Here is a 1,153,433-nt window from a genome sequence, read left to right as displayed (position 1 = left end):
CATGCCTCAGGATGATTCCTTACTTCTGCAGGTGGACGGGAAGCCATGATGTTATGAGTGAGTTGTTTGACTTTGAGTTTTATTGACAAGGGCCTTAGTTAATGTTATTATCCAGGCTGATTTAGCACTCAGGTATCAAGTGTGGAGCCTGCAGCCCTAGCGTGTTTTGAAGGTCCATCTGTGGTGGGCTAGTTGAAGGTTCTTTGGATTAAAGCCTCCCAGGTGTCCCTGCCTCCCTGGAGTATGCCCGGGTCAGTGTCTACCCCCTCAGCGTTCTCCTGTGTGTGCTCATCCTCGGACTCACTGCTGGACTCATCGTGTGTATCCGGAGCAACTGCGTCCATGTCTTCTTCATCCACTGCGTGCCTCTTTCCAGCGCCAGATTGTGGAGAGCACAGCATGCAGCCACTATCAGCGACACGCGATCTGGGAGGTATTGGAGTGCGCCCCCTGAGCATTCCAGGCATTGGAAGCACATCTTCAGAAGACCAATGGTTTTCTCCACCACAGTCCTTGTGGAGGTGTGGCTCCTATTGTACCGCTGCTCATCTTCTGTTCTTGGATGGCAGAGAGGTGTCATGAGCCACCTTTTGAGCAGATAGCCCTTGTCACCCAGCAGCCATCCATCCAGCCGAGCCGGAGCCCTGAAGAGCCCCGGCACCTGGGAGTGTCTGAGGATGTAGGCGTCATGGGAGCTGCCTGGGTACCTTGCACAGACTTGTAGAATCAGCATCCTGTTGTCACACACTATCTGCATGTTCATGGAGTGGAAGCCCTTCCAGTTGACGAAGGCACCGGGCTCACCTGCTGGCGCCTTGATGGCCACATGTGTGCAGCCTATTGCACCCTGGACACGGGGGAAGCCAGCAATGGCTGCAAAGCCTCTGGCTCGCTGTGTCTGGCTGGCATCATCCAAGCGGTAGTGGATGAAAGTCAATGCATGCCTGCTTGACGCAAGTGTGTACAGCTGATTGGGAGACACCGCAAAGATCACCCAGCAACCCCTGGAAGGAGCCAGAGGCATAGATGTTGAGGGCAGCTGTGACCTTTAGAGCCACTGGCCTGGGGTGTCCACCCACACAGTTTGTGGAGATCTCAGGGCCTATGATCTGACAGATGGAGGTGACTGTCTCCCTTGAGGGATGGAGCCTCCTTTGGCACTGGACCTCAGACATATTGAAGTAGCTGCATTGCTGCCTGTAAACCCTGGCAGCAGGATATTGATGCCTTCTGTGACCCCTACTGCCTTGGACTTCCTGTTGACCCTGTGCCCCTCGTGCCTGCGCCTGTCCTCCCAAAGGCGGCTCCCCTGGAGGCTGAATGTGGACTCCTGGCTTCCTCTCCCTTCTGGCCCTCTCTTCTTCCTCAGAGGAGGTGCATCCAGTGGAGAGCACAACTCCCATTCCCAGGTGAAGTGAAGGCTTCCTGAAAGCTGCAGACCCCAGAAATGATCTTTACTGTAGAGTCCTGACCAAGGCTTTTACTCCTGTCCTAGCAGCTGGTATGAGTTTTGAAGTCTTCCTGCTCACACAGGCAAGTACATGTTACTTTCATACTTAAATATCTCAAACATCACATTTGCGACCCCACTCACCCCTCTTATCCCGCCCGTGGATGAGGATTATACAAATATCTCCTACCCGCTTGCCTGTTGCGCCCATGCAATGTTCTGAAGATCGCACGGGCTGCGAAAAATTGAGATCAATTGCTGCCTCAAGGGCCTGAACTGGCCCGTTAATTGATGGCGGGCACACATCCGAACTTATAGCGCGCCCGCTTTCCCAAATATTGTGATGGCGCGCGGTGACGTCGGGACGCTTGCCCAATGTCACCAACCGTCTTTTACACGCAGGCATGCAGGGCCCGACCCCGCACGCCAACAGGAAAATTCTGCCCTTGGATAATATTTTGACTGCCTGCCGTGTGAGGTGCCCACTTGTGGCCCTGTGAGGTATCGTATCTTTGTGGATCTGGAGAAGTACTCATGTTCCTTTGAGACCTATGATGAAAGTTTAAGCTGTAGCTGCCCTAGCCTCTCTTGACTTCCATGATACCTCCTGAAACACTTCCCCATCCTCTAATAGCACTGTACAACTTCTCCCATGGCTGTCTGGCTTCCAGCCTAGTCGCCTATGAGCTTCCCCATGTTTATAAGCCCAATGCCACTGAGCTGCCTCTGGATACTAGTTTTGGGCATGCAGCTAGCCGTCACTTCATGAGGCTTGGCTATTAAAATGGGCTGAACCTCCCCTTGTAGCTCAGGTGGTTACACATGCATCCCACCAACTTCCTGCCTGGCCGCTAATCTTCACCCTTGAGTTTGAAGGCAACTAAATGTTAGAAAGTGTTTATCATTAGATGGAGAAAACATTTGAATGAAATATTTAAGGCTGACTGCTATAACATTGGAATATAGATTTCTGCTATGCAGTAAATCAGGCAATTGTTTATCAAGGCACAACTCAACTGCCAGGTAAAAAACCAACAAGGAAAATAAACAGGGTCTAATCAATACATGGTAATGTTTTAAGATCATTGTCTTCTGGAGCATAAGGGAGACTAATCCACATAGGCAATCTTACCCAATGGGTAGTCGAATTTTGACAACAGAAACTCTTATTTCTTGCATGATTGACCAGCTCCTCTTTGCCAGCCTGTGTCCAGTGGAATGGAAGCTTCTGCAAGGACAACTACATGCTCCATGAACTGATCAACAAATTAAGGTCATAAGATATTTATTCTGAGAGCTATCTGAACAGAAGTACCTGCTTTCATCTTATTTCTGAGCCCACTGTGAATATTTCGGCCTCGTAGAACTGATTGATTGATTTCACACAATTAACTATCACTGAATTTTTGCTTACTCACATTTCTAGCAGTATGTGTGAGAAAGATAATAATAGTATCAATGTTAGGTGTGAAGAATTTGCTTTTTTTTTAATCAGCTCCTGCTTTCTGCCTAACTCTCATGTACATTGGATCTTGATGAGAAGAACACAATATCTGTAGCAGTCAGTTATAGTTTATCATTAACATTTAATAAATTGTATCGAACAGGTTTTTAATGATTACTCATAGGTCACTGCACAATATTAAACACCCTTCTGTTGATACCATTAAGGTCTGGTTTGAAAGATAGATCTTGAATGAAAGTATTTATGAGATTGCTGGCACTCAGTCTTTGTACTTCACAAACTTGTAATTATGTTGTTTATGAAATAATGAGATACATTGTACTTTTATTTTTCCCGTAAGATATTGGAGATTTAAGGGCAGATGTTCAATTGTTAAGTACTTGTAATTGAAAAACAGGACTGAGTAGCATATAATTAAATAGATTTAGAATAGCTTTCACAGTGGCTAGGGATTGTGATAACTCATTATTATTATTATTATAAATTATGAAAAGTGCTTCAATTACTTTTGTAGTTTTCAAATTTGAGTGTGACCTTTGTTCTATTTTTTTTGTCATTTATCTTCACATAATTAATCTATAAAAAATACCCAAATGTAAAACTTAAGCGATATGGGAACTCAATGTTAGACTGTTGAATGCAAAAATTAATTTTGATAGATTTTCAACAGTACACTGTTTAAATCTACTGGGGTAGTGGTTAGCTTCAGTGAAGGTGTAAAATTGGTATATTTTTCTTTCTGTTGAAGTCAATGCAAAAGAAAATTGAGTGAGGTGTATAATGGGTAACCTACCTAATAGTAGTTTCACATCCCCCACTGAGGTTGAAAGTTACATTAATTGACAATCTAATAAACCCAATTTTTTAGTTCCACCAGGTTTTGACATCAATTAATTGAAGGTTGGATGATTTTTCTCCTCCCGCAGCCTCCCCCCACCGCCACTCCACATCCCCCCCTCCCCCTGGTCAAATATTTTCATTTAATGACTTGAAATAGGAAACCAAAGGAACATAGGAGCAGGAGTAGGCATTTTGGTCTATTGAGTCTGCTCCACCATTCAATACTATCATGGCTGATCATCCACAATGCCAAATTTATGTAAATGGTTGGCACATTGCTTTAGTGACGATAAAGTGCAGCACAGAGTAGATTCAAAAAGAAAGAACTTTTGCATTTATGAAACACCTATCGTAGTCACCACTGACTGGAAAATCAACTGAACCAGCCACTTAAGTGCCATGGCTACTAGAAGCTAGGTATTTTGCAGCAAGTAACTCACTGCTTGATTCCCCAAAGCCTTACCACTGCCTAAAGGCACAAGTCATGAGTCTGATGGAATACTCTCCACTTGCTTCAGTGGTTTCAGCTGAAACATTACTCAATAACTTGATACCAACCAGGACGAAGCAGCCACTTGACTGACCATTTTCCCACTAGCATATACATCTTCTTCCTCCACCACGGGTGTACTGCGACAGCCATGTGTACTGTCTACAAGATGCATTGCAGCAAACTCACCAGGGCTTTTTCAGCAGCAACTTCCAAACCTAGAACTTAGAAAGACATTGCCTGCAAGCACATGGGAATCTGCTCCAGCCACAGACAGGTCCAAATCTCTCTTGAGGAAATGCAATGAATTAGCACTCACTGCATGAGCCGGCAGCTCATTTCACAGGTCCACTATTGTCTGGGAAAAGAAGAACAACCTAACATCTCATCTAGTTATGTCTTTACCTAACTTGTAAATGTGGTCACTTGTCCTCCCTAACCTATTCAGTTGAAATAATTGGTGCATATAAACACAATAAAAGTTTGTTAATGTCAATATTAAGGCAAGAGGGCTGCAAAATGCCTAGTAGAAAGATGCTGGAATCTAGCTTACCTGAGCTTCAAAGTAGAAGACCAAATACAAGGGTGTCAGACCTGGCGTGGGTGAGGGCTGGAAAATTGAAATTGGTGCTTGAGGAAGGATCTGTGACCTGAAACATTAATTACTGTTTATCCATGGATGCTGCCTGACTGACATGCTGAGTATTTCCAGTCTTTTCTTTTTTCACATTTTCAGCATCTGCGATTATTTATTTTTCATTTTTCAGTATGAAGCGTCCCTGCAAGGATTGTCCCAGGACTGCTGTGCCATAATTTCCAAAAGACAGTTTCATCAAAGCATGGAAGAATTGCCATAATTTCAGGAAGTATTTTTATTAGCATGAAGCAGCAGAAATGGTGTGACTCTAACCCCAAAAGCTGGGTGGCTGGAGGCAGTTGGAATGTTACAATTTTTTTAAAGAATCTCAAACTGGACTCCAATATTCTCCAACTCACCCACTTCAGTTTGGACGGAGGCAGAATGGAGAAGGGAAACCAGACCACACCCAGCAGGCGAGGTGACCATTTAAATATTATAATGAGGTGTCAAGTCTCAGGTTTTTATCTCTATTCTATGATTAACTATAGCCGGCTGGATTTCCCAGGCCTCAGGAAACCCAGCAGCTAAAGGGAGGCCAGGATTGCATTGTAGAAAATGTAAATGCCTTTACAATACTGCTTGTAGATCAGGAGGAGCAGGAGTCCTCCTTACCCCCCAAGTTTACCAGCTTCCCTGCATGCCATTGCCCACCATGCCCGCTCCCCCATCCCCCAAACCCATGCAAAGAATCATTCAATCAGATCCCTGGGATGGGAGAGTGGACTACATCCACAGATAATCAGCCCCAACCTGCAATCAGACCTTGGGATTTTAATCAGACCTTGGGATTTTCACTTAGCCTGAGGTAGGATCCCTTCCATCACCACCACCGCCCCACCTCCACTCACCCTGGTGATTAGGCTGTGCCCAAAATTGGACACCCCCACCAGGGATCAGATCCTTCCCCAGCCCCCACTCATCTGCTTGAGATCGGTGACTAGCCCACATTAAAATTCATACCTCCCTTCAAATTACTCCCTCTAGTTCAATTACAGGGTCCTTACCTATGGCATCTTCTGGAGTGACTCCCATCTGACAAGGGGCCAAGCTGTCAACTGAGCAGGGGATTTTCTTGAAAATAATGCTAAAACATCACAGCTGGTGGATGCTGACCATAACTCCCATCCGACCTGTGATGTTTATGTTTAACGTTTATGCTTTTTTGTAAAAAGGGTATTTTAGTTAAAAAGAAGTGTTATATAAAAAACCTGACAATAGGGTTTGCTAAGTCCCAGATGTATTGCCTTCTGGTGTAGAATAAGAAATAAAGGGACCTTCTGTTTTTTTACACAGGGAGTTGAGGTTCAGAAGCAGATAGCTGTGTGCTCGTGTGTGTGTGCATGTGTGTATTCTTAATTGTTAAGAAGTGACAAAACACTTCAAATGGTGACGAGAGTGGGATCATCATTATTTGGGGCTTTGGAAGCTTTTGATCAAGCTACTATGGACTTTGCAGTTTATGTCGAGCAAATGGAACAGTTTTTCATTGTGAATGAGATTGAAGAGGAAAAGCAGGCCTAAGTGTTTCTTACAGTCGTCAGAATGAAAAATTTTACTTTACTGAGAAATCTCATTGCTCCTGACAAGCCAGCAGATAAAAGCTTTAAAGAGCTTGTGGATGTTTTAAAAAAGCACTTCGATCCCAGACCAGCAACTAGTGCCAAGAGACTCAAGTTTCACTGAAGTGAACAGCATGAGAGTGAGCCAGTTTCCCAGTTCCTGGCTGGGTTGAGAAAATTAGCGGAACATTGTGACTTTAAAGGTTACCTGGAAGAAGTGTTGCATGCTCGCTTGGTATGTGGACTAAGAAATGAAAGAATTCAGCGTAGATTGTTAGCAGAGCAAGAGTTGACACTGAAGAAAGTGTTTGAGATTGCACAAGCATAGAAATGGCAGAGAAACAAGCTGGAGATTTGAAAGCACATTCTAACAATGCCGAAGTTAAAATAGTAAAGTCAGGGTATACTTGCTTCCAAACCTGTCACCGCTGTAATGGAATAGGGCATAATGCAGAAGCCTGTAAGTGGAAAATGGCTGATTGTTGCTACTGTGGAAAAAAAGGACACATACTACATGCATGTAGATCAAAGGCCGATCACAGTAAAACATTAACCGCAAGGAAAAGGGCATCATGAGGAGCACAAACACAAGTCATGCTTGAAAATGAACAGACAGTTTATAAAGACACATTCCTGGGAAAAAAAATACAAAAGTCATGAGAGTCCAAATGAGACAGAAAGTGAAGCTAACAGTGTCAATGCAGAAGAGAATTTGTATTGCACTCAGTCTGATCTGAAACTGGATGAAGGACTAAAAGTTGGCATTGCCTTAAATGGTAAAATGGTTGAAATGGACGTTGACACTGGATCATCTGTTTCTATTGCTTCAGAGAAGACATGGGAGAAAACTTTCAAGAAATGCCCATTGGAGAAAACCCTCCTCCAGCTTAGCACCTACACTGGTGACCCTGTGAATATACTTGGAAAAAATCCATTCAAGCTAAATATGGAGATCAAATAGCAACATTGCCACTTAACATTGTGGAAGGGGATCACCCATCACTCAAGGGCAGGAACTGGCTAAAATAAATTTAGTTGGACTGGAATAAAATAAATAAAGTGTATGCAACCCCATGTCGCAGTGCTTGTTAGATAAGCAACTGATGTTTTCAAAGAAGGCCTTGGAATTGTTAAAGACATTGAAGCCAAACTTGCTGTGAAGGCTGAATCTTCTCCAAGGTTCTTCAAACCACGTTCAGTTCCCTACTCAATGTGACAAAAAATCGAGCAGGAACTAGAATGACTTGAAAACTTTCAGATAATTGAGAAAGTTGATTGTACAGAGTGGGCAGCTCCAATAGTCCCAGTAGTGAAGTATGACGGGTCTATCAGAATATGCGGTGACTATAAAGTTACCATTAATCCTTTCATGGAAGTGCATCAGTATCCGCTACCAAAAATTGAGGACCTGTTTGTTGCTCTGAGTGGAGGTGAGTTATTCACAAAGCTTGACCTATCACAGGCATTTTTGCAAATGCAGCTGAGTGAAGATTCCAGGAAGTATATGACCATCAGCACACACAGAGGTCTATATCAGTACAAGCGACTACCATTCAGAATCGCGTCATCACCAGCCTTATTCCAGCAGGCCATAGACAAAATACTGCAGGGCCTCCCTGGTGTAATCTGCTTCCAAGACAACATGCTCATCACTGGGAAAAACCTCCCAACTCATTTAGAGAACCTCGGCAGGGTCCTGTGTAGACTGTAAAAATACGGCATCCTCTGTAAGAAATCCAAATGCTCATTCCTGAAGCCCTCTGTGAAGTACCTGGGACATGTGATCGACAAAAACTGGCCTCTCAACCTCACCCAGAAAGGTAGAGGCAGTGGTGAATGCACCACAGCCCAAAAATGTTAAGGAGCTTCATTTGTTTTTGGGGCTTGTGAATTACTATGGCAAGTTCATTTCCAGTTTGACTACCAAGGCAGCACCACTGAATAATCTGCTGAAGAAGAATGCAAAATGGGATTGGTCAGAAGCCTGCCAGGAAATTTTCAAGGAATTCAAGCAAGAGCTCAATTCTACTAAAGTCTTGGCACATTTCAACGAAAAGTTACCTGTCAGCCTGGCTTGTGATGTATCTGGATATGGTGTTGGAGCTGACATCTCCCATACATTTACTGATGGCAGTGAAAGGCCCATTGCATACGCCTCATGCACATTGTCCAAGCCAGAACAAAACTATGCCCAAATTGAAAAGGAAGCTGTTGGGCTAATCTATGGAGTCAAGGAGTTCCACTTATATTTGCATGGGCGTAAATTCACATTAATTACAGGCCATAAGCCTTTGATCTGGTTGCTTAGCCCTAAGTCACAAACTTGCCACTGCACGCCTACAAAGATGGGCACTGATCTTATCTGCTTACGAGTATGAAATTACATTTTGCTTGACTGAGAATCATGGAAATGCAGACGTATTTTCCAGGCTTCTGTTACACCACAGCTCCACAACCCGAAGTGAAGTCATTGCTTTCAATGTGAACCAGACAGACATGTTACCTGTTAAAGTGGAGCAAATTCCACTTGAAACACAGAGGGATGCTGTGCTCTCTAAGTTTACCTGCACACACAGAAGAGTTGGTGTGTATCTCAAGAAGTGACTACTGAGCTTAAACCTTACTACGTGAGTAGATTTGAGCTGACTCTGCAAGACAGTTATTTGTTACGGCGAATCAGAGTTGTTATTCCTCCAAGATTCCAAACACAAGTGTTAGAAGAGCTTCACCTCAGTCACATGGGAATTGTCAAAATGAAAGCATTAGCTTGTCTACATGTATGGTGGCCACACCTGGATAAAGACACCGAAAAGCATGGCCAGTGATTGCCTTCCATGCCAAGAAATGAAATCTTCTCCTGCACCTGCCCCATTACATCCGTGGGCTTGGCCTGACCACCCATGACAGAGATTGCATGTGGGCTTTGCTGGACCACTTCGCAGACATACATTCCTGATTGTGGTGGATGCCCAAACAAAATGGCCTCATGTTATTCCCATGAAGGCGACTACTTCAGCAAAGACTATTGATGCTCTCCAGAATGTGTTCACTACTTTTGGATTGCTGGAGCAGATTGTGTCTGACAAAGGCACACAGTTCACATCATGTAAATTCCGAAATTTCTGAAAAAAATCGGATCAAGCAGATTCTCATCTCGCCTTACCACCCATCCTCAAATGGTGAAGCGGAGTGCTTTGTCCAGACATTGAAAACGGTCATATTGAAGGGGAGGATGCAAACAGATTGGAAGTTGAAGCTGAAGAACTTTTTGATGATGTATCGTAACACTCCACATTCAACAGAAGACATATCTCCTGCTAAACTGATGTTTGGAAGATGACTGCGTACCAGAGTGGATTTGCTGCGTCCAAATTTGAAAGCAAAGACTGGTTCAAGGCAACTTGATCAGAGAATGTCACATGACACAAGTCACATGACAGCTCATGAGTTTAATCTGGATCAGTTTGTTTGGGTCCGAAATTACTGTGAAACACCAAAGAGCCTCCTGGGAAGAACCATCAAGCATCGAGGAGCACTGACCTATGATGTTGAATCTTCCTGTGAAATCTGGAAGATACAGACTGACTAGATTAGAGAAGCCAAATCCAAGGAACCAAGTTTCCAGGGATCTCCAGTCACAGTGCAAGATTTCTGGGAAACATCTGCCCCAGTTGGTGAAACCCGACTTGATTCAGCTGACAAACCTGTAGCTGCAACTATTGGACCCTGAACAGAGACAAGTGGAACAGCAGAACCTTCCATTTCTAAGCAAACAAACTGAGATACCTAAGCTAACACTCCTCTCTAGACCGAAGTGAATCTGCAAACTGCCTGACCGATTTATTCCTGGCAAAAGTGGGAGGAGATGTGATGTTTGTGCTTAACTTTTATGCCTTTTGAAAAAAGACATTTTAGTTAAAAAAAAGTTATATAAAAAACCTGACAGTAGGATGTATTGCCCTCTGGTGTAGAATAAGGAATAAAGGAACCTTCTGCTTTTTAGACAGGAAGCTGGGGTTCAGAAGCAGATAGCTGTGTGTGTGAATTCTTAGTGTTAAGAAGTGATAAAACATTTCATACCCCTGCCTTCACCATTCCACTAGCAGGTCCTGCCCCAGTAAATATTGGGGACATAGTTTTTTTAAATTCATTTACAGGATGTGGGTGTCGTTGGCTAGGCCAGCATTTATTGCCTGATGGTGATGGGCTGCAATCCACGTGATGTAGGTACACCCACTGTGCTGTTAGGGAGTGAGTTCCAGGATTTTGACCCAGCGACAGTGAAGGAACTGCAATATATTTCCAAGTCAGGATGGTGAGTGGCTTGGAGGGGAACTTCCAGGTGGTGATGTTCCCATGTATCTGCTGCCCTTGTCCTTTTAGATGGTAGTGGTCGTGGGTTTGGAAGGTCCTGCCTAGGGAGGTTCGGTGAGTTCCTGCAGTGCACCTTGTAGATGGTACACACTGCTGCTAATGTTCGTCAGTGGTAGAGGGAGTGAATGTTTGTGGAAGGGGTGCCAATCAAGTGGGCTGCTTTGTCCTGGATGGTGTCAAGCTTCTTGACTGTTGTTGGAGCTGCACTCAATGGAAAGCCAACAAAGGTAAAATTCTGAAGATACTGTGCCTTCAGCCCACTAGGAGGTTTCAAAATGAGGTAACAAGCTGAATTTCCTCAAGACTTCTGCTCTGCTGCCTTAGCAGCACTAAACATTTAATTTTCCTGGCATATGTGGGTTGGATTTTGCAGTAAAACACACACACCATTATTAACATGTAAATCAGACAGCAACTTCCATCGATTGCACATGTGCAGTCAAATGCATAAATCAGGAATTTGCTTTCTGAGATGCCCTGCTCCTCCAAAGCTGCACAATAGAAATGTATAGAAACTAGGAGCAGGAGTAGGCCATTCGGCTCTTTGAGCCTGCTCCGCCATTCATTATGATCATGGCTGATCATCCAACTCAATAGCCTGCTCCCGCTTTCTCCCCATATCCTTTGATCCCTTTCGTCCCAAGAGCTATATCTAACTCCTTGAAATAACACCACTGTCTGAAACTTTGGCTTGGCGAGTGGGGGCGGGGCCTGCTCGCCGAGGCATAAAATGCCACATGGTGACGTCGGGCATGTGTCCCAATGTCACCACACGTCATTTAGATTTTCAGTTCGGTGGGCATGCAGCTGAGTCGGCTGAGCACCCACCGAACTGTCAAAGGCCTATTAAGACCATTTAAAAAGCCAATAAAGCAATTAGCTGACCTGCCAGTCCAACCTTAAGGTTGGCGGGCAGGCGAAGAGCCCATGTGGCCTTTGCATTTTTCATGAAACCTCATCCACAGGCGGAATGAGGTTTCATGAATGTTTTTAAAGTGTTTGAAAATTTTTAAATAAAATTAATGGTTATGCCCCAGCTCATTTGACAGCTCATATGAGCGAACATGTCCTTAAAGTTTTTTTTTAACCTTTATTCAATGTTTTATAAGTGAAAGTAATCTCCCTGAGGCGCGCGCGCGTAAGAGCACAGGCCCCAAATGAAGCAACTCACCCCCCGCCCGCACAGGGAGCGCTCAGCGCTTCCAGGCCTTAATTGGCCCGCCCACATAAAATGGTGGCGCCCAGCTGATCGAGGGCACTGATTGCTGCGCGCGCGCCCACATCCACCCCCCCACAACCCCCTCAATGGGGAGAAAATTCTCCCCTATCTTACCAAGAGGTTTACCATTGAAATAAATTGAATGGTGTGAAGTTGCTGTTCTTAGAAAGAAAGGCTTGTATTTATATAGCACCATGTCCTCAGGAAGCCTCAAAGCACTTTACAGTCAATGGTGTACTTTCAAAGCGTAGCCACTATTGTAATGTAAGTAGCAAATGAATGTGTGCACCAATATCCACTGCCCACCCCCAGAAAAAAAGATTCCCAGGGCGGAATTTTATGGCCCCATTGCAGTGGGAGCGGGGCTGAAAAATGCGGTGAGCTGTTCAAAACTCCATTGACTTCGGCGGGACCATAAAACTCCACCCCATAGAGTTCATAGATCCCAATTTAAAAATCTATGACTGTTATACTTGAGATATTAGTTACTTGTTTAACAAAGTTAACATTAAACCTCAAATGCAAAGAAAACTTTAATATACTGGAAATCTGACTATAAAGCTGCTACAAACTGCGTTATTCAATGCTGCTATATCTACAGCTGAGCCTACAACAGGACAGATTTTTATTATAGAAAGTACTTGGTGCACCACTGTCATTTTACAAGGTTGTCAGCCTAAGAGATAAACAGCAAAAATAAATAACATAAAAAGAATAATAAATGGTGGCTGTGTAAAACAAGATGCTCAGATCAATTAAGTCAATAAAGGTATAAAATGATTATACTAAACCTGTTATCAATAGTTACAAAAATAAGACTTCAACACAAGGAATATTTGCTTCCAAATTATAATTTTTCCACTTTTATGTGATTAATTTCAATTGAACACAGTTTCCAAACTGTAGGCGAATATTTCTATAGTTCCTCCTGATAATATGCCATGAATAAAAATACAGCTTGAATATTTAGCCATTATTGTGGTGGGAGATTCAGTCCGGTACAACAATATGAACATTCTCCCATTTCTGATGCTTGTTGCTAAAAACTGGCTAAGTCTGAAAAAGTGTACAAATGTAGCAGCCATCACAATAAAACCACAGTGGTATCCAATTACATCCTGTTAGAATCTGTCAAAAGCCTCAGTGCATTCTGCTACATACAATGACACTATATTTAGATCGATCTGTACATCATCTCACATTGAGAAGCCGAGCTGTATTATTTCTCTACATTATTATTGTCTGAATAACTTAGTTACATTTCTAACTCTTGTAGACCCCCTATTTCCCCAGCCCTATTCAAATAATAGTTCAGTTTAAAGTTGTGTGACCTTAAGATTGATTTAATTTGTTTAAAATATATCCCTTTAAATAATTCTAGCTTGGAAATAAAACCTTCCAATTCTGTTTAATAACTGATTCCTAATGCACAAATACAAAAATAAAATACTGCAGTTTCTGGAAATCAGAAATAAAAACAGAAAATTCTGACCCATCAATATCTGTGGAGAAAGAAACAAAGTTAACATTACAAGTCTATGACCTTATGTCAGAAATGGAAAACGTTAACGATGTAACAGGTTTTAAACAAGTACAGGGGCAGGGGTGCAAAGAACTAAAGGGAAGCCCTGTGAAAGGGCAGAAGGCAAGAGATATTACAAAACAAAAGGGATGATTTTGCAAGGCAAAAGGAGCTGGTAAAGGGACAAGAAATGAAACAAAAGATGGGTCTAGATAGGTGTAAATAGGAAAAACACAATCATCACCAACAGTTGCCATACAAAATCAAAAAGAATGGGGCCATAGGTTATGATCTGAAATTGCTGAGCTCATTCTAGAAGACTGTAAATTGCTGAAACAAAATATGAGGTGTTGCTCCTCGAGCTTACATTGAGCTTCATTGGAACAGCATAGGAGGCTGAGAAATGAAAGGTCAGAGTGGGAATGAGACGGAGTGTTAAAATGATAGGCAACTAGAAACCCAGGGTTACGCTTGCAGACTGAACAGAGGTATTCTTCAAAGCAATCACCCATTCATGCATTTATTCTCACCAATGTCAATAAAGCTGCATTGTGAGCAGTGAACATAGTATACTAAATTAAAAGAAATATGTACATAAATTGATGTTTTACTTGGAATGAATATTTGGGTCCTGGATGGTGGGAATGGAGGAGATAAAAGTACAGGTGTTTTACCTCCTGCACTTCCATGGGAAAGTGCTATGAGATGGAGGAGTGGATCAGGTTGTTTTGTAGAGAATGGTCACTTCAGAATACTGAAAGAGGGAGGGAGGGGAAGTTGTGTTTGGTGATGGCATCACACTGGAGGTGGCAGAAATGGTAGAGGCTGATCCATTAAATGTGGAAGCTGGTATGTTGAAGGACAGGACAAAGGGGAATCCGGTTGTGGTTCTGGGAGGGAGAAGGGGGTGAGAGCATATCTGCAGGAAACGGAATGGCACATTTGATCTTCTTTTCACTAGCAGAGTTGATCATTCTGTTGTGTACGTACGCTGTTAACTGTATATAAATTAAAAACCAGTTATCACTTTCTCAAAGTTCAGGCACTCTACTCAAAATATTCCCGATGCAGCCAGGTTCAAAGTTATTTTAAAGGAAAAAGAATACATTTGCAGAATTGAATGTGCAGTCTGCAACATGATGGGGTTATTGAATTGCTGATCACATCATCTGCTCTGTTTACAAACATGACAACTTATTATACAAGAAGGACTGCCATGTTTTTCATTTCTGTTTGGTTTTGCTGGCTGTTGCTCCAATCTATGCTGCATGAAAACCAGCTGTTTTCTATGATTGATTATTTTGAGGGTGCAAAATAGATAGCCGTGAATCAGCCTCCTCTTATAAACTCCACCCAATTTCCCTTTTGGTTATTCCATTACCACCTGTCTGTACCCATATTGAATTTGAATTTTATCCCCCACCATATGTCAAGACTTTGACTTGATTTATATAAGTTTGTAAAAATAAACAAAAGGAATATGTCTAAAGAAAGAGTAGGAAAAGAGTTAACTTGTTATGCAATTAACACAATCCCAAGCCAGGTAATTAGGCCCAAATCTGAAGTATCATCATAAACAGTGCCAAGGTGTGTTTAACAGACACTACTGGAAACAAGGCATTAAGAAACTTCCAAATGTTCATTAACTATATACAACTATGTACAGGGATAGATAAGCACAAGGCTTCATCTAGAAGCATCATTCTCTGAGTTCTAGTGACATATGATCTGACATTACTGATGATGCATATTAGCCAATAGCAAAATAGTCATTACATACATACAAACTATTACGGCCACAAGTGGTGTTACTTACTGAGCAAGCCAAATCCCAGAGGTAAACTTGTCTTACTGATCATAACCGTTATTTTAGTATTTTTAAAATAAAGGAAAGAGCTACTGATATCAGAAGCATAGAATCCCAGTAACAGTTTTAGGATTTTAAAATTAAAAGATTTATGAACAAGGCAAAACAACTTAAATTAAACACACAAGATTAAAGTTACACAGTAAAAACAGTTTTACCAAACATCCCAAAAAAAACCCCACTTGGTCAGATCCCACAAGTAAATTACTTGGCAACAGTTCCTTTATAGAATTTTAACCAGGAAAACCCGGTGATATTACCCAAAGCAAAAACTGCTGCCACTTTAGGACTTTCTCACTCTTCCACTCTGCTGGGGAAATCCAAAAGAAAGATTCAGAAACGGACTGCTTTCTGAAAACAAAGACTTCCCTGGCTTGAAAACTCAATGGCTGCTTCAAATTCATAACTTTCATACCTTCTTACAGCACAGATTTATTCTCAGAACATCTCCCCCACACAGCCACACAATTCAACTCAACAGCTTTCCTTAAATATCTTTTTCCCCCTTCATCTTAGATTCCATTGTCCTAAGCACCTCTTTGAACTCAACTTTTCCAAAATATATCTTTCATGTTTTCCTATTGCCTCTACTTTCTGGTCAAATAAAATTTAATGACCAACCTTTGTAAGTTGTAAAAGTTCCTTGTCACTCCTAAACTCCCTTTTGAAATTTAACTGAAAAGTCAAGTCCCTACTTATGTGATAATGCAAGTTTTCCCCAAACTATTTACTTCTAAACACAACCTCACCAATCTCTCATTACAAATGCATGCATCTAGCACCTTTACCTTTCATCCTTCAGTTCCCACAGACAAATGATCTTTACGAACCTTCCCCAGTTTAATTTATCATGGACACACACGCGCACAGCCTTCTTTACAGAATGCCACCATATTCCCAAAATATTAAAATGATAACATTCATCTTCATAGAACATACGAATTAAGAGCAGGAGTAGGCCACTCGGCCCCTCAAGCCTGCTCCGCCATACAATAAGGTCATGGCTGATCTGATTGTAACCTTAACTCAGCATTTCCACCTCCTCCATACAAACCTCCCCATATGACCATATTAACCCTTAATACTACAAAATCCTAAGACTCTGCAACTATTGCAAGATGAAGTCCACACACATCAGATGTCATCAGTTTGAGGCCAGGGTTACAAAGCTCCTCATCGCCATCTATTGAATCCCACCTATATACTTACTAAACACCTTGGCTGTTCTTCATCTCACGTTTTGTACAGGTAACATTATAAGTTAAAATGGGAAGTTATTTGGTTAAAATGAATTGAAAATGACCATAACATCTGAAATACAGCAAAGACCAAAATGAAAGCAGAAATCAGCTGAAGGAATGTAAAGAGAAGTTCAGAACATCCCAGCTTGTAAACATAAGTAGTCTATTTGCATCTAAGTACTCTGCAATCTACTGCCATCTAGATGCACCTTCATAGCAAATGTGAAACACTTAACTAGTAAATCTGAAAAAATGAAATAATATGGAACATAACATTATTCAGACCACTAACCATGAAATCTTGTAAGTGATAACAATTATAATTGGTTGAGTAAGTGCCGACAAAAATAAAACTCTAAAATACGTTCTAACATGGATATGGTTAATAACTGTGCCGGACATCATATTGCACAGAGCCAACATCAGGATTAACAAAAACACTAATAATCCATCACTGAAATCAGGGAATGCTCTTGTGATTTACCAGTGTGTCACTTTGCAGGCAAGGTATATTTTCATCTTGGCTAATATTATCTAGTGAACCATCATTATGTAGTAATATTGTGGTGTGTAGTACTTGGCTGATGAGTTACAGACAGGCTGAACATCATTACTGATTCCTTCACCTGATATATTGAATGGAAATAATTCATTGCTTAATAATACTGCATGGGCAGAATTTTGCCCTCGTCAGGCGGGTGCGGCGGGCAAGCGGCCGGGCCCAGGAGCAGCCAAGAAACCGCCCACCATCAGCGCTGCCAGGGCGGTGATGCTCGCCCGATGTCATTGCACATCATTTTACACTCGAGTGTGTCAGGCGCATGCCTGCACACCAAGCAAAAAATTCTGGCCCATGTGTGCAAAAGGCATTGTTTTTATAGGGGTGTTTTACATACTTTAATGGAAAACATTTCTACAAATCAATGGCTGCAATAACCCTGCCACCTCACATCAAAACAAGAATGATAAGTGATGCATTGCAGAAACAATATAGCTGGTAAACTGATGTAACCTGAGCAAATAATGGCAGAAAATCAGGCAAAGTGTCATTCTACTGCATCCACATTATTCAACACTATTTCTGGGATTTTCTACTGGAAGTGACATTGGGCATATAATACTTCTGCCCAAGTGCAGGTAGGATATTGTAATTATGGGCATATGCCATGTCAAGTATATCATTTGTATCTTAGCAATGCTGAGCACCAGGAACACTTGAATGTTCCTGACATCTAAGATCACTAACACCTGGGTAACTGGACAACTGACCATCCCCACCCCCCAATTCCCTCCCCCAACTCCCCAACTACCCCCTGACCACCTGCCTACCCGACTACCCCCCTATCCTACCCGATTATCCACCGACTAATTTCCCAATCCAACTGCCCCCCTGACCCAACCTGACTACGCCCAATCACCTGATTATCCCACGACTCAATGATCCCCCTGGCCCGCCTACCCACTCATCCACCTACCCAGCCTACCCATTAACCCAAAACAAAAACAGAATTACCTGGAAAAACTCAGCAGGTCTGGCAGCATCGGTGGAGAAGAAAACAGTTGACGTTTCGAGTCCTCATGACCCTTCGGCAGAACTGAAGTATTGTTAGGAGAGAGGTGAAATATAAGCTGGTCTAAGGCGGGGGGAGAGAGAGGTTGAGGGTGGGGTGGTTGTAGGGAAACTCATTCTGTTTTTGTTTTGGATTTTCCAGCATCCGCAGTAGCTTTTAGCTTTTTGTTTTTATCTACCCATTAACCCGTTCACCAACTTTACGCATCTACCCACCTAACCCACCTACCCATTTCACCACCATACAAACTCACCCACCTACCTACATATCCATCCTAGCCCCCTAGCCATTTACCCACCTCACCCACCTACCCAACCTATCCACCCACCCACTCACCTACCTACTCATTGACTCATTCACCCACTTACCCATTCGTACACTCATTCATTCATTTATTAATATTCAAAGGCTGGACCTTTGAACTTAACAAACGGCAACCAGTGCCACAATAAGCCCCATCTTCCCACGACTCAGCACCGTTTCAACGGAGTTTCCAGAGAGAGACACAGCACTGCACATTTCTTTGACAGCCAGACCAGAAGATCCTGGAAGAGATGAGCAGCAGTAAGAATCGGGGGAACCTTCGAGCACAGCAGCAATCCCCTCGTCATTGTCGATACTGAGTAGATCTAGGCCAATGTTTTAAAGTGAGTAACTCTGAGCAACTTTTGGTACCAGAGGACATAGATTTAAGGTAATTGGCAAAAGAACCAGGGACAAGATGAGGAGTGTATTTTATGCAGTGAGCTTTTATGCTCTGGAGCTCACTGTCTCAAAGGGAGGTGAAAGCAGATACAAAAGTCACTTTCTAAAGTGAATTGGATAAATACTGGAAAATGTTTGCAGGCCTATGGGGAAAGGGCAGGGTATGGGACTAATTGGAAAGCTGATCCAAAGAGGTGGCACAGGCCCAATAGGTCAAGTGGTCTTCTGTGCTGTATCATTTTATGATTGCATGATTAACTGAGCCAATGTGACAAAAAGGAAAATCTGCCCCCTCCCGCCATGCATCATGTAGCTAAATTGTGTTGCAATGTTCTGGTATATGAAGATGGGAGCACATCATGACTTTCAATTGTAAATTGCAGCTTGGACATGTTGGAGGTTTGGAACAACACAGCTATAAAGTTGTATGAGGGCTTGGCATAGGCCAGCGGTAAATGGGTCACAGGTTTGCAGGAAATAATGTCTGTCGCTCAGACTTTTGCCATACAGATTCTTTTGTGCCACGTAAGTGGTGCTATGGTGAGGAGTTGACAACTCACATAAAAATGACAAACAACTCCACATAAGGCCTAAGACCAAGCCCACTGCATCAAGGTCACCAAATACATTAAAATAACTGTTTTTAATTATATGGCATTTCAGGATTTTTAGCAGTGTTTTGGGATCACATTCCACAAATTAGCTTGCATTTCAGTGCAAAGGGAAAGCTGTGGGTTGGCTGTAACTGATGGAACAGGACAGGTGGATAGGTTAAAAACAAAAAACTGCGGATGCTGTAAATCGAAAGCAAAAACAGAAACACAAACAGAAACAAAAACAGAAATACCTGGAAAAACTTAGCAGGTCTGGCAGCATCGGCGGAGAAGAGCAAAGTTGACGTTTCGAGTCCTCATGACCCTTCAACAGAACTAAGTAGAAATAGAAACGGGGTGAAATATAAGCTGGTTTAAGGTGGGGGGAAGAACGGGGTAGGGGGGCGGGGGGGTGGTTGTTGGGACAAGCAAGCAGTGATAGGAGGAGATAACCAAAAGATGTCACAGACAAAAGAACAAAGAGGTGTTGAAGGTGGTGATATTATCTAAAAGAATGTGCTAATTAAGAGTGGAGAGCAGGACAAGCAAGGTAGCTCTATTGGGGGTGGGGTGAAATAAACGATGGGTGGAATACATTTAAAAATAATGGAAATAGGTGGGAAAAGAAAAATCTATATAAATTATTGGAAAAAACAAAAGGGCGGGGGAAGAAACGGAAAGGGGATGGGGATGGAGGAGGGAGTTCAAGATCTAAAGTTGTTGAACTCAATATTCAGTCCGGAAGGCTGTAAAGTGCCTAGTCGGAAGATGAGGTGCTGTTCCTCCAGTTTGCGTTGAGCTTCAATGGAACAATGCAGCAAGCCAAGGACAGACATGTGGGCAAGAGAGCAGGGTGGAATGTTAAAATGGCAAATGACAGGGAGGTCTGGGTAATGCTTGCGGACAGACTGAAGGTGTTCTGCAAAGCGGTCACCCAGTCTGCATTTGGTCTCTCCAATGTAGAGGAAACCGCATTGGGAGCAACGAATGCAGTAGACTAAGTTGGGGGAAATGCAAGTGAAATGCTGCTTCACTTGAAAGGAGTGTTTGGGCCCTTGGACGGTGAGGAGAGAGGAAGTGAAGGGGCAGGTGTTGCATATTTTGCATTTGCATGGGGAGGTGCTGTAGGTGGGGGTTGAGGAGTAGGGGGTGATGGAGGAGTGGACCAGGGTGTCCCGGAGGGAACGATCCCTACGGAATGCCGCCGGTGGGGGGGTGAAGGGAAGATGTGTTTGGTGGTGGCATCATGCTGGAGTTGGTGGAAATGGCGGAGGATGATCCTTTGAATGTGGAGGCTGGTGGGGTGTTAAGTGAGGACAAGGGGGACCCTATCATGTTTCTGGGAGGGAGGAGAAGGCATGAGGGCGGATGCGCGGGAGATGGGCCGGACACGGTTGAGGGCCCTGTCAACTACCATTATTGGAAAACCTCGGTTAAGGAAGAAGGAGGACATGTCAGAGGAACTGTTTTTGAAGGTAGCATCATCAGAACAGATGCGATGGAGGCGAAGGAACTGAGAGAATGGGATGGAGTCCTTACAGGAAGCGGGGTGTGAGGAGCTGTAGTCGAGGTAGCTGTGGGAGTCGGTAGGCTTGTAATGGATATTGGTGGATAGTCTATCACCAGAAATTGAGACAGAGAGGTCAAGGAAGGGAAGGGAAGTGTCAGAGATGGACCATGTGAAAATGATGGAGGGGTGGAGATTGGAAGCAAAATTAATAAATTTTTCCAGGTCCCGACGAGAGCATGAAACAGCACCGATGTAATCATCGATGTACCGGAGAAAGAGTTGTGGGAGGGGGCTGGAGTAGGACTGGAACAAGGAATGTTCCACATACCCCATAAAGAGACAGGCATAACTGGGACCCATGCGGATACCCATAGCCACACCTTTTATTTGGAGGAAGTGAGAGGAGTTAAAGGAGAAATTGTTCAGTGTGAGAACAAGTTCAGCTAGACGGAGGAGAGTAGTGATAGATGGGGATAGTTCGGGCCTCTGTTCGAGGAAGAAGCTGAGAGCCCTCAGACCATCCCGGTGGGGGATGAAGGTGTAGAGGGATTGGACGTCCATGGTGAAGAGGAAGCGGTTGAGGCCAGGGAACTGGAAATTGTTGATGTGACGTAAGGTGTCAGAGGAATCACAGATGTAGGTGAGAAGGTTAAATCGGTGATAGATTGCTTAAAGCTACACTCCCCATACACTCCCACCCACTGGCATCTTAATCATTGTTTACTGGGATGACTGAGACATCCACCAGTGGCAGCCAGGAGCTTTGTGAATGCTTGTACATTGGGTCATACGATGCAATGAAGACTCAAACACCATTTTAGCTGGAAGTCTGGAAGTCATGCCCAAACCACTTGTGATCTTTCAGAGCCATTGAAACAGTACATAAAATGGGAATGCTAGCATAGTGGCTATATTACTGGACTTGTAATTTAGAGAATCACGACCGCCTTCTCAATGGGCAAAAAGAATATGCAATAAATGTTCTCCTTGCCAATGACACTCACATCCCAAGAATGAATAATAAAAAAAGGCCTAGGGGCTAGTGCTCAGAATGGATAAGTTCAAATTCCAGCAGGACAGCTAGGAAATTTACATTTAATTAAATAAATAAATGCGGAATTAATAAAAACTAATGTCAGTGATGGTAACCATGAAACTACTAGATTGTCATAAAAGGCCATCTGGAAATCTTCAGTCCTTACCTGGTCTGGCCTACATGTGACTCAAGACACACAACAATGTGGTTGATTCTTAATTGCCCTCTGAAATGGCCAAGCAAGCCACTCAGCTGTATCAAACTGCTACAAAAAAGTTGAAGAAGAGTAAAACTGGATGGACCACCCAGCATTGACCAGGACACCAGGCATGGCAAAGGCACACCCAGTTTTGTTGGCCTTGCAAAGACCTCCTCGTTAACATTTGGGGACTCATTTCAAAATTGGGAGAACTGATCCACAGGCTAATCAAGCAACATATAGACCGGGATTTTCCGGCCCCTTTGGCATCAGGCACCATGGCGGGGGGGAGGAAGGGGAAGGTCAAAAATCAGTTTCACGCCATCATGAAGCCAGTTTGCGATCATCTGCTCCATCTGTCGATGGCAGGCCACGTTTTCCGCAGCCACACTTCAGGAACGTAATTTTAATACTTTATCTCATTATAAGCCCTGCTCACCAGAATCATCCACGTTGGATCATCTGGGTATGTCGCTGTGATTGCACGCTGCACTTCACTCAGGACTTCGAAGTTTGTTTGCCCAGCTTGCTTTGGGCAGCACTCGTGGTCAAAATCACAGAATTGTTATGGTGTTGAAGGAGGCCATTCAGCCCATCATGTCTGCACTGGCTCTCTGAGCATTTTAACTTAGTGCCAATCTCCTACCGTTTCCCCATAACCCTGCACATCAGCGCCAGGCTTCGCAGGCAGCACCACATCACCTTTATGGAGGATCACAGACAGGTCTCTACCTACCAGACCAGCAGTAAGGTGGGGTGGCTTTTCAATGGCTGCAGTGCTAGGACTTGCTTGGGGAAGGGGGTGAAGTGGCCTCAGGCAAGGGAAGAGGCTGCAGGGTGAGGGCTGTACTGGGGAGGTATCCAAGGGTGTGTGTGTGTGGGCACATGTTGATCTGTGCAAGTGGCCTCAAGATGTTAAGGGCTGAAGAGGTCGTCTTCAGAATAGATGAGGCCAGATGGAGGTGTGAGGGTGTGTGTGAGAGAGTGAGTGGTGTTGTCCCTTGATCTAGCAGTGAGTGAGATGGCAGTGAATGTGTGATGGCCTTGTGAGTGTGTGATTTTAGGGTGATAAGATGGTTGCCTTATCCATGTGGCATGGATGAGATCTTTAATCCATTTTCTGCGCTAGATGGCCGAGGTCTGCCACCACCGCCCAAGCTGGAGTAATGGGTCTGTCCCTGCATATATCACCGGCAGGAGAGACCCACTAGACATGACAACACAGTGGTATACAGTCAGGAGGCAATGGCTGTGAGAGTCTTAAGTTTTGACTCCAAACCTCATGGAGTCTCATGGTATCAGGTCAAACATGGGTAAGTAAATCTCCTGCTGATTATCACCGAGCACCATCTCTGAACTGATGAATCAGTGATTCTCCATGTTCAACATCACTTGGAAGAAGCACTAAGGGTAGGAAGTGCGCAGAATGTAGTCTAGGTGGGGGACCTCAATGCCCATCACCAAGAGTTGTTCTATAGCACCACTGTTGCATATGCTGGGGTTGGTTAGCTCAGTTGGCTGGATAGTTTGTGATGTAGGGTGACACCAAAAGCATAGGATCAATACCTGTACCAGCTGAGGTCATCCATGAAGAAGAGATGTTTGCTGTTGCCTTTCAAGCCCATGAGCTTTAACATCTAGAAGAACAACGGCACATGGGCAGCAGACACATGAGAACATCACCACCTGAAACTCCCCCTCCAAGTCACACACCATCCTGACTTGGAACTTTATTGTCATTTCTTCACAGTAGCGGGGAACTCCCTCCCTAACACCCGGGTGTATTTGCACAACATGGCTGCAGCAGTTCAAGAAGTTGATTCACCACCACCTTCTCAAGGGCTTAAGGAAATGCAGTCAGAGAGGGAATGGGTGACCACCAGTCAGAAGAAGAAGGCAGGCAGAAAGTCAGGAAAGCCCCAGAGTGCATCTCACTCAAGAACCATTTTTCTGTGTTGGAAAACAGTGAGGGTGAAGGTTCCTCTGGAGAGTGCAGCCAGAGCCAAGTTACTGTGAGTAACTCAGCTGCACAAGCAGGGGAGGAGTAAGAGTGCAAGAGCAATAGTGGTAGAAGACTCAATAGTGAGGGGTGCAGACAGGCGTTTCTGCGGCCATAGACGTGACTCCAGGATGGTGTGTTGACTCCCTGGTGCCAGGGTCAAGGATATCACAAAACGGCTACAGGACATTCTGAAAGGGGAAGGTGAACAGCCAGAGGTCGTGGTCCACATTGGCCCCAATGACATAGGTAGAAAGAGGGATGAGGTCCTGCAACAAGAATTTAGGGAGCTAGGTAGCAGGTCAAAAAGCAGGACCTCACAGGTTATAATCTCTGGATTACTCCCTGTGCCACATGCTAGTGAGTATAGGAATAGGAGGATAGAGAGGATGAATGTGTGGCTGAACAGATGGTGCAGGATGGAGGGCTTTAGTTTCCTAAATCACTGGGTTTGCTTCTGGCGAAGGTGGGGCCTGTGCAAGCCGCATGGGTTGCACCTGAACCAGAACAGGATCAACATCCTTGCGGGGAGGTTTGCTAGTGCTGTTGGGGGGGTTTGAACTAATTTGGAAGGGGGATGGGGTACAGAATGGAGGTGCAGTAGGGGGTGATGCACAGGCAAATATAGAAGAGAAGCTAAGTCAGCCTGGAAGGCAGAGCAAATATAGACCTGTTAAAGTACAAGGGGATAATGCAAAGCTGGATTGCATCTATTTTAATGCAAGGAGTCTTACAAATAAGGCAGATGAATTGAGGGCATTGATTAACACATATGTTAAGATGATATTGTTGCTATCACAGAGACATGGTTGAGGGAAGGGCAGGACTGGCAGCTCAATATTCCAGGGTATAGAATCTACAGGCATGATGGTGGAGGGGGGTGGGGGGTGGGTGGCAGTGTAAAAGAGGAGGTGGCATCACACTATTGATCAAAGAGTCAATTCCTGCAGTAAGGAGGGATGATATCTTAGAAGGTTCCTCAAATGAGGCCATATGGGTAGAACTTATGAACAAAAAGCGGGCAATTGCTTTGCTGGGAGTATACTATCAGCCTCCAAACAGTCAGCGGGAGATAGAGGAGCAGATATGTAGGCAAATCTCAGAGAAGCATAAAAATAATAGGGTAATAATAGTAGGAGATCAGGGATAGTCAGCATGGCTTTGTCAGGGGGAGATCATTCAACAAATTTGATTGAATTTTTCGAGGAGGTGACTAGTTATGTAGATGAGGGTAGTGCAATTGATGTAGTCTACATGGACTTCAGTAAGGCTTTTGACAAGGTCCCGCATGGGAGAATGGTCAAGAAGTTAAGAGCTCATGGGATCCAGGTCAATTTGGCAAATTGGATCGAAAATTGGCTTAGTGGCAGGTGGCAGAGGGTGATGGTCAAAGATTGTTTTTGCGATTGGAAGCCTGTGATGAGTGGTGTACCACAGGGATCGATGCTGGGACCCTAGCTGTTTGTGGTGTACATTAATGATTTAGATGTTAATATAGGAGGTATGATCAGTAAGTTTGCAGATGACACGAAAATTGGTGGCGTCGTAAATAGTGAGGAGGAAAGCCTTAGATTACAGGGCGAGAGAGATGGGTTGGTAAGATGGGCAGAGCAGTGGCAAATGGAATTTAATCCTGAGAAGTGTGAGGTGATGTATTTTGGGAGGACTAACACAGCAAGAGGATACACAATGAATGGTAGGACCCTAGGAAGTACAGAGGATCAGAGGGACCTTGGTGTGCATGTCCATAGATCCCTGAACGCAACAGCACAGGGAGATAAGGTGGTTAAGAAGGCATATGGGATGCCAGCCTTTTTTAGCCGATGCATAAAGTATAAGAGCAGGGAGTTATGTTGGAGCTGTATAAAATGCTAGTTAGGCCACAGCTGGAGTACTATGTGCAGTTCTGGTCGCCACACTATAGGAAGGACGTGATTGCACTGGAGAGGGTGCAGAGGAGATTCACCAGGATGTTGCCTGGGCTGGAGTATTTCAGCTATGAAGAGAGACTGGATAGGGTAAGGTTGTTTTCCTTAGAGCAGAGAGGGCTGAGGGGGGACCTGATAGAGGTATACAAAATTATGAGGGGCATAGATAGGGTAGATAGGAGGAAACTTTCCCCCTTAGCGGAGGTGTCAACGACCAGGGGGCATAAAGTTAAGGTAAGGGGCAGGAGGTTTAGAGAGGATTTGAGGAAAATCTTTTTCACCCAGAGGGTGGTTGGAATCTGGAATGCACTACTTGAGGGGGTGGTAGAGGCAGGAACCCTCACAATATTTAGGAAGTATTTAGATGAGCACTTGAAACATCATAGCACAGAGGGCTACAGGCCAAGTGCTGGAAAATGGGATTAGAATAGGTAGGCGCTTGATGGCCAGCACAGACACGATGGGCCGAAGGGCCTGGTTCTGCGCTGTATAACTCTATGATTCTATGACTATTACAATTAGAAATAGGCAACAAATGCTGGTCTTAGTATTCAATATCCTGAAGGGTCCAGACAGAGTAGATGGGGAGAAGTTGTTTCCACTCAAGAAAGGATTGAGAATGATAGGGCACAAGTTTAAAGTCATTAGTAAAGGAAGCAAAAGTGGGCATTTTTTTTCATACAGCAAGTCGTTCGGGTTTGGAATGTCCTGCCTGAAATTGTGGTGAAGGCAGGTTCCATTGAAGCATTCACAAGAGAATTAAACCTTTATCTGAAAAGGGACAATGTGCAGGGTTACGGAGAGAAGGCGAGGAGTGGCAGTAGGTGAGATGCTTATTCGGAGAGCTGGTGCAAACATGATGGGTCAATTGGCCTCCTTCTGCACCGTAACAACCCTGTGGGCAGGATTTTGCCCTTTGCGGGTGCTCAGTGGGGGCGGGTGGGGGCGGTCAGAAAGCCGACCGCCGCCCATGATTGGCTCCGCACCGCAATTCTACACGGGCGGGCCAATTAAGGCCCACCCAGTGTGGAACACAAGCGGCAGCGCTCAGCACTGCCTGTGCGGGTGGGGGAGGAGGCCGAGCATGCGATGCACGTATGCATGAGAAAGAGCGCTTCAATCTCCCTGAGGCACGGAGCTGCCTCAGGGAGATGAAGCGCTGTTTTAAAAAAATAAAGGAAATAGAAATCTCATAAAACATATCCCCTTGTGTGACTTTGTCACATGAGCAGGGACATGTTTTTAATTCAAGCGTTAAATTTTTATTTTATTTTTAATTGCTTTAGGAAACCTCATCCCTCCCGTGGATGAGGTTCCCTAAATAATGTAAAGGCCACTTGGCCTTTTCGCCTGCCCATCAACCGCTATGTTGAACGGGCAGTAAAAATTTCAGTACAATTCTTAACTTAATGGCCTTAATAGGCCTTTTAATTGTCAGCGGCACGCTTCCAGCACTGGGGTGCTCCGGCTGACCTATCACGAGAATGCGCATTGACGCCTGCACACTCGGCTGATGTCAATGCGCTTTATTTCACGCTCTGGTGTGTCCAGCGTGCGCTTGCACGCCAAGCAAAATTTTCTGCCCTGTGATTCTTGACTACATCTCCCATCCTATGACTAGGGGGAGAAGGTGGTCTCGTAATTCAGAGACCCAAGCTGATGCTCTTGGGGCAGGGGTTCAAATCCCGCCATGGTAGCTGGTGGAATTTGAATTCATTTAATGAAATCTGGAATATAAAGCTAGTCTCACTAATGGTGACCATGAAACTATTATTGAGTGTGGTAAATATACATCTGCTTCACTAATGTCCTTTAGGGAAGGAAATCCACCACCCTTACTTGGTCTGGCCACAGCAATGTGGTTGAATCTTAACTGCCCTCTGCAATGGTCTAGCAAGCCACTCAGTTCAAGGGCAATTAGGAATGGGCAATGAATGCTGGCCTTGCCAGTGACGCCCACATTCCATGAAAGAATAAAAAAAAAGAACTTAAAGAGACAGTCACCTGCAGATAGTTGCAGTGTAGGATAGCTGTGCTATTTAGATTGTCAGGATATTGGTTGCCTCTTGACTAAGCTCTGTCTGCTTACCATGGGTACTGTTATTGCCAGTTTTATTTTGTTCAAACAAGAAGAGCAGCACCAGCAGTTTCAGCAACCAGCATCAGGAGAAGCTGAAAGACAGCAACTCAGGGGGCTACTCCTAACAGGCCAAGAGGCACGTTCTTGGATATAAAAACAAAAAACTGCGGATGCTGGAAATCCAAAACAAAAACAGAAATACCTGGAAAAACTCAGCAGGTCTGGCAGCATCGGTGGAGAAGAGCAAAGTTGACGTTTCAAGTCCTCATGACCCTTCAACAGAACTAAGTAGAAATAGGAAAGGGGTGAAATATAAGATGGTTTAAGGGGGGTGGGTGAAGAAGGGGGGGAGGTTGTTGGGACAAGCAAGCAGTGAAAGGAGGAGATAACCAAAAGATGTCACAGACAAAAGATCAAAGAGGTGTTGAAGGTGGTGATATTATCTAAAAGAACGTGCTAATTAAGCTGTCAAAGCGGGTTTTAGTAAACACCTTGTCAAACACCAGGAGAGAAATGGAAAGCAATGAAGGTAAACAAGGCAAAAGAGAGATTCGAAAATCCTGACAGAGAGTAGAACAGTAGAACAGAAATACCTGGAAAAACTCAGCAGGTCTGGCAGCATCGGCAGAAAAGAGCAAAGTTGATGTTTCAAGTCCTCATGACCCTTCAACAGAACTAAGTAGAAATAGGAAAGGGGTGAAATATAAGCTGGTTTAAAGATTTAACGAGGTATTTAGGATTAGAATTCCACCCGAAAATCAGAAAACCCAAAATTTTAAGACGGGCAGCCAACTGTCTACAGGAGGAAATTGAGGACGTTGAAATGGATAGAGTAGCAGTAGGAAGATTAAAATTGGAGCAGCAGAAATTAGAATTTCAGAAGAGAGAAAAGGAGGAAAGACAGGAAAGGGCATGGAGCAAAGGGAGAGAATTTCAGGGCAGAGAGAGAGAAAGGGAGTTTAAACTAAAACAGCTTGAGCTGAGGGGCAGAAATCCTACTGTGTCCCTCTATTGATCTCAGTCTTGAATATACTTAATGATGGAGCATTCACAGCCTTCTGGGATAGATATATGAAGCTATCAACCGTCTCCAGCGCCACATTGTCAATGCTGATAGGCGGCAGTATTACAACGCCATGGACTATGACGGTTGTCTTCCTGATGATGATGGCCAAACCAAACTCCCTACTGGTGTGAAAGAGCCTAACCATTTACCACTGAAGGTGATCCTCCGTATGGAATTTAATATGGTATTCTCAGCATAGAGTAACTCTCTGATAAGGACTTGGCACACTTTTCTTTTGGACCTCAAGTGGGCTGAACAGCTTTCTGTCAGTTCTGGTATGTAAGTAGACACCCTCTGTAAATGAACTGTAGAGATATGACAGCACCAAAGAGAAGAATATGCCAAAGAGTGTTTGTGCCAGAACACAACTCTCCTTGACCCCACTGCAGATCTCAAAGGGTTCCAATGATACCCCATCATACTTGACTTTGCTTATCACGTTGTCATGGAAAGAGGAGATCACACTGGGCAGCTTCAGCGGGCAGCCATTTTCTCCAGCAGCTAAAATAGACCACCTCCGTCTGCCTGATCAAATGCCTTGGTGAGATTGATGAAGGTTACATAGAGTAACATAGGTCTCCTTTGTTCAAAGCATTTCTCTTGCAGCTGCTGGACTGAGAAGATCAGTTCAATTATACATCTTCCAGACCTTAAGCCACACTGGGATTCAGGGTAGATGCACCCAGCCAGGATCTGACAAGGGCAACATGGGCAAATACTTTTCCCACAATGCTCAGCAGGGAGATAGATACCTTGATAGTTGTTGTAATCGTTGCAGTCACCCTTGTTCTTGTACAGGGTCACAATCTTCGCATCAATCATATCATGGAGCACTGCCCCCTCCCTCCAGTGGAGGCAGAGAAGTTTGTGTAAGTGCTGCAGGAGTGCTGGTTTCTGGTGCGTGATCAGTTCAGGTGGTATAGCTTTGCCCATGGCAATCGAGTCAATATCTCTGCGAAGCTCCTCTGCTGTGGGTTTGGTATCCAGTTCCTCCATGACAGGTGGGCTTTCTATGGTGTTTAGGGATTCCTTGGTGACTGTGTTCTCCCGAGTGTACAACTAAAGATAGTGTTTCAGTCATCTCTCCAACTGTTTAATGCAGTCAATGATGGCCTCCCCTACCTTTTTTCTCAATGGAGCTTTTTTTTGCTGATGGACCTTTTGCAGTTTTGATCCCATCATACACACCCCTAGTATTCCCTGTGCTGAAGGACTTTGGATATCCTGGCAAAGTTGTAACTAGTGATCATTGGCGCAGCACTTTAAAGTCCTCAACATCAACTCTGGACCCCATGAACTCTCATGGCATCAGGTCAAGCATAGGCAAGGAAACCTCCTGCTGATTACCACATACCACCCTCCCTCAGATGATGAATCATCACTCCTCCATGTTGAACATCACTTGGAGGAAGCACAACACCTCTTTGTTCTTTTGTCTGTGACATCTTTTGGTTATCTCCTCCTATCACTGCTTGCTTGTCCCAACAACCACCCCCCCACTTCTTCCCCCCACACACACCACCCCCCCCCCCCCCACTTAAACCAGCTTATATTTCACCCCTTTCCTATTTCTACTTAGTTCTGTTGAAGGGTCATGAGGACTCGAAACGTCAACTTTGCTCTTCTCCGCCGATGCTGCCAGACCTGTTGAGTTTTTCCAGGTAATTCTGTTTTTGTTTTGGATTTCCAGCATCCGCAGTTTTTTGTTTTTATCTCTGTGTTTAATTGACTGCCACTCTCTCCAAGAAATGCCTACCTTGAAGAAGTTTTGTCCTACTCTCCGTCAGGATTTTCGAATCTCTCTTTTGCCTTGTTTACCTTCATTGCTTTCCATTTCTCTCCTGATGTTTGACAAGGTGTTTACTAAAACCGCTTTCACAACTTAATTAGCACATTCTTTTAGATAATATCACCACCTTCAACACCTCTTTGTCCTTTTGTCTGTGACATCTTTTGGTTATCTCCTCCTATCACTGCTTGCTTGTCCGAACAACCTCCCCCTTCTTCCCCCACCCCCCTTAAACCATCTTATATTTCACCCCTTTCCTATTTCTACTTAGTTCTGTTGAAGGGTCATGAGGACTCGAAACGTCAACTTTGCTCCTCTCCGCCGATGCTGCCAGACCTGCTGAGCTTTTCCAGGTATTTCTGTTTACGTTCTTGGATATGTCTGAGAAGCAGCGCCCTCAAGGGGCTGTGTTTCCTCAGGCAGGCTGTCACTGAATTCCACAGCTTCCTGAAACAGGACTTATTGGACCATGGAATCATCACTGACTGTTAAAGTCACCACAGCCTTTAATTTCTTTCAACTGGTTCTTTACAGTCTTCTATAGGGAACAGCACTCACATTTTCCACGCGATTACTTGAGAACTGTATTAATCAAATCACTGAATGTTCTATTTGTAAAGGCTAACCAGTGTATCACCATTATAATTGACCTCAACAATCAACACAGAGGGATTGAGGACTTGCAGCAATGGCTGACTTCCTTCCATCCAAAGTTTTAATGTCTGGATACATATTGCCATCAAAGCAAAACACCAAGGCATTTGTCAATTGAAAAGGCATTGACGCCCAAGAAGTCCAATGTGCAAGATTGTGCAGGTAACCCATGCAGTTGTCTTGTATTAGTCCAACATCCTCCAATATTCAACTATTCCAGTAGCAGGATGACCAGCAGAATGATTACTGAGTACACCACAGAATGAATTTGTTTCCCATAAGAAACAGCTTGGAATTCACTTCAGCTTAGATTGTTATCAAATTCCACAAATTGTTTCTCATCAAAGTGACCAGCATTACTTGAAAATCAAACAGCTGTTGTGAATAATTACACTTCTTTAAATTTTCTCTTGATTTTCCCTAAGGTTGCTAATCACCCCACATAACTTTTTCAAATGAGGCATTCTTAAATGGTATTGAAGTTCACAGAATCACAGAATCTTTACAGTGCAAAAGGAGACCATTCGGCCCATTGAGTCTGCACTGGCTCTCTGAAAGAGCATTCTACCAAGTCCCATTCCCCTACCTTATCCCCATAACCTTGCACATTTTTTCTTTTCAGGTAGCAATCCAATTCCTTTTTAAATACCTCAATCGAACCTGCCTCCACCATCCTTTCAGGAAGTTCATTGCAGACTCCAACCACCCTCTGGGTGAAAAAATTTCCTCACATCACATTTACTCCTTTTGCCAATTATTTTGAGTCTGTGCCCTCTAGTTCTTGATGCTCTCTTGAGTGGGAAGTTACTTACTATTTACCCTGTTCACACCCCTCAGGATCTTGAATACCTCTATCAAGCCTCCTCTCAGCCTGCATTTCTTCAAGGAAAATAGTCCCAACCTCGCTAATCTATCCTCAAAGCTACAGTTCTTCATCCCGGGAATCATTCTTATAAATCTCCTCTGTACTCTCCAATGCCTTCACATCCTTCCTCAAGTATGGCACCCAAAACTGGATGCAGTACTCCAGGTGAGGCCTAACTAGGGTCCTATATAAGTTCAACATGACCTCCTTACTCTTGTACTCAATGCCCCTAATAATAAAGCCTAACCTATTGTATGCTACATTAATTGCTCTCTCAATATGCCCTGCCATCTTCAATGACCTATGTACATATACACAGAGGTCCCTCTGTCCCTGCATCTCCTTTAGAGTCTCTCCCTTTATTTTATACTGTCTCACCATATCCTTCTTGTCAAAATGGATCACCTCACGCTTTTCTGTATTGAACTTCATCTGCCACTTGTCTGCCCAATCCACCAACATGTCTCTGTCCTTTTGAAGTTCAAGTCTACTCTCATCATGGTTGACAATGGGCAACATTTTCCCCTCGTAGGGGGGGATGTGCGGGAGCGGGCGCGGGCGGGCGGGTTCCGATCGGGGGCGCCACCATGACGTCCGCTCAGAAGCGCTGTGCGCTCCCTGCGCGGGCAAGGGGTGTGAGCCAGGAATGCACTCTTCCTGCCTCAGGGAGATCAGCTTAAATGTGAAAAGCATTTTAAAGAATAGAAAAAATGCTACTGACATGTCCCCTCACGTGACACTGTCACATGAGTTGGGACATGTCCATAACCTTTATTTTAAAATATTCTGAAATTTTTAAATCCCTCATGAAACCTCAACCCGCCTGTGGATGAGGTTTCACATTTTTTTTCAGAAGCCTGCCAGGGTTCCCGGCCTTCCCGCCAACCTTAAAGTTGGGCAGGCAGGTCCATTAATTGGCTTAATCAGTTTTTCAAAGGCCTTAAGTGGCCGTTGACAGGTCGGCGGGCACGCAGCCGACTTGGCTGCATGGCCACTGAACTGAAAATCTAAATGACGCCGACGTCATCCAGCGTTATTTTATATGTCGGCGAGCGGGCCCCGCCCCCACCCCGCTCGCCGACCAGAAGATGCAGCCCCATCTTTCCAACCTTCATATGATCTACAAATTTTGAAATCATGTCCTGCACACCACAGTCAAGCTCACTAATATATATCAAGAAGAGCAAGGGTCTCAATACTGACCCCTGGGGAACTCCACTACAAATCTTCCTTCAATCTGAAAAACAACCATTTATCACTACTCTCTGTTTCCTGTCACTCAATTTTTTATCCAAGTGCCTACTTTCCCTTTTATTCCATGAGCTAGAATTTTGCTCACAAATCTGTTGTGTGGCATTGCATCAAATGCCTTTTGAAAATCCATATAAACCATTTCAACAGTGTTGCCCTTATAACCTTCTCTGTTACCTCCTCAAAATCTCTACAAGTTAGTCAAACATGACTTTACCTTAATGAATCCATGCTGGCTTTCCTTAATTATCCTGCACATGTCAAAGTGATTATTTATTTTGTCCCAAACTATAGTTTCCAGAAGTTTCCCTACCACTGAAGCCAAACTGACTGATTTGTAGTTGCTGGCTTTATCCTTGCAGCCCTTTTTGAATAAGAGTGTAACATTCGCAATTTTCCAGTCCTCTGGAACCACCCCATGTCTAAGGAGGACTGGAAGATTATCACTAGTGCCTCTGCAATTTCCACTCTCACTTCCCTCAGTACCCACGGATGCATCTCATTTGGTCCTGGTACCTTATCTATTTTAAGTAAAGATAACCTTTCTAACACCTCTTCCTCCTCAATTGTAATTTCTTCTAGTGGTCCAGTTACCTCCTCTCTCATCTTGGCCTGGGTAGCATCTTCTTCCTTTGTAAAGAGAAATGCAGAGTACTCGTTTAATACCTCCATTATTTCTCCTGCCTCCATGTCCAAGTCCCATTTTTTACCCCTAATCGGCCATACTCTTTCTTTTACCACCCTTTTAATATTTATATGCTTATAGAAGTTAGCGCAGCAAAGGGGTGAATTTTATGGCAGGGGGATGTTGTGGGGGGTATTATATAGCCCGACCCCACCTCCCCCCCCCCCAATAAAAAAGCCAGTCTTCAGCCCACTTACTTTAAAATGGGTTGCCATGTTGTGAAAGTACGGCGTGATAGGCAATCTTAACCTCAAGGACATGGGAGTACTGCCCTCGAGAGTTGCTGGCTAATCTAATTGGCTGGCAGCTGAATAGTCCCCAGTAATGCTGTGGGGACCTAAAGGGGGTCTGGAGAAGAAGATCACAGATGCCGGATTTGCAGGTAACTCTGAAGCTTTTGGTTGGGGAGGGATTGGGAACACTGGGCGGGTTAGGGCGTGGGGTGGTGGTGGGGTATGGGGCAGGGTGGAGGGTCAGGTTCGAGAAGCGGGGTGGGGAAGGCACAAAAGGGTGTACTATGTTGGAGGGGAATGCCCCCAATGGGCATTCCTCTCCAAAGGGGGTAACCCCCTTCCTTCCCTCCCTTTACCCAAGTTGGAAAGTGGCGGGCGAGCCACTTTCCATCTGCCTTCCCCCGTCCACTGTATAATGGCTGCAGAGGCAGAAAGAGGCCATTAATTGGTCTTTAAAATGCAAATTAAGGGCCTCATTAGACCTAAGGTTGGACGGGCTGGCTGACGCCTTATCTGCCCTCCGTAATAGCTCAGGGTTGGGTGGGAAGGCAGCGGGCAGGCCACCTGTTTTATTTCACATGCTCCCCCACCTATGAATATGCTGGCAGAGGGTAATAAAACTCCCCCAAAAAGTCAATATGCCAAAGTTGCACACAGCAATCTACAACACATCAAGTAGCATACTGGAAACATTTCATAAGGGACTTTACAATTCCATTGATTAATTGATGTGTTATTACACAGCATGACGTTTTCAGTAAGTGGACCAAATCCTCTTCTTTTCTAGCTGTTTCTTTGCTCCACTCTCCCTGCTGCTAGTTGTGCTATGCACTCATCCATCTCAGTGATGCAAAATCAGCAGCCTGCTGTGTATGGAGGCAAATTGATACAATCATGTTCCCAGCTTGCCATTGATCTGATTAAGTATTTCCTGCACTTTCAACAAAGCTGCCAATACTGGGTAATGTTGTGAGTAAGATTTATGAACAGCAAGAGTAATAACGACTGCAAAGCCATTTACCCAAATTTCTTATTTTTCTTTTATGTTTACTTTTCAGCTTGACATATATCATCATAGATCAAAGTTTTCTCTTGATGGGCTATTGGTTCAATAAATTGCACAGTATAGCATTATCATCTGAATTCTTTTCACACATTGGCCATTTTGTCATGGTTTCTCAAGCAGAAATCCCTTTCTGGATGATTATTTTGAACACATCCATAACACCTTTGGTAGGCATTTACAGTATTAATTTTAAGGACATTTAATGATTTTCTTTTTCTGGCAATTTATGAACTAAACAATGAAGTCAGGTATGCAACATCCATAAAACTATTGATGCAGATTAAATTCAGGCTTTAATGATGCTCTTTTTATTCTTAACCACATGTTTGTTCTTGCATTTGATTTCTCAAATGTCTTATTCAGCAGAGGGCAACGAATGTCCAATGTCAGTGGAGGCAAAATATTGAAGCACAACCCTCTGAATGTGAATGCAACATTCCATTGCGTCTTGTGGGAGTGAATTATAAAACTTGACTCATTTTTCTCTGCCCTGTTTATTTTTAAGTATTGTATCTCAATTATGCCAAAGTAAGCTCAATAACAAAGTGGGCTGATGTTCTAACTTCTGTCTTCACTGACCTTGGTTTTTGGCTATTGAATGCTACATAGGCAAACTTTCCAGGTCTTGACCAAATTGCTACTTTAAGCTCATCATAATGTTAAGGTGCTGTAACTTAGAGGAAAGAAGGACATGACATGTTTTGTATCAACTGTTCCTTTCAGATATTTTGCATTCTTTATAGTTGCAGTGATAGCCATGTTCCAACAAAATCTTAAGTAACAAAACCTTCCCCTTGTGAAATCTCAGGTTTCTTTGCTTTCTGCATTCTAATGTGACAGCTGGCTTAGAATAAGCTTTCATGTTAAGCATTTAAGAGCTGCCATGGTGCACCAAATTAGATTTTACTATGAGTTAAATTTTACGAGGCTACATGCCATCAATGAGTCCTTGCACACAACTGGCAGAGGACACAAACCACCAAATTCATCTGCATCTTTGAACAACATTTAGGAAGAGGAATTGCAGCTAGTTACAATGCACCCCAAAAACAATGCCTTTAAAGAACGATAAAATGTAAATCCCTGCATATGGGGATACAGGGATCCCCATACTTAGCAAGTGTAGCCCCACAAGAGGAAGCATGTCTCCAACATTTGCACTAGATACCAGAGCCATCTCCTTATGTGGAGTCAGAAGCTGGGATTTTCTACGCCCAACCGGGGTGGACGTGTATGGCAGTTTGATTGGAAAATCTCGCAAGAGGGCCCTAGTCGCGTTTCCCGATGACATAAATCCAGAATATAATTGTCCCTCTCCCCATCAATGGCGGGCCAGCGAACATTGGGAACTTAATTTTAATAAATTTGCATCTCATTATTGTGGCCACACGCCAGAATCATCCCCCCACGTCAAACTTAAATCCCACATTGGTGTGACTTCAGAATGCTGTGTTTTATAACTGCCTTTATAAGGCGTGCACCTGGCGACCTGAACTTCGAGGGGAACTTGGAGGTGAGTGCACACAACTTAGCACAATGGTCGTGAGGAACCCCCACAGGAATTCAAGGAAGCAGCACCGTGGATTCGGGGGGGTTGGGGGGGGTGTCACATGCAAGTTTCCAAAGTGGCTTCTTCCTGGCTGGATTTCAGTGTGGTGCTGGGGCAAAGTTTCCTGTGCAGGGGGGGGGTGCCAGGGAGCTGAGGGGTGAGTGCAAGGCAACATCAAGGGAAGCCTGGGGGCCAGGGCTCCAGTGCAGGGGTGGGGCAGGGGTGCACAGACTGAAGGAAGTGCACAAGCAGATGCTGGGGGGGTGGGGGGAGAAATCAGCCAGGCACTTGGAAAAGCATTTCAAGATTGAGCATTCTTCCACAGTTGAAACCATTCAGCATTGGCTCCATTGACATACTTGGAGTCTGGCTTCTGAATCAATCATGCCCATTCAAGCAACACATTCCTTAGTGCCACTGATTGCTCCTGAACTTTTAACCCCTCAGGCACAGATTGCAAAATAATCTGAGTTTTATGGGGTTGCAGAACAATCGGGCAACCGGGCAAGTTAAGAGATCCCCTTGCAAGGGATGAGCATGGAACAGTCACTGAGGGAGGTGCTCAGAATCCCTTGCTTTGTAGTTATTCAGGCTTTGAGCAGTAACCCTCAAGGACCAAGCTAACCATGCAGCCTTGGATGGCAGGTTAGGATAATATCTGTGCTTGAGCTGAGAGCACAGGATGCAGTCAAGTGGCCAAAGCTCTTGCCACTTGGTCATGTGGTATGCGGCGGAGGCCAGTGGGGTTTTGGCCAGGCATCAAGCAAACTAAGCACTGGCCATGCAAGTGATAGCCAGGACTTTCCGCATATGGGAAGGGGCCTTGGGACGCTGCCGGAGCTGGAGACCTAACCAACAGAGGTCCTTAGGAAACATATGCTGACCCTCACATCTCTCTCTTTGGTACAGCAGTGAGGAGACCATCAGGAACATGGAGCCTGGTGATCTCGCTGTCTGCCTCATGGCTAAAAGGGAGGATAGAAGGAGGAGAAGAATATGATGGAGAAACCTGGCTCGGCAAAAGAAGGAGCACAATCCACAAGATCAAGGCGCAGCAGCGCCTCCTCCGCGTGTAGATGGAGATCCACAGAGAGCCGACGTTCATAGGTGCCTCGCTGGACCCAGGGTCTATAAACAGTGCTTGTCTTACCTGCAGGTGAGTGAGAACCAGTATCACCAAAAACTACAGTTGGCAAGGAAACTGCTCACGCATATATGCCACCTTCTGCAGGATTTGGGGGACTCGGAGGGCATCCACTGCCAGTGGCATTGAAAGTGACTGCCACACTCAGTTTCTATGACACTGGCTCCTTCCAGGGCTCCACTGGTGACCTGTGCGGGATCTCTCAATCCTCCATCCACAAATGTACCCAGGAGGTCACAGACAACATGGGCAACATTTTCCCCCTGTCAGGGGGGATGTGCGGGAGCAGGTGCGGGCAGGCGTGTTCCCAGTTGGGGCCATGCCGCCATTTTACATGGGCAGGCCAATTAAGGCCCACCCAGCGTGACATCCGCTGGGAAGCGCAATACGCTCTCTGTGCGGGCTGGGGGGGATTCCCTGAGCCGGGAGTGCGCTCTTTTGCACATGCGCGCAAAATAGTGCATTCATCTCCCTGAGGCTAATTGCTGCCTTAGGGAAATCAGCACAGGTTTGAAACATTAAATAAAGATGAGAAAAAAAATTACTGACATGTCCCCTCTTGTGCCACTGTCACATAGGGCAGAATTTTGCCCTTGATGGGCAGGCGGGCCCCACCGGCTCGGCGGAGGGCGGGCAGCCGATCGCCGCCGCCAAAACAGGCCCAGCCGCCATTTTAAGTGGGAGGGCTGCCCAACAGGAAGCGCTATGCACTTCCTGTGTGGGGGAGGGACTCCCTAACTGTCAGAGTGCGCTCTTTCCCGCATGCGCACAAAAGAGCACACATCTCCCTGAGACTAAGTGCTGCCTGAGAGAGAGCGCTGACAGTGTTTGAAAGTTTAAAAATAGAAAAATAAAAAAATTATTAATATGTCCCCCTCCTGTGACAATGTCACACGAGATGGGACATGTTAATAAATATCACACACACTCTATTAAAGTTTTTAAAAACAGACATGAAACTTCATCCCGCCGGTGGATGAGGTTTCATGTTTTTTCAGAAGCCCGCCGGGGCTCCTGGCCTGCCCGCCAGCCTTAAGGTTGGATGGGCAGGTCCATGAATCATTTAAATTACTTTTTTAATGGCCTTAACAGGCCTTTGACAATTCGGCAGGCGTGCAGCCGATTCAGCTGTGCACCCTCTGAACTGAAAATCTAAATGACACACGGTAACGTTGGGACACACGCCCGGCGTCACCTCATGTCATTTCACGCGTCGGCGTCGGCAAGCGAGCCCCAATCCTCCACTCACCGAACAGAAGATTCTGCCCCATCTTCACCAAAGCACACGACTTTGTCAACTTCAGGCGAGCCAGAAAGCGAGGCCGCTGGGATTTGATGATATTTGCGGTTTCCCACAGGTTCAGGGTGCCATCGGCTGCACTCACATAGCTCTAAGCTCTCCGTGGCAAGAGTAATCCAGCATGTGAATCGCAAGGGCTTCCACTTGCTCAATGTTCAGCTGGTCTGTCACCATAACAAATGGATCATGGAGGCCTGTGCATGATACCCATGGAGTGTCCATGACTCAAACATCCTCAGCAGGTCTCAGATCCTTGACATCTTCAGGGGTCCATAGAGGCTACAGGGCTGGCTCCTCAGGGACAAGGGCTACCCACAGAGGGTGATGACAGCTGTGCAGCAACCTGAGACTCCAGCTGAGAGAAGTACAATGAGGCTCATGCCGCAACCCGGACTTTGATGGAGCAGACCATTGGGATCCTGAAAATGAGGTTCTGGTGCCTCAACAGATCTGGTGGAGCACTCCAGTACACCCCCCAGAGGATGTCACGCATCATCGTAGCTTGCTGCACGACCAGGTGATGCAAAGGGGGGCGATCCTGGATGATGAGCAGGTGGAGGAGGAAGTAGAAGGGGTAGAGGGTGTTAAGGTCCTGGAAGCCCAGGATGCGGGTGATGAGGCCATTGCCTCAGCCAGACGAGGCACGCATGTTTGTGAGGCCCTAATAGCTGCAAGGTCCCACAAGGGGGATGACGAGATGCAGTGAGAACTCCTGAGAGCAGGAGATAGCAACTTGGAGCATCTGGCATCAGTCTGACAGAGTTCATCGCACGCATGCTCTGTGCAGAGCCTCATCGCATGTAGACCTTGTTGCGATACTGTGGGAACATGGACTTCAAAAGTACTTGATCATTTTATATGCGTAATTACCAGTCTCCTTCAGCATTACACCTTCATCCGTCCAGAATGCAGGCAAGAACAGGGGGCAGCCTCGCCTCAAAGGTGCTCAGAGCACACATAACATCAAGTGGCCCAACAACACTAAGGCACAATATTCTCGCAGTAAATACAATCAACATCAAGGTGCTGCCATCACTGAAATGGGCTGTGATTCTGGGACAGGGCAATCACTGATCAGAGGTTTATGCACTGCACAGAGGAGAGGACCTGGACTGCAACTCATGACTTCATTTTGTGCAGGGAGCAAGGTTTCACTTCTGAATGGCACAAACACACTTCGTCATAACAAGGAGCTATAGACTATAGAAATGATTAAGTGTATTTACATTGATGAACATTATATAGAAGTGATTAACACTCATGCCTACGTTGTACAACTACATCTTTTTGACTTTCCTAACACTGCCACTGTGTCTTGGTGCATCCTGACTTCCACAGCGGAGGTGGAGGTGGCCTGCTGACTGCTACATCCTGTTTGTGATGATCTTGGTAAACATCCTCTGGAGGGCTGAGATCTGGACAGCCCCAGCCTGCACTGTTGTGCAGCAGCACCACCCTCCTCGGCCAGCAGAGCTGGAGCTGCTGGGGTCACAGGAAGAGGAGATTCGGATGGGCTGAACACTCCCGGAGTCACCTGGGTGGGTGGCCCCAAGGTGTGCACTTGCTGATCCTCTTCCCTATGGGTGCCTGGGGCCCCTCACTGACTCCTTGAGAGGGAGGGGCAGCTGGAGTGAGTTTGAGATGCCCCGGCCCCCTTCGCATTGACACTGATGGCTGCCTGCAAGTGCCTCAGTGATGGAATGCAGCTCCTGCAGCAGTGCAGGATCAATACACTAGACCAAGGTCTCCACACTGACTGCCACCCTACCAGTATTGACATTAGTGCATTGGCATGCCAGTACTATCACCTCAGTCTGAAGGTGGATGGATTCCTCCATCATGCCTTGCAATCTGAGGGGTGCAGAGGGCATCCCTGCCTGATGTTCCCGAGCTTGTCTTTGCAGCTCCAGCTACTGAGGTAGAACCAAGTCCAGAGGCTCACCATCCCGACTCAGATTCAGCAGATTCCTGGCCTCCAGCTCTCCTCAGAATGCCAGAAACCTGGGAAGTTGTTGTCGCAGCTAACTGTGGATCAGACAGTGCACTGTACTCACCAGATTGTGACCCCGAGGCTACTCTAGAACTATGTCCCACTGAGGTGTGTGTCTCTGCGCTGGTGGAGGGTGTGGGTGAGTGATGTGATGGATCTTCAATTTGGGTGTCATCAGATTCCTCTTCCAGGGTGTCTTTGGGGCTTGACTCATGGACACCCTCAGATGCTTCCCAGATGTGCCTGCGAAAGAGAAAAGAGATCATTAGTACATGGGAGGGGACATCACTGACATATGGTTGTCTGATGGATGTTGTAGTGCAGGATCCACAATTGGTTGATCGCTGCTGACCTCACTGTCAGCACAGGGATGGTCCACATCCTCGCCGACCAGGTGGATGACTCTATTTTCAAAATTGGTCAGGATCAGCAGTTGTGTCCTTCCATCCCAAGTCTGGGACCTCTCTCTTTTGTTATGAGCCAGCTTGTCTTGCATGAAGGAGAGAGTGTAAGCATATTGCCTGCCAGGCCAGATGAGAAGGATGCCCAACATGTATGGGTGGTGAGTGGCGCCATGGACAGAATGAGGAAACGATTGCAGAGGAGACAACAGTGTGTGTGAGAGAGTGAGCGGTGATGTCCCTTGAGCTGGTAGTGAGTGAGATCTCTGTAGATGTGTAATGGGTTTGTGAGTGTATAAGTTGAGAATGAAGAGAAGGGTGACTTACCCTGGCAGAACGGAGGAGATCATTCATCCCCTTACTGCACTGGGTGGCTGTCCTCTTTTGTAGGGCATTGGTGCTCACCACCATTGCCACCACCTCCCATGCTGGATTTGTCACCTTGGTTGAGGTTCTTTGCTGAGAGTGGGGTCTAGAGGACTTCACGGCGGGCCTCCAATGCATTCAATAAGCACTTGCGAGAGGCGTCACTGAATTTGCAGGCAGAATGTTTCCTCCCTTTGGCAGCCATGACTTTCCACCAGCTTTTAATCCCTTAGTGAGTGCTAGCTCTGTGCAGGGGCGACCTTTAAATATGTCTCCCAGATTACAGAAGGCCTGAGGTGATGGCGTGGCGAGCCAATCAGAGGCCACCCACCAGTGATCTGATGCAAAAACCGTGCCTCTCAATTTTTTCAACAAATTGGCGCACAGCATGGCAGAAAAAGCCACCATTGCCATCGACGGGTCACACGCCAATTTCCCAGCCCACTTCCGGACTTTGTCAATTTCGTGGAAGATCCCAGGTAGAGGCTTTTTGATTGCAGGGCCCCTACCTGTCTAGGTCCTTTCCTTAGGGTTATGCACAGCTTTTACTTGAAAACTGAACACAGTGATAAACATTGGAGAAACCACCCAGCATCTCCAGCAGTTACTCTTTGCCCATGGGAACCACCCTCCTGGGGCAACCACTTTGCAAAAGGGTTGGCATGTTCTTTGTAGTGGAAATACTGAGATGCAGCAGAACTTTTAAGTATCAAGTGAAAGATAATAGGATGACCTCGGCAAATGCACCTTGCAGGTTGCACTACATGTGAGTGATGTGGGAAGGAAAGTATGCTGCTTTCATCTTTTATCCCTGAAGGAGCAGCACCTAATCCTGTGCCTTTGATGAAGAAAAAGGCAATCCATTACAATAGCAACTATACTTCAAAGATAATGCTTAATGGCTGCAAAGTACTTTATGATGTACTGAGGTTGTGCAAGGTGCTACACATTATAAATGCAAGCCTTTCTTTCTCAAAGAGCAAGTACCTATCTTGATGCTTTGGTGGATACTTGAAAACTTCTACCACGTTTTGTGCCAGGTTGAGCAACTCAACTTCCCCCTTCCCCTCTTGGCTATTGTCACTGCAGGGGGAATATCACTTGGCTGCAAACAAGGGCCACTTCCCACTCGAGGGCAATCAGATTTTCATTATTGAATGGGGTAGTTTTGCCTACAACTGTCATTACAGCCATGCACTGCAGTTGAAATTAAACTTTCACATCAAAAGAATGATTCCCTTTTCAAGGTGAGTATTCTCCCTTTAAGTGAAGATGCTTGGCCCAATTTTGTCACTGGCAATCAGCCAGTTTGTAGGCCTCAGTCCGCGTACAGGAATGCTAGACAAACGAAGGGGTGAGCCTTATATTGAACATTCTTGTTAATCCCCAATCAACACTTGACTGTTGGCCCACCTCATTCCCCAACATTTGATCCAGCAATGCCTCCTTTGTTGTTAGGCCATAAGCATACTTATCAAGGAAATTCTGCTGAACATATTTCATTAAATTCTCGCCGTCCTTACCCTTTACCCTAACACTATCCCAACTGATATTTGTGTAATTAAGGTCCCCCAATATCACCATTCTGTAGTTCTTGGACATCTCTGTGATTTCCCTGCAGATTTGCTCCTCTATCTCTCTCTCATTATTTGGAGGTCTATGGAATACCCCCAGTATCGTTTTTGCTTCTCAACTCTAACCAAATGGGTTCTGTCCTTGCTCCGCACCCCACCAAGGAAACCCTCTCTTTCCAACACCACAATGTTTTCCCTAGTCAGTACTGCCACCCCACCTCCCCTTTCCCTATCTTTTCTGAACACTTAATATCTTTGAATATTAAGTGCCCAGACCTCACCACTTTTAAGCCACGTTTCCAGCTCATAATCGATGAATGATTCTTTAAAATATTTGCACACATGGGAAAGAAGCGCAATGGCATAATAAATAGTTTTCTGCAGTGTAGCAACACCAATCTGTGGGAATTTCAACTGGACCTTGATAGGTTCATAGATTTCTGTGTGACATGAACATATATTCCTTAATTACTGTATGAGATCATTTTACCTTAACAATTCCTTTCTTTTTGGCTTTGTTTGACTCTTTTCCTAAATGTTACCAACATTATTTGGTACTTTAGGTTAAACACTGAAAATAAGTTGAAATTTAATGGAGCGGTTTAGTTTGACAGCTTACATGCTATCATTATAAAGGGACAATGCCATGATCAGGCATAGAGCAATGGAAAGCAGCACTCACAGGGAGTCTATCTTGGAAAATCAGTCAGGCTATCCTGGGCTACATCCCACATAATACCGGTTTCCACTGAAGTACCACATCATAGAATCATCCTTTATGTTTTACTGACTTGGTGGTGAACAGTGACTGAAGTGAGCTCAGAGAAGGATCATGTTCCGGTGGTTGAGACTTACTGATGTATTATCACTCCTTGTTATCAAGAATTCTTAATAATCCTGTATCCTGTCCTCAACTTGCAGATTTGCTTTTACTGAACAATAATTCAACACCTGAAATAGATGGAACTTATCAGCTGAAGAGGAATGGAAGCTTAACATTAAGAAGTGGAAAAACATCCTGGATTAAGTTGATGCTCACGGGTGACATACATCAACCTAGTGAGACAATTTGTTTTCAATCATCTGCAAGAATCTTGATGACAGTATTTATGTTTGGCTAAATAGAGCAGAAATTGTCTCGGTAATTGCAATATCAATTTACAGAACAACACAGTGAACAACATTGATCTAGGACAACATAGCTCTCCAAAATTAAGTTACACCATCAGATCAGATAACATACATCAACACACAGATTGGAGAATAAGTCATCACCTTATTACATATTTGAATGTGGAAGTCTTTAATTCAATTTCCTTTTTTTTTAACAAGAACTGCTTGTGATAAGAAGTATGTGCTATTGATTTAAAGAGAAAAATACAAGGGGAATGCAATTTAATTTTTCTGTCAGTTCATGTTAGCAGATCATAAGCAACAGGCTGCAGAAATAAATGTTTATGACATCAAATATAGTGATAAAGATAAATGATAGCAAAATCATTTTCCTTCACCTCACTCAAAGTAGGAAATTGCTTGACTGCACTCATTGGAGAAATTATATTACTCATGCGAAGCAGAAAAGCCATTGACTGGAAACCAAAGAATAGACTTTCTGAGCATAATTCTCATCTGTTCTTACACCAGTCCTTCAGGTAGCTGTGCATGTGACAGAAAAAAAACATCTCTTCTATCCCCCATTCCTGTCCCTGGCATACTACCCAAACCTACAACAATAGCTTGAGTAATGTTTTAATGGATAAAAATGTCTCAAGCACCCCATAGAGGTATAATGAATGGATGTTGATCCATACAATGTGATATTGGAATGGGTGTCCAAAATTAAGAAGGGACTTAAAAGAGGAGAAAGGAGATGAAGAGACGGAATGGTTAAGGGAGGAAATTTGAGTGGGTGAGGCTGATATGACCGAAGACTTGGCTGCCATGATAGCGTAAAGGGAGGGAAGGATGCAGAAGTGGCCAGTGAGCATTGAAATATTTGAATCTGGAGGGAACAATGTTTTATTACTGTCCTGCTTGTAACCTGCAATGATTTAATCTCCATATCACTTAGATAAACAAGTTTAATAAAGAACACCCAGCATGGAATTGAAACAGGCAAGTTAAGCCTTTGTTCTTTGAGGAAATTAAAAATGTATATTTATAAAAGAAATGCAATGTATACTGTGTATGTGAATTTTGAAAAGGTGTTTGATAAGATGCTACAACCTAGGAAACCTATCCACAAAATTAAAAGATTCATGTTATTAAAGGGAATGTGGCAACATGAATTGGATGTTGGCTAAACAAAGCTGTGACTAGTGACTAGTTCTGATTTGTGATTATGACAAGTGCCAGGTAGAAAATATAATTTGGAACCAGGCTGAAACCAGAAGGATCAGAGGGGAGATGAAAAAGCATATTAGAGAAGCAAAGAGGGAGTATGAAAAGAGACTGGCAGCTAACATAACAAGGAATCCCAAAGTCTCCTACAGACATATAAATAGTGAAAGGGTGACAAAAGGAGGAGTAGGGACAACTAAGGACATTTTGGGACCATAAAGGGGATTTACACATGGAGGCAGGTAGAAGGTGCTTCCCAAGCCATGGCAAAAGAGGAGGAAATTCAGTCACTGGAAGGGTTTTAAATTGTTAAGGGGGAGGTATTGGATAGGCTGTCTGAACTTAAAGTTGAAAATGCACTGGGGCTGGATGAGATGCATCCAAGGATTATGAGGGAAGTGAGAATGGAAATTGCAGAAGCACTGTCCATAATTTTTCAGCCTTCTTGTTATGGACAGGAGGGGGTTTAATTTAAAACAGCCCTGATCTCTCCTCTCACCACCTGTCTGCAAACAGAAAGGTGATTGTGATTTTTTTGATTTCCCCCTTTATAAGTGGTGGTGTATTTTCCCCAGCCCTTCAGTCTGGTGTGACCCAATCCTTTATTAATAACCCCACAGCAATCTTGAGATAGGGTAAAGTCAGAGGGTTAGTTTATTTTACACACACTCAAAGCATGGGGAGGGGGCATCGCTACATAACCCCAGTACATTCATACAATAAAAGAGAGATAAGGGAAAGAAAAAAGTACAGGACAAAGACAACAGAAAAAAATAAGGTTATTGTTTCATGTTTCAGAGTCCAGTAAGTCACTGTGCAAGGAAAGTTCTTTCAGTTGACTTTGTCTGGCAGAAGACCTGGTCATTTTCCTAGGAGCTTGATTGCAGCCTGGAGCAGGTGAAGGTGCAGCAAAGCATCCTTGCATTCTGGGAATTAGTTCACTTTGTAGGCAAAATGCAGGATTCTTTCTGGAGAGCAGGCTTTGAGAAAGACGGAGGTCAGTGGCAGGCTGCTACACCGTGGAGTCCTGTTATCTCTTCTGAGTTTAAACAGGAACTGAAGACAGAATTCAAAAGCTCAAGTCTCGATTATGTGACAGGGTGGTTTTGGGTCAAGCCATTCAATTAACAAGGCTCCCTTGTTAAAACCCATTATGTTTTAAGCAGGTAACTGTAGGACCATTAGCACACATTGGAGATGAGGAGTCCCAAAACTTCTGCTTTTTGTCCAGAGCTGGCTGGTGCTGACGTCTCATCTGCTAATACTTTATGTTGTCTTGGTTGGACGTTTTATACAATGCAAGGAGAGTTACATTCCAGGAGTTTGATGAGTTAGTCTTTATCCTGGGTCAAAATCCTGGAACTCCCTCCCTAACTGCACTGTTAGTGTACCTACACGACATGGACTGCAGCAGTTCAAGAAGGCAGCTCACCACCACCTTCTCAAGGGCAATTATGGATTGGCAATAAATGATGGCCTTGCCAGCAATGCCCAAATCCCAGAACTTAATTTTTTAAAAACTGCTCATAAACTTACAGAGCTACCAGCATGTGCCTAGCTGTGGCTATTTTATCAGCCCAGCAATTGTCCATTTACAAAAATAAATAAATAAAAAAGAGAATATGGAAAAGAAACAAATTTATTTTAGATTTTTTTTCTTTGTTCCTTCTCGGCCATGACACATCCTTAGACTCAAGGTTGTGCCGGGGGACCTGAGAATTGCAAACATTGCACCCTTGTTCAAAAAAGGGTGCAAGGATAAGCTCAGCAACTATAGACCAGTCAGTTTAACTTTGGTGGTGGGGAAACTTCTAGAAACTATAATTCTGAACATAATTAATAGTCACATGGACAGATACGAGTTAATTAAGGAGAGTCAGCATGGATTTCTTATGGGAAAAATCTTGTTTAACTAACTTGCTGTAGTTTTCAAAGAAGTAACAGAGAGGGTTGATGAGGGAAGTGATGTTGATGTGGTGTACATGGACTTCCAAAAGGCATTTGATGTAGTGCCACACAACAGACTTGTGAGACAAGTTATAGCTCATGGAATGAAAGGGACAGTAGCGATGTGGATACAAAATTGGCTGAATGACAAGAAACAGAGAGTAATGGTTAAGGGATATTTCTCGGGCTGCAGGAAGGCTTGCAATTCCTCGGGGTCAGTATTAGGACACTTGCTTTGCCTGATATATATTAATGACCGAGACCTTGGTGTATAGGGCACAATTTCTAAATGTGTGGATGATACAAAACTTGGAAGCATTATAAACTATGAGCAGAACAGTGTAGAACTTCAAAAGGACATAGACAAGTTTGTGGAATTGATGGATAGGTGGCAGATGATGTTCAGTACGGTGAAATGTGAGGTGGTACATTTTAGTAGGAAGAACATGGAGAGACAATATAAAGTAAAGGATTGTGCAAGAGACAAGGGACCAGAGAGTATATGCGCACAAGTCGTTAAGGGTGGCAGGACAGATTGAGAGTGCAGTTAATAAATCATATAGTATTCTACGCTTTATTAATAGGGGCATAGAGTATAAGAGCAAGGAGGTTATGTTGAACTTGTATAAGGCACTAGTTAGACCTCAGCTGAAGTATTGCGCACATTTCTGGGCATTGCATTTTAGGAAGGATGTGAAGGCATTGGAGAAAGCGCAGAAGAAGTTTAGGAGAATGGTTTCAGGGATGAGAAACTTCAGTTATGAAGTGGCAAGTAACATTCACACCACACAAGTGCCAGGCAAAGACCACCTCCAATGGGGGAGAATCTAACTATCTCCCCTTGACAGTCAATGGCATTGCCACTGAATCTCCTTGTATCAATATCCTGGGGGGGTTTCCATTGATCAGAAACTGAGCCGGACTAGCCATATAAATACTGTGGCTCCAAGACCCGGTCAGAGGCTGGGAATTCTGCAGAGAGTAGCTCACCTTCTGACTCCCTAAAGACTGTCCACCATCTACAATGTTCCAGTCAGGAGTGTGATGGAAAACATCTATTTGCCTGGATGAGTGCAGCTCCAACAACACTCAAGAATCATCCAGGACAAAGCAGCCCGTTTGATTGGCACCCCATCCACCACTTTAAACATTTACCCCCTCCACCACAGGTGGACAGTGGCAACAATGTGTACCAACTACAGAATGCATTGTTGCAACTCACCAAGGCTCCTTAGATAGCACCTTCCAAACCCATGACCTCCACCACCTAGAAGGACAAGGACAGTAGATGCATGGTAACATGCCACCTGCAAGTTCCCCTCTAAGCCAAGCACCATCCTGACTTGGAAATATATCGCCATTCCTTCACTGTTGCAGGGTCAAAATCCTGGAACTCCCTTCCTAACAGCACTGTGGGTGGACCTACACTACATGAACTGCATAGGGTCACGAAGGTGGCTCACCTTCTCAAGGGCAATTAGGATTGGGTAATAAATACTGACATAGCCAGTAATACCACACCCATGAAAGAATTTAAAAAAAAGACCTCTCCAAACAGAATGAACCAACGTATTATCAATGGAATTGATGGTAACTTGCTTCACTTGAAGTTAACATAGCGTGTAAAGCTTCAAAATGGGGCTGGTAGTTTTTTTAGCACATTAAGACTGGCAATTCAGCAGGTCCATTTTGAAAGGTACCGAATGCCGGATGTGTAAAGTGTCTTCTTGTTTTAGCCCTTTGAGTATAGAAATCAGGATCCTATGACACAAGTAAGATCCTGATTGCCATTTCAGCTCAGACTCATTGACCTTATGCTGAATACACTTCAGTCAGTACCATGGGCTGTGGAACACAAAAAAGATGGCCGATGGTAGTTTTTTTGGAGAAAATCAGGCATGGTGTTTAAAAGGCTGCAAATTCCCTAAGACCTGTTTTTAATTTATTCATGGGGTGTCAGCATCACTGGCTAGGCCAGCATTTATTTGCCATCCCTAATCACCCTTGAGAAGGTGTTGGTAAACTGGCTTCTTGAACCATTGCAGTCCATGTGGTATGGTTACTGACAGTGCTGTTAGGGAGGAAGTTCCAGGTTTTTGACCCAGCGACAGTAAAGGAACGGTGGTACAGTTCCAAGTCAGGATGGTGTAAAGTTTAGATGGGGCATTACAGGTGACTGTGTTTCCAGTGTCTGCTACCCTTGTCCTTCTACGTGATAGAGGTGACGTTTGCAAGTTCTTGCAGTGCATCTAGTAGATGGTACACACTGCTGCCACTGTGCACCGATGATTGAGGGAATGAATGTCTAAGGTGGTGGATGAGGTGTCAATCAAGCAGACTACTTAGTCCTGGATTGTGTCGAGCTTCTTGATTGTTGTTGGAATTGCACTCATCCAGGCAAGTGGAGAGTATTCCATCACACTCCTGACTTGTGCCTTGTAGATGGTTGGCAGCTTTGGAGAGTCAGGAGGTGAGTTGCTCGCTGCAGGATGCCTAGCCTCTGACCTGCTATTGTAGTCACAGTATTTATATGACTAGCCCAGTTCAGTTTGGTCAATGGTAACCCCCAGGATGTTGATAGTGGGGGATTCAGTAATGCCATTGAATGTCAAGATTAATGGTTAGGTTCTCTCTTGTTGGAGATGGTCATTGCTAGGCACTTGTGTGGCACAAATGTTACTTCCCACTTACTAGCACAAGCGTGGGTGCGCAGGTCTTCAGGTACGGACTGCTTTATTATCTGAGGGGTTGTGAATGGTATGGAATGCTGCACAATCGTCAGTGAACATCCCCAATTCTGCCCATATAATGGAAGGTAATTGATGAAGCAGCTGAAAATGTTTTGAGCTGCAACCTAAGTTTAATTTCACCCACCTTGTGTTAAAGAAAATAGCTCCTTAAACTATCAGCTTTAAAAATACCTCATTGAAAAAGAGATAATGATTTTTATTTTGTAAAAATTAGAAGTGCCCTGTAATTGCTGCATATGTTTCTGACACACCTGCTTTTGCTCAATGGAGTCCCAGCTGTGGTCATGACCTGGTCCCTCTTTCAGTACCTGTGAAAAGCTTCATCATGCTCTTGGCTGAATCATTCAAATAAATCTCTCAGAGCAGAGCAGGCGGATCTGACTTGTACCATATGCTATCTGCCAGGCAATATCCAAAGGAGCAGATAATGGATGCACTGTCGATGATCTGTGTACTTCACTTCCCAGTCAAAGTATTAGCATTGATCATGAATAAAGTGAATGTTACATAAAAAGACTTAAGAAAACCCCAAAAGCAGATTAGCTCTGCCAGCTTTTTACGCCCCTTAAACATTAATGTTTACTGTGATATTTTCTTTCCCAATGTTCTCCCCTCATCCCCTAAAAGAACTTTATCGAAATGGTGGCAGCCTATTCAACCCTGATGTAGCATTCTCCCTCCCCCATCTTGGATCTGTTCAATCCTACAAAGAGTCTCCCTTATCTCACGCTTTCCAGTTCAGTCGAAGAGTTTACACTCAATACATTAACCTGCTTTTTCTTTTCAAATACTGATGGACCAGCTGCATACCTTTAGCATTTTCTGTTTTCATTTCAGATTTTCAGCATTTACTTTTTTTTTCACTTTTATCTTTTGGAAAAAAAAGCTTGATTAGTTCCATTCACTTGTTTATGAGTATGAGCTTCTAGGCCTGTTTATATAACTTTTGGAAAATTACTTCTGTGGTGAATGGTCAATTTAAACTGTGTACTTCATAAATAATACAGGTTCAACTATATTCACATTTTACTTAAAAAACATTGAAATGCACTTAGGGGAAAAAGACTACAAATCATTTATACCTAGACTTCAATACATTTATTAAAAATAAAATCCAGTACATAAATTTAGGCGTAAATATGGAGCCAGCTAAGTCCCTACAATTACTAGGGCTTAATATTTCTATTGACACATGTTGGACTTGAATAATTATGCAAGTGAATTCCTAAATATGCACGGAATAGTTCATCCATAATTAATTGAAAACAGTTCTGCTAATTGACTTCTTGGTTAATATTTTCTCCACTGACTGTCTACTGGTACATGTTACTGATTGACAACTGACTCAACACACAATAATTCCTCACTGGGATGAATGACACAAAGAAAATGTATACCCTGTCCCAATGATGTGAAACAAACTGAAGATCTTGGCATAGGAGCTCCGAACTTAGGGAGCTCTGTCCTCAACTCCACTCACCTTACAATTATGGGCTTGTAAGAGAAGATAGTCTCACAGTCTAATTTCAACTATTCATTTTCAGCCTGACCATAAAATCATAGAATGGTTGCAACACAGGGGGCCAATTGGCCACTGAGTCCGTGCTGGCTCTCTGCAAGGGAGTCCCACTTCCCTGCCCTTTCCCCATTACCCTGTAATTTCTTTTCATCTTCAAGAGCTTATACAATTCCCTTTTGAAAGCCACAATTGAATCTGCCGCCACCGGCTCTCATGTAGTGTATTCCAAATCCTAACTGCTCACTGCATTTCTCATGTCGCTGCTGGTTCTTATGCATTTGTGTTCTCTAGTAGTTGACTCCTGCATCAATGGAAATGGTTTCTCTCTACCTATTGTACTCTGTCTAGACCGTTCATGATTTGGAACACCTCTATCAAATCACCCCTCAATCTTCTAATCTCTAAGTGAACAATCCTAACTGCTCCAAGCTAGCCACAAAACTGAGGTCCCTGATCCCTTAAAGTATTTTTGTAAGTTTTTTCAGCCTCATCCCTAATATCTGCACATCCTTCCTAAAGTGTAGTGCCCAGGATTGAACAAAAAAATCCAACTGAGGCCAAATCAGGACTTTATAAAGATTGATCATTGCTTTTGCACTCTAAATCTCGATTTATAAAGCCAGCATCCTCTATGCCTTATTAATCATTTTATCAACCTGTCTTACCACCTTCAATGATTTGTGCACAAATACCCTCAGGTCTTTCAGTTCCTAAACCCCCTTTATACCCTTTATTTTATATTGCCTCTTGGTGTTCTTTCCAAAATATATCACTTCATTCTTGTCTGCATTAAATTTCATGTGCCAGGTATCCACTCATCCCACCAGTCTTGAAGTCTTTCATAATCCTCCTCACAGTACACAATACTACTGAGTTTTGTGTCATCTCTAACTTTCAAGAAAAACAGTGTTCCTAGTATTGACACCTGGGGAACAGCACTTTCCTTCAGTCCACCTTCCTGCAGCCCGAAAATCAACTGTTCACCACTACTCTGTTTCCTGTCACTCAAATGACTTTATATGCATCCTGCCATAGTCTTTTTTATTTCATCGGCCTCAACTTTGCTGACAAAACTGTTATGTGGCACTTATCAAACACATTTTGAAGTCTATATGCACCACTTCAACCACATTTCCTTCATCAATCCTCTTTGTACCTCATCAAAAAAATCTAACAAGTTAGTTAAACATAATTTGTCAAAAACAAAACCATACTGGCTTTTCTTAAGTAATCCACCCTTGTCCAAGCTAATTTTGGTCTGGATTATTATTTCTAAAAGTTTCCCTTCACTAAGATTAAACTGACTGGCCTGTAGTTGGTTGGTTTATCCTTACTCCCTTTTTCAACAAGGATGTGACATTTGTAATTCTTCAGTCCTTTTGCACCACCCATACACCTAAGGAGGATTGGAAGATTATGGCCAGTGTCAAGGAAATAAGAAATTGTAATATTTTGCATCTGGTAGTAACCCTGGCATATTTTCTTATGTACTGGGAGTCAGGCTGTAATTAGATTAAAAGCTAGAGTAACAGCAAGTCAACAGTAAAAAGTGGTTTTGATGTGTTAATGAACCAAGAGGAACTTCAATCAAAGTTTTACATAAAGCAATAACAGGAATAGTTTGAATTGAGTTGATTTAGTTCAAAGGGAGATATATGCAGGTTGTAAAAAGGTGTAAGGAAGTGAGGTAAAGATAGGGTAGTTTGTTTTTACAAGTGTAAGAGCTAAAGTAAAGAATGATTTAATCAATTCTGGGAAGAAAGCACTTCTGAAGAGATTGGTTGAAACAGTAAAGAGATCAAAGGGAAGGAATGCATTTAAGGAAATACTGGAGCCTATGTTGTGGTGGTGGTGGAGGGGGTGTGGAGGTAGCTGCTTAGATCTCCCAGAAGACAGCAGGGTAGCTAATCAGAACTGCCAGTAGACAGTGTGAACAAGGCCACACCTGAAGACCCAGTTGTTGTCAGCCTCAAAGGACACCCCAAGGAAAAAGCACTGTGTGGTAAAATTACTGGACTTATATAGATTTTTTAAATCTGTAAGGATAGTTGCTGAACAGAAAAGGGAAAGGTTAGCTCTAAGGGTAGTTAGGTTAAGATTTGAGGAACTGTTTGAAGTCATGTTTACTGTGTGAAACCATTTTTGTGTTTCAATGTAATTGTGCTGTTTTTTCCTTTATTCTTTTAACAAATGTTTACTTTACTATAAAATCATCAGAAGTAGTCAGGGAAATAATTTCCTGATTTCAAAACCGCTCCTCACACTATACAAATTGCAAAAACCGTTTTGGCAGCTGTTTCAAGGTTCCCTCTGGGATTTGAGCAGCTTGGCATTTACCATCCAGCATGCCAAAGCACCAATACCAAGGGCAGGATCTGCCCTTAGCTTGCTGTGCATCCTGAGATGGTGATTTATCAACTTTAAGTATAGCTATCCTTTCTCATGCCTTTTCTTTATCAATGTTTAGGCCACCCTGTGTCTCAATTACTCCACCCTTCCCTCTGACTTTGGCAACATCTTCTTCCTTGGTAAAGACAGATGCAAAGTAGTAATTTAGTACCTCCGCCATGCCCTCTTTCCCCATGCGTAAATTCTTTTTTTCAGCACCACCTCTTATTACGCTTTTATTATTTATATACCTATTGAAGACTGTTGGATTCTTCTTTATGCTAACTTCCAGTCTTTTGTCATACTCTCTCATTGCCTCCGTTTTCCCTTTTGCAATGCTCCTTTAAACTTCCTATAGTCATGTGCAAATATTTCTGTGCTTTTGGGAATTGAACTATACATATTTCAAGAAGCACCATAGAAGGGGTGATTGTGAAAGACATATTTGGCTGAGTTTTCTCAATTGTTTCATGATCCTGGCATCAATGTCATTTCTGGGTCAGGAAGACAGAAGTGGCCATGGCAGGAAGTCAGACGTAACCTTCCAGGAGGCAGCCAATTTAGAAGCTGCCTTCAGTAGCTGTGTCCATGTAGGGGTGATGGGCAAACCAGGGAAGTTGGAGACCCAATCAGAGGGCCAACAGTGATGTCAGGCAGGCAGCCCCATCATGAAAACTGCTGAGGCAGGCAGGGAGAATTTCAATATGCAGGCACCTTAGGTAGCCAATAACTTGTATGGCACAGTCAATGGTAAATGCTGATCTGCTCAAATCCCAGAGAGAAACTTGAAACAACTGCCACAAATGTTTTTCAATTCGTATATATTTTGAGGTGTGTGCCTTGAGTTCAGTAGTAATAGGACCACGGAGGCTCATAGGTTTCTAACAAAACTAAATTAAACCTTAATTAATAGAATAAATTATGTTAAGCACACACATAGATCTACAAATTACTACTATGATAACTTTTATATCCCCCAGTTAATCTAATTCCAAGCTACACTTTCGTTAAGGCAACAGTAAGACACATAGACCAGGATTTTCTAGTCAGTGTGTGGGGATGGGTCCGACTCGCTGGCACGTAAAATGACACGCAATGACGTCAGGCATGCGTCCCGACGTCATCGTGCTGTCTCGCGATGTTTCGTTCAGCGGGCACTCGCCGATATTTAAAAGGCCTATTAAGGCCATTAAGGAAGTAATTAAGTTCAAGTTTACGCTACCCGCCCAACCTAATGGTTGGCGGGCAGGCAAAAAGGCCAAGCGACCTTTACGTTTTTTAGGAAACCCCATCCATGAGCGGGATAAGGTTTCCTAAAGCTTTTACAAATTAAATAAAAAGTTTCTATGAAAAATAAAAACATGTCCCATCTCATGTGACACAGTCACATGAGGGGGCATGTTTCATTAAATTTTCATTGTTAAAAAATGGTCCAATGGAAACCCAGCTGCCTGTTTTAAAAAGTTGCTGCAGCCTTTCAAAGGCTGTGAATCATGACCAGTGAAAGAACTTCCCAGAGCGCTGCTGGTGAGCAGGCCAGACAGGAGGGTAGGGCAGGGGGGAACTGTGCCCCTTGTTTTTCGGATGATTGCCTTGCTGCCCTCCTCGAGGAGATGGCAGCACGGCAGGAGGTGCTCGTAGACCGGGATGGGAGAAGGATGGCCCCCCCACATGACCAAACATGCCTGGGAGGAGGTGGTGGAGGTGATGAGCTCCCGCGACGTGGTGCGATGCACCTGGATCCAGTTTTGCAAGCGCTTCAACGACCTATTGTACTCAGGAAGGATGAGTACCATGTTGGCATTGGTCACTTAACCCAGCAGGTAGGCTTTCACCCCTGGAGATACTGGAGCCCTGCAATGTCCCACTCTGGTTGGGGTGGGCCATCGGTGAAGAGAGTCCATGTACAAGTAGCATTAATCAATGTTCTTCTCTCCTTCTCAGGGGAAGAATGCACACAATGCCGCCGAGCGGGTGAGGACTAGCGGCGGCTCGGCACAGCTGCCAATTCTCGGCCACTTCAAGCAGGAGGCCCTAGATTTGGAAAGGTGCCATGTGCCCAGGTCCACTAGTGTCGGTGAGGCTGGGGTGCCACGGGCAGGTATGTTTGCCCAGCACTGAGGTCACCATTGTTCTCCCAGCAGCAATGGCAGTGCTGAATGTTCAGTGATTGAATTTTGCAACATGGCTTGACCATTGCCTATGGAAGGATGAGCGGATAATGATCCGGGGACAGGGATGCACATTGACATTGTCTCCATGTTAACTGTTCCAATGATCTTGTTCTTCCTTTCAGCATCAGCAGGGCAGGGCGGGAGCAGGAGCAGCAGAGGCCCCCTCTCACACCTGTGGGCCCTGAAGTCTCACCAGTGTCACACCATCTCTGCCAGGCAGGCACCAGCGCAGATACTAGCACCTTGGTGGGAACTAGAACATCAGGTAGTGTCCCAGGGCACAGCAGTGAGGGCACTTCACAGTCACTGGAGGAGCTGGCAGAAGTAGAGTGTGCCCACGGCGCCAGCAGTCGGAGGACTGGATGGGGCCCTGATGGTGTGCCTCTGGAGTCGTCCGCAACGCAGCAAATGCAGGAAATGCGGCCAGTTGTGCGGGAGCATCTGGGGGAAATACATGAGGCTATGCTTCGCTTGGTCTCCGTGGTGAAGGAGACTACGCAGACGATCACCGAAGCAATGAGCCACATGTCCAAGTGCCATGCATCCTCCATGGAGAGAGTGGTGACTCTCATGGAGAGGCTCCTGCAGGAGACCAATCAGGGCTTCCTGGAGATGCGCTCGGACCAGCAAGCACTCAGACCAGCATTGACCTCAGCTGGTCAGTGCTAGTGTGGGAGATGGTCTGGGCATCAACTTTCCCAGCTCTGTGCCCATCCATCCATGGTGAGCAGGGAGGTCTGAAGTGACCTCACGTCAGTGCAGCAGCTGCCTGTCGTCTCTGCGGGCACCTCTCAGGGCGCTCCGGATGAGGGTGGCAGCTCCTCCACCCCTCTGCCAGTGACCGTTGCATCCGGTGAGGCTGCGATGACTGGGGAGATGCCAGCTGTGGAACTGGCAGCTCCCTCCCAGGCGGATCCAGCACAGGCTCCACTGGCCAGAGGACGACTGCCAAGGTCATCGAGGCCAACAGGACAGCAGAGTCAGCAGGTTGCCTCAGATGCCACTCCGAGTGAGGGATCAGCACCAAGACATAGCACCCGAAAATGTAAACATAAGGCACCTTAGGCACACCACGGGTTTATCACTGATGCTTTTGAGTTGGCCTGCAATGAGGTCTTTATGAGTTGGTACAATTTTGAACAACTTTGTCATTTTGTTTCCTTAAGCTTCTTTGGTTGTAATATTAAATTCAGACATGTGACCATGGCTGAGGGTGCCTCTTTTCTTCTGAATGTGTATGGTTTCCAAAAATGTTATGAATGTTTTGTGGGACATTCAGCTTTATTAACAAGGCCCTGAGTTAATGTTCCTATCCAGGCAGATTTTGCACTTAGGTATCGAGTATCGAGCCGACAGCCCAGGCTTATCCTGGAGGTCCATATGTGGTGTGCTAGCTGAATGTTCATTGGATTAATGCCTCCTGGTCGTCCCTGCCTCCCCGGAGTATGTCCGGGCCAGCGTGTACCCCCTGATCATTTCCCTGTGTGTGCTCATCCTCGGACTCACTGCTGGACTCATCGTGTGCAGCTGCAGACACTGTGTCGATGTCTTCATCTTACACTGTGTCCCCCCCTTTCCAGCGCAAGATTGTGGAGAGTGCAGCATGTAACCACTATCACCAAGGCACAATCTGGGGGGTACTGGAGTGCGCCCCATGAGCGGTCCAGGCATCGGAAGTGCATGTTGAGAAGACCGATGGTTCTCTCCACCACAGCCCTTGTGGTGTCGTGGCTCCTATTGTACCGCTGCTCAGCTTCTGTCCTTGGATGGCGGAGAGGCGTCATGAGTCACCTTCTGAGGGGATAGCCCTTGTCACCCAGCAGCCATCCATCCAGCCGGGCTGGAGCACTGAAGAGCCCCGGCACCTAGGGGTGTCTGAGGATGTAAGCGTCATGGGAGCTGCCTGGGTACCTTGCACAGACTTGTAGAATCAGCATCCTGTGATCACACACTATCTGCACGTTCATGGAGTGGAAGCCCTTCCTGTTGACGAAGGCACCGGGCTCACCTGCTGCGCCTTGATGGCCACATGTGTACAGCCTATTGCACTCTGGCCGCGAAGCCTCTGGCTCGCTGTGCCTGACTTGCCTGGTCCCAACAGAAGTGGATGAAGGTCAATACACGCCTGAACAGAACGTTTGTAACCTGCTTGACACAAGTGTGCACAGCTGAATGGGAGAAACCGCAAAGAGCACCCACCGAGCCCTGGAAGGAGCCAGGGGTATAGAAGTGGAAGGCAGCTGTGACCTTCAGAGCCACTGGCATGGGGTGTCCACCCAGGCAGTTAGCAGAGATCTCAGGCCCAATCATCTGACAGATATAGTTGACTGTCTCCCTTGAGAGACGGAGCCTCTTTCGGCACTGCACCTCAGACATATTGAGGTAGCTGCTTCACCGCCTGTGTACCCTGGCAGCAGGATAGTGGCGTTTTCTGCAGCCCCTTCTGCCTTGGACTACCTCTTGGCCCAGCATCCCTTGTGCCTGTGCCTGTCCTCCCAAAGGTGGCTCCCCTGGAGGCTGAATGTGCACTCCTGGCCTCCTCCCCCGTCTAGCCCTCCCTTCCTCCTCAGAGGAGGTGCCTCCAGTGGAGAGTTCAGCTCCCTTTCCCCGGCTAAGAGGAGGCTTCCTGAAACATGCAGGCCCAAAAAAGATTTTTCACTGCAGAGTGCTGACCTGAAGGTTGAGAGTCCACACCAAGCAGCTGGTATGCGTTTTGAAGTATTGCAGATTACACAGGCAAGTATCAGTAACTTTGAAACATCAATATTTGACAGAGCACACTCGCGACCCCACTGAGCCCGTGGATGAGGTTTATACAAATGTGTCCTACCCCCCTGCCAGTTGTGCCTATGCGCCGACTCAAAGATTGCATGGGCGCCAAAAAATCGGTGTTGATTGGCGCCTCAAGGGCCTTAAGTGGCCCGTTAATTAATGGCGGGCGCACATCGGAGATCAACGTGCGCCCACCCAACAAAATATCGCGATGGCGCGCGGTGACGCTGGGACGCTTGCCCGACATCACCACACGCCAATGGGAAAATTCTGGCCATAGTCTTTGTGTTCCTTTCGGTTTCAGTACCATCACAATAGGCAAACTCCAGTTACTGCAACTCGACTCAATGATATTATTTTTAAGCATGAATTAAATTTCTTTCTGTACTTGTGATAACTTTGCCAGTTTTAATATATAAGGATGTTGCCTTCGTGAAGATGAAACTTCTACATATAGATCATGTATAGCTAAATTTGTTCTTCCCTTTCCACAAATAGATTTATGCAACTGCAATAGCTTCTCCAAATCACTTTGGCATTTGTCTGGAAGGTAACTCAATATTGCATTTAAATTTTCAGGCACTCCCTCATTATCTAATTTGATTAGAGGAAAATCAATTTCAGAATCTTACATTTCTACACTAACACGTCCTTTTGGTCCTCTTCCTTGTCAAAGTTTTAAGCATATTTACATGACACACTCTCTGCTTCTTTCTTCTATCTGTAGTGTATATTAATTAATTTACTTCACTCAGCTTCTTTCAATCCTGTAAGGCCCACTAAACCTTGCCTTTAACAAGTTACCCAGTACCGGTAACAGAACCAGCACTTTCTCCCCAGCAACAAAACTATGAGCTATAGCTTTCCTATCTGCCTTCACTTTCATCACTTGCTGTGATATCTTTAAATGTTCCCTAGCCGACTCACATGCTCTGTCCAATCTCTCCCTGAAGTTTGATACATAATCCAGGAGAATAGTTTTTGAATTTTGACCCACCAATTTCTCATGAATCAATTTCAGTGGTCCTCTCACCTCATGACTATAAACTAGCTCAAAAGAATTAAAACCAGCCATTGCATTAGGAATGTTCCTAATAGCAAACAGCAAGAATGGAATTCCCAATTCCGTGGATAATCTTGACTATATGCTGTCATCATAGTTTTTAGAGTTTGATGCCATCTTTCTAAAGCCCCTTGTGATTCAAAATGATAAGCTGTTGATTTCAACTGTTTTATTCCCAAACTGTTCATTACTTCCTTAACAGCTGTGACGTGAAATTTCAAAAATACCTCTGGCCACTGGATTGCTCCATGGCCCCCACTCCATGGTCTCTCCCACCTCCACTCTGCTCCCCAGATGGGGCCTGGTGCTACAGGTTTTCCCTCTCAGCCTGGCTAGCTGCTGGCCAATCAGAGGGCAGCAGCTCTATTGAACAGCAGTACCACCAGGAAAGTAGTGGCTGCTTCTGGTACTATACCCACCCAAGGCCTCAGATCATCGCTGGATCCCAGACCACAAATGAGTGATTGCAGGGGGCCAGGGGGGGTGAACTCATGGGGCTGGGGTTGTGGAGATGGGAGGAGGGGTGCCAGCAGCAAGGGCGGGAGGTGGCTCTCAGTAGCATTCCCCCCCCCCAATTCCCAATGGCTGGTCTCTCAATCAGGCACTAAGTTCCTTTGAATGAGGGACCCCCATCCCAGGGGTCCACAAGAACACCACACAGGTTTGCTTGTCATGTTCCACACATTGCAAGTCCCCCACCCATCGCTGGGTTAATACCAGCAGTGGTCGGATGGGGGCCTGAAGTGGGCATTAATTGTATGCTCGTAATTGAAGATGGGGTGGAAAGGCTGTCCACAAGCCTTCCCGGCACAGAGTTAATCAAGGCAGTGACAGGAAGGCAACGGGATCCCCACCTCACAGAATCTCGGAATTGTTACAGCGCAGAAGGAGGGATTTAGCCCATTCTGTCTGCACCAGATCTCCAAATGCGCAACTCACCTAGTATCATTCTCCCGCCTTCTCCCAGGGACCTGGCACCTTCCCACCAGGTTAAATATCCCTTCACCACCAAACTCGCCACAGGGGAGAGCATGAAATTCTGCCCAAAGAGTGCAAAAGCTAAGGAGCTATGATGAATTTTTATAAAACACAGGTTCGGCCTCAACTGGCGTATTGTGTCCAATTCTGGGCACCACACTTTAGGAAGGACATGAAGCTTTCAGAGGGGGTGCAGAAAGAATTAACGAGAATGTTTCCAGCGTTGAGGGACTTCAGTTAACGAAGATAGATTGGAGAAGCTGAGGATTGTTCTCCTTTGAAAATAAATTTTATAATGGAATTAAAAATTATCAGGGGCCTAGTCAGAGCAGATAGAGAGAAACTGTTCCCATTTGAGGAAGGGTCAAGAACCAGAGGGCACAGGTTTAAGGTGATTGGCTAAAGAACCAAAAGCGACATGACGAAAATCATTTTTATGCAGCAAGTGGTTATGATCTGGAACATATAGCCATGAGTGTGGTGGAGGTAAATTCAATCATGACTTTCAAAAGAGAATCAGGTAAACACCTAAATGGAAAAAAAATTGCAGGGCTACAGGGAAATGGCACTGGAGTGGGACTGGCTAAATCGCTCTTGCAGAGAACAGGCACAGATTCGACAGGCTAAATGGCCTCCTACTTGTTATAACCATTCAATGATTCTATGATTCTAAATGGGCCATTTGCCTTTCCAAGGTTTTCATTTCCATTTGCGTCCGTTAGAAAGTAGACCACAATGGGTCCTAGATATCAAATCTGACTATACCATGAAATGCACAGGAAGAAATTCAATTATGATGTCTTCAATCATTAAACTATTTCCCTGGGGGTTCTGCTGATTTGCTGCCAAAGTAATATTGTGAGTCTTTGAGAACCTCTGTGGAATTTCAGAGTGTTTGAGGTTAGAAGAAGTAAGAAATTATGAATAAACTTTGAATGGCAGCCTTTCAGACAATAATGTGGAATTCTCTCTCGCCCCCTGCATCAATTTATCACAAATTAAGTTGTTATAATATAGTAGACAATATTGATGGTTTTAGGTGATGGTGGGGGTGGGTGCAGGTAATTTTTCAAGTGTGCACTGGCAGCCAGGAGCCTCGGTTTTGCCCATTGAAATCAATCTTGGCAGTACGTACGCCTGTGGTTTTCTGACGCTCACAAATAAAGGGCACAGGTACCCCATTTCCAGCACAGAGACAGAAATGTCCCCATCACGATGCTTTCTGAAAACACTTAGCAGCCCCAAGCTTGTTGTCATGGCTGCGACTGCTGGAACTTTTGGCGTTGTTAGCCAACTGAGGTTGCTAGGAGAACAGAGAATGACTGTTGCCTGTGTGGGCTGTGGGAGGATTACTGTTAGGGGTAGCTTTGGTGAGGTATGCTTCTGAGTGGACAAAGAACAGGGACCAGAGAATTAGGCTTGGAGGTCAGCACACCTGATTTGTAGTGCTCCCAATTTCCCAGTGATCAATGTTAATCACCACCAAATTAGAAGTGCTGTGAAATGACTGTGCTGACCTCTGCATTTGACTCTCTGATCGGCGTGCTCATTGAGCAAGATTATGTTCTCAGAAGTTAGCCTTTAGAATTTAAAACTAAACACTTTGGGTCTGCTCTGTACAAACCATCTTGCCAAGGTCATCAATTTTGAAAAAATATGCAGAATTAGATTATAATTTTGATAAATTGGCCTCTTAATTTGAGCTTTCGTTAAAGTATTTTCTGTGATATCAATGCTGTGAGGAAATATTCACTAGGCATTTTAAATACTTTGTGAATTCAAGTTTTGCTTGAATAGCTAGTCAAGAACTATCACAGTAGAAATGAACTTCCACATTAAAAGTAGTATGAGATGGCTTAATATCTTGAATGTAGTTTTGTTGCACCTATTTTTATTCGCCTAAATGTTAATTTGTTTCTATGTTAATAATTACGTGAAATGCTCTGTCAACATTGACCTCAGCACGTTTGTATTGTACCTTGACCATACCCTGACCCTGTCAGAGTGACTGATGAAGATACCAAGCTAAAAGGACAGTCACTGATGTCTTAATTCTAGTGTTTTCTGCATATAGCATGAATGTATTTCAAACAGTCTTGATAAAGTGACTGATCAATACTTAAGGTGAAACAACCTGAATATATTTCCAATCAATTCAGTTGTTAGGTAAAAATAAGGATATCCAATAACTTAAAAAAGAAAAAAAGAACTTGGATGAATATAGTAATTTTTCTATCCTCAGCATATCCCAAAGTGCTTCACAACCAGTGAATTACTTGTCAAAAGCAAAATACTGCAGATTCTAGAGATCTGAAATAAGAACAGAAAATCCTGGAAATACTCAACAGATTAGGCAACATCTATGGGAAGGTTAACAGTGTTAACATTTAAGGTTAACATCTCGGACCTTTCATCATAACTAGAAAAAAAATTAGAGATGTTACAGGTTTTAAACACGCGAATAAGCAGGAAAAGGGAGGAAGGAGAATGAACAAAAGCAGAAAATCTGTGATGGGGTGAAAGGCAGGAGAGATTAAATGACAAAAGGGATGATGGTGCAGGGCAATAGGAGATGCCAATTGGGCAAACAAAGGAACAAGCAATGGGTCTAGAAGAGGTTTAAATGGGAAAAACAGAAATATCACTAAGTTGACCAAAACACAAAAATGGGAGCAGAAGTTATGATCTGAAATTGTTGAACTCAATGTTGAGTCCAGAAGGCTGTAAATTAGGTGCCTAATCAAAAAGGTGCAGTTCCTCAAGCTTACTTTGTACTAGGCTGAGGACAGAGAGGTCAGAATGGGAGTGAAGCAGCAAACTAAACTTACAGGTGATCTTATGCTGGGATCATGTTTGCAGACTAAATGCATGTGTTCTACAAAGCAATCATTCAGTCTGTGTTTCGTCTCCTCAATATAGAGGAGACCACATTGTGAGCAGCAGAAACAGTATATTAAATTGAAAGAAGCACAAGATAGGTCATAGAAGACAGAGGGTAGCAGTAGAAGGGTGCTTTTCTGAATGGAGAGCTGTGACTAGTGGAGTTCCGCAGGGATCAGTGCTGGGACCTTTGCTGTTTGCAGTATACATAAATGATTTGGAGGAAAATGTAACTGGGCTAATTAGTAAGTTTGCAGATGACACTAAGGTTGGAGGAGTTGCAGATAGTGAAGAGGACTGTCAAAGGATACAACGGGATATAGATCGGTTGGAGACTTGGGCGGAGAAATGGCAGATGGAGTTTAATCTGGACAAATGCGAGGTAATGCATTTTGGAAGGTCTAATACAGGCAGGAATTACACAGTAAATGGCAGAACCCTTAAGTGCATCGACGGGCAGAGGGATCTGGGTGTACAGGTCCACTGGTCACTGAAAGTGGCAACGCAGGTGGATAAGGTAGTCAGGAAGGCATATGGCATGCTTGCCTTCATTGGCAGGGGTATTGAGTATAAAAGCTGGGAAGTCATGCTGCAGTTGTATAGAACCTTGATTAGGCCACACTTGGAATACTGCGTGCAATTCTGGTTGCCACATTACCAGAAGGATACGGAGGCATTGGAGAGGGTGCAGAGGAGGTTTACCAGGATGCTGCCTGGTCTGGAGGTTATTAGCTATGAGGAGAGGTTGGAGAAACTCGGATTGTTTTCACTAGAGCGACGGAGATTGAGGGGCGACTTGATAGAAGTTTACAAAATTATGAGTGGCATGAACAGAGTAGATAGTCAGAAGCTTTTTCCCAGGGTGGAAGAGTCAATTACTGGGGGACATAGATTTAAGGTGAAAGGAGAAAACTATAGAGGAGATGTGCGGGGCAAGTTTTTTACGCAGAGGGTAGTGAGTGTCTGGAATTCGCTGCCAGAGGAGGTGGTGGAAGCAGGTACAATAGTGGTGTTTAAGAGGCAGCTTGACAATTACATGAATAGGATGGGAATAGAGAGATACGGACCCCGGAAGTGCAAAATGTTTTAGTTGACAGGTAATATGATCGGCGCAGGCTTGGAGGGCCAAAGGGCCTGTTCCTGTGCTGTACTTTTCTTTGTTCTTTGTTTCATTGTTCTTTGTTCTTTGTATATCACTACCCACCTGGAAGGAGTGTTTGGGACCTTGGACAGTGAGAAGGGAAAAGGTAAAACGGAAAGTGTTGCATCTCTGGTATTTGCATGGGTAAGTGTCATGGGAAGAGAAGAAGGTGTTTTGGGGGTGATCGAGGAATTGACCAGGGCATCACAGAGGGGACAGTCCTCATGCAATGTTGAAAGGGAAAGGGAGGGAAAGATGTGTTTGGTGGTGGCATGGTGAATGTTGGGGCTGGTGGGGTGAAAGATGAGGACAAGGGAACCCTAGTCTGGTTCTGAAAGGGAGCAGAAGGGGTGAGAGAAGAATTATGGGAAATGAACAGATAGACTCAAGAGCTCTGTCATAGCTAGGATCATATTCAATAGCAAAACTTTTTATTTGAAGCAAGGGCTTGGAGTTAAAGGAAAAATTGTTCAACGTGAAAATAAGTTCATCCAGGCAGAGGATAATGGTGATGGATTGGGACTCATTGGATCTCTATTCAAGGAAGAAATAGAGACTACCCTGACCATTTTGCTGTGAGATTAAGATGTAGAGAGATTGGATGTGCATGGTGAAAAGCAGAGAAACTGAAAACTGTTTAATGAGGCAGGACGTTAGAAGGGTCATGAGTGCACTGATAAGAGGCAGGACAAGGGAAGAAAAAATCATCAAGATAGGAAGAAATCATTCTGTGATTCAAGAACTAATGAAGTGATGGGTCTATCAGAGAAGTCCTGTTTGTGGATCTTGGGAAGGAGGTAGAACAAGGCTCTTTGTAGTTGCAGAACTCTAAGGGCAGAATATTTTGCTAGGCGGGCACACGTGCACCCGACCCGCTCAAGTGTGAAATAACGCGCAATAACGTCAGCCGAGCGTGCTGATGTCAATGCACACTCGCGCGATATTTCACTAGGTGGGAGCATGATGGAGATGGAGACGCGCCCACCATTAATTAAGACGTCAGTTAAGGCCCTTGATTTACCAATTGTCTCCGACTTCACGTAGCCCGTGCAATTTTTTGGCCGTTGCATGGGCAAAACGGGCAGGCGGGCAGGCCACAATTAGCAAAAGCTCAACCACGGGTGGGATAAGATGGGTCAGTAGCATTGTCAGTGTGAACAATGAGGAGCTTTAGATCAAACTTGCTGCTGGTTGCTCCTGTGAACTGGACAGCTTCATCTCGCTTCAGAACTGCATTCTGAGCATTTCTATGCTTCACTTCAGGACTCATTGTTGCCTTCCAGCCCCCGGAGGATTCAAACCACAAGGGCCCTTCCAGGTATCAGACAGCCTTGCCTTACCCTGGTAATGGGGATTGTGGTCTCTGCTTGAGGCACCTCCTCTGAGGAAGGAGAGAGGGGCAGAAAGGAGAGGAGGCCGGGTGTCCCAATGCAGCTTCCAGGGGAGTGACCTGTGGGAGGAGAGGCACAGGCACAAAAGGCGCAGGGCCAGCAGGTAGTCCTCAAGGCGGAAGAGGCCGCAGAAGATGCCGCTATTCTGCTGTCAGGGTTTACAAGCAGCGATGCAGCCACCTCAATATGTCTGAGGTACAATGCCAAAGGAGGCTCTGTCTCTCGAGGGAGATAGTGACCTCCATTTGTCAGAGGATTGGACTTGAGATCAGCTCCAACTGTGTGCGCGGACACCCCATGCCAGTGGCTCTGAAGGTCACAGTGGCCCTTAACTTCTCTGCCTCCAGCTATTTCCAGGGCTCAGTGGGGGATTTGTGTGGAGTCTCCCAATCAGCTGTCCACAGTTGTGTCAAGCTGGTGACAGAAGCTCTGTTCAGGCGTGAATTGACTTTCATTCATTACCATATGGACGAGGCCAGCCAGGCAGAGCAAGCCAGTGGCTTCGCAGTGATTGCTGGCTTCCCCCCTATCCAGGGTACAATCGACTGCACACATGTGGCCATCAAGCACCAGCGGGTGAGCCGGGTGCCTTTGTCAACAGGAAGGGCTTCCACTCCATGAACCTGCAGTTGTGTGATCACAGGACGCATATTCTGAAAGTCTGTGCCAGGTACCCAGGCAGCTCCCATGACGTTTACATCCTCAGACACTCCCAGGTGCCGAGGCTCTTCAGTGCTCCAGCCTGACTGGATGGAAGGCTGCTGGGTGACAAGTGCTATCCTCTCAAAAGGCGTCTCATGATGCCTCTCCGCCATCCAAGAACACAGGCTGAGCAGCAGTACAACAGGAGCCATGCCTCCACAAGGACTGTGGTGGAGAGAGCCATCTGTCTTCTCAAGATGTGCTTTCGATGCCTGGACCTTTCAGGGGGCGCACTGCAATACCCCCCCAGATCGTGTGTCACTGATAGTGGTTGCATGCTGTGCTCTCCACAATCTGGCGCTGGAAAGGGGGTACGCAGTGGAGGAAGAAGATCTTGATGCAGCTGCACAGGACTCGATACCAGACAGGACCATTTCCTTGGCCAACAACATACACTCTGTGCCTTTGCAATAAAGTTTCAAGAGACGCAAGTCCATTATTACATAATGGCCTACCCTGCACCTACAGAACAAATGAAGCATTCAGAGGCCAATAGCACAAAATAACATCTCATTTAATTGTGAATGTGAAACATAGCTGAAATGATCATTAACCGGTGTTTTTAATCACACCATGAAAAAATTCAAACTAAAATGTGGAAACAAAATTTCACCGGTGTTAAGTCCGTCTTGTGCTTAAGGTGCTTTACATTTGCGTTTGCAGGTGCTACGTCTAGGTGCTCCCCGCCTCGCTGGCACCGGCATTGGAGACAACCTGCTCACTCTGCTGTCCTGTTGGCCTTGATGACCTTGGCGGTCGTCTTCTGGCCCATGGGGCCTGTGCTGGCCCTGCCTGGTGCTACGGCTGGCATATCCCCAGTCGCCACAGCCTCATCAGATGCCACGGTCACTGGCAGAGGGGCGGAGGAGCTACTGCTGTCATCGGAAGCACCCTGAGAGGAGCCTGCAGGGGCAACAGGCAGCTTGTGCATCAATGTGAGGTCGCATTGGACCTCCCTGCTCGCCATTGATGGCCGGGCACCTAGCTGGAATACTGGGTGCCCAATCCATCTGGCACACTGACATTGACCAGCTGAGGCCATTGCCGTTGTGTGGGCTTGCAGGTCCGAGTGCATCCCCAGGAACCCCTGATCCTATACCTGGAGCAATCTCTCCGTGAGGGTCGCCACTCTCTCCATGGAGGAGGCATTGCACTTGGCCATGAGGGTCAATGCAGTGGCCATGCTCCACAGGGACTCCTCCACTGTGGACACCTTGGTGCGCATTCCCTCATGTACCTCCACCAGATCTTCCCGCACACTCCGCTGGACTTCCAGCATCTGCTGCCTAATGGACGACTCCAGAGGCTCATCATCAGCCATTGACTGACCATTGTCCTGGTCCCCAACATTCCTCTGACTGCCGGCGCCCTGGGCACTCTCTGCCTCCGCTTGCACCTCAAGCAAGTGTGAAGTTCCCTCACCAATGTGCACTCCGATACTAGCCACCAAACTAGTGCCCACTGAGGTGCTGGTATCTACGTTGGTGCCTGCTTGACAGAGAGGGTGTGACGCATGTGCGTGCTCAGCATGGTGATCCTCCGGGGTCAGGGGTGGACTTTCAGGCTCCTCATAGTGACCGCCTGCTGGTGAGCCTAAAAGGGGCAAGAAGGACATGTCATTAGTTTAAATCATCATACTGTCACTGTGCATGCCAGACACCCTAGTGAGGCAGATATATGCATCATGGTGCCCTCATCTTTCCATTATCAATGGGGACTCCATGTTTGAGGCTCACATTAATTTAGAGACTACACTAGAATGATTGCAATAGCCAACATTCTCACCTCAGTGCACTGCACTCTTACTTCTGTCTGGCAGCCCAACCTCACCGCGGCCGCTTGACCGAGGTACATGCCGTCTCTCGAGCTCCAGGACTTCCTGATCATAATGTGTGAGGATTAGGAAGTTTGGGGAGTCCCCCACCAGTCCATGACCTCTCCATATTGTTATGGGATGACTTCTTCTGAAAGGATAGAGGAGCATTGATCAGCCCACTCTCTCCCTGCAGCGCTATAGCGCCATGGCCAACCCCACCTGAGGAACATGTCGCAGGGCTCATCACATTCATGACCCTAGAGCTGCAAGGTACTCAGTCCAAGCAGCCAGGGCTCACTCCCTTGGCCAGATCTTGCCTCATTGACGTTTGCCACTCACACTCTAACACCTCTGAGGTCCACGGGGGGGATGGGCAGCTCTTACCTGTTCTGCAAAGTGACTCATGCCAACACGGTACTCACCCTTCCCGATCACAGCAGATCGGGGAAGCACTTCCGACACTGCATTCATGTGCACCTCACCAAGTCGCGGCTGCTGACCCTGGACGCCATCTCCTCCCAGGCCTTTTTGGTGAGGTTGGGGCATCCTCGTCCCATCTCTGGGGAAAGCGTTTCTCTCCTAGCTGCAACCTTCTCCAGGGAATGAGGAACCTACTGCTCCACGACTTGCCCTTCCGCCTGCCGTGTCCAAACACAACGGCATCCATCTTCACTTCCACGCCCTTCCATGGCAGCCTTTCCAGGGGCTGCCTGGGCTGATTTTGAATTGTCCCCCGGGTCGCCATTGGACCCGGCAGACATCATGCCCCCACCCCCGTCCACCCCTTCTCGCTGATTCCCCAGCCGCCTTTCACACTGGGCAGGCCTTAATTGGCCGCTGCCCGCCCCAGCCGAGCCCGCACACCAAGGGTTAAATTCTGCCCTAAGATTCGAACTCAAGAGTGGGTAAAGTGAGTGACAGTCTTGAAAACAATGGTTGAACATTTCAAATTTGGTCACTTTTACATTTTTGGCAGATTCATTTGCAAATTTCTATACAGCAAGGCCCCAAAAACAGCAATAAGTCACAGAATCACATAATCTTTACTGTGGAGAAAGAGGCTATTTGGCCCATTGAATCTACACTTGCTCTCTGAAAGAGCATTCTACCTAATTGCACTCTACTTCTTTATCTCTGTAACCTTGCACATTCTTTCTTTTCAGATAGCAATCCAATTCCCTTTCAGGATCTTGAAAACTCCGATCAAGTCTCCTCTCAGCCTTCTTCTCTCCAAGGAAAACAGTCCCAACCTCTCCAATCTATCCTCATAGCTACAGTTGTTTATCCCTGGAATCATTCTTGTGAATCTCCTCTGTACCCTCTCCAATGCCTTCACATCCCTCCTCAAATATGGCGCCCAGAACTGGACACAGTACTGCAGATGAGGCCTAACTAGCGTCTTATACAGGTTCAACATGACCTCCTTACTCTTGTACTCAATGCCCCTATTAATAATGTTGTGGTAACTTTGACAAACAAACCTCAGGAGTCTCAGGTACAGTTTATGATTGTTTATTCGAGCAATTGCAAGGAGAGAACCACCTCAACGCAACTTGAGGTAGCACTCTACCAAATTACAAGTATACAGCTTATTTATACATCACTGACAAGAACATTGTTCAGCCTTCACCCAGGCAGAGCCTTCTCCCCCTATCTAAGCTGGGACCATCTGTCCTTTTCTTATCTGGTGACGAGCACACTTAATCTATCTTGTTTTCATCCTCCATTTCCAGTCTGGCTCCCAGGGCCTTTCTAGTGATTGCAGGCCCTAAGGGTGTGCAAAGTTCACCTGGTAACCCTTAACTGTTAATGTACTTGATTCCCTTTCAATAATTCCCTTTCAATAAATTCTTACTGTATTCCCCCTAACAATAATACTGAGGATACCATGTGCTTTATTAACTGCTCTCTCAACATGCCCTGCCACCTTCAATGACTTATGTACGTGTACACCAAGGTCCCTTTGTTCCTGCACCTTCTTTAGAATCTCTCCCTTTATTTTATACTGTCTCTCCACTTTCTGCCAAACTTCTTCCTGCCAAAATGAATCACCTCACACTTCTCTGCATTGAACTTCATCTGCCATTTGTCTGCCCAATCCACCAATACACCTATATCCTTTTGAAGTTCAAGACTATTCTCATCACAGTTGACAATGCTTCCAATCTTCGTTTCATCCACAAATTTTGAAATCATGCCCTGCACATCACAGTCTAGGTCATTAATGTATATCATTAAAATATATCAAGAAGAGTAAGGGCCCCAAGAATAAGCTGAATAATCAGCTTATTTGTTTTGGTGTTAAAGGACAGCAGGAAAGTATCCACCATTTCTTTGATTAATCTACCTAGACTACAAATTGGATCTCAGTTTAATGTTTCAAGTTATTGTTGCAAGTTATTGTGTTAATAACATTTGAACAGTTAACTTGCATGACAATTTGTGGTTGACTATGTTAACAGAGGCAATGATATTTATAATAGGTTTAAAGTTCTACTGAAATAACATTCACAGGAATGTTATATTAATTAGTACACTCTTATCATAAGTAATAATATCTGCCTTTTAATGTCATGAACTATTTGGGAAACTGCGTCAAATATGGAGAGTAAGATTTCCACAGAGGATTTCCTAATGCAGCTTTGGCTAACGATCAGTGCAGACCCCAGTGAAATGATATAAATGGCCATTTTAGCTGTTTCTCTGAGGATTTCCATTGATTTTCCATTAAAATTACAAAAACATTCAAGAGGAGCCCCACAGAGATTTTACTAAAAAATATTTCACTATTCAATTTACTGGAGCTAAAGCAACAAAAATCAAAGATTAAACATTGAAAAGAATGGCATATATTTATCATACCACAGTAACTGATGTTGTACTCCAAATGATAAGACCTGCCTGAAAATATTTCCACTTTGAGCTCAGTCAGCAAGCCGGGCACAAATTGTCCTCAAAATTACACTTGTTTCCTGAAGTGAATGTTTTGCTCAGTTTTCTGCCAAAATTAATTTGCACATTGCTGAAAATAATATCTTCCATGAACCAGCACAATCAGAGTTTTAGAATGTACACATGTATATTTATTTTTTTCTTGCATTTAAATATATTCATTGGTGTATTTAAGAATAGGAGCCTGGTACAGTTTTATTAATACAGGTGGAAATGGTTTTATCACAATAAATACGCATTTTTAATAAGCATGTCTAGTCTATTACCCATGAGTAGCAGAACCATAAGAACTAGGAGCAGGAATTGGTCATTTGGCCCTTTGAGCTTGCTGTGCCATTCAGCAAGATCATGGCTGATCTTTTACCTCAGCTCCACCTTTCCATACAATCCCCATATCCCTTAATTCCTTCAGCACCCAAAAACCTACGGATCTCTGTCTTGAACAGGCTGATCATCCACAGTTCCCTAATTCCAATAATTTGCCACATTTTGAGTGATGAAATTTCATCCCACCATAGCCCCAAGTGGCCAAATAACTTCCAGCGAGATTTTTCCCAGTCCTGCCCACTGCAGGACAGGAAATTCCCACCCAAAGTCAATGGGATTTTCGTGGAACTGTCAAATTCTCCGCCCCACCCGCGACCATTCCTGCGGTGGGTGGGACCGGAAAATCCCGCCCTTAGTCTGATACCATGACCCCATGTTCTAGATTTCTCAGCAAGGAGAAACATTTTCTTAGCAACCACCGTGCCAACCCCTTATGAACTTTACATCATTCAGGCCCAGCCTGTTCAATCTCTCCTCACAGGGCAATCCCCTCATTGAAATGAGGTGAACTTTCATCGCACTTACTCCAGGGCAAGCATGTCCTTCTTTAGGTAAGAAGACCAAAACTGCACACCATACTCCAGGTGTAGCCTCATCAATGCCCTATTTAATTGTGGTAAGATCCCTTCACTCTTATACTCCAATCCTTTTGTAATGAAAGCTAACATACCATTTGCCTTTTTATTGACCAGGATTTTCCACTCGGCGTGCGGGCGCGTGCCCAACATGCCTGAGTGTGAAATAGCGCGCATTATTTCGGTCGGTGGGTGAGCACGAGAGTCGGCAGCGCACCTTCCGACAATTAAGAGTCCTATTAAAGCCATTAATCAATTAATGAACCTGCATTTTTCCCTCCCATCAAACGTTACGGTTGGTGGGCAGGCAAATCGGTCAGGGGCCTTTGGATTATTTAGGAAACCTCATCCACAGGCGGAGTGAGGTTTCTGACATTAAGTTTAAAAAAAATGTTTTGACTCGCTCACATGGACAGAAACATAATAAAAATTGAGTGAGTCCTGTGTGGGGACAATTTTTTTCTGATTTTCAAAATCCATACTTTTGATTTTAAAATTCTTCAGCTCCTTGAGGCAGCTCCCTGCCTTCAGGGAGCTTTCATTGCGCGCTCCCCCATGCATGCACAGACTTTTGCCCTCCTCCCGTCCCCCACACCAGCAGTGCTGAGCTTCTCAGCGCACCTTTCACGCTGGCTGGCTGTTAATTGGGCCCGCCAGTGTGAAACCGCGGTTGAGGGGCCGATTGAGGGTGGCGTACCACTTCCCGGCCACACCTGGGCCAGCCAGCCACACCCGCCCGATGACCCGAAAATCTTGCCCATTGTTTGCTGTACCTGCATGTTAACTTTCTGAGATTCATGTACAATGATACCCAGTTACCACTGAATGCAAAGATATCCCAGTCCCTCACCATTAAAAAAATATTCTGCATTTCTCATTTTTGTTGATCAACCTGATTTGAAATAATTGAAAATTACTTTAAAAAACAATACAGAACCATTTACTAGTTTAATTGGGGCACATAAAGTGGTCAGTTTCTTAGTAAATCAAATATTATTTCATTTGTATAAGCCTTTAAAAGGTGTTTAGTATCCTTCCCCCTAAATAATCCCAACTTAAATTTAAGAGCCTCCTCGAAAATCCACAAATGAGCGGAATTAGTGGAAGCTTGCCACGGTGAATATTTTGATCTGAGGGCGTGGCCAGTTTTGTGGGTGGTGCCGGCTTCCAACACATTGGGCCTGAACTTCCGTGGAGCAACAATCAGAGTCGGATTGTGACTCCACTTCTACTTTATTGTGTTAAAATTCTTCTGATCCTTTCTCACCTGACCTTCCGACTCAGGCTGGCCTAGAACTGTGCAGGGCAGCGTGTTTCCGGGGCCTTCTGTCAAGGGCTTCAGGGTGGTATGCAAGGAAGCCATGTCCTCTTTTTTACAGCACTGTTTGTTGTATATCAGGTAAGTTTAAAGGTCCAGCCACTTTCAAGCTCGGGAAAAGGTAGGTTTGGGTCGGCAAGGGAGGGAGGGGGGAGGAACCACAGGAACTTGGGATGGGGTCAGGCACTTGGGAGGGGGTTGGGCACTGGAGGGGGGTGGTGCATTGGGAACTTGAGGTGGAGGACAGTTGGCAGGGTGGCTGGCAGCCTTGGGGGAGGTCGGGTCGAACCTGGGGGTGCAGTTGGGGCTTGGGGGAGTCCTGGGGGGGTGGGTGCGGGTAGTTGTGGGGGTGGAGCAGGAAAGTCAGGGGGCTTGGGCTGACCACCAGTGGGGGCTGGGTCAGACAACCAGGCATGGGGCAAAGTAGGGTGGGTGGCAGGGGTGGGGGAAGTTCGGGTCGGGTTGAGCCTGGGGGGTGTAATCAGATGTTGGGGGGAATCTCAGTGGGAGGAAGTCGGGCAGTCGGGGGGTGGAGGGGCGTTGGTGGTCAGACAGCTGCGGGAGGAGGTCAGGCAGTTGGGGGGAGGAGGTCGGGCAGTCAGCGGGGGTGGTGTGGGAGGTTGGGTCATGGCAAGTCGGGCTGGTCCTGGGGAGGAGTGGGGTACTTTGCCTGGGTAACTATTGATGTAAGACCATAAGAACCATCCAAAGTTTGCAATTTAAATCGCATTTTCAGATGTTTCCCAGTGCATGGCAATTGCACATCAGAAGCTTGCACTTCCCAGGCAACTGTCGTGCAAACCTTACCTGGGAATTCCTGTTGTGGGGGGGTGATTCCGCAGTGCATTTCTAGCGCACCCCCCAGTTACACTGTTCTGGAGCTTGGAAGTTATGGTCGAATGTTTTTTAAACTTGCGCAAACGATTGAGGAAACCAGTTAATGCTGGATGTAATTTGTGCATGAAAATCCTCAATCTTTTGCACTGATTTGGACGATTACTGGCAAACAGTGCTGGGAAAAACAGTACAACCTAGCAGAAACCCCTGATCACTATCTTTATCTCAGTTGAATGGCGGTATCATCCCAGATTTGCACTGAGTGCAGTAGTGGGCGGATAAAACGTTTCGCCGGCCGCAATGGCGGGTTTCTGCGCCGTATCGTCCCAAACCCGCCGCATGCTTCCATGGTGGGCGGGCTCTCATTCGCCCGCCATACCATCACTTCACCGCTTTAACACGCCGGATGCCATATTTAAAGTCCAGCCATGCACACACCTCTCAGTGCTTCCAGCCCAGGACTACTGCAGAGAAGATGTCCACAAAAGGTTTAATGACACACCACTGGACTACCTTTTGGGCAGCACGGAGGCCTGCCGGGATGTCCTGTACCCCTGCTCTGGCCGCAGGATGGGCAGCAACCTCAATAATCTGCCTTGGGAGGTGGTGGCAGCGGTGGTCAGCACCAATGCCCTTCAAAAGAGGACAGCCGCCCAGTGCTACAAGAGGATGAATGATTTCTGTTCCGCCAGAGTAAGTCACTCTTCTCATCACTCTCAACTCACACACTTACAAACCCAACACACATCCACAGGGCCCTCACTCATTGCCAGTTCAAAGGACATCTCCATTCACTCTCTCACACACACCTTCATTGTCCACATCCCGTCCATCGGACCATTCACGACCCACACATGCTGCATACTTATCATCTGGCCTGGCAGGCGTCCTGTTTATGCTTTCTCCATCTCTATTTATGCAGGACAAGCTGGCACACAACAAGAGAGAGAGGTCGCAGGCCGGTGGTGGAATGCCTGAAATCAAGGTCCTCACAGAATTTGAAAACAGAGCCATCCAGCGAGGATCTGGACCATTCCTTAAGGTGAGGTTGGCAGTGCTCTACCAAATGAGGATCCAGCAGTACAACATCCATCAGACAACCATGCCGTGACTGTTGTGTCCTGTTTCACAGGCCACTGCCATGCACCAGTTATCTCCGCTTGCTCCCGCAGGCACATCTGGAAACAACCGACAGTCCATGGCCCAGGGCCTCCAATCAAGCCCCAAAGAAACCTCTGAAGAGGAATCTGGAGGGACCCTCCCTGAAGTCTCACACAGCACTCATCCACACCCTCCACCAACGCAGAAACACACACCTTGGTGGGACCTAGCTTTAGAGTAGCCTCGGGATCACAATTTGGTGAGCACATTGCACTCTCTGGTCCGTAGCAGATGGCAGCAGGGTCTTCCCAGGTGTCTGACACTCGGAGGTCTGCTGGAGGCCAGATATTTGCTGAGACCGAGTCAGATGATGAGCCTCTGGACTCAGTCATGTCACAGTTGCTGGAGCTGCAAAGGCAAGCTTGGAAATATCAGGAAGGGATGTCCACTGCACTCCTCAGATTGCAAGGCACAATGGAGGAGTCTGTCCGCCTTCACTCTGAGGTGATAGTGCTGGCATGCCAATGCACTGAGGTCAACACTGGTAGGATGGCAGCTGCCATGGAGACCTTGGTCCAGTATGTCACTCCTGCACTGTTGCGCAGGCTCAACAACATCACTGGCGCTAGAGTTGGCCTCCAACAATGTGTTCGTGAGAGGGTTGCAGAATGGCTCGCTCTCACTCCAGCTACTCTTTCTCCTCAAGGAGTCAGGCATGGGCCCTCAGGCATCCATAGGGAGGAGGATCAGCAGGTATACCTCCAGGGCCATCCATCTAGGTGACTCCGGGAGTGTCCGGCCCATCCGAATCCCCTCTTTTTGTGACCCCATCAGCTCCAACTCCACAGGCCGGGGAGGGTGACACTGCCACACAGCAGTACCCCAAAAGCAGGCCAGGACCCACCAAGTCTCGGCCCTCCAGAGGATGCCCATCAAGGTCATCACAGACAGGGTGTCGCAGTCAGCAGGCTGCCTCCACCTCCGCTATGGATGTCGGAGGAGCACCAAGATGTGGCGGCAGGGTTAGGGAGGTTAAAAAGATGTAGTTGCACAGCCTGGGCACGGGTGTTAATCACTTGTACATATATTCACTATTGTCAATAAACCCCCAAGAATGGCTCCCTTCCTATGGCTCCTTGTTCTGATGAGCAGTGTTCTTGTCACTCAGATGTGAAATCTTTCTGCACAAGGTGTCTCAGTCCAGGGCCTCTTCACTGTGTTTTGTGCAGCCTTCAGACCAAAACGATGGTCTGGCCTCACACTTCCTGGAAACATTACTGAGGCTTGCACCTAGATGCTGCTGGTCATTGCTGCCAGAATGTAGAGGGCAGGCGCCACAGAGTTCTCTCATTCTCTGTGTGCTCTCAGCACCTTTAAGGAGGGGCTGTCCCCCATCTCTTCATCATCGACGACCATTGATGTTGTGCTCCAGCTCCTGAAGGGCTCAGGTGCTGAAGGTGGAAAAAGGATCAGATACTTTTAAAGTTTCATAACTGCAACTCTATGATATGACCCTGATCAGGCTATGTGAAGATCTTTGGAGTGTCCTAACCACATGTCGTCATCACCCTCCACAAAAGTAGCAGCTACGAGGACCTCCCGCACCTCCTGCTTCCTCGGGCCAGTGCAAGGCCTTCTCGCTGTTATTATCACCTCACCCTCATCCCCGTCAGCATCCTCCTCATCGGAGGAGACCTCCAGCTCCCCCATCTCCTCCTCAGCCATCTCTTCTCCCTGTTGCAGCGCCAGGTTGTAAAGGGCGCAGCAGATGATGATGATGCTTGACAGCCTCTGAGTTCTATAAAGCAGGGCTCCACCAGGCTAGTCCAGGCACCGGAACCTCATTTTCAGCAATCCGATGGTTTGCTCCACCAAGGTGTGAGCTGCAGCATGAGCCTCATTTTACCTTCTCTCTGCTGCAGTCTGAAGCTGCCGCATGGGTGACATCAGCCACGATCTCTGCAGGTAGCCCTTGTCCCCGAGGAGCCAACCATACAGCTTCTGTGGAACCTGGAAGACTTCAGGGCTCTGTGACCGACTGAGAATCTAGGGGTCATGCAGACTCCATGGAAACTGTGCGCAGACCTGCAGGGTGTGTTTGTGTTGGCCTCACACCAGCTGCACATTCAGCGAATGGGATCCCTTGTGGTTGACATAGTTAACTGATTGTTACGATGGAGCTTTGAGCACCACATGAGTGCAGTCAATGGCACCCTGCACCTGTGGGAAACACAAGATCTGGACAAATCCAATCGCTCTTGCATCCTGGCTGTCCTGGTCCCGGGTGAAATGCACAAAGTTGTGTGCCCTCATGAAAATGGCATCCATGATTTCATGGATACATTTGTGGGTGGCAGCTTGTGATATCCCACAGAGGTCACCTGCGGAGCCTTGAAAGGAGCCTCTCGTGTACAAATTGAGCACCGTGGTCACTTTCAAGGCCACTGGAAGTGGATGCCCTCCATGTCCCCGTGGCGTCAAATCCTGCAGTAGCTGGAAGATGTGACTGACCAGTTCCCTAGACATGTGCATTCTTCAGTGATACTGGTTCTCAGTCATCTGCAGGAATGAAAGGCAGCATCTATAGACCCTGGGTCTAGCTAGGTGCCAACCAGCAACGGCTCACTGTCGCTCTTCGACAAAGTGCGTGAGAGCCCCAGCCGCCCCTTCTTCAGAGGGTGCAGCTCCTTCCTCTGCGCAGCCATCGCTCTCTTCTCCATCGTCTTCACCCCCTAGAAGCCACAAGGCATACAGCTAGTTTGCCAGGCTCCATGATCCTGATGTACTCCTCCTAAGATAAAAGAGAGAGATGCGTGGGTTAGCATGGGTGTATTAAGAGCCTCTCTTGGTTAAGTCTGAAGGCCCCTTAATGCACCCCGGAGAGTGCTGGCCACCACTTGGTTGGCCAGGGATTAGTGTGCTGCATGGCTGCCTGAAACCCCACACACATCCACCCACTCTACCCGACCGATTGGCGGCAGCTTTGCCCATTGGACTATGTGCTGTGCTCTTAGCTCAGGCACAGGCATTCTCCTAACCCACAATGCAAGGCTGCACTGTTAGCTTGAACCATAGGGGAGACTGGTCCAAACCGGGATGGTGAAATTGCAAGGGGCTGTGAGTGCCTCCATCAGTGACTGCTCCATGGCCAGTTTTAGCGAGGAGATTGTACAACGTATCCAGCCATCCAATTGTTCTGCAGTCCACTAAAATGCTTATTACTTTGCAGGCTGTGCCCGAGGGGTGAAAAGCTCTGGAGCACTTGGTGGCACTTTGATGCCTCTGTGTTGTTTGAGTGGATAAGTAAGCTAAAGGCCCGACTCCAACCATATCAATTTGGCTGTGCCTGAACTCTCTCAGCTGCAGAGGAATAGTCACTTTATACAAGGTTTCCCTAATGCATGGCTGCTTCCCTTGCCCACCCTGTCCCCACCTCACACGTGCTTGTGTGCTACCTCAACCGCAGAACAGCCTTTCGCCAAGTCACCTCAATCGCAGGGCAGCCCTTGCCCTCTGCCCCCAAGCCGTCTCAACCACAAGGAAGCCCTTGCCCCCACCGCCAATATAGTCTAACAGGCAACCTGGGCGAGCACTCCGCAACGTTGCTGTGCACTCACCTCCGAGTTCCCCTCAAAGTGCATCCCGCCAAGCGCACACCTTTTATATGCTGCTGTGAAACACGTTGGCGTGCAATCACGCTGACATGGGCGGATGCTCCAGTTGGCGGGGGGGCATCGATTCCAGCAGGTTGGCCTTATAATGATATGCTGATGTATTACATTGAGGTACCCAATGTCCAATGGCGGGAAACACGGTCTGCCATTGGTGGGTGGAATAGACAATCGCAAACTGGTTTCACAACATCGTGAAACCAATTTTTGGCCTTCTTGCCATATTGTCCGCTCACGCCACTGAACACGCCCAACGCTGGCAGGCACAGAAAATCCCAGCCATAGTATTCTTTTTATCTATTATCAGGATAATGATAACTGAAAGTCCTAAATTCTTGTAATGATAACATGCTGTGCAGCTAAGAATCCTTTCAGTTCTTTATATAAGCTTTCTTAAAAGATTTAACTATATCTGCATTTTAAATCATTGGACAGAAAGTACAAATTTCCGTTGGGTTGGCTACTATGCACTTGTAGTTAGTGTTACAAGACACATTATGATACGAAGCTGCTTGATTATAATTTACAATTAAGATATAGTCCTACAACCTTGGCTCTCATTTTCTTCATGCTGATTTAGTGTGACAATGCTTTTATTATAGTAGCTGTCATAGGTGCTTTAAAGTGTCCTGCTCTTATTTATTAATCTATTTTCTCCCCTCTGTTCTTCCCCTTCCCATTAAGTTATTGACTCCAAACTTCCACAGGTGTCTATAGTCAAGCCTGAATTTCATACTGGTGCCTACACACACATAAATCAGCCGGCTGCTTCTGATAAATGAGTGGTACTTTCATCCCACTTGAACTCTCCTTGCTTTCCTGACACTTCATCATAAATTTTCATTTGGGGGCTGGCAACACCGTTCAGACAATTTCCCAAATTTTTGGGACAAGCTGGACATTGTGTTTGAAATTTAGCTTTGGTGCAATTTGATGGTAATGGGTCAACTACACATCCTCTAGACCATCAATGTTCCCCCTAAACTGTGCAAGTGTACAGCCACACAGAAGCCCAGAGCTTCCCGTGCAAGCCAGGCACAAGTCCTCCTCTTTAACATTCTGTCCCTGCATGGCCGTACAAAAGAAAAAATAAAAATACCACACACATAAATGAATAGGTCACAGGCAACAGCAAAAAATATTATAGAGGACATTGTACCCCACTCCATTTCTTTTCCAATATAATCAATTTGGTGGGACTTTCAGATAGAAAGTCTCCAGCCTATTTAGTGCAAGCTGGGGTAGGAGGCCAATGACACCCCTAAAAATAACCGACTAATCGTTGTACTGAAAGCACTGCATGAAAGAAAGCAGCCTAGTCACAGTATGTCCTTCTTTTAGCCTGCATGAAAGAATGCGTGCAAAGGGGACCATTAAGCAATAGACCCTCAAGGCTTAATTTGTCCTCTTCCTTTTACATCTCACTTATATGCAATTTTACGCTCTCAGCATTTGCCCCCATACCTTTTCCAAGGCTGCACCTGAAGCTGTACAAATGAGCTAACTTTGGAAAATTAGGTTCACACAGTACAGCTCTGTTTGAATCTCAATCTTGCCATTAGCCATTTGTTAAAACTGTCTATTTTGGAAATTCTAGGTTTAGGTAGCAACTGTTTATCATGAGAGCAATCCAGGCTTGATCCTTCTTCATTCAAAGCCTTGAGATCCACATCTCTAACAGGATTTACTGTAGAGCCATCAGGAGCAGGAACCCTGCCGTTTTTTCTACACCAAACCAAGGGACACTGATGTATCACTCAATTGCCCCAGCCAGGATCAAATAGGTCAGAATAAAACAGAGGTTGAGACTGAGCCTTCCTGATCAGTATATCTTATTCACACACTGGATCAACTCATCAAGCTATGACATAATATTTTCTGGTTTATTGTAAACTAGGTTTATGGGTATAAGTATAGGTGGTTCTTTCTGTGTGATTTAATTACATTTGGAGTCAAGTAGACTGCAAGTTTAAATCATCAAAAGAAGCTAGGTGTAGAAATGTGCTTGAAATGCTAATGAGTGAACATGGATACTGTCTTAGCATATAAAGTGTGAAGGGAATTTGCATTTTTCTAGATAAATGAAGGGATTGTTTGGATTTCAAAGGGATATTGGTCTGTTTACAACTAGTCAGATAAGCAGAGCTAAGGTGTGTGTTTATTTTTCCCAAAGGTTACTGACAATATTAGCGACATTAAGGATTTTATATTATGAGGACAATACAATTTCAGAGGCATATGGAACAATAGAATTTACATGGTAAAGAGAGAGAAACATATATAAAGGAGGATGAAAGGCTATTAAGGAGAGGGCCATGTAAGATCTAACAAGAGTGTGTGGAATAGCCTTCAAGAAGCCTCCAGCTATTTGTGCGTAAGTCTGCTATGTAAAGTAACTGAAGTTGGGAAATGGAAAGCCATTTAGAATCCACTGCCAAGTGGGGTGTTAACTTGCTGATTTTGTTTTAAATCTAAAATCCATTTTGGATTTTCCATGCTCTCATTTTTGGTTAATTAAGAAGATTAGGAGTTGTTATGGTAGTAAGAAATTTGTAGTCTTATGTATGTGTTTGAAATCTTTTATTTTGTTAATAAATATTCTAATTTAATTTTTTAAATCTCTAAAGGTCTTGGTGGACTCATTACTTCTGAATTCACTGCACACACGTTATCGTAATAAATGCAAATTGCAAAACCATTGTGATAGCACGACCAAGTTTCCCTGGTGGATTTGGTCTGCCCGGCACATATCACCTGCCATGCCATAACAAATCCAAAACATTGATTTGTCATTCCAGTCATTTTCTGCAGATCTCGATACATTGTACAGCATTGCATAGAAAAGGGAAAGAAAAACAAGGAATAGTTTCGGTGTTTCCAAGAATATATGTGGTATTTAAAAATACTCAAAAAGGGTTGCTCTTGGTTTACTCAATTCATTCAGAGAAGGTCACATTAGGTCTTATATTTAGTGAGCATAAATCACCAGTTTCATGTCCCCACAAGCACGCACAGATAGACTATCACCATCACCATGTTATTACAGCCACTGTGAGCTGTCACAAAGTCAAGATCATCACATTTATCAAATCATTGTTTCATGAAGGATTTAGAAGAAAAAGACTGACTTCTGTGTTGAGCTGCTTATAACTTGACTACAGGTGGCTAGCCAGGTGCTTGAAATAAAGGGATTTATATATAAATGTTTGATTACTGCTGGTGGGGTTAAAAATCCACAGCCAAAGTTATAATGGGACAGCAGCTGCCACTACAAGCCACAATGTAAAGTGGGGGTGTTGTAGTTGTGGATAGAAACTCCTTGCTGCCTTTTTCCATTTAATGACATAATTTAATTCATTCTTTGTCAAGCACTATGGGATATTTCAAAGATGTAATGAGTGACATTGAGGGTAATTTTCAACTTCACTGCCGAGGTGGTAACCTAGAAGAATAATTTGGGTCAGATTGATACAAGGGCATCTAACAGCTGACTGATCAGGATATGTCCTTAAGAAATGAGATTTATGGGTTATGAAATAGGTAGTGGAATGACTGAGAAGGAGGGTCAATTAAATTCAATATTTTATCAGGTACGGAAAGAGAAATGAAGGGCAGAATTATACGCCCTGGAGACTAAGGGCGGAACATCCCAGACAAAGTGCAGTAGTGGGTGGGAAAAAAGTTGTTTTACCCGTCAGCTGCATGGGCAGGATTTTACACCATATTGTCCCCTTCCTGGCATGTCCCAGCTCATTCATCATGCATTCACTGGAAGCTCTCCGGATCACTGGCAGGCAGGCTCAGATTTGTCCGCCCTGCGGTGACCTCAGTGATTCCTTGCTCCAGGCGCCATATTTAAAGCACACCAGAACACCGCCTACTTCATGTCCATGGACCAGGACTGCTCCAGGTGACAGATGGCCCAAAAACCAACAAAGGCTGCAGTCCCCAAATTTAGTGACACCCCGCTGGGCCCCTGTTAGATGCAGTGGATCTGCAAATTCCTCTACCCCCACTCTGGCTGCAGGAGGTCCACCAGAATCACCAATCCGGCCTGGGAGGCAGTGGCAGTGGCGTCCCTCCAGGTGTTTCTTCCTCTCAATGAGTCAGGCCAGGGCCCTTGGGCACCCGAAGGGAGGAGGACCGGCAGCTGGACACCCCAGGTTCGTCCACTTAGGAATCTCAGAGGCTGTCCACTCTCTCCAAGTCCCCTTTGCCTGTGACCCCTCAACTTAATCCTTTGTCACTGCAGAGGGAGCAGCTGGCCCACAGGAGGACAGCCAAAGCAAGTTGGGGCCCTCAAGGCCTCGGCTCTCCAGAGGACGCATGCCAAAGTCTTCAGAGGCAACAGGGCCAAACATTACACAGGCTGTCTCCACCCCTGCTGCGGATGTCAGGGCAGCACCTAGAATACGTGGTAGGTCTAGAAAAGTTGAGAAATTCTGATCACAAGTGGTTACACGGATGAACACATTTTGTCACTTTATAATCTGAAAATATACTCACTTTCACTTGATAATGTGTAATGTTGTCTTTCAGCTTCATTGACAGGCTTCATGAGACCTCACATTGCAATTCTGCACCCACCCACCCCAGCCCGTCCCCCATCGCCCCACTAGCAGTTCAGCTGCACACAGCTGGACCATGAGTGATTCTGGAGGGAGAAGTGTGTGTGTGGCAGGACCTTTTGGAGCCTCGTGCAAGCACTCTCCCACGCACTCAGAGCCTTCCTCCACCACACTCATCTCACTGCCCTGAGCATTTTCAATGCTGCCTGCTAGGGTTCACTTTCAGTTGTCTATCTGAGCTGAGCTGCATCTCCGCCCACCCACCGATCTCACTCCCATGTAGCACCTGTGCCTGTCCAACAAGAGGCTCTGCTCACTTTCGATTTTGACAACGATGTTCATAGTCAGATTTTTGCTCAACTCCCCTGTGCTTTCCCCTTCCCCTGTCACCCATCCATGTCCTTTCCCCCATCACTGCCAATACCCCTGCAAAACCTTCCACCTCTCCACAGTCAACTAACAATCCAAACCCTTTTCTTTCCAGGATGTCCAGGTGAATGTGCACGCTCCCTACCTTCCTGAGAATCCCACCCCCATCCACACTGAGATCTCCGATATTCTCCTTCCCACCCCCATGGTCCGTGTCTGCCTCCAAGTCCTCACCAACCACCCTCACCATCCCTCCTACCACTACCAATGCACCCTCATCGTCTAACTCTTCTGGCTCCCTCAGCTCCCTCTCATATTCACCATTCACTCCTACCCTGTCCACTTTCAGTTCGCTCCCCAGGAGGCAGTCATTGACTCCACAGACCCCTCCCTTGCCTGTTCACCTGGGTATCCCCCACCCCTTACTCACCCCTTACTCTCTCCTCCATCCTTACTTACTCCCCACCCCCGACTCCTTCCTTCCCCCGGACACCTTCTCCTCTCTGAACTCCCTCTGGACACCTTCCTCCCCCTGGACTCCTTCCCCCCTCCGAAATCCCTCCTCCCCCTGGATGCCTTCCTCCCCCTGGACTCCTCCCCACCACTCCAAATTCCTTTCCCCCTCAAAACTCCCTCCTCCCCCGGATTCCTTCCCCCCTCCAAACATCTTCCCCCCTCTGAACTCCTTCCCTTAAATCTTCTTCTCCCCATATACCTACCTTCCCACTTGCTGCAATCTCCCCGTTACACCATCCTCCCTCCATACTTCCTCCATCCCCTCCCAACCTCACCCCCCGACAGCTTTGTCCCCCCACCAACCTCACACCCCCAGTACACCTTCCTCTCCAAGTCAAACCTAAGCCTGCCTTTCCCACCAACAACAGCCCCCCACCCCTCCCCACCACCCTCCCCCCTGCCGTGGTACACTTTCCTCTCCCACTTACAGCTGGAACTTCCTCTCCGCCAACTCGCCAATCATCCGTAGCAGCCCATGGCCAAGGCCATGATGTTTCGCACCAGACCCCAGACATCTACGAAGTCCACTCCTCTTCCGTAAGCTGCTTTGCGGTGGAGCCATGTCCATGAAAATCCACCCAGCATGTGATGCACATGTTCCTCCAGGCTCCGGGAGCTGTAGGGCTCCAGCATCTTCTCCTCCTCAGATGTCCATGATCTGAGCAAGGCCCTAAAGCTAAGTCTCGACTTCTGCACATCACAGTTGTCCAGATGTGCCAGTGTAACAGTAAATCTGGCACGGGGGGCAATTCTGGTCTTTGCTTCCCATTAGCATGATGCAAATCGGGGCCACGCCGACCTCCAGTGGGATTCATGTTCCGCCATGGCGGACACCATCAGATCATCCCACTGTGCTTTCAATGCTGCTGTGAAACTGATTTTTGGCCTTCCCCCCATGTTGTGCCCCCCAGCCCATCATGACACCTGATGCCAACAGGTCTGGAAAATTCTGGCCTAAGTACGGTGGTGGGTGGGATAAGCAGCATGATTCCCGCTGCACTGCAGGGTGAGATATCACGTCCAATTTTACACTTGGAAGTTCATTAATTATGCATGGGTGTGCATCTCTCTGAATCACATGGCAGAGGACGGGCACTGATTCATCCTCCCTGCCACCACCTAATGGTGTCAAAGATCCTGACACCATACTTAAATGCCATCCGAACACACACATTCACTCTCTGCAGCTATGTTCACCATTGACCCTGAGATGACCTGCAGGGATACGAAGATTGTGGCCCCATGGTTTAGCCATGACTCCCTGGAGGCATTAATAAGAGGTGTCTGCCAACACCGGGATGTCCTTTACCCCAGGGACGGCTCCACGAAGTCTACCAACCTCACTTCACCAGCCTGGGTGGCAGTCGCAAAGGAGAACTGTGCCGTGGGCAACCACCAGCGAAATGCCCTGCAATGCAGGAAGAGGATGAATGATCTCATCCGCTCTGCGAGGGGAAGTCAACCTTCAGCTCACTCCAAATTCACACTCTCATAATGGCATCATGCACTCAAAGGTTTACACTGCTCAGGGATCTTACACAATGTAAGGGGGTGTGATATCAGCATTCAATGTCTCACAGACACTTTAACATCACCAGCATTTAATCTATCATGCAGCACAAACAATGTCTTAAGTCCTTACTGGGAAGGGTTCAGCACACACAGGAGGCATACATGCTTCTCAACTTCTGCTCCATCCCTTCTCATCACATTCTATCCATTTGTCTTCATGTAGGCCAAGCTTGCCCACAACAAAAGGGAGAGGTCCCAGACTTGAGGAAGGATGGCCGACATCCAGGAGCTTCGAGAAGGGTGCTGCCCTGTTAGCAGGGGAGGACAGGGATCGCTGTTGTAGTGAAGGGGAGATCGGCCTCTCCCAGAAAGCCAGTACAGATGAGCCCTTCATGAGTTGATCACATCCTGACATTCACAATGAGTGACATTCAATGTTGTATTCAGCCTGCTCATGAATTAAATCTAACTTCTCTCTCTCTCTTACAGACACTAGCAGGCCCAGGCAGACCACCAGAGGTCCAAAAAGCCCCAGCCTCCAGGCCACCTCATTGGAGACTGCAGAGGATGCTTTAGAGAAAGAGTTGTCACTGCATTCACCTGTACCCTCCGCCAGCACAGAGACACACACCCTGGAGGGTCCTAGATTTAGATTAGGCTCTGGGTCACATTCTGGAGACACGTCACTGACACATCACCACAGCAGTTGGAGGCAGTGACAGCTCAGGTCTCTGGCACTCAGAGGACTACTGGAACTCAGGCACCCGCTGGGTCTGAGTCTGATGATGAGCCTTTGGAAACGGCCACCTCAGACATGCTGGAGATGCAACAATAGGCAGCGGAAAATCAGATAGAGTAATGAGAGACAGTAAACAGACTAGAGTGAAGGATGGAGGAGTCCGTCCACGTTCTGTCTGATGCTGTGGCTCCAATATGTGAGCACCTCGCGGTTTCCATGGGAAGGGTGGTGTCTGCCTTGGAGACCATGGTCCAGCACGTTCTGCTGGATTTGTGCATGGACCTATGCACCATTGGTATAGGCATTGGTGGGATCCATCAGTGGCTAGGCGAGAGGGGTGCGAGGCACCTCGACCTCCATCTAGGAGCCCCTTCTCCTCAAGGAGTCAGGCAGGGACACTCACGCACCCACAGGGAGCAGGACCGTCAGCTGGATACCGGGGATCATCCACCCAGGTGGCTCCGAAAGTATCCAGCAGATCCCAATCCACTCTGCCTGCGACCCCCATCACCGCCACCTCACAGCAGCACACCCTCCAGGCCTCGGGCCTCCAGAGGGTGCCCACCAGGGTCATCAGAGACAACATGGCTTTACAGTCAGCAGGCTTCCTCCACCTCTGCTGCAGATGTCGGGGCTGCACCAAGACGTAGGTTAGAAAAAGTAAGAAATTCTGAGATCACTGTGGGAGCACAGGTATTCACTCACTGTATATATAATTCATTTTTGTAAATACATTTCCTTTTCATGACAGTGGTCTCATGATTTGAATGCATTGTTCATATGCATCTATGTGCCCTCTTATTGCAAGGGTGACCCAAGGTGTCCATTGTTGCCTCCCTTTGTGAGCCTCAGATTCATGTGCTGTTTGGTAGACTCATGCTAGTTAGGGGTCCCTTGTGTAATGTCAGGGAGATGTGTCAAGCTCTTTCCTGAAAGTGCCTGCACCATGATTTTGGAACCTTTAGGCCTTACAATACACCATAGAATTGTGTGTGCTCCTGTGTCTTGTAGGGATACAAGTTATGTTGCTTAATCAACACCGAGCTGCCTTCACAGTTTGTACAAAAGCACAGGTCCTGCAGCAATTATAGTTTCCACAACATGTGTGAATCTCTGTAGCCACACAAAATGTCTCATTCAGGTGGCCATGACTGTACCATGTGCAGTTGACACAGGCTTTGTGCTGGTGTGCTGCCTCTCACTTCCCACAACAGCTATATACAGCTTTGGCTGCTGACCTTTCCAGAGATGAGGGCCTCATGATCCTTGAGGGCTGCTGGTTCAAGGCAGATTGCTGACCCTGTTTGCGATGTCACTGATTGTAAAGGCCTTTCTGATCACTGGCATGGCACTAAGGGACAGGAGAAATGCACTCAGGTCCCCTTGCCTGGACATTGGTCCTGCTGGAAACTTATGGCTATCAGAGTATCACAGACATGTCTTTCACATCGTGCCACTGCAAGGGCATCCTCACATGGAAGCTGGCCATCATCACCCTCATCAGGTTTCTGCACTTTCAGGTCTTCATCATCTGAGGAGTTCTCAGCTTCCATCATGTCTCCCCCTGGCAAGTGATTCCCCCCTTTGAAGCACCAGGTTGTGCAGGGTGCAACAAACTAGGCCGGGACTCCTCTCTAAGAGGTGCTAGATGGAGCCAGGCCCTTCTTCTCCTCCTCAATCTGAACACTGCCATCAAGAAGGCAGATTGAGCGCAGCCTCCATGATTAAATCCTCCATCTTCCTGTGGACAGATAGATCTAACAGATGAATTTAGATTAACCAACTACAGTATTCCTCCCATTCTCAGCCAGAGAGCCACTATCATGCCCTCATGCTGTGCCTGTGCTACTCGCCTTTCCCTGTTCCAGCCTTGTAGCTGAGGCACTCCCACACAGATTATAGGTATCTAAAAGCCCACCCCAACAACCTGACATCTCAAGTCCATAGAGGATGGAAGAGGCTTGAGTACAGCCATGCTATGATCAGCCTCACTAAAGGCACTCTTAAAACGCCTGATTTGAAATAGGGATTAAGCCTGCCTTGCACTTTTTGAATGGCTGGATGCCTTTTATACCCTAACCCATATCAATTGGGCAATGCACTTTACAGGGTTTGATTGAGCATCTTGCAGATATCCAGCAGCTGTTCTCCCTTAATGGCTGGATGCTGCTTCCATTCTCACATTCCTGATGTTTAAATGCTCAATGAGACCACTTATAATGGGATCCCATTGACTATTGCTATCTCACATAATAGCACGCCATTACTTGATGGTTCCAACTCTCATTTCTCAATAAAGTGTAAAGTGAGTTCTATAATGTGACTCTTTATCTCCATGCTGAGAATCTAATAAGTATGAGGGTTCTCCCTGAAAAGGCCCTGGGGTCCAGCTGTATGTTCCTCCCACAATGCCCCAGTACCCTCCTGTGGAGATTTTTTTTACAGTTTCATTTTTAAACTGCGTCACTGATTCGGGGTCTTAAGATGGTGGCACTGCACTTCTTCCAGACCGGCTTCGACCCTCCCCCTATCACCGTTTATGTCCCTCCAATCATTGTGGAGTCTCATGATGTGCAGGGAGACCTCCCACCGGTAATTCTCCAGGATCCCTCAGTAACCCTGGAGCCCATAGTTATCATTGTGGATGCTCCTGCCCTCCTCCTTAAACCCATCACTGTGGAAGTCCTCATGCCCCATGTGGACATCACCCCCTCCCCTATCTTATGGTTGTGTGCATGGACGGCACTCAGTGTGTGCTGCAGGTCTCAGGCAGGGCTGCACTCTAATCTCTCAACCCGACACTTTGGCCTCAGTACCGGGGCTATGATTGTCTCACTAAGCCTCCCCATTCCTTCAGGACTGACCACAACACCATTTCCCTCTGTCTTCCTTGGGTCTCTGTGTAACCCTTCTCTCTTGTGCAAACTTTAACTGCAAACGCCTCAAGTCATGAATGTGCGTCCAACTCTTCCCTCTTGTGCTACACTAACCTCCTCCCCTTCCCAACTCTCCCCTTTCACCCCTTTCATGTCAGGCTCCACCTCCCCCACCCCAATCATCCCTCTGCCTGTCACATCCATCCCCTATTCCCTTCACGCTCACATCTCTGTCAACACCCACCCATCCCCCTTCCCATACTGGTTTCCAGGTAGAATGCAGCCCTGCCTGAGACCTGCAGCACACACTGAGTGCCGTCCTCTCAGACATAAGCCAGACCAGGCAAGGGCAGCAGATTTCCTTCCCTAAAGGGCATTAGTGAAACGGTTGGGCTTTTACAATAATCAACATGGTCGTCATCAGACTTTTAATTCCAGATTTTTATTGAATTCACATTTCATCACCTGCCATGGTGGGATTCAAACCCGGGTTCCCAGAGCATTACCCTGGGTCTCTGGAATACTAGTCCAGTGACAATACTACTATGCCACTACCTTCCCCTCTGGGAGGGGGGAACATGATTCTGGTGACTTGTGTTTTTATGAGTATTCATGACATGCTAATGCATGTAAATGGGGTTCCTGACCCGGGTCAGCGGGAAAGCTGACCCGCCATGAAAATGCTGAGGGGAAAATTCCGACTTGTTTTCCCAATGGCAGAATTTGGATTTTGGGCCTCACTTGGAATTTTCTGCACCCACCCACTTTGAAACCCGCTACTGGCGGGCCCAGAAAATTCTGAAAGAAAGAGAGGAAAACAAGCTTGGAGTAAGAGAGATGGGAAAGGAGAAAGAAAGGAAAAATAAGAGAAAAAAAATTAATTTAAATTTGATGGTTTTAAGATTTTCCAAAGTAAATTTTCCAAAGTTCCTGAAGAAATGAGGCCTCAGACTGATAACTGTTACTTTTTGGTGCAGAGCAGTTAGTTGGTGATCATTAACACTCATCAACAGGAAATGCTGGAAATATTCATCAGTTCAGGCAGCATCTGTGGAGAGAGAAACAGGATTAACATTTCAGATTAGTGATCTTTCATTAGCTTCATCTAAAACATTGGGTCAGGTCTGGCAGAGGTATTGACTGTGAAACTGTTAATGTTCATCCTCATCTCTCTGAAACGGAAAAGAATTCTGTAAAAGCTTCTTTATGTATGTGAAAATGAAAAGATTAACTAGAACAAATGTGGGTCCATTACAGGCGGGACAGGAGAATTTATAGTGGAGAACAGGGAAACGGCAGAGGAACTAAACATTTACTTTCAGCCCGACTTAATGGAAGAAGAGACAGAAAATCTCCCAGAAATGCTAGGGATGGAATTGTCCCAGGTTTGCATTAAGTGTGATAACGGACGGGCAAAACAATGTTTTACCTGCTCGCCGCAATGGTGGCTTTTCATGCTGCACCGTCCAAAATCCGCCACATTAATTATGCATTCCCGGGAAACATTCCATTTCCATATCTGGCAGTCTCTCATTCGCCCACCACACCATCACCTCACCACTTTATCACACCCGGCAACGTATTTAAAATGCAGCCAAGTGCACACCTCTCAGTGCTTCAGGCCCATGACTGCTACATGGAAGACGTAGCCCCAAAAGGCAAGAAGACTACACCTACAGGTTCAATGGCACATCCGTCGAGCGCCTTTTGGACAGCGTGGAGGCCCTTGATGTCTTCTACCCCCGCTCTGGCTGCACGATGGGCAGCAACATCTCTAAAAGCAAAAAACTGCGGATCTCTAATCTCTAAATTGGCTTGGGAGGCAGTGGCAGTGGTGGTCAGCACCAACGCCCTGCAAATGTGGACAGCCACCCAGTGCAATAAATGATCTCCTCCGTTCCACCAGAGTAAGTCACTCTTCCCATCACTCTTAACTCACACACTCACAAACCCATCACACATCCACAGGGCCCTCACTCACTGCCAGTTCAAGAACATCACCATTCACTCTCTCACACACACCTTCATTATCCTCATCCCATCCATGGGACCACTCACCATCCACACATGCCAAGCATACTTATCATCTGGCTGGCAGGCAACTTGCTTATACTCTCTCCAACTGTCTTCATGCAGGACAAGCTGGCACATAACAAGAGAGGTTGCAGCCATGGAGGACCACCGGGGTGTTCCCTACCCCCCACTCTGGCCACAGGATGGGCAGCGGCGTGACCAACCATGCTTGGGAGGTGCTGGCAGTGGTGGTCAGTGCCAACATCCTTCAAAAGAGGGCAGCCGCCCAGTGCCGCAAGAGGATGAATGATCTCCTCCATTCCGCAGTTCCAGCTCCACAGGCCGAGGAGGGTGCCACTGCAAGACAGCAGGACCCCAAAAGCAGGCCGGCTTCCTCCAGGTCTTGACCTCCAGAGGACACCCACCAAGGTAATCACAGACAGGGCGTAGCAGTTAGTAGGCTGCCTCCACCTCTGCTGTGGATAGCCGGGGAGCACCAAGATGTAGCGGCAAGGTTAAGAAAGTTAAGAAGATGTTGCACAGCCTGGGCGTTAATCACTTGTGCATAATGTTCACTATTGTAAATAAACTCCCAAGAATGACTCCCTGCCTATGGCTCCTTGTTCTGATGAGCAGTTTTTGTGTCACTTAGATGTGAAACCTTTCTGCACAATATAAAAGGCAGGTATCTCAGTCCAGGGCCTCTTCCCTGTGCTTTGTGCAGCCTTCAGACCAAAGTGATGGTCCAGCCTTACACTCTCTGGACATATTACTGATGCCTGTACCCTGACAGTGCTTGTCATTGTTGTCAGAATGTCATGGGCAGGCGTCACAGAATTCCATCATTCTCTCTGTGTGCTCTCAGCTCCTTTAAGGTGGGGCTGCCACCCATCTCTTCAGCATCTGTGACCAGTGATGCTGTGCTCCTGAAGGGCTCGGGTGCTGAAGGCAGACAAAGGATCAGATGCTTTTAAAGTTTCATGGCTGCATCTCTATGATATGACTATTATAACAGAGTGCAAGCGAGCTGCCCTCGGCCTGGAGGAAGGTTTGTAGTGGAGTTCCCCAGGGATCGGTATTGGGACCCTTGCTTTTCCTGATATTTATTAATGATCTAGATCTTGGTGTGCAGGGGACAATTTCAAAGTTTGCGGATAACACAAAGCTTCAGAGTGTTGTGAACTGCAAGGAGGATGGTGTGGTACTTCAAGAGGACTTCAAGAGTCAGACATTCTCAGAGGCTATGTGAAGATCTATGGAGTGTTCTCACTGCATGTCGTCATCATCTGTACTGTCGGCATCATCTGCCTTCTGCATTGATTCTCTTCGCTGCTCTCTATGAGGATTTCTCCGGTGAGGGAGTTCTTCTGCAATGTGGTTTGGAAGTTTGGCCAGAGAAATCACATCCGGGTAAGTGGGTAGCTTTCTGTATGATCAGTGTTGGACGAAGAAGTTCCAATGTTGATCAGAATATTTGGACTAATTTCTTTTTTAAAGTTTGTTTTTGATTTTTAAGTTTCTACCTTAATTCCATGTGCATCCCCTTACCATGGTACCAGACTTGAACCAATGTTGGGAAAAGGACATCTATGCCCCAGAGATTACTAGATATCTGTGGGCAGCTTTCTGTGAGATTAGAGATGAACACATCACTGCTGACCATGAGATTTGGGTTAACAACTCTATTTCTTTCCCCATACATGCTGCCTGGTTGGCTGAGTATTTCCAGCATTTTCTGTTTATATTTCAGATTTCCAGCATATTTGGCTTTAGCGTCAGCATTTATCACATTGTTAAATGGGCACTTTACACTTGTAAATACTATCCCAAAATATCTATAGTGGGTTTGGCTTGTGTCTACCATGCAAGTACTGAAACTTCACAACTTTCAATTCATGGCAATAGTGAGGTTGACAGCAAAATGCCATTATGTGAAGTGATTGGCAGAGCCACTCAACTCATACAGCAAATTTTGAATATTTACATTTAACTGCACATCTGCATGACTTGTTAGAAAAGTTATTGCTCATGGAATAAAAGGGACAGTAGCAATGTGGATACAAAATTGGCTGAAAAATAGGAAGTAGAGGATAATGGTCAATGGAGGAAGGTTTGTAGTGGATTTCCCCAGGGGTCAGTATTGGGACCCTTGCTTTTCCTGATATATATTAATGATCGAGATCTTGGTGTGCAGGGGACAATTTCAAAGTTTGTGGAAGCTTGGGAGTATTGTAAACTGCGAGGAGGATTGTGTGGAACTTTCAAGAGGACATAGACAAGTTGATGAAGTGGGCAGATAGGCGGCAGGTGAAGTTCAATGTGGAGAAGTGTGAGGTGATGCATTTTGGTGGGAAGAACATGGATAGACAATATAAAATAAGGGATAAAATTTTGAAAGGGGTGCAGGAGCAGGAAGACCTGGGTGTATATGTGCATAGATCATTGAAGGTAGCAGGACAGGTGGAGAGTGCAGTTAATAAAGCATATACCGTACTGGGCTTTATTAATAGGGAAATTGAGTACAAGAGCAGGGAAGTTATGAATAAGACATTCATGAGACCTCAGCTAGAATATTGTGTGCACAGTTCTGGGCATCATATTATGGGAAGGCTGTGAACACATTGGAGAGAGTGCAGAAGAGGTTTACAAGGCTGGCTTCAGGGATGAGAAACTTCAGCTATTTGGATAGATTGGAGAGTTTGGGGCTGTTCTCCTTGGAGAGAAGAAGGTGAGAGGAGACTTGATAGAGATATTCAAAATCATGAGGAGGCTGGACAGAGTAGATAGGGAGAAGCTGTTCCCACTTGTAAAAGGATCAAGGATGAGAAGGCACAGATTTAAAGTGATTAGTAAAAGAAGCAAGTGTGACGTGAGAAAAAACTTTTTCACACGAGTGGTTCGGGTCTGGAATGCACCGCCTGGAAGTTTTAAAAAATTCATTCATGGGATGTGGGCTTCGCTGGCTGGGCCAGCATTTATTGCCTATTGCCCTTGAGAAGGTGGTGGTGAGCTGCCTTCTTGATCTGTCACAGTCCATGTGGTGTAGGTACACCCACAGTGCTGTTAGGAGGGGCGTTCCAGGATTTTGACCCAGTGACAGTGAAGGAAGGGAGATATATTTCCAAGTCAGGATAGTGAGTGACTTGGAGGGGAACTTCCAGGTGGTGGTGTTCCCATCTATCTGCTACCTTTGTCCTTCTAGATGGTGGTGGTCATGGGTTTGGAAGGTGTTGTCCAAGGAGCATTGGTGAATTCCTGCAGTGCATTTTGTAGATGGTACACACTGCTGCTACTGTACATCTGTGGTGGAGGGAATGAATATTTGTGGATGTGGTGCCAATCAAGCGGGCTGCTTTGTCCTGTGTGGTGGAGGCATTCAAGAGTACATTAAATTATTATTTTAATAGAAGCAATCTGTAAGGGTACGGTGAAAACGCAGAGCAATGGCACTAGGTCATAATGCTCATTTGGAGAGCCAGTGCAGATATGCTCGGTTGAATATCCGCCTTTTGTGCCATTAAGATTCTGTGATTCCATGATCTGCTCCTTGCCTCAAATTGCAGTACCATTTACTCAAATAATAGTGAGCACCATTAGGATCACCATTATGTTGACAGAAACATCTGGCCCATAATTATAGTTTTAGCTTCAGGGCATTGGCGTTTGAAGAACAATACAAAGCTTTAAGTTCAGGCTGCTAGTGGTGGGAGTAGGATCACCCCAAGATATGCTTTTACATTATCACCTTGCTCAAATAGCAACATGACTGCCACTGATGTAACATGATGATGGCTTTTAAACTTAACTTGAAAGAATGTTTGAAACCCTGGTTGAAAAGTGAGCAGTTTCTAGCAACAGTTCCAGCTACAGTTTCAATCAGAAGAAAATGGCAAGCATTGTATTGGCACGTATTGTTTCATGTGCTGGGTAATAGAAGTCATATGACTATGGCAAGCCACAGTGCAAAAAGCCAACAGTGCATAAAAACATTTCACCAAACATCCCTCTTTTCATAAAAAAGAACAAAACAATTGCATGCATAATCATTTGCAAGTTACCCATGTATATGATCTTTCAATCATCACACATGAACAAAAACTGTTTGTCCATTCTAGTGCGTCCCAGTTTCATCTGCCCCTACATACGCATTGTACACTTAATCCTTAAAGCGTTATTCTACTCATGGTACATGTGCAGGTTGTTGTTGGCTGTTCGTCCGGTGTCTGCTGGTTCCTGGAGTGATCATGCTTCTCTGGTGAATGTCATTTCCGTGGCGAGTGTTGTTGCCACTAATCCGTTGCATTTGTTGGGGAACAGCTGACCTCTGGGACTGATGGTCGGTCAGTCCCTTGTTCCATTGGCAAAATGCAATCTGTAAGTTTTTTGGGGGCATTTAACCTCCAAATCCACTTTTTAGAAATTAAAATTTGTTCTTTTGGGACTTTAACCATTCAGGCAATATGAGACAATTTAGTGATGTAACTAGGAAACATCTATTAAGCAACAATAGCTATACTTAAGAAACTAGGCAGCGAGTTTATTGGCACAACATGGTCCTTGCTTCCTGATTCAGCCTTGGGCGCAAGGTGACACAGGTCTCTCTTTCTCTCTCTTTGGAGTCCTCTGCTCTTCTGCTTTCAGCTGACAAGCAGTTTTCAGTTTCAAATTCAGCACACACCTTGGTCACTGAAAGCTGCTGCTTATTAATCCTTTCCAAGCCACAACCCATGGCGTGATCAATGATGTTATTGCATTCTGATTGGCCTACACAAGATGAGGCCATTTTCTAATTGGCTTAAGGGGTACGTGATTAATCTGTGATTGGCCCTCAAGAGTGATGGTCACTGAATGATGTCACTTCCCACTATCCCCTGAGGGGCTCCTTAAAATGCCAATTACTTATAGGACGGTCCTCCTCATTATAGTTGGTTTCTGTCACTTTTATGACTTTTGGCCAAAATAAAAGGATGTTTTATGTTATCTCCTTTGCTCACTTGTTTAAGATAGGAGGAGTATGTTGTCAGGCCCTCATGAATGGTACCTTGAGCTCATCATTTCAGATTTTGCTTATTGGTGCAGTTTCCTTATTAAATTAGTTTTTAGGGGCCATTTGCTAAGTGACGTCTTTCTTTCTGTGGTTCTTGGTATTTGGAATGAGCTACTTCACTTTTAACTAAAGGATAGACTAGTAAAGTTGCTCATAACCTTAAAACTATGTAGACCTAATACAGAAGATTATAAATTACAGATACAAAAGATTACAAAGTAGGTAGTGCCTATATTTTATATACACTCTGTATAACTTTTAAGTGCATAACAATAATCATTGTTTAAAATGTAAGGTGGCAAAGTCTCCTTATACATTCAGTTGATACATAGCCTTGAGTGATAAAAGTCTAAAAGGATTATACAGTTATCAAACTAATCACACAGTTACAAAAGTTAACTCTAATACAAAGAGCACATTGAGCCAAATGAAATTGCTTTTTTCTAAAACACTTAATATTAAAACTAACTTATTGTAGAAGACAGCTGTTGTTATCCGTTCCTCCTCTCCACACAATAAACCCCTTTTAACTTTCCTGAGCTGATAACACCAGGTTTCGGTAAGGATAACAATGTGAAGGAATAAGCTTGCCCAGACAACCTTGAAGGCTGCAAGTTCTCATAATGTGGCTCATTAAAATGGAAATAAGTACAAAAGGGGCCTCCCCTGTCCCATGGTGCATTTCTCTGTCAAATGACGCTAAGCAGAGTGACATGATACTAAGATACTAAAGTCCTCCATTGGTTACAGTTTAAACAGATTAATATACTATAAGGTTAATTGATTAATATACTTCGATTGTGTGTAATCTAAACTAAAACTAATCATTAAACATCAATTTTCCTACAAATCTTCCTCATCAGCTGTCCGTTGTGAAGGAGCATCTCCTCCGGTTGCATGTATTTGTCTACGGTTGGGGCGATATATCTGGTTGTTCACTTTCACCATATATTATAAAGGTTACAACTGCTTACACAGGTTCCAAGTTGTGGAGTGGGCTAACTTTTGTCAAGTGTGTTGAATGCTTGTACCTTGACCAGTTCTCCAACGCTCAGCCCTGGCAATGATTTGGAAACTTTATCAAAGTGAAATTTGGCTTTCTGTTGCTTCACTTTGATTTTGTTACTCACTCCTGTTACTACTTTGGGCTTCAGTAGTCTTTTGGCTATTGAAGGAGTATTTTGGATATGGTGTGGCATTAGCTGCTGAACTGGACTACTTTCCATGCATTAAGTAGGTGTGTTTCTCCACTTTAAGATCATCTTTATCACATCCGTGCTGTATCTACTCGATTTCTTGATGATCCCTTCGGCAATTTTCACCACTGGTTTGATCTTTCCATTGACTGGGGATAGTGTGGAGATGATGTGGAGTGCTGAATTTCCCAATCATTCATGAAATACCTGAATTCTTCACTCGTGAACTGAAGGCCACTGTCACTTATCACAATGTTGGGAATGCCATGATGACTGAATGCTGATCAGATTCAATCGCCAAGATTTTCCAGTCCCACCCGTTGGTAGGATCTTCCAGTCCCAACAAAGCCAATGGACTTTTGGCTGGCTCACTGCATCCACAGCAGAGGGTCCCTGTACAGCTTTTGATGTCAGTACATGACCTATATACTTGATTTCAGTCATCTTCAGTTTTATCTTGTTCAGCTTCAGGTTCATCTGGTGAGCTCTCTCTCGCAGCCTCACTAGATTCTGCTCATGTGATGGCTTCTTCTATCATACCTCCACATCCATAGATTAACAGACCATCCGTGATTACTTCCACTCTTGGAAGATAATTGCTTATCTCATGCTGTCAGTGTTGATACCCTTCCAGAGCAGTAGAAATGCCAAACGCCATGCATAGCCATCTGTACCTCCCAAAACATAGTCAAGAAACTGCCGTATTCATCCAACTGCACTTGTCAGTATCCATTCTTCGCATCTGGGGTGGTAAAGACATTTGCCTTAGCAAGTTGTGACAAAATTTCTTCAATGGTTGCCATGGGGTAGTGGAATCTCTTCAAAGCTTTATTGAGATCTTTTGGATCAATGCACACTCTCAGCTTTCCATTTGTTTTACTACTACCATGCTGTTAATCCAGTCTGTAGGAGTTGTCACTTGCTTAATTACTCCAATCTTTTCTTTCAGGCTGGACTTGAGGGCACCTGAAAATCTTCTCAGAAGGTGCTGAGTTGGTCGCACACTCTCATCTACTTCAAGATTATGTTCACCAGGAAGACATCCAATGCCTGCGAAAACATTTATAATTTGTTAAATTTAATTTTTTTAAAAACTAATTTTTTTTGAGTGCCTTTACTGAGTAGACTGTTATATTGCAAGTGCCAATGGGCAGTGCATTTACAGTGCACAAATCCATTTGTAGCTCTGAATTCCATTGGGATCCTATTGGCATCATATGGACTCAACTGGCATGAGCAAATGAGACTGCTGCCTGCTTCCAGTAGAAATCTGGGCCACCCATTTCAAGACAGCAATCAAAATGGTGGTGACTTGAATGTTAGCAGGAATGGGATGATTAACACTGCTGTGCTACTGCCCCACTTGTGCCTGGTGAAAAGGGAATAACTTGGCCCAATAAGGCATGCAGTTCGGATCTCAAGGGGATCTTAGTGATATGATCTCAGTTATGCTATCATCTGATTAGATATTGGGTATACAGGCACACTCCTGAATGTAAGACATGACGACTGCCTATGGGAGCAACCAACATTGCAGAACCTGAAAGGACAAATGAACTAAAGAAATAGAAGCAGGAGTAGGCCATATAGCTTATTGAGCCTGTTCTGCCATTCATTAAGATCATGACTGAGCTTTTACATCAACTCCACTTTCTCGTCCTTTCCTTAACTTCCTTGATTCCCTTAGTACCCAAAAATCTATAGATCTCAGTTTTGAATATATTAATTGACTGAACATCCAAGGCTCATATCAAACCATGCATGGAAATAGAAATTAACAGGCATATTGAAGGTATACCATGGTTTAAGACCTCTGCTAAAATAGAGGGAGAAGAACTTCAGGTGAGCACAGTCTGCTGATATCTCACAGTGCAATTGCAGCGCCAGGGATTTTATAAATGATTATCTGCACTATAGCACATTTACTGAATGCAAATGATCGCTATGAAGCAATTTAAGTATTTCTATATATTAGCACAGAACCCTGCTTTTATTTTTGCTAAGTAACTGTACAGCAAATTCACAGATGATACTTTGGGTACATTAGGCAAAGATCACATGCTGTCACACTGCATGCTGCATAGTGCATTACCATTTATATATAGGTATAAATGCCAAGTGTACTCAGTATGTAGCGCTGTCAGTAGATTCTCCACCTACACATAACAAAGAGAATAATCTGCCAACTCCAATTATATCCCCAGCAGGAGATTCTCATGTAACATATTCACTTCAGTATACACTGGAATTATCTGTAGTACTGGCAAAGGCTCTCACCTCAGAGATACCAACATGCCCTAAGCAGGCAATCCTGACAGTTACATCATGGTGCACTGACTTTAGTTTCTTAGGTCAAGCCACTTTGGGTATATTTCCAGTGCCAGCCTGCCCTGACGTGCTACGGCACTGTATGGATCAGCATGTATTTACGCAGCCAGGTGCAGGTAACCCGTTGAACCCTATTCGTGATAGAGATTGGGAATTGGGAATTTGAGCGCCCACCCACTCATGGGAGAGGGGGAAAGTTCACTCAGGCCTCTATCTGAGTCCAGCTTGCTGCATCTTTCTATATTAAAATAAAATTCTTTGGCAGGGGGATAACTCATATGTCAGGTCTAGATCCCAATGGAAGGACCCAATTTCTGCACTTGTGGCAGATGATAAACCAAGGTTCACGCAGTGTACCAGCCATCAACAACACTGAGTTTCAACAAGAAGCAGGATCTTATGTTTAGCGAATTCCCAACCAAGTCCCCACCCCATGGCTGCCATTTCCTTTTTCAGGAATGCTTCCATCCGGAAACCTGAGTAGCTGTGTGCTGTTCCTTAGTCGCCAGCTCCACCTGCAAAGATGAGCATTCCACCTTTAGCAAAATGGAAGACTCTGTGCAAAAGAGCAATACTTCAGTACTACGATAAAATGGCCACAAATTTGTGGTCAACACAATGGTGTGGTTAATAGAATCATAGAATGGTTACAGCACAGAAGGAGGCCATTTTCCCCTTGTATCCATGCTGGGTCTCTACAAAAATAACTCAATGAGTCTCCTGTCCTTTCCCCACTGCCCTAGCTGCTATTCTTATGCAAATGCCGTAACTCCATCAAGCATTAAACATGGAAATAATAAAATCATTCTCCAAGATGCATCACTCCAACATTAGTGTTGTAAAAACAAATCTCACTGTCCAGTTCCCCATTTAAATGCAATGACCAGTGTTCAATTTCTGTATTTGCACAGCAGCTACAAAGTAAATGCACTACAGGAAGTGAAGTCATTGCAACTCCAAGTACCCTTTTAGCAATGTGATAGACGTTAATTATTCACAATCAGCCCCTTTACCTCAGAAAATTAACTTTTACAAGTGTGGAGCACCATTCCTTCACATGCTCATTGCTGTTGTAGTTTAGCTTTATTTTTTTTTAAAGCTTTTACTTTTTGTCTCTTCTTTTCTCTGTTTCTCTCAATCCAATCTTTCTCTCGCTCTATTCATGCTTTTTTTTGTATCAAATTTGACATTGAACATGCAAACCTTAAATGCTGAATTTTAACATTTTGATGCATTCACAGGAGGGAAGGCCAGCAGCGGATCAAGAGCCCGAAAGCTCATGGAACAGGGTTTTCAATGGCCCTCTAATTGAAATGTTGGCATAGTGGTGAAGTCACTGGGCTAGCAAACCAGAGTCCAGACTATATACCCTGGGGACATGGGTTCAAATCCTGCCATGGCAGTTGGTAAATTTAATTAATATAATCTGGAAAAGAAAACTTGTCTCAATAATAGTGCCCATGAAAATATCATTGATTGTCATATATTAAAAAAAAACATCTGGTTCACTAATGTCCTTTAGGGAAGGAAATCTGCCATCCTTACCTGGTCTGGTCTACATGAGGCTCCAGGCCCACAGCAATGTGGTTGGCTGTTAACTACCCTCTGAAATGGCCTAGAAAGTCACTCAGTTCAAGGGCAATTAAGAATGAGCAACAAATGCTGGCCTGGCCAGGAGTTTAGAAGGATGAGGGGGGATCTGATTGAAACTTACAGAATACTGAAAGGCCTGGATAGAGTGGACATGGGGAAGATGTTTCCATTAGTAGGAGAGACTAGGACCTGAGGGCACAGCCTCAGAGTAAAGGGAAGACCTTTTAGAACAGAGATGAGGAGAAACTTCTTTAGCCAGAGAGTGGTGAATCTATGGAATTCATTGCCACAGAGGGCTGTGGAGGCCAGGTCATTGAGTGTATTTAAGACCGAGATAGATAGGTTCTTGATTGGTAAGGGGATCAAAGGTTATGGGGAGAAGGCGGGAGAATGGGGTTGAGAAACTTATCAGCCATGATTGAATGGAGGAGCAGACTCGATGGGCCGAATGACCTAATTTCTGCTCCTATGTCTTATGGTCTTATGGCCTGCTAAGCCAAGGTTCCATGAGAGAATAAATATTTTTAAAAATGGGTCACCACATAGTGAACCACATGTAATAAATGAGTAGGAGCAGGTTTTGGGTTTTTAGTACAAAGTCCCTGTCTGAGGGCACAGGACCCTGTTTAACTTGATGATCCATGCTGAGCCTTTGGGGTCAGCAGTGAAGAAATTCTGGATCAGCCACAGAAAACGTGTGCAGCATTTCCAGAGATATTGCACACCTTTGGAGCTGGCTGACTCCAGCATGAATACCATGATGTCTCAGGCCTTTGTATTGATGTCCACTTCCATGGAGGTGGGTGGCGACCTGCATGAAGCATCGTCCTGGCAGGCAACTAAGTACATACTGGCCTTAACAAATGGCTTGCACAGGTTCACAGTGTTGAACAGAGTCCTGTGCCCTCAGAAAGGGACTTTGTACTGAAAACCCAAAACCTGCTCCTACTCATTTATTATATGTGTTTCACCATGTGATGGCCCAATTTGAATTCAATAAAAATCTGGAATTAAAAGCTTGATGTTGATCATGAAACAATTGCCGATTGTCATAAAAACCCATCTGGTTCACTAATGTCCTTCAGGGAAGGAAACCTGCTGCCCTCAACTGGTCTGGCCTATATGTGACTCGAGACCCACAGCAATGTGGTTGACTCTTAAATGCCCTCTGCACAAGGGTATTTAGGGATTGGCAATAAACATTGGCCTAGCCAGTGATTCCCACATCCCATGAACAAATAACAAAAACTCAGTCTGCCAGCTTAAATAGAATGGAGAAAAGCCTCACTCTGGCTAAAGTGCACTTGGCTATCAGGGAAGTGTGTGTGTGCCATGAGAGGGGAAAATGAAGAAAGGGCACATGGAGTGGGTATTCTACTCAAAATGCTCCCACTCCTCCCCCCTTTCCCTATCCCCACCTTAGTAAAAGCCCTACATGTTGCCTCCTTTCCCAATGGCCCAGTCTGCCCTGCACAGGTGCAGATGGAACAGACTTTGGCTGTGCCCTCAAGCGATCCAACACCCTGAGGCCATAAGTATCTCAGCTGTCAAAGCTTCATTGTCCAGTAAACTCCATTGTTGCCTGTTGCCTGCCAAGTAACCTTCAAGATTGAGGAAAATAGTATGACCTGAGTAGAAGACAAGCAATGGGTGTTAGTGAGAGGGATGGATTGTTGTCTGTGGGGCTTTGTGCTGGAGACAACAGTGGTTTCAGCACTGACAATCCAGATGGCTCCTCTGCTTCAGACCAATTGAAGCATGTATGAATGAGTCTGTCCCATGCATCCCAAATAGCTTAGCTTATGGCTGCAGCTGACCTTTTAGGACAGAGATGAGGAGAATTTTTTTTCTCTGTCAGAGGGTTGTGCAACTTTGGAACTCTCTGCCTCAGAAGGTGGTGGAGGCGGGGTCACTGAATATTTTTAAGGCAGAGGTAGACAGATTCTTGTTAGGCAAGGGAATCAAGGGTTGTCAGAGATAGATGAGAATGTGGAATTCGAAACACAAGAAGATCAATCATGATCTTATTGAATGGTGGAGCAGGCTCGAGGGGCCAAATGGTTTACTCCTGTTCCTATTTCTTATGTTCTTATGGTACACTGGCCATGTCAAATTCTTGCTCTTCTTCTGAAGATACAGGAAAGTCATCACTTTCCTACTCCCCTAGCTCCAGCCGTCGCTGCTGCTTTATGACATGTGAGGCACAGCAGGTCACTAACATTCTGGAAACCGTTGCGGCTGCATAATGAAGGGTGCACCCAGATCTGTTCAGGCATCTAAAAGACACCTTCAGAATCCTAACGACTTGCTCAATGACAATTCTTGTGCTCATGTGGCTTCGGCTGTATCTTCCCTGTATGTCAGTGGTAGGGCTCCTCACCGTTGCCATCAGGAATGTCCGCAGAGGGCAGCCTTTGTTTCTTTTATTTAATCATGGGATACGAGTATCATTGGTAAGGCCAACATTTATTGCCTATCCCTAATTACACCTGAGAAGATGCTGGTGAGCTAGCTTCTTGAACCGCTGCAGTCCCTGTGGTGTAGGTACACCCACAATGCAGTTAGGGAGGGAATTTCAGGATTTTGACCCAGTGAAGGAATGGTGACATTTTTTCAAGTCAGGGTGGTGCATGGAATGGAAGGTGGTGGTGTATAAGGATATCTGTTGCCCTTATTCTTCTGGGTGGTAGAGGTTGTGGGTTTGGAAGGTGCTGTTGAAGGAGTCTTGGCAAGTTGTTGCCTTGCCGAGTCTCCAAGAAGCCTCCCACTGACTTGGCTTGGAGGTGTGAATATCTGTGGCAGACTTGACTGGTGCAGAATGAAGGCATCATGGCATCTTCCTGGGTACCTTGCACAGACAGGTATGATGATCTTTCAGGTATAATAATCTTACATATCAGCTGAACATTAATGGAGTGACATTCCTTTCGGTTGGCAAACACTGCTGGTTGATCTGAGGGTGCCTTGATTGCCATATTTATGCATTCCCTATACCTGTGGCCAAAATCCTGGAACTCCCTCCCTAACAGCACTGTGGGTGTATCTACACCACATGGACTGCAGCGGCTCAAGAAGGCAGCTCACCATGACCTTCTCAAGGGCAATTAAAGATGGGCAACAAATGCTGGCCTAGCCAGTGATACTCACACCTCATGAAAGAATAAAAAGAATGTGGGAATTCAGTCACTGCACTAACCTGAGAGGCCTCTCATTCTGACTGGCCTCATCAGCAGTGAAGTGGACATAAGCAGCAGCCCGGTAAACTTAGCATTCATCACCTGGGAGATGCACTTATGCGCTGCAGGTGCTAAGATGCTACAGGTTCACACAGCAGCAGCTCCTGGAAGGAGTTGGAGGTAAAGAAAATTTAGGGTTGTATTGACCATGTCTGCCACTTAAAATGTGTATTCATCTGTCCCACTTGGAAGGAGATCCTGCTCCAGCAAATGCCAGCAACAATGTGAGAGTCTGAGCCTCCTGAGACTCTGCTGCTTGGCCATGTCCTGAAAGCTCATCCGATGCATGTATACCCTGTGCTGGAGCATAACACCTCCTGTGAACTGGAGCATTGTGTTCATCCCCTTTCTTCTGTGGAGCAGTTGGGTTCAAGGAGAAAATAGATGCTGCTCCTGCTGGTGTGACTCCGGATACTGCTCATGCAGTCCCTTGTGTCTCTCACCAGACGTCCATGTTGGAGCTATAGAAGCAGTGTTGCAGTAAAGGCTGGCAGCTAGGAAAGCTAGGAAAGCTAGGAAAGCTAAAACGTCTGAGGTGGTAGAAATGGCCTCTAAAGTCGAGGAAATCACCCCCAAAGCAATGAAACCACACTCTCAGAACAATTTCTATGATAAAAAGCCTTTCACCTAATCAAAAACACAGGTGTCAGATATCAGTATTTAAAGGCTTTTGATCCTGACAATTGCTCAGCCTTGTCAATCCCCACTGTCCTCTCCCCTTGTTCAACCTAGTGAAATTCAGACAACCTGGAAACACATGCACTGGCTGTTAATGCCAGAGCCCAAAGTTAAAGATGCATATGTCAATCGCAGATCCCCCTGATATCATAGGGGTTTCCCACACGCCAACAAATGTGGACAGGTTAAATGCAGAAGTCAACAGGTTCCTGGCTGCTTCCAAAAACACTGGCATTTTTTTTCTTCTTTAACATGCTGCATGCATTGGCACTTGCACACCCTAGCAGGTTAAAATTCCTCTCTTAATTAAACTACTTGTTCCAATCTTGTGCTATTGATTTAAGAATACAGCAAACAGATTGACTAATGAGGTATATAAGGCTGGATTTTCATCCTAGAGGTGGGCGAGAGTCAGAAAATTTCCCAGCTCAGCCACCCTGCCTCAGGAGAAAACGGCAGCAAAGACAGGGTTTTCGTTCCAGGGGGTGGTAGGTGTTGACTGGAGCCAGGCTCACTGTTCCTGGAAAGACTTCAGAGCTGAACTCTCAGGCTCTGAGCTAAGAATGCATAATTAGACTTCACTGAGAGTCCAGACATTCAACAGTCTGTTGAAGCAGCTGAGTCCCAGGGAAAACATTGCTGAATTGACAGCTTCTGCTCTGTGATCTATCCTGTCAATTTCACAATGTTTATTTACACAAGATAAAATGGTTTAAACTGCTTGCAGTTTCTGCTGTTGATACTTTAAGGACCTGGGTGATTGACACTTCTATAGGGCGTAGTAAAAGTGGTTTTCTTTAAGAAATTAGGAAGTTATCAATAAATGACTGTTTAAAAGCTTTTTCACACATCTATTTTCACAATAGGGTTTATTGGTTCTTTACAGAGTGTATAGTGGATAAGTGGACATGAAAGTGCCATAGTTTGACATGGAGGGTATGAGGGCCTATTGGGAGTGGGTAGAGGGACATAGCTTGGCACGGGGGCAGAAGGGGTCAAGGGGGTGAGTAGAAGGGCTTGGCTTGACATGGGGGCATGGCTACCTTTCAAAAGGTTCCCTCATCCTTCATATGACTCACAGCACTTCTGAGGAGCCATAAACCACAAGCCCTTTAAAAGCTGACCCAACTCCATGAAAATTGTGGGGGACTAGTTTATGCCAATCCCCGCTATGGAGCCAGCCAGGATTGGAGTCCAGGGTGTGAGCTTGTGACCTGTACCAGCCTTTGAAAATTGGGGGCACTGGGAATGAGGTCAGGAATCTTGAAATCGGTTCCTGGCTGCTATTTTTTCACCTCCACCGAGTCTCCTTGGCTCCATGGAAACCCAATTCATAACTGTTTTTCCTGTTCCCAGATGGCCATGCAACAACTTCCAAGACAAACTTTCATCTGCCTTAATTGGCAAGGGGATATCCATTTTTTTTTATTATTCATTCATGGGATCTGGGTGTTGCTGGCTAGGCCAGAATTTATTGCCCATCCTTAATTGCCCTTGAGAAGGCGGTGGTGAGCTGCCTTCTTGAACAGCTGCAATCCACGTGGTGTAGGTACACCTACTGTGCTCTTAGGGAGGGAGTTCCATTTTGACCCAGTGGCAGTGAAGGAACAGCGACATATTTCCAGGTTAGGATGATGAGTGGCTTGGAGAGGAACTTCCAGGTGGTGGTGTTCCCATGTGTCTGCTACCTGTAGACCTTCTTGACCCTTGTGCCTGCTGCCCTTGTCCTTCTAGATGATTGTGGTTGTGGATTTGGAAGGTACTGTCTAAGGAGGCTAGTGTGATGGAAATTGACCAGTGTTATGATATGGCAGATGATAGTTCCCAGGCTGAACAAATCCCAAAGGGAACCTTGGTCAAGCTATCACAATGGTTTTGCAATTTGTATTTATTAAGACAAGTATGTACACTGAAGCCAGAAGTAAAGAGTCCACTACCACCTTTGGAGATTTTAAAGATTAAATTAAAACATTTATTGACAAAAGAAAAGAAAAAGTTAAACACACAAGATTACAGTTATGCAGTTAAACTTTAGTCTTATAACAGTTTCCAAAAGATTTCTACCTAACTAGACTCCTAAGACTCTTAACTACGCACCCCTTTCAGGCAATAGTCCGAATAGATTCTTAATCTATAAAAACATCCAGCAATACTACCACAAGTATCCACTGTTGCTATAAGGGAGGTATTTCACAGCTTCTCTTTCACTTGATAATGGAGCTCCAAGGCTTTTAACAAAACCTTGCTCTCTGGCTCAAACCAGCACTTCTCTGGGGGGGCTAGAGGCTGCTTTTTCACAGGTCTATTTCACACAGTCCACCTCTCACGATCTCACGTGGCCACTCACCATACAGCTTTCCACCTTTCTTTAAATATATTTTCTCCCTTCAATTCTGTAAATCCAATTGTTTCACCCTTACTTTGGAAGTTATTTTGACCCAGAATATAAAAACCTTTCATGTTGTCCTTATGGTCAGCACTTTCGAGAAAAATAAACTTAATGGGCAGAATCTTTGGATCGGCAAGCAGGGGCGGGGGAGGGACCCGCTCGCCAACGCGTAAAATTACATGCGATGATGTCGGGCATGCGTCCCAACATCACCACGCGTCATTCAGATCTTGAGTTCAGTGGGCACGCACCAGAGTTGGCTGCACACCCTCTGAACTCTCAAAGACTTACTGAGGCCATTTAAATAGTAATTGAACCAATTAACTGAGCTGCCGTCCAACCTTAAGGTTGGTGGGCAGGTGAAGAGCCCAGGCGGCCTTCGCATTTATTATGAAACCTCATCCACGGGCGGGATGAGGTTTCATGAAGGTTTTTAAAGTTTAATAAAAATTTATAATAAAATTCATTGACATGTCCCAGCTCAGGTGAGGGGATATGACTTCAATTTTTTTTTCTCTATTAAAATTTTCAAAAACAAAACTGATCTCCCTGAGGCAGCTTTTTGCCTCAGGGAGATTTCTGCGCTCTTTCACGTGCATGCACGAAGAAGCGCAAGCCCCAACTCAGCTTCCTCCCCCCACACACACAGGGAGCACACAGCGCTTCCAGTGCGCGTCATGCTGGGCGGGCATTAATTGGCCCGCCCATGTAAAGTAGCGGTGCACAGCCAATCACGGGCAGCGATTGGCTACGGCGCCCGCCCACGCCCGTTCCCGTCCAACCCCCACAACGGGGAGAAAATTCTCACAATAACTTTGCCTTATTTATCGTGCCAGTTGTAAAACATCTTATCATATCCCTTTGAAAATCAAACAACCTCTCAATTTATCTACAAATGCAAATTCCATTCACACTGTATCTGCAAAGATTTAATCTTAGCTCACCCATCTCTATTTCAAAATGTCTGTTTTACACTTAACCCCTTTGATGATTCAAAGCTTGCAGTCTGTCCATCTTTGGTTTAATTGAGTTAGTCACACTCGCCCACACAAACATACACACACAAGCCTGCTTCAGTATCCCACGGTATTATTAGGCAAAAAAATAATATTTCCTTTGCACTTCCCTCCTTATGGAAAATTGAACCATCATAATTCTAAAATACTGTTTCATTTTTTCAACCCATTTTGCATTATTTACTACACTTATCTCCATACACAAAACTATTACACTACCAGGTACATGCATTAACATGTCAATCTATACAAAGCAGCCATATCAACATAGGTCACTTCAGTCCATTGTTCATGTTTCAAATGTTCAGTTTTCTCTGAATTTTAAACTCTTGACAATGCACCTGCAATTAAAATTTCCCATCCAGCCACATGTATAATCAGTAAATTAAACAGCTGCGGCCATAAACTCCACCTGAACAGCCTGGCACTTTGGTCTCGAAATTTGTTCAGAAATTTGAAAGGATTGTGGTCTGTATAAACAATTGTTTCAGAAGAACTGCATGCTACATAAACCTCGAAATGCTGCAACGCTAACACCAGACCTAGAGTCACTTTTTCAATGGTTGGGTATATTTTCTGATGTACTTTCAACTTCTGTGAAAATTATCCTACCGGCTTTTGAATTCCTGTTTCATCTTCTTGTAACAGCACCAATACCCAGATCACTTTCATCAATTGCCAACTTAAACTGCTGGCATAATTAGGTGCTGCCAAAACTGGTGTATTTGTTAACACAGTTTTTAAACTGTCAAATGCATTCTGACACTGCTGTGTCCATTGAAATTCCTTGTTCTTTTTGAGTAGTTCACTGCTAAAATTTGTTACAAACTTCCAATAAAATCTGCTCATGCCTGAAAATCTCAAAACTTCCGGTTTTGTTGTAGGCACTGGGAAATTCACAATGGCTTTTACTTTCACATCTCATGGTGCCACCTGACCATGTCCAAGAATGTAGCGTAAACATATAACTTGTGCTTTCGCAAATTCACTCTTAGCCAAGTTCACCACCAAATTAGCTTCCTGCAATCGCTCAAACAGTTCTTTCAGATGCTGTAACTGCTCCTCCCACATTTGACTGAAAACTGCCAAGTCACCAATATATATTGCTCAGTCCTGCAATTTTTTTATTCATTCATGGGATGCGAGCTTTGCTGGCTGGGCCAGCATTTTTTGCCCATCCCTAGTTGCCCTTGAGAAGGTGACGGTGAGCTGCCTTCTTGAATCGCTGCAGTCCATGTGGTGTAGGTACACCCACAGTGCTGTTAGGAAGGGAGTTCCAGGATTTTGACCCGGCGACAGTGAAGGAACGGCGATATATTCCCAAGTCAGGATGGTGAGTGACTTGGAGGGGAACTTCCAGGTGGTGGCGTTCCCCTCTATCTGCTGCCCTTGCCCTTCTAGATGGTAGTGGTCGTGGGTTTGGAAGGTGCTGTCTAAGGAACCTTGGCTTGGTGAATTCCTGTAGTGCATCTTGTAGATGGTATAGACTGCTGTGACTGTGCATTGGTGGTGGAGGGAATGAATGTTTGTGGATATGGTGCCAATCAAGCCAGTTGCTTTGTCCTGGACCCTATCAAGCTTCTTGAGTATTGTGGGAGCTGCACTCATCCGGGCAAGGGGAGAATATTCCATCACACTCCTGACTTATGCTTTGTAGATGGTGGACAGGCTTTGGGGTGTCAGGAGGTGGGTTACTCATCGCATGATTCCAGTTACTTTGTTTGTTAGCCTTTGAAATGTTGCTGATGCATTCTTCATAACAAATGCCTTAACTTTGAATTGATATCATCCAACTGGTGTTACAAAAGCTGAAATCTCTTTCGCTCTCTCCGATAAGGGTACTTGCCAATATCCTCACAGCAAGTCAATCTTTGTGATTAACTCTGATTGTCCTACTTTCTCAATACTATATTCTAACTGTGGAAGTGGATATGAATCCACTTTTGTCACTGCATTTACTTTTTGATAGCCCACACACAGTCTTTGCATTCCACTCGGTTTTGGCACCAACACAAAATAACTCCAGTTACTGCAATTAGACTTTATGATGTCATTTTGAATTCAACTTCTTTTTGCACTTGAGCTAATTTTACTAGATTTAATCTATGAGGATGTTGTCTTGTTGAAACTGAATCTCTCACATCTACATCATGCACAGCCAAATTTGTTTTCCCCAACTTATTCCCACAAATGGCTTTGTGTGACTGCAATTGCTTTTCCAAATCATTTTGACACTTGTCTGGAAGGTAACTCACTATTACATTCAAATTTTTAAGTACCCCTTCATTGTTCAACTTAATTAAAGGGAAATCAATTTCAGAATCCTTCATTTCTACCTTTCTCCTTATCTCTGACCACTAATACCTCCTTTTGCTTATCTTCCCTGTCAAAGTACTTTTTAAGCATATTTACATGACACACGCTCTGCTTCTTTCTTCTATTTGGAGTATTTATTAAATAATTTAGCTCACTCAGTCTCTTTTCAATCCTGTTTTAGGCCCACTAAACTTTGTCTTTAATGGTTCTCCTGATGCTGGCAACAATACCTTCTCTCCAGCAACAAAACTACGAGCTTTTGCCCTCTTATCTGCACTAATCTTCATCACTTGTTGAGATATCTTTAACTGTTCGCTAGCTAGCTCACATGCTCTGTTCAATCTTTCTCTGAATTTTGTCACATAATCCAGGAGAGTAGTTTCCGAACTTTGACCCATTAGTTTCTCCTGAATCAACTTAACTGGACCCCTTACTTCATGACCACAGCCTAATTCAAAAGGACTAAATCCTGTGGATTCATTAGGGGCATCCCTAATAGCAAATAACAAGGATGGAATCCCTTGATCCCAGTCCTGTGGATAGTCTTGACTGTATGCTGTCATTGTAGCTTTTAAAGTTTGATGCCATCTCTCTAAACCACCTTGTGATTCAGGATGATAAACTGAGGACTTAAACTGCTTTATTCCCAGGCTGTTCATTACTTCCTTAAACAGCTGTGACATGAAATTCGAACCCTGATCCAATTGTATTTCTTTTGGCAATTCATATCTTATAAGAATTTGGTCAACTCCTCTACAATCCTCTTTGCTGTAATATTTTGTAAAGATGTTGCTTCCAGAAATCTTGTGGGCACATCCATGATTGTCAACAAACACTAATTTCTACTCTTGTTCTTACACAATCAATCAGGACCCTGGTAAAAAAAGGTTCCTCAAATGCTAGAATCGGAATTAAAGATGCAGGTTTAACCACTGCTTGAGGTTTTCTTGTCACCTGACATGTGTGACATGTTCTACAGAGTTTGACTACACCTTTATGCAGTCCAGGCCAATAGGAATGTTTCTGTATTTTTGCATGAGTTTTCCTAATTCCAGCTATTGGGATTTCATGAGCCACTCTTAATATTTCATTTCTATATCCAGATGGGATTATTATTTGATGTACTACTGCCCATTTTTCATCTGCCAGAACATGAGACGGTCTCCATTTCCTCATTAACACATTATCTTTAAGGTAATAACACTCTGAGATACATTCTGCTTCTGTTTCCAAATAAGCTGCTTTATTTATGGATCTTTCTGCTGTAACTCTAATAATTTCACTGAGCTAAACACTTCAGCTTCATTCTCTTCAATCTTCTCTTCCTGAACAATATTTTCAAAGGCAGATCCAGCTAACTCGATATCAGTATCCTTCCTCTGTCCTTTAGATTCTTCCTCTTCCTGTTTCAACCTGTCAGTTTGTGATCTCATTACTACACAATCTGGAAACAATCCAGGGTACTCTTTCTGCAACAGCTCTATTGATTGCATCTCCATAGGCTGCTCGACTACAGTAGGAATCACAAACATCTGTGACCCAGCTATACCATTACCTAGGATAAACTGAACCCTTGCAATGGGCAATTTTTCCACTACTCCAATAAGCACTTCACCTACATTCAACCTACTTTTTAAATTTACCTTCCACAATGGAACAGGTTTAGTATCTCCATGAATTCCACTATTAATGCCTTTCCTGTAATACCATCTCTGGGCAACACATAGTGCTATCCCATAACACTAAGGACTGACTAGCTCCTGTGTCCATAAAAATGTTGTCTTTGCCTGCTCCACCCTGCGCACATGAAAAGACTTTCCCTTCACATACAAAATCTTTAAACATTTCTGTAACCTGCCCTTTTGAACTCCCTTGAGTAAATTGTGAACACATTCCCACTTCTTTATCTACCACTGATTCTTGCTGCTCCACCTGTACTCAAATCACTGGCTTCTTCTGCCTCTGGATCTCAGAGCCCACAGTGCTCTTAATTCCCAAACTGTTGTGTGTTCCAAATACTGCAATTGGTGTTCCTTGTGACCTCCAACACATTGATTTTGTGTGCCCAACCTTATTAGAATGGAAACATTCAAATCTTCGAGTGTCACTTCCACCCTTAATGCCTTCCTTTCTGGTCTGAGGAGTAATTTCCTGAGAATTCCCAACTGTCGCTTCTCTTCCCTGACTACCTGTTTTCCTTTCACCTTCCCACCTCCTAACCTTCTCTAATTTAAAAGGGTGACTGAAAGAAGATGTTGATCTATGGACTAACTCATAACCATGCGCTATCTCTGCTGCTAGCCTTGCCATTTTAACCCTCCGTACTTCCACATGAGTTCTCATTACCGAAGCAATTGAATCTTTAAATTCGTCCAAAAGAATTACTTCTCTAAGGGCTGCATATGTCATCTCTACCTTTAATGCCCGTGTCCACCAGTCAAAATTACTTAGGGCAGGATCTTCCCCCCGTCGGTTCTCAATCGGCGCTCCTGGTCAGGGGTGTGCTACCATTTTATGTGGGCGGGCCAATTAAGGCCTTCCCAGCATGATGTGTGCCAGGAAGTGCTATGGAATCCCTGTGCGGGCAGGGTTGGGGGGGAATTCCCTGAGCCGGGAGCGCAGCCTCAGGGAGAACAGCTCAGGTGAAAACATTGAATAAAGATGATTTAAAAAATTATTGACATGTCACTTCATGCAACACTGTCACATGAGCTGGGGCATGTCAATTTCTTTTATTTAGACATTTCACACAAATTTTAATACCCTCATGAAGCCTCTTCCCGCCCGTGGGTGAGGTTTAATGTTATTTCTCAAGGCCGCCTGGGCTCTTCGCCTGCCCGCCAACTTTAAGGTTGGACAGGCAGGTCCATTAATCAAAAACAGAATTACCTGGAAAAACTCAGCAGGTCTGGCAGCATCGGCGGAGAAGAAAAGAGTCGATGTTTCGAGTCCACAAGACCCTTCAACAGAACATTACTTCTTTAATGGCCTTAATAGGCCTTTGACAGTTCGGCTGGCACGCAGCTGATTCGGATGCGCGCCTGCCGAATTGACAATCTAAATGACGTGCGGTAACGTCGGGACGCACGCCCAACATCACCCCGCATCACTTTACGCGTGTGCGAGTGGGCCCACCCCACCCGGGCCCACCCCACCCCCGCTCGCTGACCGGAAGATGCAGCCCTTAGTTTTATTCTCTCAAATTCAATATAAGTGTGTCCAGGCTGTTTTCTTATATTCCTAAATTTCTGCCTGTATACCTCAGGAACCAACTTATATGCACTCAAAATAGCCTTTTTTATTGCATCATAATCCACAGATACTTCTTCTGACAGTGATGCATATACCTCATGAGCTCTACTTACCAATCTATACTGTAAAAGCAATGTCCAGATTTCTTGTGGCCATTTCATTTGCTTAGCTATCTCCTCAAACGAAATAAAGAATGCCTCTACATCCCTTTCCCCAAAAATTGGAAGAGCCTGTGTAAAGTTAAACATCTCCCCACTGGATTTTGGGCTGAAAGTAGACATTTTATCATTAGAACCTTCCTCAGCATCTGAGGTCTCTATTTTAAGGTCCAGCTTTTTAAACTGGTATTTTTTTTCTCTTGCCTTTCTCTGTCCTCCATTGCTAACCTACCCAGTTCCAATTCCCTTTCCTGTCTTCTTTCTGTCTCCCGCCTTTCTGCTTGCTCCCTTTGAAATGCTCACTCCTTTTCTTTTTCTTTTGCCTCTAATTCAAGTTTTTTTTCATTTCCATTGCTTGTTCAAGCTCAAGTTTCTTCATTTGTAACTGAAGTCTCACTACATCCACCTGTGAATCACTAGTTTCAGGTATCTCATCCAATTTCAAATGCTGCATTATTACCTCAATTATGTCTGCTTTCTTCGCCCCTGTGGTTAATCATAACTGCAATTTATCTGCCAACTGTGATAACTGAGCCTTAATTACTTTTTGTAAACCAATCATGGTTACATCTTCCACTCCCAGAAAAGTCTTAGCAATTTTTAAAGCCATATTTGCAGTCTAACCACTTTGAAATCCCACAACACCAACTCCTGAGTTTAATTTTCTTTCTGCACTCGTAGCCTTAAGATTCATCAAATCCAAGTCAATCAAGGATTTTTTTTTTAAATGTGCCTCAAAAAGCCCCAATATTGTTAGGATATGGCAGATGGTAGTTCCCAGGCTGACAAAATCCCAAAGGAAAGCTTGGTCAAGCTATCACAATGAATTTGCATTTATTATGACAAGGTATGTACACTGAAGTCAAAAGTAGAGTCCACAAGCACTTTTGGAGATTTTAAAGGTTAAATTAAAACATTTATCAACAAATGAAAAGAAAAAGTTAAACACATAAGATTACAGTTATATAGTTAAACTTAGTCTTATAGCAAAGATTTCTACCTAACTAGACTCCTAACTACGCACCCCTTTCAGGCAACAGTCTCAATAGATTCTTAATCTATAAAAACATCCAGCAATATTACCACAAGCACCCACTATTGCCATAAGGGAGGTGTTTTACAGCTTCCCGCCCCCTCTCACTCAACAATGCAACTCCATGGCCTGAATTTTTCAGTCAGCGGGAGCAGGTGGGGGTGGTGACAGAGCCGACCACCGCCCGCGATCAGCTCCACGCTGCCATTTTATGAGGGCAGGCCAATTAAGGCCCACCCAGTGTAAGACGCAAACCATAGCACTCAGCGCTACCTGTGCAGACAGGGGCGCATGCATGCGAAAGAGCGCTTCAATCTCCCTGAGGCACGGAGCTGCCTCAGGGAGATTGAAGGGCTTTTGAAATTATTAAATAAGCGGCTTAAAAATTTAATTAAACATGCCCCCTCATGTGACTGTGTCATATGGAATGAGACATGTTTTGATATTTCAGAAAAAGTATTTATTTAATTAATAAAAGCTTTAGGAAACTTCATCCCGCTCGTGGATGAGGTTTCCGAAAAAACTTGAAGGCTGCTAGGCCTTTTCGCCTACCCGTCAACCTTAAGGCTGGACAGGCAGTGTTAACAATTACTAATTGCTCCCTTAATGGCCATAATAGGCCATTTAAATATTGGTGGGCAGTGTGCACCGGCTGAATGAAACATTGTGAGACAGCACGATGACATCGCATGTCATTTTACGTGCCGATGTGTCCAGCCCACACCCGCACGCCGATGAAAAAATCCTGTCCCCAGGCTTTTAACAAAACCTCGCTCTCTGGACCAAAACAGTACTTCTCTGGGGTGGCTAGAGGCTGCTTTTTCATGGGTCTATTTCACACAGTCCGCCTCTCAAGATCTCACGTGGCCACTCACCAGACAGCTTTCCATCTTTCTTTAAATATATTTTCTCGCTTTGAATCTGTAAATCTGATTGTTTCACCCTTGCTTTGGAAGTTACTTTTCCCAAAACATAAAAATCTTTCATGTTGCCATTATGGCAGCACTTTCAGAAAAAAATAAACTTAATAACTTTGCCTTATTTATCTTGCCAGTTGTAAAACATCTTATCATGTCTCTTTGAAAATCAAACAACCTCTCAATTTATCTACAAATGCATATTCCATTCACACTGTATCTGCTGAGATTTTATCTTAGCTTACCCATCTCCATTTCAAAATGCCTGTTTTACACTTAATCCCTTTAATGATTGAAACCTTGCAGTTCGACTGTCTTCAATTTAATTAAATTAGTCTCACACACACACACATACGCACACACGAGGCGGAGTGGGGGTGGGTGGGAGGAGCCACGAAACGGACCATCACCCGCAATCGGGGCCATGACCACAATTTCACGCTAGCGGGCCAATTAAGGCCCGCCCAATTGGAATGCAGCTGCAGAATGTTCAAGAAGCAGCGGGCGGGGGAGGGGGCCTGTCATCCGCTGGGTCCAATGGCAACCCAGCGGCCGGTTCAAAAATGGTGCAGGCAGCCCCACGGAGGCTTCCCACATCGGAGTTGCTACAAGGACATGGCTGAAAATGCAGATGTAGACGCCAGGCAGGAGGTGAGGTTGGCTGGACAATCAGCCCCCCGTTTTTCAGATGAGTGCCTCGCTGTCCTCCTGGAGGAGGTGGCTGCCAGGAGGGACACCCTTGTCCCTAGAAATGGGAGGAGGAGGCCACCACACCTCACCAAGAGGGCATGGGAGGAGGTGAAGAGCCATGATGTGGTGGGGCGCACCTGGGTGCATAGCCGCAAGAGGTTTAATGACCTGCTGAGGTCAGGAAGGGTGAGTGCCATGTTGGCATGCTGTTAAAGTGTTAAGGGCTGGCCGTGCCCCCATGGAGCTCAGGGCTGTTAGAGTCTGACTGCCAACTGTAAATGACGCCAGAGCTGGCCAAGGGGCTGAGCCCTGGCTGCTTGGACTGAGTGCCTTGTGGTTCAAGGGCTACGACTCAGATGTGCCCTGTGAGGTGTTCCTCAGGTGGGGTTGGCCAGACTGCAATAATGCTGCAGGTAGAGAGTGGACTGATCAATGCTCCTCTGTCCTTTCAGGAGAAGACATCCCATAACAATATTGAGAGGTCACGGACTGGCGGAGGACCCCCACACCTCCTCATCCTCTCCAGATTCGAGCAGGATGCCTTGGAGCTTGAGAGGAGCCATGCACCTCGGTCAACCAGCCGCAGAGAGACTGGAGTGTCAGACGAAGGAAAGAGTACAGTGCACTGAGTTGAGAGTTTTGGATGATGCAAACATTCTTGTGTAGTCTCATCATTGATGGGAGCCTCCAGACTGGGTTCCCATTGATCATTGAAAGACAATGGCACCATGATGCAGATCTCCATTGTCTCACCAGGGTGCCTGGCATGCACAGTGACAGCGTGATGACTTTAATTAATGACATGTCCTTGTTCTCCCTTAGATCTGCCACCAAATAGCTAATCTCAGGACCTCCAGGAGCTACCCCTGACGTCGGAGGACCACCAGGCTCCAGAAGCACCTGCGTCACGCCCAGTCCCTGAACCTGGCACCAGTGCAGATACCAGCACTTCGGTGGGCATTAGATCGACAGCTAGTATCTCAGTGCACATTGGTGAGGGTGCTTCACACTCGCTTGAGTTGCAGGCGGAGGCAGAGAGGGCCCAGGGTGCCAGCAGTCGGAGGACTGCTGGAATTGCTCAGTTGAAGGCAGATGATGAGCCTCTGGAGTCATCCATTAGGCAGCAGATGCTGGATGTCCAGCGGGATGTGCAGGAGGATCTGGCGAAGATCCATGAGGGTATGTGTGCCTTGGTCTCTGTTCTGGAGGAGTCTATGTGGAACGTTAGCACTGCATTAAACCTCATGGCCGAGCGCATGATTGAGAGAGTGGCGACTCTCATGGAGAGGCTGCTCCAGGAACAGAATCAGGGGTTCCAGGGATTGCGCTCGGACCTGCAAGCCCTCACACAGGCACTGACCTCAGGTGGTCAGTGTTCATGTGTGAGATGGATGAGGCACCCAGTGTCCTAGCTAGCTGCCCATCCATCAATGATGAGGAGGGAGGCCCACAGCGAACTTACGTTGGCACATGAGCTACTTGTCATCTCTGTGGGATCTTCTCAGGGCATCCTGGATGATGGCAGCAGCTCCTCTGCCGGTGACCGTGGTATCTGATGAGGCTGCGGTGACTAAGTAGATGCCAGCCGTGACACTGGCAACTCCCTCCCAGGCAGGGCCAGCACATGCTCCACTGGCCAGAGGATGACTGCCAAGGTCATCAAGGCCAACAAGACAGCTGAGTCAGCAGGCTGTCTCCAATGCCGATGCCAGCAATGGGGAACCACCTCGACATAGCAGCCGTAAACATAAGTTTAAAACACCTTAAGCACAAGAGGGACTGCTCACGGATGATCTTTTGTTATCCCATTTTTTTTCTTTTTTTTAATGGTGTGAGCATCAACACCTGATATTCTTCTGTTCATAATCTGTGAGTGCCAACATTATATTACATTTCCTTTTGTGTTATTGGCCTGAGTGTGCTTCATTTGTTTTGTAGGTGCAGGGTTCACCAGTAGGTAATGCTGGACATGGGTGGCTCGAAACTTTATTGCACAGGCACTGAGTGTATCATGAAGGCAAACAAACATGTCATTTCTGACATCTAAGATGGTGGCGGCAGCCCTGGAATGAGGTGGTAGTGCTAATTTGGCAGCCTAGCTGAATGAGCATTGGATCAAGGCGTCCCTGGTGTCCCTGCCTCCCTGGAGGTTACTGAGGTCTGCCTCCATGCCCTCAGTGTTCTCCTCACCATGCTCCTCTTCCGACTCACTACTGGATTCATCATCTGTGGCCTGTGGAGCTGCGTCAAGATCCTCTTCCTCCAGTGGGTCCCCCCTTGCCGGTGCCAGATTGCGGAGAGTGCAGCAGGCAACCACTATCAGTGACAGCTGCTCTGGGGGATATTGCAGTGCTCCCCATGAACGGAAGGCATTGGAAGCACATCTTGAGAAGGCCTATAGTTCTCTCTACCACAGCCCTTGTGGAGACATGGCTCCTGTTGTACCACTGCTCTGCCTCTCTTCTTGGGTGGCGGGGAGGTGTCATGAGCCACCTTTTCAAGGGATAGCCCTTGTCACCCAGCGGCCATCCATCCAGTCAGGCTGGAGCACTGGAGAGCCTCGGCACCTGGGAGTGTCTGAGGATGTGGGCATTGTGGGAGCTGCCTGGGTACCTTGCACAGACTTGCAGAATCTGCATCCTGTGATCACACACTATCTGCACATTCATGAAGTGGAAGCCCTTCCTGTTGACAAAGGCACCGGGCTGACACCCGGGTGCCTTGATGGCCACATGTGCACAGTCGAAGGCACCCTGGATGCGGGGGAACCCAGCAATCGCAGCAAAGCCTCTGGCTCGCTCAGCCTGGCTGGTCTCATCCATATGGAAATGAAGGAAAGTCAATACCCGTCTGAGCAGAGCTTCTGTCACCAGCTTGATGCAACTGTGGACAGCTGATTGGGCCACTCCACACAGATGCCCCCACTGACCCCTAGAAAGTGCTGCTGGCATAGAAATTGAGGGCCACTGTGACCTTCAGAGCCACTGGCATGAGGTGTCCACCCACACAGTCAGAGTTGATCTCAGGGCCAATCATCTGACAATCACTGTCTCCCTTGAGAGGCAAAGTCTTCTTCAGCATTGCGCCTCAGGCATATTGAGGTAGTTGCATCGCCGTCTGTAAACCCTGGCAGCAGGATAGTGGCATCTTCTGTGGCCCCTTCCACCTTGGACTACCTGCTGGCCCTGCGCCCCTTGTGCCTGCGCCTGTCCTTCCACAGGTTCCTCTCCTGGAAGCTGCATTGGGACACTGGGCCTCCCCTCCCTTCTTCCCCTTTTCTCCTCCTCAGATGAGGTGTCACCCCAGAGACCACAAACCCCATTAACAGGTTAAGAGAAGGCTGTCTGATACCTGGAAGGGCCCACACAGTCCGAATCCTTAGGGGGCCTTGGAGACACCCATAAGTCCTGAAATGAAGACAGGAAATGCTAAGAATGGAGCCCCAAACAGAGATGAAACTGCCAAGTACCAATAAGCAACCAACAGCAAACTATCTCTAAAACTCCTCACTACTCACAGTGGCAATGCTGCTGACCCTTTTCACCCCATCTGTGGATGAGGTTTTGCAAATTCTGGCCTGCCCGCCTGCCCGTTTTGCCCTTGCAACAATCGCAAAATCAGCGTTAATTGGGTTCCTAAAGGCCTTAACTGACCTCTTAATTAATGGTGGGTGTGGCTCCGACTCCCGCGCGTGCCCACCAACCGAAATATCGTGCGAGTGCACAATGCCGTTGGGATGCTCACCCAACGTCATCGTGCGTCATTTTATGCTCATTCGAGTCATGCGCACGCTTGCCCAACGAGCGAAAAATTCTACACACACACACACACACACACACACGTGCGCCTGTTTCAGTATCCCACAGTAATATTAGGAAAAATAATGATACTTCCTTTACACCAGTTCAGGAATATTCGGACCAATACTGCCCACAGGGTTCATCAGTTCCTAATTTAATAGATCACACAACAAATATGTGCAAATGTACCTTGTGTTCTTTCCTTTGGCTTCCTCCTGACACCAGAAGTCATCTTTCTCATTTGCCCTCAGATGTTAGAGAATAGTTTTTATTTCTGACTAGATGTTCAATCTATTCCTCAAAATCAATAAAGATCACGAATTGTTGAGGTCAAGCATTCATAGACCTAAGAATATAGAATTCATTCAATAGCACTTAAAATACAACAATAAGACGACTCAAATGTGCTATAATTTTGAACTCAGTATCCAGCTTTATTATACTCTTATAATCAAAGTTCTCCTTATGCTTTATACTTTTCTCTTTTCCCTATTATGTGACAATTAGCAAGTTTTCCATCACCTTTACAACAAACTGTAAAACCAACTCCATATAAGAAAAAACTGATCACATTCCATACCTCATTACTACTGTCAGTTAATAAGCTGCTTTCCTCACTAACACAGTATTTTTCCAAGTCCCCATGAAATCAGTATAAATCCTGATTTTATTATCTTATCACAACTTTCTCTCTTATTTCATGTATTGCACAATGAAACTGCTAATTTTAAGGCTGCCTGTGATTCATTATCATTCAGCAGCTAATTACATTGTAATAAAATCTGCCAGTATTGCATGAGCCAGTCTCAGTTCAAAAGTTTAGCGGTCACTATCTTGGTACAGTTGCAACTATTTTAAGACATAGCAATTTAAGAAATAGACTTCCATACCCAGCAAGCAAAGGATAAAAGCTAACATTTTGACAATGTAAAGATAGATCAATAGCACTTTGGAGTTTATTTTGACTTTAAGTGATAGTGTAAAACAGGTAAAATTGATTCCAATTTCCAGTTCCCTGGCCCCAACCGCTTCCTCTTCACCATGGATGTCCAATCCCTCTACACCTCCATCCCCCACCAGGATGGTCTGAGGGCCCTTAGCTTCTTCCTTGAACAGAGGCCCCAACAATCCCCATCCACCACTACTCTCCTCCGTCTGGCTGAACTTGTTCTCACACTGAACAATTTCTCCTTTAACTCCTCTCACTTCCTCCAAATAAAAGGTGTGGCTATGGGTACCCGCATGGGCCCCAGCTATGCCTGTCTCCTTATGGGGTATGTGGAACATTCCTTGTTCCAGTCCTACTCCGGCCCCCTCCCACAACTCTTTCTCCGGTACATCGATGATTACTTCGGTGCTGCTTCATGCTCTCGTCGGGACCTGGAAAAATTTATTAATTTTGCTTCCAATCTCCACCCCTCCATCATCTTCACATGGTCCATCTCTGACACTTCTCTTCCCTTCCTTGACCTCTCTGTCTCAATTTCTGATGATAGACTGTCCACCAATATCCATCAAGCCTACCGACTCCCACAGCTACCTCGACTACAGCTCCTCACACCCCGCTTCCTGTAAAGACTCCATCCCATTCTCTCAGTTCCTTCGCCTCCGTCGCATCTGTTCTGATGACGCTACCTTCAAAAACAGCTCCTCTGACATGTCCTCCTTCTTCCTTAACCGAGGTTTTCCATCCACGGTCGTTGACAGGGCCCTCAACCGTGTCCGGCCCATATCCCGCGCATCCTCCCTCACGCCTTCTCCTCCTTCCCAGAAACATGATAGGGTCCCCCTTGTCCTCACTTATCACCCCACCAGCCTCCGCATTCAAAGGATCATCCTCCGCCATTTCCGCCAACTCCAGCATGATGCCACCACCAAACACATCTTCCCTTCACCCCCCTTGACGGCATTCCGTAGGGATCGTTCCCTCCGGGACACCCTGGTCCACTCCTCCATCACCCCCTACTCCTCAACCCCCACTTATGGCACCTCCCCATGCCCACACAGAAGATGCAACACCTGCCCCTTCACTTCCTCTCTCCTCACCGTCCAAGGGCCCAAACACTCCTTTCAAGTGAAGCAGCATTTCACTTGCATTTCCCCTAACTTAGTCTACTGCATTCGTTGCTCCCAATGCGGTCTCCTCTACATTGGAGAGACCAAACGCAAACTGGGCGACCGTTTTGCGGAACACCTGCGGTCTGTCCGCAAGAAAGACCCAAACCTCCCTGTCGCTTGCCATTTTAACACTCCACCCTGTTCTCTTGCCCACATGTCTGTCCTTGGCTTGCTGCATTGTTCCAGTGAAGCCCAACGCAAACTGGAGGAACAGCACCTCATCTTCCGACTAGGCACTTTACAGCCTTCTGGGCTGAATATTGAATTCAACAACTTTAGATCTTAAACTCCCCCTCCCCCCATCCCCACCCCGTTTCTTTTCCCCCCCCACCCGCCTTTTTTTTTTAATAATTTATATAGATTCTTCTTTCCCCACCTATTTCCATTATTTTTAAATCTAAAACTAAAACCTTTAGTCTTTCCACCCCACCCCCACTAGAGCTGTACTTTGAATATCCTGTTTTCCATTCTTAATTAGCACTTTTCTCAGACAAAGACCACCACCTTCAACACCTCTTTGACCCTTTTGTCTCTGACATCTTTTGATAATCTGCTCACACCACACCCTCAATGTTTCTCTTCCCCCCCACCCACCTTAAACCAATTTATATTTCTCCCTTGTTGAAACTATGCTTCAGTTCTGCCGAAGAGCCATGAGGGCTCGAAACGTTGACTGATTTCTTCTCCGCCGATGCTGCCAGACTTGCTGAGTTTTTCCAGGTAATTCTGTTTTTATTTTGTTTTGGATTTCCAGCATCCGCAGTAGCTTTTAGCTTTTTGTTTTTAAAATTGATTCAGTTGCTCATTATACATCTATTATTCAAATAGAAATGAAGTTCCAGAGTGATGTATAATAGTTGCTGTATTGATATCACCTATTATAAGAACATAAGAGACAGAAGCAGGAGACCATATGGCCTGTCGAGCCTGCTCCACCATTCAATATGATCATGGCCGATCTTGGGTTTCAACTCCGCTTTCCCACCTGCTCCCATATCCCTTGGTTCCCTGGTCAGGGTTTTCCCCTTGGCGATTTGGGGGTGGGACCCGCTTGCCAAGGGGAAAATGACGTGGGATGACATCGGGAGGAATCCCCGACGTCATCCCAGGCAATTTAAATCTTAAGGAAGGAGGGTGGACAGTGAAATCAGCTGTCCGCCCGCCAACCTGTCAATGGCCAATTAAGGCCATTGACAGGCTCATTAAGATAGTTAAATGCCCTGCCCGGCCAACCTTAAGGCTGGCGGGCAGGCCAGGAGCCCCAGCGGCCTGTAGATTATTAATCCACTGGCGGGATGAAGTTTCATTACCGTTTTGTAAAAATTTAATAAATTTTATGAGTTTGTTATCAACATGTCCCATCTCGTGTGACAAAGTCACATGAAGGGGACATGTTAATAATTTTAAAATGTCTCTATTTTTTGACTTTACTTACCTTTCACTAAATTCACTGAGACAGGACTTTGCATCAGGGAGCAGTGTGTTCTTTCGCGCACATGCGCGAAAGACTGCACTTTGACAGTTGGGGATTCCATCCCCACACCGGAATAGGAAGTGCATAGCGCTTCCTGTTGGGCAGGCCGCTGGGTGGGCCTTAATTGGCCCACCCACTCAAAATGGAGGTGGGCCCCGTTTTGGCGGCGGGGTTCGGCTGTCCGCCTGCCGCCGAGCCGGTGGGGCCCGCCCACCAGCCAAGGGCTAAATTCTGCCCCTTGAGAGACCAAAGATATGTCTATCCTAGCCTTGCATATAGGCAATGATGGCGCATCCACAACACTCTGGGGTAGAGATTTCCAAAGATTCACAACCCTTTAAGTGAAGAAATTTCTGCTATCGCCAGTCCTAAATGATTAGCCCCTTATCCTCAGATTGTGGCCCCCTCTTCTAGTTTCCCCAGCCAAGAGAAACACCCTTTCAGTATCTACCCTGTCAAGCCCCTTCATCATCTTGAATCCTTCAATGAGATTTCCTTAGTACAGTATCCCCCAAAGTCAAAATAATCCCCTTCATCAGATCATATAAAGCCAGTTTGTCCAACTTTGCTGCCAGTATGATTAAAAGTTTGATTCTAAATAATGGGACCTGTGTGGCGGCTTTAACCCAATCAATGACATTCCCCACCCCCGTACCGCTACTCTTCAGATCTAAATAAAGCCATAATAATAATAACAACAATAAAGATAAAAACAAAAAACTGCGGATGCTGGAAATCCAAAACATAAACAGAAATACCTGGAAAAACTCAGCAGGTCTGGCAGCATCGGCGGAGAAGAGCAAAGTTGACGTTTCGAGTCCTCATGACTCTAAATAAAGTAAAAATAGGAAAGGGATGAAATATAAGCTGGTTTAAGGGAGGGGTTGTTGGGACAAGCAAGCAGTGATAGGAGGAAATAACCAAAAGATGTCACAGACAAAAGAACAAAGAGGTGTTGAAGGTGGTGATATTATCTAAAAGAATGTGCTAATTAAGAGTGGAGAGCAGGACAAGCAAGGTAGGTCTATTTGGGGGGGGGGTGAAATAAACGATGGGTGGAATACATTTAAAAATAATGGAAATAGGTGGGAAAAGAAAAATCTATATAAATTACTGCAAAAAACAAAAAGGAGGGGGAAGAAATGGAAAGGGAGTGGGGATAGAGGAGGAAGTTCAAGATCTAAAATGGTTGAACTCAATATTCAGTCCGGAAGGCTGTAAAGTGCCTAGTCGGAAGATGAGGTGCTGTTTCTCCAGTTTGCGTTGAGCTTCACTGGAACAATGCAGCAAGCCAAGGACAGACATATGGGCAAGAGATCAGGGTGGAGTGTTAAAATGGCAAGCGACAGGGAGGTCTGGGTAATGCTTGCGGACAGACTGAAGGTATTCTGCAAAGCGGTCACCCAGTCTGCGTTTGGTCTCTCCAATGTAGAGGAAACCGCATTGGGAGCAACGAATGCAATAGACTAAGTTGGGGGAAATGCAAGTGAAATGCTGCTTCACTTGAAAGGAGTGTTTGGGCCCTTGGACGGTGAGGAGAGAGGAAGTGAAGGGGCAGTTGTTGCATATTCTGCGTTTGCATGGGGAGGTGCCTTAGGAGGGGGTTGAGGAGTAGGGGCTAATGGAGGAGTGGACCAGGGTGTCACGGAGGGAACGATCCCTACGGAATGCCGCCAGGTGGGGTGAAGGGAAGATGTGGTTGGTGGTGGCATCATGTGGTTGACGGAAATGGCGGAGGATGATCCTTTGAATGCGGAGGCTGGTGGGGTGATAAGTGAGGACAAGGGAGACCCTATTATGTTTCTGGGAGGGAGGAGAAGGCGTGAGGGCGGATGCGTGGGAGATGGGCCGGACATGGTTGAGGGCCCTGTCAACTACCGTGGGTGGAAAACCTCGGTTAAGGAAGAAGGAGGACATGTCAGAGGAACTGTTTTTGAAGGTAGCATCATCAGAACAGATGCGACGGAGGCGAAGGAACTGAGAGAATGGGATGGATTCCTTACAGGAAACGGGGTGTGAGGAGCTGTAGTCGAGGTAGCTGTGGGAGTCGGTAGGCTTGTAATGGATATTGGTGGACAGACTATCACCAGAAATTGAGACAGAGAGGTCAAGGAAGGGAAGGGAAGTGTCAGAGATGGACCATGTGAAAATGATGGAGGGGTGGAGATTGGAAGCAAAATTACTAAATTTTTCCAGGTCCCGACGACCATAGTAAAGCCATCTTCCTTTGATGCATGACTGGTGGCAGGACCTCGAGTTCTTCAGTATCAAAGTGGACCCACATATCTGCTATATTGCTTGTGAATAACGAGTCCACTTTTCTACCAGCAGCATAACTTATTTTTAAGAGCCCATGGGATCCAAAGCAATTTAGCAAATTGGATCCAGAATTGGCTGAGTGGCAGGAAGCAGAGGGTGGTAGTCAAGGGGTGCTTTTGTGACTGGATGCCTGTGTCCAGTGGGGTTCCACAGGGATCGGTGTTGGGTCCCTTGCTGTTTGTGGTATATATAAACGATTTAGACTGGAATGTAGGAGGGTTGATCAGTAAGTTTGCGGATGACATGAAAATTGGTGGGGTGGTAAATATTGAGAAGGATAGCCTTAGATTACAGGAGGATATAGACTGGCTGGTCAAATGGGCTGATCAGTGGCAAATGGAATTTAATCTGGATAAGTGTGAGATGATGCACTTGGGCAGGACAAACAAGACACAGGAACACACGATGAATGGTAGGGCCCTGGGAAGTACCGAGGATCAGAGGGACCTTGGTATGCATGTCCATTGGTCCCTTAAGGTAGCGGGACAGGTAGATAAGGTGGTTAAGAAGGCATATGGGATACTTGCCTTTATTAGCTGAAGCACAGAATTTAAAAGCAGGGGGGTTATGCTGGAACTGTATAAAATGCTGGCTAGGCTACAGCTAGAGTATTGCGTGCAGTTCTTGAATCCGCATTATAGGAAGGATGTGATTGCACTAGAGAGAGTGCAGAGGAGATTTACCAGGATGTTGTCTGGGCTGGAGAGTTTTAGTTATGAGGTGAGACTGGATAGACTGGGGTTATTTTCCCTGGAGCAGAGGAGATTGAGGGGAGACAGAGTTGAGGTGTATAAAATTATGAGGGGCATAGATAGGGTAGACAGGAAGGAACATTTCTCCTAGGTGGAGGGATCAATAACCAGAGGACATAGATTTAAGGTAAGGGACAGGAAATTTAGAGTGGATGTGAGGAAGAATTTTTTCACCCAGAGGATGTGGGAATCTGGAACTCACTGCCTGAAAGGTGGTAGAGGCAGAAACCTTCATAACATTTAAGAAGTACTTGGATGTGCACTTGTAATGCCATTGCATACAAGGCTATGGGTCTAGTGCTGGAAAATGGGATTAGAATAGTTAGGTACTTGTTTGACTGGCGCAGACTATGCTGTAGACCTCTATGACTCTATGACTCTAATGATATGCTGCATCTCTTTCAGGTTACTGCCTCACAGCATTTTACCTATTGTTAACCAAATATGTTACAGACCACGTTCTCTGGGCACTTTCTAGTTGAGGGAAGGACTTCCATTCCAAATGCTAGCATGGATTGCCATCTTCATTGCGGGCATAAGTGCAACTGTGCCATGGACCAGCTCGACCCCATTTGTGCCACTTTTACAAAATAAAGACATATTTATTTTCCATATCCTAGACATACTGTATAAGCTAATGAATCAAACATTAAGTTTCAAGGGAGTAAGGCAAGGCTGGATGGCCTCTACTTTAATGCCAGGAGTATTACAGGTAAAACGGATGAATTAAGGGTGAGGATTGAAACGTGGAATTGTGATATGGTAGCCATCACTGAGACATGGTTGAGGGAGGGGCAGGATTGGCAGCTCAACATTCCAGGATATAGAATCCTCAGGCGAGACAGGGGAGGGGGTAAAAGAAGAAGAGGCAATGCATTATAAGTTAAGGGGTCAGTTACTGCAGTAAGGAGAGATGGTATCTTCGAGGGGGCATCGAATGAAGCTTTGTGGGTAGAGCTTAGGAATAAAAAAGGGGCAGCCACATTGTTAGGTGTTTATTATAGACCCCCAGATAGTCAGTGGGAAATTGAGTAGCAAATATGTGCACAATTTGCGGAGGTGTGTAAACACAATAACAATAGGATAATTATATTAGGTGATTTCAACTTTCCCAACGTTAATTGGGATAGACCTAATGTTAAGGACTTGGATGGAGTGGATTTCTTGAAATGTATACAGGAGAACTTTTTAGGTCAATATGTAGAGGGTTCAACAAGGGATGGTGCATTGCTGGACCTAATTCTGGGGAATGAAGCTGGACAGGTGGCTTAGGTGGTGGTGGGGGAGCATTTTAGTGATAACGAACACAACATGGTACAGTTTAAGTTTGTTATGGACAAAGAAATAGACAAATTGCAAAAAAAATGTTTTGGATTGGGGGAGAGTGGATTTTAGTAAAATAAGGCAGGATCTGACCAAGGTAAACTGGGAACAGCTACTTGTGGGGAAATCTACAGAGGAGCAGTGGGGGGCATTTAAAAAGGAAATGGGGAGGGTACAGGCTCAACATGTTACCTCTAGGGTGATAGGAAGGAGTAACAAGCCCAGAGAACCATGGATAACCAGAGATATTCAGGTTACGATGAGAAGGAAAAGAGAGGCTTTTAGTAGGTACAAGGGAAGCAAATCAGCGGAGGCATTAGTGGAGTACAGAAAGTGCAGGGTGGAGCTTAAGAAAGCAATTAGGAGATCAAAGAGGGGATATGAGAAAGCTCTGGCTGGAAAAAGTAGGGAAAATCCCAAGATATTCTATAAGTATATCAATGGGAAGGGGATAACCAGGGAAAGAGTAGGGCCCATAAGGGACCAAGGGGGCAATCTATGGGTGGAGCCAGAGGACATCGGTAGAGTGTTGAACGAATACTTCACATCCATTTTCACCCAAGAGAATGAGGCTGAAGGCATGGAACTTAGGGAGCGAGACTGCGAGGTTCTTGAGCAAATTGATATAGAGAGTGACAAGGTATTGGAGGTGTTGCCAGGCTCAAAAGTGGACAAATCTCCAGGTCCAGATGATTTGTGTCCCAGACTGCTGAGGGAGGCAAGGGAGGAGATCGCACGGGCTCTGACCCAAATTTTTAATTCCTCTCTGGCCACGGGGGAGGCGCCAGAGGACTGGAGAACAGCTAATGTGGTTCCACTATTTAAGAAGGGTTGTAGAGATAAGCCAGGGAACTATAGGCCTATGAGTCTCACATCAGTGGTGGGGAAACTATTGGAGAAAATTCTGAAGGAGAGAATCTATCTCCACTCGGAGAGGCAAGGTTTGATCAGGAATAGTCAGCATGGCTTTGTCAGAGGGAGGTCATGCCTAACAAATTTGATTGAATTTTTTGAGGAGGTGATCAGGTGTGTAGACAAGGGTAGTGCAGTTGATGTAGTTTATATGGATTTCAGCAAAGCCTTTGACAAGGTCCCACATGGGAGACTTATGAAGAAGACAAATGCACATGGGGTACAGGGTAAGTTGATAAGGTGGATTCAAAATGGGCTTAGTTGTCGGAGACAGAGGGTGATGACAGAAGGATGCTTTAGTGACTGGAAGCCAGTGTCCAGTGGTGTACCACAGGGATCTGTGCTGGGTCCCCTATTATTTGTCATTTATATAAACGACATAGATGACTATGTGGGGGGTAGGATTAGTAAGTTTGCGGATGACACAAAGATTGGCCGGGTGGTTAACAGTAAGGTTGAGTGCCTTGGGCTACAGGAAGATATAGATGGGATGGTCAAATGGGCAGATAAGTGGCAGATGGAATTTAACCCTGAAAAGTGTGAGGTGATACACTTTTGAAGGAGCAATTTGACAATGAACGGCATGACACTAGGAAGTTCTGAGCAACAAAGGGACATTGGCGTGCGTGTCCATAGATCTCTGAAGGCAGAGGGGTATGTTAGTGGGGTGGTGAAAAAGGCATATGGGATACTTGCCTTTATCAATCGAGGCATAGATTACAAAAGTAGGGAGGTCATGTTGGAGTCGTATAGAACCTTGGTGAGGCCACAGCTGGAGTACTGTGTGCAGTTCTGGTCGTCACATTATAGGAAGGATGTGATTGCACTGGAGGGGGTGCAGAGGAGATTCACCAGGATGTTGCCTGGGATGAAACATTTAAGTTATGAAGAGAATATGGATAGACTTGGGTTGTTTTTGTTGGAAAAGAGAAGACTGAAGGGCGACTTGATCGAGGTGTACAAGATTATGAGGGGCATAGTCAGGGTAGATAGGGAGCAGCTGTTCCCCTTAGTTGAAGGGTCAGTCACAAGGGAACATAAGTTTAAGGTGAGGGGCAGGAGGTTTAGGGGGGGTGTGAGGAAAAACATTTTTACCCAGAGGGTGGTGACGGTCTGAAATGCACTGCCTGGGAGGGTGGTGGAAGCAGGTTGCCTCACATCCTTTAAAAAATACCTGGATGAGCACTTGGCACGTTATAACATTCAAGGCTCTGGGCCAAGTGCTGGTAAATGGGATTAGGTAGGTAGGTCAGGTGTTTATCAGGTGTTGGTGCAGACTCGATGGGCCGAAGGGCCTCTTCTCACGTTATTGTTTCATAGAAACATAGAAAGATTTACGGCACATTAGGAGACCATTATGTCCACATGTAAATTCATTGTTACTAAGATCTTCAGGTGGACACATTTATTTATTACATATATATATACTTTTCAGGAATTGCTCTTTTCCTCTGTAATTCCTGTAACTTCTCAAATTTTTTCCAAATATCTCCATCTATTTATTTATTATTTATTTAGCACATCTACTGCAGTATTGCCCATGATCACTTATAACCATAGAGATGTTATGATAAACATTATGTTATGTTATCAATGACACTGACTTGCTGTCACTGGGAATAGCCCATGGATGTGGGAGCACTGGGACAGGGGTTCTGCTAGACATGACAAGTGCTAGAATGGGATCTGAGAGTTATGGGGCGGAAAATTGCGAAGATGGTTTACCTCTTTTAAGGAAGGCCTGCTGCATCATGTGCCAATCAGGCACTTAACAGGTCAGAGGTGAGCCTTCTCCCAGGATCAAGGACCCGGAGGGGGTGAGGTCCCATCGGTCAAGAGCTGCCAGCCAATCAGAAGCTCGCAGCTCTTCTGTACTCAGCAGCACCACCTGGGAGGTGATGGCTGCTGCTAGTACAACACCCACCTGAGGCCTTGCATCAAGGAGGGAACCAGGCACAGGTGTGTGAAAGCAGGGAAGTGGGGGTAGGTCTCAGCAGGCACCCCCAGCTTGATGCTGGATGCCTTGCTTAGAAACAGAGTGTCTTTGAACAAGGGACCTAACACCCCACGGGGAGCCCACAAGCAAATAAGCCTGAGTTTGCTTGCTGTGCTTCCCATATGGTGAGATCCCCTGCCAACCGTTGGGTTAATACAGGCATTATTTGCCTACTTAAGACCTCAGCTGGCAGAGGAAGGCTATCCGCAGGTTTTCCCACCCCGGACCTAGTTGGGGTGGAGGCGGGCAGGTGGCGGGGGGGTGGGGGGGTGGCGGTGGGTGGGGAGTCCCTAGATCAATTAAATGCCCCCTCCTCAGCTATCAAGCTCACCATGGGGGAGGGCATAAGATTCCATCCTATGAGTAGTTTGAGGAGGTCCAAGTGTCTGCAAACAATGAGCAGGGGTGCTGCAAGTTTTGGAAATGTCTGGTATTTAGTGTCCCTGAAAGAATCTAGGGGTGCAAGGTTCAAACCTGAGAGTATTGCAGTAGCTCTGGAATTGGAGAGCATTAGAAATGAAATCTAGGGAGTTGTGAGTGCCAAAAGGCAGCTCTGAAATTTGTGGGGTAGAGTATGAGGAGGGGAGTATGGGGGCTTAGCAATTAGGGCAATGATCTTGGAGCACTGGGGGGCAGAGACATAGTATTGCTAGGATCTGGCAATATTGGAGGCAACTAGAGTCTCGCAGCCTTTCAAGGGAAAAAGGCTCAGGATAACTGCACCCAAACTGCCCTTGGTCCCTTTTGGACTGTCATAATAAACCACCACCCTGCCCTCATCTATATCCACCATCAGCCTCATGCCTGACCCCTTTGCAGTGAATCTGCATTTACTACGTGTGCTGTCAACTTGCTCCATATGTCAAAGACCCTCTGAAAAAAAGAAAATCTCCTGAGCTAACATTTATATCTGTGTCCCCTTGTTCTCCCAAATCTATTTCAAATAGTTTATCATCATTGGCGCAATCTAGTCTCTTCATTGTTTCTAAGATCTCAATCAAATCTCCCCAAAATCTGTTATCTGTCAGGGTGTTCACAGGTTTTCTTTTTAGGTTTAATAGTTTGTTTTCATTCTGCTTGAAAGTGTTGCAACATGCTTCAGATTGCAAAAGGCTATAGATTTTTTGTGAAGTTTTTGTAGATGTGTAATCATGCTGAAAGTGAATATTAATTGAGCATTATAAAATCAGAGGCACATGTGAGCTTTCGAGATGTGGAGCCTTTGCCTTTCTGAAATGTGCAACAGAAATTACTGTTGCTGAGGGCAGTGAATGGAAGGTCAGACTACAATGAGGAGCCTGATCTTTTCACTTCTAAAGTCTCCAGCCACCAGAATCAGCTCCTTATCCTCAGATTATTTTAGGGAGGCAGTCATAATTGTTTAAATCCCACAACAATATATCCTGCATTCCAGTCAGTTCAGGGAACAGAGCTTTGCTCAAAATGATATTTAATACATTGATGTTTAATTCTTAGTCAGTTGATACCTCTTATCTATCTTTCCAATTTTCAAGTTTATAAGCTTTACTATTATTCTCCTAAACTTTTGCTAAGTGTTTTATATTCATTAAATGTGAGACTGAGAGAAAATTTTGGAACTACATGGCAGGTCGAAGAGTATCTGATTGATTACTTCATCCCCCTCCAACACCTCTCCCCTGTTGTCCACCTGAGTGGGACTGTTCTCGACTAGTTCCATTCTTATCTATCCATTCTTATCTATCCAGTTGTGGCCATTCTTATCTATCCATTCTTATCTATCCAGTTGTGGCCAGAGAACCTCCTAAAATAACTTGTCTTCCCGCTCAAGAGCCATTATCTCAGGTGTCTTCCAAGGATCTTATCCTTGGCCACCTCCTATTTCCTATCTAAATGCTGCCTCTCAACGGCATCATCAGAAAATGCAGCATCACGTTCTACATGTACACTGACAACACCCAACTCTACCTCACCGTTATCTCTCTTGACCTGTCTGCTGTCAGTAAATTGCTGGACTGTTTGTCCGACATCCAGCACTGGATGAACAGAAGCTTCCTCCAATTAAATATTGCAGGCTGCCTGGAGCACCTAGCACTTCCTGTATAGACCATTAAATTTCTTCTTTAGCTTGAGCTCTTGGAGTGAATATTTGTGTCCTTGATCTCCAGCAGAGCAATCTCGCTCCCCAATTTACAGCCTTGTAAGTCCTGTTCACCAGTTTCCATGTGAAGTTTTTAAAACCTACGAATAAGAAAAAAAAAATTCAAATGCTAAATACTGGCACTTATAACAGAAATTGTTAGAAATATACCACTGATCTGTCAGGCACTGAAGAAGGGATGGAATCATGTTTCATCAGAACTTACTTCAGATAGTCCAATTCAGAAGTTAAAGATTATTGTAATTATCAGGATTCAGAATTCTAATTACAACAAATTCATTTGGGCAACTATAGTAAAGCATAACATAAAAGTAAAATTGTTCCTAGCATGGAACTGTGATTATATTGGTTTGCACTGGCTATAGCACAGAATTTAAAAATGTTTCAAATTACTAAAATTAAATTTCCTGCAATTTTGGATGAATGAATGATGTCTCAGGTTTTGATGAATTTGTGGTGAACAGAAGTCACTCAACCTTATGTTCTTGTAAGGCCTGCCAACAGAATGGAAATGAATCAAATTAACCTCATTCTTAATGTAGATGCCTTCTTTACATGTCAGATGTTACCTTGGAGCAGAGACAATGAACATATATCCTACCACAGTCTGAACAGAAGAAATTTCCCAAATTCCATTGGCTTGTAACTCTTTCGAGTTATCAACAGATCGCATGTAACTCTTTCGAGTACATTCACAGTTCTTGGTTTCCAGGAGTGGGACATGAACCCACAACCCTCTGATTCAAAGGCGAGGGTGCTATGAACTGAGCCACAGCTGACACCTCTAGAAAGTACAACTGGAGGATGCGGGCATCGATCCCGCTACCTCTCACATGCTAAGCAAGCGCTCTACCATTTGAGCTAATCCCCCGGATTCCATTGGCTTGTAGGTGGACAACAGTAAATTTAGAAAAAATTGGGGGCGGCATTATTTTTAACCTGTCTGCCCCATGGGTGGCAGTTAAAATTGCCCAGGTAATTTACCCAGTCTAGCACCACCAGGAGTTGATATGCTGTGATTTCCACCTGCTCCCCTGAGCCAGTAGCAAGGAGATCCAGCCAAAACCAGAGGGGTTCTTCTTGACATATGCATTTCAGATTCCAATGACATCTTCAGGGCTCAGCTGCAATGTTCAGTGGCCTGAGCAAGAGATGCAAGTGAGTTTTTATTTTACTTGCTTTGTGCAACCAGAACAAGCAGGAGTGTTCTTCCATGCTCCACCAGAAAAACTTAAGCTTCCCAACTGCAATTTTATCATCCCTTAATGGGTATTATTTTCATGATGTTCATCTTTCATAGTCAAAGATGGCCATGTCATCAACAAGAATTCATTGAGGTAACTTTCATATGTAATTGTTTAACAGCTAATCAATCCAACCTGAGCATGGAAACATCTGTTGCAAATTGTCCACAAATATATTGTCAGTGCGGAAGAGATGCTTGTGGCTTTGGACTTGTGGAGCTCGTGTTTCCTGTGGGCCAGTGCGACACTTGCTCTGTTGATAAGAGCAGGGCCAGGGAGAGAAATCATGGACCCTGGTACTTCTACTGTTTCCAAGCCCCTTCCCCATTTCCCACACCCCTCCCCCCACCACCCCCACCTTTTAACCCATCCAAATATTGTCTGATATATGTGCAGCAATATTAAGAGCAGCAATGATATAATGTAGTCGTAGCTTGTGTGCACCCTATAGGTAATTCCACAGCGACTATTAAACAAACCAGAGAATATGAATTTGTTTTTAACAGCATTGTGCAATATTGTTAATTTGACACGAAAATATCCTATTTTTGTTTATAACACTGTGCAAGTGATAACACTGATTTTGGTAACTGGTCAGCCCTCATTAATATATCCTGCATATTACACCATATCCATAAATTCATAGTTGGGGAAAGATTCAATACTTGCAGCTCAGTTTGCAAAAAACCTTTCAGATTTTACATTTTATATCTGGACTAGCTGTTCTGTATAGAAAAGAAAGACTGTCCCCATGCAGCAGCTCAACTGTTTCATTGTTGGAGAGTTGTGGAAGGGAAAGAGGGAGGGAGGGAAGAGAGGGGACAGTAATGTTCACTTGCTCCTGCCTAAGCTCCCTGCTTCCTCTCCAGGCACATTGACACAGCGACCACTCACCTCGCTCAAGATAACTCAGTATCACTAGAAGTGAAGTTCCAGTTCCTTGGGAGTGGCTTGTGTTGTGGGCTTGGATGACAGTTGGGTCTGGCCTGGTGCGAGGCTGAGTGACAGCTCCTCAGGGCCTACTCCGGCCTTGTTACTGGCAGAAACTCCCTACAGTTCTTTCATCTTCTCTTTCTTCTCTTTGGCTTCCTGGAAGATGTTGTCACAAATTGTTCAGTGCATTGAAAGGCTCCTGCATGGTGGCCAGTGGGAATGGCCAGAATAATTGCTCCAGCTCCTCCAATCACAGGCTCTCTTTCTCCTGCACTTGCTGCTCCTCCAATCATAGATTCTGCCTCTCAAGGAGCAGCAAGAGCAGGAGGGAGGGAACCTGTGATTGGAGGAGCTGGAGCAATGACTAAATTGAACACTGGATGAACAATCTTGTCTTGTCTCATTGATTTCCCCAATGGATTGCATTCCATGGATTTTAGCAACTTTAAGGGAAGTTAACATGTGCTTCAAAAGAAAGCCCTCAGCAGTACACTCACACCTGCAGATATGTTCATATATTATAACTCATTTCCTTTTCATTTATAAAATGAAGTGCTTTGCTAGATAACCTTTGCAGACCAATCAGCATGAGGGAGAAAGGAACAGACAGAACCACGCAGAGCCATTGGAAAAACAGCTTGGCAAGCAAATCACCAGAAATCAAAGAATGCACAGAAGAACTTGCATATATATAGAGTGGAAGAAACAGAATTTGATTGGAGGAGCAGCTCCGTCTTTTCTGCACCTCCTGCTCTCTCAATCACTACTCTGCTGTCAGTTCCCGCTCTCAGCAACTGACAGCTTAACTTACAGTCAATGGTTTTTTTTTTAAAAAGAACCTTACAGTTGTTGAGAATGGTGACAATCTTTGGGTAGTTTCGTGGTTGACTGGCTTTAAAATACAATCAGAACTGTCAGTTTTACTGCAGTGACAGCATTTCAAGAGTAGGCCATTTACTGCAAAGTGTTTTTGGATATTCTGTGGTCATGAAGACTACATAAACTGCACAAGATCTTTTCCATTGTATAGAAGTAGAAGTCTTTCTCCTGCCTAGGTGCATGATATTATTCAATATAATTATTCCTTACAACGGTTGTAATTGGATTCTATTTTATCAGTAATCTCACAACGTAGAAAGATCAAATGACTCCAGAGGAACAAAATGGAATGATTGAATAAAATAGGTCTTCACTGTCAGTGAGAAGAATTGGAGCCCTCAGTTATCTCTTTGCAATACAACTTTTAAGACGCCAGAGGACAGACAGGCTGATTATAATTTTATCTTTGTTTCTTGATCAGCAAGCCTGAAGACTCTGCTGATTGCTGCTTTTCTCACTACAATTTACTTTCAATAACCACTATGCAATGCAACTTTATCATGATATTTCAACACTTCAAAGCACTCACAAAAGCACCAAGATAGAGTGTGATAATGTACAAGTAGACAAATAGAGCAAGATTGAACTCAGTGGAAAAGCCTTTTGAGAATCATGTGCAGTGTAAACAGGTTACTGATTCACTATGAGATCACTACACACTCCTGGCAATTTCATCCCACAAAGCCTGCTCACATTAAACTGCCATTAGCGAAAACATAAACAGAACTCCAGCCATGATTCCAACGCTCTGTTCATAAGAAATTATGGATGATAGAGACCATCTCATCCATCCAGAATGAGTTTAAAAGTCTCCCCATCACAGCATCCAATTGGCTCTAAAATGATTCCGGGGATTTCACTCACCATTTTTTGTACAGATTTTCAACCAAGAGCACTCAAATGACAGCTGCTGCAAGTAGGGACTGCTGACCTTCTAGCATGCTTTTCAAAGGAAATTGGAACCACAAAGCTGCCTGAAGGTCAGAAGCAGCAGTGCAGCAATCGTCAGTGAAACTGGCCTGAAAGATCAGCTTTAAAAAAAATTGGAACTCTCAGTCTGACAGTTTCTGTTTTTTTTAAGAGGTGGTCTTTCAGCTCTAAAGCTCTTGCTGCTCATTCTGGATGATGGGAACTTAGTTATAACACTGAACTTGGGCCCTCCCTTGTGCCCGGGCACTGTGTTTTGCCCGGTCTACATTCCCCTCTCCCGGACCCTGCAAAAGAGTTGGCACATTTGCTGATGAGATGGCGCCATATAGAATTATCCTGTGTAAGGTACTCCAATGTCTCAAGATATTGAAACTCTTTAGTGAGACTTTCAGGGTGTAATTTTCTGGCCCCCAGGTGAGCATTTCCCTTCAATTAGCTCACCATAGAAGAGTTTGTTTTGGTAAGCAGTCATCATGCATTCTGGAAACATGTCCTGTGTGCCTTATCTGAGCTCTCTTCAGCACAGTGTGCATGTTATGCATGTTGGTCAGGGAGAGAATCTCAGTATCAAGAACCTTGTCCTGACATCTGATCTTGAGTAGTCTCCGCAAAGAGTTCATATGCAAGTGATGTAGCTTGTTTACATGCCTGGAATAAACTGTCCATGTCTCCCAAGGATACAAGAGAGAGGGAAGGACAACCACCCTGTATACCTTCACTTTTGCTGAGAGACTAATTCCTCTTTGCTCCCAGACAGCTTTTTATAGCTTGCCAAAGGAAACACTGACCTTAGCGATTCTGGCATTGACTTCATCATCAATGTGAACTATTCTGGAGAGGGTGCTGTTGAGGTAGGTAAATTTTTCACGTGTTTCGTGCTTTTGACCATTGACATTTAAGGGAAGCTGGTGTCATAGCGGTATTGTCACTGGGCTGGTAATGCAGAGACCCAAGGTAATTCTCTGGGGACCTGGGTTCAAATCCCTCCACGGCAGATGGCGGAATGTGAATTCAATAAAAATCTGGAATTAAAAGTCTAATGATGACCATGAAACCATTGCCAATTGTCGTAAAAACCCATCTGGTTCATTAATGCCGTTTAGGAAATCTGCCGTCCTTACCTGGTCTGGCCTATATGTGACTCCAGACCCACATCAATGTGGTGGACTTTCAAATGCCCTCTGAACAAGGGAAATTAAGAATGTGGAATAAATGCTGGCCCAATCAGCGACACCCACATCCCATGAACAAATTTTAAAAAACAGTAATAGTTGGCTTCACATTTTTTTAATCATTCACAGGATGTGGGCTTCACTGGCTGGGCCAGAATTTATTGCCCATCCCTAGTTGCTGTTGAGAAGGTGGTAGTGAGTTGCCTTCTTGAACTGCTTAAGTCCATGTGGTGTAGGTATACCTACAGTGCTGTTAGGAAGGGAGTTCCAGGATTTTGACCCAGCGACAGTGAAGGTACGAAAATATAAGTCAGCATGGTGAATGACTTGGAGGGGAACTTCCAGATAGTGGTGTTCCCATCTATCTGTTGCCCTTGCCCTTCTAGATGGTAGTGGTCATGGATTTGGAAGGTGCTATCTAAGGAGCCTTGGTGAATTTCTGCAGTGCATCTTGTAGATGGTACACACTGCTGCTACTGTGCATCGGTGGTGGAGGGAGTGAATGTTTGTGGATGTGGTGCCAATCAAGCAGGCTGCTTTGTCCTGGACAGTGTCAAGCTTCTTGAGTGTTGTTGGAGCTGCACTCATCCAGGCAAGTGGGGAGTATTCCATCACACTCTTGACTTGTGGTTCGTAGATGGTGGACAGGCTTTGGGGAGTCAGGAGGTGAGTTACTTGTCGCATGATTCCTAGCCTGCTTTTGTGGGGCAGGTTGGTACATGCCTTCTGTCTTTTTGGTGCTGATGGTGAGACTGAAATTATCACATGCAGGTGAGAAGTGGTCATTGAAATTTTTTCATTCTTTTCATGCCTTCCACCACCATTTTATGAGCCCTCACATTTCCAGTAAAATCTCGGCCAGAGGGACATAGCCTGGGATTTTAAGTCTTTTGAAGACTTTCCACTTGCACAAGTTACAATTGGGCCTAATGGTCCTGGTAGCACAGGGAGTGGTTAATGGACAAAAGGAGGTTGCAGGGACAGGAAAGGATAAGGCTATGAAAAGATTTAAACACAAAAATAACATTTTAGGTTTGAGCAGAGGGGGGAAGGAATGATGAATTATTGAGACTTGATGCAGCAGTTTTTGAATGAGCTGATATTTATGGAAGGTGGAGTATGGTACATTGGAATATATTGAAAACTGAAATAGTCAAGTCAGGAGGTGAGAGAGTTATAAATCGGGGTTTCAACTGCAGGTGGGCTGAGGTATTGCAGAGGTAGGCCATGTTACAGAAGTAAAAATAGATGGTCGCTGAAGTAGAGAGGATATGGGGTCTTAAGATCCGCATGAAAGTGAATTGGATCCTAAGGTTCATGTGAGACAATGGCTGGGGAGGGGGATGAAATCAGAGGCAGGGTTCTGGGTATGGAGTTTGAATCAAGGCAGAAGATTTTAGCTTTGAACTTACCAATATTAAACTGGAAAAACAATTGCTGCTCTATTCATTCAAGGCTGGATGTTATACAAGCTGTCTGGACTACACTGCAAGGTTGAAAGAGGTGATAGATCAGTACAACTAGGAGTTATCAACATACATATGGAGACTGATGATGTCACCAAGGGACAACAGCTAAATGAGGATAAGGAGAGGGCCACGGATAGATCCTTTGGGAACTCCAGGATGGTGCAGGAAGAGAAACCATTGCTAAAGGTGCTTTGGCTCTGATTGGTTAGTGTTGTAGGGTGACCGAGTTATGCTATTAGTGATAGAATTGATCCACAGACATTTCTTGGGTGGAAACTTAAAGTTTATTTACAATACACTCAGCAGCAATTACACATATGCTTTCAACTCTAACTCTATATCTACACTGACTGCTGAGGTAGCCCGAGCTACACTTCTATTGGTTACTAAAGATCATGTGATCTTCCTTAACAAGTATTATTCTTAAAGGTACATAACACACTAAATAGAACCATAATTACTACATTCCTTTAACTCGGCTGTACATATTATATTCACAAGTGCATATTTTTCAAGGCAACATAATATTTACGCTGGGTAAGGAATTTACAAGTTCAATCTTTCAGGTGGTAGCTGGTACGTGTGGAACGTCGCAGCTCCACAACTACAGATTCTTTGTCAGGAACCTCCTTTTCTGGAGTTGCCTGAACATCAGGTGCTTCGGTGGACATTGGCAGTTCTGTATCCTCAACTCTTACAGGAACATCAGACATGTCAGTCCTGGGATGAGTATCCTCAACAGCAAACGCAGACCCAGTCATGATCACTGTTGGAACCAAATCTTGGTAATTTGTCTCTCTCTTCCTTAAATGGTCCACATGTTTACGGATGATCCAGCCTTCTACCTCCATGTGGTAAGATAGAGGTCCAGTCACCGCACTTATTTCACCTGGTAACCACTCTGGGCCTTCCCGAAGTTTTTCACGTATACCGGCTGTCCCACAGTAAATTTCCTCTCGTGATTAGGCCAGTCGTGTCTATTTTTCTGGCTTTCCTGACTCATTTCCACTGTCTCCTCCAAATTCGGCATTGTTAAGCTCAATCTCGCCCTGAGACAGCGTTTCAACAATAGCTGTGCAAGTGTGACACCTGTTTGTTGTGTGAGGGGTGCTCCTGTAATGAAAAATAAAGCATGTTGGTCGCCAAGGAATCAACAGTTAGCTTTTTCATGTTTAAACTGTCCTTTCGGCCAGTCCATTTGAGGAATGGTGGTATGGTGCAGTTTTTACATGAGTGATACCATTGAGGCTGATAAACCATTGAAACTAAGCACTCGTTAATGCTGTGCTGTTATCGAAAATGACTATTTCTGGTAGTCCATGAATGGCAAAACTCTGACGTAGTTTCTCAATTGTAGTGGCTGATGTTGGTGACTTCACCTCATATACGTCCAACCATTTTGAATGGGCATCGACAATGATTAGAGACATTGTTCCCAGGAAAGGTCCAACATAGTCAATGTGTAACCTCACCCAGAGTCTACCTGGCCACTCCATAGATGCAATGGAGTTGTCACTGGCAACTTTTGCAGTTGCTGACATTGCACACAGTGTTTTACTGAACTCTCTATTTCACCCATCCATCCCAGGCCACCATAGATAGCTGCGTGCTATGATCTTCATTCGGGAAATTCCTGGACGAGCACTGTGTAGTTCAATTAAAAGTGGCTCCCTTCCCTTTGGAAGAACTATCACTCATGCTCCCCACAATAAGATGCCACCCTGGCTGGTTATTTCATGTCTTCTGTTGAAGTACGGTTTCACTTCAGATACAGGCTCCTGTGACCAATCATGTAGCACTTGTTCTCATACTTGAGATAGGACTGGGTCCTGACTTGTCCAGTCTCTGATCTGTTGAGCACATACTGGCGAGGAATCTAAGAAATTTAATAACAAAACAAGTTCCTGTGGAACTGGGACTTGCTCATCATTTTCTTGTAAAGGCAAATGACTAAGGGCGTCGGTTCGAGCGATTTGATTGACACGTCCACGTATGCAAGTGTATTCGTCTGCTGCCAGAGTTAAGGCCCATCATTGTATTCTTGCTGAGGCAATGGGTGGTATAGTCTTGTCCTCATTACACAACCCTACCAATGGTTTGTGGTCTGAAATGATTGTAAAATGGCGGCCGTGTACATACTGGTGAAATTTCTTGACACCAAAGATGATGGACAGGCCTTCTTTTTCTATCTGCGAGTATCCCTTTTCTTCTGTGGTGAGCATTCTTTATATATAGCCTATTGGCCGTTCCATGCTGTCGTCCATCCGATGAACTAGCACTGCTCCCACTCCATAGGGAGATGATTCACATTTCAGCACCAATTCTTTCATCTGGTCACTAATAGATTGCACGAGTGCAACAATTGTTCCACCTTTATGAAAGCTTCTTTCTGGGGTGCCTCCCAAGACCAACTTTGGTTCTTTTTGAGTAGATAATTCAGGGGGGCCAGCACTGTAGGCAAATTGGGTAAGAACCAAACTAATAGTTGATCATTACTAGGAATGATTTGAGCTCTGAAGCGTTCTTTGGTGCAGGTGCCTCTCTTCTGACTCTCACTTTCTCCTCCACCTGGTGGAGGCCCTATTACTATCTCTGTATCTTCTTTCAATGTGGCTTCTTCATCCCAGCACAGACTTTAATCTCAGCCTTCCTTTTGACTTCGCTATTGGCCAGACTTCTCTCAGATGCAAGCTCAACTGGTCCGAGCTCAGAGGCTGAGTCTCCCAAAATTTCATTATCTGCCTGCTTCTTGGGAAATTCTGTGACTTTTGCTTCCAAAGCCTCTTTGGATTAATTTAGCTGATTCTTCATCTCTTTCCTAGACAGCTGGCTTCACTGAGCTGGCACTGCCTTGGAGTTTATCTGAACTCCTGTCTCCTGTTTGTATCCAGCTATACACAACTCCCAGGGCTTCTTGTAAACCATCTTCAATCACCAGGGCTTCCCTTGAGCCCTCTCTGATTACCAGGGCTTCCCCTGAGCCCTCTTCACATTTCTTCTGCTGTGCTTCATTCTACTGTTTGAGACAGCCTTCATTTCTTCATGTTGCTGAATGGTTACGCATTCCTTTTGCAATTGATCTTGAAGGACAATCAACTGTTTGTTCAACTGTTTAATTTCATGCTGCCCTTCCTCTGGGGTCTCCTGTTGCCCTTGGCGGAGTTGCCTTCTCTTTGGGGTCTCTTGTTCCCTTTGGAAGAGTTGCCCTCTCTCTGGGGTCTCTTGTTACCTTCCACAGAGTTGCCCTCTCTCTGGGGTCTCTTGTTGCCTTCCGCAGAGTTGCCCTCTCTCTGGGGTCTCTTGTTGCCTTCCGCAGAGTTGCCCTCTCTCTGTGGTCTCTTATTACCTTCCACAGAGTTGCCCTCTCTCTGGGGTCTCTTGTTACCTTCCACAGAGTTGCCTTCTCTCTGGGGTCTCTTGTTGCCTTCCACAGAGTTGCCCTCTCTCTGGGGTCTCTTGTTGTCTTCTGCAGAGTTGCCCTCTCTCTGGGGTCTCTTGTTGCCTTCTGCAGAGTTGCCCTCTCTCTGGGGTCTCTTGCAGAGTTGCCCTCTGTCTGGGATCTCTTCTAATTTTCTGTCCATAGCCATTTTTTTTGTATTTACCACTTCAAATGTATCGCTGCTTTAACAGCAGTCACCATTTTTTTTACTTGGGCTGTCTCTGCAGCTGTCAGCTTTTCTGTGCTGTGCTTCCCGCGCTTTTTGAGATTTGGTGGGATCCCCGCGATTGCAGGCCTTCATCTCTTTCAACCCTGTGAAACTTGTTCCTGTTTGTTAAAAATACAGCAGCGATTTCTTCTCCCTTTTCCGTGTATTTCTGCAGGGTGTTCTTTTTAACTTGCAAGCTGTGTGCCAGCTTCTCTAACCTACTGAGCCTGCGGGGCTGCTGCCTAATTTACAATGCAAGTACAGGTTTTCTCCCTTTTCCAATATTTTGCTCACCCACCCTATTGACTCTCACTCAAGGGTCCTACAACCCTGGTACTATTCTTTCAATGTCAGGAGTGCTCCAGGAGATTTCTCAGCCATTTGGATCCGGGCCCATTTCTCCTTTAACCTAAAGCGACAGCATACCTGGTGAGTATGTCTTCCTTTCTTTTTAACTTGATTTCTTCTGTTCGATCCTGTTTTATCCTTGTTACTAGTTTGTTGTGGGGTGGCCAAGTAGTACTATTAATGATAGAGTTGATAGGCAGACACTTCTTGGGTGGAAACATTAAGTTTATTTACAATATACTCAGCAGCAACTACACGTGTGCTTTCAACTCCAACTCCATCTCTACACTGACTGCTGACATAGCCCACGCTACTTTCCTATTGGTTACTACATATCATGTGATCTTCCTTAACAAGTATTATTCTTAATGGTACATTACACACTAAGTAAAACCATAATTACTACAGTTAGATAAGACAACAGTCCCATTGAGCTGGACAATGGAAGAAAGGTGTTAGAAGAGAATGCTGTGGTTGACTTTATCAAAAGCTGCAGAGAGGTCAAGACAAATGAAGAAGAATAATGTGCCTTGGTCACAATCACAGACTATGGCATTTGTAATTTTGATTAGTACCATTTTGGTGCTATGGCAAGAGCCACAGATCATGTTTGGAAAGATTCAAACATAGAGTTGTGGGAAATATAGGCATGGATTCAGGAGGTGACAACATGTTAAAAAGATTTTGAGAAAGAAGGATGATAAGATGCTAGGAGCAAGAACAGAGGGTGTAATGTTGGATGAAAGTTGTATTAAAAGGGAGGGGCACAGTACCTGATGAGAGGCAACCATTTAGAATGTCAGTTGGCAAGGGAACCAAGAAGGGAAGCTGAGTGATTAACAGTTTAGTGAGAATAGGTTGCAGGGAGCAGGAGGTGTGACCCATGAACAAGATGATCTCAGGGTAGACATGAAGGGAGAACTGGGGAGATTCCAGAGAGAGAGATAAGTTCAAGACTATGGCATGGTGGTAACAAGTATTTTTCGCATTCCATTGACTTCATGGAATATTTTTTTCCTACATTCGAGAGGTGACTTCACAGATGGCACTCTAATATTGTGGAAATGTGACAATGAAACTTTTTCTCCCCAGCCATTAATTTTACCTTTTTCACAAATTTAAAATTTCCATCTAACTTAAATCATTTTAATTGCTTACCTAACAAATGCTATGAATGGAATACAAGGTGATGAATTATCATTTATGATTTAATGTCACTTGGAGCTCTGACCATATTTCAGTTGCAATAGGTCAGCCCACTCATGGGTTACAAATTGTATCGCACAACTCTTCATCACGTTACATATACCTATTATTATTAATAATAATTATCTTTAAATTAATTTCCCTCCATTCCTTGAATATTCTTTTAGAAGATCATGACCAGATTTATTTTCAGTACCCTTTCCTTCTGAGCATTTCGTCAGCTAACATTTGTATATGTACTTTCAAAGCCCTTTTCTTTTGGGAATTACAAAGAAATTTAAAGATTAAACCTATCTGAAAATTATTTTAAAAACTGTATTTGACTCAAGTGCAAATATCATAAGTTATAGCTTCGTAAATTATAAAAACATTTATTCTGTCAGCATTGCACTCTAAAAGACATTACAATTATTAGCACTAATTTCATTACCAGCAATCATTTTCATATTTTCATTTGCATTTATTCCTTCACTGTCCCTTCTTCCAGCTGTGCTGCCCAACACCTTGCTACGCAATGGCAGAAAATGCAATAGCTGTCCTTATTTTCAACCACGGCTGAGGGTCCCCAATTCATAGGTAAATCCTCCAATTTAGAATATTGTAGTTATTAATCACAAAGCCTAATCTTCTACGTTCAGGAGACCAAACATAGATTTGGTGATTGAACTTCATTTTATTTAGAGGTCAGTCTGACCTCCATATTGGTCTGCACTTTAAACCCCCATCACCACCCCTAATGTTCCCAATTTGACTTCACCACCTTTGGTCTCCTATATTATTCCAAAGATGTTCAAAGCAAGTTTCAGGGACAGAAACTCATCTTTCTGTTGGGCATCCTGGTCATGATTTTGTCTTTAGTGTTGTCAGATCTTCACTAAATCCTCCATTTTCTCTACAATGGTCTGTGCTTGTGATGTGGTTTCAATGACAGCGTTCAGAGAGGGGAAATGGGCTTGCTGTTTCGGATAAAAATCTTTCACCTGCATCCAACATTAAGCAATGTTCTTGGCTTGATCTTTCATTTCTAGCAGACTCAGTGGCCAGAATCTTACCTTGATGGGGTGGGTGCATGTCCGACCTGAATGCACGTGGAATTGTGCAAAATGATGTCGGGCATGCACCCCAACGTCATCATGTACGCGAGCAACATTGAGGTCGGCAGGCATGCGTGGGAGTTGGAGCCGAGCCCACCGTCAATTAAAGGGACAATTAAGGTCATTAAAAACCATATTGTCTATGATTTTACATTGCCTGTGCGATTTCACGCTCTTCACAAGATCAAAATGGACAGACGGGCAGCCCGTTTTTAATGAAACTTCATCCATAGGCGGGATGAAATGTCCGGGGTGAAATATCACAGAATCACAGAATTTTAATGGCACAGAAGAAGTCCATTCGGCCCATCGTGTCTGTACCAGCTCTCCAAATGAGCATTATGACCTAGTGCCATTGTCCTGCCTCTTCCCAGTACCTTTGCGCATTGTTTCTATTCAAACAATCATCTAATGTCCTCTTGAATGCATCAGTTGAACCTGCCTCCACCACACTTCCAGGCAGTGCATTCTCGACCCAAAGCACTCATTGTGTAAAAATGTTTTTTCTCATGTCACAGTTGCTTCTTTTGCAAATCACTTTAAATCTGTGCCCTCTCGGTTGTGATCCTTTTACGAGTGGGAACAGCTTCTCCCTATCTACTCTGTCCAGCCCCCTCATGATTTTGAACATCTCTATCAAATCTCCTCTTAGCCTTCTTCTCTCCAAGGAGAACAGTCCCAACCTCTCCAATCTATCCTCGTAGCTAAAGTTGCTCATCCCTGGAACCAGTCTTGTAAACATCTTCTGCACTCTCTCCAATGTGTTCACATCCTTCCTATACTGTGGTGTCCAGATTGTAAACAATATTCCAGCTGAGGTCTGATGAGTGTCTTACATTAATTCAACATAATCTCCCAGTTCTTGTATTCTATGCCCCTACTAATAAAGCTCAGGATACTATATGCTTTATTAACTGCTCTCTCCACCTGTCCTGCTACCTTCAATGATCTATGCACGTATACACCCAAGCCTTTCTGCATCCCTTTCAAAATTTCACCCTTTATTTTATATTGTCTGTCCATGTTCTTCCTACCAAAATGCATCACCTCACACTTCCCCACACTGAACTTCATCTGCCACCTATCTGCCCACTCCACCAACTTGTCTATATCGTCTTGAAGTTCCACACTATCCTCCTTGCAGTTCACAACACCCCCAAGCTTCATATGATCTGAAAACTTTGAAATTGTTCCCTGCACACCAAGATCTAGATCATTAATATATATCAGGAAAAGCAAGGGTTCCAATACCGACCCCTAGGGAACTTCACTACAAACCTTCCTCCAGCCTGAAAAATATCCATCGACCATTGCCTTTTTCAGGCAATTTTATATCCAAATTGCTACTGTCCCTTGGGCAAATATAATAGAAAATGATATCTGGTGACTGAGGTTTTTTGAGGTCTGCCGTCAGGTGCTTGAATGTGCTACATAGACACAGTTCGCTGCATTTTTTCTTCTCATTTAATCTGTCCAGGTCTGCAGCTCCCTGAGGCAGCTCCGCAGCAGCTGTCTGCCTTCAAGGAGCTCGCTGGAAGCGCCCACCTGCACCCTCACTTTTGTCGGCGCCTGCCCCCTTCCCACCCCCTTGGCAGTGCTGAGACTTTCTCAGTGCACATTTCACACCAGCTGGCCGTTAATTGGTCAGCCAGTGTGAAATTGCCTTCAGGGGCCGATTGCGGGGGGAACAGCATTTTGCGCCCGCTTTGGGCTCACCGACTTGGCTCGTACACCAAGCGTGAAATTCTGGCCAGTGTTTTGTTATATCTGTTTTCATTTCAGTCCTACTCCATTTACAGCTTGCTATTTCTCCCTTCCTTTCTCTATTTGCCTCATTTTATCACCTTTCCATTCATATGGGCCTCTCTGTATCTCTTCAGACACTTACTTTCACTGTCTTATTTCCTTTTGATGTCTCTCCATTAACCTCACTGATGATTTTCCATATTATTTTGCAATCTTTCATTAAGCAGTCCAGAGGTCATCCACACCATTCACTCACTTTCTGTGCCTTGTAGATCACAAAAGTCTGAAATAATAACATTTTAGACATAGATACAGGAGCTTTTCTACGAATGCATTTTATCAGATCTCACCATGTGCTGCAGACCGATACATTCTTGCTTGGCACCTGACTGCTGTTCAGCCGTGACTGCAGTATCCTGGATACACATGCGCATAACAATTAGTTCCTATCTTTTTACAAATAATATTATAACGTCTTGTTTTCTTTAAAAAAATAATGCCTCTATATATCAATATAACTGTTCCAATCATTAACATTTTTATATTATATTTGAGCTAAACATGATTAACAATCAATTGTATAATTAAACTGAACACCTTGGGAGTCTCTTATAGTTTGTTTTCTTTTTTCAAAACATTCCTCATGGTATCGCTCTGGTGGTAGGATGTTGTGCCTCCATCTTGTGGGTTTGGTATTCATTGGTCTTAGTGGTGAGTTGGCACACTGCACAGGTGATGTTGTGCAAGTTTCTTGTGGTGTTGTCGGAGTCATGTTTGCTGTTGCTGATGTGTTGCTTGTTGTTAATGCTGGTGATGTTGTCTCACTGGTTAGTGATGTTGTCTCACTGGTTAGTGATGTTGTCTCACTGGTTAGTGATGTTGCTGTTGTTGTTGATAATCTTTTCTGCTGTTCCAGTTCAGGTATAGGTCGAATTTGGACTCCGTTCCTTCTTATTTGTTTACTAGTTTCGATCTCAGTGATGTATGATGTTGCACTCACATCTTCACTAATAATTGTAGCTGGGTTCCAGAGGCTGTATTTTACGACCCCCCACCAGGTGTGTTTTCGGGTGGCTAGCCTTCCCACCCACCCCCAACCCAGTCACCATAATATGGGGGTAGCCTGCCCACCTGAAGGCCAATTATTCAGTGACCAATTATTGCTTACTTCAGGCCCTCAATCTGCCTCCACTGCCATAATACATTGGGTAGTGAAAGGCAGGCAAGAGTGGAAAGAACAATTTTTTAATAATCTTGGTGAAAAAGGTGGGAAGGAAGAAGATACATGCTTGGGCAGAGTGAGTCAAATCATTGCCCATTACTGAGTTCTGGTGCTGCTGGTACTGCAAGAACTGCTGGCCAATCAGATTGGTTGGCAGCTCTTGAGGGTAGGACTTCCTTTCCACTAATAGGTGGAAGTCCAACCCTGAGCTTGTTTAGGCCACCGGCAGTGTACTATCGTTGCAGGTTGGCCTATTTTAAAAATCGGTCAATTTCCGACCTTTCATCTGCTGGGGCAAGCACTATGCCCCCGGTAAAATTCAGCCCCTAGGTTTTCATGATTGGACCCTGTACATGTATAGTTTGTCCTCTCAACAACTCAGACAGTTATTTAGCATGCTTGTTGGAATGTTGACCTCTTCTTTCTATGCATCAGTGAGTTGTTGTCTTAGTTCTTCCTGGTCATTTGAAGGAAGTGCCTTTTTGGCAGAGTTGTCTTATACTCAACAAATCTGCAGGTGATTTTATGTCAGTGTTGAGAAATGTAGCTCAGAGTGACAATAGTGGGTCTTCCTTTGGCTCTTGGCATTTCATGAGGGCTCTCTTGACCAGCTGGACATGTCTTACTATAAACCCATGTCCCTTTGGTAATGTACTGATGAGGTGATGATGCTGAACCAATGTTCAGCTAACTCTTTAAACTCTCTGGAGGTGAATTATCATACATTAACCTTTCAGGAATCCCTTACCCAGCAAACAGAACTTGTACTGCTGGGATGATTGTTGCAGTTCTCAAATCTTTCACTTTTCTGATAAAAATAGAATTTTGAGTAAAAGTCTGCTATTATGGGGTGCCATTCTTGGGATTGTATGTAAATAAATTGACTCACACAGCAAGCCATTTTCTGGATGGTACGTCATAACCTGGATGGTTATCATCTCCTCTTTCTGCTGTGTGTCCCTATACTTCTGGCATACACTGCATGTAGACACAATTCTTTCAATGCCCTGGTAAATCCTAACCATTACACAGCTGATTAGGCTCTGAACTTATACTTCTCCATTCACATGTGGCCTTCATGCATCTTCTGGAGAAGTTCCTTCCCGTTTTGTTATGATGATTCTGGATTCGGCTGCAGAGCACCATCTTCTAGTCAGATGCCACCTCTGCTAAACTAATACTTCCGTATTACTAGTTGTGTTTGCTGTATCTTATCAGGCAATCCCTGGATCACTTGCCTAGAGAACATCTGTAACTCTTTGGCAGGGATTTTCCGGTGCCGTGGTGGTGGGACCTGCCATGGAAGATTTGGTGACTTAGCCAAAAGCTCATTGACTTTCGGGGGGGGGGGGGTGCTGGACGATCCTGGCAGTGGGCGGGGCCAGAAAATAATGTCTTTGCTGGTCTCATCTCTTATTTGACTCAGTTTCAGTGGTATTACATTCACTGGATGATGGATCTGCTCTGATGGTGATTGATGTGTTCTGAAGAAGATTCATACAGACTCAATATGTTAACTCTGTTTTTCTCTCTCCACAGATGCTGCTAAACGTGCTAAATTTTTCCAGCATTTTCTGTTTTGATTTCAGATTTCCACCATCTCCAGTATTTTGCTTTCATGATCTTTATACCTAGATCTTTTTTCTTGTGTTTCCCCTGTAGTGACAAGCAAGATAAAACATCTGCTAACACCATTTCTCTCCCTGGCTTGCATTTCAGAGTGAACTCACAATTCTGAAGACTCAAGTCTAACCCCTGCAGTCTTACTGGTGCTTTACAGATTTTTCTTGTAGATCTGCCCCAGTAAGCAATGGTCACTCTCCTCTATGAATTTTCTCCTATGGAGATATCTATGGAATTTCTCACATCTATACATGACTGCCAAACATTGGCATATCTAGCCTCAGCTGATGTTAGAGCTTTGGACGCGAATTCTATCAGTCTTGCCTCTTGTACCAGGGCTGCTCCCAGTCCTTTTGTTAGAAGTATCTACTTACCGATTGACAGGTTTTTACCCGCTGGAGTATGGCAGACTTGTCTCCTTGCATCCTGCTTCTTTGAGTTTACTGAAACTCCTCTCATGTGACTCTGACCACTGGTACTCAACATCCTCTCTCATCAGCTTTTGTAGGTTTGCTGTGTGTTCTTGACATGTGAGATATGAAAGAACCCATGTACTGGATCTAGCCAAGGAAACTTCTCAACTCTTCCTTGTCACTTGAAGCTTCCATCTCAGAGATACCTGTGATTTTTTCAAGACGCGCTTTGACTTTGTCAGGTGTGTAGACCATTCCGAAGAACTAGCATTCCATCACCTTCACAATGCATTTATCTGCATTCAGCTTGATCCCAGTTTTCCTATTTCTTTCCATGGCTTCTTGTAGAGGGTATTCGTGAACATTTTCAGCGATACCGTAGATTTGAATATCATCAGCGATGCCAATTGCTCCTTTACATCTTTTGTATGTCTCGTCTACTTTCTGCTGGAAACATCCTGGCTCCCCTTAAGGCCTCAAGGTAGATGCGGAGTTTGTACCATCCAAAGGGTGTGTTGAATGTTGTCAACAGTGAAGGTTTATTGTCAAGCTTCACATTCCAGTAGCCATTCCTGGCTTCAAGCTTGCTAAAATCTTTTACTCCTGCCTGTGTTGAGTTGATCTACGAGCCTTTCATCTGTTTCCTTGAATTTCTACTTGCGGGCTGGAAATTGTCACACACTTACGTGGTCCCTATCTTAGGCTTTGAAACCCATATCAGTAGATCTGATATTTGACTTTGGCTGGAAGTATGTGCCGAACTTCTCAAAAATTTTGGCTGAGTTTTTATTGTTGGGCTCACTCATCTCCCAGCTATTAAAAAACATTAATCCTTGCTCTCCAGCCCACAAAAGGATGTAGCTTACCCTTTCTTCTTCACTAGTGCCTTTGATAAAACTACTAAATGTCAGTTTACACTTTTTGTTTAAACTTTTCAAATGCCTCCACAACATCATCAGCTTCCCAATTCATCGCTGTCTGGAGCTGTGTATTCTTTGCTATGACAGCGGCCATCTCATTTTCAAACAATTCACGCAATTCACTCAATTTCTCTCTCTATCTCTCTCTAATTTTGGTTGATTTTTTCTCAATATAATTAACATTAAATCTATTTAAGATGTTCAGGTTTCATTCACAGACACCTGCTGCCACCATGGATCATCTTGTGGATCCCAGAAGCCAGAAATAATCACACTTTTGGACATAGACTCAGGAGCTTTTCTTCAAATGTATTTTATCAGATCTTATCATGTGCCACAAACTGATATATTATTGCTCAGCACCTGACTGCAATGCAGCTGTGAACAAGTCACATTAGATATACATGTGCATAATAATCAGTTCCTAACACCTTACAAGTATTAAAGCAGTTGTTATGATGTGGCAGGTGATGTGTGCCAGGTGGATCAAATCCACAAGGGAAATTTGGCTATGTTATCGCAATGGTTTTGCAATTTGTATTTATTACAAGAAGATTTATGCACTGAATTCAGAAGTAATAAGCCCATTAACACCTTTAGAGGTTTTAAAAACTAAATCGAAACATTTATGAACAAAAGAAAAGATTTTAAGCACATACATAATATTACAGTTATCTAAACTATAACAAATCCCAAAATCCCAAATTAACCTGACCCCCAACTATACAACCCTTTTATGGCAACTGTCCCAAAATAGACTTTAAATTTAAATACATAAGCCAACAACTTTACCACAGCACCCACTTGACAGTGGAATTCCAAAAGGCTTTTTAACGCAACTTTAGTTACTGAACACAGCACACTTCTGCAAAAGTGGCGAGAGGCTTCCTCCAATTCTGTCACATTGTGTACCTTTCAGGATTTTACATGGCCGCACTCCTTCCATCCCTCTTTATATACATTTCTCTCACTTTAATCTGTAAATTCAACTGTTCTGTATGTCTTTGGAAATTTAATACAAAAATCTTTCATGTTGCCAATACGGTCAGTACCTTTGGGAAAGATAAACATACTGCTTGGCCTTGCTTATCTTGTTAGTTTTAAACATCCTGTCATCCCTTTGAGACCTGAACACCCCCTCACTTATTTAAAAATGCTAAGTTCCTTCACACCCTACATGATAAGCCTCATCTATATTTACTCATTAGCATTTCAAATGCCTTTTGGCCCTAATTCTTTTGATAATTTCAAGCTTGCAATCTACCTAACTCTAATTCAATTAAATCACACAGACATAACCGTCTACACTCACATTCACAAACCTACTTTAAATTAAACGACAATAATACTATGAAAAAAAGGTTAGTTCCATGACACTTCCATCCATATGGAAAAATGAACCATCATAATTTTAAAAGACAGCTTCATTTTCTCAACCCATCTTACATTGCTTGCTATACTTATCTATGTGCCCAAACTATTACATTACGAGGTAATGCATTAACATAACAATATATACAAATCCTTTGTGTCAACAGAGGTCACTTCAGTCCAGTGTCCACTTTTAAATGTCCAGTTTCCTTTGAGCATTAATGCATATGCAATTAGACTTTCTCATCCACATATATAATCTGACAGGTGCAGTAATAATCTCTATCGGAATAATCTTGCACTTCAGTCTCGATGTTTGTCCAAAAATTTTAAAGGATTGTGGTCTGTATCAACAATTGTTTTTGATGAATTGCTTGCAACATAAACCTCAAAATGCTGCAATATTAACACCAGACCCAGAGTCTCCTGTTCAATGGTTGAATATCTTCTCCGATATACATTCAGCCTTCACGAACAATATCCTTCAGTTTCTCAATTCCAGTTTCATCTACTTGTAACAATACGCATCAATACCTAGATAAAAACAAAAAGCTAAAAGCTACTGCGGATGCTGGAAATCCAAAACAAAACAAAAACAGAATTACCTGGAAAAACTCAGCAAGTCTGGCAGCATCGGCGGAGAAGAAATCAGTCAACGTTTCGAGCCTCCATGGCCCTTCGGCAGAACTGCTATGCTGCAGTTCTGCCGAAGGGCCATGGAGGCTCGAAACGTTGACTGATTTCTTCTCCGCCGATGCTGCCAGACTTGCTGAGTTTTTCCAGGTAATTCTGTTTTCGCATCAATACCTACATCACTTGCTTCAACTGCCAATTTAAACTGTTTGGCATAATCAAAACCTCCCTCAGCCTCAGGTCTCTTCTTTCTTAACTTGTATCTTTTTAAGCTAATATTCTCTCTCAGTCTCTCCTTCTCTCTTTTCTCCCTTGCTAATTTCTCCAATTATAATTCCCTTCCTGTTTTCTTTCTCTCTCCTGCCTGTCTGCTTGCTCCCTTTGAAATGCCTTTTCTTTTTTCTTTTGCCTTCAATTCCAGGGGCAGAATTTTTCCCTTGGCGTGCGGGCTCGGCGGGGGAAGGCGGGAGTGTTCGGGAAGCCGACTGCCTCCTGCAATCGGGCCTGGAAGGAAAATTCACGCTGGTGGGCCAATTGAGGCCTAACCAGGCCAGCATGAAACACGAGCAGCAGCGCTCAGCGCTACCTGTGCGGGCAGGAGGAGGAGCGCGAGCCAGACAAGCGTGACCTTCACGCATGCACGCGAGTGCACACTATATAATCTCCCTGAGGCAGGGAGATGAAGGTATACAAAAAAATAATTAACAGTGTAAAAATGTAATGAAACGTCCCCTCCTGTGACTCTGTCACATGAGCAGGGACATGTTATTAATGAAAAATTAAAGTTTTTATTTTATTTTTATTTGCTTTTGGAAACCTCATCCCACCCATGGATGAGGTTTCCAAAAAAGTGCAAAGTCCACTTGGTGATTTCACCTGACCGCCAACCTTAAGATTGAATGGGCAGCAAAAAATTTATTTTAATTAACTTTTTAATGGTCTTAATAGGCCTTTTAATCGTCGGCAGGTGTGCTGCTGACGATGGCATGTGCACGCCGACTAAAATATCAGGCAAGTGCACAATGATGTCAGGACGCTTGCTCGATGTCATCACGCGTCATTTTACATTCGGTCGGGTCAGGTGCACGCCCATCTGCTTGCTCATTTCAAGTTTCTTCATTTGTAACTGAAGTCTCACTACCTCCTGCTGTGACCCACTAGTTTCAGGTGTCACTTCCAATTTCAAATGCTGTGCTATTACTTCAATTATGTCTGCTTTCTTTGCCCCTACAGTTAATATCAGCTGCACCTTATCCGCTAATTCTGCTAACTTACCCTTAGATGCTTTTTGTAAACCAATCAGAGTTGTGTCTTCTACTTCCAGAAAAGTCTTCACTATGGATAAAGCCATTGGTGCAGTCTCACCACTTTAAAGTCCCTCACACCAATTCCTGAGTTCAATGTGTTTCTCATACTCATAGCCTTAAGATTCACCAACTCCACGTCAATCAAGAAATTTCAAAAATCCCGCAAAGAGCCCGTAATTTTGTTATGACGTGACAGGTGATGTGTGCCAGGCAGACCAAATCCACAAGTAAAATGTGGCCTTGCTATCACAGCTGTTTTTCAATTTGTATTTTTTATGAGAAGATTTGTGCACTGAATTCAGAAGTAATAAGTTCACAAACACCTTTAGAGGTTTTAAAAACTAAATTAAAACATATATTAACAAAATAAAAGATTTCAAGCACATATATAAGATTAGAGTTATTTAACACTATAACAAATTGCAAAATCCCTAATTAACCTTACTCCCAACCACATACCTTCTTTAAGACAACAGTCCCAAAATAGATTTTAAACTTTAATTTGCAAGCCAACAAGTTTACCATAGCACTCACTTGGCAGTGGAATTCCAATGGCTTTTTAATAAAACTTTAATTACTGGACATAGCAGACTTCTACAAAAGTAGCTAGAGAATTCCTCCAAGTCTGTCACACGGTGTACCTTTCAGGATATTACACTGCAACACCCCTACATAGTCTTCCCTCCCTGTTTTATATGATTCTCTCACTTTAATTGGTATATTCCATTGTTCTATATGTCTTTGGAAATTTGCTTTTCCCATAAGATAAAAAATCTTTCCTGTTGCCAATATGGTCAATACTTTCGGGAAAGATAAACATATTGCTTGGCCTTGCTTATGTTGTTAGCTGTAAACATCCTATCACCCCCTTGAAACCTAAACAACCTCTTCACTTATCTAAAAATTTAAATTTCCTTCACACCTTACATGCTAAGCCCGCATCCATATATACTCATTAGCATTTCAAATATCTTTTACCCCTAACTTCTTTTGATAATTTCAACCAGGCAGTCTATCTGGCTCTAATTCAATTAAATCACAAGGATAGAACCATCTACACTCACAACCATAACCTACTTTACAATAAACCACACTAATATAATGAAAAAAATGTTAGTTTCATGGGACAGCATAACACTGTGATTGCCATATCTGTTGATGTTTTTCATTCTTTCTTCCCCCTTCTAGTCCCTATTTTTCTAACATTACTAAAATTCTTGTTTAACTTTCAGTGTCAATTCTGATCAAGAATACATCTTCAGAACATCAAGATGTCTTTTTTTTCTTCTCAGATGTTATTTGATCCTGCTATCTATTTCCAAAATGTTTATTTTCTGTGACTTCAATTCTTATTCCAGAATTTCAGCATTTTCTTTGTATTTTCATAATTAATGACTATTTGGGAGTTTTCAAATATTCTTTAGTGTGCGATTTAAATCTTTTGGAAACTCTGTTGAAAAAAAAAATGTTGAGGACTATTTTTCAAGTGTCATTAAATTTTACTCCCAATTTTTACCTGAATCAAGAGGAAATTAAGTTTTAATATTCTATGCCAAATTTGCCAACCGACATTAATGATTCAATTTCTGCACTATTCCAACTCATTAGATTTTGGACACATGTACTAAGTGTTATGATATGGCAGGTGGCAATTACTGGGCTGACCAAGTCTTAAAGGGAAACTTGGTCAAACTGTCACAATTTGCAATCTGTATTTTTATTATGAGAAGGTATGTGTACTGAAGTCAGAAATAAAGATTCCACTACCATTTTTGTAGATTTTAAATGAAAGAGAAGAAAACTTAAACACACTAGATTATAGTTACACAGTTAAGTTTAGTCTTATAATGTTTCCCAAAAGATTTCTTAACTAAACTCACAAATACCTTCTCCAGGTGTTATGATGCGGCAGATGATGTGTGCCAGGTGGACCAAATCACAAAGGGAAACTTGATCGTGCAACCACAATGGTTTTGCAGTTTATTTTGAGATGTGTGCACTGAATTCAGAAGTAATAAGTCCACCAAGACTTTTAGAGATTTTTTTAAAACTAAATTATAGTATTTATTTAGTAAAGAAAAGATTTCAAGCACACACATAAGACTACAAATTTCAACTATAATAACTCCTAAAATTCCTAACTAAACTGACTCCCAGTTACACCCCTTTAAGGCAACGGTCCGAAAATAGATTTTAGAATTTAAACAGAACCCACAAATTAACACAATATCCTGAACAGTGGAATTCCAAATGGCTTTTCTTCCGCTTCAGTTTCGGCAGATAGCAAATTTATGTCACATGAGAGGACATGTTTAAATAATTTTTTATTTGAACTTTTAAAAACTTTTATTGTCTATTCAATCTCCCTGAGGCAGCTCCGTGCCTCAAGGAGATTTCTGTGCTCTTTCGCGCACCTGCATGAAAGAGCGCAGGCCCCGACTCTTCCTTTTCCTCCTAACCACACAGGTAGCGCGGAGCACTACGGAATGCATATTATGCTAGGCGGGCTTAAATTGGCACACCGTAAAATGGTGGCGTGAAACCAATCGCGGGCGGCGATTGGCTCAGGGCCTGCCCCCGAAAGCTCCCGGGTATCCCGCCTGGCGTAGGTAAAATTCAGCCCATAGTCTCATTCTCCTTTATATATGTTTCCCAGAATCCAAAATCTTTCATATTGTCTTGATGGCCACCACTTTTGGGAAAAATAAACTTAATAACTTTGCTTTATTCCTTTATGATCTTTGCCAGTTGTAAAACTTCCTTTTCTCTCTTTGAAATTCAATAGTCAAAAATTCACTCATCAATTATCTCCGAAAGTATTTACTGATATTGCATTTTAGCTTGTCCATTTGCACTTCAAAAATGCTTGTTTTACACCTAACCTTTGATGATTTAAACATTGCAGCCTGACTGTCTTCAGTCTCACTAAAATAGTCACACACACACACAAACACACAACATACACACAGCCCCCACAAGCCTGCTTCACGGTATCCCACAGTAATATTTGAACAATTGATATTTTCTTTTACATAAAAAATATGAAATTCTGTATGAATGTTATGCAAATTGAGACTTAGCCTAACTTCACACATGAGATGACATCAACCTAGATTTTAAACTGGTCTTTTATTTTAAACTTGCTGAACAATCATCGGTCTAAACGACAAGAGAATCCATGATAAGAACATAAGAATATAAGAAATAGGAGCAAGAATTGGCCAGTCAGCCCTTCGAGCCTGCTCCGCCATTCAATGAGATCATGGCTGATCTTCTACTTCAACACCATTTTTCTGTGCTATCCACAAATCCCTTGATGTTTTTAATATGTGGAAATCTATCAACCTTAGTCTTGAACACACTCAATGGCAGAGCCTACACAGCCCTCTGGGGCAAAAAATTCCAAAGATTCTCTTCATCATATGAATGTATTGCTTAACATACATACACCATTCCAAATTAATTGTGGCACTTTACTCTGATGGTCTGGGCTATACTATAGTCAAATGTTTTAATTTCTCAATAACTGAGGGAACTTTTTGATTTTTGAGCCAGTGTAAAATGGGTAAGAGCAGAATCTAAGGAAAGGCAAAATATATACCGAGGTAGAAACAGTCTCCCTGCAAACTATCAAATGGTGCAATATCAAAGTCCCACATTTGACCAGCGGAGTAGTTGTGCTGCTGCAAGAACTGGGTATGAAGAGGGTTACCCTGTTTTGATGATGCTTAACAAGTTGCCAGAATTAAGACAGCCTAATAGTGTCAAACAGTAGATAAATAGCCAAGTATGCACAAAGGGCTGCATGTCAACTTGTCCCACACTTACTGGCCTATGCCAAACCTTCACAAAACCTTACAGCTTTCATTGCTTCTCACACATGATGATATCTCAGCAGAGCACATAATCAAGCTCTGACTTACAAATGACAACCTTGGCACATTCACATCATCCAAGGACTTCGTACAAAGAAAACTCATTGTACCTCAATCTATTTACATGATGTTTGAACACTTACTCACACAAAGAGTTGGCTATTGGATGCGCGAGCATCAATGTTTGCTCTAATTGCTCTTTGTAATGGGCAGGTCACAAACTCCTTTGAACACTCGTATCTTAGGCAGATTACATTTTAAACATCACTGAACTTCCACAAGGTTGAGTGGCCTGTTTACTTCAATACACAGTACATTCCAGATTACTCAGTGGCTGAGCACATGTGCACACTAGAGAAAATATTGCTTTCCTCACATGGATCCCATTCTCCCTCCCCCACTTCCCTCTCCCACTTACCCTTCACCCATCCCATTCTCCCACTCCCGATCTCACCCTTCCACTTCTCCCACTGCCCCCTCACCTATCCCATTCTCCTTCTCGTGCTTCACCCATCTCTCTCTCTCCTATTCCTCCTTTCACATGTCCCATTCTCCCACTCCCTCCTCACCCATCCTTTTCTCCCAATTCCCCTCTCACCCGTCCCATTCTCCCTCCTCACCCATTGAATTCTATCTCTACTCTCAGACCTCTTCACTCCCTGGTTGTGTTCTGCCTCTACTAACATATCTCATTCTACCCCTTCTCAAATCCCTCCATTTATCCCACCCTCACACATTGGCACTTGTTAACTTACTTTTCCTGACACATGGGGCAGAATTTTGCCCTTGGCAGGCGGGCTCAGCGGGGGCAGGCAGGGGCAGTCGGGGAGCCGACTGCTGCCTGCAATCGGGACCAGACCGTGTTTTCACCCTTCCACTTCTCCCACTGCCCCCTCACCAGTTAAGGCCTGCCCAGCATGAAACACGAGTGGCAGCGCTCAGCGCTGCCTGTGCGGGGGGGATGGAGGAGGGCGAGTAGGCCAAGCGTGAACTTTGTGCATGCGCGTGAGTGAGCGCTTCATAATCTCCCTGAGGCACAGAGCTGCATCAGGGAGATGAAGCGTTGTTAAAAAAAGAAAATAAAGAAATGAATAATGTAGTAAAACATGTCCCCTCATGTGACTCTGTCACATGAGCAGGAACATGTTATTAATTCAATTTTAACAGTTGTATTTTATTTGTATTTGCTGTTGGAAACCTCAAGCCGCCCGTGGATGAGGTTTCCAAAAAAAGGCAAAGGCCGCTTGGCCATTTCTCCTGCCCGCCAACTGTTTGGACGGGCAGTGAAAATTTTAAGTTAATTGATTATTTAATGGCCTTAACTGGCCTTTTCATTATTGGGGGGTTGCACTGCTGACTCCAGTGTGTGCTCACCGACCGAAATATCGCACAACTGCGCATTGACACCGGCACAGTCAGTCGACATCAACACTGTGTGGTATGTGCCCGCCTGCCGAGCGAAAATGTCTGCCTATGATCACATATTCAGACGGGTAGATGAAACATGAAAGAAGCAGGGAGGATGCACCTGTCGTGGAAGTCTAGCTTGGATCATAAAGAATCTTAAAAATCCATTCACTGTGCTGAAGTAAAATAAACCTCACAATCAGATGATCTCTCATCTGTTAACCTAGAGGTCTTCAATTAACCTGCTGGTATATGTGGCTCAGTCATTGCTAAAGGCAGGTCTTCATTGGCCATGTTCCCTATATATGATCAATAATGAAAACAGCATCCTAAATCTGCCCATCAGAAAGCACAAGCTGTTCATTGAGCCAAAAATCAATTGATCAACTTCATCTCAGGCTGTGTTTTTGTTTGGTCATGACTCATGGTGGGCCGTGCCACTGGCTTCATTTCCTTTAGTTGCTGTGAGCCTTTCTGGTTCCATTCAGCTTCAGGGTGAGTTTTGGGCCATTGAGAAAAGTTGAATGGTGAACACTCCAAAATTTCGGTCTTCATCTAGGGCTGGCAGCCAGACATTCCAGGAGTCCCGTCACACTTTCATTTGGTTCAAGCCAGCCCTCCACTCTCCCCTATTGCACAGTCCCTGACCTGTGAATCTGGAATGCCCCCACCTTCTGAAGCTCAGTCTATCTCGGGGTTCTGAGTTCTTGTCTGGCTCCTTGCTTTCCAGCCTTTTCACTTCAGGACACACCTCCTTCTCCTCCAGTTAGACCTTATGGCTATATTTTAAGATGCTCTTGCTTCTCTTCCAATCAGATTCCCTCTCTCCTACACTCAAAACTTCTCCAACCACAGCTGCACTTTTCTTGCTCTCTCTACAACTGCATGAGCTTTTGCAGTTGGGGCTTAAAGCTCAGAACCGCCTCTCCTCACTCGAGCTCAATATTGCGTGGAGCCTCTTTATTACAATATGCAGGATTTTCCAAATAGCTGCCCACGGACCTTAGAGGGAACATTGCTGATCACTGTCTAAATCATCCCTGTACTTTAGAAATTGAAAATGTGGACTAAGCTTCACCAACTATGCAGTGCTGTTGTTACTAGTCAGTTGAAATGAAAGTGGTAGTCATGCTGTTTGATGGGCCTTGGTAGTACGATGTTGATAATCACATAGCTTTCTGGTGATTATTCTTGTGCCCCAAAACTGTCAAATGTGATGCTGGTACATCATAAACCAATACAAGCAAATAAAATTGTATTGTACATCAAAGTTCATAACGGACAACAATTTAGCAAAAAAAAACAGTTAAGTTCGACATGGTTTGTGGAGTAATAGTTAATAAGCAAAAACCTATATATACAAACTAAATACGGAAAAAAGTCAACTATTAATCAGATGTTAATTCCAGGGTCTCGGATTTTATGGCCCCCAAAGGCCAGGATGCAGGGGGAGAGGATTCCGTGAAATTGGGCACAATGACAGCAGTGCCATTCCCCGCACCTACCTGCCCCCACTGAGATCTTACCAGTTCTGGGGGAGGCATCAGGAACCCACTCACCTGTGGGCCAATTGAGGCCCTTAAGCAACCATATCCTATACTATACTTTTAGAACACATTCCTGTTAACTGGGATTGGTCATTGTAGTTTCATAATTTATACTATAAATACAAGGAAATTTGCTGCATAAAAGCTGTTGAGTAATGGAATAACTTTTTTTTCTATCAAAAAAATTAATTTACATTTTCTGCATTACATGGTTTTAAACTGTTGAAGGCTTAGAGATAGGCAAACTGTCCAAAACCAGATCAGTAAACACAACTCGCACCAACAGCACTTTTGATAATGTCCTGAAATTCAACTTCTTATTATTCATCTTAACACTGTAATACAATAAGAAACTGTATTTCCCCTCTTCACACTATCCAGGACTTGATCACAAGATTCAAGGCTGACACTTAAGTCTGGTACTGAGGGAGTGCTGCACCGTCTGATGAGATGTTAAACCATCTGCCCCCTCAGTTGGATGTAACATTCCCTGGCACTATTTTGAAGAAGAGCAGGGGAGTTATCACTGATGATTTGGCTAATATTTATTCCGCAATCAACATCACAAAAATAGGTTAACTAGTCATTGTCATATTGCTATTTGGTGGGAGCTCGTTGTGCACAAATCAGCAGTTGTGTTTCCTATATTACAACAGTGCTTACTCTTTAAAAAGTACTTTATTGGCTGTAAAGTGCTCTGAGATATCCTATCATCATGAAAGATGCTATACATACGCAGGCTTTCCTTTCTTTTTCTCCATTATAGATCACCAATATTCACTTCAATAACTAGTTTGTAAACCTTTGTAAGATTAAGTTCCCTCTTATGTACATTGCTCAATGAAGATTGAAGACGATTCTCTCAACTTTCCCATGGTAAATATGCTCCACTATAGTTGAAATTAAGTGTTCTCACTTCCCATCTGGTCTTCCCATCTGCCACTGTATAATGAGGAGAAAAGAAACACATTGCACACATTGGCCCAGTTTACCCCAAACTGGCCCATTCACTTCCTGTAAATATCATATTCCAGTCAGTTCCATACCATTCCACCACTGTATGCCAAAGTAAAACATATGAACAATCTATTTTCTTTTTACCTTCCACTAATAAAAGGTTAAAGCTCTATCTCATTTCAAAACCCTTCTTACGCCTTGTAATGGAAAAGATGCTGCTGGCCATACGAATCATGTATTTTCCTGCAAAGTTGAATTAGTATTTTTTAAATCAAATTATATTAATCATTAACTTGGTTCCAAAAGCTAAGTTTCAAAGTTATGCTCGAACTACTGTTTAAAGACTAAAATGCATTGCTCATTTGTTAGATGCTTTGTGTGATTGGAATGGGCATCTTCGCCTGGTAGGATTTAGGAACCAAAGCAATGAATAACAAATGACATGAAGAAGATTTTCACTGTCAGGGGTCGTGTCAGTACTGAAAATAAATGAGTATATTTGTGTATCATCACATAAGATGTTTACTTTAAGACAGGATTGACACATTGCGATTTATTAACTCCAGAGTCAGCAGCAGGGTAAAAGGGCACAGATAGACAGCTCCAGTTATTAAAGATCATGCAGCACCAGCTTGCTGGAGAGGCAGTAGATTGACTGATTTTATAACAAAATTATGTGGAAAATATAGAAGGTGTAATAGATTAACTTCATGGCAGATGTGAAATTCTGTTGGCACAGACCATGGTGATTTAGTTACACAGCTTGGGCTTCACTGCAGTTGCTCCCAGGGTGAGCACTGAGTTGAACTTGTAAGCCAAAAGTAATAGCAGCTGAAATTTAAAACAGAAAATGCTGAAATTATTCAGCAGGTTAGGCAGTATCTGCGGGGAGAGAAAACATTTCAGGTCAATGATCTTTCATCAGAACAGATGCTAGAGGTGAACAGATTGTAAACAAGTGCAGAGTCAGAGAAAGGGGAACAGGTAAAGAACAAAAGGGAAAGATTTGAGATTGGATGGAGGACAGGGGTGGTTAAATGACCAAAGGGAAGACATTGCAAGACAAATGGAAATGATACTGATGTAAGTATAAAAACTAAAGATGGGTCCAGAAGAGGTACAAATGGTTACAGCAGAAGAGCAGACAGGGAAGAAAGCATGGTAAATCTGATGAAACACTGAGGCCTAGGAAAGTGCTCAAGAAAAGGTAGATAGATTCCAAAGTTGTGGACTACTCTGCAAGCTGCATGCACCAATTGGGAATCCCTACCCAAGAATGAGTCCATATTCCTCCAGCCCAGAGGCTCTGGTGCAGTTATCATTACACCTGCAATCAGAGACAAAATGAGAGAGCAGTGGCTGAGATCCAAATTAGGTAAATTCAGCGTTAAGGCCAAAAGCCTGTAAAGTGTCTAATAGAAACTGTAACCTGTACTAGTGCTGTGCAATCTCAAGGAACACTTCTGCTTGTCTCTGCCCCACATTAAGCTAAGTTAAAATTTAAAACTTACCTTTATGTTGGTGAAATCAAAATAGATTCAGAATTTAGTAGCTACAAAAGCAATTACTGGACTGTATTTGCTGTTAATTTTCTGGGCATATTACCGAAAACCTACCAAGATCTAAAGGCAAGAACAAATATTCTCAGTGGTTTGAGTAGTTGGGATTCATCTATGAGGGTGATATACAAGCACCAAAAGTATCCTGGGCAAGAAGATTACAAAAAACCAAAATTGTAACAGGACACTTAGAAAATAGCAATGAATTTTCCATGACTTACCAGTCTACTTCCAGTATAAATTTACAGGATTGCAATAGAAAGACTGTAAATAAGGCAATGTGCTAAATCTCGGCCTTCACCATTAGTTTCTGAGGATCTTTACCTTTGACTAAATCTCTGCCAGCTGCAAACAAAACTACCTTTGTCAGAGGGAACATGGCCAAGAAGTGGAGAACTCCCAGGCAAGTAGTTTCCAGGCTGAAATCCCTCAGGTGGCTGGTACATTGAGAGAAATAAGCCATTGTGTTTTGCCTACAGTAGAAGTGAGGCCCAACTGGAGCTTCAGGCCTGGAACTTAGCCAAGGTTAAGACTACCAAGATGGTGAAATTGTCCCCCTTTAACAGGAAGCTTTTAGGCCTTATCCACAAGACTACTGGGGTCCTGTAGTCCTTTGAAGCAGCGGTCCTCCACTGCCATTTCCACCCACCTTGATGTAGCCAACATCACCTCAAGTGATAGTGGTTCCTACTGAGAGTGTTTAATTGGGGAACCGTCCCCTGACTCTGCAAACTCTGGCAGGGTCAGCGGTGGAGGTTCTGGGAATGAGATTCCTGGAGGATAACTCCTAATACTTACACTAGGATCAATAGGCCAAAAGTTCACTTGAGGCCTCTCTACTCCAAATTAAACAAACCCAGGTTTGTCAGCTTCTTCTCATAACTCAGTAGCATTAGGTTTTCTATACTGATACCTGATACCCTTGCTATAGTAGTGACTGACCTGTAGCTGCACTAGTGTCTTGTACAGACTCATTGGCCCATAATTTCCAAGCTCCAGGGCATTGTATCTGGAGGGTACACCAAAAATGCACTGGGGAACCCTCCCTTCTCTGGCCTCCCGACTCCATAAGTTCCTAGGTCAGGATTGCATGGCAATTGCCAAGGAAGTTCCAACATCCTCTGGGCAATTTAACTGCAATGGGAACCATCCAAAAATGTGATTTAAATCATAAAGTTTGGATGGCCCTGACTGTGTTATATTAATAGTTACCCAGAAAATGTTAGAAGAATTAAAACTACTTCTAGCACCTGGGTAACTCTTGTACTGACCTCCCCCAACCCCCCACAGGATAACTGACTACACCCACCCATCCACTACAATCCCCAGCCGCCCCCTACCTCCCATTGGACCCGCCCCAACACTACTCGGGAGCCCCCCAACAACCCTCACCCCACTGACTTAAAACCCCCTACTGACACCACCTGACTGACCACCCCCCACCAACTTACCACTATGCCGACAGAATACCTCTGACTGACAACCCTCCAACTGACACCCATCCCCTCAACTGACATCCCCATGACTGACCAACCCCCATCTGACACCCATCCCGCGACTGACCCCCACAACTGACACTCCTCCGACTGACCCTCACTACTGACACCCCCACAACTGACATCCCCACAAGTGACATCCCCTACTCACCACCCCACCAGCTGACCAAACCCCAACTGACCACCCCTCCGAATGACCTCCCAATTGACCCACTCCTGCTGATTGACCATTCCCAAATCACCACCTCACAGACTGACCACCCTGCCAACTGACCACCCCTCCAAATGTCCACCCCCACTGACTGACCCACCATTCCAACTGACCCTCCCCTCTGACTGACCATCCTCCCCACCAACCCCTGCATCCCTACCCACTTACCTTATACACTTACCATCTCCCTGGCCTGGACCTTTAAGCTTACCTGGTTTACAGCAGCTGGCCCCATAAAAAAGGGCATGTGGCTTGCTTACTGTAATAATTATGGTTTTATTTAGTGTGTAATGTACATTTAAGAATAATACTCGTTAGGCAAGATCACATGATCTGTAATAACCAATGGGAGAGTAGCTTGGGCTACCTCAGCGTCAGTGTAGAGTTAGAGTTGGAGTTGAAAGCACATGTGTAGCTGCTGCTGAGTATATTGTAAATTAACCCAAGAAGTGTCTGCTGATCAACTCTATCATTAATAAATAAACTCGGCCACCCTACAACAAACAGGCAATGAGGATAAAACAGGATTGAACAGAAGAAATCAAGTTAAAAAGAAATTGCCACTGTACCTCAGCCAGTGATTGTAAGTAGCAATCTCCATTAGAATTGAAGTTATCCCTCTCAAAATGCCACAATTTGGGAGAATTGATCCTTTTGAACTTGTCACAGATGATTGGTCTCAAAACATAGAACGCCTCACTTTCTTTTTTCAAGTGAACAAGATTACGGGGGAAGAGTCAAGCAATCCTCTTGAGTACTTGAGGGGAAATAACCTACAGTCCAATTCAACATTTGATGGCACTCAGTGCCCCAGGTTCGAAGAATTTCGATGAATTGGTGGACCTCATGAAGGGTCACTTTCAACCAAAGCCCTCAGTCACGATGCAGAGGTTCAGGTTTAATTCATGAAATAAAGCCCCAAGTGAGACAATTGTATAATATGTGGCAAATTTCAAGCAGTTAATGGAACACTGTGAGCTCGGTATGACTTTGAACAACATGCTCAGAGATCATTTAGTGTGTGGTGTGAAAGAGGACACTATTCAGAAAAGATTATTGTCCGAAATGAATCTGGATTTCAAGAAGGCGCTAGAGATATTGTTAGTCATGGAAAGCACCGTAAGAGATTCAAAAGCAATTCAGGGCATGCAAAATGGCACCGTCCTCCACATCAAGTAAGAAACCTCAGCTGAAAAAGCGAGACTCTGCTGAGAAGCAGGAAACAGCCCCTGCTGGCTGAAGAATAAAGAAAAATAAGCAACAAAATTGAAGGATAATTTTAATAGTGGTGGAAACAATCTTTTAGTGATTGACAATTGTAAAAAATTGAACGCTACTATTGTCACAGAAATGGACATATGATGAGGCAATGTAAGGAAAGATTCAAGCAGGCTTGTAAAAGAAGAAGCTCAATTAAATCTACAATGTAGAAGAACCTGAAGCAGCAAATTCAGGCATTGTTTAATCTGAAAGTTGGAAAGACGGAACCAATATATGTAACAGTGAAAGTAAATGGCAAACCTATTAGAATGGAAATCGACGCGGGAGCTTCCATTACAGTAATTGGGGAACATACTTTCAGATAACTGAGTAATAGTGAACATCAATTAAGTTTAGAAGAAACAGCCACCAAACTAAAAACATACATGGCTGAAGACATTCAAATAAAAGGCATAAGCAGAGTAACCATAAATTATGGAAGCCAATCAGCAAAGCTACTAGTGTTAGTATTGAGAGGCAGAGGACCAAGCCTCCTAGGGCGAAATTGGCTCAGGGAAATCAACCTTGATGGGCCACTGAGATTCCAAAAGGAAGATGGGAGCATTCTTGTTTAGAAAAAGAAGTGTGTAAGGACTCAGAAATGCAGGCTGTCTTAAGCCAAAACCTGGAAGAACAGCAGAAGAAACTCGAAGAGACACTGCTTGATGACAGAGTTCGAAACAAGGTGAGCAACCTTCATGGGGAAAAAGAAAACCTGTTGAAAGACCTTCACACACTATAAGATTCCCTTAGGTCAAATATTATACCTCTGGAAAAGTATGAAGAGGAACAAAAATAATTCAGCATTTCTCTGAACAAACTGAAGAATGAGTTGGCAGAGAAGGCACAACAATGTTCAATTTTCCAGGAGGCAGCAAACGAATACAAAAAAGAGATCGGAGAGTTGAAGAATCAACTAAATAAAACCGAAGAGGCTTTGGAAGCAAAAGTTGCAGAATTCCCCAAGAAGCAGACAGATAATGAAATTTTGGGAGAATCAGCCTCTGAGCTCAGATAAGTTGAACTTGCATCTGAGAGAAGTCTGGCCAACAGTGAAGTCAAAAAGCAGGCCTAGGTTAAAGACTGTGCTAGAAAGAAGAGTGCACGTTGTAAGCAAGGGAGGCAATCTATTTGTAGATTCATAGGGTCTCCAGCCGGTTGAGGAGAAAGTGAGAGCCATAAGAGAGGCACCTGCGCCAAAGAACACCTCAGAGCTCAAATCATTTCTAGGAATGATCAACTATTATGGACAGTACTTACCTAATTTGCCTACAGTGCTGGCCCCCCAACCAGACTACCAACACCTTGGAATTTCACCCCCCCCCCCACCCCTCCCACAACTGGACTACGCCCACCTTGGAACTCCTTGCTCCCCCACCAGCTCTTTCCACCCCCCCCCACCGCCCCCGCCCCCCACCCGGACTCCTTCACCCTCTCCCCTCTGGACTCATTCCAACCCTGCCCCCCCCCTCCCCCCCGACTCCTTCCTCCCTCCGGGACTCCTTCCCCTCTCTGGACTCCTCCCACCCCCTGAACTCTTTCCCTTACACCTACCTTCCCACTTACACCTACCTCCCCAATTGCTATTTTCTCCCCAAATAGCCCCTCCTCCTCATACTCCCTCCCAACCTCAACCCCTGACACCATTGTCCCTCCCCTCCCAACCTCACATCCCGACACCTTTGTTCCCCTCTCCCAATCTCACCACACCCCCCGCCCCCGAGACCTCTGCCTCTCCTACTCGATCCTAGACTTCCTCTCCCACTCCCCCTGGTATATCTTCCTCTCCCAAACACAGCTGGACCTTCCTCTCCACCCCCTTAACAATCATCCATTGTGAGCAGACCCTCAATTGTGACTTTCCACCTTCCGTGAGATCCTTCGCAGCAGAGTCACGTCCATGCGAATCCTCCCAGTATGCTATGGATATTCGTCCAGTGTGCTGTTGCTGTCAGGGTCCAGTATCTTCCGCTCCTCGGATGTCCGCAGTATGAGCAAGGCCTTGGCAGTGAGTCCCGACTTCTGCATGTTGAAGAGGCTGGAATTGAGGAAATGAAAGATGCGCTGTGTAGTCTTGTTTTGTGTTTAAACTTGGATTGTTCAAGGGCTAGCGTTTGTAAGGAAAAGAAGATGCCAAGATAGGTGGGCCCTGTAACAGTAGCTACCCCTTATAGTTTCACACGCTTTACATTGTTGTTAGCAATAGAAGATTGAAAATTTCCTTAAGAATGTGTACAGTTTACACGATTTAGCTATTAAGCCAATTGAGTTACCACTTAATGCATATAAAAATTATCATGCTGAGCACTTACCTTTTGTTCTATCCTTCAATCCCATGAGTCTGTTCTCAAGAAAAGCCTGCAATTTTTTTAACATTAAATGGCACTTTTGTAAACTCTAAATCATGCAGTCATGTCTGGCTTGATTTAATCTGTGCCGCCAAAGTTGCCCAACAATCATGGAATTAGTATGAAATCTTTGACCTATTTTGAAGCAGTATTTCAAAATCCATTTATGGACGATTAAATCCAATGGCTGTCTGTTTATGAAGTTAGTCATTGTCTATAAATTCTAGGGCTAGGCTTTTTGTCATCCTTTGATGAGGATACATTATTCCAAGGTGGGACTCCTGGCCACTCTCAAGGTGCCCTCCATCACACAGCCATATTTTCAGCCCCTGGGTCATTGACACACAGGATGCAGCCACCCTGGTGAGTTGTAAAAGTGACAAGGTGGAGGCATGCTGCAGATAAGGTCTGTACACAAGGTCTGTTCCCTAAGAATTCTTGGACAAACTCTACATTTTTGTGCTCTGAGACCCCCTCTGCTGACTCCTGAACACCAGAACCTAACAAGCCACTCCTTTCAGCGCTTGGAAAGAGCAAATGGATGGAAACATAAGAAAGGCCATGTTTCCCCAATTTGTATATTGTGAACATTCGCTCACCCATAGATGGTGGGTGTAGTTTTCCCCAACAGGGAGAAGGGTAACAATGGAAAAGATCTTGATTAACCTTCTGCCTCTGCCCACCCCAGGTCCAATTGTCATGGATGGAATTTGTGTGTTATTATTATCTGTAATCCAAGTCTTTAGTGCGTGAGGTGTTTTGCCTTTTTGCCTCAGAGTGGTTGCCCTAAATTAAAAGTTCCCAGCAGGAACCTCTTTTGTGAGTTTTAAAATAGAGAAGGTTTTTTATTATTCCACACGTGTCACAGAGGCTTAAACACAATGGGCGGAATCATCCCAGATTTGCAATCAGTGCGGTAGCGGGCGGATAAAACAATATTTTAGCTGCGGCCACAATGATGGGTTTTCACGCTCTATCATCCCAAACCCGCCACACTAGTTATGCATTCCCGGGAAACACGCCATTTTGATGGTGGGGCGAGGGCTCTCAGTTGCCCGCCACGCCATCACCTCGCTGCTTCATCACGCCGGGCACCATATTTAAAGTCCAGCCTCGCGCACACATCTCAGTGCTTCCAGCCCAGTACTACTGCGGGGAAGATGTCCACGAAAGGCAAAAAGACTGCAGCCCCCAGGTTTAGTGACTCGTCACTGGAATGCCGTGGAGGCCTGCCATGATGTCCTCTATCCACGCTTTGACTGCAGGATGGGCTGCGCCGTGACCAACCAGGCTTGGGAAGTGGCGGCAGTGGTGATCAGTGCCAATGCTGCACAGAAGAGGTTGGCCATCCAATGCAGATAGAGGATGAATGATCTCATCCGTGCAGCTAGTGTATGGCAAGTATCTCATCACTCTAAACTCACACACTCAAGCCCATCGCACATTCACTAGCATCTCACTCGCTGCCAGCTCAAGGGGCATCACCACCCGTTCTCACACACATACCCTCACATGTCCATCTGGCCTCACCTCCTCTGGAGACTGCTTCCTCAGGCATCATCATCCTGAGACCACTTGCACAGATCAACACGTGATCTCACACACACCCTGGGTTACCCTCCTTCCCAAGTATAGCCCTCGTTCTGCAGCCTCTCCCCTTGCCTGAGGCCACTGCTCCTCCTTCACCAAGCAAGCCCTAGCCCTGCAGCCATTGAAAAGCCACCCACATATGGCTGATCTGGTATGTAGAGACCTCCTGTGAGTCCCCCTAAAAGTGATGTGATGCTGTCTGTGAAGCCTGGCGTAGATGACTGCGAGTGCTGACCGAAGCAAGGTAGGCAAACAAACTTTGAAGTCCCGAGCGAAGTGCAGCCCGCCAGGTGCACATTGCTTATGTGCTGTTGTTAAACACGTCAGCGTGTTTTCCCACCGACGTGGGCGGACGATCCACCGGGGGTGGGGGGATGAGTCCGGCGGGCAGGCCTAATAATGAAATGCTGGTGTACTACAATGAGGTTCAACAGTAGGGTATGAGATATGAGATACATGGATCCCATCATCCCAAATACCAATGGATCGTACTTTGTAGATTTCCCATTCAGTATCTTCTTCTATAATAGGTGGAGAATGCAGTCCACCATCGTTTTCAAACTGTTTTCAAGCCGTCGTGAAACCGATTACGCCATATTGTTTGCTTATGCCACCAAACACACCGGTGGGCACGGAAAATCCTGGCCAACATCTCACTCACTCAACTCATGCACATTTACTTCATTATCATTGACATAAAAATTAGTTACAGATGAAGAAAAAAACAATATAATTCAAATTTACGATTATTTCAGTCTCTTTCGTGACAGGCCTGTAGTCTCTTGGATGAGTTGATGTTTTGGTTGGAGTGAAGGCCTTGAAAAGCAGAGGATTCTCAGTAAGCTGCAAGGCTTCTTGTAGTGGAATTGCCATGAGGTTGGTTCTCAGGTGAACTTGAAGTTGGGACAGGTTGGAGAGTGTCTTTCTCCCACTTTCAAAGTATGGCTGTTTACTACCTTGGCTGCTCGTTGATTGCAGCTTGTTCGATGGTTTTCTGCTGGCCTCTCTGTCTCTGCAGAGCTGATGCTTGCTGTTTTAAGAGCAGGCAAAAGACATGGCTGCCTCACCCAAGTGACCTGTTACAAGTCCAAAGCCCTTAAATTAAGTAGTGTGCTAAGCCATTAAACATCCTGTAATGTGGTTTTTCACACTTTGAGAGTTTGAGACCACCACGGTCTTTGTGTTTGGGTGAGGGGCCATCACGATACAATGAAATCCACTTCACATTTGTCTAACACCCTTTGGGTTTCGATGTCCCTGGTGAAACATGAAGATGAGTTGTCTGCAAGCCTGATTGTCTGTAGGTTTTGGTCCATATTTAATCAGATATAGGCCACAGCCTCTACTGTCTACAGTGCAAATGCCAAAAGTCATATGGTATGCTGCAGCCATCTTAACAGCTTCTGTTTTCACTTTTTAAAATATAGCTTTAAAATTTATAATATCTTCATGCCTGTATAGGCATGACACAATGAAAAATCACTGGGGGTAGGCAGGAAGCCTACATTTCAATCTTTGCATTTTGTTGAATCCTACCCATTTTGTTCTGCTCTCCTATTCATAGCAGTACCCTTTCACCTGCCCATAGTAGTTATGAGAAAAGATACAACCCAACATATCCTGGCCATTCCTGTGCAGGAACTCACCTGGAATGACATGTTGCTTTTTCTCAGATGCTGCCTGATAGCACTGTACATTTCCAACATTTTATTTAACATATGGTGCTATTGTGTGAAAATTCTCAGTAACTATAAGAGAGATGCTCTTGATTAAAAATGAATTTCAATATTTAATAATGTTTTATGGAGGATGTCAATCCTTCTGTAATGACGCTTTTAAACATTAGTTTTATTGTTATTCATGTAAAATTGCTGTAGCTGGAATCACTACAGGTGTCACAAGATAAAGTTCATCAAGACGTTTTTAGTGATTTCCTTCTTTGGATTCTAAATGTTGCCGTTAGCAATACCTCTTCCCAATCATTAAAAAAAAGTACATTAAGAGGTCCTCTAATTTTCAAAGGAGGTTTCTGGCCAGAAATTTACTGATAAAAGATTAAAAATCTATTCACCCAACATCCAGGCCAGCATGCTCAGAGAAAGTTGGAAATCATTCTCATCTTTTGGTGGCAGGATGTCTCCCAAGAAACAATTTGCATGATCATGAAGGAACACAGGGAATTTGCTTGTGGATGAAGTGGTGGGAGGGATAAAGATACAGGGTGAAACTCCTTTAACAATTATTTGTAGTATCTCCAAATGGCACCGAGGAAGATTGACAGGGCTAGTAATGTCCCACATGTGCATGTTGCTCACCGTCTTCCAGTAAACCCAAATCTAAAGGAATTTTGCTTAATTGTGACACAGGAGTACAGATGGTATCAGTTTTAAAGGGGTATGTAAGTAAAATGTAGATTCAGTTTTATTTGGTTGCATGTGCCTAATTACACAGTTCCAAATTGACCCTCTAAAATGGTTCAGTTCGAAAGAAGTTTTTAACCATAAGGCAAGTCAGGACTCTGAAATAACAAATAATATCACAGATTATTTAAAAGAAAAAGATATACTTATGAAATACACAAAGGACTTTCACCACCTCAATTGGGCGATCACCCCAGGTAGAAGTATGAATCTTCCTCAGGTTACATAGATACATAGAATCTAGGAGCAGAAATAGGCCATTTAGCCTTTCGAGCCTGCTCCGCCATTCAATATGATCATGGCTGATCCTCAATCTCAACGCCATAATCCCGCTTTCTCTCCATACCCCTCGATGTCCCTAATATCCAAAAAATTATCAATTTCTTTCTTGAATATAGTCAGTGACCCGGCCTCCACAGCCTTCTGTGGTAGAGAGTTCCAAAGGTTGACCACACTTTGAATGAAGAAATCTTTCCTCATCCCAGTCCTAAATGGCCTGCCCCATATCCGAAGACTTTGGCCCCTGGTTCTAGACTCCCCAACCAGGGGAAAACATCCTCCCTGCACCTAGTCTGCCCAGCTCTGTTAGAATTTTATATGTTTCAATCAGGTTCCCTCTCATTCTTTGAAATTCTAGTGAATACAGGCCCAGTCGAACCAATCTCTCCTCATACAACAGTCCTGCCATTCTCGGTATCAGTCTAGTGAACCTTCAGTTCCTGAGCCGACAGCGATTTCCTGAAATCCTATCCCAAGGTACACTCAGTACTTCCATGACTATAGTCTAACTTGCAAGCACAAGATGGTTCTTGAAACCCGCTTTTAACCCTTGCACTAGCATTACCTCATCTCAAATCAGTTTGGTTGTATTTATCCAATTGGTTATTGTTGCTACTGAGTTAGTTTTATTGGATTTAGCCATTTATGCACATTGTACCATGGAATGGAACAGTGAGACATTTCATGACCTTGAATTTGGACAAGTTTTCATTCATTCTCTCGCACCTGCCCTAGACAGTCAAAGACAGTAGCTGAGTGCTGTCTGTTCCCATGGACAGTGCTTACAGCAGCAAATTAATATTTTAAACTTTAAACATTAGAATATTACTCAGTCTTAGATACTTGATTAATTACTTATTCTTCAATTATACATTGAGGCTCACTACTTATTTAATCATCTGTTTCTGGCTAGTTACTAATTATACAGTAAGTCTTGATTAATTATATGTGAATGATTATAAAGTACAGAATACTAAATAATTCTTTAGCCCAGTGTTAGTATAAAATGGTGTCTTGACTTTGCTAGCTTACTACAGTGAATATAATGTAAAATTCCCTAAAATGGTCCCAGTCAGGCTAAAACCCACTGTCCAGGTCTCCTTACATTTCCCTGGGTAGAATGTGAAATATATTGCTAATATATTGATCCTGCACTGCTTTAGTTCCCCTTAAGGGAAGAGGATTTTTTCCAGCACAGATCAGATGTACATACTTGCAGACTTCTAGTGAAGAGCCTCAAATAACAAAGGACGAAAATGATGATGATTGTGGTCACCAATTGTACTCACACAAAAATGGTTGAAATAGCTCATAGCCAAAGGTGTACACTTATGTTAACGTTAACAACAGTCTGCTACCAGTGACTTTTTCATTTCCTAGTTTCTTCATCCTTTACTCATGCCCCACATTAACCTGTTACAATTGAACCACGTGTATTTCTGAAGCTTCAGTTATTTTGATGATGGTCTTTAAATTCAGGGAAAGAGGGGTATGGGGCGATCTAGCTGAACTATGGCTCTTAATGATAAAGGCAAAATACTACAGATGCTGGAAATCTGAAACAAAAGCAAAAAATGCTGGAAAAGCTCAGCAGGTCTGACAGCATCTAAAGACAGAGTTAACATTTCGAGTCCATATATGACTTTTCTTCAGAGCTAAAGGGAAGTAGAAATGTGGCAAAATATATACTGTTTAAGGGGGGTGGAACAGGTGAAGCTGGATAGAAGGCCAGCAATAGGTGGAGGCAAAGAAGAGATTGTGAAAGATGTCATAAACATAAAGTCAAAGGGTTGTTAATGGTGGTGGTACTGGCTAAAGGAGGTGATAATGATGACATTAAGAGTGGAAAGCAGAATGTGATAATGGCAGGATCAGGGTAAGCACTCTGGAAAGTGACAGATGGCCATTGTGGGGGTGGGGTGGGGGGAGGGGACGGTGGTGGGAAAAAAAGATCAAAAAGACTAAGAGCTGGAGATAAAACTGAAAAAAAAGGAAATAAATTTTAAAAATAATAATAATGAAAATAAGTGGGAAAAATAAATTAATTAAAATTTAAAAATAAAAATGAATATAAGAAAAGTGGGGGGTGGGATCAAAAAGGGGTGGGGATGGAGGCGAGAGTTCATGGTATGAAGTTGTTGAACCCAATGTTAAGTCCGGAAGGCTGTAAAGTACCTAGTCGGGAGATGAGGTGCTGTTCCTCCAGTTTGCGTTGGGCTTCACTGAAACATTGCAGCAGGCCAAGGACGGACATGTGGGCATGAGAGCAGGATGGGGTGTTGAAATGGCAAGCGGCAGGGAGGTTGCGCTTGCTGGCAGACAGACCGAAGGTGTTCCACAAAGCAGTCACCCAGTCTGCATTTGGTCTCTCCCATGTAGAGGAAACCACATTTGGAGCAGCGAATGTAGTAGACTAAATTGGGGGAAGTGCAAGTGAAATGCTGCTTCACTTGAAAGGAATGTTTGGGCCCTTGGAAGGTGAGGAGGGGGGAAGTAAAGGGGCTATTGCATGGGAAGGTGCCGTGGGAGGGCGTTGAGGTGTTGGGGGTGATGGAGGAGTGGACCAGGGTGTCCAGGTGCAATCACATTCAATTCTCAGTCCTTCATCCTTTTCAATCGTAATCATTCTATTGACTCAATCCGTGGCCCAATCATATTTGTTGCCATGGATGTTCATGTTACAATAATTGCATTCCTGACCAACAAGGTTGTGAAATTACTTGTTTCACCCAGTTTCTTAGGAGGCAACATTGGCTTCAATTTGTCCATCCCTATTCGTACAATGCGGATCCTCAACAAGAGGTTCAGGCAGACCATAAATATCAAAAGGTATTCTCTCAGGAGATTCATCTGTAAGAAAACAAAGTGTAGTATACTACATTTTTTAGCTGATTAATGGGATATCATTTTCTGATGTTTTCTTTCCCTTTCTTTCCTTTTCTAACTTGCACCAGGTACACTGCTGGACTCAGCTACCAACTATGGGAAATGGATCCCCTCCATTTTGGATCAAACACATTTTCTCTCTTACCATAATGGAGTGCCATGACTGAGTTTCCCATATCATATTCATGAAGTCTTACCTTTGCATCACAGTACCTTTTGATCCTCCTTTTCAAAATTCTCAAGTCCTTCACCACATACTGAGTTACTACCACTACCTGTTCCAGACATTTAGAACTGCATGGTTCCTGTGTTATAGGACTTGTTGCTGCCAATGTTAAATTGCATGGGGCTCTCATGAGTGTCTCTGTCACTGCCTGATAAGGGGAAACCCTTGTCATTCTGTGAGGTATTGATCTTATAGCCATGAGACACAATGTTAGCCCATCGAATGAGGTGATCTGTACACAACTTTTTCAACATTGTTTTCAAAGTTCCCTCTTTCCATTACTCCAGAAGACTGCTGGTGGTGACTGATGTGGAGTTTGTGTGTTATTCCCAATATTTTGTGTATTTGAGAAAAAGTTTCTCCCAGAAAATGTGAAGCTTGGTCACCATCTGCCTGCAATGGCAATCCTCACCCACAGGTCACCTCACTCAATAAAAGCTTCACAGTTGTAAGAGCAGTATTAGCCCTTCAAGGAAAGGCTTCAACCTACTTAGCAAATTGATCTTTAACAACCAAAGCATATTGATAATTGCTTTGAGCCTTTGGCACTGGCCAAATGAAACCAATTTCTAAATGTGTCCATGGTCCTTCTAGGGGTGGCACACTCTTCAGATAGGCTATGTTGGAGCAGGCAGGAGGGTTTTGCTGAAGGTATGGCAGGCAACGCGATACACACAGACTAAATGCATCCCGTATGTCTGATTGCTATGCTATGTCAGCAATCTTCTGATTAGTGACATCACCTGAATTGTGGCTACCTACTGGATATGAATGGAATAAGTATAGCAATTCTTGTCCCACATTAGGGGAAACACACAGTTGGAGCTTTGCCTTTTATTTTGTGCATCACTAGCTGATCTGTACTTAATATTTGAGACAGGATGGTATCTGCAGCCCAAGGGGTTGGCTGAAGGAGTGTGATTGTTCTGATTGTGCCACTCAGTGACAATAGCATAGGGTTCATACTGTTGCTGCAGGCTGACTAAATCTATTGAATTGTTAACTGTGATTGCTGCTACTTCAGTAGATTCATCTGAAGTTTGTGTGTGTTGTTCTCCTGTTACTGTAGCATCTTTGGCTGCCTTATCAGCTTCTGAATTATCTTCACTTTGGGATCATCCTGATCTATGGGCAGCCACCTTATTTGTAGCAGGATTCACTACGATTGTGAGGTGCTTCCCACACCGTTCTCTACAAGGTAACAAGAATTAAAGACTTCCTTCACTGGTGCAACATGCATTTTTGTGACATAAAGAGAGAGCTAGCATGGCATTGATAGCATAAGCACTGTCAGACCAAATATTAACTGCTTGATTGTAAGTTTCTCTGATGGCTGTTTCTCTGATAGGGCAAGTGTCTCTGCATACTGGGAAGATTGGTTGGTACGCTGTCTTCTAATGACTTTTGCTGGCAGTATCCCAGCATAGCCTGTGTGTGGTGAGCCTGGAATGTAATAGCAGGAGCCATACACATACACATCTAAAGCATCCTCGATCGGTTCCTTCATAAATGTATGTGATCCAAAGTCAACTAAAGGTACTGGATACTTATGAGGGACTCCCTCATAAGCCAATAAACGAGGCAGTAATGTTCTTTTTTGCTATGCTATCAATATCTCTGCGTAGTAACTCCAAAGTCCACTTAATTGTTATGAGGGGACTAAAGAATCTCCAGGCTTCATCAGTAAATTCAATGGTGAGCATAAAATGACATGTTGCAAACTTGGGATATACATGAAATGTCGTACCGCCAAGAACAGAGCTAGTAGGTGACTTTCACATGCAGAATATATAGTCTCTGGCAGGATGCATGGCACATAGGCAATAGGTCGCAACTTCCTCACAAAGCACAGCATTTAGACTTTGTTCTACAGGAGCCACCTCTAGGTGTAAAGGTAGAGTGGGATCAGGTACAATCAGACTCACAGCTTGCATGGCCGCCTTCTTAAGATTCGTTACAGCTTCAGTGTGGCATTCTTTCCAATCAGGCAGAATATTGCTGCCCAGGACTTTCAAAAGTTCATAGCGAGTCCTTACCATTTTGCCAAAATTTGGAATAAAGCTTTTTTAATAAGTGACCAGACCCAAAAACGATCGCAGGTCAATTTTAGTTGTCAGAAGATGTAATCTCTGACTGACTTCTATTTTCTGGGAATCCAGGCTAGTTCCCCCTGGAGAAATTACGACTCCCAATGAGTAAATCACTTGTGCTTTGAACAACTGAGCTTTCCATAGATTAACATTCAGACCAGTTTGAATCAGGGTAGTTAGCAGTTCGGTTAATAAAAACAAATGTTTCCTTACGGAGTCAGTTGCCAAAAGTATATCGTCCACATAATGCAACACACACTCTGAACTAGTTTGAAAGCTGCTGCCATTCAACTTGTCAAATATTGTAGGGATGTTGTGAAACCCCTGCGGCAAACAAATCCAAGTATAACTCTGATCGTCGTACAAGAAAGCAAATTTAGGCTGATCTTTATTTGCAACTGGAATGCTCTGAAATCCATTGGAAATGGCTATGGTAGAAAAATACTTAGCACTGACTGGGATTTTTGACAGAACAATGAGTGTCTCTTTGTACAGGCAAATAGGCAGGTGTTTTAGAATTCAATTTCTGATAATTGATGGTTAATCTCCAACTGTCATCAGGTGTTTTTTAAAGGCCAAATAGGTGAATTGGTCGTGAAAGTGCATTGCCTCACAAAACGCTATTTAGTAAGAAATTAGATCTTTTCTTTAATACAGGGATAATCTTCTTTCGAGATCAGGTGCTGCTTAAGGAAGGAAGGAGCAGGTCCTTTGCTGGCTTCTCCTCCCTCCATTCGCCCGAAATCATGTTTACTAGTGGTAAAGACACCAAGGTGTTTCTGAATTGACCATTTCGCCCAAACCCTTCATGTTTGGGAAGACTATAAATACAAGCCTTTTTGATTGCAAAAAACAGAATGAACATCTGAAACGACCATCATTTTCTCACTGTACATAACTACAAACAATTATTATTGTAATCAACAATCGCACAGCACTGGACTCAGCAGTTCCCAATGTTCCTACCCCATTGCCAAATTCATATATAGTGGTGAATTATTGTTGTAGGTAAGGCCTCTCAAGTGAAGATCAGGAGCCTCTCCTTCAAATGCGGTCTTTTCTGAACCTTCTTAGCGACAGCAACACCTTGCCTGCCGCCGCATAGCATTCAGGGTATGAGTTGCGAATGATTGTGACGGATACGCTGGTGTCAATTAACATGTTCTGTTGTCAAAAACAGGGATGACTGACCTACTGTCACTATCACCTCAGAACCTCACTACCAACCATTCAAAGGGGCCAATGCGATTCGTTGGAAACCGCCTGGGTTCCGTTTGCCACCAGCGCACTGGGCCAGGAGTTACCTGCTGCCTGTCTATTGGCAAACTGTCCTTTGAAGAAGGAACACATCACATCAGACATTCGCTTCCCGATCATTTGTCTAAACTAGCCCTCCATATTAGAAAATAAGTTAGGCATAAGTTCAAGGTGAGGGGCAGGAGGTTTCGGGGGGATGTGAGGAAAAGCTTTTTTACCCAGAGGGTGGTGACGGTCTAGAATGCACTGCCTGGGAGGGTGGTGGAGGCGGGTTGCCTCACACCCTTTAAAAAGCACCTGGATGAGCACTTGGCACGTCATAACATTCAAGGCTATGGGCCAAGTGCTGGTAAATGGGATTAGGTAGGTAGGTCAGGTGCAAACTCGATGGGCTGAAGGGCCTCTTCTGCACTATGATATTCTATGATTCATCCAGGATGATTTTGTTGAGGGGCTTGTTGTTAGGCTGGCCTGTTCTGGTGGGGGTTTATTCACACAGCCCCATGTATAATGGTCTGTTGCGCTGCCGTGTAACAGGTTTGCTCTTCATTTTTAGGAACACAACAGGCTACTGTTTTGACCCTCATACTACACAGAGATATTTTTTATCACAGCGGATGCTTTAGATTCTTTTGAATGTTCTCATAAAGTATCTTGAGTGGATGCCCATGTCCCCATCTCCTCGGCACAAGGGGCGCTTACTCGGGTTGAGATACCCAAAACTTTGGGTGTAACTGCCTTAAAAACATGTTCTTAAACTTAGCTTGATTCTCTTTTATAATTAGAAACAAAACATGCTGGAAAAACTCAGCAGGTCTGGCAGCATCTATGGAGAGAGAAACAGAGTATGACTCCTTTTTAGAACTCAACAAGGGCTCTGAAGAAAGGGCCATACAGACTGGAAACATTACCTCTGTTTCTCTCTCCACAGATGCTGCCAGACCTGCTGAGTTTGTCCAGCATTTTCTGTTTTTATTTCAGATTTCCAGCAGCTGCAGTATTTTGCTCCTGTTGCATTGTTCTGGGGGTTACATACAGCAAGTGCTCATACAAACCATGTGCTGATTACTGAAGGTGCGGAGTAATTTGTTAGCACAAGGTTTAATTTGATTCAATCTTTCATTCAAATTTCTATTTGCAATACCGAGTGTACGCAAAAGTTGAACTATTATCTCTGCAGATGTTTCCATGTTACAGATTTCAGGGTCTGTGTTCTGTTTTAACTCTTGTACAGATAGCCAAAGGAATCTGTTTTAATTCACCATCCCCCAGCTCAGAGCGGCCTCACCTCGAATCTCGCCACCATCTGTTCACTTCAAGGGGATCAGGCCATCTGTGGTCATCCCTAACTTCCCTAACACAAGCCTGCTCTTTGGTTAGAGAGAGAGGAGCAATCTTCATTGACCAATCTGCCCCGCACACCTCGGGTAATTGCTGGCAATCTTGCTGAGATGGGAGCTGATGTATTCTCAGCAGGAAGGAGGCAATGAATGGCTGCAGGGGCAATGAGGGCTGGAGGGGCAACACAAGTTGGCACAGAGATCCCTCCTTTCTTCAACCCACTCTACTGGTGATGGTCGAGCTGGCTACTCCCAATCTAATACACACATCTCTTGCTCAGGTTCTGGGTATGGGGGCAGGTCCATGGTAGGACCTTCCCTTGTGGCTGCAGAAACAAATGCATTCTGCCTTTTCAACCTTCCTTTCATAGAAACATAGACATAGAAAATAGGAGCAGGAGTAGGCCATTCGGCCCTTCGAGCCTGCTTTGCCATTCATTATGATCATGGCTGATCATCCAACTCAATAGCCTGCTCCTGCTTTCTCCTCAGGTCCTTCAATCCCTTTTGCCCCCAAGAGCTATATCTAACTCCTTCCTGAAAACATACACTGTTTTGGCCTCAACTACTTTCTGTGGTAGCGAATTCCACAGGCTCACTACTCTCTGGGTGAAAAAATTTCTCCTCATCTCAGTCCTAAATGGTCTACCCCGTATCCTCAGACTGTGACCCCTGGTTCTGGACTCCCTCACCATTGGGAACATCCTTCCTGCATCTACCCTGTCTAATCCTGTTAGAATTTTATAGGTTTCTATGAGATCCCCCCTCCTTCTGAACTCCAGCGAATATAATCCTAACAAACTCAATTTCTCCTCATATGTCAGTCCCGCCATCCCAGGAATCAATCTGGTAAACCTTAGCTGCACTCCCTCTATAGCAAGGTCGTCCTTCCTCAGATAAGGAGACCAAAACTGCACACAATATTCTAGGTGTGGTCTCACCAAGGCCCTGTATAATTGCAGCAAGACATCCCTGTTCCTGTACTCGAATCTTCTCGCTATGAAGACCAACAAACCATTTGCCTTCTTTACCGCTTGCTGCACCTGCATGCTTACCTTCAGTGACTGGTGTACGAGGACACCCAGGTCTCATTGCACATTCCCCTCTCTCAAATTATAGCCATTAAGATAATAATCTGCCTTCCTGTATTTGCTACCAAAGTGGATAACCTCACACTTATCCACATTATACTGCATCTGCCATGCATTTTCCCACTCACTCAGCTTGTCCAAATCACACTGAAGCATCTCTGCATCCTCCTCACAGCTCACCCTCCCACCCAGCTTTGTGTCATCTGCAAATTTGGAGATATTACATTTAGTTCCCTCATCTAAATCATTAATATATATTGTGAATAGCTGGGGTCCCAGCACCAATCTCTGCAGTACCCCACTAGTCACTGCCTGCCATTCGGAAAAAGACCCGTTCATTCCTACTCTTTGTTTCCTGTCTGCCAACCAGTTTTCTATCCATCTCAATACACTATTCCCAATCCCATGTACTTTAATTTTACATGCTAATCTCTTATGTGGAACTTTGTTGAAAGCCTTCTGAAAGTCCAAATAAACCACATCCACTGGCTGCCCCTCACCAATCTACTAGTTACATTCTCGAAAAATTCCAGTAGATTTGTCAAGCATGATTTCCCTTTCGTAAATCCATGCTGACTCTGTCTGATTCTGCCACTGTTTTCCAAGTGCTCAGCTATTAAATCTTTTATAATGGACTCTAGAATTTTCCCCACTATCGACGTCAGGCTGACTGGTCTATAATTCCCTGCGTTCTCTCTACCTCCCTTTTTAAATAGCAGGGTTACATTAGTTCCCCTCCAATCTGTAGGAACTGTTCCAGAGTCTACAGAATCTCGGAAGATGACCGCCAATACATCCACTATTTCTAGGGCTGCTTCCTTAAGTACTCTGGCATGTAGATTATCAGGCCCCGGGGATTTATCGGCCTTCAATCCCATCAATTTCTCCAACACTATTTCCCTACTAACACTGATTTATTTCATTTCCTCCCTCTCACTAAACCCCGTGTTCCCCAACATTTCTGGTGTTTAAACTTACGGGACTTAACTCCCCCCTTTTGATGTTCTTACCAATCAGACATCCAGCCTTTTAGTCTTATCCCTTCGGGGTCACCAAGGACTGTCAGTTTTAAAGGGCTATATAATTAACATTTAGATTCAGTTTAATTTGATTGCACGTAACAAATACTAAGTTCCAAATTGATCCTCTAAAATGGTTCAGTTCCAAAGAAACTTTAACCATAAAGCAAGTCAGGACTCTGAAATAGCAAATAATATCAAAGATTATTTAAAAGAAAAAGATATACTTATGAAATACACAAAGGACTTTCATCACCTCAATTGGGCGATCACCCCAGGTAGAAGTATGAATCTTCCTCAGGTCCCTGAGCTGACAGTGATTTCCCGAAATCCTACCCCAGGGAACACTCAGTACCTTCACCTTCATGACTATAGTCTAACTTGCAAGCACAAAATGGTTCTAGAAACCCACTTTTAACCCTTGCACTAGCATTACCTCATCTCAAATCAGTTCGGTTGTATTTATCCGGTTGGGCATTGTTGCTACTGAGTTAGTTTTATTAGATTTAGCCATTTATGCACATTGCACCATGGGACGGAACAGTGAGACATTTCATGACCTTTCTTTACCTGAATTTGGACAAGTTTTCATTCATTCTCTCGCACCTGCCCTGGACAGTCAAGGACAGTAGCTGAATGCTGTCCGTTCCCATGGACAGTGCTTGCAGTAGCAAATTAATTAAACTCTAAACATGAGAATATTACCAGCCTTAATAACTACTTGATTAATTGCTTATTCTTCAATTATACATTGAGGCTCACTTCTTATTTAATCATCTGTTTCCAGCCATTTACTAATTATACAGTAATTCTTCATTAATTACATATGAATGATTATAAAGTACTGAATATGAAATCGCTTCTTTAGCCCAGTATTATTATTAAATGGCGTCTTGACCTTGTTAGCTTGCTACAGCAAATATAATGTAAAACTCCCAAAAAATGGTCGAGTCAGACGAAAATCTACTGCCGAGCTCTACTTACACTGGGTTTTCATTAAGGTTTTGTACGTACTTTATTCATTGACATTGCTTTTATCAAGGTATCTTTATCTTCAAAAATAGGTAAAAAGCACTAACTGCATTGATTTCCAAGTATCTGTCTCTGATGTATGCCTTCAACACGGCCTGATTTTGATTTACAAAGTATTGGATAGTGAGATTCATTGGTCTGTGATTTTTTTTAAATTCACTCATGGGATGTGTGCATCACTGGCTGGGCCAGCATTTATTACCCATCCATTAACTGCTCTTAACTGAGTGGCTTGCTGGGGCCATTTCACAGGGCACTTAAGAATAAATCACATTGTTGTGGGTTTGGAATCACATATGCTCCAGATCAGGTAAAAAGATGGCAAATTTCCATCCTTCCTTCCCCAAAGAACATTATGGTGAACCTGATGGATTTTTATGACAATTCAATAATGACATTGCTGATACTAGCTTTTTATTAACAAATTTAAATTCCTTAGCTACCATGGTAGGATTTGAGCTCACGTCTCTGGATCATTGGCCCACACCTATAGATTATTGATCTAGTAACATACCAACATGCTACATCGGTTAGAAATGATGGATGCTTGATTTCAGCTTCTGGGTTGATTAGACCTATTAGAATACAATGCCTGGTTCATAAAGACCAATGGAAGATTTTTACCATGTAAACTAGAGCGCTTGTGTGGCAACGAGCTGAAGTATTTGTTGATGAGGGTCTTTCATAACGTATGAAAGAGAATTTTAAAAATAGTTTCCTCTAGTGGAATGGTTGTTTGTTCTCTTCTGTTTCTACATTAAACATGCACATAGAAGAACATTTAGAATAAAAAGAAGTTGGAGGATTGTGAAGAAAATGTGACTACTTTACCCACTACTTCTGTGGCTAACTATATTTTCAATCAAAATATTCTGTTATTGTCACTTGATGTTCAAATGCTAACTTTTAGATCTTATTGAAAGGTTTTATTTTTCACATGATTTATTATTTTCTACACTGCATCATGCTGTTTTAACTGTAATATCATGAATTTTATTCTGATAATTTTTCTGAAACCATTGTTTTATAAGTTAGAGATTAGGTAAAGAAAACCCAAATGTTGTGTTTGAAATCAGTAATAACAACAATCATTTCTATAACACTCCTAATGTACAGAAATGTCTCAACATGTCTCAGAGGAGAAAAAAAAAGTGAAGGAAGCAGAAGCGGCAAAGGGAAACTAGAAAGACTGGGGTGCGATTTAAAGTACAGATATCTAGCCCTGCCTCTGAGGGCAGAAGCTCAAGAGGTGGCAGTTACAAATCTGCTGTCCGTTTCAGAAAGACCTGCTGATAATATTGAACCTCGGTATGGCTTTTAAGGTAATATTTTTATGTCTTCAGCTCCTTCCAGGACAGCAAATGGAACATCTGTGGTGCCAGACAATTTGTTGAGGCGACTGATACTTTATTCAGAAAAGCCAACATCACTGATTGCTCTATCTCTGAACAACAGCAAATTAACAGAGCTGTCAAATTCTGTGGTACTGCTTGCTTTCCTAAAGTACAGTGAGCGGTTCTAATAACCTGTGGTTCTCCTGGCCCCTGTCCAATGCACAGTAACCTGCATGAAAGGAAGCAGGCTCTACTCTATCAATGTGCAGTTATTCTGTGACCAGCAGCAATGTGATTACAGGTCAATGCCTACTTTCCAAGCAGGCCCTACAACATTTTCATTTTTCACTATTCATCTGTACCAGACTTATTTTAAGGAGCAGGGAGATTTGAAGAAGAGGCCCTGGGAGACCAAGGAAATCATCTTCAGCAATGGCTATTAACATCCTTGAAGTGGTTATGAGCAGAGTCTGAGCACCAGTACAACAACTCCCGTGCAACCACCAGGGCACTATTGAGCATACTAATAGCATCGAGAAACTACACTGTAGATGTTTGGTCAGTTTTACAGGTCAGACTTTCCTTATCTCCTTATTCACATTCACAGTAAAGCACAGTTTCTAAAGGCTGACCCACATTTCCTATCATCTCAATCTTATGGCCAGAGGTGCTATAAATCAGAATAGCTTCCTGCATGATTAACAATTACCCTATTACCAAGTCATTTCACAGTGTAAATTATACAGGCTGCCCATTGCGTATTCCTGTCCTTTCGAAAAGGTGGAAAATATTACACTGACATACTGTGGAGTACAGGTACAAGGCAATGATTGACTATACTTACACAGAAGCAAAAGTGGCTCAGCAGATAGTCAACAATATATCATTGGATTTACATTGAGGCTCACTGTATTGAGGCTCAAATTTAAATTCCCTTGTAAATAATAAAATGCCTGACATTTTACAGCCCTCTTCCTTTTGCTGAATCTGACTTCCATCTCATCACTGCTATATGGAAACAAGCAAATACAAGAAAGGAACAATAGATTACAGAAAACCATTTCTACCCCTCCAATCAAATTCTTTCCATCCAGGCCAATCCAGAAGATAGATTGGGCCAAAACAAGTCTGACGAAACTGATTTCTGCTTGCTCACCTGACTTTTAGCATTCTGCTCATGCTCCAAATGGGAGTGCAAAGATTACAAAATTCAACCCCTGTATGTTTTGTTATTTAAACATACATGTCCGTGACTGGAACTTGGCACTAACCCTATCCTTGGAAATGGCCTCTGGATTCAACACTCCTGCCATCTCTTGTTCTTGTATCCTATGATTTCCGGGATTACCTCCGTTAAAGGAGTTAAGGTTTGTACTGCCTTTGGCTTCTTCACTTCATTTTACCCCTTTTTATCACGTGCCCTCTTGTCCTGCAATCAGACAAGTAGCCTTGAGATATTGCAAGTTTATACAATATAGACCAGAATGCAGTAGAGGCTGCATCATTAACAAATTTTTGATCTACAAGGGAGGAACAGTTTTGGGGGCAGATAGGAAAGTGGAGTTAAGGGCACAATCGTATCATTCATGATCTTGAATGACAGAGCAGGCTCAAGCAGCCAAATGTCCTCCTCCTGTTCCTATTTCTTTTATTCTTATGTAGACAGTACTGTGCAGTTATTCATTCATGTGACCATCTTGCCTGATGCTAAGTGAACATGTATCATGCAGGTAAAATGGCTCACAAGGATTTCTGAAATGGACCCTTTTAAGACTGTTTGGTGATCACAGTTTGCTTAATATTGTTGCTCACTGTATTTCTTCCATGCTGCGTGATGCACACGTATGGTAAGCATTCATTCATATTAATACTGTGTAGCTTAAGCTTTTATTACTGGCTAGCATGGTTCAGCACAATGGATTTACAGGTTCCAAGAACAAACTTTGTGCTGTCGCTCCTTGAATCAATTACTGGACATACCAAATGGCTTGCTTCAAGACAGCCATGTCTCCAAAGCTTTTTGAAGAATACTTTCACACAATCTCCATGAACTGCTTCTATGTCCATTATGCGAGGTATTATCAATCAGTGCCTTACCAGACTTCTTGCCAAATCAGTCAATCTGATCTGCTATTGTCTGGTTGTAAAGCTATTTAGCCAAATAGAGCAGGGCTTCTCAACACTTTTGTGTCCGAGGTCCCCCTCCAGTGTTCTAAAATTTCCATGGACCCCCGTTAACACAATGCACTTTATTCCTGTATAAAAGTTAGTTATTAAAATCTTTATTACAGCTTAAATAAAGAAGAATTTATTAAGTCTTAAATTTGCATACGTATCATTCTGCTGGAAATCTGAAATAAAAACAGAAAATACTTTAAATACTCGGTAGGTCACGCAGTATCTGTGGAAAAAGAAACAAAGTTAACATTTCACGATTTGATAGCAGGTCATTGACCTGAAGCATTAACTCTATTTCCCATTCCATAGATGTTGCCTGGCCTTCTGAGTATTTCAAGCATTTTCTGCTTTCATCCTAAATTTCCACTAAGGATTTTCCCCTCATCGGGCAGGTGGGCCCGGGAGATGGATTGCCACCCGCGATCGGACTCCAACCGCGCTTTCACGCTGGTTGGCTAATTGACGGCCTGACAGCGTGAAGCATGCACTAAGAGCCTCAGTGCTGCCCGAGTGAGGAGCGTGAGCGCTGAAGTGTGCGTGTGCGCAGGGGTGCGCTCAGTGAAAGCTTCCTGAAGGCACAGAGCTGCCTCAAGGAGCTGACAGGATTTTAAATGCAAAAATAAACATTTTACAAATTATATAAACATGCCCCCACATGTGACTCAGTCACATGAAGAGGGACATGTGAAAAATGATTTTAAAAAAAGATTATTGTTTTATTTAGTAACCATTGGAAACTTCATCCTGCCCATGGATGAGGCTTGGTTAAAAATGCAAAGGCCGCCTGGCCTTTTTGCCCACCCGCCAACCGAACGGTTGAAACTCTTTCGAGTTATCAACAGTCACAGATTGCAACTCTTTCGAGTACAATCACAGTTCTTGGTTTCCGGGAGTGGGACATGAACCCACAACCCTCTGATTCAAAGGCGAGGGTGCTATGAACTGAGCCACAGCTGACACCTCACCGAACGGTTGAACAGGCAGCGAGGAATGCAGCTTAATTAATTGCTTAAGGGCCTTAATAGGCCTCTTAATTGTCAGCGTGCCCTACCACCTCTCGCATGCTTCCACTGACAAAAAGATTGTAAGACATCATTGTGTATGATTTCTCTCCTGTTCGTGTCAGGCGTGCACTCGGACAAAAAATTCTGCCCTAAGTATCTATTTGCTGCTCAAGTTCTGCTTCACCCCATCAGCAATTTGCTTAACAAGAAATGAACCAGGAGAAACAAATGCAGTGCTCACGACAGGCTAATTTTGTGTACACTTGGTCAAAATGGAATCAAATTCTAGGTACTTGTCCTCCATTTTGGAAATACAACTTCTGTCTCATTTCGATACCAAACCCCAACATGGCAGTGAATTAACACTGCCAGTAATGGTGGAGGCAGATGAGAGAAACACAGAGACCCTGAGTGAGTTTACCCATTCACCCTCATCCTATATAAATCCTTAAGTGACAAAGGTGGGCTCATCTTTCCTTGTCGACCGCTTCACAAATAGCCTGCGGTATCACACAGGACATGAGTGCGCAGATTAGGCCTATCCATCCGCCATGAATATAAAGCTATTTGGAGGTACGTGAAAAATCGTGACAATGCCTTCAGCTATTTTATTCACTCAAACTGGAAGAGAGTCATTCCAGATACAGATTATTGCAGATTTGTTGCAGGTTCAGAGACTAGAAATTCTGTTTCTTTCAGTCCAACTTCCCACCTTTTCGCTACCCCCACCCACCTGCACCACCACTCCAAGGTCACTTGGCACAGGCAATCCCTGCATTGACACTGCTGCATCCCACCTCAAACTTGAGTTTAATCAGGAAGACTCTCATTTCAAATGCAGGAGCAGCTTCTGACTGCCACAGGGCAGCTCCACACAAGCGGTAAGGCAAGGGAAACCTTACACCTGCTGAAAAAAAGCTGGACCAGTGGATTTCCCAACCCCCAACTGAGACTTTAATCCCCTGGAAGAGAAGTTATAATTCACACATTTAATAGTTAAACATGGTGAATGGTTTATGAACTTGAAAACTAAGAAGGCTGGATCAAAAAAAAACTTAGCTGTACAGGTCAGTGACAACTTGTCTAATATTCAAACAGTGTCCAACCAGCAGGAAGCAGAACTGCGTGCACATGTGCAATCTGTACCACTGACACTATTCCACTCATCTTAATATACTGGGAAACTTGCCATAATCATCAGCACTCAGATTTGCATCCTTGAGGCAGAACTTGCAAGTCGGGCCATTTCCCAATGTTGCAATTCTGCCTCTTGGACAACATTGCCCACCCTTGCTATTTTCATGGTATGGTCATGGGGATGGGCTGGAATTAGGGCTGCCGCCTCCAGAAACAGTGCCAAGCCAGAATGGAGGTAGATGGATGCCGAGGCTGGCAGGTTACAAGGCCAGCTTCAATTCACTGGGACATGAGCCCAGTTCTGTAAATGAGTGTTAGGCACCCTAGCTATCACCATTTACCCCCATCCAACCCTACCCACTTCCCTCCCGCCCCATGCCTCCTCCATACCCATGGACCCTCCATACTACCTTATATCTCCCATGCTCCCTTCAAACCCCTATGACCACTCAGTACCCCTCATATATACCATGCACCCTCCATGCCCACCACACATCCTCCATATCCACTCACCCAGAATTGACTATGGAGAGAACACCTGAGCCCTATAAAACACAGGGAAGTCTTTGAAATGTTCATGAAATGAATAAACTATCATCCATTCAGGTTCCACTGGAAAAGGTGGCTCCTCTTTGATGCTCATAAAACTGTTAATCAAACACACAGCCATTCAAACACCCCTTGAAAAAATATTCACTCCTTTGAAATCCTCAAGAACCTGTAAACAACCCCTGAAAAGCTAAATCTATGGAGCTCAGCCAAGCATTCAGAAAGAAATTCCACTGCACAACTATATAAACAAATGCTCCAGAACTCAACGCACTGGTGCCTTTGAAGTTGCATGAACAGATAGCAACAGGCTAATTTTTTTCAAAGTCTCAGCAGATGGACTTTAAATCAAAGAAATCATACTTCTATTCAACTATTTCAAAGGCTGAACAATTGCCTGGACTTTACATCAATGTAAAATTCAAAGCACAACTTCCAGATGACAGGTTACTGTTGAATTCAATGCAGCACTTCATCTACTGGATAAAGTACTCTAATGTATCTGAACATTTCACAATGCTGGTCAATTTAATGGTTACCAAACTTAATGAAAAAAATCCCTAACATCAATCATTAATCCTATCATTAAAACACAGTTAACTTATCATACACCATTACATTATGACATGTAATGTTGGCAACACCTTATACTGGTCAAAAGGTTCCCAATTCCAGATTGGGCTTTCCCCATGGTTCACACCTCCTTTCTGATGCATGAATCATGTTTCCTAACAAAATAGCTCAACTCCATGGAAATAGCGGGGGCACTAAAATGCCAATTCCCAGAATGGAGTAGACAAGGGCAGGTCTGCTGCATGTGGGTTTGCTATGCACACCCTTATCCCGGGACAATAAAAATCCCACACGATGGCAATGTGTGTGGGAATTGCAGAATCGGGTCCTGCCTGCCATTTTAAATTTCCCCACCTTCATTCCAACATGGATGAAGGCATGAAAATCTGCTCCATGTAGTCTCCCCTATCTATTTATGGGACAAAACAATTAACAAACCCATCCTCTCCCCTGGCAGTCACATGCCTCAGTTGAATAGGAAGACTGTTTTGCTCTCTCCTATGCTAATGAAACTAATGCTAATAGCTACCAATCAGTTAGCAGGTGGCAGGCTTTATCGCCAGGCTTGTTGCTTTATTGATTATCCCTCTGTGCAGAAGTTATGGAATTGATTTAGAATTATTATAAAGGGCAGCTTTGTTAGCTGGTTAAAAAGCAGGCTTCATTAATATTATTTAAGAAAAAAACACATGGTTAACACCTCAAAGCTTACTAGCAGCAAATTGTCTTTGAAGACTATTTGGACCACACTTTGTCTGGCAACTCCCCCCTGACCTTGCTGCCATAGGTGGCCCTACCAGGTGTAAGGAGCTCCCATGGCATCATTCCAGGGGTTGTCAGAGTGCACAGACTTCTCTACCATGTCAAGGTGGCAATCCAAGGAGAAGCTCAATTGAGGTAATATAATCAGATGGCTGCTGGGTGAGAGGCAAAGAGCATTATTGATGAAAAGCCCCTCATGACACAAGGATAATTGAAATAATCCACAAGCCTCAATGTGGATTATAGATATTAGAATATTCCCAGAGTGAAATTGAACCCACTCAAGTACCAAGGCTATTTTGAGTTTGATTACCATAGAACCTTGTGGTGTTAGTCAGATTGTGTACCAATGGCTCATTCAGTTTTACTTTAATAAGCATGATATTTGCAGATTTTTTAATTTTATACACTGTTGTAGTTTCTTTAGTAAGCACAATAAACCTATGAACTTTAGAACAAAACTCTCTCTTGCCTCTGAGACTGAATGTTAACTTACAAAAATCTGTGAGTTGACGTCATGTCAGAGGTTAAAATGTAGAAGATTGGAAGCAGGATGTATACATGCCTCAAAACTAGCCACTTGCAATTTTAACAGAAGCAGGGCAAAGGATGGGTGACCAAATATAAGTAGGAAGTGGGGGTGTAGGGAGGGCGGGGGGTGGTTGGTCATTTATACATTAGAACAAGGCTATGTGCCTTCATTTTAATAGTCATTCTCCTTATAACCTGTTGTGAAGCCATGCTTTGTATCGAAAATGACTTATGTATTTACTGGCTGAAAAGCTCTGATTGAAATTTAAAAGATTAAAACAGCAGCTGCTAAGAATGCCACCGAGAGTCAGGTTTCCATTATAATTTCTGCACAGACTCAGACTTACCACAAGTCTCGGAAAGTTTTTAATTAAATGACTGTGGACAGGGTGCCCACTCTTAAATGGACATGCTGGAGACAAAACCACTTGTGGAATTTCTGGCCAAGATTTTCCGTGCCCACCAGCGTCGGATGTGCTCGATGACGTGAGCGGATAATATGGTGTGATCGGTTTCATGACGGCATGAAACCAGTTTGTGATTGTCTGCTCAGCCCGCCAATGGCGGCCTGCGTCTCCCGCCACTGAACCTCAGGAACCTCATTGTAATACATCAGCATATCATTATGAGGCCAGCCGGCCAGACTCACCCCCCCCCACTGGATCGTCTGCCCACGTCGGTGGGAAAACACACCAACGTGTTTCACAACAGCAAATAAGTGACGCCCACCTGGCAGGCTGCACTTCACCTGGGACTTCAAGGTTTGTTTGCCTACCTTGCTTCGGACAGCACTCGCAGTCACCAGCGCCAGGCTTCATAGACTGCATCACATCACTTTTAGAGGGGCTCAAGGTTGGGTCTCTACCTACCAGATCAGCCATATGTTGGTGGCTTTTCAATGGCTGCAGGGCCAGGGTTTGCTTGGGGGAGGGGGAGAAGAAGCCTTAGGCAAGGGAAGAGGCTGCTGGGTGAGGGCTGTACTGGGAAAGGAGGGCATCCCAGGGTGTTTGTGGGGGCACATGTTGATCTGTGCAAGTGGCCTCAAGATGGTGAGGGCTGAGGAGGCCATCTCCAGAGGAGATGAGGCCAGGTGGCGAAGTGAGGGTGTGCGTGAGAGAATGGGTGGTGATGTCCCTTGTGCTGGTAGTGAGTGAGATGCCAGTGAATGTGTGTTGGGCTTGAGTGTGTGAGTTTAGAGTGATGAGATGGTTGCCTTACCCTGGCAGCACAGATGAGATAAGTCACCCTCATTCTGCATTGGATGGCCAACCTCTTCTGTGCAGCATTGGCACTGACCACCGTCGCCACGGCCTGCCCATCCTGCAGACAGTGCGGGGATAGAGGACATCACGGCGGGCTCCACGACATCTAAATGGCATTCCAGTGACACTGCAGTCTTTCTGCCTTTTGTGGACATCTTCCCTGCAGTAGTCATGGGCTGGAAGCACTGAGTTGTGTGCATGCGGCTGGAATTTAAATATGGTGCACATCATGATGAAGTGGCGAGGTGATGGTGGGCAGGTGAATAAGACCCTGCCCACCACTGAAACAACATGTTTCCCAGGAATACATAAATAATGTGGCGGGTTTGGGATGATACGGCGTGAAAACTCGCCATCGCGGACGGCGGGTAAAATGTTGTTCACCCACCCAGTACCACACTTCGTGCAAATCTGGGATGATTCCACCCTTGGTATCTTTTATTGTCTGTGCACTTACCAAAACACTAAATCTATTAACTCCCAGACTCACTGTCTCTGAGCATGATACTTAACAAAGAGAGCTGCAGAGAAACCAGTTTATCATAAGCAGGTGTGAACAGCCACCACGTATTCCCCATTGTGTAGCAACAGCTTCTAAATTCAAATATTTTGTGTGGACAATAGAAATATTAATCATGAGGCCACATGTTTGAAACCAACTTCAAATAACAAATCTTATTACTTCAAGAACCAGGGAGAAACAAGCCTGCTTGGGAACAAGCAGAATAGAAGGCCCCTGAGTGGACATCCTTTCTCTCCCTCTCTCTCCACCCATTCTGAAAGCTAGAACCCTGTCTGCCATTTGACTATTAATGCACTGCAGGTAGATATTTTTTTAAAACATCAACCCAGCAGCTGCTGTCTCTGGAAGAAAAGATAAATCAACTGCCAACATATTTAAACTTCCTCGACACGGATTCCTGAGGGACCAGCAAACTCATCCTGGATCCATTCAAATCATCAACCATGAGGTTCGTGTAACTTTAATCTTGATTATGTTTTAAAATATCACTTAATCTATCCTCCCATTCTGGGCAGAACTTTTAGGTTGGACACAAAATCACGCGAGATGACACCAGGTGAGCGTTCTGATGTCATCCTGTGCTCATGCGATATTTCAGTCGGCAGACGCGCACGAATGTCGGAAGCGCTCCCGCCGATAATTAAGAAGGGAATTAAAGTTGTTAAAATTCCAGTTATCCCCAATTTTTGGTGGCCTGTCCAGTTTTACGGTTGGCGAGTTTTGCATTTTTCATGAAACCTCATCCAAGGGCAGGATGAGGTTTCTGTTATTAATTGAAAGAGAAAGAAAAATCTGTGGACAGGATTTTTAATCAGGTAACTGGCTGTGATGCTTGGACATTTTTTTTGTGATTTTAAAATCTTTATTTAATTGTTTTGAAGTCTTCAGCTCCCTGAGGCAGCTATCTGCCTCAGGGAGCTTTCATTCAGCACTCATCCGCGCCTGCGCTTACATCAGCACCTGTCCACCTCCCGCCCCCACGCCGGCAGCGCTGAGCATTTCAGCGCACGCTTCACCCTGGCTGGCAGTTAATTGGCCAGCCAGCTTGACATGGCAGTCGGGGGCTGATCGTAACTGGTGGCCCGATCCCTGGCTGATCTTGGGGCCGCCGATCATGCTCGCCCACTGACCTAAAAATTCTGCCCTCTGTAACTTAGTGGTGCATGTGTGTGAACTTCAAGTGTGTGTGTGCGTGAAATTTGGAGCGTTTTTTTACGTACAATAATACTCTCTTTTATAAATGAGCCTCAAGGAGACCCGTCTGTGTCTTTTATAGTCACAGCATGTAAACAGTTAAACGCTCACTGAATTTGCAAGCATATCGTTTAAAAAAAAACCTGTTGCAATCAAATGAGGACTGAGAAAAGAGGGGAGACATTCTACCTCCCCTCATCTCATTGTAAAAACCATTTCATGGCTAGGCAGCTTAAAGAAGACGTGAAGGCCTGAATCCATGAGCTAAGTACCTACAAGACACTGCCTGTAGGCCAGGAGGAGCAGGAGTGCTTCTTCCAGGCCCAACAAGCTTCCCAGTAAACCCCTGTGCTCCATGATCTGTCTACTTCCTACCCTGAATGCCATCAGATTCTTCTGCCAGCATCAGACATTCAGCACCACCGTCGGATGCCCCTGATAACTATTAGAACTCATGCTTCTCAATCAGTCCACCCAGAATGCTATCAAACCCAATTCCACCCTCTGATTCGAACCACAGCAAACACTTTACCACACTGCCATCCCACCCCACCGTTAGGATCCTCTTCTACTCCTGCCATCAGGACTGATCCCACAATTTCTCTTACTTCCCAAGTTCACCTACCTGTTCTTGTAGCTATGGCCCTATGACCACCTGCCTGTCAATCAGGCTACCCCCCTATGGGCAGAAACACCACTTAAAGGGGCCCTGCAGTTAAATTTGTCTCACAACATCCAGCATTCCTTCCCACCCCCGCCCCAGCTCCCCCTTCCCCCCACTACCCACCCCAAATCTTGTCACCCCACCCCTAACAGAACTCCATCTTCAGGCTAAAATCCAGACCAGAATCTCACAGAACAAATCCAAAATAAATAACTACAATTTCTCTCTGAAGGGTTTTTATTATCCTTTCTGATGAACAGATTTTTCAGTGCACATTATTACTATGAAAAGTTTAAAAGCTTAGAAATGATCAGTTTTGAATTTACTTTTTTTATTTCATGATTTTCAGAATTTTGGGACCATTTCTTCAATATTGAGTCAAGGAATGTAATGGCTGATTTGGCTGTAAAAGGGACAGTGGTGTTATTTGGCTTTATGGTCCATATACAGCCTCCCATTTGAGTAATATGGTCTGACAGGGATATAATTCCTCATTTTATTGGTTTTCAGCATTCCAGTGAATGTTGATTTATTATCCAGTCAATTTCAGAGATTAAAATTTTAATTTTACTGACAATAGAAAAGACAAATAAACAAAAGCATCTCTCTCTCTCGTTGATAGGCTTGTGGTGATTATATCTTTAGTGATTTTAATTCTACTCTATTATATTCACTTTTGGAGAAACAAATGAACAACATTTCTCTGATTAGATCAAAAAGGATGAAGAAAAACTTACATGCCAATAGGAACTTGGGCTGACTAAGGATGATTAGTTTGCATTTTTCTTTAGTTCTTAGAAAGGAATCAGTATACTTTTTATTTCCGAGTGGTTATCTTGATCTATTATAACTTGAATCTGAAACCTGCCTCTCATATTTCTGTTTAAGGTTCATATTAGTTCTGGGCATGCCTTCCTAAACAATCTTCAGAATCCCTTTGATGAATGGTTTGTACTGCTCCTTAGTTATTATAAACAGATCTGTGTGTAACAATTGATTTTTGGTTATGATCTGTCTCATTTAATGACATTTTTTGTGGAAAGGGAACTTATTTCTCTTAAATAAAATCACTTCATTGCAGCACAGTGGTGTAGTGTGCTCCAGGTGCAACTTGTGGCATCATACAGTGCAATTGGACTACTACTGTAGGTGTGAGATAGTTTTGCTTTGCAGCAGCACCGCATTCTTAAGGGTTGATTTTCTTGTGTGGATGGCCAATGGGTACCTGCCAGGCATAATGTATTTGAGATGCAGTGCATCAGTGGAAAGGCAACTGCACAGGTTTTTCTTCCCTTGCATAACTCAGGGAATCTCCAAATTCACACCAATCCCCTGCATGAATTTTGTGCGAGTGCAGATTTGAATAGAGCTGTAGGTTTATGCCAGGTCTTCATGATTGGGTTCTTCTGGCTCTGACTAGATTCCCCAACTAGAGGTGCATTATCACAATGATTAGGAGCAGACAATTGCAGGTGGGGTGGGGGGGGGGGGGGGCGGTGAGGGCGGGATTTAACAGGTTATATATCCTTGAAAAAGAATTATGTTACTTTAGTTGAGTTTAGCTGAGTCTGGGTCTGTGGGATTGAATCATAGAGGCATCTGAGAATGCTCACAGCACAGAAGGAGGTCATCCTGCCCATTATGTCCATGCTGGCTCTCTGCAACAGCAATTCAGCTAGTCTCATTCCCCTGCCCTTCCCCATAGCCCTGTAGTTTTTTCCTCTTTAGGTGCTTATCAAGATTCTGAAGGGGATTAACAGAGTAGATGCTAAGAGGTTGTTTCCCTTGGATGATCTAGAACACAGGGACACAGTCTCAGGATAAGGAGGCAATCATTTAGGATTGCAATGAGTAATATCTTCACCCAGACAGTTATAGATCTTTGGAATTGTCTACCACACAGGGTTATGGATGCTCCTTATTTAAGGCTGAAATAGACAGATTTTTGGTCTCTTAGCGAATTTGGGTAGATAGGGAATGGGCAGGAAAGTGGATTTTTGACACTAAAGATCAGCTATGATAGTATTGAATGGAGGAGCAGGCTCCAAGGGTCATATTTATTTTCTTCTGTTGTCCAAGTGACTGTTAATTTTGTCTTTGATTAACATTTCTAAAAGCATTGTTACAACCTAGGTTAAACTAATTGGCCTGTAGTTGCTGAGCTTATCCTTACACTGATTTTTTGAACAAGGGCGTAACATTTGCAATTTTCCATTCATCTGGCACTACCCTAGCAGGAAAGACAGTGGAACAGCAATGGCAGGAGTTTCTGGGAGTAATTTGGGAGACACAGCAAAAATTCATCCCTAGGAAGAAGAAGCATACTAAAGGGAGAACGAGGCAACCATGGCTGACAAGGGAAGTCAGGGACAGCATAAAAGCTAAAGAGAAAGTATACAATGCGGCGAAGAGCAGTGGGAAACCAGGGGATTGGGAAGCCTACAAAGACCAACAGAGGACAACTAAAAAAGAAATAAGGAGGGAGAAGATTAAATATGAGGGTAAACTAGCCAGTAATATAAAAGAAGATTGCAAGAGTTTTTTTAGATATATAAAGGGTAAGAGAGAGGCAAAAGTGGACATTGGGCCACTGGAAAATGACGCTGGAGAAGTAGTAGTGGGGAACAAAGAAATGGCGGAGGAACTGAATAGGTACTTTGTGTCAGTCTTCACAGTGGAAGACACGAGTGACATCCCCATGGATCAAGAGAGTCGGGGAGCAGAGGTGAGTATGGTGGCCATTACCAAGGAGAAGGTGCTAGGAAACCTGAAAGGTCTGAAGGTGGATAAATCACCTGGACCAGATGGATTACACCCCAGAGTTCTGAAGGGGATAGCTGAAGAGATAGTGGAGGCATTAGTTGTGATCTTTCAGGAATCACTGGAGTCAGGGAGGGTCCCAGAGGAATGGAAAATCGCTAATGTAACCCCCCCTGTTTAAGAAGGGAGTGAGGCAAAAGACGGGAAATTACAGGCCGATTAGACTGACCTCGGTCGTTAGTAAGATTTTAGAGTCCATTATTAAGGATGAGATTTCAGAATACTTGGAAGTGCATGGTAAAATAGGGCAAAGTCAGCATGGTTTCATCAAGGGGAGGTCATACCTGACAAATCTGTTAGAATTCTTTGAGGAGGTAATGAGTAGGTTAGACAAAGGAGAGCCAATGGATGTTATCAACTTGGACTTCCAGAAGGCCTTTGACAAGGTGCCGCACAGGAGGCTGCTCAGTAAGATAAGAGCCCATGGTGTTAGAGGCAAGGTACAAGCATGGATAGAAGATTGACTGTCTGGCAGGAGGCAGATAGTGGGGATAAGGGGCTCCTCCTCAGGATGGCGTCCGGTGACTAGTGGAGTTCCGCAGGGGTCAGTGTTGGGACGACAACTTTTCACTTTATACATTAATGATCTGGATGAAGGAACTGAGGGCATCCTGGCTAAGTTTGCAGATGATACAAAGATAGGTGGAGGTGATGATACAAAGATAGGTAGTATAGGAGGTGGGGAGGCTGCAGAAGGATTTGGACAGGTTAGGAGAATGGGCAAAGAAGTGGCAGATGGAATACAACGTGGGGAAGTGTGAGGTCATGCACTTTGGTAGGAAGAATAGAGGCATAGACTATTTTCTAAATGGCGAGAGAATTCAGAAATCTGGAGTGCAAAGGGACTTGGGAGTCCTAGTCCAGGATTCTCTTAAGGTTAACTTGCAGGTTGAGTCGGTAGTTAGGAAGGCAAATGCAATGTTGGCATTTATTTCGAGAGGACTAGAATATAAAAGCAGGGATGTGCTGCTGAGGCTTTATAAGGCTCTGGTCAGACCACATTTAGAATATTGTGAGCAATTTTGGGCCCCGTATCTCAGGAAGGATGTGCTGGCCCTGGAGAGGGTCCAGAGGAGGTTCACGAGAATGATCCCAGGAATGAAAGGCTTAACATACGAGGAACATTTGAGGACTCTGGGTCTATACTCGATGGAGTTTAGAAAGATGAGGGGGGATCTGATTGAAACTTACAGAATACTGAAAGGCCTGGATAGAGTGGACGTGGGGAAGATGTTTCCATTAGTAGGAGAGACTAGGACCCAAAGGCACAGCCTCAGAGTAAAGGGAAGACCTTTTAGAACAGAGATGAGGAGAAACTTCTTTAGCCAGAGAGTGGTGAATCTATGGAATTCATTGCCACAGAAGGCTCTGGAGGCCAGGTCATTGAGCGTATTTAAGACCGAGATAGATAGGTTCTTGATTGGTAAGGGAATCAAAGGTTACGGGGAGAAGGCGGGAGAATGGGGTTGAGAAACTTATCCGCCATGATTGAATGGCGCAGCAGCCTCGATGGGCCGAATAGCCTAATTTCTGCTCCTATGTCTTATGGTCTTATACCCCATGTAATCTCATGGCTCAGCATATCCCTTACTCTACCATTACCATCAAGCCAGAAAATCAACTCTGGTTCACTGAGGGGTATCAGAAAGTATAGCAGGAGCAACAGCTGGTGTACTCAATGAGGTGCCAACCTGTTGAAGTTACAACACAGGATTACACGTGTGATAAAAGGTTGCATTAGACAGAGCTAAATTATCCCAAAACAAACAGATCAGATCAAAGCTCTGCACTTCTGTCACATACAGGATGAATGGTGGTGGACACTTAAACAACTAAGAGGAGGAGGAGGTGGCTCCATAAACACCTCCACCCTCAATGTTGGTAGAGCCCAACAAGTGAGTGCAAAAGACAGGGTTGATGCATTTGGAACCAAAGTTCCCTGTAACTTTTTTTTGAATGCATGGGTGATGGTGATTTCTTTAAGTGCCCATTTAGCATGCGGTAATTTAAAGGGACCGGTTTGTGCACCACCAACGCAGGGACCTTCAGTTTGCTGTGCAGCTACACAGCTCAGAAGGAACATTATTTGCAACCAACTTTCACCAGAAGTTCCAAGCAGATGATCCATCTCAACCTGAGCTCCCCAACATCACAGATGTCAGTTTTCAGACAATGTGATTCACTCTACGTCATATCTAGAAATGGTTAAAGAAATGGATGCAGCAAGGTTTTGTGTACAGACAACATCCTGGCTGTATCAGAAAACTTGTCCTCCAGTTTGAACTTCTAGCCAAGCTGTTCCAGTACAGCTACAACTTTGTCATCTACGCACAAAGTGAAAAATTACGCAGATATGTCTCATCCACAAAAAGCAGGACAAATCCAATCCAGCTAATTACTGCCCCATCAGTCTACTCTTGATCATCAGCAAAGTGATGGAAAGGGGCGTGACTGCTATCAAGTGGAACTTACTCACCAATGCTCAGTTTGAGTCCACCAGGGTCACTTGACTCCGGGCCTTATTATAGCCTTGGTGCAAGCTAGGACAAAAGAGCTGAACTCCAAAGGTGAGGTGAGAGTGACTGCCCTTGAAATCAAGGCAACATTTGACCGAGTGTGACATAAAGAAGCCTGAATAAAATTGAAATCAATGAGAATCTCCAATGGTTAGAGTCATACCTAGTTAAAAAGGAATATGGTTGTGGTTGTTGAAGGCCAATCATCTCCACCCCAGGACATCACTGCAAGAATTACTCAGGGCAGTGTATTAGGCCAAACCACCTTCAGCTGCTTCATCAATGAACTTCTTTCCATCATAAGGTCAGAAGTGAGGATGTTCGCTGATGATTGCACAATGTTCCATTCCACCTACAACTCCTTAGGTTTGGGCTGACAAGTGGCAAGGAACATTCGCAGCACACATGTACCAGGCAATGACCATCTCCAGCAAGAGATAAACTAACCATGCCCCCTTGACATTCAATGGCATTACCTTTGCTGAATCCCCCACTGTCAACATCCTGGGGGTTACCATTGACCAGATACTGAACTGGACTAGCCATAAAAATACTGTGGCTACATGAGCAGGTTAGAGGCTAGGAATCCTGTGGCAAGTAACTCACCTCATGACACCCCAAAGCCTATTCACCATCTACAAGTCAGAGGCATGATGACGTATTCTCCACTTGCTGGAATGAGTGCATCTCCAAGGAATTTGACACCATCCAGGACTAAGCAGCCTTCTTCAATGGAATCCCAACCACCACCTAAAGCATTCAGTCCCTCCACCACCAGCACACAGTAGCAGCAGCATGTATCATTTACAAATACACTTCAGCAATGCATCAAGGCTTCTTCCACAGCACCTTCCAAAGTTGTAACTCCACCATTTAGAAAAGCAAAGTCAGCAGATGTATGGGAACATCACTTTCAGCAAGTTCCCCTCCAAATCATGTTGTCCTGATTTGGAACTATATGACTGTTCCTTCTTCATCACTGGGTCAAAATCCTGAAATTCCCTCCCTAACAGCACTGTGGGTGTATCTACAGCACATGGTTTGCACATCTACAACATATGGAAAGCTTCTCACTACCACCTTCTCATAGAAACTAGGAGCAGGATTAGGCCATGTGGCCCTTCGAGCCTGCTCTGCCATTCAATATGATCATGGCTGACCCTCTATCTCAGTGCAACATTCCCACTTTCTCTCCCTTGATGCCCCTAATATCCAAAAAATTATCAATCTCTTTCTTGAATATATTCAGTGACCCGGCCTCCTCAGCCTTCTATAGTAGAGAATTCCACAGGTTTACCACCTTATGAGTGAAGAAATTTTTCCTCATCTCAGTCCTAAATGGCCTGCTCCATATCCTGAGATTGTGACCCCTGGTTCTCGATCCCCCAACCAGGGGAAACGTCCTCCCTGCATTCAGTCTGTCTAGCCCTGTTAGAATTTTATATGTTTCAATCAGATCCCCTCTCATTCTTCTAAACTCTAGTGAATAGAGGCCCAATCGAACCAATCTCTCCTCATACCACAGTCCTGCCGTCCCTGTTATCAGCCTAGTGAACCTTCACTGCACTCCTTCTATGGCAAGTATGTCCTTTCTTAGATAGGGAGACCAAAGCTGCATGCAATACTCCAGGTGTGTTCTCTCCAAGTCCTTATATAACTGTAGTAAGACATCCCTACTTCTGAACTCAAATCCCCTTGCAATGAAGACCAACATACCGCTTGCCTTCATAATTGCTTGCTGGACCTTCATTGACTGGTGTACAAGGACACCCAGGCCCCTTTGTACATCCGCCTTTCCCAATATATCACCATTTAAATCATACTCTACCTTTCTGCTTTTCACGCCGAAGCATATAACTTCACATTTATCCACCATTATATTGCATCTGCCATGTGTTTTCCCACATACACAACTTGTCTAAATCACCCTGAAGCCTCCTTGCATCCTCCTCACAGCTCACAGCCCTGCCCAGTTTTGTGTCGTCAGCAAACTTGGAAATATTGCATTTGGTTTCCTCATCCAAGTCATTTATATATATGGTGAATAGCTAGGGCCCGAGCACTAATCCCTGCAGTACACCACTAGTCACCGCCTGCTATCTTGAAATAGACCAATTTATTCCCCCTCTCTGTTTCCGGTCTGTCAACCAATTCTCAATCCATGCCAGTATATTACCCCCAATCCCATGTGCTTTAATGTTACCCACTAGCCTCTTATGTGGGACCTTATCAAAAGCCTTCTTGAAATCCAAATACACCACACTCACTGGTTCTATTCTACTATTCTACTAGTTAGATCCTTAATAAACTCTAGTAGATTAGTTAAGCATGATTTCCCTTTCATAAACCCATGTTGACTTTGCCTAATCCCGTTAATGCTTTCCAAGTGTTCTATTACCACGTCTTTTATAATAGACTCTAGCATTTTCCCCACTACTGATGTTAGGCTAACTGGCCTCTAATTCTCTGTTTATTCTCTTCCTCCTTTTTTAAATAGTGGGGTTACATTTGCCACCCTCCAACCTGTAAGAATTTCTCCAGAGTCTATAGAATTTTGGAAGATGACCACCAATGCATCCAATATTTCCAAGGCCACTTGCTTTAGTACTCTGGGATGTAGATTATCAGGCCCTGGATATTTTTCAGCCTTTAATCCCATTAATTTCTCTAGAACCGTTTTTTAACAATACTGATTTACTTGCCTGTCGCTAGACCCTTGGTTCCCTAACATTTCTGGGAAATTATTTGTGTCCTCTTTTGTGAAGACAAAACCAAAATATGTGTTCAATTCTTCTGCCATTTCTTTGTTCTCCATTATAAATTCCGCCGTTTCTGACTGTAAGGGACCTACATTGGTCTCAAGAGCAATTAGGGATGGGCAACAAACTAGTCTTGCCAGTGACACACATACCCAAGAAACAAATTTTAAAAAGGCACTCATCGGTAAGTTTCCCTTGTTTTGCAGGAGAAGATGGTGCATTACTGGTGGCAGAAGGAACTAACCAAAAGGAGAGGGGTACACCTGCATATTCTAAACAGCACTGGAAGAGACATCACTGGCCATTGTTAGAAGGGCCATTGCTGATGCTATGCCGTAAGGCAGGGCACAATACATTGAAGATGACAGCATCCTCATACCTAGTCATCTTTCTCACATCCCACTTCTTCGTCATTTCACAGCCTCTTCTGACTTACAGACTGCAGATGGTATGAGTATTCACCTCTTACTTTTCCTTCTCCCCTCAACACAACAGTATCCTTGTCCCTTTTCCCTTTCAGATACCCCAGAACAGCAGCCTGGCCAAGCAATGGAGAAGGACCAAGAAGACTGCGGTCAAGAAGACACACCGTCACTTGATTCCACCTTCATGATCACCGGATACTGAGAGAATTCATATCTTGTAGGATAGCCTAGAGGCAGGATCTGCAAATGCTGAGACACCATACACAAGAAGGCTGCAGCCAAGGTAGATGCAATGAGTGTACAGGTGCCAGTTCGCCACAAGGTGCAGTTGCACACAAGTTCTGTCACAGAGAACTCAGATGAGCTCTTTAACAGTGCAGCATACAGAAGAAGGGTGATGGGTATGTACTACAAAATGCTTGGTGCATGAGAATAATTACACATGTAAAGATGATGCATCATCAGCAACCATTGCAGCTCAAACAGCTTCTATCAAAGATCTGAATGTTGCTGTGGAGGTTCAGATTGATGTCCTGCAAAGTTAGTTTGCTATCATGCAACCTCAGACGACTGGCTACGGATGACAAATTTCAAAGGGGCTTACAGGGTATCACAGCAGTCCAGCAAACTGTCCTCCAACAGCTTACTAGAATTACTGAGGTGCCGCCCTGGGGGAATGGCAGTGACTACATTGGATACAAACCTACTGTCCTCTCTGAGGAAGATGGCATTTCTGATTACACCCCTGTCACTTCACCAGTACCCTTGATGTTGCCTATCATCCAGCCAGCTCAGATTGCTGTCCATGCCAGATGATACATCCTGAAGCCAGGCGTTCTATAGGCTCAGAGCTGCTTGAGGCCATTCTCCAAAGCCATCTGCAGTCTCCTCCAGAAAGCAAACAGCCTTCGACCATGCTGCAGCCACAGAAGTAATGCTTCATCAGAACACTAAGACAGACAAAGGCACATGGAAGACAGGAGCTAAGAGAATCCACATGCATGATTAGTTTCATATTGTATGCAATATGGCCTGGTTTTATTTATAAATTTGATTAGGAACGTGCACTTTCTGTTGACATTTATATGTAAATCGTGACCAAGAGGATGATGTGATGGTAGCGAAAGGAGTATGTGACTGCTGGAAAATTGTGAATTGTGTTGAGGTTACTCGTATTGCACTCAAATTGGTTCTTCATGTACAACCCAGGCAGAATGGCGCTATGTAGATTCCTCCACTCCCCTTCCTCCTCTTCAAACTTCTCCTCCTCTCCCCCCTCCTATTCTCCTTCCCACCTTTGCTAGCAGCTTGTCATGCTCTACATGGTTTCTCCTCACTCCCCCAGTCATGCTTGATTCCAAGATGATGACCGGCTAAAGGTTGCATGGCCTCCCATGACTGGAAGCAAACAGTTAGTTCAGAAGCCTCGAAGTCAGCCAAAAAAGTCCTCTAGCATTTGTCACACCACTCCCTGTAGACTTTAGCAGCTTTAGAATACAATATGAAGCACTAAAGATGTAGAATTGTAACAATAGCCAAAAGAAATCAGCCAGCAACTAACTGGTGATGATCCCTTTAAATAGCACTGGAGGGGAAATGATCCCATAATCAAAGCTCTGCACTTCTATCACATACAGTTGTGAATGGTGGTGGACAATTAAATAACATACAAACAACAAATTGACATGCAGAGCAAATGACAGCCACCAAAAAACAGTGAAAATAAATTAAATCAGCTGTTATTTTATGTTAAGACTCCATCACCCGTCCCCCACTGCCCCCTCCTCTCATGAAGGCATTGACTCTCCAAGAATGTCAGCCATTCTTTTGCTCAAGTGCTTGATCCTTCAAATGTGAGACTTGATTGTATATCTAAGAAGGCTATCCAACTGGCATCAAGCCATGATAACCAAAGCAAGTCCTCCTCAAGTAAAACTCTCCTGCACATTTGACATTCTCTAGGCATATCCCTACATGATTCCTGCTTTACATAGTACAATTCTCTCATTCCCTGCTGTGTGTGATTGTCCATATGCCAAATGGAAAGACTTCAGGGCACTTTCATTCCACTTTTATTCACGCCCTCCAAAGCTGCTCCGGTACTTTTCCCTCTTATACACACGAGTTGAAAGCCCTTCTTGCTGAGGACATATGGTTGTTCAATTCTCCACTTCTTGCTGGAAAAGCTTCCACATGACAAGAATGCTAGAACCAGCACAGATAGCAGGTCCTGTCACTCCACAAACACTCACCTTTATTTAAGAAGCCACATTTGGCATAACGGGAAGAAATTGGAGATGGTGTAAGCTGATGATCTGGTCTGAATAATCAGCATTGAAGATATGGTAATGTTGGTGACCTGGTGTCCTCAGGCTTTGTGGGAATCTTCCCTATCTTTTTCTTCTTCGCCAAACAATTTTGGCCACATGGTCATTCACCTGTTTGAACATGACAACCTAGTGTGACATAGGGTTGCCAGGGATCTGGCAAGCCTTTCAAATTTCATCCTAAACCTGTCTCTCTTGCTATTTTCGACATCCATCGACACCGGTGGCCAGATAGAATAAAGGTGAAAACCTTGATGATAAAATGCCATCACCCGCTCTCAGCACGTCAACTGCCAACAACAAATTTAACATCCCACGTGACTGATCGCACTTTTGAAATGTGCCAATGTATGTCCTAGCCAAGCACATCTAGCTATTCCAATATGATGGGAAGTGCTATTGTTGTCAGAAATGCCCATGCAATTTTCACCCATTATATTGGAAGCTTAGTGGGTTGGTGAGTACTTGAAAAACAGACCTTGTGTGGGCCAATTTCTAGCCCACCTCTCTCCTCAGTCCCTTGGGTGATCCTTGTCCTTGATTCCTAACCAAACAAAGTCGTCTTTCTAATGAAAGGTCACGACCTGAAATATTAACTCTGGGGGGGATTTTGCCCCTGTCGGGTGGGTGCGGCGAGCGGGCCCGGGAGCAGCCGCGCAACGGTCCACCCCCCCGCAATCGGTCCCCGACCACGATTTCACGCTGGCTGGCCAATTAACGGCCAGCCAACGTGAATCATGCACTGAAACGCTCAGCACTGCCTGGGTGGGAGGGGGAGGAGAGTGAGAGCGGAAGTCAGCACATACATGCGGGTGAGCTCAGTGAGAGCTCCCTGAAGGCACAGAGCTGCCTCAGGGAGCTGAAGATTTCTAGCATTAAAAATAAAGACTTTAAAATTAAGGTACACATGCCTCCTCATGTGATTCTGCCATATGAGCAGGGACATGTTAAAATTGAGACTTAAAATTTTTTTAATGATTTTTAATTAACATCGGAAACCTCAACCCGAGGGATGAGGTTTCCTCAAAAATCCAAAGGCCGCTTAGCCTTCTTGCCCGCCCACTGACCGAATGGTTGGACGGGCAGCGAAAAATTCAATTTAATTCATTGATTAAGGGCTTTAATCGGTAGCTTAGTTGTCAGCAGGCGCACCTCTTGTGCGCACCCGCCGAGTGAAATATCATGAGAGTGCGTGATAATGTCTGGACACTCGCCTGACATCATCGGGCATTATTTTACTCCCAATCAGGTCAGACATGCTCTGGCTGTGGGACGAAAAATTCAGCCCTCTGTCCCTCTCTTCACAGATGCTGCCTGACCTGCTGAGTATTTCCAGCATTTTCAGTTTTATCTCAGATTTCAAGCATCTGCAGTATTTTGCTTCCTGGGGCAGAATTTTCTGAGCCCACTAGCTGCGGGCGTGATAGGTGGCTTATGCAAAAAATATGGCGCAAACTGCTTCACAACGACATGAAGGCAGGTCGCGATCGTCCCCTCAGCCCACCAACGGCGGGCCGCGTTTCCCGCCATAGGAAATACATCAGCATATAATTAAATGGCCATCCCACCAGGCTCTTGAAACCCCACCATATCGGGGAGGCGATGGCGTGGTGCTATTGTCACTGGACTAGTAATCCAGGGACCCAGGGTAATGCTCTGGGGACCTGGGTTTGAATCCCGCCACGGCAGATGGTGGAATTTGAATTCAATAAAAATCTGGCCATGAAGCCATTGTCAATTGTTGTAAAAACCCATCTGGTTCATGAATGCCCTTTAAGGAAGGGAATCTGTCGTCCTTACCTGGTCTGGCCTACATGTCACTCCAGGCCCACATCAATGTGGTTGATTATGAAATGGCCTAGCAAACCACTCAGTTGTAACAAACCACTACAAAGACACAAAAAAGGAATGAAACTGGACAGACTAGCTGGCATCGACCTAGGCACTGGAAACGACAATGGCAATCGCAGCTCTTTTGACCCTGTAAAGTCCTCCTTGCTAATATCTGGGGGCTAGTGCCAAACTTGGGAGAGCTGTCTTACAGACTAGTCAAGCAACAGCCTGACATAGTCATCCTCACAGAATCATACCTTACGATAATGTCCCAGACTCCACCATCACCATCCCTGGGTATGTCCTGTCCCATCAGCAGGACAGATCCAGCAGAGGTGGCGGTACAGTGGTATATAGTCAGGAGGCATTTACCCTGGGAGTCTTCAATATCAACTCCAGATCCCATAAAGTTTCATGGCATCAGGTCAAACATGGGCAAGGAAACATCCTGTTGATTACCGTCCTCCCTCAGCTGATGAATCAGTGCTCCTCCATGTTGAACATTACTTGGAGAAAGCACTAAGCGTGGCAAGGGCACAGAATGTTCTCTGGATGGGGGACTTCAATGTCCATCACCAAGAGTGGCTCGGTAGTACCACTACTGACCGAGATGGCCGAGTCCTGAAAGACATAGCTGCTAGACTGGGTCTGCGGCAGGTGATGAGGGAACCAACAAGAGGGGAAAACATACTTGACCTCATCCTCACCAACCTGTCTGCAGCAGATGCATCTGCCCATGACAGTATTGGTAGGAGTGGAGACGAAGTCCTGCCTTCACATTGAGGATACCCTCCTACCGCCGTGCTAAATGGGATAGATTTCAAACAGATCTAGCAACTCAAGACTGGGCATCCATGAGGCGCTGTGGGCCATCAGCAGCAACAGAATTGTACTCAAACACAATCTGTAACCTCATGGCCCGGCATATCGCCCACTCTACCATTACCATCAAGCCAGGGGATCAACCCGGGTTCAATGAAGAGTGCAGGAGGGCATGCCAGGAACAGCACCAGGCATAACTAAAAATGAGGTGTCAACCTAGTGAAGCTACAAAACAGAACTACCTGGATTCCAAACAGCATAAGCAGCAAGTGATAGACAGAGTTAAGTGATCCCACAACCAACAGATCAGATCTAAACTCTGCAGACCTGCCACATCCAGTTGTGAATGGTGGTGGTCAATTAAACAACTCACTGGAGGAGGTGGCTCCACAAATATCCCCATCCTCAACGATGGAGGAGCCCAGCATATCAGTGCAAAAGATAAGGCTGAAGCATTCGCAACAATCTTCAGCCAGAAGTGCCAAGTGGATTATCCATCTCAGCCTCCTCTGGAGGTCCCCAGCATAACAGATGCCAGTCTTCAGCCAATTTGATTCATTCCACATGATATCAAGAAAATGCTGAAAGCACTGGACACTGAAAAGGCTATGGGCCCTGACAACATTCCAGCAGTAGTACTGAAGACTTGTGCAACAGAACTTGCCACGCCCCTAGCCAAGCTGTTTCTGTACAGCTACAATGCTGGCATCTACCCGGCTATGTGGAAAATTGCCCACATATGTCCTGTACATAAAAAGCAAGACAAGTCCAATTACCAGTCAATTACCGCCCCATCAGTCTACTCTCGATCATCAGTAAAGTAATGGAAGGGGTCATCAACAGTGCTATCAGGTGGCACTTGCTTAGCAATAACCTGCTCACTGATGCCCAGTTTGCGTTCCGCAAGGGCCACTCAGCTCCCGACCTCATTACAGTCTTGGTTCAAACAAGAGAGCTGAACTCCCGAGGTGAGGTGAGAGTGACTGCCCTTGACATCAAGGCAGCTTTTAACTGAGTGTGGCATCAAGGAGCACTAGCAAAACTGGAGTCAATGGGAATCGGGGGAAAAGTCTCCACTGGTTGGAGTTATACATAGCACAAAGGAAGATGGTTGTGCTGGTTGGAAGTCAGTCATCTCAGCTCCAGGACATCACTGCAGGAGTAGTGTCCTAGGCCCAACCATCTTCAGCTGCTTCATGAATGACCTTCCTTCCATCATAAGGTCAGAAGTGGGGATGTTTGCTGATGATTGCACAGTGTTCATCACCATTCTTGACTCCTCAGATACTGAAGCAGTACTTGTCCAAATCCAGCAAGACCTGGACAATATCTAGGCTTGGGCTGACAAGTCACAAGTAACATTCGCACCACACAAGTGTCAAGCAATGACCATCTCCAACAAGAGAGAATCCAATCATCGCCCCTTGATGTTTAATGGCATTGCCATCACTGAATCCCTCACTATCAACGTCCTGGGGGTTACCATTGACCAGAAACTGAACTGGACTAGCCATATAAATACAGTGGCTGCAATGGCAGATCAGAGGCTAGGAATAGTGCAACAAGTAACTCACCTCCTGACTCCCCAAAGCCTGTCCACCATCTACAAGGCACAAGTCAGGAGTGTGATGGAATACGCCCCACTTGCCTGGATGAGTGCAGCTCCTACAACACTTAAGAAGCTGGACACCGTCCAGGACAAAGCTGTCCGCTTGATTGGCACCACATCCACAAACATTCACTCCCTCCACCACCAACGCACAGTAACATCTATACCATCTACAAGATGCACTGCAAAGAATTCACCAAGGCTCCTTAGACAGCACCTTCCAAACCCACGACCACTGCCATCTAGAAGGACAAGGGCAGCAAATAGATGGGAACACCACTACCTGGAAGTTCCCCTTCAAATCATTCACCATCCTGACTTGGAAATATATCACCGTTCCTTCACTGCCGTTGGGTCAAAGTCCTGGAACCCTCTTCCTAACAGCACTGTGGGTGTACCTACACCTCATGGATTGCAGCGGTTCAAGAAGGCAGCTCACCACCGCTTTCTGAAGGACAACTAGGGATGGGCAATAAATGCTGGCCCAGCCAGCAAAGCCCACATGCCAGGAATGGATTTTAAAAGAATCGTCTGTCCAGGCTGGCGGAAAAGCACACCAACATGTTTCACAACAGCACCCAGGCGATGTGCACTTGGCGGCCTTCGCTTTGGGGGAACTGAGGTGAGTGAGCAGCAGTGTTCTCCACAGCTCACCTGTTGTTTACAGGCCTCAGGGGCACCAGGGGGAAGGGGCAACTGATGCCTGGTCCCAGAGGCAACTGCTGAGGGGAGGGGGGGGGATGGTGTCAAGGGGCAAATGCTGGCCAACCTCGGAGGTGACTGCCAAGGCAGGAGCGTGTCTGGGGGCAACTACTGGCCAGTCTCAGAGGCGACTGCTGAGGGGCGGGGGTGTTCCACAGGCAATCGAGGTGGGGGGCAGGGTAAGCAAGGGAAGTGGCCACATATTAGGGACACCTGTATAAACTGACCATGCCTCTGCAACTGAGACAGATCAGGCACAGCCACAGTGATATGATTGGGGTCAGTCTACCAGCCTGCCCGCCCATGCAAGCAACAAGATGGCACCAAAGGGCCACCAAGCGCTCCATATTTAACACCCCCACCCCACTCCTCCCACCCACCACCACCCCCCACCCCACCCCTGGCACAGACTTTCAGTCCACCACCACTTTATTGGACCGTGGAGCAGTTGGACTGCACACGTTGTATAATCTCCTCGCCAACACTGGCCATGTAGCAGTCACTACTGGAGGCGCCCACAGCCCCTTGCAATCTCAGTATCCTGGTTTGGTCCAGTGTCCCCCATGTCGCAGGTTGACAGGGCTGCCATGCAGCGCACTCGTCTCTGGCCATCTGAGGGGTGACCGGCACTCTCTCGGAAGTGTTAAAGGGCGGGCAGGAGGACCATGGATCATGGATCCTGGTGACCTAGCTGTATGCCTGATGACCTACGGAGACCGTAGTTGACTGAGGAGAGAGCAACCAAGGCTCCTGGATGCCAAAGGCAGGAACCCTGAAGGCCAGTAGCTGTGAAAGTCACTGTGGTGCTCAATTTCTTTCCACAGGTGCAGGGTGCGATTGACTGCACTCATGTAGCGCTCAGGTCTCCATCGCTATACTCAGTGGACTTCATCAACCGCAAGAGCTTTCACTCACTGAATGTGCATCTGGTATGCGACAATCAGAATCGCATCCTGCAGGTATGTGCATGGTGTCCAGGAGTATGCACAACGCCTACATCCTCAGTTGCTCGCAGATCCCTGCAGTCTTCCAGGGTCCACAAAATCTGCAGGGTTGGCTCCTTGGGCACAAGGGCTACCCCCAGAGGCCGTGGCTGATGACACCCATGCGGTGGCCTCAGACTGCAGCAGAACGATGCTGTAATGAGGCTCATGCAGCAACTCGCAACTTGGTGGAGCAGACCAACGGGATGCTTAAGATGAGACTCTGGTGCCTGGACCAGTCTGGTGGAGCCCTACAATACAGTCTGCAGAGGGTGCCACTCATCGTCGTCTTCTGCTGCGCCCTTTACAACCTCGCACTCCAACAGGGAAACAAGCTGCCTGAGGAGGAGATGGAGGAGCTGGAGGTCTCCTTGGATAAGGAGGATACTGATGGGGATGAGGGTGAGGGGGTCCCCGGTAGCGACGATGATGGGGATGAGGCTCTCGCACTGTCTAGACGTGGCAGGTGTGCTCAAGAGGCCCTAATAGCTGCCAGATTTGTGGAAGATGATGATGACATGCAATGAGGTGTCCCCATAGATACTCACATCGCAGCTGTGGATGTTTGACTCCAGCCTGGCAGCACCAATACCCTCTGTGAGAATGCCCCTGCCATGGAGATACAGTGGATGCCCTAATAGTCGCTCGATCGTAGGAGGATGATGACAACATGCAGTGAGGACACTCCATAGATCTTCACACAGCCTCTGAGAATGTCTGACTCCTGTCTGGCCAAGGGCAGCTCGCTTGCACTCCATGATCAGGGCCATCTCTGAGATGCAGCCATGAAAGTTTAGATACATCTGATGCTGGTGCCTCCCTTCAGCACCTCAGCCCTTCAGGAGCTGGTGCACAGCATCACTGGTCACAGAAGCTAGTGTGATGGGGGCCAGCCCCACCTTAAAGGTCCTAAGAGTGCATAGAGAATGAGAGAACTCTGTGGCACCTGCCCACTACATTCTGGCAGCAATGATCAGCACCATCGAGGTGCAGGCATCAGTAATGTTTCCAGGGAGTGTGAGGCTGGACCATCACTGTGGTCTGAAGGCTGTATAAAGCACAGGGAAGAGGCCCTGGACTGAGACGCCTGTCTTTTACCTTACACAGAAAGTTTTCACATCCAAGTGACGAGAACACTGCTCATCAGGACAAGGAGGCACAGGAAGGGAGATATCCTTAGGAATTTAATGACAAAAGTGAACAGTATATACAAGCGATCAGCACCCATTGTGTAACTACTTTTACCTAACTTTCCTAACCCTGACACTATGTCTTGGTGCTCCCCGGATATCCACAGCAGAGGTGGAGGCAGCCTGCTGACTGTGACGCCCTGTCTGAGATGACTTTGGTGGGCACCCTCTGGAGGGCAGAGACTTGGTAGGCCCCGGCCTGCTTTTGAGATCCTGCAGTGTGGCAGTGGCACCTTCCTCGGCCTGTGAAGCTGGAGCTGCAGAGGTCACAGGAAGAGGGGGTTTGGATGGGCTGGTCACTCCCAGAGGTACCTGGGTGAATGGCCCTGGAGTGTGCACCTGCTGATCCTCTTCCTTATGGGTGCCCGAGGGCCCCTGGCTGACTTTGTGAGCAGAAAGGGTAGCTGGAGTGAGATTGAGCTGCCCAGCACCCCTCTCACATACACAATGTTGGAGGCCAACTATGGTATCAGTGGTGGAGTTAAGCCCGCGCAGAAGTGCAGGAGTGACATCCTGGACCAAGGTCTCCATGACGGCTGCCATCCTGCCAGTGTTGACCTCGATGCGTTGCAATGCCGGCGCTATCACCTCAGAGTGAAGACGGACAGACTCCTCCATCGTGCCTTGCAATCTGAGGGATGCAACGTACATCCCTTCCTGATGTTCCCTAGCTTGCTTTTTCAGCTCCAGCAACTGTGACACGACCGAGTCCAGAGGTTCGTCATCTGACTCAGACTCAGCAATGGCCTGGCTTCCAGCAGCCCTCCGAGTGCCGGGGATCTGGGAAGTTCCTGCCTCCACCTGCTGTGGATCAGAATGTGTGATGTGCTCACCAGATTGTGACCCCGAGGCTACTCTAAAGCTAGGTCCCACTGAGGTGTGTGTCTCTGCGCTGGTGGAGGGTATGGGTGAGCGCTGTGACGGGAGTTCAGGCAGGGTGCCTTCAAATTCCTCTTCAGAGGTTTCTTTGGGGCTTGACTGGAGGCCCTGGGTCATGGACTCTGTCGGCTGTTTCCCAGATGTGCCTGTGGAAGCAAGGGGAGATAATTAGTGCATGGCAGTGGCCTGTGAAAGAGGACACATCACTCACGGCATGGTTGTCTGATGGATGTTGCACGGCTGTATCCTCACTTGTCAACCTCACCGTCAACACAGGACCGGACCCAATCATTGCTGGCCAGCTGGATGGCTCTGTTTTCTAATTCTGTCAGAACTTTAATCTCCGGCATCCCTCCACCTGTCTGCAACCTTTCCCTCCTGTTGTGTGCCAGTTTGTCCTGCATAGATAGAGATGGGGAGAGTGTATCAGGACACCTGGCTGGCTTGTATGGGTGGTGAGTGGTCCCATGGACGAGTTGAGGGCAATGGCGGCGTGTGTGAGAGAGTGAATGGTGATGTCCCTGGCATTGGCAGTGAGTAAGGGCACTGTGGATGTGTGATGAGTTTGTGAGTGGGTGAGCTGGGGGTGATGAAAAGAGTAACTTACTCTAGCGAAACAGAGGAGATCATTCATCCTTTTGCGGAACTGGGTGGCTGTCCTCCTCTGCAAAGCATTTACGCTGACCACCGCTGCCACTGCCTCCCAAGTTGGGTTGGTGACTTTGCTGCCCATCCTGCACCCAGAGCGGGAGTAGAGCACATCCCAGCGGGCATCCACGGCATCCAGCAGTCGCTCAAGGGACCCGTCGTTGAAGTGGGGGGCTACAGTCTTTTTCCCTTTGCTGGTCATGTCTCCTAGGCAGCGGTGGTGAGCTGGTGACAAGCGCTTTGCTGGTGGCTGCCTTTTAAAGATGGCGGCCGGCGTGATGCAACAGCCGGGTGATGGTGAGGGGGCAAATCAGAGCCTGCTCACCATGGAAATGGCGTGTTTCGTGAGAGTGAATAAATAATGAGGCAGGCTCGGAACAATACGGCGTGAAAACCCGCCATTTTCGTCAGCGGGTAGGACTCCATATTACCCGTCCGCTATCGCACTTAGTGCAATTCTAGGAAAATTCCGCCCTTCGTTTCTTTCAAAAGTAATACTAACCTAAAGGAAAACCATAAACTGCTCCTACTCCTACTTTGAAGCCTAGTGGTTTTTATTTACCCCACTTGCCAACCTCAAAGCACCTGTGGTTTACCATTTGCTAATACTTGTAAAATTTACCCCATCCTATAAATATCTGCAGTTCCACTTTAAATTATGCATTATTATATTAACCAAGTGAAAGTTTTATTTTTCCACTGGAAGGTTTTGCCATTAATTTATTAATCTCAATGAAAGCTACATAAATTGCTATGCAGAATTGCAATCTGATATTTTTCCAAAATTACGCAGTGCAGAACCAGATTAGTAGTTCAGGCATTTTCCCTATTCATCAGTTTGACTCCCAGAGCATTTAACACCCTCTGAAAGTTCACAGGTTCACACGTACTAAATCTGGTGTTTATTGAAGACATTTATGTTAACATATGCATCTCTCTCACAGCATTAGTCATGGTGAATTGGAGGTTTTAGAAGAATCAGAGTATTACACACCTGCTATACGAGGACAGGAAAGGGTCAGGAAAGACAGTGCATGTCCTGATGCCTGTGAGATAGGTTCTGAGATCTGGAAACATTCTGAAGAAAGTTGTCCAGGTTTAGAGCATTGGGAGTGGTCCTAGAAGCAGGGAACACTGGGAATACCATCAACCGGATGGCAGTCAATGATAGGAGATCCCAAAGCTGGGAATGGTCCAAGTCCTGGGGTCCAGCAGAGCTAGCGAAGAGGTTCCAGAGCTTTATGAGGAAATATCTGGCTTTATGGAGGTCTGCTAAGATACATCGGCGTTTGAGGAACCTGGTTCAGTAACTTTCAGGAAAGTGTCCCAGGATACTAATAATCTAATTTTTAATTTTCCAATTCTTTAGAGGATAGTTTGGGCTGCTTGAATCTAACTGGATTTAAGTGAATAGTTTGTTTGAATAATTGCATCTTTTACCTAAATTTGGTAAAGAATGGCCAATAAGTTATTGAGCTTCATATGTTTTGTGGTTTCAAAAATAACACACCTGGAATTTGCGCAAGGGTTCCCCAGATCATCCACTGCAATTTCAGTGAAGGACTAAAAAATACTCTGAAAAAACAGTATAAACAGCAGTTTATGCCACTTCTCTGGATTTTCTGCCAAACTCCTATCTAAATTACAGTGCTAAATAAGTAAATTTTAGGAGCACTTTCTATGTAAGTACAATTTGACACGTTCTACATTAAATGCATCTTCAGCCATCAGCAGAGTGAAAAGTTCTTGTGTGCATGCATCCGGTCTCTCCTTTTAGAGACTGTAAATTTATTATGTGTGTAAGCTGTTGATTAAAAAGAAAGAAAATCTGTTCACAGTTCAGTTAGATGTTGAATTCACCTTGCGAAAGAGGGCTGCATTGAAATCTTTGTGGATGTGTAGGTTGTTGGGTTAATTGAGGGTAAAATATCAAAAAAGAAGGTACAAAGTATTATTTTGCACAAGCATGAACCTCTTGTAGTCACTTTCCTGATCATGGTTTCTCCAGAAGTGATTGCTTCAATTCAGTGTTATTACATGGTTATGGCCAAGAGCCTTGGTGACCCATTTTCTTTCTTCATTAACACGACATGGGCATTGCCCAGCCAACATTATTGTCCATCCACAATTGCCCTTGAGAAGGTCCTGAACAATTGCAAGCACATTGGCTCAGTACAACTGAGTGATTTGCTAGGCTAATTCAGAGGGCAGTTAAGAATCAGTCAGATTTTTGTAGGGCTGGAGTCACAGATAGGCCAGCCTGGGTAAGGATGGCAGATTTTGTTCCCCCAAATCGGTTTTTAAATCCCATTTAAACCAGCAGTTAAATGGTCTCCATCATTAATGCTAAGTTTATATTCCAGATTTATTTAATTAATCAAATTTAAATGTTCCAGCACACCATATGGGATTTGAAGTCATACCCCATCGTCCAGGCCTCTAGCTACCATAGCCAATAACATGTGGAGATTTGTGTCGACATACCTCATCCTTTTAAACTGAAAACCATCATATTTCTCTTATCATTTCAAAGTTAAGATGGTGATTATCAAGCCTGCTTAAGAGAATACCATGAAAAGTTAAATCAAAAATTATTAAAAACTATTATGAATGTCATTTTAATTTGAATTTCAAGCTACAATTTCCATAGACAAGGTTCATTGTTGATTTAATGTATTAAGTATATTATTACCAAGAGAGATGGTGTGATGTAAGAAAGGTGAAGGCACAAACCCAAAGGAAGCAGAGGAACACATTGGGCAGAATTTTCACCTTGGCAGGCAGGCGCACACCTGACCTGCTTGAGCATGAAATGACGCGTGAGGACACTGGGCGAGCGTCCCAACATCAACCCACAGTCAAGCAATAGTTTGGTCGGCGGGCATACGAAAAGACCAAGCGTCCTTTGCATTTTTTCCGAAACCTCATCCATGGTCAGGATGAGGTTTCCAACAGCAAATAAAAATAAAGTAAAAATTTTAACATTTCATTTATAACATGTCCCTACTCATGTGACAGAGTCACATAAGGGGACATGCTTTATAACATTTTTAAAACCTTTAATCCTAATTTTTAAAACTCTTCATGTCCTTGAGGCAGCTCTGTGCCTTGGTTGGCCAACACACACTTTGGCCAATTGAGGCCCTTAAGTGTCCAATTAATGGCCACTTAAGGGCTTCCTCCAGTCGCAGCTGGTATTTTAACAATTGCTGGGGGTGCCCATGCCACATTGTGAGGCTGCTGGATGAACCTTGGCAGCCTGGCAGTAGGCTGGGATGATCCCTTCTGTTTGGGCCCCCTGCTCCCAATAGAAGCTGCTCCATGGTATGTGCTGCCACTGCTTGATCTGGACCTTCCAACCCTCCCAATCATGCCCCCCCCTCCCATTCCCTCGCCAGGGCATGCCCGGCAAAACCCTCCACTCACCTTGTTATCCAGCTCCAGCAATACTCTTTTTGGGGGACTGGCTGCAGTCCCAGCAGTGGCCCATGGCTGGCACTGGAGAGCTGTCAGCCATCTGATTGAATGGCGGCTCTCAGAGGCAGATATACCCCCACATATGTGCCGAAGTCTCGACCTGAGCCAATTAACAGTCCAGTGGCCGTAAAATCAGGGGTTTCCCGGCCACACAGGAGTGGGGTATGCCTAACTTTTCAGCCAGAGGGCAGAGCCACCGCCTCCACATAAAATTCTGGCCAGGGGTTCGCTCCTTAATGTTGATTCTCTGACCCACACTAACTTCACGATTGCTTTTCTTTCATTCCTGCAAACTCATCCAGATTGCACTGAAATATTCACAGCACAATTGTACAACCTGCCACCTTGATTTGAGATGGTCATTTTCTACAAGAAAGGGTAACTAACTTACTTGAAGAAAGAGGAAAATAATTCCCCTGCAGACTGATGCCTAAGTAACGCAGTACATTTGGCATTGACCCAGCTAGTTTCACTTTTCTTCACCAGAATGACTTGCAATAAAATGTTGGCAACTTCTGAGAAACTGGCAGTTGGAATCAGCAGCAGGACCATCTGCAAAATCGAATGTCTTACTGTGAGTGCTGCGCGATGGCAACAGTATAACTGCAGCTGTTGCCAAGCTGATTTGAAGTAAATCACTTTCCAGTTTCTGATGGTAGAAAGGATCTGACAGGAAAGTCAATTCTTTTCTGACTTTAAAAATGCCACTGGCAACATGAACTCAGTGGTGGAAGCTTTAGAGGCAACCCATGAAGCTATATGCATATATTTAAAGTTTGCTTGTGCATAATTTTGCTCTTTCTGATTTAAAAAGAACATTGAGAGCTGGTAACATAATCACACTGTTCTCACCAATTTTACCATTTGTCCCTATAACTGGGACATGAAATCACACTTTTTTTCTTCGTTTAGGTTTAATCAGTTTGGCTGGTAACACTTCCTGTTTGGTGATATAATAAATCAGTGGAACTTACAGCACTTCCAAATTATGTGGCAATGAAAAATCAGAAATCAGAAAGGATGCAACATGTTAACAGCATTTTATAACTGTTACCACAGTGTAACCCATTAAGTTAGTTGTTTTAATTTAAACCGCATAAATCCTCAAATAAGAGACAAGCCTAATGACTCATCAATGACTTCAGTTTGTAAGGAATTACATAGTCTTACCTCATTAACATACTGGACAGAATATTAATTTTGTTCCTAGCGATTACACTGGACAAGCAGCTTTTATAAGCTAAATGACCATCTCCAACAAGAGAGAATCTAACCACCGCCCCTTGACATTCAATGGCATTACCATCACTAACACCCCCCACAATCAACATCCTGGGGTTATCGTTGACCAGAAATTGAACAGGACTAGCCATGTAAATACTGTAGCTACAAGAGCAGGTCAGAGGCTAGGAATCCTGTGGCTAGTAACTCACCTCCTGACTCCCCAAAGCCTGTCCAACATCTACAAGGCACAAGTCAGGAGTGTGTTGGAATACTCCCCACTTGCCCCCATAGGTGCAGCTCCCACAGCACTCAAGAAGCTTGACACCATCCAGGAGAAAGCAGCCCGCTTGATTGGCACCCCATCCACAAAGATTCACTCCCTCCACCACTGACACACAATTGCAGCAGTCTGTACCATCTACAAGATACACTGCAGAAATTCACCAAGGCTCCTTAGACAGCACCTTCCAAACCAAAGACCACTACCTTCTAGAAGGACAAATGCAGCTGATAGGTGGGAACCCCACCACCTGGAAGTTCCCCTCCAAGCCACTCACCATCCGGATTTGGAAATATATCACCTTTCCTTCACTGTCGCTGGGTTAAAATCCTGGAACTCCCTCCCTAACAGTACTGTTGGTGTACCCACAACACATGGACTGCAGGGGTTCAAGAAGGCAGCTCGCCGCCACCTTCTCAAGGGGAACTAGCGATGGGCAATAAATGCTGGCCCAGCCAGCAAAGCCTGCATCCCATGAATGAATAAAGAAAAAGAACTTCAGGCCACAAATGCACCTCTGTAGTGCAGCTGGTGTCAGCTACGGGTATTCAGAGACCTGTAAAAGCGTCCTTTCTGTATTCTGGCAACTTGTAGAGTGGCCCATACAATGTGCACTTCTAGGGGCACGAGTGTGGATGTGCCATGTGTGCTCTGGAAGCATGCAAATTGGGAAGAGTCATGATGGCACTCAGCATCTACCATTGATTTTGCGCCGGACCTGCCATTGTGGGCTTCACTGGCCCTGTTAATACCCTCTGTTAAACACCATAAGTGACTCCCTGCCCCACTATTTACAGGCATCAGCATGAGACTTCCAGGAAAGACTGCTTTTGACTATCTTTTGCTGCTGCAGAGTTAGTGCAAATACCATGTGCTATATTGTTGGAGGAGCTCTGAAAAGTTGTTGGAGTCAAAAGGGAGCGGTGCTGAACTTTTCCAAGGAGTTCAGAAGAGTTTGACCGCCTGTCATCAGGAAGATACATTCATTATTGAGGACTACAGTTGCAGTCCCTCTTGGGCTGCACTAGGGAGATGGAGCACAGGCAGCAGAGATGGGAAGCTATGCAATAGAAGGCTATATCCACCTAAGAAGCTGGGGAAGCACTTCAGCCAGAAGCAGTATGTGAGGTGGCTTCAATTCACCAATGAGGTGGTCACTGGACCGTGCCATCTCCTCCAAGTGGTCCAGCAGCTGCGCAGCAGGCTGAGGGTAGTGCTGTCAGTTGCTGTGAAAATCATCATCCCCTTAATTTCTACACAAACAAGTCCGTATAGGCATGAGCCAGTGACATTGCCAACTGAGGAGGCGATGGCATAGTGGTACTGTCACTGGACTAGTAGTCCAGAGACCCAGGGTAATGTTCTGGGTCCTGGGTTCAAATCCAATGGCAGATGATGATATTTAAATCCAATAAAAACCTGGAATTAAAAGCCTGATGATGACCACAATTATCCATTGCCAATTATTGTAAAAACCTATCTGTTTCACTAATGTCCTTTAGGAAAGGAAATTTGCTGTCCTTACCTGGCCTGACCTACATGTGACTCCAGATCCACAGCAATTTGGTTGACTTTAAATGCCCCTGAACAAGTGCAATTAGGGATGGTCAATAAATGCTGGCCTAGCCAACGATGCCCACACCCAATGAATAAAAAAAAACACTGTTTGTCATGCATCACTGTCTCAAGGACTCGGCAAAGGCCCTGTACTCCAAGGCCATGACTAACAATCTACACTGTAACTTTGAGAAGCTGGAGCAGCAGGCTTCACCAGGATAGGGGGATTGCAAACTGAGGGGAGTCATTGACTGTACACAATGCAGGCGGCACATATTAATGGGGAGATATAACACAGTCGCAAGTGATATCATTACCTTAATGGACAGTTAGTGTGTCACTGAGGCTGCTACGTCCGGCATCAACAAGAACATTCAAGATGATGACACGTTCTTGTTTTATGTAACTTCTCAAATCCCGCTTCACCCTTATCCTGCTATCTGGTATGAAGTGCAAGCTGCAGACGGTGTGTCCATGAGCACTTTGCTTTGCACCCAGTTCCCATTGCTTCATCCCCAACCCACCCCTTCTACATTTTTGCTTTCAGATATCGAAGAACTCCCACCAGCTCAGCTTCATCCTGAAGGCAGTGAGAGGGAGAAGACCTTTAACGAAGATGTACAACCACTTGATCCTGAATGTTCTTGTTGACGCCAGATGTAACGGCCTCAGTGACACGACTACTGTCCAACACTACACTAACCCATTAGGTGCAGGTCATGTATTCCCTTACATCACTGTGTGGGCAGCACTATGCTCCGTCCCATGTTAACCCTTTATGTACCAGGCCCTTATTCTACACCTGCCCCCAAGTCTTATCCAACGTATTTGCAATTTATCCCTGTTTACCCCATGTATTACATTATTACTACTGCTGCATCTCCCCCCTTCAAGAGCAATGGCCGGCTGGCCTCCAGCGCGATTCGCATTTCATCATGACGGACACCATCGGATGATCCCGCTCTGATTTCCTGCCAGCATGAAACCGATTTCTGCCCCTCATGCCGAGAGGGTATTGAGGGTAGGCAGGAGGTTACAATCAGATCAGCTATGCCCTTATTGAATGGCACAGCAGGCTTGAAGGGCTGAGTGGCCTACTCCTGCCTTTTTTCATATGCTCGTATGTTAGATTTTCCTTTGCTTGAAGCGTGTCTGACACTGCATCGTCTGCTGCTCCTACCACTATTCTATCCCTGATTAGCTCAAATTTCAGGTCACCTTAATCACAGTCTTCAGTCATTCTGTACAGTTGAGTAGTGAAGGAGTCAACAGGTTCTCCTGGCTGATCGACACATTTATTAAATTTAGCCCTTTCAAGGATTTTGTTACCTGAGGTTAATACAAGCATCAAATGAATTTAAAACTTCATCAAATGGTGCAGATGATTTGTTGATTCCCTGTCTAGCTATTAGATTGTTGGCTATTGGGCCTACTGAATAAGGCAGTGTGTTAACTTGTTCAGCTTCTGCCTTTTTAGCCGGACCTGAAGCAATCATGTATCAAAGGAATCCCTTTCTCCAAAGTCCCCAATTTTGTAAAAGCAATATACTGCGGATGCTGGAAATTTGAAACAAAACCATAAAATGCTGGAAAAACTCAGCAGGTCTAATAGCATTTGTGGAGAGAAAAACAGAGTTAACGTTTCGAGTCCGTATAGTTCATAGAAACCTATAAAATTCTAACAGCACTAGACAGGGCAGGTGCTGGAAGGATGTTACCGATGGTGGGGGAGCCCAGAACTAGGGGTCACAGTCTGAGGATATGGGGTAGACCATTTAGGACTGACATGAGGAGAAATTCCTTCATCCAGAGAGTGGTGAGCCTGTGGAATTCGTTACCACAGAAAGTAGCTGAGAACAAAACATTTTATGCTTTCAACAGGAGTTAGATATAATTCTTGGGGGCGAAAGGGACTAAAGGGTATAGGGAGAAAGCGGGAGCAGGCTATTGAGTTGGATGATCAGCCATGATCATAATGAATGGCGGAGCAGGCTCGAAGGGCCGAATGGCCTACTCCTGCTTCTAGTTTCTATGTTTCTATGTATAACTCTTCTTCAGAACTGAAGAGAAGTAAAAATGTGATGAAACTTATATTGTTAGGGGGAGTGAAGCAGGTGAAGCTGAATAGAAGGTCAGCGATATGTGGAGGCAAAGGAGAGATTGATAGGGATGTCATGAACAAAAGGACAAAGGGGTGTTAATGGTGGTGGTACGGCTAAAAGAGGTGCTGATGGTGGCATTAAAGTCATAAAGCAGAATGTGATAATAGCAGGACAAGAGTAAGCACTCTGGAAAGAACAACATGAACAAGTGATAGATGGCCCTTGTGAGGGTGGGGTGGGAGTAGGGGACAGTGGTGGGAAAAACGGTCAAAAATAGGATAGAGGGTGAGAATAAAGCAATAAATAAAAATGAAAATAAAAAATAAAAATAATTGGATAAAAAGTAAAAATAAAAAAATAAAAATGAATATTCAGAAAAGGGATACAAAAGGGATGAGGATGGAGGAGAAAGTTCATGGTCTGAAGCTGTTGAACTCAATGTTAGGTCCAGAAGGCTGTAAAGTGTCTAATCAGAAGATGAGGTGCTGTACCTCCAGTTTGATTTGAGCTTCACTGGAACATTGCAGTAGGCCAAGGACGGACATGTGGGCATGAGAGCAGGGTGATGTGTCGAAAGCGGAGACTGCATTGGGAGCAGCTGCTGAGATTTTCCAGCATTTTCTGTTTTTGTCCCCCAATTTTGTATTTGATCTGGGCCTTGGATAAGTCCAAATTTAGCTGCGAGAGTGGATTTCTGATCTGTGGTGTAAGGGGTTCCATTCCCTTCCTTCTTACAGTGATTCTTGGGCCCTGGAATTACAAGAACAAAATACATGACAAATAGGTTTTGGCTCAACTTTAAACTTGTTAGTTTATTAAATCAACTAAACCCCTTTATGGTTTGACTGAAATTTATAACTCCGCTGCGGCTGATCATTACCAGTGTTGCTTCTAGGCCTGGATCTGGAGGTGACCAGACCCTGTCCTTCTTCACATGACTGCAGTGCCCATACTTCAATATTGTCCTGCTTTTATAGTGTCCTGGTCACAATATCACACACTTGGGCCTCAGGCATAGATTCAGTTAACAGCTGCTGGATCACCAAGTCTTTCTAGGTATTTACCTCTTTATCTAGGTATTTCAATCTCCTGAGCTATGCAAAGCTGCAAGGTCAAAGAAAGGTCCTTGGCGGGATTTTCTGCACCCGCCTGCCGCCGGGATCTTCAAGTTCAGCTGCAAGTCAATGGAATTCTGGCTGGGGCACTGCCCCAGCCACGGTGGGTCCTGCCCGCGATGAGAGCGGACAATCCCGGCCCTTATCTCCTCCCCTGCTGTTTACACAACAGAAGATAAGGCAATAAAGCTCGACATGCCTCTTTTTTTCAGCAATACTCAAGTTCTGTACCATCAGCTACCGACTAATTACATTTAAACTATGGCATTGTCCAGCTGTTAATGTTCTCTAAACGAATTATGAGTGGGCTTCAATTAACTCATTCTTTCTGTGCATCGAGGTTAATTTTTTCATGCCCCTTAATGGTTAAATTTTTTAAATTGCATGTTCAGCTTTAAGAAGTTTCAAAAAATCCAAGATGGCGTCACCATACGCTTCTTCACAAAGGGTTTTCTCACACTTGCCAGTTTCGGAAGGGCCCCACAGTAATGGCATTCACAATCTCACTGTTTAAATTTTTCCAGCAATGACTGTCTGGATTGACTGGTTAAAGTTGTCCTGCTTTAGTGCAATGTTCTTTGGTCTTAGGAGCATTGAATCCTGGTTTTTGCTGGGTTTTTTAAGTGACCTACTCAGTCAAGATTAATTCTGATTTTTTTTTTCTTCATTCAGAGCGAGGTTGGCCATCAGGTTGACCTCTAAATGTGGGTCATGATGTTCCCTTACATCACTGTATGGGTGGTAATGTACTCAGTCTGATGTTAACACTTTATGTGTCTGACTTTATACTACAACTGTTGCCCCAATAACTCATAGCATCGTTAATAGGATGCGAGTGTTGCTGACTAGGCCATCCTTACCCTTGAGAAGATGACAGAGCTGCCTTCTTGAACCACTGTAGTACATGTGGTGTAGGTACACCCACAGTGCTGTTAGGAAGGGAGTTCCAGGACTTTGATCCACTGACAGTGAAGAAACAGCGATATATTTCCAAGTCAGGATGGTAAGTGACTCGGTGGTGGTGTTCCCATCTATCTGTTGACCTTGTCCTTCAAGTTAGAGATCGTGGGATTGCAAGGCGATGTCTAAGGAGACTTGGTGAGTTTCTGCAGTGCACCTTGTAAATGATACACACTGCAGCCACTGTGCATTGGTGATGGAGGGAGTGAATGTTTGTGAATAGGGTGTCAATCAAGCGGGCTGCTTTGTCCTGGATAGTATTTTGCTTTTGTCCTGGATAGTGTCAGGCTTCTTGAGTGTTGTTGGAGCTGCACTCATCCAGGTAAGTGGAGAGTATTCCATCGCATTCCTGACTTGTGCCTTTTAGATGATGGACAGGATTTAGGTAGTCAGGAGGTGAGCTACTCAATGCAGGTATCCTAGCCTTTGACCTGCTCTTGTAGCCACAGTATTTATATGGCTAGTCCAGTTCAGTTTCCGGTCAATGGTAACCCCCAGGATGTTGATAGTGGAGGATTCAGTGATGGTAACGCCAAAGGGCGATAGTTGGATTCTCTCTTGTTGGAGATAGTCATTGCCTGGCACTTGTGTGGAATGAAAGGTACTTGTCACTAGTCAGCCCCAGCTTGGATATTCAAAACAAAAGCAAATATACCTGGAAAAACTCAGCAGGTCTGACAACATCTGTGGAGAGGAATGCAGTTAACGTTTCGAGTCCGGATGACTCTTCATCAGAACACATATATTATCCAACATTGTTGCATTTGGACATGGACTGCTTCAGTATCTGAGGGGTCAGCCGAATGGTGCTGAACATTGTGCAATCATCAGCGAATATCCCCACTTCTGACATTATGACGGAAGGAAGGTCATTGATGAAGCAGCTGAAGATGATTGGGCCAAGGAAACTACCCTGAGGAACTCCTGCAGTAATGTACTGAGATGACTGACTTCCGACAACCACAACCATCTTCCTTTGTGCTAGGTACGACTCCAACCAGTGGAGAATTTTCCACAGATTCCCATTGACTCCAGTTTTGCTAGGGGTCCTTGATGCCACACTTGATCAAATGCTGCTTTGATGTCAAGGGCAGTCACTCTCACCTCACCTCGGGAGTTCAGCTCTTTTGTCCGTGTTTGAACCAAGGCTGTAATGAGCTCAGGAGCTGAGTGGCCTTGACGGAACACAAACTGGCATCAGTGAGCAGGTTATTGCTAAGCAAGTGCCGCTTGATAGCACTCTCGATGGCCGCTTCCATCGCTTTGCTGATGATCAAGAGTAGACTGATGGGGCGGTAATTGGCCGGGTTGTATTTGTCCTGCTTTTTGTGTACAGGCCATACCTGGGCAATTTTCCACATTGGTGGGTAGATGCCAGTGTTGTAGCCGTACTGGGACAGCTTGGTTAGGGGTATGGCAAGTTCTGGAGCGCATGTCTTCAGTACTATTGCTGGAATATTATCAGAGCCCATAGCTTTTGCAGTATCCAGTTCCTTCAGCTATTTCTTGATATCACGTGGAGTGAATCAAATTGGCTGAAGACTGGCATCTGCGATGCTGGGGACTTCCAGAGGAGGTTGAAATGGATCATCCACTCGGCAGTTCTGGCTGAAGATTGTTGCCTTATCTTTTGCACTGATGTGCTGGGCTCCTCCATCATTGAAGATGGGTTTATTTGTGGAGCCTCCTCCCTCTGTTAGCTGTTTAATTGTCCACCATCATTCACGACTGCAGAGCTTCGATCTGACCTGTTGGCTGTGGAATCGCTTAGCTCTGTTTCGCTTGTTGCTTACACTGTTTGGCATGCAAGTAGTCCTGTGTTGTAGCTTCACCAGTTGGATGCCTTATTTTTAAGTATGCTTTATGCTGCTCCTGGCATCCCCTCTTGCACTCTTCATTGAACCACGTTTGATGCCCTAGCTTGGTGGTAATGGTAGATTGGGAGATATGCTGGTCCATGAGGTTACAGATTGAGGTTGAGTATAATTCTGCTGCTGATATCCCACACTGTCTCATGGGTGCCCAGTCTTGAGTTGCTAGATCTGTTTGAAATCTATCCCATTTCGCACAGTGGTAGTGCCACATAACACGATGGAGGGTAGCCTCAATGTGAAGATGGGACTTTGTCTCCACAATGACTGTGCGGTGGTAGATTGGTGAGGATGAGGTCAAGTATGTTTTTCCCTCTTGTTGGTTCCCTCACAGCTGCTGCAGGCCCAGCCTAGCAGCCAGCTAAGTCAGTAGTGATGCTACAGATCCACCCTTGGTGATGGACATTTAAGTCCCCCATCCAGAGTACGTTCTGCGCCATTGCCACCCTCAGTGCTTCCTACAAGTGGTTTTCAACATGGAGGAACACTGATTCATCAGCCAAGGGTGGACAATATATGGCAATCAGTAGGAGGTTTCCTTGCCCCTATTTGACCTGATGCCATGAGACTCTATGTGGTCCGGAGTTAATGTAAAGCACTCCAAGGGAAACTCTCTCTTGACTGTATTCCGCTGTGCCGCCACCTTTACTGGGTCTGTCCTGCTGGTGGAACAGGACATACACAAGGATGCTGAAGGTGGTGTCTGGGACAATGGGGTGGGATTTCCACACCCGCCCGCAGACACTTCCTCCTACCTCCCCCTGGACCATGACCCCAACACCGAAAATCAAGCTATTGTTTCCAGGACTGTTACTGACCTCATCACCTCAAGAGATCTTCCTTCCACAGCTTCCAATCTCATAGTCTCCCATGGGTGGATGACCCGCTTCTACCTCCTACCCAAAATCCACAAACAGGACTGTCCCAGCAGACCGATCATGTCAGCCTGTTCCTGCCCCACGGAACTCATTTCTTGCTATCTTGACTCCATTGTCTCTCCCCTTGTCCAGTCCCTTCCCACCTACATCCGTGATTCCTCTGACACCCTACATCATATCAACAATTTCCAGTTCCCTGGCCCCAACCGCCACCTCTTCACCATGGACGTCCAATCCCTCTACACCTCCATCCCCCACTGGGATGGTGTGATGGCCCTCCGCTTCTTTCTCGAACAGAGGCCCGAACAATCCCCAGCCACCACTACTCTCATCCGTCTGGCTGAACTTGTTCTCTCACTGAAAAAATTCTCCTTAAACTCCTCTCACTTCCTTCAAATAAAAGGTGTGGCTATGGGTACCCGCATGGGCCCCAGTTATGCCTGTCTCTTTATGGGGTATGTGGAACATTCCTTGTTCCAGTCCTACTCGGGCCCCCTCCCACAACTCTTTCTCCGATACATCGATGATTGCTTCGGTGCTGCTTCACGCTCTCGTCTGGACCTGGAAAAATTTAATTTGCTTCCAATTTCCACCCCTCCATCATTTTCACATGGTCCATCTCTGACACTTCCCTTCCCTTCCTTGACCTCTCTGTTTCTATTTCTGGTGATAGGCTGTCCACCAATATTCATCACAAGCCTACCGACTCCCACAGCTACCTCGACTACAGCTCCTCACACCCCGCTTCCTGTAAGGAGTCCATCCCATTCTCTCAGGTCCTTAACTTACGTCGCATCTGTTCTGATGATGCCACTTTCAAAAACAGTTCCTCCGACATGTCTTCCTTCCTCCTTAACCGAGGTTTTCCACCTACGGTGGTTGACAGGGCCCTCAACCGTGTCCGGCTCATCTCCCGCGCATCCGCCCTCACACCTTCCTCTCCCTCCCAGAACCATGATAGGGGCCCCCTTGTCCTCACTTATCACCCCACCAGCCTCCGCATTCAAAGGATCATCCTCCGCCATTTCCGCCAACTCCAGCATGATGCCACCACCAAACACATCTTTCCTTCACCCCGCCGGCAGCATTCTGCAGCGATCATTCCCTCCGTGACATCCTGGTCCACTCCTCCATCACCCCCTACACCTCAACCCATTCCCACAGCACCTTCCCATGCAACCGCAGAAGGTGCAACACCTGCCGCTTTACTTCCCCTCCCCTCACCGTCCAAGGGCCCAAACATTCCTTTCCAGTGAAGCAGCATTTCACTTGCACTTCCCTCAATTTAGTCTACTGCATTCGCTGCTCCCAATGCAGTTTCCTCTATATGGGAGAGACCAAACGCAGACTGAGTGACCGCTTTGCGGAACACCTTCGGTCTGTCTTCAAGCATGACCCAGATCTCCCTGTTGCTTGCTATTTCAACACTCCACCCTGCTCTCATGCCCACATGTCCGTCCTTGGCCTGCTGCAATGTTCCACTGAAGCTCAACGCAAACTGGAGGAACAGCACCTCATCTTCCGACTAGGCACTTTACAGCCTTCCGGACTGAATATTGAGTTCAACAATTTTAGATCATGAACTCTCTCCTCCATCCCCACCCCCTTTCCGATCCCCCTTGTTTCCAATAATTTATATAGATTTTTCTTTTCCCAACTATTTCCATTATTTTTAAATGTATTTCCATCCATTGTTTTATTTCTACCTTTTAGCCTATTTCGATCCCTTCCCCCCACCCCACCCCCACTAGGGCTATCTATACCTTGCTTGTCCTGCTTTCTACCCCTAATGTCACCTATTAGTACATTTCTTAGTTAATATCACCACCGTCAACACCTCTTTGTTCTTTTGTCTATAACATCTTTTGGCAATCTCCACCTAGCACTGGCCCTCTATTCAGCTCTACCTGTCCTACCCCCCTTAAACCAGCTTATATTTCACCTCTTTTCTATTTTTCCTTAGTTCTGTTGAAGAGTCATATGGACTCGAAACATTGACTGTGTTCCTCTCCACAGATGCTGTCAGACCTGCTGACTTTTTCCAGGTATTTTTATTTTTGTTTTGGATTTCCAGCATCCGCAGTTTTTTGCTTTCACCAGAGAGAAATTTGGCCGACTGTGAAATCAAAATGAATGATGAGACAAAAGTCTGCAGCAAATGGAAGAAAAAAAGACAGAAATCAGATCAGAAAGGCCAATCAGCTATGTGTCGAGAACCCTCTCTGCTGCCGACAAGGGTTATTCCCAACTAGAAAAGGAAGGTTTATCGGTGATATTCAGAGTAAAGAAATTCCACCAGTACCTGCATGGACGACATTTCACCATTGTGTCGGACCATAAACCATTAATGAGTTTATTCAGTGAGGATAAGGCCATTCCACCTTATTCTTGCATCAGCAAGAATTCAACGTTGGGCTTTGATATTATCTGCGTATGGGCACAGCTTTATGCACTGCCCTGGCTTGCAAATGCGGATGCACTCAGTCGCCTCCTGTTACCAGATACAATTGTACATGTTTCAGTGTCACAACAAGTTGTGCTTGTCCTGAATTTCTTGGATTTTTCGCCTGTGTATGCGAAGCAAATTAGAAATTGAACGAACAGAGATCCAATATTGTTGAAAATCAGAGACCTTGTTTTACAAGGATGGCCAAATTCCCCAGTGTCTGAAGAGATGAGACCATTCCATGCCCGAAAAACAAAGTTAAATTGTCAAGATGGAATTTTGTTGTGGGGATCAAGAATTGTCATCCCTTCGCAAGGAAGAGAGTCACTCTTGACAGGGCTCCACAGTGCGCAACCAGGCTTATCAAAGATGGAAATGCTTGTGCGAAGCTATGCCTGGTGGCCAGGCATCGACAGTGACATTGAGAGCATGGTCAAGCACTGTCTCCATTGTCAGCAACAACAGAAGTTGCCTGTTTCTGCTCCACAACAATATCCAGTTTTCCTGTGGCCATTTCATCCATTTAGCTATCTTCTCAGGTGAAATAAAGGATGCCTCCACATCTCTTTCTTTAAACTTTGGAAGAGCTTGTCCAAATTTAAACATTCCCCATTGGGTTTTAACGGTGTTTTCATCATCAAAACTTTCTTCAGCAACTGATGACTCTTTTTTAAAGACCAGCTTTTTAAGTCGGTGCTCTCTGTCTCTTCCCTTTTCTCTTTCCTCCATTGCTAAATTTTCCCTCTGGAGATCAAGTTTTCACATTTCCATTTCTTTTTGAAATAATCCCTTTTTCCCTTTCTTTTTCTGCTGCCTCCAGCCTTTTCAATTCCAATTCTTTTTCTTTTTCTTTTGCCTCCAATTCAAGTTTTCTCAGTTCCTTTGCTTGTTCAAATTCAAGCCTCTTCAGTTCTAACTGAAGTCTCACTATCTCCAGCTGTGACTCACTAGTGTCAGGTATCACTCGCAACTTTAAATGCTGTGCTATCACTTTAACTATGGGCAGAATTTTCTGCCTGTCAGGCGGGCGGGCCTGATCCAATCTCCGGCAGGCGGGGAGCTGATCCCCGCCAGAGAAGCAGGCCCCGCCGCCATTTTACGTGGGTGGGTAAATTAAGGCCCGCCCAGCGTGACGTCCGGCGGGAAGCGCTATGTGCTTCCTCTGCGGGCGGGGGAGGGGGGGATTCCCCAAAAGTGAAAGTGCGCTCTTTTGCGCATGCGCACGAAAGAGTGCACATCTCCCTGAGGCTAAGTGCTGCCTCAGGGAGATCGCTGAAAGTTGTCTGACAGTTTTAAAAATGTTAAAAATAGAAAAAAAAATCCTTAACATGTGCCCCTCATGTGACAATGCCACATGAGATGGGACATTTTCATAAGTTACACTAAAACTTTATTAAACCTTTTAAATCCCTGCATGAAACCTCATCCCGCCGGTGGATGAGGTTTCATGTTTTTTCTAATTCCCGCCGAGGCTCCTGGCCTGCCCGCCAACCTTAAGGTTGGACAGGCAAGCCCGTTAATTGTTTCAATGATCCTGTCAATGGCCTCAATTGGCCATTGACAGGTCGGCAGGCCCACAGCTGATTTTGCTGTGCCCCCGTCTTCCTGAAAATTTAAATCGGGCGGGATGATGTCGGAGATTCCCCCCGAAGTCATCCCGCATCATTTTACGCATCAGCAAGCGGGCCCCACCCCCTGCTCACCGACGGCAAAATTGAGCCCTATGTCTGTTTTCTTTGTTCCTATAGGTAACCTCAACTGCAACTTATCCGCCAACTCTATTACCTTACTCTTAGATACTTTTTGTAACCCAATCAGAGGTATATCTTTTACTTCTAAAAAGGTTTTAGCCATGGATACAGCCATTTTTGCAGTCTCACTACTTTAAAAATCCCTCACACCAACTCTTAAATCCAAAGTGCTTTTCGTACTCATAACTTTAAGATTCACCAACTCCAATAAAGGAATTTCAAATGTCCCGCAAAGAACCCCCAATTTGTTATGATGTGGCAGATGATGTGTGCCAGGTGGATCCAATCCGCGAGGGAAAATTGATCCCACTATCACAACAGTTTTGCAATTTGCATTTATTTTAAAGTGTGTGCCCTGAATTCAGTAGTAATAAGTCCACCCAGACTTAAGAGATTTTTTTAGAAAACTAAATTAAATATTTATTAACAAAATAAAAGATTTCAAGCACATACATAGGTCTGCAAATAACTCCTAAAACCCCTAATTAATCTGGCTTCCAGTTGCACCCCCATTAAGGCAACAGTAAAACAACAAATAGATTTTAAACAGATCCAGGCAAGTCACCACAGTACCCTGGACAGTAAGTTTCAAAGTGGTTTTTCCCAGCTTCGGTTTCTGTAGACAGCAGCTTCTTGCACAAATACTAGTGGCTTTTCACTCATCTGGTAGATCTTGTAATGCTTTCCCTGACACATAGCCTCATTCCCCTTTACACATGTTTCTCCCTTATAATGCAAATTCCATTGTTCCCATATGTCAATGGAACTTTACTTTACTCATAATTGTCATAAAAGCCCACTAAAGATCCACTCAGGTTCACTAATGTCCTTTAGGGAAGGAATCTGCCATCCTTAACTGGTCTGGCCTACATGTGACTCCAGACCCACAACAATGTGATTGACTTTTAAATTCCCTCAGGACAAGGGCAATTACAGATAGACAATAAATGCTGGCCTAGCTAGAGATACCCACATCCCATGAACAAATAAAAAAAATAAAATAAATATTCATAGTGCTAATATTGTCAGTTACTTTTTGGGAAAAATAAACATATTGCTTGACCTAGCTTCTTTGGCTAGGCATAACATCCTACTATCCCATTGAAATTCAAACTACCCTGATTTATCTAAAAATGCAAATTCTCCTTACCTCACATTCTAAAACTTCAGCCATGTTTACATATTTAGCATTTCAAACCTAGCTTCTTCAGCCTCCAGATTAGCTGTCTCCAATTCAATCAAATCCCACACACACAGACACAGAGAAACTATTCAAACCCCACTATTAACCTACTTTTACAATAAATCACAATAATTAATGAGAATTATTACACTTCCGTGACACAGCCAAAGGTTGGTGACTCCTTACTATGGGCCTGTGGAGCAATGGTGTTCTGTTGGTACGGCTGATTATCTGAGAGAGACTGCATGGAAGGCAAAGCTTGAATGCATGTGGTGATCCAGGAAAAAGGAACATCAGAGGACGAGGTTGAAACCCTGGAGGTGGTTCCTGGAGGAAGATGACCAAGTGAAAGCTTGGTTTGGGAGAAGATTCCAAAGCGAGTTCTTCAAGTGTTAAGATTGGAAAGCCTCAGGAGAAAGATAGAGTTCCATAAGACTGGCTGGCTCACCGTGTGACATGCATCTGGGGGAACTGATAAGAGATCCATAGCATCTACTTTGGGTAGCTTCTGTCACATGACCTTGGAGTGTGGTATGTCTGACCACAGGTCACCGATTGGTTTACACAGACTGTATACTTACTGTGAGCATTAGAGTATAAGATAGATTATTTTTATGGCTTGTGTCATTCTTAGGAACCTGTATGTATCTGTAAAGATATGGTTGTGGATAAAGTAGTGTAATATCATTCATCTTTTTTCTTGTTTAATAAATACTTTATTCTTTTGTTGAAAGTACATCAGCAGACTCTGTGACTCTGTTCAGTAGCCGCCTCCACGTTTCTAAGCAAAAAATAAAAGTTAGGATCAATCAAGCCAGGTTCCACCCAAGGATCTGACTTATCCACTAGTAACATCAGCTGGGATCTTAACACATCTAAGATTAATAATTAGTCGGGGGGAGCATGATAATGTAACAAAACCAACAAACGTACAAAAATGGCAGGCAAGAAAATACTGACTGGCCCAGAAAGCCTGTTCCACAATCACAATGCGAGAAATACCATCATTAGACACTCCCTAACACTCTACTTCCCTTGCCTACCACCTACCACCCTTCTCATCTCCTTCACTGTAGCTATGTAATCTCCATGGCGAGACAAAAAAGCAGTGCTCATCAGGTGGAAAACATCTTAAAAATTGGTCTCCAACAATGTTGGCTATCAAGATATTTTAGTTTGAGATGCTTCAAGTCAATGTCAAACAATGCTGGATATGAATCTATTCTCTGTGTATGGCTTAAAGATCTGCAATGATTGAGCAGGAGGATTTTTTTTTATTCGTTCATGGGATGTGGATGTCGCTGGCTAGGCCAGCATTTATTGTCCATTGCTAATTGCTCTTGAGAAGGCGGTGGTGAGTCACAGATAGTGGTGATGCACATTCCCCTGCGTAAGATGCCTCAGGTGCTGTGAAGGTTCATTTAACTAAAAACAACATGATCTGGGCCTCCGTATTAACTCTGTCATGACAGTAGGAGGAGTTTGGGCAGGAAGGGAGAGTTCAAGATTTATATATTGGAATTCTTTCCGCAACACGACACCAAGTGCTAGCCATATTTTTAATGGTGGAGGACATCAGGGTCTCAGAGTGCTCAGCCATGACGAGGCGGGCCACTTCATTAACATATTTAAATTAAGCTCCCACAGTGCACTTGGGAGCATGATTTAAATTTCAATGCTGATGGATGGGATTCCCAGGGGCCAGGAAATAGGAAAGTGAAAAAGGGACAAGAGCCGGTGGCTGCACATGATGAATGTCTTTCTCAGCACTCCAAGGAATACACCCCCCAGTGCTTCAAAGAAGCCTTTAGTCTTCCCCTCTCTCCCCTCTACCAGGTTTGACAACACACATCCCCAGCTCCCTGGGATTAGCACAACAAATTCAGAAACAACAAAGTCATTTTATATCAAACAGAACAGAGAAAAAACACTTTCTTGACAAATCCAGCCTGTCACTTTAAGACTAAAAGTGCCTTAGCAGCAGTTCAGGCAGCAAAAGTGCCAATTTTTAATGGAACTGTTCTTCCTCTGATTGCAGGTCCACTTGACATAGGGCTGCATCTTCCGGTCGGTGAGCATGGAGGGGGGAAGGGTGGGACTCGCTCGCCGACGTGTAAAATGATGTAGAGTGACGTCGGGCGTGTGTCCCGATGTCACCCCGTGTCATTTAGATTTTCAGTTCAGCAAGCGCACAACTGAGTTGGCTGCGCAGCCGCCGGACTGTCAAAGGCCTATTAAGGCCATTAAAAAAGTAATTAAACTGATCAATGGACCTGCCCGTCCAACCTTAAAGTTGGCGGGCAGGTGAAGAGCCCAGGCAGCCTTCAGAAAAAACATGAAACCTCATCCACGGGCGGGATGAGGTTTCATGAGGGTATTAAAATTTGTATGAAATGTCTAAATAAAAGAAATTGACATGTCCCAGCTCATGTGGCATGTCACATGAGGGGACATGTCAGGAATTTTTTTTTCTGCCTTAGATGAAATTTTGAACCTTGAGCCGATCTCCCTGAGGCAGCACTTTGCCCCAGGGAGATCTGTGCAGTCTTTCGCATGCATGCGCAAAAGAGCGCACTCCCGGCTCAGGAAATCCCCCACCACCTGCACAACGCTTGCTAGCGGACGTCATGCTGGGCAGGCCTTAATTGGCCTGCCCACACAAAACAGCACCGCGCCCCTAATCGGGGGCGCCGATCGGGAACCCGTCCGCTCCTGCACAAACCCCCTGACAGGGGGAAAATGCTGCCCATAGAGTTTCATCTGCACTTTCTCCAGGCACTTCAAGTGTAGACTCTAAAGAAGTTGTAGATGCAACACATTGAAAGGGCTGTTTAGTAGCAGGATTTTAATGTTCACTTTATTTTGACATTTTACCCAATGTCCAGGCATCAGGAAAATTCTATGATTCTAATTATTACAACTAAAATTCAGAATATTGCCATTGATAAAAAAAGTTCCATGGTTAGCTCCATTTCAATATGATAAGGCATATATAACATACAAGGAGTTAAAAGGCAGTATTGGCCCAAAACTTCCATAGATGATGGAACTCCTGGGAAGAAAAACAAAACTAAGCTGTCGCAAATTTTCAGGGAAAAAAGGCAAGCAAACAAAAGATGATCCAATAATTTGAAATCCTGAGGTAAATCTTATGGGGGTAATTTTAAAATTTAGCATTGAACGAACAAGTCATAGTGGTTTATTATCACCAAATATTAGGTGAGGTGTAAAACAAGCTGCCCTTTGCAATCCTCCATTTTTCCTCTTAGCGATGAAAGTTCAGTTTACGCCCTATGAGTTAGTGTTTCCAGCGTAGGACTTCACGTGACAGGAGTAGATATCAAGGATTTAGATGTGAAGCTCAATGCACCTGATTCATGGCTGCACAACATCATCTATAAAGGTAATGAAAGGAAACTTATGTAGGTTAATAATTGAGTGTGCCGACTTCTTCCTGGAATTCCGAAACGTATTTCCATTGCATGGAACTGTGCCAGGAGTGCTACATTATCAAATTTAACCTCCTGTAATAACAGTGATTTTCCAAGCAGAAAAATCATATGTTTCCAAAACATATTTCAATCTTCAAGGCCTTCTCCAATCCAAAAAAACCAGTAAACTAAAAACTTGCAAGTCAGTGACCCTTTGAGCTCCTATGCAGAGATGGCATTTGGAACGCATTTTTAACTGCCAAATAATAATTCAATCGATTGCATTTCTCTGTAGACATCATCTAGATTTTCCAAATAAACAGCAGTCTCGCATTGTCGTTTGCTCAAAAATATCTATCTTGTAGATGCAAACTGCTACCAATTCTTCATTAACAATGCTGCTGTTTAATCCTCTGTCCGGGTTTAAAAGATGTCATCCATTGCACATACCCTGAGAGTTTCCCATCACAATGCTATTTGACTGTCTTGGAGCAAGAGATAGATTCTTGTCTAGTTACCCGTACTTCTATGTAAGATAATAAATATATTATTAATGGAGTAATATATATTCAAGTTATGTTTCCTGAGTTGCACATTTACGCTGAGCCTTTATCATCATGCTATCTTATCCTATCATTTCTGCAGTAATTTGGTGCAAGGAGGCTGAAGACAGCTCAATTTCATCTTGTTTAAAATTCATTCAAGTAAAATTCTGGGTTCCCATTTTAAAAACAGCTACTCCTCATCTTGAATTTATTACCATTAATTCCTTTGGTTTCTGAAACTAACAGATGTTCAGGCTTTCAAGCAAATCTAACTGCAGGCATATTGACGGTGAAACCTGTCTCGGGCAATAGTGTAAAACAAGTGAAAAAACTGGCAACATGTTTTACACTTTGCCCAATTTTCTTTAAAGATGCTAGATATAAAAGTTTAGCAAAATATAAATTCCACCGGTGATATTGAATTAGGCAATCTGGTGGATGCAATCATTTATGCAATTTAGGATTTGAAATAAAGCAGAACCTGGATTATTTGTGTTCCCAATAGAGATTTTTTCCCCACTGAGAGTGTATATCAAAAAATTCCATTCTCAGTGGTCAGTGGGACACAAAGGTTAGGATCTTAAACTTTGCACCTGAACTCCAATAGACATTCCATGGCAGTGGCACTAGATTCAATGCAGCTGCTAAAGTAGATATGTTAGAAATTAAATCTATTTTACACAGTCCCAGCGCAGGAGCTTGTTTGCTTGGACAGGAGACCACACAATTGGATTTTGAACTCTGGTGTGGGGGATTGGAGGAACAGAGTGGTAGCAAAAATAAGATGTATTGAACTGTGTGCCTGATTGTCAAATCCACCCTGTTGTTGAGCAAGGCTTCACACTTGGCACACTGACTTGTAAAACTTGCCTACTAAGCCTAACATTACACAAAGCTATGTGAAGTAAATATTAAATCCATAACAACTAAATAGGAGATATTTATGACTTCTGCAAATAGGTGGTTTTAGTCAATTAACTTCTGGAATGAGGGGCAGAATCACCCAGATTTGCACTAAGGGCGGTAGCGGGTGGGTAAAATGATGTTTTACCTGCAGCCCATGATGGCGGGTTTTCATGCTGTCTCATCCCAAAGCCGCTATAGTATTTACGCGCTCTTGGGAAACATGCCTTTTCCATGGTGGGCGGGCTTTCATCCCTGGATCTGTCCAGCAGAGGGGGCGGCACAGTGGTATACAGTCAAAGGGGAGTTGCCCTGGGAGTCCTCAACACTGACTCGGGACCTCATGAAGCCTCATGGAATCAGGTCAGACCTGGGAAGGAAACCTCCTGCTGATTACCACGTACCACCCTCCCCTCAGCTGAGGAATCAGTGCTCCTCCATGTGCAGAATGTCCATCATAAAGAGTGACTCAGTAGCACCACTACTGACCGAGCTGGCCGAGCCCTAAAGGACATAGTTGCTAGACTGGGTCTGCAGTAGGTGGTGAGGGAACCAACAAGAGGGAAAAACATACTTGACCTCATCCTCACCAACCTGCCTGCCACAGATGCATCTGTCCATGACATCATCAATAGAAGTGACAATCTTGTGGAGACAAAATCCCACTTTCACATTGAGGATACCCTCCATAGTGTTGTGTGGTAATACCACCGTGCTAAATAGGACAGATTACATACAGATCTAGCAACTCAAGACTGGGCATCCATGAGGTGCTGTGGTGTGGGCCATCAGCAGCAGCAGAATTGTACTCGAACACAATCTGTAACCTCATGGGCCAGCATATCCCCCAATCTACCATTACCATCAAGCCAGGGGATCAATCCTGGTTCAATGAAAAGTGCAGGAGGGCATGCCAGGAGCAGCACCAGGCACACCTAAAAATGAGGTGTTAACCTGGTGAAGCTATAACACAGAACTACTTACGTTCCAAACAGCATAAGCAGCAAGTTATAGACAGATAAACTATCCCACAACCAACGGATCAGATCTAAGCCCTGCAGTCCTGCGACATCCAGTTGTGAATGGCAGTGGGCAATTAAACAACTCACCAGAGGAGGAGGCTCCAAAAATATCCCCATCCTCAATGCTGGAGGTTCCCAGCACATCAGTACAAAAGATAAGGCTGAAGCATTTGCTACAATCTTCAGCCAGAATTGCCGAATGGATGATCCATCTCGGCCTCCTCTGGAGGTCCCCAGCAACACAGATGCCAGTTTTCAGCCAATTCTATTCACTCCACATGATATCAAGTAACGACTGAAGGCACTGGATACTGCAAAGGCTATGGGCCCTGACAATATTCCGGCCAGTGTACTGAAGACTAGTGCTTCAGAACTTGCCGTGCCCCGAGCCAAGCTGCTCCAGTACAGCTAGAACACTGGCATCTACCCAACTATGTGGAAAATTGCCCAGGTGTGTCCTGTACACGAAAAGCAGGACAAATCCAACCTGGCCAATTACCACCCCATTCGTCTACTCTCGATCATCAATAAAGTAATGGAAGTTGTCATCAACTGTACTGTCAAGCGGCACTTGCTTAGCAATAACCTGATGCACAGTTCAGGTTCTGCCAGGGCCACACAGCTCCTGGCCTTATTACAGCCTTGGATCAAACATGGACAAAAGAGCTGAACTCCCAAGGTGAGGTGAGAGTGACCTCAAGACTGCATTTGACCGAGTGTGGCATCAAGGAGCCCTCGCAAAACTGGAGTCAATAGGAATCAGGGGAAAACTCTCCACTGGTTGGATTCATAGCTAGCACAAAGGAAGATGGTTGTGGTTGTTGGAAGTCAATCATGTCAGCTCTAGGACATCACTGCAGGAATAACTCAGGGTAGGGTCCTCGTCCCAACCATCTTCAGCTGCTTCATCAATGACCTTCCCTCCATCATAAGGTCATAAGTGGAGATGTTCACTGATGATTGCAGAATGCTCAGCATCATTCACGACTCTTCGGATACTGAAGTAGTCCATGTCCAAACACAGCAAGACCTAGACAATATCTAGGCTTGGGCTGACAAAATGGCAAGTAACATTTGTGCCACACAAGTGTCAGGCAATGACCATCTCCAACAAGAGAGAGTCTAATCATCACCCCTTGACATTCAATGGCATTACCATCACTGAATCCCCCACTATCAAGAGCAGGTCAGAGGCTAGGAATCCTGCAACAAGTAACTCACCTCCTGACTCCCCAAAGCCTGTCCACAAACTACAAGGCACAAGTCAGGAGTGTGATGGAATACTCCCCACTTGCCTGGATGAGTGCAGCTCCCACAACACTCAAGAAGCTTGACACCATCCAGGACAAGGCAGCCCACTTGATTGGCACCACATCCACAAACATTCACTCCCTCCACCACCGATGCACAGTAGCAGCAGTGTGCGCTATCTACAAGATGCACTGCAGGAATTCACCAAGGCTTCTTAGACAGCACCTTCCAAACCCACAGCCACTACCATCTAGAAGGACAAGGGCAACAGATACATGGGAACACCACCACCTGGAAGTTCCCCTCCAAGTCACTCACCGTCCTGACTTGAAAATATATCGCTGTTCCTTCACTGTCGGTGGGTCAAACTCCTGGGATTTCCTTCCTAACAGCACTGTGGGTGTACCTATGCCACATCAACTGCAGGCAGTTCAAGAAGGCAACTCATCACCATCTTCTCAATGGCAACTAGGGATGGGCAATAAATGCTGGGCCAGCCAGCAAAGCCTACATCCCGTGAATGAATAAAACAAAGGCCCACAGGTTCAACAACGCATCCTTTGAGCACCTTTTAGATGCTGTGAAGGTCCACCGGGATGTTCTACCCCTGCTCTGGCCGCAGGATGGGCAGCAACAGCACTAACCCAGGTTGGGAGGTGGTGGCAGTGGTGGTCAGTGCCAATGCCCTTCAAAAGAGGACAGCCTCCCAGTGCCACAAGAGAATGAATGATCTCTTCTTTTCTTCCAGGGTAAGTCATTCTTCTCATCACTCGCAACTCACACACTCACAAACCCATCACACATCCACAGGACCCTCGCTCACTGCCGGTTCAAGGGACATCACCATTCACTCTCTCACACTCGTTGCCATTGCCTCATCCCGTCCATGGGACCACTCACTGCCTACACAGGCCAAGTGTACGTATCATCTGGCCTGGCAGGCGTCCTGCTTATGCCTTCTCCATCTCCATTTATGCAGGGCGAGTTGGCTCACAACAAGAGGGAGAGGTCGCAGACTGATGGCGGTATTCCTGAAATCAAGGTCCTCACGGACTTTGAAAACAGAGCCATCCAGCTGGCCAGCGACAATCTGGACTGGTCCTGTGCTGACAGTGAGATCGACACTGCTCTACCAAGTGAGGGTCCAGCAGTGCAACCATGCTGTGAGTGGTTTGTCCTGTTTCACAGGCCACAGTCATACACTAATTATCTCTCCTTGCTTTCACAGGCACATCTGCCAAACAGCCGACAGTGTCCATGACCCAGGGCCTCCAATCAAGTGCCGAAGAAACCTCTGAAAAGGACTCTAGAGGCACCCTCCCTGAAGTCCTGTCACAGCGCTCACCCACATCCTCCACCAGTGCAGAGACACACTCCTCATTGGGACCTAGCTTTAGAATAGCCCTGAGGCCACAATCTGGTGAGCACATTGCACCATCCGATCCACAGCAGGTGGAGGCTGGGACGTCCCAGGTCCCCAGCACTCAGAGGACTGCTGCAAATGCAAGCTCGGGAACATCAGGAAGGGATGTCCGCTACACTCCTCTGATTGCAAGGAACGATAAACAAGTCCGTCTGGCTCCAGTCTGAGGTGATAGCACCAGCATGCCAACTCACCGAGGTCAGCACTGGTAGGATGGCAGCCGCCATGGAGACCTTGGCCCAGGACTTCACTCCTGCACTGCTGCATGGGCTCAACTACATCACTGATGCCATAGTTGGCTTCCAACGTGTAAGCGAATGGGGTGCGGGGCAGCTCGATTTCACTCCAGCTACCTTGCTCCTCAAGGAGTCAGCCTGGGGCTCCCGTGCACCCGTGGGGAGGAGGATCAGCAGATGCACACTCCGGGCCCATCCATCCAGGTGACTCTGGGAGTATCCAGCCCATTGGACTCCCCTATTCCTGTGACCTCAGCAGCTCCAGCTCCACAGGCCAAGGAAGGTGCCACTGCCACACAGCAGGACCTTAAAAGCAGGCCAGGGCCCACCAAGTCTTGGCCCTCCAAGGGACGCCCACCAAAATCTTCGCAGACAGGGTGTTGCAGTCAGCAGGCTTCCTCCACCTCCATTGTGGGTGTCCATGGAGCACCAAGATATAGCGGCAGGGTTAGGAAAGTTAAGGAGAATTAGTTGCACAGCCTGGGCACGGGTGTTGATCACTTGTACATACTGTTCACTATTGTCAATAAACTCGCAAGAATGTCTCCCTGCCTATGGCTCCTTGTTCTAATGTGCAGTGTTCTTGTTACTCAGATGTCAAACATTTCTGCACGAGGTAAAACACTGTCTCAGTCCAGGGCATCCTCCTGAGGCCTGTTCAGCCTTCAGGCTACAGTGATGGTCTGGCCTCACACTCCCTGGAAACATTACTGATGCCTGCAACTCAGCGGTACTTGTCATTGCTGCCAGAATGTCAGGCGTCACAGAGTTCTCTCATTCTCTGTATGCTGTCAGCACCTTTAAGGTGGGGCTGTCCCCCATCTCTTCAGCATCTGTGACCAGTGACACTGTGCTCCGGCTCCTGAGAGCGCAAATGCTGAAGGTAGACAAATGATCAGATGCTTCTAAAGTTTCACGGCTGCTTTTCTATGATATAACCCTGATCACAGATCACACACGAGCAGCCCCCGGCCAGGTAGGGGTCAGACATTCTCAGAGGCTATGTGAAGATTTACGGAGTGTCCTCACTGCACGTTTTCATCATCCTCCTGCAATAGAGTGACTATTAGAGCTTCCACTGTGTCTCCATGACAGGAGCATTCTCACAGAGGGTATTCGCGCTGCCATAAGCCAGACTGGGGTCAAACATTCATAGATGCGATTTGAGGGTCAATGGGGTCACCTCACTACATGTCATCATCATCCTCCACAAATCTAGCAGCTATGAGGACATCCTGAGTGTGTCTGCCTTGTCTAGCCAGTGCGAAAGCCTCATCCCCGTTGTCATCGCCTCCGAGGACCCCCTCACCCTCATCCCCATCGGCGCTCTCCTCATCTGAGAAGATGTGGATCTCCTCCATCTCCTCAGTCACTCTCTCCTCCATCATCTTCGCTCTCTGTAGACCATCATGCATACAGCTAGTTCACCAGGCTCCATGATCCTGATGTACTCCTTCTGCAGGATGAAAGAGAGAGACACGTGGTTAGCATGGGTGTACTAAGAAGCTGTCCTGGTTAAGTGTGAAGGACGCTTAACGTTTCCCGGAGAGTGTTGGCTACCACTAGGATGCCCAGAGATTAGTGCACTGCATGACTGCCCTGTTAACTTGAACCATGGGGGAGACTGGTCCAAACCAGGATTCTGACATTGCAAGCGGCTGTGAGCGCCTCCAGCGGAGACTGCTCCATGGCCAGGTTTAGCGAGGAGATTGTACAACATGTGCAGTCATCCAACTGTTCTGCCATCCACTAAAATGCTCATGAATTTGCAGTCTGTGCTGGAGTGGTGGGGGTGGGTGTTGGTGTAGGTGGTCGGTGGGGGGAAGCTCTAGAGAACTTGGTTGCACTTTGGTGTCTCTGCATTGCTTGAGTGGACAGATAAGCTGGGAACTCGACCCCAATCATATCAATGTAGCAGTGCACGAGCTGTCTCAGTTGCAGAGGAATGGTCACTTTGTATAGGTTTCCCGAATGCGTGGCTACTTCCCTCACCCACCCTAGCCCCACCCCAAATATTTGCACGCTATATTCAACGGCAGGGCTCCCCTTAACCTCCCCCCACCACCAGTCACTTCATCAGCAAAACTGCCCTTGCCCCCCCCTACCCCCCCGCCATGATTTGCCTCAATGGCAGGGCTGCCCTTAACCCCGACCCCCGATTACCCTGAAGCTTGATGTCTAACAGGCGACTCTGGCGAGCACTGCACAACATTACTGCGTACTCACCTCCGAGTTCCTCTCAAAGTGCAGCCTGCCAAGTGCACGTCGCTTATGTGCTGCTGTGAAACACGTTGATGTGCTTTCCCGGTGACATGGATAGACAATCCAGCAGGGGGGGACAATTCCGGTGGGCAGGCCTCATAATGATATGCTGATGTATTACAATGAGGTTCTCAATGTCCGATGGTGGGAAACATGGCCTGCTGTCGGTGGGCTGAGCGGACGATCGCCAATTGGTTTCCCACCGTCGAATAACTGATCACGCCATATTGTCTGCTCACGCCACCTATTACGCCCAATGCCAGCAGGCACGGAAAATTCCACCTGAGGTCTTTTATACTTCAGTTATTTGAATGCTTGAGTGAAATACAACATTAAGCAGAGAAGGCCATTGCCATGCACTTCAAAAAGGGACTGAAAAGCTAATTAAAAATTTATTATGACTGGTGTCATGACATTTGGAGAATAATAGAGCTATAGACCATAAGAGCAGCCATATCCCCCAAGTCTCGTTCATTTATAATATAGCTCATTTTGGTTCAATTTGATGAGCTATTCTAATGCATCTCATGTGGAAAAGTAAAGATAGTTCCATTGGGCCAATTTTCTTGGTCTTATCACCCCATGAATATATGGCAGGAGAACTGAACCATAAATATGGATGGAAACTTCTCCAGCAGTATCGTCCATAAAGTTCTTGGACCTGACTCTTGTATTGATGTGCCTCAGGGAAGTGCTGCCCTAGATTTTTTTTTATTTTTGTCATGTTTGTCACACCACAGACAGCCACAATCTGGATTCTGTGCCCTGAGCTCATCACAGGTTGTGGACCGGTTTATTCCATAGGTATGAGCTGTACAGGTACTGTGAGGGCTGATTCAGCAGATTGTGTGAGGTAGAATAACACAGCTAAAGTAGGAGCTTTATGTTATTATTAAACAAGGCATTTTGTTTGTCCATTTTGTCATGCTCGTTGCAAGTACCACAGTGAGAGGTGTGTGATGGGCTTGTCCTTTGGGATTCTGCCAAACATGTGTTATGTGGAGAAGAAAGGGGATACTCAAGGAATGTTGTTAGATATGAGGGCAGTGAGGCACCAGAGAAAGAGGATGCTGACTCAGAAATATGTAGGACAAGGGGCATTCCTGGACCCTCAGAGAAACAATATGTGTAGAGCATCTGGTTTAACAGATTTGCAAGTTGCAATACACTGTAGTTTTCATTCCAGGAATCATAATAAATGCAAGACATTTGGGGTCATTTTAATTGTGTGCAAAGTGAAAAACAGTTAATAGTGAATGTTTACATCTCTCCTGAATGTTATTATTTTATTTCCATTGACTTCAATGAAAGTCCATTTCTATCAGGTAAAATAGGCACTATTTCCCAGTGCTCAGTGAATGTATCTCAGTGCATGTCATACCCTCTATTCATATTGTCCCAAAGGGATGTAACTGGGCTACAACATTGTGATGGACACCTGATTCTTGCAGGTTCATACCCTGGTGTTCCTGTGAAGACATAAGGCAGAATATTGCGTTTGGTGGGCTGGCATGCGCCCAACCCAATGAGCGTGAAATGACGCGTGATGACGTCGGGTGAGCACCCCGATGTCATCGCGCATGCATGCAATATTTTGGTCAGCAGGCATACGTGGGAGTCAGCAGCATGTCTGCTGACAATTAAGCAGCCTATTAATGGACTAATTGAGCGAAATTTTTCGCTGCCCATCCAACCATTCAGTTGGCAGGCGGGCGAAAAGGCCAAGCGGCCTTTGCATTTTTGGCGGAACCTCATCCACAGGCGGGATGAGGTTTCGACCAGTGATTTAAAAAAACCTTTTTGCACTCATCCCTAACATGTCCCTGCTAATGTGACAGAGTCACGTGAGAGGACATGTTTTTTAACATTTTTAAATTCCTTATTGTTTATTCGGAAAATGTTCAGCTCCCTGAGGTAGCTCTGAGCCTCAGGGAGCTTTTACTGCATGCACCTGCGCGCATGCGCAAAGTTCCCTACTCGCCCTCCTCCCCCACATCCACCGCCAGCCCACACAGGCAGCGCTGATTGTTGAAGCATGCCATTCAGGCTGGCTGATTGGCCAGCCAGCAAGAAATCATGGTCTGGACCTGATCACGGGTGGCGGTCGACTTCCCGACCACTCCCGGGCCCACCCGCCAAGCCCACCAGATGACCGGAAAATCCTGGACATATAAAATAAATAAAGATGCAGACCATGTAACTGATGAATGTGTACTAGTGAACTTCATTGAACTCTTACCTCCATGGAAAGGTCCTGAGGGTTAACATTTTCAAACACATAGAAGGAAAGAGAATAACAAATCCTTAGTAGGAGCATATCTTCACTATCTCCTGCCACCTGTTGCAAGTTGTACTGTGGGAGCTCTATCACCCTATCCTCATTGAAATATAGCACATGTTGCTCCAGTGGCTGGGGCCTGTTGTCTAAGGCCATCTTCTCTTTCATGTACATATAAAAAACTTTTATGATTTAATTAATTTGACCCTGCAACATTAGCAGTGATGTTTCCCTTCACATTCTAAAGTATTTGTGGTTACTGTCGGGTGACTCTGCTTCACTGATCTGTCTGATATTTGATTCTTACACCTACTTGCATGGAGTGAATGTAACTTGTTACCTGTAAGCCATTCCTTATTGTGCATGAGATTGTATGAATCCTTACATGATGCCACTTTAACTGGCTGATTGTATTGAGTGATAGAACACACTAGGGAGTTGATATATAACCAATTTAAATACTCTCTACTGGCTCTCCCAAATGATTTAGCCCTTTAAAAAAGCCCCCAGCAGCACTTCAATTTTCTGTGCCCTCTTGACTGCACCCAGTTGAAAGAGTTAGCACCACCTATGTAATACCCATGACATTAGTCCTGAAAGGAAAATGGGAAGAAGATAAGTGGTACCAGGTACAGCACTGCCAATCATAGCTAATTATTTCCATGGGCCCCAAGAAAATCAGTCCTCACATATTTAAATATGTTTTCAGTTGATTTCAATTTTTGACTATAAATGTTTCTCCCAACATTCACCTGATGATGGAAGTTATAAATGTTACTGGGTGTCCTCTTATAGTTTGATGATTTATCCCTAATTGGAAAAAAAAATGATTAACTCGGTATAAATACAGATGTGTATTTACTTGACTTTCTTTTGTCCTTTCCCTTATTGCTTATTAATGAGGCCTCTCTTTCTTTCTGTTTATGTTTCTCCCTCTCTATCCACACCAGTACTAAAAGATTGTATACAGAAAGCAGGGGCAGGATTTTTACCTTGCCGGGTGGGCACGGCAGCCGGACCCGGGAGCGGTTGTGAAGCAGACCACTGCCCACAATCAGGCTCCGACATCGATTTCACGCTGTCTGGCCAATTAATGGCCAACCAGCATGAAAGGCACACCACAACGCTGAGCGCTGGCAGGGTGAGAGAAGGAGGAGGGCGAGCGTGGAAGTGTGCCCTTGCCCGCAGGTGCACGCAATGAAATTTTTAGAATCCAAAAGTAAATATCTTACAAATGTTAATAACATGTCCCCCTCATGTGACTCTGTCACAAGAGCAGGAGCATGTTATAAATAACATTTCAACATTTTTAAATTTTTAATTCCTGTTGGAAACCTCATCCCACCTCTGGCCGATTTGCCTGCCCGCCAACCGTAATGTTGGACGGGCAGCAAAAAATTGAATTCAATTAACACTTCAATGGCCTTAATAGGCCTGTTAATTGTTGGCAGGGACTCTGCCGACTCCCACGCGTGCCCGCCGACCGAAATATCACACAATGATGTCGGGACACTCACCCGACGTCATCACGTGTCATTTTACACTCGAGCGGGTCGAGCACATACCCACCCGCTCAGCAAAAAATTCAGCCCCAGGTAAAATGCCATGTAATTCTGTAAAGAGCAAATTCCATCTCTAATGCTATTGGGTATTTAACATTGTATTGTTTATTTCAATTTTATTGAGCCTTACTGGAGGTATCCCTCATACAGTCGGTTCAAACAAAAATAATTACGTGCTTTTCAAAGTACAATCATGGTACGTTGTGAAGCCACTCTATCAACTAATAATCTGTGCCTGTCTTAATCAATGTCTTTTTTTTTCGCTCAACCATGTCCAGCAGTCCAACTAAACTTAATAATGCATCTGACTTTGCCCTGATTGAGTTAGTTGGGCTCTGTGGACATGAAATCCTTATTACATTCACATCCATATATCAAGTTAATATTTATTACAATCAGTATACAGACTGATGAGTTGTAAAAGTTAGATCAGAAAACACACTTTCATAAATCACTATCCTATTTTTATGGTTATTATTTTGATGGAAAATGAGACCTCCATGCATATCCCTGCCTTGCCAAGGACATAAAGTAAGTATGAACGTCTAAGTTATAAATGGGATTTTATGAGACAAACTAGAATCAGAGTTAGAATAAACTGGCCAAAGCAATGTAGCACAAAGCGTCCAGGACAAAGTAGCCCACTTGATCGGCACCACGTGCACAAACACTCAATCCCTCCACCATCAACGCACAGTGACAGCAGTGTGTACCATCTACAAGATGCACTCCAGCAACTCACCAAAGGTCCTTAGACAGTACCTTCCAAACCCACGACTGCTACCACCCAGAAGAATAAGGGCAGCAGATGCCATTATACACCACCACCTGCAAGGTCCCCTCCAAGGCACACACCATGCTGACTTGAAAATATATCATTGTTCCTTTACTGTCACTGGGTCAAAATCCTCGAACTCCCTCCTTAACAGCATTGTGGGTGTGCCTACACCACATGGACTGCTTCAGGGCAAGAAGACAGCTCACCACCTCCTTCTCAAGGGCAATGAGGGAAGGGAAATAAATGCTGGCCTAGCCAGCAACATTCACATCCCGTGAACGAAGTAAAAAAAGGTAACAAGGGCACGCAATGAAATTTTTAGAATCCAAAAGTAAATATCTTACAAATGTTAAAAACATGTCCCTCTCATGTGACTCTGTCACAAGAGCAGGAGCATGTTATAAATGACATTTCAACATTTTTAAATTTTTAATTCCTGTTGGAAACCTCATCCCACCTTTGGCCGATTTGCCTTATCGCCAACCATGATGTTAGACGGGCAGCGAAAAATTGAATTCAATTAATAATTCAATGGCCTTAATAGGCCTATTAATTGTTGGCAGGGACTCTGCCGACTTCCACGCGTAATTAGTAATATTGGAATTAACATTTTGTAGTATAGTTAACAGATGGGAAATGCTAACGTATGACATAGATGATGATGTACTACTGACACCAACCAGTCTTGTGTTAGACCACCTCAAAAGAGAGCAACAGAGAGGTTGGAATCATTCCTAGGAGCTACGTATCTACTCTGTAACCTGTTTAGATGAAGTACTGATAAACAAGTGTTAAGTAGGTACCAGAGTATGTCCACAGTCTTTCTAACAACCAAGTTCCAAGCCTAGAGTCCAAGACCGAAGGACCCAATCTCAGAACACATTTCATCTTGAGTGGTAGGGCAAAATGAGAGATGGCATATTGGCCCATTTTACACTCAGCTTGATTGGAAGGAAAATCAGGCAAGGTATAGAACAAGCAGTTGATAGATTATTGAATTGCACCCTCAATAACTTTCTAACACATTGCACAGATCAACTGTCTTTATTGAATTACACAGCTCGTGAGGTTAGTTGCAGGGTGGAGTTGATGTAGGAACAGGAGTGAGCCACTCAGCTTCTTGAGCATGTTCTTCCATTCAATTAGATCATGGTTGATTTGTATGCTAACTTTAACTAACATTTAATACCATTGTCTAAGAAAAATATACCAATCTCAGTTTTGAAATTTTCAATTGATCTAGCCTTTTTGAGAACAGATTTCCACCACCCTTTGTGTCGATAAGCGCTTCTTGACATCACTCCTGAAAACCCTAGTTCTACTTCTATGGTTATAATCCATTGTTCTGGAGCCACCAGAGAAAATAATTTCCCTCTATCTATCCTATCAAATCCTTTAACCATCTTAAACTATTTATTTAGAACAACCCTTTAATCTTGGCTCTTTGTTCCTCCACAATTGCTAGCTTCTAGCCATTGGGAAAATACTGGGATCTGTCTTTCTTCGGCCCAAAGTTGATGACCACCCACTTCACCACTTATTTAATCTATCATGTCCCTTTGCAACTTCCTGCCCCGATCAACACTATTTACAGGGTCCCCTAACTTAGTATCATCAGCAAAAGGAGATATACAGCTCTCTATACCTGTCTTCCAAGTCATTTATAAATAGAGTAAAAAGCTGTGGGCCAACCAATGGATCAGACCTAAGCTCCACAGCCCTGCCACAGCTAGTGAATGGTGGTGGACAATTAAACAACTCACTGGAGGAGGAGGCTCTACAAATATCCCCATCTTCAATAATAGGGGAACCCATCACATCAGTGCTAAAGACAAGGCTGAAGCATTAGCAACAATTTTCTGCCAGAAGTGTCGAGCGAATGATCCACCCCAGCCTCCTCCAGAGGTCCCCTGCAACGCCGATTCCGGTCTTCATCCAGTTTGATTCACTCCATGTGGCATCAAGAAATGGTTGAAGGCACTGGATACAGAGAAGTCTATGGAACCCAGACAACATCCTGGCAGAGGTACTGAAGATTTGTGCTCCAGAACTAGCTATAGCCCTAGCCAAGCTGTTTAAGTACAGCTACAACATTGGCATCTACCCCACAATGTGGAGAATTGCCCAGGGAAATCGAGTCCACAAAAAGCAAATCCAACCCAACTAATTACCTTCCAAGGAGTACTCTCAATCATTAACAAAGTAATGGAAGGTGTCATCAACAGTGCTATCAAGCACACTTATGCAGCAATAACCTACTCAGCGAGGCTCACCATGGGTTCCGCCAGGGCGACTCAGCTTCTAATCTCATCACAGTCATTGTCCAAACATGAACAAAAGAACTTAACTCCAGAGGTGAAGTGAGAGTGACTGCCTATGACAGCACCATAACATTTGACTGTGGCATCAAGGAACCTTAGTGAAATTGAAGTCATTGAGAATCGGGGGAAAACTCTCCATTGGTTGGATTCATACCTAGCACAAAGTAAGATAGTATAGTTATTGGAAACCAATCATCTCAGCCCAAGGACATTGCCCTAGGAGTTCCTCAGGGTAGTGTGCTAAGCCCAACCACCTTCAGCTGCTTCATCAATGACCTTCCCTCAATTATAAGGTTGTAAGTGGGGATGTTTCTTGATGATTGTACGATGTTCAGCACCATTCATGACTCCTTGGATGCGGAAGCAGTCCTTTTCCATACGCAGTATTGAGACTTCGGCTGATAAGTGGCAAGTAACATTTATGTCACACAAATGGCAGGCAATTATCGCCTCCAACAAACTCAGAGAATTTAACAATCTCCCCTTGATATTCAACAGCATGACCATCACTGATTCCCCCACCATCAACATCCTGGGGGTTACAATTGAATTACAATTGAACAGAAACTGAAGTGAATCATATAAATATTGTGGCTACAAGAACAGTTCAGAGGATGTTCACCTCCTGTCTCCTCAGAGCCTGTCTACATCTACAGGACATGTCAGGAGTGTGATGGAATACTCTCCACTTGCCTGGATAAGTTTGGCTCCAACAACAATCAAGAAGTTCGGCACAATCCAGCACAAAGCTTCATCAGCACCTCATCCACCACCTTAAACATTCACGCCCTCCATCACTGACGAACAGTGACTGCAGTGTGTACCATCTACATTGTAGCACCTCTCCAAGTCTCTTTCAACAGCAACTTCCAAACCCACAAACTCTACCACCTAAAAGGACAAGGTCTGCAGACACATGGGAACACTACCAAGTGCAAGTTCCCCACCAATCTCCTACCACCCCGACTTAGAATTACATCACCATTCCTTCACTGTCACTGGGTCAAAACTCTGGAACTCCCTTCCTAACAGCACTGTGGGTGTTCCTACACCAGATAGACTCAGTGGTTCAAGGAGGCAGCTCACCATCACTTTCTTAAGTGCACTTAGGGATGAGCAACAAATGTTAGACCATAAGACCATAAGACGTAGGAACAGAAGTAGGCCATTTGGCCCATCGAGTCTGCTCTGCCATTCAATAAGATCATGGCTGAGTTTATAATCCTCAACCCCACTTTCCTGCCTTTTCCCCATAACCCTTGATTCCCTTCCTGATTAAAAAATCTGTCTATCTCAGCCTTGAATATACTTAATGACCCAGCCTCTACAGCCCTCTGTGGTAAAGAATTCTACAGATTGACTACCCTCTGAGAGAAGAAATTCCTCCTCCTCTCTGTTTTAAATGGGTGTCCCCTTAGTCTGAGATTATGCCCTCTGGTCCTAGACTCTCCCGCAAAGGGAAACAACCTCTCAGCATCTACCCTGTCATATCCCCTAAGAATCTTACATGTTTCAATAAGGTCACCTCTAATTCTTCTAAACTTCAATGAGTACAGGCCGAACCTACTCAACCTCTCCTCATAAGAAAATCCCTCCATACCCGGGATCAATCTCGTGAATCTTCTCTGGACTTCCTCCAATGCCAGTATATCTTTCGTTAGATAAGGGGACCAAAATTGTTCACAGTATTCTAGGTGTGGTCTAACTAGTGCTTTGTATAGTTTTAGCAAGACTTCCCTATTTTTATACTTGGTTGGAGTCATACTTAGCACAAAGGAAGATGGTTGTGGTTTTTGGAGGTCAGTCATCTCAGCTCCAGGACATCACTGCAGGAGTTCCTTAGGGTAGTGTTCTAGGCCCAACCATCTTCAGCTGCTTCATGAATGACCTTCCTTCCATCATAAGGTCAGAAGTGGGGATGTTCGCTGATGATTGCACAATGTTCAGCACCATTTGCCACTCCTCAGGTACTGAAGCAGCCCATGTCCAAATGCAGCAAGGCCTGGACAAAATACAGGCTTGGGCTGACAAGTGGCAAGTAACATTTGCACCACACAAATAACCATCTCCAACAAGAGAGAACCCAACCATCGTCCCTTGATGTTCAATGGCATTACCATCACTGAATCCCCGACTATCAACATCCTGGGGGTTACCATTGATCAGAAGCTGAACTGGACTAGCCATATAAACACTGAGGCTACAAGAGCAGGACAGAGGCTAGGAATCGTGCGACAAGTAACTCACCTCCTCACTCCCCAAAGCCTGTCCACCATCTACAAGGCACAAGTCAGGAATGTGATGGAATACTCCCCATTTGCTTGGATGAGTGCAGCTCCTACAACACTGAAGAAGCTGGACACCATCAAGCAGTCTGCTTGCTTGGCACCCCATCCATAAACATTCACTCCCTCCACCACCAACGCACAATAGCAGTAGTGTATGCCAGCTGCAAGATGCACAGCAGGAATTCACCAAGCCTCCTTAGACAGCACCTTCCAAAGCTACGACCACTACCATCTAGAAGGACAAGGGCAGCAGATAGATGGGAGCAACACCACCTGGAAGTTGCCCTCCAAGTCAGTCACGATCCTGATTGGAAATATATCGCTGTTCCTTCACTGTCGCTGGGTCAAAATCCTGGAACTCCCTTCCTAACAGCACTGTGGGTGTATCTACACTGCATGGACTGCAGCGGTTCAAGAAGGCAGTTCACCACCATCTTCTCAAGGGCAACTAGGGATGGGCAATAAATGCTGTACTAGCCAGCGAAGCCCACATCCCATGAATGAAAAAAAAATACTCCATTCCCTTTGAAATAAAGGCCAACATTCCATTTGCCTTCCCTATTACTCCCAAATCCCTTTGTGCTGCAACCTTGTGCAGTCTTTCTCCATTTAAATAATATTCAGCTCCTCTAGTCTTCCAGCCAAAGCGCATAACCTCACATTTTCCCACAATATATTCCATCCGCCAAATTTTTGCCCACTCACTTAACCTGTCTATATCCCTCTGTAGACCCTTTGTGTCATCCTCACCACTTGCCTTCCAACCTATTTTTGTGTCATCCGCAAACTTGGCGATAGTACATTCACTTCCTTCATCTAAGTCATTAATATATATTGTAAATAATTGAGGCCCCAGCACTGATCCCTGTGGCACTCCACAAGTTACAGGTTGCCATCCCAAAAATGCCTCCATTATCCCAACTATCCATCTGCTAATAGTTAGCCAATCCTTTATCCATGATAATATACTACCCTCACACTGTGGGCTCTTATCTTATTAAGTAGCCTTATGTGTGGTACCTAATTGAATGCCTTTGGAAATCCAAATATATTACATCTGCTGGTTCCCCTTTATCTACCCTGCTTGTTACCTCCTCAAAGAATTCTAATAATTTTTTTAGGCATGATTTCCCCTTCATGAAGCCATGCTGACCCTGCTTGATTATATTATTGCATTTCTAAATGTTCTGCTCTTACATCCTTTATAATAGACTCCAACATTTTCCCAATCACTGATGTTAAGTTAACTGGCCAATAGTTACTTGCTTTTTGGCTCCCTCCTTTTTTGAATAAGGCTGTTTTATTGGCCGTTCTCCAATCCTCTGGGACTTTCCCAGAACCTAAGTATTCTTGGAAGATTATTACCAGTGCATCCACTATCTCTGTAATTACTTCCTTTAATATCCTAAGATGCAACCCATCAGCTCCAGGGGACTTATCGGCCTTTAGCCCCATTAGTTTCCTTGGGACTTTTTCTCTAGTGATAGTTATTGTATTTATTTGCTCCCCCTTTTTTGCCCCTTGATTATTTAGTATTTTTTGGAATGCTATTAGTTTCTTCTACCGTGAAGACTGTAACAAAGTATTTATTCAACTCCTCTGCCATTTCCTAGTTCTCCATTATTATTTCCCCAGCCTCATTCTCCAAGGGGCCTATGTTCACTTTGGCCTCTCTCTTCATTTTTATATATTTAAATAAGCTCTTAATGTTATTGTTTATATTACTTGCTAGTTTACTGTCAAAGTTTATTTTCTTCCCTTTTTTTTTGGTCATCTTGTGCTGGTTTTTAAAACTTTCGCAATCCTCTGGCTTACTACTAATCTTTGCCACGTTATATGTTTTTTCTTTTAATTTGATACTGTTCTTAACTTCCTTGGTTCGTCATGGTTGGTTTATCCCCTTCCTTGAACCCTTCTTCCTCACTGGGATACATCTTTGTTGAGAGTCATGCATTATTTTCTTAAATTGTTTATCAACCGCCTTTTTTGCTAAACTCCTTTCCCAGTCCACTTCAACCAACTCTGCCCTCATTCTTTTGTAATTACCCTTATTTAAGTTTGGCACAGTTGTTTCTGACCCAAGTTTCTCACTCTCAAATTGAATGCTAAATTCCACCATGTTATGGTCACTGTTTCCCAGGGGATCCTTTACTGTGAGATCATTTATTAAACCTGCCTCATTACACATTAACAGATCCAAAATAGCCTGATCCCTGGATGGATTCATAACATACTGTTCTAAGAAACTGTCCTGATTACACTCTGTGAATTCTTGCTCATGCCTATCTCTGCCAGTTTGATTTTGTCAATCTACATGAAGATTAAAGTTCCCCATGATTAATGTACTGCCTTTTTTACATGCCCTCATTATCTCCTGATTTATCCTTTGTTCTACAGTTTAGTTACTATCAGGAGGCCTATAGACTACTCACACCAGTATCTTCTTCCCCTTGTTATTTCTTATCTCTACCCATATGGATCCTACATCTTCCGATCCAAGATGCTTTCTTGCTATCATACTTATTCCATCTCATACTAACAAAGCTACCCCACTATCCTTTCCTTCCTGCCTGCCCTTTCGAAAAGTCATACACCCCTGAATATTTAGTTCCCAGATTTGATCTCCTTGTAACCACATCTTCGTAATGGCTATAAGATCATACCCAGTAACCTCTATTTGTGCCGTTAATTCATTTATTTTGTTCCGAGCACTATGTGCATTTAAGTAAAGGGCCATTAATTTTACCTTTTTACCATTTTTTTCCCCTTTTGGCCCTATTTGTTGCTGTTTCTTATGTTTGTACACTCTGTTCCTTCCTGTCACACTCTGGGTTTGTTACCTAAATAGCTGCCATGCAAGGCTTCCATGTCCTTTTCCTTTGTAAGCCTACCTATCCCCTTTCCAGAACCCTCCTCTGCTCTATTTAGTTTAAAACCCTCTATACAGCCCTAGTTATTCAGTTCACCAGGACACCAGTCCCAGCATGGTTCAAGTGAAGCCCATCCCAGTGGGACAGCTTGCTTCTATCGCAGTACTGGTGCCAGTGTCCCACAAACTGAAACCCATTCCTCCCACACCAAACTCTGAGCCACACATTTAACTCCTTGACTTTATTTACTCTATGCCAGTTTGCCCGTGGCTCAGGTAGTAATCCCAAGATTATTATCTTGGAGGTTCTGCTCTTTAATTTAGCTCCTAACTGTTCAAATTATTTCAGCAGAACCTCCTTTCTAGTCCTATCAATGTCGTTGGTACCAACGTGGGCAACAACAACTGGATCCCTCCCTTCCCACTCCAAGTTCCTCTCCAGCCCTGAGGAGATGTCCTTAACCCTGGCACCGGGCAGACAACACAACCTTCGGGACTCACGCTCATGGCTTCAGAGAACAGTATCTATCTCCTTAATTATACTGTCCCCTACCTCTAGTACGTTCCTATTTCCTCCCCCTACTTGAATGGCCTGCACCATGGTGCTGTGGTCAGTTTGCTCATCCTTCCTGCAGTCCCCACTCTCATTAGCCTTGCCAGGGACATTCAGATCCCATGAATTAATTTTTTAAAAGTACAAATCCAACTACAGACATTAGTAATGATATCCTGCCAACTTGAGTATATAGCCATTATCCTGACTTTCATCTCCGACCTCCTAATTAATTTCCTATCCAAGACGATTGCCTTCAATTCTAAGCACTCTAATTTTTGTTCATCGTTTTCATGGAACCTTGTCAAATGCCTTCTGGAAGTACAAGTAAGTAGCCTCCATAGACACTGCCTATCTGCCATGTTAGTTATTTCCTCAGAAATGCAACCAGGTTGTTTAGATATGACATACACTTTACATATCCATGTGATCTCTCTCTGATCATCACAGATTTGTTCAAATGCTCTGTCACGTTGGCCCTAATAACATATTCCAGTCATGCAAGTTAGCTAATCACATAAAAGTTGATAGTTTGCAATCCTCCCTACAGATCAAGAGTTGCAGTATGCATATACAGTCCATCAGTAATATTAATGTTCAAATTAGTGTTACTGATGGGCTGTATATATCAAGATAGATTTTACACATTTGCACACATAGCACAGAACCTTTTAGCTAAGAGTCTATTTTAGGAATTCATGTGCAAAGGTCAGCGCACATTGCAGGATTTTCTGTTCATTGGTTTTAATTGACAGAAGACCTGGCACACATGGCCAAACTCCTGATATGTACTCCCAGCACATGAAACTTGAACACGAGTGCAAATTTGAAAAGTTTACTGTATCTAGTGGCACTTTCTGTTTGTTACTGAACATACCCATTGTGATCAGTCCATTCCAAAAATGACATAACAATTGTAAGCACATTTCATGTCAAACGTAGAGGGCAGCCAGCAAAACTTGCATGGCAGAATTGCAAGGCTAGACCATAAGACCATAAGATGTAGGAGCAGAAGTAGGCCATTTGGTCCATCAAGTCTGCTCCGCCATCCAATGAGGTCATGGCAGGTCTGAAAATCCTCAACTCCACTTTCCTGCTTTATCCCATAACCCTTGATTCCCTTCCTGATCTAAAACCTGCTTATCTCAGCCTTGAATATACTTAACGACCCAGCCTCTACAGCCCTCTGCGGCAAAGAATTCCACAGATTGACTGCTCCCTGAGAGAAGAAATTCCTCCTCATCTCTGTTTTAAATAGGCGCCCCCTTATTCTGAGATAACGCCCTCTGGTCCTAGACTTTCCCACAAAGGCAAACAACCTCTCAGCATCTACTCTATCAAGCTCCCTAAGAATCTTATGTGTTTCAACAAGGTCGCCTCTCATTCTTCTAAATTCCAATAAGTACAGGCCCAACCTACTCAACCTCTCCACAGTAGAAAATCCCTCCATACCTCTTTGCGCACTGTAACTTTTCTATGATTCTATGGTTCTACAGAAAGGCACGAAGACTGCAGCCCCCCGATTCAGTGACACACCCCGGAACACCTTTTGGACATCATGGAGGCCCGCCATGATGCCCTCTAACCTCACACTGGTCGCAGTTGGGGCAGAAATCTCACCACTCCGGCTTGTTAGGCGATGGCAGTGGTGATCAGTGCAATGCTGTACAGAAGAAGTTGGCCATCAAATACAGAGAGAGGATGAATGGTCTTTTTTTTATTCATCATCAGGATGTGGGCTTTGCTGGCTGGGCCAGCATTTAATGCCCATCACTAGTTGCCCTTGAGAAGATGGTGGTGAGCTACCTTCTTGTACCCCTGCAGCCCATGTAGTGTAGGTACACCTGCAGTGCTGTTAGGGAGGGAGTTCCAGGATTTTGATCCAGTGACAGTGAAGGAACGGCAATACATTTCCAAGTCAGGATGGTGAGTGACTTGAAGGCAACTTCTAGGTGGTGGTGTTCCCATCTACCTGCTGCCCTTGTCCTTCTGGATGGTAGTGGTCATGGGTTTGGAAGGTGCTGTCTAAGGAGCCTTGATGAATTCCTGCAGTACATCTTATAGGTGGCACACATTGCTGCTACTTTGCATCGGTGGTCGAGGGAGTGAATGATTGTAAATGCGATGCCAACCAAGTGGGCTGCTTTGCCTGGATGGTGTCCAGCTTCTGTGAGGAGTCAGGGCGGGGCCCTAGGGCACCCACAGGGAGGAAGTTACCGGTGAACTTAGGTGTGACTTGTGCACGCCACCCTTTCTCAAACGGATTTGAGGCCGACCTAATTTCCCGCTGGCGTCACGGAAGATTGGAAGGCACGGCTGTTTTAATGAGCATTCATGACATGCTAATGAATGCAAATGGCGTTCGCACCACTAGTCAGCGGAATAACCGACCCACCATGAACGCACGGTCAAGAGAATTGCGATTTGTTTTTTGGACGGCGGATTTGCGACTTTTTGCCTGCCGCTGGACTCTCCGGTCCTGCCTGTCACGAAACCGCCGCGGGCGGGACGGGAGGATTCCAGCCTTTGTCGGGATTTTTGCCGTAACCTTCACTCAGCTCCCAGCTATTGAACAAATTTAACCATTTCACTCCTGCCCACAAAAGGATGTAGCTGACCCTTTCCTCTTCACTGGCGCCCTTTAGAAAGCAACTGAAGGTCAATCTGCACTTTTGTTTAAACTTCTCAAATGCCTCTACAACATCATCAACTCCTAATTCATCAAACGCTGGAGTTGTGTGTTCATTGCTGTGGCAGACATTTCATTTTTGCACGATTCGCTCATTTTTCTGTTTCTCCCTGGCACTAATTTGTGTTGATTCTTCGATCTATTTCAACATTAAATTTGTTTAAAATGCTAGGATCTTTTACTCGCTGCCACCATATTATGGCCAGAAATTTACGTCCTGCGGGCTGGCGCGCGCCCAACCCAAATGGATGTGAAATTGCATGAGATGACGTCAGGCGAGAATGCCGATGTCATCCCACACTTGTGCAATATTTTGCTCAGCGGGCACACTTCTGACTGCCGCGCGTGTCCACAAAATGGCGTGTAAGTGTGGGATGGTGTTGGGACTCTTTCCCAATGTCGTCTCGCGTTATTTCATGTCTGCTCAGGTTGGGCGTGTGCTCACCTGCGGGCCAATTAAATGGGCAATCAGGACCATTAACAATGCAATCAACAGTGAATTTAGGTGGCCCGTCCACATTTACGGCTGGTGAATGGGCCATTCTCCCAGGTGGCATTCCGATTTTTGCTTAAACCTCAATCCAGGACAGGATGAAATCTCTGTGGGGAAATAAAATAAAAAGAGATAGCTGGGTGCTGTTTTTTTATGAAGTGTGCTTTCAGGTGCTTGATTGTGCTGCATGGACATATTTTGCAGCATTTTTATTGTGTCCTTTAGCCTGTGGAGGTCTACCTGAAGTCCCTGGGGCAGCTGTCTGCCTTCAGGGAGCTTTCTTGAAGTACTCACCCGGCCACATCGGTGCCCGTCCACTTCCTCCCCCCCCACCACCCTGGCATCGCTGAGCACTTCAGCGCGCGTTTCACATTGGCAGGCCGTTAACTGGCCAGACAGCTAAATCATGGTCGGGAGCCGTTCACAGCCGGTGGCCCATTTCCTATCGTTCTCAGGCCCCCCAATCGCGCGCACCCAACAACCAAAAAATTCAGGCTTATGTCTTCTGGTTTCCATAAGTTAGGAATGATCACATTTTAGATTCAAAATGTTGGAGCTTCATCAAGTGTGTTTCTTACTGCTCTCCATGTGGCTGGTGGACTGATGGTCTGATACATTGTTACTCAGCACATGACTCTAGTACAGCAGTAAAATGTGGCACCCAGGATGTACATTGTCATAACAATTAACTCCTATCCCTTTTTTTTATTATTCATTGACGAGATGTGGGCTTCACTGACTGGGCCAGCATTTATTTGCCCTTGAGAAGGTGGTGGTGAGCTGCCTTCTTGAACCGCTGCAGTCCATGTGGTGTCGATACACCCACAGTGCTGTTAGGGAGGGAGTTCCAGGATTTTGACCCAGCGACAGTGAAGGAACGGCGATATATTTCCAAGTCAGGATGGTGAGTGACTTGGAGGGCAACTTCCAGGTGGTGGTGTTCCCATCTATCTGCTGCCCTTGTCCTTCTAGATGGTAGTGATCATGGGTTTGGAAGGTGCTGTCGAAGGAGCCTTGGTGTGCACCTTGTAGATGGTACACACTGCTGCTACTGAGTTTTGGTGGTGGAGGGAGTGAATGTTTGTGGATGTGGTGTCAATAAAGCAGGCTCCTTTTTCCTGTATGGTGTCAAGCTCCTTGAGTGCTGTGGGAGCTGCACTCACCCAGACAAGTGGGAAGTAGTCCATCACACTCCTAACTTGTGCCTTGTAGATGGTGGATAGGCTTTGGGGAGGCAGGAGGTGAGTTACTCATCGCAGGATTCCTGGCCTCTGACCTGCTCCTGTAGCCACAATATTTATATGGCTAGCCCAGTTCAGTTTCAAGTCAACGGTAACGCCCAGGATGTTGTTAGTGGGGATTCAGTGATGGTAATGCCATTGAGCATCAAGGGGCGATGGTTGGATTCCCTCTTGTTGGAGATGGTCATTACCTGGCATTTGTGTTGCATGAATGTTACTTGCCACTTTTCAGCCCAAGCCTGGGTATTGGCCAGGCCTTCCTGTATTTGGACATTTCTGAATAATGCAATAATAATACAACATGTATAACAATATGTCAATATAACAATAGCAGTAAAGAACAAGTTTTCACTTTTTTTTATTCATTCATGAGCTGTGGGTGTTGCTCACTAGGCCAGCATTTTCCCATCCCCAATTGCCCTTGAGAAGGTGATGGTGAGCTTCCTTCTTGAACCATGCTGCAGTCCATGTGGAGTAGATACACCCACAGTGCTGTTAGGGAGGCAGTTCAAGGATTTTAACGCAGCGACAGTGAAGGAACAGTGATATATTTCAAAGTCAGGATGGTGATTGACTTGTGGAGAATCCAAAACTAGGGGCCAAAGGTATGAGATAGTCACCAATATTTCAAACAGTAATTCAGGAGAAACTTCTTTACTAAGGTAATTTTTCAGTGGTGGAGGTTGCTACCACAAGGAGAAGCTGAGATGATTGGAATAGATATATTCAATGTGAAGTTTGATAAATACATGAGGGAGAGCATTAGGAAGTTGTGCTGATAGAGTGTGAAGTATGAAAACTGGTATGGACTATTTAGGCTGACTGATCTGTTTCGATGCTCTAATATCTATGTAATTCTATGTAATTTCTTTCTCTCTTTAACATAAATGGGGTGGGCTGAAAACTCAACCATTTTCCCACTGATCAGGATTTTGGAATTCTTTTCCTGTGAAGCAACATTTCAGCAAATCCAGGTTTTACCTGTAATCCTGCAGCCTCCAAATGGACAATCCAACCGAGGTTGTTTTCTCTCTCTCCCACCCCAAGAATTTTGATTCCTGTGCATTTTTGGGCAGCCAGCCCAAAAATGTTCAGCTACGTCAGTCTAAATCTCAGTTCAATTACTATGCCAAGTACCATCTATAACATGGAGGTGTGAGCGTGATCCATATGAATCTGTGAGATCCTTGGTTAAATGGGAATTTTATCACTCTTCATTTGAAAACTGAAAAATGAAGTGAGTGATGGTTCTCCTGACTTGTTGAATGAGGTTAGCTGAATTTGATCATTAAAATGCAGTGATGAAATTGGATTCATCCATGTCTGGTTATAGGACTGTGTACAAATAAAAATCAAATGTGGAAGAAAAATTAAAGTGTGACTAAATTTCAGTAACATAGGCCTGTGCACTGCCCTAATAAATTGAAAAAGACTGAAACATTAATGGAAGTGACTCTAACCTTATCCTTCATTTCTCTACCCAGTTTTCAGTTGTATGACGATAAATATGTCCACCCATCATCATTGATTTAACCATTGTTCAGATAGCACTGATGACAAATCACAAAGTGAACCTCTTGCAGGATGACAATTTAGTTTTAAAACAGCATGAAGTAAATCCATCTGCAGTAAGGATGGCAGACAAAACCCAGCAATTTGATCCCTAGCTGAAGTAGGCAGTAAATAGACTTTGTTACATTGAAATGGTCCCCTTGTAGATAATCATAATATGACTGTATCTTTGCTCTGCATAAGGCAGAAGCACTGATGAATAATTAACAAGACCCTATGTGGGTCACCAAGATAGCTTAGCCAGCAGGTTATTTGTAATAAGCTGTCAGCTGTGACCAAGTTTGAGACTTCGGCATATGAAACATTAGAGACTGTAATGAAATCACTGATTTCTGTAATTTACCCTTTGCTGTTCTGAACTGCTTATAAACTGATTATTTTTGAATATCATAGCAAATTCAGGAAGCATTGTGAGTGAATGGATTTTATTCTATGTGAATAGTGTGCTATGATTTACAACCTAGGAGCAGGAGTAGGCCACTCAGCCCTTCAAGCCTGCTCCGCCATTCAATGGGATCATGGTGGATTTTATTGTAACCTCCTGCCTACCCCCAGTAACCTCTCACCCCTTGTTAATCAAGCGTCTATCTAGCGCTGCCTTAAAAACATTCAAAGAACCTGCTTCCGCTGCCTTTTGAGAAAGAGAGTTCCAAAGACTCACTCTGAAAGAAAAAATTCTTCTCACCTCTGTCTTAAATGAGTGATCCCTTATTTTTAAACCATGACCCGTGGTTCTAGATTCTCCCACAAGAGGAAACATCCTCTCCATACCCACCCTGTCAAGAGCCCTCGGGATCTTAAAGGTATCAATCAAGTCACCTCTTACTCTTCTAAATTCCAGTGGATACAAGCCTAACCTGTCCAACCTTTCCTCATAAGACAACCCAACCATTCCTGATATTAGTCCAGTAAACCTTCTCTGAACTGCTTCTAATGCATTTACATCTTTAAATGAGGAGACCAATACTGTACACAGTACTCCAGTTGTGGCCTCACCAGCAATGTGATTTGAAAATGAATATCTGCATTTACACATCCACAGTCTGTATGACTGCCATTAATTCAACAATGTAATAGTGTACCAGATGAGCTCCTCTAAAGTAAGATTAATTAAGGGTCTTTCCTGTTCAAAAAAGAAGCTAATACAAATGCCTTAAGGACTCTAATTTTCTGGCTCTTATGTTTTTAACATATTGCCATTTGGTGATGGCAGAGTAATTTTGCTACAGAACAGGAAGGATGGTCTTCACAGCATCAACCCCTGAAACGCCTGTATTTTACAAAGCAGCCACAGTAGTACTTAGTACAGTGTAATAACACCTCCAGCCCCTGTCTGTAGCCAAGCATCCATTCTAGCTCTCCCACAGAAACCTACATATCGGGATAACTACATCTGTTTTACACAATTGCTTAAAATAGTGCACCACATTTCTCTTGCATTTGTATGGGTCCAGCCAATTCTTAATGCAGTGTCCTGAAAATAATAGAGAAAAAAAACACTTATCGAACAATAAGATGTTCATCTTAATGAGCAAAGCTACCTGCCGACAGGACTACCACGATATCTGATCATAGAAGTGTTCCCTGAACAAATATATTTAGACTGTGCTGCAACAGTACAGACTCTCGATGCAAACATGTTCCCTGATCTGTGGCTTAGTGCTACAGTGCCTTAGTTTATGTGAAAGGGGTTATGGTTTAGGCTAAATTGAAGCAAATAGCACTGGACAAAATGCTGCAGGCAGTCCTGGCATCATAGCTAGAATGAGCATATTGGGAAACACCTCCTGTTTTTGATCTAGACATTCTATTTAATTAAGATGGTGAGCTGAGCTATCACTGGCAGGGCTTCACACATCACACATGATTCAACATGTGAGCCCTAGCTATGCTGCAAGAGGTTGGATGGAGCTGATATTCTCATTCCCACCTTACCATTTACAGTTGGGGCAGGTTAAGGCTGAAGCAGAGTGAAGTCAGGTCAGATTACTGATTCTGAAGCAAATACCGCATGGAACTCGGAATCTGCCACATCATTTTCTTTCCTGCTTCATGTGAAATATTAGTTTTAAAATCCTATTCTTAAAATATAATTGCAATAATGTGGTTTATAATGCATAGAAGACAGTGTATGTTAATGTAAACCAATGAAAAAAATAACTTGATTATCAGTCGAGGCATAGATTACAAAAGTAAGGAGGTCATGTTGGAGTTGTATAGATCCTTGGTGAGGCCACAGCAGGAGTATTGTGTGCAGTTCTGGTCGCCACATTATACGAAGGGTGTGATTGCACTGGAAGGGGTGCAGAGGAGATTCACTAGGATGTTGCCTGGGATGAAACATTTAAGTTATGAAGAGAGGTTGGATAGACTTGGGTTGTTTTCATTGGAGCAGAGAAGACTGAGGGGCGACCTGATCGAGGTGTACAAGATTATGAGGGGCATGGACATGGTGAATAGGGAGCAGCTGTTCCCCTTAGTTGAAGGGTCAGTCACAAGGGGACATAAGTTCAAGGTGGAGGGCAGGAGGTTTAGGGGGGATGTGAGGAAAAACTTTTTTACCTAGACGGTGGTGATGGTCTGGAATGCACTGCCTGGGAGGGTGGTGGAGGCGGGTTGCCTCACATCCTTTAAAAAAGTACCTGTATGAGCACTTGGCATGTCATAACATTCAAGGCTATGGGCCAAGTGCTGATAAATGGGATTAGGTAGGTAGGTCAGGTGTTTCTCATGTGTCGGTGCAGACTCGATGGTCCGAAGGGCCTCTTCTGCACTGTGAGATTCTGTGATTATACTGTCTATCTCATAAATTCAATATTCCTTCATGTTATGTCTCTAGTCCAATGCTCCTTCAGATCCAACTTATGATCAATGCGCATATTCTATGTCAAATGGTATGGCAAAATATTGGAATTATAAATATTGTAACACAATAATTAAATAAAACAATTGCAAAGGAAATTCATAACCTTATGTATGTAATAATATTATAAATGATAGGTATTTCTTGGAGGGTTTGAGGTATTCTTGAAATTCAGATCACGGGCATAAAAAGCATATTTCATACTTGTGGTTTATGGTATCATCTCAACAGTTGCTTACAGTTGACTAAAAAGTATCTGTTATATGTGTGCTGCCCTGTAAAAATTGCATAATTGAAACTATGGGCGGAATCGTCAGGTCCAGTTGGCACTGGGGGTCATGACAGGCGGAGGGGGACAATTCGGTGTGAGGGGCAGAAATCGCTTTCACACCAGCATAAAAGCACAGCAGGATCATCCGATGGTGAACATGAATCCCTCTGGAAGCCGGCGTGAACCCGAGTTGCATCCCATTAATGGGGTGAAAAGTAGGGACCGACCAGAGTTGTCTCTCAACCCCAGATTCACCGTTACACCGGCGGGAAAACACGCCAGCCCAGAACACGTCTGGACAAGTATGACATGCAGAAGTCAGGACTTACCGTAAGGGCCTTGCTCAGTTTGCTGACATCCCAGGAGAAGATGATGCTGGAGCCTACAGCTACCAGACCCTGGAGGAACAGGTGCATTGCACGCTGGGTGCATCCTCATGGACAAGGCTCTGCCACAAAGCAGCTCACAGAGGGTGGAAGGTCTCCATTGATGCTTCAGATCTGCTTCAGAACATCATGGTTTTGGCCATGAGCGATTGTGGATGATCGGTGTGGCGGGGGAAAGGAAGGATTAGATGTGAATGGGAGAGGAAGGTGTACCGGGCGGGGTAAGGTTGGGATGGGGGTGACAAATGTGTCAGTGGGAGGAGAGGTTGGGAGGGGGAAGAGGGAGTACAGGGGAGGACGGTGTAATGGGAGAGAATGTGGTAAGTGTAAGGGGGGAAGGAGTTCGGAGGAGGGAAGATGCCAGGGGAGACAAATGTGTCCAGGGGCAGGAGGAAGTTCTACTACCAACTAGAAAGACAAGGGCAGCAGATAGATGGGAACACAACCACCTGGAAGTTCCCCTCCAAGTCACTCACCATCCTGACTTGGAAATATATCGCCGATCCTTCACTGTCGCTGGGTCAAAATCTTGGATCTCCCTTCCTAACAGCACTGTGGGTGTACCTACACCACATGGACTGCAGCGGTTCAAAATGCCAGCTCACCACCACCTTCTCAAGGGCAACTAGGGATGGGCAATAAATGCTGGCCCAGCCAGTGAAGCCCATATCCAGTGAATGAATAAAAAATAACTAAACCTGATGGAGATGTGAGGGTGTGTGTGAGAGTTCGTCGTGTTGTCCCTTGAAGTATGAGATCCCTGTGGATGTGTGATGGGATTGTGAGTGTGTGATTTGAAACTGCTGACACGGTTGACTTACCCTGGCAGAACGGGTGAGAGCATTCATCCTCTTCCTGCACAGGATGGCTGACCTATTCTGTGCTCCGGTGGTGCTGGCCATCACTGCCACCGCTTCCAGGCTGGATTGGTGACTCTGCTGGACCTCATACAGCCAAAGCGGGGGTGGTGGGCATCGCCGCAGCTTTCTGCTGCGTCCAGCTGGTACCCCAGAGTGTCGTCACTAAATTCTGGGGCTGCTGTCTTCTTTGCTTCGGGGGCCATCTGTCACCTGGAGTAGTCCTAGTCTGTAGACATGAAGTAGGTGGCGTTCTGGTGCGCATTAAATATGGCACCCGGAGCGAGGAAGCACTGAGGTCATGGTGGGGCAGGCAAATCCGAACCTGCCCACCAGTGATCTGTAGTGTTTCCTATGAATGCATAAGTAATGAAGCAGGACACGTCGGGAATGGGATGATATGACGCTAAAACCCGCCATTGCAGCCGGGGGTAAAAAGACAGCTTTCACACCCGCTACCGCACTTAGCGCAAATATGGGATGATTCCAACCTATGTTGTAATTTGTGTAATTTTATTGAACCAGTTAGTTGAGCAATTCATTCAATAATTTCCCAGTTTCAAATTAGACATTATAAGGATTATTGATGGTATCACAGCAGTATAAAGGTGGTTTAACATATACAACAATAAATTAATGGAGCTTTCTTCTGCAGTTGCCTTGATCCATTTATTATTGTGTTATGGGTTTTTGAATTAATTCGAAAACAATTCATATTATTCTTTGTTTTCAATATTCACGTTAAAATCAATTTAGTGTTTTTTTAGGTGAAGAAATCCTGGTGGATTAAAGAGTAATGTTTCTTCCACATAGTTGTAAGTCGAATGTTTTACAAATCCACTGAGTATGACAGATGCACTTTTAAATTAATGTCTTTGTTAATATTTTATAGCGTAAATTAGATTTATATTTCAAATGCCTCAATACCGAGTCCATCTGGAACTTTACACAATCACGAACACCAGCAATTGAATGTTTTTTTACTTTTCTAATGCTCTTTATAAAAATTAAGAATGAAATGCTTCTCTTTTTACCATATTGTTTGAAATATTTGCACAACTGGAACATTCCTCTGCTGCTTCTTGGCTTGATGCTAAGTTACAGCGGAACTTTTGCTATGAGAATCCCCAAATTCTGCTGCAGCTGGAATAGACATGACAATAAAGAGGAATACAGTAATAGTAGTAATTTGTGGTACTATACTGGTAATCCAGAAAATGAGAATTCAAAGCCCTCAATGGCAGTTTGAAAAATTAAAATCAGTTTTAGAAAAACAAACAAAAATGCTGGTACTGGTAAAAGAGACCATAAAGCTTTTGGGTTGTCGAAAATCCAAATCAGATAATGCAAATTGTAAAGCAAAGAATGATTTTGCATTTAGAATTATTAATGATCCAGAATATTCCCAAGGCACTGACAATAATTATTAGATAATTCAGACATGCTTGTCAGCAGCTGCTGTTAATACTGAAGATACTTCCACAAATGTCCAATAGGGAAGGGAACATGCTGCCCTTATCTGGTCATGTCTAAGTGTCCCTGCAGCCCAAACTAACATGGCTAACTCTTAACTGTTCCCTGACGTGGTAACATACCACTTAGTTCAGCAACTTGGGATGGACAATTATTGCCAGCCTTGCCAGTGATACTCATACTTAGAATGGATTTTTAAAAATACAAATAACTAAAGGAACATTCTGGGTGTGAATTTCCTTGGTCCCACTCCATCATTGTGACTGAAACTGAACACACATTTCTGATAAGAAGCCCCAAGGAAATTCATCCCTCTTTTAATGTAATTAGATTGGCATTTTTCAATAACAAAAGAAACAATATGTAGCTTTGATTATGTTTGCAAAACTTCACCCTGCAACAATTCTGACATGTAATCAAAAGTATATAATTGGAATGCAGATAATAGAGGTTCCACTGTAAAGCAAAGAATGATATTTAATTCAGCATCTTTAATGATCCAGAATGTTCCCATTGAATCATTATTAGATAACTCAGACATGCTCCACTCTTAATGTTGAAGATTTTTTAAAATGGATTATTATCATTGAATTATATATGTTTATTATCACAAGTGCATCATTATTCACCTCCTATTTTGATGTCATTATTGCAATTCTTTGTGCTGCTAAACCTTAATTAGACCTGTTGATTAAAGTGGCATTATGGCTTTCAAGTAAAACTAATTTAATTTCCTGTTCATTCCAAGCGAAAAACAGTTAATAGCATGACTAGGATAAAAGATCATGTACTACTTTTGTTTATATCTGACTGAATACTGCCCTGGTTGATAGAAATTCAACAAGACATCATAAGGCTTTGATGAAACCATAGCAACTCTGCTTCAATTTTGCCAGTCTTAATGTTATTAAATATGCACCGGTTTTTTTCAACTGCTACTCAAACCAATCGCACAGCAAGCACTATATCAAAATAAGCATGGTATTTTCTCACAGGCTTTACCGTGAGTATCAGTAAACTGTAGCATTTAGGAGCTTGCCCAATGCAAACACTTTTAACTATGTATTGTGAAGCAAACACATTTTGCTTTGTTCATATATGTGATCCCTGTTAACAGCCAAAAGATTTTAGATGCAGCTATAATGTTCAAAATTCTAACATGATCAGTAAAAAATCAGTACATTCATTATACAATCGTTATTTAACTATTTAATGGCATATAAGTCGACACTGGTAGCAGCTTTGCTAAAAATAGAATAATTTAGAACTGAGAGTGAATTATATGTCTTAATTTAATATGGAATTTCAGGTTACTTCACAACCCATGCCAATGAATATCAAGCAGTTTATAAATGTCAACTCAACTCTGATTAATTGTGATTATTACTCATTCTCTGGCATCTAACATATGGATTGATGGGGAGAATTTATACAATTGGAAAAATTTTAAGTAATTTTTCAGGTGCAGCTGAGAATCTCAATTATGTTCCCAGAAAAGTACAATGCAGCTTTACGACATATGTAACTTCAAATTTAGAGCAAATGAATTTGTGTTACAGTACAATAGAGATCTTTTATTCCCAGTAAATCTTTGCCTTTCTGTTATACAAGTCAATACAAGTTTAGCTGCATTGATGGCTTTGTAGCTTAGTAATAAACCAAATCCAAAACGTTAAACTTGCTACTTGATCAAATCTACAAATTGCGATACACAAAAACATGCTGGTACTTTTGGAGAATAAGCCAGTGCTTCCCCAGTAGTTATGGTTTCTTGGAATTAATTTTGCATTCTTCTCCCTCAAAAAAAATCTCAAAATTGCATTTATAGTTTAGCAAAAAAAACTTACCCTATTGGGCGGAATTTTATGGCCCCATCACGGCGGTGGGTAGGAATGTAAAATGAAGTGAGCCATTCAAAAGCCCATTGACTTCAGTGGGACCATAAAATTCTGCCCATTATCTGTATCCTTAGGCCAGGATTTTACTTTTGGCGTGCGGGGGTGGGCCTGACATGCCAGGACGTAAAATGGCACGCAATGACATCAGACATGCGTCCCGATGTCATTGCACTGTCTCACGATATTTCGTTCGATGGAAGTGCACTGGAGTAGGCTGCAAACTCGGCGATAATTGAAAGAACTATTAAGGCCATTAACAAAGTAATTAATTTCAACTTTACGCTACCCGTCCAACCTTATGGTTGGCGGGCAGGCGAAAAGGCCAAGCAGCCTTTACATTTTTTAGGAAACCTCATCCACGAGCGGGAAGGGGTTTCCTAAAGCTTTTACAACTTAAATAAAAACTTTCTATGAAAAATAAAAACATGTCCCATCTCATGTGACACAGTCACATGAGGGGACATTTTTCATTAACTTTTTAATGTTTTCAGATTTTTTTAATAATAGCTTCGACCTCGGAGCTGCCTCAGGGAGATTGAAGCGTTCTTCCGCGCACATGTGCGAAAGAGCATTGGACCCGACTCTCCCTCCTCTGCCCTCCTGCACAGGTAGCGCTCGGCACTACCGCTCACGTATTATGCTGGACGGGCCTTAATTGTCCCGCTGGCATAAAATGGCGGTGCGGAGCCTACTGCGGGCAGCAGCCATCTCTGCGACCACCCCCACCCGCTCCCACCCGACACCGGAAAAATTCAGGCCTTAGCGCTTTTGAGAAAATGTGTCTCAAAAACCATCTTGAGTTGTTAACAAAATTGATAAGGAATGTAGTATAAATAAATTAGTATTTTCATGCTCTGTTATATTTTCTCTGAGCTGTTGATGCATTGCTACACACCTTTCCATTGCTTGGAGCACTGAGATACAATTTCTCATCACCTACTGATATGAAGCTACATACTCATGGTGCGAGCTGTAGAAGTTCCTCAGGGTAGTCCTAGGCCCAACTATCTTCAGCTACTTCATCAATGACCTTCCCTCCATCATAAGGTCAGAAGAGAGGATTGCTGTAAAGGTTATTTGGTGCTTCATGGAGAGGTCTGGTGACTTCTATGGTTAAGCATGAACCATTTATTGGTAGCCCATAACTATATACATATCCAAGGTACTGCCATGCATGAGTGCTGTCTCCATGCAAGCTCCTTCCAGACTCTACTCCACAGACGGTCTACTATCATGTGACTCATGTGTGTTCTCTAGTCCCAGTAACCCTTACAAGGACAAGTCAGGAATGTGATGGAATACTCTCGACTTGACTGGATGAGTGTAGCTCCAACAATACTCAAAAAACTCGACACCATCCAGGGCAAAGCAGTCCACTTGATTGGCACACCATCAACCACTTTAAATATTCACTCTGTCCACCACCAACACACAGTGGCAGCAGTGTGTACCATCTACAAGATGCACTGCAGCAACTCACCAAGGCTCCTTCTACAGCACCTTTCAAACTTGTAACCTCTATCAAGGGCAGCAGATACATGGGAACACACCATCTGCAAGCTCCCCTCCAAGCCGCACACCATCCTGACTTGGAAATATATCACCATATATCACCATATCACTGTTACTGGGTCAAAATCCTGGAACTCCCTTCCTAACAGCATTTGTGGGTGTACCTGCACCACATGGGCTGCAGCGGCTCAAGAAGATGGCTTGCTACCACCTTCTCAAGGGCAATTAGGGATGGGCAATAAATGCTGGCCCAGCCAGCGACGCTCACATACTGTGAATGAATAAATTTTTAAAAAGTAGAATTGACATAATTATAGAAAACACCTTAAAATAAAGGCCATCGAAGTCATAGATAGTGAATACTCACCAAAGTAATGCCAAGGATAGGAGACTAAAGTTAAGAGGAGACACTAAGATTCTGAAGCTACCCTCACTGGGGAAGTAAACACTAAGAGGTAACTTTCTGCATTTTTGATAGAGTGAAGGTGAAAAAACAATTACCTCTCAGTTTAAGATATTCACTAAGAATATAAAGAGCAGGTAAGAAAAAAAAACTTTAAATAAAGGATTGTTCGAATATGGATTTACTTTGTCACAGGAAGAGATGTTCCAGCATCTATGGAAAAGTTCAAAAACTGTTTGCTGCAGCTGTATAGAACCTTGGCTCGTGCTGCAGCTGTATAGAACCTCGGTTAGGCCACACTTGGAATGTTGCGTGCAATTCTGGTCGCGACATTACCAGAAAGATATGGAGGCATTGGAGAGGGTGCAGAGGAAGTTTACCAGGATGCTGCCTGGTCTGGAGGTTATTAGCTATGAGGAGAGGTTGGAGAAACTTGGATTGTTCTCACTAGAGCGACAGAGATTGAGGGGCGACTTGATAGAAGTTTACAAAATTATGAGTGGCATGGACAGAGTAGATAGTCAGAAGCTTTTTCCCAGGGTGGAAGAGTCAATTACTAGGGGACATAGATTTAAGGTGAGAGGAGAAAACTTTAGAGGAGATGTGCGGGGCAAGTTTTTTACACAGAGGGTAGTGAGTGTCTGGAATTCACTGCCAGAGGAGGTGGTGGAAGCAGATACAATAGTGGTGTTTAAGAGGCAGCTTGACAAATACATGAATAGGATGGGAATAGAGGGATACGGACCCCGGAAGTGCAAAATGTTTTAGTTTGACGGGCAATATGATCGGCGCAGGCTTGGACGGCCGAAGGGCCTGTTCCTGTGCGGTACTTTTCTTAGTTCTTTGTTCCTTGTACTTGAAGCAGAAGATACATCTTGACATGGAGCAACAGGATTAGTTTTGGATTTCTCTGACAAAGAACCAGCACAGACATGATAAGCCAGATGGCCTTCTTTAGTGTGATAAATTTCTATGACTCCATGGTAAGGGCAAACTCCCTGACATGGAAGATTATATCCAATTTCAATTGGTGGATCCCGGGAAATTGGGTGGTGGTGTACAATCTCACCTGGAATCCAGGACAATCCTGCCATGCATGACTCACCAGCTATAGTAATACTGAAATAAGAGGGTAATGAATGCAAATTAGAGCATGAAGAGAAGCCACAAGCAGAATTGAATCCTGCCCATAATGACAAGAAATATGGCGCAGGAGAAGCTGCACATCAGTCTCTTGGCAGCCGGAAAACCTGCCTTGATTAAGCCAGAGGCAGGAAGGTGCCAATGTGAGAAACATGCCTGCATGCGGCCAGATGTCAATCAGTATCATTAATGAGTCAATTAACACCAATTATTCCTGAGCCCACCACAATTTAATGGTGACTCAGGGATTAAATGAGAGTTGCACGGCTTTCCATGTCTCCTGAAGGCCACCCAGCAAATGCTGTCAGGTTTGCGAGCAGATTACAAGAATATCCCTTGTCAGAAACTCAATGGCCAATTACTGAAGGACCCAGCATCGAGAAGGAGGGGTGCTCTGAAAGTCACCCCTGCCCAGGCCTCCAAACCCTTGCCCCACTCCCATGGCCGCCACCCTGCCCTCATTCGCCTGTGTCCAAGGATCTAGTGACTATCCCTGGCGAAGTACCTGTTGCACTACCAGTTGCAGCTATCACTGCCAGTGACACTGTGTGCAATGGAGAGCGGACGGTCTCTGACTGGTCGGCTGCATTCGCCAGGTGAGATTTCTGCCGTTGGAGCCCTAAATCCTGGGGAAGGCCCAACGGTGGCCAGTTAAATGCCTGACAGCCCAAAATTTGGTTGGGCCTCCCCCTTGGAAACCATACAAGTTTCTCACAAGTGGGACCTATCATTAGGAACATTAAATCCAGCCCTAGTTGGGTAAATGGGGATGGTGGCATAGTCATATCGTCGCCAGGTTCGAATCCCACCAGGCAGATGGTGGAATTTGAATTGAATAAAGTGTGGAATTAAAAGTTTACTGATGACCATGAAACCATTGTCGATTGTTGTAAAAATCCACCTGGTTCACAGGAAATCTGCTGTCCTACATGTTGAAAAGCAGTTGGAGGAAACATTGAGGGTGCCAAGGGCACAGAATGTATTCTGGGTGGGGGATTTCAATGTCCATCACTAAAAGTAGCTCAATAGCACCACCTCAGACCGAGCTGGCAGAATCTGAAAGGACATAGTTGCTAGACTGGCTCTGTGGCAGGTGGTGAAGGAACCAACAGAAAGGAAAAACATCCTCATCCTCGCCAATTTAAACTTACTTGAGCTTGTCCTTACTAACCTGCTTGCCACAGATGCATCTGTCCATGACAGTATTGGTAGGAGTGACCACCGTACAGTCTTTGTGAAGACAAAGTCCCATCTTCACATTGAGGATACCCTCCATCATATTCTGTGGCACTATCACCAGGCTAAATGAGATAGATTTCAAACATATCGAGCAACTCAAGACTGGGCAACCATGAGGCGCTGTGAGCAGAATTGTACTCAACCACAATCTGTAACTTCATGGCCTGGCATATCCACCACTCTTCCATTACCGCTAAGCCAGGGGATCAACCCTGGTTCAATGAAGAAGGCAGGAGGGCATGCCAAGAACAGCACCAGGCATACCTAAAAATAAAGTGTCAACTTGGTGAAGCTACAACACAGTGCTACTTGCATGCCAAACAGCATAAGCAGCAACTGATAGACAGAGATAAGTAATTCTACAAACAACGGATCAGATCTACGTTCTGCAGTCCTGCCACATCCAGCCATGAACGATGATGGACAATTAAACAACTCACTGGAGGAGAAGTCTCCACAAATATCCCCATCCTCAATGATGAGGGAGCCCAGCACATCAGTGCAAAAGATAAGACTGAAGCATCTGCATCAAGCTTCAGTCAGAAGTGCCGAGTGGATGGCCCATCTCAACCTCCTCCGGAGGTCCCCAGCATCACAGATGCCAGTCTTAACTAATTTGATTCACTTCAAATGATATCAAGAAACTGCTGAAGGCATTGGATACTGCAAAAGCTATGGGTCCTGACAATATTCTGGCAATAGCACTGAAGGCTTGTGCTCCAGAACTTGCCACGCGCCTAGCCAAGCTGCTGCAGTACAGCTACAGTACTGTAATTGACCTGACAATGTAGAAAATTGCTCAGGTATGTCCTGTACACAAAAAGCAGGTCAAAAGCAATCCAGCCAATTACTGCCCCAACGGTGTACTGTTGATCATGAGTAAAGTGATGGAAGGGGTCATCAACAGTGCAATCAAGTGGCACTTGCTTAGCAATAACCTGCTCGCCAGTTTGGGTTCTGCCAGAGCCACTCAGCTCCCGGGCTCATTACAAACTTGGCTCAAACAAGGACAAAAATGCTGAACTCCTGGGGTGAGGTGAGAGCGACTGTGCTTGTCATCAAGGCCGCATTTGACCAAGTGTAGCATCAAGAGCCTAGCAAACCTGGAGCCAAGGGGAATCTGAGGGAAAACTCTCTGTGGGTTGCAGTCATACTTAGCACAAAGAAGGATAGTTGTGATTGTTGGAGGTCAATCATCTCAGCTCCAGGACATCACTGCAGAAGCTCCTCAGGGTAGTGTCCCAGGTCCAACCATCTTCAGCTGCTTCCTCAATGACCTTCCTTCTATCATAAGGTCATAAGTTGGAATGTTCGCTGATGATTGCACAATGTACAGCACCATTCGCTAATCCTCAGATACTGAAGCAGTCCATGTTCAAATGCAGCAAGACCTGGACAATATCCAGGCTTGGGCTGACAAATGGCAAGTAATATTTACGCTACAAAAGTGTCAGGCAATGACCATCTCCAACAAGAGAGAATCCAACCATCGCCTCTTGATGCTCAATGGCATTACCATTACTGAATCCCCCACTATCAACAACCTAGGGGTTACCATTGACCAGAAACTGAACTGGACTAGCTATATAAATACTGTGGCTACAAGAACAGGTCAGAGTCTAGGGATCCTGTGGTGAGTAACTCACCTCCTGACTCCCCAAAGCCAGTCCACCATCTATAAGGCACAAGTCAGGAGTGTGATGGAATACGCTCCACTTGCCTGGACGGGTGCAGCTCCAACAACACTCAAGAAGCTTGACACCATCCAGGACAAAGCAGCCCATTTGATTGGCACCATATCCTCAAACATTCACTCCCTCCACCACTGACACACGGTAGCATCAGTGTGTATCATCTACAAGATGCACTGCAGAAACTCATCAAGCCTCCTCAGACAGCACCTTCTAGACCCACGACCTCTACCATCTAGAAGGACAAGGGCAGCAAACACATGGGAACACCACCACCTAGAAGTTCTCCTCCAAGCCACTCACCATTCTGACTTGGAAATATATTGTCATTCCTTCACTGTTGCTGGGTCAAAATCCTGGGCCTCCCTCCCTAACAGCACTGTGGGTGTAACTAAACCACATGGACTGCAGCGGTTCAAGAAGGCAGCTCACCACTACCTTCTCAAAGGCAATTAGGGATCGGCAATAACTACTGGCCTAGCCAGCGATGCCCACATCCCATGAATGAATAAAAAAAGAGTCCTTAAAAGGTCAAAGGCATCTTTAATGAAAATTTTTGTGCATATGCTTTTCAATTTTTTTACTGCTGTTATTTTTATGAGCCATTTGTTAGTTAGTTTTATTCCTTGACCTTACCTTATTTTAAATCTTTTTCAGGGCGTTAAAGTATGCTTGGAATGCTGTTGTGGAATCTAAGCAACCAAATGATCTTGCAAAATCTCCAGGAAGTCAATTGTGATTGAAGTAGTTAAAATTGTGCAGCATGAGATGAAGATGGACTGGGACGTTCCAGCCCTGCCACTTCGGGTTCTCCTGTGGCGGATGGGTGTGTGAGAAAAGGCTGTTACAAAACAAATATGCACTCCTGCTCAGGGAGCAGTATACAATCTAATTCAGGCAACAGAGTTCCAGATCAGCTGGTTTGTTTATTAAGCACATCAATTTCCTTATTTCATGATTGAAGAGGTACAAGATGAAGTAATTAAGGTATAATGGTGGGGTCAGCAAATAGCAAAACCAATTCTGCCTGCATGTAACATTGTGCCAACAACATCGCCAAGTCCTGTTACGCTACCTGGAAACAGCCAAACAAACTGCCTCCACAGGGTCAGTGTAGAGCTGTGCCATCTGCAACAAAAACAACTGTTGCCAGTTTCCAAAACAGGCTTGGCGCTGCCAGTGACAGGTAAAATTGGCACTGTTCTCAACTTTTCTGCCTTTACATCCTTTCAGGCTGGCAGAGAGATCAGTCACAGTATCTGCTGACATGCTGCCTGCACATAAATCAAACTTTGGATAACATGGGCAGAAATGTCATCTCCTTTCCACTTATTGGCAGCTGTAACATGAGGTGGCTGCTCAGTGTCACCACACCTCTGCATTTCACCAAGTTACAGGTTATTGGCAGCTGCTGCTGGGCTCCGTCCCAACATGGTCACTTGCTTCTTCGCACTTGGACATTGGGATTGATCCAGTGCTAAATCCTCAACTGTGTCCTCGATGTGTATCGATGCTGAGATTGGCAAAAGTGCTGAGAGGGACAGCCTTTGTGAGGGGGGTGGGGTAGGAGATGAGAGGGGGAGATGAGTAATGTCAAGGTTTCAGCATCTGATGCTGCAAGTTTAGGGTCAATTCAATCCTGAGTGATGGCCTCTGTAATCTAGCATCTGAGCCCTGGGCAGGAAATCAGGGGCTGAAGTGAATAAGTGGAATGTCATGTGCTGGGAACACTCATACGCACAAAACCCCAGTGTGGTCTTGAAATTGACACCATCAAGCAAGATGGCCAACCCCTGGTGCAATGAAGAGTAGGGAAGTATGTCACGTGCAGCACCAGACATGTAAATGAGGTGCCAACTTATTGAAGCTACTGAACAGGATTACATGTATGCTAAACCATAAAATTTTTCAGTACAGTAGGAGGCTATTTGGCCCATCACACTGAGTTCAACAACTTCACACCATGAATTCACTCCTCCATCTTGGTCCCTTTTTTAATGCATTTTTTCCCCAACCACCCCCACCCACCACCCCCACCCCCACCCCACCACCGCCCTCCCCCCATCCCCACCCCATGCCCTCCACAGGGCCATCTGTCACTTGTTCTTATGTTTTGCTTTCACAGAGCACTGACCCTTGTTCTGCTATTAGCACATTCTGCTATCTTACGTTTATGCCACTATCAGCACCCTCTTTAGTCTCTAACGCCACCATTAACACTCCTTTGTTTTGTGTCCATGACACCTTTGTCAAATCTCTCCTGAGCTCCCATGTATCCCTGACCTTTTATTTTGCTTCACCTGCTCCACCCCCTCTGAAACAATATAGGGCAGAATTTTCTGCCTGTTGGGTGGGCGGAGCTGGAGTGGCCGTGGGTGGGCACGGACCTGATCGGGTCCACGACGGCATTTTGCGCGGGCAGGCCAATTAAGGCCCGCCCAACGTATTTGCCAACTCCCGTGAATAGAGGGAGTGTGCGGGCTGTGGCGGGCATGCACAGACCACCGGGTCCAATGATGACCCAGCAATCTGTTTAAAGGAAGACCTGGCAGCCTCCTGTAGGCTGCTCACAATGGCTACTTCCAGGTCACACCGCAGGGAGACCCCTGAGCAGGGCACGCTGGAGGGAAGGGCAGAGGAGCAGGCCAGGCTGCAGGGTCTGCCACAGGAGCAGGGCAGGCTGCAGGGTCTGCCACAGGAGCAGGGCAGGCTGCAAGGTCTGCCACAGGAGCAGGGCAGGCTGCAGGGCAGGCCAGCTGGGGGGCAATGTGCCCCTTGCTTTTCTGATGATTGCTTTGCTGCCCTCCTCGAGGAGGTGGCAGCACGGCGGGAGGTGTTTGTCCCCCAGGACGGGAGGAGGAGGCCACCCCACTTGACCAAACATGTCTGGGAGGAGGTGGTGGAGGTGGTGAGCTCCCGTGACGTGGTGCGGTGCACCTGGATCCAGTGCCGTAAGCACTTCAACAATTTGTTGCTCTGGAAGGGTGAGTACCATGTTGGCATTGGGCATTTAACCCAACAGGTAGCCTTAGACTTTGAGGCCAAGCCCCCCCCCCACCAAATCTTACTGTTGTGACTGCATTGAGTCATGTTGGGCATTTTTCCTACGCAGGGTGGGCAAGCAGATAGTGCCCATGCTAAGATCAGCCTAAGTGGTTCATAAGGAGATGTGTTCTCCCCCGCACCATGTGTCGCTCTTAGTCGCACGTGACTAGTCTAGGGGCAACCTGCAGAAGATGCAGTTAGGCACATATTCAGAACTCCAACACATGTCCTATTCACAGTGATGAGATGGTGCAAGGGGAGCCTCAGGGTGTCATGGCCAAGAACCATCTGATGCCCTCGACGCTGCACATAGTTGCGCCCCCTTGCTATGAGAGCAAAGAGCGTGTGTTTCCTAAAGTGATGTACGCAAAATGTGTCCAAGGTGGCTGTTGGGGGATGTTGGGAGCAGGCATACTATCTTTGTGTGACTGATCAGCAGTAGCGGGGAGAGGAGGCACTGGAGGCTTGATATGGGCCACTGTGGTTGGGGTGCGGCATGCGCGTGCAGAGTCCATGTGCAAATTGCTGCAATGAACGGTCTTCTCTGTTTATCAGGAGAAGAATGCTCACAATGCGTCTGAGCGTTCGAGGACTGGAGGTGGCCAGTCTCACCTCCTCATGTTAAGCTGCTTTGAACAGGAAACCCTGGAGCTTGAGAGGCGCCATGCGCCCAGGTCAACTGGTGTCGGTGAGGCTGGGGTGGTACAGCCAGGTATTTGAGACCAACAGTGAGATCTGCTATGTCCTTCCAACATCCATAGCACTGATGATTGTTTAATTTATTATTGTTGCAACATTGCTCGGTCTCAGAGTGATAGAGTCAGATGTATGGATCATAGAAAAAGGTCCTTCGGCCCTTCAAGGATGCACACGTCAAACACCTTCCTAAGTCTCCTAATCCCATTTCCCAGCACTATCCCCATGGCCTTGTATGCCGTGGCATCGCAACTGTACATCCAAATACTTATTACATGTTAGAAGGGTTTCTGTGTCCACCACCCTTTCAGGCAGTGTGTCCCACATTCCCAACACAATCTGTGTGCAAAAGTTGCTCATACATCCCATGGGAACCTTTTTCCCCTTACCTTAAATCTATGCCGCCTGGTTACTCATCGCTCCGCCAAGGGGAAAAGTTCCTTTCTGTCGACCCTATCTATGCCCCTCATAATTTTATAAACCTCAATAATGTCGCCCCTCAATCTCCTCTGCTCCAGTGGAAATAACTCCAGTCTATGCTATGTCTCCTCTTAAGTCAAACTCTCCAGACCAGCCAGCATCCTGTTCACCGACCTCTGCACTCTATCCACTCCAATCACATCCCTCCTGTGAAGTGCATTTCACAACTGCACGCAGAACTATAGCTGTGGCCTAGGCAGCATTTTATGCACTTGGAACATTACCTCCCTGCTCCTATATTCTATTCCTTGGCTAATAAAGGCAAGTATGGCTCCTTTCACAGCGCTCCGGATGAGGATACCAGCTGCTATGCCCCTCTCCCAGTGACTGCTTTGTCGGGTGAGGTTGCGATGAGTAGGGAGATGCCACCATTGCAACTGGCAGATTCCTCCCAGGCGGGCTCAGCACAGGGTCCACGGGTCAGAGGACGACCGCCACGGTCATCGAGGCCAACAGGACAGCAAAGTCAGCAGGCTGTCTCAGATGCCACTCCGAGTAGCACCAAGACGTAGCACCCATAAACGAAAGCATAAGGCACCTGAGGCACCAGATACTCAAACAAGAACTTCTCCATCGTCGGATATGCAATTGCAGCTTTCCTGCCCGTTGCGCCCATGCGCCGACCCGAAAATCACACGGGACCTGAAAATCGCCGTCGATTGACGAATTAAAGGCCTTAACTAGCTCATTAATTAATGGCGGGCGCGCGTCGAACTTCATCACGCGCCCGCCCAGCAAAATATCGATATGGCGCGTGGCGACGTCGGGACGCATGCCCGATGTCACCACGCGTCATTTTATATGCGGACATGCAGGGCCCACGTCCCGCACGTCAAGCAGAAAATTCTGTCCATAAAATCCATCACATTTCTACCTCTCTTCAGTTCTGAAGAAGAGTCATATGGACTCAAAATGATCATTCTGTTTCTCTCTCCACAGATGCTGCCAGACCTCCTGAGTTTTTCCAGCATTTTCTGTTTTATTATGCCTATGCCAGCTCTTTGAAAAAGCTGTCCAATTTAGTCCCACACACTAACTTGTCCCCTTAACCCTGCAAAATAGTTGTCTTCTGTACATGTCCCCAGACACCAGGACCTGACGCACACACACGCAAACACACCCCACATCCAGACTGTCCCCCCACCCCACACAAACACACACAGACACACACCCCACACACACACATATCACACCCACCCAATGGCCACACCCATGCACATACACACACTCTTCACATGCACACACTCCACACACACCAATTGGTTTATTGACTAACAAATCCTTCCTTGCTTCCTGTGACATTCACGCCACTGAGATCCAGAGGCCATTGGGCTTTTTCCCTAATTTTCCATTCCCTGTTTTAATTAACCAGGAGATAATATCAGAAAGGAGTACCAAGATGCACAAAGTATTGGAAAAGGCAGATAGCACTAGAATAAGGAATAGTAAGATAATAGGTGGGGTCAAAGTAATAGAGAAAGTAGTAGAGTCTAAATCAGGGTTGCTGTGCATGTATGTGAATGCGCAAAGTGTGGTAAATAACGTTGGTGAGTTATGGGCACAGATTGCCATGTGGAAATATGATGCCTTGGCTCTAATAGAGATCTGGCTCAAAGATGGGCAGGACTAGATGTTAAATATTCCTGCATACAAAGTGTTCGGGAAAGGTATGAAAGGAAGAAAAGGAGGGGGTGTGGCAGTATTGATTAAGGAGAGCATTACAGTGTTGGAGAAAGACGAAGGCCCAGAGGGGTCCAGGACAGAATCTATTTGGCTGGAGCTAAGGGACAAAAAAGGTGCGATTACATTGCATGGTGTAATCTGTACGCCACCAGCTAATGGGAAGGATGTAGAGGAACAAATTTGCAAGGAAATTAGAGAGGGGCCCAAAAGTTATAGAGTTCTTATAATGGGAGACTTTAATTATCCAAATATATACTGGGATAGCACTTGCACAAAGGGGAGAAAGGGTCAAGAGTTCCGATAGTACGTCCAGGAAAATTTTCTTTGGCGGTGTGCTTCTAGTCCAATGAGGAAGGAGGCATTGCCAAATGTCATTAGGAGAACATTTAGGGAGCAATGATGATGATGTCATAAAGTTTAGGCTGACTATGGAAAAGGACAAAGAACAATCCAGAGTAAGAAAAATTAACTGGAGGAAAGCCAACTTCAGTGGAATAAGAAAAATAAGGGCTGAATAAATTGGAATCAAAGGCTGGCAGGTAAAACAGTAGCTGATCAATAGGCTACCTTCAAAGAAGAGCTGATTCAGGCACAGTCAAGGTAAATTCCCTCAAAAGGAAATGATAGGGCAAAGAAGTTCAGACCTCCCTAGATGACAAAGGGGATAGAAATTAAGGTGAAGAAGAAAAAGTGTGTTTCTGACAGGTGTCAGATGGAAACCACAATTGAGAACCAGGCAGAATATAGAAGGTTCAGAGGGGAAGCGAAGGAGTAAATAAGAGAAGCAAAGGGGCAGGAAGAAAAGAGACTGGCAGCTAACATAAAAGGGGATCCGAAAGACTTCTACAGACATATAAATTGTAAAAGGGTGGCAAAGGGAGGAGTAGGGATGATGAGGGACCAAAAAGGGAATTTACACATGGAGGCAGAGGGCATAGCTGAGATATTAAATGAATATTTTGCCTCTGTTTTTACCAAGGGAGAAGGTGCTACACAGAGGAGGTAACGCAGAAAATTGAAAAGCAGGAGGCATTGAATAGGCTGCATGAACTTAAAATGGATAAGGCATCAGGACCAATGAGATGCATTCAACGATACTGCGAGAAGTAATAGTGGAAATTGTGGAGGCATAAGCCATAGTTTTTTAGTCTTCCTTAGACTTGGGGGTGGTCCCAGAGGTCTGGAGAGTTGCAAACATTACACCCTTGTTCAAAAAAGGATGTAAAGATAAGGCCAGCAACTACAGGCCAGTTGGTTTAACTTTGGTGGTGGGTTAACTCCTGGAAACAATAATTCGGGACAAAGATAATTGTCACATGTACAAATACATGTTAATTAAGGAAAGCCATCATGGGTCTGTTAAAACTTGCTAGGTTTTTTGAAGAGATAACAGAGAGGGTTCTGTAGCCTTCTGTAGTCTTTCTCCATTTAAATAATATTCAGCTCCTCTATTCTTCCTGCCAAAGTGCATTTCCTCACATTTTCCTACATTATATTCCATCTGCCACTTTTTTGCCCACTCACTTAACCTGTCTATATCCATCTGGAGACTCTTTGTGTCATCCTCACCACTTGCCTTCCCACTTATTTTTGTATCATCTGCAAACTTGGTGATAGTTCATTCATTTCCCTCATCTAAGTCACTAATATATATGATAAATAATTGAGGCCCCAGCACTGAACCCTGTGGCACTCCACTAGTTACAGGTTGTCATCCCAAACATGCCCCCCTTACCCCAACTCTCTGTCTTCTATTAGTTAGCCAATTCTCTATCCATGCTAATATACTACTCCTAACACCATGGGCTCTTACCTTATTAAGTAGCCTTGCGTGCGGTACTTTATCGAACGCCTCTTGGAAATCCAAATATATTACACCTACTGGTTTCCCTTTATTTATCCTATTTGTTACCTTCTCAAAGAATTCTAATAAATTTGTCAGGTATGATTTCCCCTTCATGAAGCCATGCTAACTCTGCTTGATTAGATTATGTAATTCTAAATGCTCTGCTATTACAGCCTTTATAATAAACTCTAACATTTTCCCAATGACAGATGTTAAGCTAACTGGCCTATAGTTACCTGTTTTTTGAATAAGGGTGTTACATTGGTAAGTCCTCTGGGACTTATCCAGAATCTAAAGATTCTTGGAAGATTACTATCAGTGCATCCACTATCTCTGTAGCTACTTCTTTTCATATCCTAGGATGTGACTCATTAGGTTCAGGGGACTTATCGGCCTTTAGTCCCATTAGTTTCCCTAGTACTTTTTCTCCAGTGATAGTTATTGTATTTATTTCCTCCCCCTCTTTTGCCCCTTGATTATTTAGTATTGGAATGCTATTAGTGCCTTCTACCGTGAAGACTGAAGCTAAGTATTTATTAAACTCCTCCGCCATTGCCTCTGGGTGCTGCAGTTTAGGAAGGATGTGGAGCCAGTGGAGAGAGTGTGGAAATTATTCACGAGAATGGTTCCTGAGATGAGGAACTTCAATTATGAAGTTAGATTGGAGATGTTAGGGCTGTTTACCTTCAAGAAAAGAAGGCTGAAAGGAGATCTGATAGAGGTAGTCAAAATCATGAGAGGCCTGGACACAGTAGATAGGGAGAAACTGTTCCCACTCATGAAAGGATTGAGAATGAGTGGACACAGATTTAAAGTAATTGGTAAAAGAAGCAATAGTGATAAAATAAAAAACTTCCTGGGATGAGTGGTTAGGGTCTGGAATGCTCTGCCTAAGAGTGTGATGGAGGAAGGTTCAATTGAAACATTCAGAAGGGAATTAGGCTGTTAGTTGAAAAGGAGAATGTGCAAGGTTACGTGGAGAAGGTGAGAGAATGGAGCTAGGTGAGTTGCTCAAGCGGAGAGCCAGTGCAGACACGTTGAGCCTAATGGCCTCCTTCTGCACTGTAACAATTCTGTGATTCTGTGAATGTTTCTCCCTTAAAATTGTGGTCATAGCCTTGGTCCCTTATCAATGAGTTAAAGAATTTTTATCACTGCCAGAAGAAAAAAAACATAAAACAACGAAGAGGTAACAAACCCATTAATATGGGTATAAAAGTGGAATAAATTCATTCACTTGACTCTGCTGTTCATGGCGCTACATGGACTACATTGATTCCCTGTGGGCAGGCAGCACCTACCAGCAGAATGCTGCGTGAACCATACAGACCATGCCCCAAGGCATTGTCTGCCCCTGGGAATCAACATACGTGTACAAAGTGCTGCTAGAAACAGCACTGATTGGACAAATTTCCTCCCCTGTGGTCTTTTTTTTAACCAGCCAAGGAGAACTGTAATTACAATTTCAGGAATCGAGATAACAGAGGAACTTCACCTTGTCTGGCCAGTACAAGGGCCTCATCCCCATCAATATTGCCTTCGAGGGCTTCTTCACCCTCATCCCCATTGGCATCCTCCTCATCGGAGACCTCTAGCTCCTCTATCTCATTCTCAGCCAGCTCCTCTCCGCGTTGAAGCACCAGGTTGTAAAGGGTGCAGCAGATGAAGATGATGTGTGACACCCTCTGCGGACTGTATTGCAGGGCTCCACCAGACCAGTCCAGGCACTGGAACCTCATTTTCAGCATCCCAATGGTTTGCTCCACCAAGTTGTGAGTTGCAGCATGAGCTTCATTATACCATCGCTCTACTGCAGCCTGAGGCCACCACATCCTCTATACCATATTCTCTGCGGGTAGCCCTTGTCCCTGAGGAGCCATCCCTGCAGCTTCTGTGGAACCTGGAAGGCTTCAGGCATCTGTGACCGACTGAGGATGTAGGCGTTGTGGACACTCCCTGGAAACCATGCGCAAACCTGCAGGATGTGTTTGTGATGGTCTCACACCAGCTGTACATTCAGCAAACGGAATCTCTTGCAGTTGATGTAGTTGACCGCATGTTGTGATGGAGATCTGAGCACCACGTGAGTGCAACCGATCACACCCTGCACCTGTTGGAAACCTGAGATCAGGGAGAATCCAATTGCTCTTGCATCCTGGCTGTCCTGATCCCGGACAAAATGCACAAAGTTGTGTGCCCTCGCGAAGATGGCATCTGTGACCTCATGGATGTATTTGTGGGCAGAGGCTTGTGATCTCCCACCGGGGTCACCTGTGGAGCCCTGAAAGGAGTCACTGGTGTAGAAATTGAGCACTGCGGTCACTTTCACAGCCACTGGCAGTGGATGTTCTCCATGTCCCCTTGGCGCCAAATCCTGCAGTAAATGGCAAATGTGACCAACATGCGCAGTCTTTGGCGACACTGGTTCTTGGTCATCTGCAGGAATGTAAGATGGCGTCTACAGACCCTGGGTGTCGCTAGGCGCCGACCAGCGATGGCTCATTGTGGTTCTTCGGTGGTGTGTGCGGGAGCCCCAGCCACCCCTTCTTTCTAGGGGTGTTGTTCCTCCCTCTGCACAGCCAGACGCCTCCATTGCTTTCTTCTCCGTCGTCTTCGCTCTCTATACACCACGAGGCATACAGTTAGTTCACTAGGCTCTATGTTCCTGATGTACTCCTCCTGCAGGATGATAGATAGAGTCTCATGGGTTAGTATGGGTGTACTAAGAACCTGTCTTGGTTAAGTCTGAAGGCCTCTTAATGCACCCCAGAGAGTGCTGGCTACCACTTGGATGACCAGAGATCAGTGCGCTGCATGGCTGCCCAAAACCCCACCCACCTCCGCCCCACTCCACCCAATCGATTGGCAGCAGCTTTGCCCACTGGGCTGCATGCTCTGCTCTCAGCTCAGGAGCAGGCATTCTCCTAACCCGCACTGCAAAGCTGCCCTGTTAGTTTGATCCATGGTGGGGACTGGTCCAAATCGAGATGATGACATTGCAAGGGGCTGTGAGTGCCTCCAGCAGTGACTGCTCCATGGCCAGCTTTAGCAAGGAGACTGTACAACGTGCCCAGCTGTCCAACTGTTCTGCAGTCCACTTAAACACTCAATAAGAGTCTGTGCCCAAGGGCTGAAAAGCTCTGGAGCACTTGGCGGCACTTTCATGCCTCTGCATTCCTTGAGTGGGCAGAGAAGCTAGAGGCCCGACTCCAATCAAATCAATGTGACTGTGCCTGAACTGTCTCAGCTGCAGAGGAATGGTCACTTTATACAAGGCTCCCCTAATGCATGGCTGTTTCCCTTGTCCACACCACCTCCTCCCAACCCTCATATTCTTGTGTGCTACCTTCAACCACTGGGCAACATTTCTCTCCCCCCCCTTCCCCAAGTCACCTCAACTGCTGGACAGCTCTTGCCACCTCCCCGAAGTCACCTCAATCGCAGGGCAGTTCTTGCACCCTCCCCCCCCACCAAATTCACCTCAACCCCAGGGCAGCATTTGCCCTATACCCCCCAACGTGCCTCAACCTTGAAGTCAAACAGGCGACCAGGGCGAGAACGGCGCAATGTTACTGTGTACTCGCCTCCGAGTTCCCCTTAAAGTACAGCCCGCCAAGTGCACACCTTTTACATGCTGTTGTAAAACACTTTGGTGTGCAATCACGCCAACGTGGGCAGGTGATCCAGCTGGTGTGGGGGGGGCAGCGATTGCAACGGGCTAGGCTTATAACGATATGCTGATTTAATACAATGAGGTTCCCAACGTCCGGTGGCGGGAAACGCAGCCCGCCATTGGCGGGCAGTGCGGACAATTGCAAACTGGCTTGACAATTTTTGGCCTTCTCGCCATATTGTCTGCTCACGCCGCCTAACACGCCCGACACCAGCAGGCCCTGAGTTACTCTACAGCCGGCAGGATCAACTTACACATTCCATACAAATTGTTAGGTATGTCTTGTCCTCCAAGGGGACAGATCAGAAATCTGGTCCAACCCACTTGTGCTGCAGTTAAAACTGGCACCAATTTACACCTAACATTGATGCTTAATGTAGGGGGAGAGTCTAGGTGGAAGAAAATATAGCAATTCAAAATTCTTCTTCAAATTAGATTTAACCTTCTTGGTTCTTGAGAACTTTCTTTTATCATTCCTTCAGTTATTTTGCTTTCCTGTGGGCATTCTGTCTGTCTCTGTCTCCCTCTGATCTCCTTGCAGTACAGTCAGATCTTTTAAATTTTCAGTTTCCTTACTCTTTTTGTTTCATCTCCCTATCCTAACTCCCCTCCCCTGAGAGTGTAGAACAAGCTCTGAATTTTTATAAATCATTTAAAGCTTCAAAGACAATATATTTTATAAAAGTGTTTACTAAAAGTTGTCAAGTGTGGATATGCACCTCCAAACAGTAACTTAGCACTAGGATGTAAGAGGCTGAAAAGGCAAATGAGTCAAAAGGAATCACTTCAGTTTGAGTTGAGGAATAGTAAGGGATTGGTCACGTTACTGAAAGTAAGCCACAGATTGTTGAACATCAAAAAAGGGTTTAAATATAAAATTTGTAAATTTAAATCAGAGGTGCTTATGCTAACAATAGAGTTATAATTGTGGATTTTAGTTATGCAGGAATAGACTGGAAGTTGTTAATCGTGAGAAAGGAGAACGTTTGTATTTGTTATATATTCAGGACACTTCTCAATTAATATGTTATGACTTCAACAAGGAAGGAGACACAGTTTGACCTGGTTTTGGGTAATTAAGCAGGGCAAGTGTTGACTTGAAGGTGGCAAAATATTTAGAAAATGATAAGGCTTAGCGCAAATACAGAAAAGGAAAAAAAAAAGTGGAGGACACAGGTACTTGACTGAAAATGACATACATTGTAGCAAGAAGAAAAATTGCCAACAGAACCAAAACTTAGCTGTGATATATTTAAATGGGAGATGGAAAGATACAAATGCAATTTCTGAGAGAAAAAAGTAAGTATTAAAGGTCAATAAGTGAATAGGGAGATAAGCTCAAATCTGGAATTAAAAAAGAAACATATAGCATCTACATGGAGATAATAAAAATACAGCCAGGATATATATAAAGGGGGAAATTTTAGCTCACCCCATCCACTGGGAACAGGACAGGCGCACAGTTACAATGACTGCGCAAAGAGGTCCCCCCACCCCCGCCATTCCTGCCTGCCACCATCTTAATTGAGCCCCTTTTTAGGTGGCTGAGGATCCAGTCTGACTCTGGCTGGAAGAGATCATGTGGAAAGAGAAGCCATTTTAGGTGCAGTAATGTATTTGATGCAATAGCTAAAAATGGGAGAGAGCAATGCCATAAAAGTAGACCATGGTGGAGAAAACAATCCAGAAAGATAAAGTAATAACTGATAAATTGCAATGCAACGGTTGAGGAGGCACAGCAAGTTGCATTGCAGTTAGACAGAAGTCATTAGAAACCTAGTGGCGTTTTAGTGATCTGGATGGGGCCTTTATCTGATTGTAGGCTTCAGGAACAAATGGGAAAAGTGGAAGAGTAGTTGCAAGGTGACCTATTCTAGCACTTTAGAAGGAAATGAAAGGGTGAGGATGTGTTGGTAACCACAGAGGATGCACGTGTGATGGCAATGGCTTTGAATGTTGGAGGTATCATGCCATCTAGAATTCGTAACTTAACAATAATACTGTGAAAGAAAGGTAGGTGGGCTGGAGTTGGAATGAGGAGGAGTCAAGAAAGTGGATAGTAGCTTTTGTGGTGAAATAATGTTAAGTGAGGCTAGAGGAAGACAGTGGTACAGATGAGACTATGCAAAAATGGGTAAATAGCTTGAGCTTTTTCATCTAAAGTCTGGGTTGTATTTGACTCTGAGATATGCTTCAAGTACATGTCCACTCTATCACTAAAATTGCCTACTTCTACCTGCAACTTTACTTGACTTCATCTGTACCTCAGTTCATCTGATGCTGGGACCCTCACCCAGGTCTTTATTACCTCTGGACGTGACTATTCCAATGCTCCCCCTACCGGCCTCTCATCATCCACCTCTCGCAAAATTGAACTCATCCAAATTGTAATTGTACCAAGTCCCTTTTACCCATCAGCCCTTTGTTTGTTGACCTACAATGGCTCCCGGTCCAGCAGCGCCTCAATTTTAGAATTCTCATCTTTGTTTTCAAATCTGCCCATGGCCTTACCCTTCCCTATCCCTTGTTACGGACACGGGTGAAGAGATAAACTAAAACCTCTAATTCCCTTCCCTTACTGTCCGCACTCAGTGTGGTTGTTTTGGAAATGTGTGCACCTAAGCCCCCTTTAGCTTTTTTGTCAATTTTAAGCACCAGACCTTTGTGGGTTTAAATAAAGAAGAGTATTTATACACACACTCACCTCAAGTCTAAATGATAGGTCAATCACTCAGCACTCACACACACACACACACTCAAGAAAAATGCAGTTAAAGTAAATGGAACATATTTACAAGTTGTAAACAAAAGAATCGTTCATAGTTCATGTGTCTAGCTTGTTGTAGGAAAAACAGTCTTTGCGGGTCCAGTGAAGAAGCAAGTATTTTCCATTTTTGAGTTGGAATTTGGACAAGTTCAGATTGCTGGAGTTGAATATCAAGATTATTGTAGGATTCCCTCAAAGAAATGAATGCTCAGCAGGTCATGAAGTTAGGCACTTTTGGCTTTCATATCAGGAGGTTCAACTTCTTTACAGGTGGACCTGGGTTTAGGAAGCAGGATCAGAGGCTTTTAAAGACTTTACAGCCTCTAGGTTCTTAAAGGGCAAAGATGACACTACCTTTTCTGCAGCTGCTTTGTCTTGCGGAGTTCTACTGTAGACTGCCCAGGTCTTTTCTGGGTCTTTAGATTGAAACTCTTTATCTCCAGTTGGTTTCAGTCACATGACCAATCCAGCTATTGTCTAACCAGAATGGTTTGTAAGTTCAAAGTCAACACTACACAACAGGAGATAGATGGTACTGTTTCACACTTATTTTGTGAATAACTGGTCTTTTCAGCTTTCTTTTGTGAACCATTGATCTTGAAGATGAGAAGTCTAGAGTCTGTTGACTTTAAATTTTGGGTAAATCATAGTCAATAGTGCATGTAAATCCCACAGGTAACATTCAACTTGGTATGCCCATTCCAGGGGGAGACCCCACCCCCCCGACACCTCCCCCCCCCACCAACCCGACCCCCCCCCCCACTGACCCCCCCCCACCCAGGGTGATATTCAAATAGAATTTTCTGGAAGTTTGAGATCATCTGTGTTGAATAAGCAAAGGTCATCTGACTCTTGGCAGCCATCTTAGCCAGCTTATGAGTCCCCATTTTAAAACATGAAAGACAGTTCCAGAAACTTTCGCAGGAACAAAGTCCATTTGAAGTTATGAATAGGACATGCCTTTTCTGGGCTTAACACGCCTCCAACACACAGGAAAAACTTTAATTTTGATTACTTCTTTTTACATTGCTTTCCTAGCAAAGCAAGAGAAATAGAATTACAAATTTAGTGCACTCAGGCTACCATACACACATCAATTTTGTACTGCAATTGTCTTTAACAGCCTTTCTTCTTTAACCCTAGGTTTCTCATCATCCATCTTGGGATGAGGCTCAAATATAATTGCATTTCACCAGGTGTTGGGGCTGGTTTTAAGAAGGCTTGTTTCCAGGCATCTGGTGCCTTCTATCCCTGTTTCCCTTATTAAATTTCTCAGTTATGTCTTGTCTAGCAGGCTAGGATTTTTAATTAACATTTGGTTGCAGTTCTTTGGAAACTACTAACAATAGATATGTGTCTTCTTCCCTCCCCTTCAAGTTGAGTAAACAGTTATAAATATTTAGGAATTTTAGTTACTCAATCCCTTGGAGACCTTTTTAAGCTCAACTTTGACCCTTTGTTGGAATGTACGAAGCAGGACTTAGCACATTGGTTTATCTTACCTCTTTCTTTAGTTAAATTCTGTAAAGATGAATATTTTGCTAAAATTTCTGTACTTATTTCAATGCATTCCATTGTTTATTCCCAAGCATTTTTTTGTTGCAACAGACCAATTAATTTCTTTGTTCATTTGGAATAAGAAACCCAGAATTCATAAAGTTTTTTCTACAAAGCCCCAAGCATTTAGGTGGTGTGGCACTGCCAAATTTTCAGTTTTGTTATTGGTCTGCTTATATCCGTAATATTTCTTTTTGGCTTCATACAGATTCGGCTAGTTTAGCGTGGATGCGATTGGAGGCAACACCCTGTCAATCCACATCTCTGCCTGCTCTGTTGTGCTCCTCCATTCCTTTCTCAACCAATCACTTTCATTCAAACCCTATTGTTAGGCAGTCACTTAAGTTCAGAACACACTTTGGGCTACAAACTTTCTCTTTATGCAGCTTTATTAATGCAAATCATTTATATCCGCCTTCATTAGGAGATTCTGCCTTTCAAGTCTGGCACATGAGAGGCGTCAAAACCCTTGCTAACTTATACATTAATAATATTTTTGCTTCGTTTGACTCTCTGTCTCGGGAATATGATCTGCCCTATGCACAATTCTTTCGCTATTTAAAAATCAGAGATTTTGCATGCAAAAAAATTGCCCAGTTTCCTTTATTGTCCCCTAAATCACTGATAGATATTATGTTAGAATTAAATCTTTTGTTAGAGGGTTCATTTCCAAATTGTATTCTCTAATTTTTTCATTACACTGCCCTTTGCTTTCCACCTCAAAAACTCTTTGGAAGCAAGATTTTGACCCAAACTTATCAGAAGATAACTGGAAGTCTATTCTCCCTCATGCACATTCCTCATCTCTATGTGCAAGACATGGGCTGCTACAATTTAAAATCTTGCATCGTATCCATCTATCTAAGCCTCCCTCTTTAAGATGCTATGGTCTGCATTATGGCTGTCGTTCCAACAATCTTTATCCTTATCCTCAAGGGTAGCAAGTCCATTGTACCAGTTGAATAGGATCAGTTTCTGCAGATCCTCATTCTCTATTTCACCTGTGTTCCCCTTACTCTATGCACTGCGGTTCATACCAACCCCATTTTATCGCAGTCTGAAGCAAGTTTTCCAGGTACTGTTCCCCTTGCCTGTGTATCAGAATGTCTCCAACTCGCACACCAGCTCAATGACTCTGAGCTGGAGAGATTCAGGATGGAGAAATCTGCCATAGATTAGTTTGTTTTTGGGACAGTCTTGCCTTCAAGATCTCCAGGCACCTCCAATTCTGGCCTCTTGCACATCCCAATTTTCAATCATTCCGCCATGTCTTTGCAGCCATGTCCTTAGTTGCCTAGGCCCGAAGCTCTGGAATTCTTTCTAAATCTGCCGCTTTACCTTTTTCTCCTCCTTTAAGAGGCTCCTTAAAAACTATCTCTTTGTTCATGCTTTTGATCATCTGTCCTAATATCTCCTTGTGTGGCTCAGTGGCAAATTTGTTTAATAACACTCCTTGATGTGCCGTGAGACATTTCACTATCCTAAAGGTGTTACATAAATACAAATTATTGTTGTTGTCTGTTGTAAACTAATGGATGGATATTGATAGTTACGATTTGTCTACAACTATAGTATTGTATCATGTAATTATCAGGATCATGATGGAGACTGACCTTTTACCATCTAGAAATTCGTATGTTCCCACCGAGAGTAGGAACTAGGGCTGGTAGGTGCAAGAGTCAAAGAAAGCAGAGACAACAGAGCAGATGCTCCCAATTTTGGTGATTGAGCAGTCCATATGGCCCTCAGATTTGATTTCTGAAGTGAGTTTAGAAGGAGCAGTGGAAGATAGTCACAGGGGATAGTTAATTGTTGATGTGTGGAGCAATATTTGATGGTACTTGTTGAGGCAGAATTTTGATTTTCTTTTCTTCTTCTTTCTAAGAAAGGGAAGAAACAGTATTCAGGATGAAGCCAGCATCTCACATCACTCTGCATCATTATTCTGTCTACTTCTAGCGTAGCTATACATGTCCCACAAGATCTAGATAGTGAGGGTCGGGAGGGAGGGCAGTATTACAGTGCACAGGTGAGGAGGAGCAAGTTGGGGTGTTTGTTAAAGTCCAACCACCTAATGACTGAAGATTTAGCTAAATTCCTGTTTCTGCTGCAGCTCCTGATGACTTAGAATTCACAGTGGCTGTTGGCAAATAGAGATTACTGTCCAAGCAAAATTAGTTGTCTAATAATACACTTGTATCAATGTATAATACATTGTAAGTTTTGGTGAGGAGTTTATCTGCCTAATCTGTGCAGTGGTGAATAAGCAGTCGTGTGCAGTGCAATCTGTCAGGGAGCATATGGCAATTCCTGTGGCATGTGTAAGAGCCTGTATAGGTGTAGCTCACAGGGCAGAATAGTTATAGATTTGCACTAAGTGCAGTAGCGAGTATGAAAAAAGTTGTTTTACCCGTTGGCTGCAATGGCGCGTTTTCATGCCCTAGCTGGACACCATGGTCATCCATTCCAGAGGATGTCCACTTCATCTGAGTCCCTTTTGCCTGTGACCCCTCAACCTCACCCTCTGTCACCACAGAGGGAGCAGCTGGCCCACAGGAGGACAGCCAAAGCAAGCCGGGGCCCTCAAGGCCTCAGCTCTCCAGAGGATACATGCCAAAGTCATCAGAGGCAACAGGGCCAACCATTGCACAGGCTGTCCCCACCGCTGCTGTGAATGTCAAGGCAGCACTTAGAAGGAGTGGTAGGCCTAGAAAAGTTAAGAAATTCTGATCACAAGTGGTTGCACCAGTGAGCATAGTTTGTCACTTTATAATCTGAAAATTTATTCACTTTCACTGAATAATGTGTAATCTTGTCTTTCAGCATCATTGACAGGCTTTGCGAGCCTTCTGACTACACACGCCACCCCCTCTCCCAGCATTTTGGCTGCACGCAGCCGGAGCACAAGTGGTTCTGCAGGGAGAAGTGTCTGTGGCAGGGCCTTTTGGAGCTTCATGTGAACACTCCCCCAGGTATGCGGAACCTTTATCCATCTCAATCATCTCAATGTCCTCAGCATTTTCTATGCTGCCTGCTGGGGTTCTCTTTCAGTTGTCCATCTGAGCTGATCTGCATCTCCGCCCTCCCACTGATCACACTCCCATGCAATATCTGTGCCCGTCCAACATGAGGTTCTGCTCACTTTCGTTTTCGACAAACATGGTCATGGTCAAGTATATTGTCAATTCCCCCATCCCATTCTTTCCCCTCCCCCAATCACCCATGTCCTTTCCCCCATCACTGTAAAACTGCCTGGCATCACCCTCCACCTCCCCACCCTCACCTACCAACCCAAACCCTTATCTTTCCAGGATATCCAGGTGAATGTGTATATTCCCTATCTTCCTGTGAATCCCACCCCCATCCACATTGACCTCCTGCTTCCCATCCCCAGGGTCCCCACAAACCGCTCTTGTCAACTCTTCTATTGAGGCCCTCACCCTCCCAGCCTACTGGCTGCCCCCTCTCAACTCACCTTTCCCTCCTACCATGTCCACCCTCAGTTCACTCCGCAGGAGGCAGTCATTAACTCCACGAATCCCTCCCTTGCACATTTACCTGGACACCACCCCTTACTCCCTCCTCCACCTATGCTCCCTCCTCCACCCTTCTCCCTTCCAAACTACTTCCTCCCCCTGGAAACCTTTGCCCTTCTGAACTCCCTCCCTTGCACATTCCTCTCCCCTTATACATAGCTCACCGCTTGCTACATTCTCCCCCATTACATCCATCTCCCTCCATATTCCCTCCTCCCTCCTCCCAACCCTACCCCCTTTACACCTTCGTCACCTCCCAACCTCAATCTCCCAACACCTTCGTTCACCCACACCCAACCTCACGAGCCCCGATATCTTTGTTCCCTCTGCACCAACATCATTCCCCCCCACTCCCCAGTACACCTTCCTGTCCCAGTCACACCAAGACCTTTCCCTCCCACCCTGCCCCCGGTACACTTTCCTCTCCCGCTCACAGCTAGATCTTCCTCCACCACAGCAACACCCCCCACCAGTACACCTTCTTCTCCCGTTTACTGCTAGACCTTCCTTTCCCACACCCATCACCACACACACACACACACACACCCCCCACCCCCCAACCCAGTATGCCTCCCTCTCCCATTCATAGCTGGACCTTCCTCTCCCACCTCCTTTGCCGTTCATCCATACGAGCCCATAGCCAAGACAGTGCTGTTCTAAAGCAGACCCAAAGCATTAATGGAAATCTTCCACCTTCCGAGAGCTGCTTCACAGTGGAGCCATGCCCATGAGAATCCACCCAGCATGCAATGCAAGTGTCCCTCCAAGATCCGGAGCTGCAGGACTCCAGCATCTTCTTCTCCTCGGATGTCCGCAATCTGAGCAAGACCCTAACGGTAAGTCCCGACTTCTGCATGTCATGCTTGTCCAGACATGGTTCTGGGCCGGCGTGTTTTCCCGTCGGCATGATGGCAAAACGGGCATGGGGGGGACAATTCCATTTGGGCCTTATTTTGCATCCCGGCCTCCAGCAGGATTCACGCTCTGCAATGGCAGATACCTTCAGAGGATCCCACTGTGCTTTCACGCCAGCGTGAAATCGATTTCTGCCCCTCACACCGAATTATACCCCCACCCCTGCCCGCTGCCAATGGGACCGAATGATTCCACCAATAGTCACAGTGGTAGCATCTCTTGTGAATTCTCACATTGCTGCTAACGAGGTTTTGTGCACAAATCTTTAAGACATTTTTATAATTAGCTTCAACACAATCAAAGGTCAGATACTGACTTTTAGGCAGTATTTACAGAACTCAGAGCTGCCCAAAGTTCTGCTTTCACACAAATCAGTGACATGATAAGAGAATCCCTAGCCCAGTACACCTGTAGCAGTTATCAGGCAGATATCTCACACACAGAACATCGAGTATTTCTGCACAAGTACTCTAGCCGACTGAGGTGTGGCATTCTCAGTTATAGGACCACCATATTGTACACTGCAAGGGGGCATAGTTTAGTCAATATCCCATTAAATCCTGCTGAATTCTGATTTTAGGCAGCACACTTTTTTCTTCCACAAGGAAATATGTGGGAGAACTAATAGACCACAGGTGTATATCGACAATCCAACACTTCCAACAGGAAACTATGCTCGAAGGGAGTGGGTTGAAGAATTAGGATGACAATGTCATAGCCCTATCAACATTGTGCTCCTTGCTAAGAGTGTGAGACTGTGGCATTATCCCTTAGGTGTCACATTGAAAATAAACCAGTAGCAAAGGGGAAACCCACTGTGGCAAATGACATAGACAAATTACATCAACTTTATAATAGATTAAATAAATGAACTGCACTTGATTTGAATGCTGTATTGAGTATCTGTGTCATATTTTTTATTTGTTTATGGATGTGGGCGTCGCTGGCTAGGCCAGCATTTATTGTCCATCCCAACTGGCCTTGGGGAGGTGGTGGTGCACTGTCTTCTTGTACCGCTGCAGCCTATGTGGTGTAGGTACACCCATAGTGCTGTTAGGGAGGAAGTTTCAGGACTTTGACCCAGTGACAGTGAAGGAACGGTGATATATTTCCAAGTCAGGGTCGTGAGTGGCTTGGCGGGGAACTTCCAGGTGAGGGTGTTCCCATGTATCTGCTGCCCTTGTCCTTCTAGATGGTAGTGGTCGTGGGTTTCGAAGGTGCTGTACAAGAAGTCTTGGTGAGTTTCTGCCATGCATCTTACCAAGGCTCCTTATAGGACCATGCCAAACACGGATGATAGTTGAGGAGGTGTACAAGAGGTGTTGTGAGGTAGTTTATTTTGTAGATCTGTACAAGACATTTCAGAAATATGGTTGCTAATTGGACCCTTGCTTGAATTAGTATCTCATGCACCAGTCTTCCAGGCTGGAGTAGTATTTCGCAACTTGTTGTCACTGTCAGAATTCCGTTGTGGCTGTATCATTCAGCTCATCACAGTCCATATCCATGTAGAGAAAAGTTACACAGCATCACAATAATTCTTAGGATCTTTCAGGGAGGGGGTTGCACTGCAACATTCTCCTTTGCTGCCGATAACTTACTTGTTTGGAATAAAAGTGGCAGAGAAGATTGAAACTGAACTAAGGCTATTTCCAGGAAACTGACCACAGAGTTGCAAAATGCATTGCCTGTGATTGCAAAGAAGCTGGATATTCAGGGGATTGAACTATTTTGCGTTCAAAAACACGCCAGGCTGATTATGGGGAGCGGGCAGGCAATTTGAGTGCAATCTATGGCATCTTAGATCCTGGGAAAGCCTGTAATGCAGGCAAAGTCTAATGCTGTCTCATCCTGCTCCACTTTCTCTATTGAGAGCAATAGGGGCGTTCCTCTTGGTGTAGAGAGCTTGGTAATCTTCCTGATACAGCAGCCAACAGTAAGATGCTTCTGATATCACCTACCCCAGCCTGGAAGGAGCCTATAGCATAAAAGGTAAGAGCCACAGTGACATTGACAACCACAGGCAATGGTGTCACTATCTTGGCTTGTGGATTTAGCGGAAGAGAGAATTCAGTTGTGGAATGCCAGCATTCCAAAAAAAAAGACCAGATGTTAACTGGCAACCTCAGAGGGCAAGCTAGCCTACAGGGACCTGATATGCCATTTCAATAATAGGCACAAATACAGGCTTAAAAATAAGTTTTGCAAATTTTATGAGTTGGTGAGGTAGAAGGACTTTGGAAGGATTTCCCAACATTTGCAGGGAGGTGGGGAGGGAGCAGGGGTGCTTGTTTGCAGGGGAAATACACGTAAATTTTGGCAATGCAGAGGTACCAGCACATTTAACAGCAGAACTTCATTATCATTTTTATCATTTACAGGCTAGCTGGCTGTTGAGTGCGAAAGCCAGTGATAGATGGCTGCAACCCCAGGCACCATTGGAGACAGCCTTGGTAGCCAGAAAATGCAGTGTGTTGATGGGGAGGGGTTGGATGGCAATCACAAGACATGGGACACGGGGAGACATCATGGGTTGTGGGGGCAAGGGAGTGGAGGTTGGACCAGTATTCATGGCGGTGAAGGGGGATCTAAGCGTTCAGAGGAGACTCGGGCTAGGAAGAAGCCCGAGACAGTGAGAATAATTAGTAAAAGAAGCTTTAGTGATATGAGGAATACTTTTTCACGCAGTGAGTTAGGTCTGGAATGCACTGCCTGAGGGTGTGGTGGAGACAGATTCAATTGATGCATTCAAAAAGGAATTAGACGTCATTTTAAAAATTCATTCATGGGATGTGCGCTTCGCTGGCTAGGCCAGCATTTATTGCCCATCCCTAATTGCCCTTGAGAAGGTGGTGGTGAGCTGCCTTCTTGAACCGCTGCAGTCCATGCGGTGTAGGTACACCCACAGTACTCTTAGGAAGGGAGTTCCAGGATTTTGACCCAGCGACAGTGAAGGAACTGTGATATATTTCCAAGTCAGGATGATGAATAACTTGCAGGAAAACTTCCAGGTGGTGGTGTTCCCATCTATCTGCTGCCTCTGTCCTTCTAGATGCTAGCATTCATGGGTTTGGAAGGTGCTGTCAAAGGAGCCTTGGTGAATTCCTGCAGTGCACCCGGTAGCTGCTACTGTGCGTCAGTGGTGGAGGTAGTGAATATTTGTGGATGTGGTGCCAATCAAGTGGGCTGCTTTGTCCTGGACCGTGTCAAGCTTCTTGAGTGTTGTAGGAGCTGCACTCATCCAGGAAAGTGGGGGATATTCCATCACATTCCTGATTTGTGCCTTGTAGATGGTGGAGAGGCTTTGGGGAGCCAGGAGGTGAGTTACTCGTCACAGGATTCCTAACCTCAAACCTGCTCTTGTATTCACCATATTTATATGGCTAGTCCAGTTCAGTTTCTGGTCAATGGTAACCCCCTGGATGTTGATAGTGGGGGATTCAGCAATGGTAATGTCATTGAGCAACAAGAGGCGATGGTTGGATTCTCTCTTATTGGAGATGGTCATTGCCTGATATTTGTGTGGCGCGAATGTTACTTGCCACTTGTCAGCCCAAGCCTGGATATTGTCCAGGTCTTCCTGCATTTGGACATGGACTGCTTCAGTATCTGAGGAGTCGTGAATGGTGCTGAACATTGTGCAATCATCAGCGACCATACCCACTTCTGACCTTATGATGGAAGGAAGGTCATTGATGAAGCAGGTGAAGATGGTTGGGCCGAGGACACTACCCTGAGGAACTCCTGCAGTGATGTCCTGGAGCTGAGATGACTGACCTCCAACAGCTACAACCATCTTCCGCTGTGCTACGTATGACTCCAACCAGTGGAGAGTTCTCCCCTTCATTCCCATTGACTCCAGTTTTGCTAGAGTTCCTCAATGCCACACTCAGTCAAATGCTGTTTTGATGTCAAAAGCAGTCACTCTCACCTCACGTCGGGAGTTCAGCTCTTTTGTCCATGTTTGAACCAAGGCTGTAATGAGGTCAGGAGCTGAGAGGCCCTGGTGGAACCCAAACTGGGCGTCAGTGAGCAGGTTATTGCTAAGCAATTGCTGCTTGATAGCACTGTTGATGGCCGCTTCCATTACTTTACTGATGATCGAGGGGAGACTGACGGGGTGGTAATTGGCCGGGTTGGATTTGTCCTGCTTTTTGTGTACAGGATGTACCTGGGCAATTTTCAAGGTAGCCGGGTAGATGCCAGTGTTGTAGTTGTTCTGAAACAGCTTGGCTAGGGGCGTGGCAAGTTCTGGCGCACAAGTCTTCAGTACTATTGCTGGAATGTTATCTGAAAAGAAGAATGTGCAGTATTACGGGGAGTAGGAGGGAGAATTACACTGGCTGAATTGCTTATTTGGAGAGCTGGTGCAGACACAATGAGTCAAATGGCTTCCTTCTGTGCTATAACAAATCTATGAAATTCTGTGAAAGAGATCATGGCTGGGAGAAGAGTGTCAGGCACTTATGCAGATGCTTTGCTGGAGTGGCTAGGGAGGGTGTGGGAGAGGGTGCAGAAATGGAATAAGGGGCAGAGTTGGAGAAACAAATGTGTGGTAGGTGGCATAAGATTGGGAGAGATTGCACAGGTTGGGGTTTAAGACAATGAGAATGAGGAAAGGATTTTAAATGTAAGCCTTGGGAAACAGGGATCCAACCTGGAAGACTGGTGCATGAGATACTCATTCAAGGAAGGGCCCAATTAGCACCCATATTTCTGAAATGTCTTGTACAGATCTACAAAATAAGCTACCTCACAACACCTCTTCTATCTCTTGGTGCACCTCCTCAACTATCATCCATGTTTGGCATGGTCCTGTATAACTCTAAACAGTGACACAGGTACTCAATACAGCATTCAAATGAAGCATAACAACTTTAGATCTTAAACTCCCCCTCCCCCCATCCCCACCCCGTTTCTCCCCCCTCCCCATTTTTTTCAATAATTTATATAGATTCTTCTTTCCCCACCTATTTCCATTTTTTTTAAATCTAAAACTAAAACCTTGTTAGTCTTTCCACCCCACCCCCACTAGAGCTGTACTTTGAGTGTCCTGTCTTCCATTCTTAATTAGCACTTTTCTTAGACAAATATCACCACCTTCAACACCTCTTTGATCCTTTTGTCTCTGACATCTTTTGATTATCTGCTCCTATCACTGCTTGCTTATCTCCACAATCACCACACCCTCAACTTCTCTCTCCCCCCGCCCCCCCCACCTTAAACCAGCTTATATTTCACCTTTCTCCTAACTATGCTTCAGTTCTGCTGAAGGGTCGTGAAGGCTCGAAACGTTAACTGATTTCTTCTCCACCGATGCTGCCAGACCTGCTGAGTTTTTCCAGGTAATTCTGTTTTTGATTCAAATGAAGTGCAGTTCATTTTTTTAATCTATTCAATGCTGATGTAACTTGTCAATGTCATTTGCCACAGTTGGTTCCCCGTTTGCTATTGGTTTGTTTTCAATGTGAAACCTAAGGGATAATGTTACAGTCACACACTCCCAACAAGGAGCACACACTGTAGGGTCAATGGGAACAGGACTGGATTTAAATTTTAGCGGCTGAATTCTGAACAAGTTCAGAGTTACTGATGACCAAGAACGAGAGATTAGCAAGGCGAGTGTTGGAGTAATTGGGAGCAATTTTGACTTTGCACGATCGTGTAAAACGTGTGATAGTGAATTGGCAGCCCAGTTTATAGCCCTCCCAATTATCATTTTTAAGGGTTTTAATGATGGAGAGAATGAGGCAGGGATGGAGATGGGCAATGTTGGAGAGGTGGAAATACACATTTTTTTTGTGATAAGTAGGATGTAGGGTTCAAAACTTTCCTTTAGATCAAGCAGGATGCTATGGTTTCATAAGATCTGATTCAGCCTGAGTGTGTGGCCAAAGAGGAGACGCTGTTGGTGCCAAGGACCTTGGTATCAGGAACCAACAATAATGCCTTCAGTATTCCCATGTTCAACTGCAGGATGTTGTGACTCATCTACAACCTGCAGCCAGGTACGTAGTCTGACATCATGGAGCTGAGATCAAGAGAGGCAGCCTAGTGACAGTCAGGTGTTATTGATACATATATTCACATGTGAATGATGTCTCTTGGAGCAACATGTGGATAAGGAATAGGGCAGGACAATGATGATTTCTTGGGTGACAGTGCAGTGTTGTGAATAAAAGCCATTACTGGAGGTATGTTGGCTACATTCAGATAGGTGGATGATCATGCTGTCAGACCGTACAATTCAGACTAAAATTAGCAATCAGCTTTGTTCAAATGATTTATGATTATACAGAAGTGAAAAGAATACAGCAGCTGTGCAAATGCTCAATGTGTACATCACTTAATTTGCCTAAAAAGTAAATGCCTGAAATCTTAGTTAAAACATTCTGAAAAGTATTCTGAATCTTTGGTGTTTGTAATTTCAAACTGCCTCATCTCCTTGGGGAGTTCCATATCATTGCCACAACATTAAAAACAAATGATTGACATGAGAGATTGGGCAACTGATGGAAAGAGGAAAAATCTGCTCCTCTAATACCATTCTTCTCAATGGTAATTTTTTTATAAATCAATTTGCCTTTTTGGATCAATGAATGAATTGTAGATATCTGACTTTGATGTGTTTGTGTACGCTTTTGACATCAAGTTGCAAATCAAATAGCTTGAGCCTGAGAACCACTAACTTGACACCAAAGCTAATCTGCAAGCACACCTGTATTTAATGTTTTTTAGACTTAACTCATTTGTTGATGCAAACAGCAAAGACATACATTGAGTCAGGAGAAGAACATATTCTCAGAGAATTGTACAGTTTTCTAGAAGCATAGCCAGGAATTTCTACTGGGATCCTACCAGTCTCCTATCATTACATGCCAGTTCACAGCTATTTTAATTGTTTGCGCTGTTTCCCTGGGGATTCTGCTAGCCTCTTGGCACAGTTAGGGCAAGAAATTGGTAAAATGTCCACAAAGTTTTAGACCCTAACTGTTTCTTTGTATTACTTTAACTTATCCTCCTGGAACTTAAAAAAATTTTTTTTAATCTTTTCAGAAAACAGTTAACAGTTTGATCTGAAAGTCACAACATATCATAACTGAAATTTCAATTTAAGATATAATAAAATAAAGCTCAATCAGTCTTCATTCCCTTTCAATAAATGGGTGCCTTTTGTGTGCCATGTGAATGGTTCTGATGGGAACTCATCCAACATCTTGCTTGATTGAACTGCTATGGCAAAAAATATTTTTAGCTAAACCAGTCCATGGATGTAGGAAATCCTATTTAAGAGAAGCATTCTCTCTGTGAATGTTGCTATCTGCACATTATACTTCTTGTGTTCTTGTACACTACTTGGCTGTCAGGAAGATATAATAATTTTCATAATGTTATTGGAATTTATTGTGAAGCACAGTAACAGTGGGGTCTGTGTCTATGGGCTGAATTTTGACCCCTATCGGGGGGTGGGGGGGGGTTGTGCTTGGGCGGGTGGGAACAAGCGTAAACCCAATTGGCACCCCCGATTGGCTAATTAAGGCCCGCCCAGCATGACACTCGCCCGGAAGCGCTGAGCGCTCCCTGTGCAGGCCGGGGGTGAGGGGGGGGTTACCCTGAGTTGGGAGTGCACTCTTTCGCGCATGCCTGCCGGACTGAAAATCTAAATGGCACGCGGTGATGTCGGGACACCCGCCCGACGTCACCGCGCGTCGGCGAGCAGGCCCCATTCCTGCTTGCTGACTGGAAAATTCTTCCCTATGTGTGTGTGTGTGACTTAATTGAATTAAAGGCAGCTGGTCTGAAGGCTTTGATATAACAGAAGATAAGCTAGGTTTTAAATGTTAAGTAGGTAAACATAGATATAAAGGGAACATTTGCATTTTTTAATAAACCAGGCTAGACTGAATTCAAAAGAAGGGGGTGAAATGTTTCACCTAGCCAGGAGAAGTTAAGAAACAGTGCGTTTATTTTTCCCAAAGATTACTGGTAAAAATTGGTACTTTGATGGATTTTTATTATTAGAGAGGTTAAAGTCCAAAGACATAGTGAAACAATAGGAATCTGTATTCAAAGGGGAAAATATGTATAAAGGAGAGAAGGTTGTGTGTAAGGGAAAGCATTCTAAGATCTAATAAGTGTAAAAAGCCTCCAGCATCTAAGCCTTAAGCTGTTGTCTACAAGGAACTGAATCTGAGAAAAACTCACTTTAAATTCAACTGTCCAGGTTATTGGGTGTCACTTTGCCTGGGCCTTCTAAAGTCAATGGGCAGAATTTTGCCCTTGGCGTGCGGCTTGGTGGGGGCAGGCGGAGGCAGTCGGGAAGCTGACCACCACCAGTGATTGGGCCTGGAAGGCAATTTCATGCTGGTGGACCAATTAAAGCCTGTCCAGCGTGAAACACCAGCGCTCAGCGCTCAGCGCTGCCTGTGTTGGTGGGTAGGCGGGGAGTGCAAGCTGGGCGAGCGCGACCTTCACACGTGCACACGAGTGCGCATTTCATAATCTCCCTGAGGCACAGAGCTGCCTCAGGGAGATGAACTGATTTCAAAAAATATATTAAATATGTTATAAATGTTTTGAAACATGTCCCCCCATGTGACTCTGTCACATGAACAGGGACATGTTATTCATGAAAAATAAGGTTTTTACTTGATTTTTATTTGTGTTTGGAAACCTCATCCTGCTCATGGATGAGATTTCCAAAAAAGCACAAAAGGCCACTTGGCGTCTTCGCCTGCCCGTCAACCATAAGGTTGGACGGGCAGCAAAAAATTCTTTCAATTAGCTCTTTAATGGCTTTAATAGGCCTTTTAATTGTTGGTGGGCATGCTGCCAACTCTGGCACGTGCCCGCTGACCGAAATATTGTGCGAGTGCACGATGACACATGCCTGCCGAGCTAAAAATTTCATCCTACATGTCTCACTGTTGCCTTTAATGGAGGTGTAACTGGGGGTTTAGATTAATTAGGGAATTTAGAAGTTATCATAGTTGTAACTTGTAGATCTATGTATGTGCTTAAAATCATTTCTTCTATTAATAAAGGTTTAATTAAGTTTTGTAAGAAGCCTATAAGACTTGGTAGCCTTCTTTTTACTAGATTCAAAGCCCACATCTCGAAATAAGGACAAATTGCAAAACAGTTGCAGCAGCTGCTTCAAATTTCCCTCTGGGATTTGGGCAGCTTGGCATTCACCATCTGCCTGCCATAATAATGGCGTGGTTTGGATATTGCTTGGCTAGAACCATACTACGTAAATTTCCTTAATTAGCAAAAGTAACTGAAAGCTCGCCATAGGTTTTTCTGTTGTAACTACAGATATACCCACTCTCTAGCTAGTGTCCTACTTGGTGTGCCAATTGTATTACTATCTTTTATTCATTCCTCCAGGGGATGTCAGCATCACTGGCACAGAAAATGGTAGAAAACTGCCTTCTTGAACTGCTACAGTGTGGGTACCCCCTGTTAGGTAGGGACTTCTAGGATTTTGACCCAGTAACAATGAATAACTATAAGGAGAAATTAACAGGCTGGGGTTCTTTTCTCTAAAAGAGAGAAAATGGAGCTGTAGCCTGATCTTTAAGATTATGAATGTGCTTGATACACTAGGCATAGGAAAGTTGTTTCCATTCCTGTGGAGACCAGAGTTAAGTGAGAATATCACACAGGCTACTGCAAGGAGTAGTTAGAACATAGAATAGCACAGCATAAAAGCAGGCCATTCAGCCCACCCCTGAATCTGTGCAAGCTCTTTAAGTATGTATCCAATTCCTGGAGAGAGAGACATGTGCTGAAGCTTTTCATTTTGCATTCATCGGGATAAACATGAGAATGCCAAATTTCAATCGATCACAACAATTTCTGCTATAGGTGAAACGGCAGCTGATTGGTTAGCAAATCAACTCTGATTGGGCAAAGCATTGCCATGGAGAAAACAATAGAGAACTATAGGCTCTCCAAGATCCTAGGTAATTCAAAAAAGTCACAAGGCTTGAACATATTCCTTTTTATGTAGAGAACGGGTCCTCATATATGAATCAATGCCACTTCTAGCAAGCATAAATGAGCCACGTTATGAGTTTGACTAATTATCTTAAATTGGTTGTTAGTGTAGATATTAGCTTACTCAGGATTGTTCAGCGATTTCTGCCCAATTGCGACATCACATCAAACAGTAGACATTTTGTTTGGGTTTCAGGCAGGTTGAGTTCAGGCCAGTGGAGTGTATTCCATGTTGTTTTTTTACGCCAATCATCTTAAACGTGTCCCTTCTTGTCATCGATCTTTCAGTCATTGGAAACCATTCCTCTTTATTGATCTAAACTCTTTATGACTTGAAAGTCCTGTATCAAATCTCCTCTTACCCTTCACTACTCTATGGAGAACGATGCCAGCAATTCCAGTTTAGCTACATAACTGTAATCCTTCATCCCTGGAACCATTCGAGTAATTCTGCACCCCCTCCAAATAACTCGTATTATTCCTATTTGGAGAAAATAGCATGGAGTGCATGTGAGGAGAAGCTAGTTAAACACATGACGGCAAATGGATTAGGGGTTAGAAGAAAAGTGAGAGTAGGCTCATGTGGAGCATAAGCACTGGTTGGGCTTAATGGCCTGTTTCTGTGATGCAAATATTATGTATATTGTTATGATCTTGAAGGAAACAATTAACATTTAAAAAGAAATTCAAACTCTCAGTTATTAAAAGAAAAAATTGCGCCACAAGATTAAGACCAGGGTTTTCCGGCCCCACCGTGGTGGGACCCACCGGGGGGGAATGAGGCAGGCCAGCCATAAGTCCATTGACTTTCGGTAGGACTGGAAGAACCCGGTGGCGGGCTGGGCCAGAATCCTGGCCCACGTGTTTCAAACAAAAAACTTTTACTGTATGAGATTGGATTGCACAATGTTCAGCATCGTTCACAACTCCTCAGATATTGAAGCAGTCCATGTCCAAATGCAACAAGACCTGGACGATATCCTGGCTTGGGCTGACAAGTGACAAGTAGCATTCGCACCACACAAGTGCCAGGCAATGACCATCTCTAACAAGAGAGAATCTAGCCACTGTTCCTTGACATTCAATGACATTACCATTGCTGAATCCCCACTGTCAACATCCTGGGGGTTACCATTGGCCAGAAACTGAACTGGTCTAGCCATATCAATACTATGGCTACAAGAGCAGATCAGAGGCTAGGAATCCTATGGTGAATAGCTCACCTCCTGACTGCCCAAATCTTGTCCACCATCTACAAGGCACAAATCAGGAGTGTGATGGAATACTGTCCACTTGCCCAGTTGACTGCAGATCCAACAGCACTCAAGAAGCTTGGCACTTAAGATGCTTGACACTATCCAGGATAAAGCAGCCCACTTGATTGGCACTCCATCCACAAACACTCACTCCCTCCACTGCCAAAGCACAGCGGCAACAGTGTGTACCATCTATAAGATGCACTGCAGAAACTCACCAATGCTCCTTAGGCAGTACCTTCCAAACCCATGACTGCTACCATCTAGAAGGACAAGGGCAGCAGACACATGGGAACACCGCACACCTGGAAGTTCCCATCCAAGCCACACACCGACCTGACTTGGAGATATATCACCGTTCCTTCACTGTCTCAGGGTCACAATCCTTGGACTCCCTCCCTAACAGCACAGTGGGTGTACCTACACTACATGGACTAAAACAGTTCAAGAAGGCAGTTCACCACCACCTTCTCAAGGACAATTAGGGATGGGCAATAAATGCCAGCCTAGCCAGCAATGCCCACATCCCATGAATGAATTTAACAAAAACTATATACAATATACAAACATATGAACATACGAACCAGGAGCAGAAGTAGGCCATTCAGCCCCTCGAGCCTGCTCCGCCATTCAATAAGATCATGTCTGATCTGTTTGTGTTTCGAGTTCCACATTCCCATCTACCACCAATATATTTAGTAAGCCTTCAATTTTAAGCCTGAAAATCTCACCAGAATATTCCTTTTCCTATTTTTATTTCTACTCTATAGTTTCCCTATATGTCGCAGGATCATGAGAGTTCCTTTGCTTCCCCTGGGACTAATTGAAGGTGTGCCACAGATCTCAGGAATTCACTTTAACTCTCCACTGTTTCCCTATCTGGCACTTAGACTTCCAGACTTCTTTCTCTCTCTCTCTCTCTCTGTGAGGATTCCACTGCCAATCTCTTCCACTAGCTTTACCAGGCAGATGTGACAATTTTAACTCCTTATGAATTTGGATTTTTCATTCCAAGCATGGGCCCCATTTGCAATTCCTACTTAGTGATTCCCTGGTTCCTAATGCCGCCATGCCTTCCAAGCTAATTAACGGTTTCTGTGAGGCAACACAGATAAACCCAACACAAAAGGGTTGTTCGCTGAAACCTGTTCCCACGGCAATGTGGTACACCTGGGATGTCCCAGATAGAAATTTAAACTAATTAATTTCAATTTTAAACCTGACCTTTGATCTAAAAATCATATGGATACTTAAAAGATTTTCCCTTGTTTTGATCTGGGACCCATATTAATAATTTATAGCGCTAATGGGGACAACTTCAATCCTACCAAATTTACTGACTCCATTCCAAAGCTATGAAAGGACCATCTATTGTTTATTGTTTTCACACTTCTAACTCTAACCCCTTTTAAATAAACATGGACTATCCTTTGTATGGTAATTATCTTACGGGTGTTTACCAGTGTCTTAAGCCTAGGTTTTCTCCCATTTTCATACTTCTAAAAGCTTCAATCCACAACCTAAAACTTTTATTTCTAAAACATGTGGTGCTGGATTTTACTGAAACGAAACTGACAGTGGGCTCCCTGCACCCCAGCGTAAATGTCATGGATAAGCTCGCCTCTGCTTAACCAGCTCACCCTGCTTTAATTTTTCAGGCAGCGGCCCTTTAATTAGCATGAAGCAGGATTTCCCTCTGTCTCCAGGAGGAAGTCCTGCCTCAGAGAGCTGCTGGCCTAGTCGGATCAGTCACCACTGCTGGTGCTGCAGGTCGGGCAGGAGATGGCGCCCAGAAATGGACCTGAAGATTGAGTGAGCCTGAGACCACTCCAGGACCAGGCTGACAGGCCACAGCAAGGAGGAGTGGGGGCATGTTGGACAGGACAGAGGGGTAAGGTGGATTTTGGAAGGTAAAACTGTGGGTAGGGGGCTCTGATTGGTGCAGGAGGCCCAGGAAGGAGGCGCCCCACCCAACTCCACCCCCCCCCACCCCTTTCACTGACCAGCAGCTGTCAGGGTCAAACCTACAGGGCTGCATGTTGGGTGCAGGCCTCTCGTACTGTCTGTTATATCAGAGTGGAGGCATGATGAGGCCCTTAATTGGTCATTAATTGCTCAGTGTTCAATCCTGATCTATTAGTTGATGGGAGTTGGGTTACTCCAGTTGACCACATCTCAGGCAGCCACCTGGAGACTAAAAGGACAAGGACAACTGTCCTATGGGAACACCACCACCCCCCTGACTTGCTCATATATTGGCTATTTCTTCATCATCACTGGGTCACCCTGGAACTCCCTACCCAGGAGCACTGTGGGAGTGCGGTCACCACATAGACCACTGGGGTCAACGCGAAGGCAGCAAACTACCAGCTTCTCAAGGACAGCTCAGGGTGAGCTAGAGATTTCAAGAAATACCCCCCATCCATCCGAAAAATCTGAGATTTTCTTTCTGATCCATATCCTGATCTGTTAGCTAGGGGTTATATGACCCAGAGCTACTGATCACTATCTTGAATTTTCTTCTGCCAGTTGCCTGTAAAATTATTGATCTACCAGCACAGGGCAAAGGAAAAGAGAGGGGACTCATTACCCCAGGTCTCTGTGCTACTTTCCCTCTCTTTGAATCCCCTGTGGCCTCCACAAATGGCTCTACATCTTCTTATCAGAATGGGGTGGGAGGGGTACATCCAGACCTCTGATATTAATTTAATCTGATAATGGCGAATGGCAAAAGAACCAGAGGCGAGATGAGAAAACAAGTTTTACATAGTGAGTTGTTGTGATCTGGAATTTGCCGCCTGAAGGTTAATGGTGGCAGATTCAATAATAACTTTCTAAAGGGAGTTGGATAAATACTCAAACAGGAAACATTGATAAGACTATGGCCAGGATTTATGGCCCCTCCCGCCTGGCCAGATATTACGGTCCTGCCGAACTGAATGGAGATTTAAATGGCTCGCCGCATCCACCAGGGAGATACGCGGTGGCGAGGCCGTAAAACCCTGGCCTATTGGAAACAGCAGATAAGTGGGACTAGTTGAAAAGTTCTTCCAAAGAGCCAGCACAAGCATAATGGGCCAAATGGTCTTTTTCATTTAAATCATTTAAATTAAGCCATTTAAATCTCCATTCAGTTCGGCAGGACCGTAATATCGGGCCAGGCGGGAGGGGCCATAAATCCTGGCCATAGTCTTATCTATCTGTGCTTTAATTGTTATACGATTCAAATGGAGCCTCAAGTCAGGATTTGGAGGGAAACTTGCATGTGGTGGTGTTCCTATGCACCTGCTGCCCTTGTTTTTTCTGGGTGTTAAGGTCACAGGAGGTGCAGTGAAGAACTGTGAATTGCTGCAGTGCATCTTGTACACACTGCAGCCACTGTACACATATGGTGAAGGAAGTGATTGTTTAAGGTGGCGGATGGGGCACCAATCAAGCATTTGTCCTGGATGGTTTCAAGTTTCTTAGTGTCGTTGGAGCTGCACTCATTCCAGGCAAGGGGAGTGTATTCCATCACACTCCTGATTTGCAGATGGTAGAAGGCCAAAAGGTGAGTCAGTAACATTAGAATACCCATCCTCAGACCTGTTCTTGTAGCTACAGTATTTACTTGGTTGGTCTTGTTAAGTTTCTAGTCAATTCAATCATAACCCCCAGGATGCAATCAACTTGTAAGACCATCAACCAGATTGTAGGAGAGTTGCAGGCTTGATAGGTCCCACAGAAATGCATATGCCCCTAGAGAGTGTTTGAATATTGCTTGAATTCACTTCTTCCCCACTCAAACACAAAAGAATTCCTTTCAGGGAGCAGCTAACAGAATTTCATTTTCAATTCAGAATATGCCAGTCTGTCGAAAATTTCATGTGAAGAAGGTAATAAAAATAGATCTATTCATGAATTGAAGTGAGGCAGAGCTCTACTTCCATCACAGTCCCCTCCTGTCTGCTGTCATCCCAGTTAATCTACGCTGTGTGTGTTCCACGACTCCAACTTCCTTCTGTAATAGGGCTGTTCAAGACCGCACAAAATACTTCAACTATGGCCAATCAATTCTTTATGCATACTTATCACACTTCCTTATTTTTATATTTAATGCCACGCAAGCCACAGCACATCTATTCTTTTTATAGCCACTCCACCTGCAATACTGTCTTTAGAAATATGTGTATTTGCACCTCGATTTCTTTCTGCTTCTCCACTCAATTAAAACATTTACTGATTAAGATAAATTACCATTTATTATTATTTTCCAAAAATAAACTGCATCATGTATATTTGTGTTCTGAAGCATTTTTGAGGCATTCCTCTAACCTATCTATTTTCTCCTTTTCAGAGGAGGTTAAGAATTCCTTTTTGTCTTTGTACTCTTCCTTGGAATCTGGCATGCGTTTCATGGGTAAGACATTTAATTTTGACCCTCTTCCAAGGCATGAGCAAATGCTTAGCAAGCTCTATTTTCAATCTTTACTTTTTCTGTTATTTGCATTTGAACACGTTGACTATGAGAGGAATGCACAGCCCGGGGTAGGTTTTAATGTTCACATGGACGACAGTGTCAAAGTGATAACCCACACTTGTAGAACCTGTTTGATTTCATTCCATTAATTCTACAATATACAATGGTGGGGGTTTATGGGGGAGGTGTTAGGGACAGGAGTTAGATATAGCTCTTGGGATGAAAGGGATCAAAGGATATGGGGAGAAAGCAGGAGCAGGCTATTGAGTTGGATGATCAGCCATGATCATAATGAATGGTGGAGCAGGCTCGAAGGGCCAAATGGCCTACTCCTGCTCCTAGTTTCTATGTTTCTATGACAGGTGCTAGGAGGAGCAATCTGTTGGGTCACATTAGTCCCCCAGATGATGAAGACAAAAATATACCGCGAGTTTTGAGAATCCTTCTAATACATAATCTAATAAATTATATTATAATCCTGGATATAAAATTGAAGATTTGGCACAGAAATTTAGCCTGATATTCTAGTGTGGTATTGAAGGAGTGCTGCACTGTTAGAGGTGCCACCTTCCTGATTAGATGTTAAACTGGGGCCCCATCTACCCTCAGTTGCATGGCACTATTTTAGTTTTTATAGAGGGCTGAAAACCCATTACATTATTACTGGTGAAAGCAAAACATTATCCCAATATTTTAATTTCTCTTTAGAATTCACCTGCAAGGTATTCTTTTAAAATATTTTTCATTTGAAACTTTATATTAAATTGATCATGTTGAATAGTTAATTGAATAATAAGCCAGTCAGTATAATATCTGGATTATCAGCATATTTTCAGCATATTCTGCAGAAATACGACTGCTTGATTAATCTTTTGTAATTTTTTTAAAATTGAAAGCATCCTTCAACAAGTGCAAATGTGGCTTAGTTGGTAAACCTCTTGCCTCTGAATTAGAAGGCTGTGGATTCAAGTCCCACGGCAGAGACCTAAGTACAAAAATCTTGGCTGATACTCCAATGTAATAATGAGGGTTGTAATATGGTGTTGGAGTTGCCACCTTTCTGATGATAGGTTAAACTGAGGCTCTGTTTGTATTCTCAAGTGGATGTAAATGGCAGGGGATTTATTCCTGGTGTCCTGACCATGATTTATCCTTCAATTAGTATTACATAAAAAAACAGATTATCTGGTAATTACCACATTGCTGATTGCAGTAGCTTGCTGTGTCACAACAGTGAAGATATCTCAAAGTACTTCAATGGTTGTAAAGTACTTTGGGTTGCCCTGAGGTCATGAATATAAATGGAAGTCTTTCTTTTTAAGGTTGTGCTTCAGCAATTGAATCTCGTGAGACATAGTCGGAGGTTGAGGAATCTATCGCTCTGCCCTCCAGTAGCAAGGCTCCATCGCAGGGGCCCCGCCTTGCTAAATTGAACTTTTCAAATCTCAGCCAAACTGTCTATGCTGTATTGCAATATTCAGCTTTAATTTTATAAAATGTTATTCATTTTAGAATTAATGGCCTGAGAAATATGCTTGAAATTGTTAAATTTCCTTTTTTTAAATGGATTTGAATCACAATCTAGTTGGGACAAAATAATCTAAATCTAAAGGAATAATAGCTCTCTGATGATACATTACTTCCCAGTAATCATTTTCCAATAAGTAATCCACCTCCTTTGCAGAATTTATAGCACTCGCTTGCAAAATCTTTTCAATTTCAATCATTCAAAATGATACTTCATATCTGCATTAGACAATAATGTATTTTTTATATTATACCAGCCTTACAGTGCACTGACAACTTGAAGTTAATAGATGTTTGTTCACTTACTCAATCTAAATTTTCAACAATAATTAAAGTAAATTTGGAATTGAGCCAAAATATATTTTTCCATGTTATGATCTTCATGCTTTTAGGCATGTTAAATTTAAACAGATAATTACATTCTTATCTAACAAAGCTTGCTTAATGAATGAATTGCTGTAGTATCGGGAGGTAATTATTTATGTCGGGGGTGTGATGAAACATGATGTGTGGAGAATGGTGTATAAGGACATAAGAAACAGGAGCTGGAGTAGGCCAGTTGGCCCTTTGAGCCTGCTTCACCATTCAATAAGATTATGGCTGACTTCTACCTCAACTCCACCTTCTTGCATTATCACCATATCCCTTGATTCCCCTAGTACCTGAGAATCTTATCAACCTGTGCCTTGAATATACTCAACCACTAAGCATGCATGGCTCTCTGTTTTAGAGAATTCCAACAATTCACAACCCTTTGAATGAAGAAATTTTTCCTCATCTCAATCCTGCATGGTTGGCCTCTTATTCTGAGACCATGATCCCGTGTTCTAGATTCCCCAGCCAGGGAACAGCATCTACCTTTAAGCCCCTTAAAGGTTTCACATGTTTTGAAGAGATCACCTCCCATTCTTCTCCAGGAAAAATTGGCCTATTCTACTCAATTATTCCAGTCTAGTGAACCTTTGTTGTATTCCATTTAGGGCATGTCTGCCGTGCCTTGGGTAAGGAGGCCAAAACTGCACACAGTACTCCAGGTGTGGCCTCCCTACTGCCCTGTTTGATTGTAGTAAGATTTCTTTAATCATATACTTGCATCCCTTTGTTATAAAAACAAACATATCATTTGCCTTTCTACTTTCATGTTGTACCTGCATGTTAACATTTTGTGATTCACGTACAAGAACATCCAGGTCCCTGTGGATGCAATTGCATTTCTCAGTCTCTCACCATTTAAAAAATGTTCTGTTTTTAAAATTCCTACCAAAATGGATAACTTCACACTTAGCCATTTTGTGTTTCATCTGCCATGCTCTCGCCCACTCAGTCAACCTGTCTATATCCCTCTGCAGCCTGTTTGTGTCCTCTTCACCGCTTACTTTCCCACCAAACTTTGTACAATCAGCAAACTTGGATGCACTACACCAGATCCCCTCATTTAAGTCTTTAATATAGATTGTAAATAGCTGAGACACAAGTACTGATCCTAGTAAGTAACATTTGTGCCACACAGTTGCCAGGCAATGACTATCTCCAACAAAAGAGAGAATATAACCATCTCCCCTTGGTGTTCAATAGCATTACCATAACTAGAACCTCCACCATCTACATCCTCCGGGTAATCATTGACAGAAAGTTAACTAAATCAGCCATATAAATACTGTGGCTAGAAGAGCAGGTTACAGCTGGAAATTCTGTGGTGAATAACTCACCTCCTGACTTCCCAAAATCTGTCCATCACCTACAAGGCACAAGTCAGGAGTGTGGTGATATAATCTCTATTTGCCTGGATGAGTGCAGCTCAAACCACATTCAAGGAGTTCGACACCATCCAGGGCAAAACAGCCTGCTTGATCACCACCACATCCACCACCTTAAACATTCATTCCCTCCACCGCCAGTGCACAGTGGCAGCAGTCTGTACTATCTGCAAGATGCATCGCAGCAACTTGTGATGGTTACCTGGCACCTTCCAAACCAACAGCCTCTACCACCTGGAGGAAAAAAGGCAGCAAGTGCATGGGAACACCACCACCTGCAAGTTCCTCTCCAAGCAACTCACTATCCTGACTTGGAACTATATTGCTGTCCCTTCCCTGTCGCTAGGTTAACATCCTGGCATTCCATCCCTAACATCACTGATGGTGTACCAACACCAGATGGGCTGCAGCAGTTCAGGAAGGCAGTTCTCCACTGCCTTCTGAAGGGGAGTTAGGGATGGGCAATAAATGCTGGCCTAGCTAGGGGCACCCACATTCCATGGACAAATAGAAAATAAACCCAAACTCCTACAAACTGCAGTTATGGTACTCTGCCTGTCCTGCCACGTTCATTTGACCTTGTTTGTTTATGTGACTAGTTAATTGCTTATTTTTTTAATTGAATTGATTATTTAATTTTTACTAATTAATTGGTTTACCTCATTTAAGTTATTAATTCATTAAAGTAATAGCAGTACAGTTTCATAGCTTGGAGACAAAAGAAAACACCAGATATTAGAGGTAAAAGAAAAAAATAAAAGGCACCACCTCCTTGCACCAAATTTTCACTTGCACCAAATTCCCTACTTTAGCACTCTGGTACCAAAGCAATCTTTCACAATTACTCTGTGCTCCACACTCTGGCAGGACTTTCAGTCCAAAAATATACATGTCACATCCATTACATCTTTATTATGTGCAACTATATTTTCTAACTAAGAGATGATTATTAATATTATCAAGTATGAAAATCTTCAAAAGACATCATATTTATTCATTTGGATCATATAAAGAAAGGTTTATATTTATATAGTGGATTTCCTCACCTCAGGACATTTCAAAATACCTTGCAGTCAATTAAGTGATTTTGAAATTGTAGTCACAGTTGTAAAAGTAGGGAACGGCTGTGATTTTAAATTTGTCATGAAAGGTAACTCAGTTGTTTTTAGCCAGAAATGACACCCAGTGTCAGATTTTGTCTACCCTTGTGCCACCATCCCTTGAAATATGAAAATCCAGAACTTCAATTTTCCCTCTTGCTCTGTTAATGTCATTTTGGACAGGGCACCTTGCAAATGAAAAGTAAATTTTGTTTTTGCAGTTTGCATCCACTTTGTCCGTGTCACGCAGCAATTTACAGAGCTGTAAGTATTCGCAGTCCGACAAAGTTTATTTGCTTTAATTTACAGACTTAACTTACAGTAATTCAGGATTTTCAGGTTTATAAACACTACCAGGTTAAGCATATTCATAATTACAAAGTGCAAAGCCGTATTACTGTCATTTCCATTTTGGAAATGCAAAATGCATTAACATATTCAAAATAACAGTAATGCAACTTCCCAAACAATTTGAAATGCAATCATCAATGACTAGAATTTAATTAATATTCATTTTCTTAGCACATACAGTAAAAGCAGCTCATTCTATAATATGCTATGCAAAGCATATATTCTTCAGCTGGGTGACATAGTGGTATATCCTCTTTGTTTGCAGGGATGCTATCAAATGTTTCAATTTGGAATCATGTAGGAGTTCTCACTGACTTAAAAAGGCTTTTGTGCAATTTCTGTCCTTGCAACTCATTGTCTCTTGGTAGCATAATCTCAGCATGTCTGCTTCAATCAATAATGTCAGGAAACAGGTCATTATAATTTAGATGTAAATAGTTTTTCTCTCAACTGAAAATGGTTGAATAGTTAATATTGGACTTTTTTTTACTTAAAAATCCTAATCCCTCTCCCAGTGGGAGAATTTATATTGAACAATGTCTTGCTGTTAAGGTCAGTGCTGCTTGCAGTCATTTCATTTTGTAACCTTTCTAATTGACTTTTTTGTGTTCCGACACTTACGCATGTAGGAAGACAGTATAGCCTGTCACTCAGTGTTTCGGTAAACTAGAATGGTGATGTTTCTTTATGCTATTTTGCTATTGACAAAAGCTTTCTTTATTGTATAGGAACATTATAGAGAAGGTCAATAACTTAACTATTCCTGAAACACTCCTGGTGGGGAGAGTGGCGTGTTGGAAATTACACATGTTGATAACTTCATTGAAAGAATCTGTCCGAGGATAAAATAGGAAATCCTTTTCAGCAAAATTAACTTGCTTCAAAAACCAAGCCTGGATTTTTGCTGAGTTGGGATGACTTGGTGGCAGGACCTGATTCCAGGATTCCCGCCCCTTTCCCGTTTCCGGCAATTTTTGGGTAAGGGTGCAGGGAGTCAGCCCACATGTAGCACTCCCACCCTTGCTGATTCCATTTCGAGGGTGGGCAGTTTAAACCCTCCTGCTATTTTAGTGGAGTCAGGCCCCTTCAGTAAGTAGGCATGGGTCACAGCCTCTGAGAGGAGATACGAACCATGGGGGAACCAAAAAAAAGCAGTCACCTGCTCATGGAATTCTATCATTGACAGGTTTTGAAATGCAAACAAAAATGTTCTTTCAGTTTTAATAGTTAGATGCTGCATTTTAAGTTCTTTACTGCAGTGATTGGAATCTCTAGTGTCTTAATCGGAAGTGATTTGAATGCCCAGGGACTTTTTAAAATAAAAAAAAAACCTTCAGCAACTGCCAATTAGAGAAAAACTGCCCCCAGTTACTCCTAGACTGCCTAGATTGTTGGAGCTCAAAAAAAGCTTAACCATCACGTTTTGCAATTTAAATAGGCTCCATTTTCTGTGAGCTGGAATGGTTTGCTATGACAGCTGTGGCCATTATAAATGATTGGTTCAGTTTCAAAAGGTCCAGAATCATTCATCTCAGCAGGGGGCTATATAGACATTTTTTATTGACAGTTTTACGATGTTTTAAAAAGGATTCTCTGTATTTGATGTTGTTCGTGAAATAGATGTTTGTTCATTTTCACAATGGATTGACCACTTGAGGGAATTCAATGTTTTTCAAATGGTTTTTTTCGAAGGCGAGTTTTTCAGTATGACATGTTTGATTAATACGAGATTCTTAGAATTTTATTTGTTTTTAATGTCCATTTCAAAGACATCTTGAGATCTTCCCATAATGGATATTGGGTGTTGGGTGATATATGGTGGATACATGGGGAGCATGGAGGCGACATGGGGGATATGAGGGGACACAGAGTCATTGGGTTATAAGAGGGCATCATGGGGTCATGGGAATTATGAGGGATCATGAAGGGGGTGGATGGGAGGGTGAGGGGCTGATGGGATTGAGGGTTTGGCATTCATCATTAAAATTGGATCAATATCCCAGTAAATGAAGTTGGATATTTTAGCCTGCTGGCCTGACCATCTGCCTGCCTCTGTTGCCACATTGGGCCTACCACCAGAGGCATCAGGCCCAACTCCATCCTATCCCCACCTCCCCAGAATGAAAATATGGTGGGCAGTGGCCCTTTTAAAGGAGAGAGGTCTGCCGTGGTGGCAAGTTTCCTGACTTGGCCTTCCTGCCTCTTCTCAAAACTCTGGCCCCCACAATTTACATGTAACCATTTTCAATGTAAAAAAGAACAGTTACTACATTGACCTTCATTATCATTACTTGGTTCCTTCCATGATCTTCTGTATACTTTCTGTCACCTGGAAACTCTGAATCCCCACCTCACATGGGCATGATTTACATCAGGCCTCTTGCAGGTGAGAGTAGTAGGAAATGGTGTGCAGGACAACAAACCCAAAACTCATACGTAACTGAGGAGCTCATCCGATGGAAGGTCACCATCGGAAGCATTAACTCTGTTTCTCATTTATCAATTGCTGACTATTTCAAGTATTTTCTATTTTTATTTCAGATTTCCGGCATCCACAGTATTTTGCTTTTGAAGAGCTCATCTGTTTGTTCCCCATCACTGGACACTATCCACAATGCAAAGTAAGCAAAGTTCCAGTGAAACAGAAGTCCTCCTTATTTTGTTACCCCTTGGTAGGTTGGCTTGGTGGAAGCAGAAATACAAGCTTCGATTTAAAAATTGGTCCGAAAAAAAAATGTATTTCAGAAAATGCATTGCTGCTTTCTTTGTCATGACATGTAGCTGTTATCAATGCTGTAGGCATGAGACTACAACAATATTAGTCCCTTCCTCATTTATAACAAAACAAACATAAAACCTTCCTTGTATTTCAGATGAGATGTTGAACCTAGGCCCCATCTGCCTTCTCAGATGGATGTAGAAGATCCAATGGCTCTATTGGGAAGGGTATCAGAGGAGTTCTCCTGGATGTCTTAGCCAAAATTTACACCTCCTTTAAAATTACAAACAACAGATTACTGCAAGGTGATCACATTGTAGTTTGTGGGGCCAAGCTTATGCTTTTCTCCACATTACAGCAGTGACTACATTTCAGGAAAACCTAATTGGCTATAAATCACTTTGGCACATCCTGAGGTCGGGAAAAGTGCTGTATAAATACATGTGTATCTTTTATTTCTGTTTAAATTCCATTACACCAGACGTAGAGATGCCAAAAGGCATGAAGTTGTAGTAGAACTGATCTGCCCACCTAAGGCAAGAATCTTGCATGCTTTTGCCATCCCTTTAAACTGAAAGCCTTGTTGAAAGAATATACTCTCTTTGTGGAAAATCACTGACATAAATTCATGTCCTATCACTCTGTGGTACTGCAGTTCCATGCAATAATGCATTATGCAACCAAATAGCCTACAGCACAAAGGATCTGAAAGTACCAAGACTGCACTTCACAACTTTTGAGAAGACAAAAATTACACCCTCCTCTTATTTAATGATCTTCCATATTTAAAAAAATCTGTCACAGTCACAAGGTCATTTTCTGTCAAAATTTAGAGCTGTACAAAGTTTCTGCAATATTTCAGCACCTGAGAATCTGCACACAGTGCAAGTTTCCTTCAAGAAAAGTATCAATAAATTACCAGGAACATAGAAACTTCTCTGTCATATCTGCGCCATTACTAAAATTGTATATTTCTGCCTCCATAACATCACCAAACTCTGCCTCTGCCTCAGCTTAGTGCTGCTGAAACCCTCTTCTATGCCTTTGTCCCCTTAGATTTGACTATTTTCACACACCCTGGACAGGCCTCACACAATCTACCCTCCAAAACCTTAAGGCCATCCAAAATTCTGCTGCCATACCCCTCTATGCACCAAGTTCTGTTCACCCTTGTCACCCCTGTGCTCACTGATCTACACTGGCTCCTGCTTAAGCAATCCCTCAGCTTTAAAATTTTCATCCTTGTTTGCAAATCCCTCCTCAGCTTCACCCCCGCAATTCAGTAATCGTCATCTCCAGCCCCAAAAACCTCCAAGACATTTATGCTCTTCGAATTTTAGCCTCTTAAGCATCCCCAATTTTAATTGTGCCACCATTATTGGTCAAGCCTTCAGCTGCCAAGGCCCTAAGCTCTCACATTCCCTCCCCAAACATCCCTGCATCTCTACCTTTCTTTCATCGTTTAAGACAGTCTTGAAAACTTACCTCTTTGACTAAACATTTGGTCACCTAACCGAATATCTCTTTATGTATCTTGGTATTAAATTTTGCGTTGTGAAGCTCCTGTGAAGTGGCTTAAGAGATTTTATTATATTAAAGGTGCTATATAAATACAAGTTGTTGTTGTGGCTGTTACATGAATCTAAGAAATGTAATGCCCAGGGTAAACTAGCTCCCCCCCTATTCAACCTCCCCATTGGTCACAACCAAGGTTTAAGTTTCTTTTTCATGAGGAAATTTCTTTTGGAAATCAGAATGTATTTAACCATCTAAGCTGTGAACAATAAGGATCCAATGAAACAAGATTTTCTTGAGTCAAAGAAAGAGAAAATTTATTAACAGGTAAGCCCCAGAAGAATAGTAAAAGTGCAACATCAAGCATTTGGCCCTCATGCAGTCATTGAGACACACACACAAGCAGACACACATACACACAAACACAAACAGACACACACACAAACACAAACAGACACACACATACAAACACACACACACACGTATCAGAAATAAGGGGAGTTAGAGTCCAATAAAAAGGTAAAAGAATATATGGTTGAGTGTCCTTTGATTGTCTTTGAAGCATAGATTTTAAAAATTGCAACCAACTTGGATTTGCTGGTTTCTTGGATGTGGTCAGATTTAGGAGGTGTTGCAATTATTACAAGGTCTCTATTCGCTGGTAGGATTTGGGTAGAGTTGGCTTCTTGAACCAGACAACAGTCTTACTCCAAAAGAGAGAGAGGGGGAGAGAACATCCCTCAGCCTGTTTCCTCTGCTGAAGACTTTCTTGATGCTACCTGTGACACTTGCAATCTCTCTCTCTCTAGTGGCTGGCAGTCTTGCCTTGAGAAACTTCACCCATTGTCTATTTCCAAGAGGTTTTGGGTGGGTCTGACTGTGGCATCCATTGTTTCAATATCCAGTACTTTGCATTTTTAATGTCTCTTCCTTAGACAGTTATGAGTTTCTATGGATGCCTGGCACCTAGTGAATGTCTTGCTCTTCACACACCTTGGAGGACAATTTGTCTGTTTCTCAGCCTCACCTTGGCATGTGGCCTTGTATTTTAAGCCGTTTCCTCTGTTTCAGTTTAGAATGCAAAATTTTCAATCAGTTGTAAGTAGAAAAATCATATTTTCAAAACTAAAGGGTCATAGCCCCATAACAGAGGAGAAGTTGCCCATTGGGTATGTTTGGCGGCCTGAGCGGACAATATGGCAAGAAGGCCAAAAATCAGTTTTACAAATCCATGGCATGCTTGGTGGATTCTCATGCACACGGCTCTGCTGCAAAGCAGTTCACAGAAGGTGGAAAGTCACCGTTGAGGGTCTGCTCACAGTGGATGATGATTGAGGGGGCGGAGAGGAAGGACCTGCTGTGTTTGGGAGAGGAAGGTCTAGGATTGACTGGGAGAGAAAGAGTTGTTGGGGGGGTGAGGTACAGAATGGGGAAAACAAAGGTGTCATGGGGAAGGTTGGAGGGAGGAATGAAGCTGTCGGGTGGGAGATGTTGGGAGGGGAGAATGAAGGTACTGGAGGGGGAGGTTGGGAAGTGGGGAGGGAGTATGGGGGAAGGAGGGGGTAACAGGGGAGAAGACGGCATCTGGGGACATAGATGTAAGAGGGTGTAAGGTGTAAGGGAAGGAGTTCAGATGGTGGAAGGAGTGTGGAGAGGGGAAGAAGTCCAGGGGCAGGAAGGAGTGAGGAGAGGGGAGGGAGCAAGGGTGGAGGAAGAAGTAAGGCTGGAGGAAAGAGTTGGGGGGGGGAAGGACTGAGGGTGGCAGAATAAGTAAGGTTGTCGGAAGAAGTAAGGGTGTCGGAAGGAGACAGGAAGAGGGGAGGACAAAGCGGGTGGGAGAGTCTGGGGTGAGGGTGTGTGGAAGGACTAAGGGGGGAGTCTGGTCGGAGGGGGAAGGGATCTCAAGAGGGGAAGGGGTTCCAAGGGGGGGAAGGGATCCAGAGTGGGGGCTCTCCAGGTGAACATGTAAGGGAGGGCTCTGATGAGTCCATGACTTTCTCCTGGGGAATGAAATGAGGGTGGGCGTGGAACAAGGGAATGGTGAGAATGACCAAGGGCAGAGTGAGGCAGTAGGGTGGGAGGGTGAGCGTTCAATGGTAGCAGTAGTAGGGGCAACGAGGGTGGTTGGTGGGGACTCAGAGGCAAACAAGGACCCTAGGGGTGGGAAGCAGGGGGTTAATGTGGATGGGGGTGGGATTCTTGGGAGGGAAGGGAATGTGCATGTTCACCTGGACATCTGCAAAGGAAAAAGGTTGTGGCTGGTAATGCCAGGAGGGTCAGCAGTGATGGGGGAAAGGAATGGTGACTGGGGGATGGGAAAGGACAGGGGACCAAATGAAGAATTAAATCACTGCCATGCTGTCTAAATCAAAAGTGAAACATGAGTCATGGTGGGAAAGATCAGGTGCTGCATGGGAGTGTGATCAGTGGGTGGCGGAGATTCAGCTCAGCTCAGATGGACAACTGAAAGAGAACCCCAGCAGGCAGCATTGAAAATGCTCAGGACATTGAGGTAAGTGTGAAATGGGAAGGATCCCCCTGCATGGGAGAGTGCTTGCACGAGGCTCCGAAAAGCCCTGCTACACACACACTTCTCCCTCCAGAATCACTCATTGGCCAGCTTCTCCCTTTGGGGTGACAGAGGGTGAGGTTGAGGGGCTCACAGGCAAAAGGGACTCGGAAGGAGAGGACAGCCGCTGAGATTCCTGAGGCTCCTCCCTTCGAGTGCCCAAGGGTACTGGCCTGACTCCCTGATAGGAAGGAGCAACTGGAGGGACGTTTCGCCCTCGCGTTGCCACTGCAGAAACTCACACATGACTCCTGCAATAGAGTGCAGGTCTACATGCATCTCTGTGTTCTGCTGGACCAGGCTCTCCATGGCATCTGCCATCCTCCCCATGGAGACCTCCATACACGCGCATGTGGGCACCACTTCATCAGAGAGCAGGCCGATGCACTCCTCTGACTCGTGAGCCACTCTGTTGAGGGCTTCCAACAGCTCTGCATGATGTTTCCCCACCTTCTGCTGACTGTCCAGGATGAGTTGGAAGGCCAAATCCAGAGGTTTGTCATCTGACTCGGACCTCACAGATACCTGTTCCCCAGCAGCCCTCCGAGTGCTGGGGAGCTTGGCCAAACCTGCCTCCTCCTGCTGTGGACACGTGTCCTTGTGGTCACCACCAGATTGTGAACCCGAGCCTGTTCTAGATCTAGGTCCCACCGAGGTGTGTGTCTCTGCGCTGGTGGAGGATGTGGATAAACGCTGTGACGGGTCTTCCAGTTTGCTCATTTCTAGCTCTTCATTGGAGGAGGTGTCCTCTTGGCTGGAGGTGAGGACCTGGATGGAGCTGAGGGACTGGCTGGCTGAGGGCATCGGTCGCTTGACAGAGCTCCATGTGAACCGAAGTAGAGATAATTAGTGCATGACAGCAAAGTCAAAAGCACGAGAGAGAGCACTTATGGTTGCGTTGAGAGAGGGATGATGTGGTGCAGGATCCACAAGTTGGTATTTGCCACTGAACTCATCATCGCCACAGGCACAGTCCATGTCCTCACCAGTCAGCGCAATGGCACATTCCTCAAAGTAAGAGAGGGGCCTAATTGGGTCACTCTATCCCCGGTCTGGGACCTCTCCCTCCTGTTGTGAGTCAGCTTCTCCTGCATGAAAACGGATGGAGAGACTGTGAGCAGGAAACATGGCACTGCGTGGAATGTTTGTGTGGTGAGCGGAGCCATGGACAGGATGAGGATGCGAGCTCGAGAGGATATGAGCCTGATGGAGATGTGAGGGTGTGTGTGAGAGTTAGTGGTGTTTATCCCTTGAGGTGTGAGATCCCTGTGGATGTGTGATGTGTTTGTGATGTGAGTTGAGAGTGATGAAAAGAGTGACTTACGCTGCTGGAACGGATGAGACATTCATTCTTTGCGGCACTGGGTGGATGACCTCTTTTGTGGGGCATTGGTGCTGATCACCGCTGCCAGCCCCTTCCATGCTGGATTGGTGATGCCTCTGCCCATCCTGTGGCAAGGGCGGGGATAGACGGCATCACGGCAGGCCTCCATGGCACCCAAAAGGCGCTCGAGGGATGCATCACTGAACTGAGGGGGAACTGCAGTCTTTTTGCCTTTCGGGGCCAGGATGTCTTCCATGCAGCAGTCCTGGGCTGGAACCACTGAGAGGGTGTGCGCGTGGCTGCGCTTTAAATGTGGCGCCCGGCCTGATGAAGTGGCAAGGTGATGGCGTGGTAGGTGAATGAGAGACTGTTCACTATCGAAACGGCATGTTTCTGGGAATGCATAGTTAATTTGGTGGGTTTAGGATGACATGGCATGAGAAGCCACCATTGTGGCCGGTAGGTAAAACGTTGTTTCCCCTTAATGCAAATCTAGGACAATTCTGCCCAATCTCTTGATCCTGTTCTGTATGATCTCTATCTTAACTCCATCTTTCCTCCTTGACTCCATAACCTTTTAATGACCTTGCCTAATGAACAAGTGTACAATTTAGGACTAGGAGTAGGTCATTCAGCCTCTTGAGCCTGCTCCACCATTTGACAATACTTGAAATCCAGGCATCATTCCAGTAAACCTACTCTGTCCTCCCTTCAAGGCCAATATATTTCCTATGGTGTGATACCATGAACTGCTTGCAGTGTTCCAGGTGTGGTCTAAACAGAGCTTTGTATAGATAAAATATGACATACAAACATATGAACATATGAATTAGGAGCAGGTGTAGGCCATTCAGCCCCTTTAGTCTGCTCTGTCATTTGATAAGATCATGGCTGATTGGACTGTGGCCGCAACTCCACTTTCCTGTCTACCTACTATACCCTTTGACTCTCTTGTCAATCAAGAATCTATCTAACTCTGCCTTAAAAATATTCATGACCCAGCCTCCACCACTCTCTGTGAAAGAGAATTCCACAGACCAACAACCCTCTGAGAGAAATGAATTTTCCTTACCTCCATCTCCGTCATTACCTTATTTTAAAACTGTGTGCCCAAGTTATAGTTTCTTCCACAAGGAGAAACACCCTCTCCACATCCACTCTGTCAAGTCCCCTCAGGATCTTATATGTCTTAATAAGATCACCTCTTATTCTTTTAAACTCCATTGGATGAAAATCTTTCAAGGCATTTTGGAACTTTTTAATTGAGCCAGCCTCAACAGCTTTTTGGGGAGAGAGTTCTGGATTTCCACCGCCCATTGTGGGAAGAAGTGTTTCGTGAGACCACCTCTGAGCAGACTAGATCTTATTTAAGGTTACGCCACCTTGTACTGGACACTCTCAATGGAGGAAAAAGTTTTCTCTATCTACCCTGTCAATTCCTTTAATCTTCATAAACAGCAAAATTAAATCATCTTAACCCAAGGAGACAGAGGTCTAGTCTACACAACTTGTCCTCACAATTTAATCCTTTTATTCCTGATGTCATCCTAGAGAATTTGCATTGCACCCCTACCAAGTCCAATACAGTATATCCTTTATCCTTTCTGAGATGCACTGACGAGAACTGAATGCAGTACTCTAAATGTGGTCTAACCAGACCTTCATATAACTGTAAAGTAACTTACACTCCTTCATATTTCAGCCCACTAGAGATTAAGGCTAACATTCCAATTGCATTTCTTAAATTATTTTTGTATTTATGCACTAGCTTTTAGTCATTTCTGTATCTGAACCCCTAAATCTCTCTGCTCCTTCACAGTTCCTGGCCTCTTGTCATTTAGGAAATAATCAGGCCTATCTTTCTTAGGTCCAAAGTGGCTGACCTCACACTTCTGCACATCAGTAAAGCACATTAAGCACATAAATATACCAGTGCATCAATCCTTTGGATGTGATCTGTGCATTGTGAAATTGGGGGACTTTGAAGGATTTCTATCAGCCAGAGCTGTGAAGAGAAGTTTAGAAATCTGATAAATGGATTTTATTTGAATCTCAGGAACCTTCTTTGAAGTTGAGCAAATCAAAAATGTTCACTCTGAAAGCTGCTAAGCGGAACCCTTGGCACTTTCTCTATAAAACCCTGTTATTTGACAAGTTCTTGATATGTGGTGCCCTCTACAATCTGACCTTGTCATACTTTGATTGGGTTTGCCACAAACTACATGGTGAAGCAGTTGTCTGATAAAAGCTTGCATTTCTGCTATTCAAGGATCATCCACATAGTGCGAAGTTTGGAGAGGTAAGATAGTTCTGAGGTCACCCAGTGAGTTTTGATCTCACTTCTCTTAGTATTTTCTTTTTGGGGAATAATTTTTTTTTTTAAATGATCAAAATGGACATATTTGATAGTTGCCAAACTATAAGCCCATTGAATGTATTTACTTGTGTCTACCCATATACGTGAATTAACACTGGGAAATTGGGAATGCTGTGAATCGGCCACGCGGACCTGTGTCAATTCCAATCACGTTCCCATTATGTAAAACTTCGGGAGCTTCCTTTTGCAAAATGCGCCCTATAGGTTCAATTTGGATTCAGATTGATCTTCACATATTTAAATTGAAGTAGCCATTTACCATTATTATTCTTGCCAATATTGATGATGTGCAAGTTTGTGTGCAGGTCACCTGTTTTAGATGCATTTACAATGCTCCTTTTTAAGGAATGAGACTGAAATTACAAATATGAATTTCCTGTTACAAGCACTTCCTGTTTTTGTGATGAATTCTCAGTTGGTAGCACTCTTACTTCTGAAATATAAGCTTCCGGTTCGAGTCCCACCCCAGGGCTTGCGCACAAAAATCAAGGCTGACACTCATGCCTAGTACTGTGGGAGCACTATACTGTTGGAGGTGCTGTCATGAGGATGAGATGTTAAACCAAGGTGCCATCTGCCTGTTGGATGGATGTAAAAGACATGACACTATTTTGAAGAAAAGCAAAGAAGTAATCCATTGTGTTCTGGCCAATATTTACCCCTCAATCAACATCACACATAATAAAAAAAGATTATCTGATTATTATCACATTACTGTTTGGGGGAGTTTGCAAGCACAAATTAGCTGTCATGTTTCCTACATTAAAACAGTGGCTACACTTCAAAAGTTCTAAAGTGTTTTGAGTCATTTGGTGGTTGTGAACATACAATATATATAAATGCAAAACCGAAGGATGTGGGGGGAGGGCAAAAGCTCCCTAGTGCATTCACCATGGCAATGTCTTGAGCAATCAGAGCTGACTTGCCAACCAATCAGCACCCTTTTCTCACCCAGTATAAATTGTTGTCCCCTTTGAAATTTGACATTCTTGTATCTGTCCTGATGAGTGCAAGACAAAAAGCTTCAACAGCATGTCTCTGTTTTCATCAATGCTCAAGTTCTGTACTAACAACACCATCAAAAACAAATTCACTGCCCATTTATCACATTTGCTGTTGTGAGACTGTACCATGTACAACCTGTATGTCATGTCTGATAATGTATAAGTAATGGCTGCACTTAAAAAGCAAATCAGTGGGTGTGAAGTGTTTTGGGGCATTTTGAGGACATTGCGCGGAATCGTCCCAGATTTGCATTAAGGGCGGTAGTGGGTGGGAAAAAGGACATTTTACTCACCGGCTGCAATGGCCCATCAGTCTCACCACTCCGGCATAGGAGGTGTTGGCAGTGGTGGTCAGTGCCAACACTGCACACAAGATGTTGACCAACCAGTGCAGAAAATGGATGAATGATCTCATCCGTGCCATCAGGGAAAGGGATCATTCTAAATTCATACATTCACCAGGCCATCACACATTTACTGGCATCTCATTCACTGCCAGCTCAAGAGACATCATCACTCACTCTCTCACACAGACCCTCACATCTATCCTCATCGCCTCTGGAGGCTGCCTCCTCAGCCCTCATCATCGTGAGGCCACTTGCACAGATCAACATGTGCCTCCACACGCACACCCTTAGATATCCTCCTTCCCCAGTAGAGCTCTCGCCCTACAGCCTCTTCCTTTGCCTGTGGCCACTTCTCCCCCTTCCCCAAGCAAGCCGTAGCCCTGCAGCCATTGAAAAGCCACCCCTGCCTTACAGCTGGTCTGGTAGATGAAGACCTGCCTGTGAGACTTCCTAAAACTGATGGTGATCTGCCTGTGAAGCCTGGAACTAATGACTGCAAATGCTGCCCAAAGAAAGGTAGGCAAACAAACCTCCATGTCCCAAGCGAAGTGCAGCTCGCCAGGAGCATGTTGCTTATGTACAGTTGTGAAACACGTCGGCGTGATGCCCGGATGATCCAGCGTGGGGGATGATGCCAGCAAGCAGATCTTATAATGGTAAGCAGATATATTAAAATGATGTTCCCGACGTCTGGTGGCGGGACACATGGCCAGCCATTAACTGGCAGAGCAGATGATCGTAGAATGATTTCACGACGTTGTGGAACCAATTTTTAGCCTTCCCACCATATTGTCGGCTCACACCCGCCATGATGCCTGATGAGAATGGGGACAGAATATTCCACCCATTATGAGGGATTACATAAATGCAAGATTTTCTCTTTCTTTCTTTGATAATTACCTGCCCAGCCTTGCAAGTTTTTTCTCAAAACAACATGCTTATACCATTGAACAACAATTTGTTGCACAAGGAGGAGGGGGTTATGTAGTGGCAATGTCATTGCAGTAGTAATCCAGAAGTCCTGGCAACATGGGTTCAAATTCAACCATGGCAACTGGTGGAATTTAAATTCAATGAATAAATCTGGAATTAAAAGCGAGTTGAATGGTTGACCATGCAATCAATTGTTATTAAGAACCCATCTGGTTCACAAAGTCTATTGTTCTTATATGGTCTCGCCTACATCTGACTCTTAGACGCCCTCTGAAATGGCCTAGCAAGGCTCAAAGTTATATCAAACCGCTACAAAAGCAAAAAGGAATAAAACCGGACAGTCCACCCTGTATTGACCTAGGCACAGGAGATGACAAAGGTACACAGAGTCCTGTCAAACCTGCAAATTCCTCCTTAATAACATCTTGTGCCAAAATTGGGAGAGCTGTCCCCCTGTACAGACTAGTCAAGCAACAACCTGATATAGTCGCATGGAATCATACCTCACAGACAATGTCCCAGACATCACCATCACCATCCTGGGCATACCCTGCCCCCAGAGGTGTCCAGTTGGTATACAGTTGGGAAAAGGTTGCCCTGAGAGTCTTCAACGCTGACTTCAGGCCCCATGAAGTCTCACAGCATCAGATCAAACATGGGCAGGGAAACCTCCTGCTGATTAACACTCACCACGCCCCCCTAACCACACCCCCACACCTCAGCTGATGAATCAATAATTCAGTCATGAGTTAATGTCGAACACCAGTTGGAAGAAGTACTAAGGGTAACAAGGGCACAGGATGTACTCTAGGTGGGGGACTTCAATGTCCATAGTGGCTGGGTAGCATCACTAGTGACCGAGCTGACTGAGTCCTAAAGGACATTGCTGCTAAAGGACTGGGTCTGTGGCAGGTGATGAGGAAACTTACAAGAAACTTACAAAAAAACAATTTGACCTTTTCCTCACCAATCTACCTGTTGCAGGTGCACCTGTCCCTGACAGTATTGATAGGAGTGACCACAGCACAGTCCTTGTGGCGGCAAAGTCCCATCTTCACATCGAGGAATTGTATTCACCCACAATTTGTAACCTCATGGCCCAGCATTTCTCTCACTCTACCATTACCATCAAGCTGGTCGATCAACCCTGGTTCAATGAAGAGTGCAGGAGGAGCACCAAGCTTACATAAAAATGAGATGTTAACCTGGTGAAGCTGCAACACGGAACCACTCGCATGCTAAACAGTGGAAGCAGCAAGTGATAAGACAGAGCTAAGCCATTCCACAACCAATGGATCAGATCTAAACTCTGCAGTCCTGCCTCATCCAGTCATGAATGGTGGTGGACACTTAAACAACTCGCTGAAGGAGGAGGCTTCACAAATATCCCCATCCTCAATGATAGGGGAGCCCAGCACAGCAGTGCAAAAGATAAGGCTGAAACATTTGCAACCATCTTCAGCCAGAAGTGTCAAGTGGATGATCCATCTCAGCCTCCTCCTGAGGTCCCAGCATCACAAATGCCAATCTTCAGCCAATTCAATTCACTCCACATGATTTTAAAAAATTTATTCATGGGATGTGGGCTTTGCTGGCTATACCAGTATTTATTGCCCATCCCTAATTGCCCTTGAGAAGCTGGTGGTGAGCTGCTTTCTTGAGCTTCTGCAGGACAGCTGAAGGCACTGGATCCTGCAAAGGCTACGGGTCCTGACAATATTCCAGCAATAGTACTGAAGACTTGTGCTCCAGAACTAGCCGTGCCCCTAACCAAGCTGTTCTAGTACACCCACAACACTGGCATCTACCCAGCAATGTGGAAAACTGCCCCGGTATATCCTGTCTACAAAAAGCAGGACAAATCCAACCCAACCAATTAAAAGGAAAGGTTTTCCAGCATTTTCCTGCTGAGTTTTCCAGTATTTTCTGTTTTTATTCCAACCAATTACCACCCCATCAGTCTACTCTCGTCATCAGCAAAATGATGGGAGGTGTCATTGACAGTGCTATCAAGCAGCATTTAATCAGCAATAACCTGCTCACTGAAGCTCAGTTTGGGTTCTGCCAGGGCTATTCAGTACTTGAGCTCATTACAGCTTTGGTGAAAGCCTGGAGAAAACAAAAGAACTCAAGGGCTGGATTATCCCCCCGTCGGGGGGCGTTGTGCGGGGGCTGGCGGGAGTGAACGCAAACCTGATCGGCGCCCCCAATCGGGGGGGGCGCCGCCATTTTACGTGGTTGGGCCAATTAAGGCCTGCCCAGCGTAACGCTCGCCCGGAAGCACTGAGCGCTCCTTGTGCGGGTGGGGAGAATTCCCTGAGTCAGGGCCTGCGCTCTTTCAGTGTCACATGAGCTGGGACATGTCAATGAATTTTTTTGAACATTTTTATTGAATTTTTAAACACTTCATGAAACCTCACCCCGCCCGTGGATGAGGTTTCATGAAAAATGTGAAGGTCGCCTGGGCTCTTCACCTGCCCGCCAACCTTCAGATTGGACGGGCAGCTCATTTGACTATTTTAATTAGTTTTTAACAGGCCTTAATAGGCCTTTGACAGTTCGGCAGGCGCGCAGCCAACTTGGCTGCGTGCCTGACAACCGAAATTCTAAATGACACGCGGTGACGTCAGGATGCCCGCCTGATGTCACCACAGTTCATTTTATGCATTGGCGAGCGGGCTGCGCCCCCGCTCGCTGACCATAAAATTCTCCCCCAAGAGATGAGGTGAGAATGACTGCCCTGACATCAAGGCAGCATTTGACCAAGTGTGGTATCAAGGACCAGCACCTGCAAGTTCCTCTCCAAGCCACAGACCCTTATCACTTGGAAATATATTGCCATTCCTTCACTGTCGCTGGGTCAAAATCCTGGAACTCCCTTCCTAACAGCACTGTGGGTGTACCTACAACACATGGACTGCAACGGTTCAAGAAGGCAGCTCACCACCACCTTCTCAAGGGCAACTAGGGATGGACAATAAATGCTGGCCCAGCCAGTCAATGAAAGAATCCAATGAAAGAATAAAAAAATCTCAATTGTTCCACAAACTAGCTTTTCATGCGGAAGCCCTTGCTCATGACACACCTACCAATGCTTTCTTGCACATCCTGGATCACTCAATGCATTGTTCTCATTCTCTAAGCAAACTAACACAAAAAACTAACTTGTTCTTCTAAAACTTCAAAAGCTTTTGATCTTTTATAGAACTGGTTATCAAAAGGAGCTGAAACATGCAAAACATTTGATCACTGCTGATCTCAACAAGTCTGTGTTGGACATACCACTATGAGCAGAAAAATAATACTCACTCACTGCATTATTTCAGTTACTACCATATCTAATAATTATATTTAATTTAATTATATTTAATTTAATTATACTTAATGCACTCCCAAGCAAAACAATAGGCTCCCTATTTGCTCTTCCCTTCCCCCAGAGCTCAAACTACCATCAGAAATGACCTGAACCTAACTGAGTTTAAGGACACAGGTGATTAGCAATTGGCCCAATATTCCCCACCACAGGTTAACTTTTTGGTTTGTGCCTGCACCCAAGACTGGGGGCCAGCTGCAAGCTGTAACTCTTCAGGCTGCTGCCAGAATCAGTATCTCAGGTTCTTTAATATAACCAGGGTTCATTACGAGGATTAGCAGCTGCTTTTTCTGAAGGCCCTTCGTAATAAAGATCTGGCATATATGTGTGAAAATGAGGCAGAAGGCTTTCCTACTTTATTTACAGAGCTGTCCTACCCTTTGCATTTGTTCCAGGCACAAGCACTTCATCATCCTTCCTCTTGGGGATCTCCAGGAATGCCCTGGTATCCCAAAGGAAAGAGAGATCTGCTCTTTTTCCCTCTCCTTCGCATCTTGGAACTGAGCTTTCTTCTGGAACAAGGGAGAAATGTATCTGCCCCCAGGCCTTTAGCATCATCTCAAATTAACTGACGGGTAGGAAAAGGCTACGATGGCTGGAGCATCGTGACCAGGCACACCCTGTCTCCCTCCACACCCAGACTTTAACAAAAACCTGCACACAATCTAATGTCCCTGTTAATGCAGGACCATTGTCTGCCTTAAGTGACCATGAAAGCAGCAGGAATTTATAAAGTCTTAATAGTGCCCATTGGAAAGGACAACCACTGAATACAGATTTAAAGCACATTACAAAGGAATCAGTATAGCTGTCAGCTATTGCTAACTTAGGTGATGTTAATGAAAGTTGCAAAAAAGAGGCCAGGGAGGGGAAAAAAAATCCAATTTGAGCAGACAGTGAGATGTCACTGATACAGCTGCTTCCCAGCAGCTAACACGATGAATTGATCATTCTGTCAGTTGCTGTTTTTAATGCATTAACATTTAAGCTGCATTCAAGAAATCAAGCCGAGGGCTAGATCTTGATAGAAATTCTACCTGTTGTGAAAGCAGGAAGAAATTGAAACTGGTCAGTAAACAAAACTGTAAGAGAGATGGAGATTCAACTGAGTTATATAATGCAAAGCGAGCAGACTGGATTGAAAAATTGGAAGTAGTTTTTAAACCAGAGAAACCGACTGGAAATTTTTTGTTATCCAGCATGCTCCGGGAAAGGGTGGTGCCGGTTAATCAAAAATGGCGGTTAACGGAGTTATATTTACTGATGGAATGCAGTGCAATACTCATAGCATAAATTTTTAAAGAACTAAAGGACAGGAAATTAAAAGATATGAAGTGTAAAATAATGTGCAGGTCCTCACCAATCAGGAAGTACGGTGATGATTTGCATTGGGGTTATCAGGCATCCTGGTTAATGGAGCATTCTGATTGGTACAGTGCCAGATAACACAAAGTTTACTGTACATACACCTGGACTACTTGAGCTTCAAAATGGAACATAGGACAGGATTTTGCCCCCGTTGGGTGGGCTTGACGGCGGCGAGTGGGAGTGGTCAGGAAGCCAACCACTGCCCACGATCGGGCCGCAACCGTGATTTCACGCTGGCGGGTCTATTAAGGCTCGCCCAGCGTGAAATGCACGCTGTAGCGCTGCCTGTGTGCAGGTGGAAGGAGGGCAAGTGGGGAACTTTGCGCAAGTGCGTGGCTGCGCACAGGAAAAGCTCCCTGAGGCACAGAGCTGCCTCAGGGAGATGAAAACCAAAAAAATTAAAAATAAAGAATTTTACAATGTTAAAAAACATGGCCCCTCATGTGGCTCTGTCACATGAGCAGGGGCATGTTATTAATTAAATGTTAAAATTTTTATTTAATTTTTAATTGCTGTTGGAAACTTCATCCCGCCCGTGGATGAGGTTTCCTAAAAAATCCAAAGGCCACTTGACCTTTTCGCCTTCCTGTCAACCGTAAGGTTGGACGGGCAGTGAAAAATTTAATTCAATTATAACTTTAATGGCCTTAATAGGCCTGTTAATTGTTGGTGGGCGCGCTGCCGACTCCTGCACATGCCCGCCAATCAAAATATCGCACGAGTGCGCAATGACGTCGGGATGCTCGCCTGACGGCATCGCACATCATTTTATGCCAGTTCAGGTCGGACGCCTGTCCGATGAGCAAACAATTCTGGCCATAGAATGTGGCACAGTGTAAAGCAGTTGGCTGGTTTGCTATTGTCCCTTTTATGTTAGCACATAATTTAACACCCTAAGGCTCAGGAGTTAAAGGAGAAGCTCTTATTAATTATGTAAAATAGCAGTTCCCAAACTGTGGTGTGTAACCCCAACTTGGGCTGCAGATAAACAGCGAATGGGGTTACGAGCTCACCCACCTTGGAGATTGCATCCTGCACCGGCACTGAGGCCCAGGTGGTGCCCAGCCCTGCCCTTCCCCTGCTTGTCTCTCAGTCTGTCACTCCAGGCCATGGTCTCCTGCATTTGGACTCTTTACTGAGTCTTCTGTCAGTGGGGGGGTATGGAGAGTTTGGCTGAAACCTCAGTGGCCAGTAATTGCTGTTCACTATGTTCTATGCTTGTTCTGAAGTACTCCATTTGCCTCATAAAATCCGGCCCCAACCATGAGTCCAGCAGTGATGCCTCCACTGCTGACCTGCAGCATGTCTGAGCCTAACCCTGTCAACCTGGAGCTGTGGAACAGCCTGGGCTCCAATATCAACAACTTCAAGACCTTTAGCCTGTTCTTTCATTGCTTCCTTGCCAAGATTCATGAGCTGGAGCAGCACTTTAAAATCACAGATTTTCATAAATATATGATGTATTTATTACATGTTGATCTGTGATTCACAAATTTTAATAATTATATACTGAATGTGACTCTGCTGCTTTATGGCTGTTTTGCTTTTGTTGGCATCTGGGGTTATGTTAATTTTCAAGTGTTAAAATGGGGTTGCATGGATAATAGTTTGTGAAGCACTGTTATAGAATTTAAAACTACAAACAAAGTAAAGCATTAAGCCTTAGTTGTTTGAGATGCATCAATAAAAGAGCTGCTAATGATCTGCAACAATAAGTTGCATTTCTACAGAACAAAAGGCATCTAAAATGGCAAATGACTTCCAGAGCAAACTGCTGCTTCATGTTGAATATGGAAGATTTCACATTCTGTTGTAGCATCCTCAATGTTTGTCATGGGGAATGCTGCTCTTGACAGCATGTCTGTGATGTACAACTGTTTCCCTTGCTTGTATGTCACGCCCAGATGATAACTCTGTAAACAAAACAAAATTCTTTGCAGATGCTTTGGAGTAGATAGTAGCGGTTTGAGAAGAATGCTTTGAAGTGGCATGTGGTCAGGCTCCACTGTTACTTTGTCTCACCCAAGCAGGTATTGGTGAAAATACTCACAAACAAAAACAATAGCCAGGCGCTCTTTCTTGATCTGAGCATAGCATTGTTCAGTTTGCGTTAGTGCCCTGGATGCAAATGTGACTAGTTATCCTTGCTGCATTAGGGTTTCTCCAAAACCTGCCTTGCTGGCATCACACTGCAAGGCGACTTCAACATTGATGCCATAGTAATTCAACACTGACATTGTTGTCACTAGTTGTTTGATTTTAATGAATACTGCTTCTTGTTGTGTGCCCCAATACCACTGCACCACTTTGACATTGAGCTAGTGTAATGGCTCAGACTCCTTTGACAAATTGGGCAAAAATTATGCTAAATAGTTCACAAATCCAATAAATCATTGCACTGCTTTCACATCTGCCAGTCGCTGCTACAGCTCTCATCTTGTCAGAAACCAGGCAAAGAACTTTTTTTCTGTCAGTACATGACCTACATACTTGACTTCAGGCATCTTCAGTTGCAATTTTTTCTTGTTCAGCTTCAGGTTAATCTGGTGAGTTCTCTCTAGCAGTCATTTTAAATTCTATGATCTTGAACTCTAGGTCTTCTCTTTTGCTATTGCATTGGTCTCTCAGACTAATTTGTCCTCTCAGTATGAGTATTGTGCTATCATATAGCCTCAGCCTTACTTTCAAGGGTTTCATTTTCAGATCGCCATGTTGAGCTACTTCGCACAGGTCTCTGAAGGTCATGATGTTGCATGACGCACCAGTATCTATCTGGCACTTCTTGTTCACTTGATACTCTCCTTCTGCGGTCATCATTGTAACAGTCACAAACCATTTGTCTCCGATAGACTTGACGGAACCAACCTGTTGGAACAAACCTGTTATATGGTGTATAGTGCAAACTCTTCTGCTTCTTTCTAGCCAAAGACTTGTGTGCGAAATGATTCAGCTTCTTGCATTTAAAACATTGTTTTCCTACACTGGGCAATCCTTCTTTTCCTTTGTATGATGTCATCCACAGTATTTGCATCCTGTCCTCTGCCGTGATTGTTCTGTACTTTCGGCGTGGAATGTCTTGCAGCATAATGCATCTCCTGGTCTGTTCTGTCATACATATGCACCAGCTTACATTTTACAACCTCCGCATTTCGACACATATCTATTACTTTCTTGAGTGTAAATTCTCCTCTTTCAGTAGACTTGCTCTCACTGAGGGGTCTCATAGGCCTAAGATTATTCAATCTTTAATGAGATAATACTTTACTGTCCAAATTCACATGATTCTGCAAGCAATGTCATAGCAGTCACATACTGATCTATGGTTTCATTTCAAGACTTTCAAAATCTCTGCTGTCTGTTTTCTTTGTTTGTTGGTTAGATTTAGGGTGAATATAGGGTGGTATACAACTTGTAGCAGTCTCTCCCCAGCAGTGTTAGAAGTGTGGCTACTTTTATAGGCTCCAGCTTGTTAATTTAATCTGTTGCAACCTCATAGTTTTGCCATTGCAAGTGGAAAATCTGCTAGTTCTGTGACATATTGCCTTTCATTTCTATGGGAGCCGGGAAGGGGAAGTTTACAGCCATGTAAACTCACCCATTATTTTACTTGCAGCCTTTGATTTGAGTTTGCATTTCCTTGTCCCTGTTCAGCAGCTTTTAGCAGATTCAACATTTCTGTGTGCCTTTCTGAACTGTGGCTTCTCTGCAGAATTTTCAGGGTGTAAAAAGTCTGTTTTAAATCCACTTCTGACACCATGGACAGAATTTTTGCTCGCTGGGCAAGTGTGCATCCGACCCATTCGAGATTGAAATAACGTGCGATGATGTCGGTTGGCCATGCCGACAACGACACGCACTTGCGCAATATTTCACAAGGTGGGTGCACGGTGGAGACGGAGGTGCACCCGCCATTAATTAAGAGGTCAGTTAAGGCCCTTGAGACACCAATTGTCTCCAAGTTTATGTAGCCCGTGTGATTTATCAGCCATCGCACGGGCAAAACGGGCTGGCGGGCAGGCCTCAATTAGCAAAAGCTCATCCACGGGTGGGATAATATGGGTCAGTAGCATTGTCAATGTGAGTGGTGAGGAGCTTTAGATCAAAATTGCTGCTGGTTGCTTCTGTGAACTGGACAGCTTCATCTCACTTCAGAGCTGCATTCTGAGCATTTCTATGTCTTCCAGGCCTCCGGAGGATTCAGACCATGTGGGCCCTCCCAGGTATCAGACAGCCTTCCCTTACCCTGGTAATGGGGATTGTGGTCTCTGCTGGAGGCACTTCCTGGAGGAAGTGAGGAGCAGGAGAGAGAGAAGGCCAGGTGTCCCAATGCAGCTTCCAGGAGTGATCTGTGGGAGGAGAGGCACAGGCACAAGGGGGACAGGACCAACAGGAAATCCAAGGCGGAAGGGCTCCACAGAAGATGCCATTATTCTGCTGCCAGGCTTTACAGGCAGTGATGCAGCTACCTCAATATGTTCGAGGTGCAATGCCAAAGTAGACTCCATCTCTCAAGGGAGACAATGACCTCCATCTGTCAGAGGATTGGGCTTGAGATCAGCTCCAACTGTGTGGGTGGACACCCCATGCCAATGGCGCTGAAGGCCACAGCGGCCCTCAACTTCTATGCCTCCGGCTCTTTCCAGGGCTCAGTGGGGGGGTCTGTTTGGAGTTCCCCAATGAGCTGTCCACAGTTGCATCAAGCTGGTGACAGAAGCTCTGTTCAGGCATGCATTGACTTTCGTTCATTACCGTACGGACAAGGCCAGCCAGGCAGAGCGAGCGATTGCTGGGTTCCCCCACATCCAGGGTGCCCTCGACTGTGCACTTGTGGCCATCAAAGCACCAGTGGGTGAGCTGGGTGCCTTTCTCAACAGGGAGGGAATCCACTGCATGAACGTGCAGATAGTGTGTGATCACAAAATTCAGATTCTGCAAGTGTGTGCAAGGTACTCTGGCAGCTCCCATGACGTTTACATGCTGAGACACTCCCAATTGCCAAGGCTCTTCAGTGCTCCAGCTCGGCTTGATGGAAGGCTGCTGGGTGACAAGGGCTATCCCCTCAGAAGGTGGCTCATGACGCCTCTCCGCCACCCAAGAACAGAGGTAGAGTAGCGGTACAACAGGAGCCATGCCTCCATAAGAGCTGTGGTAGAGAGAACCAAAGTCTTCTCAAGATGTGCTTCCAATGACCTGGCCGTTCAGAGAGGCACACTGCAATACCCTCCCAGAGCGTGTGTCACTGATAGTGGTTGCATGTTGCGCTCTCCACAATCTGGCAGTGGAGGAAGATGATCTTGACACAGCTGCACAGGCAACAGATGATGAGTCCAGTAGTGAGTCCGAGGATGAGCACAGTGAAGAGAACGCTGAAGGCATGGACGCTGACCTTGGTAACCTCCAGGGAGCCAGGACGCTTTGATCCAATGCTCCTTCAGCTAGCCTGCCAAATAAGAGCCACCACCACATGCCAGGGCTGCAGACTCCATACTCAATACCTGACAGGACCATTTCCTTGGCCAACAACATACACTCTGTGCCTTTGCAATAATGTTTCAGGAGACACACATCCATCATTATATAATGGCCTTCCCTGCATTTACAGAACAAATGAAGCACACAGAGGCCAATAGCGCAAAATAACACTCTGCAGAAGAGTCATACGGACTCGAAACGTTAACTCTGTCTTTCTCTCCACAGATGCTGTCAGGCCTGCTGAGTTTTTCCAGCATTTTTTGCTTTTGTTGTAACAAAAAGTAATATATCATTTAATTATGAATGTGAAACATAGCTGAAATGAACATTAACCAGTGTTTTTAATCACACCATGAAAAAAATTAAAACCAAAATGGGGAAACAAAATATCACCAGTGATAAGTCCGCCTGTGCTTAAGGTGCTTTACATTTACGTTTGCAGGTGTTGTGTCTAGGTGCTTCCCCCTCGCTGGCACCGGCATTGGAGACAGCCTGCTCACTCTGTCTCGTTGGCCTTGATGACCTTGGCGGTCGTCCTCTGGCCTGTGGAGCCTGTGAAGGCCCCACCTGGGTGGGAGCGGCCAGTGCCACAGCTAGCGTCTCCCCAGTTGCTGCAGCCTCAACAGATGCCGTCATCAGGAGCAACTTGACAGGAGCCCACAGAGAAGACAGGCAGCTCGTGTGCCAACGTGATGTCGCAATGGACCTCCCGGCTCACCATTGATGGCCAGGCACCTAGCTGGGATACTGGGTGCCCAATCCATCTTACACACTGACACTGACCAGCTGAGGTCATTGCCATTATGTGGGCTTGCAGGTTCGAGTGCATCTCCAGGGGCCCCTGATTGAGTCCCTGGAGCAGCCTCTCCATGAGAGTCGCCACTCTCTCCATGGAGGAGGCATTCCGCTTGGCCATGAAGGTCAACGCAGTGGTCATGCTCTGCAGATACCATGGCACGCATTCCCTCATGTTTCTCCGCCAGATCCTCCCGCACATTCCGCTGGACTTCCAGCATCTGCTGCCTAATGAACGACTCCAGGGGCCCATCATCAGCCATTGACTGAGCATGTTTTTGGTCCCGAGCAGTCCTCTGACTGCTGGCACCCTGGGCACTCTCTACCTCCACCTGCACCTCAAACGAGTGTGAAGTGCCCTCACCAATGTGCACCAAGATACTAGACAGCAATCTTATGCCCACCGAGGTGCTGGTATCTGCGCTGGTGCCTGCTTGACAGAGATGGTGTGACGCATGCCTGTGCTCAGCATGGTGGTCCTCCGGGGTCAGGGGTAGGTCTTCAGGCTCCTCATAGTGGCCACCTGCTGGTGAGCCTAAAAGGGGCAAAAAGGACATTTCATTAGTTTAAGTCATGACACCGTCATTGTGCATGCTGGCACCCTGGTGAGACAGAGATATGCATCATGGTGTCCTCATCTTTCCATTATCAATGGAGGCTCCAGGTTCGAGGCTCACATCAATATAGAGACTACAATAGAATGATTGCAATAGCTGACATTCCCACCTCAGTGCACTGCACTCTTACCTTCGTCTGGTACCCCAACCTCACCACGGCCACTTGACCAAGGTGCATGGCGCCTCTCAAGTTCCAGGGCCTCCTGCTCGTACTGCATGAGGATTAGGAGGTTTGGGGCTCCCCCACCAGTCCGCGACCTTTCAATATTGTTATGGGATGTCTTCTCCTAAAGGATAGAAGAGCTTGATTAGTCCACTCTCTACCTGCATCACCATTGCACCATGGCCAACCCCACCTGATGGACACCTGGCAGGGCTCAGCCGTTTCGTGACCCTGGAGCCACAAGGCACTCAGTCCAAGCAGCCAGGGCTCATCCCTTTGGCCAGATCCTGCCTCATTGACATTTGCCACTCACACTCTAACACCTCTGAGGTCCATGGGGGGATCGCCAGCTCTTAACTGTTCTGCAAAGTGACTCATGCCAATGCGGTACTGACCTTTCCCAATCACAGCAGACCGGTGAAGCACTTCCGACACTGCATCCATGTGCGCCTCACCAAGTCGTGGCTGCTGACTCTGGACGCCACCTCCTTCTAGGCATTTTTGGTGAGGTGTGGGGGCCTCATCCTCCGTCTCTGGGGACAAGGGTTTCCCTCCTTGCTGCAACCTTCTCCAGGAGGGCTGCAAGGCACTCATCCGAGAAACGTGGGGCCGACTGGCTCGCCAATCTGCCCTCCTGCCTGCCGTGTACAAACGCTACAGGATCCATCTTCACTTCAGGTACTACCTGGACCAGTTTTGAATTGGCCACCGGCTTGCCATTGGACTCGGTGGACATCATGACCTACCCACCCCTTCTCGCTGATTTCCAGTCACCTTTCACGCTGGGCGGGCCTTAATTGGCCCATCAGCGTGAAATCACGGTGTGCTGCCAATCGCGGCCCGCTCCCGCCAAGGGTAAAATTCTGTCCCATGTTTCGTGTTCAAGGACTACATTATAGGTCTTTATTGAACTGACCTAAAATGGCAGCTTACAAAGAGATTGCCTCATGGCAGTGGTCATTTGACAATGGCAAACCAGATAGGACATGTAGTACTCTCACATTTCAAAACCCAAACATAGAGCGCAGCTGTGAGGTCAGGCTAAAGTTGTAGTCAATGCATGAATGAAAGGGTCATCAAGAAGGCAGATGCCTCGCTATGAACCCCACCCCTGTTATGAACAGTGGGAGAGAGAAAGGGTAGGGAATGTGTGACAGAGTTAGAAACTTAAATACGCAAAATGCGATCTTCAACTCTTATAACACTTGATTAACATATTTGAATGGACTCTTGGGGCAGAACTTTATTTGCATAATGCCTAACAGTGCTGCATAGCTTTAGATCGATTCCCCAAGGCAGGCAGCACCTTGGATCACTACCTGTATGACCCAAATGTATTCTTCAATAATATATTTAAGGAAAGCCACATGGCCCATGCATATAACAGCCTATGGTGCTACCTGCACACAGGGATCAACGTAAGTCTGCATAGCGCTGCTTGGAAAATAGATTTCCACCTCTCCCCTGGCCCTACAGTGCCCATTAGAAACCTAATTTGAAATTTACTGCTGCTGTATGTGTTTCCCAGGCGTCAGGAAGCATGGCAGTAAAACAGAGGCAGGAGATGCTTGCACTACATGATGTTTAATTAACACAAAGTGATACTTTCAGCATTCCATGTGGACCAAGTGAAAGCAAGGATATCCCTCCTGCCCCAACCCCTCCAGGAAACCCTCACCTGGTTGCTGATGTCCTACAAACCCAGCAAACATACATGTGAACATACAAATTCAGAACAGGAGTAGGCCACTCAGCCCTTCAAGTCTGCTCCGACAGTCAAAAAGATCATGACTGATCTAATTGTAACCTCCCGCCTACCCCCAATAACCTTTCACCCCCTTGTTAATCAAGAATCTATCCACCTCTGCCTCAAAAATATTCAAAGGCCCTGCTTCCACTGCCATTTGAGGAAGGGCATTCCAATGACTCACAACACTCTGAGAGCAAAAAGTTCTCACCTCTGGCTTAAATGAAAGTTCCCTTATTTTTAAACTGTGAACCCTAGTTCTAGATTCAAGGGGAAACATCCTCTCCACATTCACTCAAGTACCCTAAGGGCCTTAAAGATTTAAATCAAGTTCCCTCTTACTCTTTTAAACTCCAGTGGGTACAAACCTAACCTGTCCAACCTTTCTTCAGAAGACCACACACCCATTCCTGGTATTAGTCCAGTAAATCTTCTCTGAGCTGCTTCTAATGTATTTACATTTTTCCTTAAATAAGGAAACCAATACTGTACACAATACCCCAGATGTGGTCTCACCAGTGCTCTGTACAACTTAAGCATAACCTCCCTACGTTCGTATTCAATTCCCCTCGCAATAAATGATAACATTCTATTAGCTTTCCTAATTACTTGCTGTACCTGCATACTAACCTTTTGTGATTCGTGCACTAAGACACCCAGATCCCTCTGAATCTCAGGCACTGTGGGCCACCAGCAGCAGCAGAATTGTACCCAACTACAATCTGTAATCTCATGGTCGAGCATATCCCTCACTCTACCATTACCATCAAGCTGGGGGATCAAAGATGGTTCAATGAAAAGTGTAGGAGGGCATGCCAGGAGCAGGACCAGGCATACCTAAAACTGGGATGAAGCTACAACTCATGACTACTTGCATGCCAAAGTGCACAAGCACCAAGTGATAGGCAGGGCTAAGCGATTCCACAACCCACGGATCAGATCTAAGCTCTGCATTCCTGCCACATTCAGTTGTGAATGGTGGTGGACAATTAAGCAACCCACTGGAGGAGGAGGTTCCACAAATATCCCCATTCTCAATGATGGGGGAGTCCAGCACATCAGCGCAAAAGACAAGGCTGAAGCATTCGCAACCATTTTCAGCTGGAAGTGCAGACTAGATGACGCAGGTCTTCAGCAAATTCGATCCACTCCACGTGATATAGAGAAACAGCTGAAGGCACTGGATATTACAATGGCTATGGGCCCTGACAATATTCTGGCAATAGTATTAAAGATTTGTGTCCAGAATTAACCGCGCCCCTAGCCAAGCTGTTCTAGTACAGCTACAACACTGACATCTCCCAGACACTGGAAAATTGCCAAGGTATGTCCTGTCTACAAAAAGCCAGACAAATCCAACCCAACCAATTCCCACCCCATCTACTCTCCAACATCAGAAAATGATGGAATGTGTCATCGACAGTGCTATGAAGTGGTGCTAAGTTAGCAATAACCTGTTCACTAACGCACAGTTTGGGTTCTGCCAGGGCCACTCAGCTCCTGACCTCATTACAGCCTTCGTACAATTATGGACAAAGAGCTGAACTCGAGAGGTGAGGTGAGAGTGACTGCCTTGACTGAGTGTGGCATCAAGGAGCCCAAGAAAAACTGGGGTCAATGGGAATCAGGGGGAAATCACTCCACAGGTTGGAGTCATACCTAGCTCAAAGGGTGATGGTTATAGTTGTTGGAGGTCAATCATCTCAATCCCAGGGAACCACTTGCCTGGATGACTGCAGTTCTAACAACACTCAAGAAGTTCAACATCATCCAAGACAAAGCAACCCGCTTGATTGGCACCTCATCCTCAAACATTCACTCCCTCCACCACCAATGCACATTGGCAGCAGTGTGTACCATCTACAAGATGCACTGCAGAAACTCACCAAGGCTCTTTTGACAGCATCTTCCAATCCCGCAACTTCTACCAGGATAAGGGCAGCAGACACCTGGGAACACCACCACCTGCGAGTTCCCCTCTAAGCCACACACCATCCTGACTTGCAAATATATCACCGTTTCTTCACTCTCACTGGATTAAAATCCTGGAACTCCCTCCCTAACAGCACTTTGAGTGTACCTACACCACATGGACTGCAGTGGTTCAAGAAGGCAGCTCATCACCATCTGCTCAATTCGGGATGGGCAATCAATGCTGGCTTAGCCAGTGATCCCACACCCCATGAAATAATCTTTAAAAAGTGCAGTGAGGACATTAGGTTGTTTAGAATCTTGGTGAACAACAGGAGAAACAGCAAACTCTATGGGCAGCAGAAGGATAAATTGGATTGGGTGAACTCAATGTCAAACTGGGCACTGAAAGAAAAAATAATGATGGGAAAAAAAGAGTGAATTAAGAGTGAGAGATAACAATGGTGGAAATGAAAATTAAGAAAATAAAAATTAACATTGAAGTGTTGGCATTTTTAAAATCTCTCAAAACTAGCCTGATGTCTTTTTCTCATAAAAGGCCACATGTAATCAAGTACCAACCAATGAATGTGCCAATGATAGTGGTTGGCACGTTTACCACTGCTCTCAATCAGGTGCCAGCAGTGATTCAGTGGTAGCACTCACCTGAGTCAGAAGGTTATGATTTCAACCCGCACTCCAGATAATTGAGTACAAAATTCAAACTGACAATCCAGTGCAGTACCGAAGAATTTCTGCAGTGTTTGACATACTGTCCATTGGATTAGCTGTTAAGCCAAGGCACCAACTGCCCTCTCAGGTAGATATAAAATATCCTATCATGCTATTTTGAAAACAAGCTGGGAAATTCTCCCTGGTGTCCTCACCAATATTTATCTCTCAACCAATACTTAAAACAGATTATTTGGTCATTTAGTTTATTGTTGATTTTGGGACCTTACTGTGTACAAATTAGCTGCCATATTTTCTGCATTACAGCAATGACGACACTTCAAAAATACTTCGTTGGCTGTAAAGCACTCTGGAAGGTCCTGAGGTGTGATATAAATACGAGTCTTTCTTTTTATGCCTGCTATTAATTCCCAGCCAATACTGCAATTCTAATGTGCTGCTCAGATGTATGAAATAAAAGCAAATGATCCATTAGTCGGCCTCACTAGCACTTTCATTTACTATAACATTGATTAGAATGACCTGGCTGCTTAATGGCAATGCATGAATACATTTTCCAAGGTTCAAGGGCCGGATTTTCCTCCTCCAGATGCTTGGGAGGCCCAAACAGGATGATTAGCGGGGAGGGTGCAAGTTTAAACCTAGGAGGCCATTCCCAATGGACACTACTTTCCCCAGGCAGGAAATGTGATGGGTCATGAACCAATGCTCACATAAAGGGACGTCAATGTTGCCATTTAAACACCTGTGCAATGCAAAATTCCCTGACAGTGGTATGTTTATCAAGGCGATGGTTTCTGGACGGCTGTGGGAACTACACCAGCTAAGTCAATTCATGGACCCTGGGGGAGCCTGATGTGCAATCAGGAAGTTTTTGATAGGTAAGTTTAAAAAATCTTGCCGACTTCAAATGTCATAATGTATGATGTATGGTGCATGATGAGTTAATATGTTTTTAAAGCAGTGATTAATAATAGGGCATTGTCCTTAAAAGATAAGTGACCATTAAATTGGCCAGTGTTGTACAAGTGTTCACATGCATTAGAGTACCTTTTCCATTGGATAAATTGCTCTTATGGATTCAACAGTATTGGGAATCTTATTTAAATGGGTCATCTGGAGACTGTGGTTTGAGTTGTACATTGATCTAAAGTCCAGCGATCTGGTGAGACCTTGAGAAAAAGCTGAACAGATGTCAGGCTTCTTTGATTGAAACTCCAATTGGTGAGACTTTCAAAGAAAAAAGAAGCAGATGGCAGGACAACTGTCTTTCTAAGCAGACACCTGTGGCAGCAAGAGGTTTGAAGGCGATGCTAGAAAGGTCCCCACAGTGTTTGCCCTTCCCTCTCACTGCCATTCCACTGCTTTCCCTCCCCATTGCCCCATTGTTTGTCAACCCAACCCTTGACTCACAGCTCACCCCCAGTTTCAGTGCTAGTCTCTGAAAGTGGAAGCCTGCATGAGTACCACAGTTCAGTGGTGCTATTCGAGACAATGGAACCAAAGAGAAGGAATAGTCCAACCCGACAACCCCAGCCGAGTGGCATTCATCGCAACAAGACTGGCACAGCGCTATGGTAACTATGTTCCACTCACCTCAAAGTTACCAGTGAACTGAGGTCCAGTTTGTGCACACCGCCCTTTTTCAAATGGATTTGAGGCTGACATAATTTCCCGCTGGCGTGACGGAAGATTGGAAGGTGTGGCAAGATTCCAGCAAGGAGCTGTTTTAATGAGCATTCATGACATGCTAATGAATGCAAAGGGCATTAGAGCCACTCGCTGGTGGGGTAACCGCCCTGACATCGGGAGAATTGCAACTTGTTTTTGCGACGGCGGATTTGCGCCATGGGCGGGATGGGAAAATTCTGGCCACTGTTTTCAATTGAAATTTATGGCTTGATTAAACTTTCTGCTGAAATATTGGAATGCTTGGGATGAAAATGAAGCAGCTGTGAGAGTTTCTGAGAATTTGACATGGGTGAGCAGTAATTATTGACCCAGCCTGCCAGGCAATATTTTATGTCATGAAATCTTGGATTATCTACCAAGTTATGGCACTGTTGGGGAAAATGGTTCCTTAAAAGATGCTGAGATCTCACCCGTATGTTCCTGGTTCATGCAAATATAACATACAAAAATGAGACAGTCACTGCCTCTTGCCAGGTATGGGGCACTGCCGAGGGTGATCTTGAGTGGCAAGCAAGCCGTATCTGCTTTATATCCAACCAATTCAGCAGCAAACCCATTTTTCCAGAGATTATCCAGGGGATTAGGAGATGTCATATGCCTACAGGTTTTGTACCTTGACAATATATTTACCTTCCCTTGCTACTTCATCACTGCTTTCCTTGATGTCACAACATTTCTTCTGTGTCTCTTTGATGGTTCTCCTAACTTACATGCTTGAAGACTTCTAATTCTTGCTGAATATCTCCCACTGTAGTAGTGTGCTACTTGCACCTAAGGGTGGAATCGTCTGTGCCCACTGGCATTGAGCGTGCTCGGCGACGTGAGCGGACAATATGGTGAGAAGGCCAAAAATCGGTCTCATGACGTTGTGAAACCAGTTTGTGATCGTCCGCTCAGCCCGTCGACGGTGGGCCACGTTACCACCATCGGATATTGGGAACCTCATTGTAATACATCAACATATTATTATAAGGCTAGCCTGCTGGACTCATCCCCCCATGCTGAATTGTCCACCCACAGCGGTGTGATTGCACGTTGATGTGTTTCACAGCTGCACATAAGTGACGTACACTTAGCAGGCTGCACTTCACTCAGGACTTTGAGGTGTGTTTGCCTATTTGCTTCAGGCATCAATCGCAGTCATCAGTGCCAAGCTTCGCAGACAGCACCACAGCACTTTTAGGGGGGCTCACAGGCAGGTCGCTACCTACCAGACCAGCCATAAGGTAGGGGTGGCTTTTACGGCTGCAGGGCTAGGGCTTGCTTGGGGAAGGGGGATAAGTGGCCTCAGGCAAGGGAAAAGGCTGCAGGGTGAGGACTGAACTGGGGAAGGGGGGTATCCCAAGGTTTCTGTGAGGGCACAAATTGATCTGTGCCAGTGGCCTCAGGGTGGTGAGGGCTGAAGAGGCTTCAGAGGAGATGAGGCCAGATGGAGATGTGAGGGTATGTGTGAGAGAGTGAGTGGTGATGTCCCTTGAGCTGGCAGTGAGATGCCAGTGAATGTGCAATGGGCTTGAGTGTGTGAGATTAGAGTGATGAGTTGGTCGCCATACCCTGGTGGCACGGATGAGGTCATTCATCCTCTATCTGCATTGGATAGTCAACCTCTTCTGTACAGCTTTGATACTGATCACCACTGCCATCGCCTACCAAGCTGGAGTGGTAATGTTGCTGCTCCTCCTGCGGTCAGAGCAGGGGTAGAGGACATCACAGTGGACCTCCACAGTATCCAAAAGCACTCGAGGGGCATGTCACTCAGCTTGGGGGCTGCAGTCTTCTTGCCTTTCAGGGTCATGTCCTATTTGCAGCAGTCCTGGGCTGGAAGCACTGAGAGGTGAGTGTGCAGCTGTACTTTAAATGTTGCACCCGGCATGATGAAGTGGCGAGTGATGGCATGGCAAGCGAATTGGAGCTCTCCTGCCATGGAAACAGTATGCTTCCGGGAATGCATCATTAATATGGCGGGTTTGGGATGATATGATGTGAGAAGCCACCATTGTGGCTACCAGGTAAACCGTTACTGCACTTAGTGCAGATCTGGGATGATTCCGCCCTGAGTCAGTTTGCACAAGGAGCATACTCTAAGGGCGGGATTTTCAATACCGAGGTGGGTAACGCAAGTCAAGGCACATGAGTGTCAAGGTGTGCTGGTTAGAAGGGTCTAGGACCTTGTCCCACTTGTTTTAGAAGCTGTTAGGCCCTCCAGCCCTCACCCCTCCACTTACATCATATACTCTCCTCTGTCCTAACTCATTCCCCACCCACCCCATGCCCCTTCATACCACCATGCCACCATCATAGCCATTCCCCCAATATCTACTATGGGCAGACCTCAAGATCATGTAGACATGAAAAAAAAACTTCCAAAAGTCTAACAGAGCTCTCACTCATACACATTTAATTCTGAAAAGAACTCTCATTCATGAAAACCATTCAAAGATTTTAAATCTCCTCAGGTGGTCAATCTTTTATGAAAAGAAACTTCCATTCAGTAACCACATCAAAGACAGAAAATCTTTCAATAGCATCTTTAAACAGTCAATCAAAATGTGAATTCATTGCCCCTACAAAGTTTTTGTAGCATTTGAAACTTAGCCAAGCATTCATAATGACCTCAGCTTTAATAACAGCCCTTGGGAAATGTCAATAAATAACTCTACTGAAACTGTAGGAACAGATGGTCATGTTGTTTTTCTAACCTACACCAGGTGGCCTATTAATCAAAGTAGTTCAGTAGAAGGTGTTTTTATCACTCTAACAGCATCAGCCTGTTGTTTCCTGTTTGAAAGACTGTGTATTTTTTAAAAAAAATTCAGTTCATGACACTTAAACAAGCCTTATTTGTCCCTCACCAGAGGTTACATCTACTCTACAAATGTGTGACTCCCACACTGCAGGTTAAGACCCTTGGAACAGTGGAAATGGGGTCTGTTTGAGTTCAGCACTAATTTCAAGTGGCTCTGCTGGTCATATTTCCCGCCTGTATGATACACGCCCGGCCCTTCCCCCACCGCAAAACTAGGATTTGTCACAAATGGGAGCAGGTCTTTCACATCCGGTCCCATCCGCCATTTTAAAGGTCTCCCCGACCCCGCAAAAATCCAGCCCTAATAATTTAACTGATCTTGGCTTACAAACTTGGGCTACTGACGTACAATGCAGGTGAGGATACAGAATTAGCCCTGTAACTTTTAGCAAATTTATCAGTTTTGAAAATATTTCAATTGCAAAGTAAAAGCTATGTTTAATTTTCAACATTCAACCTCAAATCCCCTAGAATTGCTTGCCTAATGAGTGTTTGGGAGGGTGGGGTATCATTTACAGATCTGTAGAGAATTCTAAGTTCACTCTCTGGCTATGATTTAGTATGGAAACCTTGAGTGAAACTTTGCAGCTGACAGCCTTGCAGCTAAGTGTTATACAATACTACAAAATCTGAATGTGACCCCACCACCAAGAAAATTATTTTTGAAAAATAAAATTTGCCAGCTCATACCAACAAGATGTATGGTTAAATATTTCCTGACAAATGCTTGTTTAGAGCTGCACTGAAACTTTAAATGCAGTGGGTGAATGAAGCTACTTCTAGTTAAGCTTGAATTAATTTCCTGTGTCACGCACATAATCTTGTCCCCAGGCTCCACTTGATAGAACACATTTCAGTGCTTCTTCATGAAACCTGACAAGAACATTAAATGCTTTTGTGAAATATGTTGTGTTCTTGTATTATGCCAAGGAATTTACACAAAGTCTTACAGAGGTTCTTGCAATTTGTTATATTTTTTAACATTTGTACACCAACTTCTACAGCAATTCAAACTAACAAATCAATCTATATATAAGAAAGACAAAGTGAAAGCAAAAGCACAGACTCACATCTAAACGGCACTTTTACAATTCCACAATGACAAGTGCAGCAATCAATAGTTAACACTTTTTAACATTGGCTCGGAAACCCATAAAGTACTTTCTCCTCAGATGGCAGATGTATTCATGGACATCCTTGGGTCTTTCTGTGTGATTCCATTTGTTACTTTATTAAAAAGCTGGAAAAGAAGGACATTTATAAATGACAATATACTGTTGCTTAAAGGTCATTAATCTATCTACCTATTAAATGCAATATTTAAAGAAGAGTTAGTTGTGAGATATTATTGATGCACAGGCCTACCTAGAAATGATCAACAACTTCAAAAAACGAACCAGCCTGAGTACAGGACTGTGTTTTGTAGTTGCTCTGAAAGTGCAGTGAGACACGTGCTTGTAACTTAACTGAACCTGCAGGTTTACTTAAGATTTCGTCACTTAAATAGCAGAAGACAGTGCCAAAAATTGTGAGGGTTTTCCCTCCATTCTTGAAGTGAAATTACAGGCAATTGTGGATGGGACGCTCTTTAAATCTAAAAGTTAATTTGCATTCAAATCATTTATATGGTTGTTACAGTACCAAGGAGGTACTATCACTTTTCTGCTCAGGTCATGCTGGCACACCCCTCCGCCCTTTCCAAGTTTACATCAGCACCATTTCCTTCCTGCCTCACCTGCCAGCCCCAGCTCAAACTTCAAACCTATCATTTTTTTGAAGTATTCATTTACAGGATGTGGGCTTCGCTGGCTGGGCCAGCATTTATTGCCTATCACTAGTTGCCCTTGAGAATGTGGTGCTGAGCTGCCTTCTTGAACCGCTGCAGTCCATGTGGTGTAGGTACACCAACAGTGCTGTTAGGGAGAGGATTCGAGGATTTTGACCCATCAACAGTGAAGGAATGGCAATATATTTCCAAGTCAGGATGGTGAGTGACTTGGAGGGGAACTTCCAGGTGGTGGTGTTCCCAACTATCGGCTGCCCTTTTCCTAATAGATGGTAGTGGTCGTGGGCTTGGAAGGTGCTGTTGAAGGAGCCTTGGTGAATTCCTGCAGTGCATCTTGTAGTTGGCACACACTGCTGCTACTGTGCAATGGTGGTGGAGGAGGTGAATGTTTGTGGATGTGGTGCCAACAAGCGTATTGCTTTGTCCTGGATGGTGTCAAGCTTCTTGAGTGTTGTGGGAGCTGCACTCATCCAGGCAAGGGAGGAGTATTCCATCACAGTCCTGACCTGTGCCTTATAGATGGTGGACAAGTTTTGGGGAGTCAGGAGGTGAGTTACTCGTCACACGATTCCTAGCCTCTGACCTGCTCTTGTAGCCACAGTATTTATATGGCTAGTCCAGTTCAGTTTCTGGTCAATGGTAACTCCCAGGATGTTGATATTGGGGGATTCAGTGATGGTAATGCCATTGAATATCAAGGGGCGATGGTTAGATGCTCTCTTGTTGGAGATGGCCATTGCCTTGCACTTGTGTGGCGTGAAAGTTACTTGCAACTTGTCGGCCCAAGCCTGGATATTGTCCAGGTTTTGCTGCATTTGAACATGGACTGCTTCAGTACCTGAGGAGTTGTGAATGATGCTGAACATTGTGCAGTCATCAGCGAACATCCCAACTGCTGACCTTACGATGGAAGGAAAATCGTTGATGAAGCAGCTGAGGATGGTTTGGCCAAGGAGACTGCCCTGAGGAACTCCTGCAGTGATGTCCTGGAGCTGAAATGACTGACCTCCAACAACTACAGCTATCTTCCGTTATGCTAGTTATGGCTCCAACCAGTGGGGAGTTTTCCCTCTGATTCCCATAGGTTTCAGTTTTGCTAGGGATCCTTGAAGCCACACCCGGTCAAATGCGGCCTTGATGTCAAGGGCAGTCATTCTCACCGCATCTTCGGAGTTCAGCTCTTTTGTCCATGTTTGAACCAAGGTTGTAATGAGGTGAGGAGCTGGGTGGCCCTGGCAGAATGCAAACTGGGCGTTAGTGAGCAGGTTATTGCTAAGCAAGTGCTGGTTGATAGAACTGTTGATGGCCCCATTACTTTACTGATGATGGAGAGTAGACTGATGGGGCAGTAATTGGCCGGGTTGGATTTGTCCTGCTTTTTGTGTGCTGAACATACCTGGGCAATTTTCTACATAGCCAGCTAGATGCCAGTGTTGTAGCTGTACTGGAACAGCTTGTCTAGGGGTGTGGCAAGTACTGGAGTGCAAGTCTTCAGTACTATTGCCGGATTATTGTCATGGCCCATAACTTTTGCGGTATCCAGTGCCTTCAGCCATTTCTTGTTATCACGTGGAATGAATTCAATTGGCTGAAGACCGGCATCTGTGATGCTGGGGACCTCTGGAGGAGGCCAAGATGGATCATCCACTCGGCACTTCTGGCTGAAGATTGTCGCAAATAAGGCTTCGGTCTTATCTTTTGCACTGATGTGCTGGGTTCCTTCATCATTGAGGATGGGGATATTTGTGGAACTTGCTCCTCCAGTATGTTGTTTCATTGTCCACCACCATTCATGACTGGGTGTGGTAGGACTGCAGAGCTTAGATCTGATCCGTTGGTTGTGGGATCGCTTAGCTCTGTCTATCACTTGCTGCTTATACTGTTTAGAATGCAAGTAGTCCTGTGTTATAGCTTCACCGGGTTTAGGTATGCCTGGTGCTGCTCCTGGCATGCCCTCCAGCATTCCTCATTGAACCAGGGTTGATCCCCTGGCTTGATGGTAATGTCGAGTAGGAGATATGCTGGCCCATGAGGTTACAGATTGTGTTTGAGTACAATTCTGCTGCTGCTTCAGATAGGAAGCAGGAGCTGATTTTCCATTACACTGGCTGTCCATATGAAGACCAGAGGGATGGGCTGTAAGGTATTGCATTTTTAAAAAATTATTAAATCTTTGATATTGGACATTCCCATGCATTTTAAGAGTAAGACTTCAATCAGCGTACAACAGTGCTTGTCTAAATCACGGCCTACAGTCTTTTGTGCAAACAGGTTTTACTATTTAAAGACTGTGCAAGCTACAAAGAGGCTGGTTGTTTCGGTGAATTTCTCTAGATGTTGCTGTTTTAAGCGCCATTATAAAACACAGTTCTTTCAAATACAGGCCATATATTATACCGCTCGTAAAAAAAAAGGCAGCTGAAACATGATAAGTGTCTGTTTTCCTTCTCTAGCTTTTCATTTACTTCATATGAACCACTTTTGGGATTTAGTCTGTGAGGAATAATAGCAGTTCATATCTTAATCATCCCTAGGATGCTGACATGTGGAACAAACAGCTGGAAAAAAAGGATCAACTTAAGTTCAGGGCTTCAGTTCTGCAGTGTAAATGGCATTAGGGTTATGAAAATGATAACAGATGATGAATGTCATTAACTAAAATGAATGCAGAAGAGAGACAACCCGTGGTGTTTTTATAGAATGACCTTTTGAAATGCCTGCATTTAAATAAGCAGTTGTTTTGACATATAGCAGGTTGAATGCCTTGATAGCAGCTTTTTAATAGTTGTGTTACTCATGCATTTTATTGTGTGGCCATGATGGATTAGGGAATGCAATTGCTAGGCCCTAACAGTAGTAATTAAGCAGAAAAATTGCCATTCACATATCCTGAATCCTTTCACAAACAACATTATATAAAGCAATGGGATAATTTTCCATCCTCCCCCTTTCCTCACCTCAGCATATATCGGATGGCACACATGCATTTGACCTTACTGCCACAGACCCTGGCTGTTTGATGGCAATTTCAGCTCATTTGAATTTGCTGGTGTATCATGAGGTAGCTCCATTGCTTGATAATCAGCACTCAGGGCACTGAGCTCTGCAGATCGGGCTATACTACATAAAGTTCATACAAGAGCAAATTGAGGATTGCAATTTAGGGAGTGCAGCACTCCTGTGACCAGTTCAATTGTGAGCTCAAGACAGATGAAAAAGAATTCAAGATGGATGTTGACGACAAAGACTCTGAGCATCAGCTTTCTTTGAGGATGCTTTGTCTTGGCATTGATGCAAGTGATGACTTAAGGGTACTTGATAGAAGCAGAAGGTTTACATTTTGAAGGTAAATGCGCAAAGGTGACATTGGCAGCTCTGAAGTTGTTAGTACAGCCTACATTTAGCTTGGGAGGATTTAAAATTGCACCACCTGTCCAGTTCAGACTCATATCTGGAGCAAGTTTTGTATACATCAGTATGCCGAATTGCATTGAATGATGATAATTTGGGATTTGGTGAAGAGGGTGACAGCATGCTGAAGAATGCCATGCCAAAACAAGCAGCAAAATGACCAGCTGCCAGGGCAGCTAAAGTAATGTAGGAAAAAATGGAAGACAATGGTGAAGAGGATGATGAAGATGATGATGATGACAAGGAGACAGTGACTCCTGTAAAAAATCTTCAGCAGAAAACTCCATTCAAGGGTGACTCTAAACCAAAGGGGAATCCAAACTAAAATGGCACAACACCCACCAAATCCACACCTGGAGCTAACAAGCTGCCAAAGACACCAGAATACAACATGAAACTCAGCCGTAAACACAAGGACCTTGACAATACCATTGACTGCTGGAGACTTTAAGGAAAAATTGAAGAATTCAATGGAAAAAGCTATTGACTTGCCAAAGTTGGAGCCAGAATTTATAAACTATATTAAACACAATTTCACATAAAGGACCCAAAGGTTATCAAAGAAGTTTGGGCATGGAGGCAAATTATGGCCCCTCCTGCCGGTGGGATTTTCCGGTCCCGCTGAAGTCATTGGACTTTTGATGGGTTTGCCACATTTTACGACCCCACTAAGAATTAGCTCAAACTTACTGTGGAAATTCTATTCTGTCTATACATCTGTTTCATGTTTAAAAAAATTAGTTTCGTTTACAAAGGATCTATATAATGCAGTGGTGGGGAACCTATGGACCGTGGGCATAATTTCATCTAGCCCGCAGCAAGAATTCTAAAAATATAGACCTATGACAGTAGCGCCTTGAAAGTAGTATTTATTATCATCCCTAAGAATTTGCTTTGGATAGAAGCATCAACTAAATTACAATAATAATATTTAACAATATAACATTCAAATTCAGCCGTTGCATTAAAACAGCGGGTGAGTTGAACGTTTCTGTATTCTCTCTTAAAAAAAGAGTTGACTTTTATGTATGTGTATGGCCCGCGACTGATTTTGTCTAGGCGTGGATAGCCCATGATAAGAAACAGGTTCCCCACCCCTGACACCGGCCTCTTAACCTTTGATGCCTGTCAACACCCCTCCACCGACGGGACGGGGTGAGCACTGTGCCAGAGGGGTGGGGTTGAACACTGTCTGAGGTGCGGGAGAGGGTGAGCACTGCACTGTTGGGGGAGGAGGGTGAACACTGTTGGGAAGTGGGGGAGGTGAACATTGCTGTGGGTTCTGGAGTGGTTTGACACTCCAGCTGATTGGTTTAGAGTTTTGCTGGTGTTATACCTGCTATGAAAATCTAAGTAAATCCGTGCAAAAACTAGGGTAAGTAAAGGACAAACATCCCAAGTCTGTGTGGTTCTGGCCAATCACGTAGCAATCCTAGCAGGGTAAAACCGGCAGCTGGAAGCTTAAACCTTCTGGGTAAGTACCGAGGATGATTGGGACTTCCGAGGGGTATATTTTTGAGTACCTCTGGTGTCCGACTATCCGGAAACCGGGAGATCTGGGCAATACTAGGATTTTAGTAACATATAATATGCCTGATATAAATACGTTAATGCATAGGTGAAGTTGCTCCTGGCGTAGTTTGGTCTTGCTTATGGGCATACAGAGTGTATTTGCGTTTTCTTATCTTTTTAAACACACCTTATGTATTAACAAATATTATTCAGTGAGACGGGTGATCAAGGCAATGGTATCAAATTGCCATTTACATTTGGCCTGTACCCAAATTAATTAGTTTGCTTGCAACTGCTGCAATTTTTAAAACATTATTTTTTGTATAGTTTACATCCCACAGTTGTACTTTATTAGTAATAAAAAGCTTGATATAAATAGAATATATCAGTATGTGTGTAGCTTCCCTTTCACTACGTTATCACTTTCGCCCTGCCATTATTACTCTAAGCTCAGCTGTGGCATCCAGTAAAAAGACATTCTTTGTTCAGTCTTTGGGGGTAATTTTGATTGTGAATGATAGTGTAAAATGGTCTATATTGATTCAATCACACATTATATATCTCTCCCAATCTGAATGTTTCAAGTTGAATATTCCTCCTCTACAGTGGTTCAATGAAAGTAACATTTTTTTTTAAATTCATTCATGGGATGTGGGCATCACTGGCTAGGCCAGCATTTATTGCCCATCCCTAATTGCCCTCAGGAAAGTTCTGGTGAAACACCATCTTGAATTGTTGCAGTCTGTGTGATGGAAGTACTCCACAGTGCTATTAGATAGGGATTTGCAGGATATTGACCCAGCGATGACAAAGGAACAGTGAAATATTCCCAAGTCAGGGTGGTGTATGACTTGCAGGGGAACATGCAGGTGGTGGTATTCCCACCATCTGTTGCCCTTATTCTTTTAGGTGGTAGAAGTCACAGGTTCGGAAGTAGCTGCTTGGCGTGCTGCTCCAGTGCAACTTGTTTATGGTATGCACTGCTGCCACTGTGGTGGAAGGAGTTAGTGTTTAAAGTGGTAGACGGGTTGCCGATGAAGCATGCTGCTTTGTCTGGGATGGTGATGAGATTCAGTTGTTGGAGCTGCAATCAGCTAGAAAAATGGAGATTATTCTAGCATGCTCCTGACTTGTGCCTTGGTAGGAAGACTTGGGGGAGTCAGGAGGCGAGTCATTCACCACAGAATAGCTAACTTCTAATCTGCACTTGTAGCAACAGTATTTAGGTGACTGGTCCCATTAAGTTTCTGGTTAATGGTGATCACCAGAATGCAGATGGCAGGGATTGAGTGATGTTGTAATGATGATGGTAGTGGTTTTGAATGTAATGGGGAAATGGTTAGACTCTCTTCTTAGAGATGGTTATTGCTTGGCATGTTTGTGATGCAAATGTTACTTACTACTCAGCAGTCCAAGCCTTCAGCAAGCATCAGCGAACATCCCTGATGCTGAGCTTATGATGGAGGGATGGTCACAGATGAAAAAGCTGAGGTGGTTAGTTCTAGGAAACTACCTTGAGGGAGCCCTGCCGCAGTGTCCTAGGCCGAGATGATTGGCCTCCAACAATCACAACCATCTTCCTTAGTGCTAGTTATGACTCCAGCAGTAAAGGATTTTCTCCTGATTTCTGTTTTAATATTCAAATTTCCATTCAATTTTACTAGGGCTTCCTGATGCCACACTCGGTCAAGTGCTATCTTGATATCATGGGTAGACACACTCACCTCATTTCTATAATGAAGCTCTTTTACAATAAGACAAACAGAAAGGTAGCTGCAGAAGCAAAGACAGAAGGGCAAACAAAAAAAGACTGATCGTGTTCCAAATATGAAGTTTATAAAATAGTTATAGTTAAGATAATTAAAGTTGGAAGCTGTTCAGAGAAGGTTTACCAGACTAATACCTGGAATAAGTAGGTTGTCTTATAAGGAAAGGTTGGACAGACTAGGCTTGTATCCACTGAAGTTTAGAAGAGTAAGAGGCGACTTGATTGAAACATATAAGATCCTGAGGGGCTTGACAGGGTGGATGTGGAGAGGATGTTTCCTCTTCTGGAAGAATCTATAACTAGGGCTCACTATTTAAAAATAAGGGGTCACCCATTTAAAACAGAGATCAGGTGAATTTTTTTCACTCAGAAGATCGTGAGTTTTTGGAACTCTCTTCCTGAAAAGGTGGTGGAAGCAGAGTCTGAATATTTTTAAGGCAGAGGTGGATAGATTCTTGGTAAGGGGTCATAGGTTATCAGGGGTGGACAGGATGCAGATTTTAGATTACTATCAGATCAGCCATGATCTTATTAAATGGCGGAGCAGGCTTGAGGGGCTGAATAGTCTTCTACTGCTCCTTGTTCATATGTTCGTTATGTTTTGAGACTGTCTGTTTAATTTAGCGTAAAATGGAGAAATGAAGGGATCTTGTGACCTGCTGTGAACTTTGCCTGACAACAAGCTTGGGTGGCTTGGTTGTTAAACAGAGACTAAGGTTGTTTTACTGGGAAGATGTTTACACCTGTAGTCAATGGCAAGAGCATCTGTGATGACTGTGGGTAGACTGTTAGTCTTCAAGTTTCACAGCAGGGTGTTAGGAACATCAGGTTTTATGAACGGTCACACTTAAAATTGTCTATTTAATTCCAAGATAGAATAGAGTTGGGGATTTAGAAGGATAGCCAATTAGCATTTCTACCTGGACACAAGGCCCATGTGATTCATTTTGCCATGGAGATGGATGTTGAGAGGGGAACAGGTCATAGAAAGCCATTGTAGTATCGGCTTACAGTGTTTTCTCAAGATATTCCTCAACCTCACAGACAAGTCAGTCTGCATGAGTCTGAGGGAAAGAGGGATAGAGAAGATCAGAGATAGAGGCAGCCAGTCTCTATTGTTCACCATACAGAATGTGGGTGGGAGCTTGTGCCTGGATTGAAAAGATCAAGATCGTGAGGATTTAAATGAGGCTGGAAGATTCATCTCCCTTTCGCTAGAGAGAGGGATTTCCAGGGTAACATTCACTGTAAAAGTCAGTTTGGGATTAGAGGTTATCCAGCTGGAAAAGGAAAAAGGAAGCAAGCCATTGGGAGCTGAGAATGGCTGTGGATTGGTTCCTGGAGAACGACGTGTCCACTTAAGGGACAGAGTAAAGGATAACTGTGGTGGGGGATTTTTGTTCATTTTAAAAGTTAAATGGGGGAAACTTTTCTGTAGTCTAGAGTTTAAGTTGCCTACAAAAATAGTGTTTCATGCTTGTTTTGAGTTTGTTGCAGTAAAAGTCTTAAAACTTGAAATCTTGTTGTATGATCCTGCCAGTCAATTACTGAAAACTCAAATATATTTTTAAAAGTTATCAGCCTCCACAGGGAACTTAACAATGGATGGTTATATGCAGGACAAAAGATCAACAGAATACAATGGGCAGCAACCAAATGGCTAAGTAGACTAATAGTTTGAGAACAAAAACAGAATTACCTGGAAAAACTCAGCAGGTCTGGCAGCATCGGTGGAGAAGAAAAGAGTTGACGTTTCGAGTCCTCATGACCCTTCAGCAAAACTGAGTAAAGTTAGGAGAGGGGTGAAATATAAGCTGGTTTAAAGTGGGGGGAGAGAAGTTGGGGGTGGGGGGTGTGGTTGTAGGGACAAGCAAGCAGTGATAGGAGCAGATAATCAAAAGATGTCACAGACAAAAGGAACAAAGAGGTGTTGAAGGTGGTGATATTATCAAAGAAAATGTGCTAATTAAGAATGGATGGCAGGTCACTCAAGGTACAGCTCTAGTGGGGGTGGGGTGGAAAGACTGACAGGGCATTACAGATTTAAAAATAATGGAAATAAGTGGGAAAAGAAAAATCATCGATGTACCGGAGAAAGAGTTGTGGGAGGGGGCCGGAGTAGGACTGGAACAAGGAATGTTCCACATACCCCATAAAGAGACAGGCATAGCTGGGGCCCATGCGGGTACCCATAGCCACACCTTTTATTTGGAGGAAGTGAGAGGAGTTAAAGGAGAAATTGTTCAATGTGAGAACAAGTTCAGCCAGACGGAGGAGAGTAGTGGTGGATGGGGATTGTTCGGCCCTCTGTTCAAGGAAGAAGCTAAGCTAATAGTTTGAGAAACCAATTGATAAAATGTTATTACTTTTATCACTGAAGGTAGGCAGGGGCAATGTTTTAGTCCCTGTTTGTTTGTCTGTTAACAATATATCTTAAAAATTAATGGAAGGATTTCAACGCAATTTGGTACACTGATATGGTATAGCCTGAGGGAGGACTGATTAGCTTTTGGCAAAGTGCCAGATCCGGATGGAATTTTTTGAAGGATACCTTAACATTGAGAGATAGGTAAAATTGACTTTTTATTTAGAATAGAAACATAGAAAATGGGAGCGGGAGTAGGTTATTCGGTCCTTCAAGCCTGCTCTGCCATTCAATATGATCATGGCTGATCCTCAATTTCAATGCTTTTACAGTCCAGAAATCAATCTATTTCCTTCTCAAATATATTCAGTGACTTGGCCGCAACAGCCTTCTGTGGTAGAGAATTCCATTGGTTCACCACCCACTGAGTGAAGATGTTTCTGCCCATCTCAGTCCAAAGTAGTCTACCCCATATCCTGAGACTGTGATCCCTTGTTCTAGACCCCCCAGCCAGAGGAAATATCAGTCCTGCATCCACTTTGTTCAGCCCTGTCAGAATTTTATATGTTTCAATGAGATCTCCTCTCAATCTTCCAAAATCCAGTGAATAAAGGCCTAGTCGGCCCAATGTCTCCTGATAAGACAATCCTGCCATCTCAGGAATTAGGTGGATCTTCTGTTGCATGTTGTTTTATTTAGAATGTTATTGATTGTTTCAGAATGTTTTGGATTATCTCAGCTGCTGTGGTGCAATTTATCACAGCTGTCAAAATGTGAGCAGAGTTTTCAGAGCAGGTTGTTGTATATGGGTTGATCTGAAGCCTTCTCACTAAGACAGAAGCTCTTAATTAAAATATTTCTTGTATCAGCTTTGTTGTTACAGAGCATTAACCAGATAGGGAAAAGCCAGAAGGAAGAACTGCGTAATTGTAATAATGTTGAGTTAACACAGCGTGGTGGATGTTTGCGCTTTAATGAATGCCCTCTTCATTTACTTATAAATGTATTAAGCATGATTTAAAGAGACAGATGATATTCAATGTTACTTGTTGTGTGTAAAATAACTGGAGCAAATGCCATCTTATTATGCTTGGACGTAAAAAAGATATCTAGGCAGTATATACACAGGGGTCAGAATTTTTCAGTTGGCGGGTGGGCTCGGCAGGAGCGGGCAGGGCAGTCGGGAATCCAACCATCGCTCATGATCAGGTGCGCGCCAATTAAGGCCCACCCAGCGTAAGTTGCGGCTCCCAAGACCAGCGGGAAGGGGCGTGTAGCAGCTAGAGGCCAATGTCCGCCGGGTCCAATGATGATTCAGCAGCCTATTTAAAAACGGCGCAAGCAGCTGTACTAAGGCTGCCATTGACTTTGGTCATCTGCAATGGATAACGTTGTTGGAGAGAAGGCCAGACGGGATGGCAGGTCGGTGGGGCAGTCGGCCCCGAGGTTTTCTGATGAGTGCCTCGCTGCCCTCGAGGAGGTGGCAGCACGCCGGGACATCCCTGTCCAAAGGGACAGAAGGAGGAGGCCCCCCGCTTAACCAAACATGCCTGGGTGGAGGTGGCATCACGGGTCAGCTCCCATGATGTGGTGAGACGCACACGGGTGCAGTGTCACAAGCGGTTTAATGACCTCCTGCGATCGGGAAGGGTGAGTACTGTGTTGGCATGGGTCACTTAGCATAGCAGTTAGGTTGCCGCACCACCCCACCCCGCTGCACCTCAGAATTCTGTTTTTTTTATTCATTCATTCCTGGGATGTGGGCTTTGCTGGCTGGGCCAGCATTTATTGCCCATCCCTAGTTGGCTGTGAGAACCGCTGCAGTCCATGTGGTGTAGGTACGCCCACAGTGCTCTTAGGGGGCAAATTCCAGGATTTGGACCCAGCGACAGTGAAGGAACGGCGAGAAATTTCCAAGTCAGGATGCTGAGTGGCTTGGAGGGGAACTTCCAGGTGGCGGTGTTCCCATCTACCTGCTGTCCTTGACCTTCTAGGTGGTAGTGGTCGTGGGTTTGGAAGTACTTAGAGTGTGAGTGACAAATGCGATGGAGGCAGCCTCTGGGCAAGTGGGTCAGCCCTGGCTGCTTGGAATGAGTGTATTGTGGCTCCAGGGTAACGAATCGGATGAGCCCTGCAAGGTTTCCACAGGTGGGGGCAGCAAGGCTGCAATGGCAATGCAGGTACAGGGTGGACTAATCAATGCTCCTCTCTCCCTTTCAGGAGAAGACAGCACACAATAATGCTGAGTGGCTGCAGACTGCAGAGGGCAGCCCCACCTTCTGATCCTCACCAGATATGAGCAGGATGCACTGGAGCTGGAGAGGCGCCATGCCGTCAACCGGCCGCGGTGAGGTTGGGGTGCCGCTGGGAGGTAAGAGTGCCGTGCACCGAGGTCACAATGTCTGTCAGTGCAACCATTCCACTGTTGACTGTATATTGATTTCAGCCTCCAACACTGGATACCCATTGATAGTGGAAAGATGATGGCATCCTGATCCAGGTGCCAGGCATGCACATTAACAGTGTAACAACTTCAACTAATCAAGTGTCCTTGTTCTTCCTTTCAGGCTCACCACAGCATGCCTGGACTCAGGAGGCAGAGGGACAGCCGCTCACCCCTGAGGGCACAGATGCTATGAACGCACCAGTGTCACATCCTCTCAGCTAGGCAGGCACCAGAGCACATACCAGCACCTTGGTGGGAATAAGATCGTCGGCTAGTATCTCGGTGCACAGCAGTGAGGGCAGTTCACACTCACTTGAGGTGCAGGCAGAGGCAGAGAGTGCCCAGGGTGCTGGCAGTCGGAGACGGCTGGGGACCAGGAAAATGTTCAGTCGGTGGCTGATGATGAGCCTCTGGAGTCATCCCTGAGGCAGCAGATGCTGGAAGTCCAGCAGGGTGTGCGGGAGGATCTGGCAGAGATACATGATCCAACAGAGGGCGCTGGTGAGAAGTGACTGAAGCATTCTGGGAGAAGTCATCGCAGCCACTGCGATTCAGGAGGAAATCGAGGAGGACCCACTGTCAAAGAACGGAATAGCCACAAACATTACATTGCTGTAGTCTTTCCATCCCTCCCTCCTCCTCAAACCTAAAAAAAAGAGCAAGAGGCAGTACCTTCAGGAGTGCACCAGACCTGCCTTCTGAAAGTGGATTTTAAAGAAAAAGCAGCTGATTGGTGAGTAAATCCTGGGAGGAGACTCGGAGGGAGGAGCACCGGAGCGGTGAGTATAAATCTAGCTTACCTCGGGGATTCACGGCCTTGTCTCCAGGGACCAGACTCGGAGGGAGGAGCACTGGAGCGGAGAGTATAAATCTAGCTTAGCATGGGTATTCGCGGCCTTGTCTCCAGGGAGCAGACTCGGAGGGAGGAGAACCGGTGCGGTGAGTATAAATCTAGCTTACCTCGGGGATTCGAGGCCCTGTCTTTAGGGAGCAGACTCGGAGGGAGGAGCACTGGAGCGGTGACCTCGGGGCACAGAGTAACTGAAGCCAAAACTGGAAAAGTGACATCACTGGAAAGCTGTGACCTGATTGGTTAGTAGGAAATCTGCACCAAATTTGAAAAAAAAAACACTGCAAAGCTAATTAATTAATTATCTAAGTAGAGATGGCTGGGCAGGTGATGTGCTGTAGCTGTATGATGTGGGAGCTGGCAGATCCCATTGTGAGCTGCAGTGACCACATCTGCAGCAAGTGTTGGTTGCTGGAGAACCTCCGGCTCAGAATTGATGAGCTGCAGTCTGAGCTCCGGATGCTGCGGCACATCTGGGAGGGGGAGAGTTACCTGGACGCTTTGTATCAGGAGGCGGTCACACCCGCTAGATTGAGTACCTCAAGTCCGGTCAGTGGTCAGGGTCAGCAGGGTGTGACTGCAAGTGAGGCAGGTAGAGGGATCCTGTGTTCAGGAACAGAGGAGCCTCAGCTCGTGACTTTGTCCAACAGCTACGAGGTACTTGCTCCCTGTATGGATGAGGAAGAGGGTTGTAGGCAGGATGAGCCAGCTGACCACGGCACCGTGGCACAGGAGGCCATTCAAGAGGGGGGAGCAAAAAGACAAGTGGTAGTTGTAGGGGATTCTATAATTAGGGGAATTGATACCTTCCGTTGTAAGCAGGATCGAGAGTCCCGCATGGTATGTTGCCTGCCCGGTGCCAGGGTGAGGGACATCTCAAATCGGCTTGAAAGGATATTGGAGAGGGATGGGGAGGATCCAGTTGTTGTGGTCTACGTCGGGACAAATAACATAGATAAGACTAGGAAAGAGGACCTGTTTGGGGATTATCAGGAACTAGGAACTAAATTAAAGAACAGGTCCTCAAGGGTTATAATCTCCGGATTACTACCCGAGCTACGTGCAAATTGGCATAGGGACGCAAGAATAAGGGAAGTAAACATGTGGATAAAAGAGTGGTGCGGGAAAGAGGGGTTCCATTTTGTGGGGCACTGGCAACAGTATTGGAACAGGAGGGATCTGTACCGTTGGGACGGCCTCAACCTGAACCGATCTGGGACCAATGTTCTAGCGAAAAGGGTAAATAGGGTGGTCAACAGGACTTTAAACTAGAAAGTTGGGGGGGAGGGAAGGGTAAAACTCCAAGAAGTATGACTAATGGGAATCAAAGCAGCAGGTTAGCATGTGGAGGGGTGGATTCAACTTCATGGAAAATTTTGAAAAAACTGAAAAGAAAGGAGAGCCCAGGAGAGGCTATTAAAGTCTCCAGAACACAAAATAGGACAGAGTGTTTGGAAAGGGCTAGGAATCTAACTTCAAGCACATCCGATAAAGGGACAACAATGAGAAAGGGGACGGGAAATATAGGACTGAAGGTGTTGTATCTGAATGCACGCAGTATACGAAATAAGGTAAATGAGCTTGTGGCGCAGATTGAAATTGGCAGGTAGGATGTGGTGGGCATTACGGAGACATGGCTGCAAGGGGATCAGGACTGGGAGCTAAATATCCAAGGATATACATCCTATCGAAAAGATAGGCAGGTTGGCAGAGGGGGTGGGGTTGCTTTGTTAGTAAGAAATTAAATTAAATTGATAGCAAGAAATGATGTAGGGTCAGATGATGTAGAATATGTGTGGGTAGAGTTGAGGAACCGCAAAGGTAAAAAAACCATAATGGGAGTTATGTACAGGCCTCCGAACAGTAGTCAGGATGTGGGGCACAAGATACACCAGGAGATAGAAAAGGCGTGTAAAAAGGCAAGGTTACAGTGATCATGGGGATTTCAATATGCAGGTAGACTGGGAAAATCAGGTTGGTAGTGAATCCCAAGAAAAGGAATTTGTGGAATGTCTACAAGATGGCTTTTTGGAGCAGCTTGTGGTGGAGCCCACTAGGGAACAGGCAATTCTAGATTTAGTGATGTGTAATGAGGCAGATTTGATAAGGGAGCTTAAGGTGAAGGAACCCTTAGGAGGAAGTGACCATAATATGATAGAATTTACTCTGCAATTTGAGAGGAAAAAGCTGGAATCAGATGTAACGGTATTACAGTTGAATAAAGGCAACTACAGAGGCATGAGGGAGGAGCTGGCCTGAATTGACTGGGAGATGAGCTTAGCAGGAAAAACAGGAACAGCAATGGCAGGAGTTTCTGGGAGTAATTTGGGAGACACAGCAAAAATTCATCCCAAGGAAGAAGAAGCATACTAAAGGGAGGATGAGGCAACCATGACTGATAAGGGAAATCAGGGACAGCATAAAAGCTAAAGAGAAAGCATACAATGTGGCGAAGAGCAGTGGGAAACCAGGGGATTGGGAAGCCTACAAAGACCAACAGAGGACAACGAGAAAAGAAATAAGGAGGGAGAAGATTAAATATGAGGGTAAACTAGCCAGCAATATAAAAGAAGATTGCAAGAATTTTTTTAGATATATAACGGGTAAGAGAGAGGCAAAAGTGGACATTGGGCCACTGGAAAATTACGCTGGAGAAGTAGTAGAGGGGAACAAAGAAATGGCGGAGGAACTGAATAGGTACTTTGCGTCAGTCTTCACAGTGGAAGACACGAGTGACATCCCCAAAGTTCAAGAGAGTCGGGGGCCAGAGGTGAGTATGGTGGCCATTACCAAGGAGAAGGTGCTAGGAAAAGTGAAAGGTCCGAAGATGGATAAATCACCTGGACCAGATGGATTACTCCCCAGTGTTCTGAAGGAGATAGCTGAAGAGATAGTGGAGGCGTTAGTGGTGATCTTTCAGGAATTACTGGAGCCAGGGAGGGTCCCAGAGGACTGGAAAATCGCTAATGTAACCACCCTGTTTAAGAAGGGAGTGAGGCAAAAGACGGGAAATTACAGGCCGATTAGCCTGACCTTGGTTGTTGGTAAGATTTTAGAGTCCATTATTAAGGATGAGATTTCAGAATACTTGGAAGTGCATGGTAAAATCGGGCAAAGTCAGCATGGTTTCATCAAGGGGAGGTCATGTCTGACAAATCTGTTAGAATGCTTTGAGGGGGTAACGAGTAGATTAGACAAAGGAGAGCCAATGGATGTTATCTACTTGGACTTCCAGAAAGCCGTTGACAAGGTGCCGTACAGGAGGCTGCTCAGTAAGATAAGAGCCCATGGTGTTAGAGGCAAGGTACTAGCATGGATAGAAGATTGGGTGTCTGGCAGGAGGCAGAGTGGGGATAAGGGGGTCCGTCTCAGGATGGTGGCCGGTTACTAGTGGAGTTCCGCAGGGGTCAGTGTTGGGACCACAACTTTTCACTTTATACATTAATGATCTAGATGAAGGAACTGAGGGCATCCTGGCTAAGTTTGCAGATGATACAAAGATAGGTGGAAGGACAGGTATTATTGAGGAGGCGGGGAGGCTGCAGAAGGATTTGGACAGGTTAGGAGAATGGGCAAAGAAGTGGCAGATGGAATTCAACGTGGGGAAGTGTGAGGTCATGCACTTTGGTGGGAAGAATAGAGGCATAGACTATTTTCTAAATGGGGAGAGAATTCAGAAATCTGGAGTGCAAAGGGACTTGGGAGTCCTAGTCCAGGATTCTCTTAAGGTTAACTTGCAGGTTGAGTTGGTAGTTAGGAAGGCAAATGCAATGTTGGCATTTATTTTGAGAGGACTAGAATATAAAAGCAGGGATGTGCTGCTGAGGCTTTATAAGGCTCTGGTCAGACCACATTTAGAATATTGTGAGCAATTTTCGGCCCCGTATCTCAGGAAGGATGTGCTGGCCCTGGAGAGGGTCCAGAGGAGGTTCACGAGAATGATCCCAGGAATGAAAGGCTTAACATATGAGGAACGTTTGAGGACTCTGGGTCTATACTCGATGGAGTTTAGAAGGATAAGGGGGGATCTGATTGAAACTTACAGAATACTGAAAGGCCTGGATAGAATGGAGGTGGGGAAGATGTTTCCATTAATAGGAGAGACTAGGACCCGAGGGCACAGCCTCAGAGTAAAGGGAAGACCTTTTAGAACAGAGATGAGGAGTAACTTCTTTAGCCAGAGAGTGGTGAATCTATGGAATTCATTGCCACAGAGGGCTGTGGAGGCCAGGTCATTGAGTGTATTTAAGACCGGGTTAGATAGGTTCTTGATTGGTAAGGGGATCAAAGGTTACGGGGAGAAGGTGGGAGAATGGGGTTGAGAAACTTATCAGCCATGATTGAATGGTGGAGCAGACTCGATGGGCCGAATGGCCTAATTTCTGCTCCTGTGTCTTATGGTCTTATGAGGGAATGCTTGTCATGGTCTCCGTGACAGAGAAGTCTAAGCAGAGCATGAGCAATACAATGACCCTCATGACCAAGTGCACTGTCTCCTCCATGGAGAGAGTGTCGGCTCTCATGGAGAGGCTCCTCCAGGGGATCAACCAGGGCTTCCTGGGGATGCACTCAGACCTGCAAGCACTCAAATCGGCATTGACCTCAGGCGGTCATTGTCAGTGTGGGAGATGGATTGGGCACCCAGTATCCCAGCAAGGTGCCCATCCATCAATGGTGAGCAGGGAGATCCAAAGCGACCTGACATTGGCGCACAAGCTGCTTGTCTTCTCTGCGGGTTCCTCTCACGGCGCTTCAGATTAGGGCAGCAGCTCCTCTGCTCCTCTGCCAGTGACCGTCGTATCTGATGAGGCTGCGGAGACTGGGGAGATGCCAGCCGGGGATCTGGCCACTCCCTCCCAGGCACGGCCAGCACAGGCTCCACGGGCCAGAGGACGCCCGCCAAGGTTGTCAAGGCAAACAGGACAGCAGAGTGAGCAAGCTGTGTCCAATGTCGGTGCCAGCGAGAGGGGAGCACCTAGACGTAGCACTCACAAGCGTAAACGTAAAGCACCTTCAGCACAACACAGGGTTATCACCGGTGGTTTTCTTTTGCCCCACTTTTAAGTTACTGTTAAGTTGGTGGGATGTTGCACACCTTTCAATTTAGTTTGATTTCTGTATGCCAAGCTGCAAAGCATTAAATATGTTTGTTCTCAACAAGCCTCTGGGTGCTTCATTAGTTCTGCAGGTGAAGGAGAACCCACTATGTTATGAGTGACTTGTTTGTCATTGAGCTTTATTGAAATGGCACACAGCGCATGTTGTTGACCGAGCAAATGTTGCTCTCAGATATTGAGTATGGAGCCTGCAGCCTTGGCATGTGGTGGTGGTTCATCTTTGGTAGGCTAGCTGAAGGAGCGTTAAATCAAAGCTTCCCAGGTATCCCTGCCTCCCTGGAGGTTGCCCAGGTTGGCATCTATCCCCTCAGCATTCTCCTGAGCATGCTCATCCTCGGACTCACTACTGGACTTATTGTCTGCTGCCAGAGCAGCTGCGTCAACATCTGCCTCAATTGCCTCCCCCCTTTCCAGCGCCAGATTGTGGAGAGCGCAGCATACAACCACTATCAGTGTCACATGATCTGGGGGTATTGCAGTGCGCCCCCTGAATGGACCAGGCATCGGAAGCACATTTTAAGAAGACCGACGGTTCTCTCTAATGGAGGCGTGGCTCCTATTGTACTGCTGCTCAGCCTCTGTTCTTGGATGGCGGAAAGGCGTCATAAGCCACCTTTTGAGGGTATAGCCCTTGTCACCCACCAGCCATCCATTCAGCTGGGCTGGAGCACTGAAGAGCCCCGGCACCTGGGAGTGTCTCAGGATGTAAGCGTCATGGGAGCTGCCTGGGTACCTTGCACAGACTTGCAGAATCTGCATCCTATGGTCACACACTATCTGCACGTTCATGGAGTGGAAGCCCTTCCTGTTGACGAAGGATCCCGGCTCACCTGCTGGCGCCTTGATGGCTACATGTGTGCAATCGATTGCATCCTTGATGCGGGGGAACCCAGCAATTGTGGCAAAGCCTCTGGCTCGCTCTGCCTGGCTGGACTTGTCCCTGCGGTAGTGTATGATTGGGAGTATCCACAAAGATCACGCACTGAGCCCTGGAAAGAGCCGGAGGCATAGAAGTTGAGGGCCACCATGACTTTCAGTACCACTGTCATGGGGTGTCCGCCCACACAGTTGGAGCTGATCTCAGAGCCAATCATCTGACAGATGGAGGTCCATGTCTCCCTTGAGAGACAGAGCCTCCTTCGGCATTGCACCTCAGACATATTGAGGTAGCTGCATCACTGCCTGTAAACACTGGGAGCTTCTGCGGCCCCTTCCGCCTTGGACTTCCTGTTGGCCCTGTGCTCCTTGTGCCTGCACCTGTCCTCCCACAGGTGGCTGCCCTGGAGGATGAATAGGGACTCCTGACCTCCTCCTCCTCCTTCTGCCCCTCGTCCTCCTCAGAGAAGGTTCCTCCAGCAGAGACCACAATCCCCATTCCCAGGGTAAGGGAAGGCCGATACCTGGAAGGCCCCAAGTGTTATGACTCCTCCATCCTCCAGAGTCTTGAACTGAAGCCTGTTATTTCTGTCAAAGCAGTTCTGAAGCAAAATGAAGTCCTGTTCACACAAGCAAGCAGCAGTAAGTAACAAGCTAAAGTTCTAACAACCCCCATTAGCGAGCCCACTCAGCCCTCTTATCTCGCCCATTGATGAGGTTTTTAAAAATGTGACCTACCTACCCGCCTGCCTGTTACACCCATGTGATGCCCTGAAAATCGTACGGGCTGCGCAAACTTGATGTCAATTGCTGCCTCAAGGGCCTTAATTAATGGCGGGTGCGTCCCGGAACTCAAAGCGTGGCCGCCTTCCAAAGTATCGCGATGGCACGTGGTGACATTGGGACACACACCCGATATCATAACGCGTCATTTTACGCGCATGCATGTCGGGTTCACCCCCGCACGCCAACTGTGAAATTCAGCCCAGGAAGATTTGATGGGAAGAATTGCACACCGAGGGTGGACTTTAATCTTGGTGGCAGGATTGGTGACAACATCCCCCAAGCCACAAGCAAACCCGAGAGCCTTTCCGCCCTCGAGTGAAGGTGGAAAGTGGCGGGGGGCACAACCCACTCCCTCCTGCCTGATCAATTGACACCCACCCTCCTCCAAACTTGCCTCTGAGGGGTAGTGTTAAATTCTGCCCATAGGTGTGAATTTTCACTTTAACCACTGGGTGAAAAATGTGTGGTGGCAGATCAGCCATGTATTTTACCACCAGATTCTGATTTCCTTTGAAATCAAAAATTCACTCGCAATTGAGCACCTTTGATGTTCAGTCCATTCAATTAAATGAATGGAAAACTGAACATACTTTACAATCCCTCTGCCTGTTTTCCCTCTATCCTCAGGTTCTTGGCTGATCCTTTGGGCAGTACTTTACAGACCTGACCTGCAAGGAGCAGACCAGTAAGAAATTTTGGGAGGGAACTAACAATTCAGATTCCCACACGCAGTGTCGAACTTAATCTGGTGTCAGTGATTAGTTCCCTGCCTAGAGGCTCAGCCTGGTTGACAGGCTGGGCCACCAGTCAGACAGGGAGCCAGTCATTGGAGAGGGGTTAACCAATTCCAGGTGGGAGACCAGGGGCCTGAGGGGAGGAAGGTTGGAGGCCTCATGGCAAGAGACCTGACACTCAGGAAACCTGGCCGACAGCTGTTAAACTTCAAAAATAGAATAAGATTGAGGCTTCCAGCCTCATTATCAGATTAATGGATCCAACCTGCCTTGTTGAATCAGGTTGGTCGTCCATCTGGCCTCAGCTAAAATTGGAAAATGGGTGGGTTAGAGCCAGTTTTAACCACTCCGCTCCTTGCCACCGCCACCACCCCCCCACCCCCCCCGCCCCCACCCGCCCCACAACGCAAAAACGACCCAAACTGGCCCATTTTTATCAAGTTAAAATTCAACCCTTTGTGTTCAAACATGAAAAGAGAAAAATCTGCACCACAACACTTTCCTATAATTCACCTGCAGCCTGCAAAAACTTGGATCTTCGCCTTTACCCAAAAAATATATATATATTTTTTGCAACACCATGAATTTTAGAAGATGCATTTTCACTCAGAAACATATTAAAACTTATAATGAGTCTCTCATGATACAAAGGGTTAACCATATTTTCATTGTGTCATATTCTATTTGGAATTCTTTTGCGTTGATGAAAAGAATTGCTCAGATACAGTTAAGGAATTATAGCTTCTTTAACAAGTATGGACAAAATGTGTTGTGTTCACTCATCGTCATCTGTAACTACCTCAAAGCGAGTAGATTAAGATTAGAAGATATGACTGAGCTTACCTGTAGGGATACCCATGATACTTGGAACGGAATATTGACAGCAGCAAACTGAAGAAAAATACCACCAAACCTAATCCCACCAGGCAGATTACTGTAGGAAACAGACCGAAAAACACATCAGAATTCATCAAAGTGACTCAGTGCAACTTCAAAAATGCTCATTCAAGTGCAACTTGGTGACAATGCTGCTGGTTTTCTTCAGCAGCTTTACTCAGCATTCAATTAACCACTATTTGCAATGTTCTGGAAGATTTAATGCCAAAAAGTGCTTTTCAAATGAGATGGGATGGCAGCAAGCCCATTTGCAACTTGTAACATTGTTATTTTTGGAAGTTTCTGTGCCACCATTTCAGTTGGAGTTATGGATGTTTCTAATGTATGAGAAAACAAGACATTACAACTTTCATTACAAATTTGTGGGTGTTGCAGCACCTCCTTCCAAAACACACAAACTTCCTTTGGTAGGTGGGGAAAGAATGTTGAACAGTGATTTGATGCTCATTGAGGTCAGCAATGTTGTTTCATGTTTCATTAACCACTATTCCAACAATAAATATGTAGGTTGCGATGCAGTACACAACTCCCATTAAACTGCCTCATACTGACACTAAACAGCAAGTCCCCCATGAGCAAATGAGGAGTTGGAAGATGTACAATTTTATAATCACTGAACCAAAGAAGACCAAATGTTTTGTCAAAGAGGTGGTTTTGAAGAGGGTCTTAAAGGAAGAGAACAAGGCAGAGAGGCAAGGTACTGCCTACACCATCCTGAAATCTTATACAATCCTCTTTGCGTATCACAATCTGTTTTGGAGTGGACTTAGCCAATTTAACCCCCTAGGAGAGCATTCCTTACTAAAACAGTAGAAATTGTTCCATAAGCATTCCTGAGTGAGATTGCTCACTTGTATTGAAACATAAGTAGTATAGGGGGTCATGATTACATCCTAACTGGTGCTACATGGGTGGTTGCGCACGTGTTGTGTGGCACTACCTCTGTGCTAAATGGGACAGATTTCAAACAGATCTAGCAACTCAAGACTGGGCATCCATGAGGTGCTGTGGGCCATCAGCAGCAGCAAAATTGTACTTGAATACAATCTGTAACCTCATGGACCGGCATATCCCACACTCTACCATTACCATCAAGCCAGGGGATCAACCGTGGTTCAATGAAGAATGCAGGAGGGCATGCCAGGAGCAGCACCAGGCATACCTAAAAATGAGGTGTCAACTTGGTGAAGCTATAACACAGGACTACTTGCGTGTCAAACAGCATAAGCAGCAAGTGATAGACAGAGCTAAGCTATCCTACAACCAACGGATCAGATCTAAGCTCTGCAGTCCTGCCACATCCAATCATGAATGGTGGTGGACAATTAAACAACTCACTGAAGGAGGTGGCTCCACCAATATCCCCATGCTCAATGATGGAGGAGCCCAGCACATCAGTGCAAAAGATAAGGCTGAAGCATTTGCTACAGTTTTAACCAAAAGTGCCAAGTGGATGATCCATCTCGGCCTCATCCGAAGGTCCCCAGTATCACATATGCCAGTCTTCAGCCAATTCGATTCACTGCACATGATATCAAGAAACAGCTGAAGGCACTCGATACTGCAAAGGCTATGAGCCCTGACAATATTCCAGAATTAGTACTGAAGACTTGTGCTCCATAGCTTGCCGTGTCCCTAGCCAAGCTGTTCCAGTACAGCTACAACACTGGCATCTACCGGGCTATGTGGAAAATTGCCAAGGTATGTCCTGTACACAAAAAACAGGACAAATCTAATGCGGCCAATTACTGCCCAATCAGTCTACTCTCCATCATCAGTAAAGTAATAGAAGGGGTCATCAACAGTGCTATCAAGTGGCACTTGCTTAGCAATAACCTGCTCACTGACACCCAGTTTGGGTTCCGCCAGGGCCACTTAGCTCCTGACCTCATTACAGCCTTGGTTAAAACAAGGACAAAAGAGCTGAACTTCTGAGGTGAGGTGAGAGTGACTGCCCTTGACGTCAAGGCCGCATTTGACAGAGTGTGGCATCAAGGAGTCCGAGCAAAACTGGAGTCAATGGGAATTTGGGGGAAAACTCTCCGCTGGTTGGAGTCATAACTAGCACAAAGGAAGATGGTTGTGGTTGTTGGAGGTCAGTCATCTCAGCTCCAGGACATTACTGCAGGAATTCCTCAGGGTAGTGTCCTCGGCCCAAACATCTTCAGCTGCTTCATCAATGACCTTCCTTCCATCATAAGGTCTGAATGGGGATGTTCACTGATGATTGCACGATGTTCAGCAACATTCATGAGTCCTCAGATACTGAAGCAGTCCATGACTAAATGCAACAGACCTAGGCAATATCCAGGCTTGGGTTGATAAGTAGCAAGTAACATTCGCGCCACACAAGTGTCAGGCAATGACCATCTCCAACAAGAGAGAATCCAACCATCGCCTCTTGATGTTCAATGGCATTACCATCACTGAATCCCCCACTATAAACATCCTTGGGGTTACCATTGACCAGAAACTGAACTATTCTAGCCATATAAATACTGTGGATCCAGAGCAGGTCAGAGGCTAGGAATCGTGCGACAAGTAACTCACCTCCTGACTCCCCAAAGTCTATCCACCATCTACAAGGCACAAGTCAGTCAGGAGTGTGATGGTATACTCCCCACTTGCCTGAATGAGTGCAGCTCCCACAACACTCAAGAAGCTTAACACCGTCCAGGACAGAGACGCCTGCTTGATTAGCACCACATCCGCAAACATTCACTCCCTCCATCACTGACGCACAGTAACAGCAGTGTGTCCATCTACAAAATGCAATGCAGGAATTCACCAAGGCTCCGTCAACAGCACCTTCCAAACCCACGACCAGTACCATCTAGAAGGACAAGGGCAGCAGATAGATGGGAGCACCACCACCTAGAAGTTCCCTCCACGTCACTTCCATTTTACTGGAATTCCTTGATGCCACATATCTATTTTGAATAATCATGGTCACATCCCTTATCTGACCAAATATTTCAGTTTTAAACATATTCGCCAATCTTTTGTTCAATAACATAAATTTATATAAGATGCATTTCAGATTTTAAAAAATCAGAGGCAAAAGCTATACTAAAATTTCTTCATATTAAAGTCTTTCTGTTTACTGCTTGACATTTGTAGAAAAACACCTTTAAGTGGTAACCAAGGACCTAAATGCAGTCAAGTAATGTTACCTAAACAAAAAGGGGCTACTTTACATAGAGTGGAATTGTCCCAGATTTGCACATTTTACCCACCAGCCACAATGATGGCATTTCACACCGTATTGTGCCAGTCATGCCACATTAATCATGCATTCCTGCGATACACGCCGTTTCGATGGCAGGGGCCTTCGATTCGCCCGTCATGCCATCACCTCGCTACTTCCTCACGCCAAGTGCTGTATTTAAAGTGCAGCCGTGCGCACACCTCTCAGTGCTTCCAGCCCAGAACTACTGCACATAAGATATGGTCCTGAAAGGCAAGAAGACTGCAGCTCCCCGATTCAGTGACATATCCCTAGCACGCCTTTCGGATGCCATGGAGGCCTGCTGTAATATCCTCTGCCCCCGCTCTGGGCAAAGGCCAGCAAGCAAGGTCACCAATCCAGCATGGGAGGCAACGGCAGTGGTGGCCAGCACCAGTGCCTTATAAAAGAGGACAGCCATCCAGTGACGCAAGAGGACGAATGGTAAGTCATTCTTCTCTTCACTCTCAACTCACACACTCACAAATACATTACACTTCCACATGGAACTTACACTTCAAGAGACAACACCACTAACTCTCACACACACCCTCACATCTTCATCAGGCTTATATCCTCTGCAGCTCACATCTTCATCCTGTCTGTGGCTCCACTGTCATGTGCAAGGAAGATCATGTTTAACCAATTATTTAGAGTTTTTTGAAGGAGTACATGCACAGTGGCTAAAGAGGAACCTGTGGATATGCTGTACTCAGATTTCCAGAAGGATAGGTGCCACATCAAAGATTATTACGGAAAATAAAAGTGCATGGTGTAGCGGGTAACATATTATCATGGATAGAAGATTGGCTGGCTGGCAGAAAGCAGAGAGTATGCATAAATGGGTCTTTTTCTGATTGGCAGGATGTGACAAGTGGAGTCCCACAGGGGTCTGTACTGCAGCCTTAACTTTTTCCGATTTACATCAATGACTTAGATGAGGGGAGTAAAGACATGGTACTTAAATTTTTACAAAAATAGGTAGGAAAATATGTTGTGAAGAGGGCATGAGGAGGTTGCAGATGGACATAGATAGGTTGATTGAGTGGGCAAAGATCTGTCAAATGGAGTTTAATGTGGGAAAATGTGAAGTTATTCACTTTGGCAGGAAGAACAAAAAGGCAGAGTATTACTTAAATGGAGAACGGCTGAATAATTCTGAGGTGCAAAGGGGTTGAGGTTCATGAGTCACAAAAAGTTAATATGCAGGAACAGCAAGTAATTACTAAGGCTTATGGAATGCTATCATTTATTATGAGAAGGATTGAACATAAAAGTAAGGATGTTATGCTTCAGTTATACAGGGCATTGGTGAGACTGCACCTTGAATACTTTGTGCAGTTTTGGTCTCCTTATTTAAGGAAGGATGTAAATGCATTGGAGGCAGTTCAAAGGAGGTTTACTAGATTGACACCTGGAATGAGTGGGTTTTCTTATGAGGAAAGGTTAGACAGACTGGGCTTATTTCCACTGGAGTTTAGAAGAGTACAGGGTGATTTGATTGAAGGAGACAAGATCCTGAACGGCCTTGACAAGGTGGATGTCAAAAGTATGTTTCCTCTTGTGGGTGAGTGTAGGGAGCACTGTTTGAAAATTAGCGGTCGCCCTTTTAGGACAGAGAAATCTTTTCTCCCAGAGGGCTGTGCAACTTTGGAGCTCTCTGCCTCAGAAGCTGATGGAGGTGGGGTCATTGAATATTTTTAAGGCAGAGGTAAATAAATTAGACAAGGGAATCAAAGGTTATCAGGGTTAGATGGGAATGTGGAAAGCGAAACACAAGAAGATCAGCCATGATCATATTGAATGACAGAGAAGGCTCGAGGTGCCAAATAATCTACTCCTGTTCCTATTTCTTATGTTCTTATGTTCACTCACCACACAAACGTTCCATACAGTGCTATGTGTCCTGCTCACACTCTCTCCAACTGTTTTCATGCATGAGATTCTGGCTCAAACCAGCAGGGAGAGGTCCCTGAATAGGAGTTGAGGGACCCACATTAGGCCCCGCACTCATTTTGAGGAGTGTGTCCTCACGCTGACCAGTGAGGATATGGACCGTGCCTGCGGCGATGGCGAGGGTGGTGATGAACACCCACATGAGGATTCTGCAACACATCATCCCTCTCTCAACACAATTGTGAGTGCTCTCTCTCCTGCTTTTGACTCTGCTGTCATGCACTAATTAGCTCTAATTAAGTTCACAGGGAGTTCTGTCAAACAACTAAAACCCTCAGCCAGCCAGTCCCTCAGCTCCATCCAGCTCCTCACCTCCAGCCAAGAGGTCACCTCCTCCATTGATGAGCTGGAAATAAGCAGCCTGGAAGATCCGTCAGGGCGCTTACCCACATCCCCCCACCAGTGCAGAGACACACACCTCAGTGGGACCTAGATCTAGAGCAGGGTTGGGTTCATAATCTGGTGGTCACTGCACAGACATGTGTCCGCATAGGAGGATGCAGGTTCTGCTGAGCTCCCTGGCGCTCTGAGGACTGCTGGAGAAGAGGCATGCATGAAGCCTCAGTCGGGTGACCAGCCTCTGGACCTAGCCTTCCAGTTCACCGTGGGAAGTCAGCAGAAGGGGGGGAACATCACACAGAGCTGTTGGAAACCCTCAACAGAGTGGCAAGCGAGTTGGAGGAGTATGTTCCCCTGCTCTCTGGTGAAGTAGTGCCCACATGTCTATTTATGGAGATCTCCACGGAAAGGATGGCAGACACCATGGAGACCTTGTCCAGCTGAACACGGAGATGCTTGCAGGCCTGCACTCCACCACAGTGGCCATGGGTGAGTTCCTGCAGTAGAAACATGAGAGGGAATCAGGGTCACTCCAGGTGCTCCTTCCCCTCAAGGAGCTAGGCCGGGCCTTCGGGCACCCAAAGAGAGGAAAGGTGGCAGCTGGACACCCCTGGGTCATCCACTCAGGAATCTCACAGGCTGTCCAATCCCTCCGAGTCCCCTTTGCCTGTGACCCCCTCAACCTCGTCCTCTGTCGCTGCAGAGGGAGCAGCTGGCCCACACGAGGACAGCCTAAGCAAGCCGGGGCCCCCAATGCCTTGGCTCCCCAGAGGACGCACACCAAAGTCATCAGAGGCAACAGGGCCAACCATTGCACAGGATGTCTCCACCCCTGCTGCAGATGTCAGGGCAGCACCCCTTACTCCTTCACCCCACCCCCCCCGCCCCCCCAACTCCTTTCCCCTGCTGGACTCCTTCCTCTCATCCGGACGGCTTCCCCACCCCCGATACTTTCCGCCCCCTCCAGACTCCTTCCCCCCTCCGGACTCCTTCCTCCCCCTGGAGTCCTTCCCCCCTCAGAACTCCTTCCTCCCCCCGATTTCCTGCCTCCCTTGGAACTCCTTCCACCCCCACCGAAGTCCTTACCCCTCTGAACTCGTTCCCTTGCACCTTCCTCTCCCTTTACACCTGCCTCCCCAGTTGCTGTATTCTCCCCCATTACCCCCTCCTCTCCTGGTACTCCCTCCCCCTCCTAACCTCACCTCCTGACACCTTTGTTCCCCCTCCCAACCTCACTCTCCTGGCACCTTCATTGCCTCCCTCCCAACCTTACCTCCCAACACCTTTGTTCCCCACTCCCAACCTCACCCACCCCCTGACACACTGTCCTCTCCCAGTGAAACCTAGACCTTCCTCTCCCACTTATAGCTGGACCTTGTTCTCCACACCCTCAATGATCATCCATGGCAGACCATGGCCAAGACACTGAAGACCCAAAGCAGACCCTCAATGGTGACTTACCACCTTCTGTGAGCTGCTTCGCAGCGAAGCCCTGTCCATGAGAATCCACCCAGTATACAATGGATTTCCACCAGGGCCCCCTTTGTTTTCAGGCTCCTGTATCTTCTGCTCCTTGGATGTCCGTGATATGGGCAAGACCCTGACTTTAATCCCAACTTCTGCATGTCATACTTGTGAAGACGTGTTCTGCACTAGTGTGTTTTCCCATCCATGTGTGTGGTAAATTTGACATGGGGAGATGATTCTGGCGAGCTGGAATATGCAAACGTATTAGAATGAAGTTCCTGACATCCAGTGGTGGGAAACGTGGATCGCCACTGACAGGTGGAACGGATGATTGCAAACATGTTGCACGATGGCATGAAACTAATTTTTGGCCTTCCCACCATACCGTCCGTTCACGCCCGCCATGACCCCCAACACCACTGGGCACAGAAAATTCCACCCATAGTCAGTAGCCAATTTTTCTTTGGTAAGTGTATCAATTGATATAAATCAATGGTGAGGAAACATGGCTGAGGTACAGATCAGCCTTGATCTAACTTAATGATAGAACAGACTTGAGGAGCTGAGTGACTAACTTCTGCTTTTACATTCCTGTTTGCCAATATTGTGATTCTGGAAGAAAATCTGCTTATTTCTCATAAATTATTGATGCTGCACTCCCAATGGGGAGCCATGTTCATAGGGAAATAGAGCTATAACTCTGTAGCCGCAATTCTCCAATCTGTGACATTTGACGTGTAGCTCTCTGCTCACAGTGCACAGTCATTGAATTTACCTTTTTCTGTGCTGAACTTAATCTCTGATTCCAAAAGCATTGCTATGGATGAGCCATAAGCCTAGAGTTGTAACTACAGAATGATACCCAGACCCACACGCTGTGAACAATTTTAGTCTTTTCACATTACAGGCGATGATAGAAAAGCTTCAGGGATGGGTCATTATATTAACACCTATTTATAGGCCCTCAAGTTATCATGGTAGCCTAAGAGAGTTGGAGCTTTTAATTTGGAAAAAGTGTAAACATTGAGGATATTTGGGTGATGAAAGAGGAATTTCTTAGAGTTTTACAACCTGAACTGACTTAAAGGCGGAGTTTAATGCTGGTCAAGGGAACAGGGAAAGAGGCAGGTTGGGGCGGCAAATACGATGGGAAGTCCCAACGTGGAATACTCCCAGTGGTGGGTTGGAGGAAGGGCAGTAGTCCCGATGGCATGAGGTGGGAAGGTAATTGTAATGAATTTGCTTGCAATGAATACTCATTAAAACACAAGTTATTGTGATTAAATGCTACATTTGCGATTAAATTGGAGATGCATGGAAAACATGGGCCTTCAACTTCATGACTGGTTAAAGCTGGCATAGAGCAGGAGAGGCAGTCTTCAAGGCTGAAGCTGAGTGAGTTGGAGTTGCCGGTCATTACTGTGAGAGTATGCTGAAAGAGGGGCGGGGAAGCTAAGAACACTGCGGGGCAGTTCCAGGGTGATCAAGGGAAGGTCAATGGTGACAGAGGGAGGGTCAAGGGTCACTGAGGGAAGGTCAAGGTTGACTGAGGAAAGGTCAAAGGTGATTGAGTGAAGGCCAATGATGATAGAGGGAAGGTGGAGGTACATTGAGAGGAAGACCAGGGTGCGGTAAAAGAAGACCAGGGTGAGTGTCAATCATCCAAAGGTGCAAGGTTTTGGTTGGGGGGCTATGTCAAGATGAAGGACACACATTTGCCTGTCGCCTTGGACAGAGGAGGAATGGCACAGAGGAAAGATGACATTGGGTCCTGTATAACAACGGGCAGAAGGTCAACAAGGTACAGCACCAGCTCTGAGGCTCGTCAGGATGGAAGCACCAAGCGGCCAGTGTAATCATGAGTAATGGCACAATTCTACATTGACTTCCTGTAGATGACTGACAGGCAATGCTAAAGACAGCTGAGGGCGTCTAGGGAGGCAGTCACTGAACTTTGTGTTCTCCTTCAGGATAATCTGTGGCCTCTTGGGCAGGGAGGGAAACCAATGTCAGTGGCTTTAAAATTCACTGTGGCATTGAATATCTATGCCAGCAGCTTCTTCCAGATCTCCACAGGGGACATGTGTGGCATCTCACAGACAGCTGTAGATCGCTGCACCAAAGAAGTTACCAATGCATTATTCAAAAGAGGTGGCAGATTTGTGTGTTTCAGTACGGATCCAGAGAGCCAGGCTTCAAGATCAGTGAGCTTGGGTTCCAATGCAGGTTTCCCACAGGTGCAGGGTGTTATCAACTGCATCCATATGGCAATCAGAGCTCCCTGGGAATAGGCTGCAACCTTCATTAACAGAAAGGGTCTCCACTCAATAAATGTGCAATTGGTGTACGACCCCCGGAAACATACCCTTCAGGTATGTGTTTGATTCCCAGGGTGCTCTCATGATTCATACACTCTTTGCAACTCCCAGGTGTCATAGCTATTCGAGAGCACATCATGCCTACAGGGATGGATGCTGAGTGGCATAGGGTGTCCATAGAAACATAGAAAATAGGAGCAGGAGTAAGCCATTCGGCCCTTCTAGCCTGCTCCGCCATTCATTACGATCATGGCTGATCATCCAACTCAATAGCCTGCTCCTGCTTTCTCCCCATATCCTTTGATCCCTTTCGCCCCCCAAGAGCTATATCTAACTCCTTCTTGAAAACATTCAATGTTTTGGCCCCAACTACTTTCTGTGGTAGCGAATTCCACAGGCTCATCACTCTCTAGGTGAAGAAATTTCTCCTCATCTCAGTCCTAAATGGTCTACCCCATATCCTCAGACGATGACCCCTGGTTCTGGACTCCCCCAGCATCGGGAACATTCTTCCTACATCTACCCTGTCTAGTCCTGTTAGAATTTTATAGGTTTCTATGAGATCCGCCCTCATTCTTCTGAACTCCAGCCAATATAATCCTAACCGACTCAATCTCTCCTCATATCTCAGTCCCGCCATCCCAGGAATCAGTCTGGTAAACCTATGCTGCACTCCCTCTATAGCAAGAACATCCTTCCTCAGATAAGGAGACCAAAACTGCACACAATATTCCAAGTGTGGTCTCACCAAGGCCCTGTATAATTGCAGCAAGACATCCCTGCTCTTGTACTCGAATCCTCTAGCTATGAAGGTCAACATACCATTTGCCTTCTTTACCACCTGCTGCACCTGTATGCTTCAGTGACTGGTGTACGAGGACACCCAGGTCTCGTTACACATTCCCCTTTCTCAATTTATAGCCATTCAGATAATAATCTGCCTTCCTGTTTTTGCTACCAAAGTGGATAACCTCACATTTATCCACATTATACTGCATCTGCCATGCATTTGCCCACTCACTCAACTTGTCCAAATCACACTGAAGTATCTCTGCATCCTCCTCATAGCTCACCCTCCCACCCAGCTTTGTGCCATCTGCAAATTTGGAGATATTACATTTAGTTCCCTCATCTAAATCATCTAAGTGAATAGCTGGACTTCTGGCACAAATCCCTGCGGTACCCCACTAGTCACTGCCTGCCATTCAGAAAGAGACCCGTTTTATTCCTACTCTTTGTTTCCTGTCTGCCAACCAGTTTTCTATCCATCTCAATACACTACCCCCAATCCCAAGCGTTTTAATTTTACACTCTAATCTCTTATGTGGGACTTTGTCGAAAGCCTTCTGAAAGTCCAAATAAACCACGTCCACTGACTCCCCCTCATCAACTCTACTAGTTACATCCTTGAAAAATTCCAGTAGATTTGTCAAGCATGATTTCACTTTTGTAAATCCATGCTGACTCTGTCCAATTCTGCTACTGTTTTCCAAGTGCACAGCTATTAAATCTTTTATAATGAACTCTAGAATTTTCCCCACTACCGACGTCAGGCTGACTGGTCTATAATTCCCTGTTTTCTCTCTGCCTCCCTTTTTAAATAGTGGTATTACATTAGCTACCCTCCAATCTGTAGGAACTGTTCCAGAGTCTATAGAATCTCGGAAGATGACCACCAGTTCATCCACTATTTCTAGGGCCACTTCCTTAAGTACTCTGGGATGTAGATTATCAGGCCCTGGGGATTTATCAGCCTTCAGTCCCATCAATTTATCCAACACCATTTCTTTACTAATACTGATTTCTTTCAATTCCTCCCTCTCGCTAAACTGTGTTCCCCAACATTTCTGGTAATAGTATTTGTGTCCTCCTTTGTGAAGACAGAACCAAAGTATGTATTTAGTTGGTCAGCCATTTCTTTGTTCCCATTATAAATTCCCCTGTTTCAGGCTGTAAGGGACCTACATTTGTCTTCACCAATCTTTTTCTCTTCACATACCTATAGAAACTTTTACAGTCAGTTTTTATGTTCCCTGCAAACTTACTCTCATACTCTATTTTCCTCTTCTTAACCAATCCCTTGGTCCTCATTTGCTGAACTCTAAAGTGCTCCCAAACTTCAGGTCTGTTGTTTTTTCTGGCCAATGTGTATGCCTCTTCCTTTGATCTAATACTTTCTCTAATTTCCCTTGTAAGCCATGGTTTGGCCGCCTTTCCTATTTCACGTTTGCGCCAGACAGGAATAAACAATTGTTGCAGTTCACCCATGCGCTCTTTGAATGTTTGCCATTGCCTATCCACCGTAATCCCTTTAAGTAACGTTTCCCAATCCATCATAGCCAACTCGTGCCTCATACCATCGTAGTTTCTTTTATTAAGATTCAGGACCCTAGTCTCAGAATCAACTACGTCACTCTTCAACTTGATTAGGAATTCTATCATTTTATGGTCGCTCTTCCCCAAGGGGCCTCGCACAACTAGACTGCCAATTATTCCTTTCTCATTATACAATACCCAGTCTAGAATGGCCTGTTCTCTAGTTGGTTCCTCAACGTATTGGTCCAGAAAACCATCCCGTATACACTCCAGGAATTCCTCCTCTACGGTATTGTTACTAATTTGATTTGCCCAATCTATATGCAGATTAACGTCACCCATAATTACAAATGTTCCTTTACTGCATGCATCTCTAATTTACTGTTTAATGCCATTCCCAACATCACCACTATAGTTTGGGGGTCTATACAACCCCCACTAATGTTTTTTGCCCCTTAGTATTTCTCAGCTCTACCCATACAGGTTCCACATCGTTGGAGCTAATATCTTTCTTCACGATTGCGTTAATTTCCTCTTTAACCAGCAATGCAACTCCACCACCTTTTCCTTTTTGTCTGTCCTTCCTAAATACTGAATACCCCTGGATGTTCAGTTCCCATCCCTGGTCACCCTGCAGCCATGTCTCCATAATCTATATCATACCTGTTTACATCTATTTGTGTGGTTAATTCATCCACTTTATTGCGAATGTTCCTCGCATTAAGGCTTGTCTTTTTAACATTACTTGTCCCGTTCCCACTATTTTTCACTGAGGCCCTGTTTGATTCTTGCCCTTGATTTCTCTGCCTATCACTTTTCTTATTCCCTTTTCTGTCTTCTGTCTTGTCCTTGATTTCCCCCTCCTCTGACTCCTTGCATAGGTTCCCATCCCCCTGCCATTTTAGTTTAAACCCTCCCCAACCACTCTAGCAAATAGTCCCCCTAGGACATCAGTCCCGGTCCTGCCCAGGTATAACCCGTCCAGTTTGCACTGGTCCCACCTCCCCCAGAACTGGTCCCAATGTCTCAGGAATCTGAAACCCTCCCCCTCACACCATCTCTTCAGCCACGTATTCATCTGATATATCCTGCTATTTCTACTCTGACTAACACATGGTACTGGTAGTAATCCTGAGATCACTGCCTTTGAGGTCTTATTTTTCAACTTATTTCCTAACTCCCTATATTCTGCTTTTAGGACCTCATCCCTTTTTTTACCTATGTTGTTTGTACCAATGTGTACCACGACTACTGGCTGTTCACCCTCCCCCTTCAGAATGCCCTGTAGCTGCTCTGAGACATCCTTGGCCCTAGCACCAGGGAGGCAACATGCCATCCTGGAGTCTCGTTTACGGCCACAGAAGCGCCTATCTATTCCCCTTACAATTGAATCCCCTGTAACTATTGCATTCCCACACTTTTTACTCCCCAGTGCAGCAGAGCCAACCATGGTGCAACAGATTTGGCTGTTGCTGCTTTCCCCTGAGAGGCCATTCCTCCTAACAGTATCCAAAGTGACATATCTGTTTTGCAGAGGAATAGCCACAGGAGATTCCTGCACTGCCTGCCTAGTCCTCTTGCTCTGCCTGGTGGTCACCCATTGCCTTCCTGCCTCTGGTCTCTTAGCTTGCAGTGTGACTACCTCTCTATACGTACTATCCACAATACTCTCTGCCTCGCGGATGCTCCACAGTGTCCTCAGCCGCCACTCCAGCTCCAAAACCCGGGCTTCCAGGAGCTGCAGCTGGAGATACTTCCCGCACACATCTCGGCCCCGGTTACTGAAAATGTTCCCGGCTTCCCACATAGAGCAGGAGGAGCACATCACGGCTTTGAGCTCTCCTGCCATGACTTTCCCCTTTAAAATAAATTAAACCTTTTGGGAGATACTTAATATCAAATTATATCACTTACTCTAGGGCCCTTCTTCCCTGCTCCTTGATGTTACAGAATGTAGCCCTTACAAATAATGAACCACAAAATAAGACCTTAAAAACTATGCGATAAAAGTAGTAAATTCTTACCCGACGGTACTCACGGTACTCAAAGGATCACCTCGTTCTCTCTTCACCAAACTCCCTCAGTCACCAAACTCCAACTTAAGCACTCTACTGCAGCCCAAAGCAGCACTCCAGTCCACCAACAATCTGGCCTATGACACCAGTCAGAAGCTCTAAAACTCAAGCTGAGAAGAACTACAATGAATGCCATGGTCCCATAAGGGCCATGTTAGAAAAGACCATCAGAGTGCTGAAAATAAGGACCCACTGCCTGGAACTGTCTGCTGAGTGCTGCATAACCTCGCACAGCAGAGAAGGGGGTTCTTGCCAGCCACAGGCATAGAGGAGCCACACTCCTCATCAGACGATGATGATGGGGAGGATGCATTAGAGCAAGAAGGCCTACATGTTGTGGTTTCAGGATCAGATACCAGGGTGATGGAGAAATGTGCAAGGGAGGTCCTTGAGTCCTCATTCTGAATGGTTTTCAACAAGCATGATGCCTTTGAAAACCTAATGCAAACAAGCCACTACATCCTTGCCACCTCAATCATGAGTTGTCAATACTTCCCATTCACCATATAGGGTTGCCATTTAACATGCTCAATCGCCCTGCTAACCGGGTCCCAGCAACAAAACCATCCACCACACATCAATAAAGTGCACAAGACTATTTAATCATACAACATATATTGTACGCTAAAGTTGGCACACCCGTGCCACCTTTGCATAACTAAACATTCTTACATTTACGCTTACGCTCATGATGACATGATGCGAGCCCGACATCTGCAGCTGAGTTGGAGGCAGGCTGCTGAACGCAATTTCCCATTGCCTGTGATGGCCTTCACAGTTGTACTCTGGTTGCCCGAGATCTGGAGGGACCTGTCACACTGAGGGGCTGCTGCTTGGGCACAGGTGCATCCTCTTTGGCCTCACCTAATGGAGGCACTGGATTACTGGCAGAGGGGCTGAGTAGCGGCTGCTGACCCTCAGAGTGCCCTGACAGGAAGCTTGCAAAGAGACTGGCTGGTGTTTCTCCTCCCTCTCGGTGTGCGATGGCACTTCTCTGACTCCCACGGGAAAAAGAGGTACCTGAGAGTTAGGTCCAAGAACCTCGTTCCCCCTCTCGCCTAGATACTGCTGCATAGAACCCATGGCTAAAGTGATGGTATGCAGTTCTGAGTGCACATCCGGTAGCCACTGAGTGGTCTGCTTAACCGGGCTCTCCAAGGCGATCTCCAACCTCTCCATGGAGGAAGCGCTCACTCACCAGAGACATGGGAGAACTCATGGCCTGGATAGACTTCTCCATCATCCGCGCATGTCTGCACAATGAGTCTGGCAACACCGCCTGATCCAGATGTTCCCCTGCCTGTCTCTGCATCTCCAGAAGGTTTCTGCTGGCCATGGCTAGAGGCCTGTCATTAGCATGGGCCTGGCCTCCAATAGTCCTCAGCTGTCATAGCCCCCATCAGCTGCTCCAACATGTCTGTGATATGCTCAGAATATGGCCCCAATTCTTCAGAATGTGGCCCCAATTCTAACTGCAATTGGATAGCCACTGAGGTGACTATATCTGCACTGGTGGATGGATGGTGCAGGGGAAAGATGTGACGATGCATCCGCTGAGTCTTCCACGAGCTCATACTCAGAGGTGAACTGCAGGGTCACAGATGATGGAGCAAGCTGACCCTCTGGAGTGTGAAGTTCTGCATTGGAGATGTGGGCACGAAAGTGTTAATAAGCCTGACAACAGCAACCTACCTGTACATTGTTTTTAAACAATAAATAATATGGTTTAGTTGTCAGTAAATGAAGAGAATAACATCTGTAACTTAACCAATGACTTTTGCAATATAGAGATAGAACAAGATCACGATTAAATTGTCAGTATGGAACTTGCCCAGAATTTGCTAATACAGATGTTGATGTTTTGATTTTTTTTGGAGATATTGATATTTTGATATTGAGTTTTTTGTAGTTTATTTCTTTGATCCACATTTTTCAGCCAATTTTTCTTTGTAGAAGTCATACTAAACATAGAATTAGAAATTGAACAATGTATTTTTAGTGTAGCACAAAATGGTTGCTCGGTGGGCCGAGGGCTGACAGGAAGAGGGTCAGGTTGTGGACAGACGATGACCAGAAGTGAGAGAATATGCCCAGATATGTAGGCAGAAATGAGTCAAACTGCACCTACACACACAAAACCCTGGAACAAAGGATCAACCCAGCATGGTTTGAATGCTGTAATCAGGATGCAGGCAGTTGTGATGGCCCTGAGGACCCGTCATCTCATTGGGACGAGGGGGTGGGGCGGGGTTTATAATTTGACCCTGAAAGCACTGTGCCAATGAGAAAGCAATATAACTGCATAGCATGCTGGTTCGGCAGAAGGGTATAAGAACTGGATCTGCAGGAGCTTTGTGGCTGAAGATGGAAGATGGGGTAGCCTGGTCAGATGTCAACGTGAGTTACAAAACAGGACGGTTTGACTACCCAACCTTGTCTGTCTCTCAAGAAACCAAGTAACTGGATTGTGAGTATACATTAGCAGATATTTGTATCAATATTTTTTACATTGATATCGATTTATATGCTAAGGGATTTAGGTTAATAAAAGTGTTGCTTGTAGCCCAAGTAAAATGTACATTAAGTTATTGACATGCAGAGTAGACCTCCAAACCACAAGGGTTAAGTAGCTGATCCAGGGAAGGGAATAGCCTACAGAGAACACAAAGAATTAGGTTCACGTTATTCAAAATTCCTCTTTCCAATCCTCTGTGAAGCACATCTCCTTTCTGCCAAATGGTTGACACCAAGTTCAAGGCCACCTTCTTTCTGCACCTCTGTTTTGCTTTCCACGATTGTCTGGCTGCCCTGTTCTCTGGCCCATTCCACTGCCTCCTCCTCTGCAGTCTGAGCGTCCTTGGATTAGGCACTCCTCTACCCATCTTTGCCTGCTCTTTGGCATTATGTGCAATGTTCTCCTGCAGGCTGAATGAGAGAATGACTCTCAGCTCGATAAACACAAATGTAATATTCCCAAGTTTGCTGATGACACAAAACTTGGTGGGAATGTGAGTTGTGAGGAGGATGCAAAGAGGCTTCAAGGAGATTTATACAAACTAAGTGATGGGCAAGAACATAGCAGATGAAATACAATGTGGAAAAATGTGAAGTTATCCACTTTGGTAGGAAAAAAAGAAATGCAGAGTATTTCTTGAACAGGGAGAGATTGGGAATTGTTGATGTCCAAAGAGACCTGGGTGTTCTTGTTTATAAGTCACTGAAAGCTAACATGCAGGTGCAGCAAGCAATTAGGAATGCAAATGGTATGTTAGCGTTTATTGCAAGGGGATTTGAGTAGAGGAATAAGGAAGTTTTGCTGTGGTTGTATACAGCCTTGATGTGACCACACCTTGTGTATTGTGTACAGTTTTGGTCTCCTTATCCAAGGAAGAGTATACTGGCCATAGAACGAGTGCAACAAAGGTTCACCAGACTGATTCCTGAGATAGCGGGTTTGTCCTATGTGGAAAGATTGAGGAGACAGGGCCTGTATTCTCTAGAGTTTAGAAGAATGAGAAGTGGTCTCATTGACGTGTAGAAAATTCTTACAGGGCTCAACAGGGTGGACGCAGGAAGGATGCTTTCCCTGGTTGGGGGGTCCAGAACCAGGCAACCCAGTCTCAGAATAAGGGACAGGCCATTTAGGACTAAGATGAGGAGGAAGTTCCTAACTTAAAGGGTGGCAAATGTTTGGAATTCTGTACCCCAGAGGGCAGTGGAGGCTCAGTCATTGAGTATGTTCAAAGCAGAGATCAATAGATTTCTAGATACCAATGATATCAAGGGATATGGGGATAATGCTGGAAGATGGAACTGAGGTAGAAAATCAGCCATTTTCCAGTTAAGTGGTAGAGCAGGCTCAAGGGGCCGAATGGCCTTTTCCTGCTCCTATGTTCCTACATAATACCTAAACCCCTATCAGCATGCACCCCTCTGACATGTAAGTGGGGCCTTCAGGGTAACCCATCCACATTCTCACTCTCATGCCACTTGTACAATAATTGAGTGTGAGCCTGCAAATCATGGACCACATACATTCAGGTCTCTTGATACATCTGCTGCTGTGCTTGCAGGTTCCCTCGCCTTGCTGAAAGAGATTGATTGTTATCCTCATGAGAGCCACATTGATCTAACATAATTATTGTACTCATCCTGGTGGTGCAGAGTAGGTCATTGACCCTTTTCCTGCATTGGACCCAGGTGTATCTGTGGAGCCCACAGCAGCTGACCTCTCCTGCAATCTCTGTCCAGGCTTCTTTCGTAAGCTGGAGGGTCTTCTGATGCTGTCAGTGTGGAACAGCACCATCCACTTTTCCTGGACAGCCTGGAGGAGAACCTGCAGGGAGGCGTTGCTTGACCATGGGGCTATTTGTCTGCTCTGAGACATTTGCCAGCTGAGTGTGGAGGTCAAAATGATGCTCCTGGGGTCAATGGCAGAGAGAAAGGCTGAGGTCAGGTTAATGCTCCTAGGGTTCCTGCCACAACCTATGCTACTGACTTGTGGGCACTGGATGCATGTCTGGGTGCTGCTTAAAAAAAATGGCACCTGGACCTCCACCCCTGCCAGCTGATGGTGCATTCAGAATTCCTGCCTGCCTGACCACATAATTGGCAAGGCCCTGTGCTTCTGCATATTTTATTGGCCTTCCACTGCATAATCGCAGTCAGCCAGCCATTCCTGTCACAAGCGGGAGTTCTGCGCACTTCCAGGTCCTCCGTCGAGAACTGCGCTGGGAGAACTAAATTGTGGCCAAGGTGTTTCTTTTTACTGTTGTTTACCTCTCCCAGAAGATTCGGTGATTGTGTGGGCCGAGGGGGAAATGGGGTAATGGCAGTCAAAGGCATCATTGACTAGCTGATCTTTATCTGGTCTGGACCTTTTCATATGTTGAAATTTTATGCTTGTCTAAAAATATATTATTTTTTTACCATTTGTAAAATATTTAATTATTACATAAAAAACTGAGAAATATTACAAAAACCTGTCACACTATTTATTCATGAATTGTTCCTGTGCACTCAGCTGGGGACAAACCATTAATCACAACTGCTAAGTTATTTTGTATTGATTGGATTTTTCAACATCTCACATATTTAGTGCAAAATTCAGACACGTCTCTTGAAAAATCTGATTCAGTGATACTGGGGTAATTTAATTGCAAATAATACAGGGTCCTTTTTTTAGATAACTTGACATAAAGTAAGTAGACACCTTCAATTATAAATACTTTTTTTCTTGGATTTATTGCCCTGAGAAGTTGGTCATGAACCTTATTAATCCAGTGCTTTGTAGCAGTTCTACAGCCTAGTGGCTTGCCAGGTCACATTATATGAGATTAAAATTTAACCATACTGTATGGACACTTATAGGTCATATAAGGCCGTGGTGGTACATTCCTTTCATTGAAAGGCATTAATGAGCTGGATGGATTTTTATGGCAACCTGTCAGTTTTCACCAAAATTCTTTGGATGCTGCTCACAAATTATTAAACACAACACCACATTTGAGGTTTTAGTCCAGTCCCTTAGCCACCATAGCTTTCAAACCTACCATGGGCTGGACTTCATGGAGGGCGGGGGAGGGGGTGGACTGCTCACCCCCTCCCACCGGAAGGAAAGTCAGTCCCAAACGGACTGACTTATTACAAGCCTGCCCTGCAGCATTAACACGCTTCCAGTGAGCTAAACAGGCTCAGGGTCAGACTTCAGCCCCTCAGTGGACAGGAAGCCTGACCATTGAGAGCTGCTGGCCAAACAGTCCCAGCAGTGCCAGAACACAGTAGTGGGCGTAGCTCAGACTGCAAGCAGCTTGAGGAAGAACAGTGATGGCAACTGGAGTGAGGTAAGTCCTGGGATTTTATGGTGGGATGGATCGGAGAGCCTAGGGGAGTGGGAAGATGGGGATGGGGGTCTGGGTTTTGGAGGGTAGGCGGGGAGCAACAAAGGAGGGGTGACCTCTTGGGGGAGGTGCCCTAATGTGCACAGGGCACCCCTCTTGATTGATGAGCACCGCACCCCTCTTTCCTTCCTGCCTTTTCAAAGAAGCCTTTTCAAAAACGGCCTTTGCACCCTGGTCTGCACTGCCACTGCCCGGCACTTTATGGCAGGGGGACGGAATGAGGGATTGAGGCCCTTAATTGCCATTTAGTTGGGCAGTTAAGGATCTTAATAGGCGAAAGGGTGGGCAGCCTAGTGGGCGTCTTACCCAGCCCACCTTCCCCACCCCCCACCCCTCCGTAATATGGGGGACAGGCTGGGGGTGGACAGGAAGGAGCTGGCTTGGGCACCTGACATATTTTATATGCCACCCCTCCGCTGAAAACACATCAGGTTGGAGGGCAGGGGAAGGGGAGCATAAATCCAGCCCCATGATTCAAATCAATTGTTTCACAATGTATCAGTAATGCTTAGAGATTAATTTGATATTGTAAATGGTGTCATAATTTTAAGAAAGTAAAACAAAGCAATGTATTGACTTGAGTATCTCTTCAAGATAGTGGATTAAGGAAGTACTGGTTCAAGACAAATTAGACTCAACTCAGAAATTTCTTCATACATAAAAAGGTCCATGTATGTAGGAGAGTGGGGGGTAAAATCCTTGTAGTCACTTAAGAGACCATTGAATGCTGTGACGGGAAACTGAAGATTTAGACGATTAAGCTAGAATGGGCCAAAGGCCTTCGTCATTTGTACTTATATTTTACTATGTAACTTTTGGAATTAACAAAATTCAGTTGTCTTCAAGACCTAGGGCAGAATTTTGCCCTAGTCGGGTGGGCTTGGTGGGGGCGAGTGGGAGCGGCCGCGAAATGGACTGCGACTGCGATTTCACACTAGCGGGCCAATTAAAGCCGGCTGCAGAATGTTCAAGAAGGGGTGGGCGGGGGCCTGTCGGCCGCCGGGTCCAATGGCGACCCGGCAGCCTGTTCAAAAACGGTGCAGGCAGCCCCAGGTTGGCTGCCCACATCAGAGTTGCTGCAGCAACATGGCTGCAAATGCAGACGTAGGTGCCAGGCGGGAGGTGAGGTCGATTAGGCACTCGGCCCCCTGTTTCTCAAATTAGTGCCTCAACGCTCTCCTGGAGGAGGTGGCTGCCAGAAGGGACACCCTTGTCCCCAGAGATGGGAGGAGGAAGCTGCTGCACCTCACAACGAAGGTTTAAGGAGTTGGCAGCATGGGTGAGCAGCCATGACATGGTGCGATGCACCTGGGTGCAGTGCTGGAAGAGGTTTAGTGACCTGCTGTGCTCAGGAAGGGTGAGTACTGTGTTGGGATGAGTCGGTGTGTTGAAGTGTTTTGGCTGGCCTTCCCCCTGTGGAGCTCAGGGGTGTTAGAGTCTGAGTGCCACTGTCAATGATGCCGGAGCTGGCCAAGGTGGTGAGCCCTGGCTGCTTTGACTGAGTGCACTGCGGCTCAAGAACCACAAATCGGATGTGCCCTGTGAGGTGTTCCTCAGCTGAGGTTGGAGAGGCTGCAATGGCACTGCAGGTAGAGAATGGACTAATCAACGCTCCTCTGTCCTTTCCGGACTAATCAACGCTCCTCTGTCCTTTCCAGAGAAGACATCTCATAACTACATTGAGAGATCGCGGACTGGCAGAGGAGCCCCCACATCTCCTCATCCTCTCCAGATATGAGCAGAACGCCTTGGAGCTTGAGAGGTGTCATGCACCTCGGTCAATCGGCCGCGGAGAGGTAGGGGTGTCAAAAGAAGGTAAGAGTGCAGTGCAGAGTTGAGAGTGTCGGATAGTGCAAACATTCTTGTGTAATCTCATCATTTAAAAATCCAAGCGGGGTGAGTGTGGAGACTTCATTTAACAATCCAAGCGGGGTGAGTGTGGAGACTTCATTTAAAAATCCAAGCGGGGCGAGTATCGAGACTTCATTTAAAAATCCAAGCGGGGTGAGTGTGGAAAATTCATTTTAAAAATCCGAGTGGGATGTGTGTGGAGAATTCATTTAAAAACCACGCGAGGAGAGTGTGGAGAATTCATTTTAAACAAAGAGCGGAGAGATTTCATTTAAAAAGAGCGGGGAGAGCAGCTGATTGGTGAATTGGATTGGTGAGTATTCCTAGTCTTTAAAATAAAATTAAGGTCTATAGTTTGTGTTTAGATCTCGAGTCTTTATTTTCTTTTTCTTAAAAATAGCTTGTTAAGTATAAGATCGATACTGGTGTAAAAAACATAATTACAATAAAGGCTAAAGAGTGGGGATACTAGAGGTGTTAATCAATAAATTAAATTAAATTAATTAGCGATGGCAGGACGGGTGATGTGTTGCTGCTGCAGCATGTGGGTTCTGCTGGACACCAAGGTGATCCTGACCTAAACACATCTGTAGCAAGTGTTTGCAGTTCGGGGAACTTCGGATCTGAGTTAAAGAGCTGGAGTCCGAGCTGCAGGCGTTGCACCATATCAAGGAGGAGGAAAATTACCGGGACAGTTTGCTCCAGGAGGCGGTCACACCCCTCAGATTAGCTAATTCAAAGTTGGTCTGTGATCAGGGACAGGAGGGTGTGACTGCAGGTGAGGCAGGAATGAGGAGCCAGGGAGTAGCATTCGAGGAGCCTCAACCCCTCCAATTGTCCAACAGTTACGAGGTTCTTACAAGCTGGGTGGACAAAAACAGGGACTGCAAGGACGATGAGCGAACTGCCATGGCACCCTGGTACAGGGAGCCATTCAAGTGGGGGGAAGAAATAGGAACATAGTAGTGGTAGGAGATAGTATAATTAGAGGGATAGATACTGCTCTGTGCAGCTGCAAGCGTGAGTCCCGAAGGCTGTGTTGTCTGCCCAGTGCCAGGGTTAAGGAGATCGCCGGAGAGCTGGAGAGGAACTTGGCGTGGGAGGGGAGGGATCCAATTGTTGTCGTCCACGTTGGTGCCAATGACATTGATAGGACTAGAAAGGAGGTCCTGCTGAAAGAATTTTAACAGTTAGGAGCTAAATTAAAAACCAGAACCTCCAAGATAATAATCTCGGGATTACTACCTGAGCCATGGACAAACTGACATAGGCTAAATAAAGTTAAGGAATTAACTGTGTGTCTCAAAGATTGGTGTGGGAGGAATGGGTTTCAGTTCATGGGGCAGTGGCATTAACACTGGGTTAGCTGTTCCAGTGGGACAGGCTTCACTTGAACCATGCTGGAACCAGTGTCCTGGTGAATCGAATAACTTGGGCTGTAGAGAGGGCTTTAAATTAAATGGTGGGGGGAGGGTTCTGAAGAGGGGATACGTACGCTTAAAAGCAGAAGGATTTGGCAGCATTGCAGGATAGCGATTTAGAAAATGGTACCCAGAGTGTGACAGGGACAGAGTGTAAAAACATTTTTAAAAAACAGCAAATAGGATCAAAGGGGGAAAAAATGATAAAAAGGCGAAATTAATAGTTATTTACTTAAATGCACATAGTATTCAGAACAAAATAAATGAATTAACAGCACAAATAGAGGTTAATGGGTATGATCTTATCGCTATTATGAAGATATGGGGAAGAATTTTCCCCCCGTCGGGGGGGTTGTGCGGGGGAGGGCAGGAGCGAGTGCGAACTCGATGTGACACTATCACATGAGCTGGGACATGTCAAAGAATAAAGGTATAAATTGTTATTACATTTTAAAACACTTCATGAAACCTCATCCCGCCCATGGATGAGGTTTCATGAAAAACGCGAAGGCTGCCTGGGCTCTTTGCCTGTCCGCCAACTTTAAGATTGGACGGGCAGCACTCTTAACAGCTTTAATTACTTTCTTAAGGACCTTAATAGGCCTTTGACAGTTCAGCAGGCGCACAACTGACGTGGCTGCGCGCCTGCCAAACTGACAATCTAAATGACGCACGGTGACGTTGGGGCGCCTGCCTGATGTCACCGTGCGTCAAGAAATTATCTTGGATCAGAGGATGTAGAATCCATATGGGTGGAGGTAAGAAATAACAAGGGGAAGAAGACACTGGTGGTAGTAGTCTATAGGCCCCCTAACAGTAGCTATGCTGTAGGACAGAGAATAAATCAGGAGATAATGAGGGCATGTAAAAAAGGCAGTATATTAATCATGGGTGACTTTAAACTTCATGTAGATTGGGAAAATTAAATTGGCAGAGGTAGCCACGAGCAAGAATTCACAGAGTGTATTCAGGACACTTTCCTAGAACAATATGTCATGGATCCAACCAGGATCAGGCTATTTTAGATCTGGTAATGTGTGATGAGGCGGCGGGTTTAATAAATGATCTCAGAATATAAGATCCACTGGAAAACAATGATCATAACATGGTGGAATTTAGCATTCAGTTTGAGAGTGAGGAACTTATGTCAGAAGCAACTGTGCTAAACTTAAATAAGGGTAATTACAAAGGAATGAGGACAGAGTTGGCTGGAGTGGACTGGGAAAGGAGTTTAGCAGAAAAGACGGTTGATGAACAATGGCAGACATTTAAGAAAATAGTTCATGACTCACAATAAAGATTTATCCCAGTGAGGAAGAAGGATTCTGGGAAGGGGATAAACCGAGCATGGTTAACCAAGGAAGTTAAGGAGTGTATGTATCAAATTAAAAAAAAACATACAATGTGGTAAAGGTCAGTGGTTAGCCAGAGGATCGGGAAAGTTTTAAAAACCAGCAGAATATGACCAAAAAAATAATAAAGAGGGAGAAAATAAACTTTGGGGGTAAACTAGCAAGTAATATAAAAACAGACAATAAGAGCTTCTTTAAACATAAAAAAAGGAAGAGAGAGGCCAAAATTAACATAGGCCCCTTGGAGGATGAGGCTGAGGAAATAATAATGGGGAACCAGGAAATGGCAGAGGAGTTGAACAAATACTTTGCATCAGTCTTCACAGTAGAAGGCACGAATAGCATTCCAAAAATGCTAATTAATCAAAGGGCAAAAGCAGGGGAGGAAATAAGTACAATAACTAACATGGAGAAAAAGTACTATGGAAACTAATGGGGCTAAAGGCCAATAAGTCCCATGGACCTGATGGGTTGCATCCTAGGATATTAAAAGAAGTAGCTGCAGAGATAGTAGATGCGCTGTTATTAATCTTCCAATAATCCTTAGATTCTGGAAAAGTCCCAGAGGATTGGAAATGTAACTGCCAATGTAACACCCTTATTCAAAAAGGGAGGGAGACAAAAACAGGTACTATAAGCCAGTTAGTTTAACATTCATCATTGGGAAAATGTTAGAGTCCATTATAAAGGATGTAATAGCAGAGCATTTAGAAATGCATAATATAATCAAGGAGAGTCAGCATGGTTTCCATGAAGGGGAAATCATGCCTGACAAATTTATTAGAATTCTTTGAGGTAACAAGCAGGGTAGATAAAGGGGAACCAGTAGATGTAATATATTTGGATTTCCAAAAGGCATTTGATAAGGTACTGCACATAAGGTACTTATTAAGATAAGAGCCCATGGTGATGGGGGTAGTATATTAGCATGGATAGAGGATTGGCTAACTAATAGAAGTCAGAGAAGACAGAGATAAGGCAACTTGTAACTAGTCGAGTGCCACAGAAATCAGTGCTGGGGCCACAATTATTTACAATATATATTAATGACTAGGATGAGGGAAATGAATGTACTATCGCCAAGTTTGTGGATGACACAAAAATAGATGGGAAGGCAAGTGGTGAGGATGACACAAAGAGTCGACAGAAGAACATAGGCAGGTTAAGTGAGTGGACAAAAACTTGGTAGGTAGAACATAATGTGGGAAAATGTGAGGTTATGCACTTTGGCAGGAAGAATAGAAGAGCTGAATATTATTTAAATGCAGAAAGACTGCAGAAACCTACAACACAGAGAGATTTGGGGGTCCTCGTGCATGAATCCCAAAAAGCTAGCATGCAAGTTCAGCAGGTAATAGGGAAGGTAAATGGAATGTAGGACTTTATTTCAAAGGGAATGGAGTATAAAAATAGGGAAGTCTTGCTAAAACTATAAAAGGCACTGGTTAGACCACACCTAGAATACTGTGAACAGTTTTGGTTCCATTATCAAAGGAAAGACGTACTGGTATTGGAGGCAGTCCAGGGAAGGTTTACTAAGTTGATCATGGGTATGGAGGGATTTTCTTCTGAGGAGAGGTTGAATATATTGGGCCTGTACTCATTGGAGTATGGAAGAATGAGAAGTGACCTTATTGAAACATATAAGATTCTTAGAGGGCTTGATAGAGTAAATGCTGAGAGGTTGTTTTCCCTTGTGGGAGAATCTAGGACCAGAGGGCATAATCTCAGAGTAAGGGGTCGCCCATTTTTTAAGACAGAGATGAGGAGGAATTTCTTCTCTCAGAGGGTAGTGAATCTGTAGAATTCTTTACCACAGAATGCTGTAGAGGCTGGGTCGTTAAGTATATTTAAGGATGAGATAGACAGATTTTTAATCAGTAAGGGAATCAAAGGTTATGGGGAAAAGGCAGGAAAGTGGAGTTGAGGATTATTAGATCAGCCATGATCTCATTGAATGGCAGAGCAGGCTTGGTGGGCTAAATGGCCTATTTCTGCTCCTACATCTCATGGTCATATGATCTTATTGATGGGAGCCTCCAGACTGGATTCCCCATTGATCATTGAAAGGTAATAGAACCATGATGCGCATCTCCATTGTCTCGCCAGGTTGCCTGGCATGCACAATAACAGTATGACAACTTTAACTAATGACATGTCCTTGTTCTCCCTTAGATCTGCCACCAAGCAGCCAATCTCAGGACTTCCGGAGCTACCCCTGACACCAGAGGACCACCAGGCTCCAGAAGCACCTGCATCACACTCAGTCTCTGAAGCAGACACCACCGCAGATACCAGTACCTTGGTGGGCATTAGATGAGCGGCTAGTATCTTGGTGCACATTGGTTAGGGCAATTCACACTCGCTTGAGGTGCAAGTATAGGCAGAGAGTGTCCAGGGTGCCGTCAGTCGGAGGACTGCTGAACACCAGGACAATGGCCAGTCGAAGGCTGATGATGAGACTCTGGAGTCATCCATTAGGAGGCAGATGCTGGATGTCCAGTGGGGTGTGCAGGAGAATCTGGCGCAGACCCATGAGTGTATGCGTGCCATGATCTCTGTTGTGGGGGATTCCATGCGGAGCATGTGTACTGCGTTGGCTGTCATGGCTGAGTGCACTGCCTCCTCCATTGAGAGCGTGGCGACTCTTACGGAGAGGCTGCTCCAGGAACAGAATAAGGGGTTCTTGGGGTTGTGCTCAGACCTGCAAGCCCTCACACAGGCATTGACCTCAGATGGTCAGTGTAAGTGTGGGAGATGGATGGGGCACCCAATATCCCAGCTAAGTGCCCATCCTTCAGTGGTGAACAGAGAGATCCACAGCGACCTGATGTTGGCGCATGAGCTGCCTGTCATCTCTGCAGGCTCCTCTCAGGGCACTCTGGATGATGGCAGCAGCTCCTCCGCCCCTCTGCCAGTGACTGTGGCATCTGACGAGGCTGCGGCGGCTGGGGAGATATCAGCCGTGGCACTGACCACTCCCTCTGAGGTGGGACCAGCACAGGCTCCACTGGCCAGAGGACGACCGCTAAGGTCATCAAGGCCAACAGGACACCAGAGTCAGCAGGTTGTCTCCAATGCCAGTGCTAGTGAGGGCGGAGCACGTAGAAGTAACACCTGAAATCGTAAGTTTAAAGCACCATGAGCACAAGAGGGACTGGTCATGGGTCATCTTTTGTTCTCCTATTTTTTTTTCCTTTATTAATGGTGTGACCATCAACACCTGATATTATTCCATTCGTAATCTGTGAGTGCCAACATTATATTACATTTGCTTTTGTGTTTTTAGCCTGAGTATGCTTCATTTGTTCTGTAGGTGCAGGGTTCGTCAGTATGTAATGCTGGGTGAGGGTGGCTTGAAACTTTATTGCACAGGCACTGAGTGTATCTTGAGGGCCAAGATGGTGACGGCAGCCCTGGTAGCACTTATTTGGCAGCCTAGCTGAAGGAGCGTCCCTGGTGTCCCTGCCTCCTTGGAGGTTACCGAGGTTTGGCTCCACACCCTCAGCGTTCTCTTCACTGTGCTCCTCTTCCGACTCACTATGGGATTCATCATCTGTGGCCTGTGGAGCTGCGTCCTCTTCCTTCAGTGGGTTCCCCTTGCCAGTGCCAGATTGCGGAGAGCGCATCATGCAACCACTATCACTGACACCTGCTCTGGGGGGTATTGCAGTGCTCCTCCTGAATGGTCCAGGCATCAGAAGCACATCTTGAGAAGTGTGGAGGCATGGTTCCTGTTGTACCGCTGCTCAGCCTTTGTTCTTGGGTGGCGGAGAGGCGTCATGAGCTGCCTTTTCAAGGGATAGCCCTTGTCGCCCAGCAGCCATCCATTCAGTTGAGCTGGAGCACTGAAGAGCCTCGCCACCTGGGAGTGTCTCAGGATGTATGTGTCATGGGAACTGCCAGGGTACCTTGCACAGACTTGCAGGATTTGCATCTTGTGGTCACACACTATCTGCACGTTCATGGAGCGGAATCCTTTCCTGTCAATGAAGGCTGACCCACTGGCGCCTTGATGGCCACATGTGTACAGTCAATTGCATCCTGGATGCGGGGGAACCCAGCATCTGGCTTGCTCAGCCTGGCTGGCCTCGTCTGTACGGAATTGAAAGTCAATACCCACCTGAACTGAGCTTCTGTCACCAGCTTGACGCAACTGTTGACTGCTGATTGGGAGACTGCATACAGATTCCCCCACTGACCCCTGGAAAGAGCTTCTGGCATAGAAGTTGAGGGCCACCGTGACCTTCAGAGCCACTGGCATGGAGTGTCCACCAACACAGTTGCAGCTGATCTTAGGCCTGATCATCTGACAAATGGAGGTCATTGTCTCCCTTGAGAAGAGGAGCCTCCTTCGGCATTGCACCTCGGACATATTGAGGTAGCTGCATTGCTGCCTGTAAACCCTGGCAGCAACATAATGGCGTCTTCTGCGGCCCCCTCCACCTTGGATTACCCGCTGGTCCTGCGCCCCTTGTGCCTGTGCCTCTCCTCCCACAGGTCCCTCCCCTGCAAGCTGCATGGGGACATCTGACCTCCTCTCCCTTCTGCCTCTCTCTTCCTCCTCAGAGGAGGTGCTTCTAGCAGAGATCACACTCCTCATTACCAGGGTAAGGGAAGGCTGTCTGATATCTGGAAGGCCCCGCATGGTCCCAATCCTCAGGGGGCCTTCGAGACACCAATGAGTCCTGAAATGAAGCCTGGAAATGCGAAGAATGAAGCCCCAAAGAGAGATGAAGCTGTCAAGTACTGATAAGCAACCAGCAGCAAACTATCTCCAAAACTCCTCACTACTCACACTGGCAATGCTGCTGACCCTTTTTATCCCACCCGCGGATGAGGTTTTGCAATTTAAGGGCTGCCTGCCTGCCCGTGCAACAAGTGAAAAATTGCACGGGCAACGTTAAATTGGAGTAAATTGGGTTGCTAAAGGCTTTAACTGGCCTCTTAATTTATAAGGTCCCACATGGGAGACTGATTACGAAGGTTAGAGCCCATGGGATCCAAGGCAATTTGGCAAATTGGATCCAGAATTGGTTGAATGGCAGGAAGCAGAGGGTGATGGTCGAGGGGTGTTTTTGTGACTGGCTGCCTGTGACCATTGGGGTTCCACAGGGATCGGTGTTGGGTCCCTTGCTGTTTGTGGTATATATAAACGATTTAGACTTGAATGTAGGAGGGTTGATCAGTAAGTTCGCGGATGACACAAAAATTGGTGGGGTGATAAATAGTGAGGAGGATAGCCTTAGATTACAGGAGGATATAGACGGGCCGGTCAGATGGGCTGATCAGTGGCAAATGGAATTTAATCCGGATAAGTGTGAGGTGATGCACTTGGGCAGGACAAGCAAGGCACAGAAATACACGGTGAATGGTAGGACCCTGGGAAGTACTGAGGATCAGAGGGACCTTGGTGTGCATGTCCACCGGTCCCTTAAGGTAGCGGGACAGGTAAATAAGATGGTTAAGGTGGCATATGGGATACATGCCTTTATCAGCCGAGGCAATTTTCTAGTTTTCCTTAGTTCTGATGAAGAGTCATTCGGACTCGAAACGTTAACTGTATCCCTCTCTGCAGATGCTGTCAGACCTGCTGAGTTTTTCCAGGTATTTTTGTTTTTGTTCTAGATTTCCAGCATCCGCAGTATTTTGCTTTTATATAAAAGCAGGGAGGTTATGCTGGAACTGTATAAAATGCTGGTTAGATCACAGCTAGAGTATTGTGTGCAGCTCTGGAATCTGCATTATAGGAAGGATGTGATTGCACTAGAGAGATTGCAGAGGAGATTTACCAGGACGTTGCCTGGGCTGGAGAGTTTTAGTTATGAGGAGAGATTGGATAGACTGGGGTTATTTTCCCTGGAGTAGAGGAGATTGAGGGGGGACATGATTGAGGTTTATAAAATTATGGGGGGCATAGATAGGTAGACAGGAAAGAACTTTTCCCCTTGGTGGAGGGATCAATAACCAGGGGACATAGATTTAAGGTAAGGGGCAGGAGGTTTAGAGGGGATGTAAGGAAGAATTTTTTCACCCAGAGGGTGGTGGGAATCTGGAAGTCACTGCCTGAAAGGGTGGTAGAGGCAGAAACCCTCATAACATTTAAGAAGTATTTGGTTGTGCACTTGCGATGCCATGGCATACAAGGCTTTGGGCCTAGTACTGGAAAATGGGATTAGAATAGTCAGGTACTAGTTTGACCAGCGTGGACTTGATGGGCCGAAGGGCCTTTTTCTGTGCTGTAGACCTCTATGACTAATTAATGGCAGGCGCGGATCCGACCAAAATATCAGAAGAGTGCACGATGACATCCGGATGCTCACCTGACATCATCACGCGTCATTTTACGTTCGCTCGGGCCGGGCATGCACCCGCCCAACGAACAAAAAATTCTGCCCCTCATGTTGTAAAAGTTTTCAAATAGCGCTCATTGGCCATGATGATCTGTATTGGTATTTTAATTTATTTGTGGCAAGCACCTACTGTTATGTAAAACTCACAAAGAAAATGCATAATAACAGTAATAAAAGTACACTTGCCACCTAAAGAGAGTTTTTCCATTTAACTTTAAGTGAGGCAATTTTTCCCAACTTATTTGTTTTTAAAAGATGGGAACAGAGAAGAGTATCTTTAGTAAAGTGCTGAATTGAATCACTAGAAGCACAGGAGTAGTACAACCAATGTTTGGTGGTCTAAACTGAGAAATATTACAGTTGGGGCCTTGAAGTCTTAGCCTTCTGCTTTATTTTTGTAATCAAGACAAAGGCATTCAACTTTTAGTTCATCCTATGTGAGAATGTGGATAACCTACTCTTCAATTGCTTACACTGAATTTTAACTGAAGGAGGTTGTATTCAAAAAAGTAGTCCATAATATTTTGACATACCTACTATCTTCATTAATTCACTTTTCCCCATAATGACAATAAAAGAGCCTGTCAGCAGTTAAGGTAAAACCTGACTCAATTGAGCTGGGAAGATTGGAATTCAATGAAATAGGTTTCAAAAAGTCTGATAAGATTACACGTCAAGTCATATTTATTACAGATGAAGCCTCTGACATGTTGTTTGGGTTTGAATTGAAAGCAAAAAAGAAATCAGCATTTGCTGAGAGCAACTTAATGTTAAAAAAAAGACCTAATTTGGCCACATTATTTAGTGGGAAAAAAAAAACGTCATCTTGCATTGTGTGAGTGTGCGATTAGGCTAGTTAGGCCACAACTGGAGTACTGCGTGCAGTTCAGGTCACCACATTATAGGAAGGATGTGATTGCACAGGAGAGGCTGGAGAGGAGATTTACCAGGATGCTGCCTGGGCTGGAGGATCTGAGCTATGAGGAAAGATTGGATAGGCTGGGGTTGTTTTCCTTGGAGCAGCAAAGGTTGAGAGGGGACCTGATAGAGCTGTATAAGATTATGAGGGGCATAGATAGGGTGGGTAGGAAGGCATTTTTTTTCCATTAGTAGGGGGGTCAATAACCAGGGGCAAAGGCTTAAGGTAAGAGGTAGAAGGCTGAGAGGGAAGTTGAGGAGAAATTTTTTCACCCAGAGGGTGGTGGGAATCTGGAACTCACTGCCTGAAAGAGTGGTTGAGTCAGAAACACTCATAACATTTAAAAAGTATTTGTATATTCACTTGCGTTGCCATCGCCTCCAGAGCTATGGGCCAAGTGCTGGAAAATGGGATTAGTGTAGTCAGATCTTTGCTGACCGGCGTGGACACGATGGTCCAAATGACCTCCTTCTGTGCTGTAATTGTCTAGGATTCTATAAGATTATTCTTTCTTTATGATGTGTGAAGGGGTTAATTTTCTGACTTTGCATTTCTGGCAGGGGGTTTTGCTCACTGAGAGTGCATAATCAGAATCTCAAGATGCACTTCCCAAAATAATGGTCTGAAAATCATGAGCACTGCGTGTCCAAATTTCCAATATGTGCTCTGTGGGCGCACAACGTTGGAAAATTGCCCCCATCTCTTAATGTGGATATTTTTCTCTGGTTTAGTGTTTATTTTAATTACCTAAAAAATTGAACTCACCTTCAAACTATTATATGTTACTTTCTTTACTTCAACAAAATAAATAACTCATCCCTGAAGCTGCACTGCATCCTGCAAATGGAGGCAATAATCTGTGGAATGTCATTCATACTTCCACAGTTCTTATCAAACTGTATGTATATTTTGCACAAACGAAAATTTGAAGTGATTATTCAAACCCCTTCTAATAATTCATCTGTCTGAGGAGGGTCAATGAACAATCTCAATAGTATTAACATGATAATAGATAAGGGAGCAATTCTGTTCCAGTACTAATACGTTATACAGCAGAATAAGATGAAGTTGCAAATGGACAGAATAAAAATGTAGGTATAGAATTTCCTGTGGGGGTGTAATTGTAAAGTTACACCTGAAATTACTCCCACTTGTGTGCCTATTCTGCTGATGTCAATTCACGTCTAAATTCCTGCCAATCTTATTTATACCAGAAAATCACCATAAACAATTGAGCCTGAAGGAAGCATGGAACTCATTCTATCCTTTAAGTATGAAACTTAAGAGTTTCAACCCATCTAACCATTATTCACGCACATTATGTATGGCATGTTTAAGAACTTGCAATTGTGGAAGTTTTTAAATTTATAATGTGACTCATACTGATACAGTAAAAATGCATTAAAAAACCCAGAAACTACAATGCTCAGAGAGGACGGGCTGAAATTTATGTAGGTGGCAGGAGTCCCATCGCGAGGGCCAAAAGTGGGGGGTGATCCCACGTTGGCAAGCAGTCAGACCTGGGGCCGCATTTTGCCAGTGACAGCCAATTAAGTGGCTGCCACCAGGCTATCCTTCCCTATTAAGGACAATGCCCAACCCCAAAGAGTTGGTGGCCCAATCAAAGGGCCAGCAGCTTAGAAGTACTACCAATACTGGTGGGCACTGCTGAGGATGCACCTGGAGGATGAGGATGCATCGCTGGATGTGCAGCCTCGAAGTCAGTTAAGTGGGGGTCCAGGAGTATTGGCACATGCCTCAGCGAAGTAGGGTGGAAGTTGGTTGTTAAGGGCAGGAGGTGCCGTTGCACTGGGGTTGGCCATTGCTGGCAGGGTGGTGAGTGGGGGGGTGGTGAGGGGGAAGATGGGTGAGCCAAAGTGTGCCTGTAAAGGAGACTCCTCTCTGGGTCCTGCTGGGAGGCCACTAGGGTTTACGTGGCGGTATTCCTATGTGGTGGAGGGCCCCAAGTGCTTCTAAAATGCCAGTGGAGGTGGAAAGAAGCACTCAATTGGTCACTTAAGTTGTTTAATTGTGCTCTGGGTGAGCCAACTATCTGCCATCTTTTCTGCCACTGCAAAAATTGCATGATGGCTGGAAGATGGCAGGCATGCCACCCACTACCTTCCCATGCCATTTTTCCAGCCTACCTGCCTTCCAGACCATCCTAAAATGGCTGAATTTGTAACAAAACACCAAAAAATTGCAGTGTTTCCTTTTGGGTCTTAAATTTTGGATGTAATTTTATACTCATTCTGAACCAATGTATTTGCAGGAAATTGAGGATATATGGCTCTGCAGCATCGATGGGGAAACATTGTAATGAGTGAAGATATGCTCAGGCAATGATTAATGGGCTTAAAATATCAAGGAAATCCTGTTGTGGCAGAATTATGTGCATAACACATAGATAACTGAGTTTTCTTGGCGTTTCACACCAGACATTTGCTTGGCACACTAATTGTATGGGTACACAGACACAGGAAATTTACTTGACAATCAAACTTTGTGTATCAATCAGCCTATTTCCTCCTTCAGACCATTAAGCACCTAAGAATAGTCATTCAGAAAGGAAGAAAATACTTAATACCAGTTTTGTCACTGAATTCTCTTCCGACTAGTGATTTTGCATAATTGAAGAGGAGGACAAGTAACAGCAGCAGCATCAACAGGCTGCCCGGGAACAAAAAGGCTTTGACAACAATCAAGGAGGAGGGGATGCTGTAGGCATCATGAGCTGCATTATCAGCTCTATTATGTTTAAATGGCTCTCCATATATAAATGTTATACTCATGTGTTGAACAAGCTGCATATTTTGGTTAGCTTTGTGGAACAAGATAAGATAATTAGCCATAGTCCACAAAGGACATTGGCATCTCTCTCTCCAATAGAGAGAGAGAGAGACAGTTGGTTATCTATAGCTTGAGGGGCAACACTCTGCAAGTGTGGGGCAAGGTGAGGAGGCAAGCCTCCATGAACTACTACAGCCATTATGGGGATTGAACCCATTGGCATCTTTCTGCATCATCTCTAGCCAATTGAACTAACCGAACTCCCATTGGAACAAGATATTAGCTGCGGTTCTATGACAAGGTCATGCAGTGAGGAGAATATTTGGATCACTAGGACACAATATAAAAACAGAAAATGCTGGAAATACTCAACACAACCGGGAAAGTGAGAAATATAATAGATTGTAAGCAGTGAAATGAGGGAGAGTTGAAAAAGAACTAAAGGGATCTCTGGAAGACAGGAGAGATTAAGTGACAAAAGAGTTGGTAGTTTAGTGTTAAAGGGAGTGGTAATGGCTCAAGTGAAGAAACAAAAAGTGCTTCTAGAGAAAGTGTGAATGACAGGATGATGAACAGCTGCTGTTTGACAGCAAAAACACGATAAAAATGAGTAAGACCAATTAAAACATGCACAGAAAAGGGAAAGAAAATGGAGGCAAAGATTACAGTCTAAAATTGTTGAACTCAATGTTGAGCCTGGAAGTCTTGAATCAAAAGATGAGGCGTTGATCATGCCAGGTTCTTCCATTTTGTAAAAGAAAACTTCAATCTTAAGAGATACGATTCTAATAGTGGTGTCAAAGGAGAAGTTGTAGGGCATGATCTTCCATGAACTCTTTGTACATTCTGAGGAGTGGTTGTACATGATATCAGATGTTGGAGCTATTTCTCCTGGTTGTATGTGGTGGAAGAACAAAAATGAAGAGTGCCAGACTATTTGAATAAGGAAGTTATAAATTGTTCTTTTGTTTTATTTAGTATTTCATACAATTTCACATCAGTACCACTGAGGTAATTAATTGGTGAAACCATATCCAGATTACTGACTCCTGGAGCAAAAGGCACACATGAGTGAGAAGTTGCTTGCGTCTATCTCCTTTCATGCATTTCCATTATAGCTTATTTATTTTCTGTAAGCTGCTAAATAAAATAGGTGGATTTAGTTTGCAGAAAGTGACATTCACTGTGCAATTTATTCATGTTGCCAATATAGAGAAAGAACAATTTGAAATAACTGAATAAAATGTCAAGGCAAATATTATATTCCAAGTGAAGATGCTGAGCAAATTACCGACACTTTTTGTTATGTAAATTTGCATGTGTACATCATGCATAAGTACAATTATCCAGCTGAGAAAAATCATCTGTAGCTGGCCAAGCAATCACCACAGATAATGACCCAGAAAAGCATGATGTCCCACCCTTCCATGCCCAAAACCCCACTGGAATTTAAAGCAGCTCTGCAAATAAGGTGAAACCCCTCAGAACTAGGTTCCTCCCAAATTCCTCGGTGTCAAGAAATCTTCCATTTCTGCCCCCACCAAAACCAAGAACTTTAGGTCTGGCAATCAGTCTATAAAACACGATGAGGCAGAAAGGACTTCAATGTGCCAACATAGAACAGAATGTAATAGGGCCCTTTGGAGCAGCAGGGATAGTGGCACAGTGGTATACAGTCGGAAGGGAGTTGCCTTGGGAGTCCTCAATATCAACTCTGGACCCCATGAAGTCTCATGGCATTGAGGTCTGGGACCAATGTTCTAGCGAAAAGGGTAAATAGAGTGGTCAACAGGACTTTAAACTAGAAAGTTGGGGGGGGGGAGAGGAAAGGGTAAAACTCCAAGAAGTATGACTAATGGGAAAAAAAGCAGCAGGTTAGCGTGTGGGGGGGGTGGATTCAACTCCATGGAAAATTATGAAAAAACTGAAAAGAAAGGAGAGCCCAGGAGAGGCTATTAATGTCTCCAGAACACAAAATAGGACAGAGTGTTTGGAAAGGGCTAGGAATCTAACTTCATGCACATCAGATAAAGGGACGACAATGAGAAAGGGGACGGGAAATACAGGACTGAAGGTGTTACATCTGAATGCACGCAGTATACGAAATAAGGTAAATGAGCTTGTGGCGCAGATTGAAATTGGCAGGTATGATGTGGTGGGCAACACAGAGGCATGGCTGCAAGGGGATCAGGACAGGGAGCTAAATATCCAAGGATATACATCCTATCGAAAAGATAGGCAGGCTGGCAGAGGGGGTGGGGTTGCTTTGTTAGTAAGAAATTAAATTAAATCGATAGCAAGAAATGATGTAGGGTCAGATGATGTAGAATATGTGTGGGTAGAGTTGAGGAACCACAAAGGTAAAAAAACCATAATGGGAGTTATGTACTGGCCTCCAAACAGTAGTCAGGATGTGGGGCACAAGATATACCAGGAGATAGAAAAGGCGTGTAAAAAGGCAAGGTTGCAGTGATCATGGGGGATTTCAATATGCAGGTAGACTGGGAAAATCAGATTGGTAGTGAATCCCAAGAAAAGGAATTTGTGGAATGTCTACGAGATGGCTTTTTGGAGCAGCTTGTGGTGGAGCCCACTAGGGAATAGGCAATTCTAGATTTAGTGATGTGTAATGAGGCAGATTTGATAAGGGAGCTTAAGGTGAAGGAACCCTTAGGAGGAAGTGACCATAATATGATAGAATCTACCCTGCAATTTGAGAGGAAAAAGCTGGAATCAGATGTAACGGTATTACAGTGGAATAAAGGCAACTACAGAGGCATGAGGGAGGTGCTGGCCAGAATTGACTGGGAGATGAGCCTAGCAGGAAAGAAAGTGGAACAGCAATGACAGGAGTTTCTGGGAGTAATTTGGAAGATACAGCAAAAATTCATCCCGAGGAAGAAGAAGCATACTAAAGGGAGGACGAGGCAACCATGGCTGACAAGGAAAGTCAGGGACAGCATAAAAGCTAAAGAGAAAGCATACAATGTGGTGAAGAGCAGTGGGAAACCAGGGGATTGGGAAGCCGACAAAGACCAACAGAGGACAACTAAAAAAGAAATAAGGAGGGAGAAGATTAAATATGATGGTAAACTAGCCAGTAATATAAAAGAAGATTGCAAGAGTTTTTTTAGATATATAAAGGGTAAGAGAGAGGCAAAAGTGGACATTGGGCCACTGGAAAGTTACGCTGGAGCAGTAGTAGTGGGGGACAAAGAAATGGCGGAGGAACTGAATAGGTACTTTGCGTCAGTCTTCACAGTGGAAGACACGAGTGACATCCCCAAAGTTCAAGAGAGTCAGGGGGCAGAGGTGAGTATGATGGCCGTTATCAAGGAGAAGGTGCTAGGAAAACTGAAAGGTCTGAAGGTAGATAAATCGCCTGGACCAGATGGATTACACCCCAGAGTTCTGAAGGAGATAGCTGAAGAGATAGTGGAGGGGTTAGTGGTGATCTTTCAGGAATCACTGTCAGTGAGTGGGTGCCAGAGGATTGGAAAATTGCTAATGTAACCCCCCTGTTTAAGAAGGGAGTGAGGCAAAAGACAGGAAATTACAGGCCGATTAGCCTGACCTCGGTCGTTGGTAAGATTTTAGAGTCCATTATTAAGGATGAAATTTCAGAATACTTGGAAGTACATGGTAAAATAGGGCAAAGTCAGCATGGTTTCATCAAGGGGAGGTCATGCCTAACAAACCTGTTAGAATTCTTTGAGGAGCTAACGAGCAGGTTAGACAAAGGAGAGCCAATGGATGTTATCTACTTGGACTTCCAGAAGGCCTTTGACAAGGTGCCACACAGGAGGCTGCTCAGTAAGATAAGAGCCCATGGTGTTAGAGGCAAGGTACTAGCATGGATAGAAGATTGGCTGTCTGGCAGGAGGCAGAGAGTGGGTATAAGGGGGTCCTTCTCAGGATGGCGGCCGGTGACTAGTGGAGTTCCGCAGGGGTCAGTGTTGGGACCACAACTTTTCACTTTATACATTAATGATCGAGATGAAGGAACTGAGGGCATCCTGGCTAAGTCTGCACATGATACAAAGATAGGTGGAGGGACAGGTAGTATTGAGGAGGTGGGGAGGCTGCAGAAGGATTTGGACAGGTTAGGAGAATGGGCAAAGAAGTGGCAGATGGAATACAACGTGGGGAAGTGTGAGGTTATGCACTTTGGTAGGAAGAATAGAGGCATAGACTATTTTCTAAATGGGGAGAGAATTCAGAAATCTGGAGTGCAAAGGGACCTGGGAGCCCTGGTCCAGGATTCTCTTAAGGTTAACTTGCAGGTTGAGTTGGTAGTTAGGAAGGCAAATGCAATGTTGGCATTTATTTTGAGAGGACTAGAATATAAAAGCAGGGATGTGCTGCTGAGGCTTTATAAGGCTCTGGTCAGACCACATTTAGAATATTGTGAGCAATTTTGGGCCCCGTATCTCAGGAAGGATGTGCTGGCCCTGGAGGGTCCAGAGGAAGTTCACGAGAATGATCCCAGGAATGAAAGGCTTAACATATGAGGAACGTTTGAGGACTCTGGGTCTATACTTGATGGAGTTTAGAAGGATGAGGGGGGATCTGATTGAAACTTACATACTGAAAGGCCTGGATAGAGTGGACGTGCGGAAGATGTTTCCATTAGTAGGAGAGACTAGGACCCGAGGGCACAGCCTCAAAGTAAAGGGAAGACCTTTTAGAACAGAGATGAGGAGAAACTTCTTTAGCCAGAGAGTGGTGAATCTATGGAATTCATTGCCACAAAGGGCTGTGGAGGCCAGGTCATTGAATGTATTTAAGACCGAGATAGATAGGTTCTTGATTGGTAAGGGGATCGAAGGTTACGGGGAGAAGGTGGGAGAATGGGGTTGAGAAACTTATCAACCATGATTGAATGGTGGAGCAGACTTGATGGGCCGAATGGCCTAATTTCTGCTCCAATGTCTTATGGTGATCAAAAATGGACAAGGAAACCTCCTTGCTGATTACCATATATCGCACCGCCCACCCGCCCCCCACCCCCCCCACCCGCCCCCCCCCCGCCCCCACCCTGCTCAATCAGCTGAAGAATCAGTACTCCTCCATGTTGATTACCAGTTGGATGAAGCACTGAGAGTGGCAAGAGCGCAGAATGCACGCTAGGTGGGGGACTTCAATGTCCATCACCAAGAGTGGCTCAGAAGCACCACCACAGACCAAGCTGGCTAAGTCCTAAAGAACATAGCTGCTAGACTTGGTCTGCGGCAGTTAGTAAGGGAACCAACAAGAGGGTAAAACATACTTGACTTCAGCCTCACCAGCCTGCCTGCCACGGATGCATCTGTCCATGATAGTATTGGCAGGAGTGACTACTGCATCGTCCTTGGGGAGATAATGTCCTGTCTTCACATTGAGGATACCCTCCATCATGTTGTGTAGCACTACTACCGTGCTAAATGGGATAGATTTAGAACAGATCTAGCAACTCAAGACTGGGCATCCATGGGGCGCTGTGGGCCATCAGCAGCAGCAAAATTGTACTCGAATACAATCTGTAACCTCATGTACAGGCATATCCCCCACTCTACCATTACCATCAAGCCAGGGGATCAACCCTGGTTCAATGAAGAGTGCAGGAGGGCATGCCAGGAGCAGCACCAGGCATACCTAAAAATGATAAAAACAAAAAGCTAAAAGCTACTGCGGATGTTGGAAATCCAAAACAAAAACAGAATTACCTGGAAAAACTCAGCAGGTCTGGCAGCATCGGTGGAGAAGAAATCAGTTAACGTTTCGAGTCTTCACGACCCTTCGGCAGAACTGTTGTGCCAGTTCTGCCGAATGGTCGTGAAGACTCGAAACGTTAACTGATTTCTTCTCCACCGATGCTGCCAGACCTGCTGAGTTTTTCCAGGTAATTCTGTTTTTGTATACCTAAAAATGAGGTGTCAACCTGGTAAAGCTATAACACAGGACTACTTACGTGACAAACAGCATAAGCAGCAAGTGATAGAAAGAGCTAAGCGATTCCACAACCAACGGATCAGATCTAAGCTCTGCAATCCTACCCCATCCAATCTTGAATGGTGGTGGACAATTAAACAACTCACTGAAGGAGGAGGGTCCACAAATATCCCCATCCTCAATGATGGAGGAGCCCAGCACAGCAGTGCAAAAGATAAGACTGAAGCAATTGCAACAATCTTTAGCCAGAGTTGCCGAGTGCATGATGCATCTCGGCCTCCTCTGGAGGTCCCCAGCATCACAGATGCCAGTCTTCAGCCAATTCGAATCATTCCACGTGATATCAAGAAACGGCTGAAAGCACTGAATACTGCAAAGGCTATGGGTCTTGACAATATTCCAGCAATAGTACTGAAGACTTGTACACCAGAACTTGCCACGTCCCTAGCCAAGCTGTTCCATTACAGCGACAACACAGGCACTTATCCGGCCATGTGGAAAATTGCCCAGTTGTGTCCTGTACACAAACAAATCCAACATGGCCAATTATAGCCCCATCAATATACTCTCGATCATCAGTAAAGTGATGGAAGGGGTCATCAACAGTGCCATTAAGCAGTATTTGCTCAGCAATAACCTGCTCACTGACGCTCAGTTCAGGTTCTGCAGGGTCACACAGTTTCTGTCCTCATTACATCCTTGGTTCAAACATGGACAAAAGAGTTGAACTCCAGAGTTGAGGTGAGACTGACTGCCCTTGACATCAAGGCCGCATTTGACCAAATGTGGCATCAAGGATCCTTAGCAGAATTGGAATCGACAGGAATCAGGGGGGAAATTCTCTGTTGGTTGGATTCATACCTAACACAAAGGAAGATGGCTGTGGTTGCTGGAAGTCATTCATCTTAGTTCCAGGAAATCACGGCAGGAGTCCCTTAGGGTAGTGTCCTCGGCCCAAACATCTTCAGCTGCTTCATCAATGACCTTCCTTCCATCATAAGGTCAAAAGTGGGACATTTACTGATGATTGCATAATGTTCAGCACCATTTGTGACTCCTCAGATACTGAAGCAGCCCATGTCTAAGTGCAGCAGGACGTGGACAATATCCAGGCTTGGGCTGATAAGTGGCAAGGAACATTCGCGCCACACAAGTGCCAAGCAATGACCATCTCCAACAAGAGAGAATCGAAACATCATCCCTTGACATTCAATGGCATTACCATTGCGGAATCCCCCACTATTTACATCCTGGGGGTTACCATTGACCAGCAACTGAAGTGGGCTAGCCATTTAAATACTGTGGCTACAAGAGCAGGTCAAAGGCTAGGAATCCTGCAGTGGGTAGCTCACTTCCTGACTCCCCAAAGCCTGTCCAAAAGGCACATGTCAGGAGTGTGATGGAATACTCTTCCCTTGCCTCGGTGAGTGCAGTTCCAATAACACTCAAGAAGCATGACACCAAACAGGATGAAGCAGCCAGCTTGATTGACACCCCTCCCACAAACATACACACCCTCCACCATCGACAAACAATGGCAGCAGTGTGTACCATCTACAAAATGCACTGCAGAAACTCACCAAGGCTCCTTAGGCAGAACCTTCATAACCCATGACCGCTACCATCTAGAAGGACAAGGGCAGCAGATATTTGGGAACACCACCACCTGGAAGTTCCCCTCCAAGTCACTCACCATCCTGACTTGGAAATATATCGCCATTCCTTCACTGTTGCTGGGTCAAAATCCTAGAACTCCCTCCCTAACAGCACTGTGGATATACCTACACCACATGGACTGCAGCAGTTCAAGAAGGCAGCTCACCACCACCCTCTCAAGGGCAATTAGGGATGGGCAATAAACGCTGGCCTAGCCAGTGACACCCACATCCTGTAAATGAATTTAAAAGAAAGCTCATTAGCTGCAAAATTGCCACATGATTGGATCGGGGCTCCCTAAAACAGTTGAGTTGGAGTTGCCCCTGGTTTCTGGCCCACTATCCACAGAAGATGAAATCTAAGAGTATGACTATCTCTAGAAGCTGTGTGACAAATACTGCTGAAGAACTGACACACTATTCTATTTTATTAATCTAACTTGAAGATTTATACCTTCAATAGTGCTGGCAAAAATATCAGCTTCCTCTCATCCCTTAAGACATAGAGCAAAGTCAATATGATGTTACAGCCCAACAGAATTCAACCATGGGAATTGTGCATCTCACATTCTATATTTGCTTAATATTTGGGCTGATTTTACCAATATTTGGCTCACAGTGAGTCTCCTCGCTGCTAAAAAAACAACCATGTGGTCCATCTGCTAATCGTTGGATCATCACCAGTAATAACAAATTGTATTTTGCCAGAGAAAACTGCTTACATATAGTTAAGGCTATTGAAATACTTAAAAATTGCAATTGCTCTCAGTTACAATGGGGAGAATTTTCTCCCTAAAAACAGAATTACCTGGAAAAACTCAGCAAGTCTGGCAGCATCGGCGGAGAAGAAATCAGTCAACGTTTCGAGCCCTCATGGCTCTTCGGCAGAACTGAAGCATAGTTTCAACAAGGGAGAAATATAAATTGGTTTAAGGTGGGTGGGGGGGAAGAGACACATTGAGGGTGTGGTGTGAGCAGATAATCAAAAGATGTCAGAGACAAAAGGGTCAAAGAGGTGTTGAAGGTGGTGGTCTTTGTCTGAGAAAAGTGCTAATTAAGAATGGAAAACAGGATATTCAAAGTACAGCTCTAGTGGGGGTGGGGTGGAAAGACTAAAGGTTTTAGTTTTAGATTTAAAAATAATGGAAATAGGTGGGGAAAGAAGAATCTATATAAATTATTAAAAAAAAAGGCGGGTGGGGGTGAAAAGAAACGGGGTGGGGATGGGGGGAGGGGGAGTTTAAGATCTAAAGTTGTTGAATTCAATATTCAGCCCAGAAGGCTGTAAAGTGCCTAGTCGGAAGATGAGGTGCTGTTCCTCCAGTTTGCGTTGGGCTTCACTGGAACAATGCAGCAAGCCAAGGACAGACATGTGGGCAAGAGAACAGGGTGGAGTGTTAAAATGGCAAGCGACAGGGAGGTTTGGGTCTTTCTTGCGGACAGACCGCAGGTGTTCCGCAAAACGGTCGCCCAGTTTGCGTTTGGTCTCTCCAATGTAGAGGAGACCGCATTGGGAGCAATGAATGCAGTAGACTAAGTTAGGGGAAATGCAAGTGAAATGCTGCTTCACTTGAAAGGAGTGTTTGGGCCCTTGGACGGTGAGGAGAGAGGAAGTGAAGGGGCAGGTGTTGCATCTTCTGCGTGGGCATGGGGAGGTGCCATAAGTGGGGGTTGAGGAGTAGGGGGTGATGGAGGAGTGGACCAGGGTGTCCCGGAGGGAACAATCCCTACGGAATGCCGTCAAGGGGGGTGAAGGGAAGATGTGTTTGGTGGTGGCATCATGCTGGAGTTGGCGGAAATGGCGGAGGATGATCCTTTGAATGCGGAGGCTGGTGGAGTGATAAGTGAGGACAAGGGGGACCCTATCATGTTTCTGGGAAGGAGGAGAAGGCGTGAGGGAGGATGCGCGGGATATGGGCCGGACACGGTTGAGGGCCCTGTCAACGACCGTGGATGGAAAACCTCGGTTAAGGAAGAAGGAGGACATGTCAGAGGAGCTGTTTTTGAAGGTAGCGTCATCAGAACAGATGCGACGGAGGCGAAGGAGCTGAGAGAATGGGATGGAGTCTTTACAGGAAGCGGGGTGTGAGGAGCTGTAGTCGAGGTAGCTGTGGGAGTCGGTAGGCTTGTAATGGATATTGGTGGGCAGCTCCTCTGACATGTCCTCCTTCTTCCTTAACCGAGGTTTTCCATCCACGGTCGTTGACAGGGCCCTCAACCGTGTCCGGCCCATATCCCGCGCATCCTCCCTCACGCCTTCTCCTCCTTCCCAGAAACATGATAGGGTCCCCCTTGTCCTCACTTATCACCCCACCAGCCTCCGCATTCAAAGGATCATCCTCCGCCATTTCCGCCAACTCCAGCATGATGCCACCACCAAACACATCTTCCCTTCACCCCCCTTGACGGCATTCCGTAGGGATCGTTCCCTCCGGGACACCCTGGTTCACTCCTCCATCACCCCCTACTCCTCAACCCCCACTTATGGCACCTCCCCATGCCCACGCAGAAGATGCAACACCTGCCCCTTCACTTCCTCTCTCCTCACCGTCCAAGGGCCCAAACACTCCTTTCAAGTGAAGCAGAATTTCACTTGCATTTCCCCTAACTTAGTCTACTGCATTCGTTGCTCCCAATGCGGTCTCCTCTACATTGGAGAGACCAAACGCAAACTGGGCGACCGTTTTGCGGAACACCTGCGGTCTGTCCGCAAGAAAGACCCAAACCTCCCTGTCGCTTGCCATTTTAACACTCCACCCTGTTCTCTTGCCCACATGTCTGTCCTTGGCTTGCTGCATTGTTCCAGTGAAGCCCAACGCAAACTGGAGGAACAGCACCTCATCTTCCGACTAGGCACTTTACAGCCTTCTGGGCTGAATATTGAATTCAACAACTTTAGATCTTAAACTCCCCCTCCCCCCATCCCCACCCCGTTTCTTTTCACCCCCACCCGCCTTTTTTTTTAATAATTTATATAGATTCTTCTTTCCCCACCTATTTCCATTATTTTTAAATCTAAAACTAAAACCTTTAGTCTTTCCACCCCACCCCCACTAGAGCTGTACTTTGAATATCCTGTTTTCCATTCTTAATTAGCACTTTTCTCAGACAAAGACCACCACCTTCAACACCTCTTTGACCCTTTTGTCTCTGACATCTTTTGATTATCTGCTCACACCACACCCTCAATGTGTCTCTTCCTCCCCACCCACCTTAAACCAATTTATATTTCTCCCTTGTTGAAACTATGCTTCAGTTCTGCCGAAGAGCCATGAGGGCTCGAAACGTTGACTGATTTCTTCTCCGCCGATGCTGCCAGACTTGCTGAGTTTTTCCAGGTAATTCTGTTTTTATTTTGTTTTGGATTTCCAGCATCCGCAGTAGCTTTTAGCTTTTTGTTTTTAGAATTTTCTCCCTGTCGGGTGGGCTAGTCAGGAGCGAGCATGGGCGGGCGCAGAGCCGATCGCCACTCGCAATCGGCTCCGTGACTCCATTTTACGTGGGCGGGCCAATTAAGGCCTGCCCAGCGTGACACACGGCCAGTAGCACTCTGCACTACCTGTGAGGTCTGTGGCGGGAAGAGGGAGAATCAGAGCCTGCGTGCGAAAGAGCGCAGAAATCTCCCTGAGGCATGGAGCTGCCTCAGGGAGATTAAGTTCATATTGAAATATTTAAATAAAGAAAAGTAAAAATTATTTAGACATGTCCCCTCATGTGTCAGTATCACATGAGCTGGGATATATTTATGAAATGTGAATAATTGATTTATTTATTTAATAAAACCTTCAGGAAACCTCATCCCGCCCATGATGAGGTTTCCTGAAAAGTGAGAAGGCCACTTGGGCTCTTTGCCTGCCTGCCAACCTTAAGGTTGGACAGGCAGCGTGGATAATTATGTTAATTGGGTTTTTAATGGCCTTAACAGTCCTTTGACAGTTTGGCGGGCGCGCAGCTGCCTCCATCTCTGTGCGGAGCTCGCCCCCGCACTCCGACACGAAAATTATAGCCAATGAATATGGTGTTAGTTTATATAGGGTTGGTAAGGCATATAGAAATGTATACAATAGAAAGGCACAAAGTGATAGGGACTGAGGTTTTTTAGAGACTTATGCATAGCCTGGAGGCCAGTTCTGATGAAAGGTCATCTTGGCTTCAAATGTTAACTCTGTTTCTCCCCACAGCTATTGCCTGACCTACTGAGTATTTCCAGCATGTTTTGCGTTTATTTCAGATTGCCAGCATTTGCTGTATTTTGCCTTTGAAAAGCTCTTCTTGGTTTAGCTTCCACAAGAGAACTGACTGCCCTTTATAGCTTGGCCTGTTCTCCAAATGTTTTGACCCAAACTGATAGAGTAGGGGGGTGATCTGCCTGTTGCCACTTCAGTGGGATGTGCGATGTTGTGGTCATTGGAAACTGAGGATTATTCCCATCTCCAGGTCCATGAGGGTCATAATGAGAAGGTCCAAAAGGCAGCAGTCTGACTTAAATGTGGTGAACTTTTAGATTCCACACACCACATTTCATTTGTAAGACAATCTTAGGTCACAACCACAAATTATGAAAGATTACACCCTTTCCCATTGTAACGTCTCCAAAATTCTTCTAAAGTTATGACATCCATTTGTGCAGTAAGAAGGGGACATGGAATATTAAACAGTTGACTATAATTGTCGTTCTTTAGGTCTGTTATAGGTGGAAATATTCTGAGGTGTGTTACAAATTAATCCTCACTTGCCATCAAACATATTGAGATCCCTCCTCCACTGCACATTTGCCAAAGTTGTATTTTTTGAGCACTGGGAGATAAAGGAGATACCTGTTGCTGAGAAACCAGCTTGAAATTTGAGGGTAATTTCCAGCATGGTGGATGAGCTCAATTAGCACAATTAGATAGAAAGTATTTGATCTGCAGGTAGTGGAAACTTTCATTCTGACTAAACTAGAATTCAGCTCAGAGGGCATGAAGGGACTTATTGGCTCTGTGGCCTATAATTTGCAAGAAACTTCAGAGTCCAAGATGTGGAACTCCTGCCTAGGGTTGCAGGTAGAACAGATTACATTATTTGGCCGATGCTATTGACAACCTCCTATGGATATGGAAGTTGTGTTAGATCTTGCTGCATAGGAGAAAGCTGAATACAAGAGTTAATTTTCATCAAGATAAATTCAGTGGGTCAGTTACAATGAATAGGGGGAAAATTGTGTGAATGCATAATTTTACCATCAAAGAAAACCTTGCTTTGTAGAAAGCTAAAATCATCATGAACAGGACAGCAGATGGAGAAAAGAGATTCAATCAGATGAAATACAAGCTGATGTAAAAAGAGAAAGTAGAAATCAGTAGCAAATATACAGCTAAACACATTTACAATGATTTGTACTTAAGAAGAAATAGCACCTTGACAGATCTAACTAGGAAAGGAGCATAATAAAGACTCCTTCAGAGTCTTATTGTGAAGAATTTGCAGGATTAATTCAATAAAGAAATAGATAAACACTAACCATTATTACAAATAGATCATAAAACATAGGATTCATAGGCCAGGTGGTCAATGAAGAATTTATAGGTACAGGAGCAAGTGGGTTGGGAATGGGTGAGGTGAGGGTTAAAAGTGCTGAAATTGACAACGCATCAGGAAGCAAGTTTTGAACCATCAACTTCCGCTTTTAACTGCGATGCATTAGGTTGTGTGTGAACAACCCCCTCAGGAGACGTGACTTGTTAACTTCAATATGCTAATAGCACATTAAGGGTGATTTTAACATGGATTTTGGCATTTAACTGTGGGTGCAAGAGATAGATTGAAGTCATTTTTATTAAAAAGCTCAGGTGAAGGCCCATATTGTAGCTGGGAGTTTGGTGAGTGAGGGAGTATGAAGTATTCATCTTGTTCTTGAAAAATCTAGTCTTGTCTATAATTAGCAATAACTGGAAAGTGTTGTGTAAGTAAGTAGAGTCAGTTTCTTCCAGTCTTAGGCAGGGTAAACACACTTTACTGAGGCAGCTGAGTAGTTAATTAGCTAACTGGTTTCTGTAGCCACAGTTCAGTTTAGTATAAATTAAGGTTTTTTTTGTACATTTTGGAACTGAGCGTATACCTGGGAATTTGGTGAGTGGGGGAGTCTAAAGTGTTAATCGTGTTCTTGAAAAATCTAGTCTTGCCTGTAATTAGCAGTAACTGGAACGTATGTGTAAATAAGTAAGGAGGTGTAAGGGGTGCTCCTTTGCTTTTATTTTTTCTAACTTTTTAACCCTGTAGGAATTGGTTCTTACCCTACTACAGGGAAAGAAGATAGATGTTTGGTGACTATCTGATAAACGGTTAAAGTCTATTCTATTCCTGAGGCTTTAAACAGTACAGGGACTGATGGTAAGATTAATAAAATATATTAAAAAATAAATAATTGAACAATATAATTAAGTAGTTAATTAAAATACATTAAGGATGCCAGGACAGGTGATGTGTCATGGCTGCAGTATGTGGGGACTCCTGGATACCAGTGTGATCCAGGGCAAACAGGTCTGTAGTAAGTGTTTGTGGCTCGAGGAGCTTTGCCTCAGAGTCATTGAGCTGGAGGTCAAGGTGCAGACACTGTGTCACATCAGGGAAGAGGAAAGTTATCTGGATGCTTTGTACCAGGAGGCATTCACACCCCTTAGGATAGGATCTTCTGATTTAGTCAGTGGTCAGGGACAGGAAAGCATGACTGTGAGTGAGGGAGGTATGGGGACCCAGAAGACAGGAATGTAGCAGCCTTAGCCTTTGTAATTGTCCAATAAATCTGAGTTTCTCACAGCTTTTTTGGAAGAGACTGGGGGCTGCAGGGTGGATAGGCTAACTGACCATGATGTTATGGTACAGGAAGCCACTCAAGTGGGGGGAGCAAAAAGGAATGTAGTGGTAGTATGGGTCAGTGTAGTGAGAGGGATTGACACTGTTTTCTGCAGCAAAGAGTGAAAGACTGTGCTGCCTGCCTGGTGCCAGGTTTGGGACATCTGCTGAGGGCTGGAGAGGAACTTGCAGTGGGAGTGGGAGGAACCAGTCCTCGTGGTCCAAGTAGGTGCCAATGACATAGGTAGAATTGGAAAGAGGTTCTGTATAGTCAATATAAGGAGCTAGGCACTAAATTAAAAAGCAGGACCTTAAAGGTAATAATCACTAGATTATCACCTGAGCCACATACAAATTGGCATATGGTACATAAAATTAGAAAGATGATTGCGTGGCGCAATGACTGGTGTGGGGGAAATGGGTTCTGGTTCGTGGGGCACTGGCGCCAGTACTGGGGAAAGTGGGAGCTGTATCTTTGGAACTGTCTACATCTGAACCGTGCTGGGGACAGTGTTCTAGCAAGCTGCGTAAGTCGGGAAATAGAGGGGATTTTAAGCAAAATAGTGGGGGAAAGGGATCAAATTTGGGAAGATGCAGTAAATCAAAGAGTAGAGACAAGGCAAGAGAGAAAGGTATTAATGTGGTAAATGATAAACAGACTGTGACAGAAAGGGACAGAAGTTACAGGACATACAATTCTAAGAGTAAATCAGTAGATAAGGGCTTGAGGTTACAAAAATAATAAAACAACAATACTAACGGTTCTATATCTGAAAGCGCATAAGATTTGAAATATAACTGATGAACTGAGAGCACAAATAGAAATAAATAAGTACGATCATTACAGACACATGGCAGCAGAATGATGTAGATTGGACCTGAAAATTGAAGAGTACATGACATTCAGGAAGGACAGGAAGTGAGGAAAAGGTGGAGGGGTGGCTCTGTTAATTTTTTAAAAATATTCATGGCCAGCATTTATTGCCCATCCCTAGTTGCCCTTGAGAAGGTGGTGGTGAGCTGCCTTCTTGAACTGCTGCAGTCCAAGTGGTGTAGGTACACCCACAGTGCTGTTAGGAAGGGAGCTCCAGGATTTTGACCCAGCAACAATGAAAGAACAGTGATATATTTCCAAGTCAGGATGGTGAGTGACTTGGGGGAAAATTTTCAGATGGTGGTGTTCCCATCTATCTGGTGCCCTTGTCCTTCTAGATGGTAATGGTTGTGGGTTTGCAAGTTGTTGTCTAAGGAGTCTTGATGAATTCCTGCAGTGCATCTTGTAGATGGTACACACTGCTGCTGCTGTGCGTAGGCGGTAGACAGAGTGAATGTATGTGGATGGAGTGCCAATAAAGCAGGCTGCTTTGTCCTGGATGGTGTCAAGCTTCTTGAGTGTTGTGGGAGCTGCACTTATCCAGGCAAGTAGGGAGTATTCCATCAAACTCCTGATTTGCACCTTGTAGATCGTGGACAGGCGTTGGGGAGTAGGAGGTGAGTTACTCGACACAGGATTCCTAGCCTCTGACCTGCTCTTGCAGCCACAGTATTTTTATGGCTAGTCCGCTTCAGTTTCTGGCCAATGGTAACTTCTATGATGTTGATAGTGGGGGATTTAGTGATGGTAATGCCATTGAACGTCAAGGGACGATGGTTAGATTCTCTCTTATTGGAGATAGTCATTGCCTGGCACTTGTGTGATGTGAATGGTACGTTCTACTTGTCAGCCAAGCCTGGATATTGTCCAGATCTTCCTGCATTTAGACATGGGCTGCCTCAGTATCTGAGGAGTTGCAAATGGTGCTGAACATTGTGCATCATCAGTGAACATCCCCACTTCTGACTTGCTGATGGAAGGTCATTGATGAAACAGCCAAAGGCAGTTGGGCTGAGGACACTACCCTAAGGAGCTCCTGCAGTGATGTCCTGAAGCTGAGATGACTGACCTCCAACAACCACAATCATCTTCCTTTGTGCTTAATATGACTCCAACGAGTGGAGAGTTTTCCACCTGATTCCCATTGACTCCAGTTTTGTCAGGGCTCCTTGATGCCACATTCAGTCAAATATGGCCTTAATGATGGCATGAGCACAATAGAGAGTGCTGACCTAAGTTCAGGGAACCAGGATGTAAAAGCGATTTGGGTAGAGATGAGAAACAATACAGGCAAAAAGTTTCTTGTGGGAGTGGTGTACAGGCCCCCTAACAGTACCCATATGGTAGGACAGGGTAGAAAGGAAGAAATAATGGGAGCTTGCCAGAAAGGTTCAGCGATAATCATGTGGGATTTTGATCTACATATGGACTGGGAAAACCAGATGGGCAAAGGTAGCGTAAATGAAGAATTAATAGAATGTTTTCAGGATAGTTTCTAAGGACTGGAGCCAACCAGAGAGCAGGCTCTACTAGACCTGGTATTGTGCAATGAGATAGGATTAATTAATGACCTCATGTTGAAGGCACCTCTAGGAAGTAGCCATCATAATATGATTGAATTTTACATTCAGTTTGAGGGAGAGAAGAGTGGGTCTAAGACTAATATTTAAAACTTAAATAAGGGCAATTATGAGAGCATGAAAGCAGAGCTAGCTAAAATGAACTGGCAAATTAGGCTAAGAGATAGGTCAATAGAGATGCAATGGTGGACATTTAAGGGGATATTTCAGGATATACAGAATAGATATATTCCAATGAGAGAGAAAAATTCCAAGGGGAGGATCAACAATCCACGGTTAATTAAAAAAGTTAAAGACAGCATTGTTATGACTGATGCAGTTGGTTCAGCTGAGTTATTTAAAACTCCCAGAAGGAAACTTTAAACAACTGTCATAACCTATAATTTTAAGTCTTATGCTTGAGATGTGACTCTAAATTCAGGAATCAGACCACCAGTTGTCAAGGTTTTACATTAAACTAAATGAAATATTTTATTAATTTACACAGGTTAAAATATATATATACACATGGCTACAAATTACTACTATCATAGCTTTTACCAAATTCCCAAACTAATCTCCATTAAGTCAACAGCAACCCATTGGGTAGAATTTTCCCCCCTTTGGGGGGGGTTATGCGGGGGTGGGCGCGGTCCCGATCGGCGCCCCTGATCGGGTCTGTGCCACCATGTTATGTGGGCAGGCCAATTAAGGCCCGCCCAGCATGACGTGCACCCGGAAGTGCTGTGCACTTCCTGTGCGGGCTTCCCTGAGTCGGGAGTGCACTCTTTCGCATGCATGCACACGAAAGAGTGCAAAAATCTGTGCCTCAGGGAGATTAGTTTTAAGTTTAAACAGCTCATAAAGTGTTGAAAAAAGTTTTATGACATGTTCCTTCATGTGAAACTGTCACATGAGCTGGGACATGTGCATTAATTTCAATAATTTTTTTGAGAAAATTTAAAATCACTCATGAAACCTCATCCCGTCCATGGATAAGGTTCCATGAAAAATACGAAGGCCACCTGGGCTCTTTGCCTCCCCGTCAACCTTAAGGTTGGACGGGAAGCTCCATTAATTATTAGTTAAATGGGCGTAATAGGCCTTTGACAGTTCGGCGGCCACGCAGCCAAGTCAACTGCGCACCCGCCGAACTGAAAATCTAAATGCCGCACGGTGATGTCGGGACGCATGCCCGACGTCACCCGGTGTCATTTTACGCCTTGGCAAGTGGGCCCTGCCCCCACTCGCCGAGCCGAAGATTCTCCCCATAGACTTAACCGGACACCAGGCAAAGACTTTTCATCTTACGAATTCAAAAGTGAGGTTCTTTCACTTTGGTTCCTGTGGAGGCTACAGCTGTGTTTGATCTCACATTGCCTCTGCTGTACACACACAACACTGCTGAAGTTATACCTAGCACTGCTCAGAATGTAAATTCTCATTGTATTACCAGCCTCTTTGAAATCCATCTTTTAACAATAAAACACCTTTCATAGTACCAATTTTGTTAGTAATATAAACATATTGCTTAGTATCTGCTAGCTAGGTGATAGTTTTCACTCCATTTCTTGAATGCTCGATTCAAAAAATGCAATGCATGCTATCTCTCTTACATATCAAAACTAGTACACATCAAAGCACCCAGACTAGCTGGCTTTAATCCAATTAAGACATACCCACAGACTAAACCTCTACTTTAAAAGAAAAATATTTTCCAACAATATTACATACATTAATAGCTTCATGACAGTATCAAACTTAAAGAAAAAGCATAAAATTTTGCAAAGATGCATGGCAGTTCAGAAGATTGGACAGAATATAAGAAACAGCAAAGAATGACAAAAGATTGATAGAGAGGGGAAAATTAGAGTACAAGAGAAATCAAGCTAGAAATATAGAGATTCTATAGATATTTTAAAAGATAAGAGTTAACAAAGTGAGCATTGGTCCTATAGAAAGTGAGTCTGGGGAAATTAATAATGGAAAATAAGGAGATGGCAGATGAATTAAACAGATATTTTGTATCGGTCTTCATTGTAGAGGATACAGATAGCATCCTAAAAAAGCTGTAAATCAGGATATGGAAGGGAGGAAGGAACTTAAGAAAATTACAATCGCCAGGGAAGTGGCACTGTGCAAATTGTCCGAGTTGCGGGCTCATAAGTCTCCCGGTCTTGATGGACTTCATCCTGGGTCTTAAAATAAGTGGCTAGGGAGATAGTTGATGTGTTGGTTGTAATTTTGCAATACTCCTGAGATTCGGGAAAGTTTCATTAGATTAGGAAGTAGCCAACATAATTCCTTTGGTCAAAAAGAGAGACAGAAAGCGGGAAACTGCAGGCCAGTTAGTTTAACTTCTGTCGTCGGGAAAATGTTAGAAGCTATTTTAAAGACATTATTGCAGGGCAGTTGGAAAATTTCAAGTTAATCAGGCAGAGTGAACATGGTTTTATGAAAGGGAAATCGTGTTTGTTGGAATTCTTTGAAGTAACATATGCTGTGGATAAAGGGGAACTGGTGGATGTACTATACTTAGATTTCCAGAAGGCATTTGATAAAATGCCACATCAAAAATAAACGTTCATGGTGTAAGGGATAACATATTGCCATGGGTAAAAGATTGGCTAGCTAACAGGAAACAGATGGTAGCTATAAATTCATCTTTTTCTGGTTGGCGGGATGTAATGAGTGGAGGGCCACAGGGATCGGTGCTGGGCCCTCAACTTTTTACAATTTATATAAATGATTTGGATGAAGGGACCGAAAGTATGGTTGTTTAAATTTGCTGATGACACAAAGATTGGTAGGAACTAAGATGTGAAGAGGACAAAAGGAGGCTGTGAAGGGACATAGATAGGTTAAGTGAGTGGGCAAAGATCTGGCAAATGCAGTATAATGTGGGAAAATGTGACATTGTCTATTATGACAGGAAAAAAAAAGAAGCATATTATCTAAATGGTGAGAGACTGCAGAGCTCTGAGATGCAGAGGGATCTAGGTGTCCTAGTGCCTGAATCACAAAATGCTAGTTTGCAGGTGCTGCAAATAATTAGGAAAGCTAATAGGATGTTATCATTTATTGCGAAGCAAATTGAATACAAAAGCAAGCAGTTATGCTTCAGTTGTACAGGACATTGGTGGGGCTACATCTGGAGTACTGTGTACAATATTGGTCTCCTTATTTAAGGAAGGATGTAAATATGTTGGAAGCAGTTCAGAAAAGGTTTACTAGACTAATACCTGGAATGGGCAGGTTGCTTTATGAGGCAAGGTTGAACAGGCTAGGCCTGTATCTGCTGGAGGTTAGAAGAGTAAGAGGTGACTTGATTGAAGTAGGAGAGCATTTCGGGAAAAGTGACCATAATTCAGTAAATTTCAAGGTACTGGTGGATAAGGAAAACAGGAGACCTCGGGTTAAGGTGCTAAACTGGGGGAAAGCTGATTATAACAATATTAGGCAGGAACTGAGGAATCTAGACTGGAGGCGGATGTTTGAGGGCAAATCAACAACTGACATGTGGGGGGCTTTCTAACGTCAGTTGATAAGAATTCAGGACCGGCATGTTCCTGCTAGGATGAAGGATAAGCATGGCAAGTTTCAGGAAGCTTGGATAACGAAGGATATTGTGAGATTAGTCAAAAAGAAAAGGGAAGCATTCGTAAGGGCTAGAAGGCTGCGAACAGATGAAGCCCGTGGAGAATACAAAGAAAGTAGGAAGAAACTTAAGCAAGGAGTCAGGAGGGCTAAAAGGGGTCATGAAGAGAGACTGGCAATCAGGATTAAGGAAAATCCCAAGGCCTTTTATACATACATATGTAAAAAGCAAGAGGGTAGCCAGGGAAAGGGTGGGCCCACTCAGGGTCAGAGGTGGGAACCTGTGTGTGGAGCCAGAAGAAATGGGAGAGATACTAAATGAATACTTCTCATCAGTATTCACCAAAGAGAAGGACTTAACGGTCGATTTGTCTAGGGAAGAGTGTGTAGATAGCCTGGATCATGTTGAGATCAAAAAAGAGGAGGTGTTAGGCGTCTTGAAGAATATTAAAGTGGATAAGTCCCCATGGACAGATGGGATCTACCCCAGAGTACAGAGGGAGGCAAGGGAGGAGATTGCTGGGGCCTTGACAGAAATCTTTGTATCCTCACTGGCTACGGGTGAGGTCCCAGAGGACTGGAGAATGACCAATGTTGTTCCATTGTTTAAGAAGGGTAGCAGGGATAATCCAGGAAATTACAGGCCGGTGAGCCTTACGTCAGTGGTAGGGAAATTATTGGAGAAGATTCTTCGTGACAGGATTTACTACCATTTGGAAGCAAATGGGCGTATTAGTGAGAGGCAGCATGGTTTTGTGAAAGGGAGGTCATGTCTCACTAACTTGATCGAGTTTTTCAAGGAAGTGACAAAGATGATCGACGATGGAAGGGCAGTGGATGTTATATACATGGATTTTAGTAAGGCCTTTGACAAGGTCCCTCATGGCAGACTGGTACAGAAGGTAAAGTCACACAGGATCAGAGGTGAGCTGGCAGGATGGATACAGAATTGGCTTGGTCATAGAAGACAGAGGGTAGCAGTGGAAGGGTGCTTTTCTGAATGGAGAGCTGTGACTAGTGGAGTTCCGCAGGGATCAGTGCTGGGACCTTTGCTGTTTGTAGTATACATAAATGATTTGGAGGAAAATGTAACTGGGCTAATTAGCAAGTTTGCAGACGACACCAAGGTTGGAGGAGTTTCAGATAGTGAAGAGGAATGTCAAAGGATACAACGGGATATAGATCGGTTGGAGACTTGGGCGGAGAAATGGCAGATGGAGTTTAATCCGGACAAACGCGAGGTAATGCATTTTGGAAGGTCTAATACAGGCAGGAATTACACAGTAAATGTCAGAACCCTTAAGTGCATCAACGGGCAGAGGGATCTGGGTTTACAGGTCCACAGGTCACTGAAAGTGGCAACACAGGTGGATAAGGTAGTCAGGAAGGCATATGGCACGCTTGCCTTCATTGGCAGGGGTATTGAGTATAAAAGCTGGGAAGTCATGCTGCAGTTGTATAGAACCTTGGTTAGACCACAGTTGGAATACTGCGTGCAATTCTGGTCACCACATTACCAGAAAGATATGGAGGCGTTGGAAAGGGTGCAGAGGAGGTTTACCAGGATGCTGCCTGGTCTGGAGGTTATTAGCTATGAGGAGAGGTTGGAGAAACTTGGATTGTTCTCACTAGAGCGACAGAGATTGAGGGGCGACTTGATAGAAGTTTACAAAATTATGAGTGGCATGGACAGAGTAGATAGTCAGAAGCTTTTTCCCAGGGTGGAAGAGTCAATTACTAGGGGACATAGTTTTAAGGTGAGAGGAGAAAACTATGAAGGTGATGTGCGGGGCAAGCTTTTTACGCAGAGGGTAGTGAGTGTCTGGAATTCGCTGCCAGAGGAGGTGGTGGAAGCAGGTACGAGAGTGGGGTTTAAGAGGCAGCTTGACAAATACATGAATAGGATGGGAATAGAGGGATACGGACCCCGGAAGTGCAAAATGTTTTAGTTGACGGGCAATATGATCGGTGCAGGCTTGGAGGGCCGAAGGGCCTGTTCCTGTGCTGTACTTTTCTTTCTTTGTTCTTTGAAACATATAAGATCCTGAGGTGTCTTGTCAAGGTGGAAGTGGAGAGGATTTTTCCTCTTGTGGGAGAATCTAGAACTAGGGGGTCACTGTGGAAAAATAAGGGGTTGCCCACTGAAGACAGATGAGGAAAAATTTTTTCTGAGAGTAGTGAGTCTCTGGAACTATCTTCCTCAAAAGGCAGTGGAAGAGTCTTTGACTATTTTTAAGGCAGGGGTAGATAGATTCTTAATAAAAAATGGGGTGAAATGTTATCGGGCGTTGATGGGAATGTGGAATTGAGGTGACAATCAGATCAGCCATGATCTTATTGAATAGCAAAGCAGGATCAAAGGGCCGAGTGGCCTACACCTCGTCCTAATGCGTACCTCCATATGCATTATCAACCTTGAAAGGAATAGGATGGAAGAGGGGAGAGGTGGTGGAGCAGTGTTAATATCACTGGATCAGTAATCCAGAGCCCCAGGTCAATGCTCTGGGGGCATGTGTTCAAATCCCACTATGGCAACTGGTAGGATTTAAATTCAATTATTAAAAATCTTGTCTCAGTAAACTATCTTCAATTGTTGTTAAAAATACATCTGGTTTGTTAATGTCCTTCATGGAACAAAATCTGCCATCCTTACCTAGACTGACCTACATGTGACTCTAGACCCACAGCAATGTGGTTGACTCTTAACTGCTCTCTGAAATGGCCCAGCAAGTCACTTGGTTCAAGTAAAATTAGGAATGACAACAAAGCTGGCTGTACGAGTGACTCCCATATTCCTGAAAAAAGAAAACTATTCTGAAATCATTTTCAGATGAAAATAAGTATTGAGAAATTTAACTTGTGGAAATGTAACTCCCAATCAAATGGTGCATGTCCTTAAAGGATTCTTAATATTACGTATTGCCATTAACCAATAGAAACGCTGGGATTTAAGGGCTGTTACTTGTGTAGAATAATGACTGTTACCTAAATTGAACTGTGACCTAGTTGGTACATATTGCATTACTGAGCCACACAGACAAGAAGGTCCTCAGTTCAGTTATCTGTAAGGTAGCTGGTCTTAGCCAATTTGATAAGTAGGGCAGCAAAACTGCCCTCAACATTCCTCAATCGTGAGGGGAAACACTGGACACAATTCTACAAGTCATTGTTATGCAATGACTTTCTCCTCCACCCCTGCTAGAAAATGCTGATTAACAGGGTGAAGATTAGGAAACTGTGATGCTTCATAGTTAGAGTAAGGGATGCGCGAGGAGACAGGAGACTACGCTTGAGTGAGATGGAGCCTGAGTGAGTACCAAATTAGGTTCATGTGATAAGTTCTGGTAAGCCTTTTTCAGGTTTAAATATAGATTAAGAATCAAGCCCTGACATAGAACTAATAAGCCTCAAGTAAGTTAGACAAGCTTGTTAAACAGGGAATTGCATGGTAGTGGCAGTTATCTGTCAAGCAGCTGAAAGCAGTTTGTTCAGTTGATGTTAATTGCTGTAGCAGCAAGCTAAACTAGTTAGTGACTCATCAGAGGGTCTATATAAGAGCCAGGCTTTTTGAACCCCATGATCAGTAAGGGGCGCACGAGGAATCAGGAGACTACGCCTGAGTGAGATGAAGACCGAGTGAGTAGCGAATTAGGTTCAGATGGTAAGTTAAAATTTTACTTTCCAGGCTTGCTCAGACAGAGCTTGTTTGGAACTGCAGTATTTTCCCATTGAAGATTTTGACCTAAAAGCATTTTACCAATGGTATAACATAGCCCAACACCAATGGTATATCTTAGCCCAGCACCTTGCTATCAGCAAGACATCACATTCATTTTTCAGGTACCATGTTCATTTGGCTCAAAATGACTACTTGGATGAAGTACAACATATCCATTCCATATATAAGGTGATAAAGGAGAACATTTTGGGGGTTGGGAAAGAGTGTTGAATTTAACTGATCATTAAGGTGAGGGTTGCCAGCCCTACAGAATGGAACATTTGTTCGTCTTTGCTACTTAGCATCACCAAAGTGCTCTGAAGTCTGGTATAGTATAGGTCACATGCAAAGCCCAAAATAATCTACTATATTAGTATCTATTTTCACACTTAGCAGTGCACCAGCCTTCCCTTGGGCACCTGAATAACATTGCCAAATTATTGCCAATAGCACTGAATTGTGCATAATTTTCTGCTGTGAGTTCTAACCTATTATGAATTTAGTTGACACTGAAAAACTGATTTTCTGTAGCAAACTTTCAGCCAGCAGACAAAGGAGACTTTTATCCGACCAATCTAAATGCTTTTATAATTATGAAAAATAATGTTCTTGCAAATGCCCATGTTATTCTTCAACCACTTGGAATATGTCTTTCGTATCTTTCGTATGCTTGCTGTGAAGTCCTAACACTCTGTATCACAAAAAAGAATGAAAACATTTGTTGCTCACAAACCTTGGTCACTTAGAGTAATGAATGAACAATCGAGTTTTCAGAACTGAAAAGCTTGGTACACATAAAATGTGTTCTTGTTTGGCGTTCAAAGTAGGTGCTACAAATATATAACAATTAGCAGTCTTGCGTTTGAATAGTGCCACAATAATCAGTTATGTTTATACAGGGGTCACGCATGGTTACACATGTAAAGGCCAAAGAAGATGATACTGAGGTCCCTAAATTAAATAAATAACATTACTCTTTTTCACTAGTGCACAGCATACAATATTTAAGAGCTCATGCTGTGGAGAAAGGGTGACTCCCCATTTTAAGTAGACTGTAGAATTATTGTTCATAAAATTTACAAACACTGTATTAACATGTTTAATGCGGTACTTCCGTCAATTCTGTAGCAAGGCAGTTTTGGTAAATTATGGTACTGAAGGTTAAGAAGATATAATTGCACAGCCTGGGCATCACTTGTACATAATGTTCACTATTGTAAATAAACGCCAAGAATGTCTCCCTGCCTATGGCTCCTTTTTCTAATGAGCAGTGTTTGTACCACTCAGGTGTGAAACCTTGGTTCCTGCATAAGATAAAGGCAGTGTCTCAGTCCAGAGCCTATTCCCTGTGCTTTGTGCAGCCTTCAGACCAACGTGATTGTCCAGCCTCACACTCACTGGACTAGTGAAGCCTGCACCTCGACGGTGCTTGTCATTGCTGCCAGAATGTCATGGGCAGGCGTCAGAGTTCCGTCATTCTCTCTGTGTTCTCAGCAACTTTGAGGTGGGTCTAGCACCCATCTCGTCAGCATCTGACTGGTGACGCTGTGGTCCTGAACGGGTTGGTGCTGAAGGCTGACAAAGGATTAAGAGCATCTAAAGTTTCATGGCTGCATCTCCAAGATATGACCTTGATCACAGATCGCAAGCGAGCTGCCCTCGGCCAGATGGCAGTCAAACATTCAGAGGCAATGTGAAAATCTATGACAGCATGTCGTCATCATCCTCCTAGAATCAAGTGACTATTAGGGACTCTGCTGCGTCCCCATGTGTTTCTCACGTGTCGGTGCAGACTCGATGTACCGAAGGGCCTCTTTTGCACTGTGATTCTGTGACAGCAGCCTTATCACAGAGGGTATGTGCACTGCCATCAGCCAGACAGGAGTCAAATGTTCACAGATGCAACGTGAGGATCTATGGTCTCCTCATTGCATGTTATCATCATCATCCTCCACAATTCTAGCAGCTATGAGGGCCTCTCGAACATGCCTGCCTCGTCTGGCCAGTGCAATGGTTTCATTGACAACTTTGTCGCCTTCGAGGACCTCCTCACCCTCATGCCCATCAACGTCTGCCTCATCGGAGGAGACCGCCAGCTCCTCTCCCAGTTACAACACCAGGTTGTAAAGAGTGCAACAGGTGACGACAATGTGTGACACACTCTGTGGACTATATTGCAGGGCTCCACCAGACTGGTCCAGGCACCAGAACCTCATTTTCAACATTCCGATGGTTTGCTCCACCAAGATGTGAGTTGCAACATGAGCCTCATTGTACCTTTGCTCTGCACACTGAGGCCACTGCACGAGTGTCATCAACCACTTCTGCGGGTAACCCTTGTCCCCAAGGAGCCATCCCTGTAGCCTCTGTGAACCCTGGAAGATGTCAAGGATATGTGACCAAGTGAGAATGTAGGAGTCATGGTCAATCCCTGGGAATCATGCGCAGGCCTGCAGGATGCGTTTGTGGTGATCGCAGACCAGCTGCACGTTCAAAAAATGAAAGCCCTTACAGTTGACATAGTTGACCATTTGTTACAATGAAGATCTGAGCCCCACATGAGTGCAGTTGATCACACCCTGTCCCTGGGGGAAGCCTGAGATCTGGGCGAATCCAATCGCTCTTGCATCCTGGCTTTCCTTGTCTCGGATGAAATGCACAAAGTTATGTGACTTCGTGAAGATGGCATCCATGATCTCATAGATGCATTTGTGGGTGGAGGCTTGCGATGTCCCACAGAGGTCATCTGTGGAGCCCTGAAAGGAGCCACTGGCATAAAACTGGAGTCAATGGGAATCAAGGGGAAAACCTTCCACTGGTTTGAGTCATACCTAGCACAAAAGAAGATGGTTATGATTGTTGAAGGTCAATCAGCTCTGTCCCAGGACATCACTGCAGGAGTTCCTCAGGGTAGTGTCCTAGGCCCAACCATCTTCAGCTGCTTCATCAGTGACCATCTTACATCATAAGGTCAGAAGTGGGGATGTTCGCTGATGATTGCACAATGTTCAGCACCATTCGCAACTCCTCAGATACTGAAGCAGTCCATGTCCAAATGCAGCAAGACCTGGACAATATCCAGGCTTGGGCAGACATGTGGCAAGTACGTTGTGAATGTTACAAATGCCAGGCAATGACAACCTCCAACAAGAGAGAATCTAACCATCTCCCCTTGAAGTTCAATGGCATTACCATCACCAAATCCCTCACTATCAACATCCTGGGGGTTACCATTGACCAGAAAATGAACTGGACTAGCCATATAAATACTGTAGCGACGAGAGCAGGTCAGAGCTAGGAATCCTGAGACGAGTCACTCACCTCCTGACTCCCCAAAGCCTTTCTACCACCTACAAAGTGCAAGTCAGGAGTGTGATGGAATACTCCCTACTTGCCTGGATAAGTGCAGCTCCCACAACACTCAAGCTTGACCATCCAGGACAAAGCAGCCCACTTGATTGGCACCCCTTCCACAACCATTCACTCCCTCCACCATCGACGAACATTAGCAGCAGTGTGTACCATCTACAAGATGCAATGCAGAAACTCACCAAAGATCCTTGGGCAGCACCTTGCAAACTCACAACCACTATCATCTAAAAAGACAAGGGCAGCAAATACATGGGAAGATCACCACCTGGAAGTTACCCTGCAAGTCATTCACCATCCTGACTTGGAAATATATTGCCGTTCCTTCAATGTCAGCGGGTCAAAATCCTGGCACTCCCTTCCTAACAACTCTGTGGGTGTACCTACACCATGTGGACTGCAGTAATTCAATAAGGCAACTCACCACCACCTTCTCAAGGGCAATTAGGGATGGGCAATAAAATTATGGCCTAGCCAGCGATGCCCATATCCCGTAAATGAATTTAAAAAAACTACGCTCCTTCAACTCTGGCATCTTGCATACACCTGTTTTTAATAGCTCTATCATTGGTTGCTGTGCCTTCAGCTGTTTGGTCCCTAAATGCTGGAATTCTCTCCCTAAAACTCTTCACCTCTCTGCTTTTCTTTCTCGTGTTAAGAATCATTAAAACCTACCTCTTTGAACATGCTTTTAGTCATCTATCTTGATATCTCCTTCTTTGGATTGGTGCCAAAATTTGATAATGTTCTTGTGAAGTACCTTGGAATACTTTGCGACATTGAAGGCACTATACAGATGCGAATTGCTGAGGGTGACTAACTGCCCTCAATCCCTACTCCCTGTTCTTTGTTTCATAGCCAACTTCCTATCGATTCTGCTAGTTGACATGACTCCATATACTCTAACCTTAGGGTTGAATCTTCCAAGGTCCGGCAATCACTGTTGGATTGCTACTTGACTCCTATTTTCTTACCTTACATTGGAGCTCCACTTTTCTCACCCATACATCCAAATCAAATCTCTTCAGAATTGCGGAGCATACCTGCTCTGGGAGTCCTTCCTTGTAGTGTAGGATCATCAGGGGAAGCAAAGCTGCACCCCCTTTTTATGGCACTAGCTGTTGTAACGCAGTAAGTTTAAAGATCCCAAAGCCACTTTGAGAAGCTACAGAGAGAAGGTAAGTGTGTAAAGTAAGTGGGTGAGGGGGTAGGGATGGCAGGTAGGTGAGGGGGTAGAGTGGCAGGTGCCTGGGTGAGGATATAGAATGGCAGGTAAGTAGGTGAACGGGTAAGATGGCAGGCAGGTGAGGGGATAGGGTGGAAGCTGAGGAGGTAGGGTGGCAGATGGGTGGATGAGAGGGTAGGGTGGCAGGTAAGTTGCTGAGAGGGTAGAAGGCAGGGTGGGTGAATGAAGGGGTAGGGTGGCAGGGAAGTGGATGAGAAAGTAAGATAGCAGGTAGGTGGATGGGGGTTAGGCTGGCAGGTGGGTGTGAGGGGGTAGGGTAGCAGGAGGTGAAGGAGTAGATGGCAGGTGGGTCAAGTGTAGGGTGGAAGGTAAGTAGGTGAGGGGTAGGGTGGGGAGTCCGGGGAAGTCAGTAGTATAGTTACCCAGGACTTAGAAGTAGTTTTAACCCTTCTAACATTTCCTGGGTTATTTTGGTAAGTGAGTTGGAACCATCTAAAGCCTCCGACTCTGGGTTAGAGTTTTGGAGTGTTCCAGGCTGGAGAATTGCCCATCGGAAATCCAAACTTCCTGGGCAATTCCCGCATAGCCAGTATATTGAGACTTCTGAGGAGCCCCTGCATATCTTTGGAGGTGAGTACTTCCCGCACACAACCATCTGGTGATCAGAAATTCTGGGCCTTCATCATGAGTCTACAACATGGTGCCTTAACAAAGGACTTTTTTAAAATTCAAATTTATTGCGCCTATTGTATTACCTTTAAACTAGCCTTTCTGTCACTTCTTCAAAGAGCTGTCCTGACTATTTTTTATTATGGCTGGAATTTTCTGGTACCGTTGGCTTAGGGCGTCATCGGGGCGGGGGGATGCAACAATATGACGACAAGGCCAGAAATCACTTCACACCATCGTGAAACCAGTTTGCGATTGTCCGCTCCACTCGTCAATGATGGGCTACATTTCCTGCCATCACATGTCGAGAACCTAATTTCAACACTTCAGCATTCCATTATAAGCCCTGCTCGCCGGAATCGTCTCCCCATGCTGGATTATCCAGGAATCATGCTGACATGTTTCCCAACCGTACATAAGTAACGTGTACCTGGAGAGCTGCACTTTGCTCGGGACTTCGAGGTTTGTTTGCCTACCTTGCTTCAGGCAGTACATGCAGTCATTAGCGCCAGGTAACACCACATCACCTTTAGGGAGGCTCACTGGTAGGTTTCTATCTACCAGTCCAGCCGTAAGGCGGGGATGGCTTTTCAACAGCTGCAGGTCTAGGGCTTGCTTGGGGAAGCGGGAGAAGTGGTCTCAGGCAAGGGAAGAGGCTGCAGGCCAAGGGCTGTACTGGGGAAGGGGGCTAATCCCAGGGTGTGTGTGGGGGCACAAACTGATCTGTGCAAAGGGCCTCAAGATGGTGAGGGCTGAGGAGGCAGTCTCCAGAGGAGATGAGGCCAGATGGAGATGTGAGGGTGTGTGTGAGAGTGAGTGGTGATGCCCCTTGAGCTGGCAGTGAGTGAGACGCCAGAGAATACGTGATGGCCTTGTGAGTGCATGAGTATGAGTGATAAGATGGTTGCCTTACCCTGGCGGCATGCATTCATTCATCCTCTTTCTGCATTGGATGACCAACCTCTTCTGTGCAGCATTGGCACTGACCACTTCTGCCTCCCAAGCCAGAGTGGTAATACAGATGGACCTCCTCCGGCCAGAGCGAGGGTAGAGGATATTGCGGTAAGCCTCCACGATATCCAGAAGGCATCCCAGGGATGTGTCACTGAATCGGAGGGCTGCAATCTTCTTGGCTTTTGGGGCCATGTCTTCACTGGAGCAGTCCTGGGCTGCAAGCATTGAGAAGTGTCCATGCGGCTGCAGTTTAAATATGGCACCCAGCATGAGGAAATAGCGAGGTAACACTGTTTCCTATAGCTGCATAATTAATGAGATGGGAATAGGACAATAAGGTGCAAAAACCCACCATTGTGGCTGGCGGGTAAAACAACTTTTCTCCAACCTCTACCGCACTTTGTGCAAATCTGGGACGATTCCACCCTATGTTTTCAGTTTCTAGATTGTTTCTACCGCATCGTTCAATAAGCATTCAATCATCTTTCCTGCCACTAATGTGAAGCTAATTGCTCTATACTTCCCTGGACCTGTATCTCCCTTTTTACATATTGGAATCATATTAGTTGTCCACTGTCCTCTGGCACTATTCCCTTTATTCAAGGGAATAATAAACCATGGAATGAGAACAAGGAAGGCTGTATGGAAAACTAATAAATATATTTACTGTTATTTACTTTAAAGGATGAGTGTATTTTGGGTAAATGAAGTGATGTAGGAAGATCACTTTTCTGTCTTCAGGCATAATTATACTTTCTTGACAAATTGTAATGAGGATACAATTAAGGAATAAGTGCAGTGTTGCAAAATGAAACAGTTTTACTCAGATCTGTATTTGTGATTTTAATTAAACTGTCACGATGCCAAATTTTCATAAAATTTCAATAAGCCCTTGCAACAGTAGTTATTGTAGGGCATTTTGTAATTACCGACTGAGAATCACATTTTACATGTATTATTTCCAATAGTTGCAGCAAAGAGTAAGTTAGGAAAATTACAGTATAATAAAGAGGACATGATTTTCCTTATGAGTTTGACTACATGAAGACCATGCATGACATTGAAATAGATGATCCCCATATTGTCTGTTGGTTCTTCCCTGTCAAACTATCGTACCAACAAAAAGTTACTAATAACAGACTAATCCTATTACTATAACAGCAGGAATAAGACTACAGAACAAAGTGCTGAATCCTGGCCTGATTATGTTAAATTGTTCATTTCTAGTTATTTGCTGTAAAATATGCTGTGGTGTTATGACTTATTTTAGACAGTGGAGCGAATATAACATTCTTGTTAAAAACAAAAGCACGTATTAAGGTATTGCTCCATTAATATTGTCATTGCACATCTGGGATGGAGGGCAGGTAATTTCTTCACTAATAATGCCACTCAAAAATTGGGAAGTTTCTGCTGGCCATGTAACATGATTCTCTCTCCAATTTTCACTGTGTTTCCCAGATGCTCCTCACTGTTTTGAGCAACACTGGGGCCTACAATTGAGAACTTACACAGAGCAGCAAGCTGCACAAAAAGCCATCCTGTTTTACGGGATTGCTTGATTTACCAAGGTTCAGTATGCAATGCACCCTGTTGTTTTGCAAGTTCCTACAGAAAACCTCCATTTTCTGAAAATAAGAAGCTGAGATCATGTGTGATGACATCAAAGTATTCTGCACGTCAGTGCGAGATTTGCTGCAAGATGTCACAATGTATTCATCCTTCAGAATTTGATCCACTTTGAGCGTGTCAAAGAAGAAAATCAGGTCAATGGATAGCTTGTGGATGACAGTAATGGATGACAGTAACTTAGACTGGAGAAGCAAGTTAAAAGGGGACATAGAAAGAAGGGGAAAGGCTGTTACTGAAGGCGTTTAATGTAAGACTGTGAACTCATCAACTTTGTCTGAATATTTTTATATTGGTGAGAGAAAGCAAAGGGATATGGATGTGCAAGCAGTATATCATCAAAAGCTAGTATACTGGTAGAGAAAGGATACAAAAAAAAGCTGGTGGAATATTCGCCTTTTTCTCAAGGGATGGGAATACAAACCTAAGGAAGCCTTGGTCAGACTATAATCTGAAGTACTACATTCAATTTTGGAAAACAAGGAGAGATGTATTGACCGTAGGGGTACAGCAAGATTCATCAGAATTACACCAGGGGCTTCAAGAGTTAAATTATGACAGCATATTGTATAAACTTCGGCTGGGATTTTCCGGTCCCGCCCACTGTGGGAATTGGCAGGGGTGGGACCAGAAAATTTGGAGATCAGCCAAAAGTCCGTTCACTTTGGGCGGGAATTTCCGGTCCTGCCAGAGATGGGACTGGAAAATCCTGCTTTTAGTTTCCATTTCCTTATTTCCTTGAATTTAAACAGTTGAAGAGTGATTAAAACCTTTAAAATAATAATGTGATTATGAAAATGATTCAGGCCTTTGATGAAGCTCATGTATGAGATAGGCATTTGGCTTACTCTACCCACAGTTTGCCCAATGAATGGGACCACCAAAATGAGTCATGTGTAAAAAGAGCTAATTAGCAGTCACATTTATTTGTGGTTGAAAACTTCTGGAGAAAAAAAGATACTTATACAACATCAACAAATGTCAAGGCACAGAACAAAAAAAAAAGAACATTTTGCCACCATGTTTTTTATTCCTTCAACTTCCTAGTCTTCAATTTTTGTTTCTCTCACTCATTTTTGATGCTTTTGCTCCTCTTTTATCTTTCACACACCATAGAAACACCTAAGACAGATAAGCAAATTGGTTGAGAAACATTGAGGCGTGGGGTGTTTGGCAGTAGCATGCAAGCTGAGAATCTATATTCTGGATCTGACATTTTTCACTTGATAACTTGCACGTGAGATGAAAACACCCAGCAATCAGGAGAAATCCAAATGCCGAGAAATGTCTTGACTGGAAACAACTTGTCAGAGGCTAAGATGGACTAGGAAGTACGTTGTGGGTACTCTGACAATGAAGTGTGGACTGGGGTGAAATGGGCTGAACAAGGATAGGCTGGGCAGCAGCACTACGTATTAGATGGAGGCAGTGTGTTCATTTTAATTAGCTGTTCTCATATGGCATTACTCAGGGTCGGATTTGGGGTCAAAAACTAGCTGGACCATGAGCACAGCCTCAACAGCAAATCCAAGCTAACATGTCGGGTGAATTCTCCCATCTGGGACTAAGTCCCGTGGAAGGGCCGGACGGGGAGTATTTCCTCCTGTGGAGGTTGGCGGGAAATCCTGGGGAATCTTGCGTCCCCAGTGTAATTAATTATGCCATCGGGGGTTTCCCAACAAGTCGCGCATCTGCAAGGCTGGGTGGCACGTGCCCTGCCATCCTATTCGGGTGCCATATTTAAAAGGCACCCAGACATCCAACTTACTGTTAGTTCCTATTGAGATGTCAGGAAGGGGAGAGGAAGGCCCAGCACCCAAGTTCAGTGATGCCTCCTTGCACATCCTCCTCGACCACATGGGGGTCAGGAGGAGTGTTCGCTACCTGGCTGATGGGGCGGGGGGGCGGGGGGGAGGCTGCGCAACGGAAACCAAATGGGTGCAGATTGCCGATTCTGTAAGTGCCCAGGCTGTCCAGTGCAGGTCTGCCATATAATACCAAAATAGAATGAACAACCTCATCCACTCAGACAGGGTAAGTGAAGCTTCTGCTGCTCACACTAACCACAACAAACCAATGAATGCCAGAGTACATGGGTCTCAGTGGCAACGGCGTACAGTTGTACCTCATAGCCCCACTGCAGTGCATCCACTCTGTAGTGGAGTGACCACTGTGCCTCCTTCGCCCTTCCACATAGAGAGGTCAATGCTGTGTATGGAAATGGGGGGAATGGGCTTAGACACACAGGACACCCGCAACCTCCGCAAATGGGACGCGTCTGAGCCTTCTCCTTGCATGTGGATGGGCTCAGCACTCTGAAGGGAGCTGGCCCACAACCCTTCTGGACAACTAGCAGAGTATTAGTGCCATTCCACATAATCCAGTGGGTTAGCCCTAAGAGCGGAAGTATGAGAAACAAACGTGAAATTACTATCTATAAATGGATGCAACATACAATTCTTCTCAAACCCATCTTTTCTGTTGTCTTTGAGCAGGAGAAGTCGAGGCACAACCAGGGAGAATGTGAGAAAACATTGGGTTGGGGCGGGGAGGTGCACATCTGAAGGTTCTCACGGGGTTTGAAGAGATGGCAGCCCAGCAAGCAGGCGTGGAGCAGGATGGAGCAATTGGTGATGGGGAGTTTGGATTTGGGCCTTCACCCAGTAAGGATTTATGCATGGTATAGAAACTTGAGGGCCGTGTGTGCCTCCATATTGGAGGCAACTCGTGCTGGCACTCGCTCTCTCCTTTCTGGCATGTTTTCTCGCTGGTGTCGCAGAGAATCGGGCTTGGGGAAAGATTCCAGTTGGGCCTTCATCTGCATCCCATTTGCGGGTTGCAAATCGGTTTCATGCCGGCCTCCAGCAGGAATCGTGATCTGCCATGAAGGACAGTATAGGAAGATCCTGCTATCATTACACGCCAGCATAAAACCAATTTTTGGAGATCCCGCCGAATTCTCATCTCCCGCCCTTCATTGAACCTGCCAACGGGGACATGGGAGAATTTCACCCATACTGACAGAAGATAGGTCTTTGGGGAGTATTTCCAACAGGTTTTGAGTAAATTTGAGTAAACTGCCTCTTTGGATTAATTATTCATGTGTGACATATCAAAACTGATCTGTTAGTTGTGTGTAGTTGGCAAGCTCATGAATCAAATTGTACTTCAAGGGATTTCATAGGTAAATGGAATGATTTCTGTTTTTGGATTGGTAGCTTTCTGATTGGCTGTTTTATTTCCTGTTTGAAACTTGTTCATGTGTAAATTTCCAATTACATCAGGTGTGACTTGTTGCTGTTTTGATAATCAGGTAGAAGCCTGATACATAACCTTATACAGCAATTGAACTGAACACATGTGCATATGAGATTTTTAAACAATAAAGATTAAATTTAAGTATCCTTCCTAACACATTATGCAAATCATATGTCTTACATTGCTGATATGAATTATACATGGGACTATGTGGCACCGGCTGTACAGTTGGAGATGGCTTGCAGGTGACTCGGCAGCTTGTGCAGATGCTCCCTACATTTCCCTTGAGGTAGAGGTTGTAAAGGTATTCTTTGATGGATTGTTTAAGCTATTTGCATGCCTTGTGGCTGTTTCTCACTATCAATATCCACGATTTTTTCGTTGAAGACTCAGTCCTTCTTGTTTGAAAAAGAATTACATGAGATACACACTCTGCATTTATAGAGCTGCTAAAAGAAAATAACTGGAACATTTCTAATTGTCTTATTCCTTTTGTTGAGATCAGATTGAGGTGTTGGGAGACTTTTAATTTTAAATGTGCTTGCAGCTCCATCTGTTGTTTTTTAAACCTGCAAACTAAGATGTCAAGAGTAATTTTAATATTGTAATAATATAATGCTGCATTATAATATATAGATGGCTTGGCCTGACAAGTGATAAGTAACATTTGTGCCATACAAGTGCCAGGCAATGACCATCTCCAAGAGAGAATATAATGTCTCACTCAATGTCATTACCATCGCTGAAACTCCCACAAGCAACATCCTGGGGGTTACCATTGACCAGAAACTGAACTTGACCAGCCATATAAATACTGTGGCTACAAGAGCAGGTCAGCGACTAGGAATCCTGCGGCAAGTAACTCACCTCCTGACTCCCCTTAGCCTGTCCACCATCTACAAGGCACAAATCAGGACTGTGATGGAATACCCTCCACTTGCCTGGATGAGTGCAGCTCCCACAACACTCAAGAAACTTGACACCGTACAGGACAAAGCAGCACGCTTGATTGGCACCACATCCACAAACATTCACTCCCTCCACCAACTATGCACAGTAGCAGCAGTATGTACCATCTACAAGACACACTGCAGGAACTCACCTAGGCTCCTTAGACAGCACCTTCCAAACCCACGACCACTACCATCTAGAAGGACGAGGGCAGCAGATACATGGGAACACCACCACGTGGAAGTTCCCCTCCAAGCCACTCACCATCCTGATTTGGAAATATATCGCTGTTCCTTCAATGTCACTGGATCAAAATCCTGGAACTTCCATCCTAACAGCACTGTAGGTATACCTACACCACATGGACTGCAGCGGTTCAAGAAGGCAGCTCACCACCACCTTTTTAAGGGCAACTAGAGATGGGCAATAAATGCTGGCCCAGCCAATGATGCCCACATCCCGTGAATGAATTTAAAAAAAAAGGTGTTGTGGCGCAGTGTGTAGTATCCCTGACTCTGAGCCAGAAGCTCCAGGTTTGTGTCCTACCCCAGGACTTGATGGCAAGGGAGATGCGTTCATAATGGAGTCAAACAAGTTGATTATCAACCTGCAAATCCTTCCAATGCACACCACTGGCTGGTGGTAAGAGCGGGAGAGATTATTGGTCAGCCATGTGATGGAAAGAAAGTTGCATCCTCTCCCATCACGACCCATATCCCCAGGTTACAACATGCATGTAAAAAGTGTTGTTGCCATAGCGATTTGGAATTCTTGAGTGAACTGTAATACACCATCACCAGATTATGATATGTTAAATAAAGGTAAAGCATTTTAAAAAATTATATTAAAGTATATTTTCCTCCATTCATCAGAGCGGATGTACACTCTGACTGCCTACCTGGCTCAGGTCCTGGATGAACAAAAATTTCATGAAGCTGATTGAAACTATGTAGATTCACTCCTGTCAATCTTACCTGTAACTCTACACCTTTGGCTTTGGTGCCATTAACATCCCTGTCAGACTAAATTTGATGGTTTGCAACCTCAGCATTTGGTTTAACATCAAAGTAAACTTAAAACTCTACATTTAGACTGCTGAAACACTGGCTGCTCTGCCCCACCTCATGAAACCCTCATCTCTGCCCTCATCCTCTCTTCAGATGCCATCCTTCTTGGTTTCCACCTATCCAGCCTTCATAAAAGTAGCTATTTCCTCTTCCAATATTTATTATTAGACTGTGTAAATGACTCCTATTCTTCATTACTTTTTCATTCTTCATATATTTAGCAATTCGTCTTAAACATTAGATTATTTGTGATTTCCTTATTCAGACATGATATAAACATAATACACGTGCTGCATGCACTTTTTGGTTGAGGGGAGCGTGATCGTTTTAAGCCTCAAAAAAAAAGGGGGCTGCACACCTAAGCAAGGGGCAAAGTATTGTGAGAGTTACACAAGCCTGTACTACTTAAAACTGGCCTGTACTACTTAAAACTGGCCTGCACCTCCTAAATGGGAGGTGCATTTTGGTTGGGGCAGGTGCTGGAAGTCATTCTAGAAGTCAATTTGACCTGGAAGAGACACAGGAACAGCACAGCATGGTACAACATGGGAGACAGCAGGCTCCAAGTTCTCCAACACTGGAGGAGAGAGGTCCCTTATCCACAGGGGCCAAAGGGCCCTCCAGCAAATGCTGAGAAGGCAATGGCTGCAGATAGCCAAGCAGGTCAATGCCAGCAATTTAACCTAGGGAACCTGGATGAGGTTCAATGATACCAAGGTCACCGAGTTCATCTTCAACTGCAAAATCCTTACAACTGAGCCACTAATCTCACACACTACTCAATTCACCACACCCCTTCACTCACCTACCAATGACCTCTATCAATTATGAGTCTTAACTGACATTCACCTGACATTCCGCTTCACCTCACCTTCACCCATTTAGCACCCACATCTCACAGCTTACACACACTGTTAGCTATTCAACCACGGCAGACACATCCCCAAAGTCATTGCACTACACTCAGTTACACTTATCCCTCTTTCTTGCAGGACAAGATGCAGCAGCAATTAACTGGTATGGGACAGGCAAGGCCGTCCTTAGCCCTATGAAGGAGACCATGAAAGCCAGCATTCGAGCAGCCATGTCAAAGGCTATGGCCAGTGTCGGGGCTGTAAGCATTGACAAAAACAAAATTACCTGGAAAAACTCAGCAGGTCTGGCAGCATTGGCGGAGAAGAAAAGAAGTTGACGTTTCGAGTCCTCATGACCCTTCAGCAGAACTGAGTGAAGTTAGGAGAGGGGTGAAATATAAGCTGGTTTAAGGTCGGGGGTGGGGGGAGAGAAGTTGGTTGTAGGGACAAGCAAGCAGTGATACAGATGATCAAAAGATGTTACAGACAAAGGAACAGGGAGGTGTTAAAGGTGGTGATGTTATCTAAGAGAATGTGCTAATTAAGAATGGATGGCAGGACACTCAAGGTACAGCTCTAGTGGGGGTGGGGTGGAAAGACTGACAGGGTATTATAATTATAGATTTAAAAATAATGGAAATAGGTGGGAAAAGAAAAATCTATATAAATTATTGGAAAAAACAAAAGGGAGGGGGAAGAAACGGAAAGTGGGGTGGGGATGGGGGAGGGAGTTTAAGATCTGAAGTTGTTGAATTCAATATTCAGTCCGGAAGTCTGTAAAGTGCCTAGTCGGAAGATGAGGTGCTGTTCCTCCAGTTTGCGTTGGGCTTCACTGGAACAATGCAGCAAGCCAAGGACAGACATGTGGGCGAGAGAGCAGGATGGAGTGTTAAAATGGCAAGCGACAGGGAGATTTGGGTCTTTCTTGCGGACAGACCGCAGGTGTTCTGCAAAGCGGTCGCCCAGTTTGCGTTTGGTCTCTCCTATGTAGAAGAGACCGCATTGGGAGCAACGAATGCAGTAGACTAAGTTAGAGGAAATGCAAGTGAAATGCTGCTTTACTTGAAAGGAGTGTTTGGGCCCTTGGACGGTAAGGAGAGAGGAAGTGAAGGGGCAGGTGTTGCATCTTCTGCGTGGGCATGGGGAGGTGTCATAGGTGGGGGTTGAGGAGTAGGGGGTGATGGAGGAGTGGACCAGGGTGTCCCGGAGAGAACGATCCCTACGACATGCTGCCAGGGGGAGTGAAGGGAAGATGTGTTTGGTGGTGGCATCATGCTGGAGTTGGCGGAAATGGCAGAGGATGATCCTTTGAATGCGGAGGCTGGTGGGGTGATAAGTGAGGACAAGGGGGACCCTATCATGGTTCTGGGAGGGAGGAGAAGGCGTAAGGGCGGATGTGCGGGAGATGGGCCGGACACGGTTGAGGGCCCTGTCAACGACCGTGGATGGAAAACCTCGGTTAAGGAAGAAGGAGGACATGTCAGAGGAACTGTTTTTGAAGGTAGTATCATCAGAACAGATGCGACGGAGGCGAAGGAACTGAGAGAATGGGATGGAGTCCTTACAGGAAGCGGGGTGTGAGGAGCTGTAGTCGAGGTAGCTGTGGGAGTCGGTAGGCTTGTAACGGATATTGGTGGACAGTCTATCACCAGAAATTGAGACAGAGAGGTCAAGGAAGGGAAGGGAAGTTTTAGAGATGGACCATGTGAAAATGATGGAGGGGTGGAGATTGGAAGCAAAATTAATAAATTTTTCCAGGTCCTGACGAGAGCATGAAGCAGCACCGAAGTAATCATCGATGTACCGGAGAAAGAGTTGTGGGAGGGGGCCGGAGTAGGACTGGAACAAGGAATGTTCCACATACCCCATAAAGAGACAGGCATAGCTGGGGCCCATGCGGGTACCCATAGCCACACCTTTTATTTGGAGGAAGTGGGAGGAGTTAAAGGAGAAATTGTTCAGTGTGAGAACAAGTTCAGCCAGACGGAGGAGAGTAGTGGTGGATGGGGATTGTTCGGGCCTCTGTTCAAGGAAGAAGCTAAGGGCCCTCAGACCATCCTGGTGGGGGGTGGAGGTGTAGAGGGATTGGACGTCCATGGTGAAGAGGAAGCGGTTGGGGCCAGGGAATTGGAAATTTTTGATGGGATGTAAGGTGTCAGAGGAATCACGGATGTAGGTGGGAAGGGACTGGACAAGGGGAGAGAGAAGGGAGTCAAGATAACGAGAAATGAGTTCCGTGGGGCAGGAACAGGCTGACACGATCGGTCTGCCGGGACAGTTCTGTTTGTGGATTTTGGGTAGGAGGTAGAAGCGGGCCGTCCGAGGTTGGGCGACTATCAGGTTGGAAGCTGTGGGAGGAAGATCTCCAGAGGAGATGAGGTCAGTGACAGTCCTGGAAACAATGGCTTGATGTTCAGTGGTGGGGTCATGGTCCAGGGAGAGGTAGGAGGAAGTGTCTGCGAGTTGACGCTCAGCCTCCGCGAGGTACAGGTCAGTGCGCCAGACAACAACAGCGCCACCCTTGTAAGTGGGTTTGATGACAATGTTGGGGTTCGACCTGAGAGAACGGAGTGCAGTAAGTTCAGAGAGAGACAGATTAGAATGGGTGAGAGGAGCAGAGAAATTGAGACGACTAATGTCACGCCGACAGTTCTCAATGAAAAGATCAAGAGAAGGTAAGAATCCAGAGGGAGGGGTCCAGGTGGAGGGAGAATATTGGAGGTGGGTAAATGGATCCGTTGACGGGGAGAGGACTCCTGCCCAAAGAAGTTAGCACGGAGATGAAGACGGCGGAAGAAGAGTTCAGCATCGTGCCGAGCCCGAAATTCATTGAGATGAGGGCGTAAGGGTATGAAACTAAGTCCTTTGCTGAGCACTGAACGTTCAGCATCAGAGAGGGGAAGGTCAGGGGGTATAGTGAATACGCGGCTGGGGCTGGGATTGGAAGATGGGGTGGGGACAGAGGGACAAGCAGGGGTGGAGGGTCCCAGATGGGTGTTGGTGTCGATGAGTTGTTGGAGCTTGCGTTCCTTAGCACTTGAGAGAAAGAGAAAAAGTTTCTTGTTGAGGCGTCGGATGAGGCAAAGCCGATGCTGCCAGACCTGCTGAGTTTTTCCAGGTAATTTTGTTTTTGTTTTGGATTTCCAGCATCCGCAGTAGCTTTTTGTTTTTATCTCTGTAAGCATTGAAGCTGACTGCATTAAAGATGACTACCTAATCTTCCTTCTCACATCTAGCTTTGCCCTCATCCCACAATCTCTTCTGATATATAAGTTGTAGATGATCTAAGCATGATCCTCTTGCTTTCTCCTCCTCCCATCACTGCAACCTTACTCTTGCACCCTTCTTCTTTCACATACCCAAGGTGCAATCTTTCCAGTCAATGGTGCAGGAACATAATGTGCAGTGGAAGAAGAGACTGATGATGATGACACATTGACACTCGATCTCGCACTTGCTGCCACCAGCTTAGACACTGGCACTATACCTGCTTCTGAGGATAGCAGAGAGAGAGGGCCTGAATGTAGTGAATCACCCAGATACAAGTGGCCTGCAGTCAAAGTAGTGGGAACGTATAGCAAGGTACCAGCTCACTGGAGAGCAAGGTTGCACATCAGTTCTGCTGTGGAGGACACAGATGAGGACTTTAATGGGGTGGCACACTAGAAAGAATTGATAGGTATGCACACATAAAAGCTTGGTGCATTGGCAAGCCTGCCAGAAAGTCTGCAATCACTGTCAAGTAGCATGGAGGAGTTTGGCACCAACTTTGGCGTTTTTTGAGGATGTAACTAGCAGAATACATGAGGGAGAACCAGTGGGTATGGTGTGTTTGGATTTTCAGAAAGCTTTTGATAAAGTCCCACATAAGAGGTTAGTGTGTAAAATTAAAGCACATGGGATTGGGGCAATATATTGAATGGATTGAGAATTGGTTCACAGACAGGAAACAGAGTAGGAATAAATGGGTCTTTTTCGGAATGGCAGGCAGTGACTAGTGGGGTACCGCAGGGATCAGTGCTTGAGCCCAAGCTATTCACGATATATATCAATGATTTGGATGAGGGAACCATGTGTAATATTTTCAAGTTTGCAAATAACACAAAACTAGGTGGGAATGTGAGTGGTGAGGAGGATGCTAAGAGGCTCCAAGGTGATTTAGACAAGTTCAGAGAGTAGGCAAATACATGGCAGATGCAGTATAACATGGATAAGTGTGAAGTTATCCACTTTGGTAGAAAAAATCTGAATGGCAGATCTATATTTAAATGATGATAGATTGGGAAATGCTGATATACAAAGGGACCTGGGTGTCCTTGTACACCAATCACTGAAAGCAAGCATGCAGTTGCAGCAAGCAGTTAAGAAGGCAAATGGCACGTTGGCCTTTATTGCAAGAGGACTTGAGTACTGGAGCAAGGATGTCTTACTGCAACTATACAGGGCCTTTGTGAGACCACACCTGGAGTATTGTGTGCAGTTTTGGTCTCCTTACCTAATAAAAGTTATACTTGCCATGGAGGGAGTGCAGCGAAGGTTCACCACACTGATTCCTGGGATGGCAGGATTGTTGTATGAGGAGAGGTTGGGCCGACTAGGTCTGTATGCACTGGGGTTTAGATGAATAAGAGGGGGATCTCATTGAAACGTATAAAATTCTGACAGGGCTGGACAGACTGAATGCAGGGATGATGTTTCCTCTGGCTGGGGGGTCTAGAACAAGGTCACAATCTCAGGGTACAGGATAGGCCATTTAGGACTGAGATGAGGAGAAACTTCTCCACTCAGAGGGTGGTGAACCTGTGGAATTCTCTAGCACAGAGGGCTGTGGAGGCTAAGTCACTGAATATATTTAAGAAGGAAATAGCTAGACTTCTAGGCCCTAAAGGCATCAAGGGGTATGGGTAGAGCACGGGAGTATGGCGTTGAGATAGAGGATTAGCCATGATCATATTGAATGGCGGAGCAGGCTCAAAGAGCTGAATGACTGATTCCTGCTTCTATGTTTTTGTGCAAAACTAGGAATTCAACACTTCCAATTTGGAAGTGGTGGCTAATTCCATTAGCACACTCAGTCAGTGTCTGATGGTCAATTTCTCAGCTTCCACTTCAGTACAGCAAAAGCTACCCAATGTCTGTGTGCTGAATAAAAATCTCAGATGAAAGCCGTGCAAGATCAGTCTGCTGTTATACAAGGTCAGGCTGCAGCCATGACGGCTGCAATAGTTTTCAAGGGAGCTTCCAGACTCTTAGAGTTTCAACAATCTCAACAGAATACTTATGATCACTGAAATGCTGCCCAGGGGAATGGTGGTGGCTTCAAAGAGCACAAACCTGCTGTCCTCCCTCAAAATGACAGCATTTGTCCTCCGAACCCATTTTGCCAGTTCCTTTTCCATTGCCTACAAACAGCCAACGCTAGCTGTTGCCACTCATCCCAAGTTGATACAGTCCAAAGCTTGGCCTTCTAGATCCAGATATACACAACAAATCATCCTGCAAGGCCATCTGCAATTTCCCCCACTGAGAATCATGTTACAGCCACTGGTATAACACTGCACAGGAGCACTAGGCTAGGCAAACACACAGGGAAGACAGAAAATAAGGGAATGCAGAAGGGTTATTCGTTGACTTTTATATGAAATATTAGCTGGTTGGTTTGATAAAATTGGTTTAGAATGTTTGTTTTGTGGTGACTTTTATTTCAGCATTCTGGCCAAGAGGACACTGTGATGGTCAGTGAGAGACGGGTGGTTAAGTTGTTGGGTTGTTGTTGTCAAGAAGATATTATAATTCTCATAATGTTATTGGAAATTATTGTAAAATAGAGTAATGGTGGGATGTGTCTGTGTGTCTATATGTGTCTGTTGTGTGTGTGAGATTCAATTCAATTTGTGGCAGCTCGTCTGGGTGTTTTGATCTAAGAAGAGAGGTTATGTTTGAAATAATTAAATAAACATGGGAAAGTTTAGAAACATAGGTGTCAAGGGAACATTTGTATTTTGAAATAAACTAGACTAGATTGTTTTCAAAGGAGGGGTGAAATGTGTCACCTAGCCAGGTGAAATTTAGAACAGGTGCGTTTATTTTTCCCAAAGATTACTGGTAAAACTTAGTGCTATGAGAGATAAAGTCCAAAGACATAGTGAAACAATGGGTATTTGCATTCAAAGAGAAAGATATGTATAAAGAAGGAACAAGGGCTGTGTGTAAGGGAGGGCATTTTTAAGATCTTACAAGTGTGTGAAAAAGCATTCAGCATCTATGTGTCAAGCCGCTGTCTTCAAAGGACTGAAGTTAAGAAAACTCACTTGGAAGTCGACTCGTTCAGGGTATCACGTTTCTTTGTCTGGGTCTTTTAAAATCTATGTGTCTTACTGTTGCTTTGATGAAAGCATAACTAGGAGTTAACTTTTAAATCCCCTACTCAAATTATCATAGTAGCAATTTGTAGATCTATGTATGTATTTAAAGTCATTTCTTCTATTAATAAATGTTTAACCTAGTTTTGTAAACCCTATAAGACTTGGTGGTCTTATTACTACTGAATTCAGGGTACACATCTGAAAATTTATACAAATTGCTAAACAAGTTGTGGCAGTTGTTTCAAGTTTCCCTTTGGGATTTGCACAACTCAGCATTTACCAATGGCTGTGCCACAACATTGTACACATAATGAATCATGACAAATGCTATGGTGAGTACTGCAGGGCTCCTCCAGTGCACTCCAAGCAATGAAAACATTATTTAAGCACCCTGATAGTCTGCACAATGACATTCCATATGGCAGCATGGTGCCCACATGGATTTAGGTTGGCTATTGGGAGTACTGAGCGAGGTGGTCAGTGATAGCCCTTCTTCCAGAGTAACCAGTCTCTGGACTCACATGGTAGCTCAAATGCTGATGGCACAGCAGGCTGGTGCAAAATAAAGACACCATGCCAGCTGCCAGTATATCAAGCACTGAGTTGCAGGATGTGCTGAGCATGGTTGCACATCAGCTGCACATTGAGGGAGTAGAATGCTTTGAAGTTGCTGTCTATTTCTGAATTTAGATGTGGCATCCGCAAAGCAGCATGTATTCAATCAATGACACCCTATGCCATAGGGAAATCCTGGCATAGATAGGTGTATGGTCTGCCGCCTTCTCTCTGGAAAGAGAGAAGGCAGTGTATTCCCCTCTCTTTGCATACAGAGTGTCCATCAACTCCCTTATAAACCTGTGGTTGACAAAATGTGAGATGACCCAGGAGCCTGCCTGGAAGGAACACGACACACTGAAGTTCATGGCCATCGTCATCTTCAAAGCCATTGGGAGTGTTCTCGCCCTACTTTGAGGATGCAACTCTGCCTACAATTTCTCTTTCTCTTAGTGAAATGGAGGCATCTAACACACTGTTCCTCCTGAGGTTGAGGCAAAAGAATTGCTCATTGGAGACCATAGGTGGATATAGCCTCCTCCTGCCCTCTACCCCTCCTCTTTCTCCTACCAACACAAGTAGCTTGTCCTCCTCTGTGTAGCCTTTGATCATTCTCGCTGCCATGCTGCAAGCAAAGGGGGATAGAATTACAACAGTGAGTATGCTGTTTCAGCAGAACCCTTGACATCAGAAGCAAAGTCTTCACCACGTGCCACACTTTGAACTTCACCAGCACTTCTACTAACTCAGCAACAGCCAATAGAAATCAATCAGCAATTTACTTTAATAGCATTGGTGGATGTAGGCTGGGGGGGGGGGTCCATTCCTGTGCTGAACGCATGCTCAGCTATGCAAGGTTAAGAAAGGGAGAGAGCTGAAGCTTGGAGGTCATACATGGCAGCACCACAGTCAAATCAGTACTGCACACTGACTGACATCACAATCTGCAAACTTCTGGTACATGCTACCAGCGCCTGTACTAATGATCTACCCAAAATGGCATCTGTGTGGCCTGCATCAGAGGTGTGCCCACATGTGCAAGCACATGCTGACATCATTTTGGATGCAAAATGGCACGCATAGCAATGAAAATATGGGCACTATGGAATCTGAAGGTCAGAAGAAAATACTTATCCAAAAGAGGGAGGGAGACAGAAAGAAAACAAGAAAGAAGGATGGCAGGGAAGGAGGGAGGGAGGAAGAAAGGAAAGAAAGGAAGACAAATTTTTTACATCCGAAAGTCAGCATCTCTGACAATATAGCAATCACTCAGAGCAGCACTGTATATGTGAAACATGCAAAGCAAATTTAAGTCCTTTAAAAAAGTATTCAGTTTCATAGACTGTTAGACATTTACAGCACAGAAGGCTCCATTCGGCCCATTGAGTCCACACCGGTCAACAAAGATCTGACTACTCTAACCGCATTTTCCAGCGCTTGGCCCATAGCCCTGGAGGCTATGGCAACACAAGTGATGACTGGCAGTGAAGGTCAAAAGGCTAAAAGCAGTCATACATGAAAAATTACTCTGTGGAGAATACAATAGTTGCTGTATTCCTGGAACCATGTATTATGTCAACAGTAGAACATAACTGGTCACCGTTGAATACTGTAGAATGTAATCTTAGATTAGCAACTTGGAGTTTTGTTACTTTACCTAGAAGTCAGAGAGGAATGTTGCCAACCTTTAAACGTGCCTCCCTTAAGGGATAAGTAAGTCAGAATTGCCAATGGAGCACATTGCACATGATTTGTTGGAAGCTTGGCAGAATTAAACACTCTATTCTCACCTCCCTTTTCTTCATGTTGTATACCTGAATTCTGCTGCAACTTGCGAGCGGCTTTTGAGGCCATGGCCAGCCAATACTATGCTAATGAGTCCAGCAAATCAATTTAACATGATGTTAAAGAAGAGTTAATGGCATCAGGAGATAAGAATTTGAGAGAAAAAAAGCATATTGTCTTAAAGTAACATAGACAATTTACTCATCCTTCATGTCACAGATTAAAAATCCTACTAAAGAATGCAGGCGTGGTTGATGATGAGTACGTAGGCTCATTGAAGAGGTTAGTGAAAAATGTGATATATGTAAAAAATATCAGAGAAAAGTAAGATCCTGGCCTATTGTCAGTCTCCCATTAGCACGAGACTTAATTAAGTAGTAGCCATGTATTTAAAGGTGTGGGACAAGAACAGAAACATTTTCATTTTGCATTTTATAGACATCGTCACCAGATTCAGCCTTTTTACAAGGCAAGAACAAAAGAGTGATTGTAGATATAATCACGGAGAAATGGCTAGGGACCAGATTGGGAGAACCGGCTAAATTTCTGACTGACAATGTTGAGAGGTGGTGGACTCGCCAATGACAAGTTTAGAGAAGCATGGAAAAATCAAATATTCTAACAGCTGAAAGTCTGTGAAAAAAGAACACATGGTGATTGGTGATATGCTCCATAAGATCTTAGCAGAACAACCAAACTGCACATTAACTGTTGGCGTGGGCAGTCCATGTAAAGAACTTGTTTCAAAGGGTTGGGGTCTATAGTCGTCCTTTTCAATGGGTGGAAACCATTGGGAGGAATCCCAAAATACTTTCTGTGCTGTGTGATATAAGTCCCGGTTCCAGAAGTGACGGCAATTAGTTCCATGAATGTTTTATATGCCAGGAGAAGGGCATTTTTCAAGGAGAAGATTTGGTGAAAATTCAGAGAGCTCTAAGGATCGCATAGGACTGTCTGAGGTAAACTTTAATCCTGGGGAGTTAGTATACTATAAAAGAGAGGTTCAGAAAGAGTGGAAAGATCCAGGTAAGGTGATAGGGTATGGTGGAAGTGGTTCTCTAACATGGTAGTCAAATTGTTAAGGTCCATTCACCTTGGTTAATTGGGATTGATTACAAACTTTCTCAATCAGAGCAATTAATAGAAGGCTCACTATACTTCACATACTCATATGTTTGACTGGGAGGTGTCAGCTGTGGCTCAGTTCATAGCACTCTCGCCTTTGAATCAGAAGGTTGTGGGTTCATGTCCCACTCCCAGAAACCAAGAACTGTGAATGTACTCGAAAGAGTTACATGCGATCTGTTGATAACTCGAAAGAGTTACTCATATGTTTGACAGCTATGAGGAACTGAATACAGTAGACAAGGTGCCAGATGGTAGTAGGTAGAATGATACTGATGCACAGAATAGGGTTATCCTATCCAAAGAACAACTGCCTAGAGTGGGTACTAGGGTGAAGCACATACCAGAAGAGTCCAGTGAATGGAGGGACGTGACCAGCATGTTCAAATATTGGCTAAATGTCCAAGATAAATGGACCAACAAAATGAGGTGAAACAGTGGAAAGCAAGAAAAAACCAGTGCAAATACTCATAATGGATCTGGAAGTGACCCTTGCATTTGGAAATAATCAAATGTTAGTGACAGAACATCTGATCATGGGGGGCAGAGATTCTGTATTCAGAAAGTCCAGAAAGAGATAGGCGGGTAAGTAGAGGCTTTAGCTTGAATAGCTTATGCAATATAATAAGGGCTACAGAACAATCTGGGAACAGGAGTGTGATGAAATATTCTCCACTTGCCTGGATGAGTGCAGCTCCAACAACACTCAAGGAGCTTGACACCATCCAGGACATAGCAGCCTGCTTGATTGGCACCCCATCCACAAACATTCACTATCTCCACCACCAATGCACAGTGGCAGCAATGTGTACCACCTACAAGATGCACTGCAGAAACTCACTAAGGCTCCTTAGCAAACATCTTCCAAACCAATGATTGCTACCATCTAGCAAGACAGGGGCAGAAGACACATGGGAACACCATCACCTGGTATTTCACTCCAAACTACTCATAATCCTGACTTGGAAATATATCACTGCTCCTTCCCTGTCGCTGGGTCAAAATCCTGGAACTTCCCCCTAACAGCACTCTGGGTGTACCTGCACCACATAGGCTGCAGCGGTTCAAGAAAGCAGTTCACCACCAGCTACTCAAGGGCAATTAGGGATGGCCAATAATTGTTGGCCTAGCCAGCAATGCCCACATTCCATGAATGAATAAAAAAGATTAGAAGTAAAATACCTTATGACTGAAGTTTTGGTGTCTGCCAACAAGTTAGAAGATAAATTAATAAGGAAGGCAAAATGAAAAGAGTTCAACAGTTGGAAGGAATTTGGTGCCAGATAGGGGGTAGCCAGCCTTATCACACAGATGAATATGTATAGAAAAAATCCTCCCAGATGCGCCATATAAGGCAAAATCAAGACTAGTGGCTCGCAGTTTCAAAGAGGTTGGAATGCAACATGTTAGAGTGGACTCCCCCATGGCTGAAAATGTAATCTGAGTATGTTCTTATCTGTTGGCCACATATTCGTGGGAATACAGGTTGATTGATATAAAAGCCACATTTTTAGATGGGTGAAAAACGTCAGAGCAAAGTGTTTTTGAAACACTTAAAGAGTAAGCAATGTAGAAGAGAAGCTTTGGAAATTAAAAGAAATGTGTTTATGGATTGAATGATGCACTTAGAGTATGTTATTTCTTGGTTAGGTCTGTCCTGCTGAAAGTAGGCTGTACTCAACTGAAAATAGATCCAGCAACATTCAACTGGGGGGTACCATAAAGGTAAACTTTCAGGCATCTTTATGATGCATGTCAATGATTTTCTATGGGGAAGTTCTGAGGAATTTGAACAATTTGTTTTGATAAAATCAAAGGAGAACTTAAGATTGGAAGTCAGTTCAGAGAAGCGTATACTCAAGTTTCTAGCCTTGGGTGACCCAAAGGACATGAAATTAGTCCTTTTTAGAGACGCTTCCCACGCCAATCTTCTGGATGGTGTTCAAGTACAGCTATGTTTATAATATTCTTGGTGGGAAAAAATGTAATATATTGTCCCTTGGCCTGGGAAGCTAAGAAAATAAGAGTGGTTAAAAGTACTTAGTTGCGGAAACATTAATTCTAGTAGAAGCAATTGACATGGGGTTTTGCTTATCAAATATTTTAATATGCAAGGGGAATTCTGAGAATAGTTTGGTCATTGAATGCTATGTAACTAACCTATGGAATATGTACATTCGACAGGGAAAAAGTTAATGATTGACCTTGCTAATAAGATGCTAGAAAGAAAGGAGATGTCAAAGATAAAATGAGTCGACGCAAGTCACCAATTGTCAGATTGCTTTCCAAAAGGGAATGCTTGCACAAATAAATAATTGGAGCTCCTGGAAGAGGGATGTCTTGTATTATAATGTGATATATAGAATATGGAAAAAATATTTTTCTTTTTCTTTAATTTGTTTTGAAATATTATTTGTCTGTTATAAAGTTTTAATTTAAGAAAAGAGAATCTGTTAATGGTATGTTAATTGTATTATCAGGTTAAGGATACACCGGTGAATTGGCATTGATTAATTACCTTGAACACATATAAAGAAAGGCTGCTGAGACACTGGGTGTTGTTTAGGGAGGTGGTAGAAATATGTAATGTTGTATTCTGTAAATATATGTAGTATTAAGTAAGAAGATTGGCTTCTGGTTTCCTACTTCATCACCTGGCTTCGGATTGAACTAACATTACACAAAGGCCAGAATTTTCCCGTCAGCGATTTGGGGATGGGCCCCGCTCGCCGACGGGAAAATGTCGTGGGATGACATTGGGAGGAACCCCCGACGTCATCCCGGCCCCATTAAATTTTTAGGAAGGCGAGCGGACAGTGAAATCAGCTGTCCGCCGACCGATCTGTTAATGGCCAATTGAGGCCATTGACAGGGTCATTAAGATAATTGAAGACCCTGCCCGTCCAACCTTAAAGCTGGTGGGCAGGCAAGGAGCTCCAGCGGGCTTCTGATAATACATGAAACCTCATCCACTGGCGGGATGAGGTTTCATATTCGTTTTTAAAAAGTTTAATAAAGTTTATGTGAGATTTATTAACATGTCCCATCTCATGTGACATTGTCACGAGGGGGACATGTTAATAATTTTTTTATATTTGCATTTTTCATGACTTTTAACTTGTCACTAATCTCCCTGAGACAGCACTTAGTCTCAGGGAGCAGTGTGCTCTTTCGCGTGCATGCGCAGAAGAGCGCACTTTGACAGATGGGTAATCCCTCCACCCCCCGCACAGGAAGCACATAGCGCTTCATCCTTGTTGTCACATTTCACCATTAAACTCTTTCGAGTTATCAACAGTCACAGATCGCAACTCTTTCGAGTACAATCACAGTTCTTGGTTTCCGGGAGTGGGACATGAACCCACAACCCCACATAGCGCTTCATGTCGGGCAGGCCACTGGGCGGGCCCTAATTGGCCCGCCCACTCAAAATGGCGGTGGGTCCCGTTTCGGCGGCGGAGTTCGGCTACCCGCCCACCGCTGAGCCGGTGGGGCCTGCCCGCCAACCGAGGGCAAAATTCTGCCCAATGTCTACTTCCATGAAAACACTGTTTGAAGGGCTGTTTTGCAATCAATGTTCCACAATGAATTCCTCTCCCTTTTTTTAGGCATCCCAAGAACTGACCGTAGATTGCAGGGAAATAGAAGAAGATATGAGTTTTCTGTAGTCAGTTAGAAGAAGTAGCATGATATAAGTTAAAGAGCATAAGTGAAAAAGGAACTTGTGGTAAAACAGTGGAAAAATAAAGCTCAATGATTTCAGACCTCACAAGGCCTGTATGTAAAAGATGGTGCTACCCTTGTACAATTTTCTTCTGGCTTAATTCAACATTGTGTACGATATCCTGCTGGAACTTAAAAAATACTGTAGTGAACCATGGAGCATATTGACAACTCCACACGCAATGGCATCAGAGTAAAGTTCACTTTCTTTAATGATTCATCAATATTGATTTGTTCAATATCAATGTGGTAGCTCAAAAAGGTAATGAGGTGTATGTGCCATTGGAACTGTTATTGGAAGAAAGCATGTCTTCAGTTCCCTTTATGCATAAAGCTGAACACCCAGGGCTCCTTATGCTTACATCTGCAGTGGTCCTGGACCTCTTACTACATAAGCATCAACAAATGGGACTATAAGATGGCAACACATGGTTTAAATAAGTCAATAAGAAAGACACTGAGCAGGCAGGCTTGTTGGGAAGTTGTGGCGCTGCAGGTACTTCCACTTCGTATGGTTATAGATTGACTTTATAAATCTAGTCCATTTACTGATGGCTCATGTCAGTTTATCATCTTTTAAAACTAACCATACGAACAATCAAGTTGTAATGCTTATTAAAAATAATCTTGCTTATGCTTTTTAAAAATTTTACTTATATGTAAACTCATTATTTACCATTCCTTAATTCAGACAATTTCTACTACATCCTTTCTGTATAAGCACCCTAGAATGAGGCAGTTAATATTACACATCAAGTAATTTTTTTTTTATTCATTCATGGGATATGGGCATCACTGGCTAGGCCAGCATTTATTGTCCATCCCTAATTGCCCTTGTTCAGAGGGCATTTAAGAGTCAACCACATTTACTGTGGGTCTGGAGTCATTTGTAGGCCAGACCAGGTAAGGATGGCAGATTTCCTTCCCTAAAGGACATTAGTGAACCAGAAGGATTTTTTACATCAATCAACAGGTTCCAGAATATTTTATTGCATTCAAATCCACCATTTGCCAGTGGCAGATTTGAACCCAGGTCCCCACCCTCTGGATTACTAGCCCAGCAACAATACCACTACACCACTGTCTCCCCAGCGGTGTAATGCATGTGGTAAAAACCTGGCTTGTAACAAAAACACCAAAGGCAACATTTTCCCCCATTGGAGGGGGAAGTGTGGACGCGGGTGGGCGGCCTTCCAATCGGCACCTCCGGTCGGGGGGGGGGGGCGCCATTTTTCGTGGGCGGGCCAATTAAGACCTGCCCAGTGTGACGTCCGCCAGGAAGCGCTATGTGCTCCCTGTGTGGGCGGGGGGGATTCCCTCAGCCGGGAGTGCGCTCTTTCGCACATGCACGCGAAAGAGCGCACAGATCTCCCTGAGGAAAAGTGCTGCCTCAGGAAGATCGGCTCCGATTCAAAACTTCAAATAAAGGTGATAAATAAGTTTCCCTGCCATGTCGCCTCATGTGACACTGTCACAGGAGTTGGGACATGTCCATAACTTTTATTGAAACATTTCATAAAAATTTAAATACCCTCTTGAAAGCTCATCCGTGGATGAGGTTTCATGTTTTTTCCGAAGCCCGCCTGGGCTCCCGGCCTGCCCACCAACCTTAAGATTGGACAGGCAAGTTCATTAATCATCTTAATTAGTTTTTTAATGGTCTTAATAGGCCGAAATGCAAATCTAAATGACGCGAGGTGACATTGAGATGCACGCCCAACGTATCCCCGTGTCATTTTATGCGTTGGTGAGCGGGCCACGCCCTCCTCACTGACTGGAAGATGCTGCCCCAACAGTCACCAATGAGAATACTTGCTTATACTCAGATATAAATCTAAATTTATAGATGACAGTTTGAAGATTTACTTCTGGGACAGGAACTCTGTTGCCAGTCCTGTCAGTTTTGCACTTTCTTGCATACTTAAACATAATTTTGTCTTGATGATGGCAAAATACTGTTGGAAGGGAAACAAACAAAAGGATCGCTATGGGGGCATCCATATTTAACTATCAACCAAGGTGTGAGAAGGAATCAGATTGCAACCTCAATTAAATGTACAATGCCTGGGGAAAAATATGTATTCTGATGCAATGGGGATGGGGTTAAATTTGTACAGGGAGACTTGAAGGGAAATTGGGAGCATTAGACTCAAGTACAAAACCAGACAGGATTTAAAAAAAAACAGTAAAACGCTGCAATGTACTACATTCTCTGCATAAAGTACCGCACCTCACAAAGTAATTCATTGGGACGGAAATCAGATGAGTTCTACAACATGTGGGGGAATCTGCTCCGACCAGTTACCATCCATATTGTGGATATTATTCCCATCATGTGAAATATTTTTGAGATGCTTTGATGCATGATAGCCTGTTCCAGATAAATCAAAAAACTTAAATGAGATTTAATCCTAAATTAATCCAACATGAAGGATATAAATAAGGCTTGTATTTCTTCATGCAGACAAATCTATCGTATATGATAAGGAGGCCAAGTTACTTTTATTCTCTCTGTATCTCAGCCCAAGTCATTCCAAATTACTGCATCAATCCCACCATTGTCTCTCCTAGGCATTGATTCTAAGTCTGATTTTCTGATTCTCTGCAACATTATTTACTGTACTTGTCATTCTCTGCCCTCACTTTCTTACTTGTCCCTTCAAAATCTCTCCAACCACCACTGAAAAATATGCAGTGTATTTAATTTTCTTTCTATTCTCATACTATTAATGGGATATTGAATATAACTGTAGCAGGTTATGAGAAGCTTGTGTCCTACTTTCATCGTAACTATTTCTTCTTGTATGTGGTACGGGTGGCCGTATAGCCTTCAACTCTTTTCAGAAAAGAAAACTTAATTGTGTAACATTTTCTGAAATCACCAATCAAAATCCTTAAATCCAATATATATATTTTTTTTGCTTGTTTTAAAGCAGTGGCCTTGGTCATGGGCCTATAAGCAGAGATGTTGTAAGTTGTGCATTGCGTTTTTGTGATATAAACATTTAAAGCCAGCTACCAGTTTTGTACGCTGGCATGTATGCACTACATAATACACATTGAACTATTAGAGGACAACATAACTGGTTTACCTTTGACTACTTCAAACAGTTTTTTTTTTGATGGTACAGATTAAGGTAGCAGTTGTTCAAAAGATATCCACCGTTGAGATGAGGTAGTACAGAGGGCAGTGTTGGTCAAGATGAATTGGGTTATTGCGTGGTGTACACAGTTTCACCAATGGTCCAAGAAGTAGACCTATATTTTGTGATTTATAATGATGGCAAAACTGAGTGGTCACCATAATTACAGCTATAAAACTGACAGAAATTTCTTTCATCCACACACATCCAGTTAAAGGTGAAAATCCAGAAGATGTAATTCCCTGCTTCTCCAAATTCCCTGCTTCTCCATAAGGTGCACGATTGAAGTCATTAAAGGTGGAAATCTAAAGAAATCACAGGCTGTATTTAACGGTCCCTCGCCGATTGGTTTGAAGGCAGGTGGTTGTTAAATGCAGCGGGCAACTTGCTTGCCACCTATCTGCCTTCCCTGCCCCCACCGCAATTTCACCAGTGGCATGTGGGGGTCAATTGAGGCCCATGAATGGGCAATTAATGCCCGCTTAAGAGCCTCATTCTGCTGTCAAGCTGGCATACCAAAATGCACTTCCACGCATTGGATGCCATTTTAGTCCCTGAACAGAACCCATAGCGCCCAATCAACAGATGCTATTGAGCCCAGTTTTGTGCCCCAAATCTCTGGAGTGGGCTTGAAACCAAGCCTTTTTCAGAGATGAGAGTGCTATCATTGAACCAACAAGGCTGATGCAAGTCAAATACACAAATCCACAACTTCCTATAAACAGTGTAATCAAAGCCAAATTGCTCTCACTTTACAAAGAGGCTGTACAAAGGGAGAAAAAATGCAGTTGAGATAGGAAGGAATAAGTTCAGGCAGGCAGGACCAGGCTTCAATATGTGGCAGTGCACTGTGCCAGCTCTATTTGAGCCACTACAACAAAGTAAAGGTTACTGTTTGACAAAGGTTGCCTGCTGATAACATGGCTTATGCCTCATTGCTCAACCAATGCACATGCACACACAATGAGAGCCTTTATGTCAAACTAAATGTGAGACAGCAGACCCTTGGGGTCCTGAAACAACGCTTCTTGGACCACTCTGGAGGGGCTCTGCAGTACCTGACTGAGATGATGTCAAGAATCGTTCGGATCTGAACCATGCTGCACAACCACACCATCAAGAGGGGTCATTTCTTGCAACCAGGTATATGGTGAACAGCTGAGGAACAGGAGCATGATGATGATGATGAGAAGGAGATAAAGTAAGGCAGAAGGCAATTGTTTGCCCAGGCCCTCTTTGAAGAACTCTGGTGCTATACAGTAAACACAACCCCAATTCACCATTCACCAACAGTCTAACACCTTTCTTTCCCTCTGTCACTGACGATTATAGTGCTAGCTTGGCTACAATGCAAAAATAAAAGTCATCACAAATTAAGCATTCCAAACAAAATTTATCAATTATGTTTATGATACAAACATAAACCAATCACCCTTGTGCATTCCCTGAATGTTTTTGCTCCATATGCTTTTGCCTGGCAGTTCTACCCCAATTGCTGCATCACTTCTGGTAGAAGATTGCTAAATTTCAATGCCGGAGATTGCAGATGGCCTTGGAGAATGAGTTGGAGCTGCTAGTGCAATCCAGAGCAGGTCATCTATCATGCAGTGAATGACAGCAATTTGGGCTGCCTGGCTAATGGGCAACACTAAGGCAAGGGCAGAGCGGCAGTGGTGTGAGGATGAATGCTATAATCCTGAGAGAGGACAGCAGGTTTGTGGGGCCTCAGAAATCCTATTAATCTTCTGGAGGACAATTTCCTGGAATGCTGTGACACACTGCAAACCCATTTGAACACTGTAATCCACAGCCATGATGGCAGCAGTCTGAGATTGAATGTTAACAAGCTGACCTTGCATGACACCAGTAAGAGGTTCCACTGCAGCACTCAGACATTGGATGGCTGCTGTTTATGATGCAATGGAATTTGTGACATCAGCCATCATATGCTGTATCGTTGTTGAGTCCAAACTATGAAATGTCAATCTGGCAAAGTTACTACAAACATAAACCAATCACCCTTGTGCATTCCCTGAATGCCTTTGCTCCATATGCCTTTGCCTGGCAGTTCTACCCCAATTGCTAAAGCATGTCTGGTGGAAGATTGCTGAATACGGGAATACACAATGAATGGTAGGACCCTGGGAAGTACTGAGGATCAGAGGGACCTTGGTGTGCATGTCCACCTGTCCCTTAAGGTAGCAGGACAGGTAGATAAGGTGGTTAAGAAGGCATATGGGATACTTGCCTTTATTAGCCGAGGCATAGAATATAAGAGCAGGGAGGTTATGTTGGAACTGTATAGAATGCTGGTTAGGCCACAGTTAGAGTATTGCGTGCAGTTCTGGAATCCGCATTATAGGAAGGATGTGATTGTACCAGAGAGAGTGCAGAGGAGATTTACCAGGATGTTGCCTGGGCTGGAGAGTTTTAGTTATGAGGAGAGATTGGATAGACTGGGGTTATTTTCCCTGAAGCAGAGGAGATTGAAGGGGGACATGATTGAGGTGTATAAAATTGAGGGGCATAGATAGGTTGGAAAGGAAGGAACTTTTCCCCTTGGTGGAGGGATCAATAACTGGGGGCATAGATTTAAGGTAATGGGCAGGAAGTTTAGAGGGGATGTGAGGAAGAATTTTTTCACCCAGAGGGTGATGGGAATCTGGAAGTCACTGCCTGAAAGGGTGGTAGAGGCAGAAACCCTCATAACATTGAAGAAGTATTTGGATGTGCACTTGTGATACCATGGCATACAAGGCTATGGGCCTAGTGCTGGAAAATGGGATTAGAATAGTTAGGTACTTGTTTGACTGGCGCAGACTCGATGGGCTGAAGGGCCTTTTCTATGCTGTAGACCTCTATGACTCTACACAGGACTTGCACCAACAGCAAGTGATAGACAGAGCTAAGCGATTCCACAACCAATGGATCAGATCTAAGCTCTGTCGTCCTGCCACATCCAGTTGTGAATGGTGGTGGACAATTAAACAACTCACTGGAGGAGGAGGCTCCACGAACATCTCCATCCTCGATGACAGAGGAGCCCAGCTCCTTAGCACAAAAGAGAAGGCTGAAGCATTTGCAACAATCTTCAGCCAGAAGTGCCGAGTGGATCATCCACCTCGGCCTCCTCCTGAGATCCCCAGCATCACAGATGCCAGTCTTCAGCCAATTCGATTCACTCCAATATCAAGAAACGTCTGAAGGCACTGGATATGTGAAGGTTATGGGCCCTGACAACATTCCGGCAATAGTACTGAAAAATTGTGCTCCCAGACTTGCCGCATGCCTAGCCAAACTGTTCCAGTACAGCTACAACATTGGTATCTACCTGGCAATGTGGAAAATTGCCCAGGTATGTCCTATGCACAAAAAGCAGGACAAATTCAACCCGGCCAATTACCCCCCCCGCCCCATCAGTCTACTCTTGATCATCAGTAAAGTGGTGGAAGGGGCTATCAACAGTGCTATCAATCGACACTTCCTTAGTAATAGATTGCTCACTAATGCTCAGTTCGGGTTCTGCCACAGCCACTCAGCTCATGGCTTCATTACATCCTTGGTTCAAGCATGGGCAAAAGAGCTGAATTCTAGAGGTGAGGTGAGAATGACTGCCCTTGACATCAAGGCAACATTTGAACAAGTGTGGCATCAAGGATCACTAGCAAAACTGGAGTCAGTGGGAATCAGGGGGAAAACTCTCAGCTGTTTGGAGTCATACCTAGCACAAAGGAAGATGGTTGTGGTGTTGGAAGTCAATCAACTCAGTTCCAGGACATCACTGCAGGAGTTGCTCAGGGTAGTGTCCTAGGCCCAACTATCTTCAGCTGCTTCATCAATGACCTTCCTTCCATCATATGGTCAGAAGTGGGGATGTTCGCTGATGACTCCACAATGTTTAAATTCGTGATTCCTCAGATACTGAAACAGTCCATGTCCAAATGCAGCAAGACCTGAACAATATCCAGGCTTGGATAGTAACATTCGCACCATACAAGTGCCAGGCAATGACCATCTCCAACAAAAGAGAATGAAACCATTGCCCTGGGGGTTACTATTGACCAGAAACTGAACTGGGCTAGCCATATAAATACTGTGGCTACAAGAGCAAGTCATAGGCTAGGAATTCTGTGGTGAGTAACTCACTTCCGGATTCCCCAAAGCCTGTCCACCAATTACAAGGCACAAGTCAGGGGTGTGATGGAATACTCCCCACTTGCAGCTCCAACACTCAAGAAGTTTGACGCCATCCTGGACAAAGCAGCCCGCTTGATTGGCAACCCATCACAAAAAACTTTCACTCCCTCCACCACTGACGCACAGTGGCAACAGTGTGCACTGCAGGAACTCACCAAGGCTCCTTAGGCAGCACCTTCCAAACCTATGATCGCTACCATCTAGAAGGACAAGGGCAGCAGACACATGGAACACCTCCACCTGGATGTTCTCCTCCAAGCCACTCACCATCCTGACCTGGAAATATATCACCATTCCTTCACTATCGCTGGGTCAAAATCCAGGAACTCGCTCCCTAACAGCACTGTGGGTGTACCTACACCACATGGAAGGCAACGATTCAAGAAGGCAGCTCACTACCATCTGCTCAAGGGCAATTAGGAACGGGCAATAAATGCTGGCCTAGGCAGCGACGTCCACATCCCATGAATGAATTTTTTAAAAGTGTGCAAACGGAGTTGGCCAGTACTTATGCTGCAAAGGATGGGCTCCAAGCTCTGTGCAAATCCATGGGCCAAGTTGATGCTGGACTCCATACCCCTTGACATTGAATGCAGGCTTTCTGACAGTCTTTGCAGTGCACTAAGCATTTTGTTGCCTATGTCCATCAGTGTGCTATAGGCCGCAGAGCCTGTGTCCAACCTCGTCTTCAAGCAGGTTGCCACTTGTGCTATCCTCGCCCCCTACCCTGGCTACAATGTTCTTGCAGCCGGTGTCTTACCATGTGCTGGAGCCACCCTTAATGTATCCTCTAAGATGTACACATTGTTAGTCTCAGCTGTTGACTGAAAGTGTGAAATCAAATGACAGTGTATCTTCATCATTACTCTATTCTCTCTGTTCCTCCACTGCCCGGTCAGGTTGCACCTCTTGAGTATCTGAACAAAAAAGGCACATGTTTCAGCTTATGGTGAGCAGAGCTGCGGCAAGGGGAGGAAACAAGTGGTGCATGAATACACCATCTGTAGTTTGTAAATCAGAAGAGATTATATTGTGGGATGTGGAAAGGAGGATTAGGCATGAAGATACTGTCATCTTTGATGGTTTCTGTCCTGCTGCTGGCCACGGTCTCACCAATGGCCATTCCAAAACGTTCAGCACCATCTCCTCCATGAGGATCAGGACATGCTGGTGCACTTGTTCCCTTCGGGTTAGTTCCTACTGCCTATGGTTGTTTGCCATCTTGTCCTGAAAGAGCAAGAGAATTATGGCAGTGAGTGTTGTGTAATATGTTTGGAATATGTGGTTACCATGTTTGAATAGCTGGCAGCGTGTGCAAGCTGAGATATGGGTTTGACACTTGCTCAGTGTGTGAGGATGAGGTACTGTGAGGTATGAGTTGTGATTGATAGAGATTGTTGGTAGGTTGGAACCTATTCTCTGCCATGTTGTGTCATTTTCCACTATTTCCCATTTTTCACTTCTTGTATGATTCCCAGCAAGAGGCATTAATTGCATATTGTGAACCTGCACCCATTTTTGGGAGTTATCTAATTTAGATTCCACAAGGACATATTGTGGACAACACATCAGTGTAGTACTAAAGGAGTACTGCATTGTCAGAGGTATTGCATATCATCCCAGATTTATACTGTATAGTTGAAATTAAAATTAGACTAAATGATGGAGTGAGTTGTGCAAATAGTGAAAGATCCTTGTAATAACTGAATAATCTTTTCTGCTTAAGCTGTATCCTTTACCTGCACTTGGAATAATGAATCTACTGTGATGTCCTTAAATAAAGAAGTGCAATGTTATTCTTTAAACCATGCATTTAGTTTAACAGAAATTATGTATGAAGTTAAGAGTGCTATTTACGATGATTTTGAGATATAGGGTGGAATGTTCCATTCCTGCTGGCATCAGGCATGCTCAACGACATGAGTGGACAATATGGCAGGAAGGTCAGAAATTGGTCTCACGACATCGTGAAACCAGTTTGCAATCGTCTGCTCAGCCTGTCGATGGCAGGCCGCATTTCCTGCCATTGGACGACGGGAACTTCATTGTAATACATCTGCATATCACTATAAAGCTAGCCTGCGGAATCACCCCCCTACGCTGGATCATCTGCCCACGTTGGTGTAATTGCAGACAGACATGTTTCACAACAGTATATAAAGGCGTGCACTTGGCAGGCTGCATTCTGAGGGGAACTTGGAGGTGAGTACACAGCAATGTTGCGCAGCGCTCGCCCGGGTCGCCTGCTGGACTTCAAGGTTGAAGTGTGTTGTTTGGGAGGGGCAAGAGCTGCCCTGTGGTTAAAGTGACTTGGGAGTGGGGGCAAGGGCTGTCCTGCGGTTGAGGCAACTTCGGGGTGGCGGCAAGGGCTGCTCTGCGGTTGAGGTGACTTGGAGGAGACAAGGGCTGCCCTGCAGTTGAAGGTAGTGTACAAGAATGTGCAGGGGGGTGGGGGGGAAGCAACCACGCATTAGGGAAACCTTTTATAAAGTGAGCATTCCTCTTGTCGAGGAACTTTCATATTTTTCCTAATATTACTGTGGGATGCTGTAAAGCAGGTTTGTGTGTGTATATAGTTCTGGGCATGTGGCTAATTTAATTAAACTAGAGATGGATAGGCTGCAAGGTTTAAATTATCAACGAACAGACATTTGAAATGGAGATGAGTAAAGCTAGGGTGAGGTCAGCAGATATGGTGTGAATAAAAATTGCATTTTTAGATAAGTGGAGAAGTGTTCGATTTTCAAAGAGACATGGAAAATGTTTACAACTGGCAAGATAAATAAGGCAAGGTTATTACATTGATTTTTCCCAAAAGTGCTGGCCATAATGATAACTTGAAAGATTTCTATATTCTGGGAAAAAACACTTCTAAAGGCAAGTTGGAACAATGGGATTTTCAAATCAAAAGGGTTAAAATATATTTAAAAAACGACGGAAGGCTGTATGAGGAGTGACCATCTGAAATCTTGAAAGGTGACTGTGTGAAACAGACTTGAGGGAAAATGCCTCTCACCACCCTGCAAAAGTTTGCTGTTTCAGTAACCAAAGTTGTATTAAAAACCTTTGGAATTCCATTGCCCAGTGGGCGCTTGTGGTAATATTGCTGAATGACTTTATAAATTTGGAATCTATTTGGAATGTCGCCTTAAAGGGGATGTGTAGTTGGGAGTCTGGTTAAGTAGAAATTTTGGGAACTGTAATAACTGCGAAACTGTAATTTTGTGCATTTTTATGTTTTTTCTTCTTTTGTTTATAACAGTTTTAATTTAATCTTTAAAATCTCTAAAGGTCGTGGTGGACTCATTACTTCTGACTTCAGTGCACCAGCCTTCTCATAATAAATAAAAATTGCAAAATTGTTGTGATAGTGTGGCAAAGTTTCTCTTATAGATTTGCTCAGCCTGGCAAATACCACCTGTTATATCATAACATTTTGCAGCTAAGACAGTTCAGCTGCTGCCAAACTGACATGCATGGAGTTGGGCCTCTAGCTTATCTGCCCACTTAAGCAACGCAGAGGCATGAAAGTGCCACCAAGTACTTTCACCCCTCTGGCATAGACTGCAAACTAATGAGCGTTTTAGTGGACTGCAGAACAGTTGGACGACTGGGCACGTTGTACAATCTCCTTGCTAAAGCTGGCCGTGGAGCAGTCACTAATGAAGGCGCTCACAGCTCCTTGCAATGTCATCATCCTGGTTTGGACCGGTCTCCCCCATGGTTCAAGCTAACTGTGCAGCCTTGCAGTGCGGGTTCAGAGAATACCTGCACCTGAGCTGAGAGCACAGAATGCAGCCCAATGGACAAATCCGAAGTCAAGCAGTCGGGTGGAGTGGGGCGAAGGTGGTTGGGGTTTTGGGCAGGCATACAGCGCACTAAACTCTAGCCATCCAAGTGGTGGCCAGCGCTCTCTGGGATACGTTAAGGGGCCTTCAGACTTAACCAAGAGAGGTTCTTAGTTTTCCCTAGCTAAACTACAAGTCCCTCTATTTCATCCAGAGCACACCAGGAGCATGAAGCCTGACGAACTAGCTGTATGCCTCATGGCATAGAGAGAGTGCAGACAACTGCTGAGAGCAACAGAGGAGACTGGCCGTGCAGAGGGACGACCAGCACCCTCAGGAAGAAAGGGCAGCTGGGGTCCTGCACTCACCCCTGAAGAGCCACAGCGAGCTGTCATTGGTCGGCGACCTGCTAGACCCAGGGTCTACAGATGCCGTATTTCATTCCTGCAGGTGACTGAGAACCAGTGTTGCCAAAGACTGTGCATGTATAGAAAACAGGTTGGTCACATCTGCCAGCTACTGCAGGATTTGACACCATGGGGCATGGAGGGCATCCACTGCTCCACAGGTGACTTCTGTGGGATATCACAAGCCTCCACCCACAAATTCACCCCATGAGGTCACAGATGCCATCTTCGTAAGGGCACACAACTTTGTGCATTTTATCCGGGACTAAGAGAGCCAGGAATCGAGCGATTCGATTTGCCCATACGTCAGGTTTCGCATAGGTGCAGGGTGCGATCGACTGTACTCATGTTGCGCTCTGATCTCCATCGCAACAATAGTCAACTATGTCAAATGCAAGGGTTTCCATTCGCTGAATATGCAGCTGGTGTGCGACCACCACAAACACATCCTGCAGGTCTGTACACGGTTTCCAGGAAGCATCCACAACTCCTACATCCTCAGTTGGTCACAGGTCTCTGACGTCCACTGCAGGGACGAGGCTGCAGGGATGGCTCCTTGGGGACAAGGGCTACTGCAGAGGACATGGCTGATGACACCCATGTGGTGGCCTCAGCCTGCAGCAGAGCGAAGGTATAATGAGGCTCATGCTGCAACTCTCAACTTGGTGGAGCAGATCGTCAGGATGCTGAAAATGAGGTTCTGGTGCCTGGACTGGTCTGGTGGAGATGCATCGTCGTCAGGTGTCATGCATCGTCATCGCCTGCTGCGCCCTTTACAACCTGGCTCTGCAACAGGGAGAGGAGCTGGCTGAGGAGGAAATGCAGCAGCTGGAGGTCTCCTCGGATGAGAGGGACGTTATTGATGATGAGGGAGAGGAGATCCTCGAAGGCAATGATGATGGCGATGAGGCCCTCGCACTGGGCAGACGAGGCAGGTGACCTCGGGAGGCCCGCGCAGCTGTTAGATTTGTGGAAGACATGCAGTGAGGAGACACCACAGATACTCACATTGCATCTATGTACATTTGACTCCAGTCTGGCTTATGGCAGTGCACATAACCCTCAAGTGCTCAGGCTCCTGTCATGGAGAGCAGTGGAGGCCTAATAGTCGCTTGCTTGTAGGAGGATGATGACAACATCCATGGAGGACACTCCATAGATCTTCACATAGCCTCTGAGAATGTCTGACTCCTGTCTGGCCAAGGGCAGCTCACTTGACCTCTGTGATCAGGGTGATAACATGGAGACGCCATGAAACTTTAAAAGCATCTGATCCTTTGTCCGCCTTCAGTACCTGACCCCTTCCGGAGCAGAGCATCATTGGTCACAGATGTTGAAGAGATGGGGGCCAACCCCACCTCAAAGGTGCTGAGAGCACACAGAGAATGAGAGAACTCTGACACCTGCCCACAACATTCTGGCAGCAATGACGAACACCATCGAGGTGAAGGCATCACTAAAGTGTCCTGGCAATGTGAGGCCAGACCATCGCTTTGGTCTGCAGGCTGCACAAAGCACAGGGAAGAGGCCCTGCACTGAGACACCTGCCTTTATCTTGTGCAGAAAGGTTTCACATTTGAGTCACACAACCACTGCTCATCAGAACAAGGAGCCAAAGGCAGGGAGACATTCTTGAGAATTTATTTACAATAGTGAACATTATGTACAAATGGTTAACACCCATGCAACTACCTCTTCTTAACCTTCCTAACCCTGCCACTATGTCTTGGTGCTCCCCAGACATCCACAACGGAGTTGGAGGCAGCCTGCTGACTGCTATGCCCTGCATATGATGACCTTGACTGGCATCCTCAGGAGGGCCGAGACCTGGAGGGCCCCGGCCTGCTTTAGGCATCCTGCTGTGTGGCAGTGGCACTGGCACCCTACTCGGCTTGTGGAGCTGGAGCTGCTGAGGTCACAGGAAGGGGGGATTCGGATCAGCTGGACTCCCCTGCAGTCCCTGGATAGATGGCCCCGCGCAGTACACCTGCTGATCCACCTCCCTATAGATGCCTGAGGGCCCTTAGCTGACTCCTTGAGGAGGAGGATACCTGGAGTGAGATCAGACTGCCTCTGGACCCCTCTCTCATACACACTGTTGGAGGCCAACTATGGCATCGGTGATGGAGTTCAGCCGCGCAGCAGTGCAGGAGCGAAGTCCTGGACAAAGGTCTCCATGACGGCTGCCATCCTAATAGCGTTGACCTCGGTGTGTTGACGTGCCAGCACTATCACCTCAGACTGAGGGCAAACAGACTCCTCCATCGTGCCTTGCAAACTGAGGAGTGCAGTGGGCATCCCTTCCTGATGTTCCCAAGCTTGCCTTTTCAGCTCCAACAACTGTGACATGACCGAATCCAGAGGCTCTTCACTCGGACTCAGCAAATATCTGGCCTCCAACAGTCTTCCGAGTACCGGGGACCTGGGACGTCCCTGCTGCCGCCTGCTGTGGATCAGAAAGTGCGATGTGCTCACCAAGTTGTGATCCCAAGGCTGCTCTAAAGCTAGGTCCCACCAAGGTGTTTGTCTCTGTGCTGGTGAAGGGTGTGGATGAGTGCTGTGACAGGTCTTCAGGGAGGGTTTCAGTGGATTCCTCTTCTGAGCTTCCCCTAGGGCTTGATTGGAGGCCATGGGTTGTGGACTCTTTGCTGTTTGGCAGATGTGCCTGCAAAAGCACAAAGATAATTAGTGCATGGCAGTGGCCTGTGAAACAAGACTCATCACTCACAGCATGATTGTCTGATGGATGTTGCACTGCTGGATCCTCACTTGGTGGAGCACCGCCAACCTCACTGTCAGCACAGAAACGGTCCAGTTCTTCACCGGCCAGCAGAATGGTTCTATTTTTGAAATCCGTGAGGACCTTGATGTCAGGCAATTCTCCACTGGTAAGGGAGGCCTGTTGTTGTATACCAGCTTGTCCTGCATGAATAGAGGTGGAAAGAGTGTAAGCAGGACGTGTGTCAGGCCAGATGATAATTATGCCTGGCATGTGTGGGTGGTGAGGATCCCATGGACAGGATGAGGACAATGAAAGTGTGTGAGAAAGAGTGAGTGGTGATGTCCCTTGAACTGCAGTGAGTGAGATCCCTGTGGATGTGTGATGGGTTTGTGAGTATGATCATTCATCCTCTTGCGGCACTAGGTTGCTGTCCTCTTGCGCAAGGCGTTAGCACTGACCACCGCTGCCACCACCTCCCATGCTGGATTGGTGATGCCGCTGCCCCTCCTGCAGCCAGGGCGGGGCGAGAACATCATGGCAGACTTCCATGGCATCCATAAGGCGCTCAAGGGAAGTGTCACTAAACTGGGGGACTGCAGTCTGTTTGCCTTTCGGGGCCATCCTGTCTTCTGTGCATCAGCCCAGGGCTGGAAGTACACGTGGCTGCACTCTAAATATGGTGCCCGGCGTAATGAAGTGGTGAGGTGACGGCATGACGAGCGAATGAGAGCCTACCTGACAATGGAAATGCCATGTTTCCTGGGAATGCATAAATAATGTGGTAGGTTTGGGATGATGCGGCATGAGAAGCTGCCATTGCGGCCGGCGGGGAAAACAATGTTTTCCCCGCCCACAATTGCACTTAGTGCAAATCTGAGACGATTTTGCCCATAGAATGACACAGAATATACAGCATAGAAATAGGCATTCAGCCCAACCAGTGTGTGTTGACACTCAAGCCTCCTCCCGACTTTCCTCATTCAACTCACAATGCTTGATTTCCTTCTTGTCCATATGCTTATCTACTTTTCCCTTAAATGCATGGATTGATCATTGTCTGAGGTTACTGATTCAGTAGTAACAATATGGCATTTAAAGATGAATTCACTGACCCTGATCATATCTGTGAGGTCATTAAACTTCTTCCTGCTCAGTATCCAGGGCTACACTGCCTACATTGATCGCTGTGGCTATCTATTCCCATTTCTCAAGAGAAACGCAACACAGGCTGTTCATCCTTTCCTATTAAGTACAATCTCAAAGTTCTGATATTATCCTTGCAAATCTTTTTTTTTCATCCTCTAATAAACTTTTAATATTATGGTGACCAAAACAGTAGAGTTCTCCAAATGTGGACTAATTAAGATTTGATACAAGGTGGGAATAACTTCTCTACTTTTCCATTTGAAGGGAAATGTGGAAACGTTTGTTAATCAAGTTGAAACACTTCAAAATCAGCCTCTTCTTGCAGGATCAAAGTGCCGAATATCATAGGAAATATTATATCAGGAAATAATCACTGTCGTGATTTGAATCTTATAACTTCTTCATAAAATATTTTGAATGTTGGGTTTTGAGCTGAATATTTCTAAATGCTCTGAAACAATCAGTAGTTAAAATGCTAATGAGCTGCGCTTATGTTATTTCCCCATAGACAGTAAATAATTAGCAATTTGTTAGCCAGTCTCAGCAGTTCAGAAACACCTGACGCCCAGCATTTTTGAGTCTTTCCAGCTGTAAAGAGACAGAGATTAAAAGCAGAGATATCAGATATAAGGGGCTGGATTTTAAAAGCATTTTCCTGTCAGGATTAGTGGCAGTTGGCCCACAATTTTGCGCTGCCGTCTCTTTTGCCGGTTCGTGGAATAATCCTGACACCATGCCCGAGCCATTTTTGGGGAGGAGGGTCGGGGTCGGAACAACTGCCTGCCTGCAAGTGGCCCATAGTTCACTGAGGGAAATTAGGGCCAATTATGGGGACAATCAATGCAGGCAAGGGACATTTGGACTATGCCTTGGCAACCAAAGCAGGCTCAGACCAGGAAGGGGGGGCTGGGAGGGAGGTGCCGTACTTCATGCCGCAAGGGAGCCCCTCCCACCCCTGCCAGTCTTGGCTGCAGAGCAAGAGCAGCAGCTGCTGGCCTTCACGAGGTGGAATGTTCCCTCCATGATCGTAGCCAGGAAGTAGTACCAATTCTAAATATGAAAAATGCTGACCTTTGCTTTTGGGAGCCTCCACATCGAGGCTCTCCATTACGAATCAGCAGCTCCAACCTCGGTTGGTGGGGCTGCCGATGTGTCAGTACTAAAGGGCCTCCTACTGACCCTTGGAAGACGGGCTACCATCCTGAATTGAACAACAAGCCTGCTCCCTGCCTAGCCCTTTAAAATCTCCAGTGGGCGTGACTGGAACGCATTATGTGGAGTCGGAGCCCGGACTTTGAGTTCCCCACTATGGACTGAAAATCCAGCCCAAGCAGTCAGTTAGGTCTTTAAAGAGTTTTTTTTCTGGGACTAAGACACTAGAGATGCAGGAAGACAGTGAGAAATAATCTGTTTAAGGCAAGTAAAATGGCCCACTAGTTAGGAAAGGGAAGTGTGTTTTTTATTTTGCATTAATAAGCAAAAATTGGAGTATAAGAAATTTTATAACAGAAGTGGTCATTTATTTCAGCCAGTTCCTCCCTTCTTTTGTTGATCTCGTTCCATCTTCCTACATTATTAGCATATCCATTTAAGTCCTCTTCTGGAAAGACAGTCTTTTGAACTCTTTTACCCTATTTTTCTCATTGCTTCCCATACCAACTTATTCTATATCAATTATAATTTGTATGAAAGAGTTTTGCCTGAATTCAATATTTACTTAGAAAATTATTTCCCCTGGTTTTTAAACCCTTTAGAATACCTTATATGAATCAACTTCATCAAATCCTTTAATAACTTAAAAAACTTCCATTCAATCATCCTGACATCACGTTTATCAAAACTCATAACTTCATCAGACTTTCCTTATAATTTAATCAATTTTCCTCATAATTTCCCTATTTTCACCCACTCCAAAATTGTACACAGTGCACCAAATGAGATCTAACTAGCTGCTGATGAAGTAAAGTCACCTCTTTTATCCTTCTGTTAATTCAGTCTAGATTCTTGAAGTTGTCACATCTCAGACTGGAAGCACAACACTCAAAGTCACAGATTAAACTGTAAGAACAACATAATTTATTCTGCTGGCTAACACTCTAACATGTGCTATCTGACTTTAAAACCCGTCCCAGTGAGGTAACCCCATACGTACAGAGTGGACCTTACAGTATCTTATCCAAGTACCATATAGTTTCTAATACTCAAGTCCACACACACCGATAACTATCATCATGACATCCCTCCCTTATTAGACCAAAAAAATGTCCTTTTTTTTTTGCTTGGTGTCTGTAGCTTAGACTGTATCCCTTACTAAACATATGACAATAAATTTTGCAAACAAACTTAACAAATCGTTATTTCCCTAACTTAGTAAGTAAATTAATTTCTTCAATCTTGAATATCAGGTAAGTTCAGTATTTCGCGTTCTGGAACTGTTCACTTTCTGAACCATTATCACAAGTGGCATCCCTTGTGATAATCATGAGTATGTAATTCAATGCTTCTCAATGATCCAATCCAATTGCTTTCTCGTGTACTTGCAAACAGCACAAACAGAATGCCAAAGTCACAAGAACAGCGTTTGGCCTTCACCCTTATTGTTTTGAACATAATCACAACACATGAAACTTCACATCTAGGCACATGCTTTGTGTCAAGGTTTGCTGCTTTTCAACTTAAAATCACATTATTTTAAATCTCAAATCATTGCTCCTCTGATTTCTACTTCATGTTCTGACGTGAAATCAGACAAAATCTTCATATTGATTTGGTGGTCTCCTTTTGCGCAGTGGTCTGCCTGCTGCCTCAGGAACTCTGTTTATTGCTTTTGGAAGTATCATTGTCCCCTCTGGAACCAATGTTTTTTTCCTCTGGATAGCAGGTTGTCTGCCTGCCATTAGCATCACTGGCTTGGACTTCTGGGTTGCTGGATGTCAGCTTTACCTCAGCCCCTACATCTAGCTCACCTTGCTGCTGTGTCTTTGTCAGCATGATACTTTTTGACACAAAAAAATTCTGTCATACAGTATTCCTTCTGGCAACTGCACAGTCAAACTCTTTCCCTTCTTGGTGATGATAGCGTATGGCTTGGGGTAAAATGGTGTATCCATCTTACTTGGACTCAGACTCTCCTGTTTCAGCAGTACCTCATGATCTGGCAACACTTTTGAGCATCCAGTTGTGGTCTGCATAAAACTTTTCAGCACCCTTTTTCTCTGCATCTTGATCTCTAACCTCCTGATAACACTGATGGGCCTTCAGCTCTACCATCTTGGTGCGTATTTTGTGTCCAAATAGCAGCACAGCTGGGCTCATTCCCATCATAGTATGAGGATTTGCTATACATATGGGCACATATGATAGCAACCCATTCTTCCAATCTTTACCCTCAGCCCGAGCAATCCTCCTCCATTTTTCTAAGGATTGGTTTTGTCATTCCACTTCCCCATTTGTCTGTGGTCATTTAAGGGTCACCCTATGACGGTGAATGGTGAATCTGCAAAGGTCTGTGAAATGAATGGTGGTCCATTGTCTGAAATGACTGGTGGACCATTCCTTACAAATATTTCAGTCGCTGCAGACACCATTTTCTCAGCTGTTCTAGACTTCATTGCAACATACTCATAGTGACAGCTGTAGTAGTCAATCACCACTAGTATGGACTCTCCTGATGGGAATGGGCCTATGAAGTCAATTGCTACATCCTTCCATGGTTCCGCCAGTAACAATGTGGTGTGTACTGGTTCTGGTGGATTGAGCTTGCTGACAAGTTGACATCCATGACATTTTGACAGAGTGCTCCACAGTTTTCTCCATCTCTGGCCACCATACTTTGGTTTGTAGGTTTTGCTTAGTACCAACCACTACCAAGTGACCCTCTTGAGTTAGTATCACCAGTCTGGGCCTAAGCTTTTGTGGCACTATAAGTCTGCTGCCTCTGAGAACACACTTCCCAATTGTGCACAGTTCATCTCATATAGTGATGTATGACTTGAATGGGCAATTCTCCCAATTTCAAGCTTGGATTCTCTATCAGACGTCATCCAATTCTGAATCTTTGTCTGACTCCCTTTCAATCTCTCTAGTCATCATTGCTCTGGGTGTAGCATGAGCTGCCACAAACCACATGAATAGTTCGCTTCCTTCTCTAGTGGTGATCAATAGTCATGACAGTGGGTCAGCAACGTTCATCTTTCCAGCAATGTGAATCACTGACTTGTACTGCAGGAGTTTCAAAACCCATCTTCAGATTTTGGCACATGGTTTGGATCTGGGAGAATAAATCATTTCTAATGACTCGTGGTCCGTAACTAACGCAAACTCAATGCTGAACAAGTATGCTTGGAATCTTTCACATTCCCACACCAATCCTCAGGCCTCTTTCTCTGTCTTATAAACCTCCTCTTCACATCTGTCAGAAATCTGTTCACACAGGCAATAATTCTTGCACCTTAAGCATGCATCAGCACCAGCACTACTCCTACTCCTACTGGACTAGCATCTGCTATAGGCAGAACTTTTAGGTCAGCGTGCGGACCCAGTCAGGCGCGAAATCGCGCGAGATGACATCAGGCATGCGTCCCAACTTCATCACGAGCGCGCGTCATATCTCAGTCGGCGGGTGCATGCACATGCCGACAATTAAGCCAATTAGTGCAATTAAAGTTGTAATTGTCTCTGATTTTTCATGGCCCGTCCAACCTTCTGGTTGGCGGATGGGTAAATCGGCCGGGCAGACTTTGCATTTTTCATGAAACCTCATCCAAGGGTGGGATGAGGTCTCCATTATTAAATTTTAAAAAATAAAAATGTATGGACAGAATTTTTATCAGGTATATGTTCAGGTGACTGATTGTGATGCGTGGACATTTTTTTCCGGATTTTAAAAGCTTTATTTATTGGTTTTAAAGTCTTCAGCTCCCTGAGGCAGTTCTCTGCCTTCAGGGAGCTTTCATTCAGGGCTTGCCCACACCCGCGCTTATGTCAGTGCTCGCCCTCCTCCCAGCCCCACCTCAGCAACGCTGAGCATTTCAGCACATGTTTCACGCTGGCTAGCCGCTAATTTGTCAGCCAGTGTGAAATTGCGGTCGGGGGCCAATCGTGGTAGGCGGTCCATTCCCCGACCAATCCTGGACCCGCCGATCGTGCCCGCACACCGACCTAAAAATCCTGCCCTATGACTTCCGTTGGTGCATTTGGTTCATAGCATCCCAGGGCTCAAGCACTGTTCAAGCTATCTTTCAAAGCTATGAAGGCAGATTTCTGTTCTTCAAATCTGACTGTTCATTCTTTCTGGTCAACTTCCTCAATGGATCAGCCAGGGTTGTGAAGTTTGGGATATACCTCGCATAATAGTTCACAAGTTCCAGAAAACTTATCACTTTTCTGACATTTTGTAATTCATATGTCTCTGTTATGTTTCTACCTTGTCTTTGGCTGGATTGATTCCGCCGCTTGTGAGCTAATTCCACATGAATGTTAACTCTGTCATGCCCACCAAGCACTTATCAGTATTTACCGTAAATCCTGCTGACTGCAATCTAGCCAATACTAATCTCAGCCTCTAGTTATGTTCCTTTCTATTGGCTTCATGAATAATGGTGTCATCTGAGATATTGGCAGTTCTTGGGATCTCTTGTATTGCCTTATGGATTTGGTGTTGCTAAATCTCTGATGCGGCATTGGTGCTAAATAGCTATCTCTTATATCAGTAAAGTCAACAATGAGTGATGAAAGTGATTATCTTCCCTGAATCAGGATGAAGCTACAGGTGGTGATATCTCCAGACCTTAAGTCTAATTTTGAAAATTCCTTGCTTGTTGGCAACACTTGAAAGACTTCATCCACAATGGGAATTAGATTACATTCTCTCATTACTGATTCATTCACCTGTTGCATATCAGCACAGAATCTGATGTCACCAATTGGTTTAGGCATGATCACAACAGGACTCACCAATGGCGTTGGTCCTTCAGCTGGCTCTATAATGTTTTGGTCAATCAGTTCCTTGATCTTTGCCTCAACTTTCCCATTCAGGCCAAAAGGGGTTCTGCGTACAAGCTGGACTACAGGATTCACATTCTCATCAATGGATGATCTAACTTGGCGGTTGTGTAACTTCTCAATTCCTTGAAACACTGGTCCAAACTCCTCCCTAAGCTTTGCATAGGGATTAATGGAACTCACTTTCATCCTGATGTGCAGCAACCACAAGACTTGAGCAGTTTCTCTGCTCAGAAGAGGCTCATCAACCTCCTCAATCACTGTAAACTCTGCCTCTACATTCCAATCCCCAGGTCTCACATCTGCAATGAAGTGTCCAACAGTTTGAAGTGGGGTTTTAGATGTGTAAGAATAGAGCTTTTTGACACTTTTTCAAGATGTGCACTTGATTCTCTTTGTCTTCAGTTTCTCCCACAGTGTTCTGTCGATGACATTATTGTTACTGCCTGAATCTACAATAATGCTCACTTCAGCACCACCATCACTGGAAGTTTATCGTGGTTGCTCATGTTGACAGAGAACATGAATCCATGATTGAAACTCACATCCTCCCTCTCTGCATCTTCATCAACTCATTTCACAGTTGTGTTACTTTCATCTCTTCTTTCCTTTATGTGGCAGGCTTCCATTTCTTTTCAGCTTTGTTTCTGCACATAGCAAAATGGTCTTTGTCTCCACGTTTTCTGGATATCTTTCTCTTGGCAGGGTTTACTCATTAGCATATCAAACACCTAGCTTCTTTTGATGAGTTAAACCTTGCAGTCTACTTGACTCCAAATGTAATTAAATCACACACAGACAGACCCAACTACTTACCTCATAACCTATTACAATAAACTAGAAAAATGTTATGAAAATTATTATACTGTCATGACACCTTTGCCTGTAACCCCCACAACCTCGTCCTCTGACACTGCAGAGGGAGCAGCTGGCCCACAGGAGGACAACCAAAGCAAGCCTGGACCCTCAAGGCTTTGGCTCACCAGAGGATGCATGCTGAAGCCGTCAGAGGTAACAGTGCTAGCCATTGCACAGGCTGTCCCCACCCCTGCTGCGATGTCAGGGCAGCACCTAGAAGAAGTGGTAGGCCTAGAAAAGTTAAGAATTTCTGATCACAAGTGGTTGCATGGGTGAACACATTTTGTCACTTTATAATCTGAAAATATATTCACTTTCACTGAATAATTTGTAATGATGTCTTTCAGCTTCACTTACAGCTTCGCGAGTCCTCCACCTGCATACTCCCCACCTTCCTCCATCACACTCATCTCAATGTCCTGAGCATTTTCAATACTGCCTGCTGGGACTCTCTCTTTCAGTCGTCCATCTGAGCTGACCTGCATCTCCACCCACCCACTGATCACGCTCCCATGCAGCACCTGTGCCTTTCCAAAACGAGGCTCTGCTCACTTTCGATTTCGACACCATGCTAGTCATTTATTTTCTTCTCAGGTCCGCTATCCTTTCACCTTCCCCCGTCACTCATGTCCTTTCCACCATCACTGTTGACTCCCCTGGCATCACCCTCCACCTCCCCACCGTCACTTACCAACCAGAACCCTTTTCTTGGATGTCCAGGTGAACGTGCAAGTTCCCTACCTTCCTGAGAATCCCATCCCCATCCACATTGACCTCCCCGACCTCCTCCTTCCCACCTCCAGGGTCTGTGTCCGCCACTGAGTCCCCACCAATCACCCTCAGCATCCCTTATACTGCTTCCATTGCATGCTTAGCCTCCCACCCTTCTGGTTCACTCTGCCCCATCTCCTACTCACCATTCCCTCCTACCATGCCCACCTTCAGCTTGCTCCCCTGGAGGCAATCATTGACTCCATAAACTCCTCCCTTGCACATTCACCTGGAAATCCACTCCACCCCCTCTCTCCCTCCTTCACCCTCTCTCCCTCCTTCACCCTCTCTCCCTCCTTCACCCTCTCTCCCTCCTTCACCCTCTCTCCCTCCTTCACCCTCTCTCCCTCCTTCACCCTTACTCCCTCCTTCACCCTGAAGTTCTGCCTCCCCCGAACCCTTTCCGCCCTCTGATCTCCTTCCCTAACACCTTCCTCCCCCTTACACCTACCTCCCCATTTGCAAATTATCCTGTTATACCCTCCTCCCTAACCTTCCCAACCTCACCCCTTCCAACACCTTCTTTCCCCCCCTCCCAACCTCACCCCTCACGGACACATTCATTCCACCCTCTCAACCTCACCTTGGTGCACCTTTCTCTCCCAGTTACAGCTGAACGTTTCCCTACACCGCACACACTGATCATCCATAGCAGTCCATGGCCAAGACCGTGATGTCCTGAAGCAGAGCCCAGAAACCTTCTGTGAGTTGCTTTGCAGCAGAGCCATGTCCATGAGAATCCACCCAGCATGTGGTACACATGTTCCTCCAGGGTTCGGTAGCTGTAGGGCTCCGGCATCTTCTGCTCATTGCACCTCCGCAGTATGAGCAAGGCCCTAAAGGTAAGTCCCGACTTCTGCATGTCATGCTTGTCCAGACACATTCTGGGTAGGTGTGGGTGGTAAGTTTTATGTGGGGGCCGGGCGGGGGAAGGATGATTCTGGCGAGCAAGCAAGATGATGAGATGCAAATGCATTGAAATTAGGTTCCTGACTTTGGGCAGCGGGTAAGGCGGCCTGCCATTGACGGGTGAAGCAGACGATCGCAGACTGGTTTCACGACGGCGGAAAACCCATTTTTGGCCTTCTCTTTCAATTCTCCACAAATTGTGTGCTCACAGCTGCCATGACACCTGATGCCAAGGGTGGTGGAAAATTCCGGACACACACACAAGCACACAAAACCAGCTATCACTATGACAGAAATCCCTCTTCAATGGAGCCAGATTGGGTTGATAGCTCTTCTCATATTAACTTGAGCTTCTTTTCTGATCAGTATGCTCCATTCTTGCTTCACTCTGTTCATACTTTCTACTATGGGTCTTTCTTACATGCAAATTATAAGGCTCTCTAAAACTAATCATAATTACCATCAATCTCTATAAGCCAGTTATAACTTGAAAGTTCCCCATTTTAAATGTACCCTAATTTTCGTGATTTTGAGCCAATTTTCTATCAAATGGTATAAAAGGAACATTTATATTTATACATGGAAACTCCATTGCCTTAACTGCTTGACTATTGGGATAATAATAAAAGTCAGGATAAGTTACACACATTACACAAGACTATTTTGTTATCTGAGCCAGAATACCAGGACAACAAAACACATAATTCTTGCATTCTGAATAGAAGGATACTGTCACTGCTACATTAGCTACCCATAGGAATTCAAGATAATTCAGCCAAGTCACATCAATGAGCAGAGGCCATCTGGACTTGGACAGATGGTCTCCATGTAGGATGATAAGGTCTCTTCTCTTGGGAAAATTGCATTGTTTAACAGAGGCACAAGAGTCATTGGTAGAAAGACAAGCAAGCAGATATCAGGTCCTGTCTTAAACTGAACTCATTTTATTTATTTTATCCCCCTGCTAACGCAACCTAATTTCTTGTTTTGATACACTATAAATGGAAAAGATTTTGCGACCTTCCAGCTAGTTAGCCAAACACACAATCTAGACCATACTCAATTCCAAATTCTTCAGTAAAAATAACAACATTTAAGAAAACTGAGTTTAAAATTTCCAATTCTGATAATTTCCCCACCTACTAATTAATTCAAAGTCTCCTCATTTGAATGAGACTACAGCCTGCTAACAAAATTATATTTCAGTTGATTGTGTAGCAAACACAAATCAGGAATGTAAACATGGGGCCTTATTTTCCTCATGGATAGGGGAAACATGAGCTGGATCTGTTTGTGTCAGATACCCACCTCCAGTGAGAAACTGATTGACTCTTGGATATTCCCAGGGCGAGCCCTTCATTGATATGGGGACTGGCTTCCTTTCAATTAAAGCTGGTCGGAGCAGGAATTGATGTGGGTTTCAGATGGTCAGGGCAGATAACTGAGGCTAAAAACAAAAAACTGCGGATGTTGGAAATCCAAAACAAAAAATAAAAAATAAAAAATACCTGGAAAAACTCAGCAGGTCTGGCAGCATCGGCGGAGAAGAGTACAGTTGATGTTTCGGGTCCTCATGACCCTTCAACAGAACTAAGTACAAATAGGAGAGGGGTGAAATATAAGCTGGTTTAAAGGGGTGGGGGGGGGGGGTGGGGGTGGGGATGGTTGTTGGGACAAGCAAGCAGTGATAGTACAGTCAACTGTACTCTTCTCCGCCGATGCTGCCAGACCTGCTGAGTTTTTTCAGGTATTTTTTATTTTTTAGATAACTGAGGCTGTTGGTTGTCCTGAGGGACAGAGTTTGTGCCAAAGCCTGCTGCTGCACCACAGAGACCTGAGGTAGCAAGGGTGAGGCAGAGGACTGGCAACCATGAGGGTGGATGGTTGGAGGAGACCACTTCATCATGCAGCACGGGAACCATAATAAAAATTTTTTATAGGAAGCTATTGCAGGGCACCACCTGACAGTATCATGCACCAGACCCAGTGCCTCTGAACCTGCGATGCCCTATCAGTTGTGATCCTTGAGAGTTGTCCAGCATCAATAAAGAGAGTATTGTCACCTGCGTGGTGCACCAGTGTACAGTTGCCAATGAAATTCTGCAGAGGTCCGCACTGTCAATGGTTCTCTGTGACCATCTACCTGGAGAGTCGCAGTTTCCTTTGGCAGTGGCTGGCAGTCATCTACAGGTCTCTTCACCTCTGCCTGTAGGTTCTGTGGTCAGAGTAGTGTCTTCTTCTCCTTTGTGCCTCTTGAACCTGATGCCTGGTGCTCTTTCCTTCCTGTGCAGGCTGCTGCTCCTCATCTCCAATGACCTCGATTTCTGAGGATGCAATACACATTTCCATCTGCAGCCTGCCTAGCGCTTAGGTTTGTGTGTATTGCACCGAGAAAAACTCACTATGCGGATTCATAGCCTTTATAAAAGTGAATGTATTTACATCTCCCCAAAAGAGAGGGCAGCAGAGAGGGCAATATAACAAAATGCTCAAATCTTGCTATATACTACACTCCCTCCCCACTGAAAAACAACTTATACAGTAAAACATAAAATGGTACATGTACACAATTTCCCCGATACAAGATAACTAAGCCATCATCAAGATATCTGAAATTTAACAGTTTGCATTACAAATTGGTTGTTACTGTAATATGTCAAACCTGACTTGAAAATTCAAAAATAACTGCAGCATGCAAAAGTCTGGATTATTTTTCTCTCTCCAGGTAACAAAGCATTTGGAAATTTGACTTCTTCACAGGTAAGTACATAAAGAATTATTTGAAGATCTCTCAGTATTCCTTTACGTTATAACCTTTGTTGGCAATGAATTATTGGGCAAAACTTTACATTCTCGGGAGCAGTTTGACATGTGGGCGGATCATGAAATTGTGCATAATTGTCATAAAGGTGTCTTTCCGGCGCCAAACTACCTGACCCCAACCTCATAACAATTTTACAGGCAGTGTGGGAGGTGTTGGATGGTCCACCTGCCCTTGGGTCAACTGAGCACCTTAAGTGACCAATTAATCGCCACTTAAGGGCCTCTTCTTGCCCCATTGCAATTTTTTATGTGGTGGGCAGAGGAAGGGGCCAGGTTTAAAGCTCACTAGATGTCACTGCTCAGGCTATTAGAGGGAAAGTGGAGGTTCCTCCTTTACAGGCCCCCGGGTGATTTAGAGTTCCCACCCCAAGGTTTGCGTCCCCATTGGGTTTCATCTCCCCCTTGTCCTATGTACCATAGTCCCCACTCCCCTTGCCTTGGCCTCCTATTCTGGCCCTTCTGAACGTGCACCCCCTCCCCCCTCCGCCTCCCCTCCTTCCGCAACCAACTTACCTCTCCATCCTGTTCCAGCGGTAATCTTTGCTGGGGACTGGCTGCAGTCCCAGCAGTGGCCACTGCTCCCAGTGGCACTGCTGGGAACAGAGGGACGCCAGCCATTTGAGGGCCAACAGCTCTCAGAGGTAGGACTTCCTCCTCATGTGCGCAGAAGTTTTGCCCTGAACCACTTAAAGCCCCACAGAGCTTTAAAATGGCTGCGCAATTGGGTGGGGGGTGGGGCAGCGGTGGATTCGCCATTGACTTTCTTGCTGGGGAGCAGTGCAGGAACCCCGGCAATCTGTAAAGTGTTGTCCATTGGGTGTAATTTTCAAGTTCACCACTTGGGTAGTAATCTGGCAAAGTGTTCGCTTGTAGTAAAACCCTTCCACCATTCATCTCAATTAAATCAAAAGAATGAAAATTGGGTTCCACAACGGGTAGGTGATTCCCTCTGCCAGGTTACCAATCAGGTGGCAAAGTAGAAATTTACACAAAATTCATGGCCATAGCATTGCTTCCATCTATGAAGTCCTAGCACCCCTTTGCTGGGGTGTGATGCACTGCTGGATGTTTCCTGTGTTCTATCAGGTAAGGAGTACACCCAGGGGCATCCCCAGCATGCGCTGAAAGGCTTTAAATGCATGCTATCCTGATGTCATGCAGCTCAACCAGCTGATGTGATGCCAGGATACCAAAATTGTGTCACACAGGTTAGGAATTAATTCATCAATTACCCAGCAAACAACACGCATGAAGTTGCAAGATGGGCCCTGTACTAGTATTTCTTAAAGGACCATGCAGCCAATTTGCAGGTAAGGTAATCTTTAAGAACTTCTGAAATTGCATTGGGTCCGGAAGTTATCTGAAGTGTTTTTTTGGAGGTGATGTGGTGAGTTTCTAGATATGCTGGAGAATATTACTGTATCCTCACAGGAATGGCAGATAAGTAATATAACATAAGAACATATAAATTAGGAGCAGAAGAAGACCACAAGGCCCATTGGGCCTGCTCCACTATTCAGTCTGATCATGACTGATCTTCATCGATCATAATATGATTGAATTTTATATTCAGTTTGATGGAGAGAAGAGTGGGCCCAAGACTAGTATTTTAAACTTAAATAAGGGCAATTATGAGGACATGAAAGCAGAGCTAGCTAGAGTGAACTGGCAAATGAGGTTAAGGGATAGGTCCATAGAGATGCAATATGTAGAAATGTACAACTGAGAAGCTTCCTTGGTTGAACAACAAACTTTAGTTACAGAGTTGCTGGATTAGCTGCAGAAACCTAGCAAGGCTACAATACACACACTAGACTAGGAAAAATCCACCACTTATAAGCTTTCCCTTGCTTGGTGCTGAGTGGCTGTTCTGACTAACTGACCCTTACTCAGTAAGGCTCGCCTTAGAGCAACAATCACCATACAGTACTGTGTCAAAAGTATAATAATGTTCATAATATTTTTCTGATTTATTGTGAAGTAGGTTTACAGGTTGGGTCTGTCTGTGTGAGGTAATTACATTTGGAGTCAAGTAGACTACAAGCTTGAAATCATCAAATGAAGCTAGGTGCTTGACATGCTAATGAGTAAGCACGGATGCTGGCTCAGCATATAAGGTGTGAAGGTCATTTGCATTTTTAGATAAATGAAGGAATCTTTTGGATTTCAAAGGTGTCTTAGTCTGTTGACAACTAGCCAGATGAGCAAGGCTAAGGAGTCTGTTTATTTTTCCCAAAGGTTACTGACGGTATTGGCAACATGAAAGTTTTTATATTATGAGGAAGATACAGATTCAAAGAAATATGGAACAACAGAATTTACATACTAAAACGAGAAATATATATAAAGGAGAATGAAAGGCTATGTGAGAGAAGGCCTTGTAAGAGTGTGTGAAACAGCTTTCAAGAAGCCTCCAACTATTTGTGCATAAGTCTGCTGTGTAAAGTAACTGAAGTTGGAGACTCCCATTTGGAATTCCACTGTCAAGTGGGGGTACTGTGTTAACTTACTGGGTTTGTTTTAACTCTAAAATCTATTTTGGACTGTTGCTTAAAGGGGGTTGTAATGGGGAGTCAGGTCAATTAGGAATTTTAAGATTTGTTACATTATTAAGTAATTATAGGCTTATATATGTGCTTGAAATCTTTTATTTTGTTAATAAATATTTTAATTTAATTTTTAAAATCGCTAAAGGTATTGGACTTATTACTTCTGAATTCAGTGCAAACATCTTTTCATAATAAATACAAATTGCAAAAGCATTATGATAGTGCGAGCAAGTTTCCCAGGTGCATTTGGTCCGCCTGGCACACATCATTTGCCATGCTATAACAGTGGCAGACTTTAAATGGGATATTTCGGAATATACAGAATAGATACATTCCAATGAGAAAGAAAACTTCCACGGGGAGAACCCACCATCCGTGGTTAACTAAAAAAGCTAAAGACAGTATCAAACTTAAAGAAAAAACATTTAATTGCACAAAGATGGGTGGCAGGTCAGAAGATTGGGCAGAATATAAAGAACACCAATGAATGATGAAAAGATTAATAAGTAGGGAAAAATTAGAATATGAGAGAAAGCTAGCTGGAAATATAAAGACATAGTAAGAGTTTCTGTAGATATTTAAATAAGAAAACAGTTAACAAAGTGAGCTTTGGTCCTATAGAAAGCGAGTCTGGGGAATTAATAATGGAAAATAAGGTGGTGGCAGATGAATTGAATAGACATTTTACATCAGTTTTCACTATAGAGGATACAAGTAACATCACAAAATAGCTGTAACTCAGGAAATGGAAGGGAGGGAGGAACTTGGGAAAATTACAATCACCAGAGAATTAGTATTTAGCAAATTGTTGGAGCTGTGGGCTGACAATTCCCCGGGTCCTGATGACGTCCCGGCCGTCATCTTACGGCCTTGAAAGAAGTGGCTAGTGAAATAGTTGATGCATTGGTTGTAATTTTCCAAAATTCCCTAGATTCAGAGAAGGTTGCATTAGATTGGAAAATACCAAATCGAACTACTTTATTCAAAAAGGGAGGGGGACAGAAAGTAGGAAACTACAGGTCAGTTAGCTTAACACCTGTCATAAGGAAAATGTTAGAAGCTATTATTAAAGATATTATAGCAGGACACTTAGAAAAGTTTAAGGTAATCAGGCAGAGTCAATATGGCTTTGTGAAAGGAAAATCATGTTTAATCAATTTATTGGAGTTCTTTGAAGGAATCACATGTGCTGTGGATAAAGGGGAACTGGTGGATGTACTGTACTTAGATTTCCAGATAAGGTGCTAAATCAAAGGTTATTGTGGAAAATAAAAGCTTGTGGTGTAGGGGGTAACATATTGGCATGGATAGAAGATGGCTAGCTAACAGGAAACAGAGGGGAGCCACAAATGAGTATTTTTATGGTTGGCAAGATGTAATGAGCGGGGCCTCAACGTTTTACACTTTATATAAATGACTTGGATGAAGGGACAGATGTTATGGTTGCTAAATTTGCTGATGACATAAAGCTAGATAGGAAAGTAAGTTGTGACATAGATAGGTTAATTGAGTAAGCAAACACCTGGCAAATGGAGTATAATGTGGGCAAATGTGAAATTGTCCATTTTGGCAGGAAGAATGAAAAAGTATATTATCTAAATGATGAAAGATTGCAGAGCTCTGAGATTCAGAGGGATCTGGGTGTCCTAGTGCATGAATCACAAAAAGGCTAGTATGTAGGTTCAGTAAATAATTAGGAAAGCTAATAGAATGTTACTGTTTATTGCGAGGGGAACTGAATATAAAAGTAGGGAGGTTATAAATAAAAAACAAAGAACAAAGAAAAGTACAGCACAGGAACAGGCCCTTCAGCCCTCCAAGCCTGTGCCGATCATATTGCCCGTCAACCAAAACATTTTGCACTTCCGGGGTCCGTATCCCTCTTTTCCCATCCTATTCATGTATTTGTCAAGCTGCCTCTTAAACACCACTATCGTACCTGCTTCCACCACCTCCTCTGGCAGCGAATTCCAGACACTCACTATCCTCTGCATAAAAAAACTTGCCCTGCACATCACCTTTATAGTTTTCTCCTTTCACCTTAAATCTATGTCCCCTAGTAATTGACTCTTCCACCCTGGGAAAAAGCTTCTGACTATCTACTCCGTCCAACCAACTCATAATTTTGTAAACTTCTATCAAGTCGCCCCTCAATCTCCGTCACTTTTGGAACTGCTTCAGTTATACAGGGCACTGGAGAACTGTGTACAGTATTGGTCTGCTTACTTAAGGAAAGATGTAAATGTGTTAAAAGCAGTTCAGAGAAGGTTTATTAGGCTAATACCAGGAATTCCTTATGAGGAAAGGTGGACAGGTTAGGCTTGTATCCACTGGAGTTTAGAAGGTGACTTGATCAAAACCGTTAAGATCCTGAGAGATGTTGACAGAGTGGATGTGGAGGGGATGTTCCCTCTTGTGGGAGAATCTAGAACTAGGAGTCTTGGTTTAAAAATGAGGGTCGGTCATCTAAGACAGAGATGAGGGGAATTTTTTTCTCTCAGAGGGTCATGAGTCTTTGGAAGCAGGGTCATTGAATATTTTTAAGGCAGAGCTGGACAGATTCTTGATTAATAAGGGAGTGAAAGGTCATCAGGGATAGGCGGGAGGTTACAATCGGATTAGACATGATCTTATTGAATAGTGGAGCAGAGCTTGAAGGGCTGAGTGGCCTACTCCTGCTCTTAGTTTGTATGTCCTCTTTTCTGGCCACTGCCCATATCCCTCGATTTCCTGAGAGACCAAAAATCTGTTTCAGCCTTAAATATATTCAATGATGGAGCATCCAGAACGATCTGGGATAGAGAATTCCAAAGACTCTCAAATATTTTGAGTGAAGAAATTTCTCCTCATCTCACTCCTAAATGATGGCCTGTTTTCCTGAGACTGTGCCCCAGTATTCTAGATTCACTAGCTCAGCATCTACTCTGTCAAGCCTCTTCAGAATCTTGTATGTTCCAAAAGAGTTATTGACCTGTCCATACAAAGTCTGTGACTGGTATGGGGGCAGCTGTGACAGTGCCTCTGGATGACTCACCATGGGTTGCTCCCAACTGTATACTAACCCTGAAGACATGTACAGTGCCAGTATCTGTGCTGATGGCTGAGTGTCAGATCAAGTAACAGGGTCTCACTCTTCATCTTTGGACTGCTGTGGCTGCATAGGCAGCAGTTCTGGGTGTCTGAAAGCAGGAAATCAAAAGGTAAGGGCTGGGGTTAAGTAAGTAAGAGGACAATGGTCATGCCATCAGCAGCATGCTCATCACACTAGTTAACAGAATGAGGGCAACCTGGAAGCTAAGAAGGGGCATAATGCAGGGACACGCTACCATCATCAATGTTCTCAGCAATGCTACATGACATGAGTTCTATCATTTCAACCCATGGTGCTGGGAACCATCTCCTCTATAGGGCTCAGGAGATGCTGGCATCCTTGTTCCTTTCCATTTATGCTCTGCACTCTTCTAATTTGTGACACCTTGCCCCGCAAGAGAGAGCGCAGAATATCAATGATTGTGTCGTTCTGTGTTTGAGTGATGTTCCTGTCATAGCCAAATGGTCCAGAAGGTAAAAACTGGGATATAAGGATACTGGTCCGAACTGATCTTGTACACCTTAAAGTGGAAAACCAGTAAAAACTGCAAATAAGAGCACCGGTCCAAACTGTTTTTTCCTTCTGGGTGCTTGGAGGTAGAAAGAGGTGAGTATGAGGCTGGCAGCATTGGTAAGTGTAATGGAGAGGTGAAGCATCTGGATATTAGCAATGAGTTCTGAGTGCCAGGGGTTGCCAATCAATGAGCAATGCAGGGTGTGGTGCATTGCTACAGCGTGCGAGGTTGTAGTGGTAGCAATCATTGGCCTTAACCACCCATATGGGATCATCAGACTTCTTGTGGTACAGCTACCAGCCCTTGATTCCAGCTACTGGAAATTTACCTCCCTGGCCATCTGTTTGTACTCTCTTCTGTGGATGGTTCTTTTGAGGGCCTCCTCCCACCCAATGGAAATATGGCATCTCTTCTCCTTCCCACTTGCACCTCTAATGCCTGCAGCACTGCACTGATCACTGTGGACTCCCCTCTTTCTCCTGGTATTCAATTTTTCATCATTTAAATCCAACCATTGCACCTTGACATTCAATGGCATTACGATCTCTGAATTCCCCACTATCAATATCCGGGAGGGTTACCATTGACCAGAAACTGAACCGAACTAGCCATAAAAATACTGTGGTTGCAAGGGCAGGTCAGAGGTCCTTTTTTAAATTCATTTATGGAATATGGATGTCGCTGGCTAGGCCAGCATTTATTGCCCATCCCTAATTGCCTTTGAGAAGGTGGTGGTGAGCTGCCTTCTTGAACCGCTGCAGTCCAAGTGGTGTAGGTAGACCCACCGTGCTGTCAGGAAGCGAGCTCAAGGATTTTGACCCAGCGACAGTAAAGGAACAGCGAGTAGCTTACCTCCTACTCCCCAAAGCCTGTCCACAAGTCAGGAGTGTGATGGAACCTGCCCCTGCCCCTGCCCCTTTACCTCCTCCCTCTTCACCGTCCAATGGCCCAAACACTGCTTTCAGGTCAAGCAACGCTTCACATGTACCTCCTTCAATTTGGTCTACTGCATCCGCTGCTCCCAATGTGGCCTCCTCAATGTCGGGGAGACTAAACGCGGACTGGGTGACCGCTTTGCAGAACACCTCCGGTCTGTCCGCAAACATGACCCAGGCCTTCCGGTCGCTTGTCATTTCAACGCACCATCCTGCTCTCATGCCCACATGTCTGTCCTTGGCCTGCTGCAATGTTCCAGTGAAGCCCAATGCAAACTGGAGGAACAGCACCTCATCTTCCGATTAGGCACCTTACAGCCTTCTGGACTTAACATGGGGGAGAATTTTCGGCTCGGCAAGCGGGGGCGGGGCCCGCTCACTGAGGCATAAAATGTTGCGGAGTGACATTGGGCATGCGTCCCGACGTCACCACGCATCATTTAGATTGTTAGTTTGGCTGGCACGCAGCCAACTCGGCTGCATGCCCACCAAACTGTCAAAGGCCTGTTAAGGCCATTAATTAACAAATTAACACTATTGAGAAAGCTGCCCATCCAACCTTAAGGTTGGTGAGCAGACAAAGAGCCCAGGTGGCCTTCGCATTTTTCATGGAACCTCATCCACAGGTGAGATTAAAGTTCATTGACATGTCCCTGCTCATGTGACATTGTCACATGAGGGGACATGTCTTAATTTTTTTTTTCTTTATTAAAATTTTTTAAACTTAAAAGATGCCTCAGTGGGAGTTCTGTGCTCTTTCGTGCGCCCGTCCACGTAAAATGGTGGCGCGGACCAGATCAGGGGGAATATTCTCTCCATTGAGTTCAACAACTTCAGACCACAAATTCTCTCTACCATCCTCATCCCCTTTATTTCATCCCCTTCTACATTCATTCCTATTTTTTATCCACTTGTTTTATTTTTATTCATTTAACTGTAGTTTTATCCCCTTTTATCCCATTTTCTATCCTTTTTTTCCCCCCACCACCACCCCCTCCCCCCACCCCATCCCTTGCAGGGCCATCTGTCACTTGTTCCATGTTATTCTTTCACACAATGCTACCCTTGTTCTGCTATAATCAAATTTTGCTTTCTTACGCCGCTTTTAACACCTTTTTTAGCACTAACCACTACCATTAACACTCCCGTTGTCCTCTTGTTCATGACATCTTTGTCAACCCCTCCTTTGTTCCCACCTATTGCTGGCCTTCTATCCAGCTCCACCAGCCCCAGCCCCCTTAAACAGTATAAATTTCATCACATTTCTACTTCTCTTCAGCTCTGAAGAAGGGTCATATGCACTTGAAATGTTAACTTTGTTTTTTCCTCTCTCCACAAATGCTGTCAGGCTTGCTGAGCTTTTCCAGCATTTTCTGTTTTTTTTGTGTAATGGAATACTCTACACTTGCCTGGATGAGTGCAGCTCCAACAACACTCAAGAAGCTTGACACCATCCAGGACAAAGCACCCCATCCACAAATATTCACTCCCTCTACCATGGACGAACAGTGGCAGCAGTGTGTACCATCTACAAGATGCACTGCAGATAGTTACCAAGGCTCCTTAGGCAGCACCTTCCAAACCCATGACCGCTACCATCTAGAACAAGGGCAGCAGATACATGGGAACACCACCACCTGGAAGTTCCCTCCAAGGCACTCACCAGGCTGACTTGGAAATATAGCACTGTTCCTCCATTGTCACTGGGTCAAAATCCTGGAACTCCCTTCCTAACAGCACAGTGGATGTACCTACACTGCATGAACTGCAGCAGTTCAAGAAGGCAGTTCACCACCACTTTCTCAAGGGCAATTAGGGATGGGTAATAAACGCTGGCCTAGCCAGCGATGCCCACATCCTGTAAATTAATATATATTTTTAAAATCCACAATATTATTCAGTATAGTCTTTCTTTAAGAAGGACATACTTCGTTTAAGAAGAGCAGGCGGCCTCCAAGTCAGCCCCACGCTGCATCTGCACAACTCTGTTTCGCCCCTTGCTGAATACAGAGGCAGCTGGCAGCCTGCAGAAGAAGGAAGCAGGAGGGTCCCTTTCGGCCAGATACTACAATCATGCAGATGAGTTTGGTGCACCATTTACATCCTGCCAACCTTATTCAGCACCAATGAATTGTGACCCACCCATCCAAAAGCCAGGGCTTGCAAATTTCTAGTCACTTATGAATGCTATAATTCCTACCCTTTCGTTGGTTAAAATGAATTCAATCCTGTGATTATTAATTTAAATGCTCCATCTGTAATATATATGTATATGCATTTATTTCCTGAACTATCAATATTGGAGTTAATTTATGTTTAATTACTTTGAAAAAATGACATTCTCTCAATTCTAAAGAGAATTGAGCTATTTTTATCTAAGCTGAACATACTACTTAGCTGGATGATAAGATCAATATGATACAAGTGGCAAGATGGAAATTAAGTCGTAAGGTGTGGCTAGTCATAATGTGGAATCATCTATATAAATGAGAAAGCTATGGGAATTGTCCTGTGTGTGAATTAGCACTTGTTCATTTAGATAGTGGTCAGAGTGCATGCCAAAGAATTAACTATGAATCATAAAATTAGATAGAAATTACAACATGGAGAAACGTTTGTTTGACCTAACTAATTCATGATTGGAGTTTCTCCTCCATATGAGAAGTAACCCTAATCCAATGTACCCCCTTTATTTATAACTCATAAGCCTTTATCCCCATTCTTTTAAGCATTGACAGGCTAATTAAGATAATTTAAGACCTGCCCGTCCAACCTTAAGCCTGGTGGGCAGACCAGGAGCCCCAATGTGCTCCTGATAATGCATGAAACCTCATCCACTGGCGGGATGAGATTTCATGTCTGTTTTTAAAAAAGTGTAATAAAGTTTATGTCCTTTTTATTAACATGTCCCACCTCGTGTGACATATTAATAATTTTTAAATTTTTCTATTTTTAAAGTTCTTTGCACTGTCAGTATGTCAGTAATCTCCCTGAGACAGCACTTTGTCTCAGGGAGCAGTGCACTCTTTTGTGCACATGCACGAAAGAGCGCACTTTGACAGATGGGGAATCCACCCCCACCCCCCCCCTGCACAGGAAGTGCATAGCGCTTCCTGTTGGGCAGGCCGCTGGGCGAGCCTTAATTGTCCCGCCCATTCAAAATGGCGGTGGGCCCCCTTTCGGTGGGGGGGTCGGCTGTCCACCCGCTGCCAAGCCAATGGGGCCCGCACGCCCACCAAGGGCAAAATTCTGCCCATGGGCTCTGTTTCAATCACTAACCTTGGAAGTGCATCCCAAAAATTCACAACCCTCTGTGTATAAGTTTGTTTTTCTGCACTTTGTCCTAAATCTCTTATCTTTAACCTTGACATCTATGCTTCTAGAAAGTGTTTCTACCAACTCTGCATCATCGCTTCCTAATTTTATACCTTTGTAATATTCCATCCCATAACTTCATCTGCTCTTAACAAAAGTAACTAAAAATCATTATCTTTTAAACCAATTATTTTCCATTTTCACAAACATTTTTGTTTTTAGTCTGCTCCCTTAACATGCAAGAAATTCAGCAGGAAAATCAATCATCATTTACATTCTTCTTTTTGCTTCAAGCCTGAGATGTGAAGTGCTTTGCAATATAACCTCTAGTCCAAAATAATGTTTGTTCAATTATTAGAAAGAAAGGAAGCTGATTTGTAAATAGTAGCAGTTCACGTTAGTGTTTAATTCACCACACATTTATAAAATTTAAGTACTGGTAATTCACTTTTATGGTATTGCCATGCTAGATTCCCTGACCAGTGCAAGTTCTATAATGATTTAAATAGTGTCAAAATAACTATCACCTCAGGTATGCAGACTACAGTACCACCAAACACTTTATCTTTTCATTATTAAATAAGTCACATAATTAATCGCCCACTGAGATCCTGACCACTTGTCTCACTCTGACAGCAATACAATTGCATCCTAGTGCCTGAGAGATTCATACATTGAGAACCATTTGAGAATTCTACTACATTCTGCTTCATACCATATCTTTTGATCTGCAACATGTTTTTGTGTCATGAGCAGTTAACCCTCTTAACATCTGACTGGTTGCTAGGTCACAACAGTGACTTGCTGCATGTAATAGACATTAGAGTTTTGCATTGAGGTTAGTGATCACACACTCTCTCATAACAGAAGATCTTTGCTCCTTGAGTTAGGTTTTTTAGTCCCCTATGATTTTCTCCTGCAGGAGGAAAAGTCAGTATCAAAGTGTTTCTGGTCTACCTTATGTTAGATAATACATCTCTCAAACAGAATCCAAAAAGCTGATAGTCTTATAATGAATATCTAAAAATGTATGCCAATCATTCACAAAGACATCAGATGTCCTTACTCAGATATGATTATATCAGGCTACTAGAATCCAATGATAAGAGAAGAGGTCTAGTAATACAAATTCATTGCCTTCAGGCTGCTATTAGTCATTTAAAATAAAGGTCTTTCCAGCTCTATGAAGAGGTTTTATTTTAATTAGTTCACAAATAGTGGTGCCTTACCGAGCATGGGAACAATTAGAAGAAATAACAGAAATGTGGGAATAAAGAAATCAAATGATTCATTGGAGGCTAAAGTCTATTTGCCTTGATTAAAAAGTAGAAGGACCTGGGAGTTTTGATAACATTTTAATGATGGGACTTCAAGGAGTCTTGGTAATTATATAAACTCTGAAGTTATCAAGAAAGTGAATCTCTGAAGCTTTCACAAATTACTTATATTGATACTGCACCAATTATGGAGTACAACAACGTGTTTTAACAAACTCTGTTGCAAATGATTGATTTCTAATATTTACTCATTGTTTCATCTTCACCAAATTCCCTACTCATGCATTTCCCATGATCACTCAAAGGCCAGAATTTTCTGCCCCCACTGGTGTTGGGCGTCATGGTGGGCGAGAGCAGACAATATGACGAGAAGGCCAAAAATCGGTTTTATGCCGTTGTGAAACCAGTTTGTGAATGTCCGCTGCTCCTGTCAGTGGGCTGTGATTCCCGCCACCAGATGTCAGGAGTGCCATTTTAATCTGCATCTAATTACAATCCCTGCTTGCTGGAATCATCCCCCCCATGTTGGATCATCCGGGCACGTCAGCATGTGTTTCATAACTATAAATAAGCGACATGCAGCTGGCGAGCACTTCAGTTGGGACTTTGAGGTTCACTTCCCTACCATTCTTTGGGCAGCACTCGCAGTCATCAGCGCCAGGCTTCACAGGCAGTACCACATCACTTTTAGGGGGGCTCATGGGCAGGTCTCTACCTATCAGACCAGCCATAAGGCTTTTCAATGGCTGCAGGACTAGGGCTTGCTTGGGGAAGGGGGGGTATCCCAGGGTATATGTGGGGGCACATGTTGATCTGTGCAAGTGGCCTCAAGGTCGTGAGGGCTGAGGAGGCAGTCTCCAGAGAAGATGAGACCAGATGGTGATGTGAGGATTTGTGTGAGAGAGTGAATGGTGATGTCCCTTGAGCTGGCAGTGTGTGAGATGCCAATGAATGAGATATGACCTTGTGAGTATAAGAGTTTAGAGTGATGAGATGGTTGCCTTACCCTGGCAGCACAGATGAGATCATTCATCTGTTTTCTGCACTGGATGGCCGACTTCTTAAATGCAGCATTGGCACCGACCACCTCTGCCACCACCTCCCAAGCCGGAATGGTGAGACTGGTGGGCCTCCTGCAGTCAGAGAGGAGGTAGAGGACATCACGGCAGGCCTCCATGGTGTCCAGAAGGCATCCTAGGAATGCATCACTGAATCGGGGGGCTGTATTCTTCTTGGCTTTGGGGGCCATGTCTTCACCGGTACTCTCCTGGGGCTGCAGTTTAAATATGGCGCCTTGTGTGAGGAAGCATTGAGGTAGCAGCATGGTGGGCAAATTGGAGGCCACCCACCAGTGAGATGGTGTGTTTCCTGTGGCTGCATAATTAATGAGGCGGGTTTGGGATGATATGGCACAAAAAGCTGCCATTGCGGCCAGTGGGTAAAACGTCCTTTACACCGCCCGGTACCACACTTAGTGCAAATCTGGGACAATGTCACCCAAGGTCTCTGATGATGTAGTTGATCGCTATCTCAAGATCATTTGCTTGATTATTTGTTTCTCTTTATTTTGTTAAGGAGTGTATATGGACACCTCTTAGTGTCTCGTGTAGCTGTGGCTGAGATCTCAGAGGCATCAGGATCCTAAGCCAGTGTGTCCCCAACTCCTGGGACACATCACATTTGTATACAAGGATGCTGTGCCACCTCATCCAGCTATTCTTATTACCAGAGTGTCTATAAACCAATCTGTGTCATAAAAATATTAAAGGTGCTGTTCATCCTGAAAACAGCATAATGGAAGTCAAACATCATACCTGATCAGATTTAATACATTATTGTTAAATAAGCCTGTTGCAGAAAGGACTGAGATGTAAGGGCTCCTAGTTTGGATGTATTCTGACATTGTGGAAGGAGGTGGGGAGTGTATCTGGGAATGGGCAATGGGGTGGGGCTGCTGTGGAGTGGGCGGGTAGTGCATAAGCTGGCTGGAGACATGTGCCTATCATGGTCCCACAAAAATAATAGACAAAAACGTTTCAGGCTGCTTGCTGAGCAGGCCCCAGTGGCCCCTTTAAGAACCATTGCTCCAGTTGCTCAATGCCAGTACAAAAGAACAGAAAGTATGTGATGCATGATCTATCCATTTATACTTCAACATTGCAAACTGGGTCCTATTACGTCAAACAATCCTGATTGGCATATTAAAAATGGCAACCGGGCCTCAGCTGTAGGAATAAGAATATGTGCCCTACAAAGATCCAGTTGAGTCAATTAGTTTAATATTGAGCTTTTGATTTTATGAGAATTAGATTTATGTTTCAAGCAGAAGTACAACTCATCGTCGTCGTTGGCTGTCCCTCAGTTCGAGGGTTGCGAGTTTCTGCCATGGATCTTCAGCTGAACAGGCTGATTCCGGACTTGCAGATCTTTGGACACATGGGGCAGGATGTCCCGTGAGGTGGAGGGATCCAGAATGTAGGATTTGCTTCTACAACTAACATACAAGTAAAATTACAACTAAAGTGAAAACTGGGAGTAATTATGTTGCGCTTTACTTGTGTCACAAATTTGTACATTTCTGAAACAATGGTCGATTATTGTAAAAACCCATCTGATTCACTAACATCCTTTAGGAAAGGAAATCTGCCATGCTTACCTGGTCTGGCTTACACGTGACTCTAGATCCACAACAATGTGATTGACTCTTAACTGCCCTCTGAAATGGCCTAGCAAGCCACGCAGTTCAAGGGTGATTAGGAATAGGCAGCAAATGCTGGCCTTGCCAGTGATGCTCACATTAACTGCAGTGTGTTAAACTGTGTGCACGCAAACCTCTCAAGTTGAGGTGGAGTATGAATTTCAATTTGGGCTAGATTTTGCGGTCAGTGGCACAGCAACAACACTCAGTATTGAGCCTGAAGAAAGTAAATTGAATGTGGCATGGACTTCTGCTTTCCTGGCAGCAATTTAAATCTGACACCAGGTCAAGGGGATTTCCAGGTATGCAACAACAGTGATGTCAACAAGTAAGCCAAACCCATTTAAGTATTCCCACAGACAGCAAATCAGGAAGGTGAAAGCACTTTATCTTTCATTTTAAATTTCATTTTTCAGATAGTGAATATATAGAAGCAAAAATACCTATATAAACATGTTAGTTAATAATAGTTTAAAAATATGTTAATTTTTATCAGAATGAAGAAATTTGACATTCCACAAATATAAAATTAATTCTTTAGGGCTAGTAAGATGCCTTAGAAGTGATTATGAAGTTAGTATGCTATTAAAATCCCAAGTTACACCTCGGGCAGAATTTTTACCTCGTCAGATGGGTTCAGTGGGCGGGCCCAGGAGCACCTGCGATCCGGCCCAGAAGCGCCCGCGATCAGGCCCTGACTGCAATTTCACACTGGCTGGCCAATTAGTGGCCAGCCAGCATGAAACGTGCACTAAGAACCTCAGCGCTGCCTGGGTGGGGGCGGGAGGAACGTGAGCGCTGAAGTGTGCGCATGCGTGATTGCGCTCAGTGAAAGGGGCATAGGGTACAAGAGCAAGGAGTTTATGTGGAACTTGTATAGGACATCAGTTCAGCCTCAGCTAGAGTATTCTTAAAGTGCGGCACCGGAACTGGATGCAATACTCTAGCTGAGGCCGAACTGATGTCCTATACAAGTTCCACATAAACTCCTTGCTCTTGTACCCTATGCCCCTATTAATAAAGCCTAGGATACTTATACTTTATTAACTGCACTCTCAACCTGTACTGCCACCTTCAATGCCTTATGTACAAATACACTCAGGTCCTTCTACTCCGGCATGCCTTTAGAGTTGTACCCTTTATTTTATATTGTTTCTTCATGCGTGTCCTACCAAAATGAATCACTTCTCATTTCTCTGCATTGAACTTCATCTGCCACCTGTCTGCACATTCCACTAACTTGTCTATGTCCTTCTGAAGTTCTACACTGTCCTCCTCACAATTCACAATGCTTCCAAGTTTCATATCATCTGCAAATCTTTAAATTGTACCCCGTGCACCAAGGTCTAGGTCATTAATATATATCAGGAAAAGCTGGGGACCCAACATTGACCCCTGGGAACTCTATTACAAACTTTCCTCCAGCCAAAAAACATCTATTAACCATTACTCTCTGCTTCCTGTTACTCAGTCAGGTTGCGGGGGAACCTCAACAGCATACCTCTGGAGGAGGATAGAATCACTGACAGCAACTTCTGATTCCCATGTTTTTCTGCGCATGTGCAAACCCCTGGGCCAGAATTCCCGAGGGTGAAATGATGCGCGATGACATTGGCCGAGTGTGCCGATGTCATCGTGCAGTCGCGCAATAGTTCGGTCATTGAGCACGTGTCAGAGTTTGCAGCGCGCCCGCCGGCAATTAAAGGGCCTATTAAGGTAATTAAGTTATCGACTGTCGTTAATTTTTCACTGCCCATTCAACCTAACAGTTGGCGGGCAGGCGAAAAGGCCAAGCAGCCTTTGCATTTTTTGGAAACCTCATTCATGGGCGGGATGAGGTTTCCAAGAGCAAATACAAACAAAATAAAAACTTTATTTTTAAATTAAAGACATGTCCCTGCTCATGTGACAGAGTTATGTGAGGAGACATGTTTCATTATATTTTAGTGTGCTTTATTAATTTTTCCAATATCTCTTTCATTTCCCTGAGGCAGCTCCATGCTTCAAGAAGATTATCCAGTGCTCCCTCGCGTGCATGCACGAAGTATGTGCTAGGCCTGCTTTCCCTGCTCCCCCCGCCCGCATAGGCAGTGTTCAGCGCTGCTGCTCGCGTATCACGTTGTGCGGGCCTTAATTGGCCCCCCCAGCGTGAAATCATGGTGCGTTGTCGATCGCGGGCAGCAGTCGGCTTCCCCACCCGCCCCTGCTGATCCTGCATGCCAAGGGCAAAATTCTGCCCCTGAAGTTGGTGTCAGGAGTAATGACAATTAACCTTCACAATTTCACCATTACTACAGCAATAAAATCTAGATCATTATGTTAATCACTCAATTACAGAGACAGTAATATAGCTTTTGCAATTTAACTCTGGGTCTACAGGCTTCTTGGGCTCCTCAGAACTGATCAGGGAAAGCAAGGTGAGAACACAGCAGCAATTGATGGGGCTAAAGACATAACAGAAATATGCCAAGAAGTACATCCAAACAAGGAGCAGGAGTAGGCCATTCAGCCCCTCCAACCTGCTTCGCCATTTAATAAGATCATGGCTGATCTGATATTAACCAGAAATCTGCATCCCACCTACTCTCGATAACCTATCACCCTCTTGCTTACCAAGAATCTATCTACCTCTGCCTTAAAAATATTCAAAGACTTTGCTTCCACCACTTTTTCAGGAAGAGAGTTCCAAAGATTCATGACCCTTGTGGTGAAAAATTTCGCCTCATCTTTGTTTTAAATAGGCGACCCCTTATTTTTAAACAGTGACCTCTAGTTCTAGTACTGAAGCCTCACTGCTGCTTTCTCACCTGCTTGTGTGAAAGCCTTTGTTCACATGCTCATGCTTAGAAGTTACTTGTCAAATTTGGAGATTTGTGTATCTCCACTTTGGAGCTTCGATCCATTAGATCAGCATGGGTGTCAACTAAGCTGTATCGCACTGGACCTCAGATGAGGACCAAGATGACTACCAGCAGCCATACAAATAGTAGGAGCATTAACAGCTGGAGGAACATCAGCACCAGTAGAAGCAGGAGCAGCAAGTCTTTTTTTTCATTCTTTCATGGGATGTGAGAGTTACTGGCATGGCCAACATGTGTTGTCCATCCCTAATTACCCTTGAAAAGATGATGGTGAGCCACCTTCTTGAATGCAGCAGTCCATCAGGTGTAATTACACCCACAGTGCTGTTAGGAAGGAAATTTCAGCTTTTGACCCAACGGCAACGAAGGAACAGCAATATTGTCGTGAGTCAAGTTGATGTTTGACTTGAAGAGGGACTTGCTGGTGGTGGTGTACCCATGTGTCCGCTGCCCTTGCCCTTCTAGGCGGTAGAGGTTGCGGGTTTGGAAGTTGCTGTTGAAGGAGTCTTAACAAATTGCTGCAGCGCATCTTGTAGACGGTACATACTGTGGCCACTGTGCTGGTGTTGGATGAAGTTAATGTTTGCGGTGATGGATAGGGTGCTGATCAAGCGGCTACTTTGTCCTCAATGGTGTCAAGCTTCTTGAGTGTTATTGGAGCTGCACTCATCAAGGCAAGTGAAGATTATTCCATCTCACTCATGATTTGTGCCTTGTGGATGGTGGACAGGCTTTGGGAAGTCAGGAAGTGAGATACTTGCTGCAGAATTCCCAGTCTCTGACCTGCTCTTGTAGTCACTGTGTTTATGTGGTTGGTCCAATTAAAATTCTGTTAATCTTGTTAATGTTAATTCCAAGGATTATAACGGTGGGGGATTTAGTGATAGTAATGCCATTGATTGTCAAAGGGAGATGGTCAGATTCTCTCTTGTTTTAGATGATCATTGCCTTGTATGAAAATACTTATCAGCTATCAGCTCAATCCTGGATGTTTTCCAGCTCTTGCTGCATATGAACATGGACCACTTCAGTATCTGAAGAGTTGTGAATGGTACTGAGCACTGTGCAATCATCAGCGAATATCCCCACTTCTGACCTTATGATGGAAGGGTCATTGATGAAGCAGTTGAAAATGATTGGATCTAGTCTGTTCCTCGCAGAGCTGCAGTATCACAGAGGAGAGTGGAAAAGCAGAGAGATGCAGCTTGTAGGAGGCCAGACCCACCACACAGACAGAGGATATATTCCTCAACATGTCAGACCACCAGTGTCTCAGAAGGCTCAGGATTTCACATCAGGTGCGTTGCAAACATTTTCTCCCCTCTGGACCCAGTAGCCACACTTAACCAGTGACTGTCAAAGTGACCACTGCCATCAACCTCTTTGCCTCTGGATCCTACCAGGGCTCTGTCAGAGACATTTGCAGGATTTTGCAGTTGGCAGACTACAAATGCATAAGACAGGTGGTTTGTTTTCTAGGCAAGGCAATTGTGTTGATGTTGCCACTGATGATACCAGTCAGAATTGCCAAACCCTTGGGTTTGTGGTTCTGCATGTCTCAATTAAGGCACCCCCAGATCACCTAATAATGTCTGTCAACTGCAAGGGCTTTCACTCCGTCAACATGCAGCCTTTGTGCAATCACATAAAAAGATCTTTGTGCAATTGTGTGTACAATTTCCAGGTGGCTGAAATCTCTTTGCACCTTGAAGCAGAATTACCAGCTGGCTGCTTGGAGACAAGGGATACCCATTTATTACTGCCCGAGATGCCCAGCGAATAAAGACCATGAGTGATACAATGCAAGCCATATCACAACCAGATGTGTCATTGAACAAGCCATCGGCATGCTGGAGATGTGTTTCAGGTGTCAGGACAGCTTTAGAGGTACCTTTCTGTATGCACCAGGCAAGGTCTTGAGAAAGGTTATGGCGTACTGCATTTTACACAACATTGTACAGCAGTGAGGTTTAGTCCTCCAGGGGCAACAAGGTACAGAGCACAGACTCTCTTCAGACAATCTAAGGAGGAGGTGGAAGTGGCAACAGAACATGATGTGGCCAATACACCAGCAGCCTGCACACTGCTGCACAGGATGCCCTCGTTATTGCAAGGTTCACTTAGGTTGCACAGGTCCACCCATCTGACAGCCACATGCAAACTCTACTTTCCCCTGCTCCCCAACACAAAAGAGTCCTACAAACAACCAAGTATTACTTAAGAAGGAGAAAAAAAACAGTAACACTTGGGAAATGACTAGTACTAGTCTGTACACCTTAAAATGGAACTCCACTTCGGACTAATACCTGTCATCTATTGCCTGGTTTTAAGTCTTGGTGTACCGTTCATCACAATTGAAAAGAATACTTGCCAAGCAGCAACCAAATATTGTCATGATGGAAAAGTAGTGAAAGCAAATAATATTTACGGGCTTCAAAAATAAAACAGAAACTTAAAATTGTAACAATGTATAACATATTCATGTACATACTTTCTGTAACTACAAATCTTTAATCTTCATCTTCCTTGTACTTTTACGCAGTGCAACACCTTTGATTTCAGCTGAGGTAGAGGCAGGCACCTCAGATTCATACGCTGACTACTGAGATGCTCTTGGCCAATGTCATCTGGATTTTGGAGATAATAGGGGAACTCTGGCAGGTGTCAGAGTGGCTGAATTCTACACTGCTTCCTGAGGCTTCAGCAGCAACAGCAATGGAAAGGAGGCATGGGAAGGCTGTCCATCAGGTCTCTGACTCAACTCTGGAGGTCCTGCTGTAAAATCTGAGGGACTGGAGTGAAGTACTGCTTCCAATGGTTGGGAACAAGAGGTCTGCCTCTCAATCCAAGCAGGCGTGGGTGCAAGTGGCCAAGGAAGTGAGCAACAGGAGTGTGGTCCCTCGAATCTGGAGGTTCAATGATCTCATGAGAGTAAAAAGGGTGAGTGACATCCCACTTTCAGGTTCTAGCCCCATATTCTGACTTCGCCAGCATTCTCCTGTGCAACGTCACACCCATCTCTCATAGTCACCCTCTTTTTGGCCACTGGCAATGCATGCTCACCTGATCCAAAGCGAGGGAGGTCTTGCTCCAGGTAGATATCAGCAACGACCTGCCACAAAAGTCTGAGACACCGGTACTCAGACATGTTGATCCCCTGCTTGTAGAGCCTGTGTTGGGGGTCTTGCCTCCTTCCAGCTGGAACTTAGGGAAAGTTTTTCCAGCCCTGCTCGCTGGCAGGATCTTCCGATCCCACTGAAGTCAATGGACATTTGGCTGGCCTGCCATAGTAGGACCTGCCATGCCGGGACCGGAAAATCCTGGTCTCAGTGTCCATCTCCTTTGTTCTGTGGAATGGCATGTGCCTGAGGAGAAGGCAGCTGGTTCTGCTGCTGGTGTTGCTCCTGCTGTTGCTGCTGCTGCTGATGTTGGTGTTGCTGTCCTTCTTGTTCTTCATCAGAGGACCAAGGTAGAGCTGCATAAGCTACAACTAAGTTGCAGTGAAGGCTGACAGTAGAGATCAGACTAAGCTGAGCAAAATCCAATTTAGGTGAAATGACTTCCAAAAGGTTAGAAATCATCTGTAAAGCAATAAAATCAGTGTCTCAGAACAAATGCTGTGAGCACAAGCCTTTCACATAGGCAGGCAGCAACTGTTCAGTTTCACTGTTTGTAGGTTTTCCAGCCCAACTGTATCATTGGCCAATGGTTCCCCACTGTTCATTTCCATTGTTGACCCTGCTGAGTTCTACACAGCTTGGGAAACCCCTTCATGGCTGTTAAAACCTGAATTCAAGCTAAAAGACACAGATAATTGATTATCTAAATATTTAAATGTCTGGCCTGACAGCCCTTCAGAAATTCCCAGCTTACCTCCAAATAGGTCAGTAAAACGCAAAAGGTGCAGAATCATTTTGGGTTTCCTCCATTGGCATTTTTCAGTGCTTTAACCACCTCCCTGCCCCACACCAGGTGGAAATTAATTGGAAAATTTAAAGACAAAAGTTTTTGTTATGTGCAAAGTTAAAAATATATATACTGCAGAATCAGTCATAGGTAAGAAACAAGTCCAACGTTTGTTGGAATTGTATAAGGGTAAAACGATGGCGTATAAGACAGGATTTGTCCTTATGGCTCACTGCATCCATGTGTGTATGGGCTGCCCAAGACACACAAAAGTGATGTCCGCTTTACGCCCTATCTTATCTAAGACTAGTTCTGCACAACAGGAATTGTCAAAATGGTTAAGCGAGTTGCTACAACCATTTCTGAGCAAGTTTTCCACATACAAGGTGAAGGATTCCTTTACCCAATAGCAATGCCATGTCCATATGCTTGTTTGACATTACTAGCCTGTTCACTAATGTACCGCTGAAGGAAACCATAGTTATTTGCACCTCATCAATATATCATGGTGATCTAGACATGCCACCGTTGTCTGAATCAGTATTTGTGCAGCTTATGAACTCAGCAACTTACACAGATGAATTTAGTTTTAAAAACACCATGAATAACACCATGAAATAGATGGTTTTGCGATGGGATTGCCTCTACACTCAATTCTCGCTAATATTTTTATCAGTTTCCACAAGAAACGGGTTTTCGATGGAATGACCCCTAAACTCCTAAACCTTGCATATCTCCAATATGTAGGTGATACACTTACTATATTTGCATCTGCAGCTGCATCTAAGAATTTAGTTATACACCTTAATGAGCTCCATCCTGCGCTCAAATTCACCTTTGAAATGGAGCAGTCAAACAAGCTCCCTTTCCTTGATGTGCTAGCTGAGATATCTGCCAATGGGTTCTCTACTACTGTCTACCGCAAACCCACTTTCACTGGTCAATATATGCAGTGAGATTCCTGCAGTTCCATACGTTATAAGATTGGCCTTATCAGCAATGTCGTATATAAGGACTGAACCATTTGCTCACCATGCAGGCTTGATGTCAACATAGGGTGCATCAAAACTATCCAGTGGGATAATAGCTACCCGATCAGATCATTGCTCGCTGTTCATTAATGGGCCTAAAAGGCTGCCATTTTTGGGCTTGAAAAGTTCCCAGTCTACCTCAGATTAGCTTGGAAGGATAAAGTATCTCAAAATGTGAGCAACAGGTGAAGCTCGCCGGTGCACACTGCTACTACGTAATAGCAACAAGTGGTATTCTCCACGAACAGGATGCTGCCATCAAGCCAAAAGGACATTCTGCCTACCACACAAATGAGCAGTGTGGTATATGAATTTCAGTGCTGGTGTGATACCAGGTATGTAGGCCCTATGTCCCAACGACTAGTAGATTGCATCAAACAGCATGTCCCTTCGAAGCAAAGTATTGACCATAATCAATCAGCCCGTGCTTGCAAAATTCAAAATATAGTGTCCAACATTAGATATGATTCCACGATTGAACAACACTTACTAAACAATCCCGACTGTGGTAAGAATTACACGAACAACCAATTTAAGATTATTTTAAATTTAAGTTGCGCTCACATCTCATTTACTCTTGCTGGATTCTACATGTATTTACTTCACAAACAAAAAGAACATGGCTGGGGGTTATGCCTTTTTCAATGAAACATAAAGCTTGAGGGGTACAGCCATTGCCTGCTTCATTCTCCAGGGCAATGCCTTGACCAATTAGAGTTGAATTGCCTGGTTTAAATTTAAAAAGCTTGGCAGTTAACTGTTCCCTGGTACATTCTCCATGCAACACCTCTCCCAATCAGAGTCCACTTGCCAACCAAACATCACCCTCTTCTCATGCAGTATAAATTGTTGTTCTCTTTGAGATTTGGTATTCTTGCAAATCTGTCCTGATGAGTGCAAAACAAAAAACTTTGTCAGCATGTCTCCTTTTTCAGAGAAGAAGAACTTTCTTCATAAACGGTTATAAAATGGGATCATTTAGGATAAATACAGAAAATACAGCTTCAGAGATCTGGGATGGAATTTTCTGTCCCCTTTGGCATCGGGCATCATGGCAAGCACGAGCGGAAAATATGACAGGAAGGCCAAAAATTGGTTTTGTGACATTGTGAAACCAGTTGGTGATCGTCCGCTCCACCGGTCAATGGCGGGCGTGTTTCCCACCACCGGACATTGGGAACGTCATTTTAATGCATCTGTATATAATTATAATCGCCGCTCAACGGAATCATTCCCCCCACGCTGGATCATCCAGGCACAATCAGGTTGACGTGTTTCACAACAGCCTTTAAAAGGTGTGCACCTGGCGAGATAAACTTTGAAGGGAATTCAGAGGTGAGTGGTCACTAACATTGTGTAGCACTCACAAGGGTCGCTTACTCAACTTCAAGGTTGAGGCGCTGCGCATTCAGGTGAGGGCACAGGCATGTCACTTTTTCCTGGCTGGCTCACAGTGTGGTGTCGGGGCAACGGCTGCACTGTGCCTGAGGCAGGTTTGGTGCAGGGGGTGGGGTGCAAGGGCTGCACTGCGGTCTGAGGCAAATCAGGGTGGACAAGGGCTGCACTGTAGTTCCGGTGAGTTGGTGGGGGGGGGGGCGGGGGGAGGTAGCATGGTCTGAGGCAAGTTGGGGGGCAAGGGCTGCACTGCATCTGAGGTGAATTGCGGGGGGCAGGGCAGCACAGTCTGAAGGGAGTGCATAAGCACATGCAGTGGCAGGGGAAGGGAAGTGGCCACACATTAGTAGCCATTCCTCAGCAGCTGAGACAGTTCAGGCACAGCCACATTGATATGCTTGCAGTCAGGCCTCTAGCTTATCTACCCACTCAAGAAATGCAGAGGCATGAAAATGCCACCAAGTGCTCCACAACTTTTCACCCCTTGGGCTGCAAACTAATGAGTGTTTTGGTGGATTGTGGAGTAGGTGGTGAAGTAGTGGTATTGTCACTTGACTAGTCATAGAAGAGAACCAGGATAATGCTCTGGGGACCTGGGTTCGAATCCCACCACAGCACAAGTGAAATTTGAATCCAATTTAAAAAAAAATCTGGAATTAATGGTATGATAACCATGAAACCATTGCCGATTGTCGAAAAAACCCATCTGGTTTACTAATGTCCTTTAGCATAATGACGACTGGGTAAGCTGCATACTCTACTTGCAAAAGCAATGGGGGAGGTGCTCACAAACCCTTGAAATGCCTTCATTCAGGTTTGGACAAAGAACAAAGAACAAAGAAAAGTACAGCACAGGAACAGGCCATTCGGCCCTCCAAGCCTGCACCGATTATATTGCCCGTCAGCTAAAACATTTTGCACTTCCAGGATCCGTATCCCTCTATTCCCATACTATTCATATATTTGTCAAGCTGCCTCTTAAACACCACTATCGTACCTGCTTCCACCACCTCCTCTGGCAGCGAATTCCAGACACTCACTACCCTCTGCGTAAAAAACTTGCCCCGCACATCTCCTCTATAGTTTTCTCCTCTCACCTTAAATCTATGTCCCCTAGTAATTGACGCTTCCACTTTGGGAAAAAGCTTCTGACTATCTACTCTGTCCATGCCACTCATAATTTTGTAAACTTCTATCAAGTCGCCCCTCAATCTCCGTCGCTCTAGTGAGAACAATCCGAGTTTCTCCAACCTCTCCTCATAGCTAATAACCTCCAGACCAGGCAGCATCCTGGTAAACCTCCTCTGCACCCTCTCCAACGCCTCCATATCCTTCTGGTAATGTGGCGACCAGAATTGCGTGCAATATTCCAAGTGTGGCCTAACCAAGGTTCTACACAGCTGCAGCATGACTTCCCAGCTTTTATACTCAATACCCCTGCCAATGAAGGCAAGCGTGCCATATGCCTTCCTGACTACCTTATCCACCTGTGTTGCCACTTTCAGTGACCTGTGGACCTGTACACCCAGATCCCTCTGCCCATCAATGCACTTAAGGGTTCTGCCATTTACTGTATAATTCCTGAATGTATTAGACCTTTCAAAATGCATTACCTCGCATTTGTCTGGATTAAACTCCATCTGCCATTTCTCCGCCCAAGTCTCCAACCGACCTATATCCCGTTGTATCCTTTGACAATCCTCTTCACTATCTGCAACTTCTCCAACCTTAGTGTCATCTGCAAACTTACTAATTAGCCCAGTTACATTTTCCTCCAAATCATTTAAGTATACTACAAACAGCAAAGGTCCCAGCACTGATCCCTGCGGAACACCACTAGTCATAGCTCTCCATTCAGAAAAGCACCCTTCCACTGCTACCCTCTGTCTTCTATGACCAAGCCAATTCTGTATCCATCTTGCCAGCTCACCTCTGATCCCACGAGACTTTACCTTCTGTACCAGTCTGCCATGAGGGACCTTGTCAAAGGCCTTACTGAAATCCATGTATATAACATCCACTGCCCTTCCATCGTCGATCATCTTTGTCACTTCCTCGGAAAACTCAACCAAGTTAGTGAGACACGACTTCCCCTTCATAAAACCATGCTGCCTCTCACTAATACGCCCATTTGCTTCCAAATGTTGGTAAATCCTGTCACGAAGAATCTTCTCCAATAATTTCCCTACCACTGACGTAAGGCTCACCGGCCTGTAATTTCCTGGATTATCCCTGCTACTCTTCTTAAACAATGGAACAACATTGGTCATTCTCCAGTCCTCTGGGACCTCACCCGTAGCCAGTGAGGATGCAAAGATTTCTGTCAAGGCCCCAGCAATCTCCTCCCTTGCGTCCCTCAGTACTCTGGGGTAGATCCCATCTGGCCCAGGGGACTTATCCACCTCAATATTCTTCAAGACGTCTAACATCTCTTTTGATCTCAACATGAGCCAGGCTATCTACACACTCTTCTCTAGACAAATCGACCATTAAGTCCTTCTCTTTGGTGAATACTGATGAGAAGTATTCATTTAGTATCTCTCCCATTTCTTCCGGCTCCACACACAGATTCCCACCTCTGTCCCTGAGTGGGCCTACCCTTTCCCTGGCTACCCTCTTGCTTTTTACATATATATAAAAGGCCTTGGGATTTTCCTTAATCCTGGTTGCCAGATACTTTTCATGACCCCTTTTAGCCCTCCTGACTCCTTGCTTAAGTTTCTTCCTACATTCTTTATATTCTCCACGGGCTTCATCTGTTCCCAGCCTTCTAGCCCTTACGAATGCTTCCCTTTTCTCTTTGACTAATCTCGCAATATCCTTTGTTATCCAAGGTTCCTGAAACTTGCCATGCTTATCCTTCATCCTAGCAGGAACATGCCGGTCCTGAATTCTTATCAACTGACGTTTGAAAGCCCCCCACAGGTCAGTTGTTGATTTGCCCTCAAACATCCGCCTCCAGTCTAGATTCCTCAGTTCCTGCCTAATATCGTTATAATTAGCCATCCCCCAATTAAGCACCTTAACCCGAGGACTCCTGTTATCCTTATCCACCAGTACCTTGAAACTTACTGAATTAAGGTCACTTTTCCCGAAATGCTCCCCTACTGAAACTTCAACCAGCTGGCCGGGTTAATTCCCTAATACCAGGTCCAGTATTGCCCCTTCCCTAGTTGGACTATCTACATATTGTCTCAGGAAGCCCTCCTTACAAATTCTGCACCATCCAAACCCCTAGCACTAAGTGATTCCCAGTCAATATAGGGAAAGTTAAATTCACCCACCATAACAACCCTATTGCTTTTACATCTTTCCAAAATCCGCCTACATAACTGTTCCTCAATCTCCCGCCGGCAATTGGGCGGCCTATAGTAAACCCCCAACATTGTGACTGCACCCTTCCTATTCTGGAGCTCTACCCATATTGCCTCGCTGCATGAGCCCACCGAGGTGTCCTCCTGTCGTACAGCTGTGATATTCCCCTTAACCAGCAGTGCAACTCCCCCACCTCTTCTACATCCCTCTCTATCCTGCCTGAAACATCTAAATCCTGGAACGTTTATCTGCCATTCCTGTCCATCCTTCAACCAAGTCTCTGTAATAGCAATAACATCATAGTCCCAAGTACTAATCCAAGCTCTAAGCTCATCTGCCTTGCCTGTTATACTTCTCGTATTGAAACAAATGCATTTCAGACCCCCAGTCCCACTGTGTTCAGTAATTTCTCCCTGCCTGCCCTTCCTCTTAGTCCTACTGGCCATATTCACTGGTTCCCAGTCATTAATTTCACCTGCTGACCTATTGCTCTGGTTCCCACCCCCCTGCCATACTAGTTTAAACCCTCCCGAGTGACACTAGCAAACCTTGCAGCCAGGATATTGGTGCCCCTCCAGTTTAGATGCAACCCGTCCTTCTCGTACAGGTCTCACCTGCCCCGGAAGAGATCCCATTGATCCAGATATCGGAAACCCTCCCTCCTATACCATCTGTTCAGCCATGTGTTCAGCTGCACTATCTTCCTATATCTAGCCTCACTGGAACATGGCACAGGGAGTAATCCTGAGATTACAACCCTAGAGGTCCTTTTTTTTAACTTTCTGCTTAACTCCCTGAACTCCTGCTGCGGGACCTCGTCACTCTTCCTGCCTATGTCGTTAGTACCAATGTGTACCACGACCTCTGGCTGTTCTCCCTCCGACTTCAGAATGTCCCGTACCCGATCAGAGATATCCTGGACCCTGGCACCAGGGAGGCAACATACCATCCTGGTGTCTCTTTCACGACCACAGAAGCGCCTATCTGAGCCCCTGACTATAGAGTCCCCTATGATAATTGCTCTTCTGTGCTTTGACCCCCACTGCTGAACAACAGAGACAGCCGTGGTTCCACTGCTCTGGCTACTGCTGTTGTTTTCCCCTGATAGGCCATCTCTCCCAACAGTATCCAAAATGGTATACCTGTTAGAGAGGGGGACAGCCACAGGGGATTTCTGCACTGACTGCCTGCCCCTTCTAGCGGTCACCCATCTATCTGTTTGGACCAACTCCTCCCCCATGGTTCAAGCTAACAGCGCAGGCTTGCAGTGCGAGTCAGAAGAATGCCTGCTCCTGAGCTGACAGTACAGTGGGTGAAGCTGCCACCAATCGGTCAGGTGGAGTGGGGCGAAGGTGGGTGGGGTTTCGAGCAGCTATGCAGCGCAGTATACAATGGCCATCCAAGTAGTGGCTAGCGCTTTCTGGCATGCCGCATGTTCTTAGTGCATCCATGCTAGCCCACGCATCTCTCTCTTTCACCCTGCAGGATAAGTACACCAGGAGCACGGAGCCTGGCGACCTAGCTGTATGCCTCATGGCTTACAGGGAGGGGAGATGAAGGAGGAGAGAGCGACAGAGATGCCTGGTGGGCACAGGGAGGACAAGAGCCCTCAAGAAGGAGGGGCTCCTGCGTACTCCGCTGAAGAGCCACAGCGAGCCATTGTTGGTCGGTGCCTAGCCAGACCCAAGGTCTATAGACGACGCCTTTCATTTCTGCAAATGACTGAGAACTAATGTAGCCAAAGACTGTGCTTGTCCAGGGAACTGGTTGGTCACATCTGCCACCTGCTGCAGGATTTGGTGCCTTGGAGGGCATCCACTGCCAGTGGCCATGAAAGAGACCGCTGCACTCAATTTTTATGCCAGTGGTTCCTTTCAGGGCTCCACAGGTGACCTCTGTGGGATATTGCAAGCCTCCACACACAAATGCATCCAGGAGGTCATCGATGCCATTTTTGCGAAGACACACAACTTTGTGCATTTCGCCCGGGATCAGGAAAGTCAAGAAGCAAGAGCGCTGGATTTGCCTAGATCTCAGGTTTCCCACAGGTGCAGGGTGCCATCGACTGCACTCAGGTGGTGCTCAGATCTCTGTGGCAACAAAAAGTCAACTAAGTCAACTGGAAGGGCTTCTACTCGCTGAATGTTCAGCTGGTGTGCGACCACCACAAATACATTCTTTGGATCTGTGCATGGTTCCCAGGGAGTGTCCATGACTTCTACATTCTCAGTAGGTCTCAGATCCATGAGGTCTTCCAGGGCCCATAGAATCTGTATTGTTGGTGCCTCAGGGAGAAAGGCTACTGCAGAGGATGTGGCTGATGATGCCCGTGTGGTGGTCTCAGAGTGCAGCAGAGAAAAGGTATAATGAGGCTCATGCTGCAACCCGCGCTTTGGAGGAACAAATCATTGGAATGTTGAAAATGAGATTCCAGTGCCTGGACCGTTCTGGTGGAGCCCTGCAATATAGTCCACAGAGGGTGTCATGCATTGTCATCACCTGTTGCACCCTTCACAACCTGCTGCTGCAATAGGGAGAGGAGCTGGCTGAGGGGGAGATGGAGGAGCTGCACATCTCCTCCGATGAGGAGGACGTTGATGGGAATGAGGGTAAGGAGGTCCTCAAACATGAGGATGACAACAATGAGGCCATCTCACTGGCCAGACGATGCAGGCACACTCGGGATGCCCTCATAGCTGTTAGATTCGAGGAGCATAATGACGACATCAGTGAGGAGACACCATAGATCCTAACATAGCTTATGTGAACTTATGGCTCCTCTCTGGCTGATAGCAGATCACATGTGCTCTGTCAACAGGGTCATATCATGGAAATGCAGTGGAGAAATGTGCTCACCAGCTTGTGACTCTGAGGCTACTCTGAAGCTAGGTCCCACCAAGGTGTGTGTCTCTGCGATGCTGGAGGGTGTGGGTGAGTGCTGTGATGGATCTTCAATGAAGGTGTCATCAGATTCATCTTCCAAGGTTTCTTTGGGGCTTGGGTCGAGGACCTGGGCTGTGCATCCCCTCAGCTGCTTCCCAGGTGTACTTGCGAAAGCAAGGAGAGATAATTAGTGCATGGCAGGGGACTGACTGTGGAACAGGGGAAGTGACTCACAGCATGGTTGTCTGATGGATGTTGCACTGCTGGCTCCTCACTTGGTTGAGAACCGGCGACCTCGCCGTCAGCACAGGAACGGTTCAGATCCTCGCCGGCCAGCTGGATGCCTCTATTTTCAAAGTCCGTGAGAACCTTGATTTCAGGCATTCCACCACCAATAAATGCAATCTCTCCTTTCTGTTGTGTGCCAGTTTGTTCTGCATGAGTATAGATGGAGAGAGTGTAAGCAGGACACCTGCCCGGCCAAATAACATGGATGCCTGGCATGTGTGTGGGTTGTGAGTGGTGCCATGGATGGGATGAGGACACGATCCGCAAGGCAAATGAAGGTGTATTTGAGAGAGTGAATGGTGATGTCTCTTGAACTGACCGTGAATGAGATCACTGTGGATATGTGATAGTTTTCTATATGTGTGGGTTGAGAGTGATGAGAAGGGTGACTTACCCTGGCAGAACAGAGATCATTCATCCTCTTTCGGTACTGGGTTGCTGTCCTCTTTTGCAGGACATTGGCACTGACCACTGCCTCCCATGCTGGATTGGTGACCTTGCTTGCTGGTCTTCGCCCAAAGTGGGGGTAGAGGACATCGTGGCAGGCCTCCGCTGCATGCGATAGGCACCTGAGGGAAGTGATACTAAATCTGGGGGCACCATGTTTCCTCCCTTTGGTAGCCATCTGTTCCCAGCAGCTTCCTATCCCTTGAAGAGTTCTAGCTCTTTGCAAGGGTGGTTTTTAAATATAGCGCCCAGTCTAGTGAAGGCTTGATGTGATAGCGGGGTGGGTGAAACTGAGGACACCCTGATAGTGACCTGTGTGTTTCCTGGGAATGCATAATTAATGGGGCAGAAATGGGACGATATGGCACAAAAACCCGCTATTGCAGCCGGCGAGTAAAACGTTATTTTTCCTGCCTGCTACCTCACAGTGCAAATCTGGGACAGCTCCGTCCTTGGAATATGTTTCTTCTCAATCTATTAAGTTTACAAAACACAATTTCTATTAAACTGCAATATGTATTTTTTTAACTTTGTACAAAACAAAAACTTTAGTCTTTAAAGTTTCCACTCAGTTATCAAAGTCTGTGAACTGTCATCTCTTCAACACAGTGCTCATTAATTTTCTAGCAAAATTAGAAAGAAGCAACTTAAAAATGATTTAACTTGTGCTAATTAATGAGCAAGAAGTTTACAAGTTTGAAACTGTACCAACTACATTCATTACATGGTCTATGCCATTTTGTTTAGTTATTTTGTTTTCCTCCATTACTGGTAGTTTTAGTTTTGGTGCTCTACTGCTTTATCGAGGAGAGGAGGATGGAGGTGGAGTTTGTTTTTCTACTGTATAAAGGATCCATAACTTTCAAGCCATGTCTTAAGAAAAATCAATACACATAAAAAGCCCTGATCAGAAAAAGAGCTATTCTCAATGGTAGCAAGAAAATGTTCAGAAAAATAAAATGATTTAAATTTGCTAAATGGATCTAATATAGTATTTCTGATTCTTAGTGCAAGCACCAACTAATGGAGATATAAGCATCCTATAAAAACTTATTGCCAAGTATATAGGGATTTGGTGGCACTGACTTTTAGTTCTAATGATACAGTTCTCTCTCTGTGAACCACGAATGTTGGTTCTGCGATCTGGCATCTTGGGAAATCACATGAGCCTTGCTTGCAGCACCATCGGTATGCACCTTTCATGCTTCTGTTTAATTTTGTTTTGACTATGTCAAAATGCTGACTACACCTGCAAGAGAACTGTACAGTTTACATTTTGCAACAAAAGAAAATCGCAAGATTTTTTCTCCAATTAAATTGCAGAGGATACAGTTAAAATTGTATTTTGCTTTTCTCTTTTAAAACGGAAGTATGCATTTCTTTGGAAAAAAAATTAGCAATAGGAATCTTAGGTTTGTTTGCAGACTAGCTTGCAACAAAGATAATGGACTGCAAATTTATAGCTTCAATTTAGTTGCGTCATTAGGGGAATGAGTACAGCAGAATTGAAGGACTTTCTAATATGGGGGAAGAGGCCATTGGAAAGCAGGTCAATCCCATATTTCTTTGCAGCTGAGTATACGCTACATTAGTAGGGGCGTCAAAAGGTCACTTCTGCAGAGAGAGAGCGTAACTTAGGTTTGTTTAAAGAGAATAAAAAACAATGGCCTGAATTTAACTGTCCCCACATGGTGGAAATAATAAGCAACAATTTGACCTCATTTAAATCTGACAGCTGTATTTTCAAGATTGATTGGCAGTTTGTTGCAGGGAAAATAACTCCAGTGACTCCTTCAGAGAGCTGAGTCAACCATTTCAACTTGAAGGGATGACACAGGATGGTGAGATAGGGAATAGGGAGCAGCAGATGGGAAGATTTTTCTGGGACCAGGAGTGTTCATGTCATACCACACCTCAACTTATAACAACTTAGATGTATAGAGCACCTTTAACATAATAGTGCAATATCAAGATGTAACAACTTGACGTACCAGCCAGGTTTCTATTTGAAACAGATAACTTTATTACAGAGAGCTTTTCAGAATATACATGCTTGAACCAGGTCCTCGACTGGAAAGCCACGCCTCCAAATTACTGCACTTAGGGCTCATTGGTCGGAGTGTACAAGAACAATCACATGACACCTAATAGGCAATAGGAAAAGGCTATATCGTTAATCTCTACATTTCGTCCCCCTTTAGTTTTTTTACATTTCCTATTTACAAAGAACATTTTAATCCACAACATATACCTATATACAGGTCAGGTGATTAAAGATTAAGTGTCTGAGGTGGTTTCCTTATTCAGTTAGAGCAGCCTAGCTCTACCACTTGAGGTTCTCCCTCTGGATCGACATGATCAGGGGTCCGCAGCATCAGGTACATCATTAGAAAGTGGCAGTTCAGGGTTTGGCAACTCTACAGAGACATCAGGTATGTCTATTCTAGGTTGATCTGTCACCTCAGGGATTAATGGTTCAATGTTAATCACAGGCGGAATAGCTGGTTGTTGGAATGTCTCTCCACTCCTAAGATGATCCACATGTTTTCGAACAATTCGGTCTTCTACCTCCACCTGGAATGTCAAGGGACCAGTTTCTGAGACAATTGTACCAGGAACCCAACAAGGTCCACTTCCAAAATTCCGCACGAAAACTGTATGTCCTACGGTGAATCTTCAAGCTTTGCTATGAACATTGTGATTCAATTTTTGATTACTCTTATTTTTCCCTACCTTCCCCTCTAAGTTTGGAAACACTAGACTTAACCTTGTACTTAGGCGGCGTATTATCAATAATTCAGACAGCGTTGAACCCATAGTTGAATGAGGTGTACAATAATTGAGAAGAAAGCGGGAAAGTCAAGTTTCTAGACTACCTTTGGATAACCTCTTCATTCCAGATTCGAAAGTTTGCACAGCTCTTTCAGCTAAACCATTTGATGAGGAATGGCATGGGGCTGTTTAATATGTCTTATTCCAGTTAAACTTATGAATCTCTGAAACTCTGTACTGGTAAAGACTGTACCATTATCTGAAACGAGGCCATATATATAAAAACTTTGATGCAGCTTTTCAACAGTTGCACTCAATATCAGTGATCTAACTTCATACACATCCATCCATGTTACCTAAGAATGGACCAACATATCAATATGTAGTCTAACCCCGGGTCGACCAGGCCACTCCAATGGAGGTAGTGGAGCTGAAACAGGCAACTTCTGTTGTTGCTGCCACTGGAGATAGTGCTTGACCATGCTTTCAATGTCACTGTCTATGCCTGGCCATCAGACGTAGCTTTACACAAGCATTTGCATCTTTGACATGCCTGGATGCGCACTGAGAAGCCCTGTCAAGAGTGGCTTTCTTCCTTGTGAAGGGACGATGGCTCTTGATTTCCACAGCAAGATTCCATCTTGACAACTTAACTGTGTTTTTTGGGCATGGAATGGTCCTATCTCTTCAGACACTGGTGAATTTGACCAACATTGCAATACAAGGTCTTGGACTTTCAACAAAATTGGCTCTTTATTCGTCCAATTTCTAATTTGCTTCGCATACACAGTTGTCTATCCTTGGGATAGGATATTTATCTAGTTTAGCTGCCTTGTTCATGGTCAATTTATAATCCCCACAAATGCGTACAGTTTGATCAGGTTTCAGCTGTGGCTCAGTTCATAGCACCCTCGCCTTTGAATCAGAGGGTTGTGGGTTCATGTCCCACTCCCGGAAAACCAAGAACTGTGATTGTACTTGAAAGAGTTGCAATCTGTGACTGTTGATAACTCGAAAGAGTTGATCAGGTTTCACCACTGGGACTATGGGTGCTGCCCATTCCGAGAATTGGACAGGTTGGATGATGCCTAGCTTTTCTAACCAGCACAATTCTGCATTCACGTTCTCCTTTAGGGTATAAGGCACAGGTCTGGCTTTAAAGAAACAAGGTGTTGCCTGAGAATCTACATACATTTTTGCTTGCAAACTTTTTAACTCTCCTAATTCTTCACAAAATACACTATCGTATTTCCTTAGCAGCTCAGGAACTCCTCCTGTTCTCACATGAAATATTTCAGACTAGTTGGGTTTAATTTTTTGTAACCAGTCTAGGCCCAGAAGACTAGGTCCTTCACCTGTCACTATAATCACTGGAAGCTGGGCTGTCTTTGTCTATAGGACACATGTACTGTGGCGATGTTCTTTACCTGTATGGATTCTGCAGTGTATGTCTTCAATTGAGTCACTGTTTGCTCCATATTCAGTGGCTGGGTGCCTTCATTAAGGTATTTAAATGTGTGCTCTCCCACCACTGTGGTTGAGGCTCCCATATCTACCTCCATTATTAGTGGTTTCTCACTTGAACTGTGACGATCATAGGTTCAGTTTTTACTGCTTTGACATTGTACAGGGTATAGATATTGGTTTCGGCAACTTCAGGTTCTGTTATACTATTCACTTCACAACCATTTTGTTCTGCTGCCTTATGGGCTGTCTCGATTTCGCCCTGTATTGCTTTATTATTATGTGTGGCTTTTTTTAATGTCAGTAATGGCATTCTGTCTCTTTGAATCTACAGGTGTACATGATTATCCCCACATCTATAACAGATTAACTTTGGAGTCATTGCTGAAATGCTTCCACTAGGCCTTCTCATAGTTTTAGCAGGAGAGACTGTCTCCTGCTTCGCTGCTGTGTCTCTGGTTTTCACGCCATGCCCGGCAGTAGGTTCCCGCCCTGCAGAAGAACAGCACCATGTTGCACGTTCTGTAAAGCCTGTGAGTTTCTCGCAGCACTTTCCATTGCCAGCGCTATTTCCATGGTGCGCTTCAAATCAATAATGACTTCTGTGAGTAAATGGCGCTGAATGACATCATCATGAACTCTACAAACTAATCAGTCCTGCAACATATCATTGAGTGTATCTCTGAAGTCATAGTGCTCAGTTAACTGCTTCAACTTTGCTATATAAGTTGCGATGGACTCTCCCAGGGCCCTTACTCTGGAGTCAAACTTAAACATCTGCATTATTACAGATGGTTTTGGCTGAAAATGCGTCTTCACGAGGTCTATTAACTTGTTAAAAGATTTAGAGTTGGCGCTTTTGGGGCCGTCAGACTGCGGATGAGATTGTATGTCTTGCTACCACATACATTCAAAAGGTTGCTTTCTGCTTCTTTTCGGTAATTTCATTCACCACAAAATAAAAACCAAGGCGCTCTACGTACTGGCTCCAGTCTTCCATTGATGCATCATAACTGTTGATTCTGCCAAAGAGTGGCATGGCTGGTGAGTAAACGTTTCTTTTTTTTTTTAAGAAATGATGTACTCACATTCATAAGGTGAAGTGCAGCGTCAAAGCTACCTCATCCTCGCCGCCAAATGTAATGACTTGACATACTGGACAGGTTTCTACTTGAAACAGATAACTTTGTTATAGAGAGCTTTTCAGTAGATACATGCTTGAACCAGGTCCTCGACTAGAAAACCACGCCCCCCGAATTACCCATGCATAGGACTCATTCATCAGAGCCGACAAGAACAATCACGAGGCCCCTGATAGGCAGTAGGAAAAGGCTATACCTTCAATAACTACACAAGAGAAAACTATAGGCAATATATGATATGGAGGATAAATGCTGGATTCCACATAAAGTGGCATCATCAACATCGAGGTTACCGTTTACCAGAAACTGAATTGCAACAGCTGTGCAAATGCTGTGACTACAAGAGCAGGTCAGGAGCTGGGAGTTCAGCAATGAGCAACCGACCTCCTGTCTCCGCAAAGCCTGTCTACTATCTGCAAGGCACATGCCAGGAGTATGATGGAATACTCTTCACTTGCCTGGACAAGTGCAGCTCCAACAGCACTCAAGAAACTTGGGTGTCTTTGGGAGGTGGTGGCGTAGCGGTATTATCACTAGGCTATGGGGACCCCGGGTTCAAATCCCACCACGGCAGATGGTGGAATTCGAATCCAATTAAATAATCTGGAATTAAAAGTTTAACGATGACCATGAAACCATCGTCGATTGTCAAGAAAAACCCGTCTGGTTCACTAATGTCTGTCGGAGAAGGAAATCTGTTGTCGTTACCTGGTCTGACCTACATGTGACTCCAGACCCACAGCAATGTGGTGATTCTTACATGCCCTCTAAAGTGACCTGACAATCCAATCAGTTATATCAAACAACTAAAAAGACAAAAAGGAATGAAACCAGACGGACCACCCGGCATTGACTATGCACCGACAACGGAAAATTCAGCCCTGTCGACCCTGCAAAGTCCCCCTTACTAACATTATGGGGACAAAATTGGGAGAGCTGTCCCACAGACTAGTCAAGGGACAGCCTGACAAATTCATAGAATGGAATTATTGTTACAGATCATGTTCCAGACATCACCATCACCAACCTTGGGTAAGTCCTGTCCCACCAGCAGGACAGACCCAGCAGAGGTGGCGGCACAGTGGTATACAGTCAGGAGGGAGTTGCCCTGGGAGTCCTCAACATCAAATCCGGCCCTCTCAGAGGCTCATGGCATCAGGACAAACATGGGCAAGGAAGCCTCCTGCTGATTACTACGGACCCCCGCCCCCCCTTCAGCTGATGAATCATATTCCTCCATGTTGAACACCACTCGGAGGAAGCACTAAGGGTGGCAAGGGCACAGAATGTCCTCTGTGTGGGGGACTTCAATGTCCATCACCAAGCGTGGTTTGCTAGCACCAGTACAGACCGAGCTGGCCAAGTCCTAAAGGACATAGCTGCTAGACTGGATCTGCAGCAGGTACTGAGGAAACCAAAAAGAGGGAAAAACATACTTGACCTCATCCTCACCAAGCCGCCTGCTGCAGATTCATCTATCCATGACAGTAACGGTAGGAATGACCACTGCACAGTCATTGTGGGGACGAAGTTCCGTCTTCACATTAAGGATACTCTCTGTTGTGTTGTGTGGCACCACCACCGTGCTAAATGGGACAGATTTTGAACAGATCTAGCAACTCAAGACTGGGCATCCATGAGGTGCTGTGGACCATCATCATCAGCAGAATTGTACTCAAACATAATCTGTAACTCATCGCCCAGCATATCCCCCACTCTACCATTACCATCAAGCCAGGACCAACCCTGATTCAATGAAGAGTGCAAGAGGACATGTCAGGGGCAGCACAAGGCATACCTAAAAATGAGGTGTCAACCTGGTGAAGCTATAACACAGGACTACTTACATGCCAACAGCATAAGCAGCAAGCGACAGCCAGAGCTAAGTGATTCCACAACCAAAGGATCAGATCCAAGCTGTGCAGTCCTGCCACATCCAGTTGTGAATGGCGGTGGAAAACTAAACAACTAACTGGAGGAGGAGGCGCCACAAACATCTCCATCCTCAATGATGGGGGAGCCCAGCACATCAGTGCAAAACATAAGGCTGAAGCATTTGCAACAATCTTCAGCCAGAAGTGCCGAGTGGATGGTCAATCTCAGCCCCTTCCGGAGGTCCCCAGCATCACAGATACCAGTCTTCAGCCAATTCGGTTCACTCAACTTAGATTCAAGAAACGGCTGAAGGCACTGGATACTTCAAAGGCTATGGGCCCTGACAATATTCTGGCAATAGTACTGAAGACTTGTGCTTGCCCCAACCCTAGTCAACCTGTTCCAGTACAACTACAACACTTGCATCTATCCGGCAATGTGGAAAATTATCCAGCTATATCCTGTACACAGAAAGCAGGGCAAATCCAACCCAGCCAATTACCATCCCATCAGTCTACTCTCGATCATCAGTAAAGTGATAGAAGGGGTCATCAGCAGTGCTATCAAGCAGCACTTGCTTAGCAATAACTTGTTCACTGACGCTCAGTTTGGGTTCCGCCAGGGTCACTCAGCTCCTGACCTCAATACAGCCTTGGTTCAAGCATGGACAAAAGAGCTGAACTCCAGAGGTGAGATGAGAAAGAATGCCCTTGACATCAAGGCAGCATTTAACCGAGTGTGGCATCAAGGAGCCTTAACAAAACTGGAGTCAATGGAAATCAGGGGGAAAACTCTCCACTGGTTAGAGTCATACCAAGCACAAAAGAAGATGGTTGTGGTTGTTGGGGGCCAATTATCTCAATTCCAGGACACCATTGCAGGAGTTCCTCAGGGTAGTGTCCTCGGCCCAACCATCTTCAGCTTCTTCATCAATGACCTGCCTTCCATCATAAGGTCAGAAGTGGGGATGTTTGCTAATGATTGTACAGTGTTCAGCACCATTTGTGACTCCTCAGATACTGAAGCAGTCCATGTCCAAATGCAGTGAGATCTGGACAATATCCAGGCTTGGGCTGACAAGTGGCAAGTAACATTCGTGCCACAAGTGGCAGGCAATGACCATCTCCAACAAGAGAGAATCTAACCATTATCCCTTGACATTCAATGGCATTACCATTGCTGAATCCCCCACTATTAACATGCTGGGGGTTACCATTGACCAGAAACTGAACTGGACTAGCCATATAAGTACTGTGGCTACAAGAGTAGGTCATAGGCTAGGAATCCTATAGTGAGAAGCTCACCTCCTTACTCCCCAAAGCCTGTCCACCATCTACAAGGCACAAGTCAGGACTGTGATGGAATACTCTTTTTTTGCCTGGATAAGTGCAGCTCCAAAACTCAAGAAGCTTGACACCATCCAGGACAAAGCAGCCCAATTGATTGGCACCCCATCCACAAACATTCAATCTCTCCACCACCAACGCACAATGGCAGCAGTGTGTGCCATCTACAAGATGCACTGCAGGAACTCATCAAGGCTTCTTAGACAGCTCCTTCTAAACCCATGACAAGAAGGACAAGGGCAATACCACCACCTGGAAGTTCCCACCCAAGCCACTCACCACAATGATCTGGCAGTATATCGCCGTTCCCTCACTATCGTTAGGTCAAAATCCTGGAACTCCCTCCCTAACAGCACTGCGGGTGTATCTTCACCATTGCAGTGGTTAAAGAAAGCAGCTCACCACCACCTTCTCAAGGGAATTAAGGATGAGCAATAAATGCTTGCATAGCCAGCGGTGCCCACATCCCATGAATGAATTTTTAAAAATGCAGCCCATTTGATTGGCACCCCATCCAGCACCTTAAACATTCGCTCCCTCCACCACTGACACTCAGTGGCAGCAGTGTGCACCATCTGCAAGATGCACAGAATCAATCCACCAAGTCTCCTTCAATAGCACTTTCCAAACCTGCAACCTCTATCACCTACAAGGACAAGGGCAGCAGGTGCATGAGAATGCCACCACCTGCAAGTTGCCCTTCAAGCAACAGACCATCCTGATGTGGAAATATGTAGACATTCCTTTACTGTTGCTGGGTCAACATCCTTGAACTCCCTTTCCTATCAGCATTGTGGGTGTTCCTACACCATATGGATTGCAGCAGTTAAAGAAGGTGGCTCACCACCACCTTCCCAAGGGCAATTAAGGATGGGCAATAAATGCTGACCTAGCTCGTGACATCCGCATCCCGTGAATGAATAAATCAAACAAAAAGATCCGGGTGTAGTAGGAGTGAAACTAAAGTTATTGTAATACTGTATTTCCCGGGGGAGGGGATGGTGTAGTGGTATTGTCATTAGACTAGTAACCCAGAGACCCAGGGTAATGTTCTGGGCACCTGGGTTTGAGTGCTGCCACGGCAGATGGTTGAATTTGAATTCAATAAGAATCTGGAATTAAAAGTCTAATTGTCCATTCTTATAAAAACCCATCTGGTTCACTAATGTCCTTTAAGGAAGGAAATCTGCCATCCTTAACTGGTCTGGCCTACATGTGACTGCTCACCCCACAGGTTGACTCTTAAATGCCCTCTGAACAACAGCAATTAGGAATGGGCAATAAATGTTGGCCTAGCCAGCGATGATCACATCCAATGGATAAAATAAAAAAATCTTTCACGACCTCAGAATGTTCCAAAATGTTTTACAACCTGTGAAGTACTGCATACTATTGCGCATAGCAAAACCCCACAAACAATAATGTGATGATGAACAGATAATCTGACTTAGTGATACTGATTGAGGGATAAATATATTGGACCCAACACTACAGAGCCCAAAACAAAAACAGAATTACCTGGAAAAACTCAGCAGGTCTGGAAGCATCGGTGGAGAAGAAAAGAGTCGACGTTTCGAGTCCTCACGACCCTTCAACAGAACTGAGTATAGTTAGGAGAGGGGTGAAATATAAGCTGGTTTAAGGTGGGCGGGGGGAGAGAGAAGTTGAGGGGGGGGGGGAGGTGGTTGTAGGGACAAGCAAGCAGTGATAGGAGCAGATAATCAAAAGATGTCACAGACAAAAGGATCAAAGAGGTGTTGAAGGTGGTGATATTATCTAAGAAAATGTGTTAATTAAGAATGGATGGCAGGACACTCAAGGTACAGCTCTAGTGGGGGAGGGGTGGAAAGACTGACAAGGTATTAGTTGTAGATTTTAAAATAATGGAAATAGGTGGGGAACGAAAAATCTATATAAATTATTGAAAAAAACAAAAGGGAGGGGGAAGAAATGGGGTGGGGATGGGGGGAGGGAGTTTAAGATCTAAAGTTGTTGAATTCAATATTCAGCCCAGAAGGCTGTAAAGTGCCTAGTCGGAAGATGAGGTGCTGTTCCTCCAGTTTGCGTTGGGCTTCACTGGAACAATGCAGCAAGCCAAGGACAGACATGTGGGCAAGAGAGCAGGGTGGAGTGTTAAAATGGCAAGCGACAGGGAGGTTTGGGTCTTTCTTGCGGACAGACCGCAGGTGTTCTGCAAAGCAGTCGCCTAGTTTGCGTTTGGTCTCTCCAATGTAGAGGAGACCGCATTGGGAGCAACGAATGCAGTAGACTAAGTTAGGGGAAATACAAGTGAAATGCTGCTTCACTTGAAAGGAGTGTTTGGGCCCTTGGACGGTGAGGAGAGAGGAAGTGAAGGGGCAGGTGTTGCATCTTCTGCATGGGCATGGGGAGGTGTCATAGGTGGGGGTTGAGGAGTAGGGGGTGATGGAGGAGTGGACCAGGGTGTCACGGAGGGAACGATCCCTACAAAATGCCGCCGGGGGGGGTGAAGGGAAGATGTGTTTGGTGGTGGCATCACGCTGGAGTTGGCGGAAATGGCGGAGGATGATCCTTTGAATGCGGAGGCTGGTGGGGTGATAAGTGAGGACAAGGGGGACCCTATCATGTTTCTGGGAGGGAGGAGAAGGCGTGAGGGCGGATGCGCGGGAGATGGGCCGGACACGGTTGAGGGCCCTGGCAACAACCGTGGGTGGAAAACCTCGGTTAAGGAAGAAGGAGGACATGTCAGAGGAACTGTTTTTGAAGGTAGCGTCATCAGAACAGATGCGACGGAGGCGAAGGAACTGAGAGAATGGGATGGAGTCCTTACAGGAAGCGGGGTGTGAGGAGCTGTAGTCGAGGTAGCTGTGGGAGTCGGTAGGCTTGTAATGGATATTGGTGGACAGTCTATCATCAGAAATTGAGACAGAGAGGTCAAGGAAGGGAAGGGAAGTTTCAGAGATGGACCATGTGAAAATGATGGAGGGGTGGAGATTGGAAGCAAAATTAATAAATTTTTCCAGGTCCCGACGAGAGCATGAAGCAGCACCGAAGTAATCATCGATGTACCGGAGAAAGAGTTGTGGGAGGGGGCCGGAGTAGGACTGGAACAAGGAATGTTCCACATACCCCATAAAGAGACAGGCATAGCTGGGGCCCATGCGGGTACCCATAGCCACACCTTTTATTTGGAGGAAGTGAGAGGAGTTAAAGGAGAAATTGTTCAGTGTGAGAACACCTTAACTTCTTTAATAATGTCATCAGATGTGCTCCATACTCCTGAGTGGGTAGGCAGGGCCGAGCTTTAACGTCTCATTCAAAAGATAGCACAACCAACATTCGCATGCTCCCTCAATACTGCACTGAAGGGTCAAGCAAGATCAGGGCTTCCCAACTCTGGTTTTGCGACTCCATTGGGATGTGATATTGGGATCGTGAGCTCTGAGGCAGCAGTGGCTGCCATGAAGCTCACACTGCTTTCTGCTTTCTGACAGCTGCGAAGCCCCTTTAAATTATCAAGTCTTTTTGATTATCAGCGTGGCTTAATGGACTGCTGCCTGAGGCCTAATTGCTGCTGCAAAAGGCCTGTGAATCGGTAGGTGTTTGTTTGGTTTGGAGAAACCCTGCCTTTTCATCAACTTTCTCCCCACGAGGGAGATGGGAGGTGAAGGAGGGGAAAATGTGGGAGGTGAAGGAGGGGGAGATATTCCTGCAATACATGGAGTGCAGCAGTTCAAGAAGACAGCTTACCACCACTTGATTAAGTTAAGGATGAGCAATAAATGCTGGCCTAGCCTGCAATGCCACATCGCATGAACAAATAAATAAAACAAAAGATGGGGGTGCTGAAGGATGGGAGATGGGAGGATGAAGGAGGGATGAAGAAGGAGCAGATTGAGGGGTGAAGGAGGGTGAAATGGAGGGGCAAAGGAGATGGAGGCATGAAGGAGGGGGAGATGGGGGGTGAAGGAGGGAGAGATTAGGCATGTTCAACTCCTTCTCCCACTCAACCAATCTCGTACCCTCCAAAATTTCACCTTGGGGTCACATGAAGTCTGATGCATTAAAATTGAGTCCCACTGGCAGGAAGTTTGGAAAGCACTGGGCTAAATTATGTGCACTAGGCTCTGGAGTAGGATTTGAACCCAGAATTTTGTGATATGGAGGCAAGAGTACTACCACTAAGCCATGATTGAAACCTTAGAATAACACAAATGTTGGTTTATTTGAGAACTCCCAGATTGTTCCCAGAATTATGTCAATAGTTGCAGGAAAAGAAAAGAAAATACTTGCATTGGTATTACACTTTTCACAACACAGGACGTCTCAAAGTGCTTTGCAACCAATGAAATACTTATAGTCACTGTGTAACAAATGAAATGCAACAGCCAATTTGCAAACAACAAGTTCCCACATACAGCAATGAGGTAATGCCCAGATAATCTTTTAGATACCTTAGAATGTGCCAGTATTTCCAAGGAAGGCCCTGGAAGTGGGTCTATATTTGCAGAGACGACCTAGAATGCCAACATTTGCAGGGAAGCTCCTAAAGTATGATAAGATTTACAGTGGATCGCGGGGAGTGTGGCAGCATTTGTAGGTGACTTCTTGTATAGGGAAACTGGAAAATCACTGGTGTACATAAATTGGTGCATAATCCTTGGGCCAATTTTAACCTTGTGCAAATGGTAAGACTTTGAATGAGTTAACATTTCGCCCCTTGTTACAAGTAACAAAAATATGTTACAAGGAAGGGAAAAGCATTGTGTTATAAGAGAAATGTTGGACGGGATTTTATGGCCCCATTCGCAGCCGGGGTTTTCCAGTGCCACTGAAAGTCAATGGTTTTTGGCTGGCTCTCCAAATTTTCCGTACCCACCTACGACAGGTCCCACCTAAAATCCTAGCCATTAAATAACAAACTAAGTCTAATGTTTACTCACCTATCAGAAAGGTATACCTGGATATTTGTATTGCAGAATAAATTTTAATGTTCCATAATTTGGCAGTTCCTTTTTCCTTTGTTTGGAGTGACATATAACAACAAACAACATACTAGTTCTATTATTCATAAAGACTTCTTTCTGACAATAGGGAAATTACAAAAATTGGTCAAAATAGTTACTCTCAATATGGGGTAGTTTTACAAGCAGCTGGGCACTTAACCAGACAGCACACAAATCAGAAAGCTGCCGGTGAGACAAGGCCCCGAGTGCTAGCACATACTGGGAAAATTACCTCCCAAATGTTCAAACGAAAAGAAGGGGATGGGTTGTTGGGGGTGATTGAGGAGTGGATCAGGGTATCACTGAGGAAACAGTTCCTTTTACCTCCTTCCCAAGATCCATAAACAGGACTGCCCTGGTAGACCAATCATTTCATACTGTTCTTGCCCCACAAAACTGATTTATTCCTACCTTGACTGTTTTTATCTCCCCTTGTCCAGTCTCTCCTCATCTACATCTGTGACCCTTCTGATGGCTCTCCGCTTCTTCCTCGAACTGAGGTCCAGCCAGTTTCCATCAACAACCACCTGCCTTCGCCTGGCTGAACTTGTTCTCTCATTGAACAATTTCTCCTTTAATTCATCTCACTTCCTCCTAATAAAAGATGTTGCAATGAATCCCCATATGGATCCTAACTATGCCTATTTTTTTATGAGGTATGTATGTAGAACATTCCTTGTTTCAGTTCTACTTAGGCTCCTTCCCTCAACTCTTTTTCTGGTACATCGATATCTGCATCAGTGCCACGTCCTGCTCGCACCTTGAATTGGAAAACTTTATCAAATTTGTTTCTAATTCCATCCTTCTCTCAGTTTCACATGGTCCATTTCTGACTCTTCCCTTCCCTTTCTTGACTCCTCTTCCTCAACTTCTGGCAATAGGCTATCAAGTAATGTTCATTACAAGCCCCCTGACTCCAAGAGTGACCTCGACTACACTTCCTCATCTACCCGCTGTAAGGACTCCATTCCATTCTCCCAGTTCCTCCATCTCTGTTCTGAAGATGCAATCTTCCACACCAGAATTTCTAGGATGTCTTCTTTTTTCCTCAACCAAGGATTCTGTCCCACCATGGTTGTCAGGACCCTTAACTGTGACCACCACATTTCCTGCACATCTGCTCTCACTGTTTCCCCACTCTTCCAGAGCCACCGTGGGGTTCCCTTATGCTCAAATTCCACTTCACTGACTTCCATATAGACTTGATCATTTTCCACCATCTTCAGTGTGATGCCACCACCAAAAACATCTTCCCCTCCCCTCCCCTTTCAGTCTTCCAAAGAACACAAGAATGAGGAGCAGCAGTAGGCCATTTGGCCCTTCAAGCCTGCTCTACCATTTGATAAGATCATGGCTGATCTGATTGTGGCCTCAACTCCACTTTCCTATCTGCTCCCCAAAACCCTCAATTCCCTTGTTATCAAAAACCTATCTAACTTAGCCTTGAATGTAATTAATGACCCAGTCTCCACTGCTCTCTGGAAAAGAGAATACTGACCCTCTGAGAGAAAAAAATTCCTCTCATCTCTACCTTAAATGGGAGACCCCTAACTTTTAAACTGTGCCCCCTAGTTCTACGCTCCCCCATAAGGGGAAGTAACCTTTCAGCATCCATGCTGCCAAGTCCCCTCAAGATCTTACATATTTCAATAAGATCATCTCTCATCCTTCTAAATTCCAATGGGTAGAGGGCCAACCAGCTCAATCTTTCCTCATAAGATAACCCTCTCAAATCAGGAATTAGTTGAGTGAACCTTCTCTGAACTGTTTCTAATGGAGTTATATGCTTTCTTAAGTAAGGAGACCAAAACTATAGACAGTACTCCAGAGGTGGTCTCACTAAGGCCCTGTACAGATGTTGCAACACTTCCCTACTTATATGCTCAATTTCTCTTACAGTAAATCCCAATAGTCTATTTACCTGTACCTACATCTGAATTTTTGCACACTTACTTAACCTATCTAAATTCCACTGTAGTTGCTTTGGTCCAAATTTTCACAGGAACAGAAAGTGGTCTCTGGCTTGGTCAAAATGGCATCCGAGCTCAAACTATAGGCCAGTTAGCCTAACATCTGTCATAGGGAAATGTTAGAATCCATTATTGAGGTAGTTTCAGGACACTCAGAAAATCATAATGCAAACAGACATTGTCAACATGGTTTTGTCAACATGGTTTTCATTTCCATTATTAATTCCCCGATCTCAACATCTAAGGGACCAACACTCACTTTGGTTATTCTTTTCCTTTTTAAATACTATAGAGACTTTTACTATCTGTCTTTATGAACAGGATTTTACGTTCGTCGGGTGGGCGTGCACCTGACCGGATCGGGTGTAAAATCACGCACGATGATGTTGGGCGAGTGTCCTGACGTCATCACACGCTTGCGTGATATTTTGGTCAGCGGCCACGCGCAAGGGTTTGCACGTGCCTGCAGACAGTTAAGAGGGCTATTAGGCCCATTAATCAATTAATTAAGCAGTATTTTTCGCTGCCCGTCCAACCTTACGGTTGGTGGGCGGACGAATTGGCCAAGTGGCCTTTGGATTTTTTAGGAAACCTCTTCCATAGGCGGGATGAGATTTCCAACAGTAATTTTAAAAAATTATTTTAAGCATCATTTTTAATGTGTCCCTGTTTATGTGATTGAGTCACAAGTGGGGACATGTTTCTCTCATTTTTAAAATCTTTATTTTTGAATCCAAAATTCTTCAGCTCCCTGAGGCAGCTCTGTGCCTTCAAGGAGCTTTCCGTGTGCGCTCCTCCTTGTATGTGCAGACTTTAGAGCTCGTGCTCCTCTTGCTCCCACCCTGGCAATGCTGAGCTCCTCACCTTTCATGCTCGCTGGCCATTAATTGGTCAGCCAGCACGAAATAGTGGTCGGGGGCCAATCGCGGGCGGCGGACTGTTTCCTGGCCGCTCCCAGGCCTGCCCACCTGCCTGCCCGATGACCTCAAAATTCTGGCCTTTATTTCTAGCTAGCTTTCCTGATACTCTAATTCCTCCCTCATTTTTTTTAGTCATTCTTTACTGGTTCATAAAATCTGTCCAATCTTCTGAACTACCACTAATAGTTGCAGTATTGTATGCTTTTTCTTTCAATTTGATACTATCCTTCGCTTCCTTAGTTAGCCATGGAGGGTGCATCTTTGTCACAGAGTCTTGCTTTCTCAGTGGAATATATCTTTGCTGTGAGCTATGAAATATCGCCTTAATGTCTGCTACTGCTTCTCTACTGTTCTACCTTTCAACCTATTTTCCAGTTCACAGTAGCCAGCTCTGTTCTGTCACGACTCACTGGGGATAGTGCGCTGTAATATTAAGCACCACTGTTCCCTGAGCCGCGACAAATGTGAAAAGTTTGAACAAACCACCAGATTGCCCCAATTCTACCTAAATGTTTAATTTAAGCTAACAGAATACGAGCACCAGGATTGCAAACTTAATAGATAAATAACTGTTTATTGAACAAACTGTCGTTAACCAGTGGCAAAAGAAAGAAATATGAACTGCTAACTTCTAACACTATAACTTAAACTCTACCCACTTCTTAAATCCCTAAGTACACACACACAAGGCACATAAGACACACAAAACATGGATTTTAAGGGTAGGATAAAACAATTCAATAGCACCAATCTGGAGTACAAGATTTGATGAGTTGATTTTGATTGATATCTTCCAAATTCCTTTCAGTTCTTGTTGATGATACAAGGTGATCTTCCAGCATTTTTAGTATTTAGTTCACTGGTTGAGAACTTGTTTTTCAATGTCTCTAACAGTGGCTTTCCCCTTTCCCTCTGACAGGGGTTTTCAGGGAGACAGCAGGTTATAGAGATATGACAAAAAAAACAGCTAGCTATTAATGTGGAATTGTTGGAATCTTTCACACACAGAGGTTTTAGGCCTTGTTCCTTTCAGGCTAGGAGCTATTCTGCACTGCTCTGACACAAAACCTTGTCACCTGGTCAGGAGTCAATTAAAATGCAGTTGTCAGGCAGCTTCCTTGGTCCAGGATTCCTTTCTGGTACCATCCTGTCTTTCATGGCCACTCTGTTCCGCGACTGCAACATTGGATATATCTCTCATCCTGTTACAGTGGACATGTCTTTCAACCTGCAGCCATTGTAATTTTAACCCACAGTCCAACAGAAAATAAAAAGATATGCTCTTTACAGCAGTCCAACAGAAATAAAAAGATATGTTCCTTACAGTTCTCATACCCTTGTAATTGCCTTTATTTAAGTCTAAGAAACTAGTATTAGACCCACACTTCTCACCCTCAAACTGAATGTGAAATACTATCAAGAGGACCCTTCCCTGATACCCTGGTCCACTCCTCAACCACCCCCAAAACCCTGTCCCCTTCCCATGGCATATTTCCATGCAACTACAAGAGATGCAACACCTGTCCTTTTATCTCCTCTCTTCACACTGACCAAGGCTCTAAACACTCCTTCCAAGTGAAGCAGCAATTTTCATGTACTTCATTCAGCTTAGTACACTGTATTCACTGCTCACAAAGTGGAGTCCTCTACATTGGGGAGGCCAAACATAGATTGGGTGACGGCTTTGCAGAATGATACAATTCAATCTGTAAGCATGTCCCCGAGCTTCCAGTCACCTGTCCTTTTAATTCTCCACCTTGCTGTCAAGCTGACATCTCTTTCCTTGGCCTGCTGTAACTGTTCCAGTGAAGTTCAATGTACGCTTGAGGAACAGCACCTCATCCTTTGAATGGGCACTTTTACAACCTTCGGGCTCAACACTGTGTTCAACAATTTCAGACCGTTAACTCTGTTACCCCCAATTTTGTTTCCTTTGCTTTGCTTGTTTTGGTTTTTCTCTTATTTTTTGCTTTCAGACAGCAGCATACCTGCTCCAGGCACATCTTTTATTTCTTTGTTTCTTTTCTTGCCCAATCATCATTCCCTTAATCTCTCCTGTCTCTCAGTGTATCATAGACCTTCCTTTGTCCTTGTCTCACCCACCCTTGCTCAAAATTTATTACGGGCGGAATTCTCCCAGATTTGCACTAAGTGTGGTAGCAGGCGGGTAAAATGACATTTTACCTGCCGGCCGCGATGGCGGGTTTTCACACCGTATCGTCCCAAACACACCTCATTATTTATGCACTCCCAGGAAACACACCGTTTCCATGGTGGGTGGGCTCTCATTCGCCCGCCGGCCATCACTCTGCCCTGCATCACGCCAGGCCTCATGTTTAAAGTCCAGCCGCAAGCACAGTGCTCATTGCTTCCAGCTCACCACTGCTGCATGGAAGACATAGCCAGCAAAGGAAAAAAGACCGCAGCCCCCCACATCAATGACGGGTCCCCCAAGCGGCTGCTGGATGCTGTGGAGGCCCACCGGGATGTTCTGTGCCCCTGCTCTGGCCACAGGATGGGCAGGAAGGTGACCAATACAGCTTGGGAGACGGTGGCAGCGGTGGTCAGCGCCAATGCCCTTCAGGAGAGGATAGCCTCCCCGTGCCGCAAGAGGAAGAATGGTCTTCTCCGTTCTGCCAGGCTAAGTCGCTCTTCTCATCATTCTCAGCTCACACACTCGCAAACCCATAACACATCCACAGGGCCCTCACTCACTGCCAATTCAAGGGACATCAGCATTCACTCTCTAACACAAACCTGCATTTTCCTCATCCCGTCCATGGGACCACTTGCCACCCACACAGGCCAGGCATACTTATTATCTGGCCTCACAGGCATCTTGCTTACTCTTTCTTCATCTCTACCCATGCAGGACAAGCTGGCACACAAGAGAGGTCGCAGATCAGTGGCGAAATGCCTGATATCAAGGTCCTCACGGACTTTGAAAACAGAGCCATCCAGCTGGCCGGCCACAATCTGGTCCAGTCCTGTGCTGGTGGTGAGGTTGGCGCTGCTCTACCAAGTGAGGATCAAGCAGTGCAACATCCATCAGACAACCATGCCGTGAGTGATGTGTCTTCTTTCACAGGCCACTGCCATGTACTAATTACCTCTGCTTGCTTTCACAGGCACATCTGCCAAAACAGTTGACAGAGTCCATGACCCAGGGCCTCCAATCAAGGCCTGAAGAAACCTCTGGAGAGGAATCTGGAGGCACCCTCACTGAAGTCCCATCACAGTGCTCACCCGCACTCTCCACCAGTGCAGAGACACACACCCCAGTGGGGCCTAGCTTTAGAGTAGCCTTGGGATCACAATCTGGTGAGCACATTGCACTGTCTGATCCACAGCAGGCAATGGCAGGGACTTCCCAGGTGTCTGGCACTCGGAGGACTGCTGGAGGCCAGAACATTGCTGAGTCCGAGTCAGATGACAAGCCTCTGGATTCAGTCATGTCACAGTTGCTGGAGCTGGAAATGGAAGCTCAGGAACATCAGGGAGGGATATCCGCTGCACTCCTCAGATTGCAAGGCACGATGGAGGAGTCCATCCGCCTTCAGGCTGAGGTGATAGCGCTGGCATGCCAATATGCACCAAGCTTAATACAGGTGGGATGGTGGCCGCCATGGAGACCTTGGTCCAGGACTTCGCTCCTGCACTGCTGCACGGGCTTAACTCCATCGCTGATGCCATAGTTGGCCTCCAACAGTGTGTACATGAGAGGGGTGCCAGGCAGCTCAATCTCACTGCAGCTACCCCTGCTCCTCAACAAGTCATCCTGGGGCCTCCGGGCACCCAGAGGGAGGAGGATCAGCAGATGCACACTCTGGGACTATCCATCCAGGTGACTTCGAGAGTGTCCAGCCCATCCAACTCCCATCTTTCTGTGATCTCAGCAGCTCCAGCTTCACAGGCCAAGGAGAGTGCCACTGCCATACAGCATAACCCCGAAAGCAGGCCGAGGATCCTCCAAGTCTCGGCCCTGCAAAGGGCACCCACCAAAGTCATCACAGACAGGGCGTCACAGTCAGGAGGCTGCCTCCACCTCCACTGTGGATGTCTGGGGAGCAACAAGACGTAGTGACAGGGTTAGGAAAGTTAAGAATTAATTGCACAGTCTGGGCATGGGTATTAATCACTTGTACATACTGTGCACTATTGTCAATAAATTCCTAAGAATGTCTCCCTGCCTATAGCTCCTTGATCTGATGAGCAGTGTTCTTGTCACTCAGATGTAAAACCTTTCTGCACAAAATAAAGGCAAGTGTCTCAGTCCAGGCCTCTTCCCTGTGCTCTGTGCAGCCTTCAGGCCACAACGATGGTCCAACCTCATACTCCCTGGAAACATTACTGAGGCCTGCACCTCGGCGGTGCTTGTCATTGCTGCCAGAATGTAGTGGGCAGGTGCCACAGAGTTCTCTCATTCTCTCGATGTGCTGTCAGCACCTTTAAGATGGGGCTGGCCCTCATCTCTTCAGCATCTGTGACCACTGATGCTGTGCTTCAACTCCTGAAGGGCTCAGGTGCTGTAGGCAGACAAAGCATCAGATGCTTCTCAAGTTTTATGGCTGTATCGCTATGATATGACTCTGATCACAGAGCGCAAGCGAGCTGCTCCCGGCAAGACAGAAGTCAGACAATCTCAGAGGCTGTGTGAAGATTTATGAAGTGTTCTCACTGCTTGACATCATCATCCTCCTGCAATCGAGTGACTATTAGGGTTCCACTGCATCTCCATGATAGGAGCATTCTCACAGAGGGTATTCGCCCTGTCATAAGCCAGACTAGAGTCAAACGTTCACAAATGCGATATGAGGATCTATAGGGTCACCTCACTGCATGTCGTCATCATCCTCCACAAATCTAGCATCTGAGAGCCTCCCTGTATCATATTTCTCAAATGTCTGTTCCCCACAATGAATTAAATGAAGTTCATTGATTGATGTTTAGGCAATCTTGACCATCACTTAGTCTAATTCCATAAATGACCATGTGTTGATTGAGTAGCTAATGATTTTGGTGATACTCTCTCGAGTTATCAACAGTCACAGATTGCAACTCTTTTGAGTACAATCACAGTTCTTGGTTTCCAGGAGTGGGACATGAACCCACAACCCTCTGATTCAAAGGCGAGGGTGCTATGAACTGAGCCACAGCTGACACCTCTCAACAGTCACAGATTGCAACTCTTTCGAGTACAATCACAGTTCAGCAATGCTAGCTTGATTAATAGGAGGAGTCTCAGTGAGAGGAAAAAGTATGAGAATTGAAACATTGGATTAAACAATGAGGGCCTCCCAAGCGCGCCTGCCTCATCTAGCCAGTGCGAGGTCATCATCGCCCCTGAAGACCTCCTCAGCCTCATCCCCATCAGTGTCCTCCTCATCGGAGGAGACGTGCAGCTCCTCCATCTCCTCCTCAGCCAGCGTGTCTCCCCGTTGCAGCCCCAAATTGTAAAGGACGCTGCAGACGATGACGATGTGTGACACCCTCTGCGGACTATATTGCAGGGCTCCACCAGACTGGTCCAGGCACCGGAACCTCATCTTCAGCGTCCCAATTGTCTGCTCCATCAAGTTGCGAGCTGCAGCGTGAGCCTCAATATACCTTCGCTCTGCTGCAGTCTGAGGCCGCTGCTCGGGTGTCATCAGCCACGGCCTCTGTGGGTAGCCCTTGTCCCCGAAGAGCCATCCCTGCAGCTTCTGTGGACCCTGGAAGACTCCAGGGATCTGTATCCGACTGAGGATGTAGGCATTGTGTACACTCCCTAGAAACCGTGCACACATCTGCTGGATGCGTTTCTGGTGGTTACGAACCAGCTGCACATTCAGCGAGTGGAAGCCCTTGCGGTTGATGTAGTCCACTGTGTGTAGCGACGGAGACCTGATCGCCACATGGGTGCAGGCAATTACACCCTGCACACCGAGATCCAGGAGAATCCAATGGCCCTTGCATCCTGGCTGTCCCGGTCCCAGGCGAAATGCACAAAGTTGTGTGCCTCGAGAGGGTGGCATCCTTGACCTCATGGATACATTTGTGGGTGGCGGCTTATGATATCCCACAGAGGTCACCTGTAGAGCCCTGAAAGAAGCCACTAGCATAAAAATTGAGTGCCACAGTCACTTTCACAGCCACTAGCAGTAGAAGCCCTCCCTGCCCCCTTGGCACCAAGTCTTGCAATAAGTGGCAGATGTGAGCGACCAGGTCCTAGACATGTGCAGTTGTCAGTGACACTGGTTCTCGGTCATCCGCAGGAATGACAGGTGGCTCTATAGACCCTGGGTGTCGCTAGGTGCCAACCAGCCACAGCTTGTTGTCACTCCTGGGCAGCATTTGCGGGAGCCCCAGCAGCTACTTCTTCCTGAGGTTGCTGCTCCTGCCTTTGCACAGCCAGGAGCATCAATCGCTCTCTCCTCTGTCTTCTCAGTTGCAGAGGAATGGTCAGTCTATGCATATGTCCCTACTGCATGGCCACTTCCACTGCCTAGCCTGCTCCCCACCTTGATTTCCTATGCACGGGATCCAATGCCAGGGCAGCAGTTGCCACCACCCTCTCCGCCCCTGACAACAGTCGCCTCCGAGGCTGGGTAGCAGTTGCCCCCGGATACCTCCCTCGTCTACAGTCACCACCAAGGCTGGGCAGAAGTTGCCCCTGACAACCCCTGCCGACAACAGTCACCTCCATAGAAGGTCGACACTTCACCCCAGCCCCCCAGAAGCCTGCCAAGCAACAGACAACCCCGGCAAGCTCCACAGAACGATGCTGTTCACCCACCTCCATTTCCCCAAAGTGTAGGCCGCCAAGTGCATGTCGCCTGTGTGGTGCTGTGAAACACGTCAACGTGCTTTCCCGCCAACAGGGATTGTTGATCCAGCAGGGATGCAACAGCCTGGTGGGATGGCCTTTTAATGATATGCTTATGTATTACAATGAGCTCCCTGACAAGCATTGGTGGGAAACATGGCCCGCCGTTTGTGGGCTGAGCAGACGATTGCAACCTGCCTTCCTGCCGTTGTGAAACCGATCACGCCATATTGTCTGCGCACGCCACCTATCATGCCTGCTGCCAGCATGGAAAATTCCACCCTAACTGTCTAACTTTTCCCAATTCTGTTGAAAGGTCATCAACCAGAAATATCTCTGTTTCTCTGTCCACTGATGCTGCCTGACCTGCTTAGTATTTCCACCATTTTCTGCTTTTATATAAGTATTGCTTTCCTGTTTTTAATTTTTGAGTTTTTAAAATGCTAGTTGACCACACAGGGAGTCAAGTCCAAGTGTAATCTTCAGGCGAAGTGGGGTTAGAGAGTAGGGGATAACAGAAGTAAAGAACACAGATGTAAGATTCATAGTAAGACATAAACAACGCTGCTCTTACAATGTCAAATTTAGTTACTGCAAAATTGAGTAAGGCAACAGTTTTGATCTCTGGATGGGAAGGAATAGCTAATTATCTGGAATTGTCCAAGCCAGCATGGAGAAATCTAACTTAGAACTCAAAATCACTGGGATTACAATACTTAGGTACTTGTTTGACCGGCGCAGGCTCGATGGGTTGAAGGGCCTTTTTCTGTGCTGTAGACCTGTATGGGCAGGATTTTCCCATCGGTGAACAGAGGGCGGGGCCCACTTGCCGACGCGTAAAATGACGTGCGGTGACGTCGGGCGGAACTCCCAATGTCACCGTGCCCCATTTAAATTTTCCAGTAGGCGGGGGCGCAGCAAAATCAGCTGCGCACCCGCTGACCTGTCAATGGCCAATTTAGGCCATTGACAGAGTCAATTAAGTAATTAATGGACCTGCCCGTCCAACCTTAAGGTTGTTGGGCAGGCCAGGAGCCCCAGCGGGAATTAGAAAAAGCATGAAACCTCATCCACGGGCGGGATGAGGTAGGTTTTAAAATTTTTTATTAAAGTTTGTGTAAAAATTATGGGCATGTCCCAACTCATGTGACGGGGGGCATGTCAGGAATTTTTTTTTTCTATTTTTAATTTTTGTCACGGAACAGCCGATCTCCCTGAGGCAGCACTTACCCCCAGGGAGATGAGTGCGCTCTTTCGTGTGCATGCGCGAAACAGTGCACTCTCGATTTTAGGGATTCCCCCCACCGCCCACGCAGGGAGGGCATAGCGTGCGGACAGCCCACAACCAACACGTAAAATGGTGCCGTGCCCCCAATTGGGGGCGCCGATCGGAGGCGCGTCTGTGCGCGTCCGCCATTCAACTTCACCCCTGACGGGGGATAATCCTGCCCTATGACTCTATGACTATGACTATAATTGAAAACCATTTCAAAATATCCAGTCAAACATCTTGATGGTGAAATCCATTTCTTGCATTTACTTTTCCCATTTTCAAACTGATTCTAATTATGCATGCATCAGATAGCATTACATTGTTCATCAGAAGACAGTGACAAAACAACTACATTTATCTTTTCTTCATTTAGTCAAGAATGATGCACTTGAACAAAACTTTGGCTGTTCCTGACCCAGAGTTAACAGAGTTCACAAATACTGTGACAACATGCTTCAAGGTGACGATGCAACTCTGCTGGATCACAAATCTCTTGCCGCACAAAGGAAAAATGAGATCTAGATGGAGCTCACAGGGTAAACATTTTTCATTAAAAGCATGTAATTGCTACAGCATGACACAGTTGAGTTTTTTACACTCTGAATATCTAACGTGTGGTAACTTGCTGTATAATTTCTAGGAAATAGCCTTTTAAATCATATCTTACTTTTGTAAACCTATCACAAGAAAATAAGTACATTATGTTTGTACCTCAAGGAAGCAGTAAATATCGAACACTAAACAACAGCCTACAACCAACACCTGAAACAAACACAAGATTCAAAGATTGTACCTAATGTTCTTTGTGACCTCTGATTAACAGCTAGTGATATTCTGCTCCATGCCACAAATCAACATGTTCCGAGCATCCTTTTGAAAGAAATTCACAATACAATGACAACGTTATTTTCTTGTAAAATCAGATTTTGTTATTGAGGTGACACATAACTTCTACGGGTGAAAGCAAACATGACCTAATTTGCAATGATTTATACCTAGCCCAGTCTAATATTAAGTCCTTTCTTATCATTTGTATCACATCTATTTAATGTGAAAAAATAGCATTAAACATGACAAATAACTAGCAATAAAGCTGACATATGGAATATAATGGATGCTTGAGAGTATGTATTAAATAACAAACTAACAGATTTCAGATGTTCCAAATCTTTCTATGGCACCTGCTGTTTATAAGTATGCTCTCAGTTTTATGCGGCATCTTCTGCTGTTTTGTTTCAGGTTTTGAAAAGTTGTTCACAATGCCACCATCAGTATGCTCAGCATGATGATCACACAACAGAATAAATAATTACTGCATTACTGCTGTGGGTTATGAAGAAACAATCTGCAACTGATTACCAGAAAATTGTGTGCCTAAAAAGTATATAGCTTTTCTTACAATCTCACATCGTGAGACCTATTAGAAATTCAGAATACCAGAAGAGGCCTTCAGGCCTGAATTCCCCATATTGCAATCGGGGCTGAATATTACAAAGGCAGGTGGCTTGGCTCTTGATTATTTATTTAAACATGGTCGGTGGGCTGCCGATTTCAGCATCTGCCCACCTACTGTGTTGTAGGGGTCAACTCGGGGATGGATGGGAGGGTAGTGGGCTAGGCACCTGCCCTATTTACGTGCCCTCCCCTTGCCGAAAACACGACCGGTGGCGGCATGTAAAATCCAGCTTCAGAAGTGTAATTTCAGAGGCATATATACATGTTCATAAGACTTAATGGGACCAGTCTTAGCTGGATACTTTAGGCACTAAAGTGCCTCTGAGATAGCCAACACAAGGAATTAAGCTGATACGTTGGTTTAGCCCGTGTTACAAGAGAAATGTCATCTCGGTAAGGGAGTTGAAACTTGCACTAGGAGCGGCTGCCAAAGAGGATTATTAAGGGCTGAATGCCACTTAAATTGCCTGCGAGTGTTCATTAATGAGTTTGCACAATATTTTGGTGGATACCACCTGACATAACATCCTTTCTGAACAGTGACCGGCTGACTGGGAGAAAACAAGTTAATGTAGAGGATTTAGAGCCCTAAAAGTATTTTACTGTTCACTTGCTGCTGGTGCTTTGAAGACGGATACTGCAAGACATCTGGAGACTTTCTGGGTCAATTTGAGAAGATTTCATCAACACTATATCAACATGGAATATGTATTGATACAGTGCTGATGAAATCTTCTTAAATTGAGTTTCGTTTTCATGTTCAAATTACCCCCAACCTCTCAGGCTCTCCAAATGCACAGCAGAAATATGCAAGGTTCCACAAATGGCAATGGGCTAAATGACCAGATAACCTGTTTAATCTGAATTTTAGCTGGGGAGGAAGAAATACAGAAGGACAGATCGATTCAGGTTGTATTTGAATACCTCCTGGTGGCCTGTGCAACAATCCAGGGAAACATGTTGCATTGTTTAATAAATAAAAAAAATCAAACCAATTTTCAAAACCATGTGCTTGTGCTGGTTAATTAATTAATTATTATCAATTATATGTAAAATTTAAAAGTAAAATAATTAATCCTAAATGAAACATAATTAGGTTTTTAACTTTAATTTATTACCACTCTTAACTCGAGCAGAAAAAGTTGGAGTTGATTTAATTTGATGACTGATAAACATTGAATAGGGGAAGTAAAACGGTTTCATATTTTATGTTGTACATATGCTGTACATGTTAAACATGTGATAGCCTTGTTTTTGGTAAAATAAGAATGCTTTTACACTGGCATTTAAACTGAGGAAGTACTCTGTCAAAGATCACTAAAATGTAAAGTGCCAATAAAATCAAGATTTAGTAATATCTCTTTTACACTACTGTGAAAAAAGTCTTAAGATAAATATCTTAATTAAAAAAAAGCTCAACAGTAGGCAAGGGAGTTAAATGTGAGTCTTAGAGCAATTTTGTGTCTTCAGTTCATCAAGACAGAATTTGGCAACATTAAAATATTTTTAAATACCACATTTTGTTCTTCTTATCATTTCTTGAGTTATTGAACTTTCTTTTAGGTATCTCCATGTCACATATCATTCTTTAATTTCATCTGATCTCATGTCCTGCTGTTAACCTGGGTGTATGTGTGACTCATGCTCTTTAATTTCTCTTAACTTATGGTCTCTGCATCTTTCACTGATGATATACCTTTGGAGAAATCGACTAACACTTTTCTGCACAGGAAAAGAATCACAGAATGAAAAATACAGTAAAGATTAATGGACATTATTCATTTCTACAGTGTGTATGGCGTGAAGGTATGTGTAATGTGTTCTGTTGCTATGCTTGTCTCCTGTGTTTGATGGACTTCTCTGTGTGGGTTGTGCATCTTTACTACTAAGTGTTTTACTAGTTGAAGGAACAACACTGGCTAATCAATTTCTCTGTGGCAGGGTATTTGGAAGACTGTATCCATAATCCTTGTGGGCTTACTGTAGCTACTGTGATCTTGCTGTTTACAGAAGTGGCACCTAATGTCACTCATGCTAGCATTAACCTTCAGTGCTATTACTACCTCTTATCCCATGATTCCACCAATTTGTAACATTTGAAAATAGAAGCAGACATTTTCAGGAAAATTTACTATAGGTATGTCAGGCATGAAAAATGATCATCAGTGTTCTCGGCTGATTTAACAAAAAAGCAGATGTAATGATATGTTCAACTGTTGTACAATTGATGTCATAATAGCATTATGTTTACTGTTTTTTTGTTTATTTCCATGGAATTTTTTTTTCTTGGAGTGAAAAGCAATCATAGAATGTCTGGAATTGTACAGCACTGAGGGAGATCACTCTGTCCATTGTGCCTGATGGCTTCTTGAAAGATCTACCTAATTAGTCCGAATCTCTTGTTCTTTTCCCATATCCCTACCAACCCTACCTGCAAACTTTGACATAATTTGCGTTCAACAGCATTCATTTGCACTCATTTGACATCAATTGCATTCAAAAGCAATTATCTTGCTATTCTGTGATATCAGTTGTGCTCAAAAGCAATCATTTAGTTATAATTTAACATTGCAAGTAACGTAACTAACATCAATGTCATAAGTTGCCTCAAACCGCAGTGCTCACCATTTGCGATTAGCAACATTACTTAAGCATTCAGACACCAAAAAAATCAGAGTTTATTTTAAATATTTCTGAATTTCCATAGTTTCAAACATCCTTAAACTGAGCTAACTTTAGAAAAAGCAGACTTGGTTTTAGCATAAGTTTTAACAAGCTAGTTTTCTGTTTTTCTTTGTAACTTATAGTGCAGCACAACATTACCAAACCCCCACCGTGCCATCCCTCCCCCCAAAGATTACAGCAGTTTCCCCCACCCCGAGCAATTTTTTCTGTCCCAAAGCACCCATTCTCTCCAAATTGTAGCAATTCTCTTCCCCTCTCTCTCTTCTCCCTTCTCCACCTCTCTCCCCCAACAACATCCCCTTTCTCTCTCCCACCCACCTCTCTCTCCCCATCTCCTCCATCTCCCTCTCCCCAGCTCTCACTCTCCTCTTTCGCCCTTCCCTGAACCAGAGCTCAGGTTGCAAGGCTGGCTGCAACCAGAAGTGATGGTGAGGCTGGCCCTGTTGCTGTTTTGAAGCAGCATGGGAGCAGAGATGGTGGTGGCAATGAAGTAAGTATTTAGGAGGGTTGGGTGGTGGAGTGAGTTAGGGGGTGGTGGAGAGAGTCGGGGGCGGCATGGATCTCTGTACTCGGCGGGGGCTCGAGGACTGGACTTTGGCGAGCGCTCAAGGCCTGGTGTTCGGAAGGGGCTGGAGCCTGGAGTCTAGTGGTTACGAGAGGCTTGAGGCCTGGACACTGGAGGGGGTAAGAGAATGGAAGGAGAGGGGGAATGAGAGATTGGGGGGAGGGGCATAAAGGTTTGGAGTGAGGGAGGTAAGAGATTGGAGATAGGTAACAGATTGGAGGAAAGGAAGTAAGAGATTGGAGGGAGGGGAAAGAGATTGCAGGGAAAGGGGAGTAAGAGATTGGAGGGAGGGGCTAAGGGGTTGGAGTGAGGAGGGTAAGATATTGGAGACTGGAGGGAAAAGGGATGTAAGAGTTTGGAGACCAGAGGGAGAGGGGGGTAAGAGATTAGAGGAAGGGGGGGCAAGAGATTTGAGTCTGGAGGGAGAGGGGGTATGAATTTTAAGACTGGAGGGAGAGAGGGGGGTAGGAACTTGGAGGGGGTGGTAAGAGATTGGAGAATGGAGGGAGGGGGGAAAAGCTTGGAGACTGGAGGTGCGGGGAGGAGAGAATTTGGAGACTGGTGGGGGTGGGGTGGAGGAGTTTGGAGACTGGAGGGACAGTGGGGGAGAAGAGTTTGGAGACCAGATGGACGGAGGGAAGAGTTTGGAGACCACACTTGAGGGGTGGGGGGAGTGGGGAGGAAGAGTTTGGAGACCAGAGGGAGAGGATATCGAGGGAAGATTTTAGACCATGAGACTGCAGAGCTGGGGTGTGGGGTGGGGTGGGTGAGAATTTAGATCCGGAGACTGTGGTGGAAGGGGTGGGGGGGAAATGAGGGATGGGTTTTAGACCCTGAGACCTGGGAGTGGGTGGTGGGTGGCGAGTTCAGACCCTGAAACTTGGTGTAGGGGGCGGGGGCAGAGTTTAGCCCCTGAGATTGGTGAGCAGGTGGGTGGAAAATATAGACCCTAAGACTGAAATGAATTAAGAATAGATGGAGAACTGGTGGGTGCTCTCAAGCACGTGTGTGCAGTGGAAAAGAATTTTTGGTTTAAATGAAAAAGACTGAATAAATTCAGATATTATCTAAGTAATTAATTTCCTTGTATTTTTCAATGCAGGTTGCTGAGCGTATTTGATAGCTTGGAGTGCACAAGATAGCTTTGAGCGTACTGGATATCTTTGAGCACACTTGATGTCTTTGAGCATCTTTTGACATTTGATGTCAAAGATGGAAAAACACTGCTGATCTGTGCTCAAACTCATTCCAAATTAGAACATTTGATGTCAAATGAGTGCTGATAGTTTTTGGGCGCATTGGTGCAAAAATTATGTCAAAATTTTCAGATAGGTAGCTTTGGACTTTATTTCAAACAGAATGGAGTATAAAAATAGGGAAGTCCTGCTAAAACTATAAAAGGCACTAGTTAGACCACACCTAGAATACTGTGAACAGTTTTGGCTCCCTTATCTAAGGAAAGGTGTACTGGCATTGGAGACAGTCGAGAGAATGTTCACTAGGTTGATTCTGGGTATGGAGGGACTTTCTTATGAAGAGAGGCTGAGTAGGTTGGGCCTACTCATTGGAGTTTAGAAGAATGAGAGGTGACCTTATTGAAACATATGAGGTTCTTAGGGGGCTTGACAGGGTAGATGCTGAAAGGTTGTTTCCCCTTGTGGGAGAGTCTAGGACCAGAGGGCATAATCTCAGAGTAAGGGGTCGCCCATTTAAGACAGAGATGAGGAGGAATTTCTTCTCTCAGGGGGTACTGAATCTGTGGAATTCTTTACCACAGAGGGCTGTAGAGGCTGGGTCGTTAAGTATATTCAAAGCTGAAATAAACAGATTTTTAATCAGTAAGGGAGTCAAGTGTTGTGGGGAAAAGGCAGGAAAGTGGAGTTGAGGATTATCAGATCAGCCATGATCTAATTGAATGGTGGAGCAGACTCAATGGGCCGAATGGCCTACTTCTGCTCCTACGTCTTATCGTCTTACACAATGATGAGTCAACTGGGAGAAAATTTGAAAATAAGGGGTCTCCCGTTTAAGATGGGGAGGAGGAAGATTTTCTTCTCTCAGAGGGTCATTAGTCTTTGGAATTCTCTACCCCAGAGTGTAGTGGATGCTAGGTCTTTGAATATATTCAAGGCTGACTTAGATTTTTAGAAGACAAGAGTAACGCAGGGTTGGCAAGAAAATGGAGTTAAAGCCACAATCCGATCAGCCATGATCTTTTTGAATGGTGGAGCATGCTCTATGTGCCAAATGGCCTACTCCCACTCCTATTTCTTTTTATCTTATGATCTGCTGCATTTGTTTTCCAATAATATGTGCAGCTTTATCAAATTTCATTGAGGTTAACATAGCTGAATGACAGGATCATCACTGAAGAGTGTTTATTTCATCTTCATGAAGTCATAAGGAAAGGTTGGACAGGCTAGGTTTGTACCCACAGGAGTTTAGAAGAGTAAGAGGTGACTTAATTGAAACATATAAGATCCTGAGGGGTCTTGACAGGGTGGATGCGGAGAGGATATTTGCTCTTGTGGGAGAATCTAGAGCTAGGAGTCACCATTTAAAAATAAGGGGTCGCCCATTTAAGACAGAGATGAGAAAAAAAATTCTCTCAGATTGTAGTGAGTCTTTAGGACTCCCTTCCTCAAAAGCCAGTGGAAGCAGAGTCTTTGAATGTTTTCAAGGCAGAGGTAGATAGATTCTTGATAAACAATGGAATAAAAGGTTACCAGGGGTAGGCAGGAGGTTACAGTCAAATCAGCCTTGACCTTGTTGAATGGCGAAGCAGGCTCGAAGGGCCGAGTGGCCTACTCCTGCTCCATATTGTTCGCATAGCAATATTTGAATCTCTATCTAAGCTGGCAGTAAAGATACAAATGGTAATAACATGTTTTTTAGTATAGGTAAGACTTAATGAAATAAAACATTTTTGATCTATAGTTATACTTAGGTGATTATTATTTCTCCCATTGTATTTAGGTGTCTTCTACTTTAATGTGCATTTTCTTTTCCTATCGACTTAGAAGGTCAAGCATCTAAATGATTTTGAACATTACAAGCAGGATAGAAAGAGACTTGGCGGAGATCTAAGGACAGCAACAGCTGAAATGTTAAACCAAATTGAAAATTCATTGCCTGTGAGAAAAAAATACTGAATGCTTACAAGCTTACAGGTGGATACTGAAGGATGAAGTTGCACCAAAACCGGTCCCTCTTACAAGGACAGAAATAACAAATAATTGCATATGTATAACACCTTTAATGTAGAAAATATGTCCCATGGTGCTTCACAGAGGAGTCATCAAAACAAATGAATGCCAGGCCAAAGAAGATATTAGGAGCAGTGACCAAAAGCTTAGTCAAAGAAGTGGGATTTAAGGAGAGCCTGAAAGAAAGGGAAGAATGTATAGTGGCTGAGATGTATAAGGAGTGATTTCCAGAGTGTGAGATGTAGATGACTGAAGACACAGTGTCAATGTTGGAGCCAATGAGCATGGAAGTTGTTGCACAAGATGCCAGGTCAGTGTCACGGGAGCAAGTTGCAGACCTGAAAGAGGCCATATGAACATACAACACAACTTGGATTTAGTAGCAAATCTTAGACACAAAAAATACAACTGGTCCTTTGAGCCTGACCCATTTGTGACATACAATCTCTACCCAAACAGTCATTTTCTTCTCCTGGGGGGAAACAAAAAAAGGTAAAAATGCAAACCAATTAAGGAAAATATAATGTAGGAAAATTCCTCTCCAAACCCTTTATGTGTTCAAAACTGGCCCAACAGAGACCCTGACTTGTACTACAGGTATATCCCTCTTGAATGACATTGCATGAGCTAGCAACCTGTTCCACAGACTTGTAAATCTGTGGGAAATTCCCTCTCTAAACCTCTCAAACTCCCAACCTCCATTTCCTCCTTTAAGCCACCCCTTAATACATACCTCTTCGATAAATCGCGATGATGTCGGGACGCTCGCCCAATGTCTTCTCGTGTGATATTTCACGCGATTGGGTCGGGTGCACACTTGCCCGCGGGACATAAAATTCTGCCCCATGCCACTGAAGCATTAACCTGGGTCTCTGGATTACTAGCCCAGTGACATTATTACTACACCACCATTTCCCCACAATATGATTGCACATCGCATATTTGTACTTAAAATTTTGAACAGATACCATTTTTCATCATTGATTATTGTACTTCTAAGTACAATCACGGTTAATGTACTAGTAATATAGAAGAAATCAGATCCTCAGTTGACTAGAGCAATGGAGGGTAGTTTTTTTTTGGCTACCTTTATTTTTAATACTACAGTATAAGGCAGGAGAAATTTTTTAGGGGTCTGCCAAAAGTATTTACTTTTGAAAGTCATATTTTTGAAGTATCATATCACTTACATTGGGAAATGGGAGCTATATTGTCTGTAATTCAGCTGCCAGTTCCTATCAGTGTGTTACAGAGCTTAGGGTCTTGGCAGCTGAAGGCTTGGTTGCCAATGGTAGAGTGATTAACTTTGGGAACGCGCAAAAGGCCAGCAACCTTAACTCTGCATGCAGAAGTAGAAGACAGGCCAGGATTTTCTGTGCCTGCTGGTGTCGGGCATGTTCAGTGGCGTGAGTGGACAATATGGCGAGAAGGCCAAAAATCAGTTTCACGATGTAGTGAAATCAGTTTGCGATTGTCCACTTAGCCCGTCGATGGCAGGCCGTGTTCTCCACCATCGGAGATCAGGAACCTCATTGTAATACATCAGCATATCATTATAAGGCCAGCCCGACAGACTCATTTCCCCCCCTGCTGGATCGTTCACCCACGTCGGCGGGAAAACACACCAGTACGGAACACATCTTGACCAGTGTGATGTGCAGAAGTCGGGACTTATCGTCAGGGCCTTGTCCACATCGCGGTCATCCGAGGAGCAGAAGATGCTGGAGCCCGACAGCAATGGGATCCTGAAGAAACGTCCATAGCATGCTGGGTTGATTCTCATGGACATGACTCTGCTGCGAAGCAGCTCATGAAGTTGGAAAGTCACCTTTGATACTCACAACGGATGATAGTCGAGAGGGTGGGAGAGTAAGGTCTAGGATAAACTGGGAGAGGAAGAGATGTCAGGGGTGGTGAGGTTGGGAGTGGGGGAATGAACGTGTCGGGGGTAAGGTTGGGAGCGGCGGAATGAAGGTGTCGGGGGGTGAGTTTGGGAGGGGAAGAATGAAGGTGTCAGAGAAGTGAGGTTGCGGGGGAGGCAGTATAGGTGGAGGAGGGGTAACGGGGGAGAAGATGACAACTGTGCAGGTAGGTTTAAGGGGATGGAAGGCATAAGGGAAGGGGCTCAAAGGAGGGAAGGGGTCCTGGGGGGGAAGGAGTGCAGAGAGGGGAGGGAGTCAAGGGGGAGGAAGGAGTGTGGAGAGGGAAGGGAGTCTGGGGAGGAGGAAAGAATGCAGAGACGGGAGGGAGTAAGGGTGGAGGAAGGAGTAAGGGTGGAGGAAGGAATCGGGAAGGGGGAAGGACTAAGGGTAAAGTAAGGGTGTCTGAGGGAGTCAGGAAGGGAGAGAGACTAAGTGGGGCTGAGTCCAGGAGGTGGGAGGACTAAGGGGGGGGAAGGGGCCCGGAGGGGGGAAGGGGAAGGGGTCCAGAGTCAGGAAGCGGTTCCAGAGGGGGAAGGGGGCCAGAGGGGAAAGGGTTCTGGGGGAGAAGGGATTCTGGGGAGATGGGTCCAGAGGGGAGAAGGTTTTCCGGGGGGGAAGGGTTCGAAGAGGGGGGGATGCAGGTGAACATGCAAGGGAGGGGTCTGATAAGTCCATGACTGCATCCTGGGGCGCAGACTGAGGGTGAGCGTGGAATGAGGGAATGGTGAGAATGAGCAGGCGGTAGGGTGGGAAGGTGGGGGTTCGACAGTAGTGGTAGAAAGTAGAGGGTAGTTGGTGGGGACTCGGAGGCAGACATGGACCCTGTCAGGGTGGGATTTACGGGAAGGAAGGGAACGTGCACATTAACCGGGACATCCCCAGAGGAAAAGGGTTGTGGCTGGTAGGTCATGGAGGGGTGGAAGGTGATGCCGGCGGAGGTCAACAATGATGGGGGAAAGGAAATGGGTGACTGGGGGAGGGGAAAATATGAGGGAGTGCACAAGAAAGTGAATCCAGACCATGCTGTCTAAATCAAAAGTGAAATGAGAGTCGTGATAGGTGATATCAGGTGCTGCATGAGAATATGATCATTGGGTGGGCGGAGATGCAGGTCAGCTCAGATGGACAACTGAAAGCGAACCCCAGCAGGCAGCATTCAAAACACACAGGACATTGAGGTGAGTATGATATGGGAAGGATCCACGTGTGTGGGAGAATGCTTGCATGAGGCTCTGAAAGGCCCTGCCACACACACTTCTCCCTCCAGAATCATTCATTGGCTAGCTGCTCCTTCTGTGGTGACAGAAGACAGGTTGAGGGACTTACAGGTAAAGGGGACTTGGAGGGAGAGGACAGCCTCTGAGGTTCCTGAATGGATGACCCAGGGGTGTCCAGCTGCCACTCCTCCTCCCTTCAGGTGCCCAGGGGTCCCAGCCTGACTCCTTGATGGGAATAAACACCTGAAGGGACATCAAGGTGTCCTGTTTCCCTCTCGCATTGCCACTGCAGGATCTCACTCATGGCCACCGCGAAGGAGTGCAGGTCTGCACACATCTCCGTGTTCTGCTGGTCCAGGATCTCCATGGCATCTGCCATCCTCTCCATGGAGACCTCCATACACGCACATGTGGGCACCACTTCATCAGAGAGCAGGCGGATGCACTCTTCCAACTCACGTGCCAATCTGCTGAGGGCTTCCAACAGATCTGCGTGATGTTCCCACGCCTTCTGCTGACTCTCCAGGATGAGTTGCAATGCCAAATCTAGAGGCTTATCACCTGACTTGGACTTGCACAGATGGCTGATCACCAGTGGTCCTCCGAATGCCGGGGAGCTCGCACGAACCAGCCTCCTGCTGCTGCAGACATTGTCCGTGTGGTGACCGCCAGACTGTGAACCTGAGCCTGCTCTCAATCTAGGTTCCAGCGGGTTGTGTATCTCTGCGTTGGTGCAGGGTGTGGATAAGCGCTGTGACGGCTCTTCCAGGCTGCCTATTTCAAGCCCTTCAATGGAGGAGGTGCCTTCTTGGCTGGAGGTGAGGACCTGGATGGAGCTGAGGAAATGGCTAGCTGAGGGTGTCGGTTGCTTGGCAGAGCTCCCTGTCAACCGAAGTAGAGATAAGTAGTGCATGGCAGCAGAGTCAAAAGCAGGAGAAAGAGCATTCACATTTGCGTTGAGAGAGGAATGTTGTGGTGCAGGATCCTTACGAGGTTGTTCGTCGCCGACCTCACGGTCACCGCAGGCACGGTCCACATCCTCACCAGTCAGCGCGATGGCACGCTCCTCAAAGTGAGTGAGGGGCTTATTGTGGGTCACTCCACCCCTGGTATGGGACCTCTCCCTGCTGATGTGAGCAGCTACTCCTGTGTGAAAACTGATGGAGAGAATGTGAGCAGGACGCATGGCACTGCATGGATTGTTTGTGTGGTGAGTGGAGACATGGACAGGACAACGCGAGCTTGAGAGGGTATGAGCCTGATGGAGGTGTGAGGGTGTGTGTGAGGATTAGTGGTGTTGTCCCTTGAGGTGTGAGAGTTTGTGAGTGTGTGAGTTGAGAGTGATGAGAAGAGTGAATTACCTTGGCGGGACGGATGAGAGGAATCATCCTGTAGTGGCATTGGGTGGCTGCCCTCTTTTGCAGGGCATTGGCACTGTCCACCACTGCCACCACCTCCCAAGCCAGATTAGTGAGGTTGCTGCCCATTCTGCGGCCACAGCGGGGTAAGAGGACATCATGGCGAGCCTCCACTGCGTCCAAAAGGCACTCAAGGGACGCATCATTGAACCTGGGAGTTGCAGTCTTTTTGCCTTTCAGGGCCATGTCTTCTTCGCAGCAGTTATGGGCCGGAAGCACTGAGAGGTATGTGCGCGGCTGCACTTTAAATATGGCGTCTGGCATGAAGAAGCGGTGAGGTGATGACAAGGTGGGCGAATGAGAGACCACCCGCCACGGAAATGGCGTGTTTCTCAGAGATGTATAATTCATGCGGCGGGTTTGGGGCAATACAGCGTGAAAAGCTGCCATTGAGGCCAGTGGGTAAAACATCATTTTACCCACCCACTACCGCACTTAATGCAAATCTGGGATGATTCCGCCCACAGGTTCACAATTAGCAAGACTCAGGCAAATCCCTGGATTAGAAGTTTTTTTTGTCTTCTCTACACAGTTGTGAAGGTGTGGAACAGCGCTGTACCATTAGCTTTTTGATTGTCGAGCTGAATGATAGCAGCATCAAAGCTGGTGACAATGGGCAATGAATATGAGCTGCTACATAAGAATAATGGGGGTGATTTTTTACATGTTTTTAAAATGGGTGTGAATGGTTGGATTCTGGAGTGTCAGAAAACAAGGCTGGTAAACTCTTTGAGAATTATAGATGGTGGAAGGAAGAAGTAGAGGATGTATATATAAAGAGTGATCAAAGTTTAGCCTACTCTAAATAAGTGAACTTAATCAAAAAAAAAACTAGATTCTGTTCTCAGTGTTAGGATATAAATTTATAGAACATGGTTATCCAATAACATTTCATTGGAAAGAAATACAGCTTTTAAAATCTACTCATCTTCATCATATACCTCCTAAAAATTGAACGCTGTACATTTTAATGCTGAATTTTACAAAATTAACATATGTGGAAGTAAATTGACTGTTTGTAGTTAATGGGCATTTAAAAATTTTTCCTGCCTCCATTACATGCTTCTTGCTTCCACGCAGCTGGTGTGATACCAGAGAGCTGCTGTACTCCTGCTGCCTCACTTAAAATTGGAAAACTCACTGGAGGCAGGCTCTTACTGAGCCCACAACAATCTAAATTGCCTCATTAATAGGAGTGGCCAGGCTCAGATGCCCAATCCCTCCTCCGCCCTCGAGAAATGGCAGTGGGCAGAAACAGAAGCAGGACTTCCAGCCACTCTGCCTGGCAATTGTTTCGTTTGCCCTCCCACCTCCATTCCTGTCCAATAGAGGATAGGAAAATTCTGGCTGTGATCTTTGAATGGGTCCCTGTAACTGCTGGAGAGGTGCACCATGCATTGGCAGTAAGACTGGATCTATTCAAGGTTGTGCATTTAATAGATGTGTACTAACAGGCAGATCAAAGTGAGTGCCAGAGCTTGCAGTCCTGTTGAATGAGTAGCATCAGGTGAATATGCCTGGATCAGATGTGCCCTGGTGTTGAGGCCTGATGAGAGCTTTTTCTCCTAAGCTGGTCCCTGCCACCTCCCTACACAGCCTGGGAGTCATTTTGCTCTGCATCTTCCTCCTCCTCCTCCTCTGATGAACTGTGTCAATCCAACACTTCATCCTCTTCGAGATCCACTCCTCTCAGAAGGGCCATGTTATGGAGAATGCAACAAGCCATCACAATGAGCACGACTCTTGCAGGAATTTACTGCAAAGTACCACACGACTAGAAACGCATCTTCAGAAGCTTGATGGCCTGTTCAATGGTGGCCCTTATGAGCAGGTGGTTTATTTTATAGCACCTCTGTGACCCTATTTCCATGCAAAGGGTTGAGTAGCTACCTCTGCAAGGAATATCCCTTTTCCCCTAGAATCCACCTAAGGATATCACCTATAGTGGTGATATCAAGAGCTGGGGCGCCCTGGACTGCTGAAGGATAAAGGAGTCATGGTAGTTGCCAAAAGAGTGAACGCACACATGGAGGAAGCTCTTGTTGTGGTCACAGGCCAGCTGAATATTTAAGGAGTGGAAACCCTTCCTGTTGATGAATCTCACTGGCTGCTCGCTTGGTGCCTTGAAGTCCCATTGGTGCAATCGATGATGTCCTACTTCTGTGGGAATCCAGTGATGGAGGTGAATCCCACTGCTCTTTGGTCTTGCAAGACCCCATCTGTCTGAAATTGTAAGGACTGTCCAGCTCTTGCATATAGGGCATCAGTGAACTGCAAGATGCAGTGGTGTATTGCTGCTTGAGAGGTTCACAGCTGGTCATTGGCATGACCAGAAGTGAAGAAGTTCAAGGCCACAGTGATTTTAAAAGCTACAGACAGGGCATAGCAACTAATGGTGCAAAGTATGAGATTTTCTTCAACGAGGGCACAAATCTCAGTCACCATCTCCCTAGATAGGTGCAGTCTCCTGCGGCACTGATTCTCTGACATGTTCAGATAGTGTCTTCTTCAGTGGCACACTTGATGCTGAAGGTATGACCTTCATCGCTTTCATGTTCCTCAATTCTTTCCGCTGCCCTTGTCATGCCTGGAGCACCGCATCTGCTTCTGACAATGTTGCTCATCACTACTCAAACTTATCTGAGTGCCTTAATCCTATGTGTAACTGTTGACTTGCTCGCGGTCAGCTGCATACACGATGTTTAGTGAATACCAACCGCCACCCCCCCCTACCCAACACCGCACCCCCTCCCTCCCTCCCCAAACACCATCCCACTTATGATCCTTCAATCCCTGGAAAGTCACGACCCCTTTAACTGACCTAACTTGTACAGACCACTTGCTCCACTAACTCTGCCCACCCAATGGCTGCTTTGTGCCAATAGATGAGTGCCCCTCTCAACTGTGCATCCTTTTAGGGGCCCACCTAATTGAATGTTGTGGTGAAACCTGACTCCTCACTGTGGTGCTGCCTCTGTCCATTTGGGCTGTTCCTGATCCATCATGTAATTTGTGCATCCCCACAAGAATTCCAAACTAGCCTTTGACGAGCTGACAACAAGCTTGTTAACAAGATCAAATTGACCTGTAGTCTGAATCAGGCAGGTTGCTGGGCCCTCGCCTTCTGTACAACTGCCAGCATTCAGAACGGCAATGGCAAACTGGCATGACGGATTCACCCACGCGCTTCTGCACTTGTGCCCATACGGGTGGAAATTCTTCCCGGAGTTTTATACTTTCTTAAAACTCTCTTAGTTTGCTTGGTAGTTAGAAAATTCACTTTTCAAGTTTTTCTGTAAGAATTTTTGTCTAGCAGATGTAAGACAGCTTTACCAGTAACAGGTGTCTTTAAGGACGGAAGTCAGAGGTTAGGGGTTGAACTGCAATTGCATTAGCGAGTTGCAAGCAGAGATAAATGTGTTATTTAGCTGTCAAGTGTCAAGCGATCAAGAAGGTGTAATAACCTAAGGGATAGCTTCTCCTGTTGTCTATCAGGGGTCATGTGATGTTCTGGGAGGTTCCTACCAATGAGCCCTAAGCATGGGCAATCCGGGGGTTTGGGCTTCCTGACGAGAGTCCTGATTGAGCATTTAGCACCTGAAAAGCTCTCTGTAATAAAGTTTATCAGTTTCTTGTTGAAACCTGTCCGCTCCATTGAGTCATTACATTTGGCGATGAGGGTAAAATAGCTCCGGCGCAGTGTCTCACCTTGTTACCGTGAGTACATTGAATCTTAAGAAAAAGAAATGACTACTCACCAATCATGCCACTCTTCGGCGGAATCGATCTTTATGATGTGACTATGGAAGACTTGAGACAGTACGTAGAGCGCCTCGGATTTTATTTCGTAGCGAACTAAATTATGGCAGAGGAAAAGCAGAAAGCCATCCTTTTGAGTGTATGTGGCAATACGACATACAATCTTATTCGCATCCTGACCGCCCCGAGTCTAAGTCCTATAATGAATTACTGGACCTTCCAGCTGAAGCCATCCAGAATAATACAGCATTTTAAATTTAATTCCAGAGTTAGGGCCCCAGGAAAGTCCATCGCAGCCTATGTAGCAAACCTTAAGCAGCTGACGGAACACTGCGACTTTAGGGACACATTAAATGATATCCTGCGGGATCGATTAGTTTGTGGAGTTCAAGACGACACCATTCAGCGCTGTTTACTTGCCGAGGTCAACATCATCTTTAAGTGTGCCCTAGAAATCTCCCTCACCATGGAAAGTGATGCAAGAGACTCGCAGGCTTTGGAACACATACAACATGGCGCCATTCTTCAAGTGGGGCAGAAACCTACCACCGAGCGTGGCACGAAAACCAGACCCACAGCATCGAAGCAAGATGCAATGTCCGCTGTTAGAAACAAGAAAAGGCCTAGTAGAAACACTTCAGCAGCGACTCCAAGGTTAAGTTGCTATAGATGTGGAGGTGGTGGTGTAGTGGTATTGTCGCTGGGCTAATAATCCAGATACCCAGGGAAACGCTCTGGGGACCCGTGTTCGATGGTGGAATTAGAATTCAATAAAATTCTGGAATTAAAAGTCTAACGATGACCGTGAAACCATTGTCGATTGTTGTAAAAACCCATCTGGTTCACTAATGCCCTTTAGGGAAGGAAATCTGTTGTCCTTACCTGGTCTGGCCTACATGTGAGTCCAAACCCACAGCAATGCCCTCTGAACAAGGGCAATTAGGGATAGGCAATAAATGCTGGCCTATCCAGTGACACCCACATCCCATGAACAAATTTAAAAAAAGACCACGGACTAGACACCTATAAATTCAAGGAGGCAGAATTCCATCATTGCTGTAAGAACGGTCATGTAGTAAGGCAATGCAGGGCAAAGTCGAAACAGCCCTTAAAGCAGCAAACTAACATGAGTGAATTAAAAAATACAGCAGAACCTGAAGCTGCAAATATCGATATTTATTCCCTGTATAACGTAACTGCTGTAAAAACCGTACCTATCACTGTTACAATCCAGGTTAGTGAAAAGCCACTAATAATGGAGGAGGAGACGGGTGCCTCAGCTACAGTGGTGCCTCAACTACAGTCAACTCCACCTTCAAATACCTTAATGAAGGTAGACAGCCAATAAACCTGGAGAGGACAACAGCTAAATTAAAGGCATACACCGGAGAATCTATTCAGGTAAAGAGTATCGCCACAGTACCAGTGTCTTATAGGCAACAGACAGCCCAGATGCCTGTGATAGTAGTGAAAGGAGAGGGACCCAGTCTTTTAGGCCGAGACTGATTACAGAAAATCAAGCTTGACTGGTCTGAGATACTTCACCTGAAAACAGCAGGAGTTCCTGAACTGTTAAGCAAATACAACATGGTATTTCGGGATGAATAAGGGAGGTTAAAAGGCGTGCAGGCCAAGATATATGTGGATCCTCGGGTGACATCATGTTTCTTTTAAGGCCAGACCTGTGCCTTATGCGTTGAAATAGAAGGTGGATGCAGAACTGTGCCATTAGAAAAGTTGGGCGTCATTCAACCTGTCCAATATTTGGAATGGGCAGCACCCATGGTTCCAGTGGTTAAGCCTGACCAAACCATATGCATTTGTGGGGACTATAAATTAACCATAAATAAGGCAGCAAAACTAGACAAGTACCCCATTCCACGGATAGACGGTGCATATGCAAAGCTGGCTGGAGGCAAGTTCTATACAAAATTGAATATGAGCCACATGTACCAACAACTAGAACTGGATAGCAAGTCGAAAGAATATGTGATGATTAACACACACAAGGGTCTTTATCAGTACACTCGCCTACCCTTTGGAATATCATCTGCATGCGCAATCTTCCAGAGAACAATGGAGAGTCTTTTGCAAGAACTTTCCCGAGCGGTGGTATACCTAGATGATGTTCTGATCACAGGATCAACAGAAATCGAACACTTGGCCAATCTGGAGCAGGAGCTTAGAAGGTTCATGGAAGCCAGCGTATAGTTAAAGATGAAAAAATGCACATTTCAAGCACCAGAAGTTACTTACCTGGGTCACAGAGCAGACACCATGGGTTTGCATCCAGTAGAAGAGAAAGTTTGGGCAATAAAAGATGCACCCTCATCATCCAATGTAACCAAACTGATGTCCTTCCTGGGTACGATCAACTACTATAGCCGCTTCTTGCTTAACTTATCAACTGTGTTGACACCATTACACTCGTTGTTAAAAAAGAATCACCGTTGGTTGTGGAATTCACAACGGGAAGAAGCCTTTGTGGAAGTAAAGAAACTGTTGCATTTGTTGTGTTTATAGGTTCACTATGGCCCATTGAAAGAGTCAGTATTAATATGTGATGCATCTCCTTATGGTGTAGGAGCCGTGTTATCACATGGAATAGAAAATGGATCAGAGAGGCATGTTGGCTATGTCTCAAGAACCCTCTCCAGAGCCGAGAAGGGTTATTTCCAGCTAGAGAAGGAAGGTTTATCAGTGGTATTCAGAATGAAGAAATTCCACAAGTACCTACATGGATGACATTTCACCATTGTGTCGGACCATAAACCATTAATGAATTTATTCAGTGAGAAAAAGGCCATTCCGCCAATAGTATCAGCACGAATACAATGCTGGGCTCTGATATTATCTGCAAATGAGTATACCTTTATGCACTGTCCTGGCTCACACACTGCAAATGCAGACGCACTCAGTCATCTCCCATTACCAGATAGCATTGTACATGCTCCTGTTCCACAAGAAGTTGTGCTATTACTGAATTTATTGGATTCTTTGCCAGTGTGTGTGAAGCAAATTAGAAATTGGATGAACAGAGATCCAAAGTCAGAGACTTTGTTTTGCAAGGAAAGTCAAATTCACTTTTATCTGAAAATTTGAGATCATCCCACACCAGAAACACAGAGTTAAGCTGTCAAGATGGAATTTTGTTGTGAGGTTCAAGAGTTGTCGTCCCATCACAAGGTAGAGAACCACTCTTGACAGAGCTTCACAGTGTGCATCTAGACAAAGCAAAGATGAAAATGCTTGCGCGCAGTTATATCTGGTGGCCAGGCATTAACAGTGACATTGAAAGCATGGTCAAGCACTGTCTCCATTGTCAGCAACAACAAAAGTTGCCTGTTTCAGCTCTCCTGCATCCGTGGGAGTGGGCTGGTTAGCCCTGGGTTAGACTACATATTGACTAGGTAGGACCATTCTTAGGTACCATGTTCGTGTTGATGGTAGATGCATACTCTAAATGGATGGATGTATACGAAGTCAAATCGCCAACATTGAGTCCAACTATCGAGAAGCTGCGTCACCATTTAGCATTGATGGCCTACCTGAAAGCATCATTTCTGATAATGGTACAGCTTTTACCAACACAGAGTTTCAGAAATTCATGAACCTGCATGGAATCAGACATATTAAAACAGCCCTTTACCATCGCTCATCGAATTGCTTAGCCAAGAGAGCTGTACAAACTTTTAACTCTAGAATGAAGAGGCTCTCAGAAGGTACCCTAGAATCTCAACTCTCCCGCTTTCTTCTCAGTTATTGTACAACGCCACATTCGACTACGGGTTCAACACTGTCTGAATTATTGATAAATATCGCCTACATACACAGTTAAGCCTGGTATTTCCAAATTTAGAGGGGAAGGTAGAGTAGAATCAGAGTATTCAAAAATTGAACCACAATATACACAGCAAAGTTCACACATTCACTATAGGTGACAGGGCATTTGTGCACAATTTCAGAAGTGGACCTTGTTGGGTTCCTCGAACCATTGTTTCAGAGCTGGGTCCATTATCTTGCCAAGTACAAGTAGAACATAGAATTGTTTGTAGATCATATTCGTTCTAGAGAGACATTCCAACAACCAACTAAATGCCTCCGCATTCAAAGGATCATCCTCCGCCATTTCCGCCGACTCCAGCATGATGCCACCACCAAACACATCTTCCCTTCACCCCCCCTGGAGGCATTTCACAGGGATAGTTCCCTCCGGGACACCCTGGTCCACTCCTCCATCACCCCCTACACCTCAACCCCCTCCCACGGCACCTTCCCATGCAACCGCAGAAGGTGTAACACCTGCCCCTTTACTTCCCCCCTCCTCACCGTCCAAACACTCCTTTTAAGTGAAGCAGCATTTCACTTGCACGTCCCTAAATTTAGTCTACTGCATTTGCTGCTCCCAATGTGGTTTCCTCTATATTTGAGAGACCAAACGCAGACTGGGTGACCGCTTTGCAAAACACCTTCGGTATGTCCGCAAGCATGACCCAGACCTCCCTGTCGCTTGCCACTTCAACACACCACCCTGCTCTCATGCCCACATGTCCGTCCTTGGCCTGCTGCAATGTTCCAGTGAAGCTCAACGCAAACTGGAGGAACAGCATCTCATCTTCCAACTAGGTACTTTACAGCCTTCCGGACTGAATATTGAGTTCAACAACTTTAGGTCATGAACTCTCTCCTCCTTCCCCACCCCCTTTCCGATCCCCCTTTTTCCAATAAGTTATATATATTTTTCTTTTGCCACTTATTTCCATTATTTTTAAATGTATTTCCATCTATTGTTTTATCTCTACCTTTTAGCCTATTTCGATTCCCCCCCACCCCACCCCCACTAGGGCTATCTGTCCCTTGCTCGTCCAGCTTTCCACCCTTAATGTCTCCATTAGCATATTTCTTAGCTAATATCACCACCATCAACACCACTTTGTCCTTTTGTCTATGACATCTTTTGGCAATCTTCACCTATCACTAGTCCTCTATCCAGCTCTACCTATCTCACGCCTCCACCACCCCCCCACCCCACCTTAAACCAGCTTATATTTCACCTCTTTTCTATTTTTCCTTTGTTCTGATGAAGAGTCATTCGGACTCGAAATGTTAACTGTATTCCTCTCCGCAGATGCTGTCAGACCTGCTGAGTTTTTCGAGGTATTTTTGTTTATGTAACCAACTATTCCACCTTTGATTAACGTCGAACTGTCAATTCCTGAGGTGACAGATCGACATAGAATAGACATGCCTGATGTTTCTGTAAAGTTGCCAAACCCAGATCTGCCACTTTCTAATTATATGTCTCATGCTGCAGTTTCAGATCCTATCGATCCTGTTGTCGAGCCTCAAGTGGTAGAGTGTCAGGAAGATATAATAATTTTCATAATGTTATTGGAATTTATTGTAAAATAGTGGTATCTGTGTCTGTATGTATCTGTGTGTGTGAGACTTAATTGGGTTAAAGGCAGCTGGTCTGAAGGTTTTGATGTAAATATGGTAAACATAGGGGAAGCTTAGAATGTAAAACGACATTTGCATTTTTAAATAAACCAGGCCACATTGTTTTCAAAGGAGGGGTGAAATGTGTTACTGAACCAGGTGAAGTTTAGAAATGCTGTGTTTATTTTCCCCAAAGATTACTGGTAAAACCTAGTGCTATGAGAGATGTTTATTATCAGAAAGATAAAGTCCAAAGACATAGTGAAACAATGAGAATTTGCATTCAAAGGGGAAGATATGTATAAAGGAGCGAAGGCTGTGTGTAAGGGTAGGCATTTTTAAGATCTAACAAGTGTGAAAAGCCTTCAGCATCTATACCTCAAGCTGTTATTTTCAAAGAGTTGAAGTTAAGAAAGCTCACTTTGAATTCGATTGGTTCAGGGTATTGTGTCTCACTTTGCCTGGTTCTTTTAAAATCTATGTGTCTTAGTGTTGCCTTAACGAAAGTGTAGCTGGGGGTCAGATTAAGTCGGGGATTTATAAATTATCATAATAGTAATTTGTAGATCTATGTACGTGCTTAAAATCATTTCTCTTATTAACAAATGTTTAATTCAGTTTTGTAAAATCCTATAAGACTTGGTGGTCTTATTACTACTAAATTCAAGGCATGCATCTCGAAATTTATACAAATTGCAAAACCAGTTGTGGCAGTTGTTTCAAGTTTCTCTTTGGGGTTTGAACAACTCAGCATTTACCATCGGCTGTGCCATAAGATAAAGCTACGCCGCTCTAGCCATATAAGGAGAGCACCTCAAGAGACTTGATCTTTAATCACCTGAGTTGTAAATATGTATATGTTGTTGGATATTCAAATGTTTCCCTGTAAATAGAAGTTGTAAAAAATGAACAGGGGAGGAAATGTAGTAACTGAAGGGATAGCCTCTCCTGCTGTCTAGCAGAGTCATGTGATGTTCTGGGAGGCTCCGACCAATGAACCCTAAGCATGGGCAATCCGGGGGGTGGGGCTTCCTGACAAGAGTCCTGATCGAACATGTAGCACCTGAAAAGCTCTCCGTAATAAATTTTATCAGTTTCTTGTTGAAACCTGTCCACTCCGTTGAGTCATTACAGAAGGGTAAGGAGCAAGACAGAATCATCACTTGTGCTAAGGTGGATTCAACCAGAATCAAGGATCTAAAAGAAAGAGATAACCCTGCCACTGCAGGAGTTCATTGGTTCAATGTTACAGAAGTTAATGCCTGCTTTTCCTGGAAGAAAAAAGATTCATTGAACCCCAGTACTCATAAGGTCATAACCTTTGGAACATTGTTAATCATACACATAGGCCAGGATTTTCAGGTCGGCGTGCAGGCATGCACCCGACACGCACAAGTATGGAATATCGCGCGATGACGTCGGGCGAGTGTTCGACGTCATCGCACACTCGCACGATATTTCGGTTGGCGGGTGCACACGGCAGTCATCAGCGTGTCCACTGACAATTCCGACGGCTGTTAAGGCCATTAATTAATTAATTAATTAATTAATTAATTAATTATAACTTTCCACTGCCTGTCCAACCTTACGGTTGGCGCACGGGCAAATAGGCCAAGCAGCCTTTAGATTTTTGAGGAAACCTCATCAATGAGCGGTATGAGATTTCTGATGTTAATTATAAATATAATAAACATTTTTGGATCTCATTTTCAACATGTCCCTGCTCATATGTCAGAGTCGCACGATGGGACATGTTTTCCTTTTTTTTTGAAAACTTTATTTTTAATGTGAAAAATCTTCAGCCCCATGAGGCAGCTCTGTGCCTTCAGTGAGCTTTCACTGAGCGTACCCTCACGCATGCGCTGACGTCCGCGCTCGCACTCCTCCCAACCACGGTAGCACTGAGGTTAACAGCATGAAATCGCGGTCGGGGCCCAATCACGGGCGGCAGTCCGTTGCGTGGTCACTCCCTGGTCCGCCTACCGTACCCGTATGATGAGGTAAAAATTCTGACCGTAGGGCGGAATCGTCCCAGATTTGTACCGAGTGTTGTGGTGGGTGGGAACAAGGACATTTTACCCGTCAGCTGCAATGGCGGGTTTCACGCCGTACTCCCCATTCTCAACTCATTCATTATGCATTCCCAGGAAACAAAATGGGTCACTGGCGGGGCGTCCTCTGATTCACTCACCCCACTGTCATCTCAGTAAATCTCAGGTCTTCAGTAAATATTGAAATATTCAGTGCCATATTTAAAGGCCGTCCCTGCACAGAGCCAGCATTCTTCAAGGGATAGGAGGCTGCTGGGAACTGATGGCTGCCAAAGAGAGGAAGCATGCTGCGCCCAGATTTACCGATGTCTCCCTTGAGCACCTATTGGAGGCAGTGGAGGCCCGCTGCGATGGCCTCTACCCCTGCCCTGGGCGAAGGCCAGCAAGCAAGGTGACCAATCCAGCATGGGAGGCGGTGGCCTCGGTGGTCAGCGCCAACACTCTGCAAAAGAGGACAGCCACCCAGTGCCGAAAAATGATGAATGATCTCAGCTCCATGAGGGGAAGTCACTCTTCTCATCACTCTGAACTCACACATCCACAGGGCTCTCACTCACTGCCAGTTCAAGGGACATCACCATTCACTTTCTCAAACACATCTTCATTTGCCCTGCGGATCATGTCCTCATCCCGTCTATGGCACCACTCACAACCCACACTCATACCAGGTATCCTTGTTATCTAAAACAAAAACAAAATTACCTGGAAAAACTCAGCAGGTCTGGCAGCATTAGCGGAGAAGAAAAGAGTTGACGTTTCGAGTCCTTACGACCCTTCAACAGAACTGTTGAAGGGTTGTGAGGACTCGAAACGTCAACTCTTTTCTTCTCTGCCGATGCTGCCAGACCTGCTGAGTTTTTCCAGGTAATTTTGTTTTTGTTTTGGATTTCCAGCATCCGCAGTAGTTTTTTGTTTTTATCCTTGTTATCTAGCTGGCAGGCATCCTGCTTACACTCTCTCCATCTATATTCATGCAGGACAAGCTGGCACACAACAAAAAGGAGAGGTCGCAGACTGGTGGGGGAATGCCCGAAATCAAGCTCCTCAGTCATCCAGCTGGCCGGCGATGATCTGGACCTTTCCTGCGCTGACGGTGAGGTCGGCGGTGCTCAGACAAGTGAGGATCCAGCAGTGCAACATCCATCAGACAACCATGCTGTGAGTCACTTCCCCTGCTCCGCAATCCACTGCTTTTCGCAGGCACATCTGGGAAGCAGCTGAGAAGGTCCATGTCCCAGGACCCCGACTGAAAGCCCGAAGAAACCTCAGAAGAAGAATTGGATGACACCCTCACTGAAGACCCATCAGAGCACTTACACACACCCTCCACCAGCACAGAGACACGTACTTTGGTGGGACCTAGCTCTAGGTTGTAATCTGATGAGCACATCACACTGTCTGATCCACAGCAGGTGGCGGCAGGGACTTCCCAGGTGTCCGGCATTCGGAGGACTGCTGGAGACCAGAAATCAGCCAAGTCTGAGTCAGATGACGAGCCTCTGGACTCAGTCATGTCACAGTTGCTGGAGTTGCAAAGGCAAGCTTGGGAACATCAGGAAGGGATGTCCGCTGCAAGGCACAATGGAAGAGTCTGTCCGCCTTCAGTCTGAGGTGATAACGGCGGCATGCCAACGCCGAGGTCAACTCCGGAAGGATGGCGGCTGCCACAGAGATCTTGGTCCAGGACATCGGTCTTGCACTGCTACGTGGGTTGAACTCCTTTGCTGATGACGTAGTTAGCCCTCGACAGTGTCAATGTGAGAGGAGTGCGGGGCAGCTTCATCTCACTCTGGCTTCCCCTTCTTCTCAAGGAGTCAGCCTCGGGCCCTCAAGCACCCATAGGGAGGAGGATCAGCAGGAGCACACCCCGGGGCCATTCATCCAGGTGATTCCGGGAGTGTCTGGCCTATCCGAACTCCCTCTTCCTGTGACCCTAGCAGCTCCAGCTCCACAGGCTGAGGAGGGTTCCACTGCCAGACAGCCAGATCCTGAAAGCAGGCCGGGGCCCTCCAGGTCTCGGCCCTCCAGAGGACGCCCGCCAAGATCATGACAGTCAGCAGGCTGCCTCCACCTTCACTGTGGGTGTCGGGGAAGCACCAAGATGTGGCGGCAGGGTTAGGAAGGTTGAGAAGATGCAGCCTGGGCACGGGTGTTAATCACTTGTACATAATATTCACTGTTGTAAATAAATTCCCAAGAATGTCTCCTTACCTATGGCTCCTTGTTCTAATGAGCGGTGCTTGTGTCACTCAGATGTGAAACCTTGGTTCCTGCACAAGATAAAAGCGGGTGTCTCAGTCCATTGCCACTTCCCTATGCTTTGTGCAGCCTTCCCAGCACACTGATGGTGAGCCTTCACAGTCACTGGACACATCAATCATGCCTGCACCTCGATGGAGCTTATCATTGCTGCCAGAATATCCTGGGCTGGTGGCACAGAGTTTCATCATTCGCTCTATGTACTCTCAGCACCTTTGAGGTGCAGCTGGCCCCCATCTCATCAGCACCTGTGTCCTGTGGCAGTGTGGTCCTGAAGGGTTCAGTTCACGAAGGATGCCATAGCATCAGGAGAAGTTAAAGTTTCCCTGCTGCATCTCCATGATATGACCCAGTTCACAGAGTGCAAGCGATCTGCCATCAGCCAGACAGGAATCAGACATTCACAACCAGGTCAACGTTTCCTGTTGAGAGTACTCAACCTAGGACAGACATGCCTGAACACCTGTAAGAGTTGAGGACACAGAACTGCAGGTGCCCACCAAAGCACCTGATGCTTAGGCAATGCCAGGAAAGGAGGTTCCTGGCAAAGAATCTGAAATTGTAGAGCTGAGACATTCTACACACACTAGGAAACCCCCAGAAAGACTGAGATTGTAAATTACTTATCAGTGTAAGTATTTTGTTGTCTTGGGAAATTAGTACTTGTAAATATAAAATGTGTATCCGAGTAAAGGGGGAGGGATACAGTAATTATGGTTTTATCTAGTGTCTAATATACCGTTAAGAATAATGTTTGTTAAGGAAGATGACATGATTTTTAGTACCAAATAGATGAGTAGCACGGGCTACCTCTAGTTAGATCTTAGTAGTGTAGTGATAGAGTTTGAATTGAAGCACACATATAGTTGCTGCTGAGCACCTTTGTAAATAAACATAACGTTTTCCACCTAAGAAGGATCAACTCTATCAATAGTACCAACTCAGCCCCCACTCACAACACCAGGTGCACCAGGCCTTTAAATGCTGTTGCGAAACACGTCGGTGTGCAAGCACGTCAATGTGCCCGGATGATCTAGCGTGGGGGGATGATTCCAGCGAGCAGGGCTTATAATGATATGCAGATTTATTAAAATTACATTCCCAATGACAGCATGAAACCGATTTTTGGCCTTTCCACCATATTGTCCGCTTATGCCCGCCATGACGACCAACTCAATGGGGATAGAAAATTCCAGCCATAGGCTTTTGAGCTATTTGATAGACTGGTTACCGAATGCTGTTAACCAATCATCGGTATAAGGACTGAACCCTTAACTAACTTCATGCATTGTCACAATTGCAATCTGTCCACTGCTATAAATAATACTCAGTGTCCATTCATGTTTATGTAGCAAGGGAGTCACACTGGGCCCGAGCTCCCGACCTCCGACTGTGGTGCAGGTCTTGATGCTGGACCCTGCCTTCCCCGGGCATTCTCCGTGGGGCGTTCTCAAGGCTACCCTAAGTTTCTGTCAGCTGGATCCACATCAGCAAGTGGCAATGGCAGGGGGCATCGCCAGGCAGGGAAATTATTCCCCTGTCAGCCCCTCCGGTGCATTGAGCAGTGTTCTTGGCAGGTTGGAGGGCGGAGTCAGACGCCATGAGGAGCAGGCACAGGAGAGAATCAGCGTGAGGCTTAAACCTGGGTTTGGAAATTGGGTGAGGGGAACTGGAGTGGGTATCCAGGTGAATGGTCTGGACAGCACAGAATCCTCCTGCATCTAAGTCCTCAGAAGCTGAAGATGTTGTTTGTAGCCTGGTTGGAAAGGTAATCTGGTTCACTTTGTCAAAAGGAGCTAGTGAAAGGATGGTTACGAGTGTGCCGGCTCTCAATACTTTTTACCAGTTTTAAGCCCAAGCCCATTTTGCAAAGGTTGGGATAGGAAATTATGGAGAAAGATTCAGGACCACGACCTAGCACTCCTGCTGAACTCAAGGCACACCGGCTCCCATTGCTAACAAGCAAGTCCACAACACTGCTGATTTGAGACAAGGAGTTATTCTGTGTGTTTTGTAGTGTTAAACAACTGTTGTCCATTGTAAAAAATTCATTTCTTTAAGATAAGCTTTTACAAGAACATATTTATAGATTTGTTGCCAGTGGAATAAAAGCTCACGGTGCTGGAACTTTTATGCATTCTCTGTGCTTAAATCCAGCGTTACATTTATTTACACTGATGCACTGAATTGCCTGTCCAATGGTTATTAATGATTTTGCTATTTAATTAGCAAGATGACTGCGACCATGTCTGTTCATATTTATTAAGTGCTTGCACATCCAATGTTTAGCTTTAAGCTGTGATTTTGTAGTCAATGAATAGTTGTTAGAGCGTGACTTGTTATCTGACTCTGTCTTTGATCATGTGGCAAAAAAAAGTTAACTTTATTCAGTCATGTGTGGGTGTCCTAGTCAAGGATTAGTGAAAAAAAATTACATCTGAACTGATTTATGTAAGGCCGTTTCAACTCGGGCATTACTCAATCCTTGACCTAAACCTGGATGGTAAAACCTCAGGTGATTTCTAGTGAGGAATTAAGCAAGGTTGTTAAGGATTTATTATCATGGTTCCTTGGCGTAGATTTGTCAGGATACTAACACCCACTATTCAGATAGTTCTTCTCCTGTGAATTCATGTGGAGCACTTGCAATCTAACCAACGTTGTTACCTTCTCCCTGCCGCGACAGATCTCTCCACTCTTGTTTGCTGCTTTTCCACCACCTGGTCCTCCAGACACAGTGGCAGACCACGCAGGGCAATGAAGTTCCCAGAAAGCAGTTTTTGCAGAAACCCTTGTACCCCCTGCTTCAAAAAATAACTGCCAGAAGCTTTGCCGTCAGCTACAGCAGCCAACACAGCTAGAAGTAGCTACAAAAACCTACAATTAGTTAAAAATAATTACTCAACTGCAGCTGAGGATTCCTTTGAACTACTCACACTTAGAATTTGTGCCCACATTTTAAATCAGCAAATAAGTGCCGAGGCATTTGAAAATTGTAGTAAGGTCCTGCAACAGATTCAAGGCTCATCAACATATATTTATTAGATAAAAACAAAAAGCTAAAAGCTACTGCGGATGCTGGAAATCCAAAACAAAAGCAGAATTACCTGGAAAAACTCAGCAGGTCTGGCAGCATCGGTGGAGAAGAAATCAGTTAACGTTTCGAGCCTTCATGACCCTTCGGCAGAACTGAAGCATAGTTAGGAGAAAGGTGAAATATAAGCTGGTTTAAGGTGGGGGGGGCGGGGGGAGAGAGAAGTTGAGGGTGTGGTGATTGTGGAGATAAGCAAGCAGTGATAGGAGCAGATAATCAAAAGATGTCACAGACAAAAGGATCAAAGAGGTGTTGAAGGTGGTGATATTTGTCAAAAAAAGTGCTAATTAAGAATGGAAGACAGGACACTCAAAGTACAGCTCTAGTGGGGGTGGGGTGGAAAGACTAACAAGGTTTTAGTTTTAGATTTAAAAATAATGGAAATAGGTGGGGAAAGAAGAATCTATATGAATTATTGGAAAAAAAAAGGGGGAGGGGGGAGAAACGGGGTGGGGATGGGGGGAGGGGGAGTTTAAGATCTAAAGTTGTTGAATTCAATATTCAGCCCGGAAGGCTGTAAAGTGCCTAGTCGGAAGATGAGGTGCTGTTCCTCCAGTTTGCGTTGGGCTTCACTGGAACAATGTAGCAAGCCAAGGACAGACATGTGGGCAAGAGAACAGGGTGGAGTGTTAAAATGGCAAGCGACAGGGAGGTTTGGGTCTTTCTTGCAGATAGACCGCAGGTGTTCTGCAAAGCGGTCGCCCAGTTTGCGTTTGGTCTCTCCAATGTAGAGGAGACCGCATTGGGAGCAACGAATGCAGTAGACTAAGTTAGGGGAAATGCAAGTGGTCCACCCTGGTCCACTCCTCCATCACCCCCTACTCCTCAACCCCCACCTATGGCACCTCCCCATGCCCACGCAGAAGATGCAACACCTGCCCCTTCACTTTCTCTCTCCTCACCGTCCAAGGGCCCAAACACTCCTTTCAAGTGAAGCAGCATTTCACTTGCATTTCCCCTAACTTAGTCTACTGCATTCGTTGCTCCCAATGCGGTCTCCTCTACATTGGAGAGACCAAACGCAAACTGGGCGACCGTTTTGCAGAACACCTGCGGTCTGTCCGCAAGAAAGACCCAAACCTCCCTGTCACTTGCCATTTTAACACTCCACCCTGTTCTCTTGTTCACATGTCTGTCCTTGGCTTGCTGCATTGTTCCAGTGAAGCCCAACGCAAACTGGAGGAATAGCACCTCATCTTCCGACTAGGCACTTTACAGCCTTCCGGGCTGAATATTGAATTCAACAACTTTAGATCTTAAACTCCCCCTCCCCCCATCCCCACCCCGTTTCTCCCCCCTCCCCTTTTTTTTTTCAATAATTCATATAGATTCTTCTTTCCCCACCTATTTCCATTATTTTTAAATCTAAAACTAAAACCTTGTTAGTCTTTCCACCCCACTCCCACTAGAGCTGTACTTTGAGTGTCCTGTCTTCCATTCTTAATTAGCACTTTTCTTAGACAAATATCACCACCTTCAATACATCTTTGATCCTTTTGTCTGTGACATCTTTTGATTATCTGCTCCTATCACTGCTTGCTTATCTCCACAATCACCACACCCTCAACTTTTCTCTCCCCCCGCCCCCCCACCTTAAACCAGCTTATATTTCTCCTTTCTCCTAACTATGCTTCAGTTCTGCCGAAGGGTCATGAAGGCTCAAAACGTTAACTGATTTCTTCTCCACCGATGCTGCCAGACCTGCTGAGTTTTTCCAGGTAATTCTGTTTATATTTATTAGATGCCCATCGGTAGAAGGCAGACTAAAATGCACCAGGCCAAAAATGGCACTGGGCACACATCTGGCAGATATTAGGCTAGTGAAGACATGATGGAAGATTCCAAGCTTAGCATCCATTTTACACATGGACAGGAGCAAGTAGCGAACAGCCTCCAATGACTTCTACACTGCTGAGGCTATGGGGGAGTGTTGACTGTGACTGAACATTGAAGCAGAGACCAAGAGCCAGACTTTTGAGGTCTGATGGGGGTGGGATTGGAGGAAGGTGAGCCTGTAATTTCGTGCCACCATTCAGCATTCCAGCATGGTTCAGACCCAGTGCCATTTTGAGAAAGACAGGGTCTGGGCTAGACATCTACCCATCCACTTGAGGTGGATAGACAATTAGGCCAGTTAAGCAGCCTATTACAGCCTCATTCCTGCATTGGCTGGAATTTTCAAGTCAGCAGGCAGGTTCCACACTGCAACCGAAATACAGCTGGTTAAACAATTGGATGGCTTCCCAGCAGGATGAGGGGAGGCCGTGCTTCATCTCATTAGGGCCTCCCACCACAATCTATGGCCTTTTTCAACTGCCCTTCAAAGGACACCTTTGCCTTGTGCCAGTGGGGCTGCCAATAAGTCACTGCTGGAGGGACTCATTTTGATTGTCCAGCCTCAGGAATCCACCCACCTTCATTATGAACTGTCAGGAGCAGCAATGTATGGCAAACTTCAAAATGTTTGCTATTTTATGTGTTCCAGCCCGGAAGGATCAGCTGGTAAAAAAAAAATTCACCTTGATGGCAGCAGGCTGCGCCATTCTCGTCCTGCTCTGAGGCTGTACGTTTCTGTGATCACCTCCTTCATGAAGCGCAGCCAAACACACTACTCCTGGCTTAGCTGCAGATAAGAAAAGTTCTCTCTGAAAACCCTAGGTGGGTAAGACCCCCTGTTGATATCCTTCCTCCTCCTCCTCCCTCTGCAAGCAACTTGTCTCTGCTGCATCTCCCTCTGATTCTGCAACTCAAAAGCAATTGCAGCTGCAGCCCCCATAATTGGGAGCAAGTGGTATACTCAAAGGCCTTTCAGTAGCAACCAATGCCATTCTAACATCCAGCACCATTCCCAGCAAACTTTTACCTGCTTCTCTAAACTAACTCCAACAACCCACTATGTCAACAAACACAGCAAGAGATACTAGAAAATATTAAGCAATCACCCTGCAGGTTGGACAATGATCCCTTTAAAAAGTGCTGGTACCTCATACTGCTGAATACTATTCAGCTCTGTGTGCTTAAGAGAGGGATTTAACTAGAGCAACAAGGTCAGAAATGACAAATCAGATGTCAAGTCAGCAGTGAAGACTGACTGGTATCATGGGCTGCATAATATGCATATTTCCGATGCACACATGTAACGCCAATCGTCTCAACCTCAATAACATGGCATTGGATGCAGGCCACACTAGAAGTGGGCGAGATTGATGAAGATGCCATTTTTCACCTAAACTGGTATCTATTATACAGAAACTGCTGGCACGATCAAGCTGAATTTTGTGGCCTGTATCTTCACTACCTTACATGGAGTCCATTTGAAATGCTATCATGCCTTTTGCAAAGAATAATCAGATCTATTTAAATTTATTTATCTTTCACCGGTATGAATCTTTTCTTCTTCCAGGTTAGCTTAAATTAAAGCATTGGATTTTTCCTATTTTTTAAGCAATGTGTGCACCTCCATTAGGTCCTCCTTTTTTAAGGCTGAACAACCAAAGTTTCTCCAATACTTCCTCATAACCCAATCCCCCAATATTAATGATTAGCCTTGTCAATTTTCTCTGGACTGCACCCACAGCTTGAATATCCCACTGGTGTCTAAGTGACCAAGCCAGTACTCATGATGCAGTCCGGCCATGCAATGACAGTTTCAGCATGATTTCCTCGGATTTATAGTTAACAAATTTAGCAATATAGTTCAACATTCTACTTGCTTTGTTGATGACAATCGACAATGAGTAGGCATATTGTGCAAAGTTCAATAGCCTGGTATTCTTTGAATATCATCATTAGCGATTCAATATCATTCAAATCCACACAACAGGCTGTGATAAAAGTTATTGCTCATGGAATAAAAGGGACAGGAGTAATGTGGATACAAAATTGGCTGAAAAATAGGAAGCAGAGAGTAATGGTCAATGGATATTTTTCGGGCTGGAGAAAGGTTTGTAGTGAAGTTTCCCAGGGGTCGTATTGTGATCCTTGCTTTTCCTGATATACATTAATGATCTAGATCTTGTTGTGCAGGGGACAATTTCAAAGTCTGCAGATGATACGAAGCTTGGGAGTGTTGTGAACTGCGAGGAAGACTGTGTAGAACTTCAAGAGGACATAGACAAGTTGGTGGAGTGGGCAGATAGGTGGCAGATGAAGTTCAATGCGGAGAAGTGTGAGGTGATGCACTTTGGTAGGAAAAACATGGACAGACAATATAAGATAAGGGGTGAAATTTTGAAGGGGGTGCAGGAGCAGAAAGACTTGGGTGTATATGTGCATAGATCATTGAAGGTGGCAGGACAGGTGGAGAGAGCAGTTAATAAAGCGTATAAGATCCTGGGCTTTATTAATAGGGCATAGAGTACAAGGGCAAAGAGGTTATGCTAAATTTATATAAGACACTTGTTAGACCTCAGCTGGAGTATTGTATACAGTTCTGGGCGCCACATTATAGGAAGGATGTGAACACATTGGAGAGGGTGCAGAAGAGGTTTACAAGAATGGTTCCAGGGATGAGAAACTTCAGTTATGAGGATAGACTGGAGAGGTTGGGACTGTTCTCCTTGGAGAGAAGAAGGCTAAGAAGAGATTTGATAGAGATGTTCAAAATCATGAGGGGGCTGGACAGAGTAGATAGGGAGAATCTGTTCCCGCTCATAAAAGAATCAAGAACGAGAGGGCACAGATTTAAAGTGATTTGCAAAAGAAGCAAATGTGGCAAGAGTGGTTCAGGTCTGGAATGCACTGCCTGGAAGTGTGGAGGAGGCAGGTCCAATCAAGGCATTCAAGAGGGCATTAGATGATTATTTGAATAGAAACATTGTGCAAGGGTACAGGGATATGGCAGGACAATGGCACTAGGTCATGATGCTCATTTGGAGAGCCGGTGCGGACACAGCGGGCTGAATAGCCTCCTTCTGTGCCATTAAAATTCTGTGATTCTGTGAAATCACCCAATTTTTCTTTTAATGATATACAGTCAGACATTTTAAATTCTGTGAATTCACTTAAATTTCTGTGCATGGGCTCAGTTTCTGGAATAAGTTTTATCCATATTCTACTTTGGAGAACAGAACTAAAACAGTACAGCAGTTGCTCCATACACAAGTTTTGATGCAATATAGTTTTTCCCCCCTAAAAGTAGTTAATGTTTTTAAGGGACTGTATAATTTTGATATCATGCACTATGTTCACAAAATGAACAAGTTGGCTTTCTTCATTTTACCATAAATAGGTATAGAATTTAAAATGACACTGAATTCTTGCAACCCAACTCTTGCCTCCTCACATTAACTGTTGCATATTTGCAATTATGAATGCTCATTCTAAGTGGCACAAAGTGATATCAAAAATTGCATGAAGTAAATTTAAACCCTGAATTCCTCACTGAACAAGTTGCTGGTTTTGGTGGTGTTTTTGGTAGGATGCCTCTTGAATTGCCTATAGGTCTGAGGAGTCGGGGTGGGGGGGAGATGGATAGGGGAAAGGAGGAGTTGACCTACTGGTCATTTGGTAGGGTGTGAGCACCCTCAGCTCATGTCTGGAATAGGGAAATAGGTAAAAGAAGAAGAGAATTCTGTCAGCATACTGCTTATCTAACAAAAGTAGTTGCCAAAGAAAACATCAGAGCAACACAGCAGTATTCTGTTCTGTCAGGGAAGTATAATTTCACCAGATATCTATTTATGGAAATAAAGGACATGGTTGAGGTACTAAATGAGTACTTGGTAACTGTTTTCACTAAAGAAGAGGATTCTGCCAATGTCACAGTAGAGGAGAAAGTAGTAGAAAAGTTGGGTAGGATTAAAATAGATAGAGAAAAGGTACTCAAAATGCTGGGTATGCTTAAAGTAGAAAAGTCACCCAGTCTGGATGGGATGTATTTTAAATTACTGAGGCTCTCACAACAATCTTTCAATCCTCCTCAGATAATGGGAGTAGCGCCAGATGACTGGAGGATTACAAATGTTAAATCCCTGTTCAAAAAAGGCAAAAGGAATAAATACAGCAATTATGGGCCAGTCAGTCAAATGTCAGTGGTGGAGAACCTTTTAGAGACATTAACCTGGTAAAAAATTAATTGGCACTTGGAAAAATCTTAGTTAATAAATGAAAGTCAGCACAGATTTGTTCAAAGCAGATGTTATTTGATTAAATTGATTGAATTATTTGATGAAGTAATGGAGGGATGGATGAGGTTAGTGTAGTCGATGTGCATAAGAACTTTCAAAAACCACACATGATAAGGAACCACTTAATAGACTTGTGAACAATATTGAAGCCCATAGGATTAAAGGGACAATGGGTAAGTGGATGCAAAATTGACTATGAGACAGAAAATATAGAGAGTAGTGGTGATGTCCTTTTTCAGACTGGAAGTAAGTGTGCAGTGGTATCCCCAAAGGGTCAGTTTTGAGATATAGACCGGGATTTTCCATGCCTGCCAGTGTTGGGCATGTTCCATGGCATGAGCGGACAACATGGCGTGATTGGTTACATGACAGCGTGAAACCTGTTCGTGATTGTCTGCTCAGCCCGCTGATGGCGGCCTGCGTTTCCTGCCATTGGACATTAGGAACTTCACTGTAATACATCTGCATATCATTATTAGGCCAGCCAGCCGGAATCATCCTCCTGCTCCGCTGGATTGTCTGCCCACATCAACAGGGAAGCATGCCGACGTGTTTCACAACAGTACATAAAAGGCGTGCACTTGGCGGGCTGCACTTTGAGGGGAACTCAGAGGTGAGTGCACAGTAACATTGCGCAGTGCTCGCCAGGGTCGCCTATTGGAATTCAAGCTTGAGGGGTGTTTGTGGGGGGGCGGTGGTTAAGGGCATCCCCACCGTTGAGGCGACTTATGGCCATCCAAGTGGTGGCCAGCACTCTCCGGGATGCGTTAAGGTGCCTTCACACTTAACCAGGATAGGTTCTTAGTACATCCATGCTAACTACTTGTCTCTCTCTTTCATCCTGCAGGAGGAGCCTGGTGAACTAGCTGTATGCCTGACGTCCTACAGAGAGTGAAGTCGACGGAGGAGAGAGCGACTGAGGCTCCTGGCTGTACAGAGGTAGGAGCAGCAACCTCAGGAAGAAGGGGCAGCTGGGGCTCTGGCACACACCGCCCAAGAGCCACAGCAAGCCGTCACTGGTTGGTGCCTAGCAACACCCAAGGTCTATAGACGCCGCCTTTCATTCCTGCAGATGACCGAGAACCAGTATCATCGAAGATTGTGCATGTCTAAGGAACTGGTCGGCAGATCAGACAGTGTGATGTGCTCACCAGATTGTGATCCTGAGGCTATTCTAAAGCTAGATCCCACCGAGGTGTGTGTCTCTGTGCTGGTGGAGGGTGTGGATGAGTGCTGTGATGGGACTTCAAGGAGGGTGCCCCCAGATTCCTCTTCAGAGGCTTCTTGGGGTTTTATTGGAGGCCCTGGGTCATGGAGGCTGTTGGTTGTTCCACAGATGTGCCTGAGGAATCAAGGGGAGATAATTAGTGCTCGGCAGTGGCCTGTGAAACAGGACACATCGCTCACAGCATGGTTGTCAGGTGTATGTTGCACTGCTGGACCCTCCCTTGGTAAAGCACCGCTGACTTCATCATCAGCACAAGGCAGGTCCAGAACATCGCCGGCCAGCTGGATAGCTCTGTTTTCAAAGTCTGTGAGGACCGTGATTTCAGGCATTCCTCCACCGGTCTGTGACCTCTTCCTTCTGTTGTGTGTCCTGCATGAATAGAGGTGGAGAAAGTGTAAGCAGGACATCTGCCATGCCTGGCATATGTGGGTGGTGAGAGGTCCCATAGACGGGATGAGGACAATGATGGCGAGTGTGAGAGAGTGAATGGTAATGTCCCTTGAACTGGCAGGGTGAGGGCACTGTGGATGAGTGATGGGTTTGTGAATGTGAGAGTTGAGAGCGATGAGAAGAGTGACTTACACTGGTGGAACGGAGGAGATCATTCATCCTCTTGTGGCACTGGGTGGCTGTCCTCTTTTGAAGGGTGTTGGTGCTGACCACCCCTGCCGCCGCCTCCCAAGCCTGGTGTGCCCATCCTGTGGCCAGAGCAGGGGTAGAGGACATCCCGACGGGACTCCATGGCATCCAAAAGGCATTCTGGTGATGTGTCACTAAACCTGGGGGCTACAGCCTTTTTATCTTTCACGGCCATGTCTTCCCTGCAGCAGTCGTAGTCCTGGAAGCACTGAAATGTGTGCGCACGGCTAGAGTTTAAATATGGTGTCCGATGTGGTGACACAGCAAGGTGATGGTGGGCAGGCAAATGAGAGCCCACCCACCATGGAATTGGCGTGTTTCCTGGGAATGCATAAATAATGTGCTGGGGTTGGGATGATACAGCATGAAAACCCGCCATCACCACCAGCGGGTAAAATGTGTTTTACCCACCCACTACTGCACTTAGACCAATAAACCATAAGACATAGGAGCAGAAGTAGGCCACTTGGCCCGTCAAGTCTACTCTGCCATTTAATCATGGTTGATCTGATAATCCTCAACTCAACTTTCCTGCCTTTTCCCCATAACCCTTGATTCCTTACTGATTAAAAATCTGTCTATCTCAGCCTTGAATATTCTTAATGATCCAGCCTCTGCAGGCTTCTGTGGTAAGGGATTACACAGATCCACTACCCTCTGAGAGAAGGAATTCCTCCTCACCTCTGTCTTAAATGGACAATCCCTTACTGTGAGATGATGCCCTCTGGCCCTAAACTTTCCCACAAGGGGAAACAATCTCTCAGCAACTACCCTGTCAAACTGCCTAAGAATCTTATATGTTTCAATAAGGTCACCTCTCATTCTTCTAAACTCCAATGAGTACAGGCCCAACCAACTCAACCTCTCCTCATGAGAAAATCCCTCCATACCCGGGATCAACCTAGTGAACCTTCACTGGACTGCCTCCAATGCCAGTATACCTTTCCTTAGATAGGGGAACCAAAACTGTTCACAGTATTCTTAGGTGTGGTCTAACTAGTGCCTTGTATAGTTTTAACAAGACTTCCTATTTTATACTCCATTCCCTTTGAAATAAAGACCAACATTCCATTTGCCTTCCCCATTACCTGCTGAACTTGCATGCTGGCTTTTTGTGATTCATGCAGGAAGACCTCTAAATCTCTGTGCTGCAGCTTTCTGCTGTCTTTCTCAATTCGAATAATATTCAGCTCCACTGTTCTTCCTGCGAAAATGCATAATCTCATATTTTCCCACATTATATTCCATCTGCCAAGGTTTTGCCCACTCACTTTACCTGTCTATATCCCTTTGTAGACTCTGTGTCATCCTCACCACTTGCCTTCCCACCTATTTTTGTATCATCTGCAAACTTGGTGATAGGACATTTATTTCCCTCATCCAAGTCATTAATATATATTGTAAATAATTGTGGCCCCAGCACTGATCCCTATGGCACTCCACTAGTTACAGGTTGCCATCCTGAAAATGCCCCGCTTATCCCAACTCTCTCTTTTCTATTAGTTAGCCAATCTTCTATCCATGCTAATATACTACCCCCAACACGATGGGCTCTTAACTTATTAAGTAGCCTTATGTGCGGTACCTTATCGAACGCCCTTTTGAAATCCAAATGTATTACATTTACTGGTTCCCCTTTATCGATCCTGCTTGTTACCTCCTCAAAGAATTCTAATAAATTTGTCAGGCATGGGAAAGTGGCTGGGTAGTGGTATTGTCACTGGACTAGTATCCCAGAGATCCCAGGGTAATGCTCTGGGATCTGGGTTCCAATCCCGCCATAGCAGATGATGAAGTTTGAATTTAATAAAAACCTGGAATTAAAAGTCTGATGAAAACCATGAAACCATTGTCCATTGTTGTAAAAACCCATCTGGTTCACTAATGTCCTTTAGGGAAGGAAATCTGCCATCCTTAACTGGGCTGACCTACATGTGACTCCAGACAGCAATTTGGTTGACTCTTAAATGCCCTCTCAACAAGGGCAGTTAGGGATGGGCAATGAATGCTGGCCTAGCCAGAGATGCCCACATCTCATGAACAAACAAAAAAAAAAAATCCCCTTCATGAAGCCATGCTGACTCTGCTTGATTAGATTATGCATTTCTAAATGTTCTGCTTTTACATCCTTTATAATAGACACTAATATTTTCCCAATGACGGATGTTAAGTTAACTGGCCTATAGTTACCTGTTTTTTGTCCCCCTCCCTTTTTGAATAAGGGCGTTACATTGGAAGTTTTCCAATCCTCTGGGACATTTCCAGAATCTACGGATTCTTGGGAGATTACTACCAGTGCATCCACTATCGCTGTAGCTACTTCCTTTAATATCCTAGGGCACAACCCATCAGGTCCAGGAGACTTATCGGCTTTTATCCCCATTAGTTTCCCTAGTACTTTTTCTCCAGTGATAGTTATTGTATTTATTTCCTCCCCCACTTTGCCCCTTGATTATTTAGCATTTTTGGAATGTTATTAGCATCTTCTACCATGAAGACTGATGCAAAGTATTTATTCAACTCCTCTGCCATTTACTGGTTCCCCGTTATTATTTCCCCAGTCTCATAATCTAAGGGGCCTATGTTCATTTTGGCCTCTCTCTTCCTTTTTACATATTTAAAGAAGCACTTACTGTCCATTTTTATATTGCTTGCTAGTTTTCCCTCAAAATTTATTCACTCCCTCTTTATTATTTTTAGTCATCTTTTGTTGGCTTTTAAAACTCTGGCTTACCACTAATCTTTGCTACATTGTATGTTTTTTCTTTCAACTTGATACTGTCCTTACGTTCCTTGGTTAACCATGGTTGGTTTACCACTTCCTAAAATCCTTCTTCCTTACTGGGATATATCTTTGTTGTGAGTCATGAACAATTTCCTTAAAGGTCTGCCATTGTTCATCAACCATTATTTCTGCTAAACTCCTTTCCCAGTCCACTCCAGCCAACTCTGCCCTCATTCCTTTGAAATTACCCTTATTTAAGTTTAACACAGTTGTTTCCGACCCACGTTTCGCACTCGCACACTGAATGCCAAATTCTATCATGTTATGGTCACTGTTTCCTAGGGGATCTTTTACTCTGAGATCATTTATTACATCTGCCTCATTACACATTACTAGATCCAAAATAGCCTGATCCCTGATTGGATCCACAACATACTGTTCTAGGAAACTGTCCCGAATACACTCTGTGAATTCTTGCTCATGGCACCCTCTGCCAATTTGATTTTGAAAATCTGGGAAGATTCTGTCCATAGTATAGGCCTGGGCTCGGGTATAAAGGACATAACTTCAAAATTTGTAGATGGCATGAAGCTCAGAAATGTAGTAAATGGTAAGGAGGATACTAACAGGCTTAGGAAGGCCATGGACAGATTGGCAAAAAGGGAAGATACATGACAGATTAAATTTAATGCAGAGAAGTGTGAGTTCTTTTGGAAGGAAGGATGAGGAGAGGCCCATGGGATTGCAGGGACAGTGGCTACTGGATATGAAATTTGCTGAAGGAAATAAAGTCTATCAGACTGGAGGGAAGTATACAGTTGCCACTCCCAGCAGTCATTTTTTTTATACCACAGCTCTTTATGATGTATACCTTAATGACCTGGGCTTGAGGAGCGGAGGCAAAATTTCAAAGTTTTTAGATGATATAAAACTTGGAAATGTAGTGAATAGTCAGAAGAATAGTAGGAGACTTAAGGGGGACATAGACTGGTGAAATGGGCAGACACTTGGAAGATTAAATTTAACAGGGCAAAGTGAGAAGTGAAACATTTTGATAGGAATAATGAAGAGAGTAAATATAAACTAAATGATACAATGATAAAGGGGGTCCAGAAACAGAGGTATCCAGGGATAAACACACACAAATCTTTGAAGATGCCAGGCAGTTAAGAAGGCCGTTTCAAAAGGTTATTGTGAGTCTTGGCTTTATAATTAGAGGCGTAGAATATAAAAGCAAGAATGTTATACTAAACCTTTCTATGCTAAAACACTCATTAGGTCCCAACTGAAGCATTCTGGCCAATTCTGGGCACCACACTTTAGGAAGGATGTCCAGGTCTTAGAAAGAAGATGCTGAGGAGATTTACTGGAATGGTACCAGGACTAAAGAACTTCAGTCATGTGAAAAGATTATTAAAACGGAGTAATTGTCCCTAGAACAGAGAGGATTAAAGGGAGATTACGTAGACATATTCAAAACTGTGAAGGGTTTTGATGGAGTAAATAAAGAGAAACTGTTTCCAGAGGCTGAAGGTTTCATTATCAGAATGCACAGATTTAAGGTAATTGATGAAAGAACCACAGGCAATATGAGGGGAAAAAATAATGCAGCAAGTATGTATGATCTGGAATATTTTGCCTAAAAGGGCGGTGGAAGTAGATTCAGTGATAAATCTCAAATGGGAACTGCATAAATACTTGAAAAGGAAACATTTGCTGGGCTATTAGAAAGAGGAGAGTGGGATGGACAATTATTTCAAAGGACTGGCACAGGCACGATGGGCCAAATAGTATCCTGTACTGTAACATTCTATAACTCTACTATAGCAGATTTCATTGCAAATAACATTCATATTGGTGACATTTGATATTCCAACTGAATCTGTCAAAAACAAATCCAGTAAGATAAATAAATACAGAAAAACTCTCAGTTTAATAAAATATCCCAAATAAAATGACTATAATTTCATTGTAATCCTAAAGCTCTCTTTTGGTTGCAAGACTAACATAATTTTTTCCATTTATAAATTTATGTAGAAAATCAAAATTGATCTATTTCAGAACAATAAATACTGACCATAATTTATAAAATGAGACATTTAATTTTGTTGTGTACAATTAATATCAATATAATTTATATGAACTAATTTAGAATTTTTTGCTTGTTTGTTCTGTCAGCTGTCATTTTTTCACAGCGGAGTATTGTGGGTCCATATTACATTGTTCGATATGACAGGTCTGAGATTCCACCTGGGACTTAGAGAAAGCCTGAAGCAATGCTACACCAATGTACAAAAGTAGTTAGATAATTACAAATATGTGGACAGTGTCTAACAATTAACAACTATGTTCAAATTTTCACAAGTTATTTGGTGACTCATGACAGATGCTTTTTATAATTATGTCTGTCCTAATTCTGCTCTTTATCAAAATGCTTTTTGTCATATAGCATAAGATTTCCTTTACTTTCATTGAAGTGATACAATTACTGAAGCTGCCACAGCTCAATGTACCTGAAGCAAGGTTTTGCTTTCCTTCTGAAATTATGCAAAACCATACAACATACAAAATTTGATTTCCTCTCGTATCGTTCTTTCAGGACTCCTAAAATCATTCCTTAAAACTAACAATAGCCACAATCTAAAGTGAATCTGTAGTTAACATAGTGCACCATTCCTTTTTAGAAATTGATTTATTGCAACACTGATTTATTAATACAAAATATACACTGAAGAGTTGTGCATTGAAAGCAAGCTTCGGGCCAAAAACTAATTTAGTTAAAAAACTGCTGCTTTATGTTCTCAGTAGTAGTGTTGTTTAGAGCTTGAAGCTTGAAGAATGACATTTCCACTGGTTAGGCTGATTAGTAAGATCTTAAATATGAACGACAGTAATGAACAATGAATAGATTAGCATTTCCAAAGACTGTAACAGGGGAAATTAAAATGTAGCAAAAGAGTACACTGTGTGTTCAAACTCCAAAAGTGCGCACCTAAATTAAAATTGCAGTTAGAATAATGGATTATTATGGCTAACTAATAAAATTCATTAATCAAGGGGTTCGGATGATGTCATAATGCATGAAATTGCTGCTCAGTTGGATTTACTTCGCTCTTGAACTGAGAAATGTAATTGCTGCTGTATTTTTATCACTTTCTACCATTCATTATTTGTTCTCCTTGCCAAGATTCACCCCTCACATTCTCTCATAAAGGCATTTATTTCTTGATGGGGTGCAATAGATTGTACAATCCTCTGAAGGTGCATTTCAGCTCAACAGAGAAGACTTTGTGACCTTACAATGGGAATTCATGTCAGCTTGGAATCTAACAATAATTATTTTACAGAATTTGTAAAGGAGGTGATACATTGAATACAATTAATTTTCTTTGAGAAGTTACCTTTGAGAGTTATATAAAAAGCAAGCTATGAAGCAGAATGATGTAAATGCTTTCATTACCAGTGAGAGTAATTCAGCAAGCAGAATTAGTGTGGCAGAACAGAACTTCCATACACTTCTGGACAGCAACACAGTCCTATATTTAATTGTGGGGTCAAGGTCATTACCATGATAGGGTGCTGATGTGTTAAATGCCATTGTATGGAATGGTCTAGGATTCTCTGTTCAAGAGTCTATTTCAGGAACCAAGCCTAGGATTTTTTAAATCTTTATTATTTCACATAGAAACTGGAAGCAGGATAGGCCATTCAGCCCTTCGAGCCTGCTCCACCATTCAATATGATCATAGCTGATCCTCTATCTCAATGCCATATTCCCACTTTCTCTCCATACCCCTTTATGCCTTTAATATCCAAAAATTTATCAATTTATTTCTTGAATATACTCAGTGACCTGGCCTCCACAGCCTTCTGTGGTAGAGAATTCCACAGGTTGACCGCCCTCTGAGTGAAGACATTTTTCTTCATCTCAGTCCTAAATGGCCTGCCCTGTATCCTGAGACTGTGCCTCCTGGTTCGAGACTCCCCAGCCAGGGGAAACATCCTCCCTGTATCCAGTCTGTCTAGCCCTGTTAGAATTTTATACGTTTCAATCAAATCTCCTCTCATTCTTCTAAACTCTAGTGAATACAGGCCCAGTTGAACCAATCTCTCCTCATACGATAGTCCAGCCTAAGCAGCCCTACTTTCTAAATTTGAAGAGCCACCAGGATGCCCTTGATTTTCCAAGTCAGCATACTAGGTGCGGAATTTTCTATTTATGAGACGAAGTGTGGTAGTCCACGCGCCCACCCTGCTGCTCGGAATGGCGGGAACTCACACCTGATTCCGCACTTGATAGCTCATTAATTATGCACAGGTGAGTATTGGGCCGAATGACCTGGCAGTAGGGAGCTGATTCGTCCGGGCCGCCGCCAGCTGGCAGGGTTTAGGGTCCATGCACCATATTAAATCGCCAGTTAAACACATATGTGCAGCCCACTTGTCTCCAGCAGACTGCTACAGATGTCTTCCATGCACGGCAAGAGGCTGCAGCCCACTTCAGATAAGATTACCTGCAGGTCTTGATCAGAGGAATGCGGGTGCATAGGGATGTGCTTCATCCCAGGGACAGTTCCAGGAAGCATGCCAGGCTCACTTCTCTGGCCTTAAAGGCCATTGCCAAGGAGGTCAGTCTGGCTGCCAGCCGCTCCCAGAATGAGATCCAGTACAGGAAGAGGATGAATGATCTCATCCGCTCCACGAGTGTAAGTCACCCTTCAGATCCCTCCAATATCAAACTCTCATCATGTGCTCAAATGGTTACTCTCTTCAGGGATCTCACACAATCATTACCAGGGGACACACATCAGCACTGAGACTCTAAAGGAACCTTTTACATCACCACTACTCCATCTATCATGCTCTGCACTCTCCATCATCAGACCTGCTGGGAGGGCTCACCACACACATTGGGGCATGAATCTTTGCTAACCTATGCTCTATCCCTTCTCATCACATGCCTTTCCTGTGTCTTCATCCTGGCTAAACTTGCCCACAACAGGCAAGAAAGTTTGCACGGGGGGGCGGGGAGGAGAGGGGTGGCATGGCCGACATCATTGACCTCACACAGTTCAAGGAGGCTGCAGCCCAGAACACTGGGATGGACAGAGATCGTTCCTGTGGGGAAGGGGGATTCAGATTGTCTAGCCAACCTAGTATGGATCACTCCTCCATGGGCAGCATTTTCCCATCGGTGAGCGGGGGACGGGGCCCGCTTGCCGACACTTAAATTGACGTGCGGTGACGTCGGGTGTCATTTAGATTGCCAGTTCAGCGGGTGTGCAGCCGAGTACTGTTAAAGGCCTATTAAGGCCTATTAAAAACCAATTAGCTCAATTTAATGACCTGCCCGTCCAACCTTAAAGTTGGCGGGCAGGCGAAGAGCCCAGGCAGCCTTCACATTTTTCATGAAACCTCATGCACGGGTGGGAAGAGGTTTCATGAACTGTTTTAAAATCTAATAAAAATTTATACATTTATTCTTTGACATGTCCCAGCTCATGTGATAGTGTCACATGAGGGGAAATGTTTTAAAAGTTTAAAATTCCTTTATTTTAAGTTTTAAGACTGAAACAAATCTCCCTGAGGCATGAGGTGCCTCAGGGAGATCTCTGCGCTCTTTCGCGCGCATGCACGAAAAAGCACAGGGAGCCACTCAGGGAATCCCAACCCCCCACCGCCCGCACAGGGAGCACACAGGGCTTCCAGGCGCACGTCACGATGGGCAGGCCTTAATTGGCCCACTCACATAAAATGGCGGCGGGCCCCCAATCGGGGGCGCTGATTGGGGGCGCTGACCGGGTTCGTGCCCACTCCCACTCAACCCTGATGGTGGGAAATTTCTGGCCCATGAGCTCGTCACATCCTGGCAACCACAGTGAGTGACATGCAGTCTTATATTCCTCATGTTCATCTACTAAAATTCCAATCTCTTATAGGCACCTGCAGATCGAGACCCACAAGGGACATCACCAGAACTCCCAGCCCTCAGACCACATCTAAGGTAAGTGTCCATGTGCTCACCTGTACACTCCAGCAGCACATAGACATACACCTCGATGAGGCACATTTCTAGATGAGGGCCCGGCTCACTTTCTGGAGAAAAGTTCACTGACACACCCCCGCAGCAGTTGGAGGCAGGGACAGGCCAGGTCTCCGACACTCGGAGGGTTGCTGAAGAACAGCCACCCGCTCAGACCAAGCCTCTGGAAGCAGCCTTCCAACTCATGGTGGATAGTCAGCAAGAGGTGGGACAACATTACGCAGCAGTGTTTGAAGCCCTCAAAGAAGGCAACCGCTGAAGTTATCAAAAGCAAGAGGGCGAACATCTCTGCAGGCTGTCTCCACCCCTGCTGCAGATGTCAGGGCAGCACATAGAAGGAGTGGAAGGCTTAGAGAAATCAAAAAATTTTGACCATGGCTTATTGCATGGGTGAAGACAATAATTGTCACAAATTGAATGCCTGCAAATATATTCACTTGCAAAGCATATTGTTTTCTTTCAGCATCCTTCTAAAGGCTTTGCAAGGCACCCAGTCCCCCACCTCCAAGCAATTTTCCTGCAAGCAGCCAGTCCCATGCCTCTCAGAACCTCATGTAAGCACTCTCCCATGCACATGGAGCCTTCATTCATCAAACTCATTTCACTGGTCCCTAGCATATTCAATAATGCCTGCTGTGGTTCCCTTTCTGTTGTTCAGCTGAAATGACCTGCATTTCCACCCACTCACTGACCCAACTTCCATGCACCTGTGCTAATACAAGGCTCCGCTCACTTTTGAACTGAGAACTGTGGTTGTAGTGACTTTCTTCATGAGCTCCCCCACCATTTCCTCTCCCCCAATCACCCATTTCCTTTCCTCCATCATCATTGACCCCACTGGCGTTACCATCAATCTCCCCACTGTCACCCTCCAGCCCAAACCCTTCTCCTTTCAGGGTCCAGGTGAATGTGCACGTTCCCTTCCATCCGGAGCATCACAGCCCCATTCACACTGACCCCCCCAAACTCCTCCTTCCCACCCCCGTGTCCGTGTCTCTCTCTCTCTCTCTGTCCCCACGAACAACCCTCACCGCCCTTCACCCGTTGAAACCTCACCCTCCCACCCTATTAGCTCCCTCTGCCCGCTGCAACCTTAACCATCTCCTCCTATCACACCAACCCTGAGTTTGCACCCCAGGAGTCAGAACTTGACAACCGCACCACCACCTCCCCCCCACTTCAAACCCACACATACCCCTCCGTTCCTTCACCACTCATTAGTACCTCCTGCTACCTTCCATCCCGCAGCTCATGGCTCCATCCCCCATGCCAAAGTCCCTGAAAGAACATTCGAGCCCATGCTGAAGTCCCTGGAAGATGGTCCAAAGCCTCAGCCAAGTCCTTGACAGTCCAAAGCTTTAGAGAAGTCCCTGAAAGTCCAAAGCTTTAGTGAAGTCGAAGCTGCTGGGTGGAGACCCCCCCACCTTTCGAAAGCTGCTTTGCGGAGGAGCCATGTGGATGAGGCACCACCCACCATGCGATGCACATGTTCCTCCAGGTCCACTAGCTGTAGACCTCCATCCTCCTCTTCTTGTCGGAGGTCCACAAGCTGAGCAAGGCCCTAAAGGTAAGCCTCAACTTGGCACACCTCTTATTTTCAAATGGGTTTGAGGCTGATGTAACTTTCTGCTGGTGTGCTGCAAGGTTGGAAGGCGGGAGGAGATTCTGATGACCAACTGTTTTAATCAGCACTCATGAGATGTTAATGAATGCTAATGGTGTTCACACCACTAGTTGGCGGGTCTGGCAAACTGTTTTTACACTGGTGGGTTTCTGACTTTTGCCTGCTGCTGGATTGATTCTCTGCTGCTGCCCACCACAAAATCCGCGGCGGGAAGGATAGGCAAATCAGCCCAAGAGGTCTGACAAGGAAGGATATAATACTGGAGTTGATTCTGTGTCAAAGAGCAAGTCTGCATAATGAAGGAAGGAAAAAAAAAATCTGTACGAGTAATGATAACAAAGTTGATTCAAAAGCAAAATACTGCAGATGCTGGAAATCTGATGAAGCTGAGGAAACAATAAAGAAATGAAGAAATCTGGATGAATTATTGTGAAAAGTTAATTGTAAAAACAGTGAGATAAAATAAATAGTTTAGTTTAAAATTGGTACACCACAGACCAGGAGCAACCATAACCTTGCAGGGGTCAAGTGGAGGCCCTGAAAGTATCAACTGGAGTTTGCATGTTGATGCATTTCAAAATTTAGAGTATTGCCAGCTCGAGCCTAGATACAGTTATCCAGGACCATGGTGAGAACACAATAAGATCTTTGGTTTTGGCTTCTCAGCCTACTTTAGTGACAATGAAGCCCATTACAGGCTATACATGCGTCAATTTCTGCTTCCTGTTTTAGAATTGCTTCCTAGCAATGGGAAGGCTTCCTCAAGCCCCTGTATGAGACCAAACTATGAGCTGGGTTTGCTGCAAATAGGGAAAGCAGCTGCAGGGAGGGTGCTATCACTGTGTACCATGAAAAGACATATGGGACTACTTTGCTAAATCCTCTCACACAAGAACCAGAATTAAGCAGCTGGTGATGAGTTAAACATGGTATGCAACAATGAACTTTGATACATGGAACATCAAGGTAGCTGTACTGTCCAATGTTCTAAGGAAGCCTTTCTAAGATGCTAATGGTGGATGCCCATGAAATAGCTAATGAAGAAGCAACAGCTGCTGAAAGGAGCTAGTATCAGAGCACAGAGATACAGAGATACAGGGAATGTGGTGAGTTGGATTCAAAATTGGCTCAGGAAATAAAGAGTAATGGTTGATGGGTGTTTTTGCAAATGGTGCTCCACAGGGCTCAGTGTCAGGTCCTTTGTTGTTAGTTGTATATATTAATGATTTGGACTTAAATGTGGGTGACGTGATTGGGAAATTTGCAGATGACAAAAATTGGCTGTGTAGTTGATAATGAAAAGGATAGCTGTTGTCTCCAGAACAATATTAATGGTTTAGTTGAGTGGGCAGAAAAGTGGTAGATGGAGTTCACTCCACAGAAGTCTGCGATAATGCATTTGGGTAAAGCAAACAAAGCTAAGGAATACAGAATAAATGAGAGAATATTAAGAAGGGTAGAGGAATTGAGAGGCATTGGTGTGCATGTCCATAGGCTCCTGAAGATGGCAGGACAGGTGGATAAGGTGATAAAGAAAGCAAATGGAATGCTTTCCTTTATTGGACGAGGTATGGAATACAAAAGCAGGGATGTAATGATGAACTGTGTTAAATGCTGGTTAGGCCACAATCTTTCCTTATAGCTGCAAGTTTTAAGCCCTGTTTACTATGATGATAGCAAAGATGAGAGATTTGAGTTATGACAAAAGGCTGTAGTAAAGCAGGGAGAATTTTAACCTGCCAGGGTGGATGTGTGTTGGTACATGCTGCAGTTTAAAAAGAATAAAAAATGCCACTGAAGTTGGCAAGAACCCACTGACATCTACATTTAAACTAAGCATGTTTGATAGTGCGTGGGAAGCCCCCATGGGACAGGTGGACTGCAATTAACCTATGTCAGTAGGCAGTTAAGTGCATTTTTAACCCTGAATTCTGTCTTTAACCTACAACACACAGGCTTCCCAGAATGTGTCAGGTTGACAAGGCAAAATGACAATGGGATTGATGTGGCTGAGAAATTGACAGGCTGGAAGGTCTTTAAATACGGAGACATGACAGCTGCTTCTTTGCCTAAGTGAAAGTCTTGTGCTTACAAGACTTGTTCTGAGAGTGTGATTTCACTGTTTAGAGGTGACTTCCAATATTTTGGAGGTCATTTCTGCTACCCTAGTAGTTTTTTTTATTTTGATTTGCACTTCCCTGTTTTTAGCCTTCACAGCAACATGGGCCACTTATGCAGCTTTACTATGGACCTCTGATGAAGAACAAGAGGAGGAGCAACAATAGTATGTGCAGTAGCAGCACCAGCAGGAGAAGCAGCAAACTTCTCCTCAGACACCTGCCACTTCCCAGGGCAGAGGGAATGTGAAGAGAGCCCCAGCTCAGTGGAGGCGATACAGGATATACGGAAATAATTATTTTTCTGGACATGACTGAGCACCATTTCTTCGTGAAACTCAGGCTCTCATATCAGGTGGTTACTGACATGTTCAGTCTCCTGGAAAAAGATCTCCTTCCAAGTGGAAGTGGACATGCATTTCCTGTCGTAGTCAAGGTTACCACAGCCCTGAATTTTTTTCATCTCCAGCTCCTTCTAGGATTCTGCTGGTGACATCTGTAGAATCGCACAATCTGCGACTACTAATGCAGCCAGTCAGAACTAGAGGGTTCTCAGATTTGTTGCTGTGGCTGGATTTCCACAGGTACAGGGAGTTACAGATGCCATAATTCTACTCTATTATTGTTCAACTGGTACGTAATCACTGAAAGGTTATCACGAATGTCTGTGCAAGACAATCAGGAAGCTGCCATGATGCCTTCATTCTGTGCCAGTCAAGTCTCCCACAAATAGTCACACTTCCAAGCAGAATCCTCAGCTGGCTCCTTGGAAACACAGGTTACCCTCCATGGATGTAGCTGATGGCAACTGTGAGGAACCCTACCACTGACACCCATGAAAGGCACAATCGAAGCGAAATGAGCATGAGCGCTCATTGAGCAAGACATTGGGTTCTTGAAGATGTGAAATGCGATTTAGATGCCTGGTAGATCTTGGGGTGCCTTTCAGTATGCACCAGCAAAGGTTTTCAGAATGCTGGTGATCTGCTGTGGCTTGCACATGTAGCACAGCAGAGAGGACTGCAGAAACAGAAAGATGAAGACCACTCTGCATCTTAAGAGGAGAAGGAGGAAGAAGAGCAACAGGAAGAACCTGTTTGTCAAGGGTACCTGCAGCCATTCACTTAGATGTCAGTTGGCCAGAATTGACTCCTTCAGGTTTCAGCTAATCTGAGGCAGTGCAGCCATTTGGCACACCAATGCTGAACTTAGTGTGCTCCACACGCCGTCACCCCCCCAGTTCCCAGCACAAAGGATTTCATGTTCAACAATACATCCCTCTCACTGACACCCATTGCATGTCTTCTACTTTTGCCATACCATTTTCTTTAATGTTGAAAACAACTTAGCAGGCAGCAATGGGGAGGTGCGGCACAAGGAGCTTTGAAATTAAGTTTATATATCTTATGTGGTTCTACACCTGTGGCTTCAGCAGATTTAGAGGCAGGTTGCTTATATCCCTACTCTGCTCAGATGCGTGTGGCTTACTTCGGAGTCCATGAGGGCCCTGACAAAGACTGCCCCTTCTACAACTGTACATGGACAGATTTGGCCATCGGGATAGGGGGCCCTGACTGAGGTGGGGGATGAAAGGGGCGAGGAGTGGGAGTGTTTTGAAGAGAGTCCTCAATTCCATGTTCCCAATTATACATCTTTCTACCTGCATTTTCCTGAAAACGAAGAGCTCGAAAACACTTTTGCTACACCTCAGTGAGATGCTGAACGTCCAAGATGAGGTTTCCCCTCCCTCCTTCCCACCCTCCCTCCCTCCCTCCTACTCTACTTAATCTGACAAACTGAGGACAATATTTAATTAGAACAGGCACTGGAGAGCCAGTGAGAGCCCTGCACCGCCTCCTTTGGGGAAGGCCTGCCAGTATTAAGTGCCTCTCAGGAACTTAAGTGGCCAGTGGATGGCCTTCCCCAGGATCCAGGGCCCGTGAGAGCTGCTGGCCAATCAGAGGCTGGCAGCTGCCAACAATGCAACCAGGGAAAGGCCTAGAATCATTGAGGGACCCAGGTGTGAGTGTTTGAGGGCAGGATGGAGGTTGCGTGGTGGAAGTTGTTAGGAGGGGAAGGCAAGTTAGTGGCAAGGACAAGGGAATAGCTCTTAGCACCCACCCTCACTCATTTCCTGAAACCAGGTCCCTTGATCAAGCACTCAGTGACTGACAACGAGGGATAACCCCCCCCCCCACCCACCCACCACCACCACCCCCTCACTCCCGGGGAACCTGCCAGGGTTTTCTTTTCGGGCTTCCTTTGTGGCAGCTGGCCCGCCCAGCGCTGGTGGACTGCCAGCAGCAGCAGGATGAGGCCCTTAAAGGATGCATGATGCCATGTGGCTGTCACTAAGTATCTGGGAGACACCCATCTCTCCATTGCCATTAACCATGCACCCTAACACTCTGCTTACCTCCATTGCCTCCTCCTCTGCTGCTCATGTCCTTTTTGAGCCATGTTCGCATGGCCTCGAAAGCAAGTTTCTTCATCATGTCCACTGGGAACTCTATTTCTCAGCCCGTATCATGGTGTTCAGGGATGCATCTGAGAACTGTAGGGCAGCCTTCCCTCACTGACACATCAAGAAGCTCCCCCCCTCTCTTGATAGATATAGAAGGTTTCCATTCTGACCCTTGCAGGGTCCCTTTCAATCGTGAAGATTCAACTATTTGGTGCAGATTGTCATAAGACCCGCCTGCTCTAATTGATTTGGAAACCTGGGTGTGGGATGCTAATACTATGACTCAGTTAAAAAGCCACTGACAAACTCGCTGCTTAAACTCCCAGATTCCTGACATGTTGCTGGCCTTCCCTGCTGTGAGCAGGTTGAAACATTAAAATTCCACCCAAGGACTCTATTTTCTTAATCTGAGAGGATCGGGGAAACGGGATTTGACAGTACTGTTTAAAATGATAAAAGGAATAAGGACTAAAGTACATTGATAAATTATTTCTACTGGTAAATAAATTCAGAACACGAAGCCATGACCTCAAGATATGGTACATACAGAAAAAAAGTTTCTCATGCAAAGCGATTTTAAGGTTAAATCGATCACAACATTCAAAAAGGCACTGGATAATAATGTATAAGAAGATTAGTTTAGGGGAAAGCCGGAAAATGAGACTGGCTAATATCAGATTCCTGAAGGAATCTAAAGTCAACCAAGGCAAAAACAGCCAAATATCATCCCTCCTGGGCTATGTTATTTTATTTCTTAGTGCAAACTATGTTATTGCATTTGCAGTCTTCCTATTATCACATCATTACTACACCTCAACATACCAACTATGGTTTGTTAGTTTTGATGAGTGTTCAAATTGTCTTCTGTATTAAAAATGATATTAAATACAAATTAGGAAAATTTGCCTTAAAAAGTATTTTAAAGCAGATTCACCATATAACTTTAATAGAGGGCCAAATTTTGCTGCAGCAAGTTTTGCAGCATCTGCTGTTAGGAAGTGCAAATGTACAAATAGCTGTTCGTAAGACTTGTCGTTAAATGTTTAGGTTTTTATTTTTGTGTGGCAGGTTGCTGAAAGTGTGAGCCGACACCATCACAGTGAGGAAAACTACGCATCTGAGTGCTGAATGAACAGGACAAACAGCTGTTATTTAAGTAACATCAACTTGCACTTATATTGTACCTTTAACATAATAAGGCACTCAATTGGAGTGTTAAGGCAAAATTAGGCACTGAGCCATGTATTAGGGCAGATATGTGAAAACTTGGTCAACGAGATAGGTTTTAAGGAACGTCTTAAAGGAAGAAAGAGTGGTAGGGTATCAAAGAGATTTGACAGGAAATTCTAGAGCTTACAGTGTAGACTGCTGAAGACCTGGCCACGAATGGTAGAGCAATTAAAATCAAGGATGCCAGAATTAGACTAGTGCAGATATCTTGCAGGATCATGGGACTGGAGGAGATTATAAAGATAGAGAGAGGAAAGGCCATGGAGGGATTTGAAAACAAGGATGAGGAATTTAAAATCGAGGTATTGCTTAACCTGGAGTCAATGTAGGTCAGCGAGAACAGGGTGATATATGAACAGGACTTGGTGCAAGTGAGGACATAGGCTGCAGAATTTTGGATGACCAAAAGGGTAGAATGTGGGAGGTTGGCTATCAATACATTCAAAAATCAAATCTAGAGGTAGCAAAGGTATGGATGATAGTTTCATTAGCAGATGAGCTGAAGCAAAGTTGGATGATGTTACAGAATTGGAAATAGGCAGTCTTAGTACAGTACGAATATGTGGTCAGAACTACATGGCAGCTCAAATATGGCAACAAAGTTGCAAACAATTTGGTTTAGTCTCAGAGTCGCCAGGGAGATGGATGGAATCAGTAGCTGGGGAACGGAGTTTGTAGCTGGGCTGAAGACCAATGTTCCCACAATGTGCAGTTGTGCGGCTGCGCAGCAACCTACAAGGTACGGTGCAGACCTTGCTCCATGATAAATAATGGGGAGAATTTTCCCCCCATCGGGGATGGGGGGGGATTGTGTGGAGGCGGGCAGAGGCGGGCGCAGACCTGATCGGCACCCCCAATCGGGTCCGCACCACCATTTTACATGGGCGGAGGCCATGCATGCGAAAGAGCGCAAAAATCTCCCTGAGGCATCTCTGTGCCTCAGGGAGATTAGTTTAAGTTTTAAAAATTTAAATAAAGAAAAGAAAAAAATGTTAAGACATGCCCCCTTATGTGACAGTGTCACATGAGCTGGGGTATGCAATGAATTTTTATAAACATTTTAATTCAATTTATAAACGCTTCATGAAACCTCATCCCGGTTGGACGGGCAGCTCAGTTTATTCGTTTAATTAGCTTTAAAATGGCCTTAATAGGCCTTAGACAGTTCGGCAGGCGCGCAGCCGAGTTGGCTGCGCGCCCACTGAACTGAAAATCTAAATGACGCGCAGTGACACCAGGATGCACACCCGGTGTCACCCCACGTCATTTTACGCCTCGGCGAGCGGGCCCCACTCGCCGAGCCAAAAATTCTCCCCAACGTGTATGTGGCTCTGCAAATAAAGTTAAAGAGACAACGTATTAAAACAAACAGGTCCCAAACAGCAAATTTTAAAGGGAACGCTGCTGAAAACAATGGGTTTAGCCTTTCCAGTATTTAGTTGAAGAAAATTTCATTCACCCAGGACTGGATGTCGGATAAGCAGTCTGATAATTTAGCAGCAATGAGGAGGGAGGAGTAGAGAAAGGTAGTGATGAGGTAGAGCTGGATATTGTCACCATACATCTAAAAATTAATGTGATTTTGGACAATGATGCCAAAGGGCAGCATGATGATGGGGAACAGGATAGATCCTAGGAAACACCAAAGGTAATAGTATGGCAGCGAGAAGAGAAGCAATTGCAGTGATTCTCTGGCTATGATTAGACAGTTAGATGATTAGATGCCCCTTGTGGGACAGAATGGCGCAGCAGAAGTGTGCAGAGGCTATAACCCAAGGGTTGATGGACTGAAACCATCGTCTGCTATTTATATGGGTGAGACAGTGACACAGTGGTAATGTTACTGGACTGGTAAACGAGAGACCCAGGCTAATGTTCTGGGGACAAGGGTTCAAATCCCACCACAGCAGCTGATAGAATTTGAAGTCAGGTAATAAATCTGGAATATAAATGTAGTCTTAGTAATGGTGAGCATGAAACTATCACCAATTGTTATAAAAGCCCATCTGGTTCACTAATGCCCTTTAGGGAAGAAATCTGCCATCCTTGTCTACATGTGACTCTAGATCCACAGCAAGGTGGTTGACTCTTAGGGTGGAATCATTTGCTCCTGTTTGTGACGGGCATCATAGCAGGCAAGAGTGGAAAATATTGGGAGATCACAAAAATTGGCTGCAGGTCTAGGACTTGCTTGGTGAAGGGGAGAATTGGCCCCAGGCAAGAGAAGAGGCTGCAGGACGAGATCTGTACTGGGGAAGGGGGGTATCCCAGGATGTGTTTGGGGGCATCTGGCCTCAAGATGGCATCTGGCAAGTGGCCTCAAGATGGTGAGGGCTGAGAAGGCAGTCTCCAGAGGAGATGAGGCCAGGTGGAGATGTGAAGGTGTGAGTGAGAGAGTGATTGGTGATGCCCCTTAAGCTGGCACTAAGTGAGATGCCAGTGAATATGTGTTGGCCTTGTGAGTGTGTGAGTTTAGAGTGGTAAGATGGTTGCCTTACACTGGTAACATGGATGAGATCATTCATCCCCTTTCTGCACTGGATGGCCAACCTCTTCTGTGCAGCATTGGCACTGCCATCACCTCCCAAGCTGGAGTGGTGAAACTGCTGGACCTCCTGCGGCCAGACTGGGGGTGGGGGACATCATGGTGGGCCTCTGAAAGTGATTCCAGTGACAGGTCACTGAACCCTTCTTGGATTTCAGGGCCATGTGTTCACTGGAGCAGTTCTGGGCTCCAAGCATTGAGAACTGTGTGCAAGGCTGCAGTTTAGATATGGCACCCAGAGTGAGAAAACAGTGAGGTAACTGTGTGGCAGGCAAATCAGAGGCCGCCGCCAGCAGTTTCCTGTGGCTGCATAATTAATGATGCAGGAAGCAGACGATACTGCCCAAAAACCCACCATTGAAAGCAGAGGGTAAAATTAATTTTTTATGCCCGCTACCACACAGTGCATTTCTGGGATGATTCCGCCCTTAACTGCCCTCTGAAATGAACTAGCAAAGTCAGTTCAAGCATAGTTAGGGATGAGTAACAGTGCTGGCTTTGCTAGTGATACCCACATTCCATGAAGGAACAAGGAAATAAGAATGACAATGATGGTTACAGGAGGATGGGTGTAATCATTTGTGTCAAAGGCTGCAGACAATTTGAGAAGGACGATGAGGAATAATTTAGCTTTGTCAGCCACCAGGACAGAGAAGGAAATGTTATAAGTTTGCATGGATGCAATGATAATCAGGTGCAGAAAGAAGTATAAAGAGAAGGATTGGAATAAGAGAGAGAGAAAGAGACAGAAACAAGAGTAAAGCATTTTAATTCTTTTATATGTAATATTTAAAAAAACTCCGACAGTTAAAATGTGAAGAAATAGGTTGCCACAGTTGCAATTGTTAATTTTTAGTTGTAGAAGGGCAGAATTTAATGCTCCTCGGAGGCAGGTTGGGAGGTGGGGTGTAGGGCGTATATTGAGGCGGGAATGTGCATGATGGCAACCCATTTGTCTTTCCAGCATCTCCCTAATTAAGCCTGGGGCAGGAGGGGTTGAGGACTGCCTTCTTACCTGGAGGTCAATTGAGGCCTTTAAGTGACAGGAAGCTAGGAAAAGGTGGTAGGGTAGCTCTGTTAATTCAGGATGACATTGATACAATAGAGAGGGATAACCTTGGTTCTGGTGGGCGGGGGGTTCCCTCAGCCGGGTGTGCGCTCTTTCATGCATGTGTGTGGAAGTGCGCACAGATCTCCCTGAGGCAAAGTGCTGCCTCAGGGAGATCGGCTCACATTTTAAGCTTTAAATAAAGCTGAGAAAAAAAATTCCCTGCCATGTCCCCTCATGTGACACTGTAACTATGGACATGTCCATAACTTTTATTTTAAAATATTGTGAGATTTTTAAAACCACATCCCACCCGTGGATGAGGTTTCATGCTTTTTCAGAAGCCCGCCACGGCTCCCAGCCTACCCGCCAACCTTAAGGTTGGATGGGCAGGTCCATTAATGACTTCAACTACTTTGTTAATGGCCTTAATAGGCCATTGACAAGTTGGTGGGCGTGCACCCGAGTTGTCTGCGAGCCCGCTGAACTGAAAGTCTGAATGACGCGCCGTGACGTCGGGACCCCATGTCATTTTACGTGTCGGTGAGCGGGCCCCGCCCCCGCTCACCAACTGGAAGATACAGCCCTAAGGGAAGGACACACCATCCATGACTAACTAAAGAAATTAAAGGTAGTACCAAATTGAAAGAAAAAGTGTATAATTCTGAAAAGAAAAGTAGGTCAGGGGATTGGACAGAATATAAAGAACAGCTAAGAATGACTAAAAGATTAACAAGGAGGGAGAAATTAGAGTACGAGAGAAAGCAGCTAGAAATATAAAATAAGAAAGTATTTCTACAGGTATTTAAAAAGGAAAAGAGTAAGTAAAGTGAGTGTTGGTCCTCTAGAGAGTGAGAGTGGAGGATTAATAATGGAAAATAAGGAAATGGTGAATAAATTGAACAGATATTTTTCACCTGTCTTCACTGTAGAGGATACAAATAAAATCCCAGAAGTAAATGTAAATCAGGAGGTGAAAGGGAAGGAGGAACTTAGAACAATTCAAATCACCAGGGAAAGGGTATGGAGAGATTAATTTTTAAACCGGCTGAAGCTATGCCTGTCTGTGACCATGAACTAAAGAGCTACCATGGCAATATCACAGAAACTTGTGTCTCATTATCTCTGAAGAGACACTAACAACCCCTGTGTGCTGCAGAGACCAAATTCAAATAGAACTATATAAAGGTCATCTACATTTCATAAGCTAGACCTGGCCAACTGCAGCCTATCCATCAGCTAGGAGAAAGGACCCTGCATCCTTCTTTCAAGTTTTAATGGTTAGAACATATAACCATCTCGGGAACCCAGACAGGGGAATACACACCATTTGTCAAAGACACTGTGAAAAGGTGAGAGCCATGTGACATGGAATTCTCTAGTCTGTGTCACCAGTAATTTTGCCTTGCTTTACTAAAAACAAAAACTCAGTCTGCCATTTTACCATCTACAAGCAGCAGCACAGAAAAGGAGCTCTGCCCAGGTTTGAATGCCTGGCCCCATCTACACTGTTCCTACTGGATCGTCTGCACCATCACCTGCAAGACTGATTCATCTCCGCGTGTGTATTTCATCGTGGAAGTCAACTCTACTGTAACAGTGAAATAAACAGCATCAGTTTTCAGCTTGCAGGCCTCGATGAAGGGATACCTCATCAGGCTTTGATCGTGGACTATGGATCCATGTGAAACAATAATTCTTTTCTCTGTGGGCTTTGCCCTGTTGATCGTTCTTTACTCTATCTCTCTTTTATTGTATGAGTACAAAGGAGGAAAAGTTGCTACCCTCCTCCCGCATTTGAGTGCATGCAAATAAATTAACCCTTTGAGTTCATCCTATCTGGAGTCTGCTGTGGGGGTATTAATAGAAATTGGATCACACCAAAACTGAGGGGTTAGGAAATACGCCACAGCTTATAAAGGGGGAAGCAAATCAAAGCACCTTTCTGTTTACAGACAGGTGGTGAGAGGAGAAATCATGGTTGTTTAAATTAACCCTCTCCTACACTCCTGTCCATAATAGAGGTTATAGTGGGGCACTTAGAAAACCTCAATGCAACCAAACAGAGTCAACATGGTTTTTTGAAAGAGAAATCATGTTTGAATAATTTATTGGAGTTCATTGAGGAAGTAACAAGCAACATTTAAAAGGAGAACCTGTGGATGTGTTGTACTTAGATTTCCAGAAGGCATTTAACAAGGTGCCACATCAAAGGCTGCTACACAAAATAAGAGCTCATGGTATGGGTGGTAACATATTAGCATGGATAGAGGATTGGTTAGCTAACAGTAAGCAGGGAGCAGGGATAAATGGGTCTTTTTCAGGTTGGCAAGATGTGATAATAGGCGTGCCATAGGGATCAGTGCTCGGGCCTCAACTTTTTACAATTTATATTAATGACTTGAATAAAGGGCCCGAATATATGGTTGCTAAATTTGCTGATGAGACAAAGATACATAGGAAAGAAAGTTGTGAAAAGGACATATGGAGTCTGCAAAGGGATATAAATTGGTTAAGTGAGTGGGCAAAAAATTGGCAGATGGAGTATAATGTGGGAAAATGTGAACTTGTTCACTTTGGCAGAAAAAATAGCAAAGGGGCATGTTATTTAAATGGAGAGAGATTGCAGAACTCTGAGGTACAGAGAGATATGCGTGTCCTTGTACATGAATCAGGAAAAGTTAGTACACTTGGACAGCAGGTGATTAGGAAGGCTAATGGAATGCTGTCGTTTATTGCAAGGGAAATGGAATATAAAAGTTGGAATGTTTTTCTACAATTATATAGGTTGTTGGTGAGATCACATCTGGAGTAGTGTGTGCAGTTTCAGTCTCGTTATTTAAGAAATTATATAAATGCATTAGAAGCAGATCAGTGAAGGTTCACTCCACTGATACCTGGGATGGGGGTTGGGAGGTTATCTTTCAAGGAAAGGTTGGACTGGCTGGGTCTGTATCCATTGGAATTTAGATGATTGAGATCTTATTGAAACATATAAGATCCTGAGGGGACTTGGCAGGGTGGACTATCTTGTGTATCATGAAGTCATCCTCCTTATTATTATTGTAAATTTGGTTTGCCTAACCATATGAAGGTTAGAGTCCCCCATGATTACAGCGTTACTTTTGTCGTGTGCACCTCTGATTTCCTGATTTATGCTCTGCTCAACACTACAACTATTTTAGGGGTTCTATAAACTACTCCCACCAGTGCTTTCTGCCCCTTGCTGTTTTCTAGCTCTACCTAAAATGAATCTATAGCTTGATTTTCCTGAGTTCCTTTTTCTCTACTGTCTTAATTCCATTCTTTAGCATTAAGACTACTCCTTACCCTCCTCCCTTCAACCCCTTCCCATATTTCTTCTAAAAGCCAAATGTCCTGGAATGTTTAGTTCCCAACCTTGATCACTCTGTGACAACATTTCTATAATGACTATTCAATCAAACCTATTAATTTCTATCTGTGCTATTAATTCATCTATTTTGCTGCAAATGTTTTGTTCATTCAGATATATGATGCCATATCTGATTATATATGATGCACAAGATAAATAATACTGAATAGATTAATGGACTTAGAGTTGACAAATCCGCTGGACTTGATGACCTGCATCCTAGGGTTTTAAATAAGGTGGCTACAGAGATAGTGGATGTATCGGTTTTGATCTTCTAGAATTTCCTATATGCAGGAATACTCCACTGAGGTTGGAAGGTGGCAAATGTAACCCCACTAATCAAGAAAGGAAAGAGACAGAAAACAGGGAACTATATGTCAGTTACCATCAATAGTAGAAAAAATGCTACAATCTATAATCAGGGGTGTGGTATTACAGCTCTTAGAAAATCATAATATAATTAGGCAGAGTCAACCATTGACAAGTTTGTACGTGTATTTTTTAAGGCTGTAACTACCAGGATAGGTAAGACGGAACCAGTGAATGTCGTACAGCATATGGTCAGTGACAGAGTGGGATTCTAGGCTGCTGTGTGCCAAGGCAGACTCCCCAATAGGTTAAAGGACTTGCGTACAGCCCAGGGAAAGAACTTGTGATGTATCTGACCTTTCTGTTTCAAATAGGGCTTGCAATACTCAACATGGCAGGGAGTCACTGGGAAAGATTGTGCTGTAACCCACTGTAATCTACAGATTTCTCTGGCACTTAACAGTTTTAACTTCTGAGGTACATTGCTGTGTAATGAATCCTTTTGCGCTTGAAAAGACGGAACATACTTGAGGTGCAGCTCACACGAATTTTACTGTACACTTTTAAAAAGAGAGATCACAATCTTTTTGTATTTTCAAAAAGCATTCAAAGAGGTTACTACACAAAATTAGGGCTCATATGATTGGGGATAATGTTAGCATGGATTCAGGATTGATTAATGGAGAGAAAATAAAGAATGGAAATAAATTAGCCATTTTTGGGTCTGCAAGCTGTAAATAGCAGGGTACCACAAGGATCAGTACTTGGGCCTCAGCTATTTAAAATTGATATCAATGACTTAAACAAATGGACCGAGAGTAATGCATCCAAGTTTCCTGATGGTACAAAGTTAGGTGATATATACAGGTTAAGTGAGTGGGCAAGGTCGTCCTTTGAGGAGAGATTGAGTAGATAGGGGTTATTTTCCCTGGGCTTTAGAAGAATGAGGGGTGATCTCATTGAAACATATAGGACAGGATTTTGAGGTCATCAGGTGGGCATGGTGGCCCCGGAGCGGCCTGGAAACGGTCCACCGCCCGCGATCAGCCCTCGGCCCGATTTTACACTGGTGGGCCAATTAAAGCCCGTCCAGCATGAAATGTGGCTCGTCATTGGTGGGAAGGGCCGAGCAGGACCAGGGGCCTGTCGGCTGCCGGGTTCAATGGTGACCCTGCGGACGGTTTAAAAGTGGCCTAGACAGCCCCAGGAAGGCTGTCATGAAAGGACATCACCTCTGATTTCCCAAACCAAAGTCATTGAGTCGACTGTGGCTGGACATGGTAGGCGGGAGGGCAGGTTGGGTGAACACTCTGCCCCCCCCCGCTTTTCCAACGAGTGCCTCATCGTCCTTTTGGAGGAGGTGGCTGCCAGGAGGGACACCCTTGTCACCAAGAGGGTATGGGAGGAAGTGGCAGCAATGGTGGGCAGCCGTGATGCAGTGCGGCGCACATGAGTGCAGTCCTTCAATGACCCCAGGAAGGGTGAGTATCATGTTAGCATGGGTCAGTGTGCAGAAGAGTTAAGGTGTGGCTGTCCCCCCGCCAAATAGACTTCAAGGTGCTAGAGTCTAAGCGCCAAATGTCAATGATGCCGGAGCTGGCCAGGGGGGTGAGCCCTGGCTGTTATGAGTGAGCGCCTTGCGGCTCAAGGGCCATGAATCGGATGTGCCCTGCGAGGTATTCCTCAGCCGGGGTAGGCCAGGCTGCAATGACGCTGCAGGTACAGACTGGACTAATCAATGCTCCTCTCTTCTTTCAGGTGAAGACAAGCAGTAACCAGACGGAGAGGGCACGTACAGTCCATCCTCGTTACCTGCTCAGCAGGTTCGAGCAAGATGTCCTGGAGCTCGCAAGCCGGCACTTCCCATGCAACCGGGCATAGAGAGGCGGAGGTGCCAGACGAAGGTAAGAGTGCAGTGCACAGAGGTGAGAGTTTCAGATTGTGCAATCATTCTAGTGTAATCTCTTCACTGATGTGAGCCGTGAACCTGGAGTCCCCATTGATCATTGGAAGGCGATGTCACCGTGTTGCAGATCTCCATTGTCTCACCAGGGTTCCTAGCATGCACAGTGACAGTGTGGTGACTTGAACTAATGACATGACCTTGTTCTCCCTTTTAGGTTCACCAGCAGATGTTCGTTCTGTGGACCCCAAAGGGTCACCCTTGACACCGGAAGACCACCAAGCTTCTGTTGCACCTGCATCACACCCGCTTTCTGAAGCAGGCACCAGCGCACCTCAATGGGCATTAGTTCGGCAGCTAGTATCTCAGTGTGCGTTGGTGAGGGAATTTCACACTCGCTTGAGGTGCAGGTGGAGGCAGAGAATGCCCAGGACGTCAGCAATCGGAGGACTGCTGGGGACCAGGACGACGCTCAGTCGGTGGCTGATGATGAGCCTCTGGAGTCGTCCATAAGGAGGCAGATGCTGGATGTCCAGCGGGATGTGCGGGAGGATCTGGCAGAGATCCATGAGGGTCAGCATTCCATGGTCTCTGTTATGGAGGAGTCCATGTGGAGCATAAGCACTGTGTTGACCCTCATGGCCGAGGGCACTGCCTCCTCCATTGAGAGGCAGCTCCAGGGACAGAATCAGGGGTTCGTGGGGTTGCGCTCGGACCTGCAAGCCCTCATACAAGCATTGAGCTCAGGTGGTCAGTGTCAGTGTGGGAGATGGATGAAGCACCCATTATCCCAGCTAGGTGCCCATCCATCAATGGTGAACAGGGAGGTCCAGAGCAACCTCACGTTGGCGCACAAGCTGCCTGTCATCTCTGTGGGCTCCTCGCAGGGCACTCTGGATGATGGCAGCAGCTCCTCCACCCCTCTGCCAGTGACTGTCACATGTGGTGAGGCTTTAATGACTGGGAAGATGCCAGCAGTGTCACTGGGTGCTCCCTCCCAAGCGGGGCCAGCACAGGCTCCACTGGCCAGAGGACGACTGCCGAGATCATCAAGGCCAACAAGAAACCACAGTCAACAGGTTGTTTCCAATGCCTGTGGCAGCGAGCAGGTGGGAGCACCATGACGTAACACTCACAAGCGTAAGTTAAAGGCACCATGAGCACAAGAAGGACAGATCACGGGCGATTTTATGTTCATTTTTTACTTTATCTATACTGGTCTGGGAATGAAGACCAGAGAAGTTTATGTAAATAGTTTGGAATTGTCAAAATTAGGTAAATGTTGGTTTTGTCATCATGGCCTGAGTATTCTTCACCTTTTTATTTTATTGGCGCAGGGTACGCCAGTATGTAATGCTGAACATAAATGGCTCTGAACTTTATTGCACAGGCATTGAGTGTTCTTTGAGACCAAATGAAAGTGTCCCTTCAGACATCCAAGATGGAGGAGGCAACCCTGGCATGAGGTGAAAGCAGATCTTTGGCAGCCTAGCTGAAGGAGCTTTGGATCAAGGCATCCCTGGTGTCCCTGCCTCCCCGGAGGTTTCAGAGGTCTGGCTCCACGCCCTCAGTGTTCTCCTCACCGTGCTCCTCTTCCAACTCACTACTGGATTCATCATCTGTGGCCTGTGCAGCTGTGTCAAGATCCTCTTCCTCCAGTGGGGCCCCCTTGCCAGTGTCAGATTATGGAGAGCTCAGCATGCAATCACTATCAGTGATGTCCACTTTATGGGGTATTGTAGTGCTCCCCCCGAATGGTCCAGGCATCGGAAATGCATCTTGAGAAGACCTATGATCCTCTCTACCACCGCCCTTGCGGATGCATGATTGTATGGTAATGCTTCTCTGCCTCTGTTCTTGGGTGGCGGAGAAGCGTCATGAGCCACCCTTCAACGGATAGCCCTTGTCACCCAGCAGCCATCTATCCAGTCAGGCTGGAGCACTTTTATTGAAGTGCCTTGGCACCTGGGAGTGTCTGAGGATGTAATCGTCATGGGAGCTGCCAGGGTACCTTGCACAGACTTGCACAATCTTCAACCTGTGGTCACACGTTATCTGCAGGTTCATGGAGTGAAATCCCTTCTTGTTGATGAAGGCACCCGGCTGACCCGCTGGCACCATGATGGCCACATGTGTGCAGTTGATTGCACCCTGGACACGGAGGAGCCCAGCAATTGCTGCAAAGCCTTTGGCTCGCTCAGCCTGGCTGGCCTCGTCCGTACGTTAAAGAGTAAAGGTCAATATCTGCCTGAACAAAGCTTCTGTCACCAGCTTGACACAACTGTGGACAGCTGATTGAGAGACACCACACAGGCCCCCCACTGAGCCCTGGAAAGAGCTGGATGCATAGAAGTTGAGGGCCTCTGTGACCTTCAGAGCCACTGGCATGGGGTGTCCACCCACACTGTTAGAGGTGATCTCAGGGCCAATCCTCTGACAGATAGAGGTCACTGTCTCCCTTGAGAGGCGGAGCCTCCTTCAGCATTGCACCTCAGACATATTGAGGTAACTGCATCGCCGCCTGTAAATCCTGGCAGCAGGATAGTGGTGTCTTCTGCGGCCCCTTCCACCTTGGGACTTACTGCTGGCCTTGCGTCCCTTGTGCCTGTGCCTCCCTCCCCTGGAAACTACATAGGGACACCTGGCCTCCTCATCCTTCTGCCCCTCTCTTCCTCCTCAGAGGAGGTGCCACCAGTGGAGACCACAATCCCCATTACCAGGGTAACTGAAGGCTGTCTGATTCCTGGAAGGGTCCACACAGTCTGAATCTTCTGGGGGCCTTGCAGATACCAAGGAGTCCTGAAATGAATCCTGGAAATGCCAAGAATGAAGCCCCAAATACCAATAAGTCACCAGCAGCAAACTACCTACCAAACTCCTCACTACTCAGGCTGGCAATGCTGCTGACCCTTTTTATCCCGCCCTTGGATGAGGTTTTTGAAAATGCTGGCTGGCCGCCTGTCCATGTGACGAGCGCGAAATCGCACGGGCAATGAAAAATTGCCGTCAATTAGACTGTTAATGGCCTAAAGTGGCCTGTTAATTAATGGCGGGTGCGGCTCTGGAACCCGTGTGCATGATGACATCAGGATGCTCACCCGACATCATCACGTGCAATTTTACGCCTGATTGGGTCGGGTGCACACGCCCGTGGGAACTAAAATCCTGCCCATAAAATTGTTAAGGGGCTTTTTAAGGGGAGATGCTGGGAGGATGCTTCCCCTGGCTAGACAGAACTAGGCATCACAGTCTCAACCAATTAGGACTTAGATAAGGAGAATTTTTTCACTCAAATGCTTGTGGACCTTTGAAATTCTCGACCCCTGATGCCAGTGGATGCTCAATCGTTGAATACATTCATTACACAAATGGATAGATGGATAGTTTTTTGGATATTAAGGGAATTAAGGAATATGGGGATAATGTGGGAAGGTGGAAATTGAGACAGAAATTTAGCCATGATTGTACTAAATGATGGTTCAGGCTCGAACTGCCAACTCCCACTCCTTTTTATTCAACTCTGGTTCTTGTGAATCCAAACCCATATCCTCAATGGGCAACAATCCGACATCTTATCACTCAGTTACAAATCATCACAGCATCATTTTGACCACATTCCAGATATAAAAGTAACAACAAAACAACCATTCCATAACACCTATATCCAATAAAACATCTAATATTCCATATAATTCCAACCAATCACCCTTGCACATTCTTCACCTACCTTTGCCTGGTCTGGTGCTCCCACACTATCCCAGCAACTGCAGCATGACTAGAGGAAGATGCTGACCCACTGATGGAGATTGCAAATGGCCTTGCAAGATGACTTTGAGAATCTCTGGGCCAAGAAGACTTTGCTTCGGTCTGCATCACCTTGGCATGGGCAGAAGCAGTATAGACCAGCTGACAGACAACAGCAAGGGCACTGGAGAAGTTGCAGTGGTGGATTCACCAATGCTGTTATGAGGGGACATCAGGTTCACATTCCACCAAACCACTAACACTTCTTCTTGGTGGCACCTCAGCAGTCCAAGTAATCTTCTGGAGGGCAAAATGCTGGACTGGTGAGGGATCCTGAAAACCCCTTCGATCCTGATATCCACAGACAACAAGCTGAGATTTCACAGCCTGAAATAGTCTGAGTTTCCATCGCAGCACTCAGATATTGGGTAGATTCTGCTTGTGCTGCAATAGAAACTGGGACATTGGCAAACAATGGCTGCATCATGGTTTAGTTCTCAAGTGCTCTCATGGAGTTGGCAGGACTTCCATGCTGGAAAGGAGGGCTCCAAGCCTTGCGTGAAACCATACTGGTACCTAACACTTCCGGGCTCCTTCAAAGTGACCACAGGCTCTCTGGCAGGCCTGCCAACGCACCAAACATTTCTGTGTGCATGCCTATCAGCTTTTTTTCTTTATGCCCCCCCCCACCCCCCAAATCAAAGTCCTCATCCAAGTCTTCTGCAGCAATGGGCCTCTTTCCTCCTTTGTATCTCCTGCACCAAGGCTTCCAGTGCTGCATTTTAGAACCTTGGTTTGGTTTTCTCCTCTGTTGCACCATATTCCAACATTCTTCCTGTTATTAACTCCTCTTTCATCACTTGCAGTCTCTGCTGCAGCAAGAATGCACCACACCTTTCAGAGGCTTTAAGAGTGTAGGTTAGCATTAAGTGGTGCTCGCCTTGCACCACCTTGGGCCCCATGCTGAGGCATGCAGCCATTCAGTAGTGTGCTCATTGCTGAGCTCCACTCCACAATAATTAAATTAACAGGCTGTCTTAAGTTTGTTTACTGTCTACATTAGTTTGAACGGGGATGGGTTAATCCTGCATCGTGATCCCAGTGCCTGATCTCAGTCGCAATCAAATTTTGACCCCAATGACCATTCATTTGTATCTTCACTTAATATCATAACTGTCAAGCATTAAGACCCTCCCCCTGAATGTTTTGAATATTGTTAGATGGTTGAAATTATGTCATGCCTTGGCAATCTCTGTAGTAGACTCTATCAAGTAAGGGATATTTGGTAAATAGCAAGAGCAAAGCCAATATTTACACAACACATTAGATCAACTTACAAAGTAGTTGATTGCATGTCTTATTCAACACTTTACAACTTGAAATGCCTTGTCCACTCAAAAAAAGTAAAACAATGATATATAAACTGTTGGCATAACTTACTTCTTCTTTTGCCTACATCACCTTTGGACGTTGCAGCTTCATTTAAAAGAACCATTCCCATGGTGATGGCAGCATCTGCAGTTGTCGTCAAGGAAACAAAAGAACTGTGCTTCCCATAATGCTTTGTAGGTGCATTTTTCTCAGTTTGTTTTAAACATTGTCACTAAAACTGCTTGGGTTTTACTTCACCAATTATTCGATGCAAATTATGACTGATTTAGATGACCCTTTTAAGTATTAATTCCAAAATGCATAATTCATAGTAAGGGAAAATAAATCACCTAAAATCAGTACAATAGAAACTCTAAAGATTAACATCAAGAAGTGTTAACAATGCAACATGAAAATTCATACATATAAGGCATGTGTATTTAATAAAGGTTCTTTAAAGCTGTGAAGAATCAATCCTGAAATTAATTGTTGAACAATTTTACCTTACATTATCAAGGCTAAAAGACAATAAACGCAATACTACTATTTATCCTTTATTTACAATGTAAATTTTGATAACATTTTATATTAGATTTCAACATATCTATTCTTTCACTTTGAGGTATAATTTTCATATGGAATTGAAATTGCAATAAGATAGCTTAAAGCTTTATCGGTAATGTCCAATGTTTTGTAATCATTGGAGGCCTGTTGCATTCCTTTAGCAATTTAATTGTACATAAAATGTGCCCTGCCCGCATGATGAATAGAAGCAACTCAATGGCCAGAATTTTCCCATTGGCGTGCAGGGGTGGGCCCCGCACATCCGCTCAAAATGACGCATGGTGACATCGGGCGAGCGTCCCGATGTCACCGCGTGCCATCGGAATATTTCATTGGGTGGGCGTGTGATGATGTCTGATGCACGCCCGCCATTAATTAATGGGCCACTTAAGGCCCTCGAGGTGCCAACTGACAGCAACTTTTTGGCGCCTGTGCAATCTTCGGGTCGGCGCATGGGTACAATGGGCAGGCGGGTAGGACACATTTGTATAAACCTCATCCACAGGTGGAATAAGAGGGTTCAGTGGGGTCGCGAGTGTGCTCTGTCAAATATTGAGTTTTCAAAGTTACTATACTTGCCTGTGTGATCTGCAATACTTCAAAATGTATACCAGCTGCTTAGTCTGGGCTCACAACCTTCAGGTCAGCACTCTGCAGTGAGGAATCCTTTTTGGGCCTGGGAATGGGAGCTGAACTCTCTACTAGCGGCACCTCCTCTAAGGAAGTGAGGGCTAGAAGGGGGAGGAGGCCAGGAGTGCAAGTTTAACCTCCAGGGGAGCCACCTTTGGGAGGACAGGCACAGGCACAAGGGGTGCAGGGCCAAGAGATAGTCCAAGGTGGAAGGGGCTGCAGAAGGCACCACTATCCTGCCAGGGTACACAGGCGGCAAAGCAGCTAACTCAATATGTTTGAGGTGCAATGCTGAAGGAGGCTCCGTCTCTCAAGGGAGACAGTCAACTATATCTGTCAGATGATTGGGCCTGAGATCTCCGCAAACTATGTGGGTGGACACCCCTCACAGCTGCCCTCAACTTCTATGCCTCTGGCTCTTTCCAGGGCTCGGTGGGTGATCTTTGCGGTGTCTCCCAATCAGCTGTCAACACTTGTGACAAGCAGGTGACAGATGCTCTGTTCAGGCGTGCATTGACCTTCATCCACTTCCGTTGGGACCAGGAAAACCAGGCACAGCGAGCCAGAGAGTTCACAGCGATTGCTGGCTTCCCCCGTGTCCAGGGTGCAATAGACTGCACACATGTGGCCATCAAGGCTCCAACAGGTGAGCCCGGTGCCTTCGTCAACAGGAAGGGCTTCCACTCCATGAACGTGCAGATAGTGTGTGACCACAGGATGCTGATTCTACAAGGCTGTGCAAGGTACCCAGGCAGCTCCCAGGACGCCTACATCCTCAGACACTCCCAGGTGCTGGGGCTCTTCGGTGCTCCAGCTCGGCTGGATGGATGGCTGCTGGGTGACAAGGGCTATCCCCTCAGAAGGTGGCTCATGATGCCCCTCCGCCATCCAAGAACAGAAGCTGAGCAGCGCTACAATAGGAGCCACGCCTCCACAAGGGCTGTGGTGGAGAGAGCCATCGATCTTCTCAAGGTGTGCTTCCAGTGCCTGGACCTCTCAGGGGGTACACTCCAGTACCCCCAGATTGTGCTTACCTGATAGTGGTTGCATGCTGCACTCTCCACAATCTTGCGCTGGAAAGGGGGGACGCTGCGGACGATGAAGACATCGACGCAGTGTCTGCGGCTGCACACGATGACTCCAGCAGTGAGTCCGAGGATGAGCACGCACAGGGAAATGCTGAGGGGGTAGACGTTGACCCGGTAGGAGTCAGGGACACCGGGGAGGCTTTAACCCAACGGACTTTCAGCTAGCACACCACATTTGGACCTCCAGGACAAGCCTAGGTTGTAGGCTCCATACTCAATACCTAAATGCAAAATCTACCTGGTTAGGAGCATTAACTAAGGGCCATTTCAATAAAGCTGAATGTCCCACAAAACACTCAACATTTTTGGAAACCATCCACCTGCAGAAGAAAAGAGGCAACCTCATGGTGACATGTCTGAATTTAATATTACAACCAAAGAAACTTAAGGAAACAAAATACAAAGGTGTTAAAAATCACAAAAACGCATAAAGGCCTCATCTCAGGCCAACACAAAAGCACCAGTGATAAACCCGTGGTGCGCCTAAGGTGCCTTATGTTTACGTTTTCGGGTGCTACGTCTTGGTGCTGACCCCTCGCTGGGAGTGGCATCTGAGATAGCCTGCTGACTCTGCTGTCCTGTTGGCCTCAATGACCTTGGCGGTCGTCCTCTAGCCCGTGGAGCTTGTGCTGGCCCCGCTTGGGAGGGAGCTGCCAGTTCCACAGCTGGTATCTCTCCAGTCATCGCAGCCTCACCGGAAGCAACAGTCACTGGCAGAGGGGTGGAGGAGCTGCCGCCCTCATCCAGAGCACCCGGAGAGGAGCCCGCAGGGACGACAGGCAGCTGGTGCACCGATGTAAGGTCGCTTCGGACCTCCCTGCTCACTGTGGATGAATGGGCACTGAGCTGGGAAATTTGGTGCCCAGACCATCTTCCACACTGGCACTGACCATCTGAGGTCAATGCCGATGTGAGGGTTTGCTGGTCTGAGCGCATCCCCAGGAAGCCCTGACTGGTCTCCTGGAGGAGCCTCTCCACGAGAGTCGCCACTTTCTCCATGGAGGACGCATGGTGCTCGGCCATGAGGCTCATTGCGTCGGCATTAGTCGCGTAGACTCCTCCAACATGGACGCCAAGCCGAGCAAAGCCTCATGTATCTCCACCAGATGCTCCCGCATACCCTGCTGCATTTCCTGCGTTTTTTGCATCGCGGAGGACTTCAGGGGCACATCATCAGCCACCGACTGAGCATGTGCCTGATACCCTGCAGTCCTCCACTGCTGGCGCCATAGGCGCTCTCTGTCTCTGCCAGCTTCACCAGCGACTGTGAAGTGCCCTTACCACTGTGCCCCGGGGACGCGAGCCGATGTTCTAATTCCCACTAGTATCTGCGCTGTTGCCTGCCTGGCAGAGATGGTGTGACGCTGGTGAGACTTCAAGGCTCTCAGATGTGAGAGGGGGCCTCCACTGCTCCTCCTCCCGGCCCAGCTACACTGATCCTGAAAGGAAGAACAAGGGCATTTGATTAGTTAACGTGGAGACAATGTCAATGTGCATCCCTGACCCCCGGATCTTTATGCACTCATCCTTCCATAAGCAATGGTCAAGCCATGTTGCAAACTTCAATCACTGAACATTCAGCACTGCCATGGCTGGTGGGAGAATAATGGTGACCTCACTGCTGGGCAAACATACCTGCCCGTGGCACCCCAGCCTCACCGACACCGGTGAACCAGGGCGCATGGCACCTCTCCAAATCCAGGGCCTCCTGCTCAAAGCAGCTGAGAATCGCCAACTGTGCCGGGCCGCTCCCAGTCCTCACCCACTCAGCAACATTATGTGTATTCTTCTCCTGGAAAGGAGAGAAGAACATTGATTAGTGCTACTTGTACCTGGACTCTCTTTGCGGACGGCCCACCTCAACCAGAATGGGACATTGCAGGGCTCCAGTGTCTCCTTACCCCGCTGCTGCCGAACACGCACACAAAGATACTAGGCCCGTTCCCCCCCACCCCCTTGGCCAAATGCTGCCTACATCACATTAGGCACCACACGGTCGAACCTTCCATAGCAAGGAAGCACAAGCACGTGGAACGCAGAGGACAGCAGATCAATCTGTGCCACGCCACATTGAAGCTCCCCTCCCAGCATGTCATCACCCTGACTTGGACATGTCCTGGAGTTCCAGTACTGCGCCTAGGTGCAGCTCCTCCAGGTTGACCCCAAAACAGTAATGTGGGTCTCAGTGTACCATATGCTGTGGGTGCAGAGCCCATTTCTTCACTACCCTCTCAGGGTGACCTCAGCAAGGGCAATATCTGCTGGCCCAACCAGCGAAGGACACATGTCATCAATGATTCAATGCAGTCACTTCGCTCAGACTTGGGCGGGGGGGGGACACCGGGGGGAAAGCCTACCTGCTGGGTTAAGTGACCAATGCCAACATGGTCCTCACCCTTCCTGAGCACAATACGTCGTTGAAGCGCTTGTGACATTGGATCCAGGTGCGTCGCACCACGTTGCGGGAGCTCACCACCTCCTCCCAGACACATTTGTTCATGTGGGGAGCCTCCTCCTCCCATCTTGGGGTACCAGGACCTCCCGCCATGCTGCCACCTCCTCGAGGAGGGCAGCGTGGCAGTCATCCCCCTGCCCTACCCTCCTGTCTGGCCTGCTCACCAGCAGCGCTCTGGGAAGCCCGTCCACTGGTCATGATTCGCAACCTTTGAAAGGCTGCAGCAACTTTTTAAAACAGGCCCCCGGGTCGCCATTGGACCTGACGGTCATTGCAGACCCCCCGCCGCCCACCCACTCCCTTGGGACAGCCCTTGGGAGCCACGATTCATGCTGGGTGGGCCCCTTAATTGGCCTGCCAGCATAAAATGGCGGTGCGGACCCGATCGCGGGTGGCAATTGGGTCCGCGCCCGCCCACACCCGCTCCGCCCACCCGACAGGCAGAAATTTCTGCCCAACATTTCTGATCACTCAGGAAGGAAAATAAAATGCTTAGATCAGGCTAATCCTGTGACTGCTTTCTTTTACAACTTACAAAAATATTTTCTATTATTATAGATCTTAAGAATAATAAAATCTAAAACTTTCATTGTTTAATATCATAAGATAAAATTCAGGAACTGTAGAAAATCAGAAAATATATTTCAATGTGGATTATTCAGTGTGAAATGTATATAACAATTTATTATTTAAAATCCCTACTAGCTAATGAAATGCAATGCATTTGCATCTTCACTATTGAACCGAAGGCCCAGAATTTCCTAGAAAGTTTCAGTGTAAGTACAGGGCAAGAGCAGAGTTGTGCCGTTTTATTCAAAGGAAACGCATGTGTAATTGATTTATGCCCGTTTTATGCTAAAATACTGTTTAGAGCGTGATTTTCTTCAATCATTTGTACAGCTTCCAAGTTTTGTCTGCCAAAACACCACTGAGCTCATTAACATAGCTGCCCACAAGCAAAAGACCAGAGAACATTGGTTTCTCTATTTACGCTAGTTCTGAGCATATGCAAATTTACACCCACCATTTTAAACACTGCAGGACCAAGTCATTATTCCTGGTGGGTTTTTTTTGTGCTTCTTTTAGCCATCATTTTAATTCTTTTAAGACTAGCACTATATTTTCTATGCAAAAGCAAATTACTGCTGATACCTTAAATCTGAAATAAAAACACAACATGCCAGAAATACTCAGCAGGTCTGGCAGCATCTGGGGAGAGAGAAACAGAGTTAACGTGCAGAATTTTATGGCCCCATTGCGGAGGGGGCGAGGCCGTAAAATGTGGCGAGCCGTTCAAAAGTCCATTGGCTTCGGCAGGACCATAAAATCCACCTGGCGTAAAATTCTGCCAAATGTTCTAGGTCGGTGTCTTACCATTAGAAAACAATTCTGCTTTTTTTCTGTTTTAATCCTGTGTCTTCCATACCTTTGAATCATTTTTAATTACATTAGAATATATTACATTAAAAAGAAAAAAAATAGCTTTGCCTATATTGATGGATTCATGCTGTAATTTGCAAAGCTTTATAAATAAGATAAAGAGACCATAAAGAAGATACTTAAAGAAGTACATACCGTGCTTTCCTCTGGCCCAAACTGTATTGATTTTCTCTTGTTTTACACCAGATTTTACATTTAGGCGTATGCTGACAAGAATCTTAGAACATTTTGGCACACTTTGTCATTAGCAATATCAGAGTACACGCCAATGTAAATTTTGCCACAAGTCTGATCAAGAAAATTCTAGCCCTAAGACTCATTCTAGTCAAAGAGAAAAAAAACTGTGAAACTGCTCATCTCCTCAGTGTTCTTTTCCTCCTGTAATCTATAGTTTTTTTTAAACCTCAACTACTAATTAAGATATTTCTGTGCCTTTCAACCTTGCATTTTCTTATCTTATGGTGCTTGGCCCTTTGCCTAGTTTTCTTAATAAACAAAAAAAACTGTATGTGCAAGACATGGGCTGCTACAATTTAAAATCTTACATCGTATTCATCTATCCAAGGTGAAATTATCTAAGATTTATCCAAATTTTGATCCAACCTGTGATAAATGTCATACTGCCCCAGCCTCTATCATTCATATGTACTGGTTGAGTCCCAAATTGGCTTTGTTTTGGAGAAAAATGTTTAGATCGCTCTCACATATTTTCAGTAGCAACATTGAACCTTCTCCTATTATAGCACTCTTTGGAGTGGAACCAAATGGCATCCCTCTTACAAAAATTCAGACTGACGCACTTGCCTTTTCAACATTATTGGCTAGACGCGATATTCTATTAAATTGGAAACAGTCTACCCCGCCTTCTTTTACTAATTGGATACATGATCTTATGCAGAATCTTAAACTTGAGAAAATAAAGTACACTATAAGAAGCTCCACTGATGGATTTTATGTAGCTTGGCAATCTTTCATAGCTTATTTTGAGCAACTACATCTCTCTACTATCATATAACTGACCCTAATTAGGTCGTATATATTATAGCAGGTGAAACTATGGGTGAAAATGGGTTGATAAAACATTTTACCCGCCCGCTGTGATGGCGAGTTTTCACGACACATCGTCCTAAACTCACCTCATTATTTATGCACTCCTGGGAAACATGCCATTTCCATGGCAGGCGGGTTCTCATTCGCCCACCCACCATCACCCCACCAGCGTATCACGCCAGGCACCATGTTTAAAGTCCAGCCTCAAGCACAGCGCTCATTGCTTCCAGCTCAACACCGCTGCACAGAAGACTTGGCCAGCAAAGGAAAAATGACCGCAGCCCCTCCCACCCCGCTTCAATGACAGGTCCCTTGAGCAACTGCTGGATGACGTGGAGGCCCACCAGAATGTCCTGTACACCCGCTCTGGACACAGGATGGGCAGCAACATGACCAATCCAGCTTGGGAGGTGGTGGCAGTGGCGGTCAGTGCCAACGTCCTTTAGAAGAGGACAGCCACCCAGTGCTGCAAGAGGGTGAATGATTTCCTCCGTTCCGCTAGTTCATCCGTCTCAACTCACACACTCACAAACCCACCACACATCCACAGGGCCCTCACTCACTGTCAGTTCAAGGGACATCACCATTCACCCTCTCACAGTCACCGTCATTGTCCTCATCCTGTCCATGGGACCACTTATCACCCACATAGGCCAGGCATACTTATCATTTGGCCTGGCAGGCATCTTGCTTACTCTTTCTCTATCTCTATCCATACAGGGCAGGTTAGCACACAACAAGAGAGAGAGGTCCCAGACCAGTGGTGGAATGCCAGAAGTCAAAGTCCTCATGGACTTTGAAAACAGAGTCATCCAGCTGGCCGGCGAGGATCTGGATCATTCCTGTGCTGACAGTGAGGTTGGCGCTGCTCTACCAAGTGAGGATCCAGCAGTGCAACATCCATCAGGCAACCATACTGTGAGTGATATGTCCTGTTTCACAGGCCAGTGCCATGCACTAATTATCTCTCCTTGCTTTCGCAGGCACATCTTCCAAACAACCAACAGAGTCCATGACCCAAGGCCTCCAACTAAGCCCTGAAGAACCCTCTGGAGAGGAATCTGGAGGCACCTTCCACGAAGACTCTTCACAGCGCTCACCCACACCCTCCATCAGTGCAGAGACACACTCCTCGATGGAACCTAGGTTTAGAGTACATCGGGATCACAGTCTGGTAAGCATATTGCACTGTCTGATCCACAGCAGGTGGAGGCAGGGTCTTCCCAGGTGTCCAGCACTTGGAGGACTGTTGGAGGCCAGAACGTTGCTGAGTCCGAGTCAGATGACGAGCCTCTGGGCTTGGTCATGTCACAGTTGCTGGAACTGCAAAGGTAGGCTGAAAACATCAGGAAGGGATGTCCACTGCACTCCTCAGATTGCAAGGCACAATGGAAGACTCTGTCTGCCTTCAGTCTGAGGTGATAGTGCCGGCATGCCAATGCACCAAGGTCAACACTGGTAGGATGGCACCTGCCATGGAGACGGTGGTCCGGACTTCGCTCCTGCACTGCTGGATGGGCTCAACTCCATTGCTGATGCCATAGTTGGCCTCCAACAGCGTGTGCACGAGAGGGATGCTGGGCAGCTCGATCTCACTCCAGCTACCCCTTCTCCTCAAGGAGTCAGCCTGGGGCCCCAGGGGACCCATAGGGAGGAGGGTCAGCAGGTGCACATCCCGGGCCATTTGACAGTGTCCAGCCCATCCGACTCCCTTCTTTCTGTGAATTCAGCAGCTCCAGCTCCACAGGCCGAGGGTGTTGCCACTGCTATGCAGCAGGACCCTGAAAGCAGGCCAGGGATCTCCAAGTCTCGGCCCTCCAAAGGACACCTGCCAAAGTGATCACAGACAGAGCGTCACAGTCAGTAGACTGCCTCCACCTCCGCTGTGGATGTCCGGGGAGCACCAAGATGTAGCGGCAAGGTTAGGAAAGTTAAGGAGAATTAGTTGTACAACCTGGGCAGGGTGTTAATCACTTATACATACTGTTCACGATTACTAATAAACTCCCAAGAATGCCTCCCTGCCTATGGGCTCCTTGTTCTGATGAGCAGTGTTCTTGTCACTCAGATGTGAAACCTTTCTGCACAAGATAAAGGCAGCAGTCTCAGTCCAGGGCCTCTTCCCTGTGCTCTCTGTGGCCTTGAGACCAAAGTGATGGTCCAGCTCACGCTCCATGGAAACATTACTGGTGCTGGCACCTGGGCGGTGCTTGTCATTGCTGCCAAAATGTAATGCGCAGGCGAGACAGAGTTCTCTCATTCTCTCTGTCTGCTCTCAGCACCTTTAAGGAGGGGCTGTCCCCCATCTCTTCAGCACCTGTGACCAGTGGCGCTATGCTCCAGCTCCGGAAGGGCTCAGGTGCTGAAGGCGGAAAAGGCATCAGAACTTCTAAAGTTTCATGGCTGCGGCTCTATGATATGTCCCTGATCAGAGAGTGCAAGCGAGCTGCCCTCGGCTAGACAGGAGTCAGACATCCTCAGAGGCTATGTGAAGATTTATGGAGTGTTCTCACTGCGTGTCATCATTATCCTCCTGTAATTAAGCGACTATTAGGGCCTCCACTACCTCTCCATGACAGGAGCATTCTCACAGAGAGTATTGGCGCTGCCATAAGCCAGACTGGAGTCAAACATTCACAGATGCAATGTGAGGATCTATGGGGTCACTGCATGTCGTCATCATCCTCCACAGATCTAGCAGCTATGAAGGCCTCCCGAGTGCACCTGTCTCGTCTAGCCAATGCGAGGTTCTCATCCCTGTCATTGTCACCTCCGAGGACCTCCTTACCCTCATCCCCATTGGCATCCTCCTCATCGGAGAAGACGTGCAGCTCCTCCATCTCCTCCTCAGCCAGCTCATCTCCTCACTGGAGCGCCAGGTTGTAAAGGGTGCAGCAGATGACAACAATGCATGACATCCTCTGTGGACTGTATTGCAGGGCTCCACCACCAGGTCCAGGCACCCGAACCTCATCTTCAGCAACCCGATGGTCTGCTCCACCAAATTGTGAGCTGCAGCATGAGCCTCATTATAGCACCGCTCTGCTGCAGTGTGAGGCTGCCGCACGGGTGTCATCAGCCACGGCCTCTGTGGGTAGCCCTTGTCCCAGAGGGGCCATCCCTGCAGCTTCTATGGACCCTGGAAGATTCCAGGGATCTGTGACCGACTCAGGATGTGGGTGTCGTGCACACTCCCTGGAAACCGTGCACACACCTGCAGGATGTGTTTCTGGTGGTTGCATACCAGCTGCACATTCAGTAAGTGGAATCCCTTGTGGTTGATGTAGTCCACTGAGTGTAACGACAGAGACCTGAGCACCACATGGGTACAGTCAACTGTACCTTGCACCTGTGGGAATCCCAAGATCTGGGAGAATCCAATGGCCCTTGTATCCTGGCTGTCACGGTCCTGGGCGAAATGCACAAAGTTGTGTGCCCTTGAGTAGATGGCATCTGTGACCTCATGGATGTATTTGTGGGTGGCGGAATTTGAAATCCCACAGAGGTCACCTGTGGAGCCCTGAAAGGAGCCACTGAGATAGAAACTGAGCGCCACCGTCACTTTCACAGCCACTGGCAGTGGATGCCCTCCATGTCCCCTTGGCGCCAAGTGCAGTAAGTGGCAGATGTGAGGGACCAGGCCCCTAGACATGCGCAGTCATCAGCAACACTGGTTCTCGGTCATCTGCAGGGATGACAGGCAGCGCCTCTAGATCCTGGGAGTCGCTAGGCACTGACCAGCCATGGCTCGCTGTCGCTCCTGGGCAGCGTGTGCGGGAGACCCAGCAGCCCCTTCTTCTTGAGGTTGCTGTTTCAGCCTTTGCGCGGCCAGGTGCCTCAATCACTCTCTCCTTTGTCTTCTCTGCTCTCTGTAGGCCATCAGGCATACAGCTAGGTTCACAGGCTCCTACAGCATGGTCCTCCTGCGGCATGAAAGAGAGAGAATTGGTTAGCATGGGTATACTTAGCACCTTTCTTGGCCCTGTGTGACCGCCCCTTAATGCTTCCTGGAGAGTGCTGGCCAGCCCTCGGATGGCCACAGATGAGTGTGCTGCATGGCTACCCTGTCAGCCTGCGACATGGGGGAGACTGCTCTTAAACGAGATGCTGAGATTGCAAGGGGCTGTGAACGCCTCTAGCAGCGACTGCCACATGGCGAGGAGATTGTACAACGTGTGCTGTCCAACTGCCCCACGATCCAGTCCAGTAAAGTGGTCGTGGACTCACAGTCTAAGCCATTTGGTGTGGAGGGGGTGGGGGGGAGGTGGAGCACTTGGTGGCACTTTGGTGCCTCCGCATTGCTTGTGTGGGTAGGTAGTCTAGGAGTCCGACCCCAATCATATCACTGTGGCTGCGCCTGAACTGTCTCAGTTGCAGAGGAATGATCAGTTTATACAGGTGTCCCTGTGTGGCCGCTTCCCTTACTTACCCTGCCCCCCCACCTCGATTTCTTGTGCACGGGATCCAACACCAAGGCAGCAGTTGCTCCCCCACCCCCAACAACTGTCACCTCCGCGGCTGGGCAGAAGTTGCCCCTGGACACCCCCCCATGACAACAGTCGCTTCCATGACAGGGTGGCACTTCTTCCAGGCCCCCTGGCACCCCTGAAGCCAGTAAAGCAAGAGGCAACCCTGGACAGCTGTGGAAAATGATGCTGTTCACTCACCTCCAGTTCCCCCAAAATGAAGGCCGCCAAGTGCACGTCGCCAGTGTGCTGTTGTAAAAGACGTTGACGTGCTTTCATGCCAATGTGAACGGATGATCCGGCAGGGGTCCAAGAGCCTGTCAGGATGGCCTTTTAATGATGTGCTGATGTATTACAATGAGCTTCCCGATGACCATTGGCGGGAAAGGCAGCCAGTTGTTAGCGGGCTGAACGGACGATCGAAGCCTGCCTTCCTGCCGTCGTGAAACAGATCGTGCAATATTGTCCATGCACACCACCTATCACGTCCGCTGCCAGCGAGCACGGAAACTTCTGCCCTATATCTGACCTATGATTGTTGATGATTTTCTTACTATTTATTTTTTGGGGGGTTGGGAGGGTTTTTTTTTCTCTTTCCTTTTTCTTCTTCTTCCTCCTACTTCTCTTTTCCTGTCTTTCTCTTTCTCTTCCAAATGTAAGTGTATTGAATTATTGCTGTACTGTAGGCTTTTTTTGTACGGTTACTCATTATGACTAAATTCTTCTTAAAATTATTATTTTTTAAATAAAGTACTTTTAAAAATTATACAACCTGGCAACAGCAGACTTCAGTTTTCCCTAGTGAATAAGTATTTCTACACACAAAGCAGTGAACATTAGCATAGCTGTTTGAAATCTGAGTACTTTGTGTTATGTTTTTGTTAAACACAGTCAAACTTTACAATGTTGAAAATCTGAAAAGCCATTTAGATAAAGTACATCTCTATAGTTACTAAGCTAAGAATGCATTTATGATGAAAACTGATCTTAAGTTAGCATCCATTTTATTGTCTATGTAGAGAATAAAAACTTCAGGGAATGAAGATCAATGCATGTGATCTTTATCCCTGTTCTTGTAAAATAATTCTTAAAAATTACTAATCATCATTTTGTTAATAAGTATGTACCTGGGTCCGAAATGGCCATGGAAAAATACTCTGGTCCTTTTTGTATATATTGTGAATATGAAATTTGCAAAATGATGAATTTTTGCTCCAGCTGTCAAGTACCAATCAATAAAGTTATCTTCGCATTTCAGATTAATGAACCGCAAAGCTCATATATGTCTGAATAGGTGCTTGGTTGTCTTTTACTAAATAAACAATTTGGTTAAATTATAATTTAATTCAAAGTTCTTCATTCATCATCACAGTTGAAACACTGAAATAAATTATTTCAAAGAGAATGCCCTCAAATAACCTCCTCAAACTGTTACTTCAATTGTTTTTTGTTCCAATTGATGAACATTATTTCTGAAGATTTTACTCACTATAGTAAAGAATCAATTATTCTTTCATGGGATCAATCAATGTCAGACTTCAACACAACAAAGGTGAGATAGGCTTTCCTGTAAAAACAGAATGCAGGGTACCATATCTAAAACACTTGTAATTTATGAAACTTTCACCATGAAGAGAGCTGTGATGTACTTAAGACAACTCTACTCACTCCAACGGCATGGGAAATGAGCTTGTGTTGCTTTTCCTTGCATCACTAAAGGCAGTAAAGTCGGAGCAGCAACATAAACAGCCATTGTATTCTGGCTGCAGTGAACTGAACATTCAGTTCAGATATTCTTGGCTAGGGCCTATGCCCCAGCGCCCCACTTTACAACCTTTTGGAGTGAACATTGAGCTTGATATTTTCAGATCTTAACCACTACTCTCATTTTTTTCAGACAGGAGCTGCTGGCAATGATTCTGCTTTTATCATTTTTCAATTCCTCTAGGTCCATCTTTTATTTCTTACTTGTCCCATTACCATTCTTTATTGCCTTGCAGACATCCCTTTATCATTTAATTTATTTTGCCTGCCACCCTATCACATACCTTCCCTTTTTCCACTTCCATTCCTCCTCCTTTTCCTGTGTCCCTTAAAACCTGTTACATCTCTAATTTTTTCCACTTCTGATCAAATATTATCAACCTAAAACATTAATTCTATCCCTCTCTCCAAAAATGCTGCTTGGCCTGTTGAGTATTTCCAGCATTTTCTGTTTTTATTTCAGATTGCCAGTATCTGCAGAATCTTGCTTTGAAAAAGAATCTTGAAATTGATAATACGGTTACAGAAATCCAGTGGAGCTTAGGGAAAACCAGGATAATGGAACATGGTACAGAGTTGCATTTATGAGTCCAGCTAAGGGAGATTTGGAAAAAGTGTTTATGTTAGAGCAGTTAAATCACATGGAATGTCCTATTGTCTGGAATGACACAGTACAGGCCCAAAACAGCAGGGCCTGAATTTTCCGGTCAACAGGCTCACGCGATCGGCAGGCCCGTGAGCAGCCAGGAAATGGACTCCTGACTGCGATTTTGTGCTGGCTGGCCAATTAATGGCCAGCCAGGATGAAACATGCGCTGAAAAGCTGAGCGCTGCCAGGGTGGGGGTGGGAAGAGGGTGAGTGACAACGTCACCGCAGACACGGTGAATGCTGCGCGAGAGCTCCCTGAAGGCAGACAGGTTCCTCAGGGAACTGAAGAGCTGCAAATAATGAAATAAAGCTGCAAAAAAATCCATGCATCACAATCAAGAACTTGAAAGCATACCTCATAAAAATGCTGTCCCCAGATATATATTTTTATTTTATTTCCTAACGGAGATTTCAGCCCACCCTTGGATGAGGTTTCATGAAAAACACAAAGGCCGCCTAGCTGATTGGCCAGTCCACCAACCTCTTTCTGTGCCAGGTGCATGTCCAGTTCTTTCTGTGCCGGGTACATCTCCAGCTCTTTCTGTGCCGGGTACATCTCCAGCTCTTTCTGTGCCGGGTACATCTCCAGCTCTTTCTGTGCCGGGTAAATCTCCAGCTCTTTCTGTGCCGGGTACATCTCCAGCTCTTTCTGTGCCGGGTACATCTCCAGCTCTTTCTGTGCCAGGTACATCTCCAGCTCTTTCTGTGCTGAGTACACCCCCGGGTCATCCCGTGCCAGGTACATCCCCAGGTTATCCTGTGTCGGGTGCATATCCAGCTCTTTCTGTGCCAGGTACGGCCCCAGCTCTTTCTGTGCCAGGTATGGCCCCAGCTCTTTCGGTGCCAGGTACATCTCCAGTTCTTTCCGTTCCAGGTTTCGCCCCAGCTCTTTCTGTGCCGGGTACAAATGAGCTGGAGATGTACCCGACACAGAAAGGGCTGGAGTTGTACCTGGCACAGAAAGAGCTGGAGATGTACCCGACACAGAAAGAGCTGGAGATGTACCCGGCACAGAAAGAGCTGGAGATGTACCTGGCACAGAAAGAGCTGGAGATGTACCCGGCACAGAAAGAGCTGGAGATGTACCTGGCACAGAAAGAGCTGGAGATGTACCTGGCACAGAAAGAGCTGGAGATGTACCCGGCACAGAAAGAGATGGAGATGTACCCGACACAGAAAGAGCTGGAGATGTACCCAGCACAGAAAGAGCTGGAGATGTACCCGGCACAGAAAGAGCTGGAGATGTACCCAGCACAGAAAGAGCTGGAGATGTACCTGGCACAGAAAGAGCTGGAGATGTATCCGGCACAGAAAGAGCTAGAGATGTACCCGGCACAGAAGGAGCTGGAGATGTACCCAGCACAGAAAGAGCTGGAGAAATAACTGGCCTAGAAAGAGCTGGGGACATACCCAGCACAGAAAGAGCTGGAGTTGTTTCTGTGCTAGATATGTACCAACTCTTTCTGTGCAAAGTGGTTGCCAACTCTTGCTGTTCAAAAAATCCAAAGTTTTTTTTTGAAAAGTGAAACAGTCAACAATTTATGTTGGCATTTATTTTATGAAGCTATTGTACATTTTAATTAAATGGTGCTTACAATAGTACATTCATGCTTAAAGATTTTTGGCATAATGAAAGGGAAGAATGCCCAGAATATGCTATTCAATTATAAGCTCATAGGAAAAATGACACAAACACTTCAATCCTAGCCTGCTGTTGCATTTGCCAAGTAGCATGGAAAACAGTGACAGCCTTTGAGCTTTTGCCATGTACACCTCCTTGGCTACATGGTGTACTCTGTGCCTGGCACTGAGATATGAATATAATTGTTGAAATAATTTGGCATATGGCTCCTTAACGCACAGTGCCACCTGAAATTACTTGAATGCTACATTTCACTGCATTTACACAAAGTGAAATTCAGACTAACTGCTCAGGTGACACTCTGTGCTCTTCCACATTCTAACATCTGAATGTTTTAGATCAGTTTACAGGAGAAGGTGGCCATGAAAACGACAGAAGTATGTGGATTGTTGAGAAATTGGTGCTCCCCCTTATCTTTCCCTATTTAACAGGTATATTTAGACATTTATAAATAGCACGGAGAGCAAGGAGACTTCATTTATAAAGAGTGTGGAGTGTGGGGATACTTCATTTTAAAAAGAGCGAGAATTCATAAAGAGCTGTGAGAGGGAGAGAGCATCGAGACTTCAAAAAGAGACGAGAGAGGGAGAGAGCAACGAGACTTCATAAAGAGCGTGAGGGGGGGAGGAGATGACATTCGGGGAGTAAACACTTTATATAAAGTTTATGGTATGTCAGTGCATCTTGGCCATGTGCAATATGCATCCTGTGGGATGTGGGAAATCATGCAGGCACAAAGTGCCTTCGATGACTACATCTGCAAGAAGTGTCACCAACTGCAGAAACTTGAGCTCCGGGATGCAGAAATTGAGCAGCAGCTGGAGTCACTGTGGTGCATCCGCAAGGCTGAGGATTATGTAGATAGCACATTTAGAAAAGTGGCCACACTGCAGCTAAGAGGTAAACAGGCAGAGAGGGAATGGGTGACAGCCAGAGTACCTAAGAAAAACAGGCACGTAGTGCAGGAATCCCCGAGGCAAACTTGGTCTCCAACCGCTCTTCTATTTTGGATACTGATGAGCGAGAGGGTCCCTCAGAGGACTGTACCAAGGCCCAAATTTGCGGCATCAATGGTGGCTCAGCTGCACAAGGAGGAGAGGAGGAAAGTGGTAGTACTATAGATTTTTTTTTATTCATTCAAGGGATGTGGACTTTGCTGGCTGGGCCAGCATTTATTGCCCATCCCTAGTTGCCCTTGAGAAAGTGGTGGTAAACTGCCTTCTTGAACCGCTGCAGTCCATGTGGTATAGGTACACCCACAGCGCTGTTAGGAAGGGAGTTCCAGAATTTTGACCAGCGACAGTGAAGCAATGGCAATATATTTCTAAGTCAGGATGGTGAGTGACTTGGAGGGGAACTTCCAGGTGGTGGTGTTCCAATCTATCTGCTGCCTTTGTCCTTCTAGATGGTAGTGGTTGTGGGTTTGGAAGATGCTTTCGAAGGAGCCTTGGTGAATTCCTGCAGTGCATCCTGTAGATGTTACACACTGCTGCTACTATGCGTAGGTGGTGAAGGGAGTGAATGTTTATGGATGTGGTGCCAATCAAGCGGGCTGCTTTGTCCTGGAGGGTGTTAAGCTTCTTGAGTTTTGTGGGAGCTGCACTCATCCAGGCAAGTGGGGAGTTTTCCATCACACTCCTTGTAGATGCTGGACAGGCTTTGGGGAGTCAGGAGGTGAGTTACTCATCGCACGATTCCTAGCCTCTAACTTCTCTTGTAGCCACAGTATTTATATGGCTAGTCCAGTTCAATTTCTGGTCAATGGTAACCCCAGGATGTTGATAGTGGGGGATTCAGTGACGGTAATGTAATTGAACATCAAGGGGCAATGGTTGGATTCTCTCTTGCTGGAGATGGTCATTGCCTGACACTTGTGTGGGGGAGCAAATGTTACTTGCCATTTGTCAGCCCAAGCCTGGATGTAATCAAGGTCTTGCTGCATTTGGACATGGACTGCTTCAGTGTTGAGGAGTCGCAAATGGTGCTGAACATTGTGCAATCATCAGCGAACATCCTCATTTCTGACATTATGAAGATGGTTGGGCTGAGGGACCTACACTGAGGAACTCCTGCAGTAGTGTCCTGGAGCTGAGATGACTGACCTCCAACTTCCACAACCATCCTTCTTTGTGCTAGGTGTGACTCTGACCAACAGAGAGTTAACCCCTGGTTTTGCTAGGGCTCCTTGATGCTACGCTCTGCCAAATGCAGCCTTGATGTCAAGGGCCGTCAGTCTCACCTCACCTCGGCAGTTCAGCTCTTTTGTCCATGTTTGAACCAAGACTGTAATGATGCCAGGAGCTGAGTGGCCCTGGAGGAACCCAAACTGGGCTTCAGTGAACAGGTTATTGCTAAGCAAGTGCCGCTTGATAGCACTGTTGATGACCCCTTCCATTACTTTACTGATGATCAAGAGTAGAATGATGGGGAAGTAATTGGCTAGGTTGGATTTGTCCTGCTTTTTGCATATAGGACATACCTGGGCAATTTTCCACATAGCCGGGTAGATGCCAATGTTGTAGCTATACTGGAACAGCTTGGCTAGGGTTGCAGCAAGTTCTGGAGCACAAGCCTTCAGTACTATTGCTGGAATATTGTCAGGGCCCGTAGCCTTTGCAGTATCCAGTGCCTTCAGCCGTTTCTTGATATCATGTGGAGTGAATCGAGTTGGCTGAAGGTTGGCATCTGTCATGTGGGGACTTCCAGAGGAGGCTGAGATGGATCATTCACTCGGCACTTCTGGCTGAAGATGGTAGCCAATGCTTCAGCCTCATCGTTTGCACTGATGTGCTGGGCTCCTCCATCATTGAGGATGGGGATATTTGTGGAGCCTCCTTCTCCAGTGAGTTGTTTAATTGCCCACCGCCATTCACAACTGGATGTGGCAGGACTGCAGAGCTTAGATCTGATCTGTTGGTTGTGGGATTGCTTAGCCCTGTCTATCACTTGCTGCTTATGCTGTTTGGCATGCAAGTAGTCCTATGTTATAGCTTCACCAGGTTGACACCTCATTTTTAGGTATGCCTGGTGTTGCTCCTGGCATGCCTTCTTGCGCTCTTCATTGAACCAGGGTTAATCCTCTGGCTTGATGGTAATGGTAGAGTGGGGGATATGCTGGGCCATGAGGTTACAGATTGTGTTTGAGTACAATTCTGCTGCTGCTGATGGCCCACAGCACCTCATTGATGCCCAGTCTTGAGTTGCTAGATCTGTTCGAAATCTATCCCATTTAGCACGGTGGTAGTGCCACACAACATGAAGGGTACCCTCAATGTGAAGGCAGGACTTTGTCTCCACAATGACTGTGGTGATCACTCCTACCAATACTGTCATGGACAGATACATCTGCGCAGGCAGGTTGGTGAGGATGAGGTAAAGTATGTTTTTCCCTCTTGTTGGTTCCCTCACCCCCTGTTGCAGACCCAGTCTAGTTGCTATGTCATTTTGGACTCGGCCAGCATTGGTCAGTAGTGGTACTACTGAGCCACTCTTGTTGATGGATATTGAATCTCAGTGCTTCCTCCAAGTGATGTTGAACATGGAGGAGCACTGATTCATCAGCTGAGGGAGGGCGGTTTACATCGTAATCAGCAGGAGGTTTGACCTGATGCCATGAGACTTAATGGGGTCCTGAGTCGATATTGAGGACTCCCAGGGCAACTCACTCCTGACTGTATATAACTGTGCCGCCAGGACATACCCAGGGATGGTGATGGTGGAGTCTGGGACATTATCTGTGAGGAATGATTCCAGATGATGATGTCAGGCTGTTGTTTGACTCCTCTGTGAGACAGCTCTCCCAATTTTCGCACTCGCCCCCAGATATTAGTAAGGAGAACTTTGCAGGGTCAACAGGGCTGTGAATAGCATTGTTGCATCTGGTGCCTAGGTTGATGCCAGGTGGTCCATCTGGTGTCATTCCTTTTTTGTGACTTCGTAACATCTGATTGGTTTGCTCGGCCATTTAAGAGCCAACCACATTGCTGTGAAGTCACATGTAAAGATGACAGATTTCCTGATTAGTGAACCAGATGGGTTTTTACAATAATTAACAATGGTTTCAGACTTTAATAGACTTTAGTCTTTTAATTCCAGCTTTTTATTAAATTCAATTTCCACCATTTGCCATGGCAGGATTCAAACCCAGGTCCCTAGAGCAGTACCCTGGGTCTCCAGCGACAATACCACTACGCCATCGCCTCCCTCCAGTTTTAAATCAGTTTCAACAATCAGATAATTAGAGCGGAGCAATTTTATTGCAGTAAATGTTAATTACTCATGGAGTTTCCCTTTAAATATAACGTAGGTCAAGATAATTATGTGTGGTTGAATGCTTACATTGCATTATGCAATTTATACTTAGCGTCTCTTCAATAAGAACATAGGAAGAGGGATATGCCACACAGGTCCTCCAGTCTGTCCCAACATTCAGTTAGATCATGGCTGATGTGTACTGTAACTCCATTCACCCGCCTTGATTCCATATCCCTTAAGTAACAAAAACTTATCAATCTTAGTTATGAAATTTTCAGCTGACCCAGCCACATCAGCTTTTTGAGACAGAAGGCTGGATTTTACAGCCCAGCAGTGGGTTTGCAGGTGGGGGATACGTAAAATGCCATGGATGCCATGCCTTGCCTCTCACCCCTACCTTGCTGGACGTTTACCAGCAGCGGGGAGGCATTGGGTAACCTCCCCAACCATGGACCAACTGAGGTCTTAAGTGGCCAATTAACAGTAACTTTAAGGGCCTCATCCCACCTCCACTGGGATTTAACCAATGGAGAGCAACAAGCACGCCAAACATCCAGCGCGGCAGCTTTCACTGAGTGGGCTGGTGTAGGCAAGGCTTTGGGTGGGGGGGGGGGAAGAGGGGAAGATCCTCCTCAGGTCTGCTCCCCATACCCTCGTTCCTATCCCTTCTCAGCCTGTCTGTCCCAGCCTGGCCTAGGTGATACCCAGCCCTGCCCCACACCACTTACCTCTCACGCTGGCTCCATCCTCATGGCTGGATGTAGTCTCAGCATTGGTCACTGCTCCTAGTTACGCTGCTGGGACCAGAGACCGGCCAGCCATTTGATTGACCTGCAGCTCTTAGAGGTTGAACTTCCTGCACAGATGGGCGCAAGTCTTACCTTAAACCAACTAATGACCTGGTGACTGTTAGATCACTGCAGAACAACCTGCCAGAGCAGCGGTCAGGGGTGGGGACCTCAGCGTGCCATTAAACCCAACCAAAAAAGAGTCATAAAGACATAACGGTACTGAAGGAGGCCAATCAGTCCATCGAGCCTATGCCAGCTCTCTGCACAGCAATCCAGTCAGTCCCATTTCCCAGCTCCATCCCCACAGCCTGCAAGTTTAGTTCCCTCAAGTGTCCATCAATTTCATTTTGAAATCATTGATCAACTCTGCTTCTATCACCCTCATAGGCAGCAAGGTCCAAGTCATTACCACTTGCTGCATAAAAAGTTCTTCCTTACGTCCCCTCTGCATCTTTTGCCCAAAACCTTAACTCTCTATTCCATAGTCCTTGCATCATCAGCTCCACCTTTTCTTTGTCTACTTTAACTAAACCTGTTATAATCTTGTACAACTGTACAAATCTCTTCCCAATCTCCTTTATTCCAAGGAGAACAACACTAGCTTCTTCATCTAACTTTGTAGCTAAATTCCCTCATTCCCGGAACCATTCTGGTAAATCTCCTCGGCACCCTCTCAAGGATCCTCACATCCTTCCTATAATGGGGTGACTAGAACTGGACACAAATCTCTTGCTCCGGCTTAACTAGAGCTTCATTCATAAGCTTCAGCTCAATTTAGCTGATTCTGTACTCAATGCATCTATTTAGAAAGCCCATGATCCCATATGCTTTGCTAATTACTCTTTCAATATGTCCTACCACTTTCAATGATGTATGCATATGAATCTCTAGGTCCCTCTGCCATTGTACACTCTTTAGAACTGTAGCATTAAGTCTAAATTGCCTATAAGTCTATCCCTTCTGTGAAAAATGCATCACCTCACATTTCGGTGTTAAATTCCATCTGCCACTAGCCTGCCTATTCTGTTAGCTATCTATGTCCCGCAACAGTCAATTGGTATCACCCCCACTGTTTGCCAGACCTCCACATTTGTTATCATTGTCCAAGATCCAAGTCATTTTATATGTGTGTATATATTAAAAAAAAGCAGTAGTCCTAGCATTGAACCTTGGGAAACACCACTGTGTAACGCCCTCCAATCTGAAAAACAACTATTTATCACAATTTGCAGTTTTCTGTCTCGAAGCCAATTTTATATCCAAGCTGACATTGAACCTCCTGCTCTCTGAGCTTATTTTTTCTTAACCAGTTTATTATGTGGAACTTGATCAAATACTTTCTTAAAATCCATATAGACAACATCCATTGAATTCCCTTCATTAATCTTCTATGTTACTTCATCAAAAAAAATCAATTAGGTTAGTCAAGCACACTCTGCCTTTTCCAAATCCAGTGGTGAGTTTGGTGGTGGGGAACAATTAATCAGGTGGAAGGGTGGCAGGCGGGGACCCTGTTGCCTTCCTACCTCTGCCCCAATTAAGTCCATGATGGGAAGGTGCGTGGACAGCGACGGGCAAGGGACATGTGGCAGACCATGACAAGCAAACCCATGCAAGGTTTCTTTCCACTCCTGTGGTTGGGTGTGGGGGGGGGGGGGGGGTGGGGGGGCCTCATTCAAAGGTACACAGTGCCTGATAAAGGGACCGGGCATCAAGAAGTGGGGGCCCATAGAGAACTACCTCCTTGCCCTTGCTGCCGTATCACCTTCCGTAGCTCTCCTCCTGCCATCACTCGCCTATGGCCTTAGATCCACTGATGACCCTAGGCCATAGTGGCACTAAATCCAGTGGGCCTTCCATAAAAGAGGCAATGTGGGGCTGTCATTGGCCCATTGTTTCTAAAATTTTATCAACAAGTGATGTTAAACTGATTGGCCTGAAGTTAGTGAAATGTACTTGCCACTCTCCAATCCTCTGGCCCCTCTTCCGTATCTATGGGAATCCCCTTCACTAACTCCACTCCCACTGCCTTTAGCAACCTGGAATGCAAGTCATCTATGTCAGTTGACTTATACACCCTTAGCATAGGCAGACTTTCCAGTGCATCAATTTTCATCTGATCCATTACCTCTACCATTTCCACATTTTTTTCAGCATCTTCTTTCTCAGCAAACACCGACATGGAATACTGATTAAGTACTTTAGCTTTGCCCTGCACCTCTGAGCAGATATCACTCTCTGTCCATAATAGGACCATCCTACCTCTTGCTATCTATCTACTATTTGCATGTTGGTGGAAGATGCTAGGATTCCCTTTCATGTTAACTGCCATTCACTTCTCATATTTTCTCTATTTGCCAGACTCATTTTCCCCTTTAATTACCCTCTCAGCTTATTGTATTTTGCCTGGCTCATGGTTCAATAATTCACCTGACTAAATCATACATAATCTTTTTTGTTTCATCATTTTTTCTACCTCCCTTGTCATTCAAGGAACCTTGGCTTTGGTTCCCTTACCTGTTGGAACGTACCTAAAACATACCCTCCTTAAAGATCACCCATTGTTCCAATACAGTTTTTCCTGTCAGACTTTGATTCCATTTTACACTGGCTCATGCCCTTTGCATTCCATTGAAGATAGCCATCTTCCAGTTTAGAAGTTCTATATAAGACTGTCCTTGTTCTTCTCCATTACTAATCTAAATATTATTGTACAATGATCACCCTTAGCCAAGAGTTCCCCCAGACATTTGGTCACTTGGTCCACCTCATTCCCCAGCATCAGGTCAAGCAATGTCTCCTTCCAATTTGGACTGAGAACATGATCAAGCAAGTTCTCCTTAACACATTTCAGTAATTAGTCAGTGGTAGTGCAGAACTTGAGTACTGCTGAAGAAAGGAGACATGTCTAAGCTTTTCACCTTGTACTCAGGACGCTTCACAAGAATACCAATATAAGGGGAAAACAACAATTTATACAGTATGTGAAGAGAGTGCTGATTGGATGGCAAGTGGTGTTGCCATGGAGAATGCACCAGTGAATAACTGCCAAGCATTGTTAGAAATTTAAACCAGGCAGCTTGACCCTGATTGGTCAAGGCATTGCCCTGAGGAATGAGTCAGCGAATGGCTGTCACTTATTTTGTTGCGCTGAAACAAGCACAATGTGTGTACATGTTCTTTCTGTCTGCAAAGAACAAGGCCCTGTGTATTAATATGTATAGCTTTCAGTACACACAAATGCACCACACTGTGAGCCCGACTGACAATCTTAAACTGGTTGTCAACGGATTTCTTAGCACAGTGAGAATCATTTAGCAAATGTTGTCCAATTGCGGAATCACATCTAATGCTTGACACTGTGTTTTGTGTTTTGCAAGCATGAGCTGATTGGGCACGGTCTGCACCTTCCCCGTTGCAAACAGCAGCTGGGACATGCTGGTTGATATGATCTGCCAGTCTTTGGGATGTCCGGCCTACATACCTAGCATCACGCTGGCATTGAAACTCCTATACCACATTACTCATTTGTGTGATAGGCAGAACGTCTTTTTGGCTTAGCAGCAGCGTCCTATTAGTGGCGAATAGCACTTCTGCTGCTATTGCATATTAGCAGAGTGAAACAGCTTCACCTGTTGCTCAAATTTTTGTGATACCTTGCCCTTCCATGGTAATCTGAGGTAGACTGGGCACTTTTCAGGACGGAAAGTGACGGCCTTAGGCCCGTTCATGAGTTTGTCTGATACACAGGGCAAAATTGTCTGATCAGGGTAGCCATTATGCTGCAGGATGCCTTTGATGTGCCCTATTTCAGCATCAAACTTGCATGTTGAGCAAATGGCTCGGGCCCTATTTATAAGGTTCCTGATAAGACCAATCTTATAGTATGTGGAACTGTAAGAATACTTACGTGTATTTTGACCAGTGAAGGTAGATTTGCGGTAGACCGTGGTAGAGAATCCCCAGGCAGATTTCTCTACTAGTGCGTCAAATAAGGGGGAGTTAATTTAACTGCTCCACTTCAAAGGTGAATTTGAGCGCAAGATGGAGCCCATTAAGACATGTAAGGATATTGTAACTTGCAGCTGCGGATTTAAATATAGCAAACGTATCATCTACATATCGGAAATGTGATAGGAGGTTAGGTGTCATTCCATTGAAGATACGTTTCTCATGGAACCCAACAAAGATGTTTTGCGAGAGCTGGGCCTAGAGGGAATCCTATGCTAACATCATCCATTTGGGCATTCATGGGGCAGAATTTTACTTCCTGCGGGCAGGTGCCACCTGACCTGACCGAGCGTCCCGACGTCATCGTGCACTCGTGCAATATTTCGGTCAGTGGGCACGTGCAAGAGTCAGCAGTGCACCTGCCGACAATTTAGAGGCCTATTATGGCCATTAAACTAGCAATTAAGACAAATTTTTTGCTACCTGTCCACCTTATAGTTGGTGGGTAGGCGAATCGGCCAGACGACCTCTGCATTTTTGAGGAAACCTCATCCATGGGCAGGATGAGGTTTCTGACATTAATTTAAAAAAATAATGTTTTGATATAATTTTTATTATGTTTTTGTTCATGTGAAGGAGTCCTATGTTGGGACATTTTTTTTCCAATTTTAAAAAGCTTTATTTTTGATTTTAAAATTCTTCAGCTCCCTGAGGTAGCTATGCACCTTCAGAAGGCTTTCAGTGCACGCTCCCCAGCGCATGCGCAGACTTTTGCATTTGCACTCCTCCTGCCCCTACCCCAGCAGCGCTGAGCTTCTCAGTGTGCCTTTCACGTTGGCTGCACGTTAACTGGCCAGCCAGCATGAAATTGCGGTCGAGGTCCAATCGCGGGTGGCAGGCTGTTTCCCAGCCGCTCCCGGACCTGCCCACCCGGCGACCTCAAAATCCTGCCCATGGTATCATTAAATCTGAATTCAACTGCACAAGTTGCTGAGTTCATAAGTTCAATGAATACTGATTCACGCAGTGGTGGCGGGTCTAGATTGCTGTGATATCGTGCTGCAATGCAAGTATCTATAGCTTCCTTAAATGGAAAATTGGTGAATAGGCTAGCAATGTCAAATGAGCACATGGACACAGCATTGCTATTGATGTGCAAGTCCTGTTTGGCCTTCGCAAATGTGAAGGAATCTTTCACCCTGTATGCTGAAAACTTGGCTAAAACTGGTTGTAACAATTCGCCCAACAATTTGGCCAATTCATGTTCTGCAGAACCGGTCATAGATAAGATGAAGCATAAAGGGACATCACTTTTGTGTGTCTTGGGCAGCCTACACAAACGCGGACGTAGCGAACCATGAGGACGAACTCTGTCATATATATCACGCCGTAGCTCATCGCTCTTACACAAGTCCAGCAAGCGTTCTTTTAGATTACTTTCGAGCAAGGCTGCCCGGTCATGTTGAGTGGCAGATCCAATCAATGCGAATTTGGACCCGTTATTAAGAAAGGCGTGCATTTTCATGATATAGTCATGTTTGTTAAGGATGACTATTCCGTCCCTTTGCCAGGTTTACTGATACGTATGTCCGGATTGGTCTTGAGGCCTCGCAATGTTGTAAGACATTTGCGTTGCATGTGAAAAGCAGACAGGTCATTCGGAATCCCACATGAATTGGTGTGGTCATCTATTGAAGCAATATGGCGGTTACAACCAGTTTTGACCAAGTTTTCAGCATACAGGGTGAAAGACTCCTTCACATTTGCAAAGGCCATACAGAACTTGCATATCGATAGCAATGCTGTGTCCATGTGCTCATTTGACATTGCTAGCCTATTCACTAATGTTCCACTTAAGGAAGCCATAGATGTTTGCGCTGCAGCACTATATCAAGGCGATCTAGACCCACCACCGCTGCATGAATCTATATTCACTGAAATTATGAACTCGGCAACTCGCACAGTTGAGTTCAGTTTTAATGAAACCATGTATGCCCAAATAGATGGTGTTGCCATGGGATCCCTCTAGCCCCAGCTCTCGCAAACATCTTTGTTGTGTTCCATGAGAAATGCGTCTTTGATGGAATGACACCTAACCTCCTCTTGAATATTTCTGATATGTGGACGATACATTTGCTATATTTAACTCCTCAGCTGCATGTAACAATTTCATTACAAGTCTTGATAGGCTCCATCCTGCACTCAAATACACCTTTGAGATGGAAAAGTCATATGAACTCTCCTTCCTTGACGTACTGGTTGAGAAATCTGCCAGGAAGTTCTCTACCACAGTATACTGCAAGCCTACCTTCACTGGTCAATATACGCCACATACATTCCAACCACTATAAGATTGGTCTTATCGGCAACCTTGTAAATAGGGCCCGAGCCATTTGCTCACCATGCAAGCTTGATGCTGAAATAGGACACATCAAAGATACCCTGCAGGATAATGGCCACCCTGATCAGATCATTTTGCGTTGTATATCGTGCAAACTGATGAACTGGCCTAAGACCATCACTTTCCGCCCTGAAAAGTGCCCAATCTTCCTCAGGTTACCATGAAAGATCAAGGTATTTCAAAAGTTTGAGCAGCAGGTGAAGCTAGCTATGCAGTAGCAACACAAGTGGTATTCGCCACTAACAGGTTGCTGCCGTCAAGCCAAAAAGGCATTCAGCCTATTACACAAATGAGTAATGTGGTATAAGAATTTCAGTGCAAGTGTGATGCTAGGTATGTAGGCCATACGTCCCAAAGACTGGAGGATCGTATCAAACAGCTTTTCCCAGCCGCTGTTCGCAATGGACAGGGTACAGACCATACCCAACCAGTCCGTGCCTACAAAACACAAAACACAGTGTCCAACATTAGATTTGATTCTGTGATTGGACAACATTTACTAAATAATCCTCAGTGTGCTAAGAATTACACTGACAATCAATTTAAGATTGTCAGTTAGGCTCGCAGTGTGGAAGCCATACACATTAATACACAGGGCACTGTTCTTTGCAGACAGAAAGAACATGTACACACATTGCTCCTGTTTCAGCTCAACAAAATAAGTGACAGCCATTCGCTGACTCATTCCTCAGGGCAAAATGCCTTGACCAATCAGGGTCAAGCTGCCTGGTTCACATTTCAAACAATGCTTGGCAGTTAATTGTCATTCACCATCACTGGTGCATTCTCCATGGCAACGCCACTTGCCATCCAATCAGCACTCTCTTCACATACTGTATAAATTGTTGTTTTCCCCTTATATTGGTATTCTTGCGAAGTGTCCCGATGAATACAAGACAAAAAGGTTAGACAGTTCTCTTTTTTTCAGCTTTAACATTATCCCAAATGATACTTTAAGGGAGAAAAGTACTGGTTTCTAATACCCTTTGTGTTAAGAAGTGCTCTTGAAATTACCCCTGAGTAGCTTCGCTCTAATTTTAAAGTTATACCCGTTTACTCTGAACTGCCCACTAGAGAAAATTTTCTGTCTATCCCATCCAATCTTTTAATTATCTGAAACACCTCAGTTAGATCACCCCATAATCTTCTATACTCAAAGGAATACAAGCTAACAGAAAGATCAACAAGGTAAATTTGAATGAAAATACTCAGTTGGTGTCAAATTAGTTCAAACTTTCAAACATAGTTTGGTGAGTTTTATGACCTTCCTGATGATCACCTGTGGGACTCATAGTGTCACCATGATGTCACCACTGATCTCGCAGGCAACGCTTTCTTCTGAGTATATGAAAGGACACAAACCAGAAACCAATGGGGTCCCACTTTAAATATGGAGATCAGGTTCTGATTGTTTCACAGGGAGGCAGGAGAGGTGCATACATGCAAGGCTTTTCATTTTATTTCTTTTTTTTTGTGCAGCCATACAGGAGGAGCAACAGAATAAAAGTCGTACCTCCTCTGCCTCAGACCTATCCCCACTGATTGACTTACCCAAGTTCTGGGGACTGTTCCTTTGGTCCCCAGAAGTGACCTGCTACAAAACATTGTGCTCCTTTTTGCCTGTCAGTCCTTGCTTCCCACTGGGTACTGGTGGAAGATTGACTGAGGCAAATGTAGATGTGTTCTGGGAGTTAAAATTTCTCATGCTTCACACTGCCAAGAACAAAGTTTAATCTCTACGACACACTGACGACCATGCTTGGACCACTAGGTACAGTATTTACGTAAAGGATGGATACAGTGAAGAAGTGCAATGTAGATTCACTAAGACAATACCAACGATGAAAGGGTTTGGTTATGATGAGTGACCTGGAAAAATGATTGGAATTAGCATAGTCCATGCTTTGCCCAGATGATGTTAAATTTCATGTATGGTCCTAAAACAGGAATTTGCATATTCAAGGTACCTAATGCCTGTTTCAGGCAGCCACCCAGTACTTTTGAAAGCTGCCTGTCGGGGGCATTGGGCGCAAGAAAGTGCAGCTTTAAAGTGGTCTCCCATCCTAAAATTTTTACCCAAATAGACATGACAAGGACCAATTTGTCTCTCAGAGTGAGATCTTAGAGCAGTAAAGGACAAATGAAGAAGAAAAGGAGACTGAGACTATGGAGTCTGCAAGAGAAAGAAAGTACATATATAAATCTATTGTATCACTTGCCAAAAAATAATATTTTTAAATACCAGGCATTAAAATAAATAACCAAAAAATAAATCATCTGGAGCTGAATTTTCTATACATTCCAAAAAACTAACTTCTACCACATAATGCCTACAATATTTATACTCTTGCAGGTGCAGAACTTATTTTTGTTAATAATGGTATTTCACTTAAAATTTAATCAATTCTCGCTGAGTTCCCAACCAACTGATTTCTGAATCCACACTGAACCAAAAAGCAAGAAACCTTAATGCATAAAATGACAAAACAGGTACATTCAGACAGTCAAGGGAACCTCCGCTGGGAGGAACACAATTTGATAATTCAAATTTAGTGGAAACTGAGATGTATTCTCTGTAGCTAGTCTCATATAGTTCCCTGAGTAAATGTGCTCCATGTAATGCCCAAGTTAAGTGGAGAAGAAATTCAATGGTGTGTTTAAAATAACTAACAATAATAATTTAAACAGTCATCAATAATTCACTACAGATAGTGGTTTTTCGATTTTTGTCAAACTTCCTATAATGCAGTTTTCTGTTCCTATTTAGATATACAAGTCCATAATTTTTATTTTCTTTCCAAGTCCAAATATGAGTTTTCACATGCTTCAAGGTTACCTTGTTACTTCATGTCAGATACTTCAAAGGATACTTAGCAGAAGTATGATGTGCGACTCTGCAACAAACTGAGCTTGGCTGCTCCCATGGATGTAACTCTACGGAAATAATGAATTCAGATATTATAAAAATGAGAGATCAAAAGTCCTATAAAAATTAATAATAAACAAACATTTTATCTACTTTTGAAACTTCTAATTATAATTTACAACTTCAAAGTTAAATAGCTGTTTTCTGAGTTGCACTAAATGTGAATTATCGCCAATGACCACATTTTCTTGGGAATGGCAAGAATTAGGAAGAAATAATTGATTATGGGCTGTTTATTGCAATTAATTAGGAATTAATTAGGATCTAAGGGCTGAATTCTCCCATCCCTCCCGCGACAGGAGCAGAGCATCCAGTGGCAGGCAAAAAGGTGCAAATCACTGTCATAAAAACAGCTTGCAATTCTCCTGATGGTGTGTTCCTGGCAGGTTGGCTATCCCGCCGACTAGTGGCGCGAACGCCATTTGCATTTATTAATAAGTCATGAATATTCATTAAAACAGCTCTTCCAGTCTTGCCAGTGGGAAATTATGTCAGCCTCAAATCCGTTTGAAAAAGGGTCGCATGCACAAGTCGGACCTCACATCGTTGGTAACTTCAAAGTGAGTGAAACATACATAGCCTACCAGCCATAGCGCAGCGCCAGACTTGTTGCGATGAACACCACTCTGCTGGGGCTATAGGGTTGGTATGCTCATGTTCTTTGCCTACATTGTCCCGAGGAACACCACCGTGCTGTGGTACTCATGCAGACCTCCACTTTCAGAAATTAGCATTTCAACTGGGGGTGGGCTGTGAGGCGAGGGTGGAGTTGATGAACATGAAAGGGGTAATGTGGAGGGAAGGCTGTGGAATGGCTGTGAGGGAAAATGGCAAGCACAAGGAGGGCAACCGGTTAGGAAGGCTGTAGAATGGCAGTGAGGGGGAAGAGTGAACAGGAGGGGATCCTTCCTGGGGTCGCCCTCCAAGGTCTTGTTGCCATAGGAGTGAGCGGGAGTCTGCTTAGAAAGAGAGGAGAAAGATCTCCTTGTAAGCACCTCCTTGCTAGGTAGAAAATTAACAAGCAGGACCTCTAAAGGAGTAATCACTGGATTACTCCCAGTGCCACGTGCAAGTGAGTACAGAAATAGGAAGATAAGACAAACAAATGTGTGGCTGGAAAGCTGGTGCAGGAAGGAGGGCTTTAGATTCCTGGGACAATAGGACTAGACTTACCTTCCGGAGATGAGAGGAATCGGACCTGCTTGGGAGCACCATTCCTGAGCTGCTCGGTGATTTGAAAAAAAAGTGACATCACAGGAAAGTCGTGAGCTGATTGGTTCTTGAGCAACTGCTGTTAGGGACTGTGTTTCAACCCCAGCAATTTAGAAAAATGTAAATTTCTAAACTAGCACAGGGAAAGTAAGAATTATAGGCACAAGAGAGGGAGCTGATTTGTGAGTAAGGGCGAAGAATTTCTACCTTCTACTAATCTTCAGTTAATAGTGCAAGGGTAAGGTTAAAATAAGCTAAAGTAAGTAAAAGTAACTAAAGTTCAAGTAGATAAAGTGATTTAAAAGTTTAAGGTTCAGGCAGGGCAGGACAACTCAGCCAAGCAGAATAGCCATCCTGTGGCATGTGGGGAGTCGTGGACACTTCTCGTGACCCAGACGAGCCCGTGTGCAGGAAGTGTCACCGGCTACACAATCTTGAGCTCCACGTTTCAGAGCTTCAGCAGCGGCTGGAGTCACTGAGGTACATCCGTGAGGCAGAGAACTACATGGATAGCACATTCAGAAGGTGGTCAAATCGCAAGTTAGGGGCAAGCAGGCAGATAGGAAATGGGTGACCGCCAGGCAGTCCAAGAGAAACAGGCAAGTAGTGCAGGGGTGTCCAGAGGTCCCGCTCATAAACCGTTTTTCCATTCTGGATATTTGTGAGGGCGATGGATCCTTGGAGGAATGCAGCAAGAGCCAAGCCCATGGCACCACGGGTGCCCCAGCTGTACAGGAGGGGAGGAAGAAGAGCGGAAGGGCAGTACTGATAGGGGATTCTTTAGACGGGGAACAGACAGGCGTTTCTGCAGCCGTCAACGTGACTCCAGGATGGTTTGTTGCCTCCCTGGTGCTAGGGTCAAGGATGTCACCGAATGACTGCAGGACATTCCAGTTGGGGAGGGCAAGCAGCCAGAGGTCATGGTCCACATTGGTACTAATGTGATCCTGGAATCAGAATTTAAGGAGCTAGGTAGAAAACTGGCAAGCAGGACCTCTAAAGTGGTAATCTCTGGATTACTCCCAGTGAGTACAGAAATAGGAAGATAAGACAGATGAATGTGTGGTTGGAAAGACGGTGCAAGGGGGGAGGGCTTTAGATTCCTGGGACACTGGGACTGGCTCTGGGGGAAATGGCATCTGTACAAGCCAGACAGGTTGCATCTGGACAGAGCCGGGATTGAGTTCCTTGCGGGGCATTTTGCTGGTGCTGTTGGGGAGGATCTAAACAAACTCAGCAGGGTTGTGGGAACCAGGAGGGCACTTTACAAAGTAATAGTGCACGAACTGCTGGAAGAGGCAGATAGCACTAAAAGAGAGTAAGTTAATAGATGGAGTCGGAGTAAGGGAGCAAGTAATGAAGTCTAAATCAGGGCTACACAGCATGTATGCGAATGCACGGAGTATAGTTAATAAAGTTGGAGAGTTACAGGCACAGATTGCCTTGTGGCATAATGATGTTGTGGCTATAACGAAGACCTGGCTTAAGGAACAGATCTGGGTGTTATATATACCTGGTTACAAGGTGTTCAGAAAAGATAGGGAAGGGAATAAAGGAGGAAGGGTGGCGTTTTTGGTTAAGGAGAATATTGCAGTTGAGAAAGAGGATGTGTCAGAGGATTCCAGGACAGATTCAATTTGGCTAGAGCTAAGGTAATAAGAAGGGTGCAATTACATTGCCCGGTGTAATATATAGACCAGCAGCTAGTGGGTAGGATATAGAGGAACAAATCTGCAAGGAAATTGTAGGGAGGTGTAAACATCATAGAGTAGTTATAATGGGGGACTGTAACTACACATATATAGAATGGGATAGTGGTAGTGTAAGGGGCAGTGAGGGATAAGCATTCCTAGATTGTATTCAGGAGAATTTCCTACAGCAGTATGTGTCCAGCCCAACAAGGAAGGAGGCACTGCTGGACCTGGTTCTTGGGAATGAGTTGGGCCAAGTGAATCAAGTGACAGTGGGGGAACATTTAGAGAACAGTGATCATTGTACCATAAGGTTTAGGATGATGGTGGAAAATGACATTGGTCAATCCAGAGTAAGAATAATCAACTGGCGGAGAGCAGACTTAAAGGTGATAAGACACCAGGACCAGATGAGATGCATCCAAGAATATTGAAGGAAGTGAGAGTGGAAATTGCAGAAGCACTGGCAATAATCTTATAATGTTCCCTGGATTCGGGGGAGATGCCGCAGGACTGGAGAATTGCAAACATTACGCCCTTGTTCAAAAAAGGTTGTAAAGCTCTGTCCTGCAATTACAGACCAGTCAATTTAATTTTGGTGGTGGGGAAGTTTTTGAAGCAATTATTTGGGATAGAATTAATAGTCACATGGAAAAATGTGGATTGATTTGGAAGTGTCAGTATGAATTTGTTAAAGGAAAATTGTGTCTATCTAACTTGCTGGAGTTTTTTTAAGAGGTAACAGAGATGGTTGATGAGGGCAAGGCCGTTGATATGGTGTATATGGACTTCCGAAAGGCATTCGATACAGTGCCACACAACAGATTTGTGAGGAAAGTTATAGGTCATGAATAAAAGGGAGAGCATCAACGTGGATACAAAATTGGCTGAGGGATAGGAAACAGAGTAATGTTTAATGGGTATTTTTCAGGCTGGAAGAAGGTTTGTAATGGAGTTCCCCAGGGGTCGGTATTGGGACACATGCTTTTCCTAATATACATAAATTATCTATATCTTGGTGTGCAGGGGACAATTTCAAAGTTTGCAGATGACACAAAACTTGGGAAAATTGTAAACAGTGAGGAGGACAGTGTAGAACTTCAAAAGGACATTGACACATTGGTGGAGTGGGCAGATAGGTGGCAGATGAAGTTTAATGCAGAGAAGTATGAGGTGATATACTTTGGTACAAAGAATATGGAGAGAGCATAAAATAAAGGATATTATTCTAAAGGGCATGCAGGAGCAGAGAGACTTGGGTGTATATGTACATAAGTCATTAAAGGTGGCAGGACAGGTAGAGAAAGCTGTTTCTAAAGCATACATATTCTAGGCTTCATTAATAGGGGCATAGAGTACAAGAGCAGGGAGGTTATGATGAACTTATATAAGACACTGGTTAGACCTCAGCTGGAGTACTGTGTACAGTTCTGGGCGCCGCACTATAGGAAGAATGTGAACGCATTGGAGACAGTGCAGAAGAGGTTTATAAGAATGGTTCCAGAGATAAGACACTTCAGGTATGAGGAAATATTGGAGAAGTTGGGACTGTTTTCCTTGGAGAGAGGGAGGCTAAGAGGAGACTTGACAGAAGTTTTCAAAGTCAACGAGGGGTCTGGCCAGAGTAGATAGGGAGAAACTGTTCCTGCTTGTAGACAGATCGAGAATCACAGGGCACCGTTTTAAAGAAACAAATGTGAGGTGAGAAAAACTTTTTCACACAGTGAGTGGTTAGGGTTTGGAATGCACTGCCTGGAAGTGTGGTGGAGGCAGGTTCAATTGAGGCATTCAAGAGGACATTGGATGATTATCTAAATAGAAAAATGTGCAGGGTTACAGAGAAAAGGAAGTAGATTGGCACTGAGTTAAAATGCGCAGAGAGCCGGTGCAGACACGAACGACCAAATGGCCTCCTTCTAAACCGTAAATATTCTGCGACTCTGAAAGCCACTGAATGCTAATGGCTTCTCAGAACCAAGGGCTACTCAGAACTCAGTGGTTTCACATCACAGTAGCTGTATCTCAAGAATAACACATAGGAATATAGAATTTGGGAATGAAGGCAACAGTGAAGGAGGCATGGCTGTATCATATACGGCATTCCATCAATGAAAGCTTATCACTCCTAACGGGACAAAGGGCATTCACTCACTGACCATGAGCAACTGATTGGTCATTAATATGCCACATCAGAGATCAGAGGACAGAGCTAGGTTGGGTCACTGATCTCACTGAACCTTTAGCATCCCATGCAGGGCTCAAGGTGTTACATATCTGCGATGCCATTTTGGTCACCTCAATGTGTGTGCTAGTGTCTCAAGGACAAGGTGTCATCAGCCACCATGCAAGTAGGGCTGAAAAACTATGGACCCTTACAGTTGCCAAATGTGTCACCTTCTGAGCTTCACTTTCTTGCCCCTTGAATCATTATCGGGTTATTGGGGGTAGGCGGAATGGAGATTTGAGGTTACTATCAGATCAGCCATGATCTTATGAAATGGCAGGGCAGGATTGAGGGGTTGAATGACCTACTCCTGCTCCTTGATTGCATGTTCATATGTTTCCTTTTAGAGAGAATGCAAAAGCACATATGGATCCAGGGCTTAATGCTGCCTTTGTCAGGGTTCTGATGCAATGGAGGAGGTAAAGGAGGGAGAGGTGACTCCTTTATACATGCAGCTCCAGCAGGACGGACATGGTTTTGCGGAATCACAGCAGGAACAGAAGGATCAGGAACAGAGACCTAGAGAAGCTGGGTGACTCGCCAGACCGAGAGTTTTTCGTAGAAGATTCTCCTATTTACAAATGAGTGAGAGGCAATGCTGTGCACGTCTGCGCTTGTCCCAAGCTCTGGTACATCACATATGCTACATTCTTCATGAAAGCCTGATGCCATATGGAGTTGGAGGGTATCCCTTGCCAGTGGCTTTGAAGGTGACTGCAGTACTAAATTTCTTTGCCTCTGGGTCTTTCCAAGGATCAACAGGGGACCTGTGCAGCATATCTTAATCCACAACACATAAAGGGGGTCACAGATGCCCTTTACAGGAAGGTCCATCATTATGTAAGGTTTGCTCTGGATGAAGATAACCAGGCTGCAAGATTCACCGGCTTTGCCGCCATCTTAGATTTCCCAAGAATGCAGGGTGCAATAGACTGCACACATGTGGCTGCATGGGCTCCATGGCAGCAGCCCATACAGCCACATGTTTATAAACTGCATGGGCTATCATTCCATCAATGTACAAATGGTGTGTGATCACCGGAAGCACAAACTGCACATTTGTGCACATTACCCTGGGAGTTTCCATGACTCCTACGTCCTGAGTAACTCCCAGATATCTGAGATTTTTGAGGAGCCATTACATCTGCAGGAATGGCTGCTTGGGAATAAGGGGTACCCACTGAAAGGCTGGCTAATGACACTGGTTCATCGCCCTCAGGGTCATTCCAAGGAGAGGTACAACGCTACTCACAGCTCCACACCTTCCCTTATAGAGCAGACCATAGGGCTTCTGAAGACGCATTTCAAATGTTTGGAATGCTCAGGTGGATTACTACAGTACACTGCCGATAGAGTTTCCCACATCATCGCAGTATGTTGTGTCCTTCACAATCTAGCAATGCAAAGAGGTGAACCCCTGCCAGAGGATGAACTGGAGGAGGTTGAGAGCTCATCGGATGATGAAGGTCCGGAGGCCCAGGAATCTCAGGAGGGTCAGTATGAGCGCGATCACGCCATGGAGGAAGGAAGATGTGGCATACATGCTCGTGATTGCTGACAGGTTCCAGGAAGAGTAAACTTAAATGAGAGAATATGGCCACATCTCTCCTAGCCCTCACTGCCATTTACTTTCATCTCAGGGGATGTCCACCCACTTGCAGCGAGAATGAGTCCCGCATTCACACTTGAGCTTTCTGGTCTCATGAATCGCCCAGGCTATGATCTCTGCTTTGAGCCATGGGGCCCTGTGAGTGAGCTCACTCTGGGAACTGAGAGTCCACTGAGGAACAAGAGCGGTGCGAAAGAAGACTTGAAGTCTTTGTAACCATCTAATGATGCAAACCCTGTTACGACTGAAATGTGAACATGCCTAGGGATCACCTCCTCCTGCGCATGTCTTTTCTTCTGCCACTACCACTGAGGAGACACAAATGCTGCTAGATTATCAATGCTGATGAGGTGCCCTCACTCAATGGTGTTCCCTGAGGAAGAAGGGTTAGAAATGTTTATGCCACACACTCCCAATAAATATTTAAACACATCTCCCTGACATCATACAAGGGTGCGGATGCTAGTTCAACTGAGGTTGACATCACAGGGATGTGAACCTCACAGTGGGCTCTATCGCTGACTGGGAGCAAGGCTAAATCTTGAAATAAGAGGATTCCAACGTACAAAATCACAACACCTTCAGTTGACAGGAACATTCACATAACCATCAAATGTATTAACAAAAGCGCAATTTCTTTACATGCCTAGCACACCCATGACCTAAAAGTGACATCTATTTTTCTTAACTTTCCTAACTCTAACGTCATGTCTGGTTGCAGCCCCAACATCCACAGCAGAGGTGTTGGCAACCTGCTGACTGCTACGTCCTGATATCTGCGATAACCTTGGCAGACGTCCTCTGGTGGCCTGAGGCCTGAAAGGCCCCGGCCTGATAAGGGTCACCTGCTTCGGCGGCCTATGAAGCTGGAGTGGATGGGGGTCAAAGACAAAGGGAGCTGTGAGCGGCCACACACCCTTCAAGTGTCCTGAGAGGAGGCCGCCAGGGTGTCCGGCTGATGCTCTTCTTCACTGTGGGTGCCCTGGCAGGAGATGGTGCACCTGGAGGGAGGTCAAGGTGCCTTGTCCCCATGTCACATACATTGTGATGGTGCCCACCAGGGTGTGTAGCCATGGAAAGCAGGGCCAAGTGCAAATCTGGCAAGACCTGCTGGACTAAGGTCTTCATGGTGGTCGTCAGCCTTCTCATGATGACCTCCAGATGCATGCATGTTGGAGCCACGAATCAGACAGAAAGCAGGTGCACTCCTCCATTGTTCGCTCTAGTCTGCTGAATCTGCCTGATTTTCCGCCGCCTGTCGTTGCACCTCCAGCATTGATTTGGCGGCTGCTTCCAGAGGCTCATCTTCTGATTCGGACTGAGCAATTGGTTGGTCTCCAGGAGCCCTCTGAGTGCTGAAGACCTGGCCTGTCCCTGCTTTCAACTGCCGTGGGGACATGTCTGTGAGGTGTTCTCCAGAAAGTGAGCCCGAGCCTAATCTACAGCTGTGCCCCATTGATGTGTGTGTCTCTGAGCTGGTGGAGGGTGCATGTGAGCGCTGGGACAGAAGTCTGTGGGTTTTCACTGGTGCTCGATTGGCTTGGGGGCCTCGATCTGCTGGTACTTAGAAAATAGAGTTTCAGCTAATGAACATGAGTTCGATAATACTGCATGTGACTCACTGTGACTGTCAGGATTTGATGAAGTGATGGAGTTGTGATCCGTACTTGGTTGGTGGGATAGGCTGATCTTCCCTTCCCCACAGGAGTCTTCTCTGTCCTCCTCAGCCAGCTCAGCTGCAGCCTACGCAAATTCGGTGAGGGCAATGATGTCGCCTGACCCTCCCCCAGTCTGCTCTTTCTCGTGCCTGTTGTGCGCCAGCTTGGCCTATATGAAGAAAGAAAGGCATGTGATGAGAAGGGAGGGAGCAGAGGTTGGGGGAGATGCATGTCCCCTGTGTGTGGTGAACCCTCTCCAGAAGGGCCAGAGGATGGAGTGTGAGCAACATGATAGATGGGGTGGTAGTGATATGAAAGTCTTGGTGAGAGAATGAGTGTTAATATATGTCCCCCACTAATAGTTGCGTGAGATCCCTGAAGAGAGTAGCCGTTTGAGTGCATGATGCCATGATGAGAGTTTGATATTGGGGTGAGTTGAAGGATGACTTACCCTGACGGAGCAGATGAGATCATTCATTCTCTTCTTGCACTGGGTGACATTTCGGGTGGAGTTACCAGCCACGCTGACCTGCTCCGCGATGGCCTCCCAGGCTGGAAAGGTGAGGTTGTTGTGCTTCCTGCAGCCATCCCGGGGACAGAGCACTTGTCTGTGTGCCTGCACTCCTCTGACCAAGGCCTGGAGCCTGAAGCAGGGTGCTGCCTTCTTCTTGAGGCTCTCGGCCTTCCTCTTTTGGTTGCCAGGCATCTCTGGTGGGCTAGAGAGAGTGAGATTGTGTGTTGAACTGACTTTTAAAAATGCCTGGACCTTCGAGCTCGCCAGCTAATGGCGGCTGCATGAATCAACTACATGCGATTTGGACCTATACGCACCTTTGCATAATTAATGAGGCTCCAAGCACAGAATCGGGCGTGGGTCCTGCCATTCCGGACAGCGGAATGGGCGCTGCCGAAAATGCCCACCACTGCAATTCATCTTATTTATGGGGAATTCCGTCCTAAGATTCTAACAATAGAATTTTGGACTCGAATGGTAGAGGCAGAGGTTCAAATCCTTGGTTCGACTAGATTTGAACACTGCTTAACCAGACAGGGCAAGTTTCAAGGTTCATGTATGGGTGCCGCAGAGGAGAAAGCTATTCTATACCACAAAGTACACCTTCTGTCAAATGCTATGAAGTAACATTCATGGTAATTGTGCACATTTTCAATTGAAGACGGAAATTCCCAGCTTATTCAAAACAATAGTCGGAAAATAGCGACCACAGACTACTAGCATGTTTGGAAGTATAAAATGAGCATTTTTGAAAAAAAATGCATAATTAATTTTCATTGGAACAACATTCTTTAAATGCAATAAATATTCAAGCACATAAAACCTAATAAATGGTTGTTTTTTTTTATTTTCTATTTTTCTTGGATTGTGGCTTTAAAAATTGGACTGCGGCTTTAAAAAACTACCATGGCAGCAGTTGAAAGACATGTTCGTTTGGACTGGATGAGAGATATCTACAATTTTGCTATCCTGGAACATAAAGTGCCATAAGAGAACAGGATTGTACCAGAAAGGAGTTCTGGAATACGGGGAACTGCCTAACGACAGCATTCTAATTGGCTCCTGACCAGGTGACCAAGGTTTTGTGTGGTAACAGTGCAGGCAGAACAGCTGCAAAGAGGGAAGATCTAAAATCTCTCTTTCCTGTGTTTGTAAGATTCCAACAATTCTGCCATAATAGCTAGCTGGCTATCCCTCACATCTCTGTAACCTGCTTTCTCTGATAATCCCTGTCAAGAGGAAAAGAGGAAAAATCACCAGTGGAGACATTGAAAAGCAAGCTTTTAAACCAGTGAACCCCAGGCTGAAAGTGCTGGGAGACCACCTCGTGTCATCAACAACAAACTGCAAGGAATTTGGAAGACATCAATCAAAATCAATCCATCTAATCATGTACTCCGGATTGGTGCTGTTGAGCTGTTTTAACTCACCCTTAAAATCCATGTTTTGTGTGTCTTACATGTGTGTGTGTGCGTGTGTGCGTGTGTGTGTGTGTTTGTGTATAGGGGTTTAAGAAGGGGTAGAGTTTAAGTTATTGAGTTATAAGTTAGCAGTTCACATTTCTTTCTTTTGCCACTGTTATTTACTTATTAAGTTTACAAACCTGGTGCTTGTATTCTGTTAACCTAAATTAAACAGTTAGTTAGAATTGGGGCAATCTGGTGGGTTGGTCAAAATTTTCACGTTTATCGCGGCTCGGGAAATAGTGGGGCTTGATATTACAGCACACTATCCCCAGTGAATTGTGACAAAACCCTAAAAAATGGTTATCTTTTTTTATTTCCAGAAATAATCTTCCTAACAAACCTCTCCTGATAGCACTTGCACAAAACCTTTCTGCACATTAGTGACATTAAAAATCAGATCATCCCATTAGAGGTGGGAATTGAGAGGTGGGGCCATTCGTCCATTCTGTTTGTGCCTCTGTTTCCAGCCTGCTGGGATTTTCATGCAGTCAGGGTCTTAATTGCCCTAGAGACACACCTGCTGCCCAATTAGTGGCCAAGAGGGTGAGGGTGGCGGTAACCGGGATACCAGGGAAGCGGGCCATGTTCTGGCCCAAATCGGCCGCCATTGTTGTGCACTCTGTCCAATGTGTTCACATCCCTTCTATAATATGGCACCAAGAAATGTACACAATACTCTGGCTGAGGTCTAACGAGTGTCTTATATAAATTCAGCATAATCTCCTTGCTCTTGTACTCTATGCCCCTATTAATAAAGCCAAGGTTACTATATGCTTTATTAACAGCTCTTTCCACCTGTCCTGCCACCTTCAATGATCTATGCGCATGTACACTCAGGTCTTTCTACTCCTGCAACCCCTTCAAAATTTCACCCCTTATTTTATATTGTCTGTCCATGTTCTTCCTACCAAAATACATCACCTCACACTTCCCCACATTGAACTTCATCTGCCACTTATCTTCCCACTCCACCACTTTGTCTATGTCCTTTTGAAGTTCTACGCCATCCTCCTCACAGTTTACAACATTCCCAAGTTTCATATCATCCGCAAACTTTGAAATTATCCCCTGCACACCAAGATCTCGATCATTAATATACATCAGGAAAAGCAAAGGTCCCAATACCGACCCCTGGGGAACTCCATTACAAACCCTCCTCCAGCCCAAAAAATATCCGTCGACCATTACTCTTTGCTTCATATTTTTCAGCCAATTTTGTATCTACGTGGCTTTTGTTTCTTTTATTCCATGGGCAATAACTTTTCTCACAAGTCTGTTGTGTGACATTGTGTCAAATGCCTTTTGAAAGTCCATGTACACATCAACAGGATTAACCTCGTTGACCTTTTCTGGTACCTCTTCAAGAAACTCTAGCAAGTTAAATACAATTTACCCTTTAGAAATCCATGCTGGCTCTTCCTTATCAACCCATATTTTTCCATGTGGGACTAATTATATCCCAAATAATTGTTTCTAGAATCTTGCCCACCAGTGAAATTAAACTGACTGGTCTGTGATTGATAGCCTTATCCTTACAACTTTTTTTGAATAAGGGCATAATTTTCCAGTCCTCTGGCACTTCTCCTAGTCCAGGGAAGACTGAAAAGTTATGGCCAGTGTCCCTGCAATTTCTACTCTCACTTCCTTCAATATCCTTGGATGCATTTCATCTGGTCCTGGAGCCTTGTCAACTTTAAGTACCGACAGTCTATTCAACACTTCCTCCTTATCAATTTTGAACCCTTCTAGTGACAGAGTTTCCTCGTCTGTCACCATGGCCTGGGTAGCATCTACCTCCTTGGTAAAGATGGATGCAGAATGTTTATTTAATATCTCAGCCATGCCACCTTCGTCTATGTGTAAATTCCCTTTTAGGTCCCTAATCGGCCCTACTCCTCGTTTTACCACCCTTTTACTATTTTTATGCCTATAGAAGACTTTGGGATTCCACTTTATGTTGGCTAGCGTCTTTTCTCCTAATCCCTCTTCGCTTCTCTAATATGCTTTTTCACCTCCCTTCTGAACCTTCTGTATTTCTCCTGGTTCTCAATTGTATTTTCTACCTGACACCTCTCATAAGCACTCTTTTTCTTCTTTATCTCAATTTCTATCTCGTTTTTCATCCAGGGAGCTCTGGATATGTATGCCCTACCTTTCCATAGGAATAGACCTTGACTGTGCCTGAATCAATTCTTTTTTGAAGGTAGCCCATTGTTCAGCTACAGTTTTTCCCGCCAATCTTTTGCTCGAGTCTATTTGGCCCAGCTCTGTTCTTGCCCCGTCAAAGTTGGCTCTCGTCCAGTTAATTATTCTTACTCTGGATTGCCTATTGTCCTTTTCTATTATCATGCTAAAACTTACAATGTAATGAACACTGTCTCCTAAATGTTCCCCCACTGACACTTGGTCTACTTGGCCCACCTCCTTTCCAAGAACCAGGTCCAACAGTGCATCTTGTTGGATTGGACACATACTGCAGTAGAAAACTTTCCTGAACGCAATCTAGGAACTTTTATCACTCTCCGCCCTTTACACTACCCACTGTCCCAGTCTTCATTCAGATAATTAAAGTCCTTCATTATAACTACTCTATAATGCTTGCATCTCTTTGCAATTTCCCTGCCGATTTGTTCTTCCATGCCCTTCTCACTCATTGGCGGTCTATAGACTACACCGAGCAATATAAATTGCACCCTTTTTGTTCCTTAGCTCTAGCCAAATTGATTCTGTCCTTGAACCCTGTGGGATATCCTCCTTCTCCAGCACTGCAATACTCTCTTTAACCAATACTGCCACCCCACCTCCTTTCCTTCCTTTCCTATCTTTTCTGAACACCTTGTACCTAGGATGTGCCTGAGGCATTGGGAAGTAGCTCACTCGCAGAATTCTGCTTCAGTCTCCCTGCAATGACACATTCTCATTGATGCTGCCCTCTTACTCTTCCTTTCCCTGTAGGCCTCCAATCCCCATAAACCTTATTCTCTTATTTTCACACACTTACTCCTTTGTAATTGATGGCATTAGAGACAATGCAACAGGTGATTTTAACCATTTTGGGTGGATCATTGTTTGCACCCCACCTTGGTAGACCAAACAACAGGGGAGTAATTTCAGAATCGCTATGATGTGCTCCACTGTAACTTTGATGGCAGCATGAGCTTCACTATACCTGTACTTTGCTGCTGATGCTTTTTAATTGCACCTGTGGTTGCATAGGTTGCCTTGGTGTTCCTGCAATTAACTCTCCTGGGGCCATCAAATAATGCTGCATAATGAAAGCATCAGGGCTGTTGAATGTTCAACATTAATTTGTAGTGTCACCTTTCTCTGGTCAGAATCAACTTTACCACATATTGAGTTGTATTCCTTCCTGTTCAGTTATGAATTCAGCTACAACACTGGCATCTACACTGCAAAGTGGAAAATTGCCCAGGTATGTTCTATACACAAAAAGCAGGACAAATCTAAAATGGTTAATTACATACATACAAGCATACGGACATACTAATTAAGAGCAGGAGTAGGTCATTTGGCCCCTTGAGACTGCTCCACCATATGATAAGATCATGGTTGATCTGACTGTGGTCTTAACTCCACCTATCTGTCTTCCCAGAATAAACCTTGTTTCCCTTGCTGATCAAAAATCTAACGCAGCTTTGATCATATTCAACAACCCAACCTCTACTGCTCTATGTAGAAGAGAATTCTACAGACTAAAGATCATCTAAGAAAAAAAATCTCCTCATTTCAGTGTTCTCATCTCAGAGACCCCTAATTTATAAATTGTGTCCCCTAGTTCTTGATTCCCCCGCAAGGGGATTACATCCTCTCAGCATCCACCGTGTCAAGTCCCCTCAGGATCTTAAATGTTTCAATGATCACCTAAACTCCAATGGAGCCTAACCTGCTCAACCTTTCTTCATAAGCTAACCCCTTCATCTGAGGAATCAGTTGAGTGAATCTTTTCTGAGCTAATTCCAATACAATTATATCCTTTCTTAAGTAAGGAAACCAAAACTGTACAAAGTACTTCAGATGTGGTGTCACTGAACCCCTGTACAGCTGTAGCAACACTTCTCTACTTTTATATTCAACGCCCCTTGCAATAAACACCAACTTCCATCTTCCGAATCACTTGCATACCTGCAAGCTAACTTATCCTGATTCATGTACCAGTACACTCAGGTGTCTCTGTACCTCAGAGTTCTGCAATCTTTCTCCATTTAAACAACATGCTGCTTTTCTATTCTTCCTGCCAAAGTGGATAAGTTCACATTTTCCCACATAATACTCCATCTGCCATTTTTTGCCCACTCATTTAACCTATCTATATCTCTCTGTATGTTTATGTTCCTCCTCATAATTTACTTTCCTATCTATCTTTGTGTCATCAGCAAATTTAGCTACCATACATTTGGCCCCTTCATCCACGTCGTTGATATAAATCGTAAATAGTTGAGGCCCCAGCACTGATCCCTGTGGCACTCCACTAATTACAGCTTGCCAACCTGAAAATTACCCATTAATCTCTACTCTCTGCTTCCCATTAGCTAGCCAATCCTTTATCAATGCTAATATGTTACCTCCTATACCATGAGCTAACTTTTGCAAATCCAAGTACACACATCTATAGGTTTCCCTTTATCCACCTTGTTCGTTACTTCCTCAAAGAACTCTAATAAATTTGTCAAACATGTTTCCTTTCACAAAATCTTGTTGACTCTGCCTGATTGCATTAAGATTTTCTAAATACCCTGCTATAACACCTTTAATAATAGATTCTAGTACTTTCCATATCACAGAATCACAGAATCTCACAGTGCAGAAGAGGCCCTTCGGCCCATCGAGTCTGCACCAACACGTGAGAAACACCTGACCTACCTACCTAATCCCATTTACCAGCACTTGGCTCATAGCCTTGAATGTTATGACATGCCAAGTGCTCATCCAGGTACTTTTTAAAGGATGTGAGGTAACCCGCCTCCACCACCCTCCCAGGTAGTGCATTCCAGACCGTCACCACCCTCTGGGTAAAAAAGTTTTTCGTCACATCCCCCCTAAACCTCCTGACCCTCACCTTGAACTTATGTCCCCTTGCGACTGACCCTTCAACTAAGGGGAACAGCTGCTCTCCATCCATCCTGTCCATGCCCCTCATAATCTTGTACACCTCGATCAGGTCGCCCCTCAGTCTTCTCTGCTCCAACGAAAACAACCCACGTCTATCCAACCTCTCTTCATAACTTAAATATTTCATTTCATGGAGGTAGATCACCTCCACCACCCACCTTAAAATGGGAGACAAGTCACGGGTGGGCAGGAAGGTGGCAGGCAGGGCACGCGCTAGATTATCCAAGCCCCAGGCCTTCAAACCCACCAGCAGGAGAGCGTAAAATCCAGTTATGGGTCTGTCAAGACTTAATAACTTGGAAACTCTTGGTATTGAAAGTGATCAAACAGAATGTATACATTTCAATGATAATAATGCTTCATTTGCTGAGAAAAGTAAAATTATAAATTTATAATCCTCATAATCTTGTACACCTCGATCAGGTCGCCCCTCAGTCTTCTCTGCTCCAACAAAAACAACCCAAGTCTATCCAACCTCTCTTCATAACTTAAATGTTTCATCCTAGGCAACATCCTGGTGAATCTCCTCTGCACCCCCTCCAGTCCATATGACAGATGTTAGACTAACTGGCCTGTAGTTACTTGCTTTTTGTCTACCTCCTTTCCTGAATAGAGGAGTTACATTTGCTATTTTCCAATCTGATGGGACCTTTCCAGAATCTAGGGAATTTTGGAAGATCGCAACTAATGTGTCTAATATCTCTATAGCTACTTCTTTTGGGACTCTAGAATGAAGTCCATGAGGTCCTGGTAACTTGTCCGCCTTTAGTCCTAATAGTTTTCTTAGAACCCTTTCCCTGGTGATTGTAATTATTTTAATTTCCTCCCTCCCTTTCACCCCTTGATTTACAAGTGTTTCTGGGATGTTATTTGTGTCTTCTACAGTGAAGACAGACACAAAATATTTGTTCAACGTGACCATTTTCTTATTTCCCATTATTAATTCACCATTCTCACTCTTTAGAGGACCCACACTCACTTTAGTTGCTCTTATCCTTTTGAACTCCTTGTAGAAACTCTTAGTATCTGTCTTTATATTTCTAGCTAGCTTTCTCTCATACTATAATTTCTCCCTCCTTATTAATTATGGGGTGATTTTAATTGTCCCAAAATCGACTGTAATAGAGTCAATACTTCAGTTTAAAGTAGGGTAGTAGGGTAATTTTTTTAATCATGCATCCAGAATTTCAGATTAGGAAAGAAGTATAGCATGACATAGTTCCAGAAAATTAAGTAAGGCAAATAGCTGATATGAGAGTAAGAGAACAATCAGGGAACAGCGACCACATAGTTAATGAATAATTAAAGATAAGGCGGCTGACTACAAAATGGCAAAATTCAATCAGTGAGATAAAAAATAATTTGGACCAAATTACCTGAGCAGAAAAGTTAGCAAACAGGTCAACAGATCGATAGCAGGAGATCTTTAAATATGGCATTGAGCACTTGGTAGTTTATAGGCCACCAACTATTGGAAGGGATGTGGAGAAACAAATTTGGAAATAAATTACGGAGAGATGCAAGAGTTAGAGAGTAATCATAATGGGAACTTCAATTATCCAAATATAGACTGGGATAGGAATAATAGAAAAGGACAAGATGGGCGAGAGTTCCTGGAATGTGTTCAAGATAATTTTCTACAGCAGTATGTTTCCAGTTCAAAAAGAAGACATGTACTTTTGGACCTGGTTCTGAGGAATGAGTTGGCCCAAGTGGATCAAATATCAGTGGGAGAGACTCTAGGGGACAGTGGCCATAGTACCATAAGGTTTGGGTTAATCATGGAAAATGACAGAGAACAATCCAGAGCAGGGATAATTAATTGGATGAAAGCCAACTTTGATGGGATGAGAATGCATCTGAGTTGAGTGAGTTGGAATCAAACGTTGGCAGAAAAGACTGGCTGAACAATGGGTCATCTTCAAAGAAAAAGCATTGCAGGCAATGTCAAGGTATATTTCCTTGAAGGGGAAAGGTATAACAAATAAATACATAAATAAATAAATAAATGCCCTGGATGACGAGAGAGATAGAGGTAAAAATGAAAAGGAAGAATTGCACATACTACATATGTCAGATAGAAAATACAATGGCGAATCAGGCTGAATATAGAAGGACCAGAGGGGAAGTGAAGAAAATAATAAGAAAAGCAAGGAGAAGGCATGAAAAGAGGCTTGCAGCAAACATAAAAGGGAATCCCAAGGTCTTCAATAAGCATGTAAATAATAAAAGGGTGGTAAAAGAAGGCTTAGGGTGATTAGGGACCAAAAAAGGGGACTTGCATGTGGAGGCTAGAGAAACAGCAGAGGTGATGAATGAATACTTTGCTTCTGTCTTTACAAAGGAAGAACTTGCTACCCAGACTGAGTTGAGAGAGGAGGTAACTGGTACATTAGAAGAACTTACAATCAAGAGGAAGGAGGTGTTGGAAAGGCTATCTTTACTCAAAATAGATAAGGTAACAGGGCCAGATAAGATGCATCCAAGGGTACTGAGGGAAGTGAGTGGAAATTGCAGGGGCACTAGTGATAATCTTCCAGTCTTCCTTAGACACAGGGCAGGTGCCTAAGGACTGAAGAACTGTGAATATTACATCCTTGTTCAAAAATGGGTGCAAGGATAAAGCTGGCAACTACAGGCCAGTCAGTTTGACCTCAGTAGTAGGAAAACTTCTGGAAACTATAATACGGGATAAAATCAATAATCACTTAGAAAAGTGTAAGATAATTAAGGAAAGCCAGCATGGATTCATCAAGGGATAATCATGTTTAACTAACTTGTTGGAGTTCTTTGAGGGGGTACCAGAGAAGGTTGATAAAGGAAACGCTGTTAATGTGGTGTGTTTTTGATTTTCAAAAGGTATTTAATACAGTACCAGACAACAGAATTGTGAGCAAAATGCTAGGTCAGGAAATAAAAGGGATAGTAGGATAAAAAAATTGGCCACAGAGAGTATTGATAAATGGTTATTTTTCAGATTGGAGGAAGGTTTGTAGTGGAGTTCCTCAGAGGTCAGTGTTGGGACCCTTGCTTGTCCTGATATATATTAATGGCCTAGACTGTGGTGTGCAGGGCATGATTTCAAAATTTGCAGATGATACAAAGATTGGAAGTGTCATCAATTGTGATGGGGATAGTCTTGAACTTCAAAAGGACATAGATATGTTGGTGGATTGGGCAGACAAGTGGCAGACGAAGTTCAATGCAGAAAAGTGTGAGGTGATTTGTTTTGGCAGGAAAGATATGGTGAGGCAGTATAAAATAAAGGGAGAGACTCTAAAGGCGGTGCAGGAACAGAGGGACCTTGGTGTATATGTACATAGGTCATTGAAGATGGCAGGGCATGGTGAGAGAGCAGTTCATAAAGCATATTAACTATCTTAGGCTTTATTAATGGGGCATTGAGTACAAGAGTAAGGAGGTCATATAAGATACTAGTTCGGCCGCAACTGGAGTACTGCGTCCAGTTCTGGTGTCATAGATGAGGAAGGATGTGAAGGAATTGGAGAGAGTACAGAAGAGATTTACAAGAATGATTCCAGGGATAAACAATTGTAGCTATGAGGATAGATTGGAGAGATTGGGATTGTTTTCCTTGGAGAAAAGAAGGCTGAGAGGAGACTTGGTAGAGATATTCAAGATCCTGATGGGTATGGACAGGGTAAATAGTGAGAAACTGTTCCCACTCAAGAGCACACCAAGAACTAGAGGGCACAGATTCAAAATAATTGGCAAAAGGAGTAAATGTGATGTGAGGAAAAAAATTTTCACCCACAGGGTGGTTGGAGTCTTGAACAAACTTCCTGAGAGGGTGGTGGAGGCAGTTCAGATCAAGGTATTCAAAAGGGAATTGGATTGCTACCTGTAAAGAGAGAATGTGCAAGGTTATTGGGATAAGGCAGAGGAGTGGGACTAGGCAGAATGTTCTTTCAGCGAGCCAGTGCAGACATTGCATCTGGGAACATCTGACACCTGTCTGGCTGAGGGCAGGGCACATACGCTCTGTGAAGAGGCTCATATCATCGAGATGCTGCTCAGAAACAGTGGCCACATGGACTTTAAGACAACTTGATCTTTTGGCACACTTCATCACCTGGTCCCTTCAGCACCACACCTTCACCTGCCAGAAATGGTGTCAATGTGAGGGGGGGCAGTTGGGGTGAGCCTCAAGGGTGCCGACAGCACACAAAGAACATCAAGGAGCCCAGTGACCCTGGGTTACAAGATTCATGCAGCAAACACAAGCCACATGAGCATGCGTAACTAATCTGGACAGTGACTTTGAAGCCGGACAATCACTGTGCTCAAAAGGTTACACTCAGCACAGTGGAGAGGCCCTGAACTGCGACAATAGCCTTTGTTTGTGCAGGAAACAAGGTTTCACATCTGATTGACACGAACACTGCTCAACATAACAAGGAGCCATAGAAAAAGAGACATTCTTGGGAGTGTATTTACTTTGGTCAACATTAAGTAACAGTGATTAACACCTGTGCCCACGTTTTGCAACTAAATCTTCTTGACCTTCCTAACCCTGCCGCTACATCTTGGTTTTCCCACAACATCCAAAGCGGAGGTGGAGGTGGCCTGCTGACTGCTACGCCCTGCTATCTGTGATGGCCTTGGTGGGCATCCACTGGAGGGCTGAGACCTGCAAGGCCCCAACCTGCTTTCGGGGTCCTGCTGTGTGGCAGTGGCACCCTCTTCGGCCTGTGGAGCTGGAACTTCTGGGGTGACAGGAAGAGGGGATTCAGATGGGCGGGCATTCCCAGAGTCACCTGGGTGGATAGATCTGGGTGTGCACCTGCTGATCCTCCTCCCTATGGGTGCCTGAGGGCCCCTGGCTGAGTCCTTGAGAGGAAGGGGCAGCTGGAGTGAGCTTGAGATGATCCAACGCCCTCTCGTGTTGACACTGATGGATGCCTGCAAGTGCCTCAGCGATGGAGTGTAGCTCCGGCAGCAGTGCAGGACCAATGTCCTGGACCAAGGTCTCCATGGTGGCCGCCATCCTAACAGTGTTGACCTCAGTGCATTGACATGCGGCGCTATCACCTTAGAGTGAAGGCAAACAAACTCCTCCATCGTGCCTTTCAATCTGAGGAGTGCAGCAGATATCTCTTCCTGATGTTCCTGAGCTTGCCTTTGCAGCTCCAGCAACTGAGATATGACCGAGTCCAGAGGCTCCTAATCTGACTCGGACAGCAGATTTCTGGCCTCCAGCAGTCCTCAGAGTGCCGGAAACCTAGGATGTCCCTGCCTCCGCCTGCTGTGGATAGACAGTGCTCGCCAGATTGTGACCCTGAGGCTGCTCTAGAACTAGGTCCCATCAAAGTGTGTGTCTCTGCGCTGGTGGAGGGTGTGGGTGAGCACTGTGACAGATCTTCAATTATGGTGTCATCAGCTTCCTCTTCCAAGGTGTCTTCAGGGCTTGAGTTGAGGATCTGGCTCATGGACCCCCTTGACTGCTTCCCAGATGTACCTGCGAAAGTAAGAAGGGATAATTAGTTGAAAGCAAAATCCTGTGGATGCAGGAAATCTGAAATGAAAACAGAAAATGCTGGAAAATCTCAGCAGGTCTGGCATCATCTGTGGAGAGAGAAACAGAGTCCATATGACTCTTCTGCAGACATGCCACCTTCTGTTCTCACTGCATCCTGAGATCCACGCTCAGTGCCATGCACTGCCATATGTACACATTCAACCTCTCTCTCTAGCAGCACCAACTCACCCTGTCTCAAAACTGTCCTTGTCCCCAGTTTCATTTTATTCTTCGTCTCATCCGATGCCTTAACAATAACAAAAACTTTATCTCTTCCTTTCAGGTGTTAAGGAACGCAAGCTCCAACAACTTACTGATACCAATGCCTATCCGGGACTCTCCATCCCTTCCCGTCCATCTGACCCTATCCCTTCTTCTAATCCCAGCCCTTCCTGTATATTCACCATCCCCTCTCTGATACTGAACATTCTGTTCTCAGCAAAGGATTCAGTTTCATTCACCTATGCCCTCACCTCAATGAATTTCAGGTTCGGCACAATGCTGACCTCTTCTGCCGCCTTCGTCTCCATACTCACTTCTTTGGGCAGGAGTCCTCCACCTGTTCAACAGATCCTTTCACCCACCTCCAGAATTCTCCCTCTATCTGGACCCCTCCCTCTCACATGCTCTTGAGCTTTTCACTGAGAACTGTCAGCGTGACATCAGCCGTCTTAATTTCTCTGCTCCTTTCACCCACTCCAATCTATCTCCTTCTGAACTGGCCGCACTCCATTCTCTAAGGTCCAACCCTGACTTTGTTATCAAACAGGCTGGCACTGTTGTCTGACATACTGACCTCTACCTTGCAGAGGATGAATGCCATCTCTCAGACACTTCTCACTAGCTCCCCCTGGGCCATGACCCCAACACCTAACATCAGGCCATTGTTTCCAGGACTGTCTCTGACCTAATTTCCTATGGAGGTCTTCTCTCCATAGCTTCCAACCTAATAGTCGCCCAACCCCGCACAGCCTGCTTGTACCTCCTTCCTAAAATCCACAAACAGGACTCTGTCCTGATCGACCCATCATATCAGCCTGCTCCTGCCGCTCTGAAGAAGAGTCATATGGTCTCGAAAGATAATTAGTGCATGGCAAGTGACTGCGAAACAAGGCAACTCACTCACAGTATGCTGTCTGATGGAGGTTGCACTGCTGGATCCTCACTTGGTTGAGCACAACCATCCTCACCGTCAGCACAGAAAGAGTCCAGATCCTCGCCGACCAGCTGGATGGCTATATTTTCAAAGTCTGTGCACACCTTGATGTCGGGCATTCCTCCACCAGCCTGTGACCGCTCCCTTTTGTTGTGTGCCAGCTTGTCCCGCATGAATGCAGATGGAGAGAGTATAATTAGGATGCTTGTCAGGCCGGATGAAAAGGATGCCTGGCATGTGTGGGTGCTGAGTGGTGCCGTGGATGGGATGTGGACGCGATCCGCAGGGCAGATGAAGGTGTGTTTGAGAGAGTGAATGCTGATGTCTCTTGAACTGGCAGTGAATGAGATGCCTGTGGATGTGTGATGAGTTTGTGTGCATGTGAGTTGAGAGTGATGAGAAGAGTGACTTACCCTGCGGAATGGAGGGGATCATTCATCCTCTTTCGATACTGGGTGGCTGTCCTTTTTTGCAGGGCATTGGCACTGACCATCGCTGCCACCACCTCCCATGCTGGATTGGTGACCTTGCTTGCTGGTCTGTGCCCAGGACAGGGGAAGACGACTTCATGGTGGGCCTCCACTGCGCCCAGTAGGTGCTCGAGGGAAGCATTGCTAAATTTGGGGGCAGCATGTTTCCTCCCTTTGGAAGCCATGACTTTCCAGCAGCTTTTGATCCCTTAGAGAGTGGTAGCTCTGTGCAGGGGTGTCCTTTAAATATGGCGCCCGGTTTACTGAAGGCCTGAGGTCACAGCGGGGCAGGCGAATCAGAGGACGCCCCACCAGTGATCCGGTGTGAAACCCATGCCTCTGTATTTTTAAAAACGAAGTACTGCACGATACGGCGGAAAAATCCGCCATTGCCGTTAGCGGGTCAAACTCTGCTTTCCCCTCCTGATATTGGATTTGCCTTTTTCTGGGATGATTCTGCCCTAAACTAAAACTTAAGAGTAGATGCTTAACAAAGTTAGGCTAACAATACTAAAAATAATCGAGAAATATAAAAAGTGTAGTGAAATTTCGAAAGGAGATAATAGAAATTTCATAGAATCATAACATTTTACAGCTCAGAAAGAGGCTGTTTGGCCCACTGAATGGAATTTTCCCGGCCCCATGGCACCAGCAAGTGTGAGCTCAGAACCCACTTTTGGTGCTGATATCGGGGTCTCAAGCCCATGGGAAATCCAGCCCATCATGCCTGTGCCAGCTGAAAAAGAGCTATCCATCCTAATCCCATTTTCCAGCTCTTGGTCTCCGGCCCTGTAGGTTACGGCACTTCAAGTGCATATCCAAGTATTTTTTTTTATATGCAATGTGGATTTCTGCCTCTACCATCCTTTCAGGCAGTGAGTTTCAGAACCCAACCACCCTCTGGGTGAACACATTTCTCATCAATTCCCCTCTAATTCTTCTGCCAATTCCTTTAAATCAATGCCCCCTTCTTCTTGACCTCTCTACTAAGGGAAATAGGTCCTTCCTACCCACTCTATCATGGTCCTCATAATTTCACCCCCTCAGTTAATTCCCCATCGGCCTCTCCTGTTTGGAAAGAACAACCCCAGACTACCCAATCTTTCCCCATAGCTAAAATCTTCCAGGCCTGGCAACATCCTAGTAAATCTCCTCTGCGCTCTTTCTGGTGTGATTACATCCTTTCTGAAATGTGGTGACTGGACCTGTATTCATCATTATAGCTGTGGCCTAACTTGTGTTTTATATAATCCTAGCATAACCTCCTGCTCTTATATTCTAGGCTTTGGCAATTAAAGGAAAGCATTTTATATGCCTTCTTAACCATCTCATCTCCTTGTCCTTCTACTTTCAGCTATCTGTAGACATGTACTTCAAGGCCACTCTGCTCCTCTACATTTCTCAGTAGCTTGCCACTTATCGTGTATTCCCTTGCCTTGTTTGTTGTCCCCAACTTCAAGAAGAGAAGAGGATAAAGCAGGTAACAATAGTTTAATGCAATTTATTGGCAAACTCTTTGAATCTACTATTATCAATAAAATTAATGAGCATTTAAAAATACATAGCTAATCCAGGGTGCAATCTTTCCTCCCCACCTTCAGCGGGATTTGTGGAAAGTGGGGGTGGAAGATATGGCAGGGAGCGAAAAATCAGTTTCCCGAAGTTGAGTAACCAGGTCGGAATTTTCCCCTCCCAACTTTCATGACAAGTTGATGGCATGTCGAGTTTCTCGCTGAAGCTCATCGGGAATCCACTTTGCATCTCATGCATGTTCATTAAAAGCGCAACAGACTGGAATCGTGTGCCCCCACCCCACCGTCAAATCTTCTGCCCCATCAGCGGGAATTTGTGCTGCTCTGTAACCCAACTGGACACTCTTGCTGTGCACTCAGCGAGGTAGTATTTTAAAGCCCTTATCTGGAGTCAAAGCTTGCTGCACCACTGAAGCTAGCTGCAGGTATAGTACACGTGGAAGACACAAAGTACAGAAGGGGGTGTTGTGGTGGATGCAAGGCACAAAGATGGGTGGGGGTGGTGGCTGCTAAACAGGAAGATGGGGGGGTTGGTGGGTGCAAGACACAAAGGGGAGGGCAGAGGATGGGAAGGGGTGGAGGTCCAGATGAGAAGAAGTGGGTGGGGGCATGGATGAGAATGTTGGGGGGGCGGGTGTGTAGATGGAGTGAAGGGGAAGGAAGGAAAGGTGGGGAAGGAGGGGGAAGAAAGACATAAAAGGGAAGGGAGAGGAAGGAAGGCATGAAGGGGAAAAGGGGGAAAAGAAGGCATGAAGGAGGAGAGGGAGGAAGGGGAGGTGGGATGGGGCCAGAGTGCTTCAGAGAGAGGGGTAGGTGAAGTTGATGTTGGAATCCTGGGGGGAAAACTGGCAGTGCTGGTGTTATGAGGGGATGGTGACTGCGAGAGCGGAGGTGAGACACAGTAGGGTGGGAGAGTCAAACTCTGGGTGTGGCGGGTATAGTCCTCATCCGGGAGGTCATTGAGGGGGAAGGGATGGTGATATGGATCATAAGGGTGGGGAGGATCAGGGTAGGCAGAGGAACAGTGACTGGGCTGGTGGTGGGGGGGCTCAGCTGGGAGGTAAGGCATGTGCAGATTAACAGTGATAGGGGCCAGGGTAATGGGGAGAGGCACAAGGGTCACCGAGGGGAGAATGAAGGTGACATCAGGGGGGTCAACGGTGATGGGGGCAAGTTGGTGGGTGACAGAGGTAGGGTAAAAGGTGGTGGAGACAGTTTGAAATGAAACACACACCTGAGACAGAGCCAGTTTTAGACCAAGGCAACGCCTTCGATGTCCAAGTGCGAAACATCGTTGCGGGGAGAATCTGCTCAGGTAGGTGGATTTCAAGGTCAGCATATCTGGATGACTAAAGGGATAAACTAATAAACATGTGGACAATGTATGAGAGTTTTCTAATTTGTTATCCCACACTATTTGGTGAAGGCCACATGGCAACAGGTCAGGCCCAGAAGATTCTCACGACAACGAGATCCCAGCCTGGAGCTGCTGCTCACTCTGAACCATTGGCCATTCGCTCCATACAGAATTAGGGAAGAATGGGTGGAATGGGAGGGAGGGAGGGGGATGTCTGCAAGGGGTATGCAAGGTAGCCAAGTTGTGACTACAAACCTCCATCCTTCTGGGGGATAGACCTGCCTGACAAGATGGTTAGTTTTTTCATTGTGACAAGATCTCCCATAGAGCCTCAAGGGCAGTGGGTGCAAGTGGAATAGTGTGAGTGGAAGTGGAATAGTGTGAGTGGGAGGCTTCTTGCACATGGCAGTCATCACCTTTGTCAAAGAATAATGTCTCCATCTGCAGCCACATGTTAAGGGGAGGAAGGCCCATCCTTGTTGACCCCCTCTTCTCCTTCCTGCCCCTCTCTTCTTCTTCAGGGGATGTTCCACCAGCGGAATACACTGCCCCCATTAGATGGGATGCAGAGGACCGGTGCCTTGAAAATAAAGGGGCACTGTGCTGCAATACTCAGAGGAACAATCCAGGGAAGATGGGGACCTGAGATGCTGGAAGGCAGGTTTGATGATCAAATGGGATGCAAAGGAACTCTGGGGCAACTCTGTACTCACATAGCAACGAACTGGCGATGGCAGAGAAAGAGTGCTGCTGCTCCGGGGGCCTTTTATCCCGCTCATGGATGAAGAAATGATTAAAAAATGATTCCCACCCACCTGTTTTGCCCGTGCGATGAACTGAAAATTGCACGGCCGCATAAAATCACTATCTGTTGGCTTGTTAGTGGCCTTATTTGAACCTTTAAATACTGATGGGCACAGATCCAATTCGTGCACGCGCTTGCCAACGGTGAAATTGAGTGCATGCACGATGACGTTGGGAAACACGCCCAACCTCATTTGACGATATTTTATGTTTGGTCGGGTCAAGCACACGTCTGACACCCCAACATAAAATTCTGGCCCATATATGCTCTTCATAATATACTTTTCCACCTATCTTTGTGTCAAAGCAGGCTACTTGATTGCAGCACCCTCAACACTTAGTCTCTCCATCACCTGTGCACAGTGGTAGCAGTGTGTACCATGTACAAGATGCACTGCAGCAAGTCACCAAGGCTCCTGGAACAGCACCTCCAACTCCATGACCTCTATCAGCCAGAAGGACAAGGGCAGCAGGCACATGGGAGCAGCAGCAGCACCTGCAGTTGTCCGCTGTGCCATCACTGTGGCTGGATGAAAACTCTGCAGTTCCCTCACACATAGCACAGCACATGGACTGCAGGGGTTCAATAAGGTAACAGCCCACCACCTTGTCAAGGCCATTTAGCGATGGGCAAGAGAAATGCTGGCTTTGCCAATGACACCCAAGTCCCATGAAACAATCGTCAATGTGGTAAGGTGGGTTGGAAGAGTAGATGGTTCACTTACCATAGCAGCATGGATTAAATCATTAATTCTTTTTCTGCACTGCAGGGTGACTCTCCTCAGCACCCCTCAGGCGTTGATTGCCCTGCTTACCTCCTCCCAGGCTGAAGTGGCAGCTGGGTTGGCCTCCTGCGGCCATCCCACCTTTCCTAAACTGTCTCCAAGAGATGCCGCAGGGATGCGTTGCTGAAGCGGGGAGCTGTGACTTGCTGCTTTCCCCTACTCATCTTTTCCTTCTTACCGTTGTGAAGGGCTGTCCGAGTGCCTTTTAAATATGGCAGCCGGACATGATGTGGGGTGCCTGACTTCTTGCCCACCCTGCCACGAGACCCAGCGTGGAACACGTGCATGCATAACTAATGAGGTGGGGAGCGTACAATTGCACGTAAAAGCCCGCCATGCTCCGCGGCGCAAATTACTCTTGCTTTCTCACCCACCACGGAACTCATGGTGGGAGGGGAAGATTCCGCCCATAAAATTTCTTTAAGATGTGATAGGTTGCACAAATGGAGTGAACTTTTCAACTCCCTTTCTCTTCTGTTCTGTGTCAATATTATTCTCACTTTTTCAATTCTTCTGAGATGTAATGTAAGGAAGCATTATTAAAATACTACTTAATATGTAGAAGCAAGTTATTTCAATTGTGCTTGTGTTATGTTGATTGAAACTGATGTCTGAGAACCAGACTTTCTCTCTCCATAGTGAAATCAAAGGCATTCTTCTTTTTTTGTGAGGTTCAAATGTAAGTTAATCATATCAATTATATATGATTTCAAATGTAAAAAACAGAACTGTGAGCAGGCTTTCCCATCTTTTATAATGTAGCATGGGGAACCTTTGCACTGGTATGTTGATATGTCCTATGCTTCTTTATCATCCTACAGCCTCACGTTTTGTACAGTCTGGATACATGTTGTGGCATTACAAAGTTCTGCTCCAATGATGTCACAAATTGGGACCTCAGACTACAGTTACTGAGATTCCAAGTAGCTAGAGAAATTACATTTTAAAAGCCTATGGATTACAATTACCAAATGCTCATAATGCACAACACTGTTGCTGTCTCAATAGCAAAACAAGAACCAACTTGTGTCGATTATAAGCTTTCCTCAGTTTCAGGAGATGCATGTTTCAGGAGGAAAATTTGCATTTATTGTGTAAACTAAGCATGCACACATTTTTCCTCGTAAATGCCACATAATGATTTGATTACAATTTTGATCAGATATTTAAAAATGCACCTGTTGCTCTGCATTTTGGTAGTGAATAGTTTAGATAACTATCAACCTAATTTCTGGATAAATTAAATGAACATAAATAAAAGTTTGTTATTATTACAACATGTATTATAACACAGACCATATGTTATTTTCTTAATATAATAATTTGTCAATATTACTTTTAAAAACTAAATAAAACATTTTGTAGATTTGGATTAGATAACTCTGAAATTCCAAATTTATTCCACTCTTGAGGAAGCCCTTTATAATTGCATTCTTCTTCACAGTTTACATTCTGCATTTTACAGTTCCCTATTAAATAACCTATTTCTTTTGTCTTGAAACTTTCATTAAAAATTAATAATTAAGCCATCTTACAGGTATATATCTTCATGGGAATTAAAATGTCAAAGTACTCTCTGTCCTGCTGACTGAACATTTTCAGTTATTTATTTCCATTTGTGCCGTGAACCATCATCTACTGGGAGATTGCTGGAGACTTCCAAAATGGATTTTTCCCGGGAGCTCCTATTAGCCAACAGAAGGAAATGTTCAACTCTTTCCTCTGTGCTAGTGTAATTCCAAACTATTGTCCTACTCACTTGGCAATTAAATATATTTTATTAAAAAATGCATTCTATTGCCCTTTCTTGTGAAACAAAATTTATCAAAGAGTGTGCAACTGCAAGGGTAGTGTGAATTCTCCAAGAATCCACAGTACATTCTACTGTACCTCCAGCTTGCGAGGACGGGTTTTCTTTTTGTACAGTGGCTATTTTCACAATACACTTGGAGGTTGAATTTCCGGAGGGAGTCTTTTGCTCATCTACAGTAACTTCTGTGGGAGATTCATTTTTCAGAGGCTTTGTGGCACGACCGCCAAAGTGGTAGCGCATGGGCAGAAAAACTCACATGAAATTTCACCCCTTTAGTTTTATTTTGCAGAAAATATTAGTCTGTCCCAAATATTAAAAGTTATTTATGACCCCAAAATTTGGAATTGACTAGAAATTCAAATTCAGCAAATGCATTAAATGCCACAAAGTTTTTGAAAGTGATCAGGAAAACTGCTTGTGCAGAGGGAACAATATGGAAGGGTCAAATGGCATGTTTCCATATTGTAACTTCCATATAGCTTGATGTAGTACTTCACACAATTGCATTAAAAAATTGCTGCACTGAAATTAGTCCACAATGACACTTGGCATGGAATATAGGATAGCTTCTGGAATGAATCAAGAATTCATTCAGAAGAATTTGACAAGGATGACAATTTTAAATATGGAGGTATTTCTTAACTAGGAATCATTGTAGGTCACCAAACACAGGGGTGATGGGTGAATGGTGCGAGTTAGGACATGGACGGCACAATTTTGGGTGACCTCAGGTTTACAAAGGGTAAAACTTAGGAGGCCAAGTACGAGATTGCTGGAATAGTCAAATCTACAGGTAACAAAGGCATGGATGAGGGTTTCAATAGATGAGGCAAGGGCAGAGCGGATCTAATGTTACAGATATGGAAACAGGCAGTCTTACAGATAATGTGGATAGGTGGTTAGAAGCTTACCTTCGGGTCATGCATAATTTTACGCCCTCACCTGGGATTGGACTGGCAGGGGGGCAGGGGATATAAAATTGGGCAGCATGGCGGTGGCACCATGCTCCTCGCCTACCCTCACTGTTAGTATTTTACCATTGGCAGGGGAGGCACTGTACGGCCCACTTGCTCATGGGCCAATTGAGGCCCTAAGGTGGCCCTAACGGACTCTTGCCTCTGCTGTTGGTATTTTTAAAAAATTCTTTCATGGGATGTGGTCTTTGCCCATGTCTAGTGGCCCTTGAGAAGGTGGAGGTGAGCTGCCTTCTTGAACCGCTGCAGTCCATGTGGTGTAGCTACACCACAGTGCTGTTAGGAAGGGAGTTCCAGCATGTTGACCCAGTGACAGTGAAGGAACGGTGATATATTTCCAAGTCAGGATGGCGAGTGACGTGGAGGGGAACTTCCAGGTGGTGGTATTCCCAACTATCTGCTACCCTTGTCCTTCTAGGTAGTAGCAGTCGTGGGTTTGGAAGGTGCTGTCTAAGGAGCCTTGGTGAATTCCTGCAGTACATCTTGTAGATGGTACACACTGCTGCTACTATGTGTCGGTGGTGGAAGGAGTGAATGTTTGTGGTTGTGGTACCAATCAAGCGGACTGCTTTGTCCTGGAGGGTGTCAAGCTTCTTGAGTGTTGTGGGAGCTGCACTCATCCAGGGAAGCGGGGAGAATTCCATCACACTTCTGTCTTGCACCTTGTAGATGGTGGACAAGCTATGGGGAGTCAGGAGGTGAGTTACTCGCCACAGGATTACCTGCCTCTGAGCTGCTCTTGTAGCCACAGTATTTATATTGCTAGTCCAGTTCAGTTTCTGGTCAATGGCAACCCTGAGGTTGTTGATAGTGGGGGATTTAGTAATGGTAATGCCATTAAACGTCAAGAACGATGGTTAGGTTATCTCTTGTTGGAGATGGTCATTGCCTGGCACTTGTGTGGCGCAAATGTTACTTGCCACTTGTCAGCCTAAGTCCACGTCTTGCTGCATTTGGGCATTGACTGCTTCAGTGTCTGAGGAGTCGCGAATGGTGCTGAACATTGTGCAATCATCAGCGAACATCCCCGCTTCTGACTTTATGATGGAAGGAAGGTCATTGATGAAGCATCGGAAGATGGTTGGACCAAGGACACTATCCTGAGGAACTCCTGCAGTGATGTCCTGGAGCTGAGATGATTGACCTCCAACAACCACAACCATCTTCTTTTGTGCTATGTATGACTCCAACCAGCGGAGAGTTTTCCTCCTGATTCCCATTGACTCCAGTTTTACTAGGGCTCCTTGATGCCACACTCGCCTTGATGTCGAGGGAAGTCACTCATACTTCACCTTGGGAGTTCAGCTCTTTTGTCCATGTTTGAACCAAGGCTGGAATAAGGCCAGGAGCTGAGTGACCCTGGCGGAACCCAAACTGCACATCAGCGAGCAGGTTATTGCTAAGCAGGTGCTGCTTGATAGCACTGTAGATAACTTCTTCCATTACTTTACTGATGATGGAGAGTAGACTGATGAGGCAGTAATTGGCCGGGTTGGATTTGTTTTGCTTTTTGTGTACAGGACATACCACAGGTCAATTTTCCACATAGCCGGGTAGATGCTAATGCTGTAGCTGTACTGGAACAGCTTGGCTAGGGGCGTGGCAAGTTCTGGAGCACAAGCCTTCAGTACTATTGCCGGAATATTGTCAGGGCCTGTAGCCTTTGCAGTATCCAGTGTCTTCAGCCATTTCTTGATATCATGTGGAGTGAATCAAATTGGCTGAAGACTAGCATCTGGGATGCTGGGGTTCTCTGGAGGAGGCCGAGATGGATCATCCACTCGGCACTTCTGGCTGAAGATTATTGCAAATGCTTCAGCCTTATCTTTTGTACTGCTGTTCTGGGCTCCTCCATCATTGAGGATGGGGATATTTGTAGAGCCTCCTCCTCCAGCGAGTTGTTTAATTGTCCACCACCAACCACTGACTGTATGTGGCAGGATTGCAGAGCTTAGATCTGATCCATTGGTTGTGGGATCGCTTAGCTCTGTCTATCACTTGCTGTTTATGCCGTTTGGCACACAAGTAGTCCTGTGTTAAAGCTTCACCAGGTTGACACTTCATTTTTAGGTATGCCTGGTGCTGCTCCTGCACTCTTCATTGAACCAGGGTTGATCCCCTGGCTTGATGGTAATGGTAGAGTTGGGAGTATGCCGGGCCATGAGGTTACAGACTGTGTTTGAGCACAATTCTGCTGCTGCTGATGACCCGCAGCGTCTCATGGATGCCCAGTCTTGAGCTGCTAGATCTGTTCAAAATCTATCCCACTTAGCAAGATGGTAGTTCCACACAACACGATGGAGGGTTTCCTCAATGCGAAGGTGGGACTTCGTCTCCACAATGACTGTGCGGTGGTCACTCCTGAACCATATCAGTGTTTATAATCCACATAAGTCTACCTCTATTCTAATTACCTCTTCCTACTCTGCCCCCATATCTCTTTATTCCCTTCCCCCTCATGTATGCATAAATGCACCAATGTTATCTGTTTCAACCACTCCATGTGACAGCAAGTTCCACATTCTCATCGCTCTAAATAAAATAATTTCCTCCTAAATTCTTTATTTGGTTTGTTACTGGGTACCTTATATTTATGTCTCCTTGTTCTGGACCCAGCTATACGTGTAAACAGTTTAAACAGTTTCTTATCACTCAGCCTTTCGAAGCCCATCACAATTTTAACAATCTGTCAGGACCCCCTCTTTTTCTTCTCTTTCCAGGGAAATGATTCCCAGCTACACAATTATCCTAAATAAACAGTTGACCAAGTTCTGTTACCAATATCTAATGCACTCGTGCTACATTCCTGTGTGTACTAGTGTGTACATGAGCCTCTTCCTGTGCAGGTAAAACACTGATGGGGGTGGGATGAGACCCTTAAGTGGCCATTAATTGCTCACTTAATAGCCTTTACAGGCCCAAGGGTGTGCAGGCAGCCCAACACCTTCCCTGCCCCCATAAAATCTCGGACATGTTGGGACGAGTGGGTAGGGGGTGCGAAGGCCATCCTCTGGATTTTATATGTCCCAACATGTCCCCATCTTTCAAAACCACCAGTGTGGGAGTGTAAAATTCAGCTCAATGAGTTTGAATGAATTCACCAAGGGCAACGATAAAAAAGAGGAGGGGACAATGGTAGTAATGGTGTGGGGTTGCTAGGGGTGCTCTGGTTACAACTGGATAGATAAGAGTTCAACTAAGTTAGAGTGGTTGCATTAAAAACATGAACAGCACTACCTGCAACAACCCTCCACCTCCACAATGTTAGACCCCAGATGTTCCTCAACCCACCCCCCCATCTCCCCCTATCTCCATACTCTCCCTCTCAGCATGATTTCTTCTTCCACGATCATGATCTTTTTCTCTGACATCAACTTCTCTCCTCCAACCATCAGTCCCAGTTCCCCGCAATCTCAGACCACCAGACCACAAACCACTCAGACCATGAACTTCCCCTACACCTGTGATCTCTCTTCCTTTCTCGCCCTCCTTCCCTGTTCCCCATCTGCAGCCTCTTGCCACAGGTGTTCTCACCTGACTAGCAGGCAGCTTGTCAATCAGGCTGCCTAAGATAAAAGCAAAATACTGCATATTCTGGAAATCTGAAACAAGAACAGAAAATGCTGGAAAAACTCAGCATCTGTGGAGAGAGGAACAGGGTTAATGTTTCGAGTCCGTATGAGTCTTCTTCAGAGCTCTGCATCAGACTGTCCATTAGGCAGGAAACCTGGTGAAAAACTTTAAAATTTGTCTGTCTGTTAACTTAAGCAGGGCATCCAAATTTCCCGAAATTCCAGCTTTCCACAAGCTTCTTCTCTGCACGAGAACAGAGCCTAAGTGTGCGGATCCACTCACCAGGGTGTTCTGACAGGGGTTCCCCACCCCAGGTAACATCCCGCTCCCTCCCCCATTCCAGCACACCAATCCCTTGTTGCCGGTGTCCACTGACAAGAGAGAAATTGGAAGTAGTAATTAAATTCTTGAGCTGGTAATTTTATTGTAAGACAAGAGGCCTGCAAAGTGCCTAGTAGAACAATGAGATACTGTTCCTTTAGCTAATATGTAGGCTTTATTGGAACCATGTTGGAAACCAAAGACAGAGGCATCAGATGAAGAGTCGGGTTACACTTGCAAATAGGATAGGGATGTTCAGCAAAGCTTTAAACTAATGTGTATTTGGTTTCTTTGATGTAGAGAAGAGTAAGCTAGACAATGAATGAAAGACATTGCAAGAGGATAGCATGGTCAACCATATCAAAGGGTGCAGGGAGGTCAAAAATAACGAGGATGACCATGATCCTACTGACAGTCAGAGAGGATGACATTTGTGACTCAGTTGTGGCTCTTTCAGTGCTATTGTAGGGGTGGAAACCCAGAGATATTCAAACATGGAGTTATAGGAACAGTGGACACACTATTTGTAGCTTGTATGAATACACACATTTGAAATTTTTGATTCTACACATTAGGTATAAACATATACTATGCAAACACCAGATGCAAAGTTGCTGAATAGTCATGCTATTCCATGAACGAAGGTGTTTGATAAAACTCAACAATGATTTGCTTGAATCTTGGCATCCTTCCATCTGTGAGAGATGATGGATACACAGCAAACAATACATTTAGGTGAGATGGAGGGTGGAGGGGAGAGCAGGGAGATGGTGATGTTTTTACTTGCTGCACCTTTTCTAATGGCTGTGAAGATCAATCCTCGTGAGGCAGGTCCTGTCACAAGTGCTACATGTGAAGCTGCCAAGTGACATTGTAGGTTGTTTTCGGCATGGGTGCCTGTTGCCAGGCTACTGTAGCCAGTAGTCATCATGGTAGTGCATGCCAACCCACAGGAGGTGTCGCTATTTCCACCCTTCGCCAGCTAGTGACTCCCAGGTGTGATAACTGAAGTTTAGGGCCTTCATGACACGCTTCCAAGCATCCTTGAAGCGGAACCTTGAGTGCCCCACTGATCATCTGATTCCGGCTACTTCGCCATGCAAAAGGTTCTTGGATATACGACCGTCTTCCATCCTGCAGATGTGCCTGATCTGCCGAAGCCATTTCTGTTTGATTAGTGCCAACACACTTGAGAGGCCTTTGAGAAGACAGCCTGTTTGTGATTTTGTCCTTCCAGGGTATACCCATAATGTGCTTCAGATAGCAAAGATGGACATACTTCATCTTCTTTTCCTGACAGTGTAAGTTGTCCACGTTTCTCAGCCATACAGCAAGGTGCTGAGAACGCAGACCTTATAAACTGTCAACTTGGTCCTAAGGGTCAGCTTGGTGTTATCCCATACACATTTTGTGATTTGCTCATGAGCTATTCAATATCCCTTACATGAGGAATAAACGTGGTATTCAGCATCTCCATAAACAGGATGTACTATATCAAACTTGTGAAGGGAACGCAATATCCAACTGCAAAGGAATAGCCAATAACAATGATACAGTACTGCTGCTACGGCATTCCCTTGTTAAAAGCCAACCATATAATTTTGCTTTGCTGTTTTGTTGATTAAATGAAATACATGGAAGTCTCCATGGACAAACTGTCAGGGAAGCATTTAAATAAAATTACTAAAGTAGTTTTAGTACTACTAAAGTACTAGTACGAAAGTACTATTACAGATATATAATTGTCATTAGAAATTGTAGAGCTTCCTTATGGAACCTTGTAAACTATTTTGTTTTTGACATGGTGGGATAACAGCAGCCAAAAGGCATCCCCTGTCAATGAATCTACTATAAAGATTGAAGAATCTATTTTCTGCTGATCCCATGGATACCAACCTTGACAGGGGTTCTTCTTAAAAAAAAACAGGATTAGGTAAAGCAGTGAAGGAGGTCTGCTGGCTAACATTATTACAGTGTGTCTCCACCAAATGAGACACGAAAATAGAGTTCCAGAAACAAGTATTTCCAAAAAAAACCTGGATTACATTTCTGAGTCAGCACTTCCTATTTCTAGTACTTACCTCTGGAATGCTTTTGCCTTTTAACTGAACAGTCATCATAGATTAAAAATATATCACCAAAAAGTTATTAATCAAGTAGGAATTAGCTGCACTGCAAATTCAATTTATATGGTTTCTTAGACCATAAATAAATATAAGTATCTGTGTACAGATCTAACACAACTTGGCTAGGTATAAAGCATCATATCTTGTTACTCCTAACATAAGATTAATTTCAGTATACCAGGAGCTATTTGATTTCTTTTGCTCACTCTAATGTTCTGCTGCCATGCACTTTACCATTCATCATATTTCAAATTGTAATGGTATTCAACAATTTGGCTCCATCAGCACAATTCCATCAGCAACCGAGACTCTTGTAACAGAAGATTCTAAAAATAGAAAAGTGTAAAATACAACAATCAAAAATAGCTGTAATGTAATTTTTTTTTAAGAAGAATAAATGTACCTTATATTCCAATTTTAAATCACCATTGGCTGTTTTCTGCTTTGCCATTTGGTTGCTGAATACCATTTACTTTGAATAATACATTATTGAAATACACATCTTATCATTTTAATTAACTTTTAGTTTATTTTCCTTGGTGTAGCTATTACAGTCCAATCATTATACCCTATATCATACAAAGATTAATCACAAAATTGTATAATTATAGATTATAGAAACAATAGAAAAATTAAGAAGAAGGAAAGGAAAACAAGAAAAATAATAAAGACAGTATCCTAGCATTCCAGCAGAAATCGGCAGATAGTTAATTAAAATTGCTTGAGGTCCTTACCAACCCTGGTGATACTACAATCCAGCCCTCTGAAATTTTAATCTGCTCTTCTGCATAAAATGGATGTGGGGAGCGGGGAAGTCCCTTCTTTACATGTCATTGGAACCCAATTGCAATTTTAGCTCATGCCTGAGCAGTTCACCCAAAACACAGAGCATCAGTCCCAGCAAAGGCTGAATAAATTGTTTTTCCTTTATATGGCCGGAAGGAGCAGAAGTAGTCAGTAGGGCCCTACATGAAATGGTTACGCCTCCCCCACCCTTTCCAAATTTGAGATGCCCCCAGAACCAAATCCCAGCACCTACCTTGTGTTGGCAGGTGACTGTAGTAAAAGGGTCTGGCACATAAGGGTTAACGTGGGACTGAGTACAGTAACACCCACACAGTGATGTAAGGGAACACAATGCCCGCACCTATGGGTCAGTCTAGTGTTGAACAAATTCGTATGCACAAGCAAACATGGAAACAGCTCCCAACTTGAACCCTTTACTGTATATATGTACATAGTTCTTGTAGTTAAGTAGGTTAACTGTATGTATTTATTCGGACTACAAAGACTTCATTAAGACCTACCAAATGGTAACCAACACCCTACAACATGACAGCAGTGAATGGAAAAACCCAAAACCTCGCAGAAAATGCAGAGGAAACCTAAAATCTTGCAAGACTGAAGAAACATTTGAAGAAGCAGTCTGACTTCAAGAAAAGGTTGAGGAGCAGATGCACAGAGGTAAATCATCAGAGAAAAGCTCCAAAGAAAGGCTTGAAAGCTGAAAGCAGAAATTTAAAATTCCTCACTGCAGTAGAAAACTCCATGGGATTTCTTGGAAGTCCAGCTTCAATTCCCAGAGTACAGAGTGAGTAGACCTAGCAGGGGTGAACTAGAAATTTAAATTCCAGGATAGAGTAATCACTGAGAAACTTTTAAATAGTTCAGTGGTCAGAAATTGCCATTTGAAAATGCCATCAGAAAAATCAGATTCCCAAGTTGGCACCTGAACACGTCCGAGCTCGCTCTGAAAGGAAAAATAAATAAATAATTAATTTGGAAGAATTGTGACTAAAGAATCAGCTTTAAAGAAAAACAAAGGCCAGGATTCGATGCTTTCTTGACCCTGCAGCATAGCACTGAAATGCAGAAGTTTGCAGCTGGCAAATCCAAGCAGCGATTGTTTAACATTTTTCAAGACTGAGCTTGAGGGCCATTACAGTACAAGCCCACCACAACCAGCAAGCATGAGAAAGTCCTTTGAATTCAAACGAATGGCGGTGCCAACTTGGATTTCAGCAACTTCTTAAAGCTGAGCTTACACTTTAACATTTCTAACTATGGATCAATTTCCCACTTCAGTTTGGACTTATCCAATGGCCAATCTTAATGGAAAATTGTGCATCCTGGGGAAGAGAATTTCTAAACTACCAGAGGACATCAGGTCCAGGTAGAAAGTCAGAAAAAGTCCAGATTAATACCTTTTTAATGCTGGTTTGGTGAACTTGATGAAGTAATCATAACGCAGTGCATTGATGAATCCTTAACCAGTTTCGATGAAATAATGAAAGCCTTTGACAAATATTTTAATCTTCAAGTTGTGGAGGGCACAGAGCTTAAAAAGAGGCACAGAAAACCCTTGTAAAGCACCGAAAGAGAAAAAGTCAATACTTGAGTAAACCACATGAGGATGCCAGAGAGGCAGGGAATCTTCGGAAGTCTTAAAAATATATATTTTTGGAAATCCGGACAAATTACCTGAACTGCAACAGCAGGTGACAGGGTGGAGTGAGCAGCTGGCTGTGAATGAAGGAAAGCTATCTAATGAAACCCAAAATAAACAAACCGTGCAAAAGGAAAATGAAATAAGGTTGGAAAGTGTTCGTATAAGAACTGAATTGGAAGATTTGAAACTCAAGATTCAAGCTGAGTATATACCCTTGAAAACGCATGAGACATTAAAGTTGCCAATGAACCAAACTGTTAAAGATCTGAACAAACAAATTTTTGAGGTGGCACAAAGGTACAAGAAAGAGACTACAGAGCTGAAGAAAATGGTTAGACATTTGGAAGAAAATTAAGAAAAATATTACATTACCAAGGAGATATTTCAAGAGATGAAAATCAAGAACCTAAAATAGCAAGAGAAAGTAAAAGCTCTCACAAAACAGCATGAGGAGTCTCAAAAACAATTAGTAGAAACACAATTGTAGAATGTGGGCTTGAACAATAACACAGAGAAATTGTATTCTGCGAACGAAAAACCGAAGGGTGTAGAGAATCAGCTTTCACGTACAAAAAACCCGTTTGATAAGAAAAATGAGAACTAATGAGAACACTGGAAAGTTGCTCACAGGAAGCATATCCCTTCAACAACACTCAAAATTGAATCAGCAATCACACTGAAACAGCAAGATAGTTTTGTTAAACACTTTTCAAAATCAGTATTGAAATCTGATAAAAGCCCATGAACTGCTTATAGAAACATTTTAAGATCAGACAGCCAGCACAGATTAATTACTTTTTCAAAATATGAAGCTCAATGCAAATATAGCAAATGTTCAAAATTTTAGGACAGCTTTTTTTTAAAACATACTTGTCTCAGTTTTCTTCGTTTTCAGAAAAATGCTAAAATCTAACGTAAGTAGAATATGCTAAAGGTAATCTTTATCTGTCCATCCCACCCCAAAACCATAACATCATTTTCATTATTTTACATATAGCACAAAATTAGAGCATTTAAATATTTTCTGACATGAGAAATGCTGCCTTATCATTTATCCCACCATTTACAGGCACATTGTCTCAAAGCGGCAACCTCAGAAATGAGGCCATGCCAGATTTCAGATCTTGCCGATTTCGTGTCAGGCGGTTCAGGTCAGACTGGGTTGTGTGGTGTCAAAGGTCACTCGGAATAGACCAGTGTGCAAGCAGTACAGTGGATATAACTAGTCAGGTGCCACACTGTGCCAATGCAGCGCCTAGCTGAATTGTCCAGGTAAATTATTCTTTTTTATTTTACTCAGTTAAAATTGATGGATGGCACATTCTAAAAATGTTCAGTTTTCAGACAACTCCAGTTTTTGGACAGCTGGATTTGAGTCACTGCACTGCATTAATCAGTGTATGCTGTTTCAGAACCTGATTTCTACCAAAATTTGTGTAAATATTTATAATGCAGTTTTATATTAATCATTACCAAAGAAGGTTAAACAAGAACTGCCATCATTTAATAGTTGCAAATTATCGTATCTTTATGTAGTGGGCACAAAGAAATGCTGAGTTAATGCAAGAAAATAAAGTTCATTACTTCCAAGTGGACATTACTACCAAATCAGCACTACACTTCAAGTGACAACTCTGTGAGCAAAACTATCAAGCTGTTCACCAGTCAATAGCGCTGAGAGAAATATAATAGACTGTTTAGTGGTTTATTACAACCAGGTCCTAAGAGAATGCAGTGTTTGCAATATGTATTCCACAGAGAGGTGCTTCTTTTTTGATCGCAACAAGCAGCTGGCAGGTCCTCTGTTCTGAGTGCATCACAAAACTGTATTCTGGCAGCTTTCCCTACAGAATATGACACACTTAATAACTCAGATTTGACACCTGAGTATTTTTAATAGAAGGGAAAACTGCTCTGGTGACCAACAACAGCCGAATGTGCTGCTGATGTGAGATAGTTTAATGTTTCTGCAGGGGTACACAGAGAATGATCTCAAAATTATGCCTGAATTTTTGACACTGCGGGTGCTGTTTCAATTCCAAAATGGCATCTATGCTATGTGCATGCTTCTGGTTGGGGCAGAGCTGTACACCATTTTGGGTGGGTCAATGGTGGCAGCATTAGAAGCGTGCACTAGAAGAATGCTGAGTAGGCAAATCACAATGTTAGTTCCCTTAGCAGCCAGGCTGCATTGATTTAAAATAATTGGCAGAAGGATTAGAGGCATGTTAAGGAGAGAATTTTTTTCAGCTGGAGTATGGTGAGAGGCTGAAACTAACTGCCTCAGAGGGTGATGGAGGCAGAGACCCTCATCACGTTTAACAGAAATGCTATTAGGCTGTGGAACAAGAGTTGGAAAATGGAATTAGGCTAGATAGCCCATTTTCAGCATGCATAGACTCAATGGGCAGAATTTAATCCAGCCCTCAGGAGTGGATAGCAAGTCAGGGGTTGCCATAGAATTGGTAAGGAAGGCGGGTGGGTGGAGTGCCCATCACCTTCCCGATTCCATGCGATTCAGTTGAGGGGGAGGGGGGTGGGGGGGGCGGTGGTGAAGGTCTGATACTCCAGCAATTGGATTCACGATCTAAAATTTTTCCAATATCTGAAAAAAACAAAGGGCAGAATCATCTAGTCCCATCGGTGGTAGGCGAGCGTGAGCGAACATTATGGCGAGAAGGTCAAATATTGGTTTCACGCCGTCTCCACTCGTTAATGGCAGGTTGCATTTCCCGCTGCCGCACATCGGGAACCTAAATTTCAATACTTTAGCATCTCACTATACCCCTTGCTCACCTGAATCATCCCCCTATGCTGGCTCATCCGGGTGTCGATGTGTTTCACAACTGTACATAAACGACGTACACCTGGCGGGCTGCACTTTGCTTGGGACTTTGAGGTTTGTTCGCCTACCTTGCTTCGGGCAGCATTCACGGTTATGAGCACCAGGCTTCGCAGGCAGCACCACATCACTTTCAGGGGGGCTCACTGGCAGGTCCCTACCTACCAGACCAGCCGTTAGGCAGGGGTGACTTTTTAATGGCTGCAGGGCGAGGGCTGTACTGAGGAAGGGGGGTATCCCAGGGTGTGTGTGGGGGCACATATTGATCTGTGCAGCTGGCCTCAAGATGGTGAGGGCTGAGGAGGCAGTCTCCAGAGGAGATGAGGCCAGATGGAGATGAGAGGGTGTGGATGAGAGGGTGAGTGGTGATGTCCCTTGAGCTGGCAGTGAGTGAGATGTCAGAGAATGTGTGATGGGCTTGTGAGTAGAGTGATGAGATGGTTGCCTTACCCTGACAGCACAGATGAGATCATTCACCCGTTTTCTACACTGGATGGCGAACCTCTTGTGTGCGGCATTGGCACTGGCCACCTCTGCCACCACCTCCCAAGCCGGAGTGATGACACTGATGGGCCTCCTGCAGCCAGAGCAGGGGTATAGGACACCACAGCGGGTCTCCACGGCGTCCAGAAGGTGTCCCAGGGATGCTTCAATGAATCGGGGGGCTGCACTCTTCCAGGCTTTTAGGGCCATGGCTTCAACGGAACAGTCCTGTGCTGCAAGCATCGAGAAGTGTGCGCGCAGCTGCAGCTTAAATATGGCGCCCAGCGTGAGAAAAAGGTGAGGTAACGGCGTGGCAAGCAAACTGGGGGCCGCCCGCCAGTGAGACGGCACATTTCTTGTGGCTGCATAAGTAATTAGGCAGGAGCAAATGTTACAGAGCAAAAACCTACTGTGTGGCCAGCGGGCAAAACAACGTTTTTCATGCCCACTGACACACAGCGCAAATCTGGGATGATTCTGCCTGAAGTCAGTAAGATTCCACACATTAACACTGTTTCTTTCTCCACATTTGCTACATGATTTGTGGAGTACTTCCAGTATTTTCTGTTTTTATTACTGAAGTAAATTGTGTGGTAATAGGCCTTTAAGGGATAGCAGCACGCCATCGCTAGAAAGTAAGCGTGTCATGTGATCCAGTTTTAATTTCACTTTGCAATGTGAGCACAACACATCACACACAGCTTTTTTAAATATTCATTCACGGGGTGTAGACTTTGCTGGCTGGGCCAGCATTTATTGCCCATCACTAATCGCCCTTGAAAAGTTGGTGGTGTGCCTCCTTCTTGAACCACTGCAGTCCATGTGATGTACGTACACCCAGAGTGCTGTTAGGAAGGGAGTTTCAGGTTTTCACCCAGCAACAGTGAAGGAGTGGCAATATATTTCCAAGTCAGGATGATGAGTTATTTGGAGGGGAACCTCCAGGTGGTGGTGTTCCCATCTATCTGCTGCCCTTGTCCTTCTAGGTGGTAGTGGTCGTGGGTTTGGAAGGTGCTGTCTAAGGAGCCTGGGTGAATTCCTGCAGTGCATCTGGTAGAAGGTACACACTGCTGCTACTATGCATTGCTGATGGAGGGAGTGAATGTTTGTGGATGTGGTGCCAATCAAGCGGGCTGCTTTGCCCTGGACGGTGTCCAGCTTCTTCAGTGTTGTGGGAGCTGCACTCATCCAGGCAAGTGGGGGGTATTCCATCACACTCCTGACTTGTGCCTTGTACATGGTGGACAGGCTTTGGGGAGTCAGAAGATGAGTAACTTGTCGTACGATTCCTAGCCTCTGACCTGCTCTTGTAGCCACAGTATTTATATGGCTAGTCCAGTTCAGTTTCTGGTCAATGGTAACGCCCAGGATGTTGATAGTGGGAATTCAGTGATGGTAATACCATTGAACATCAAAGGGCGATGGTTGGGTTGTGTGACGCGAATGTTACTTGCCACTTGTCAGCCCAAGCCTGGATATTGTCCAGGTCTTGCTGCATTTGGACATAGACTGCTTCTGTATCTGAGGAGTCGTTAATGGCGCTGAACATTATGCAATCAACAGCGAACATCCCCACTTCTGACCTTATGATGAAAGGAAGGTCATTGATGAAGCAGCTGAAGATGGTTGGGCCTAGGACACTACCCTGTGGAACTCCTGCACTGAAGTCCTGGAGCTGAGATGACTGACCTCCAACAACCACAACCATCTTCCTTTGTGCTAGGTATGACTTCAAACAGTGGAGAGTTTTCCCCCAATTCCCATTGACTCCGGTTTTGCTAGGGTTCCTTGATACCACAGTTGGTCAAATGTGGCCTTGATCTCAAGCGCAGTCACTCTCACCTCACCTCGGGAGTTCAGCTCTTTTATCCATGTTTGAAACAAGGCTGTAATGAGGTCAGGAGCTGAGTGGCCCTGGCAGAGCCCAAACTGGGCATCAGTGAGCAGGTTATTGCTAAGCAAGTGCCGCTTGATAGCACTATTGATGATCCTTTCCATTACTTTACTGATGTTCAAGAGTAGACTGATGAGGCAGTAATAGGCCGGGTTTGATTTCTCCTGCTTTTTGTGTACAGGACATACCTGGTCAATTTTCCACATAGCTGGGTAGATGCCAGTGTTGTAGCTGTGCTAGAACAGCTTGGCTATGGGCGCAGCTAGTTCTGGAGCACAAGTCTTCAGTACTATTTCTGGAATATTTTCAGGGCCTTTGCAATATCCATTGCATTCAGCTGTTTCTTGATGTCACATGGAGTGAATGGAATTGGCTGAAGACTGGCATCTGTGATGCTGGGGACCTCCAGGGGAGGCCGAGGTGAATCATCCACTCGGCACTTCTGGCTGAAGATTGTTGCGAATGCTTCAGCTTTATCTTTTCCACTACTGTGCTGAGCTCTTCCATCACTGAAGATGGGGATATTTCTGGAGCATCCTCCTCCAATGAGTTGTTTAATTGTTCACCACCATTCACAACTGGATATGGTGGCACTGCAGAGCTTAGATCTGGTCCGTTGGTTGTGGGATCAGTTAGCCCTTTCTATCACTTGCTGCTTATGCTGTTTGGCACACAAGTAGTCCTGTGTTATAGTTTCAACAGGTTGACACTTCATTTTTAGGTATGCCTGGTGCTGCTCCAGGCATGCCCTCCTGCACTCTTCATTGAACCAGGGTTGATCCCCTGGCTTTATGATAATGGTAGAGTGGGGGATATGCCGGGCCATGAGATTACAGATTGTGTTTGAGTACAATTCTGCTGCTACTGGTGGCCCGCAGTGCCTCATGGATGCCTAGTCTTGAGTTGCTAGATCTGTTCAAAATCTATCCCATTTAGCATGGTGGTAAGCACGGCGGTAGTGCCATACAACACGATGGAGGGTATCCTCAATGTGAAGGTGGGACTTCTTCTCCACAATGACTATGCGGTGGTCACTCCTATCGATATTGTCATGGACAGATGAATTTGTGACAGGCAGGTTGGTGAGGATGAGGTCAAGTATGTTTTTTCCTCTTGCTGGCTCCCTCACCACCTGCCGCAGGCCTAGTCTAGCAGCTATGTCATTTAGGACTTGGCCAGCTTGGTTAGTAATGGTGTTATCGAGGCACCTTTGGTGATGGATATTGAAGACCATCCCCAAGAGTACATTCTGTGCCCTTGCCACACTCAGTGCTTCCTCCAAGTGATGTTCAACATGGAGGAGCACTGACTCATTAGCTGAGGGAGGACGGTACTTGGTAATCTGCAGGAGGGTTCCTTGCCCATGTTTGACCTGATGCCATGAGACTTCAAGGGGTCCAGAGTCAATGTTGTGGACTCCCAGGGCAACTCTCTCCCGACTGTATACTACTGTGCCGCATCTCTGCTGGATCTGTCCTACTGGTAGGTCAGGACATACCCTGGGACGGTGATGATGGAGTCTTACATTATCTGTAAGGTATGATTCCGTGAAGGTGACTATGTCAGGCTGTTGCTTGACTCGTCTGTGAGGCAGCTCTCCCAATTTTGGCACTAGGCCCCAGAGGACTTTGCTGGGTTGTCAGGGCTGCGATTGCCATTGTCGTTTCCAGTGCCTAGGTCGATGCCGGGTGGTCTGTCCAGTTTCATTCCTTTTTGATATTGTAGTGGTTTGTTACAACTGATTTGCTTGCTAGGCCATTTCAGAGCGCATTCAAGAGTCAACCACATTGCTGTGGGAGTGGAGTTACAGACTACAGAATCCAGCAGTTACAGAGAGAAGTGTATGTATTGTGATTTTTCAAGCACGAAGCTAGCAGGCAGAATTGTTGAGTTGGTGATCAACTCCACTCCTATGGAAGAATTCCACAAAGATTTGCGAGACAAGCCCAAAACAAATAGCTTTGAAGAACTAGTCAAAGGTGGACATAAGTACAAAGTGATCCTCGCAGGCCATCGAAACTTACAGGTCCTAAGCACAACCTCAATTGTTGGTGCACTTACTAGAACACCTAAATCTAGCAAGACATGGGGAAGGTGTGGCCTTCCGCATGCACCAAGAAAATTCCCAGCTTGCCAGCAATTCTGCAAGAAACGTGGCAGAAAAGGCCACTGGCAGTGGCAATGCACTAGAGCAAAGGCTGATGCAGCTACAAAGAGCTGTGCACAGATCCAAGCAGTCCGTGTAAAACGGGTACCTTCAAGCAACAAGAATGACCATCCGGTGTCCCGTCAGAAACAGAGACGAGTTGACTGATGAGCCAAAACAAGACAATGACTTGCATGATGAGACGAAGAGCAATGAACACATTTCACACCATCAGTCTTGTGGAAAACATGAATTTTTAAGGATTTTTCATGGGATATGGGCATCGCTGGCTAAGTCAGCATTTGCTACCCATCCCTAATTGCTTTGGAGAAGGTGGTGGTGAGCTGCCTCCTTAAACCGCTACAGTCCATGTGGTGTAGGTACACCCACAGTGCTCTTAGGGCCAGAGTTCAAGGGTTTTGAACCAGCGACAGTGAAGGAAGGGCAATATATTTCCAAGTCAGGATGGTATGTGGTTTGGAGGGCAACTTCTAGGCGGTGGTGTTCCCATGTATCTGCTGCCCTTGTCCTTCTAGATGGTAGTGGCTGTGCATTTGGAAGGTGCTGTCTAAGAAGGCTTGTTAAGTTCCTGCAGTTCATCTTGTAGATGGTACTCACTGCTGCCACTGTGTGTCGGTGGTGGAGGCAGTGAATGTTTATGGATGGGGGGGACCAATCAAATGGGCTGCTTTGTCCTGGATAGTGTTGAGCTTCTTGAATGAGCTGCACTCATCTAGGCAAGTGGAGAGTATTCCATCACACTCCTGACTTGTGCCTTGTAGATGGTGAACAGGCTTTGGGGAGTCAGGGGGTGAGTTACTCATCACAGTATTCCTAGCCTCTGACCTGTTCTTGTAGCCACGGTATTTATATGGCTAGTCCAGTTCAATTCCTGGTCAATGGTAACCCCCAGGATGTTGATGGCGGGGAATTCAGTGATGATAATGCCATTGAATGTCAAGGAGTGATGGTTAGATTTCCTCTTGTTGGAGATGGCCATTACCTGGCACTTGTGTGGCGCAAATGTTACTTGCCACATGTCAGCCCAAACCTGGATATTATCCAGGTCTTGCTGCATTTGGACATGGACTGCTTCAGTATCTGAGGAGTCGCGATTGGTGTTAAACACTGTGCAATCATCAGCGAACATCCCCACTTCTAACCTTATGATAGAAGGAAGGTCATTTGTTGGGCCTGGGACACCACCCTGAGGACCTCCTGCATGATGTCCGGGAACTGAGATGATTGACCTCCAACAACGATAGTCATCTTCCTTTCTGCTAAGTATGACTCCGGCCATCGGAGAGTTTTATAGACTCATTGATATTTACAGCACAGAATGAAGCCATCGGCCCATTATGTCCGCGCTGGTCAACCCTGACCCGATTCCCACTGACTCCAGTTTTGCTAGGGCACCTTGATGCTGTCTTCTGTTCGACACATTTGCCAAGCTTCAAATTATCTGCCCAAAGAAAGTTGGTAACTACTTGTTATTGGCCAAGATTGACACATACCACCCCTGGAAATTCTAAAAGACACAGACATGGAAGGCCATGGCGAAATCTACTACCTTGCAACTTTTGGCGTACAACGGTTCACTAATTCCATGTGCAGAATCCAGAGTCTTGGAGTGCAAGTGCAATCAATCCTCCTGGGTGTCACAGCTGTTCTATTTTGTGGAGGCTAAAGACACGGTGATCACAGGTCTACTGGCATGCTATGACCTCACACTACTGACAATCCATGGAATGAGTCAGAGCTCACATGGTAGATCAACCTCAGAAACAACTCTTATTGCCTCGGTTCATGACACAACATTGAAATATCCAGAATGTTTCGACAAAATTGACAGTTTCAAAGGGAGTTGCAACATTGCGCTTGTATGAGAATACAAGTCTGTCAATTGATTTGGTACATTTTGTGCAACACAAATGCCAGCAGTTACAAGAAGAAAGGGCAAAAGAATCCACAATACAGAAACTGTGGAAAACCCTCATTGAAGGATGGCCTAGTTCAATTCAGCATGTCTGTGAACACGTGAGACCACAGTAGCCTTACTGGATGAGCTAGGCATCTCCCAGGGAGTCATTTTTAATGGCAGGCAGGTCATCATTCTGGAAATTTTGCGACCAGATATTCTTCAATAACTTCATCACCCACACATGGGCATAGGTCGAACAAGAAGACTTGCAAGACAAACTGTCTATTTGCCGGTGTGAACAATGACCTTATAGATGTTGTCAAGAAGTACAAGGCAAGCCAAGGGCATATGCCAAGTCAGCACAAGAAGTCATTGATTCCACATGAAGCTCATACCCATCCTTGGTCCAAAATCGCATCCAACCGCTTTCATGGCCATGGCACTGACTTCATCGTCATCATCAACTACTTTACCAAATACTCCATTATTTGACAATAGCACAATACGTTAAGCACAATTTCCACGCACACTCTAAGTGCTATTTTCAGTTTATTTGGTGTGCCTAGAGACCATTACAGATAATGATCCGCAACTTATTGGTAAGCCATTTCAGGATATGTGTGAGAAGTGGAAACTTGATCACACTACTTCTTCTCATTACCCTAGATCTAATGGCTTAGCTGAATGAATGATTTGCATAGTGAAATCCTTAATTCTCAAACGTAGACAGGCCAAGCAACATCTACACATTGCAATGTTACATCTGAGAACAACACCTTTAAGTGCAACTATCCCATCACTAGCAGAGCTCATGCTTGGCAGACCCCAATTTACCTACGCTTTCCCATTCTACTCTCTCAAAAACTAGAGAGCAACTCTTAAATCTGCAAGAGAAAATGACCAATGTGCATGATATAAGTGCAGGTACAGAATTCTCAGGGTTACAGTTGGGACAAGAAGTTCTCATCCAGAATCCCACAGGAGGTATGTGGAAACCAGCCAAAGTGACAAGGATTTGTTCATAACCAAGACCCTGTGAAGTCATTACACACAAAGGCACAATGGTGAGGTGTAACCTAGGACGCATCAGGTCCATTCCAGCTCCTCAACTACCGTACATCCCTACTGCAAGGATAATCCCAATTGTAGGACAAGATCCCAAATACAACTAGGAAAAACATCCAAGAATGATCTTGTAAAGACAAAGGGGGAACCAAGTCCAGAGAACACTGGATATCAAGGGACATAAAGGTTAGGATTAAGAAAAAAAGAGAAGCTTATGGCAGATACCGAAGGCTTAATATAGCAGAGTCCCTAGAGGAGTATAAAAATGAAATTAGAAAATCCAAGAGAGTGTTTGAGAAAGCATTGCTGGGTAGAATGGAGGAAAACCCAAAGGAGATTTTTAACTATATAAAGAGCAAGAGAATAACTAGGGAAGAGTAAGACCAATTAGGGACCATAGAGGTAATCTGTGTGTGGACCTGGAAAACATGGGTACAGTCCTCAATGAATACTTTGTGTCGGTCTTCGCGATTGAAAAGAACAATGCAGGTATAGACATCAGGGTGGAGGACTGTGAAATATTAGAGGAAATTAACATAGAGAGAGAGGACGTACTAGTGGGTTTAGCGGCCTTAAAAATGGGTAAATCCATAGGCTTGGATGAAATGTATCCCAGGCTGTTAAGGGAGGCAAGGGAAGGGATATCAGGGGCCTTGGCAGTAATTTTCAAATCCTCCCTGGCCACAGGTGAGGTGCCAGAGGACTGGAGGACTGCTAACATTGTTCCATTATTAAAAAAGGGGGGGAAGGGATAGACCAGGAAATTACAGGCCAGTAAGTCTAACCTCGGTGGTGGGGAAGTTCACAGTTGACACGAGAATTGGTAGAGTGGTAAATAGTGAGGAGGATAGCCGTAGACTGCGGGAGGATATCAGTGGACTGGTCGGGTGGACAGAGCAGTAGCAAATGTAATTCAACCAGGAAGAGTGTGAGGTAATGCACTTGGGGAGGGCTAACAAGGCAAGGGATTACATTATGAATGGTAGAACTTTGGAAAGTACTAAAGATCAAAGGGACCTTGCTGTGCATATCCATAGATCCCTGAAGGTAGCAGGGCAGGTAGATAAGGTGGTTAAGAAGGCATATGGGATACGAGCCCTTATTAGCCGGAGCTAATAAATTGTTAAAATTGGGGTTTAGACACTGGTTTGGCCACATTATGATGCCAAACTACCTTGATGTTTCATACATTTTATACAAAAGGTATTGCACCATGGCAACACTATTATGTAACAGGTCTGAAAATTCTTAAGAGTTAACAAAATAGAATACAAGAGCAGGGAGGTTACGCTGGAGCTGTATAAAACGCTGGTTAGGCCACAAATGGAGTACTGCGTGCAGTTCTGGTCACTGCATTATAGGCAGGACGTGATTGCACTGAAGAGGGCACAGAGGAGATTTACCAGGATGCTGCCTGGGCTGGAGGGTCTGAGCTATGAGGAAAGATTGGATAGGCTGGGGTTGTTTTCCTTGGAGCAGCAAAAGTTGAAAAGGGACCTGATAGAGGTGTATGAGATTATGAGGCGCATAGATATGGTGGATAGGAAGGAACTTTTTCCATTAGTAGAGGGGTCAATGACCAGGGGCATAGATTCAAGGTAAGAGGTAGAAGGCTAAGAGGGAATGAGGAGAAATATTTTCACCCAGGGGGTGGTGGGAGTCTGGAACTCACTGCCTGAAAGGGTGGTTGAGTCAGAAACTCTTGTAACATTTAAGAAGTATTTAGATATGCACTTTACAAATGGGATTAGTGTAGTCAGATCTTTGTTGACCGGCGCAGACACGATGAGCTGAATGGCTTCCTTCTGTGCTGTAAACATCTATGAGTCTAATAACAACCCCACAGATCACTGTGAGCTATTAATGAAGCCTCCAGACAAGGTTATCATTACAAGATCTGGGCATACTAGCAGATTACTTCTACGCTTTGGAGACTCAGATTCATCAGTCCTATACAACTATGCTATGGTAACAAAACATGAACACAAATTGGAAATGGCTATACTTCTTTGGAAGGGCATTACTGTAATATGCCTTTAAGTGATATAAGGGATCACTAGAAGGGAAGTATCATGTGATCCAGTTTTAATTTCACTTTGGCCTGAACACAGCACACACAGCTCTGCTGCTGATGTCTTCAAGCTTTCTACCTTTGTATAAATATTCTTATGTGCCTAATCTTAATAAATGAACCCACAACGTGTTTACACAATCCCTTACGAAAGATTAGTGCATATTTCATGTGACTTCTGTCCCTTTCTGTCACAGTCTGTTTATCATTTACCACATTAATACCTTTCTCTCTTGTCTTGTCTCTACTCTTTGATTTACCACATCTTCCCAAATTTGATCCCTTTCCCCCACTATTTAGCTTAAAATCCCCTTTATTTCCCTACTTACGCAGCTTGCTAGAACACTGGCCCCAGCACGGTTCAGATGTAGACCGTTCCAAAGATTCTGCTCCCACTTTCCCCAGTACTGGCGCCAGTGCCCCACGAACCAGAACCCATTTCCCCCACACCAGTCATTGCGCCACGCAATCATCTTTCTAATTTTATGTACCATATGCCAATTTGTATGTGGCTCAGGTGATAATCTAGTGATTATTACCTTTGAGGTTCTGCTTTTTAATTTAGTGCCTAGCTCCTTATATTGACTATACAGAACCTCTTTCCAATTCTACCTATGTCATTGGCACCTACTTGGACCACGAGGACTGGGTCCTCCCAAGCCCACTGCAAGTTCCTCTCCAGCCCTCAGTAAACGTCCCAAACCTGGCACCGGGCAGGCAACACAGCTGTCTGGTCTTTCACTCTTTGCTGCAGAAAACAGTGTCAATCCCTTTCACTACACTGACCTATACTACCACTACATTCCTTTTTGCTCCCCCCACTTGAGTGGCTTCCTGTACCATAACATCATGGTCAGTTAGCTCATCCACCCTGCAGCCCCCAGTCTCATCCAAAAAAACTGTGAGAAACTCAGATTTATTGGACAATTACAAAGGCTAAGGCTACTACATTCCTGTCTTCTGGGTCCCCTTACCTCCCTCACTCACAGTCATGCTTTCCTGTCCCTGGCCACTGACCAAATCAGAAGATCCTATCCTAAGGGGTGTGAATGCCTCCTGGTACAAATCCAACCCATACCAATCTATGCACTCAACCAACCACCCTTTGCCCTTCCCCACCCCCCACGCCAACTCACCTGGTATCCATAGACAGTTCCTTGACAGGTTTGACTCTTTCTAGACAGCTTTGACTGAGTTGACACGTCCTGTTTAGGTTTGAAAGGTTTGACAGCTGGACAGCTCTTTGACAGTTCCTTGACAACTGGACAGTTCCTTGACAGCTGGGCAGCTCCATCAGCTGTCAAGGAACTGCCCAGCTGTGAACAGTTCCAATGAGTTTGTGTGTTAAAACTGCATAATAATGTACACCTTTTACAATCCCAAAGGGTGCCTTAGCTCTCTGGGTACCTGGGCTACTCAAATGCATCCACCAAGTTCAGACCTTCTGTTATCTCTTGTAATCTGTACGTTCCTGTTCTTCCAAAATTCCACTTCAGTGGAGTCAGCCGGTGATTTAAATGGCCAGCTGCCTCAGCAAATTACGTATACGCAAACTCTGGTCCGACTTCAGTCCTACCCCCATGAGGAATCAAAATGCCGGGTTCAGGTTCGGGACTTAGAATTTTCAGCCATTTCCAGGATTTTTCCCACAACAGGGAACCTGTCCATCGTGGCAAAAATCTGGGCCAAGATTCCACTATGGCTGGGGAGTTAAAATTCAGTTAGTGAAATAAATCTAAAATAAAATGCTAGCATCAATAATGATGGCAACAAAACCATGATTGCACAATGTTCGGTTCCATTCACAGCTCATCAGACTGAAACAGTCTCTGCCTGCATCCACCAAAGCTCAGTCAACATTCAGTCTTGGGCTAATTAGTGGCAAGTGACAAGTGTGCCACCTAAGTGCCTGGTAATGACATTCTCCAACATGATATAATCTAACCACATCCCTTTGACTTTGCTGAATTCATCACCATTAACATCCTTGGGTTACCATTGACTAGAAACACAACTGGACCAGTCACATAAATACTGAGGTTACAACAGGCTCAGTGTTATGTGGCGAGTGACTCACCTTCTGACTCCCCAAAGCTTCTATACCATCTAGGAGGCACAAGTTAGGAATGTGGTGGGATACTCTTCACTTGCTTGGATGAGTGCAACACTCAAAAAACTCTATTATCCAGTACCACACTTGCCAGCGCCTTCTTAAGGGCAATTAGGGATGGGCAATAAATGCTGGCCTTGCCGGTGATGCCCACATTGCAAATGAATTTTAAAAATTGTCCTTTCCCTATTTTATTGCATTATTCATCAACAGAACAGCATAATTTTTTTTATTAGAAAAAATATGATGCACATCATTAAGTAAAGAATTTGTAGAATACTGTGAAAGTAACTGTCAAAACTCAGCATACAAATGAAGAGCCTGGCATATTCCAAGGTATGGCGTTTGCAGAGAGTCAAGGAGAAAAAAAACAATGGGGACTAAATTGGATCGCATCCGATAAAGAGTGCAAGAATTGTAATGCAAGATCAATCTGTGCCCATTGATTGCAATGCAGGCAGAATGCCAACTTCATACTGCCCGCTCATATGAATGAGCTCCGTGACCAAACAGCGCTAACCACGCTGTTCATTGGCTAGTGCATCAACTATGGAGAAAATATCATGAGTGGTTAGTACCAATTAAAGCTGGACCCCACTGCTTTAAAGCTGGCCTGCACCTTTTAAAGGGCAGTAGCACAGTGGCTGGAGCAAGTTCTGAAAGTTGTTGTTGAAGAGAACCTGACCTGTGGAAATGTAAGAAATGATACAACAGGGGAGAAAGTGAGCTCAAAGGTTCACAAATGCTGCATTGGGTGTCTTAGTCGAAGAGTAGTGAGGGGGAAAGATGTATTGTACTTGCAGCTGGGGGAGGGAGGCTCCCCAGACATATGGTTAAAAGGCAATGAGAGCAGACAACTGTGGTGGTCAATGCCAGGAGTCAAGTCCCGGGAACCTGGATGCAGCGGCACCAAAAGTTCAATGACCTCATAGGAGTGGTTAAGTTTGGTGAACAGACCTTCAAACCCTACCAACTGCACCACTAACTTGGACCACTGTTCAAATCAGCACACCCCATCACTCACCAAACCACAATCTCCGAGGGACTGAACTTCCATGGAGTGACAATCAAAGGCGGATTACCACATCGCTCCTAGTTCCTTACCTCAAAATTCTTTCGATCCTTTCTCTCCTGACCTTCCGACTCAGGCTAGATGAGAACTCTGTAGTGCGACGTGCTCCTGGTGCCTTCAGTTAAGGGCTGCAGAATCAGAGGCAAGGAGGCCACGCCCCTTTTTTACAGCATTAGCTGCTGAAAATCTTGGGGGGGAGTGGACGGGGTGTCCTGTGGAGGGGGGGTCGGGACGTGTCAGTAGAATAGTTACACTGAAGCTTGAAGTGGTTTTAATTCTTTTAACCTTTCCTTGGTAACTATTGCTGTAAGGCAGCCAGAACCATCCGAAGTTTGTGATTTAAATCACATTTTCGGATGGTTCCCAGAGCAAGGCAATTGCCCATCGGAAGGATGAACTTCCCAGGCAATTGCTGTGCAATCCTTACCTTTGAACTTCCAGCACGGGGTGTAGGGGGGTCCCCATCGCACCTCTGGGGTACCCGTCAGGTGCACTGTCCTGAAGCTCAAAAGTTACGGGCTTCTATCTCTTGGGGCTCATACCTAACATTTATAATTTCACCATCACATGTTAATAATATGTTCATTATATTGTTAAGACACACAGGTGAAGGGCGTTGTTTAATTAAGTACTTTGTGTACATATAAAGAGGGGACAGCTGGGGCACTGGATGTGTTGGACAGCTAGGAGGTTGAACAAAGTCAATAAACACTTTCAGTAAAGAAAAGCTCTGTATCATGGTTTTGACTTCACCAGCTGGCTTGGATTCTATTAGCATCGCACACTTAACATTACTGTAAGCTTTACATCTACATCTCACAGTTTGCACACACTGCCAGATATTCAACCATGACAGCCACATCACCCAGATTGAACAGCAAGGAGGATAGTAACAAAAAAAGACTGGTGAAATGGGAAGATGAAATTTAATGCAGGATAATGCAGGAAGAATTAGAAAGACAATATGAGCTAAACTGTACAAATTTAAAGGGGATGCAAGAACGGAGCGACCTGGAGCTTCACATACATACTCCAAGGCAGTTCAGCTAACCCTTTATGAATTACCGCTTAAGCCTTAGTGAGAGAATTGTAACCAATTCTAGATATTATACTTTAGGAAGGATTCCAAGGCTCTGAAGAGAATGCGGAAGAGATTTACCAGAATTATGTGGAATTTTATGTGGAAAAACTTGAGAAACTGGGATTGTTTTCCTTCGAGCAGAGAAGGTTTAGGGGAAATGTAGGTGTCAAAATTATGAGGGGCTTTGATGACTATGCAATGTGATTTTGTGTACAAGAAAAGCTGGTTATACCTTTAAGAACCATTATCATTTATTTATTTCAGATATACAGCATCCGCAGTATTTTACTTTTGCTATTATCATGTGTTGGGTGATTTGGAAATTAGGAAGTTCATGTATTTTAAGGTTCGTTAATTCAGTAAAATGTTTTCATCTGGCAGGAAGATTGGTAACCAGAGTATACAGATTTACAGTAATTTGCAAAAGAACCAATGGAGAGATAAGGAGACTTGATTTATGTAGTGAGTTGTTATGATCTGGAATACATTGCCTGAAGGGGTGATGGAAGCAGGTTCACTTTCAAAAGGGAATTGAATATATACATGAAAAGGAAAAAATGTAGGTCTATGGGAAAGAACAGTAGGATTAAGGACTAGGACTAATTGGGTAGTGCTTTCAAATAATTGACAAATGATGGGCCAAATGCTCCATCTGTGTTGCATGATTTAATAACTCTAAACTTTTAAAATTAGATTTTAATGAATGCAGTGATTTACTCTAACGTGAGCTTCTTTAAATTTGTGACCTAGGAAATGGTTGACACTGTGTCGGTATTACAGTATAATTTGAGCAGCAAACCATCCAAAATGAAAGGGGACAAATGCACTCTGCAGCAAAATTGTGCCTCCCACCATATTGGTAGAATGAGAAAAAGGGGCCCAGGACTCATGCTTAAAATAGGCATTGTCCTCTTTGCAAATGAATAAAGGACCTACATTTTCCTTTAGGCTCCCTCTGCAAAACACTCTGCTCTAAATGCTGTTGATGCTATCAGCCATTTTCCCACCCTCAGTTCAGCATTGTGGTGTGGTGTGGAGACATAAAAGAAGTATTGTGCTCAATGGTATTTTTTCCAGAATTACTAAGGTCTTGCAGGAGTGTGGTGTGGTGGTATTTGTTTTTTACAACATTGTATGCATAGTGTCATATCTTGTATAAGGCAGCACAACATTGTGAGATGGTATAGTAACATAATTAGTGCTATTAGAAATTATTTGTTGAATTATAGTCAAGAATGATATGGCTGCTGGTACGATATTATTAAGAGTGTGATGCATTATTTCTTCAGAGAAAGTTAGGGCGGAGGGAAATGAGGGCGGGATGTGTTTTGCGCATGCACGGTTCCCGACTCAGCTGGGACATTTAAAACTACAGCTGAGGTAAAGCAGAAGTGATTTTCGTCAGTGCCAGTGACAGAGTCTACCTTATGGGATTTACAACTTAGTGGAAAAGTTGTAAACTTCTCGGCAGGTCTCTGGAAAGGTGGGTTTTAGTTTTGAAGAGTGCAGAAAATTTAAACATGTACCACATGAGGTCCACCAGCACAAATACAGGTTTGTGGCTGACCCGAGGGAGTTGGAGGGTTGGGCTTGTGGCCTTAGAAGAGCATATCCCTTTGGACCTTCAAGATAATTCTCTGACTCGAGCATCCAGGGAGTGGGGATGGAGTGCTAGATTCGCTGAGGGGACAGGTGAGTAGAGAATTTGCTAAAATGGGGATGGCACCATCTGATATACAGGCCATAGAGGCATGGCAGCAGGAGGAATGTGCGGCTAGAGGCAGGGAACAAGGCCAGGAGTTGGCGGAGCCAACTGAGAGCGTGGCAGAAGAAGGAGGATAGCCATTAGGTATTACCCCAAGGTAAGGGTCTACTGAAGCAGAAGGCCATATCTTTACATGATTGAGAACCACTGTAGACAAAGGCTAAGAGTTGCCTGAGAAATGGTTGCAGAGATATGTGCCGTGGTGCAGGAAGATCTTGCACCAGTCAACAGATCCCCATGCCCTGCCATTGCGCTGATGTTACAGTGGCTCTTAACTTTTAGGCGGCCAGCTTATTCCAGGGCTCTGCCATAGACCTCTGCAGCATTTCACAATCAGCTGCCCACTGGTGCATAACAGCCAAACCTAATGCACTCTCTGCACATAAGGCTTCCAGCTTTGATTGGTGCCACACATAACCTATGCCCACTTCTTTGCAGGAACCATGTAATCTAGTTCAACAATGCCTGATGTTTGGTGGGGGAGGGGGCGCTGCTGCATGAATGCAGGGTGGCCTGCATCTACTTCTGTCACGCAAGGATGGCATGTTGAGTTCCCAAGCACAAACTACCCTGCTGGCCTGTTCACCCTGAGTCATACTCGTCAACCATGAAACTGTGGGCGGAATTTTCCGTGCCCGCTGGCATCAGGCATGCTCAGCGGCATGAGTGGACAATATGGTGAGTAGGTCAAAACTCAGTTTCACTACGTCGTGAAACCAGTTTGCGGTCATCCACTCAGCGCATCGATGACGGGCCATGTTTCCCACCATCGGACGTCGGGAACCTCATTGTAATATATCAGCATATCATTATAAGGCCAGTCCACTGGAATCAAGCCCCCCACACTGGATCGTCTGCTCACAATTGGCAGGAAAACATGCCGGTGCTGAACAAGTGTGATATGCAGAAGTCAGGGCTTACCGCCAGGGCCTTGCTCACATCGTGGACATCCAAGGAGCAGAAGATGATGGAGCCCGACAGCAACAGGATCATGGAGGAACATCCATGGCATGCTGGGTGGATTCTCATGGACAAGGCTCTGCTGTGAATCTGCTCGTAGTAGGTGGAAAGTCACGGTTGAGGGTTTGCTCACAATGGATGATGGTCAAGGGGGTAGAGAGGAAGGTCCAGCTGTGTTTGGGTAAGGGATATGTACTGGGCGTGGGAGAGGAAGGTCAAGGATCGATTGGGAGAGGTGAGACATCGGTGGGGGTGTGAGCTTGGGAGGGTGGGAACAAAGGTGTCGGGGGGGAGGTTGGGGGTAGGGGAGGGACTATAAGGGGGGTGGGGGAGGACAGGGTAATGTGGGAGTAGACGGCAACTGAGGAGGTAGGTGTAAGGGAAGGAGTTTGGAGGGGGGGAGGAAAACTCAGAGGGGAGGGGGTGAGGGTGGAGGAAGAAGTAAGGGTGTCTGAAGGAGTCAGGAAGGGGGCAGGAGTAAGGCTGGAGGAAGGAGTCCTTTGTAGTGGGCGAGATCAGAGGCTGCATGGGAGTGTGAACAGTGGGTGGGTGGGGTGTAGGTCAGCTCAGATGGTCAACTGAAAGCAAACCCCAGCAGGCAGCAATGAAAATGCTCAGGTCAGGACATTTCGATGATTGTGATATGGGAAGAATCTGCGTACATGGGAGAGCGCTTGCACAAGGCTCCGAAGGGCCCTGCCACACACACACACATGCACACTTTTCCCTCCAAAATCACTCGTGGGCCGGCATTGTGCAGCTGAACTACTAGAGGGGGGGATACAGTGCGAGGACTTGCGAAGACTGTCAATGAAGTTGAAAGGCACCATTGCACATTATGTAGTGTAAAGTGACAAAATGTGTTCACATGCAATCAACTGATCAGAATTTCTTAACTTTTGAATGCCTTAGACATCTAATTGCTGCCCTGACATCTGCAGCAGGGGTGGAGACAGCCTGTGCAATGTTGGCACTGTTGCCTCTGATGACTTCAGCATGCGTCCTCTGGAGAGCTGAGGCCTTGAGGGCCCCAGCTTGCTTTGGCTGTCCTCCTGTGGGCCAGCTGCTCCCTCTGTGGTGACAAAGGATGAAGTTGAAGGGGTCATAGGCAAAGGAGACTTGAAATTCCTGAGTGGATGTCCTAGGAGTGTCCAACTGCCACTCCTTTTCCCTTTGGGTGCCCTGGCCTGACTCCTTGAGGGGTAGGAGCACCTGAAAGGACGTTGAGGTGCCCTACTTCCCTCTTGCGTTGCACTGCAGGAACTCACCCTTGGCTCCCACAATGGAGCGCAGGTCTGCACACATCTCCGTATTCCACTGGACCAGGGTCTCCATGGCAACCGCCATCCTCCCCATGCAGACCTCCATACATGCATACGTGATTGCCACTTCATCAGAGAGTAGTTGGATGCACTGCTCCAATTTGCATGCCACTCTGTTGAGCGCTTCCCACAGCTCTACGTGATGTTCCTGTGCCATCTGCTGACTCTCTACGATGAGTTGGAAGGTCAAATCCAGAAGTTCGTCGTCTGACTCGGACCTCATAGATGCTTCTCCCCCAGTAGTCCCCCGAGTGCTGGGGAGCTCAGCTGAACCTGCCTCCTCCCGCTGCAGGCACATGTCCATGCGGTGACCACCAGACTGTGAACTCGAGCCTGCTCTATTTCTAGGTCGAGGTGTGTGCCTCTGTGCTGGTGGAGGGCGTGGGTAAACTCAGTGACAGGTCTTCTAAGCTGCTTATATCCAGCTTTTCAATGGAGGAGGAGTCCTCTTGGCTGGAGGTGAGGACCTGGATGGAGCTGAGGAACTAGCTGGCTGAGGGTGACACTCGTTTGGCAGAGCTCCCTGTGAACCAGAGATAATTGGTGCATGTCAGCACAGTCAAAAGCAGGAGAGAGAGCACGCACATTTGCATTGATAGAGGGATGATGTGGTGCAGGAACCTTATGAGGACATTCGCCGTCAACCTCACCGTCACCGCAGGCACAGTCCACATCCTCACCAATCAGTGCGATAGCACGCTCCTCAAAGTGAGTGAGGGGCCTAATGTGCGCTACTCCACCCCTGGTCTGGGACCTCTCCCTACTGATGTGAGAAGTTTCTCCTGCATGGAAACAGATGGAGAGAGTGTGAGCAGGACACATAGCACTGCATGGAATGTTTGTGTAGTGAGCGGAGCCATGGACAGGATGAGGACGTGAATTCCAGAGGATGTGAGTGTGATGGAGATGTGAGGGTGTATGAGAGAGTTAGTGGTGTTGTCCCTTGAGGTGAGAGATCCCTGTTGGTGTGTAATGGGTTTGCGAGTGTGTGAGTTGAAAGTGATGAGAAGAGTAACTTACCTGGCAGAACAGAGGATCATTCATCCTCTTGCAGCACTAGGCGGCTGTCCTCTTTTGCAGGGTGTTGTCACTGACCACCGCTACCAACCACCTCCCAAGTCAGATTGGTGATGTTGCTTGTGGGGTAGATGACATCATGGCAGGCCTCCGCTGCATCCAAAAAGCACTCGAGGAATGTGTCATTAAACCTGGAGGCTGCAGTCTATTTGTCTTTCGGAGCCATGACTTCCACGCAGCAGTCGTGAGTTGGAAGCACTGAGAGATGTGCAAGCGGCTGCACTCTAAATGTGGCGCTCGGCTTGATGAAGCGGTGAGGTGATGGCATGGCAGGCTAATGAGAGCTCATCCAACATTGAAACAGTGGCCATAATTTTGACCTTGATGGGCGGGCGGGCCCCACCGGCTCGGCGGTGGGTGGGCAGCTGAACTCTGCCGCCAAAATGGGGCCAGCCGCCATTTTACGTGGGTGGGCCAATTAAGGCCCACCCAGCGGGCTGCCCGACAGGAAGCGCAATGCGCTTCCTGTGCGTGGGTTGGAGGGATTCCCCAACTGTCAAAGTGCACTCTTTCGCGCATGTTCCCTGAGACTAAGTGCTGTCTCAGGGAGAGCGCTGAATATTTAAAAAACTTTAAAACTAGAGAAAGAAAAACATTATTGACATGTCCCCCTCATGTGACACTGTCACACGAGATGGGACATGTTAATAAATATGAGTGAAACTTTAATAAACTTTTTAAAAGCTGAGATGAAACCTCATCCCGCCAGTGGATGAAGTTTTATCTTTTTTCAGAAGCCCGCTGGGGCTCTTGTCCTGCCCGCCAGCCTTAAAGTTGGACGGGCAGGTCTGTCAATGAGCTTAATGATCCTGTCAATGGCCTCAATTGGCCATTGACAGGTCAGCGGGCGAACAGCTGATTTCGCCCGCCTTCCTAAAAATTTTAATGAACCGGGATGGCATCGGGGGTTCCTCCCGACATCATCCTGCGTCATTTTCCCGTCGGCGAGCGGGCCCCGCCCCCAAATCACCGAGGGGAAAATTCTGGCCAGTGTGTTTCCCAGGAATGCATAATTAATGCAGAGGGATTGGGATGATATGAGAAGTCGCCATTGCGGCCAGTGGGCAAAATGTCGTTTACCCCACCCATTCCAGGACTTAGTGCAAATCTGAGATGATTCCGCCCTGTGATTCTGTGAAGATCAGGGGCCCAATTGTATGGGTGCAACCTGTGAGATGGGTGGAAAGAGGGTTGGTGGAAGGGGAAAGGTTCTGCTTGTGGTGTCTAACTATCGTCCCCTGAGGCATATTGCACAACTGAGTCAATGCAGATGTTGTGAACAGCTGATGCTGCAAGATGCAGCCATCTCCATGGCTGTGTCTTGTGAAGCTTTGCTAGCTTTAACTTTCTAGACTGTGCTGCTTCATTACCAGATCATTAGGCAGCGGTAGTCACTACATTTTCCTATGGAAGGCCCATGTTGGGCCATTTCTTTCAGTGTTAGCAATCAATCGGTCACCTATTACAGTCAGTGCTCGCCTGATTTCTGATAGACATCTTCTCCCGGAACCAACAGCTCTTCCATCAACTTCCTGGTTCACAGTATGAACTCCTTATAGGTTGATCTTTCACAGCCTGCCTGAGACATGCTCCACACGCAGGGCCTGCTACACATCTCTGCTACTTCTGAGGCGGCAGGCCCATCTCCACCTACAACTGCGCCCCGCCCAGAGTGAAACTTGTGCCGTTTGGGGCACGTTCCTGAGATGGGTGTGGCGAGCTGGGAAGTTTCACAACTTGCACTACCTGTCTCAGGAGCAAAAATCCAGGCCTACGATTTGTGCAGACGAGTAGTATTCAGATTAGCATGCAGTGCAGAAGATTGCGACTCATTCCAGTCATTATAACACAAAACAACACCCCTATTTCTGGACAATACCATAGATTCATGTAATTTATCAGTAATTATTGATGAAAAAACCATCATGCGAAGCAAATACAGAACTCGACATCAAACTCCCAGACCCATCACACTGTCCAATAACATTGAAAAGTACAAGATCAGAAAAAAAGCTCCGCAGCCTAACTGACCTGTCTTAAAATTTAATAAAGCTCAATTGCCCATTCCCTGAAGCATCTCTCCAATTTTCCCAAATATATTTCCAAACTATCAGGCTCTAATAGCACTTTGTTTCACAGGTTCACCACACTCTGGATAAAATAGTTAAATCTAAACTATGGGCAGAATTTTGCTGTTGGCGAGCAAGGGACGGGGCCCGCTCGCCGACGCATAAAATGACGCTGGATGACGTCGGGCGGAACCCCCAACATCATCCCGCCCCATTTAAATTTTCAGGAAGGTGGGAGCGCAGCAAAATCAGCTGTGCGCCCGTCGACCTGTCAATGGCCAATTGAGGCCATTGACAGGATCATTTAAACAAGTCAGGACCTGCCCGTCCAACCTTAAGGTTGGCAGGCAGGCCAGGAGCCCCGGCGGCAAACAGATAAAACATGAAGATAAAAGCAAAAAACTGCGGATGCTGGAAATCCAAAACAAAAACAAAAATACCTAGAAAAACTCAGCAGGTGTGGCAGCATCTGCGGAGAGGAGCACAATTAACGTTTCGAGTCCGAATGACCCTTCAACAGTTCTGTTGAAGGGTCATTCAGACTCGAAACGTTAACTGTGCTCCTCTCCGCAGATGCTGCCAGACCTGCTGAGTTTTTCCAGATAAAACATGAAACCTCATCCAGCAGCAGGATGAGGTTTCATGCAGGGTTTTAAAATTTTTTATAAAGTTATTATGTTAATTATGAACATGTCCCATCTCATGTGACATTGTCACATGAGGGGGACATGTTAGGGAATTTTTTTTTTCTAATTTTAATATTTTTAAAAGTGTCAGTGATCTCCCTGAGGCAGCACTTAGCCTCAGGGAGATGTGCGCTCTTTCATGCGTATGTGTGAAAGAGCGCACTCTCGCTTTTGGGGAATCCCCCTCCCTGCCTGCACAGGAAGCACATAGCGCTTCCCGCCGGACGTCACGCTGGGCGGGCCTTAATTGGCCCGCCCATGTAAAATGGCGGCGGGGCCCACTTCTCCGGCGAGGATTGGCTCCCCGCCCGCTGGAGATTGGGTCAGGCCCACCTGCCCGACAGGCAGAAAATTCTGCCCTATCTGTTTTGCTTCTTCCAGACTTGAAAACAATATGTACTGGTTCTGGACCATGTGATAATCACAAAATGTTGTCAGGACTTAATTTATCTATCTCATTATGTATGTTAAGTAACCTCTCCCATCAACCTTCTGTTCTCCACAGTAAACAATAGCAAATTTTAATCTCTGCTCAGATGCTTTAAACTAGGTATCATAGATGCCCTTTTCCTCCATTGCTTCCAATATCTGAATCTCCTTGGTATATAGTAGTGAGCAGAATGATACACAGTAGGAAAGCTTTTACAAAAAGATAGAAAATCATGAATCACCCTTCATTTCATGATATGAGCAATGGCCTCAGCACTGGTCCCTGTGACATTCTATACCCAGCCATCCTAAACTAGTGATGACATGTATATCAACTGTAGCATTTAGAAATATCAACAGTGATAAAAAGAATCACAGTTTGCCTGTAAACAAAACAGATATGAATTGATATCACAGATACAAAGAAAGGTTGAATAAAATCATGACCTTATCATTATTTATTCAAGTTTTTAAACTGTGGGCCGGATTTTCAAGGAGTCGGGGAGACCCGTCCCCATTTCTGACAGAACCAAATTTTGCTGGCACAGGGAAGGGGAAAGATACGAGACACACAGAAGGGAATCCTGCACTCAGCAGGGCCATTTGAACTTGGTGCTGAGTTTAAACAGACCCCATTTTGGCTATTGCAAAAGCCTTAATCCAGTGTGGGAGTCACAAATTGATGGAGTAGACGTAAATTCTCTTGAAGGGTGGATAAGGTTTCCTAAGTGTTATGATCTTAAGATTTTTAAATCCCCCGTTCTTTAAATATGAAAAAATGGTTGAAGCTGTCAGTGAAAGTTTTTTAAAAAATCCTCACTTGGACTGGACAGGCCATCTGGTGAAGATTAGAGAAAAATTACCATCTCTCATGCATTTTCAATACATGCCTTTGTTGACATTTCCCAAGGGCTGTTATAATATCATTATGAATGCTTGGTTGAGTTTAAAAAGCTAAATTATCTCAGAAGGGGGCCCTGAATTTACAGTTTGATTGACAGTTTAGAGGCTAATAAAGGATTAGCTGTCTTTGATATGGGGTGTGAATAGTAGTTTATTTGTTTTTATAAGCGATTAACTACTTGAGGAGATTTAAAAGCTTTGAATAGGTTTCTTGAATAGGAGATGTTTCATTATCAAGTGTCTATAAATGGGAGCTGTATTAGATTGTTAGCTTTTTTTTCATCTCCACATATCTCCTGAGGTATAAGACCAAAAGACCATAAAAAGACATAGGAGCAGAAATTAGGCCATTCGGACATCGAGTCTGCTCCGCCATTCAATCATGGTTGATAAGTTTCTCAACCCCATTCTCCCGCCTTCTCCCCATAACCTTTGATCCCCTTACCAATCAAGAACCTATCTATCTCGGTCTTAAATACACTCAATGACCTGGCCTCCACAGCCTTCTGTGGCAATGAATTCCATGGATTCACCATTCTCTGGCTAAAGAAGTTTCTCCTCATCTCTGTTCTAAAAGGTCTTCCCTTTACTCTGAGGCTGTGCCCTCGGGTCCTAGTCTCTCCTACTAATGGAAACATCTTCCCCACATCCACTCTATCCAGGCCTTTCAGTATTCTGTAAGTTTCAATCAGATCCCCCCTCATCCTCCTAAACTCCATCAAGTATAGACCCAGAGTCCTCAAGCGTTCCTCATATGTTAAGCCTTTCATTCCTGGGATCATTCTCGTGAACTTCCTCTGGACCCTCTCCAGGGCCATCACATCCTTCCTGAGATATGGGCCCAAAATTGCTCACAATATTCTAAATGTGGTCTGACCAGAGCCTTATAAAGCCTCAGCATCACATCCCTGCTTTTATATTCTAGTCCTCTCGAAATAAATGCCAACATTGCATTTGCCTTCCTAACTACCGACTCAACCTGCAAGTTAACCTTAAGAGAATCCTGGGCTAGGACTCCCAAGTCCCTTTGCACTCCAGATTTCTGAATTCTCTCCCCATTTAGAAAATAGTCTATGCCTCTATTCTTTCTACCAAAGTCTGCCTGTGGTGGATACTGGGTGATTGACTATGGAGGTGGCATGGGTATAAGGGGTCATGGGGGTGGGGTGGGTTGATGGGGAGCATGAGATGGCATGCTGGTTAGCATAAGGGATGAGGGATTGTGAGGGTTGAGGGCTAGAGAGCCTAACAGCTTCTAAAACAACTGGGACAAAGTCCCAGAGAATAGAGGCGGGCCTTCTGACCAGCTGGGTGGCTGCCTAGGATCTGCTTCCAGCGTTGGCAGGCAGCTTGATCCTGCCCCCATCTCCCTGCAGCAAAAGTTGGATCTATTGGCACTCTCTAACCAGAAGCAGGTCTGCCAAGTTGGGAAATTTTCTGACTTGAGCTACCCACCTTGCTCGCGAAAATCTGACCCTGTGACTTATTTTTCTTGACTTCTCTTGTGCTTCATATCTATGGCTGCTGACTATGATGATAGTGACAATAGCTAATCAGCCTTTTATGTCTTACAGTATGATTTAAGTGGGAAAAATGTCATTGCAAAAAATTGGATGGATGTGTACTTATTCTTAGTCAATGACTATGCAGCATGGTGCACTGTGCATTATCGCCCTTCACGATTCATACTTATGTGAAGATATAATCAATCAATATAATTCTTATGATTAGTGCCTATTCCCTTATCATAATGACATTCTCTGTCCTTTAACTTGACAACATCATTAATCAAGCTTTGTGTGACGGTAACAAATGGTTGTCTGCTATGAAGACAATGGAGTTAATATCAAGAGCATGAGTTCACTGGCTATGGCAAGTGAAATTCTTCATTGTAAAGTTGCCTGGGAGGGCAATGCAATCTCACCCAATCTTTTCTAGAATCCTGGGCCCAATAGGTCAATGCTGAGGAACTGGAGAACACTTTTGTAAGATTTAGAATCCAGCTGCACAAGAACACTATTTAATGTACAAAAGAAAAATCTACCATACACTTATTAAAAATATTATTTTCCATAAAATTACTCTGTTTACAGGTATTTAAAAAATAAAATGTGATTCAATTTGATTGGCAAAGCAACAAGCTTAGTTTTCAAAAGTGGCATGCTTCTATTTTCTTTCACGCTTTACAAATGAACCACTTGCATTGACCTTAGTTGGGAAGACTGAAACCATTGTTTTTGGGACCTGCTCCAAACTCCATTCCCTAACTACTGACTCCATCCTTCTCCCTGGCAACAATGTGAGATTAGCTAGTCGGTTTACAATCTTGGTGTCACATTTGATCCTGAGATGAGGTTCTGACCTCATATTTAATCCATCTCTAAAACTACTTAATTCCCGCTCCGTCTTAGATCGTCTGCTATTGTAAATTCTCAAACATGCCTTCGTTACCTCTAGCCTCAATTATTTCAATGCACTCTTGGCTGATCTCCCACATTCCACTCTCCATAATCTTGAGGTCATCCAAAACTCGCAGCAAGTTCTGTTCTCCTATGACTCCTGTGCTTATTGACCTACATTGGTTCCCAGTCAAGCAATGTCTTGATTTTAAAATTCTCATCCTTGTTTTCAAATCCCTGCATGGTCTTGCACTTCCCTATCTCTCTCATCCAACCAAACAACCATCTGAGATTCTCTGCCCCTCTAATTCTGGCCTCTTGTGGATTCCTGATCATAATTGCTCCACCACCTTCAGTTGCCTAGCCCCCAAGTTCTGGAAACATTCCCTACACCTCTTTGCCCATTTCTTCACCTGCCTTCTTTAAGACACTTCTTAAGACCTTCATCTTCAACCAAGCTTATAGTCATCTGGCCTAATATCTCCTCATGTGGCTCAGTGTCATACTTTGTTTGTAATGCTCCTGTGAAGCACTTTGGGATGTTTCATAATACTAAAGGCACTGAATAAATATAAGTTGCTGTTGTTGCTGTTAGCAAGTGTTGCTGGTTTTACAATTTAATTAGCAATCAGATGGTTCCTGATACTGGTTAGATCAGCCCACAGCAAGGAAGTAAAGGGTAGGTTTTCAGAAAAATAAAAAATATTGGGAAAATGCCCAAATTGGAACAACCAACAATCAGGTTGGGGTTTATTGATAGTTCATGGCTGTATTATACAGGAAACAGAAATAATGATATTGAGCATTTCTGCCTTACCCTTCTGAAGAAGTCAAAAAGTGCAGGCAGTATTGTTATGAGGATCAACTGAAGAAAATTGCTTGACAAATCTGTTAGAACATTTTGAGATTGTGACTACAGGGTAAGTAAGGGGTAACCCATGGATGTAATGTCTTTCTGATGAGACTTTTTAAACCAAGGCCCCATCTGTTCTCATTAGTGCTTCATAGGAGCATTAGAAACAAAGCATGACACAGAGCAACGTAAGGAAATATTAGGTCAGATGACCATAAGCTTGGTCGAAGAGGAAGGTCTGCAAACAAAAGGGCTGAAACTTCAGAGATGAGGTGCGAGTGACTGCCCATGACATCAAGGCAGCATTTGACTGAGTGTAGCATCAAGGAGCCCTAGCAACACTGGAGTCAATGGAAATCAGGGGGAAAACTCTCCGCTGGTTGGAATCATACCTAACACAAAGGAAGATGGTTTGGTTGTTGGAGGTCAATCATCTCAGTTCCAGGACATTACTGCAGGAATTCCTCAGGTTAGTGTCCTCGGCCAACCATCTTCAGCTGCTTCATCAATGACCTTCCTTCCAATATAAGTGGAATAAGAAGTGGGGATGTTTGCTAATGATTACACAATGTTCAGCACCATTCGTAACTCCTCAGATACTGAAGCAGTCTATGCCCAAATGCAAGACCTGGACAATATCCAGACTTAGGCTGACAAGTGGCAAGTAACATTCGCACCACACAAGTGTCAGGTAATGACCATCTCCAACAAGAGAGAATATAACCATTGCCCCTCGACATTCAATGCCATTACCATCACTGAATGCCCCACTATCAACATCCCAGGGGTTACCATTGACCAGAAACTGAAATGGACTAGCCATATAAATACTGTGGCTACAAGAGTAGATCAGAGGCTAGGAATTTTGAGGCAAATAACTCACCTCCTGACTCCCCAAAGCCTGTCCATCATCTACAATATAGTAATATATTATATAGTAAAGTTTATTTTCTATTGTTCAAAACCAATGGAATCGTGTGTGTTGAATCTCAAGCTTTGTCTACTTTAAGCAAAACATTATTGCTTCCTAACTGTATCTTGCCAAAAATGTAGGCAGTCTGACCTAGGATCATAACAATTGGGAGAGCAAATGGTATGTTAGGCTTTACTCCAAAGGGAATGGTGTACAAGATTGAATAAGTGTACAGAAATTGTATAGGGCCTTGGTGAGGTCGTACGTGGAGTATTATGTACAGTGTTAGTCTCCTTAAGTAAATATGATGGTCACATCGTGCCCATAAAGAGCACTAGACACTGTACTTTTTAAAAGAAAGCAACATGGAATAATGGACACTCTACCCTCTAAAAACGGATTCCTTCTTCTGCATGAGTCAGTTGACTTCTGTTTGTAGTTTCTGGACAGACAGAGACAATGTATCTGGGGAGTTACTTAAAAATGCAAATGGGTTTTCCAGATACAAATTGACTGCCCTTCAATATTTCAATGGAGAAGATTTAAAGGACAATGGCTACCAGACCTGTCAGCCCCATGAAGATGGAATATCAAATAAAGTATTTCAATTAGCTAATTATAACTGGAATGTTGTATCAATCACCTTGGCTTCAACCCATTATGTGGACAATGGGATGCATCAAAACTATCAAGAGATGACTAAAACTAGCTGGAGAAGTGGTCAATACCTTATTACACAAGGGAACTCAGCAAGGCAGTTTGGGACCAGCAGCACAGAGGGATCATAGCCAGCAAAATGCCATGGTAGATAAGTGTCTCAGGCAGGGGACAGGGAGAGGTCCCAAAGGGAGAGAGGACAGGAAGAGATCCCAAAGGAAGAGTCCCAGACAGGGGACAGGTTACAAAGAGAGGAGCAGAGAAAGCGGTTCCAAAGAGGGAAAGGGCTATGGTTAGCAGAAGCGAAGAGGGCTCAGGACAATTGAAGAGGGTTCAGGAGACGCCCTGGCGATCACAGAGGGTGCAGGAGAGGCTCTGGTGATCAGAGAGGGCTCAGGGGATGCCCTGGCATTTGAAGAGCGCAACAGAAGGTTTGTGATCCTGTGCTGCAGGTCATTGGGGGGGGTGGATGGGGGGGGCAAGCTATCCCTTTGGAGCAGGGGTGCAAAGAAGGAAAGAACCCTGCCTCTAAATTAAAGTCATCTCAGGCAATCATATGGGCTAATTTGTTTCACCTGCAAGATTATATCTCTTCACTACAGGAGCTTTTGCCATAATTGTGTCCGAAAAAGCAAGAAATTTCCAATCTCCATCTGTCTTTAAAGGACCAATAGAGAGAATCCTTCAGGCTTTTCAAACTCCATCTCAGAGACTGATTAAAATAAGTGACTTGTTTCTTGTTACTCCGTTAATAATTGAGGTGCATGTTACATCTCTAGAAATCACATATTCTTGTGTGCGTGTATCTACATGTTTGAGGAGTGGATGTTTGCTGCATACATTCTAGGGGTTATAAAAATAAATGATTAAGCTTTTGATCTTAAACTTACGAGACAGCTTGTTCATGTCCATTCTTAAACGTGATACTACTCAAAAGGGTTAAGCACTCCTTCTCAAAAATACATCTTGTTGCGGTCAGCCAAGAAGTAAGAGGGAAAAAGAATGATCCCATCACATCTCCCCATCCCTAACAAAAGGAAGAATATACCTGCCTTGGAGGGAGTGCAACAAGCTTTACTAGACTAATTTCTTAGGGAAGGTGGAGTTGAGATAGAAGATCAGCCATGATCATACTGAATGTCAGAGCAGGCTTGACATTCCTTAGAGGGTAATTCAGACCCAGGATCTGCATGTGGTGAGTCACTGGGCATGAGCAGGCTTCATCAGTCCAGGAGAAAGGATGGTTCGTGTTCCATCTCTACGGCAGGCGAGGTTGCAAATGAGTTTGGCCATAGGGGCCTCAGATGAGGAGTTCAAAAGGCAGCCTAAGAAGACTAATGAGCACACACAACATGCTTGGTGCATTGGCAGGTCCGCCAGCCAGCATTTTATCACTCCAAAGGAGCTGCAATTTGACAGAGGGCATCACGCAAAGCTTGGAGCCCATGGCCAGGATTTTATGGCCCCGCTGAGGCGTGTCTCCCTCTGGCGGATATGGCAAGCCATTTAATTCTCCATTCAGTTCAGTGGGACCGTAATATCCCACCAAGTGGGGGGGCCCGTAAAACCCTGGCACATGTTTTCCAACAATAACAAATAACCTATTTATGTAAGAAAATGTCTCAAGGTGGAAGTGGTGACTAAGCCCATGAATGCATTAGCAGCCCCAGCCATGATGGAGTGTCAGTGGACAGTGACCAAGGAGATGTTGTGATGGGGCAGCTGAAAGAGAAGTGAATGTTAGGAATGGTGGGTCCATACTAATCTGGGAAGTTGTCTCAGTGTAAGAAGACCCTCATATTCTGCTCTCTGACAAGGTTTCAAGGGGTCCAGGATGCCACCTCCCTGCCTCTTCCAGTTCCTTGCCTTCCTCTTCCTCTTCTTTATCCTACTTCTTTTCCTCTTGAAGTAATCTCAAAATCACTGAAGGTAATGGCTGCACCCTCATATTTGTGGGATTGTAGAGGATACAGCAGACTAGCTTTGCTCCCACTGAGTGACTAACACAACACAATCACTGTTTGTGGAGCAGGCAATTGGCCTCCTCAATATTCAAATTGCTCCTTGGCTCTTGCATGGTGGATGGTGGAAGTTGAGTGATTAGCTCTTGACCTAAGCAGTGAATTTCTAGCCCTTTTAGGAGGAAAGATGGTGGGTAGGGGCAACTGGTGCAGGATAAAAGCATTGTGGCTACTATAAAGATAGCAGATATTCAACAATATGGAGGTCTTGACATGGCTGGACGCAATTACACGTTTATCGCATGGAAGCTCTTGTGGATCCTGCACCTCTCCCTGCTGACATGTTGGCTCCCAAAGAACCAAGGTACTCTGCATCGGGAACCCTGCTATCTTGGCTTTTCCACCCTGTTTGCCCTTCCTGAACAGGAAGAGATTAAGGGAAATGTTGGCATTGTCTCCACTTCACGTCTAGAAGAATCCGAAGCTGTAAAAGTTGAGGGTGATAGTGATGCTGATGGCTATTGGCAGGGCTGTTCTCACCAGGTGTGAGGCTCCAGATTGGGTTGCAGGAGGTGGAAAAGTTCAGTCAATACTTCTTGTTGATGTATTCACTGGGTCCTGAAGCTCCTGGGTCAGGTGAATGTAGGAGAGCTGCTGTGTTAAAACCTTTGGAGGTGCGGCCTTCCGCTGAGACCCCACCTGCCTCCTTGCAGAGTCTTCCCTCTCTGCATTCTTTACTCCAAGAGGCATTGCAGAATACATACCTGGGTCAGGTATTACTCTGCATTTTTTTTTATTCACTCATGGGATGTGGGTGTCACTGGCTAGGCCAGCATTTATTGCCCATCCCCTAATTGCTCTTGTTCAGAGGATATTTAAGAGTCAACCACATTGCTCTGGGTCTGGAGTCACTTGTAGCCAGACCAGGTAAGGACAGCAGATTTCCTTCCCTAAAGGACATTAGTGAACCAGATGAGTTTTTACAACAATCGATTCATGGTTATGATTAGACTTTTAATTTCCAGATTTTTATTGAATTCAAATTCCACCATCTGCTTTGACAGGATACAGGATTCAAACCCAGGTCCTCAGAGCATTACGCTGGGTCTCTGGATTATTAATCCAGCAACAATACCACTAGGCCATCACCTCCCCTAACTGTAACCACCAACTGCCAAAACCTACTCCAAAAAACCCAACATGGTGCTTCCACAGATTCAATTTAAATTACAGTAAGTCAAAAGCACCTCATCTGGTACTGAGTGGCCCTTTCATTAGCCCTAGGTTAGGGCCCATCTTGCAGCAAAATGCTTGATCTTTGTTGAATGATGTGTGAGTTTGTTGCCTAGGCCTGTGTAGTCCAAATTAGGAGAATGGGCATCAGATTAACTTGTAGCACTGTGTGATGTCAGGATAAAGCTGATTCAGAACCTTCAAGCACACAGTGGAAACACCTGAATATGCATTCTTTTCATGATGGAGTGTTGTGCAGGTGGTGCTGGAAATGGCTGGTGGCGCGGCATGCTAGGCATCTGTGATGCAGCTGCATTACAGAAGGGAAATTTGCGTCTGATTCTTTTTTGGATCTGATCTGTTAAGATTTGGAGTTTTGGTTCAAAGGTTAGCCAAGGAAATGGTAGCACGCAACCACTCATTTAGAATAGTATCAGTAAAAGTTATATAATATTTTAAATTAGCGGTGCCAATTTTGGGACAAGGTTTTTTTTTAAAAATCAGAACACAGACGCATGTTTGCCTGCATTAAGCCTATGGCAAATTGTACCTGCTCAAGGTGGGGGAACATAATCATTGACAATCTGCAACATCCAGCCACGGAAACAAGGGGCCGAATATTGACGTTCGTGTGCGGGGGCTGCCCTGACATGCCGATGCGTAAAATGACGCACAATGACGTCAGGCGTGTGTCCCAATGTCATTGCATGTCATTTTGATATTTCGTTGGGCGGGCATGTGCCAGAGGTGGCTGTGCACACGCTGAACTGTCAACGGTCTTATTAAAAATGTAATTTAACTTATTAACAAAGCTGCCCATCCAACCTTAAGGTTGGTGGGCAGGCGAAGAGCCCAAACAGCCTTCCCATTTTTCCATGAGTGGAATGAGGTTTCCTGAAGGTTTTATAAAATAATTAAATAAATATTGTGAACTTCACAAACATGTCCCAGCTCATGTGACACTGTCACATGGGGGGACATGTTTAAATAATTTTTTACTTTATTTTAAGAAAAGTTTTATTATCTACTTAATCTCCCTGGGGCAGCTCTATGCCTCAAGGAGGTTGCTGCACTTTTTCGCGCATGCCCCAACTCTCCCTCCTCCCCCGCCCGCACAGGTAGCGCTGTGTGCTACCGGCCACAAGTTACGCTGGGTGGACCTTAATTGGCCCGCCTGCGTAAAATGGTGGCACGCAGCCGATCGTGGGCAGCAATCAGGTCCACACCCACCCCCGCCCAGCCCAGCCACCAAAGGAAAAATTTTCCCCAGGGTTTTTGCCAGCAAGTGAATGTTGACATATCAGGTTCGATATAGCACAATTTTGTACAAAGAGAAAGAAAATCATAATACATACAATTCTCACAAAAATACAGCAGATTCTGCTGCTTTGGCGATGTACAACGAGAATTGCATGAATTTATTGTTGTAAGTAATAAAGCTTGCCCCTGTGCTTGCAATATTCGGTTTTATTATTCACTCAATGCTCACAGATGAAGTTTAGGTGTGTCCAGTCTATGTAAGTATATACAACCCTATTAGGCTGCTGCAGAGGTTCCAGCTGTATGATCTATTCTCCAAGATATTCTGCTAAGCAGGTGTTTTAGGCAACATATCACATTGCTTTGGATAATTCTCTAAAAGAAAAAAGATTTGATTTTCTTGCTTGTATTTTATTATTATTCTTTCATTATGAAAGAAAAGAGTAGAGTGACCATTAGAATGACCTATTATTTGAAGTCAGAAGGAATTACAGGAATTAGAATATTGACAATACATGGGATAGTTAGAGATATTTTAAGATTTCAGGAAGGAGGTCCAAGATACATAATTTGTGATCTATGCCATTCCCATGCTTTTGTTTGTTTGGTTTACTTCTGTCATACTAGACAACTATTTATTTTAATTTTTCCCTAAAAAAACAAACAATAGGTCAACAAGCCTGGCTTTAGACAACTAGCAGCTATGAATTGCAAGTATATTCCACTTGGTCGACAGCGTGGCTCACATCAGAATATGAGTGCGTATTTTGGCTGGCTCTGTGACACTGTCATGCTTCTGGTAGGCTCTGACACATTGGCCAGGATTTTTCCGTCGGTGATTTGGGGGCGGGGCCCACTCGCCAATGGGAAAATGACACAGGATGACGTCAGGAGGAAGCCCCAATGTCATCCCGGTCCCTTTAAATTTTTAGGAAGGCGTGCGGACAGCAAAATCAGCTGTCCGCCCGCCAACCTGTCAACGGCCAATTGAGGCCATTGACAGGGTCACTAAGATAGTTAAAGACCCTGCCCGTCCAACCTTAAGGCTGTCAGGCAGGCCAGGAGCCCCAGCGGGCTTCTGATAATACATGAAACCTCATCCACTGGCGGGATGAGGTTTCATGTCCGTTTTTAAAAACTTTACTAAATGCAATGTGATAATTATCAACATGCCCCATCTCGTGAGACATTGTCACATGAGGGGGACATGTTAATAATTTTTATATTTCTCTATTTTTAATGTTTTTGACGCTGTCAGTAATCTCCCTGACACAGCACTTGGTCTCAGGGAGTAGAGCGCTCTTTCACGCGCATGCGCGAAAGAGCGCACTTTGATAGATGGGGAATCCCTCCCCCCCTGCACAGGAAGCACATAGCGCTAATTGATGTACCATCTCAGTCAATTAATTTTTAATGCAGCCCTGCGCTCCTCTGAAGATGAAAAGCCTCTGATTGGCCCTCCGCATAGTGCTTCCTGTCGGACAGGCCGCTAGGCAGGCCTTAATTGGCCCGCCCACTCAAAATGGCAGCGGGCCCCGTTTCGGTGGCGGAGTTTGGCTACCCGCCTGCCGCCGAGCCTGTGGGGCCCGCCCACCAACCGGGGCAAAATTCTGCCCATTGGGTGTAAACTTTACCTTCAGCTGGAGTCCAAAATGGGCGCAGTGTATCAGCTGCAGGTTACAACTTTTACACCAGTTTTACACCCCAGCTGAAGATGAATGTTATCCCGTCATCTACTTTTCAGCCTGCATCCATCCTCTACACTTCCATCATAGTATAACATGGCTTTTTCTCAAAATCCAGTTTCCTCCCATTGCTGCATGCTTTCATACATGCTACAGTGAATAGCAATGAGACTATTCCCTAGAAACCTGAACTTGAGGGAATTGAAGAAATGAGGGCTGTTCATATATAGACTAACTGTTATTTTTTTTTTTAAATGCTAGCCAGTGTTTCAACTTGTTTGTTTTCCACAAGGAAAACTATAGGGCTGAAATTTTGCTTTGGGATAGGAAGCAGGAAGCAGGGGTCAGGACTGTTTCCAGGTCCCAAAGCAGGCTCCAGGGGAAACAGTAACTCATTGGAATTTTGACCAGGGTGCCCCTTGGCATGGAGACAGGTTCCTTGCCCAATTAATGGTGGCAGGTGCGCTCTTGAAGTTGGAGGGCCAGAGGTTTTTCATCTTCAGAGGAGCGCAGGGCTGTATTAAAAGTTAATTAACTGAGATGGTACATCAATTAGTAGGGCCCCTCTTAGCCACTTTAAAGTTTAATTGAATAATCTACAGGGTGGTCTTTGGCTGCACCCTCACCCTAACCAGCAGGGTAGCCCTGCAGGTCTACCTGGTGTGCAGATAATCCAGCCTGCTGCTGTGTGCCCACCTTCAGGCAGTTGATCTGCAACACCATTGCATCAGGAAACAAGGTTGACTGGAAAATCCAGTTGGCCTCATAAGCTCACTTTTAAACAAGGTTATTAACGAGCCTAATTGGATGCTTGTGGGCGCGGGCAGTCCTGCTGGCCCTGAATCTGCCTTGGCAAAAATAGCCAACACCGGGAAAGTGAGTCGGGCAACCAACATGCTAGTCAGTTCCAGTATTTTTGGGTGCTATCTGACTCAGATTCTGGCCTTCACAGGACCCAAAAATCTAGCCTTACATTTTTTTACTGGAATTGGAGATTGTCGGTATCAGCCAAACAGAAAACCTGCAACCTCTAACACCTAGGGAACAAAGGTAGCAAGTGTATGGGCAAACCATCATTTGAAAGTGTCCCTTCAAGTAACATGCTATTCTGTCTTGGAACTATATCACCGTTCATTTATTGTCACTGGGGAAAAATCCCAGAACTCCCAGCCAAATAGCATTGTGGGAGTACCTATGCCACATTGACAGCAGTTGCTCAAGAAGGCAGCTCATCACCATCTTCTAAAGGGCAGTTAGGCATGGGTAATAAGTGCTGGCCTTGCCAGCAATATCCACATGATTGAATGCAAATGGAAATCAGTGGGATGGTAGCACTGGATCCTGTCACAACTGATCATATCAGATGGAGAAGAGGGCTGGAGTCTGTCAGAAAGTCTTGCAGGGTGGATCCAAAAGTACCTACAACTAATTAATTAGATGATACCACTGCAAGTATGGGGCATTTTTGAAACGTAGTATTGATTTACTTAATTATTTCATGGCACACACAAAGTTAAAAAAAAACTTTACTCATTGAAATGATTTCATAGTTACAACTGTTAACGTTTCAGTTTGCCTACTTAGTGTCTGACGGAAGGATAAAGACATTAAGTTAAAATACAAACATCTGGTGGAGTTTGTTTAAATATGCGTTTGATTGTCTGCTAAATTCAAAAAAGCTGTCAATCATTAAATTTGCTTCTCCATTCAACTTCTTTGAAAGCATTTATCTTGCTGTTTTGTTCAAATCAGTGAGTCTGTTTGAAGTCTTCAAAGAAATACAGGCTGTATAGCTTCCACTTACAAAGTGAAAAAGAAAAGAACTGCAATGCATGAATATTATTTTAATCATAGCTTTGCACAGCAATCACAAAATCATATGATTTTTTCCTAGTCATGGACCTGGAAAGCTTTACAGTTGTTGTAAAAATATCTGTTGTGCTACTATTACTATTTGCTTGTTCTATTACAGTTTAGTACATTTGACACAAAGCCTAAATCGAAGTATAATGTAATAGTGTCATATTATTCTGCCTTTTTCCAAAGACTAGGAGGATCATTAGGCATCAAATGACAAAGCCAGTAGCTGCAACAAACAAAAAGAATTCTTTGTTCAATCTCTGTGCAAATTTTTGAAGGTAGTTCATTCTATAAAAAATAGTGGCTGCAGCCTTCTAAAAACCAGCCAAGTGAAAAGACCCCAATGTAAAACAACCTTGCAGTCAAAATTCATGAGCTTTCACCTTTCATTGATATGAACCAGCTAAAAATAAATCTGTGCTTCTCAAACTCCCTCAGTGACTCAGCTGAAGATGACCTCACAGTTTGAGTCTCTCAAATTCCCCCTCCTCATAACTCCGTCCTCCACATTGAGCAGGGCTGCTAACATGTACACCCCATAATGAGTGGCCCAAAATCAGGAATTCCCTATCCTGTTATATCCAAATGAGTTGAAATCAGGGCAACTCTACCACGTAGCATAAATCAGTAACGCAAACCCAAGAAGCCCAACAACTCACCCCCAACTGAACAGAAGACCCACAATCTTCCAAACAGATTTATCATCACCTCTTCCTCCCCACAGAAATGCCGCTAGGAACCGTCCAATCCCAGATCCTTGACTAAAATATGTAGTTGTAGAAATAGTGGATGCATTAATTCTGATCTTCCTGAATTCCTTAGATTTTAAAACAGTTCCCAAGGACTGTAAAATAGCAAACATATCCCACTATTTAAAAAAAGGAAGAGCAAAAGTGACCTGTAGGCCACTTAGCCCAACATCAGTAGTAGGCAAAAATCTAGAATCTATTATTTGGGATGTGATAACAGGACAATTAGAAAATCATAATGTGATTGAGTAGAATCAACCCAGATTTATGAACGGGAAATCACGGTTGGCAAATCTGTTAAGAATTTTCTGAGGATATAACTAGTAGGATAGATATGGGGGAAACTAGTGAATGTAGTGTATTTAGATTTTCCAAAAAGTATTTGATAAAATGCCACACAAGAGGTTATTGCACAAAATTAGGACTCATGGGATTGGAGTAATATACCAGCATGGATTGAGGAGTGGTTAATGCACAGACAACAGAAAATAGGAATAAACTGGACGTTTTCAGGTTGGCCGGCTATAACTAGCACAGCACCGTAAGGATCAGTACTCAAGTCTCAGTTATTTACAATTTACCTTAATGACTTAGATGAGGGTAGTGAGTGTATTGTATCTAAATTCACCTATAACACAAAGTTAGGTGGGAAAAAAACAGTGAGGAGGATGCAAAGAGGCTGCAGAGGAATATACACAGGCTCAGTGAGTGGGGAATAATATGGCAATTGGAATATAATACAACAAAGTGTGGTTATCCATGTTGGTAAGAACATTTTTTTCAAAAATCAAATATGTTTTGAATGGTGGGAAATGGCTAGGAAACGTTTTGCATTCAGAAGGACCTGGGTGTAGATGTACATGAGGAACAGTAGCACAATGGAATATAGGAACATGGAGCAGGTATAGGCATTTCTGCCCATTGAGTCTGCTCTGCCATACAAACAAATTGTGACTGCTCATCTACCTCTATGCCATTTTTCACCAATATCCCCAAATTCCTTGGTGTTATTAATATTCAAAAATCTATTGATTTCTGTCTTGAGCATGCTCAGTGATTGAGCTTCCACAGCCCTCTGAGGTAGAGAATTCCAAAGATTCACCACTCTCTGCGTGAAGAAGTTCCTCCTCATCTCAGTCCTAAATGGCTCACCCCTTATTCTGCAACTGAGTTCCCCCTGGTTCCAGAACCCCCAGCCAGGGGTAACATCTATCCTGTCATACGCTGTAAGAATTTTGTAAATTTCAATGAATCACCTCTCATTCTTCGAAACTCTCAGGAATACAGGCCCAGTTTCCTCAATCTCTCCTCATAAGACAATCCACCATTCCAGGGATTAGTCTGGTGAACCTCCTTTGCACTCCCTCTATGGCAAGTATATGCTTTCTTAAAACTGTACACAATACTCCAGCTGCGGTCTCACCAACACTCTATACAACTACTGCAAGACATCTTTAAATCTTCAAATCCCTTTGTAATAAAGGCCAACATACCATTTGCCTTCAAAATTGCTTGCTGCACCTGTATGCTAGTTTTTAGTGACTGATGAACAAGGATTTCCAGGTCCCTTTGGACATGAACACTTCCTAACCTCCCACCATTTAAGAATACTATGTCTTTCTGTTTTTTCTACCAACATGGATAACCTCACACTTATTCATATTATATTCTGTCTGCCATGTTCTTGCCCACTCACTTAGCTTGTCCAAGTCCCCTTGAAGCCTCCTTGCATCTTCCTCACAATTTACATTCCCACCTAGTTTTGTTGCATCAGCAAATTTGTAAATATTACATTTGCTCCCCACATCCAAATCATTGATATAGATTGTGAACAGCTGTGGCCCCAGCACTGACCCTTTCAGTGCCCCACTATTAACAGCCTGCCATCCTGAGAATGCCCCGTTTATTCCTATTCTCTGTTTTCTGTTTGTTAGCCAATTCTCAATTCATACCAGTAAATTACCCCCATACCCATGTGGTCCATTTTTGTTTACTAACCTCCTGTGTGGGACCTTATCAAAAGCCTTCTGAAAATCCAAATACACCACATCCACTGGTTCTCCTTTATCTATGATACAAGTAAAATCCTCAAAAAACTCCAACGGGGCTGTCAAACATGATTTTGCTTTCATAAATACATGTTGACTCTGCCCAATCATATAATTATTTTCTGTGTCCGGTTATAACATCCTTTATAATAGATTATAATGTTTTCTCTACTACTGACATTAAACTAACAGGTCTGCAGCTCTCAGTTTTCTCCCTCGCTCAGTTCTTAAATAGTGGTGCTACATTTGCTACTTTCCAGCCTGCAAAAACCTTTCTAGAATCTATAGAATTTTGAAAGATAATCACCAATGCATCCACTACCTCTATAGCCACCTTCTTCACACTCTGGAATGTACCTCATCTAGTCCAGGGATTTATCAACCTTCAATCCAATTAATTTTTTGAGTACTACCTCTTTATTAGTACTCATTTCTTTCAGTGCCTCATTTTCGCAAATGGTTCCTCAGTAAGTCCGGGTGATTTTCTGCATCTTCCTCCATGAAGACAGACACAAAGTAATTGTTTAGTTTCTCCGCCATTTCTCTATTCTCCATTATAAATTCTCTTCTCTCCACCTGTAATGGACCCACATTTGTCTATGCTAATCTTTTCCTTTACACATACCTGAATAAACTTTTACAGTCAACCTTTATGTTTCTCGCTTGCTTGCATTCATATGCTCTTTTCCCTTTTGCCAGATTCTAAATTATTCTCAATCCTTGGGTTGACCACTTTTTGGCAACCTTATAAGCCACTTCCTTTGGTCTAATGCAATTTTTAATTTCTTTTGTTAGCCATGGTTGATTTCCCTTTTCTGTTGGTTTTGTGTGTCTTAGAGGAATGTATATTTGTTATAGACTACGGGCCGAATTTTCTGCCTGTCAGGCGGTTGGGCCCAACCCAATCTCTGGCAGGCAGGTGGCCGATCCCCGCTGGAGAAGCTGGCCCTGCCGCCATTTTACGTGGGCGGGCCAATTAAGGTCCGTCCAGCATGACGTCTGGCGGGAAGCGCTATGCGCTTCCTGTGCAGGTGGGGGGGGGGGTTGCCCAAAAGCGAGAGTGCGCTCTTTCACGCATGCGCACGAAAGAGCGCACATCTCCCTGAGACTAAGTGCTGCCTCAGGGAGATCGCTGACACTTTTTAAAATATGAAAAATAGAAAAAAAATTTCCCTAACATGTCCCCCTCATGTGACAATGTCACATGAGATGGGACATGTTCATAATTTACATAATAAGTTTATTAAACTTTTTAAAACCGTACATGAAACCTCATCCCGCCGGTGGATGAGGTTTCATGTTTTTCCTATTGCCCACCGGGGCTCCTGTTGTATAATTGATCCTGTCAATGGCCTCAAATGGCCATTGACAGGTCATCGGGCGGACAGCTGATTTTGCTGCATGCCCGCCTTCCTGAAAATTTAAATGGACCGGGATGATGTCATGGGTTCCGCCCAACATCATCCAGCATCATTTTACGTGTCAGCGAGCGGGCCCCACCCCCTGCTCGCCGATGGCAAAATTCTGCCCTACGTAATACTTTTTTTAAATGTTAGCCATTGCCTATCTACCATCAAAATTTTGAATGTATTTTCCCAATCCACCACAGCCAACTTGCCCCTCATACCTTCATGGTTTCCTTTGTTCAGATTTAAGACCTTAGTTTCAGAATGAACTATATCACTTTCAAACCTAATGTCAAATTTTATCATATTATGGTCACTATTTCCTAAAGGCCCCTTTACAGCAGGTTATTAAGCATCCCTTTTTCACTACATAATACTAATTCTAAAATAGCCCACTCCCCAATGGGTCTTCAATATACTGCTCCAGAAATCCATCTCATGCACACTCCAGGAATTAACCTTCCACAACATTACTGCTAATTAGGTTTACCCAGTCTATATGTAAATTCAAATCACCCATTATTACTGTGTTACCCATGGGCAGAATTTTGCCCTTGGCGGCAGGCTCAGCGGCGGCAGGCTCAGCGGGGGCAGTCACAATCGGCACCACACTGCAATTTCACGCTGGCCGGCCAATTAAGGCACACTCAGTGAAACGCAAGAGGCAGCGCTGAGTGCTGCCTGAGTGGGAGGGGAGAGGAGTGCAAGCCGGCCAAGCGCGAACTTCGTGCATGTGCGCGAGTGAGCGCTGCATAATCTCCCTGAAGCATGGAACTGCCTCAGAGAGATGAAGAGCTATAAAAAAAAAGAAATGTAATAGAACATGTCCCTGCTCATGTGACTCTGTCACATGAACAGGGACATGTTATTAATGAAAAATTAAAGTTTTTATTTTATTTTTATTTGTTTTTGGAAACCTCATCCCGCCCGTGGATGAGGTTTCCAAAAAAATACAAAGGCCGCTTGGCCATTTCGTCTGTCCGCCAACCATTAGGTTGGAGGGGCAGTGAAAAAATACATTTAATTGATAACTTAATGGTCTTAACAGGCCTTTTAATTGTCAGCAGGCGTGCTCTCAGCAGGCGTGCAGCCAGCTCCAGCGCATGCGCGCTGACTGAACTATAGCGCAACTGTGACACGCTCGGCCAACGTCAACACGTGTCATTTCACATTTGAGTGGGTTGGGCGTGCACCCGCTCACCAAGTGAAAATTTCTGCCCCATGTTACAGGTAGCTCTAAGTTCTTGATTTATACCGTGCCTAATATTACTACTATAGCTTGGTGGCCTGTAAACAACTCCCACCAATGTTTGCTGCCACTTGCTGTTCTTTAGCTCTATTTGATTTGCAAATCAGGGGACGTGCCAACTCAGTCCCCCACTACCACAAGTTTTGCAGCCGAGTGTCCCACATTTGGGGGCTTTGCAGGTGTCAACACACACAGAGTGCAATGGGATAGCCTCATCCTGGGGGCACAACCTTCATGATCATCATTTCTCCCCTGCCAGCTAAGTATCAATAGCTCTATCCAAACTGATTCTCCATCTTTCGATGCAAAATCTTCTCACTGATGTACTGATCTTGTCCCTTATTAATAGTGCTACCCCATCTCCATTTCCTTTTTGCCTATCCTTTCTGGATGACAAATATCCTTGAATATTCAGTTCCCAGTCTTGGTAAGCCTGTAACCACATCTCTGTAATGGCAATTAAATCATACCCGTTTACCTCTATTTGTGCCTTCAAATCATCTACCTTGTTGCAAATGCTGTGTACATTCAGACAGAGTGGCCTTAACTTTGTCTTTTTAACATTATTCTGCATTCTGATCTAATTTGATGCCTGCCTTCGCTTTGTTTGTGTTCTAATTTCACTTACTACTTTTCCACTTGCTGGTACCAGTTTTGCTTCCCTCCAATCTGAGCTTCCTCTCAGGTTCCCATCCCTTTACCAATCTAGATTAAACCCTCCCCAACAGCACTAGCAAATCTCCCTGCGAGGACATTAAGGTTCAACCTGTCCATCTTGTACAGGCCTCACATGCCCCAGAACTGGTCCCAATTCCTCAGAAATCTGATGCCCACCCTCCTACACCATCTCCCCTGCCACATGTTCAATTGCTCAGTACTTCTATTCCTATGCTCACTAGCACATGGCACTGGGAGTAATCCTGAGACTACTACTTTTGAGGTGCTTTTTAAAAATTTATTTCCTAACTACCTAAAATTTGCTTTCAGGACCACATCCACCATTCTACTTGTGTCTTTGGTACCACTGTGGACCACAACTTCTGGCAGTTCACCCTCCCCCAGAAGAATGTCCTGCAGCCTCTCTGTGACACCCTTGACCCTGAAACCATGGAAGCAACATACCATCCTAGAGCCACACCTATAGCCACAGAAATGCCTGTCTGTTCCCCTAACAAAACTCTTATCACTATTGCTCTTTCACTCTTCTTTCACCCCTTTTGTGCGGCTAAGCCACCCGTGGTGCCACAGAATTGGCTCTCGCTGCATTCCTGAGCAACCATTGCCCTCACCAGTATCCAAAATGGAAAACCGGTTAGCAAACAAGATTGGCTCAGGGGACTCCTGCAATACCTGCCTGGTTCTCTTACACTGTCTGGCAGTCACCCATTCCCTCTCTGCCTGAATGCTCTTAACCTGTGGTGTGACCACCTCTCTAAGCATGCTATGCACATGGTTCTCTGTCTCATGGATACACCACAGTGACTCCAGCTGCTGCTCGAGTTCTTCTACATGGAGCTCAAGCTTCTGCAGCCAGTGACGCTTCCCGCAGATGTTTTTTTGGACACTTGGTGCATCCATGACTTTCCACATTCCACATGATGCACATTCCATTTGGCTGCCCTGCCATATCTAAACTTTTCCAAAGTATTTGTTACATGTAGAATAACTTACTGGTTACTCACCAAGCAGCTTCTTCCCTTGTACCAAATTTAGAACCAAATACTGGAGGCTGAAAAATGTAGATCTAGGTGCTGCTGACTGCCACTAGGGTCCTGTTTTCACCTGCTTGGTAAAATTACTGGATTGGTAATCCAGAGGCCTGGACTAATGCTCCAGTGACATGAGTTTAAGTCCCACAAGGCAGCTGGGGGAATTTAAATATGGAATTATATTAAAATAGAATTAAAGAGACTCTATCTGAATGCAGGCAGCACTTGCAGCAAGGTAGATGAATTGATGGCATGAACAGAGGTAAATGGGTATGATATAATTGCCATTACAGAGACATGACTGCAGGATGACCATGGCTGGGAACTAAGTATTCATGGATATTCAACATTCAGGACGGACAGACAAAAGGAAAAGGAGGTAGGGTAACACTGATAATAAAGGGTGAGATCAGTACATTAGTGAGAGGGGATTTTAGATCGGAAGAACAAGATGTAGAATCAGTTTGGGTGGGGCTAAGAAACAGCAAGGGGCAGCAAACATTAACAGGAGTTATTTATAGGCCACCAAACAGTAGTCGTAATGTAGGGCACTGTATAAATAAAGAAATTAGAGGTGCATGCAACAGGGGTAATACAGTAATCACTGGGAGACCTTAATCTATATATGGACTGGGCAAAACGAATCAGCACTAATGTTGTAGAGAATGAATTCCTGGAATGTGTACAAAATGGTTTTCTAGAGCAGTAGCTGAGGAACCAACGAAGGAACAGGCTATTTTAGATCTAGTATTATGCAATGAGAGAGGGTTAATTAACGATCTTGTCATAAAAGAACCCTTAGGGAAAACTGACCATCATGTGAGAGAATTTTCCCTTAAGTTTAAAAATTAGGTAGTTCAATCTGAAACTAGGGTCTTAAATCTAAACAAAAGGAACTATGAAGATATGAGGGACAAGTTGGCTACTTTGGATTTGAAAAACACGTTAAAAGTTATGATGGTAGATAGGCAATGGCTAGTATTTAAAGAACTAATACATGGTTTACAACAAATATACATTCCTTGAAGACAAAACTCCAACAGGAAAAGTGAATCAGCTATGGCTAACAAAGGAAGGTAAAGATTGTATTAATGCAAAAGAAGAAGTTTATAAAATTGACCAGAAAATTAGTAAGCCTGAGGATTAGAATTCAGCAAAGGAGGAACAAGAAACTAATAAAGAAAGGGAGGTTAGAATATGAATGTAAACTAGCGAGAAACATAAACATGAACTGGAAAAGCTTCTATAGGTATGTAAAAAGGAAAAGATCAGCAAGGACAAATGTGCATGGGTCCATTACAGGCAGAGACAGGGGAATTTATAATGGAACATGGAAAATGGCAGAGAAGTTAAATAATTATTTTGTGTCTGTTTTCACCGAGGAAGATACAAGAAATTTCCCAGAAATAATAGTGAAACAAGGGACTAGTCAGAATGAGGAACTGAAGGAAAGTAATTGTAAAAAAGTAGTATTGGAGAAATTAATAAGCTTGAAAGTTGTTAAATCCCTGGGACCTGATGATCCACATCCCAGAGTGTTGAAAGAGGGAGCCATAGAGATAGTGGATGCATTGGTAATCAGCTTTCAAAATTCTATAGATTCTGGAATGATGCCAGCCGATTGGAAGGTTGCAAATAGCCCCACTATTTAAGAAAGGAGGGAGAGAGAATGGGGAACTACAGACCTGTTAGCCTAATATCAGTCATAGGGAAAATACTGAAATTTTTATAAAGGATATGATAACTGGACACTTAGAAAATAATTATATGATTGGACGGAGTCAACATGTATTTATAAAAGGAAAATCATGTTTTACAAACCTGTTGGAGTATTTTGAGGGTGTAGCTAGCAGCATAGAGAAGGAGAAACCAATGGATGTAGTGTACTCTGGGTGGGGGACTTCAATGTCCATCACCAAGAGTGGCTTGGTAGCACAACCACTGACCAAGCTGGCCGAGTCCTAAAGGACATAACTACTAGGCTGGGTCTGCAGCAGGTGGTGAGGGAACCTACAAGAGGGAAAAGCATACTTGACCTCATCCTCACCAACCTGCCTGCCGCAGATGCATCTGTCCATGACAATGTTGGTAGGAATGACCACAGCACAGTGGTTCTGGAGAAAAAGTTCCGCCTTCACATTGAGGATACCTTTGGCACTATCACCATGCTAAATGGGATAGCTTTTGAACAGGTCTTGCAAGTCAAGACTGGGCATCCATGAGGCACTGTGGGCCATCAGCAGCAGCAGAATTGTATTCAAACAAATCTGTAACCTCATGGCCTGGCATATTCCCCACTCTACTATTACCATCAAACCAGGGGATCAATCCTGGTTCAAAGAAGGGGGCAGGAGGGCATGTCAGGGGCAGCACTGGGCATACCTAAAAATGAAGTGTAAACCTGGTGAAACTACAACACAGGACTATTTTCATGTCAAACAGCATAAGCAGCAAGTGATAGAAAGAGTGAAGCAATCCCACAACCAACAGATCAAATCCAAACTCTGCAGTCCTTCCACATCCAGTCATGAATGGCGAAGGACAATTAAACAACTCGCTGGAGAAGGGGGCTCCACAAATATCCCCATCTTCAATGATGGGGGAGCCCAGCATATCAGTGCAAAAGATAAAGCTGAAGCATTTGCTACAATCTTCAGCCAGAAGGGCCGAGTGGATGATCCATCTCGGCCTCCTCTAGAGGACCCCAGCATCACAGATGCCAGTCTTAAGCCAATTTGATTCACTCCACATGATATGAAGAAACGGCTGAAGGCACTGGATACTGCACAGGCTATGGGCCCTGACAATATTCCAGTAATAGTACTGAAGACTTGTGCTCCAGAACTTGCCGCACCCCTAGCCAAGCTGTTCCAGTAAAGCTACAACACTGGCATCTACCTGGCTATATGGAAAATTGTCCACGTATGTCCTGTACACAAAAAGCAGGGCAAATCCAGCCTGGCCAATTACTGCCCCATCAATCTACTCTCAATCAAGAAGGTAAGAATCTCTTGATCTTTTCATTGAGAACTGTCGGCATGACATCAGTCGTCTCAATTTCTCTGCTCCTCTCACCCACTCTAACCTGTCTCTCTCTGAACTTGCTGCACTCCGTTCTCTCAGGTCCAACCCTGACATTGTCATCAAACCTGCTGACAAGGGTGGTCCTGTTGTTGCCTGGCGCACTGACCTCTACCTCGCAGAGGCTGAGCGTCAACTCGCAGACACCTCCTCCTACCTCCCCCTGGACCATGACCCCACCACTGAACATCAAGCCATTGTTTCCAGGACTGTTACTGACCTCATCTCCTCTGGAGAACTTCCTTCCACAGCTTCCAACCTCAGTCTCTCAACCTCGGACGACCCGCTTCTACCTCCTACCCAAAATCCACAAACAGGACTGTCCCGGCAGACCGATCATGTCAGCCTGCTCATTCCTGCCCCACGGAACTCATTTCTTGCTATCTTGACTCAATTCTCTCTCCCCTTGTCCAGTCCCTTCCCACCAACATCTGTGATTCCTCTGACACTCTACATCATATCAACAATTTCCAGTTCCCTGGCCTCAACTGCCTCCTCTTCACCATGGACGTCCAATCCCTCTACACCTCCATCCCCCACCGGGATGGTCTGTTGGCTCTCTGCTTCTTCCTCAAACAGAGGCCTGAACAATCCCCATCCACCACTACTCTCCTCCGTCTGGCTAAACTTGTTCTCTCACTGAACAATTTCTCCTTAAACTCCTCTCACTTCCTCCAAATAAAAGGTGTGGCTATGGGTACCTGCATGGGCCCCAGTTATGCCTGTCTCTTTATGGGGTATGTGGAACATTCCTTGTTCCAGTCCTACTCCGGCTCCCTCCCACAACTCTTTCTCTAGTACATTGATGATTGCTTCGGTGCTGCTTCATGCTCTCATCTGGATCTGGAAAAATTTATTAATTTTGCTTCCAATTTCCACCCCTCCATCATTTTCACATGGTCCATCTCTGACACTTCCCTTCCTTGACCTCTCTGTCTCAATTTCTGGTGATAGACTGTCCACTAATATTCATTACAAGCCTACCGACTCCCACAGCTACCTCGGCTACAGCTCCTCACACCCTGCTTCCTGTAAGGACTCCATCCCATTCTCTCAGTTCCTTCGCCTCCATCGCATCTGTTCTGATGATGCCTCTTTCAAAAACAGTTCCTCTGACATGTCTTCCTTCTTCCTTAACCGAGGTTTTCCACCCACGGTGGTTGACAGGGCCCTCAACCGTGTCTGGCCCATCTCCCGGGCATCCGCCCTCACACCTTCCTCTCCCTCCCAGAACCATGATAGGGTCCCCCTTGTCCTCACTTATCACCCTACTAGCCTCCGCATTCAAGGAATCATCCTGCGCCATTTCCGCCAACTCCAGCATGATGCCACCACTAAACACATCTTCCCTTCACCCCGCCGGCGGCATTCCGCAGGGATCATTCCCTCCATGACACCCTGGTCCACTCCTCCATCACCCCCTACACCTCAACCCCCTTCCATGGCACCTTCCCATGCAACTGCAGAAGGTGCAACACCTGCCCCTTTACTTCCCCTCTCCTCACCAACCAAGGGCCCAAACACTCCTTTCAAGTGAAGCAGCATTTCACTCACACTTCCCTTAATTTAGTCTACTGCATTCGCTGCTCCCAATGCGGTCTCCTCTACATTGGAGAGACCAAACACAGACTGGGTGACCGCTTTGCGGAACACGTTCGGTCTGTCCGCAAGCATGACTCAGACCTCCCTGTCGCTTGCCATTTCAACACTCCACCCTGCTCTCATGCCCACATGTCCGTCCTTGGCCTGCTGCATTGTTCCAGTGAAGCTCAACGCAAACTGGAGGAACAGCACCTCATCTTCCGACTAGGCACTTTACAGCCTTCCGGGCTGAATATTGAGTTCAACAATTTTAGATCATAAACTCTCTCTTCCATCTCCACTCCCTTTCCGATCCCCCCTTTTTTCCAATAATTTATATAGATTTTTCTTTTCCCACCTATTTCCATTATTTTTAAATGTATTTCCATCCATTGTTTTATCTCTACCTTTTAGCCTATTTCAATCCCTTCCCCCCACCCCACCCCCCCTAGGGCTATCTGTACCTTGCTCGTCCTGCTTTCTACCCTTAATGTCACCTATTAGCACATTCCTTAGATAATATCACCACTGTCAACACCTCTTTGTCTGACACAGTCCTTGCCTACATGCAGCAAGGCCTGGACAACATATCAGGCTTAGGTGGATAAGTAGCAAGTTACATTCACGCCACACAAGTGCTAGGCAACAGGGAAGAATCTAACAAACTTCCCTTGAAGTAAAAACAGAAAATTCTGGAAAAACTCAGCAGGTCAGAGGAGAGATAAACAGTTTTGAGTCCGTATGACTCTTTTTCACACTCTGTGGGCGGTAAATTTCGGGACACATCAACAGTCGTTCTCTCACCGAGACTTTCGCATCACCAGCATCACATCTGTCATGTTGCTCACTCTCCATCCTCTGGCCCTTCTGAGGAGGGCTCACCACACAGAGAGAGAACATGCATCTCACCCAACCTCTGCTCCATCCCTTCTCATCACATGCTTTTCTATCCTCTTCATACAGGCCAAGCTGGTGCACAACAGGTGCGAGAGAGAGCAAACGGGGGTAGGGACAGCCGACACCATTGCCCTCACCGGGTTAGAGGAGGCTGTAGCCGAGTTGAATGGGGAGGACAGGGGTCACTCCTGTAGGGAAGGGGAGATTGGCTTCGCCCACAAACCCAGTACGGAGCACAGCTCCATCACCTCATCAAATCCTGACATTCGCATTGAGTCACGTCCAGTCTGATCTAGCTCATGCTCATTAGCTGAAACAATATTTTCTAGGCACCAGGAGATTGAGGCCCACAAGCCAGTCCAGCACCACCAGTGAGAGCCCCCAGGCTTCATCTGAGGAAGCTCTGGAAGAACCGTCATGGCATGACACGCACCCTCCACCAGCTCAGAGACACACACGTTAGCGGAGCACAGACGTGGATTAGGCTTGGGATCATTTTCTGGGAGATCATGTTCTGTCTGATGTCATGGCTCCGACATCCGAGCACCTTGAGGTCTCCATGGGAAGGCTGGCAACCACCATGGAGACCTTGGTCCAGCAGCTCTTGCTGGATTTGTGCTTGGTCCTGCACTCCATGACCACACAGAGAGGGTACCATAAGGATGTAGGTGATATGGGGCCAATGAACATTGACCCCCCCCCCCACTCCAGGTGCACCATCCTTCAGGAGTCAGGGCGAGGCCCTCGTCACACACAGGGAGGATGAGCATCAGCCGGACACCCAAGGGCCTTCTCTCAGGACACTCCAAGGGTGTGCAGCCGCACAAAGTCCCCTCTGCTTGTGAACACATCCACTCCAGCTGCTCAAGCCGCCGAGGGCGCTTCTGTATCTGAGCACATGACCCTAATTAGGCCAGGGACCTCTAGGCCACGGGCCACCAGAGGACATCCGTCACGGTCATCACAGACATCAGGATGAAGCATTCAGCAGGTTGCCTCCACCTCTGCTCTCATTGAGCGAGGGCAGCAAATCAGCATTGATAATGTAGCGGCATTTGTGTCTCCTCAGTGGTAGTGGCAGAAGACGTGCATGGAATGAGGAGATCCCTAGGCATGACCGCATCTCAATTGCAGCAGTGTTTGCATCATTAGATGGCAGAGAAGGCTTTAAGTCTTCTCTTGCATCTCTCTTGTTCCTAAATTAGCTCTCAGCTCCCTCGCAGGGCCCCGTGGACCAAAGCAAAGATCATGGCCTGGCGATTCATGAGGCAAGTGTTAATGCAAGACTTGTTCTCGCTGAAAGTAGGTGGCATCCCCTGTGTTGAAAGAAAATGGCATTGAGGGCCAGGAGAGACGTAGCCATATTCCCTCATTTGACTTCACTCTTCCTGGAAGCTGTCAGTGATTAACGCATCACGGGCACATCTCCCACGTCTTCCTTCCTTCATGACGTGATCGCGCTCATACTGACACTCAGCAGCCTCCTGAGGGTCTTGGGTCTCTGGGTCTTCATCCTCTGATGAGCTCTAATCCTCCTCCAGATCATCCTCTGGCAAGGGGTCACCTCTTTGCATAGCCAAGGGCACAACACACTGCGATGATGCAGGAAATCCTGTTCGAAGTGTATTGGACTGAGCCACCCAAGTTGTCCAAACACCTGAAACGCATCTTCAGAAGCCCTGTGGTCTGCTCTATAAGAAAGCATGTGGAACTGTGAGCAGAGTTGTACCTCTCCTCAGAATGATTCTGAGGGTGACGCACTGGTGTTATCAGCCAACATTTCAGTTGCTACCGCTTACCCCCAAGCAGCCAAGCCTGCAGACGTAATGGCCCCTCAAAAATCACAGGCACCTGGGAGTAACTCAGGATGTGGGAGTCATGGCAACTCCCAGGGTACCGTGCACAAACGTGCAATATGTGCTTATGGTGATCATACACCAGGTGTATGTTTATGGAATGATAACCCTTGCGGTTTATAAACATTAGGGCCTGTTGCCATGGAGCCCATATAGCCACAGAGGTGCAGTCTATTGCACCCTGCATTCTTGAGAAGCCCAGAATGGCGGTGAAGCCGGTGAATCTCATAGCCTGGCTATCTTCATCCAAAGCAAACCTGACATAATGGTGGGCCTTTCTGTAAAGGGCATTGGTGACCTGCTTTATGCTTTGATGCATTACGGACTGAAAGATGCCACACAGGTTGCCTGTTGATCCTTGGAAAGAACCAGAGGCCAAGAAATTGAGTGCAGTAGTCACCTTCAAAGCCACTGGCAGGGGATACCCTCCAACCCCATGTGGCGCCAGGTCTTCACGGAGAATGTGGCATATATGATGTACCAGAGCTCAGGACAAACACAGAAGTGCATGGCATTGCCTTTCACTCATTTGTAAATAGGAGAATCTTGGACGATAAACCCTAGGTCTCGCGAGTCGCCCCCGTTGTCTGGGTTTCTCCTCCTGACCCTCCTGTTTATGCTGTGTCTCCACTTGACCATGTCCCTCCTGCTGGAACTGCGTGTGGAGTCACCTCTCCCTCCTTCGCCTCCTCCATTGCATTAGGGCCCTGCCAAAGGCCGGGTCCATATCTGCTTTTGCCTTCTCTTTGAAAGGAAACATGGAAGACATAATGATTCAAGGGTCAAGAAAGCGAAACTCAGAAGATGACACATTTGGAAACTAAGGGTCCATTGTTTTTCCTGCCCTACTTGCATGGTAGCTGATGCTGCCTTGTCCCTGAGACACGAGCACACAAATCGAGGTGACCAAGATGGCATTGCAGATATGTAACATCTTCAGCCCAGCGTGGGATGCTAAAGTTTAAGTGAGATGAGTGACCCAACCTAGCTCTGTGCTTAAATCTCTAATGTGGCATTTTAATGATCAATCAGTTGCTCATGGTCAATGAGTGGATGCCCTTTGGCACATAAGGAATGTCACATCTGGTGAACACGTGACAGGCCTTCATTGATGGAATGTCATATATGATACAGCTGTGCCTCCTTCACTATTGCCTGCATTCCCAAATTCTACATTCCTATGTATTACTCTTGAGATGCAGTGACTGTGATGTGTAGCCATTGAGTTCTGAGTAGCCATTAACAGTGCTAATGAAGCCACTGGCTTAAAGTGGCTTGCATACATACAGACGGACATATGAATTAGGAGCAGGAGTAGGCCAATTGGTCCCTCGAGCCTACCCTGCCATTCAATAAGATCATGGCTGACCTAAATGTAATCTCAACCCCACATTCCTGCCTACCCCTGATAAACTTTCACCCCCTTGTTAATCAAGAATCTATCTAGCTCTGCCTTAAAAATATTCAAAGACTCTACTTTCACCGCCTTTTGAGAAAGAGAGTTCCAAAGACTCTCAACCGTCTGAGAGAAAAAATTTCTCATCTCGGTCTTAAATGGGCGATCCTTTATTTTTAAACAATGACCCCAAGTTCTAGATTCTCCCACAAGAGGAAACACCCTCTCTACATCCACCCTGTCAAGATCCCATAGGGGCTTAAAAGTTTAAATTAAGTTGCCTCTTACTCTTCCAAATTACAGCGGATACAAGCCTAACCTGTCCAGACTTTCCTCATAAGGCAACCCAGCCATTCCTGGTATTAGTCTAGTAAGACTTCTCTGAACTACTTCTAATGCATTTACATCTTCCTTTAAGACCAATACTGTATACAATACTCCAGAGATGGTCTCACCAATGCCCTGGACAACTGAAGCATAACCTCCCCTCACAATAAATGATAACATTCTATTCGCTTTTCTAATTACCTGCTGCACCTGCATACTAGGACACCCAGATCCCTCTGAATCTCAGAGCTCTGCAATTTCTCACTATTTAGGCAATAAGCTTCTTTTTTATTCTTCCTCCCAAAGTGAACAATTGCACATTTGCCCACATTAAACTCGATTTGCCAGATTTTTGCCCACTCACTTAACCTATCTATGACACTTTGTAGCTTCCTTACATCCTCTTCACAATTTATTTTCCTACCTATCTTTGTGTCATCAGCAAATTTAGCAACCATTCCTTCGGTACCTTCACCCAAGTCATTTATATAAATTGTAAAAAGTTGAGGCCACAGCACTGATCCCTGTGGCACACCACTCATTACATCCTGCCAACCAGAAAAAGACCCATTTATGCCAACACTCTGCTTCCTGTTAGCTAGCCAATCTCCTATCCATGCCAACATGTTACCCCCTCGACCATGAGCTGTTATTTTCTGCAATAACATTTGATGTTGCGCTTTATCTGTTTCGCCTTCTGGAAATATAAGTACAGTACATCCACCAGTTCCCCTTTATCCACAGCACATGTGACATCTTCAAAGGACTCAAAGAATTAATTGGTTAAACATGACGTCCCTTTTACAAAACCATGTTGACTCTGTCTGATTGCCTTGAATTTCTCTAAGTGCCCTGCTATAACATCTTTAATAATGGCTTCTAACACTTTCCCTATGACAGATGTTAAGCTAACTGGCCTAAAGGGGAGAATTTTTTGCATGTCGGGCGGGCTGGGTGGGAGTGTGGGCCAGCAGATATTGCCCATGCCGAGGTCACCCTGAGAGAGTGGTGATGAGATGGGTTCCGCACCCGCAGCATGTGGTACACTGAGACCCATATTACTGTTTTGGGGGCAAGCTGGAGGGGCTGCACCTAGGCACAGTGCTAGAACTCCAGGACATGTCAAAGTCAGTGATGACATGCTGGGAGGGGAGCTTCAAGGTGGCGTGGCACCAATCAAACTGCCGCCCTCTGCACTCCACGTGCTTGCACCCCCTTGCTATGGGAGGTTGGACTATATGGTGCCAAATGTGATGTAGGCAGCATTTGGCCGGGGGGGGGGGGGGGGGGAGGAGAGAGAGAGAGAGCGAGAGAGAGAGAGAGAGAGAGAGAGAGAGAGAGTGAGTTGGACAGGCCTGGCATCTTTGTGAGTATTTGGCAGCACCGGAGTGAGGAGGCACTGGAGCCCTGCAATATCCCACTCTGGTTGGGGTGGGTCATCTGTGAAGATAAACCAGGTACAAGTAGCACTAATTAATGATCTTCAGGAGAAGAATGCACAATGCCGCTAAGCGGGTGAGGGCTGGTGGAGGGCCGGCCCAGGTGGCGATGGTTAGCTGGTTTGAGCAGGAGGCCCTAGATCTGGAGAGGCGCCATGCGCCCAGGTCCACTGGTGTCGGTGAGGCTGGGGTGTCATGGGCAGGTTTGTTTACCCAGCACTGAGGTCACCATTGTTCTCTCACCAGCCATGGCAGTGCTGAATGTTCAGTGATTGAAGTTTGCAACATGGCTTAACCATTGCTTATGGAAGGATGAGCGCATAATGATCTGGGGACAGGGATGCACATTGACACTGTCTCCATGTTAACTAATCAAGTGTCTTTGTTTTTCCTTTCAGCAGTAGTGGAGCAGGCCCAGGAGAAGGAGCAGCAGGGGTCCCCTCTCACACCTGAGGACCCTGAGGTCTCAGACTCACCAGTGTCACACCACCTCTGCCAGGCAGGCACCAGCAGATACTAGCACCTCAGTGGGAATTTGATCATCAGCTCGTGTACCGGGAACAGCGGTGAGGGCACTTCACAGTCGCTGGAGGAGCTGGGAGAGATAGAGTGCCCATGGCGCCAGCAGTCAGAGGACTGCAGGGGACCAGGCATACGCTCAGTCGGTGACTGATGATGTGCCTCTGGAGTCGTCCGCAATGCAGCAAATGTAACAGGGTGTGCGGGAGAATCTGGTAGAGATACATAGGCTATTCTTGGCTTGATGTCTGTGGTGGAGGAGTCTATGAAGGCCATAGCTGATGAAATGAGCCTCATGGCCAAGCATCATGCGTCCTCTATGGAGAGAGTGGCAACCCGCGTGGAGAGGCTCCTCCAGGAGACCCGCCAGGGCTTCCTGGGGATGCGCTCGGACCAGCAAGCCCTCACATCAGCATTGACCTCAGCTGGTCAGTGCCAGTGTGGGAGATGGTCTGGGCACCAAGTTTCCCAGCTCGATGCCCATCATCCACGGCGAGCAGGAGGTATCGAACTGACCTCATGTTGGCGCAGCAGCTGCCTGTCGTCTTTGTGGGCTTCTCTCAGGGAACTCCAGATGAGGGTGACAGCTCCTCCACCCCTCTGCCAGAGACTGTTGCATCTGGTGAGGCTGTGACAGCTGGGAAGGTGCCAGCTGTGGAACTGGCAGCTCCCTCCCAGGTGGGGCCAGCACAGGTTCCACAGGCCAGAGGATGACCACAAAGGTCATCGAGGCCAACAGGACAGCAGAGTCAGTAGGCTGGCTCAGATGCCAGTCCAGGCGAGGGGGCAGCACCAAGATGTAGCACCTGAAAACGTAAACATAAGGCACCTTAGGCACACCACAGGTTTAGCACTGGTGCTTTTGTGTTGGCCTGCAATGAGGTCTTTGTGAGTTGGTGTGATGTTGAACACCTTTGTCAATTCGTTCTCTTAAGTTCCTTTTGTTATAACATTAAATTCAGACATATCACCATGGCTGAGGGTGCCTCTTTTCTTCTGCAGGTGGGTGGTTTCCAATAATACTTTGAGTGATTTGTGGGACAGTCAGCTTTATTGATAAAGCCGTTAGTTAATGTTCCTATCCAGGCAGATTTTGTACTCAGGTATCAAGTATAGAGCCTGCAGCCGAGGCTTCTCCTGGAGGTCCATATGTGGTGTGCTAGCTGAAGGTTCATTGGGTGTCTCTGCCTCTCTGGAGTATGCCCGGGTCAGCATCTACTCACTCAGCATTTCCCTGTGCGTGCTCATCCTCGGACTCAATACTGGACTCATCGTGTGCAGCCGCAGCCACTGCGTCTACATCTTTGTCCACAGTGTCCCCCCTTTCCAGTGCAAGATTGTGGAGAGCGCTGCATGCAAGCACTATCAGTGACACACGATCTGGGGGGTACTGGAGGGCGCACCCTGAACAGTCTAGGCATCGCAAGAGTATTTTGAGAAGACCGATGACTCACTCCACCTTGTGGAGACGTGGTATTATACCGCTGCTCAGCTTCTGTTCTTGGATGGCGGAGTGGCATCATCAGCCACCTTTTGAGGTGATAGCCCTTGTCACCTAGCAGCCATCCATCCAGTCAGGCTGGAGCACTGAAGAGCCCCGGCACCTGGGAGTGTCTGAGGATGTAGGCGTCATGGGAGCTGCCTGGGTACCTTGCACAGACTTGTAGAATCAGCATTCTGTGATCACACACTATCTGCACATTCATGGAGTGGAAGCCCTTCCTATTGCCGAAGGCACCGGGCTCACCTGCTGGCGCCTTGATGGTCACATGTGTGCAGCCTATTGCACCCTGGACACGGGGGAAGTCAGCAATGGCTGCGAAGCCTCTGGCTCGCTGTGTCTAACTTGTCTGGTCGCAACGGTAATGGATGAAGGTCAATGCACACCTGAACAGAGCATCTGTCACCTGCTTGACACAAGTGTGGACAGTTGATTGGGAGACAACGCAAAGATCACCCACCAACCCCTGGAAGGAGCCAGAGGCATAGAAGTTCAGGGCAGCTGTGACCTTTAGAGCCACTGGCCTGGGGTGTCCACCCACAAGTTTGCGGAGATCTCAGGCCCAATCATCTGACAGATATAGTTGACTGTCTCCTTTGAGAGATGGAGCCTCCTTCGGCACTGCACCCTAGGCATATTGAGGTAGCTGCTTCACTGCCTGTATACCCTGGCAGCAGGATAGTGTCTTCTGCAGCCCCTTCCGCCTTGGACTACCTCTTGGCCCTGCACCCCTTGTGCCTATGCCTTTCCTCCCAAAGGTGGCTCCCCTGGAGGCTGAATGTGCACTCCTTGGGTCCTCCTCCCCCTTCTAGCCCTCCCTTCCTCCTCAGAGGTGCTGCCTCCACTGGAGAGTTCAACTCCCATTCCCAGGCTAAGGGAAGGCTTCCTGAAACTTGCAGGCCCAAAAATGATTCTTCACTGCAGAGTGCTGACCCGAAGTTTATGAGTCCATTCCAAGCAGCTGGCATGCATTTTGAAGTGTTGCAGCTCACACAGGCAAGTATTAGTAACTTTGAAAAATAAATACGTGACAGAGCAACTCACAACCCCACTGAGCCCGCTTATTCTGCCCGTGGATGAGGTTAATACAAATGTGTCCTACCCGCCCATTACGTGTCCATTACGCCCATGCGACGACCTGAAGATCGCATGGGCACTGAAAAATCACCATCAATTAGCGCAAGGGCCTTAATTGGCCCGTTAATTAATGGCGGGCGTGCATCGGATATAATCACGTTCCTGCCCAACGAAATAACGTGATGGCGCGAGGTGACATCCAGACGCTCACCCGATACCACCACACATCATTTTACGTGGAGATGTGCAGGTACCGTCCCCGCACGCCAAGGGGAAAAATCTGCCATATATGTTTTTTTTCTTTAAGTTTGATACTTTCTTTAACATTTTTAGTTAACCATGGATGTTGGACACTGCCCTTGGAATTTTTCTTTCGCATTGCAATGTATATATTTTGTGTATTCTGAAATATCCCTTTTGGCCGGGTGGTTATCAGTGACGTTGGGTGTCTTGGGCAACAGGAAGCTATAGACTAGACAGTCAAATGGGCAGATAAGTGGCAGATGGAATTTAACCCTGAAAAGTGTGAGATTATACACTTTGGAAGGAGTAATTTGACAAGGAAGTATTCAATAAATGACATAACACTAGGAAGCTCTGAGGAACAAAGGGACCTTGGCGTGTGTGTCCATAGATCTCTGAAGGCAGAGGGGCATGTTGGTAGGGTGGTGAAAAAGGCATATGGGACACTATCAATCAAGGCATAGATTACAAAAGTAGGGAGGTCATGTTGGAGTTGTATAGAACCTTGGTGAGACCACAGCTGGAGTACTGTGTGCAGTTCTGGTAGCCATATTATAGGAAGGATGTGATTGCACTGGAGCGGGGTGCAGAGGAGATTCACCAGGATGTTGCCTGGAATGAAACATTTAAGTTATGAAGAGCGGTTGGATGGACTTAGGTTGTTTTCGTTGGAGCAGAGAAGACTGAGGGGCGACCTGATCGAGGTGTACAAGATTATGAGGGGCATGGGCAGGATGGATAGGGAGCAGCTGTTCCCGTTAGTTGAAGGGTCAGTCACAAGGGGGCATAAGTTCAAGGTGAGGGGCAGGAGGTTTAGGGGGGATGTAAGGAAAAACCTTTTTACCCAGAAGGTGGTGACGGTCTGGAATGCGCTACCTGGGCGGATGGTGGAGGCGGGTTGCCTCACATCCTTTAAGAAGTACCTGGATGAGCACTTGGCACATCATAACATTCAAGGCTATGGGCCAAGTGCTGGTAAATGGGATTAGGCAGGTAGGTCAGGTGTTTCTCACGTGTCGGTGCAGACTCGATGGGCCAAAGGGCCTCTTCTGCACTGTGATTCTGTGTGATACGTGTCTGCCACTGAACTTCTATTGACATATACCTTAACCTCATTTGCCAATTCACTTTAGCTAGTTCTGCTTTCACACCCTCAAAATTGCCCTTATTTGCCTAGTATAGCCTGCTCTCTGGTTGGCTCCAGAACGTACTGTTCTAAAAAAACTATCCCGATAACATTGTATGAACTCCTCATCTATGCTACCTTTGCCCATATGATTTTTCCCCGTCTATATGTAGATTAAAACCCCCATGATTATAGCTGTATCTTTCTGGCAAGCTCCCATTATCCCTTCTTTTATACTCTGCCATACTGTGTAGTTACAATTATGGGGCCTGTACACCACTCCTACAAGTGACTTATTGCTTTTATCATTCCTCATCTCAACCCAAACCACCTCTACATCCTGGTTCTGAACTTGGGTCATCCCTCTCTGATGTGCTTATACCATCATTAATTAACAGAGCCACCCCTCCACCTTTTCCTAACTTCCTGTCCTTCTTAAATCTCACATACCCTTCAATATTCAGGTCCCAATCTATGTAACCCTGTAGCTAAGTCTCTGTAATGGCTATCAGTTCATATTTATTTCTATTTGTGCTATCAGTTCATCTGTTTTGTTTCGAATGATACATGTGTTTAGATACAGAGCCTTTAATTTTGTCCTTTTATTATTTTTGTAGCATCTAGCCTTACCTGCTGATTTACTCTTAGATTTGCACTCTCTGTCCCTTCCTGTCACAGTATGTTTATCATTTCCCATATTAATATCTGTCTCCCTTGCCTTGTCTCTACTCTTTGGTTTACCACATCTTAAGTAAGATACCACATCTTCTCAAATTTGTTCCCTTACCCCCACTATTCAGTTTAAAATCCTCTCTACTTCCCTAAAGTTAGGTGGCTTGCGAGGACACCAGCCCCAGCACGGTTCAGGTGTAGACTATCCCAACGGTACGGATCCCATTTTCCCCAATACCATTGCGGGTGCCTCACAAACTAGAACCCACTTTGCCCACACCAGTCTTTGAGCCACGCATTCATTTCTCTAATCTTATTAGTCCTTTGCCAATTTGCACATTACTCAAGTAATAATCCATAAATTATTACCTTTGAGGTTCTGCTTCTTAATTTGGTGCCAAGCTCATCATACTGTCTATGCAGAGCCTCCTTCCTCATCCTGCCTATGTTGTTGGTACCTCCATGGACCACAACCACTGGCGGCTCCCCCCCCCTGCAAGTTCCTCTCCAGCCCTGAGCAGATATCCCAAACCCTGGCACCAGGCAGGCAACAAAGCTGCCTGCAATCTCGCTCTTTGCTGCAAAGAACAGTGCCTATGCATTTCACTATACTGTCCTCTACTGCCACTACATTCATTTTTGCTCACCCCACTTGAATGGCTACCTGTACCAAGTTGCCATGGTCAGTTTGCTCATCCACCCTGCAGCCCCCACTCTCATCAAAACAAGCTGAGAGAATCTCAAACCTGCTGGCCAATTGAAAAGGCTCTCCTGCATCCCTGCCCTCTGGGTTCCCTTACCTGCCTCACTCACCCTCCAGTCCCTGGCCACTGACCAAATCAGAAGACCCTATCCTCAGTGGAGTGACTGCCTCCTGATATAAAGTATCCAGGTAACTTTCCCCCTCCCTGATGTGTCACAGAGTCTGCAGCTCAGCCTCCAGCTCAATGATGCTGAGCCGAAGTTCCTCATGCCACAAACACTGCAGATGTTTGCCCTGGATCACAACATTATCTAGGAGCTCCCACATGCTACAGCCTTGACACATCACCTGTCCTGCCATCCTTAATGTGTTTTAAATAATTACTGAATTAAATTAATCACTTATTCATGTTGCTTTCTTATATATTTTATTAACTTTACTGCCAAATTGTGCACTATCTTAAACCTTATGGATAGAACAGAACTTACCTACTTACCAGATACCAGACAGCTAGCTCCTTTCCTTGTTATAGAGCAAGAACCAATTTTTACAGGGTGAGAAAGATAGAAAGAGGAAACAAACAACTCCTTCTCCCTCAAATTCCCCCTTTCACCAAACTCCAAGCTTTCACTCAGTCAGCTGCACTCCATTTGCTAAGGCTGCATTAAAGAACCCTGAATTTATAACAAACTGAACTGGGACTACAGTAACCAGATTCAACCAGCTAGCTAATTAACTACTCAGCTCCTAAAGCTGAGAGAGTTTACCCCATTTAAATTGAAAGAACTTAACCTGCTTACACAGTACTTTCCAGTTACTGCTAATTACAGACTAGATTAGATTTTAAGAGCAAAATTTAGGAACAAAATTAAAACTTAAAACTTCCCTCTCACCAAACTCCAACCATCACTCAGCTGCACTCCATTTTATTCCTTTCTTTCTAAGCAGGCTCCTGCACACTCCTGCGGCAACAAGAGGTTAGAGGGCAACCCTAGAAAGGCCTCCATAGTGTTCGTCCTTCCCTCTCACTGTCATTCCACCACCTTCCCTCCCCGTTGCCTCCATCGTGTCCGTCAACCCAACCCTTGCCTCACAGCTCACCCCCGGTTAAAATGCTAGTCTCTGAAAGTGGAGGGCTGCATGAGTACCACAACATAGTGATGTTCCTTGGGACAATGAAAACAAAGAGAAGGAGCAGTTCAATCCTACAGCCCCAACAAAATGGCATTGGCGTTCATCGCAACAAGACCAGTGCAGCGCTATGGCAGATATGTTTTGCTCACCTTAAAGTTACCAGCGAACTGAGGTCCGACTTGTGCACACCACCCTTTCTCAAATGGATTTGAGACCGACATAATTTCCTGCTGGTGTGACGGAAGATTCGAAGGCCTGGCAATATCCTGGCGAGGAGCTGTTTTAATGAGCATTCATGACATGCTAACGAATGCAAATGGTGTTCGCGCCACTAATCGGCAGGATAACTGACCCACCATGAACATACCATCAGGAGAATTGTGCCTTGTTTTTAATTATGGCAGATTTGTGACTTTTTGCCTGCTGCTGGATTCGCAACTCCTGCCGCCACGAAACCCGCTGCAGGTGGGATGGCAAAATTCTGGCCTGTCTCTCTCTCCACAGATGCTGCCAGACCTGCTCATTTTTTCAGAATTTTCTGTTTTTATTTCAGACTTTCAGCATCTGCAGTATTCTGCTTTTATTTAAATCTTATCTTGATATTCAGTAGCATGACCATCACTGAAAATCCCCATTATGTTGATGATGGGGTTACCATTATTCAGAAAGTTAACTGGACTGGCCCTATAAACACTGTGGCTAAGGTCAGGTCAGAGGCTGGAAATACTACGGCGAGTAACCCATTTCCTGACTCCCCAAAGCTGTCCACTATCCATAAGGCATATTAGGAGTGTGATAGAATGCTCTCCACTTGCCTGAATGAGTGCAGCTCCAACAACACTCAAGAAACTCCCAGAAAAAGCAGCAGCTTCAATAGTACTTCATCCACCACTTTAACTATTAATGCCCTCCACTATTGGCACATAGCGGCAGCAGTGTGTACAATCTACAAGTTGTATGCAGCAGCTTTCCAAGGCTCTTCTGACAGCACTTTCTAAACCCGCAATCTCCACCGTCTAGAAAAAGGGCAATAAATGCATGGGCACCGCACCACCTGCAATTTCCCCTCCAAGCCACACACCATCCTGACTTGGAACTGTATTGCCATTTCTTCACTGTTACTGAGTCAAAATTCTGGAACTCCCTGACAGCACTGTGAGTGCATATACAACACATGGGCTGTAGAAGTTCAAGAAGGCAGCTCACAACCATCTCAAAGGCATGGGGATGGGCAATAAATGTTGGCTTTTCCAGTTATGCTCACGTCCCATGAAATAATAACAGAAAAACAAAATAAAGCAAATGCAGATAGTTAATATTCAGGTACAGCAAGCAATCAGGAAGGCAAATGGTATATTAGCTTTTGTTACATAGTGATTGGAGTGTAAGGGGAAAGACATATTTCTATAATTATATAGGTTTGCAGTTTTGGTCTCCTTACCCAATGAAGAACATACTTCTCTGAGATGCAATGGAACAAAAGTTCACTCAACTGCTTCCTGGGATGATGGGTAATCCAGTGAGGAGAGATTGAGCAGACTAGGCCTATATTCCCTACAGTTTAGAAGAATCAGAGGTGATCTAATTTAAATATATAAAATTCTTCAGGGGCTTTACAGGGTAGATATTGACAAAGTGTTTACCCTGACAGGGGTACCTATAATATGGGTTCACAGTCTCAGGATAAGGGGTTGGTCATTTAGGACTGAGATGAGGAGAAATGTCTTCACACAGGATTGTGTATCTTGGAATTCTCTGCACCAGACAGACTATGTTCAGTCTTTGAGTATATTTAAGACAGAAGTTGATAGATTTTAAGAAATATGGGGATTGTGCAGAAAGGTGGAGTTGAGGTAGATCAGCCATGGTCTTGTTAAATGACACAGCAGGCTCGAGGTGCCAATGGCCTATTTCTGCTCCTATTCTTATGTCCTAAGGTGAACTTCCTATGTCCTACCGAGAATAAACTGGTTCTTTGACACACTCTCGCTACAACAGTATAGACAATCAGAAGAAGAAATTCTCAACACTCAGTGAGCTGCAGCTTGCTACTGCCCACCAACCATTCTCAGTTTAGAACAAATTTGGAATTAATTCTGAAGTGTGTTCTGAAGAAGAGTTTAATGTTAACTCTGTTTCTCTCTGCACAGATGCCAGACCTGCTGAGTACTTCCAGCACTTTCTGTTTTTATTTCAAATTTCCAGCATCTGTAGGATTTTTGCTTTCATTATGTTGGAATTATTTCTGCCTCTCTGCATGAGCAGTAAGTCACTTATTCTATTTCCCTTCTTCTACTTTCCACATGCTTCCTCCATCATACCCTAACTGCCTTCTTCACCTGGATTCAGAGATTTTGCTGCCTTCTGACCTGCTTAACCTGAAAACTGGACTTGCTTTTGACTCCAGATATGTAAATCCACTACCTGCCACCTCCTGACGGACAGCCAATTGTTGATAATTACAGGTCGGATTTTCAGCTAGCAATGTGGGCAGCCCACATCCAGGCCAAGGTAGTGGGCTCAGGATGGAAAGTGGGCGTAGAAAGGGCCTGTGGATCACCTGAGGGACCACAAGAAACTCTGCACCAGGCCACAGCTATGGTTATTGGCTGTACCCTGGAGGATTGCCCCTCCAGGATTATGCCCAGACAGCTGTGGCTTTTTTAAACAGTGAAAAAACTTAACTGACCTGACTTTCTCTCTCTCTCTCCATTATCAGATTGGCAGCAGCCACCTCAGCCAGTGGGGGGCTGCCTTTGGCCCTCCAGCATTAGGAACTGGCTGCTGTTTCTGATTTGATGCCGCTCCCTGACCATTAACTGGCTGCAGCTTTGAAAATCCTAGTGGGCGTCCCTAACATACTCAGTGCAGGGTCGGGATGCAGAACTAGCCTCATGTCAAGTTCCTAGCCTCTGATTGAAAATCCAGTCTGGAGAGTCAATAACAAATCTAGACTTTCGGGGAACCTTAACTCACTCCGAATATAAGCAAGATGCACCAAAGCGGAAAGAAAGAAAATAAAGAATTGCATTTATGTAGCGTCTTTCATAGCCACTGGATGCCGAAAAGTGCTTACAGCCAATGAAGTGTAGTCACTGTTGCAATTTAGGAAATGTGGTAGCCAATCTACGCAAAGCAAACTCCCAAAAACAGCTGTTATATTGACTAGATAATCTATTTTTGTGATACTGATGATTGAGACATAAATATTGGCCAGAACACTGGGGATAACTCCTCTATTTTTTTAAAAATTCATTCACTGGATGTGGGCTTCGCTGGCTAGGCCAGCATCATCTTCAAAATAATGTGATGAGATCTTTTACATCCACCCGAGCAGATAGATGGGGCCTTGGTTTAACACCTCATCTGAAGGATAGCACATCTGATGGCGGAGCATTCTCTCAATATTGCGCTGGAGTGTCAGCTTTGATTTTTATGCTCAAGCCCTGCAGTCGGATTTGAAGACTACAAAAGAAATTACAAACTGTAAACTGGACTTTTTCAATTAGATTCACCTGAAGCCACAAACACTCCCGGCTGATCTTTTAAATCATATTTTTTTATACTTTAACTTTTTATCAATTATCAATGCAGTGTATAATCATTTTTATTTCTAGTGCAAAAAAAAATTGATAGAAACAACTGATAAAAGCCAGAAAATTCTGATGGTGATAATAAGTGAATGCTTCACCCAAGTGGATATCTCCATTGTTTCAAGGAAAACATTAACCTATTTTAAAATAATATTGAAGTCTTTACAACTATTTTATTTTCACATTTAAAATATCTCCAATTAGCCATGCAGAATAATAAGCCATAACCAAAGGAAACAAAGCACTGGGGTTCATTTCTCAGGGTCAAAAAAGAGGAGGTGTTAAGCATCTTGAAGAATATTAAGGTGATTAAGTCCCCAGGGCCAGATGGGATCTACCCCAGAGTTCTGAGGGAGGCAAGGGAGGAGATTGCTGGGGCCTTGACATAAATCTTTGTATCCTCACTGGCTACGGGTGAGGTCCCAGAGGACTGGAGAATGGCCAATGTTGTTCCATTGTTTAAGAAGGGTAGCAGGGATAATCCAGGAAATTACAGGCCGGTGAGCCTTACATCAATGGTAGGGAAATTATTGGAGAAGATTCTTCGTGACAGGATTTACTACCATTTGGAAGCAAATAGGTGTATTAGTGAAAGGCAGCATGGTTTTGTGAAGGGGAGGTCATGTCTCACTAACTTGATCGAGTTTTTTGAGGAAGTGACAAAGATGATCGACGATGGAAGGGCAGTGGATGTTATATACATGAATTTCAGTAAGGCCTTTGACAAGGTCCCTCATGGCAGACTGGTACAGAAGGTAAAGTCGCACGGGATCAGAGGTGAGCTGGCAAGATGAATACAGAATTGGTTTGGTCATAGAAGACAGAGGGTAGCAGTGGAAGAGTGCTTTTCTGAATGGAGAGCAGTGACTAGTGGAGTTCCGCAGGGATCAGTGCTGGGACCTTTGCTGTTTGTAGTATACATAAATGATTTGGAGGAAAATGTAACTGGGATAATTAGTAAGTTTGCAGACGACACTAAGGTTGGAGGAGTTGCAGATAGTGAAGAGGATTGTCAAAGGATACAACGGGATATAAATCGGTTGGAGACTTGGGCGGAGAAATGGCAGATGGAGTTTAATCCAGACAAATGCAAGGTAATGCATTTTGGAAGGTCTAATACAGGCAGGAATTACACAGTAAATGGCAGAACCCTTAAGTGCATCGACGGGCAGAGGGATCTGGGTTTACAGGTCCACAGGTCACTGAAAGTGGCAACACAGGTGGATAAGGTAGTCAGGAAGGCATATGGCATGCTTGCCTTCATTAGCAGGGGTATTGAGTATAAAAGCTGGGAAGTCATGCTGCAGCTCTATAGAACCTTGGTTAGGCCACACTTGGAATATTGCGTGCAATTCTGGTCACCACATTATCAGAAATATATGGAGGCGTTGGAGAGGGTGCAGAGGAGGTTTACCAGGATGCTGCCTGGTCTGGAGGTTATTAGCTATGAGGAGAGGTTGGAGAAACTCGGATTGTTCTCACTAGAGTGACAGAGATTGAGGGGCGACTTGATAGAAGTTTACAAAATTATGAGTGGCATGGACAGAGTAGATAGTCAGAAGCTTTTTCTCAGGGTGGAAGAGTCAATTACTGGGGGATATAGATTTAAGGTGAGAGGAGAAAACTATAGAGGAGATGTGCGGGGCAAGTTTTTTACGCAGAGGGTAGTGAGTGTCTGGAATTCGCTGCTAGAGGAGGTGGTGGAAGCAGGTACGATAGAGGTGTTTAAGAGGCAGCTTGACAAATACATGAATAGGATGGGAATAGAGGAATACGGACCCCGGAAGTGCAAAATGTTTTAGTTGACGGGCAATATGATTGGCGCAGACTTGGAGGGCCTGTTCCTGTGCTGTACTTTTCTTTGTTCTAGTTCTATATAATTAAAAAGCAGAGAAGTGATATTAAACAGAACCCTACAGAATCCTAGACCACTTTGGAGTACTGGGAACATCTTGGTATCCATACTATAAAAAGGATACAAAGGCACAGGAGAAGGTGCAAAAAAAATTTGCTAGAATGATTAGAAATGAGAAGTGATACCTAGCAGTAAAGACTGAATAGGCTGGGGCTTGTAGGATCGAAATCCCCTCCAACTGGGAAATTTATGCAACATAATTTCAAACCCACGGACATGTTTGGACCTCATGATTGAAATATAAATTATAAAAAGATAAGGTACAGTCAGCAGTACAGGGCTAGGCAGCAAAGGGTTAATTCAGACATTTATTAAAAACACAGTGACTCATCAAAAGTGTTTGGACGTTGACTAATGCAATCAAGAAGTCTGATTACCCAATACAATGGCACAATGGACATATTACCAATATAATACACTCAAGGAATTCTGCAACCACCACAGACAATAGTACTGAATAGGGTCATTGAAACCCTCATTAACTTTGGAGCCAGGCACTGTTACTGTGCTGTTACTGTGCCACATCAAACAGCAGGAGAATTGCTCATACAATGAGAAGTGATAATATTCGTCTGGATGCATCTTCCATGGAAAACCCCATAATTTCAACTCACAGGAGCTGATGACATTTGTCTGGACTTTGTGTGGAATCAACTAAATGGACATTGGAACAACAGGAAATATGTTTTGACATGTTTGAGTTAAATTATTATAAAAGAATATCTGAATATCTGGGCTGCAGTTGGAAGGAGGGTCAGGGCTGGTCACTTTGACCCAGGCCTACATTCTACACTGGACAGACCGGTCGTGTTGGGGATTGTTAAATATTTTCAGCCATATCGTGGTGATATTGGCCTGAAGGTTTTGGGCTGCAGTCAGTGGAAGGGTTGAGTTTGGTCACCTTGATTCAGGCCTACAGTCAACACCGGACAGACCAGCCATGTTGAGGATTGTTCATCTCAGCCAAATTGTAGTGATATTGGTCTCTGGTTTTGTGAAGGTTTGGGCTGAAAACTTGGTGTTTTTTTTTCCGGTACCTTGTAACTTGTTTCAGCCATATCTTGGTGATATTGGTCTGAGAGTTTTTCTTAAGGTTTCAGGACAAGACATGGTGGTTTGCCTGTGTTTTTGTAAGTTCAAACCGGGTTGCGGGAATTTTATGTGGATTTAGCATTTTTGTAAGTTTAAGCCTAATTCGTGGTGACTTTGTGTCGGGTACTGGGAACGGGTCATTTAAAATTTTGAGGTTCTGTACTGTGGGGTTGTGGGTAATTCAATAAAGCAATTGTGAATTATCAGAAGAAACATATTTCGCTGGTCATTCTATTCAAGCCATGTACTTGTGAATCTGGTGTCACGAACTTGAGTGTTGGGAGCATCTCTGAAGGAAAAGGGGAACCTCTACATGATTTTTTCTCTGGATGATTGAGGGGACACCTAATAAAGTTCTTTAAACTATGTAAAGGTTTAAAAGGGTAAACATAGAGAAGATGTTTTCACTTTCAGGCAAGGCCACAACTAGAGGACAAAAATATAAGACAGTCATATTTATATATATATATAATATATATATATTTCCAATAGGAAATTCAAGAGAAACTTCTTCATCCAAATAGTGGCTAAAATGTGGAATTCACTACCACAAACAGGCAAGCAGCATAGATGCATTTAAGGGAGAGCTAGATAAATACATGAGGGAGAAAGGAGTAGAGAATATGCTAATGAGGTTAAAATAGAAAGGGTGAGAGGAGGCTCCTGTGGAGCATAACACCAATATGGATCTGCTGGACTGAATGGTCTCTTTCTATGCTGTAAATAGCACCTTAGTATGTAAATATGATAACATTAAAGATAACAATCCCTGAGCTTCAATTTAATTTGTATAATTAAAACAGCAGGTTTAATAAGACTACAGTATGCTTTGGGAATATAAGTTTGATAAAGCTGCATTGTTACATCATTGATTCTTATGTAAGCTTATGAAGAAAGGGAAAGTTTAGAAGAATGAGATGTGGTCTTATTGAAACATACAGGATTTTCCCCTTGGCGATTTGGGGGCGGGGCCTGCTCGCCGAGGGGAAAATGACGCGGGATGACGTCAGGAGGAACCCCCCAACATCATCCCGGTCCATTTAAATCTTCAGGAAGGCGGGCGGACAGCAAAATCAAAAATTTGTCTAACAGCCTTGAATAAATTCAATGACTCAGAGTCCACTGCTTTTTGGGGAAGAGAAGTCCATATACTAATGACCCTTTGAGGGAAAAACATTCTCCCTATCTCTGTCTTAAACGGTAGACCTCTTACTCTTAAACTGCCTGCTGCTTCTAGTCTCTTCCACATGTGGAAGCATTCTCCCAGTATCTACCCTATCAAATCCCCTCAGGATCTTATGAGCAGAATTTTGCCCTTGGTGGGCGAGCGGGCCCTACCGGCTCGGCAGCGGGCGGGCAGTTGACCCCTGCCGCCGAAACGGGGCCCGCCGCCATTTTGAGTGGGCGGGCCATTTAAGGCCCGCCCAGTGGCCTGCCCAACAGTTTGCCTGTGTTTTTGTAAATTTAAACCAAGTCGTGGGAATTTTATGTGGAGTTAGCATTTTTGTAAGTTTAAGTCCGGGTCGGACAGCGAAATCAGCCCGCCAACCTGTCAATGGCCAATTAAGGCCATTGACAGGCTAGTTAAGCTTGTTAAAGACCCTGCCCGTCCAAGCTTAACGCTGGCGGGCAGGCCAGGAGCCCCAATGGGCTCCAGATTATTCATGAAACATCATCCACTGGCAGGATAAAGTTTCATGTCCGTTTTTTAAAAATTTAATAAACTTTATGTTTCTTATTAACATGTCCCATCTAGTGTGACATTGTCACATGAGGGGGACATGTTAATAATTTTAATATTTCTCTATTTTTTTTTTACTTTTCTTACCTGTCAGTAAACTCCCTGAGACAGCACTTTGCCTCAGGGAGCAGTGTGCTCTTTCGCGTGCATGCGCCAAAGAGTGCACTTTGACAGTTGGGAATTCCCTCCCCCCCGCACACGAAGTGCATAGCGCTTCCTGTCGGGCAGGCCACTGAGCGGGCCTTAATTGGCCTGCCCACTCAAAATGGCAGCGGGCCCCGATTCGGCGGCGGGGTTCGGCTGCCCGCCCGCCGCCGAGCCGGTGGGGCCTGCTCACCCACCAAGGGCAAAACTCTGCCCATAAGATCCTAAGGGGATTTGATAGGGTAGATACTGGGAGAATGCTTCCACATATGGAAGAGACTAGAAGCAGCAGGCAGTTTAAGAGTAAGAGGTCTACTGTTTAAGACAGAGATAAGGAGAATTTTTTTCTCTCAAAGGCTCATTAGTATATGAACTTCTCTTCCCCAGAAAGCAGTGGACTCTGGGTCATTGAATTTATTCAAGGCTGAGTTAGACAAATTTTTGATAGACAAGGCAGTCAAGGGTAATGGGGGGCAGACTGCAAAGTGGAGTTGAGACACAACCTGATCAGCCATGACCTTATTGAATGGCAGAGCAGGCTCAAAGGGCCAAATGGTCTACTCCTGCTCCTAAGTCCTATGTTAAGATAACTGAGTTGATAATGAGGATAAAATAAAGTAACTGCAGATAAAAGTATTTTAAAATCATATCAGATGCTATTTGTTAAAGCTATTTGTAGTTTATTAACACACATCAACAACCAGGATAAGATTTGTATATTTATAATGCTTAACAAATAGTAGTCAGATCCAGTTTACAGAACTCATATTTGTAATTGTTAATTGTTGCAGCTCAAATATGGATACCTAAAGGTAATTATTTTCTCTTAATCTAATGGACAGAATATTGTTGTTCTTTTATTATGAGGTACTGCAGATATATTGGTAAAAATAAAGCTATGAAACACCATAGTCAGAATCTGAGTGTTCAGCATTGCAACTGTCCCCTTTTTAAATTTATGAATATATTCAAGTACCTTCGGTATGATTTGAAAGAAGTTACAATCTGATTGGCACCCAGGCCAATGATTTGCACTCAGTTTTCTAAAAGTGACCACGTAATGTTTATTATTTTTCAATGCATTGGCCTCCATATGTACAATAAATGATTGTGAATGTCAGTGACACCATAAATACCTGTGAATTCCATTTCCAACATACATGTACCAGAATTTATGTCAGGCACATATCTCTACAACTAACGTGTTCCCATTTTTATTTAAGTCATGCCACACTTCATCTTTCAAGCTCTAGCCTCAGACAGCTGCTAAAATTATGTGTTGATAGGCATCACCTGAGCAAAGAGGGAGTGGGGTTTGGGTGGAATCTTTGCAATGCAAAATCTGCTAATCCTGCACCAGCTCCTACGACTGAATATTCGGCCCAGATTTTCACTCCCAGATCTTCCCAGCTCTATAAACCCCACTTGGAATTCTGATTTTCATTCCAGGGGAATGGGCTGGATTAGAAGTTGGGCCTACTGCCCCCAGAATGAATCCAGAGGCTGCCAGGTGCAGAGGCGGGCTAGACAGAAGGCCTGCCTCTGTGCTCAGGCACTTTGCTGACAGTCCTTTGACAGCTTTGACAGTTCCAAGGAGTTTATGCACTTTATGTGCACAATCATGTTTACTTTTAACCATCCCAGAGGGTGGCTTACCTCTCCCAAATATGTGCTGGGACCATATCCAAATGGGTGCTTTACCTCTACTGGCAATCCAAATGAATCCACCATGTTCAGACCAGCTCTTATCTGGTCTAATCTGCACACTCTGTGTTTCATATTCCTGGCTTACTAAAATCCTACTTCAACGGAGGCAGCTGGTGATTTAAATGGTTAGCTGCCTCCATAAACTGTGCATGCATGATCTCCGGCCCAACTCCAATCCCACCCCGTGTTTGGGAGCAGGACATAAGATTTTTGGGCTTGTCTACCATTTGTTCTCTCTGTTGTGGCAAAAATCTGGGCCTTAGTTTGTCTATTTAAACAAGGCTTAAAAGTTTCTGCTCAATGCAAATCCAGTCAACTAAGTCAACCATGAAGTGGTTATGAGTGCCGCAGCAAAAGATCAACACATCAATGCATTAGCTTCCTTTTCACCATCATCAATTTGAACACTGAGTTGAATATTTCAATGAAGCATCACAAAACAGAGAGAGCGGAGAATGCAAGCCTGAGGGCAAACAGTGTGAGATTCAGCAAGAGCGGAGAATCAGTGTTCAAGATGAATTGGAATGCTGAGAAAGAAATCCAAAAGTAACGTCACTGTCATGGATTGTATCTCAGTCTTTCAGAGATCAGTTTCTAAGAAATAATCAGAGATCCTAGAGATAAGGGCACGTGAGCATCAGGAAGAGAGGTAAAACAGCAGTTAAAAGTAACTTCATCACAAGGAACGGAGCTGATTGGTGAGTAGCTAGTGAGTTTTTTATTTGTCCAGATTAGAGGCAAGTCATAAATTTATTTCTGATCAATTTAGATGGTAACATAATAAATAGAGGCATGGCATGGCACATCAGTGCCGTTGAATGCATATTGTGTGTCATGTGGGATCTGTAGGATGCTCACTGTGTCCTGGACAACTACATGTGCAAGAACTGGAGGAGTCTGATTTAAAGCTTGCTGCTCAAGCTTTGGTTTTCAGAGCTTAAGCAGCAGCTGACACCACTTCAATGCAACCCTTGAGGCTGAGAGCTACATGGACAGCACATTTCAGGAGGTGGTCACTTCACAGCTAAAGTGTGTACAGGAATGACCAGCAGATAGACAAGGAAGACCAGGCAGGTGTTGCAAGAGTCCCCTGTGTGTATCCAGCACTCTAACCATTATTAAGTTCTAATTACCAGTGAGGGTGATGGTTCCTTGGCTACACAACCAGAGCCAAGCTCACAACACAGTGGGTGGCTCAGCTGCACAGGAAAGGAGAAGGAAGGTCAGAAAAGCAATACTGATCAGGGATATAATAGTTGGGGGAAACAGACAGACAATTCTGTGTCCTTGGTGTGATTCCAGGATGGCATGTTGCCCCTATGCTGCCAGGGCCAAGGATGTCAGCGAGCGGCTATAATAGATTCTGATGGCAGAGGGTGAATAGTCATAGGTTGTGATCTATATCTGTACCAATGATATAGGTAGAAAGAGGGATGAGGTCCTGTTAATAGATTTTAGGGAGCTAGGAAGGAAATTAATAAACAGTACCTCAGAGGTTGTAAACATTAGATTATTTTGGGCACCATGTGCTAATGGGTATTGAAATTGGAGGATAGAACAGATAAGTGCAAGACTGGGGAGATGGTACAGGCAGGAGAGTTTTAGAATCTGCAATTCCCAAAAAAATTTCCAAAAAAAATCGAATGACCTTGTTTTATTAACAGCACATTACATAGACACTACCCAAGTCTCAACTATGTTTAAATCTGAATTTAATCCAATCATATTTTATTCTTTAATTGCAAAACACTTACCACTTGACCATTTTGTGGGTTCTTATGGGCATATGGAGGGCCTCGAATGTGATTCCACATTTGTCCAGATGTCATGGCAAATACCACACACTGTGAAAAAATAAGAATGTGCTAATTATGAATTTCCACTTTTTTTTGTCCTTTTTAGTCCATTCTCAACAAATAAACTGGTACTGTGAACACCTGTTCCAGAACAGAACGAAGCTGGCCTGACCCAATTTTCTAATTTCGACCACTTGCCTAAGTGGAATTCTCTCCTGACAAATGGTAAACATGTGCAGGTAGTTAGATTGGCTACCAATCAAAATATTGTTGTTCTTAAAGGTACCTACTTGCCCTTGAACTGCAGAAAGGAGTGCTGCAGCTGGTTGAAAATGGAGTTGTAGGAAATAGTGAGGATCTTTGTGTAATCATGGCAACAGCTTTCTCTAGACAGGGGTGGTGATGGAGAACATCAGAACATAAGAAATAGGAGCAGTGGTAGACCATACATCACTTCAAACTTCCTCAGCCATTCAATAAGATCATGGCTGATCTTGGATCTCATTTTCATTTCCCAATCCAATCCCCATATCCCTTAATTCTCCTAAAGTGCAAAAATCTATCCATTTTAGCCTTGAATATACCCAATAAGTGAGCAAGAAGGCAGAGGCATAGGCAGCATGGGATTAGGCAGCAACAGAAGTCAATGAGGACCTGGGAGCAGCTGAGAAAAAATATTAGTGGCGTTAAAGGATATGCCAAGATAAGTCAAGTATCTTCATGTGCAACACTAATACTGTTTCATGTAAGCTGTGACACTGATGTAACTGCTAATTAGCTACACTATTGACTCCTTTTTGCAACAACCACACTTCCTGACATCTGCATGCCTTGCAGGCAACAGGAGCCAATAGTTGAACTTCTGATGGCAAGTTAATGGAAGTAGCCATTACATAGGATGTACAGCACAGAAACAGGCATTCGGGACAACTGGTCCATGCTGGTACATATACTCCACTCAAGCTGCCTCTTCTTTTCTCATCTAAATCTACCATCATAACCACCTATTTCCTCTTACCTCATATGCTTGTCTAGTTTCACCTTAGTTGCATCTATACTATTTGCTTCAACAACTTCCTGTGGGAATGAGTTCCACATTCTCACCACTCTTTGGATACAGAAGTTTCCTCCGAATTCCATGTTGGATTTCTTGATGACTTTTTAAAAATATTTTCTCATAGGATTTGGGCGTCGCTGGCTAGGCCATTTGTTGTCCATCCCTAATTGCCCTTGAAAAGGTGATGGTGAGCAGCCTTCTTGAACTGCTGCAGCCCATGTGGTGTAGGTACACTCACAGTGATGTTAGGAAGGGAGTTCCAGGGTTTTGACGCAGCAACAGTGAAGGAACGGCGATATAGTTTCAAGTCAGGATGGTGTGTGGCTTGGAGGGGAAACTGCAGGTGGTGGAGTTCTCATGCATCTGCTGCCCTTGTCCTTCTAGATAGTAGAAGTTGTGGGGTTGGAAGGTGCTATCGCAGGAGCCTTGGTGAGTTGCTTCAGTGCATCTTCTATATAGTACACACTGCTGCCACTGTGTTTCAGTGGTGGAGGGGCTGAAAGTTTAAGGTGGTGGATGGAGTGACAATCAAGCGGCTGTTTTGTCCTTTTTGCATCACAAAAATTAGTATGCAGGCACAGCAAGTAATTAGGAAGGCAGCTGGAGTGTTGATGTTTCTTGCAAGGTGAATGGAATATAAAAGTAGAGAAGTTTTACTGCATTTGGTGAGATCACATCTGGAATACTGTCCAGTTTCTGTCTCCTTTTTAAAAAAATGAACATATTAAAAGCAGTTCAGAGAAGATTCACTCAACTCATTCCTTAGATGAAGGGCTTATCTTATGAAGAAAGGTTGAACATGTGGGCCTCAATCCATTGGAATTTAGAAGAATGAGAGGTGATCTTATTGAAACATATAAAGTCCTGAGGAATTTTTTATTTTCGTTCATGGGATGTGGGTGTCACTGGCTAGGCCAGCATTTATTGCCCATCCCGAATTGCCCTTGCTCAGAGGGCATTTAAGAGTGAACCTCATTGCTGCAGATCTGGAGTCACATGTAGACCAGGTCAGGTAAGGACAGCAGATTTGCTTCCCTAATGGGCATTAGTGAACCTGATGGATTTTTACAACAATTGACAATGGTTTCATGGTCATCATTAGACTTTTAATTCTAGATTTTTATTGAATTCAAATTCCACGGATTCGAACCCGAGTCCCCAGAGCATTACCCTGGGTCTCTGGATTATTAGTCCAACGACAATACCACTCGCCATTGCCTCCCCCTAGTTGATTGGTTGGATACTGGCAGGATGTTTCCCCTTGCGGGAACTAGGGGTTCTTGGGGTTAGTCGAGCGACAAAGGGCAGAATTTTCCATTCTGGAGACTAAGTGTGGTGGAGGGCAAGAAAGTTGGCATGATTCCCACTTTTCGTCTGCCCCGCCTTCACCTCATGGGGCCGTAGGTCCTGGAGCTATACTTAAATGGCACCCACATAGACACTCATTCACTGCAGCCCAGGTGTGCTGTTTAGTTCTGGTTCTCAATGATGCCCAAAAGAACCAAACCCTCCACTCATCAGTTCAATGAGGCCTCCCTAGGAGGCCTCCCCTCCATTCTCTTCTAGGCCATCCAGGAAAGGCGGGAGATCCTCTTTCCTCAGGATGGGAGCTGGAGGTTCTCCCACCTGACTATGCTGACTATGAGGTCCCCAGGGAGGTCACCAACCATGGCCAACAGAAAAGGACTGCCCTACAGTGCAAGAAAAAGATGAATGATCTAATGCACTCTACCATCCAAGTGCAACTTCCACTCACTCCAAACTCACACTGTCATAAGGGCATCAAGCAGTCTAAGGGTTAGAGGCACAGGGATGTTCACACTACCAGCAGATGGGACATCAGCACTGAATGTCTGCCAGCCACTATAAGCTCACCATCTCATGTAAGCTCTTGCACAAATGGCGTTTTAATCCCTTACTTGGGAGGGCTCAGCACAGACAGCAGGCTTGAATGCTTCTCAATTGCTCTTTCATCCATTGCGCTCACAGTCAATCCATCTGCTTTATGAAGAACAAGGTCACCCACAATAAAAAGGGAGAGAGCCAAGAACAGAGGGGGGACCCAGAGTAGAGAACACTCTCCACCAACGAGAAAAAGGTGGCAGAGCTCGCTGGAGAGGATAGAGATCGTTCCTGTGCAGAAAGCAAGATCGCCTCCCCCAACAAGTATACATCGGCCACATGCGGACAATGACCTTGAGTGACCTGTAATGTTGGGCCTGCCTAGTCAATTACTAAAGATCTCTTCTCTCTATTCCAGCTACCAGCAGGAAAGGCGAAGGCCATCTTCAAGCCATCACCACAGCCCAGCTCCCAGACCAGCTCGGATGAGGTGCTGAACACCCATCTGATGAAGATCCGTCACTGCACTTACCTGCACCGTCCACCTGCGCAGATATATGCACCTCACTGGCACTTAGTTCTAGAGTAGGCTCGGGTTCACAATCTGGTGAACACCTCACCAACATGGGTCCACAGCAGGCGGAGGCAGTGACAGTCAAGGTCTCTGACACTTAGAGAACTGCCGGAAATCAGGACCCTGCTGAGTGTGAGGCTGATGACAAGCCTCTGGAATCGACCCTGAGAGAAATGTTGGAGATGCTGAGACAGGCAGGGGAACATCATGCAGGGTCATCAGAGGCCATCGCTAGACTGGAACAAAGGATGAAGGAGTCCATCCGCATTCTGTCTGATGTCATGGCTCCGGCATGCAAACACATCCAAGTCTCCATGGGAAGGGTGTCGGCCATCTTAGAGACCCAGGTTCAGCAGTTTTTGCTGATTTGCGCTCAGACCTCACGCCATTGCTCTAGCCATGGATGTGTTCCAGCAGTGGCTAAGCGAGAGGGAGATGGTGGCACCTCAACCTCCCCCTAGATCCCCCTTCTCAAGGAGTCAGGGAGGGGCCCTCAGGCACCCAAAAGGAGGAGGAGGACTGCCGGCCAAACACTCCAGGGGCATTCACTCAGGACACTCCAAGGGTGTCTTCCCACTCCAAACCCCCTCTGCCAGTGACCCCATCAACTCCAGCAGGTCAGGCCAAGGAGGGTGCACCTGCCCCAGAGAAGAAGACCCTTAGCAGGCCGAGGCCCTTCAGGCCTCGGGTCACCAGAGGATGCCCACCAAAGTCATCTCAGACAACAGGGCACAGCGTTCAGCAGGCTGCCTCCATCCCTACTACGGATGTTTGGGCTGCATCTATAGGGTTTGAATGCTTGGGTGTTCATTCACTGTATATACTCTTCACTATTGTAAATATAGTTTACATTTATACATTTATCCCTCTCCAAGTCTCAGGCATCCAATGGCTAATCAATGTGATGCAAGGTCCCACATTCATTCAAAGATCCAAAATGTACTCCGGCCCCCTCGCCATCAATTAGCTCGCATCTGGATTCTCAGTTCCACTAACTCTCACTCAATCTCATCAAAGTGATTGCCTTTATTTCCACATCTGCAACATTAACAAAAGCACTTCATATGTGAAAATGATGGTTGGAAAATACACCAGTGACCCTTGGATCTCAGGAGAACTGCTCATCAAAGCCAATGGCTATCAGATGCTGTCGCACTGAAGTCTGTAGTTTGTGGCTGTAACAAGTATTTATTGCAACCAATGTTAGAATCTCTCCTCCCAAGTATACTTAATGACAGTGAGTTTTTGGGAAAAGTAGCATTCAGTGTCGACACCTTAGCTTGTCATGCCTCCTTGCAGCATATTTTTGTCAGCGCATTTACGGCTGAATGTTATTCCTTTCTTAGCTCCCACTCTCCCCATGCATGATGCTGAACGATTGAAGTCAATTCCACTCAGTGACATTTGAAATGTCTGCTACAGGGGACAGTCTGTCTATTTACCTGTAAGGATCTTACTTTGGTCCTGAATGGCTGCCTAGCAGTGCTTTACTGAATCCTTCTGTAAAGGCACAGTACTGTGAGGTCCAAAGACCTGACACTATATATTTTTATAAAATATATATAGATATCCTCATTTCCATTTCTAAAATATTTTTAAAAGTGAACAAAGGTCTTTAAAATGTCTGAAACTGTGCCTGAGTCCCTGGAACAAAGGAAATCGCTTTGTAGTTTTGGAAATCTCACATCTCGTTATCTAAAAGGACCTAGTAATGATCACCTGGGGACTGCACAGCCCAACTTCAAAGGGAGCTACATCAAAAGCATTTTGTATTTGATAACCCAGGCTGGCCAGTGGAGATGGAATGTTTACTAAGACAATGGCCTCTCAAACATTCCTTTTAACCCATAATGGCCAAGACATTATCAGCCTGGAACACAAAGCCAATTTCCAAACACTAGATAAACAACCTTTGTTGAAGACAACCTGAAGAGGTAAAGTCACATGACCTCGGCCTCTGGCTTGTTGAACAAATAATATTGCCTTGCTCGGCTGAATAGCTCAGTCTGCTGTTTACCACCTAACTTGCAGCCTCACAGAAAAGGAGCTCTGCCCTGGTTGAACACCTGGCCCCATCTACTCTGCTTCTGGTGGAACTTCTGATTTATCTCTGCATGCCTGATAGTGTGAAGTCAATACCACCGGAAAAATGAATTATACGGCATCAGTTTTCAGCCTGTCGATCTCTGAGAAAGCATACCTTACTGGACTTTGATTCTAGGCTCTGGAACCCATATGAACCAACATATTTTCTCTGTGGTCCCTGTATTGTAAATCCCTTCTTTTCTCTATCCCTCTCTTTATTGCCTGAATGTGGAGGCGACGTTGCAACCCTCCTCCCGTGTTTTGAGTGTGTGTAAATAAACTAACCCTTTGAGTTAAACCTATCTTTAGTTTGCTGTCAGGTTATTATTAGAAAATTAGATCACATAAAAACCGAGGGGTTGGGGAAATACACCACTGCTTATAAAGAGGGAACCAAATCAAAATACCTTTCTGTTGACAAAAGGTTGGTGTGGGGAGAAATTAGTGCTGTTTAAATGAACCCTTCTCCTGTCCGTAAAAGTACTATAACCTCCTTAATGATGAATTCTAGCAATTTCACTATGACAGATGTTAGACTAATTGGCCTGCAGTTTCCTGTTTTCTGTCTCCCTCCTTTCTTGAATAAAGGTGTTACTTTTGCCATTTTCCAATCCAGTGGGACCCTTCTGGAATCTAAGGAATGTTGGAAGACTATAACCAATGCTTCTACTTCCTCTGCAGCCACTTCTTTTAAGGGCCTGAGGATGCAGGCCTGGGGATTTGTCAGCCTTTAGGTCTAATAGTTTTTCCAGCACCATTTCCCTGGCAAAGGTGATTGTTTTATGTTCCTCCCTCCCATTGTTCTCTTGATTTTCAAGTATCTTTGGGAATTTTTCTCACTCTTCTACGGTAAAGATAGACATAAAATACCTGTCCAATGCCTCTGCCATTTCCTCGTTTTCCATTATCAATTCGCCAGACTCATTCTCTAGAGGACCAACACCAGCTTTGGTTGTTCTTTTCCTATGTAAATACTTGAAGAAACTCTGTTTTATATTACTAGCTAGCTTTAGACCATAAGACGTAGGAGCAGAAGTAGGCCATTCAACCCATCAAGTCTGCTCTGCCATTCAATGAGATCGTGGCTGATCCGATAATCTTCAAATCTACTTTCCTGCCTTTTCCCCATAACCCTCGATTCCCTTACTGATTAAAAATCTGTCCATCTCAGCCTTGAATATACTTAACGACCCAGCCTCGATAGCCCTCTGCGGTAAAGAATTCCACAGATTTGTTACCCTCTGAGAGAAGGAATTCATTCTCATCTCTGTCTTAAATGGACAACCCCTTACTCTGAGATTATGGCCTCTGGTCTTAGACTCATCCACAAGAGGAAACAACTTCTCAGCATCTACCCTGTCAAGCTCCCTAAGAATCGTATATGTTTCAATAAGGTCACCTCTCATTCTTCTAAGCTCCAATGAGTACAATAATATTCAGCTACTCTAGTCTTCCTGCCAAAGTGCATAACCTCACATTTTCCCACCTTATATTCCATCTGCCAAGTTGTTGCCCATTTACTTAACCTGTCTATATCCCTCTGTAGACTCTGTGGAATCCTCACCACTTGCCTTCCCACCTAGTTTTGTGTCATCTGCAAACTTGGAGATAGGACATTCATTTCCCTCATCCAAGTCATTAACATATATTGTAAATAATTGTGGCCCCAACACTGATCCCTTTGGCACTCCACTAGTTACAGATTGCCATCCTGAAAATGCCCCCCACCCCCTTATCCCAACTCTCTGTCTTCTATTAGTTAGCCAATCCTCTATCCATGCTAATGTACTACCCTAACACCATGGGCGCTTATCTTATTAAGTAGCCTTATGTGCAGTACCTTCTCGAATGCCTCTTGGAAATCCAAATATATTACACTGGCTGGTTCCCCTTTATCTATCCTGCTTGTTACCTCCTCAAAGAATTTGAATAAATTTGACAGGCATCATTTCCCCTTCATGAAGCTCAGCTGACTCTGCTTGATATTATGCATTTCTAAGTGCTCTGCTATTACATCCTTTATAATAGACTTAACATTTTCCCAATGACAGATGTTAGCCTTTAGCTACCTGTTTTTTGTCCCCCTCCCTTTTTTAGTAAGGGTTTTACATTGGCAGTTTTCCAATCCTCTGGGACTTTTCCAGAATTTAAGGATTCTTGGAAAGATTACTACCAGTGTAACCACTATCTTTGTAGTTAATTCCTTTGATATCCTTGGATGCAACCAATCAGATCCAGGGGAATTATCAGCCTTTAGCCCCATTAGTTTCTTTAGTGCTTATTCTCTAGTGATAGTTATTCTATTTATTTCCTCCACCTCAAACTTTTGCCTCTTGGATTATTTAGTAATTTTGGAATGCTATTAGTGTCTTCTACGGTGAAGACTAATGCAAGGTATTTAGTCAACTCCTCTGCCATTTCCTGGTTCCCCATTATTATTTCCCCAGCCTCAATCTCTAAGGGGTCTATGTTCACTTTTGCCTCTTTCTTCCTTTTTTATATTTTTAAAGAAACTTTTACTCTCGATTTATATATTACTTGCTAGTTTACCCTCAAAGTTTATTTTCTCCCTCTTAATTTTATCTTTGTCATCTTTTGTTGGTTTTTAAAACTTTCCCAATCCTCTGGCTCACCACGAATCTTTGCCACATTGTATGTTTTTTCTTCCAGATTGATACTATCCTTAACTTCCTTGGTTAACCATGGTTGATTTATCCCCTTCCTAGAATCCTTCTTCCTCACTGGGATATATCTTTGTTGTGAGTCATGAACTATTTTCTTAAACGTCAGCCATTGTTCATTAGCCGACTTTTCTGCTAAACTCCTTTCCAAGTCCACTCCAGCCAACTCTGTCCTCATTCCTTTGTAATTACCATTATTGAAGTTTAGCACAGTTGTTTCTGACCCAAGTTCCTCACTCTCAAACTGAATGCTAAATTCTACCATGTTATGGTCACTATTTCCGAGGGGATCTTTTACTCTGAGATCATTTATTAAGCCTGCTTCATGACACATTACCAGATCTAAAATAGCCTGATCTCTGGTTGGATCCACAACATATTGTTCGAAGAAACTGTCCCAAATGTACTCTATGAATTCTTGCTTGTGGCTCCCTCTGCCAATTTGACTTTCCCAAGTTACATGAAGATTAAAGTCACCCGTGATTAATGCACTGCCTTTTTTACATCCCCTTATTATCTCCTGATTTATCCTCTGTCTACAGTATAGCAACAGTTAGGGGACCTATAGGCTACTTCCACCAGTGTCTTCTTCCCCTTGTTATTTCTTACCTCCACCCATTTGGATTCTACATCCTCTGATCTAAGATCATTTCTCACGATCGTACTTATGCCATCTCGTACTAACAAAACTACCCCACCACCCTTTCCTTTCTGCCTGTCCTTTCAAAAGGTCAAATACCCCTGAATATTTATTCCCAGCTTTGATCTGCTTGTAACCATGTCTCCATAATGGCTGTAAGATCATACCTATTAACCTCCATTTGTGCTGTTAATTCATTTATTTTCTTCCAAACACTACGTGATTTAAGTAAAGAACCATTAATTTTGCCTTTTTATCATTTTTTCCTCCTTTGACCCTATTTGCTGCTGTTCTTTTATGTTTGTACACTCTGTCTCTTCCTATCACACTCTGGATACCAATACCTAAATAGCAGCCCTGCAATGCTGCCATATCCTTTTGCTTTGTAAGCTTATGTATCTCCTTTTCAGAACCCTCCCCTACTCTATTTAGCTTAAAGCCCTCTCTACAGCCCTAGTTATTCAATTTTCCAGGACACTGGCCCCAGCATGGTTCAAGTAAAGCCCATCCCACTGGAACAGCTCCCTTTTACCCCAGTACTGGTGCCAGTGCCCCATGAACTGAAATCCATTCCTCCCATACCAACCCATGAACCATACATTTAACTCATTGACTTTATTTACCCTATGCCAGTTTGCCCATGGCTCAGGTAGTAATCCCAAGATTATTACCTTGGAGGCTCTGCTTTTTAATTTAATTTTTAATAAAGCTCCTAACTGTTCAAATTCTTTCAGCAGAGCCTCCTTTCTTGTCCTATCAATGTCATTAGTGCCTCATTGATTCTCCAACAGTTACAACGGTTCTTACAAGCTGTGTGGACGAGAACAGGGACTGCAGGGTCCCATAACTGCCTCACCTGCAGTGACACCCTCCTGTCCATGATCACAGACCAAATTGGAATTACCTAATATGAGCGGTGTGACTGCCTCCTGTAGTAAAGTGTCCAAGTAACTTTCCCCCGCCTTGATGTGGAACAATATCTGCAGCTCGAATTCCAGCTCCTCAACTTGGATCCCAAGTTCCTTGAGCTGCAAACACTTACTACAGATGTGTTCGCTCTGGATCACCTTGGTGTCCAGCAGGTCCCACATGCTGCAGCAGCAACACATCACACATCCTGCCATCACTATTGTACTTTTATTTGATTTATTAACTTATTACTCTAGTATCCCTGCTCTGTACATTGAAGTGTATATCTTTACACTTTATTGTAAGCTTTTTTTTACATCAATATCGATCTCATACTTAGCAAGTTATTTTTAAGAAAAAGAGAAAAAAGACTAGAGAACTAATCACAAACTAAAGACCTTACTTTTACTTTAAAGACTAGGAATACTCATCAATCAGCTGCTTTTCCTACACTCGCATCACGTTGCGATTCATGACATCACTCCATCGCTGGCCTCACTTGAACTCTCCACGCTCTTTTTAAATGAACTCTACCCGTTCTCCACACTCTTTAAAATGAAGTCTCCTTGTTCTCCGTACTCTTTTTAAATGAATTCTCCCCACTCTCTGCCCTCTTTTTAAAAAAAAATCATTATCCACTTTCTGCCTCTAGTTTTTTAAGTCATTCTTTGCTGATTACTAATGTCTGACCAATCTTCCAGCCTACCAATAATAATCTTTGCAGATTTGTACAGTGTTTCTTTCAAATTGATAAAATCCTTAACTTCCTTATTTAGCCTTGGATGATGCATCTTTCTCAAAGAGTCTTTCTTTCTCACTGGGATAAATCTTTGTTGAGTATTACTAAATATCTCCTTAAAAATCTGCTACTATATCTGTACTGTCCTACCTTTTAACCTAGCTTCCCCGTTCATTTTGGCTAGCTCTGCCTTCATACACTTACTTAGGTTTCAAACACTAGTCTTAGACCCGTACCTCTCCCCTTCAAACTGAACGTGAAATTCTATCATTGTTATGATCGCTGTCACCTACAGGCTCCTTTACCATGAGGTTCTTGATTAATCCTGTCTCATTGCACATTACCAGGTCAAGACTAACCTGTTCCCTTCTTGACTCCAGAATGGAAAGTGAAAGCGGGTGGAGTAGGACCAGTAGGTGGTTTACGGGGTCTTTTGGCCCAACTGAGTGGTCTGCAGACAATAAAGTTGAGAACCACTGTTCTAAAGCCCCACTAGTGGCAATGGGTACCTCTTATTCCAGACGGAAATAAAGGGAGTTTCCTCCAAGTCTGCTAACTATGTCAATTCAGTGGCATTTGTCCTGACACTAGGTCTGAGATGTACTCTGCACCAACTTACTCTGTGCATTTTTGGTCCTTTATACTCCAAAATAAATAATTCCCATTTTTTAACAAAATGCCTTTGAGACACTATTTTGTGTTAACCCAGGTGAGATATAATCTTGATTGAGGGTGGACCAGGATTACTTTCCATTTCATGCTGCAGTGTCGGTATCTGCACCAAGTTCTTCCAAATCAGGTAAAATATAGAGGAAATTAAATGTGGGGTACTGCATGTTACTTTGCCCTAACAATCTGTCTCAGAAAAACATTATTGCAACAGTGAGATGCCTTTTTGGATCTCCATACCATCCACCTGAGTGAGATTTTGCACTTATTGTCAAATTGTAGGTATCTTTGTGTTGTAGGCCCATTCTCATAAAAACATGGTTGAGTATCAGGCTCTGTGTCTGCATAGGGGTGTGTTTAATCCCAAGAAGAACAGGAGTTCTCCTCCAGGCCCACAACTAAGGTTTAGACCTTTCTTGATCCCTAGTCCATTGCAAGACCCTCCTGACACCCACCTCTGCATGACTACATGACAACCAGGGACTATTGCTCCTCCTCCCTACCATTCAGAACCAGACCACTGTTCAGCTGCCTCTCCATACATTGACCCTGGGCACGCAGATGAATCATACATGTTGCCAAGGTCCTAACGTTTTAATGCTTGCTTTGATCCTTGACAATTCCCATTTCTTGTTAAAATCAGGCCGTTTTAAAAAAAAAATCCATAAATTACAGTAATGAAGCTGTAACGCAATAATAGTAATGAACTATTTCCAAGAAGATACTTATTAGGTAAAGTACCAAGGATATTATGTTTCAACCATGATTTGACACATTTTGTTGGGTACAGCTTTGGGTGCACCAGGGTATTCTTTTGAAATAAAGACAGCCTACCACAAACAGAGTCAAGTTGGTTGAAATGAAGTTCTTGCTAACTAAACATGTGGGATATTAACAATCAAAGGCAGGAATTTGTAGCTCAAACTTACAAACAGTCCTGCTGGAGGATGCATGTTCTTGTGGATTTCCATGGGAGAACATAGGTCAAGTGTATTTGCGTGAGGGCATGTGAAAGACAGAGTGAGGCATAGGGGGGCATACAGGCACATAAACAACCTGTCAAACACTACAGAAAAACTTAAAAAACAATTAGAATTAATGTTAACACTTAGCACAATATCACTGAACTTGTAATGAAGATTGGAATGTCAATTTAATTCCATGGTAATCTGAATACATACCAGGGCAGCCATGGCCCATCCTGTCTTGTTATAGATGAATTCCAGGTTATTTCTCCTTAAATACAATAATCCGCCTACAAGTGAAACAAGAAGAGCCAGGGCAATGGTTCCTGAGTAGTTAGGAGGCCTGAATACACGAATCTGAAAAAAAAAATATCAACCCATAAGGAGGCTGTCATTTATATCTCTAGGTTAATTGCAGTTGGGGTGCAAAAACAAAAAGAACAATATTAGAATGTGCAGAAACTTCCCCAAAAGAACTACAAAATAGCTCAAATTTAGTGCAAGTTTCTGAAGATATTTATACCAACTCTTCCAAACCCAATTTTATCGATTGATTTTGAAATCAGTGTAATGCTTTTTTAACATCTGACAACTCAGCAATTTAGGTATCTCCCAAAAAGTACTGTATATGTGTATACCATGTGGAACCATTCCCCTAAACGTCTTCTACACTCTCTCCAATGTGTTCACATCCTTCCTATAGTGTGGCGTCCAGAGCTGGACACAGTACTACAGCTGAGGTCTAACCATTGTCTTATATAAGTTCACCATAACCTCCCTGCTCCTGTACCAAAACATTGTATGTTTTCAAGAAGGAGTTAGATATAGCTCCTGAGGTGAAAGGGATCAAAGGATATGGGGAGAAAGCAGGAGCAGGCTACTGAGTTGGATGATCAGTCACGATCATAATGAATGGCGGAGCAGCTCGAAGGGCCGGATGGCCTACTCCTGCTCCTATTTTCTATGTTTCTATGTACTATATGCACCTATTAATGAAGCCTAGAATACTGTATGCTTTAGTAACAGCTCTCTCTACCTGTCCTGCCACTTTTAATAACGTATGCACATATACAGTATATACTGTATGTATCTTTGACGCCAAATTCCAGAGTACAAGTTTGTACAGTGTTGTTTCTTTGTATGGATATGACACTAGCCTAGTTGTAGTGTGATTTATTTTTAGATTGCAAGAGAGACTTCCTGTTTACACACTAGCTTTGCAATGGTAGTATTAGTGTATGATTGAATGCTTGCAACACAAAATAGTCTTGTCAGAACTAATGATCCGGATACATGAGTTCAAAACCCATAATGGCAGCTAGGGAATTTAAATTCAGATAACTAAATTAATCTGGAATAAAATGCTGGTGTCAGTTATGGTGACCATGAAACAATTGGGTTGTTGTTATAAACACATCTGATTCACTCTTGTCCTTTAGGGAAGGAAATCTGCTGTCCTTACCTATTCTTCATGTGACTCCAGACCTAAACCAATGTGATTGACTCTTAAGTGTCCTCTGAAATGGCCTAGTAAGCCACTCAGTTGCATCAAACCGTTAAAGAAAAGTTGAATAGAAATAGAACCGGACTAACGACCTGGTATCAAACTAGGCACTGAAGACAACAAAGGTACACAAAGTTTACCTTTGATAAGTACTCTTTACTAACATCTGGGGACTTGTGCCAAAATTGAGATAGCTGTCCCACAGATAAGTGAAGGAACAGCATGACACAGTCATACACAAAAAAACATACCTTACAGTCAATATCCCAGGTTTCTGCATCACCATCTCTAGGTATATCCTGTCCCGCCAGCAGAACAGACCCACCAGAGGTGACAGCACCAGTGGTATACAGTTAGGAGTGAGTGTCCCCGGGAGTCCTCAACATTGAATCCAGATGGTACTAAATCTCATAGTATCGAATCAAACATACACCAGGAAACCTCCTGCTGATAGCCACACACCTCCCTCCCTCAATTGATGAATTAGTACTTCTCTGTTGAACTCCACTTGGTAGAAGAGTAGCAAGGGCACAAAATATACTCTAGGTGGTGGAGTTCAATGCCCATCAGCAAAATTCGCTCTAGAACACCACCACTGACTGAATTGGCCAAGGAGACCTGTAGGACATTGCTGCTGGACTGGGCTTGTGGCAGATGGTGAGAGAACAATCTATCTGTTGCAGTGATCACCACACAATCCTTATGGAGTTGAAGCCCCACCTTCACAGTGAAGAAACCCCTCATCATGTTGTGTGGTGCTACCATCAAGCTAAGTGAGATATATTCAGAAGAGATCTAGCAACTCAAAAGTAGGAATCCATGAGACACCACAGAAGAATTGTGTACCACCACAATCTATAACTTAATGGCACGGTATATCCCACAGTCTACCATTATCATCAAGCCGGGGGACCAATCCTTTTTCAATGAAGATTGTAGAAGAGCAGGCCAGGAGCAGCACAAGGAATTCTAAAAATCAGGCGCCAACCAGGCGAAGCTATAACACAGGGCTACACGCATGCTAGCCAGCAAAAATCATACTATTGACAGAGTTAAGCTATCCCACAACCAATGGTTCAGATCAAAGCTCTGCAATCCTGCAACATCCAATTGTGAACGGTGGTGGACAATCAAACAACTAATGATGCTCCATCCTCAATGATGGCAGAGACGAGCACGTCAGTGCAAAAGACAAGGCTGAAGCATTACCAAACATCTTCAGCCAGAAATGTCAAATGGATGATCTTTCACAGTCTCCTTCTGAGGGCCCCAGCATCACAGATCCAGTTTCAGCCAATTCAAGTCACTCCACGTGATATTAAGAAACAGCTGAGTGCACTGTATGCTGCAAAGGCGAGGGGCTCTGACAAGCACTGAAGTCTTGTGCTCCAGAACTGGTTGCACCACGTACCAAGCTGTTCCAGTACAGCTACTACACTGGCATCTACCTAACAAGGTAGGAAATTGTCCAGGTATGATTTGTCCTTTTTTTTGTGGACAAAAACAATCTGGCCAATCATCACCCCAACAGCTTACTCTCAATCGTCAGCAAAATGATGGAAGGAATAACCAACAGTACTATCAAGTATCACTTGCTCACCAATAACCTGCTTACCGATGCCTAGTTTGGGTTTCACTAGCACGACTTGACTTCTGACCTCTTTAAAGCTTTGATCCAAACATGGACAAAGGAGCTGAATTCTAGAGGTAAGGGAGAATGACAGCCCTTGACATCAAGGCAGAACTGATAGGAGTCCTTTTAAAATTGAAGTCAATAGGAATCAGTTGGAAAAATCTCTACTGGCTGGAGTCATACCTAGCACAAAGGAAAACAGTTGGTGGTTGTTGGAGGTCTATCATCTCAGCCTCAGTACATTGCTTCAGGAGTTTCTCAGGGCAAAATCCTACTCTCAGCTATCTTCAACCATTTCATCAATTAACTTACCTCCATGATAAGGTCAGAAGTCAGGATTTTTGCTCATGATTGCATTGTGTTCAGTCCCATTCATAGCTCTTCAGATTATGAAGCAGCCCGTTCTTGCATGCAGCAAGACCTAGACAACATTCTGGGACAAAGCAGCCCACTTGATTGGTACCCCTTCCATAAACATTCACTCCCTTCTCCACCGACACACTGCGGTAGCAGTGCGTACCATCAAAAGATGCACTGCAGGAACTCACCAAGGCTCCTTAGACAGCACCTTCCAAATCCATGACCGCTACTATTTAGAAGGACAAGGGCAGCAGATGCATGAGAATACTACCACCTGCAAGTTCCCCTCCAAGCCATACACCACCCTGACTTAGAAATATATCACTGTTCCACCACTATCACTGGATCAAAATCCTGGAACTCCCTCCCTAACAGCACTATGGGTGTACCTACACCACATGGACTGCAGCAGTTCAAGAAGGCAGCGCACCACCACCTTCAAGAGCAATTAGGGATAAATGCTGGCCCAGCCAGCGACACCCTCTTCTCATGAATGACATGAATGAATAAAAAAACATTCAGGCTTGGGCTGATAAGTGTCAAGTAACATTTGTGCCTCACATGTTCCAGACAATGACCATCTTCTAAAAGAGAGTGTAACCATCTCCCCTTGACATTCAACAACATTAGCACTGCTGAATCCCTCACTATTAACATACTGGGGAATTACCATTGATCAGAAACATAACTGGAACAGTGGCTGCAAGAGTAGATCAGATGCTGGCTATTCTGCAGTGAGTGACTCACCTCCAAACTCCCCAAAGACTTTCTACCATCTACAAGTCACAAGTCAGGAGTGTGATGGAATACTCACCACTTGCCTGGGTGAGTACAGCTTCAAAAACACTCAAGGAGCTCAACACCATTCCAGCAAAGCAGCCCACTTGATTGGCATCCTATCCACCACCTTCAACATTCAGTTTCTCCATTACTAGCCTGCCAACGGTTGTAGTGTGTACCATGTACAAAATGCACTATAACAACTAACCAAAACTCCTTTGATGGCACCTCCAAAACCTGTGACTTCTATTGCCTAGAAGGACAAGTACAGTAGATGCAAGGGAATACCGCCACCTTCAAGTTATACTCCAAGTCACACGCTATCCTGACTTGGAAATATATCACTGTTCTTTCATCTTCATTGGGTCAAATTCCTGGAACTCCCTCCATATCAGCACTAAGGGGGTGAGTATCTTCATCTTACAGACTGGGTCAAAATCCTGAAACTCCCTCCATATCAGCAGTAAGGGGGTGAGTATCTTCATCTTACAGACTGCAGCAGTTCAAGAAGGTGGCTCACCACCATTTTCTTAAAGGCAATTAGGGATGGGAAATAAATGCTGGCTTTATCAGTGATGCTCACATGAATGATTATTTTTTAAATAGGGTAACATAGAAAATGCAATGTTATCAATTCCATCAGACGGAGCCACGTTAGAGGAACAGACGACAATACAATTAATATACAAAACAGCACTAGCAAAGATTCACAAATATTATCATTCTAAGTGAAGCATTCCACAGGAATGAAATGAGTGGAACTTCTGCTTTGTTAAATATCTTCAAAGAACTTACATGCACATCAGTTCTGTCAGCAATCCACTTTGCAAGCTGCTCAGCTGCAAATCCAATTCGCTGTAGATCAAAGGTGTCAGCTCTCTTAGGCTTGCCTTTTGGTGGAAAATGCATGAATGTAGGGGCGGAGTTCATGTTTAGCTGCAAAAGAAAGAAATATTGCCCAGAAATGTTAATTAAGCTTCCCTCACATCAAGCTGTTATGTTTCCCACAATTAAAATCATTATTGGGGCCAATAAAATATTTGACCATCATGTATATTTAGTTACTGATGCAAAGAGTTGAATAAAGGCAACTACAGAGGCATAAGGGAGGCATAAGGGAGGAGATGAGCCTAGCAGGAAAGACAGTGGAACAGCAATGGCAGGAGTTTCTGGGAGTAATTTGGGAGACACCGCAAAAATTCATCCCTAGGAAGAAGAAGCATACTAAAGGGAGGACGAGGCAACCATAGCTGATAAGGGAAGTCAGGGACAGCATAAAAGCTAAAGAGAAAGCATACAATGCGGTGACGAGCAGTGGGAAACCAGGGGATTGGGAAGCCTACAAAGACCAACAGAGGACAACTAAAAAAGAAATAAGGAGGGAGAAGATTAAATATGAGGGTAAACTAGCCAGTAATATAAAAGAAGATTGCAAGAGTTTTTTTTTAGATATATAAAGGGTAAGAGAGAGGCAAAAGTGGACATTGGGCCACTGGAAAATGACGCTGGAGAAGTAGTAGTGGGGAACAAAGAAATGGCGGAGGAACTGAATGGGTACTTTGCGTCAGTCTTCACAGTGGAAGACACGAGTGACATCCCCAAAGTTCAAGAGAGTCGGGGGGCAGAGGTGAGTATGGTGGCCATTACCAAGGAGAAGGTGCTAGGAAAAGTGAAAGGTCTGAAGGTGGATAAATTACCTGGACCAGATGGATTACACCCCAGAGTTCTGAAGGAGATAGCTGAAGAGATAGTGGAGGTGTTAGTGGCGATCTTTCAGGAATCACTGGAGTCAGGGAGGGTCCCAGAGGACTGGAAAATCACTAATGTAACCCCCCTGTTTAAGAAGGGAGTGAGGCAAAAGACAGGAAATTACAGGCCGATTAGCCTGACCTCAGTCGTTGGTATGATTTTAGAGTCCATTATTCAGGATGAAATTTCAGAATACTTGGAAGTGCATAGTAAAATCGGGCAAAGTCAGCATGGTTTCATCAAGGGGAGGTCATGTCTGACAAATCTGTTGGAATTCCTTGAGGAGGTAACAAGTAGGTTAGACAAAGGAGAGCCAATGGATGTTATCTACTTGGACTTCCAGAAGGCCTTTGACAAGGTGCCGCACAGGAGGCTGCTCAGTAAGATAAGAGCCCATGGTGTTAGAGGCAAGGTACTAGCATGGATAGAAGATTGGCTGTCTGGCAGGAGGCAGAGAGTGGGGATAAGAGGGTCCGTCTCAGGATGGCGGCCGGTGACTAGTGGAGTTCCGCAGGGGTCAGTGTTGGGACCACAACTTTTCACTTTATACATTAATGATCTAGATGAAGGAACTGAGGGCATCCTGGGTAAGTTTGCAGATGATACAAAGATAGGTGGAGGGACAGGTAGTATTGAGGAGGTGGGGAGGCTGCAGAAGGATTTGGACAGGTTAGGAGAATGGGCAAAGAAGTGGCAGATGGAATACAACGTGGGGAAATGTGAGGTCATGCACTTTGGTAGGAAGAATAGAGGCATAGACTATTTTCTAAATGGCGAGAGAATTCAGAAATCTGGAGTGCAAAGGGACTTGGGAGTCCTAGCCCAGGATTCTCTTAAGGTTAACTTGCAGGTTGAGTCGGTAGTTAGGAAGGCAAATGCAATGTTGGCATTTATTTCAAGAGGACTAGAATATAAAAGCAGGGATATGCTGCTGAGGCATTATAAGGCTCTGGTCAGACCAAATTTAGAAAATTGTGAGCAATTTTGGGCCCCGTATCTCAGGAAGGATGTGCTGGCCCTGGAGAGGGTCCAGAGGAGGTTCACGAGAATGATCCCAGGAATGAAAGGCTTAACATATGAGGAACGCTTGAGGACTCTGGGTCTATAATCGATGGAGTTTAGAAGGATGAGGGGGGATCTGATTGAAACTTACAGAATACTGAAAGGCCTGGATAGAGTGGATGTGGGGAAGATGTTTCCATTAGTAGGAGAGACTAGGACCCGAGGGCACAGCCTCAGAGTAAAGGGAAGACCTTTTCGAACAGAGATGAGGAGAAACTTCTTTAGCCAGAGAGTGGTGAATCTATGGAATTCATTGCCACAGAAGGCTGTGGAGGCCAGGTCATTGAGTGTATTTAAGACCGAGATAGATAGGTTCTTGATTGGTAAGGGGATCAAAGGTTACGGGGAGAAGGCGGGAGAATGGGGTTGAGAAACTTATCAGCCATGATTGAATGGCGGAGCAGACTCGATGGGCCGAATGACCTAATTTCTGCTCCTATGTCTTATGATCTTATGGTCTTACATCATATCAAATATTAGGGGTGAAACTGGTCTACACTAGCAGCAAAAAACTGCCCAGTAACAAATTGGCAGTGGTTTTTCTCACCACTTCAGACTTTATTTTCCATTGACTTGCAAAATATTGCCAAAAGTATTAATTTCAAACCAACTAAAAGTGACAGTGAGACTAGGAAATGAGTTCCCACAAAGAATTTGAACTATCATTTGATGAACATCAGTAGAAGGAAGATTGGTGAAAGAAGATTTGGAGGGTCACTGTCAACCTATTTTGCCCTGCTAGCATCAACCAATTCACCCCTATATTTAATTGATGATTTTTATAGGAAAAAATATAGAACATGAATGAATTACATTAGAAGTAAATGAAATTCACCATTCCTCAACTTCAGTGAATCTCAATACATAGCCTATAACACTCCCCAAAATGTGCTTATGTCTGTAGTAGGAGCAAGCTTGTAAACACAAAGCTAACAATGCAAGACTGACATCACCATGCCTCCCAAGTAATTTTCTTGCATCTCTGAATGTGCAGCAAGAATAGTTTTATCTCCCACTTTTGGAAAAATAATAAGATAAACATTTGGGTTCCAATCTGCAAATGATTCAGCAAGCCAAGCTGCATAGTTTCATCCATCGGCCAGAATTTTACAGTCGGCGTGTTGGGGCGGGCCCGACATGCCAGCATGTAAAATGAAGCGCAATGACGTCAGGCAAGTGTCCTGACGTCACCACGCACCATCACAGCATTTTGGAACGTGGGCACGCTCTGAGGACGGAGGCATGCCTGCCATTAATTAACAGGCTAGATAAGGCCCTTGAGGTACCAATTGAATTTGATTTTGCGCTGCCCATGCGACTTTCAGGGCGTCGCACAGGCACAACAGCTTGTGTCAAGCTGGTGACAGATGCTCTGTTCAGGTGTGCATTGACTTTCATTCACGACCACACGGATGACGCCAGCCAGGCAGAGCGAGCCAGAGGCTTTGCCACGATTGCTGGGTTCCCCAACATTCAGGATGCAATCAATTGCACACATGTGGCCATCAAGGTGCCAGTGAATGAGCCGGGAGCCTTCGTTAACAGGAAGGGATTCCACTCCATGAACGTGCAGATAGTGTGTGACCACAGGACGCAGATTCTGCAAGTCTGTGCAAGGTACCCAGGCAGCTCCCATGACGTTTTCATCCTGAGACACTCCAAGGTGCCGAGGCTCTTCAGTGCTCCTGCCCAGTTGGATGGATGGCTGCTGGGTGACAAGGGCTTTCCCCTCAAAAGGTGGCTCATGACGCCTCTCTGCCATCCAAAAACAGAGGCTGAGCAGTGGTACAATAGGAGCCACGCCTCCACAAGGGCTGCAGTGGAGAGAACCATCGGTCTTCTCAAGATGCGCTTCCAATGCCTTGGCTGTTCAGGGAGCGTACTGCAATACCCCCCAGATCGTGCGTCACTGATAGTGGTTGCATGCTACACTCTCCACAATCTGGTGCTGGAAAGGGGGGATGCAGTGGAGGGAGAAGATGTTGACGCAGCTGCTTTGGTAGCAGACAGTGAGTCAAGTAGTGAGACCGAGGACAAGCACGCTCAGGAGAACGCTGAGGAGATAGATGCTGACCTGGGAAACCACCAGGGAGGCAGGGACACCCGGGAGGCTTTGATCCAACACTCCTTCAGCTAGCCTACCAAAGATGAACCACCAACACATGCCAAGTCTGCAGGCTTCATATCCGATACCCGACAGGTACATTCGCTTGGTCAACAACATGAACTATGTGCCATTTCAATAAAGCTCAATGACAAACAAGTCACTCATAACCTCATAGGTTACTCTTCACCTGCAGAACTGATGAAGCACCCAGAGGCTTGTTGAAAACAAACACATTTACTGGTGTGAAGCCTGGCATACATAAATCAAATTAAATGTAAAGGTGTTCTACATCACACCAACTTATAAAGAAATTAAAAGTGGGGCAAAAAAATAACACCAGTGATAAGCCGTGTTGAGACTAAATTGATTTACGTTTACATTTGCGGGTGCTATTTCTAGGTGCTCCCCCCTCACTGGCACCAGCATTGGAGACAGCCTGCTCACTCTGCTGTCCTGTTGGCCTAGATGACCTTGGCGGGCGTCCTCTGGCCCATGGAGCTTGTGCTGGCACCGCCTGGGAGGGAGCGGCCAGTGGCATGGTTGACATCTCCCCAGTCACCACAGCTTCATCGGGTGCCACGATTATTGGCAGAGGGGCAGAGGTGCTGCTGCCCTCATCCGGAGTGCCCTGAGAGGAGCCCACAGCTTTTGTGCTAACATCAGGTCACTTTGGATCTCCCTGCTCACCGCTGATGGATGGGCACCTAGCTGGGATACTGGGTGCCCAATCCATCTCCCACACTGACAATGGCTACCTAAGGTCATTGCCGGTGTGTGGGCTTGCAGGTCCGAGCGCATCCCCAGGAAGCCCTGGTTGTTCTCCTGGAGGAGCCCTCCATGGGAGTTGCCACTCTCTCCGTAGAGGCAGTGCGCTCGGCCATGTGGGTCATTGCATTACTCATGCTCTGCATGGACTCCTCCACAACAGACACCATGGCACACATTCCCTCTTGTAACTCCGCCAGATCCTCCCTGCTGGACTTCCAACATCTGCTGCCTCAGGGACGACTCCAGAGGCTCACCATCAGCTATCGACTGAGCATGTTCCTGGTCCCCAGCAGTCCTCCGACTGCCGGCACCCTGGGCACTCTCTGCCTCCGCCTGCATCTTAAGCGAGTGTGAAGTCGCCACACCACTGTGCATCGAGATACTAGCCAATGATTGAATTCCCACCGAAGTGCTGGTATCTGCGCTTGTGCCTGCCTGGCTGAGAGGGTGTGACGCTGGTGCGTTTAGATCCTCCAAGTCCTCTGGGGTGAGCGGCGGTCCTTTAGGCTCCTTACCCCAAGGGTCTTCTGGTGAGCCTGAAAGGAAGAACAAGGACATGTCATTAGTTGAAGTCGTTACTGAGACTGTGCATGCCTGACACCCGGAGCAGGGTGCCCTCGTCTTTCCAATTTCAATGGGGATTCCATGTTGGAGGCTCAAATCAATATACAGTCAACAGTGGAATGGTTGCAATTACAGACATTCTGGCCTAAGTGCACTGCACTCTTACCTAACTGTGGCACCCCAACCTCACCGTGGCTGAAGGATCTTGGTGCATGGTGCCTCTCCAGTTCCAGTGCCTTCTGCTTGTACCTGGTCAAGGTTAGAAGGTGGGGCGGTCCTCCGCCAGTCCGCAGCTTCTCAGCGTTATTGTGGGCTGCCTTCCCCTGAAAGGGAAGAGGAGTATTGATTAGTCCACCCTGTACCTGCATTGCCATTGCAGCCTGGCCAACCCCACCTGAGGAAAACCCTGCAGGACTCATCTGATTCGTGACCCTGGAGCCGCAATACACTCATTCCAAACAGCCAGGGCTCACCCCTTTGCCCAGTGCTGCCTCACTGACATTTGCCACTCACACCCTAAGAACTCTGAGGTCCGAGGAAAAGGTCCAGTGGCGGGGGGGGGTACCTAACTGCTGTGCTAAGCGACCCAATCCAACACAGTACTCGCCCTTCCCGATTGCAGGAGGTTATTAAAGTGCTTGTGGCGCTGCACCCATGTGCACCTCACCACATCGTGGGAGCTGACCTTGGGTGTCACATCTTCCCAGGCATTTTTGGTTAGGTGGGGGGGGAGGGGGGCCTTCTCCTCTCATCCCTTGATACAAGGATATCCCAGCGTGCTGCCACCTCCTCCAGGAGGGCAGCGAGACACTTGTCAGAAAATCTCGGGGCTGACTGCCCCACCAATCTGCCCTCCCGCTTGCCCTATTCTGCAATGACGTTCTGCATCCATATGGCACTGCAAAGTCAATGGCATCCTTCGCACGAAGCCTGTCCCATTTTAAATATGTGGCCAGGTCGGCATTGGACCTGGCAGACATTGAGCTCTCGCCGTTTCACGCTGATGCCGGTGACGTGAGTTACGCTGGCTGAGCCTTAATTGGCGTGTGCGCACCCGATCATGGGCGACGGTCGGGTTCCTGACCGCCCGCTCCCACCGAGCCCACCCAACGCGGGAAAAATTCAGGCCAGTATCTTTTCCGAAGGACACTCTGGGGCTTACCTGTCCACCATTTTCATATAGGTCCAAGAGCTGCTTCTCTGCTGCGCCCCATCTCTTCCACCAACTCCCACCACCAATAAAAACGATCTCTTTTACCATTGCACTCTATGTTCATGGCAAGAACCAACCTTGTGGCCTGACTCCAATTAAAATGGCCTATTTTCAACACCTAACAGTTATTGTTCAGACAATAATAAAAGCACCAGCTTCCAGGCCAAGACCCCCAACAACTCCCAAAATCTTAAAAAAATACCTTTTGACCTATAATCTTCATCTTTAGCTCTGTTTTGCATTTTTTTTCATACATCTCATTCGTAACACTAAGCCAAGTATAATTTACATTTTTGGTCTATACTTACCGCACTCTTTACTTCCTTTCTAACTATCCTTTCCCAACTAACTCTATCCCTTCCCTATCCCACCTAGTCTACAGCAGCAGGACTTTCACTACATCTGGCCCACTGTCAAGACATCATGCAGTTCTCATCCAAGAAACAAATGAAAGCAAATGAACCCCCTCGAAATCTTCAGCTTTACCTCTATATTTATATTTTCTGGTGTGCATCCTTTTATGATCCCCATGGGGTAAGCATAAACCAATATAATCAAATTTACTGAATGAGCCCCAAATGAAGGAACTACCAATGAGATTTCACACTTTGTAACTTTTACTTTAAAACAAATCATAACCAACGTGAATTAAATATGAATTAACAGACAAATGATACGCAAAATAAAAAAGATAAATTTTGCTTCAAATAATCGATACAACAAAGACATGTCTTACACAACCACAAACTACAGGCCAATCAGTCTAACCTCAGTGGTGGGGAAACTATTGGAAGCAATTCTGAGGGACAGAATTAATCTACATTTGGAGAGGCAGGGATTAATCAAGGACACTCAGCATGATTTTGTTAAGGGGAGGTCATGTCTGACCAATTTGATTGAATTTTTCGAAGAGGTGACCAGGTGTGTAGATGAGAGCAATGTATTTGACGTAGTCTACTTGGACTTCAGCAAAGCTTTTGATAAGGTCCCGCATGAGAGACTGACAACGAAGGTAAGAGCCCATGGGATCCAAGGCAATTTGGCAAATTGGATCCAGAATTGGCTGAGTGGCAGGAAGCAGAGGGTGATGGTTGAGGGGTGTTTTTGTGGCTGGATGCCTGTGTCCAGTGGGGTTCCACAGGGATCGGTGTTGGGTCCCTTGCTGTTTGTGGTATATATAAACAATTTAGGCTTGAATGTAGGAGGGTTGATCCGTAAGTTCACGGATGACACGAAAATTGGTGGGGTGGTAAATAGTGAAGAGGATAGCCTTAGATTACAGGAGAATATAGACGGGCTGGTCAGATGGGCTGATCAGTGGCAAATGGAATTTAATCTGGATAAGTATGAGGTGATGCACTTGGACAGGACAAACAAGGCAGGCGAATACACTAAGAATGGTAGGATCCTAGGAAATACCAAGGATCAGAAGAACCTTGGTGTGCATGTCCACCGGTCCCTTAAGGTAGCGGGACAGGTAGATAAGGTGGATAAGAAGGCATATGAGATACTTGCCTTTATTAGCCGAGGCATGGAATATAAGTGGAGGGAGGTTATGCTGGAATTGTATAAAACGTTGGTTAGGCCACAGCTAGATTAGTGAATGCAGTTCTGGAATCCACATTATAGGAAGGATGTGATTGCACTAGAGAGAGTGCAGAGGAGATTTACCAGGATGTTGCCTGGACTGGAGAGTTTTAGTTATGAGGAGAGATTGGATAGACTGCAGTTATTTTCCCTGGAGCAGAGGAGATTGAGGGGGTCATTATTGTGGTGTATAAAATTATGAGGGGCATAAATAGGGTAGACAGGAAGAAACTTTTCCCTTTGGTGGAGGGAACAATAACCAGGGGGCACAGATTAAATGTAAGGGGCAAGAGATTTAGACGGGATGTGAGGAACAACTTTTTCACCCAGAGGGTGGTGGGAATCTGGAGCTCACTGCCTGAAGGGTGGTACAGGCAGAAACCCTCATAACATTTAAGAAGTATCTGGATGTGCATTTGCGATGCATGGCATACAAGGCTATGGGTCTAGTGCTGGAAAATGGGATTAGAATAGTTACATACTTGTTTGACCGACGCAGATTTGATGGGCCGAAGGGTCTTTTTCTGTGCTGTAGACCTCTATAACTCTATGATTCTAAGCACCCGCATCACTTCCTGCAGACATGTGGCATTACATGCAGTTCCAAAACTCTCTAACTTGGCCTTTGGTATGTAGGTCCCCTCACTTTCCCACGCAACTGATTTGGCTTTCACATTCACCAGTAGCTGTATTCCATTCAAGGTTCTCGGAAACAGTCATCACCTGAAAGGCTTCCTCCTGCAGAACCTCCTTAGTTAGATGCACCTCAGTCTTGGTGGCACAGATTTCCCAGAAACTCCTTTACCTGAATCCTTTAAGAAGCCCCATTAAATGGTCTGGTCAGCAGCAGCAGTAAAATTGTCCAATTCACAGTCTCTGTTCTAACCCTGTCTTCAGCTTTCTGGTTCTGTTTAACTGTATCACACACACACACAATTCATTGTAAATGTGCATTCTCTGTTCTCCCCTTTGCTGCAGCACTCATTTGTTCTTTACAGCAGTAGCTTTTTTGTCTGTCTTCTCTGTGAGGGCCACATGGCTTTTGTACCTTAACTTCCTTTCTGTTATACTGCTTCCAGGCCAAGGGTAGCCAGGTCACATGGATCAGTATTTCTTTGAATTCAAGAAAATTACAATTGATCCCTTTACAATTGATGCAAACTCTCTTAAGAGTGCTTTCCAAACCTTCTTTAAAACAAAAACAATTATAAATTCCACAGACATTTTGAAGACATTACAAATATTTCTTACTGTGCTGCTTCCAAGTCAAAGCCATCATGATCTGCATTTAGTTACTTTACAACCCACTCACAACATTTTTAATCTATTATAAAAATGTCCTCACATTTCAGCATCGAACTTCTCTTTCTTAATACCAAGATATCATCACAAACAGTTCAATCTTCCTTTCCAATTAATCTTTCATAAGAGTCTCCAATGTCCCAATCTTCAACCATGCATCCTGGTCATACATTTCTCTACTCCCGCACCTAAATCTCATCTTTTCAGCCTGTTAAGGGCAAATTGTGTTTGACTAATTTGTTTGAGTTATTTTGATGAAGTGACAGAGAGGGTGGATGTGGCAGTGCATTTGGACTTTCAAAAGCCATTTGGCAAAGAACCACATATTAAGCATGTTAGCAAAATTGAAGCTAATGTGATAAAGAGATAGTGGCAGGTGGGCACAAAATTGGCTAAGAGTTAGAAAGAGTTGTGGTGAACGGCCATTTTTCAGACTGGAGGGAGATATTCAATGGTATTTCCCAGGATTCACTACTATGACTACTGTTGTTTTTGATACAAAATTTGAAACTGCAGTAAAAATTGAGGAAGATCGTAATCGACATCAAGAAGACGTAGACAGGCTGACAGAATGGCTGAACACATGGCAGTTGAAATTCAACATAGAAAAATAAAATTTTCAGATAGTGAAATAAAGGCACGGTTACATTCAGATAGAAGCTAAAATAAAAAAATAAACATTTTTTTTTCAAAATAAAAACTATTTGTGGAACTTTTAATCATTGGAGGAATTTCACATTCTACCAAAGTAAAATTTTCAGCGGCAGTAAGCTTGTTCAACAGAAAATGTTACATTAATACAGCATTAAAAACCCAGTTATACCTCATTCAACAAGGTGTAACTTTTTCCAGGGTTTTGATGGAATCTGTAGCTTCAAAGCTTGTATTTTTTGAGACAGACCCTAACTAAAAATTGAAACTATAAAAGGAAACTGCAACTTCCAGTTTCTAGGGAAACTAAGACTGAAACTGAGCGATCAAAACATCTGGGAAACTGAAACTGGTTGAAACCAGATGAAAGGACACAGAGCAATCCGATCTCACATGATGATCCCAGTGGTACAGTACAGTCGGGCTGAAGAAGATAGAATCTGGACCTAGGAACTGGGAACAGGCAAATACACAGTTGATGCAGCTATTTCTGTTACTTGAAGATAACATTAGTGGATCCACACCAGCAAGACCATTGTAAGCAGAGTTGAGGAGTTTCTGTAGATGGTGCCATTTTGGTGAAAACAGTATCGGTGGAAGTCGGGTTGATTGAGCGCTGCAGTTGGCTGGGGTCCGGCTAGATCCTGGAAGAAGAGGAGCTGCAATTCTTCATAAGACAGAGTTTGAAGGACTTTTGAAGGCTGAGATTGCTGGCATATATGCTGAGTAGACTGCCGAGTAAATTCATTTAAAAAAAAAATTCGTTCATGTGGGCATTTATTACCCATCCCTAGTTGCACTAATTCAGAGGGCATTTTTAAGAGTCAACCACATTGCTGTGGGTCTGGAGTCACATGTAGGCCAGACCAGGTAAGGATAGCTGATTTCTTTCCCTAAAGGGACATTAGTGAACCAGATGGTTTTTTATAACAATCAACAATGGTTTCATGGTCATCATTAGACTTATATTTACAGATTTTTTTTATTGAATTCAAATTCCACCATCTGCCATGGCAACATTTGAACCCCAGGTCCCCAGAGAATTATCCTGGGTCTCCGAATCACTAGTCCAGCAACAATACCACTACTCCATCACCTCCCCAGTTTTTAGTTGTATCTGCCATATAATGTATAATTTATAGTTTATAATTAACTGCAATTTGCCTGTTAATTCATGTTTAATTTATGTTGATTTTGGGTTTGATTGTTACGGTAAAAGTTTTGAAAAATGAAATTTTGCCCATTGGGTTTCCATTGAGGTTGTTTGGGAAGTTCAGTTCTTTCACGTTATTGGTCTCCAAGGGGCTTACAGCAATTGCAAAACTAAGAGTGTTGGAATTTCTCATCAATTCAAGACTGGAAAAGAGATAGAAGGCTGTGGGAAGCTCTACAGCACACCCTTTGAAGGACAGTAGACTCACTGACAGCAACTTTTGGATTTCCATGTTATAGTGCGCATGTCCAAACTCTTGAGGTTAACATCAATTTTAACGGAATAAAGACGGTGATCATGACAGCTTTGCCATCATTACAACAGCAAAATCCAGGCCAATGTCACAGTAGAGAAGTGGGGAATGATGATATAAGATAGTGTCAAATTAGTTAGCAAGGAAATATTAAGTACGTTGGTGTCACTCAAAGTCAGGAATCCCTCAGTTCAGATGGGATGCATCCTATATTGCTGAGGCAAGCTAGGGTGGAGATAGGAGAAGCTCTGGCTGCAATATTTCAATTCTCCTTTGATATTGGAGTGATGCCAGAGGACTGAAGGATTGCAAATGCTACACACCTGTTCAAAAAATTTGGCAACAATAGGCCAATCAGTCTAATGTCAATGGTGGGAAAACCACTAGAAATCATTGTTCACGGAAAATTGGTTCTCATTTGGAGAAGCCTCCTTTAATAATGGATAACCAGCATGAAGACTGAAGACTTCAAAGTGCTCATCCAGGTACTTTTTAAAGGATGTGAGGCAACCCGCCTCCACCACCCTCCCAGGCAGTGCATTCCAGACCGTCACCACCCTCTGGGTAAAAAAGTTTTTCCTCACATTCCCCCTAAACCTCCTGCCCCTCACCTTGAACTTATGTCCCCTTGTGACTGACCCTTCAACTAAGGGGAAAAGCTGCTCCCTATCCACCCTGTCCATGCCCCTCATAATCTAGTACACCTCGATCAGGTCGCCCCTCAGTCTTCTCTACTCCAACGAAGACAACCCAAGTCTATCCAACCTCTCTTCATAACTTAAATGTTTCATACCAGGCAACATCCTGGTGAATCTCCTCTGCAATCCCTCCAGTGCAATCACATCCTTCCTATAATGTGGCGACGGAACTGCACACAGTACTCCAGCTGTGGCCTCACTAAGGTTCTATACAACTCCATCATGACCTCCCTACTTTTGTAATCTATGCCTCAATTGATGAAGGCAAGTGTCCCATATGCCTTTTTCACCACCCCACTAATGTGCCTCTCTGCCTTCAGAGATCTATGGACACACAAGCCAAGGTCCCTTTGTTCCTCAGAACTTCCTAGAACCATGCCGTTCATTGAATACTTCCTTTGGTCTGCTTCCCTCCGTATTAATTATGCAGGCATGGGAAATGTGCCGGATAGTGGGCAAGCAGCTTCTGATTTGCCCATCCTCACTCTGGGTGCCATATTTAAATGGTGCCCATGCACAGCATTTTTAAGGTCTGTAGCCCAGGATTGCTCCACGGAAGACATGGCTCCCAAAGGGAAGAAGCACGCTGCTCCGAAATTCAGTGACGCCTCACTGGAATGCCTGTTGGACACAGTTGAGACCCACCACGATGTCCTCTTCCCCCATGATGGTCAGAGGCGGTTCACCAACTCTACCACTCTGGGTTGGGAGGTGGTGGCAGAGGTGGTCAGTGCCAACGCAGCTCAGAAGAGGTCAGCCACCCACTCGAGAAAGAGGATGAATGATCTCATCCATGCTGCCAGTGTAAGTCAACCATCTCATCGCTTTTAACTCACACATTCGCCAGCCCGTCACACATTCACTGACATCTCACATAACCACTCACTCATACACACACCATCACATATCCATCTGGCCTCATATCCTCAGCAATTCACATCCTCATCCCATCCATGGTTGTACTCACCATCCATACATAGCAGGCATCTTTATCATCTGCCCTGGCATGCGTCCTGCTCCTACTCTCCATCTGTGTTTCTGCAGGACAAGCTCGCACACAATTGAAGGGAAAAGTTTCAGACCGGGAGCGAAGTGACCAAAATCAAGGTCCTCACTCTCTACAAGAATCGAGCCATCAAGCTGGCCAGAGAGGATGTGGACCATGCTTGCGCCAATGGTGAGGTGGGTGGTGCACACCCAGGTGAGGATCCTGCACCGGCTCATCCCTTAAACAACTATACTGTGAGTGCATTGTACTGTTTTAGAGTTGCCGGCAAAGCATTAATTATCTCTCCTTTCTTTCATAGGCATCTTTGGAAAGTGCCCAGGGTCATCCACAAGCCAGGGCCTCAGATCCAGCCCCGACGACACCTCAGATGAGAAACCAGAGGACAGCACCATGGAAGACCCGGCACAGTGCTCATCCACACCGTCCAGCATCGCAGAGACACACACCTCGGTGGGACCAAGTTCTAGAGCAGCCTTGGGGTCACAATCTGCTGAGCACAGCACAGAAGCTGGTCCACAGCAGGCGGAAGCAGGGACATCCAAGGCACTTGGAGGACTACTGGAGGCCAGGATTCTGTTGAGTCTGAGTCAGATGGCGAGCCTCTGGACTCAGCCCTAAATCAGTTGGTGGAGCTGAAATGACAATCAAGGGAATATCAGGAAGGGATGTCAGCTGCATTCCTCAGATAGTCATCGACGATGGAAGGGTCTGTCCACGTTCAGTCTGATGTGATAGTGCTGGCATGCCAACACACTGAAGCCAACACTGGCAAGGTGGCGGCCAACTTTAGTCCAGGATATCAGTCCTGTGGTGCTGCAAGAACAGCACTCCATCGCTGTAGCCACTGGTGGCATTATTCAGTGGCTATACGAGAGGGGGGCATGAGGCACCTAGATCTAACTCAAAAGTTGCCCTTTCACCTCAAGGAGTCAGCCAAGGGCCCTCGGGCACCCAAAGGAGGAGGACCAGCAGCTGGACACTCCAGGGCCATCAACCCAAATATCTCCAGGACTGTCTGGCCAATCCCAATCCCCTCTTCCTTTGACCCCCATCACTTCCAGCTCCACAGGCCGAGGAGGGTGCACCTGCCGTACAGCAGGACACCTAAAGCTGGCTGGGGCCCTCCAGTGGAAGCCTGCCAAAATCATCAAAGACAACAGAGCGTATCAGTCAGCAGGCTGCCCCCACCGTGGATGTTGAGGATGCACCAAGACTTGGCGGTAAGGTTAGGAAAGTTAAAAAGATTTAGGAGCACAACAGTGGCACGGGTGTTCGCAACATGAATATAATGTTTACAAATGCACTCATCTCACATTTCCTCTTGTGTATGCCTCCATTTTATGATGAGCTGGGCTGCTGTCAATCAGGTGTGATACCATGGTCCCTTCCCCTACTTATCACAGACGTCACTGTCATGGGCTTCTCGTCAATGTAGTGTGCTTCCATATCACCACAATGTGTGGCCCTTCTCCAGATCATTCTCAACATCAGTGATGCCTCAACCTTAATGTTAAGTGTGCTTGTGGAATGAACCTTGTTCAGATGCTTTGCAGGATCATATCATGTTTATTTGTGACTGTGTAAGATTGAGGCCGAGGTTCTCGTATCTCATCTGTATTCTTGAAAGGTGAAGGTGTAGGGTGCAGGAGAGATGTGTTAATGCATGGAGAGGGTCATATATCGTGCAACTTCATGTGCTCTCTGTCTTCCGACAGGATTTTCATGCTATGAGCCCATACTCAGAGCTCGTGTGCACATCTGTCTGTGAACCATGTTTCCGACTTTCTGAGTGTACATCTGCTAAGCTGGCCAATAAGAGGACTTTTCCATCTCAGGGTGCCGAAGCTCTGTCCTTCTCAGCCATATTATTGCTCTGTACAATCATGAGCGTTTCTCAACCTGTAATTGTCTGATTTGCTGCCACAAGGCTGTCATCACAATGTTGGAATGCAGCGCTGTGCTTCCCATCACCTAAATGCTCACCGAGACAAGTGATGCTAATTGCAAATGGTGGGGCGGCCAGTAGAGCCTTTGAGCATGGTCTGGAAGTGCACATCATAGTTTTAGGCAATGTTGAGGGCAGCAATGTTGAGTGAGGATGTATTGAAGCTGAGGTCTGTCATTTATTAGCAATGACTCGTGACCTTGAGGGCTTCATGGTGTCTAAGAATTTTGGAGCTCATAAGGGCCGAGGCTGGCCATGAGGGCACAATGTATGTTTTAAAGAGGAGGCATTTTAATGTCTGGCATGCAAATGGTCATCATTCTCAGGTAGTCTACATGCATAGTAAGGTGAGGATAAAAGCAGGCCAGCATCCCTAACTGAGAGTGCCAGATGTCAATATGATAGAGAAGAAGGTGACACAGAGAATTAAGTCATCTCAGAATAGATGAACACCTGCGGAATGTCCTCAGCTGCCTCAGCCCAAGTGTCAGCTATCAGTTTCACCAGCGACGTTACACAGGTGTTGTCCTGTGTCTGGAGATGGATCTGCTTCAGGAGGTTTGTCAGGTTGAAGACATTTAGCTGCTTGAGGGGCTTTATCAGATTGAAGACATATAGACAGGAGCCCACTGAGGATAGTGGAACAGCTCCTGGCTCTTGTAGGCTGCCACTGTGACTGGGATGCTGGAGAGATGCTTGAAGAGGCAGCATCCTCTGACAACTGATGCTGGGACTCCCTCCTCCATTTAACACCTCATATCAGCAAGGAGACATGATCCCAAATCTTCATCATCCTTCAAACAGTCAGGACGGTGTGAGCTTCACGTTTAACTATTCACTCTCATATTGAAGTACATGGTTGAAATTAGAGGAATAGCAGCGTTGGTGTTCAGCATGGCCCATGATGGAGAGCACTTGTCCAAGAGGGTACTCATTGCAAATTGTCATCCTCTTCATGGAACTTGGTGGTGATGAGGCTTCACGTGCATGCCTGGCTCATCCGGCCCGTGCTATGGCCTCTTACCCTGCAGCCTCGGCTTCCTCCAATGTAACACCCTCATCCCCTCGATGTCCTACTGATTGGAGGAGATGTGCAGCTCCTCCATGTTGCATCTGGCAAGTCTGCCCCCTTTGCAAAGCCAGGTTGTGCAGCGCACAGCAAGCCATGATGATCTGTGAGACCCTCTGGAGACTGTACTGGAGAGTTCCACCAGATCTCTCCATGCATCGGAATTGCATCTTTAAGATCTCTATGGTTCGGCTATTGCCATGAGCCTTGTTGTAACTTCTCTCTGCAGGAATCTCAGGCCAACACAAGGGCAACATCAGCTATGTCCTTTGCCAGTTTCCCTTGTCATCAAGGAGCCAGCCCTGGATCCTGTGTGGTCCTTCAAAGATGTCCGGGATCTGAAACCTATTCAGGATGAGTCATGGATGCTTTCTGGCTAACTGGCGCAAAACTGCATGATAGGTTTCTTATGATTGCAGATCAGCTGTACATTGAGTGAGTGGTAGCCTTTCCTGTTTATGTATTGGAGTGCCCATTGCCAGGGAGCTTTTATAGCCACATATTCCTCAGGGTAGTGTCCTAGGCCTAACCATCTTCAGCTGCTTCATCAATGATCTTCCTTCCATCATAAGGTCAGAAGTGGGGATGTTCACTGATGATTGCACAATGTTCAGCACCATTCGCGACTTCTCAGATACTGAAGCAGTCTATGTCCAAATGCAGCAAGACCTGGACAATATCCAGGCTTGGGCTGACATTTGGCAAGTCACATTCATGCCACACAATGACCATCCCCAACAAAAAAGAATCTAACCATCGCCCCTTGATGTTCAATGACATTACCATCGCTGAATCCCCCACTATCAACATTCTGGGGGTTATCATTGACCAGAAGCTGAACTGGACTAGCCATATAAATACTGTGGCTACAAGAGCAGGTCAGAGGCTAGGAATCCTGTGACAAATAACTCCCCAAAGCCTGTCCACTATCTACAAGGCACAAGGCAGGAGTGTGATGGAATACACTCCACTTGCCTGGATTAGTGCAGCTCCAACGACACTCAAGAAGCTTGGCATCATCCAGGACAAAGCAGCCTGCTTGACTGGCACCCTTTCCACAAACATTCACTCCCTCCACCACCGACGAACAGTGGCAGCAGTGTGTACCATCTACAAGATGCACTGCAGAAACTCACCAAGGCTCCTTAGATAGCATCGTCCAAACACAACGACTACCATCTAGAAGGATAAGGGCAGCAGATAGATGGGAACACCACCACCTGGAAGTTCCCCTCCAAGCCACACACCAACGTGACTTGGAAATATATTGCTGTTCCTTCAGGTCAAAATCCTGGAACTCTGTCCCTAACTGCACTGTGGGTGTACCTACACCACATGGACTGCAGCGTTCAAGGAGGCGGCTCACCAACACCTTTTCAAGGGAAATTAGGGATGGGCAATAAATGCTGGCCTGGCCAGTGAAGCTCACATCCTGTAAAAATTAATTTTTAAAAATTGAGTGCAGGCGAGGGACTGTGCCTGTGGCTGTGCCTGTGGGAATTCGGAAATCTCAGCAAAGCCCAGTGCTCAGGCATCCAGGCTTGCTTGATCTCTGTCAAAGTTGGCATAATTGTGGGCCTTGGCAAAAATGGCATCTGTGACCTCATGAATACATTTATGCTTGGACGCTTGAGAGATCCCGCAGAGGACTCCAGAGATCCACTGGAAGAAGCTACTGGCTTAAAAGTTGAGTGCAGCTGTTACTTTCAGAGCCACTGGCAATGGATGCCCTCCCAGTCCCCATGGCACCAATTCCTGGAGAATGTGACAAATATGAGTCACCAGATCCCTGGACATGCCGCCTCGGCGACACTGGTTCTCGCTCATCTGCAGATAAGACTTGCGAGTTCTGTACGTCCTCGGTCTGGTGAGGTGCCAACACATGACATTTCTGTGAGCCTCTGAATCCGAAGGGGACCCTGCTGGCCCTTGGTCTTGAGGGTTTTTCTCCTCCCTTTGGCGAACGAGGTGACTCTGTCGCAATCTTCTCCTTCTTCTCTCCTGCCTGTATGCGATTATTCAGGCAGCAATAAATCCAGGCTCCACCTTCTTGATGGTCTCCTCTCTGCAGTATCAACGAGAAACAGACAAGAGTCAGCATTAGTCTCCAACAATCCTATTTCTGTCAATGATAATGAATGTGGGTTCAAGGGCTTTTTTCCTGTGTCAGCAAATACCTGCCCCTCAAATGATGGCCAATGCAGGGTGCATATCAAGATGCTCCCTCTGCAACCCCTTTTCATGACCGACTGTTATGACATTGCTTTGGCCAGGGGGATGTGCTACTTTCAGCCCTGGCACTGGGGTGGTCATTCATTGCACTCTAATATTACACTCTTTGGAATAAACATGAGGTTAAATATTCAGTCAAAAAGTTAGGTTATTTGAGGGGGGCCTGAGGCTTCTCTTCTGTGAATCATCCAGCACCAAGATTCTAACACATTTTTGAAGCTTGTCCAGTTGCCTAATTGCTCTGGAGCTTGTTATCGATCTGGGGACTTTCCATGCTGTGAACGTGGGGTTAAAACAAGGATGTCGATTAGTGCCACTGTGCGGGATTAGTATTGCATGAATGTGCATCATTACTTCACTTTCCTGAGTCCCTGCATTGTCGTTGAAAGGATCCTAACATGCCTGAGCTGTGCCTCTCTCCTCATTTGCAATTGCACAGTTCGGTTAGGTGCCCCTTCAATCGCCCCCTCCCACCCTTCCAGTACATGCACCTGCCCTCCAATTCGCCCTCAAAGCCCTCACCAACAGAGCTTTTCCTCATTTTAATTTTATACTGCGCCATCACTGCAGGTTGGAAAATGGTGGTGCTGAGCTTTCACTGCCAGACCAGCTTGGCGGCTTCCTGTGTGAGTATGGAAACTCCTCCCATCATCCCAGAGGAGCTTAATGTTCAGGTTTCCCTCCCTCCTCGACCTCTCAATCCTCCCCTTGTATTCCTTGATCCCATTGTGATGCTGGTGGATATCCATTTGTTAGCCCCTGAACATTTTGAGGTGGGTGTGCCTATGTCCCGTTTGGACTTCACCCCTCCCCATCTTGAGGCTACTTACACAGTTAAACACAGACCCTCCCACATAACCTTGGATACCCCCACATTGCCTTTTCCCGATGTGTAAGCTGCAGACGGCTCCCCTGACAGAGTGTACCAGCTGCAACCCAGTGTGATGCCAGAAACCCCACGGACTCAGGCGCATGATGTTACAGCAGCGCCCTGCACACATACTGGGCACAACTGAAACCGGACTGACATGCTCTCCCCCTTCCTGGTCTGGGACAAGAACAGTCTTTGCAACAATGTAAACTGAAACACTTCTTCACTCAGCGCACCTCCCATTCTGGCCCCAAGTGGCTTAAATCATTCTGTAACATACTCTCTCTCCATCCTGGTGCTGAGGACGCTAAACCCCAGCACCCTCCCACCCGTCATGTGTCTGAGTGCAAACTTCCCCACTTGTACCTCCAGTACAACCCTAGCCCCGTGCCTAAGTCCAGTTCCCCCTTCCCCAGCACAGTCCAAGCCCTACATCCTCTTCCCATGCCTCAGGCCAGTTTCGCCCCTTCCCTAGTGCAGCCCTAACCTTGCAACTCATTAAAAGCTGGTCTGGTAGGTAGAGACTTACCTCTGACACCCCCCCTGAAAGCAATGTTGTGCTGCCTGCGAAGCCTAGCACTGATTACCGCAACTGCTGCGAGGTGCAAGGTAGGCGCACGAACCTCGAAGTCATAGATGAAGTGCAGGTCGTCAAGTGCACGCTGCTTATATGCCGTTGTGAAACACATTGTTCTAACTGGACACCGATGTGCCCTGATGATCCAGCGTGGAGGGATGATTCCTGCAAGGAGCCCTTATAATGAGATGCAAATATATTGAAATGATGTTTCTGACATGCTGCGGTAGGAAATGTGGCCCAACATTGAAGGCTGCAGTGCCCAATCACAAACCGGTTTTACCATGCTGTAAAACTGATTTTTGGCCTTCTCACAATATTTTCCGCTACCGCCTGCCATGATGCTCGCCACAAACGGGAGTGGAAAATCCCAACCTTTATCTTCTTGATTCTCTTTGGCTGTGATGTTGGTGCTGCACTGTAGTGACAAAGGTTGTCATATCACTATGTAATTCTTTGTTGCTTTCTTGTTGGCTATGCATAAGCAATAGTACCACAGTGAACTTCCATAAGGACAATAAAGTGTATTCACAGTCATTTAGTGGTACAGAACTTGAGTACGACTGAAAAAAGAGACATGCTATCTTTGTTTTTCGTCTTGCACTCATCGCGATAGCTCGCAAGAAATTACCAAACGAAGGAACAACAATTTATACTGCATGAGAGGTAAGTATGGATTGGTTGGCAAGTGGATTCTGATTGGTGAAGGTGTTGCCATGGAGAACGCAGCATGGAGCAGCTAGCTGCCCAGCATTGTTCAAATTCAAACCAGGCAGATTGACCCTGATTGGTCAGACCAATGCCCTGGGGAATGAACTGTTCCCTAAGCTTTTGCTCAGATGAAAAAGGTACAGTGTGCACATGTCCCTTCTGTCTGCAAAGGACAGAGGCCTCTGTGTGAATATACGTAGCTTCTAGCATGTGTAAGTGAGCCATACCGTGAGCCCGACTGACAATCTTAAATTAGTTTTCAGCGTAATTCTTAGCACAGTCAGGATTGATTAGTAGGTGTTGTTCAATCGTGGAATCACATCTAATGTTGGACATAACGTTTTGAGTTTTGCAAGCACGGGCTGGTTGGGTATGGTCAGTACTTTGCTTGTTGCAAACAGCTGAAGGAATATGCTGTTTGATATGATCCTCCAATCATTGGGAAGTACGGCCTATATACCTGGCATCAAACCGGCACTGAAATACATCCTTTCCTCGATGTGCTAGTTGTGAAATCTGCCAATGAGTTCTCTACTACTGTCTACCGCAAGCCTACCTTCACTGGTCAACATATGCATTAGGAATCCTACAGTTCCACGCACCATAAGATTGACCTTATTAGCAACCTCGTAAATAGGGCTAGAGCCATTTGCTCACCGTGCAAGCTGGATTCTGAAGTAGGGCACATCAAAGCCATCTGCAGGATAATAGCTACCCTGAACAGAAACAATGTGCAACAGTATAAAGAAAAAGCAGAAGAATGGCACTAAGTCATGATGCTCATTTGGAGAGCTGGTGCAGGCACAATGGGCTGAATGGCCTCCTTCTGCGCTCTAACAATTCTGTGCTTCTATGATCAGCTGTATATCATGCAGACTCATGAATGACCCTAAGGCCACACATTCAGTCCTGAAAGATGCCCAGTATCCCTCAAATTACCCTGGAAGGATAAGGTGTCTCAAAAATTTCAGCAACAGAAAAGCTAGCCATTGCATACTGTTACTATACAGTAGCAACATGAATGGTACTCTCCACTAACAGGATGCTGCTGTAATGCCAAGGAGATGTTCTGCCTATCACACAAATGAGCAATGTGCCATATGAATTTATGATTTTTTTAACACTGACAATATCCAAATCTACCTGGTTAAGGGTTGATTTGATTGAGGTTTTCAAGATATTAGAAGAACAGAGAGGGCAGATTTGGCAAAATTATTTCTGCTAGTTGGGAAGTGTAGGACTAAGGGACATAGTCAAAAAAATTAGAGCCAGACCAGTCAGGAATGAAATTAGAAAACACTTCTTCACGCAAAGGGTGCTTAAAGTTTATACATCTCTGACACAAATGATGCTAGATCAATTGTTTATTTTAAAGCCGATATTGATGAACTTCTGTTTGCCAAAAATGTGAAGGGAAGTGGGGCAAAGGCAGGTATATGGAGTCAGGTCACAAATCAGCCATGATCTCACTGAATGACGGCTCAACAGGCAGGAGGGGCTAAGTGGCCTACAGCTGTTCCTATGTAACTCACTCACCACCTCGCTCAACTGATCCACTGTCTCTATCTTAAGTTTAAGGCAATTTGCACAATTAGCTATATCTGACTAAATTAACCTTTAGAGTGTTATTGACCAATTAGCAACTTCCAACAACATTGGTTAAGATGGGATTATAACACCTTTCGGGTATAAAAAAACGGGTTAGTTTGTGTGTACCAAGTGAGGAGAAACCGGTTTAGGTCTTTGGGGATAGTTGAGAGTTACCCTGTCAGTGTGGAGATCGTGTTTGTAGTATTGGGCCTGGGTAGTCGAGAGGTTGCCTGCCAGCGTGGATCCCAAAGAAGGTGTAGTGCTTTTTGGAGGCAATTGAGAGTTACCCTGTCAGTGCGAAGAGTCGAAGCAGCTGTCCATTTCTTTTGGATTGATCACCAATTTGAAAGCATGAAGTCGATTGAGTTTTGTTGATAAGTATACCTTTATATCTTTACCTTTGTTTTCCCTTATTAGTTAGTTTATAAGTTTAGTTCATTGAGTAAGTTGATTGATTAGCTTGTCATTGATTGATAAGTCTTTGATTGATGATTATCCTGTTGCTTATTTTATAATCAATAAACTTTTATATTTTTGCTAATTCAGTGTCTGAGTCTTTGCATGATAGTTATACCTCTGTCGAACTAAATCAGTTCAAAGGGGTGTTTTGGGTTCCAGTAATTAGACTGTGTGCAACTAAATTAAATCAAGTCTAAATTTATTAAATACCTTTTTCAAACTTACTTATGTACTATGTACTTAATATGTAATATGTACTTACTTATGTACTATGTACTATTCTGGGCGCCACACTTTAGAAAGGATGTCATGACCTTGGAAAAGGTACAATGGGTAATATCAGGGATGAGGGAGTTCACTTATGTGGAGAGAGTGGAGAAATTAGGATTGTACATCTTTGAGCAGAGAAGGTTCATGTGGAAAACCTAATAGAGGTATTCAAAATTATGAGTGACCTTGATAAAGCAAGCAGGGAGAAACAATCTTCTTTGACAAGTGAGTCAGTAAACTGAGGTCATAGATTTAATGTAATTGACGAAAGAAAGAAAAGCAATATAAGGAGAAATTACTTCACACAGAGAGCTACGTTCTGGTACATACCACCTGAAATTGTGCTGGATTCTACAGGAACATTTAAAAGGTTATGTACTTGAAGAGGACTAATTTGCAGGGTTATGGGGAAAAAGCTGGGGTGTGGAACCTTAATTCTGGAGATCAAGATGTAGAATCAGTTTGGGTGGAGATGAGAAATAGTAAAGGTAAGGAGTCACCTCTGGGAGTGGTTTATAGGCCCCCTAATGGTAGCCGCATGGTAGGATGGGGTATGCATGGGGTAATGGGGGCTTGTGAGAAAGGAACGGCGATAGTCATGGGTGATTTTAATCTACATATAGATTGGATGAATCAGATTGGCAAAGGTGGCAAGATGATGAGTACATAGAGTGTTTTTTGGAGAGTTTCTGAGAGCAGCATGTTCTAGCATCAACCAAAGAACAGGCTATACTAGATCTGGTAATGTGAATGAGCCAGGATTTATTAATGGCCTGCTAGTGAGGGTGGCACAGGTCATCTCTCTCCGTTGTACCAATGTCATCCTTAATTAACAGAGCTACTCCTCCACTTTTTCCTAGTTTCCTGTGCTTCCTAAATATCAAGTAACCTTGAATATTCAGGTACAAGTCTTTGTCATCCTGCAAACATGCCTCTGTAATGGCTATCAGATCATGCATATTTATTTCCATTTGTGCTGTCAATTTTGTTACGAATGCTAAGTGCATTCAGATACAGAGTCTTTATTTTTGCCTTTTTATTATTTTTTTAACCTCTAGCCTTCTCTGCTAGTGCACTCTTAGGTTTGTATAATCTGTCTCTTCCTGCCACGCTCAGATCATCAATTTCCCCAATTCCTACCATGTTCTCTTGCTTCATCTTCTCTATTTAATTTATCATATCTTCTCAAACTTGATCCCTCGCCCCCACTATTTAGGTTAATTCCCTCTCTACCTATCCCCGATGTTGCGACGGCTGAAGGCACTGGATACAGCAAAGGCAATGGGCCCTGACAACATCCCAACAGTAATACTGAAGACTTAATTGTGCTTTAGAACTAGCTGCTCCCCTAGTCAGGCTGCTCCATTACAGCTACAACCCTGGCAACTACCTGACAATATGGAAAATTGCCTAGGTATGTCCTGTCCACAAAAAGCAGGACAAATACAACCCAGACAAATCCCCATCAGTCTACTCTTCATCATCAGCAAAATGTTACAGTTACTAATAAATCACACAAATACAGACCATTGCCTGATGCACTTGTGGTCAAAGGTGTTTTTCTGCATAAACTTTTCTACAAAGGACAGGTGGTACAGTCCAATTGCTTGGAACGTTCTGCGGCAACACGGCTAGACCGATCCTTTGCAACATCGGGGACAGGTAGAACCTCAGCTTGATGCAGCCGCACACAGAGGTGGCCATCAGGATGAAGGCAATGTTGGACACATTTTTTTTCCCCTTTATCCAGAGGTTTGTACATTCTGTCCCTATGAATATTTTTGACCTCCAGATAAAGCAGAAGATAGCTCAGGTGATCAGGATTGGGGAATGGACCAGGCTAGAGATGCATACAGCAACACCAAGAGTGCCTCACACTTGATCACCAAGTTCTTTCACAATGGAAAGGGAACGCTGCTCTCACATGCCCAGTTTTTGTTTGACCATAGCAACTTGCTCCTTCTAGATTCTAGCACATGCCCTGGTCCCTCTGAACGATATCCCCAGTACCTTCAGACAGTTTGACCTGATAGTGTAGGGTCTAAAGGATCAGTCAGTTCAGTTCCCAAAGAACATGGCCTCATTCTTGTCATGGTTTTCCTTGACTTCCAAGGCTAGTTCAAACTGATCGCAGGTGCTCCTCACCGATGGCGGATTCGAGCAAAAAACAGTGACATTGTCCATGTACAGGGAGGCTTTGACCCGAGTGCCTCCACTACCTGGGATCATCACTCCTCTTATGCCCGAATCCTTCCTGATGGATTCAGCAAAAGGTTCTATGCAACATATGAATAGGACAGGGGAGTGACGGCAGCCTGGGCAGCCCTGCCTGGCATCAGATTTAATTGGAAAGCTTTCCAATTCTCACCCATTGATTGAAACTGCTACTGATGTTTGCGTAGAGCAGTTAGATCCAATTGCAGATTCCCTCCCCAAACCCCATTTTGGAGAGCACATCCATCATGTAGGTGTGCAATATTCTATCAAAGACCTTCTCCTGGTCCAGGCTGATGAGGCAGATGTTCACACTCCTGTACATCGGCAATCATATCCCCGAGTAGTACAAGACTATCAGAGATCTTCCCGCTGGGAACAGTGCACATCTGGTCAGGGTGGATGACCAACTCCAGAGTAGACTTGAGCCTATTGGCAACGACCCTGAACAGAATTTTATAGTCCACATTCTGCTGACTGCCTCCAGGTGCTCTTTTCACCCGCTGTTCTAGGTGATGGTTACTGCCTCTGGCTCTTCTTCTTGGCCACTACGAACATAATAAGGGTCAAAATTGAGCATCCATCAGCAGCAGTAGAATTGCAGTCAAACTTGCATTCAAACACAATCTGTGACCTCATGGCCTGATATATCCCTCACTATCCCTCAGTACCATCAAGCCAGGACACCGACCTTCGTGGAATAAGAAGTGTAGGACAGCATGTCAGGAGCACACCAGGCAGATCAAAAATGAGATGCCAACCTAGAGAAGCTTTAACAGAGGTCTACATGCATGAAAGACAGCGGCAGCATTCAAAAAGAGCTAAGCAATCTCACAACCAACAGATCAGATCAAAGCTCTGCAGCCCAGCCACATGCAGTCTTGAATGGTTGTGGACAATTAAACGACTAACTGGACCAGGCTCCAAAAAGATCTCTACCCTCAATGATGGCAGAGCCCAGCAGGTCTGTGCTAAAGACAAGGCTGAAGCATTTGCAATCATCTTTGCCACCAGAAGAGCCAAGTGGATGCTCCATTCTATTCATTCCCCGTGATATCCAGCAATGGCTGAAGGCACTGGATACAGCAAAGGTAATGGGCCCTGACAACATCCCAACAGTAGTACCGAAGACTTAGTTGTGCTTCAGAACTAGCTGCTGCCCTAGTCAACCTGTTCCAGTACAGCTACAACACTGGCATCTACCTGACAATACGGAAAATTGCCTAGGTATGTCCCTTACACAAAAAGCAGCACAAATCCAACCCGGCCAATTACCAACCCCCCCACCCCGCCCCCCTACCCCCACTATCAGTCTACTCCCCATCATCAGCATAACGATAGAAATTGTTGTCAAAAATGCTATCAAATGGCATTTACTCAGAAACAACCTGCTCATTGATGCTGAGTTTGGATCCACCAGAGCCACTCAGCAACAGTACTTACTCCAGCCTTGTTCAAAACATGGACAAAAGAGCAGAAAGCAAAAGGTGAGATGAGTGACTGCCCTTGACACCAAGGTTACATTTGACTAAGCATGGCATCAAAGAGCCAAAATAGGAGTAATCTAGATTTGCGGAAAACTCTTGGAATTGGAGTCATTCCTAGCACAAAGGCAAATAGTTGTGGTTGTTGCAAGTCAATCATCTCAGTTCCAGGACATCACTGCATGAGTTCCTCAGGGTAGTGTCCTCTCCCCAACCATCTCCAGCTGATTCATCAATGACATTCCCTCCATCATAAGGCCAGAAGAGGGGATGTTCCCTGAGCATTACACAGTATTCAGTATCACCTCCATATGTACCAAGAACTTGACCATATTCAGGCTTGGGCTGATAAGTGGCAAGTAACATTCGTGTTACTCAAGTGCCAGGCAATGACCATCTCCAACAAGTGAAAATTTAACCATCTCCCATTGGCATTCTATGGCATTACCGTCACTGAATCTCCCATCACCAACATCCTGGGGGTTGCAATTGACCAAAAACTTAACTGAAGCAACCACATAAATACTATGGCTACAAAGGCAGGTCAGGAATTCTGTGGTGAGTAACTCACCTGTTTCCCAAAATCTGTCTACCATCTACAAGGCACAAGTCAGGAGTGTGATGGAAATACTCTCTACTGGATGAGTTCAGCTCCCACAACACTCAAGAGGCTCCGCACCATCCAGGAGAAATCAGCCCACATGATTGGCACCCCAGCCACCATCTTAAACATTTACTCCATCCACCATCGACACACAGTGGCAGCAGTGTGTACCATCTACAAGATGCACTGCAGCAACTCACCAAGGATCCTTAGACAGCACCTTCCAAACCACAACCTGCACTACATAGGACAAGGGCAGCAGGTGCATGGGAACACCACCACCTGCAAACTCCCATCCAACTCACATACCATCCTGACTTGGAAATATATCACCATTACGTCACTGTCATTAGGCCAAAAGCTTGGAACTCCCTTCCTAACACCACTGTGCATGTCCCTACACCAGACAGACTGTAGCAGTTGAAGAAGGCAGCTCACCACCACCTTCTCAAGGGCAATCAGGGATGGGCTATACCTGTGGCCCTCATTTCCCATGGGCAGAATTTTACGCCTCACGGGTGGACGTAAATCACACAATATTTCGCTCATCAAACCTCATCCAAGGGAGGGATGAAATCTCCATTAGGAAATAACATAAAAATAAATGTCCGGGCGGCATTTTTATGAGGTATGCTTTCAGGTGCTTGACTGTGATGCATGGACTTTTTTTTCAGCTTTCTACACCTTTATTTAATTATTTGCAGGTCTGCAACTCCCTGAGGCAGCTGTCTGCCTTCAGGGAGCTCTCTCGCAGTGCTCAGCTGCGCCCACAGTGACGCATTGCCCGCCCTCTTCCCGCCCCCCCCCCCAACCACAGCAGCGCTGAGCTTTTCAGCACAATTTTCACGCTGGCTGACCATTAATTGGCCAGCCAGCGTGAAATTGCAGTCGGGGGCTGATCACGGTCGGTGGTTTGTTTTCTAGCCATTCCTGGGCCTGCCAATCGCATGCACATCCACCTGCCAAGAGTAAAATTCAGGCCCATGAATCACAGAATCGTTATGGAGCAGAAGGAGGCCATTTGGCCCATCTGCACCGGCTCTCCAATTGAGCAACTCACCTAGTTCATTCTCCTGTCTTCTCTCCATAATTCTGCACATTCTTTCTTTTCAAATAACAGTCTAATTCCCTTTTGAAAACTCAGTTGAACCTGCCTCCACCACAATCTCAGGTAGTGCATTCCAAACCCTAACCACTCGCTGCGTGAAAATTTTTTTCCTCATATCGCTGTTGCTTTTTTTTATTAATTGCTTTAAATCTGTGCCCTCTCATTCTCAATCCTTTCACAACTGGGAACAGTTTCTCCCTATCTACTCTGTCCAGAACCCTCATGATTTTGAACACCTCTATCAAATCTCCCCTCAATCTTCTTTTCTCTAAGGAAAACAGTCCTAACTACTCCACCCTATCTTCATAACTGAAGTTCCTCACTCCTGGAGCTATTCTCGTGAATCTTTTCTGCACTCTCTTCATTGTCTTCACATCCTTCCTACTCAATACTCCAGCTGAGGCTGAACAATTGACTTATAAAAATTCAATATAACCTCCTTCCTCGGGTACTCTATGCCCCTATTAATAAAGCTGAGGATACTGTATGCTTTATTAACTGCTCTCTCAACCTGTCCTGCCACTTGCAATGACTTATGCACATACTCAGGTCTCTCTGCTCCTGCACCCCTTTAGAGTTGTACTCCCTGTTTTATATTGTCTTTCTATGTTCTTTCTACAACTTCATTAATTTAAAATCAGCATTAAGGGACTGAGGAGAGTGATCAAGAGAAATGTTTTTACACAAAGAATTGCTGGAGTAATGAAATGTTTTGCGACAGGGAGCAGCTGAGAGATGGACAATTTCATTTTTGAAGGGAAAATTGGATGTATGTTTGACACATTTGTTGAGACATGTGTATAGTGAAGGAGCTGAACAGTGTTGTGTTAGGTCTGGATTCCTCTAACAAAGGGATTGCACTCATATACAATGGGCTGAATAGCCTGCTCTTGTGCTGTAAGCTTAGAATTTATTTTCCAAACACTTCCTTCAAACTTGAATAATGACAGTCTGTCCAGAACGTGCTATTGTTCATGAGTGGATTTTTTTAATGGAGTTCTAAGTATAAATAAAAGAAAGTAGTTTCTGTAACCATTTGGAATATATTACAAAATGTAAGGACTTGCATAATACAGTTTTCCACTTAGATGCTTCCCACTAACCTAATTTATCTTCAGTTATATTGGTATTTGGCTCTTGCTGACAATTTGTGGGAGGTTAATTAATGTATAGCATCCCCTAATAGTGCTAACCTTTCTGTTCAAGTATAATTACGACTTAGGAAGTACAGAGCCCAACAAAGAGGATAAAATAACAACTTTGCATGCTAGAAACTAGATTATTCTGTGTCTACTAAAACTTCAAATTAAAGATTTAAGTAAGCTAATTTAAATCATTTTAACTTTTTTCTAATTTTTTAGTTTTTTTTCTAATTAACATTAAATTATTTCCTGTTTTTCTCAGCAAAAACATAAACTCACACTTTGATAATTAAATGAAAACAGAGACAGAGTGGGGATATTTTGCTCTATACGTAAAGTTATTGAAATAATATTTTACTGAACGGTTTTAAATCTCCCCAGGTTAGCAAAATAACTTGCCATTAACTTTACAGAGAAAATGTCCCTAGATTAGAGTGTCCCAGAACTGGTCCTATTGCTCACCTCTCTCCTGAAGACATGTTTGCAGGTTCAGTGATGCCTGTCGCTCCCATAAGTGGCTGAATTTTACTTGCATCCAGGAGGTGGGGAGGTAGGTGCGGAGGACAGACAGTAAAATCACGGGGAGCAATTTCACTCTCCCCGACCAAGTGCTGCCATTGGGGAATTTTACTGACTGCGTGATTGGCATTAAGACAGTCTGCCTGCGTCAAGGAAGTGGGCAGACAATTTCCATAAATAAAGGCCCAAATAGGAGCCATTTAATGGTGCTGTTGGCATTTTGCCAAAAATGGATTAAGCCCCCTGTTGTGTGAAGCAGCCTTCCAGCAGCAGCCCAAGGGCAATGGTTTTATAAAGCAAAGAGGGAGTCTCAGAGGCGTTTCTCCTCCACCACTCAGCCCTGTATTTTTAAGTTATTATTTTCCTACCCGTCTCAGCAGTGACCATCACTTCTGGTGGAACTGCTGAGGCTGCTGAGCTACTCAGAGGTCCTCTGATTGGGCTGGCAGCTTTTGGCAGCCGCTTAATTGGCTGCTGCCTGTAAAAATTCAGGGGCAAGTCCCGCCAGCCGTCTGTGCGTGCCAGCCACATGCAGCTGCATATGTTGGACCCTTCTTCCAATCAGTAAAATTCAGGCCAGGTGGTCTGAGTATCTTAGGTTTACTGGAGTTGGCTCACATTGATCTGAATCAAGAAGTTTAATGATTTGATGAACATCTGTTTGGAGATACTGAAGACATTACATGCAAGAGGCACAGATACCCAGTTAAGGTCAGAAGGAACACTTATTTGTTTAGTAGTACAGAACTTAAATATTGCTGTAAAAAAGAGGCACGTCGAAGCTTTTGCCTTGAACTCATCAGGACACTTCTTTATTCCACAGTAAGGTGAACATACAGAGCAATAATTATGATTGCTTAATTTAATCTGTACAATTTAAATTTGCATAATGATATAGCATATAGAACATGCCAAGCCCCTCACATTGATAAGTCATCTTCCTTTTATTTACTTTCAGGATCTGGGTGATGCTGGTAAAGCCACATTTATTGTCAATTCTTAATTGCACTGATGGCATTCAGAGTTGAACATGTGTGAAGGGAGTCACGTGTAGTCCAGGCCAGGTAGGACTGGCAGGCCTTCCCTTCCTTGAACAACATTAATGAACGAATTGGGTTATTAAACAGTCTGGCAGCATTCCTGCTCAAGTTTTTTCATTTATTCATGGGATGTGGGCATCTCTGACAAGCCAGCATTTATTGCCCATCCCTAATTGCCCTCGAGAGAAGGCGAGCTGCCTTGTTGGACTGTTGAAGTCTGGGTGGTGTAGGTATACCCAAAATGCCATTAGGGATGGAGTCTCAAGATTTTGACCCAGCGGCAATGAAGGAACAGCGATATATTTTTCAGTCAGGGCAGTGTGTGACTTGAAGGGAAAATTGCAGGTGGTGGTGTCCCCAGCATCTGCTCCCCTTGTTCTTCTACGTGGTAGAGGTTGCAGGTTTGGAAAATGCTGCCGAACGAGTCTTGGCAAGTGGCTGGGGTGCATGTTATAGATGATACTCATTGCTGCCACTGTGCACTGATGGTGGAGAGAGTGAATGATTAAGGGGGTGGATGGACTGCTGATCAAGCAGGCTGTTTTGTCCTGGGTGGTGTTGAGCTTTTTAATTGTTCTTGGAGTGATACCCATCCAGGCAAGTGAAGAATTTTTCATCACACTTGATTTCTGCCTTGTAGTTGGAGGGCAGGATTTGGGGAGTTAGGTTAGTTAAGAAAAAATTTCTAACCTGTGACCTGCTCTTGTAGGGTAGTGTCATCATGGTCGCGCAGAGGTGGTTCCAGGAGTAAAATCTGAAGATAACACATCGAGTCAGCTCCCCTACGCATACCTGCCTCATGCCAGAGGCAGGGTCAACACAGTAGTGGCTACCTCTCTGGCAGAGGCAGAAAGCCAATTTGGCCACTTTAAAGATCTACTGGGGGAGAAAGGTCACTGCTGCGGGATCTTCCCAATGTCAGATGTGGCCCCCCCCCAAAAAAAAATGCTGAGGCGGAAGCCTGGCAGGTACTTAGAGACGGCCCAGGTGAGAGGCCAGGGCGCTGTCGATGACTCCTGTAAATGCCCTAATCCTGGAGGTAGGGTATCAAAGAGTCACAGCCATGGCCACAAGCAGTTCTCCCCTAAAAAATGGTCATTCTTCATTGTAAAATTTTTCCAAGAGCATACAGAATAGGAACAGAATTAGGTCATTCTGCCCCTCGAGCCTGCTCTGCCATTCAATAAGATCATGGCTGATCTGTTTGTGTTTTGAATTTCACATTCCCATTTTTCCCTGATAACCATTGATTCCTTGCCTAACAAGAATCTATCTATCTCCGCCTTAAAAATATTTAATGAACCTGCCTCCACCACCTTCTGAGGCATAGAGTTCCAAAGTTGCACAACCCTCAGAAAAAATTTCTTCTCATCTCTGTCCTAAAAGGGTGACCCCTAATTTTAAAATGCGCCCCCTAGTTCTGGCTCACCCACAAGAGAAAACATCCTTTCCACAACCAACTTGTCAAGACTGTTCAGAATCTTATATACTTCAATCAAATCACCCCTCATTCAAAGCCCAGTCTGTCCAACCTTTTATCATAAGACAACTCATTCATTCCGGGTGTCAATCTAGTAAAGTTCTCTGAACTGACTTCAATGCATTTATGTCCTTCCTTAAAGAAGGAGACTAAAACTACACACAGTCCTTGAAGAAGGAGATCAAAACTGCACACAGTATTTGAGAAGTGGTCTCACCAATGCCCTGTACAACTGAAGCATAACATCCTTACTTTTATGTTCCTCTCATAATAAAGGATAACATTCCATTATGATGGATATATTGGCCTTGGAATGAGCACAGCGCAGATTTGCTGGAATGATACCTGGACTTCATTGGGTTAAGCTATGAAGAGAGATTAAAGAAACTAGGTTGTATTCTTGGATTTTAGAAGGATAAAGGGTGATTTGGTCAAAGCTTTCTTGATATTAAGGGGAACATACAGGGTACATAGAAATAAACTATTTTTTGCTGATTGAGGAGTCCAGAACTAGAGGGTATCATCAAAAATTTGAGCCACACCTTTCAGGAGTTAAAGTAGGAAACACTTCTTCATGCAAAGGTTATAGAAATTTGGTATTCTCTTCAGTAAATGGCAATTAATGCTAGACGAATTGTTCATTTTAAAAGTGAGATTGATAGATTTCTGTTAGACAAGGGTATTAAGGTTATGAGGCAAAGACTAGTACGTGAAGTTAGGTTGCAGATCAGTAATGATCTCGTTGAATGGTGAAACATGCTTGAAGGGCTAAACGCCTACTCTTGTTTCTACATTCCATTCACCAAGAGAATCTTCTGGGCTTGGTGGCACACCAGCTGGATGTTAATGGAATAGTAGCCCTTGTAGTTCTGGCACATCTCCCCATTAACATGTAAGACCCACGGAGCCACGTGCTTGTAGTAAATTGTACTCTACACCATTGGAAACTCTACTAACCTGGCAAAGCCATGTGGTCTCTCTCCTCCTGCTTCTTTGGTATGTGAGGATTCATTGACAAGGCCTTTGTCACTTCCCTGATGCAGTGATGAATGGTGAATTGTGAAATGTTGCCAATGTCACCTGCTTCCACCTGGAAGGAAACACTGGTGTAGAATTTAGGACCATGTTGATCTTGACAGCCACTGCCAGTGCCAGACCCACCCTGCTGTGCAGCTGCAGATCATGTTGTAGAAGGTGGCACATTTCAGTCACCACCTAGTGAAACCCAGTCATCTTAGAAACTGCTCCTGTCAGTGGAGGAGGAGAAATGCTCCCTAAAGACCATTAGTGGGCAGGGTCTTATATTGAAAGCCCTCCTCCTCCTCACTCTGTGAACAACTTCCCCTCTTCGATGCCTGTGCTCCATTTCCAAACCATTTTGGAGACCAAGAGATGCTGCTATTTCTGCCCCCTTTACCAAAGAAAGCTCCCAACTTTTCTGAACTCTAAGTCAAGATCTAGCATCATTCCTCTGCACAATATTTGCAAAATTCCTCCAAGAACTTTAAATATGCTTTACCTAAATCTGCACCAGCAAAAGAAAATCAAAAGCATCTCACCTGAAAGTTGGATGGTTAGCCTTTTGTCATGAAACTATTCATGTATATATTATTGGAAAATATTTTTCTTTTAAAACAGAGGTTTAGTCTGTGGGTGTGTCTTAATTGGATTAAAGCCAGCTAGTCTGAGTGCTTTGATGTGTACTAGTTTTGAGATGTAAGAGAGGTGAAATACATTTGCATTTAATTGAATAAAGCATTCAAGGAGGCGAGTGAAATCTGGCACCTATCCAGCAGAGACCAAGCAATATGTTTATATTACTAATAAAATTGGTACTATGAAAGAGGTTTTAATTGTTAGAAGAGGCTGGTTATGTAATGAGAATTTACATTCATTGAGCTGTGCTAGGTATAAGAGTAGCAGTTTTGAGTGTGCAGGGCAGAGGCAATGTAAGATCAAAGCAAGTGTAAGCCTACAACTGTCTCCACAGGAGCTAAAGTGAAAGGAACCTCATTTTGAATTTATAAGGTGAAAATGCTTTGTCTGGTGTCTGCTGAAAGTCTATGGGTTGCTGTTGGCTTAATGAAGGCTAGTCTGGGAATTTGTTAAAAGTTATGATAGTAGTAATTTGTAACCATGTGTATGTGTTTAATGTGTTGTAACTTAATAACATTTTAATTTAGTTTAATATAAAAACCTCTCAAGAACTGATGGTCTGATTCCTGAATTTAGAGTTGCATCTCAAACATACCACTTTAAATATAGGTTATGACAGTTGTTTAAAGTTTCCCTCTGAGATTTTTAAATAACTCCAGCTTTACCAAAAGGCAGTCTCATAACACCTTTATATAAGGGTATTCCTCACATGAGGGTGTTCCTCATGCAGCTGAATACATGTTCAGATGGGAGTGACACAGAGAGGGTATTAACCTTGCTTGCACAATCTAAAATGGTAAATTACTGAGAGTTAGAGGCTGTTGATGTCACAATCTACCCACTCTGCATGCTTCCAGCTCACACAAGCACCCTTACAATCATGGCACGCTGAACAGGCTGCGTCGAAAGTGGTCAATAGCATTCCACCCAGCATTTCTGTAGTTTTGTGCTTCTACAACGCCAGCGTGGAGCTCAGTATCACAGCCTGAATGTTTTAGAAGCAGACATTTGCAGACACTATTACAATATGTTAAAAGGAATTAAGTCAGCATTAAAGTGGAAAAATACAAAAGGATACTGTAAAATGGGAATTCCAGCTTGCATTGCCATAAGAGCAGGTGGCTGAATGAAATGTGTGGTGTAATTTTTACAATATCTTCAGTCCTTTGCTCCCTCCTACTCTCATCTACCCTGGTCAAATACATCGGACAACTATCTAGTTCATAAGATTCACCATATCACATCAAGACGACCACCATTTCTCAATAAATGAACAAAATGACCAGGTTCCCCCTCATTAATAGACAAGATCTATGTTGGCGAATTGCCTTGTCAAAAGCACAACAACATATTATTTACTTGTCTTCCTGCTCTATTTTTTGTAATTAATTCTCTTCCATTTGTTTCATAAGTGGTACAGTAAAATTTCTGCTACCTGGCACTCTACCAACCGGAATTCTGGAGTAGGGTCAGTTTTTTGATTGGACATGTCAAACTCACCGATAATAGTTATTGGTGGCCTGTCATCACTCTGGTATCAGTCTCCCACCGCTCCACAGCACCATTTCCCCTCAGCACGCTCCATTTGCACACTCCCCATATCTCTCAAGACCTCAACACTCGCATGATCATCTTGGAACTTTCTTATTGGATGAAAACGTGGAACTCACCTTCCATCTCAGTTAACCAGCATATTTGATAAACCCGTACCTCCCATTCCTAGAGCATGTCACGTAACAGAGATTTTCCTCTAGTTCCTCATGAACCCTATTCAAATTTGTTGGAATCTTAAAACAAAGTTTTTATTTTCCTTAGAATTCCAGCCATGCCATCTATATTTTCAGTGTAACAACACTTTCCCTAGGCATTACCGACAGTTGAATCCAAAAAAAAACAACAGATGGTGTTGATGGCCGGGCGATACATCGCCAATACACTGTGCCATTAAGATGCAGATGCATAGCTGTGATTCCCCACAGTGAATTTCAGAGTTCAGACAAGCTGAGAGAGCGACACAGGGAAGGTGAAATGTCCTTATATGGAACGAAGTTGAAAGATGAAGTTAACCAGCGCACCCTGTAATCATTTCACATACTTTTTCTGTAACTAGTGTTGTACAGCTACAATACTGGCATCTACCCGGCAATGTGGAAAATTGCCCAGGTATGTTCTGTACAAAAAAAGCAGGGCAAATCCAACATGGCCAATTACTGCCCTATCAGTCTACTCTTGATCATCAGTAAAGTAATGGAAGGGATCATTAACAGTTCTATCAAGCAGCATTTGCTGAGCAATTACCAGCTCACTGACATTCAGTTTGATCTCATTTCGGCCTTGATTCAAACATGGACAAAAGAGTTGAGCTTCAGAGATGAATTGAGATGGACTGCCCTTGAAATTAAGGTGGCATTTGACTGAGTATGGCATCAAGGAGTCCTAGCAAAACTGGAGTCAATGGGAATCGGGGGAAAACTCTCAGCTGGTTGGAGTCATACCTAGCACAAAGAAAGGTAGTTGTGGTTGTTAGAGGTCAATCATCTCAGTTCCAGGACATCAATGCAGGAGTTCCTCAGGGTAGTGTCCTAGGCCCAACCATCTTCAGCTGCTTCATCAATGACCTTTCTTTCATCATAAGAAGTGGGGATGTTCGCTGATGATTGCACAATGTTCAGCACCATTCATGATTCCTCAGATATTGAAGCAGTCCATGTCCAAATGCAGCAAGACCTGGACAATATCCATATTTGGGCTGACAAGTGACAAGTAACATTTGCACGACACAAGTGCCAGGCAATGACTATCTCCAACAAGAGAGAATCTAACTATCACCCCTCGACATTCAATGGCATTATCATCGCTGAATCCCCCATTATCAACATCTTAGGGCTATCATTGAAACTGAACTGGACGTGCCACATAAATACTGTGGCTACAAGAGCACGTCAGAGGCTAGGAATCCTGTGGCGAGGAACTCACCTCCTGACTTTCCGAAACCTGTCCGCCATCTACAAGGCACATGTTAGGAGTGTGATGGAATATTCTCCACTTGCCTGGATGAGCAACACTCAAGAAGCTGGACACCATCCAGGACAAAGCAGCCCACTTGATTGGCACCACATCCACAAACATTCACTCACTCCACCGCCTACTGACAGTGGAAGCAGTGTGTACCATCTACAAGATGCACTGCAGCAACCCATCAAGGATCCATAGACAGGACCTTCCAAACCCACGACCTCTCCCATCTAGTAGGACAAGGGCAGCAGATGCATGGGAACACCACCACCTGGAAGTTCCTCTCCAAGCCACTCACCATCCTCACTTGCAAATACATTGCCGTTCCTTCACTGTTGCTGGGTTAAAATCTTGGAACTCCCTTTCTAACAGCATTGTGGGTGTACCTACACCAGGTGGGCTGCACCAATTCGGGAAGTCAGCTCACCTCCACCTTCTCAAGAGTAATTAGGGATGAGCAATGATTACTGGCCTAGCCAGCGATGTCCACATCCCATGAGTGATTCTTTAAAAAATTCACATGGTTCTGGCTTGGGAAGACAACATCTGCTTTCTCTTTCAGTTAATAAACTAGGGATGGGGCAGAGGACCCCAAAGGAAGAAATTTATTTTTTAAAAGGTAAAACAGATTCAAGTAATTCAAGATTCAACCAGATTCAAGTTATAGAATTACATTTCAGATTTTCTAATGTACTTTTAGGTCATGAAATGAATGAATGAATTATTTCACTATCTTCACTGATATATAAAAACAGGATTAGGCCCTTCAACCTGTTCTGTCATTCTGAGATCAGGTTGATCTGTATCCTCATTCCATCCACCCACCTTGGCTCTATGTCCCTTAGTTAAGGGAAACCAATCGGATTGGCAAAGAGAAGCTATTTCCCCTAGTTGGGGAATCTAAGATTAGGTGCATAGTCCAAAGACTGCAGCCAGATTTTACATAAGCAAAGTTAGAGAACACGAGAAGAGTGGCAGAAGTTTGGAACTTTTTCCCAAAAATTGGAGCTGTTGCAAGTTCAACTGTTAATTTTAAATCAGGTTGAAAAATTTATGTTAACCAAAAGTGTAAGGGAGATGGGACGAAGGCACATGTATGGAGACGGTTATATAGAGGAAGGTCATTCATCAGGCATGATCTCACCGAATAATGCAACAGGCTGGAACAGCTAAATTGTTTCTAATACCCTTCATTAGTGAAAAAAAAAATCAACCTCAGACTTAAAATTATTAATTGAGCGAGCATCTGCTACATTTCGTAGGAGACAGTTCCACACTTCTACCATTCTTTGTATGATGCAGTATGTCCTAACTTCTCTCCTGAATGGCCAGCCTTTGATTTTAAGATTAGGTCCCTTTGTCCTAGGCTCTACCATCAGAAGAATAGGTTTCTACCTACTCTGTCAAAATTCTAAAAATCTCAATCAAATCACCACTTTAATCTTCGATGTTCCAGGATATACTATACTATTGTGTTGCTGGGTTGGAGTAGTTTCAATAACTCCTTTTCGCTAGTTTCTTTCTAATCTGCCTTCTCCTAGACTCTCACAGATCACGAGTAGATGTCACTTCCATCTATGACATCACAGACTATTACAGTTAACTCTTTATGGGACTTAATCTAGCACACTCCATTATAATACACCCCCTCCCAAGTCACTGTTCAGAATTCAACATTCTCTGACATTCCTGGAAACCCAATGCTTCAGTCTCCTAGACATCCTGAACATTTCAATGTTTTGAAGTCTCGTGGGAAATGTAGTCTCTTTTTTCTCTCTAAGGTAAATGTTGTTTTTCTTTCTTTCTCAATGTTCTCTTCTTATTCTCCATTCTCTCTCCTTCCTTCAGTTTTTTGAGATTCTCACTGTCCCTTACACCGATAAATGTTTTAGTGTCTTCAATAGTACCTTGTACTCCTTTCATTTGTCGGGAATAAGGCATTCTCTGCTGTTGATCCTCTGGACGTTGTTGGACAGAGTTCGAACTCAGGATGTTCAGGATCACTTGCTTCAGTGTCTTCTTTGATTTCTGATGATTGTGATCTCTCTGGTCTCTGCTTTTCACTCTTGCTCAGTTGCAGTCAAAGCTCTCCTGTTTCTTCTTACTGTGCCCTGTTCCGCCTGGACAATTTAAGAGAGAGTGAGTGTGAAAGAGGGTGAGTATGAGAGAGAGTGAACATGGAGAGTGAGTGAGTGTGAGAAAGAGTGAGAGAGAGAGTGAATGAGTTTGAGAGAGAGTGAATGAGAGAGTGTGAGAGAGTGAGTGTGAGTGTGTGGGAGAGAGTGAGTGAGCGAGTACAAGCATGTGTGTGTGTGTGTGTGAGAGAGAGAGTGAGTGAGTGTGAGAGTGAATGTGAGAGAGTGAGTGAGTGTGAGAGAGTGAGTGTGAGAGAGAATGACTGAGAGCGAGTGAGCGTGAGTGAGTGTATGAGTGAGTGGGTGTGTGTGTTAGAGACAGTGAATGTGAGAGAGACAATGAGTGAGTGTGAATGTGGGAGAGAATGAGTGCGAATGTGTGTGAGAGTGAGTGTGCGTGAGTGAGTGTGTGTGTATGACAGAGAGAGAGTGAGTATGAGTCTGTGTGAAACAGAGAGTGCGGGTGTGTGTGAGAGCGAGTGAGTGTGTGTGTGTGTTTGTCTGGCTCACTCCCAGTCTCAGCATTCTCATTCATCCTCATCCCAACACACTGACAGGTAGTCACAGCCACTCACACAGTGGGTGAAGGTGGGTGAGTGAGTGAGCACCCTGAGAATGGCAGTGAGTCGGACACACATTCTCTGACTCTCTCACACTCCAACGGTCATCCTAATTAATTACTCATTTTTTAACATTATCAATTTATTGCTTTGAACACTGCTTTATTTTTGTTCAGCGACTTCTTTCTTTTCTTCATACTCAACATTTTTCAAAAATTCATATATCTTTCCGAAATTTGCTCATTGGCCCCTTGAGTGAGAAAAAAATGGAAATGTAGGCCTCCATGCAAAAAGGTTGGACAAGCCTGGTGTGGAGGATATATCCGCTGCTCTTATTGTAGGTAACTCCAGATTGTAACATGCTAATATCGCTGATCACATCAACCTCTCCTTGATTTTGTTGAATAATTTCAGACGTGCTTCTTCCCAACAACATTCATTGTCTTGGCGTTACAACTGGGGTAGTGGCTCACTGAGCTCGGTAATGTTGTTTAGAAATTGATTCACCATTCCCACGAAACTTTGTAACTCTGTAATCTTCCTTGGAACAGGAAATTATTTTTGACTCTGGTCTTCAGTGGATCAACCTTTATTCCTGATGCATTCACTATGTGGCCAAGAAACTTTATTGATGGCTGTGTAAACTCATACTTACTGTTGCGTGTCAATCGTGCCTGTTGTAGTCTTTCCAGCTCTCATTCTCATGTCGTGCTCAGCTTGCGTGGACCCATGTATCAGCATGTCATCCATGAGGCAAACAATTCTGTGTAAGCCCTCAAAATAGATTTAACATTGTTCTTTGATGGTTGAAGAACTCTCTTGTTTAACCATGGTTCAGCGTCTAAAAGAATTGAAACTGCTGCTCCCCTATCAAACTTACAGTGTGTCGTGTGACCTTCTACCAGGATGTCTGCACTCTAATAGTTTCTACTTACTTCTTTAATCCCTTTTAAGAAAGGTAATACAATGTATTGTGAATCTTCAACTTCATGGACTCTGTTCCATTTTAAAACATTTTCATTTTGAGTGTTCAGCCCATTTTCTGCACTGCGACAAACTGCCTGAACATTTCCCATTTTTTTGCACCAATGGCATTGCACGTCTTTGGCGGGATAATTCCAGCGCCTGTTCCTTTTTCTTCTGCACCAGCAACAGCTAGTCTGGGCTGCTGCCTTTTATTGCTTTTCAAGCTATACGTCTCTCCTTCTCTCTATTTTCCCTCTTTACGTCTGACAAATTTATCTGTATCTGTTACTTTGGGATTCAGGCTGTCTCTCTCTCTCCTCTGATTACCGATTGGTTTTGCCTCCTGATCTCAGCTTGCCTATTTAATTAGAGTCATACAGTCATAGAGTTATACGGCACAGAAACGGGCCCTTTGGCCCATCGTGTCCATGCCGGCCATCAAGCACCTATCTATTCTAATCCCATTTTTCAGCACCTGGCCTGTAGCCCTGTATGCTACGGCATTTCAAGGGTTCCTGCCACTACTACCCCCTCAGGCAGTGTGTCCCAGATTCCAACCACCCTCTGGGTGAAAATTTCCACAAATCCCCTCTAAACCTCCTACTCCTTACCTTAAATCTATGCCCCCTGGTTATTGACACCTCCGCTCAGGGGAAAAGTTTCTTCCAATCTACCCTATCTATGCCCCTGATAATTTTATATACCTCTATCAGGTTCCCCCCTCAGCCTTCTCTGCTCTAAGGAAAACAACCCTAGCCTATCAAGTCTCTCTTCATAGCTGAAAAGCTCCAGCCCAGGCTTGTGAATCCTTGTGAATCTCCTCTGCACCCTCTCCAGTGCAATCACATCATTCCTGTAGTGTGGCGATCAGAATTGCACACTGTACTCCAGCTGAGGCCTAATTTACATTTTATACAGCTCCAACATACCTCCTTGCTCTTATATTCTATGTCTTGGCTAATAAAGGCAAGTATCCCATGTGCCTTTTTTACAGTGACCTTCTACCAGGATCTCTGCACTCCAATAGTTTCTACTTACCTCTTTAATCTCTCCTAAGAAAGCTAACTTAATGTATTGCGAATCTTCAACTTCATGGACTCTGTTTCATTTTAAAACATTTTTTTTACAGCTCCATATGCCTTCTCCATATCCCATATGCCTACTTAACCACCTTATCTACCTGTGCTGCTGCCTTCAGGGATCTATGGACATGTACACCAAGGTCTCTCTGATCCTCTGTACTTCCTTGAGTCATACCATTTATTGTGTATTCCCTTGCGTGTTATTCCTCCCAAGATGCATTACCTCACACTTCTCAGTATTAAATTCCATTTGTCACTGCCCTGCCCATCTTACCAGCCCATCTATATTATCCTGTAATCTAAGGCTTTCCTCCTCACTATTTACGGGACCACCAATTTTCGTGTCATCTGTGAACTTACTGATCATACCTCCTATATTAACATCTAAATCATTAACGTACACTACAAACAGCAAGGGTCCCAACACCGATCCCTGTGGTACACCACTCGTCACAGGCTTCTGATCGCAAAAAACAACCTTCGATCATTGCCCTCTGCCTCCTGCCACTAAGCCAATTTTCAATCCAATTTGCCAAATTTCCTGGATCCCATGGGCTCTTACCTTCTTGACCATTCTCCTAAGCGGGACCTTGTAAAAAGTCCATGTAGACTACATCAAGTACTACCCTCATCCACAGAACTAGTCACCTCCTCGAAAAATTCAATCAAATTTGTTAGACATGATCTCCCCCTGACAAAGCCATGCTGACTATCCCTGATTAATCCCTGCCTCTTCAAGTGGAGATTAATCCTGTCCCTCAGAATTTTTTCCAATAGGTTCCCCACCACTGATGTTAGACTTACTGGCCTGTAATTACCTGGTTTATCCCTACTACCCTTCTTGAATAATGGTACCACATTTTCTGTCCTCCAGTCCTCTTGCACCTCTCCTGTGGCCTGAGAGGATTTGAAAATTAGTTTCATAGCTGCTGCAATCTCTTCCCTTGCCTCACATAGCAGCCTGGGATACATCTCATCTGGGCCTGGGGATTTATCCACTTTTAAGCCCACTAAAACCACTACCACCTCCACCCTTTCAACGCTAACTTTTTTGAGTATATCACAGTCTTGCTCCCTGATTTCTACACATACGTCGTCCTTTTCCATCGTGAACACAGATGAAAAGTAATCATTTAAAACCTCACCTACGTCCTCTGGCTCCACGCACAGATTGCCACTTTGGTCCCGAATGGGCCCTACTCCTTCCCTGGTTACCCTCTTGCCCTTAATATGTTTATAAAATGCCTTGGGATTTTTCCTTGCCCACCAGTGTTTTATCATGTCCCCTGATTGCTCTCCTAATTACTTTTTAAGTACTCCCCCCGCCCCACACTTTCTATGTTCCTCTGGGGATTCTGCTGTTTTCAGCCCTCTCTATCTGCCATAAGCCTCCTTTTTTACCTTACCCAATCCTCTTGACATCCAGGGTTCCCTGAACTTGTTGGTCCTACACTTCACATTCACGGGAATATGTTGGCCCTGAACTCTCATTATTTCCCTTTTGAATAACTCCCACTGGTCTGATGTACACTTTCCTACAAGTAGCTGCTCCCAGTCCATTTTGGCCAGTTCCTGTCTTATCATATTGAAAGCGGTGGTGAAAGCGGCCTTCCCCCAATTCAGGACCTTTTTTTCTAGTCCATCTTTGTCATTTTCCATAACTACCTTAAATCCTACAGAGCTATGGTCACTATCCCCGAAACGTTCTCCCACTGACACTTCTACCACTTGCCCGGCTTCATTCCCTAAGATTAGGTCCAGTACCGTCCCTTTTCTTGTAGGTTTTCTACATGCTGGCTCAAAAGTTCTCCTGGATGCACTTTTAAGAATTCCGCCCCCTCTAAGCATTTCACACTAAGACTATCCCAGTTATTATTGGGGGAGTAGAAATCCCCTACTATTATTACCCTATTATTTTTACACTTCTCTGTGCTTTGCCTACATATCTGCTCCTCTATCTCCCTCTGACTGTTTGGAAGCCTTTGGTATACTCCCAGCAAAGTGATTTTTGTTTTTAATATGGCCTCATTTGAGGAACCTTCTAAGATACCATTCCTCCTTACTGCAGGAATTGGCCCCTTGATCAATAGTGCAATGCCACCTCCTCTTTTACACCACCACCACCCCCGCCGACCCCCTCCCCATCACACCTGAAGATTCTATACCCTAGAATATTGAGTTGCCAGTCCTGCCCTTCCCTCAACCATATCTCTGTGATAGCAACAATATCATATTAACATATGTGTTAATGAATGCCCTCAATTCATCTGCCTTACTTGTAAGACTCCTTGCGTTAAAATAGATGCAATCCAGCCTTGCATTATCCCATTGTGCTTTAACAGGTCTATATTTGCTCTGCCTTCCAGACTAACTTAGCTTCTCTTCTATGTTTGGCTGTGTATCACTCCCTACTATATCTCCACTCTGTATCCCAACCCCCTGCCAAATTAGTTTAAACCCCACCCACAACAGCACTAACAAATTGCCCCGTAAGGATGTTGGTCCCATTCCAGTTCAGGTACAATCCTACCAATCAGCTCTCTCCCTTGTCTGGACGTCACTCCTTTTGAATTCCAGCACCACTGAGCGTCTGGGTAAGAACTGGCTCCCTCACAGGTAAATTCCACTCCACTCCTTGTGCAGTTGCTCTGTTCCCTCACAGGTAAACTCTCGCTCTTTACCCAGCCGCTCCACTCCCTCTGGTAAACTCCTGCTCTTTAAACAGCCGCTCCACTCCGCTCTTTATACAGCTGCTCCTCTCTCGCTCTTTTTTGTTGTTTTACCTTTATTATTTAATTTCCCCCATCCTTAAGTTACTAATTTAATAATAATTAACAAGTGATAGTTAGTCAGCTGTTAATTTAAATCTAAAAAGAAGCTAAAAGCTGAAACACTCACCAGCCAATTAACTGCCTACTCTCCTATGATATCACTTTGCTTTTTCAGTGTTGGTTTGAATTGCTGTTTGGGGCCTCTGTCTCTCTCTTCATGCTGTTGTCACCCAGGGCCGCCCTCAGTCCTGCCACTGATAGTGGGGCCTCTGTCTCTCTCACCCACTCTTTATTCACTCTCTGTCCGCGCTGTTTTCACCCAGGGCCACACTCGCTCCTGCTGCTGATAGTAGGGTCTCTGTCTCTCTCCCCTGCTCTTTATTCACTCTCTGTCTGCGCTGTTTTCAGCCAGGGCTGTTCTCGCTCCTGCCGCTGATAGAAGGGCCCCTGTCTCTCTCTCTCTCGCCCCTGCTCTTTATTCACTCTCTGTCCACGCTGTTTTCAGTCAGGCCTGCTCTCTCTCCTTCCGCTTATAATGGGGCCTCTGTCTCTCTCTCCCCTGCTCTTTATTCACTCTCTGTCCGCACTGTTTTCACCCAGGGCCGCTCTCTCTCCTGCCACTTATAGTGGGGCCTCTGTCTCTCTCTCTCCCCACTCTTTATTCACTCTCCCTGCGCTGTTTTCACCCAGGGCCACTCTTGTTCCTGCTGCTGATGGTGGGACCTCTGTCTCTCTCCCCTGCTCTTTACTCACTCTCAATCCATGCTGTTTTCACCCAGGGCTGTTCTTGCTCCTGCCACTGATAGTGGGGCCTCTGTCTCTCTCTCTCTCCACTCTCTCTCCATGCTGTTTTCACCCAGGGCCACTCTCGCTCCTGCCGCTGACAGTGGGGCCTCTGTCACTTTCTCCGCTCTTTATTCACTCTCTCTCTACACTATTTTCAACCAGAACCGCTCTTGCTCTTGCCACTGAATTGCCTTCACCAGTGCTATGTCTTCCCGGCACTGCAATCTACCTAATAATGTATAATCCATTACTCCAACAACTATTCTGATCGGGAATTAGCTTGTTTTTCAGATTACCGTACTCACAGTTTTCTGCTAATCGGTACGAATTATTAATAAATGCATTGATGCTTCCCCATGTCTCTGGGCACATTTATTGAATATTTTGCGTTCCATGATGGTGTTGTTGTACAGATTGAAATATGTCTCCAATGCATCAATGACTTTGTCTTATGTGACTTTACCCACATCAATCCCCAGAGTAAGTAAAATGTCACCTGCACAGGTGCCTATTGTGTACAAAAGTGTACTGACCTGCTCACAGTCTGGTTTTACCCGAAAGACCCAATGTGGTGAGAAATTGAGCAAATCTCCTGTACCACTTTGGCCATGCTTCTGCATGATTTAGGCCTGCAACTTTCTCAAAGGGCTTTGGTAGAGGTAGAGATTTTTCTAATGTCATCCTTTTACCGCTTGCCACCATATATTATTATTGGGTTGGAGTAATTTCAATAACTCCCTTACACTCATTTCTTTCCATGCTGCTTTCTCCTAAACTCCTTCAGATCACATGAGTATATGTCAGTCAGACATAAACAGTCAGAGAGAAATAGAAGAGCAGGTATATAGGCAAATTTCAGAGAAGTGTAAAAATAATAGGGTAGTCGTAGTGGGGGATTTCAACTTCCCAACATTAACTGGGTTAGTCATAGTGTGATAGGTTTAGAGGGAGTGGAATTCTTAAAATGCATCCAGGAGAGCTTTTTAAGCCAGTACGGAGAAGGTCCTACAAGAGAGTCCTGGACTTAACTAATAATGATTAAGTCCTGGACTTAATTTTAGGGAATGAAGCCTGGCAAGTGGTAGATGTATCAGCGGGGGAGCATTTTGCAGATAGTGATCATAACTCCATTAGATTCAAAGTTATTATGGACAAGGACAAGGATGGGCCAGAAATCAGAGTTCTAAATTGGGGGAAGGCCGATTTTAATAAGATCATATATGATTTGGCCAGGGTGGACTGGGAGCAGCTACTTTTAGGTAAATCTGCATTAGGGCAGTGGGACTCATTCAAGAAGGAAATAGGGAGAGTACAGGGCCAACATATTCCAGTGAAGATAAAGGATGGGACCAACAAATCCAGGGAATCCTGGATGTCTAGGGATATACAGGATTGGATAAAGAGAAAAAGGGAGGCTTATGGCAGATACTGAGGGCTCAAAACAGCGGAAGCCCTAGAGGAGTATAGAATGTTTAGGAGAGAACTTAAAAAGGAAACTAGGATAGCAAAAAGGGGGAATGAAAAAACATTGGCAAGTTAAAAAAAGGACAATCCAAAGTTATTTTACAAGTACATTAAGAGTAAGAGGATAACTAGGGAAAGAGTAGAGCCCATTAAGGACCATGGTGGTAATTTGTGTGTGGAGCCAGAAGATGTAGGTAGGGTTCTAAATGAATACTTTGTGTCAGTGTTCACAAGTGAGATGGACAATGTGGGTATGGAAATCAGGCAGAAGTACTGTGATATAATTAAAGAAATTAGCATAGAAAGGGAGGAGGTTCTAAGTGGTCAGGCAGGCTTAAAGTAGATAAATCTCCAGGCCCGGGTGAAATGTATCCGAAGCTGTTGAGTGAGGCAATGGAGGAAATAGCAGGGAAGCTGGCAATAATTTTCAATACCTCTCTTGCCACAGGAGAGGTGCCAGAGGAGTGGAGGACAGCCAATGTGGTACCGTCATTCAAGAAGGGAGGAAGGGATAAACCAGGGAGCTACAGGCCAGTCAGTCTAACCTCAGTGGTGGGGAAACTATTGAAAGCAATTCTGAGGGACAGAATTAATCTACATTTGGAGAGGCAGGGATTAATCAAGGAGAGCCAGCATGGTTTTGTTAAGGGGAGGTCATGTCTGACCAATTTGATTGAATTTTTCAAAGAGGTGACCAGGTGTGTAGATGAGGGTAATGCATTTGGCGTAGTCTGCTTGGACTTCAGCAAGGCTTTTGATAAGGTCCCACATGGGAGACTGATGGCGAAGGTAAGAGCCCATGGGATCCAAGGCAATTTGGCAAATTGGATCCAGAATTGGCTGAGTGGCAGGAAGCAGAGGGTGATGGTCGAGGGGTATTTTTGTGACTGGATGCCTGTGTCTAGTGGGGTTCCATGGGGATCGGTGTTGGTCCCTTGCTGTTTGTGGCATACATAAACGATTTAGACTTGAATGTAGGAGGGTTGATCAATAAGTTCGTGGATGACACGAAACTTGGTGGGGACGTTATGCTGGAACTGCATAAAACACTGGGTAGGCCACAGCTAGAGTATTGCATGCAGTTCTGGAATCCGCATTATAGTAAGGATGTGATTGCACTAGAGAGAGTGCAGAGGAGATTTACCAGGGTGTTGCCTGGGCTGGAGAGTTTTAGTTATGAGGAGAGATTGGATAGACTGGGGTTATTTTCCTTGGAACAGAGGAGATTGAGTGGGACATGATTGAGGTGTATAAAATTACGAGGGGCATAGATAGGGTAAACAGGAAGGAACTTTTCCCTTTGGTGGAGGGATCAATAACCAGGGGGCATAGATTTAAGGTAAGGGACAGGAGGTTTAGAGGGGATGTGACGAACAATTATTTCACCCAGAGGGTGGTGGGAATCTGGAACTCGCTGCCCAAAAGGGTGGTAGAGACAGAAGCCCTCATAATATTTAAGAAGTATTTGGATGTGCACTTACAATGTCATGGCATACAAGGCTATGGACCTAGAGGTGGAAAATGGGATTAGAATAATTAGGTACCTGTTTGACCGGCAGACTCAATGAGCCGAAGGGCCTTTATCTGTGCTGTGGACCTCTATGACTCTATGTCACTTCCTTCTATGACGTCACAGACGACTATAGTTAGCCCTTTATAGGACTTAGTCTAACATACCCCATTATACAACAAATAAAAGGCTAGTTTATGTAATCTCTCCTCATAATTTAACCCTTGGAGCCCTGGTAGCATTTTGATTCATCTGTGCTGCACCCTTCCAAGGCCATTATATCTTTTTTAAAATGTAGTGCCAAGATCTATAGAAAATACTCAAGATGCACCCATGTGGTTGATTGTGAGGAAGACAACTGTAGACAGGAGGAAGAATGAGCTGGTCAGCCAGGCAGAAAGTGGCAAAAAGAACTCAATCCAGAGAACTGTGAGGTAATGCATTTGGAGGGGTGGGGGGGGGGGCAAACAAGGCAAGGGAATCCACAATAAATGGTAGGATACTGAGATACTTTAGGTAGTGACACTTCTCAGACAGAAGGACCTTGGAGTGCACGTCCACAAATCCCTGCAGGTGACAGGACAGGTAGGTGAGGTGGTTAAGAAGGCATATTAGCCATGGTGTTGAGCATTACGAGCAGGAAGGTTATGCTAGAACTGCATAAAACACTGGTTAGATCACAGCCAGAGAACGGCATAGATTTCTGGTCACCGCATTACAGGAAGCATGTGATCACACTAGAGAGGGTCTGGAGGAGATTTACGAGGACGTTACCAGGAATGGAGGATTTTAACTCTGAGGAAAGATTGAATAGTCTGGGGCTGTTTTCTTTGGAACAGAGGAGGCTCAGGGGAGATTTAATTGAGGTGTAGAAAATTATGAGGAGCATGGGTAGAGTGAATAGGAAGAATCTATTTCCTTTAGCAGAAAGGCATAGATTGAAAGTCATTGGTTCAGGACTGAAGGGGAGTTGAGAAGAATATTTTTTGTCCAGAAGGTGATCAGGTCGGGAGCTCACTACCTGAAGGGGTGGTAGAGGCAGTAAACCTTAGTCATATTTAGAACGTACTTGGAAACGTACTTGAAGTGCTGTAATCTATAGGGCTATGAATCAAGAGCCGGAAAGTGGGATTAGGTTTGATAGTTATTTTTTGGCCAGCATAGCTATGGTGGATTGAATGTCCTTCTCCTATTCCATTAATATTCTATGTTTTTACCTGGTCCAAAACAGGGTTTCATACATTGTAGAAAAACTTCACCCCTTTTAAATTCTAGTCCACTGGATATAAAGGCTAAAATTTCATTAGCCTTCTAGATTATTCTTTGTACCTTACCATTTTAGTGATTTATATACATGGACCTCTAAATCTCTTTTGGACCTCCACTCTTTCTAGCATTTCACCATTTCAAAAATACTTGGATCTATCCTTTTTTTATTACAAAATGGATGACCTCATACTTAACATGCGTTGAAATTCATCTGCCAGAATTTTGCCCACTCACTTAATCCATGAATGTCTATCTGTAATTTTGTGCTCCTGTTACTAATTACTGTGCCACCAATCCTAGAGTATTTGGCAAAGTTGGATGCATGGCTCGTTATTATGACATAATATTTGAGGCCCCAGCACAGATCCCTTGTAGTTTCCTTCCGATGTGAGTATATATTCACTAATCTACTCTGTTTCTTCTAGCTTTTAACTAATCTCCGAATCAATAACTTGCCTTCAATTCCGTGAAATCAATGCAAGTGAAAATCAGGCAATTTGTATAGCAGGCGTTCAATACTCAACAGTAGGTGAAAATCCATCACTCTACACTGTCAATGCAAGTTGTGTCATTTTCTTAAAGCTCTTCAGGCAGTTTTAGGCAATTAATTAGAAATTAGGCATGGATAAACAAAATTCCCAGCCTTATGATTTTTTTTTATTAATCTGACACAGTCACTTTTGACTTGAAACCTATTGAAGTCTTTAACATATTGAGGTCACAAGTCAGTGATTGATGAGTAAGATCATGCAACAGATTGGAAAAGTAATTATTAGTGTCATTTCACCATTAAATACTCTTGATGGTCATAATCTAATGTAATGGTAGATTCCAGCGCAACAATTTTGAGATAAGCCCAATGGGTGAAGATGGGAAATCACTTTTTAATATTAATAAAAGTCTCAGAATATTTGTCTCTTCCTGAAGTGACACATAGGCCAGAATTTTCTGGCCCCATTGGCGTCGGGCATCATGGCAGGTTGGGGGGACAATATGGTGAGAAGGCCAAAAATCAGTTTCACACTGCCATGAAACCAGTTTGCGACTGTCCGCTCCACTGGTCAATGGTGGACCACGTTTCCCGCTGCCGCACGTTGGGAATGTCATTTTAATAAATTTGCATCTGATTATAAGCCCTGCTCACTGGAATCAGCCCCCCATGCCGGATCATCTAGGCACGTCAGCATGATTGTATGCCGATGTGTTTCACAACTGTACTTAAGCAACATGCGCCTGGCGAGCTGCACTTCACTCGGGACTTCAAGGTTCATTTGCATTCCTTGCTTCAGGCAGTACTCGTAGTCAGGCTTTGCAGGCAAGGCCGCATCAGTTTTAGGGGGGCTCATTGTTAGGTCTCTACCTACCAGATCAGCCGTAAGGTAAGGGTGGCGTTTCAACAGTTGCAGGGCTAGGGCTTGCTTGGGTAAGGGGGAGACGTGGCCTCAAGCAAGGGAAGAGGCTGCAGGACGAGGGCTGTACTGGAGTAGGGGGTGTCTCTCAGGGTATGTTTCGGGGCACATGTTGCTCTTTGCAAGTGGCCTCAAGATGGGGAGGGCTGAGGAGGCAGTCTCCAGTGGAGATGAGGCCAGATGGAGATGGGAGGGTGTATGTACGAGTGTGAGTGGTGTCCCTTGAGCTGGCAGTGAGAGAGACTTCAGTAAACGTGTGATGGCCTTGTGAGTGTGTGAGTTTAGAGTGATAAGATGGTTGCCTTACCTTGGCGGAACAGATGAGATCATTCGTTCATTTGCTGCACTGAATGGGCGTTCTCTTGTGTGCAGCATTGGCACTGACCTGCTCTGCCACTGCCTCCCAAGCCGGGCTGGTGAGACTGATGGGCCTCCTGCAGCCAGAGCAGGGGTAGAGGACATCATGGCAGGCCTCCACAGCATCCAGAAGGTGTCCCTGAATTGGGGGTCTGCACTCTTTTTGGCTTTTGCGGCCATGTCTTCACTGGAGCAGTCCTGGGCTGCAAACATTGAGAAGTGTGCATGTGGCTGCAGTTTAATTATGGTGCCATATGTGAGGAAGCGGCGAAGTAACAATGTGACAGGCAAATCGAAGACCACCCGCCAGTGAGACGGAGTGTTTCCTGTGGCTGCATAATTAATGAGGTGGGAATGGGATGATACGGTGCAAAAACCCATAATTGCGCCGGCCAATAAAGTGACTTTTTTCCCATGTGCTACCGCACTTTGTGCAAATCTGGGACGATTCCACCCATAGTTATTTCACATGCAAATGTTTTAAGCTGAATTTTAATTGTCAGACCAGCTCACCACAGGGGAGGTCGGCAGCCTGCAGGATTGCGAATCTCAGCCTAAAGTACTTTGTTTCAGTTCCACTATTTAAAAGGGCCCTGTTAGGGTTAGAATTGAAGCATTATAGAACCATCAAATTAGAACCAGCAAATTAACAGATGGAGCGCCAATGTGGAAGGTTTGCACCGTGTTTCTCAGCTGTATCCCCAGACTTCATGTTACAGGCTCTACGGGCCTTTCAGGATAGAAGAAACCTGCTGCAAAGAGAAGTCAACCCTGGTTTGGGTTTGCTGAGGACGTCAGCAGCAGAAGCGTAGTGCCTCGTCCCTGAATACAATGCCACAAGAGGCTTAAAGACCCCTTCAGGGCAGGAAAGGTGAGTGGCATGACATATTTGAGTAAGAACCTCTCCGCCCCATTTACCCTGACTTCTCCTGCACATAACTCCTCAAGCCGACAATTCTTGCTGGTGTAGCCATCCCTCTCTCCCTCAAGGCACCTCTTTGCATCCCCATTAGCTATCACTCGCATGGATCCTCATCTTATTACAATATCATACCCATTCCTCACTGTGACTCGTCACAAGTGCCATCCTTCAATTCTCTTAAAACATTCACTATTCATTTTTTCTTTCTTTGCAGGACAAACAAGCAGAGAATACCAGGGAGAGGCAGAGAACTGGAGGTGGCCTCCAGTCATCACCACATTGACATTTGTGAAGGAGGAGGTGCTGGAGAAAAGCACTGCCATGGAATGCCTGGCCACTGGTGATGGAGAGATGGGGGTCTACCAGCAGCATGGTGATAGAATTAAATAAAGCACAGCCACATAACAGCTCACTCATGGTGATTCGATGTCAGCAGCCACTGAAATATGAAGACTTGCAAAATTATGGCTTAGAACCCTCTCGCTTTATCAGTTCTAACTGCTTTCAGGAAATTTCTTGGAAAGGCAGCTCATTAGGATGCCCCCCATTGTGCACCTCTATCCTTGGCCATCTGCAGCCATCTGCTGAAAGATCACAGATATGAAACAGTAACTCTGTTTTCCCTCCAGAGATGCTGCCTGACCTACAGAGCATTTCTAGCATTTTCGCTTTTCATTTCAGATTCTAGCATTCACAATATGTCGTTTATGCGTGGATATCTTTTGCTGTTGCCTCCCCAATCTCTTCTCTTCTACTATTTCATTTTCCTTGACTCTGATAGCGGGTGTATTTTAGCCCAAACTATAGTTAACTGATCATTTACTCTGCCTCTGACTGGTAGTTTAAATCTATCTTCTGATCTTGCCCTTTGTGAGTTCTAGATCTTCTCTCAAATTTGGTTTCCAAATTCCTGGACTTCTCTGGACATCAAGACTACTCTTCTGCACTGGATTACTTTGGAGTACATCGTAAGACTCAGGTGTTATCTCTTATCTGCTGCACTGTTGCTTATATTTTAATCAGTTTATAGCCCTTCCACCACCACTACTGTAAATGAGGGACTATGGGATTGCAAACGTCTGCTGAGCCTATGATTGGACATCTGTTTCTACTGGCTTATCAGCTTCAGTTACAGGCTGGTTCCTGGCTAGAGACTGACTTGCCTAGGCCGAAGTACACTCCTCCGTTGCTTCTGGATTTTATGGTAACCTTCAATGTTGCCACTGTCTTTCTGCCTGACAAGTAATTTTGCACACCTCCTGAATCTTCATTCCCACGGTAATCTGCGACAGTGTGGTCAGATAGCTTCTGGACCTCACCCACCAAACCTTTCTCTGACAACAGTTCGTCGATGCTCCATGCACCGCCACCTGACCTACACCCTAACTTTATCCCAGCATGGGACCTCTGATTGCAACTCTGGACTCCCTCCCATTGTCTCCCATCTATGGTTATTTGTTATCAGATTTTTATTCAACACAATAATTGCTATGTAACCAGGCCTATGTAACTTGAGTTTTACTTGTGTGCACAATTTGGCTGTCACTCCAGACCTAATAACATTGCTCCTATTTCCACATTTTATCTCTCCATTTTTTTGAACGTATTTTCTTTTTGCACCCCCTGCCAGCCCACATCTCCCAGGCCCCTCTCTCTTGTCATCATCTTGCTTTCATTTCTCCCTTCTCAGGTGCACTCCCAAAATCTATGTTTCAGTGCTCCTCGACCTTCCTACCCTCCTGCCACCGTCCCAGACTTGATTCCTTCATAGTTAAAACTACAGATCCATGTGTGCCTCTCTTGGCATCCTCTGAAGGTCCCATTGAGACTCTCGACACTGCATTATTAAAATCAGCAACCCCAAATGCCCACCCAACGCGCCTGTTGGACGCAAATCTTTTCAAACCCTCCCGATCCAACTCACCTCTCACAGCATTGACCCCGTGGAGTCTGCCAGTTGTACAACAATCACTTGTCACATCCAGTCATAAATAATGGTGGACAATTAAACAACTAACTGGAGGAGGAATCTCCACAAATATCTCCATCCTCAATGATGGGTTGCCAAGTACATCAATGCAAAGGACAAGGCTGAAGTATTTACAAAGCAATAACAAAAATACCTGGAAAAACTCAGCAGGTCTGGCAGCATTTGCGGAGAGGAGCGCAGTTCACGTTTCGAGTCCGAATGACCCTTCAACAGAACTAAGTAAAAATAGAAGAGGTGAAATATAAGTTGGTTTAAGGGGGGGGGTAGAAATGGATAGAGGGCCAGTGATAGGTGGAGATAACCAAAAGATGTCACAGACAAAAGGGCAAAGAGGTGTTGAAGGTGGTGATATTATCTAAGGAATGTGCTAATTAAGGGTAGAAAGCAGGACGAGCAAGGTACAGATAGCCCTAGTGGGGGTGGGGTGGGGTGAAGGAATCAAAAAAGGCTAAAAGGTAGAGATAAAACAATGGATGGAAATACATTTAAAAATAATGGAAATAGGTGGGAAGAGAAAAATCTATATAAATTATTGGAAAAAAAAAGGAGGGGGGAATCGGAAAGGGGGTGGGGATGGAGGAGAGAGTTCATGATCTAAAATTGTTGAACTCAATATTCTGTCCGGAAGGCTGTAAAGTGCCTAGTCGGAAGATGAGGTGCTCTTCCTCCAGTTTACGTTGAGCTTCACTGGAACAATGCAGCAAGCCAAGGACGGACATGTGGGCATGAGAGCAGGGTGGAGTGTTGAAATGGCAAGCGAAAGGGAGGTCTGGGTAATGCTTGCGGACAGATCAAAGGTGTTCTGCAAAGCGGTCACCCAGTCTGCGTTTGGTCTCTCCAATGTAGAGGAAACCGCATTGGGAGCAACGAATGCAGTAGACTAAATTGAGGGAAGTGCAAGTGAAATGCTGCCTCACTTGAAAGGAGTGTTTGGGCCATTGGACGGTGAGAGGGGAAGTAAAGGGGCAGGTGTTACACCTTCTGCGGTTGCATGGGAAGGTGCCGTGGGAGGGGGTTGAGGTGTAGGGGGTGATGGAGGAGTGGATCAGGGTGTCCCGGAGGGAACGATCCCTGTGGAATGCCGCCGGTGGGGGTGAAGGGAAGATGTGTTTGGTGGTGGCATCATGCTGGAGTTGGCGGAAATGGCGGAGGATGATCCTTTGAATGCGGAGGCTGGTGGGGTGATAAGTGAGGACAAGGGGGACCCTATCATGGTTCTGGGAGGGAGAGGAAGGTGTGAGGGCGGATGCGCGGGAGATGGGCCAGACACGGTTAAGGACCCTGTCAACCACCGTGGGTGGAAAACCTCAGTTAAGGAAGAAGGAGAACATGTCAGAGGAACTGTTTTTGAAAGTGGCATCATCAGAACAGATGCGACGGAGGCGAAGGAACTGAGAGAATGGGATGGAGTCTTTACAGGAAGCGGGGTGTGAGGAGCTGTGATCGAGGTAGCTGTGGGAGTCAGTAGGCTTGTAATTGATATTGGTGGACAGTCTATCACCAGAAATTGAGGCAGAGAGGTCAAGGAAGGGAAGGGAAATGTCAGAGATGGACCATGTGAAAATGATGGAGGGGTGGAAATTCAAAGCAAAATTAATAAATTTTTCCAGGTCCAGACGAGAGCATGAAGCAGCACTGAAGTAATCATCGATGTACCGAAGAAAGAGTTGTGGGAGGGGGCCGGAGTAGGACTGGAACAAGGAATGTTCCACATACCCCATAAAGAGACAGGCATAACTGGGGCCCATGTGGGTACCCATAGCCACACCTTTTATTTGGAGGAAGTGAGAGGAGTTTAAGGAGAAATTGTTCAGTGCGAGAACAAGTTCAGTCAGACGGAGGAGAGTAGTGGTGGATGGGGATTGTTCAGGCCTCTGTTTGAGGAAGAAGTGGAGAGCCATCAGACCATCCCGGTGGGGGATGGAGGTGTAGAGGGATTGGACGTCCATGGTGAAGAGGAGGCGGTTGGGGCCAGGGAACTGGAAATTGTTGATATGATGTAGGGTGTCAGAGGAATCACGGATGTAGGTGGGAAGGGACTGGACAAGGGGAGAGAGAATGGAGTCAAGATAGTTGTCTGTGACATATTTTGGTTATCTCCACCTATCACTGGCCCTCTATCCAGCTCTACCACCGCCCCCCCCCTCCCCCGCCACCCCAAACCAGCTTATATTTCACCTCTTTTCTATTTTTACTTAGTCCTGTTGAAGGGTCATTCGGACTCAAAACGTTAACTGTGCTCCTCTCCGCAGATGCTGCCAGACCTACTGAGCTTTTCCAGGTATTTTTGTTTTTGTTTTGGATTTCCAGCATCCGCAGTTTTTTGCTTTTATCTGAAGTATTTACAACCATTTTCAGCGAGAAGTGCCGAGTGGAAGATCCATCTTGGCCTCCTCCTGAGGCTCCCAGCATCACAGTTGTCAGTCTTCAGCCAATTTTATTCACTCTAAAAAACAGCTGAAGGCACTGGATGCTGCAAAGGCTATGGGCCCTGACAACATTCCAGCAATAGTAATAACAACTTGAGTTCCAGAACTAGCCCCTAGGCAAGCTGTTTCAGTACAACCAAAACACTGCTATCTATTCACAATGTGAAAAATTGTCCAGTATGTCAAGTCCACAAAAATCAGGACAAATCCAGCCCAGCAAATTACCGCCCCATCTTGATCACCAGCAATGAAGGAAGGGGTCACCGACAGTGCTATCAAGCGGTACTTCTTCAGCAATAACCTGCTCACTGACGCACAGTTTGGATTCCGCCATGGCCACTCAGCCCCTGACCTCATTACAGCCTTGGTCCAAACATGGACAAAAAGGCTCAACTACAGAGGTGAGGTGAGAGTGACTGCACTTGGCATTACGGCAGCATTTGACATTTCAGTGTGGCATCAAGGAGCCCTAGCAAAACAGAAGTCAGTAGGATTCGGGGAAAAACTCTCCACAGGTAGGAGTCATACCTCACACAAAGGAAAATGGTTGTGATTGTTAAAGGTCAATGATCTCTGTCTCAGAACATCACTGCAGGAGTTCCTCAGGGTAATATCCTTGGCCCAACCATCTTCAGTTGCTTCAATCAATGACCTACCTTCCACCATAAGGTTATAAGTGGGGATATTCACTGATGATTGCACAATATTCAGCACCATTTACAGCTCCTCAGATGCTGAAGCAGTCCCTATCCAAACGCAGCAAGACCTGGACAATATTCAGGCTTGGGCTGATAAGTGGCAAGTAACATTCACATCACACGTGTGCCCGGTAATGACCATCTCCAACAAGAGAGATCCTAACCATCTCCCCTTGACATTCAATGGCATTACCATCGCTGAATCCCCCACCATAACATTCAGACAGTTACCATTGACCAGAAACTGAACTTGCCCTGCCATATAAATACAGTAGCTACAAGAACAGGTGAAGGCTAGGAAATCTGAGTAACCAAAACCTGTCCACCTTCTACAAGGCACAAGGAGTGTGATGGAATACTCGCCACTTGCCTGGATGAGTACAGCTCCAACAAAACTCAAGACGCTTGACACCATCCAGGACAAAGGAGCCCACTTGATTGGCTCTCTATTCACCACCTTAAACATTCACTCCCTTCACCACAGATGCACAGTAGCAGCGGTGTATACCATACACAACATGAGCTGCAGCAACTCACCAAGGTTCTTTCGACAGCACCTTTCAAGCTTACGACCTCTATCACCTAGTAGGACAGGGGGAGCAGATGCATGGGAACACCACCACCTGCAAATCTCCCTCCAAGTCACACAATATCCTGACTTGGAACTAGACACACACTCTGAGGAAGCACATGACTTAGGTGCATTCTCCATCAGCTCAAATATGCAGACTTTAGTGTGTCCACCAAGTCTAGTAGTTGGGTTGCCACATAGTGAAGCACACATCACAAGTGAGTGGGAGCAGGTACTGGAGACAGGGACAGCTGTAGAGAATTCCCAGAGAGCACTGGACCCTCCAAGTTCTGCTCAGCTGGACGTGGATGCTGAGTCTCAGGGGTCATCCCTGAAGAAAATGTGTGAGGTATTGTCAGCCTTTCCAGGAGCACTGTGCATGATTGTAGAGAGATTGGAGCTGTCATTCTCTAAAACGAGTGCCATGGTGTCTCAGGCCTTTGCACTAATGTTCACATTCATGGAAAGAATGGACACCTGCATGAAACATCAGATATGGCAGGAAACCATGCACACTGGCCCTAACTAATGGCCAAGTCTTCCCCTGAATAGCTTCAAGTAGGGAAGTCATTGACAGGGACCTAGTGGGTTCCAAATCTCAGAGGATATCCGCCAAGTGCATCTAAGCAGTCAGAGCAGGGAAACAGGCAGCCTAACTCTTGCTCTGCTAAAGCCAAAGTTGGTGGACCACGTAGGAGTTATAGAAAAGGGAAGAAAAATAATTCCTAAAATAGAAACAGATAATGCTGGAAAAACTCAGCAGGTCTGACAGCATCTGTGGAGAGAGAAAATCCTGCTACCTTCCCTTTATGCCACTATCAGCACCTTCTTTAGTCCTTAACACTGCCATTAACACTCCCTTTATCCTATGAACATGACATCTTTGTCCTTAGCTCTCACCTATCACTGACCTTCTATTTTGCTCCACCTGCTCTACCCCATCCTAAACAGTATAAAATCCCTCACATTTCTACTTCTCTTTAGCTCAGAAGAGTCATATGGACTCATAACGATAACTCTGGTTCTCTCTCCAATGATGCTGCCAGACCTGCTGAGTTTTACCAGCATTTTGTTTTTATTTCAGATTTCCAGCATCCACAGTATTTTGCTTTTATCTTAAAAAGGATTTCTAGTTGCTTAAAGGAATTCACCAGGGTGTTTAAAACTGTGCGGTATTGTCATGTTTCTTTTTAATGTTTGTCAAGCAAAAACTTTATTTCAAAGCTCCATTGTGCCTTCCTTTGCAGTGCTGCCTGCCAAGTGGCCTTCTGCCTTGTGAAAAATGATTTGACGAGGGCAAAAATTGAGCAATGGGCGTCTCCGAGAGAGGTGGATTGTTGATTGGGTTGTGGCTACAAGAACAGGTCAGAGGCTGGGAATTCTATGGCAAGTAATTCACCTCCTGTATCCGCAAAGCCTGTCCACCCTCTACAACATGCAATTCAGGAGTGTGATGGAATACTCTCCACCTGGATGAGTACAGCTCCAACAACACTCAAGAAGCTCAACACAGTCCAGGACAAAGCCACTGGATCAGCACCCCATCCACCACCTTCGACATTCACTCCTTCTACACAGTGGCAGCAGTTTGTACCATACACAAGATGCAGTACAGCCACTTGCCAAGGCTCTTTCGACAGCATCTTCCAAACTCACGACCTCTACCACTTAGAAAGACAAGGATAGCAGACGCATGGGAACACCAGGCCACACACCATCCTGACTTGGAACTATATCGCTGTTCCTTCACTTTCACTGGATCAAAATCCTTGAACTCCCTTCCAAACAGCATTGTGCATGTACTACTCCAGATGGACTGCAGCAGTTCAAGAAGGTGGCTCACCACCGCTTTCTCAAGGGTAATTGGGGATGAACAACAAATGCTGACCTTGCTAATGATGCTCACACCATGAAAAAAAACATAATCTTGGACTGATTTGTACCTGGGGCTGGAGTGGGAAGGGAGCTCGGTGGGTTCAGAATTGGTGTGCCAGATGACTGCACTGCTTCAGATTAGCTAAAGTATGCCTGTATCAGTCTGTCTTGGAGCTAAGGTTATTGGCTGCAGGTTCTCCCATAAGATCTCCGAAGATACAGTGGTCATCAACTTCCTCCCCATGCAGCTCCATGCATCGTTGCTGTGCAATGTTGTGCAAACCACAGCAGACCACTATCAGTGTGGAAACTTTTGCAGTGCTGCGGTACAAAGTTTGAACAGTACCCCTAGATCTGTCCAGATACCTGAATTGCATTTTCAGCACACTGGTAGCTTGTTCAATGACAATTCTTGTGCTCATGTGGCTTCAGTTGTACCTTTTCTGTGTATCATTAGTATGGGTCCTCATTTGGGTCATCACTATATCCTTAGAGGGTAACTTTTGTCTCCATGGAACAATTCACTAATACCATTTGAAAGTGCAAATATCTATGGTAGACTTGACTGGCACAGGAGGCAGCTTTAGGCATGCATGATGGTCTTTCGGTGATTGTGTATCAGCTGAAAATTAATGGAGTGGAATCCCTTTCAGTTGATGAATCTGCTGTTTGATCTGTGGGTCCTTTGATTGTCGCATACCTGCAACCTATGGCTCCCTGGAGCTGTGGGAATCCAGTTAGAGCAGCAAATCCAAGGACCTTCTCATTTTGACTGGCCTCATCAGTGTGAAGTGTACTTAAGTACTGGCCCTGGCAAAGATGACATTCATCAGCTGGCAGATGCACTTGTAGTCAGCTGAGTGTGAGATTCAACAAATATCTCCTACAGATCCCTGGAAGGAGCTGAGACAAAGACATTAGGTGCTGTGGTGATCTTGACTGCCACAGGCAATGTGCACCCACCTGGTCCATTTGGAAGGAGGTCTTCTTCCAGGAGGGTGCAAATGTCAGCAACCAGCTGAAGGGAGCCATCTTTTGCTTTATCTGGAGGTTGAAAATGGATCATGTTTGCAGGGACCTGATGTACAAGCCTCTAGATAAAGGGGGAAAAAACGTGCCTGACATCACCCATATCCTGATGGCCACCTTTGTGTGTGCTGCATCAAGCTGTGTGTAGACCCTCAGTACGCAAACACCAAGTGTCACTACATGTTGAGGTTCTAACTGTCCCCGGTGTTGCGAAGGATGGGCTGGCCACCCAGCCACAGAACGTTCCAAGTAGTTGGACCGTGTCATACCACCTGTCCCTCGTGGAAAAAATTATGCAGTGAAACACCTTTGACCACAAGTCCATCAGGCAGTGATCTGCACCAAACGTCCTAGAGGCCCTGAGGGAAAAGGAGATGGTGGATCTTGTCGGATGGTTCCCCGAGCAGACTGTCAAAGTTATTTGGCAGAATGCCTCATCGCCAGAACTTCCCAACAAGCACCAAGATGTAGCTTGGCTGGTGGTGAGAAAGGCCCTCCCCGTCAGACCCTTCCTAAACACCAGGAGTCTCAGGCCCTCTGCATGTTGCCCTCGAGGTGGCTGGGGAAGAGACTGTTGTTCACCTTCTTGTGGAATGTGCCTTTGCAAAGCTCTTGGGAAAGATGAAGTGGTTCTTCTCGATGTTCATCCTGAGTAGTTCTGTGACACAGGATTCTGCGTTTTACGGGACGCATACCGAGACAAACATCAACTGCAGCTGGAGGATCATCAACTCGGTGAAAGACGCCCTTTGGTCTGCCTGAAACTTGTTGGTCTTCCAGTGCAAAGAATTGTCCCCGACTGAGTGTTGCAGACTGACACATTCCAAGGTCCAGGACTACGTGCTGAGGTATGCACTAAAGCTTGGGGCAGCTGCCACAAAGGTGCAATGGGGTTAGGTCGCTATCTAAGACCTTTCTGCCATTGTGCACCGAGGAGCTGGGAATTGTATAGACCCCTAGGGCTGTATGACTCAAAAGGAATGTATGCAGTGAATACTAAATGTATCATAATTGTATTGAAGCACCTCAGAGTGCAACATGATCTATGTCGATAACTTGAATACCATTGCACTGTCTGTCTGTCTGTGATGACCATATTGAAATGTCTGTAATGTTCATTGATTGTATTGAAGCACCTCATGATCTATGTGGAAAAGTTGAATATGATTGCACTTTCTGTGATGGCCATTTTGAAATGTTTTGTAATGTTCTTTCTGGTATTTTATGAATAAAGTATATTTTTCCAAAAAATAAGCTGAGGGGAAAGTCTGCATGTCCTGAGGCACTGGTGCTCAGTCATGTCCTGAAAGTGAAATCCTCTGTCTGTAATGGCAAAATACTGCAGATGCTGGAAATCTGAAACAAAAACAAAAAATGCTGGAAAAACTCAGCAGAAAAACTCTGACAGCAACTTTGGAGAGAAAGACAGAGTTAATGTTTTTTCTGACTCTTCTTCAGTGCCTCTGTCTGTAAACCCTGTTTTGTGACATTGCTTCATGCAAGTTAGAATTCTGCAATCATTCCCTCTGTCCTGTGGAGGTGGTTGAGGAAAACCCTGTGACCACTGCTTTTGCAACTGTTGCTGATGCTCCTCCTGCTCCTCATCAGAGATCCAAGTTACTCTGCATATTTCTGCAAAGGCTGAAAGCAGACAAGTGCAGAAGGAAGGCAAAAAACTTGGAGGTAGCAGAAATGGCCTCCAAAGTATTGAAAAATGCCTCCAAAGCAGTAAAAGCAATTTCTCAGAACAAGTCCTTTGGGCAAAAGCCTTTCACATAGGCTAAAAAGCAGCTGTTATATATTTATATTTACAGGCTTTTCAGCCTGTCAATTGCTCAGGCCCCTCAATCCCCACTGTCCTCTCACCTTGTTGAAACTGCTGAATTCCAGGAAGCCTGGAGAACCTACACTCAGAAATAAAGGCAGAACCATAGATTAATTTCCGCTGTTTTGTCTTTTAACATGGGCAAATGTAAGACCCGCCTGTTGAACAGCTGTATCATGCATGCTGATAAGTTGCAAGTAACACTGGCGTCACACAACTGCCAGGCAATGACCATCTCCAATTAATTTAACCAACTCCCCTTGACATTCAATGACATTACCATCACTGAATCCCCTCCTGGGGGTTATCATTGTCCAGAAAGCTAATTGGACCGTCCATATAAATACTGTGGCTATAAGAGCAGGTCAGAAGTTGAGAATTCTGCAGTGAGTAACTCACCTCCTGACTCTGCAAAGCCTGTCCACCATCTACAAGGCACAAGTAAGCAATGCAATGGGAAACTCTCCACTTGCCTGGGTGAGTGCAGCTTCAACACTCAAGAATCTCGGCACCCTCCAAGACAAAATAGCCCACTTCATCCACCACCATAAACATTCACTCCCTCCGCCTGTGGAATACAGCTTTAGTCAGCTAAAGTGTCTAATGGGTTAAATGATCTAAAAGTGATTATATTGCAGAAAGGGATGGTGTAAACTAATCAAGCAGTGTAAACTAATCACGCGGGGTATCTTTGAAAAGTTTGTGGTTACAACTGCATCCTGTTATGTGCTAGATGAAACAATAGTGCCCTGATTAAATCTGCTGATGTGGTAATTTATGTAATCTTTATCTACATAGTTGTAGTTAAACTGTCTCCTGTCTTATCATGAAATGTACCATCTGCCTGTAATTGTATTACTGCGCTCGCCCTATGTAGGTGCTAACCATGACATAACTGTGATTTCCTGATGTACGGACCTTATATGGTATGAACTTCCTGTTATGAGCTGTATAAACAATGCTGGATTCTCTGTTGAGGGAGTTAGGCTGACTAGGAACCGCGTGTGGTGTCCTGAGCAGCTTACTCCCAAGCATGCTTGAATAAATATAGTTTTGCTTCTAACAAGTCAGTGTTCTCGTAATTGTGTCGCGATTTGACACGTCACTGATGCACAGTGACAGCAGTGTACGCCATCTACAAGATGCACTGCAACAACTTGCCAAGACTCCTTCGACAGCACCTTCCAAACCAGCAACCTCTGTTACCTAGAAAGACATGGGCAGCAGACGCATGGGAACACCACCACCTGCAAGTTCTCCTCCAAGCCACACACCATTCTGAGTTGGAATTATATTGGCACTCCTTCACTGTCGCTGGGTGAAAATAATAGACTCCCAGCCTAAAAACACTGTGGGCATCCTTACATCACAATGTTGGAATCATATCTCTTTAAACTGGATTTTGCTTTTTAAAAATATGAAAGGACATTGCAGTATTTGGACATCTGGAGGCTGCCCCAGAGCTTTTTTTAAAAGGGTCATAAGTTCACCTGGGAACTGTCAACAAGCAAGCCTCTTCCAAGAAATCACCTGAGCTACATGGTACTTGAGAAAGAGTTGTTTGTTTCTTTTGAATTGCAAAGCACTTTCATTAATGAAAAGCTGAAAGACAAAAAGGCAATCACATGGCAGAGGAGAAACCTTAAGTTTGAACCTGGGGTTTTTCTGGGGAAAGGCTGAGAACAGAAGGCTACCCTTCTCCCTCTCTGCTTTGTGAAACCACGTGTGGTTCTCGGCTTGTAGTCAGATAATTCTCATCTGAGTGTAGTTTGTCTGCATAATTTGGTACTGGCTAGTTGAGACAGGAAGAATTGGTCCAGCTATACTCTCCTCCATGCTAAAGCGTCGTTGTTGAACTTCCTGACATTTACTGGGCCCAGCCAAAGGAACTTTGGACCAACAGCATCGAACCTCTGTGAACTCTAATTTTTTTCTAAGGAAGTATTTTTCCCAACCGCCCGACTCTACAGAGACTACCTGTTGTCTATGTTTATGTGTGCCCGTGTGTGCTGGGGAAGTTTAAAAGGGTTAGTTAGTTACTCTTCTAGATTACAATTATGTGTCAGCCAGTTCTTGAAACTTGTTTTAAAAGAGTTTTGTTTTATAATAAATTAATAATTCTGAGTTTTTTTTAAATAAGCCTGGTCAGTCTCTTTTCTTCTGGGTACTAGAATTATAGGTAAACAACTGGCCATTTTGTTGAGAAAATTAAACATTTAAATTAATGGTGTGGCCTTCAGAGTAGTGGGGCTTGATAATTTGCGCACTCCTCCCATCCCGGTCGTCACAACAAGGACAGCAGCAGTTCCAGAAGGCAGCTCGCCACCATCTTCTCAAGGGCAATTAGGAACAGGCAATTAATGTTGGCCTTGTCAGTGACATCCACATCCCAAGGATGAGTGAAAAAACACAAACGTGCTACAGTCAAATGTGAAAGTCGGTGGGTTCCTGTCGGCTTCATGACGGGCTGGCACTTTTTGGTCTTTTAACCTGTCATCTGCAAAGGAGCCCACCTGTCCCACAGATAAAATTCAACTCTTTGTCCCCAAGTGTGCAAAATAGTTTTTTGAAATGTATCTGTGCAGAAAAGTAATATTCTAATGTTGCCAGAGCATATTACCGTTAAATTATAAGCTTACGTAATCTCAAAAATCCATTGAAATTCCAAGGACTTGTATTGTATTGACCTGTTAATAGTTACATTTTCTGAAATTGTTGCCATGTGCCGTGTGGTTGCTTTTTGGATTACTTCAGAGCATAATGATCACATACAGGCTATTGGAAAGTTAGAATGTTTTGCGCTGGAAATATCATAGTATACTGAAGCCTTCCTGTCACATTTTGTGATTTTAAAAAAAATTCTCTTCACTGAAGGGATTTTGGAAATGCTTTGTGTTTAAAGATTATGGAATTAAACAAAGTGAATTTGCTCAAGTTTAAAAAGAATAGCCAGAGACTGCAGGTCCAAAAACAGTATATTAAAGCGAGATGTGATAATTTGTGAATGGTCACACTCAATAGTTTATCCAATTAGTCAGAATGACTGCTATTAGAAAAATATGACAGAAATTTAAAGGATTAAAAGCTGACAAATTCCCAGGATCTGATGGCCTATATCTGAGGGTTCTAAAAGAAGTAGCTGCAAAGATAGTGGATGAATTGGTCATGAATTTCCAAATTTCCCTTGATTCTGGAATGGTCCCAGTGAATTTCCAGGAAGAAAATAAATAGGGAACTACAGGCAGCTAGCCTAACACATTTGTTGGAAAAGTGTTGGAATCTATTATTAAGGAAGTCTTAACAATGTACTTAGAAAACCTTAGTGTGATCAGGCAAAGTCAACATAGGCCAGGATTTTAGGATGATGGGGTTTCCCTTTTCACCATCCACGCATCTCCATCAATAGCATCTGCCCTGCAGCCATTTAATGCCCCAACAAGTGGTGGTGGTAAGTGCACAAAGTTAAAATGAAGCTGCTGATGGAGGCGCCCCCACCCCATCCCATCCCCAACCTTCCTGTCTGAGGCCTGTACAGGTTTAGTTTTTGGGCTTACCCCTGCCCCTGAACTCCTCCCACCAGTCCGAAAGTTGAGGCTGGGCGAGAAACAGCTCTTAAGTGGTCAATAAATGGCCACCTAAGTGCCTCAACTGAGGCAAGGTCGGGCGGGTCGGCCTAGGCCCAGCCCATTCCAGTGTAAAATTGCGGAGAGGTCGGGGTGGGTGGTAGCCCAGTGGTAAGGCCATCTGAGAAATTTTACGGCCACCCCCTGAATATAAACCCACCGGTAGGGGGACATAAAATTCTGCCCATAGTTTTACAAAAGAAAAATTGTGTTTGACAAACTTATTAAGACTTTTTTGAGAACGTAACTAGTAGGGCAAATAAAGGGGAGCCAGTAAATGTGGTTGCTCCAAATTCATCATGTAGAACTAGTTGATAGCTACTGCACACAACAAAATCCATACCTGCTGAAATACATCTGCTCCCTCATCATAGTCCACCACAGTGAAGAACAACTTATTAGAAAAGGCAGATGAATACCGCCACGAGTTTGCCAGCACCTGGTACTCCTCATTCGCCTGCCTGTAGGAAATAAAGTAAATGCACTAAAATCAACTTGTATGATTAGGAAATGAATTTACTGTGTGAGTACTTATACTACATATTCTTTGTTCAGCAAACAGTAATTTCACAGTAGTCATAACAACTTTGATATATTCATAGTTACACCTAAAAGGATCCCAAATATGAACTTAATTAATCAACAAATATTAGCAATATTAACATTAACTAAATGGGAGAGAAACACATTTATAAACAGTTTCAATCACTATTATGGCATATTTTTATTCACCCATGGGATATGAGGTTTGCTGGCAAAGTCAACATTTATTGGCCATCCTTAATTATCCACAAAGTGGCAAACTGCCTTCTTCAACCAATGTAGTCCAAGCAGCTTGTTAGGAAGGAAGTTCCAGATTTTGACCCAGCGACATTGGAGAAACAGCAATATCCAAGTCAGGATGATGTGTGACTTAAAGGGAAATGTGCAGCTGGTGATGTTCCCATGTGTCTGATGCCCTTGTCCTTCCAGGTGGTAGCAGTTATGGTTTTGGAAATTGCTTTGGAAGGGCGAATAGAAAAGAAGCATAATATCTAAATGGTGAGAGATTGTGGATTCAGAGGGACCTGGATGTCCTAATGCATGAATCACAAAAGCTAGTATGCAGGTACAACAAGTAATTAGGAAAGCTAGTAAAATGGGATAGTTTATTGCGAGAGGAATTGAATATAAAAGTAGGGAGGTTATGCTTCAGTTGTACAGGACACTGGTGAGACTACATCTGGAGAACTTTGTACAGTATAGGTCTCCTATCTATGGAAAGATACAAATGCGTTAGAAGCAGTTCAGGGAAGGCTGACTTGACTCATACCAGGAATGGACGGGTTGTCTTATGAGGAAAAGTTGGACAGACTAGGCTTGTATCCACTGAAGTTCAGAAAAGTAAGAGGTGACTTGATTAAAACCTTTAAGATCCTGAGGGGTCTTGAAAGAGTGGATGTGAAGAGGATGTTTCCTCTTGTGGGAGGATCTAGAATTAGGTGTCATTGTTTAAAAATAAGGGGACACCCATTTAAGACAGAAATGAGGAGAATTTTTTTCTCTTAGAGGGTAGTGAGCCTTTGGAACTCCCTCAAAAGATAGAGGAAGCAAAGTCTTTGAATATGTTTAAGGCAGAGCTAGATTGATTCTTAATAAACAAGGGGGTGAAAGGTTATCGAGGTAGGAGGTTACAATCAGATCAGCCATGATCTTATTGAATGGTGGAGCAGGCTCGAGGGGCTGAGTGGCCTACTCCTGCTTCTAATTTGTGTTTGTATGCTGTTGAAGGAACCTTGGAAAGCTGCTGCAGTTGCTGTGTGCACAATGGTTGGTGTGTGTCTACCAACAGTACCATCATCATAATTGGAGGTACAGGCTCCTCAGGCTGTTGATCATTCTTTGGTACCACTTCAAGCGGAGGTGCTATGGTAATCTCATGTGCAGTAGGTTGATCTGACCATTGGGTACTTTCCTGGACCTGGAATGATGTGGACAAACCCTTGCAGGCTGTGAGCTCTGCTTGCTGAAGCTGGACTTCCAAGGGGGATTCAATGGAGTCTTATGCTGGAGTAAAACTTTGACTTTTTTGCTTCCAGACTCTTCTCTCGCTGAAGGTTTGTCTTTCTGGTGAATTTTCTCCCCATCTGTAGCTTTGTTTCAGTTCAGAATCCATTTAAAGTGTCCTTTTTCTTAGTTTTTCTGCATTCTTGTGAGGATAAAGGTTTTTGGTTCCACCACTGCCACCATGAATAACCATGCTTCGTACACCATGAGATAGGCTTCGCAGTGTTGAGTATATTAGCAGCAAGTCTTTTTCAACAATTCACAACTATATACATATATACATTAGAGGTAACAGGTATGGAACTGACTCCATCCAAGGTCTTTACTCATCTCTGTCCATTCCTAGACCGACCCTGTCTCTGGGTCATGTGCCTTCTTACATCACTGTGTGGGCAGCACTGTACTCAGTCCCACATTAACCCTGTATGCACCAGACCCTGCTACGACAGCCATGGTGAGCAGAGTTGGAGGGTGTGAATATTTAAGATGGTGAATGGGTTATCAATCAAGCAGGTTGCTTTATCTTGGATGATGTAGCTTCTTGAGTGTTGTCAGAGTGGCACTCATCCAGTTAAGTAAAGGGGATTCCATTGCACTCCTGACTTGTACCTTGTAGATGGTGGACAGGTTTTGGAAAGTTACACGGCGAGTTATTCATAGCAGAATCTCCAGTCGACAGAACATTCCACCACTTTGCTAATGACAAAATGTATACTGATAGGGTGGTAGTTGGATGTATTAGATTTGTCTTTTTTTTGTGGACAGGACATAACTAGACAATTTTTCATTTTTTGAGTAGATGTCCATGTTGTAGCTGTACTGGAACAGTTTAGCTAGGATGCAGCCAGTTTAGAGCACAAGTTTTCAGCAATACAGTCACAATATTATCGGGACCCAAATACTTTGCTAGATCCAGTGCTCTCAGCTATTTCTTGATTTCAAGTGGAGTGAATCAAACTGCCTGAAGACTGTGATGGTGGGGACATCAGGAGGACACAAAGATAGATCATCCACTTGCTACTCCTGGCTGAAGGTGATTGCAACTTGCCTTTTGCAGTCAGGTTCTGGGGTCTTTTCTCATTTAGGATGAGGATGCTCATGCATCCTTCTCCTCTCATTAATTGTTTAATTGTCCACTACCATTCTTGATTTGATATGTCAGGACTGCTGAGCTTTGATCTGATCCGTTGGCTTAGCTCTGTCCACAGTATGCTGCTTCCTTTAGCATGTATGTAGACAATTCTTGTAGCTTTACTAGGTTGTGACCTCATTTTTAGGTATGCCTGGCTGCTCCTGGCATGCTCTTCTATACTCTTCATGGAACTAGAGCTGATCTCCTGGCTTGATGACAATGGTAGTGAGGGATACGTTGGACCATGAGATTAAACATGGAGATGGGATAAAATTCTGATGCTGCTTATGGCCCACATCTCTGGATACTCAGTTCTGAGCTGCTTGATCTGTTTTGAAACTATCAAATTTAGAAGATGGTAGAGCCACACATTATGGAGGATGTCCGCAGTGTGAAGATGGGACATTGTGTGGTCGCCACTTCAAACAGTACTGTCATGAACAGATGCTTCTGTGACAGGTAGATTAGTGAGGACAAAGTCAGGCAGTTTTTTTTCCATTATGTTGGTTCTGTCACCACCTTCCGCAGACTGTGCCTGAAAGTATGGCATAGGAAACTATGTCCTCAGCACAGTCAATATGGCATTACTGAACCACTCTTGGTGATGGACATTGAAATTACACAACCAGAGTATATTTTGTGACCTTGCTGCCCTGAGTGCTTCTTCCAAGTGATGTTTAATGTGGAGGCATACTGATTTTATTTTTTATTCGTTCATGGGATGTAGGCATCACTGGCTAGGCCAGCATTTATTGCCCATCTCTAATTGCCCTTGAGAAGGTGGTGGTGAGTTGCCTTCTTGAACCTCTGCAGTCCATGTGGCACACACACTGCTGTTAGGAAGGGAGTTCCAGGATTTTAATCCAGCGACAGTGAAGGAACGGCAATATTGTTCCAAGTCAGGGTGGTGTATGGCTTGGAGGGGAACCTGCAGGTGGTGGCGTTCCCATGCATCTGCTACCCTTATCCTTCTAAGTGGTAGAGGTCATGGGTTTGGAAGGTGCTGTTGAAAGAGTAATGACCTGATTCATCAGGTGACGGGGGCAGTGGGTGGTAATCAACAGGATGTTTTCTTGCTCACTTTTGACCCGATGCTTGGAAACTTCATGGGATCCTAATCAATGTTGAGGACTCCATGGGCCATATCCTCCTGACTATGTACATCTATGCTGTCACCTCTAGTAGGTCTGCCCTGTTGATGGGAGAGGACATACCCTGGGTATGATGGTGAGTTGTCTGTGAATAAGATTATGTCAGTCTGTTGTTTAACTAGTCTGTGGGATACCTCTCTGAGTTTTGGCACCAGTTATTAGTGAGGAGGACTTTGGACTGGGGCTGCCTTTGACATGTACAATGTTGAGGTTGATGCTGTCAAGTTTTATTCTTATTGGCCCAGATTTCCAAATGGCAGCAAGGCTATGGCACTTAGGGCTGACCACGATAAAAAAACTACATCTTCACCCTTCTGCACTGGAGCTTGAAGGATTTCCCGTCCCTCCTGAGGGGCACAACCATCAGTGAACGCAGCTATTAGGAGTAGTGACAAGGTGCAGAAATGGCAAGCCATGCCGCATTTGATATCGCACTGGAAGGAAAGTCTCATAAGATCCAAATAATATAAAAAACAAAGACAAAAATAACTGGAAAAACTCAGCAGGTCTGACAGCATCTGCGAAGAGGGATACAGTTGACGTTTCGAGTCCGTATGACCCTTCATCAGAACTAAGACATATAGAAATGAGATGAAATATAAGCTGGTAGAGGGGGGTGGGACAGGAGAGCTCGATAGGGGACCAGTGATAGGTGGAGGCCAAGAAGAGACTGCCAAAGATGTCATAAACAAAAGGACAAAGTGGTGTTGACGATGGTGATATTATCTAAAGGATGTGCTACTGGGGACATTAAGGGAAGCAAGCTAGTGGCAGATGGCCCTAGTCTGGGTGGGGTGGGGGGAAGGGATTGAAATGGGCTAAAAGGTGGAGATGAAACAATAGGTCGAAATAAATTTAAAAATAGGAGGGAAAAAATATATAGTGTAAAAAAATTATAAATTATTGGAAAAAGGGGGATCGGAAAGTGGGTGGGGATGGAGGAGAGAGTTCATGATCTGAAATTGTTGAACTCAATATTAAGTCCGGAAGGCTGCAAAGTGCCTAGCTGGAAGATGAGGTGCTGTTCCTCCAAGTTTGCATTGAACTTCACTGGAACATGGCAGCAGGCCAAGGACAGACATGTGGGCATGAGAGCAGGGTGGTGTGTTGAAATGGCAAGCGACAGGGAGGTCTGGGTCATGCTTAAGATCCAATAGGCTGTCACTGTTGTAGTGAGCTTTTTAAAGTTCTTAAGCATTTTTCTTTAACTATTTTTAATCTTTAAATGCCTTTTAATTGCTTTTATGAGTTGTATAGCCTTTAACTTAGTGCAAGTAAACATGGAAAAGTCTTGACAGGAATTGGAAAAGTACTTAAAATGAAATAAGTGGTAAAGTGCATGCAGTTCTAAGTGCATTGATTTTTTTTTCATTAAAAAAGGGATTAGCTATGGACAGTGGGTAGGTGGCTTGGAGTGTTGGGTGGGCAGGGTGTTACTTGTTCTGCAAGATTACTTTTAAACACATTTTGAGGCCTTCCATATACAGCTTCTGCTGTAAATCACTTTCAACCTTGGTCATACACCTGTGATTAAGAGCATGAGTATGCTGGAATAAATTTATGGGCAACTTCAGGGAATCCAGCCCAAGACTACAATGTAGGGTCAGTGTTGGAGGCATCCATGGAGAGTCCTGGGCAGTGTATCATAATAAAGTTAAATACAGACTTGTAGGAAAAAATTCTGTGTATTGATTAAAAATGAATTATTTAATGTAGGTTATTGATTCAACCATGTTACAATTCATTTATGAGTAGGTGGCTGGTAGCATGGTTTTAGACTAGTAATGACTGTAATAAGACTAGTAATAGACTGGGCACCCATCATAAGTTTGAAATTAGTGTGTAAGTACTGCACATGTGCGTTGATCTTGATTCTGGGTCCCGATGCGCAACTGTGGTGAATGTCCCAAAGTTCATCATTAATTCCATTGGAAGTGTTGGGTCATTATCTTTTTAGCAGTTTGATACAACTGAGTAGCTTGCTAGGCCATTTCAGAGGGCACCAAATTGCTGGGAGTCTGGAGTCACATATAGACCCAGTAAAATTTCCTTCTCTGAAAAATATTAGTGAACCAGATGGGTTTTTATAATATTCTGGTTGGTCCATTACTGATGCTAGCTCCTTAATTCCATATTTAATTGATTAAGTGCATTTACATTCCCCAGGTGCTGTGGCAGGATTTGAAGTTATGCCTCTGGAACATTCACCGAGGCCTCTATATTACTAGTCTAAAACCATGCTACCAGCCACCTACTCATAAATGAATTGTAACATGGTTGAATCAATAACCTACATTAAATAATTCATTTTTAATCAATACACAGAATTTTTTCCTACAAGTCTATATTTAATTTTATTGCCTTAATTTATCCAAATTATGGAAAAAAAATTACCCCTGCACCAGCGAAACCCCTTGCTAGATTAAAACCCATTGGTAAAGCTGCACCATTTCTTTTGTCAACTAACAGACAAGTTATGAAATTGTCCAATACAATGTTACTGTGAATATAGTGCTGACCAAATAAAACATAAAGATGAAAGCAGTGTCTAAAACAATTGCAGTTTTTAGCTAAACATTTATTTCCATTTACTTCCCATCAATAGTACTAATACTTTCTTCTATTAATTGTAGTTTATGTAATTTTAGCTCACCCCAACGATTCAAGTTTTGATCCATTAAAATCCAGATGACCTACTCTTCGTTAATTTTAAAATGTCAGCATTTACGAATAATTGGTTGGGCTGACAGCACTAACAGGTTTTAACATAATCTTTTTCACCTGGCTGACCCTTAAATGTACTTGATGAACTACATGCAACCAAAGGTATAATAGGTGCCGATGTTGCTACCCTCAAGCATAACAGCTATTTAAAAGTTGTTCCAGTCATCCTTAAAATATGGAAAGCTAAATTGCATAAACTGTACATTGTGATAATGATTTTGAAAGCAAAAAACTTGCATAAAGTAACAAATAGAGCCAAAAGGATTGAATATTTTTGGACCATCCCAATCCACCGCTACAACTTTGAAAGAAGATCCAAGGTTTTTTGCAGATCTTCCACCAAAGTTATCATGAACAATCAGAATGCTGTAACTCCACCCCCAAATATAAAGAATCAAAATTTTTAATTTTTGAACATGACTTTTCTTCCCATTTTCTCTTTGGTTTTACCACATAAAATCTTGCAGACAGTTTCAAAATCCTTGGTGAATTAACGCAAGAAGAGTCATCATAAATGCCGTTCTCATTTTACATCTTTCAAAATGTTTTGCATTTTCTTACCATAACTTATAAATCATGGGCCATCTGAGGAATCTGTTATTTGTCACAGGACATGAAAAATAAATATGAAGGGGAGAGTTTTTATTTTAAAAGGACAATATATCTGGATTATATTGTGAAATGATACATCCTCAGTAATGTCAGGCTAATTAACTACTAACAAACATATAGGGTAGGATTTTTTGCTGAGCGGATGAGTACGCACCCGACCCGCTCGAGCATAAAATGGCACACGATGACATCAGGTGAGCGTCCCACTTGTGAGATATTTTGGTCGGCGGGCATGCGCGGGAGTCGGCAGCACACCCACCAACAATTAATGGGCCTATTAAGGCCGGTAAAGTATTAATCAAATGCAATTTTTCCTTACAGTTGGTGGGCAGGTGAATCAGGCAGATGACCTTTGGATTTTGTATGAAACCTTACCCACGGGCAGGATAAGGTTTCCAACAGGAATTAAAAATAAAATTAAAATGTTGCAATATCATTTATAACATGTCCCTACTTGTGACAGAGTCACATGAGGGCACATGTGTTTAACATTTGTATGTACTTTATTTTTGATGTTTAAAATCTTCAGCTCCCTGAGGCAGGTCTGTGCCTCAGGGAGCCTTTCATTGCACCCACACGTGTGCATGTGCAAACTTCCACGCTCACCCTCCTCCCACCTCCACTCCAGCAGCGCTCAGCATTGCAGCGAATGTTTCACGCTGGCTGGCTGTTAATTCGCCAGCCAGCATGAAATCGACATCAGGGCCCGATCGCGGGCGATGATCAGCTTCGCGACCGCTCCCGGCGCCGCCCTCCGTGCGCCACCCGACGAGGCAAAAATCCTGCCCATAGTAAATGCAGCGGAATACTGTTTTTGGATATACTCCTCATCATGTGGTATGCTGAGTGCGTCTGTAGCTCAATTTGCTAGAGGCAGAAAGTTTCAGGTCTGAAGCCAAACTGATAAGCAAACAGTCTGATAAATCGAGCAGATTGGGAAAAAAACACATGTTCTTGAAATTTACCTACTCAGACCTGCAAATTTCTATACCACCCATTCTTCTTTAAAGCAAGATGTTAACTAGTCATAATGATAATAAAGGAAAGATGTTGGATTTTTCCCAGGCTCATTGAACCTGAGTGTTCTGCCTTATATTGCCTGATGAAGCTGGCAATTTAGTTGCTGAACAGATTCTATGGTGCTTTTGGCCTGCCAAGTGATTCATTCACAGGACACTGAATCAATGCCAATCCCTTTGTGCAACAAGAGCCAGCCAAGGCACTTCAGCATATAATCAGGGGACTTGCCCGGGTGCAACAATGGTGTAAAAATCCAAGACTATCTTTGGCTAATGAGGGCATATTTTAAAAGATGTGTGGGTGCAACATACTTACACATTTGCCTAATTGGGTGTGAATCAAGTTAAACCCTCTTTAAGGTATCAAAAACAAAGTGCTGCAAATTCCAAAAATCTGAAACAAAACAGAAACATGCTAGAAACATTCAGTACGCCAGGCAGCATCTACGGACAAAGGAAAATGTTGATGTTTCAATTATAACCGTCTGCCTGTCTCATCTGCTTAGTGTTCCCATTCGCATAATATGTAAAAAATTAAGAGATAATGGATTTTTTAAAAAAACATAATGAAAGAAAGAAGAAAGTAGTTTAATTTGTATTATGTCTTTCACAGCCTCAGGATATCCTAAAGTGCTTTACAGCCAATTAAGCATTTGTTGAAATGTAGGACCCAAATTTACAGAAAGTTGGAGAGGGTGCATAGGAGGCCTCAATCAGCCAAAGAGCCCGACCAAGCTGGGTGAAGTGGAGGCCCTGCCAATCTCAATGGCGGAATCTTTTTAAAATAAATGCTGCAGTCTCCTGCCTACACTGGTCCAGATAGGCAGTTTTGTGAGGCACAAAGAGGATTCCTGCCTCTCCTAGTCCACAAGAAAGCCTGAAATATAGAGTTCCGAACCAGGATGGAGCTCCTGGAAGATTTAACCTGATGGGGGAGCTAATGCTGACACCCACCATTGCCCACCCCCTTCTCCTTAAAATCTACCTCTTTAACCAAGCTTTTAGTCACCCGTCCTAACATCTCCTTTTGCTCTGTGCCACATCTGTGATTACACTCATGTGGAGCACCTTGGGAAGCTTTCCTAGTTAAATGTACTATATAAGTGCAAGTTGGTGTTGTATATATATCATATCCCTTTATCAAGATGAGAGATGTTCATTTTGAAGACTTCCCAGTATCAGAATCAATCCCTTCCAAGTCACATTTGTTATTCCCAGGTGCAAAATAAATCTTCCTTTTCTCGGCCTGAATATCATGCCCTCTGTTCAACACAACAACATTGTTTCTCCATTCGCAATCCATGATCTCTCTTTAACGAGACGGAAAACTGATTGCACGCTAACAGCAAAATATTGTGGATGCTGGAAATCTGAAACAAAAACAGAAAATGCTGGAAAAACACAGCAGGTCTGACAGCATCTGTGGAGAGAGGAACAGGGTTAACGTTTTGAGTCTGTATGACCCTTCTTCAGAGCCCAATTATATGGTCCTGGACTCTTGTCAAAATATTGCCTATTAGTGTTAAATTTGGTCAATTTTATACCAAGAATTGTGAAAGAATGCCCCAATTTACCAGACTTATTCTACAACAAGACATTTGCAGTCACAGCTAAAGGAGGCTTCCATTCTTTCAATCTGAGGGGGCTTCAAACCCAGCTCTCAGAGTTAAGGGATCAGTCAATGAATCCACTCAGTCCTTCAACTTCATTTTAATTTTAGGGTCTGAACTCAGGATCTGTGTCATAATGATCAACTGCCCAGAATCTTTGTTTTTTTGGAGGGCAGAGGAAGTTACTTTCTGGTCGCCCAAACCTAAAATACTGAGCTCTCAACTTTCTCCTCTTGACTCAATTCTTGCTGGTACTGAAAATTACTGTAATCTCATTCCACCCCAAAAAGACCATTCTCAAACTTTGTGTTCATTCCAACTACCACTTTACTGCTAACCTCCCTTCGTTGATCCCTTGATCTTCAAAGCGCTCAAAGAAATAATTGCCATTCCAATCCACGGTCACCTTTCCTATCACTCCTTGCTCAAATCCCATTCCATCCCAATAAAGAACTGAGACGACTCTGGTAAATTGCACAGGCATTCTTTGTGGCTACAACCATGGTGCATGATCCCTCCTGTCACACTTGCCTACACTCCCACCATTTCATGGCATTTGCTCGAGTTAACTGCTTCCTCTGGGCATCCACATCTGTGGTGCCATCCTCATAACAGTTCCACTTGTACTTGTTCCAATATAGCATAACTCCTGCAATGTTCTCTTCTCCCACACTTGCAGCTAACTTCAGCACACCCCAAGTTTCCATCAATGCCTGTATATTCCCTACCTACATGGTGTCCCTTGAAAATGTTAACAAATATGGGATCAGCTTCCATATTATGTACAATTTTTATAGCATAGAAACAGGCTGAATAGAATTTAATGCCCTCTCCTGTGCTAAGTTTGGTCATGGCGGCCAGTTAATCGGGTGGATGGATGGTGAGTGAGGACCCAACTATCATTTTGCCTCTGCCATGATTAAGTCCATGGCGGGAAGGTCTGTAAATGGTCTTCCTACCCTGCCGCCAACTAAGGCCTTTAAGTGGGCTATTAATGCCAACTTAAGGGCCTCAATCTGCCGCTGTTGGAATTCAGCCAGAGGCAAGCGAGGGAATCGCCAGGTGAAAAGCCCAAAAAGTAAACCTGTCAGGGTTGCTTGTTGGCTTCCAGGATGGTATCTCATTCAAAGACATTCAATGCCTGATTGAGGGACCCAGCATCGGGAAGGGGGTGGAGGCACTGACTGTCATTCCCCTGTCCTTGTTGTCGACCTACCTCACCCAGTCCCGCAACCACCCTCCCATGACCCCCTGCTGCCATCACTCACCTGAGCCTGGGTCCATCGGTGATCCCGGGCCTCAGGTCGATGTATTATCGGCAACACCCACTGCCTCCCCAATGACGCTGCTGAAGAATCAAGAGCTCTTGTTGAGCGGGATTTCTACTCCTGGGACTTTTGATCCTGGGAAAGGCTCACTGCTGCCTAGTTAAGTGACTGACTGGTACTTCATTCAGCAGGCCTTCCTGAAAAGGCAATGCCGAGTTCTCGCTAGCTCTCCAGCCAATGGGAAAGGCCCTCGTCACCTCTATTAAATACCACCCTCTGTTTGACCCCATTGATCTGTGGCGATGTTTATTCTCCACACAAACCCACGTTACTTCATTTTACCTTATTAGCATACTTTCCCATTCTCCCTCATGTACTTAGCTGGATACCTCTTAAAAGCATCTATGTTACTACCTCATCACTCCTCATGGTAACGAGTTCCACCTTCTCACCATGCTCTGAGTAAAGATGTTATTCCTGAATTTCTTTCAGAAACTCCTGCAACGATGTCTGGGGACTCAGAGGATTGGCTTCTAACAACCATAAATATCTTCCTTTGTGCAAAGTATGACTCCAACCAGTGAAGAATTTGCTCCCCGATTGCCATTGACTTCAATTTTGCCAGGGCTCCTTGATGCCACAGTCAATTGAATGCTGCCTTGATGTCAAGGGCAGTCACTTAAATCTCCCCTCTTGAGTTCAGCTCTTCTGTCTATGCTAGGAGCAAGGAAAGCCATAATGAGGTCAGGAGCTGAGTGGCCTTGCAGAACCCAAATTGAGAATCGGTGAGCAGGTTATTACTGTGTAAGTGCCACTTGATCGTACTGTCGACAACACCTTCCATCACTTTGCTGATGATCAAGAGGAGCTTAAGTTGTAGTTTGGTGACTGAGGGACATTGGTGAGGAGGGAATGAGGTGATCCTTTCAGAGTACAGTCGGGTAAGTGTTTACTATTTTTATCGCTTATAGTTTTTAAGGTCTTATTTTGTGGTTCATCGTTTGTAAGGGCTATATTCTGTAACAACGAGGATCAGGGAAGAAGGGCTCTAAGGTAATTGATATTATTTGATATTAAGTATCTTCCAAAAGATTTAATTTAATTTAAAGGGTTAAGTCATGGCAGGAGAGCTCGAGCCGTGGCGTGTTCCTCCTGCTCTATATGGGAAGCCGGGAACATTTCCAGTGCCTGGGTCCAGCATGTGTGTGGGAAGCATCTTCAGCTGCAGCTCCTGGAAGCCCGGGTTTTAGAGCTGGAGTGGCGACGACGGACACTGAGGAGCATCCGCGAGACAGAGAGTATCGTGGATAGCACATATAGAGAGGTGGTCACACCGCAGGCTAAGAGTCCACAGACAGGAAGGGAATGGGTGATCACTAGACAGAGCAAGAGGACTAGGCAGGCAATGCAGGAATCTCCTGTGGCTATTCCTCTGCAAAACAAATATACCGCTTTGGATACTATTGGGGGAATGGCCTCACAGGGGAAAGCAGCAACAGCCAAATTCGTTGCACCATGGTTAGCTCTGCTGCACAGGGGAGGAGTAAAAAGTGTGGGAATGCAATAGTTATAGGGGATTCAATTGTAGGGGGAATAGATAGGCGTTTCTGTGACCACAAACGAGACTCAGGATGATATCTTGCCTCCCTGGGCTAGGGTTGTCTCAGAGCGGCTACAGAACATTCTGAAGGGGGAGGGCGAACAACCAGTGGTTGTGGTACTCATTGGTACAAACGACGTAGGCAAAAAAAAGGGATGGGCTCCTAAAAGCAGAATATAGGGAGTTAGGAAGTAAGTTGAAAAGTAGGACCTCAAAGGTAGTGATCTCAGGATTACTACCAGTGCCACATGCTAGTCAGAGTAGAAATAGCAGGATATATCGGATGAATATGTGGCTGGAGAGATGGTGGGAGGGGGAAGGTTTCAGATTCCTGGGGAGGCGGGAACAGTACAAACTGGACGGGTTACACCTAGGTAGGACCGGGACCGATGTCCTGGGGGGATATCCGCTAGAGAGGTTGGGGAGGGTTTAAACTAAAATGTCAGGGGGGTGGGAACCTATGCAAGGAGTCAGAGGAGGGGGAATCAAGGACAAGAACAAAAGACAGAAAGGGGAATAAGAAAAGTGATAGGCAGAGAAATACAAATTGGCCAGAAAAAACAACAGACCTGAGGATTGGGAGCAGTTTAGAATTCAGCAAAGGAGGACCAAGGGATTAATTAAGAAGGGGAAAATATAGTACAAGAGTAAGCTTGCGGGGAACATAAAAACTGACTGTAAAAGTTTCTATAGGTATGTGAAGAAAAAAAGATTGGTTAAGACAAATGTAGGTCCCTAACAGTCAGAAACAGGGGAATTTATAATGGGGAACAAAGAATTGGCTGACCAACTAAATACATACTTTGGTTCTGTCTTCACAAAGGAGACACAAATAACATACCAGAAATGTTGGGGAACACAGGGTTTAGTAAGAAATCAGGATTAGTAGGGAAATTGATGGGATTGAAGACCGATAAATCCCCAGGGTCTGATAATGCACATCCCAGGGTACTGAAGGAAGTGGCCCTAGAAATAGTGGATGCATTGGTGCTCATCTACCGAGATTCTATAGACTCTGGAACAGTTCCTACAGATTGGAGGGTAACTAATTTAACCACACTATTTAAAAAGGGAGGTAGAGAGAGAACAGGGAATTATAGACCAGTCAGCCTGACGTTGGTAGTGGGGAAAATTCTAGAGTCCATTATAAAAGATTTAATAGCTGAGCACTTGGAAAACAGTGGCAGAATCGGACAGAGTCAGCATGGATTTACGAAAGGGAAATCATGCTTGACAAATCTACTGGATTTTTTCGAGGATGTAACCAGTAGAGTTGATGAGGGGGAGCCAGTGGATGTGGTTTATTTGGACTTTCAGAAGGTTATTGACAAAGTCCCACATAAGAGATTGGCGTGTAAAATTAAAGCACATGGGATTGGGGGTAGTGTATTGAGATGGATAGAAAACTGGTTGGCAGACAGGAAACAAAGAGTAGGAATAAACGAGTCTTTTTCCGAATGGCAGGCAGTGACTAGTGGGGTACCACAGGGATCGGTGCTGGGACCCCAGCTATTCACAATATATATTAATGATTTAGATGAGGGAACTAAATGTAATATCTCCAAATTTGCAGATGACACAAAGCTGGGTGGGAGGTTGAGCTGTGAGGAGGATGCAGAGATGCTTCAGTGTGATTTGGACAAGCTGAGTGAGTGGGCAAATGCATGGCAGGTGCAGTATTATGTGGATAAATTTGAGGATATCCACTTTGGTGGCAAAAACAGGAAGGCAGATTATTATCTGAATGGCTATAAATTGAGAGAGGGGAATGTGCAACGAGACCTGGGTGTCCTCGTACACCAGTCGCTGAAGGTAAGCATGCAAGTGCAGCAGGTGGTAAAGAAGGAAAATGGTATGTTGGCCTTCATAGGGAGAGGATTCGAGTACAGGAGCAGGGAGGTCTTGCTGCAATTATACAGGGCCTTAGTGAGACCACACCTGGAATATTGTGTGCAGTTTTGGTCCCTCTATCTGAGGAAGGATGTTCTTGCTATAGAGGGAGTGCAGCGAAGTTTTACCAGACTGATTCCTGGGATGGCGGGACTGACATATGAGAAGAGATTGAGTCGGTTAGGATTATATTGGCTGGAGTTCAGAAGAATGAGGGGGATCTCATAGAAACCTATAAAATTCTAACAGGACTAGACAGGGTAGATGCAGGAAGGATATTCCCGATGGTGGGGGAGTCCAGAACCAGGGGTCACCGTCTGAGGATACGGGGTAGACCATTTAGGACTGAGGTGAGGAGAAATTTCTTCACCTAGAGAGTGGTGAGCCTGTGGAATTCGCTGCCACAGAAAGTAGTTGAAGCCAAAACATTGTATCTTTTCAAGAAGGAGTTAGATATAGCTCTTGGGGCGAAAGGGATCAAAGGGTATAGGGAGAAAACGGGAGCAGGCTATTGAGTTGGATTATCAGCCGTGATCATAATGAATGGCTGAGCAGGCTCGAAGAGCCAAATGGCCTACTCCTGCTCCTATTTTCTATGTTTCTATGTTACCTGCAAGCTGCAGGGATGCCTTGTTCTTCTTCTGCTGTGGCCCTCACAGTCCACACTAGCACACCAGAACTAGAACATACAGATCAGGTTTGCAGTTGGCTTTTTAACCCATTTCTCATGTACTCCTGGAGGGGAAAAACAAATATGTCTTTCACCCAGAATCTGCTTTCTTTCAACTCAGGCCATTTCCACAGTCTGAGATACAATTCAACAGGAGATGGTTCCTGCTGAGATGTGGTAATCAGTCTCCATTATCTCTGCAACAACAGGAGATTAAAGTTCAGTTCTTTGCATTGCATCTCTCCTTTTCAAGTGTCTCTGTTTAAAGTACGCCTTGACACCTTGTTTAGGTGCGATATTCCTTGTTCCCTCCGAAATAGTCGGTCAAGTACAATCCACAGGAATTTTCCAGAAAGTGGTGACTTTACATTCTCAGCCAGCTTTTACTTGTATGTCTTTTTTAAAAAAAACACATATCTTCGTTAAAAAGTTCAATATGCCGGGAAGTAATTTGGGGCTATGATCCGCTGCCATGATAGTGACAATTTCATGCCTCTGTGCTGCTTGAGTGGGCAGATTAGCTACAGGCCCGACTCCAAGCATGTCAATGTAGCAGCACCTGAATTGTCTCAGTTGTGGAAGAATGCTCACTTCATATAAGGTTTCTGTAATGCATGGCCGCTTTCCTCCCTCCCATCCCCAGATGTGCTTGAGCACTACCATCACACTGTGCTGCCTTGCACCCCACACCCCCCCACCCCAACTGCAGTGCAGCCCTTGCCCTTGACAGTGCATCAGCCAGCTGGGAAAAAGCGACTTGCCTGCACCCTTGTCTGAATGTGCAGCGCCTCTTCCTTAAAGTCAAACAGGCGACCCTCGTGAGCACTGCACTGTTAGTGTGCACTCACCTCCAAGTTTCCCTCGCAATTCAGCTCGCAAGGTGCACAGCTTTTAGATGCTGTTGTGAAACACGTCAGCGTGTAATCACACCAACGTGCCTGGATGGTTCAGCGTGGGGGGATGATTCCGGCAGGCAGGCAAGATGATGAGATGCAAAAACATTGAAATTAGGTTCCCGATGTTGGACACCATTGACCCGTGCAGTGGACGATTGTAAACTGGTTTCACGACATTGTGATACCAACTTTTGCTCTTCTTGCCATATAGTCCACCCATACCGATGCCAACGGGGACGGAAAATTCCAGCATTTGACTTTGCCTGCCCTTTCCTTGGCTGTCACTTGCCTACACTGTAATTCTACTCTAAACATCTACTTTAGATTAGCTATGGAAAAGAGCAAAGAATAACCGTGAGTAAAATTAATTAACTGGGGGATGGCTCACTTCAATGGGGTGAGAACGGATCTGGGCCCAGGTAAATTGGAATCAAAGATTGGTAGGCAAAACTGTAATTCAACAATAGGCTGTCTATAAAGAGACCATTTGGGCAGCATCGGGGTATATTTCCATGAGGGAGAAAGGTGGAACAAACAAAGCCAGAGCAGCCTGGGTGACAAAAGAGATACAGAGTAGGATGATGTGGAAAAAGGGGTACAAAGGGCAAATGTCAGGTTAATAATACAACTGAGAACCAGGCTAAATATAGAAAATTCAGAGAGGGAAGTGAAAAAGGAAATAGGAGTAGCCAAGAGAGAGTATGAGGAGGGACTAGCAACTAACATAAAAAGGTATCCAAAAGTCTTCCACTGACATATAAATAGTAAATGGGTGGGTGGTAAAAAGAGAAATACAGCTGTTTAAGAACCAAATAAGAGATTTATACATGGAGGCAGAGGGCATAACCGAGGTACTAAATGAGTCCTTTGCATCTGTCTTTACCAAGGAATCATAAAAAGGAGGTAGGTGAGACATTGCATGGGCTAAAATTTGACAAAGAGCAGATATTAGATAAGTTTGGCTGCACTTAAAGTTGAAAGGAACAGATCAGATGCATCCAAGGATACCGAAAAGAGTAAGGCTAGAAATTGCAGAGGTACTGGCCTTAAATTTACAACCTTCCTTCGATGCAGGGGTGGTACCAAAGGATTGGAGAATTGCAAATATTACCTCCCCACTCAAAAAAGGGCGTAAGCATAAGCCAGACAACCAAGGTCAGTCAGTTTAACCACATTGGTAGGAATAGCTTTGGAAGTGGTAACCTAGGACAAAATTGACAGTCACTTGGGCAAATATAGATCAAATTAAGGGAAGCCTTAATTTCCTTTATTTGTTAAGGGCAAATCATCTTAACTGATTTGATTGAGTTTTTTGATGAGATAACCGAGATGGTTAAAGGGGGTAATGTGGTTAATGTGATGTATATGGATTTGCAAAGGCATTTGATAAAGTGCCAAGTAACAGGCCTGTCAACAAAGGTGAAGCTCATGGAAATAAAGGTATAGTGGCAGCAGGGATATGAAGTTGAATTTCTGACATGAAACAGAGAATAGTGGTGAACTATTGTTTTTTAGACTGGAGGAAGGATATAGTGGGGTTCCCCAGGAGTTGGAAACAGGACCATTGCTTTTCTTGAGCTATACTAATGACCTAAACTTGGGTGTGCAGGATGCAATTTCAAAATCTGCGTATAACTCAAAACTTGAAAGTATTGTGAACTTTGAGGAGTATACTGTTAGACATTAAGAGGACATAGAAAGGCTGATGAAATGGGTGGACATGTGGCAGTTGAAATTTAATGCAAAGAAATGTGAAGTGATACAATTGGTCAGAAGAATGAGGAAAGGCAGTATAAAATAAAGTGGATGCTGGGCTATAGGGACCTGAAGGGATATGTGCACAAATCATTGAAGGTGGTCAGTCAGATTGAGAAAGTAGTTAGTATAGCATATAGGATCCAGGGCTTTATAAATAGAGGCAGAGAGCCGGATGTTTGCTAATGAGGTGGGAAGCTTGAGCTGGGAAATTTTCCAACTTGGCAGACCTGTCTCCATATAAATGGCCCCGGCACACACTGTTTTCATTCTGGGAAGCAGGGTCGAGATCCGTAGATCGGATGCACCAAGAAGGTGGGTAAGTGTCGAAGCGATCTGGTTAGAAGGCCCTCCTCGGTTCTCTAGGACTCCTTCCCAGTTGTATTAAAGACTGTTAGGCCCTCTAACCCTCACCCCTTACATCCCTTCACCCCTCACTTACTCCCTATTCCCCCCACGCATTGCAAGACATTTTCATGCCCCCAATGCCCTAACCCAGTCTATACTATGTACAGAACGACTGAATTATATAATAAAGGTGGCAATTCTTGAAATGCTCATGAAAAAAATGCATTCAAAAGAAAACTGCTTTGAAGAAAATTGCTGCTCTTACGACCATATAAAAGTGCCGATCAGGCACTGCTAGTCATAGTTTCGTCAATAGGAGTTTTACCCCATTTCATATCTCCTAATCTTGTCCAAATAGACATGGAGGGGGCATGGAGGTAGCATTGGAGATGGCATGAGGAGTGGGTGGGGACGGGGAGAGGGGGTGTGAGGGGTGAGGGTTCGAGGGCCTAACAGCCTTTAAAACAACAGGGTAAAGTCCCAGTGTGTTGTTATGTTGGTTGTGACTGCCTAAGGAGTGACTGCAGGGACATAGATGTGTCTGAGTAATAACTGGTTTGTTGGATTAACATAACTATATAGATATACAAAACTACAGGTGTTACTCAGTCTAAGCCATGTGCTATGGTGTAGCCATTAGTAAGCTGAGCAGTTGATTTTTTCTGCCTTTCTCTCTGTCTCCATATCTCCTATGGAGCTCTTTTGGGGGTTTTCAACTGTCTTACCGAAGTCTTCAGTTTTGGTGCATTTTTTCAGGTGAGGCTTGCAAAAATTTCTTTTTGGTAGTTGATTCTTGGAGATTTTGAGGTCCTTCACAGCTGCCAGTATGTTGTAAGATCTCACTTCTGCCACCATGTTATATGTTGGGAACTGGCTAAGGAACGATTGCAGAGACACAGCTATAACTATGTAACAATATAGAGACATACAAGACTATAGCGTTACTCAATCTAAGCCATGAGTTTCTTCCTTCTGAACTTTTAGTCATGTATCGCTCTTACATCAACATGTGGGCTGTACTGTTTCTCCAGTCCCACACATTTACCCTTTCAGCCCTGAACACCCTAATACTACACAGAGAACTGAGCTGGGCCTTCTAACCAGACCACCTCAGCACTCCCCCACCTCCATGGCCATAGCCGAACTGCTTCTGGGGTCAGCAGGGCCGACTCAATCCTACCTCCACCCACCAGAGCAAAAATGTTGCATGCTGGGGTCATTTATATTGAGATGGGTTTGCTGAGTCAGGAAATTTCCCAACTCGAGCTTCCCACCTCATTAGTGAAAATCCGGCCCATAGAGTACAAAAAGAAGTTACGATGAAACTTTATAAAACACTAGTTGAGACTTAACTGGAGTATTGTGTCCAATTCTGGGCACCATGCTTTAGGAAGGATGTGAAGGCATTGAAGAGGGTACAGAAAAGATTTACAGAAATGATTCTGAGGATGAGAGACTTCAGTTATGTGGATAGATTAGCAAAACCAGGACTGTTCTCCTCATGAAGAGAAGGTCCAAAGGAAATTTGATACAGCTGTTCAAAATCATGAGAGGCCTCACTTAGTAGATAGGGAGAAACTACTCCCATTGGTGAAAGGGTTGAGAACCAGAGGATGCCGATTTAAGGTGATCGGCAAAAAAACCAGAGGCAACATGAGGAAAAATAACTTAATGTAGCATGCGGTTAGGATCTGGAATACACTGCCTGAGAGTGTGGTGGAGGCAAATTCAATCTTTGCATTCAAAAGGCAATTGACTAATTATCTAAAGACAAAAGATTTGCAGGGTTATAGGGAAAAAACGAGAGAGTGGGACTAACTGAGTTGCTCTCGCAGAAAGCCTGAATGGACAAGATGGAACAAATGGCTCCTTCTGCCCTGGAAACAATCTATGATTCTATGGCTTTTGGTTCTCACCTAGGATCCCCATTGACACTATGATGCTCCTTGGAATCTGTGAGATATTTACTTGATAATGTTCTGGTGTTAACTTGGAATGCTGTCTGATGTTTTCTTATTTGTATATTTATGACTATTGCGGTGTACCCAGTTTACGTATACCGCCACAGGGAGGCACTACATAGGGCTGGCTGATGGAAAGACAATGGCAGGGAAAGGTTTACATATTTGGCTCCCTTTTTCACAATATTAGTACAATTAGTCAGAGGTGAGAGGTGGAAGCAAAAGGTGGCAAGCAGACTACTATGTAAGTTGGGTACCCCGCGGTCCCAGGCTAAATTACAGGTGACTCGGAGGAGGCCTGGCTGCCAGACGCATGACATGCAGGCCCACTGGTGTGTGGTTACGCCCTGGTGTCCACGGAGCAGACCCCCAGCTATGGGTAAATAGCCTCACTGCCTTGTGGGTCTCAGGAGAGAAGAAGGCTAAGGGAGTAAACCCAGCCAGGTAATCCAGAGTGGAGTCCCACGGACATCAGTCATTTATCAGGCAGCTTTCTGGCAACTTCTGCAGAAGAGCTGGAAACAAACAGTACTAGTTTTATCCTTTCCTTTGGACAATCCAACAATGCCAAGGGGGGGTGGGGGGAGGGGGTGTCCTCATGCTTGAACAGCTCAGGGTGTCCATATCAATTGCCCAGGCCTGCACCCCAGAGACGATACTCCAGCTTAGTGGTTTACGTTGTCACAACACAGGAAGCAACAGTTACCGATTGTAAGTTCTCACTTGATTGTCATAAAGGATGAGCGCCAGGAGTTATTTCTGACAGTGGGAGAAATCATTGCGTCTTACTGGCTACTTACCACCCGCCCCAAGCTTGGCAGCCCCAGTCAGTTAGGTGCTGTCCTGCCATGGCCTGCTTGCCTCAATGGGTGCTTGGAGCTTAGAGAGTCATCTCTTGACAGGCAGATTGCTAATCTATGCAACAGGCAAGGCAAGCTCAACAAAGAACACACTAGTTTTTCACATCACAAGCTGGAACATAAGGACCGCATGTCCTGGCCTTACCAATGACCTTCTGTAGGTTGATGATACACATAATACAGCTGTGTTCAAGAAAGAACTTACAAGGCTCAAAGTGAACATTTCTGCACTGCAAGAAACTAGGCTCGCTTTTTTTTTCTGGTAGAGGAAAGCCCAAGAGGCAACATGTGAGCATGGAGTGGGTTTAATGGTAAAAAAAAACATGCTACTTGCATGATTGAACCCCTCTGCAAAAGGTTCAGAGAGACGTATTACTCTTCGTTTGTTAACAAGCTTGGGCCCAGTTAACCTCCTGTGCATCTATACCCAGACACTCAACTCCACCCCAGATGTCAAGGACCAGTTCTATTAGACACTTGATGCTGACATCAGTAGGATTCCCAGCACCGAGGAACTGTATCTTCTAGGCGACTTCAATGCAAGGATGGGTCCCAACTACAAAGCTTGGCACTGGGCACCAGGAAATTGGCAAGGTGAACAAAAATGGACAGAGGCTGCTGGAGCTATGCTGTTACCATGGAATATGTGTGATGAACAGCTACTTCCAAACTAAGCTGTAGCACAAGGTGTCCTGGAGACATCCAAGATCATGCCACTGGCACCAGCTAGAGCTTATCATCACCAGGCATACCACCCTCAACAGTGTCGTCATCACCTGTAGCTATTACAGTGCTGACTGTGACACTGACCATTTCCTGGCATATAGCAAGGTCAGGCTGCAGCCAAGGAAGCTCCAAGAACAAAGGTCGTCCTCAGATCAACACTTGCTGTACCACTGGTCCAGAAAGGGCCCATGAGTTCCTCAACATCCTCAATCAGGCTCTTTCAGACAACAACGCCAAAGTGCAGTGTCAAAGTGGGCTCAGCTGCGTGTCACCAACTATAACACTGCACCCTCTGCGTACGGGAAAATAAATCACAGGAATGCTAACTGATTTGAGGCTTATTGGACTAAAATGGAGTCTTTCTGCAACCAAAAGGAAAGCGCTCATGAATTACAAGTCCCCTGCAAACAAATGGCAGAGCTGCCAGAATTAGCAGCCTGCTCAACACTGCAGCACACAATATTGATTGAAACTCTGCAACAGCATGCAATCTGCTGCTGAATCCAGGGATGCTAGAGAGGTTTATGAAGGAATTAAGAAAGCAACGGGCCCAGTAGCAACCAAATCAGCTCCTTTGAAGAAAAACAAAGGGGTGATCTTCACTAAGACTAGTAAGCATATGGGAAGGTAGGCGGAGCATTGCCTCAAACTCTATGCAACAGAGAACTTTGTCACTGAAGAAGCCCTTTGCACCATTCCAGACTCTCCTGTCATGGAGGAGCTGGATAGTAAGCCCACCATAGTAGAGCTCCACAAGGCCATTGACCCACCTTGCCTGTGGTAAAGCCCTGGGAAATGATTTATTCCACCTGAAATCATCAAAAGTGGAAAACCGACACTGCTGCAGCATCTCCATGAGCTTCAGTGTCTCTGCTGGAAGGAAGGATCTATGCCTCAAGACATGAGTGACACAAACTTGGTTGTTACAAGTAAGCTTCAGTACGTAATGCCAGCACGGCGTCATCAGCAAACAGTAACTCACAGACTAGGACTTTACACACTTTGTTCTTGACATGCAAGTTGAACAACTTGCCGTCAGCCCTCATTTGACCGTTATATGAGTCGCTGAAAGCGTACAATAGCAGCATGGACAGGAATATGCCAAAGAGCGTTAGCGTCAGGACGCAGCCCTGCTTTACCCCACTATTGATCGTGAAGGCGTCTGGTGTTGCTCCAGTGTAACTAACAAAAGCATGTGCGTTCTCGTGGAAAAAATGAAATGATGCCCAGGAGTCCAGGAGCCCAGCCTATTTTCAGGAGCAGTTTGAAGAATCCGTCTGTGCTGACAAGATCGAAGGCCTTAGTGAGGTCTAAGAAACAATGTAGAGTGGTCTGCGCTGTTCGCAGCACTTTAACTGTAACTGCCAAAGTGAGAACATCATTGTCGACTGTTGATCTGCCAGAAGCCGCACTGAAGCTCAGGATAAGTGCATGAAGCCAGGATCAGCAATCTGGTCAGAGCAATGCGAGCAAAGACCTTTCCCACTGTACTTAACAAGGAAATGCCTCGGTAATTGCAGTCAACCTCGGGCCAAAACTATTCATTTCTGCCAGCTGTGGAAGGTATTGTCACTCGGCCTCTAAACCCACAACAGATGATGTTCAATACAGAAGTGACATAAACCCTGAGCACAGTCCATCATCTTCTGAGACGGGCGGACGCATACATTGATAACTATTAAACATCATGTTTCATGGCTCTACTGCACATTCTCTCAGCTTACTAATGTGATGCCAGCATACTGCAGTTTATCTGCAGCACACTGTTAATGCTGACCTGGTCTGAATTTTTGATCCTTAGGATTCCCTCAAAAGAACGATAATTAGGTTTGTTTATTGATACTGCCACATTATAAGGGAAAAAAGCCTTAAACAATGTGCTACTATGTAAACTTCTTGTTCAATACTCCAAATTTGTTGCATTAGAGTACTACAATATTTACCACTATCACTCATTCACCTGAGGACTCAAAGTTTGGAAAAAGCTAAAATGTATAATTGTACTTCTGGTTATTCTACCACAGTTCAAGTGAATAGTACAAAATGTTAGTAGTTTATTGTATAGAAATTCTAATGTTAACACTGAGCTTGCTTTTAGAAAGAATTTGGCACTTCTTAGGCACCCTGCTAGATGAAGAGCATTGTAATGCTGGTGCATTTATCTCAGAAAGATGGAAGAGTGGCAGTATTCCTATATTTGCACAATGAAAGTGCACTCCCTAGCTGACAACTAGGCTGTGTTAAAATCCACAATCAGACTGCCTCTTCTGGATGAGTAAGAATATCACTGAATGAAGAACAGTGAGGATAAAGTTTTTAAAAGAGGCAATAAAGGAGAAAACCTAATATAAACAAATTAGCATAAGATATAATGTTGGGTTCAAGCCTCCACTGTATTCATCCTTTTCCAAGGAACTATAATTATTTCTGAATAAATCATAACGCTTATACAGGCATTTATACATTAAGCAGTAAGTTAACTAAGATTTATTAAATAAGAGTAAAATCTAAGTGTTCTTATGAGTAATGAATGGGTTATTTTGAATGCTGCTTTGTGCACTAAAAATGCTTAAATAGCATATATTAATACCAAGAAAGCTTGAGTTCTAATGAGAAAAATATTGTATTGATCTAGATTAAAAAATCTGACTAAATCACATTTGATAGGGTAATCGTAATCATATCTTGGAGGTATATATGGAAACAATTGGCCTGTCTTCATTTTGTGCAGTCATATGGTACATTCCAATCATAAATTTTAAATGTTCATTTTCTGTATTATAAGCCATTCAAATGTTATGCGGATAGTAAAGTGGAGTTAAATAAAGATATCATAACATTGATGGAATGCAGTGTATTTAAAGTTTGTACCTCACCCCACAAAATTTTCCATCCTACCCAGTCATTTTTATGGTAGAAGATGTATCAATGTTTATTTCTTACCTGCAGACAGAACATTGTCTCTGGGGCTGAAGAGCAGTGAACATCACAATTACAGAGTAATTTCGAGGAGGGGCCTTCACAAACCTTCGGAATTTGTCACCATTCATTCGAATGACTGAACGTCTGGAGCTCCATTCCATTAGTTGCTCCACCTTTTCTGCCAGAAGGTTCTGAAGTACAAAAGAAAATAATGAGGATTAGACAGGAAAATCACACACATCAATTACATGACAGTCATAAAATACTCACTGTAGAATGTACAACAGTCAAAATGGTGAAGGAAGCAATTTAGTCAAAAGTCTATGAATATAATTGTTAAAAATAAATTCCAGAAAGCATCAAATGTTTGCCCTCTAATCTACACGTTTTACAATAGAGGTGTAGGGAAATAATCGTTAACTACCCGCCTCATTATGTACTATGATAAGAGGCTTTAGGAGCACATAAACAGACCGGTGAAATGAACAGACATATGACAGATTAAATTGAATGCAGAGAAGTGTGAAGCAATACAATTTGGTAGGAAGAATGGGAAGAGGTAACATAAATTGTTACAATTTTAAAGGGGGTGAAGAAACAGAGAGGCCTGGGGGCCTACGTACACAAATCTTTGAAACTAGCAGAACAGGTTGAGAAAATTCCTGAAAATGCAAATCGGATCCTCGGCTTTAATGATAGAGGCATAGAGTACAATGTAAGAAAAAATTCATTCACAGGATGTGGGCTTCGCTGGCTGGGCCAGCATTTATTGCCCATCCCTAGTTGTCCTTGAGAAGGTGGTGGTGAGCTGCCTTCTTGAACCACTGCAGTCCATGTGGTGTAGCTACACCCACAGTGCTGTTAGGAAGGGAGTTCCAGGGTTGTGACCCAGCGATAGTGAAGGAACAATGATATATTTCCAAGTCAGGATGGTGAGTGGCTTGGAGGGGAACTTGCAGGTGGTGACGTTCCCATCTATCTGCTGCCCTTGTCCTTCTAGACGGTAGTGGTCGTGAGTTTGGAAGGTGCTGTCGAAGGAGCCTTGGTGAATTCCTGCAGTGCATCTTGTAGATGGTACACACTGATGCTACTGTCTGTCGGTGCTGGAGGGAGTGAATGTTTGTGGATGTGGTCAATCAAGTGGGCTGCTTTGTCCTGGACAGTGTCAAGCTTCTCGAGTGTTGAGGGAGCTGCACTCATCCAGGCAAATGGGGAGTATACCATCACACTCCTGACTTGTGCCTTATCGATGGTGGACTGGCCTTGGGGAGTCAGGAGGTGAGTTACTCGTCATATTATTCCTAGCCTCTGACCTGGTTCTTGTAGCCACAGTATTTATGTGGCTAGCCTAGTTCAGTTTCTGGTCAATGTTAACACCCAGGATGTTGATAGTGGGATTCAGTGATGGTAATGCCATTGACATCAAGGGGCGATGGCTGGATTCTCTCCTGTTGGAGATGGTCATTGCAAGAAGTTTTGCTGAATCTTCATAAAACACTGGTTAGGCGTCAGCTGGAATATTGTGTTCAACTTTGGGCCATGCTCAGAGCCAATGACAGCTCAACTCAGACCAGCCTCCTGGTCAGACAGAAGGTCCTGGCATCACTTGAGCCTGAAGAAAGTTGCATGTGACTGTATTTTGTCTTTTTATTTCAGTATTATTAAATCCTTCACTTTAGGACGGCTCTCAAGGCCTTGGAGAGAATGCAGAAAATGTTATTTTATATTTGTTCATGGGGTGCGGGTGTCGCTGGCAGGGCCCATCCCTAATTATCCTTGAATTGAGTAACTTGCTCGGCTGTTTCAAAGGGCAGTTAAGAGTTCTGGAATTACATGTAGGCCAACCCAGGTAAGGATGGCAGATTTCCTTCTCTGAAGGACATTAGTGAACCAATTTTTATAACAATCAACGGTGGTTTCATGGTCATAATTACTGAGGCTGGCTTTCAATTCCAGATTCTTTTAATTAATTGAATTAATTAATGACTTAAGTATAAATTCAATCAGCTGCCATGGTGGGATATGAACTCATGTCCCCAAAGCATTAGCCCGGGCCCCCTACCAGTCCAGTAGCATTATCACTATGCTACCATCTCCCTTAATTATTAGAATGGTACCAAGGATGGGGGATTTCTGTTATGTGGAGAAGCTGGGGTTGTTCTCCTTAGAGTAGTGAAGTTTAATAGGAGTTTTGATAGAGGGGCAAAGCAACCCGCTTGATTGGCACCCCATCCACCACCTTAAACATTCACTCACTCCACTACCAACAAACACTGGCAGCAGTGTGTGGCATTTGATAGAGTAAATAAGGAGAAACGATTTCGAGTGGCAGAAGGTCAGTAATCAGAGGTCACAGAATTAAGATGACCAGCAACAAAAAACAGATAACATGAGGGAACATTACAGGCCGATTAGCCTGACCTCAGTCGTTGGTAAGATTTTAGAGTCCATTATTAAGGATGAGATTTCAGAATACTTGGAAGTGCATGGTAAAATCGGGCAAAGTCAGCATGGTTTCATCAAGGGGAGGTCATGCCTGACAAATCTGTTAGAATTCTTTGAGGAAGTAACGATTAGGTTAGACAAAGGAGAGCCAATGGATGTTATCTACTTGGACTTCCAGAAGGCCTTTGACAAGGTGCCGTACAGGAGGCTGCTCAGTAAGATAAGAGCCCATGATGTTAGAGGCAAGGTACTAGCATGGATAGAAGATTGGCTGTCTGGCAGGAGGCAGAGAGTGGGAATAAGGGGGTCCTTCTCAGGATGGCGGCCGGTGACTAGTGGAGTTCCGCAGGGGTCAGTGTTGGGACCACAACTTTTCACTTTATACATTAATAATCAAGAAGAAGGAACTGAGGGCATCCTGGCTAAGTTCGCAGATGATACAATGATAGGTGGAGGGACAGGTAGTATTGAGGAGGCGGGGAGGCTGCAGAAGGATTTGGATAGGTTAGGAGAATGGGCAAAGAACTGGCAGATGGAATACAACGTGGGGAAGTGTGAGGTCATGCACTTTGGTAGGAAGAATAGAATTTCTAAATGGGGAGAGAATTCAGAAATCTGGAGTGCAAAGGGACTTGGGAGTCCTAGTCCAGGATTCTCTTAAGGTTAACTTGCAGGTTGAGTCGGTAGTTAGGAAGGTAAATGCAATGTTGGCATTTATTTCGAGAGGACTAGAATATAAAAGCAGGGATGTGCTTCTGAGGCTTTATAAGGCTCTGGTCAGACCACATTTAGAATATTGTGAGCAATTTTGGGCCCCGTATCTCAGGAAGGATGTGCTGGCCCTGGAGAGGGTCCAGAGGAGGTTCACGAGAATGATCCCAGGAATGAAAGGCTTAACATATGAGGAATGTTTGAGGACTCTGGGTCTATACTCGATGGAGTTTAGAAGGATGAGGGGGGATCTGATTGAAACTTACAGAATACTGAAAGGCCTGGATAGAGTGGACGTGGGGAAGATGTTTCCGTTAGTAGGAGAGACTAGGACCCGAGGGCACAGCCTCAGAGTAAAGGGAAGACCTTTTAGAACAGAGATGAGGAGAAACTTCTTTAGCCAAAGAGTGGTGAATCTATGGAATTCATTGCCACAGAAGGCTGTGGAGGCCAGGTCATTGAGTGTATTTAAGACCGAGATAGATAGGTTCTTGATTGGTAAGGGGATCAAAGGTTACGGGGAGAAGGCGGGAGAATGGGGTTGAGAAACTTATCAGCCATGATTGAATGGCGGAGCAGACCCAATGGGCCGAATGGCCTAATTTCTGCTCCTATGTCTTTTTGTTTACATAGCAAGCTGTTGTGATCTGAAATGCACTGCCCAAGAGCCACGTATTCAAATTTGCTGATGACACAAATAGGCAGCATTGCAAGAAATGCAGATAGAAGCCAGATACTACAGAGATTTTGATAGATTAAGTGAATGGGTAAAAGTGCAAGAAATGGATTGCAACCAATTTGCAAATGTGAGGTCATCCATGTTGGACCTAAAAAGGATAAAACTGGGCACATTCTAATGGTGAAATATAGAAACAACAGAGGTCCAAACAGACTTGGGGAGGTCCAGATATATAGATTGTTAAAATGCCATGAACAGGTACAAAAAATAATCAAAAAGGCTAATGGAATTTTTTTAATTCATTAATGGGATGTGGGTGTTGCTAGCTAGGCCAGCATTTAATGCCCATCCCTAATTACCCTTGAGACGGTAGTGGTGAGCTGCCTTCATGAACCACTGCAGTCCACATGTTGTAGGAACACCCACAGTGCTCTTAGGAAGGGTGTCCCAGGCTTTTGACCCAGTGACAATGAAGAAACGGCGATATAGTTCCAAATCAGGATGGTGTGAGACTTGGAGGGGAACTTGCAGGTGGTGGTGTTCCCATACATCTGCTGTCCTTGTCCTTCTAAATGGTAGAGGTTGCAGGTTTGGAAGCAGCTGTCGAAGGGGCCTTGGTGAGTTGCTGCAGTGCATCTCGCAAATGCCACACACTGCTGCCAGTGTTTGTTGGTAGTGGAGGGAGTGAATGGTTAAGGTGATGAATGGGGTGCCAATCAAGCGGGTTGCTTTGCCCTGGATGGCATTGTGCTTCTTGAGTGTTGTTGGAGCTGCAGACATCCAGGTAAGTGAAGAATACTCATCACACTCCTGCCTTGGGCCTTATAGATGGCAGACAGGCTTTGGGGAGTGTGAAAGTGAATTACCCTCTGCAGAATTCCCAGCTTCTGACCTGCTCTTGAAATATTTATATGGCTGGTTCAGTTCTGTTTCCAGCCAATTGTAGCCCCACAGAGGTTGATAGTGGAGGATTCAGCGATGGTAATGCCATCGAAATGGAGCTGATTTGATTCTCTCTTGTTGGAGATGGTCATTGCCGGCACTTGTGTGGCACGAATGTTACTTGCCACTTTTCAGCCCAAGCCTGAATATTGTCCAGGACTTGCAGCATATGGACATGACTGCTTCAGTGTCTGAGGAGTCATGAATGGAGTTGAACATTGTGTAATCATTCACGAACATCCCCACTTATGACCTTATGATGGAGACTACCCTGAGAACTAACGCAGCAATATCCTGGGACTGAGACGATGAATGACCTCCTACAACCACAAATGCATTCCTTTATGCAAGGTATGACTCCAACCAGTGGAGAATACTGGCCTTTTGATCTAGAGGATAGAATACAAGAGGGCAGAAGTCATGCTTCAAGGGCTCTACAAAGTGCTGGTTAGACCATGCCTGGGACACTGACAGAGCTCTGGTCACACACCTAAGGAAAAATGTATTGGCCTTTGAGGGAGTGCAGTTTGGTATACTGCCCCGGTACCCGAACAATGGGTATATGGAGTTAGGTCACAGATCAGCCATGATCTCATCAACAAGCTCGAGGATCTAAATAAGAACATAAGGAAAAAGAGCAGGAGTAGTCCATTTGGCCGCTGAGCCTGCTCTGCCATTCAACAAGGTCATGGTTGATCTGATTGTGGCTTTAACTCCACTTTCCTGCCTGCCCTCAATAACCCTTGACATACTTCTGTTCTTAAGTCCTTGTGAAAGGTGGAAATAGATTCAATAGCAACATTCCAAACAAGGATTGGATAAATACTTGAAGGGAAAAAATTAAAAGGATATGTGAAAAGAGGTTAGTGAGATTAATTGAATAGAGCCGACACAGGTACACAAACATGAACATACAAACATATGAATTACAAGAGGAGTAGACCACTAGGCCCCTTGAGCCTCTTCTGCCATTCAATAAGATCATGGCTGATCTGATTGTAACCTCAAATCCACACTCCCACCTACCCCTGATAACTTCTGCCCCCTTGCTTATCAAGAATTTATCTAGCTCTGCTTGAAAATATTCAAAGACTCTGCTTCTACACCTTTTGAGGAAGAGAGTTTCAAAGGCTCATGATCCTCTGAGAGAAAAAAATTTCCTCAACTCTGTCTTAAATGGGCAACCCCTTACTTTAAACAGTGACCTCTAGTTCTAGATTCTACCAATCAGAGTCAACTTGCCAACCAATCAGCACTCTCTTCTCATGCAGTATAAATAGTTGTTCCCTTTATATTTGTATTCTTGTGAATTGTCCTGATGAGTGCAAGATGAAAAGCTTTGGCAACATCTCTTATTTTCAGCAGTACTCAAGTTCTGTACTACGATACGACTCATTGTGTGAAAAGTCAAGTATACAAGTAATTTAGTGAGAATTAGAATATTCCAGTTCCTTTATAAAGTTTGTCTAAGGTATGACTAGAACATCATTCTCCTGAATTCAGGGTTCCTTCACTGTCCAAAAGCAGAACTTTATAAAATAAATTATTTGAATGCAGAATGAAGCTCTCTGCTTTGTTTAAAATATGATCAGTAGATTGGTTTTGCCTATTGGCTGTGAAAATAAACAAGTTCTATTTCTATTACATCAGATTCATAGTTCACATTTGACCAAAACATAAGATAATTCCCCCTGCCTACCACCACCCCACCCTGAACGCCCAATAACCCCAAGGTACAAACATATTTCGTATTTTGATTGGAAGAGTTAAGTGGAGTACCAGATAAATATCCATTAAATTGCGTACTTCTGCTTGTCATTGTTAACTCTGAAATTAGTATGTTACTGAGCACACCTGAGAGCAGTTGGCAATCTGATGTTAGAAGGGGTTTGCATTCAACATACCTGGCAGTGAGACCTAGGTGGCCGGGTATATAGATGCCACAAGCTTCCGCACCAAAGCGGACAGAGTTCTTATTTAAAGTGGGAATTTTAATTGATAGTTTTGCAAATCAAACCCTGCTTGAGTTGAGGAAGGGGTCAGAAATCAGACTTTGGGCTGAATTTAATTCCTGCAATGCGGGACTCTGCAGCAAACCTGGCAGTAGGCGCAAATATGTAACGGAATGGATGCAGCTGATCAAACATAAGGCAGCTGGCTAATTAACACGATGGTGGCCTGGGGTCCATCCAATCCTGTCATGGGGCGGGGGGGGAGGGGGAGTGGGGGAGAGAGGCACTGATTTCAGCAACATCTAACAGAAGACAGGCGTTGGGACCATCTATAAATAGCTGGATAACCTGCATGAAGTGGTCCTTTAATCTATAGGCCTGCATGAGAAACAGTGCTTATGACCCCACTTGCTGCACGGAAGACCACTCAACAGCTCTGGCCCAACTGAGAACACAAGCGGTGGACCAGAAGGCTGCTGCCAACATACCCGAGGGAAGACACAGGATGGCCCCACAGTTTAGTGATGCCTCCTTGCAGGTTCTCCTCCAGCTTGCATTGGAAAGGTGGGAGTTACCCTTCCCAAGGGACAGACCCTCCCATCTGACCAATGCCTGGACCGATAGCAGTGGAGGCCAGTAGTTATGGAGTCCAACAACACTCTTGGGTGCAATGCTGCAAACAGTTCGATGACCTCATCAGCTCCATCAGGGCATTCTTACTTACTGCACTAATTGTTGAGGCTACAATTGCCAAAGCAGGATGATTTGCCACATAGGGAAGGATTGATCAGACGGGCCCTGGCATTGGGGTGTGCCAGCACAGCTGCCTGATGATGATGCATTGGCGCACCTGGGTGGCAGGCACCCAACTATCATTGGCAGTGCTCCTTATATCCCATGAGAGTTGACATATTGGAGAGACATCTGGGAGCCACCATCCCGGTCCAGCAAGATGCAATTAGTATTTGCATTTAACTGATCTTTGTGTGGAAACCCAGTGTTTTTCCTTATGCCTGCAGGATAAAGTCAGGAGAGGGTGAAGAACAATGGTGGAAGTGGCTGACATTCATTTGCTGATGACTGCAGAGTAGAAGGCCCTCCAACTGGATGGAGCACAGGATAGTCGGGCAACCTCACATAGCAAAATAGAGCCACAAGGGAGGAGAGTGACGAGGTTTCAAGCTCACGTGTCCATCGCTGGACAATAAGATATCCATAGCAGGCATGGATTGGAAGAGGAATTGTTAAGGCTTTACCCTTAACTGTTGGTGTTCTCTCATGCAAGTTTCCATACCCCAGAAGGATGGGAAGCCACAGACACCAAGGCCCTGCTGTCCACCTCTGAGGAGGAGGAGGAGGAGTATTTGTCAGAGGGTGCAGCATCACATCATTCCCTCCTACCCTCCATTAGCACAAATACTCTCACTTCAGTGAACATACATTTGCGACTAGATTCAGGGTCACAAGTTGGTGAGCACAGCATAGACATGCCAGAGCAACTGACGAAGGTTGTGACAGCCAAAGCCACTGACATTTGGAGGGCTGTTGGAGGCCAGGCCCATGCTAAGCCCCAGGATAATGATGGGTCTTTGGTGTGGGCCACACACAACCTGTTGGAGTTGCAGTGCCAGGAAGCAGAAGATCTGAGGGAGCTGCCAGAGGGCATGCAAATTCAAATGCGGATGATGGAGGATGCACCAGGCCATGTATCAGGTGTGTTACGCATGGCTTCCTCCATTGAGAGGTTGGTGACCTCCTTGGAGAGCCAGGTCCAACAGACCAGTTGTTGGATGCCAGAGATACATGCAGCCCTACATGCCATCACCTTGTCCATGAACTCAGAGAAGGGGAGGAAGCACCTGGAGTTCCCTCCAGTTGCTCCTCCATCTCTGGTATGCAGGGAGATGCCGTTGTGCATTGTGAGAGAGGAGGATTCTCTTTCAGGGAACTCTTCATGCAAATAAGTGCTCCTCAACTTCTCTGCTAATGTACCCAGGACCTCCAGACCACCACCAAGGAGGGGTCCTGCAACTGTGTGGAAGCCCCTCAGCATGCCAGGGTCCTCCAGGCCTCAGGCAGCCAAAGATGGCCACAAAAGTCATCCCAGGCCATGAGGCAGCCCAATCAGCACAAAAACAGAATTACCTGGAAAAACTCAGCAGGTCTGGCAGCATCGGCGGAGAAGAAAAGAGTTGACGTTTCGAGTCCTCATGACCCTTCAACAGAACAGAACCTGCTGAGTTTTTCCAGGTAATTCTGTTTTTGTTTTGGATTTCCAGCATCCGCAGTAGTTTTTTGTTTTTAGCCCAATCAGCAGCCTGCCTCCACTCTAGCTGCAAAAGTAGGGGTCACACCCCATATAAGCACTTGTAAGCACGTTAAGAAGAGCATATTGATGCACCAGGGACTCACGGATGTCAAATGGTTGCACATGTTAAAGATTAATAGTTTCATTTCAATAAATTGCTTTTATGTTTTAGGACATGGATTGACGATGGAGTGAATGGTGGTTTATCAGATGGAAAGTATACCCTTGCACCTTCAGTTGCATGCCTGTGTGGGGGCAGGCAGAGTTTCTTATCCTCCTCAGATGTGGCATTGCTGAGGCTGGGCACTAAGTGATCGTGAGTAATAAGCAGCAGGAGATGTCATCTCAACATGGAGATGAGGCTTTATCAGACAGGCATTCCAAGGGCATCTAAGGTTGCAGGAAAGGGTGTGAATTAAAATCTCCTGAGCCTCCCTTGCATGTCTCCCAATTGCTCTCGCTTCCAGTGCAGGGGGATAATCATGCTGTCCTGCCTGCTCTGCTCTTTCCTCCCCATTCTCCTCATCTGATGAGGAGTGATGCACACCTATATCCTCCTGATGCAAAGCCTCCCCGCTCTGCAGTGCTAGGTTGTGAAGAGCACAGCAGGTGACAATGATACAGGAAACCCTCGCTGAGACATAAGCAGTGCTCCACTGAATTGGTCTAGGTGATGGAATCTCACCTTTAGGAGGCCAATCCCCTGCTCGATTGTGGCTCGGGTCAACATGGCAGGCGTTTTAATGTTTCTCGGTTTCAATGTGAGGGTTTCTCAGTGGAGCCAGCAGCCATGTCTTGAGTGGATAATCCTTGTTCCTCAGGGTCCATCCATGAAAATGCGCAGCGATGGAACAGCTGTAGTACCTACACTAGTGAAGTATACATGCGTCATGATGAACTGGACACGTCCCTGTAGAGTCCACTTTTAGTGATTGCAGACCAGTTGAACATTGAATGAATGGAACGTGTTCCTGTTTATAAAGACAGAGTTTTGATGGCCACATAGATACAATCGATTACACCTTGCACTTTAAATCCATCAATGGCCCAGAAGTTGATGGAACTCAGACTGGCTGTCAGGGTCAGCCTGGTTGTGCATGAACTCTCCGGCCCATTTTAATAATACATTGGCAACCTCATTAATGCAGCAATGAGCTGCTGCCTGGGAGACCCAACACATATCCCTGTTGAATCCCTGGAAGGAGACAAATATGTGGAAGTTCAAAACAATGGTGACCTTCAATGCCATTGGAATTGGGTGTCCACCAAGTCCCATAGGTCGCAGCTCACCCTGAAGCATTGTGCACTGTTAGGTGACAGCCTCCCTTGATGCCGTAGTATTTATTGGCGCTCCAACATCTGGAGGCATTTAGGCAAACCCAGAGAGGTTTGGGCCACGGTTGGCCCATCTTGGCGTGGCATCTGCTGTCAACAGCCTTCTGCGACTTGCCCAGTGAGAGGCTGGCCCTCTTGCTGCTGCAGTGGTGCCTTTAGCACCTGGTCCACCCTCCCTCTGCAACACTCTCCTCCACAGGGGTCCAGGAGTGGGTGGCTAAAACCCAGGCCTGTTGATATCCCCCTTTATCACACGCAGCTCTTGGGAGAAAGTACTCCTGGGTCCCTGGTCTTCTCACTCCCTCTCAAACCTGCAGCAGCGAGCCTCTGATTTCCCTATTAAGAGGCTATGATCTTAATCGCAACACAAGAACGCAATAAATAGGAGCAGGGGTGGACCATAGGGCCCATCAAGCTGCTCCGCCATTCAATACAATCATGGCTGATCCTGGGCTTCCACTCCATTTTCCTGCCCGTTCCCCATATCCCTTAATTCCCTGAGAGACCAAAAATCTGTCTATCCCAGCCTTAAACGATGGAGCATCCACAACCCTCTGGGGTAGCGAATTCCAAAGATTCACAACCCCGTTTGAGTGAAGTAATTTCTCCTCGTCTCAGTCCTAAGTGAACAGCCTCTTATCCTGAGACTGTGACCCTGTGTTTTAGACTTCCCAGAAACCTCAGCTCCTCAGAGCTGACCCACTGGTTCTTGCCCATCAGCTATTAAGAGCTGACCTACTGGCTCTTGTCCTTCAATTAGAGGCCTCGTGTCTCGTTTTGGCAAAGCTTCCACCCCCCTTTCTTCCACTTATCCAAAGCCAGCTTTGAGAGGACCGACTTCCATGAGCATACTTGAAGCCTTGCCTGGGTACAGCCAGCTTTAAGCAGTCGGGGCTCTGACGACTGCGATTCCCGTGCGACGCTTTTGAATTTGGAACGTTAAAATAAATCATTTTCGACTGCCTTTAAATGAGAGTTGATTACCCACACAACTAGCACAATTTACTTCCCTCTGCTGGTAGCATGAGAACCCGTATCACACCGTCAGGCAGTTCAAGCATGTCCTACTCTGACTCTTTGCATTCCCTAACCCCTCTTGAAGTCCACTCACATGAGCCACATTAAATTCCACGCTTTGTCTCTGTCTCTCCCTGAAGGAGTTAGTGAGTCTGAGGCAGTCAGAGACACAAAGAAAAATCTTGCTCTCAGCCAGAGGAAGGCTGAGTGACTCTAGCCTGAGGCAGAGGGACTTTCAGGGACATTTAGGGACTGTAAAAGGTTTTTTCCAGTTAGTATTGGGACTACCCGTGACAGGAGAAATACTGAGTAGTTTGCTTTTTTCTTAATAATACATGGAACGATTGAAAATAAATGCATCTTACGATTGAAAATAAATGCATCTTAGTAAAACAAAACTGTATTCTGTTCATTCATCTATTTTATATAAACTGTTGGTTTGCAATTAGTCTTGTCTCACTAATGTGCTATCCAGTCCGCCTGGTATCACAGTACACACAAGAAATCTTTTGTTATGATCCCTGGGTCGTGCAATCATTTGCGTAGACAATGAGCTATAAAGGTGCTCTCCTGATTATTAGACAAATGATCCATCAACAGGAGGGAATCGTGACACCGGACTGCAGATTATCTGTAGGCTCGTGCATTTTATGCCAATGGGTGAACCATCAGAGCTGAATTCTCCGACTCTTTACTGGTATTAACCCCAGGAATAGGACATTTGCTGCTGCTTTGAATTAAAATTTTGATATTCTTAAAAAAGAAATTAAGTCAAAGCTTTTTGAATAGGTGGTCAATGAATTTCCCCAAAACCTGGGAAAGCAATGTTAGTGGGAATCACCATTGACTCGGGACCCTGATAGTTGATTTGCAAGTGTCACATTTGATGCAGGATTGAGTGTCAATCAAAATATCCACATGTAAAAGCAAAACAAGTTATTTTTGACTGTATCAAGAATCAGTTAATTGGGATAAGGCAGCAGTTGATGAAATAAAAGTTTTGATCAAATTAAACATGAAAACAAGAAACTGCTTTCAGCAATGGAAGTCAACATAAAGGAATATGTGCAAGTCATTCATCTCATCAAGCCTCTTTTCTTGTAAATCCGGATTTTCCAAGATGGGAATACTCACTTAATCTATAATTTAAATATGAAAGGCTAATGACAAAAATTGATTCCTGGCTGTCTTGATTTAGCAGACTTCAAACAAAATGCACAGAGGGATGCTACAATTAACTCAGTAGGAAAACAAAAGAAAATCATCCAATGTTCCCTCCCCCAAATGCTCTCCAATCACCTTTGCCAGATGGTCATTTCTATGGGCATTGGCTGCAGTCTATAAGTCCATTGTAGAGTAAAAGCCCACATTATATATGACACCTTTACAGAAACGACTTGTAAATGGGCAATAACGCACAGTTCCTCCTGTAGGAGGAAGGCATATCTGTGTGTCTATGGGGGTTAAACAAAGAAGGCAGAATAATTTAGAAAAAAAGCCTGGAAAGAGGCATAGATAAGATTGGCAGAACTTTGTGCAAAGTGCAAAAGATTAATTTACCATTAACGCCATCAATTTTTGTTTGCACCTTCTCCAAAACTATTGAATTGTAATCATACTGTGCAATAACAATAATCAACACCTTCCACGTTCATATGAAAATTCATTTGTCCAATGCTTGAAGTAAGACACTGGCTGATATAAAATAAATAGTTCTTCAAAAATTCACTCACTAGCTTCACTGCCATTGCAGTATACAATCACACTTTGAATAAACTCATAGTACATTTCCATTATAACTTTACACAGTAGACTACTTAATTTATGTTTTCTGATCTTACTTTCCAGGGCTGAGTATGAAATGATAACCTGAATATATTTCAATTATCATTTAAATACTTCAATGAGGTCCTTGTTAATTATCTTATTTCCAGACTGTAATGCTCAAGCTTCTCTAATCTTTCCTCACAGCTCTTCACTTATATTTGGGATCAGTCTTGTTATTCCTTTCTGTAGCTTTTCCATTCCACGTGTATTCATATTTCGATAGCCCTGCAGCCATTGCTCATTAGGGTGCCTGAAATATGTCAGTCCTTGACTTCAAAGTTGGTGCAAATCCCTCGAGCAGCAGAGCTACCTCCTTCCTGCAAAGTATCTCATGTAAACTGTGTGAAGTTCACAGGGGTACAGCAATTGTTTATGTAATTACCAATGACACAGCATGTCCTTTACCTTCCACATTCATTGTTCAACATTGCCAGAAACTTAAAATCATTAGTTGGCAGAGGTATACAATTGAATATAGAATCTTAAAATCATAGAAGTTTACAGCATGGAAGGAGGTAATTTGACTCATTGCGTCAGCACAGCCAATAGGGTGTCATCCAGTCATCTAGCCTAATTCTACTTTCCAGCTCTTGGTTGATAGTCTTGTAGGTTACATAAAAACAACAAACTGGATTATTGTTACAGCATGACCATAAGAGCTTTGAAAGCCCAGAGAGCAATCTTAAAAGCACAGACTGGATTTTGCTCTCGAGAAGTGTATAGGGCAGTTGTGATTTTATCCAAGATCATGGAATGTTAAGTAGCACAAGAAAACACCGACTCATATTACTTTGTTTTTTTTTATAAATGTTTTCACTAAGTATCTCACCTCACCTTCAAGGAAAATACAATGCCAATGACCAAACCTTGGATTTCAGCAGCACCACCACCTCTGGCATATTCACCATCAAGATCTTGGAAATCACCACTGGCCTGAAGCTTACTCAGATCAATCACACTATCTCTGCAAGGGTATGGCTGAAACTGGGCACTCTGTAATGACTTACTCACCTCCTGACGCTTCAAAGTCCCTCCACCATCTACAAGACACAAGATGGAATATTCATCACTTCCCAATTGGATGGATGCAACTCCAATAACACTCTAAATGCTTGGCACCATACAGAAGAGAGCATTCTACTTACTGTTGTCGTTTCCACTGGACTCAATATCAATTTCTTTTGTTTTTGCATCGCTCTGTAATTTCCCGACACATTTGCTCCTCTATATGTTTTCCTCTAATTAATGTCCTATAGAATACTGCTGGTAGTGTAATAGCATCTCTATTTTTTTGTTAATTCTAACCTTGTGTCCTTGACTGTTCTAGGACATCCTCCCGCTCCATCCCTGTAATATTCTCCTTAATCAAGACCTGTCCTTTTGTTGCGCCAGATCTCTGTTATTGCCACACTATTGTCACCCTGTACTCCCATATGGTTCTGTGCATCTGTCATACAGTCATAGAGTTATAGAGGTGTACAGCACAGAAAAAGGCCCTTTGGCCCATCGAGTCTGCACCAGTCAAACAAGTACCTAACTATTCTAATCCCATTTTCCAGCATGAGGCCCATAGGTTTGTATGCCATGGCATCACAAGTGCACATCCAAATACTTCTTAAACCTCCTGCCCCTTACCTTAAATCTATGTCACCTGGTTATTGATCCCTCCACCAAGAGGAAAAGTTCCTTCCTGTCTACCCTATTTATGTCCCTCATAAGTTTATACACCTCAATCATGTCTCCCCTCAATCTCCTCTGCTCCAGGAAAAATAACCCCAGTCTATCCAATCTCTCCTCATAACTAAAACTCTCCAGCCTAGGCAACATCCTGGTAAATCTCCTCTGCACTCTCTCTAGTGCAATCATATTCTTCCTATAATGTGGATTCCAGAACTGCACGCAATACTCTAGCTGTGGCCTAACCAGCATTTTATACAGTTCCAGCATAACCTCCCTGCTCTTATATTCTATGCCTCGGCTAATAAAGACAAGTATCCCATATGCCTTCTTAACCACCTTATCTACCTGGCCCATTACCTTAATGGATAGGTGGACATGTACACCAAGGTTCCTCTGATCCTCGGTACTTCCCAGGGCCCTAACATTCATTGTGTATTGCCGTGCCTTGTTCGTCCTGCCCAAGTGCATCACCTCACACTTATCCGGATTAAATTCCATTTGCCACTGATCAGCCCATCTGACCAGCCCGTCTATATCCTCCTGCAATCTAAGGCTATCCTCCTTTACCACCCCACCAATTTTCGTGTCATCCGCGAACTTACTGATCTGCAGCTCACCAATGTTATTTGCCATGTTTTGTGTGTTTACATCCATAATTTAGACCTAACTGTATTCCCCCTTAGTCTTAACTCAAATAATACCTTACTGTTTCTTACTCTGGTGCTATATTTCTTTTTTAATCCTTTTGTGTGCCTTTTTTCTCACTTTTAATACTATATCCTGGTTCCTATCCTCCTATCAAATTAGTTTAAATTGTCTCCCACAGCACTAGCAAACTGCCTTGCAAGGACATTGGTCTCCCCTCTGTTGAGGTGCACCTTGTATAGGTCTGTCCTCCCCCTGAACCAGTCTCAATGTCCCAGGACTCTAAAGCCCTCCCTCCTGCACCATGTCTCATGCCCTGGGTCCATTTAAATTTTCAAGACAAACATAGATTTTATTAGATAAGAATGTGAAGGGATATGGAGAAAAGGTAGGGAAGTGAAATTTGGGTACATAACTGAGAATTAGTTGAATACTGGAACAGTACTGGAATAGTCTATCCTGTTCACAACATGCCTATTAACATCAGTAACAGCTGAATTGATGAAATCTATACAAGAAACAAAATGAATTTAGAAGGAAAATATCTTGCCTCACAATCCTCCCTAATTTGTTGGAAGACATTGCAAATAAAGTAGATGGTGCAAGCTCCTATAATGTCCTGTACATTATTTAGATTTTAATGAAATTCTACATGAAAGAATTCTAATAAAACTAAATCAAAGGTGGAAATTGGGTTTGTATAAGAGGCTAGTTAAAAAGTCGGAAACAAAAATTAGCTCCCTCTGCTTATTCAGTCTGGATAACACATTGAAGGCATTGGCTTTCAACATTATCCAAAGCCTTGTCGGAAGAATTTCAGCTCCTGGTTACAGGTCTACTTTCCATCTGAACCAAGAAGGAGAGCTATTTGGACATGTGCCACAATATATCACAAGGTTAGGCTGGGCTTGGACTATGAGTTCATCAACAAGTCATAAAAAATGAAAGAGTTCTTTGCATAGTCCAGAAGAACTTGAATCCAGGCTAAAGTTTGTTTTCACCTGTACCCCCAGATAATATATTTATCAACAAATAGAACAGAACAGGCATCTCTTGTATCTTTCAATTTTTACCTGCAAGATCCATCCGAGAATCACTGAAAACATTAATACCACACGTAGAGGCAGCACAACCATGGTACACACACAATCTCATCATGAGGGAATCGTATTACCACGCATTAAATTATTTGTTCTTCTTAATGGTACAAGTTTCAGAGGAAGGAAATACCATCAAAGTAACCTTATGGAGCTGCTTAAGTGCATGCATGGACCAAATGTACTGCAGACACAATAAGCATTATGTAGGGTAAGACAAAGAGAGAATACAACAAGGTCTAAATTAGGTTTACAATGTATCCATGTAAACACAACATATGGTAAATAAGATTTGTGAGCTGCAGGTGCAGAGAATCACAAGGGAGTGTAACATTGTGGCAATAATGGAGACCTGCAAAAAAAGGACAGGACTAGGTAATAAATATTCCTGGATACAAAGTGTTTAGGAAAGATAGGGAACAAAAGAAATAAGCGCAGCAGTGTTGATTAAGGAAAATATTACAGAAGTAGAATAAGGCCATGTCCTGAAATGGCCAATGGTCAAGGACAGATCTATTTGGTTAGAGTTAACAAACAACTAAGGTGCCATTGCTCTACTTACAGTATTCTGTGGGACATCAACTAGAGAGAAAGACCTAACGTGCAAGGAAATTACAGAGAGGTGCAAAAACTATGGAGTAAAGATTATGGGGGACATGAATTACCTTAAAATAGTGTAAAGGGGAGAAAGAAGGAAGATTTTGTAAAGTGCATTCAGAGAAATTTCTAGATCAGGGAGCTTCTGGCCTAATGAGGAAGGAAACATTGCTGAATCTAGTTCTGGGGAATGAGGTGGGTCAATTGGATCAAGTGTCAGTAGCAGAATATTTAAGGAATAGTGATCATAGTATTATAAGATTTAGATTAGCTGTGGAAAAGGAAAAGGAGCAATCAACAGTTGGTGGGGGGTGGGGGCGCGACAATTTCAGTGGGTTGAGAACGGATCTGTCTTGAGTAATTTGGAATCAAAGGCTGGTAGGTAAAACTATAATCAAACAATGGGTTGTCTTTAAAGAGGAGATAGTTTGGGTACAGTCAAGGTACATTCACACAAGGGGGAAAGGTAGGACAACCAAATTCAGAGGTCCCTGGATAAGAAAAGAGATACAGAGTAAGGTGAAACAGAAAAAGGATGTGTATGACAAATGTCAGGTTGATAATACAAGTGAGAATCAGGCTGAATATAGAAAGTTCAGAGGTGGAGTGAAGAAGGAAATAAGAGAGGCAAAGAGAGAGTATGAGAAGAGACTGACATAATATAAAAGGGAATCCAAAAGTCTTCTCTGGGCATATAAATAGTAAAAAAAGTAAGAGAAAAGGTGGAGCCAGTTAGGTACCAAATAGGAGACCTACACATAAAGGCTGAGGGCATGGCTGAAATACAAAATGAGAACTTTGCTCCTGTCTTTACAAGGAACAAGATGCTGTCAAAGTCACAGTATACGAGGAGGTAATTGAGGTACTGGATAGGTTAATAATTGATTATAAACAGGAGGTATTAGAAGAGCTAGCTGTACTTAAAATTGTTAAGCCACCAGGTCTGGATGGGGTGCATCTGGGAATGCTGAAGGAAGTAAGGCTGGAAATTGCAAAAGGTACTGGCCATAATCTTCAAATTCTCCTTAGATATGAGGGTGGTGCCAGATGACTGGAGATTTGCAAATATTACACCCATTTTCAAAGAATAGTGTAAGGATAAGCCCAGCAAGTACAGGCCAGTTAGTTTAACTCCGGTGGTGGAAAGCTTTTGGAAAGGATAAAAATCGGGACACAAATTAATAGTCGCTTGGACAAGTGTGAATTAATTAAGGAAAGCGAGCAGGGACTTGTTAAAGACAAATTGTGTTTAACTAACTTGGTTGTGATTTTTGATGAGATAATAGAAAGAATTGATGAGGGCAATGTGGTTAATGTTGTGAATGGACTTCCAAAAGATATAGCATCACATATTAGGAGTGCCAGAAAAGTTGAAGCACCTGAAATAAATGAGGTAGTGGCAACATGAATATGAAGTTGGTTGAGTAAAAGGAAACAGAGTAGTGGTGAACGGTTGTTTTTGGAACTGGAGGAAGGTATACAGTGGGGTTCCCCAGGGGTCAACACTAAGACCACTACATTTCTTGATCTACATTAATGATCTAGATTTGGGTGTACAGGACACAATTTCAAAATTTGCAGATGGCACAAAACTTGGAAGTGTTGTAAACTGTGGGGAGGATAGTGATGACTTTCAAGAGAACACAAACTGGTGGAATAGGCAGATACATGACAGAAGAAATCTAATGCAGAGAATTGCAAAGTGATATATTTTGGTGTGAAGAATGAGGGGATGCAATATAAACTAAAGGGTACAATTCTAAAGAGGGTGCAAGAACTGAGAGACCTGGGGGTACATGTACTCAAATCACTGAAGATCACTGGACACATTGAGAATGTGGTTTTAAAAAGCGTATGGGATCTTGGGCTTCATAAATAGAGACAGAGGATACAAAGCAAGGAGCTTAAGATGAACCTTTAGAAAACACTGGTCCGGCTAAAACTGGACTATTGTGTCCAATTCTGGGTGTCACACTTTAGGAAGGATGTGAAAGCTTTAGAGAGCGTGCAGAAAAGATTCAGAGGAATGGTTCCAGGGAAGTGGTACTTCAGTTAGGTTAGATTGAGTAGCTGGGGTTGTTCTTCTTTGGGAAGGGTGAGAGGAGATGTAATGACTGGCATTCAGAATCATGAGGGATCTTGACAGAGCAGTTAGAGAGAAACTATTCCCATTGGCAGAAGGCTCAGAAACCAGGGAGCACAGATTTGAAGTGATTGGGAAAAGTACCAAAGGCAGCTTGAGGAATAACTATTTTGCACAGCGAGTGGTTACACTCTGCATTGCAAGGGTGGTGAAGGCAGATTCAATCATGACTTTCAAAAGGGAATTGGATAAGCACACGGAAGAAAAGAAAATTCTGGGCTATGAGGAAAGGGGGATTGGGACTAGTTAAATTGCTTTTTCAGTGGACTGTCATAGGATTAATGGCCAAATGGCCTCCTTCTGTGCTCTAATCATTTCCACGGTTCAATGAGCCATCATCCATGGACCTTTAAGGAAGAGCATTCCAGATTTCCACTACTGTGTGTGAACAACTGCTTTCTGATTTCACTCACCTAACTCTAATTTTAAGATTATGTCCCCTTGTTCTAGATTCTTCCATCAAAAGAAATAGTTTTCGGTCTCTATGCCATCTAGTCCCTTTATCTTTGTGATTCTTTCCATTAAATCATTGTTCAATCCTCTTAATTCGAAGGAATACAAACAAAGTTTATGCAATCTTTCCTCATAATTTAAACATTTCCCATGGGGAATCCATGCTATTCCACACCCCAGCCGCCAAGGCCACTATATATTTCCTGAGCTATGTTGCCCAAAGCTGAACAAAGTATTCCAGTTCAGGTCTAGCCAAGCCTCTACACAACTGAATCATCTTCCTCAGTTTTGCATTCCAACCTACTTGATAAAAAAGGCCAATGTGTCACTCATCATTTTGATTTCTTTTGTATCTGATTTCATGTATTCCCATAAAGAAAATCTTCTGATTTCTCTTTCTCAAATCTAAAGCGGATGACCTCACATTTCCTCACATAGTTTTGTCCACTCTCCTCAATCTGTCAATGTCCCTTTATTATGACCTGCCCGCACCTACAACATTTACTGTGCCTGCTAGCTACGTGTCAAACTTGGATGTAAAACTTTCTATTCCTCCATGCAATTCATTAAAGTATTTAGGAAAGCTGACACTTCAGTACAGATCCCTGGGAGACACTATCACCATTTGCCATTCAGAGAACATTCCCTTTCTCCTTATTCTCCATCTCCTAACTTCCAAACAATTACCAATCGACGCCACAAGGTTACAAGGATTTTGAGGTCAGCGCTCGTTGTTCTCAAAGAGTAAGTTGGACAGCAACTTCTGGACGTACATGCATGGTTAAATGCAGAATTTTCTTTGCGGTTTTCGCAGCTTTTGCAAAGGTTTGCCCTAACAATACCTCACTGAGAACTGGATATTCAGACACATGAACAGGGTAATGTTGTGGTTCTAACCTACTAGATACCCATTAAACACACCAGAAAAAGTTAGGGCATGTCCGTTTAAGTGAATGAAACACATCTTAATTACGGCACAAGAAATCATCTGACAATGAAAATGAATTTCTACAAGTATGGAATCTCATTCTTCCAGATTGTAATTATTGTTAGAACTTTAAAAAAATAAGAATAAAAATAAAATTTAACAAGGAGACAGTGATGTAGTGGTATTGTCACTGGACTAGTAATCCAGAGACCCAGGGTGATGCTCTGGGGACCCAGGTTTGAATCCCACTGCAGCAGATGGTGGAATTTGAATTCAATAGAAATCTGGCCATGAAACCATTGTCGATTGTCGTAAAAACCACCTGATTCACTAATGACCTTTAGGAGAAAGAAATCTGCTGTCCTTACCTGGTCTGGTCTACATGTGACTCCAAATCTGCAGCAATGAGGTTCACTCTTAAATGCCCTCTCAGATGGCTTAGCAAGTCACTCAGTTATATCAAACCACTAAAAAGTCAATAAGGAATGAAGCCAGGCAGATCACCCAGCATCGACCTAGGCACCGGAAACAGCAATGGAAAACTCAGCCTTGTCAACCCTGCAAAGTCCTCCATACTAACATCTGAGGGTTTGTGCCAACATTGGAGAGCTCTCTCACAGGCTAGTCAAGCAACAGCCTGACATAGTCATACTCATGGAATCATATCTTACAGATAATGTTCCAGCCATCACCATCACCGGGTATGTCCTGTCCCACTGGCAGGATACACTGAGCAGAGGTGGTGGCACGATGGCTAACAGTCAGAAGGGAATTGCCCTGGGAGACATCAACATCGACTCGAGATCACATGAAGTTACATGGCATCGGGTCAAACACGGGTAAGGAAACCTCCTGCTGTTACCAGGTACTGCCCTCCTTCAGCGGATGAATCAGTACTCCTCCATGTTGAACACTACTTGCAAGCAGCACAAAGGGTGGCAAAAGCACAGAAAGTACTCTGGATGGGGGACCTCAATGTCCATCATGATGAGTGGCTCGGTAGCTCCACTACAGACTGAGCTGGCTGAGTCCTAAAGGACACAGCTGCGAGACTGGGCCTGCAGCAGATGGTGAGGGAACCAACAAGAGAGAGAAACATACTTGATCACATCCTTAACAATCTGCCTGCTGCGGATGCATCTGTCCATGACAGTTGCGATAGGAGTGACCATCACACAGTCCTAATGGAGATGAAGTCCTGCCTTCACATTGAGGATACCCTCCGTCGTGCTAAAAGGGATAGATTTCGAACAGATCTAGCAACTCAAGTCTGGGCAACCATGCGGCACTACTGTGGGCCATTAGCAGCAGCAGAATTGTACTCAACCACAATCTGTAACCACATGGCCCAGCATATCCCCCACTCTACCATTACTACTGAGCCAGGGGATCAACCCTGGTTCAATGAAGAGTGCAAGAAGGCATGCTAGAAGCAGCACCGGACATACCCAAAAATTAGGTGTCAACCTGGAGAAGCAACAACACAGGACTACTTGCATGCCAAACAGCATAAGCAGCAAGTGATAGAGAAAGCTAAGCAATTCCACAATCAACAGATTAGATTTAAGCTCTGCAGTCCTGCCGCATCCAGTCGTGAATGGTGTCGTGAATGTTGGTGGACGATTAAACAACTCACTGGAGGAGGAGGCTCCACAAGTATCCCCCTCCTCAATGACAGGGAAGCCCAGCACATCAGTATAAAAGATAAGTCTGAAGCATTTGCTACAATCTTCAGCCAGAAGGGCTAAGTCGATGATTCTTCACGGCCTCCTCCAAAGGTCCCCAGCATCACAGATGCCAGTCTTCAGCCAATTCAATTCACTCCATGTGACATCAAGAAACGGCTGAAGGTACAGGATACTGCAAAGGCTATGGGCCCTAGCAATACTCCGGTAATAGTTCTGAAGACTTGTGCTCCAGAACTTGCTGCGGCCTCTAGCCAAGCTGTTCCAGTACAGCTACAACACTGGCATCTACCCAACTATGTGGAAAATTGCCCAGGTATGCCCTGTACACAAAAAGCAGGACAAATCCATCCTGGCCAATTACCACCCCAGCAGTCTATTGTCAATCATGAGTAAAGTAACGGAAGGGATCACAACAGTGCCATCAAGCGGCACTTGCTTAGCAATAACCTGCTCACTGACGCTCAGTTTGGGCTCCACCGGTGTCACTCAGCTCCTGACCTCATTATAGCCTTGTTTCAAAAATGGACAAAAGAGCTGAACTCCCAAGCTGAGGGGACAGTGGCTGCCCTTGACATCAAGGCAGCATTTGACCGAGTGTGGCATCAAGGAGCCCTACCAAAACTGGAGTCAATGACAATCAGGGGGAAAACTCTCCACTTGTTGTTGTAATACCTAGCACAAAAGAAGATGGTTGTGGTTGTTGGAGGTCCATCATCTCAGTTCCAGGACATCACTGCAGGAGTTCCTCAGGATAGTGTCCTAGGCCCAACTACCTTCAGTTGCTTCATCAATGACCTTCCTTCCATCATAAGATTAGAAGTGGAGATGTTTGCTGATGATTGCACAATGTTCAGCACCATTCGCAACTCCTCAGATACGGAAGCAGTCCATGTCCAAAAGGAGCAAGACGTGGACAATATCCAGGCTTGGGCTGACAAGTGGCAAGTAACATTTGAGCCACACAAGTGTCAGGCAATGATCATCTCCAGCAAGAGAGAATCTTACCATCCCCCTTTCACAACCAATGGCATTACCATCACTGAATCCCTCATGGTCAACATCCTGGGGCTTACCATTGACCAGAACTACAAGAACAAGGCTACATGAACAGGTCAAAGTCTAGGAATCCTGCAGTGTGTAACTCACCTCCTGACTCCCAAAAGCAAGTCCATCATCTACAAGGACCAAGTCAGGAGTGTGATGGAACACTCTTCACTTGCCTGGATAAGTGCAGCTCCAACAGTCAAGAAGCTCGACACCATCCAGGACAAAACTTGCCACTTGATTGGCATTACATTCACAAACATTCACTCTCTCCATCACCGACGAACAGTGGCAGCAGTGTGTACCATCTACAAGATTTACTGCAGCAACTCACCAAGGCTCCTTAGACAGTACCTTGCAAACCCACAACCGCTACCATCTAGAAGGACAAGGGCAACAGATGCATAGGAACACCACCACCTGAAAGTTCCCTTCGAAGCCACACACTATCCTGACTTGGAAACATATCGCCGTTCCTTCACTGTCGCTGGGTCAAAATCCTGGAACTCCATCCCTAACAGCATTGTGGGCGTACCTACACCACATGGACTGCAGTAGTTCAAGAAGGCAGCTCACCACCACCAGTCAAGGGAAATTAGGAATGGGTAATAAATGCTGGCCTAGCCAGCAATGCCCATATCCCATGAGTGAATTTAAAAAAAATTCCATTTGTCTTTCTAATCACTTGCTGTGCATTTCATGTACCAGGACTCACTTTGTACTGCAGAGCTGTGCAACTTCTTTTTAAGTAATATACTACTTTTCTATTCTTCCCACCAAAGTGGACAAGTGCACCTTTTCCCACATTATATTCCTTCTGTCAATTTTTTGCCCACTCGCTAAACCTATCTACATCCCTTTGCAAACTCCTTATATCCTCTACAGGACTTACTTTCCTACTTATCTTTGTGTCATCAGCAAATTTCACAACTATATATTTATATAGTGAAGCTCAACGCAAACTGGAGGAACAGCACCTCATCTTCCGACTAGGGACTTTACAGCCTTCCGGACTGAATATTGAGTTCAACAATTTTAGATCATGAACTCTCTCCCCCATCCCCACCCCCTTTCCGATCCCCCCCCTTTTTTTCCAATAATTTATATAGATTTTTCTTTTCCCACCTATTTCCATTATTTTTAAATGTATTTCCATCCATTGTTTTATCTCTACCTTTTAGCCTATTTTGATCCCTTCCCTTCACTCCACCCCACCCCCACTAGGTCTATCTGTACCTTGCTTGTCCTGCTTTCTACCCTTAATTAGCACATTCCTTAGATAGTATCACCACCTTCAACACCTCTTTGACCTTTTGTCTATGACATCTTTTGGCTATCTCCACCTATCACTGGCCCTCTATCCATTTCTACCCCACTCCTTAAACCAGCTTATATTTCACCTCTTTTCTATTTTTACTTAATTCTGTTGAAGAGTCATACGGACTCGAAATGTTAACTGTGTTCCTCTCCGCAGATGCTGCCAGACCTGCTGAGTTTTTCCAGGTATTTTTATTTTTGTTTTGGATTTCCAGCATCCGCAGTTTTTTGCTTTTATATATTTGATCTGTTCTGCCAAATCAATTTTATAGATTGTAAATAGTGAATCTTTGTGGGTCAGGAATGGATATTGTGCAAAAGACAACCCCCGCCACCGCCCCCACACCGCTGCTGAGTTCGGCTTTGCCACGTTAAATGGGGTACAAAAATCGGATTTCCTCCCACACACTATTTTCAGCTGGTGCTGCAGGGTTGTAGAAGCCCGTTAAAAGTACACCAGGTTTGAGACTTTGTGAAGAAAATGGGAAGCCTGCTGAGGAGTGTGGAACATTCTGAAAGGTAATTGCAAAGTGTTTTCACACCTTCAAAAGTAACTTCTTGGTGCTGTATTGTAATGCAGATATGTTTAAATACAGTGATTCATCATAGGGATCTGTCCTTGAAAGTAACTTCACCCTTACATTGACCAGCCTTGATCACATGCATTACCGTGCTATTCCAATGGAGAAAGCACAATAATGCCGTGAAAAACGTTAGAAAATGAATTGTTAGTCTGTGTTGTCATCTTTTCTACTGTGATTTAAATGACTCTGACTGATTAACAAAAATGGCTTTGACACTTGAAAAAAATCTTCGTACCTACTCCCTTACATTGATTGACAGGTATTGGAATTGAAACCAGTACCTGCTGTTCTGTTTCCCTGCCCAGAGAGGAGACTATTGAGATGTGGTCATTGTCAATGCTTCACTGAGTTTCAAGTGCTAATGGTTACAGTAGGCGTTCAATTCATTTGAGAACAAAAGACAGTTTCAAGAAGTTGTCAAAACAGATTGCACCTTTGATATGGATTCTGGTTTGTTTACACAAACTAATAAGGTTAAAAGTCTTACAAGATTTTGTTCACATGGCAGAAAGCATTTTTTCTCAGAATCAATGATATGGACACATTTATTAGACAGTGAAAAGTTTATGTTATTGCAAAGGTATTGCATGGAATCTGAGGACTGAACTTCCTACTTCTGTGGATCCTTATTGTCTAGCCCATGGATCTGCACTTTGCCACTAGGATATCCTTAGATGCATTTGAGAATCAGAGCTGGGGAAAGGGAGTGGGATTGCGGGGGTTGGGGGGTGGGGTGGTGGGAAAGTCAACCTGTCTTCCTCTCTTTCTTTTTATCCTTCATACCCTCTTCTCTAAAACAGAGGAACAAGGGAATTCCAGATGAGAAATATGCAAGAGTCAAAATGCAATATAACCACCCAAGGTGTAAACAAGCTCTATTTTCCTTAATTTGTTTTATTCTTGACATGATCTTCAGGTTCTGAGTGCTGCTTTGTACTGTGCTCTTCAATCTCTGCGACATCGTACTGCTCCTGTAAATAATGGTGTCCTTCCACGGGGATAGGGTGAAGCAGTCAGCAGGAAAACACTTTTTTTCCTTTCATGGGATGTGGGGGTCTCTAATTGTCTTTGAACTGAATGGCTTGCTCAGCCATTTCAGGGGGCAGTGCAGAGTTGACCAGGTTGCTGTGGTTCTGGAATCACATTTAGGCCAGACCGGGTGGGGACAGCAGATTTCCTTTCCTGAAGGGCATTGAACCAGAGAATCAGAATTTTTACAACAATCAATGATAGTTTCACTGTCGCCATTACTGAGGCTGGCTTCCTGATTTTTTATTAACTGGGTAGCATATTGGGTTTTGAAACCATGTGCCCAGGGTATTAGCCTAGGCCTCTGAGTTACTGGTCCATTGACATTACCACTACACCACCATCTGCCCCAATGGAGAACATGGAAATGTGACAAGGAAAATTTTCAACAGGATGCCTTGGATGAGGAATTAGCACTAGCACAGATGCAATAGTCTTTCTGAGCCAGTGCATCAGTAATTCCATAACTATGGGTTGTATTTTACAGGGGCTGGGGTGGCGTATTCGCCCCCATGCGCCCCCCAAAGGAAAGTTAGTCGTGAATGGGCCAATTTTTAAAAACCTTGTCACACAGCTATAACATGCCCAGTGGTGGACTAAACAAGTTCAGGGTCAGACTTCCGTCCCTCTATGGACAGAAAGTTCCACCCTCAAGAGTCCCAATCTGATTTGCCTGCAGGTCCAGCAGTCTCCACAGTGCCAGAATTCAGTGGTGGGAGCTGTCAGGACTACAAGGAAGTGCAGGAAGAGGAGCAATGGCCACCAGAAAGAGGTAAGTTCCAGGGTTTCAGGGCAGAGAGGGATTGCAGAGCCTAGGAAGGGGGAGAGGGGTGTGGGAGACCGGAGCCCAGAGAACAGGTGGAGAGGAACAAAGGGGAGTGTGACATCTTGGTGGGGGGTTGCCCCAGATGTGCGCAGGGCACCCAGCCCCACTTTCCTTTCCAGCTTTTCAAAGAAGCCCTTTGAAAAACAGCCTTTGCACTCTGGCCTACCTGTCACTACCCAGCATTTTATTGCCAGTGGAGGCAGATCAAGGGCCCTAGCTGCCAATTAATTGGGTAGTTAAGGGCCTAAGTAGGCCTAAGGGCAGGCAGCATGGTGAGCAAGTTACCCATCCCCAGCATTATGGGTAACAGGTTGGTGGTGGGCAGAAAGGAGGTGGGCTAGACACGCAAAATATTTTACATGCCCTCCACCACCATGCCAAAAACAGGTCCAACAGGGAGCTGTAAAATGCAGCCCTATGATTCTATACTGTTGCAATTAGCTCTGCTAAAGAAAAAACATGAAAGTGAGTTGAATTTTTAGGTATTTCATGGTCTTTGCTATAATGAATGGCATTGTGAACAGGTAGAGAGTAAACGTAAATCGACTCTTCCTCAAATTTCAATCAGAGATTTAGGTAATTCCTGCTTCTTTTCTCTACTAAACTCTGGCCTCTCATCCTTAATTTATTATTTTTTTGTCCAAGACATACATCACTGTTTGTATGGCAATCTCTTGGAAAATTTTTCAATAGCCTTCCACTGGAGATTTCCATTCTTCTGCCATTTTCAAACTCCAGAACCCCTCTTCAACAACGTAACCCCTGACTTGCTATTAACAATGCCAGTGGAAAACTAATGGTTAATTAAGCACAAGTATATTTGCATACATTTCTAATCACTGTGTTCAGTGGCCATTAAGAGCACTTGTAAGACTTTTTACTCTAATTCTGAATTGTGTCATGTAGTTATAAGGTACGTAAGGTATGAAGTTCCTGTCATTCTACATTTTTATGGAAAAACATTTTTGAGGTAGGCTAAAAAATATAAATGGTCCTGTACACACGATATAAAAGTTACATGAAAATTGGTGTATTTTTCCATTTCTGATGCGCATTATATGTTGGTAAGAAATTAAGCAATGTTCCTTATAAATTAATTAGATAAATTAGAAAGTAAATAAATAATTGAACAAAAGGAAGCATTTGAGAACATGTTCAATAAAAATGTGCATAATAATGGGTGAAATCATAGGCCTTTGGCAGTAATATTTTCTGTAGGTAATATTCTGCTGAGAGGATATTGCAATTAGCCTGCTAGTGGTGCACAAAAATTGCATTCTTCAGTGGTCTGATACTTGGATACTGATAAAGGAAAGTTCTATACAGCCAATGGTGCAACCTTTTGATCATTAGCCTTTTTAATATATGCAATGTTGTCATTGTGCCAGCAAGATAATACTTAGTACTTATTCAATAATTACTGAAACATGGGCGGAATTTTCCCAGAATTGCACTAAGTGCGGTAGCGGGCGGGTAAAATGGAGTCCTACCCGCCGATGAAAATGGCGGGTTTTCACACCATATCTTCCCGTACCCACCTCATTATATATTCACTCCCGTGAGGTGGTCCCATGGCGCCAGGCTCTCATTTGCCCACTCGCCATCAACCCGCTGTTGCATCATGCCAGCCACCATCTTTAAAAGGCAGCTGCCAGCAAAGTGCTCATCACCACCAGCTCACCACCGCTGCCTGGGAGACATGCCCTGCAAAGGCAAAAAGACTGCAGGCCACCGCTTCAACGACGGGTCCCTCGAGCAACTGCTAGATGCCGTGGAGGCAGGCCCCGCTCTGGCCACAGGATGGGTAGCAATGCTACCAACGCGGCTTGGGAGGTGGCGGTGGAGGGTGTGGATGAGCGCTGTGACGGGACTTCAGGGAAGGTGACTTCAGGTTTCTCTTCAGAGGTTTCTTCAGAGCTTGATTGGAGGCCCTGGGTCATGGACTTTGTTGGCTGTTTGGCAGATGTGCCTGTGAAAGCAAGGGAAGAAAATTTGTTGCATGGCAGTTGCCTGCAAAAGAGGACACATCACTCACGGCATTGTTGTCTGAAGAATGTTGCACTTCTGGATCCTCATTTGATAGAGCACCTCACCGTCAGCACAGGACCGGTCCCGGTCATTGCCAGCCAGTTGGATGGCTCTATTTTCTCAGGCGAATGCCCTGCGATGGAGTTAAGCCCGTGCAGCCGTGCAGGAGCGACGTCCTGGACCAAGGTTTCCATGGCAGCTGCCATCCTTCTAGTGTTGACCTCGGAGTGTTGCAATGCCGGCGCTATCACCTCAGCCTGGAGACGGATGGACTCCTCCTTCATACCTTGCAATCTGAGGAGTGCAGCGGACATCCCTTCCTGTTGTTCCCTAGCTTGCCTTTGAAGCTCCAGCAACTGTGACACTGGGTGGCTGTCCTCCTCTGCAGGGCATTCGTGCTGACCACCGCTGCCTACCAAGCCAGTGTGGATGAGCGCTGTGATGGGACTTCAGGGAGGGTGCCTTCAGATTTCTCTTCCCACCAGCGCAGAGACACACAACTTGGTGGGACCTCTGAAGAAGAGTCATCTGGACTCAAAGCGTTGGCTCTGTCCTTCTCTCCACGGATGCTGTCGGACCTGTTGAGTTTTTCCGGCAATTTTTGTTTTTGTTTCAGTGGGACCTAGCTTTATAGTAGCCTCGGGATCACAATCTGGTGAGCACATTGAACCTTTCCCTCCTCTTGTGTACCAGTTTGTCCTGCATGGATAGGGATGGGGGGAGTGTAAACAGGACGCCTGCCAGGCCAGATGATAAGTATGCCTGGCCTGTGTGGGTGGTGAGTGGTCCCATGGGTGGGATGAGGACAATGACGGTGTGTGTGAAAGAGTGAATGGTGATGTTCCTTGCACTGGCAGTGAGTGAGGGCCCTGTGGATGTGTGATTGATTTGACAGTGTGTGAGTTGGGAGTGATGAAAGGAGTGACTTACCCTGGCAGAACAGAGGAGATCATTCATACTTTTGCGGCACGGGGTGGCTGTCCTCCTCTGCAGGGCATTCGCGCTGACCACCGCTGCCTACCAAGCCGGTGTGGATGAGCGCTGTGATGGGACTTCAGGGAGGGTGCCTTTAGATTTCTCTTCCCACCAGCGCAGAGATAGACACCTCGGTGGGACCTCTGAAGATGAGTCATCTGGACTCAAAGCGTTGGCTCTGCCCTTCTCTCCACGGATGCTGTCGGACCTGCTGAGTTTTTCCTGCAATTTTTGTTTTTGTTTCAGTGGGACCTAGCTTTAGAGTAGCCTCGGGATCACAATCTGGTGAGCACATCGAACTTTCTGATCCACAGCAAGTGGAGGCAGGGACTTCCCAGGGCCCCGACGCTCGGAGGACTGCTGGAGGCCAGGCCGTTGCTGAATCCAACTCTAATGACCAGCCTCTGGACTCGGTCATGTCACAGTTGCTGGAGCTTCAAAGGCAAGCTAGGGAACAACAGGAAGGGATATCCGCTGCACTCCTCAGATTGCAAGGCATGAAGGAGGAGTCCGTCTGTCTCCAGGCTGAGGTGATAGCGCCGGCATTGCAACACACCGGGGTCAACACTAGAAGGATGGCGGCTGCCATGGAAACCTTGGTCCAGGACGTCGCTCCTGTACTGCTGCACGGGCTTAACTCCATCACTGATGCCATAGTTGGCCTCCAACAGTGTGTACGTGAGAGGGGTGCTGGGCAGCTCGATCTCAATCCAGCTGCCCCTTCCGCTCCTGGAGTCAGCCAGAGGCCCTCGGGCACCCATATGGAGGAAAATCAGCAGGTGCATGCTGCAGGGCAATCCACCCAGGTGACTCTGGGAGTGACCGGCCCATCTGACTCACCTCTTCCTGTGACCTCCACAGATCCAGCTTCACAGGCCGAGGACGATGTCACTGCCACACAGCAGGACCCCAAAAGCAGGCCCCTCCAGCGGATGCCCACCAAAGGCATCACAGACAGAGCATCACAGTCAGCAGGCTGCCTCCACCTCTGCCGCAGATGTCTGGGAAGCACCGAGATGTAACGGTAGGGTTAGGAAAGTTAGGTAAAAGTAGTTGCACAGCCTGGCCATGGGTGTTGACCACTTGTACATACTGTTCACTATTGTCAATAAACTCCTAAGAATGTCACCCTGCTTGTGGTTCATTGTTATGATGAGCAGCATTCTTGTCACTCAGATATGAAACCTTTCAGCAGGTGTCTCAGTCCAGGGCCTCTACCCTGTTCCATGCAGCCTTCAAACCACAGTGATGATCCAGCCTCACACTCCCTGGAAACATTACTGATGCCTGCACCTCGGCAGTGTGGGTCATTGTCGCCAGAATGAAGTGGGCAGGTGCCACAGAGTTCTCTCATACTCTCTGTACCTTTAAGGTGGGGCTGGCCCCCATCACACCAGCATCTGCGACCAGTGATGCTGTGCACTAACTCCTGAAGGGCTGAGGTGCTGAAGGCAGGCACAGCATCAGATGTGTCTAAAGTTTCATGGCTGCATCTCTGAGATGGCCTTGATGATGGAGCGCAAGCGAGCTGCCCTCAGCCAGACGGGAGTCAGACATTCTCAGAGGCTATGTGAAGATCTATGGAGTGTCCTCATGTTGTCATCATCCTCCTGCGATCGAGCGACTATTAGGGCCTCCACTGCACCACCATGACAGGAGCATTCTCACAGTCAAACGTTCACAACTGTGACATGAGGATCTACAGGGACACCTCACTGCATGTCATCATCATTCTCCACAAATCTGCAGCTTTGAGGGCCTCCCGAGTACGCCTACCTTGTTTAGCCAGTGTGAGAGTCTCATCCCCGTCAACGTCACCACCGAGGGCTCCCTCACCCTCATCTCCATTAGCATTTACCTCATCAGAGGAGATGTGCAGCTCCTCCATCTCCTCCTCAGCCAGCTCCTCACCCTGTTGCAGCATCAGGTTGTAAAGGGCGCAGCAGACGATGACGATACGTGACACCCTCTGTGGACTATATTGCAGGGCTCCACCAGACTGGTCCAGGCACCGGAACTGCATCTTCAGCATCCTGAAGGTCTGCTCCACCAAGTTGCAAACTGCTGCATGAGCCTCATTATCGCACCGTTCTGCTGCAGTCTAAAGCTGCCACACAGGTGTCTCATCCTCTGCGGTCTCTGCGGTCCCCAAGGAGACATCCCTGCAGCCTCTGTGGACCCTGGAAGACTGTAGGAATCTGCGAGCGGCTCAGGATGTGGGTGTCGTGCACACTCCCTGGAAACCGTGCGCATACCTACAGGATACATTTCTGGTGGTCGCATACCAGCTGCATGTTCAGTGAGTGGAAGCCCTTACGGTTGATGAAGTCCACTGAGTGTAGCGACGGAGACCTGAGCACCACATGAGTGCAGTCAATCACACCCTGCACCTGTGGGAATCCTGAGATCAGGGCAAATCCAATAGCCCTTGTGTCCTGGCTGTCCCAGTCCCGGGCAAAATGTACAAAGTTGTGCGTCATGGAAAAGATGGCATCTGTGATCTCATGGATGCATTTGTGGGTGGCAGATTGTGAAATGCTACAGAGGTCACCTGTGGAGCCCTGAAAGGAGTCACTGGCATAGAAATTGAGCACCACGGTCACTTTCACAGCCACTGGCAGTGGATGCCCTCCATGTCCCCTTGGCGCCAAGTCCTGCAGTAAGTGGCAGATGTGAGCCACCAGGTCCCAAGACATGCGCAGTCATCAGTGACACTGGTTCTCAGTAATCTGCAGGAATGGCAGGCACCGCCTATAGATCCTGGGTGTCGCTGGGTGCCGACCGCCCCTGCTGCCCCTTCGTTATGAGTTTGCTGCTCCTGCCTTTGCATGGCCAGGTGCCTCAGTCACTCTCTCCTCCGTCTTCTACCGTCTCTGGAGGCCATCAGGCATACAGCTAGGTGACCAGGATCCATGATCCTGACGTGGTCCTCCTGAAGTATGAAAGAGAAAGAGACGTGGTTATCATGGCTGTACGTAGCACCTTTCCTCGCCCTGTGTGACCACCCCTTAATGCTTCCCAGAGGGTGCTAGTCACCCCTCGGATGGCCAGGGATGAGTGCGCTGCTTGGCTGCCCTGTCCACCTGCGACATGGGGGACACTGATCCAAACCAGGATCCTGAGATTGCAAAGGACAGTAAGCGCCTCCAGCAGTGACTACTACATAGCCAGTGTTGGCGAGGAGATTGTACAACGTGTGCAGTCCAACTGCTCCGCGGTCCAATAAAGTGGTGGCGGACTCGAAGTCTGTGCTGAGGTGGGGTGGGGTGGGGGTTAAGGTATGGAGCACTTGGTGGCCCTTTGTGATGCTCTCATGGGCAGACAGGCTCGGAACCTGACCCCAATCATATAACTATGGCTGTGCCTGATCTGTCTTTGTTTCAGAGGCATGGTCAGTGTATACAGGTGTACCTAATGCATAGCCACTTCTCTCGCTTACCATGTCCCCCAACTCGATTGCCTGTGCATGGGATGCAGTGCACTTGACCACTTGACCCCCCCCACCCCCCCACCCCACACCCCCACCACCAACCCCCCAACCCCCCAAAACCTCAGCAGTCGCCTCCGAAGCTGGCCAGCACTTGCCCCCAGGCACCCCCAACCCTCATCAGTCGCCTGCAGGACCAGGCATCAGTTTCCCTCATCATCCCCCCCACCCCCGGCGCCCCTGAGGCCTGTAAACAACGAGAGAGCTGTGGAGAACGCTGCTGCTCACTCACCTCTGTTCCCCCAAAGTGAAGGCCGCCAAGTGTGCGTTGGCTGCGTGCTATTGTGAAACACATCAGCGTGCTTTCCCGCCGACGTGGATAGATGATATGGCGTGGTTCCAAGAGTCTGGCGGGATGGCCTTTTAATTATATGCTAACGTATTACAATTAGCTCCCCGTTGACTGATGGCAGAAAAAATGGCCTGCCGTTGCCGGGCTGAGCGGAAGATCGTGACCTGCCTTCACATTGTCATGAATTGGGTCCCGCCATTTTTTCAGCACATGCCACCTATCACACCCGCCACCAGCATGCTCAGAAAATTCCACCCATGTATTCAAACTCTGTTTGGTGGCCTATGAAACTTCCACCTCACAAAAACTTGGCAAATTTTGGATGAAAAATAGTTGTAGTCATTAGATGCAAAATCTCTCTCATAATTTTTTAATTGGGAGATGGATGAAGTGGAGAAGATTGTATTAATTGTGCATCGCCAATTGCCTTGAGAAGGTGGTGGTAAGATGTCTTCTTCAAATGATTTTTATACAACTTGTGAAACTGAATTTAATAAATCTAGTGAAGCTTCTGGATTATCTTGAAACCCAAGTAGTCCATTAATGTTCTTCAAGAAAGAGAGTCTGTCAGATGTATCTCACAGAGCACTAGGATAAGGACCAGTTGATCAGACTCAAGCTGGATTTATGAAGAGTATGTGTATTTCTGACAAACCTAGTTGAATTTTATAAGCAGAGCACTAGCATGGGAGATAGGGGAGTGTTTGCCCACTAGAACAACAGCTTGCATTTATATTGCACCTTTAACAAAATAAAATGTTCCAAAGTAATTTGCAGGAGCAGTATAAAATAAAATATAACACCAATACACAAAAGGGGATGTTAGGGCAGATGACCAAAAACTTGCTCCAAGTTTTAAGGAATGTCTCAAAGGAGAGGTAGCGAAGTGGAGAGTTTCAGGGAGGGAGTTCCAGAGCTGGGCGTAGGCATCTGAATGTATGTCTGACAATGGTGGAGCAAATGCAATCAAGGATTACAAGAGAACAGAACACAGGGATTTCAGAGGTTAGCGGGCTGGAGGCCGCTACAAATATAGGAAGCATGAAACCATGGAGGAATTTGAAAACAAGGATGCAAATGTTCAAGTCAAGGCATTGCTAAACAGTGAGCCACCACAGGTCAGTGAGCAGGAGGGTGTTTGGGTGAACAGAAATTTGTGCGAGTTAAGACAAGGGCAACAGAAATTTTGATGGCATCAACTTTACAAAGGGTAAAACATGGGAGGCTGATCAGGAGCACATTTGAATAGTCTAGAGGTAACAAAGAAAAGATGAGGGTTTCAGAAGTAGATAAAATGAGACAGAAGAGTCATCGAGCAATGTTCCTGGAGGTGGAAATAAGTGGTCATAGTGATAGCGTGAATGTGTGTTTGGAAGCTCATCTCAGGGTCACATATGACACCAAGTTTGTTAGCAGTCTGGTTCAGCCTCAAGTAGTTGCCAGGGATAGGGATGGAGTCGGTAACTGGGAATGGAGTTTATGGCTGAAACTCAAGACAATGGCTTCGACCTTCTCAATATGTAATTAGAGGAAATTTCCAGTACTGGGTGTCAGATAAGCAATTATCATCAGTGGAGGAGTCAAGAGAGGTGGGAAGTAGAGCTAGGTGTTGTCAGCGGACATGTGAAAACTCTGTATTTTCAGATGTTATCACTGAGGCCAAGACTAGATCCTTGGGGCACCAATCTGAAAAAGTTGGTGATCCTAAATAATGAGCAGTTTTAGCAGAGAAAAGAAAGAAAGGGAAGACTTGCGTTTATATAGTGCTTTACACAACCACCGGGTGTCTCAATGTGCTTTACAACCGATGAAGTACTTTTTGAACTGTAGTCACTGTTGTAATGCAGGAAACACAGCAGCCAATTTGCCCTCAGCAAACTTCCACAAACAGCCATGCAATAATGACCAGGTATTATTCTTTTGTGTGATGCTGATTGAGGGATGAACATTGGCCAGGACACTGGCATAACTCCCCTACTCTTCTTCACATTAGTACCAAGGGATCTTTTACATCCACCAGAGCAGAGAGATGGGGTCTTGATTTAATATTTCACCTGAAAGACAGCGTAGTACTCCCTCCATACTGCACTAGAGTGACAGCTTTGATTTCTTTTGCAGTCAAACCCTGGAGTGGTCCAGTCAGATCTTGGGTCAGAAACAACTGTGCTAAACATAAATAAGGGTAATTACAAAGGAATGAGATCAGAGTTGGCTGGAGTGGACTGGGAAAGGAGATGAGCAGAAAAGATGGTTGATGAACAATGACAGATGTTTAAGAAAATAGTTTATGGGCAGGATCTTCTGGTCAGCGAGCGGGGGCGGGGCCTGCTTACCAGCGTGTAAAATGATGCGGAATGATGTCGGGTGGAACTCCCGACGCCACCCCGCGTCATTTCCATTTTCAGGTTGGCAGAGGCGCAGCCGAGTCAGCTGCGCACCCGCTGGCCTGTCAACGGCCTATTGAGGCCTTGAAAAACTAATTAAGGTCATTAATGGACCTGCCCGTCCAACCTTAAGGTTGGCAGGGAATCCTGGCGGGCTTCGGAAAAAGCATGAAACCTCATCCATGGGCGGGGTGAGGTTTCATGAGGGTATTTAACTTTTTATTAAAGGTTTCAATAAAAGTTATGGACATGTCCCAACTCATGTGACAGTGTCACATGAGGGGACATGTCAGAGAAATTTTTTAATCATTTGCATTACAAATTTTAAATCGGAGCCGATCTCCCTGAGGCAGCACTTAGCCAGCTGAGAGAAACCACCCTCACTGCCCTCACAGGGAGCACATAGCACTTCCGAGTGGATGTCACGCTGGGCGGGCCTTAACTGGCCTGCCCACGTAAAGTAGCGGCACACCCCTGATCGGGGGCGCCGATCGGAAGCGCTCCCGCCCGCACCCACTCCTGCACTTCCCTCCCAAATGGGGGGAAACTTTTTCCCCATGACTCACAACAAAGATGTATCCCAGTGAGGAGGAAGGATTCTAGGAAGGGAATAAACTAACCATGGTTAAGCAAGGAAGTGAATAATAGTATAAAATTGAAAGAAAAAACATACAATGTGGAAAAGATCAGTGGTAAACCAGAGGATTGGGAAGGTTTGAAAAACCAACAGAAGATGACCAAAAATAAAAAAGAGGGAGAAAATAAACTTTGGGGGTAAACTATCAAGTAATATAAAATGGCCAGTCTGAGCTTCTTTAAATATATAAAAAGAGAGGGGCCAAAGTGAAAATAGGCCCCTTAGAGAATGAGGCTGGGGAAATAATAATGGGAAACCAGGAAATGGAAGAGGAGTTGATTAATTACTTTGCATCAGTCTTCATGGTAGAAGATACTAATAGCATTCTAAAAATACTAAATAATCAAGGGGAAAAAGGGGTGGGGGGAGGAAATAAGTACAAAAACTATCACTAGAGAAAAGTTCTAAGGAAACTAATTGGGGCTAAAGGCCGATAAGTCCCCTTGATCTGATGGGTTGCATCCTAGGATATTAAAGGAAGTAGCTACAGAGATAGTGGATACACTGGTAATAATCTTCCAAGAATACTTAAATTCTGGAAAAGTCCCAGAGGATTGGAAAACTACCAATGTAACACTGTTATTCAAAAAGGCAGGGAGACAAAAAACAGCTAACTATAGACCAGCTAGCTTAACATCCATCATTGGGAAAATGCTAGAGTCTTTTAGAAAGGATGTAATAGCAGAGCATTTAGAAACAATATAATCTAATATAACATAATATAATCAAGCAGAGCCAGCATGGCTTCATGAAGGGGAAATCATGCCTGACAAATTTATTTAAATTCTTTGAGGAGGTAACAAGCAGGATAGATAAAGGGGAACCAGTAAATATAATATATTTGGATTTCCAAAAGACGTTCACTAACTTATTGCACATAAGGCTATTTAATAAGATAAGAGCCCATGGTATTAGGGTAGTATATTAGCATGGATAGATGATTGGCCAACTAATAGAAGATAGAGAGTTGGGATAAGGGGGGCATTTTTAGGATGGCAACCTGTAACTAGCGCCACAGGGATCAGTGATGGGGCCACAATTATTTGCAATATATACTAATGACTTGGATGAGGGAAGTGAATGTACCAAGTTTGTGGATGACACAAAAATATGTGGGAAAGGAAGTGGTGAAGATGGCATTAAGAGTCTACAGAGAGATCTAGACAGGTTAAGTGAGTGGGCAAAAATTTGGCAGATGGAATAAAATGTGGAAAAATACGAGATTATGCACTTTGGTAGGAAGAATAGAGAAGCTGAATATTATTTAAATGGAAAAAGACCGTAGAAAGCTGCAGCACAGAGGGATTTGGGGATCCTCATGCATGAATCACAAAAAGCTAGCATACAAGTTCAGTAGGGAATAGGTAAGGCAAATGGAATGTTGGCCTTTATTTCAAATGGAATGGAGTATAAAAATAGGGAAGTCTTGTTAAAAATATACAAGATACTAGTTAGACCACACCTAGAATACTGTGAACAGTTTTGGTCCCCTTATCTAAGGAAAGATATACTGGCATTGGAGGTCGTCCAGAGAAGGTTCACTATGTTGATCTAGGGTGTGGAGGGCTTTTCTTATGAGGAGAGGTTGAGTAGGTTGGGCCTGTACTCGCTGAAGTTTAGCAGAATGAGAGGCAATCTTATTGAAACATATAAGATTATTTGGGGGCTTGGCAGGGTAGATGCTGAGGGGTTTATTTCCCCTTGTGGGAGAGTCTAGGATCAGAGGGCATAATCTCAGAGTAAGGGGTCACCCATTTAAGAAAAAATGAGGAGGAATTTCTTCTCTCAGAGGGTAGTGAATCTTTGGAATTCTTTGCCGCAGAAGGCTGTAGAGATTGGGTTGTTAAGTATATTCAAGGTTGAGATAGACAGATTTTTAATCAGTAAGAGAATCAAGGGTTTGGGGGAAAGTGGAGTTGAGGATTATCAGATCAGCCATAATCTCATTGAATGGCAGAGTAGACTTGATGGACCAAATGGCCTACTTCTGCTCCTAAGTTTTATGGTGTTATGGTCTTATAGATCTGGCGGTAGCAGTAGCAGGAGAAAAATAATGGAACCAGGTGAGTGCAGCTTAACATAGCTAGATGACAATGGACAGTCACTGAAGCAGTAAGATTTGGTCAACTATGTCAAAGGCTGCAGACATGTCAAGAAGGACGAGGAAGGATAGTTTACTTCTGCCACAGCCACATGGGATGTCTTTTGTGATTTTAGTAAGACTTGTTTCACTACCAAGGCAGGGGCAGAAACCTGATTGAAACGTGGAATTCTGGGAAAGATGGGTGCGGATTTGGGAGGTGACGACACATTTAAGGACTTTGGAGAGGAAAGTGAGGTTGGAGATGATGCAGTAGTTTGAAAGGACAGTGGAGTAAAGGGTTTTTTTTAAGAGGAGAGAGATAATGACAGCAGATTTACAGGAGAGAGCGAACCAATAACAATAACAGCTAAAACAAAAACAGAATTACCTGGAAAAACTCAGCAGGTCTGGCAGCATCGGCGGAGAAGAGTTGACGTTTTGAGTCCTCATGACCCTTCAACAGAAGAGAACAATAACAGCTAGCAGGGCGACCAGGAGGGGAAGTTGGATGGTCAGCAGTTTAGTGAGGATAGGATTGCGAGAACAGGGGAAGGGTCTCATACACAAGATAAGCTCAGAGAAGACAAGGAAGTGATGGGAGAGAAACTAAGGAAAAATGCGGGTTCAGGGCTAGGGAAGGGGGAACTTTAGAAGAAGTTTGACCTAATAGATTAGTGGAAGGAAGGGATGCAGCAGAGGCAGCTGATAAGATGGTCTCAATCTTATTGACAAAGTTCATGCCCTTCTTTCACTTATTGTTGGAGGTGAACATAGAGGTGACAGGAAAGAGGGATTTAAACACGTGGCTTGCAGTTGAGTAAAAAAACTGGGTGTTATCCTTGCCTTCCAGAATGATACTGAATAGTGCGCTGTAATGGCAGTTGAGAGCAGGACCCAAAGTATTTTATGAGGTCCAGCCAGTTCTGGCACTGAACTGCTGAATCAGTTGTCCGCCATATGCTTGATGGAGCAGAGAGGCGGACTGTATCAAGGGGAGTAAACAGGTGAGAGAGAGTAATGGGCAAAGGTAGAGGTGGGGGTGTGGTTGAGTGGGGTGTATAGAAGCAATATTGCCAAGCCTCATCATGTATACTTGGTGGAGAGCCCAGAAATCCATTAGCCATTTGAAACATCTGGGCCCATGAGAAAACAAGCTTGATTTAAATAATTTGACAGCTCTGGCTCTCTGATCTATGCTGTCAATTTCATAATGCTTATTTACACAGGATAAAGAGATTTCAAGTGTTGCAGTTTCAGTTATTGAACTTCAGTTATTGAGTGTCTGGATAATTGAAACTTTTATTGGGTTGTGATAAAAAGTAGTTTTTTTAAGAACATGTAAAATTATCAATGAATGTCTCTGGTTTTTAACCTTTTTTACACATCCAACTGTCACTATGGAGTTTATTGTTCTGTACAGTGTATGGTGGGTAAATGGGCATGAAAGTGTCATAGCTTGGCATGGGGGGCATGAAGGGCTGTAGGGGTTTTGGGGGGCATACCTTGGCATGTGGAGAATAAGGGGCCATAGGGGGTGGGTGGGGGGCATACCTTGGCATGGGGCATACCTTGGCATGGGGGAATGAGGGTCCATAGGGGTTGCTTTGGGAGCAAACCTTGGCTTGAGGGATATGACAGTCCATGGGGGTGGCTGGCTGTCGAGGGGTGGTGGGGGGCAGGGGGGCAAACTTGGCATGGGGTGCATTAGGAACTTACATGAGGGCCTTTCGAACTTACCTTTCTGAAGGTTCCCTTATGCAGGCTATGTTTCACGACACCTCTGAGGTGCTATGAACCACGACTCTGAAAAGCTTGCTCGATTCCATGAAAATTGCGGGAGTCTAGAACATGCCTGTCCGGCAAGGCAGCTGGCCAGGTTGAGAATGCAGTGTGCAGGCTGCACCCTTAAATGGCACTCCTGAAAATCAGGGACCCTGGGAATAGGATTGGGAATCAAAGAATCGGGACCGGCCTAACATTTTTAAAGTGCTCCTGAGTCATCCCAACTCAGTGAAAATCCAGCCCTATGAGCTTCAGAACAGCAGATATTAACATCGAGTGGAAACATTTTTCTGTTTTCCTATGATGTTCCCACGTCGATAAGCACAATCACTTGGTTTTGTTACCACACAGAGAATGGGAGTATACAAGCTGAAATGTACAATGAAACCAGATTTCATGCCAAACATCAATATTCTAATAACCAACATCTAGTCCATATGCTCTTTGTGAGAAGAAAAAATTCCTGATTATCAGTCCAATTTGCCTTCTACTTATTTGAAGCTGTCCCCGCTTCTTCACTCTTACAATTTAATTTAAAATATTTAAGATAGGAATATAGCTCATTTTGTTCAATTCCTTAATGACTTTATATACGGCTACAGCACCACCTCTCAGATGACACATTTTCAGTCTAAAGAGCCAATGTTTTTTCAGTCTTTTTCCATAACCCAGACTTTTAGGCATGAGGCTATTTGAATGACCCCTTTACTTTTCAGAGACCAGGTTTGAATTCAGTATTCAAAATGCAGTGTGATCAAAGCACTATACAATGATCATGACTCCCTCTGACTTTTGTTCTACTGCTGTGACACCAGTTCAACATCCAACTGGTTTTGTTGATCGCTGCTCTGCATTGGTCACATGTCCAGTGTTGAGTCTATTAAAACTACTAGGTCTGTTTCAGTTTCACCTTTAACTATTTCAGTACTATTAAAGGAGTGCATATGTTGTTTTTTTTTCCTTCCTTTGTACAGTACTTTACTGTTACTGGTACTAAAATGCATCTGTCATTACCCTGCAAACGCATCGATTTTGTCCAACTTTCTGATTACTGAGCTACCTCTTCTGATTCCACTTTACTTCCTAGTTTATCATCTGGAAAGTTGACCAATTTGCATTAAGTATCTGAATCCAAGTCATTACTGTATATTAGAAACAACAGTGATCCTAACAGTGAGGCCTGAGGCAATGCTGCAGTATTTCCTTCCCCTACTCGGGCATAGTTCTTCCAACGGGTACTTGTTGTTTCCTATCTTTCACCCTGCTTCTTATCCATTTCTAAGGTTCACTATGTATCACCTCAGCTTTGAACTTTCCTAACATTTTGTGTGGAAATTTTCCAAGATAGACCACACCATAGGCATTTCAGTTGTCATTGCCTCACATTTTAAGACATAGGCCATACACAATCTTCCCCCTCTGAATTCATTTTAACAGCTGTTTGTTAGGTTCTTTAACACAGATAATTCTCACATTTATTCCTCACAATCAATTCCATTATTTTACATAGAATTAAACCACCGCTATTGGGTTTGTAACAAAAACAGAAAATGCTGGAAAAACTCAGCATGTCTGACTGCATCTGTGGAGAGAGAAACAGAGTTGACATTTCAAGTCCGTATGACCCTTCTTCAGAGTTACAGAGAAGTAGACATGTGATGAAATTTATACTGTTTAAGGGGTTGGAGCAGGTGAAGCTGGATAGAAGGCCAGCGATAGTTGGGGGCAAAGGAGAGATTGACAAAGATGTCATGAACAAAGGGAGTGTTAATGGTAGTGGTAAGGGCTAAAAAAGGTGCTCCACCCCCCCTTAAACAGTATAAATTTCATCACATTTTACTTCTCTTTAGCTCTGAAGAAGAGTCATACGGACTCGAAACATTAACTCCACAGATGCTGTTTGACTTGCTGAGTTTTTCCAGCATTTTCTGTTTTTATTTCAGATTTCCAGCATCCGCAGTATTTTGCTTTTACCCCCTTAGCTACACACTACCATAGCAGAACATTGCGACCCAGAGGGAGAGGGTCAGCGGGGTAGTTTGTGTTTGAAAGCACAACATGCTATCTGGTAGTGACAGGAACAAATGCCAGACTACCCTGCATTCGTCCAGCTCCATTTCCACCCGACCCCAGCCCACCACTAGGATTCTATGTGATGAAGAGAACATAGTTTGTGTATGCAAACAGACATATGTGTGTGAGAGCAACTGAAGCTGGAAATGTTACTTGCCTTTTCTTTTTCATTTGTCACGCCAGCATGTCACAAAACAGGGCAAGTGGGGAAGGATCGGGAGGGGTCGGTGCCCTGCTTCAGTGGCCAGGAGATCCACAGATGCTGCAGCAACCTATATTCCAGTGGCTGGCAGATCCCATGCACAGTGACCGAAAGGGCATGGCAGGAGATAGCCTCCCCTGTGAGCGCAGCAAGGGACCATGCTGATCATGGATTCAATTTAAGAAGCGGTTCCTTAACCTGCTGCACTCTGTCAAGGTGAGTTGTTTGGCAGAAGCACACAAAGGTCCAAGTGATGGTTCACATCTGAATGCTGCATCTATGGTGGGAGACCTGGTACATACAAGCCTCAAAGCTGTAAGAGAGGTATGTCCAAGCTGCTCCTGTAGGTGCACACAATAGAAATGTGAATGTCCACCGTGATGCGCTGCCACATTCAAGAGATTTCTCCTTGGCGGTACTATATATTAGGTCAACATCATTCTGTATATTGTATCTGCAGGACAACAGGGCCCATAATGCCATGGAGATGTCCTGGACTGGAATAAACCCACAAGGCTATGAGCGATCAGGTACATGAAGGAGACAGCCATGGAGGTAGCCAGAGTTCCCACCCACCTGGCTGCTAGGGGTGGAGAATCACTTGTAGCACGTGATAAAAGCGGTCCTAGAGGCACTTTGGAGCATGGTGGTAATGGCGGAGGTGATCCTGTCAGTTTACTAAATAGAAAGGGATGTTGTTATGAGAGGGAGTGTGAAGGCTGGGTTGCATAATAAGGGCACCACAATTAAGGTTAGAGTCTAAAGGTAATGGTGTGCATCAGAGAGTGCTCTCACAATGTCAAAGGCTAAATCTCATTCCCTCCTTTTCTGCCTCACACAGGTCCATACGTCACACGCTCATCCCCCTAGGCCATCTCATCCTTCAGGCATCAGGAAGAGGAGGAGATGTTCAAGGAGGCAGCATCACATCTGACTAGCTTGCGCTCCAGCAACACAGATACTAATACTTTGGAAGGATGTAGCACATGTAGTCTTGGTGGCACAGGGTGAAGGGCACTGCACCAGAGTGCAAAAGGAGGCGTCTGAGTCAGAGACATCTTTTCACAGTCCTCGGAGGAGGAGACAGAAACGATGATGCTCCAGCAGGAATGGAGGTAGGGCCTCAGAAGTCACCTTATGTGCATAGTATTTGGAGAATTAGCAACAGGTGTGTGGATATCTCGCAGTGTTTCCTGAGGCAATGTGAGCTCATGTACTGCAAGTGGAGTGAAGTCACCAATGGGTCTCTGCACGACGAGGCCGGACGCCACACTCCTCAATGCCATATAGCACAAGAGGTGAGCAGCTTGCCTCCACTCCCTCCTGGGCAGCAGTTGGGGGGGGGGGGGGGACGGACCACCCCACAAGCGCAGGGCACTGTATGGCCTCAATCACTGAGATCACTTTATATATATCACTCTGTATATATCGCAATTAAGTACATTGCAAGTACAAATCACTATTGCCAATATCCACTCCCTCCACCGCCAACACACAATGGCAGCAGTGTGTACCAACAACAAGATGCACAGCAGCAACTCATCAAGGCTCCATCGACAACATCTTCTAAACCCGCGATCTCTACCACCTAGAAGGACAAAGACAGCAGACACATGGGAACACCACCACCTGCAAGTTCCCCTCCGAGTCACACACCATCCTGACTGGAACTATATCACGGTTCCTTCATTGTCGCTGGGTCAAAATCCTGGAACTCCCTAACAGCACTGTGTGTGTACCTACACCACATGGACTGCAGTGGTTCAAGGTGGCGGCTCACCTCAAGGGCAATCAGGGAGGGACAACAAAAATGTTGACCTAGTCAGCGAAACCCACGTCGCATTCAAGAATTTAGAAAAATGATTTGGTGCTCATATGGTGACATGGTTGCAGTCGATAGCTCCCTGTACTTGAGGGAAGCCTGCTATTTCCGCGAACCTCCGGCACACTGCGTCTGTCGCACCACATCCATTGGGAAGTTTATGTGCTCCCGCCCGAACAAAGGGAGCATCTGTAACTGCCATGAGGCATCTTGTGTGTGGCTGATTTAGTAAAATATCGCAGAAGTCTGTGGCTGACCCCTGGAAAGAGCCGGCAGCATAAAAATTCCAGAGCCACTGTGACCTTAAGTGTCATTGATATGCAGACTGTGGTGTCAGACCTTGTTGCACCATTGCTCATATATCGTTAACCAACTCCCAGGTTAATCAGAGCCTCCTTCTGTTTTGGTGTTCTGTATATGACCTGCGCAGTCGATGTATTGTGACCTAGGAGTAAAACCTCTTTCTTCTGTCTGCCTTATAATATTGGCTTTATCCCCTCCCTCTGGTCGCACATTGTTCCCACTCGTGAGCCACTATGGCGTGAATATGTGAATATGCCATCCCCATTGTGTAGCTTCTTTGCCATGATGCACACCCCGTATCTGGCACACTCTGCCTCCTCCGACCTGAGCCAGAAGGGCCAAAAATATCTGCCCATCCAACACCACAGGTCCCACCCTCTGGTCCCTTTGGTGTCATGTACACACCTGTGTTTGAAATTGCTGAATCTCTGTGGCACTTGCTGAAACTTTTTAAGCTCTGCAAAATGGTACCTGACCTCGCCAAAGAACTCCATTAGGTCTAGACTTTTTTGCTCAAAGTCCAAAGCCTCATGAGTCATGTTCCGGAAATCTGACAAAAATTGCTTGAGTGAAGGCACTTTTAAATATGCTGTTGCCACCATGAACTGCACATATGTGACATCTGTCCCATCCCATCTCGTTCCCCCTCCACAGCAAAAATGGTATATGCCAGATATGGTGTGGGACTTTCGCATTCGGGACACTGGCTCCATTTTGGATAGGACATGGATCCGTTCTGAATCCATAAAAATCCAGGCCTTGGATCCAATACTCTCTTCCAATTTATTAAGGTTTGCTTTTCTCTGTTCTTGTGCAAACTTTAATTTGGTACAATCCTCAACAGTTTAGATTGATTTCATTTCAAGTTTCAGCTTTTATTAACTAGAAGTACAAATCTGTACTCCTGCAAGTGTATGCAAACATTCGGTTATATAGTATTTTCAGATAACTGCAGTAACATTTAACTACTTTTACTCTTATGACTAGATTCAGAGCATGGAGATCAGTTGGCAGATAGTTCTCAATGCAGGTGGGTTAAAAATATTAGAAACACCTACCTCGCGCTTTTCGGCTTTCTCCATACAACTTATCCACCCTCCTATATACCAGGATCTCAGGGTGGATCACAGAGCCAAGTTTACTTGGTACCTGGCAAGCATGCATAATAGAAAATTGGGAACACCTGCTGGCACCTTGTTTAACAGGTAACGTGCAGCCTGCACCTTCTCCCCTGGAAATTTTGAAGAAGTACTAAGGAAGTAGAAATGTAAGGATCAGGGTCTCAGATTTCCTACCTTTACACCTGGGAATGCTCAATCTCCAGACGCAAGGGCCAATAAAATTGTCCTTTTACTCTTCAAAAGCCAAATAAAATTACTTATTCCATTTGGAATAATTTCTAACCTTTGAATTGCAATCTTGATAAAGCATACAATGTTAAGCATGGCAATTATAATTTAAGTAAAGATTGATGAAGGAATTTTATTTTAATTGACCACTTCTAATTTTGCACTTTCAACTAAACTCTGCCCATGCTTTTTTTTAAAAATTAAAATCATGTAACATGCTAAACCCAGAAGTTACATTTCAAAAGTGTTATAAGGCTGGATAGAAGCTTCAGGCAAATTATCAAATATTCAGAATACATTGGTAGGGACTTCCAGTGAAATAGTGGAAGATATTTTTATCAAGTCTGCATTTCATTTTAAGATATTTCTCTGCAGGGGTGTCCAAATAATCAATGCTACAGATAATTGTGTCCTACCCAGAATTATAACTTTTTTTTCTGAATCAGTGAGCGATGCTTGGCCCAATTTCTTTTGGAACACCCTACAATGTGCAAGATGTTTGTAAGACAAGTTTAAAAATGTTCTGCATCAGCAAAATTAATGCAAAGCTAGCCTAATTCTACTGTTTTAGTCACAAAGCAGCTCCCTGAAGCTTACTGTAACAACTATTATCTGTCCAGGAAACTGAATCCATTTCTGTTTTTGACAATGATTAATTCAGTATATGGTTCCATGCAACACCAACTTCATAATATTACTGTGTATTACCATACCCATAATAAAATTCTGATTTCTATAGTATTGCTTGTGTTACTTTGTAAAGCAGATGTCAATTGACTTTACTTTCCATGAAAGCTACCTGTGTTGCAATATTAAACCATTTTTTCCCCTCAAGTTGTCAAACACCGCTACATTATCACACTGAAAAACAAGGACACAATTTATCATCTTCAAAACCAGTTCAGAATTGAACTCTTTGATTGCTGGGTCATTTTGAAATGAAAGTTACAGTGTCAATCTTGCTAGAGCCAGACATCCATGTGACACATACTAGTAGATTTTTTCCTGCACCTTTCAATTTGCGAAATGTTTGCGCCATAGCTTGCTGGAAATGCAAATAGATGACAGCATGGTGAGGGGTGGCACCTTAGAGAAAGATGGGAATAGTAGACTATCTCCTTAAAGAATGAACTTTAAGAATTTAGAAACAGGAATGAGGGAAAACATGAGTGAATTAGATTCATGTTAGGTATAGAAAGAGAGAAGGAGAATAATTGGATTGAGAGTGCAAAAAAAGGACAAAAAGAAAAAAGAAAACAAATTAATTGGACTACAGTGGATCAACAAGGCAGCTCACCACCACTTTCTCAAGGGCAACTAGGGACAGGCAACAAATGCTGGCCCAGCCAGCGACACCCACATCCTGTGAATGACTTAAAACATTTTTTTGATGTTTTAAAAATCTCTTAACAACAATTTATTCCACGGAAGAATGAAATTCAACAGTTTAAATTGTTCCCTTTTTGGGTGAGAGAAACGGATTGGCTCATATTAACAATTATCATGTAATTAAAAGGGTACTTACAGAATTAATTTGAAGCCTCAACTTTCTGTAGTGAGTTTAATGGGCAATTAATTAAAAAACCCAGCATGTTCATAAAAATAACAGGCAGGTTAAGGACAAGGTGCTGATTGTGCAATGCAAATGGACAGTGTAAATTGAACAGAAAGTTCTGGCGATTTGAACTCAGTGTTTCTCTTTATCCCCCAAACTTGCTGGACAATTTGTGCATTAGTAAAGTAATGCGTCATTAAAACACCATTATTTTTGCAACATTTGGCCCAAGATTTTGTCTTCCCACTGTAGGGTATCCAATAAATTACGTTGATCCAATTCATTTCTGAAGGAAAGCATTTGAAAACAGGTTCTGCAGCAGATATTCATATCCATTGACTATTTTTAAAAAGAAAACATCAAAATAACATGCCATATAACTCTACAGAAAGTAAGATTATTTTAATATGTCATTTAAACTACTTTATGCATTTATATAAACACTATGTACAGGGAATGACTCATACGCTTGAGGGCTTTCAGTATTATTTTGTTTGTGAATTAATTAGAACTATACGCATGCATAATCCTGTACAATTTGGGTACCAGGTCACCACTGCCTTTGAGTTTCATCAGGACGGGGAAGGCAGATCCCAGAAACCCTCACGATTTGCAAATGAAACTAATTAAAGTTGTTAACAAGTTCATGAGTGCCAGTTTGGGATTTTGTTTGGGATGCAATGGACCAGGTGCATGGATGTGGCAACACAGTAGTAGCAAGCCAGTCAGATCTGATCCACGAAATTAGGTGGGCACATAAGAGGGAGAAAGGCTCAGGGGACACTCAGCCACTGGCTCATAGGTGCCATCAGGTGTGCACAGGTTATGGGGAGAGTATTCTGTGCGTGCTAAAGCAGTGCAATGGATTGTCACCCAATTGCCTTGGGGTGGCGGTGGCATAAGAAAAGTGGGGGGAGCGGGGGGGCGCTGCTGGTGAGGCTTCCAATCATTATAGGGGCTCCAGCTGAGTGCAAAAAAGGCAATAGCTGGTAATGGGAACACAAATTTCAGATTTAGGGTCCAATGGTGATGAGGAGCAACATCCTCAGAGGCGGAGTCCCGGGCATGAAGAAAGCAGCAGGGAGGGACCGGGTGCAGCAAGGCAGTGAATGCCATTCCCTCGGCAAGGAATCTATCGCTGAAGACGGAACTACCTGGAGATGTCGGAGAACCCGTGCCAGAGGCAACGACAACTACCCAAGCAGATTGCCACAGAGATTTGTGACCTCGTGGTGGAAGACCTCACACCTCGCAGCACTGCTCATCGTGCCCTGCCAGTGGATGTCAAAAGTCTCTGTGACCTTGAACCGCTCCACCTCTGGTTCCTTCAAAGGATCAGCTGCGGACCGTGGTGGCTTATCACAAGTGACTGCACACCACTATATCTCACAGGTTACTAATGCCCTGTTTGTGAGAGCTGGAGTCTACATTCAATTCCAGACAGATGGGGTCCCACAGGCTTGAAGGGTTTCACCTCCATCATTGGACACCTCCAGTTGCAGGGCATTATTTACTGCCCTCATGTAGCCATCAAGGCACTTGTGTCCAGCCAGTGAGGCTTTGACTCACTCAAACTTCAGCTAGTCTTTGACCACATCAACAGCTCCCTGCATCTGTTGTTTTACTGGCAGTTCCAGCAACCCAGAATTGGGGAATGGGAAGGGACCTAAAACACCATTTTCGTGTTATAAACCATTGGAGACATCAGACCAAGTGATGGACTGCGCAGTTTGATGAGCTATGGGGAACAATGAACTGCTCTTCCATTTCTGACTCCTGGTTCAGTACTGACATTAAACAGTTCAAATAACAGACTGGTGCTTTTGCCCCAAAACACAGCAGAATCACCAGAATGATCCTGGGGATGAAAAGGTCATTTACGTGGACAGGTTACATCAATGGGTATTCAATAATTAGGGTGGCTGTTCATCTGGTTTATATCGGACAGTCTGGTTTTCAGCTGGTCTGGTGTCAGGTATTCTTGAACTCTGTGTCAATGACCGCCCTAGCTCTTGGGCTTTGCCTGGGACTGGAAGTACCCTGAGCATTCCTGCCATGGTCAGGGCATTCCTGCCATGTTCAGGAGCAATATGCACCCTTAGACTCCACAGCTGCTGTGTGTGCTGGCGGTTGAATACCCAGAGGCCTGTCCTTAGGGTCTGGCACTGTGCTCGCCTTGCCAGGGTGAAGAAGGTCACTGAACCTATTCTGACACTGGACCTGTTCTGACACTGGACCCAGTTTGCAGATAGCTCTAGTGTCATTGCCCACTCTGCACCATATTTCCAAACTACTTTCGATTTCTTCAATTCTGCATACAAAAAACTCGGCCTGACCTTGAATGTTGCCTGAACAAAATTCATAAAGCAACCCACACCTGGTATTCCAACTCCCATATATGTTGAAGGAAAGACTCTGGACTATGTTGGGCACATCCCATACCTTGGCAGCAGCCTCTCTCAAAAAGCCACCATTGATGAGGAGATCCAACACCAGATCAGCCATGCCAGTTCAGCCTTCCACAACTTACAGTAGCAACTGTTTGACAACAATAACCTCTGCGGGTCAGTAGAAGTCTTAGTGTACAAGAGGTTGACGTCACCATGCTCCTGTGATGCAGTGGGACATACAGTGTGTATCAGCGACACATATGAGTGCTAGAGAAATTCTATCAGCAATGCCTCTGCCATGATGAGGAAGTGATGGCATAGTTACTGGACTAGCAATCCACAAGCCTTGGCTAATGCTATGGGAAAAAGGGTTCAAATCCTGGCAGCTGGTGAAATTTAAAATCAATTAACTAAAATCTAGAATTGAAAACTAGTCTCAGTACTGGTGATCATGAAACTAACATCGATTGTTGTAAAAACCCATCTGGTTCACGAATGCCCTTTAGGGAAGGAAATCTGCTGCCCTTACCTGGTCTAGCCCACATTGCTCTGGACCCACAGCAATGTGGCTGACTCTTAAAATACCCTCTGAAATGGCCTAGCAAGCTAATCAGTTATATCAAGCCACTATAGTAAAGTCAATAAGGTATGAAACCCAACAGCCTACACTGCATCCTCCTAGGCACCAGAAACGACAATGACACACCCAGCCCTGGTGACCCTGCAAAGTCCTCCTTAATAACTTCTGGGGGCTTGTGCAAAAATTAGGAGTGCTAAATGGGACAGTTTTCGAACAGATCTATCAAATCAAAACTGGACATCCATGTGACACTATGGGCCATCAGCAGCAGCGGAATCGTATTCAACCACAATCTGTAACCTCATGTCTCAGCATGTCCCCCACTCTACCATTACCATCAAAATGGGGGGTCAATCCTAGCTCAATGAAGAGCGCAGGTGGCATGTCAGGAGTAGCACAAGGCATACCTAAAAATGAACTGTCAACCTGGTGAAGCTACAACACAGCACTACATACATGCCAAACATGCAAAGGACAGAGCTAAGCAGTCCCACATAAAATGGATCAGATGTGATCTCTGCTGTACTGCCACATCAAATTAAGATTGGTGGTATACAATTAAACAACTAACTACAGGAGGAGGCTCCACAAAAATCCCCATCCTCAATAATGGGGGAACCCAGCGCATCAGTGTAAAAACAAGGCTGAAGCATTTGCAACCATCTTCAGCTGAAGCGCCAAGTAGTTGATCCATCTCGGCCTGCTCCTGTGGTCCCCAGCATACAGATGCAAATCTTCAGCCAATTCAATTCATTCCACGTGATATCAAGAAATAGCTGAAGGTACTGGATGTTCCACAGTCTATGGGCCCTGACAACATTCTGGCAATAGTACTGAAGACTAGTGCTGCAGAACAAGTCACGAGCTGAGCCAAGCTTTTCCAGTAAAGCTACAACACTGGCATCTGTTTGACAATGTGGAAAGTTGCCCAGCTATGTCCTGTCCACAAAAAGCAGGACAAATGCAACGCAGCCAATTACCTTCCCATCAGCCTCCTTTTGGTTATCAGCAAAGTGATGGAAGATGTTGTCGATAGTGCTATGAAGCGGTACTTACTCAGCAATAACCCGCTCAGTGATGCTCAGTTTGAGTTCTGCCTGGGCCACTCAGCTCCTGACCTCATTGCAGCCTTGGTCCAAACATAAATGAAAGAGCTGAACTTCAGAGGTGAGGTGAGAGTCAATGCCCTTGAAATCAAGGCAGCATTTGACCGAGTGTGGTATTAAGGAACCCTAGCAAAACCAAGGGAAATGGTTGTGGGTGTTGGAGGTCAATCATTGCAATCCCAGGATATTGTTTGCAGGAGTTCTCCAAGGTATTGTCTCAGGGCCAACCATCTTCAGCTGCTTTATCAATGTCCTCCCTCCATCATAAGGTCAGAAGTGGGGATGTTCGCTGATGATTGCACAATGTTCAGCACTATTCACGACTCCTCAGATACTGAAGCAATCCATTACCATACACAGCAAGACCTGGACATCATTCAGACTTGGACTGATAAGTGGCAAGTTACATTTGCGCCACAGAAGTGCCAGGCAATAACCATCTCCAACAAGAGCGGGCCAGAGGCTGAGAATTTTGTGGTGAGTAACTCGCCTCCTGATTCTCCAAAGGCTGTCCATAATCTGCAAGGTACAAGTCAGGAGTGTGATGGAATACACTCCACTTGCTGGATGACTGCAGCTCAACAACACTCAAGGAGCTCGACACCATCCAGGATAAAGCAGCCCACTTGGTGTCCCACCCACCACCTTTAACATTCAGTCCCTCCACCACTGGTACACAGTGGCAGCAGTGCGTACCATCTACAAGATGCATTGCAGCAACTCACCAAGGCTCCATCGACAGCACCTTCCAAACCTGCGACCATGACCAACTAGCACATGCATGCACCAACACTGCAAGATCCCCTTCAAGCCACACACTGTCCTGACTTGGAAATATATCACCATTCATTCACTGTTACTGAGTCAAAATCCTGGAACTCCTTTCCTAACAGCACTATGGATGTACCTATACCACATGGATTGCAGAGGTTCAAGAAGGCAGCTCACCACTACCTTCTCAACAGGAATTAGGGATGTGCAATAAATGGTAGCCTAGCCAGTGACGCCCACATCCCATGAAAGAATTAACAAAATTTGTCCAGGTCCAATAGGAGTACTGTCCAACAAATGCCAGTACCGCAAGCATTCAAGCAAAACTCCTGCAAAATCAACTTAGATTAACTAAGCACTTGGTCAGGATGGCTGAAAACTGTCTCCCCCTGCAGGACCTGTTCTCTCAATTCTCAAATGGCCAACAATCCAGGGGAGGACAAAGAAAACACTTCAAAGACACTGTGAAGCTCTCTTTGAAGTGCAACAACATTGACCTTAATGACTGGGAGGAGCTCTATTGATCGTTCAGAATGGTGACAACCTGTGCATCAAACTGCATACTCTTTGAGTCCCAATGCCTTAATGATGAGGCAGAGAAATAAAGGAAAGTATGCAAATCCTGCTCTCTGGATCACACTACTACATGGGGCATCCTACCCCATGTGCTCAAAGATCTGTGGGTTGAGAAGCGGCCTGCTTAGACACATGAAGACCCATGGCAAGAACTTGTGATTCTGAGTGGATGTCATCCTCGAATTGAAGGGCTGCTGATGACAAATATGTGGTTGCAGCATCACAACATCACTAGCAGGCCCATTTCCAACTTTCCAGTATTCCTTCACTTTCCAGTATTCCCTCAGTACTGCATTAAAATGTCAGGCTTAAATATGTGATGAGCTTGAACTCAGAATCTTCTAACTTATAAGCAATCACTTAGTCAAGTTGGACCTGGTATAATGTTCAATACAATTTCCTTCTTGTATCAGTTTTCTTATGTAAGTTATAAAGCTCTTCTAGTGCTGTTATTTTCACAACATTGCCAGAATGCTGCTTTAGGTTTAAAAAAACCTTAGCCATGTTTAATATGGCTATTTTGAAAAGACTCTGATGGCAAAGTGCTTTTTACCATTTAAAAGAAAAGTTAAGCTTTCAACATGATTTGTGTGAAATTTCTCTATTCCTGATGATGGATTCTCACTTTGCTTCGAATGATGAATGTTCAACAAGGAGATCAAATGTTCATCGTCTAGGTTGGTGTCGTCTCATATGTGATGGTAAATCAAAATTTGATCTGCTGATCTAATTGCAAATATTACATATCCAGTCATTATTGGAGGGGTGGGTGAAGGCACTTAGCTTTGAGGCATGCTTGTTTGTCCTGCAGGGACCTGACTCTGTTCTCTTCAAATGTAGAGATGTTTAAAGAAAGAGACTTTTTCATTTGGATCTGTCCAGGGTTACTCTTCCCCATGTAATGGGGTTCAATTTATAGGCTACGATTGGCTTTCAGAACATCTTTGTATCTGAGTTTGGGACATCCTTTGGTGTGGGCTGGCCATGGCACCAATGTACAGGAAGCTGTACAAGCAGGGGGAGCAAACAGGAATGTAGTGGTAATAGGGGATAGTACAGTGAGGGGGATTGACACTGATCTTTGCAGAAAAGAATGTGAGTCCAGAAAGCTGTGTTGCCTGCCCAGTGCCAGGGTTTGGGACATCTGCTCAGGGCTGAAGAGGAGCTTGCAGTGGTGGGGGGGGGGGGGGGGGGGGGGGGGGGAAGGGTCCCATCGTCATCGTCCATGTAGGTACCAACGACATAGGCAGGACAAGGAAGGAGGTTCTGCATAGTCAGTATGAGAAGCCAGGAATCAAATTAAGAAGCACAACCTCAAAGGTAATAATCTAATGAGCAGGCTTTCTTATGAGGAAAGGTTAGACAGACTGGGCTTGTTTCCACTGGAATTTAGAAGAACGAGGCGTGACTTAATTGAAGCATATAAGATCTTGAACAGTACTGACAATGTGGACTTGGAAAGGATGTTTCCTCTTGTGGGTGAGTCCAAAACAAGGGGCACTGTTTTAAAATTAGGGGTTGCCCTTTTAGGACAGAGATTAGGAGAATTTTTTTCTCTCAGAGGATTGTGCAACTTTGGAACTCTGCCTCTGAAGGTGGTGGAGGTGGGGTTCATTGAATATTTTTAAGGCAGAGGTAGATAAGATTCTTGTTAGGCAAGGGAGTCAAAAGTTATCAGGGGTAGATGGGAATGTGGAATTCAAAACACAAACAGGTCAGCCATGATCTTATTGAATGGCGGAGTAGGCTTGAGGGGCCAAATGGCCTACTTCTGCTCCTATTTCATATGCTTTGTATGGCTCAGGAGCCCCACATGCCCGGAACTATCTGGTTTTGAGGCACCAGACGCTTGCCTTCACACCTCTGCCCACATTTTTGGATGTGGTGGTGGTAGACTCATCGTTATTCGAGTATATCCAAGTGACTTCATCATCTTCTGTTGGTCCTCTCATGACTGAAGAGTCCGATGTGAGATCGCCATGGGCTGGCAGTTCATGTTGTCGTTGTTGGTGTTTAGTGGAACCTTTGCAACTACACCACCTCTGGCTTTCCTCTAGGCTCAATGGATATTGCAAACCCAAAACAGATAGTCCTCGCAGCATTCTGAACCAGATTTCAGAGTTCACATCCACATGGGCTGGTTGGCTGCAGTTTTTCCCCAGGAGAGGTAGTCTTCAATGCTTAAGTTTGTAGGGCTATGGAGGTCCTTGAATCATTTTACTGAACACCTTGATGTTGTTTTCCCTGAGACTGTTCCCCATAGAAGTTCTGCTTGAGGATTCTGTAGATATCCATGCAGGAGACATAATCTGCCTATCTAAGTTGAATTTTCTGGAGGGTGATCTCCATGCTGTTGAGCCCATCAGGATGAAGAAACACTTTGTTTGTGATTTTGTCCTGCTATCAAATTCTTATGATGGACCTCAGGTATCTTTGGTGGAAACGTTTCCGAGTTTGATGTCTTGCCAGGAGGTGATCTAAAATTCTGAGCCATATAACAGGGTGGTAAGGGCAATGCCCTGGTACAGTTTGATTTTAGTCTTCATCATAATGCCATGCTGCTTCCAGACACGATCATAGAATCGGCCATTTGGAGAACTTGCTTTCTGGATCTATGCACTGATATCTTCATCAATAGTGGCATTGCTAGGAGCACATTATCAAGGTATGAGAATTTATCTGCAATCTTGAACTCGTGCCAGCAACAGTTGGTGCTTGGTGCTGGCTGAAACATAACATCAGCCTTGGGGACATTGATTTGGACACCAAAGTTTTTGGCAGCACTCAATAATTTATTTGTCATGGTCTTCCTTGTTATGGGCAGCTAGGGCACAAAAGCTTTATGATTACTGTCCACAATTCTAAACCGGTTTCGGCACGTGAAGCCAGGCAGTGGGAATTTGATTAGGAAAGGTTTTTTGAGATAACAACCATATGGGACTTCAACACTCTTCACCATCTCAGGCCTTTTTAACCCTTTGATCCCCGCGATCTATTCCTAACGTATGAACAATGTCAGACTGTCAGATTAATGATTGTGATGGTCATCATAGCCTAACTCAATTCTTTTCTTATGTAATGTTCACACATGGACCTTCCAACTGAGATTGATAGATAGCAATCATGAGTGGGAACCCTAGTTTGTATTTCCCTTCCTAAGAGGCCAAATGCAGTATTTTCATTGCCAATCCTATGATTAAACAATTTAGTACAGGTTGGAATCTGAACAGGGACCTCTTGGTTTACATGTCTCTCTGCTACACTAAGTCATCTCTTTACCAACTGAGCTACCAGCAGCTATTTATTTTACAAGCAAGTTTCATCCTTCCTCTTGACTGAAATATACTTAGTAGGATTTTTTTTTTAAATTTGAACCACAGTGCAGAATGAACATTAACACAGAAAACTTACTGTCAGTTTTACCAAGTACTCTGACATTTTCTCAAAAATTACTCTGATGTAAGGGGAAAAAAAACTCAAATCATTCTCCAAAGTAGTAAATAGGTACCACCAGATAAGCGGAAACATTTGCTTTGAAATACAATTTTTCAGTTTAATGAACAGATAAAAATGAATTACTGCATTACTGGGGTCAAGATATTGAACAATTGCTTTCTGCAGTAAATAGAGGTTGAAATACTAGATATTTCATTAAAATGATTATACTTACTGCCTTACCAAAGGCAATGGAAACTAAAGACATATTCAGCAACTTTTTTGTATTAATATAAATTAATACACCCTCCTTGCATTAAAATTGTTTCTTTTCATTTCTTGTTTTTATATTATAGAACTTGATATATAGCAATATTTATTCATTATCTTACTCACCTATACATTTATTTAGTGATTATTCAGGCTAATTTAAAAATGTCAACCAGTCAAAATGTAAGATGCATTTAAAGTTTTATGCAAATAACTAGCAGCATAAGGTCAAGTACACTTGCTGTTTTCTGCTTCTAATGCATTTTTTTAAATTTAAGAAATCAAGCACATTGCAGCTGTGTCAACATGCATCAGTTTTTGAAATGCATCCACTATTGTAAATCAGCATGCATATGGAGAATTGTATCCAAGAGGATATGTAGCAGAATTTTACCTTAAACTGGAATAGGAAAAATGGCAGATATGGATCCAATTCCCTATTTTGTCTTTATTTGCACCTTTTCTTTAGCTAGCATCACTCTAGGGTTGTCTTCTTTGGCAACATTTATAACCTTGTTTCATGATCTTGACTTAGGAAAACACAATGGGCTGAATAATACTCTGAACATGGGGCTGCTCCATGCCCAAGGCAACATAATATCTGGTGCGATGGCAGCGGGTCGGGTTCCCGAGGTCATTACGCCAGAAAGCAATAATATGATAGGCAGGCAGCCTAGGAATCGGAAACCTGCCCAGCATATTCAAATTGTCAATTGATGGGTACTTGAACTCATTAGCAGTCCAATCGACTGCAATAATATGTGCTGAATGCAATAATACATTCTGAGTGCGGGAAAAACGCCGCGTGGGTAAGTCATTTCTTTTTCATTTTGCTTGTCAGGAGGGGGTTTAAAATCTGCAGTTGGGTTCAGTATTTCACTTAAGCAGTCCAGCCTGCTGTGAGTTGTGTGTGTAGTTATTCTTGGAAGGTGTGTAAATCAGTGTCATCTATTAGCATTTCAATCCTGAAAGCTGAGTGCAGACTTGTGCTCTTTGTGCCTCATCTTCACTGCAATCTTTGTGCTGTGATCAACATGAGGATAGTGGTCTCTGTGGGAGACACATCTGCCAGAAGGGAGGAGGAGGAGGGGGAGGTGGTGGAGGAGACTGAGAGAGGGAGAAGGCTGGATGGTGGGTCAGGGGGCACAGGAGGTGCATGAGGGTGTCCAACCTACAGAAGAGCAAAGGGCTACTGAGTGCAAGATGCTGCAATCATGGAGGTGTTGAAGGAGGCCTTATCCTCCCAGTCATGTATACAGGGTGGGAATCAGTTACCTTCAAATGTCTGAGACAGTACCGGAGGAGACTACTACTGTCAAGAACCACAGTAACCTCTTTGCGTGAAATGCTGGCTGGGGAAATCGGGGAGGGTCATCCAATGCCAGTTGCCCTAAAGGCCACTGTAATGCTGAAGTTTTTTGCAACTGGACCCTTTTAGGCTGCATGTGGAGACCTCAATGGAATAATGCTGCCTGCTGCCTAAAACTTCACAAAGGTCTTCATTTGTGCAATGTTCCAAAGGGCCGGTCAATACAAAGCATTCACCATGGACCGCCACAGTCAATTTGAATGAGCCAGAAGGTTTGCGATGATGGCAGGTTTCCCCAGGGTTCAGGAAGTGATTGACTACACGCATATTACCATAAAGGTTCCAGCCCTGCACATTTATAAACAGAAAGGGCTATCACTCTCTGAATGTGCAGTTAATATGTGACCACCATCAGGGAATTATGCAGGTCTACGCTAGGGCAACAGCCACAACTCCTACATTCTCAGGAACACTCAGGTGCCAGACATGTTAACTGGATAGCTGGCTGCTGGGTGACAATTGCTACCCTTTAAAGCAGTGGCTCATGATGCCAGTGAGGATTCCAAGGACAGGCACAGAGAGAAGGTACAACAATCACCTCAGCACAACCAGAGCCATCGTAGAGCAAGCCATTGGTCTCCTGAAGATGAGGCTCCGGTATCTAGATAGATCAGGTGGAACACTGCAGTACACACCACCCAAAGTGGCATCGATGGTCGTTGTGTGCTGTGCTCTGCACAACCTTCACTGCAGAGATGGGAATGTCCTGGAGGAAGTGAGCCACAAGGAACCAGTCAATCGTCTGATGATCAAATCGATGAGGAATTGGGGAACCACTGGATGGAGAAATGCAAGGCCCTGCACGATAGTGCATGGATGGCTATGACATATGTGAGCACTTAATAATAGAGGTTCCAGTAGCTGATGCATTCGAGACCTTTGGGTAGTCTATACTCTGGTCACATCTCATTCATCCCACCTCCACAGAAAACTAGCTCCAAAAGTCATTTCAGCACATTCACCCAGCCATCTATTAACCCATGTTACATAATATTTTGCATGAATAACATCTCCCATCATTTTCTCAAACGGGAAATAATCCACTCTAGCTCTGCATGACGGCTATCAAACACATAGTTTATTTACATATGGCCAATGTGCTCTTGTCAGGGAAATAAAATCTAAATATACCCATGTGAACCGATATGTGACTACTGTGGAGTCTTTCTCAATCTCTTCCATGTGCTGCGGTGTGGTGCATTCAGTTGCAGTGGAGAGAGGCTGCTGATCCATTTGGCCTGGATGACTTTGGCGGGTGTCCTCCGTACAGATGAGACCTTGAGGGCCCCGCCACATTAGAAGTCCACTAAAGAGTAGCAGGAGGCGCTAGTCACTGAGGCACGAGAGGGTAACCGTGCCAATAGCAGAGGGGTGGAAGAGAGGCTGTCCCCATCAGAAACCTCCAGAGAAGTGCTTCCAGATGGCGGTAGCTGCTACTCAACTTCTGCCATAAGGACCGATTGGGCCTCCCTGCCTTCCTGAGAGGGGCCAGGGGCTGGCTGATTGTCCAGGCTCCCAGTCCACCTCTGGGCTCCTGAGCCAGGGCGATGGACTGCACGTCAGTGCACAGCCCCACAATTGCTTCTGCAATCTGCTGGGTCTGCCCCTCCAAGGCAGTAGCCAGTCTGTCCATGGAAGAAGCATAGTGTTCTGAAGAGTAGGTTATCGCAACGCACACGGCCTGAACACCTCCACACTCCATGCCAGAACACAACCCTTCTGGGATCTCCGCCAAATCTCCACATATCTCATGCTGGATATCCAGCAGCTGCCACCTACGGACGGCTCCAAAGGCTCATTATCCAACTAGGACTCAGTATCTGGAAAACCTTGAGCACTCCTCCAATTGCCTAGGGCCTGCTCTATCTCAGTTTCCGGCAGCTGCATGCGAGATTGTGAAGTGCCCTCAACAGACTGTGCTTCCCCTCACTCTGAGGTGCGAAATCCTGCCGAGGTGTCAATATCTGTCTGTGCTGGTGCTTGGTGCGGGGAGAGAATGTGACGCTGCACCCTCCGAGGCTTCCTCATCTTCCTTGGAGGTTAGTGTGGGACCCTCGGGGCTTATGGTAGCAGCAGTCAATCGTTTTCCTACTCAGGGGTCAAAAAGTGAGGGTTATGGCCATCTTCTACCTTCATGGTGTGTGCAAAGACACAATCTTCAACTACGGTAGCACTATATGCACAGTGAGATATTACTATTTGTTAGTATTTAACAACTTCCAAAATGCAGACACTGTTTCCTTCTGATCCATGAGAGCTTTTGAATACATAAATCATCAATGTGTCATGCAAAACAGCATACCTTGCATCATGCACCCTCCCCTTAAGCCCTCTTAACACCTCTCACTTTCATCTGTAGATAACGCCCCTTCTAATCTCACCACCCTGAGGCCTTCCTCCAATCTCACCTCTGCCAATGGAATGGCCCCAGTCATTCAGTGCAAGCTCCAAAACTACTTCCTCCATCAATCTGAGGATGGCCAAGTTGGCAGCACCACCTCCTGGTCCTTCTCCCCACCCTGGCATTGTAGGCCCTCTTCTCCTGCAGTAAAATGTGATGATTTAGAATCTCAGGTACACTCATTTCTTCACACTTATGCCCTGTGAGAACTTCTCAGGCTGCACAATGCAGCCAATAGCCTGTGTGCTTTCCACACCTCACCCCCATATCTACCCTTAACCCCCAACACCACCGCTACATAGGCCTCGAAGCCTATTTCAGTGTCATTTGTGCATTATGTTGCCTTGCACTTCCGAGCAGTACACAAGGCATTACCCAGGTAGAGCCTTCCCACGACCTCCATGTCCACAGTTGAGACTTATTCACTCTTGCAGATCTAAAAGATCATTGAGCCTCTTTTGATATTGAGTTCAGATTCTCCAGACAACCACAATGCTACTGATCTCTGTTGAAACCTCTGTCCAGGCTGTTCTGGTCATGCTGGGAGGTCTTCTCTTCATCAGCAGGCATAAATACCCCCACCTATTATTTACAGCCTGCAGGAGGGCTCGCAGGCAGACGTCATTGAACTTGGGGCCGTCCTAGTACTTCTTCCATCCCCATCACCAGGCTCCCTTCTCTCAGCGATCTATGGAGACAGAAAGATAGTTATCAGTCTGCTGCTCCATATGTCCCTATTTTTATCATGGTTATGCTTAGAATGCATTCCATGGCTGTTTCTTCCCTGCTAAAGGTCATTTTTTTATTCATTCACAGGATGTGGGCTTCGCCAGCTGGGACAGCATTTATTGCCCTTGAGAAGGTGGTGGTGAGCTGTCTTCTTGAATCATTGCAGTCCCTGTGGTGTAGGTACACCCACAGTGCTGTTAGGAAGGGAGTTCCAGCATTTTGACCCAGCGACAGTGAAGGAACAACAATATATTTCCAAGTCAGGATGGTGAGTGACTTGGAGGGGAGCTTCCAGGTGGTGGTGTTCCCATCTATCTGCTGCCTTTGTCCTTCTAGATGGTAGTGGTTGTGGGTTCGGAAGGTGCTGTCCAAGAAGCCTTAGTGAATTCTTGCAATGCATTTTGCAGATCGTACACACTGCTGCTACTGTGCTTTCGTGGTGGAGGGAGTGAATGTTTGTGGATGTGGTACCAATCAAGTGGGCTGCTTTGTCCTAGGCGATGTCATGCTTCTTGAGTGTTGTAGGAGCTGCACTCATCCAGGCAAGTGGGGAATATTCCATCACTCTCCTGACTTGTGCCTTGTAGATGATGGACAGGCTTTGGGGAGTCAGGAGGTGAGTTACTCGTCGCAGGATTCCTGGCCTCTGACCTGCTCTTAATTCTGCCCCTCTGTGAAAATAGTCAGAAAGATTTAAAAATACACACTCAATTGTGTCAATGCTTGCAAATATTTATACACTGCACCAAAACCTTCTTCCTTCAGGAACACTCCTACGCCTGTTGCACCTCACAGTCCTGTGCCAGTGTCCTTTTAAATTAGTGGCGATAACTTCCTTCTGGATTACCACCTGTCAGCTCGGTGCCCGGACATCCTGTCCTCTAAGCCCCATTGGGCAAACATCTAGAAACATTGCGGGCCAGAAACACACCCGGTGGCTGCTAATTGTAGGACTGCCGTATTATCCAGTGTCCTGAAACGGCAGGGGGTGGGAGTCAGTAAGCCAGTCACTTCTGGGTTGGACACCTGACCACCGCCAAGAACCTTAATAATCAGGCTAAAGTCAGATATTCAAATCATCTCCAACAGCTAATGCCAACAGATCAAATTTTCCAAATACACATTAGTAATAGACAATACCAAATGTGTTTTCAAAAACAGGCAATATGAAAGCATCTGACTTGTCAAGCACAAAATAAAATTGAGTATAAACAAACACTTTCAACAGGATCTGTTGTCCCTTTGCCAAAAATATGTGCATATAAAACACTCACCAAGTTACTTTCTTTCCTGCTTGCTACTGGTGTTAGCCATAGCTCAGTGATAATATCCTTACCGCTACATCAGATGTTTTTGGGTTCAAGTCCCACACAAGAGAATTGAATACAAAATTTAAGTTGACACTCCAGTGCAGAACTGAGCGAATTCTACACCAGCAGAGGCACCGTCTTTAAGATGTGACGCTAAGCCATTATCTGCCCTCTCAAAGGTGGAATTTAATAGCAGCAATGGGAGAACCGATGAGAGCCCCACATCGCCTTCATTGGAAAAGGCCCACCAGAATTAAGTGCTCATCAGGCACTTAGAACTGTCCAGCACAGGTAATCCTCAGAAGTCAGGGCCCCAGAGGTGGAAATCCCGCCCTCCCCCAAGAACCCCAGCCAATCAGAGGCCTACGTTCAGCCTGGAGAACAACACTATAACATTTATGATACAACTAAGTTCCTTTTAATTTCCTTTCCCTTTATGAACAGAAAATCATTGTGCCAATGACTGAGACACCAGGAATACTTTGCTGGGCCTGTTCAGATTCTAGGGCACTAAAAAAATGGTTGTGAATCAAGATCCAATGGAAGAGGACAGAAAGCACGTTTCTCTCAAATTTGCAAAGGGAAAGGTAACAGTCCACATCGTGCAGTGAAAGTGAGCTTGGGTGGCTACAGGCATGAGGATATGCACAGGAATTGTGAATATGTTCTAATGTTGCGACATAACTACTAAGCTCTGCTAAATAAAATCCACATCTTGCTTCAGTTCCACACTTTTCATTTTTCCAAAAGGAGGTCTAAAGTAGTAAATGCTTCAGTATGCCAGTGAGATTACAATATTACCATTCCTTTTAACAGTCTTAATGAATCACAGTGATACAAATTTAAAATAATCCTATGAGAAATTACTAAAATACATTTTTAAAAGCTGCACAAGCTGTAGCCATAGCCATGAGATTGTAGAAAACACTTTCCAGCTCCCACAAGTGAATGCATTATGCAAATTAGGTAATTTGAAATAATATAAAATTGTCCCACACATAACATGCTCACACTTAAGGTATAAATAGTAACAGACTGCCAGATTAACAATGTATTAAAAGTACAGCATAACTGAATCAACTAAAGTACTCAAAATATGAGCTGACAGTCCAAAATCTTTAAAAACAGAACTCAATATTTATATCATTTTTAAATATATGCAATTGGTGAAAGCCAAAGGTGTACTGGAAAAATAATGGAAGTTTATCAGATTACCAAAGTATTTTTCTGAATAGTTTTGTCTAAGATGTTTTTTTCTCACTATTGTTGAGCTCAGAAGAATTTTTAAGTGAGAGAAGGAAAATTTCCATATAAATTTTGAAGTAAATTTACCGAGTCTGTTAACAGAACTACTTGTGCTATTAAGGCATTTCATTGTACTACATTACTAAATCACTGACAGCAGCTTTCTTCACCTGACTTTTTAATAGAACACCTAAGAGACTGCAAAATGATAACAATGAATGGTTCTGCTTCATGCATGCCAAAAATAAAGTTTCTATTTTCAGAACTACAAAGACCTTACAACATAAATTATTCAGACCACAGATAAATCTTCTACCCACATTAATTATATCTTTGGTCGCAGCAATTTTTCAGTAAAATTAAATAAGTTTATTGACGGATAAGTTTTCTTTCTGGCTTATAGATACAAATATTCAAAGTTCTATAAACAGCGAGAAACATTATTTTCCAAGGTTATCAGTACATTGTAACTAGCATTCCAATAAGAACTGAAGAAATTCTGCTCCATTTCAAAGATCAGCAACAGAACTTCTGATCTCCGGATGGGTGCACTGGGGGACCCCTTGGAAATCTCCACGCACTGACAATGCAGGAATTGCCTGGGAAGTTTGGACTTCTGATGGGCAATTGCCCTGGCCAGAATTTTGAGTTTGGCATATGGATGCAGTTCGCCGACCCGGGAGCAGGTAGTATACGGCCCACCACTCGCGATCAGTACCCGACCATGATCTCAATTGGCGGGTCAATTAAGGCCCACCGAGCATGATCGGTGGCTCCCCAGTAGGCAGGAAGGGGCAGAGGCGGGGGCCTGTCAGCCACCGGGTCCAATGGCAACCCACCGGCCAGTTTAAAAATGGTGCAGTTGATTGCACCCTGGATGCAGGGGAACCCAGCAATCGCTGTAAAGCCTCTGGCTCTCTCAGCCTGGCTGGCCTCATTCGTACGGAAATGAATGAGTCAATACCCGGCTGAACAGAGCTTTTGTCGCCAGCTTGACGCACGATGGACAGCTGATTGGGAGACTCCACACAGATCCCCAACTGACCCCTGGAAAGACCCAGAGGCATAGCGGTTGAGGGCCGCTGTGGCTTTCAGAGCCTTTGACATGGGATGTCCACCCACACAGTCAGAGATGATCTCAGGCCCAATCATCTGACAGATGGAGGTCACTGTCTCTCTTGAGAGGTGGAGTCTCCTTTGGCATTGCACCTCAGGCATATTGGGGTAGCTGCATCGCCACCTATAAACCGTGGCAGCAGGATAGTGGCGTCTTCTGTGGCCCCTTCCACCTTGGACTGCCAGCTGGCTCTGTGCCCCATATGCCCACGCCTCTCCTCCCGCAGATTGCTCCCCTGGAAGCTACATTGGGACACCTGGCCTCCTCTCCCTTCTGCCCCTCTCTTCCTCCTCAGAGGAGGTGCCTCCAAGTCCCAATTACCAGGATAACAGAAGGCTGTCTGATACCTGAAAGAGTACACACGGCCTGAATTCTCCAGGGACCTTGGAGACACCAAGCAGCCCTGAAATGAAGCCTGAAAATCCTAACAATGAAGCCCTGGACAGAGAGAAAGCTGCCATATACCAATAAGTCACTAGCAGCAAACTAGCTCCTAAACTCCTTGCTACTCACACTGGTGACTATTTTTATCCTGCCCGTGCATGAGGTTTTTGAAATTGTCGGCTGGCCGCCTGCCTGTTTTACCTGTGCAACGAGCGCAAAATCGCTTGGGCAATGAAAAATCAGCGTCAATTGACTTTTTAAAGGCCTTAACTGGCCTCTTAATTAATGGCAGGCGCAGATCTGGCACCTGCACGTGTCCATCGAGTGAAATATCGCACAAGTGCGTGATGATGCTGGGACACTCACCCGAAGTGATCGCGCACTATTTTATGCTTGAGCGTGTCCAGCGTCTGCCCGCATGCCGAGCAAAAAATTCTGCACCCTGTGTCTGGAACCCTCTGAAACTGAATTAAAGGTGGATGCTTCGAATGGTTCTGACTTGCTTAGCAGAATAGTTACCCAGGAATAGTTAGAAGGATTAAAACCAGCTCTAACTTCTGGGTAAATATACTACTGAACCCCAATCTGACTACTCCCCCTGGCCCCTGACTACCCCCAGCACCTGATTACTCCTCACCCGACTACCCACCTGACTATCCCCCAACCTGACTATCCCTTCAACATCTAACAACCCCCAACGACCCCCCCCACCGAATACTTCCCGATTAACTACTTCCCTGACCCCCGACTATCCACCACTTGACTACCCCCACCCCCAAACTACCTCCCCGACAACCTTCTTCAACATTCCAACTGCACCCTCCCCTGACTACCCCACCGACCCCGGACAACACCCCCCCACCGAATAATGTCCCCACCCAATAACCCCCTGAACCAACTAATCCCCACCTCCCGACTACCCCCAGACCCAGCCTACTCCCTCACCAACTTACCTTACACACTTACCTTCTGGAGGATATGGCTGGCTTCCTCCATCAATCCGGCCCACAAAGGAGTCCACATTCTGGGGAGGCCTGGTTCAGAAGTTTTGGCAAGAAATGTGCAAGGTAATTAATAGGAGTGGGGTGGCAACCTAATGGTGATTGTCACTCCTCAGAACACTCAGCCTAATATCTTATCAGTGTATATATGTGCTGTGCCTTTAGTTACAAATTGAATAGGCGCCCCCCACATCCTGACAATATATATTTTTTTTAAACTTGCAAATTCATGAGATTCTGAACTTAAGGTTCAGAATTTCAGTATTGCAGAAGCTATGCAATACTAACGGAATACAAACGCAAACCAGTACCAGCAGCACTTTGGACTTTGCTGAACTTCATTCTGTCTTCTCTGCTGCATGTAGGAGCTGGCAGTTATTGCAGAATGCAGGTAGAAAAGGAGGCAAGAATGCAAGCACATACAAGATTGCTGATGCCTGCGATGGATAGTCCAGATTCAGAAGATTGCAACATGTGTAAAACTGAAATGACTGAATTAAAGTGAAAACATTACAGATAATTGATATTTAAAATATTGCTGGTAATGCCACCCTACGTAATGGAAGAATAGAAATAAGAAGAAATAAGACAATTATTTTTTAAAGAGAGAATCTACAACTATTTTTGCAAAGTGAAAATGGCGACAAATATTGGACCAAAGGTTTACGTGCACATCCTTAGACAAATAACATTTACTTAAGGAAAGGAACAAATCTGCTGCCACTTGTGATAAGCCTGAAGAGTACAATTACAGGGTGCTGCAAAGGCTTCCCTGGACTTGAGACCATAAAGGTAAAGCACATAATTAATATTTTGGCAATAGAGAGACTAGTCTTCAATTAATGGTGTAAGGCTGCAAAAGATAGTTGCTATTCTGTTCATCACTTGACCATAAGACAACAGGGTAAATGTAGTGAATGCTAAATGATTCAAAGAAAAATAGTAATGAATTAAGGGCAAACAATAGGATCTTTTGCAATATATTAAATGTGCAAAAGACAGGCAGGAAGTTCAGTCTCACTTTAAATTTATTTATTCTTTCATGGGATGTGGGCATCTATGGCAATGCCAGCATTTGTTGCCCATCCTTAATTGCCCTGGAACTGAGTGGCTTGCTAAGTCATTTCAGAGGGCAGTTAAGAGTCAACCACATTACTCTGGGTCAAAGTCACATATAGGCCAGACTGGGTAAGGGTGGCAGATTTCCTTCCTTAAAGGACATTAGTGAACCTGATGGATTTTCACGACAGTTGATGAGAGTTTCATGGTCACCATCATTGAGATTAACTTTCAATTCCAGATATTTTAAATTAATCAATTGAATTGAAATTCCAATTCTTTCATGGGATGTGGGCATTGCTGGCTAGCCCAGCATTTATTGCCCATTCCTAATTGCCTTTGAGAAGGTAGTGGTGAGCAACATTCTCGCACTGCTGCAGTCCCAGTCATGTAGGTACACCCACAGTACTGTTAGGGAGGAAGTTCCAGGTTTTTGACCAGGCCACAGTTGAGTAACGGCAAAATAGTTCCAAGTTGGGGTGGTGTGTGACTTGGAGTTTGCAGGTTCCCATGCATTTGTTGCCCTTGTCCTTCTAGGTGGTAAAGGTTGTGGGTTTGGAAAGTCGAAGGAGCCTTGTTGAGTTGCTGCAATGCATCTTGTAGATGGCAACACTGCTGCCACTGTGCTGCCATCAGTGGCAGAGGGTGTGCATGTTAAAGGCGGTGGATTGGGTGCCAATCAAACGGGTAGAATTTGACCCTGTTTCAACAGAGCATTAGCCTAGGGCTCTGGACTAACAGTCCAGTGACATTAACACTACGCCACTGTCTCCTACAATGAAAATTAATGGATTTCACATGAAATGAAGTATGCAAGGAAATACATGCCTAATGTAGGCGGAAAAGTATCACAGTATCTTTACAGTGCAGAAGGAGGCCATTCGGCACATCGAGTCTGCACTGGTTCTCTGAAAGAGCATTCCACCTAGTCCCACTTCCCTGCCTTATCCCCATAACCTTGCACATTCTTTCTTTTCAGGTAGCAATCCAATTCCCTTATGAATACCTCGATCGAACCTGCCTCCATCATCCTTTCAGGAAGTTTGTTCCAGACTCCAACCACCTTCTGGGTGAAAAGAATTTTCCTCACATCACATTTACTCTTTTTACCAATAATTTTGAATCTGTGCCCTCTAGTTCTTGATGTTCTCTTGAGTGGGAACAGTTTCTCACTATTTACCCTGTCCATACCCATCAGGATCTTGAATACCTCTATCAAGTCTCCTCTCAGCCTTCTTTTCTCCAAGGAAAACAGTCCCAACCTCTCCAATCTATCCTCATGGCTACAGGCTTCATCCCGGGAATCATTCTTGTGAATCTCATCTATACTTTCCAATGCCTTCACATCCTTCCTTGAGTATGGCACCCAGAACTGGATGCAGCACTCCAGATGAGGCCTAACTAGTGTCTTATATGTGTTTAACACGACCTCCTTACTCTTGTACTCAATGCCCCTATTAATAAAGCCTAAAATACTATATGCTTTATTAACTGCTCTCTCAACATGCCCTGCCATCTTCAATGACATATGTACACATACACCGAGGTCCCTCTGTTCCTGCACTTCCTTTAGAGGCTCTCCCTTTATTTTTATACTGTCTCACTATATCTTTCCTGCCAAAACAAATCACCTCACGCTTCTCTGCATTGAACTTCATCTGCCACTTGTCTGCCCAATCCACCAACATGGCTATGTCCTTTTGAAGCTCAAGACTTTCCCCATCACAGTTGACAACATTTCCAATCTTTGTATCATCTGCAAATTTTGAAATCATGCCCTGCACACCACAGACTAGGTCACTAATATATATCAGGAAGAGCAAGGGTCCCAACACTGACCCCTGAGGAACTCCACTATAAATCTTCCTCCAATCTGAAAAACAACCATTTATCACTACTCTCTGTTTTGTGTCACTCAGTCAATTTCTTATCCAAGTGCCTACTTTCCCTTTTATTGCATGACCTAGAATTTTGCTCACGAGTCTGTTGTGTGGCACTGTATCAAATGCCTTTTGAAAATCCATATACACTACATCAACAATGTTTCCTTTATCAACCTTCTCTGTTACCCCCTCAAAAAACTCCAGCAAGTTAGTTAAACATGATTTTCCCTTGATGAACCCATGCTGGCTTTCCTTAATTATCCTTACAGTCAGCTATGAGGAAGACACAAAGAGGCTACGAAAGAATATAGATGGGTTAAATGAGTGAGCATGAACATATAGTCAGAATATAATGTGGAAGGAAAAAAAAAGCAGAATATTTTTTAAATGGTGAGAGACTATGAAGTGCTGGTATTCACAGGGATTTGGGTTTCCTTTACACAAAGTTGACATGCAGATACAGCAGATAATTAAGAAAGCAAATGGTATGTCAGCCTTTATTAAAAAGGGATTGGAGTATGAGTGAAGAAGTCTTACAATTATGCAGGGCATTGGTGAGGCCACAATGAGATTATTGTGTACAGTTTTGGTATCATTGCTGAAGGAAGGATATACCTGCCTTAAAGGGAGTGCAACAAACATTCATTGGACTGATTCCAGGGGTGAGAGGATTGTCCTATGAGGAGAGATTGAGTACATTGGGCCTATATTCCTGAGAATTTATAAGAATGAGCAGTGATCTCATTGAAACATACAACATTCTTAAGGGGCTTGATAGTGTAGATGCTGAATGTTTATCCTGGCTGGGGAGTCTAGAACTAAGTGTCATAGCCTCAGAAAAAAAGTGTCAGCATTTAGGGCTGAGATGAGGAGAATTTTTTTCACACAAAAGTTTGTGCATCTTTGGAATTCTCTATCCCAAAGAGTTGTGGATGCTCAGTTGCTGAAAATGTTTGAGATAGAGATTGATACATTTTTGGATTCTAGGGGAATCAAGGGACATGGGATTAGTGCAGGAAGGTGGAATTGAGGTAGAAGGTCGTGCATGACCTTACTGAATAGCAGGACAGACTCAAAGAGCAGAATGGCCTAATCCTGCTCCTATATCTCATGTTCTTATGTTTGAAAGAATGACTGCAAAGTTTTGGAGCTTTGAGCTAATTCAAATTCTTGCCAACCGAAAATGTTTTCAGCTACTAGAATAGGGTCTCTCAATATCAAATTGATGCTTCACAACTAATTGCTTCAAAATGAAAGTAAAAGTTGTAAAAAATATGACCCTGTTACACACATACAATCCAACTTGCAGGCCCACACAAGAAGCTGGTTCTGTTTGTCATTTCCTTCCTGAATTATCTGCTAAGTGCAAGTATAAATAATGAAGGAACGTGACCCGAAGGTCATCGAGAATTAGGGCACCAGTGTTGATGATGATGAAGGCAGTGGTTTCTAAATCGTTCTTATTCCAAATTTTGACATTACCATACCGGCACAAGATGAGAAAATGACATACTTCAAAGATGTGCATGTGGAAAACAGTTTAATTATGGATCATAAGGCATACTGGAAACTTCTTCTTGCTATACTGTAATGCGTGCTAGTTCTAAAGATTTCTATTAAGAATTTAATGGATCTGAAATGTCCACCAAACATGGACATGCAAAGTTTATCAGATCACAGAAATACTTCTGAAGAATTTTATCAGGCAACATAAATAGTAGCTTCACTTTAATGAAATAAATTACAAAGAATATTTACAGTAATGATGCTAAACTTATCAGTCTCAATTTTCATGTAGATGGAAAGGCTTTCTGTTGTAGCATAAATAGAGCCAGAGGATTGATTCTGGAAGTTCCAACTCCAAACATGGGACCCACCATCTTCCGTTTTAACAGGGTGGTGGGGGAACGGTGGCAGCAGTGGGGTTGGGTTGTGGTTTGGACATCCGTGGTTCACAAAGGCAGCTGCACATGTTAAGGTGCAGCTGTCTTCAATCAGGTCTGATTTTCGTTTGTGGAATGTTCAGAACACGACTTGTGCACTTTAGACCTAGCAGGAGAAAGACTGAAGTTAATGGAGATCTTTGGCAAGGTAGGACACCCTTTTGAAAACTTACGGTACCCTTTTGGATATGGTCCTAGAACACCTTTGGGAGAGCTCAGGTGCCCTTTGGGAGAGTTCAGGTGCCCCTTGGGATTCTTAAAGGTGGACATAAATATGCGTAAAAAGTGCATAAAATCGTTGGAACTGTCAAAGCGATCTGCCAAAGGGTGCTGTCAAGTTGTCAAGGCATTTAAATATCCTGCACTTTAAATATTTGAAAAAAATGCCTGCAGTGTTAAAAAAAAGTGCTTGATATTTCACTCTGTCTGTTGACATAAGCCTGAGAGTTTTTATTATAGGATTAGTGCTGCTTGACTGATTTCACAAGTTATCATTAGAAGGCTGCCTGTCAGTTCAGTTTGATTGAGCTCCAAGTACTTATAAAGTCTTTGTAGTGGTACTATGAATACAAGTGTGATGGAATACTCCCCACTTGCCTGTATGAGTGCAGCTCCCACAACACTCAAGAAACTTGACACCATCCAGGACAAAGCAGCCCGCATGATTGGCACCACATCCACAAATACTCACTCCCTCCACCACTGACACACGGTAGAAGCAGTGTACACCATCTACAAGATGGACTGCAGGAATTCACCAAGGCTCCTTCGACAGCACCTTCCAAACCCACAACCACTCATCTAGAAGGACAACGGCAGCAGACACCACCCCCTGGATGTTCCCCTCCAAGTCACTCACCGTCCTGACTTGGAAATATATTGCCGTTCCTTCACTGTCACTGGGTCAAAATGCTGGAACTGCCTTCCTAAAAGCACTGTGGGTGTACCTACACCACATGGATTGCAGCGGTTCAAGAAGGCAGCTCACCACCATCTTCTCATGGGCAATTAGAGATGGGCAATAAATGCTGGCCCAGCCAGCAAAGCCCACATCCCTTGAATTATTTTTTAAAATGCTTGCTTTTAAAAGGGATTAAAGGAAGTTCGATGTATTGAATGGGTTTTAATCAACAAGAGTGTTTTTTTTTATAAAATACTGAATTCATCAATAGACATTTAAGAAACGTGTTTAATCACAGCATGGATCCTGAGGTCTGCCAATCCTGGATACTGTGTGGGTTGGCATGCAGGATGCAAGGGCATAGAGTGGTGGGTGGGGGGCATGGTTTGGCCTAAGTTAGTAGTAAACTGGCATAGGAGCCATGGGGAGGGTTGGTAGAGAGGAATAGATTGGCATGGTGGGTATTAGGGGCCATGGGGGAATGGGTGGGGACATGAAGTGGCATGGGCTGGCATGGATGGGGCATGGGGAGTATGTGGGGTTGGGAGTGAGAGGTTGTGAGGCATGAGGGCTGGAGGACTTTTTTTTTTGTTTTATTCTTTTTTCACAGTGCCAGAGCACCTAGGTGGGCCTTTTCGCCCAGGCCGCTTCCACATATGGCAGCCCCTATATTGCCTCCAAACTGTTTCCAGGGGGTGGCAGGACTGAATCCCATTTCACCCCATCCCCCCGGAATGAAAATCTGACTATCTGGGGCACCTTCTCCCGGGTTGGGTTTGTGGAGTCGGGAATTGTCCTGACTCTGCGCTCCAGGCACAAGAGCAAAAATTCAGGCTGTAATGTCTAATCTTTGAGTTAGGTGGTTGATGGTCCAACATACCTACTGGAAAAAAAATTCTAATAAGTTTAGATAGTTGTCTAATAAATAGAGGGATTAAAATTTTTTTTAAAGTGTTTTAGTGCTTAGTGCAAATTAGTGTATAGGAAAGAAAAAACTTACAACAAACTAAATGGTAGATATAAATAAACTAAATAATCTACACAAGAATGTGACAGAACAGGTTGTGTGCCTGGACTGCAGTACATATGGGTGTGCAGACAGTGAGATTGTCCTGAGCAAACATATATGCAGTTGACGTTTCTATCTCAAATCTTCCCAGATCAGTCATTGAGCTCGACACAAATCAAAGATACTCCAGCACATAAGGGAGTGGAAGAAATATCTGGATAGTTTACTCCAGATTACAGTCACAACTCAGAGAGGTGTGAGTTCAGAATGGGATTGGTGTGACCAATAGTGTGCAGAGTAAGGGGAACCCAGGTGAGAGAGAGAACAAAAATATGCAGAAACTGATTCTATCCAACAAATACAACATACTTGCTACCTGCGAGGATAAGGATAAAGACTGTCAGAAGGACAGCCAGAATGCAGACCATGGCACCTTGGAAGCTGTCAAAGCATGGAGGAAGGAGTGAAGGACGGGAAGCATAATGCGGTAGGTGTAGCAGGACAGATAGCACCCTTTGTAAGCAGGACCAGGGGTCCCGCATGGTATGATTCCTGTCTGATGCCAGGGTTAAGGGAACATCTCGAACCAGCTTAAAAGCATATTGGAGAGGGAGGGGAGGATCAAGATATTGTGATCCAAGTTGGGGCTAACAACACTGGGAAGAGTAGGCATGAGGTTCTGTTTGGAAAGAACCAGGGATGATAAGGTAAATTAAAGAACAGGGCTTCAACTATTTTAAACTTTGGATTATTACCGGAGCAACAGCCCCAAAACATAACAATCTTACAAACCTCAATATTTTAACAATAACAAGAGGTAAGCAGGAAGATGAAACTTTATGAGTACAATTAACAAATAGAAAAGGATTTAAGATTGTAGCAGGAGTTGTATATAGCCAATAGTAGTTGCCTCAAAGTGGTAGATTCGATAAGCATGTAACAAAGGCAAAGTGGTTTTAATGGGGAATTATAACTTTCATACATAGTGATAATTCATGTCTGAAAGATTTGTGAAATTCTAGAGTGTGTCGGGGATAATTTTATGCAGCATTTTTTATTCTTTCATGGGGTGTAAACATCACTGACAAGGTCAGCATTTGTTCCAATCCCTAACTGCTCGTGAGAAAGTGGTGGTAAGCTACCTTCTAGTACCACTGCAATCTATTTACACACACATCCACAATGCTGTTAGGAGGGTTTTTCCAGGTTTCTGACCCAGTGACATTGAAGGAATTACAATATAGTTCAAAGTCAGGATGGTGTGTGGCTTGGAGAGGAACTTGCAGGTAGTGGTGTTCCCTGCATTTGCTGTCCTTGTCCTTCAAGATGGTAAAGTCATTGGCTTGTAGGATTTTATGGAGATGAGTGAGAAGAATGAGGGTCCCGCTGAGTGATTAACCAGATTGGCTGGTCAATCAACAACAGTACTTTGAACCTGGCTATTTCACACTGCCGCAGAGGGTCAATCTGGTTCCAAGCTTTCAATGAAGAAATATCACCTCAATCTCAAAGAGACCATTGTGTACCTATTCCATGCTAAGGAAATACTCACTGGTTGGCCTTTAGGCAACTGAAAAATTCAATTCTGTGCTCATGATAGACCAACATAAGTTTCCAGGTGCACTTCATTAATGGACACCACAAGTCACCATAAAACATGCGCATTGCCTCCACCCTCCTGATAACAGCATGAACATATGCACTATACCCAATTGAATAGTGGTTCCACAAGTTGGAAGAAGAGAACTTCTACAGCATTTTTTTGCATTTCTGGAACATAATCACAACAGGCACAATACGTTAAATATATTAGCATGTTACACTCTCCAGATATTGCCTTTCAGCTGCTGTTATCCAAGGTCTCAATTTCCCCATCATCTAAACAATAGACAACTGAATTCAGAGTTGTGGAACGACCAACACAGGTCAGCTTACAAAATACCAGCTACGCTGGTAAACATCAAAATCCAGTAGTACTAACTTGTTACTAACCGCTTAATCTTCATGTGAGCTGCTTTGGCAAAGATGGGTGCCTAACATCAAGTTAACTTCCATTCCAGGGTGCTCAATAACAGGTCAGACTAATCGGTCTGAATAACATGCTAGAAACCTCCCTCTCAACAACTGTTACCCTTTTTGCCAAAATGCATACCGTTAACCAAATCATTAAGATTTCCCAGCACATAAAGCATTCTATAAATTATGAATAAATAAGCAGTACTTAGCTTTAAAATCATTACCCACAGATCACGAGGGGTTAAAATGTCCGGTATCAATTCCACAGGCAGAAACAATGTATGAAGCATTTTGACAGGTATACTGTGTGTGCTTTTTTGATTTATATTATGTGAAGCTCTTGCACTTTTAATATAAACATGGAGGTTTAAGCACTAGAAACTCTTATAGAGTCAGAGTTTTACAGTATGGAAAGAGACCCTTTGGCCCATCGTGTCTGCACTGGTCATCAAGCCCCTAGCTACTCTAATCCCATTTTCCAGCACTTAGCCCGTAACCCTGTATGCTATGGTGTTTCAAGTGTTCACGTAAACACTTCTTAAATGTTGTGTGGGTTCCTGCCTCTACCACCCTTTCAGGCCGTGAGTTCCAGATATCCCCCACCCTATCTACCCTATCTATGCCTCTCATAATTATGTACACCTCAATCAGGCCCCTCAGCCTTCTCTGCTCTAAGGAAAACAATCCCAGCCTATCTAGTCTGTCGTCATAGCTGAAACACTTCAGCCCAGGCAACATCCTGGTAAATCTCCTCTGCACCCTCTCCAGTACAATCACATCCTTCCGATAGTGTGACGACCAGAACTGCACACAGTACTCCAGATGTGTCCTAACTAACACTTTATACAGCTCCACCATAACCTCCCTGCTCTTGTATTCAATGCCTCGACTAATAAAGGCAAGTATCCAATTTTCCCACTTGCTGCCTTTAAGGGTCTATGGACATGCACATCAAAATCCCTCTGATCCTCTGTACTTCCTATGGTCCTACCATTCATCGTGTACTCCCTTGCCTTTTCAGTCCTCCCAAAATGCAACCTCTCACTTATCAGGATTAAATTCCATTTGCCACTGTTCTGCCCATCTGAGCAGCCTGTCTATATCATCCTGTAGCCTAAGGCTTTCCTCCTATTTACCACACCACCAATTTTCATGTGATCTGCAAACCCACTGATCGTACCTCCTACATTCATGTCTAGATCATTAATGTACACCTCAAACAGCAAGGGGGCCAACACCAAACCCTGTGGTATGCCACTGGACACAGGCTTCCAGTCACAAAAACAACCTTTGACATCATCCTTTGCCTCCTACCACTAAGCCAATTTTGGATCCAATTTGCCAAATTGCCCTGGATCCCATGGGCTCTTACATTTTTGACCTTGTCAAAAGCCTTACTGAAGTCCATGTGGACTAGATCCACTGCACTGCCCTCATCTACACACTTAGTCGCCTCCTCAAAAAATTCAATCAAATTTGTTAGACATGGTGTCCCCCTGACAAAGCCATGATGACTACCCTTGATTAATCCTTGCCTCTCCAAGTGGAGATTAATTCTGTCCCTCAGGATTTTTTCCAGAAGTTTCCCTACTACTGATGTTAGACTCACTGCCCTATAGTTCCCTGGTTTATCCCTACCACGGTTCTTGAATAATGGTACCACATTAGCTGTCCTCCAGTCCTCTGGCAACACTCCTGTGGCCAGAGAGGATTTGAAAATTAATGTCAGGGCCCCTGCAATCTCATCCCTTGCCTCCCACAGCAGCCTGGGATTCATCTCATCTAGGCCTGGGGATTTATCAACTTTTAAGTCCTCTAAAACTGCTAATATCTCCTCCCTCTCGATGCTAATTTGTTCAAATATATCACAGTCCCCATCCCTGATTTCTATACCTACATTGTCCTTCTCTGTAGTGAATACAGATGCAAAGTACTCATTTAAAGCCTCACCTACGTCTTCTGGTTCCTCACACAGATTGCCACTTTTGTCCCTCATGGGTCCAAATCTTTCCCTGGTTATCCCCGTGTCCCTAATATACTTATAAAATGCCTTTGGATTTTCCTTTATTTTACCTGCCAGTGTTTTTTCATGCCCCCTCTTCCCTCTCCTAATTTCTTTTTTAAGTAACCCCCTGCACTTTCTACGCTCCTCAAGGGCTTCTGCTGTTTTGAGCCCATGGTATCTACCATAAGCTTTCCGTTTTTTTTTCCTTATCCAATCCTATATATTCCTCTTCATCCAGGGTTCTCTGGACCAGTTGGCCACACCATTCACTTTTACGGGAACATGTTGGTCCTGCACTTCTCACTACTTCATTTTTGAATTGTTGTTCCATTGTTTAAGAAGGGTAGCAGGGATAATCCAGGAAATTACAGGCCGGTGAGCCTTACGTCAGTGGTAAGGAAATTATTGGAGAAGATTCTTCGTGCCAGGATTTACTACCATTTGGAAGCAAATGGGTGTATTAGTGAGAGGCAGCATGGTTTTGTGAAGGGGAGGTCGTGTCTCACTAACTTGATCGAGTTTTTCGAGGAAGTGACAAAGATGATCGATGATGGAAGGGCAGTGGATGTTATATACATGGATTTCAGTAAGGCCTTTGACAAGGTCCCTCATGGCAGACTGGTACAGAAGGTAAAATCACACGGGATCAGAGGTGAGCTGGCAGGATGGATACAGAATTGGCTTGGTCATAGAAGACAGAGGGTAGCAGTGTAAGGGTGCTTTTCTGAATGGAGAGCTGTGACTAGTGGAGTTCTGCAGGGATCTGTGCTGGGACCTTTACTGTTTGTGGTATACATAAATGATTTGGAGGAAAATGTAACTGGGCTAATTAGTAAGTTTGCAGACGACACCAAGGTTGGAGGAGTTGCAGATAGTGAAGGGGTTTTTGTCAAAGGATACAACAGGATATAGATTGGTTGGAGACTTGGGCGGAGAAATGACAGATGGAGTTTAATCTGGACAAATGCGAGGTAATGCATTTTGGAAGGTCTAATACAGGCAGGAAGTACACAGTAAATGGCAGAACCCTTAAGTGCATCAATGGGCAGAGGGATCTGGGTGTACAGATCCAAGGTCACTGAAAGTGGCAACGCAGGTGGATAAGGTAGTCAGGAAGGCATATGCCATGCTTGCCCTCATTGGCAGGGGTATTGAGTATAAAAGCTGGGAAGTCATGCTGCAGCTGTGTAGAACCTTGGTTAAGCCACACTTGGAATATTGCATGCAATTCTGGTCACCACATTACCAGAAGGATATGGAGGCGTTGGAGAGGGTGCAGAGGAGGTTTACCAGGATGCTGCCTGGTCTGGAGGTTATTAGCTATGAGGAGAGGTTGGAGAAACTCGGATTGTTCTCACTAGAGCGACGGAGATTGAGGGGCGACTTGATAGAAGTTTACAAAATTATGAGTGGCATGGAAAGAGTAGATAGCCAGAAGCTTTTTCCCAGGGTGGAAGAGTCAATTACTAGGGGACATAGATTTAAGGTGAGAGGAGAAAACTATAAAGGTGATGTGCGGGGCAAGTTTTTTACGCAGAGGGTAGTGAGTGTCTGGAATTCGCTGCCAGAGGAGGTGGTGGAAGTAGGTACGATAGTGGTGTTTAAGAGGCAGCTTGACAAATACATGAACCGGATGGGAATAGAGGGATACGGACCCCGGAAGTGCAAAATGTTTTAGTTGTCGGGCAATATGATCAGCGCAGGCTTGGAGGGCCGAAGGGCCTGTTCCTGTGCTGTACTTTTCTTTGTTCTTTGAAAGACTCCACTGCTCTGATGTAGATTTTCCTACAAGTTGCTGCTCCCAGTCAACTTTGGCCAGATCCTGTCTGATCATATTAAAATCAGCCTTCCCCCTATTCAGAACCTTTATTTCCAGTCCAACTTTGTCCTTTTCCATAACTACCTTAAATTTTGCTGAGTTATGGTCATTATCACCAAAATGCTCCCCCACTGACACCTCTACCATTTGCCCACTTCGTTTCCTAACACTGGGTCCAGCACTGCCCTCTCTCTTGTAGGACATTCTACGTGCTGGATACATTTTCAGAATTCCACCCCCTCTAAGCCTTTCACACTTTGTCTATCGCAGTTAATATTGGGGAGGTTGAAACCTGTTACTTCTATTCCCTATTATTTTTACACTTCTCTGAGAGTTGCCTACATATCTGCCCTTCTATCTCTCCCTGACTGTTTGGGGATCTATAGTACACTCCCAGCAATGTGATTGCCTCCTTTTTGTTTTTAAGTTCTACCCACATGGCCTCATTTGAGGAACCTTCTAAGATATCATCCCTCTTTATTGCAGTAATTGATTCCTTGATCAATATTACGACACCACCTCCTCTTTTACACTCCCTCCCCACTCCCCTAGCCCCCCACTGCCATCTCGACTGAAGATTCTATACCCTGGAATACTGAGCTGCCAGTCCTGCCCCTCCCTCAACCATGTCACCGTGATAGCAATGATATCATATCCCCATATGTCAGTTAACACCCTCAACTCATTTGTCTTACTCACAAGATTCCTTGCATTAAAATAAATGCCATCCAGCCTTGCCATGCTCCCTTCCGCCTTAACTTGACTATATATGCTCTGCCTTCTAGACTGACTATACTTGTCTGTACATTACCACGCAGTATATTTTTTTTATTCATTCTTGGGATGTGAGCATCACTGGCTAGGCCAGCATTTATTGCCCATCCCTAATTGCCCTTGTCTAGAAGGCATTTAAGAGTTAACCACATTGCTGTGGGTCTGGAGTCACGTGTAGGCCTGACCAGGTAAAGACAATAGATTTCCTTCCCTTAAGGACATTAGTGAACTAGATGGGTTTTTACAACAATCGACAATGGTTTACGGGTCATCATTAGATTTTTAATTCCAGATTTTTATTGAATTCAAATTCCACCATCTGCCATGGCAGGATTCAAACCCAGAGCATTACCCTGGGTCTCTGGTTTATTAGTCCAGCGACAATATCACTATGCCATCGCCTCCCCATACCTCCACTCCGCATCCCATCTCCCTGACAAATTAGTTTAAACTCCTACCAGCAGCACCAGTAAACCCCACCCCCTCCTCCCCCCCACCCCCGCCCCCAGTCCCCCTTCACCGCAAGGATGTTGGTCCTGTTCCAGTTCAGGTGCAATTCATCAGACTTGTACAAGTCCCACCTTCCACAGAAACAGACCCAGTGATCCAGGAATCTAAAGCCCTCCCTTCTGCACCAACTCTTCAGCCATGCATTCATCTGCTCTATCTGCCTATTCCTATACTCATTAGCACATGGCACCGGGAGCAATCCAGAGATTGCAACCTTTGAGGTCCTGCTTTTCAATCTGCTACCTAGCTCCCTAAATTCTTGTTTCAGGACCTCTTTCTACTTATGTCATTGGTACCATTGTGAATCACGGTCTCTTGACTGTTCACCCTCCCCCTTCAGAATGCCCTGCAGCCATTTAGTGACATCCTTGATCCTGGCCCCAGGAAGGCAACACACCATCTTGGAGACATCCTGTAGTTATGTTGTTGTCCTAGTTATAATAGTAATGTTGTAATAGTTTTAGACAAGAGAAAAACTTTCCAACTATCCACATTGTTCCCTTGGCGGTCAAGGCTGAGGTAGACAGAGCTTTGGTCTCTCAGGGAATCAAGGAATATGAGAGCAGGTGGGAAAGTGGAATTGAGGCTGAAGATGAGCCAAGATCATATTGAATGGCAAAGCAGGCTCGAGGAGCGTATTGCCTACTCCAGTTCCTATATCTTATGCACTTGGTGCATTTCTGCTAATTAATCCTATTTGTTGACAAGAATCTCTTTAATTCCTTTTCAAAATCCATCAAGTTTCCTTGTTCCACCCAATGTTGCACTTAATAAAAAGTTCCTCCGGCATTTTCTATTATTGTTCTTACTTGGCAAATATGACCCCTCATGCTTAAATTTTTTAGACAGAAGAAAAGGTCACTTGGATCAAATTTGAATATGCTCAAATATTTCATAACTTTAAGCTTGTACTGGACTGAGTGTCCAACCGTATTTCTCTTTAGGGGAATGGAGGTTTTTAAAATTTAATTCATTCTCATAATGCAAGCGTCACTGGCAAAGCCAGAATTTATTGGCCAGGCCTAGTTGCCCTTGAGTAGGTGTAGTGGCCATTCTTTGCTGCAAACTGTGAGGTGAAGGTGCCTCCACAATGCTCTTATAGACAAGAAGTTCCAGGATTTTGATGTAACAACAATGGTGGAACAGTGATATGTGATCAAGTTAGGATGATGTATGGTTTTGTGTAGTATAATGGGTTAATAGAGGAGCTATTGTAATGAGTTAGTGATGTATATCATGATGTAACAGTGACATCATGCGCTAGAGACTCTGCAGTGCAGGTGGAAAGGTCATGAGAAACATACTTACTCTGTAGTCTACCTTGTATATAGTGTTAATAAAGCAGTTTGAATTAACCTACCTGAGTCAGACCAGAATTACACAAGATAAGATAGGCCACGCGACCAACATACAAAACATGGTAGCAGCGGTGGTGACACCAATCTAACGAATACCCATGGCAAGAAAGTGGGAGAAAACCTGTTAGAAGCAAGAATTTGAAAAACTACCTACAAGGGAGGCACACTGGAAAGGGGTAATTATGTCAGTACCAGACAAGCAGACACAGTCCCTACACCAACCGTTCAAAAGTCTTGAAGGCCTGCACAAAGGCCAACATTGGGAGTTATGGAACAAACACTTCCTAAGGTATCGAGCAGCATCAGGCTTGCATGCTAAAGAGCAGAAGTGCCAGGTGAGCTTATTTCTTTATGCCTTAGGACCTGTTGCCGATGATCCCTCGAGACAGGAGGTAGAAGAGACCACTGCAAACTTCCAGACTGTCCTAAAAGCATTCGACACATACTTTACTCCAAAACAAAACCTTGTGATCAAATCGTCCTCGTTCAATCAAAAATCCCAAAGACCAGGGGAGTTTGTCGAATTGATTCTTACTGAGCCATATCATCTAGCCAGTTCTAATGGATATGATGCATTGAAAGATGAATTTATTCACAACGGCATTGCCATGGGAGTTGGCAATGAAAAACTGTCAGACTTTTTACAAAAGAAAGATGACCTCACTCTCGATCAAGTGGTCAGTACACTACGCAGGCCGAACTTGGAGAGCTGAATCGGGTTATAATCCATCATGACACCGAGACTCTAGATGACTCCATTGGCTGGGTAGGCTCAAGTGTGACAGCCCCACCCACTCAAAAGCCCGCCAAAATGGGCGAAAGGGTGGGAAACCCTACAGCAGCCATCATGAGGTGCTTAAGTTGCAGCACAAAGAAGCAGCATAGACACCAAGATTGCCTAGCAGGGGTGCAGAGTGTTTCAAGTATGGAAAGAGAATGCACTTCAAGCTCTTCTGTAAGTCTAGCAACTTTGATCAAGGAAGAAGACAGGAGAATATTTATGAAATGCAAAATATTCAAGAAATGGAAACAACAACAGACAAAGATCACAGAGTTCCTAGCAGAAGTAAATAAACATGATCAAGACTGCTGTCAGTTACAGTGGAAAATAAAGGTTTTAGCACTGACTTTAAAACTGACACCAGGGTTGATGTTAACTAGCTGATCACCTGGACTGGCTCCAAACAAAACCCCTCTATCCATCAGACATTAACTTGCAAGGTCTAGGTGACATAAATCTTCCAATAAAAAGTAAACTAATCACCACCTTTGTTACAATGGGATGACAGATTGTTGAGACCCTCTGGCCAGAATTTTCCAGCCCCTCATGCTGGCAGGATCTTCCAGTCTCACCAATGTGAACAGAGATTTCAATGGCTTGCCGGCCCCGCTGCAGGGCGGGGAGGTTGGCTGCAATCAAACCATATCTTTAATGAGCGACGATGCCTCTATACAACTGGGCATTCTGGAAAAAACAGGTGATGATCTGCAACTGGACATCTTTCATAGAGGAATTTCTAAAGTCAGGTACAGGACTGGTGGGTTTTCACTCTACAGCAACTGGTGAGGTTTATTCAGAGGCACTATTCACTAGACCCCGGGTGGAGATTGAGATTGTGGATCCCTCAATTTTTTTTTAAGCTCGGCCGGAAGATGCAGACACAAAAGGCACTGCAGCAGACATAGGCCACCTACAAGAAGACCTTTTGGACCCGGGTTGGCTCTTTCCTGAAGAAGGTTGTAGCACCGACTGATTCATTGGAAGATGAGGCCCTAAAGGTTGGTATGCTATTTGAATCTACCGCCAAAGCATATGAAGTCTCTAGTGCCTTTTTTGAGGAGTCAGCTGTGTTTGTTGTGGAGCAGCAGCATTTGTATCTTTGTCCTACTGAACCCACCAATGCAATGCTTTGTATATGGCCATTTGACCATGAAGAGTTGTCCGAGGAAAACAAAATACTTGATTCCATAGAAAATAACACTGCCAGAGCGTTGATACAGCCTATTAGCTTGAGTGAAAGTACATTGATGCCCGCATGTCAATCTCATCAGAAAATCCTCTTCCCACTAAAGCTATCCTTCAGCGCTGAAGCTGAAGCCAAATCTTCACACCTTCTACAGCTTCAGAGTCCTGTACAAGAATTTCATCTTGCTCTCATTCTGGAGATTCATTCCATTGTTGAAAATGGTGTTGTCTTATCTTCTTATCCTCACACAGTCTTCCCCATTGCCCATGGTGGAGCAGTCTTGAACTGAGGAAAGTATGGCAATTTTACAGCTGCCTATAAGAAGTGAATGTCGTTTCTGAAATGTTGTTGGGAAATCATGTCTTCTTCATTTCCTGCAATGCCTACTAGAATTTTGTTGTTCTTCTTCTCGTCATCCAGATTCATTCGAATCTCAGCGGGTAAATACCTTTTTCATCCTCAATGCAGCAGTGAATGATATAGCTGTGTAATTCTTCATTAGAGTTGAAGCTACTTCATCTTCTCAGCCCTTTCCCCAGTCTGTTACAAGGGAGCAGAAGATTCCTGAGCAAATCTTAATCTATCCTCCTCCAGTTCAAGGGAATGCAAGTGTCGATGTCCTTCAGTCTTCTCTCTTGGATCAGTCTTTATTTGAAAAGGTTCCACAATTTTTACAGCTCAACTATCCTGAAGATCACAGTCCAATTGCCAGTAGTCCTGGAAAGCTTCTGTCCCACTTCGCCAATGATGATGTCCTCCAGGGAAAAGAGGCACAGCCGCATGTTTCGGAGGTGTCTTCCCAGAGAGCTGAGAACACTGTGGGGTATTGAATAACAGTGATTTGGGGTGGTATGGGAGAGTGGGAGTAGGAGTTGGATAGAATCTGTAGCAGTAAAGGGAAGTTACAGAAAAGTAATATAAATAGTTTAAGAAATAGTTGAACATTGTATTAAAGAAGTTGATAATCTTTTTGGGGGGAGGTATAGTATAATAGAATAGTTATGGTAATGAATTAGTGATGTATACCATGATGTAATAGTGACATCAGCAGTCATGTGCTAGAGACTCTGTGGAACAGTGTGTATTTATGAGAGACATACCTACTCTGCATATAGTGTTAATAAAGCAGATTGAAGTAATTCACCTGATTCAGACCAGAGTTACTCAAGTTAGAGCCACACAACCAAAATATGAATTAGCTTGTAGGAGACCTTGGAGCTGATGGTGTTCTCATACACCTGCTGCCCTTGGGTAATAGAAGTCAAAGCTTAGGGAGGTGCTGGCAAAAAGGTCTTGGTGCATTGCTGCAGTATATTCTGAAAATAGTATACAGTGCAATACACTAATGGTGGAGCAAGTGGATATTCTAGGCAATGAATGGGGTGCTGATCAACCAGTCTGCTTAGCCCTGAATAGTTTTGAGCTTCTTGAGTGTTTTTGGGGCTGCACCCATCCAGATATATGCACAGTGTTCAATCACATTCCTGACTTGTGCCTTGAAGGTGGTAGCGAGGCTTTGGGGAGTCAGGAGGTGAGCCGCTTGCTGCAGAATGCCCAACCTTTGACCTGCTCTAGTGGCCAAAGCATTTTTGCAGCTGGTCCAGTTTTAGGGCAATAGTGATCTATAGGATGATTGTGGGGGTTTTGCCAATGGAAATGTGATTGAATGTCAATGGGAGATGGTTATGCTCTCTCTTGTTGTAGATGGTCATTGCCTGACAGTTGGCTGGCACAAATGTTATTGGCTAGTCATCAGCTCAAGCCTCGATGTTTTCCAGGTCTTTCTGCACGTGAAAATGAGCTGCTTCATTATCTGAGGAATTGTGAATGAAGCTGAACACTGTAATCAACAACAAACAGTTAATGATTGATGAATGAAATGAGAATTCAGCACTTGTCTTAACATAATTGGATGCCACCTGCTGTTGGCTCATAAGCATGGCTATAGTCATTTTTGAATGCAGTCAACAGGTCATTGATTAGACCAAGGAACAAGGGTGGAGGAAAGCACATTTCCATGAGGGATTCCTGCAAAGTGCTGCTATAAGGTCAACTGTACAAACAATTTTAAACACATTTAACCAAAACAACAAAGAAAAGTTGCAGACAACCGGACATTATAAGGTTAACACATCTGAGATTTCTCAGGGCTGTAAAATCTCAGTTGAACTGCTGACCCCAATAAACAAGGGTTCTATTAGATGCTTCTTTACATCTTTACATGCACAGTTAACCATTCATATACAACAGAGTTCTTTAAGTCTTGATGCCCACTATATTGCCAATAAAATACTGTACTTAACAACTATTTTCAATGTTCAGTGCTTAAAATATTTGAACAAGTATGTTCATGTAGTTTTAATAGAAACAAAACATTTGATGGAACGATTAATAGGGCAGAGAAAGTATTCAAAGGCACGTTAAATTCTATTTAAATCCATTGTGGAGAGTCCAACAATTGTTACAATTTAGAATATAAATAAATGTAGTTAAATTTAGAAGGTAACAAGTCATGAAAAAAGATTACAGACAGTTCACTAATGACATATCAGAGGCTAGAAACAGCAAACTGCTGAGGATGACAATTTTTTTTGGAAAAAACACAATTTCTCAATTCTGCTGAGAAAAGCTAATTTGAGGTCCTGCCACCAAGGTATCCATTAATAGAATAAGATGAAATAGTAATTATAAACAATGTACAAATGAAGAAAATCAACATGCAAAGTAGAAAATAGGCAAAGACAGAAACTTGTGATTACAGGCATATTTTAACATTAATTTAACAAAATTAGGCAATCTAAGTAGATTGATAAGAATGAGGATAGTTTGTTAAAGTTGTAGCTTCACAGTTCAATCATCACTTTGGTAGCCACTGAGTTTTCTCCTCCAAACATCGGGTTGGACAACAAACTGAATGCATAATGAGAACTGGAAGTGTACAAGATCTATGATCCAGTATGTTACCCAACTCCTAAAAAAAACCTTTCAACCTCCATTCTCTCCAATTATTGACTTATCACAAACCTTCCTTTCCTTTCTCAGGATCTTCAAACAAGCAGCTTCAGCAAAGTTTATCTGTTGCCTCCCAGATCCATGCCCAACTTTTGCTACATAAATGCAAGTTCTTTCTTTATAGTAACACTACTCCATTCTTCAAATAATTAATCACCCTTTAAAAAGGGAAGGTGTTCAATTAAGCTCACTTAAATGAATACAAGGTTTTATAAGGTGGTTATGCTTTAAACTGTCTCTTTTAATTCAAGGTAAAATGGAGGATATGACCAAATGGAGGATATGACTAGTTCTGCTGCCCTATTGAAACCCAAGTGCTCACTTTAACACCTGAATACAAAGGCAGAAGCAGCCGACCTGGCTTTTTGCAGACTTGCTGGCTCAGACCCAGAGAGAGAGAGAGAAATAGAGTTTACTCATCGCATATCTTTAAAGTCATATCAATACAAAAATCTTTATTTTTAAAGCACTTTGTAAAAACGTTATTATCTTTTATACCTATGTAGGTTTCAGCCAAATTCTCCATATTCCATGATGGCAAAAGATTCAGTGAGACCCTCTTCCCCCACCCACACAAATTGTAAGCAGCTCCTCTCTCCCCACCACAAATACACACAACCCTCTTCCCAACCCGCCTTTCTGCGTACATTCATTCAGCAGTCCCTCTTCCTAAATCCCCTCACTCTCAATCACTCATGCCTGCTTCCCCCACTCAGCCCCCAGTTCATGGCCTCCCTCCCCGCTCAAACCCCAACTTATGCCCCATCCACTCAACCCTTCAGTCCCTTCCCATCCAACCCTACTCACTGAACCCTTCCTTCCCCAGCCACCTCACTTACTCAATGCTTCCCTTCCTCCCCATCCAGACCCACACACTGATCTCCTCCTCCTTCTCTACGCTCCCCCCATCTGGATTTCTCCACCTCCCTTAGACTCGGATCCTCATCACTGCTGCTACCCGTCAGTGGACAGCCATGTTTCCTCCTCAGCTGCACCAATTTGATCCACACTGCCGGGAAAAGGTGAGCCAACTCCCCAGGGGATAGGAGCTTGGGCCCTAGGGTCTCAGAACCCCGCGGGTTGAGGAGTGCAGCCTCTTCCATTGCCCAGCGCTTGGGTGTGCCAGGGTCCCAAATAGGCTGAGCTAGAGGCAGTGAAAAGCAGAAAATGCTGTCGAAGGCAGGATGCAGTTGAGATTGCGGCTGGCTCAAATCTTCTATGCTGCTGATCCAGCTCATCCAATCACAGGTTCCCTCTCCTCCAGAGACAGAATCAACAATAGGAGGAGCAGCATGCGTGGGAGGGAGGAAACCTGTGATTGGAAGAGTTGGAGCAGTGAACATGGGAGAGAGAGAATCTATGATTGGAGGAGCAGCTCTTCACAGATTCTGTCTCTCCCATGCTCACTGACTGATAGCAGAATTCGGATTTTTTTAAAATTCTGGTACTTTGGACAAGCCCCAAAGGTTTAAGGGAGGTGCTATTGTCGCTGGACTAGTAAGAACAAAGAACAAAGAACAAACAAAAGTACAACACAGGAACAGGCCCGTCGGCCCGCCAAGCCTGCGCCGATCATATTGCCCGTCAACTAAAACATTTTGCACTTCCGGGGTCCGTATCCCTCTATTCCCAGCCTATTCATGTATTTGTCAAGCTGCCTCTTAAACACCACTATCGTACCTGCTTCCACCACCTCCTCTGGCAGCGAATTCCAGACACTCACTACCCTCGGCGTAAAAAACTTGCCCCGCACATCTCCTTTATAGTTTTCTCCTCTCACCTTAAATCTATGTCCCTTAGTAATTGACTCTTCCACCCTGGGAAAAAGCTTCTGACTATCTATTCTGTCCATGCCACTCATAATTTTGTAAACTTCTATCAAGTCGCCCCTCAATCTCCGTCGCTCTAGTGAGAACAATCCGAGTTTCTCCAACCTCTCCTCATAGCTAATAACCTCCAGACCAGGCCGCATCCTGGTAAACCTCCTCTGCACCCTCTCCAATGCCTCCATATCCTTCTGGTAATGTGGTGACCAGTAATCCAGAGACCCAGGGTAATGCTTGGGAGACTTGGGTTTGAATCCCACCGTGGCAGATGGTGGAATTTGAATTCAATAAAAACCTGCAATGACCATGAAACCATTGTCGATTGTTGTAAAAATCCATCTAAGGGAAGAAAATCTGTCGTCCTCACCTGGTCTGGCCGACATGTGACTCCAGACCCACAGCAATGTGGTTGACTCTGAAATGGCCTAGCAGGCCACTGAGTTGTAACAAACCGCGACAAAGTCACAAAAAAGGAATGAAACCGGATGGACTATCTGGCATTGACCTAGGCAAGGAAACGACAACGTCAATCTCAGCCCTGTCAACCCTGCAAAGTCCTCCTTACTAACATCTGGGGGCTAGTGCCAAAATTGGGAGAGCTGTCTCACAGACTAGTTAAACAACAGCCTGACATAGTCATCCTCACAGAAATAAACCTTAGAGATAATGTCCATGACATCACCATCCCTGGATATTTCTTATTCCACCGGCAGAACATGCCCAGCAGAGGTGGTGGCACAGTGGTATACAGTCAGGAGGGAGTTGCCTTGGGAGTCCTCAACATCGATCTGGATCTCCGAAGTCTCGTGGGATTAGGTCAAACCTCCTGCTGATTACCACGTACCATCCTCCCTCAGCTGATGAATCAGTGCTCCTCCATGTTGAACATCACTTGGAGGAAGCACTGAGGATGGCAAGGTCACAGAATGTACTCTGGGTGGGGGACTTCAATGTCCGTCATCAAGAGTGGCTCGGTAGCACCACTAACGACCGAGCTGGCCAAGTCCTAAATAAATGATATAGCTGCTAGGCTAGGTCTGTGGCAGGGGGTGAGGGAACCAACAAGAGGGAAAAACATGCTTGACCTCATCCTCACTAACCTGCCTGTCGCAGATGTATCTGTCCATGATAGTATCGGTAGGACTGACAACCGCACAGTCATTGTGGAGACAAAATCCTGGCTTCACATTGAGAATATCCTCCATTGTGTTGTGTGGCTACTATCATGGTAAATGGGATAGATTGTAAACAGATCTGGCAACTCAAGACTGGGCCTCCATGAGGCGCTGTGGGCCATCAGCAGCAGCAGAACTGTACTCAAACACAATCTGTAATCTCATGGCCTGGCATATCTCCGATTCTACCATTTCCATAAAGTCAGTGGATCAACCCTGGCTCAATGAAGCGTGAAGGAGGGCATGCCAGGAGCAGCACCAGGCATGCGTAAAATTGAGGTGTCAACCTGGTGAAGCTATAACACAGGACTACTTCCATGCCAAACAGCATAAGCAACAAATGATAGAAAGGGCTAAGCAATCCCACAACCAACAGATCAGATCGAAGCTCTGCAGTCCTGCCACACTCAGTCGTGAATGTTGGTGGACAATTAAACAATTCACTGAAGGAGGAGGCTCCACAAATATCCCCAGCCTCAGTGATGAAGGAGGCCAGCACATCAGTGCAAAAGACAAGGCTGAAGCATTTGCTACAATCTACAGCCAGAAGCACCAAGTGGATGATCCATCTCGGCCTCCTCCGGAAGTCCCCACAGATGCCAGTCTTCAGCCAATTCAATTCACTTCACGTGATATTAATAAACAGCTGAAGGCACTGGATACTGCTAAGGCTATGGGGCCTGACAATATTCTGACAATAGTGCTGAAGTCTTGTGCTCCAGAACTTGCCGCGCCTCTGGCCAAGCTGTTCCAGTATATCTGCCCAGATATGTGGAAAATTGCCCAGGTATGTCCTGTACACATAAAGCAGAACAAATCCAACCCAGCCAATTACCTATCAGTCTACTCTCCATCATCAGTAAAGTAATGGAAGGGGTCATCAACAGTGCGATCAAGCAGCACTGCTTAGCAATAAGCTGCTCACTGATGCCCAGTTTGGGTTCCGCCCAGAACCACTCAGCTCCTGACCTCATTACAGCCTTGGTTCAAACATGGTCAAAAGAGCTGAACTCCCAAGGTGAGGTGAGCATTTGACAGAGTGTGGCAACATGTAGCCCTAGCAAAACTGGAGTCAATGGGAATCAGGGGGAAAACTCTCCACTGGTGGGAGTCATACCTAGCACAAAGGAAGATGCTTGTGGAAGTTGGAGGTCAGTCATCTCAGCTCCAGGATATCACCACAGGAGTTCCTCAGGGTAGTGTTCTCGGCCCCACCATCTTCAGCTGCTTCATCAACGTCCTTCCTTCCATCATAAGGTCAGAAGTGGGGATGTTTACTGATGATTGCACAATGTTCAGCACCATTTGCGACTCCTCAGATACTGAAGCAGTCCATGTCCAAATGCAGCAAGACCTGGACAATATCCAGGCTTGGGCTGACAAGTGGCAAGTAACATTCACGCCACACAGGTGTCAGACAATAATCGTCTCCAACAAGAGAGAATCCAGCCATCATCCCTGAATGTTCAATGGCATTACCATCACTGAATCCCCACTATCAACATCTTGGGGGTAACCATTGACCAGGAAATGAACTGGACTAGCCATATAAATACTGTAGCTACAAGAGCAGGTCAGAGGCTAGGAATCATGAGACGAGTAACCCCCCTCCTGACTCCCCAAAGCCTGTCCACCATCTACAAGCCACAAGTCAGGAGTGTGATGGAATACTCCCCACTTGCCTGGGTGAGTGCAGCTCCCACAACACTCAAGAAGCTTGACACCATCCAGGGCAAAGCAGACCACTTGATTGGCACCACATCCACAAACATTCACTCACTCCACCACCGACGCACAGTAGAAGCAGTGTATACCATCTACAAAATGCACTGCAGGGATTCACCAAGGCTCCTGAGAAAGCACCTTCCAAACCCATGACCGCTACCATCTAGAAGGACAAGGGCAGCAGATAGATGGGAACACTATCCCTTGGAAGTTCCCCTCCAAGTCACTCACCATCTTGACTTGGAAATATATCACCGTTCCTTCACTGTCACTAGGTCAAAATCCTGGAAATCCCTTCCTAACAACACTGTGGGTGTAACTACACCACATGGACTGCAGCGGTTCAAGAAGGCAGCTCACCACCACCTTCTCAAGGGCAACTAAAGATGGGCAATAAAATGCTGGCCCAGCCAATGACACCCACATCTCATGAATGAATTTTAAAAAAGTATTAGAAAATGCATATTTTCAAGGGCAATGTCAGAAATCCACCAAATGGTAGGACTGTCTCATCCCTGGATTCCTTTAAGTCAGTCACTGGGAACTCAACCCTCTTTTTAAAAGTAAATATCTCAACGAGGCTCGTAAAATATTGGCAGCTTTTGCAGGATACAAATCCAGATGCCGGAAACAAGAGCACTGGAATTAGCCAGAGTTTAAATAAACACGGTTTCAGTTACTTTTGCTGTATTATCAGCATGGCTATTTCTATTGCTCAAGCGTTTCTAGAAAGATAGGACCTATCTGTGATTGCCTCGCAACAGTTAACAAAGGTTACTTTGAAGGTGGCTGCAAAAGAGTTAGGAGTGGATTTAGACATATGGGCTAAAAAAGCAGAGATTTTTGAAGTATTGGCTCAACACCTGAACTTGGGAGGAAGAAAATAGTAAATTTACCGGCACTCAGGTTGAGTTAGCTAGGATTAAACAACAAATTGCAGCGTGGATCGTGGCATAATGGTAACATAACTGGTTTGACAATCCTGAAACCCACACTGTGCTGAGGATATGGGTTCAAATCCCATCATGGCAGCTGGTAGAATTTAAATTCAGTTAATTTAAAAAAAAATCTGGAATTGAAAAACTAATGATGGCCATGAAACAATCATTGATTATCATGGAAACCCAACTAGCTCACGAGTATGAAGGAAATCTTTCATCCTTTTCTGGTCTGGCCTACATGTGATTCCAGACCCATGGCAAATGCGTTGACTCTGAAATGCACTCTAGCAAGCCACTCAGTTCAAGGGCAATTAGGGATGGGCAACAAATGCTGGCCTCGCCAGTGATGCATCCCATGAAAGAATAAAGAAAGAAAAGCATCTGGAATTTGAAAAAGAAAGAGAAATGTGAAAAGTTGAACTTGAGTTCCAAACAGCAAGGGAACAGGAAAAGCTTTGAATTTCAAAGAGAAAAAGAAAAATAAGAGAAAATCTTCAATTTCATAGAAAAGGAAATGAGGAAATTTGATCTCTCAGAATCACACAGTGCAGAAGAGACCCTTTGGCCCATCACGTCTGTACCGACATGTGAGAAACACCTACCTAACTACCTAATCCTATTTACGAGCACTTGGCCCATAGACTTGAATGTTATGACATGCCAAGTGCTCATCCAGGTACTTTTTAAAGGGTGTGAGGCAAACCCCCCTCCACCACCCTCCCAGGCAGCGCATTCCAGACCGTCACCACCCTCTGGGTAAAAAAGATTTTCCTCACATCCCCCCCTAAACCTCCTGCCCCTCACCTTGAACTTATGCCCCCTTGTGACTGACCCTCCAACTAAGGGGAACAGCTACTACCTATCCACCCTGTCCATGCCCCTCATAATCTTGTACACCTCAATCAGGTCGCCCCTCAGTCTTCTCTGCTCCAACGAAAACAACCCAAGTCTACCCAACCTCTCTTTATAACTTAAATGTTTCATCCCAGGCAACATCCTGATGAATCTCCTCTGCATCCCCTCCAGTGCAATCACATCCTTCCTATAATGTGACGACCAGAACTGCACACAGTACTCCAGCTGTGGCCTCACCAAGGTTCTATATAACACCAACATGATCTCCCTACTTTTGTAATCTATGCCTCGATTGATAAAGGCAAGTGTCCCATATGCCTTTTCCATTACCCCACTAACATGCCCCTCCGCCTTCAGAGATCTATGGACATACACGCCAAGGTCCCTTTGTTCCTCAGAACTTCCAAGTATCATGCCGTTCATTGAATGCTTCCTTATCAAATTACTACTTCCAAAATGTATCACCTCTCACTTTTCAGGGTTAAATTCCATCTGCCACTTATCTGCCCATCTGACCATCCCGTCTATATCTTCCAGTAGCCCAAGACACTCAACCTCACTGTTAACCACCTGGCCAATGTTTGTGTCATCCGCAAACTTACTAATCCTACCCCTCACATAGTCATCTACGTTGTTTATATAAATGACAAATAATAGGGGACCCAGCACAGATCCCTGAGGTATGCCACTGGACACGGGCTTCCAGTCACTAAAGCAGCCTTCTGTCATCACCCTCTGTCTCCACAACTAAGCCAATTTTGAATCCACCTTATCAAATTATCCTGTATCCCATGTGCATTTGCCTCCTTTATAAGTCTCCCATGTGGGACCTTGTCAAAGGCTTTGCTGAAATCCATATAAACTACATCAACTGCACTACCCTCATCTACACACCTGGTCACCTCCTCAAAAAATTCAATCAAATTTGTTAGATATGACCTCCCTCTGACAAAGCCATGCTGACTATCCCTGACCAAACCTTGCCTCTTCAAGTGGAGATAGATTCTCCCCTTCAGAATTTTCTCCAATACTTTCCCTACCACTGACGTGAGACTCACTGGTCTGTAGCTCCCTGGCTTGTCTCTACAACCCTTCTTAAACAGTGGAACTACATTAGCTATTCTCCAGTCCTCTGGCACCTCCTCCGTTACCAGAGAGGAATTAAAAAATTGGCTCAGAGCCTCTGCGATCTCCTCCCTTGCCTCCCTCAGCAGTCTGGGACACAAATCATCCGGACCTGGAGATTTGTCCACTTTTAAGCCTGCCAACACCTCCAATATCTTGTCACGCCCCATATCAATTTGCTCAAAAACCTCGCAGTCTCTCTCCCCGAGTTCCATACCTTCATCCTCATTCTCTTTGGTGAAGACGGATGTGGAGTATTTGTTCAACACTCTACCGATGTCCTCTGGCTCCACCAACAGATTGCCACCTTGGTCCCTAATGGGCCCTGCTCTTTCCCTGGTTATCCTCTTCCCATTGATATACTTATAGAATATCGGGATTTTCCCTACTTTTACCAGCCAGAGCTTTCTCATATCCCCTCTTTGCTCTCCTAGTTGCTTTCTTAAGCTCCACCCTGCACTTTCTGTACTCCACTTGATTTGCTCCCCTTATACCTGCTAAAAGCCTCTCTTTTCCTTCTCATCGTATCCTGAATATCTCTGGTCATTCATGGTTCTCTGGGCTTGTTATTCCATCCTATCACCCTAGAGGGAACATGTTGAGCCTGTACCCTCCCCATTTCCTTTTTAAACGCCCCCCACTGCTTTTCTGTAGATTTCCCCACAAGTAGCTGTCCCCAGTCTACCTTGGCCAGATCCTGCCTTATTTTACTAAAATCCGCTCTCTCCCAATCCAAAACATTTTTTTACAACTTGTCTATTTCTTTGTCCATAACAAGCTTAAATTGTACCATGTTGTGGTCGCTACCACTAAAATGCTCCCCCACCACCACCTCGGCCACCTGTCCCGCTTCATTCCCCAGAATTAGGTCCAGCACTGTGCCGTCCCTTGTTGGACCCTTTACATATTGACCTAAAAAGCTCTCCTGTATACATTTCAAGAAATCCACTCCATCCAAGCTCTTAACACTATGTCTATCCCAATTAATGTTGGGAAAGTTGAAATCACCTAATATAATTATCCTATTGTTATTGTTTTTACACACCTCCGCAAATTGTGCACATATTTGCTCAATTTCCTGCTGACTATCTAGGGGTCTATAATAGACACCTAACAATATGGCTGCCCCTTTTTATTCCTAAGCTCTACCCACAAAGCTTCGTTCAATGCCCCCTCCAATATATCATCTCTCCTTACTGGAGTAACTCACTCCTTAACTAATAATGCAATGCCTCCTCCACTTTTACCCCCTCCCCTGTCTCGCCTGAAGATTCTATATCCTGGAATGCTGAGCTGTCAATCCTGCCTCTCCCTCAACCACGTCCATGTGATGGCTACTATATCACAATTCCACGTGTCATTCCTCACCCTTAACTCATCCGTTTTACCTGTAATACTCCTGGCATTAAAGTAGAGGCCATCCAGCCTTGCCTTACTCCCTTGAAACTTAATGCAGCTGTACTCCCTCTGACTTGATTGTTTTACTGTATTATGATGTGTTCCTATTCTGCTAACAGTTTGTGTCCCCTCCCCCTGCCGAATTAGTTTAAACTCCTCTCAACAGCACTAGCAAACCTGTCCGCAAGGATGTTAGTCCCGCTGTGGTTCAGTTGTAGGCCATCCTTCTTGTACAGGTCCCACCTTCCCCAGAAACGGTCCCAGTGATCCAGGAATCTAAAACCCTCCCTCCTGCATCAACTCTTAAGCCACTATTGATCTGCACTATTCTCCTATTTCAGTGCTCGCTAGCCAGAGATTACAACCCGAGAGGTCCTGCTATTCCGTCTACTGCCTAACTCCCTGAATTCTTGATGCAAGACCTCATCCCTCTTTCCAACTATGTCATTGGTACCAACATGTACCATGGCCTCTGCCTTATCACCCTCCCCCTTCAGGATGCCCTGCAGCCATTCAGTGACATCCCGGACCCTGGCACCAGGGAGGCAACACACCATCCTGGAGTCATGTTGATGGCCACAGTAGCGCCTATCTGTTCCCCTGACTATAGAATCCCCTATTACTATTGCTCTTCCTCTCCTCCTGTACAGACAGGCTGCTTGTGGTGCCAAAAGCTTGGCTCTGTCTGCACTCCCTGGAGGAACCAGCACCCTCATCAGCTTCCAAAATGGAATACCGATGTGTGAGTGGGACCCCAGGGGACTCCTGAACTACTTGCCTGTTTCTCTTGGACTGCCTGGTGGTCACCAATTCCCTTCCTTCCTCAAGTTCCTTCAGCTGCGGTGTGACCACCTCTCTAAACGTGCTATCCACGATGCTCTCAGATTCGCGGATGCTCCACAGTGTCCCCAGCTGCCGTTCCAGCTCTCAAACCCAAGCTTCCAGGAGCTACAGCTGGACACACTTCCTGCACACATGCTGGTCCCAGGCACTGGAAATGTTCCCGGCTTCCCACATGGAGCACGAAGAGCACACCACAGCTTTGGGCTCTCCTGCCATGACTTATCCCTTTAAATTAAACCTTTTAAATCAATTACTCTCAGGCCCTTCTTTCCTGATCCTCGTTACTACAAACTATAGACCACAAAAAGACCTTAATCTATAAGCAAAAAAGGTATAAAATACTTACCCGACCTTACCCACTACTTACCAGTCATTTCTCTCCCTTGTAGCCTCTAATGCTGCAGCAGGGCAAGACCATTTTCTGAAGATTTAAGAAGTTGGATAGCAAAGAAAAAATGCAAAGAGCACCTCTTCCCCTCTGCACCAAATTCCCACTGTGCACCTATTTGCCAATACCCACACTCACTCTGGCTGTGTCTCACTCGGGATGAGGTCTCTCCCCTGATCTCGACAAAAAAGGAAGCCTAGGTTACGCGAACAAGTGGTGGCAGGAAATGATTTAGATTTCTCCTGCTTTTGATTTATCAAGATATTCACCATATGCCTAAATGCAGTGAGGAAGAAGTTCAAATGTATTTTGCATTTTTTTGAAAATTCATAAAATGTTACAAAGGCCAAAAGAAACTTGGACAATTTCACTGCCAAGCGTGTTTGTGGGAAAAGCGTTAGAAATATACTCATCTCTTTCAGATATACAGTCTAGTGATTATGATACTGTGAAAACTGCTGTTTTCCATGCATATGAGTCAGTTCCAGAAGCTTACAGGCAAATGTTTAGAAAGCTAAGGCAGAAACAGAATCAGTCTTTGAGTATTGCTGAGAAAAGAGGCATGCTGTTGGAAGCTTTTTGTCTTGCACTCATCAGAACAGACTCAAGAATGCAAATTTCAAAGGGAACAACAATTTATACCGCATGAGAAAAGAGTGCTGATTGGTTGGTAAGTTGGCTCTGATTGGTCGAGACATTGCCTTGGTGAATGCACGAGAGAGCTATTGACCCCTATGCTTTTGTTTATTCAGGAAAGGTGCAATGTCTGGACATATTCCTTTTTCCTGCAAAGGACAGGAACCTGCATATGAATATATGTAGCTTCTAGCAATTGTAAGAGGTCTATATTGTGAGGCTGACTGATAATCTTATTAGTGTAATTCTTAGCACACTTGGGGTTGTTCAGCAAATGCTGCCCAATCACTGAATCGCATCTAATGTTAGACATTTGGTTTTGAGTTTTGCAAGCTCAGGTTGGTTGAGTATGGTCAATACTCTGCCTTTTGCGAGCAGCCAAAGAGATGTGCTGTTTGATACAAACCACCAGTCATTGTGATGTATGGTCTACGTACTGGCATTGCATTGGCATTTAAATTTATATGCCACCATTTTTGTGGTAGGCAAAATGTCTTTCTTGGCTTGATGGTAGCATCTTGTGCGAGGAAAACACAATTTGTTTTGCCACTGCATAGTAGCAATGTGAAATGGCTTGCTTCACCTGTTGTTCAAATTTTTGAGATACTTTATCCTGCCAAGGTAATCTGAGGTTGACTTGGCACTTTTCGGGTCAAAAAGTGGTGGCTTTAGGCCCATTTGTTAATATGCGCAATACACAGTGTTAGGAACTAGAGATAGTTTAAGTAACGCACATTTGTATTTGTGGGTGTTAGGAATGAGTTTTAGCTTTAACTTTAAGTTTGATTTGCGTTTCTGTATTGCTTTGTTAAGAAAGGGGGGGACTTGAGTTTTGGTTTCACTTTAAAAGATGTTTGCATTCTAATGAGGTTTTCTGGCTCTTGAAGGGAAGTTAAAACAAACACAAGGTAGAAAAACTGTGCTGTTGCCTAGAAACAGGGGTCCCAAGAGAGGGGCCGACAGAGACAGAGATAAACAGGAAAGTAGTTTCAGTTCAGTTGAAGCCAGGATTCAGGAGGAGCTGGACAGGAGAGGGAACTGCAGAAAGCAGATTTTCAATAAGAACAGGAGAAGGTCCCGGGGATTGGGACAAAAAAAGTCCCAAGAAGACCTTCTAGTCAAAGGAAGAACAGGAATCTGGAAACAGTCTTGTTAAGTGAAGTCAAGAGTGAGAAGCAGAGGAAGCTCCAAGCTTATAGGGAGAAAGCTGCAGGATGCAGACTTAAAGCAAAATAGGCTTGCAAGAAACCAGAAGAGTTGAGAAGACAGCCAAAAGGTTGGTGACTTCTTACAATGGGCATGTGAAGCCGTGGTGTTTGTTGGCATGGCTGAGTGCCTGAGAGAGAGTGCGTGGAAGGCAAAGCTTGAATGCGTGTGGCGATCCAGGGGAGCGGAACATCGGAAGGAGAATTTGAAACCCTGGAGGTGAATGTTTGTGGAAGGCGTCCAAGGAAAAAGCATTGTTTGGGAAAAGATTCCAAAATGGATTCTTCAAGAGTAGAGATTGGAAACCCTTGTGTGAAAGATAGAGTTCAGTGAGACCAGTTGGCTCACAGAGTGACAAGCATCTGGAGGGAGTTGAGGAGAGATCCATAGCATCTGTTTGGGGTGGCATCTGTCACTTGGTTTCTGAGTATGGCATGCTTGACCACAGGTTGCCTATTGGTTTACATGGACTGTGTACTTACTGCGAATAGGAGAGCATCAGATAGCTTTTGTAACCTGTGTTGTCGTTACAAATCTGTATATATCTGTAAAGGTATAGTTGTGGGTGAAGGAGTTTTGTAATATAGTCCATCATTTCTTGTTTACTAAATATTTTATTATTTTGTTAAAAGTTCATCAGCTGACTCCTGTGACTCTGTTCAGTAGCCACCCTCCACATTTCTAAACAGAAAATAAAAGTTAGGATCTATCAAGCCAGGTTCCACCCTGGGATCTTGCTTGTCCACTGGTAACATCAACTGAGATCATAACAACAGCGAGCAATGATATGATTGGGGTAGCCATCCCGCAGGATGACTTTGATGCTCTCCTATTTCGGCATCAAACTTATATGGTGAGCAGATGGCACAGGCCCTATTTACAAGATTGCTGTAAGGCCAATCTTGTAGCGTACGGAACTGTAACAATGCTTTTATTGACCAGTGAAGGTAGGTTTGTTGTAGACAATAGTACAGAACCCATTAGTGGATTTCTCAGCTAGTTCATCAAAGGAACTTCTTAGATGTTCCATTTCAAAGGTGAATTTGAGTGCACGATGGAGTGCATTAAGATGTGAAAGGAAATTATTAAATTCAGCTGCAAATTCAAATATAGCAAAATGTCGGCTACGTATCCAAAATTCGCAAGGGGTAGGGGGTTAGAGGTCATAAGGGGCGACCCATGGCAAGACCATCTATTTGCACATACATAGTTTCATTAAAGCTGAATTCAACTACACAAGTTGTTTCATTCATAAGTTCAATGAATACAAATACAGAACATCGCAGCAAGTCTAAATTGCCATGGTATAGTGACACAGTGCTCGTGTCTATGGCTTCCTTGAGCTGCACATTAGTGGACAGGATCACAATATCAAATGGGCTCAGAGGCCCAGCTTTGCTGTGGATATGCAAGTAACGTATGGTCTTCGCGAAAGTGATGGAATTCTTCACGGCGTATGTGGAATACTCACTCAGAATGTTCATCAAATGTGTATCTTCCACATATATGAAGATCTTCACTTTCTTCTCACAGTGAGAAACAAGCCAACTGACTACTAAATCTAATTTGAGTTTTCTGAATATAAAGCGCTGTATATGGAGCTATGCCTCCACACAACATTAATGCATACCACTGTGTCCCCACTCCTTATAAAACTATCCTGCTATTTAGGCAGGATGTACTAGGGAAAGTGATGGAGGAGACTGGGTCTGCATCAGGTGATGGGAGAAATCAACATGGGAGAGTAACTTGCATGACCATTTCCTGATCAACCTCATTTTGTAGACACATCCCTCCACAATAGCATTGACAGGCACAACCACAGCACAATCCTTGCAATGTGCAACTTTGTGGCATGGCATACCCGATCTACAAAAGCTGGGTAAATTTAACCTGCCCAACTTAGCCTGATTAACCTCCTCCTTATCATCTGCAAAATGGTGGAAGAAATTATCAACAGTAGCAACATACTTACCAATAATCTGCTTGCCAGTGCTCATTTCAAGTTCTGCCAGAGCTAGTTGGTTCCTAACCTTGTCACAGCCTTGATCCAGGCATGAACAAAAAAGCTGCATGCAAAGAGTAACTGGCCTCACCATTAAGCAGTAGCAGACCAAATATGGCGCAAAAGCGCCCTAGCAAAAATTAGGTCAGTGGAGGTCAAAGCAAAAACATCCAATAGCTGAAATCTAGAGATGAAGGATGTGGTTGCTCGATGCCAAAATTGCAACTCCAGGACATTGCTATTGGAGGTGTTAGTGGCAGCAACCTTGGCCCAATCACCTGCAACTGCTTCATAAAAGAGTCACGAATGGAACCACCCCCTGATTATTCTACAGTATTCAGTTCCATTCAGAACTCCTCCAATAATGAAGCAGCTCGTGGCATAATACAGTAGGATTGAAAAACATGCAGGCTTCGTCTGACAAATAGTATCTGTATATTTGCAGACTGTAATTGTGCTACACAACTGCCAATAATAATCATCATCTACAACTAAAAGGTCCCAACCTCACCCTGATCTTTAACAGCATCAACATGAATTCCCCCAGTATCAAGATCATGGGGGTACCATTGACCAGAATCTTAACTGGGGGAACTATATGAACAACATGGCTACAAGGTCAGGGGAAAGACTGGGTACTCTGTGATGAGTGGTTCACACCTGGCTTCTCAAAACCTATCCACCATCTACAAGGCTCAAGGTGCTGGATTTTGGCTGAGGAGGCAGGATTCAGGAGTCAGGTTCGTTTCTGGATCGCAAACCCGCCCCTGATCAAACAGACAAATCTTCTGATTTTGGTGGTGGCGAGGGTGCGTGCTTGCCAATTAGAGGCCGGGGTGACAGGAATGGAAATGGCACACTTGGGAAGCAGGTCACCTTCTGGCCTGAGTCGGCAGCTGTTTTCTGAATCATTTTGTTGTATCATTATGAAATCAGTCAATTTATTAAGCATTTCTGCCATTTTGGATGTGGCATCAGGAGAGCTCCTTTATAATTGCATCTCATATGTCCTGGAATATGTGGTTACCTCGTCAGCATATTCCCATCTCACCCAAAATTCTCTCCAACTCAGCTTCCACCCTGTCCCGCTCAAAGTAACAAGCAACATCCTTTAGAAATGAACTCCACATTTCTGAACTTCAGCTGCCTTTGACACCTAACCATTCCATCCTCCTCAAAGCTGTTGCTTCGCACTTCACTTCCATGGCTTTGCGCTCTCTTGGGTCTATTCCAAATTATCAAAACAAAGTCACTGCATTTCTTCCCTCTCCTTCCCTACATCTGTTCAGTAACCAATATCGTTTTCTACCATCATTTTTGTTCAAATCTAGGATTCAATCTTTTCATCATTTGCCTGTAACCCTTCAACAGCATAATTCACAAGAATGCAGTTAGCTTCCACATATACACTAATTCTATCAGTTTACTTTCTCAGTCTCACCATCGTTATTACCACTGTCTTCGACTGCCAATTTAACATTAAAGTTTGGTTGATTCTTAAGCCATTTAAGATCAATATTAGTAAAGCTGATTTTATTCTCTTTGGCTCCTATCATCTCTTCCATGCTAGTGTCTTGAACTATCACCAGCGCCTAATAAATAGTACACCTACCTAGTTATTATTTCAAACTTAGTCCAAAGATTCAAAGCTTTGGTGTCCTTCTTGGCATTGAGCTTAGCTTTCTTTCCCACATCTGTACAGTCACTAAATAATTTTCTACCACCACCAAAATGTTGCCTGCATCCAGCTTGACCCTTCCCTACAGCTATTGAGACCCAAGTCCATGCCTATTTGTGTTATAGAGCATTCCTTTGCCACCCTCAGTCATCAGATTTAACTAAAATGCTATACCCAGCATACTTTCCCACATAAAATAGCAAAAGTCCATATCAATATCTTTTCTAAACTACACTGGCTTCACGTACTTCTTTGTATTGATTATAAAGTCCCTCTAGGACTTGGCACCATTCTATATCTGATCTCCAGCCATACATCTCTACACACCATTTACTTCTCAAAGACCCCTTAACTGTTCATCCCAGTTCCTCCCATGCCACCAATGCGGGCCCTTGTTTCAGCTATTATGCCATATTCTCTAGATATCTGTTCCAAAAGAAATGGTGATAAATCAGATTGCACCACATGGAGTATAAGCAGTTTTTAAGAAAGTGTTGGTAAAATTATATTAGTAGTGTGCAAACTAATAAGTGTTTGCAATAAAGATGTACATATTTCCTTTAATCAAAGATTGAGCTTCTTGTTCTCTCCATGTTTCTCCTGAAGCTGAATTGGGTGGCTTGGATTAATAAGCAGTCCTGTGAATCAAAGCAGTGATACGGGGGAGGGATGGGGGGTGGTGGCTGGCAGTGAGCACTCCAGACACATCCTACTCACTGACAGTGTCTGAATGAAAGTACACTTCCATAGTTGGGTACTTGCCAGCTGCAACTGTAACAACAAGCCTTACAAATTCAATATACACTCAGCTCAGGTCACTGGCAATATCATTCAAGCTGGTTAAATGAGCATACCTTGAATGTATAAAATCAGCTCTTACGGTCAACTTCAAATGGGTGGAAAGTACTTTAAAAACACTCTGATTAACATTACAGTGATGGGGAGAACAGCAATTGTGTGGGACAGACCCAGTGGAAGAAGCATATCTTGCAAATTACCTCTCTACTTCCCAGTGATTTTTAGCGACTTTTGCCATACCAAATCACTTACCTCAATTATTATGTCTTGGGTGGGTGAGTGACTGGGTAGGTGAGAGAGTGGGTGTGTGAGTGAGTGGGTGAGCGGTAGGTGGTTAAATGGATGATTGAGTGAGTGAGCAGGTGGGTGAGTGAGCGGTTGAGAGAGTGGGTGGGTGGGTGAGTGTATGCATGTGTGTGCATAGGTGAGTGGGTTGGTGAGTAGGTGGGTGACGGGTGAATGATTAAGTGAGTAGGTGGGTGAGCGGATGACTGGGTGAGTGAGTGAGTGGTAGGATGGCTCAGTGAGTGGTCAATGGCTGGGTGATTGAGTAGGCAAGTGAGTGAGTGGGTGGGCAAGTAAGAGGGTGGGTGGATGATGGGTATGTGGTTGGATAAGTGGGTGGGTGTGTTCATGAGTGAGTTTGTATGTGTGTCCATATGTGTATGTGAGGGTGTGTGTGTGGGTGCATGTGTTTGGGTGAGTGGAAGGGGAAATGGGTGGGTGAATGGGTTGGTGGGTGAGTAGTTTGGTGACTGGGTGGATGGCTTTGTGACTGGTGGATGAGTGGGTGAGTAGATGAGTGAGTGAGTGAGTGGTTGGGCAGGCTAGTGAGTGGATGGGTGGGTGGGTGAGTAAGTGAATGGTAGTTGGAGGGGTGAGAAGTCAGGTCTGGGGGTCAGTGGGTAGACAGTCAGAATGATATGTGTGGGAGGTTGGTTCAGTTGGGATCGGGGGATTAGGCAGTCGGGTCTGGGTTTGTTGTTGGGGGTGGCTATTCGGGTCTGGGAGTTTGGGGATTGGGTTGTGCTGTTAATCACTAAGTTACACCACAGATTAAACAGTATAACAATTCTAGGGTAATTATCCAGGTAAGTAATGCATACCTAGCTCAATTTTCAGTGTAGGAGACATTCGCAGAGGGTCCCGGGCAGCGCAAATCAACCCATTGGAAATTCAACCTTCCCAGGCAATTACAGTGCTTGTGTACGTATCAGTTCTTTCAATGAATCCTGAAACACAAGTGTGGCAAATGTCTCAACATACTTCGCTGTTGGCATTGGAATATCTGGCCCGATATCTTTAATTAGCCTCTTGATCCATTGATCATCCAAGGAACCTTTTGTAATGGATGTGTTTTCTGCTAACATTGTGCATGCACAGTTGTACACTGATGGCAGGCTCAGGTTAATGGCTGCCATTTTATATGGGACAATCTGCAGCAGGGCACATGCTCGGTCATCACTAGCCCTGGCAGCAGGAGCACAAAATATTGTGAATTTCTATCCTGGGCTGACAGTGATGGATTTTGGAAACTCCATTTACAGGGGGTTAGAAGGGAAGGATTTGCAGAAGGGAAACTAAAATCTTTTTCTCGAGGGATATTTCGCTACAGTAATGTTGAGAAGTGTTTCTAAACTGTCTCACTATCCCAGTAATGTAAGTGGATTGTAGGTTGCTGTGAGTGTTAGATTATATTGCTCTTCATTCTTCCCCCTTCTGCCACTTTGAGTGCCAGGCTGCAGGCTCCAGCAGTGACGTCATTAGATTTCTGCGCACGTGTGGACCAGTGTGCACGTGCAGACAAGTATCGGTGGCCATCTTGAATGACCATATTGGGTTGGCAAAAACAAAAAGCTAAAAGCTACTGCGGATGCTGGAAATCCAAAACAAAATAAAAACAGAATTACCTGGAAAAACTCAGCAAGTCTGGCAGCATCGGCGGAGAAGAAATCAGTCAACGTTTCGAGCCCTCATGGCCCTTCAGCAGAACTGAAGCATAGTTTCAACAAGGGAGAAATATAAATTGGTTTAAGGTGGGTGGGGGGGAAGAGACACATTGAGGGTGTGGTGTGAGCAGATAATCAAAAGATGTCAGAGACAAAAGGGTCAAAGAGGTGTTGAAGGTGGTGGTCTTTGTCTGAGAAAAGTGCTAATTAAGAATGCAAGACAGGATATTCAAAGTACAGCTCTAGTGGGGGTGGGGTGGAAAGACTAAAGGTTTTAGTTTTAGATTTAAAAATAATGGAAATAGGTGGGGAAAGAAGAATCTATATAAATTATTGAAAAAAAAGGCGGGTGGGGGGGGGAAAGAAACGGGGTGGGGATGGGGGGAGGGGGGTTTAAGATCTAAAGTTGTTGAATTCAATATTCAGCCCAGAAGGCTGTAAAGTGCCTAGTCGGAAGATGAGGTGCTGTTCCTCCAGTTTGCGTTGGGCTTCACTGGAACAATGCAGCAAGCCAAGGACAGACATGTGGGCAAGAGAACAGGGTGGAGTGTTAAAATGGCAAGCGACAGGGAGGTTTGGGTCTTTCTTGCGGACAGACCGCAGGTGTTCCGCAAAACGGTCGCCCAGTTTGCGTTTGGTCTCTCCAATGTAGAGGAGACCGCATTGGGAGCAACGAATGCAGTAGACTAAGTTAGGGGAAATGCAAGTGAAATGCTGCTTCACTTGAAAGGAGTGTTTGGGCCCTTGGACGGTGAGGAGAGAGGAAGTGAAGGGGCAGGTGTTGCATCTTCTGCGTGGGCATGGGGAGGTGCCATAAGTGGGGGTTGAGGAGTAGGGGGTGATGGAGGAGTGGACCAGGGTGTCCCGGAGGGAACGATCCCTACGGAATGCCGTCAAGGGGGGTGAAGGGAAGATGTGTTTGGTGGTGGCATCATGCTGGAGTTGGCGGAAATGGCGGAGGATGATCCTTTGAATGCGGAGGCTGGTGGGGTGATAAGTGAGGACAAGGGGGACCCTATCATGTTTCTGGGAAGGAGGAGAAGGCGTGAGGGAGGATGCGCGGGATATGGGCCGGACACGGTTGAGGGCCCTGTCAACGACCGTGGATGGAAAACCTCGGTTAAGGAAGAAGGAGGACATGTCAGAGGAGCTGTTTTTGAAGGTAGCGTCATCAGAACAGATGCGACGGAGGCGAAGGAACTGAGAGAATGGGGTGGAGTCTTTACAGGAAGCGGGGTGTGAGGAGCTGTAGTCGAGGTAGCTGTGGGAGTCGGTAGGCTTGTAATGGATATTGGTGGACAGTCTATCATCAGAAATTGAGACAGAGAGGTCAAGGAAGGGAAGAGAAGTGTCAGAGATGGACCATGTGAAGATGATGGAGGGGTGGAGATTGGAAGCAAAATTAATAAATTTTTCCAGGTCCCGACGAGAGCATGAAGCAGCACCGAAGTAATCATCGATGTACCGGAGAAAGAGTTGTGGGAGGGGGCCGGAGTAGGACTGGAACAAGGAATGTTCCACATACCCCATAAAGAGACAGGCATAGCTGGGGCCCATGCGGGTACCCATAGCCACACCTTTTATTTGGAGGAAGTGAGAGGAGTTAAAGGAGAAATTGTTCAGTGTGAGAACAAGTTCAGCCAAACGGAGGAGAGTAGTGGTGGATGGGGATTGTTGGGGCCTCTGTTCAAGGAAGAAGCTAAGGGCCCTCAGACCATCCTGGTGGGGGATGGAGGTGTAGAGGGATTAGACATCCATGGTGAAGAGGAAGCGGTTGGGGCCAGGGAACTGGAAATTGTTGATGTGACGTAAGGTGTCAGAGGAATCACGGATGTAGGTGGGAAGGGACTGGACAAGGGGAGAGAGAAGGGAGTCAAGATAACGAGAAATGAGTTCCGTGGGGCAGGAACAGGCTGACACGATCGGTCTGCCAGGACAGTTCTGTTTGTGGATTTTGGGTAGGAGGTAGAAGCGGGCCGTCCGAGGTTGGGCGACTATCAAGTTGGAAGCTGTGGGAGGAAGATCTCCAGAGGAGATGAGGTCAGTGACAGTCCTGGAAACAATGGCTTGATGTTCTGTGGTGGGGTCATGGTCCAGGGAGAGGTAGGAGGAAACGTCTGCGAGTTGACGCTCAGCCTCCGCGAGGTAGAGGTCAATGCGCCAGACAACAACAGTGCCACCCTTGTCAGCGGGTTTGATGACAATGTTGGGGTTGGACCTGAGAGAACGGAGTGCAGTGAGTTCAGAGAGAGACAGATTAGAATGGGTGAGAGGAGCAGAGAAATTGAGACGGCTAATGTCACGCCGACAGTTCTCAATGAAAAGATCAAGAGAAGGTAAGAATCCAGAGGGAGGGGTCCAAGTGGAGGGAGAATATTGGAGGTGGGTAAAAGGATCCGTTGAACGGGGAGAGGACTCCTGCCCAAAGAAGTGAGCACGGAGACGAAGACGGCGGAAGAAGAGTTCAGCATCATGCCTTTAGTCTTTCCACCCCACCCCCACTAGAGCTGTACTTTGAATATCCTGTCTTGCATTCTTAATTAGCACTTTTCTCAGACAAAGACCACCACCTTCAACACCTCTTTGACCCTTTTGTCTCTGACATCTTTTGATTATCTGCTCACACCACACCCTCAATGTGTCTCTTCCCCCCCACCCACCTTAAACCAATTTATATTTCTCCCTTGTTGAAACTATGCTTCAGTTCTGCTGAAGGGCCATGAGGGCTCGAAACGTTGACTGATTTCTTCTCCGCCGATGCTGCCAGACTTGCTGAGTTTTTCCAGGTAATTCTGTTTTTATTTTGTTTTGGATTTCCAGCATCCGCAGTAGCTTTTAGCTTTTTGTTTTTATCTTTGTGTTTGATTGACTGCCACCTCTCTTCAAAAAAATGCCCTCTTGGAAGAAGTATGGTTCTGTCCTCCGACAGGATTTCCGACTGTCTCTTCTGCCCTGCTCACCTTCATTGCTTTCCATTTCTCTCCTGGTGTTTGACAAGGTGTTTACTAAAACCCGCTTTCACAGCCATATCTCCTTTCTCAGTGACTGTCTCCGTCTCCGACTCACCCCACGTGGATTTCAACTGAAATTCCATCCCTCTTGTTTCGAACCCACCCAGGATTACAGGTATCTCCGGGACATAAAACGTTTCTCGGACTGCTGTTCCCGTCGCATTCTGAGATCCACACTCAGTGCCATGCGCCGCCATATGAACACACTCGACCTCTCCCTCCAGCAGCACCGCCGCACCCTTTTTCAAAGCTGCGCGTGCCCCCAGTTTCATTTTATTCTTCGCCTCATCCGTCGCCTCAACAAGAAACTTTTTCTCTTTCTCTCAAGTGCTAAGGAACGCAAGCTCCAACAACTCATCGACTCCAACACCCATCGGGGACCCTCCACCCCTGCTTGTCCCTCCGTCCTCACCCCACCTTCCAATCCCAGCCCCAGCCGCGTATTCACTATACCCCCTGACCTTCCCCTCTCCGATGCTGAACGTTCAGTGCTCAGCAAAGGACTTAGTTTCATACCCTTACGCCCTCATCTCAATGAATTTCGGGCTCGGCATGATGCTGAACTCTTCTTCCGCCGTCTTCGTCTCCGTGCTCACTTCTTTGGGCAGGAGTCCTCTCCCCGTTCAACGGATCCTTTTACCCACCTCCAATATTCTCCCTCCACTTGGACCCCTCCCTCTGGATTCTTACCTTCTCTTGATCTTTTCATTGAGAACTGTCGGCGTGACATTAGCCGTCTCAATTTCTCTGCTCCTCTCACCCATTCTAATCTGTCTCTCTCTGAACTCACTGCACTCCGTTCTCTCAGGTCCAACCCCAACATTGTCATCAAACCCGCTGACAAGGGTGGTACTGTTGTTGTCTGGCGCATTGACCTCTACCTCGCGGAGGCTGAGCGTCAACTCGCAGACGTTTCTTCCTACCTCTCCCTGGACCATGACCCCACCACAGAACATCAAGCCATTGTTTCCAGGACTGTCACTGACCTCATCTCCTCTGGAGATCTTCCTCCCACAGCTTCCAACTTGATAGTCGCCCAACCTCGGACGGCCCGCTTCTACCTCCTACCCAAAATCCACAAACAGAACTGTCCTGGCAGACCGATCGTGTCAGCCTGTTCTTGCCCCACGGAACTCATTTCTCGTTATCTTGACTCCCTTCTCTCTCCCCTTGTCCAGTCCCTTCCCACCTACATCCGTGATTCCTCTGACACCTTACGTCACATCAACAATTTCCAGTTCCCTGGCCCCAACCGCTTCCTCTTCACCATGGATGTCCAATCCCTCTACACCTCCATCCCCCACCAGGATGGTCTGAGGGCCCTTAGCTTCTTCCTTGAACAGAGGCCCCAACAATCCCCATCCACCACTACTCTCCTCCGTCTGGCTGAACTTGTTCTCACACTGAACAATTTCTCCTTTAACTCCTCTCACTTCCTCCAAATAAAAGGTGTGGCTATGGGTACCCGCATGGGCCCCAGCTATGCCTGTCTCTTTATGGGGTATGTGGAACATTCCTTGTTCCAGTCCTACTCCGGCCCCCTCCCACAACTCTTTCTCCGGTACATCGATGATTACTTCGGTGCTGCTTCATGCTCTCGTCGGGACCTGGAAAAATTTATTAATTTTGCTTCCAATCTCCACCCCTCCATCATCTTCACATGGTCCATCTCTGACACTTCTCTTCCCTTCCTTGACCTCTCTGTCTCAATTTCTGATGATAGACTGTCCACCAATATCCATTACAAGCCTACCGACTCCCACAGCTACCTCGACTACAGCTCCTCACACCCCGCTTCCTGTAAAGACTCCACCCCATTCTCTCAGTTCCTTCGCCTCCGTCGCATCTGTTCTGATGACGCTACCTTCAAAAACAGCTCCTCTGACATGTCCTCCTTCTTCCTTAACCGAGGTTTTCCATCCACGGTCGTTGACAGGGCCCTCAACCGTGTCCGGCCCATATCCCGCGCATCCTCCCTCACGCCTTCTCCTCCTTCCCAGAAACATGATAGGGTCCCCCTTGTCCTCACTTATCACCCCACCAGCCTCCGCATTCAAAGGATCATCCTCCGCCATTTCCGCCAACTCCAGCATGATGCCACCACCAAACACATCTTCCCTTCACCCCCCTTGACGGCATTCCGTAGGGATCGTTCCCTCCGGGACACCCTGGTCCACTCCTCCATCACCCCCTACTCCTCAACCCCCACTTATGGCACCTCCCCATGCCCACGCAGAAGATGCAACACCTGCCCCTTCACTTCCTCTCTCCTCACCGTCCAAGGGCCCAAACACTCCTTTCAAGTGAAGCAGCATTTCACTTGCATTTCCCCTAACTTAGTCTACTGCATTCGTTGCTCTCAATGCGGTCTCCTCTACATTGGAGAGACCAAACGCAAACTGGGCGACCGTTTTGCGGAACACCTGCGGTCTGTCCGCAAGAAAGACCCAAACCTCCCTGTCGCTTGCCATTTTAACACTCCACCCTGTTCTCTTGCCCACATGTCTGTCCTTGGCTTGCTGCATTGTTCCAGTGAAGCCCAACGCAAACTGGAGGAACAGCACCTCATCTTCCGACTAGGCACTTTACAGCCTTCTGGGCTGAATATTGAATTCAACAACTTTAGATCTTAAACCCCCCTCCCCCCATCCCCACCCCGTTTCTTTCCCCCCCCCACCCGCCTTTTTTTTCAATAATTTATATAGATTCTTCTTTCCCCACCTATTTCCATTATTTTTAAATCTAAAACTAAAACCTTTAGTCTTTCCACCCCACCCCCACTACAGCTGTACTTTGAATATCCTGTCTTGCATTCTTAATTAGCACTTTTCTCAGACAAAGACCACCACCTTCAACACCTCTTTGACCCTTTTGTCTCTGACATCTTTTGATTATCTGCTCACACCACACCCTCAATGTGTCTCTTCCCCCCCACCCACCTTAAACCAATTTATATTTCTCCCTTGTTGAAACTATGCTTCAGTTCTGCTGAAGGGCCATGAGGGCTCGAAACGTTGACTGATTTCTTCTCCGCCGATGCTGCCAGACTTGCTGAGTTTTTCCAGGTAATTCTGTTTTTATTTTATATTGGGTTGGCAGGTTGATTTGTAATCACTCACCCAAACTGTTCAGGCTTTGGAAGAATTTCACCAAAAACAAATGTCTAATCTGATATTTCAAGTTGAAAAAATAATAATTTCAGCAAACTAATGTTGTCAGCAAGTACAATGTCTGTTGTACTGATAATACATTCAGGGGAGAATAAACAGTGGCTTCTTAAACACATTTGTCTCTACATATTGGCAATTTATGCCTACATTTATCTATATATACACTCAGTGTAATAAATGCTACTTCATCTTATAATTAAATGAACTCTGTCACAAAAGGACAATCTGTTAACTGTTTAAACAAGTGACATATATTGATTAAGAAATCATGCAAGTCAGGAATATGACGATAAAAGTAGACTAGATTATCTACTTACATTCCTTTTGATATTATTACCTGTGACAGGGGCAGAATTTTTCCGTTGGCGTGTGGGGGTGGGCCCCGCACGCATGCGCGTAAAACAACCTGCGGTGACATCAGGCGAGCGTCCCGACGTCATTGCACGCCATCGTGATATTTCATTGCACGGACGCACGATGCTCTCCGATGTGCACCCGCCATTAATTAACGGGCCACTTAAGGCCCTTGAGGCGCCAATCGACTGCGATTTTTTGGCGCCCATGCAATCTTCAAGTTGGCGCACAGACACAACTAGCAGGCGGGTAGGACACATTTGTATAAACCTCATCCACGGGCAGGATAACAGGGCTCAGTGGGGTCATGAGTGTGCTCTATCAAATATTGATGTTTCAAAGTTACTGATACTTGCCTGTGTGATCTGCAATACTTAAAAACGCATGCAGACTGCTTGGTCTGGACTCACAACCTTCAGGTCAGCACTCTGCAATGAGGAATCTTTTTTGGGCCCGCATGTTTCAGCTTTCCCTTTGCATGGGAATGGGTGTTGAACTCTCCACTGGAGGCACCTCCTCTGAGGAGGGAGGGCTAGAAGGGGGAGGAGGCCAGAAGTGCACATTCAGCCTCCAGGGAAGCCACCTTTGGGAGGTCAGGCGCACGCTCAAGGGGTGCAGGACCAAGAGGTAGTCCAAGGCAGAAGGGGCAGCAGAAGACGCCACTATCCTGCTGCCAGGGTATACAGGCGCCGAAGCAGCTACCTCAATATGTCTGAGGTGCAATGCCAAAGGAGGCTCTGTTTCTCAAGAGATGATGTCAGATGATTGGGCCTGGGATCTCCGCTAAGTGGGTGGGTGGACACCGCATGCCAGTGGCTCTAAAGGTCACAGCTGCCATCAACTTCTATGCCTCTGGCTCCTTCCAGGGCTTGGTGGGTGATCTTTGCGGTGTCGCCCAATCAGCTGTCAACACTTGTGTCAAGCAGGTTACAGATGCTCTGTTCAGGTGTGCATTGACCTTCATCCTCTACTGTTGGAGTCAGGCAAGCCAAACACAGCGAGCCAGAGGCTTTACGGCCATTGCTGGCTTCCCCCGTGTCCAGGGCGCAATAGGCTGTACACATGTGGCCATCAAGGCGCCAGCAGGTGAGCCCGGTGCCTTCGTCAACAGGAAGGGCTTCCACTCCATAAACGTGCAGATAGTGTGTGATCACAGGATGCTGATTCTACAAGTCTGTGCAAGGTACCCAGGCAGCTCCCACGACACCTATACCCTCAGACACTCCCAGGTGCTGGGGCTCTTCAGTGCTCCAGCATGGTTGGATGGATGGCTGCTGGGTGACAAGGGCTATCCCCTCAGAAGGTGGCTCATGATGCCTCTCCGCCATCCAAGAACAGTAGCTGAGCAGCGGTACAATAGGAGCCACGTCTCCACAAGGGCTGTGGAGGAGAGAGCCTTTGGTCTTCTCAAGATGCTCTTCCAATGCCTGGACCGCTCAGGGGGTGTACTCCAGTACCCTCCAGATCGTATGTCGCTGATAGTGGTTGCATGCTGCGCACTCCACAATCTTGCACTGGAAAAGGGGGACGTTGTGGGCGAAGAAGATGTAGATGCAGTGGCTGCGGATGCACACGATGAGTCCAACAGTGAGTCTGAGGATGAGCACGAAACGGGAAATGCTGAGGGGGGTAGAGGCTGACCCAGGCATGCTCCAGGGGGGCAAGGACACCCGGGAGGCTTTAATCCAATGAACCTTCAGCTAGCACATCACATATGGACCTCCAGGACAAGCCTGGGCTGTATGCTCCATATTCGAGACCTAAGTGCAAAATCTGCCTAGTTAGGAACAGTCACTAAGGTCCTTGTTAACAAAGCTGAATGTCCCACAAAGCACACATTACATTATTGGAAACCATCCACATGCAGAATAAAAGAGGCAACCTCAGCCATGGTGACATGTCTGAGTTTATTATTACAACCAAAGAAACTTTATGAAACAAAATGAAAAAGGTGTTAAAAATCACAGCAACTCATAAAAATCTCATTGAGGGCCAACACAAAAGCACCAGTGATAAACCCATGGTGTGCCTAAGATACCTTATGTTTATCTTTGCGGGTGCTACCTCTCGATGCTGACCCTTTGCTAGGAGTGGCATCTGAGACAGCCTGCTTACTCTGCTGTCCTGTTGGCCTTGATTACCTTGGCGGTCGTCCTCTGGCCCGCAGAGCCTGTGCTGGCCCCACCTGGGAGGGAGCTGCCAGTTCCACAGCAGGCACCTCCCCAGTTGTTGCAGCCTCACCGGATGCAACGGTCACTGGCAGAGGGGCGGAGAAGCTGCCGCCCTCATCCGAAGCGTCCTGAGAGGAGCCCGCAGAGACGACAGGCAGCTGCTGCGCCGACATAAGCTGGGAAACTTGGTGCCTAGACCGTCTCCCACACTGGCACTGACCAGCTGAGGTCAATGCCGATGTGAGGGCTTGCTGGTCAGAATGCATCCCCAGGAAGCCCTGATGGGTCTCCTGGAGGAGCTTCTCCACGAGAGTCGCCACTCTCTCCATGGAGGATGCATGGCGCACCGACATGAGGCTCATTGCTTCGGCAATCGTCTGCGAAGACTCCTCCACCACGGACACCAAGCCAAGCATAGCCTCATGTATCTCCCCCAGATGCGCCATGGGCACTCTCTGTCTCTGCCAGCTCCTCCAGCGACTGTGAAGTGCCCTCGCTGCTGTGCCCCGGGACACTAGCCAATGTTCTAATTCCCACCAAGGTGCTAGTATCTGCTCTGGTGCCTGCCTGGCAGAGATGGTGTGACGCTGGTAAGACTTCAGGGCCCTCAGGTGTGAGAGGGGGCCTCTGCTGTTCCTCCTCCCGGCCCTGCTCCGCTGATGCTGAAAGGAAGAACAAGGACATTGGAACAGTTAACATGGAGACAATGTCAATGTGTATCCCTGTCCCCCAGATCATTATGCGCTCATCCTTCCATAAGCAATGGTCAAGCCATGTTGCAAACTTCAATCACTGAACATTCATCACTGCCATTGCTGCTGGGAGAACAATGGTGAGCTCACTGCTGGACATACATATCTGCCCGTGGCACCCCAGCTTCACCGACGCCGGTGGACCTGGGCGCAAGGCGCCTCTTCAAATCTAGGGCTCCTGCTCAAAACGGCTGAGAATTGCTAACTGTGCCGGCCCGCCGCCAGTCCTCACCCGCTCGGCGGCATTATGTGCATTCTTTCCCTGAAAAGGAGAGAAGAGCATTGATTAGTGCTACTTGTACCTGGACTCTCTTTGCGGATGGCCCACCCCAACCAGAGTGATACATTGCAGGGCTCAAGTGTCTTCTCACCCCGCTGCTATCAAACACTCACACAAAGATGCTAGGCCTGTCCCCACCTCCCACACCCTTGGCCAAATGCTGCCTACATCACATCAGGCACCAGGCAATCTAACCTTCCATCGCAAGGAGGCGCAAGCATGTGGAACGCAGAGGACAGCAGATCAATCGGTGCCACGCCACGTTGAAGCTCCCCTCCCAGCATGTCATCACCCTGACTTTGACATGTCCTGGAGTTCCAGCACTGCGCCTAGGTGCAGCTCCTCCAGGTTGCCCCCAAAACTGTAATGTGGGTCACAGTGTACCACATGCTGTGGGGGCAGAACTCATCTCTTCACCACCCTCTCAGGGTGACCTTGGCATGGGCAATATCTGCTGGCCAACCCAGCGAAGGACACATGCTGCCAATGATTCAATGCAGTCACTACACTCAGACTTTGGGGGAGTGGAGGGGCACCGGGGGGAAAGTCTACCTGCTGGGTTAAGTGACCAATGCCAACATTGTCTTCACCCTTCGTGAGTACAATAGATCGTTGAAGCGCTTGTGACACTGGACCCAGCTGCTCCGCACCACGTCGAGGGAGCTCACCACCTCCGCCACCTCCTCCCAGGCACGTTTGGTCATATGGGGGGGCCTCCTCCTCCCATCCCGGGGTACCAGGTCCTTCCGACGTGCTGCCATCTCCTTGAGGAGGGCAGCAAGGCAATCATCGGAAAAAATGAAGGGCACAATGCCTCTCTGCCCTACCCTCCTGCTTGGCCTGCTCACCAGCAGCGCTCTGGGTAGCCCTTCCACTGGCCATGATTCGCAGCTTTGGAAAGATTGCAGCAACTTATTAAAACAGGCTGCCGGGTCGCCATTGGACCCGGTGGTCATTGCAGACCCGCCGCCGCTCGCCCACTCCCGCTGTCCTTGGGAGCTGCGATTCACGCTGGGCGGGCCTTAATTGGCCCACCCCCGTAAAATGGTGGCGTGGACCCTATCTCAGGCGGCAATCGGATCCACGTCCGCCCACGCCTGCTCCGTCCCTCTCCCGCCAGCCAGAAAGTTCAGCCCATAATTTTCTCAGAATTTTGGCAGTAGCTTTGCAATGTTGTGTTTACTATGGTTTTGCATCAGGCAATACAGATGCACCAGAAAAATTAAATGTATTTTTCTCCCACTTTTCTCTCCTGAAGCACTAAATCTTGCGGGTATACATCCTTGAGCACCAGCAGCCATCCTCACCCTACTGGCTTTTCTTCAGATGCTATCCTAGAAAATGAGTGTCATAAGGCTATTTTAACACTTAAGAGGATGACTGACCAGCCAATTCTATTCTTTTTTCATGCAACATATACACGGCATACTTTTAAGCATTGGGTGATCATCAACAACTCTGACTGATTTTTCACTGGCCTAACCAAAGGGCATAAAAGCCAACTATACTGCCTTATCAGCTAAGTCAGCACAGCGAATTAAACCCGAGACCTTCTAGGCTGTATGGCTTAGTGCTACGCTGTTTGTGTCTTTATTCATTAAGCTATAGGCAAACCTCTGTCAGAGATACTTTAAATCTACTGCTGAGAAAAGGAAATTCTTATTACAGGAGCAGTTATGTAATTCTACATAACTTCAGGTTGTACATCACGAGCATTATTCTTGACCTATTTTGTCCTGCTTCTATCATGCCATATATTGTTAAACAAATCAGAGATCATATTATTCTTTTAAAAAGATCTTTATGCTTTACATCGCAAAGAATAACAAATAGCTGACAATGCTTTTAGTTTTTTCTTTAGCTCCTGCTGACATTCATAAAGACATTTACGCTTTGTTTATGCAGTTTGCAACATCATTGCAACTACATACTTGAAAGACTGTTTTTGCTGAAATTACTCCGTAATTAGCTCTAGAAACTTTTAATACAGCATATCATTTTATCAAATAGTTATGTTTCTGCATTCTGTCTCTAGTAAGGACCCCAATTATTGTAAATAGAGTCTTTGTGATTCTCTGGAATTGCCTCACAGGATAAACGATTTTTACCAACATGCTGCCACATCACTCAATGTTCACTCATTGTACCCGAGCAGGTAATACTGCACATATTTTCTCTGAATGACTGTTTTTAATCAGTCAGTGAGAACCTATGCTTTGTCATAAAATTGTTGAGCCCTTTGCTTTTCAAATGCCAAAGTACAAAACACAACTCAGGAGTGTGATGGAATTCTCTCCAATTGAATGAGAGAATCTCCAATAATACTCAAGGTTGACTAGGTTGATCCCAGGTATGGAGGGATTTTCTTATGATGAGAGGTTGAGTAGGTAGGGCCTGTACCCATTGGAATTCAGAAGAATGAGGTGTGCCTTTATTGAAACATATAAGATTCTTAGGGGGCTTGACAGGGTAGATGCTGAGAGGTTGTTTCTCTTTGTGGGAGAGTCTAGGACCAGAGGGCAGAATCTCAGAGTAAGGGGGCACCCATTTAAAACAGAGGTGAGGAGAAACTTCTTCTCTTAGAAGGTAGTCAGTCTGTGCAATTCTTTACCGCAGAGGGTTGTACAGGCTGGGTCACTAAGTATATTCAAGGCTGAGATAGAAAGATTTTTAATCAGTAAGGGAATCAAGGGTTATGGGGAAAAGTCAGGAAAGTGGATTATCAGATCAGCCATGATCTCATTCAATGGCGGAGCAGGTGCAATGGGCCGAATGGCCTACTTCTGCTCCTATGTCTTATGGCCTAAGGCTGTAATGATGTCAGGAGCTGAGTGGCCCTGGCGGAACCCAAAGTGGGTTCTGAAGAAGAGTCATATGGACTTGAAACGTTAACTCTGTCTTTCTCTCCGCAGGTGCTGTCAGACCTGCTGAGTTTTTCCAGCATTTTTTGTTTTTGTTCCAAACTGGGCATCAGTGAGCAGGATACTGCTAAGCAAGTCCCTCTTGCCCTTCCATTACTTGACTGATGATCGAGAGTAGACTGAATGGGCAGTAATTGGCCGGGTTGGATTTGTCCTGCTTTTTGTGTACAGGACATACCGGGGCAATTTTCCACATAGCTGGGTAGATGCCAGTAGCTGCGCTGGAACAACTTGACTAGGGGCACGACAAGTTCTGCAGCACAAGTCTTCAGTACTATTGCCGGAATATTGTCAGGGCCCATAGCCTTTGCAGTATCCAATGCCTTCAGCCATTTCTTGATATCACATGGAGTAAATCAAATTGGGTGAAGACTGGCATCTGTGATGCTGGGGACCTCTGGAGGAGGCCGAGATGGATCATCCACTCGGCACTTCTGGCTGAAGATTGTAGCAAATATTTCAGCCTTGTCCTTTGCACTGTGCTGGGCTCCTCCATAATTGAGGATGGGGATAATTGTGGCGCTTCCTCCTCCAGTGAGTTGTTTCATTGTCTACCACTATTCACACCTGGATCTGGCAGGACTGCAGAACTTAGATTTGATTTGCTGGTTGTGGGAACACTTAGCCCTGTCTATAACTTGCTGCTCATGCTGTTTGGTGTCCAAGTAGTCCTGTGTAGTAGCTTCACCAGGTTGACGCCTCATTAGTAGTTGTGCCTGGTGCTGCTTCTGGCATGCCCTCCTGCACTCTTCAGAGAACCAGGGTTGATCCCCTGTCTTGATGGTAATGGTAGGGTGGGGGATATGCTGGGCCATGAGGTTACAGATTGTGTTCGAGCACAATTCTGCTGCTGCTGATGGCCCAGAGTACCTCATGGATGCCCAGTCTTGATTTGCCAGATCTGCTCGAAATCGATCCCTTTTAGCACGATGGCAGTGCCATACAACACGATGGAGGGGATCCTCAGTGTGAAGGCGGGACTTTTTCTCCACAATGACTGTGTGGTGGTCACTCCTACCGATACTGTCACAGACAGATGCATCAGCGGCAGGCAGGTTGGTGAGGATGAGGTCAAGTATGTTTTTCCCTCTGGTTGGTTCCCTCACCAAATGCTGCAGACCCAGTCTAGCAGCTATGTCTTTTAGGACTCGGCCAGCTAGGTCTGTGGTGGTGCTACTGAGCCACTCTTGATGATGGACATTGAAGACCCCCACCCAGAGTACATTCTGCACCCTTGCCACCCTCAGCGCTTCCTCCAAGAGGAACATGGAGGTTCAACATGGAGGAGCACTGATTCATCAGCTGAGGGAGGGTGGTACGTCGTAATCAGCAGGAGGTTTCCTTGCCCATGTTTAACCTGATGCCATGAGACTTCATGAAGTCCGGAGTCAATGTTGAGGACTCCCAGGGCAGCTTCCTCCCGACTGTATAGCTGTGTGCAGCCACCTCTGTTGGGCCTGCCTGCCAGTGGGACAGGACATACCCAGGGATGGTGATTGTGGTGTCTGGGACATTATCTGTAAGATGTGATTCTGTGAGCATGACTATGTCAGGCTGTTGCTTGATTAGTCTGTGAGACAGCTCTCCCAATTTTGGCACTCGCCCCCAGATGTTAGTAAGGAAGACTTTGCAGGTCGATAGGGCTGAGATTGCTGTTATTATTTCCAGTGCCTAGGTCGATGCCGGGTGGTCCATCCAGTTTCATTCCTTTTTTGTTACTTTGTAGCGGTTTAAGAACATAGGGCAGAATTTTCTGGTCGGTGTGCGCAGGCGGGCCCAACACGCCGACGTGTAAAATGACGCGCGATGACTTCGGGCATGCGGCCCGACGTCATCATGCGCCATTGTGATATTTCGTTCAGCGAGCCGAAATGTAAATGGCCTATTAAGGTCATTAAGAAATTAAATATAGTACTTATGAATGCCGCCCGTCCAAATTTAAGGTTGGCAGGCAGGCGAAAAGCCCAAGTGGCCATCGCATTTTTTAGGAAACCTCGTCCACGGGCATCATAAGTTTAAAAACAGATCCCAACCCATGTGGCACATGTTTAAATAAGTTTTTAAATCATTTATTCAATCCTTTTAATATCCATTCAATCTCCTTGAGGCAGCTCTGTGCCTCAGGGGGGTTGCTGCGCTCTTTTGCGTGCATGCGCGATAGATCGCTGGCCCCAACTCCCTCCCCCCGCCTGCACAGGTACCGCTGAGCGCTATTGGCTGCATATCACGCTGGACAGGCCTTAATTGGCCCACCGGTGTAAAATGGCGGCACGCAGCTGATCGCAAGCAGCGATCGGCTCCGCACCCGCCCCCACCTAGCCCGCCCGCCATAGGAAAAATCCTGGCCACAAGAATATAAGAAATAGGAACAAGAGTAGACTATTCGGCCCCTCAAGCCTGCTCTGCCATTCAATAAGATCATGATTTGATACAACTGAGTGATCTGCAACGTTATTTCAGAGGGCACGTAAGAGTCAACCACATTGCTACTGTTAGTCAGTTCGGGAGTTCTCCGAAAACTGAAGGAAGCTCCTTTTGATGGTCACGGGATGTTATGACTCAGCAAATCAGGGAGACGCAAACCCATTGAAAATTGGGAATGACTGTGGACTGTTTGCTATAAAGCCTGTAATCCTGTGGAGAGCGGGCTGCCATGTATATGTATGCATCGTGGGGTTATCAGTTGCATTAAAACATTAATAAGTGCTATTGTTTCTGCAGTTTAGAGTATTAGCTGCCGACTAAGATATTTATTCAATGTTGATTTTAGTTTGTTCAAGTAAGTCTTAAAAATTGAAATCTTGTCTTCTGATTCCTTTAAGTTAGTCAATGGGAATTTGAATATCTTTTTAAAAATTATCGGTCCCTTATGAGGATCATAATGCAAGTTTGCTTACCCATGAGGAGGATACAAAGAGGCTGCAGAAGAATATTGACAAATTAAGTGATTGAGCAAGAAGATGCATGATGGGAATATAACATCAGGAAGTGTGAAATTATCCCCTTTGATAGGAAGAACAGAAAAGTCGGGTTTTTTTAAAGCTGAGCCAACAGTAAACGTTGATTTGGGTTTGGGTGTCCTTGTACATGAATCACAAAGTTAACATGCAGGTATAGTAAACAATTTGGAAGGCAAATGATACGTTAGCCTTTATTACGAGTGGGGTGGGGTTGCAGTATAAGAGCAAGGAACTTTTAATGCAACCTGAGGCTTTGGTGAAATCACACCTGGAGTATTGTGTACAGTTTTAGTCTTCTGCCTTGGAGGTGGTGCAAGGAACGTCCATTACATTGATGCCTGAGATGAAAGGGTTGTCATATGAGGAGAGATTGAATAGAACAAGCATAAATTCTACGGGCTGGATTTTGCACTACCCACCAGCGTATTTGAAGGTGGGGCAGCTCATATAATAGTGCATGGCCTTCCCTCCCACCTCTGATCTGTCTCCCATTTTATGGTGGGCGGAGGAGGCAGCAGGCAGCCTGTCCACCCTTGGGCCTATTGACGCCAATTAATGACCACTTAAGTGGCTCATTCTGCCTCCATTGCTATTTTACCCATGGCAAGAGGAGGGATCAAGCCACGTGGGTAGCCTGGTAGCTTTCACTGCAGGTGGGCGTGAGGCAAGAAAGGGGGATCTCCTTTGGGGTGTCCCCTGTGCCCATCAGAGGCAGCCCCTCACCAAGGTCATAACCTCCCTTTAACCCTCCTCCCTGGCCTCTCAAATCCGGCTGCCCACTCCCCTCACTGGGGTCTGCCAGCAAGACCTGCCAACATCCCAGACTTGCCTGTTAGTCCAGGCTCCATCTCCTCTTCTTTGGGACTGCCTGTATTCCCAGCTGTGGCCACCGCTTGAACCGGGCGCTGCTGGAACTACAGAGCTGCTGGCCAATAAGATAGGCTGGCAGCTCTATAATGTGGGACTTCATCTCCAGATTGGGGCGGAAGTCTTGACTTTAAACAAATAACGCTGCTTCCAGTGTATAATGGCTGCAGGGCAGACTGCAGAGTATTCCTTCACACTCCTGACTTGTGCCTTGTAGATGGTGGACAGGCTTTGGGGAGTCAGGAAGTGAGTACTCGCGCAGGATTCCTAGCCTCTGACCTGCTCTTGTAGCCACTGTATTTATATGGCTAGTCCAGTTCAATTTCTGGTCAATGGTAACTCCCAGGATGTTGATAGTGCAGGATTCAGTGAAATCTTTGAAGGAAAGGAGCTGCAATTACACCTGAGGTAGCTTGAAGGACTTTGTGGCTGAAATTGGTGCCATTTATGAGCTGCCTAACAAATTTGTGAAATCTATCTTGTATCTGCTATTTAATATATAATTTATAATTTACATTGACTCTGATTAGCCTGTGAATTCATGGGTCATTTATGTTAATTTTGGTTTGATTGTTAAAGTAAAAGTTATAAAAACGATGAAATATTATCCATTGTCTTTATTCATTCGGGTTGTTCGGTAAATTTGGTTCTTTTGGTTTGTTGATCTCCACAGTTATCATAACGACACTGGCTGACTTAATGCAAGTGGTATGAGCTTTTTTCTGGTTAGTCCACAGGAACAAATGGGCCTCAACCATGCATTTGTAAATAAACCTAAGAACAGCTAAATTACAAAATGTGGCTAAGTAATGTGACTCCCATGAATAAGCTAGTAGTCAGGTTCACACCTCATAACCATAATGAATATTGGATAATATGAATAAGTGAAAATTGTTCAAAGTAATTATTTCAAGAAGTCCCCAGTGCAGTTATGAAATGCTCAACAAAGCCAATCAATACATTTACCTCAGGGAAAATCCTCCTTACTGCAAAAAAAACAGTTGCAACAAGTCCTGAAAAGAGTAAAACCTTCATATAAGAGCAACAATGTGGCAATTCCAGAATATTCCCTTGCAAGTTTTATAGCCCCATTTTAGAGGCTAATTCATAGAATTATTTAAGAACACCAGTAACTGAAACTTTCATAAATAATCAGCTCAGATTAAAATATTTCAGTTTAAGGTTTGTACGTAACTAATGTACAATGTTAACAGACTGCAGCCGTTCAAGAAGGCAGCTCACCACCAATTTCTCAAGGGTAACTAGGGATGGGCAATACATGCTGGCCCAGCCAGCGAAGCCCACATCCCGTGAAAGAATAAAAAAAATAAAAATAACAGTGGATAAAAATTGGTTCTGCAAACTTCAGTTCCACCTTCCAGTTGACCTATTAGTTCAGACAGCTTGCAGCTGCGGCTTGTGGCTGATCCACTTGGTTCATATCAGCAACTTTCAATCCCAGTGAACAAACAATTCTTATATAATACTGAAAAGCCATCAAAATGAAAAGCTGCTGGTCAGCATGCATGTGCTCGGCATCTATTCCGTTATCCCTTTATTTGCTATTTTCTCCCCTTTTGTACAGTGCCTTGGGACAGTTTTTTTATTAAAGATATTCTATAAATGGAAGATGTTACGACTGTTAAAGTGGAATTACAGTGAAAGGACATGTTAAAAATATATTTCTGTATGCGAGTTTTCCCAATGCATTCAATTATTTCACTGTAGTCTGTTATGTTTAGATGACCTTCATTGTTGGTGGTGGTGATGACAATTTGAATAGCATCATACAAATGCTGAGACAGAAAATTGCTTGGTGGATTCCTATATTGCTTCATGATTTTGGTGAAGATGACTACATGAAAGTGAGGGGTCAATTTTAACTGGGGCACATTTGAGGTGAGCGGAGATACAGGGTAGGAGTGACACCCCTAAGGAGCATTTAGCATAAGGTTTTGAAATAATGCATGCCAGTCTCCTGTCCAAAACTGCTAGCAGTGATATCAGGGCCAGTGGATGAGAGCAAAGATCAGAGCGCATGGACCCCAAAAGAAGTCCCCAACATAAAATTAGCAGAACTTTGGCAGTCGAAGCTGTGCTGGGAGAGAGACTCAAGACCACAGCTGCAAAGGCCCAAGGATTCCTTGCAGGTCCCAAGGGAGCACATCTGCCTTCCTTGATCCACAAGGTTTCCACAGAAGAGTATTTTTCAAACTTATCTTCACCTTTTATAGATATGGCATAAATCCCACCATTAGCCTGACGTCTTGGTTGGTCTTGTGAATGCCTCCGAAATGCTGAAGATAAAATGCCGTAGCAGGCCATGACTTTTAGATTTTAATTTGGCACGGCTAGTCTTTAGCAGGATCCTTGGCTGACTTTGAAGAAGATAAAATGTCAATGGAGAATAATGATGCAGCCTTGGGTCAGTTAAGTGGAGTTATACGATTTTAACCCCTCGTGCATTACTGGGAAAGGCAGATTAAAGCTAGGTTCACAATTGTAGGTGTGAAATATGAATTACCATACCCGGATCTGCAGAATGTGTGCTTGTAGACACTTCCAGTGGTACCTGGACAGGTCAAAGAAGACCTATCTTTAGCACCTACATTTCACAAGTTGTATGATCTGCTGCACAGTGAGCTGCAAACTACATAAGGAGCAGGGGCAACACCACCACACCCACCCACCCACAGCACCTCAGAGTAAAGATTACCACATCATGAAGTTAATGTGCCACCAGATCATTTCGAGACCCCACAGGGTTCGTCTGCCATATCTGCAGTGCACAACGTTATCAAGCAAGTAGCAAACACAATTTTTGCAAGGAGTGTTTTCTGTAGAAATGGAGCATCAATTGAACTAGGTACAGAGCTTTCACTAGGTGGACTGGGTTTTCTGGACTGCAGAGCATCGCAAATAGCACTCAACTGAGCATCAAACCCCATGACCTAACATACAGAAAGGATTCTCACTCAATCATATAAAGGTGATATTGAACCCCAAAAATTAAACTTGATGGCTTTATTCTATGTCCTTGCACAATTCCATCATTTGACATAGAGATAGTATGGGGAAAAGAAGGGGGATGCGGGGAGATGGCTCTTAGGTCAGTGTAAACCCTTTGCATGCATGGCTTCTAATTCCATGGAAATTAACCTACCAAAAGCAGAAGAACACTGTCAGATGGAAGTCTGAACCTCTGTTTGTTCTTAGACAAACACCACCAACCAGCATGAAAAGTGTGCAACCCAGCTCTGACACAGTGAAAGTGTGCATGCAAAAGACAAATGGTTCCATACAAAGCTTGAATCTTTACAATGGGAATACCTCCCAGAGTTTCCAACTGTGCCATGCTCAAAGGGCCCCAGAAGGATTGTCTGAAAAAATAAGAAGCTCTGTTTCCCTAGATTTCAGCAGCAAACAGATGGCACTCACCAATCATTATGCTTACAGTTAATTACCCACAGACTTTTTGTGGGCTTCTGCACAGCAGTTTACAGTGATTGGGAGTCTGATAAAGCCAACAGGGTGGCCTCCACAAGGAATATGGGATCTCTGTGAACAAGGAAAAGAACAGCATGTCTCCAGATTGAAGAATTGTTACTGAGATGGAGTCTAAACCAGGAAGCGAAAAATCTGATTTTCTAACTTTCAACTGGCTAGAAATTTTGCAATTTGCAACAGAACAAGCTACTTAAAAATGCAAGGCCACCTTCCAAGGTGAAAGTGAAAAACAAACGAGTCACCCTCAGGGGATTGTGAAGAAAGAGACATTAAAATGCAAAGTGCTGGATATTGAAACAATGACTGCTACAGACGGACCCACTAAAAACAGTAGAAATACGCTAAAATAAAAGTTAACTACTGTGGATGCTGGAAATCTGAAATAAAAACAGAAAGTACTGTTCTGATGAAGAGTCATATTAAACTTGAAACACTAACTCTGTCTCTTTCTTCACAGATGCCACTAAACCTGCTGAGTTTTTCCAGCATTTTCTGTTTTTCCTCCTTGGAAATACACAATTGGTGAAGTATAACAAGCCAGGCTGCAGTCACTGCAGGGAGACTGCAAGAAAGTTTTCAGCAGGGAAACAAGCTGAAAGCTGGGCTCTCTCTCTCTTGCTCTTTTTGAACAAGTGTATTACCCAGTTCAGAAGTCAACATTCCCAGAAACCAACCAGCAAACCAAGATTTCATAATAATTGCAACATCTTCTACATCTGACAACATCCAGGATACCAGCTAATCCAAATCGGCCATATTTTTAAAAAATCTGCGTCTTAAGGACAATCAAAGGACACTTAACCGTATATTCTTTTAACTTCTTTTTATTGGATTCTAACTCCCATTTCTGATACTTAAGTGTGTGACACCGAGTTTTTATTTTTTTTCTCAGGTTTAGTGATTAATAAATTTAGTGATTAATAAGTTTAGTGGTTAACTCAAGATTGTTTGATTGGCTCCTTATTGCTCACTGCATAAATAGTTAAATACATTCTAATTTAGAAAAGGCAAATCCTTGTGAAAAAGAAATTTAAACCTTGTTGTGACCAACCAAGGAGGCTGAATAGAGGGTTTAAGTTCATTACTTCTCGCCTGGTCATAACAATTAGAATATTAAATTCAATGTAAGATCACGTACAGAAAGCAAAATAAAAACAGGGAAAGAAAGATAAAGAGATAACATTTATTTTAATTTTTCTAAATTTGCAATTATAACAAAAATCAGAAGGAATGAGACGCCAAACCTGTACAGGTAAATTTCCAATGCTAGAGAGGATTTTGGGCAGTAAATAAGAATTATCACACAATTAAAGATTCATTTCTACTTGAATGGACAAGCCCCAACTTTTGCTGGTCTGTCGAAGCTGTCAGTGAGGTACCGGCACTGCAAAACCTGTGGAGGAGAAAGGCAAATCAGACAGCAGCTTCCCGATTTCTGCGTTCAGCTGTTCCGGGATAAATGCTGACAATTGCTGTCAAACTTACTCTTTTGAACGCCGATAGCCTCACCGCTACCCTATTTCAAAATTCAGGCAAATAGCTTATTCAAAATGACGAGAGAGAGAGTTGTGGTGCCAAATTCAGTGCCGGCCCACCAAATGGGGTTGGGTACTGTTGACCCTCCATGTTTGACACTCACGCAACATTAGAGCTTAGATGTCTCCAAAAATATATTTTTTAATAAAACCTTTCTATCTGTTAGGCAGTGTAAGTATTCTGACTGTAGTCTAATCTGTCTCAAAACACTCATTAACAGGTATATTTTCCTTTGTTATGAAAGGATTTTAAAAACTATTTCACTAAATGGTTTATATGTAATTTTCCAGAAAAGCATCTAATCATGTTACTTAAATGTGAAAATCAAATGCAACTGTCTTAACTGTGCTTAAGGGCAAAACTAAATTGTGGTGCTGTACCAACTATAGTTTGGAAATGGAAGTCCACAAATCTCAATTCAAGATCTTATTTTGGTCTTATTTTCAATAATATGATTAATTATTCAATCATGTATGATTCAGTGAATCTTTGTTAAAATTGGTCAGTTCTTAGGAGTACAGGTATATAAAATACAAGAGTAAAATGAATAAACTACAATGCTGAGTCCTTTTGATATCTTAACTAAAGATCATTTTTTTGACAAGGGAATATGAATTTAAAATCTGGATACAAGTCAAAAACATTTTCCTCCTGCTTATTACATTGTTCATAGGTATGCTGGCAAATCAAAACCTAGTGTGAAATTTACAAATGAAGCATTTTTACATTAAAAATAACAGGGATAATGGAATACCATTGTACATATTCTGCATGGTTTAAGATCAGCAGGAATCTGCTGTACTTTAATGTAATTATCACCATAGGTACAGTGGAAACAGTTTCTGAAATTGAACAAGTAACTTTTCAATATTAGTATGCTAACTTGCTCAAAAGGGCAAAATACAATAATTTTCTGAAAAGGAACAGCTGAGTGTTAGTAATTAGAGAATTTTGCACTTAATATAAAGTGATTTGGGGCCAGTTTCTGAATTGGCTAGATGGCTAGCGCGTGGTTCAGAATAACGCCAATAGTGCGACTTTGATTCTTGTTCCAGCTATGATAGACTTGGAACCTGCCTCCTCACCTTGTTCCTGAGAGCGTAAGGCAATGGCAAACCATTGCTAACAAAAAATGCCAAGAAAACAGCTCAGGATGAAGCATCAGGAGATAATGAGCCGTGGACCTGCCTTTGGGCAGGCCGTACATGACATGACACAAAGTGGTTTTGTGAACTTATGTTACTGGTGTTGTATTGAAAACAAACAGCTTTTTGCTGATGTTTTAATTCAAAAACTTCCCTTGCATACAGTATAATCAAACTGGATTTCTTAAATCAAACAGATGAACAAAAAATGTATTAATTACCTCTGTGTGCTGTACACTTCCATAGCTTTTACCTATAGATTACAGAAGAAATCTGTGAAGTCACTTATTTTCTTTAAAAAAACTCTTTTATTTTTCACCACATACTATATGCATAGCTTTGAATACAAATGCAGATATGCAGGAATCTGGTGCATGTTTACATAAATGGATCACTGAAAGATGAAATCTACTTACTAACCTTCACATATTTATTGTAAAGAACTCTTATTTCATTTCCTAAAAGCATTCCAAAATGCTTCACATAGTGACTGTCATGTATGCAACACGGCACACTTTTTACACATAGCTGGAATCTACTAACTGTAAAGTGAAGGCTGTCTATTTAATATGTCCTTGAGGGAGAAGTGTTGGCCATGACACTGGGGAAAGCCTTTTGCTCTTCTATAAATGGTGAAATTGGATCTCTAATATCCAACTAAATTGGCACTTAGGATTTTAAGTTAACACATCATCTAAAGGACAGCACTTTTGACAATGCAGCTTCGGTATTTCAATGCAGTATCTGTCTAAATCACATCCTTATGTCATTCAGTGCAACTTGAACTTGATGACTCCGAAATGAGAATGTTACCAACTAAGCCAAGCTAACATGAAAGAGCAACATAAATTTGCAAAAGAAACATCTTTTATCAAAAATATCTATTGAGAGGTATTTCCCGAATAAGTCAAAAGCATTTGTTGTTCCACAGGATTAACTGCGCCTGTTTTAATATCCATTGCCAGTTCCCTTTTTTATCTATGAATGTTATACCAATATGTAAATCCACAATGTATGTGGCCGTTGGTACCTGTTTGCTTATTGTGCATAAAATTACCTTGGTATAAAATGTGATTTATTTGAAGATTAGCATTACCTTAGATTAGCATTACCAGTTTAAGGCTTTCCCAATGTCTCTGTGGGTATACCAGAAAGTCAGGCACTAAATTATAAAAATTAGAATTATTGATCAATGTCAGGTTAGTGCTTATAAGATTTATTTTGCATTGCTTCAAAATAGTTCTTCTTGTTCACAATGGCACAGAATTGATGACAGAACTTTAGTCAGACCCTGCTCTAATTCAAAAGACCAGAGGTGCAAGACCCTCTTGAGATTTATATTACCTGGGTTTAACTGGAGAATCATTTCAATGCAGCATCAAATCTCAGAATCACAGAATTGTTACGGTGTAGAAGGAGGCCATTCGACCCATTGTGTCTGCACCGGCTCTCTGAGCATTTTAACTTAGTGCCAATCTCCTGCCTTTCCCTGGAAATCTTGATAAATGTTTCTATTTAGATAATCATCCAATGCCCTCTTGAATGCCTCAATTGAACCTGCCTCCACCACACTTCCGGGCAGTGAATTCCAAACCCTAACTACTCCTGTGTGAAAAACGTATTTTCTCACCTTGCATTTGCTTCTTTTGCAAAACACTTTAAAACTGTCCCTTCTGGTTCTTGATCCATTTACAAGCGGGAACAGTTTCTCAATATCTACTCCGTCCAGGCCCCTCGTGATTTTGAAAACTTCTATCGAGTCTCCTCTCAGCCTTCGCCTCTCCAAGGAAAACAGTCCCAACTTCTCCAATCTTTCCTCATAACTGAAGTTTCTCACCCATGGACCCATTCTCATAAACCTCCTATGCACTCTCTCCAATACGTTCACATCCTTCCTACAGTGTGGCGCCCAGAACTGTACACAATACTCCAGCTGAGGTCTAACCATTGTCTTATATAAATTCATCATAATCTCCCTGCTCTTGTAGTCTATGCCCCTATTAATGAAGCCTAGATTACTGTATGCTTTAGAAACAGCTCTCACCACCTATCCTGCCACCTCTAATAGCTTACGTAGGGGATGGTGTAGTGGTATTGTCACTGGACTAATAATCCAAAGACCCAGGGTAGTGCTCTGGGGACCCAGGTTCAAATCTAGCCATGGGTGGTATACAGCCAGGAGGGAGTTGAGGACATTGACTCTGGACCCCATGAACTCTTATGGCATCAGGTCAAACATGGGCAAGGAAACCATGTACCACCCTTCCTCAGCTGATGAATCAGTTTTCCTTCATGTTGAATATCACTTGGAGGATGCACTAAGGGTGGCAAGGGTGCAGAATGTACTCTGGGTGGGGGACTTCAATGTCCATCACCAAGGGTGGCTCAGTAGCACTGCTATTGACCAAGCTGGCCAAGTCCTAAACAACATAGCTGCTAGACTGGGTCTGCGGCAGGTGGAATAGGTGACCACCAGACAATTGAGGAGAAGTTGATAAGGCACTAAGACCGGATGAGATGCATCTAAGAATATTGATGGAAGTGAGAGTGGAAATTGCAGAGGCACTGGCAATAATCTTTCAATGTTCCCTGGATTTGGAGGAGGTGCCGGAGGACTGGAGAATTGCAAACATTGTTCAAAAAGAGTTGTAAAGATCTGCCCTGCAATTACAGACCAGTCAGTTTAACTTTGGTGGTGGGGAAACTTATAGAGACAATTATACGGGATAGAATTAATAGTCACATGGAAAAAAATGGATTTATTTGGAAGAGCCAGCATGGATTTGTGAAAGGAAGATTGTATCTAACAAACTTGCTGCAGTTTTTTGAAAAGGTAACAGAGATGGTTGATGAGGGTAAGGCTGTTGATGTGGTGTATATGGACTTCCAAAAGACATTCGATACAGAGGCACACAATAAGGTTTGTAGTGGAGCTCCCCGGGGTCGGTAATGGGACCCTTGCTCTTCCTGATATGTAAATGATCTAGATCTTGTTGTACGCGGGACATGTTCAAAGTTTGCTGACAACACAAACTTGGGAGAGTTGTAAACTGTGAGGAGGAATGTGTAGAACTTCAAAAGGACATTGACACATTGGTGAAGTGGGCAGATAGGTTGCAGATGAAGTTCAATGCAGAGAAGTGTGAGGTGATACACATTGGTACAAAGAACATGGAGAGACAGTAGGAAATAAAATATACTATTCTAAAGGGTGTGCAGGAGCAGAGAGACCTGGGTGTATTTTTCTTAATTCATTCACAGGATGTGGGCGTCGCTGGCTGGGCCAGCATTTATTGCCCATCCCTAGTTGCCCTTGAGAAGGTGGTGGTGAGCTGCCTCCTTGAATCGCTGCAGTCCATGTCGTGCAGGTACACCCACAGTGCTGTTAGGAAGGGAGATCCAGGATTTTGATCCAGCGACACTGAAGGAACGGTGGTATATTTCCAACTCAGTACGGTGAGTGACTTAGAGGGGAGCTTCCAGGCGGTGGTGCTCCCATCTATCTGCTGCCCTTGTCCTTCTAAATGGTAGTGGTCGTGGGTTTGGAAGGTGCTGTCGAAGGAGCCTTGGTGAATTCCTGCAGTGCATCTTGTAGGTGGTACACACTGCTGCTACTGTGCCTCGGTGGTAGCGGGAGTGAATGCTTGTGGATGTGGTGCCAATCAAGTGAGCTTCTTTGTCCTGGGCGGTGTCCAGCTTCTTGAGTGTTGCGGGAGCTGCACTCATTCAGGCAAGTGGGGAGTATTCCATCACACTCCTGACCTATGCCTTGTAGATGGTGGACAAACATTGGGGAGTCAGAGGTGAGTTACTTGTCGCACGATTCCTAGCCTCTGACCTGCTCTAGTAGCCACAGTATGGCTAGTCCAGTTCAGTTTTTGGTCAATGGTAACCCCCCCCAAGGATGTTGATAGTGGGGGATTCAGTGATGGTAATGCAATGGGGCGATGATTAGATTCTCTCTTGTTGGAGATGGTCATTGCCTGACGCTTGTGGGGCACGAATGTTACTTGCCACTTGTCAGCCCAAGCCTGGATATTGTCCACGTCTTGCTGCATTTGGACATGGACTGCTTCAGTATCTGAGGAGTTGTGAATGGTGCTGAACATTGTGCAATAATCAGCGAACATCCCCGCTTCTGACCTTATGATGGAAAGAAGGTCATTGATGAAGCAGCTGAAGATGGTTGGGCCAAGGTCACTACCCTGAGGAACTCCTGCAGTGATATCCCGGAGCTGAGATGACTGACCTCCAACAACCACAACCATCTTCCTTTGTGCTAGGTATGACTCCAACCAGCAGAGAGTTTTCCCTCTGATTCCCATTGAATCCAGTCTTGCTAGGGCTCATTGAAGCCACACTCGGTCAAATGCTGCCTTGATGTCAAGGGCAGTCACTTTCATCTCACCTCGGGCGTTCAAGTCTTTTGTTCATGTTTGAACCAAGGCTGTAATGAGGTCAGAAGCTGAGTGGCCCTGGCAGAACCCAAACTGGGCATCAATGAGCAGGTTATTTCTAAGAAAGTGCCGCTTGATATCACTGTTGATGACCCCTTCCATTGCTTTACTGATGATCCGAGAGTAAACTGATGGGGCAGGAATTGGTCATATTGGATTTGTCCTGCTTTTTGTGTACAGGACACGCCTGGGCAATTTTCCACATAGTCAGGTAGATGCCAGTGTTGTAGCTATACTAGAACAGCTTGGTTAGGGGTGCAGCAAGTTATGGAGCACAAGTCTTCAGTACTATTGCCGGAATATTGTCAAGGCCCATAGCCTTAGCAGTGTCCAGTGCCTTCAGCCATTTCTTGATCTCATGTGGAGTGAATCGAGTTGGCTGAAGACTGGCATCTGTGATGCTGGGGACCTCCAGAGGAGAGCGAGATGCATCATGCACTCGGCACTTCTGGCTGAAGATTGTAGCAAAATCTTCAGCCTTATCTTTTGCACTACTGTGCTGGCCCCCTCCATCATTGAGGAAGGGAAATTTGTGAAGCCTCCTCCACCAGTGAGTTGTTTAATTGTCCACCACCATTCACGACTGGATGTGGCAGGACTGCAGAGCTTAGATCTGACCCATTGGTTGTGGGATCACTTAGCCCTGTCTATCACTTGCTGCTTGGTACGAAAATAGTCCTGTGTTATAGCTTCACCAGATTGATCCCTCATATTTAGGTATACCAGGTGCTGCTCCTGGCATGCCCTCCTGCATTCTTCACTGAACCATTGAACATATTAGAAAACATGCATTCCACTCAACTGAGCTGCCCTGCCATGTCTTAACTCTCCTTCCCTTACACTGACTTTAAACTACTTTGGATGACTTATATTACTTAATTATATTGGCCCTAAATTTCCCTTATTCCTGGTGTTTCTTAGTTAAATCCAAGTATAGCAACTTATTTAAAAACTCTACACTTTTCTAATTTACTCACCAGGTTCTACGTACCAAGGCCTCTGCTCTTCTTTCTAAGGAAATATAGAAAAGCAAATGAGCACCTCCTCCCTTCTCACCAAACTCATTCAGTCACCAAACTCCAACTGAAGCACTCTACTGCAGCCAAACACAGCACTACAGGGCAGACAAAATCAGTACTGTAAGGTACTCTCTGAACCTAGCCTCTGAAAACCTGATTAAGCCAGTTATCTAATTAACTAGTTGCAGCTGCAAGCAAAGCCTGTATGAGCCCTGTTTTAAGGCTGGACTAAAACTCACCTTCTTCCAACCCTAACAGTAACTGATTTTCAAGGTGCTCATTGAACACTTTGGAAATTTGCTTTCAAAACATTTAAAATGTAACATGTATTGAGTGGAGCTCTATGTCTGGATATAAGCATAAACCAAATTGCAATAGATTGTGTTGCCACTACTATCAGACCAGTATTATCAGCTCACCCTGATTGATGTCAGTCACGCAACTACTGAGGCACCACAATTATTGGCAGGACTGTTGGCTAGGGAGTATTAAGAAAAGGAGGGTTTTTGGTACTGATAGCTATCCATTAGTGACCTCTGTTGAAAAATACACACGAGTGTCAAGTGACGATAGGCTCTGTCATGACGACAGGAAACTGTGACTGAATGAGATCTACCTACAATTTCACCAACTAACCACAGACCTATTAAATTGTTTAAGGAAGACCTGTGTTTTTTTTAAATGCAAGGGCACTGAGCAAAAAAAAAATGGCTGCCACAAGTCACCTGATGTCTGATACCATGAGTGGACCACTTCTCTGGAAACTTTCTGTACAAATTGCACTGCAGACCTGTTGCATGGAATTTCAAACCTTGGGGATGTCAAGTTCCACTTCAAAGAGGTACTCTCTTGAAATTAAGGCATTAAAAATGAAAAGTGCTGGACTTGGATTAGCTGTAGTTCAATCAAGACAATGGGAGCTGCTAACCAGCCAGATACGCATCAGGCATTCAAAGCCCCCTGTGGAGGACGAAATAACCCCAACTCCTGGTGATTCTACCTTGAAATGTGTCAAATGTTTCAGAAATGAGAAAATCAAAAAATGGGATTACTTTGTCTGCAACAATGACTACAAGACATGCTAATCACATTCCTTTCTGGGAATATACAGACAGGAGCTTAAAAACTGGTTCTGCCAAACAGAATCAGGAGAAGGAGGGGAAGGAAACAACACAATCACCTGAGAATAATGCTGCAAGACAGCAGTAATGGTCCCTCTCTCTCTCTCTCTTTCTCTGAACTAAAAGAGTGCCTTCAACAAAGTGCAGACCTGAACCAAGTCAACTCCAGGATTCTACAGGAAACCAACTAACTTCAAACGGCTGCAAGGTTCAACAATCTATGCATCAAAGACAAGCAAAGGACTAATCATATATTCTTTTAACTCTCTATTGGACACTAGCTTTCTTACTTCTGATACGTGTGTGTGCGTGTGTGTGTGTGTGTCGTTGAATCTTTAGTGTTTTTTCTCGGGTTTAGTAACTAATAAACTTACTTTTTCTTTAACTCAAGAAAACCTGGTTTGATTGGCTCCTTATTGACAAATAAATACATTTGGATTAGAAAAGGCATTTATGAGGGAAAAGAAATTTAAAAAACATTTGTTGTGACTTACCGAGGGGTTTGAATAGAATGGGAGCCAGCTTACTCCTCCTACCCGGTCATAACAAAATTGGGAGCTCATTTCCGAGATTTGTTCCCACAGACTAACAAAAGAATTAGAATGAGGAAAGTAAATAGTTCCTTCAAAAGCAATTTAAAAACAGCAAAGGTTTTCTTGGGTCTGTAATACTAAAGAGTAAAAATGTCCACATTCTAGAAGAGAGGAAAGTCACTTATGAAGATTTAGAAGTTCTATCCATAAAAGACTAAAAAGGCTATGTAGGCATTTAGGATTAGAATTTCTAATCTGGAAATGCAGGGGACCCTCCTTAGGCCAGAAAGAATGGTGCTGAGATGAAAAGTGAGGCCAGGAAGCCTGTGTGTTTTAACTGCCAAAAGGCAGGACACTTCCATGCTAATTGCTGGAGATTATGCGAAAAAACAGTGGGATTTATCAGGGCATATAAACACCAAGCAGAAAATGGGAGTCAGTCAAAGATCACAGCACACCAGGCTATGCCTTTGACTGCAGCAACAAATTCCAGTAGACACACTACTTACGGGTACTGGCAAGATTAAACAAATCCCTGAGAGTTACAAGGATTTTGTATCAGAGAGTGGCCACATTTCCCCAGGGTGCGGTGAGTAAGCCTATCGTGATACTGAGGGATACAGGCACCAGCCAAACTCTATTGCTAGGAAAAGGCATGACCTTCCCACCAGAGAGTACAGTAAGTGTCAGTGTTAGTAAAGGGTATTGAAGGAGGGTTCATGCCCATCCCCTTACACCGGGAGCACATGGAGTGCAGCCTTCATCAGGACTGGTGACCGTAGGAGTCGTTCCCAGTTTCCCTGATTGACCAGCTCCTCAGCAATGACCTGTGGGATCAAAAGTGATGCCATTTCCAGTGGTCTCAGAGGAGTCGAGCATGGTCAGGGAGACAAGAAAAGCTGCAGGAGAGCGTGCCTGGCATTTTCCCTGGCTGTGCGGTCTATGGCCAGACAAGTCCATCAGTGGAGGCTGAGGTGGCAACGCAGACAGATGAATCTACTGTCTGGTTATCTGAAACGTTTTTCGGGAGTAGAAGCAATCCCTGAATGCTACTACATTAAAAATGAGGTGCTGATGAGGAAATGGAGAACCCTCACAGACCTGCAAATGAGGAGTGGACAGTGATCCACCAGGTAGTGATGCCGCCGAGATACGGTGAGGAGATATTACGGCTGGCATTCAAAATTCCGATAGCTGGGCATGTTGGTATACAAAACAACCCAAGCCAGCATCAGCCAACATTTTTACTGGCCACAGCTCTTCAAGGGTGTAGAAAGGTATGTAGAACCTGCCACACATACCAGGTTGTGGGGAAACCTCAACCTGCAATAAAACCTGCACATTAGGTTCCCTTGCCAGCTTTTGGGCAACCATTCAGCAAGGTGCCAATGGACTGTGTGGGATCCCAAACCAAAACAAAAGGGGCTACCAGTATATCCTTACCCACTTCCCAGAGGCTGTTCCCCCGAGAACCATATCTGCTAAAACAATGGTGGCGGAAGTAAACCAATTCTTTACCAGGTATGGACTGTCCACCGAGATGCAGTCGAATAAGGGCCCAAATTTTATGTCCAAAATATTCCAGGAGGTCATGAGTAACTTGGGTGTGACCCAGCTGAAGTCTCTATATTGACTTTTAAATGCAGTGAACAGCCTTGTCAAGTCTGCTCGCTGATGTGCACTTAGGTAGGTGAATAAGGAGTCCAAGTTCGCTAGTATTTCTATGTTTGCTAGCCATAGTAGGGGGTACAATGTGGACCTCACACACCTCTCCCTCCAATTCATCCCCACTGTTATCCTCATCGTCTAGGTCTGTGGTTATGGGATGGGGTGCTAGAATGGGACCGCCAGATCCTAAAACAATGATCAGGCATACGAGAACCCCCATGTCTGGGATAAAGAACTAGGTTTTCTTCTGTTCGCTACCAGAGACTCATCCAATGAGTCCACCAGTTTTACTCTATTTGAATTAGTTTATTGACACCAAGTGAGAGGTCCTCTGAAACTAATCAAGGAGAGCTTTTAAGTGGAGGAAATCTCCATGTTAGACTAGGTAACAGTGTTCCGTGAGTGACTCATGAGAGCCTGTGATCTGGCCTGAGAACACTTAAAAAACCTCCCAGACAGCTATGAAAAAACAGGTAGACAAACATGCCAGGGCCTGAACCTTTCAGCCAGGAGACTACGCACTAGTGCTTCTATCAATACCAGGTGAACCCCGAAAAGTCTGGTTCAGTGGCTTGTACAGAGTAGAAAAGAACTCAGGGAAGTGAACTATCTAACCGGCACCCAAGACCACAGGAAAAAGCTAAAGCTGTGTCATGTCAATCTGATAAAATAATGCCACAGCCAAAGAAGGGGACAAGCAGGTAATGCTCTGCCCCATAGCCATCGACCTAGAGGATGAGGGTAACAGTGGGGGTGAATTGGGGGGAGACATGGGTGAGGCCCACATTGAACCCTCTACTGTCAGGCTAGCCAACATAGAGATACTAGCGAACTTGGACTCCTTATTCACCCACCTAAGTGCGGAACAGCAAACAGACTTGACAAGGCTGCTCACTGCATTTAAAAGCCAATGTAGAGACAAGCCAGGCTGTACCATGTTAGCTCTATATAATGAAGATGTGGGAGAGGCTCCTCCCATAAGGCAACACCCCTGTTATCTAAATCCAGAAAAGCTAGCCCAGGTTTGGGAGGAGATTAAATACATGGTAGAGTGCCAACCAATGGAGACTATCAGTAGAAGCTGGAGCTCCTCAGTTGTGCTCGTGCCCAAGCAGGATGGCTCCACAAGGCTCTTCATTGACTGAAAAATTAATGCAGTGAACAAAGCCTACTCCCACCCGATGCCTGGCCTGGAAGACTGCATAGATGGGGTAGGTGAAGCAGCTTACATGATCAAGATAGATTTACTCAAAGGATACTGGCAGTTTCCCTTGACCACCCAAATGAAGGAAATCTCCACTTTCGTAACTCCGGATGGGTTATACCAGTGTCAAGTCATGCCATTTGAATTTAGAAATGCCCCACTGCCTTCCAAAAGACTGATGAACCAGGTAGTAGCAGGCTTATCCAACTGTATTGTGTGCCTAGCCGACCTCCTAGTGTACAGTGGCACCTGGGAAACTCATCAGAGCAACCGGACGCCCTCTTCCTGCGATTGCAGTCAACTGACCTTGTAGTCAATGTCGCAAAGACTGAGCTCGCTAAGATAAAGGCAAAATACTGCGGATGCTGGAAATATGAAACAAAAACAAAAAATGCTGGAAAAACTCAGCAGGTCTGACAGCATCTGTGAAGAGAAGGGCATCATGTTTAAAAGGTGCCCAGACATCCACTGTCAAATGAACAACAGAGATGTCTGGCAAAGGAGGTGAAGGTCCAGCACCAAAGTTCAGTGACAACTCCCCGTGAGTCCTCCTGGACCATATCCAGGTCCAGAGGAATATATTGTACCTGGCTGAGGGGAAGAAGATGCCGAGTAGGGAAACCAACTCTGCATAGACGAAGATGGCCAATGCCATCATTGCCTAGGCTGTACAGGAAAGGTCAGCAATACAATGCCGCAAAAGGATGAATGCTCTCATTTGCTCCGCCAGGGTAAGTGAAGCTTCAGCTGCTTGCGTCAACCACAATGAAACCAATATGTCAGGGTACATGGCTCTCAGTGACAACAGCATTGTCTTGCCTCACAGCCCCATTGCAGTGCATCCACTCTGTGGTGGGGTGACCACTGTGCCTCCTTTGCCCTCCCACATAAAGAGATCACAGTATTGAAGGTGGGTGGGGGGTGGGGGGTAGTGAGGCTAGAGTTGGCAGAGGCCAACCGCAACCATCGCAAATCAGATGCCTTCTCCTTGCATGCAGATGGGCTCAGTGCTCTGGAGGGAGCTGGCCCACAACCCTTCTGAACAACTAGCAGAGTAGTAATGCCATACCACACTACAGTGGGCTAAGAGTGGAAGAATATGAACTGAACATCAAAATGTAATGTACAAATGGATGCAACATACAGCTCCTCTCTCAAACATCTTTTCTGTTGTCTTTGAGCAGGGGAAGATAAGGCATGACCATAGGAAAGGAGAATAGACAGATGGGGTGGGGGGGCGTCCACATCTGAGGCATCTCATAGAGTTTAAGGAGAGGGCAGTTCAGCTGGCAGGTGTGGAGCTGGACTGGGCATTTGGCGATGGGGAACTTGGACTTGGGCGTCCACCCAGTAAGGATCCATCCATGGTATAGAAACCTCGGGGCCAAATATTCCTTCATTTTGGAGGCAGCTCATGTTGTTACTTGCTCCCTCCTCTCTCACTTACAGGTGCCACCAGGAAGAGGCCCAGGCCTGAGGATGAGGGCTCCCTGTCAGGCCTCAGCAAAACCCCAGCCCAGAGAGGCACCAGGAGATAGGGTAAGAGGAGCGGTGTGCACTTGTAGAGGCATCACAGCAGACACCTGTACCCTCCGCCTGCCCAGGGACATACACCTCAGTGGGTATTAGGTCTAGCTTAGGAAGGGTCTCACAATCTGGTGGCACCACATGAACATGTGTCCGCAGCAGGAGGCAGGGTCAGCCAAACTCACCAGCACTTGCGGGACTGCTGGGGAAGAGGCATCTGCAAGGTCTGATTCTGATGATAGGCCTCTGGAATCAGCCTTCTAACTAATGGTGGAGAGTCAGCAAGAGGTGGGGGAACATCAGGCAGAGGTGTTGGAGGTCCTCAACAGAGTTACATGTCAGTTGGAAGAATCCGTCTGCCTGCTCTCTGATGAAGTGATGCCAACCTGTGCACGCATCGAGGTCTCCATGGGGAGGCAGGCAGACTCCATGGAGATCCTAAGTCCAGCAGATCCTGCCAGAGCATGGGGGAACTGTTGAATTTGGCACACGAGAGGGTGATGAGGCACCTCGACCTCCCTCCAGGTTCTCCTTCTCCTTAAGGATTCAGGCTGGAGCCTTCAGGCACTCTAAGGGAGGAGGAGCAGCAGCTAGACACTCCTGGGTCATCCGCTCAGGGAACTCAGAGGTTGTCCGGACCTTTCGACTCCCCTTTGCCTGTGACCCCTTCAGCCTCATCCTCTGTGACCACAGAAGGAGCAGCTGGCCCACAGGAAGACAGCCAAAGAAAGCCGGGGCCCTCCAGGTGAGGGCCTCTCCAGAGGACGGCCACCAAAGTCATCAAAGGCAACAATGCCAACTAGTCAGCAGGTTGCCTCCACCCCTGCTGCAGGTGTCAGGGGAGCACCTGGAAAAAGTAGTAGGCCATGAAAAATAAATAAATTGTGATCACAACCGGTTGCACAGGTGAACAAATCATTGTCACAATTCTAACCTCTGTAAATGTAATCGCTTCAACTGCTATAATGTCTACTGTCCTTTTTCAGCGTGGTTCTTAAGGCTTAGCAAACACACAACCCTCCACCTCCAAGCACCTCTCCTGTGCACACCTGATTCCCCGAGAGAGTCTGCAGGGGGAAGGGTGTGTGTCAGGGCGTTTGGGAGACATGTGGAAGCACTCTGCTGTGTATGTTGAGCCTTCATCTTTCAAAGTCTCATATCCCAGATCCCTAGCAGAGTCAATTCTGCCTCTTGGGCTTCCCATTCAGTTGTCCAGTTGAGGTGACCTGCATCTCCGCCAACCCACTGACCCGAATCCCATGCAACATTTTGGGACCTCCAACATGACACTCTGCTTACTTTCGATTTGACCAGCAATGTTAGTTGTAAGCTTTTTCCTTCATTCCAGCAATGTTTTCCCTCCCCAAGTCACCCATGTCCTTTTCCCCCATTACCATTGACACCCCCGGCATTACCTTCGACCTCCCCACAGTTAACCTCCAACCCAAACCCTTTTCCTTTGTTAATGCCCAGATGTACTTTCACCATTCTCTTCCTACCTGAAAATCCCACCCCTGTGCACATTGAGCTGCCCCTCCTCCTGCCCACTCCACCGAGCCCATGTCTACCTCTGAGTACCACAAATGACTCTTGGCACCCCTTTAGGTGGCACCGTCGCACTATCACCCTCCCACCCTACCAACTCCTTCTGGCCCCTATAACCTTGGCCATTCCTCCCACCCCGAGTTCGCTCCCCAGGAGTCAGCAGTTGACTCCACTGATCCTGTGAGCCCCTTCATCTGGACATTACACCTCCACCCTTCACACGCCTGGCCATTACTCCCCCTACTGCCCAGTAACTAACACAACCCTTACTGAACCTTCCCTTCGGTTCCCTGTACCGCCTTGCTACACCCCTGCAAAACCCTTTCCTCCATCCCCAGCCCCAATGCCCTCTTCTAGGCCCCCACACCCCTGTTATATCTGCAGTCATCAGTCATCCTAGTCTTCTTTAACTGCCCCCTGCCCCAAATAGGACAGAGAGGTCAGTGTGAGCGCAAGGTGCAGAATTCAAAGCATAGGTGACCGGAAACTCAGGTACATGCTTTTAATTTCACTGCCTGCATCACCCCCTCCGCACCCTCCTCCCTTCACTTGCGTAATGAAAGGTCATCCACCCGAAACATCAACTCTGTTTCGTTCTCCACAGATGCTCCCTGATCTGCTGAGTATTTCCAGCTTTCTCTGTCCGTAAATAATATGCTTACATATGTTTTCTAACAATACAACAAAGGTGACAATTAGGTAATCATCAGAAGCTTTGTTGTGCCTTCAAAATTCAATTCATTGGTGTTTTTGAAGAGTTCGAACCAGGCTGAAAACAGACACTCACAAGTTGTCAGTCCCTCTCTCTCTCTCCTTTTTTCAGCTTAACAAACTTCCTGAAGTTTATGCATTTACAATTTAAAATCAATAAAGGCTATGAGATGTTTCTCACTTCTTCTTTCACACAAACCCACATTTACTGATATTGGCAGGAATTTTGTCGGGTGATAGTGGCCCCATCCATGGGCCAGAAAGCCAGGGGAAATCCCACTTCAGCTAATTCTGTGAATTCCGGCCAGAATCTAGATCCATCAGGCATCTAATGAGCTGCCAGTGGGGCTCCTGTCCCTTTAAGGGATGAGACCCCGCTCGCAAAACCTGTGGCCTATCGGCAGGGGGTTTTGTCAGTGGGGGTTACCAATGCCAATCTGGAGCACTCCCCCGCCCCCACCCTGAGCCCACTGGGAAGCAGCCAGCTTTTACCTGGCAGTCATCCAGTGGAGGGCACACCTGCCGTTGATAAAATGCCAGCGATGGCGGGAAGATGCCCTTAATTGTCCATTTAAGGGCCTCAATTGGCCTCTTCGCAAAAGTGCAATCCGCCAATTACCAGGCTGCTGACAAAATGTCATGGCAGCGAGAAGGTGGTGGGCACACCTCCTCCCCACCCGGCTGTTCAGCACATCCACCTGTTCCTTAAGGCCCCATAAATCCCAGCCGTTCACTCTGTTTCAAAATACTTAAAATGAGCACAAAACGGGCAGTATCAGATTGTCCCTCCATTATTCACAGCATCTGATATTCAATTCCTTGCAGTCAACGGAATTTAATTTTACATGCCCACCAGAGACAAGTTTCTTCCCCTTAATCGAAATTAAATCTGCATAAAACATTGAAAATGTGTTCTCAAACCTTTCTTTAAATGATTTTGAAAAACAACCAAATGGATTTAAAACCAAACATTCTATCAGTAAGGTAGGTGAATGCTACTAGCACATTCATAAATTGTGTAGACTTCACAGGATCACCTCCAGGTCTGCCTGCAGCTGATAGAGATACTTCTCTGGGCAAATGTATCAAGACCAAGCCCAGACTTATGAGATAGCCTATCACATTTAAGTAAAAATTGAGACGTTAACAGGAAACAAAGGCAATTGAATGCAAAAAAGAAACCATGTTATTTATTGTGAAACAGATAAATTGTGAATTGTCATGCTTTTTTAATCCTGAATTTGGATACCAGAAAATTGTGAAAAAATAGCACAGATATGTTTTTCTACAAGAACTTAAAACGATTTGACCAGTTTATTAACGGTGTGACAGTGAAATATTTACAACAATAAATTACATTTTATAGCACCTTTAACATAATAAGTTGTCCCATTGCAGTTTTCTATTCTAAGGTGTTTAACTAAGATTTATCAATATAAATATTCTATTTAAGACCACAAAACGTTGGAGCAGAAGTAGGCCATTTGGCCCATCGAGTCTGCTCCGCCATTCAATGAGATCATGGCTGATCCAATAATCCTCAACTCCACTTTCCTGCCTTTTCCCCATAACCTTTGATTCCCTTTCTGATTAAAAATCTGTCTACCCCAGCCTTGAATATACTTAAAGGCCCAGCCTCTACAGTCCTCTGCGAAAAAGAATTCCACAGATTGACTACCCTCTGAAAAAAGTTCCTCCTCATCTCTGTCTTAAATGGGAGACCCCTTATTCTGAGATTATGCCCTCTGGTCCTAGACTCTCCCACAAAGGAAAACAACATCTCAGCATCTACCCTGTCAAGATCCCTAAGAATCTTAGATGTTTCAATAAGATTGGCTCTCATTCTTCTATACTCCAATGAGTACAGGCCAATCTGCTCAACCTCTCCTCATAAGAAAATCCCTCCATACCCGGGATTAACCTAGTCAGCCATCTCTGGACTGCCTCCAATGCCAGTACATCTTTCCTTAGATAAGGGGACCAAAACTGTTCACAGTATTCTAGGTGCAGTCTAACTAGTGTCTTGTATAGTTTTAGCAAGACTTCCCTATTTTTATACACCATTCCCTTTGAAATAAAGGCCAACATCCCATTTGCCTTCCCTATTACCTGTCGAACTTGAATTCTAGCTTTTTGGCATTCATGCACAAGGACCCCAAATCTCACTGTGCTGCAGCCTTCCGCAGTCTTTCTCCATTTAAATAATATTCAGCTCCTCTATTCTTCCTACCAAAGTGCATAACCTCACATTTTCCCACATTATTTTCCATCTGCCAAGTTTTTGACCACTTACTTAACATATCTATATCCCTCTGTAGACTCTTTGTGTCATCCTCACCACTTTACTTCCCACCTACTTTTGTGTCATCCACAAACTTGGCGATAGTACATTATTTTCTCTCATCCAAGTCATTAATATATATATTGTAAATAATTATGGCCCCATCACTGATCCCTGTGGCACTCCACTAATTACAGGTTGCCATCCTGAAAATGCCCCGCTTATCCCAACTCTCTGTCTTCTATTAGTTAGCCAATCCTCTACCCATGCTAATATACTACCCCCAACACCATGGGCTCTTACTTTATTAAGTAGCCTTATGTGCGGTACCTTATTGAACGCTTTTTGGAAATCCAAATACATTACATCTACTGGTTCCTCTTTGTCTATCCTGCTTGCTACCTCCTCAAAGAATTCTAATAAATTTGTCGGGCATGATTTCCCCTTCATGAAGCCATGCTGACTCTGCTTGATTATATTATGCATTTCTAAATGCTCTGCTATTACATCCTTTATAATAGGCTCCAACATTTTCCCAATGACGGATGTTAAGCTAACTGGCCTACAGTTACCCGTTTTTTGTCTCTCTCTCTTTTTAAGTAAGGGTATTACATTGGCAGATTTCCAATCCTTGGGGACTTTACCAGAATCTAAGGATTTTTGGAAGATTACTATCCCTGCAGCTACTTCCTTTAATATCCTAGGATGCAACCCATCAGGTCCAGGGGACTTATCGGACTTTAGCTCCATTAATTTCCCTAGTACTTTTTCTATCGTGATAGTTATTGTATTTATTTCCTCCTTGCCTTTTGCCCCTTGATTATTTAGTATTTTTGGAACACTGTTAGTGTCTTCTACCATGAAGGCTGATGCAAAATATTTATTCAACTCCTCTGCAGTCTCCTAGTTCCACATTATTATTTCCTCAGCCTCATTCTCTAAGGGGCCTATGTTCACTTTGGCCTCTCTCTCCCTTTTCCTATATTTAAAGAAGCTCTTACTGTCCATTTTTATATTACTTGCTAGTTTACTCTCAAAGTTTATTTTCTCCCTCTTCTTTTTTTTGTCATCTCCTGTTGTTTTTTTTAAAACTTTCCCAATCCTCTGGCTTACCACTAATCTCTGTCACATTGTATGTTTTTTCTTTCAATTTGATACACTCCTTAACTTCCTTGGTTAACCATGGTTTGTTTATCCCCTTCCTAGAATTCTTCTTGCTCACTGGGGTATATCTTTGTTGAGAGTCATCAACTATTTTCTTAAATGTCTGCCATTGCTCAGCAACCGTCTTTTCTACTAAACTGCTTTCCCAGTCCACTCCAGCAAACTCTGCCCTCAATTCTTTGTAATTATCCTTATTTAAGTTTAGCACAGTTGTTTCCAACCCAAGTTTCTCACTTTCAAACTGATTACTAAATTCTACCATATTATGGTCACTGTTTTCTAGGGGATCTTTTACTCTGAGATCATTTATTACGCCTGCCTCATTACACATTACCAGATGCAAAATAGCCTGATCCCTGGTTGGATCCACAACGTATCGTTCTAGGAAACTGTCCTGAATACACTCTATGAATTCTTCCTCGTGGCTACCACTGCCAGTTTGATTTTTCCAATCTACATGAAGATTAAAGTCACCCATGGTTTAATGTACTGCCTTTTTACATGCCCTGATTATCTCCTGATGTATTCTCTGTCCTACAGTATAGCTGCTGTTAGGGGGCCTATAGACTACTCCCACCAGTGTCCTCTTCCCCTTGTTACTTCTTACTTCCACCCATATGGATTCTACATCCTCCGATCCAAGATCATTTCTTGCTATCGTACTTATTGCATCTCGAACTAACAAAACTACCCCACCACCCTTTCCTTCCCACCTGTCCTTTTGAAAAGTTACATACCCCTGAATATTTAGTTCCCAGCTTTGATCTCCTTGTAACCATGCTTCCATAATGGCTATAAGATCAGACCCATTAACCCCTATTTATGCCATTAATTCATTTATTTTGTTCCAAATACTACGTGCATTTAAGTAAAGAACCATTAATTTTGCCTTTTTATCATTTTTCCCCCTTTGACCCTAATTGCTGCTGTTTTTTTATGTTGGGACACTCTGTCCCTTCCTGTCACACTCTGGGTATCATTGCCTAAATAGCTGCCCTGTAATGCTGCCAAATCCTTTAGCTTTGTAAGCCTACGTATTCCCTCTCCAGAGCCCTGCCCACCCCCACCCCACCCCAAACACCTATTTAGTTTAAAGCTCTCTCAACAGCCCTTTTTATATGATTCGCCAGGACACTGGTCCCAGCAACGGAACAGCTCCCTTCTACCCCAGTACTGGTGCCATGAACTGAAACCCATTTCTCCCACACCAATCTTTGAGCCTGCATTGAACTCCTTGACTTTATTTACCCTATGCCAGTTTGCCCGTGGTTCAGGTAATAATCCTGAGATTATTCCCATGGAGGTTCTGCTTTTTAATTTAGCTCCTAACTGTTAAAATTCTTTCAGCAGAATCTCCTTTCTAGTCATATCAACGTCGTTGGTACCAACGTGGACTACAACAACCATTCCCTCCCATTCCAAGTTCCTCTCCAGTCCTGAAGAGATGTGATTAACCCTGGCACCGGGCAGGCAACACAGTCTTTGGACTCACGCTCATGGCTTCAGAGAACAGTATCTATCCACCTAACTATACTGTCTCCTACCACTACTATATTCCTATTTCCTCCCCCCACTTGAATGGTTCCCTGTACAATGGTATCGTGGTCAGTTCGCTCAACCTCCCTGCACTCCCTGTTCTCATCCACACAGCTTGCAAGAACCTCGTAACATTGGACAATTGGAGGGACTAAGGCTCCTCGAACGCGAGCCCCTGGGTACCCATACCTGCCTCACCTGCAGTCACACCCTCCTGTCCCTGATCCCAGACAAAATTTGAATGACCTAATCCGAGGGGTGTGACTGCCTCCTGTCCAGGTAACTTTCCCCCTCCCTGATGTGATGCAATGTCTGCAGCTCTGACTCCAGCTCCTCAACTCGGATCCGAAGTTCCTCAAGCTGCAAACACTTACTACAGATTTGTTCGCTCTGGATCACCTTGGTGTCCGGAAGCTCCCACATGCTGCAGCAGCAACACATCACACATCCTGCCATCACTAACTTATTTTATTTAATTCATTGATTAATTACTCTAATATCCCTGCTCTTTACACTTCATTGTAATTTTTTTTACACCAGTATTGGTCTTATAATTAGCAAGCTATTTTTAAGAGAGAAAATGAAGACTAGAGACCTAAACACGAACTATAGACCTTAATTTTACTATAAAGACCAGAAATACTCACCATTCCAACTCACCAAAAGCTGCTCTGCCTGCTCTTTTTAAATGAAATCTCCCCGCTCTTTGTTCAAAATGAATTCTCCACACTCTCCCCACGCAGTTTTTAAATGAAATCTGCACACTCCCTGCACGGTTTTAAGAGTTCACATAAAAAGAATAACAGAAAGTAACATTTGTGCACTGCACAAAATATTTTTAATAATATGTGGATAGATATGCAGCATTTGTATATGTCCAGAAGGATTATTTTAAATACTGCTAAATAAAAATTTAGAACAAAGGAAAACTGTAAATATTTTGCCTCAACATATTGATCACATTGAAACATAGGAGCTGATATATTGTAGTGTGGGCTGTTGTGATGGAAGCAGAAATGCATCCTGTTTTCACATTGTTAAGAACATATTTTTGTTCTTGCTTGGACTGTGGCTTTAAAAAGTACCATGGATGCAATTTAAAAGAAACAGCAGGAAGAAGAAAATCTACAATGTTGCTATTATGGAACAACGTGTGTCAGGTTGGACAGGATAGTGCTGGAAAGGAGACCTGGTTTAAGAGGGAACTGCCTGGAGTTGGCATTTTGATTGGCTCCTGACCAAGTGGCCAGGTTCTGTGTGAGGATAGTGCAGTAGATCGGCTCCTAGCCTGAAAAGAGAAAAGACATGAAACCTCTCTCCCTTGTGTTTTTTAAGACTTCAGTAATCCTGCCATAGTAGCTAGCTGGCTATTCCTCACATCGCTGTATCCTATTTTCTTTGAAAAACCCCAGTCAGGAGGGAAAGGGGGAAAATCAACAGTAGAGACAGTAAAAGCAAGTTTCAACCAGAGAACCACAGGCTGCAAGTGCTGGGAGACCACCTCGTGTCAGCCACAACAACCTGCAAGGAATATGGAAGAAAGTGATCAAAGTCAACCCATCTAATCCTGAACTCTGGATTTCTGCTGTTCAACTGTTTTATCTCACCCTTAAAATCCATGTTTTGTGTGTCTTATGTGTGTGTGTGTGTGTTTGTGTATAGGGGTTTAAAAAGGGATAGAGTTTAAGTTATAGAGTTAAAAGTTAGCAGTTCAAATTTCATTCTTTTGCCACTGGTTACAGGCAATTTGTTTAATGAACAGTTATTTACTTGTTAAGTTTACAAATCTGGTGCTCGTATTCTTTTAACCTAAATTAAAACAGTTAGGTAGAATTGGGGCAATTTGGTGGTCTGATTAAACTTCTCACATTTGTCTCAGCTCAGGGAGTAGTGGGGCTTGATACTACAGCGCACTATCCCCAGTGAGTTGTGAAAACATGTTAACATTTCTTTAATGTTCTTTAATTTAGGTTGTAATGCAGCAGGGTTGTGGACCATAGGAACAGGATTAGGCACTTCAGCTCCTCCTGCCTATACCACCATTCAAATAGGTAGGGCAGATGTGTACCTCCAATTATCTGCCTTGAATCTATATCCATTGATATCATTACCTAATAAGACTGTTCATCTCAAATGTCAACTTCAATTTCAAATGATGCCACATCCATTTTGAAGATAATTCCACATTTCTACAACCCCTATGTGAAAAAGTGTTCCCTTAACCCCTATGTGAAAAAGTGTTCCCTTATTTCACTTCCAAATGGCCTAGCTCAAAATCCTCCATCAGAGGAAATAGTTTCTATGTATCTACCCTATTGAATCCCTTGATAATTTTAAACACTTCAATTACCCCTCAACTGTCTAAAGTCAAGGAAATACAGCTCAAGTTTAGGCAATGTCTTTACAATTTGCACTATACCTCTATCAAGACCAATATATTTTGGTGCCTAAATCTAAATGTAGTATTCCAGATGGTATGTGACCAAAGTTCTGTACAGCTGAAGATAACTTCCTCCCATTTATATTTCAAACCCCTTGTGATGAATGTCAACATTCTGTTAGCCTTTCTGATTGTATTTTATACCTGTGCAGCAGCTTTTAGTACATGGTCACTTAAATCCCTTTGTTTCTCTGCAGCTTTTAGTCTCTCAGAATGAAGAAAATATTCTCATTTGTCATTCTTGGATCCAGAATGGATTACCTCACACTTCCGCACATTGAACTCCATCTGTCAGTATTTTTCTGGCTCAGTCACAGAATCGCAGAATTGTTACAGCACAGAAGGCCATTCGGCCTGCCATGTCGAAAGAGCAATTCACCTTGTGCCATTCCCCTGCCTTCTCCTTGTAAGGCTATACATTCTTCCTTTTCAGATAATAATCCAATTCCCTCTTGAATGCCTCAATTGAACCTGCCTCCACCACACTCTCAGCCAGTGCATTCCAGATCTTAATCGTTCGCTTTATTAAAAAGATTTTCCTCATGTCTCCATTGCTCCTTTTAACAATTGCCTTAAATCTGTGATCTCTTGTTCTTGATCCTTCCAGCAGTGGGAACGGTTTTTCACTATTTACTGTGTCCAGACTCCTCATGAAATTGAACACCTCAGTCAAATCTCCTCTCAATCTTCTCTTCTCCAAGGAAAATGGTCCCAGTTTATCTATCTACATAACTGATGTTCCTCAGCAGGTCTGGCAGCATCTGTGCAGAGAGAAACAGAGTTAATGTTTCAAGTCCGATATTGTTCTGAAGAAGTGACATTGGACTCAAACATTAACTCTGTCTCTCCCTCCACAGGCACTGCCAGACCTGCTGAGTTTTTCCAGCACTTCTGTTTTAATACTAAGGTTAAGCTGACTGGTGTGTACTTGCTGGGCTTTTCTTTAGAACCAGTTTTGGACAACGGTGTATTACATTTGCAATTTTCCAGTCCTCTGGCACCATCCCTGGGTCTAAGGAAGACTGGAAAATTATGGCCAGTGCATCTGGAATTTCCAATCTCACTTCCCTCAGTGTTCTTGGAGCATCTCATCTGCTCCTGATGCCTTATCAACTGTAAGTACAGACAGGTTATCCAATACCTCCTCCTCATCAATTGCAAACTCTTCAAGTGTCTGAATTACCTCCTCTTTCACCATGACCTGGACAGAATCTTCTTTGGTAAAGACAGATGCAAAGTATTTATTTAATACCGCAGCTCTGCAAGATTTTTAAAACCAAGACCGCTGCAACTGCTTTCATTAACTTTTCTTTTATGTTTTCAGGTTGAGAGTTTTTCACTAAAACAGATATGCACCTTTCCAGAAGAATTATATTAATGGCAAGCTTAATCTGGCTGTGCTTTTGCATGTTGACAGAGAATTCTATTGATTTTGAGTGTGGGCTGAGGCGAACACATGGTGCTGGATGTGCGTGTGCTAGTTTCATACACCTCTACTAATTAGTTGCAGCAGACCCTTATTAGTTGAAAATTTGCTTAATTAATTTCTCCGACAATATATGTGGTTTGCCACTTCAAGAAAGAATCATAGCCTTAATCTATATTGCATACTTCATCGGGAGGTATCTATTGAGAAAGGTATAGTTCTCTCAAAGTTAGCATCCGTGACACAAAAGGCCTCGAGATAGCTGTTCATCATTAGTTCACTCTGATAATCCAGATTTCCAAGTCATTGAAGCAAGACAGAATGCCTTGAGCATCAAGAGGAATGCTTACATTTCAAAGTTCATCAAAAGATTCAGATTAAAGGATTCTCAAAAATATATGTAAGAACATCTCTGTTATTTGGTCTTGACACATAAGTTATAACTGCTATGTTAACTGCTCATAAAACATGTTTTTTGTATATTTTGTTCATATATTTCAGGCTAAAATACAAGGTAAGTCAGTATAATTCCTACTTTTTGAGCAGCTCAAGTGTATTTTTTGGTATCCTGTACTTTATCAGCTGCAACTCAGCAATGAAAGAGATTGGTAGTCCTTAGGTACAGTAAATCCCACTCACTTCATGCAAAACATTTGGGTTTGTAAAAAGCATAGGCTTCTGTAAGTTGTTTTTTGCAAAGATCATGAGTTTAAAAAAGTCTTAGGGAATCAGAATTGTTGAAAGTTTTTGTTCCAGTACCAAAAACTGAGAACAGTAATTTTAACTACAACCCATTACTGTTCCTGAACCACTACATTTTCATCTCTGCAGATACCATAATTCTCCAAGTGTTTGACTTACCCTTTACTGACAGGTTTGCTTCCAATCTTGAATAGCAAACACCATTGAAAGATAGCTGCTCATGCATATATTATTATAACCAGTAGGAGACCATAAACAATTTGTCTAGTAACAAAGGATATAAGAGAAGGTATACACATAAAAGAGTGAGAAGAGCCACATCAGCCCCATCCATTAAAAATTAACTTTCTATACCACTCATCCATCCCTAGCAATGCTTTCTCCTGAGAAAGGCAAAAAAAGATAAAATATTCTTTGAACATAAGAACATAGAGCTGGAGTATGTCATTTGAATCTTCAAGCCCACTCTGCTATTCAATAAGATCAGTTTCCAAAAATTATTCAATCTCTGATTTGAATATATTCAATGACTAAGCACCCACAGCTCTCACGAGTAGAAAATTCCAAACTTTCACAAACTCCTGAGTGAAGAAATTTCTCCTCATGTCAGCCCTAAATGGCTGACCTCTTATTCTGAGTCTCTGACTCCATGTTCTCGATTCCCCAGCATTTCCTCAGCATCTACCCTGTCAAGCTCCTTAAGAATTTTGTACTTTTCAATTAGATTCTCATTCTTCGAAACTTCTGGAATGTACTTTATTTATTTAGTCTACTTAATCTTTTGATATAGGATAATCCCAGGAACCAGTCTAGTAAACTTTTGTTTCACTTCCTCTGGTGAAAATATGTGCTTCCTTAGATAGGGAGACCAAAACTGCACACAATGCTCCAGGTCAGCCTTCCCAATGCCCTGTATAATCGTATTAAGATGTCTTTACACTTATACCCTAATTATTTTGTCACTAAAGTAAAGATACCGCTTGCCTTCCTGATTGTTTGCTATACATGCAATTTAACTTTCTGTGGTTCATGAAAAAGGATATATGGGCGACTCTGAATGTAAACATTTCACGGTCTCTTTCCATTCAAAAAATATTCTGTATTTATTTTTCCTTTAATTCCATCTGTCATGTTCTTGCCCACTCACCCAAACAGTCTATTACCCTCTGTAGCATGTCTATAGCAAATTCCATGCCTGTCTCGCTGAGCTTCCGGCTCTGGCCGGGCGAGAGCCGGGCAGCACAGCTGTCACCGAGGCCCAGCGTCACAGTCCAGCCCCGTCAAAGTGAATGAGGACACGCTCTCATTTTTACAGCACGAGCTGACCTCAGGGGAGGGGTGGTGGATTCAGACCTCGGGGTGGCGGGGGTCGGACCTCGGGGGGCACGGGTTGGGGGACGGTCGGACTTCGGGGGTTGCTGGGCCAGGTCGGTTCTGGGGGGTTATGTACAAACATACATACAAACATACGAACTAGGAGCAGGAGTAGGCCACTTGGAACATCGAGTCTGCTCCGCCATTCAATAAGATCATGGCTGATCTGATAGTGACCTCAACCCCATATTCCTGCCTACCCCCAATAACCTCTCACCCCCTTGTTAATCAATAATTTATCTAGCTCTGCCTTAAAAATTTTCAAGGACTCTGCTTCCACTGCCTTTTGAGCAATAGTTCCAAAGGCGCACTACCCTCTAAGAGAAAAAATTTCTCATCTCTGTCTTAAATGAGCGACCCCTTATTTTTAAACAGTGCCCCTACTCCTAGATTCTCTCACAAGAGCAAACATCCTCTCCACACCCACCCTGTTAAGACCCCCCCAGATCTTAAAGGTTTCAATCAAGTCGCCTCTTATTCTTCTAAATTCCAGTGGATACAAGCCTAACCTGTCCAGCCCTTCCTCATAAGACAACCCGCCCATTCCTGCTATTAGTCTAATAAACCTTCTCTGAACTGCTTCTAAAGCATTTACATCTTTCCTTAAATAAGGAGACCAGTACTGTACACAATATTCCAGATGTGGTCTCACCAGTACCCTGTACAAATGAAGCATAACATTCCTACTTTTATAATCACATCCTCTCACGATAAATGATAACATTCTATTAGTTTTCCTAATTACTTGCTGTACCTGCATACTAACCTTTTGTGATTCATGCACTAGGACACCCAGATCCCTCTGAATCTCAGAGCTCTGCAATCTCTCACCATTTAGACAATAAGCTTCTTTTTATTCTTCCTGCCAAACTGAACAATTTTGCATTTGCCCACATTTGAGGGGGGGGGGGGGGCGCTGGTGGTGGTGGGGGGGTGGGGGTCGGGTAGGAGCAGGCAAGCAGGCGGGGGGGTGTTCCATCGGGTGGGTCAGAGGTTCGGGGGTGGAGGGGGTCGGTTCAAGTTGGGATTGGGTTGGGTCAGACCTGCAGGTGGGGGGCAGGGTCGGATCAGGTCAGGGGTGTTCGGGTGAGGTTGGGTGGGTCAGGGGAGTGGCGGCGGGAAAGAGTCCAGTGCAGGTTGGGTTCAGAGGGGTGGGGAATACAATGGGAGGGGGTGGTTAATCAGGCTGTGGAGGAATCCCCTGGGGGATCGAGGCTGTGAGGGTGTCCCGTGGGGGGATGGGAAGTGTGGGTGGGATCCAATGGGGCGATCGGTCTGGTCTTTACAAAAGTTACCAGAAGTTAGAAGAAGTTTTATCTCTTCTAACTTTTTTTGAGTAACTATTGATGTAACCCTGTCGAAGCCATCTAAAGTTTGCGATTTACATCACATTTATAGATGGTTCCCAGCGCAGGGCAATTGCCCAGAGGAAGTTTGCACTTCTGGGCAATTGCCATGCTCACCCTTACCTGTGAAGTTCCAAGAGGGATTCCCCAGTGCATCTTTGGGGTACCCCACCTCCTAATCTGACATTGGGGAGCTTGGAAGTTATGGCCCGTGATCTGATAGCTAGTACTGACATGTGTCATGAAGAGATTAACGTGTATAATGTTATTGGAAATTATTTTTTAAACTAGAGTTTAGCAGTGTCTGTGTCTATGTGTGTTGTGTCTAAATTGGATTAAAGCCAGCTAGTCTTGGTGCTTTGAAGTATAGAAAGAAGTAGGTTTGAAATGGTAATTAGATAAACATGTGGAAGTTTAGAAACATAGATGTCAAGGGGACAATTTAGATTTTTAAATAAAGCATTCAAAAGAATGGGTGAAATCTTGCACCCAGCTAGAAGATGCTAAGCAATATTGTTTTTTTTTTTAGCTTACTAATAAAATTGGTGGAATCAAAGGGTGTTATTGTTAGAAGAGGTAAGAATAAAAACATAGTAATAGAATGGGAAATTTACATTCAAAGGAAAAGCTAGGTATAAACAGAAAGGAGTTTTGTGTGTAAGGCATTTACGATTTAACCAGCCTGTACGCCTGCAACTGTGTCTGCAAGGAACCTCATTTTGAACTCGTACGGTCAAATGTGTTTTGCCTGGGGTCTTTTAAATCTATGATTTAAACCTACTGAGAGTCAGGTTAATTAGAGGATTTTTGTAGTTATTACAGTAGTAATTTTGTAGACGTATGTATGTGTTTACAGTCTTTCTTGTATTAATAAATGTTTAATTTAGTTTTATAAAACCCTCTTGAGGCTCTGTGGTCTTATTACTACTGAATTCAAAGCCTCCATCTCGAAACATACAAATTGCTAAAATAGGTTATGAAGGTTGCTTCAAGTTTCCCTCCAGGATTTGAACAACTCAGCCTTTACCAGCAGGTTTGTCATAATACATGGCTGTAGGAGGACAAGGATTGGGTCCTGGATATTAAGGGGAATATGACATTCAATGAGAATATAAAGTTAGGTAAAGGTGGAGAGGTAGCACTGTTAATCAAGGATGCCACTGGTGAAATACTTAGAGATGACCTTAGTTCAGGAGATCAGGATGTAGGATCAGTTTGGGTGGAGATGAGGAATAGTAGGGGAAAGAAGTCACTAGTGGGAATGGTTTACAGGCCCCCTAACAGTAACCACAATGTAGGACAAAGTATACAAGAAGAAATATTGGGTGCTTGTGATAAAGGGACGGAAATAGTGACTTTAATCTATATCTAAATTGGAAAAATCAGATTGGCAGTAGCCTGGGTGAGGAGTTCATAAAATACTTTTGAGATACTTTCTTAGAATAGCACATTCTGGAACCAACCAGGGAGCAGGTTATTTGGTATTGTGTAATGTGACAGGGTTAATTAAGTTAAGGCACCCCTAGGTAGCAGCGACCATAATATGATTCAATTTTACATCCAGCTTGAAAGGGAGAAGAGTGGGTCTAAGACTAGTATTTTAAACTTAAATAAAGTCAACTATGTGGGCATGAAAGCTGAGCTAGGCTGGAGTGAACTGGGATACTAGGCTAGAGGATGGATCAATAGAAAAGCAGTGGCAGGCATTTAAGGGGATATTTCAGAATATTCAGCGTAAGTATATTCCTACTATAAAGAAAACATTTAAAGGGAGGGCCCACCATGCGTGGTTAACTAAAGGAGTTAGGGAAAACATGAAACTGAAAAGCATATAACTTGGCAAAAATGAGTGGCGGGTCAGATGATTGGTCAAAATATAAAGAACGGCAGAGAATGACTAAGAGCTTAATCAGGAAAAGAAATTAGAGTATGACAGGAAGCTAACTAGAAATGTAAAAATGGATAGCAAGAGTTTCTGCAGATATTTAAAAAGGAAAAGGGTAAGTGAAGTGAATGTTGATCCCCTAGAGAGTCAGAATGGGGAGTTAATTCATGACAGATAATAAGGAAATTGCGGATGAAATGGACAAATATTTAGCTTCTGTCTTCACTATAGAGGATACAAAAAGCATTCCAGTAGTTGCTACAAACCAAGAAGTGGAAGGGAGAGTGGAACTTGGCGAAATTACAATTACTAGGGAAGGGGTACTGAGCAAACTGATGAAACTGTGGGCTGACAAGTCTCCGTGTCCAGATGGACTTCATCCTAGGGTCTTAAACGAGGTGGCTAATGAGGTAGTAGATGCATTGGTGATCATTTTCCAAAATTTGCTAGATTCTGGAAAGGTTCCACTTGACTGGAAAGTAACAAATATAACCCCTCTATTCAAGAAGGGAAGGAGGCAGAAAACAGGAAACTTTAGGCCAATTAGTTTGACGTCTGTTATGGGGAAGGTGTTAAAATGGATCATTAAAGAGGATATAGCTGGGCACTGAGAAAAACTCAAGGTAATTGGGAAGAGTCAGCATGGTTTTGTGAAAGGGGAATCCTGTCTAACCAATTTGTTAGAGTTTTTTGAAGGAGTAACTCGTGCTGTGGTTCAAGGGGAGCCTGTATGCATACTGTGCGTGGTTTTCCAGAAGGCATTCGATAAGGTGTCACATCAAGGGATCTTGTGGGTAAATGGGAATGTAGAATTTGAAACACAAACACACCAGCCTTGATCTTATTGAATGGCGGAGCAGGCTCGAGGGACCAAAAGACCTACTTCTGCTCTTATCTCTTATGAATATTTGTATGTATCATAGATGCCAGTCTTCAGCCAATTCCATTCACTCCACATGATATCAAGAAACAGCTAGGAGGACTGGGTACTGCAAAGCTATGGGACCTGACAATATTCCGGCAATAGTAGAGAAGATTTCTGCTCCAGAACTTGCTGTGACTCGAGCCAAGCTGTTCCAGTACAGTTACACCACTAGCATCTACCTGGAAAGTTGCCGAGACGCATCTTGTAAATAAGAAGCAGGACAAATCCAAACCGGCGAATTATCACCCCATCAGTCTACTCTCGATTATCACGATCAGGAAAATATGATAATTTTCATAATATTCTTAGAATTTATTGTTAAGTAGCGTAATAGTGGAGTCTGTGTCTACGGCTCTATGTGTGTGACTTAATTGAATTAAAGGCAGCTGGTCTGAAGGCTTTGATGTGTCAGAAGATAAGCTAGGTTTGAAATGTTAAGTACGTGAACCATGGGGTAAGTTGTAGAATGTAAGAGGTAAAGGGAACATTTGCATTTTAAATAAACCAGACTAGCTTGGATTCAGAGGGAATGAAATATTATACCTAGCCAGGGGAAGTTAAGAAATAGTGTGCTTATTTTCCCCAAAGATTACTGGTAAACTTGGTATTATTAGAGATTTTAATTATTAGAAAGGTAAAGTCCAAACACATAGTGAAACAATGGGAATTTGCATTCAAAGGGGAGAATATGTATAAAGGAGTGAAGGCTGTGTGTAAGGATAGGCATTCTAAGATCTAACAAGTGTGAAAAGCCTTTAGCTGCTGTCTACAAAGTACTGAAGTTACTCTGAATTGGATTGTTCAGGGTATCATGCTTTTTTGCCTGGGTCTTTTAAAATCTATTTGTCTTACTGTTTCCTTAACAAAAGTGCAACTGGGAGATAGACTAATTAGGGAATTTAGAAGTTATCATAGTTGTAATTTGTAGATCTATGTATATATTTAAAATCATTTCTTCTATTAATAAAGGCTTAATTTAGTGTTGTAAGAAACCTTTAAGACTTAGTGGTCTTATTACTATTGAATTCAAGGCACACATCTCAAAATTTATACAAATTGCAAAACAGTTGTGGCTGTTGTTTCCCTTTGGGATTTTAGCAGCTCAGCATTTACCATCAGCTGTGTCACAACAAAGTTGGGGGCTCATTGCGAGATATATTTCAGATTCCTTGATTGGTTTGGAGTTGGTGAACCTTAAGGTTACGAGTATGAGAAGAACTTTGAATTCAGGAATTGGTGTGAGGCGGTTAAGTCGTGAGACTGCAATATGGATTTGGCAGTTACTAAGGCTTGTTTGGGAGTTGAAGTTATAACTTTGGCTGGTTTACAAAAGTAACTAAAGTTAAATTAATGGAATTAACAGATAAACTACAATTGGAGTTACCTACAGGTACGAACAAAGCAGATATAATTGAAGGTACAGCATGCACAGCAGTTAAAATTGGAAGTGATACCTGACACTAGTGAGTCCCTGCTAGAGGTAGTGAGACTTCAGTTAGAAATGAAGAAGCTTGAAATTGAAAAAAACAATGAAAATGAGTTGGAGGCAGCAGAAAAAGGAAAAGGAAGAGCATTTCAAAGGGAGCAGACAGAAAGGCAGGAGACAGAAAGAAAACAAGAAAGGGAATTAGAAATGGCGAGGTTAGAAAAGCAGGAAAGAGAAAAGGGGAGAGAGAGAATTCCACCTTAAAATGCAGGCAGTTAAAAAAGAGACACCAGTAGGTGAGGAAGGAATTATTTCCAGACCAGAACCCAGTAGGGAGATGTATAAATTTGTACAAGCTCTTCCAAAGTTTGAGGAAAGAGATGTTGAAGCATTCTTTATTTCATTTGAGAAGGTAGTTAAACAGATGAAATAGCCACAGGAAAACTGGACATTGTTGTTACAATCCAGGTTGGTGGGTACAGCACATGAGGTTTATGCTTTATTGTCAGAAGAAATGTCGATGAACAGTGATGTAGTAAAAAAGGCTATTTTGAATGCATATGAGTTGGTTCTTGAGGCATACAGGCTGAAATTTAGGAATATGAGAAAACAGCCTGGGAAAACTAGTATTGAGTTTGAAAGAGTAAAACAAAGTAATTATAACTGGTGGATATGGGCATTAAAGATAGAGACAACATATGCAGCTCTTAGAGAAGTAACTCTTTTGGAAGAATTTAAAGATTCAATTCCTTCGGTAGTGAGAACTCATGTGGAGGAACAGAGGGTTGAAATGGTAAGACAAGCAGCAGAGATAGCTGATGATAATGAGTTAGTTCATAGAGCTAAACCTTTTTGTCGTCACCCTTTTAAATCAGAAAATGATAGAAAGTGGGAAGATGAAAGGAAGGTGGGTAGTCAGGGAAGAAAAAGAGCAGGTGGAAATTCGCAGGAAGTTTTTCTCAGAAAAAAAAGGAAGGTGCTGAGCGTAGAAGTGACATTTGAAAATTGAGGTGTGATGGAATACTCTACAAGCCTGGATGAGTGCAGCTCCTACAACACTCAATAAGCTTGACACCATCCAGGACAAAGCAGCCCATTTTATTGACATAACATCCACAAATGTTCACTTCCTGCACCACCAGTGCACAGTATCAGCAATGTGTACCATCTACAAAAATGCACTGCAGGAATTCACCAAGGCTCCTTCGACAGCACCGCCCAACCCCACGACCGCTACCATCTAGAAGGACAAGGGCAGCAGATAGATGGGAACACCACCACCTGGAAGTTCCCCTCCAAGTCACTCACAATCCTAACTTGGAAATAATCGTCATTTCTTCACTGTCGCTGGGTCAAAATCCTGGAACTCCCTTCCCAACAGCACTGTGGGTGTACCTACACCACATGGCCGGCAGCGTTCAAGAAGGAAGCTCACCACCGCATCGCAAGGGCAACTAGGGGTGGGCAATAAATGCTGGCCCAGCCAGCGAAGCCCACATTCCCGTGAATGAATAAAAAAAAATATTGCAGTCACACAAATCTATTTGTGGAAATAAGTTTGGATAGACAAGTTTAGCTATACATGATATATGTGTAGAAGTTTCATCTTTGCTAAGGCAACATCCTTAGAGATTAAATCCGGCAAAGTTATTACAAATACAGAAAGAAATCGAATTCATGCTTCAAAGTGATATCACCGAGTCTAGTAGCAATAACTGGAGTTCGCCTATTGTGCTGGTACCCAAACCAGATGGAACACAAAGGCTGTCTGTGGACTATTAAAAGGTGAATACAGTGACAAAAACAGATTCATGCCATGGCTGGAAGATTGTATTGAGAAAGTGGGATAATCAAAATTTATCACAAAGATCGACTTTCTAAAAGGATATTGGCAAGTACTGATATCAGAGAGAGCAAAGGAGATATCAGCTTTTATGAAGCCAGATGGACTACATCAGTTTAAAGTCATGCCATTTAGTATGAAAAATGCACCTGCAACATTTCAAAGACGGGCAAACAAAGTAATTGCAGGTCTGAGCAATTGTGCTGTTTATATTGACAACTTGTTAGTTTTCAGTCAGATGGGGAGGGGAATTATTTACTTGATTACAAAAAGCTAATTGGCTGGTGAACTTCGCCAGAAGTGAATTTGCAAAAGTGCAAGTTATGTGTCTAGGCCATATCATTGGACATGGTAAGGTTGCTCCAATAGATGTGAAAGTCAAGGCTATCGTGGATATCCCCATGCCTATAACAAAATGAGAAGTTTTGAAATTTCTGGGCATGAGTGCTTTTTATCAGAAATTTGTACCAAGTTTTAGCAGTGTGATTGCTCCATTGACTAAACTATTAAAAATAACAAGAAGTTTCAATGGACACAGGAGTGTCAGGAGGCATTTAGCAATTTAAAAACTGTATTAACTATGGCACAAGTTTTGGCAGTACCCAATTACGCCAAACAATTTAAGTTGGCCATTGAAGCAAGTGTTATAGGCATTGGGCCGTACCGTTACAAGGAGATGATGCTGGAATAAAAAACTGATAGGGTATTTTTCACGGAAATTGAATGCACAACAGAGAAGATATTCAACGATTGAAAAGGAAACTTTGGGTTTGATGTTAGTATTGCAGCATTTTGAGATTAATGTTGCAAATAATTCATCAGAAACAGTTGTTTATACAGACCACAATCCTTTAAAGTTTCTGGACAAATTTCAAGGCAGAAGTGCAAGGCTATTCAGATCAAGTTTATTACTGCAACCATTTAATCTATAAATCATACATGTAGCAGGATGAGAAAATCTGATTGCAGATGCATTGTCAAGAGTTTGAAGCTTAATGGGGAAATTGGACATTTAAAAACCTGGACACTGGACTAGAATGATTTCTGTTGCTACCAAGGATTTGTGTATAAATTGTTATGTTAATGCATACATCTGGTAATGTAATAGTGTAATAAGTATAAGAGGTAATGTAAGATGAGTTCAGAAAATGAAGCCGTCTTTCTAAATTATGACAGAGCACTTTTTAATAAGGAGGGTAATGTCAGGAAGATATAATAATTCTGATAGTGTTATTGGAATTTATTGTTAAGTAGAATAATAATGGGGTCCGTGTCTATGGGTCTATGCCTGTGTGAACTTAACTGAATTAAAGGCAGCTGGTCTGAAGGCCTTGTCAGAAAATAACCACATTTGAAACGTTAAGTAGGCAAACATGGGGTAAATTGTAGAATTTAAGAGGTAAGGGGAATATTTGCATTTTAAATATACCAGATTAGCTTGGAATCAAAGAGAGGGATTGAAATTTTACGCCTACCCAGGGGAAGTTAAGAAACAGTGGGCAGAATTTTATGGCTGACATGTGGGTGGCGGAGCCCGCACGTCAGCGCTCAAAATGTCACGCGCTGATGTCGGGCGAGCGTCCCGATGTCAGCGTGCAGCATCGCGATATTTAGGTAGGCAGGCGCTATGAAGCGCGACATGCGCCCGGCATTAATTAAAGGCCTTGTTAAGGCCCTTAGCTCAGCAACTGAAGCCGATTTTGAGGAACCCGTGTGATTTTCGCTTCGGCGCACAGGTTCAACGGGCAGGCGGGTAAGCGATTTTTTAACAAACCTCATGCACGGGCGGGATATGTGGGTTCAGAGGGGTTGCTAATGTTTTATCTGAACTTTTTAATGCAGAAAGTGTTTTAAACTTGCCTGTGTGATTGTTAGCAGTTCAGATCGATTTCCAATAGCTTTCTCTGTACTTTGAAGCTTCAGCTCAGCAGTCTGCAGACAGTAATCTTTATTGGGCCTGCAGCTTTCTGTAGGCCTCCATTTAGCCTGGGTATGGGTTCTGACATCTCCACTGGAGGCAGCTCCTCTGAGGAGGAAGGGAGGGACAGAATAAAGAGGAAGTCAGGAGTGGACTATCAGCCTCCAGGGGAGCCACCTTTGGGAGGCCAGACGCAGGCACAAGTGGCGCAGAGCCAAGAGGTTGTCCAAGATGGAAGGGGCCGCAGAAGACGCCACTATCCTGCTGCCAGAGTATACAGGCGGCGAAGCAGCGACCTCAATATGACTGAGGTGCAGTGCCGAAGGAGGCTGCAACTGTCAAGGGGGACAGTGAACTATATCTGTCAGATGATTGGCCCTGAGATCTCCCCTAACTGTGTGGGTGGACACCCCATGCCAGCGCTCTGAAGGTCACAGTTGCCCTCCACTTCTATGCATCTGGCTTGGTGGGTGATCTTTGCGGTGTCTCCTAATCAGCTGTCCACACTTGTGTCAAGCAGGTTACAGACGTACATTGACCTTCATCCACTTCCGCTGCGACCAGGCAAGTCAGGCACAGCGAGCCAGAGGCTTCGTGGCCATTGCTGGCTTCCCCTGTGTCCAGGGTGCAATAGGCTGCACACATATGGCCATCAAGGCGCCAGCAGGTGAGCCCGGTGCCTTTGTCAACAGGAAGGGCTTCCACTCCATGAACGTGCAGATAATGTGTGACCACAGGATGCTGATTCTACAAGGTTGTGCAAGGTACCCAGGCAGCTCCCACGATGCCTACATCCTCAGGCACTCCCAGGTGCCGGTGCTCTTCAGTGCTCCAGCTCGGCTAGATGGTTGGCTACTGGGTGACAAGGGCTATCCCCTCAGAAGGTGGCTCATGACTCCTCTCCGCCATCCAAGAACAGAAGCTGAGAAGCGCTACAATAAGAGCCACAGCGCCACAAGGGCTGTGGTGGAGAGAGCCATCGGTCTTCTCAAGATGTGCTTCCGTTGCCTGGACCGCTCAGGGGGCGCACTCCAGTACCCCCCAGATCGCATCTCTGTGATAGTGGTAGCATGCTGCACTCTGCACAATCTTGCGCTGGAAAGGGGGGATGCAGTTGACGATGAAGACCTTGACGCAGTGGATGAGGCTGCACATGATGAATCCAACAGTGGCTCAGAGGATGAGGAAGCACAGGGCAATGATGAGGGGCAGCACGCCGACCCGCTGCTACACTAAGGAGGCAGGGACATTTGGGACACTTTAATCCAACGAACCTTCAGCCAGCTCCACACACATGGATCAGCAGGACCAGCATTGCCCGGGGGCTCCACACGTGGCACTTAAGTGCTACATCTTCCACCTCATCAGCTGCAACTAAGGGTTTAGTACAGAAACATCAATGTCCACTCAAACACTCATGATATGTCTGTAAAACATTCAAATGCAGCACAAAGGAAACACCCTCAGCCATGGTCAGAAAAGTGGACTTTATTGCCACCAAAATAAAGCACAAACGTCGCTCTGACGTACATAATGATATATTCCCTAATCTAGGGCCAACACGAAATCACCAGTGACAAACCCGTGGAGTGCCTAACGTGCCTTACGCTTACGTTTGCGGGTGCTACGTCTAGGTGCCGCCCCATCGCTCGGAGTGGCTTGTGAGACAGCCTGCTGACTCTGCTGTCCTGTTGGCCTTGATGACCTTGGCGGCCGTCCTCAGGCCTGTGGAGCCTGTGCTGGCCCCACCTGTCAGGGAGTGGCCAGTTCCAGAACTGGCACCTCCCCAGTTGTCGCAGCCTCAATGGATGCAACAATCACTGGCAGAGGGGCGGAGGAGCTGCTGCCCTCATCCGGAGCACTCTGAGAGGATCTTGCAGCGACGATAGGCAGCTGCTGCGCCGGCGTGAGGTCATATTGGACCTCCCTGCTCACCGCAGATGGATGAGCACTGAGCGGCGACACTTGGTGCCCAGAACATTTCCCACATTGCGAATGACCACCTGTGGCCATTAGCGCTGTGAGGGCTTGCAGGTCCGAGCGTTACCCAATCAGAAGATTCTCAATCTGCTGGAAGCTCCTCTCCATGAGAGTCGCCAATCTCTCAATGGAGGAAGCCTGAAGCTCTGTCCTGTGGTTCTGCCATTACTGACAGTCTGTCTGGATTCCTCCACCACAGAGACCAAGTGAAGCACACCCTCATGCATACCTGCCAGATGCTCCCGCGCACCCTGCCGCTTGTCCTGCAGAGGCTGCATGGCTGACATCTCCACAGGCACATCATCACTGCCGGACTCAGCATGTGCCTGGTCCTCTGCAGTTCTCTGGCTGCTGGCGCCATCGGCACTCTCTGTCCATGCCATCTCCTCCAGCGATTGTGAAGTGCCCTCTCCACTGTGCCCCGGGACACTAGCCGACGTCATAATCCCCTTTGTCGCAAGTGCTTGTCGCTGCGCTGGTGCCTGGCTCGCTGAAAGGATGTGACACAAGTTGCAAGCGTTGGCCCTCAGGTGTGGAGGGGGGACTCTGGACTTGTTGGTGGCGGCCATGTAGTGGTAATGCTGAATTAACAATAAGGACAGTGCATCAGTTAGTCTTCAGTCAGTAACACCATTCATCCCTTTACACCCCCCCCAGCCTCATAAGTCGCTCACCCTTCAAGAACCTAAGGAGACGAACATTGGTGGGGTGGTAAATAGTCAAGAGGAGGCCCAAACATTACACGCACATACAGACAGGTTGGTCAGATGGCCTAAGGAATGCCACATGGAATGTTATGTGGATAAGTCTGTGGTTAAGTACTTGGGCAAGACAAGCAAGGTACGGGAATACGTGAGTAATGGAAGGACCGTGGGAAGTCACGACGATTACAGGGACTTTGCTGGCAGACCTGTTAAGGTAGCAGAACAGGACCATAAGGCGTTTAACAAGGTTGAAGCCAAACTTGCCTTTACTGGCCGAGGAATAGAATGTAGGAAAAGGGAGGTCATGTTGCAAGTGCAGAAAACGCTATCGAGGCCACATCTACACTTCTGCGTTCAGTTGTGACCTGCGCTTCATGGGTTGGATGGCATTGGAGTGGGGAGAGTGCAGAGGTTCCTGATCTGGATGCATGCTGGCCTGGAGAGTTGGAGTTATGAGGAAACATTGCATACACTTGCGACATTTGCTGTGGAGCACAGGAGATTGACAGGTCACATTATTGACTTTCATACCGTTGAGGGGCATAGACCAGGTGGACAGAAGGCAACATTTCCCCTTGGCACAGGGATGACTAACATGGTGGCATTTATTTAAGTTGAGTGCCATGAGGTTGACAGGTGAGGTGCTGAGGACCTTTTGGACAGAGTAATGTGGGACGCACTGGCTGAAAGGGTGTTGGAGGTACAAACCCTCCTAAGATGATATAAGTCTTTGGATGTGCAGCAGCGATGCCATAGCATGTTAGGCCATGGGGATAGTGGTCACAAATGGGATAAGGCGACTTTGGAAGGTACTAGAGATGTGCATCCTCAAGGGGCCGAGGAACTTTTGTGTACGACCCACATGTCTGACTGTATCAGTCTGTGAGTGAGCAGTGTTGCTGCATTAATGATTGCAGCAATCATCAGTGCTTTGGATGGTGGGGAGACAGAGTGGATGGGACTATGGCCCTCAAATACCTAGCCGCTGCACCCCAGCCTCGCCGACACCTGACGACCTGGCCGCCTGCTTCCTCCCCAGCTCCATGGCCTGCTCCTCATAAGTGGTGAGGTGCTGCAACATGGCTTGCCCACCACTAGTCCGCTGATGCTCCTGGCTATTGTTCTCAGTTTTTGCCTGCAGAACAGGGAAGAGCATTTATTGGGGCTGATCGCTCATGTACTCTGCACGTGCACGCCACATCCCAACCACAGTGGCCCATCTGTGGCCTCCAGCGGCTCCTGTCCATACTACTGGTGGTCAGTCCCCAGAAGATAGTACGGCTGCTCCCAACCCCCTCCCCAAACGGCCACCTTGGACACATTCGGCATCCATCACTTTGAATAACACACGGGTCTTAGCGCCCATGGCAAGGAGGCGCAACTAGGTGTGACGCCGAGGCCAGCAGATGGCTCTTGGCCATAATACTTTGAGGCTCACCTTCCACCATCTCATCACCATCATAAGACATGTGTTGGAGTTCTGAGTATGTGTCTAGCTGCTTCCCCTGCAGGTTGCCCCCAGACTGCTCAAATGCGACACTAAACACCAACATATGCTGCAGGAAGAACCCATCTTCTCCTCAACCACTATTGCTGATGTAAGCATGGTCACTATCTGTTTGCCCACCCAGCGTGCGCCAAATGCCCAATGCAGTAATGAAACTAAGATGTTGTGGGGGGGGGTCGTCTCAAAGGCTAAGGCTACCTGCTGGGTAAAATGGCCAAGGCTGACATGGTACTCACCCTCCGCCACCTCCTGCCACGCCTGACTGGTCATGTGGGGGGCCCTCCTGATTGATTGCTGTATGTGAAACTTTCTGTCTCAGTCCTCTGAGGGAAAAGAAGTGTGCTGTTGCTAATAATGTAAGTTATGGAATGGTGAAAGGATGGTGCAAAATTGCAAGCTTTGACTATCCACCAATTTTTTCTGACGCTGAACCTTATCAGCAATGGAAGGCTGAAGTTGAAATGTGGACCCAGGCTACTGCTATTCCCTGGAAGATGCAAGGTATGGCTTTGGTGTTATCATTACCAGCCAAAAGTAAGGTAAGAAGTAAGGTATTTTCAGAGTGGAAAATGGATGATTTGGATCATGAAGAGGGATTAAACAGTCTGATTCAATTTTTGAATAAGTTCTATAAAAAGGATGAGATCTTGGGTGATCTTTGATAGGTTTAGGAATTCAGATGATCAGTCCATGGAAGAAGATATCATGGATTTTGATAAATGGAACAGGAGACTACAGCAATTTGAACTTGAAATTCCAGAATCGGTATTGGTATTTAAATTACTGGACTGTGCTCGCATTTCCCATGTTGATAGTCTTTTAGTACTAACAGGGGTTCAGTTTCAGGGGAAAGAATCTCTCTTAGATCAAATGGCTGCTGCCCTAAAAAAATTTCTGGGGAAGCAGTCATTTCCTGCCACTTTTTTAGCAAATGCGAACAACTGTGCTGTGAAACAAAGGATAGAGGATTCAATGGTGGCCGAATTTCATGGTTAGCCAAATGTTAGACGAGGAGTCCAATACAAAGATGAAGTTAATGACAAGAGGTCTGAAAATGGTCGTAACTCTAGCCAATTTGAGAGTCGGGACAAAAAGTGTTTCTGGGTTGGTGACCGTAGATGATTAAACCCAAAAAATGCACAGGGAATGGTTAGTCGGTGTTTTCGGTGTGATTCCCAGTACCATTACACAATGAACTGCCCACAGTGAAGGAATCATGTTTTTGAAGTGACCCACGAGATGGATTCATCTGAAGCTGAGAATGATGATAGTGACTGCCATGATGGAATTGTATTGATCAGAGTTTGAATCCGGTGATGAGTATCTTGATGGTAGATTTCTTCAACGGTGCAGTTCTGGACAGTGGTTGCACTTCTACGCTGTGCGGCATGGACTGGCTTGACTGCTATCTCTCTCGATGAGGCAGACCGACGGAAGGTCAAGGAGTATGAAAACACTACCTGCTTCAGGTTCGGAGATGACAATATATTAACATCCTCCAAATGGGTGGTCCTCCCTTGTAAGATAGCAAGGATCAATCTCATCATCAGTAATGATGTTTCTAGCAAGATACCACTATTGAGTCGATCTGCAATGAAGAACGATCAGGTGACACTAGATATGAAGAATGATAGAGCAGTCGTGTTTGGGAAAAATGTGGATCTACATTTTACTCGTTCAGGCCATTATTGCTTGCCACTAAGGAAGACAGACTTCTCATCAAAAAGTTCATGGAGTTTTGTTAACTGCTGAGAATGAGAATTTAGCGGACAAAAAGATCATTTGGAAATTACACAGACAGTTTGCACATCTGGCGCCACAGAAACTGAAGATTCTGCTTTGAGATGTGGGACTGGTCAATAAAGGATATGATGATCTTATTGAACAAATCACTACTCAGAGTGAAATTTGCCTTAAATATCGCAAGACACCACTGCAACCTGTTGTGAGCTTGCCACTAGCCAGGGAGTTTAATGATGCAGTGGCAATGATTTGAAAGTTTGGGACAAGCATGGGGTTTTTTTAACTACATTTCATAGATATGGCAACCAGATTTAGTCTATCCACTGTGATACATAGTAAAGACAAAAGGACCATTGTCGATAAGGTCATGGAGAAATGGGTAGGAACAAGATTAGGAACACCAACGAAGTTCCTCAGATAATGGTGGGGAACCCTCCAACGAGGAATTTTGAAATGTGTGAGAATTTAAACATAGATATGCACACTGCAGCTGAGAGCCTGTTTAGTAATGGTCTTTGCGAAAGAAACCATGCAATAATAGATGACACGTTACATAAAATATTGGCTGATCAACCAGGTTGTAAATTGCAAACGGCACTAGCATAGGCAGTGCACGCAAAGAACTCTCTGCAAATGGTTGGGGGGTACAGTCCGTATCAGTTGATGTACGGAAGAAATCCAAAGTTACCTTCGGTGTTGTCAGATCCTCCCCCTGCTTTAGAAGGGACTAGCATTAGCTCTGCTTTTTCTGCTCATCTGAACGCTTTGCATGCGGGCAGAAAAGCTTTCATTAAAGTTGAGGTTTTGGAGAAAATTCGGCGGGCACCACATAAGACCATCAGGAATACAGTTTTAAACAAGGAGACATGGTATATTATTAAAGGGAAGGCTAGAAAGAGTGGAAAGGACCTGGCAAGGTTATAGGGAGTGATGGGAAAGTAGTAATTGTGCAACACTGTAATCAAGCTGTTAGGGTACATTCTTCATGATTAATTGGTACTGACTATACCTTTATAGGTTCTGAACAGGACGTAGAAAGTGAGGAGGCACGATGCACTTCACATACATGTACACTGGGTAGTTATGAGGAAAGAATATGGCAGATACAGGGTTGACTGACTATGAACAAAGTAACTGAGTTACAGGACAACGCCATTCATCCAAAAGGGCAATTACCCAAAGTAGGAACAAAGATAACATACATCCCAAAGGGACCAGTGTGTGGACGGATGCCACCATCATAGGGAGAGCAGGAAAGGCCACTGGCAAATACAAACATTGGTTAAATGTGCAGGATGAAGGACGGGAGACAAGACCTATCGATTGGCAAACCGAGGTAAAGATGTGGAAACCCAGAAAGTGCAGTAGGAGTTCTGACAGTCGACCAGAAAGTGGTCGTGGCCCTAGAAAAAAATCTAAGGACTTGCGAATAGAGTTCTGTTCGGATGAGAGGACGATCATATAATAGCAGTCCAGAAAGGGAGAGGAATGTGAGTGGAGGCATAGCTTAACGAGGAGGACTAGAGAGCAAGCTAACAATCTCAATTAGAAGTAGAAGTCCTTATGACAGATTCTAGTAGCTGCTAATAAATTGGAAAGAGTTAGAAAGTTGGAAGGAATTTGGGGTATATTCTGAAATACCTGGCAGAGGACAACCAGCTTCATCTCAGATGGATCTGTACAGAAAAGATACTCCCAGACGGCACTTAAGGCCAAAGCGAGATTAGTAGCCCGAGGTTTTGAAGAGGGACTAGGAGATCAGGATGTCGGAGTGGACTCTCCTACTGCAGGGAAAGTGAGTTTGAAGATGTTTTTAGCTATTTTGACATCCTATTCCTGGGAGTGCAAATCGGTTGATAGAAAGGCTGCATTTTTACAGGGGGAGAAGTTTCAAAGGGAAGTTTTTTGAAACCACCCAAAGAAGCTAGAGATGTAGAAGTAAAGCTATGGAAATTGAATAAGTGTGTTTATGGGTTGAATGATGCATGAAGAATATGGTATTTTTCAGTGAGGTCTGTCTTGTTGCATTCAGTTAAAGGCAGACCCCGTGATGTTCTACAGGTACCATAAGGAGAAAGTAGCTGGGATCTTTATCATGCATGTTGATGATTTCCTGTTGGTGGGGGGGAAATCTGTAGAATTTGAACAATGGGTAATCGAGAAGATAAAGAAGGAATTCCAGATCGGAAGTCAGGCTTCGGGGGCCTTTAAATACACAAGTTTAGACATTAAGCAGAGCAAGTTAGGAGTGACATTGAATCAACAATCTTATCTAGAAAATGTTAATTATATCCCAATAACTCGTAGTAGATCCTCAGAGGATCCTGCTACCAAGGAAGAAACGGAACAGTTGAAAAGTTTGATTGGGCAGTTGAGCTGGTTGTGCACTCAGACTAGGCCTGGCACTAGTTAAGATGTGTTGAAGCTGAGTACCATGATGAAACATGTTAGTTGAGCAAGTTGAGAGCAAATAAAACACTTAGTATTTATTTATTGATTGTGTGTGTGTGTGTGTGTGTGTGTGTGTGTGTGCACTCAAGTTTCCAGCCCAGCCTTGGGTGATAAGAAGATATAAAGTTGGTCATTTTTAGTGATGCTTCACATGCCAATCTTCCAGACGGGTTCTCTAGCACAGCAGGGTTCATCATTTTCTTGTTGGGAAAGAATAATAAATGTTGCCCACTGGCTTGGGAGGCCAAGAAAATAAAAAGGGTAGTGAAAAGCACCTTAGCTGCTGAAGCGTTAGCCTTAGTAGAGGCATTAGATATGGGGGTTTACTTATCCAACATATTGACAGAAATATTATTTAAGGGGCAACGTGGGAAAAATTTGCCCATAGAATGTTATGTTGATAACCGGTTTCTTTGGAGGGAAAAAAGGCTACAAATAGATCTAGTCAGCATAAAGGAGATGTTAGAGAAAAGAGATCTCTAAGATAAAATGGGTTGACACAAGTCACCAACTATCAGACTGTTTTACAAAAAGTGCCTGCTCAAAGAAATTAAATAAATGTGTTGGAAGAGGGGTGTCTTAAGATGCAATGACAAATTGTTTTTTGGTGCGTGTGTGTGTGTGTGTGTGGAAATTCGGGAATTATCAACATGGAAAGATGTGACATGATTTCTTTCTGTTTGTTTTAAAAAATGTTCAAGTTTTAATTTTAATTTTAAAAACAAGCACCATTTCTTTTTCAACTGAGACACAACAGGCTGTATTTCCACATCCGCCCCACCCCCCAACCCCCACCCACCCCCGCAAAAAATTCACAGGGCAGGGGATTTAAATAACTTAACAGCTTGACAATTCTATAAACCTTATTTGCCTTTTTAAAGCATTCATGTCTACTCTTTAAAAATTCGTAAGTCACGTACCGTAGGAAACGAACATTGCTCCAGTGAAAATGAGCTCTGTTTCATTGCAGCAATTAGTTCAAATGGCTCTGCTGGGTTCAGGTTTCCACCATGTGTGAATCACGTCCCACCCCATTTCCACAACTGGCAAAAATTGGATCTGTCGGAAATGGGGGTGGGACTTCTGGTCCTGGCCCATTTTACATAAAGGCGTAGAATGGCTACAACTCTGTGAAAATCCAGGCAACATCGCTGAAAAAAGAAACACTTTCTGGTATTCAACCTGACTTTTTTGTCTTTGAGCAGGTTAGAACTGGTCAAGGGTATATAGTTCTTTCAATTGTGTACTCTGAACCAAGTATTTATTTTTGTCAAAAGAGAATTATTGGGGTAGAGGTTGCTGCAATTGGACATCTTGCGATGTACCCTGTTAGATTTTATTCATTCATTCATAGAATGTGGACATTGCTGTCTCAGCCAGCATTTAATGCCCCTCCCTAATTGTTCTTGAAGGTGGTGGTGTGCTGCCATCTTGAACCAAGGCAGTCCATGTGGTGTAAGCACACCATACTGCTGTTAGGGAGTGTTCCAGCATTTTGAACCAGCAGCAGTGAAGGAACAGTGACATCATTCCAAATCAGGATGGTGCGGCTTGGAGGGGAACTTCAGGTGGTGGTGTTCCCATGTGTCTGCTGCCCTATCCTTCTAGATGGCAGGGGTTGGGAGGTGCTGCCTTAGGCAGCTTGGTGAGTTCCTGAAGTGCTTCTTGTAGATGGTGTACACTACTACCACTGTGCATCGGTGGTGGAGGGAGCGAATGTTTGTGGATAGGGTGCCAATCAAATGGGCTGCTTTGTCCTGGATAGTGTCAAGCTTTCTCCTGCACCCTTTAGCTCAAAATTATTTTGTGCTGCTAGCTGCAGTTAATGGAAGCTGAAAAGTGTGATAAGGAAAACAAAGCATTTGAGACCTTCATGACAGCAGGGCCAACAGTGTATCTCCATAACCAATCAGTTTTAATGAATGAGAAATAAACAGAGAACTGAGAAAGAGGGTGAATTAGAATGGATTAATTCAATGTCAAATCAGGTAGAGAGAGAAATAGAGATTGGATTAAGGGAAAGAGAAAAGAGAGACAGAGGAAAAGTAAGAAAAAAATTGACATTTTTAATATTAAAAATCTCCAACAATTAACAATCCAAAGAAATCATAGTCGAATGTTTAAGCTGTTCACTTGCTAGGCCAAAGTGGTTAATCATCAGTCATTAGCAATTACCATATTGTTAAAAGGATACTTACACTATTAATTACTAAACCCAGCCTTTTGTAGCAAGTTTAATGGGCAGTTAATGTACAAATCCAGCAAGCTTTTAAAATAACGAAGGCTATGGGCAAGATGTTATTTATGCAAAGTTAATGGTGGTGCAACAGAGACTTGAAGTTATTTGCACCTCAAACTCTTTCGAGTTACCAACAGTCACAGATTGCAACTCTTTCGAGTACAATCAAGGAGTATCCCTACCTTGACCAAAATTGTTGGATGATTTACACATTAATAAGTGGCAGTAAACACGCTGATATTTTGACAGCAAATTGTGAACCAAAGTTTTTTGGCCATGGTGTTTCACTTTATTACTTAATTATATACAACCCATTCACTGGTTTCAATGTCTATCTCATCTGTTGCCTCCATTTGCCTCCATTTGACTATTTATCAGAAGAGTAATTAAAATCTCTGTGGCAAAAATAGTACATTATCCTATTGTCTTTTACTCAACTGTAAAGAAAAAAATGTTAGTGCGCAAGGACGGATGGCAGCTTAGAAGATTAGGCAGAATATAAAGAATAGCAAAGAATGACATAAAGATTAAGGCAGGAAAAATTAGAGGGAGGGAGACAAAGCAGAAAACTACAGGTGTTAGCATCATATATATCAGGAAATATCAAGACGGATAGGAAGAGATTCTACCGATACTTAAATAAGAAAAGAGTTAATAAAATGAGCATTGGTCCTATAGAAAGTGAGTCTGGGGAATTAATAATAGAAAGTAAGAAGATGGCAGATGAATTGAACAGGTATTTTGCATCGGTTTTCACTATACAGGATATGAGTAACATCCCAGAAATAGCTGTAAATCAGAAAATGGAATGGTGGGATGAACATAGGAAAATTACAATCACCAGAGAAGTGATATTGAGCAAGCTGTGGGCTGACAAATCTCCAGGTGATGACTTCATCCTATGGTCTCGAATGAAGTGGTTAGTGAAATAGTTGATGTATTGGTTCTAATTTTCCAAAATTCCCTAGATTCAAAGAGGTTCCATTTAGATTGGAAAATATCAATTTATTTAAAAAAGGAGGGAGACATAAAGCAGGAAACTACAGGCACTTGCTTAATATCTGCCATGGGAAAATGTTAGCTACTATTAAAGATGGTATAGCAGGGCACTTAGAGTTTAAGGCAATCAAGTGGAGTCAACATGGTTTTGTGAAAGAGAAATCATGTTTAACCAATTTATTGGAATTCTTTGAAGGAGTCATATGTGCTGTGGATGAAGGGGAAATGGTGGATGTACTGTACTTAGATTTCCAGAAGGCATTTGGCAAGATGCCACATCAAAGGTTATTGTGGAAAATAAAAGGTCATGATGTAGGGGGTAACATATTGTCATGGATAGAAGATTGACTAGTTAACAGGAAACAAGGTAGCCATAAATGAGTATTTTTCTGGTTGGCAGATGTAACAAGTGGTGTGCCACAGGGATCAGTGCTGGGGCCTCAACTTTTCACAATTTTATATAAATGACTTGGATGAAGGGACAGATAGTATGGTTGCTAAACTTGCTGACGACACAAAAGTAGGAAAGTAAGTTGTGTAGAGGGTGTAAGGAGGCTACCAAGTGACATAGCTAGGTTAAGTGATGGGGCAAAGACCTGGCAAATGGAGTATAATGTGGGCAAATGTAAAATTGTCCATTTTGGCAGAAAGAATAAAAATGAAGCGTATTATCTAAATGGTGAGGGATTGCAGAGCTCAGATTCAGGGATCTGGATGTCCTAGTGCATGAATTGCAAAAAAGCTAGTAAGCAGATACAGCAAGTAATTAGCAAAGCTAAAGAATGTTATTGTTTATTACGAGAGGAATTGAATACAAAAGTAGGGAGGTTATACTTCAGTTATACAGGGCACTGGTGAGACCACATCTGGAGTACTGTGTACAACATTATTTAAGGAAAGATGTAAATACATTAAAAGCAGTTCAGAGGAGGTTTACTAGGCTAGACAGGTTAGGTTTGTATCCACTGGAGTTTAGAAGAGTAAGAGGTGACTTGATCGAAACCTTTAAGATCCTGAGGGGTCTTGACAGAATGGGTGCGGAGAGGATGTTTCCTCCTGTGAGAGAATCTAGAATTAGGGGTCACAGTTTAAAAATAAGGAGTTGCTCACTTAAGACAGATAAGACATATTTTTCCCTGAGAAGGTTTTGAGTCTTTGCAGCTCCCTTCCTCAAAAGGCAGTGGAAGCAGGGTCTTTGAATATTTTTAAGGCAGAGCTAGATAGATTCTTGATTAACAAGGGGGTCAAAGGTTATCGGGGGTAGGCGGGAGGTTACAATCAGACCAGCCATGATTTTATTGAATGGCAGAGCAGGTTTGAAGGGCCAAGTGGCCTACTTGTGCTCCTAATTTGTATGTTTGTATGTCATTTATTCACATTCTTTGTCCTGCTCCACCTGTTATCTAACACATACCAAAGGTCAACAGAACCACCTCCAACTTCCAACTGCACACAAACCACTTCTGTCTATTGTCCAATCCTTTTCAATCGTAGTTATATCATCTTATATAGCCTTCCTTTCTGGTAAAAATTATCTTTAAAAAATATTTTATAAGCTTCCTTGCAACCACAACTCTAAACCTTCTGTTATCAACCAGGCAGGCTTCAGAGATAGCAATTACATCCAAATTATCTGTCTAAGCACATTCCTCTAATTTCATAATTGTATTTCTAACATTTCTAGTAATAGCATTAGAACATTCCAAGGAATTTGATACATGCCATATGCAGTTCACCCGATGTAAATTTATTGTTACTTGTGACTGAAATTAATTAGTTATTACTGTCAAATGTTTTATTTTTCCCCAGTCTGACAGTACCTGAACTCATTATTAGGTGCTACACCACCAGACCCAATTCACTTAAACCTATTGGCATGCAATATATCTTTCAGTCCCCAACCTATTCAAATGAACCCAATCCTTGAAAAGTTTTTTAACTCTACATCAAGCATTAAAAAATAACAACCTAGCTGTTCTTTTCTGACATACAAACAATAACTGCAAACTTTGCATCTTTAACCTAAATTTGGAGACCATTATCTGCTAATAATTATTAAAAAGGACAGACTTCCAGTCCATTATATCATTCACATCAACATGTAAAGCAATTACTTCCTTCATTAGAGAAACTAACTTACAAATATTGCCTTAACCTTAGCTCAAAGCAAAAGCATAATTGACTAACCAAAAGGCTTTACATGGAAACATAGAAAATAGGAACAGGAGTAGGTCATTCGACCTTTCAAGCTTGTTCCACCATTCAATGGCCTGAATTTTCAGCTTGGCAGGTGGCCCTGATCGGCGGGCCCAGGAGCTGCCGGGAAATGGACCACCGACCGCGATTGGCCCCCCCGACAACAATTTCACGCTGGCTGGCCAATTAACAGCCAGCCAGCGTGAAATGAGCGCTGAAAACCTCAGCGCTGACGGGGTGGGGGTGGGAGGAGAGCAGGTGATGACGTTTCCACAGGCGCGGGCGAGTGTTGAGAGAAAGCTCGCTGAAGACAGAGAGCTGACTCGGAGCTACAGACCCGAAAACCATGAAATAGTTTTGAAAATCAGGAAAAAAAATGTCCATGAATCACAATCCAGCACCTGAACATATAGACGATAAAAATATTGTCCATAGATTTTTATTTTATCCAATAACAGAAACCTCATCCCACCCTTGGATGAGGTTTCATGAAAAATGCAAAGGCCGCCTGGCCGATTCACCTGTCCGCCAACCATAAGGTTGGACGGACCACGGAAAATCGGAGTCAATTGCGCTGTTAATGGGCTTAATTGCCCTCTTAAATGCTGGCAGGCGTGCTTCCGACATTTGCTCATGACAGCAAACGAAATATCACGCGAGCACAGGATTGTCGGGACGCTTGCCCAATGTCTTCTCGCGCAATTTTACATGGTTCAGGTGCATGCCCAATTTAAAATTATGCCCAATATGATCATCCTCTAGCTCAAAGCCAATCTCTCGCTCTCCACCCCGCCCCCCCACCCCCCCCACCCCTCCCCAATACCACTTGATGCCTTCAGTGTCTAGAAATTTATCTATTTCCTTCCTAAATATATTCAGTGACTTGACCTCCACAGCCTTCTGTGGTAGAGAATTCCACAGGTTGACCACAGAGTGAAGAAATTACTCATCTCAGTGCTAGATGGTCTACCCTGTATCCTCAGACTGTGGCCCCTTGTTCTAGACCCCCAAGCCAGGGGAAATATCATCCCTGCATCCAGTCTGTCCATCCCTATCAGAATTTTATAAGTTTCAATGAGATCCCGTCTCATTCTTCTAAATTCAATTAAATACAGGCCTAGTCCACCCAATATCTCCTCATACGATAATCCTACCATCCCAGGAATCAGTTTGGCGAATCTTCACTCTATGGCAAGTATATCCCTTCATAGGTAAGGAGACCAAAACTGCACATGATACTCCAGGTGTGGTCTCACCAAGGCCCTGCACAGCTGCAGTAAGACATCCTTGCACCTGTACCCAAATCCTCTTGCAATGAAGGCCATATACTATTTGCCGCCTTAACTGCTTGCGGCACTTGCATGCTTGCTTTCAGTGACTGGTGTACAAGGACACCCAGGTTTCTTTGTACATCAAACATTTTCCAATCTATCACCATTTAAACAATACACTGCCATTCTGTTTTTCCTACTGAAGTGGATAACTTCACCTTATCCACATTTTGCTGCATCTGCCATGTATAGGCCCATTCAACTTGTCTAAATCGTCCTGAAGCCTCGTAACACCCTCCTCAACACTCTAATTCCTACCTAATTTTGTGTCATCAGCAAACTTGGAAATGTTACATTTGGTTCCCTCATCCAAATCATTGATACATGTTGTGGATAGCTGGGTCCGAAGCATTGATCCCTGCAGTACCCCACTAGTCACCACCTGTTACTCTGGAAAAGACACATTCATTCCTACTCTTCGCTTCCTGTCTGTTAACCAATTCTCAACTCATGTCAATATATTACCCCCAATCCCATGTGCCTTAATTTTGCACACTAACCTCTTATTTGGGATTTATCAAAAGCTTTCTGAAAATCCAAATACACCACATCCGCTGGTTCTCCCTTATCTATTCTGCTAGTTACATCCTCAAAAAACTCCAGCAGGTTTGTCAAACATGATTTGTTTTTCATGAATCCATGTTGACCTTTTCTAATCCCGTTGATATTTTCTAAGTGTCCTGTTATCACATATTTTGTAACAAACACTAGCAGTTTTCCTACTACTGGTGTTAGACTAATTGTTCTGTAATTACCTGTTTTCTCCCTATGTTCTTTTTTAAATAGTAAGGTTACATTTGCCAGCCTTCAATCTGCTGGGGCTGTTCCAGGAATTTGGAAGATAACAACCAACATATTCACTATTTCCATGGCCACCTCCTTTAGTATCCTGAGGTGTAGATTAACAGGCCCTGGGGATTTATTACAGTCCCATTAATTCCTCCAGCACCTTTTTTTTACTAACACTAATTTCCTTCAATTCCTCCTTCCCACTAGACCCCTGGCTCCATAGCATTTCTGGGAAGTTATTTGTGTCTTCTTCCATGAAGACAGAACTAAAGTAGTCTGCCATTTCCTTGTTCTCCATTATAAATTCTCCCATGTCAGATTGTAAGGGACCCACATTTGTCTTCACTAATCTTTTTCTTTTTACATACTTACAGAAGCAGTCTGCTTTTATGTTCCTTGAAAGTTTATTCTCATACTTTATTTTTCCCTCTTAATCAATCTCTTGGTCCTCCTTTGATGAATTCTAAACTGCTCCCAATCCTCAGGCTTGTGCCTTTTTTCTAGCAACTTATCATGACTCCTCTTTAGATCTAATACCATCCTTAATTTGTTTTGTTGGTCATGGTTGTGCCACTTTACCTGTTGTGTTTTTGCACCAGAAAGGAATGTATAACTGTTGCAATGTATGCATTTTTTCCTTTTAAATATTACCCATTGCCTATCCATCATCATGCATCTTAATGAAATTCCCCAATCTATTGTAGCCAACTCACCCCTCATATCTTCACAATTTTCTTTGTTTAGACTAAGGACCCTAGTTTCAGATTGGACTACTTTACTTTCCATCCTAATGAAGAATTATATCGTGTTATGGTCACTCTTCCTTAAAAGACCCCACACAACAAGGTTATTAATTAATCCCTTCTCATTGCACAAAAATCTAGGTCAGCCTGTTCCCTAGTTGGTTCATCAATGTACTGGTCTAAACACCATCTAGTACACATTCCAGGAATTCATCCATCAAAGTATTATCACTAATTTGGTTTGCCCAGTCTAAATGCCGATTAAAGTCACCCATAGTTACTGTAGGACCCTTGTTACATGTATATCTAATTTCTTGTTTAATGCCATCCCCTACCTTTCCACTACTGTTTGGAGAACTATAGACAACTATCACTAATGTTTTCTGCCCCTTGTTGCTTCTTAGCTCCACCCAGACTGACTCTACATCTAGATTTTCTAAGCCAGTGTCCTTTCTCATTATTGCACTGACTTCATCCTCAACTAATAATGCCAACCCATCTCCTTTTCCTTTTTGCCTGTCCTTCCTAAATATCGAATACCCTTTGATTTTCAGTTCCCAGTCTTGGTCACCTCTGCAGCCATGTCTCCGTAATCGCAATGATATCGTACCCGTTTACATCTATTTGCACTGTTAATCCGACTACTTTATTGCAAATGCTCCGGGCATTCAGATACAGTGCCTTTAGATTTATATTTTTAACGTTAAGTTTTTTGTACTCTTGCCCTATTTGCTGCTAGCCTTTGTTTCCTTTGCCTTCCACTTTTGTTTCTACTTTTCTGTCTTTCACTTCTATCTTTGCTTCCTGCTCGGGTTCCCAATCCCTCGGTACTCGAGTTTAAACTCTCCCCCACAGTACTAGCAAATACCACTGCAAGGATATTGGTCCCAGTCCTGCTGGGGTGCAACCCATCCAGCTTGTACAGGTCCCATCTTCCCTAGAATTGGCCCCAATGCCTCGGGAACCTAAATCCCTCCCTCCTACACCATGTCTCCAGCCACATATTCATCTGGCCTATTCTCCTATTCCTGATCTCATTAGCACATGGCACTGGGAGTAATCTTGAGATTACTACCTTTTGAGGTCCTGCTTTTTGATTTATTTCCCAGTTCCCTGTATTCTGCTTGCAAGACCTCATCCCTCATTTTACCTGTTTCATTAGTACCGATATGGACCACGACCTCTGGCTGTTCATTCTCCCTCTTCAGAATGTCCTGCAGCTGCTCAGTGACATCCTTGACCCTGGCACTAGGGAGGCAACGAACCATCCTGGTTTCATGTATGCGGCCTCAGAAACTTCTCTGTTCCCCTTACAATAGAATCCCCTATCACTATTGCTCTTTTTTTTCCTCCCACCAATCCCCAGTGCAGCTGAGCCACTCGTGGTAGCACGGAATTGGCTCTTGCTGCATTCTTCAGAGAAACCATTTCCCACAGCAGTATCCAAAACAGAAAATCTATTAGAGAGGAAGGTGGACCCAGGGAACTCCTGCACTACCTGCCTAGTGCTTTTACTCTGTCAAGTGGTTATCCATTCCCTTTTATCACTCTTTTATCCACTCGGCTCCGCTCTCAGTCTCATTCTTTGTCATGCTCCTTTATCCTCCTGGCCTCGCTGAGTCTTGCTCTTTCTCATGCTTTTTTATCTCCCAGCTCTGCTCTCAGTCTCACTCTTTTTCATGCTCTTATCCTTCCAGCCCTGCTCTCCTCTGTACATCTCGCTTTTAGCATTTCTCATAATGAAATCTTCAATTAGCATAGCTCTTATTAATTCCTAGCATACAGCAGAATTAGACAGATAATAAAATAGAATCAACATTACAGTGAGGTGCTACATGGTGATATTGAATTGCACTGTATTCTGAGAAATACATTCAACAATAACTCATTAGCAAGCTTTCTGTTAGATTTAGAATCTTAGAAGCAATTACTTTGTTTAACCATTATTTAACTGTGCAACTAAACAGATCAACCTTTTCAAATTGTTTGGTAATATTCTCCAGGTTAGAGTACAGTTAATATCAGGTTTCAACCACAAAGTATGAATTGAAGTCATGAGCTACTTTGTTAAATTTCAAACTTTGCAGATGATACAAAACTTGGAAGCCTTGTGAACTGTGAAGAAGATAGTGCAGAACTACAAAAGGACACAGACAAGTTGGTGAAATGGGCAGATAGGTGACAGATGAAGTTTAATACAGAGAAATGTGACTTGTTTTGGGAGGAAGAGCATGGAAAGTCAATACAAAATAAAGGGTACAACTCTAAATGGGGTGCAGAAGCAGAGGGTCGTGGGTGCATATGTCATTGAAGGTGGCAGGGCAGGTGGAGTGAGGTTAATAAAGCATATGATATTTTAGGCTTTATTAATAGGGGCATGCAGTACAAGAGCAAGGAGGTTATGTTGAACTTGTATAAGACACTAGTTCAGCCTCAGCAGGAATATTGTGCCCAGTTCTGGGCACTCCATTTTAGGAAGGATTTGAAGGCACTGAAGAGACAAAAAGTGAATGTTTATACTCATTTACAAGTTGTGGGCATCACTGGCTAGGCCAGCATTTATTGCCCATCCCTAATTGCAGAAAATATTCATAAGAATGGCTCCAGGCATGAGAAACTTCAGTTATAAAGTTAGGACTGTTTTTTCCTTGGAGAAGGCTGAGAGCAGATTTGATAGTTATTCAAAATCATGAGGGGTCTGGACAGAGTAGATAGGAAGAAACTATTCCCACTCATGAAAGGATCGAGAACGAGAGGGCACAGGTTTAAAGTACTTGGCAAAAGAAGCAAAAGCAAATGAGAAAAAATGTTTTCATGCAGCATTTGATTAAGGTCTGGAATGCATTGCCTGAAAGTGTGGTGCAGGCAGGTTCAATTGAATCATTCAAAAGAGAATTAGACTATTATCTGAAAAGGAAGAATCTGCAGAGTTACAGGTAGAAGGTGGGAGAATGTCACTAAGTGAATTGCTCATTCGGAGAGCTGGTACAGACACGATTGGCCCAATGACCTCCCTCTGCGCTGTAACAATTCTGTGAATATGTGAAATTTGGCATTCAGTTAATCCTTCTGATGTTTTAAACATTCACTTCTTGTCTCTTCAATCTCATTGCAAAACAGTTCCACAGCTCTATTCAAGTGCGTTCAGGTCTATATTCAGGAACAAACCATGACACACAATAAAATGGTTGGAACAAAAATAAAAGATGCTGAAAATATGTGACAGGTCACACAAGGGGGAAACAGAGGATGTAATGTTTTGGCTGTGTCCCCTATAATGAAAAAGCAACACCAAAACATTCTGGGATCTCCACAGATGTTGTCTGGTCGTCTGTGTTTCCAGATTTTGTTTCAGATTTCTGGTATCTTGCTACTTTTTGCTTATTCATTCTTGGGATGTGGGCATTGCTGGCTAGGCTGGCATTTATTGCCTGTCCCTAATTGCCCTTGTTCAGAGGGTATTTAAGAGTCAACCACATTGCTGCAGATCTGGAGTCACAGACCAAGTAAGGATGGTAGATTTCCTCCCCTAAAGGACATTAGTGAACCAGATGGGTTTTTACAACAATCAACAGTGGTTTCATGGTCACCATTAGACCTTTAATTCCAGATTTTTATTGAATTCAGATTCCACCATCTACCATAGTAGGCTTTGAACCTGGGTTCCCAGGGCATTACCCAGGAGTCTCTGGATTATTAGTTCAGTGACAATACCACTATGCCATCACCTCCCCCTAAAATTATTGAGCTTGGTCTCTACCCTTTAGATCAAAATATGTTAACAGAAATGAAAAACAAGAAGCATAAGATTTAAGAGGTTTCTTCGTAAACTAACAAATTACAGTGTACAACAATACAATTATGTGCTGAGTGACTTGGCCAATGCTGGTATCTAAGCAGTAGTTCTGATATTTCTGGATCCTACTTTGATTGGAAACATTGTTAAATTGTAAATTTTCACTCTTTCATACTCCTACCTATCAGCTTAACAATAAGAAGATTCTCTAGAAAATACAGGCCCAGTTTCCTCAATCTCTCCTCATGTGAGAATCCCACCATCCCAGGGATTAGTCTGATGAACCTCCATTGCACTCCCTCTATGGCAAGTACATCCTTCCTTGGATAAGGAGAGCAAAACTGTACACACTACTCCAGCTGTGGTCTCACCAAGGCTCTATGCAATTGCAGCAAGACATCTTTACTCAAATTCCCTTGAGATGAAGGCCAAAATACCACTTCCCTTCCTAACTGCTTGCAGCACCTGTATGCTAGCTTTTAGTGACTCATGAACATAGACAGCCAGGTACCTTTTGGGCAACAACACTTCCCAGCCTCTCACCATTTAAGAAATACTTTGTCTTTCTGTGTTTTCTACTAGAGTGGACAACTTCACACTTGTTCACATAACATTCCACCTGCCCACTTACTTAGCCTGTCCAAATCCCCTTGAAGCCTCCTTGCATCCTTCTCACAACTCATTCCCACCTAGTTTTGTGTCATCAGTAAATTTGGAAATATTACAATTGGTCCCCACATCCAAGTCATTATGTAGATTGTAAACAGCTGCAGCCCCAGCAATGATCCTTGCGGTACCCCACTAGTTACGGCCTGCCATCCTGAGAATGACCCATTTATTCCTACTGTTTTCTGTCTGTTAACTAATTCTCAATTCACACCAGCATATTACCCTCAATCCCATGTGCTAATTTTGTTTACTGACCTCCTGTGAGGGACCTTATCAAAAGCCTTCTGAAAATCTAAATGCACCACATCCTCTGCTTCTCCTTCATCTATGCTACAAGTAACATCCTCAAAATATTCCAACAGGTTTGTCATACATGATTTCCCTTTCATAAATCAATGTTGACTCTGCCAAATCATATCATTATTTTCCAAGTGTCTAGTTAGTACATCCTTAATAATGTATTCTAACATTTTTCTGACTACTGATGTCAAACTAACAGGTCTGTAGTTCTCCCTTTTCTGAATCATTCCCTTCTTAAATAGTGGGGTTACATTTGTTATGTTCTGGCATGCAGGAACTTTTCCAGAATCTACAGAATTTTGAAACATAACCACCAATGCATCCACTATCTCTACAGCCACCTCCTTCAACACTCTGCAATGTAGCTCATTTGGTCCAGGGGATTTATCAACCTTCAATCCAATTAATTTTTTGAGCACTACCTCTTTATTAATACTAATTTCTTTCAGTGCCTCATTTTCACAGGTCCCTTGGTTCCCTAGTAAGTCTGGGGGATTCTCTGCATCTTCCTCCATGAAGACAAACACAAAGTAATTGTTTAGTTTCTCCTGTCTCTGTCTGTAATTTGTCCTTGCTAATCTTATCCTTTACACATACCTGAATAAGCTTTTACAGTCGACCTTTATGTTTCTCACTTGCTTGCGTTCATATTCTCTTTTCCCTTTCTTTGTCAGTTCCTTGTTCCTCCTTTGCTGGATTCTAAATTGCTTCCAATCCTCGGGCTTATCATTTTTTTGGAAACCTTATAAACCACTTCCTTTGGTCTAATGTAATCTTTAACTTATTTTGTTAGCCACAGTTGAGTTCACTTTTCGGTGGGTTTTTTGTGTTTTAGAGGAATGTATATTTGTTGTAGATCATGTAATACATATTTAAATACTAGCCATTGCCTATCTACTGTCAAATCTTTGAATGCATTTTCCCACTCCACCACAGCCAACTTGTCCCTCATACCTTCATGGTTTCCTTTGTTCAGATTTAAGACTTTAGCTTCAGAATGAAATATATCACTTTCAAACTTAATGTCAAATTTTATCATATTATGGTCACTATTTCCGACAGGCTCCTTTACAGCAAGGTTATTAAGTAGCCCTTTCTCATTACATTATACTAATTCTAAAATAGCCCACTCCCTAATGGGTCTTCAATGTACTGCTTCAGAAGTCCATCTCATACATACTCCAGGAATTCACTTTCCACAGCATTAGTGCTAATTAGGTTTACCCAATCTATGTAAATTGAAGTAGCCCATTATTACTGTGTTACTCATGTTATAGGCAGCTCTAGTATCCTGATTTATACGATGCCCAACATTACTACTATAGTTTGGTGGCCTGTAAACAACTCCCACTAATGTTTGCTGTTTCTTAGCTCCACCCAAACTGATTCTACATCTTGATCTTTCGATGCAAAATCTTCTCTCTGATTTACTGATCTCGTCCCTTATTGACAGTGCTACCCCTTTTTTGCCTATTCTTTCTGGATGACGAATGCCCTTGAATACTCAGTTCCCAGTCTTGGTAACCCTGTAACCACAAGTCTGTAATGGCAACTAAATCATACCCATTTACTTCTATTTGTGCCTTCAAATCATCTACCTTGTTGCAAATGCTGTGTGAATTCAGCCAGTGTAGCCTTAACCTTCAATCTAATTAATTTTTATACTACCTCTTTATTAATACTAATTTCTTTCAGTTCTTCATTTTCACAGCTCCTTGGTTCCCTGGTTTTTCTGGGAGATTTTCTGTATCTTCCTCCATGAATACAGACACAAAATAATTAAGTTTCTCTACCATTTCCCTAATCTCCATTATAAATTCTCCTGTCTCTGCCTGTAATGGACCCACATTTGTCTTTGCTAATCTTTTCCTTTTCATATGCCTAATGGGGAGGTGATAGTGTAGAGGTATTGTCACTGGACTAGTAATCCAGAGCCCCAGGGTAATGCTCTGGAGACCTGGGTTTGAATCCTGCCATGGCAGATGATGGAATTTGAATTCAATAAGAATCTGGAATTAAAAGTCTAATCATGAAACCATTGTTGATTGTTGTAAAAACCCACCTGGTTCACTAATGTCCTTTAGGGAAGGAAGCCTGCTGTCCTTACCTGGTCTGGCCTACATGTGACTCCAGACCTACAGCAATCTGGTTGACTCTTAAATGCCCCCTGAACTGGGACAACTAGGGATGGGTAATAAATGCTGGCCTGGCCAGTGACACCTGCATCCCATGAACAAATTAAATAAAAGAAAGTTCTTACAGCTCTGCCTTTATTTCTCATTAGCTTGCATTCATATTATATTTTCACTTTATCAGTTTCTTGGTCCTGCTGGATTCTAAATTGCTCCCAATCCTCAGGCTTACCACTTTTTTGGCAACCTTAGAAGCCAATGCCTTTGATGTAATGCGATTTTTAACTTATTTTGTTAGCCACAGATGATTCATCTTTCCTGTTAAGGTTTTTGTGCCTTAGAGGAATGTATATTTGTTGTAGACCCATGTAATACTATTTCAAATACTAGCCATTGCTTATCTACCATAAAATCTTTTAGTGTATTTTCCCAATCTACTATAGCCAACTTGCCCTTCATAGAACAAAGTTGATTTTGTTCAGATTTAAGACCCTAGTTTCAGAATGAACTATGTCACTTTCAAACTTAAAGTAAAATTCTATCATATTATGGTCAATATTAACTAAAGAATCCTTTACAGCAAAATTATTAATTAGCCCTTTCTCATTGCATAATACAAAATCTAAAAGATTCAGATCCCTTGTTGGTTCTTCAATGTACTGCTTCAGAAACCCGTCTCGTACAAGCTCCAGGAATTCATCCTCCATACCATTAATGCTAATTAAGTTTACAGAGTCTATATATTAATTGAAGCCGCCCATTATTATTATATTACACATGTTACATGCAGCTCTAATTTCATGACTTATATTGTGCCCAATGTTACCACTTCAGTTTGGTGGCCTATATACAACTCCGACCAATATTTGTTGCCCTTTGCTGTTTCTTAGCTCCACACAAACTGATTATACATCTTGATACTTCGATCTAATACCCTCTCTCACTAATGTACTGATCTCATCCCTTATTAACAGTGCTACCCCGCCTCCTTTTCCATTTTGCCTACCCTTCCTAAATGACGAATATCATTGAATATTCAGTTCCCAGTTGGTGGCCTTGTAACCACATCTCTTTAATGCCAATTAAATCACTGCCATTCACCTATTTGTACCTTCAAATCATCTACCTTGTTGTGACTGCAGCGTGCATTCAGAGTGCCCTTAAACTTAGTCTTTTTAACATTATTCCAAATTCTAATCTTGGAAATGGGGACAGGACTTCCACATCCAGGTCCTGCCACCATTTTTAAAGATCTGGGGAGTATTCCTGACTCCAGGAAAATCCAGCCCACAAATTTTCTGAAGTCTCTTTCAAAACAAAGTGAACTGCTATAAACTAACCAAATCCATTGTTGTCTTCAAACCTGCTTCTTAATAAACCTGATTAAATCATATTAGCTTAGGCTGTAAGGTTTGTTGATGTTACCTGTCTGACAGTCTGGGAGAGCAGAGGTTCTTTGAGGAAGTAACAAGCAAGGTGGGTAAGTGTGGTGTGCTTGGATTTCTGAAAGGAACTTGATAACCACACCTAAGGGTTGCAACACACAATAAGAGCTCATGATACAGGGGATAACTCGTTAGCTAACAGGAAGCAGAGGTTAGCAAGCTGTTATTAATGGGGTGCCACAGGGATCATGAGGCCATAAGACATAGGAGCAGTAGGCCATTCGGCCCATCGAGTCTGCTCTGCCATTCAATGAGATCATGTCTGATCTGATAATTCTCAACTCCACTTTCCTGCCTTTTCCCCTTAGCCCTTGATTCCCTTACTGATCAATGCTGGGACCTCAGTTATTTACAATCTATATCAATGATTTGGATGAAGGGATCAACTTTCACATTGCTAAATTTGCCGATGACACAAGGATAGGTAGGAGACTAAGTTGTCAAGAGGATATAACAGGTCCACAGAGATTTAGATAGGTTAGGTGAGTGAGCAAAAATTTGGCAGATGAAGTATAATATGGGAAAAGGTGAACTTATCCACTTTGGCAGGAAGTATAGAAAAGCAGTGTATTATTTAAATGAAGAGAGGCTGCAGAACTCTATGGCACAGAGGGGTCTGGGGCTGGGATTTTCCACACCCGATCAGGGCGGGCATGTTTTGGCTGTGTGATTGAAATCTCACCAATAAGGCCCTAGTTGTGTTTCCCGGTAACATAAATAGAGAATATCACTGTCCCCTCCCCCAGTCAATGGCGGGCCGTGTTTCCCACCATTGAATGTCGGGAACTTAATTTGAATAAATTTGCATCTCATTATTGTGATCACATGCCAGAATCACCCGCACATCAAATTTAAATCCCACTTTGGTGTGACTTCAGAATGGTGTGATTTACAACTGCTTTTAAAAGGCGTGCACCTGGCGACCTGAACTTCAAGGGGAACTCGGAGGTGAGTGCACACAAATTAGCGCATCACACGTGAGGAACCCCCATAAGAATTCAAGGCAACAATGCCATGGATTCGGGGTGTGGCAGAACATAGGCAAGTCTCCAAAGTGGCTTCTTCCTGGCTGGATTTCAGTGCAGTGCCATGGCAGGGCATCCAGTGCAGGTGGGTGGGGTTGAACGGGTGCAAGGGAGCATAGACCGGAGGAAAGACACAAGCACATGACAGGTGGCAGGGGGTGGGGGGAGAAATCAACCAGGCACTTGAAAAAGCATTTCAAGATTGAGCATTCTTCCACAGTTTAAACCATTCAGCATTGGCTCCATTGACATGCTTGGAGTCTGGCTTCTGAATCAATCATGCCCATTCAAGCAACACATTCCTTAGTGCCACTGATTGCTCCTGAACTTTTAACCCCTCAGGCACAGATTGCAAAATAATCTGAGTTTTATGGGGTTGCAGAACAATCGGGCGACCGGGCACGTTAGGGATCCCCTTGCAAGGGATGAGCATGGAACAGTCACCGAGGGAGGTGCTCAGAATCCCTTGCTTTGTAGTTATTCAGGCTTGAGCAATAGCCCTCATGGTCCAAGCTAACCACGCAGCCTTGGATGGCAGGTTAGGATAATATCTGTGCCTGAGCTGAGTGCACAGGATGCAGTCAAGTGGCTGAAGCTGTCACCACTCGGTCATGTGGTATGTGGTGGAGGCGTGTGGAGTTTTGGTCAGCCATCAAGCGAACTAAGCACAGGCCATCCAACTGATGGCCAGGACACTCTGGCATACGGGAAGGGGCCTTGGGACACAGCCGGAGCTGGAGACTTAACCAAGAGGGATCATTAGGAAACATATGCTGACCCTCGCGTCTCTCTCTTTGGTACAGCAGTGAGGAGACCATCAGGAACATGGAGCCTGGTGATCTCGCTGTCTGCCTCATGGCTTATAGGGAGGATAAAAGGAGAAGAATGCAACAGAGGCCTCTGGTTCAGCAAATGGGGGAGCATCACCCTGACGATCAAGGGACAGCAGAACTTCCTCTGCATGTAGAGGAAGATCCACAGAGAACTGTCATTCGTAGGCGCCTCACTAGGCCCAGAGTATATAGATGGCGCTTGTCCTCCCTGCAGGTGAGCGAGAACCAGTATCACCAAAGACTGCAATTGTCAAGGAAGCTGCTCATGCACATATGCCACCTTCTGCACGATTTGGCGCCTTGGGAAATTGGAGGGCATCCACTGCCAGTGGCATTGAAAGTGACTGCCACGCACAATTTTGATGGCCGTGGCTCCTTCCAGGTCTCCACCGGTGACCTGTGCAGGATCTCTCAAGCCCCCACCCATAAATGTACCCAGGATCACAGATACTATCTTCACCAAGGCGCACAACTTTGTAAATTTCAGGTGGGCCGCTGGGAATCGATGTTATTTCCCACAGGTAATGCGTGCCATCAACAACAGTCACATGGCTGTAAGATCTCCGCGGCAAGAGCAATCCAGTATGTGAACCGCAGAGGCTTCCATTCACTCAATGTTCAGTTGGTCTGCGACCATAACAAACTGATTTTTTTTTTAAATTCATTCATGGGATGTGGGCTTCACCGGCTGGACCAGCATTTATTGCCCATCCCTAGTTAGCCTTGATGGTGAGTTGCCTTATTGAACAGCTGCAGTCCATGTGGTATAGGTATACCTACATTGCTGTTAGGAAGAGAGTTCCAGGATTTTGACCAGTGACCGTGAAGGAACAGTGATATATTTCCAAGTCAGGATGGTGAGTGACTTGGAGGGGAACTTCCAGGTGGCAGTTTTCCCATCTATCTGCTGCCCCTCTCCCTTCTGGATGGTAGTGGTCGTGGGTTCGGAAGGTGCTGTCGAAGGAGCTTTGGTGAATTCCTGCAGTGCATCTTGTAGATGGTACACACTGCTGCTACGGTGCGTCGGTGGTGGAAGGAGTGAATGTTTGTCGATGTGGTGCCAATCAAGCGGGCTCCCTTGTGTTGGGTGGTGTCAAACTTGAGTGTTGTGGGAGCTGCACTCGTCCAGGCAAGTGGGGAGTATTCCATCACATTCCTGACTTGTGCCTTGTAGATGCTGGACAGGCTTTGGGGAGTCCAGAGGCGAGTTACTCATGGCACGATTCCTAGCCTCTGACCTGCTCTTGTAGCCACAGTATTTATATGGCTAGTCCTATTTAACTTCTGGTCCGAGGATGTTGATAGAGGGGATTCGGGTGAACGTCATGGTGATGGTTGGATTCTCTGTTGTTGATGAGCATTTCCTGACACTTGTGTGGCGCAAATATTACTTGCCACTTGTCAGCCCAAGCCTGGATATTGTCCAGGTCTTGCTACATTTGGGCATGGACTGCTTCCGTATCTGGGGAGTCATGAATGGTGCTGAACATTGTGCAATCGTCAGCAAACATCCCCACTTCTGACCTTTATGATGGAAGGAAGATCATTGATCAAGCAGCTGAAGATGGCTGGGCCAAGGGCAATACCCTGAGGAACTCCTGCATTGATGTGCTGAGATGACTAACCTCCAACAACCACAAGCATCTTCCTTTATGCCAGGTATGACTCCAACCAGCGGAGAGTTTTCTCCCCGATTCCCATTGACTCCAGTTTTGCTAGGGCTCCTTCATGCCACATTCGGTCAAATGCTGACTTAATGTCAAGGGCAATCACTCTCACTTCACCTCAGATGTTCAGCTTTTATCCATGTTTGAACCAAGGCAGTAATGAGGTCAGGAGCTGAGTGGCCCTGGCGGAACCCAAACTGGGCGTCAGTGAGCAGGTTATTACTAAGCAAGTGCCACTTATTAGCACTGTTGATTACACCTTCCATTACTTGATTACATGATGATTGAGAGTAGACTGGGGCAGTAATTGGCTGGGTTTGTCCTGCTTTTTGTGTACAGGACATATCTGGGCAATTTTCCACGTAGCCGGGTAGATGCTGTGTTATAGCTGTACTGGAACAACTTGGCTAGAGTTGCGGCAAGTTCTGGAGCAAAAGTCTTCAGTACTATTGCTGGAATATTATCAGGGCCCATAGCCTTAGCAGTATCCAGTGCCTTCAACCGTTTCTTGATATCACTTGGAGTGAATTGAATTGGCTGAAGACTGGCATCTGATGCTGGGGACCTCCGGAGGAAGCCGAGATGGATCATCCACTCGGCACTTCTGGCTGAAGATTGCTGTGAATGCTCATTGATTGACACCTCATTTTTTGGTATGCCTCGAGCTGCTCCTGGCATGCCTTCCTGCACTTTTCATTGAACCAGGGTTGATCCTCTGGCTTGATGGCAATGGTAGAATTGAATATGCTGAGCCATGAGGTTACAGATTGTGTTCACGTACAATTCTGCTGCTGCTGATGGCCCACAGTGCCTCATGGATGCCCAGTCTTGAGATGCTAGATCTGCTTGATCTATCCCATTTAGCAACCTGGTAGTGCCACACAACACAACAGAGGGTATCCTTGATGTGAAGGCCGGACTTGTCTCCACAACGACTGTGCGGTGGTCACTCCTGCTGATACTGTCATGGACAGATGAATCTGCAGCAGGTGAGGATGAGGTCAAGTGTGTTTTTCCCTCTTGTTGGTTCCCTTACCACCAGCCGCAGACCCAGTCTTGCAGCTACGTCATTTAGGACTCAGCCAGCACAGTCCTTAGTGGTGTGGCCGAGCCACTCTTGGTGATGCGCATTTAAGTCCCCCACCTAGGGTACATTCTGTGCCCTTGCCACCCTCAGTGCTTCCTCCAAGTGGTGTGCAACATGGAGCACTGATCCATCAGCTGAAGGAGGGCAGTAAGTGGTAATCAGCAGGGGGTTTCCTTGCCCATGTTTGACCTGATCCCATGAGGCCTCATGGGATTTGGAGTTGATGTTGAGGACTCCCAGGGCATCTCCCTGCCACCAACTCTGCTGGGTCTGTCCTGCTGGTGTGATAGGACATACCCAGGGGTGGGCGCAGAAGGTGCAACACCTGCCCCTTTACTTCCCCTCTCCTCACCGTCCGAGGGCCCAAACACTTCTTTCAAGTGAAGCAGCGTTTCACTTGCACTTCTCTCAATTTAGTTTACTGCATTCACTGCTCCCAAGGCGGGTTCTTCTAAATTGAAGAGAGCAAACGCAGACTGGGTGACCGCTTTGTGGAACACCTTCAGTCTGTTCACAAGCATGACCCAGACCTCCCTTTCGCTTGCCATTTCAACACACCACCCTGCTCGCATGCCCACATGTCCGTCCTTGGCCTGCTGCAATGTTCCAGTGAAGCTCAACGCAAACTGGAGGAACAGCACCTCATCTTCCGACTAGGCACTTTACAGCCTTCTGGACTGAATATTGAGTTCAACAATTTTAGATCATGATCTCTCTCCTCCATCTCCCCTCCCCCCACCTCCCCCCAACCTTTTTCACTAACTTATATAGATTTTTTCTTTTCCCACCTATTTCCATTATTTTTAAATGTATTTCCATCCATTGTTTTATCTCTACCTTGTAGCCTATTTCGATCCTTTCCCCCCACCCCACCCCCACTATCTGTACCTTGCTCGTCCTGCTTTCTACTCTTAATTATTACTATTAGCACATTCCTTAGATAATATCACCACCTTCAACACCTTTTTTGTCCTTTTGTCTATGACATCTTTTGGCTATCTCCACCTATCACTGGCCCTCTATCCAGTTCTACCTGTCCCACCCCCCCCCCCCTTAAAACAGCTTATATTTTACCTCATCTATTTTACCTTAGTTCAGTTGAAGAGTCATACGGAATCGAAATGTTAACTGTGTTGCTCTCAGCAGATGCTGTCAAACCTGCTGAGTTTTTCCAGGTATTTTTATTTTTGCTGTGGTGATAGTGGTGTCTGAGACATTATCTGTAAAGTATGATTCCGTGAGGAGGACTATGTCAGGCTGTTGCTTGACTAGGCTGTGAGACAGCTCTCCCAATTTTGGCACAAGCCTCCAGGTGTTAGTAAGGAGGACTTTCCAGGGTCGACAGGGCTGCGATTGCTGTTGTCGTTTCCGGTGCCTAGGTCGATGCCAGGTGGGCCGTCCTGTTTCATTCCTTTTTTTGTGAATTTGTAGCGGTTTGTTAAAATTGAGTGGCTTGCAAGGCCATTTCAGAGGATATTTAACAGTCAAACACATTGCTGTGGGTCTGGAATCACATGTAGGCCAGACCAGGTAAGGACTATAGATTTCCTTCCTTAAAGGCTGTTAGTGAACTAGATGGATGCTCCCTGGGTATCATGCAGGTCTGTGCATGATACCCAGGGAGCATCCACAACTCAAACATCCTCAGCTGGTCTCAGATCCCTGACAATTTCAGGATCTATAGAGGCTACAGGGCTGGCTCTTCAGGGACAAGGGCTACCCACAGAGGATGTGGCTGATGATAGCTGTGCGGCAACCTGAGACTCCAGCTGAGAGAAGTACAATGAGGCTCATGCCGCAACCCGGACTTTGATGGAGCAGACCATTGGGATCCTGAAAATGAGGTTCTGGTGCCTCAACAGATCTGGTGGAGCACTCCAGTACACCCCCCAGAGGATGTCACGCATCATCGTAGCTTGCTGCACGACCAGGCGATGCAAAGGGGGGCGATCCTGGATGATGAGCAGGTGGAGGAGGAAGTAGAAGGGGTAGAGGGTGTTAAGGTCCTGGAAGCCCAGGATGTGGGTGATGAGGCCATTGCCTCAGCCAGACGAGGCACGCATGTTTGTGAGGCCCTAATAGCTGCAAAGTCCCACAAGGGGGATGACGAGATGCAGTGAGAACTCCTGAGAGCAGGAGATAGCAACTTGGAGCATCTGGCATCAGTCTGACAGAGTTCATCGCACGCATGCTCTGTGCAGAGCCTCATTGCATGCAGACCTTGCTGCGATACAGTGGGAACATGGACTTCAAAAGTACTTGATCATTTTATATGCGTAATTACCAGTCTCCTTCAGCATTACACCTTCATCCGTCCAGAATGCAGGCAAGAACAGGGGGCAGCCTCGCCTCAAAGGTGCTCAGAGCACACATAACATCAAGTGGCCCAACAACACTAAGGCACAATATTCTCGCAGTAAATACAATCAACATCAAGGTGCTGCCATCACTGAAATGGGCTGCGACTCTGGGACAGGGCAATCACTGATCAGAGGTTTATGCACTGCACAGAGGAGAGGACCTGGACTGCAACTCATGACTTCATTTTGTGCAGGGAGCAAGGTTTCACTTCTGAATGGCACAAACACACTTCGTCATAACAAGGAGCTATAGACTATAGAAATGATTGAGTGTATTTACATTGATGAACATTATATAGAAGTGACTATATAATGTCAAGAAGTAACTACATCTTCTTGACTTTCCTAACACTGCCACTACATCTTGGTGCATCCCTGATATCTACAGCTGGAGTGGAGGTGGCCTGCTGACTGCTACACCCTGTTGTCTGTGATGACTTTGGCAGGCGTCCTCTGGAGGGCCAAGACCTGGAGGGTCCTGGCCTGCTTTCAGGGTCCTGCTGTGTGGCAGTGCCACCATCCTCAATTTATGAAGCTGGAGCTCCTAAGGTCATGAAGAGGGGATTCAGATGGATCACTCACTGAGTCATTTGGGTGAATGGCCCCAGGGTGTGCACCTGCTAATCCTCCTTCCTCTGGGTGCCCAAGGGCCCCTGGCTGACTCCTTAAGAAGGAGAGGCAGCTGGAGTAAGCTGGAGAAGCCCCGCCCTCCCTTGCACTGACACTGATGGATGCCAGCAAGTGTCTCAGTAATAAGTGCAGCTCCTGCAGCAGTGCAGGACTGATGTCCTGGACCAAGGTCGCCACAGCGGCCGCCTCCCTACCAGTGTTGACCTCGGTGAGTTGGCAGGCCGGTGCTATCACCTCGGTCTTAAGGCGGATGGATTCCTCCATTGTACCTTGCAATCTGAGGAGTGCAGCAGGCATCCCTTCCCGATGTTCCCAAGCTTGTCTTTGCAGCTCCAGCAACTCAGGTAGAACGGAGTCCAGAGGATCGTCATCCCGACTCAGATTCTGCAGGTTCCTGGCCTCTAGCTGTCCTCCGAGTGCCGGATGACCCTGCCTCCGCCTGCTGTGGATCAAACAGTGCGCAGTGCTCATCAGGTTGTGACCCTGAGGCTACTCTTGAACTCAATCCCACTGAGGTGTGTGTCTCTGCATTGGTGGAGGTTGTGGGTGAGTGCTGTGATGGGTCTTCAATTAGGATGTCATCAGATTCCTCTTTCAAGGTGTGTTTGGGGCTCAGGTCCAAGGCCTGGCTCATGGACGCCCTTGGATGCTTCTCAGATGTGCCTGCAAAAGAGAGATCATGAGTGTATGGCAGGGAACTGCGGAACAGGAAACATCACTCACAGTATGGTTGTCTGATGGATGTTGTAGTGCAGGATCCTCACCTGGTTGAGCGCCACTGACCTCACTGTCACCACTGGAATGGTCCACAACCTCACCGACCAGGTGGATGGCTCTATTCTCGGTCGGTCAGGACCTTCTGTTGAGGCCTTCCACCCCTGCCCCGGTCTAGGGCCTTTGCCTTTTGTTATGCACCAGTTTGTCCTGCATGAAGACAGATGGAGCGAGTGTAAACAGGATGCCTTCCAGGGCAGTTGAGAAGGATGCCTGGCATACATAAGTGGTGAGTGGTGCCATGGATGGGATGAGGACACAGTCCACAGAGGTGATGACGGCGTGTGTGAAATAGTGAGTGGTGATGTCCCTTGAGTGAGCAAGATCCCCGTGGATGTGTGATGGGTTTGTGAGTGTGAGTTGAGAGTGATGAGAAGGGTAATTTAGCTTTGCGGAATGGAGGAGACTATTCACTCTCTGTACTGGATGGCTATCCTCTTGTCGGGCGTTGGTGCTCACCACCACTGCCACCCATGCTGGATTTGTCACCTTGGATGAGGTTCTTCGCTGAGAGTGGGGGTAAAGGACTTCACGGCGGGTCTCCACTGCATTCATTTGCTTGCGAGAGGCGTCACTGAATTTGGTGCAGCATGTTTCCTCCCTTTGGAAGCCATGACTTTCCACCAGTTTTCTAAATGGTGAGAGATTTCAGAGCTCTGAGATTCAGAGGGATCTGAGTGTCCTAGTGCATGAGTCACAAAATATTAGTATGCAGGTACAACAGGTAATTAGGAAAGCTAACAATGTTATCATTTATTGTGAGAGTAATTGATTACAAAAGTAGGAAGGTTATGCTTCAGTTGTACCGGGTGCACTGGTGAGACCACATCTGGAGTATTGTGTGCAGTACGGGTCTCCTTATTTAAGGAAAGATGTAAATGAATTTGTAGTAGTTCAGAGAAGGTTTCCTAGACTAATGCCAGGAATGGGCGGGTTGCCTTATGAGGAAAGACTGGATAGCTTAGGCTTGTATCCACTGGAGTTTAGAGTAAGAGGCGACTTAATTGAAACTTTTAAGATCCTGAGACGTCTTGACAGGGTGGATGTGGAGAGGATGCTTCCTATTGTGGGAGAATCTAGAACTAGGGGGTCACTGTTTAAAAATAAGGGGTTGCTCGTTTAAGACAGAGATGAGGAAAAACTTTTTCTCTCAGAGGATTTGGAACTCTCTTCCGCAAAAAGCCGTGGAAGCAGAGTCTTTGAATATTTTTAAGGCAGAGCTAGATAGATTCTTGATCAACAAGGTGGGTTGAAAAGTTATCAGGGGTAGGCAGGAATGTGGAGTTGAGGTTACATTCAGATCAGCCATGATCTTGTTCAACGGTGAAGCAGGCTTGAGGGGCCGAGTGGCCTACTCCTTCTCCTAATTTATGTTCATATTTTCCTAGGATCCATGGTGTCTCCTCACCGTATATCATCATCATCCACCACAAATCTAGAAACGGCCTATCAAATGTGCCTGCCTCATCTGGCCAGTGCGAGGGTATCATCACCGTCATCGTTGCCTTCAAGGACTTCCTCACCCTCATCACCATCGGCACCCTCATCAGGGGAGACCTCCAGCTCCTCTCCCCGTGGCAGTGCCAGGTTGTAAAGGGTGCAGCAGGTAATGACAATGCATGACACCCTCTGTGGACTATGTTGCAGGGCTCCACCAGACCAGTCCAGGCACAGGAGCCTCATTTTCAGCATCCCGATGGTTTGCTCCATGAAGTTGCAAGTTCCAGCATGAGCCTCATTATACCTTTGCTTTGCAGTCTGAGGCCGCTGCACAGGTGTCATCAGCCACGTCCTCTGCGGGTACCCCCTGTCCCCTAGGAGCCAACTCCGCAGCTTCTGTGGACCCTGGAATACGTCAGGGATCTGTGGCCGACTGAGCACGTAGGAGTCTCGGACATTCCTGGAAACAGTGTGCAGACCTGCATGTTTAGTTTGTGCACATTCAGCACATGGAAGCCCTTGCGGGTGACAAAGTTGACCCCTTGTTGTGACAGATCTGAGTGCAGTCGATGGCACCTGTGGCAAACCGAGATCTGGGCAAGTCCAATTGCTCTTGCATCCTGGCTCTCAGTCCCGGGCGAAATGCACAAAGCTGTGTGCCCTCCTGGATGCATTTTGTGGGTGGAGGTTTTTGATATCCCACAGGGGTCACCTGTGGAGCCCTGAAAGGAGCCACTAATGTAAAAACTTTGCACAGCGGTCACTTTAACAGCTACTGGCAGTGGATGCCCTCCATATCCCCATGGCGCCAAATCCTGCAGTAGCTGGCAGTTGTGACCCACCAGTTCCCTAGGTACGTGCGGTCTTCAGTGACACTCATCCTGTCATCTGCAGGAATGAAAGACAGCGTCTATAGACCCTGGGTCTAGCTAGGCACCGACCGACAACGGCTCACTATGGTGCTTCAGCAGCGTGTGGGGGAGGCCCAGCTGCCCCTTCTTGCAGCTCCTCCCTCTGAGCAGCTAGGTGCCTCTGTCGCTCTCTTCATCGTCTCTGCTCTCTGTATGCCATGAGGCATACAGCTAGTTCACCAGGTTTCATGCTGCTGATGTAATCCTCCAGGATGAAAGAGATGCATGGTTTACCTTGAGTATATAAGGATCTCTCTTGGTTAAGACTGAAGGCATCTTAACACATCCTAGAGAGGGATGGCCACAGTTAGTGCGCTGTGTGGTTGCCCGAAACCTCAACCACCTCTGCCCCACTACAGCTGACTGATTAACAGCAGCCTTGCCCATTGGACTGCATGCTGTGCTCTCAGCTCCGGCGCAGGCATTCTCCTAACCCGCACTGCAAGGCTGCACTGTTAGCTTGAGCCATGGGGGAGGTCCAAACCAGGATGACATTGCAAGGGTGAGTGCCTCCACCAGTGACTGCTCCACAGCCAGCTTTAGCAAGGAGCTTGTACAACGTGCCCAATCATCCAATTGTTCTGCAGTTTACTAAAATGCTTATTAGTTTGCAGTCTGTGCCCAAGGGGTGAAAAGCTCTGGAGCGCTTGGTGGTGCTTTCGTGCCTCTGCATTGCTTGAGTGGGCAGATAAGCTAGAGGCCCGACACCATGCATGTCAATGTGGCTGCGTCTGAACTTTCTCAGCTGCAGATGGTCACTTTATTATACAAGGTTTCCCTAATGTGTGGCCTCTTCCCTCCCCGCCACCCACATGTTCTTGTGCGCTACCTTGAACCAAAGTACAGCCCTTGCCCCCACCACCAAGTCACCTCAACAGCAGGCACCCCTTGTCCACCCTGCCTTTCAACGTGCCTCAACCTTGAAGTCCAACAGGCGACCTGGGAAAGCGCTGTGCAACGTTACTGTGCACTCATCTGAGTTCCCCTCAAATGGTAGCCCATCAAGTGCACGGCTTATATATGCTGTTGTAAAACACGTCGGCGTACGATCCCAATGCGAGGGATGATTCTGGTGGGCTGGCCTTGTAATGATATGCAGATGTCGTACAACAAGGTTCCTCACATCTGATGGTGGGAAATATAACCACTATTGACAGGCTGAGCGGACGATTACAAACTGGTTTCATGACGTTGTGGAATCGATTTTTGGCCTTCTCGACATATTGTCCGCTCATGCCGCTGAGCATGCCCAACACCAGTGGACATGGAAAATTCCGCCCTATGTGCCAGACAGGGCCTGCAACAGGTTATGTTTTATTCTTTCACAGGATGTGGGTGTCGCTGACTATGCCAGCATTTGTTGCCCATCTCTAATTGCCTTTGAGAAGCTGGTGGTGAGCTACCTTCTTGAAACACTGCAGTCCATGCGGTGTAGATATAGCCACAGTGCTGTTATCAAAAGGAGCTGCCAGGATTTTGACCCAGTGACAGTAAAGGAACGGCGATATAGTTCCAAATCAGGATGATATACGGCTTGGTGAAGAACTTGCAAACAGTGGTGTTCCCACGCCATTGTTCCCATATAATAAATTGATGGTATATGACTCAATACCTCATTTGAGGTCAAATTCAATCTGACATTCTGTTTCACATTCCTATAACATAAACGTAATTATAAGGATATGAAGGCTGAGCAGGCTAAAGTGAACTGGGAAACTAGGTTAAAAATTGGATAGTAGAGATGCAGTGGCAGGCTTTTTAAGGAGATATTTAACTCTCAGCAATAATTTATCCTATCAAGAATGAAAGACTCTTTGAGAAGGATGCATCATCCCTGGCTAAATAAGGAAGTTAAGGATAGTATCAAATTGAAAGAAACACTGAACAAATCTACGAAGATCAGAAGATTGGACTGATTTTAAGAACCAGTAAAAAATGACTAAAAAAAAGGATGGAGAAATTAAAATATGTGAGAAAGCTAGCCAAAAATATAAAAATACTATAACTTTCTACAAGTATTTAATTAGGGGAAGAATGTTGGTCCTCTAGAGGGTGAGTCTGGGGAATTAATAATGGAAAACAAGGAAATGGCAGAAGCATTGAACATGTATTTTGTGAGTCTTCACTGTAGAAGACTTTGAAAACTTCCCAAAGATAATTGAAAACCAAGAGGTGAAAGGGAAGGAGGAAGGTAAAACAATCACTTTCACTAACAGGGAAAAGGTACTGGGAAAATGATTAGAAGTAAAGGCTGACAAGTCCTCGAGACTTAATTGCCTGCATCCTCGGGCCTTAAAAGAAATGGCTGCAAGGATGGTGATTGCACTGGTTATAACCTTCCAAAATTCCTCAGATTCTGGAAGTGTCCCAGTGCATAGGAAAATAGCAAATATAACAATTTTATTCAAGAAAGGAAGGAGACAGAAAGCAGGAAACTATAAGCGAGTTAGACTAACATCTGTCATGTGGCTGGAATCCATTAACTAGGAGGCTAAAGCAGCATACTTAAAAAATCCTAATGGGATCAGGCAGAGTCAACATGATTTTGTGAAAGGCAATTCATGGCCTGAATTTTACTTTTGGCGAGCGCATCCTATCGGCAAGCCTGGGGGCAGTCGGGAAACGGACCACCAACCGCGATCGTCCTCCGTTTGCAATTTCATGCTGGCTGGCCAATTAACAGCCAGCATGAAGCACGCACTGAAATGCTCAGCACTGCCAGGGTGGGGGCGGGCGGTGACGTCACTGTGGGCGCAGATGAGCATTGCAGGAAAGCTCCCTGAAGGCAGACAGCTGCCTCGGGGAGCTGCAGACCTGAAAATCATCAAATAAAGGTTTTAAGAGCTTAAAAAAAATGTCTATGCATCACAATCAATCACCTGAAAATATAGTTGATAAAAATGCTGCCCACAGATTTTTATTTTATTTCGTAATGGAAATTTCATTCCGCCCTTGGAAGAGGTTTGATGAAAAATGCAAAGTCCGCCCGGCCGATTCGCCCATCCGCCAACCCTAAGGTTGGCCGTCCATGAAAAATCGGAGACAGTTGCACCATTAATGGGCTTAATTGACCTCTTAATTGTTGGTGGCCGCACTTTGGTGCATGCCCGCTGAATGAAATATCACGCGAGTGTGTAAGGACGTCAGGACACTCAGCCAATGTCTTCTCACGCGATTTTACGCCCCATCAGGTCAGGCTAACGCCCCCTCGTAAAATTCAGCCCCATGTTTAACAAATTTATTAGAGTTCTTTGAGAAAGTAACAAGCAAGTTGGATAAAAGGGAGTCTGTAGATGTGGTGTACTTGGGTTTCCACCAAGCTTTTGATAAAGTGCCACATCAAAGGTTAGTACACAAAATAATAGCTCATGGTGTAAGGAGATAACATGTTAGCATGGATAAATGGTTGGTTCACTGACAAGGAAGCAGAGAGTTGGGATAAATGTGTCATTTTCAGATTGCCAAGCTGTAACTAGTGGAGTGCCACAGGGATCAGTGCCTGCTCAGAGATGGCATAAGGGGCGATAAGAGAAAATGGAGAAAGATGCGAACTCAGGGCTGGGGCAGTGGGGAGCATTAAAGTTAAGTTTGGCCAGGTGGAAGGGAGGGATGCGGCAGAAGATGCTGATTTGGATTGTCTCAATCTTGGTGACAAAGAAGTCCATGAGCTCTTCGCCCTTTTTATTGGAGGTGAGGGTGGAGGGGACGGGGGAAGAGTGGTTTAAGAAGGTGTTGCGATGATATATCATGTGCAAGGTGGGGTATTAGTTTCATTGGCTGATATAATGCCTTGGATTGTATTTAAAGGAGAAATTAAACAGCTAGAACTGCAAAGACATTGCTTCAAAATGGTTGCAGAAGTCACCTGACCTACAAATTGGCCAAATTTCTAGCCTGCTCTGAAAGCGGATTTCCAGGGAGTCTAGGCAGTCCCCTGATGAACTTCACACCTGCTAATGTCAATTCTCTGCAAAACCTTAGGATAGTAGGCCACCAGACTTTCTGGCTTGAGAAACTGCCAGAAACAAAGAAGGACCAACGAAGTATAATGTGGATAAATGTGAGGTTATCCATTTTGGTAGCAAAATCATGAAGGCAGATTATTATCTGAATGGCCATAACTTGAGACGGGGGACTGTGCAACATGACTTGTGTGTCCATGTACACCAGTCGGTGAAGATGAGCATGCAGGTGCAGCAGGCGGTAAAGAAGGCAAATGGTATGTTGGCCTTCATAGCCAGAGGATTCAAGTACGGGAACAAGGATGTCTTGCTGCAATTATACAGGGCCTTGGTGAGACCACACCTGGAATATTGTGTGCAGTTCTGGTCTCCTTATGTACTTGCTATAGAGAGTGCAGCGAAGGTTTACCTGACTGATTCCTGGGACGGCGGGACTGACATGAGGAGAGATTGAGTCAATTAGCATTATATTCGCTGGCGTTCAGAAGAATGAGGGGGGATCTCATAGAAACCTATAAAATTCTAACAGGGCTAGACAGGGTAGATGCAGGATGTTCCCGATGGTGGGGGAGTCCAGAACCAGGGGTCACAGTCTGAGGATACGGGGTAGACCATTTAGGACTGAGATGATGAGAAATTTCTTCATCCAGAGAGTGGTGAGCCTGTGGAATTCGTTACCACAGAAAGTAGTTAAGACCAAAACATTGTATGCTTTCAAGAAGGAGTTAGAAATAGCTCCTGGGGTGAAAGGGATCAAAGGGTATGGGGAGAAAGCGGGAGCAGGCTATTGAGTTGGATGATCAGCCATTATCATAATGAATGGCGGAGCTGGCTCGAAGGGCCGAATGGCCTACTCCTCCTAGTTTCTATGTTTCTAAATTTTATTATGCAAGGAGGGTGCTAAGGACCCCTTTTCTGTTTTGATAGCTTTGGCAATGGAATATTGAAGCCCCTTCATTAATATAGATTGCCCTCCATTGTGTGCCAGTAGCAGCTGTCACATGATCAGAACTCCACTTCTGAAAAGCTATGATTATAAGCTTGTCTGTTACAGCCAAAAGGGTGTCTGTAGAAGGCCCTGGCAACATCCAGAAGAAAACTGCAGAGTGTAACATCTCTTCCTCCTTGCTATTCTCAGGTTCAGACCCTATCTCTGCTACAGTTTTGGAATACCACACATCATAGAGATAAAGAACTTTAATCAAAAGGAACTTCAAGTGGCATAGCATCCACTTTGGAAAAGGACGGATTACAGTTTAAAAGAAACTGTGTCCAAAAAAACCAACTTACATCGGCCTCAATACCACTGGAATTTTAAGAGCACCAAAGGAACGTCAAAGTATTTTTTTTATTACGGACTTTTACTCATTCCACGTGCTCCACCTTACAACTTGTTCTGTTTTGCGTACTAGTGTGTATGTTGCAGAATTTGGGACGTACTTTACCTTTTAAATAAGTGTACCTGAGTGAGTTTTTAACAAAACTAATTCCTTACTTGTTAACTCAAGAGATCTGACTGGCTTACTTCTTCATATAGCTTTAGCATATACTTGACCATATGTAAATTGAAAAAGCATAACTTTGTAAAATTCAAACTCTGTTCTAACCAACCTCAGGGGTTGAAAAGAGAGCAATTTATTTACCCCTCCAGGTTTGGCCATAATAGAGACAGTTTGCAGTAGCAAAAATCCAGAGTTATCTTTGCATTCCAGGATGATCCTGGATTAGTGAGTAATTTTAGCAGACGAGAGCAAAACCTGATAGTGCTTTAAGTGGTCCAGCCAGATCTGACAGTGGATGGCTCAACCAGTTGTCTGCCAAATCGTTTCAAGTCTGTATCCCTTGGACTTAAGGGAGCAGAGGTAAGAACCATACTCAGGAACAAGATGAGAAAGAGAAATGGACTTATCAAGGACAAGGTGAGAAAGAGTAGTGGTCTTATCAAGGACAAGGGCATCAAGGGCCAGAATTTCATGCCTCCGTTCATGTCAGAACAGAGGGGTGCAGGCTTTAAACATGGTGAGTGGAACCAGATTCCAGGATTCCAATGCCCATTTCTACCAGCTATTTTTAACATCATGGGATAAGTGTGCAGTTGGCAAGCCTGCCTGCAGCACTCCTGTCCTTGCTGGCTTCATTGCGGGGATTGGCATTTTAGACCCCTTGCTATTTTCATGGAGTTAGGCCCATTTTGGTGGGCGACATGATTCACAGCACCTCAAAGGAGTCGTGAACCATGGGGGAACCTTAGTATGGAGTCAGGAACCTAATGACAAGTTAGTTCAAAAAATTTTGCCTTCTTCACATTTCGTAATATAATGTTTTTATTCTTAAGACAATAAATTGATAGGTTTTGTTTAGTAAAGGTAATTGACCAGTTGTATTGAAGTAGGAAAGTATTCAGATGCGTTAGGGTACATTGTCCACTAGATAAAGTGTTCTTTTGCATTGAATAATATTGATATTTCAAATTTACTGTGTCACTTGCACCCCTTACTTTGGTATTTTCATTGATTGTTAGGTCATCTGTTTAACCTTTGAAACAATGGAACAGATGGCTGAGTTCTTTGACAGATCAGCCATCTGTTCAGCCTTTAAAACACTGCAATAGATGGCCTCGGGGAAGGACATTGGTGTACATTGGGGAATAGCTGTATGGGGGGCATAGGGAAATAGGGGCAATATGAGGAGCATGGGGGTTATGGCGGGGCATGGTATGGGTGGATAGGGAGGTAACGGCTGAGGTCTAAGGTGCCTGGCATTCATGTAGAGAACTAGGTTGATGTCCTACATAAACCCAGGCAGGTTCTGAGGCCATCATGGCATCTGTCCACCTCTGTTTCCACCTCTGTCCTGCTTCGGGAAGTGGCGGCCCCAACTCCAAGTCATTCCAGGAACTCCATGATCAAAATAGCGTGAACGGGCACTGTCAGACAGGAGGCAGGTTTGTGATGTTGGCAAGTGGACCGACTTACGATTTCTACCTCGAAGATAAAACTCTGGGACCAAAGGTGGAGGTAAGGTTCTGACTGAGTAAATCAGTCACTGACAGGATTTTGTCTCCAGAAGTCATTCCTATTAATACTTTCATGGGCAGGGAACATTTTTCAACTGGGGTTTGAAGATGACTTTTATTTCTGTACTGGAGAGTTGTGTTGCTGACTAAGTGTGATATATTTCTTGTTTCTTGTGATTTTTATTATTAATCGATAATTTTTCTGCTCTCACTGTTGTACTGGGTGTGATGTTCTGTTGAATTATAATTTAATTATGCTAGTCTTTTTTAACATTTTTAGGCAGTACTTGGATATATTTGTAATATATTAGATATATAAGTTGTTCCTATGGATTGAGCTTTATATCAAGTACAGCCTTTGTTGCAAAGTGGTGTGTTGTCAAGTTCCAGCATAATCTGAGTACTGATATTTGTATTCCTTAAATCAAAGGATCCCCATAGTCATTTTCAATATATTATGATTCTGATTTTATTTTTGTGTTGGTGGTGTTCTGTTCTTTTCTTTAGCATTCAATTGAATATTCCAACTACTGTTTTACATTTGTCCGTGTTCATTCTAGAAGTTGCCCTCCTGTTCCCTGTCATAAACTTTCTTGTGTTAATCCATTTGATAGATACCACTGCATTCCTCCTGAGTTTTCCTCTCTTCCTCCTCAGCTCCAAATATGTCACTAACATAGTATTCCTCCTTCTCATCTCCCAAGGTTGATTTATGCATAGAAGCATCTTGTTTGAAAATGGAAAATGTAAGGTGTTTCAGCATGATCACAGTAGTTGAAATACAATCTTTTCTAATGGTGTGAATTAAAAGTTGTAACAAATCATCATTTATGCTTTCTATTCTGTTTTTATTTTGTGTGCTTTTTTTGTTGTTGTTACGTGATGGCCATTTCGTGTGTAATGAGATCTCAGAATCTATACATTTGAGTCTTGCATAGTTCATTCTCTTTTCTGTTCTGTAAAGGTGCATTGCTATGAATATACAAGTAGATCTTAAGAACAAAAAGTACTGTAAAGAAAGAAAGAATTTGTATTTATTTAGCCCCTTTCATGACCATTCCAAAGTGTTTTACAACCAATGAAGTACTTTTGAAGTGCACAGTGTTGTAAGTTAGGAAATGCAACAGTCAATTTGCACACATCAAGCTCCAACAAACAGCAATGTGATAATCAGATCATCTGGTTCTGATGAAAGGTCATCAACCTTAAATAGTTTCTCTCTAGACCTACTAATTATTTCCAGCATTTTCTATTTATACATCAGATTTCCAGCACCTGGAGTAATTTGCTTTTTAACCTGGTTTTTGTGATGGTTGAGGGATAAATATTGGTCAGGACACAAGGGATAACTCAAAGTAAACATGCAAGGAACATAAAAGTGAACTCTAAAAGCTTCTATAAGTATGTAAAAAGAAAAAGATTAGTGAAGACAAATGTAGGTCCCTCACAGTCCAAATCAGGAGAATTTATAATCGAGAACAAGGAAATGGTAAAGCAATTAAACAACTACTTTAGCTCTGTCTTCATGGAGAAAGACAGAAATAACTTCCCAGAAATGCTAGGGAACCAAGGGTTTTGTGAGAAGGAGGAATTGAAGGAAATTAGTATTACTAAAACAACAGTGCTGGAGAAATTGGTGGAACTGAAAGCTGATAAATCCCCAGGGCATGATAATCTACATCCTAGGTAGCCATGGAAATAGCGGATGCATTGGTTGTCATCTTCCAAAATTCTGTGGATTCTGGACACTCTCGGCAGATTGGAGGGTGGCAAATGTAACCCCACTATTTTAAAAAGGAGGGAGAAAACAGCCAATTACAGACCGGTTAGCATAACATCAGTAGTGGGGAAAATGTTAGAGCCCATCATAAAGGATGTAATAACAGAACACATAGAAAATATCAACTGGATCAGACAAAGTTAACGGGCTGAATCTTCTGGCTGGCATGTGGGTGGCGGAGTCCGCACGCCAGCGCTTAAAATGTCGCGTGCTGACTTTGCGTGAGCGTCCCGATGTCAGCGCGCTGCATCGCAATGTTTAGGTCGGCGGGCGCGCTATGCAGCGGGACGAGCGCCCGCCATTAATTCAAGGCCTTGTTAAGGCCATTAACTCTTCAATCGACCAAGATTTTGAGAGGCCCGTGTGAACTTCAGCTCAGCGCACGGGCCCAACGGGCAGGCGATTTTTTTACAATCCAGTGGCGGGATGAGGTTTGATATCGGAATTATAAAATTGTAATAAAGTTTTTGTGTATTTCATTAACATATCTCATCTCGTGTTACATTTTCACATGGGGGAACGTGTTAATGATTTTTAAAATTTTCTATTTTTAATGTTTCAGTGCCTTTCAGCGATCTCCCTGAGGCAGCACTTTGCCTCAGGGAGATGTGCGCTCTTTCACGCGCATATCGCACTCTGGCAGTTGGGCAATCCCCCGCCCGCACAGGAAGCGCATAGCACTTCCCGTCAGACGGCCCGCTGGGTGGGCCTTAATTGGCCCACCCATTTAAAATGGCGGTGGGGCTCATTTCAGCGGAGGTGAATGGCTGCCCGCCCACCGCTGAGTTGGTCAGGCCCGCCCGCCCATCAAGGGCAAAATTCTGCCCAACATAGATTTATGAAAGGGAAATCATGTTTGACAAACCAACTGGATTTTTTTGAGGACATAATTAGCAGAATAGATAAGGGACAAGAGGTGGATGTGGCGTATCTGGATTTTCAGGAAGCTTTTGATAAAGTCCTACAATACAGGTTAGTGTGTAAAATTAAAGCACATGGGATTGGGGGTAATATATTGGCATGGATTGTGAATTGGTTAGCAGACAGGAAACAGAAGAGTAAACTGGCCATTTTTTTGGAGCGGCAGGCAGTGACTTGTGGGGTATCACATGAATCAGTGTTTGGGCCCCAGCTATTCATAGGCGTGAATTTTTCAGTCAGCGTATGGAGGTCGACACGCCGGCAAGTAAAATGACACGCGATGATGTCGGGTGTGCGTCCCGACATCATCGTGCTGTCTCGCAATGTTTCGTTCAGCAGGCGCACGCCGGAGTCGGCTACACACCCGCCGATATTTAAACAGCCTATTAAGACCATTAAGGAAGTAGTTAAGGTCAACTTTACGCTGCCCATCCAACCTTACGGTTGGCAGGCAGGCAAAAAGGCCAAGCAGCCTTTACATTTTTTAGGAAACCTCATCCGCGAGTGGGATGAGGTTTCCTTAAGCTTTTATTAATTGAATAAAAAATATTTATGAAATATAAAAACATGTCACATGAGGGGACACGTTTAATTAAATTTTTAATCCATTTATTTATTTATTTCAAAAGCACTTCAATCTCCGTGCCTCAGGGAGATTGAAGCAGTCTTTCGCGCGCATGCTCATGTCTTACGCTGGGCAGGCCTCAATTGGCCCGCCCACGTAAAATAGTGGCGTGGAGCCAATTGAGGTCGGCTCTGCGACCGCCCCCGCCTGCTCTCGCCAGGACTGCTTGCCGACTGGAAAATTCAGGCCATAATATATCAATCATTTGGATGAGCGAACCCATTTGTAATATTTCCAAGTTTGCTGAGGACACAAAACTTGGTAGGAATGTGAACGGTGAGAAGGGTGTTAAGATTTAGACAAGTTGAGTGAGTGGGCAAATACATTGCAGATGTAATATAACATTGATAAGTGTGAAATTATCCACTTTGGTAGGAAAGACAGAATGGCAGAGTATCATTTAAATGCTGATAGATTGGGAAATGTTGATGAAAATGGGTGTCCTTGTATACCAATCACTGAAAGCAAGCATGCAGGTGCAGCAAGCAGTTAGGTAGGCAAATGGTATGTTAGCCTACATTGTGAGAGGACTTGAGTACAGGAGCAACGATGTCTTACTGCAGCTGTACAGGGCCTTGGTGAGACCACACCTGGAGTAATGTGTGCAGTTTTGGTCTCCTTACCCAAGGATATACTTGCCATAGAGGGAGTGCAGCAAAGGTTCACCAATCTGATTCCTGGGATGGCAAGATTGTCTTATGAGGAGAGATTGGGCCAACTAGTCTGGTATTCACTGGATTTTAGAAGAATGAGAGGGGATCTCAATGAAAGGGACAAGAAATTCTGACAGGGATGGACAGACTGGATGCAGGGATGATGTTTCTTCTAGCTGGGGGAACTAGGTCAAGGGGTCAGTCTCAGGATATGGGGTGGAACATTTAGGACTGAGGTGAAGAGAAACCTCTTCACTCGGGGGGTAGTGAACCTATGGAATTCTCTGCCAAAGAAGACTGTGCAGGCTAAGTCATTGAATATTTTTAAGAAGGAAATAGATAAATTTCTAGACTCTAAAGGTTTCAAGCGGTATGAGGAAATAGCAGGAGTATGGCATTGAGATAAAGGATCAGCCATGATCATATTGAATGGCAGAGCAGGCTCGAAGGGCCATATGATGTACTCCTGCTCCTATTTTCTATGTTTATATGTTTCTAATGGCCACCTTCTGTGTTGTATCCTCCTTGGTTCTGACTTTTGGTCTATCAGGGAATTAAGGGATATGGGGCGTGGGCAGGAGAATAGAGTTGAAGCCCAAGATCAGCTATGATCATATTGAATGGTGGAGCAGGCTCGATGAGCTGTGTGGTCTACTCTGTTCCTATTTCTTGTATTCTTGTACAGATTTTATTTTTTGATCTAACCCTTAATACTCTTGTCTAACAACAAGCTATCAATCCCAGTTTCAAGATTTTCAATTGCTATGGCGTCAGTAGCTTTGGGAGACACACAATTCCATATTTATCAAATATACTTTGTATTCAGTGCCTTCTGACAAAAAATTAAATTTACTCAAAACCAATAGAATACTTGCATATTTTTATTTCATGTCTTTTTCAAAATTAAAAAAAAACTACTTCTTTTTGAAAACAGACTGAAGGGTAAGTGATATTCATTTTACTGGGGTTAGACCAATTGAAAAGCAGAAGTAGTTTATTCTGCTGTGATATAAAACAGCAGCAAATCCATTCAATCCCATCTGCTATATACACCAACAATTATAATTATTTGTTATGTGATACAGTTATGTTCAACATCGATTCCAATTTGTTTGAAAGTAGGACCAGGAGGTCTGCATATCTTTGATAATGGCTGACTGAGACTTAGCTACCATAAGGCTAATGTATGTTAGTCATTATCCTGAATGCCAAAGTCTCTTTTACAGTATGCCAACAAACCTGTAAACTGTGTGAGTAATTGTGAAATGAGCAAGATGTTCTGCTATGGCATGATGTCATTATTACTTGAGTATTTTATGACTATTATCATTATACAACATAGATATGTCATCAAATCATAGAAATTTCAGCACAAATGCTGCATTAGCTAATGCGGATTTCCTCTTTTTAAAAAGTAACTATAAACCAGTAGATATTTTGCATTTATAGTCCATTTGTTGTAGTATTGTTCTGCGAAGTTCAATCATGTATTTGGTAAAGAGATAATTGTATGTAGCAACACAGAATGCATTACTGTGTTCATATATTTTAGGTTGCTTAAATCTAAATGAATAAACATATAGTAGATTAAATGGTAAAAAAATTAATGTAATTGAGTCACATCAATTGTCTACTGAAAGGTTTACATAATTGTGCATATTTATGATTAAGTGTGGGAATTAAAATTAATGAATGCAAAACATAAAACAGTATATAAAGCAGTTTTATAAATTGCATATGAAACCTGCACTATATTTTTCTACAAAATATTCGATTTAATTGATATTTTGTAGATTGATAAGTATACGTAATAAAAACGTTTAGAATCTGATATTTACATGGGTGTCAATGTGTGGTGTTGGAAGGTTATGTTTCTTTTGGCAAGTGTATAAAAGATGATGTATCAAGACACATGGGGCAGAATTTTTCCGTCGGTGAGCTGGGGGCTGGGCCCGCTCGCCTACGTGAAAATGATGCGGGATGACGTCAGACAGAACCCCTGACGTCATCCTGCTCCGTTTAAATATTCAGGAAGGCGGGGGGGGGGGGGGGTGTGGGAACAGCGCGATCAGCTGTTTGCCTGCCGACCTGTCAATGGCCAATTGAGGCCATTGACAGGGTAGTTAAAACAATACAAAAACAGAATTACCTGGAAAAACTCAGCAAGTCTGGCAGCATCGGCGGAGAAGAAATCAGTCAACGTTTCGAGCCTCCATGGCCCTTCGGCAGAACTGCAGCATAGTTTCAACAAGGGAGAAATATAAATTGGTTTAAGGTGGGTGGGGGGCGGGGGGGAAGACACACATTGAGGGTGTGGTGTGAGCAGATAATCAAAAGATGTCAGAGACAAAAGGGTCAAAGAGGTGTTGAAGGTGGTGGTCTTTGTCTGAGAAAAGTGCTAATTAAAACAATGGCCACTGGCGGGATGAGGTTTCATGTCGGTTTTTAAAAACTTTAATAAAGTTTCTGTGATATTTATTAACATGTCCAATCTCATGTGACATTGTCACGAGGGGTACATGTTAATGATTTTTTTATTTTTCTATTTTTAAAGTTTCAAAAACTTTCAGCGATCTCCCTAAGGCAGCACTTAGTCTTAGGGAGATGTGCACTCTCTTGCACGCATGCGCGAAAGAGCGCACTCTCGCAGTTGGGGAATCCCAACCCCCTGCCCTCTCAGGAAATGCATAGCGCTTCCCGTCGGGTGTCACGTTGGGCGGGCCAAATAAGGCCCGCCCACTTAAAATGGCGGCAGGGCTCGTTTTGACGGAGGCGAACAGCTGCCCGCCCGCCGCCGAGTCGGTCGGGCCCGCCCGCCCATCAAGGGCAAAATTCTGCCTATGAACTTGTGGTCTCTCCAAAGGGGTATCTAAACGACTACACAAAGTTCAGACATGCTCTTACCAGGTCTAATCTGCACCCTTCAGGTTTCCCACTCCAAGGCTACCAAAATCCCACTTCAGTGGAGGTAGCTGATAATTTAAATGGCCAGTTACCTCCATAAAATGCGCAGGTGCAAAACACACCCTGCCTCCACACAGATAGGAATCGCCGTGTTCAGGAGTGAGACTTACAATTTTCAGACACTTGCGCCATTTTCGCCATGACAGAGAGCCTCCGTCGTGTCTGGCCTTAGTGTTTGTCCAAATGGTGATGGTGGTCCAAGTTGTGCATCTTAAAGGTAAACACCAAAAGTGGACCAGAAAAGCAGAAATGTACCAAAATAAGAATGGGCAAAAAGACAAATTTTTAAAAAGGGACAAAAAGAAAACAAACACCAGGATTTGTACTGAAAGAACATAGGAGAATTGTAATTAAAAAGACAAACGCCAAAAATGAGATTTTTTTAAAAAACAAGGCCTAAACTTTACACTAGCTTTACCTGTTTAATCCAACTGAAATCAGCCAAAGCATACAAAAGATTGCGGAATTTTAAACACAGGTTACATTCAATGTAATTCATTTTCTACTATATTTAATGTTGTTTTAAACAATATTATAGTGGAAGCTGGTCCAGCCCACAAAACTGGCCAAGCCCTCCAAATCAAAATAATGCATATGCTGAGTTTCCACTCAGTGTGCCCATTGGAGGAGGCTCTTCAAGTTGAGCTTTTTTTTTAAGGTGCACAGTGAACAAAAATATAGGGTGAGAGGAAATTGTAAATCAATTGCCTTGATTCCCATAGGGAATAATTTTCCCCGTGTCGGGGGTGGGTGTGGGGAGTGCAGGAGCGGGCGAATGCGGGCACGCCTCTGATCGGCGGCCCTGATCGGGGGCGCGCCGCCATTTTACATGGGCGGGTTAATTAAGGCCTGCCCAGCATGACATCCACCAGGAAGCGCTATGCGCTCCCTGTCCGGGCAGGTGGGCGAAAGAGCGCACTCATCTCCCTGAGGCGAAGTGCTGCCTCAGGGAGATCGGCGCCAAATTTAAAAATGGTGAAGGGGCAAAAATAAAATTTCCCTGACATGTCCCTTCATGTGACACTGTCACATGAGTTGGGACATGTCCATCACTTTTAATCAAACATTTATTACATTTTTAAAAACCCTTATGAAACCTCATCCCGCCCGTGGATGAGGTTTCATGCTTTTTCTGAAGCCTGCCAGGGCTCCCGGCCTGCCCGCCAACCTTACAGTTGGACGGGCAGGTCCATTAATGAGTTTAATTACTTTTTAAATGGTCTCAATAAGCCGTTGACAGGTCAGCGGGCGCACAGCTGATTTGGCAGTGCCCCCACCGACCTGAAAATTTAAATGATGCGGGTTGACGTCGGGAGTTCCGCCCGATGTCATCCCGCGTCATTTTACGCATCTGCGAGCGGGCCTCACCCGCCCCCCCCCCCCACCCCTCCCCCTGCTCGCTGACCTAAAGATCCTGGCCTATGTTATTGTTTAGAATGATACTGAATATTAGGTTGTATATATAGCAGCATTTAGCAAAAGATGAAGAAGTAATGATAAATATTTACAAAATATTGGTTCGGCCCAGTTAGTGTGTGTAATTTTGGGTATCCCTTTATAGAGAGGATATTAAAGGCATAGAGAGTATACACTGCAGGTTTGCCAGGATCAAAAGCAAAATACTGCAGATGCTGGAATTCTGAAATAAGAACAGAAAAACCATCAGGTCAAGCAGCACCTGTGGAAAGAGAAACAAAGGGCCATAACTTCCGACAAGTGTCGGAAAGTGCTGGCCCTCATAAATTAGAAGAAATAAATACCCATTTGCCTCATCTTGAAAATTATGTTCACACTTATGTTCGCCGGAATATACAAAAATAAGAATGGGCAAGGTCAGGGGAGTGGGGGTGGGAGGATGGGAGGCTCGGGGAATGGGGGATGTTAGAGGTCTGAGGTCCAGTGAGGGGGGTCAAAAGTCCATGTGGGGGTCCGAGGTGCAGCAGTGGTCATGAGGGTGGTATCCGAGGTCCGGGGGGGGTTTCCTGGGGATTGTGGGATCTGAGGTCCCGGTGGGGGGGCTCCAGTGGATTCAAGAAGGCCACGCCCCTTTTTTACAGCACCTGCCAGCTACTTTACAAGTGTCAATAATAGCAGTGACCTTTTCGAACTACCTTGTGAAACTAATTGACTGGCTTCAAACTCAGCTGTTTTTTTTACAATTGACGTAAAGGTGCACAAAGAAATCGCACTGGTTCTCTATAATTCTTTCTCTGACTCCAGTCCCCCCTCTGTCTTTCTTTTCCACACAATAATCTCATCTTTGCCCCTCCCCCTTACTTTAATACTTTAAAATGTCTATAGAAGACAAAAGTTCCAATAAATGTGCAATCCCAACACATCAGTTTTAGTCTCTCACACAAGCAGACACACACGTGCACATTCTCTGTTTTAGTCAAAAACACTCTGCAAATTTTATCTCACAACAAGTTTTTGAAACTTGTCCTCTTGTTCTTAAAAACGATTTTAAAAATGCTACTGGTAGATTGTTATATTATTCAAAGAAAAAGGAACTAATTGTTATGAAAATGTACATCCAAGGTGCCACTTTTACTGCTGCACTGCAATCAGGTGCTAAGCAACAACGCATCAATCCATCAGCCACATAGAGAGCTGAAAAAATACATGCGATGAAGCAGCAGCATTTTTGGCTGAATGTTCATCTGGGTGCTGAGGCCTGTTTTGGTGCACGAATGGCCACATTTCGGTTTTTTTGGGAAGAAATCAGATTTTCCTCCACATTCCCAACCCTACGCCATTTTCTTCTGGCCTTTTTACAGGCATACAAGTGTACAAATTAGGAACTGGAGTAGGCTATTCAGCCTCTTGAGCTCGCTCCGCCATTTGATAAGATCGTGGCTGATCTGAATGAAAGTAATCCTGTCTACAACCTTTACACTTTTATTGACTTCCAACTCAATCAAGAATCTATCTATCTAATTTAGTCTTAAAAATATTCAATGACCCTGCCTCCACTGCTCTCTGGGGAAGAGAATTCCACTGACTAGTAACACTCTGAAAGGAAAAAAAAATCCTTCTCCATCTTAAATGAGAGACCCCTTATTTTTAAACTGTGTCCCCTACTTCTAATCTCTCTCGTAAGGGGATACAGCTTCTCAGCGTCGACCCTGTCAAGTCCATTCAGGATGTTATGTGTTTCAATAAGATCACCTCTCATTCTTCTAAATTTCAACAGATATAGGCCCGACCTGTCCAACCATTACTCATTAGATAACGCCTTTAGCCCTTGGATTTCTAGAAAGCATTTGATAAGGTGCCACATCAAAGGCTACTGCAGAAAATAAAAGCTCATAGTGTAGGGGGTAACATATTAGCCTGGAAAGAAGATTGGCTGGCTGGCAGAAAACCAGAGAATATGCATAAATGGGTCTTTGTCTGATTGGCAAGATGTGACAAGTGGGGTCCTGCAGGGGTATGTGCTGGGGCCTCAACTTTTTACAATTTACATCAATGACTTAGATGTTGATGTTGTCTATATGGATTTCAGTAAGGCATTTGATGTTTCTGCAAATGGATAAGTTTCTGGTGGTGTTCCACAGGGCTCAGTGTTGAGGTTCTTGCTGTTTATTGTATATATTAGTGATTTAGACTTAAATGTGGGAGGCATGATTGAGAAATTTGCAGATGACACAAAAATTGGCCATGTAGTTGATAGTGAAGAGAATAGCTGCCGACTTCAGAATGATACCAATGGTTTGGCTGAGTGGGCGGAGAAGTAGCAAATGGAATTCAATCTGGAAAAGAGTAAGGTAATGCATTTGGGGAGGGCAAACAAACTAAGGGAATACTCAATAAACGGTAAGTTATTAAGAGGTGTTGAGGAAGTGAGAGGCCTCGGATTGCATGTCCACAGGTCCTTGAAGGTGGCAGACAAGTGGACAAGGTGGTCAAGAAAGCATATGGAATGCTTTCCTTTAGTTCTTCTATTCAGTACCTTGCCCAATAGAAGGCATAGGTTCAAAATAATTGGCAAAAGGAGTAAATATGATGCGAGGAAAAATTTTTCACCCAGAGGGTGGTTGGAGTCTGGAACAAACTTCCTGGAAAAGTAGTGGAGGCAAGTTCGATCGAGGTATTCAAAAAGGGAATTGGATCTTTACCTGAAAAGAGAGAATGTGCAAGATTATGGGGTTAAGGCAGGGGAGTGGGGCTAGGTGGAATGCTCTTTCAGAGAGCCAGTGCAGACTCGATAGACCAAATGGCCTCCTTCTGCACTGCAAAAATACTGTGAAAAGCAGGGATGTAATGATGGAACTGTATAAAATGCTGGTTAAGCCACAGCTGGAATTTTGTGTACAGTTCTGGTCACTACATTATAGGAAGGACATAATTGCTATGGAGAGAGTGCAGAGGAGATTTATAAGAATGTTGCCAGGGTTTCAAAATTGCAGCTATGAGGAGAGATTGAATAGACTAGGTTGTTTTCTTTAGAACAGAGGAGGCTAAGGGGTGACCTATTTGAGGTGTACAAAATTATGAGGGGCCTAGATAGGGTAGACAGGAAAGACTTGTTTCCCTAGCTGAGCGGACAATTACCAGGCGGCATAGATTTAAGGTGATTGGTAGAAGGATTAGAGGGTACATGAGGACAAACTATTTTCACCCAGAGGGTGGTGGGCATCTGGAATTCACTGCCTAAGTTGGTGGTTAAGGCTGAAGCGCTTAACTCATTTAAAAGATACTTGGATCTGCATCTGAAGTGCTGTAACCTGCAAGGGTACAGGACAGGTGCTGGAAAGCGGAATTAAAATAAGCAGCTAGTTTATTTTTTCTCATTATGGCCTGAATGGCCTCTTTCTGCACCATAACTTTTCTATGGCTCCATGGTCCTATGAGGGGAGCGAAGGCACAATGGCTAAATTTGAAGACCACACCAAGATAGGTAGGAAAGTATGTTGTGAAGAAGATATAAGGAGTTTGCAGACGGATATAGATAAGTAGACTGCGAGTTGGCAAAAATCTGGCAGATGGAATATAATGTGGGAAAATGTAAAGTTGTTCACTTTGCCACGAAGAACAAAAGAGCAGAGTATTAGTTAAACGGAGAACGACTACAGAATTCTGGGATGTAGAGGGATCTAGGTATTCTAGTGCATGAGTCACAAAAAAGTTAGTGTGCAGGTACAACATAAAATCAAGAAGGCCAATGGAAAGCTGTCCTTTATTATGAGTGGAATTGAACATAAAAATAAGGATGTTATGCTTCAGTTATACAGGGCATTGGTGAGACTACATCTCGAATACTGCGTGCAGTTTTGGTCTCCTTATTTAAGGAAGGATGTAAATGCGTTGGAGGTGGTTCAGAGGAGGTTTACTAAATTGATACCTGGAATGTGTGGATTGTCTTATGAGGATAGGTTAGACAGGCTGGGCTTTTTTCCGCTGGAGTTAGAAGAGTGAGGGGTGACTTGATTGAAGTATATAAGATCTGGAATGGTCATAACAAGGTGAACATAGAAAGGATGTTTCCACTTGTGGGTGAGTCCAGAAGTAGGGGCACTGTTTTAAAATTATGGGTTGCCCTTATAGGACAGAAATTAGGAGACTTTTTTCTCTCTCAGAGGGTTGTGCGACTTTGGAGTTCTCTGCTTCGGAAGGCAGTGGAGGGTCACTGAATATTTTTAAGGCAGAGGTAGATAGAATTTTGTTAGGCAAGGGAATCAAAGGTTATCGAAGATACCAGAGAAAAAATAGGTGCAGGAGTATGCCATTTGGCCCCTCCAGCCTGCCCTGCCATTCAATAAGTTCATGGCTGATCTGCCCCAGGCCTCAACTCCTCTTTCATGCCAGCTCCTCATAGCCCTCAACTCCCCAATATTTCCAAAATCTATCCACCTCCTCTTTAAGTACTTTCAGTGATTTAGCCTCCACAACTCTCTGGGGTAGAGAATTCCAGACATTCACTACCCTCTGAAAGAAGAAATTCCTTCACATCTCAGTTTTAAATGTGTGTCCCCTTATTTTGTTACTATGTCCCCTAGTGCAAGATTCCCCCATGAGTGGAAACTTCTCAACATCCACCCTGCCAAGCCCCCTCAGAATCTTATACGTTTCAATAAGATCACCCCTCGTTCTTCTAAACTCGAATGAATAAAGGCCAAACCTGTTTAGCCATTCTTGATAAGTCAACCCATTCATCCCAGGAATCAGCCGAGTGAATCTCTTTTGAACTGCCTCTAATGCCAGTATATCCTTTCTTAATACGGGGACCAAAACAGTACACAGTACTCCAGGTGCGGCCTCACCAACACCCTGTACAGCTGTAACATGACTTCCCTATTTTTAAGCTCCAACTCCCTAGCAATACAGGCCAAAATTCCATTTGCCTTCTTAATTACTAGCTGCACCTGCACGCTAACCTTTTGTGCTTCATGCACAAGAACACCCAGATCCCCCTGTGCTGCACTTTTTTGGAGTCTCTCTCCATTTAAATAATAGTCTGCCTTTTGATTTTTTCCTACCAAAGTGCAAGACTTCACACTTTCCTACATTAAACTCCATCTGCCACGTTTTTCCCCACTCATTCAACCTGTCTATATCACCTTGCAGATTCCTTATGTCCTGATCAGAACATGCCCTCCCACCTATTTTTGTATTGCCAGAAAATTTGCATACATTACACTCTGGCCACTCCTCCAAGTCATTAATATAGATAGTAAATAATTTAGGCCCTAGGGCTGATCCTTGTGGCACTCCACTAGTTACGCTTTTCCAACTTGAAAAAGACCCATTAATCCGACTCTCTGTCTTCTGTGTGTTAACCAATCCTCAATCCATGCTAATACATTACCCCCAATACCGTGAGCTCTTGTCTTTTGCAATAACCTTTTATGTGGCACCTTATCGAATGCCTTCTGGAAATCCAAACACACTACATCTACCGGTTCCCCTTTGTCAACTCTGCTTGTTATATCCTCAAAGAACTCTAGCAAATTTGTCAAAAATTATTTCCCTTTCACAAAACCATGTTGACTCTGTTTGATTGCGTTAAGCTTTTCTAAATATCCTGCCATTTCTTCCTTAATAATGGATTCCAGCATTTCTCCAATGACAGATGTTAGGCTGACTGGCCTATAGTTTCCTGTTTTTTGTCTCCCTTCTTGAACAGGGGTGTCACGTTAGCGATTTTCCAATCCGCTAGGACCCTCCTGGAATCCAATGAGTTCTGGAATACACTGACCAATGCCTCCACTATATCTGCAGCCTCTTCATTTAAAACCCCTGGATGCAGGCCATCAGGTCCTGGCAACTTACCTGCCTTTAGTCCCATTAGTTTCTCAAATACTTTGTCCCTCATGAGAGAGACAGTTACAAGATCTTTCCTCCCATTGGCTCCTTGTTTATCTGATATCTTTGGAATGTTTATCGTGTCCTCCACTGTGACGACCAATGCAAAATGTTGGTTTAAATTATCTGCCATTTCCCTGTTCCCCATTATCAATTCTCCAGTTGCATCCTCCAAGCGTCCCACACTCAGCAACTCTCCTTTTATATACCCATAGAAGATCCTGATGTGTCCCCTTATATTTCTTACCAATTTACTTCATAATCAATTTTCTCCCTCTTTATTAGCTTTTTAGTCATCTGCTGCTGGTTCCTAAAATATTCCCAATCTCCTGGCCTACCACTAGCTTTTGCTACTTTGTATGCCTTAATTTTTGACTGGATACTCTCCTTAACCGTCTTTGTTAACCACGGGTGGCGGTTCATCCTTCTCATCAAGTCCCTCTTTTTGACCAGTATAAATTTTTGCTGAGTGTTATGAAATAACTGCCAAAATGTCTCCCACTGCACATCCACTGACCTTGCCTTAGTCTATTTTCCCAGCCCACTTTAGACAACTCTATTTCTTCATACCTCTGTAATTGCCCTTATTTAAGTTGAGGACGCTGGGGGGGGTGGGATGGTGTTGTCTGGGGGGAAAGTGGTGGCCAGCCTCAGAGGCGACTGCTGATGCGGGGGGGAAGGGTCAAGTGCTGCCCTGGCGCTGCATCTCGTGCACAGGCAATCGAGATGGGGGACAGGGTAAGCAAGGGGAGTGGCCATGCATTAGGGACACCTATATAAACTGACCATGCCTCTGCAACTAACATCAGGCGCAGCCAGTGATATAATCATATCACTGCGAGCACTGACCCCAATCGGGGTCAGGCTCCTAGCTTGCCCGCCCATGCAAGCATCATGGAGGCACCAAAGGGCCACCAAGCACTCCATACCTTACCACCCCCGCCCCCACCCCCCCCGGCACATACTTCGAGTCCGCCACCACTTTATTGGACCGTGGAACAGTTGGACTGCACACATTGTACAATCTCCTCGCCAATACTGGCCATGTAGCAGTCACTGCCGGAGGCGCTCACAGCTCCTTGCAATCTCAGCATCCTGGTTTGGATCAGTGCCCCCCATGTCGCAGGTTGACAGGGCAGCCATGCAGCGCACTTATCTCTGGCCATCCGAGGGGTGACCAGCACTCTCCAGGAAGCATTAAGGAGCGGTCACACAGGACCAGGAAAGGTGCTAAGTACAGCCATGATAACCATGTCTCTCTTTTTTATGCTGCAGGAGGACCACGACAGGATCATGGATCCTGATGACCTAGCTGTATGCCTGTTGGCCTACAGAGACGGTAGAAGACGGAGGAGAGAGTGACTGAGGCACTTGGCCACACAAAGGCAGGAGCAGCAACCTCATGAAGAAGGGTCAGCAGGGTGTCCCGCACACGCTGCCCAGGAGCGACAACCATCTATAGACGCTGCCTGCCATTCCTGCAGGTGACTGAGAACCAGGGTGGCCGACAAGTGCGCATGTCTAGGGACCTGGTGGCTCACATCTGCCACTTACTGCAGGACTTGGCGCCAAGGGGACATGGAGAGCATCCACTGCCAGTGGCTGTGAAAGTTACTGCGGCTCTCAATTTCTATGCCAGTGGCTCCTTTCAGGGCTCTACAGGTGACCTCTGTGGAATTTCACAATCAGATACCCGCAAATGCATCCATGAGGTCATGAATGCCATCTTCTCCATGGCACATAACTTTGTACATTTCGCCCGGGACCAGGACAGCCAAGATGCAAGGGCCATTGGATTCACCCTGATCTCGGGATTCCCATAGGTGCAGGGTGTGATTGACTGCACTCATGTGGTGCTCAGGTCTCCTTCGCTCTACTCAGTGGACTTCATCAACCGCAAGGGCTTCCACTCATTGAACGTGCAGCTGGTATGCGACGACCAGAAACACATTCTGCAGGTATGTGCACGGTTTCCAGGGAATGTGCACGACGCCTACATCCTGAGTTGCTCGCAGATCCCTGCAGTCTTCCAGGGTCCACAGAGGCTGCAGGGTTGGCTCCTTGGGGATAAGGGCTACCTGCAGAGGCCATGGCTGATGACACCCATGCAGTGGCCTCAGACCGCAGCAGTACGGCGCTATAATGAGGCTCATGCAGCAGCTTGCAACTTGGTGGAGCAGACCATCGGGATGTCGAAGACGCGGTTCCGGTGTCTGGACCAGTCTGGTGGAGTCCTGCAATACAGTCCACAAAGGGTGTCACGCATTGTCGTCATCTGCCGCACCCTTTACAACCTGGTGCTGCAACAGGGTGAGGAGCTGGCTGAGGAGGAGATGGAGGAGCTGCATGTCTCCTCCAATGAGGACGACGCTGATGGGGATGAGGGTGCCGGGGTCCTCAGTGGTGACGACGATGAGGCTCTCGCACTAGCTAGATGAGGCAAGCGCGCTCAGAAGGCCCTCATAGCTGCCAGATTTGTGGAGGATGATGACAACATGCAGTGAGATGTCCCTGTAGATCCTCACATCGCAGCTGTGAATGTTTGACTGTGAGAATGCTCCTGTCATGGAGATGCAGTGGACGCCCTAATAGTTGCTCGATCGCAGGAGGATGATGAAAACATGCAGTGAGGACACTCCATAGATCTTCACATAGCCTCTGAGAATGTCTGTCTCCTGTCTGGCCGAGAGCAGCTCGCTTGCGCTCCATGATCAGGGCCATCTCAGAGACACAGCCATGAAACTTTAGACACATCTGATGCTGTGTTCGCCTTCAGGGGCTGATGCACATCATCACTGGTCACAGATGCTGGTGTGATGGGAGCCAGCCCCAATTTAAAAGTACTGAGAACATACAGAGATTATGAGAGAACTCTGTGGTGCCTGTCCACTACATTCTGGCAACAATGACTAGCACTGCCAACATGCAGGCATCAGTAATGTTTCCAGGGAGTGTGAGGCTGGACCATCACTGTGGTCTGAAGTCGGCACAGAGAACAGGGAAAAGGCCCTGGTCTAAGACACCTGCTTTTTATCTTGTACAGAAAAGTTTCACATCTGAGTGACAAGGACACTGCTCATCAGAACAAGGAGCCACAAGTAGGGTGACATTCTTAGGAGTTTACTGGCGATAGTGAACAGTATGTACAAGCGATCAACACCCGTGGCCAGACTGTGCTTAGAACCTGCCTTTCAGTGACGAGCAGAAGATACCAAATGATTGAAAAACAGCTATCTGCCAAAATCGAACAGCTTATTCAGGAGAAGACTGAGGTTTTGGAGAAAGTTCCCACTTATGAAAAGAAGCTGATTGGTCTCAGCTGAAGCTCATGACTGCTGAGGTGTGTGCTGTTGCTGTGGTTGAGCTTGCTGCTGCTGTGGGATTTCCAGTGGCTGTTCCTGCTGCTGTGGGATTTCCAGTGGCTGTTCCTGCTGCTGTGGGATTTCCTGTGGCTGTTCCTGCTGCTGTGGGATTTCCTGTGACTGTTCCTGCTGCTGTGGGATTTCCTGTGACTGTTCCTGCTGCTGTGGGATTTCCTGTGGCTGTTCCTGCTGCTGTGGGATTTCCTGTGGCTGTTCCTGCTGCTGTGGGATTTCCAGTGGCTGTTCCTGCTGCTGTGGGATTTCCAGCGGCTGTTCCTGCTGCTGTGGGATTTCTAGTGGCTGTTCCTGCTGTTGTGGGATTTCCAGTGGCTGTTCCTGCTGCTGTGGGATTTCCAGTGGCTGTTCCTGCTGCTGTGGGATTTCCTGTGGCTGTTCCTGCTGCTGTGGGATTTCCTGTGGCTGTTCCTGCTGCTGTGGGATTTCCTGTGGCTGTTCCTGCTGCTGTGGGATTTCCTGTGGCTGTTCCTGCTGCTGTGGGATTTCCTGTGGCTGTTCCTGCTGCTGTGGGATTTCCTGTGGCTGTTCTTGCTGCTGTGGGATTTCCTGTGGCTGCTCCTGCTGCTGTGGGATTTCCTGTGGCTGTTCCTGCTGCTGTGGGATTTCCTGTGGCTGTTTTCCTGTGGCTGTTCCTAGTATTGTGTTGGTGCCTTCTCTCAAGCCTTCTTCCATCCTCTGTGTTGCTGGGGGCCTGGGGCCTGCAGGGCCTGAGGCCTGGAGGAGAGAAAGAGGGAGAGAAAGAGGGAGAGAAAGGAGAGAGAGAGAGAAAGACAGAGGGAGGAGGTGCTGCTGCTGCTGCAGGACAGGGAGGCCAGGACTGTTTGCTTTAACATCCAAGGTGGGTGTCTGGACTTTTGTTCATGGGGGCTGAAGACAGCCATGTGTTTTGTTGGGGGAAGAGAAAAGACCACTGCAGAGGCTTGGGGGAGAAGGGGTGTGTGTGCGATCTTGCCACTGCCACCCCCCCCCCACCTCCCACCTCACTCCTACCACGTCTTGAGTCCAGGTAGCTGGTGCTGCCTGGTGAAGAGGGACTGGGCTGACTCCTGTGTGCCAGGCAGTACTGGCTGCCTGGTAAAAACATCGCCCTCCCCTTACAGGAAGAACATCAAGGCCCCCACCCACACTCCACTCTACCAAGTGATACCCACCTACCCTTTACCTTTTCCCTCCTGTGTCTCCCTACCCTTTACCCTTCTCCCTCCTCTCCTCTCTGTTTTGTCATCCCAGAGGGGGAGGGTACACCATCCTTTACCCCTGTCCCCGGGGTGGGATATTGTAGAATACAGAGCTCGGGGTGGGTGTGGCTCAGCCACTATGGCTGTGACAGGGTTGCCTGTAGCCGGGCCTTCCCGGGCGACTGTGGAAGTGGTGCCGTCACTGGTGGTGGGGCCCCCTAAGAAAACCTATGTGGATGCAGCTGCTTCTGCGGCTCCTGCTGCTCCCATGGCCCTGTCACCCTTCTCCCTCCTCACCAAGGCACTGAGGGCGGGGTGGGGGGGGGGGGGTTTGAGGTGAAGAGCTATAGCCACGCACAATGACGATTGAGGTGTGTGTTAAGGCCATGGCTGGGGTTGTCAGCCCCTCAGCCGGAGTTGCCGCCTCAAAAATATATGGCAAAGCCGTAATTTTCTTGAGGTCAGAGCAGGCGGTGCACCTGGCCCTAGAAAAGGGGCTCACTGTGTGCGGGGCATTTCTGGCGGTGGACCCCTTGGCCACAGCCCAGAGGATCATACTTTCAAATGTCCCGCCCTTTGTCCCCAGTGAGCTGCTCCTCTCCCACCTCCACTAACTGAGGAGGTTAGGTCAGGGGTTGCGCGGATCCTGCTCAGCCTCGAGGATGCAGCCCTCCGACACGTGTACTCCTTCTGGCGACAGGTTTTTGTCCGCCTGGCCCGGAAGGTGTACACTGAGGGGGCTTTTACTGTGGAGTTCAAGGGAACCGCCTACAGGGTCTTCTGAATTGCGGATGGCATGCAGTGCCATGCCTGAAAAGAAGTGGATGGAGCATGTCCGTAGGACTGCCCCACCTCCAAGGCCGCCAGCACCATCCAGACGGCCGCAACCGGCACCGCTGTTCCTCCCCCTGCCACCACTTCACCTTCCTCCCCGCAAGGGGAGGTGCTGCCGGCAGACTCTGTCATCTTGACTGCCAGTGAGGCCCCCCCGAGAGACACCAAGCCATAAGAAGGCACGGAGGGAGACCCGACACCTGGAGGCGGCCCCCCAAACCTGCCCTGATCCCCAGGCCCCTGAAAACACCAACTCAGCGGGAAAAACATCATCCAGCCCCGGCGTTGTGTCCGCGCATGCTTCCGGGCCAGTGTGAACCTCAGCGCGATGTGCTGGGCCAGGTGTCGTCCCTGCGTGGGTTCCCGGGTCCGGCGGCAGTGGGGCACACGACCACAAGCCGGTGGTCCTATTAAAGACGGTGGACTTGCCCAAACACCAGAGGGCGGAGCGTCCGGAGGGGCTGGACGAGGTAGCGAGGCCCTCACAGATGGAGGTCTCCCCAGCCCCCAGCCTAGCCCGGAAGAGACGTCACACCTCGGAGGAGAAGGATCTCGCAACTCACGAGGCCAGATGTGTACCCTCCCCCAGTGAAGTGGTGGTGGCATCTCCGCCCTGTAATTCCTCGCTCTGCCCTCTGGAGGGAGCCCAAACTTCCGTGCCCTTGATGCGGCCCCCCTTGAGGGTCAGTGAGGGTGTCCCCCTTGCGATGATGCCCCCCCGGACCCACCTTGTAACCCCGAAATGCCATCTGGCCCGCCAGGGGACTGCAGCAGTCCCTTCATGGCCCCGGAAACTGGATCATCGGGCGGCGGTGGTGAGGAAGGACTCCCTGCTCCCTTTCAACCTTCAGCGCGGGGCGCCTCCGTCCTAGGTGCTGAGTTTTTTCCAGACTCGCTGGGCGACCTGTTGCTTGGGGGGAGCAAGGCTCTGAGCCGCTAGCACCCTTTGGCCAATATCCCCAAGAGGAGACCAGAGAGTACCCCTCTGCCCTTAATCCTGGGGGGTGGGATCGAGGTGGAGGTGGTGGAGCCGACTGGCGGCTCCGAACCAGCTCCCGTACTCAATGCAGGGGGAGGGGTTGAAAGCTGGAGGTGACGACCTGGAGGAGGACAGGGTTTCAGCGGTGAGCACCGATTAGAGTCATTGTTGGGTGAGGTGCCCCTCATCTCTCCTCTCCCCTCATCCCCTTAGGGAGCTCCAGGGTTTTTTAGCGAGTAATCGCGGTCGTCGAGACAGGGTCCAGTCAGCCCTGGACCGGTGGCCATTCTTTTCCTCTTGTGTTCTGTTCTGGTCCACCCATGAGGCACTCATGGCCCCTGGGTTGGATCGGAACGCTGAGAGGAGGGTCCTGAAGGAGAGGAAGGATTAAAATAGTCCTCTCCTTCTTGCACTTTGCACTTGGTGATGGTAGCACATAACTTCTGAGAATGAAGACTACCATAGCCAGCCTCAACATCCACGGCAGCAAGGACGCACAGCGCAGGTTCCAGAATTTCTCGATCCTCAGGGATGGGATGTATACGGTGTGCTTCCTGCAGCAAACCCATACCGTTCCGGGAGACAAAGCTACATGGCTCCTGGAGTGGCGAGGTGGGGGTCTACATGAGTCACCAGCCTCCAATTCTGGCAGGGTGGCTATCTTGTTGGCCCCACATTTTCAGCTGGAGATCTTAGGGGTCAAGGAGCCGGTGCCAGGCTGGTTGCTGCACCTTACTGTGCGCCTAGGGGGCGCGCTGCTTCTCTTTGAGAGTGTGTACCCTCCCCCGGGCGCGGAGCAGCAAGCGAGCTTCTTTGGGGAAGTGTCCACTCATCTTGGCTCCATCGACGCAGGCGAGTGCTTCGTCCTCAGGGCGGATTTCAACTGTACCCTCAGGGCCAGGGACCATCACGGTGCCGCTCACTAGGTGTGAGTAAGTTGAGGGACCTGGAGCGTGCACCTGCTGATCCTCCTCCCTATGGGTGCCCGAGGGCCCCTGGCTGACTCTGTGAACGGAAGGGGTAGCTGGAGTGAGATCGAGCTGCCCAGCACCCCTCTCACGTACACAATGTTGGAGGCCAACTATGGCATCAGCGATGGAGTTAAACCCATACAGCAGTGCAGGAGTGACGTCCTGGACCAAGGTCCCCATGGTGGCCGCCATCCTGCCAGTGTTGACTTCGGTGCGTTGCAATGCCGGCGCTATCACCTCAGCCTGAAGATAAACGGACTCCTCCATCATGCCTTGCAATCTGAGGATTGCAGCGGATATCCCTCCCTGTTGTTCCCTAGCTTGCCTTTGCAGCTCCAGCAACTGTGACATGATCAGGTCCAGAGGTTCGTCATCTGACTCAGCCTCAGCAACATTCTGGCCTCCAGCATTCCTCTGAATGCTGGGTACCTGGGAAGTCCCTGCCTCCGCCGGCCTATGATGTGCTCACCAGATTGTGATCGCGAAGCTACTCCAAAGCTAGGTCCTACCAAGGTGTGTGTCTCTGCACTGGTGGAGGATATGGGTAAGCGCTGTGACGGGATTTCAGGAAGGGTGCCTTCAGATACCTCTTCAGAGGTTCCTTTGGAACTTGATTGGAGGTCATGGACTCTGTCGGCTGTTTGACAGATGTGCCTGTGAAAGCAAGGGGAGATAATTAGTGCATGGTAGTGGCCTGTGAAAGAGGACACATCACTCACGGCATGGTTGTCTGATGGATTTTGCAGTGCTGGATCTTCACTTGGTAGAGCAGTGCCGACCTCACCGTCAGCACAGGACCAGTCCCAGTCATCGCTGGCCAGCTGGATGGCTCTGTTTTTGAATTCTGTCAGAACTTTGATTTCTGGCATCCCTCCACCTGTCTGTGGCCTTTCTCTCCTGTTGCGAGCCAGTTTATCCTGCATGGATAGAGATGGGGAGAGTGTATCAGGACGCCTGCTGGGTCAGATGATAAGTATGCCTGGCCTGTGTGGGTGGTGATGGACGGGATGAGGACAAAGATGGTGTGTGTGAAACAGTGAATGGTGATGTCCCTTGCACTGGCAGTGAGTGAGGGCCCTGTGGATGTGTGATGGGTTTGAGAGCGTATGAGTTGGGAGTGATGAAAATAGTGACTTACACTGGCGGAACGGAGGAGATCATTCATCCTTTTGCAGCACTGGGTGGCTAGCCTCCTCTGCAGGGCGTTAACGCTGACCACCACTGCCACTGCCTCCCAAGCCGGGTTGGTGACATTGCTACCCATGCTCCGGCCAGAGCAGGGGTAAAGTACATCCTGGTGGGCCTCCAGCAGTTGCTCTAGGGACCCATCATTGAGCGGTGCTGTGGTCAGTTCGCTCATCCTCCCTGCAGTCTGTGCTCTCGTCCATGCCGGGAGAAAGAACCTCGTACCTATTGGACAAGGGCACTGGCTGAGGCTCCTCCAAAGCTAAATTCTGGATCCCCATACCAGCCTCACTTGCCGTCACACCCTCCTGTTCCTGACCATGGACCAAATTTGAATGAATTAATCTGGGGTGTAACTGCCTCCTGAAACACAGCGTCCAGGTAACTCTCCCCCTCCCTGAAGTGTCACAGTGTCCGCAGCTCGGACTCCAGCTCATCAACTCTGAGCCAAAGTTCCTAGAGCAGCCAACACTTGCTGATGTGGTCACCATGGATCGCACCGGTGTCCACCAGGTCCACGTGCAACAGCTGCAACACATCACCTGCCCAGCCATCTCTATTCTATTTAATTAATCTGGATGTGAAATATCTTAAAAGTGAATTTCTTAACTGCACCCTTCAGCTGTATTAATATTTTCTGATTTAAACCACTTGGCCAATCAAAAGAGACACGAAAGAGATACCCACCAATCACCTACCTGTTTTCTTGTGAGATCACACACTGGCTCTGATAGGTAGAAACAGGTTGAAGGGGCTCTTTGCCAGTTTTTATCTCCTGCCGCCCTTGCCCTTCTCACGCAGGTCCGCTCTCCGTGTACTCCCAGCTCTCCTAACGCTGTTATAAACTGTGAAAATCCCAGCTCTCCTCTCGCTGTTTTAAACTGTGAAAATCCTGGCTCTCTCTTGTTGTTTTAAACTGTAAAAATCCCAGCTCTCCTTTCACTGTTTTAAACTGGAAATCGCGGCTCTCCTCTCGCTGTTTTAAACTCTAAAAATCCCAGTTCTCCGTGGGCAGATGGGAATGCAGAACTTGAAACACAAACAGATCAGCCATGACCTTAATGAATGGTGAAGCAGGCTCAAAAGGCCGAATAGCCCACTTCTGCTCCTATTTTGTATGTTTGTATGAATCATTCAAGTGAATCTTCTCTGAACTGCTTCTAATGAAATTATATTGTTTCTTAAGTAAGGAGACCAAATCCGTACACAGTACTCCAGATCTGGTCTCACCAATGCATTGTACAATTGTGGCAAAGCCTCCTTACTTATAGATTTTATTCCCCTTGCAATAAATGGCTATATTCCACTTGCCTTCCTAATCACTGTATGTGCATAATTTTTTGTAATTCATGTACCAGGGCACCCAGATCCCTCTGTACTGCGGAGTTCTGCAGTCTTTCTCCATTTAAATAATATACTTCTTTTCTATTCTTCCCACCAAAGTAGACAAGTTCACCTTTACCCACATTATACTCCATGTCAATTTTTTGCCCATTCATTTAACCTATCTATATCCCTTTAAAAACTCCTTATGTCCATAAGACCATAAGACATAGGAGCAGAAATTAGGCCATTCGGCCCATCGAGTCTGCTCCGCCATTCAATCATGGCTGATAAGTTTCTCAACCCCATTCTCCCGCCTTCTCCCCATAACCTTTGATCCCCTTACCAATCAAGAATCTATCTCAGTCTTAAATACACTCAATGACCTGGCGTCCACAGCCTTCTGTGGCAATGAATTCCAAAGATTCACCACTCTCTGGCTAAAGAAGTTTCTCCTCATCTCTGTTCTAAAAGGTCTTCCCTTTACTCTGAGGCTGTGCCCTCGGGTCCTAGTCTCTACTACTAATGGAAACATCTTCCCTAAGTCCACTCTATCCAGGCCTTTCAGTATTCTGTAAGTTTCAATCAGATCCCCCCTCATCCTTCTAAACTCCATCGACTATAGACCCAGAGACCTCAAACGTTCCTCATATGTTAAGCCTTTCATTCCTGGGATCGTTTTCGTGAACCTCCTATGGACCCTCTCCAGAGCCAGCACATCCTTCCTGAGATACAGGGCCCAAAATTGCTCACAATATTCTAAATGTGGTCTGACCAGAGCCTTATAAAGCCTCAGCAGCACATCCCTGCTTTTATATTCTAGTCCTTTCGAAATAAATGCCAACATTGCATTTACCTTCCTAACTACCGACTCAACCTGCAAGCTAACCTTAAGAGAATCCTGGACTAGGACTCCCAAGTCCCTTTGCACTCCAGATTTCTGAATTCTCTCCCCATTTAGAAAATAGTCTATGCCTCTATTCTTCTTACCAAAGTGCATGACCTCACACTTCCCCACATTGTATTCCATCTGCCACTTCTTTGCCCATTCTCCTAACCTGTCCAAATCCTTCTGCAGCCTCCCCGCCTCCTTAATACTACCTGTCCCTCCACCTATCTTTGTATGTCCTTCTCACATCCTACTTCCCTACCTATCTTTGTGTCATCAGCAAATTTAGCAACCATGCATTCGGTCCCTTCATCCAAGTCACTTATATGAATTGTAAATAGTAATTTTTTGTGGGTTGGGAATGTCTATTGTGCAAAAACACACACCAGCACCCCCGCCCCGCGCTGAGGTCAGCTTCACCATTTTAAATGGGGGACGGAAATTGGATTACTTCCCGCACACTATTTTCATTTGGTGTTGCAGGGTTTTGAAAGCCCATTAAAAGCATGCCAGGTTTGAGAGTTTGTGAAGAAAATGGAAAGCCTGCTGAGGAGTGTGAAACATTCTAAAAGGTAATGGTAAAGCATTTTCACACCTTCAAATGTCACTATTAGGTGCTAACGTATTGTAATTTAATGTAATGACTCATCATAGGGATAAAAGCAAAATACTGCGGATGCTGGAAATCTGAAACAAAAACAAAAATAACTGGAAAAACTCAGCAGGTCTGACAGCATCTGCGGAGAGGAATACAGTCAACGTTTCAAGTCCATATGACTCTTCATCAGAAGAGGATGGGGATCATAGGGATCATCAAAGGGATCTGTCCTTGAAAAGTAAATACACCCTTACATTGAGCAGCCTTATTTATTTGTTCACATGCATTACAGCGATTTTCCAATGTTGCAATTGTCTCCAAGTGTGAACACTTAACGCCTTCTTTCCAGCAAAACATCCCAGGCCTCCCCTTAATCTTTAACATCCATGTCACCTAGGCATGTTGTCAGGCAGGTCTCAGAACAGGTCCCATGACCCCCTTCATTTTAAAAACACAGTCCCAAACATAACAATCTTATAAAATCTTATCTTTGTAACAATACAGATTGGGTAAAATGCATTGTGCTAAAGAGAGAAACCATATGGACAGCTAAGCATTTGCTCATATCCCAAAGATCTGAATCAACCAATAAAGAGGAATCACTTCCCTATTCCAACTCTGGAAGAGATCATGTCAGCACTGACAGAGGTAAAAGTTTTCAGCAAGATTGATGCCAGAAATGGCAATTGGTACATGAAGCTTGATGAGGAATCTTCATCATACCCTTTTGTCAGTAAATTCCTATATCTACCTCATGGCCAGGATGTGTTCTATCAGAAAACAGACAAGACATGCAGAAGACATAGAGGAGCAGTCAGCATAGCTGATGATACTCAAATCCATGGCTTGGATGGAAAAGATCATGACTATCATGTACATGAAGCCATGGAGAGAACCAGGAGTCCTGGGATCAAGCTAAATGCAGACATATGCACTGTGAAGGTGACAGAATGCTAGTTCTTCAGAATGGTCTACACACCTGATGGAATCAAGCCAAGTCTTAAAGAAATAGTCACAGCTATCTCGAAGATGGATACTCCAAGAGACAAGAATGAGTTGAGAAGTTTCCTTGGCTATATCCAGTACATGAGTTATTTCATGCCTTATGTCAGAACACACAGCAAACCTACGAGAGCTGATGAGAGAAAATGCTGAGTACCAGTGGTCGGGACATATCAGAGGAGTTTCAAACTCAAAGAAGCAGTATGCATGGAGACAAGTCAGTCATACTCCAACAAAGAGAAACCTGTCAATCTACAAGTAGATGCTTCTAACAAAAGGACTGGGAGCAGCCCTGGTACAAGGGGGAATACTGAGTGCATTTGCATCCAAAGCTCTAAAATCTGCTGAAACCAGATATACAAACACAGAAAGAGAGCTTTTGACAGATCATCATCCACTAGGTTAGATCTACAAGAAAGACTGCATAAGTTACCCTTGAGTCTTCAGAGTTTTGATTTCACTCTGAAATACAAGGCAGGAAGAGAGATTGTGCTAGTAGATGCCCTATCTCATAGGGTGACATAGAAGAAACATGAGATAAAAAATCTAGGTATAAAAGTCCATTGTGTGCTGAATGTAACACCCTTAAACTAAGTCAAATTAGAGATGAAACCAGCAAAAACAAAGAATTACACATGCACTCTCAGTAAGTGATTTAGGAATGTCCTGATAAGATACAGCAAACACAGCCAGCAATATTGATCTAACAGAAATAACATCTCACTGGAAGATGGTGTTCTGCTGGCCGGATCCAGAATAGTGATACCCAAAATAATGCAGAAATAACTTCTCCCAAAAGATATATGAATGCCACATGAGAATGGTGAAATATAAGCTCAGAGCCAGATCAGCTGTGTACTGAATAGGCATCTATAAATCAGCGAAAGAATGGTGCCTACATGCAATACCTGCCAGAAGTCTGCAAAAACAGCACAAAGATTATACCTACTGAAGTACCACCCAGGCCATGGCATACAGCAAGTCCTTGCTTTAAGTTGCCCTCTTTAGCAGTGTTTCATTTGAAAGTTGATTATTCTTTAGGGCCTGTTTTTTTCCGATTTGCGTCCCCATTTTCGTTGATACGTTGTTTGTGTGCATCACTGGAGTTGCACACGTCATTGTTGTCAGCAGAGCAATGGAACAGTGCTGTTGGAAGTTTTGTCTGCAACATCAAGAGTTGGCTTGGGAGATTTCCACAGCAGTCCTCCTTCCACCCTGCACGCTGCCTCACTCCCATCCCACTCCCACCCTATTCGTTGCCTCACTCCCACCCTGCACGCTGCCTCACTCTCCCCCTACTCACTGCTTCACTCCCACCCTGCTCACTGCCTCACTCCTGCCTCACTCCCATCCTGCTCGCTGCCTCACTCTCCCCCTACTCACTGCTTCACTCCCACCCTGCTCACTGCCTCACTCCTGCCTCACTCCCATCCTGCTCGCTGCCTCACTCTCCCCCTACTCACTGCCTCACTCCCATCCTGCTCGCTGCCTCACTCTCCCCCTACTCACTGCTTCACTCCCATCCCACTCCCACCCTATTCGCTGCCTCACTCCCACCCTGCACGCTGCCTCACTCCCATCCCACTCCCACCCTATTCACTGCCTCACTCCCACCCTGCTCACTGCCTCACTCCCACCCTGCTCACTGCCTCACTCCCACCCTGCTCACTGCCTCACTCCCACCCTGCTCACTGCCTCACTCCTGCTCCACTCCCACCCTGCTCGCTGCCTCACTCCCATCTTGCTCGCTGCCTCACTCCCACCCTACTCGCTGCCTCACTCCCACCCTGCTCGCTGCCTCACTCCCACCCTGCTCGCTGCCTCACTCCCACCCTGCTCGCTGCCTCACTCCCACCCTGCTCGCTGCCTCACTCCCACCCTGCTCGCTGCCTCACCCTGCTCCCACCCTACTTGCTGCCTTGCTTCTGCCCTGCTCGCTGCCTCACTCACTCCCTGCTCCCACCTTGCTTGCTGCCTCGCTCGGCCCTGTTCGCTACCTCCCTGCTCGCTGCCGCACTCGCTGCATCACTCCCGCTCCACTCGCTGCCTTGCTCCCTCCCCACTTGCTGCCTCGCTCCCGCCCTGCTCGGTGCCACACTCGCTGCCTCACTACTGCATTCGCTGCCTTGCTCCTGCCCCGCTCAGTGCCTCGCTCCCACTCCGCTTGCTGCCGCACTCCCTACTTCACTCCTTCCCTGCTTGCCACTGCACTCGCTGCCTCACTCCTGCCCTGCTCACTGCCTCTATCCAGCCCTGCTCACTGCCTCACTCCGCCATGCTCGTTGTCTTGCTCCTGCCCTGCTTGCTGCTTCACTCCCGCCCTGACCACTGCCTCTATCCTGCCCTGCTCACTGCCTCGCTCCGCCCTGCTTACTGCCTCCATCCTGCCCTGCTCACTGCCTCACTCCACCCTGCTCACTGCCTCTATCCTGCCTTGCTCACTGCCTCACTCCACCCTGCTCGCTGCCTCTATCCTGCCCTGCTCACTGCCTCACTCCACCCTGCTCGCTGCCTCTATCCTGCCCTGCTCACTGCCTCGCACCGCCCTGCTCACTGCCTCTATCCTGCCCTGCTCACTGCCTCACTCCACCCTGCTCGCTGTCTCTATCCTGCCCTGCTCGCTGACTCACTCCCACCCCGCTTGCTCCCCAGCTGCCGCCCTGTTCCATGCCTTGCTCGCATCTTGCTCACTCCCTCATTCCCTCCCTGCTCTTTGCCGCATTTGCTGCCTCACTCCCACCCCACTTGCTGCCATGCTCCTATCCCGCTCCCTCCCCGCTTGCTGTCCTGCCCGCTGTACAACTCGCCGCTTCTTTCCAAATGGCCAAAAGTAATATCGATTCACTGCTTTCGCATCCAGGTAGCATAAGCTAAGGAGACAAAAACAAAATTACCTGGAAAAACTCAGCAGGTCTGGCAGCATCGGTGGAGAAGAAATCAGTTAACGTTTCGAGCCTTCACGGCCCTTCGGCAGAACTGAAGCATAGTTAGGGAGAGGGGTGAAATATAAGCTGGTTTAAGGTGGGGGGGCGGGGGGGGGAAGAGAGAAGTTGAGGGTGTGGTGATTGTGGAGATAAGCAAGCAGTGATAGGAGCAGATAATCAAAAGATGTCACAGACAAAAGGATCAAAGAGGTGTTGAAGGTGGTGATATTTGTCTAAGAAAAGTGCTAATTAAGAATGGAAGACAGGACACTCAAAGTACAGCTCTAGTGGGGGTGGGGTGGAAAAGACTAACAAGGTTTTAGTTTTAGATTTTAAAAATAATGGCAATAGGTGGGGAAAGAAGAATCTATATAAATTATTGAAAAAAAAGGGGGGGTGGGAGGAGAAACGGGGTGGGGATGGGGGGAGGGGGAGTTTAAGATCTAAAGTTGTTGAATTCAATATTCAGCCCGGAAGGCTGTAAAGTGCCTAGTCGGAAGCTGAGGTGCTGTTGCTCCAGTTTGCGTTGGGCTTCACTGGAACAATGCAGCAAGCCAAGGACAGACATGTGGGCAAGAGAACAGGGTGGAGTGTTAAAATGGCAAGCGACAGGGAGGTTTGGGTCTTTCTTGCGGACAGACCGCAGGTGTTCTGCAAAACGGTCGCCCAGTTTGCGTTTGGACTCTCCAATGTAGAGGAGACCGCATTGGGAGCAACGAATGCAGTAGACTAAGTTAGGGGAAATGCAAGTGAAATGCTGCTTCACTTGAAAGGAGTGTTTGGGTCCTTGGACGGTGAGGAGAGAGGAAGTGAAGGGGCAGGTGTTGCATCTTCTGCGTGGGCATGGGGAGGTGCCATAGGTGGGGGTTGAGGAGTAGGGGGTGATGGAGGAGTGGACCAGGGTGTCCCGGAGGGAACGATCCCTACGGAATGCCGTCGGGGGGGGTGAAGGGAAGATGTGTTTGGTGGTGGCATCATGCTGGAGTTGGCGGAAATGGTGGAGGATGATCCTTTGAATGCGGAGGCTGGTGGGATGATAAGTGAGGACAAGGGGGACCCTATCATGTTTCTGGGAAGGAGGAGAAAGCGTGAGGGAGGATGCGCGGGATATGGGCCGGACACGGTTGAGGGCCCTGTCAACGACCGTGGATGGAAAACCTCGGTTAAGGAAGAAGGAGGACATGTCAGAGGAGCTGTTTTTGAAGGTAGCGTCATCAGAACAGATGCGACGGAGGCGAAGGAACTGAGAGAATGGGATGGAGTCTTTACAGGAAGCAGGGTGTGAGGAGCTGTAGTCGAGGTAGTTGTGGGAGTCGGTAGGCTTGTAATGGATATTGGTGGACATGAAGCAGCACCGAAGTAAAGAGTTATGGGGTATGTGGAACATTCCTTGTTCCAGTCCTACTCCGGCCCCCTCCCACAACTCTTTCTCCGGTACATCGATGATTACTTCGGTGCTGCTTCATGCTCTCGTCGGGACCTGTAAAAATTTATTAATTTTGCTTCCAATCTCCACCCCTCCATCATTTTCACATGGTCCATCTCTGACATTTCTCTTCCCTTCCTTGACCTCTCTGTCTCAATTTCTGATGATAGACTGTCCACCAGTATCCATTACAAGTCTACCGACTCCCACAGCTACCTCGACTACAGCTCCTCACACCCTGCTTCCTGTAAAGACTCCATCGACGGTCGTTGACAGGGCCCTCAACCGTGTCCGGCCCATATCCCGCGCATCCTCCCTCACGCCTTCTCCTCCTTCCCAGAAACATGATAGGGTCCCCCTTGTCCTCACTTATCACCCCACCAGCCTCCGCATTCAAAGGATCATCCTCCGCCATTTCCGCCAACTCCAGCATGATGCCACCACCAAACACATCTTCCCTTCACCCCCCCTGACGGCATTCCGTAGGGATCGTTCCCTCCGGGACACCCTGGTCCACTCCTCCATCACCCCCTACTCCTCAACCCCCACCTATGGCACCTCCCCATGCCCTCGCAGAAGAAGCAACACCTGCCCCTTCACTTCCTCTCTCCTCACCGTCCAAGGGCCCAAACACTCCTTTCAAGTGAAGCAGCATTTCACTTGCATTTCCCCTAACTTAGTCTACTGCATTCGTTGCTCCCAATGCGGTCTCCTCTACATTGGAGAGACCAAACGCAAACTGGGCGACCGTTTTGCAGAACACCTGCGGTCTGTCCGCAAGAAAGACCCAAACCTCCCTGTCGCTTGCCATTTTAACACTCCACCCTGTTCTCTTGCCCACATGTCTGTCCTTGGCTTGCTGCATTGTTCCAGTGAAGCCCAACGCAAACTGGAGCAACAGCACCTCAGCTTCCGACTAGGCACTTTACAGCCTTCCGGGCTGAATATTGAATTCAACAACTTTAGATCTTAAACTCCCCCTCCCCCCATCCCCACCCCGTTTCTCCTCTCCCCCCCCCTTTTTTTTCAATAATTTATATAGATTCTTCTTTCCCCACCTATTGCCATTATTTTTTTAAATCTAAAACTAAAACCTTGTTAGTCTTTTCCACCCCACCCCCACTAGAGCTGTACTTTGAGTGTCCTGTCTTCCATTCTTAATTAGCACTTTTCTTAGACAAATATCACCACCTTCAACACCTCTTTGATCCTTTTGTCTGTGACATCTTTTGATTATCTGCTCCTATCACTGCTTGCTTATCTCCACAATCACCACACCCTCAACTTCTCTCTTCCCCCCCCGCCCCCCCACCTTAAACCAGCTTATATTTCACCCCTCTCCTAACTATGCTTCAGTTCTGCCGAAGGGCCGTGAAGGCTCGAAACGTTAACTGATTTCTTCTCCACCGATGCTGCCAGACCTGCTGAGTTTTTCCAGGTAATTTTGTTTTTGTTTTGGATTTCCAGCATCCGCAGTAGCTTTTAGCTTTTTGTTTTTATAAACTAAGGAGAGACTGGCTGGGCATCAGGGAGAGACTTGCTGGGGATCAAGGGAGAAACACGCTGTAGAACCTAACTCCAGTTTATACATTAATTTTTATGGGAAAATCTGATTCGCTTAACATTGTTTCGCTGACAGTCGCACTTTTAAAGAACTCACTAAGATATTAGGTGAGGGATTACTGTACTGGACTTATTCATACGCAATCAAGAATAGTATCTCATAGTTACAGACTACTACTCAAAGTTCTCTTTCACCTTTTAACAATGAAAGATTTGAGAGCTAAAACAATCATTTCAGCAGTATGAATTCTGTTCACTGAACAAGGGATTTCTGAAAGACTAATATGTGATAATGGAACCCAATCCACCTCCAGAGAGTTTAAGTAATTTGGTGAACAGTATGGGTTCAACATCATCACCTCGTTACACAAGAGGACAAAAGGTTTATAGAAAGTCAGGTTCAGACAGTCAGGAGAATCCTCACAAAATGCGAAGCGACAAAGGAAGACCCAAACCTTGCCTTATTATCACTCTGAGCTACACCTCTAAAGGCTGAAATGAAATCACCCACAGAGCTGTTGAATGGAAGTATAAGACAACTCTGCCAAGCAAGGTACTTCCTCCAAGTGACCAGGAGGAAGTAAGACAACATCTCACTGATGCACAGGTAAAAGGAGGTCAACACTTCAACACACATGCTAAACACTTGCCAGAGCTGTTGGAAGGCAAGCTGTACACGTACAGGATCCAATCATGAAAACCTGGAACCCAGCAAAAGTTGTTGGTGAAGCTGGGACTCCGAGGTCATACATCACTGAGACTGAAACCGTTAAGCAAACGTGAACAAACAGATAATCGACCTACACCTGAACTGGAACAGTAGAAAATATCAACAACACCAGCAACATCACTAACCAGTGAGAATACATCAACAATATCACCAACAAATGACACAATATTAACAACATCAACTCCTACAAAATCAGGAGAAACACGCACAACATTGCCTGTTCAGTGTGCCAACTCACCTCTGAGAGCGATGAATGTTAGCCTTAGTGAATGTGTATTGAGAAAACAAGCTATAAAAGACTCTTAAAGTATTCAGTTTAATTATAAAAGTCGATTGTTAATTTTCTTTAGCTAAAAAAAGTTAATGATTGGAACAGTTAGATTCATTTAGAGGAATCTTGTTTTTTTAAAGAAAGAGGATTGTTACATTCGTATATTATTCATAAAGAAATAGGAGCTAATTGTTATGAGATTGTACATCCAAAGTGCCACTTTTACTACTGCACTGCAATTAGGTGCTGAACAACAATGTATCAGTCCACCAGTCACATGGGGAGCTGTAAGAAAGACACTCGACGAAACTCCAGCACTTTTGAGTCTAAAAATGTGATTATTTTGAACTTATGAGAACCAGAAGATATAACAGCTACCAGGCAGAAAGTTCTACAAGGTTAAATAAAGTGCTATGAGTGCTGACTAAATGGTACTGATAAATGCTAGGAAATTAGGTACACTGCAAATGTTCAGGCTGCAGAATCCAAATCCAATTTACTGAATCAAAAATATCATGTCAAGCTCACGCTTTTGGGAAGAGGTTGAGGCCATCAAATAAAACTTTAAATGAAGGCATAAAGAGACATAAAAATAATTGAATAGATAAATATAATTATATCGCAAAATTTTATTTAGATTATTTTATTTTGTTGTCTTGTTTTAGATATTGTACATTTCCATAAATGAGGAAAAATATAGCAGCTGGGAAAAAGAATGAGAAAGCAATTTGAGCAAATTATGGAACGCAGTTACCTGATGTGCAATCTCAGTTAATCAAAAAAATAGCAGCCAATGTGTCATATGTTTGACACCTCTAATGTTGAAAATGCTTAACATAGGGCCACCTACAGGACTAACAGGTGCTGCAGGCACTTTATAAATTCCAATGAAACACCCTATGTACTAAATATACTACTTACATAGATGGAAGAGATTATTAATCATAAGAACTCGCTAATATGAAAACTTAAAAGTCAATATATTAAGCACAACACTCTGTGCTTAATTTTAATAACTAATTCAATAGCTTGGGCACAATAGTCACTCTAGCACACTACTTCCCGATCATGTTTTTGTTTAATTAAAGTTTCTGTCATTTTATGTGGCTGTCCTTGCACACCAGTGAAATAAATAAGATCATTTTAACATCTGCCATGAATTCCAGAATAGCCTCTTGCCACACAAACTATCATAACAGAAAGGAGAAAAGGAAGCTGCATCAAAGAAGGAAGCCAAGGTAGAAGGTGACAGGGTCAAGCATGCTTGAGATAAGTATAGGAAGCTTCAGGGATTGCATCAGATAGATTAGTTTGTGGCCAGAGAAGAGTTTAACAACGAAAGAGTGGATTTTGAAGGAATTTTTAGTTACAATCTTGACAGAGATTTTATTATGAACCTCTTTGCTACTTGTTTGCTACTTCTACGCTCTGTGTGGAAGAAAGTTGGAGAGTCTGTACATGTGTTTGAGGGAATCAAAGAAAGATACTGCAGTCAGGACCATTTGGGTCAAGTGTTCTACAGTGTGCCTATACTTAATTCTAACTGCAGTGAGACAAGCTAACAGTAAACCAACAGCTACTAAATAAAGCTGCACAAGAAGCCCATCTTTAAACACACTAAAAGCAGAGAAGAGTAACGCACAACAATGCAGTTTTACATGAACAAGGTTTATACAGTATGCATAAAAAATAATGAAACTTATGATCTGAGGTTGCAAGCACCTGCTTTTAGCTTTCTCAGAACTTCTAAGGTTCCTTTAAGTTAGATTTATAGGCACATTTTGGAAATGTAGAGCAGTGTGAGATGGTGTACTTTCCACTGTTATACTGGTATAAGTATTAATGGACATCCAAAATCATGTTGTACCATCACAAAAGTTGTTGTATAAATTGATTCTGCCAGTGATACAACTCTGATTCTGCCAGTGATGCAACTCAACTCTGAGGAAAATTAATCTACTTATCAGTGACATATTTGGCTGAATATCTCTCCAGTTCTATGTGCACTTTTTTTTTAAACATTGCCTACAGACACATAATATTGCATTGATATGGAATATGTTTTATCACAAGTTTCAACCAGAAATACAATGAAGATAGGTAAGTACATATGACAAAATGGTAAACTGATACCTCCACCATTATGGCTGAAAAGAACCCAATAATTCACAGGCAATTTCTCAATTAAATGAATATGTTTGAAGATTGATATTTTTGTATCACTAGAATTGCATCTGATTAATGAGTGTGCACTTTGCATCTGTAAATTATTTCAGACTGTGGCAAAACCATTTTATGGAAAGGATAATTTATCCTGGAACATGCCAGCAAGCTTCTGCATTTTATATTACCTCATAGAGAGCACCCTCCACAGTAAACTTTACCAAGACTTATGCATGGTCAAAAATTACAGACTTATTTAAAATGTTCTAATCCTTCATAATGTAGAAACACATACCATATGAAACAGACGTAGGAAAGATTTTTTAAAAGTTAATAGGCTTATATTTTACAGTATGTTAAGAATAAGGCTATTGAAAAACATATGCAGAATTTCAGGGTTCTTTCATTCAATTCCCAAAATGAGAAACACACATTTCTCTCCCTCTCATTTAACAAAATGTGTTTGTATAAAGGTGATTTACAATTATCCTACACTTTTTTGTGGCCAAACAACATTTAAAAAATCCTTCTGAGAGAAATAGTAAGACATTGGCCCTAATGTTTCAAGGGCCACAAGCTCTGAGCTACGGAGAGAAGTTATGGACATGAAGCCGAGAATTTCTTTCTGCAGGTTTACTACCCAACAGTGAGCCTGATTAACAGGCTGGCTGCCTGTCGGGCGGGAAAGCCTGCAGCACAAGGGCACACCCAAACCACAGCAAGTAGGCTGGGAGTCGACGGGAAGTCTCATGGTGCGGAGGAAGGGAAGGAGAGTGGAGGGGTTATATTGCATTGTTGGGGCGCTGAGATGGTGGTCAGGGTGATCAAGGTAGCATTTGGGTGGTGATTGAAGTAACCTTCTTGGATTGGATAGGAAGACTCCTGATCCTCTTTGCCCACAAGCAATGCTGCAAAGAAACTTACCTTATGGATCCAGCCCTTCACACTTCCTTTTAGCTGCTGGACTTCCAGAAGCCCAGGAAACCTGGCCAACATTAGTTAAAATTGCAAGATTTTTTTTTACCAGTTTTCCATGGAAAAATTTTGAGGGAAAAGGAGTTATCCTGAATGACTGTGTTTTTAAACAAAGTATATTCACACACGTATAAACAGACATATTCAAAATATATCTAAAAGCTATCGAATTAGGCTTTGTGCTTATTTATTTGTATACATAACCATTAAGCAATTCATTAGTCAGTCTCAGTAATTGATAAACACCTCATATCCATTGTGTTGGAGGTCCCTGTTCTCAAACACTGAGCAGGGTTTGTCTTGTATGGCCCCTCACTTCCCTTTGTAAACAAAAGGACATTAAAAAAGGAACAAAGACACGCATTCAATCAATCTTTTGAGACAGAAAAATATGAGGGAAAGTTTTCATATGGTCAGATGTTTGGCATGCAGAGAAATAGTTGGGCGTTATTTTAAATAAAGAAAAAAGACTTGCATTTATATAGTGCTTTTCATGACCACCAAATGTCTCAAAGCACTTTACAGCCAATAAAGAACTTCTTGAAGTGTAGCCACTGTTGTAATGCAGGAAATGCAGCAGCCATATTGTGCACAGAAAGCTTCCACAAACAGCAATGTTCAGATAATCTGTTTTTGTGATGTTGATTGAGGGATAAATATCAGCCAGGACACCTGGGATAACTCCCCTGCTCTTCTTCGGAATGGTACCATGGGATCTTTTAAGTCCACCTGAAAGGGTAGACTGTTCCTGGGTTTAATGTCTCCTCCAAAAGACAACATCTCTAACAGTGCAACATCCCTTAGTACTGCACTGAAATGTCAGCTGTAATTTTTATGCTCAATGGGACTTGAACCGGGAACTTTGTGACTCAAAGGCAAGAATGCTACCAATTGAACCATGGCTGACACGCACCTTAACACATCTTTAAGTAAGGTGACCCACTAACATTCATTTACTTGTATTATGAAAGACAAGTTGCAGAAATAAATTAAGTGAATCTAATCATAGCTGTTGTTCTATACCTTAGTTTTGTGTGAAATAAAGCAGCTTAATAATTAATACTTGGCCTCATCTTACAAGGTGTTTTCTCAGTCATTCTTCAAAAATGCTGGAGAGACATGTGGAGATAGGTGTGATAAACATGAATATCTGGTTCTGAATTCAAAGCGATGTAGTGCTGATAACTTTGAATTATGCAATTGCTTAAATAAACTCTGTGCAATGTGAAAAAGAAACAGGAAATGCTGGGAATACTCAGCTGGCCTGGCAGCATCTGTGGAGAGAGAAACAGGGTTAACGTTTCAATGACCTTTCATCAGGAGTTCTGATGAAAGGTCTTCAAGCTGAAATGTTAACTTTGTTTCTTTCTCCACAGATGCTGTCAGATCTGCTAAGTAATTTCAGCAATTTCTGTCTCTATTTCAGATTTCCAGCATCCACAGTATTTTGTTTCTGTGCAGTGTGAGCCTACTCCAGAATGTAAGTTATTTGAGACACACTTAAATGCCACAGAATCAGAACAGGTACCTACGATAAATCTCAAATCTGCAAACAATTTATAGAATCAGATAAACTATTTTATTGGTTACATGTTTACAATTATTGTTCATTTTCTCAAAATAAACACCAGAGCAAGAAATTTGAATGATAAATGACTTTTGGAATGCTAATTTACATCAAAAATTGACCTTTAATTCATACTGCATGTACATTTAGTTCATTTTTTAAAAATTCTAAAAGGCACTCTGCATAAATTTATATGATAAAAGGGTTGGAGATTTATTTCTGTCCAGAAACTGACATTAGTACAAATGATGGTCAGTGTCCAATTGAAAGCAACATTAATTGCCTTATTATTGCTAGACATTCACAGCACAAGATTTTGGGTGTACTGTTTTAGAAAAAAATCTTTGTTTCCATTAAAGCACGTTCCTTTCACTGAAATTTGTCATATATTTACAAAAGTATCAAAACCAGGCAGTTATAATCACACAAAGGTGATACTGCGAGTTAAGCAGTAGATTGCAAACCCACATATACATTGGAAACTGTAGTTATGAGACTGAGATCCATCAAAATAGGTTATGTTTTGAAATCAAAAGGGATGAGTGTAACTCTAGGCAGCTATGTGCTGTGTCACTGTTCCTACTCTAGCCCCCTCAGCACCTGCATCATCAGCACCAGCATCCATGGAGAATCGGGCCCTTTCTCCCATCACTTACAGAATGATTTCGGAAAGCACGGTAGCCGCGGTCCGATTCCTTTACCTCTTTCTTCTTCTGTCCGCCTCCGAACTGAACACACGACAGGAGGAGCAGCCAGAAGCCGACCGTTACCAGGGGCAGCGGCGCCAATCTCCGACCAGACGCCATACCGATAACTGGGGCAACGGAAGCTCCGTATCCCATTGGCTGAGAGCGCCGTGCCGAACAGCACTCTGGGAGTTGTAGTCAGAGGGCGGCCATTGATCGCTGAAGGAAAGGGAGGAGAGAACTACAAAACCCAGAATGCAGCGAGTCAGGGGTTGATTGACAGCAGGGACCCTTCAACCAGTTGGTGGCGCTGAGCTGCATCCAGTGAGATATCTGGTGATGTACCAGTGGGAGCAGGAATTAGATGGAACCTGCAGAACTGGGGAAGAACATTGGAGATACAAAGTAACTGGTGGCAGCAGCACTCATAATTGTAATGAACTTTTAAGTACGTGTTTTAAGGTACGCTTACAAAAACTTGTTTGAAAAAAATACTGGGCATTGAAGCGCTGTGCAAATAAATTTAGAGTAGTTGCGTTATTATTTGGTAGGAACAAAAGTTACTAAAAATGAAGCGTGGGTGGGTAATGCAAAGTAGTAGCAAATCAAATGCGACAGTCTGCAAATGAAAGAAAATATTAACGCATTTTTACTAAATGTAGGTGTTTAAAAAGCAGTTTGAATGCAAAGATCTTTCTCGCATGTAAAATGCCATTTTAAAAAATTATTAGAATATACCACAAAATGTACATAGGAAAGCAGATTACAGTGGTTGCATCCGTAATTCTACAAAAACAAAAGATAGAACAACCAGTCTCAGTATTCGCACGAATACTATACATTTTTTTAGGGGCAGAAGTGGAGTCTATGGGGAGTAAATGAGATTTTTGAAGGAAGTTATGGTAAAGTATACTGAGGCAATAGCTGAAGGATCAGTATTTGATGGCAGGAAAGTGCCGGCCCAGACTTCAAAGTTTTTTTTTTCTTTTTACGGTGTCACTGGCTAGGCTAGCATTTATTGCCCATCCTGAACCGCTGCGGTCCATGTACACCCACAAGGCTGGTAGGAAGGGAGTTCCAGGATTTTGACCCAGCGACAGTGAGGGAACAGTGCTATAATTCCAAGTCAGGAAGGTGTGTGGCTTGGAGGGGAACTTGTAGGCGGTAGTATTCCCATGCATCTGCTGCCCTTGTCCTTCTAGATGGTAGAGGTCGCAGGTTTGAAAGGAGCTTGGTGAGTTGCTTCCATGCATGTTGTAGATGATACTCACTGCTGCCACTGAGCATCAATGGTGCAGGAGTGAATGTTTAAGGTGGTGGATGGGGTGCCAATCAGGCAGGTTGCTTTATCCTGGATGGTGTTAAACTTTTTGAATGTTGTTGGAGCTACACTCCAGGCATGGATTGGGTAAGTAATTGTGATCTGCCTAAGAGCAGGTCCTAGTGGTCTTGTGCTTTCCATTTCAGTTGCTCATAGGAATCTCCCATTTTCAATTTCAAGTTGTCCAACATCATAATTCTCTTTCTCCCTCTTGGTCTACAACCCTTTAATCTTCCTCCAATTGCCTCCTTCGGCAAGTTCTCATGTCTGGGCTGTGACATTTCCCAAATATAACAACTGTACCTCTGGAAGAATTTTTGAAAATGAGATTGAAACCCTAAACGTTAATTTTGTTGGACATGGGGGTGAATGCAATTACATGATATAAGTCTGGGACTTTATGTAGGATGGAACGGTGGTTAGTTAGGTCATTGACTTAGGTGAAATTGGTCAAGGAAGGAAACAGGGAGACCCGCAAGCATCATGTTAGAAAAGTGAATCATTGAAGTGATGAAGGTATAGTTGAAGCTCATTTCAGCAAAGGAATGAGGTAGGAGCATGATATGTGTTACATTATGTAATGTTATGTTATTATATTATGTTATGTTCCATATTTGGAAGAAGGCAATCACCAATGGGTCAAACACATCTGGAAGAAAAAGTTTGCTTCATGTTTCAAAGCATACTGAGGTACATGGTGTACCAATGTGATCAACTTGAACAAGCATTAAAGGAAAGTCTATGGAGTCAGTAATTAGGAAATGGCAAGAGCTAAACAATGTAGTTTGTTTGCTGATTAAAAAGAAATGACATCTCAAACTTGACATTTGGATAATATAGCAGCAATTCTGGAGTCAGTGGTCTAGTGGAATGGAAAAATGGAGCTGGATTTCTTCTGCATGCATGTGGAAGCCAGCCCCATGGTTACAAACAATGTTGCTTGGCATAGCATTTGAATTAAAATTAGAGACTGTGGATGGAACCCTGGGTGGATGAGAAATTAAATTGTTGACACAGGAGGAGGAGCTCTTAGAATATGCAGAAGTGAAACCACAAGGGACCAGGGTGTAGAGGGAAGGCAGGATAGGAATTTTCATTTTATATAAAATAAACAAGTCAGAGTAGCTGCATTATTTGGGTCTATCTAAATGACAACTACAAACCAATCAGCATAAAAATAATTGATATGAATAGTAAATTCTTCAAAGTCGATACCATATTTCCTCCTTCCAAAGTTGAATAAAAGTCCTGAATTTAAATCCATTTTAGCAAAAGTGTCGCATTTTATAGCGCTTTTCATGACCTCAGGGCATCCCAAAGAGCTTTATGGCAAGTGAAGTACTCTTTGAAGTAGTTAGTGTTTATCGTATAACTGTTTATATAATAGGAAAAACATACTACAACATTTATTAAGGATGCAATTCTTATTTAATATTAAAAATGTTACACTGTCATGTTACACTTGCATCTGATTGCTTTTTCATGAATATGATGCTAGAGCCACAAATCATACCTGAAATGTTAGGAATCAACCACAGAAGTAGAAGCAAGCAGCTATGAAAACAACCATTCAAGCGTCAGTGGTCATCCGATTGCTACTAATAAAACCATCAACAAAAAATAGAGTGAAACCAATAAAATTGCACATTTTTTATAAATGTTTTCACTGTAATCTTGTGAGAAAATCATGTTTTACAATCATGCTTTATAAAGGATCTAAACATATGTTCAAAATCTGTAACTTTAATGCAATTTTGAACACTAACTTTTAAGAAAAGTGGTCAAAGCCATGTTTGTTGTGGAAGAGAGAAGAAAGATCCAAAGGTGAGTAATTGCCTCCATCTAGGATACAAGGACTACAGAATCCTGGGGTAAAAATTTTTTTGGGTCAGCAGGCAGCCTGGGAGCAGCTGGGGAAAAGACCGTCAATCACGATCAGCTGCCGACCACGATTTCACACTGGCTGGTCAATTAATAGCCAGCCAGCATGAAACGTGCACTGAAAGGCTCAGCGCTGCCGAGGAGGGCGAGTGCTGAAATCTGCACAGGTGCAGGGTAGCATGCGATGAAAGCTCCCTGATGGCAAGAGCTGCCTCAGGGAGCTGAAGAATTTAAAACCAATCTAGAAAGAGTAGAAACTGCAGAAAAAAATGTCCACACATCAGGTTCATGCACATGAAAATATAGATGGTGAAAATTCATTCCAAACACTTTTTAATTAATAACGGAAACCTCATCTTGCCCTTGAATGAGGTTCCGTCAAAATGCAAAGTCCGCTTGGCAGATTCGCCTGCTCGCCAAACATAATGTTGGACAGGCAGCAAAAAATCGCAGTCACTTGCTACTTTAATGGCCATAATAGGCCTTCTAATTGTCCGCGGGTGTGCTGCCGAGTCTCACACGCGCCCACCGATTGAAATACCGCGCGAGTGCACAACGGCGTCAGGACGCTCGCCCAACATCATCACGCACTAGTCCACGCTCGAGCATGTTGGGCATGCACCCATACACCGAGTGGAAAATCCTACCCCTGAGCAGTTCACAGAAGTCTGCGGCAAACAGAAGTCCGAGAAGAAGTTTGAGAAGTCTATAAGTCAAATCCAGTCCGTGTTTTTTGTGTGCTCTGTTGTCCACAGCCAAAATGGGAAATTTCACCTGTTAAGTTGCATTAGTTACTGCCTAATTTATTAGGTCATATTTTGTGCTTTATAAAACTTTCCACTTTGCCTCAGCCTTGCTGGCGCCTTATTTATCACACCCAAATTATTTACATCGTGCATTTGTGTAGGAATGCAACAACACTATTAAAAATATGGTTTGCAACTTAAATTCATAAAACCTTAATAATTTTCAAAAATATATTTAAACCTACCCACAAAATTGACCCATACCCACTTGCAAATCCATTCAATTGGCTTTGACCACAGAAACCTATCCTCTCTTTGGAGTCTGGGACTTTTATTTTGTTTCTTTCCTGAATTTTGCTTTCTCAGCTAGGCTTCTATCTTGAAAAATATCATGCATTTTGTTATTAACTGATGTTTTATATCTTGTAATAATGTGTGATAAATGGCTAGGGCAGCTGCCTCATATTTGAAAGGGAACTGGAAAATAGCCAGCAAACAAAAAAGATAAGAATGGCAAAGTTTTTGTGGATAAATGCATTTTTTTCCTTTCATTGATTTCTGAGATAGATTAATCAGCAGCTCCTTAACTTAAACATCAAATAGGTATACTGCCCCCAGCTGTTTACAGTCTGAGTTTTTATAATGAGGATCAAAACATATAAAGTTTGAGATTAAATTTATTTTTCACAGTTCTTAATGCAAGAAAGGCTTTGCTATGTTATACAACTCCAACTATGAAGGGAATGTAGAAGAAAGTTCAAAACAAACTTTTAATGGTTGGAATCTAAAAAAACAACCCATTGATGAAGACAAGGAGATGCATTGTGGTTTTTGAAATTTAATCTATGTGATGAAATAAGATTCTTGTAGATTTTTACATTGTATGATTTCTTGAAAAAATGTCTGTTTTCTAAATGTTTCAGTCTGTTCATTTGGCATACAGCCTGGCCTCAATGATATTTGTGGTTGAATAAAGTACTTGGGCCACATCAAACCACTCGGACAGAGAGAAACTACAAAGCCTTTTCAACCATCAGAGAGGTGGGTTGTTACCTTCACCATGACAGTCTGGACTGGGTTCCGATACCTCCCCAGAAGTAAATTTCTGTTTGTTCCCAGTACCATCCAGCCCTTTAAATGCATGTTTTAACACTATATTGTAAACATTCAGAAGTGTATTCTATACTGATTATAACCATTGCATTTAGTATGTATAGAATTAGAAACGCTAGTGACTATTAGACAGTGTGTGAGTAGACAGCCATGATTCTACACAACTTCTGGTGTGTTTCAATGCATGGACTTGTGATGTTCTCAGATGGACTTCTCTGCCAGTTGAACTTGTATCTGTTTCACCAGATATGCAGGCTAGCACAGTTTTCATTGCAAGTAACAAGAAATTGCATCTTTAATATGGAGAAAATGTGTTTAAAGCATTCCTAGGATGTATTTCATTTGAAATGAATGACAATCAGCCTTGAGGTGCAACAGTGGCAAACAGTCCAATCTATTTCTACAAGCGCATGAAACAAGCCACGTATCCATGAATAATATAGCATGCCACCAAAAGCAGAAAGAGAGAATGGCATTAGCAACAATGTTAGTACATTCTTTATCCAGTGACAAAGAATAGCTATGAATAACATATCTTTTATTTATATGTATCTTTTAAAAATGGTAACCAACTTTTCCAATAGCCTCTCACATGTTTTACTGTAAACTGAAATAGCTGCTCTTTATATAGCTCACAGCCAAAGAGCACAGATTAATCAATGGGATCTGTTACTCACATCCCTGCTGCTATGATGGTAAAGATGAAAGTGTAATTTCTAATTACTTTCAACTATTAATTATTACATGTTATGCTGGGGAACCAGCCATTATTATCCATTATTCCATTTTTTTTAACCAAGGTGTTAAGCGTGTTAACATTTATTCCAGTTTTGTCAAATAAATTATTTTGAACATGCCTTAAGCTGTCTGTCAATTCCTGGAATTCCCTCCCTAAACCTCCTTGCTTCTTTACTTCATCCTTTAAGAGGCTCCTTAAAAGATACCTATTCAAACAAGCTTTTGGTTACCTGTCCTAATATCCAATTTACATGGTTCAGTCAATTTGTGTTTGATGATGCTGCTGTGCAGTGCCTTGGGACATTTTATTATGTTAAAGGTGCTCTATAAATGTAAGTAGTTATAGTTGAAGCTGAAAGGGTTCTTAGAACATTCTTATAACCCACAAACCTTCTCATGTTTTTTTCTGATCACTGAATGGAGGTGGAAAGAGTTCCAGAAATATTGCTTATAAGCAAATTGCCAGAGACTGTTTTTCAAGAGTTTGAGAGCAACTGGAAGATTCTCAACACAATTTGATGCTTTGTCTATTGAAAATTATACTAGGCAGCATCCTATGTTTATACTTGACAATTATTTGATTTGTAAATAAATCAAAATAAAGTTTAAATTGTACAAAGTAATGTAGCTTCTGAATATTTTCTGTTACTCAAGCTGACAGGGGTGAATGGAAGCTTATATATTTTTTCAGCAAGCTGTTTACCAGAATCCAGAGTTAATGAGAGTCCTGGGCTTTGCTAAATCAGTGTGGCAGAAAATAACATTTGCAGGTTTCAGTTTGTAAGTAACACACCTTTCATAAATATTTGTTCTTCTGAGACAATGGTATTGAACAAAATCCCAGACAGCAGCTGATAGTTCGCATTTCTTCACCATTTTGATTGAATATAAGGGTGTAACTTTATTAATTTTGCAGATGGGATGCTATTTATATTAGTACAACCATTACACCAGATTTTACAATAATTGTTTCAGCCCTCAAGTTGTTGGATGAACCAGCAGTGAACCATCAAGTATTTCCTGTTACTGTCCAAAAATACACCTGAAATTTTATCTAGTTACCATAATAACACAAAGTCAAACTTCAATGATTAGTTTCAAGAATAACTGAAAATTAGATTATTTGACGGGTCTGCTGCCCAAAATGGATTTTAATGATGTAGTTCCTAACTTCATTATTTATACTGGATCACTGAATTACATGTGATTAGGAAAATTGAGAAGCTTCCTATGTCAAAACAGAATGGAGACGATAAAGTTAAAAGCAAAGAACTGCGGTTGCTGGAAATCCAAAACAAAAACAGAAATACCTGGAAAAACTCAGCAGGTCTGGCAGCATCGGTGGAGAGGAGCACAGTTTAGAGTCCTCATGACCCTTCAACAGAACTAAGTAAAAATAGGAAAGGGGTGAAATATAAGCTGGTTTAAGGGTGGGGGGGTGGGTGTTGGGACAAGAAGAGCTAGGTAAAGGGCCAGTGATAGGTGGAGATAGCCAAAAGATGTCACAGACAAAAGGACAAAGAGGTGTTGAATATGGTGATATTTTCTAAAGGAATGTGCTAATTAATGATAGAAAGCAGGACAAACAAGGTACATATAGCTCTAGTGGGGGTGGGGTGGGGTGAAGGAATAATAAAAAGGCTAAAAGGTAGAGATAAAACAATGGATGGAAATACATTTAAAAATAATGGAAATAGGTGGGAAAAGAAAAATCTATATAATTTATTGGAAAAGACAAAAAGAAGGGGGAAAAAACAAAGGGGGTGGGGATGGAGGAGAGAGTTCATGATCTAAAATTGTTGAATTCAATATTCAGTCTGGAAGGCTGTAAAGTGCCTAGTTGGAAGATGAAGTGCTGTTCTTCCAGTTTGCGTTGAGCTTCACTGGAACAATGCAGCAAGCCGAGGACGGACATGTGGGCATGAGAGCAGGGTGGAGTGTTGAAACGGCAAGCGACAGGGAAGTCTGGGTAATGCGGACAGACCGAAGGTGTTCTGCAAAGCGGTCACCCAGTCTGCGTTTGGTCTCTCCAATGTAGAGGAAACCGCATTGGGAGCAACAAATGCAGTAGACTAAGTTGAGGGAAGTGCAAGTGAAATGCTGCTTCACTTGAAAAGAGTGTTTCGGTCCTTGGACGGTGAGGAGAGGGGAAGTGAAGGGGCAGGTGTTGCATCTTCTGCGGTTGCATGGGAAGGTGCCGTGGGAGGAGGTTGAGAAGTAGGGGGTGATGGAGGAGTGGACCAGGGTGTCACAGAGGGAATGATCCCTACGGAATGCCACCAGGGGGAGTGAAGGGAAGATGTGTTTAGTGGTGGCATCATGCTGGAGTTGGCGGAAATGGCGGAGGATGATCCTTTGAATGCGGAGGCTGGTGAGGTGATAAGTGAGGACAAGGACGATATAGTGCTGGGATTTTGTTCTCAGCAGCGAACAAACAGCACTAGCTGTTCAATGTATTTGTACTTGCCCATCAACTTCCAATGGGATTTTGTACTAGAGAAATAGTATGGTGTCCTCTACAGTGAATCTGCGATCTGTGTGGACAGGGCACACAACTGGCATCTCCTTAACCAATCAGATTAAAGAATTGCTAATGCTCAACACAGTCTTAAGAAGAAAGTGTCAGTTTGAATATTTAATTCAGTATCAAATCAGGTACAGAAAATAAAACAGAGGCCAAGAAAGATTGTATTGAGAGAGAGAAATAACAAAATTAAAATATATATTTACATATATATTTTATATATATATATATAATCTCCAACAATAATTAAAATATGAAGGAACTCCACACTTTCAAACATTAAGTTTCAGTGCAGAGGGGGTGCTTGACAGTAATTGAGATGTAGCACGCCATAAAAAATGTACTTATACTGGCAAATTTAGTGGATATTATCCCGCAAGTAGAACAACTTTCTACCACTCCATCTATTTGAATGGTGAGTCTCTTGGTGAGATACTTATATAACACAGCTCCTGGAGTCGCAAACCAACTTGGACAGGAACATCTTGATTTTCCATTTAACTGCATGAGTGTGGTCACCAGAAGTTGCTGTCCAATTTACACTTTAATAACAGTGAGCTTGGATGGCTTCATCATTATTTAAACCACAAAATTCTGCCCATTATATAGAATTGAGAATAAGTAGGGCAGGTAAGTAATTTTTAAATGTTAGTATATATGTTTTATTAATGCAATATTGCAATAATAAAACTACTGCAAAATCTCCAAATCATTACTATCATAAGTGATTCTTGAGTCTGTCAACAAGTGAGCTGAGATCTTTAAAGAAATAGCTGGCTAAGGTAATGCTGATTTCTCTGGCGATGTCAGTTGTGTCAGAGCTGAAGTTAAGCATATAAAGGTAGGAGGCGGAAGACTTAATATTTGCAAGAAATTCTCCATTTTAATTATTCTGTTTTTTTTATTTTTCAAGATCAACACTAGATCTTGCTAATTAAAGTAAATTTTAATTGTGAAATAGTACAAATATTACCATAAGAATATACAATCTTCATTGGAGACCTCAAGCTAATTCAAGCAATGCATATTCCGTTTGGATTATGCCTCATCTTCCAGTGTGCAGAATTCCAGTCATATCTACCATATTAAAGTTGTGTTGTTATTTTTGAAAGTTTGTTTTACAGGTATTTCAAGGGATGACAAAAAACCCAGTCAGAAGTGACTTTCAAATAAAGTCTTAATGCATATGAGGGAAGCGGAGAAGCAGTAGGGTTTACAAAATGAATTCCAGAGTCTAAGGCCTAGGAGCTGAAGGGTTAGTACAAGATGAGTCAATGGAAGCGAGCTTATTTTTAGAGGATAGATAAAAGCAAAGTACTGCAGATGCTGGAAATATGAAATAAAAACAGAAACTGCTGGAAAAGCTCAGCAGGTCTGGTAGCATTAGTGGAGAGAGAAACCGTTAATGTTTTGAGTCTCCACAGATGCTGCCAGACCCGCTGTGTTTCTCCAGCAGTTTCTGTTTTTATTTTATTATTATTTTTAGAGGAGTGGGGGAATCTCAGGATTTTGGCACTGCTAGTCAAACTAGCATTTATTGCCCATCCCTAGGTGCCCTTGAGAAAAGGTGTAGGTTCTTCATAATCACTGAACTCTGTATAATGAAAGTTTTCCCACAGTGCTGTTGGGTTGAGAGGTTCTCAGGACCTCGCCTTAGCGATGATGAAGGATGATGTCCAATCAAGATGCTGTGTGGAGGGGAACTTGGAAATCATTGTGTTCCCATACACTTGTTGCACTTGTCCTTAAGAGGTTGCTGATTTGAGAGGCAGTGTTGAAGAAATCTTGGCAACTTGCTGCTGAGCATCCTGTAAATTGGCTATAACCTGGCTGTAATGTGCACAATGGTAAAAGAGGTGGCTGTGCGGATTAGTAGATGAAATACTGATCAAGCAAACTACTTTGTCTTGGATGGGGTCAAACATATTGTATGTCATTGCAGCTGTACTCCTGATTTGGGGCCTCATGGGTAGTGGAAAGGATTTGATGAATCAGGAGGTGAATCACTTGTTGCAGAGCACCTAGTCTCTGACCTCTTAACCATGGCATTTCTGTGGCTGGTCCAGTTCAGCTGTCTAAGGAGACTTGGTGAATTCCTGCAGTGCATCTTGTTACATGCTGCTGCTACTGTGCATTGGTGGTGGAGGACATGAATGTTTGTGGTTGTAGTGCCAATCAAGCGGGCTGCTTTGCCCTGGACAGTGTCAAGCTCCTTGAGTGTCGTTGGAGCTGCACTCATGGGGAGTATTCCATCACACTCCTGACTTGTGCCTTGTAGATGGTCGACATGCTTTGACGAGTCAGGAGGTGAGTTACTCATCGCAAAATTCCTAGCCTCTGTCTTGCTCTTGTAGCCACAGTATTTATATGGCTAGTCCAGTTCAGTTTCTGGTCAATGGTCAACCAACAGGATGTTGATAGTGGGGGATTCAGTGATGGTAATGCCATGAACATCAAAGGGCGATGGTTAGATTATGTATTAGCCTTGTCCTTTACACTAGTGTTCTGGGATCCGCCATCATTGAAGATTGGGATGTTCTTGGAGCCTCTTCCTCCCATTAGTGCTTTATTGCCTATAACAATTTGTGACTGGATGGAGTTTTGTGGGAGTGTTTAGCTTGGACTATAGTATGTTGATGTTACTATTCAGTATGCACTTAGAGCCAAGATCACAGATTATGGTAGTACTCCATTCTGCAGCTGCAACTTGTAGGGCTGGAGGAGGTTGCAGAATTAGAGAGGAGCAAGGCCGTGAAGAGATGCAAACAGAAGGATGAGAATTTAAATTTGTGCAGCTGGGGGACCAGGAACGAACATAAATGAATTTAATTAATTAATTCATGTTTCTATTTTGTTTGAAACATTATTTGTATGACCCTCAACTGATATGCACAATTACCTAAAATGGTGGCTGAAAAAAATAGATTTTTAATATATATTTTGCTATTTTATTGGAAAATATTTGCTAACTGCCTGTTTTGATCAGTTATGGACTTCATTCCCGTTTGCTAAATACGTATTCTCCTTTCAGATGTGATTTGTTGCTGATTGGCCAAATGTTATTTATAATCGGGTATGAGTGTGACACCATAATTTGTAAATGTGTCAGCTGAGATCTGATGAACAAAACTTCTACGAAAGGCTGGCTAGTTCAGTTTAAATGTTACATATAGGACAAAGTTGGCACAGTGAAGACGTGTAGATAATTAAGGTAATATTGAAAATTGACTTTTACTTTTAAAATGTTTTGAACTAAAACCTAATTTATTGGGGGAGGGGGAGGGGGAAGAAGTCGCATTGAAACCTGCCTTTAACGACCAGCACGTTTGGCAGATGCGTTCATCTGTATCATGTATATACGAGTTAAATAAACAGAAACCATTGCTCTGATTTATCTTGATTTAAATATTCCCTCTTGGAAGTAAGAACAATTAATTAATAACAATTTTTTTTAGAAAAAGTTTATTTGGCAGCATGGCAGGGTTTCACTAATTAACCGATTAAATTCGCTGTGCATCATGCAATAGAGCGTCAGTAAATAAATGCAACAGTGCGAACTCCATACTGTTCAAATGCTGCTTTAGTGATTAATTCCCAGTTGCCTATACAAGAACTAAGGTAGACGGGCATTAAGACCAGTAGGAGCACTGCTGTTGAAGAATATCAGCGCTGCCGACTTACAAGAAACCCCTCAGTGTCTTAAAAAGACAGGAGTGTAGTCACCTGGTGGTCAAGGGCAGTAAAACACAAGTGAATCAGCCCTTGTTTGCTACAGATGCTCCTTTCTGCCTACGCTTCCTGCTCTATCGCTTTGCTGAGAATGTTAAAATGAGAGCATTTCCTCTGGATCCCTGGTATTATCTTGTGAATATTATCAGCTGTCAGCAGTTTCAGTTTGAAGTCAGCTCTGGGTATTGTTTCTAACCGAGGCCGGCAAAATTGATCATGCTAATGGCTTACAGCTGATCAGATATGAAATTAGATACTACATCAGCATAATGGAGAGAGGCTCTCACCATCTACTGTACTCGCCAGTTTAAGTATTTGTGCTCCTGTAAATTGCCGCATGATGCCATACAAGGGAGATGGTTGTTAATGATGCAACGGTTTTCTGGCATTTAGTTTTTCACTGAAGAAAACCTTTCTTTTCCCGAAAGAGGAATTTTCTTTTTGATTGTGCAAGACGTGATCTGCTGGCTAGGAACATTATCTGCTTTAGCAAAAGAAATCCCGGGGAAGAAAAGTGTTTAAAAAAAACACTGGAGGCGTGATCTATGGGAATAAGACTGAGCGGAACCCGAGCTCGGCGGAGGACGATGCTGAGTTTGAGCTGGGAATTGCAAGTCTAGATTTTCCAACTTTCTACTTCTTCATTCTGCCTCTCCTGCAGTTTGATACACCAATCCTGGACTCCAAAGAGTTAAAGGTATGTGACATCAGTGATTAGAGAAACCTTGTTGCTCATCACCGTCAAGTTCTAGGTAGGTTACAAAATTGTGTAGATGACCGTATCAATTTTTATAGGGTCTGCATATGAAAAGGAGCCTAAAGACTGCCGGGAATATGAGCATATCGACAGATAAACCATCATCCTCCTAACTATTCCGAGTCCTTCCTCGATTTCCAACTCCTCAGCCCCTCCACTGAGTGTTTATTCCTCACCTCTCGCTTTCTCCGTTGATTGCTCCTCCTCTCCACTCAATGTTTCTCTTTTTATTGCTCGGTCTGAGCTTTCCGATTCCTCACAATCTGCATTGATGTGACCGCATAACGTTTGGAGCGAGCGGGAAAAAAAAAGACATTGGTTTTATTTGCGTTAATATGCAAATATAAAAGTTGTTTTCTCAAACCTAATATATAATTGATATCGATTTCTATGCTGGATGCATCCTCTTACTGTCTGTCAAGAGGTTTGCGTGTGTCTGCTTGGTGTGTTCCTTGTGGGGTTAGCTGTAGTTGTAGGAAATGTTGGCGGATACAGTACAATATTTTTATTGGTTTAAACAATGAATGTTCGGTTTATTTGGGGTGGTTGGTGGGATCTGCCCGCTTGAATTTGAATGTGTTTCAATGTGGTGACCAACACGGAGCTTAGAAAAAATCTGATGAGGTTAATAACTACTGTAAACTGCTTCGCAATGGGTGGCTGGCTCGTATTAAATTAGGTTTTTAATGGTAATCTCAATATTGTGGGAATACAATGCCAACTTTTACCTGCATGATTAGATTCTGTGCACGGAAACGCGATGAAACCTGTCTGTGCTCTGAGAGTTCATTCGGAGCTTTGACCGGACCTGCCTTCCATTTGATCTGTTCCTATTCGATCTCCCCTGCATGCCTCACTCGCCTTCAAGTTTTTTTTTACTGCAGCACTAGGAGACTTGTTACTGCCCCTTGACAACCGGGAGACTTTAGACCCCAGTTTTAACCAAATTTGGCATAAACACCAATTCCTTATATGCACGCGCATGAAGATGCGTTGTGTTGGACGGCCGAACAACACTTTACTGAACATTATAAAATAGAAATTCTAGAAAATATGGGAGGGGAAAGATGAACAGGATAGGTTGGCACGTTGGACTACTGATCCCTTGCGTTTAACCTGGGCCAAAAGTCAAGGATTTCTAAGTCTGACGTTTCTCAAACTGGAAAGTATTATATTTTTTGGTTGCTACAACCATAGTGTTTTCATCTAATGTTTGTGTTAATATGCATACAACTCTAGAAATCACTCACTATTGTTCAATTTTACTTCAAATTATGTTGTTAGTACTTATGGGCTAGTTAGATTTTGCTTTACTGTAAAAGGAATGGATTGCTAAACCACTTTTTTGTGAATGCTATTTAATTCTGTCCCCCAGGAAACAATGCTACTGTAGATTTGCAAAGCTGAGCATTATAATGTAGAATTGGAGGGAAACAGCCATCGTCAGAATGTTAATACCTGGCTTATTCAGAATAAGCAGGGTCATTGTGGTATTTCACTGATTTAGCAAGCAATATATGTGTTTGGTTACAATATTTGCACCATGTAAAACATTACCTTGAAATTATCAATTTTCATATGGGCATCAGCAAGGTTCGATTCTAAAGTGTACATGTTTGTGTCCATGTATGGTGGGAAATAGAGGGTTGGATTCATTCTAAATTCTCACCACAGTTGTCACAATGAAAATCCTGAATGAAAAATCGAATTAACTAAAGCTGCGTTGGGTGTACATTTCACGATAGAGTTGATTTTGACATGTTCAGTATAAACTTGCAGTGGGCTCCTGACCCAAATCCCTTTTTGCTACTTCTCCCTCTTTACCTCTGTCTCGCGTGCTCTTGCTCCCTCTCTTCTCTCTAGTTGCTGGTTTCCTCTTTTTTTCTTTCCTTCCAATACCAGCAAATGCATTCTTCTTTTCATTTACTGTTTATTCTGTTCTGTACTACTCAATATCAATTGTTGATGAGAGAAGTGAGATAAAATTATATAGGTTTTGTACATGCATTCAGCATGTTTCATAGAAACAATGCATTACAGATTTTCTGCACCAACATTGATAAAGTATAGTAATCCAGTTGAATTAATTCAGTTTATGAACAGGTTCCATTATCTAACCAAAGTTCTCAATGGGTAACTACACCATATATATTTCTCAACCTAGTTGTTAGACATTCAGCCAGTGTTCTGGCATACTTTGAAGCTGGCATTGCCATAAAATATTGAAAGTGCAGTTGGATGAGCATTTTCATTATTATGAAAGAGTAAGTATCAACTTCCAGGCCTGTAAGCTTCGGTTAAAAAAAAATCTTGGTGCTGGAAATTCTTTATACTTAAATTTTCACAGCATGTTCTTGTGTCACATTAAAAAAATCCCATCAGGGCATTTTAAGCCTATGTCTCAAATGCTCCAAAGGCTGATTTGTCATTCATGACTAGGGTATCAGGACAGGTGTATGGTAACTTGTAAGTATATAGAAAAGGGGGAAAATTTGAATTGGAAAATGGGGAATAAATGAGACTGAACTAATTTCACAGCATACTTTACCAGGTTTGTTGGTAAATTGATAATGCAAGCATCAATTAAGTGTGCCATGAAAATATTTTAATTTTAAGATAAAAATCTATAATCTGCATTGCAAAGCTTCATAAAGTAGCAGACACTCTGCCTGATGGAGCATTGATTGCTTCCATTGATTAACCTAGTGAATATTGACCTGGTTTGTTTGGAGCAGGTTACTACAGAAACTTAACTGAAAATTCCAACATGATAATGACATTCATAACCTATTGGATCCTGCATTCAACTATTTTCACCTGAACAATTCCTTATATAACAATTAAATCTTCTATGATGCAATCACTAAAGTTTTATGCTTTCTAAGCTGTGTAAATTTCAAGTATTGTATATCAGACTCAGTACATCAAAGCAAAAGAAAGAAAAACAGTTTGCATGTGGTTAAGTGTTGCAGGAACATTTTGTTTTCTTGTGTGTTTTCTATTCCATGAATCCTTTGTGAAATAAGTGGCTGTGTTCAGAGGTAAAGGGACTCTGGTTCTTCTGTCTGTCATCAAGGAAATTACTTTGGGCTTTGTGTGCATGCAAATTAGATTGGTGTGTGGAAATGTCTGTCCCACGTTTTACTATCAAATGTTAGCAAATTAATGTCTTATTTGTTTGAATGTTTTAGGCCCCAAAATACACCATAAAGTGAAGATACACAGACTTGTACCCATGATTCCCTGCACAATAAAATAATAGTTATGGCCATGCTATTGAGGGAAGACACTGGTACTTTACAGGGAGGGAAATGCATTGATCATTTTGTGTTTGAGGCCTAGAAACAGATTGTACTGTGTTTTGGGCTAAGGAATGGCTTGGAGTGACCTAAATGGAAGGGGACAGAAGTCAGAAAACAAAAAAAAATGAAGTTAATGTTTATTGTAAATACTATTGTAATATGCCAACAAGAATAAGAAGCCAAGACTTGGCCAGAAGAGTGGTGTTAGGGCAGAATTCAATACATAATGAAACTGGAGTCAGTACTAGCTGGAGTGTTTTGGAAGATATCGTACAGTCTACAGTTTGGTCTCATTCCCTTATTTCATTGAAAAATACAGTAGAACATGAAGTATCATTCATCTTACATTGCAGTGAGTATTTCTATGCCATTAATACTGAATCAGTTTTCAATAATGAAAATATATTTCACTAGCAGTTATATACTGTCCATTATGTGCATGTATAAATATTTATTGCAAATGGCTTTTAGCTGTCAACATTTTGTACTTTCAAAACCCAGTTCTCTTGAAAAGGGAAATTTTCTTGTAAAAGACATTGAAATGAAACTCTGAGTGACAAACCTAGTAATGGATGTAAATTGAATGGAAGGTTTTTATCACCAATAGCCTGTGTTCCTCAGGCTTTACTGAAGAAACATATGGCAGTGTTGTCCCTTGTGTGGGTCTAATTGGATAGCTCTTTTACAAAGAACTACTCAGGCACAAACAGTTGAATTGCCTCCTCCTGTGCTGTATCATGCTATGATTAAAGGGGTGAGCTTTGCAACTCTGCTTTAGACCTAGAGGTTTTTTTTTGTGCAGCACCCAGTTTTTGAGCACAAACTGGCCTACTCAGCTTCAACTATGGCAGCAGGAAGCATGCGCACTTTCCCAGCCTGAAGTGCTCCACCTGCCACATCACATCAGGTAGATATGTGTTTCATCATTTTCTGGTATTATGTTAGGGCCTAAGCACTTAAACAAGTTAGACATAAATTTGTTAACATTTAATAGTAAACTTTGGGGCAGATATTTCCACACTCCAATCTAATTTGGTGTTGGCAGCAGGAACAACACACCAGAAACATTTAAAGATCAGAATTTAATGAATTGGGACATTGCGCATTTTGTCAAATCTGTTTTTATCTTTGAAATTCCATGTACTGACTTCACACAGCACAGCCACCAAGAAGGTCCCCATAAATTCCTGAGTGGGGAGCTGGGATCACCCCTCACTAAATGAACATAGGTTGGTTACCCCTCCAACTGCTGAATTCTCTCCCTGCTCCAATTCATCCCTCTCTATCACTCAATCAACCACCTTTCCTGGTCAAGGCTCAAACACCCAATCTTCCATGCCTGATTGACTGGCTACCTTTCCTCACTTACTTGAGGGCTATTACAATCCTAGCAATTACACTTTGCCAGCAGCTCATTGGCTCCGTGGAACTCAAACCTGGGGCTCTATATTCCTGTCACCTCAAGCCTCATAGTCAAGGAGCAGCGATTGTACCAGGCCCCACATGCTAGATGATGAGCGTGCTAGAACTCTTGGGCATACATATTAGCCTTGGCTCAGTGGTAGCACACTCATCACTAAGTCAGAAGGTTGTAGGTTCATGCCTCACTCCAAGACTTGAGAACGTAATCCAGGTTGACATTCCAATGCAGTACTGAACACATGCTACTTTGTCGGAGGTGCCATCCTTTGGATGAGATGTGAAACCATAGTCTCACTTGCCTTCTCAGGTGGATGTAAAAAAATTCCAAGACACATCAGAAGAACAGGTGATAAGGTTAACATTTGGCCCTCAACCAACATCACCAAAACAGTTACTGATTTCTTTCAGCTACAGAGATTGCATGATGTGCAGGATGTATTTTATCTATAATACATTCAAAATCTATTTCAAGTTAATAAGTGGTATAATCTGAAAATAAATTTAAAAAATAAGGGTGGTTTGTAGTCCATGTGAAAAAATATTCAGGTATTTTGATGCCCTTCTGGGTTTCATGTGGAAAGTATGCATTTTCCCTCCTCAATTACTATTCGCTTCTGAATTTATTGCCCCCTTTTGACAGAAAGGTTTATTGGATATCAGTTGCCGTCCGTTACCTCACTGAAGAGATTGTGCTTAATGTCTGAGCTTGGACAATGTGTGACAGTAAATAATTTAATTGTTAAAGGCATCATAATGGAGCTAGATTCTGCATTTGTTTGTTGTCTCCACACAAGCAATTTTCAGTGGGAATCATTTGACGCTGAGGAGGATTCTGTACCTTTCCTCCTGTCCCAAAGATGCTGAAATTAACCTTAGCCACAGCAACAGTTTGAACGCCAAGATCAGACAAGCTGGGACCTTGGAACCTGTATGATATGGTGCTACACTGGGCCACATCCACTCAACATTTTCCTCACCTTATGCCCAAGAAAATGACTATTTCCTTTGTTCAAATGGAAACTGAACTTCCTAAGGAAGTTTTTTTAATATAAAATATAAAAATAAGAAACTATACATTTTATAAAAGAAAAATTCTTTTGAATAATTAAAACATGTTTAAGGTAACCAAACATTCAGTCTATAAAACTGATTCAGTCCGATGTGTTGTTAGCAAGCTGGATATGTGCAAAAAATATCTTTGTACCTGTTTAAGGATCTTATCAAAGTTATTCCACAGTTAATCTGGAAAGGTAAATGACTGTGAATGAAACTATTGAGATTGCAATTATCAAAGGTGGAGTTGCATTAGTAAATATGAAATGTACTTCTTGTTATCTCCATGACAGCATGTGGTGCTATGGTATCTCACTTTGATTGTAGTTAGCCTTGTATTGAACAGGAAATGTTTCCTCTCTAGCTAATATAACATTGACAAATAATCGCAAAGAAAATCCCTTTGAAAATGAAGGGACAAGAGCCTAACAATTGAAAAAACTCCAGATTCGAATTTCAGTTACATATGTACATACGAATTAAGAGCCACTCGGCCCCTCGAGCCAACCCTGCCATTCAATAAGATCATGGCTGATCTGAATGTAACCTCAGCCTCACATTCCTGCCTATCCCCGATACCCTTTACCTTTTCCCTCTGTTGTTAGTCAAGAATCTAACTAGCTCTGCCTTAAAAACAGTCAAAGACTCTGCTTCCACCGCCTTTTGAGGAACAGAGTGTCAAAGACTCAAACATCTGAGAGAAAAAAAATCTCCTCACCACTGTCTTAAGTGAGTGACCCCTTATTTTTAAACATTGACCCCTAGTTCTAGATTCTCCCACAAGAGGAAACATCCTCTCCACATCCACCTTGTCAAGACCCCTCAGGATCTTAAAAGTTTCAATTAAATTGCCCCTTACTCTTCTAAATTCCAGTATATACAAGCCTAACCTGTCCAGCCTTTCCTCATAAGACAAACCACCCATTCTTGGTATTGGTCTTGCAAGCCTCTGAACTGTTTGTAATGCATTTACATCTTTCTTTAAATAAGGAGACCAGTACTGTACACAATACTCCAGATGTGGTTTCACCAATGCCCTGTACAACTGAAACATAACCTCCCTACTTCTGTAATAAATTCCCCTCTCAATAAATGCTAACATCCTATTAGCTTTCCTAATTACCTGCTATACCTGCATACTAACGTTTTGTGATTCGTGCACTAGGACACCCAGATAATACGCTTTTTTATTCTTCCTGCCAAAATGAACAATTTCACATTTGCCCACATTACACACCATTTGCCAGATCTTTGCCCACTCACTTAACCTATCTATGTCATTTTGTAGCCTCCTTACGTCCTCTTCACAATTTACTTTCCTACCTATCTTTGTGCCATCAGCAAATTTAGCAACCATTCCTTCGGTCCCTTCATCCAAATCATTTATATAAATTGTAAAATGTTGAGGGCCCAGCACTGATCCCTGTGGCACACCATTCATCACATCCTGCCAACCAGAAAAAGACTCATTTATTTATGCCAACTCTCTGCTTCCTGTTAGCTAGCCAATCTTTTATCCATGCCAATATGTTACCCCCTAGACCATGAGCTTTTATTTTCTGCAATAAACTTTGATGTGCCACCTTATCAAATGCCTTCTGGAAACATAAGTACAGTACATCCACCGGTTCCCCTTTATCCACAGCACATGTGACTCCTTCAAAGAACTCCAATAAATTGGTTAAACATGATTTCCCTTTCACAAAACCATGCTGATGCTGCCTGATTGCCATACATTTTTCTAAGCGCCCTGCTATAACATCTTTAATAATAGCTTCTAACATTTTCCCTCAGACAGATGTTAGGCAAACTGGCCTATATTTTCCTGCTTTCTGTCTCCCTCTTTTTTTGAATAAAGGAGTTATATTTACTATTTTCCAATCTAATGGAACCTTCCCTGAATCTAGTGAATTTTGGAAAATTAAAACCAGTGCATCAACTATCTCACTAGCCACTTCTTTCAAGGCCTTAGAGTGAAGCCCATCTGGACCTGGGGATTTGTCAGCCCACAGCCCCAATAAGTTGCTCAATACCATTCCCCTGGTGATTGTAATTTTCCCCAATTCCTCCCTCCCTTCCATTTCCTGATTTACAGCTATTTACGGGATGTTGCTTGTGTCCTATATTGTGAAGACCGAAGCAAAATGTCTGCCGCTGAACTTCTATTGACATATCCCTTAACCTCAATTGCCAGTTCACTTTAGCTGACTCTGCTTTCATGCCCTCAAAATTGCTCTTATTTAAGTTTAAAATACTAGTCTTGGGTGCATTCATTTCTCCATCAAAATAAATGTAAAATTCAATCATATTATGATCACTGCTACCTAGGATTGCCTTCACTAGGAGGTTATCAATTAATCCTATCTCATTGCGCAATACCAGGTCTAGTATAGCCTGCTCTCTGGTTGGCTCCAGAATGTGCTGTTCTAAGAAACTACCCCAAAAACATTCAATGAACTCCTCATCTAGGCTACCTTTGCCCATCTGACTTTTCCAGTCTACATGTAGATTAAAATCCCCCATGATTGTCACCATACCTTTCCGACAAGCTCCCATTATTTCTTCCTTTATACTTTTATCCTACAATGTGGGTACTGTTAGGGGCCCAGTACACCACTCCCACGAGTGACTTCTCACCTTTATCATTTCTCAACTCTACCCAAACCACTTCTACATCCTGGTTTCCTGAACTTGGTCATCCCTCTCTAATGTGCTAATACCATCATTAATTAACAAAGCAACCCCTCCACATTTTCCTAACTTCCTGTCCTCCCTAAATGTCACATACCCTTCAATATTCAGGTCCCAATCTATATCACCCTGTAGCCATATCTCTCTAATAGTTATCAGATCATACTTATTTCTATTTGCGCTATTAGTTCATGTGTTTTCAGCTCTTTTACCCCCATCAAAACCATTTGCTTTCCACATCACTTTAAGGTCGAAGGTTCTGAGTCTGACAGCGACTTGACAGGAATTGAATAGTGGGTTTTACTTGATTGTTGTACATGAAAATAGCCTGAGTAGTTATAAATTACTGGCCCCATACTCATGGTCCCAATTGGGATAAAAATGGAAGCAGGGCTGGGAAAAAATGACGGCCATTGTCCTGGATCCAGAAGTCCTGCTTCCATTCCTGGCACTGGCTACTTTTGCTGGCACAGGAAAGGGGGCAAGTTTTGACCCCCAGCTGCCTGTTGTTTAAAGGTTTTGAAGGTGGCCAGTTCAGATCCCATGATTTTCATTATCAGGAAGGCCTCCTCATTTATGTATGATTGAGGTCATGAACTGTGACCTGGAGGTAGGAAGAGAGTTTGCTGCATTACAGTTCATGAGGAAATGCTGAAATCTGAGATGTGTCTGTGTCACCCATTGTCAGAGCAGGCAGGGCTTTGGATGGGGGAGTGTTTTATTCCCAATGGCTTATTCTGCTATTTTTTTTACCTTGGCAATTCTATGGGCATTTGAAGTGATTGCAGAAATTATTATAACATCAAAAGTGAACACTTGGGTGAGTGCGTGAGGGGGATAAAGGTGAGTATGGGGGTTGAAGGGGAAGGGGCTGAGTGTGGGAGTGAAGGGAAAAAGTTGGGGGGTGCATAAAACTGATCCGCTATGCTTTATTTTTTGTTTCAAGAGATTGATGTTTTCATCCACGAAGACTGGTCTTGAAATCAGGTTGCGAAGCATTGGCCTGCCACTGTCTCTGGGCCTTTTTCTGCCTCCGACCTGCCTCCAGAAGTGGTGGGCACATTTCCAGCCCATGTCTGCCTTACGGAAATGAAAATTAGGCACACGGGCTCCTCCAGGACAGAGGCGGGATCGCGGAGTCAGGAAAATTCCTGATTCCCAATACCCATTTCAACCACAAAATTCCAGGCTTAGAAGTGCACAACTAATCTAACATTTTCAAGACACAGTGTTGTACTTCTATCCAATCTTCTTCATCACAATCAAGCTTTTATTGTTTGAAAGATGTGTTTGTGAATTGTACAAGACCAATGAAACTGACTCATAAACAGTACAGTAGCATTAAGGGACTTTTGAAATAGGAAAGGAATCCATTAAGCCTAAACAAAAACAGAATTACCTGGAAAAACTCAGCAGGTCTGGCAGCATCGGTGGAGAAGAAAAGAGTCGACATTTCGAGTCCACATGACCCTTCAACAGAACTGAATCCATTAAGCCTGCTCTTTTCTTGATTGCCCTTAACCACCTTACCCTATCTCTATATCAATCCCTCTTTCTCTGGAATAATTTAAGCTATCTTTTGAATCTAGCTATTTTGGGCTGGATTTTCATCCTTGAGGCAGGTAGTGGGAGTCAAAATTCCCAGCGTGGTACACTCACCTCTGGAGAAAGTGACCGTAAGGACAGGATTTTCATTGTTGGGGGAGCGTGTGGGGCAGGTGCAGGCTGAAGTTGGACTAGCTGACTCTGGAAAAAGGTTGGAGGCAGCTACGGTGGCTGCTGGATGCAAAGGTGGGCTATTTAAAAGGTCTACCTCAGTGCTGTGGGACTACGTCCCAGTTATAATAAAAACAGGCCTCACTCCTCGCACCCCCTCACTCCCACACACACTCGATGCCCCATCCATGTCACCTCATGCCCCCAAACAGCCCCTAGGGTCCCTCATGCCCCCCCATGCCAAGCTATGGCACTTCCTTAATCAAAGCAAAATACTCCAGATGCTGGAAACCTGAAATAAAAACAGAAAATGCTAGGAAACCTCAGCAGTACTGTAGGTGTACCTACAACACATTTACTGCAGCGCTTCAAGAAGGCAGTTCACCACTACCTTCTCAAGGGCAATTAGGGGTGGGCAATAAATGTTCACCTGACCAGCGACACCCACCTCATGAATGAATAACAAAATGGTCTGGCAGCATCTGTGGAGAAAGAAACAGAGCTAACGTTTTGAGTCCAGCTCTGAAGAAGAGTCATACTGACTCAAAATGTTAACTCTGTTTCTCTCTTCACAGATGCTGCTGGACCTGGTGTGTTTTTCCAGCATTTTCTGCTTTTATTCACTTTCATGCCCATTCTCCCGCTATGCACTCTTTAGAACCAATTAACACTGCAGCGACAGTGGGATGTTGTTAAGAAATGCAAATACTTAAGTTGTTCTGTAGTCAGAACTTCAATTCCCAACAGGCTGTCTGCGCATGAGCCAGCTGGAAAATGGCCACATGTGCAGTTATCCATTTTTACGTCTTTAGGTTGGGAACTGGCCCCATGTACAAGCACAGAAGAAAAGGAAGTAAAGAAGTGAAATGGTGCAAAAGGACAGGTCAGGTGACCTGGAACTGGAGTGCCATTGTGCTGAAGGTGTCTCAGGGAGAAGTTCCTAAACCAAGAAAGTCCCAGGCAGGGACAAAGACAGGGACCAGCGTTAGATTCCGTTGAGTCAAAATAAACTACAGGAGCAGAGAAAAAGGTTGCAAGTTAAGCAAAGAGCTGCAGGGACCAGACTGGAAGTGAAATGGGCTTGAGAGGAATCCTGAGCATCTGAAAGGGCAGTCGAAGGTTGGTAACTCTGCGCGGCGGGCCATAAGGGCAAAGGTTCCCTTTTGGAGCAGGGGTGTTCTGCTTGGCATAGCCTAAGATCTGGAAATGCACTTGGAAGGTGAGGCTGGAGCGGAGGTCCAAAGGAATGGAATCGCAGAAGGAGACAGTGAAACCCTGGAGGTGGATCCTTGTTGAAGCCATCCAAGTGGGAGCCATGTTTGAAGAGAATTCCAAGGCAAGTTTTTCAAAGGTGGAGATTGGAAACATCATGAGAAAGACAGCATTTCATGAGACTGGTTGGCTCATACTGAGACAAGCGTCTGGTGGATTGTTGAGAAACCCATGGAATCTGCTTTGAGTGCAGTGTGTCTGACCACAGCTCGACTGTTAATTCACATGTGCAATATACTTACCTTGAATATTAGGATATATGATAGATGTGTTAAATTGTTTTATCTTTCCAAATCTGTATATGTCTGTAAAGATATAGCTGCAGTGAAGGAATAGTGAATATTTGAATCATTTTCTGTATTGAGATATTTCATGTATTGAGATATTTCCATCCTTTTTGTTTGGTATAATATAGTTCATTTTTCTGGTTGAATAAATGTTTTATTCTTTGTGCCAGACATTCGCCAGCAGACTCCTGTGAATCTGTTCAGTATATTTCCTCCACAAGGTCTCTTAAAAAAAAATTACGATCTATCAAACCACGTTTCACTCTGGAATCTGACTTGTCCAATGCTAACATCAGCTGGGATCGTAACAATGTGTAAAAAACAATCTTTAAAAGAAAACAGTCATTCATTGATAACTTTCCACTTTCTTGAAAAAAACTTCTTTTTACTGCAGCCCAATAAAAGTGTCAATCATGCAGACCCTTTAAAGTATAAATAGCAGAAACTGAAAACACTTGAAACCTCTTTCTCTTGTGTAGATAAACATTGTGAAATTGACAGCATAGATCAAAGAGTCGGAGCTGACAATCAAGCCATGTTTCCCCTGTGGGTCAGGTGTTTCAACTGCTTGCAGTTTCTGCAATTGATACTTTAAAGGGTCTGGATGATTAACACTTTTATTGGGCTGCAGTAAAAGGAGCTTTTTTTAAGTAAAATTAAGGAAAATTAGCAAAGGCATTTTTAAAGCCTTTTTATGCATCCTACTATCACTATAGGGTTATTATTTCCCTACAGCATGCGGGCGAATGGGCATAGAAATGCCATAGCCTGGCATGAGGGCCCATAGTGGTTTTGGGGGCATACATTGGCATGGGGGGCATAAGGGGCTGTAGGGAATATTTGGGGATGTACCTTTACATGGGGCATGAGGTCCCATATGGGATGGTGGGACCATACCTTGGCATGACAGGCATGAGGGAACATACCTTGGCATGGTGGGGTGGGGGGGCGGTGAACGAGGAGAACCTTTTGAACTTGCCTTTCAAAAGATTCCCCCATTCAGTCTATGGTTCACAACACCTCTTCAAAAAGCTGGCCCAACTCCAAGGAGGACTAGGACATGCCTATTCCCCACAATGTAGCCAGCCATTTCTGGAGTGCAGGGTGTGGGCTTGTGACCCAAACCTGCCCACACCTTTAAAATTGGAAACCCTGGGAATGGGATCTGGAATCCCAGAACCTGGTCCCAACTGCCATTTTTAAATGGCACCCAGATCATCGCAAGGTTGGACGGGTGACGAAAAGTAGCAGACAATTGCGTCGTTAATGGGCTTAATTGCTCTCTTAATTGTTGGCGGGCATGCTTCCGACTTTTGTGCATGCCCGCCATGCGAAATATTGTGCGAGTGCACGATGACGTCAGGACGCTCGCCCAACATCAGGATGCTTGCCCGACGTCATCTCGTGAGATTTCGTGCCCGATTGGGTTGGGCATGTGCCCAGCCGATCAACGTAAAATTCAGCCCTTAATTTCATATAGCCTTTAAGTGATGACGCCTACTTTCTGAAATTTCCGTATCAAGCAACTAGTTTGTTTTAACTTGATCATTCTTTGTGAATTTGTAAATTTCTGTTTGGTCTGCTCAAGTTTTCCCTTTTTGAATAAGAACAAGAATCTTCTCTCGTAATTTAGGTTCTGGAATGTAGTTACTATCCAGCTTGTCTTAAGTCTGACCAATATCTCTCAAAATACTCCTAATGAGCTCTAACCAGTGATTTATATAGTAACAATATCAGTGTTTTTAATTTGCTTTCTATCCCTTTACTAATGGAATTCAGTGCTTTTACTGCAGTCATGCACTAGAATAGCTTTTTCATAATAAATCTAATTCCTTTTTTGAAGAGTACATGACCATTCCATTCAGATGCTTGACTCAGCACTGTATCCTGTACCAATTACATTTGTGTACAGACATATCACATTGCAACAGTAATATTCTTTGCCCTTCCACCTGTAAGTTTTCAAATTCTGCTGTATCAAGATGGCATTGTTCCAAGTGAAGCTTTCCACATACAAGAGTAGAAAGAGAACTGTCCCAGGCCATTCAATCACACTTCTGAGCAATTAGAGTATGCAATTAGCTGAGGCCTTGGAGGGGATTGAGTGCTTTTTTCCAGCTGTTACATAGTCTATGGTTCAGAAGAAGGAAACAGTGAAAATAAGGCTTTATGGTAGTGCTTATACAATCAACTAAAAGTATAGAAAAAATATAGAAATATCTAAAGGTTTGATTATTAATATCTGTCAGATAATAACAGTTGTATGTTTTAGAAGCACCATTATACCTTATTCTTTAAAGGCTAAGAAAAGCCCATTTTCAAAAATTGCTATGATATACATATTGTATTGCTGAAAAAAATGACGTTGTTGAAGCTTTTGCGTATCGCACATACTCACGAATGGGCCAAAGGCTGCCACTTTTGGACCTGAAAAGTGCCCAGTCTACCTCAAATTAGCCTGGAAGGGCAAGATATCTCAAATTTGAGCAACAGGTGAAGCTAGCTGCTTGACACTGCTACTGTGCAGAAGCAACACGAGTGTTATTTTCCACTAACAGGATGCTGCCATCAAGCCAAAAAGACATTCTGTCTACCTCACAAATGAATAATGTGGTATATGAATTTCAGTGGCACTGTGGTGCCAGGTATATAGGCCGGTAACCCCAATGACTGGCGGATTCTATCAAACAGCACATCCCTTCAGCTGTTGCAATAGGCATTGACCATAATCAACCAGCCCATGCAGATGTTATTCCGCTGAACAATCCCAAGTGTGCTAAGAATTACACTAACAATCAATTTAAGGTTATCAGTTGGACTCAATTATGCCTGCTAGAAACTACACATATTCAAATGCAGGGAACTGTCCTCTGCAGGCAAAAGGAATATGTCCAGGCATTGCACCTTTTTTGATTTAAACAAAAGCATGGGGGAATAATAGTCCCCTGGTGCATTCTCCACAACAATGCCTCAGCCAATCAGAGTTGACTAACCAACCAATCAGCATCCTTTTCTCATGCAGTACAAATTGTTGCTCCCTTGGAAATTTGGCATTCTTGCATCTGTCCTGATGTGTGCAAAACAAAAAGCTTTAACAGCATGTCTCTTGGTTTCAGCAATATTCAAGCTCTGTGCAACCAAGAGAGTACATATTATATTTCATATGATGCCATTAATTTGTTACATTCTACAGTCATACCTGTTTGAGATTTTCCCCAATATTAAAAAGAATAGCAATCTCTTTCAAATTTTGGGCAGCATTTTAAAACATGATTTTTTTTTTTGTTTATAAAACTTGGTTTAAAAGAATCCATGATATATTTGAGTGATAATTTGATAGTTTGATTAAGAGAGCTGAAAATGAGTTTATCACAAAAATAAGCATTTAAAATCACCATGTCAAACTGCCACCTTTGAGTATCTCTGTTTCAAACAACTAAAAATTTCTTTTTATATCTTTTAAAAGTAACTATATTCTAGTTAGATGGGGTACAACCTCCAGTTGCTTAGTAAATTTTAAACTGAATTAATGTTAAAAAACCTTTCAAAATGAAGGCCTGCAAATGAACGCATTTAGTGGGCATGCCATGTGGTGAGTAATTAAAGTTGGGATTGTGGCCAATATTGTGACTGGGGTCTGCTTCTAGTGTAAAGTTTTAACACATAAGGCTATGGGCCAAGTGCTGGTAAATGGGATTAGGTAGGTAGGTCAGGTGTTTCTCACGTGTCGGTGCAGACTCGATGGGCCGAAGGCCCTCTTCTGCACTGAGATCCTGTGATTCTGTGATAAGATCACGGAAAATGGAGTTGCATTGAACACAATTTGCGCTTCAAAAACTGCAATCTTTTGTGCTATTTACACGAATGCTGGGTGAAATGTGGTGAAGAAAATTGCCCTATCAGGTGGATGTAAAGAAGAGGAAGTACAGGGAAGTTCTTGTCATTGGCCTGGCCGATATTTATCCCTAACCATCATGACCTAAAACAGATAACCTAGTCATTATCACATTGCTGTAATGTTTGACCTTGCTGTACACTAATTGGTTGCTGCATTTCCCTACATTACAACAATAATTACACTTTAGAGTGGACTGTTTATACCTGAGGTCATGAAGGGTGCTATTTTAATGACATGAATTTTTTTCTTGAGAGAAAAGCTCCACGTGTTTATTTTCTGTTAACAAATAAATATATCTCCATCATTCAGCCCTTGGCTGTACTGCTGGCACAGCTGTAATCACTTTATTTAATTTTTGTCTCTAGTTATGTTCAAATTTAACTAGCTTTGATTTTAATTAGCTTTTGATATGTGTAATTCTTACTGATTTATTTTAGGTATATTTTACAATGAATATGAAATGGCAAAATACCTTGGGGCCAAATTTCAACAAGTACAAATGTTTTTACTCTCAAGTTTAGTGGGTATTCTGGTGTGTGCTGATGAGGATGGTATTAGTAAACTGTTTTCTAGCTGGCAAATTACATTTTCAATTCCAAGAGAGGGGGATGTGTGTAAAACTTATACCACTTGTGGGGATACAGACTACTGAATACCCTTTTGTTATTTAGTGGGCTTTCATTTGCATAGTGTATTCAAGTGCAAAAGCTGGGACTAATTTTGTCCTTCACTCATTCCCTAGAAATGCCTCAGTTAATGCACCGAAAACAACGTATTTTAATAAATCTTCTTTGTGTTGGTCAAATTTCTGCATCTGTAACTCATTGGCACTGGGGCTATAAATATATTTTAAAATCGGCAGCATATGAAGGGGCTGAAGTAGGCAGTGTATTGACGTTCTGAATAGAGCTGGGTTTGTATGCTGGCACTGATCATCATTTAAGTTTTTAATTGAGAGTTGAAATAACAGGGCTAAGGATACAGAGGACCTCAGGAAAACTAGGTAAATGTACTGTCATACATATGGATAATTTTGAATTTCAAACTGCAATTCTACTCGACTTGGATATTACTCGTTGTATTTTCAAGGTGGTGGTCATAACCCTCACAGGAGTGTAAATTATTCACACAGGGGCTACCAAAACACCCACTGACAATTTTTCTGGTAGTATCCTTTTTTAAAGCATAAGTTACATTTTAATTCAATGAAAACACAATCATGAGTTATCCATGTGGATAGAAAGAAATACTTAAACTTTTAAAGGCCAACATCATATGCTGCAAAAATTGGGTGGTTGCTGACATGCTCATTAACAAACTTGAGACCTAAGATACCATTAGAATGGTATCAGCTATAGTCATAACCACAATATTTATATGTTTTTGTTGGTGTTCTGAGAAACCAGCAAAACTTCTCAAGTATGTTGATTCGCTGTGCTGTGTCATCTTAATTTACTATACCTTTTATCCTATTTTCCAACCTTCTGTAAGTTCAGTATTTACTTGCATGTATTCATGGAGTAAAGAAAAACTTTTTATAGATCTGCTTTTTTCCCTAAACTTTTCTCTTTCCCTTACTTTGTGAAAATAGTGAAGTGACTCATACAGTATAATAAGAAGAGAAATTTGGCAGGGTGACTAAATGCTTGGTTGAAGAAGAGGGTTTTTTGAGATGGTCTTTTCAGATGGAATGAGTAACAGAGGTTTAGCAGGCTGATGGCTGGACTAGCAGTGGTGGGTCATTGAATAAGATATATATGGAATGGCAGAGTGAGAAACATAACTGCAGGCCCTGGCTGCAGGCCACTCATGTTTGGTGCCTCGCTGCGTGCAGATCTTGCCTCAGTGCTATGCTCTAAATTACATGCAGTTTCATTGTCTGAGCTGGTGACTGAGATTGAGTGATGCTGCATTTTCATCATCACTGTCTTCTTGCTGTTCCTTCACTGTCTGGCCAGGTTGGAGTTCTTCAGTATCTGAAAGAAGAAAGGCTCAAGGGTAAGGTTGTGTTGCAGGGAAGAGGAGAAAATAAGAGGTGCATGTTTACACTATCTGAAATGTGTAAATTAAAAGAGAATATGACATGGGGGCAAGGCTAGGTGGATGTAATATGGAAACTTAGGTGTGAGGATACTGCCATCTTTGGTTTTAGTTATTCCATGGCCTCAGCAATAGGTGGCCTAATTATGGCCAGCACCCTCAGATCTATGAGGGTCAAGACATGCAGATGCACCTACCCCCTCCAGTTAGCTCCTACTTCCTTTGGTTGTATACCACCTTGTTCTGCAAGTGGGTGTTGTGCAGTCTGTTTAGGTGAAATGGCTGTCATGGTTGAGTAGCTGGCAGTGTATGCCAGCTGTGAGATGTGGGTGTGAGACTTGCAACAATGCTCAGGTTACAGTGAGGAAAATCTGTGAATGTGAGAAATGATCATAATTGATAGAGATTGTTGGTAGGTGAAAGTTGAAGGTGTGAATTGAGGAGTGCCAGATGCTACTTGTGCAACTAGTAGGATATCGCATTTGAAGATATTCAGTGAGCTTGATTGCTCATGCCGAATATTGACCTTGTGGTGGCACGGCAGCTAGGTCCTCGGGATTTGACTCCTGGCGTTGACCTCCACAGCTTTCTGCTCCCAATGTCTTCTGAGCATGTCTCCTGGGCCCCTGCAGATACAGGAAATCTCTCCTAGTCTTCATCTTCTCCACCAAGGCTTCCAGCACATTACCCAAAATCCTCTTGGAGCTCATTATGTCCCATGTTTTGCTATTATTCACTGTTTCACAGGTCAGATTCAATTTCTGCATGACTTCCAGCACCTGCATTAGCCACAATTCACCTTTTAAGAGGTGCGAGTGAGCGTTAAGTAGGGCAGGCACGCTTTAACTGGTATTTAACTCATGATATTGATTCCCTATTCAGGAGTACAGTCAATCAACGTGCAATTATCACTGAACACTTTCACTGTCCAATGAACACCACTGGAAACTGAAGCCATGTAAAAAGTAGGCAGCACCAAGTTACCATACTGCCTACATTGCGATCAACAGGTGCCCATTTTCGGGACCTATCAAACTTATCCCTCCCTGTTTTTCATTTTCACTCAGGTCTGCACCATTTCTATGTTGTGTCAAATCCTATAGCTCGTTGCTTCATCTAAATTAACGCTGAACATGTTCAAAGCTTAACAAAGCAAAAGTCTGTATTGTGCCAATTGACAATTTCTGTTAATTGCTTTAGTAAATTAAAACATTAGAAGAACCACCACTGTTGTGTTTCAGCTGTAACATGGCCACATTAAATATCTGAAGTTGCACTTCAGGACTTCTGAGCAGTATTTATGGGAGCCCTTGATTAAGTTTTGTTACAATTTGTTGGATTAAGCAAAATGAAATATTTTTAAAAATGTATATTTCTGCATCCTGTAGTCTTGCTGATTTATGATTTCTCCATTGTTATACTTTTGTTACTTTAGATACTGCTTTATGCTGATCTTTAGGCAGAGAAGACATTTTGCCTTGTTCAGTTCATTCAGTATCTCATTCAGTATTAATTTACCTGAGCCAAGTTTATATTTAGTAATCATGTAAATAAGTCATGCATTCATCGTGAGAACACTTGCATGACTATTTAATAAAATTAAGGGCATATCTCATATATTGCTGTATTGAGTGATAACCTTTCAATCATGCAGCTAACCATTCTGAAACAAAGGAACTCTTACTCTGTCTTGACGGAGTATTTACTTTTCTGGTCCCTGATCAATAAATAGTGCGTAAGCATCTGCTAGGCAGTAAACTCTGGAGTAATAATATACATAAAGCAAGAAGATGTGTTAAAACTAAAGGAGAGTGCTTAATTTTCTCCAGATACTGAAATTATCTAGTGTTATGGGTTAAGTTTGGTTTTTTTTTGCGCAACAACTACTTGATGTATCATCATATGAAGCCTATACTTGTATTGTGATTACAAACATCCAATATTCTCCTTCCACCTGGACCCCTCCCTCTGGATTCTTACCTTCTCTTGATCTTTTCATTGAGAACTGTCGGCATGACATCAGTCGTCTCAATTTCTCTGCTCCTCTCATCCACTCTAACCTGTCTCTCTCTGAACTTGCTGCACTCCGTTCTCTCAGGTCCAACCCTGACATTGTCAACAAACCTGCTGACAAGGGTGGTGCTGTTGTTGTCTGGCGCACTGACGTCTACCTCGCAGAGGCTGAGCGTCAACTCGCAGACACTTCCTCCTACCTCCCCCTGGACCATGAACATCAAGCCATTGTTTCCAGGACAGTTACTGACTTCATCTCCTCTGGAGATCTTCCTTCCACAGCTTCCAACCTCATAGTCTCCCAACCTCGGATGGCCCGCTTCTATCTCCTACCCAAAGTCCACAAACAGGACTGTCCCGGCAGACCGATCATGTCAGCCTGCTCCTGCCCCACAGAACTCATTTCTTGCTATCTTGACTCAATTCTCTCTCCCCTTGTCCAGTCCCTTCCCACCTACATCTGTGATTCCTCTGACACCCTACATCATATCAACAATTTCTAGTTCCCTGGCCTCAACCGCCTCCCCTTCACCATGGACGTCCAATTCCTCTACACCTTCATCCCCCACCAGGATGGTCTGAGGGGTCTCCACTTCTTCCTCGAACAGAGGCCCGAACAATTCCCATCCACCACTACTCTCCTCCGTCTGGCTAAACTTGTTCTCTCACTGAACAATTTCTCCTTAAACTCCTCTCACTTCCTTCAAATACAAGGTGTGGCTATGGGTATCCGCATGAGACCCAGTTATGCCTGTCTCTTTATGGGGTATATTGAACATTTCTTGTTCCAGTCCTAGTCTGGCCCCCTCCCACAACTCTTTCTCCGGTACATCAATGATTGCTTCGGTGCTGCTTCATGTTCTCGTCTGGACCTGGAAAAAATTATTAATTTTGCTTCCAATTTCCACCCCTCCATCATTTTCACATGGTCCATCTCTGACACTTCCCTTCCCTTCCTTGACCTCTCTGCCTCAATTTCTGGTGATAGACTGTCCACCAATACTCATTACAAGCCTACCGACTCCCACAGCTACCTCGACTACAGCTCCTCACACCCTGCTTCCTGTAAGGACTCCATCCCATTCTCTCAGTTCCTTCGCCTCCATCGCATTTGTCCTGATGATGCCACTTTCAAAAACAGTTCCTCTGACATGTCTTCCTTCTTCCTTAACCGAGGTTTTCCACCCACAGTGGTTGACAGGGCCCTCAACTGTGTCCGGCCCATCTCCAGCGCATCCGCCCTCACACCTTCCTCTCCCTCCCAGAACCATGATAGGGTCCCCCTTGTCCTCACTTATCATCCCACTAGCCTCCGCATTTAAAGGATCATCCTCCGCCATTTCCACCAACTCCAGCATGATGCCACCACTAAACACATCTTCCCTTCACCCCCCCGGCGGCATTCCACAGGGATCGTTCCCTCCGGGACACCCTGGTTCACTCCTCCATCACCCCCTATACCTCAACCCCCTCCCACGGCACCTTCCCATGCAACCACAGAAGGTGCAACACCTGCCCCTTTCCTTCCCCTCTCCTCACTGTCCAAGGGCCCAAACACTCCTTTCAAGTGAAGCAGCATTTCACTTGCATTTCCCTCAATTTAGTCTACTGCATTCGCTGCTCCCAATGTGGTTTCCTCTACATTGGAGAGACCAAACGCAGACTGGGTGACCGCTTTGCAGAACACCTTCGGTCTGTCCACAAGCATGACCCAGACCTCCCTGTCGCTTGCCATTTCAACACTCCACCCTGCTCTCATGCCCACATATCCGTCCTTGGCCTGCTGCAATGTTCCAATGAAGCTCAACGCAAACTGGAGGAACAGCACCTCATCTTCCGACTAGGCACTTTACAGCCTTCCGGACTGAATATTGAGTTCAACAATTTTAGATCATGAACTCTCTCCTCCATCCCCACCCCCTTTCCGATTTCCCTTTTTTCCAATAATTTATATAGATTTTTCTTTTCCCACCTATTTCCATTATTTTTAAATGTATTTCCATCCATTGTTTTATCTCTACCTTGTAGCCTATTTCGATCCCTTCCCCCCACCTCACCCCCACTAGGGCTATCTGTACCTTGCTTGTCCTGCTTTCTACCCTTAATGTCACCTATTAGCACATTCCTTAGATAATATCACCACCTTCAACACCTCTTTGTCTTTTTGTCTATGACATCTTTTGGCTATCTCCACCTATCACTGGCCCTCTATCCAGCTCTACTTGTCCCAACCCCCTTAAACCAGCTTATATTTCACCTCTTTTCTATTTTTCCTTAGTTCTGTTGAAGAGTCATACGGACTCGAAATGTTAACTGTGTTCCTCTCTGCAGATGCTGCCAGACATGCTGACTTTTTCCAGGTATTTTTATTTTTGTTTTGGATTTCCAGCATCCACAGTTTTTTGCTTTTATCTACAAAAAATTGTATTTGGTTTAGATGTGTGCTCTAGGTTGTTCCTTTCATGAAAGATGTTATACATCATCCAAAAGATTAGGGATTGATTTACCTTGTGGTAGATGCTGACAGTGCGGGGCCAAGGTTTAATGTTACTGGTATGTGGAGGAAAATATGCCTAATAATGTAATTAGACAAAATTGATTTTAATATGAAGACATCTAATTTCTAATTTGAAAATTCAGTTTTAACAGGTAATGCAATCAAATATGTTGTCCTTATGAAAGTGAATTCCTGATGATGTATATGAGAGTGTTTCCAAGTACCAATTTCGTCATGCTGCTGTATATATTTGTATAATCAGTGCTTTCGCCTTTGACTTTTTTTTTTAAAGTCCCTAATGGCACATATTATCTCTGGATTTCTGCCAGTGCTGCTCTGCACCTGGCTACCAGGAGGTATGCATGAACAGAGTGGGCTACTTTCACTACAGTGTTCGCTTTTTTTAGCCGTATGGCCTTTGCCCACCACTACTTGATGCAATGTGCCAATGCTCCGGTACACTCCATCATTGACTCACCTCCTTAAACTGACAACTGTTATTTTTATAGTTTATTTTTTTTATCAAATCTTAATTTTGATTCAATTCAGAGTAGAAGCTTCAAAGTTTATTTACTTTGAACAATCGAGGTTCCCCATCATTCTCAAAATTTAACGTTTAACATCTTACAAGCTCAATTTCTTGGAAGTAGCCAATGTACAGTATTAGAAACAGGTACCAATAAACTTTAAAGTTTATGTATAAAAATCACAGAATTGTTATAGCCCAGAAGGAGGCCATTTGGCCCATCGTGTCTTCACTGGGTCTCCGAATGAGCAATTCACCTAGTACCATTCTCCCGCCTTCTCCCCTAACCCTGCACATTCTTCCTTTTCGGATAACAGTCTAATTCTTTTTTAAATGCTTCAATTGAACCTCTATACACCACACTCTCAGGCAGTGCATTCCAGACCTTAATCACTCGCTGCATGAGACAGCTTTTCTCCTATCACTTTTGCTTCTTTGTCAATCTGTGCCCCCTCATTCTCAACCCCCTCATGAGTAGGGATAGTTTCTCCCTATCCACTCTGTCCAGACCCCTCATGATTTGAATATCTCTATCAAAATCTCCTCCATCTTCTTTTTCTCCAAGGAAACCTGTCCTAATTCCTCAATCTATCTTAATAACTGAAGTTCCTCAGCTCTGGAACCATTCTTGTGAGTCTTTTCTGCACTTTCTCCAATGCCTTTGCATCCTCCCTAAAGTGTGGTGCCCAGAAATGGACACTCATTAAGCTTGTCCATGTCCTTTTGAAGTTTTACACTATCCTCCTCACAATTCACATTGCTTCCAAATTTTGTATTGTCTCCAAATTTTGAAATTGTGCCCTGCGCACCAAGGTCTATGTCATTAAAATATATCAGCAAAAGCAAGGGTCCCAACACTGACCCCTGGGGAACCCCTACAAACCTTCCTGCAGCCTGAAAAATATCCAATAACCACTATGCTCTGTTTGCTGTCATTCAGCCAATTTTGTAACCATGTTGCTACTGTCCCTTTTATTCCATAAGCTATAACTTTGCTGACAAGTCTGTTGTGCAACACTATATCAAATGTATTTTGGAAATCCATGTACACCACATCAACAGCATTGCCCTCGTCGACCCTGTCTGTTACTTCTTCAAAAAAAAAACTCCAGCAAGTTAGTTGAACATGACTTTTCCCTTAAGAAATCCATGCTGGCTTACCTTAATTAATTCACATTTGTCCATGTGACTATTAATTTTGTCCCGAATTGTTTCTGGAAGTTTCCCCTCCACCTTAAACCGACTGTCTTGTAGTTACTGGGCTTATCTTGATACCCTTTTTTGAACAAGGGTGTAATGTTTGCACTTCTCCAGTCCTCTGGCACTACATGGCCGGTGTCTCCATAATTTCTACTCTCACTTTCATCAGTATCCTTGGATGTATCTCAACCGGTCCTTGTGCTTTATCAACTTTAAGTACAGATAGTGTATCCAATACCACTTCCTATCAATTTTAAACCCTTCTAGTGTATGAATTAAGAAGTCTTGTGACACAGTGGCAAGTGACCCTACCTTTGGGTCAGAAGCTCTGGATTCAAGCCCAGTTCAGAACTTGATGGCTATAAGGTACATTCTTAATGTGGCAAAACCAGTTGATTATCAGCCTGTAAATCCTTCCAATATGCCTGATGGTGGGCCGTAAGAGAGAGAGTTTCCTGGTTATCCATACTGCAGAAGGCAACAATAAACCACTGCGGTACCTTGCCAAGTATAATCATGGACCAATCCAATGGAAGTCTGTGGTTCTTCCTCTTAGGGTATGGTACCTGAAGGAGGAGGAGGAGTGTATGAATTACCTCCTCTTTCACCATGGCCTGGATAGCATCTTTTTCCTTGGTAAAGACAGATGCAAAGTATTAATTTAGTACATCAGCTAAGCCCTCTGCATCCATGCATAAATCCCCTTTTTGGTCCCTAATCGGTCCTACCCCTCCTTTTGCCACCCTTTTACTATTTATATCCCTAAGAAGACTTTGGGATTCCTTTTATGTTAGCTGCCAGTTGTTACAATATGGCTTTAAGGGATAACAGCAGGACATCACTAGAGGAGATGTGTATCATGTGATGCAACCTCAGTTTCACTTTGGCCTGAAGCAGAACACGGCAGACAGGGTCCTGCTGCTGATGTATTCAAGTTTTCCATCCATGTAGATATGTTCTCATATGCCTAGTTTAAATAAATAAACCCATAATGTGTTTACACGTTATGTGTGATTTGTACCTTTATATAATTATAAAACCACAACATGATGTTCAGCGGTGGTAAAACAGCGCAGCAGCAAGATTGAGTACAGGTAAGATATGATAAACAGCCTTAAATCATGCTACATGGAATGAAGCAACCCTTGATGTTTTAGTCAAACCCCAATGAAGCCACATCATTGGAAAGTGTTGAAATCGCAGCATGGTGACTGCTTAGAAAAGGTTTGAAGACATTGGCCAGGATAGTGCTCAAGTAAAAAGCTAGTAAAGAGATGGATCCCTCGTGGCGAGATTGCAGCACGTAGCCTGTCAGTTCCGTGAGTGGGACATCATGTTGAGAGGAGCAGCATCGGGTTAGCTCAGTCGAGAAAGGTGAGTGACCAGGGTATGGGCTGGATCAATAGCGAGCAAGGGAGAGTCAAACAAAATAAAACTAAGAAAACTATTGTAAAAAGCGGGCCAGAGAAGGTTGTGGTTATAATGGATGGCTTTGGGGGTTGCTGAACAATAAATTGACCTTCCTCCTCATTTTGTTGAAAGGGATATTGTCAAGATGTCCACAAAATTCCCTAGTTTGAATTGCGATATATCTGACCTAATATCCAAATTCAAAATGGGTAAACAGCGTTAGAGCATGGTTTCTTGATTCAGAAGTGTCTGAACCAGACAAGCGAGCTGTAAAAATTTGCCTCACATTTGGGAACAAAGGCCTACACAGGCTGAATATGTCAGGATTAACAGAAGAAGAGCTAAAGAATCCCCAAAAGGTATGGACTACATTGGGAGACCAGTTCAGAATCGGGTTAATGTCATTTTGACAACTTACAGAATCTATAGACCACTTCAGCAGATGCAGAGAAAAGGACATGTACTGTAATTCTTCAAACATAGAGCTAGCAGACAGAATTGTTGATTTGGCAATTGCATCCACTCCCATGGAAGAATTCCAGAAAGACCTGCTAGATGAGCCCAAAATGTATGGCATTGAAGAACTACTAAAGGATAGATGTCAGTATGAGGTGATCCTTGCAGGCCAACCAAGCTTGCAGGTCATAAGTACAACCCCAGTTGTTGATGCACTTACTAGAATACCCAAACCTAGCAAGACATGTGGAAGGTGTGACCTTCTGCATACATCAAAGAAATGCCCAGCTTTCCAGCAATTCTGCTAGGCATGTGGCAGAAAGGACCATTGGCCGAGGCAGTGTGCTAGATCAAAGGCTGATGCAGCTACAAAGAGCCATGCACTGATCTAAACAGACCATATATGATGTGTACCTTCAAGCAATAAGAATGACCATCCACATGCATGAGGTGATGACAGACCAGAAAATAATGGTGATGTGCACGAAGAAACAAAGCGAGGTGAACACAGATTTCACCCTGTCAATCTCGTGGAAAACATAGACACCGCCACACTGAAGTATTTGCCAAGATTCAAATTATCTGCCCTAACAAAGTTGGTACCTACTTGTCTTTGGCCAAGATTGATACAGGAGCAAGTGCCAACACGGAAGGCCACTGCGCAAGTTTTGGCGTACAACAGTTCACAAATTCCATGCACAGGACCCATAGTCCTGGAGTGCTCGTACAATCAATCCTCCTGGGTGCCACAGATGTCCTACATTGTGGAGACTAATGGCCCACCAATTGTAGGCCTACTGACATCCCATGACCTGGTACTAGTTACAAGCCATGGAATTAGTCAGACCTCCTATGGCACTGTGGGTGTACCTACGGCACTGTGGGTGTACCTGCACCACTGGGACTTCAGCGGTTCAAGAAGGCAGCTCACCACCACCTTCTCAAGGGCAATTAGGGATGGGCAATAAATGCTGGCCCACATCCCATAAATGAATAAAAAAAAATCAACCTCAAACTACTCCTATCAGCTCAGTTCATGACATAAGATCAAAATATCCAGAATGTTTCGACAAAATTGGCAGCTTCAAGGGAGCTGCAACATTACACTTGGAGAAGAATCCAAATCCATCAACTGATTTGGCAAATGCTAGCAGCTACAAGAAGAAACAGTGAAAGATTCCACACTAGAAAACCTGTGGAAAACCATCATTGAAGGATGGCCTGATTCACTTCAGCATGTCATTGAACACATGAGACCATTTTGACCTTATTGGGATGAGCTAGGCATCTCCAGAGAGTTATTTTTAAAGGCGAGCATGCCATTATACCGGAATATTTGCAACTTGATATTCTTCTACAACTTCATCACTCACACTTGAGCATAAATCAGATGAGGAGTCTCGCAAGAGAGACAGTCTATTGGCCAGGAATGAACTATGACATTGAAATGATTGTCAAGAAGTGTGAGGCATGTCAAGAGCAAATGCCAAGTCAGCTCAAAGAACCACTGATTCCACATGAAGTTCTTACCCATCCTTGGTCCAAAGTCGCATCCGACCTCTTTCATGTCCATGGCACTGAGTTCATCATTATTGTTGATTACTATACCAAATACCCCATTATTCAATAATTGCACAATACATCAAGCACAACTGTTGCACATACTTTAAGTGCTATTTTCAGTATATTTGACATACCGAGAGAGACCATTATGGATAACGGTCCACAAGTATCTGTAAAAAGAAAGGGGTTGGCCTTTTAGAGATAGCAGATGACATCACTTTAAGGGAAGTGTGTCATCTAAGCCAGCCTCAGTTTCACTTCGGCCTGGAGCAGAACACAGCAGGCACAGCCCTGCTGCTGATGTCCTCAAGTTTTCTGTCCATGTAGATATGTTCTCATGTGCTTAGTTTAAATGAATGAACCCACAACATGTTTACACCATCCCTTATGAGCGATTGGTGCCTTTATATCATTACAAAAACATGACACCAGTCTCTTTGCATACTCCCTCTTTGCTTCTCTTATTTGCTTTTTCATCCCTCATCTGAGCTTTCTATATTCAGCCTGGTTCTCAATTGTATTTTCTACCTGACATCTGTCATAAGCACACATTTTTCTTCTTTATCTTAATTTGCATCTCTCTTTTCATCCAGGGAGCTCTGGATTTATTTGCCCTACCTTTCCCTTTTGTGGGAGTATACCTTGATTGTGCCCAAACTATCTCTTCTTTGAATGTAGCCCATTGTTTAGCTAGTTTTTCCTGCCAACTTTTGCAATTTATTTGGCCCAAATCCGTTCTTACTCCATTGAAGTTGACTTTCCCCAAGTTAATTTGTCTTACTCTGGATTGTTCTTTGTCCTTTTCCATAGCCATACAATATCACTGTTCCCTGAATGTTCACCTACTGACACTTAATCTACTTGGCCCTCCTCATTTCCGAGATCCAGGTCTAGCAGTGCCTTTTCTCATTGGACTGGAAACATACTGCTGTAGAAAATTCTCTCTCTCTTGTAACTCTTGCTCTTCTCTGCCCTTTACATTATAATCCCAGACTATGTTAGGGTAATTAAAGTCTCCCATTACAACTACTGTGAAACTTTTGCACCTCTGTGTAATTTTCTTGCAAATCTGTTTCATTACATTCTTCCCACTAATTGGTGACCTATAGACTACACCGAACAGTGTAATTGTTTCTTCTTTGTTCCTTAGCTCTAGACAAATCAATTCTGTCCTTTACTCCTCTGGGACATATGCTTTCTCCAGCACTGAACTGCTCTCCTTAATCAATACCACCACCCCTACCCATTTTCTTCCTTTACTATCTTTCCTGAATACCTTATAGTCAGGAATATTTAACACCCAGGACTGAGTTTTCACTCCTGGGTTGGGTGCACAGAGTAGGGACATTTCCTAACTGCTTAAATGGAACCCAGGAACCTCAGATGGTTGGGTTTTCATTTTGGGGTGCTGGGGGGATTCTTTGGGGGTCATCAGGGTGACCCCGGAACGAGTGGAGAGGATGCCGGGTGCGGAGGTGGCCGGGTGGGAGGCCTACCTTGGAGAACCGGGGCTGTATCAAAGTTTTTAAAAAACATAAAACAGCTCTCCAGCTCTCATCCCTCATACACTGTCACCCCACATACACTCCCCATATTCCGTCCATGACACCTCATGCCCCCACCCACCCCCATGGACCCTTTAACCCTCCATACCAACCTGTGCTCCCATCAACCCTCCCATGGCCTTTATAGCCTCTATGTCAACTCAGTGCCAATCCATGCCATCCCATGTACTCACCCACCAACCTTTACCCCTGCACCTACCGTGCCAGTTCATCCAGTATCCAGTGGGCAGACCACAGAAGCCATGCTGGGATTAAATAAAATAAAGTTCCAAATGTCTATTGCAGACTTTATTTTTTTTAAAACTCTCATTTATAAAAACCTATTTATTACATTTACATTCCTTCAACTACATTAACCTTTATAACAACAAACATTTCATTCAACTGCATAATCCCTTATAAAAACAAGCATTCGAATTCATAGTCCCACTTCAAAGAGCTCATAATCACATGGAGCCATCAATTAATCTGTGAAGCGGCAGGCACCCTACTATGATAATGGACAGCTGTGAAGTCAGTCATGTAGCACTAATCCATAAATTGTAACCCTCAGGCCTATGTCAACAGACAGAGTAAAATAGTGAGCAATACATTTTTTAACATTCCAGACAGTTTTTTTTCCAGAGTTGAAGGTCATAAGTTTTAAATGCCTTGACAGCTTGATAACTCCCTTTAACAGTTTATTTTGACTCCTCACAGTTGCTTTTGACAGCTCCACTGAGCTTCACAGTTGGAATGAGTTTATACAATTTTATGCACATTCATATCTACTTTCAGAAATTCAAAAGGGCACCTGTCCTCCCCCAAAGGTGTCCCCGGACCATATCTAAGGGGGTACCTTCCCTTTCCAAAAGGGTACCCTGGCTACCCAAACGAATCCACAAAGTTCAGAGCTTCTGCTACCAGGTCTTATCTGCGCATGTCGAGTTTCAGAGACAGCTCACACCAAAATCACACGTGCATGGAGGCAGCTGGTGATTTCTATGGGCAGCAGCCTCTGCAAAATGTACATGCATGAATCCCAACCCGA

At 44.6% G+C, this 1,153,433-nt stretch overlaps 1 protein-coding gene, 1 non-coding gene and 1 pseudogene across 3 annotated transcripts; 1 reads left to right on the top strand and 2 right to left on the bottom strand.

Moving 5' to 3' along the window:
* Positions 1-356,733: 356,733 nt before the first annotated feature.
* tusc3 (tumor suppressor candidate 3) lies at positions 356,734-1,110,815 on the bottom strand. Of its 2 annotated transcripts, none has more exons than XM_078556286.1 (10): positions 1,110,654-1,110,815; positions 866,652-866,821; positions 841,784-841,901; positions 774,803-774,943; positions 769,947-770,087; positions 757,528-757,617; positions 643,693-643,756; positions 613,747-613,821; positions 378,277-378,367; positions 356,734-357,022 (listed from the first exon to the last, which is right to left on the bottom strand). In XM_078556286.1, exons 1-10 carry the CDS (start codon positions 1,110,801-1,110,803, stop codon positions 357,007-357,009), a joined length of 1,056 nt encoding a protein of 351 aa, XP_078412412.1. In that variant the 5' UTR covers positions 1,110,804-1,110,815; the 3' UTR covers positions 356,734-357,006. The 2 variants fall into 2 exon arrangements, with proteins under 2 accessions (XP_078412412.1, XP_078412462.1); XM_078556336.1 differs by having other exon boundaries at positions 1,110,699-1,110,812.
* LOC144688722 (nucleophosmin-like) lies at positions 359,302-361,604 on the top strand (annotated as a pseudogene).
* On the bottom strand, positions 726,425-726,587 carry LOC144688986 (U1 spliceosomal RNA). The gene has a single exon (XR_013578530.1). It is a non-coding gene; the product is annotated as a U1 spliceosomal RNA (small nuclear RNA).
* Positions 1,110,816-1,153,433: the final 42,618 nt, after the last annotated feature.

This window comes from Cetorhinus maximus, chromosome 1 (assembly GCF_964194155.1).
Source record: "Cetorhinus maximus chromosome 1, sCetMax3.hap1.1, whole genome shotgun sequence".
In the NCBI taxonomy this organism is placed as follows: Eukaryota; Metazoa; Chordata; class Chondrichthyes; order Lamniformes; family Cetorhinidae; genus Cetorhinus; species Cetorhinus maximus.
Note: the sequence above shows the minus strand (reverse complement) of the source record. Positions and strands in the feature narration are given on the sequence as shown.

Bases quoted from the DNA above. Each gene is read 5' to 3' on its own strand.
- tusc3 (XM_078556286.1), bottom strand. From the start codon at position 1,110,803: ATGGCGTCTGGTCGGAGATTGGCGCCGCTGCCCCTGGTAACGGTCGGC. The intron at 841,902-866,651 runs GTAAGAAATAAA...TATTTCCTACAG, and splicing joins AGACAATGTTCTGTCTGCAG to GCAGGCGAATGAGGAGTACC. The intron at 774,944-841,783 runs GTATGGATTTTG...TTTCTTTTGCAG, and splicing joins GAGCAGATGTATTTCAGCAG to CTAAACATGAACTCCGCCCC.